The sequence below is a fragment of the Macaca fascicularis genome, chromosome 12, assembly GCF_037993035.2.
Source record: "Macaca fascicularis isolate 582-1 chromosome 12, T2T-MFA8v1.1".
In the NCBI taxonomy this organism is placed as follows: Eukaryota; Metazoa; Chordata; class Mammalia; order Primates; family Cercopithecidae; genus Macaca; species Macaca fascicularis.
Window position 1 is genome coordinate 53208836 of NC_088386.1, and position 1153433 is coordinate 54362268.

Genomic DNA, 1153433 nt, shown 5'->3' on the forward strand with positions numbered 1-1153433 from the left:
CTGAAACTGGACCCCTTCCTTACACCTTATACAAAAATTAACTCAAGATGGATTAAAGACATAAACGGAAGACCTAAAACCATAAAAACCCTAGAAGAAAACCTAGGCAATACCATTTAGGACAGAGGCATGGGCAAAGACTTCATGACTAAACCACCAAAAGCAATGACAACAAAAGCCAAAATTGACAATGGGATCTAATTAAACTAAAGAGTTTCTACACAGCAAAAGAAACTATCATCAGAGTAAACAGGCAACCTATAGAATGGGAGAACATTTTTGCAATCCATCCATCTGACAAAGGCTAATATTCAGAATCTACAAGGAACTTAAACAAATTTACAAGAAAAAAAACCTCATCAAAAAGTGGGTGAAGGATATGAACAGACACTTCTCAAAAGAAGACATTTATGCGGCCAACAAACATACGAATAAAAGCTCAACATCACTGGTCATTAAAGAAATGCAAATCAAAACCACAATGAGATACCATCTCATGCCAGTTAGAATGGTGATCATTAAAAAGTCAGTCAACAACAGACACTGGAGAGGATGTGCAGAAATAGGAATGCTTTTACACTGTTGCTGGGAGTATAAATTAGTTCAACCATTGTGGAAGACAGTGTGGCGATTCCTCAAGGATCTAGAACCAGAAATACCATTTGACCCAGCAATCACATTACTGGGTATATACCGAAAGCATTATAAATCATTCTACCATAAAGACACATGCACACATATGTTTACTGCAGCACTATTCACAATAGCAAAGACTTGGAACCAACCCAAATGTCCACCAATGATAGACTGGATACAGAAAATGTGGCACATATACACCATGGAATACTATGCAGCCATAAAAAAGGATGAGTTCATGTCCTTTGCAGGGACCTGGATGAAGTTGGAAATCATCATTCTCAGCAAACTAACACAGGAACAGAAAACCAAGCACCACATGTTTTCACTCATAATTGGCAGTTGAATAATAAGAATACATGGACACACAGGGAGGGGAATATCACACACTAGGGCCTGTTGTGGGATGGGGGAGCTGGGGGAGGGATAGCATTAGGAGAAATATCTAATGTAGATGACGAGTTGATGAGTGCAGCAAACCACCATGGCACATGTATACGTATGTAACAAACCTGCATGTTCTGCACATGTATCCCAGAACTTAAAGTATAATTTAAAAAAATTAAAAAAATAGAAAATGGTTGCTACCAGGGAAGGGGAAAATGAAAGCAGAAAATAGCCCAAGATCGCTGCTTTTTATTATAAACCTTGTAGAACTCTATAGACCACCTGACCTCCCAAATCAGCACAAAACTGCCATAACTTCAACCTTCCAAAATACATTCTCATTTTAGAAAGATGGAAACCACAGAATATGTGAAGAAATAACACAGAGCAACACCACTCAAAGATAATCATGTTAAATATTTTGGTATAACTGGATATTTTTTTCTAGGCATATTTTCAACAACTGACTTCATATCTGGCATGTAAATTGGTATCCTGAATTCATTTATAAAAACACTCAAACTAAATAAGAGGAAAAGATCATTTGCTGGAAAAAGAAAGCCAACCTCTCCCAACTCATAACACAGCAATTCAGTATGCATATTCTATTGAAAAGAAATCAATAACATTTTCACGCAAAAAAAAGGTAGAACAAAATGTGTAATCTCTTTCAACAAACAGCAGCATATTAATTAAGAGTCCAGGTGCTAGAACAGTCTACCTGGGCTCAAATTCCAACTCTACTGTTTTTGTGGTTGTGTGATGGGCACTATTATAACCTCCACAAACCTCAGTTTCTCTAAATGTAAAATAAAAATAATAATGGTACCTACCTCCTAATATTTCTATGAGGAGTACCTGTTCAACAGTAAGCAAATAACCCAGCATGTCGTAAATGCTCAGTAAACATTAGCATTGCAATTATTATGATTAATAACTATCTAATGGGTGAGACACAACAAAAATATGTAAGACCAGTGGAATAAACAAAGGGATTTAACAAAGCCAAACGCAAAGGGTCACCAGTGTGAGAGGAAGGACAGGACAGAAGCCTCTCCTTTCTGATATTTGACACTAAAATTTATTTGTCAAATAAGCGAATCATGGATGCACTTTAAATTCCAAGCTGAGGAGTTTCCGAGCAATTTTAGTGACCTCATCCAGTAAGAGAGAGTTGCATGGAGAGGGTAACAGCTATTCAGGGTGATTTGGCTAATGGAAACTGTCAAAATGACAGTGCAGTGGGTCACACTCTAGAGTACAGGTCTTGCACAATAGGACACTCTTCAAAAATGTGGATTCATTAGGTTTTGAAATACAGTTGACCCTTAAACAACACAGGTTTAACGACACGGGTCCACTTATATTCACAAATTCAATCAAACACACAGTATTCACAGAATGTAAAACCTGCATATAGGGAGGGCCAGCGCTTCCTATGCAAGGGTTCTGCAAGGCCAACTATGGGACTTGAGTGTTCATGAATTGGTGTCCTGGGACCAATTCCCTGCGTATACTGAGGGACAAGTCTACTGCGTCCTGGGTCCCTGGTACAGGGAGAATAAGAGTCAGAATGCTTTGAAAAGAAATCTTGGGAGCCAAAGAAGTGCTCACATATAACACAGGCCTGTAGCGAATGAGAGAGTCCTTCAGGGCATTCCAATTTCAGTGAAGAAATGATTATTTTGGGATGGGGTGAGAGGAGACAGGAAGATCATCCCTTCTTGTTGCGGAGTAAACATTCTAGGAAAAAAAAGAGATTTGCCCAGGACTTGTGTCACTTGATCTTCCTGTGAAATATAAACACATTAAGAAATGAAACAACAAATGTCAGGCCAAATGCCCTTTATTTTCTTAGTCCTTCCCCTAGGAAGATATATAAACTGAAAGGCAAGGGTGGGGATAGATGTGAAGAAGTCACAGGTAACTAAGAGAGCTCTAGCCTAAAAACGTAATAATTATCTGTAATAATTATCTGCTTTTAGTTCTGCTACTAATTAGCTGCACAATCACACTTCATCACTGCGGCGGTTTTCTGGTGTGTAATTTGGGGATATAACAACTGTTCTACCTACCTTAACAAGTATCATGAAAGAGATAATGAATGGGATAATGCTTTCATCAGTCCAAGCCCAGTCAGGTGACAGATACTACATCAGTTTTTTGTTATTTTTCAGTAGAGAGAATAGTTGACTAGCAATAACAAATTATTAATTATGTTACAGAAAAGGCCAAAAAGACATTAAAGTGGCATGGAGATAGCTGGGCATAGAGGTACACGACTGTAGTGCCAGCTACTTAGGAGGCTGAGATGGGAGAATCACTGGAGCACAGTTTGAAGCTGCAGTGAGCTGTGATCGCACCACTGCACTCCAGCCTGGGCAAAAGAGTAAGATCCCATCTCAAAAACAAAAACAAAAAGTACCACAGAGGAATAAACCAGAGACAGCAGCTTGGCATGGTTGTGTCCATACCAAGATTTCCCCACGCAAATCTCAGCTTGAATTGTAGTTTCCATAACAATTGTAATCCCCATGTGTCATGGGAGTGGGAGAGAACTGAATCATGGGAGTAGTTTCCCTCACACTATTCTCATGACAGTAAGTTCTCATGAGATCTGATGGTTTTATAAGAGGCCCCCCACTTTGCTCAGTTCTCATTCTTCTCCCTGCTGCCATGTAAAGAAGGATGTGTTTGCTTTCCTTTCTGCCATGACTGTCAGTTTCCTGAGGACTCCCCAGCCATGCTGAACTGTGAGTCAATTAAACCTCTTTCCTTTATAAATTATCCAGTCTTGGGTATATCCTTATAGCAGCATAAGAACAGACTAATATACAGCTACACCAAGGCTAAAGGAACAAAAGGAAGTGGATGGAATTACCAGAACTTTGAGGTTTAAAGGGGAGCACCCAGAGAGCTGATCCTTGGGTCTCTGAGGAGGAGGTCCTGTTGAGCTGATACTAGTGTCTCTGAGTTTGAGGGCAGGGCAGCCCTCTGGGGTGTGATCCCTGGTCAGCTGATACTGGCATCTCTGAGGTAAGGGCACAATAAAGGTGCTTCTGCAAATTTTAGAACAACTGCAAACTAGATTCACCTACTGCTACTGCAAAAAATGGCTGCTGCCAGGGTTAAGCAGGGAGGCTGGGGTGAGGCTGACAGAATAGGAAGCAGGATGGAAGGGCCAAGTCTCTTCAAAAAGACTCACTTGAGGGGAATGGTAAGAGCTCTTTAAATAGAATCAGTTATTCACTTTCTCCCCTCTGTGTCTTTGTTTTGCTGAAATGTGCATAATACTCAACAGAAAGACTAAAATGAAAAGGAAGAACATACTAAGTACTGTTGAAGATGGAGAACCAGAACTCTCATGGGTGGCTAATGGGAATGAACACTGAATAACCCTTTGTGAAGAAGATGGTTTGGTAACATATACTAAAGCCTAACATACACTGGACCCTGTTACCCAGAGAGTGCACTCCTGCATGCACACATCTTGTATGATTCCATTTATAAAGTCTTCAGTAAGAAACGAATATGATCAATGCTCTTAGCCGTCAGGAAGGTGGTTACTCTTGGGGTTGGAGAGTGAGGTAGCAGCAAGAGGGAGACTTCTGGCATGCTCCGCTTCCTTATCTGGGTGCTGCTTCCATGGGTGTAATAAATTCATAAAAATTCATCGGGTTGTACACTTTTATATATGTAGACTTTGATGTGATTATGTAATATTTTAATAACCGTTAAAGGTAACACCATTCCGCTTCTGGGCATATACCCAAAAGAGTAGAAAGCAAGAACTCAAAGAGACATTTGCACACTCATGTTCATGGCAGCATTATTCACAAAAGCCGAAAGATGGAAGCAACTCAAGTGTCCCTCAGTGGATGGATGGATAAGCAGTTTCTATATACAAATGTGGAGTTTTATTCAGCCTGAAAAAAGAAGGAAATTCAAACACATGCTACAACATGAATGAACCTTGAAGATATAATGTGAAGTAAAATAAACCAGTCTCACAAAAGGACAAATACTACATGATTCCATGAGGTGCTTAGAGTAATCAAACTCTCAGAGACACAGAGTAGAATAATGGTTGCCAGGGACCAAGGAGGGAGGAATGGGGAGTTATTGTTTGACAGATAAGAGTTTCAGTTTCACGTGAGTTCTGTGGATGGGTGATGGTGATAGTAGCACAAGGTGAATGTAGTTAACGTACACTTTAAAATTAGTAAGTTTTATGTTATCTGTAACACAAATTAAAATTTTAATTTTTAATTTAAAAAAAAGTGATTCTAATATATACCTTCCAAGTAAATGCATGCATCGTAATGAAGTTATTAACTTACCTCTGGAAGACATTCCAGCATGTTCACACCTCTTCTCTTATTGGGCTACTGTTAACTCTACCTTTTTAATCTTGTGCACAAGAAGTGAAAAAATCAAGAATGGACTCTCCAAGCAGTAAGAGGAGATGCATAAGACCACTTTACATGGAACCTTTCACTAACAAAATGCTTTAACATCCTCCTTCCCGTTTACACTCACTACACCCCCCTGCAAGAAAGGCAGGTCAGAGATATCTGTTACCCTCACCTTACAGCTGGAGAAACTGACTGAAAAAGAAAAAACCAAAAAATCACAGCCAACGGAAGAAACAAATTTTCTTTTACCAAATTCAAGCTGTAAGACATCCTTACGATGTCTTACGTAAGTGCATGAGTAGATTTAAAAAGCAAATTCAATTTACAAATTAGTTTTGTGCTTCTATTGCTCCCATAATAAAATGCGTAATGTTACACAGATCTTTTTTATATTTTGAAAAACAATTTCACTGTTTGACTTGAAAACAGTTTATTTAATTTATACAAATAACTACTAAATACAAAAAGTAGATTAAAACAAAATAGTTATTTTTTTCTGGCAGAGTTTAAATGCACATAATGGATAATTCTGAAGAAAATGCATTTTCCCCGTAGCGTTCAGGACTAAAATTCTACTGAAATCTTTGCTTCTAAATCAGTAATATATTCGGTGGTGTCACGTGGGTAATGGCTAAATACGTTCTGCATATGAACTGAAAAAAAGTTACAGTCTACACACATACAAATGTGAAGCACTTAAAATGTGAATTTAACTGATAATAAAAGAAAATGTCCATTTTAGAGTATAGTGTTAAAAACATTTCGGTAATAAAATCATAAGACCACATAAAAATAAGCTTTAACATATGCACGAAGCAGTTTTGTAAAAACTACCAAGTGCACAAGTAATAAATAATTTGCAAAGTTGTGTATAAACAATTCCTAATGTTCGGCATCATTGTAAACATCAGCACATGTGTAAAATGCAGCAAAGTCTGACATTACATTTTGTTTTGCCAAATTGAATTCCTATTATCCAAAGACAGACCAGTGGAGTACGCAGCCAACATTTTGGCAAGTTGGGTCTTTAAAATTAAGAGTAACAGTGCAAGTAAGGAATGCAAAGAATTCCTAGTGCAATAAAGAAGAGAAGCACAGGCAATATTGCTGATTAAAAATTCACCACCTCCTTGAGTTTCCCGTGGGGAGTGTCTAGGAGACTTGTGAAAGCTATGCAAAGCCACTGTCTTAATGCCCAGATCTCTTTTAGGATTTCTCTGTGTTCCTCCAGTCCCTACCTTTGCAACAGTGTCTGTCCAACATTAGTCTCTGCAGTGTGAACAGTTCGTGAAATGCCCAGTTCACAGTCATCGAGCGAGGTTAGGGTGGTTTTGATGTCTCCCCAACACATGGCTGGGTACGATGTCTGCCTTGTCAAAGCAGCCATTTGGGGAGGGAGACAGATGGATTCTGTTCTGGCAACCAGTCAGGCCAGCATTAGGTCCCAGCTGGACAATGACAACAATGTCAAATCTTCCTTCTTGACACTATGAAAATGTCAACAGTCAGTTTTCAATTTGTCGAGGGAATTATCAATTTTGGTCAAAGTCTTTTTGATACGCAGTGCTGTGAGTCTTGCGGATGGATTTTGATACCAGCATTCTTTCATTAGCTTGGCCAGAGAGGTTAATGTCTGAGGAGAGAAAGAACAAACACCACAATGACAAACTGGCTTTTTAGTGGCCCTGGAAGCTGGGCTGATATCATGTCAACTGTTCTGAAGAACTCGCAGGTCTTGTGAAATTAGAGTTATGTTACTGTCATCTTCTTTAAACAAATATTCAAGCTTTAACCACTGATAAAGAGGCTACTCGTAGAGTTTCATGAACTCTGTCCTTTGGACTCTTAATGCTACCAATTTACTTTATCAGGCAAACGACATAGGCCAGATTGGACCCCTTAATGATTTTATGGGTGCTAAAGGCAGCAATACTAACCTAGAGATAATCCTGAAATTTCCAAACAGGGTCATTTCTCATTGTTTTATATCTACTACTACTTATGAGTAGCAATACAGGATCTTCAGCATTCAGCAGCTTGTGTTTGGGATTTCAGATATGCAGAGATGGAAAGGAGGTTAAAAGCTTCACTTAAAGTCTCTTGGTTTACATATGAAACTGCAGTCTTAGGGCTAGTAGCGGTAGTCATGACTCTCCCAATTCTTGGAGCTGCCCATTCATAGAAATTCTTACAAATATTGTCATTCACTAGCAACCCCTATCAGATATGGCTTCTTCGAGAATGGGAGTATTTGTCTGAGCTTCCTCTACTAGATCTAAACCCTTCTACATAAAATAGGAAGAGAAAACAACAGATACACAGGACAGATCACTCAGATGCTATACCAGTTGAAACTCAAAAGGAAACAAATAGCAAACAATGGAAAAGAGCTCTAAAACTGAGAAACTGGCATTCTTACCGGGTCTGAGAACCATCTGTTGGGTATGTTTGGCCTTTGTTGATCCACACAGACTACTTTCCTCATATCTTCAAAACTTGGGTCATTGGGAACCACGTCGTAGAACGGTGGCTTGTAATCCTCCACTATACCTGCACACAAGGACAAGAATTGTGTTGGGTTAGCAAGAGAGTACAGGATCCCCCAAGATTTCATTGATGGGTGTCACAGGTTATAATGTGACAGAAGAAAATACTAATCACCTTCCTCATACCTCAGGGCAGTTCTGGAAGCTAAAGGTAGGTCCTAAAACAGGCAGAGAAAAAGGCAATAAATATACACCCTGCAGGGTATTGGAAGAAGGATAATTGTTAGAAGGAAATACGTGAAAACTTCTCATGTAATCATAACTATTAGCAAAATTCTCCCACAGTGTATATTAACAGCCCTGTAATGCCCAACAGGGCACTGAAGACATAGAACAAAAATTCCTTTGGTGATCAGAAACACCCAAGCCACCTGGGGAAAGCACATGAATCTAGTGGCTTCCAACCATAAATAGAAATAAAAAGTTGTCCACAAACCAGAGCTAGGGAGTAATAAACCAAGACCATCATCAAAATACCCCTTTTTTGTTATAAAAATATTTTGTTAAGAAAAACATTGTTATACATTAATCTCTTCCATTAGGAGGGATGCAAATAATATAATAGGAAATACTCATTTCCTCATTAATTCATTCTACATGTACTGAGTACCCGCTAACTGCCAGGCACAGCTGTCTGACTGATGGTTCTATTATTTAAAATCATACTGAAGGCATAAAATAAAATGTAAAGAGGATAGCCACGTGGGAAGGCAGAGGAAAAGAGGGATAAATAATGAGCTCTTCCTCTGCCCAAAAGCAAATGTGAAAAGTAGCTAATTTCAGCTTCTGCCCCTGCATGATTTCCAGTGGCCTGGAAACCTTTTCTTTTCCAGCAGAATTATATCAACTCCTTAAACAGAAAAATGTTTAACTTCATTATATGGAATTAGAAAATGGATTCTTCCCCTTCATAGACATAAAACCAAGACATCTATTATTTCTTTTCCCTCAACAAAGGGTTCAAACAATGAGGTAATAACTTGGTTTACTGCTCTCTTTTCTTCCTCCGGGTCTTTCTTCTATTCCTAAACACCTAAAAAGTTGTTGGAGGGGACAGAAGGAGACAGTGAGGAAAGTTGTAATTCAGTTGTTCTAGTTCCTAGAAGCCACCTGAAAAGCTTCAATTCCCTTTTCATTTATCATAGAAATTACTAACAGTGGGAATCCATTCTTACAAATTCCATACAAATACAAACCATTTATGCAAAACATTAGCTATGATAAAGAGCATCTTTTCAAGAAATACTATACATCTTTTTAAAACTTCACAAATTTGGCTAAATAAAGGTTTATATTTGAGATGGAAACTAGTCTAAATTATATTTTTTAAAAATCTAGGCTGGGTGTGGTGGTTCATGCCTGTAATCTCAGCACTTAGGGAGGCCAAGGCGGGTGGACCACTTGATGTCAGGGTTTGAGACAAGCCTGGGCAACATGGCAAGACCCTGTCTCTACTAAAAGTACAAAAAGTAGCTGGGTGTAGTGGCGCATGCCTGTAGTTCCAGCTAACTCAGGAGGCTGAGGCACAAGATTCGCTTGAACCCGAGAGGTGGATGTTGCAATGAGCCAAGGTCACACCACTGCACTCCAGCCTGGGTGACAGAGTGAGATTCTGTCTCCCAAGAAAAAAAACAAAACAAAAAACTAGTTAATTCCAAATAGCTTACCCACCTTGTGTAACTGCATTTGAAATGCATATCAGTCAGTGGATTAAAACCTTCCTGGCAAATCATAAACAGGTCATATTGGGTATAAACTGCTACTCTCAGAAGTCTTGGAACACCTCATCTTAGAGGCCCTTCTTCTCCTGTAAGAATCCCAGGAAGCATTCAAACAAATATCTTTTAATTATTTTCAGTACTAACAGACACCATCTAAAATACAGCTGAACATGGACCCAGAGAGATATTTTATATGTTTTCTAGGGTCACAAGAATTTACAGAAAACAGTAACACATGTGCCCTTCACCATCTCTCAATTTTTCTGAAAGACAGTATATTTAATAGCCTACCTTAATATTTAAATATCTAGCATAACAGCCATCTATTTGGAGTAATTTACCTGTTGAGCTTAGGAAGGGTTATGTGAAAGTGAACAGTAACACAAAGTTGAAGTTTTCTATAAATGCAAAAGAAAACAAAGCATGGCTGGATTTTTAAAACATGAGATCTGGTGATACCAAACAATGAATTTCACTATACAAAGCTGAAATTTACCCTTGTGTTTCCGTTTCCCATGTTTTAATTTTATTAAATGTCCCCATGTTTTAATAAAAGGAGTCAAGTATTTTTAAAAGACCATTTAATTGATTATCCCTGGGACTTAGTCAAGCCTCTTTTTCCTCAATCATTGGCCAACTGTTGATTGTTTTCACCTGACGCTGGCCATGCTTCTCCAAAATAAAATAAACCTGGGATTAAGCTCGAACAGTCACTAGGAACTCCCTCTGATCAAGGAAAGCAATAAATCAGTTGAAAGTGCATTACTACTATGGTGGGATGCCGTATTAAATGCTGAGAGTGATAAAAATATAAGACATGCTCTTGTTTTCCAAGGAAATCAAAATCTAGTGGAAAAGCAGGACAAATCTCTCATTTTTTTTTCCCTTAGACAATGGAAATCTTGTCAAAAAGAACCTCAAAATATGTTTTTCACCCATTTATTTTATATCTTGAAAGGCAAAACTATATTAGAAATTCTCATTCTACTTTCACTTTGAGATCCTAAATTCTCAATGATCATTTTGATTAGCTGTGTGTGCCCGAGACTGTGCTTGGCAGGAGGGATAAAAAAAAAATTAAAAAAAACAGTGGCTCATGCCTGTAATTCCAGCACTTTGGGAGGCCGAGGTGGGTGGATCACAAGGTCAAGAAATCAAGACCATCCTGGCAATATGGTGAAACCCTGTCTCTACTAAAAACACAAAAATTAGCTGGGTGTGGTGGCATGCGTCTGTAGTCCAGGCTACTCAGGAGGCTGAGGCAGGAGAATCGCTTGAACCTGGGAGGCGGAGGTTGCAGTGAGCAGAGATAATGCCACTGCACTCCAGCCTAGTGACAAAGATTCTGTCTCCAAAAAAAAAAAAAAAAAGAAAGAAAAGAAAAAGATGCAGTGTTGGTGATGAGAATAATGAGAAAGGTGAAAGAAAAAAAATTACAGACTAGCTATAGAGGGAAGATCACAGAGAAGAGGGTGGAGAGGGACAGTGGCACTTGGCAGTGCTCACAGGAGAAAACACCTCCATGGTATCCCAAGTCCCCATATATAAACTGGGTGCCGTGGAAGCACGGGTAAGCTTTCCAGGAGGGAAGTGGGGCATGGGCAGAATGGAAAGATCAAGAGTTTGCAAGGCAGAAAAGATGACAGGGAAGAGAAACCCCCACGGAGTGGGTGCATTCCAGGCAGAGGGAGGCTATGGGGCAAGGACAAGAACTGACAAACCATCCTCTGATGTTGGAGAGATGGAGAGAAGTTCTCTGGGGCTGAAATGGGTGCATGTGGTGGCAGGAGAGCCGGGGGAGAAGAAGGAGACAGGAGGTGAGGCCAGGCTGTGAGGTGATGCATGTTGTCAAGGTAGGAAATAACTGATTTACAACAGTGCCTCATTTCTGCCAGAAAGTGATAATCAGCGAAGCCAGGCAAAAAAGTGAACTCTAAGTCCTTTAGAGGCAGCACCCAAGAAGTTACTGCCAAATCGTGAGCCAGCAAAGAGCACAGCATGAATTCAGGCAAGTAACTAAAAATACAAAGCATTTCAAGTGCCAAATGAGCAGTACAAACAACAAACGACACAGGAAGGCAGGGGAAGAGGCGCTCTTAAATGGTGGCCAGGGACGGAACAGACTGAGCCAGGCCTCGCCTCCCATGTAAGGCGGCCAGCGTGACTCAAAGGGCCACGAGAAAGAAATCAAAAACGTTATTCATAACCTACTCCCCCACAACTTTTGACAGGGGTGTCTGATTTATACAATAGTTTTTTCCTGGGCATATGTCTAGGTGAAAGTTTTCTCTTTTCTGGGGTAAGCCTATCTTCATCAACCAATATCCCTCCCATTGGTTTGCTATATGGCTCTGAGTAAACCCCTTAGGTGCCAGGCCTTAGTTTTCCAATACTTTTAAAGCACACATCACAAAGCCAACGTGCAGATCAAATATGTCCTAGATATGCACTTCAAAAAGCATGAAACACCAGTGGCCTCACAAATGTCCAGAAACAAGTCCTTCCTCAAGATCTTGCCCCCGAGGTCCTGAACTAGACACCCACTTTCTTTCCACTTGACAGCTGCATGTGGGACACACGGGTTTCTCTACGTCGGTCCTTCCCTGCCAACCTCCACCCTATCCCACTGCCCTCAGTGAGATCTGTAGGAGAAAGTTGAGAAAGGAGCTCACCATGCCCCTCCTCTGCGTGTATTCCATCAGTGCTGTCCATGGGAGCCCACTCCTTTCCCACTAAAGTCCATTCCCCACCACTGTCCTTCACATACGTGGACATCAGCCACACCAGAATTACTTGTAGTTCCATCAATAGGGCACCTTTATGGGATCCTTCAGCTCTACCTTTTGTCTGACATACCAATTGTCACCGTGGTCAAGTTTTATTTCTCATTCCCACCTGCATCACATCCTCCCAAGCTTGTCCAACTATGTTCTTATTCAGTCCACGGATGACTCAGTTCATGCTTCTCACCTTCTAAGAAGACTGTTCCATCCTGCTACCACAACGCAGGGGCCTAAATGAAGTTCAGTGCCCTCACCCCCATACTCCGTCACCTTCCTATATACCTCAACCGCAGTGGCTTGATCTATTTATTTATAATAATTTGACTCTTCAACAAGAATGTAAGCACCTTTTAATCAGATATTCTGGGGGTTACTTTGCTCAAGTGCTTGAGTCTAACACACATCTAGTGTATTACAGATACTAAATACACAAATACATGTTGATTATATATGTCCACAATCCTTTTTCAAAACTCTCAAGGTTAGATGCATTTGCCAAATTTGGAACTTCTAACATTTTATAAAGGTAATAGCATACCCTACATTTTATGTGACATCCCCTCCAACTTGGGTAGTCACATCAGATATCCAGGTAATGAGGACAGACTCTCTGGCATGTATATCCATACAGAGAGCTATTTTTAACAATTAACTCCTACAGAAGTGCTGAAATCCTTCAGAGAACAGAACATTAGAAGTACACTATTTTCGAGAGGGAAAAAAAGAAAATGGCCCATATCTGGCATCTGAGAGGACTATAAGTGAATAGTGTTTCCTTCAGGTGTGGCACGTGAGAAAATTTGGTATGGTTCATGGACTAAACTTCTTCATTTCATTAGTTACACATTTATTTTCATAGTTACCTTCCATTTTATGCCATGTGATACTGGTTTTCCATTTCCAGCAGTGATAATAATTTCCTTTCAAAACAAAATTAACTTCAAAAAGAGCCAATTTGAAGGAAAAGATTCTGTAAATGATGGTACAAAGTAGCATCTGGATATGGAAAAAAAATGATGAGGGTAGTAGGAATGAATGAATGGATGAATCTTGGGAAACACTGAGTTCACAGAAAGGCATCATTCTTCCTGGTGAGACATGATTCAAAAAGGTATATCCAATATTTGTGTTACTTCACCTAACAGACCTCACAAGAGGGCTTTGAGATATTTCTCACCCTATGGCACAGATAAAATACGACTGATGAATAAATGGATGAGGTTGTTCCTGGCAGAGGGGATGACAGCCCGAGTTCTGGCCCCTCGGCCCTGCCGCACTGCCAGAGGGTTATGAGAATCAGTACCTCAGGCATTCCTGTAACTCATGGCAGGCACTTCTTCCTGAAAGCAGGAGTTGGAAAGACAGCCTTGTCCCATGCTGGGTAAAGTACATGCTGTGACAGCTGTGTCCTGCCCCTCTAGCCCATTGTAATTCATGGGCTTATGGAACCATGTACATTACTCAAAGTCCAAACTAACTGCATTCTCAGGAATCTGTTAAAATTATAAAATTAATTTCTATTGTTGGAATTCTCATCGATGTAGCAAAAGTAAATGGTTTATAGATTACTGTGTAGTTGGACCCTACTAAAAACATGTGTCAATATTACTGTAAATTGCCAAAGGAGAGGGCAAAAAGCCTAGAGACGCTGCATGGCTATTCCCTGAGTTAAACTATGAACAAGACAGCCTTAGAGCTTGCATACCTCCAAAACCGAGACAGAGAGGAGTACCACAAGAGTTCCAAACATTTGGTAGCTCTGAAGGAAGGCTTCTTCAGAAAAATGTATCATTCACTGAATGTTGTAGCTGTTATAAGGCTTATGATACAGATATTTGTCTTGGTGGAAGACTGCTTTTAGAGGTGTGTCAAGGAAAAGAGACTACTAGTCAGTAAACAGCAGCCAATAAACTTTTGCAGCCTTCAATTTATTTTGTCATGAGGTTAGCTGACCACTCTCCTCTGTTTTGGATCTCTAAATCAGGGATATGAAATTCCAGGAAGTCAGGGGGAAAATAATTCTTCCCTCCCACTCTAACTCCATATTCCTGCCCCCAGTCACATCCTAAATGTTAAAACCAAAACAAAAAAAAAAACAAACAAACAAAACTGAAATTAATGAATATGAAAAATTGGCCCTAATATGATTCATCCTCTTATGCAAACCTTAATACACACAAAAGTAGGTAATTAACGTCATGAAACATGTTGAATATTGAGTTGCTGACAAAAATAAGAGTTGTCATGGTTTCCATACACAAGCCCCATTGCACTTAGGAGCAGAAGCACACAAGCAGCTCCCTGGCTGGCTCAAAGATTCATTAGAAGAGGTTCTTTTTTCAAAGTAAGTGCACCAAATATAAGCTTATTCTAACAAGTATGTCCTAGCCCCCACCCCATAAAAGGCGCAGCTTGGCCAGCAAGGATTTTTCTATGAGATACAAGTGGTTTTTGACACATTTTAACCCTGGATTCCATCATAAAATAACCAAAGCCAGTAATAGTGAAACAAGAATATGTCCACAGAGCCTTCCTGTGGGCAGTGAAGAGGGGAAACAAATGTAGCAGGGCCAAGAGGTAGCAAAACAAGAGGCAGAAGATGGCCACTGTGATCTGCAAGCTCCTGGGTGGCCTTCATCACCCGTTTTCCGTGGAAAGGAAACCAGACCAAAGCACTTTCTTATGCCGGACACACAGGATGCTTTACATAAATGATCTCGTTTTAATCACCATAACCCCTTAAAGTAGATATACATATATATATTTTAATAACGAAACTGATGTAAGTCACCGATCAGAGAGTATGACGTCAGACCCTGGAATGTTAGTGATTCCATTTCACTGCCTCCCACAGACCCAGCACAAACCCCACACAGTTCTAGAGGGCACTCTTCACACAGGCTTCTTCTGTGTGCAGTGCAATGGCCCTAGGAGAACCACAGCAAGGAAGACAGAAGCACATCACGCTAACATGTCCAACCAAATTGGTATTTCTCTATTCAATCTGGGCACACTGTCTTTTTTCAAAAACCCTAGTGTGTATTTGGATGGGAGCCTTGGCATCACATTTTCTTACCTTAGAACTACTAAATCAGAAACGCTGGGGCTGGGCCCCAGGAATCTGTGTCTTAAGCACTCTGGGTGACTGTGACGCACATTCCAATTTAAAAACTATTGATCCAAGTGAACCCCTGCCTTAAGTTCATATAGAAAATTCACACAGGGAAGGGAAGAAAACCATTTTCTTTCCTACCAATTCCAAATTCAATGTCAAATTAAACACCAAAAGTAAATTCCAAAGGACATTATTGAGAAATGTTCAGATGCAAAAATGGACTCAACTCTCATTTCCTGTAAAGAAACAGCATGAGGTTTATTATTAGTAGCAAACAAATGTAAAACTCCAATAAAAAATAAAAAATGCAACATATCTTTATGCTCATGGTTCACTTGAGGATCACAGTACTCCAAGAGAACTATCTGGTCATCAATTTTTATAATGGATTCAGAAACTCAAAGGATATATCATTATAATGACCTTCCTCACCGAAAATATTCATATATTTAAATGAGATACATTTTATATGCAATAATTTCAAATATATATATTCTTTTAATGACAGTTCCTAAAGCTGGTAAGAAAATGAAATAGGTACATCACACCCTGGGGTATGGGGGACATTGTAAATTAGTACAGCTGTTATGAAAAGCAACTTGGCAATATGTGTCAAGCCATAAAAACACCCATATTCTTTGACCTATTAAGTCTACTTCTTTTCAGATTCAGAATCAGTTCCCCAAACGAAATCATCATATGCACAAAAATGTCTACAATAAGCCCCAAATGGTAGAAACGGGATATCTAACAATATGGAAATAGTTAAGCTAATAAGATGTCATGTGACCATTTAAAATAAAAACAGACTATTCAGCAACATTTAAAAAGCACGAATAAAAAAGATGATACGGAATTATATCTATATATGATTACAGCTACATTTTTAAAATGAGTGCATACAGAAGTAGAAAAATATGTAAATGTTGAAATTTGAAGGCAAAATTTCTCTTTCTACTCATTTTTTTCTGTTTTGGGAAAGTAATAATTAAAAGATTAACAGTAGTAAAAACAGGTTTGCAAGCAGCATTGAATACTTACAGGTTTAAGTTTAGATAAACTGATTTGTGGGTGAGGGAGTATACATTGTGTGTGTACACACGTGAATGTTCATAGAAGAGAGAACAGAGAACAAAAAGAGAAAATATCAAATTAGTCATTGCCAAAGGACAGTAGATAATTTTAAATGAGACAGGAGATACCCTTACCGCCCCTCTAAAAAAATCAAACCACATCACAGCACAGAAGCTCAACCCACAACATTCTGGGAACTAGTTAACAGTCTTGGTGATGATGCAAGGGAGAGATCAATAAATCAGAAAACAATCAAAACATTCTCCCTTCCTCTACCTTCCTTCCCCCCCCCACAAAATAATGTTAAACACAGGCACTACCAAGCAAGCCACCATTTGTTGAGCTAAATTTTAAACTGATGACTCTGACTTCAAACTGACTACTATTAATCACAGCTGATCTTTAAAAGCCACTTGGGTTTATGCCTGCAACACAGGGAGCGGGTTTGCAACATGAGTTCTTACAAAGCCTGAATCCCAAGTCTCTGCTGAGCAGGCCTGCTTGGCTCAGCTCCGGCACCCCCACAGCTGGAAATGCTACTGTCTAGCTATGGAACGCCAACTTCCTCTTCATCTGGGGCAAGTTCCACATCACACAGTTTATTTGGACACCAATCCTTCTCTAAATTGTTTGTTAAGATAAACTAATCAGAATTAAAATTTTCAGTCTGAAGGTGTTCAAGAATGATTGGGGAGGGGGTGAGGAAATGAAGCTGATGTGCAATTTCAGGCAAAGTTCAGAACTTTATAAATCTGCAAAACAATTTCTCTGTTGCAAACAATTCTCAAGGGGCATCAAGGGCACAAACTGCAAGGCAGCAGCTCCCAATGGTTGAGAAACAATTACCAAGAAAACGTTCATATAAAAAAAAAAAGAAAAAGAACTGTCAATTTACAATCCATGTATGTTTAATCTGAACACTTACTTTGATATCCTCAGATGGTTTGTTCAAAGCAGATCCACTCTGCTATTAGGAAAAAAAGCCACCTAAAGGCATGCCAATTTTAATTATTGTACACTAAAACTATATAAATTACCCAATTCCACTACCTCACAGAAAGTCCTCATCTCTGGCTGTGCTATTCACGAAAACTATGATTGTCCCACAAACCTCAATCCTTGGAAGAAAACATCAGTGGAACGTGGAATGGAAAACAGCTATTAGAGACTTCATGCATTATTTCTTCAAATCCAGGATTCCAATGGGTCACAGGAGGCTAAAATGTAAAGCATCTTTTGGAAATGAACATTAATCTAAATATATGGCATTTTCTTCTGTTTTCCTGGAATAGTTTCAGACACATGCTCTGTGAAATAAGATTTTCAGTTGTGAAGATATGAAGAGGTTCATCTAGTTAATTCAAGGGATTTTGCTATAAAAACCACTTTGTGGGTAGTTGGGGCATGCCCAATTTGAAAGAGTATACTTAGTGCTTTCAGAATACAATGTACTGAAAGTAAAGTTCAACAGTATATTTGTGGCTGATTTGGGTACATGAAAGGCAAGGGTGAGAGCACACTGTAGGGAACACAGGTTAAAAATGACAAGTGCTTCTTTAACTGCTAAGGCATCACCATTTAATAAAACTACTTATAAGCAGATCAACATAGGCCATCTATCCAGGGCTTCCTACATTTAAATTTGACTTGTTCAGTAGGTACAGTCTGCTCATTATAAATAAGTGACTTCTGAGTGCAAAAATTGAGCCTTTTCTCAACAATCCAAACTCAACAAGTAAAAACACATAAAAAATAGCAGAATTCACCCTTAGATTTACTTGATCATTCTCCTCAAGTTAAAACTTCCTTGTGAGAAGAGCAAAAAAGTAAGGAGGGTGGGAAGAAAGGTAAAATAGGAAGATGGAGGAAGACAAGAATGAAATACGAACCAGTCCACCCACTATCCCTGATGTCTATAGGCACGATCAGAGGGGTCTGAAAACAGGCCTGCCCCACTCACCACTAGGGCCCAAGCATGCCATCTGGAGGTCTGAAGAAAGGTTTCCTCCACCAAGAGTCACCACTTGCAGTGCCTAAGCACAACTTCCAAGGGTCTAGGGATCAACTTGCGCCACCCATCACAGCCTGTACTCATGTGCACCAATGGGAGGCCTGAGGACAGGTTCATCCCACCCAGTGCTGCCCCTGTCAGGGCCCATATGCATCATCTGGGGACCTAGGGATTGTCTGCTCAGCCCCCTGCCACCACCAGTGTGTGTGTATACCTTCTGGGGGATTGAGGATGAGCCCATCCACCCTGCCAGCACCCGCACACACATCATCTGACAGCCTAGGGAGTAACCTGCCCTGCTGGTCACCACTGGAGCCTGCGCATGCCTCCTGGGGACCTAGCGACCGGCCTTCCCAGTTGGCTGGTACCCAAGCTTGCTGCCTGGAGGCCCAATGGCTGGCCCATTCCACTACTGCCATCATCAATGCCACACAAGCCACCCAGAAGCCTGATGACCGGCCTGTCTACCTAACCCACTGCTGCCACTGCTGGACCCTAAGCAAGATGCCTGGAGACACAAGGATTAGTCCATTGGACTTGATTCCATTGGGCTCATATATGCCACCGAGAAGCAAAGGACCAGCATGCCTGGCTTGCTGCCACAACCACTTGTCCCAAGGACCAGTCTTCCTGGCATCCCCATCCCAAGAAAAGCCTCACCACAGCCTCCATTAATCTCAGCCTAAACTAAAAAAGACTCACAGACACTACTGGCGCCAGTAACAGTTGAAGTAATCATACGGATACTACACGAGTGAACCTACCCAGAATCAAAGCACCCTACCAACCCAATATAGGAAATAGTCTTTGCCTACAAAAACCAAACCATAAAATTGGGAGAAACAAAGGTTACACTAGATGTGCTGATATCAATGTAAAGACACAAAGAACATGAAAAAAATAAGGAAATATGACACAGTAAAGGAACACAGTAAGTCTCTAGCAACAGATTCCAATGAAGAAAAACTAGGTAAAATGCCTGAAAAAAATTCAAAACAATATTAAAGAAGCTCAGTGAGGTATCAGAGAACACATGCTAAAAATACACAAAGAAATTGGAAAAACAATTCACAATCTGTGGCAAACTCAACAAAGAAATAGGTATCATTAAAAAAATCAAAGAGGTTGAGGAAAAGATGGCAGATAGGAGGCATGACTAAATTGCAGCTCCCACTCAGACGGACAGAACAACGTATGGAGACTCGGACCATAAACCTTTGCTCCAATAACTACTCCAGGAATATACCAGGAAATCTGAAAGAATCAACGGACCCTTTGAAGGAAGGGGATTGCTCCTGCAGGACCTGGGAGACAGCCCAAATACTCTGAGGGCCCAAACTATGAAAGTGGGAAAGGAGGACTGACTGTCCACCCCCAAACACACACTCTCACTGGGGAATCTGAAGATCCAGATTATGGAAGAAGGATTTGACCTTACCTGGAGCTGAAACAATTTAGAGAGCTGAATGAAATACAGGGGCACGGGAAGTAGCGGGAAATGCCCTATGGGCTCTCGGTCCCTGGGGGAGCCATTTCTGACTTGCCTTACAGTGGTCCTTGGGAACGGCTGCCGGAGGAACTGGGAAAAGACCACAGGGAGAAGGAAACCTCCAGCTGAACTCTGTAAAAATTCCAACCGAATGCAGTTTCCTTGCCCGAACTCAGGGGAGGACATGAATCTGGTGTCAAGACTTGACAGGTGGGAAGGCATGCAAGCCCTGCTTGCTTCCTCAGCCGGGAAGCTGGTAGCCTGAAGCAAGTTCTCAGCCCTGCTGGCCCACTGCCTGGAAACAAACTTGGTGCTGTTGAGGGGGTGGGGAGCATGGTGGGAGTGAGACGTGCCTTTTGGGTTGCGTGGGAGCTGGGTGAGGCCTATAACTGCTGGCTTTCCCCTACTTCCCTGACAACCTGCATGACACAGCAGAGGCAGCCATAATACTGGGAACATAACTCCACTGACATGGGAACCACAACCCCATTCCCCACAGCAGCCACAGCAAGCACCACCCAAGGAGAGTCTGAGTTCAGACACGCCTAACCCTGACCCTAGCTGATGGTCTTTCTCTACTCATCCTGGTAGCTGAAGATAAAGGTCATATTCTCTTGGGAGTTCTATGGCCCTGCCCACCACCTGATCCTCCCCTATACTACCATAGCTAATACTCTCTTGAAAGCGCCACCTCCTGGCAGGAGGCCAACCTACACAAAACTAGCACATCAAACAACTACAATTAAAGACCCTCACAGAGTCGACTTCACTCCCCTGCCACATCCACCACAGCAGGTGCCGGTATCCATGGTTGAGAGACCTGAAGACAGTTCACATCACAGGACTCTGTGAAGACACCCCCCAATACCACCCTGGATACTGGTAGCCGTGTGTGGGTGGCTAGATCCAGAAGAGAAATAATCACTACAGTTCGGCTCTCAGAAAGCCACATCCCGAGGAAAAGGGGGAGAGTACTACATAAAAGCAGCACCCTGTGGGACGAAAGAATCTGAACAGCAGCCTTGAGTCCTAAACCTTCCCTCTGACACAGCCTATCCAAATGAGAAAGAATCAGCAAAACAATTCTAGTAATATGACAAAACAAGGTTCTTTAACAACCCCCAAAAATCACACTAGCTCACCAGCACTGGATCCAAACCAAGAAGAAATCCCTGAATTGCCAGAAAAAGAATTCAGGTATATTATTAAGCTAATCAAGGAGGCACCAGAGAAAGGTGAAGTTCAACTTAAGAAAATCCAAAAAATGATACAAGACCTATCAGATTAACAGCAGATTTCTCAGCAGAGACTCCACAAGCTAGAAGGGATTGGGGCCCTATCTTCAGCCTCCTTAAACAAAACAATTATGAGCCAATAATTTTGTATGCCCTGAAACTAAGACTGATAAATGAAGGAAAAATTCGGTCTTTTTCAGATAAACAAATGCTGACAGAATTCACCACTACCAAGTCAGCACTAACAAGAACTGCTAAAAGGAGCTCTAAATCATGAAACAAATCCTGGAAACACAGCAAAACGGAACCTCTTTAAAACACGAATCTCACAGGACCTATAAAAAAATACAATAAATACATTTTTAAGAAACCAAGGTATTCAGGCAACAAATAGCATGACGAATAGGAATAGCACCTCATATCTCAATACTAATGCTGAATGTAAATGGCCTAAATGCTCCACTGAAAAGATACAGAATTGCAAAATAGGTAAGAATTCACCAAACAACTATCTGCTGCCTTCAAGAGACTCACCTAACACATAAGGACTCAAATAAACTTAAAGGGGTCAAAAAGATATTCCATGCAAATGGATACCAATAGCGAGCAAGGGTAGCTATTCTTATATCAGACAAAACAAACTTTAAAGCAACAGCATTTTAAAAAGACAAGAGGAACACTAAATAATGATAAAAGGCCTTGTCAGCCGGGCGTGGTGGCTCACGCCTGTAATCCCAACACTTTGGGAGGCGAAGGTGGGCAGATCACAAGGTCAGGAGTTTGACACTGGCCTGGTCAAAATGGTGAAACCCCGTCTCTCCTAAAAATACAAAAATTAGCCAGGCGTGGTGGTGGGTGCCTGTAATCCCAGCTACTCAGGAGGCTGAGGCAGGAGAATCGCTTGAACCTGGGAGGTGGAGGTTGCAGTGGGCCAAGATCACACCACTGCACTCCAACCTAGGTGACAGAGCGAGACTCCATCTCAAAATAAAAGCCTTGTCCAGCAGGAAAATATCACAATCCTAAACATATATGTACCTAACACTGGAGCTAGCAGATTTATAAAACAATTATTACTAGACCTAAGAAATGAGACAGACAGCAACACAATAATAGTGAGGGACTTCAATACTCCACTGATAGCACTAGACAGGTCAAGACAGAAAGATAAGAAAGAAACAATGGATTTAAACTATACCGTAGAACAAATGGACTTAACGTATTTACAGAACATTCTACCCAACAACTACAGAATATCCATTCTATTCATCAACGCAGGGAACTTTCTCCAAGATAGACCATATGATAGGCCACAAAACAAGTCTCAATGAACTTAAGAAAACTGAAATTACATCAAGTATTCTCTCAGACCACAGTGAAATAAAATTGGAAATTCAACTCCAGAAGGAACCTTCAAAACCATGCAAATAGATGGAAATTAAATTGCCTGCTCCTGAATGATCACTGGGTCAACAATGAAATCAAGATGGAAATTAAACATTTCTTTGAACTGAATGATAATAGTGACACAATCTAACAAAACCTCGGGAATAGAGCAAAGGCAGTGCTAAGAGGAAAGTTCATAGCCTTAAATGCATACATCAAAACATCTGAAAGAGCACAAACAGGCAATCTAAGGCCTCACCTCAAGGAACTAGAAAAACAAGAACAAACCAAACTCAAACCCAGCAGAAGAAATAACTAAGATCAGAGCAGAACTAAATGAAATCGAAACAAAAAATACGAAAGATAAATTAAACAAAAAGCTGGTTCTCTGAAAAGATAAATAAAATTGATACACCATTAGCAAGATTAACCAAGAAAAGAAGAGAGAAGATCCAAATAAGCTCAATTAGAAATGAAATGGGAAATATTACAACCAACACCACAGAAATACAAAAGATCATTCAAGGCTACTACGAATACCTTTAAGTGCATAAACTAGAAAACCTAGAGGAGACAGATAAATTCCTGGAAATATACAATCCTCCTAGCTTAAACCAGGAAGAATTAGAAACCCTGAACAAACCAATAACAAGCAGAAAGATTGAAATGGTAATTAAAAAATTACCAATGAAAAAGAAGTCCAGGACCAGATGAATTCACAGCTGAATTCTATCAGACATCCAAAGAATTGGTACCAATCTTACTGACACTATTCTGCAAGATAGAGAAAGAAAGAATCTTCCCTAAATCATTCTATAAAACCAGTATCACCCTAATACCAAAACCAAGAAAGAACATAACAAAAAAAGAAAAGTACAGACCAATATCCCTGATGAACATAGATGCAAACATCCTTAACAAAACACTAGCGAACCAAGTCCCACACCATATCAAAAAATAATCTACCATGATCAAGTGGGTTTCATACCAGGGATGCAGGGATGGTTTAATATATGCAAGTCAATAAATGTGATACACCACATAAACAGAAATAAAAACAAAAATCACATGATCATCTCAATAGATGCAGAAAAAGCATTTGACAAAATCCAGCATCCCTTTATGATTAAAACCCTCAACAAAACTGGCATACAAGGGACATACCTCAATGTAATAAAAGTCATCTATGACAAACCTACAGCCAATACTGAACAGGGAAAAAGTTGAAAGCATTCCCTCTGAGAATTGTAACAAGATAAGGATGTCCACTCTCACCACTTCTATTCAACATAATACTGGAAGTCCTAGCCAGAGCAATCAGACAAGACAAAGAAATAAAGGGCATGCAAATCGGTAAAGAGGAAGTCTAACTGTCACTGTTTGCTGATGATATAACTGTATACCTAGAAAATCCTAAAGACTCCTCCAAAAAGCTCCTATAACTGATAAAAGAACTTACTAAATTTTCTGGGTGCAAAATTAATGTACACAGATCAATTGTTCTGCTATACACCAACAGCAACCAAGCTGAGAATCAAATCAAGAACTCAATCCCTTTTACAGTAGCTGCAAACAATACAATACAATACAATACAATACAATACAATACAATACAATACAATACAATACCATACCATACCTTAGGAATATACCTAACAAAGGAAGGGGAAGACCTCTACAAGGAACTACAAGACACTGCTGAAAGAAATCATAGATGACACTAACGAATGGAAACATATCCCATGCTCATGGATAGGTAGAACTAATTATTGTGAAAGTCACCATAATGCCAAAAGCAATCTACAAATTCAATGAAATTCTCATAAAAATACCACTGTCATTCCTCACAAAACTAGAACAAGCAATCCTAAAATGTATATGGAACCAAAAAAAAGCTGACATAGCCAAAGCAAGACTAAGCAAAAGGAACAAATCTGGAAATAATATATTACCTTCAAACTATACTATACGGCCATAGTCACCAAAACAGCGTGGTACTGGTATAAAAATAGGCACATAGACCAATGGAACAGAACAGAGAACCCAGAAATAAACCCAAATACTTACAGCCAACTGATCTTTGACACAGCAAACAAAAACATAAAGTGGGGAAGGATGTCCTATTCAACAAATGGTGCTGGGATAACTGGCAAGCCACATGTAGGAGAATGAAACTGGATCCTCATCCTTCACCTTATATAAAAATAAAGTTAAGATCGATCAAGGACTTTAAGATCTGAAACATAAAAATTCTAGAAGATAACATTGGAAAAACCCTTTAGACACTGGCTCAGAAAAAGACTTCATGACCAAGAACCCAAAAGCAAATGCAATAAAAATGAAGATAAATAGGTGGGACTTAATTAAACTAAATAGCTTCTGCACAGCAAAAGGAACAGTCAGCAGGGTAAACAGACAACCCACAGAGTGGGAGAAAATCTTCACAATGTATACATCCGTCAAAGGACTATTATTCAGAATCTACAAGGAACTCAAACAAATTAGCAAGAAAAAAAAAACAAACCATTTCATCAAAAAGTAGGCTAAGGGCATGAATAGACAATTCTCAAAAGAAGATATACAAATGGTCAACAAACATATTTTAAAAATACTCAACATCTCTAATGATCAGGGAAATGCAAATCAAAACCGCAATGTGATACCAACTTACCGCGCAAGAATGGCCATAATCAAAAAATCAAAAAATAACAGATTTTGGCGTGGATGCTGTGCAAAGGAAACACTTCTACACTGCTTGTGGGAAGATAAACTAGTACAACCACTATGGAAAACACTGTGGAGATTCCTTAAAGAACTAAAAGTAGAACTACAATTTGATTCAGCAATTCCACTACTGATTACCCAGAGGAAAAGAAGTCACTATACGAAGAAGATACTTGCACACACATTTATAGCAGCACAATTTGCAACTGGAAAAATATGTACCTAGCCCAAATGCCCATGAATCAACAAGTGGATAAGAAATTGTGAGATATCTGTCTATCTACCTACACATATAATAGATATATATCTATATACGTGTGTGTATATATATATTTGAGATATATATACATAATGAGATATATATATATATATATATATAAAAAATAGAATACTACTTACCTGTAAAAAAGAATGAATTAATGGCATTCACAGCAACCTGAATGGAAATTTAAAAATGCAATCCAGAGACTAAATCAAGCAGAAGAAAGATTTCTGAACTTGAAAACATGTCTTTTGAAATAACCAGTCAAACACACACTCAACCAAAGAGGAATGAACAAAGCCTACATGATATATGGGACATCATTATACAACCAAATATTCAAATTTTGGGTTTTCCAGGAGGCAAATAAATGGGCAAAGGCATAGCAAACTTATCCCTACCCCCCCAAAAAAGCTGAAACTTCCTACATCTTTCAAGAGATATATAGACATTCACATAGAGGAAGCTCAAAGATCCCCAGAAAGATTCAGTCCAAAATGGTATTGTCCAAGGCACATTATAGTCAAACTTTTAAAGTCAATGACAAAGAGAAAATTCTAAAAACAGCAAGAGAAAAGCATCAAGTCATATATGAAAGACTTCCATCAGACTAACAGTGGATTTCTCAGCGGAAATCTCACGGGCCAAGAGAGAATGGGATGACATATTCAAATGTAGAAAGAAAAAACAAAACTGTCAGCCAAGAATACTACACTCAACACTCAACACAAAGCTATCCTTTCTAAATGAAGGAAAAATAAGTTATTTCCCAGATAAGCAAAAACTGAGGGAATTTATCATCACTAGACTGGCCCTACAAGAAACACATAAGGAAATACTATATCTGGGTGATATATGCCATCACAAAAAGACATGAAAGCATAAAACACTGGTAAAGCAGACACAAAAATAAGAAAGAGAAAAAATTCTAATTTAAGGAGAAAATACACAAACCACACACACAAAAAAACAAACAGTAAAAGGCGAAGAAATGAAGGATATACAAAACAACCAGAACACAATTAATAAAAAGGCAGAAATAAGTTCTCACCTATAAATAATAATTTTGAATGTAAACAGATTAAATCCCCCCAATTAGTCACCTATAAATAATAATTTTGAATGTAAACAGATTAAGTCCCCCCAATTAAAAAATATAGACTGGTTAAACAGATTAAAAACAAGACCCAACTACATGATGTCTACAAGAAACCCACCTCACCTGTAAAGGCACATATAGACTGAAAGTGAAGGGATAAAAAAAGATATTCCATGCAAATGAAAACCAAAAGCAAGCAGAAGTAGCTATACTTGTATCAGATGAAACAGACATTAAGCCAAAAACTGTAAAAAGAGACCAAAAAAGGTCATTATACTGTGGTCCCTCAGTATACATGGAGGATTGGTTCCAGGACCCCAGTCTAAACCAAAATATATACATACTCAGTACCACAGTTGGTCCTGTGAAACCCACAGATACAAAAAGTAGGCTGTCTATATACTCAGTTTTGCATCCCACAAATAATGTATTTTTGTTGTTGTTCACGTGTGGTTGAAAAAATCATGCAGTTCACACCTGTGATGTGCCAGGTCAACTGTATAATGATAAAGGGAGAGAAAATATCATGATTCTAGATATATATGCACCCAACACTGGAGCATTTTTATACAAAGCAAGTATTATTAAACCTAAAGAGACAGACTCCAACACAATAATAGTTGGGGATTTCAACATCCTACTCTTAGCACTGAACAGATCATCTAGACAGAAAATCCAAGAAACATTGGATTTAAAATGTACTTTAGACCAAATGGACCTAACAGGCATTTACAGAACATTTTATCCAACAGCTACAGAATACACATTATTCTCATCAGCACATGAATAGACCATATGTTAGGCCACAAAACAAGTCTCAACAAATGGAATAAAACTAGAAATCAATAACAAGAGAAACTCTGGAAACTGTACAAACACATGGAAATTTAAAAACATGTTCCCGAACAACCACTGGGTCAATGAAGAAATTAAGAAGGAAATAAAAAAAATTCTTGAAACAAATAAAAACAGAAACACAACATACCAAAGCCCATGGGATACAACAAAAGAAGTGATAACAGATAAGTCTGTAGCAATAAACACCTACATCAGAAAAGCTGAAAGAGTCCAAACTAAAGATGAGCCTCAAGGAACTAGAAAAGCAAGAACAAACCAAACCCAAATTTAATAGAGTAAGAAAGGTCATAGCAAAACTAAACAAAATAGAGACCAAAAAGTAATAATCATACAAAGGATTAATGAAATAAGAAGTTTGTTGGAAAGGTAAACAAAACTGATAAACTGTTAACTACACTAACCAAGAAACAAGGAGAGAAGACCCAAGTAAATAAAATTGGAAACAAAAAAGAAGACATTATAGCCGACACCACAGGAATATAGAAATCATCAGAGATTATTACAAACAAATTGGAAAACCTAGAGGAAATGGATATAATCTACCAAGATGGAACCAAAAGAAAATTTAAAAACTGAACAGACCATAAGTAACAAGATAGAGTCAGTAATAAAAAGTATCCCTATAAAGAAAACCTCAGGATTGGATGACTTTACTGCTGAACTCTTCCAAACTTAAGTAGAACTAACAGCAATTCTTCTCAAACTATTCCAAAAAAATTGAAGAGCATTGAACTGTCCCTAACTCATTCTGAGTCCAGAATTACCCTGATACCAAACCAGACAAGGACACCACAACAAAAAAAAGAAAACTACAGGCCAATATCCCCAATGAACATAGATGCAAAAATCTTAAACACAATACAAGCAAACTGAATCCAACAACACATCAAAAAGATAACACATCATGATCAAGTGGGATTTATCCTTGGGATGCAAGGAAGGTTCAACATAAGCAAATCAATTAATGTGATATATCACATCAATAGAATCAAAGACAAAAACCTTATGATCATCTCAATAGATGCAGAAAAATTCTGTATCTATTCAACATCCCTTCATGATATAAACTCTCAGCAAGGCAGGTATAGAAGGAATATACAAACTTCAACATAATAAGGGCCATATGCAGCAAACTCACAGATAAATTTATACTGAATGGAGAAAAGCTGAAAGCCTTTTCTCTAAGAACTGGAACAAGACAAAAATGCCTACTTTCACCATTCTTATTCAAAATAGTAGTAGAAGCCTTAGCCAGAGCAATCAAGCAAGACAAAGAAATAAAAGGCACTCAGTATGGAAAAAGGAAAGTCAAATTGTCCCTTTGCAGATGACATAATCTTTTATCTAGAAAGAACTAAAACTCACCAAAATATCTTAGAACTGATAAGTTCAGTAAAGTTACAGGTTACAAAAATCAACATACAAAAATCAGTACTGTTTCTATATACCAATAACAAACTGGCTGAAAAAGAAATCAAGAAGGCAATCCCATTTACAATGCCTACCAAAAAAAAAAAAAAAAAAAAATCTAAGAATTAATTTAACCAATGAGGTAAAAAACCTCTACAAGAAAAACTACTGATGAAAAAAGTTGAAGAGGATACGAACAAATGGAAAGACATCCCATGCTCATGAACTGGAAAAATGAATATTGTTGAAATGACCATACTACCCAAAGCAGTCTACAGATTCAAAGCAAACTCTATCAAAATACAAGTGACATTCTACATAGAAACAGAGAAAACAATCCTAAAATTTGTATGAATCCACAAAAGACTCCAAATAGCCAAAGCAATACTGAGCAAAAAGAGCAAAGCTGGAAGCATCACACTACCTGACTTCAAAATATATTACATCAAACTATAGTAGTCAAAACAGCATGGTATTGGTATAAAAACAGACACATACTAACGGAACAGAATAGTGAAACCAGAAATAAATCCACATATTTTTCAACAAAGGCACCAAGAACATAATTTGGGGAAAGGATACCCTCTTCAATAAATGGTGCTGGGAAAATTGGATAGCTATATGCAGAAGAATGAAATCAGACTCCTATCTCCTACCACATAAGAAATCAACTCGGCCGGGCGTAGTGGCTCATGCCTGTAATCCCAGCACTTTGGGAGGTCAAGGTGGGCAGAGCACGAGGTCTGGAGTTCGAGACTAGCCTGGCCAACATGCTGAAACCCTGTCTCTACTAAAAATATAAAAAAATTAGCTGCGTGTGGTGGCACACACCTGTAATCCCAGCTACTCAGGAGGCTTGAACCCCAGAGGCAGAAGTTGCAATGAGCCGAGATGGTACCATTGCACTCCAGTCTGGGTGACAGAGCAAGATTCTGTCTCAAAAAAAAAAGAGAAAAAAAAAAACAACTCAAAACCAATTAAAGACTTAAATTTAAGACCCCGAACTATAAAAATACTAGAAGAAAGCACAGGGGAAGCACTTGATGACACTGGTATAGGCAAAGATTTTATGGCTAAGACCTCTAAAGCACAGGCAACAAAAACAAAAATAGACAAATGAGATTAAACTTAAAAGCTTCTATACAACAAAGGAAACAATCAATAGAGCAAAAAGACAACCTGTAGAATGGGAGAAAATATCTACAAACTATTCATCTGACAGGAGGCTAACATCTAGAATATACAAGGAACTCAAACAACTCAACAACAACAACAAAAAATAATTTCATTAAAATACGAGCATTAACAGACATCTCTCAAAAGAAGTCATATAAATGACCACCTAGTACATGAAAAAATTCTCAACATCACTAATCATCAGAGAAATGCAAGTCAAAACTACAATGAGATATCATCTTACCCCAATTAGAATGACTACTATCAAAAAGACAAAAAATAACAAATGCTGGTGAGAATGCAGAGAAAAGTGAACTCTTATACACTGTTGGTGAGAATATAAACGAATAGGGTCATTATAGAAAACAGTATAGAGATTTCTCAAAAAACTAAAAATACAGCTACCATAAGATCCTGTAATCTCACTACTGGGTATTTATCCAAAGCAAAGGAAATCAGTATATCAAAGAGATATCTACATTTCCATATTTATTGCAACACTCTTCACAATATACAAGATATGGAATCAACCTAAGAGACCATCAATGGATGAACGGATAAAGAAAATGTGGTAAATATACATTAATAGAGTGGTATTCAGCCATCAAAAAAGAATGAAAGCCTGTCATTTGCAGCAGCATGGATGGAATTGGAGGTCATTATGTTAAATGAAATCAGTCAGATACAGGAAGACAAATACAGCCAGTTATCACTCATATATGGGAGCTAAAATGTTGATCTCATGGTAGTAGAGAGTAGAATGATAGTTACCAGAAGCTGAGAAGGTTGGGGAATACGGGTGAGGATGGCAGTGGGATGAAGAGACATTGGTTAATGGGTACAAACATAGAGGTGGATGGAAAAAATAGGTTCTAATGTTCAACAGCACAGTAGCATGACTATAGTTGACAATAATATACTATATATTTCAAACTAGCTAGAAGAGACTATTTGAATGTTCCCAACACAAAGATAAATGTTCAGGGTGATGTACAGCCTAAATCCCCTGATTTGAGCACTACGTATTACATACATTTATCAAAATATCACATGTACTCCATAAATGCAAGTATTATGTATCAATTTTTAAAATTTAAAAGAAAAGAAATATGAAACAAATCCAAAGAAAAACCAAGGAATGGCTGGTCTCTCCAGAAATACTGGTTTCAACCATCACTTACTGTGGTGTATTTCAAACATAAAAGTCATTACACTCCATCTACCAGCCATAAATCAAATATGAATGCCTATAACTTGACAAGTATGATTCAAAGAACAATGTGAACTTCAATAGTCCCTTCAGTCCTTTTAAAGGTAGCTGGATCAAGAGAGCTTGGATTAAGACAATATTAGATTAGATACCTACCATTGCTCACCATCCGCCTGGCTACTTCCCACAAAACAAGTCCAAAGGCCCAAATATCGACCCTCTTGTAAGAATCGAAACAATCCACCTGGATGGTTTCATCTAGAACTTCGGGGGCCATGTAGCGCTTAGTACCCACACGGGGATTGTTCCCCACATCAAGCTGATTGGTGCTCTGGGAATGCATGACTGCCAGGCCTGAAAGGAAGAAGATAACAATGTAATCAAACCACTTCCTTTCTCATAAGGGGCTGCTGAAGGATTTTAAACCAAACCCAATCAAAAGTGCCCTCTTGTGGATTCAGGGTCACTGTTGCATTACACTCAGAATAATCCCTAGAATGCCCTTTGTGATTATTTCTGGGGTGAGAGCAGAAAAGGGACTAAATGTCAGAAACATTCTGAGGCTATTAGGTTAATATATGAACCTCAAAGAGACACAGGTTTGGGTAAATGGTAGACCAATGCACTAAACCAACGTGGCCAGTGTTTGAAGTCCACAGGAAAACAGGTTCACATGTTAAATGTGAGCCTCTAAGTGGCTTAACAAGAAGCAAATTAAGCTCTCAAGCTCCACCACTGCTCTTACTAGTCTCCAAACACAAATTTCCAAGAGTGTGAGATAGAGCATTTAAAGTAATTTATCACTACATAAAGGGCAGATTGCTATAAGCACTGCTTTATTCCTAAAGGAAGAGCTGCTTATCTGAGCAATAATGCTGACCAAACCCACAAGCCTTTCTCTAGAATCATGGAAACAGACAGCATTTAACTGGACCTCAGTTGAAAGCACAACTCTGGTTAAATGAAAGGTTAAATGGCTTTCAAATGCTTTCTTAAACCATGACTCATTCCAGAATTCCTCAGTCAATTAGGGAGACAGGCTTTCTTCACTGGCCAGTGGGGAGACAGATACATGCATGCTGTATTTGTGGATGACTTTATGTTATTGATGCATACGCAGACTGACTGAAAATGATTCCTATAACATTTGTTGTAATGAAAAGTGCCAAACTGGAGCAAGCAGTCCCTGTAAACCACTGCAATGCAAATATCCCTTGGTGATCTCTCAAGCCGACTACAGAGAATGCTTCACCTTCCACTCCACGGCTTTGAATGTGCGGGATGACAATTTCATATAACATCAGGGAGCTAGCACACCTTATCTCATCCTTAATAATTAGCAAAGACACTGGCAATTGCATTAGACTAAAATAGACAGTGTTCCTCTTTCACCTATTTTTATAATCAACCCCAAGATTCTGTGGACACTGTGAACATTTCCCAAATCCTATGCAATAGTCCCCGCCTTATCCTTCAGTTACCCACAGTCAACTACAGTCCAAAAATAGGTGAGTACAGTACGATTAAGATGTTGGGAGAGACCATATTCACATAAATTTTATTATGGCATACTGCTATCATTGTTCCATTTTATTATGTTATTGTTGTTCATCTTTTACTGTACCTAATTTATAAATTAAACTATAGTAGGTATGTAACAGGAAAAAACATAGTATATATAGAATCTGGTACTATCCTGGGTTTCAGGAATCCACTGGGAGTATTGGAAGGTATTTCCCATGGAAAAGAGGGGACTACTGTATGCCCCTCCACCATTTCCAGAACCAAACAGTCAAAATATCAGAATATTTAAAAGGTGCAGGTTAAATAGAACATGGAGATATTCGGAAGATGGGAGAAGCTTCAAAGACCTTGTAGACATATTTTAAAGCCACCACAGCTAGGATCTCCAGGTGAGGCATAATTCCCCGTTCTTTGAGTGTATGTTGGACTATTGAATAGAATCTGGCAGAAGTGACAGTGCGTATCTTCACAATTAGAATATAAAAGACATTATAAAATTATAAAAGGCTTCCTGTTTGTCCCTCTCAGCTTACCATGCACCATGTTATGAAGACACTCAAGCAGCCCTGTGGAAAGGTCCCCCTGCAAGGAACTGAGACCTGCTGCCAACCATGGCTGTAAGTGTGTCGTCATGGAGTTGGAACCTCCAGCTCCGGTTGAGCATTCAGATGACTGCAACCTCCCTAAGACCCTGAGCCAGAACCACATTGCTAAGTCATTCCAAGATTCCTGACCCTGAAGGGACTGTGTGAGATAACAAATCTGTGTTGTTTTAAGCTGCTAAATGTTACAAGTAATTTCTTCTTACTAATAAGTGATTTTTACACTAAAGATGACAAAACAACCAGATGCAATTTGTAAACTTTGGCTGAGTTCTTCTTTGAAAAAACGGAAAATATCTGAAAATGAATATAAAATGATACTAGAGAGTTATCAATAATTTGTAGATATGATAAACTGATTATGAAGAAGATGCATTTTTAAGTATTTTGCAAGTCTGGGATAGCATAAAAATAGGGATGATTTTGAAGTATTGAGGGGTAAAGTGTTGTGATGCCTGTAACACTTTATTTTCAAATGGACTGGCAAAAATATACACACAGCCACAGATTGATAAAGCAAACATGGCAAAGTTTTAACAATTTTTGAATCTAGGTGTTTGGGATTTAAGTGATCATTATAACATTTGAATTTTTTAATAATAAAAAGTTAGAAAAATAGGCGAGGCACAGTGGCTCACATCTGTAATCTCAACATTTTGGGAGGCCAAGATGGGATTGTCACTTGAGCTTAGGTGTTCAAGATCAGCCCGAGCAACATAGTGAGACCTCATTTCTACTAAGAACGAAAAGTACTTAGCGAGGTGTTGTGGTGCACATCTGGAGTCCCAGCTATTTTGGAATGCTGAGGCAGGAAGATCGCTTAAACCCAGTAGATCGAGGCTGCAGTGACCTATGATCAGCCTGGGCAACAGAATAAGATCCTCTCTCAACCAATTAATCAATAGAATACTGACTTTTTTGCAGGATTAATCATAGAACACTATTTCTAATATGCGATCCTTAATTGCTAGGTATACACTGAAAAGTTATATACAAATCATGGTCTTATAAAAGTTGTTTCCTATACCGCATTGTTTACCATATCCTGAATAATAACTCCTTAACAGATTTGTATACAAACCCATATATCTAACTGGAAGGACAAGCCAAAAGAAATGTAGTTGAAGAATTAATTAGCTGGACTTACTGCAAAGTTCCCCTCAACTCCTTCCCTACCAAGTCCCATAAACCAAAACCAAGAGCCACCTCGATTTGTCCACCCTCCACAGACCACTGGATTATAACAGAAGCTCCGACTTGAATCCTTATTATTTACCAGACATTTATAATATTTCTGGGCCTTACCAGAGTCCTGTGACGTGAGCTTATTTTTTAGTTATATGAGTAATATACAATCACATTTTTTTTTCTTTTTTTTTTTTTTTAGACGTAGTCTAGCTCTGTCGCCCATGCTGGAGTGCAATGGCACGACTTCAGCTCACTGCAACCTCTGTCTCCTGGGTTCAAGTAATTCTCCTGCCTCAGCCTCCCCAGTAGCTGGGATTCCAGGCACGCGCCACCACGCTCGACTACTTTTTTTTTCTTTTTTTTGTATTTTTAGTAGAGACGGGGTTTCACTATGTTCGCCAGGCTCATCTTGAACTCCTAACCTTTCAAGTGAAGTACAGGGCACAGTGTCAAACCCTGGAGTTCCTCTTGGCTAACTCCCAACCCCACCCGCCTTCGCCCTCACTGTCCCTGTCTCCCTGAGTGAAAGCAGTGTCAGTACTCGGGCCAGGTAAATAGATAAATAGCCTTGCACAAATATACAGGGTTAGTAATTAAGAAAGCCAGAATTTAAACCCAAATCACCCTGGCTCTAAGAGCCATGGAATAAGCCATAAAAGTCCTCTATACCACAACTAAAAATGCCTGCAAAAAACTTTAGGACCATGCTCTTTCAATGCTTATCCTAAAATCTTTCTTCTCCTGCTTGGGAAACATTGTAATTTCTCAATGTAAAAGCAAAGACTTTAAAAGGATTCAAAGGAAGTAAATTTTCCTAACATGTCAAATCCCTTATGTTTAAAAACAAACAAAAATAAACGTTGTTATTTACATAATTAAAGCTATTTTTGTCTAAACCTTTATCAGTCTAACAATAATTGCAATAATATGAATATCATATAAACCATGTTTAATCAAGTAGAGGGCCCTGAATAGTTCACTGAATTGAATATAGTTATTACAATTCAGTTCTCATTAGTACAATTATTCAGTCAATATTCCAGGAATCCAGGAAGAACATGGTTTTATATAAAATGCCACTATACATGAAAATACTCTTATTTATAACGCAATTAAAACTACATTGAGTACTACTCTAACAACATAAGAATGAGCTATCCTAACAGGGAAAAGAGTGAATCCATTGGGGATTATTTTCCTATTTCTTAACTTGATTCTTTTGCCTGGGTTACAGAATGATTTTAGAGACCACTTTTAAGACAAACTAATTCTACAGAGTATTTATTGTGCACCTACTTTATGTGAAGGTTTGTGAAATCAGAATTCAAAAGTACTGGTTACTTCTGAGGTGGGGTGTGGCCAGGACTGACTAAATGAGAGTGAGGTAACTGTCACGAGTAATGGGAAACTCTGTATCTCAACAGGGATTTGGGTTTTACAACATTTGTCAAAACTCTCAGACAGTATTTAAAATTTGTGTATCTCACAGTATATAAATTTTACCTGAAAAAAGAAAAAGCAAATAATGCATTCTTGTCAACGATCTACTAGTGTACACACTGAAATCATCAGAAGAAAGAATTCCTTTGTCTGCAATTTACTTTGAATTCTATCAAAGGTTGAGTTGGACTGATGGATGGGGAGATGAATAGATTAATAAATATGTAATAATGCTTAAGGATAGTAAAATGTTAATGTGAGAATCTATGTGGTGGGTATAAAGGTGTTCATTGTAAATGTTCAACTTTTCTGCATGTTTGAAATTTTGCATAACATGTTGTGGGGGTGAGATGCAACTCAGCTAAACATGGAAACAAAAGTAAAACTGGTAATGAAAAAAATATTTTTAGAAATTTACCCAAATCTGCTATGCAACACTGTCCATTCTTCTTAACCAGAATATTTTTGCTCTTTAAATCTCGATGGGCAATGGCTGGTTTCCCTTGGGTACCAAATATCTCTATGTGCAAATGTGCAAGACCACTAGCTATGGACAGCACTATTCGAAGGCAGCTAACTGTATCCAGAGTAGTAAGCTGAAGATAGTCGTACAACGATCCCATTTCGTGATAATGTGTAATTAACCACAGCTGGGTACTGGAGTGTCTTGATGTCATATCTGAAGCAATGAAACCTGAAGAGACCAAGAACAAAATTAATACACATGAGAATTCCACATTATAACTTTAAGTATTTAGAAACAGCAACCTACACAGTAAATGTCATCTGTAACAAAAAGTAATTAAACTGACCAATTGCCCTAAGAGGGGGTTTACAGAAGCATCAACAGAGAAAAATAATAGCATTTATTCCTTAAAAGGGCACTGCTAATAGGAAAATTTCATATTCATTTCATTATAAGCAATATTTTAAAGAATATTTTACATTCCTTCAGATTCAGATAGCAATAATATCTTTGTGCTCACCCATAGTGCCAAGCCCTTCAGCATGTTGATATTTTAGGAACAGGCCATTCATCAACCATCCTAAAAGAACACCAAACCTAAAACCTGAGTACGGTATTCTAGTCCTGACTCTGCCTGTGATTTACTTGTGTAATACTGGGCAACTCAATTAGGCTCCCTAGACTATGTCTGCTCAGATGTAAAATAAAGGGGGTGAGTTTACATTAAACGATTGACTGATTCACAAAATAAAAAAGGAAACCAACCAAATATAATGAGCATTTATGATGCTCTCTGTCAGTCACACACAGAAAAACCAAGATGATAGTGTTTGTTGGCCGAAGACAGGTGTAAAAACGAAAACATTACAATAAAATGTGAAAAGTACTATAATATATATCTTCAAAAGGCAACGTGAGCCCAGAGCAGGAAATTATAGTAATTCAGACTAGATGTTACAATAGGCTTCCATTAGGAAGTAGCAACTCAACTGGTCTTGAAGTGAGAGACTGACAAATGTGGATGAAGAGGTTGGAGGAGATTTTTCTTTTTCTTTTGAGACGAAGTTTCACTCTTGTTGCCCAGGCTGGAGTGCAATGGCGTGATCTTGGCTCACTGCAACCTCCACCTCCTGGGTTCAAGCGATCCTCCTGCCTCAGCCTTCTGAGTAGCTGGGATTACAGAGGCCCGCCACCACACCTGGCTAATTTTTTATATTTTAAGTAGAGATGAAGTTTCCCCATTTTGGCCAGGCTGGTCTCAAACTCTTGACCTTCAGGTGATCCACCCGCCTTGGCCTCTCAAAGTGCTGGGATTACAGGCGTGAGCCATCGCTATCAGCCCGGACAAGATTTTTCTAGACATCTGGAGGGAACTTTTGAGCATGCAGAAGACTGTCTGGAAGTTAGGGGCACTTTCTAACTTATGAAATAAATTGTGACGTGTGCTTGCCTTTTCTGCTACAGAGGTGCCTTTCTAGGATTATTCTCACATATATGAACCACGCTGGTAGACAGTGAAGTTTGGGACTTAAAAAGAAGTGAGAAAAAAAAAAATTTTAAGACGGATATGGCTTGAGGAAGAATTAAATGACTTATGAAAATGTAAGAGAAAATACATTAAAATGCTTTATACTTGCATAGTACTTTATATAAAATTTATGTCACTTTCACATATATTTTCTCATGAGATTTTTCTCAACAAGCTGGTAAGATAGACATCATTATGCTCATTTTACAGATAATAAAGTTGCTGCTGGGAGATGCCAAGGATCACATAGCTATTTAAGTTGCTATCAACTCTGAATTTGGTGCTAGCTGTCCTGATACCTTGTATAGGAAGGTTCTGTGAGCCAAGAAAGGTCCCCTATTTGATCATCATCATCTTCATCATCAGCAACCACAACAGAAGCAGTTAATAATTATTGAGTACTATGTGCCTGGAATTTTATATGCAATCCTCCAAAAACCACACGAAGTAAGTAGATCACATCATTGATATTAGATTCCTGTAGGTCTGATTCTAGAACCCAGACTCTTACTGACTACGCCATACTGTCCCCAAACAAATGATTTCTACTCAGAGAAAAAATAATTTCACATTTTCGCCTGAGGGACATATGCAAAGCAAACTGAATAATATTTTAGCACCTTCACCCTCTACTTCTTTCTCTCTCTTCCTCTAAGCCTATTCCCATGGCCAGCCCTGAGTCTCCCACTCCTTGCCTACTCCCCAATCTGCTTTTTCCCCTTGAAGCTGCTTCTCTTGGAGCCCTTAGCTGGCCAAAATATGCATCAAAATGTGTTCTTGGACATTAGTTATTCTTAATAAAGAAAATGTTTCTGCTTTAACAGTTTATGAACCAAATAATACTAATCTTTAATGATTTTCTTAAAAAATACCCCCAACTCTAACAGCACCACTCAAAAGAAATTAAATTACTGTTATATATCTGTGTAGCCTCTACTGATTTCCTCCCCCAAGAAAAAGGAGCTTCTGATTAAATAAATAAATAATAAACAAATACATTTGTATTATCTCACCTTCAGTAAGCCCCTTAGGTCTTAGGGAAGAATTTTATCTGTCCCATTAATTATGCTCTAGACCATCAGGAAAAAAATACTTTTAAATAATCAGGTTTTTTTTTTAACTGTTTATCTCTTAAGCATGAATTATATAACTTCGTTTGCTTCATGAGTCTAGATTACTTTTATGGAATGTTTGTGTTTTGAGTACAAAACTGTGGTTAAGAGTTAGGCTGCCTGGTGTAATTCCCACCTCCACTATTTCACCTCTCTCTATATACTGGTTACCTCAACATTTAAAACTGGGAAAATGAGAGTATCTATTCTCTTATGGTCATGGTGAAGATTCATAACAAAATGCACATAATGCACCCGTGGTTACCGCGTAGTAATGATCCATTACATGTTTGTTGTCACGACTGTTGCTATTCTTGTTACACAGACATTTAACGGCAACACAAGGCAGTGTGTGGTAAGAGTTAGAACAGAGGTACAAAGTGAGGGAATGCAGAAAAGCACAATTAATTCCACAGGGCAAAACTAAAGGGGGCCAAGAGGTTTTGACGGAGGAAGGAATGGTTGGAGGATGTGAAAGGGATAGTGAGTGATCAAGAGCGACCTGAGGAAGGACAATGAGACCTAAATGTTTGCGGCGAGCTCAAAGAACGGTCAGTATTCGTAGTAACAGAATGGGGTATACTTGTAAAGGATGGTTAAGTGATTCCTTGGAGCCCCAAACCAGGGAGTCTTGAATACCAGTCACAAGTGTTGCAGGAAATGTGGGAGCCACCAAAGACACTGAACAGAATTATCTCTGCTCCCCAATGGAAGACAACTCCAAGTGGAGAGATGAATTGGAAAGGGAAAGCTGACAGCTGAGGTGAGGAGGATTAAGTGATGACTAGGACCCGATGGGTAAGCAAAAGTGAGAAATCAACTACAGAAACTGAAACAATTTTGAGATGGAACATCACCACCACACCACGGAAGCAAAGCTTTGAAGCTTTGGACAACTGTCAAATCATTATTTGCAGACAACTTGACTCATTTAAATACTAAATTGGCAGTGCTAAAATAGAAATAAATTTTGGCAATGGCCTTCCTATGAGCCAGACCTAATCCAATAGCCATAAGGTGGCCAACACTATTCTATACAGAGTTAAATTCTATATAAACTTTATATCCACTATTGAAGAAGCACTCCAGGCAGCATTCACCATACATGTATCAGTATAAACACATTTGGAGAAACTTTTCAAAAATATAGAAGTCAATGGGCCTAAGGAGTGTGCTCACCCTTTATACTGCCATAGCAGTATTTCAACGGGCACTTTACATATTTCACAAATGTTGCTAAGCTTTAGTTTCTAAATTAAAATGTATCCTGAATCCCTCTGCAAATCTGGGTTTTAAAAATGATGCCTAGTTTGAGGGAATGTGCATTTAATTACGATATCCCTGGGAGCTGTGAATCTCTAGGAAATAGTCCAAAGATCTTTCTTAGTTTGATTCAAGTAATAAATATTCAAAAAGGGTGGGGTAAGTAGAACAACCAATGAGCCTTGAAGTGAACAATATGGGGCAAATTTTTGTTATTTAAATAACAATCTGCAGATGTAGGAGTAAGAATTAGCACTGGTGGATTTCCTTTTCATCATCCAGAGAATCTTAAACTTATTTGCAGATTTAAATAAGAAATTGGTGTTTGAGAAAATTAAATAGCATATAAATGCTAAGGATCCCTATATTGCTTTTTAGGAGACACTCTCAAATTCACATTCACCAAAATGGAGAGAGCAAAGGCAGACAATTATTTCTCCCTAGATACAATTAACGAGGGGGTTATCCTTGTACTTACCTAAGATATTTTCATGCCTCAGCATCACAGTGTTGTACAATTCCGTTTCCCTGAACCATGACTTCTCATCTCGGGAGGAGAATATCTTCACGGCAACATTCTCCCCTTGCCAGCTGCCCCTCCACACCTCACCATACCTGCCTTTCCCTATGGAAAACAAAACATAGGTGACACAGAACAGTAGGCATTTTGGAGGTGGCCAGCCCATCATTAAGAATAAGCCAATTAATTTAGTGCCTGTAACTCTTAATCCCTCCCATTGCTTACTGGAGAAACTCAGCTTGGGAATATAAATATCACAACCTTTACTTTTTAGTTTTTTTTTTTTTTTTTTTTTTTGGCCTATAAAGACATACAAAAATAAGGTGGAAGCTGCCCCTCTCATCTACCATATTGTGATAACAAACTGCCTTCTGTATCTGCATTGTATAATTAGCTGCTAATTACTCAGTTTACATTTAAACTCCTCTGTTGAAAGGTATAAAATGCATATGACTTTTAAAACACTTGAAAGTAAAACTTATGAAATGGTACAGACTATTAAATTTCAATTGTGTTCTGAAAGCCAAAAAAGTACACATCAGTAAACTGAATTCCTTCCTTGGTTCCTTCCCTTCACACAGGATCAACATAGGCACTGTCCAAATTGGTGAATTTAGATATGCATTTTTTCCACAAAGGAGAACAATTAAGTTTAAAATGTGTGTTCAAAGGATTAAAAAACAAAAACAAACCAAAACACAATGTTGTGTAGGAGATCGACAAGCAGCCACTGCCATCCATAAAGATTTCTTGGCGGAAGATGTATTTCAAAAAAGAGGATTTGCAAAGTCTTAAATACATAATCCCAGAACAGTTCTGACTTCTTCTGATACTGGTCATGGGTATTTGTTTGTCAGACAGCTCCTGTGATGCTACAAATGGGCTACACTGAAAAGGCTACTTGGAGAATACATTTTGGAAAACGTGGCAACTCTACTTATGATCTAATCTGTTTGGTGCACAGCCCCCTCTTGCAGCAGCAACACACTTGTCAGCTTGTCAGCTACATGCTCCCTCTTCCATTCTTCTCTTTAATTATAGGTAGGGGTGATCAGGGAGGTTGGAGGAGGAGGTAATTACCACAAGACTATGAGGATCAACAAGGGGTATAATCAGCCTAGATAACAAGGCAAGAGATATAACTTGGAGGGCAGTGGGGCTTTCTACCCAGGCAAGTGGCTGCTGGAATCACACAGCTTCTAATAAGCAGCTGCAGCACCACCTGCATATACAGGAATACAGTTATTTGCCAGAACACTAAGCCACTGAAAACCCAAACATGGAGAGAGAAGCAGGTCTGTCCAGGAGACACACCTGAATCATAATCACAACCACTAAATCTAGATTACCTGACAAGAAAATAATGTCCCTATTAAATACCAACAACTAACCCAAAAGGATGTTGAATGTGGCTAACAAGTGCTCACTGTGGAACACTGTTGGGTCACACAAATATAATTTAGTACAGGATTCCTTTTAATAAAGTCATAGCAATTTGCCCAGCATTTACAGCTCAAGATGAGGGCTAGTGCTAAGATACCACCAATACTGGCTGCCAGAAAATGATATGCTAACCTTTTCCTGTCTTTGGTTCTATTTTGTATCCTTATTTTCCCTTTGTCCTCATTCTGACATTAGGGATGACAGCAAAATATCCCAGGGAATTGTGGACATAAAATTACCTCCCATCCTTTTTTTGGTTGATGTTTTCAAGAAAACAGGAGATGAATGTCGAGGTAGGTAAATTAAAACAGAAATATTTTTCAATGGTTTTCAAATGCTTTTAAGTTGTTAAATGCTTTTTGCAAACTCATCATTATGCAGAAGCCCCTAAAACAAAAGCAGAGCTGCCCCAAAACCCTGGCCATGGAGCCCCACAAAAAGGCTCCCTTAAGGCACCTGAAAGTTGTAGTTTCACTGATCATCATCCAGAAATGACTCCCCTACCCCAACTTCCCATGTTTTTGAACCAAAAATAATACACCATCCATGCAGTTCATCACGTATATTTTTACTAAAAGCTGTACCGCATGAACACACTAACTACAAGCTAATGAAGGCACTGCTTTTATTAAAGTCTTTAGTCCTAACCCAAGAGAATGCAACAATGATATTTATACTGTTTCAAAAAAAATGCTGAGGAGTATCTATAGAACCAGAAACTACATATTTTAAAGGTGCATTACTCTTTTGCCATTTGGACTCTGGAGCCAATCTCTGAAGACTAATCTTGCGATAGCTTGCATGGAATAGTAGACAGGGGAGATGAGGCAGGGAAATGTACCCCCTCAATGTCTTCCCACCACTATCCAGATAATTTTGTTCATAATCAAGTAAGATACTAGTTGTACAAGAGGACAACTCTGGTTGAAATTAATGAGCTCATTTGGGGCTTTTCCACCTTTATTTTCTCTGCTCACAATCTGCCGTGGAGGAGAAGCAAGAAGTGGGAAACAGTGACAATAGCTATAGACCTAGAGAAAGGACGAATAAGCTCCTCTGGTTACTCCTGTGCCTTAGGGTGGTAGCCACTGCTCTTCCTACCTCTGCCTTTCTCCCTTTCTACTACTCAGATTGGGGGTGTCCCTCTTTCCAAGAAAACAAGAAGAAAATCTGGAGAACAGCAGCCAAGTGATGGGGGCAGCTTAGAGGTCACCTCCCAAAAGCAAAAGATGCAATGGCAGGAACTGCCAAATCCAGCCCTCGGAAACCATGAGCACTAGGAAGAGGGTGTGGAGACGTTGCCAACCCATGATTGCTACGGCAGCCATCCCTGCAAGCCGTCTAAAAGAGAAAGTTAGGGAAATGATTATGGAACTTGCAAATACCTGCCACATAAAAGCAAAGCTAACAAAAATCAGGAAATTGGTACTTTGTACCATCTTCCTAGAGAGCCAATCAGCAGCATATAAAACAAGCTATTAAAAAAATTTACAAATTTTGACCCAGGAACCCCCAATTCCTGGGAATTTTTTTCTGAGAACTCAAAAGAAAGAAGTAATGTGTGCAAAATCTTTTTCAAGCAGTATAGTTATAGTGACACTGTCATTTCATGGACTGCTACATAATCTTCAAAAGTATTTGTGATGTGTACAAACACATGAAATGTTCATGAGCTTAAAACTGAAAAAAGGGACATAAATTATATGTACAACATGATTATGTCCACATACAAATATGTTCATGTATGGGGAAAATGTGAGAGGTCATGGAGAAATGTATATAGCTCATATTTAAATAAAGGAGTTATAAAGATCCCTTTGCTAGAATTGGTTTCATTAATTATTTTCATTAATTATTCCCATCAAAAAGAAGAAAAGAATGAGAGGAATTAAAGAATTTCAATAAACAAGTTTATTGTCCAAAAGCCTACTTACTTCAGATTATCCAATACCTATGGTAAGGAGCAACCATATCAATTCATTTCTTAGGCATTCTCTCACCATCCCAAAGGGTCCACTTACAATTGAAAGCTTTTGACGAGGTGTTCTGTGTACTCATTAGTGATGGACTCCTTTGATAAGAGCTTAAACAAGTTCAGGTGCTCCAACATGAGTCATACAGAATAGAGACCACATCTCATAAGTTTAATAAGGAAACAACTGGTAACAAAAAGCAGATTTTCCAAGTTCCATCTTTTACTTCAAAAACACAACTCACACTGCATATTACCCACAAAGAAAGGAAAAAAAAGATTTACCGACACACTCCAACAGTGTAATCTGGCGAGCCACTGTTCTTTGTACCAGAAAAGGAAGACCAGAGCCACTTCCTGATGTACACGAATGATCCAATAAATCCTGTGGTTTAAGACAAGGGGGAAAAGAAACAATTGACCAATATAGCTCCCACTTTGGAACATTAGCATGCATGACATTGTAACTCACATGAAGGGCAGCAATCCAGGACACATGGCCTGTTAGTGTGCATGTAAAGCTCCTCTGGAAGAAGGAAGAAGGACTGGTTTTATTTCTTTTTTTTTTTTTCTGAGACGGAGTTTCACTCTTGTTGCCCAGGCTAGAGTGCAAAGGTACGATCTCAGCTCACTGCAATCTCCACCTCCCAGGTTCAAGTTATTCTCCTGCCTCAGCCTCCCGAGTAGCTGGGATTACAGGCATGTGCCACAACGCCCGGCTAATTTTGTATTTTTAGTAGAGACGGCATTACTCCATGTTGGTCAGGCTGGTCTTGAACTCCTGACCTCAGGTGATCTGCCTGCCTTGGCCTCCCAAAGTGCTGGGATTAAAGGCATGAGCCACCGCACCTGGCCAGGACTGGTTTTATTTCTTCGGAATACTAGAAGCTAGCACTTCACCTAATATATGATAGGTTTTCCCAAAGGATAAGTAGTCCTTTCTTATATGCAGAGTTTCCAAATAAAATATATAATGAAAGAAGCTGAGCAGACAAAGTTGAAGGTGTAAATCAGAAAGCCCAAGAAGCAGAGATGAGCACAAGAGAAGCAGTAGAGAGAATAGCAGGTGGAAAAGAGGGGGGGACATCCCTTCGACTCCAAGAACTGGGTATAATTTACCATATTCTGCTATTCTCACTAAGTATCTGTCAAATGATTCACTTTAGTTGCCATACCAACTAAGGAACTCTAATTAGGAACAAACAAACTAGGAATAAGGAACAAACAACTCTAATGTGATTTGTAACGAAAAGACTCCAATGACCATGTGGATCATTAAATTGGTAAGCTCAGGCAGCAATGGGCTGCCTGGTTGGAGGTTTCCTTTTAGGTAGGTGAGGAGCAAAACTATATTAACACTTACTTGTCATTTCTTAATGTGAATCACTCACAAATCAGAGAAGAAAACAAATAAAGCTTTCATTGAGAACATAAAACCAGTGCCCCAAGTTAATGTCTACAAATGAAGGTGTTGGCAAAAAGATTCCCAGTTAGTTCATTGATAAAGTTTTCCTTCTTACTCTCAACATAAGCCAAGAAGCAGGTATCAGGCACAGGTTATTTGTAATAAACAATATTGTGCCGATGGGTGATAAAGGTAGGGTTGCAGTAATATTGAGTTAATATTTCCCAAAGCTCATCCTTTCCCAAACATTTTGGCTGGCCTACTAAAGCAATACATTGATTTGTATGAATTTCATCTTCTTTCACTTCCTCTGAGCACCACTGTGAAGTACTGTTGATCGGCAAAATTACCAAAAGCTGAACATCCAACGGAAGAAATTTAGAACCCTTAAAAACCACAAAAGGGATAATCAACAAGAAAATGAGTGTAGATGAAGCAGAGTTTCATATCTCCCTAACCATTTTCTCTCTTGCGGTTCTTTTTTCTCCTTATTCATTCATTCTTTTTTGAGAAGAATAATTCTGAAAATTAAACTAATGTGTTATTTTTTTCATAATGTATGATCCTGCTTCTAAACCCTGTTCATAGACCTAAGGAAGGAAAAATAAATAATCAACCCAAGACTAACAAACATATATCTCAACTCTCAAATGCCAAGCCTTCTTTTTGTTCTTTTCTTTAATTCAAGACAGAGTCTCACTATATTGCCCAGGCTGGTCTCGAACCCCTGGTCTCAAGTGATCTTCCCCCTTGGCCTCCCAAAGTGCTGGAACTACAGGCGTGAGTCACCATGCATGGCCAAGGCTCGTTTTTCAATGTAGATGTGCAGCTTAGTAAAGGTATGCTTTGTTGAAACATGCAAATGAGCATATTGCTTAAATAAGCAAGTATGTAGACCAATAATCACAACTTGTTTGCAATAGTGTTCTTTACTGTGTTATGATATCGTGATACACTGTCACATGACATGGTTGAGTTTAAAGGACTATTTTGGCATATGCTCCACTCCTCTCTCAAAATTCTAAAAGCTATTTAAACAGTAATTTATACCAGATATTCCTATTATTGCCCTTGGTAATTAGTTATGTTAGCAGCTCTGAGGAATGAAGTTCTAACTAACCTATTTTAGAATCTTGCTTTGCTAAAGCTTTGTCAGGATTCATCCTCACATCTTCTTGCTACTAACTCAATAAACTCATTTAATTTCCCTTAAAGCTTGAAATAGACTTCTAAGTATATAGCTAACAAAAAAAATTGTATTTCTCTACTTTTTGAAATGAAATGTCCTTATACTGCATTCTCTTTCCCCAGTTCCACTGTGCCACAGTTTAAACAGTAGGTAAATGGAAGCTACAGAAGGTTACTTCCCCCTTTTACATACCAAAAAGTGGCCCAGTGATGGGGCAGGTGGTAGAATGGGATGTTTCCCAGCCCATATCAGGCACTACCAAATGTTTGTGACAACCTGCCAAAGGTGGGTCCTGCAATTGTCCAGGTGTAGCATCTGTGCTACCCAGATGGCCAATGGTGAGGGGAAGTCTTCTCCAGTATAAGGGGAGCTGCAGGGCAAGTATAACTGCCGAACTGTCAGACACTTTGAAGCTTGTTGTCTAGCAGAACAAGACTTATTGCAAAATGATTTTAAATACGCATGGGCAATGGCATTAAGTAACACTGAATCACATTAGAAAGTTATTACTTTGATTGCCTTTCAATTCATCAGATTGTGACAAGGAGAGAGTCTCGAATTGGTATTGGCATGTCTCTTGCACTCTCTTAACACCCACAAATCTCAAATTTTTTCAAAGTACGCATCAGACTCAGCATAATATCCATATAGAATGCTATTATTTTTTCTTTTGCACTTTATGATAACCTTCTGTTTAGAGCAAGTGATACCCTTTCCCCACTTAAAGTTCAAAGCGTCTTTAAAATGAACACTTGGTAAGCAATTTTAAAAGGTAAATAAAAGGAAACAGTCACTTTTTAATGTGATTTTATCATTTAAAAATATGCAAAAGAATAATTTTTTAATGTATAAATACAATGGTTTCTAACACTGTGCAGTCCAATGAGTAAGTCACTAGCCACACATTGCCATGAGCAAGGAAACTGTGGTTGGTGTGAATCTATATATGCTATAGGTGTAAAATACACACAAGATTTTGAAAACTTACTTCAAAAGCAGAAAGAATATAAAATTTACATTAATAATTTTTAATTACACATTGAAATGACAAAAATGGTATATATTTGGTTGAATATCTGTTAAAATTAATTCTACTTTTAAGAAACTTTTTGGGTTTTTTCATTTGTTTTTAAGGTGGCTATTTGAAAATTTTAAATTACACAGGTGATGCACATGCTTCTATTGGACAACACCGGTTTAACCAAATGACTGCACTCCACAAGGGGGCACCACAGGAGCATACAAAATTTAAAAGCTGCTTTTTTTGGATGTCAAGTTTTTAAGCCTTAAATTACAGGGTGTTGAAATAATCTAGAAAGGAAATTAATTTTTAATATTAAGCAAAAGGTGCCTTTTTCAAAGAGCACTTTTATGGCTAAAAATAGAGTACCTGAAGACCACAAATTCCAACCCTCCAAAATTGTAGGCAACCATTCTTTTTTGCTTTACTCCTCAGAGAAAAGTAACTAACTACCAACACTACTAAAATAAATCCCATCCCTTATTTAAATGTCTGTCTAAAATGGCTGTTATGATACGGGAAGACTACACAGGTGCCAGCATGTGCTTGTTTAGGACATAAGTAACCAACAGCATGTGTGTACACTGTTCAGTCACTCATTACTGGTTAGTGTTTCATGCTCGAAATAAGAACATGTCTCCAGACATCTTCCTTATGCTTGGGATTCCCTGTGGGGTCATGACTTACTGCTAAAGTGCTGTCTCCAACATTGGTGGTGATGAGCCCTTCAATGGTACCATACTCCACATCTCGGGGATTGAGGCGTTCTTGGTTGCGCCTTTTAAATTTTCGGAGAGCAACTCCCAGCAGGCAGGCTAAAAGACATACTGCGAACACTACAGAGAGAATAATGAGGCCGACCTCCAAGTGGAAATTCTGTGTTCCAGGGAAGGATTTTCCTGGAGATGTGGGGGAAAAGGGGAATTGGTTGTAAGGATCACTGCTTACTTATTATTAACATAACCGATATCCTAACAAGTGGCTCCTGATTCTGACCACACAGTCTCACAACTCACGAAGTATTAAAACTAAAACACTTCCTAATACCTGGCCAATGGCCCAGACATTTTAACCATCATTCAATTAGACACAACTAGAACTTGAAAAAAATTCCACTGAGAATCAATTGTATTAATGCATGAATGTGAGAGTGCTTTTAAAATATAAAGTACTGTACAAATCTTTGACATTACTCTTATTAACTTGGATTCGGTATGTTTCACCATCAAGCCCTTACAGATACTGTACTATCCTTAAGAGAAAGGGCTACCTGAGCTAAAACCGAATTACCCATCTGTGGTCTCTGTCTTTCACATATCCTGGGTGTCTACTACTGATTTCTCATTCATTTTTTCAACATCACAATTTCTGCCTAGGAACCCACTCAATCCTCTCATTGTTTACTCACTTATTCAGACATTCATCACTGATTCACTCCCTTGGTTCAGACCTCTTCATTACATTATGTCATCAGGTCCTGTTCTTCCCTACACAGGCCTTACCCATTTCCATATTACTGGTCTCTTCAGCCATCCAATCACAAGCCTAACTTCCCTTACATATTTATTTAACTTTCCAAGACCAACTAATCAACAGCTTGACATATATCATACTCCATGGCATATGTCATTCATATGAGAAAGTGTAAAACTAACAAAATGCAACATGGAACTATAAATACTGTGGCCACCCTAATCAGATTAGAATGTCCTTAAACTTAAAAAAAAAAAAAAATCTTCTATTAAAACTCAAGGTCTAGCAGAGTAATCTGCAGATGAGAAACTTCACACTGTTGGTATAATTTTTGTATGAATTCAGACATTTGTTCATGTCTATTCACCCAATTAATAAAAATTTAACTCACAAAATGTAACAGTAAATTTTATTCCATCAAGAACCTTTTAGTTTTAACCATGTAAATACCTGATCTCTTTTAAAACCCTCTTTGATTATTCAGTCCTATTTGCTTGTCAGAATTTAACCTTTTCCATATGCCTTCAAGTCATCACCATAACTTCAAAATTACTAGAACATGATCTTGCATCAGCTTTTTTGTTCTTCTGCCTCCTTCCTTGCTGGCTGACATTTCTAGTTTTGGATGCTCCTTGTTACCTCTCCTCCACTTTTTGGTTTCTTTCTTTTTTCTGAGTACAAAATTAAATAACTAAACCTATTAAAAATGTACTATATGGTAAGAGAATAAATTTGGCTTAGAATGAGTCTACATTAATGTTTGCAGAGACTTTAAGATTGCAATTTAGGGCTCATTTAATAGGGAAACAGTTTCAGAGGTGGACTGGTTTTCTTAGCATATGCAATCTGTACTGGTGGTAGAGAGAAGATTCCACATAAACTACAGGGTTTGTGTGAAATCTCATCCTGCTTCAAGTTTCAGTGATAGGGTCACTGGGCATCAGATATGGGAGAACAGATCAGTGAGCCTTCTTTTGTCTCCTTCCTGATAAAACAATAAAGGCATTCCACTCAGTCATCAGTCCGTTCCGTTTTCCTCCCTACACACTTGACATAGAGATGAGTATTTACTAACAGAATTGTTTCAGAAATTATGAATGACATCAGAGGTCAGTAACCTAAAAAGGTACTGGGAGCTGTTCACCTGAGTCACAGCAACCAAGAGAGAGCTAACTGGTCAGCCAAGCTGTCCCCAAGATGGACATCATCTTGCTTACATTCCCCCAAAAGGCCCATCCTTCTTTTAGATGCCAAAAGGCTGGTCCTTTCTCTTCTTTACCCAGGGCTACCTTCCTTTTAGCTCTTTGTCTCTGATTCAAAATGTAGGTGGAATGCATCATAGCTACTTAGATCTTTAACCCACACAGACTCAGGACAACACTAACAAAACCCCTTGATCGAGAAATAGAAAAGTCTATGGGAACCTTTAGTGGGCAGCTGGGCCGTGATGTTCCTGTTACACCAGTCCCCTTGGCAGCACTCCACGGCTTGGCCAGGGGACGGCGGGGTCTTACAGGTCATCTTTCCCTGCTCATAAACCTGGAAGCAGCCTTTCTGGTAGACGTGAAAGCCATCGTTGATGCTCAGTGAGGAAAAGCACTGCTGGCCTTCACAGTGGTCCTCATTACCGCAGGAGAGACCTTCACACACACACATGTAGAGTTTGGGGTTGACCTTGGGCTTCTCATCTGCAAGGGAGAGAAAGGAAGGGAAAAAAAAAAAAGAATTACTGTATGAGTTTCGCCTTCATTGAGGGAATGACCATTCCAAACATTTCTATTGAACAGAAAGTCAAGTTAAGCATCACCATCAACCATGAGGTCCACATTCTGTGATCTTGTCACCTAACCAACCAACAAATAATAATTGCCTCTCAACATAGCGATTCATTTATATAAGCTGTGCACCCTCTTAGATCATATTAGGGCAAAGACCGGCTATCATCTGTCCACAGACTTCTGAAAATGAGCCTCTCCCCTGTGGTGTTCATATAACCTTCATCTCGATTGGCTCTCAGATCCCAGTTATTGCATCAAAATAAAATGTTTTACTGGAACATAATGTTTATCACTTCTATTCTATTCAAAAAAAAAAAAACCGCTCCTAAATACATGGCAGCTATTAATACCAATTCTTGCTAGCTCTGTACAAATCCCCATCAACTAGTAAAACAAGGAATGCTGACATTCTTGCAGCTACATGCAGAAATATACCACAAACTGAGTATCCCTTACTCAAAATGTTTGGGACCAGAAACGTTTCAAATTTTAAAATGTTCTGGATTGGGGAATAGTTGCATCTATCCCGGCTGAGCATCTCAAATCCAAAAATCCAAAATTCAAAATGCTTCAATGAGCATTCTATTGAGCATTGGGTCAATGCTCAAAAAGGTCTGGATTCTGGAGCAGTTCAAATGTCAGGTTTTGAGATTCGGGATGTTCAACCTGTAATATAATAAGAGTTTGCAAGGCTGCACAATCTATAATTACAATCCATGGTACCAATATTTCCAGCTAGATACCTAGACTAACTTTTTCAATAGTGGTTACACTAAAGTTTACATAGATTATAGTGGGAATTAATAGCTGCTTAAGAATTTTTGGCTGGCAGAAAAAAAAAATGGTGCCAAATATGAAGAGTAAGGACACAAGGAGACAAAGAGAACCAAATAATGTTTGAACAGTAAGGTGACAGGTAGGACCACTGAAGAACACACATGTGGGAAGTTCAAGGTGCAATGGAAAGAGGCAGAAACGGATGATCAGGGAAGCACACCTAATCACTCCACTTAACTGTCTCTTTCTGAGAATACTTATTTGCAGTTTCATTTTCACATTACTCTTTTCTCTTCCCTTGTCAGTATGATTAGTTTAGACTTGCTGGTCCCACAGTTTCTACTAGTGGGGAAGGAAAGAGAGGATAAAATGTAAACAGCCAAGTCCTAGAGGCCACTGATTAGTTAGCTGAGACCTCTTTTGCCAAAGCACTGCTCATATAAGGAAATTCCGTTTTCAGAGCTCCCTCCAAAGGTCTATGGCACATAGAGGCTGCCTTCTAATCCCTGAACCCTCAGTAGTGGGTCTGTGAGATAAATGCTTCTTTCTTAAAATAACAGGTCGGGTGGCTGTGCTTTCCAGAGGAGACCTTAAGGTAAGGTCTTTGAAAATGTCAAGTTCATTTACACAGATTTGTGTGGGTGTGTGTAGAGATGTGGGTTATCTCAAAAAGAGAAAAGCATTCTTAATCTTTCTTCTTCCCTCTTCAAAGAAGTGGAAAAATAGTTCACTGCCCACTGTAATGTGGGTGCCTCGTCCCACAGAGTAAGTGCATGCAGACACACAGACACAGCCTTCTATTTATAATTGACTTGCTAGTTCCTTTGAAAACCACAAGGGGCTCATCCAAGAGCAAAGACATGCCTGAAAGCACAAAATCCAAAATAGCCGCTGACAGTCTATGTATGTCACCAGTCTCACCCCTGAGAATCAAGAGCCGTCAAACATTTTTAATGAGCAAAAGTTTTAATGAGCAAAGAGATAGTCTTTATGTTCCTTGCCTGGAGAAATCTGAAGGAAATACCAGCACCAATCTATTTCTATGGGGATGAGAAACATGTATATCTGTTGACATAATCCAGCAAAAAGTTTACACTTGCCAAAAGAGAGCTGAAAGATAATATTTCCAGGGAGTCTAGACATGCTTGCCACTCTTGAATGGCACAAAGCAGGCTGAGGGCTGCCAACTATGCTGCCCAACAGGTGATGATTCTTTGGAGGGAAGTGGATGGGTGGGGTGAGGGGGAGAGGTCATAGTGTCAGACTAATTTGCTTGTGATCTATGGCAGGCAATTGAAAAGACTATGCTAAAAACTGAAATAATGCAATTTATGTACATTTGAAACGCAAACATATATTTTTAAATCCTGAGTATTTTTAGAAGATCATAGATACCCCAGGATATATACCTAACCCACTGAAGAGTATGTGCCTGTTGACACTGGTTTGGGGATAAGGGGTTAGCGCTGGGATGAAGGAGCAAAATAAAAATAAAGTAGGAGAGAGCTGTTCATGGACTGATAATGAATTGATGAGTATGATTTACTCAGCTCGCTGCACGTATAGGCTGCTAAGAATAACAATAAACCAGCAACGCTAGACTAGAGAGAGCCTGCTCATCACTGGTCCTGAGGAAATGGACAGTTCAGGGAACCAAAGGATTAAGGACACCAGTGCTTGTAATTTAAAAATGCCAAATTTTTAAAAAATAAAGTAACAACAACAATCATTTCTCTAATGTGCTCTCAAAACAAACTGTTTTTAAAGTTCCATCCCAAACTAAATTCTAAGTACACAGATGCAGAAGGGGCACTGCTTTTCCAGGGTCTCTAGTTTTTGATAGGCTGTGCAGGGAGCCTGACAGTCGTTTGTACTATAACCTAAAGAGTTTTGCCAGACGTGACAGCCTCAAGTGAATATCACCTTCAGTAAAATTCACTCACTATACCTAACTCCGTGGTATACCTAGGCTTTAATCCTGCAGGGTCACAAACTAAGTCAAAGGGATTCATCTGTTTATTAAGCACTCTCCTTAAATTCTTTATGTACTTCCTGTAGTTGCATGTAGACAACCAGGGATTAACTACCTGTAAGTTGGTGATTCTTTTCAGTAAGATGTCAAATACCAGGGTTTTTATAACCTACCCTCCACAATTGGGGGGAAAAGGCAAGGAAAGACAACTACTGTTAATGATATGTAATAATTAACTCAATCTCTGATATGAAAGAACCCTGAGCTGAGTCCAACAGTTAGCTAACGGGGAAGTACAAAACCTTCCCTAACTTCTCTTTCCTATTTTGTTCCTTATCCACCATTCAATCTTCTTACTTTGTGTATTCCCACATAACTAATTAGCAAAGTCCTTCATCGTGTATTTATTTTTTATATATATCCAAATATAAATGAAGACCCTAAATTCGTAAGAATGACAAAATGACCACACAGGTGAACACACATGCAGGCACACGTTCACATTCGCTACATGTCACTTTGGCAATTTCATCTGACAGAGTTGAGTAGATGGAAGTATTTTCTGAATTAGAATTACTAAGTCAACAAAGAAGGTTAAAAGCAAGGTAGTAATAGCATTCTCGGATCTTGATATCCACAATTCTAAGGAAGACAGCAGGACTCAAAATGCCCATGACTCACTTTTTCAGTCTTGTCAAATTTAGGAATAAGCATAACATGTGTGGGCCTGTGATATTTTATTTGGTGTGGGAGTGGGGGTGGGGTTCGAGAATGATCACAAAACCCCTTTCAGAGCCACAGGTATGGGTGTGTAGACTCCTAATCTTTCAGACTGTGATATAAATACAGCACACATCAAGGAACACCAAGGAACAGATAATCACATTCTGTGACTGATTTTCAACAGTACTGACAGGAAGCACCGTATCTGATGTAAAGTATTTTACACTCGCCTGTGCGAATATCCAGGAAGTGCCCTGGCAGAAGGCAGAAAGTCTACTCCACCTAATTGACATTCATTTGAATAATTCAGTAATTTAAATGTCAAGCCAGAGGTATTCCCTCTCTGCAGAGCTCACCCACATTGTTTGTTCTAGAAGGCACCTCCCGGCATTACTCAGTGTTATGGCTGGCACTGCGTGCCCTTTGTATCACCAGAGCCAGAGCCGTGTGAAAACACTCGCAGCCTGGGCTGGCTGGGAACAGCAGGGAGTTCTGACCACAAACAGAGACTGCCTCGGTGCCACCAGGGAGAATGCGGGGCTGGCTCCACAAACCAGCGGTGCAGGCTGGGAATCCCAGGAGTTCACCATGGCCAGCTCTTTAAAAAGATCTGTCCTGCTCTGGATGATACTCAGTTCACCATCTGGGCATATCTCCTCCGAGTCTAATGCTGGACTGGCAGAGAAAGAGGCAGACCAAAGAGCATCGTGGACTTTTAAAAACTGTCACAGTCTGGTATAATCTTGTATTTCATGATAAAAGTATTCACATTTATGTTTAACTGGGACTTTAGCAATCACAACACTTACCTATTCACACCTGCCCAGTCACGCACTCTGCAATGCTTTAAGGCATTGAAACTGAGTATCACTCTAAATGGTGCACAAAAACCAACATTTCCCACAAATGTCTTTGACATAAAAGACAAATAAGAAAATGCTACAAGTAAACTGGCCCATGGCCATGATCTGTCCTAGAGGGCAGCAAAAGGAACAGGCTGAATTTTTTACAAGTTCACCTCAAAGTAGCACAAATCATAATGCAGAAATTAGACTGTAATTATAAAAGTCCAATAGCTTAGAATTTGTATAGCTAAAAAAGGAACTCAAGCATCCCTGGACTCCTTCCAACACTCTAAACAATTCATTCATTTGAAATGGCAAGCTTATATGAGGTTTATAGATTATAGGAGTCCTTCCATCGTCTCCTAATCCGGGAGCACAGTTTGGCACCTCTCCAGAATCTGAAAGCATTTGCGATCTCTGGCATTAAACAAAGGCTTTAAGAAGGATTTTGCAATGCTAGGTATCATTGCCAGCAAGCCTGCTCCTAAGACAGAAACACAAAGGTCTGTCTGGAATGCCTAGTGAAGGGCATTTGATCCTCTGACAAGAGGACAGGCTATACTCTCAGGGATAAAATACACCCAATGCCTAAATAATCTCTCATTATAAAACACTCCTTTAGGGAACTCAAATCATTTTTCTCCCCTTATCCGAGAGACTGACACTTAGTTAAGTTGTAAAGTCAAGAAGAAAATGTATTTTGGCAGTTATGAAGGCAAATAGAGGCATTCAAATAAGATTGCATATAAATTGCATATCAATAACAAAAACTTCCATGATTTTGAACTCCAGATGTATTCTTCCTCCAGTGTTCCCTGCCTCAGGAAATGGCATTCCCATTCATTCAGGTACATAAGGCTGACTCTCTCGGCTTCCATCACACTCAAAGTGGAGACCAGTCATTAACCTGGCCTACAAGTGCTGGCTGACCTGATCCCTGCATGCTCTTCAGCCTCCTCTTCAGTTACTGAATGTTCTTAAAAGGCCTTAGGGATCTCAGGTCCTTTTAAGCATGGAATTCCGTCTATGTTGAATGCTTATCTCCCTCCAGCCAACACCTCTCCACCCAGTTAGTGCCTATCTACTGTGCAGATTTCACCTTACATGTTACTTTCTCAGAGAAGCCTTTGTTCACATGTCATCTTTCCTATAGATTGTAAGCACCATGAGGGTGAGCTGCATCTATTAATACTTTGCTCACCGTTCATTACATACCCCACAACAGCCTCAGTGGCTGGCAGGAGTGCAGGCCTGATGAGTATTTGCTTCAGAATGAATTTTCCCTTCACAGAAAGGATTTAGAGGTGGGGACAGACCTGATGCTGGTTTTCAGAGCAGGCTGAGCCCATAAAGTCTTTAAATGTCAGCACAGATCTTAACGCAAGGCTTAGTCACCAAGTCGGCATGCCTGAGCAAACCATTTCTTCCTAGAAGAGCTTGCCATACCATCACATCTGTTCACCTACTTGGGCTCACGAATATAGAAAATTAGTACTTTTTGTGGTGTGGTAGGTTTTTTGTTTGCTTGTCAGTTAAAAGAAACAGGTAAAATACAAGTGTTCCTAAAAATAATTGAGGAACTATTTAATACATTAATAGAACAGCTGGGCTCTGTGGGTGGTCCTTCTCTGGATGGTTGATTTGAGGACTCTGGGCTACGGTGATTAGAATCATCAAAACACAACACATGCCTGCAACTCGTCAGCTTGGAGGGGTCAGTGCAGGACTTGGCTGCCTAGTATAGAAAAAGCTGCCCCTGCTCCTTGCTGTCATTTTTCCCTGGTCTTCGCTGCCATATTTTTTCCCTATCAGTGACATAATGGCACCTTCAGTAGGGAGTGGGGAAGAGTGAATTACATCATTTTCCCCTTCTTGCTCTGCTGAAGGTGATAAGGATTCCTAAGTCATCCTGCATTTGAACTGCTGAAGCTGAGGAGAAAAAAAAAAAAAAAGTGCCATCTGTTTATTTTGTGTCTGGGCTGACTTCTTGTCTCTGAAATAATCCCTGTAAATTAAGCCTATTGCAGCAGCCACACCTTCTATTTAGAAGCCAAAAAACTCAGCCTGTGTTCAAGTGACTAACAAATGAAAGAACACTGTGGGGTAATGACCTAAGACAATATTGGTCTCTCTTTTCCATGCTTTTTATGATCCTCTGAATGTTGCAAAGACTTGGCTTTAACAAATACAGCATGTCTGTAAAACAACTCCTTAATATGGGAGAAAATAATGACCCCTTTCTTCATTTTGTCTTCAAACTTCTTGAATCTCTGCTTCAGAGAAACAAAGGCTTACAAGGCCTACTGGGAATTGCCTACTGAGGAACACTTTAAAACCAAAAAATACTGTCTCCTCAGCATATGTGCTAATGGCCATGTCTAAGTGGAACTCCAGTGATAGGGAGAGTAACAGAGAATAGAATAGCCTGGAGGAAGAGGGAAGAAAATCCCAGTGAACTGTAAACATTTCAGAAGTCATTCCTTGTTTAGTCTTAGGAGAGAGCCAGGAATGTGGTTCCATCTATTGAATGTCTCAGGCTGGAAGATCTGTTCAAGCCACAGGAAGAAGTGTTGACTCTGAGGACTCACTTTTCATTGCTTCCCCCACCTCCTCGGGCTAACCAGAGAGTATATGGCATTTCAGTGAGGATTTCCCACCTGGGCTCTACACTGAGAATTTTGGTTTTACAGGAAACATTTAACGATGGGCTCTAGGTGAGACAGAGCAGTGGAGAAAGAACCAACAGGTAGCTTTTGTGCTTAGCTCTCCACTTCGATTTCTCTTTCCTTGCATCCTACTCTACCTCTGTCTCTGGGATTCAGGGACTGGACCTCCTCCAAGGTTGCCAATCTTGGCTCTGGTTGCCATCAGCAAGCCTCTACCACACTCCTACAGCCTTTCTGGAAGCTTTCAAACCACAGAGACAAACCCTTCAAAAGTTATACAGGGCTCCAATTTGTTTAACAAGTCTTGAAATGCAACCTTTAGGCACTGTGGCACCCACAGCTAAATGTGAAAATGTCCTGAATTAGTTAAACTCTCCTTCCTAGCTCCACAACCTATCCTACCCCAAAGAAAAGCACAGAGGGAACAAAGTAACTTCCAGACTATAGTAGTCCCCGCTTATCCTCCCTTATCCACCATTGCACTTTCCACTATTTCAGTTACCTACCATCAACCACAGTCCAAAAATACTTAGCAAAAAATTCCAGAAATGAACATTTCCTAAGTTTTCAGTTGTGTGCTCTTTGAGTAGCATGATGGAATCTCATGTTGTCCAGCTCCATCCTGCCCAGGACATGGATCATCCCTTTGTCCAGCGTACCGACATTGTAGATGCTACCCTGCTGCTAGTCACTGAGCAGCTGTCTCGGTTACCAGATCCACTGCCATGGTATTGCAGGTTGCGTTCAAGGAACCCTTCCTTTACTTAATAACTGCCCCAAAGCAGAAGAGTGGTGATGCTGGACTATTGTTATAATTGTTCTATTTTACTTTAAGTTATTATTGTTAATCTCTTCCTGTGCCTAATTCATAAATTAAACTTTATCCTAGACGTAGGAAAAGATATAGTATATATAAGGTTCAATACCATCTGTGGTTTCAGGCATCCACTGGGAGTCTTGGAACGTATTCCCCATGGATAAATAGGGGGCTACTGTATTTACCTCTCATCCTAGATGAAGTCAAAGCGATTTTAAAATAAAAGTCAAAAGGGTAAAAACTTGGGGCAGAGTCCAAGCCTCTGATAATGCTACTTCCTTATCCTCCAATTTCCCCATTATTTCCCAAGGCCCTACCAAGTCCAGAACTCCATGAAAGGTTAATGAAGAAAGGAATCCCATGTCTTCAATCCCAGGAAGACATGCCTGTGCCTCTGTATACCAGCCGTTGTAACTCGATCTTTGCTTTACATGTCTTCTTTCCCCGTCAGTCTAATTAATATGGTCCAAAACAATTCATTAATTCTCAGGTTTAACATATTGAACAAGATTGGCTTATCAGTCATAGAATAAAGATCTTACAGTCACGATGAGACCGTTACATTTGAGTCATTTTGAGTTTGTTCTTTTGTACCCCTGGGCCCACAGAAAGGCTCCAGGTGCCTACACTCCAGGTAGAAACAGAAAGCATCCCATTTGAGTGCTGTGAACCAGAACTGGCTTTTCAAGCACACAATCCCTCCCCCTCAATCTGTGCCATGGCAAATCATTCCCAGCTTCCACAATAATCTTGGACTTTGGCAGAAGAAAGCCAGCTAAGTCTGAGGTGTGTCACGAGGCCACTGGCCGGGGAGCAAGAATATCTAAACACAAATCCAGGCGAGAGCAACAAGCAAGAGTTTCCGCAGATTCCCTCTGGCTCCTGTAGCTGCAGATCACTGACAGCCTAAAGATAACCCAAGTATCTACAAAGGGTCACTTTTAAATAGTAGCTTTAATGCCACCAGTCATTTCAGAAGCATTTCCTTCCAGAGCCTGCTTCCATCCACACTGGCCACCAAGTCTGTCCAACAATGGCAAGCTCACTGAAGAGATTAAAGTCCAGAAGGAAATGGAAGAAATCCCAAAAGGGAACAGACAGCTCCTGACATGCTGGGATTCTATTCTGTGATTCTACTTGTGCCAACATTTGGACTACTGAGAAATAATAATGTAGCAAAGAGACACCTTGTAGAAATGACTAACAATCACTGGGGATTAAAGAGCAGGTCTAAAATGAAACAAAATAGTTAACTCCAAAACTTTCTAAAGCTGAGGCTGTATAAACCATGGATGGCTACCCCCAGGAGACTTTTAGGATAGCCTTTCCCTCCAAGAGAAAGCTTACTTAGTTTACTGAACTGCTGTAAGGAGAACAATATGAAGTCTTCAGGCACAAACTATATATACATAGCCAGTGTGGACACCCACTAACCACAGAAGCAACAAATGGAACTTCTCAGAAGCCTGCTGCTTTTTTTCTTCCTTTCAAGTAGGGCCAAAGTTCCCAAGATCTTCCTAAGAACCATTAAAATCTGCTCAGCACCTCACCTGTCTACTGAGTAAGTCCACATTGTCCTAAATGGCAGTCAGCCAGGGGCTGGTGTACAAGGGACAGGTGCTCAGTGGGCTATTTTCAGTTGCTATCAGCTCAGTCAGGAGCTGCACATGCTCAGTAGGCACGCAAGTTTTGGTTCTGTTTCCAACTCTGGGCAGCCACGAGACATACACCTTCACAGCTGCCAGGGCAACCAGCTGCCCAGTGCTCCTCCCAAGACGGGAGCAATGAAAACAGTGTAACCTGGCCAGCCAACATGCCAGTGAGCAAGTTGTACCTCTCATTTCACTGCCTGGGTTATTCTGAGCTGGGCTTATTGACACACCATGGCAACACAGGAACAAAGGGCCAGCTAGAGGGATTTAAATGTCCTGCAAAAGTTGCTAGGAAGTCAGCAGCTCTGGCTTCTGCTTTCATAATAAAACTAGCAATAGCATTATTATTAGATTATTGTTGTTTTGTCACTGTTGTTGTTATCACTTGTGAGACACCTGTAACAGTTCTACTTTTGCACTAAGGCTTTGTTTTTGTTTTGTTTGCCACCATTTAGTTGCTACAGTTGGGATGCCTTTGAAAATGGAGTATGTGTGCCTGCCTGTCCCTAAACTGCAGGAGGATTAGTTTTTCCCATCCCTTTACTTCTCATCTTGCCACACTCTATGATCCACTTTCACCACACACCACTCTTTCAAAACACACAAACTGCACCTACTTAATCTCTCCACAGTTCTCCACTGCCTTTGGGATAGAAGACAAACACCTTGGCATAAGGCTCTGCCACGCTTGCAGGTCTCAACCCTCAACCCTAATTCCATCTCATGACTTGGTGACCCCCCCATGGTCTCACGTCTCTGGTATTCACCCTTTCCCTGCCTGCAACATCCTTCTTAGTCCCTCCTCTGCTGGTCTAATGGCTATTTATCCTTCAAAACTCAGCTTCCATGCATCACCAGCCCCAAACCCAGCTCCATGTGGGATGCAGGCCTTTCCTGCCCATACCCCTCATGCTATGCTGTGACCTTTGCTGTACCCAACTGGACTGTGACTTCTTGAACCAGGAATCACTTCTTGCTTATGTTTACATCACCAGTGCCTACCAGTGTTGTCAACTGGTACTCCTGTTAATTTTAATTGACTAAAAGAATATAAGTTTGTCTTATAACTGATTCACTTTTCCCAAACTCATAAATTATTTGAAAGAGTACATGTGATCAGCCCAGATCAGTCCCTCTGTCTCTTATAATATTATCTTTTCTCTATTACCATAATTATTATTGTGGCCAACATTATTCATTTGTCAAATATTTATTGAGCACCAACTGCATACCAGGTAGTGTCTTAGACACGAGGGATAAAACAATGAATACCTCCACATTCTGACCTCTCACACTCTAGGGCTCACTATGTGCTGGGCACCCGGCATGTAGTCTCATGACTCCTCACAACAAGGTGGGTACCATTATTGTTTCCATAGTACCAGGTAGCAACAAGCACAGAGAGGTGAAGGAGAATATACGCAAAGGCATAGTAAAACAGAAGATGACTAACAATGGTGTTTTGGCCTTGTCTCTTTCCTGAGAAAGGCTTGATTTCTATGCATGGCCAAAGCCTTCCTTTCAGAACACATTCTTTGACTCTGACCATCCATACTATGTCAAACATGATCCTAATCCTTTGCAAAACTGAAATTGTGAAGCATATGAACTGGGACGTGAAGTTAAGGATAAAAAGAAGTCATTACTGTAACTCTACATGGCATGCTGCAGTATTATACATATATCAGAGGAGTCAAATTCTAAACTGGACTATTGGTAATTTTTTTTCTATCCATTCTTTGTAACTTTTCTGAATGAATCTCTGTTTTGCTGTTGTTTTTCGATTGAAACTATTTTGGTGCGGGTACCATAATTCAGAAGACAAAACAAATGCAGCAAGAAATAAAACAAAGGAGCCATCCCCACCCCAATCCCCCAAATCGCCAATTTAAAAAATACTGGCAGTCAGGCATGGTGGCTCATGCCTGTAATCCCAGCACTTTGGGAGGCCAAGGTGGGCAGATCACGAGGTCAGGAGATTGAGACTATCCTGGTTAACATGGTGAAACTCCATCTCTACTCAAAATACAAAAATTGGCCAGGCGTGGTGGCGGGTCCCTGTGGTCCCTCGGGAGGCTGAGGCAGGAAAATGGCCTGAACCCGGGAGGCGGAGCTTGCAGTGAGCTGAGATCGTGCCACTGCACTCCAGCCTGGGTGATAGCGAGACTCCGCCTCAAAAAAAAAAAAAAAATATATATATATATATATATATATGTGTGTGTGTGTGTGTGTGTGTGTATATATAATGTTGTGTGTGTGTATATGTGTGTGTGTGTGTGTGTATATATATATATACCAGCAGGTAAGGTGAATGTCACCACCATGTGCCCAAGAGGAATTTCTCATTCTTCCTTTTATTGTTTCTCTTCTTCCCACATCTCTCCTCCTCACATCCCATATACATATTCTCAGCAAAGCCCAAGTTCTGTTCTAGCCCATAACAAAGAATTAGATGTAGCATTAACCATGGCTCTAGGAAACACCCTGCTTGCCGGGCTCAGATTCAGCTGATGAGAATCAGGCCGCAGGTGCTCCAGTGTTATGATCCAGGCTGAGAAGGTGCAAATGTAAACTTCCCTCTTCCTGCCAAATCACTGACTTAGAGAGAAAGGATGGTCAGGCTACATGGAGTTGTGAAAAAATAAAAGGTTCTAGACCAGCTGTGTTGAGGAATACACCAGATGACCTATAGTCAGGTGTGAGAGCTGTCACATGAGGGCAGTAGGAACTCCTGCGCAGTGAACCCTTGAAGCAGACTGGTGTTGTCTTTTTTAATTTCAGTATGGGGTAGGACCCACTATTGGATAGCAAAATCAAGTTAGTAGTTTAAAACAAGGTTTCTTTCTGTCTTTTTAAGTGAAATAAAACTGAATAAAAATGTAAAAGACAAGGAATAGGTGCACATTAAACATAGTAAGAGTAATTACTGTTTCATGAAATTTTCATTTCAGATGTGTGTGGGCACTATCCATGCAGTGGGCCTTACTCCAAAATGCTTCTTGCTGTGAGTCACAGTCAAAAGTTTGAAAGCCACCTCGCCTGTGTCTTACACTATCTTGGAATGACATGAGTTCTGAGTCACTATGGCTATTAGGAAAAAACATTATGTATGGAATCTTGACTGAGGTCATCCCGGGCTGCAGAGGAAAGTTCCGCAGGTCAGTTTGCAGTGTTTTAAGAGTTATAAATTAATTTTTAAGTGTGTTTTATTTTCCTTGGTGTTTTCCTTTTCAAGAGTGAAAGCGGCCTATATGACATGCCTACAATCCTTCTGCTTTACCAGTTTTTCCACAGAGAGGAGATGGCATTAATCCTCTCACTCTGGAGACCTGTCTTTATAAAAGGGGACTCTTAGAAGTGACTGCACTGCACACTGATGACCACAAGGAAATCATTTCATGAGCTTGGGTGTGGAATTTGTTTTCTCCTCTGTTCAATATTTGACTTTCTTTGAATGAATGTTTAGCATCCTTCCACACCCTACTGCTATCCATACCCCTCTTCTACTGTCCACTTAAAAAAAAAAAAAAAAAAAAAAAAAAAAGAATATGGCACTAGTTTAACTACTCATGGCTGAAACAAACACTTCCCAGGAACGAAAGGCTGAAAGGATGCGTTGTCACAGCTCGCCTTGCATCAACTAGTATAGGATCATTTTGTAAAATAAGAAAACTTGATAATAAAGAAGCAGTGTCTTAAAAGTATGATGCTTCATCAGATATTTACATTCTAGTCCCAGTAGTAGCAAATGGCTTAGTATATGTCATCTCTCTCCCTAAAAACATATTCCATTTGATGATATGCCAAAGAAAAAGATTTTATTCTGAACAAGAGAGAAATTATAGTAACAAGAAGAGAAACAAATGTAATACTAAGACATTTCTCTTACATTCATTCACCCCTTCAAGAACTTCCTGAATCCCGAATAATGAGAAAATCAAAGAAAGGCTTACTCTATTCTTCCCCCCCACAGTAGCAAAGAGGGGCACCTTTGTAACCCTAACAAAAAAGTCCATTGAATTTATCTCCTTCCTTCCCTCATTGGGTAGTGGGGCTGGAAAGTCTGAGTAGTGATGGCTTTGGAAATACTAAAATAAGTTAACTCAGAAAATAATTTAGTACCTAGCAGTCTTCTCTAGAACAGGCCGAAATCTCTTGCGAAAAAATTCTGCATAAGTCTGGCCTTCGTTGCTACAATAAAATCTAACTGTGGTTTACAAATTTAATAAAATGTGGGTCGTCTCAGCTTTGAAATATTTCCAAAGGAGCAATATTCCCTTTAAAGTAATTGTGTCATAGTCTTCACCTGCAAATGCATACGGGGACAAAAGAAAAGCCAAACATGGAGGTTCTGCCTTCACCCTGGTGGTATAATAGTAGTATTACAGCATGATTAGTCTTATTAATGGGAAGGAAAGGGAAGGATATACAGGTAATTAGGACTCAAGTGCTCTTCTCTATGAGAGCAAATAAAACTCTTCCTGCAGCTAGAGTTGTATATATAATGAATATGAAAAATGATTACTGGTAGGAGAGACAAGAAAAGTAAGAAACACAACCCCAGGTGAAGGCACCTCATCATTTGCTATTACAAACTCTCTTCTCACGCTCTCAAACAGACTGGATTGAGCTGGATTCTAGCATGCACCAAACATAATATGAATGTGGATGTAGCTAATTTAGGGCACAAAAAAAAAATGCAAAATTTCGAAGAGGACTGATAATGACTGGAGCTCTTGAACACCATTCCTCAAAGTATATGATGCCTTTTGTTGGCTGTGTAACCTTAAGCAAGAGCTTTAACCAATCCAAAAGCACATCCAAAAAAATGTATCTTATGAGGGCACTTGTGAGGATTATAGGAAATTATGCATGAAAGCTAGCCCAACATCTGGTGCGTATTAAGCACTCATTAAATATTACCTATAATCATCAAACAGGTCGTTATATTGGAAAGCATTTTCCAAATATAAGAGGTGAAAAAATCTTTTATTGCCCACAGCATTTAGGATTCCATAGAACTTGAGAAATACTCTGAAGTACACTCAAACTCTACCCCCCCCCAAAAAAATCACTGTTTGGAACTAATATTTGAAATATTACCACTATTTCTAATCGATATTTATGAGACATTTGAGAGACAAAGGGGTAAAAGGTTTTTTATTTTCATAAACTAAGAAGAGTACACTACCCAACAAAATGTATTAGAACAAAATCTCTATGACTCTTATTTATGTCCCAAGAATGTAATCTAGCTTCATTAAAGCATAATTAATAACATGCCTTAGCTGTTCTATAAACATCAAATATGGGTCTATTTCCTTTTAAGCTGAGTAGTCTAAAGCTCACTCAGCAGTAGACAAGCTACAGAGATACTACATATTTTTGTTATCGGCCCCATTATTTACCTCTTTTGGTTAAGCATTTGTACTTAATATTTGCTTTTTAACTAATGTTGAGGATACTAGAGTGCATTATCAATAGGGTTTCTCTTTGGTTTTTAAAATTTTCCTATTAAATATATAAAAACAAAATGCCTTCCATAGAACACACACACACACACACACACACAAACGCACAATAGGGAGCTGAGTCACAGAAGAAAGATGGCACTAAGGCAACGGCTATTATGATTAGAGTATGCTAGGCTATAGCACTCACTGGATATTCTATTTTAAAAAAAAATCCATTGCAATTAAAGGATGATATGCTCTTTTCCATACTTGTAAACATCCTAGTGGTGGTGACAGATTAAATAGCAAAACCTTAAGTGTCAATCTATTTCCATTTCCACTTCAGCCTAAACTAAGTTTTACATGTTTTACATGTCTTCATTGTGGCATTAAGAGGTTATTTGCTGGATTCTTGGACAGCTTAAGAGCTGAAAGCAGGGGAAAAAAACAACCAATGGCATGGTTATTAGCATTGCTCCATAACTGTCCTTTTTCTGCCCCACTCTTTTCCCCATTCTCTCTCCACCTCTCCTTCTCTCCTCACACTACATTTCCACTTCTCTGTCTCTTCCTCTCTCTTTTTTTATACCTTGCCCACATCGCAGGTCTACCCATGATATCATCTGAACTGCCTCATACCACAGAGGCAGGGTGCGGTGGCTCACGCCTGTAATCCCACCACACTGGGAGATAGAGGTAGGCGGATTGCTTGAGCCCAGGAGTTGGGAGACCAGCCTGGGCAACACAGTGAGACCCCAGCTCTACAAAAAATACAAAAACTAGCTAGGCATGGTGCCCCGGGAGGCTGAGGCAAGAGGACTGCTTAAGCCCAGGAGGTTGAGACCACAGTAAGCCAGAATCGTGCCACTGCACTCCAGCCCTGGTGACAGAGTGAGGCTCTGCCTCAAAAAAAATAAAATAAAATAAAATAAAAATAAAAGGCAAAATATCATATGGAATTGATGGCCAGCCAAGATGGCTTAAGCCTATAATCTCAGCACTTTGGGAGGCCAAGGTGGGTGGATCACTTGAGCTCAGGAGTTGGAGACCTGCCTGGGCAACACAGCAAAACTCCATCTCTACCAAAAATACAAAACAATTAGCTAGTTGTGGTACACAAGCCTGTGGTTGCAGCTACTCAGGAGGCTGATGTGGGAGGATCACTTGAGCCTGGGAGGAGAAGGTTGCAGTGAGCTAAGATCATGCCACTGCACCCCAACCTGGGTGAAAGAGACCCCGTTTCAAACCACGACAATGACAACAAAATAGCAACAACAAAAATATCATACAGAATTGATATGGTAACTAAGGAAGAGAGTGAAATCTGGAGGGACTTTAATTCTCAACATTCCTTAGATTTTTAAGTAATAATCGTATTATTTACCAATTTAAAAGAGGTAAAAACATCCCAGAAACTTGACTGTTAGAAATGTCTCCAGCAATTGTCAAGTATCCCCTGGGGGATAAAATTACCCCCAATTGAAAACCACTGTTAGCTCATCAAATCCTCCCAGCTTTAATATAAGCCCATTTCCTCGTATTAATTCCTTCAACATTGCCACTCAGGATCCTTTTCCCATACCTTCTTGGCACTAACTGACACAACTGCCATACTATGGTAGTATCTTTAACACCACTGCTCAGAGTGGAATATAAACTAGGTATCTAAAATGGTCTATAACCGCACTGGCCAACAGAAATAAAATGTGAGCCACCTAATGTAATTCTAAGTTTTATCACAGCAGTAGGAAAAAACAGGTCAAATTTTTAGTGTGTTCAAACTTCAGCTTGTATCTTACATTTACAGCATATTTCCACTCATATTAGCCACATTTCAAATGCTGTATGTGACTATCAGCTAGCATATAGGACAATGGAGAAGTATAATATGTGTCATTAAGTATGGGAAGGAGATAGGAACAGATCAAATATTATGAACCTAATATATAATGAAATAGACGTAATATTTTAAGTACTGATTTTTTCACACTGTTGGCTATACTAACTTGTCAAATTATATGCCTCCTTGGAAACTCATCAATTATATAAAGAAGACCACTACACTCCGAAGAGCCTGTAACAGGGGCGTTAGTCTTACTGTCCCATGTGACCATAACAAGGCCGAGATTCCTACAATAAGCACCACTCTTTATGGAGGAACACTTGTAAAATAAAGTGGGTGCGCTCAATGCGCAATGAAGTAGTGTTTAGGCTTTCTATATCTAGAAAGATATATACCAACATGTTAAAAGCAATTACATGTAAGCGAAGGGAATTATGAGTAACTTTTACTATCTTTCTCTCTTGATTATCTATTTTGTCCTTTTCAACAAGGACAGGACCATCCCTGAGCAACTTTTTGGAAACGAGGGGATGGGAAAGTGAGTAATGACAGTAAGTAAGCAAGGGTCAGAGACGCCAAAGGCACTGAAATGCCTGGGTGGTGCCACACAACTAAGAATTAGCCTTCTATGGCCTGAATGTTTGTGTCTCCCCAAAATTCACGCCACTATCATAACTCCCAAGGTGAGGGTATTAGGAAGTAGGGCCTTTTGAGGTGATTAGATCATGAGGGCAGACCCCTCATGATTGGGATTTGTGCTGTTATAAAAGAGAACCCAGAGAGCTAGCTAGCCCCTTCTACTATGAGACAACACAGAGAAGGCACCCTCTATGAGGAATGAGCCCTTACCAGACACTGAATCTGCCAGCACCTTGAACTTAGACTTCCCAGCCTCCGGAACTGTGAGAAATAAATGTTTAGTTTTTGATCCACCCAGTTTCTGGCATTTTTGTTATAACATCCCAAATAGGCCAAGACATAGTCTTTGCCCCACAAGTATCAACTATCCCACTGAGCATTCATTTTCATGAATAATCTTTGTAGAACTGAAACCAGTACCTAACTCCGTCATACATAAAAACACAAAGTATGTATGTCTCACGCTGCCTTAATGTATACTAAATATTCCAAAAATATAACTAATATATAAATCAAGGGCCAACGGTTCTGGTTTTTTTTAATTCCACCAAAATCTGTTCACCAATTCAGAAAATTCAATCACTGAAGAGACCACTTATGACAACTAAGCCACCAATATAACACACCAGTACCAATCTATTTTCGAAGATGTTGAAGATTATTACCTATATAGGTGCAAGCATGTATTACTTCATCATATCTTCTTGTAGGCTCATGCCTAACTACACTATAATATATCACATTTGGGCTTTTTTTCAGGGGGACGGGGGGCGGGGGTTTGAGATGGAGTCTTGCTCTGTTGCCCAGGCTGTAGTGCAGTGATACGATTTCGGCTCGCTGTAACCTCTGCCTCCTGGGTTCAAGCAATCCTCCCACCTCAGCCTCCCAAGTATCCGGGATTACAGGTATACACCACCACACTCAGTTTTGTACCTTTAGTAAAGATGGGGTTTCACCATGTTGGCCAGGTTGGTCTCGAACTCTTGACCTCAAGTGATCCACCCGCATTGGCCTCCCAAAATGCTGGGATTACAGGCATGAGCCACTGCACCCAGCCTCGCATTTGTTTAAATATATGTTTTATTGTTAATTACAGAGTTTTCTCTTATTTCTCCTTTATTATTTATTTATTTATTTTGAGACAGAGTCTCACTCTGTTGCTCAGGCTGGAGTTCAATGGCACGATCTTGGCTCACTGCAACTTCCACCTCCCAGATTCAAGCAATTCTCCTGCCTCAGCCTCCCAAGTAGCTGGGATTACAGGTGTCCGCCACCACGCCCAGCAATTTTTGCATTTTTAGTAGAGACAGGGTTTCACCATGTTGCCCAGGCTGATCTCGAACTCCTGACCTCAGGTCATCCACCTGCCTCAACCTCCCAAAGTGCTGGGATTACAGGCGTGAGCCACCATGCTTGGTCCTATATTTATTTTAAGTAGAAAATTAGGTTGAATTTTTTAAAAAATAGGTGTATGTAAATATTCAGATATAATATATATAAGAATTTCACTTCAAAATAGTCAATAATCACCAAATATTTATTATAAAAAGAGTGTGTTAACTTTGACAGGCTTAAGAAGTCGTTTATAGTAAGCCAAAAAAAAAAAAAAAAAATCACAGTATACTTATCTTAACCCAAAAAGATGTGAGTCACTTACCTTCCATACTAGGGGAGGGGAGAGCAATTATGATAAGCACAGGAAGAATCATCACTCCATCTACCATTGTCCAACTGTAAAGGGAAAAGAAGAGATGTAAGTAAAGCATAAACATCTAACTGCAGGAAGACAAATTAAATTAAGCATACCACCTTCAAACTGCTACTCAAGGCCCTTCTTACTAATCATCCTCAGATATATTGCCTTATGTATTACTACATTTAAACATACACCTTTTATGTGGACCTAAACATATCACCTTAAAGAGTTAGTCATATTCACTTCCAACTGGCAGTCACTCAAGGGTACTTTCTCAGAGTCTACTCTCTTACAAAGAAATCAATAAGGAAACGAAAAATTTTCAGCTATAAAGTGAGGCACGTTCCAAAAGATTTTAGGTTTGAATTTTATCTTACCCCATTTGAATGCAAAATTGGCACTAAATTAAAAACCCTGAGAAGCATGAATAGACTATTTTAACACGATGTTAAAGATTAAGCGACTGAATAATTCAAGCCAAATTACTATGCTAGAGTCTCATTTCTCCTTTAAAAGGACTGGAGGTAGAGCAACCTACATCAACATACAGACCTAAAGCAAAAACAAAGAACAAAAAAATACAAACTTTTACCCCATCTAAGGCAAAGCAATGCATTTCTCCATTAAACAAATTTAACAAGGATAGACAACTAAAATCATGTAAAAATTTTTAAAAAAACTTTTCCATTTGAATAATGTGAAATACCAGGAATGTGATGGGAGTTTGGTTAGCTGCAATTTTCTGGATGGTAAAATAAAGAAAAAGCTGGTAAAGTTCTTTAATGATAGGTTAGTGTGCTTGTACTCTTTCAGCTTTAAACCAGAGTGAAAGCCCATTGCTATCTAGCATGTCTGGAGTGTTGACCTTTAAAATCAAATTATTTAGGCTGCGTACAGTGGCTCACAGTTGTAATCCCAGCACTTTCGGAGGCCGAGGTGGGATGATCACTTGAGCCCAGGAGTTTGAGACCAGCCTGGGCAACACGGTGAGACCTCATCTCTATTTGTTTTTATTATTTTTAAAATTTAAAAAAAATCAATTTTTGGGGCTGGCAGTCTGTTTACCATCCATACCTCCATCATATCTTACCACCCTTCACTTAAATTTATTTCTCTCTGGTTCCATAATTATATTTCAGTCAATCCCTTTCCTAAAAGCCAGGTAAGGGAGGAAGTAAAGGGGATTTTTATGTTCCTTCCTTTTCTATTTTTAAAAGCATATGAAACTTGAGCAAGATCCTACTACTGTTGTTGTTTTTGTTATTTCCATGTTCACACAGATCTTTCCTATAAGTGAGTCCTTTTGGGGACGTACAAATATTTCATCTTGGCCCCTCACAACCAGAATGTGACTCCTCCAACACATCTCTGTACCTTTGGACATGAATATGCTTTTTGTTCCCCTCTGCTTGAACTGCCCTGAGCCCCCTCCACCACCCCTCTCCAACCCCATTGCCTCCTCCTGTCATACATGATTCCAGCTCAAAGGTAAGTCCTTGGTGAAAAACCTCTCCCTCAGCAGTGGTTTCAGCCCCCGGCATGGACTCATAATCATCTGTCTAAGGCAGTCTCCAGCACTGGTCCACTCATCTCCAAAACAGGTATGCACATCCAAGGAGCAAGCAAGAGTCATTCATTGAGCTATGGAATGAAATTATTAAACTGCTTTTTCATAAGAATGTTTTAATCTAATAAAGTAGAAAATAACTTGAGATTTAATCTGGTCTCTATCTCAGTTGTCTATGACAGTCTAGTACAGGAGATATCTTACAGAAAGGCTACGAGTTACATAACGTTAGAGTGGACATGATTTGCTTTTAGAGTACAACCACGTACTTGTAGTTTTGAAGGTCCGTTCAAGTGGAATTACAGGTTACATTGGCTACTTACAGTGAAATGAGCCTTCCCAAATGGCAAGTGTTCTAAAACCATTAAAGAAACTAGAGATTGCACATATTATTAATGCAAGCACCAGAGAAGAGTAAGAAAACAGTAAACTTAACATCACTTATTTCTACTGGTTCTTCCTTAACCACTTTACTAGAGAAAAGTAGTAATATTCAGTTCAATCTGACAAGAAACAGTCTCCCCAAATTCAAAATTTGAAAACATTTGAAAAATGGATTTGCAACTACTGTCATAGATAGTAAACATTATCCTGAGTGGCTTGAGACTTTCATTGATGATAACATTATTCCACTGCCATTGGCAACACCTTAAATATTTTATGCTTATTTAATTGCTATTTTATGAATGTTTTACAATATGTACTTATTTATTTTATGTAAAATGCATAGCCAATTTACATATTGTGGGTGCATCAAAAAACTTTCTATGGGATATGTCATCACAAACCATTGAAAATTGCTGAACTAAACTATTTCTTATCTCAGTCTTATCTGAATTCCCAGTCCTTCATTAACGCATTAATGCATCAAAAACTACTCAAAACCTACTATGTGCTACATATTAGAAGCCTAAAATGGCAAATACAAACAGGGTCCTTGCTATCGTGGCACTTACAAGATATGTCTATGGTGGTAATCAAATAATCATCAAAAGATTGCATAATTAAAAACTGAATTAAGAGTTGGGAAGAAACATAGTTAAAATAACCGTGTTAACAAAACAAAACAACTTGAGACTTTCTGGAGGGTGCAGAGGTTTCCTGGGGAGGTAACATCTGAAAAGGAATCAGGAATCAGAAGGATGAGTACAGGTCCTAGGAAAAGGGTAAATGTTTTGGGAATGTGGTGGGAGAGGGTAAACAAAGGACACAGATAGGGTAATACTTAAGGGAAAGGGCACTTCTATTGAGGTGCCTGTGGCCAGAGCAAGCATGGTGTGTCCTGAGGACTTAAGGCAAACCTCAGGACCAAAAAAACGCAAGAATGGCCAGGACACAAAGGGTCTGGAGGAGTTACAAAAAGTCGGAGAACACCCAAGAAGGCTAGAGAGGAAGGCAAGGGTCAGAACAGAGGTAAGGCACTCTAGGCCCTCTACTTACCTAACTTCATTGCCCCCTTCGCTCTCACCATCATCTGCAGTTCCTCAGTCCCCACTATCCATTATTATCATCCCCACCAGGCCACTTTCTGCCTATCTCTGGACATTTCTACATGATGCTCCCTATGATTGGGCCCTTCTTTCAGGGCCCAACCTACTGAATTCCTACTCATCCGGTAAGTCTCAATGGCTTCTCTAAAGGCTACCACTTTCTAAAAGCCTGTCTAAATCCTTAAATACTCTCTGCTCATTCTTATAGACCACTTTAAGTTTCACTCATACAAATCATCCTAATTAATAATTATGTATTCATACCTGTGTGTGCTTTTGAACATCTGTCTCTGTCACTAGACTGTAAACTCCATGGGAGCAAAATCTATAGTCTATCTTGTTCATCACTGCCAGAGCCAAGTAGGTGCACATTTAATAACAGTTTAATTAGAATTTTTCCTGAATTAATCGGCTCAATTTAAGTTTAAATTCTAAAGAATTATTAACAGCAGCCCCTCCCTGCCATGCACACAGACACACACACACAGAGACCTGCAAAGGAATGGCAAGATTAAGAATCATCTCTATAACTTTAATCTGTAGAATTTAGCTAAAGTAATAGTAAAAGTCAACAGTTAACAAGCTTCAAAATCAAGACTCCTTTTACTATTAAAAAAAAAAAAAACTAAGAAACAATCACCACTGGCATATTTTCCACGTCACAAAGCCAGCAAAAGCCCACGTCCCAAATACCTATTAACAGATTATCATTGTGCGAACAAAATTAAAACAATAATTTAGGCTCATAAATAGAAGACAGAAAAAGAATTATAAATTCAGACCTTCAAACAGTAGGGACTAATTCCGTCTCCAGTGTTTAAAGACAGCTCAAAATCTGCCAAAAATCTTTGGGAAAAAAGTCAACTTACTGGTTGCCATTTTGTCCAGGGTCTGCAGTGCTTCTCCTGACCAGTAAACTCAGCTATTAAAAACAGCACCCCCAAAAGGAAAGAAAAAAAGAAGGTAGAAAGGGGAATGTTCTGGTATTTCCTGACTATATTTCAATTATAAGAAACATCAATATGCTAAAATCTCAACCTGAAGTCCCAAGGATCTATTTTTAATTTAAAAATATACCAAAAAGAAAGTATCATTTTTAAAAGTAAAATTTCGACTCTCCTGCTCTCAAATATTTTTGGCTAAGGAGTTTTCATATGTAAGTTGGCAAGAAAGAGAGACTAATAGTGGAAAATGGGAGTGGCAATAACTCAATAGTTCTAGGATTGCCTTACTCCAGTATTTTTAAAACTTTTTTGGTCTCAGAATCTCTTTAAACTCCTGAAAATTACTGAGAAGCATGTGTATGTAGGCTACATCTCTTGATATTTACAGTGTTAAAAATTTAAACAGAATCTTAAAAATATTCTATTCATAATAAAATAACAATAACATACTACCTTTTTTTATTTTAAAAGAGCTATGATGTATTTTTTAAAAAACATGTTGTGAGAAAAGTGGCATTGTTTTCCTGCTTTTTTGAAAATCTCTGATTTAATAAAAGACAGCTGGATTATCATATATGATCTACATTCATTCTGTTACATCATGTACTGGCTGCAGTATATATACAAAATCCAGTATCACCCATATCATTGGAAGAAGGAGGACCTTGTGAAACCCCTGAGAAAGTCTCAGGCGCCTTTGGAGTTCTTGGACAACACTTTGAATAACTTAGTCCTTAAACCCTCAGTCTTTGTACTCTATCAGATGACCAGATGGTACCAGATATTTTAGACTGAGCACTTACCAGATACCTGACAAAAATGACACTGTTCTACAGTTTTAGAAATTTCATTAACCTCTCTAACATCACAGACATCAACGAGTCCAACAGTCAAGGAAGAAAGCATTAACTTTTTTTTAATGTTGGAATAATATTTTATGTATACAGCTAAATACTTTTGAAATGGGATATAAACTTGTATGAAGGTACTCACAGCTGCTTATCTTGCTTGGGTTCAACTAAATCCTTGTGCAAGGCTGTAATGCCAAAATCTCTAACCGAAAAATCACAGGCTACTGAGGACTGCAAAATATTATCTGAAGTGTTCAGAGTATGAATCCGTGCCTCTCATGTATACACATCTCTCTTCTGTTCTTAGATAAGACCCTCTACCCCAGTAACTGGTTTTCATATTTCAGACACAAGAAAAATCGCTATTCAGAAAATGGTTAGAGACCTCCTGACTTAACTAAGGTACCCTCTTTAAATCGATACTGTTTCTTACAATGTCTCAGGCCTACCTTCTTAGAAGACAGAACATTCCCATGATATTCTACTAAAAACAGACACATCACCAGGTCAGTACAAAATGACTTTCCAAATCCCATGGTACTTTTCAAATTCCACTTGAAGATCAGATTGTACGTAGTTAAGGAGCTAGCATTTAGCTCAATTTCTAATATATGTGGGCTTGAAACCAAGTTTGGCACTTTTTTTGCTCATCACAATTTTACAGCTAGGTGAAGCCACAGATACCCCACAATGTACTACCCAAAAAATTACTGTGATATTGGTCACAGAATAACTGAGAATATAATACACTTCTATATACAACTTTCAGAATCCATATTAGGCAATCTGAGTGCTAATCTGTAATACAGCTATAAAGGATGTTTCTGAAAACTAGACTTACGAGTAGCATACACTTTGTTAACTATAATATTGAGGATGAGAGAAAAGTTATAAGATGAACCCTAAAATTCTTTCCCATTGGAAAATTTGACAAAATGTTCATTTATCTTGTCTGACGGTCTAAACTCATTCTTCAATACATATTTTAGTGACTACCTTCATTCAATAAGGACATTCTTGATACTCTTCTCAATTCAATTTCTAACAATCTGTGAATTAGAAAGAATCTTGGAAGACAAGTCATACAATCACCCACCCCTATTTTGAATGACTTTTACATTGTCCACGTGTAGACACTTTCTAACCTATGCTTGCTCACCATTGGTAAGGGCTCTCACTACGATCCTATGACAGTTTTTTTCTTTTTTTTTTTTTTTTTTTTGAGACGGAGTCTGGCTCTGTCGCCCGGGCTGGAGTGCAGTGGCCGGATCTCAGCTCACTGCAAGCTCTGCCCCCCGGGTTTACGCCATTCTCCTGCCTCAGCCTCCCGAGTAGCTGGGACTACAGGCACCGCCTCGCCCGGCTAGTTTTTTGTATTTTTTAGTAGAGACGGGGTTTCACCGTGTTCGCCAGGATGGTCTCGATCTCCTGACCTAGTGATCCGCCCGTCTCGGCCTCCCAAAGTGCTGGGATTACAGGCTTGAGCCACCGCGCCCGGCCGACAGTTTTTTTCTTTATGTATCTTTAGGCGTTCTGTACTATGCCTTCCATAAGGAAAATATAATAATTCTCTTTAATATAAAAGGCAGAGGCAATGCGGAAAAATAATTTGTGGAAACCTGCTTTTTCTTAGTCATCTAGGAAGGTAGAAGAAACTTGCCTAAGGACACAGGTCAAACCGCAAACCCCCAGATCAGAGCATTCAGGTCTTAACCAACCACCACTCTACACAACTTTCACTTAACTAGCCAGCCACAGTTTAGCAAACTTGTTCTGTCATCTTTAACAGTTTTTTGTTTGTTTGTTTTTTGGGTTTTGTTTTTGTTTTTGTTTTTTTGAGGCAGGGTCTTGCTCCATGGCCCAGGCTGGAGTGCAGTGGTGCAGCCTCAGCTTACTGCAGCCTCAACCTCCTCAGCTCAAATGATCCTGCTGCCTCAGCCCCTCAAGTAATGGGGACTACAGGCACATGCCACCATGTCTGACTAGTTCTTTTTGTATTTTTTGGTAGAGGTGGGGTTCCACCATGTTTCTCAGTCTGGTCTCGAACTCCTGGGCTTAATCAATCCCCCTGCTTCGGCCTCCCAAAGCTCTGGGATTACAGGTGGGAGCCACCAAGCTCTACCATCCTTAACATTTTATTCAAGCCTCCATTCTTCTGAACTTCAACTGAAAATCTTGATTTTCCTCTTAAAGAACATCTTTACTCATGGTTATTTAATACACCATTCAATCATGACTTCTTTCCATTTCTCTAACCTTAAACAATTTCATGTTACTCAGTGATCTCCAATTATCTCCTCCCTCCCTCTGCCCCCAGAAAAGATGTTGACATCATAGAAAAAAACAAGTGTCTTCGATAGTGCATCAGTGGATTCTAGCTCCCATCTTCCATCCCTACTCTTCAGTTCTCTTGTAAACTCACCCTTCAAAATAAATGGAAATTAGTAAGACACATTTGGGGGCAAAGTTAGGCCCAGGAAGGCAAATTCTAGACATGAAACTTTGAAGGAAAATAGACTTACATCAGCCGCCACCAAGCAGGGCCAAAATCAGCCACTGCAACTGATTAGATAATACAAGAACAGTCACATCTCTTCTATGCTCAAAAGGCAATGAGCTAACCCAAAGGCAGCTTGTGCCAAACTACCTGGGCCTTTGGGAGGAGTGAAATGAGACATGGGCTGTCAGTAATAGCTGCAAAGAAAGGTTAAACCGAAGTTATCATACCATATAAGTTAAGTCAGGGTCTTTTCTACGGTTCAAAATGACCTGTTAAATATTTTTAACACCACACTCTGTCTGAACTGGCAATGTGCAAATTGCCAAGGCTAGGTTTTATATAGACTTCACTGCTGCTGGAGGGTTTCTGGCGGGGTGTTACTTTCAGAATATTAGCATGTAATTTGATCTTTCATGATAGATGAATACAAATAGCTTCTTGGACAAGTCCTATAGAACTGAAAACCAGGCCCTGGATCGGTTTATCCTGTAGTTAGAGGAAATAATTATGGATTATTTCAGGAAAGAATGGGTTTTGACTGAGTTACACTATAAACATTCCAGCTGTAACAGATGGACCCTAGATATGGTTTGGGAAGGAAGGGAAGCAAACAATATGATCTGTAAAATGAAAAAAGATGAAAAAAAGATAAGGCTTAATGTGAAAGAAAGTGAAAGGTTTAGCTTAGGCTGCTATGTAAGAATCAAAGGCTCCCCAGTAAATTTATTTTAACTGTACACAGAATGAAACAGACTTTGCTACATCCTTTCCAGATATACACAGAATACCTACGTTAAACTTCTAAGAGTCCAGGGTTTTGATCACTTGCTGCATGCCTTACTCATACCTCAAAACTAGGTTTTATTTCCCCAGGCTTGACTATATGGAGACTGTCCCTCATTTTCCACTTCATTCTTTTGTTTCAAATAGCCATGGTCCACCTGCTTTGTTTCAACTGATAGGACTCCATCATCTCCCTGCTATTTTGTTACATTCTCCAATGCAGCTCACAGCCCACTCCCTGTCCCTTGTTTGCAAACGGTGACTAGAACCTTTTTTTTGTTTTTAACCTATTAGTAGGAAAAGCCCCATTATTCCTTCCCATAAAGCTCATCTAGACATGTAACTCTGAAGTTCATTTCAAATCCCACTTCTTCCCAAAGTCCTCAGGTAGACACCGTCTCAGTGCTCTGTCTCATTTCTAGCTGTGCCTGATCTGAAGCTTCCCCTCTAACCTAACAGTGTAGACCTTTCTATCCCTCCCATGACTTACAAGTGGTGTTAGAAGCACTGCCCATCTGACACAGCTGTCCCCATTCTCAGGCTAATGTGATTAATCTATAATAATTTTTGGGTGGTGGGTATAAGATGAAAGGAATGTCAAGGCCAGAGAAGTACATTTCTCTCTCTCTCTCTCTCTCTCTCTCTCTCTCTCTCTGTCTTTACTGAGAGACACTGGAGCACTTTTCTGTTGTAGTGAGAAACACCGCACTTTATACACTGGCCTAACCAAAGCCTTCTGTCTCACTCCCATACTCCAAGCCCATTCCTGTCTCAGACCTTCTCACCCGCCCCCATGAACTATATTCCCCCACCATATCTTCTTCATAGCACTTAACAACTGGGTGAAATTTGCCACTTACTTACTAGTTTATTTATTTTTTATTGTGTTTCTCCCTCTTCCACACACCAAAATGTAAGCAAACAAGAGTAAGAACTCTGCCTGGTTCATGGATACATGCTCATGCTTGGCACCTACCAGGCGCACAGTAAAAATTAAAACATACTCATTTTAACATTTTAGCCTTGGCTACACTTTGATGTGGAGAGAGGAAGGTGAAGTTTAAGTTTTATATATCCTAGCAAGGAAATGGGGGGCAGGGGTGGGTTTGTATGTCCCCAATTTAATAGAGTAGCAAGCAGATATTTGAGATAAATTAAAAGATATCATTTGTAACTTGGATTCCAGTTTTCAAGGGTGTCATCCAAGAGAGGCAGCCAAACAAAAAGACGGCTGGCAGACCTCGGGTGTACCAGACAACTCCCTGGTGGACAATATCCCAGTTGGAAGGGATTGCTTGGATCTCTAGTTGCAGACACCAGCTGATAGGCCCAGAGCCATCCCTAGTGACCTCTGAGACAGCGTCTGTCTCTTGAAAATACATCTCCTACAAGTCAGAAATTGACATATTATCTCCCCTGAAGGCTTCTAACATTTATTGACGCTATTTGGAAAGCCATGCTTCCATGCCTATTAATAACCTTCAGAAAGAACCCCAAGGAAGTGTCAGGAGAAAAATAGATCCAGTCGATGAAAGCCAAAGACTTGACCAGAGGTTACAGTCAGTAATACATTAAAAAAAAAAAAAAAAGGAAAGTTGTAACCTTTCTGAATTAGATGTTATCTTTTCAGGAGGCTTAAAACAAAATACTTAGCCAATGAATTACAGCAATGTGAGGCAAGAACCCTGGTCTTTACAAAAAGGAACTCTTGAAAGACCCCGTATCTATTTAAATAGACCAGCAGCAGCAACTAACTTTATCTGCACATCAATTATTCCAAGGAATTTTGCCTACACGGCTGTTATCATTAAACCTTTTATAGTTATTTTTACAGTTATTTAAACTTTGTAAAGTTTCTCCAAGTGACACATTAAACAGCAACCAGATCAACTTACTCTAAATAATGGAATCACTAATTAACACTCATCTTGGAAAAGAATTCTCTTAGTGGTCTTTCTCCTCTCCCCTCCCCCAAATAGAATGTGATTAATGGAATTCTCTCACAATTTAGCTTGAAATATGCTTTTGCCAGTCAAGCAGCTAAAGCAGAATCAGATAATTGTGGTATGACTCAACAAACACACAGCTGTTCATTTAAATATATCCATCAAAAGTATAAATATGATCATGAGAAAGAAAACGAGCCATGTACCAGGGTCAGTGCACAAGTTGAATGGGTTAGCATCCAAGTAACCACAACAGAAAACAAGAAGGAGACGGGGAGAGGAGGCAGGGAGAAGTTCTGGATGGAAACCGGGTGGAGAGAGACTGGAGAACGGATGTAACCAAAAAACCACCCACCCAACCAGAAACACTCACTGAACTAAATAAGAAAACAATGTTAAAAGTAAAAATAAATGCACTCTATGAAGTAGGGAGAAAGAATGAAATCTTAAAAATAGGTGAGGCACCCAAGAACACAAAGGTAGAAAGTCGATAGAGTAGAAAATGGTGAATTTGATCTGTTATTAAAAATAAAATAGAGTCAGGCACAGTGGTTCATGCTTGTAATCCCAGCAGTTTGGGAGGCTGAGGCAGGAGGATTGCTTGAGCCCAGGAGCTCAAGACCAGCATGGGCAACATAGTGAGATCCCATCTCTATAAAATGAAAAAAGAAAATTGGCCAGGAGTGGTGGTGGGAGGCCTGTAGTCCCAGCTGCTCTGGAGGCCGGGACAACAGGATCACTTGAGCCCAGGAGTTCAAAGTTACAGTGAGCTATGATCATGCCACTGTACTCCAGACTAGGCGACAGAGTGAGACCCTATCTCTAAAAAATATGTAAAATTAAAACTAAAAACAAAACAAAGACCCCAAGGCAGTGGAAAATAGGAGAACAGTATTCTCACCTCAGTCCTTGTCCACAACCTTCAAACACTCTGATTATGAAATCACTGTGGAAACATGGGTATGCTTCCAATAGTCCAAAAGTATAATGACTGAAAAACACCACTCTGTACCAGGCAATCCCTAAGGAGGTTCTACATATACAGGACTGCCATTTAACATGAGGCAAGGAAATGGAGAAAGAGCAAACTGTAAGAACATGATGGGGGACAGGTGGCAGGGAGGGTTCCCTGCATCCAGTGTGCCAGGCCCCATTCCTTCTTTCTTTCTCAAGGATAGGCCAGAAAGGCCCAATAAGAACTTGAGAAGCAAAGGCACTGAGAAGCTCTTGAGGCGTCTCCTCCCTTAATATGTAATTCAAAATGCTAACAAGTGAAAGAAACATCTAATCCATGATAAACATTTCCAAGCTTTCCCTGAACCATCAAAAATCTCTCTTTCCAAAAAATAATCTCTCTGGCAGTGGAGGGCCTAAGTACATGTGTAGCCAAACTGCTCAGTTATCCTGCACTGAAAACCATCCACACCCTTCCCATTTATAGGCCATCTCTCTTACATCATCATAGCAACAATTTCAACTACCACCACCTCCTTAGCCCCAAGGTCCCCAGTATCCACCCTCTTCATCCTTTCACCGAACAATTTCTGGAACAGCAACTACACAGGCTTCCTCCACGTCGCCCATCCAGTCTTCGGTCCACAGTGTTCTGTCCTAGTCAATCCACTGAAATACCCCTTGCTAAGGTTCTACCTCGTTTTAGTCTTACCTTATCCTTCAGGTTCACAAAGGAGCTTGCTCAAAATATGGATTCCCAAGCCTCACCCCTTAGAGATTTTGATCTGTGATGACGAGGCCTAGGAATCCCCCACCCCCTGGCAAATCGGGTGATGCTGAGAATGACAAGGAGGTCTCACTCACTTATGAGGTAGGATGTGGGGTTGTGACCACCTTCTTCCCTTGGCTTCCTCCCTAGCTGGGATTTGTGGGCTGCACTCTCAGGTATCTTTACTTTTAATGCTTTGATCTTTCTCAGTTTCCTTGCACAGAAGCTTCCTCTTCTGTCACTCATGCCTTAAATCTTGGTTTAGGCCCCACGGCTCGGCCTTTTCTTTTCATTCAAGACGTTGCTTGTTTTCTTAGACTCAGGAACCACTGTAGGCCACCAGGCTGGACTACCAGGTTGAGAATGAAATCACCCATTCTTTAGTCATTTCCCCCTCCCTGTCTATTCCTTCCTTATTACCCTCCTCCCCATATGTTCTTTTCTTTTCACTGTTTATAAAATTAATATTTAAATTTTTTTATTACAGATAGTTCAAGTTACAAAGAAACAGAAAGCATAATATGCCTCCTTTTAAAATCTTCTATTTTCAAAAATAAGCAACATTCTACCCCCAGTTTCAAAAATAAGCAGCCTTCTTTCCTCCATTCCCATTTTCTTCCCGAGGTATTTTAATGAGAATCACAGATGTCATATCATTTCACCCACAAATTCTCTGACAGATAAGGATTTTTTTCTAAACATAACTAAAACCCCATATCTCACCCAACAAAGTTAAAATTATTCCTCCTTCAAATATCATCTAAGAGCTAATCAGTGTTTAAATCTGCCCAATTTTCAACAACTAAAACACCCTCCAACAATGACAACAACAACAACAAAAAAAAATTAAAAGGAGAATGAAAATAGCATACAAAAAAAGAAATTGTTTTCAGTTTTCATAACTAGTGGTATAGTGTTAGTATTGTGGCACTACTGAGAATACTGTGTATAATGTGGAAGAAAGCAAATGAGTATCTATGGAGTATTCTGACCATCATCCCCTGTTGTGTTTGAGGACTAGAATTCTGTGTCAAATAAAGGAGATAAAGATGTTACACAGAAAAGGTTAAGTTAAAACCTTTTAAACTGAATTTGAATCACAAGTATCAGAATGAACTCGCGAAGTATTTTATAAATATTTAGTTCCTGGTTCTGTCCACTAAATAGGCGTAGAAATAAGGACCCACTCAGTAGCAGTGAGCATCCCTGGTGTCCAGATTGTGGTGTTAATACAACATATGCCACTAAAAGAAAAACAAATTGAATTGAACCATGTGGATGCAATCACCAAAATCTAGCAAGTAAGAAGCTGGAGGTCAAATGGCCAGGTTCTTCAACAGAGAAACTGTAAGGGAAAGAAAGGGCTGGAGGTGGAAACCCCAGGTTTAAGAGACTTACAAAACATAAAGAGATAACATGAGACCAACCTATAGGTCTAAACACCTGGTTGATGGACCCACATAAAAAGGCAAGGAGGCAATTACTATTGCGTATATACTACATAATATACTGTTTCTTGGTCTGCATGGTGATCACAAAAAATATTCACCTTGTAATTAACTAAACTATGTACGCTTCTTGTATAAATTTGTGTTTTATTTTACATTTAAAAAGGTAAAAAGGAAAGGACAAAAGCTGAATACATGTTGTTAGAAATATATACACACATACACATATACTAAGCAAGTTACAAGCACTGTGCATCATATATATGCCAACAATTAGCCCAGGTTTGTATATTACAAATAAGTCTATGTGATAAACTTCTGAAATATCAACTCTTCCTTATCTTCAAACTGAAGAAATTGTTTTTACAAGTTTATTCCTAATAGAATAGCGAAATAAGTATGTTTCCTGGTCATAATCAGAAATCATGTATTGAAATAAAATTAACATATCATATAAAATGGTCCTTCCTCCCACGTACTTCAATAAGTGTCACGGGTCGAAGGATATAGAAAGTCTAGGGTTCAGATCAGTGTTTCTCAAAGGAACTGTGCAACGCTATGGTCAAATAAGAAAAATTAACATCATAAAGAGTGAACCTTCACTAATGAAGTCTACACATTTAACAAAATCCCAAAAATAATAGGTTTTCTTCATGGGGGAAGAAGGTGGTAACTGGGTACGATTCTTTTAAAGTTCATATTTTTAAAACACACACACAAGTATTAAAATTCTGTGAAATAGGACTTAAAATGGGGAGACTTACCCCTATGAAAAAGAAAAAAAAAAAAAAAACTAAGCCTCAGAAAGTTAAAACAATGCGATTCTGCTGCATGAATAGGCAGATAGATTAATGAAACTAAACGGTTATCCCAGAAATAGACCAAAATCTACATGGAAATTTATACTATAAAAGAAACCAAAGGAGAAAAGTTGGGATCGTTCAGTAAAATTGGAATTTTTAGCCAAATCTCTAGACAATATGGCAGAGACTGCTAATTTTCCACTAAAATCCCTTCTTTCCTTCTTCTTGGGTACAAGGCGGCCAACACAGACTTCACTTTTCAGTCTCCACTGCAGCTAGATGTACCCACATAACAAAGTTCTCATCACTATAGTTCTCCTCTGTAGTGATGTCTGCAGTTTCTGATCACTAGCCCTGGACTTTCTCCTTTGCCCTTCCCATGGAGGGGACCCAGATACAGCAGCAACTCAGATAGGACCATGCAGATAATCACAGCAACAATTACTAGAGCCAAGGAACAGACGTAACTCAAGCCTCCGAATGATCAGTGGATATGGGCGGTTCTGCTGATCTGTTTTGCTTACACGGGGACTGTTAAGTGAAGAAAAAATAAACTTCTGTGTTCTTTGAACCATAGCATATTTCAGTCCCTTGGTTACAGCAATTCAACCTAACCCGAATTAATAGAGCATCTAGAGAAAAATTCATTTGAATTCATACCTAACATTTCAGATGGATCAAAGACTTAAATCTAAAAAAACCCCACATGACATTAGAATGAACCAGGAGATGGTAGGTCTTTAAATCTAAAAATGAAAGGAGGTCTTTTAACTACAATACTATGATACTGACCATTTCCTCCGATGTAAGTAAGAATGTAAGTTCTGCTGCAGAGCAAGAATTGGGGTCTGCTTTTTTAGTACTGTATAGCCTGTTGTCTAGAACAAGTTCTCATACACAAGAGGCATTCAATAAATAATTCTTGTTTGAATAAATTGGCAATTTAAACTATATAAAATTTGTAATAACCTGCACAACCAAATAATAATTATTTCTATATAAATGGCCAACTGAGAAAAATATAAATAGCACATATCACAAGGATAAAAAGGGGGGACTGATAATTTTGATGTCATATTTTGATAATAAAAATCATAACCCAACAGCAAAATAGACAATGAACACAAACATAGAAAGAAGATAACTAGAAATAAAAGTGGTTTTTAAACTCACGAAAAGATGCTCAATCTCAATCAAACTAAGAAAAACGCAAATTAAAGCACATTAAACTGCCATTTTTTACCTATTGCACTGTTAACCACATTAGGAAACTATGAACAATTTTAGCCCTGTTTCATAATTATCACAGGGGTAGCAACTAACTACAGCCATCATCTACTTCTCCCTCAAATAAATATATACAGAAAATAAAGTCTGTCTCCTAATACCATCTCTGTTATTCATTACTTCCTCTTAAAACTAATTCAACCTCACACCACCTTAAATGGGCATAAAAGTGTCTCAAAATGCTCAAAGGATGGTAGCCAGAACTAACAACTATGCTAATATATTAACAGCCTCCAAAAAATAAAAATTTCACAAAACTGACACCTTGGCAACAACCCCAAGCAGTGTATCGTCTGCCTTCGAAAATAAAAACACACATCCTTAGCGACCAAAGTCCAATGTCAACAGTCACGGCCTTGGTTTTGTCCATAATGTGAAAGGCCTCTTGCCTACCCCCTTTAAATTATGGACTAACCTCTCACTTGAGGACTGGTGATTATTACGTTACAGCCATATAAGGGACACTAGGCAGGGATTTCTCACCCTGAGATTAAATTCTGCTTAAAAGGAAAAATATCCACAATATACCAAGTCAAGCCAAAAAGCAAGTTGTAAAATAGAATGTATGCTCATGTGTCACCAATTTTTAACATAATTAATATGCATATTTGTTTGTGTATAAAAATATCTGTATATGAAAAGGTTTATAAATGGGAAAGTTTATATTCCAAGATTTTGGCCAAAAGTGAAAGAGAGAAGGGAAGAACTTTTATCTTTATATATGGCTATACTTTATACTGTTTTGGATTATCTGAAATGAAATAATCAAAATTAACTTTTACATAAAATATAAAGCTATGGGGGGCTAAGGCAGGAGGATCACTTGAGGCCAGGAGTTCAACACCAGCCTGGGCAACAGAGTGAGACCCTGTCTTTAAAAAAAAACAAACAACAAAAAATAGCCAGATGTGGTTATGTACATCTATAGTCCTAGCTACTTAGGAGGCTGAGGCAGGAGGATCCCTTGGGCCCAGGAGTTTGAGGCTGCAGCGTGCCATGATTGCATCATTGCTCTCCAGTCTAGGCAACAGAGTAAGACCCTGCCTCAAAATAGTAATAATAATAATAATAATGACTGTTTTATAATAATACATTGGACTTTCCTTTAAAAAGAATGCACCTAATAGCCGTATCAGAGACTTTCCTCAAAAGTATTAAATCTAAAAAGGCTGCACAGACCAACCCTGGCAGAATTTAATCCTCAATTCCTTGCTTCTGTCTCCACATACATGGTTCAAACCATATCTGAGCAACTCAAACGTTAAATTAAGAAAGACACACACATCAACATTTTGCACTTCAGGCTTCCCCTCACAGAAACATCTTACTGACTCTATTCCAAGTAGGTATACATATTACCCCCATAACTTATCACACCCTTAATATCGTTTCATCCTGGATAGCGAGACTTTTGTGTTTTTGTTTTGTTTGTTTGTTTTTGATACAAGGTCTTGTTCTATTGCCCAGTCTGGGCTGCAGTGGTGCGATCACAGCTCACTGAAGCCTCAACCTCCCAGGTTCAAGTAATCCATGTGCCTCAGCCTTTCAAGTAGCTGGGAATATGTGCACCTGCCAAGATGCCTGGCTAATTTTTTTTTTTTTCCTTTTTTGTAGAGACAGGGTCTCACTATGTTTTCCAGGCTGGTCTCAAACTCCTGGACATAACCAGTCCTCCTCCTTTGGCCTCCCAAAGCACTGGGATTAGAGGTGTGAGCCACCATGCCTGGCTCAAGGCTTCTTTATGCTTTCAAAGCACTCCACGGGAAATGTATTATTAAAATGTAGTTCTGGAAAAGGTAATGTATGGACACAGTAAAAAGCCCAGTGATTGCCAAGGGCTAGTGGAGATGGGAAATGAATAGGCAGAGCACAGAGATCTTTAGGGCACTGAAACTACTCTGTATAATACTATAATGGTAGATGCATGTCATTACTCATTTGTCCAAACCCACAGAATGTACAACACACCAAGATTGAGCCTAATGTAAATTATTGCCTTTGGGTGATAATGATGTGTCAATGTAGGTTCATTGATTGTAGTAAATGTACTACTCTGGTGTGGGATATTGACAGTAGGGGAGGTGTTGGGGAGATAGATGAGAACTCTATTTTCTTCTCAATTTTGCTGTGAACCTAAAACTGCTCTAAAAGAAATAAGGTCTATTTTAAAGGAAAAAATTAGGGCCAGGCACAGTGGCTCACACCTGTAATCCCAGCATGTTGGGAGGCCAAGGCAGGCGGATCACAAGGTCAGGAGTTCGAGACTAGCCTGGCCAATATGGTAAAACCCCATCTCTACTAATAATACAAAAAAAATTAGCCGAGTGTGGTGGCGCGTGCCTGTAGTCCCAGTTACTCAAGAGGCTGAGGCAGGAGAATTGCGTGAACCCCGGAGGTAGAGGTTGCAGTGAACCGAGATCATGCCACTGCACTCCAGCCTGGGTGACAGAACAAGACTCTATCTCAAAAACAAAACAAAACAAAACAAAAGAAAAACTTGGGCCGGGCGCGGTGGCTCAAGCCTGTAATCCCAGCACTTTGGGAGGCCGAGACGGGTGGATCTCAAGGTCAGGAGATCAAGACCATCCTGGCTAACACGGCGAAACCCCGTCTCTACTAAAAATACAAAAAACTAGCCGGGCGAGGTGGCGGGCGCCTGTAGTCCCAGCTACTCCGGAGGCTGAGGCAGGAGAATGGTGTGAACCCGGGAGGCGGAGGGGGAGCTTGCAGTGAGCCGAGATCGCGCCACTACACTCCAGCCCGGGCGACAGAGCCAGACTCCGTCTCAAAAAAAACAAAACAAAACAAAACAAAAAAAGAAAAGAAAAACTTAATGTAGTGGCCCTGTAAGGTGAAAAGGATGGCAGGGGCATTTTATAGGTAGGGAAACATTGGCAGTATTTATCTGAAAAACTTGGCCAAATTTAAAGAATAGCTGTGCAGATCCACCCAACAAAGCCTACTATGAAAGCAACGTCAGAACTAAGAACTATTAGGCTGGTCCTAACTTTCTTATGTTGGATTCATATAAAAAAACAAAATAATCATTTGTGGCAAAGAATTTACCCTGTAGATTTGATCTCTGCCAAAGAGTATTAAAAGAAGTGATTTGTTGAAGTGGCTGCACTGCTGGTTCTGGCAACGCAGCTCTGAGAGCTCCGGGTAAAGCTGACTCAGCTACCTTAACGCAGGCTCCTGGTCACATCTGCCCAAAGTCCTTCAAGCTGCGTGCCCTCGTTCAGGGTTTCTCTCACTCTGGTCACTGGGGTACTCGGGGAGTAGAAGAGGCGTTCCTGGGATTATGAGTTCTCCAGCAGCTTTCACTTTGGCAGTGTGACGCTTAACAACGCTGCAGGCTGCAGAGGGAAAGAAGAAAGAAAACCAGCTAAGCAGAAGAAAATCCTGTAGCTGTGAATGTGGTGGCTAAAGGAAGTACACATTTGGCACATCTTTCAATTTGTACCGTAAAACGAAGCCCATCTACAAGTGCAGCAAGTACAGAAAAGTTTGAAAACACTGATAGGAAGAGTGTGAAGGTCATGGATCCACACTGGTCTTTAAATATTTTTCTAAACAACACAAAAACCAGTAAGATCTGCAGTCGGCACATTTCAAAATCAAGTTCCTTTAAAGCCTATACACTATGTACTCTAGCCCTTTCCTCTCCTTCCCTTGCCACACACAAAATCAAACAAAAATTTTGACTCTGCATGTACTAACTATTATGTGCATTTGAGGCAGGCGGATCATGAGGTCAGGAGTTCAAGACCAGTCTGGTCAATATAGTGAAACCCTGTCTCTACTAAAAATACAAAATTAGCTGGGTGTGGTGGCACACGCCTGTAATCCCAGCTGGTGGGGAGGCTGAGGCAGGGGAATCACTTGAACCTAGGAGGCGTAGGTTGCGGTAAGCCGAGATTATGCCATTGCACTCCAGCCTGGGCAACAAGAGCAAAACTCTGTCTCAAAAATAGAAAAAAAAAAATAGTTTGAGCAGTACAAACTATAGAATGAAAAGTCTTCCTCCCGTTCCAACATCCCTGGCCTCTCCTAGAGGTATCCAGTGTACCAGAGTAACCAATTTCTTGTATATCCATTCAAATATATCTGATTTTGGTCTATTTTCAAGCAACAATCTCTGGCATAGACAGATCTGGTTCAAAGGCTCATAAAACAATGGTGGGGAAGGAGCACAAAGCGGAAGGGAAGAGGAGCGGAGCTCTAGGTATCTAATAAAAAACAAAAACCCACCCAGGCCCCCTTTTCCTTTAGGAAGACTTGAAAAACATCAACATTTGCCAAAGGAAGAGGAAATTTTTATTAGAACCAAAGGAAGAGGAAATTTTTATTAGAACTAAACTTTCCCATTCAAATTGTTAATACAAAACACTGAAAAACTTACTGCCTTCAGAAAACAGCACCTTTTTTTTAACCTCAAGGAACATTTTGCTAAGAAAACCTTCACGTAAATAAATCTAAGCAGAAAACAAGCCCCAAATGCAGCACTCTGCAATAATTATGGGGAAAAATCTTCCCATCCACCTTGGAATTCAGGGGAACTGTTTTACAGATACTATCAAACCGTTCCTTACTTCAAATTAAATTGAGGCTCACAATCTATTTGAAAATAAAATCTAGACATATAATAGGCGCAGTAAGAAAAAGACATGTAAAACTATCTTCCATAGAGAGGTCAACCAGAAATTTGTCTTTTTCAGCAATCACTTAGCAAAGTTAAAGAGCAAAAATGCATTTCTAAAGTGGGCATCCTTAAAAACAAACTCATCAGCTGAGCAGCACCCACAAACCCTTGAGTTTCAGAACAAACTGTTGAAATACTGGTATTTTCCAAGATGCTGGGGCCAGGGAAATTTGGCAGAGTCACACTAAAGCTGCCTTCCCCTCTGCCAAAGACTAACTGCATTTTAAGAGGAGGCCAGTGTTCAGCTGTCCTGCCTAGGGTCAACCATGTCTTTTAAGTGAGAGTTACTGTATTGGTGGGAAGAGGTTTAGATAAACCAGAAAATAAACACCGGTATGTATTTTTCTGATTCTCTTTTTAAAAATCAGAGACTCTCTCTCTTTTTTTTTATTCCCCCTTATTATAAAGGTGCTTCTAATTTGCCATCCAACATCCCAGCCCCATCATCTTCACTGCATGGAATTCCTTCTCATCCTTCAAGACAGTGTTTGGGTTCCCCTGCCTCTGTCCAGTCTTCTCTAAAGATTCTTATATTTCCCAGATCTTTCTAATTCCCCTGGTATTTATATTCTATATGACAAACAACCTGGCATTAATTCCCTGCCATGCACTGGGTTTCTCGAAACCAATTCAAAACTAGATAAAGATCACATATTATTCTTCAGTGTTTAGCCCTCTTTCACGACACTTAGCATATACTTGGTGCTCAAGAGTTTAACTAAATCTCCAAGTTAAATATAATTTAACATTTGTTTTAAAATTCACTGGGCTCTCAAACAAACCATGGACTGAAATCAAAACTGTGGTGTACTATAAGAAAGACCAGGTTGGTAAAATGGCAAATAACGTGTTGAACTGGATACTTAACTCTTCAAATGTTCTACTTGGCACCCATCTCCCCACAAATATCTTTCATATCAACAGGCAAGCTCGGCACACCTGAAAGGTAGCTAAAAATTGTTGTGTTCAAAACCCCAAGAGGGACTGAAAATATAAAAACCAACTCCCCAAAAAGATATACTCACTAATTAAAATCAGTGCTATTATTCAGGTGGAGTGGCTCATGCCTGTAATCCCAGCACTTTGGGAAGCTGAGGTGGGTGGACCACCTGAGGTCAGGAGTTCAAGACCAGCCTGGCCGACATGGTGAAACCCTGTCTCTACCAAAAATACAAAATTAGCCGGGCATGGTGGCAGGCACCTGTAATCCCAGTGACTCGGACCTGGAAGGTGGAGGTTGCACTGAGCCAAAATCAGCGCCACTGCACTCCAGCCTGGGGAACAGAGGGAGAATCTGTCTCAAAAAAACAAGCAAACAAACAAACAAACAAAAATCAGTGCCATGAAATAAATATCTATATAATAAACTCTAGCAAATTTTCAAAAACCATTCATTGAGCTGAGTTTTTCCCAAAAATTTAGCCAACTTATTTGGCAATGGAGTTTCAATTCTTGGCAGCTAATCAAGCTGTGTAAAAGTCTGACCCTAAAGGGTCAAAGGCACATTCCTGAGCAGGGGGTTGGAGGATGACAATGAAGAAGGAGAAGGAAAATCCAATCCAATTTTCTAACTCTAATTTTGGGCATTTAACATTACAGTACAGTTTTCTTTAATCCAGTTTAAAAAAACACGCATAGTTTCTTAAAAGTTGTTGCAATATGATGGGACCTGAGTAACAGGCAAGCACAAAAAGCACTTAAAATCAAACAAGCTCTTGGCAGTCCACACAGCAGCTAAGCAACAGGAAAAAAAAAAAAATCAAGACAAGTTTTCTCAGCTCTTTAGTTACAACCATATCCTTGGCTTCTAGAAACTGTGGCTTCTAAACATTGCAAATCCTTACCCTTTCAAGAACCATTCCATACTCTCCCTGTCTGTTCACCCAGTCCATAAACCAAATAAACCATGGTGTATCTTGCTGTGGAATTGCCATTAACCAGAACTACTTCAGAAAGCAGGATATGGTAGCAAGAACATAGACTTAGGAAGCAGCCAAACTCAGTTTTCCAACCTATTAAATGTGACCTCTGCAAATCATTTAACCTCTGAGTTTCAGTTTCCTTTTCCATGAAATAGGGTAAATACTTCCCATCTAGTTACTAATTATAGTAGCTATCATTTAGTGAGTTCTTAGTTCTATAACTGTGCTAACCACATTACTTGCATTGTCTGACTTAATCCTAACAATGAAATTGAGAGGTTATATTATTCCCAAATTATGCATAAGAAAATGTGAATGACCATGAGAAATGCGAATTTCCAGGAATTTCTCCAGAATATATTGTTCTTAAAATACTTCCATTCTTTACTCATGATTATGGATATCCAAAAACACTGCTAAATGGGAACTATCATAGTTAGTAGTATTTACAAAGAATTGTAGCCTATAGCAAATACTAAGATCCTGGAAAATGCCAGTGAACATTATTGGATGTTATGCCAGTAGCAAGCAAACTTCAGCCCACAGTCTGGATTTGTAAATAAAAGTTTTATTGGAACAGGCACACTTGTTCATTTTAAGTATAGTCTATGGCTGCTTTCACACTGAAATGGTAGGACTGATAGTTGTAACAGAGTCCGTATGGCTTGCAAAACCTAAAATATTTACTATCTGGCCCTTTAGAAAGAGACTTTGTTGACCACTGCAATAACCTACATTCAGATCTACAAGGAAATTAACAGTACAACACAGACTCGTATGTTGAAGCTGCCAATTTAAAGACTCAGTTTAATTCTAAAATTTATTTCTTGTAATACCAAGCGTAGGATATGTATACAGTAGGCTATGCATATAAACTTATTTTATTTGCAAACATGACAGATCAATGGTAGTAGCAGATTGGGTCACAAAGACACATTTTTAACATGGCAACAGCGAGAAGAAATCATGACCCATTCTCTCCCACGTGCTCCTATCCTGCGCTGGCTCCAAAAAAGGTGGATCTTATCCTTCAACTCCGCAAGTCAGCTTTTCCTGTTCTTGCTTTCAACTTGACATCAGTGAATTCTTTCTACTGTCATCGTGTTGACTCATACAATTCTCACAGGGGAATTATAACACTTTTTCCCATTTACCTCATAAATGATGTTTCTAGGGATTTGGAAAAACATATATTTCCCAAGAAATCCTGAGAAGGAATTCTGTGACAGAAACACTGTTCTCTCCAGGTGTATATCGAGAGACAGAGTAGGAATCATATGTTAGACTTCTAGAGAATGAAGAAAAAAAGCTGGGGAGGGAGGGCAGAGCATGAGGAAAAACAAAATCTCCAAGATGTTTTAAGGAAAAGATTCAGGTCTGCCTTACAGCCTAGAAAGAACACCGGGCCAAAGTGGAAATACAGTGAAGATGGGTTTTCCTAATGCTTTGGCTGAAATATTAGACTACCTTTCTCCTCCAGAATTTAACGTACAATTTGGCTAGGACCAAAGGGGCCCACTGTGGATTACTTAATTACAGAGTGTAATTAAGTACCAGACTACACTTCTAAAGATAATCTGCCTACACTCTGTAACCCCGAAACCCTCAAGTGAAGTGGTTTGATGACCCATCAAAATCCCTTTCATCTGTCCAGCCAAAGATTCATCTACTCCTGCCAGAAATATAAAGTAAAGGAATCAAGGAGAAAACTTGAGGCAACAAAGGCAGTCAGTGGGCTATAGTAGCATAAAGAAGCTCCATGCTTGAACCAAAGGGTTCTGAGTTGGATCCCGGCCCTGGCCCATGTAATCTTTTCTGGCAAAACAGGTGTCATGACTTCCTTGCAGAGTCGCCATGTATGAACTACATGGCACTCAGTGTATGCTAATAAATGGTAGCTAATGTTGTGAACTCAATATTTAAGGAGCAGCTATAAGAAGAGAAGTGATGATTACCAGGGTTGAATTATTAGCTTGAATCCTACGCAATTGCTGAGATTTGACCATTTTGACTTATCAAAATAGCAATTTAGGGCCAGGCATGGTGACTTATGCCTATAATCCCAGCACGCTGGAAGGCCAAGATAAGAGGACTGCTTAAGCCCAGGAGTTGGAGACCAGCCTGGGCAACATGGTGAGACCCCATCTCTACAAAAAATTTAAAAATTAGCCAGGTATGGTAGTGCACACCTGTAGTCCCAGCTACTCAGGAGGGTGAGATGGGAGGACTGCTTCAGCCCAGGAGGTCAAGGCTACAGTGAGCCATGTTCACGCCACTGCACTCCAGCCTGGGCAACAGAGCAAGACCTGTCAAAAATAATAATAACAATAAGAAGCAACTTTGAAATAAATATTACAAAAGGCTCCACAGGAAGCCTGAAAAGAGAGACCATGAAAGACTAACAGCCCAATACTCATCCTTCCACTGGTGATGACTTAGAAAAAATCCAGACACCAAACAGGAAGGCTACAGACTAAAATAGAATACCCCCTTAAGTCAGCTTCTCACCAGATATGAGGTGTGACTTCAGAGAAGATCAGATTTCACAAAAGACAGACACACATGCACTCCTCACTCATAAGTAACCCATATCACTCACTCCTTTCTCTTTTTTTTTTTTTTTTTTTTGAGATGGAGTCTTATTCTCTCACCCAGGCTGGAGTTCAGTGGCACAATCTCCACTCACTGCAACCTCTACCTCCCAGCTTCAAGTGACTCTCCTGCCTCAACCTCCTGAGTATCTGGGATTACAGGCATATGCCACCACGCCTGGCTAATTTTTGGTGGAGATGGGGTTTTGCCATGTTGGCCAGGCTGGTCTCGAACTCCTGACCTCAAGTGATCTGCCCATCTCAGTCTCTCAAAGTGCTGAGATTATAGGAGTGAGAGATTACCACACCCAGCCACTCCTTTCTCTCTCTCTTCTTTATTCCTGCTTTCTCCCTTTTCTATCCTGATTTCTTTCCCTATGCAAGGCCCACTGAAATTTTTGATTAACCAGTTTAGGAAGGAAATAAACACAGCCTTTCTGGTTAACTGATATTACCAATTACACAGAAGGCCTTTCTATAAGCCTTTCAGAGCAGCTAGTAGCTCAATATAGACATCCAATGGATCCATCACACTTTCTCCCTATTTTTCTAATTGTCCTTCATTTTTTTCAAGTCCCATCAGCCTTCACCCAGTTAACAGGTCTGTGGTGGTTCTATGGAGTCATATCAATTCCTGAGTGAGAAATGAGTTTCATGACAACCCCCAGGCCAGCGGTTCCCAACCCCCAGGCTGTGGACGGGTACTGGTCCATGGGCTGTTAGGAACCTGGCCGCACAGCAAAAGGTAAGTTGCTGGCAAACGAGCATTAGGCCTGAGCTCTGCCTCCTGTTAGATCAGATCAGCCGTGGCATTAGATTCTCACTGGAGCGAACCCTATTGTGAAGTGTGCATGTGGGGGATCCAGGTTGTATTCTCCTTATGAGAATCTAACTAATGCCTGGTGAGGTGATGTAAACAATTTCATCCTGAAACCATCCCTCTTCCTCTCCACTACTCCATCCATAGAAAAAACGTCTTCCATGAAACCAGTCTGCTGTCCTGGGCTAACCCAAGTAGCTTTATTACAGCCATATATACATCTCCAAATGGTTCTCAGAGAAGAATCAGAGCACCTCGAGTGAAGAGGGATTGAGAACAAGTGGAAGGGAAGAAAGGAGGAACCGGTCACTTCTTCCATTCCCCCAACACACGACTCCCTAAACAGAATCAGACTTCTCTGGTAATCAGATCGCCTTTCTGTCTGTTTGGCTCAGCTTTCATGTGTGTACACCCCATTGCAGCAGCGCTCCAGCTCTCCTCATTACCATGAGACATCCGTGTTGTAACTGTTGTCTGGCAGGAATGTGGTAATCCTTGGTGATTACACTCACACATAAGACTATACAGGCTTTCATCAGCTCATGATCTCAGGCACTTTTATAAGAGTTCGCAAGACTGCCACCCACCAGGCCAGGACCAGATTTTCTGGTTTTCTAATGGAGTGTCTGGCATTTTGTTTCACTTAGGCTGTACTATTTACCTTCACTAGACAGGTATTTAGCAAAACTTCAACGAGGAGCCTCTTGAAAGTAGGAACTCTGTGTATTCAATGTGCTGCTATATCTCCAATGCCTGGTCTAGCATCATGCCAGACTATTTAAATATTTGTGGCATGAATGAAGTTTAAAATTGTAGAAAAAACAGGCTGGGCACAGTGGCTCATGCCTGTAATCCCCACACTTTGGGAGGCCAAGGCAGGAGGATTGCTTAAGCCCAAGAGTTCGAGACAAGCCTGGGCAATACTGTGAGACTTCATCTCCAAAAATTTAGCCAAGCATGGATGGTACATACCTGTAGTCCCAGCTATTTGTGAAGGTGAGGGGGGGAAGGATTGTTTGAGCCTGGGAGGTGGAGGCTGCAGTGGGCTATGGTCACACCACTGCATTCCGGCCTGGGCGACAGAGTAGGATTCTGTCAAAAAAAAAAAAAGAACAAAGGAGAGGAGAGGAGAGGAGAGGGGAGGGGAGGGGAGGGGAGGGGAGGGGAGGGAAGGGGAAGGGGAAGGGGAAGGGGAAGGGGAAGGGGAAGGGGAAGGGGAAGGGGAAGGGGAAGGGGAAGGGGAGGAAAGGAAAGGAGAGAGAAGGAAGGGAAGGGAAGGGAAAGGAGGGGAGGGGAGGGAGGGGAAAGGAGGGGAGGGGAGGGAGGGGAGTGGAGGGGAGGAAGGAAAAGAAAAGGAAGAAAGAAGGAAAGAAAGGAAGGGAAGGGAAGGGAGGGAAAGAAAGAAAACAAAAGAAAGAAGGAAGGAAGGAAGGAAGGAAGGAAGGAAGGAAGGAAGGAAGGAAGGAAGGAAGGAAGGAAGGAAGGAAGAATTTCAAGCTCATAAGCTTTGCAAAGAAAAAGAAACTTCTCTATCACTAAGTGGCTAAATTTCTACTCTAGGCTTAAATTCAAAGCAGTAGCAGAAAGTACCAAATACCTTTGTGCAAGTATTTATGTCATTACCAACCTAAGAAAAATTTTCACCAGATCACGCTTCCTAATTACGATTGAACAAGAATAAACTGAACAAAAGACAATCAATATTATTTTTTATTGTTTGGTTCCATTTATTGTTTGCCCACCAGCATACAGGCATTTCTAAAGCTAGTCTAAAAACTGCTTGCCCACTGTGCAGAGAGAACAAGGTAACAAGCAAAAAAGCAAAGCAAAACAAAACAAAATCCAATAAAGTTAGGGAAAAAAGAAAAGAAAAATGAACAATGTTTTATGTGGCCTCATTTCTCATTGGTTTTGTGTGTGTATATACTACATACCCATAATTATGTCAGACAAGCCATGAATTGTATAAGTATTTGCCAGTCCTGTAATGAGTTAATCTGAAAAATTAACCTGCACACTTCTTGAAGAGAAAAATAGCCTTTTATCTTTGATTGTGTAATAATTGGGGTAGTATCCCTTCTATACTAACTAGTCAACAAATACTTGTTGGCCTATGAACAGTGAGTTAATTTAAAATAAGATTAAAGTCAAGAATTTAGGCAACTCTGGGTCTGCCGCTGACTTGGTGGTCTTGAGCACTAGGGTCTCTCAACTCAGCTCTATTGTCTCTATGGGATTGAGCAGGGAGTCATCCAGGTCGATGGAGATAACACTGAACTGGTGAGCTAGACATGACCCTGCACCACTGCTGTATGACACTCAGAAGTCACTAACGCTTCTCACCCTTCTCTGTTATCCTTTTATACTAACTATAAAGAGAGAGCAGGCCGGGAACAGTGGCTCACGCCTGTAATCCCAGAACTTTGGGAGGCCGAGGCAGGCAAATCACGAGGTCAGGAGATTGAGACCATAATGGCTAACACGGTGAAACCCTGTCTCTACTAAAAATACAAAAAATAAATAAATAAATGAGCCGGGCGTAGTGGCGGGCGCCTGTAGTCCCAGCTACTCGCGAGGCTGAGGCAGAATGGCCTGAACCCGGGAGGCAGAGCTTGCAGTGAGCCAACACCGCGCCACTGCACTCCAGCCTGGGCAACAGAGCAAGGCTCCGTCTTAACAAAAAAAAAAGAGAGAGAGAGAGCAGTGGCCCAAGTCATTAAGTCTCCTTCTAGCTCAAAGATTCTGGTTAGATATTTCTTTCATGATTGTTACCAGGATTCCTCAAGAATTATGCTAACGGCAAGGGGTATTCTTTAATTAAAGATTTTTTTGGGGCCAGGCATAGTGGCTCACGTCTGTAATCCCAGCACTTTGAGAGGCCGAGGTAGGCGGATTGCTTGAGACCAGGAATTTGCTGGGCAACATGGCAAAACCTCATTTCCACAAAAAAAATACTAAAGGCCGGGCGTAGTGGCTCATGCCTGTATTCTCAGCATTTTGGGAGGCCCACGCAGGCGGATCACCTCAGGTCAGGAGTTCGAGACCAGCCTAGTCAACACGGTGAAACCCCGTTTCTACAAAAATACAAAATAAGTTAGCCGGGCATGATGGCAGATGCCTGTAATCCCAGCTACTCAGGAGACTGACGCAGGAGAATCAATTGAACTTGGGAGGTGGAGCTTACAGTGAGCCGAGATAGCGCCACTGCACTCCAGCCTGGGCAACAGAGAAAGACTCTGTCTCAAAAAAAAAAAAAAAAAAAAATTAGGTAGACATAGTGGTGGGTCCCTGTAGTCCCAGCTACTTGGTAAGCTGAGGCAGGAGGCTTGCTTGAGCCTGGGAGGCAGAAGCGGGTGAGATCATGTCACTGCACTCCAGCCTGGACAACAGAGTGATAGCAAAACCCTGTCTCAAAAAAACAAAAAAGACAGCTGTCCAATGTACCTCTGTACTGAGATGGCACCCAGCCCACTAATTAAAGAAAAAATGTAAAAATAACATAACACTTTTTATTTAGGAGTTTCATTCTTTTTTTTTTTTTTTTTTGAGACAGAGTCTCACTCTTTCACCCAGGCTGGAGAGCAGTGGCACAATCTTGGCTCACTCCAACCTCTGCCTCCCAGGGTCAAGCGATTTTTGTGCCTCAGCCTCGTGAGTAGCTGGGATTACAGGTACCCGCCACCATGCCCAGATAATTTTTGTATTTTTAGTAGAGACGGGGTTTCACCATGTTGGCCAGGCTGGTCTCGAACTCCTGACCTCAAGTGATCCACCCACCTCGGCCTCCCAAAGTGCTGGGATTACAGGCGTGAGCCACTGTGTCTGACTGAGGTTTGCCCTTAATTTAATTTGCTCACCAATCATTTGCTTGCCAACTGAAGGGCAACTGAGTAAGAAAATGTACAAACAGAAGTAGAGTAACAGTGGGTCTATTAAGAACAGTCTCTCAAGGGCGCAAAAGAATACATCCAGGTTCCCAAGACTAAAGGGCATCCTGTCCATGTCACCCACCATCCCAAATCTACTAATCTTTCTTTATGCCCTATCTTCTGCAATGGAACCACTGAAGAATCTTGTAGACAAAGCCAGAAACCAAATTCGCCTTACAAACCCCACCGCTACCTACATCCCAGCCCAGGACCTCTCCCACCAACAGTGCTCCAGCTGACCCCTTCTACATCTCTGCCATCAGCGTAGTAAATCGTTCATTGAGTAAAGCACACTAGTGCCTCTCCTCTGCTTAAAGCCATCAATGGCTCTCCTAGCTCGTGTAGATTTCCTGATTGTCACGATCTGTCCCCAGACATCTCCAACATCATCGAATTATCATCTCATAAGTACCCTCATCCTAATTGTATCTTACAGCTCCCTGGGGACACCATGGCCTTGTTCACCTTCTGCCTTTGCAGTTGTCTGCCTGAAATGTCTTTTTCCATCTGGCAAACTCCTATGCTTCAGGATCAGCCCCAGCATCACCTCCCAAAGCCCCCATGTCTACATCCTGTCTGAAATATTAATACATGCCCCCTCATCTGTTGTTCCCAAACTTAACTATTGTGACCCTTAAAAGTGCATTTCAATTTTTAAATTTTACTGTTTCCCTGGTGAGTCCATGGACTCCTCAAAGGTAAGCAGTATTTTTCACCTCTGAAACATCAAGGATAGTCATATAAATAATAGGCCAAGAGGCTGGGTGCAGTGGCTTACGCCTGTAATCCCAACACTCTGAGAGGCCAAGGCAGGTGGATCACCTGAAGTCAGGAGTTTAAGACAAGCCTGGCCAACATGGTGAAACCCCATGTGTACTAAAAATACAAAAATTAGCCAGGTGTGGTAGCAGGCTCCTGTAATCCCAGCTACTTGGGAGGCTGAGGCAGGAGAATTGCTTGAACCCAGGAGGCAGAGGTCGCAGTGAGCCGAGATCATGCCATTGCACTCCAGCCTAGACGACAAGAGCAAACTCCGTCTCAAAATAAAATAAAATGCCCTTAATAAATGTTGATAATAAATGGTGTACCCTGATAATGGATTCAAAGCATAAGAGGTACCATCCAAGAGAAATATGAACAATTTAAAAAATGACAGAGAAATAATTATGCTAATAGCAAAAAAGGAGGTAGACCTACTAGAACCCATTTTCAGTGTTGTCATGGCTTTTAACTCAAAGTAAAAAACAAAACAAACTTCCCCAAACCCTCAGTTATAGAGACAGAGAACTACCAATGTTTCTGATTTCATACAAAAAGACAACATGTAAACTAAATGTATATATTCAACCACAGCTTCCTCCTGACTTACATTTGAAAACAAAGTATTCCCTACTCTAACATTTTAGGACATAATCTTTTTTCTAAATTTGATATACACACACAGAGAGAAAACAAAACTTGAGAACAATACTTAAATACCATGTAATATTACCATGTAATATTACTGGAAACTAAATTGTTACCAATAAAATGTAAGAAGGGCGATGCTTTGTTTCACCAAAACAAAACAAAAAAAATGTAATTTTTTCCCAGAGAATTATTCCCAAGATGGTCACTTGGACTCATGCCCCCATACAATTCCCTTGGCTAAGCTCTCACTGGCTGGCCTGCTTCCAGATGTTGGTCAGTCAAGGTGACTGAGGGAGCTAAAGTAGGAAAAAGAAGTGTTCTTCCTCTCACCATGACAATATTACATTTGCTACATTTTTTGTCTTAGAAACAGGGTCTTACTCTGTTGCTCAAGTTGGAGTAGAGTGGCAGAAACATAACTCACTGTAACCTTGAATTCCTGGTCTCAAACAATTCTCCCACCTTGGCCTCCCAAAGCACTAGGATTACAAGAATGAGATACCACACCTGGCCTTTACCTTCTTAAAGGTTTTTCCCCACCCCACTAGCCATTTTCTCAGCCCCAGCCTGTTTATATCACACTGGGAAGAAAAGACAAATAACACACATTGCTATATAATGTTATTCAATTTACTTTAATAAGCATGAAAAAGGTAACAGAAAGGAGGCAATGGCCAAAGACAAATGTTAAAGAAAAGAGTAGGAAGATCCAAGGAATAATAAATGGCTGTTATTAGCATTTGCTGGCTGGGATCACTTTAACCCATGAAATCGCTTAATGCGTGAGTCATGTGAACTCATGACTGCACTGAATCATGTCATGTGTTCAACCAAACCTGCAATGAAAATAACCCAGAAGTCTTGAGATGCCAATGACTCTCCAAGCAAAATAATGAGGGTGGCAGATCTACCCTAGAAAAATCAAAAAACATAAATAGGGGCTTAGACAAAAATTTTAAATCCTGTTGTTTTCATAAAACAAGTGGGCAAAGGGAGATTTTTTTAGTTTACCAAAATTGGGACTGGGTTAAAATTTCAAAAGTTGAGAATTCACTGTTCTGGAGGATTCTGTGAGAGTCAACACTGGTGTCTACTGTGTGCCCACTGCAGGGTTGGACCAGGAACTGGGTTTCTACCCTCACTCTGTTCACAGGATGATCAGGAGAGCCCAATCCTTGGCTTCTACTCCAATAATATTAGCTTTAAAATTAGTCTTACCTGCTAATAGTTTCTCTGTCAGGGTGGTGAAAATGTTCTAACATTAGATAGTGGTGTCAGTTGAACAGTTCTGTGGCTGCACTAAAAACCACTGAATCGTACATTATAAAAGGGTGAATATTTTTGGTATATGAACTAACTCAATAAAACTGTTATTTTAAAAATCAGTTTAAAAGGTCTTACAGCCTTTTTTCTGTACAACTTAGACCTCGAGTACATTCTGGGCTGTGCCTCTTCACCACCTGGACATAGCTTATCTCCCAGTTAATTTTTGTGAAAACAGCAAAAGCTCTGGAATCACACAGCTTGAGGAATGAACCTAGGCATGTAACTTCCCAGGCACTGGTATCTTAAGCACATTACTCTCTGCCTGTGTCCCATCCATAAAACAGGCAGACACCACCCCCCAGTCAGATGAGAACTACTACTGAGAAACTGCAAATCACTGCCGACTTCAAACTAAATTAGCAAATTGCAGATAATTAAAATGAAATGGCCTCTACCAAAGGACACATGAGGTATCAGAAGAAAATAACAGGAAAGACAAAAATGAGAAAGGATGATGGCAAGTCAAGAGTTAGGACTGAAGCCAGCCTACCTGAAGCCAAATCCTCTTTGGGATTCCAGTGATACTTTGGAGTAGGGGTGATGTGGGGTGGGAAGATGGGGACGGGTCTGTTCCCAGAATTATGTGCTATTATCAAGACGACCTTGTCTATCATACATAAATCTCGGGACTCTTTAACGCAAGACCTTTTATATGAGTAACCACAAAACAAAGACATTTTCTATACTTTACTCTCCTCAAGTGTCACTCAGCATTCAGTTCACTAATGGAATTTTAGCCTCTTGATTTGGGTTACTATTAATTACAACACATAGTTTTGCATCAGGATTCATTTTTTATAGATTAATTCTATAACATAAAACATGCCTGAATATGACTGTGTTAGGAGTCTTTTCATCACAAGCCTCAAGATTCCACACCTGTGATTAATTTACATAAGCACAAGTTGAAACATCAGCTTTTTGATCATTTGTGATATTGCAACTCTTAAGAAGCAACTTCACTGACAATTAATACAAATGATCTATATTTATCGTCAATAACCCAAATTCCCAGAATTTGGGCCAGAATTTCTAATGTGAAATTAATTCTTCATAGCCATTTTAACACCATTCTCATTTAAAATGTGCTCGATTTATCCGAGCAACAATGAAAGGAACTTTCATTGTTCAAAAAGACTTAAAAACATCTATTTTTATATATAAGTACAGACACACACATGTATAAACCTTTTGTCACACATTTCTACCCTTCAAAAGCAATTCAAGAAGAGCTAGAGACTAGTAAATTGTCAGCCCTATCCTTCCTCTGGTAGAGGTGATACTACAGCCTGCTGAATTCTCTAAGTAAAAGTTCCTCCAGAGATCAGTAAGTTAACAAATTAGTCTCCATACTGCACAGGTTGGCTTCCTGTATCTTTGCATCCCTGATGTTCAGCATATACTTGAGCTTTGTGCACTGAAGAGGAAGGGCAGACAAGCATTACCCAAAACCCCATGGTTAAAGGACTAAATAAGCCCAGTTGTTCTCACCCTTGGCTGTACATTAAAAGTGCCTGAAGAGTGCTCTCTGGTGGAAATGGAGGATGGCATTGTCCCAACTCTCCAGGTGGCTCAAATGAGCAGCTGGGAGTTGAGTATCACTGAGAGAGACAAGGTAAGAAACAGTTAATACCTTCAGGATTGCTTCAATATGACAGGACATGAAAGTACAACACACATATAAAAAGGAAATAAAACGTTAGCAATTGTCTGTTTACCATTCACACTGTCAACAATTACGAGAAAAATTCAACTGAGTTTCGGGTCACTGAACCCTAGTCCATTTCAAAAACATCTGTCTACCTGATTTTGCTTTTTTACTTTCTAAATCCAAGAGGGAAATGATAATCTTCTGTAAGTTTTAGAATGGCTTATTTTCTAAAACTGTCAGGAAGGAAAAGGTTAGCTCCTGTTAGTTTTAATTTTGAATGCATTAAGTACTGGTGGAGGTAACTCTTAGATAACAGCTTTTTTAAAAATCAGTTTTAGTTGTTTCATGGGCAGCATTTTTGTTGGTTCTGCCAGAACTGCTGTGCACTCAGGCTTAAGACAACACATACTAACATGAATTCAACTGAGTCTCTTAGAACTTCTAACCAAATTTAGACTGGTTTAATACAACCATGAGGTATCCTTCCACTGTTTTTCAATAATACTTTGGACATACAAAGGGCAGGTCACATACATGTCTAGAAGCTATTTTCCTTTAAATATAATTTTGGATTATATTTAAAATCACCTGTCGCCCAGGCTGGAGTGCAGTGGCGCGATCTCGGCTCACCGCAACCTACGCCTCCTGAGTTCAAGCAATTCTCCTGCCTCAGCCTCCCAAGTAGCTGGGATTACAGGCGCATGCCACCATGCCCGGCTAATTTTTTGTATTTTTAGTAGAGACGGGGTTTCACCGTGTTAGCCAGGATGGTCACAATCTCCTGACCTCAGGTGATCTGCCTGCCTCGACCTCCCAAAGTGCTGGGATTACTGTACATCAGCCACCATGCCCAGCCTGGTAAAATTTTTTTAAGAGGCAAATAAATGTGAATGCTCCACAGAGGTAGGGGCATTCCAGGGTTGAAAAAAGCTTCCATATGTGATTATGCTCTTTCTCTAGAGGTAGATGGATGGGTCCCAACTGTGGGGTTTATTGTATTAACACATCAAACAGCAAGAATAGGGAGCTATATATATCACACACACATGCCATTCATACTGCCATTTCTCAAATACAGTATGAATTCATGTAGATGTATATCAAATAAACAAATATATTCATATATATAAAAACATATAGCATAGGACTATATATATTCAATCCATGCTATGGTCTAAATGTTTGTATCCACAAATTAATATGTTGCAACCTAGTCACCAATGGGATGACATTAGGAAGTGAGGTTTTTGGAGGTGATTAAATCATGACTGGTGGGCAAAGCCATGGGAGGGGAGAACAAGGGTGGGTATCCAAGTACGCTGGAGGAGATGAATCTTGAGAAAAGTACCTGGCGAAGAGCTCAGCTGGGAGTGACGCTTGTCCAGGTTTGAGTTTGGGATGAGTTTTCCTGTGGATTTAGTGCCCTTATAAGAGAGACCCCAGAGAGCTACCTTATCCCTTCCACCATGTGAAGACAGAGCAAGAAGATGCCAACTATGACCTAAGAAGCCCTCGCCAGACACTGAATCTGCCAGTGCCTTGATCTTGGGCTTCCCAGCCTCCAGAACTGCGTAAAATAAACATCGGGTCTTTATAAGCTACACAGCCTCTAGAATTTTGTCATAACAGCCCAAATGGACTAAAACAATCCATATATACTAAAAATGCAACTAAAACCTTTAGTGAAGGTCCTGATGTTTCCTTTCTAGGAAACTGCCAGCACTCCACACCCCACCGCACCGCACCCCATGTGTCCTCAACCACTATGCCCCCTTCCTCCCCTACACTGTGGTGAAAACCCAGAACTGAGCCAGTTAGAACTGTGGTCCTGCCACGTGTGTGCTACCTTTCAGGCCTCAGGAGCTAACTTAATGTGCCTCATTCCCTTCATCTGAAAAGTTTAGATTAAAAATTATACCTGCCTTGCAGAATTAGCGTAATAATTAAATGAGTTAATATATGTAAAGCACTCAGAACAGAACATGATATAAGCACCATTAAAGGATAAGTTATTAATATTATTGATGCTCTTATAACCATAATGCTGACTTCTGTGATACTCATTTCTTTCCTTTCCTTAACAATTTTTCTTTTTCTTAATAATGTATTTTACTAACTAAAACATACAGTACTTTGACTTGCCTTTGAGTTCCATTTTTTTCTCACTCTGAAAGACATAATGGAACGCATGGGAGAGTATTGTGCTGAATCAGCTCCAATGTATGTCAAAATTTCTTTACCTCAATAATGAATAATAAATTACTTAGCAATACTCACAATGGACTGCAGTGTAGCTCTGCCCCACAGCAGGGCTGAAAACCAGTGGTTAAAAACAAGGATCTGTTAACCAGTAAGGTTTACTGACAGAACAAAGGGAAACCTTCAGATTGATAACCAGTATGAAGATTACATCCTCCAAGCATCATCTAGTGAACAGAAAACAGAAAGCAAGTCACCACCAACCAACCAGCCAACAACCTTTAATTTAATATACTCTACTGTTCTTCATCAATATGGACGCAGACAAGCATCTATCAAGAATACCATGGAGCCTTTCAACTACTATGAAATGTAAAAATGAAAACCAAAGTGTTACACCTGGAATTCACCCAAATCTTTTAAACATATAAAATTAACAGTGACGACCTGACATTTAGAAAAAGACAAGCTGGCACAGTAATGCATGCATGACATGTTAAAGGCCATTCAATATCTAATATTCATCATGGGGAGTCGTATTTCCTCAGAGCAGGCTCCCTACTTTGCCGTGTAAATTAAAACTGTGTCAGAAGAGGCAAATACTTTTTTGGAAATGCCTAACATAAAGGCTTTTCTGTAAGAACAAGGTTTGCCCATGACCTTACTTTGCCATCTTTAGTGATGAGAGAAGAAACCAGGCTTGAGATACTGTGGCCACTGGCCACTTGGTGTGGCCTGAGAGTGAGAGGTCCGCAGTCAGGAACCTTGAGACAGCTCATAATTCACATGGGGTTTCCAAAAAGGAAACACAGGTTGTACCTAAAAGCATTCCTTATTGCTCCTTCCTACACATTTTATCCACCACCTTATATCTGCGCACAAAGTCCTCCATTTCAGGAAGGAAACCTGGACAAGCGTCACTCCCAGCTGAGCTCTTCGCCAGGTACTTTTCTCAAGATTCATCTCCTCCAGCGTACTTGGATACCCACCCTTGTTCTCCCCTCCCACGGCTTTGCCCACCAGGAAATCACCACCACCTTCTGACAACAGAAGGACTTTGTCGTCTTTAGCACTGAGTCCCCAGTCCCTACCAGGGTGCCTGACACAATAAGCACACTCAAGGGGGTGTGCTGCAAGATAAATGAATGTCTCTCCTCCTTTATGAAGCCTTCCAGGATTTATAAGGCTTCCAGAATTTAAAAGTAGTGTGTGCCCTTCCCCCATGACACCAGCATTCTGAAGGGACTAGATAAAGAACACTCCATCTCCTCTTCTGGATGCCTACTGTAATTACATGCAATAAATACCAGATGAATTGGTTCATATCATGTCCTTCATTACATCTGCACCTATGAACAGGAAGAACAGACTTTGCAGCCTTGAGTAAATGAGCTCCTTAAGATTTACATTTCTTTCGCCTGTAAAATGAGGCTACAGATACCAACTTCCTAATATATATAAAGTTCGTAGCACAGGATGTGGCACAAAGATAAACACTCAAATATATTTTCCCTTCCCCATGTATATTATGAATAAAAGTCAAAGTAATTTAAATTTTACACTCACGTGTAACAGAGGCAGGGCTAGGTAATCAGCTCATCTCTCTTTTGAATTTACAGGGATGCTTTTCTAAACCATGCAAACAGCATGTCTTTCTTTCCCTTTGGAGATCAAAGGATTTACCTGACCAAGAGACAGTAAGTTCCCAAAGTCAGGTCTCCTCTGCACATAGCCTTACCTGGCCCAGCGTCACAGAAGAGAGCTTCACTCAGAGAAAGGGTTCAGGAAGTACACATAGAATGAAAGCTGACTAAAGCAAGCCTTTGCCATTTTCCATTTTCTTCTAAAATGAGATGCTTTTTAAAAAAAAAAAAATTTTTTTTTAATTTTTTAATTTATTTTCAAGCATGGAAATTTAAAGATATTTGAGGGAAAACAGAGCAGTACATCTGTGATAAGTGACTGTTCTGTCAAACTTTAAGGACTGTAACCCTTAGATACATTTTATACAAAATAACAATTTCTATTGTCACAAACTCAAAGGAAACCAGACAAACAGGCTTGGAAACTACCAGCCAACTTCATTCTGTGAGTAACCATTAAGTTTTAATCAGATGTGGTTCAATTTCTGGAACAGTGAGCATTAAGAGGGGCTCATCAAGGAAAATGGGCAAAAGTAGGAGGAGAAGGAGGAGGAGGAGGAGGAAGAGAACAAAAGAACTGCCCCCCAAGCCAGTCATTGAACGTGGACTCTTGACTCGAATTCTCTGCCCCTCTTTGCAGCTGTTGTCTCCTACAGTTGGCACGAAGCGTTGCCAGTCTGGGACCGGCTTCCAGTGAGGACAGCATTGTTTTATTGGCTACTTAGGCAATGCACACACCATTAATGGAGTTTTTATCTCTCCATTTTCCTGTCAGTACAGAACCAGCCAGTCTGACTCTGTTATTATCATCAAGAAAGCTTTTTTTTTCCCCCCTCCCCACACACACTCTTTAATCCAAACAACATCTGGGAACTTCAGCCTCTATCATGTAAAAGCGAAACAGATTTAGAGGGAGAGCAGGAGAAAGTACAGTTCCAGCCACACTGAACAACAAACGAATTCCAACAGGCGAACTAACCTTGAGCCGCCCAATATCTCTGAAACGCTATTCGCTTCAAAAAGGCAAGGTACTTCCCGCTGCATTGCTTTAAACTTCCGATAGACCCTTGCTATCAAGAGGTGGGGAAAAAAAAACAACCCACAGTGAAAAGCTGCTTATTGTAGAAAAAGAAAAACAAAATGTTGGTACTGTTTTCCTACATGGGAAGTCCTGTTGTGAAATAAGTCAAGAATAATGTTTAGAACGTGATTTTTTAAAGAATGTCTTTTTTTTTTCAAAAAGGAAAAAATAATAAAGACCCTTTAGCAGACATTACTAGTAAGTACATTTCTAGTGTACAAACTATTAGGAAAAATGTGGCGCCATTAAACCCAGAAAATATGTCCTCCTGTAACAGACAGCTGTCTCCTCTGTAGTTTAAGTATGCTTTCTGCTTAGCTCATGCTCTGTGAGTCATGGAATCAATACAGGAAGCACACAGAGCCAGCCACACTGCAGATTCCGAGGAGGGTCAAGCCACACAGCTCCTCTGTTCCTCTCCTCCGCTTGCTGCATGGCTCTTCCAAGTATGTACATCTGGGGCGAATGCACAACCCCATTTCTACTTCATGTTTAAACCTGCCTCATAAGGTCTCCAATACTGATCCTTTCAGCATTGTTTCTAGGTAAGTAGAACCAAAAATTACAGCCCTCTAACATGCAGGTGTCAAGCAATCCATCCTGCCCCTCAGCCCCACTCCCTTCTGAGTTTTCTGCAATGCACCAATAACTATACTTAGGTTAGAAGGGATTTACTTCCCCAGAAATGCTCATCACCCAGTAGAAGACACAATCAGAACTGAACAACTGAGTGTCAGCAAAGGTTAATGGTTTATTTTTAATTTATTTATTTTTGTTCCATTCAGCAAAACAGGGGAAAATCACTAACTGTCTGAGCCACAGGCTCCTGCTCACTGGAAGCTGTGCCCAGAGCCCCTTGCAGTCTGTTGTTAATGACAGTCTCAGTAACCTGATCCTCTCACAGTGGGAGACTTGAGTAAGCACTGGCCTCTCTCGGGTCTCGCCTTTCTATTGTCCCACCCTGCAGGGCCAGCTGTTTCTGACAGCCAAATTGCTGCGTGCTAAGCAATGAATGCTGTCAGAGAAGGAATTTTCATTTCTATAATGCATAGGCCTCCATGGACAAATTATACAGCTTATGGTGCTGGCTGCAGGATGCTGCTCCAAGCCTGAAGCACTGCCAGAACGAAGCCTGTCCTCCCCTCTCCCCAGCCCCAAGCTGACAAGACAGTCATCAAAATGAATCTGAATGGTCAGAGAGAAATGGAACACGTGTTTTCAGAGACAAACAAAACATATGTTGAGAATAGCTGTCCAGCGACACTCTTTAATGTAATGGTGTACAGGGAAAGCTAATTGATCTAATGTCATACCACACAACTACCTGGGCATGGCATCCATTACAACCTACTGTAATCTGGTACCCTGCAGTGAACATCCCAAGGGCATCAGCAAAATCACTGGCTCCCTGCTTCTGGGGGATGCCAGACTTACCCAGAAACCACACAAGAACTTAGTACTTTTTGAGAACCAAGCAACACTGTATGAAGTCCCAAGAACAGTGCTCTTTTATGAGAACGAAAGTCCCCAATATGTGCTTCATGGAATCATTCTGTAGAAACTCTATGCTTCCTCAGTTCCTCCCCCTCTTTCCCAGCAACAACTCCTGAACTGGGTCTGGGATACACCCCCTCGTATTCTGTGTGCTGAGGTGTGGTTGGAAATCATCACACTGCACTGGATTGCAGGGTGTGACATGGCCTGAACCCACCCAGAGTGACTCTTGGGATTTTACAGGAACTACTAGAAAAGAAGGTGTGATTTTCTCATTATACTTGAATGTAGGATATGCCAGAGCCATTTTGCTACCATGAAAGGAGAACCTGCTGAGAATGGAACTGACAAAGGAGAAACTGGAGGGGAAATCACAGGGCTCTAGGGACACTGCTTGAGCCCTGAGTCAACCCAGATCTAAAACCTGTTTTACCCTGGACTCCATAAAATGGCAGCCATTCCATGTTCATCTTACTAAGGCTCGTCTGGGTCGTAGTTTTCCATCACCTGCAAAAGGAACTGAACGCATAAACTATCACTCCACCATTAGAGCATCCAAGAATCAACATAAATACGCATATCATACATTGCTATGAACGCAAGAAAAAAGTTTTCCATTCTTGGTTATTTCTTGTGAGAACTAATTTTTTCACCTTTTCCTTCCAGTCCGTATACCTTAATGTGAGCTAAAAGGTGCAAAGTGTCAGCTGATCTTGGCCCTTTTTGCAAGGCAAATCTAGATATTCGACCTGAACTCAGAGAGAGGAGGAAGCTAAATTCATGACCTGTTATAAATCTTAACCTGACATGGCATATGTGGAATAAAGAAAGTGGACTCTGGTTAGCGAGTGGTCCATCAGCTCCATGTCAGTGAAGCCAGCTCAGAGAAAGGCCAGGAAGCCAGCATGGGGGCAGGGAGCACCTGCTCTCTGGCTGGGTTCAGGTCAGCCAAAGCACAAGCACCTGCAGGCTGTGAGCCGCCAAGGCCATCACGCGCCACATCCTGCAGCCGTCCACTTTATCATTAACTACTGTCTGGCCAGCCAGGGCAGGGTCCGCTTCAAGAACACTGGGAACTTTAAGGCAGGAGGCATATTCAGAACCATGGTGGGCTCACAGCCACTCACTGCAGACTATAAATAGACTCCTGGCTGTGATCCTGATGGCAACCACAATTCCTGTTCCCCTGGTGGTAACAGAACTTCAGGCCTTTTGCCCAAGAAATTCAGCACAACCCACCAGGTATGGCAAAAATTAGGAAATGTACATACATGCTTACTCAATGCCCTGGCCACTCTCCTCTTGTCCATACTTGGCTTCTAATCTCCAAAGATCAAAAAGTGGGGATATTAAAGTTGAAAAAGATATAAATAAGATTTCAGTTTGATACTGAGAAGAAAAAAAAAAAAACTATAGAATACACAGGCTCAAAATTGACAAGGAAGGTAGGGAGGAAAATAAGACCCACTCACTCTCAACCCTTCTCCTTCCACACAATCATAGGGATTTCAAATCTTTATAGTCATTATTTTATGTGAAGTTATAAGGGGATAGGATGAAGCAGGGGGAAGGACTTGCCCTGACTTCTAACTTGGGAGGAGCAAAAGGAAGCCCAAGAAGGCCACTAAGACTGCTTAGACATGTATTTTAACGACCGCATTTACCTAGCTGCTTCTCAGGGACAATAAAATGAACCAAAATTGTCAGGACTGACTTAAAACTCACGGTTAAAGATCCACCCAGAGCTGGGAGCAGTGGCACACACTTGTAGAGCCAGCTATTAGGCAGGCTAAGACAAGAGGATCGCTTGAGCCCAGGAGTTCAAGGTTGGAGGCTATAGTGTACCATGATCTTGCCTGTGAATAGCTACTGTATTCCAGCCTGGACAACATGGCAAGACCCCATTTCTTTATAAAAAAGAAAATTGGCCAGGCACGGTGGCTCACACCTGTAATTCCAGCACTTTGGGAGGCCAAGGCAGGTGGATCACGAGGTCAGGAGATCGAGACCATCCTGGCTAACATGGTGAAACCCAGTCTCTACGAAAAATATTTTTAAAAAATTAGCCAGGCGCTGTGGCGGGCGCCTGTAGTCCCAGCTACTCGGGAGGCTGAGGCAGAAGAATGGTGTGAACCTGGGAGGTGGAGCTTGCATTGAGCCCAGATCGCACCACTGCACTCCATCGCAAAAAAAATAAATAAATAAATAAATAAATAAATAAAAATAATCCAATCCCCTGAACTCAGGGATCACTCTGCTACTTTAGTGGGAGTCATTCTAGGGAAACATCCCTTATTACAATCAATGTCAAAAGAAAAAGTAGAAGCCCCAACAGTCCAATACTGAAGAAGACCTTGGAAAAGGTTTTTATACCATCTCATCTCCAGGACTGGCACAGTGCTGGCACACAGCTGATGTTCCAACATGTGGATGGATCTCTCTTCCAACCAACTTCCTGACCCTTAACAAAGGCCAAGCCAGAAATAAACTGCATAAAGTACAGAGTACAGAAAGTGTTCTGAACCACAGCAAGTTCACTGCCTTTCCTTCCCATATTCATTCACGCCCTTGGCCAGGAGGTACTGAGCACCTACAATGAGCCAGGTACTGATTTAGGCACTGGAGGTATGACAGCAAATGCAATCAAGTTCCTGCCCTCAGAGTTTACATTCAGGCAGAAGACTCCACATGGAAGTTCTTTCATGCATCTAGCCCTGTATCTCCCGCTGTAAGACTCCAAGATCTTAGAAGATTTCCTCCGTGTATGAACACATGACCCTACATGAGGAACTCTTCAACTTATGAATCAATGAACTCTGGCAAAGTCTTCAACATCCAGTTACAACATCAATATTTAAGGTTCAAAGATGACGCAATTTACTCAATTTCTAGCATTTTATGTTCCTGCTTCCCCCATCCCTGGAAAATTTCAGAAATAATCTGCTACACAGAGGAATTTAAGGAATGTAATTTTAATCCAAAATATTAACTCTAGGCAGGTGACTGACTGTTCTAAGGTTCACCTACTATGATTTTTTTCTTTGATCTGAAAACCAGCAAGGCAGTGTACAGATACCAGGTTTCCTAGCACAAAAAATGTATTTAATCACATCTCTATTATAAAAGCCATGTGATACAGAATAAACCTCTCAGACTTTAACAGTCACAAAATTATTCTTAAGAATACAAATTTAACACCAATAATTAAACTATACTCTAAATTCTATCCTCCCATTGAGTTTGGAGGTAGAGGCCTTGAAATTAGAGGAAGTATAGCTTTACACAGCCAGCATGATAAATGCTTCAGATCAGTAAGAAAGTCAATAAGTGTGCTTTTATTCATGTCATTTGTCTATCTTTCTGCAAACTAACCAAATAAATACCATAGAGCCAGATTGTAGTAACTGACATATTCAATACTGCAACACACTACAATACTCAACACACTAATGGTCTGTTTTCTAAATCCCACAAGTTAAAGACTTTTACTGTGGGTGACTTGGAAACATTCCATAATTATCACTAGTGCCTTGGTTTTCCCTAAAAAATGAGTAATAATAACAGCCACAGTTTTTTGAACACTTCTAAGGTACCAGACACTACTGTGACAGAGATTTGCATCCATATTACCACACTCAATCCTCCCAACACACATAATGACATAACAGCAATTATCATCTCCATTACGCAGACGATAAAACTGAAGCTCAGAGAAGAAAAGTAACTTCCCTAATGTCACAAAGCTGGGATGTGACAGAATGAGATTCAAACCCACACTTGCCTGACACCATAGGCCATTCTTACACATTATGTCACAGTCTCTGCATTCTTTTCCAGCCTTTCTTTTCTCCCATGATATCATGGGAAAGGATTAACATGTACCTTCTAGGCCAACCCCGCAATAGAATCCTGGCACTGTAAGTAATGGTTATGTTGCACAGACCTGAGCAGTTATATTAGGATTCATGGATATAGTAAAACTCCAAATGAAGATAACCATTGAATATTAGCCTGAACATACCAAAGGCTGAAAATCAGTCACCTTCAAATGCTTAATACAAAAAACATGAGAGCACTACTTAAACTTTAATGGGGTTAGACTGCCAGCATCCATTCAAAGACAAAAAAGAAAAAAGGAGCTATTCGCAGATAATCTTGAAATTAAGCCAAATAAAGAAAAGAGAATAATTGGGAAAACAGCCTAAGAACCATGCTCACTGGTAAGCTTCAAAGAGCAGCTGTGCTTACAGGGCAGGCAAAGGAGGCCCTGTCATGCAGAAGACATTGTGAAACCATCATCTCCTTATGGAAAACAAGGCTGGGGGCCGCCCTCGGCATGGCCCTCCAATTGTGCTGTGGGAGATCAAGTTCAAGTGCTCACAAGAGTGTCTTCCAGGTTTGTAGAACCCACTGGAAAGGATTCCAGTGAGGATCAAGACTTCCAAGAGCCCACCCAGGTAAGACAAATTCCCAAGTAACAGTGACAGCTCGGCCCCCAAGCCTTCCAAGCTGTATCTGGCCGATCTCCAAACCCACCCTGTCCCCACTGGGTTTGCACTTCCCCGCAGAGGCCTTTCTCAGCTTGGCTACTCCAACATCAGCTCTGCTCCCTACTCACTTAAGGTTCCAGACAATCAAAAGCGGTTACTCTACACCAAAAGTAAAGTACCAGAAATTAACAAACAAACAAAAAAGAAACTTGCGATGAGAAAAATCACCTGTGATATTTCAAAATAAAATTCTGATAATCACACCAGGATTTTTACTTGACACCTTTCATTTTATTAAAAAAAGGAAAAAAAACAGTTGATCATCTGATAGATGCTGCTTCTGAAGCACTACAGAGCTAAGCACCCTGCTAGGAACTGAGGGTTTCAGAGCAAAAGAAACCCTTTTGACCTCAAGGGCTGCTGTGGTCTGAAGGTTGGTGCCCCCGCAAGAATTCATACATTGGAACCTAATACCCAATGAGATACCATTAAGAGGCAGGGAGCCTTTGGTGGGTGATTAAGTCTTTAGGGAGATTCGTGCTTTTATAAAAAATAGAGCTCCCTGGGCCCCCCTTCCACCATATGAGAACACAGCAAGAAAGTGCCATCTTTGAAGCAGAGTGAGCCCTCACCAGACACCAAATCCTGCCCACGCCTTGATCTTGGAGCCTTCAGAACTGTAAGCAATAAGTGTCTATTATTTATAAATTACCCAGACTAAGGGATTTAGTTATAGCAGCACAAATGGACTAAGACAAGGACTTATGGTTTAGTGAAAGAGGTGAGAATTATCCAAAAATAGTAAGATAGAGATGATGGGTTCCCAATAAGTTGTGTAGGCATGCCAGTCATGTCAAGAGGTCACAGAAGTAAGTTATGACTGCTGACTGAGGTAGTGTAGTGGGTTGAACGGTATCCTGCCAAACAATTTGTCTGCGTTCTAACCTTGGAACCTGTGAGTGTGACCTTATTTGGGAAAAGGGTCTTTACAAATGTAAAAAACTTAAGAATCTTGAGATGAGATCATCCTGGATTCTGTAGGTGGTACTTAAATTCGATGACAAGCATCTTTATGACAGACGCATGGAGAGCCACAGAGAGAAGGTCATGTGAAGATGGAGGCACACATTGGAGTCATGCTGCCACAAGCCAGGAAACACCTGGAGATACCAGAAGCTGAAAGGAGCTAGGAAAGAGTCTCCTCTAAAGCCATCAGTTAGAGCATGGCTCTACCGGCACCCTGATTTCAGACCTCGGGCCTCCACAGCTTTGCAAGATACATTGCTGTTGTTTGTGGTAATTTCTTACGGCAGCCCTAGGAAGCTAATACAGATGGTTAGGGGAATGCTGCTGAGAAGGCCTTGAAGGGAGGGTAAGGGCCCCACAGGCAGGAGGAAGAGTCACAGCAAGCAAAGACAAGCCGATCACGGGGGCAACAATGAGAAAATGCATGCTGCTGCATCCATGATGAAAGAGGAGGAGAAAAACCCGAAATGTGACTTGGGGTTAAAGAGCCACGTGAATGTCAATCTAGGCCCTAATAATTGTATCAGCCAATGGGAAGTCACCAAAGATGTTTGAGCAAAGAAGTAAAATGTACAAGGTGCTGTTTTAGAAAAATTAATCTAGCATTAAAAAGGAGAATGAACTAGCAGGAAATATATAGCAGACCTTCCCTTTATGAATAAAGATCCTTGAAAACCAAAACCAAGTATCCATGCCCTAATCCCCAGAACCTGTGAATGTTACCTTATGTGACAAAGGGACTTTGCAGATGTGATTAAATTAAGAGTTTTGAGATGCGGCGATTATCCTGGATCATCCGGGTAGGCCCTAAATATAATCACAAGTGTCCTTTTAAGAAACAGACATGGAGATTTAACTTCAGAGAGGAGAAGGCAGTGTGACGATGGAAACCGAGACGGAAAGAAGGTGCTTTGAAGATGGAGGAAGAGCCACAAGCCAAAGGAAGTGGATTCTCCCGAGAGCCTCCAAAACTGGAAGAAAGTAAATTTGTGCTGTTTCAAGATACTAAATTTGTCATGATTTGTTACAGCAGCAATGGCAAACTAAGTTTTATGTTTTCCCTTCTGAAATTCAAATAAACCTTGCTTCTCCTGAATTCTTCGTGATATGACTCCTCTTTGCTTTTCCCCTTGTTTCACTCAAGCTCGTCCCATTTAATTCTGCCAAAGCTCACATTCAACATCCCATTTCCCTGTTTTAACACTTTCTAACTCAGTTGCTTCAGACCTTTGCGATCTTCTAAACTAAACATTATAACCTACATATGCCATATGAAGAAATCAGAGAGAATCTACTAATTTACTCACACCACCACACCACCACCTTGTTCCAGAAATAATTTAAGAATAAACTGACCCCTTCTGGATTGATGAAACTGTTTCTACATCTTCATCTGCAGTGATACTTATAGGGGTAAATACAGATGCAAAAATTTATTGAGTTGTATACTGTAGATTTGTACACTTCACTGTATGGATTCTATACTTCAATAAAAACATAAAAGAAAAAAGAAAATAATAAGCTAATTCCACCTCCTGGCCTCTTGAGGGCAGGAGAGTAGGTGTAAAGTCTCCAAAGCAGAAGAGAAAAAGCAACATATGTCATTCTGGGAAACTGAGGTTTATTATAAAAAGAGGCTAGATAGGTAAAGATTAATAGAACATGTGTGTATGGTCCCCAGAATCAATATGTACATATATAAGCCCTCAGAAAGGACACCAGAAGAAATAAGCTAAAAAAGAAAAAGCCAAAGAAATGAACCAGGACATCAACAGTTTAGAATGAGGCTGCATAAGAGAGTATCTTTCAAAGATTTTTAATACTTATTTTATATTTGAACTTATTATACACATGCATATAAAACTGAAACAAAAATTTCATAAAACAATTCTTACCCTTGCAATTCATAAGCTTTATTCAAAACTTCAATTTCCTTTCATTTCTAGTCTTGGGTGTGACTCCCTAAACTGATCCAGTAATGGACTGAGATCTAAAGTTCACCAAAAAAACACTAGGGCATGCCTATCAGAGATTGACCTGAGCAGGAAGATGTTGATAATATCAGAAAAAAAGTTAATCTCTTTTAATTTTATGGCCAAAGGAGAAAAAAATTAGAAGTTTTACTCACAACAGAGAGTTCATTTCAAAAGTCTTAAAATACAACATCAGAAACGATGTTTTTAAGGAATGTTTTAAATTTTCTCATTATATTTTCTGTTTAACCACTGTTAAGTCCCAACCCATCTGGGTGTCAGATGTGAGACTCAGTTTGATATTGAAAGTTCCATTCAAAAAACTTACCTGCTATGAGATATGCAAAGGTAAGCAAGACATGGTTCTTACCTTCAAAGAGTTTATAATCTACCAAGAAAGAAAAACACTGAAAAATTACCACAGAAGAATTACAAACAGTAATGCTATGGGAACACAGAAGAGAGAAAAACTGATTTTAGCCAGAGGATGAGACATGACAAAGACTGCATGGAGAAAGAGATGGAGTTTGAACTGGGGAGGGGGTGAGGAGTGGAGACAGGGAGCAGCTGACAGAGACTCAGAAAGACAGAAAAGACTGGTGAATAGTAGGATGTGGCCATTTTAAAATACCCCCCCCACCACCCCATTTGATTTTTTTAAAATGGCCCTCAAATTCTTTGGCTCTCTTCCCATCAAGAGGTGGGATCTGTATCTCCTCCTCTTTAATGGGGCTCTGTGACAGCTTGACCAACAGAATATGGTGGAAGTGACACTGTAACAGCTTCCAGAACCAGATCTTAAGAAACTGGAAGCTTCCACTTCCTGTCTTTTGAGACACTTGCTCTTGGAACCCAGCCGCCATGCTCTGAGGAAGCTCAAAATAGCCCATGCAGAGAGACCACATGTAGGTGTTTCAGCTGACAGCCCCAGCTGAGCTCCCAGCCAACAGCCAGCATCAACCGCCAGACATGCGAGTGAATGAGCCTTTGGATGATTCCAGCCCCCAACCTTCAAGAATTCCCAGCTGAGGCCCCAGACATTGTGGAACAGAGACAAGCTGTCCTTGCTGTGCATGTTCCAAATCCCTGACTCACTAAACTGTGAGCACAATAAAATGGTTGTCGTTTTATGCCATCAAGTTTGAGGTAGTTTATTACGCAGAAAGAGATTGACTGGACCAGCAGGCAGTCTAGTTGGGCTATTGTCAGGAGCAACAGAGGATATGGAAAACAGTCTGAAAGAAGATGCACCTCATATCTTAAAAGTCAACCTAAGCAGTTTAATATTTTTTTTTATCTATAATGGTGAGCAGTTGATGGTTGAAAGTCAAGGGAATTACATGATTGGATTAGAAAGATGATATTAGCAGTAATGAACATAAGGGATTTCCAGCAAGCTCAAAGAAACATCTGACACAGCTACAACAAAAATGAGTGTTGCTGTCATAACTACACCCATTTTATAAATTGAAGCAGTTTAGAGGGAAAGATAATCTAGAATAATCTGTCATCTAATCTAGTAGCAAATCCCACTGGCTCTATCTTCAAAGTATATCCTGATTCCAACCAATCTCTTCTCATACTTCCAAGTCTGGTTCAAGAAATCACTACCTCTCACCTAGACCAGTACTTATACAACAAAATTACCATCTGTAATGGACCAATACTTTTGTAAAACTCCTTGTTCGGTGGGTTGAATCCACTGATCACAAGTACTGATGGCAATATCAAATTACCATAACAATCTCTAAACACTATCTCAATTTCTGTACCTATCATATTATCAAAAGAAATAAATAGTTCTTTGGACAAGCACTATGTACTATTGTTTCAAACTCTCTATCAATATCAATATTCAAAATTTGGGGGAAAAAACTGTAATTTCTGAAATCATAAATTATTTTTCAAATACTTCCAATACTGTTTATTCACTATTATAAACATCTTTTTAAATTGCTTAATAAAAAATGTGAAGTACAGTAGTATATATCAAAACTGTAGCTTACAGAAAATATCCAAACACTAGGAAATGCCTACAAACATTATTATATAGTATTTGAATAACCTAGCAAGTTTAGCAGTACTATACAGAATCAGGTGTAGAAACTGCCAATTTAAGAACTTACTTTGTTTCCAAAGCTCATTATCTTTTGGCACACTACACACAGGCTTTTATTAAAAATACTCTACACATATATTTATTAATATTTACTTTATTTGCAATAATGACTTATTGTTAGCAGGAGACAGGGGTCAGGAACCTATACAGATAACCTGGCAACAGCCAACATGCAAGTATAACTAGTTAAACTGTGGCCACTTTCGTGCTCCTCTCTCGATTCCTGGAATAGTCAACCTTAACCTTCTACCCAGGTGTCAGCGTTTCCTGTTCTGGCTTTCAACTTGAAATCAGTAGATTCTTTAAAGCCAGTAACATTTCTATGTTGACTGTGGCTAGTAGCTACCTTACTGGACAATGCAAGCATAGAGAATCTTAAAAGACACAGATTGAAAGAGAGAGGAAAAGCAATCTCAGAGAATTCCAAAACTTGGGGAAAAGAGGTCAGCAAAGAATGAAGTCAGAAAGGAACAAGATGCTTCAGAAGACACTTTAGAAAAATTAAAATGAGAAGGCCGGGTGTGGTGGCTCATGCCTGCAATCCCAGCACTTTAGGAGGCCGAGGTAGGCGGATCACTTGAGGTCTGGAGTTCAAGACTAGCCTGGCCAATATGGCAAAACCCTATCTCTATTAAAAATACAAAACTTAGCTAGGTGTGGTGGGGCACACCTGTAGTCCCAACTACTCGGGAGGCTGAGGCAGGAGAATCATTCAAACCTGGGAGGTGGAGGTTGCAGTGAGCTGAGATCATGCCACTATACTCCAGCCCGGGCGATAGAACAAGACTTGGTCTCAAAAAAAAAGAGGGAAAAATGCCAACAGACTACAGACACTCAGAACAAGTCCCAGGCAATACTTGAGAATGGATTTTAAACACTTAGAAAGTAGTAATCCCTGCGAACCCTAATAGTAAGAACAAATCATACAAGATTAACCCAGTTTCCTTTTCTCGTTAAGATTCCTAAGCTGGCAGTTCAAGGGAACATACACATCTAGACTTGACAACATGTCTTATGAAATATTTGTGATCAAGATAAGTAAAAAGTTAAAAGATAAAGAAAAAGAAAAAGTTTACTTGGCCACGGGCGGTGGCTCACACCTGTAATCCTAGCACTTTGGGAGGCCAAGGCAGGCAGATCACTTGAGGTCAAGGGTTTGAGACCAGCCTGGCCAACATGGTGAAACCCCGTCTCTACTAAAAATACAAAAGTTAGCTGGCTGTGGTGGTGCATGTCTGTAATCCCAGCTACTCAGGAGGCTGAAACACGAGAATTGCTGGAACCTGGGAGGCGGAGGTTGTAGTGAGTCGAGATCGTACCACTGCACTCCAGCCTGGGCAACAGAGTAAGACTGTGTCTCCAAAAATAAAAAGAAAAGTTAACTTAGTAGATCTGTTAACTTAACAGATCCATCTTAACAGATCCATCTTAACTTAACAGATCTATCTTAACAGATCAGATAGATCTGTTAAGTTACTACATTCAAAGGGTACTATTTCAGAAAAACTCACATCTTCCCTAAAATAACAGAAATGGAATCCAATGCAAACTGCTATGGGCAGGACCTAGCAAACTGAAAGTTAACTTAAGGTAAATTTAAGATCCCACACGCAGTAAAGGGAATAAAAGACAAGGGTATAAGCAGACAAGGAGAGGCTGAGGAAGACAGGACCTGGCAGTATCATCTATGGAAAAAAACTGAGATTTCCGTTGGTGATCAACTCTCCAAGTAGAACCATGTGGCCATCTGAAATATAGCAGTTTGGGCTGCATAATACAAGCATGGAAGTCAAAAAATCAGAGGAGAGAAAACCCAGTCAGGAATATTACAATCAGTTCTAGACACCAATTCTTAAAGACTCAATCAAACAGAAGTATAAGCAACAAGGCAGGCAGGATGGTGAAGACCCATGGAAGCTATGAAGACATTCTTAGAAAAAAGATATTGGGGGTAAATATGACAGCTCAAATCATGTAAAAATACTATTATACTCTATATTCTGTATAGCTGAAAAGAACTGTGATCAAAGGATAAATAGAAGCAAAATTCATTATAGATCAAAAAACCCTCTGGCAGTCAGATTAGTCCAAAGGCAGAGTGGGCTCCTAGTAAATACTGCATCCCCTAACTTTGTAGAATTTCAGTGAAGGCTGAGGATTCACTCAGAGGGTATAATGCAGAGCAAATGCAGGCACTGGAGAGATGGGCTAAATAACTCCTCCCAATCTTGTGACCCTACCACTAAAAAGAGGCCTCCTGGGAGGGAAACAAAGATACACACACACACCCCAGTCCTGGCGTTTGGTAGGCACTTCCAAAACATTGAATGAATGGGAGCAACGTAAGATTATTATGTTCTGAAGAAGACTACAGGCTGAAGAGGCAATAGCATTGAATGTGGATTCGTTTTTTAAAATGCTTCCTCAGGAAGGGGCTTATGAGAGGTATAGGCGTCAAAACACCTTTTTTTTTTAAAGAACAGAATACTTAAGCCTATTTCTAAACTCAAGAGAAAAGGCCAATAAAGAGGACAAATTAGAGAGAATTGGGGAGAAAGGACAGAGTTTAAAAAATAAAGAATAGGCCAGGTACAGTGGCTCATACCTGTAATCCCAGCACTTTGGGAGGCCAAGGCGGGTGGATCGCGTGAGCTCAGAAATTCCAGACCAGCCTGGGCAACATGGCAAAACCCCATCTCTATAAAAAATACAAAAATTAGCTGGGCGTGGTGGTACATGGCTGTGGTCCCGGTTACAGGGAGGCTGAGATGGGAGAATTGCTTGAACTAGGGAGGTGGAGACTGCAGTAAACAGAGGTCATGCCACTGTACTACAGCCTGGATGATAGAGCGAGAGCCTGTCTCAAAAAAAAAAAAAGAGCAAGACCTTGGGAAAAGAAAGGGAAACTAGACTCAAATATCGGATACAAGTTAAGTACAGGATAAAATGTTTAAGACAGATCTTCAGACATAAAAACAAAACTATGAAAAATATTCTCTTTTAAATAGTTATTCAAACATACACAAGATAGGTACCAATTTCATCACAAACATCATCTGCCATAGTTACATGATCCTCTAAATGGTATTAATTCCCACAGAACTCCTAAAACCATATACAGAAGATTCCTTTAAAACACTATAAATGTCATAGTATCAAAATTAGATAAAGCAGAGGGCTAACAGATTCAACACTCAGGCACTAGGTACTGAGAGTTCAGCTGTACCAACCTGCTGACCGGAAGACAATGAAAAGACCCAAAGCCTCTATAGTGAAGGGAATCAGTGGATTACTTTAATAAAAGGTAGGATGTGGAGATGTTCAAGGGAGAAGGTTCTCTCATAAAACTTATTATAGCTAGTAATATCCTAACCATAAGATCTCAAAACTAGAAGTTCAGTTATAATGATTTGTTCCATGCCCAAATATTTTTAAAACAAAAGACAGTAGCCAAATTATTGCTACTTACTTGAATTACTATAATATTCTTCCTGTTCCTAGTTTCACAATTACCCAAATAATAAATAGATTGTATTAGTCTACTCAGGCTGCCATAATAAAACATCACAGATCGGATGGCTTAAACAGAAATTTACTTTCCCACAGTTCTAGAGGCTAGAAGTCCAAGATCAGGATGCCATGGTCAGGTTCTAGTGAGGGCCCTCTTCCTAGCTAACAGAGGGGCAGCCTTCTTGCTGTGTTCTCGTGTAGGAAAGAGACAGCAAGTTCTCTGGTATCTCTTCTTACAAGCTCACTAATCCCATCAGGAAGGTCCCGCCTTCATGACCTCACCTAAACCTAATCACCTCCCAAAGACCTCATCTCCAAATAGGAGCACACTGAGGGTAAGGGCTTTAGCACCTGAACTGGGAAGGACACAATTCAGTCTAAAGCATAAATGAATAGACACCATTGAAAAAGAATATTCTTATAGCTGCTGCTCATAACTGTTCCAAAATCCAAATCTAATCAGATCCTTTTCCTGCCTAAAATCCTAGCTAGCACATTTCAGGATAAGACCTGAATTGTTTAGGAAGCAATAAGTAGTCTTCATGACATAGCCATTACCCACCTCTCCAGCCTTATGTCACATCAATTCCCACAGGCACCCTAAGCTGCAGTTCAACTAAAACACCTGCATTCCCAGCTTGTACTATGCTCTTCTTATGCCTTCTATCTTTACAATGAAGTTTCCCTACGCTAAAATGCCCTTCCTCTACATTACCAGGCTAACTTCTACTTATTCTTCAAGTCCTCACGTAATACCTTCCAGGATCAGAAGCTTCCCTACATCCTTCTCCCCAACGCGGGTGAGGTTTCCCCCTCTGGGTCACTGCTGTACATTGTGCACACCCGCATTTGCCAAGCTGTACTGTAACCACTGATTTACGTGTTCCTTTTACTAAGCCATGAATTCTCTTGAAGCCAGGAATAGCACCTTTGGTCTCAGTGTCACCAACACATAATCAACACAGAGCCTAGCACATAGTTAGTATTCAAAAAATTTCAACAAATAAAAAAGCATGAATCAATCAGACCCCAAAGGAGTTTAAAAAAAAAAAAAGTTAGGAAGAAGCATTTTCTTTTTCCTAACATTTCATACCTATCTTCCACACACATATTTCTAGTTAGTTACCTCTCTGGATTTGCACAAAGACTTGGTGATAATTTGATACCCAGCAAAATGGAACACAACATAAAAAAATCACTGAAAGATCAAGAACAGAGATACAGGAAGACAATGACAGTGTTCTGCCATCATATTGGCAAATCCAAAATGAAAAAAATGTGTATCTTTTTCAGGCTGGGTGCAGTGGCTCACATCTGTAATCCCAGCACTTTGGGAGGCCCAGGTGGGTGGATCACAAGGTCAGAAAATGGAGACCATTCTGGTCAACATGGTAAAACCCCATCTCCACTAAAAATACAAAAATTAGTTGGGCACGGTGGTGCATGCCTGTAGTCCCAACTACTCAGGAGGCTGAGGCAGGAGAACCGCTTGAACCCGGGAGGCGGAGGTTGCAGTGAGCCAAGATCACGCCACTGCACTCCAGCCTGGCAACAGAGCAAGACTCCATCTCAAAAATAAAATAAGTATCTAAGACAAACCTCACACTCTCCCAATGTTACAGGCTAGTTTACTGCCTTTTAGCATTTTTCAAAAATGCCAACGAACTGGCCAGGCATGGTGGCTCACACCTGTAATCTCAGCTCTTTGGGAGACCAAGGAGGACAGACGTTTTTGAGCTTAGGAGTTTGAGACCAGCCTGGGCAACATGATGAAACCTAGTCTCTAAAAAAGAAAAAAAAAAATGTATATATATATATATATATACACACACAAAAAAAAAATTAGCCGGATGTGGTGGCTTGCACCTGTGGTCCCAGCTATTCAGGAGGCTGACATGGGAGGATCACTTTAGCCCAGAAAGTGGAGGTTGTGAGCCAAGATCGCGCCACTGCACTCCAGACTGGGTGACAGTCCATGTCATTGTCAATGAATAACTGATGGGCCCTCACAAAGGAAAACTCTGTCCCATTCAGATTACAGATGGCATTTTTAGGTTTTAAATCAAAGCACCTTCCCCAGAAGAATAACTCACTTGTGCCCGCCTCATCAGAAGTGCCAATGTTATACAAAGAGTCAGCAACACTGTGAGTGGCCTTCAGGGGGAAGAGCTTTATAAACTGTGAAGTCTGCTTCAAATGCCAGTGGTCATCACTGTCTGAATTAGACGTGCAGGGTCGATGGTCCTTCAGCAAAAGGGTGGCTGCATCGAGTGGCGGGAAATGACTTGATGTTTTTGTCTGACTCATATTTTGCTTTTTTCTCCTCCCAAGAGAAACATGCTCCTCATGCTACATTTTCTGATGACCAAACATTAACTCATCCGCCTAAATCTCTTCAATGACTAAAAAGTTCCTCGCTTCATCATGAAATAGTAGCTTGAAATTTTAATGTAAACACAAAGAATCAAATGTTTATTCCTCTTCCTCAACCTGCGACACCCCAAAAACTTAAAAAGAAATACATTTCAATGTAGTCTGAAGTGCAGATTCTTTGACAAGACTCTACGAGACAGATTATATCCTCCTAGCCCTTAGTAGAGGTAGAAAAAAAGTGCTATAATGTGCTTTTATCCTGTGGCTATAATTAAAGTTGAAAAAAAGCCTTCAGTTTCCCCCTTAAGATATCAGCTCTGCATTACTCCTGTCTCATCCTCATATCCCCGTGGTCTGCCATCTTAAAAGTGCCTCCACCTATTTCCAGTTTCCCCTGAGCAATGCCTTCCCGCTTTCAACTATTCACTCACTCAAAACTTCTCATCTCTTGTCCTAAAACTTGCCAATTCCATTTCTGTATTCTCTTTCATCATTCCCCTTCCCCAAATCCTAGTGCCGTATCTTTAATGACTCATGGGAAAGATCATTACAAAAAATTAAAAATTGTCAGTGGTCCATTGTGATAAATGTGGAGAATGTCTAACACAAAACAACACCTCCCTCAATTCAAACTAACAAGTATTTATTAAGTGTCTGTGGTGAGCCCTATGGTGGTTACAAAACATCATCTTTACTGGACTTGAGCTTTGTTACAGGGGCTGGTTCATTTTCAGGTCCTTCCATGCACATACAGAGAAGGGTCCCTTTGAAGTCGAGAGGTTTGGGCCACTTCCACTATAGATGATTTCTGGTATCAAAAAATGTTTTTTAAATGTAAAAACAGGATGACAAAAACTGTGTATGTTTTAAATATTTACAAAACAGGCCAAGCAATACTATCGGGCTGGTCTCAAGATAATTACATGGTCCAATACTGAGATGCAAGTTCAAAGTTACAGGATCCATGCTACCTTCTTTCAATCCTGTTGAAAATACAGAATCCTGGGCCAGGCACAGTGGTTTATGCCTGTAATCCCAGCATTTTGGGAGGCTGAGGCAGGCGGATTGCTTAAGCCCAGGAGTTCAAGACCAGCCTGGGCAACATGGTGAAACCCCGCTTCTACAAAAAAAATACAAAAATTAGCCAGGTGTGGTGGTACGCACTATAGTCTCAGCTATTCAGGAGGCTGAAGTGGGAGGATCACCTGAGCCCAGGAGGTTGAGGCTGCAGTGAGCCATGATTGTGCCACTGCAATCCAGCCTGGGTGACAGAGTAAGACCCTGACTCAAAGAAAAAAAAGAAAGAAAAAGAAAATACACAATTCTGGATATTTATGGGATTCTGTGATACAAAGGTAATATCAAGACAATGTGAAGTCCTTGTGTGTGGTAAAGCTTGGACCAAAGGGCTCTCCTACCCATCCCCAACACCCACAGTCTCAACAATGAACACATGGTCCCCATCCTCAAGGAAATTATAAACTAATTGGAAAAAAAAAAAAAAAAGAAGATACCCTTCCCCCATCCTCCTCCACCATAAGGAAGAAATACTGTACCAGAGAGACCAGAATTGCACCCTGGATCCATCACTAAATCATTCATCATTAGCAGGTTCTCCTTAATATATTTAAACCTCAAAGGCTTTTTTCTCCCTGTAAAATAAAATAATATCATTTTCTGCCCTGCCTCCTGTACAAGGTTATTAAGAGGATCATGTAAAATGCAGTGTTGCTTTGGTAAACTACAAAGCCTTCCAGAAATGTGCACCACATATAGACAAAGGTTGAACACTTAATCACAAGCAGCCTTATCAGCACCGTAAGAAATCCTAATGACATTTACAAGAATATCAATTCAGAAATTGAGATTGTTGAGTCTAGAGAATAACAGAGCAAACTTTAGGGAAGATGGGGAGAAAAGGTGAGAGGTTATGATTTGAAAATAAACGGATTTTATGGGGCCCCAGGTAACTCTGGCACTTTTTCTGTGAATATGTGAATGTTTCTTGTAATTTTTTCTTCCTTGTTGACATAACTTCATGAGTAACCAGAAGATGACTACTCCCCAAAGAAACCCATACTTATTCCCTAAGGTCCCACACTATGCCAGGCTTTTTCTTCAGTAAAAACTTAAAAAAAAAAAAAAGTCACTTGATCTAGTGGTCTCCTCCCTCTCAACCCACGAAAAGTTGGTTTCCTTCTTTATGCTAAACTTACAAACACTACTAATGATGACTAACTTCCAACAAAACACGCTCCTGAGCTCTTCTCTTACTGGGTTCTCAGGGCTACCTGGGAGGAGCCTTCCCTTCCTCTCTATGATGATAGGAGCCTCTCTTCTGTGTTCCTCCTACCTCTCAGGCTGTTCCCAGACTCTTCTCTCAACGTCCTTCTCCAAGAACTCATCCCTTGGACCAAGGGGACAGATCCACCCTCTCCCCTTTCTCCAGGGACCTTCTGATCCCCATTTGAACTTTACTGCCTCCTGTACCAAGAAGTAGAGGCTCTCATCTCTATCTAGCCCTCTCCTCTCTAAGCTATTAAATATTAATTGTTTTTCTTCTTTTTAATTTTATTTTTATTTTTTGAGACACAGTCTCGCTCTGTCACCCAAGCTGGAGTGCAGTGGCGCGACCTCGGCTCACTGCAACCTCCATCTTGCGGGTTCAAGAGATTCTCCTGCCTCAGCATCCAGGGTAGCTGGGATTACTATTGGTTATGGATTACATAACCATTATGCCCTGCTAATTTTTGTCGAGACGGGGTTTCACCATGTTGGCCAGGCTGGTCTTGAACTCCTGACCTCAGGTGATCCCCCAGCCTCAGCCTCCCAAAGTGCTGGGATTACAGGCCTGAGCCACTGCACCTGGCCTATTTTTAATTCTTTAAATAGAGATAGGGTCTTGCTATGTTGCCCAGGCTGGTTTCCTACTCCTGACCTAAAGCAATCCTCCTGCCTCAGCCTCCAAAAGTGCTAGAATTACAAGCATAAGCCAGCATGCCCCGTCTGTTTTTCTTCTGACAACCCACCAGACAGCTCTAATTGGACATCCCAAGTCCTCTCAAATAGAGCCTGTCACCTTGCTGCATTCCCCACACCTTCCTGCTCTGTTATGTGATTGTCAGAGGCATTTGAATCAGAGCAACTCCATCTTGAATAGGGGCTGAGTAAAATAAGCCTGAGACCTACTGGGCTGCATTCCCAGACAGGCATTCTAAGTCACAGGATGAAATAGGAGGTCGGCACAAGATGCAGGTCATAAAGACCTCACTGATAAAACCGGTTGCAGTAAAGAACCCAGCCAAAACCCACCAAAACCAAGACGGCAATGAGAGTGACCTCTGGTCATCCTCACTGCTATGCTCCCACCAGCACAATGACAGTTTACAAATGCCACGGCAATGTCAGGAAGTTACCCTATATGGTCTTAAAAGGGCAGACAAGAATAATCGACCCCTTGTTTCACAAATAATTCAGAAATAACCATAAAAATGGGCAACCAGCAGCCCTTGGGGGGCTATGCCTACCGAAGGGCCATTCTTCCTTTACTTTCTTAATAAACTAGATTTCACTTTATAGACTCGCCTCCAATTCTTTCTTGCGTGAGTCCAAGAACCCTCTCTTGGGGTCTGGATTGGGACCCCTTTCCAGTAACATGATCATCATGTACCCCCAGGTTGCCTGCAGTTATCAGATTCTCCTTTTCCTACTCTATTCCACCTTACAGACCACATCAGTCACCACATCTCATGGGCTCAGACTCCCAAACAGCCCTGAAATCTGCAATATCGTTTCCAGCCACACCACTCACCAAATAAGCTCCAGCCCCCTAATTTTTGCCCACATTTTGATTATTTCCCTAAGCGTTTCCCAAAGTGTGGAACAGGTACAACTGGTGGTTGCCTCACATGCTGCTAGGTGATTCTTCAACTATTTTTTTTTTGTTTTTAATGGTCATTTTTTGTATTATATATTAAAATAAATTCTTAAGTAGCATTTCAAGACTACGTTTCCACAGGCATAATGGCTTTGGACAAACTTTCATGACGTTTGAATAACCTGAGGACGTTTTGAAAAGTCTCCCTCATATCCCAAGGGCCAATGCATACCCCAGACCAATTAAATCACAACCTCACGAGGTGGGCACAGGCTCAGGTCTGGAAACTCCCCAGGTGCTTCCAATGCAGACAAGTTGGGGGACCAGTCCATGAAAATGAGACTGAAACAGGAATTGAAGGAAAGAAGGCTGAGCCTACCTAAAGAAAATAAAGCAAATAGTAATATATGTGGTAAACTGCTAGGAAGGGTACCCAACTCCACCCCAGTTTGCCCAGTTTAGCAGCGAAAGTCTAGCATCCCAGGATCTCCGCTAAACCTGGACAGTCAGTTACCCTACTCAGATAAGGCTAAGTGTCTGAGGTTTAGGAAGCAGCGCTAGCAGTTTCCAAAATGAGTTCAGCAGAATGTTATCCACCATCCCTAGGGTATTAACAGCTGCGAGGCTACAAAGAGTTCCACTGTGGAATAATGTGGAACACCCTAGGGATATTCCAGGATAAGTGGTTAAGTGAATGGTTTTCTTCAAAGTTAATTTCTCAAAACTTTCAATTTACTATGATACTTTATATTGTCTGAGAGAAGAATATAATATCCTGCATTTTTCAAACTTATTTGAGGACCTTTTTTGGTGAAGCACCTTATATACAATTAAGGTTTCAAGAAACATTCTTGGCAGATGCTGCTCTACATGTACTTCCAGACAATCTTTAGAAAATATAAATCTGATAATGTCACTTCTCCATTATCAACTTTTTGCTAGAAAAAAAAAAAATCCAATCTCCTTTGCAGGTGGTCTACTTTCCAAGCTCTCCCATCTTTTACCCCTTCCTATGCTCAAGTCCAATGTTTCTCAAACTTTTGGAAGCATTCAGATCACTGGGGGATACTGTTGCAAAGCTGATTCTGATCCAGCAGGATTTCAGGCAAGCCTGAGACTCTTTATTTCTATTGATGCCATCACTGCCGACCCAAGGACCACTTGCTGAGTAGCAAGGTTCTAGCCATATTCAGTTTTAAAGGTTGCTGTCTCTACTGAAAGCCTCTGTGCCTAGAAGGCCCTTTCCCCACCTGATAACATCCTACTTAACCTTGAAGATACTCAAGAACATCCGTTCCCTGAGATGACCTCCAGTACCCTCAAACAGAACTGTACATCTCAATTTTACGTTTAGAGCTCTAATGTGGCGCTTCACTCTACTGTACGTTGGCTATTTCTTTTTCTGCCTCTGCCAAGCTGAGCTCTCTGACAGCCTTTCTGTCTATATTCTCAGTGCCTGGCACACAGTAGCGACTTAATAAATCTATATAGAAGGATAGAATGGCCATGAAAAGGAGATAATATGTGAACTTTCTTGAAGGAGATGTTCAGAAAATAAGGATGTTATGCAACATCAAGTCTGTCAGTTTGGAGTTATGTGGCTGGGGACCTTCAGAAGGAGACAGAATGAGATTCTACGCTATCACTGCATAGAGTCCTATCACAAAGGAATAGCAGCACACATTTTTTATACTATATAAAAATAAAATAAAATTCCCAGGTTTCTTGACATGAAAACTAAATCCAGGTAATCTTCTGTTTAACATTTAACAGACGAAAAATCAACAGGCACAGTGGGAAATGAACCACCATTTCACCTCTAAATCTGTGTTCATCCACTTTATGGAGAATCCTTCTGACAATTCTAAGTTTAAACAAATCTTTGTGAAAAGAGTATTCCAGCAGGTTTAATGTAGTCACAGCTGTCAAAATCATGGGCAATGCATCACACTTAAGAGTTGAAAATGTGTCAATAATTATAATTACACACTTGTAGCAGATCTAATATACTTTCACCACCCTTTAACTTCAACTGATGTGAAATTAAAGCCAGTTTCTTAAAAGTGCAACTCTTAGATCATAATTTAATCCTCAAGTAGATATAAAACCTGTCACACTACAGAGATACAGTACATTTTACTCAAGAAGAGAAAAGGCCACGGTATTGCAATATATCATTTTAGGTAAGGTGACCACCTTTAATGTGGAAAGGGTAAAATACATTATCAGGGTGACATAATCTTCAATATTTACTTCACCCATTTGTATTTAAAGATTGTCTCTTCAAAATTATGCATGACCCACAGCACAGAGGTAACAGCTAAAATTTAGGATTATTTCCTACCAATCTTTTTTTCTCTACATCCATATATATATGTTAACTACAAATCTGAAAGTGTACTACGTTTTATGTTTATGTTTACGGAACTGTACTACGGAACTGTACATAATTTATATGAAAGGAATTATACTATGTTTTTAGTGTCCTGCTTTTTTCACGTAATATTATGTGTACTCTCTACAATATTATGTGTACTCTCTACGGTCATTCATTCATTGCAACAAGTTATGTGTGCCTCCTATGCATAAGACAGTATAGTAGGCAGAGAATAAACACACACACACACACACACAGAGTACAAAATAGACATACCTTGTATTTACTGATAATATATATAAGGTAATATATGTAAGATACGGAAAATAATTAAGGCTCAAACTAGATGGAATAGCCAACAAAAGCCTCTTTGAAAAGGTAACTATCTTTAAAATGAGATCTGTCTCTGAAAATTCATCAAAAATAGTGTTTTTAGTGATTACATAAAATTCTCTTCTGTGAATATATGTAAACCTAACCTCAGCTGTAGAACATTTACCTTTTTTTTTTTTTTTCATACAGAGTCTTACTCTGTCGCCCAGGCTGGAATGCGGTGGCATGATATCAGCTCACCGCAACCTCCGTTTCCCAGGTTCAAGAGATTCTCCTGCCTCAGCCTCCCGAGTTGCTGGGATTACAGGCGTGTGCCACCACGCCTGGCTAATTTTTTTATTTTTAGTAGTGACAAGGTTTCACCATGATGGCCAGGTTGGTCTTGAATTCCTGACCTCAGGTGATCTGGCCTCCTCTGCCTCCCAAAGGGTTGGGATTACAGGCGTGAGCCACCAATGCCTGGCCTGTAGAACAGTTAAATAATTGTTTCTTTCTTTCTTCCTTTTTTTTTTTTTTTTTTTTTTTTTGCTACTCTACACCTAGTTGAATACATTTATATACTTAAAGAGATTTAGGCAGGGCACAGCAGCTCAGGTCTGTAATCCCAGCACTTTGGGAGGCCGAGGCTGGTGGATCACCTGTGGTCGTCAGGAGTTCGAGACCAGCCTGGCCAACATGGCAAAACCCTGTCTCTACTAAAAATAAAAAAATTAGCTGGGTGTGGTGGCACATGCCTGTTATCCCAGCTACTCAGGAGGCTGAGGCATGAGAATCGCTTGAACCCAGGAGACGGAGGTTGCAGTAAGCTGAGATCATGCCACTGCACTCCAGCCTGGCAACAGAACGAAACTCCATCTCAAGAAAAAAAAAGAGACAGACAGAGAGAGATTGATTTAGTAAGTGATTTTCCTAAAATGAGTAACTAAGGGCTCAAAAATTTTCCAGAAGAAATGCATTTATATTAACAACCCAAATTCCAAGTCTTTTAACTTGGAATCCAAATACATTGCTTAATGTTGTAGGAGCAAATTCTTTTTTTTTTTTTTTTCCTGACCTCGTGATCTGCCTGCCTCGGCCTCCCAAAGTGCTGGGATTACAGGCGTGAACCACCGTGTCCAGCCTTACAGGAGCAAATTCTAAAGAAAAAATGCAGTATGAGAAATAAACATAAATTTATATTAATTTTTTTTGAGACAAGGGTCTTTGTCACCCAGGCTGTATGGGATACAATAGCACAATCATGGCTCACTGCGGCCTTGGCCTCCCTGCTCAAGCAATTCTCCCACCTCAGCTTCCTGGGTAGCTGGGACTGTATACAGGTACATGCCACCACACCTTACTAATTTTTAAGAAAAATTTTTGTAGAGACACAGCCTTACTACGTTGCCCAGGTTAACCTCAAACTCCTGCACTCAAGGAATCCTCTTGCCATGGCCTCCCGAAGTGCTGTGATTACAGGAGTGACCCATTGTCACCGCACTTGGATACCGCGCTTGGCCGAATTCCCATGAAATTTTGTTTACTTGGGTTTCAGTTTTTAAATAGATCTAGCTTGATAATCACCAGGAAATCCAATCATCTTTTTACACAATACTGGCTAAATATCTCAAAATTTCCAAAAATTCCTATTTTACCTTCACATTACAAAATATCAAAAGCTCAAAAGATCAAATCCAAAAGATCAATTCAAAAGATCAAAAGCTACCTCTTCTGGTCTGTTCCAAAGTCATAAATAAAATGTTGCTGTTTCTTAAAAACTGTCTATCATAGCCCTACTGCTTTTTTTTTACAGCTATTATAAAAATAAAACTTTTTCTTTAAGTCTAAAAATCCATTGCCTCCACTCTTGATCAATAATAAAAAGCTGACTATATGAGTTTCCTGGTCACTAACTGCCTACTTACCACTCACCATATTTTTTTTTTAAAAAAAAAGGTAATCAGCCATATAAGCTCTGCTTTTAATGTAAAGCACACACCAGACATAGTGCTTTAAAACAATCAAAGTAAAGCTGTGGTTAGCAAGGCTTCCAAAGCCCAGAGTTCTTTACAGACTCATACTTACACAGGAATAAAAAATAAATAAATAAATAAATAAATCATAAAGCTCCATTTCCTGGAAGGACCAAAAAAGAGTGAGACTGAGAGAATCAACAAATTACTAAACTTTAGAAATAACTAAGTCTGTGCCCTTCTTAACAAATGAGGAAAGGAAAGCACCACAAAGACAAAGGTTAAGAAAACGACTTTCTTGGGTCACACAATTGGTTTACACCAGAGAACAGACGAGCATTTGAGTCTTAGGGTCATCTCCACACCACATTGCTTCACAAATACAAAGCAAAAACCCAATTCATGGCACAGCCATGAAATTTAAAATGTAACTATCCCTTGATTCAGCAATTCCAATCCTTGGTATTTATCTCCAGATACACAGGAGATAGATTATTGATTGATAGATAGATAGATAGATAGACAGACAGACAGACAGACAGGCAGGCAGGGCGCGGTGGCTCACACCTGTAATCCCAGCACTTTGGGAGGCCAAGGCGGGCAGATCACCTGAGGTCAGGAGTTCCAGACCAGCCTGGCCAACATGAAGAAACCCTGTCTCTGCTTAAAAATACAAAATTAGCCTGGCATGGTGGCGGATGCCTGTAATCCCAGCTACTCGGGAGGCTGAGGCAGAAGAATCGCTTGAACCCGGGAGGTGGAGGTTGCAGTGAGCCAAGATCGCACCATTGCACTGCAGCCTGAGCAAAAAGAGGGAAAATCCATCTCAAAAAAAAAAAAAGAAAGAAAAGAAAAAGATAGATAGATAGATAGATAGATAGATAGATAGATAGATAGATAGATAGATAGATTTTTGTAGGCATGGGGATATGTTTCAAGACCCCCAGTGAACGCCTGAAACCTCAGGTAATACTGAACTCTATCTATGGACAGTCCCTGAATTAAATGGTTTTACTGTACACCCTTCCTGTACTTCAAATCTTGTATTGTGCACACATATTACTGTCATAATATGACTAGTATCAAAAATAAAACAACATAATAAAATTATTTTATTTCTAGGAAAAAATGTATAGGAACTCATATTACTGTGCACATGTAATAAAATAAAGCTAACCAGGAACGAAAAATAAAAACACCAATTTGAATTAAACTAAAAATGTCACAGTTATATGGCCCCAAAAGGAGACAAGTCTCTAAGAGAACAAAAGAAATGCCCTCCTGGAAGATTTCCATGTACAACACTCACATCTGAGACAGATTCACCCTACTTGTGCTTAGAATGTCCTAAAACAATAAGACCTTTAGGGATCAAAAGGGAACCAAGTAGGAGAAGACAGAGGAGCTGAGGTGGACATAGCTGATTCAGAAACAATAAGTTGGAGGGAATCCTAAGCAAACAAGCCAAGGAGAAAAAAAAAAAAAAGCTTCTCTGAATTTGAAAAGGACATTCCATTCTAAACTGGTTAAAAGCAAGGATAAATCTCAAGCACAGAGCATTTTCCTCTGGCATTTTTTTCCCATCTTGGGGCTCCAGCAACTTCTTTTTCACATTTTGTATCATCTATGATACCAAGAAAAGGTCACTATTAGAATTCGTTTTACCTTAATAAGGCTCAGTGAAATAGGCACAGACATAAGTTACAGGTGTCACCCATCAAACAGCGTATCTGCCTTTGATTCTACGAGCAGAGGTTTTACCAGTTCCCATGTTCAAAAGTTGAAGACTGTTATTTTACTCCTCTATTCGGATAAACAGTTGATTTATTTGCAAGATAAGGCACTTGACCCCAAAAAGTCAATATGAGACTTTGAACTGTTTGTAGCTGGTTCATTTTTTCATTCAGACCTCAACCCACTTCTTCCCATTTCCAAAAGGAAGCTCTCCCCCAGGGCATGCTCATCCCTCACCAATCACCAGTACAAACCCAATAGTCAATACAAAGCCAAAGCCCCAAACCCTCATCTCCAGAGTTCCAGTACCATAGTCCCAGCTTCTCACAGGGCTCATGTAAGCATTCTTCTGGGTTCTCGCTCTACCAGAACCTCAAACCCAACACCACAGTCCATCCCAAGCCAGGTCCTCTTGGCAACCTTCCATTTTCTTTTAAGAGCAACACCATTCTCCCCGTCATCCAGGTTCCAAAAGTCATATGTTTGCCCAACCCTCTCATCGCAAAAGTAATTTATTCACCAAGCCCTATGGCTTCTCCAGCCCAAGGCTTAAACCCTAGTTCCATCTATTCTCAGCTTCTGGGCTTCCCACTCCACTAGACCAATCATCCTTGACTAACAGAAGGCTATGTGCCAGGGCCTCAAACTCATACACCTATAGGGTCAATCCAGTTGGCCTACAGGAACCAGGTAGGCGAGGAGTTTAAAACAAACAAACAAACAAACCTGTCAGTGCAAGAACAATAAATAGCAACTAACACCGAACCTCAGCGTCTGGGAGAAAACAGGATGAACTGAGACAGTAGCAGCCACAGCACACACGTCTCCCTCAGACAGACACGGTCAAAAGAAGATCTGGCAGTTTCTTGTAGGAAGGAATACGGCCCTGGGGCTGCCAGAGTTTTCAGTGTTGCAGGAGCAGCTGGACATTTTGATTTTTTTTTAAATGAAAATGTCCCCCATTTTTACATGTTAGTAACTATGTTTTTTTAAAAATGTCTTAAATACAGTCTCAAACAGGACAGAACTCTGAGGTATACTGAGCTCAGAGACCACCAGTTTTCAACCTCTGCTCTGGTGCACACTGATGGTGATGTAGGAATTTACAGTCTGAGTTAAAGTTCAGATGTGTAACCTTAGACATTTATATCACCTCTCTAGGCCTCAGTTTCTCCCTCTATAAAATAGGCATAAGAGTAGGTACTTTAGCTGGGCGCAGTGGCTCACGCCTGTAATCCCAGCACTTTGGGAGGCTGAGGTGGGCGGATCACAAGGTCAGGAGATCAAGACCATCCTGGCTAACATAGTGAAACCCCGTCTCTAGTAAAAATATAAAAAATTAGCCGGGCATGGTGGCGGGCACCTGTAGTCCCAGCTACTCGGGAGGCTGAGGCAGGAGGATGGTGTGAACCTGGGATGTGGAGCTTGCCGTGAGCCGAGATCACGCAACTGCACTCCAGCCTGGGTGACAAAGCGAGACTCCGCCTCAAAAAAAAAAAAGAAAAGAAAAGAAAAAAAAGAGTAGGTACTTTATGGAGTATGAGTGAGCATTAAATGAGATAATGCAAGAGGCTAGACCAAGGCCTGTTTTCATGCCATATCTTAACTTCCAGCCTGTCATTCAAAGTAAACCATAATGTGCCTCTAAATCTCCTTTTCTAAGCTTGCTCCTATGGTGCTCATCTTGATGTGCTCTATAGAGTCAAGCCACATCACAAAGCACTTTTAACTGTGAACGTGCTGTTCCTTTCAGTTGTCTAAGGTCTTGCATGTTACCCTGAGAAGCTACATCCCAGGACACAGAGTCTGAGACCAGTGATTAAAAATATGTGCAACTGCCAGGCACAGTGGCTCACGCCTGTAATCCCAGCACTTTGGGAGGCCAAGGTGGGTGAATCATGAGGTCAGGAGTTCAAGACCAGCCTGGCCAACATGGTGAAACCCTATCTCTCCTAAAAACGAAAAAAAAAAAAAAATAGCTGGACATGGTGGCACGTGCCTATAATCCTGGCTACTCAGGAGGCTAAGGCAGAAGAATCACTTGAACCTGAGGCGGAGGTTGCAGTGAGCCGAGATCGCGCCATTGCACTCCAGCCCAGGCAACAGTGCAAGACTCCAATTCAAAAAAAGAAAGATGTGCAACTATCTTTTCTACAACTTGGCCTCTAAATAAAAAACAACCCCCTTATATTTACTTGTCCCATTCCCTCTTTTTGGAATGTTGCCTATGCTACAACCTATACACGTATAGATACCTCTCAAAATAACATCCAACTGGTACCTCTTTCAGAGGCCAAACAGCCACCTCCTTAAAGGTGTTGGTTGATCCTTATCCCTCTGTAACTTGTGACCAAGATATTCAGAGTTCTGCCACTAATAGTCAGACGTGTAATTATTCACTCCCTTACTCAAGTGAACCTTAATATTAACTTGATATTAACTGAGCTTTCTATGCCCAGCCTCACCTACAGGAAGACCTGATAAATGCTCAATAAATAAAGGACAAAGAAGAGGGGAAAAGATGAAGGAGGAGGAAAGCAAGATTTTAATGATAAGGACAATGACAACAATTAAGCTCTTGTGTCTTTGAATGCAAAGAGCTGTACCTACTAACGATTTGCTTTCATTTTTTATTTCTGAACAATATATGGGGGTCATCTTCCCTACCTCCCTCTCATCCTTTGGGTGTGTGTAACCTCGGCTTCTCCTTATTCTTGAACGTCAACAACCTCTTCAAGTATAATCTAAATAAACAGGGAGTTAAGTGGCTCCTGCCACCATTCTAAATGAATCAGTCCCACCTTTGATGCTGATGGGGATCAAGATGATGATGATGATGATGCACACTGGAGCTGGTCCAAATCACATATTACTCACTTTAATCTGATTTGGAAACAAGTAAAGACCCTTACACAGAAAAAATAATCTAGCGAGGGAGAGGAGCATAGGGGTATGAACTTTCTGTAAAATGACAGAAATCCACACAAAAAGAAAAACAAAAGTCTCATCCAGACTAGCAACTATTCAATAAACAAATTAAGGCTAATTTCCACAATACTTAGAATAGTTTTTTTCTGACTGCTTATTAGGACCCATTAGCAAGTTGTAAAATCAGTTTAATATATAAAGACTAGAATTTTTAAAATAAAAATTGAATATTAATTAAAAAGCATTATAATTTTTTTGTAGAACTTGTAATTCGGCTTTATTTTTAACACCCGTGCACATGCATGTATGTTTGTGTGTGCACCAGGTCATAATATAAAATGTACTGCTGAGTGTTAAAATGTTTTAAAAATACTGAAATAGGCCGGGCGCGGTGGCTCAAGCCTGTAATCCCAGCGCTTTGGGAGGCCGAGACGGGCAGATCACGAGGTCAGGAGATCGAGACCATCCTGGCTGACACGGTGAAACCCTGTCTCTACTAAAAAATACAAAAAATTAGCCGGGCGAGGTGGCGCGCGCCTGTAGTCCCAGCTACTCGGGAGGCTGAGGCAGGAGAATGGCCTGAACCCGGGAGACGGAGCTTGCAGTGAGCTGAGATCCGGCCACTGCACTCCAGCCTGGGCGACAGAGCAAGACTCCATCTCAAAAAAAAATAAAAATAAAAAAAATTTAAAAAATTAAAAAAAATAAAAATACTGAAATAGAACATTTATGTTTATATAAAGTAAGCTCTGCTGACCGAGCTTTTGTTTTTTACTAGGCCATCCTCATAAGATATTTGTTCTTGCCACTTATTGTTCACAACAACTCGGGTTCTTCAAGTTCAAGATAAGCATATGAAAACTGTATGAAAAACAGCATTGGGCACATGTGTCCCTTATCGTGAAAAGGAAGGTGTCACTCTAGATAACTACCTACACTTTCACTCATACGTATATTTCTATCTTGTGTAAGTCCCTGACATCAGGACAAGGGATATTCCTCCCTAAGCTCCAGCCTTTATGGTCATGTTTGCTTATACACATTAACTCACTACTTACAGAGAGTAAATCGAGCACATCTTACTTTCACTCCAAGTGTAGTCAACACTCATCAATAGCTGCAATAGTGGAAGTTTCGGAACTTGGTTTAAAACATCACCTCAACTCATCCTTTCTATTCCAGAATGCTCAAGTTCTTCTTACTGCATATTTTCCTCAGTACCCACTTTCCAAACTCCCAAGTATCATCCCACTTCTAACGTCCAACTTTGTCCACTATCACCCCACCTTCATTCTCCCCTCTGTACATTTCTAAAGTTCAAGGTTATATTTTTGGAGGGCCTATCAATATTCTTCTATAACTGGCTAAAAAGGAATCCCCCAAACCAGAGCAACCTTGCTTTTCAATGGCATGGTGATATTAATAGCCAATCTTGGCTTTCACAGATAAGCAAAAACACACAGCCATCAAGTATTGAAGATGAAAAGTTATTTGTGGTATGTCCACTGATTTCAGCCCTTAAAATCTCTCAGAAGAGGAGTTTACTTTGGATTCCATCCATTTTCCAAAGAGGTCACCTACATTCTTCCACCTCTCACACAAGCATTGCCCACCACTATATTTTCACTGTCAACTGTTTGGAAACATATGCAACAGGAAAAAGTCCGAGTAAAGTAATTGATTCACTGAGTGTTTGGGTCCTAACTATAAATAATAAAGGATTCCCTGCTCTGTAGGATATAAAAAATTAGTGAGATATTCTTCCCAAAAATGGAAGCATCACCCTTAAATATAAAAACAAAGAAAGAAACATATGCTGAAAAGAACACAATAAATGTCTGTGGAATTGACTAAGCACAGGTTATAACATTAAGCACTAAGAAGAGGTATCAAAAGCAGTTCCTTCTACATAGAATGTCTTTCGTTCCCACTTTCCAAACTCATCCTTACGGACCACAGTGACTAGTATCATCTTGTCCCCGATTTCCCTGATTCCCTAGAGGACTGGGTCCCTTTGCTCCCTTAATATGCAATCATCCCTTCATTCTCTCGGCAATTCAAAAAGATTTATTGACCGTGTGGTCTAGGCCCAGCATTGTGTTAGGTGCAAAAGTTACACAAAAGATGAATAAAACAGTCCCTTGCCTCAAGGAGCCCAGGGAGAGAATTTGAAAGGTTTTAAATTGGTGAAGGGCAATGACTTGTGCAGAAAGAATCAATGGAGGAATGAACAACTTGAAGTCTTTGCCCTCAGAGAGATCAATCACGTCCCATAATAAGAAATGGGGATGATAAAACCTAGGAGACTGTCGAAAGGCAAAACGGCAATATCCAGAAAGCAGTCTTGCTTAGTAAGATTACTCTGAGCCTTGAAGAATCTGGGTCCCCCAAAAAAGAGGGGAGTGGGGGGCAATGGAGAGACCAGAACAGCCAGGGTTTGGCCTCAAGATGAATGAGAACTGACCTTGGGCGATCCCTCAGGACACTTATGCTAAAAGTAGTCTCACCGGGATCCCCCCTCTTCAAAACAACCTTCACCTACTGCACAAGCCTCCACAAAATTTAGGAAGACTGAAATTTAAAGTTACTTTCCCAGTCACAGAAATAAAGGCCAAATACCCAGAGTCAACAATGAAGCAACTCTAATGGGCAAAGTGGAATGTTGGTCAGAGAGTGAAACCCAAAAATCAAACAACTGAAGAGCATTGGCTCTGGAAAACAAAGCTGACGGATCACATAAGAGCCTTTATACATATAAACAATCTCACATTTCCAGAACTGCCTAGAAGAGCACAGGAATAGTATTCGCATATGCGGTCAGTTTGAATATTAGGGGCAGAGGGTGTATGTGTGTTAACTCAGAAAAGGAAGCTGCCGAATCTCTTATTAGTTAATTTTGAGAGTGTGAGTTCAAGCAAAACTACCTCCCATCTGAACCAAAGGCTGTGATGTGCCAACCACACCAAATTGATGAGGCTCTTTCGAAAGCAGTCTTTCATTTGAATGTCCTTCCAACAGACAAATCCTAGTTTAGAACTTCTGATTCTTTTTTTTTTTTTTTTTTTTTTTTTTTTTTTTGAGACGGAGTCTCGCGCTGTGTCACCCAGGCTGGAGTGCAGTGGCGCGATCTCGGCTCACTGCAAGCTCCGCCTCCCAGGTTCACGCCATTCTCCTGCCTCAGCCTCCGAGTAGCTGGGACTACAGGCGCCCGCCACCACGCCCGGCTAGTTTTTTGTATTTTTAGTAGAGACGTGGCAAGCAAGAACACTCCATGGCCAACTGCTAAAAATGAGGAGGTAAATCTTCCATTTGGTTCTTCTGAGAACTGGAATTGGCCACAGAAAGAAACACAAAGTTTTCACTCCAAAAGATCAAAGAAGGCATTTTGTACCAGGAAACCCAATTCCAAATCCTCATTTCCAGGAATAAAGCCACAGTGCCCAGTGCTTGCTTGGGAAAATAAAACAGGAGATTCTGCGGATTCCAATTAAAATTTCTGATGGCTTTATTTCCCAGCCTCACCAGTTTAATGTTGCTAACATTTCATCCAGGCCCTGCTTTAACTTAAATACTGCTTCCAGCTCTGAATGGTCACACCTTACTACTGGGTAAAAAGGAAAGTGTCTTAACACTTCACGACAGCATTCTTTGCCCCATCCCAAGTGCTAGATATATAAGACAAGGTGATGCTGAAAAGTGCTAGCTTCAGCCCAGGCTGTGTCTCCCATAACTACAGCCAGGTGAAACCTCACTGCAGCCCACGCTATTTAGTTGCAATACTGGAAAGGAGAGTAGAAGCAGGAGAAAATAGGGGAGGAGGGGTATATACCTCAACCTTATTCAAATATAACAAACAATGAGCTTGCTTTACAATTATTTCCTGGGGTCTTGTCAATCAGCCAATAGTTCTTGTGTACCTACTGCATACAAGGCACCAAGCTAAATCTATAGTCAGCATAGTGCAGTAAAATATTCCCTAAATAATCATTATGTTAATAGTTATGTGCTTAATTTTCTTTATCATTTTACAAAAAAATGTATCGTGTATGTAGGTTATAAAGTCTAAAAATAAAATCATCACCTATGAACCCATCACCCAATCCAAAAACCAGAACATCACCAATACTGTATCATCTACCTACCTCCTCCATTTTTATTCCAGGTCCCTGCACCATACGCACACTCCACATAATCTTTATTCTGAAGTTGGGATTTCAGTGCAAGTACAAACGCATATTTATGACTACCTCCTATTCCTAACAAGTGAGTTGGCTTTCCAAATACAGTAGTAATACACAATTTCCTCTTTAAAAAAAAAATGATGTCTTTAGGTTCTTTTCTTTAAGTGAATCGTTGCTTTAAAGAAAAATATTAATAGAGTAAGTGGGACTCAGCCATGGTAAACTCAGGAAGACAGTATGTGAGTGAATGAAGTTTGACAATCACTGGCAAAAGTGGCCAAGAACATGAGTTCTGAAGTCCTGCAGACCTCTGGTTCAAATCCCCATTCTACCACCGAAATTTGCCAAGCTTCAATTTCTTATTGTAGAAAGGTAAAGTAACAATAAGACATATGGTATTTGTGGAAATGTCATGAAAAAGCACCTGTAAAGCCCAGTGCCTAGCACATATCCAGCACCCCTAAACTATCCTGTCATTAAAGCCACCCAAACATATCAAAGAGTTTTGCCACCATCAGTGGTTTGCTTCTCCAGAATTCCTACTGAGTTGGGCATGAGATCTCTTCACATAAAAATAAATCAAGATGCAGGGATCCAAGAGCAGAACAAGCCACAGATGACAGCTCCCAGTCCCAGCACTGATTCCATCTTCACCTCATGACCTTGAAGAGCAGGATCATTTTTCAGATCCATTTCTGTCCTGCCCCTCTCCCTCAGAAGACTGGACTACTCAATCCAAGCCTGAGAATTACCTAGAAGCCTACCATGACCATCACGGGACTAGTTCAGAACAATCTAGGGCAAGACAGAGGCATAACCACTATATCCTGACTCAATCTCTGTTATACCTTTCTTGGACACATAAAGAAAATCTGGCAAATCACTACTTTGAAAAAAATTCATTACAATTCTATTAATCAAATTAAATTCCTCACTTCTGAAATTAATATATTACATTCCTGAATATGGCATCTTTACTCTGAATCCTTAATATTCCTTTAAATTCCTCACAGATAACAACAAACTTGCTTGGATTCAAATGATCACTCTCTTCCAAGGTACAAAAGTTCTAAGACTACTATCTAACTCAGGTTTTATTTAAAATCACCCTCTCCATTTCAAGTAAAACTCAACAACACAGCTGGAAAGGGAGGGCATGAACCCAATCTATAATCATGGCAATCCTTAGTCTTTGTCACTTATCCGAAATTTATCTATACATCATTCACCACCTGTGAGTACCCGCATAAGGGGTAATAGTAGAAGTGCTATTATCCAACACCCAGTTACATCAACTTAAGGCCTACATTTCAGCTTCAAAAGAATCCCATTTTTTAAAATTCCAAGACAGAAAATAAAAACAAATGAATCATAAAATAAGTGATCGAAGTCCCATCCAGGCATAAGATAACCTTCTGACCCCTATGTCCCCATCAGTGAAATGGATGAGGCCCATATTCCAAACTTAAGCAGTCTGCACACTATAAAGCTGCATGGAGAGGCCGATGTCTGAGGTCAGCACAAGTCTAGTGTCTGCTGGCTGCCCAAGCCTGGGCCCCTGGCCAGCAACCCACCTCCAGAGACAAGTGCCAGGACATACTATAGTGTTTCCATTTAAGGCCCGCCACTTGGATCAGCCCATCTCTGAAATTTCTTAACACCACCTTTCCAGGAAGAATTTTTTTGGGGAAAAGGGAGGTGGTGTCTATTTTTTGCCACCGCCTTCCCTTGGGCTGTCAGAGCAATCTGCATCTCTGGGACAGGATTCTTTAAAACCACTGGGTTATGTCTCAATTCATGGGCCTCTTTTCAAAAATATGTAAAAGCACGTATGGAACGGCCCCTTTGCCCATCACCTAACTCTTATCATACATCCCTCAAAAAAGAAAGAAAAGCCCAATAAAATTGACAAGTCCATTGTGTTACCTTGCTGCCTCTCCCCAAAAGTCAAATTCATGACAACTTTTTAATCAAGACTTTTCTTATGTTACTAAGTGGAACGTTTTCTTCTCTAAGTAGCTTCTCTTCCATGCAAGCGGCGTTCAAATCTCCAGGGGAAAGGAGGGGTGGGGAGGGGGTGGGAGACTATCTGGCACAAACTGGACAGAGCCGAGCCAGTCTAGAACCCGACGGAAGTTACTGAATCCAGCGGCCCCAGAGGCCCACATCTCTTCTTAGGGCGCCCGAGGTTCTAGCCTCACTGTTTTGGTTACAGTGTTGAAGGAAGGGTTTTAAACTTGGCAAAGTACCGTGCAACATCTGTAACCACATTTGCCTTCTGGGGATCGGAAGATGAATCCCACATTCCTGGCTTTGAAGCTTTTTGAAACTGCAGCTAGGAAGAACCGAGGGAGGGAGGGAGTTGAGCAGAGTTTATTGGCTGTCTCTCCAGCAGAAAATTCCTCTTGGAAGAGATGGATATTTTGAGGGTGGGGGAAATTCGCCTATCTATCTCCTTACTCTCTACCAAGCTCTGCTAGGAAGGTGAGCCCCGTGGCCCCGCGGCCAGATCGATTTAAAAGTCAGAGTCGCACACCCTGAAGGAGTTCACAACACACACACACGCACACACGCACGCACACACACCCCAATGCAAGCCTGAGACCCCCGCTCCACGCCTCTGCCCTCCCCCCCCCCCCATATCCCACCAGCAGTTCAGGCCCAAAGCAAGACAGTTTTGTTCCGCGGCTGCTTCCCCCACGGAGTGGGGATCAAGCTTGGGGGAGAAAGGAATGAAAGCGAGGGGGAGGCACCGCAGACGCCCACCCTGCCACCCCCGATCTCTGCCTCTTCTCCCGCTAGGCTACCTCCTCCCTCGGTCCTCCCGGCTCCAGCAGGCGCGGCAGGCGACCTGCGCTCACCTCGGGTCCCGCCGCGGCCGGGGGCTGAGCCGGGGGAGGCGGAGTGCAAGGCAGCCGGGCGCTGCAGGTCGGCGCGGCGCGGGGCGGCGCGGGGCGGGGCGGGGCGGCGCAGCCGGCGAGGGAGCCCGGAACTCTGCGGGGCCGGCAGCCGGGGACCGAGGGCCGGCCCAGAGCAGCGGCGGCTGCGGCGGCTGCAGCGGAGCGGTGCGTGGGGCCGGGGGCTTCCCAGCCCTGGGGCCGGCACGGCTGGCCGAGGAGCAGGCTGGCAGCGGCAGCGGCGGCAGCGGCAGCCACCCGGGGGAAAGAGCCGGGGGAGGGCGGGGAGGCGGGGTGAAGAGGAGGAGGAAGGGGAGGAGGGCGGGCGGAATAAACTTCCCGAGGCGCAGAGGCTCGGGCTGGGAGCACGGTCGCGGGCGGGGCGGGCGGACCAGCGGGACTTGCCCCCGGGGGCGGTGGGGGAGACCGTCACAGAGAGTAGAAAAGTTCCCCCAGCGCCGAGGGGGAGGCTGCGGCGGCGGCGGCGGCTGCAAAGAGCAGGAGCCGGAGCGGGAGGAGCGGGAGGAGGAGGAGGAGGAAGTGGCTGCGGAGCGCTCGGCCAATGAGTGTCTGGAGCTGTGATTAACCAGGCAGCAACACATCATTTCCTCCCGGCGCGGATCCAGGGAGCCGGGAGGGGAGAGAGGAGGCGGCGGGGCGGGGCCGTCCCCGCGCCCCCTGCAGGCGCCCGGCCGAGGGCGAGCCCGCCGAGCCCCGCCGAGCTTGACCGCGCCGCCCCCGGCGCGCCGGGCGCTGTCTGGCGGGTCGCTCGGCCCGCCGGATGGAAGCTACAAGCGCGCCGCCAGCGGGGCTCCTCGGAGGCGGCGGGGCAGGCCCGAGCTGGGCTCCCGTGGCCGGGGTGGGAGGAGAAGAGGCCGCGCGGCACGGGTGAGTGCCCAGGTAGGCGCGGGCGGGGCCGTCTGGACAGCTCCCGAGGGCGCGCGGGGCAGGCGGGCGGACGGGCGGGCATCCCGGGCCCAGGGACTGCGGGCGGCCACCTACTCGAGCCCTGCATGTCAGACTTGGGCTGGATTTTCAGAGAGAAGCCTTAGCATTCTCATCCAGGCCATCTCTGACCTGCCTTCAAATCCCCTTCCACTTTGCTCATTTCCTCGCAAGGTCTAGGGTTATGCAAGAGCTTGCCGTGTTCGCCGTTGGCTTCCTTAGTAACAGAAATAAGCATGGAGGGGCTTCTGCAGTGATCTAGCCCTGTCCTAGGCGCCATGGGAGCTTACAGTGGAAAGGCAGGAACATTCTCCGCTGCAGAGAGGCCGATAACCTCGGTCCTTAGATACACAAAAACGCCCCAGTGTGCTAATATTACCCAGAGCGTCAAAAAGGCAAGCAAGGATCAAATTTTGCATGGTTCCTGCTGAGTGTAAAGGAAAGCACTAAGCCATTTTCTCTGCCCTCTAGAAGCTTATAATGTACAGCCCTATCACAAAGCAAAATAAAAACATGAAACCTATAAATGGGAATGCCATAAAGTATTTTTATCTCTACAGGTTCATTCATGCAGAGGGCATTTATTGGGTGACTGCAGTACTGCAAAAGGTTGCAAAGGAAATGGAAGATCTGGTCCCTGCAGGTTGGGAGTTTACGATCTAATTAGAAACACAAGGCATATATACGTGAAAAAACTAGAATACCCAGCTGTAAGCAAAAGGATGGAGTAGGTGGGGGCATTTTCTTCATAAAGAGGAGGGCTTTGTACCTGTATGATTGGTGAGGATCAAGAGAGGCAAGTTCAGTACCAATCAAGGCAAGAGCACCTATATGTGTCCCTGCTCTATAGAATGATATAACAGGGCCCTCATTGTCACTTGGCTGAAGTGTCAGCTCTGCCACTTACAAACTGTTTTGACCTGGGGCACATTTTTAACCTAAGAAGGGAATAAAGGTTGTCTCGTGAGGTGGTTGTACAGTTCAAATGAGATTACAAACGTGAAAGCTTGTGAAGCTCAATCATGTACATTCACGGAGTCCTCATTGTACAAACTAGCCCCTTCTTGGTAACCTTTAGAGTTCCCTCCTAGGTTGTAAGCTGCAAGAGGGCAGGGACCAGGTCTGGTTGTATTCATCATGTATCACAATGCCTAGCAGAAGGGTTCATGTGGGTGTTCAATAAAATTTTGCTGAGTAGGTAAATGAATTAATGAATCCCGTTATGCTTTGAACAGTTCCTATTATTTGCTCCTTAAGCAGTTCTTTCAATAGTGGTCTTATTGTGTGGCTGGCTCAGTGAAAAACCCTCTAACTCAACCTCCTGTGACTAACTTGTGTGCCAGGAGACTGGGAGAATTCTGGATGGTACTGTCAGAGGCATTCGAACCAGAGAAACTCCATTTTGAATGAGGGCTGGGAAAATGAGGCTGAGACTGGCTGGACTACATTCTCAGAAAGTCAGGCTTTCCTAGCCTCTAGACCTTTACAGCTAAGGGAACAAATTAATAATGTTTACTAAACAAACCCAGACTTGGGAGTGTCCAGATATCCCGATATCTGGAGAACAAAGGTATTCCTAATTTTGCTTTAAAAGTAATATTGATTCTTGCAAAATATAGTAATTAATTTATTTATTACAAACTCTTATAGCAGAGCACATCTCCCGGTATATACAAGCGATGTACCTAGCATGGAATCGTTCCTCCTCTTACTTTCGGCAACATCCTTCTTTGTCTATGGAGTAGGTGTCCTTTCACCACTTTACTTTCTTAATAAACTGGCTTTTACTTTACACTGCGGACTCGCCCTGAATTCTTTCTTGCGTGAGATCCAAGAACCCTCTCTTGGGGTCTGGATTGGGACCCCTGCCCTATAACATATACCTGGCAACCACAGATGGGACTTCAGTGCAGAAACCCTGATCCAGCAGCTACTTTTGGGTAAGTGTTGGGGTCCTGTAACACTACTTGTGGCCTTTTAACATAAAGAGTGTGTGTGTGTGTGTGTGTGTGTGTGTGTGTGTATAAAGCAAGAGGCAAAAGGCTCCTCCACTCCTCCACCAGGATACAGCCTTCCACACAAGCCCTGTGCACACAAAGATACAGCCCTTTGGCTTGGACACCTTAATCCGGGGTTTCTCAACCTTAGCACTATTGACATTTTTGGCTGGGTAATTGTTGTGAATGCTGTCCTGTGCATTGTAAGATGTTTGGCAGCATCCTTGACCTCTACTCACTAACTGCCAGAACACCCTCCCGTCACAGTTGTGACAACCAAAAATGTCTCCAGACAGTGCCAAATATCTCCTGGGAGGGGGTGCCAAACTACCTCCTGTTGAGACCCGCAACCGTACTCTAAGATCTAATTCACTGATTGAACTCTGGTGGAAAATCACACTAGTAAAGTTACTTGGAGGAAATACATCTTCTGTTATTCTAAGATTTTCAGATCTCCTCAATCATATGTTTCAAGGAGCACGACTCTTGCTAATTAATTGCCTGCTGCATTGTGAATTGGCATCTCTTCTGTTTTCTGCATATCCTCCTCCTTTACGCCCAGATCAACATGTTCATTTCTAAAAGTCAACAGCTTTCAAAAACTATTAAGAAACAGGGTCTTGAGCAACATAAGAGTCCCGTATGATATTTTTCTATAAAATTGGGGGAATTTATTTTATAAAATTTTGCAGACAGCTTCTCTGTTACAGTGTGTTAAGCTTTTAGATTTACAAACAATAACCACATCCTCTTTGTACTCAGATTGTGATACAATAAGTATATAAGTCATAATTTTTTTAATTATTTTATTTAACATATTTAACCTCACTGAGTACTTTTCTTTCATCTTGGAACCATTTCTTTTTGGTTTCAGAGAGAGGTTTTATTTCATAATGGGATAAAAACATGTTTTCTTAGCTGGGTGCAGTGGCTCACGCCTGTAATCCCAGCACTTTGGGAGGCTGAGGCGGGTGGATCACTTGAGATCAGGAGTTCAAGACCAGCCTGGCCAACATGGTGAAACCCTGTCTCTACTGAAAATACAAAACTTAGCCAGGCTTGGTGGCACGTGCCCGTAATCCCAGCTACTCGGGAGGCTGAGGCAGGAGAATCACTTGAACCCAGGAGGCGGAGGTTGCAGTGAGCCAAAATGGGGCCACTGCACTCAAACCTGGGTGACAGAGTGAGACTCTGTCCCAAAAAAAAAAAACAAAAAAAAAAAAAAAACACGTTTTCTTAAAATCTGTAACATAAAAATCAGCTTAATTGTCAACTTCCAGAAGCAGATTCTTCAGAATATTGGTGGGATATTTGAGAGCTGGTGATAATTCATAAAAATTCTGATGGATTGATGTGCTGTTCAACTTAATAAATGTTTCTTGAAGAAAAATAAAGATTAATAGTGGAAGGAAGGAACAAACAAATCCAGATAAGTCTGTTCACTAAGTAATGGGCATGTAGAATGAAAAAAAAAAAATCCCTCCTTATAGAAGACAATAGTACCATGTTTGTGATGTGAACAGATTTTTATTCAGCAAACAATATCATCTGTCTTATTAAATAAGGTTATTTGAAGCACAGGTTTTATATAGTTTTGTTTATATTTAGTTTCAGTTTCATAGTTGTATAGTGGTTACAATATATGCAGATGAGTTTATACAGGTAGGCATCCACACAACCTAGAAAAATGGCAAAGGTTGAGGGTTGAATGTGGTATATGGTTAAAATAATTTTCCAATTTCTATTTTGTTAGACTAGAATAATGACATATACTCCTAGGGAGGTCTCCAGGTTCTCTATGAATTCTTGAAATTTGTGCTTTTGCATCAATCACAATGTTTTCGCAACAATATATTAAAGAAATTCATATTGTGTATATTGTGGATCATATGACTGTCTACCATGCAACTATGACCCCATTGCCTTTTTTGCTATGTGCCTAAAAGGACATCCACCTTATTTAAATGATGTTTTAATAAAAATAAGGCATTACTGAAGGTTCATGGTCATTTAAAAAAAAAAAAAAGGTACATACATTTTAAAGCCATGTATATCACTCAAGTGTGAGAAATACTAGCCCAGATGCATCATAACTGTTCTTAGAGAATAATGAATTAAAAGGTCTTGAGATCTGAAAGGGCCTAATCCTGAGGCCCTAAGAAACCAATAGTATATTCTAAAGATCTAGGCAACTCGATCAAAATAGTAGGGGGTGGAAGAGAAAATCATAAGCGGAAAGGATTACTAAAAGTCCTGTCTGGCTTGGCACCCTTTTTCTCAAAAGGTAAACATTTAAACCAGTCAGGACAGACATTTGTTTATCTTCCAAGTTAAACTTTCCCAGGTGTATCAATGACTCATTAATTGTGCATTTCATATAAGAGTTCACTGGCCACCTACCATATTCAGGGAACTATGAGAGTTATACACAGAGTCCTCAAGCTGCCTATAGTTGAAATGGGAGGTCAATGCAGTCACTTCTGGCATGGCAGACTACATACAAACCACTGTGTGACTATGGGCCAACAGTGTGATATAAGAGGCATTACAAAATTATGCCAATTATTTATTAAATGGTATTGAGGCACTTGGAAAAAAAATTCTGTTAGTGCCTCCCCTCAAGCCATTTCTGAAAATATTTCCAAAAGGAATAAAAAGTTAAATATATACACATATATTTAATCATAAAATTAAAGCAAATGTAGGTAAATATTTATCTTTAGATGGGAAAAGAACTTTCTAAATAAAAGCAATGGAAGAAATAAAGGTTGATTTGCTTGACTACAGGAAAAAATTTCCCTAACATTCTGATTTTTGTCCAAAATGTTCCCTAAAAATGTTTAAGAAAAATCAAACAAAAGAAGATATTTTCTTTTTTTTTTTTTTTGAGATGGAGTCGCTCTGTCACCCAGGCTGGAATGCAGTGGCATGATCTCGGCTCACTGCAAGCTCCACCTCCCGGGTTCACACCATTCTCTTGCCTCAGCCTCCCAAGTAGCTAGGACTACAGGTGCCTGCCACCATGCCCGGCTCATTTTTTGTGTGTTTAGTAGATACGGGGTTTCACTGTGTTAGCCAGGATGGTCTAGATCTCCTGGCCTGGTGATCCACCCACCTCGGCCTCCCAAAGTACTGGGATTACAGGCATAAGCCACCGTGCCTGGCCTTTTCTTTGTATTTTCAACACATGCTCAAAGGGTTAAAATCTTTAATTATAAAAAATTTCAAATAAAATGTACCATCTAATAGAGCATTAAGCAAATAGTATTACTAGACAAGGAAAATTTAAATTATTACATAGGAGATTTAGGAAAAAAGTTTACCCTTTCTAAAATTCTAAGAAAAGATAATACAAACAAAACTGAGATAAAATATTTAATATAATTATTTCACACAATTTGTCAGCAATTAAATATATTCCCCTTTTTTTTTTTTTGAGACGGAGTCTCGCTGTGTCGCCCAGGCTGGAGTGCAGTGGCGCGATCTCGGCTCACTGCAAGCTCCGCCTCCCGGGTTCACGCCATTCTCCTGCCTCAGCCTCCGGAGTAGCTGGGACTACAGGCGCCCGCCACCACGCCCGGCTAGTTTTTTGTATTTTTAGTAGAGACGGGGTTTCACCATGTTAGCCAGGGATGGTCTCGATCTGCTGACCTCGTGATCCACCCGCCTCGGCCTCCCAAAGTGCTGGGATTACAGGCTTGAGCCACCGCGCCCGGCCCAATATATTCTCTATTGGCGAAATTGACTTTATAAAGGACATAGTTGCTATGGAGCCTGTAAACTGGAAAGCAATTTCTGGAAGATAATTAGGTGATATGTATCAAATACTTTAAAAGATGTATACCCTTGGACATTTTAATCCCATTTCAGAAACTTATGCCATGAAAATAATTATTATTGCACAAAAATTTATGTAAAAGAATAATTACTATCTAATAACTTCTGAAATTCCAACAATAAAGCCTAAGTTGAAAAAAAATCAAAGACAAAGGTAATATTCCAATTCCATAACCCTTATAAGCACATTCCTCCATCAAATGTATACACAAAGAAAAAAGACTAGAAGGAAATATTCCAGGATGTGCAATACTTACATGAATTATGACTGACTTATTTTCTTCTTTACACATCTATGTGTTCCAATTTTTCTATAACATACTACTTTTATAAGCAGAAATAATAAACATTATAAAAATAGCAATGCACATATTTTTAAAGGGTCTGACAATCATGGGACAAGACCTAACTGGTAAGGAATGCATATGGATTTTTATTTGTGAAGTGGGAGGTGCAGTGTTGTGAATGGAATTCAAATTTGACATTTTTGTTCTCTGGTAGTAGGTCCATCTCTTTCAGAAGAAATTTTTTCAGAGAACTCATAGAGCTTTGACTTGCCTCTTTTGCCTGCATCTCAGGTTCTTTGTGACAACCTCCTTGTAGCCTCAAGGGATAGATGCCCATCAGGACTGTCCATGGTCTTGCTCACATTCTGAAGCTCCTTGAGTTTCTAATTTACTTAATTACGTTAATTTAGCTACATTGTTGAGGTGTGGATTTTAAAAGCTAGTCCCATGGCGGGAAGATCAAATTAATTTCTTCCTGAAATTAAACAATGGCTTTCAAATATAACTGTGTGGCTCTTAGTAGAATCCAGCACTATAGTGGCTTTTCAGTTTTAGGAAGCATTCTTTTTCCTGATGGGTGTTCTGAGCAATGGCATCATGAAGACATTTTCATGGATAAGAAATCAGATTAATTTTCTAAGTCCTGATGTAGCCCCATTCTACCAATATCTAAAATCCAAAGGCTTCCTTTTTATTAACCTACTTTTGTTCGGTGAAACTCCAGAGAGCAACTGCTAAGGTTAATTACATATATGTAGTGGAGAACTAGGTGTGTGATCCTAGGCAAGTAACTTCAGATTTCAGAGCCTAGTTTTTCCTCAGGTGTAGAGTGAGGGGTGGGTTGCACCTTGGAGGTCTCTGCATTTTGAAATTCCTCAAGTTAAGTTGGAATTCCTAGGAAGTTAATTGTTTGAAGTTGCTGATACTGCATTTGATGTTTCTGAGGAAGAAAAACTTAAAATTTCTAGAAAATTACAGAAGACCAGTGTTACTAGAGTGAAGTGAGCATGTGGTGAAATGGCTATGGAGGAGGATGAGGTAGCCTGGCCAATTATGCAGGTCTCACAAGTCACCATCAAGGGAAGTGATTAAAAGGATTTAAGTGGGTCGGGTGCGGTGGCTAACACCTGTAATTCCAGCACTTTAGGAGGCTGAAGCGGGCGAATCACCTGAGGTCGGTAGTTCAAGACCAGCCTGACCAACATGGAGAAACCCCATCTCTACTAAAAATACAGTCGGGCGTGGTGGCTCATGCCTGTAATCCTAGCTACTTGGGAGGCTGAGGCGGGAGGATTGCCTGAATCCAGAAGGCGGAGGTTGTGGTGAGCTGAAATCACACAATTGCACTCCAGCCTGGGCAGCAAGAGCAAAACTCCGTCTCAAAAAAAAAAAAAACGGGTTTAAGCAAGGAAGTGAGTGACAAATTTGCTTTACATCACTTATCACTATACCCAGTACATCGTATGTCTCTATTAATCATGTTTTTTCCTAATAATTATTTTACTGTTTAAAAAAAGAAAGGCTGGGCATGGTGGCTCACACTTGTAATCCCAGCAGTTAGGGAGGTCGGGTTGAGTGGATCACCTGAAGTCAGGCGTTCAAGAACAGCCTGGCCAACATGGCGAAACCCCATCTCTACTAAAAACACAAAAAAATTAGCTGGTCATGGTGGTGGGCGCCTGTAATCCCAGCTACTTAGGAGGCTGAGGCAGGAGAATTGTTTGAACCTAGGAGGTGGAGTTTGCAGTGAGCCAAGATCATAGCATTGCACTCCAGCCTGGGCGATAGAGCAAGACTGTGTCTCAAAAAAAAAAAAAAAAAGAAAGAAAGAAAAAATGCAAGTATGCCAGGGCAGTGGCAGATGCCTGTAATTCCAGCACTTTGGGAAGCTGAGGCAGGAGGATTTGCTTGAGCTCAGGGCTTGGGCAACATGGCAAAACCCCATATCTACAAAAAATACAAAAATTAGATGGGTACGGTGGTACCAGCCTGTAGTCCCAGCTACTCGGGAGGCTGAGATGGGAGGATCACTTGAGCCCTGGAGGTCAAGGCTGCAGTGAGCGAAGATTGTGTCACTGCACTCCAACCTGGGCAACAGAGTGAGACCCTTTCTCCAAAAGGAAAAAAGAAACGAAAATGTACAAGTACAAAAGGATATATTGGATTCAGAGTCCAGAGTGCTAACTATTACACCATGGAACCCACAAAAGGATATATTGTATAGTGAAAAATAAATTCCAGAACCACCATTGTTTCCCAACTACTCATTTCCCTCTCAATAATGCCAGCTTCTATGTATCCTTAAAGAGATGTTCTAGACATATGAAAGTATACATGTATTCTCTTTTATCTTAACGCAGATGGTATGCTATCCACACTCTTCTATCCTTTGTTTTCTTTTTTTTAAAATTAACCTAAAGGTTTATCTTGAAGATTAGTAGTTCTCTATTGATAAACAGTCTTCATTATTTCAACACAGTTGTTACATCCAAGCGTGTACTGTTGTTATAGTGCCACCTCCCTCAAGGAAGCACAGAACTCTAGACTTGGAAGGGACAGAAGATCTCATTTAGTCCCAGCCTGCCTTTTACGCAGAAAAAGTTTGTCCCTGAAAATCAATGTGACTCTTCAGGTTCCATAGCAGGTTACGGCAAGGCTGGAACTAGAACTTGGTTCTTCTGTGATTATGAAGTTATACATGTTGTAATAAAAAATACTTTTTTGTTGTTTTAGAGACAGAATCTCACTCTGTAGCCCAGACTGGAGTGCAGTGGCGCTATCATAGCTCACCGTAGGTGCGAACCCCTAACCTCAAGTTATCCTCTCAATTCAGCCTCCCAAAGCCCTGGGATCACAGGCATGAGCCACTGTGCCTGGGCTAAAAATACTTCTTAAATGGTATGCCTGGTAAGATTTAATTTTTGTTCTTTAAACAACCATATATGATGCGTACAAATGAGCTTGAAGGGCTATTTACCAAGATACTGACACTGGTAATCTTGGGATGATGGCAGTGCTGATTATCTTATACTCTTATACTTTTCTGGGCATTTTTCTTTTTTGACAGAGTCTCACCCTTGTGCCCAGGCTGGAATGCAGTGGCACGATCTTAGCTCACTGCAACCTTCACTTCCTGGGTTCAAGCAATTCTCCTGCCTTAGCCTCATGAGTAGCTGGGATTATAGGCATGCACCACAATGCCCGGCTAATATTTTTTATTATTATTTTTGGTAGAGATGGGGTTTCACCATGTTGGCCAGGCTGGTCTCAAACTCTTGACCTCAAGTGATCAGACCGCCTCAACCTCCCAAAGTGCTGAGATTACAGATGTGAGCCACCATTCTCAGCCTCTTTTTTGGGTTTTGACAGCAACTTTATTGAGATATAATATACATACCATACAATTCGCCCATTTAAAAGTGTACAATGGTTTTTCACGTATCAAATAGTTGGGCAACCATCACTGCAATCAATTTTGAAACATTTTCATTACCCCAAAAAGAATTCCTGCAGCCATTAGCAGTTTCTCAACATATTTATACATCTTTCCACAATTTAATTTTTTTATTTGTATAAATTTAATGGGTACAAGTGCAATTTTGTTACATGGATATATTGAGTAGTCATATACTTTTTATTCATATGTTGTATTTCCTAAAAGTTATGCAATAATTGTTGCTTTATAATAAAAATAAACATGTTAGAAATAAAGTTAAAATAATGCAACATATACTATAAAAAATAAACATAGGCTGTGCACAGAGGCTCGTTCCTGTAATCCCAACACTTTGGGAGACTGAAGAGGGAGGACTGTTTCAGGTCAGGAGTTCAAGACCAGCCTGGGCAATATAGTGAGACCCCTGTATCTTCGAAAAAAGAAAAAGAAAATTAGCCAGGTATGGTGGCACATACCTGTAGTCTCAGCTATGCAGGAGGCTGAGAGACTGAGGCAGGAGGATTGCTTGAGCCCAAGAGTTCAAGGCTGCAGTGAGCCAAAATTGTGCCACTAGACACCAGTCTGAGCAACAGAGTGGGACCCTGTCTCAAAAAAAAAAAAAGAGAGAGAGAGAGAAAAGTATTTCAATGCAGGTAAAACTGATTTTACTCTCCAATGTAAGTAGATACGATATTTTAGATAAATTTATCTTGCTTTTTTCATTATTCACATGTTATATATAAATATAAATACACATGGTTTTCTGTGACTCCTCGAGTTTTGTTGTGAGCATTGTCCCAGATCATTAGATAGTCTATGAGAGTATGATGGTGATGGGGAATCTCGTTGTTTCCTTAGGATAGATTCTTTTTTTTTTTTTTTTTTTTTTTTGAGACAGAGTCTTGCTCTGTCGCCCAGGCTGGAGTGCAGTGGTATGATCTTGGCTCACTGCAACTTCTGCTTCCCAGGTTCAAGTGATTCTTCTGCCTCAGCCTCCCAAGTAACTGGGATTACAGGTGCGGACTGTCTTGCCTGGCTAATTTTGTATTTTTAGTAGAGACGGGGTTTCACCATGTTGGCCAGGTTGGTCTTGAAATCCTGACCTCAAGTGATCTACCCGCCTCGGCCTCCCAAAGTGCTGGGATTACAGGTGTGAGCCACCGTGCCTAGCAGGATAGATTCTTAAAAATAGGACTCCAGATCATATTTCCAATTGTCCAGTAATAAGAACTCTCTGCAGTGGCTTGTCCATCTTACCACATTATCTTTGTCACCACACATTCTATTATCATTGCCAGTTTGGAAATTTTAAGAGTTAGTTTCTTCAATCTGAATATTTGATTGCTAATGAGATTGTACCTTGTTCATAAATATATGTTAGCTGTTTATTTTTCTAATTTTCTTTTTCATTAAGGCCCTTTGCATACTGTTCCATTAGCACTTTAGTATTATTTTTGTTGAAAATAGTATAAAGCGGTTTGAGGTTTTTTCCTGCTGAGGACTGACTAGGTAGAAATTCTAATCTGCAAACAACTTTTAAAGATTAACTTAGTTCCCACTTATTAATTTTCCCATCTTTGCAGTGGGGCTGGCTGCCTTTCTCTTGGGAACTCTTTCCATTTCTATTATACTGAAGGAGTCACCAGTGATGAGGGAGGGAACAGTCTGAAAAGTTTGTTTTATTTTGATAAAATGGTTGTTTGCCAATTTTATTCTAAAGCTTCCAAAATAATATTGTATATACTATCAATAATATAAAAACTGCATTAAGTAATGTTTGATTTTCCTAAGTAACCAGAAAAATTGTGTTCAACCAAATTCATCTATCCCTATCAAGGTTAACATCAACACCGAGTCAAATAGTACCAGAGTATAAAATGCACCAAATCTTGCTTTACTTTTCTCTTTGACGAACATGAATTTTTAAACCAATGAACAGTCTGAAGTTTGACTATGACTCAGTTCCTCCTAGTGCTCTACCACAGAGTACAAAAGGTTACCAAATCCTCCAGTTTCTAACACAGAAATCCAATTTGGAATGAAGGAAATAAACGTCCCACTCTTTAACAACTAAAGATGTTACTGATCACATCTAAGAATTTAGAGTTTCAAAATGTGAATTGTGAAAACATTTAATCTCTTCATAATGGAAAGGACTTGGAAATGGAAAAGAAATACGCATACAAGAAGGAAAAAAATTGTTGGTGCCAGTGGTTATTCCTAGATAGAAAATGGCCACATAATCTATTTGGTGATAAAGGAGAAGAAAAAGGCAATTTATTGATCTGGATGAACATGTTCCACACAGCCTCTCGTAGAGCTGAGATGAGCTTTCAATTGGAAAAGCTTACTCTGTCGCTGCTAAAGGTCAGAAGTTCCCTGTTGGCAAATCAAGTGTGGATTTGTTGACAAATCAAGTGTTCATCAGAAGTTTTTCTGCAGTGAATTTTCTACTTCCACTTGATTCTCAGTTAGATAGATATTAGGCACCAGTGAAATTTCATAATCATAACACAGTTTTACTTAGATACTATTTGATCTTGAAAATAAAACAAAAATTGCTTTAGATGTTTACAATTATCACTACTCAGTCTTTGAAGTAGAATGATGGAATTTTCTATTTTGAAGAGAATTTTGAACTAATTTAATACAGCCCTCAATTCTTTTTGAGAATTTGATGATATTAGGGTTTCTGTTTAATGAAGTTTCAAACATAAGCAAAAAGAGGAAAAATAGTGTAATGAATGCCATATATCTATCACCAGGTTGAACAACAATCAATATCAAGCCAGACTTGATTTACTTGATTTGTCTATTTCCCACTTTCTCTTTTTTTTTTTTTTGAAAGTATTTTGATGTAAAGTTTAGCCATCATGTGATTGCATCCTGACATCTTTCACTAAGCATGTCTAAAACATATGGACACCTGGGCGCCATGGCTCACACCTGTAATCACAGAACTTTGGGAGACCAAGATGGGCAGATCCCTTGAGACCAGGAGTTCAAGACCAGCGTGGCCAACATAGTGAAACCCCATCTCTACTAAAAATACAAAAAATTAGCTGAGTGTGGTGGTGCACGCCTGTAGTCCCTGCTACTTGGGAGACTGAGGCATCAGAATCACTTATACCTGGGAGATGAAGGTTGCAGTGAGCCGAGATAGGGCCACTGCACTCCAGCCTGGGCGACAGAGTGAGACAGTATCTTAATAAGTAATAAATAAATAAATAAACAAGCATATGGACATTTTCTTACACAACCATAATGCTATTATCACATCTAACAAAATTAATGATTCTTTGGTATCCTCTAATCCCCAGTTCAGATTCTAATAGCCTGAAGTTTCTCAGAAAAGTCTTTTGTCAAATCAGAATCCAGACAGTGACCACTTACTGCATTTATCTGTTTGGCCTTTTAGGTCTCTTTTAACTTTGAGATCAGTTAGTCCTCCCTATTCCCCTAACCCTACCCATATTTAGTGTTGTTGTTGATGATGATCATGATGGCAATGCTACTGACTTGATGAAACCAGGTCAGTGGACTCCACCTCCATTTTACTTTTTTTTTTTCAATTGCTGAAGAAATGGAGGCTTAAAATTTGAATTAATTCCTCCAAAAGAGGTAGTTACCCAATGCAGAGTAGAATTCAGGTTTTCTAATTCCATTCTATCATGCTGTTTTCTATAATATATCATATTGCCATGCCATAATTTTACAATATCTACGATTTTAGTGCTATGGTGGTTCAGAATATATTAAAAACATTTTAAACACTCCTTCTTCCATATTTGTTTACATTTACAATTCCTAGTATTTTCCAAAAGGTAGTCGGGATTTAGAATTTGCAGCTTGCTTTTCCCCAAAGCCTGACCCATTGAAGTTACTCTTTCAATGTTACTTTCTGAAAATATGCCAAAATTGATAGAAAACCTTAAGTTTTCCAAGAACCCAAATAAATAATCTCAGAGTAAATCAATAAAAAGTATTAGTGCTGTCACTCAGATTTTGTAGCAGGACTAATTAAAGAGTATGCACCAAAACTTAAGATTAAGCATTATCAACTTAGAAAAATTCAAAAACAAATGGGAGTTTTCATTGACTTACTGTATTCTATCTTAGTTAAGCAGGGCACATAGTTTTCTGTTGGTGATACAATTAGTACATGAAATAAAGTACGGTGTGTGAAATAAAGCCTTTCTGTGTGTCCAGGAAGCACAAAAGTGGAAAGGACACAGAGGCATTGAGGAGAGAGAGCAAATCCTTCCTCATCCGTTTCTTAAAGTCTCCAGAGAAGACAGGGAGAAGCACAAACTTAAATTCATTTAAATGGTTCCAGTTTTGCCCTTCCGGACTTTAAGAAAATCAACCAACAAATTATTTTTAAAAAAAACACTTTTAACAAACAACTTTTATTTGCATATGCTCTATTTTTTTTTAAGTCTGTATTCTAGAATTCTAATTGTTGCTTTCAAACACCATAACTTTCTTACGTAAAAATGAAAAATTATTGGCCACAGTCGTTATAAGGCTGTTAAACCAGGGATCACCTGTCACTCCCTGGTGTGTGTTTGTTTCAATCCCCAGATACATCTTAAGAGATTTCAAAATGTTATTTGCTATTGTGGAATAGCTAATAGATTCTGTATGGTTGCTGCTGAATCTTTTTATTTCTTTGAGAAAGAAGGAGAAAAACCACATTGTTTTGAAAAACATGTTTTAAAAATAATTTTATAGATTGCAGAGTTTGTAAATGATCATGTTAATTGTTGGGAGGGGGTTCCCAACCTTGTTAATGTCCTCTTAGCATTAGGCTTTTGTTCCCCGGTATTGAATATGTCATTTTCTCCCACAGACTGCATTTCTAGGGGTATAATTGCTGTCTCCATGTAAAAGACAACTCATGTGCATAAATTTCCACTCGCTGAAACAAGACTCTGCCTCCCCTCATTTTAATGCAGATGTGATCCAGGGGGTAGAGTTACACTTACTTCCCCAAGCAAATGAAACAGATTACACATTAAATATTGTCTTTGGAACCAGGTGCACAGAAACAACCAATTACCTAGACAGCTCATCAAGGCCTGATATGTTTACCACATTGTTTTTGTTTTCTCTTTAAACATTTGGCGAATTATTCTGAGGCTTTCATTTCTCTATAATGAACAGAATATGTTTATTAATAAAGGCCCCCTTTGTGTGATTCACTAACAGTTGACTCACAAAAGCCTTTAAAACCATGTTTGAAAGTTTCTGAACTGAACTTGAGTTCCTGTGAAGACAAAGCCTCATTACTACAAAGAAGATACTGCTTCTGGTTCTTCTTGGCTAAATAATTGATATCTAAAATGACTTAAAGGAGGGAAAGGGTCATTAATTTGTGAAGAAGAGAGAGAGAGTGGAGAATGCTTGTGTTCCCCCTTTAGATATGTTTTCATTGTTTGTAAAGGACAATATCTATATAAATTTATGAGATTTTGGCCACTGCCAATTATATAATCTTGAGTTTTTATGCATATCATTGTTTCTTTAGGGATTTTAATTGGCCTAAAATGCAGATGAACTCAAGAGCTCTTTCAAGACTTGTTTCTGTTATTCTAAGAGACTTTTACCACTTCCTGAGGAGGGGCTGTTTCAGATTTCCACAAAGTCATTAACCTCCCAAAGAATGAGAATACTAAGTGGAGTGGCAGGGCCCCAAAGATGGAGTTGGTACAAACTATCAGGAACGCTGGAGGCAGGGGTTTTGCCGTGGAGATGCCTGACAGTGAGCTGATGGAGGGAGGGTTGGCGATGGGGAACATGGAAATGGTATCAGAGACCCCCTTGGAAAGACTTCGTGGTAAATGGCTTGGAGATGCAGCATTGGCTCGTTGAGTGGTTAAGCAAGACTGACTTGCTGAAAGAATCCCAAGCCCTTAAACCATTTATCCTCATAGCTTCCTTTCAAAGTTGGGGGAGCTCTAAGCAAAGTAGGTAAAAATGTACAAGAGAAAAAAGTTCTGTATGTATGTGCGTGCCGGATGGAGCCAGGGGAGAAACTGGTTGTAAGACTTTTGGTTTTATGTTGTTATTTTTTAGAGTTTTTTTTTTTTTTTTTTTTGAGGCGGTGTTTCACTCTTGTTGCCCAGGCTGGAGTGCAATGGCACCATCTCGGCTCACCGCAACCTCCGCCTCCCAGGTTCAAGCAATTCTCCTGCCTCAGCCTCCCTAGTAGCTGGGATTATAGGCATGTGCCACCAGGCCCAGCTAATTTTGTATTTTTAGTAGAGACGGGGTTTCCCATGTTGGTCAGGCCGGTCTCGAACATCCGACCTCAGGTGATCCACCCGCCTCGGCCTCCCAAAGTGCTGGGATTACAGGCGTGAGCCACCGCGCCCGGCTAGAGTTTTTTATAGAGACAGTTGGAGAAGGGTATTGCTGTGTTGCCCAGGTTGGTCTTAACTCCTGGCCTCAAGTGATCCTCTCATCTCAGCCTCCCAAGTAACTGGGATTACAGGCACAAGCCACCATGCCCAGCTCTTCGTTTTTCTTTTTAGAAAAGCAATTTAAGACATTCTAGAGAGGACGAAACTTTTAAATGTGAGAGGAGAAGAAGACCTTGAAATCATCAAGAATACTACAAGTTACTCTTGTACATTGTGGTCAAAGTGGAAGTTGATACAAGGTCCATGGAAGGCATTTGACATTCTCTTGCAAAATTATAAATTCACATACACTTTGACCTTGGAATTTCATTCTAGGAATATTTCCTACACATATACTCACCCAATTCTGAAATGACAGATGTAGGAGGTTTTCTTTGCAGCACTATATATAAAAGCAAAAGATTGAAAACAACCTGCCTATCAATAGGATATTGAGTCAGTAAATTATGAAACATTCTTAAAATGGAACACTATGAAGCCGCTTTTTAAAAATAATAATAATAAAGATATTTTCAATGTATCGATAAGAACTGAGCTCCTCAATTAGCAGTAAGTAGGAAAAAAAATCCTGCAAGGTTCAGCAAAATAGATCGTATGCTACCATATGCTATCATTTAAATAAAAAAAGAGATACACGTCTATGTTGGGTAGTATAATTGGACACAAATTCTCAGAAGTAGATGGGGCTTTGAACAACGAGAAGGAAGGAAAGGACAGGGCAAGATGTTTCACTATTTTGAACAGAAAAAGAAAGACTATGTGAACGAATTACCTATTCAAAAATTGAAAAGAAGAAAAAGTTGTAGAGTCTGGAGCGAGGCAGTCCTGGTTCTGTATACTAGTTCTAGCACCTTTCTTTATATATAAAATTATTATTATTATTTAGAGATGGAGTCTCACCGTGTTTCCCAAGCAAAGCTTGAATTCCTAGGCTCAGCCAGGCCACCCACCTCAGCCTTGTGAGTAGCTGGGACTACAGGCACGTGCCACCATGCCCATCTGGTTCTAGCACTTTCTGACACCATAACCTCAGAGTCCTTTTCTGTAAAGTGGAGTAGATAATATTACCTGCCTCATGAGCGAGAAGGCGTGCATATAGCATGCAGTGGAGGTGGCACAGTGCCTGGGTCCAGTAGATGCCAGGCATTACCATGATCTTTCTGATTAATATTATCACCAACCTTCTCATAAATAACTGAGTACTTGAAGAACAGTGCGCACTATCGTGGTGGGAGTTATGGAAGTGATTACTTAAAAATTTTTCAGCTCTAAAGACATGCTGAAGGAATCAATATCATCAGAAGCATGTATAGAACCCCCTGTCTGTACCTAGTGCTCTTCTCTGCAGAATTAACAAACAAGCACTCCCACTGAGTTTCATGTCATGTACCTCTCTTTCCAAGTTCTGATGTGGAAAATGGAAAGGTGCTGATTGGTCTGGCTTGGGGTAGGTGCCTGTCTCTGGACAAGTGAAAGAAATAGCAGTGCTCAGAGGTGCAAGCTGTTGGAGTGAGGAGGAACAGATCTCAGTGGATGAGGAGGTGAACTGGGCAAACACAGCAACTGGTCCTGGCTACTGACATTTTTGTAGTATCTCTGTTTTTGAAAAGGCGAAAGTGGGGAGGTGGGTTGGGGGTGGATATTTTCTATACCATCTACATGATCCTAGGCAGCAGGCTGGGTGGTGCCTGCAGTGAGGGAAGATGCTGTTCCTTGCAGAAATGTAGTAGGTGTGACTTAAAGGCTCAGCTGCTGGCTGGCCTGTGAGCTTAAGAAAGCAAAGAAGCAAGTGGACACAACCTTGAATGCACCTGAAACTTCCAGAAGCTCACAGATGCACTCCAAATGGTCCTGAAAACCCAGAAATTCTATGTAAGTTTGTCTGTATATGGGAATATACATTTTTCCAGGGTAACCCATAACTTTCATCAGATTCTCAAAGAAGGCTGCTATCCATTAAGGATTCCAAGTCCCTGCTAAACCAACAATGATAGCATATGCCATGACCCAAGGATTGTGATTAATCCAACCCTGAGAACCAGAGGCCCATACCATACAGTAAAGCTTTCCACAAACAAAGAATGTAAGAACCACTGCCTTGATATAGTTGCTTTTTAAGCACCCATTCTTGTATTCTCTGTTTTGCCATATTCACTTTTATTATTTACTGAATATTCCTCTTTAAATTTGTTCACTTTTTAAACTTACATGCCCAGTTTAGCCTCTACTTAAGCAAAAATAATTGTGAAATCAGGGGTATATTTTGCTATTGCCAGTTTTCTTCCTAATGTATATTAGAAGAAATTTATTACTATCAAACTTTTAAAATGTTCCTATCATTTCCAAAATTATTTAGTGCATACAACAGAGATGGGCTTATGGCACCCGGGAAAACACTGTCTCTAAATATTCCTAAAATTCACTTCAGGCATCCCTTTCATAGAGAAGGAACCTGAGGCAGGAGACGATTCATGTAACTTATTAGAGATTCTAAGCAAACGTGGAAAAACTTTGTCAGGTATTGGGCAACATTATTCCTACTAATGACTCAGCCCTGCGCTTACTTTATTGCAGACAGTTTGAAGAGATTTTTTAATGGTCTCACGTTTCCCCACTACCCCATAAAGAGAACCAACTAGATGAGAGTAAAAACTTGATCGATTTAATGCTCTGGTAATGATCCCAGCAACTAAGGAAGGGGGCTGTGGTGGGGAGAGCCAGTGAGTTTCTTTCTACTCAAATTCCATCTCATTTTTATTTTCTCTTAATGTTTTTTTGAATCCCAAGTTCCAAAACCTGTCCCCTATTATGCAGTGCAAACGAGAACAGATGGGGAAAAGTTATGTTGGAAAGGGCTTTGGAGGGCCACAGAGAAGAGAAATATGACTACTCAATGTGTCACACACCAACTTGCAGCTGCCACCAGCCCTTCCACACAACGAGCTGCGTATGGAACCAGCCCGGGTGCTCAGGAGGAGCGGGTTTACTGCAGGAAGGGAGCGCAATTAGAGAACATTCGCTTTGCTTGTGTTTCCTTGAAAATATGAATAAAGAGCGTAGCAGCGGCACAGCCAACAAAAGAGAAATAAATCCAAAGGCTAGCCTGGCAAATGGTTAGCTGTACCCCAGAGTTTCCCAAATGTTAACCGATCATCGGCTTTCTTCAGCCTTTTATTTCAGAGAAATGCCTTTTCATGTCTCAAAGTCACCATTCAGTTGTTCTCTCTCTCTAGGAATTACTATTCTAGAAAGGTCATACTAGCTTACATACATGATGTAGCCTTCCAACCAGTATTTTTCAGTATTCACAGAGCGCTTATGAGTTCACTAAATATTTCAAGTGTGAGGCAGGTGATCTGGTTTTAAATGGCAACTCTGCCAGTTACTAGCTGTGAGGCTTCAGGCAAGTCACCTAGCTTCTCTGAGCCTGTAGTACCTCCTGTCCAAAACAGAGCTCGCTTGACTGACTTCTTTCAAGGCTTTTTGTTTTCAAGGTAATGTATATAAATGCCTGACACAAGAGCAGTGTTTAATATATAAAAACTATTATTACTGTGATTACCAGAAAGCACACAAAATGTTATTCTCTTTCCTTTGACTACAATGTAAAGATACGAAGAATATATATAACACCATATATGTAAAGATAAATTATATATATTTGGCTAGGTATCCCTAAGAATCTATGCTGAAAGTAATTGTAAGGTTAATGTGGTTTAAATTATTTGATTCAAATAGTGATTCAGGCCATATAGACAGTATCTCTGAACAAATATCAGTGTTGTAAACAGTTGTATTATTGAGTCCCGCAAGGCCTTCTTCTGAAATTTTGCCTGTCTTTGTAGAGTGAGTATGCAGGAATCTTTCTATCAAGGAATACTGTTTTTCTTCGCAGGGTAATGTATAAATTACCTAGATCAAAATCTTTACAGGAGCATGTTAAAATGCAGTTTCCAGGGCCCATCTCAGACTGTATTTTCAGCATCTCTAAGGCATATAGTTCAGGGATCTGCATTTTATTTAAAAACGACTGGTAATTCTTAAGCACACTGAAGTTTGAGCACCACTTCCTTAAGGAATGGAGATAGTGAGAATTCTAATTCTGAGTGATTTTCAGCTACCTTCCTCCTTTCACCACACACACTCAGGCCCAGAAATACAACAACTGCTAGTGAGACAAAAAGGTTGGAATCTGGTAGATTTAGCTTCTCTCCCCCACCACCTCTGTTCTCTGTCTAGTTAAGACTGGACTATTCTACTCATACCCTCCTTGTCCATAGGAGACATTAGGTTGACTATAGTTTTTTCTAAATGGGTGGCCATACATCCCAGTGTTCCCAGCATAATTATTAATAGCACTCTTTTTCATCTCAAAAGCGTTTGGATGATAGATTATATACCATTACCCTAGGCCTAGAAGACATTTGATTAACACATGTAGGACATGAATAAGGACTGGCAAAATTTCTAAGATACGTTATTCATGAGTTATTCATGAGTATGGGGAAATATACCCAGATACCATTGACAACAATGAGAAGATGCTTTGGGAAGTGACATAGGAATGATCAGAGAAAATTATACTCTCACGTTATCCCATAAATTAGCAGCAGGAAAGCAGGACATGGAAAAACTAGGAAGTCTAGACAGGCTAATATCTCCTCTCTCACCAAGCAACTGAGCCCCCCTCCCCCCGCCAAAAAAAGCGTGAATCTCAGCACCGTACAGTTAGTTATTTTCCTCCTTTCTGCTTAATGGCTATGATCTTGGCCAAGTTATTGAGTATCTCTGAACCTCACTTTACTCATGCGTAGAAAAGATAATAAGGCTTACTTCAGTTTGGGGGAGTTAATGAAATATGTATGTAAACCAGCTGGCACTGTGATTAGGTGCTCAATGATGGCGGTTCCACCATTATTCTTTCCATCGTGGCCACTCTGCACTATAGTTTCACCAGAGTCACATGACTTTTAAAATAAAGTGTTCTTGTGAGAGGAGCCATGGAGAGGCTGTGGAAATGGGAATTGATTCTTGGGTTTAAAGACTTCTTGTTCTTGTTTTTGTCTTTGTTTTTGAGAGGTCTTGCTCTGTTACCCAGGCTGGAGTGCAGTGGTATGATCATAGCCCACTGCAGCCTCAACCTCCCGGGCTCAAGCAATCCTCCCACCTCAGCCTTCTGAGTAGCTGGGACTACATGTGCACCACGCCCAGCTAATTTTTGTCTTTTTTGTAGAGATGGGGTTTCACCACATTGCCCAGACTGGTCTTGAGCTCCTGGACTCAACCAATCCACCTGCCTCAGCCTCTCAAAGGGTTGGGCTTGCAGGCATGAGCCTCCACGTCTGGTCTTTCCCTGTCTTTCTTGCTTGCTTGCTTGCTTGCTTGCTTCCTTTCTTCTGTTCTTCCTTTCACTGATTCTTTCTTTTTTTGACACACTCAGTCATAAAGTCTTTGGTGAATGAAAAAGAAAGTGAAAGACTAAAGGGAAGAGCAGTAACTGAAAAACAGAAGCCATGGTGCACCTGTGTAGTTCAAGCTACTTGGGAGGCTGAGATGGGAGGATTGCTTGGACCCAGGAATTCAAGCCTGCAGTGAACTATGAAAAAAAAAAAAGTCACTGAAGATGGATCAGAAATAGATTTATAGACCTATCTGAGGCAAAAAAAGAATGGAAAAGAAAAGGAAGGAAGGAGGCCAGGTGTGGTGGCTCGTGCCTGTAATCCCAGCACTTTGGGAGGCCGAGGTGGGTGGATCATGAGGTCAGGAGATTGAGACCATCCTGGCTAACACGGTGAAACCCCGTCTCTACTAAAAGTACAAAAAATTAGTCGGGTGTGGTGGTAGCGCCTGTAATACCAACTACTCGGGAGGCTGAGGCAGGACAATCACTTGAACCCCGGAGGCGGAGGTTGCGGTGAGCCAAGATTGCGCCGCTGCACTCCAGCCTGGGTGACAGAGTGAGACTCCATCTCAAAAAGGGAAAGGGAAAGGAGGGAAAGGAAGGGAAGGGAAAGGAAGAGAGAGAGGAAAGGACAGAGGGAGGGAGGGAAAGAAGGAGAAGGAAGGAAAGAAGAAAAAAAAAAGAGGTGATGAGCTGTAATCTCTAGTCAACAAAACCTGACTAGAATGTTGCCTGATAATTTCTATAAAGGGTCCTGCAGGTTTTTTGAGGGGTATGGGTTGGGTGGGGAGTAGCCCATCCTATGGAAATGATAGTACTGTTCATATAACTGTTGCCTCTCAGCCATCTAGACTGCTGTTTGGGTGGGCGGGATGGAGAAATACTATTCTGTTAAAACTAAGAGCTTTGAAGTGGAGACAAACACAATCTGGTAGTATTACAGAGGCATTATTCACCCTGGTGACTCACACTCTGGCTCCCACACAGCAGAGGCAAGAAGTAACATTAGTGACCTTGAAGATGTTGGCCAAGTATAGACCCAGCCTTAAAACTTGAGTTTTCAAATGAGCACGTGTGTGTGTGTGTGTGTGTGTGTAGAGAGAGAGAGAGAGAGAGAGAAAGAGAAACTAAGAGAATGCATATTAAAGAGAATGTATGGTGAACAATTCTAAAAACCAGTATAAAAACTTCATATTTAAACAGCTAACTCAACTAAATAATAAGTACTTACAAGGAAATAATCATTATGTGAGTGGGTCTCAGCTCAAAGCATTAGTTGTTCAGAGCGAGAACATTTAAAATCATCATTGCTAGTGAGGAGGTAAATAGGAAATCCAGTCCCTATTCCTGGGCTCAAATCTCCCTCATCATTTCCATTCATCATGACTCTTTATGAATCCAGTTTGCTGAAAGTAATGTTTTCTGAGTTCCCAACCACACACTGCTCTATGTTCGGAGCCCTACAGACAAAATTCAAACAGATGCAGTCCCCAGGCCTTTGACAACATGCAATAGAAAGACCGTAATAAAAGAATGCATCGGAACCTACAGATGTGCAGGCAGCTGCACAAATGGCAAACAGAGTCATGACCTTAGACCAGATGGTCCCTGTGGCTTAGTAAAAAATTATCAACATAGAACCCAGTCTCAGTTTCAGGTTGATAGAGATAGCTAGTTCCTGGAACTGTACGTTGAAACCTCAGAGAAAAATAAAAGCAAAACCAACCATGAAGTCATTTAAAGCTGACGAGAAGAGAGAACTTTAGGAGTTAGGTACTAAAAAGCTAGAATAGAAAGGGTTTCCAGTTATTGAGTTTGCCACATGGAAAAACCAGGGGATGACAGAGGAGCACGCCATTGTAAACAGTGAAGAATCTCATGGGTCACCATGTTTGCATGGACAAAAGAAGAGGACTGGATTGCAAGGGTTGTAGAGGATGGCTTAAAGGCAGACTTGAGACAACTGTACTCAGAGTTTGTTTCTCATTTAAGTTTCCAAAGGTTTTATGGTTATGTTTTGGGTTATATTTGTCCCGCAGCATTTCTTTCTTTTTTTTTTTTTTTTCTTTTTTGAAATGGGGTCTCGCTCTATTATCAGGCTGGAGTGCAGTGGTGCGGTCCCGGCTCACTGCAACCTCCGCCTCCCAGGTTCAAGCAATTCTCCTGCCTCAGCCTCCCAAGTAGCTGGAGCTACAGGCACATGCCACCATGCCTAGCTAATTTTTGTGTTTTTAGTAGAGACAGGGTTTCACCATCTTGGCCAGGATGGTCTCAATCTCTTGACCTCGTGATCTGCCCACCTCGGCCTCCCAAAGTGCTGAAATTACAGGCATGGGCCACTGCACCCGGCCCTAATTTTTAAAAAGTGTTTACTTTTCATGGGTCATATAATAGTTACAGGAAGTAAGGTGTGGTTTGCTCAGAATTCATAGCTATAATTAAAACAACAACAAAAAAAAACCTCTTAGGATCTTCTCTCTGCAATTAACAGGAGCCCAACTCAAAATAGCCTAAGGAGAAAAGACTATCATAAGAAAATCCATGTGTTTCCCAGACTCCAAGAACTGGAATGTAGGTGGGTCACACTTAACCACACTTAAATACCACAAGCACTCTCTGTCCATCTTTTGTCTTTGTTTTGCCAGTCGGCTTCCTCCTTTGCTCACTGCCAGCTAACCTGCTGTAGTGCTCATGCGTGCACATGGGAAACGCAACTGCCAATAGGCCACATCTTTATGTTTCTTCCTTTTTGAACAGCAGCAAGACTGGCCTGAGTCTTAGTCTAATTCCAAACTCCTGGGAAAGGGTTAAGATTGATCCCTTTTGGGTCAGGTAGCCACCCCTGAATGAATTAATGGTAGCCACTGGGTCACAATGTATTAACTCAGCTCCCATCGCTGCCATATTTATAAACATGTGGAGGGGACAGTTCCTAGGAAAGAATGGTACTGACTAGACAAAGGGTATTTATGTATCAGGATGCTTCGTGGCTGGGCACGGTGGCTCACACCTGTAATCCCTGCACTTTGGGAGGCCGAGGTGGGTGGATCACGAGATCAGGAGTTCAAGACCAGCCTGGCCAAGATGGTGAAACCCTGTCTCTACTAAAAATACAAAAATTAGCTGGGCGCAGTGGCAGGCGCCTGTAATCCCAACAGCTTAGGAGGCTGAGGCAGGAGAATTGCTTGAACTGGGAGTGTGGAGGTTGCAGTGAGCCAAGATCATGCCACTGAACTCCAGCCTGGGCAGCAAAGTGAGACTCCATCAAAAAAAAAAAAAGTGCTTTGGGCTGGTTATTTATTATGTCACATAACAAAAAGTCTTACCTGAAATTTAGTGAGTCTGAGATTCAAGTCAATGCAATTTAACCAGTACTTATTGAGCACCTACTAAGTGCCAGGCACTGCTGGTGATGTATAAGGCAGGCAATAATCTCTGCCTTCAGGGAGCTTACATTCTATGGTTGGTCAATTCTGTGACTCAGCAGCATTAACAAATTCTCAGATTTTTTATTTGTTTGTTTTAATTCTGTCAACCCCAGCAAGTCAGGTACAACAATCCCTGACAACAGGAATTGAACCAAGACACATAAAGTTTTAGTAACTTACCTAAAGTCACACAAGAGCCTATGGAGGAACCATGAGACCAGACTCTTAACTGAAATACAGTGCTGGTCTTTTGGCTCTGGGGCTGGAGAAGGGCCCAGCCTTCCTGAAGCATGTGGCTACCTGATGCCCGAACAAAATCAGGGGTCTATGACCCAAGAATAGGTGGGGATGGCTTCTAGAGGGGAAACTACTGCGACTTCTATAGCCTGCTCATTGGGACCAATGTATCTTCAAATCTGAGAATTGACTGAGTTGGTAAAAACCACTGTATTTATAGTTAGAAGCTCTCCCTGAGGTCGTGGTTAGGAGATCAGGATAGAACTGGAGGTGGCTTACGCAGAATATAAGGGGCTTGTAAATCAAGGTTTCTATTTGCAAAGATGTTGATGAGCACAGAAGGGATAGAACTGATGGTTACAGCAGGGGGCAGTCTCCTAAACTGCAGAAAAGACACTTTGATGTAGCAGAAAGTATATGAAGTCTAGAATTTAGAGACTGTGGGTATCAATCCCTATAATGTAACAGCCAGAAAATTCTTAAGGTATGTTGGGGTATCATTTTAGCAGAGGTTGAGGAAAATTGTCTTCATTTGACTTTAACCAGGAAAGGTGCTTTTGGATCCCACGTGGGCAAACCTGCTATAGCTGATTGCCATTCAGTGTTGGAAACTAGGAACTTCTGGAAAGAAAAGGCATAAATTTAAACAGAATTTCTATAAATCTGAATAACGTAGAAAGAAGAAGAGGAGGAATCATAGATAATTACTCCTATGAAATACGAACTGGAGATATAACATCCTATATAAAGAGAATAATAATAAATCTTCATATTAAGAAACAAGGGAATTGCCGGGTGTGGTGGCTCATGCCTGTAATCCCAGCACTTTGAGAGGCTGAGGCAGGCGGATCACCTGAGGTCAGGAGGTGGAGACCAGCCTGGCCCACATGGTGAAACCCCGCCTCTACTAAAAATACAAAAATTAGCCAGGCATGGTGGCAGGCATCTGTAATCCCAGCTACTGGGGAGGCTGAGGCAGGAGAATCGCTTAAACTTGGGAGGCAGAGGTTGCAATGAGCCAAGATCATGCCATTGCACTCCAGCATGGGTGAAAGAACAAGACTCCATCTCAAAAAAAAAAAAAAAAAAGAAACAAGGAAATCATCAAGAATGCTGATAAATACACAGATAGGACTTTGATTGTATTGGCTTTCTTTTTTCTTTGAGACGAGCTCACGTGATCCTCCTGCCTCCGCCTCCCGAGTAGCTGGGATTACAGTACAGGCTCACACTGCCATGCTGGCTAATTTTTTTCATTTTTTAGTAGAGACAAGAGTTTCACCATGTTGCTCAGGCTGGTCTCAAATGCCTGTTTTCAAGGGATCCACCTGCCTTGGCCTCCCTAAGTGCTGGGAATACAGGTGTGAACCACTGCGCCTGGCCTATGTTTGCAATGTTTTCTTTCATAAACTGAGTGGTGGGCACATGAATGTGTGTTTTATTATTCTCTATGCTTTTTTTTCCTGGAATATGTCATTAAAAAAGAAAAGCTTGGTATCATTTTGCCTTTTTGGAATCTGTCATTTGTAATTTGATGCTTTGTCAGTAGTGAGTGGGGAGGTGCAGAAGAGGAACTGAGTTCCGATGTCTTCTTGCTTCCAGAAGGAAGGACCAGATCTGAGATCTTAGACCATCGAGAATATTCCTCATACCATATTTGCGGTCATGGTACTACCCTCCCCTCCCTTTCTCCTGCCCCCTCGCAGTTTTTGCCTTTACATTTGGGAACTCAGTTGCATCCTACAATTTGCCACTGCCCCAGTTGCACCAAGGAGTGGGTGTAGTAGAAATTCAATATCCACTGGTATGTGTCATTGTTCCTGAGTCAACTTTGCTTTTCAAAAACACAATATGTTATTAAACAAAATCTCCCCTCTGTTCTGAACAACAGACTAGCAGTTGGTTTTTTTAATACATACTTGAGAAAAGTATACATGCTTAGTCCACTCGAAGGCTAATCACCTGCCAGGGTTTATTGGGAGTTGCTAGGGTGGGTCCCACCCACCCCTCACCACCAATTCTTGAGTCACACAATGGCAACATTTTGCTATAAAAATGCTAACTTCTCTTCTGTTGTACTTCTGCTGTTATTCAAAAACAGCCAAATGGATGTTATTGAAATCCGGTCCCAAGAAAGGTTGAAATTGCTCCCCAGCTGGGCCTGAGACCCTGTGTGCCAAATTTCAGCCTAAAGAGAATTCTTATATTTGAGTCACTCCGAGCAGCTGAAAATATGAGGTTTGGGGTGGAAATGCTAACAGACTCTTAACTATCATTTTGCAAACCATGTGATTATAACACAATGCAACCCCCCTCTGGAGCAGCTCTCTGGCAAAAGCAACAGAAACAAGACGTCTGGGCCCGAAAGTTCTGCCTTTACAAGCTTCTGCTGGGCTAGCAGCAGGCAGGGGAAGCCTAGTGATGCCATTGTCGACATTGCTGTTCTAGCTGACGTTAAAAGATGGGCCTCATTGGTGAATTTCTGTTAAATAGCATGAGCGTATACAGCTCATTCCTTTACAGGGTGCCTTGGAACGCAAGTTTATGGTCACCCTTGCCTGTTCTGGAAGTGTTATCACCAACACAGTGCTTGATTCCAACCAGACACGAATTGTTTGCCACCTCTAGTCCCATTGGCTTAGTCACACTTGCTCCCATTCCAACTTGGCAAAAATGCCTGCACTGCTTGGCCACTTGCTTCTATCATCTGGCATTTAGATGTGGGCTGAATCTCTCCTCAGTAGCATTCGGGGCCACAGAGATGCTTTGGTTCCAGGCGCCAAACACATGTTCCAGACAGTGAGTGTCCAAATGTAGGTAGAGTTTCCATGGGCTGATTCATTCATGCAACCCTCACAGGATGGAGGGGCAATCAGAGCTTCTTGAAGGCAGCCCCCTAGAGCACTATTTCTAGAAGAGTCTCTCACCACACCTCCCAGAACATTCAGCCCTCTATAGGGCTGTGACAAAAGGTAAATTTCTCCCAAGGCCCAGTCAAACTGTGGCTTATCTGTTTCTGCCACTCACTAGCCAGTCTACTTTGGGCAAAAAAATTACATGCATTGATGGGTAAATCTCAGTTTCCTAAGGGGCAGAACCTGCCTTCTGTCTGTTTGTGAAGATCGTAGAATGTGAGAGTATTTTCTAAACTGCTATGCACCATATACATTTTTGGCCATGATATCTCCAAAATTGCATCATAGCTTCAAAATTCAAATTTCAGCTAAACTACAATTGAAGTCAATAGGAGTGGATTTTAAAGATCTGCTTCCATTAGAAATAGCAGGCCACAGGTTCTGAGAATTAGTATTTGTTGGGTGTTTGATACATACTCAGTTCTCTGTTAAGGACTGTGAAGATGGCTGGGCATGGTGGCTAACACCTGTAATCCCAGCACTTTGGGAGACCAAGGCAGGCGAATCACTTGAGGTCAAGAGTTCAAAACCAGCCTGGCAAACATGGCAAAACTCCGTCTCTACTAAAAAATAGCAAAAATTAGCTGGGCATGGTGGCAGGCGCCTGTAGTCCCAGCTGCTCAGGAGGCTGAGGCACAAGAATCGCTTGAACCTGGGAGGCAGAAGTTGCAGTGAGCTGAGATCATGCCACTGCACTCCAGCCTGGGCAACAAAGCAAGACTCTGTCTCAAAAAAAAAAAAAAAGTGGACTGTGAGAGATACATGGTAAGTGAAGACATGATTCCTAATATTAACAAGATTATGATTTAACGTAAAACAAAAGATACTTTGATAATTAAGTGAGAGATGCTCTAGATACAGTAACAATTCAAAAGTAAAGAGGAGCTGTGAGGGCTGGAGAAATGGGGTAGCTTCATGGATAATGCATGTGATAGATTCTGTCATTTGTGTCTGTCAAGGACCCTTTTTTAAGGGTATCTTAGTCCATTCTGCTATAACAAAACACTTTAGACAGGGCAATTAATAATCAACAGAAATTTATTTCTTACAGTTTTAGAGGCTGGGAAGTCTAAGGCAGCAGTAGATTTGGTGTCTGGCAAACACTTGCTCTCTGCTTGAGTGCCGTAGCACAATCACAGATCATGGTAGCCTTGACCTCCTGGGCTCAAACAATCTTCCTACTTCAGCCTCCCCAGTAGCTGGGGCTACAGGCACAAGCCACCATGCCCAGCTAATTTCTGTATTTTTTGTAGAAACAGGGTTCTGCGGCCAGGCGCGGTGGCTCACGCCTTAATCCCAGCACTTTGGGAGGCCAAGGCAGGTGGATCACTTGAGGCCAGGAGTTCAAGATTGGCCAACATAGCGAAACCCCATCTCTACTAAAAATACAAAAATTAGCCAGGCATAGTGGCACATGCCTGTAATCCCAACTACTCAGGAGGCTGAGACACGAAAATCACTTGAACCTGGGAAGTGGAGGTTGCAGTGAGCCTAGATGGTGCCACTGCACTCCAACCTGAGCGACAGAGTGAGACTCTTGTCTCAAAAATGAAAGAAAAGGAGAGAGAGAGAGAGAGACAGAGAGAAGAAAGAAAGAAAGAAAGAAAGAAAGAAAGAAAGAAAGAAAGAAAGAAAGAAAGAAAGAAAGAAAGAAAGAGAAAGGAAGGAAGGAAGGAAGGAAGGAAGGAAAGAAAGAAAGAAAGAAAGAAAGAAAGAAAGAAAGAAAGAAAGAAAGAAAGAAAGAAAGAAAGAAAGAAAGAAAGAAAGAAAGAAAGAAAGGAAGGAAGGAAGAAAGAAAGAAAGAAAAGAAAGAAAAAGAGAAAGAGGGAAAGGAAGGAAGGCAAGGAAGGAAGGAAGGAAGGAAGGAAGGAAGGAAGGAAGGAAGGAAGGAAGGAAGGAAGGAAGGAAGGAAGGAAGGAAGGAAAAGAGAAACGGGTTTACCGTGTTGGACTGATCTCAAACTCCAATGCTCAAGATGATTCACCTGCACCCTTTCTTAAGAGCCCCACCTCTTAATACTATCATGTTGGGCATGAGGTTTCCGTTTCTTTCTTTGTTTATTTGTTTGTTTGTTTCTTTAGTGTTGCTCTGTTGCCCAGGCTGGAGTGCAGTGGCAGGATCTCGGCTCACTGCAACCTCTGCCTCCTGGGTTCAAGCGATTCTACCACCTCAGCCTCCCGAGTAGCTGGGATTACAGGCACCCACCACCACACCTGGGAAATTTTTGTATTTTTAGTAGAAATGGGGGTTTCACCATGTTGGCCAGGCTGGTCTCTAACCCCTGACCTCAATTGATCCACCCACCTCGGCCTCCCAAAGCATTGGGATTACAGGTGTGAGCCACCATGCCCAGCCCTGGATTAGGTTTCAACGTAAGAGTTTTAAAAAGACACAAACATTCAGACCATAGCAAGGGGATTTGATCTTCCACACTCCATGTGGTTTTAATGGGTTTGACAGTCATAATGCTGTACCTCCCTGGCTACAGATGTGGGCATATACCCTGGGCTTAGCTATCATAGTACCCCACCATTCTAGATGAAACGATTGAACAAGAAGATGCCATTTGATCCAAATTAGGCCAATGAAAACTCCCCCACCCCCACCCCACAGCCAAGATACTACAAATGGAGGATGGGAGAGAGGAAGTCTTGTGGGTTATGCATAAGATGTTGTAAGTATGGAGCTTTCCGTGGCCCTGTGCTGGTCCTTCAGTATGGAGGCATGATGTCTATAGAAGGAGAGAATACATCCAGTGCAAGGTAAAGTGAGACTGGATATGAGAAGAGGGACCTAATTGCACTATCTAGGTCCCTGACATCTCTGAAGCAAGCTGTTCTGTTTTTCATAAAACCAAATTTCCTTTTTATGCCATAGAAGTTTGCTTTGGATGTTCTTTCATTTGACCAAGAAGGAGTCCTAACTCTTAGAGAATGGGATTTGACTTGTGTATTTTAAAAATGGGCAGGATTTTGATGTGTCCAGGGAAAATGGTAGGGTAGTCCAGGCAAGTAGAGCCGCTTTAATGAAGGTCCAGAGATAAGAATGAGCATGGTGCCGGGTGCGGTGGCTCACGCCTGTAATTCCAGCACTTTGGGAGGCCGAGGCGGGTGGATCACCTGAGGTCGGGAGTTCAAGACCAGCCTGACCAACATGGAGAAACCCAGTCTCTACTAAAAATACAAAAATTAGCCAGGCATGGTGTCGCATGCCTGTAATCCTAGCTACTCGAGAGGCTGAGGCAGGAGAATCGCTTGAACCCGGGCGGCGGAGGTTGCGGTGAGCTGAGATAGTGCCATTGCACTCTAGCCTGGGCAAAAAGAGCGAAACTCTGTCCCCCTCCAAAAAAAAAAAAAAAAAAAAAGAATGAGCATGCTATATTTGGGGAATCTGAGAAAATCAGCCTGAACAGAGCAATTTCAAATGAAGTAAATTGGAAATAAGTAAATTAGGTGGGTTATAAAGGAAGAGGTCAGTTTGAGAGTTTGTTTAAACTAGATAAGAGTTGAGGCTTGATTAGAAGGAAACAAAGAGTTTCTAAAATTAAAATAAAGAAAAACTACATCTGTTTAAAGGCAAAATTTTAAGTCTGTTGCATTAATCTGCTTAGGCTGCCATGACAAAAATCTCACAGACTGAGTGGCTGAAACAAGAGACTATTTTCTCACACTTCTGGAGGCTAGGAGTCCAAGATCAAGGTTCTGGCAAATTCGGGTTCTAGTAAGGGCTCCCTTCCTGGCTTATGGATGGCTGGCTTCTCACTGTGTCCTCATATGGCCTTTCCTTTATGCACACATAGTGGGGAGAGGGTGGGAGTTGGGTGGAGTTGTTGGGGGAGCTTTAGTGTCTCTTCCTCTTTTTATAAGGATACCAATTATATAGGATTAAAGCCCCCCCCTTATGGCCTCATTGATTTTAATTACCTCCATAAAGGCTGTATCTCCACATGCAGTCACATCGGGGGTTGGAACTTAATATATAAATTTTGGAAGGATACAATTCAGTTTATAACATCTGTCAAAACTAAGAACAGGAGAAAATGAAGGTAATGGAAACACTGATATACTAGTGGGAAAGTAAATCATCACAGCTACCTAAGAGGAAAATCTGGCAAAATCTATTCATGTTGGAACATGTATGTCCAAAACCTATGAATTCTACTCTGATTTTGGGAAATCTTTTACAGCTGTGCACCATGAAGTACATTCAAAACGATTTTTACAGCATTATTTTCAAGAGTCCCCAGATCGAAAGCAACCTAAATATCCATCAAAAAAAAAAAAAGGAAAAACAAATTATTTAATTATTTTTTTCTGAGACAGGGTCTTGCTGTGTTGCCCAGGCTGGAGTGCAGTGGTGTGATTATAGCTCACTGCAGCTTCAAACTTCCAGGCTCCAGTGATCCTCCCACCTCAGCCACCAGAGTAGCTAGGACTACAGGGTGTGCACCACCATACCCTGCTAATTGTTAAACATGTTTTGTAGAGAAGGGGTCTTGCTACATTGCCCAAGCCAGTCTTGTACTCCAGAGTGCAAGTGATCCTTCTACTGCAGCCTCCCAAAGCACTGGGATTACAGGCCTGAGCCTCTTGTGCCTGGCAGGGAAAATAAATTTTGGTGTGTTCATACATTCAACCCTACATAGCAGTAGAAGTGAAAGAAAAAAAAACAAAAACAAAAACAAAACAAAACTAGACCTACATGTATCAACATGAACAAATCTCAAATATAATAATGTTGAGGAAAAAAATCAAGTTAATGAAGAACATAGAGCATAATAAATCAGTGGGGTGCCAGAGCTGGCTCACATGTATTGGGGTTGTCTCTTCCTAACTTCTTCTTCACTGACACAATGTGGTCATTAGAATTTGGCCTTTGGCATTGGAATTAGCCTAACTCTGGCTTTGCAGCCATTCTTACTAACTGCTTATGGTGGGAGTATGTAAGCATGGAAATTGGCAGATGCTTTAAATTAAGTTGTCTTTTTTTCCCTAGAGAGCCTGTTGTTAAAACCAGGATATCACTGGATAACATTTTTTTAGATTATCTCATTTAATCCATATATCAACACTATGAGATATTATCACCATTTCACAGATGAAGAAACAGGCTGAGTGTTGTAACTTGCCCAATCCACACAGGTAATAAGGACAGACCAGGGATTATTACCTCATAGTTAGAGTTTACATGTATATACCAAATATACACATATTATATACCTGACTTTTTTTGTGTTTTGACCATACTTTCTGACTCTCACTATTACTCTGTTCCTATTATAGCTGCTACATACGTATGTTTTAGCATTTGCCATGCTGAATTGCAGTCATTCGATTATTAATACTCCCTATTCAATTATGAGCCTCCAAAGAGAATGGACCATACCTTATTCATCTCTATAGTTCCAGAACACAGGCTAGACATGGCACATCTACATAAATTCCTTGTTAGTAGCCTAACTCTGGCTTCACAGCCATTTTTTACTAACTGCTCATGGGTGATGAATATTACAGGACCTTTATTGAACGATTAGCCATTTATTTTGCTCCAAGATCTCCAAGATCCCCCATCACAAGGCAGCCTCAGCAGGAAGAATATTCAATACAATCAACCCCTGTTTGTAGAGCTGTTCCTCATACCTTGAACCCCAAAACTGTGATGTCTAGGACTTTGTAAGTTTAAGAACTGCACTCACATCAGTCTGTCCCCAGCAGTTCACACACATTACAATAACTAAATGACAGGATAGCACCATATTCATAGAATATGCAAGAATAAAGGAAAAATATGAGACAATGTAGATCAATAGCATAAGATAAAATCTTGCCAAAAGCTATCTTTTTATTATGATATAGCCATTGGGTCCAGAGGGGCAAGACCACACAATTCAGAAGCTTTCCCACACAGGAAACTAACAGAGTTGGTTGTTGATGGCATTTGAGGCATAACATTTTTATAAATTTTAAAATACTTAACACAATATACCATAGTATCATATAAATACAAGTATTTGGTATAATAAATACCACATTCAGGATAATGATTACTTCTTAAGAGGAAGGAAAGGAAGGTAATTAATGAGGGAAAGAGAAGAGCTTCAGTTGAATTTGAAATGTATTTCTTAAGCTGAGGAGCAGGTATGAATTAGCGATTGTATAGTCTGTGCTTTTTGTTTTGCTAAAACATTTAGTAGTAGATCAATGAAATATGGCAGCCAGTTCTCCCACAGAGTATAGAGTTGCATGGGTGAGGTGGGAGGAGGCACCAGACACAGTCTCTATCCTTATGCCATCCCACTAGCTCTGCAGTGAAGGGTAGCTCTATGGCTCCCAGATTTGGCCATGGAGGTGGTGGGGGAGCAGGGGAGTTTTTAGTATCTCTGGGGCCACACGCAGTTGCCACATTTGGTTCTGAGTTTCCGAAAAGAAAGAAGGAGTAAATACCCACACGATGGGGAGAGGAGAGAATCAGGGGAATCATTCAGGTGGTGAACACGACCATTTTAAGATGACCCTTCAGCTCCACCTGACCTCTCCAGGCTGCCTGGCAGGCAGGGGGTATATTTGGTTACAGACAACAGATAGAAGATATATTATACAGATGCCTATTTCTAGTCAATTGAGTCATAATAGAATTCAAGTTCTCCTAGAAAAGGGCACAAGTAGGAAATGTTAAGGGCAAATCTACAGCTAACTAACATTGGTCAAGAGATGCTAGGAGGGGAGACTTAACTCCTAAGGGAAAGATCCTTTAGCCCTGCTGCTGGGGTAGGTGCCATGTTTTCATTCCTAGGTAAGGTGGTCTAAAGTACTCTACTTTAGTTCCATTCCCTTGGTGCTTGAAAGCAAGTTAATTAGGCATTTATAGGCTGCTCTGGATTTTGTACCTCTCCCTGACCTCCCTCCTCCCCTTCACATTTGTGATACTTAACTGTACGCTAAGCACATCGTGCTGTTTCTACACATGCTGTTCTCTCTGCCCCACCACAATCCTTCTCTTTCTTTAAGTCCTTTCTCTTTCTTCAAGTCCTTTCCCTTTCTTCCTGTGAGAAAACTTCCCCTCTACCTCTCCACATCAACAGAGGCATCTCTGTCTCCTCTGGGTCCCCTTCCTAGGACATACGTTTATCGTTTCTTTCTATGCACAGTATGGTAGTTGCTGCTTATATGTTCATCTCCCCTGCTGCAGTGCTGAGCTCCTTTGAGACAAGAAGGCTGTGTTACTTTACCTTTGTATCTCCCAGGCCTACCACAGACCTGGCACAGACATTGAGTAGGTGCTTACTAGAGGAGAGAAGAAAGAGAAGGGAAGAGAGAGCAGAAAAAATGACCTGACTCTTCACTTCTTTTCTTTAGACATCCTCTCCTTCACTCTATCTTTCCTTTTTTAAACTATCTAACTATCTGCTAACACTCATGCAGAGTTCAGTTGTAGGCAGAGAAGCAAGGCAGGAAGTATGGGGTATGCCAAAGATAAGGAAACTGACACTAGTGGGCACAAGACGTCTAATTCCATTCTTTGGTGCAACTTCATTTTACATAGTGCTGTTTGTGGGAAATTAATGACCCTATATACAAAGGCTGGAGGTGCACAGAAGGCAGAGGTGAGGGATGATAACAAAGGTCCTGGTACCTTTTCTTCCCCCTTAACTGTCAACCTCTTCTGCTCTGTTTTTTTTTTTTTTTTTTTTTTTGGTCTCCTGACCTGGTCTGGGATCTCCTGATCCCAGCTATCAACAGCTAGCAATTTCATGTGTGTTATGCCATGAATTCTATTCTGAATACAGCCATAGTAGGTTTCACTAATTAATTAAATTGTACTTCATAGACTTGGAGTCAGGTCTCTTGAATACAAGATGCAAATTTATGCAACATATGCAAATCACTCATGTTCTCAAATTCCATGAACAAAATCTGGTAGCCTTGAGATAAAAAAGCCCCTGCCAAGCATCATCTCTCCTAATTATTGCTTAATTTCCTCCTCCCCCCACCCTTTAACATTGAACACTTTCAGGCTTGGCAGAAACTGGAAGAAAACACAATGAGAGCTGGTTAATAAACAGGAAGTTCCTCAGGGGCAAAGACCCTGCAATCTATTTATTTTATGCTCTCCAGTGGCTCCTAATATACTGCTGAGCACACAGTCTTGCATAGGGAACACCACCAGTCCTGACTATCAAATTATGGATATTTCAAGATGAACAAAAGTTGAGAGCCCTGAAGGCTTTGCAAAACATGCCATTTAAGACTAGAAACAGGAAATTGATGACCTGTACTATATAATGCACGTAGCTATTAATTTATTTAAATTAAATAGCATTTAAAAATTTTGTTCTTGGCTGGGTGTGGTGGCTCATGCCTGTAATCCTAGCCCTTTGGGAGACCAAGGCAGGAGGATCCCTTGAGCCCAGGAGTTTGAGACCAGCCTGGGCAACATAGGGAAAACCTGTCTCTATTAAATAATAATAATAAAAAAATGTAAGCCGGGCGCGGTGGCTCACGCCTGTAATCCCAGCACTTTGGGAGGCCGAGGCGGGCGGATCACAAGGTCAGGAGATCGAGACCACGGTGAAACCCCGTCTCTACAAAAAATACAAAAAAATTAGCCGGGCGCGGTGGCGGGTGCCTGTAGTCCCAGTTACTTGGGAGGCTGAGGCAGGAGAATGGCAGGAACCCGGGAGGCGGAGCTTGCAGTGAGCCGAGATCGCGCCACTGCACTCCAGCCGGGGGACAGAGCGAGACTCTGTCTCAAAAAAAAAAAAAAAAAAAAGTAAAAGGAAATAAAAATTTAAAATTTAGTTCTCAGTCAAGCCACATTTCAAGTGTTTAGTAGCTAGATGTGGCTAGTGACTTTCATATTGGGCAGTAGAAGTATAGAACATTTCCATTATCATGAAAAGTTCTACCAGACGGCACTGATTTAGACACTTGGTATTCAAAGTCCAGTCCTTGGAGAGCATATTGGGCGTGTATTGAGAGCATATTGGAAATGCAGAAACTCAGGTCCTACTCCAGATCCACTGAATCAGAATCTGCATTTTAACAAAATCCTCAATTCATTCACATGCACATAAATGTGAGAGAGGCATTGGTCTAGATCTAGAATAGAAAACAGTGGTTCTGTACTCGCTTCAGCAGTATATATACTAAGAAGATTAGCATGGCCCCTGTGCGAAGATGACATGCAAATTCATGAAGGATTTCATTTAAAAAACTTTAAAGAAAGTAGAAAGGAAACAGGGGTTCTCCCCAGAAATAAAGCCACACATCTACAGCCATCTGATCTTTGACAAGGTCAACACAAATAAGTAATGGGGAAAGGACTCCATATTCAATAAATGCTGCTGGAATAGCTGACTAGCTATATGCAGAAGAATAAAACTGAAGCCCTACCTTTTGCCATATACAAAAATTAACTCAGGGTGGATTAAAGATTTAAAAGTAACACCTCAACCTATAACAATCCTAGAAGAAAACTTAGTAAACACCATTCTGGACGTCGGCCTTGGGAAATAATTTATGATTAAGTCCTGAAAAGCAGTTGCAACAAAAACAAAAATTGACAAGTGGGACCAATTAACTAAAGAGGTTTTGTATAGGAAAAGAAACTATCAACAGAGTAAACAGACCTACAGAATGGGAGAAAATATTCACAAACTGTGCACCCAACAAAGCTCTAATATCCAGAATCTATAACAACCCCATGAAAAATGGACAAAAGTCATGAACAGACACTTCTCAAAAAAACACATACAAGCAGCCAACAAATTTATAAAAAATGCTTGATATCATTAATTATCAGATGAATGCAAATCAAAACCACAATGAGATACCATCTCACACCTATCAGAATAGCTATTACTAAAAAGTAAAAAAACAACAGATGATGGTGAGGCTGCAGAGAAAAGGGAATGTTTATACATTGTTGGTGGGAATGTAAATTAGTTAGCCACTGTAGAAAGCAGTTTGGAGACTTCTCAAAGAACCAAGAGCAAAACTACCATTTTACCGAGCAATCCTATCACTGGATATATATCCAAAAGAAGGATAGGGCGTCATGGCTCACATCCATAATCCCCAAACTTCGAGAGGCTGAGATGGGAGGATCGGTTGATTCCAGGAGTTTGAGACCAGCCTGGGCAATGTAGTGAGACCCCATCTTTTAAAAAAAATAGCCAGGCATGGTGGGCATGCCTGTAGTCCCATCTACTTGGGAGGCAGAGGTGGACGATTGCTTGAGCCTGGGAGGTTGAGGTTGCAGTGAGCCATGATCACGCCTCTGCATCGCAGCCTAGAAAACAGAATGAGACCTTGTCTCAAAAAACCAAATACAAAAACAAAAACAAACAGAAAACAAATCATTCTACCAAAAAGACACATGCACTCATCATAGCGCTGTTCACCACAGCAAAGACATGGAATCAACCTGGGTGCCCATCAATAGTGAATTGAATAAAGAAAAGGTACATATACATCATGGAATACTACACAGTCATAAACAACAAAATCATGTCCTTTGCAGCAACATGGACGCAGCTGGAGGTCATTATTCTAAGCAAATTAACCCAGGAACAGAAAACCAAATACCACATGTTCTCACTTGTAAGTGGGAGCTAAACATTAGGCACTCATGGACATAAAGGTGGCAACAACAGACACTGGGGACTACTAGAGCGGGGAGGGAGAGAGCAGGGGAAGGATTGGAAAACCCTTTGCTCACTACCTGCATGATGGGGTCATTTGTACCCCAAACCTCAGCATCATGCAATATACCCATGAAACACACCTGCCCATGTACCCCCTGAATCTGAAATAAAAGTTGAAATTACAAAAAGAAAGAAAGAAAGAAAAGAAAGAAGGAAGGAAGGAGGGAGGGAAAGAGAAAGAAAAGAAAGAAAGAAAGAGAGAAAGAAAGAAAAGAAAGAAGGAAGGAAGGAGGGAGGGAAAGAGAAAGAAAAGAAAGAAAGAGAGAAAGAAAGAAAGAAAGAAAGAAAGAAAGAAAGAAAGAAAGAAAGAAAGAAAGAAAGAAAGAAAGAAAGAAAGAAAGAAAGAAAAAGAAAGGAAAGAAAGACAGAAAGAAAGGAAGGAAAAAGAAAGAAAAGAAGGAAGGAAGGAAGGAATCAGTGATTTTCTAATTTTAGTATATTTCAGAATCATCTGGGGTACTTATAAACACAAATTGCTGGGCCACAATATATGAGTTCCTAATTCAGTAGGTGTGTTAGTTTCATAGGGTTGCCATAATGAATTACCACAAAATAGGTGGTTTAAAACAAGCTCCTATTTCTGGATGCTCAAAGTCTGAAATCAAAGCATCAGCAGGGCCCCACTTCCTCTGAAATTGGTAAGGAAGGTCCTTCCTTGCCTCTTCTTAGCTTCTAGTAGTTTGCTGGCAATCTTTGGTGTTCCTTGATTTACCGGTATATAACTTCAGTCTCTGCCTCTATCATCTATGGAGGTCTCCCCTTGTGTATCCGTGTCTCTCTCTCCATTAGTCATACTGGATTAAAGGCCCACACTAAGCGAGTACAGCCTCATCTTGGCTTATCTAATTACATCTACAATGACCCTATTTCCAAATAAGGTTACATTCTGAGGTACTGGGTGTTAGGACTTCAACCTATCCTTTTGGGGTCACAATTCCACCCATAACAGGAGGGCTAGGGTGTGGCCTGTTAATCTGCATTTCCAAGTTCCGCAGCTGGTGCTAATGCTGTTACAGGAACTACACTTTGAAAACCACAGGTCAAACAATTAGCAAAACAGGATTACTTGGAACAAAAGTTGGATTGTACCATGGAAGTAATTGTTCCACTTCCCAAATGTGCAGAATTCCATGTTTAGGCATACTTGGGAGGTGACAATCCAGCCATTGCATGAATACTTCCAAAGACAGAGTCCCCTTTACTAGCAGTGCAGCTTTCTTGATGGCTATGCTCTTGAAATTTGTGCCCTTTGAACTTTCCGAATATCTGATACATCTAGCTGATGTATGGCAGCAGAAAGTCTCGATATTTTTTTCTGATGGCTGCACAAAGTCTCAATATTGAATTTTACATTTCCTCTTTGTGACAGTTCTCCAAATCCTTTAGATCCTGGTTTGCTCTGAAAGGCACACTTGTTAAGGTTTTCAGGGATGATAATCATGTCCCCCCACCCCCGGTTATGAGTTAATTAGAAACAGATATAAGAATCCAACAGATGAAGATCAAAAGATCAATTATATTTCCAGTAAGCATAGATTGGAGGGTAGAAGTTGGACCTTGACCACAATCAGCCTTCCTATGAACCCCCACTTAATTGAATTTATGTAATAGAGTCATATACAAAGAAGCAGGACAGTTGACTCCACACCACTGTGCAAGGTTTTAAGGGTATGAGTTACAGCTATTGCCACGTAAAGAAATGTAACAGCACTAGGAGAGATCAGGTTTTCCTGGGAGAGAGAAAGGAAAGATCTCTACCTTCTCTTCCATCAAATCCACCCATCCCAAGAGGCTTCCTTCTCCCAGGGTTGCCTCCTTAGCATCCTTCCCACCATTTTCCTTTTTTCAAACAGAACCCTAATGTTATCTACAAAAGCCCCACCGCAACCCCTTTCATGGTGCCCTAGTGTCTCAGGAAGCCAGCACTATCCTCAACTGAAGCCAATCCTATTAAATCTAATCTCCTTGCAAGTGATTAGTTTCAGCATTTAGGCTTCAGCCAATCAGTGCATGGCATGACTCCTAGAGATTGCTATTGGATGAGAGATGGACTAGTGATACAGACTAGCCTAATCAGACTACTTTTGTTCAAAGGTGGGAGGAAAGATTTTTTTTTTTTTTGACAGGAGTCTCACTCTATTGTCCACGCTGGTGTGCAATGGCATGATCTCGGCTCACCGCAACCTCTACCTCCCAGGTTCAAGCGATTCTCCTGCCTCAGCCTCCCAAGTAGCTGGGGTTACAGACATGCACCACCACACCTGGCTAATTTTTTTGTGTTTTTTTTTTAAAGTAGAGACAGGGTTTCACCATGTTGGCCAGGCTGGTCTTGAACTCCTGACCTTAGGTGGTCCGCCTGCCTCAGCCTCCCAAAGTGCTGGGATTACAGGCATGAACCACCACACCTGGCCTGGAAAGAATTTTCTAATGAGGAAGCATGCTGTTCCAGGAGTTGATGGCAGTCACCAGGAGGAAGCAACCTGAAGAAAACGCCCCTATCTGGAGGACAAAGGAGCTCAAAGAACAGCAAAGCAATAAATCTCCAGCCCCAATTATGATACTTGCTCTACTTCTGGCTTTTGTTGTTGTTATTTAAAATAATACTAATTTTTTAAATTGTTTAAGCTGGTTATGTCAATGTCTCTGTTATTTCCGGCTTAAATAATTTCTACCAATAAAATACTCAAATATTTTTTCTATGATTTAGTAGAAATTGCCTCATGGGACTGGGCACGGTGGCTCACGCCTGTAATTCCAGCATTTTGGGAGGTCGAGGTGGGCGGATCACCTCAGGTAACGAGTTCAAGACCAGCCTGGCCAACATGGGGAAACCCCGTCTCTACTAAAAATACAAAAATTAGCCAGACGTGGTGGCACAAACTTGTAATCCCAGCTACTTGGGAGGCTGAGGCATGAGAATGGCTTGAACCAGGGAGGCGGAGGTTGCAGTGAGCGGAGATGCTCCACTGCACTCCAGCCTGGGCTAAAGAGCAAGACTCTGTCACACACACACACACACACACACACACACACACACACACACGCACAAAGGAAAAGAAATTGCCTCATGAAAAGCTGAAGAAATAGGACTAGGTTTCCACCCACCAATCCTCCAACTTAATTCATTAATGTTGCTCTTAAAGTATGTGCCCCTAAATGGGCAGATTACTCCAGACACTGTGGTACAATTAACTCCCACCCAGCACAGTGCCTGCCATGGAATACATGCTAAACAAGTATTTGTTGAACAAATGCAACTGGAGACTACACTAACATTTTTAGTGGATGCATAATAATTATATCAGTTCAGGTGAACTAAAAATCCCTAGAAAATTGTAACACAACTTTTTTTTTTTTTTGAGACGGAGTCTTGCTGTGTCGCCCAGGCTGGAGTGCGGTGGCGCGATCTCGGCTCACTGCAAGCTCCGCCTCCCGGGTTCACGCCAGTCTCCTGCCTCAGACTCCCCAGTAGCTGGGACTACAAGGCGCCTGCCACCACGCCGGCTAATTTTTCGTATTTGTAGTAGAGACGGGTTTCACCGTGTTAGCCAGGATGGTCTCGATCCGCTGACCTGGTGATCCACCCGCCTCGGTCTCCCAAAGTGCTGGGATTACAGGCCTGAGCCAGGCTGGAGTACAGTGGCGCGATCTCGGCTCACTGCAACCTCTACCCCTCAGGGGTCAAGCGATTCTTCTGCCTCAGCCTCCCAAGTAGCTGGGATTATAAGCAAGTGGCACCACGCCCAGCTAATTTTTGTATTTTTAGTAGAGATGGGGTTTCGCCATGTTGGCCAGGCTGATCTCGAACTCCTGAGCCCAAGGGATCTGCCTGCTTCGGCCTCTCAATGTGCTGGGATTACAGGCGTGAGCCACCGTGCCCGGCCATATTTTAATATAAACTGATGCCATCACTGTTGTTCTTCACTCTGTATCTGAGCAATTGCATAGTGTATGAAGTTTTCCTTTAAAATTTTTTTTAACCTAAATTAATTGAGTTTAGGAGACTCCAGCATAGGTTGCACTCAGCTGAGGTGATTTTTTTTTTCCACTTTTTTTTTTTTTTTGAGATGAGTTCTTGCTATGTTGTTCAGGCTGATCTCAAATGCCTAGGCTTAAGCAATCCACCCACCTCCTCCCAAAGTGCTAGGATTACAAGCATGAGCCACTGCGCCCGGGCAGGTGAGGTGATTTTTAATTTTCCATCATTTGTCATGTCAGTTATTCTTCCTATTCTGGTAAGAACTTCAAAAAAGCTACACATTCCTTCTGTGCCTTCATATGCATCAAATAGCAAAATGTTGACCGTAACAGCACAAGCGGAAAGAGCTCTAGGTTACCCTATTGTGTGCTAAAAGGAATCTCTCTGTTCCCCTCTATGCATTCCTAACTTGATCCATGAAATGAGACCTTCTGCCCTTGCAGAAATGTCAGGATCATAACTTCTACTGCTTCTAGTTCACTCCTTCTACCTCCAACCATGCTTGATGGTTGGTGAATTTTGGAGAAGGAACTGAAGCTGCCTCAACAATCCCTCTCCGAATTCTTTGAAGTTGCCTCTGTGCAGGACACCTACATTCTCCTCTTCCACCAATCACTGAGCTGCCCCTGAATGGGAGGCCAGAGGCAATTCAGCTGTGCCTATGACTGGAGAGGGATGTTTAACTGTGTCAGGCCTGGAATATTAGCAAGGATTAAGGGCCAGGTTGTGGACACACGACAAGCCACTTTCTCTTATCAGTTTAATCAAAAGCAGAGGTGAGGGGTTCCTTTTTCCCCATCTGGTTGACACCTGTGTTTACTTATTCATCGCTTCAGAACTTAGATGGGTAAGAGCAACTTGTTATTAATGGACTGTTCCCAAAGCTCAATCTTAACACTCAAGATTGATTGTTCAACAGCTTAAAATCTATCAAAACATACTATTATTGAGGCCTTCAACCAATTCCAGGAAAAGTAAGTCTGTCATAGTCCCCTAACCTGACAACTTAATACTCCAAACTAAAAAAGGAAAGGTAATGTTTGGTTCATTTTGGTTCAAAAGTATGACTTATTTTGAGCAAACTGATCATAATATGAAGTGATTATTATGTTCCTTTTAAAACTTTTTTTTTTTTTTTGACAGAGTCTCAGTCTGTCACCCAGGCTGGAGTGCAGTGGTATGATCTCGGCTCACTGCAAGATCCGCCTCCTGGGTTCACACCATTCTCCTGCCTCAGCCTCCCAAGTAGTTGGGACTTCAGGCCCCCGCCAGTACGCCCAGCTAATTTTTTGTATTTTTGGTAGAGATGGGGTTTCACCGTGTTAGCCAGGATGGTCTCAATCTCCTGACCTCGTGATCCACCCGCCTCGACCTCCCAAAGTGCTGGGATTACAGGCGTGAGCCACCGCTAAATAATTAGCCAGGCGTGGTTGCACACTTGTAGTCCCAGTTACTCAGAAGGCTGAGGTGGGAGGATCCCTTGAGCCCAGGAGGTTGAGGCTGCAGAGAGCTATAATTATACCACTGCACTCCAGCCTTGGCAACAGAGTGAGATCTTGTCTCCAAAAAATAAAAATAAAATAAAAAATAAAGAACTGGCCTCAAACCTCAAACTTACACATTTGTACTTTCTGTGATTCCCGCTTTTTCTCCTTTCTAAAAATCAGACTACTTACCCATTTCTTGTCTTTGGAAACTACTCCCATGAGCCACACTTCCTCTGAGATTGCCCATTGTAGTAGTTACATGGTACCTGAATTTCCTTCAGAACCATGGAATGTAATTCTCAAGGTCTAGACACTGGAACTCATAAAAACCACCAGGTGAAATCTTGTCTCTCTTGGGCAAACTAAAACAAACTATGGCAACTGTCATGCGTAGTTTTCAACTATGAATAGACTCAGAAATACATGGTAGGTAGTAATTTGTTATTTTGCTGAGGCATTGGACTCTGGCCCACTGTCATAATTGTAAGTGACATAAGCATGCCTAGCTGAGCCCAACCAACTGCCTAACATGCCCGTCTCAACTGTGTGCTTCATATTCTTACTCTTTTCTCTTCACAGTGATTATGTCTTTTCTGTCTGTATGAAAATGATGCTGAACAGCCGGGTGCAGTGGCTCATGCCTGTAATCCCAGCACTTTGGAAGGCCAAGGCAGGTAGATCACCTGAGGTAAGGAGTTTGAGACCAGCCTGGCCAACATGGTGAAACCCCGTCTCTACTAAAAGTACAAAAATTAGCCGGGTGTGGTGGCGCGTGCCTGTAATCTCAGCTACTCAGGAGGCTGAGGCAGGAGAATCACTTGAACTCGGGAGGTGGAGGTTGCTGTGAGCCGAGATCGTGCCACTGCACTCCAGCCTGGGCGGCAGAGCAAGACTTTGTCTCAAAAAAGAAAAAAAAGAAAAAGTTATACTAGAAATCCTAGGAGAATAGAAAAGGATGCTTTAGAGGAAAGAGAAAAAGAAGAGTTAGAATTTGATGGGTCCATGACACCCCTCTGCAGAAGCAGCAGCAGGACTGTAGCAGGTGTGGTTTCCAGCCTCACTGAATCCTTCTGACAAAGAGAGAGCATCAAGCTACTATGGACCATGTGGAATGAACGAGAAGAATAACAGAAAAAGCCATATGACCCAAAGATTAGATACATTGGTACAGAATGCTAAATTTTATCAATAGATATTTCTCTTCACTGGGCACACAGTTAAATTCTATTTCTCTGCCAGCCTCCTTGTATCAACTTACAGCTAAGTGGTTGAGTCTGACTGATTGAATGTGGGCTAAAGTAATATACCACTTTAGGGCCTGATTCGTAAATATATCCTCATGATCTCTCTATCTCTACCTCTAATTCCTTTCCAGTCAGAGTGGCAGGAAGCAAATGATTTCAAAGCCCAGATGATGACAGAGCCCCATCATGGAAGGGGCTTGGATCCCTGAGTCACTGCTTGGAGAAGAGCTGCCTGGGATGACTTCCTGATCATGAACATCCACATTGGACTTTGAGCAAGGAATAAACATCCTATCTTAAGACAATGTGATTTGGAGTTTTTGGCATATGACCAGCTTCAATTACCCTGCGTAATGTACACATCTTTTCCCTCTTTCCCAGGTAACTCATATGCCTCCCAGATGTTTATATTTGGAAGGAGGGAAGAAGACCCAAATAATAACTGAGATTAAATTTCTCACCAACTCATTGGGACTCTGAGAGATGCATTTCATTTGATTTAAAGAAAATAAATTACTTTGAAACTAGATTTGACATTATTCCTCCATCTGTATTACTTTTGATTTATGGGCAAGACATAAATTGAGTAATCCTGGTCTGACAGACAAGGTTCCCCAACACGTACCTAATGGTGGTCCCTCCCACCCAGATAAGTATTGGCTTCTTGACCTTTCACTCCCATCCTGTTACTGTCAGACCTGCTCAGCCCTTCCTCAGTGTGGTCAGGTGTCTTGAAGGCCTGGAGAGCAAAGAGTTAAGTCCTTCTTTCAGGTCTTTTTCTCCTTCAGTCGATTAATTAGATTGAAATTTCAACTTCAAACTGCTCTGCTGGTCTCTAGCTAATGCTGTCACCTGAAATACTGCCCACCACACATGAGCTTTTGACAGCAAGAGCCGCTCAAAAGCCTCTTCATGCCTCTATTCCAGGAATAACCCAAGGAAAGGGTAGATATCTGTGAAAGCTGAGTACTGAAGCCCTCTCTGTCCACCGCTTCAAAAGAATAACTACCATGGGTCTGCCTTTATTTTGTATTTTAGTTCCTCTTTGTCAATGAAAAGTTCCTGCTCTCTATTCATTATAAAGAATAAAGAGCTTTTCAAGTGTGAGTTGCTAAACCCAGAAGGGAACAGAGCTATTTTTGAGAGGGTTTCAACTCTGAGCTGTTACATCGACCAGCCTGCCGGCAGCGGAGGTCTTCCAGGGAGGCTGAAGGCAAGAGCGGCTTCTCTTCAGGTGGGCATCTCAGGGAGGAAGCTCCTGGGGCTGAAATGGTCTAGCTCTTTGGCCCGCAGGCAGCCCTGGTGCCTTCGAACCTGGCTCCTCAAGACAGAGCTTGCAAGGGGGTCAGGGGAGTCACTGTGATTCTCACCCATTTGAGGTCTGCCTGCTGCCTTGGGTTTCTCACATCCACTTCCTCCACGCAGGAAACAATCTGCTTGATTCTCCTCCGGGGGCACAGGGAGGAGGGGGGTGTCTTTATGTCCTCTCCTATCTTCGTCAAGCCATATGCAACTGGCAGCTAGCACGCTTCTCTCTGTGGGAAGAGGATCATCAGAGCTGGATTCCTGACTGAAAGGAGGAACATGCAGAGTTGCCTGCCTCCTGGCCAACAGGAGTGAAATCCTCTTGGCTTGGGTCTGTCCAGAGCTCTTCTGAAGTCCATACACTGTAGGGGCATGGATGGGCTCTCAGATTCGGAGTTAGAGGACCTGGATTCAAGTCTCACCTCTCTGAGCCTCTGTTCTCCGAGGCTACAATGAGGATAATGGTACTTTGCTATCAGAGGTGCTGCGGGGAGGATGACCCATCCTCACATGTGTATGGATAGTCTGTGGACCCTGCAGTGTCATGCGTGGTGATCATTGCTCTGAGGGTCAGTGAGATACGTGTTATAGTGTCTTTTAAGGACAGAAAATGATGCCATTGGATGACAGAGGAGATACTGAAAATTTGATAGAAACAACTAATGATTTGGAGGAATGAGCGTCTGTTTTCTATCCTCCCATTCCATTCAGTTCCCCCACCAGAGAAAAGGGGCAGGGAATTAAAACGATTGCTTTGCTCTGATAGCTTTTGGAAGTTAAAGATGGGCATATGTACTAAAATACTAAGAGAGAACCAAAAGGATCAACTAATTTTTTACAGAGTGGCTAAAGATAATAGAGAAACCTACATGATTATATTTCATCTTGTACTACAGAGGATTTATGAGAGCTTACAGTAAATTTTAAAATTGTTATTATTTATTTATTTTTATGTTTTTAATTGATATATAATAGATGCACATATTTCAGGGGTACATGTGATCATTTGATGCATTCCTATAATCACATCAGGATAATTAGAGTATCCATCACCTTAACTATTTTTCTTTATGCTAGGAACATCCTAATTATTCTCTTCTATCTGTTTTGAAATATACAAGAGATTAATGTTAACTATAGTCACCCTACTGATCTACAAAATACCAAGTCTTATTTCTTGTATTGTACTGTGTATTTGTATCCTTTAATTACCCTGTCTTTATCACCCCACCCCTCTACCTTTCCTGGCCTCTGGTAATCACCAATCTACTTTGTATCTTCACGAGATCTACCAGTAAGTATTTTTTTGTTTTGTTTTGTTTTGTTTTTTGTTTTTTGAGACGGAGTCTCGCTCTGTCGCCCAGGCTGGAGTGCAGTGGCGCGATCTCGGCTCACTGCAAGCTCCGCCTCCCGGGTTCCCGCCATTCTCCTGCCTCAGCCTCCTGAGTAGCTGGGACTACAGGCGCCCGCCACCGCGCCCGGCTAATTTTTTGTATTTTTAGTAGAGACGGGTTTCACCGTGGTCTCGATCTCCTGACCTTGTGATCTGCCCGCCTCGGCCTCCCAAAGTGCTGGGATTACAGGCGTGAGCCACTGCGCCTGGCCTTATTTTTTTTTTTTTTTAAAGAAAACTTATAGACATAAAAATGTAGGCAAAATAGAATGATTAGGTCCAAGAGAAAAGATACTGCACATATAAACAGGTGACAAGGATCTACTGTTACAAAAACAGGGCAGCCAAGTAGGCTCTGAGCTTCCAGGAGGCCAAAGCAAAAAGGGAAATATGATCTGTCACCGAATTTATATCTTTCTTGAGGAACCCCTTCACCACAACCAATTTCTCATCCTTTTTTATCATAAGACTTATAAACGTGGATATTTATCTTCAAGAAGAGAATACTTAGGGAGTTTCATTATGGCCTTCCTCAAGTATTTGATGGGCTTCCAAGTACAAAAAAAAAAAAAAAAAAAAAAAAAAAAAAAAAAGATTGCTTTGGGTAATTCCAGACCACAAAACTAGAATCAATGAGTGTAAGTTAAGGGGAACAGATTTGGGTTAAAAATAAAGAACTTTCTAACAATTAGAGTTGTCCATAAATGGAATGAGCTGTCTGGCAAAGAAGTGAGCTCCCTGTTACTGGAAGTGATCAAACAGAGGCTGGCTAACCATCTGTTAAGGATAAGAAGGATTTGTGCATAATGAGAGAATTATGCAACAACATAATACAAGGCTCTTCATGACAGTTTTATTTATAATAGTAAGGGAAAAAATAGAATCAACCTAAATGTCCAACAAAAGGGGATTAGTTATTTATGGTACTTTCCTATGATTTTTTTTTATAGATTTTTCAAATATTAAAAGTCAGTACAACAATGACATAGAAAAACGCTGATGATCTATTGCTAAGTGAAAAAGCAGCCTACTAAAATAGCATGCGTACTGTGATACAACTTTGTAAAGAAAATTTTTGTAAACAAATATACATTTTTTTCATTTTGCTATTTTTTTCATTTTATAAAGAAAGATCAAATTAAAGAAAGTACACACATGAAAACATTAATAGTGATTATCAGTATTATTTGAATTATGGGTGATTTTTCTCCTCAGGGCTTGTCAGAGTTTTCCGAGTTTTCTACTTTAAGCACTTACCATTATGTAATTAGAAAAAAAAATTAACAAAAATCCCTTCATTAGTCATTAGTCTATAGTTTTAACTGGTTGATCCCTGAAGTTTTTCAAACCTAGTATTATATGATTCTCATTTTATACTTAGGTCATTTTTTTTCTCTTATAATATAACTTGTTTTTCAAACAGAACTCAACCAAATATATATACCTCCCAAACAAATAAATAGTGGCTTAAATTATGAGGCTTAGGTACAATCTAATGCATTTCTGACTGCTAGAGTCATTTTCATCTGAAATCTCTTTTGGAAATATGTTGAATATAAATCTAAAAGTCTGTACAATAGAGTAGAAAGAGCTGAGACTTGGAGTCAGACACACTTAGGTCTCAAATTTTGGCTCTGCTACATACCAGCCTTAGTTTCCTCAACTTTAATATGTGATAATAATAACAGCTAAGATTTGTAGAAAATTCAGTGTGTGTCAGGCACTGTTTAAGTGCTTTACATGCAATGGGATCCTCAAAATAATTCTTCGAGGTGAATTCTATTGTTATTTTTAGATGAAAAAATTAAACACAGAGAATTTCAATGTTTTGCCAATTTCATGCAGCTAAAAAGTAATGGAGTAAAAATTCAACCTCAGACATGTTAACCTTAGGATCCCTGGCATTAACCACTATACTATACTGCCTTATAGAATGGTGGAGGGATTCATTAAATTAACATACATGAAGTGCCTGCTTAACAGAAATGTGGGCAGTCAGTACATTAGTTTTCTCCCTAAACTTTTCCATGGCTATTTGGCCCCAGGAAGACTTTTGATTACCTTCCCTAAGACTGTGTATTCCACCAATACACTGGGGGAAGTCTGGCTCTGTGGTAGGTAGTTTTACGACAAATTTATTGTCAATGGTATTCATGTCAAACTCAGGGATATTAGAAATCATGTCCTACAGGCCTCCATTCTGGGGCTGATTCTTTAATATTTCATCAATGATTTATATGGATAGAACAGAAAATAAGCTCCTAGAGCTGACAGATGATAGCATGCTGTTAGCAGATGACACCCATCGTCAGTTAGGAAGGCGAGCATCCAGGACAGGATTAGAATTCCAAATGGTCTGGCAAGATGGGGAAGAGGTGGAGGCAGAAAGAATGAACTTCATTAGCAACTATCACAGAGTAATACGTTTATTAAGAGGGAAAAACAGATTATACCAACATAGCAAGAACAGTGACTGGCAATGAATGATTACTGCTTGAAGGAGTTAATGGTGGAAGTTACTCATAACTGGAAATGAGACAGAAAGTCAAATATGATTCTAGAAAAAGGACCAACAAATAGGAGTATATCGGAGTAAATCAATTTTCCCAATATATACTGTATTTTTAAAAATCCCTTTTTGAGTGCTGTTTTTTTCCTCAGTGTTGTTCTGGACATCTTGGAAAAGGCACACAGAAAGCAAAAGAAGTCTTTACAAGTGCAGAATGTAATCTGGGAGGATGGTGAAGTCACCAACATCCTTTAATTGAAGATGAGTCAGTTGCTGGCAATTCATTTGAGAATCATTTACTGAGCACTATCTATGTGCCAGCCTTTGTGCTGGGCGCTGGAGACAAAAAAAAAAAAAAAAAAAGACTTGATTTCTACCCTTGAGGCGCTCCAAGGGAAGAGGATAATCACTTTTAAGTTTATAAAGACTGGTTATTTAGAAAGGGATGAGAACTCTGATGTGTGTCGTTTATGGCCAACTCCTATACATCTCTTTCTTTGATCTCCTCTTTATTCCTTTCTTCCCTACTTTCTCTTGTTTTTTCTTTCCCTTCTTTTATGTAGTCTTTAGATCTGTGATTGGAGCCCCTGGCATGGCAAGTTGGCCAGATGTGTTCAATGGAGTCCCATCTGAGACTATGCCAAGACACCAACACCTTTCTTTTGCGTTTCAAGGTGTTTTTAAAAAAGTAGTTTTTGCCCTCCATATACTCTGATTAAAATGCAGACAATGAAGCAAAACCTGGGGAGAGTAGAGTAGTTTCCTAGGATGCTAAGCAGATCAGTTTGGCTGGAGAAAATGCTAGACTATACATATCATGAAATGAATCATATTAAGGAATTTGAACTTTATCTTATTAATAATAGAAAGTCTATGAAATTTTGTGAGAAAGGGTTTGTGTTGTTTTGTTTACATTTTTCTGTAGAGACAGCACCTCCTATGTTGTCCAGGCTTTTCCATTTAAGGAGAATATCTTTCAAGTTCTGAGTCACATGCTAGACCCATTGTGAGTGCTTCTTTGACCTCCTATTTCTTGTTTCTCTTCACTTGTGTTGCTTGCTTTGGAATGAAGGTTTGTGAGAAAGGGAGTGACAAGATCAATATAGGGTTTTAGGAAGGGTAACCTTATTGTGGGAGATAGAATGGGTTGTTAGAGGGCAGCCTGGCAGCAAGGGTCCTGTTAGGAAGTGATTACTAAGCTATAAAAAAATAAGGGCCAGAGTTAGGCAACAGCAGTTAGATGAGGCAGAAGATTTGTGGATGTGAGAAACGCTGTAAAGGAAAAAATTAATAAGATTTGGTGCCTAAGTAAAGATAAGCATTAAAGGAGAAAGGAATTGAAAACAACCTATAGGTACTAGACAAGGACTTTGGAAAATGAAAATGTCATTATCCAAAATAGAGCAGTGGGAATGTGAAGATGGTTTGTGGCAAATAAATCATGATAGGTTCAGGGCTAGACAGGTTGTCTTTGTTTTGATGGGATATATAAATAAAAGGCATATATCCAACAGGGATCTAGGAATAGATTTCCTAGGAGATCATTCTCACAGAGGTAATAGTGTGTTTTGGGCCTCTCCACCTGTATATCCCACTGACACATCACAGTCTACATGCCTAAAACTGAGCTTTACTGTCATTCAGAAATGCAAAGCTCAATTTGCATTGCTCTTCAAGGTGAATCATGCTTTTAAGTACCCAGGCTACCAAACTCAGAGTTACCTCTTCATCTCCCACCTGCCCCTCTCCCACAAGCAACTAGTCACCAAAACAGTGGATTCTAAGAGTCAAATATGTTGTGTGTCAATTCCTATTGCCATAATTAGTACTTCCATGGTTTGTTCCCTTGGCTATCACAACAGTTTTTGTGTTATTTTGTTTAAATTTTCTGTAGAGACAGGGTCTCACTTTGTTGCCCGGGCTGGTCTCAAACTCCTGGGTTCAAGTGATCCTTCTGCCTCAGTGTCCCTAAATGCTGGGATAAAAGGTGTGAGCCACTGCACCTGGCCCACACCAGTTTTATAACAGATTTTCTTGCCACATAAGTTTATTTTTCCACTGCTTAGAGAATGTAATTCAAAGTCTTTCTGGAATGAACCTACCTGTCCAACCTAATCCCTGAGAATCTTTATACAGCCCCAACACAAAAGCCCCACCAGCTTCTTCCTTTTCTTTCATGATGCCTGGCATATCTGTGCCTGGGGTGCCTCTATTGATGCTGTTTTATTATTTTGGAATACCTATTTCACTTAAGGAGAATATCTTTCAAGTTCTCGGTCACATGCTAGACCCTTTGTGAGTGCTTCTCTCACCTCCTATTGCTTGTTTCTCTTCACTTGTGTTGCTTGCTTTGAAAGCAAGAGCCTGAACCAGGGAGGTGGGAATAGACATGGGAAGAAGCAAAGGGCATAATAAAAATCTAAGCAAAGAATTGTGGGGCATAGAGAAGGAAGAAGTCAAAGAAAAAACATGTCAGTCTTGGCTGGTCTTGGTTGACTGGGAAGAATTATGGTGTACCAAAACAAACAAAACAAAACAAAAAGAAGGAAAGATTAATTTGGCTCTGAGCAAGTTTGGGATGAGATATTAGCAATGAATGTAAATTGGGCTAACTGATAAGTGAAAAGTTTTACAGAAATGAAAAGGGTGTTTCAAGCCAGAAAATAATATTTGGAAATTATATGCAAAGAGGTGGTACCAGATGTGTGATCTCCAAAGAAGAGCCTATTAGAAGACCAGGTCTGAGGAGAGAGCTATAAGCATGTTATCAATCTCAAAGGTGAGAGAAGGAAGTCCTATCAGCAAAAGAGCCTGTTGTAGACTGGCCATGGAGGTGAAATGATGAATGTTTTAGTTTTCTTAAAAAGTGAACCCGGGAGGCGGAGCTTGCTGTGAGCCGAGATTACGCCACTGTACTCCAGCCTGGGCAACGGAGCGAGACTGTCTAAAAAAAAAAAAAAAAAAAAAGAGTAATTGTTTTGGTTTTTAAAATTGTATGAGAAATTTCCAATTTCTGAGATGTTGTGCCTTTCGTTTGAGGAAACTGCTGATTCTCTGCTCAAATTGAGATTCTTTTGATTGTAAATCTTAATAATTAGTGGTATGAAAATTCATTGTTTTTCTTTCAAAGAGGTACTCCCTTCTTAAGTGAAGATATCTAACTAAAGTTTTGTAAGAAAAAAACAAACCAAAACTAACAACCATCAAAAATTAGGCCATAGCCGGGCATGCTGGCTCACGACTGTGGTCCCAGCACTTTGGGAGGCCGAGGCGGGCGGATCACCTGAGGTCAGGAGTTCGAGACAAGCCTGGCCAACATGGCAAAACCCCGTCTCTACTAAAAGTATAAAAATTATTTGGGCATGGTGGTGGGCGCCTGTAATCCCAGTTACTCAGAAGGCTGAGGCAGGAAAATAGCTTGAACCCGGAAAGTGGAGGCTGCAGTGAGCTGAGATTACCCCACTGCACTCTAGCCTAGGCAGCAAGAGCAAGACTCCATCAAAAAAAAAAATTAGGCCATAGAATTTAAAACAGAGTTGGTTAGTAGGGGCTGTTTTTTCACATGATCTGTAACCTACAGGGGCAGGGTGGTGGGCTGGAATAAGATGTGTTAAGAATTGATTCAATTTGGTCAAACCACAGTTTCTGGAAACTCTACTGTGTTTGTTTGTTTGTTTGTTTTAGATGGAGTCTTGCTCTGTCACCCAGGCTAAAGTGCAGTGGTATGATCTTGGTTCACTGCAAACTCCACCTCCCAGGTTCAAGCGATTCTCCTTCCTCAGCTCCCGAGTAGCTGGGATTACAGGCATGCGCCACCACACCTGGCTAATTTTTGTATTTTTAGTAGAGACAGGGTTGACCAGGCTGGTCTCAAACTCTTGACCTTAGGTGATCCACCCACCTCAGCCTCCCAAAGTGCTGGGATTACAGGCGCAAGTCACCGTGCCTGGCCTGGAAAGAACCTCTTTATAGCATGGGATTCTTTGTTGTTTTTATAGATTCATTGAAATAAAAAAAATATGTAGTTTACTATTATTAAAACTACATATTTTTATTGAATATTGACAAAGAAATGTTAAAAAAAAATAAAAAATAAAAAGAACAACTCAATCCACAAATATGGAAGTAAGCCCCACTACCATATACCATTTGGAACATACCCTTTTAGAATTTTCAGAATACATACACAATCATATATGCATATACCTTTTCTGTAAGTGATTTGCCCAACTCCCACCATCTTATTGCCTATTTTCTGCTAAAAGTAACAAGCTACAGCAATTAACAATGACATTAATAAAGGTTATATTTGTACAGCACATCCACACATATTATATTTCACAAGTGTTACAGGTTGAGTACCCCTTATCTGAAATGCTTGCAACCGAAATTTTTTGGGTTTGAGATTTTTTTCCAATTTTGGAATATTTGCATGTACATGATAAGATATCATGGGAATGAGACCCAAGTCTAAACACAAAATTCATTTATGTTTTATATACACCTTATACACATACCTGAAGGTAATTGTATACAACATGTTTGATCATTTTTGGGCATGAAACAGTTACATTGAACCATCAGAAAGCAAAGGTGTCACTATCTTACCCACCCATGTGGACGATATGTGGTTCTTTGGCATCACCATCATTCTTGACTTTGATTTTATATGCTACTGATAAGCAATTGTTTTCTTACACTTATTTAGACATACATACAGGAAAAAGTATGACATACAATTAATACAGGGAAAAAATGATGTGTTTGGGCTAACTGAGCAGCACGGTGACATCATCAGGATATTTGTATCAACTGTCAAACAACAGCAAAACAAACAACTGTGGACTTTCTGTCTCCACCTACAATTAAAAGGTTTGGATTAAAAGGTTACAGTACACTGTACTTTTTTTTTTTTCAGGTAAGAAGAAACATCAGAAGCAGTTGAGGGACCAGGAAGTGGGTCCTGTAGCAATGAGGAGACATTCTGCTGGATAGCTTTTTAAAATGTTTCCTCCAAAGTCATCTGCCTCATTAACAATGGTTTTTGTTTTAGAAGCCTCTGATTTTATTGACGGACATGACTTCTTGTTCTGTTATGAATACATGCAGCTTTCATCCTTCAATAAACCCATCACACATTTTCAGCACGCTGCCTATAGACACTTTTTCTGTAATGTTAAGATCAACTTCATTGTCACTATCATCTTTTTGTTGTTGTTGTTTCTTTAAATTTTCTTTGTAGAGACAGGGTCTCACTCTTTCATCCAGGCTGGAGTGCAATGGCTTCATCATAAATTATAGATCATAGCTCACTGCAGCCTTGAACTCATGGGCTCATGTGATTCTCCCATCTCAGCCTCCCAAGTAACTAGGACTACAGGTGTGCACCTCCATGCCCAGCAAATTCTTAATTTTTTGTAGAGATGGGAGTCTCCTATGTTGCCCAGGCCAGTCTTGAACTCATGGGCTTAAGTGACCCTCCACGTTGGCCTCCCAAAGCACTGGAATTATAGGTGTGAGCCACCAGGCCTGGACTATAACCATCATACTGATTCAGAGTCATTTCAGCTATTTCACCATTGGTTGATAAGTGAACAACTGGAGACTCATTATCCATGTTAAAAATGTCTTTAATATCTGCTTTTTCCAGCTTACTTACAACAGCCTCTGAAAATATATATTGTTTTGCATATGTAAGAAGGTCAGAGACTTTTTTTCTCACTCGACATATGGAATTCTTCAAAGTCACCACTTTGTTCATCATCAACTCTGAACATAGTGGCAGGCCAGAGGTTGTGTCAGGCATGTACACTGTGCCTTTAGTCATTGTGTTGCAAGTGTTGGCAACAGCATATATGTCATCTTTCATGCTAAACTTCTCTTGAAAATCTTCCACACCCACACCTCTGTTCACTGCTGCTAGCATATTGTTCAAGAAAATGTTTTTATATTTACTCTTCATTGACCTAAAGATACCTGAGTCACATGGCTAAATTACTGAAGTCACATTTGGGAGAAAGTACATAGTATAAACATTATTTCTGGTGAGAATTTCAACTGAGGATGAGCAGAACAGTTGTCAAGGAGCAGCAAAATCTTGCAGTCATCATCTAGTTCAGCACAAGCCATCTACAGTAAGCCATCCACAGTAAGCACAAGCCACTGGTACAAAGTGTTTGTGAACCCAATCAGAAAAAGATTCCGTGGTGATCCATCTCTTTTTGTTAATATGATAATGAACCAGTAAGAAATTCACTCCTTGAAAATAGGGAGGATGTAAGCTTTTGCCTGTCACGGTAAGTTTACACTTATGCACGCCTGCCGCATTAGCACATCCCAGTACAGTTATTCTGTCCTTGGCAGCCTTAATTCCTGTAAGTGCTGTCTCATCAGCTGTAGTCAATGTCTTTCTGGGACAATAATGCCAGAGCAGCGATGTCTCATCAGCATTATAGACTTGTTCTGGCATCCGATTTTCATAACCAATGACCTTGGCAAACTCATCAATGAGTTTCTTCACTGCTTTGTGATTAGCAGATGCTTTACCACCGTAATTTTTTTTTCTTTTTGAGACAGAGTCTCACTCTGTTGTGCAGGCTGGAGTGCAGTCACGTGATCTCGGCTCACTGCAACCTCTGCCTCCCAGGTTGAAGCGATTCTCCTGCCTCAGCCTCGCGAGTAGCTGGGATTACAGGCATGTGCCACCGTGCCCGGCTAATTTTTATATTTTCAGTAGAGACAGGGTTTCACCACGTTAGTCAGGCTGGTCTCAAACTCCTGACCTCAGGCAATCTGCCCGCCTCAGCCTCCCAAAGTTCTGGGATAATAGTCATGAGCCACTGTACCTGGTATATCACCACAGATTTTCAAAAATTTAATGCTATGTCTTTTCTTAAATTTCTGGAGTGAATTTCTTACCAGTCCATTATTATGCTAACAAAAAGACATGGATCCCCAGGGACATCATTGTTGATTGGTTTCATAAACATTTTGTACCAGTCTGTTGAATATTCACCAGTTCCTTTCAATTTTTAGTTTATCATGAAAGATCTTCACTTGTGTTATGATCAGCATATTGTTAAGTGGCATAAGTTCACTGTGACACTGACAGACCTACTCTTTCAATATATAATCAACATCTTCATTTTTAGCTTTATGCAGTGTTTTTCTATTTTTCATTAACTTCTGTTCATCACTTCAGCATAGAACTTAAACAGTTTATCCTTCTTTTCCTTCAGGTCACATATGGAGGTCATTCCAACACCATATTCTTGTATAAGACATTTCACACTTACACTGCTGTCCAGTTTCTCCAACAGCTTGACTTTCTGTGTGCTTTGGATAAACATAAATGCTTCCTCTTTTCCTTATCACTGTTACCCAAAGGAGTATCCGCAGGCACTTTTGACATGTTCAACAAATTTTTACACCACAGAGCAGAGAATAAGCAAAAACCCACAGTGAGTAATGCATGTAGGTTTTGGCCTTGTGTAGGTCATCATGGGGAACCTGCCATTGGCGTGTCTGGCCTGCACATGTGCCATTTTATGAATCTTGGTGGGTGTGCTTGTGTGGGGAAATCTGGGCATGTATGGAAAAGATGTCACAGTTAACGAAGGGCTGAGAGGGCCTTTTTTCCTTTGGGAATGCTGCAAAACTGTGTGTTATGTGCTTGTGTTTTCACCGTGACCAATCACATGAGGTCAGGTGTGGAGTTTCCATTCATGGTGTCATGCCAGTGCTCAAACAGTTTCTTATTTTGGAGCATTTCAGATTTCAGATTTTCAGATTAGGGATGCTCAACCCGCATATCATAGATCTTCACTCTGATGATCAGAAGTAAGTGGGGTGGGATTATTCCCGTCATTTTATAGACGATGTCCTTTCCCACAAGTCTCATAGTTACTTGTGTTGAAAAGGTTGTCACTCAACTCAGGTTCTTCACACCAAATTCTGAGTTTATTTTCTACATCACCCCATTTTCTACAGGGCAGTTTCCACAATCAGGTCTCCCCAGTCTCTACTAAGGTGCTCTGCAGAGAAAGTCAGCACAAAACTTGGATTAGGTTAGAAACTGAACATTACTATACAGTGGCCTAGTGGGTTTTTTTAGCTGGGAGCAGGATGACCTTCCCAGCTTGATCTGCCAAATATCTGGATCACATCTTGAAGTGATGACAATGGAAGGTACAATAAGTGCTACAGGACTCCAGACTGAGGTATCTGTACATGATCTAGCTAATAAATAATGCTGGCAATGGGCACATCTACCATTGGACAATGTGCTAATGAAGAAAAATTTGGGGGGAGATACATGATGTAGTATAGTGGAAAGAGCACTATTATCTTTTGTTTCTGAGACATATATTTTTTCTCAAGTTTTAATGCTTGAAAATAAGCATTACAAATCTTACAAATCCATTAGTCTTTGATTTGGTAAAAAGCAGTAAATGGAAACTCATTAAAAATAGCTTCTTTGTCTAAACTCTTACATTTCCCCATCTTGGGGAGGCCATTTAACCTCTCACTGCTGTGACACGAGGTGACATATATAAAGCTCACTATGGGCTACACAGGAGGTGCTGTTAATAATAACTAACATTTATTGAGGGTTTACCCTGTTCCACTGACTATTCTTAGCACTTTGAGAGGATTTTCTCATTTAATCCTCCCAGCAAAACTCTAAGGAAAGCTCTATAAATATCCCAGTGTTCTACATGAGCAAAGTGAGATTTAGAAAGTTCAAATGAATATAGCTATAGGTTAAAAGCTGGTAAGTGGCTAAAGTGGGAATTGAACCAGGTAGTACCAGGCCAGAGGCTCCCTCACAAACTCCAGTGCTATTTCCCTGCTTGCTGTGTATTAGTTCCCAGCAGTTTCCTTATTCCTTTCCTACTCCTCTGTGTGTTTGCTAGCTGATTTTAATTTATTACAAACTCAGATGCCCTCGGGATTATAAACATGGAGCTGGTAAGGGATGGTAAACATTAGGGATGGTAAACAATATGGACCTAATTCGGTATACACACACACACACACACACACACACACACACACTAGACTGACCTTTGGATTGCCTTTTGCACAGTAGCAAAAAATTAAACGAAAAATCAAATTAAACAAACCAAACAAGAAAAAACAAAACAAAACAAACAAATAACATTGCATTGGCTCTTTATGAAGTAAAACAAAGAAAAATATGAAAAAAGAAAGCTAAGAATAAAACAGTAAAAGTAAAGCAAATTAAATTTATTTAAAAAATCTTGTGATGTCCCAACAAATGTATTGACTTCAGCTGCCTGTTTGGGAGCTTTCCTTAAGTCTCCAGTAAGAATACTCATCCTAGATTCCTAGATTGATCACAGAAGTACCTGCAAAAACTTAAAGGCAAAGGAGATACTAAAGGGAAGGAGAAGGTAGCCCAGAAGGGATTTGTAAATTCCCAAAGAGGTCTCCACCACAACGTTTTTACTGAGTACTTCCTGTCAAATAATGGGTACTTTCTCTGCCGTTGTCTTACGTATCTTTACCTTATCTCTGTGGAGAAGGGATTGAGAGTTCCATTTTACAGATTACTGGATAAAGCCTTTAGGTAGTGAGACACTTGCCCAAGGGCTTTGAAGCCTAGCTCTTCCAGTATACTCAGCTGGGGGTAGACGTGGATATGTCACAAAGCCTGTCCTCAGTTGCACTAGATCTTTCTGAAGCCCGGAACCTGATTTTATTCATAACATTCTGTTTCTTAATTTGGGGAACCCTCCGAACTGTATAAATGTAATGCCCCAAAACCCAGATCCGCCCCTGTATGAGAGTCAAAGGCTGTGATAACATGCTCTCTTGAGCAAGTCAACCTCAACTATTCCTCCAGGTGTGGAGAATGGCAGGAATGCAAGGATCTCTGGCCAGCTTCAACGATGGCAGGACTTCCCTGCATTTCACCTGGATGTCCTTCCTGTAAACTTAGCATTTAATGATCCTACACTGGCTCAACTCACAGAGTTGCTTGGTGAGCAATGTTGATGATACTTTTATAGCTCTGGTTTTTCTATTAATTGCAAAGTTATCCTTAGTCTGCAGGAAATGAGATGCCAAAAGGAAGAGGAGTGGATCCCTTCCAGACCTCCACAACTCTTAGATTATACTAAACCAGGAGGAAAAACCCTCTTTAGCATATGAAAGGGAAGGCAATTGTATTACTAAGCCTCACTCCACCGCCTCCAGACTTTTCTCAGCCAGAGAACAAAGGGCAAAAAGCAAACACCACTTCATACCCCTATTCACTGGAGGTTAAAAGAGACCTCCCACAATACAAAAGTGCTTCTAAAGGTCAGTTTGGGAGCGTATTGAGGAGGAGGGCACTGGCTGGGGAACAAAATGTTTACCATCACCCTCAGGCGGGCTGCTTCTGTTTTCCTTTCAGCACGTGCATGGGGTCCATCAGTCAGAATTGGACATTTTCATCCCTGATTAGCTGCTGGTGGTCAATTTATACCTCCTTGGCCCTCTGAGGTCTTTTTCTGATTCTCAATTCCAGTTGAACTAAGAAAGTGGGGCCACCCTGAGCCAAGACAAATCCCAGGGAACGATTATTCATTCATATTCATTAAGTCAACAGGTACTGATTGAACAGCCTAATGTCCATCCAGCACTGTGCTAGGCGCTGAAAGGATATAACAATGCACAGAGCCGATACAGTTGTTTGTATAACTTCAGTTCAATTGGGAAGACTGACATTGAATGATGAAACACACACTTCATTATTTAAATACAACTGTGATAAATGTTTAAAGGAGCATGATGTGCAAAGAGAGCTTAACAGGAGAGTTGCTAATGTCAGTTGGGCTGTGAGAGAAGGGGCTTTTTTTGAGGAAGCAAAAGAGTAGGAGTTAGCTATGTGCCAGGGCAGTTGCGATCATGCTGGGTATAGGGGTGGGCAGCAGGCAAAAAGGCCCCAAGTTGGAAAAAATATAGCCTGGCACAGGAATTGGAAAGAGACTAATGTGGCTGGCATCCACAAGGGAAGGCAGAATGGGGCTGGAGACTAGGCAGCGGGGGAACTTCCACAGGGCTTTGTACTCTGTAGGCTTTTGCATTCTGTCTCTAAAGCAATGGGGAGCTAGTTATGGACTTTAATGACTTATGAGGTTTGCAGTGTAAAGGAAAAGTTTTAGGGGGCCAGAGATTTACTTTGACATAGTAAACTATGTCAAAAGACGAGAAGAGATGTTCTCAAATTTTAAAGAATTTTGCCTGGGGACCTTGTTAAAATGCAGATTTCTGATTTAGTGGATCTCAGGTAGAGCCTGGGATTCTGCATTTTTAACAAGCTTCCAGGTGCTGTGCTGCTGGTCCACACTACAAACACTTGAATCACAAAATTTTAGGTCAGGGTTGCAATGGAGATGAAGAAAAGCAGATAAATGTGAGAGTTATTATGTGGGAAGTGAGTGAAAATATCAAGATATCTTGCAGGTCTCTAACTTGGGTAACTGAGTGGAAGGGGGTGGTATTCACTGAGATAGGAGTCACCAAAGAAGAAAGAGCAAGTTTGGGTGGGAGGTGAAAAACTCAGTTTGGGATACGTTGACTTTGATGTGTCTTAGGAATATCCAAGTAGGCAATGGTACATATGGATCTGAAGCTCAAGGCAGAGGAGGAAGCTGGAGATACAAATTTAGGAGTCATCAATATGTAAATGGTAATTAAAACTATAAAAATGGATACTATCAGCCTAGGGAGCATACAGCAGGGGTTAAAAACTCAAATTTGGCCTGTTGGCCATCTGTTGGCCTTCTTTTAAATATCTTGGAAAGAGAAGAGGACCAGGACCAAGCAAGAATTTAACATCTCAGTGGGATGAGGATGTCAGCAAAGAAATCTAGGAAGATACCAAGTTGGAAGAAAAGCCATGTCAATATCCAAGAGTTGTTTCCTTTCTTTTTTGCTAACAGAACAGGTTTTAGTCTTGAAGATGACTTTAGATCCAGGAAAGCAGATCCTTCCTGTAGTCCCAGTAGCTGAGTCATGGTTATCTAAAGCATGCATGATATCTCACTTCACTTTACCTGAAATTCTTTCAGTAGTGGGATCTGACCAAATTCTAACCAATGAGACAAATAAAGGAAGTAGGCTTAGATGAGTAAAGATTCAAGGAAGGCATTTTTCTTTCCAATAAAAAGGAGAAGAACAAGCAAAGAGCTTCATGGTGCCACTGCTGCATGCACCACCACCCCCAACCCTTTTCTTTCTGCTTTGAACTCAAACACAATGTCAGAACAATGTCAGACATCCTAGGACTGAGAAGAGATAAGATAAGGGTGAAAACAGCTACAGGTTGGCAGAATAAAAAAACTGAAGAGTACCTGTGTTGCCATAGCTGAGCTACTGACTTGCTCTGGAACTACCTCACTTCAGTCCATGGTGTTAAGTGAGATAGTAAATGCCTATACTGCTTTAGCTACTGGTAGATGGTTCTGTCACTTGCAGCTGAATGTATTTCTTATGTTAATTAGGATATATCTTATCGTGACATTGAATAGTGTAGTTCTGGAGCTAGATAGACATGGTTCAGATAGATACAGTGTTTTACTTTGGACATTTTTTGTGTTTCCTCAGTTTCCTCACCTGCAAAATAGAGATACTAAATAGTATCTCTCTCAAGAACTCTCATACACTGTTGGTGGGAGTGTAAATTAGTAAAGCTACTTTGAAAAGTAATTTGGCAAGATTTCCTAAAACTGAAAATATATATAGCCTAAGGCAATTCTACTTCTAGGTAAATCTTAGAGAGACTCTTGCACAATGCCTGGAGGGATGTGTGCAAGATTATTCATTGAAGTATTTTTTTTTTTTTTGTATTAGGAAAGAATTAGAAACAGTCTAGATATCTGTCAGGAGAAAATACCTAAGTAAGGTACAGTATATTGATATGATCATATACAATGGAGCAGTTTAAACAGATGAACTAGCTCTCTCTATATATATCAACGTGGATGAATCTCAGAAACATAATGCTGAATAAAAAAAGCAAATTGCAGAGTGAGACATACAGTATGATTCATTTATATACAGTTTAAAAGCAGACACTATACTACATATTTTTACGGATCTGTAAGTCTATGGAAAGTAGATTGGAAGGACACACATTAGATACACTTGGGGATGAAGGATAAAGAAGATAAGAAAAAATGGGGGTCATGTCTAGACAGATGATTATATCATGCCCATAACGGAAAAGAATGACTGATTGAATCAATTCAGCTCTGAGCCTCTGCAGCTCAACCTTAGATACAAAATAAAACAAAACATAATAGTATTGCTCTTCCAGGATTAAGTGACATAATAGTCCAATGTCTGGCACACAGTAAGGGTTTAACAAATGGTGGTCATCATTATTATTATGCTCGCCTGCTGTGCTCTACCTTTTTGCTTTCCATAAGCTCTTTCTAATACAATAATCTTAGAAGGGGAGTGTGGCTGGGTACTTCTTCTCTATGCACCTAAATTTCCAGTTCTCATTTATTAGTTTGAGGGTTATAAAAGCCAAAGGCTTGGTTTGGGGCCAGGTATTGATGTGCATTGAGGCTACTCTAATGGGTTAAAAAAAGTGCTACCAGGCAGATACACAATGGCAGCCCACATCAATTCACCAAATAACCACAAGAAGAGAAACACCTTACTAGCATAAGTCCTTGTATTTTGCATAAGTAGCTTATATTAATCAGGACTAGATTGGGCAAAAATGGAAATTTATTGGCGAATATATGAATTGGGAAGTTCAATAAAAATAACTGGCTTCAGCTTTCTAAACTAAATTGGAGAATTCTCATTGCCTTGCACCTAATTCTGCTATTTCCACAGCAAAGTTCTGTTGCTTGCAGTGCTCACTCCCAGGTACCATTTCTGAATCAGTTCTGCAAGAAACTGAAAGAAGCTCTGACTCACCTAGATGGAAAAAGGAATTTATTGGAAGGACGCTTTATAGCTCACAGAATTGAAGTAAACACTGATGAGCCAGGTCTTGGGAAGAAAGAGGAACAGGAAGCTACCGAATCTTAGTCAGAAATACACATTAAGTCTTTCCTTAGGTCATGTCATGGAAATAACCCCATTTCACCCACCCAGAGTCTCTCTGTCATTCTCCCTGGAGAGTCTAATTGACTTGGTTTGGTAGAGGGCCCTGTGCCTGACTTTTTTTTTTTTTTTTTTTTTGAGACAAAGTCTCGTTCTGTCACCCAGGCTGGAGTGCAGTGGTGCGACCTCGGCTCACTGCAAGCTCCGCCTCCTGGGTTCACACCATTCTCCTGCCTCAGCCTCCTGAGTAGCTGGGATTACAGGTGCACACCACCATGCCCGGCTAATTTTTGTATTTTTAGTAGAGACAGGGTTTCACTATATTGGCCAGGTTGGTCTCGAATTCCTGACCTCGTGATCTGCCTGCCTCGGCCTCCCAAAGTGCTGGTATTACAGGCGTGAGCCACCACACCCGGCCTTGACTTTCTTATTAAGACTGCCTAGATGGGGGGATCATCTGAGATCAGGAGTTCCAGACCAGCCTGCCCAAAATGGTCAAACCTCGTCTTTACTAAGAATACAGAAATTAGCTGGGCACGGTGGTGGGCACCTGTAATCTCAGCTACTGGAGAGGCTGAGGCAGGAGAATCACTTGAACCTGGGAGGCGAAGGTTCCAATGAGCTGAGATCGTTCCACTGTGCACTCCAGCCTGGGTGACAGAGCGAGACTCTGTCTCAAAAAAAAAAAAAAAAAAAAAAAAAAGACTTCCTAGAATTGGAAAGCTGCTTCCAAAATAAGGGATAAGAATGCTGGTTGTCTTAGTTGGCTTGGGCACCAACTATAACAAAATACTATAGACTGGTGGTTTAAACAACAGAGACCCTTTTCACAGTTCTGGAGGTTGGAAGACCAAGATCAGGGCGCTGGCATGGATGAGTTCTGGTGGGGACGCACTCTTGACTTATAGAAAACTGTCATCTCGCTGTGTCCTCACGTGGCAGAGAAAGCACTCCGGTAACTTTTTCTTCTTTTTATAAGGGCATTAATCCCATCAAGAAGACTCTACTCTGATGACCTTATCTAAACCTAATTATCTCCCAAGGGCCTTATCTCCATATACCATTACATTGGGGGGTTAGAGTTTCAACAAGTGAATTTTGGGAGGACACAATTTAATCCACAGTACTGGCCTAGCAAAAACATTAGCTGTCTACTACATAGCTAAAGTAGTCTGCATCTTATCAGAGAGTTCCAAAGGTCACAGACTGAAAGATATATTATAGTTTCACTATCAGCTTGCTTAGTGACTTGGGGAACTTAACATCACAATTCTATCTCTTCCTTCTTTCACGCTTGCAAAATAGTGTTTGAGACACATACTTTTTTTTTTGAGTCAGAGTCTCGCTCTGTCACCCAGGCTGGAGTGCAGTGGCATGATCTAGGCTCACTACAACCTCTGCCTCCCAGGTTGCAGTGATTCTCCTGTCTCAGCCTCCCAAATAGCTGGGATTACAGGCATGTGCCACCACATCGGGCTAATTTTTGTGTTTTTAGTAAAGATGGGGTTTCGCCATGTTGGCCAGGCTGTTCTCGAACCCTTGACCTCAGGTGATCCGCTCGCCTTGGCCTCCCAAAGTGCTAGGACTATAGGCTTGAGCCACTGCACCCAACTCCTCACTCTTTTTTCATGTCTGAACCTGTTCTGCTGGCCCAGGGTGGGCATTTGTCCCAGGCAAAGCCAATGATTGTGGCTTTGTCCCACCAGGGTGAGATTACCTCTGCTTGGAATTCAAACTCTGAGTGGAAACCCACAGAGGGGAAAGGTCATTTAGATAGTTATCAATGATAGTGCCATGAACTGAGAAAATCACCAAGAGCTGTGACTGAGTTCTTCACACTTGAACTGCTGTTATTTCTGTCCTTACCAACTCTGTTTTTGCAGCTCTACTGATTTGTGAGCCAGCCTAGAAGCCTTTCAATTAATCTTGTTTGATTGTGGTGGATATAATCAAAGAGCCTAGTGAGTCAAGCTACCTCAAAAGTTTGCTTTGAAATTAAATAAGACAATACATGAGAGGCAATTAGCACATTACAAGGGATATAATAAATGCTCAGTAAACGGTAGCTAGTATTATTACTACAATTTGACTTCCTACTTGGATTCTACATGCTTACACAAATAAATCCCTACTTATTACTGAGAAGTCAGCTATAGGGAGTTGCTCATGTGAGAAGCAGCCTGCCTGTGAACTGAAGCCTATACATCAGTGTCGACTCTTATGCCTTTAGTCAGGGTAAGAATCATATGTAGAAATTCTACTCACTAGGTTGAGTTGGGGAGGCAGAGCTCGACTTTGAAGCCACCAGTTATCTTCTCTAATTGGTGTCTTAATACATACCATAGCTCTCTTCTGATTGACAGATACATGAAACTGCTATTGTTTCTCAATTTTGGGTTCTCTAGAAGCAGACTGCTCTTTGAAAAACCAGAATTCCCAACGTTAACTTCATGTGTGTTGCATGTTTTAAATCAGTCCATCTGCAGTAGGCTGAATGGCTCCCAAGCATGTCAGGTTGTAGCCTCTGGAACCTGTAAGTGTTAATTTATAAGGATAAAGAGTTTCTGTAGATTTGATTAAGTTAAGGATCTTGGGATGGGGAGATTATTCAAATTACATTTAGGGTAGACCTTAAATGGAATCTCACGGGCCTTTATAGGAGGGAGGGAGGGGGAGAGAAGTTTTATCCACACAGAGAGATGATGTGAAGTCAGAGGAGAATTGGGGTGACATGGCCACAAGTCAAGGAATACTGCCAGCCACCAGAAACTGGAAGAGTCAAGGCCCCTAGAGCCTTCAGGGGAGCATGGTCCTGCCAACACCCTGATTTCTGCCTTGTGAATCTGATTTTGGAGTTCTGACCTCCAGAACTGTGAGAGAATAAATTCCTGTTGTTTGAAACCACCAGGTTTGTGGTAATTTGTTATTATAGTAGCTACAGAAAACCAATATGTGATTCTAAGTACCTTTGTCAAATGTATTGAGAATCTGTCTAATCAATTGTTTTAACAGACAGAAACTTAATTTTATTTATATAGATTATTTTGCGCTTTCCTACCATGCCAATGTTCCAAAAAGCTGTGAAGAGCTGTTTCTGCCCAGATACACCTCCTCCTGTGGTGCGGCTCACAACTGTCCCTAGTTGAATCATCCTTCTGTAATGCACCCAGGTTCATATGCCTCTCATGTGGTTCTCATGGTCCCTGGATCAGAGTTGCAATCCCTAAGCCCTTGGGCCCCTTCTGAAGGAGGAATGAAAGAGTATAGCTGACTAGGGACAGTAAGCCCCTTTCTCCTCATTCCCACCTTCTCCAGGGGCAAGGAAATGACTCATCATACAAGCTCTCAATGCCTATCACCCATTCATTCTCTTCTCTTGGGTTGGGTGAAGTAAGGTCAAACTTCTTAGGAGAGAATAAAGAACATTGCTAAAGTTTTCTTCCCTCTTCCAGTTCTCTTCCCCTACATTGATTGATCCTTTTACTTTTCCTAATACTTTAAAATGTTAAACAAATATTTGCAAAAATATTTAGACATGGAAGAATGTATAGAAAATTGTGCAAATTTCTTTCTCCAGAGCTTTTCATTGTACTCCCCTCCATGTATTTAACCAGTATTAAAAGTTTGATATTTTCTTCTAGAGACTTCTTTAAATTCACATGCACTTCATTGGATGTACATGCATGTGTGTACACTTGTTCACATACAGACAGAGAGGGCTTTTTTCTTAATTAGTAATAATAATGGGAAGAGAGTAAATGCAGAATTAAAGCAATTCTGTTATGCCAAGATTAGGGCCAAGATTAGGAAAAACAGGACACTGTCCCTTAAACTGGGGAAATTTGGGTGAATGTCATTTAAGATTTTGAACCCCTAGGCTTCTTTGAATTCTCCTGGTCTGCAGAAGTGACCATCCCTCTCCAAGAGTTAGCACATCCTTCTTGCTTGAAGACAATGGAGAGGCCTTTTCCTGTAGCCACATGTGCCTGCCTCCTGATTTGCTCCCACTTCCCTTCCTGGCCACTAGATCTATAACTAGGGTTAAGTTCCAACATAACGCAGCTTCAGATTTGCTGGGTTTGATAAGGATGGAAAGAAGCTCTACCCAAAGGAATTGCAAGACCTAAACAGAATGTATTGGTTGGCATTATTGGCACTGGATTCTGAGGGTGCACCATTAAGCAATCTGGAACAATATATTGGATAGGAGAGACTTTATTTATTTGGGGCACTCTCCAAAAATGTAAGATTCAATACTCTGTCAAGGATCTGAGGAGACGGTAGCAATTCACTACTAGTATAGATCCTAGAAGCATGCAGAAAATGATAACCCCTACTAAAGCTGAAATGCCAGAATTGCTATGGTAGGCAGTGGAGGAAAGGATTAAAAGCTCAGGGGAATGGGCATACTGAAATGGGCATTACATATCTATGTAATGCTGAAAGACTCACCAGATGATTATGTACCATGAGAAGGACTATTGAGCACACCGTTGTCAAGGCCACAATAATGCACTGGTGAGAGGGGTACCAGCATCACTAAAATGTTTAGTGCTGGGACTTCTTTATTAGACAGGGTTAATAGTAGGAGAGGCCATTACAGAGTAGGCTCAATAAAAGCAATGGGATGTTAGGATTCCAAAACAATAGAGGGTGTGTAATGGTAGGAACTGCCAGAAGCCAGGTTGACATAATTATCTAAATGAGTAGCAGAATCACAGGGTTATAACCAAGAGGGCCTGACCTGCAGAGAGTAAAGGAGATGGCTGTAATACAGTATTCATAGGGGCAAAATATATAGGCTATAAGAGTATAACTCAGCTTGTACTATCAGAGGAAATTGAATATGGGTGACCACTAAATTGAGAGCAATTTAGCTCCTGGATCTAAGTTCGTTTTCAGCTACAGAACCCATTGACTGAAGAAAGAGCCAGGTTTCCAGGAAGATAGACCCTAACCTCATGCCAAATATACATTTTTGTTTGTTTGTTTCTTTGTTTTTTGAGATGGAGTTTTTCTCTTGTTGCCAAGGCTGGAGTGCAATGGCACCATCTCGGCCAACCTCCACCTCCCAGGTTCAAGTGATTCTCCTGCCTCAGCCTCCTGAGTAGCTGGGATTACAGGCATGCACCACCACGCCCGGCTAATTTTGTATTTTTAGTAGAGACAGGGGTTCTCCATGTTGGTCAGGCTGGTCTCGAACTCCTGACCTCAGGTGATCTGCCCGCCTCGGCCTCCCAAAGTGCTGGGATTACAAGCGTGAGCTACCACACCCAGCCAAATATCCATGTTAATAATACCTGCTAATCTTTCTCTAAAGGGACAAATGCCTACTTACTTAGGTATCCCAAATATTTTGGACACTGTGGGATGCAAAGGTCTGAGGTTATACCAGATCCAGAGACCCAAGGTAACATCATGGTCTCCCTGTTAGAATGAGGCCTTACAGTGTTATGACCGAAGTCTTGCTTATAGTGGGCCTATTGGGTTTGTTTTCCCAACTAGCTGTCATTCCTCTGGTTCACAAAAGTATAACTGGGATTGCCCTATGTAGTACTTGGGACAACCCTAACTTTGGGTCTTTGGCCTGTAGATTAAGGGATCTCATAGCGGGAAATGCCAAGTGGAAGCCTCTAAAAATACCCCATCATCTACTCAATCCCATCTGAGATGGTCTAAATGTGCCCCCCGGAATTCATGTGTTGAAACTTTATGGTTAATGTGATAGTACTAAGGGGAGGTATTTTGTTTTGTTTTGATTTTTGAGACAGAGACTTGCTCTGTTGCCCAGCCTGGAGTGCAGTGGTGTGATCTCGGCTCACTACAACCTCTACCTTCTGGGTTCAAGCAATTCTCCTGCCTCAGCCTCCTGAGTAGTTGGGATTACAGGCACGTGCCACCATGCCTGGCTAATTTTTATATTTTTAGTAAAGATGAGTTTTCGACATGTTGTCCAGGCTGGTCTTGAACTCCTGACCTCAAGTGATCTGCCAGATGGAGGGCCTTTTGGAGGTGATTAAATTATGAGGGCAGAGCCATCCTGGATAAGATTAGGACCTTATAAAAGGACTTGGGGGAGCAGGTTTATTCCCTTCCATCTCCTCCACCATATGAGGATGCAACAACAAAGTGCTAGCCTGGAAACAGGGACCAGGCCCTGGACAACATCAAACTTTCCGGCACCTTAATCCTAGGCTTCCCAGCCTCTGGAGCTGCTAGAAAATAAATTTCTGTTCTTTAAAAATTAGCCAATCTGTGGTATTTTGTTGTAGTAGCACAAATGAACTAAGATATCATCAAAGGACCAAAAACAACATTACCACCCCAGGTTGGTAGAGGGCAGAAATTAGTACTGCTTTTAAGGATGCAGAGATGATAGATGCTCTCATATTTCCATTTAATTCGCCAATTTGGCCCCAGAAGAAACCAGATTGCTCCTGGAAAATGTCAGTTTACTGCAAACTTAAATAAGTTGTTTCTCTAATTTCAGCCACAGGACTAGATATAATTAATATCTTTGCTAGAGGAGATGAACATGGTTTCAGGTACATGGTACATAGCTACTAACTTGGCAAAAACTTTCTTCTATATTCTGATCAGAACGAGTTTGCATTCTCATGGGATGGGTAACAAGACATATTTATGGTTTTGTCCCAAAGCTATGCTAATTCTTCTGCTTTCTGTAATAATACAGTCCAAAGAGATCTGTACCATCTGGACACCCCATAAAACTTCACAATGACCTACTACATCAGTGATATTATGTTAATTGGAGCTAATGAATAAAAAAATGGCTGGTGCATTAGAGGACTTAGTAAGACACATGTGCTCCATAGGATATGAGATAAAGCCTGTAGAGAACCAGGGGCTGACATGTAAGCAAATTTTAAGAGTCCCATAGTCAGAAGTATTAATATATATGGGCACATATTTCAAAGTAAAAGACAAATCATTACATCTTGTACCTCCCACTACAAAGAAGGAAACTTTATGCATAATACATTGCCCTCAATTCTGGAGATAGCCTATTCCACACTAGGGAATACTTCTTTAGCCCCTGCACCAACTGATAAGAAATATTGCCACCTTTAGCCTGAGCAACACTGCAAAACCTTGGTTGTACAAAAAATAAAAAAGATCAGCTGGTGTGATGGCATGAGCCTGTAGTCCCAGCTACTCAGGAGGCTGAGGTAGGAGGATCACTTGAGCCTGGATGGTTGAGGCTGCACTGAGCTGTGATCCCACCATTGCACTCCAGCCTGGGCAACAGAGCAAGACCCTGTCAAAAAAAAAAAAAAAAAAAAAAAAAGAAAAGAAAGAAATATTGCCATCTTTAAGAAGGTCCTAGTGCAGAAAAGAGTTATGTACCAAATCTAAGGTGTAGGACTAGCAGCTCTACTACTTGGACCACAAGACCCTGCAGATACTATGCTATTAGAAATACCAGTAACAAGAAAAGATACAAAGTGGCAATGGGGCTACAGTAAGCCCCAACAGGAGAATAACAGTGCCAGATTCTGAGATTCTGAAGCAAAAAGAATTATGTACTTGAAAAAACCAAAACAAAACTCCTGGGATACTGCCAGGCATTCACAGAATTCACAAAAATGCCTGACCAGGAGACACCAATGGCCATACCTCCAAGAAATGCCCATCATGAGCTTGATTCACACAGAACCTCCAAATCATAAGGTTGCTTAAGCGCCACAGCAGTTGTCTAAAGATAAGCATGAGCTCCAAGCATAAGAAGGACTAGCAAAAAACAAGCAGCATAAGCACGTAGGCCAGACCCCCATGAATTTCACCACTGCATACTAGGACCAGTCTCTCATCTCGCTATGGTCATGTTGGGAATCTCTCATGACCAGCTAATGGAAGAACCAAAATCCAAAGCTTGATTTAGAAACGGAAGAGTTGTTAGTATGTGGTTCTTAAAAATGGAAACAACTGAACTGTAGTCTCACTCCGAAGAGGTTTTAAAAGACTATAAAGAGGGACAGGGACAATCCTCCTAACAGGTAGTTTGGAGTGATTCACCTGTTGATCCACTTTGTGTAAAAGGAGTAGTGGCTTGATGTAACAATAAATCCAGACTCACGGGCAGGAGCGCATGAAAGAGTAAGATTGAAGGAATGAGATAAGCAAGTGGTTGAACAAATGGAAGTAGGAATGAAGTGAGAAAGTCTTTGTGTCACATATTGATGCCCACCAAAGAGCATTAACCGTGGAGATCGATCTAAACAGCCAAGTAAACAGCATTACTCCACCAGTTTCTGTCATCAGCTACCCCAGTGCGGGCACAATGGGTTGATGAATGAAATAGGCATGGTAGGAGAGACAGATGTTATGTATGGGCCAGAGAGCATGGGTTCCCACTTACCAAGGTGAATTTAGCTGTTGCCAGCATCAAATGTCCAACTTGCCAGGGGCAGACACTGATGCTGAGCACCTGATTTATAGTTTCTCAAGGAGACAATTTAGTGGTAAGTTAACTACTACAAGCCCCTTCGAACTTGGAAAGGCCAGAGGCTTGTTCTAATAAGAATAAACACACGTTTTGGGAGTGGGTTTACTTTTCCTGCATGCACAGCCTCAGCTACCATCACCATCCAAGAACGTGTGAAACGTTTTCTCCTTAGGAAAGGATCCTTTCCTGACACTGTCAGAGCAGAGAGTTCACTTTACTGCAAAGGAGGTATAGGAGTGAGCCTGTGACAATTGGATCCACTGGTCACATCACTTACCACACCACTCAGAAGCTGGCAGCCTGGGAGAGCATTGAAATGTCATGCCCAAGACACAGTTGAAATGCTAGCTTAGAGACAATACTTTACCAAAAAAGGGTTTCATTCTCCAGAAAGAGCTCCAGCTACTGGGCATCAGGAGAGATTGGCTTCCATCTCCCAGGAGACTGAATCAAAACAATTTTACATGATACTGTATCTCCAGTAAGAAAAATCAGGGGTCCGAGAACTAAAGGATAGAAGCAGGAGTGACCCCACTTACCATCTCTCCTAAAGACTTAGTGGAGACTTGAACTTTCTCTCCCCACAACTCTAGGTTCTGAAAGGTTAGAGGTTCTGGTTACCAAAGGAGGTATGGTTTTGCTAGGGGATCCAGCAAATGTAGACAACAACTGCCACCATGCTCCTTGTGTCCAGGGACTGGCAGGCAAGAAGAGAAGTTATCGTCTTGGCAGGGATCATGGACCCTGTTCTTTAGGAGGCAGTAGGGCTGCTTTTACACAATGGGGGCAGGTATAAATATGCATGCATCCAGCTAATACACTTGAGTGGTGAGTGGTTTTTTTTTTTTTTTTGTATTCCTTTGCTCAACTGTGATTTTATTTGTACATTCAAAAATTTTTATTTAAAAAAAGATTTATTTTTCAATTTAATAGAGATGAAGTCTCACTGTGTTGCCCAAACTGGTCTCAAATTCCTGGCCTCAAGCTATCCTCCTGCCTCAGCCTTCCAAAGTGCTGGGATTATAGGTGTCCACCACCGCACCCAGCCCTAACTACCCAATCTTGTCCAAAGTATTCTTTGTTCAATAGAAAGCCTCAATTTAGATGTAATCAAATTACTTTACTTTTTTTCCTTTTGTTATGGCTTGTGCTTCTGAAGTTTTGTATAAGTAACGCTTCTCTACTCCTAAGTCACAAAAATGTTCTATATTTTATTTTGTTTTATTAATTTATAGTTATAACATTCATATTTATTTATTTATTTATTTATTTATTTATTTGAGACGCAGTTTTGCTCTGTCGCCCATGCTGGAGTGCAGTGGTGCGATCTCAGCTCACTGCAACCTCTGCCTCCCAGGTTCAAGCAATTCTCTGCCTCAGCCTCCTGAGTAGCTGGGATTACAGGCACCCACCACCACACCAGGCTAATTTTTTGTATTTTTAGTAGAGATGGGGTTTCACCTTCTTGGCTAGGCTGATATTGAACTCCTGACCTTGTGATCCACCCACCTCAGCCTCCCAAAGTGCTGGAATTACAGCATATTTCTTCTTAAATCTATCTGGAGTCCATTTTTTTATTATGTTATATAAAGATCCAGTCTTTGTGTGAATATAGCTAGTTTTCCTTTAGTGTCTATTAAGTTCCTGTATAAACATGTCCCTGGCACTCACTTCTGTTCTTTTTTGTCTATGTTTGTTCTTGAACCAAACCAACAATATAATATTGTGATAGTTTGCACTGTGTCAGATTAGTTTTACTGGAATCACATTTCCTATAATTATTTTTTCCATATGGTCCTCAGTTTGTGTTGGCCACAGGAGGCATTTTGTGTGATACTTGAAAAGTGGTAAGTGAAGGGGCAGCTATCTATCTATCTATCTATCTATCTATCTATCTATCTATCTATCTATCTATCATCTATCATCTCTCTGCTCTAAAGGTCCTTGAAAAGTGGCAGGTACAGCAACATCTTGCATGCATTGTTACTGATCTGCTGGCTTATCTTATTGAATCAACTGAGACATCCAGCTCCTCCAGCTCCTGTCAAATCTCTGCCAGATTCTCCAGTTTCTGCCCCAAGTGTGTGGACAGTTCCATGGTGAAAGGTCCCAGCTTCTCCTACTGATCACTCATAGCACTGATGTTGGAAATGGCAAGAGACACACACTGGTTCTGCTTTGTCTTGTGGGTTCCAGTTCCAGCTCCAGTTTGTCTTCACTGGTTCCAGTTTGCCCATCCTCTCAGCCACAGCTAGCTTTCCTTCCCATCTGCTAGTCTGTCTGAACTATAAACACTTGAGGTCAACACTAGATGCAGATGCAAAAGCTTATATAGACTCTTCTGCCAGCTCCCATAATTGCCTAAAGCCTAACACTATAGTAAATCCATTATTCTATGAATAGAAGTTCTGCTTCTCTTTTCAATTCCTTATTCATATAAACACCATCCTGCTCCTTATTACTACTGTTTATGTTTTAATGTTACAATGTAGGAGTCTACATTTAAAATGGCAACTTAGTCTACAAAATTAGTTGGCATATAAATTCTAGAGTGTAAATTTCCTCACGAAATCTAGCTGGAACTTTAATCAATTGCTTTAAATATACTAATTAATAGATTTTTATGTTAGTGTAATCAGATGTTTAAAATATTGTGTTTGAGAGTATGGTCTTTTCATGTACTAAATTCATATCTATGCCCTTTATAAAAGTCTTAAAATTTCCTCCATAGATGTCTTGTGTATTCTTGGTCAATTGGCTAATGTTAACAAAATATCTGGGTTAATTTAAGATACTTTATTTTTGTTGCAAAAATGAATGGCATAATTTATAAAATGCTCTTATTTGGTTATTGAGGCTAAAGGCAATCAGTTTTTTAATATAGTCTTGTGTCTGTCAACCTTGCCCAAATCCCTTATTAATTCTGATAGTTCATTGTTTCTGTGTGTGTGTGTGTGTGTGTGTGTGTGTGTGTGTGTATTTGTGTGACTGACTCTGATACTTGCCTACCCATTGGCCAGTCTACCTTCTCTCGTAGTAGTATGTCTAATTCTCAGACGTGAATTAGGATTGGTTTACAACATTGCAATCCCATTTCTCTTTGTAATTAGTCTAGGGGCATGCTACCAAGTTCTGTTCTGTTGAGTAGTTTAGAAAAAGACTGTCCTCTCAGTTAAGAGAAAGGCATAGAAAAAGAAAAGTCTCTCTTTACCCATATCCACTTCCTTCCTACTTAGGTATTGATAGGAGCTGATGTGTGAGAAATTTATGCTGGGAGCTCCAGGAGCCACCTTATGATCAAAATGGGAAACTTGGTTGACATGCAGAGGATGGTCCACTAAACAGGTGGGAAAAGTGTGGGCCCTTGCTATGTCACGAGCTCCCCAGCAAACTGGGGTCACCTACCTCCAGATTGCTGTCCGTTGAGGAAGAACTTTCCTAATGGTTAAGTCACCATTGATTAAGATCTCTGTCATTTACAGCTAAAATTACTCTGTTTGATATAGTAACGGTGTAGTTCATAGCAATATCACCTGAGCATTCTCCTTCACATTCTTTCTTTTTCTTTTTTGTAGAGATGGGGTCTCACTATGTTGCCCAGGCTGACCTCAAACTGCTGGTCTCAAGCAATCCTCCCACCTCAGCCTCCCAAGTAGCTGAGATTACAGATGTGTGTCACGTTGCCTGGCTCCCCTTTACATTCTTTAATTTAATTTAGAGACAAGGTCCTACTCTGCTGCCCAGGCTAAAGCACAGTGGCATAATCACAGTTCACTGCAGTCTCCATCTCTTGGGCTTATAAGTAATTCTCCCACCTCAGCCTGCCAAGTAGCTAAGGCTACAGTCCCACACCACTATATCCAGCTAATCCTTTACACTCTTAATTACAAAATGTGTAATACATATATTATTTTCCTTTTGTCTATTTTCTACCTTTTGTCTCATATTTTATCTCCATATTCTCCACGTTTTCTTACTTTAGCTCTGGACAATCTTCACAGGCAAAACAGGAAGCAGTCCATATCATCAGAGCTCTGTTGGATCCCCGGTAAAATCAGCTCTGTCTCTTCCCCTTAATCCTCCACCTAAAATCACAGGCAGTTTTACAGGCTTAGTTAATACCTGGGATATTATAACTCTGTTGTGAGTATTTATAAAGAGCAAACAATCAGATATGAAGTTAAAATGAACTGGAGTATAGAGAGTTTCAGACATTTGCCCAAGTCTTAGGCAAAAAGTGTCACATTGCCTTTAAAATTTCTCATCTGATTCTAATAATTTGCTTAAATGAAATTTGTCTGGTAGAGCCAAATGGAAAGATCCCAGTATAAGAGGGAAGAAACCATCAGGTATCCAGTAAGAGAGCATGATGTTGCATGAGTAGGGAGTGGTAACAAAATCATAGGAGACCAAGTATAATTAGATAATGAAAACATTTTAAACCCATAATATTAATAAGAGGTGAACATTGACTCCTTTATAAATACTTTACTATATCAAAGAAGCTTGGCTAGAAGTTCAGGAAACTGAGCTTCTACCTTGTCAATTAATTATTCTGTGACCTTTGAAATTTTCTTCCCTTCATTCTCCTCACTTATAAATGAAATAATGGGATTTTTGTGAAGCTCGAAGGAACTTATACAAGTGAAATTCTAGTTGGTTCTTTGTTGTATCTGTGGTTCACCATCCATGGATTTAACCAGTCTCAGTTATAAAATATTTGGAAAAAAAAATTAAAAATAACAAGACAACAATAAAAAGAATACGAATTTAAAAGAGTGCAATATAACAGTGCTTCACATAGCATTCATGTTGTGTTGGTATTATAAGTAATCTAGAGATGATTTAAAGTGTATAGGAGGATGTGCTCAGATAATAAGCAAATACTACATCACTTCATATCAGGGACTTGAGCATCCATGGATTTTGGTATCCTCGGGGGTACTGGAACAAATCCCCTGAGGATACCAAGGGATGACTGTACTTAGAAAAAAAGAAGATTCAATGGGAGAAATGTGAGCTACATTTTCTTTCCTTTTTTAAATTGATGACTAAAAATTGTATATATGTATGGTGTACAACATGATGCTTTGATATATGCATACATTGTGGAATGGCTAAATCAAGCTAATTAACCTATGCATTACTTCACTTATTTTTTTTGTGCTGAGAACACTTAAAACCAACACTCTTAGCTATTTTCAAATATTCAATATGTTATTAACAATAGTCACTGTGACATACAATAGATCTCCTGAATGTATTTCTGAGGTTTAACTCAAAATTTGTATTTCTTGAGTAGCATCTGTATCTCCAATCCACCTGTCTTATGTCATGACCTTTCCCAACCAACTGGGAACCATGAGCCCCTGATAACTACCATTCTAATTCTACTCTCTGCTTCTGTGAGTTTGACTTTTTCAGATGGTCTTTCCATGTCTGGCATATTTCACTTGACATAATGTCCTCCACGTTTATCCATGTTGTCACATGACAAGATTTCTTTCTTTTTTAAGACTGAATAGCATTCCATTGTATACATACCACATTTTCTTTATTCATCCATTGATGGGCACTTAGGTTGATTCTATATCTTGGTTATTGTTTATAATGCTGCAATAAACACGGGCATGCTGATATCTTTCTGAGATACTAATTTCATATCCTTTGGATATATACCCAGAAGTGGGATTGCTGGATCATATGCTAGTTCTATTTTTAATTTTTTTGAGGAACCTCCATACTCTTTTCTATAATGGCCGTACTAATTTACATTTCCACCAACACTGTACAAGTGTTCTCTTTTCTCCACATCCTCACCAACACTTGTGTTTTCTATTATAGCCATTCTAACAGGCATGAGGTGATATATCATTGTGATTTTAATTTGCATTTTTCTAATGATTAGTGACATTAAGCATTTTTTCATATACCTGTTGGACATTTGTATATCTTTTTTGGAAAAGTGCTTATTCGAGCTTTTTGTCCATTTTAAAATTGCGGCTGACTCTGGGCCCCCTGCCTAAAAATTAGCTCTGCTCTGCGAGGAACAGCAAAAAATAAAAATAAAATAAAATAAAATTGGGTTATTTGTTTTCTTACTATTGAGTTGTACAAGTTCCTTATATATTTTGGACATTAACCTCTTTGTATGATTTGCAAATATTTCCTCCCGTTCTGTAGGTTGTTTCTTCACCCTTTTGATTGTTTCCTTTGTTATACAGAAGCTTTTTAGTTTGATGGAATCCCATTTATCCATTTATCTATTTTTCCTTTTGTTGCCTGTGGTAAGCCACTTTTTTAAAGTTATTATTTTTATTTTTTTGAGACGGAGTCTCGCTCTGTCGCCCAGGCTGGAGTGCAGTGGCCGGATCTCAGCTCACTGCAAGCTCCGCCTCCCGGGTTCATGCCATTCTCCAGCCTCAGCCTCCCGAGTAGCTGGGACTACAGGTGCCTGCCACCTCGCCCGGCTAATTTTTTTTTTTATTTTTAGTAGAGACGAGGTTTCACCGGGTTAGCCAGGATGGTCTCGATCTCCTGACCTCGTGATCCGCCCGTCTCGCCTCCCAAAGTGCTGGGATTACAGGCTTGAGCCACCGCGCCCGGCTTTTTAAAAGTTATTAAGCTTCAAGAGGAAAGAGGTCTTTCTGACCACACACAGATATTCCCATGTCTTTTTTTTTTTTTTTTTTTTTCCTCAAAATAGAAAACAGGCTGGGCACAGTGGCTCATGCCTGTAATCTCAGCACTTTGGGAGGCCAAGGCATGTGGATCACCCCAGGTCAGGGGTTCCAATCAGCCTGGCCAATATGGTGAAACCCCGTCTCTACTAATAATACAAAAAAATTCAAAATACAAAAAGGCTGAAGCAAGAGAATTGCTTGAACCCAGGAGGCAGAGGTTGCAGTGAGCCGAGATTGTGGCACTGCACTCCAGCCTGGGCAATAGATTGAGACTCTGTCTCAAAAATAAATAAATAAATATAAAGCATACACTAATGGGTTAAGCCTAATTTAGCTCCAGGAATTGGAAAATTAGATTTGGGTCCTACCTCTGAACATTCACTGCTTTTTGCATAATCTTAGACACGTTGCATTTCTTCTTTCACTCATTCTCCATCCGTAAGTCAGTAAGTCCTCCTTAATTGTGTTCTCCTCTTCAGAGGAATGGTGTCAAACTTAGGAGAAATACATCCAAGTTCTTAGGTTTTTAGAGTGGTAGTTAGGCAGACAGGAGCAGGGCAGGAGAGGGCTCTCTCCAGGAATGTCAGGTGACCATCAGGTGATGTTCAGGTGGTTGTTAAACTGCCTTTCCAACATAATTGGTCGCAGCTGGTGCCAGGAAAAGACAGCCTCCCAATAGACAGAAAATACCCAAAGCTGGTGATCAGTAGCTTTCTGATAAAATCTCAGGAGTTGGGCGAATGGGCTCAAACATGCACACTAAGAGGCAAAATGGCAGTGTTTAACCGGTATATGACCTTCCTCTAGGAACGCTCAACTGGTAAGGAAAAAAATGCCTCAGGTGAGCATGCACACAACTTCAGTAAACACACTGCACATGGGGCCCCTCCCAAGTGCTGGCAGGCCATCACGCATATGGACAGCCCATTCCAAGGGAAAAATCAAGGAAGAAGAAATGCCAACCCCAGAACCATGCCAATGTAGAAAACCCCAAGTCAAAGGTCAGACACTTGGATCTCTCAAGTGGTCTGCTGGGCCCTCTTCCAAGTATACTTTGCTTCCTTTCATTCCTGTACTAAAACTTCAAATAAACTTTCACTCTTGCTCTAAAACTTACCTCGGTCTCTCACTCTGCCTTATGCCCCTCAGTCAAATTTTTTCCTCTGAGGAAGCAAGAATCAAATTGCTGCAGACCCATATGGATTCACTGGAGGTGACTTCACAACCCTCCCCAGTAGTCACCAGGATCTGGGAGAGTGGCAGGAACTTCTGCTGCCCAGCGGAGTAAAATGCAATCTGAGTCAAAGAGCCATAAAGTGTAAACTCAGATATTAAAAATCTATAGGCAGGGAATTCTAGCTGGGGATCAGGTTTTCCAAGCAACCATGGATTTTCTTTGCTTTTAGGCATTTTCTTGTCATCTTGAATGAAAAGTATTAAATACTATGTAACAATTTTTTTTTTTCTTTGAGACAAGGTCTCACTCTCACCCAGACTGGAGTGCAGTGGCATGATCACAGCTCACTGTGGCCTCAACCTCCCAGGCTTAGTTGATCCTCTCACCTCATCCTCCTGGGTACTACAGGGGTGCGCCAATATGCCTGGCTAATTTTTTGTATCTTTAGTAGAGATGGAGTTTTGCCATGTTGTCCAGGCTGGTCTTGAACTCAGGCTCAAGTGGTCTGGCCATCTTGGCCTCCCAAACTGCTGGGATTACAGGCATGAGTTACTGTGCCTGGCCAACAATTTCTTAAAAATAAGGAATCACTATTAAAACCAATGATTCTTAACTCTATCCAAATGCAACTCCCTTCTTATTATAGATATTTTGTAAGACCTGCTTACAATTCTGTCATTAACTAAATAGACTATATTACTTACAAGTGAACATAATTTTTAAAAGCAACATAATGCCTAATTATGTAAGGGAGTAATAAAAGCAAAGTTGTTTATAATACAGTAGTATGTATTTCAATAGGTAAATATCTAAGTTTGACTTCTAGACTTAATAACATAGTCAGATGCTTACACTAATATATAGAATAAATGTAAATGAGACAGCTATAAATGTAGTATGATATAGCTGTGTTATACTGGAAACTTTAAAACCATATGCGGCATTACTAGTGATTATGTGATTTTCCTAAATGTTGAATACCTTATGGTGTATTTCTAACAAAATATTCCTGGAGGCTGGGCATGGTGGCTCGTGTCTGTAATCCCAGCACTTTAGGAGGCCAAGGAAGGAGGATCTCCTGAAGCCAAAGTTCAAGACCAGCCTGGGCAACATAGGGAGAACCCCATCTCTAAAACAAACAAAAAACATCTGGGCATGGTAGTTACTACTACCATGTTACATGGTAGGACTACCCCTGTAGTCCTAGCTACTCAGGAGGCTGAGGTTGAGGTCAGAGGACTGCTTGAATCTAGGAGTTTGAGGATGCAGTGAGCTATGATCGTGCCACTGCACTCCAGCCTGAGCAATAGAGCAAGGCCTTGTTTCTTTAAAAAAAATTTCTGGAAAATTTAAATCTATTAAACATGTGAAGAAACTACTTGGTATTTATTTGCAAAATGAATTAAGTTCTAATTTCAGATCATTAAAAACACCTTTTTCAGCTGGATATATGTCTTTGGTGGACATTGAAAAGCATGCAAGATATAGGGCAATTCTTACTGCATGGGACAGTCTTATGCATTTTAAGAAATATTGTATTGGCCGGGCACAGTGGCTCACGCCTGTAATCCTAGCACTTTGGGAGGCTGAGGTGGTTAGATCCCCCGAGGTCGGGAGTTCAGGACCAGCCTGACCAACATGGAGAAACCCTATCTCTACTAAAAATACAAAATTAGCCAGGCGTGGTGGTGCATGCCTCTAATCTCAGCTACTCGAGAGGCTGAGGCAGGATAATTGCTTGAACCTGGGAAGCAGAGGTTGTGGTGAGCCAAGATTGCGCCATTGCGCTTCAGCTTGGGCAACAAGAGCGAAACTCTGTCTCAAAAAAAGAAAAAAAAAGATATAAAAAAAGAAATATTGTATTCCCAGTACCAATCCACTAAATATTAGTTGCTTCCAGTTGTAACACTACAAAAACTTTCTCACAAATGTTTAAAATGCTAATTAATAATAATAATACCACCCCTACTGAGAAACCCTGCTAACAATGTCTGGCACTTGGTATGTATTTAATATATGCTTATTGATTAGATGGACGAATGATTATATAAATATTAAATCTCGGCCGGGCGCGGTGGCTCAAGCCTGTAATCCCAGCACTTTGGGAGGCCGAGACGGGCGGATCACGAGGCCAGGAGAGCGAGAGACGATCCCGGCTAACACGGTGAAACCCCGTCTCTACTAAAAAATACAAAAAAAACTAGCCGGGCGAGGTGGCGGGCGCCTGTAGTCCCAGCTACTCGGGAGGCTGAGGCAGGAGAACAGCGTAAGCCCGGGAGGCGGAGCTTGCAGTGAGCTGAGATCCGGCCACTGCACTCCAGCCTGGGTGACAGGGCAAGACTCCGTCTCAAAAAAAAAAAAAAAAAAAAAAAAAAAAAAAAAAAAAAAAATTAAATCTCCAAAAATAACTTTAATATCTGACTGTAAGTATCAGAAAACCCAACCAACAGTAGTTTAGACAAATTAGAGTATATAACTTTTCACTAAGAAGTTCGAAGTTAGGCAACCCAGGATTGGTCTTACACCTCATGATGTCGTCATTGTTCATGGTTTCTGTTTTCTTTCTATTTAGCCATTCTTAGCAAATGTGTTATTTCCTAATGAATTAAAGATGGGTGCTTCATCTCTGGTTCTCACATCTATATTCAAAGCAGAAAAGTGGAAGGAAGAGGAAACGATCATTGCCAGCAGACTTCCTCTTCTCTTATTGGCCAGAACTATGTCACATGATCAATGCTAGCTGCAAGGGAAGCTATCATCCTCTCCCTCAAAGTAATACTGCTGCCATATAAAATATAAACAAACAAACTTTCAAACACATTACTGAACTGCCAAGAAAGTAAAGCCTCCCAGAAGTTAAAAATAAAGTGAACATTGAACCTCCTAAGAGGTGAGAAATGTGCTAAGGCCTTTGTCTTAAGAACATATGCTAAACTCTGGTGATCTTGACATTGCATTTATAATGGTTTCACAGGAAGTGGGGTGGAGAACAGAAGACAAAGCTTTCGGCCTGCCCAGTGTTTGGAGTCTAATAGTAGACCTTGACTCAAAGTTGGAAAATGAAATGGCAAGCCACAGACTACAGAAAATATTCATGAAGATGTGTGTTCAGAATATATAAAAACTTCTACAAACAGGTATCAAAATGAAAACCCAATTTTAAACAGGAATGAAAGTCTTGGCAAGACACTTTAAAAAAGAAGATACGCTAACAGCCAATAAGTCCATGAAAAGACCCTCAACATCATTAATCATCAGGCAAATGCAAATTAAAACACAATGAGATACTATGACACATCCATTAGAAGGGTTAAAATTTAAAAGACTAATCAAACCAAATATTGGAGAAGATATAGAGCAACTAGGACTTTCATACATACATTTCATATATTGCTGATAGAAATATAAAATATGCAATCATTTTGGAAACTGCTTGGCAATTTCTTAAGATGCTAAACATATACCTACTATATATACAGGATAAATGAAAATATATGTCTACATAAAAGCTTGTACATGAATGATCATAGCACCATTAATAATAATAGTCAAGAAGTAGAAACAACACAAATGTCCATCAACTGATAAAAACATACACAAAATGTAGTATATCCATACAATGGGATATTGTTTAGCTGTAAAAAGGAATAAAGTACTGATACATGCTACAATATGGATGGACCTTGAAAACATTATTATACATGAAAGAAGCCAGACACACAAAAAAGTACATATTATATGATATGATTTACATAGCATGTATCCAGAATGAGTAAACTCATACAAACAGAGAGATGGTTAGTGGTTGCTGGGGGCTGGAAGGGAAGGAAGTGAGGAGTGACTTCTAATGAGTAGAAGGTTTCTTTTTAGAGTGATAAAAATATTCTGGAATTAGATAGTGGTTATGCTTGCATAATTGTGCTAAAAACCATTGGATTGTATACTTTAAATATGAGTGGACTGTATGGCATCTGAGTTACATCTCAATAAAGTTGTTGTTAAAAAAAAAAAACAAATATAAACTATATACATCATCAACACTGCCACCATCCCAATCACCACTGACAACATCTTGGTATACAGCCTTCCAAACTCATTTCTGTGCATCATATATACGTGTTAAAGAATGAAAATTGGATTATACCATGCATATCCTTTAAGAAGTGTTGTTGTTTTTTAGATACAAGATTTCACTCTATTACCTAGGCTGGATGTAGTGGTGCAGTCATAGCTCACTGCAGCCTCAAATTCCTGAGCTCGATTGATCCTCTCAATCCTCCTGCCTCAGCCTCTTAAGTAGGTAGGACTACAGGTACATGCCACAACACTCAGCTAATATTGTAATTTTTTGTAAAGGCAGAGTCTCACTATGTTGCCCAAACTGGTCTCAAACTCTGGCCTCAATCAATCCTCCCACTTCAGTCTCCCAAAGTGCTGGGATAACAGGCATGTGCCACCACATCCAGACTTTATAGAATATATTTTAAATTATAACACACATGGCTTTATAATTATAAAGTAATATCAGACTGGAAAACCATTGTCTTTTTTCTGATTTTAAGAGTAAAACTGTCAGTCTTTGATCTTTAAATATGATATTAGTTCTGGGGTTTTCATAGATTCTCTTTATCAGGTTAAGTTCCCTTTTACTCCTCATTTGCCAAGTGTGTGTGTGTGTGTGTGTTTTTAAATCATAACATGTTGCATTTTGTCAAATGCACTTTTTGCATTAATTGAGATGATCATATGGGTTTTTCTGGTTATTAATATGGTATATCCTAATGATTGATTTCCTTATGTTGAGCCAACCTTGCATTCCTGTGATAAATCTCATTTGGTTATGGTGTAAAATCCTTAAGTGTAAATTGGCAAAATTAATTAATTAATTTATTAATTTATTTATTTATTTATGACAGGGTCTTGCTCTGTCACCCAGGCTGGAGTACAGTAGTGCAATCTTGGCCCACTGCAACCTCCACCTCTTAGGCTCAAGCAATTCTCATGTCTCAGCCTTCCAAGGAGCTGAGACTATAGGCACATGCCACCACACTTGGCTAATTTTTGTATTTTTTGGTAGAGGTGGGGTTTCACTGTGTTAGCCAGGCTGGGTGAATTTTATTTAGACCTAAATAATCTACATATGAATGGACCTCACTGTCTCAATTATGGAGTTTCATTATAACACCATTGTACTATTCCGTTCTCACACTGCTAATAAAGGCATACTTGAGACTGGGCAATTTATAAAGGAAAGAGGTTTAATTGACTCACAGTTCTCCAGTGCTGGGGAGGCCTAAGGAAACTTACAATCATGATGGAAAGGGAAACAAACATGTCTTTCTTCACATGGCAGCAGCAAGGATAAGTGCAGAGCAAAGGTGGGAAAAGCCCCATATAAAACCATCAGATCCATGAGAACTCACTCACTATCATGAGAATAGCATGGAGGCAACCACCCCATGATTCAATTACCTCCAACTGGGTCCCTCCCATGACACATGGGGATTATGGTAACTACAATTCAAAATGAGATTTGGGTGGGGACACAGCCAAACCACAGAATTATGCCCTGGCCCCTTCCAAATCTCATGTTCTCACATTTCAAAACACAGTCATGCCTTCCCAACAGTCCTCCAAAGTCTTAATTCATTCCAGCATTAACTCAAAAGTCCAAGTTCAAAGTTTTATCTGAGACAAGGCAAGTCCCTTCTGCCTATGAGCCTGTAAAATCAAAAGCAAGTTAGTTACTTTCTAGTTACACTGGGGGGTACAGGCATTGGGCAAATACACTCATTCCAATGGGAGAAAAATTGGCCAAAACACAGGAGTTAAAGGCTCCACCCAAGTCCAAAACCCAATAGGGCAATCATTAAACCTTTAAGTTACAAAATGATCTCCTTTGACTTCACGTCTCACATCCAGGCCATGCTGATACAAGAGGTGGGCTCCTATGGCCTTGAGCAGCCCCACCTTTGTGGCTTTGCAGGGTACAGTCTCCCTCCTAGCTGCTTTCATGGGCTGGCATTGGATGTCCGTGGCTTTTCCAGGTACATGGGGTAAGCTGTTGGTGGATCTACCATTCTGGGGTCTGGAGGACAGTGGCCCTCTTCTCACAGCTCTACTAGGCAGTGCCTCAGTGGGAGCTCTGTGTTGTGGCTCTGAGCCCACATTTCCCTTCCACACTGTCCTAGCAGAGATTCTCCATTAGGGTTCCAGCCCTGCAGCAAACTTCTGCCAGGACATCCAGATGTTTCTAATTGTGCTTATTTGGATTTTCTCTCTTCTTTTCTTGGTTAATCTTTCTAATGGTCTATCAAGTTTATTTATCTTTTCAAAGAAGCAGTTTTTTGCTTTGTTTATCTTTTGTATTTTTTTGTTTGTTTCAATTTCATTTAGTTCTGCTCTTGGTGATTTCCTTTCTTCTGCTGGGTTTGGGTTTAGTTTGTTCTTGCTTCTCTAGTTCCTTGAGGTGTGACTTTAGATTATCTGTTTGTGTTCTTCTAGCCTTTTTGATGTAGGCATATTACATATTCTTTCATGCTATGGATACACTGTATAGACACAGCTATGATTTGAGCAGTGCAATTAGTGTCTCAGTACCACTTGAAGAAGCTGTTTTATGCAGAGATAAAATGGAAGAATGGTCAGCCTCTTAATCTAGCTTATTTGAAAAGGCGCTGGAAAAAATATGGCAGACTTCAACAACGTGTGCCAAAACTTTTTCCCTTGGAAGTCATTGACTAGTATCGCTGAATGTTATTTCTTGTGGAGAACTACTGACAGATATGTGCAACAGAAATGGTTAAAGCAGCAGAAACTGAGAATAAGCTGAAACAAGTATATATCCCAATTCACAGCAAACCAAGTCCCAACCAAATATCTACCAGCAATGGCAAGCCTGGTGCTGTGAGTGGAACCATGAGGACCACGTTCCTGCCTCAGAATCTCCTTGTAGTGTAAGCCTGGGAGGGCTGCTGTGCTACATAGTCTAACCAGTAGTATTCTAGCAGCCCACCCAATATGCACTTGATGTAGGTATTTAGGGCTATGAACTTTCCTGTTAGCACTGCCTTTACTGTATTCCAGAGGTTTTGATAGGTTTTGTTGCTATTGTCATTCAGTTAGAAGAATTTTTAAATTTTCATCTTGATTTCATTTTTGACCCAATGATCATTCAGGAGCAGGTTAATTTCCATGTATTTGCATGGTTTTGAAGGTTCCTTTTGGAGTTGATTTCCAGTTGTATTCCATTGTGGTCTGAGAGGGTACTTGATATAATTTCAATTTTCTTACATTTGTTGAGGCTCGTTTTGTGGCCTATCATATGGTCTTTTGGAGAAAGTTCCATTTACTGTTGAATAGAATGTATATTCTGTGGTTGTCGGGTAGAATGTTCTGTGTATATCTGTTAAGTCCATTTGTTCCAGGGTACTGTTTAAATTTATTGTTTTTTGTTGACTTTCTGTCTTCATGACCTGTCTAGTGATATTAGTGGAGTATTAAAGGCCCCCACTATTATTGTGTTTCTGTCTATCTTATTTCTTATGTCTATTAATAATTGTTTTACAAATTTGGGAACTCCAGTTTTAGGTGCATATATATTTAGGATTGTGATATTTTCCCATTGGACAAGACCTTTTATCACTATATAATGACTCTCTTTGTTTTTTCAACCGCTGTTGCTTTAACATTTGTTTTGTCTGATATACGAATAGCTTCCCCTGCTTACTTTTGGTATCCATTTGCATGCAATGTCTTTTTCCATTCCTTTCCTTAAGTTTATATGAGTCCTTTTGTGTTAGGTGTGTCTCTTGAAGGCAGCAGATAGTTGGTTGGTGAATTCTTATCCATTCTGCAATTCTGTATCTTTTCAGTGGAGCATTTAGGGCATTTACATTGAATGTTTTACTGAGATGTGAGGTATCATTTCATTCATCATGCTATTTGTTTCCTGTATATCTTGGGGTTTTTTTTTTAACTGTATTTTTGTCTTGTAGGTCTTGTGAGATTTATGCTTTAAAGAGGTTCTGTTTTGATGTGTTGCCAGGATTTGTTTAAAAATTTAGAGCTCTTTTTAGCAGTTCTTGTAGTGCTGGCTTGGTAGTGGTGAATTCTCTCACCATTTGTTTGTCTGAAAAAGACTGTATTTTTCCTTAATTTACAAAGCTTAGTTTCACTGGGTATAGAATTCTTCACTGATAATTGTTTGTTTGTGAAGGCTGAAGATAGGGCCCCAATCCCTTCTAGCTTGTAGAGTTTCTCTGAGAAATATGTTATTAATCTGACAGGTTTTCCTTTATAGGTTACCTGATGTTTTTGCCTCACAGTTTTTAATATTTTTTCCTTCATCTTAACTTCAGATAACTTGATGACAATGTGCCTAGGCAATGATCTTTTTTGTGACGAGTTTCCCAGATGTTCTTTGAGCTTCTTGTATTTAGATGTCTAGTTCTCTAGCAAGACCAGAAAAGTTTTCCTTGATTTTTCCCCCAAATATACTTTCCAAACTTTCAGATTTCTCTTCTTCCTCAGGAACACTGATTATTCTTAGATTTGGTTGTTTAACATAATCCCAGACTTCTTTTTTTTTTTTTTTTTTGAGGCAGAGTCTTGCTCTATCACCCAGGCTGGAGTGCAGTGACCCAATCTCTACTCACTGCAAGCTCCGCCTCCTGGGTTCACGCCATTCTCCTGCCTCAGCCTCCCAAGTAGCTGGGATTACAGGCGCCCACCACCACGCCGGCTAATTTTTTTGTATTTTTAACAGAGATGGGGTTTCACCATGTTGGCCAGGATGGTCTTGATCTTCTGACCTCGTGATCCTCCCACCTCGGCCTCCCAAAGTGCTGGGATTACAGGCGTGAGCCACCATGCCCAGCTAATCCTAGACTTCTTGGAGGCTTTGTTCATTTTCTTATTCTTTTTTCTTTGTCTTTGCTGGGTTGGGTTAATTCGAAAACCTTGTCTTTAAGCTCTGAAGTTCTTTATTCTGCTTGTTCGATTCTATTGCTGAGACTTTCCAGAGCATTTTGCATTTGCATAGTGTGTCCATTGTTTCCTGAAGTTTTGATTATTTTTAATTTATGCTACCTTTTTCATTGAGTATTTCTCCCTTCACTTGTATCATTTTTTGGATTTCCTTACATTGGGCTTCACCTTTCTCTGGTGCCTCCCTGATTAGCTTAATAACTAACCTTCTGAATTCTTTTTCAGGTAGATCAGGGATTTTTTTTCTTGGTTTGGATCCATTGCTGGAAAGCTAGTATGATTTTTGGGGGGTGTTAAAAAGCTTTTTTATGTTACAAGAGTTGGTTTTCTGGTTCCTTCTCATTTGGGTAGCTTCTGTCAGCAGGAACATCTCAGGCTCAAGACTGTTGTTCAGTTCCTTTTGTCCACGGGGTGGTTTCTTGTAGTACTGTCACCCTTTTCCTAGGGATGTGGCTTCCTGAGAGCTGAGCTATAGTGATTGTTATCTCTTCTAGCCATCCAGCAAGTCTATCAGGCTCTGGGCTAGTAGTGGAGGTTGTCTGCACAGAGTCCTATGATGTGAACAATCTGTGGGTTTCTCGGCCATGGATATTGGCATCTGCTCTGGTGGAAGTAGCAGGGTTATCAAATGGACCCTGTGAGGGTCCTTAGCTTCAGTTGATTATTGCACTATTTTTGTATTGGTTGGCCTTCTGCTGGGAGGTGGTGCTTTCAAGAGAGCATCAGCTGTGGTAGTATGTGGAGGAACAGGTGGTGGGAGAGGCCTTAGAACTCCCAAGAGTTTTTGTCCTTTGTCTTCAGTTACCAGGGTGGGTAGGGAAGGACCATTAGGTGGGGGCAAGACTAGGTGTGTCTGAGCTCAGACTCTACTTGGGCGAGTCTTGTTGTGGCTCCTGTTGGGGGTGGGGGTGAGGTTCCCAGGTCAATGGAGTTTTGTTCCCAGGAGGATTATGGCTGCCTCTGCTGTGTCATGCTGGTTGTCAGGGAAGTGCGGGAAAGCTGTCAGTCACAGGCCTCACCCAGCTCCCACCCAACCCAAAGGGCCAATCTCACTTCCACCATGCCCCCACCCCCAACAGCAACAAGTCAGTTTTCAGTCAGTGGGCCAGCAGGACTGAGAATTTGCCCCAGGCTACCCACCTCCCAGCTGTGAAAATAACTAGGGCTTTCCTTCCTCTCCCACCTATGGAGTCTGCACACCAGATTCACACCCTACCCCAGGTTCTGTCCAGGAGGCTTCTCAATTGGTTCAAATTGTTACAAAGTTCAGCTGGAGCTTTTCTTCTCCCTGTGGCCTTTTCCCAGTGACTCTGGTAGCTCTCCTCAAGGATCCCTGTGAGGTGAGGCAGAAATGGCTTGCTAAGGGACCCAGCAAGCCCACAGAGATTTTCCTGCTACTTCCTCTACTCCTGTATTTCGCTCAGCTCTCTAAATTGACTCAGCTCCAGGTAAGGTCAGAATCTTCTACCATAATCTAGACCTTCAGGTTCCCCTGTGGGGGTGAATGTTCATGGATGAACAATCTTCCTTTCCCACTTCCACAGTTTGGGCACTCACAGTATTTGGGGTGTCTCTGGAGTCTTGCAGGAACAACCCACTTCCTTCAGAAGATATATGGGTTCTCTTGACTTTCTGAATATATTTCTGCAGTCATACTGCAGCAAAAGTTCACAGTGCAAGCCTCCACAGGCTGTTCTGTCCATTCAAGTGGGAGCTTCAATCTAGTCCTGCCTCCTGTCTGCCATGATCTCATCTCTCCCTCTTTTTCGAAGTCCACTAATTCCAGGATGAGGGCCCAAGCTCATGACCTAATCTAACCCTATTTACTTTACTCTAACCCCTTCTTTAAGTATCATCACATTGAGAGCTAGGGCTTCATCATGTGGATTTAGAAACAGTGAGGGGGAACATTCAGTCAAAAACACCTTATAATCTTTTTTGTTTTGTAAGGTTATTAATAATGTCCCATTTTTCATTTCTGATGTTACTAATTTTAGTCTGTTTTTTCTTTTCCTTTCTTTTCTTTCTCTCTCCCTCCCTTCCTTCCTTCCTTCCTTCCTTCCTTCCTTCCTTCCTTCCTTCCTTCCTTCCTTCCTTCCTTTCCTTCCTTCCTTCCTTCCTTCCTTCCTTCCTTCCTTCCTTCCTTCCTTCCTTCCTTCCTTCCTTTCCTTCCTTCCTTCCTTCCTTCCTTTGAAACAGAGTCTTGCTCTGTCACCCAGGCTGGAGTGCAGTGGTGCAATCTTGGTTCTCTGCAACCTTGCCTCCTGGGTTCAAGTGATTCTCCTGGCTCAGCCTCCCAAGTAGCTAGGATTATAGGTGTGTGCCATCACACCCAGCTAATTTTTGCATTTTTAGTAGAGATGAGGTTTCACCATGTTGGACCAGGCTGGTCTCGAACTTCTGACCTCAGGTAATCCACCAGCCTCAGCCTTCCAAAGTGCTGGGATTTCAGACATGAGCCACTGTGCCCAGCTGAGCTTTTTTTTTTTTTTTTTTTTTTTTTTCCTGGTAAGATTAGCTAAAGTTTTGTTGGTCTTTTCAAAGAACCAACATTTGGTTTTACAGATTTTCTCTATGGTTTTTCTATTTTCTATTTCCTTTATTTTCTCTGTAATATTATTTGTTTCCTTCTGATTGCTTTGGATTTGCTTTTTTTTTTTCTCTCTTTAAGATAAAGTTTTGGTTTTGATTTGAGATCTACCTTTTTTAAAAAAAAATAGGCATTAATTATACATTTCCGTCTAGGCACTATTTTTACTGCATCTCATAAGATCTGGTATACTGTGTTTTTATTTTCATTTACCTCAAGGCATTTTCTAATTTCTTTTGTGATTTACTTTTTGAGCTTTGTTATTTACAACTGTGCTCAATTTTCATATACTTGTGAAATTTCCAAATTTTCATGTTATTAATTTCTAATTTCATTTCACTGTGGTCACATAGCATAATTTGTATCATTGCAGTCTTTTACACTTTATTAAGGCTTGCTTTATGGTGTAACATAGGTTTTCTCTTGGTAAATGTTACTCGTGTGCTTGAGAAGAATGTATATTCTTTTATCAATAAATGGAGGTTCTTTAGATCTCTGGAAACTGGATTATACCTTGTTCAAGACTTCCATTTTTTTGAAGACATTCTGTCTATCTATTCTATCCACCATTGAAAGTGGGTTAATTAATCTCCAATTACTATTGAATTGACTATTTTCTTCTTCAATTCTGAATTTGGGGTTGTTTGGTGCATATATGTTGTTAATTCTGATATATTTTGGATCAATTAACTCTTTTGTTTTTTTTAAGACAGAGTCTCACTCTGTTGTTCAAGCTGTAGTATAGTGGTGTGATCTCAGCTCACTGCAACCTCCACCTCCCGGGTTCAAGTGATTCTCTTGCCTCAGCCTCCCAAGTAGCTGGGATTACAGGTGCATGCCACCATGCCTGGCTAATTTTGGTATTTTTAGTAGAGACAGGGTTTCTCCATGTTGGCCAGGCTGGTCTCAAACTCCTGACCTCAAGTGATACACCTGCCTTGGCCTCCCAAAGTGCTGGGATTACAGGCCTGAGACACTGTGCCTAGCCAATTAACTCTTTTTTAAAAAATTATTATTTATATTATTTTACTTTAAGTTCTAGGGTACATGTGCACAATATGCAGGTTTGTTACATATGTATACATGTGCCATGTTGGTGTGCTGCACCCATTAACTTGTCATTTACATTAGGTATATCTCCTAATGCTATCCCTCCCCCCTCCCCCAACCCCCCAGCAGGCCCCAGTGTGTGATGTTCCCCTCCCTGTGTCCATATGTTCTCACTGTTCAACTCCCACTTATGAGTGAGAATATGCAGTGTTTGGTTTTCTGTCTTTGTGATATTTTGCTGAGAATGATGGTTTCCAGCTTCATCCATGCCCCTGTAAAGGACATGAACTCATCCTTTTTTATGGCTGCATAGTATTTCACAGTGTATATCTGCCACATTTTCTTCATCCAGTCTATCACTGATGAACATTTGTGTTGGTTCCAAGTTTTTGCTCTTGTGAATAGTGCCACAATAAACATATGTGTGCATGTGTCTTTATAGCAGCATGATTTATAATCCTTTGGGTATATGCCCAGTAATGGGATGGCTGGGTCAAATGGTATTTCTAGTTCTAGATCCTTGAAGAATCACCACACTGTCTTCCACAATGATTGAACTAGTTTACAGTCCCCCCAACAGTGTAAAAGCGTTCCTATTTCTCCACGTCCTCTCCAGCACCTGTTGTTTCCTGACTTTTTAATGATTGCCATTCTAACTGGTGTGAGATGGTATCTCACTGTGGTTTTGTTTTGAATTTCTCTGATGGTGAGTGATGATGAGCATTTTTTCATGTATCTGTTGGCTGCATAAATGTCTTCTTTTGAGAAGTGTCTGTTATCCTTCGCCCCACTTTTTGATGGGGTTGTTTGATTTTTTCTTGTAAATTTGTTTAAGTTCTTCGTAGATTCTGGATATTAGCCCTTTGTCAGATGGGTAGATTGTAAAAATTTTCTCCCATTTTGTAGGTTGCCTGTTCACTCTGATGGTACTTTCTTTTGCTGTGCAGAAGCTGTTTAGTTTAATTAGATCCCATTTGTCAATTTTGGCTTTTGTTGCCATTGCTTTTGGTGTTTTAGTCATGAAGTCCTTGCCCATGCCTATGGCCTGAATGGTATTGCCTAGGTTTTCTTCTATGGTTTTTATGGTTTTAGATCTAACATTTAAGTCTTTAATCCATCTTGAATTGATTTTTGTACAAGGTGTAAGGAAGGGATCCAGTTTCAGCTTTCTATATATGGCTAGCCAGTTTTCCCAGCACCATTTATTAAGTAGGGAATCCTTTCCCCATTTCTTGTTTTTGTCAGGTTTGTCAAAGATAAGATGGTTGTAGATGTATGGTATTATTTTTGAGGGCTCTATTCTGTTCCATTGGTCTATATCTCTGTTTTGGTACCAGTACCATGCTGTTTTGGTTACTGTAGCCTTGTAGTATAGTCTCAAGTCAGGTGGCATGAGGCCTCCAGCTTTGTTCTTTTGGCTTAGGATTGTCTTGGCAATACAGGCTTTGTTTTGGTTCCATATGGACTTTAAAGTAGGTTTTTCCGATTCTGTGAAGAAAGTCATTGGTAGCTTGATGGGGATGGCATTGAATCTATAAATTACCTTGGGCAGTATGGCCATTTTCACTATATTGATTCTTCCTATCCATGAGCATGGAATGTTCTTCCATTTGTTTGTGTCCTCTTTAATTTCGTTGAGCAGTGGTTTGTAGTTCTCCTTGAAGAGGTCCTTCACATCTCTGGTAAGTTGGATTCCTAGGTGTTTTGTTCTATTTGAAGCAATTGTGAATGGGAGTTCACTCATGATTTGGCTCTCTGTTTGTCTGTTACTGGTGTATAGGAATGTTTGTGATTTTTGCACATTGATTTTGTATCCTGAGACTTTGCTGAAGTTGCTTATCAGCTTAAGGAGATTTGGGGCTGAGACGATGGGGTTTTCTAAATATACAATCATGTCATCTGCAAACAGGGACAATTGGACTTCCTGTTTTCCTGATTGAATACCCTTTATTTCTTTCTCTTGTATAATTGCCCTGGCCAGAACTTCCAACACTGTGTTGAATATGAGTGGTGAGAGAGGACATCCCTGTCTTATGCCAGTTTTCAAAGGGGACGCTTCCAGTTTTTGCCCGTTCAGTATGATATTGGCTGTGGGTTTGTCATAAATAGCTCCTATTATTTTGAGATACGTGCCATCAATACCTAGTTTATTGAGAGGTTTTAGCATGAAGGGGTGTTGAATTTTGTCAAAGGCCTTTTCTGCATCTATTGAGATAATCATGTGGTTTTTGTCTTTGGTTCTGTTTATATGATGGATTACGTTTATTGATTTGCGTATGTTGAACCAGCCTTGCATCTCAGGGATGAAGCAAACTTGATCGTGGTGGATAAGCTTTTTGATGTGCTGCTGGATTCAGTTTGCCAGTATTTTATTGAGGATTTTCGCATCGATGTTCATCAGGGATGTTGGTCTAAAATTTCCTTTTTAGTTGTGTCTCTGCCAGGCTTTGGTATCAGGATGATGTTGACCTCATAAAATGAATTAGGGAGGATTCCCTCTTTTTCTATTGATTGGAGTAATTTCAGTAGGAATGGAACCAGCTCCTCTTTGTACCTCTGGTAGAATTCAGCTGTGAATCCGTCTGGTCCTGGATTTTTTTGGTTGGTAGACTATTAATTATTGCCTCAATTTCAGAACCTGTTATCAGTCTATTCAGGGATTCAACTTCTTCCTGGTTTAGCCTTGGGAGGGTGTATGTGTCTAGGAATTTATCAATTTCTTCTAGATTTTCTAGTTTATTTGCGTAGAGGTGTTTATAGTATTCTCTGATGGTAGTTTGTATTTCTGTGGGATTGGTGGTGATATCCGCTTTATCATTTTTTATTGCGTCTATTTGATTCTTCTCTCTTTTCTTCTTTATTAGTCTTGCTAGTGGTCTATCAATTTTGTTGATCTTTTCAAAAAACCAGCTCCTGGATTCATTGATTTTTTGCAGGGTTTTTTGTGTCTCTATCTCCTTCAGTTCTGCTCTGATCTTAGTTATTTCTTGCCTTCTGCTAGCTTTTGAATGTGTTTGCTCTTGCTTCTCTAGTTCTTTTAATTGTGATGTTAGGGTGTCAATTTTAGATCTCTCCTGCTTTCTCTTGTGGGCATTTAGTGCTATAAATTTCCCTGTGCACACTGCTTTAAATGTGTCCGAGAGATTCTGGTATGTTGTGTCTTTGTTCTTATTGGTTTCAAAGAACATCTTTATTTCTGCCTTCATTTCGTTATGTACCCAGTAGTCATTCAGGAGCAGGCTGTTCAGTTTCCATGTACTTGAGCAGTTTTGAGTGAGTTTCTTGATCCTGAGTTCTAGTTTGATTGCCCTGTCATCTGAGAGACAATTTGTTATAATTTCTGTTCTTTTACACTTTCTGAGGAGTGCTTTACTTCCAACTATGTGGTAAATTTTGGAATAAGTGTGATGTGGTGCTGAGAAGAATGTATATTCTGTTGATTTGGGGTGGAGAGTTCTGTAGATGTATATTAGGTCTGCTTGGTGCAGAGCTGAGTTCAATTCCTGGATTTCCTTGTTAACTTTCTGTCTTGTTGATGTGTCTAATGTTGACAGTGGGGTGTTAAAGTCTCCCATTATTATTGCGTGGGAGTCTAAGTCTCTTTTTATGTCTCTCAGAACTTGCTTTATGAATCTAGGTGCCCCTGTATTGGGTGCATATATATTTAGGATAGTTGGCTCTTCTGGTTGAATTGATCCTTTTACCATTATGTAATGGCCTTCTTTGTCTCTTTTGATCTTTGTTGGTTTAAAGTCTGTTTTATCAGAGACTAGGATTGCAACCCCTGCTTTTTTTTTTGTTTTCCATTTGCTTGGTAGATCTTCCTCAATCCCTTTAATTTGAGACTGTGTGTGTCTCTGCACGTGAGATGGGTCTCCTGAATATAGCACACTGATGGGTCTTGCCTCTTTATCCAATTTGCCAGTCTGTGTCTTTTAATTGGAGTATTTAGCCCATTTACATTTAAGGTTAATATCGTTATGTGTGAATTTGATCCTGTCATTATGATGTTAGCTGGTTATTTTGCTCATTAGTTGATGCAGTTTCTTCCTAGTATCGATGGTCTTTACAATTTGGCATGTTTTTGCAGTGGCTGGTACTGGCTGTTCCTTTCCATGTTTAGTGCTTCCTTCAGGAGTACTTGTAAGGCAGGCCTGCTGGTGACAATATCTCTTAGCGTTTCCTTGTCTATAAAGGATTTTATTTCTCCCTCCCTTATGAAACTTAGTTTGACTGGATATGAAATTCTTGGTTGCGGTGTTTGTTTTTCTGTTCCTGCATCAGTTTGCTGAGGATAATGGCTTCCAACTCCATCCATGTCCCTGCAAAGGACATGATCTCATCCTTTTTGTGGCTGCATAGTATTACATGGTGTATATGTACCATATTTTCTTTAGCCAGTCTATCATTGATGGGTGTTTAGATTGTGTTCATGTCTTTGCTATTCTTAATAGAAAATGCACAATCAAATTATATTAATGGTAGCCACCCTGTTGTACAATCAAATACTAGGCCTTATTTATTCATTTTAACTTTTTGGTACTTATTAATGATCCCACCTCCCTCCTATCCGCCACTAACCTTCCCAACCTCTGGTAACCATCCTTCTACCCTCTATCTCAATGGGTTCAATTGTCTTTATTTTTAGATCCCACAAATAATGAGACCATGTGATGTTTGTATTTCTGTGCCTGGCTTACATAACATCACTTAACACAATGAATTCCAGTTCCATCCAGTTCGTGTTGTTGCCCAGGGGTCTTATTATTTTTTATGGCTGAATAGTACTCCATTGTGTATGAGAACCACATTTTCTTTATCCATTATTTGTTGATGGACACTTCAGTGCTTCCAAATCTTGACTATTGTTAACAGAGGTGCAACAAACATAGGAGTGTAGATATCCCTTCGACACACTCATCTCCTTTCTTTTGGGTATATACTCAGTGGTGGGATTGCTGAATCATATGGTAACTCTATTTTTCATTTCTTGAGGAACCGCCAAACTGTTCTCCATAGTGGCTGTACTAATTTACATTCCACCAACAGTGTACAAAAGGTCCCTTTTCTCCACATCCTAGCCAGCATTTGTTATTGCCTGTCTTTTAAGCCATTTTAACTGGGGTGAGATGACATCTCATTGTAGTTTTGATTTGCATTCCTCTGATGATCATGACATTGAGCATCTTTCATATGTCTGTTTGCCATTTGCATCTCTTCTTTTGAGAAATGTCTTTTCAAATCTTTTGCCCATTTAAAATTGGATTATTAGATTTTTTTTTTTTTTTTTTTTTTTACTTTTTGTTTTGTTTTGTTTTGAGACAGAGTTTCACTGTCTCACCCAGGCTGGAGTGCAATGGTGCAATCTTGGCTCACTGGTACCTCCACCTCCTGGGTTCAAGCGATTCTCCTGCCTCAGCCTCCCAAGTAGCTGGGATTACAGACATGTGCCACCATGCCCAGCTAATTTTTGTACTTTTAGTAGAGATGGGGTTTCACCATGTTGGCCAGGCTGGTCTCCAACTCCTGACCTCAGATGATCTACCTGCTTTAGTCTCCCAAAGTGCTGGGATTGCAGGTGTAAGCCAACGTGCCTGGCCAGTTTTTCTTTTTCTTTTTTTTCCGATAGAGTTCATTGAGCTCCTTATATATACTGGTTATCAATCCTCTGTTAGATAGGTAGTTTGCAAATAATTTTTCCCATTCTGTGGGTTGCCTCTTTCCTTTTTGGGTTGTTTCCTTTGCTATACAAAAGCTTTTTAACTTGATGTGATCCCATTTATGCATTTTTGCTTTGGTTGCCTGTGCTTGTGGGATATTACTCAAGAAATCTTAGTGCAGTCCAATGTCCTGGAAGTTTCCCCAATGTTTTCCTATAGTAGTTTCATAGTTTGAGGTCTTTAAGTCTTTAGTCCATTTGGATTTGATTTTCGTATATGTTGAGAGATAGGGGTCTAGTTTCTTTCTTCTGCACATGAATGTCCAGTTTTCCCAGCATCATTTATTAAAGACACTGTCTTTTCCCTAGTGTATCTTCTTGGTACCTCTGTCAAATGTGAGCTCACTGTAGATGTATAGTTTTGTTTCTGGGTTCTCTATTCTATCCCATTGGTCTGTGTGTCTGTTTTTATTCTAGTACCATGATGTTTTGGTTACTATAGTTGTGAAGTATAATTTGATGCCAGATATTGTGCTTCCTCTAGTTTTGTTATTTTTGTTTAGGATAGTTTTGGCTATTCTGGGTCTTTTGTGGTTCCATATAAATTTTAGGATTGTTTTTTTCTATTTCTGTGAAGAATGTCATTGGTGTTTTGATAGGGATTGCATTGAATCTATAGATTGCTTTGGGTAGTATGGATATTTTAACAATATTGATTCTTCCAATCCATGAATGTGAAATATCTTTCCAATTTGTGGTGTCCTCTTCAATTTTTTTCATCAGTGTTTTATAGTTTTTATTATAAAGATCTTTTACTTCTTTGATTAAGTGAATTCCTAGGCATTTAATTTTATTTGCAGCTGTAGTAAATGAGATTACTTTTTAAAATTTCTTTTTCAATTTGTTCACTGTTGGCATAGAAAAATGCTATTGATATTTGTATGTTGATATTGTATCCTGCAACTGTATTGAATTTGGTTATAATTTCTAATAGTTTTTTGGTGGAGCCTGTAGGTTTTTCCAAATATAAGATCATATAATCTGCAAACAAGGATAATTTGATTTCTTCCTTTCCAATTTGGATGCCCTTTTCTTTTTCTCTTGTCTAGCTGCTCTATCTAGGACTTCCAGTATTATGTTGAAAAACAGTGGTGATAGTGGGCATCCTTGTCGTGTTCCAGATATTAGAGGAAAGGCTTTCAGTACCCCCTGCTACCCCCTAGGTAGTATGACATCTGCTATGGATCTTTTGTATATGGCTTTTATTAGATTGACATATGTTCTTTCTGTACCCAGTTTTTTGAGGGTTTTCTTTCATGAAGGGATGCTGAATTTTGTCAAATGGATTTTTAGCATTGATGGAAATGATTGTATGGTTTTGGTACTTCATACTGTTGATATAATGTATCACGCTGATTAATTTGCATATGTTGGAACCATCATTGCATCCCTGGGATATATCCCACTTGGTCATGATGAATCGTCTTTTTAATGTGTTGTTAAATTTGTATTTAGTTGAAGATTTGTGCATCAGTATTCATCCGAGACATGGACCTGTACTTTTCTTTTCTTGATGTATCTTTGGTTTTGGTATTAGGGAAAATAATAGCCTTGTAGAATGAGTTTGGAAGTAGTCACTTCTCCTTGATTTTTCAGAATAGTTTGAGTAAGATTAGTATTAGTTCTTCCTTAAATGTTTGGTAGAATTCAGCAGTGAAGTCATCAGGTCCCGAGCTTTTCTTTACTGAAAGACTTTTGATTATGGCTTCCATCTCATTAATTGTTACTGATCTGTTAATGTTTTGGATTTCTTCATGGTTTAATCTTGGTAGGTTGTATGTGTCTAGAAATTTGTCCATGTCTTCTAGATTTTCCAATTTATTGGCTTATAGTTGTTCACAGTAGTGACTTATGACCCTTTGAATATCTGCAGAATCAGTTGTTGTGTCTCCTTTTTCATCTCTGATTTTATTTATTCATATCTTCTCTCTTTTTTTTGAGCTAATCTGGCTAAAGCCTTGTCCATTTTGTTTAACTTAAAAAAACCAACTTTTTGTTTCATTGATCTTTTGTATTGTTTTCTTCCTTGTAATTTTATTTATTTCTGCTCTGATCTTTTTTATTTCTTCTGTTAATTTTGGATTTGGTTTGCTCTTGATTTTCTAGTTCTTTAAGATGCATTGTTAGGTGGTTTATTTGATGTTTTTCTTTTTTTAGTGTGGGCATTTATAGCTATAAACTTTCCTCTTAGTACTGCTTTTGCTGTATCCCATAGGTTTTGGTATGTTGTGTTTCCATTAGCATGTGTTACAAGAAATTTTTAAATTTCCTTTGTAATTCCTTCATTGACCCACTGGTCATTCAGAAGCATATTGTTTAATTTTAACGTTGATCTTGTTTGGCTGTGTCCCCAACCAAATCTCATCTTGACTTCCCACATGTTGTCGGAGGGACCTCAAAGGAAGTAATTGAATCACGGGGTCAGGTCCATCTTGTGCTGTTCTCATGATAGTGAATAAGTCTCATGAGATCTGGTGGTTTTTATAAGGGGGAATTTCCCTGCACAAGCTTTCTCTCTTTGCCTGCTGCTATCCATGTAAGATGGGACTTGCTCCTCCTTGCCTTCCATGATGATTGTGAAGCCTCCCAAACCACATGGAACTGTAAGTCCAATAAATCTCTTTCTTTTGTAAATTGGCCAGTCTTGGGTATGTCTTTATCAGCAGCATGAAAACAAATGAACACAGTAAATTGGTACCAGCAGAGTAAGGTGCTGCTGAAATGATACCCAAAATTGTGGAAGCAACTTTGGAACTGGGTTACAGGCAGAGGTTGGAAAAGTTTGGAGAGCTCAGAGTAAAACAGGAAAATGTGGGAAAGTTTGGAACTCCTTAGAGACTTGTTGAATGGCTTTGTCCAAAATTCGGATAATGATATGAACAATGAAATCTAGGCTGAGGTGGTCTTAGATGGAGATGAGAAACTTGTTGGGAGCTGGAGCAAAGGTGACTCTTGTTATATTTTAGCAAAGAGACTGGTGGCATTTTGCCCCTGCCCTAGAGATTTGTGGAACTTTGAGCTTGAGAGAGATGATTTAAGGTATTTGGTAGAAGAAATTTCTAAGCAGCAAAGCATTCAAGAGGTGACTTGGGCACTGTCAAAGGCATTCAGTTTTAAAAGGGAAATAGAGCATAAAAGTTCAGAAAATTTGCAGCCTGACAATGCAGTAGAAAAGAAAAACTCATTTTCTAAGGAGAAATTAAAGATGCCTGTAGAAATTTGCATAAGTAACGAGAAGCCCAATGTTAATCCCCAAGACAATGGGGAAAATGTCTCCAGGGCATCTCAGAGAGCTTTGCAGTGGCCCCTTCCTTCACAGGCCTGGAGGCCTAGGAGGAAGAAATGGTTTTGTGGGCCAAGCCCAGGACCCCATGCTGTGTGCAGTCTACAGACTTGGTGCCCTGCATCCCAGGCATTCCAGCCATGGCTGAAAGGCGCCAACATAGAGATTGAGCCGTGGCTTCAGAGGGTGTAAGCCCCAAGCCTTGGCAGCTTCCACATAACATTGAGTCTATGTGTGCACAGAACTCAAGAATTGAGGTTTGGGAACCTCCACCTAGGTTTCAGAGGATGTATGGAAACACCTGGATGCCCAGGAAGAAGTTTGCTGAAGGGGTGAGGCCCTCATGGAGAACCTCTGCTAGGGCAGTACAGAAGGGAAATGTGGGCTCAGAGCTCCCACACAGAGTCCCTACCTGGGCACCACCTAGTGGAACTGTGAGAAGAGGGCCATCATCCTCTAGACTCCAGAATGGTAGATCCACTGACAGCTTGCACCATGTGCCTGGAAAACCCATGGACACTCAACACCAGTTCATGAAAGCAGCTGGGAGGGAGGTTGTACCCTGCAAAGCCACAGGAGCAGAGCTGCCCAAGACCATGGGAACCCACCTCTTGCATCAGCATGACCTGGATGAGAGACATGGATTCAAAGAAGATCATGTTGAAACTTTAAGATTTGACTGCCCCACTGGATTTCAGACTTGCGTGGGGCCTGTAGCCCCTTCGTGTTGGCCAGTTTCTTCCATTTGGAATGGGTGTGTTTACCCAATGCCTGTACCCCACTGTATCTAGGAAGTAACTCACTTGTTTTGATTTTACAGGCTCATAGGTGGAAGACCTTGCCTTGTCTCAGATGAGGCTTTAGACTATGGACTTTTGAGTTAATGCTGAAATGAGTTAAGACTTTGGGGGACTGTTGGGAAGGCATGACTGGTTTTGAAATGTGAGGATATGAGATTTGGGAGGGGCCAGGGGTGGAATGATATGGTTTGGCTGTGCCCCCACCCAAATCTCATCTTGAATTCCCATGTGTCATGAAAGGGACCCCATGGGAGGTAACTGAATCATTGGGCAGGTCTTTCCCATGCTGTTCTCATGATAGTGAATAAGTCTCATGAGATCTGATGGTTTTACAAGGGGGAGTTTCTGTACGCAACTTATCTCTTTTTGCCTGCTGCCATCCATGCAAGACATGACTTGGTCCTCCTTGCCCTCCGCCATGATGGCAAGGCCTCCCTAGCCATGTGGAACTTTTTTTTTTTTTTTTTTTGAGATGGAGTCTAGCTCTGTTGCCAGGCTGGAGTGCAGTGGCATGATCTCAGCTCACTGCAACCTCCGCCTCCTGGGTTGAAGAGATTCTCCTGCCTCAGCCTCCTGAGTAGCTGGGATTACAGGCACACACTGCCACGCCCAACTAATTTTTGAATTTTTAGTAAAGACAGAGTTTCACCATGTTGACCAGGATGATCTTGATCTCCTGACCTTGTGATCTGCCCACCTCAGCCTCCCAAAGTTCTGGGATTATAGGTGTGAGCCACTGTGCCTGGCCCATTAAATTTCTTTCTTTTGTAAATTGACCAGTCTTGGGTCTGTCTTGACTGACCCAAGTCCATTAGTCCATGAAAATGGACTAATACACATACAAATACTAAACATGTATTTGTATAGTTTCCAAAATTCCTCTTTTTATTGAGTTCTAGTATGATTCTGTTGTGATCAGAGAGGATGCTTGATATTATTTCAATTATTTTGACTATTTTAAGACTTGTTTTGTGACCTAACATGTAGTGACCTAACATGTAGTCTATCCCTGAGAATAATCCATGTACTAAGGAAAAGAATGTGTATTCTGTAGCCGTTGGATGAAATGTTCTGTACATATCTACTACATTCATTTGTTATATAGTACAGTGTTTCTTTGGGCCATGGCCCAGTGTTTCTTTGTTGATTTTCTCTCTGGAAGATCTGTTCAATGCTGAAAGTGGGGTGGTGAAATCTCCAGTTACTATTGTATTAGAGTCTATCTCTCTCTTTAGCTCTGATAATATTTGCTTTATATTTCTGGGTGCTCCAGTGTTGGGTGCATACATATTTCAAATTGTTATATTCTCTTGCTGATTTCACCCCTTTATCATTATATAGTGACCTTCTTTGTCTCTTATAGTTTTTGTCTTGAAATATATTTTGTCTAATGTAAGTATAGCTACTTTTGCTCTTCTTTGGTTTTCATTGGCATGAAATATATTTTTTTCCAGCCCTTTATTTGCATTCTATGTGTGTGTTTGTAGGTGAAGTGCATTTCTTGTAGGCAACAGATTAATGGGCCTAGTTTTATTTATTTATTTTTAATCCATTCAGTTACTCTATGTCTTTTGATTGGAGAGTTTAATCCATTTACATTCAGTGTTGTTATTGATAAATAAGGACTTATTCCTACTATTTTGTTATTTGTTTTCAGGTTGTTTTGTGGTCTTCTCTCCCTTCTTTCTTTCTTGTCTTCCTTTTAGTGAAGATGATTTTATATGGTGATATTATTTCATTTCTTGCTTTTTCTTTTTTGTGTATTTACTGTATGTTTTTCAATTTGAGGTTACCATGAGGCTTGCAAATACTATCTTATAACCCATTATTTTAAACTGATAAAAACTTAACACTATTTGCATAAACAAACAAGCCAAAAGAAAATTAATAGACTATGTCTTAACTTCATCCCCCTGCTTTGTAACTTTTTGTTGTTGCTATTTATATCTTACTCTACTGTCTATGTCTTAAAACATTGTAGTTATTATTTTTGATTGGTTCACTGTTTATCTTTCTACTTAAGATAAAAGTAGTTTACACACCACAGTTACAGTCTTATAATAATCTGTGTTTTTCTGTGTACTGACTATCACCAGTGAGTTTTGTATTTTAGATGATTTCTTCTTGCTCATTAACATCTTTTTCTTTCTGAATGAAGTAATCCCTTTAGCATTTCTTGTAGGACAGGTCTGGTGTTGACGAAATCACTTGGCTTTTCTTTGTCTGGGAAAGTCTTTATTTCTCCTTCATGTTTGAAGGGTAATTTTGCGGGATTTACTATTCTAGGTTAAGAGTTTGTTCTCATCAGCACTTTAAATATGTCATGCCACTCTCTTCTAGCCCATAAGGTTTTACACTGAAAAGTCTCCTGTCAGATGTACTAGAGCTTCATTGTATGTTATTTGTTTCTTTTCTCTGCTTTTAGGATCCTTTCTTCATCTCTGACCTTTGGGAGTTTGATTATTAAATGCATTGAGGTAGTCTTCTTTGCGTTAAATCTGCTCGGTGTTCTATAATTTTCTTGTACTTGGATATTGATATGTTTCTAGGTTTTGTAAGTTCTGTTATTATCCCTTTGACTAAACTTTCTATCCCTATCTCTTTCTTTACCTCCTCTTTAAGACCAATAACTCTCAGCTTTTCCTTTTGAAGCTATTTTCTAGATTCCATAGGTATGCTTCATTGTTCTTTATTGTTTTTTCTTTTGTCTCTTCTATGTGTTTTCAAATAGCTTATTTTCAGCCTCACTAATTATTTATTCTGCTTGATGAATTCTACATTAAAAGACTCTGATGCATTCTTCAGTATGTCAATTGCATTTTTCACTCCAGGATTTCTACTTATTCTTTTTAATTATTTCAATCTTTTTGTTAGATTGATCTGATAGAATTCTAAATTCCTTCTCTTTGCTATCTTGAATTTCTCTGAGTTTCTTCAATATATCTATTTGGAATTCTGTCTGAACAGTCACATATCTCTTTCTCCAGGATTGGTCCCACATGCCTTATTTACTTCTTTTGGTGAGATAATGTTTTCCTGGATCATCTTAATACTTGTAGATCTTCTGAGTCTGGGTATTGAAGAGATAGTATTTATCATAGTCTTCACAGTCTGGGCTTGTTCGTACCCATCTTTCTTGGGGAGGCTTTCCAGCTATTTGAAAGGACTAGGGTTTTGTGATCTAAGCTGTATCTGCTTTAGGAGGCAGTAACGCTCTGGTTCTTGTAAACTCACAGAGGTACTACCTTGATGTTCTTGGACAAGATCCAGAAGAATTCTCTGTATTACTAGGCAGAGACTCTTCTTCTCTTCCTTTACTTTCTTCCAAACAGAGTCTCTTTTTCTTTGTTCTGAGCCACCTGGAGCTAGGGATGGAGTGACACAAGCACCCCTGTGGCCACCACCTTTTGGACAGAGATGGGTAGGACATAAAGCGAGAATAGCACTGGGTCTGGCCCAAGGCCTGCTATAACGACTCCCTGGCTACCACCTATGTTCACTCAATGCTCTAGGGCTCTACAATCATCAGCTGGCAAAACCAGCCAGGCCTATGTCCTTCTCTTCAGGGCAGCAAATTCCCCCAGGTCTTGTGTGGGTTGGGGGGCCATCCAGGCACCAAGAACTAGAGTAAAAAACCGTAGAAGTCTACCTGGTGTTCTGTTGTGCTATTTTTGAATTGTTTTCTTAGTGGGTGTATGTTAGCCAGGGTTTTCCAGAGAAAGAGAAACAATGGGGTATATAGAGATATGTAGGAGGAGATTTATTATAGGGATTGACTCACAGAATTATGGAGGCCAAGAAGTCCAATGATATACTGTCTGCATATTTCCTGGGAAACCAGGAAAACCAGTGGTATAATTTAAGTTCAAAGGCCTGAGAACAAGAGTACCTAATGACATAAGTCTCCGTCCAGAAAAGTTTAATCCTGGTGTGGGGTGTACACTGGTGTAACTCCATTTCCTGAGAACTTGAGTTGGGGAGGGTTTGGAAGTCCTGGAGTCCAAAGGCCCGAGAACCAGTAGTTTCAATATCTGAGGGCAGGAGAAGCCGAATGTCCCAATTCAAGAAGAGAGAAAAAAATAACCCTTCCTCTGCCTTTTCATTTGATTCATACCTTCAACAGATTAGATTATGTCCACCCACACTGATGAGGGTTGATCTTCTTTGCTCAGTCTGTTGATTCAAATACTAACCTTGTCAAGAAACACCTTCACAGACACACCCACAAATAATCTTTACCAGCTATCTGGGCATTCCTTAGGCCAGTCAAGTTGACATATAAAATTAATCATCACAGGTTGCTGTTAGAATTATGACAACATCATAATTTATAACAATCTATTTCAAGTTAATGCCAACTTAATTACAATAATATACACAACTTTGTTCCTATGTAGCCCATCCCCTTCCCCCTCATTTTTTGTTGTTATTGTCATGCAAGTTATAATATATAATTCCAAATCTAGATATCCTACTCATTACTGATCATCTCCAGTACATTGTGTACCCTTGAATACAGAAAAAAATATGAAATGCTTTGCAAATCTTAAGTCATCTTTGCACAAGGGCCATACTAGTCTTCTCTGAATTGTTCTAATTTTGGTATATGTGTTACTGAATTGAGCACAATGTGATCTGATTTTACCATTAAAAACTTCACTCTGACAGCATGAAAAATGGATTAAAGAGGAGGCCAGTGAGGAGGTGAGAAGACTGATAACAAGATGCTGGAATAAACAGATAAAAGAAGATGGTAGTCTAAACTAGAGTTCAGTACTGACGTGCTAGAGAATAGAGGCTGACAACAAATCTGAAAAATGTTAAAGAGATAATATTAACTCGCTATGGTGACTGAATGTAGGGTTGAGGAAAATAGAAGAGGAAAAATGTTTAGCTTTCTGCATCATGTAACTGAAGGGATATGGTGCATTTCATAGAAATAGATAACGTTGAAATAGGAGCTTTGGGAGAAAATGCAACAAGCTCAGTTTTAGACCTTTTGAATTTGTGATAGTTGTTGGATATTCAAATAGAGACCCGGAGATGATCAATAAAGAGTGCGATATCTAGATTTGAAACTAAAGTGAGCAATATGAGCTGTGAGTATAGATTTGAGTGATTAGTATGTAGATAGTAATGGAAGCCTACTAAGTTTATTAGAATGCCCAGTAAGAGTGAATACAGTGATAATAGAAGAAGATGAAGGATGGAATTCCAAGGAACAGTAATATTTGAGTTGGAGGAAAAGATTCTTCCCAAAAAAGAGAAGGAGAAGCCCTAGAAATACCTGGACAAGCAGAAGAATGTGTTGTCATGAAAGTTGAAGGAAGAAAGTATTTCCAGAATCAAGATGCCACAGAAAATAAGGACTAAAATGTTTTGATTGGATTTAACAATAAGGAAATTAATTAACAACTGTGGTACATTAAAGATAGCTGTAAATTATTTGCTGTTCTCCCTATCAAGAAATGAAGTCTATTTGCCTTCTGTTGAATCTGGACTGGATTGGACTTGTATTGACCAATGTGGCAGAAGTGAGGTTCTTTAATTTCTGAGGCTGAGCAGCTTCTATTTTCACAAGGTTGAAATTGTTCCTCTTGAAACTCAGCCTTCATGTTGAGAGAAGCCCACATGTAGAAAGGCCAGGAGGAGAAGGACTAACTTCTAGCTGAGTTCCCAACCAAAAGCCAACACCATCTGCCAGCCATGTCAATGAGCCATAGTGGATGTTCCAGCTCAGTCAAGCCTCCAGGTGACTGCAGTTCCGTGCAGAACAGAGAAATTGTCTAGCTGAGCCTTGTCAACCCGCAGAATCATGACAGATAACCAATGGTGTCTATTGTTTTAAATGACTAAGTTCTGAGGTACCGTGTTACTCAGCAATTGACATGTTTTCTTACTATTTTGTAATGTCCGTAAGAGCAGCTGTCCTATTGGGGAACTGCAGGTGTAAATTGCAATGGGTTGAAGAGTGACTTAAAGGATAGAAACTGTAGACATCTATTTTAAGAAGTGGAGTGTGAAAGAGAGGAGCTATTTAGAGTGGTAGTGGAAGAAGTTCTGTATTTGACAAAGGATGTTTTGTTTGTTTTTAATAGGAAAAACTTAAACAGTATTTAAGAAGGGGTTAGGTGGTGCCTCACACTTATAATCCCAGCACTTTGAGAGGCTGAGGCAGGAGGACAGCTTGAGGCCAGGGGTTCAAGACCAGCCTCGGAAACACAGTGAGACCTCATCTCTACAAAAAAAAAAGTCAAAAACTTAGCCAGGCGTGGTGGTACATGCCTGTAGTTCCAGTTATTTAGGAGATTAAGGTGGAAGGATCATGTGAGCCCGAGAGGAGGTTGAGACTGCAGTGGGCCATGATTGTACCATTGCACTCCAGCCTGGGTGACAAAGTGAGACCCTGTCTCAAGAAAAGAAAAGAAAAAGTGTTAGTTTAAGGAAAAAACATTGAAGACACAGGAGAGACAAGTTAATTGATGGAGCAAGGTTCCTGAGGAGACAGGGAAAATGCTGTCTTATTCAGATGCCCCTAGAAAGGATCTGATTGGTTTCATTAGATATTATCCAATATGGATGCCTGGATGAGTGAACTCTCATATCTTACCTCCTCAGCAGTCATCCTGTGGATGGCTGCCTATGGCTCAGGCACTAATATATTTTCTAGTCATCTATGGCTAGAGTGTTTAAGTAGTATTGTTTAGGGTATTTCAGGCTACGAGTAATAGAAGACATATCTCAAAGTGGCTAAAACACATCTGAAGTTTGAAGGTTGATTAAATCAGCAGCTCAAAAGGTATCATCAAAGTTCCAGGTTCTTTCTATCATTCTGCTCTGCTGTCTTCAGACTTTTATCTCGTTCTCTTAGGTGTGCTTCCATAATAATCTCAAGATGACTGCTGCAGTTCCAGGGGTCATATTCAGAAGATAATGTCAAGGGACAGAAATAAGTTTCTCCATGCAAGTCCCTTTCCAGAAGTATTGTAGCAAACTACTCAAAAGTTTAGAATCTCATTATATGCCCAGTCAATATCGAGGATGATTTTAGGTAGATTATTTAAACTTTCTGAACTTCCATTTTGCTCATCTGTAAGATGGGTAGCAAAGTATCTATCTCAAGGTTATCATAAGGAATAAAAGAGTTTTATATTAAATGCATCACCTAGTGTTTGGCCCACATGTACTCCATCTTCCATCCTGTGTCTACAGTTCATTTTCTATGAAACATACTTGAGGTTCTCTCCTCCCATTTAAAAGACTACATATGGCTTAAAATAAAATTGATTCATGAGAACGCATGCACACAGGGAGGGGAACATCATATACTGGGGCCTGTTGGGGGGTGGGGAGCTGGGGGAGGGATAGCATTAGGAGAAATACCTAATGTAGATGACGGGTTGATGGGTGCAGCAAACCACCATGGCATGTGTATACCTATGTAACAAACCTGCATGCTCTGCACATGTATCCCAGACTTGAAGTATTATTAAAAAAATAAATAAAATTGATTCATCTTCTGGTACTAGAGTTTACTTTCCTGAAAATACTCAGAAGAGAGAAAAAAATAACTGGATATCTATTAGAAAAGAAAAAGGATGGATGGACAAATGAGAATGTCTACTCCATGGGACCACCAGTCTGCAAGAAACTGTTCCGGTTGTCTCATTCTTGGGGTGTGAAAACTCCTGGGTTCCAGGCAGGAACTGAAGTGTCAGAGTTTCCTGTCTGGAAAAAAGGGAGACAGCCAGTGTATGGGATGGGGATCCAGGGCACAGATGGAGTATAGGTGCTGCTGTATGTGTTGGGTAACAGAGGTAAACATTCAGAATGATTTATTCTTATTCCAAGTATATACTGTATAGGATGGCCCTATGCTTCGCCACAGACCTGAGATGGAGCCAGAATAATAAATCATAAAGTTTCCTAGGCTCCAAAGAGAATATAACCTGAATACTGAATACTATTTGCATTATCATGTAACTAAGGCAAAAAAAAAAAAAAAAAAAAATACCATGCATTCTCACATGCCCTGTGCTTTCTCTAGAAACAATTAAATTTCCCATCTAGAAGCTCCCTTTGCTTATCTCAACAGACACAGTGCCATCTACTGAAAATAAAGCACCAATAGCCATGGTATCCTGAGGGATTCCCAGGAGAGCCCCCCTCTCTGTGGGCTCCCTGTCTCACCCACCTCCCAGATGGACTGAAGGGAGTAGGCGGAATCCACAGGCTGTTCTCCTGTCACAAACTGTAATGCATCTGTTCCCTGGTGCTTTCCGTGAGCAGCGAGAGTAAGACGTTCCTGAAGGGACCTAGGGAGCCTGGCAAGGCACTTACAGTGTAAGTGAAAGCTCTTTTAGGCTGCCCTCTTGCCTTCAACCAAGTATAAACTGAAGCTATTTTATATAGCAGAGGCATACTTTTTATATTCAATCATAATAAGGATGAATGACATGTCTTCCTTTGAGTAATTAGGAGATGTTTCTTTCCACACAATAGTGTAGCAATGTGTTTAAGTACGTTTATCCTTCTGTGAAATTTTTAATGGGTACAATGGATAAGAGATTAATAACAGAATCCTGGACCATTATCAAGACAGGTACGTCTTTGGGAAATGTGGGTAACCTAGGTTGCTGTGAAATTCACTTAGGCGAAAGTCCACATTTTAATTCATTATGTCCTCTCCAGGTGGCAATGTCTCTTGGTCTCATACATGGAGAAATGGAGAAACAAAAGAAGACTGTTTCTGATTTAGCCACTACAGTTAATGATAAAATAGAAAATGGAAGCTTTAAAATGGATGCAGCTGGAAACCATCATTCTTAGCAAACTATCACAAGAACAGAAAACCAAACACCGCATGTTCTCACTCATAGGTGGGAACTGAACAATGAGATCACTTGGACTCAGGAAGGGGAACATCACACACCGGGGCCTATCATGGGGAGGGGGGAGGGGGGAGGGATTGCATTGGGAGTTATACCTGATGTAAATGACGAGTTGATGGGTGCAGCACACCAACATGGCACAAGTATACATATGTAACAAACCTGCACGTTATGCACATGTACCCTACAACTTAAAGTATAATAATAATAAATAAATTTAAAAAAAAAAAAAAAAGAACAGAAAATGCATGAGCCTCACTAAACAAACGGGTAGGGATAGTGACAGATAAAATAAAATGACTTTCGGATTTTGTTCCATGAAAAAAAAAAAAAAAAATACAAAGCCTTCTGCAGGACATACTCAACTCTTGCCCTCACCGCCTCTCACTTTACCATTCCTCCTCCCAAGGAATCTTGGCTCAGCATGTCAGGAAGCCCTTCAGGGACCATTTGTAATTTAAAGCTCTGGTTTGAATTGATTCTGACTTGGCTTTTGGTAGTCAGATCTGGCATCTCTTCCATTTGCCCCTCCAAATCTGGCCCCATTTTCTCTATTGCATTTACTGCTCATTCTTTCTGCTATCCTTTTATTAGATTTTCCAAAGCAAAACTCCCTGCAGTTAAGTCTGTGGTCTGGTAATTTATCACAAATATTCTTGAAATTGCCTCATTAAAAGGGGCATTTGAAGCTGAAACCTAAGCGTCCGTTGCCACGGTAACCACCGACAACTATTTAGAACAGCCTGCTTAAACCAGAGGGGTAGAGGATTGCTGTTGGCAGAGATTGAAGGTAGGTAACTAAACTCTACTGGGCAGGGGAAAAGGCCTATAGATTCTGATGTGGAATTCTCAATCTCAAGTCAGATATCCTTCTACATAATAAGACAAAATAAGTTGATGCCGTGCTCCTGAGTTATCTGCTGCATGTAGTCTAGGAAATTTGAAAATTGAAAGTTCTTTTCACAGTCTGATTAGCAAGGGAGCTTGGATTAAAAATGAATACCTCAAAATTACTTGATCATGCTTTGCATGTTCTTGAGCCAGTCATTTGCCTCTCAGTGCTTCAAGTTCTTTGTACATTTTTTTAAAAATGGCCAACATAAACTCCATATGTCTTACTCTGTTTATGCTGCCATAACAAAATGCCTTAGGCTGGGTAACTTAAAAAGAAAAGAAATTGATTTATTACAGTGATGGAAGCTGAGAAGCCTAAGATCAAGGTGCTAGCATTGATGTTTGGAGAGGTGCTCTCTGCTCCCAAGATGGTGCCTTGTTGTGAAATCTGCAATATCATGGGGTGGGAGGTGGAAGAACAAGAGAACCAAACTCACTTACTCAAGACCTTTTAAGAGGGTACCTAACATCATTCTTGAGGGCAGAGTCCTCATGATTTAATCACCTCCCAAAGGCCCCACCTCTTAACACCATCACCTTGAGAACTAAGTTTCAATATATAAATTTTGGGGGTATACACACATTCAGATCATAGCACTATGTCAGCAGGTTATGTGAATATCAGTGACACAATAAAAGTGAAGCCTTTTTGTTAACAAGGTGCTACATCCAAGTAGACTAAAACTCATGTTTTGAATCTATAACTGTTCTCCAGAATGTCTTATGGATTGCCATTAGGCAAACTTCTTCTCTCAAAACAGAAACAAAAACGAAAACAATCACAATTCCTCCAATAGAGAGTAGTGTCAAAATAACCTTATTTATTGCCTTTCCAAGACAGGATTCTCCATACTTTCCGTTATCCACAGGCCTGTAAAAGAGCTAACAGTGCCTGTTAGGCATATCTTGAAGTGCTACAAAGGTGGTTATAAGAAAAATATATTTGGCAAATAATGAAGATTATTATAAAAAGTACAAATGACATTCCTTCATCCTGTTTTCTTGGTTTTCCAGTGCAAATTTGGATAAAATATTAAAGAGACAGTTATCAGGAGTGCTGAGCACTGTATGAAAATAGAGGGAGATGTCAGGTCAGGCAATATATATGGGTAATGTAGAAAGATCTACATTTTTAAAAGTAGTTATATGCTTGGGAGTGTTTTGTATGTACTGTTTTCTTGGTAGAAATATAGTGCATTAAATCAACAGGATTAGACAAATATGACAGATGGAAAAACACATCTTGGTAAGCAAAGTATGGAGGGATAAAGACATGATAAAGAAGAAAAGACTGCAGAGTGTTGATGTTCTTGTGACAAGAAGAAGGGGGTATGCACTGGAATGGAGTCGTGGTAGGAATAGTTATGGAACACAATAACAACAACAACTCGTGTCATATGAAAAGGGATTGAGTTATGGATGTCAGTGGATGCATTAAATTGGCAAGATCTAGAATTTCTTCAGCACTGCACTCCTTTTGTTGTTTTTCATACTAGCACAACTGCATTACTCAAGTATTAGTGAATTTTTGATGACTCATTCATGTACCTACGAAGGAACGGGGTAAGCAGAGCTTACTCATGACTACTTCGGGTAGTCATAAGTAGGCAGCCTGTGACCTCAAATGTTCTAAATTTCCTTCTTTTCACCAAGTGTGTAGGGAGGTCAGAGCTTCCCAGAGATAGGTGGGGTGTGGAGGAGTTCACAGAACATCGAAAATATTGAGATGTTCAAATCAGAATGGATTCAACATCAAAGAGAGATCTTGCACATATTTGAGAAAAGGTGAACAAAGCAATTCCACACAAAATTGCTTGTTTTGTGGCTGTTAATGAGAAAATTCCCTGAAACATACCTTTTACTGTTTATGTCTCAGACCTTGTAAATCATGAAATGCAATTTCAGATTGTAGTGTAAGACCTATAGAGAAACGTGGGTATTGCTGTTAGCTGTAAATACAGTTCTTTATTATGATTGCAGCTTGTTCTCCCTAAAATAAAATTCAGCATGTGCTGAATTTAAGTTTAGCTTGGCTAACTTTTCTGCCAGATAGAATGTAAGTACACTGCATATAATACTGTGTTAGCTTTTTTCTTTTCAACATGAACTCAAATTTTGAATGTTCTTATCAGTTTATTATTAAACCTTCATGCAAAAACAAAATGGGAAAATGTAAGGGCATAATCTGTGGCATCAGATAGAACTGTTTAGATCTTGATTATGCCACTTACTTGATTGCTAATCCTTACTTTCCTTATCTATAAAAATTGGATGATAGACATGCTTACCTCATATGGTAGCTCTGAGGTATAAAGGAGACAATGAATGTAGACTTTGTTGGGATACTTACTCAGTAAATAATACCCATTTTCCCCTCCCAAGTTCTGAACCAATTTAGAAACAGACAAGAGTAATGCAGGCAGGAGACTGTTATCATTGATACAGTTGACACTGGAGAGCTTAGGCTTCCTGATGCTGAATACCAGAAATAGACAGGTTCACCAACTGGTGTCAGGTAGTCCTGGACAATGGGTCATTCCACTGGGAAAAGGTCTTTGCCACTATGCTTACAGTATGCCTAAAATCATGCTCCCTGTGAGATTTGCTACTAAAAGAGAAAGAGGCTGGAATACAAATACCCAGATTCTCTCAAACTTATCCTTGCCAGGGGAGGATAAATGAGGAGGTGGAAGTCTCCAGGAATGTTACAGCTCATGCGGCTCCCTCTCATGGGAGGAAACAGCAGGAGTGGAGAATGAGTATTGCCTCCCACAGAATGATTAGCACAGTGCCTGGCACAAAGAAGCATTTATTATTTGTCATCTATGCCTATTATAATTACTGATTCTTAAGGAAAAGTGAAAATAAATACAAATTATACTTTGAACATATGGGAGAGTAGTAGGTGGCAAGTTTTAGAAAGACTGATAAAACCTGAATAGTTAAGGTCCTTATATGTCATGATGTGCATTTTCATTTTGTTTTGTAGATAATGGATAACCAAAAATAAATCAGGGAGAAACTCTGTATTAAGTCTGTTGTCACACCGTTATGAAGAACTACCTGAGACTGGCTAATTTATGAAGAAAAGAGGTTTAATATACTTATAGTTCTGCAGGCTGTATAGGCAGCATGGCTGAGGGGCCTCAGGAAACTTAACATTACGGCAGAAGGCAAAGGAGAAGCAAGCATATCTTGACCATGGCGGAGTACTAGATGGAGAGAGAACAAAGGGGGAAGTGCTACACACTTTCAAACAACCAGATCTCGTGAGAACTCTATCGTGAGACAGCACTAGGGGGATGGTGCTAAACCATCAGAAACCACTCCTATGATCCAATCACCTTCCACCAGGCCCCACCTCCAACACATAGGGTCACAATTCAACATGAGATTTGGGTAGGGACCAGAGCCAAACCATATCAAACTTTCAAGTTTGCATTTTAGAATATGAACTATTTCTTAGACTGTTTCGTGTTGCTATAAAAGAATATCTGAGTCTGGGTAATTTGTAAAAGTAAGAGGTTTATTTGGCTCATGGCTCTACAGGCTGTATTACCATGACACCAGCATCTGCTTCTGGTGAGGGCTTCATGGAGCTTCCACTCATGGTGGAAGGCAGAGGAGAGTAGGTATCACGTGGTAAAGGGAAAGGAGAGAGAGAGAGAATGAGAGAGAGGGGAAGAGGGGTGGGGAGGGAGGTGTCAAACTCTTTAACCGATCTAACAGGAACTAAGAGTGACAACTCACTCAATCCCGTGAGAATGGCACCAAGCCATTTGTGAGGGATTCGTCCTCATGACCCCAACACCTCTCTCTAGGACCCACCTCCAACATTGGGGATCAAATTTCAGCATGAGATTTGGAGGGGATGAATATTCAAAGTACATCAAACTCTAAGTGCAGTATACAACATAGAGAAGATGAACAAATTCTCCCTGAGCCAGGCACTCTGCTATGCACCTAATAGAATGCTCTCTCTTTTAATCCTCACGGCAATCTTGAGAATAATGCCACACTCACATCGCTCCCATTTTAAGATGGCAGAACTGAAACTTTGAAAGTTTAAATAAGTTACCCAAGATACTCAGCTTATAAATGAAAAATCTAGAATTTGATCCCATATCTACCTGACTCTGAAACTCAGGACTGGCTTCATGGGCCTATGACCAGTACAGTCACACAGAGACCTGAATTTAGAAGGGCTCTGTGCTTGGTTTTATGCTCAGCTGTCTCAGTATTAAAATTCTTAATCATTTTAGAACAAGGGGCCTGCATTTTCATTTTGCATTGGGTCCCTTAAATGATGCAGCCAGTTCTGCCAAGACATCTTTTCTTACTATTATTCCCGTCACCACTATCACCAAATCTGAAAGATTCTACACAAATAAATCTCCCCTTTTCATCAGAGTTATGGAAAATTAATGAGTCTAGGTGGAAAATTAATATGTGGATGATTGTATATGGGTGTTTCTGCATTTACACGTGTAAATGTTCACAATTCAGAGCCCAGTCATTGTCACCACTTTTTTCTCAAACATTTTTTTGTTCCTAGGGACTTAACCAGTGCTGCCATGCTGGCCCCAGGCTGTGAGTTGGACCCAGACCAAGAAGTGGTGAGGACAAGGCCTGAAGATTAGTGAGGGAAGAGGAGAAACACATTCATGTCTAAGCACATGTGTCTGGTCATATTCCAAGTCTCAGTACAAATTAATTTTGAATTATCTGGTTGATGTTTTCCACATTTCAGCTTCCATCAATTGGCACAAATAATTAAGGGATGATGCAACACATATTAGTACAATTTCTCAACTTTTTTAGAGCTAGGCCCACTGAAATTCAGGTAGCTACTACAGACGATGGAAAAGGGTATTTTAGAAAAACATGCTATGTGAATAGCCCTACATTGGTGCCTTATTTTCAACCACTTTTTTAAACCATTAATTCATACCACTCTTTAAGGTAGTTGACCACTCTATCCCTTTAACAAATACTTTTTTTAAAAAATTAGAAAAATAATTGAAAATACAAAAAGAAAGACCCTAGAAAAATTATTCTAAATCTTTCCATATTTTTTTCACATGCACATACACACACATACACAGACTTACAAAATAGAAAATGGTGGGCATACTTTCTTGTAATCTGAATTTTTCCTACTTATACTGAACATTAGTTCAGTATAAGTTTTGAAAAAAACTTTAATAGTTTTTTTGGTCATTTAAATGATTTCCTGTTTTTTTTTTTCATGAAGTTCATTGTTGTAAAAAAATCTGATTATTTTCTTAAGCTAAAGTGAAATATCCTATTCAAAGGACATATACACTTACAAGAACCTTGATATATATTGCTAAATTGTCTTCAAGATTGGTTTTACCAATATACAGTCCCAGCTCAATGTGGGAATGCCTTTTCCATAAACCTATTTTTAAAAGTTCAGATCTAAATCTATTTGGTTTTCTCCTTCTAGCTGCTTATTAACCAAGGTGCATACTTTGGACTAAAGGGAACAGAAGATGCCTTGCCACTCTACCATACACACTGTGACCACATGATTGTAGAGGCAACATTGCCTCTCTCCACTGGAGAGAAGAGCTTTTCTTGGTTTACTATAGCTTCGGTTATATCTTAGTTTACCATACCTTTAGTGAGGATATATGACTATTGCCTAAACACACTTTTTCTTTCTTTTTTAAACTAGGCTATAATATTTATTGAGCTATTTTTTCCTTGCTAAATGATATTATTAATTTATTCTCTCACATATTTCCCTAGAACTTATTTACTCCCTATCGAATAAATGTATGGCTTTTTTTTTTTTCCAATCTGAAGTAATGTTGCAATGTTGTTGCCTAATTTGAGGTCTCTAAAATGACTTGTAAATAGATCCCAAAGAAAATTATTCCAGCTAATTATAAATCTTTGAAAGTTATTTTTTTGCTTTAGTTGTATTCTGTGAGGATTTATTATGGCCTTCTAGAGCTTTCTAGAATTAGAGAAGAAACAGCCTGAAAACCAACCTTTTGAGTAAGCTCAGATATTACTCATAGAAGCCCACATACTTAGATCCTCTTCTAAATCCTAGGATTGCTTTAGGGGACACATATCGATGAATCATATTGATTAAACTTCAATGAGAAGTTTAATAGGAAACTCTCATAAAGAAATCATCTCTGGCCAGAAATTGAATAAGTAATTTTAGGGCAATATGACATGTTTTTGAGTGATAAGTTGGATTCTGAAAAGACACTTATTAAGTAATGCTAATAATCATAATTATTTTCACTAATTGCTTTCATCTCAAGTAATATTGCTTAATCAACTGCAGGAGGACCAAGAGAATAACACCAACTTGACCTTTGACTTTTAACCTCAACAGTGCGTCTTCACATCACTGCAGTAGCAGACTGCTGCAGTTCTTCCCTATTGTCTTTTCAAATGTTTCTTTGGAATAGTGCCCTAAACTCTAAGGGTAATTCATTTGCCTATAATGTCAGGGAACTGCTTGTCTGATTATTAGATCAAATAAGAAGATGAACTAGAGAGCTTATCAAAAAATCAGGAAAACATATTTGGGACACTATATAATATTTTGTGTTTGAATCTCCTTCTTTTTTTTTTAAATTTTACTACCAGTCACTCTACTGCTCATTTTGGGAACCTTGCTCATTTCTTTTATTATAAGTTTACCATTTTATAATATACCATTGAACATCTGTAAAGGTCCTCACATTTTTAGGTAGCTAAAATTGGATATTAATATTTTTTGGAAACCTGTTGCCTGGTAGTAATAAGGGGAAAGTGGGACTAGAAACTGGAAATAGTTATTTTGAAATTGTTAGCAAATTCTTCTGTCTCTAGAGGTAAAATTTTGAATTTGCTTTTGAGGACAGATTGCTCCTTTACTTCCATGCCTTGATTCCTAGACATATATATTTTGATTGTGGGGAAGATGCCACCATGGTCTCTAATTCAAAGGTGTACCACATCCTGTGAGACAGAATATCATCCTTTTAAGCTGTTGTCTCCCAGTTGGCACCATAACAGAGTCTTCAGTGAACTATTCCAGCTTTGAAATAGCCCAGCCATTTCTGAGAGACTGGGTGTGTGATGAGGCATTTAGACCATTGCTGGGAAAACCTTCATCTGGGGAAGATGCTTTGAAAGGGGATGTTCATTTTCCTTAAGACGCACCACAATCACCCCCTCTTACCACTAAATGTTTGGACAGGGCCAAATCTCAGTATGTTGTAGGTGGATACGTACACACAATGACCTGGGATAAAATAACTTACATGCTCCAAGCATTTCAAGACTTTGCTAATAAATATATAGCAACCGAAACCCGGGGAACATGTGTAAGAGTACGTTCTAAGGGTCTTTTTCATAAGAAGATACAATATTAGATTGGGTTAAATTCATGGATATGGGTGTACTTAGTAGAGATTCTGGATTTAATGTATTAGCTCATGCAACTGGAGGTGGATTGACTAAAACTTGGACTCAGTGGTGCTCCACATTTAATGGGGATGCCATGCCAGAGCTTCCTTGGCATGCTATGGAGAAGGGAATCCACAGGCTTAAGACATAAAGTTGAAATGGATTTATCATGTGCAACCTGGTGCCCATCCTCCCACCTAATGCTCCACCAGAAGGCCTTGAAGACCTTCCCTTCACTAAGATATTGAGAAATACTTCAGTGGAGGGCACTTCTGAATCCTTGAAATGCTCTGTGATTATTCTACTTTGAAGGTCAGAAATGACTGTGGGGGATGCTGCCCATTGAGATGGGCTCTCTGATTGATTACAACGTGCCTTGATGCATGTCTTCATCTTTCTTTTCATTAACATTTATTGAGGCCAGGCACGGTGGCTCACAACCAGGCACGGTGGCTCACGCCTGTAATCCCAGCATTTTGAGAGGCCCAGGTGGGTGGATCACTTGAGGTTAGGAGTTCGATATCAGCTTGGACAACATGGTAAAATCCCATCTCTACTAAAAATACAAAAATTAGCTGGGTGTGGTGGCGCACGCCTGTAATCCCAGCTACTCAGGAAAGCCTAGGCAGGAGAATCGCTTGAACCCAGGAGGTAGAGGTTGCAGTGAGCCAAGATTGCACCACTGCACTGCCTGGGTGACAGAGCAAGACTCTGTCTCAAAAATAAAATAAAATAAAAATAAATAAAGTTTATTGAGTTTCTTAGATCTATATGTTTATGTTCTTCAACAAATCTGGGAAAATTTCAGCCATATTTCTTCAAACTTTCTGTCCGCTCTTCTCTCTCATCTTGGAGACCACATTTACATTTAGAGTAGGCTGCATGAGGTTGTCCCACATTTCACTGAAATTCTGTTGATCTTTATCAGTCATTTTTAATCTGTGTGTTTCATTTTGAGTAGTTTCTATTGACATGTCCTCATTTGTAGTGTCTAATCTACTTTCAATCCCATCTAGTTTATTTTTCATCTCACATATTGTATTTTTCAACTCTAGAAGTTTGATTTGGGTCTTTGTTGTTGTTGTTGAGATGGAGTCTCACTCTGTTGCCCAGGCTGGAGTGTGATAGTGTGATCTTAGCTCACCGCAACCTCTGCCTCCTGGGTTCAAGTGATTCTTCTGCCTCAGCCTCCCAAGTAGCTGGGATTACAGGCGCCTACCACCACACCCAGCTAATTTTTGTATTTTAGTAGAGAGAAGGTTTTACCATGTTGGCCAGGCTGGTCCTGAACTCCTGACCTCAAGTGATCCGCCTGCCTTGGCTTCCCAAAGTGCTGGGATTACAGGTATGAGCCACCACACCCAGCCTACTTGGGTCTCTTTTATGTCATCATCTATGTCTTTTCTTAACACACTTATGGTTTCCTCTACTTTCTTAAACATATAGACTATAGTTATAAACCTGTTTTAATAACCATGACTACTATAGTCATTCACCACATAACAACGTTTTGGCCAATGATGAATTACGTATATGACAGTAGTTCCATAAAATTTTAATAAAGCTGACAAATTTCTATTGCCTAGTGACATCTTGATAATCCTGACTCTATGTAGGCCTGCATGTTTGTCTTAGTTTTTAACAAAAAAGTCTAAAAAGTAAATGGAATAAAATTTAAGAAAAATTTTATATCTCTTTCATTTTGGGATGCTATTCAAATCACACATACACTTACCCAAAAAGAATCAGTGAGTGTGAGAGAGAATAAGAGAAGTACACTAAAAACATCAAAAGAGATGGAGATTGAACTAGAGGGATTAGGATAAAAAGGGAAGGAGGAAAGGAGAGAGAGGGAGAAATGATGTCAAAAAAGTTATTAAAACTTTTAAAAATAAGTATTAATGTAATAATGGTAGAAAAGATAATGTGTCTTTCTCTTCATTTTGCACCTTTCAAAATTTTTTTTTTTTTTGAGACGGAGTCTTGCTCTTGTCCCCCAGGCTAGAGTGCAATGGCGTGATCTCGGCTCACTGCAACCTCCGTCTCCTGGGTTCAAGTGATTCTCCTGCCTCAGCTTCCTGAGTAGCTGGGATTACAGGCGCCGGCCACCACGTCCATCTACTTTTTTGTGTTTTTAGTGGAGATGGGATTTCACCATGTTGGCCAGGCTGGTCTCAAACTCTGTCAGATGCATAGTTTGCAAATATTTTATCCCATTCTATAGGTTTTCTGTTACTCTATTGATAGTTTCTTTTGCTGTGCAGAAGCTCTTTAGTTTAATTAGATCCCATTTGTCAATTTTTGCTTTCATTGTGATTGTTTTTGGCATCTTTGTCATGAAATCTTTGCCCATGCCTCTGTCCAGGATGGTATTGCCTAGGTTGTCTTCTATGGTTTTAATGGTTTGGGGTTTTACATTTAAGTCTTTAAGTTATTGTGAGTTAAGTTTTGTATACGATGTAAGGAAGGGGTCCAGTTTTAATCTTCTGCATATGCTTAGCCAGTTATCCCAGCACCATTTGTTGCATAGAGAATCATTTCCCCATTTCTTGGTTTTATTAGGTTTGTCAAAGATCAGATAGTTGTAGTTGTGTGGTCTTATTTCCGGGTTCAGTATTCTGTTTTATTGGCCTATGTATCTGTTTTTGTACCAGTACCATGCTGTTTTGGTTTAAAGCCAGGCAGTGTGATGCCTCCAGTTTTGTTCTTTTTGCTTAGGATTGCTTTGGCTATTCGGGCTTTTTTTTTTTTTTTTTTTTTTTTGGTCCCTATGAATTTTCAAATAGATTTTTCTAATTCTGTGAGGAATCTCAATGGTAGTTTAATAGGAATAGTGTTGAATCTATAAATTGCTTTGGGCAGTATGGCCATTTTAATGTTATTGATTCTTCCCATCCATGAGCATGAAATGTTTTTCCATTTGTTTGTGTCATTTCTGATTTCTTTCTTTCTTTTTTTTTTTTTTTGAGACAGAGTCTCACTCTGCTGCCTAGGCTGGAGTGCAGTGGTACAATCTGAGCTCACTGCAACCTCCACCTCCCGGGTTCAAGCAATTCTCCTGCCTCAACCTCCTGAGTAGCTGGGATTATAGGCACCTGCCTCCACACCTGGCTAGAGATGGGGTTTTACCATGTTGGTCAGGCTGGTCTTGAACTCCTGACCTCAAGTGATCTGCCCACCTTGGCCTCCCAAAGTACTGGGATTACAGTTGTGAGCCACCATGCCCAGCCTGTTATCTCTGATTTTTTTTAGCAGTGGTTTGTAGTTCTCCTTGTAGAGATTCTTCACCTCCATTGTTAGCTGTATTCCTAGGTTTTTTTGTTTGTTTGTTTTTTGTTTTGAGATGGAGTCTTGCTCTGTCGCCCAGGCTGGAGTGCAGTGGTGTGATCTTGGCTCGCTGCAACCTCTGTGTCCTGGGTCAACGCCATTCTCCTGCCTCAGCCTCCCGAGTAGCTGGGACTACAGGCACATGCCACCATGCCTGGCTAATTTTTTGTATTTTTAGTAGAGACAGGGTTTCATTGTGTTAGCCAGGATGGTCTTGATTTCCTGACCTTGTGATTCGCCCGCCTTGGCCTCCCAAAGTGATGGGATTACAGGCATGAGCCACTGCTCTGGCTCAGGTACTTTATTCTTTTTGTGGCAATTGTGAATGGGAATTTATTCCTGATTTGGCCCTCAGCTTGACTGTTGGTGTACAGAAATACTAGTTATTTTGCCCATTGATTTTGTATCCTGAGACTTTGCTGACGTTGTTTATCAGTTTAAGAAGCTCTGGGCTGAGACTGTGGGGTTTTCTAGACATAGGATCATATAGTCTGCAAACAGGGATAGGGTGACTGCCTCTCTTCCTATTTGGATGCACTTTACTTCTTTCTCTTGCCTGATTGCCTTGGCCAGGACTTCCAATACAATTTTGAATAGGGATAGTGAGAGAGAGCATCTTTGTCTTTTGCCAATTTCAAGGGGAATGCTTCCAGTTTTTGCCCATTTAGTATGATGTTGGCTGTGGGTTTGTCATATATGGCTCTTATTATTTTGAAGTACATTCCTTCAATACCTAGGAGAGTTTTTAACAAGAAATTAATTTTATTGAGAGTTTTTAACATGAAGGCATGTTGAATTTTATTGAAAACCTTTCTGCATCTATTGAAATGATCATGTGGTTTTTGTCTTTAGTTCTGTTTATGTGATGAATCACATTTATTGATTTGCATATGGTGAACTAACCTTGCATCCCAGGGATAAAGCCTACTTGATTGTGGTAGATAAGCTTTTTGATGTGCTCTGGATTCTGTTTGCCGGTATTTTGCTGAGAATTTTTGCATCAATGTTCATCAAGAATGAACATAGTAAATAAAATAGAATGAAGCTTAAAAAAAGAAATAAAAAATAGAAAAGAGAAAAAATAAAATAGGAAACAGCTTACAGAATAAGGATATAAAGTATGAAAATATTTTTATACAGCTTCACAATGTGTTTGTGTTTTAAGCTAAGTGTTATTACAAAAGAGTCAAAAGGTTTTAAAGAAATTAAAAAGTCTATGAAGTAAAAGTTACAATAAGCTCAGGTTAATTTATTGTGAAGAAAGGGAAATTCTAAAATAAATTTAGCAAGTCCTAAATGTACAGTGTTTATATAAGCGATAGTAGTGGATAGTAATGTCCTAGACCTTCATGTTCACTCCCCAGTCACTCACTCACCACAGCAACTTCCAGTCCTGCAAGCTCCATTCGTGGTGAGTGCCCTACACAGATATGCCTTTTTTTTTTTTTTTTTTTTTTTGAAACGGAGTCTTGCTCTGTTGCCCAGACCGGAGTGCAGTGGTGCAATCTCGGCTCACTGCAACCTCCACCTCCTGGATTCAAGCAATTCTCCTGCCTCAGCCTCCTGAGTAGCTGGGATTCACAGGCATGTGCCACCACGCCTGGTTAATTTTTTTGTATTTTCAGTAGAGATGGAGTTTCACCACATTGGCCAGGCTGGTCTCAAACTCCTGACCTTGTGATCTGCCCACCTCGGCCCCCCAAAGTGCTGGGATTACAGGCGTGAGCCACTGCGCCCGGCCAGCAGGTATGCCATTTAAAAAAAATCTTTTATATCATATTTTCACTGTATCTTTTCTGTTGAGATAAGTTAAGATATACAAATACCATTGTGTTCCAATTGCCTACAATATTCAGCACAGTAACATGCTGTGCAGGTTGTAGCCAAGGGGCAATAGACTACACCAAGTAGCTGTGCGTATAGTAGGCTGTGCCTTCTAGGCTTCTTTAAGTACACCATGATGTTTGCACAACAACAAAGTCTCCTAATGACAATATATCCATGTTTTTAAGCGACCCATGACTTTTGTTAAGCAACCCATGACTTTTCTCAGAATACATCCATGTTGTTAAGTGATCCATGTAACATTCTGGGTCTATTTTAATTGATTTTTCTTCATCATTACAGGTCCTATTTTTCTACCTCTTCATATACCTAGTAACTTTTGAATGGGTGGCAATAGTTGTGAAGTTTACATTTTTAGGAGCTGAATATGCTTGTATTTCTCCACACATACTTGAGCTTTTTTTCTAGGACACAGTTAATTTGCTTGGAAACAGTTTATCCTTTCAAGGCTTACTTTTATGGTTTGTAATGCAGACTAACAAAGTCTAGGACCGATGGTTTTTGCCTCCTACCAATGTAATATACTTCTGAGTATTCTACCTGGTGTCCCATGCATTACAATGTTTTTCCTCTCTGGCTGATGAGATGACCAACCATTTCTGGATCTCTGTCAGCTCTGGAGATTGCTCTACCTGCTCCTTTTGAGTGGCCCTTTATCCAGCTTTGGGTAGTTTTCTCATACACATGGGCTGATCACTGCCCAGCTGAAGAGTCTCTGCAAGGCAGCCTTAATCTACTTACAGGATTTTTTGGAAATATAAATGAGAGATCCAACTTAAATTATATTAAGTAAAAACAAAGTATTCATTGTCTCATAATACTGGAAAACTGAAGGATAAAACTCACTCGAGAGACTTGCTGCAGTAGCAAATGAGGTCATCTCTTCTGTGCTCACTGTTGCTCTTCCTCCATTTATCCCTTGTCTCTCTCTCCTGTTCTCTTTGCTGACGCTAAATGATTTCTTACTGGAGACGGGTTACTCCAAGCAGAGGGAAAGGTGGTCTGAAGCAGTGGTGGCTATTATCATCATCCTTCTAGTCTTTCCCTAGGTCCAAGTATCAAATCTTGGAGAAACTTATTGGCCTGTTAGAGTCACATGTCCATTATTGAGCCAAGCATTGTGCATGGGAGGAGGTGTGTTCTGACAGGCAAGGCTGGGGTTAGCACTAGTTAAAACCTGTGAAATGAGCTCCTTGCAGGAGAGAATAGTTTTATTACTAGAAGATGCTGAAGGAGGGAGTTTGGGTCTACAAAACAGCAATGATCAATTCACCCAGTTTCGTCATCAGTAAAGGGGATAAAAAATTCTAGAATGTGACAGGGTATTTATTAGGTACTTGGCCTATTGTAAGGGCACAGTAAATGTTGTGTTATTATTAATAATCTGAGCTTAGTACCTCCAGTTTTCAGTAACTGCATTCACTTCTCTGTATCGCTAATTCTCAGTAAAGAAGTTTCTCCTTATCTGTCTGTGCCAAGAGTTGCTTGAATTCCTACCATGGGCCTCAGTTTCCAGGTAACTGGGTTCCCGATCATTTGCCATTGCCGTTTCACAAATGCACCTGTTTCTGCCTTGCTTAAGCAGAGATCTTTTGTGATCATCAAACCAGCAGCAGGAAACAAATGGTCCACTCAAATTGGGTAATTTGAGTAGAATTTTAAGGAGATTTATTAAGGAGATTACTTATAAAGATATTAGCAGGTTATAGGGAAATCACAAGGGGTAGTGCAGTGCCCTGGGCTAGTAGAAGGCCTGATGGGACAAAGGACAGAATGGTGACTGGTGCTGGAGAGAGAGGGTCACCTGACAGGAGTGGGGATATTCAGCCAGCCTGTAGTGGCCCACGGAGAGGGAGCCAGTGAATAAATACCCTGACCTTCTGCTCTCACTATTCTACCCTCTTTCTGATCTCCACTGCTCCCCATGGGGTGAATCCAATAGGAAGCTATAGTGCAAAAGAGCCTGTTTATACAGCCTAATAGGTCAGCCTCCTACTTGGGGCACAAAGAGTGATGAAGGGAATAGGGTGGACTGGAAGAACAAGTGGGAAACATCAAGCACGCCCTAGATCTTGGCCTTATTTTTTTCCCAAGATGAAATAACTTATTCCTGGTAATATTCACACAACCTGTGTCTGCTCTGGAGTTTCCTGGTCTTGAGATAGGGAGCTCTGAATTTCTATAACCTAAAGTGGGGGAAGACTGCTAGCCACAGTCTGGTATTTAAGAAAGCAAAATACTGTTTGCAAATACCTGGCCATTTTCAACCTGATAACAGGAGGTTTTTATCTTTAGTTGTGCCCCATGAGATCAACCCATTGATCTTAGATCAACCCATTCCTTGAAGGGGACAGCTTTCCTGGTTGCCTGGAGAGAATGAGCACCAAAAAAAAAAAAAAAAAAAAAAAAAAAAAGAGCTATTAGCTTACATGGAAAGAAGGTACTCACATGGAAGGAGGCTACTGGGGTGAATCACAGATTCACCTTTCAGCATCTTTTACCAATATAACATTCACCTCATTTTTCAAAGTGCTTAGAGGGGAAGCCAAGGATGTAGGGCAGGGGAATGAAAATGGTAATAATAAAAGAGGGAGATGAGGTAAAAACAGGTTGCTGGGAAATACACAGACAGATAAAAGAGAAGACAAAGGGGAGGGTGAAGTAATAACAAAATCAAAGTGATGAGTACTAAAGATAAACGTGCAACTCGAAGCCAGAGGCAATCCTACCATTACAGAGAAAAAGCAGGCCTTGGTCCAGCTTTTGCTGTGGAAGATGAACCAGGGGCCGAGCCATTATCACCGTTAGAGGACACACCCATTATCACAGTTAGAGGCCAATGCAGGCCTGGCCCAACTCTCTGCTCCTTATTTTGAATCTTACATTTTCCTTTCCGAAACACCTGGGAAGCCACTTAGCCAAGGCAAGAGGAAAAGAAAAAGGCAGCTATCTGGCAGGCCTGCCTGCACAGAGCAAGAACTTTGCTGGGCCATTTGAGACTGGTGGGTGATTCAGACTGTACTTCAAGGGAAGATCCCTGTGGTGGTTTGAGGATTTGGGAATATGTCACCAAATATCTCAAAAGAAAAATCACAACGCAAGTGCCCCCTGCCTTAAGTGCATGTTTATTTTCACAGCCTTTGTCTTTCAGAAATCAGCACTCTATTGCTGTGTTGCTATTGTAAGGATGGAAAAAAATAGAACCATTTTAATGTTGTGCTGTTTGCATTTCCCGACAGTTAAGAAGCAGCCCCATTATTAGCTGGCAACACCATTGTGACATTAGTAGTGACTTTGCTGCTTGGGATTCAGCTTATGAAATATCTCCCTTCCTGGTACAATTTTTTTCTTTTTTCTTTTTCTTTTCTTGTCTTTTCTCTCTCATGTTTAATTCTCATGCAAAAGACTAGCTAAATGGCCATCTATGCTTTAGGTCTAACTGCTGGTCCTCGTTAAGAATGGGCTACCAAAGATGCTGACATATTAAGTTTGATGCAGTCTCAAAATACTAGAAGCCTTGGAGCCACTTTCTCATGGCTATCCCTGTTGGGCAAGGGAGCTGTCTTTGTCAGGTATGGGGAGGTGGTGTGTCACAACCCAGGGGGCTCAGGGAGGTCCTGATACAGAGGAAGAAGGACTTTTGTGTTTGTGGGAGGCGTCGGAGCATGATGGCGCACGAGGTCTTGGAGGTTGTAGGGGGTGAGAGGGTCTGATGCGGAGTGATGGAGACTAGTGAGAGGAGAGAGATTCCTGCTAGGGATAGGGACAAGCGGAGGCAACAAGAGAGTGATTCAATGAATAAATCAATTGAAGACAATTGAAGCCAGCCTTCGCATTATTTGGGAGACTAATTATACATATAAAAAGAGAGCCGGCTGGGCAGGGTGGCTCATGCTTGTAATCCCAGCACTTTGGAAGGCCAAGGTTGGTGGACCACCTGAGGTCAAGAGTTTGAGACCAACCTGGCCAAAATGGTGAAACTCCGTCTTTACTAAAAATACAAAAATTAGCCGGGTGTGGTGATGTGTGCTTGTCATGCCAGCTACGTGGGAGGCTGAGGCAGGAGAATCACTTGAACTCAGGAGGCAGAGGTTGTAGTGAGCTGATATCACACCACTGCACTCCAGCCTGGGCAACAGAGTGAGACTCTGTCTCAAAAAATAAAAATTAAAAAAAAAAAAAAGAGAGAGAGAGAGAAAACTACAACTCTGGGGCATAGGAAGGGAATTATAGATATTAGTCGAACCTCATGGCTTTTAATATATGGGTATATAGAAGTAAATACAGATGTAAAATGTACACATGTATACGCTTGTGTGTGTATGTGTGTATTTTGCATGTTGCAACGTTTCTCTAAGTGCTGGACTGTTTCAAAATAAAAACAAGAAAAATAATATGAGGGCAATAGTACTATTTAAAATGGAGTATAGTACTAATAATGTTATAGTACCAACAACATGGTGTTATTAAAGGATTAAATGAGATAATTAATGCAGTGGATATAATATCATGCCTGGCACCCAGTAAGCTCTCAATGACTATTATTATTATCCCATGGGAGAAAAGCTTACCATGAACACTATTCTTCACCGTGTTCTTTTCACTAAAAATATATCTTAGAAATATTTTCATAGCAGTACACACTTTACTTTTTAAAATTAATAAATTTTGCTAGTGTTCTTTACTATAATACTTTTATAATTAGAAAAACAAACAACAATCATTGTGGGGGGATAATCTGCCTTAGTATGTCATCTGCTGGTGACTCATAATTTAATTAATTCTTGTTGCTAATGGAAACCTCTGGGTGAATAAGGCTTAGTTGTATTTTAATAGCAGTACTTTAGTGGAGAGAATAAGAAAAAAAAAATCCAACACCAAATCTATGGAAAAATGGATATTCACACTAATTTTTCCTACTTTTGTAAAGCTCTGAATCAAAATCACTGAGTAATGAAAGCAGCTGTCAAACTTCATTGCTTCAGTCTGTGAACAAACCCCTACAGGTCTGCTGCGACCAGACACTATTCAATGTGCTCGGGAGACAGCTGTGAACAAAACAGGCCCTCCCCTCATGAAGCTCTCTCCTCCTAGTCGGGGGAGATGGATAACAAACAAATAAACACCCAACTTTCTGTGCTGCCTCAGTTAATGACAAATTAACATTAGATCTGTCCCTTTCCTTCATAAAGAAAGGCAATTTGGTAATTTCTTTAAAGTTTGTGAGTTATTATTCATTTGACTTCTAGTAACCTTTTGAGCCTCGGTTCCCATATATCAAAAATGGAGATAATAATTATCTTATAAGGCTTTTGTAATCAAATATGTAAAATGCCTGGCATAAAGCCAGCCCCTTCGCAGATGCTTGATAAATAGAAGCCATTATTACATGTTAAATTGTACAATTTTTGGTTCTTGTTCTTAAGACTAAAACAAGATTGTTTCGATTTATAGTTACAGTACCCTAGGTTGGGTGTGTCACTGATATATCCCTAAATCTTATCAACCAGTGCCTACACCACTAGTCATGTTTCCTTTACTGCCCTATCACCACCTCTCACCAACAGGAATGCAGAGCCTGTTCTTCCACTGGGTTCCCTTCTAGAAGGAATCTCAAGAAATCTGTTATGGTCTCTTGTCACCTACCCTGCAGCCTACACTTTGAGTGATCACTTTGCACTGACTATAACTGTGTTTTCCAGGCAGCTCTTCCCAGAGGCCAGGGCTCTCACTGAGTTTCCAAAGCTCACCAGGCCCAGACTGGACCTTGCAAAGCCATGCTAAGCATTTGGATCTTTATCCTGAGAATACTGGGAAACGGAAATGTTTAAGCCGGAGAATGACTTAACTTCATTCATATCGTAAAGGGAATCCTCAGGTTGCTGGTAAAGAATGGGATAGAAGGTGAAGAGAAAGCCAGGAGAGGAAGAGGATCCTGTTGTCACCCAGGTGGGAAACAACAGAATCGGAATCAGTGTGGGAGACAGGAGAGGTAAACAAAGCACGAACTTGAGCTTAAGTCTCTTTGGAGGCAGAACTGATAGTACTTGTTGATGGATTCAGTGGAGGAGTGGGAAGGAACAGGGAAGTTTTCAATTTGAACATTTTGGTGAATTTATATGGCTCTGCCATTTACTAAAAATGAAAAGTAACATGATACTTAATAAAAACTTTACTCAGTGCCAATGGAATCAAGTTAAGTGCTTGACACTGCAGGGACCAGTGGGTGCTCTTCCGGCTTACAGCTGACCCTAAACAAACTTCAGGGTCCTGGCCCAGTCCCCGAAGGCCTCTCCATGGCCAGGAGCAGCTCACACTCCACACATAGGACTTCTAGGCATCCGCAAGCCTCAGCCCTGTGCCCAACCATCAGTCCCTTGAAGCAAATAAGCTTCTCTCCTTCTCTAGGCGTGTTCAGCCCCTCCTCACACTCACCCAGGGAATGGTCTCATTACACTGCACAGTTAAAGTGATCAGCAAAACGCCCCCAAGCACATTTCCGTTTCCCCAAGTCTGGGCTCTTAGTCCTAAAGGGCAGTAAGTAGGGGAGAGTTCAGCTTATAAACACCGTTTTATGGCCAATAAAGAGTTCTTGAATTCTTCAAGAGCACAGTGTAGTTAAGAATGTCCATAATGGCCAGGCACGGTGGCTCACGCCTGTAATCCCAGCACTTTGGGAGGCTGAGGTGGGCAGATCATGAGGTCAGGAGATCGAGACCATCCTGGCTAAGATGGTGAAACCCCGTCCCTACTAAAAATACAAAAAATTAGCCGGGCGTGGTGGTGGGCGCCTGTAGTCCCAGCTAATGGGGAGGCTGAGGCAGGGGAATGGTGTGAACCTGGGAGGCGGAGGCTACAGTGAGCCAAGATCACGCCATTGCACTCCAGCCTGGGTGACAGAGCGAGACTCTGTCTCAAAAAAAAAAAACAAAAAACAAAAAACAAAAACAAACAATGTCCATAATTCCCAATATGAAGCAGAACACTCAGCATCTTCCAGACTGCAGTGTCTGCACTCAGACACATGGAAACTTCACCATCTTCTCCAGAAACAAGGGAGAGATACTTCCTTCCCATTTTAAAAAATAAAGGACGATTCAAATGAATTAAAAAGATAAAAGCAACTTCCAAGAATCACTTGCTTTGGCAAAGAAGCTAACAAACCATCTCCAGTGGGTGCCTTCCTAGGCATACTCGAGGAAGCCTTTCAATGGGATGAGCTTCTCCTTCCTGCTCTTACTCAAAGGCACTTGTTAGATCTGAAATGACACTAGATTTGCTTTCCAGAGCAGCTGTTACAAATGACTGGATTTAGAGCAAGGTATCTTTAAGACAGGGTGGGGAAAGGTGAACATTCCAAGGGACATATTTAAGTGTACAAGATTCTGTGTACAAGAAGACCCTTGGTTCAATGCAAAGCCTAGTGAGGAGACTCCACACCATCGTGGCTCCCTTTGCCTTGTTTCCTTTGCCTCCTTGACTTTGACTCTGTGAGGTACCTATTTGTTTCCTTCTCTGAGACTGGCATTCAGCTTCACTTTGCCAGCCTCTCTGGCAGCAGCAGTCAGTAGTAATACTCCTATCCTTTGCTCAGCCCTTTCTGTGTACTCGTAGGCAGTGTGCTAAGTGCTTGACATGCATCATCTTATAACCCTATAATAATTCCACGAGGCGATGCTATCATTATACTCAGTTGACACGTGAAAAACACCAAGTCGGAGAGACGAAGTCCTTTCCCGGAGGTGGCACATTTGATAAGCATCAGAAGTCAGGTTTTCATGACTTCCAAGCCCAAGCTCTTTCCACTTTGACTTCAGTCTTTTCTTGTTCCCTCTGGCTTGCACTTTCTCTTTTCAGCTCTGCATTCAGCTGACTTCCCCATAACAAATTGATCTTGCCCACTTCTCAGGTGCCCTGAGTGTTCCCTGGCAACCAGCTGGTCTTGAGGGCCTCATCTAACCATGTCATCGGGAAGTTCTCTCTGCTGCCCTGCCTGGCAACCTTTAACACCGGCCAGGTCCTTGTTACATGCACATTTGCTAAGAGGAGCATGGGTTTTTCACGTATTTCTCTCTCTCTCTCTCTTTTTTTTTTTTTTTTTTTTTGAGACGGAGTCTTGCTCTGTCGCCCAGGCTGGAGTGCAGTGGAACAATCACTGCAACCTCTGTTTCCTGGGTTCAAGCAATTCTCCTGCCTCAGCCTCCTGAGTAGCTGGGATTACAGGTGTGCACCACCACACCCGGCTAGAGACAGGGTTTCAACATGTTGGTCAGCTGGTCTCGAACTCCTGACCTCGTGATCCACCCGCCTCAGACTCCCAAAGTGCTGGGATTACAGACCTCCCAAAGTGCTGGAATTACAGGCATGAGTCACCGTACCTGGCTTTTCATGTATCTCTATTTTCATTAACCAGATGCTCCTGTGTTATCATTTAAATTAAAGTAACAGCAATCAATTTTCAAGCTCAGGATCTAAGAATACATTTAAGATCTCAAAAATGGATTGAAAAGAATGTAAATTTAACTTGTAATTGGATACAGGAAAGTTAATGGTAAGTAAAGATATTTCAAATTCAGAATCCTTTGAGGCTTTTCCTAGAGATGAGAAATTATGACTTTTAAAAAGACTCTGTGTCTTTTTAATGTATATTTGCTTATAAATATGTTCATTCATGAAACTGCCAAAGTGTCTCAGGAATGTCAGTCTAAAATGTAAATTTACTATTTTGAGAAGGTTATTACTTCTTCAGCTTATTAGAAATAAGCCAGTGTGAGATCAACAATTACCTTTTGGAATGCTGAATTATTTACTGTATTTGATTATCTCGTGTTGCAGGAATACAGTAGGTGTTTAGCTGGATGAATTAGAATGAGTACCTAAATTGCTTTTACCAGTTACAGAGCAGAGTGGAGAGGAATGTTATGTGACTTAGGCTACCCTTGGAATTTTTCTTAAACACACAGTTGTTTGAGGCTTTACTCAATAAAATACTGTACTGGTACAATAAAATGGGTATCCTGTTTCCCCAAAGCTAATGACTTTCTAAAGCACTTGACTTTCTTACTGTAAGATTAGCACTATTATTTCCAGGCCAATCAATAGGCACAACTCCAAGATTAAGAGCAATTTGGATCATTATTCTCTTTTCATTACATATTCATTATTTTCTGTTTGAATAAGACCCGTAATCAGTGTTATTTACCAATCTTTATGGTGAAACTTTAAACTACTGATTGTTTCTGTCTTTGCAGGTATTAAATGCCATTTCAAATATCCTTTCAATAATTTTGTAGTTGCTAATGAAGTCCATTTTCCCAGATTTTTCAGTCCACTGAAAGAACATTGAACCCCCAAGAGTCTTTAAAAGGTATTTGTTGTTTAATTGGTGGCAGCTGTTCCTTAGAAAGTTACCTAAGTATATAAAAGTGCTTTTTCTCCCCTCTTTAATAGCTTTTTATCACTGTTTAAGGGTTATCCTTGAAATACATGCAGACTACATATGAAGGTCTCCTGAAATGCTTTGATATTACAGATTTTAAATATTATAATTCTAACACATGCAAGAAATTATAGGACAGTACCCTTTAATTTTGGATTTAATTACTAAAGCTTTAACAAAATATTCTCTTGGCTTTCTGGCTAGATTTCTTCAGGAAAAGTTATTAGTTTATTGTAGTTAATTCTAAAGCATGTACATTCTGAATTACTTGAATACAACAATTTTTCTGCTTTGTCCTTGAATTCTTTCCAAAAATCATAAAGTATTGGATATATACAGTAATAGCAGATTTGCTTAAATGTCACTATTAATCCAGTTTATAACCCCTAACATTTTGTACAAGGAATTTCAGAAAGAAACCCTTACATAGACATCTAATGTCCAGAATAACCAGAGCCAAACATAATGATTCTACAGTTGAAGGATAGCCAAGATGCACATTTTCTGAGTGTGGTTTTACTGGGAGTCTGTGTGCAGATGAAATATGGCTTTTAAGAACATAATCTTCATGGAAAAGGCTTTTCTTGTCATAGCACTGGGCTGACTTTCAAGCCAAGGTCAAAGTACTTTCTGCGGGTCTATTTTTAGGTTTCCCATTTCTCAACAGGAGGCTCCCAGTTTTGAGTTAGCGCAATGCAGATTGGACTGTGCCCTAGAAGGAACAGGAATGCTTCCTCTTTGTGGCTTCCCCTGCATCTACCTGCAGACTTCCTGCTTTACACAGCTCCAGGGTGAATGGGCATTCTCCAGCTGGCTGCCTTCTGTGGTCATCTTGCCCCAGCAAATGCTGTAGTCTCTTTTAAGGCAAAGGGATATGCAGGGCTCACTTTCCTCTTGCCTCTTTTGGATTTCCTAAAAACGTGGCTACCTTACATTATTGCTATTAATCAAGAATTTTCCAGATCTTCAAACTGCAAACCCAAGGGGGGAAAAATGAGGTCAAAGTGATTTAATTTAGATTGAGATGGAAGACACCAGGAAAAAGAGTATGTTAATCAAATATATCAAATGCTATTTCTTTGTCTTTGAAACTGAATACAGAGGACATACAAGTCTGTAAATAAATTAATAAATTAATGCGTGTATTTTAGTTTTATGTTATGGCTTTTCATTGAAAGGGGCAGAAGAATGAGGATGAAGAAAACCCGGAAGAAAGACAAGCAATCAACCTTGACATAGGCAGAAAATATCTGCTGTAATAATTATGTATCACTTTCCCAAAAGGAACACTAGATTGTTAAAAAGAGTAATCCCTGAATTTGTTATAAGTAGTGCTTTGATTTTATGAATATATGTTCTTAAAATATTTTCCTTTCCTTATTTTCTAGTGAGGAAAGATTTAAATATCCTACCCTGGATGCTGGAAACTGTTGCAGCCTCTTCCCACCAACCATTAACTTTTACTTCCTTGCATAACAGCCCCATCTTGTGGTTATTTGTAAATTTTCCACTAAAGATATGTTGCATTTTCACAGTCACGGGCATAAGTGGAATCCTCCCTTTTATCTTTCCTAGTAGGCTGAATGAAATTAAGCAGGAAAGAAGAACGGGCATGCATGAATTCCGTTTAAAAGGCCAAAACTGGTGAGGGAAATACAGGGCAGGTATTCAGCAAGGATTGTTTGCATTAATGTTAAGTGAAGGCACAGTTATATTAATAGGTAAAAGGTAATACAATGAGGTCCCTCAAATGAGAACATCATTAGCTTCCTCATTAACGTTTTTTTTTTTTTTTTTTTTTTTAGACAGAGTCTTGCTCTGTTGCCCAGTCTGGAGTGCAGTGGCACAATCTGGGCTCACTGCAATCTCTGCCTTCTGGGTTCAAGTGATTCTGGCGCCTTAGCCTCCCTAGTAGCTGGGACTACAGGTACGAGCCTCCACGCCCAGCTAATTTTTGTATTTTTAGTAGAGTCGGGGTTTCTCCATGTTGGCCAGGCTCGTCTCGAACTCCTGACCTCAAGTGATCCACCCACCTCGACCTCCCAAAGTGTTGGGATTACAAGCGTGAGCCACCGTGCCAGGCCTCCTCCCTCATTATCTTAATAAATCTTCTGATCTGGCGCCTGTCTGCTTCACTAGGCCCAGGAGGCTTACCAGAGCTCCTACAGAGCTCTGCAATTCCAAACCCCTGTACTGGGGAACACCCTTTGGTTTCACATGGCAGAAATACAATAGGAAATAGCATCAGAAGAACGTGAAGGTAATGGCTCAGGTAACGAGAAAACCAGAAGGGCAGAGGAAATGGGTGATTCAGAAAGACCTGACACAGGATTCTGAATGCTAGCAGGACTCTTTCTCCCTCCTGCGTCTCTGAGTGTTTTGCTCATTGTCTCATTTTCCCCTCTGCTTCTTTTCTGGCTCTTTGCAGTTTCCACGCTCACACCTGGGCTCATGGCTCTCTAACTGGAGGGAAGAAGCCCTCCTTTCCCATAAAGTTTTGAAAAAAAAGCTAGGGAATAAGTCTGATTGGCTTGTTTTGGGCCACATGACCACCCTTTGATCAGTTGCAATGGTCAAGGGAGTGAGGCACACTGATTGGCTCAGCTTGGGTAAGTAGTCCACTGCTGAAGGGAACCAATCACTGTGGACAAGGATGTAGGGTCATGTGAAAATATATTTCACACAGAACATTTGCCTGGAGGGAGGGAGGGAAGGAGCGGTTTGTTTAAAGAAGGAAGAGATGAAGAGACCAACTTGGCTAATTGAAACAAACAGATTTCCTCCTTTCCTCTCCTGTGGTTGAGAGATGCCTGGCACATCTCTCAACAAATATTTGCTCGATAAATGAAAGATTTTCTAATTGAATAGAAGATCCCAGGGTAGGTGCAAATGGTAGCGGGGTGGGGATAAGGGTGTGTTTGCTATTTCCTGGAGCTGAAGAAATCACAAGGTTCCTTTCCTTCTAAAATTCTGAGGTTTTTCCACTCCCTGGCTATGGCCGTATATGGTCTTCCCTCTTGCTTAGAGTTTACACCAAGAAGGCTGGTTTTCATCTGCTTGACTCAGTGAGCATCTTTTTCATCCTTTGGGTATCTTCTCCTCTGCAGTCCTGGCTTTAGTGTTTGCATGCTCACTCTCTGAGCCTCCCTGTACTCTCTGCCCATATAGACCAGTACATACAGGCCTTTTAAAAAAGAGTTTGATTGCTAATCACTCTGAGGAAAATAGAAAATTATAAGAACAGAATAGACACGAGGGAGTTTCAAAGGTTCAACAATCTTACTGAATTGTTTCTACTTTTTTTTTTTTTTTGAGAGGGAGTCTGCAGTTGCCCAGGCCGGAGTGCAGTGGCACGATCTTGGCTCACTGCAACCTCCGCCTACCGGATTCAAGCGTTTCTCCTGCCTCAGCCTCCTGAGTAGCTGCAATTACAGGCACGTGCCACCACACCTGGCTGATGTTTGTATTTTTAGTAGAGACGGGGTTTCACCATGTTGGCCAGGCTGGTCTCAAACTCCTGACCTCAGGTGATCCACCCACCTCAGCCTCCCAAAGTGCTGGGATTACAGGCATGAGCCACCATGCCCAGCCGATATAATTTTTAAATTATGAATAACATTGTTATGAATTATCTTGTGATATTTAACCATATCTTTGATCATTAAAAGAGATTCCTGGAAACAGAATTATTAAAGCATACAAATATTTTTATTGTAAATTTATTTCTTTTCCCTCATTATATCAATTTTTAGAAAATACTAAAAATACATAGAAGAAAATATAATTTGTGAAGTCACTACAAGGAGATAGTAACTTACTATTTTGTTGGATCATCTTTTTATGTGTACATATACTTTAAACAAAACAATAATTACAAAGACACTTTAATAATCTTTATTCACTAATAAACTCAAAATAACTTATAAATATTACTAAAAATTTTAAACAATGGTATCATACCCTTCTATATGGAGAAATACTGCAATCAAATTAATCGATGCCCCATTGTCGAATATTTACATTGTTTCCAATTTACGCTATTATAATCAATTCTTTTTTTTTTTCTGAGATAGATTCTTGCTGTTGCCCAGGCTGCAGTGCAGTGGCGCGATCGTAACCCACTGCAGCCTTGAACTCCTGGCCTCAAGCAATCCTCCCATCTCAGTCTCCCGAGTTGCTAAAACGACAGGCATTGCCAGCAAAACTGGCTATTTTTTTTTTTTTAAGTTTTATTTTTTGTAGAGATGGGGTCTCACTATGTTGCACAGGCTGGTCTCAAACTTCTGGCTTTAAGCGATCCTCTAACTTCGGCCTCCCAAAGTGCTGGGATTACAGGCATGAGCCACCACACCTGGCCGATAATTATTTTTTATGAATTTTAATGCACATATCTGACATGGACATGAGGAAGCATTAAAGTGGCATTATAAATCTTACAGCTTTAGGCATATGGGCATCCATTTTTGCTCTTGCCTGGGCTTTACTGATGTTAGGGGTTGGCCTGGCTGCCAAGGCCCAGATACTTAATTCCAGAAGTGGAAAGGCCTGGGGAAGAGGGATTAGTAGGATGAGAAGACAGCACATCATTTGTGACTTTTTCTCTCTTGCTCTGGTAAAATGTAAACAGAAGCAAAACCTCAGGTTGGGAAGCCAGCAGTGTAATTTGGCAACTCACTCGGAAGAGATGTGTTTGATGAGGAAGAGGTGAGATGATGGATACAGAGTTCCTGCATGGCGACAGGCACTCAATAAATAGTTACTTTTCCTGAGAAGGAGAAGGGCGAGGCACCTTTACATATCTGGACAAAAATACTTTTAAGCAGCAGTAAAAACTAAAGGAAGAACAGCTACTAGCACATGCAGATGAAGGAAAGAAAGCTTTGTGCAGCTTGTTTGTGTGAACGGCAAGCCCAGGGGTTTTGTTTTCTTGTGTTTACGTAGGAAAATCACAGACAGGGACTTCCCAAGAGACTGTTTCTGTTAGCCACTGTCTGCTCCTAACAGTTACAAGAACTGCTCTTCCTCCCACAGCTGCGGCAGAAGCATGCTTCTGCAGGGTCTCTGATGGGGAAGAACTGAGCTGTTTAGGATTGAACTGCCCACCTACTGTTAAGTAATGTTCTGTCTGTAACACAGGATTTCCACTTAGGAAAATGTGCTGTGCACTTGTCTGCAGCATTTACTATGCATCTGCTTTACAAGCCTGTTCTGCAGCTCCAAGGCCCAGCTCCAAACTGGCAAATGGTCCCTGAAGACTTTGCCATCAGAAGGAGCCAGGCCAGAGTTGGGAAGGGGTAGGGTTAGCAACTAGTCTACTAGGAGGTCTGGTAGAATCAATTAGGAAAGTTAAGCAGGAGAGCTCATCAGCGGTTGATTGCCTTTCCTAGAACAACCCCAGCTCACAAATACTCCCCAGAATCATTCAGGCAGCAGTGGGTCTGTAGAACGGGCCCTACTGCAGTATTAAGCTGGAAGGTAGTAAAGTTTTCTTATGGGCTTCCTTGAATCTGAGCTCAAGCCACAGTTTCCTTAATAGTTTTCCAATAGCACTCCATCTCTTATTAAAAAGTACAGTTAATCTGGACCTTCCCTCTCACCGCCCCCGCCCCCCCGTAATGTCAGAAAAGAAATGTGTTTCTGATAATAAATGCTCCTTTTGCTGCACGGCTATATTTCATTAGGACTGTGGTTAGCAAATTGCTGCTGCACAACATAAAACTAAGCAATGAAACATAAGACATATGCCTTCTATAATACACTACTGATTAATACTGCTATTCTCGATCAAAAACACAAAAAGAGCCCCACCCAAATAGAGATCATGCCAACTTCCACCACATCTTCTTCCCCTCCACCCCATAGCAAAACACCCAAACCATTACGTTTTCTAGGGAAATTTGGTTCTAAGCAACTCTTCAATAACAAGTTACTTTTGAAAATGATACTTACATTCCAAAAGAATTCTTAGATTCTATGGTGATAGATTATCTTGGAATGCCTAGCCATGCTGGTTTGTAGGAAGCAGAAAACTTGGTCCAGCAACAGTAAAGAGAATAAAATTACCTGTATTCCTATCCCATAAGACATCTTTTGAGCACAATTTAATTAATCTTCATTATGATCATTAGACAGATTTTTTAAAATTATAATTAAACAAAAACATACAACGTAAAATTTACCCTCTTAACCATTTTAAAGTATACAGTTTAGTAGTGTTAAGTATATTCACATTCTTGTTAAACAGATCTCCAGAACTTTTCATCTTGCACAACTAAAACTCTATACCCATTAAACAACAACTTCCCACTCCCCCTTTCCCAACTCTTGGCAGCCAACACTCTAGTTTCTGTTTCTATGAATTTAACTACTTTAGATACCTCATATAAGTGGAATCATATAGTATTGATCTTTTTTGTGACTGGTTTATTTCACCTAACATAATATCCTCAAGGTTCAACCATGTTATCGCATGTGACATAATTTCCTTCCTTTTTTAGGCTGAATAATACTCCACTGAGTATTATTATTTTTAGGCTGAATAATATACATGTGGTATGTATATACCACATTTTGTTTATCCATTCATCTGTTGTTGGATATCTAGATTGCTTCCATTTCCTAGCTATTGGGAATAGTGCTGCTGTGAACATGGATGTGCAAATATCTCTTTGAGACTTTGGTTATATACGGATGTGGTTTTGCTCTGTGTCCCCACCAAATCTCATCTTGAATTGTAATCTCCGCATGTTAGGGGAGGGGCCTGGTGGGAGGTGATTGAATCATGGGGCAGACTTCCCTCTTGCTGTTCTTGTGACAGTGAGCTCTCACAAGACTTGGTTGTTTGAAAATGTGTGACACTTACCCTTTTGCTCTCCATCTCTCTTTCCTGCTTCACCATGGTAAAATGTGCCTGCTTCCCCTTCACCTTCCGCCATGATTGTAAGTTTCTTGAGGCCTCCCAGCCATGCTCCCTGTACAGCCTGTGGAACTGTGAGTCAGTTAAACCTCTTTTGTTCATAAATTACCCAGTCTCAGGTAGTTCTTTATACTGGCATGAAAAAGGACTAATACATATACCCAGAAGTGAAATTGCTGAGTCATATGGTAATTCTATTTTTAATTTTTTGGAGAACCACCATACTATTTTCCATGGCAGTAGCACCATTTTGCAATGCCACCAACAGTGCACAAGGGTTCCAATTTCTCCACATCCTCACTAACACTATTTTTTTTTTAACTAACAGATTTTTTTTTTTAAAAATTACCTTTTTTCCTTGATGTCAATTAAGAAAATATTTTTAAATTGTCTCTTTTCATTAAGACTTTCTTTTAGTGCCCTTTGTATTTATTGAATACTTTGTAGGCATCAAGTTGTCTCATAAAGGGCTCACTTTACATAGAGTTTTATGGATGACTTATGTTAGCAAAAAATATTCTTGTGAATTAGATGACTTTTTTTTTTTTTTTTTTTTTTTTTTGAGATGGAGTTTCGCTCTTGTTGCCCAGGCTAGAGTGCAATGGTGTGATCTCAGCTCACTGCAACCTCCGCCTCCTGGGTTCAAGCAATTCTCCTGCCTCAGCCTCCCAAGTGGCTGGGATTACAGGCACCTGCTACCACACCCAGCTAATTTTTGTATTTTTAGTAGAGATGGGGTCTCACCATGTTGACCAGGCTGGTCTTGAACTCCTGACCTCAAGTGATCCGCCTGCCTCGGCCTCTAAAGTGCTATATTACAGGTGTCGGCTGGGTCTTGATCACCCTAGACCATCCCGTCTTCCTCTGGAATTTGAACTTGAGATTTGTTCAAGCAACTTTGATGATTGTTAATCCTTTTCTCTAATCCTGGAGAGAGATGGAGGATTTCTCAATAATTAAGTGTTGAGATGGCCCTTTTCTGTCCCCATCCCACAAGCAGAATCAGGTGGTTAATGTTTCAGGCACAGGTCCAATCCTTTTCAATTTTTCCCTTTGAACAAAAAAGAGAGCCAATGAAGAATGGGTGACTAGATTTTGTAACTGCTCATTACGGGGCCATCTATTAGGCTTTTTAGTATGCAGTATCTTAATAAGCCAAGATATTATGGCAGAGGGTCCATAACTAATCTACTGTAATAAATAAAAGGAATGGCAGTAGTACTAGTATATTCTATGGATATAATGTGCAGCTCGCACAGTGTGACATTTTAAATAAACTTTATTCTTGAGGTGTTTAAAAAAACATAAAGGCAGTAATGAAATATAGTACACAACATTAGTTGACACAGCAATTCCTGCCTCTTAAGACCCTGTTAAATAACCAGAGCTTAAATCTTCATCTTGAAATGTACAGCCCTTCTATGATTTTAAGTGAGTTGTAAAACTTTTATGGAGTGTGTCCTAACTTTTTTTAAAAAATATTCTCCACTTTTATAGCAAAGGTGACCCAGAAGTACATTGTGAATAATAGAACAACATATTTAAGCCATAAATTCACCTTTCTGGACAATACAGAAGTCGTCTTAGTACTTATATCTCTGCTGGAAGGAAGCAGGAGCAGGGATGCATCTTGAAATGACTATTTACCCAAAACTTACTGATTTTAACTCTAGAAATAACTAAGTTTTATCTCAAATGGGCACACTTAACATGTCTGCTACCAAATTGAAACAAGGATTCAAAAGTTAAAGCTAGCTATTATAGAAACATAAAGTCAAATCTTTGCACAGCTGAGTGTTGAAACTGGGAGAAGTTCATTCTCTCAATATCTGGTTTATGTAATTATTAGTGTTTGGACATACAACTCTGTAAGCTGATGTGGGCCTGTGAGATGAGTTCATTCCCATATAGGGGGAACCAAATTTGACTCCAAATCTAATTAAGATACTCAAGTGCTTTCTAATTATGGCCAAAATTTCACTGGGTTGCAATTCTTCGATTATATCAAACTCTTGTACATTTTTCAATGAAGTACAAACAATTCATTTTCTATCATTCTTTGTTTCTTCTTTTTAAGCTTATATACTTTGAAAATAGTTGTATAGTTGTAGTCTATTAAATATATATGTCATATATAAATGCATACACACCGAATACAGAGTTTGGTCTTTACCTTGACACTGTATGTGGAGCCTCATTTGGAGGTAATGATAATTAACGTTTTAAAAATGAGAAAACCACTGACTTAGGTATTTCTTTTCTTTCCCACTGAAGTCACATAGAATAACTAGATGATATCATAACCAATGAAAATCATTTAGTAAACACCCTCTCGTAAGTGGTGTCATAGTAAGCATTATCCAAAGGATACTAGTTTTAGTGACTAAATAAAAGCTCCACTTCCTGTGAAATCCCAAGAAATAGCTACTTCCAAAAATATCTAGTAAGGGTGTACTTGTTTACCGAATTCAGAAGTCTTATTAAGATGGTTTGGATTATGCTAATATTCTCTGTTCCAATATTTATAGAGGGCAGTGAACCTGGCGGTGTGTCTTTTTTTCTTATTAGGAATTCACTGAATGCAAGTGAGCATCAGCTTCCTTTTTACCTGTACTCATTGTTCCTCCCCTCTCTTCTCTCTCTCCTTCTCCCTTTTCTCTCAGCTCCCAGCCTTCTTCTAAGGGAGGGGCCCAAGGGCAGGGTCGACCAAGTGGGTGCAGAAGAGCAGGCTGCAAGGCTGGAAGGCAGGTGCATGACTGTTTCCCATGTGTGGGTGGGGGAAGGGGGCTGCGTAATCTCTCTAGTTGGACAGCAGGTGGGGAGAGAGGACAGCTACCTGTTACTTTAGGCCATGTTAGGTGAACAGGAAGAGTCCAAACTAGGTAAAATTTTGGTGGGACAGGAAAAGGACATCTTTTCCCTTTTGTCAATACACTCTTACATTCCTGTCTCTCAGAACACCTTCTCTTTCCCACTCTTCTCGAATCTTTGTATCTCCTTTTCCTAGGAGTTCTGTGAAATGGCTGTATATGCTTAACAGCCCCCAGATGTCGCAGGAGCCAGGAAACTAAAGGAGGTGGTAGACAAATCTACTTTGTATTGGGTAATTTATTGAGGGAACTTATAGACAGAAGCATGGTCTTGGGTGGCCCCAAGATAGGTAGATCTTCACATGTTACTCCGCAAACCCAAGGCTTATCCACCATAAGGAAAGGGTATACGTGCTCTAGAAAGACAATTAAACCATCCAGAACAAGCAAGAATGCTACATGTGTCATAGCCTATAATTTGTGTGAAAACATCAAGATTGCTTTGATCTAAAATCATGAGCACATGTTCTTACACTAGGAACAGTAAATAAAGGAGGAATCAGGAGGCCTTCACAGAACTGGGGCTGATAAAAAGTCAAGATGGTGGATTAGCATCCAAGATGGAGTCACTTTTGTCTCCACAGAAGGTAAAAAAGAGGCAAGTTGGTGGGATATGAAAGGAGGCAGAAGAGAGAAGAGAGAACAAACCTGGAGAGATATCCAGATCCATTGCTGAAGGAGGGAGCAGGGAGTAGTATAGGCACAGAAGATCTTGTGAGTTGGGGTGGGAAAAGTGTTCAGAAGCCTCACTCCCAGGGCCACTATGTTTAGGCACCACCCCAGTGGTTCACCTTGCTTCCTCTTATGCCTTCCATCATAATCTAAAATGGTCAAACCATCATATTGCTTTACAGAATTATTGAAAATTCTCTTCAATGATAGCCTGTATAGATTATTTCTCAAGAATTTATATCCTCCAAAGTGGAAGGAAATACAATCCTTTCACACACACACACACACACACACACACACGAGAGAGAGAGAGAGAGAGAGAGAAAGAAAGAGAAATTCTATCTTGATTTCATATGGATAAAATGTATACTTTATTTTACAAATATCCTTGTAGCTTTCATTTTACATGTACATCAGTGTAATTTTTTTTAAGACAAACAGCTAGCATGAAGGAGTTTTTTAGCGTAATAGATCTGTATCCTGAAGGTGGTTACATAAATGTGTATGTGGGTTAAAATTGTATACACCAAAAGAAAAAGTCGATTTTATTGTATTATAATTTGTAAAAATAAATAAAACATTTTACTGCCACGAAAAGCCCGTCTTCCATATAAAACCCAAAATCTGTCTTTGTGCCTAGCATAAAGGCTAAGGTGACTGTTGAGTAGTGACTAGATTTGCTTGAAAGGCGCCGACTTGCTCTGTTAAAATATTAATGCATTAAACAACGCTTGTTTTTTTGGTTTGTTTTGTTTTGTTTTTTAACACTTATTAAGCACTTGCTGTGGAAATCCCAAAAAGTCACTTCCTTTGAGGAGCGAGTGTTTTCGAAGTGTTCGAATGGACTGAAATGCAGGTCTGGGTCTGTGTTCTCCTTCTGACTTCGCTGCTCCTGTTCTTTGACTGTCCGTGGTCCTCCTTTGCAAAGTGGGGTTAGTTCCCACTCTTTCCTCAGAAGGTTTGGTATGAGGATCCCTCAGCTGAGGGCCCAGGGAGACAGCTCTGTCAACTGCACTATGCAGGACAAGCGTGGACATGATGATCGGTTCCATTTCCCCTCAAGGACGGCAGGGTGGAGCTGGCATCTCCACTCCTTTGCCAAAAAGGAGAAATTGATCTTCTCCTAGTTCCCCAGGATGCTCCCAAGCACACTCCAAATAGCCCACTGCTCACACTCCCTGATATTTCAGGAAGGACAGATGCAACATGGAATGACACCCAGAGAGCTAGAGAAACCTGCTGAAGCAGGGATGAAAATCCCCCAGGCACAGGGCTGAGGTTCACAGGGCATGCACCGGCATTGTTTGTGCACAGATGGCAACCATTCTGACTGGTTGGTGGCTGTGCTTCACTGGTGTTCAAGGATGTTCAACGCAATCAATGTGGACCAGAGGCCAGTGAGCTGGCATAAAAAAGTGGAGCAGCTTAGTGTAAGGATTCCAAAGTCCTCAATTCATTTCTCTTTTTCCAATTTTTGATAGAGACATAATTACAGGAAAATATTTCTTGACTCCACGAAAATTGTTAGTGCAATGGAAAATGAAAACAGATGCGTGGCCTCAGAGAAAGTAAAGAATGATGAGAACAGGGATCAAGGGGACAGCTGCTGCCTGGCTCTACACTAGGGTGGTCTCAGCCTTTATTGGGCCACGAACCCCTCTGGCAGTCTAGCGAAGCCCATGGATCCCTTCTCAAGATGATGCTTTTAAATAAAGAAAATAAAATACATAGGATTACAGAGGAAACTGTATCAAAACACAGGGGTTCCCTGGACCTAGGTTAAGAGCAATAGTCTCTGTGCAGGAATATGGATCTTACACTTCTAAATATTTTGACCTTTCCAAGAGAAGTCAAGAACCCTAATTTTTAAAAGAAATTTTCTGACTTTTAACTGTTAACATGAAGTCTTTTTAAACACCAAGCCAGTCTAAGTATGTATTTGGATTGGTCTGATACTGAAACTTAATTTTAAGATTCCAGGAGACTCTTCGTAAACAAAGAAGCGTGACAATCCCATATGGTGTCAACAGACGAGACTGGGGACAGTGTTATGGCCGAACCAGGGAAAGCCTAACACATAGCTGTCTGTTCATCGGAAGAGAACAAAACGCAGGAGAGAAGAAATTGTGTCCTATGTGCTTGGATTCGTGTTCTTAACAGAGCTAGTTGATATTTGCCTTCCTTTGTGATTTTAATTTTAATATCTCACCTATCACTGTGATTTCCCATGGAGATATTTAGATAGATTTATTATAAAGTTTGATATTGGAATTTAAGATTTTTAATTTGCTTTTATCACTTCTTTTCTACTAACTCTTAGAAAATGGCTTTTTCACCTTGGTGGGAAAGAGAGAGAGCTAGTATTATACTATCAGCATAGATAGGCTCTACATGGGAAAACATAAAAGACAAAACAGAGGGAAGGTCCCTATTTTAAGAAAATTTTCTTAAATTATTTATCTCTGTGAAAGATACTGAACATAACTAAAATTAGATGAGATCAGATCATCATCATTTCAAGTAATTAGAAAATATATAGCTCTCTCAAAAACAGCACAGGATCTATATACATTTCCTGACAAATGGATCTCCACATTCCAATAAATGGAAGTCATACCATAAAGTCAGTAGGTTTTTTTTTTTTTTTTTAAATTGAGTCAATGAAGTATTTAGTGAAGTATTAGGAAGTATTTCCTAGATGAGTGACTTCTACATTTTTTGACCACTGGGTGTAATAAAGAAGTATATTTTGTACCATGACTATATAATAAAAGTTTCGGCCAGGTGCAGTGGCTCATGCCTGTAATCCCAGCACTTTGGGAGGCGGAGGCGGGCGAATCATGAGGTCAGGAGTTCAAGACCAGCCTGACCAACATGATGAAACCCCGTCTCTACTAAAACTACAAAAAATCAGCTGGGCGTAGTGGTGGGTGCCTGTAATCCCAGCTACTGGGGAAACTGAGGCAGGAGACTCTCTTGAACCCGGGAGGTGGAGGTTGCACTGAGTCGAGATCATACCACTGTACTCCAGCCCAGGCAACAGAGTGAGACTTGTCTCAAAAAAAAAAAAAGTTCCATGAAACTGTACTTGAATTTACTAAGAGACATGTTTTAAATTTATTCTATTATGTTATACTTCATTTAAAAATGTTGGTCTGAACCCACTAAATTGACACAACCCAATAGTTGATTTCACTGGCCTGTGCTTTGATGAGCAAATGCTTTGATAACCCACCATGCTGCTTCTACTGCAGGCGCAGCCCTCCATTCCCAGCTTCTCCCCAAAATGCTCCAGAGTCAAGAGAGTCTGGACCAGGTTCTTCTTTCCTCATCCAGACTTGTGCAAAGAATAGGTACAGAGGTTCTGTACAACAGTCAGCTTGCATCTTCTTAATTCCTTATTTATCCACTCATTCTTTCATTCCTACTGTCATTCATTCAAGGAAATATTTATTGAATATTCAGTATGTGGCAGCCACAGATCTTCCATTTAGGGATACAGGCATAAAAGCAGATGATTGTAATGTCACAGGTTAAGAACTGAGCTGAGTGTGCATAGGGAATGGTGGATTCTCAGAGGAGTGGCACCTGGGGCAATGACTTTGAAAGGATAAGAAGTATGATGTGGGTGAAGTCTCCACCTAGACATTCTTACAGGTATCTCAGCACTCTACAAAATGAATGCTAGAGCAGGAAGTGGGTTCAGAGACAGGAGGCCTGGTTGGGAGGTGGGGGTGGGTGTGGGAACAGCATGTATAAGGATGGGGTGTGTTAAAGTTTTTGAAGAATAGTGGGTGAGAAGGGGAGGACGTGATGAGGTCACGGGGTTGCTGTCGGTTGGGGGGGGGTGCATTTGGAGGGCTTTCAGTCCAGTGCTGCTTTACCCCCTATATAGAGAGCTGACATTGCCAAAGTTTGTTGTTTGTGTATTGGCAGAGGATCTCATCTCTCATTGTGACACTCCATAAGAATTAATTGCTACAAACAGCAAAGCCTTAATGCTAAGCTTGGAATCTGGACTCCCAAGATCACTTCTCCTAAAGAGCCTCTTCTCCCTCTGAAAGCTCAAAATGAGATCACAGAATGTTAGAATGGGAAAGAAACTAAGTGATGGTTATCCAACTGCTTCCATTTACAGCAATAACACCTGAAGCCAGTGACCTGTCCAAGTTCACATGACTGGTCAGCAGGAGACCCTGGCCTGGAAGCTGGTCTCTTGCCTTTCACATAGAGTTGGGACATGGAACTTTGGGGTGGGGTGGACACGGTGGAGTTGGGTGGGGGTGATGGAGTAGCCTGCAAAGGTGCCTCTCTTTCTCTTTAATTGCCTTTTGCTGCTTCCTATGGAGTCCAGAGGGAGACACCCTACACAAGCAAGGCACTCTTCTGGTGGCTTGGTTTCTTGTTAGAGGGTTTGACCGAAGTTGCCAGGTCACTGTGGCGGAGCCTCCCGTGTTCAAGCAGCGAACGTTTGGGCTGGCAGGGGCTTTTGAGAACTCCTGCACTGGTCTCTTGAGCTCTCTTCAGCTCTGGATCCCCTCCCTCCCAGGGCCAGAGGGAGATTGCCTAGGGTCCAAAGCATTTAATGTGTTAGGCCTCTAGTTTCTTTCCTTAGTTGACTAAAATGTAGAAGAACTTGAATGTGCATTACAAATTCACCTGGGAAATTTGTTAAAAATGCAAATCCCAGGACTTAGACATTCCAATTCTTAGGTCTTAAGACCCAGCAACCTGCATTTTAAAGATCTTACCTAGGAATGCTGATATAGGGATCCCCTGGAGCATATGTTTTAAAATAAATAAAATATTTTAAAATAAAAATTTAGAGCATATAGGCTTTGAGGAAGACAAAGACCTGGGCTTCCTGGGAGGTTATCTCTTCTCCTTAGTTTAAGGACCAATGGGCTTCCTTCAGCTAACCCACTGAGGCCATTTAGAATAGCTTTCTTGCCCCCAAACTGCCAGGATATCACTACAAGTTGACCTGTAGAGGAGCAGGATTGGGATGTAAACTGCATGGGAAAGATATTCTTAAGAGTCATTTAATTTAATTAGCAGTAGGGCCCCAACGCCTGGGAAAAATCAGGTCTAAGTGGCAGTTCCCACAGTAGCCACAAGGTGGCCACCTTCGGCATCAATTTGAAGAGCTCAGAGCGTTACCATCAGGTTTAGCTTATTTTCAACATTAATTGTCATCAGTTTTTAACGTGAGCGTTAATTTTAAAAGGATGCAAGAAGAAATGGCTTCACAAGAGAGCCTTCAAACTCACATTTTAATGAAATGTTGACATGCTCTAGATGGAGGAATTTAGTGAGGTTTCCACATCAGAACTCAGAAAAAAGATAAAAATCTGTTTGAGAAAAAGCCATAGTGTTTGCAAAATGAAAAATGTCACTCAAAGGAAGTGTTTTTTAAAGCATTCTGAAAACTTGGCTTTCTGGAAAAGTAGCAGGTGCAATCTGGTCATAAAAAATAAAAAAGCATCATCTGGTAAATTTTTCTTTTTATTGATGTATAATCAAGATCAGAAAATAGGGCCAGGTGCAGTGGCTCATGCCTGTAATCCCAGCACTTTGGGAGGCCAAGGCGGGTGAATCACCTGAGGTCAGGAATTCAAGACCAGCCTGGACAACATGGTGAAACCCCGTCTCTACAAAAATATAAAAATTAGCCAGGCATGATGGCAGGGTGCCTGTAATCCCAGCTACTCGGGAGGCTGAGGCAAGAGAATCGCTTGAACCCGGGAGGTGGAGGTTGCAGTGAGCCAAGATCGTGCCTTTGCACTCCAGCCTGGGTGACAGAGTGAGACTGTCTCAAAAAAAAAAAAAAAAAAAAAAGGATCAGAAAATATAAAAAGGTGGGGGTGGAGGGGCGGGTGTGGGCATGGAAATGCTCTGGATAAATGCAATAACCTCAGAGCCATTGTGGACCAAAAATGACAGCAGAGCTATGGCTTGGCTGATGCAGACCTGAGCCTTTCTTCCCAGCAACTCCACGTGCTTTAGATGTTATCCTAGCTGTCCTGGACTGTGGAGGAGAGCAGGCATGCAGGGAGGAGCAGCTACAGTGGAGGGAAGCCAAATGGGCTAAAAGCAGGATACAGGAGGTCTTGAGGACTCACCACAGTGCAACTGCAAGCCAAGAAGCCCTGCCTCAAGCCTCTGGGAGGCCAAGCCACTGGCAAGGTCACTGCCGGCCTGTGACCTCAAGGACAGAGCAGCCAGTAGTTGGGGTTTATGGTAAGGCCAGAGTCACCATTCCACAGGGATAGGTTGGAAAATATAGCAATGGCATCAGACCAGCAGAGAATGCTGGAGACAAGGTTGCTGGTCACTTAGTGGGCTTTGGGCCATATGTGTACACATCTGTGTAAAATTAGTGCAGAGAGCAACTCCTGGCCAGAGCCTCACATGGAAGACATCCTCTGACTCATCTGAATTCAAGAACAATGTGCCTAGAGAGATCAGTAGAAGGGGGTCTGGAGGGATAAACATCACATCCTCATGTTCCAAGAGCACATGGGAAAAGTTGGCCTCACATCCTACCCTCTCATTTCAGCTTCATCTGGAAGAAACAGCCCTGGAAAGCAAGAGAACATAATTGAGGGAGGCAAAAGGTCACCAGGACATAAGGTGGTGATGAAGTACAACAGCTTCCATAGCTGAGGCCTTCCTCTCTCCATCCTTCTTCATTGTATTTCCTGTTGTGCCCTTTGTGAGGTTAGGAAATGGTGGGAAGGGAAAGCTCTTGTTGATAAGAGACCTGAGGGGGCCTGGTTTCTTAGATATTTGGAGAGTTTGGGAGAGGATTCTGAGACGTTTCTCTTTCTGCCTCTTCTCTTATCCTCCCAGAGCAGTATCGGGGGCTGAAAATTCCCGGGGCATTGCCCTTGGTGCTTAGGCTGCCTTCTTTCTAGAAATATACCTTCCGCTCTCAAAGAGAAAGGACAGTGTGGGGCCCAAGTAAAGGCCTCAAAGTCCTGATTGTTCTGAGGGACAGCTGTCCTTTGGTTGTTCTCTGATCAGGCCAGCTCACTGCAGGCAAAATTGGATGACAGCATATACAGAGAGCAGGACTCATGTTCCCGATGTAAGAACGAGTGTCTCTCTAGGACCGTATCCCATGGGAACCCTCTCTGTGCTGCTTGGTAGTTGGAGGAGATGCTTATATGGTTGAGGAGAGGGGATACTTCATAAGTCACCCCCTTGGCAAGAATCTTTTTCCATGGCATTACCTGTGGCTCCAGGAGAGTGGCTTCCCAAAGTTGGCCACACAGAAAGAGTTCAAACCTGCTGACTGCCATGAGATCACCAGGTCATGTTTAATATAAAATATAACAGGCAAGCAGTCTGTATTAGTCCATTTTCATGCTGCTGATAAAGACATACCCAAAACTGGGAAGAAAAAGAGGTTTAATTGGACTTACATTTCCACATGGCTGGGGAGACCTCAGAATCATAGTAGGAGGGGAAAGGCACTTCTTACATAGCAACAGCAAGAAGTAAGGAAGATGCAAAAGTGGAAACCCCGGATAAAACTACCAGATCTCATGAGACTTATTCACTACTATGAGAACAGTACAGGGGAAACCGCCCACATGATTCAAATGATCTTGCACCGGGTCCCTCTCACAACACATAGGAATCATGGGAGTACAATTCAAGATGAGATTTGGGTGGGGACACAGCCAAACCATATCATTCTACCCCTGGCTCCTCCAAATCTCATGTCCTCACATTTCAAAACTAATCATGCCTTCCCAACAGTCCCCCAAAGTCTCAACTCATTTCAGCAATAACCCAAAAGTCCACAGTCCAAAGTCTCATCTGAGACAAGGCAAGTCCCTTCCGCCCAAGAGCCTGTAAAATAAAAAGCAAGCTGGTTACTTCCTAGGTACAGTGGGGGTACAGATATTGGGTAAATACAGCCATTCCAAATGGAAGCATTGGACAAAACAAAGAGGTTACAGGACCCATGCAAGTCCGAAATCCAGTGGGCAGTCAAATTTTAAAGCTCCAAAATGATCTCTTTTGACTCCAGGTCTCACATCCAGGTCACGCTGATGCAAGAGGCAAGTTTCTATGATCTTGGGCAGCTCCACCCCTATGACTTTGCAGGGTATAACCTCCCTCCCGACTGCTTTCATGGGCTGGCGTTGAGTGTCTGTGGCTTTTCTAGGCAAATGGTGCAAGCTGTTGGTGGATCTACCATTCTGGACTGGAGGATGGTGGCCCTCTTCTCATAGCTCCACCAGGCAGTGCCCCAGTCAGGGCTCTGTGTGGGGAATCTGACCCCACATTTCCCTTCTACACTGCCCTAGCAGTGGTTCTCCATGAGTGCCCCACCCCTGCAGCAAACTTCTGCCTGGGTATCCAGGCATTTCTATACATCTTCTGAAATCTAGGCGGAGGTTCCCAAACCCCAATTCTTGACTTCTGTGTACTTACAGGCTTAACACCATGCAGAAGCTCCCAAGGTTTGGGGCTTGCACCCTCTAAAGTCATGGCCTGAGCTCTACATTGGCTTCTTTCAGCCATGGCTGGAGTGACTGGGATGCAGGGCACCAAGTCCCTAGGCTGCACACAGCACTGGGATCCTGGGCCAGGCCCATGAAACCATTTTCTCCTAGGCCTCTGGGCCTGTGATGGGAGGGGCTGCTGTGAAGACCTCTGACACGCCCTGGAGACATTTTCTCCATTTTCTTGGAGATTAACATTTGGCTCCTCTTACTTCTGCAAATTTCTGCAACCTGCTTGAATATCTCCTTAGAAAATGGGTTTTTCTTTTTCTATCACATTGTCAGGCTGCAAATTTTCCAAACTTTTATGCTCTGCTTCTTATAAAACTGAATGCCTTTAACACTCAAGCCACCTCTTGAATGCTTTGCTGCTTAGAAATTTCTTCCACCAGAAACCCTAAATCATCTCTCTCAAGTTCAAAGTTCCGCAAATCTCTAAGGCAGGGGCAAAATGCTGCCAATCTCTTTGCTAAAACATAACAAGAGTTACCTTTGCTCCAGTTCCCAACAAGCTCCTCATCACCATCTGAGACCATCTCAGCCTGGACCTTATTGTCCGTATCACTAATAGGCTTTTGGTCAAAGCCATTCAACAAGTCTCTAGGAAGTTCCAAACTTTCCCACATTTTCCTGTCTTTTTCTGAGCCCCCCAATCTGTTCCAACCTCTGCCTGATACCCAGTTCCAAAGTTGCTTCCACATTTTCAGGTATCTTTTCAGCAGCACCCCATTTCTGGTACCAGTTTACTGAATTAGTCTGTTTTCATGCTGCTGATAAAGACATACCCGAAACTGGGAAGAAAAAGAGGTTTAATTGGACTTATAGTTCCACATGGCTGGAGAGGCCTCAGAATCATGACAGGAGGCAAAAGTCACTTCTTACATGGCAGCAGCTAGAGAAAATGAGGAAGATGCAAAAGCAGAAACCCCTGATAAAACCATCAGATTTCATGAGACTTATTCACTACCATAAGAACAGTATGGGGGAAACCGCCCGTATGATTCAAATTATCTCCCACCAGGCCCCTCCCACAACACATGAGAAAGTGAGAAAGGCTGGCAGGCTTGCCCAGGGCTTGGAGTTCCGATCTGAGCTTCATCAGCCTAGAGCTCTTTGCAGCCAGTGTATCTGTTCACTCACCCCTCAATCCACGCAATGCACTCACTTGCAAGACAGTCCTTTGGAAATAAATTTTGCCTTAAATGAGACATCATTGTAAGTCTGAATGGTTCAATGGTAAAGTAAGTTAATAAGGACAATTTATCTCCAAATATTTAGAAATATTAAACGAAATATTTAGTGTAAACTAATAATAAACTAAATGCACAGTTCTAAGATCAAAGCAGCACTTCTTAACTGAGTTCCTCGTAATTAGAGTTCTGAAAAATAAAGCTTCGTTTAAAAAATGATTTCTTTGAAGCAGATGCTGTGTTGACTGGTAGTCAAATTTTCAGTAGCTTACACATTTTAATATCACTTTAGATAATTAGTTACATTGCTTTAATTTCCAAGCACCACGCCTTTAAGTTCCATCTGGCTGCCATGCAGATATTAACTTTACAAGAAGCTTACTGAATGACCAATATGGTGAATGCCTTGACAAGGCCACAGATTTATAATATATAGCACATTCCTTGCCATCAGTAGAGTGGTAACTGAATATATTGTCCAAACTGGGACACTTTTGAGCATAAAAGAATGCACTATTAATAATTACTGCAGAAAACAGGTATAAACTGGGCACTCCTTACCTATTAGGCAAGGTTTTTCCTTCAAAGTTACTTCACAAAGGGAGGGAGACATAGATATAAAAATAGACACAGATATAAATATAGGTATTATTCAAGACTTCTTGAAGTTTCTCATATTCTAGGTCATCTCATTTCCTTTTTTTTTCTAAAAAAAAAACACTGTTTAGGAAAGATACAGTCCCTGAAATGACTCAATCACTGCTAGTTTTACAGTTTTATAGAGAACAGCTTACAAAAACGCGTTTTAGAAAGCAGGCACAGAAATTTGACACAGATTTTGTAATTATTCCTTAGGGTAGTCCTTCAAACTTCCAAATTTGGGTTTTGAAAACACTTAAAATAGCAAAAAGGGAAGTGGTTGTATTGTCAACTTAGAATGAATGGGAACCCCTACTGTTAGGAAAGTTTATGGTTTGAAAGAAATTTTACAGACATCATCTCACATGACTTCAAAAAGTGCTGTATGTCAAACAATGTGCTCTGCACAAGTTGGTGAAAGATAAAAAAAAACCTGGCGATTATGATGAAAGAGACAATGAACATGGAAAATGTATTTTGAGAATGTACAAAACTATTCTGAAACATGAGGGTGGCAAGAAATTCTAAATTAAGTATATTTTAGGTAGTACATGATTTTCAATATCAATAAGTAATTTAATTAACAAATTATTATGAGTAGACAATTGAATATTTCATCCATATCCCTAAAAGTTTATATATTCAAATTGGCTAAAAACTTTTCCTTTGGCTGTTCTTATGGGAAATCACTTTGTATTTGTGGCCATCTTATATTTCAGCATATGTTATAATCACCATATAGATTTCTGTTCTGTGTAAGTTTGTGGCAACAGACTCCTGAAGTTAAGGCTTGGAGAATAAAGGGTGCCCCAGCTTTCTGTTCGGGCAGAAACTTCATCAGGACCCCAGGTCACAGGGTAGGGTACTGAGGCTGTGAACTATGTCTTGCTTGGGCTGATGTCTAAGCCCAGCTACTGTCTTTCAAAATACCACCACATGTAAGGTAAGAGATTATGAATATGAGAAGATCCTACAGCTTAGTAGATGACAGCCAGGATAACTAAATGTCTCAGGGGCAGTTCCTTTTCATCTCACTTCTCTAAGCAGCCTTCAGTCATAGACCCAAGGCCTAACCTAGTCTGCTATTAAGGTGACCTTAGGTACATTTATTAAAAGTAAGCTGCTGGTTGGATCTAAAAAGAAGGGTGTGTCAACCTGTTCTCTTCTGACCTCTTGGGAGCTTAGCATCTAGCTGGGGTGGTTATCTGTACTCTTGTACTAACCAGCTTTGCAACTTTAGGCCAGTCAGTTCCCTCAGCTTTCCGAGGGCATTAGATGAGTTGTGTGTGTTTGTGTGTGTGTGTGTGTTTCCCTAGAGCTTACTATCCTTTTATTTATGAAAATAAAAATAAAAAGGCAGCAAAATATTAAAATTAAATCAATGGTACAGAAAATAAATGCCTCAGAATTAAAAGGAAACAAAAGATCAGTGTGGGCTGGAGTGGTTAGGGGATCCTTTGATTTCTTATCAGGCTTTCCTCCTTCATTAGTTGTAGGCTTTAGGTTCATAGATTTTGGAGTAGGAAGTAAAGTGAGGGCCAGGGAGGAGAATTCACTCGCATAAAGTCCTGTGGCTACATAAAAGGCCCTCAAGAACTAAAGCATAATCTGGCCTCCCAAGCCCTAAATCTATGTAAGGCATTTCTTGGTATGTTGAGCGGCTTGGAGAAAAGTAAATTGTTTCTTCCTGGTGGTTTTATTCTTACATGTGATGATTTCGTTCTCTTAATTTGGCTCTTTCAAGGGACTTTGGAGATTTTGAGGCCCTGGAGCAGGCTTACGGATGCGTGAGGAGTGCAGAGATCTGGGAAACCTGAGCTGCTGGAACATCTCCAGCACCGCTGAGGTTCCGAGTCAGCTCTGTTTTAACAAGGATCTGCAGAGGCAGAGCCAGTGTCGGTTTGGAAGGCCGTAGTTATCTTTCCAGTGGGTAACACATAAAACTGGTTAATCAGATACATGAACTTCTTCGTATAACTCACTCAAACCACAACTCCACCATCAGAAGGCTACGAAATAACATTGAGAAGGTAGATTCAATGTCTGCCACAATCCAGATGATTGCATTTCCTACATTTTTGGTTTTCTTGAAAACTGGAATCCCTTGGATGGGTAAAATACTAGCTTTCTTCCTTTAGCAATTTCCTTGTGTTTTAAACAAAGATGGTTAGAATTTGATTGTGATCATGATCATCACAGTTATCACCAAGATACCTCCCTCGAGTATGTTCATCATTTAGAGCAAGCATCTTCACACAGCCGAAAACGGTGTTCCCTTCTGGGCGGCACCTCTCATGAGAGATACTGGAAACGAGAAAGTTCCCAGGAGAGAGCTGCTGGGACGGCACAGGGTCTGGAAACTATGATAGATGAAGATCAAAAGAACGGGGGAATCTCTGCTCTGGGGAAGAGAATCCTGACAAAAATTAAGAGCTAGCAGCTGCTTGTCATGCAGAATTGGGAGCAGATACTGCTGATTTTGGCTTAGTAGAAATAAGAACTTAATACAACTTACAGCTATTCAATATTGGAGCGGGTTGGGAAGAAGTCATGCACGTCCTGTCACCAGAAATGTTCATGGCGAGACTGGGCAAACATCTTTCAGGGATGCCCTGTAGGGGACCCCCTCCATGGGCTAACTTGTGGTGAAACGTTCTGGGTTTGAACTGAGGAGTCAAATAGGTGTATGACAAAGAGCTTACCTCTGAGGGGCCTGTGGTCTTCCAGAACAAAGGCTGCCTACATGAAAATATAAGCAACAACCTAAGGAAGTGTATGACACAGGACAGGGGAAATATTAAGAGCTGTGGGTGGTGAGGGCAGTGGCAGGGGAGGGCTTCATTAGGAGGTGGGATATGGGGGAGGTGCTGAAACATGGCTGGGAATGGAATCACTGGAGAGGGAGACTCAGGGCTGCATTTGGGGCTACGGGGAACATTGTGAACAAAAGATTGCGCTGGAACACAGTATGTCTGGGACACAGGAGGATTTGTGAGGATACAGATCATAAAATTAGAGAGCACTACAAAGGCTGTATTCTGGAAATCCATGAGTTCTAGGTTATTGAAGTAAATCCTCTAATGGTTTTTGAGTTGCTAAATAGCAATGCTTTTCATATCTGACAGGCAGCACAGGTTTCTTTGTGCAGGGCCACAGAGAGGCCGAACGTTAGGGCAGGAAGCAAGTAATATCATGGCATTTTAAATCCTGACCTCTTTCATCTCTGCAGGCTCTGGCCCTAACAGGCTTTTAGGGGGAAATTGTACATTCCTTCTGGTATTTACCAGTACTGGCCTACCCATCCTTAAACTCTCAAATCCCGCTGTATAATTACCCCTAGGAGGCCAGGGGTCATTTAGAACACCAAGTGTAGGCAACACCCAGCTATTAGAACTCAAACTTCAGAGCTCTACCTAAATTCTGCCCTGAAGCATATTGAAGATGAGAGGGGTGCCCCAAAGGTGGGAGACCTTTGAGAGTGGCATTTCTTGCTTGAAATGAAGGTGTTTAGTTTCTGAGGTTGGCCTGGGCAGGCTGTGTCCCTATATAGGGAAGGGTATAGCTCTACTCCCAGGGAGGCCTCTCTGCCACACTAGAGCCCTGGTGGCAAGAAGGCTCACAGATGCTCTCACACTCACCTACTCTCCTGCTTTCTGCATTTAGCTGGGCTCTCAGGGAGGAAAACTGAGATGAGACTCGAGGATGCTCTTATGACTACAGGTGGGATGGGTGGTTCCCGCAGCGAATGCTGAAGAATAGCTTCTACAGAAGGGATCTTCCAGGGAGCTTGAGGGGAGCCAGCCAGCCAGCCAGTGAGTACTCCTCCTCTTTCATGGGAAGAAGGAGAAGAGGCTGGGGAATGGGCAGTCCAGTAGTTGGTCTCCACGTAGGGCAGTTCCTTGGCAAGATGGCAGCAATAACTAACTAGTTCTATGCAAGATCTACCTGCAGGCAGTTGTCCCACACGTTATAATTAAAGGGGTCCCACAAGCCCACTTTTCCAAGTAGTTTCTGTTATTAGCCTATCCTCAGGTTTAAAATGCTGCCATTAGGAGAGATTCACTGGACTTCAGCACAAATCTCACCCCAAGGTTCTCTTAAAACATGCAGTTTCACAAGGGTGCAATGAATTAGTTTATTGGCTTATTCCAACCTGTTGAAAAGAGTGCACTGCCCTGAAAGCATGAGGAGTTAGAGAAAGCAGCCAAAGACAACCAGATGTTTTGAGAGTGGACAGTACCAAGGGTCACCTTTACTTCCTTCAGGATTTGCTCTGGGCCAACACAGACCCAGTTAAGCAGCATCCCCTAGCTCTGGCAACCCAGAGCCCAGGGTAAGGCTCCACACTTGGAAGTGGATACTTTTCAAGCTAGCTGTTTGTTCAGTCTCTCCAGGAGGAAAAGCCATACGTATCTAGGAGATTGACCATGATCGTGAATTCCATACTTCCACCTCTGAACTGCTCTTCCTGGTGTTCCTTCCTGCCTGCATTTTCACCATCAGGGCGTTTGTTCTTGAAGCTGCCTGGGGATTCTCAAGTCTGTTCTCTGTGGGGAGGAGGCACGTTTTCACTGAGCAGACACAGCACCCGCAGGGCGGGGAAAGTTCTCCGTTCCTCTTCCAGTGCAGAAGCCAATGTCTTGGCTCCTTCGACCTCACATGCAGGGCAAAGGCTTCTGCTCAGATGCTTTTCAGAGAGAAGGAAACCGTCCAGCAGGTGTCAGTAAGTTCCAAGACGTGTAAGGAGCCTGGCTTGAGGCTGTGCGATGGAGTGTGCTCTTTTCCAAACCAGCTCAGCCTTCGAGGATCTCAGAGGAGATGTGACTGACAGGAGGGCCTTGAGTGACGCAGCTTCCAAGAAGGCAGCTGTTGAAGGGGAAATGGAAGTCCATTTCCTTCCAGAGAAGGACTGAAATTTGTCGTGTGTGTGTGCCTGAGGATTCTGGGAAGTCTGTCCTATAAATCTGGACTAATTACGCATAGTGAATGAAAAGAAAGAGATTGCTTGGCACCAGTCAGCAGTTCATTATGTCTGTTCCTGTGCGGCAGAGCACGAACCATTTCTGGCCTTCTCTCAGGGGCAGCTTGTTCAAACTAGCCTTAAGATTCTCCTTCAAATTGAATGAGGCCTTCAACTGAGGTCACTGTGGAAAGGTCACTGTCAGTCCAGCCTGGAGAACTCTATTCTGCATTAAGGTGGCCCTCCACCAAATAAAGTGCACATCAGAAGCCCCAGAGCCACTGTAGCTTGGATTAGAGCCCCATTTCTGGCCTGGCATCAAATGGGGTTCTGGAAGATGTGAAGCAGAGGTGTGGAAAAGAGTTCTTTACCTTGCTACATCCTCTTCTTTTGATCAGAATTTATTAAAAGACTGCATTTTCAGGTACAGTGCTAGAAACTACAGAGGATACGTAGAGATATAAGACAGGGTGCCTGAGTTTAAGAGGATCAGAATCTTGTTTTTTTTTTTTTGTTTTTTTTTTTTTTTGAGATGGAGTCTCACTCTGTTGCCCAGGCTGCAGTACAGTGGTGTGATTTCTGCTCACTGCAACCTCCGCCTCCTGGGTTCAAGCAATTCTCCTGCCTCAGCCTCCCGAATAGCTGGAATTACAAGCTTGTGCCACCATGCCCGGCTAATTTTTGTATTTTTAGTGGATACAGGGTTTCACCATGTTGGTCAGGCTGGTCTCAAACTCCTGACCTCATGATCCACCTGCTTGGCCTCCCAAAGTGCTGGGATTACAGGCGTGAGCGACCGCACCCAGCCAAGGATCAGAATCTTGAAGTGGGCTCTGATATTCTGTCATTGATCAGCGTATTATCCCATTCCTATTGTGCTGGATACAATCAAAAGAACTCCTCCTCCATTTTACAGCATCTTGATGGGTTACTAATTGGGCACCATACCCTACTACTGTAGCATGGGCTTGTAACCTGGGCTGGCCAATGAGAGTCTACCCAGGAATTGCTTTATGGGTGTTATTAGTTTCTTACAGCAAGAGATGTGAAACTAATTCATACATTGATGACACTAGAGCTGCCAAACTGTTTAACACTGTAGAAAAACCAGCATGTAATTCTGCAGGGACGGGATTGACTGGTCCAGAGATGTTCTTATTTTACCTTGTAAGCAGTTGTTCAAATACACAAGGGTTGAAACCAGTCTTCCTCTGTTAAACAGCTGTCATCCTTATAAGCTACTTGAATAGGGGATTTCTAGGAAGTTGATTTTCACCTTAAACGTACATTAATGTTTTCCAAGGGATAAGGATTGTGTCAAATAGTTGGCCAAAGGTTACCAAGCTCCTGGAGATGTTGTCGCTCCTCTGACATGTAAGTCACTTGGGCAGTAGAAGGGTCGTGAACGTAGATCCTAAAAGAACTCAAGCTCACAAGCTTGCAAAGGAGCGGTGATGATTTAAAAAGCAAAATACGCCGGGCGCGGTGGCTCAAGCCTGTAATCCCAGCACTTTGGGAGGCCGAGACGGGCGGATCACGAGGTCAGGAGATCGAGACCATCCTGGCTAACACGGTGAAACTCCGTCTCTACTAAAAACATACAAAAAACTAGCCGGGCGAGGTGGCGGGCGCCTGTAGTCCCAGCTACTCGGGAGGCTGAGGCTGGAGAATGGCGGGAACGCGGGAGGCGGAGCTTGCAGTGAGCTGAGATCCGGCCACTGCACTCCAGCTTGGGCGACAGAGCGAGACTCCATCTCAAAAAAATAAAAAAATAAAAAAATAAAAAATAAAAAAAATAAATAAGCAAAATACTCAACTTTGCTTCTTTAGTCTGTAAAATTAGATACATTATCATTAGAGAAGGGCTAGAAAAAATGCTTGCTGAGTTTCTTAAGCCATTCTCCAAGATTCACAGTGCCACACATTCTGTTATTAAAGTTATATTTTATGTTTCACAGTTTTCTTTTTTTTAAGGTATAATTTTAAAGTCCTTTCACTTGAGCCTGAAGAGCAGGGTGGACAAATACCCAGCTCCTTCACTGTGACTGTACCGCTGAGCGCTTGGTGGAGACATCACTGACGCATCTCAGCACAGCTCCTGCCCAGTCCAGGTGTGGTCTCGTAATTGACCTCAATACAGAGCTCTCGGCATCAGCATTCATCACCAGGCCATTAGTGTGGGCGTATTGTGTGCCATGAAAGATGAAAGCTATTTTCCAGCATAAACTATAGCCAGTGGTGCCATTTTATGTACAGACTCTGAGCAGAAATTTTGCTAGCTCTTAATCTGTTCATAAGCTGGTGTAAGTAAGGCTCCGAGAAACACACAACTTTAAAATCAATCAACGATAGATTGTGACACTGATGCTATGAATATAAATGTTTATGGAAAGGCAGGTGAAGATAAGACTGGTTACTTTTAAGTTCTCAACATGTCAGTTTTCTGTCCCTGTGGGCAGAAGATAAATATTCATTGAATAAATCAAAGAATGGTGAACAGTTGAAAGGGGGAGCAGTCAAAATTTCACATTTCCAAATGTGTTTTGCTTCACGCGGAAGGGTACCAGACACACAGTCAAGGAGACCCCAAGGTCTTCTGTATGTTCCTTAAAAGAAAGTGACACATCTCCAACAGAACACAGACTCACTAGAAAGTCTGCATGGGGCTGGGAAAGTTTCCTCTCTTCAGGTTCATTTATTTTTTGGAATCTCAGTTTCATTCCTATCTCAGAGGGCTAACCAGGCTCTCACTTGACATAAAGGATAGAAATGTAACAATCCTTAGCCGGGTGTGGTGACTCACGCCTGTAATTCCAGCACTTTGGGAGGCTGAGGCGGGCGAAAAATGAGGTCAGGAGTTTGAGAACAGTCTGGCCAACATAGTGAAACCCCATCTCTACTAAAAATACAAAAAAATTAGCTGGGTGTGGTGGCGGGCATCTGTAATCCCAGGTACTCGGGAGGCTGAGGCAGGAGAATCACATGAACCTGGGAGGCAGAGGTTGCAGTGGGCCAAGATTGTGCCACTGTACTCCAGCCTGGGCAACAGTGTGAGACTCCGTCTCAAAAAGAAAAAAATCCTTTTGGGGGATACGTTAGTTTCCTAGGGCTATTGTAATAAAGTAGCACAAAATGGATAGCTTAAAACAACAGAAATGTATTCTCTGATTGTTCTAAAGGCTAGAAGTCCAAAATCCAAGTGTCAGCAGGGTCAATTCCTTCTGAGGGCTTCGAGGGAGAGTCTATTCCATGCCTCTCTTTAGCTTCTGGTGATGGCCAGCAGTCACCGGGGCTCCTTGGCTTGTAGAGGCATCAGTCTAATCTCTATCTTCCATGGTGTTCTGTGTGCATGCCTGTCTTCACATGACCATCTCTTTTGTAAGGACACAAGTCACATAGAATAAAGGATCCAATCTTCTCTAGTATGACCTCATCTTAATTTAATTAATTACATCTGCAACGACCCTATTTCTAAATAAGTTCAATTCTGAGTTGCTGGGGGTTAATATTTTGGCATTTTTTTTGGAGGGGGTGGAGATACAATTTAATCCATAACAGGGAATGAGGAAATATCTGATCCCATCAAACAGTGAATGTTGCCAAAGCGTGTAAAGTAACATCTTAGATGGTTTTGATTTATGGTGGCAGGTTCATGGGCCCTTAGAAAGAAACTAAGGCAGTGTGTATCTGCAATGAGTGGAAGCATTTCTGCTGCGTTTTCCCATTTCTGCTCTGGTTAGAATGTCAACAGTCACCGAAAAGACAAAGGCTCTATATTCCATCATCAGTCTCCAGAACCATCTTATTTTCAGTTTGCCAAGTTTAAGAATGGTAGAACACTTAATTTAGTATTTGTATCAATAACACAGCTTTTTGTATTTTATTCAGGTGGCTTCTCTTTCCTGGGCTTTCAGTCTACCAGATGTTTTAAATGGCTTTATTTTTTTTTATTTTTTATTTTTTTTTTTTTTGAGACAGAGTCTCGCTCTGTCGCCCAGGCTGGAGTGCAGTGGCCGGATCTCAGCTCGCTGCAAGCTCCGCCTCCCGGGTTTATGCCATTCTCCCGCCTCAGCCTCCCGAGTAGACTACAGGCACCCACCACCACGCCCGGCTAGTTTTTTGTATTTTTTTAGTAGAGACGGGGTTTCACCGTGTTAGCCAGGATGGTCTCGATCTCCTGACCTCGTGATCCGCCCGTCTCGGCCTCCCAAAGTGGTGGGATTACAGGCTTGAGCCACCGCGCCCGGCCAAAATCCATGAAGAAACAGAAAATATTCCACAGAGGTTAAAGTGATACGAGGCTGATTTGTTAAAAGTGTGTGTCTTTAGAATAAATGGATACTAAAATAGCTGATTTCAAAGAACCAGATTGATAAACTCATTTTGATTGCACCAATAATGAAGCCAAGCCAAGCAAAGATACTTTGTAGCACATGTTTGCTAGTGTTCTTGTAATTTTTCACTGGGCAGATGCTGGAATGATATATATTTTGTATTATGCAGCAACAGTAGACAGACAGCTAATATTTTTTTCCAGTTCAGTTATTCATATCTTAGCACTGCTGTAGAAAGAAGTAATTTCATTCTTTTTACTGCAGAGAAAGAAAAGAGTTTGTGCTACTCTTCACCCTTGAGCTGGAATAGCCTGTGGCTAATGCCCATTTGCAAAATAATATTGGAGAGAAATTTTTTTACTCTCTCTGCTTCCTGACCTCCCAAAAGACATCATTGTCAAGTGTGGGCATTAGAACTCTATTGAGGGTTTCTATAAAGATGGCAGGGAAGAAGAAAGGGTTGTATGTGCCCAGCACTAATTTTAATTTTATCCCCAGGGACCAGGTCACCAAGGCTAGTGTTATGCACAGAGTAGACAATAGGTTCCATCGGGGCATCCATAATTTTCCCCATGAAGGAAATGCTTTCCCCTTGAGAGCTGCAGGGATCTGCACACCGCACTGAGAAGATCTAATCCACTTTGGCTGGTTGCACTGAGATACTCTCTGTTCCCAATTAAATCAATTATCTGGGTAATCTTCATAATTAACGGCAGGCAGAAGGCTTGTGCTGTCAGGACTGGCTATAGCAAAAATATTTGGGTGTGTGACATAAGCCATAGTTGCTCTGTGGGTTTCTGAGGCTGGGGCAGTGAAGGGGGTCCGGGTGTACCCTGGGGTCAGCTTTCTCAATTAGTAATGGGCTCTAACGAAGCAGCAGACCCACAGGTGGTAGAAAGGGCTTTCAACTAAAAGTCAGGAGATTGTGTTCCTGTGCAACCACTGGCACTAGCAAGCTGTGTCACATTGAGCAAGATTCTTCTCCTCAGAATGACTTTTCTGTACATCTGTAAAATGAAGCAGTGAAACCAGTTGTATTTACAAAGCAAATGCTAAATATCAGGCACTGCAGTAAGCATTATTTCATTTAATCCTTATAACCAAACTTTTATGAAAATCAAGGTACAGAAAAGTTAAGCAACTTGCTCAAGGTTACACAGCTAGTAATTGCCAAAGGCCAGAGGGTCTTTAATATCCCTGTTGAATATAATTTTAATGGCCATTGCTGAGAGTCAGGCATAAGACTCAGTGTCCCAACTAAGGCTTAGGTTAGTTTTGATTCTTGCTCCTCAAGGTTCATGGACTAATAGCATGGGAATCACCTGCCATCTTTCTAGAAATGTAGAATCTTAGATCCCACTCCAAATCTGTTAATCAGAATCTGCATTTTAACCCAGATACTAACTTGGTCCACGCACCTATTAAAGCTTGAGAGGCACTAATCTAAGGCCGACCAAAGTCTAGTCAAATTGGAACAAAGGTAAGGAACTTCCATTTTCTCTCATTTCCAGTAAGCTCTGAAGGCCCTAGACTGAGGCCCCAGGGGAGGGGTACTGTGCCTTCCATTTGGAACTCAGTTTTAAGCCATTTGTTTGTGTGCAGGGCTGTGTGTTTCATCTTGCAGTTTTTTTTTTTTTTTTGCCCAAGTTGTCAGCTCCTGGTTTGCTGCTCTGTGTCCAAAAGGAAGCCTCCAGTAACCAGAAGTGAAACAGAAGTTAAAAATGATCTTTGTGGGCTGACTGCAGTGGGGAGGCCATTATGAATGGATTAATGTATGTGCAGGATGAAATTCTCCAATGTCCTTTTGTAGGGAGGAGAGATTGCTGTTCCAATTTTCCCATTGGCTTCCCTCCTTTATTTAACAATGACCCCACACAAAAGCTTTCTATGGAAAGATAATTGGATTTCTAACTCTATTTGTTGAAAATTCACTTAACATTATAATGGCCCTAGTTATATTGTTTGTATCAACTCATGAGTACTAAAGTGCCAATTTCTGGATAGATATCTAGATTTTTGTACATACATCTAGCATTACCAAAGCTGAAAGGGAAAAAGAAGCCAGAAATAAAAATCCATTAATAAAAACAGATACCACATATGCTTTGCTATACTAGGCTTAAGTGTGCTGGATAAATTTAGGTTTTCAACATCTGAGTGCTGTTTTTATCTTACCTATGTATGTATTTGCTTAGTGTTTAATTGCTGTGGTACTTTTGGCAAATGGGTCACTGAAGAAGAATATAGCCTGCTGTACTCATGACTGAAGTGCCAATTTAACTCAATCTAAAATGAATTAAACATACACTTTAAGAGGGATTACCCCTCCCTTTCTCTCAATGGAGGTTGCAACAGAACCCTGCTTTCTGAATACACTAGAGGTTCCCTTTAACATCTTTAGCTCTTAAAACTTTGGTTACATCATGCTTGGCTATTTTTATTTATAAATAAATTTGGTGGCTATAATAGAATAAGCCTTGATCTGGGGACAGAAGATCTGGGTTGGAATGTGACTAATATTACTAGCCATGTGCCCAAGGGTTAGTCATTGAACCTGCTGGAGACAGAATTTTCTCCTTTACAAAATAAGAATAATTGCATTGCCTATCTAATTGAAGCTAATATTTACTAACTTTGTAATACTGTTCAAATCACCTCCCAAGGCCTCAATTTTCTTACCTGTAAAAATGGTGCTAATAGTTGCTCAGCCTAACAGCGTGGCTGTGAGCAATAAATGAAATAATATATGTGAAATAATAACCACAGATTGTCCTCATTATCCAAGGATAGTTGATATTTTCAAAATTCATAATCACTTGAAACAAGAAGTATTTTTCTTACAATAAATGGTGTTTTGAAAATATTGATTGAATTTTATTTTTAAAAATTAAAGGTATAAAATAATTTAGTATTTATTTTATATTTACCAGAATGTTAGCATTATAATCAATTGCTAATTTTAGAATCAGGAAGTGAATTAAATGTTGATTTTTTTGACTTAAGTTTGCTGGCAAAATTTTGAGATCTCCTTTACTTTACACTGATTTTTGCTACAGTCATGAGAGGGTCATTTTTGCAAAAATATTAAAGGACTTCACTCATTTCCCCAAGAGTCTCTTTTAATTCTCTGATATTCAAATCACTCTCTTTTGAAGCTCAAATTATGTCCTCATCCAAGTTGGATGAAAGCCTACATCTTTTGTAGGATATGCAATTTCACTTTGTTGCCATCCATTTGCATTTGATTTGCATTGTATGAATGACCTCATGGGAGTGACCAACAAAGATCTTGGTGCCACGTGTGAGAGTAGACAACAGCATAAGTGGAAACTTATGATTAAACGAGAACTAATTACATAAGTGGTCAATTAATTAGTGAATCTTTTTCTGTCCCGAGAATTTTTGCTTTCCCATCTGATATTGGAATTGCATAGATGTAGTTAATGAGTAAATGAGTTCCCTCTCCCACTTCCCCCGCACTGAATATGATGCTATTGCCAGGAATTTGATTGAGGATCAAATTCTTAAAAATCAGACCGTATTTCAAATGCCCTTGGTTGGGAGACACCATTTTAAGGCATCCTTTCATGTTTCCCAAGGAAAACAAAAAGCCTATCTAATCCCTGACTTAATCTTACCTTTATAAATCTGGACTTCCAGGAATCACATTTCCTTGGGTAGGCATACATTTCTTCAGTGATTTAGGGGTCAAGTGATGTTGCCTCACTTCATTCTTTGCAGACCAGGGGCCAGGTCCAGGACCATTTTGAAGGAGGCACAGGTGGGCCAGGCATAGAACAAAGTTCCCCACTTGCAGGAAGAGACTTAAATCCTGAGTGTGGAGCATCTCACGCCTTCCCTGCTACTCTGACTGATTTAGGCCTGTGCAGTGTTTTCTTTTCAATCCTCTGCAGGCCAGGAGTGTTGACAATTAAAGATAAAAGCCGGCCAGGGAAGAACAACCCCCTCCCTTTTATTCCAGAGCACCTCCCATAAGCCATCACATCCCCTGACATGTCTAGAAGGGGAAGCGTCTGATGTGTCATGATCACAGACGCTGCCCTTCCCCCGTCTTAAAACAAGCTCCACCTTCCTATCCTCTGGGATTACCATTGATTAAAGGTTGAGAACAAACAGGATTTCATGGTGTCTTTGTGAGGTTTCTTAAACAGACAGCTGTGGGCAGAAATTTAGACAAACAACAGGGCTTTTAAGGGGATCCTTAAATGATCTTGTCATGTCGTCACTGATGGAATTACTTCTAGTGTCTGCAGCCAACCCTTGGTATAACAAGAAACCTGCACTCCATTGGGGAGACTTTTTTGGGGTAACCTTACGGGAAGAGAGAGGGAGGCCTTTTCGAATGTACTTTGTTCTCTTCTTCCTCCCAAGGAGGACACTGGGCGGGAGAGGGAAAGCAGAGAGACTGGAGAGGCCAGCGAGGATGCTGGAGAGGAAGGGAGGAGCCACACTGTTGGTGGGGAGGAGGCCTTTGGAGGAAACGAGTGATTTCCACCCCAAGTCCTCTCACAACAAAGAGGCCCCTGCCGAGCCTTTTCCTGCCAGGCCTGGGCCTGTGAAGCTCCCCAACACCCTCTGCAAAGAGCAAAGCCAAATGTTGACAGTCTCAAAGCCTCATTTCACCACATCTTAAGGCAGCCCTAAATGCTTGTAGCTTTTCATTTAGGAACAGGAAGAGAGATCCCCTTGGGAAACTACCCTTTGAAGGCATAAGCTCTAATGTTTAAAATCTGGTCACAAACTATCCATTTCTCTGCTCTCACTGGGGCAGCTGGTTTCTCTCTAAATAAATCACAGGGTTGGGGAGCATTTAAATGAGAAATCTTAGGGATCTCCTTTCAACACTGTACAAAAAGCCCAGCCTCAGGGGAGCTGGTCGGGGAACACCTTCTGCAGGCTATAATCCTACTCATGAACGCCTTTGGGATTGGTTTGTCTGGAAGGTGGATTTAGGAACACTGTGCAACCCTGACATTGCAAAAGGGCATGTCATCGTGATGATGAGTCCCATGACATCAGAAGTCAACCTGGCAGATGGGCAGAGAGAGAGAAGTAGAGTCTCTGGGAGAGCATCCAGATGCCTCCTACCTTTGGCGGTCAGCACCTTGGTCATCCGGGGGCTCACAGAGTATTCATGGGAGGAAAGATAAGAAGTGCAGCATTCAAACTTAACAGAATCTGAATAAGCCTCAAATGTAAAGACCATGTTGCTCTATATTGGAGATAATGGTGATTCAATGGGAGAGACCAGTCAGGGGGAGATAACCATTCAAGGGTCTTGTATGTGCTTGCTTAGGAGGATGCAGAAAACAGATAATTCATGATCCTGCCCATATTATTGCCAGCATAGTTACCATCTAGTTGGGGAGATAAGATGAAGACACTTGAAATTGGAAGCAGTGATTCTCTGGGGGCAGTATGCCAACATTAACAAGTTTAGCCTCTGCAATCTAATTTCATGGTGTGAATTTTAGTTCCATCCACTTACCACCTGTATGACTTCAGGAAAGTTACTTAGTCACCAGGAGGCTCCATTTCCCCATTTCCAGTATGTGCATCATTGTGCCCACCTCACAGGGGTGGAGTGCAGCTCAAATGAGCTATCCTGGGAAGGCACTTGGCCCATAAAAGGCGCTCAATAAAAATTAGCTTTAGATACCTATTATCCAAAGATGAAATATAATTAAGCTCGACACTAGTATGGCCTAGAGTAACTAACAGCTCAGAGTAAAGAAAATAAATAGGATTTGAGGAAGCTTGGAAAAATGGGTTAGATTTAGACTAGCAGTAGACAGGGGCAAAAACCATCGAGGAATTGGAGAAAATGAGAGAGCAAGCACAGACAGGTGTTCCTCTTGCAGGCCAGTTTTGATTTTGGCCTGCCTAAGGTGCAGGCAGGTTGAGCCTAGTGGGAAATTGGATTCTTTTAAATGGGCAGAGCCTGGAAACTGCACTGAGGCAAATCCAACTTGCAATGACTGGGAGGAGGGTGAAGAGCAATGTGTAAGTCTCAGAGCAGGAGAGGATGTAGTGACAGTGGAGTTTCAGGGAGACTGAAGGGGCAAGGATGGCAGGATAACCGCAGAGAGAGCCTGGAGTCAGGTCAGCCAGCTAGGGCGACCTGGGGGTGTGGCAGCCAGAATCTGAGGCTATTAGGACATTTACAGGGAACAGGAAATGGGATTTAGTGACACTCGTGTGCACAATGTATACATTGTGGAATATAAAAGTCTTAAATGAATGCTTATGTTCGTTCAGTTATTTTGGTTTTAAGGAACAGAAATGCACTTAAGTAATTAAAGATTTGTACACAAGCATGGGAACACAGGAAAAGCCAAATAAACTAACAAAAGGAGGCTCCAGAGAGACGGTAACCAGAGAGTCCTCTGTAACCTAAATGGCTCTAGTAAGATGTTTGCTGTTTCATTTTAGTCCGTACCAATCACAGCCTTAACTCCGCTCAATGTGTCTGAATGGCAGTCCTCTCCCTTCTGACAAATTCCCTACCCTTTACAAATATAGTTTCTATTCTTGATAGGTAATGAGCGAATACTTTGCAAATATTAAAAGAATGTATTTTCTTGTCCCCCTCAAATCCTATTCTTTGCAATTTTCTACCTTTCCACCTTTTTCTTGAATGTATTTTCTTTTCCCTCTCAAATTATATTCTTTGCAGGTTAAGCCATGAAACCCCCTTGTCCTGCAAGAAAATAATGGGCTTGAAAACCAGGCTTGGATGACAGGAAGAATTTTCAAAATCCCTTTTAGAATTTCAGGAACTAACTTGGATGAATCAGACCATAGAATTTCTCCTGGGGTGTAGAGATGATACTCTTTCTATCTAATACGGCTTAGTCACAAGGCTTAACTAGTGATGGTGAAAGGATGGTAAGATGCAGGCGAAGACAAGGAAAACCCCGCCCTTTCTAGCCTGAAGCACTGTGGGAAAAAGGAGAGAGGCAGAGATGGAAAGACTAACTTCCTCTTATCTCCCAACACCACCTCAAGGCCAAACTTCAAGGGCAGTGGGCAGCTTTAGGAACATCCAGGTAATTTGGGGTACTGGAGTGGCATGAGCATTTTGCTCCAATCCATGCCGGGGACTCTAGGAGGCAGTCACTTCCCATGTCGCCCTCTGCACCTCTGGGACAACTTCATCAAGTTGTCCACCTGGAGGTGCCATGGGGTGAGATCAACTTCCTGATGTTTTAGTTTTTGGGTCAGCTTTTGGTGCTCCAGTGACGTGGATTCAATGTAGAGGAAACAGAATTTGAGGAGCTCTACTTCTCAGTAAGCGTGTTTTGATGCTGTGACAGACAAATGGGAGGCACATCCCTTTAGGAAGGGTTATTCACATCAGTAAAGTGCAGTGAGGCCACATGAGCCAGGGAAGGCCATCAGCCACCGCCCAAGCTACGAGAGGCTAGATCGCAAGTGGTACCAGCCGCCAATTGTAGCTGCGAGTACCGGGGGGCCAGCCATGAGCAGCTGTTCAAGGTCATGGCTGTGGAGACTAGAGGAGATGAAGAATATTAAATGGCATTTGGGCCTCTGTCCCCTCAAAGCCACAAGATCATATAGACTCTAATCTGTCCTACTCAGACATCACATTGACACAGAGAAGGAAAAGAAAAAAGATTCTAAAAAACTGAGTAATACCTAAGAATGTCAAAATTATTGCTTCAAGCTAAGAACTAGACTAAAGCATTTTGCTTTGTTTTGTTCTTTTTGTTACCCAGTGGGTGGGGCTCATTAACAAGATTAAGGCTGTTCTAAATCAAATAAAGAAGTTATATTTTGTCTGCATAGTGGAATTGTAGTTTAAATAAACGTATAACCTCATCACCAGAGTGTATGTTTGCTCATAGTTTCCACTCCCTCATACCCTCACTTGAATATGATCCATCATGACATCCCCGCCAACTTCTCAATTGCTCTTTAAATCATAACCTACAACTTCATTTTTCACTCTTAAGCATCTGGCTTGCTCATTATTTATTATTTCAAGGAATCCCCTAGCCAGAGAATCTGCTTGCCCCAAGTTATTTTTCTGTCCCAGGTTGTATGGATTGAGATTTTAATTTTGGGTTAGAAAATAGGGAGACGGAGCTACACACAAAAGAATTTCCAAGAAAGCATCTAAAGGTAGATAAATTAATAGTCAATTCTTCATTAGTTTGCCTATGGTTAACGTCATGACCAAAGGAGAACTGGGAAGAGTGCCTTGTCAAGATATTAAAAATGTTCTGTCTTGACAACATGTTGCTTCCCTTTAAACCTCTCCACTTATGTAATTCTTATAAACCTCTCCACTTATGTAATTGTGATTGAGTTTTCCTACTACCAGAAATAAGCTTAGGGAGTTCTGTAAGTTTCATCTCTTTTCCTTATATAGGGAACCAGGGAATCAGTCCGTTCTTTCTTATGCAGAATTTTATTTTTATATTATAACTACCCAGATATTATAGTTAATAAGACATTGCCATTATAGAATAGAATGATTTTCCAAAGAATTTAAATATATTAAAAGAGATGAACTAAAACCACACCATGCTTGAAGGTTCAGAAGATAGTTCAGAATTTTGCAGACTCTCTGGGTTATAATTATAGAAATCAGCTATCATTGTTCTTTCTGTGTGCATCTAAGAGAGTTTTTGGTTAATAGTCTAAGTCAGCCTATAATGTGTATCTCATGTTGCATTTGTTCTAAGTTTCATTCTATCCAAAAGCAAATTCAGAGTGTCCTGTGGTGCATTTCCTATCTCATAAACATCTTTGTCAGGAACTCCACATGTTCACACAGCGGGGGTATTGAGGTTCATTTAAGGGGAACCAATTGGAAAGCCGATTTTAGGTGATGTACACGTCAGCTTGAGCACAGTCTGGTGAGCTGATGGCAAAGCCACATGATGCCCCCAAGGGTGCTGGGAAAAAGAGGTGGCTACTGGTTTACTTGCACGTCTACCATCAGCTGAGTTTAAACCTACCTTTTTCCCAGTTCCTGTGTCAGTGGCAAGAGGAGCACGCTGATATGAGGATTTTATAGCTGGCATTCAGTTTAAACCTGGGCATCGTTCTCTACTCAGAAATATCACATGGGTTTACCCAAGGCCAAACCAAGAGACCAGTGGAAATGAGAAGGCACAGAAAGTCTTTTGTTTTCCAGCACCACTCCTTAGTGTCATATGTCAAAAAAATGCACTTCAACATCAGTAATTGTTAAAAAACAGATCATGATAGAGCCAAATTATAAAGGAATGTAGCTTCAGTTACAGTTGTAGATAGACAGCATATCATCCTTTACCCTCTTGCCACAGTGGCTCATTCATTCGTTAATTTTCTTTCAACAAGTACTTGGTGAACATATACTATATGCCAGGCTCTTTGTAAATTGCTGGATTACAAGTCTTCCAAACTGGTTTTTCTGAATTCTAGAAGGACCCTCTCTTACCTCAGACTTATTAGTATATTTGCTTGTTTGTAGAATTTTTGCTCCCAACACAGCTCAAAATCTGAGGACAGGAGTATGTACAGTGAGCAGTCTTGGGCAGAGTTCAGTGAGGGTTAATGAAGGCTGGGGGCATCTGAGATTACATAGCCAGACGTTCAACCAGAGAAGGATTAAGGGGTGAGGTTTCTGGGCATTTCCCCAAGCACCTAATCTATAAGGGGCACTAAACAGTACTAGACATAGAAAAGAAAGGACACGGGTTTTTGCAAGAACTCTCCTCATGGATTGCATTCTCTGTGGCTGGAAGGAACACTTGGACAAGAGACTTGGATTGGGGCAAGGGCAGATGAATGTTTTGATTTCCTGAGTGGAGTCCCCATGCTTAGTTGAAAGAACCGAGTTGCTGAGGAAAATAAAAGAAACTGAGGGTGGACATGGTGGCTCATGCCTGTAATCCCAGCACTTTGGGAGGCCAAGGTGGGAGGATCACTTGAGCCCTGGAGTTTGAGACCAGCCTTAGCAAAATAGTGACACCCCATCTCTACCAAAATATAAAATTACCCAGGCATGGTGGCATGCACCTGTGGTCCCAGCTACTCGGGAGGCTAAGGTAGGAGGATTGAACGAGCCCAAGAAGTGGAGGCTGCAGTGAGCTGTGATTGCACCACTGCACTCCAGCCTGGATGACAGAATGAGACCATGTCTCAAACACCACCACCACAACCACAACAAAAGAAACTGAGGACTCCCTACATATCTTCCTTCTCAGCTTTTCCCCTTTGTAGTGCACAGTCTCTCTTCCAAGTTAAACAAGTGTTTAAAGAGTATTAAAAAATTGTCAATTAGCTATACAAGGTGCCTGATTCCATGTTTAACTATCTTCTTGCTTCTCTGGGATCTACAATCTGTGTGGCTTGAAAAGGAGGAAGGCAGAAAGCCACGTGAGAGCTAGAGGGGAGTTTAGAGTTAGAGGAGAACTCCAGCCCAATTTCTACCCCTGCCCTTCTGCCTGCAAAGCAGAGCAGGCTTTTGAAAAATGTGATGTGAGTCAATGTGTCTTTGGCCATCTCTCCTTTCTCCACTATGGCATCTCCCTTGCTCCAGGCACCAAGTGCTGTGGGTGTGAGCCCTGACAATTTAGAGTTCGCCAGGGTGGTTCCAGACATTCCGCTTGCCCACCCTTCATCACAATTTAATTGTTACCTGTTTGGTCCCCTTATGGCCTTACTAGCTGATTCTTACTAAAGTACTGTGTTCTAAAATAATGGTTGACTTTGGATCCATGTCTAACTTCTCCAGATAGAGGCATAGAGTTCAAAAGCAAAACATGAGAGATGGGTAGTCTTTTTCAAAGGCATGCATCTGTCATGGTGGGCTCTGTGACAGATGGAGAGAGATTTAGGGGCATGTGCATCTGTCAGTGACACACTCAAAACCACAGCACCTGCGTGGCAAAAGAAGTTCCCATTCATGCCACAGGCCTCTTCCTTTAACCTCACTGGTTAAGTTCCAAGTGATTTTCAGGTGCAGTACAAACCAGAGGACATCAGGTTTTGTTAAATGTTCTTTCCCTGTTTTCCTTTTTAAACTTCTTCATCTGCTTATTGTAGCCTAGCATTTATTAGCAGGAGAGAATGGTTTTTCATTTTAGGGGTAATACATTAGTGAGCTTTTTCTCTACTGTGAACAACGGGTGCATGGAAATCATAGGCGGGAAGAACAGACAGCAGCAATCAGACTAATACACTCTGCGGGGAGGAGGAGCGCCAAGCACTTTAATTGACTCATGCATTAGGGATCTGAGACCATTTTAAAAGATCTCAGTCTGCAGTAGAACAGTCTGTCAGCTTTCATTTGGGACTTTAAAGTGAACTGGGGAATATTACCTAGGGAGAAGAATTTTGTAAATGTTTTACACTAGTTTCTTATGAGCATCTATTAGAATTCAAATATATTTCTTTAATCCTGTTGACAACTTTTCACTTGGAAAAGACTTGAGCAAAATAGCTCTTATGTGATTTCACTTGAACCAACAGGCCCCATTACCATTTGAAATAAAAATCCCCTTGAATTTAAGCTTTTTTTCTTCAGTGTGGTGATTCATTTTTAATTTCTAATGGTTAATCTCCTTGATTCCTTCCATTTTATTTACCTTTTGTTTTTTCTCAAAATATTAAGAGTCATAGGCAACAACAGAAAGTGGAGTGTTTTATGCTTAATTTCTGATACAGAAATTTGGCAGAGTGTTTGACTAAAGAGTTTTATGAGAAATAAACAGACATCTTTATGAACTGAGGGTTTCCATGAGCACATTCCCACATTGACCATCTCCTGGAGACAGGTAACATATCATTCTCTTCTGCATTTTTAAGAAAGTGTGAGAGGCATTAGCAACTATTTGCTAAAATCACAGAAGCAAAGACTCTAAGTGAAGACTGAGAAGTAAACAGCTTGGTTCCAATTTGTTTACATGGATTATTTAGTTTCTCTCTCTCTCTCTCTCTGTCTCTCTCTCTCTCTCTCTCTACAGGTTCTTGCTCTTTTGCCCAGGCTGGAGTACCGTGGCAAGATCTCGGCTCACTGCAAGCTCTGCCTCCCAGGTTCATGCCATTCTCCTGCCTTAGCCTCCCGAGTAGCTGGGAATACAGGCACCTGCCACCACACCCAGCTAATTTTTTGTATTTTTAGTAGACATGGGGTTTCACCATGTTAGCCAGGATGTAGTTTCTTTCTTCTTTTTTTTTTTTTTTTTAATGTACTACTCTATCGTATTCTTATTCTCTAATAATGTAAGAGAAGAAAAATTGCATTAATTATAACCATCAAATTTTAGTTTCTAAAAGAGACCTTAGAATAAGAAGGATCTAACTAGGTGTGATGATATACACCTGTAGTCCAAGCTACTTAGGAGGCTGAGGTGGGAAGATCCCTTGAGCCTGGGAGTTCTAGGCCAGTGTGGACAGCATAGCAAGACCCTGTCTCAAAAAAAGAAGAAAGAGTAAGGTGGATCTGGCATTTACTGAATGGACAAAGAAAATAAAAATTCTATTATTCCAGGAATTTTTAAAAAATGAGTTTTTATTTGCTGCTGTCAAATGTGAGTATGGAATTTGAAACAGGGTGGAACTCGAAAGCAGATAATGTAACTGAATATGAACTGAGGTAATTGAAAAGCACTGAGGTAGTTAGGAAGGATGAAAAAGACCTACTGTTTGATAGCATAACAGGGTGACAATAGTCAATAATAATTAGACATTTAAAAATAACTAAAAGAGTATAATTGGAGTATTTGTAATACAAAGGATAAATGCTTGAGGGCATGGATACTCCACTCTCCATGATGTGACTAATTCACAGGGCATGCCTGTATTAAAACATCTCTGTACCCCATAAATTATCTACTATGTACCCACAAAAATTAAAAATTAAAAAAATAATTGAGACCACTCTAGGAATGTGTGTGTGTATAATATCTTTCATTTTATAACAACCCAGTCTGTCAAACTTCCTTTTCTTCCCCCCATGGAATTTATAAATTGGGAGGAGCATTTTGTATACTTCATAAATTAACTTAACTTTGATGGTCATTTAAATCTTTCAGTGAGATCCTGGAAAACGAAGAGGCTAGAGGGACACAATATGACAGTGCTGTGCTGAGGGTATATTGAGGAATATCTGTTTTTTAGAATCTGAACTACCGGAGGAAATAACTAAAATGAATGAACAAATATAACTTGGAGTGAAGATAAATAACAATTACATGGTCGGGGTGGTGGCTCACATCTGTAATCCCAGCACTTTGGGAGGCTGAGGCAGGCAGATCACAAGGTCAGGAGTTCAAGACCAGCCTGACCAACATGGCGAAACCCCGTCTCTACTAAAAGTACAAAAATTAGCTGGGAGTGGTGGTGGGTACCTGTAATCCCAGCTACTCAGGAGGCTGAGACAGGAGAATCGCTTGAACCTGGGAGGTAGAGGTTGCAGTGAGCTGAGTTCATGCCACTGCACTCCAGCCCGGGCAATAGGGAAAGACTCCACTTCAACAACAAAACAAAACAAAACAAAGCAACACAACTACACTTCGCCAAACACAATGCTATTCATGTACAACATTTCACTGAGTCTTTACCAGACCTTGAGAGTAGGGGCTCTCATTCCCATTCTGTGGAGGGGTGCTGCCCAGCTGGCCTGGCACACGTATCCTCTTGCTGGGAAATCCAATGCTGTCTGTCCTAACCCTTGAGGCCTTCCCAGTAAATACCCTGCTACCCACAGTGGATAATTCTTCTACCTACAAAAATATTTACGTAGGGGTAAGGTTGCCAGAATTAGCAAATAAAAATAGAGAACACCCTTCATATGTCCCAAATATTATATGGGACATACTTAGACTAAAATAATTTGTTGTTTATCTGACAATCAAATTCAACTGGTGTCCTGTAATTTATCTGGCAACTCTAGGTAAGAGAACAATGGGAACAAGTCACCTAAAGGAAAAAGTAGGTAAGAAATTGGAACCCAACAATGAGCCTAAGGTCCAATAAACAGTGAGGAATGTTCCTAAGGAACAAAAGATGTATCTGACTTACTCTTCTATCAAATGAAGCTGTAGTAGAAAGTGGTGGCAATATCAAGATGAGGGTAAACTGGAAAGAAGTATACTTGGGGTAAGCTTTCAATAACAGGGACAGTTATCAAGAGTTACTTTTATCTAGAAAGGACTCAGTTATTATTCCCTGGAGTAAGGCCTACCATTCTATCCCTAATGGCTAATGCCCTGGACACCAACAGTAGCCACTCATTATATGGGCATTGAATAACTGAATTGGGAGAACAAACTTAGGAGTGATATTAGTTGCCATGCATTAGCTCTGTCACTTTGATAAGGTTACTTAACATCTTTGGGCTTCAATGTCTTTATTTGTAGAATAGAGTTAATATTATTGCCTTTTGCTCAATAAATGGCAGAGGTGGCTTGTCTTCTTCATTGTCATCATCATCATCATCATTATCTAGAGTAGGAACTGGTAAACGTTTTCTGTAAAGTCCCAGATAGTAAACATTTGAGGTTTGTTGGGTCATAATGTCTCAGTCCCAAGACTCAACTCTACCATTATAGTCTGAAAACAGCTACAAACAATACAAACAAGTATGAACATGGCTGTGTTCCAATAAAACTTTACTTACAAAAACAGGCATTGGGTCAGATTTGGCCTGAGAGTTGTGGTATGCCAATCCCTGATTTAAAGCAGGGCTCCTCAATCACCTTGCAAATCTCATCATTACAGGGAAAGGATGGGAAAAGAAGAAAGGAGGTGCCCCTGGAACTGGTAGATAAGCTGGAGCACATTTCTAGCAGGAGGTGTGTAGAAGCCCCACACCAAAGTGTAGAGAAAGGAAAGTAATAGAAGACTTGGGTGTCAACTGTGTGTGGTGAATAACAATAGCCTTTTGGGAAGCCCTGACTTAGAAGAATAAGTAAGAAAGATGTAGCCTCTCTAACAAAACCTGGAGGGCAAGGATTGGATTTTACATACTTCTATAATAATACCTAACATATACCAGGTGCTATATTATGTGCTGGCTGCTGTGCTAAGCACTTTATATGCATTATCTCATTTAGTACACCCCAAATTCTCAAGGAACAGGCATATTACTCCCCTCACATTCTAGATAAGGAAGCTGAGATTTGGAAAGACTCATGATCATAGTTACCCAGAGTTCAATTTCAAGCAGTCTGACTCCAATGTCTGAATGCCTAACTCCCGTACCATATTGCTTGTATATTGTACAGGCCTAGCTCAGTACCATGTACAGGGCTGGATTCAGGACCATTCTATAACCATTTGTAGAACAAGCAAATGGATGGATGGATGGACGGATGGATAGAGCTTTTATTTCTAGGTAAATCATTATCCATACAGTAGATGCTTAACTTTTGGCAGAATTGTTAGCATGTTTATAAATAATCTTACAAAGCTATAGATTAGGTTTTCCGGGGAATCTGAAGTATTTTAGCCACAGGATGTCTCACACATTACCATAATTTACTAGAAGTGTGAGGAATTTATCTTCCACAATTCAAATGTGGAAAATGGGGCATAGAGAGATTATAGGCCTTCTTAATTGCAAAAAGTAAATAGTGAAAAAACTAAAGCAGTGTTATTCCAAAGAAAGGGTTTTCTTTACCAGGTTTGATGGGACAATGTAACTATCTGTCACAAGCATTTTCACAATTTCTCAGTGACTTACAGCAAAATATTAGTAGCTGTGTTGAGTAAAAGTCTGCATTTTTGAAAAAGTGCAAAAGGAGACCGAGGCGGATGTATCACCTGAGGTCAGGAGTTCAAGACCAGCCTGCCCAACATGGTGAAACCCCATCTCTACTAAAAATACAAATATTAGATGGGCACGGTGGCACACGTCTATAGTTTCAGCTACTGAGGCATGAGAATGGATTGAACCTGGGAGAGGTTGCAATGAGCTTAGATGGCGCCACTGCACTCCAGCCTGGCTGACAGAGTGCGACCGTGTCTCCAGGAAAAGTAAATAAATAGAAAGAAAAAGTGCAAAAGGGAAAAATATAGCTTATAAATAATTAATAAGTGCCTGGTTTACTTTTTCATGTTTTTGTTTTGTTGGTTGAGTTTTTTTTTTTTTTAAAGAACAAAATCCTTGCAATATGCGGAGAAAGAAGGAAGTGAGAGAAACTAATTAATGTATTTCTCTATGTTCCCTTGGAGAATCATGGGCTTTGCATATTGAAAGTCATTTTCCTCTGATGATAGGAGATTGTGCTGAAATTTCTGTAGTGGGACATGGGAAAGAGTAAGAAAATGCATGAAAACCATCCCAAAGCCAGTGACTTGTGAGAATCTGGTGTGTACTAGGGGCTTGTTGGGAGATGGGCTTTGCAGCTTTTTCACTGCCTTTTCCAGAAACATCTGCCACTAGTATTTTAATTGGTTCTTCTCATCCCCGTAAATAGTCAATGACTTCTACATGATGTTGAGCTAACAAATTTTTTCCCACTGAAAATGTTTTAAACTACAATAAAATACACAAAACATAAAACTTGCTATTTTAACCATTTTTAAGTGTATATACAATTCGGTGGCACTAAGTAAATTCACAGTGTTGTGAATTATCACCACCATCCATCTCCACAACTTCTTTTAATCTTGCAAAACTGAAACTCTGTACCCATTAGACTAAACTTCCCATTTCCCTCTCTCCCTAGCCCCTGACAACCACCATTCTACTTCCTGTCTCTATTAGTTTGACTGCTCAGATACTGTCTTAGTTCATTATCTGTTGCTTATAACAGAATACCGGGTAATTTATAAAGAATAGGAATTTCTTACAATTCTGGAGGCGGGAAAGTGCAACATTGAAGGGGCACATCTGGCGACAGCCTTATTGTTGGTGGGGGCTCTCTCTGCTGAGTCCCAAGGTGGTGCAGGGTATCACATGTCGAGGGGGCTGAGCATGCTAAGGTGCTGGCTCGGGTCTCTTTTATAAAGCCACCAGTTTCCTTCCCAGGATAACACATTAGTCCATTAATCCATGAATGGATTAATCCATTCATAAGGGCAGAGCCCTCACCATCCAATCACCTCTTAAAAGCCCCGCCTCTCAATATTGTTACACTGGGGATTAAGTTTCAACATGAATTTTGCAAGGGACATTCAAATCATAGCAGGTACCTCACAGAAGTGAAATAATACAGTATTTTTTTGTAACTGGCTTGTTCACTTTGCATCATGTCCTAAAGGATATACATCCTCAGAGCTGTCTTTCTTGACACCCCCAAGTGATATCCCTCTAAAAGTTTCCCATAACACGATGAACTTCTCTTTTATATAATTTGTGAAAGTTGTGATTTTTAAGTTAAAAATGGGTATTTAGTAGGCCATGCAACTATGATGTCAAGGAAGGGTAGGGAATTCAGGCATAACCAACTCCAGCATTTCCAGCAATGTCCCCGGGCCTCTCTGTGTTGGTTTCTTTCTAAGCTAAGCATTCCACTCATGGTGGAGATTGTGTTGTCCTCACAGTCAGCCATTCAAGCTTAAAAGGTCACAGGGTGATTTGGCATTTCTATGTGTGATGATATTTCTAGTGTCTGTCTCCTTCCCTGGATGGCAAGGTCACTTTGTACCCTACATCCCTGGCACATTTCCTGGCATAGAGTGAATTAATGGAGGGTTAACGAGACCTAAAAGGTTCATGTGTGAAGAGAGGAGAGGAAGGAGACATGACTAAACTGGGAGGCATGATGCCTTTAGGATGATGGCTTTCTGTGGAGAAGTTCCTGATTCTTTAAAATTAGAATGCATTTGATATAAACTACACAAAGGCAGATGGTTTCAAAATGAAAGCTTTGAGAAATTGAGACCTTATTTCAACAATTGCTGAAATAAGAAAAACGGTTCTTTTAAAATATATCTTATTCTAAAAACAATTTTCCATTGTTAAACAATTGAGAACTGAGTGCAGAGTTCCCATCCACCCCACACCGAGTTTCTCCATTATTAATATCTTATATTACACTATGGTACACTTGTTACAATTAATGATCCAGTAGTGGAAACATTATTATTAATTACAGTCTATAGTTGATTCAGATGTCTTTATTTTGTTTACTTACTTTTTTCCGTTCCCGGATCCGGTATTCATTTCCTATGACCACTGTAAATATTTTTGACAAACTGGGTGGCTTAAAAATAACAGAAATGTATTGTCCTAGAGGATAGAAGCCTAAAACCAAGGTGCCAGGAAGATTATACTCCCTCTGAAACCTATAGGAGAGCCCTTCCTTTTCTCCTCCTAGCTTCTGGTGGCTGCTGGCAATCTCTGGTTCCCAGGGCTTACAGCTACATAATTCCAATCCCTGCCTTCACTGTCAAATGGCCTTCTCCATGTATCTTCACATGGCCATGAGATTCTTATAAGGACAGCTGTCGTACTGGATTCAGGACCTACCCTACTCTAGACTGCATCCCAACTTAACTAGTTACACTGCAATGACCTTATTTTCAATTAAGGTTGTATTCTGAAGTACTGGGGGTTAGAATGTCAACATATCTTTTTTGTGAGAGGAGATATGATTTAACCCATAACAGATCTCATTCAAGACACCACATTATGTCATGTCTCTTTAGACTTTGCTTGGCTGTGGCAGTTTTTCAGATTTTCCTAATTTTCTGATGACTCAACAAATTGAAGACTACTGGATATGTGTTTTGTAAGATGTCCCGTTTTTTGGAATGTGTCTGATGTTTTCTTATGATAACACTAGGGTTATGTGTTACTGGCAGGAAGGTCACAGAGGTAAAGTGATATTTTCATCACATCTTATCAAGGGTACACAGTGTCAACAAGATTTATCACTGTTGATGTTGACCTTGGTCACCTGGCCGAGGTAGTGTTTGTCAGGTTTCTCTACTGTAAAGTTACTCTTTTTTCTCCCTTTCCACATTGTGCATTTTGGAAAGTAGTCGCTATGCACAGCCCACACCTAAGGAGTGGGGAGTTAGGCTCCTGCTCTTCAGGGTGAAAGATCTACATAAATTATTTGCAATTCATCTGTGTGGGAGATTTGTCCCTTTCCCTGCATTTATTAATTTATTTAATCATGTATTTATATCAGTGTGACCTCATGGATATTTTATACATTGGATTATGTTCCATTACTACTCTATTTTGTTGCTCAGATTATTCTAGTGTTGCCAGTGGAAACTCTTACAGTTGGCACCTGTGTCCTTTTGAGAAGCTAGTGCAGAGTTCTCACCTACCCCACACCAAGTTTTTCCTTTATTAATATCTTATATTATACTATGGTACATTTGTTTCAATTAATGATCCAATAGTGATACATTATTATTAACTATAGTCTATAGTTGATTCGAGTTCTTTATGTTTTTTAACCTAATTTTTATTATTAAGTATAGTCTATAGATGATTCAGATTTTTTATTTTTTTAACTTCTTTTTTTGTTGTCCCAGGATGCTGTAGTAGTTTTCTATGGCTGCCATTAAAAATTTTTGTAAAAGTGGGTGGCTTATAACCTCATGCTATGAATTGAATAGTGTCCTCCAGAAATCCATATGTTGAAGCCCTAAACTTCAATGTGACTGTATTTGGAGACAGGGCCTATAAGTAGATAATAAAGGTTAAATGAGGTGATAGGGTAGGTCCTTAATCCAATAGGACTAGTGTGCTTCCGGGCGCGGTGGCTCATGCCTGTAATCCCAGCACTTTGGGAGGCCGAGGCAGGCGGATCACGAGGTCAGGAGATTGAGACCATCCTGGCTAACACGGTGAAACCCCAACTCTACTAAAAATACAAAAAATTAGCTGGGCATGGTGGTGGGTGCCTGTAGTCCCGGCTACTCGAGAGGCTGAGGCAGGAGAATGGCTTGAACCCAGGAGGCGGAGCTGGCAGTGAGCTGAGATGGCACCACTGCACGCCAGCCTGGGTGACAGAGCGAGACTCTGTTTCAAAAAAAAAAAAAAAAAAGAAAGAAAAGAAAAAGAATCAGAAGAGACACAAAGGAGCAAGGGAGCATACTCATACGCTTTCCCTCTTTTCTGTCTCTCTCTCTCCCCAGCCTCTGCGTGTGTGCGTGTGTGCACATGCATGGACAGAGGAAAGGACGTGTGAGGACACAATGAGAAGATGGTCTCCTACAAGCTAGGAAGAGAGGCCTCTCCGGAAACCAATCCCCTGACATTACCTTGATCCTGGACTTCTAGCCTCCTGAGTCATAAGAAAATAAAGTTCTATTATTCAAGCCATCCAGTCTGTGGTATTTTTTCTTAAGACAGCCCTAGCAGACTAATACATCCCATCAATTTCTTTTTCAAGCACTTCCATATTTTCTGGTACTATAAGATGCTCCAGACTTGTATATTTCCTACCCAGTCCTAAAATCAGCCATTTGTTTTGATGGAACCCTGGTTCCTTTTATCAGAGAAAGATATTAGACACCAATATTTGGGCAATAAAAAGCTTTTAAGTAAGGAAAATGAATGGTTCGGGAAGCTGAGAGGGAGAAGAGAGTTGTAGGCACAATGCCCATGAAAAAGGAAGGCAGGGAATTGCCCAAGTCAAGCAAAGATTTCCTGGTTAGAGATTCAAGTGGTTAAGGTGAAGAGAGATGAGTGCAGGGATATGAAGAGGACAAGCACAGAAGGTCCCAAAGTCAGCTGAGAGGTCAAAGCAAAGGGCTTTGTTATTAGCTAAGCTACTGATTCTCAGCCATTGAGGAGGTCTTCGAGAATTGACTAAAGATATCCATGTTCCATTGCCTGCCCCACTTTTGAAGAACAACTATCTAGTTGATTGTGACTTCGGAGTCTGAGATCATAGATATCTTCAAGAAGTCCAAGCATGATGCAGAAACATATGGTAGGGAATCTCTGCACTTACAGACCTTGCTGCCCAGCTTTAGCCATCTAGTGAACTTGAGCATTAGGTAACCAAGCTAGTGCCTCAGATAGCTTCATACTGAACACTAAAGACTGTCAGTCTTTCAAATTATGTGGCCATTTAAATTGATGGCTAGGATGACTGGTTGCACATCCATTCTGTCACTGAACTGGGCTCTTGTCTTTAAACTCAACCATTGAATTTTCTGAGCTTCCTCTGAATGTTGTTCCACATGCAGTCACATTTTAACATAAGTCATACGTCATATCTTGGCAGCCAGGAATGACCAAACTTAAGCATCTTGCTGGCACAAAAAGAGGTCTTAATGACTTGACTTTGGTCATCTTGGGCAAAAGGGTAAAAGTGATTTGTCCTAGGGAGGCTGTGTACAGACTACAGATTATTGCGGGGAGAATTTGTACAGTGTCTGGCACACAGAGCTCTGGAGTGGGAACACCTCACTTGCCGTAGTTCTCGCCCCAATGGGGCTTCCTCCTTTTTTCCATCCTTTTCCTCTTATCAAGCACTTGAGCCTTTGTCTCATACCCTAGCTGTTCATGGTTTCTAAGTTCAATGTTCTATCTAGACCTTTCATCCTTCAAGGGCCCCAGTTCAAAATATCTTCTTGGTCTTCACCACTCATCAAAATTCCCATTTTCTGGGATTCTGACCTCATCAAGATGTTGGGAGAATGCATTTTGCTTAGTTGGTTAAAGAAGTCCATCAAAGACTGTGAATAACTTCTAGGCATTAACACATTAATGAACACATATTATGAATACATTAAACGCATGCAACCTTTTTCAAGCACATCTGATTTATGTATATGTGTGTGCATGCACACAGGCACTCTTCCCATGACTTGTGTCCAACCTGAAGGCTGTAGATCATGGTGATTAGGAGGGCGGGCTCTGGAGTCAGTCTACTGAGTTTTCTATCTGGACTCAGTCTCATTATTTGTGACACTGTATGAAAGCTACTAAGGCTTTCCAAGTATTAGTGTGTCTTCATCTCTACAATAGGTCTAGTAATAAAGGCTATCACTTTAGGTTATTGTAGAGTTAAATGAGATGATACATGTAAAGCACTTCAAGGAGTGTCTGGTGCACAGTAAGTTGTCAAGTAAATGTTAGTTATTATGATAATGGGTAATTGAGACAGTCATCCTCCCATCCTGCCTCTGCTTTGAATATCAGAAAGGTGGGACACAATTTGACATTGCTTTCTCAAAAATTTCTTGCTGATGAGAAACACATCTTCTTTTGTTTTGTCCATGAGTAGACTGCAAAATTCCAAGAGGTCAGCATCTTACCTTAAAGTAATTTGAAGGTTTGTGCTATGGACTAAATTATGTTCCCTCAAAATTCATGTGTTGAAGACCTAACTTCCAATGAGATAGTATCTGGAGATGAAACCTTAGGGAAGTAATTAGATTTAGATGAAATCATGAGGGTAGGGCCCCATAATGAGATTAGTGCCCTTAAAGGAAGAGCCACCAGAGAGCTCAGTCTCTCCCTGCCATGTGAGGACACAGTGAGAAGGTGGCCATCTACAAGTCAGGAAGAGAGCCCTCACCAGAAACCAATTATGCTGGCACCCTGATCTTCGACTTCCAGCCTTTGGAAATGTGAGAAATAAATGTTTGTTCTTTAAGTCACCCAATCTATGGCATTTTAGTATGGCAGCCTGAGACTGATATAGTTTGAATGATAGCATGTCCTTACAACTATCCAAGTATTAAATATCAGAACTTTTCAGTGAACTCGAAGAAACTTAGCTTATTCAGTTTTATCTTAATAGTAAAGCTAAGACTTAATCCATTGACATGTGATCAGGCTAACTATGTTAATTATAACAACAGGGCACAACCCCAGCCAGATTTCTTTCAGATGAATCATAAAATATTATTTCTGAACTGAATAAGAACTTAGGAGTCATTTGATCTGTCTCCCTATATGGCAGATAAGGTCACTGAAGCCCAGAGTGGCTAGAGGTTTAGTATAAGTCACACAGCTAGAGCCCAGATTTTCTCCCTCCATGCTAGTGTTCCCCTCACACAAGGCCTTAGTGTATATCCTCAGTCACAAGGAGGCCCTGGAGGGGCTGTAGAGGATGAATTAGCCCAAATCAGTGCTCCTAGAAAGAGTGCAAAGATTTCCTTTCTAAAGTGTCTTTATATATATTTGAGAAAACACTGTGTAGCAGCACTGACTTTTTATTTTCACTGTAACTTAGAGAGTCAAGGAAACTGTAGTTTATTTTTTAAAAATAATAGATTTAAACTTCCTCCTGAGCTCCTACTCCCTCAGGGGGTTAGGGATATGGGGAGTGGTGGGACTGGCACAGTGGGCGGGGCCACCTACATCTGCCAACAGACAGTATCACTGTCTCTTCCATTTAAACAGTTTCTTCTAGATCATTTCGATTATTTGGGGTTGGTCTTTTGAATTTCTTTCCTCTCTTCCTGCTCCTTCTCAGGATGGCCTTGAATCTGGGTGCAGGTTTGTGGTCTGGCCTTTGGCCTATATGTCTGAGTTGTACCTGGACCCATATCGCCTCTGGGTGCACAATTTGGCCCTAGCCCAGGCCTCCAGTAGCTCACTGATTCTTTCACTGGCTTCTGTCCCTTTACTGAGGCATGTGGGAACTTTGGCTCCTCTCTCCCAGGGACAGGCACGTTGCATCCCTCAGACCAAAGCCTGTTTTTTAAAATGAAGTTTTATTGGAATATGGCCATACTTGTTTATGTACATACAGACTACAGCTGCTTTTATGCTAAAACAATAGTATTGAATAATTGTGACAGAGACTTTCTTGTCCACAAAGCCAAACATATTTACTGGTTAGCCCTTTACGGAAAGGTTTGCTGACTACTGCTCTCTAATAGAACTTTCTATGATGATGGAGACCTTCTTTCTTTGTGCTGTACAATGCAGTAGTCTTGAGCCATACATAGTTATTGAGCACTTGAAATGTGGCTAATGCAACTAAGAAAACACATTTTAAATTATATTTAATCTCGATTACTTTAAATTTAAGGAGCCTCTGTGGCCAGTGGCTACCATATTGGACAGTGTAGTTCTAGATACTGAATGAGCCTTGAGGAGCCAGGAATTCTACCTTTGGGTTTTCTCCCTAGCCATTTCTCTATTACTGCTCCTGGGACATGTATCCACGTGCAAGGTTTTTAACCAGGGGTTTGCATCTTTCCTCAGGCACAGTGAGGAAAACATGCTATTAAACCCTGATGTTCCAGATTCTCCCATATCTAGCAAAGGTTAAATGTGCAGCACTATCTACCCTACCCCAGTGTTTGACCCAAGGATAGGACACAAAGAGAGAACTTTGTAGTACTCTCCTTTTTACACTATCCTTTGGGTCTAGGAGGGCAGGAATTCCCTCCTTTCTCATGTGGCTAGGACTTCCCTTATAAGATGCTCTATCTTCCTCCATGATGACACTGGTTTTTTTTTCCCGTCAGAGGACTATCCGATGGATGAGGTGCAGAGATAGAAACCAGCTGAACTATAAGGGAGATCCATCATACTGGCATTCCAAAATACTGTTCTTGATAGGACTGCTGCATTACCTCGATTTATGAGAGGTGTGAAGCTTGACTATGCTCAGATTCATTGCACATTTGTTGGGTATGTGATACGTTTCAAGCACTTAATCCACTGTTAGGAAGAACACATTCTGCTCCCCCGCCCCCCTTTTCTGTTCTTCCCCTGCATCCCCAAGCTGACAAATACAGTTTCACAATCATCCCTTTGAGTCTGATTTCAGCAGTTGTAGAGGGAATACTTGCGATATAAGCATAGCTTTTTCTTGAATGATTTAACTTTTTTTTTTTTCTGAACAATTACCTTTTCTGGAGAGCCATTCTTGATTACCTCATTTAGGTCCACATCACTCACCTGTCCTCTTTCCCTGCTTTACTTTTCCCCAGAGCACTTCATCACCTGACAAACTCTGCGATTACCTGATGAGCTCATGTTCTGTCTCCCTCTTTACAATATAGACTACATGACAGCAGGAATTCTATTTGATTCATTGCTATATTCTTATTACACAGAGCAGTGCCTGACAGAAAGTAGGTACTCAAATATTTTTGAATAAGTAAAAGAATCAAGATTATACCTTGTAGTATAACTTTGATGTCTGAAGACAAACCAGGAGCCACTCACCGCATGGTAGAGTCTGGTGTACCCCCTGGCTGCTTGCAACATGGCCGCCGCTATCTGGCGACGACCATCTCTGCCTCCTGCCCTGCAGCCCCTGCCACCACTGCCTGGGGACCAGCTGTAGGATTAGGCCAGCTGTAGGATTATTATACTTTAAGTTCTGGGGTACATGTGCAGAATGTGCAGTTTTGTTACACAGGTATACATGTGCTGTGGTGGTTTGCTGCACCCATCAGCCCATCACCTACGTTAGGTATTTCTCCTAATGTTATCCCTCCCTTAGCCCCCCATCCCCCGACAGGTCTTGGTGTGTGATGTTCCCCTCCCTGTGTCCGTGTGTTCTCATTGTTCAACTGCCACGTATGAGTGAGAACATGTGGGGTTTTTTTGTTTAATTTTTTTTTTTGGTTTTCTGTTCTTGTGATAGTCTGCTGAGAATGATGGTTTCCAGTTTCATCTATGTCCCTGCAAAGGACATAAACTCATCCTTTTTATGGCTGCATAGTATTCCATGGTGTATATATGCCAATTTTCTTTATCCAGTCTATTATTGATGGACATTTGGGTTGGTTCCAAATCTTTGCTATTGTGAACAGTGCCACAATAAACCAAAGTAGAATGATTTGTAATCCTTTCAGTATATACAAAGTAATGGGGTTGCTGGGTCAAATGGTAGTTCTAGTTCTAGATCCTTGAGGAATCGCCACACTGTCTTCCACCATGGTTGAACTAATTTACACTCCCACCAACAGTGTAAAAGTGTTCCTATTTCTCCATATCCAGCATTTGTTGTTTGCTGACTTTTTAATGATCACCATTCTAACTGGTGTGAGATGGTATCTCACTGTGGTTTTGATTTGAATTTCTCTAATGACCAGTGATGATGAGCATTTTTTTCATATGTTTGTTAGCCACATAAATTATTCTTTTGAGAAGTGTCTATTCAGATCCTTTGCCCACTTTTTGATGGGGTTGTTTTTTCTTGTAAATTTATTTAAGTTCTTTGCAGATTGTGGATATTAACCCTTTGTCAGATGGATAGATTGCAAAAATTTTCTCCCATTCTGTAGGTTGCCTGTTTACTCTGATGATAGTTTCTTTTGCTGTGCAGAAGCTCTTTAGTTTAATTAGATCCCATTTGTCAATTTTGGCTTTTGTTGCCATTGATTTTGGTGTTTTAGTCATGGAGTCTTTGCCCATGCCTACAACCTGAGTGGTATTGCCCAAGTTTTCTTCTAGGATTTTTATGGTCCTAGGTCTTACGTTTAAGTCTTTGATACATCTTGAGTTGATTTTTGTATAAGGTGTAACGAAGGGGTCCAGTTTCAGTTTTCTGCATATGGCTAGCCAGTTTTTCCTCAACACCATTTATTAAATAGGGAATCTTTTCCCCATTGCTTTTTTGTGTCAGGTTTGTCAAAGATCAGATGGTTGTAGATGTGTGGTGTTACTTCTGAGGCCTCTTTTCTGTTCCATTGGTCTATATATTTGTTTTGGTACCAGTACCATGCTGTTTTGGTTACTGTATCCTTGTCGTATAGTTTGAAGTCAGGTAGTGCGATACTTCTGAATAGGAACAGCTCTGGTCTGCAGCTCCCAGTGAGATTGACGCAGTAGGCCACCATTTTCAATGCATAAACACATTCCTCAGTTCTGTGGTGTTCTTGGTCACACATTTATGGAGTTTCTGAAGGGCAGTGGAGATTACTGCCAGGCACAGCACGACCTCTATGCAAACAAGGAAACTGTAGAAATTCATTACTACTCCACCAAGAGGCACCCAAAAGAGTGGTTATCCTGGACACAGAAGTGTTGTATTGAAACTCACAGGGCATTTTATAAGAGTTCTGACCTGGATGGGGTAAACCTCAGTGCATTTCCTTTCTGTTGCCTCGGTATTTCTGGATTGAAGAATTGCCGCTTCTTGTTAGGAGGTTAGTTTCATTTATCATTACTTACAACTTCATACTCAAAGCACAGAGAATTTCAAGTGGAGTATATTGAAGTAGACTTCAGTTTCTTTGCATCATTTCTATATTCAACTTTTAAAATTCTTTCATAACCCTATTGAGTGTCCTTTAACTAAATTAACATGGCTAGAATGAACCACCCAGTTCCTGTGGAAGTCACATACAAGAACATGAGGATTTCTTACTACACACAATCCAACCAATGTGACCTTAAACAAATTTATAGAGGAACTTAAGAAGTATGGAGTTTTCACAATAGATAAGAGTATGTGAAGCAACTTATGACACTGCTCTTCTGGAGAAAGAAGGTATCCATGTTCTCGATTGGCCTTTTGATGATGGTGCACCACCATCCAACCAGATTGTTGATAACTGGTTAAGTCTTGTAAAATTTAAGTTTCATAAAGAACTTGGTTGTGGTACTGCTGTTCATTGCATTGCAGACCTTGGGAGAGCTCCAGTACTTGTTGCCCTAGCATTAATTGAAGGCAAAATGAAAGATGAAGATGCAGTACAATTCATAAGACAAAAGCAGTGTCGAGCTTTTAACAGCAAGTAACTTTTGTATTTGGAGAAGTATTGTCCTAAAGATGTGGCTTCGCTTCAAAGACTCCAGTGGTCATAGATACAACTGTTGCAGTCAATAAAACTGGGGTCCCTGATGCTACTGCCTTGGAAGTGGAACTTGAGATAGGACCTGATTTGTTAGACATATTAGCCAACATGTTGGCTTAGTGATCAAGTCTAATGTAGCTTCCATAGGAGTATTGAAAGGCAGTTTTACCAGGCCACAAGCTAGATAGATTTGGCAACCTCTGTGTTTGGGTTACAGTGAATCTATTTGGACACTTGTCAAAAGATTCTTGCTGTTAGCATTTAAAATAAGCTTGTCATTTGTACCAATTGACCTTTCCTGAAATCATGCCGTATTGAGTTATGTGTTGTTTAAATCTATTCCCACGCCAGAATCTTATCAATATATAAGAAAATTAGGAGGATTAGGTGCCACCTGGCACAATATTTGTATATTTTTAGTACCATACAGAACTAAAATCCTAGGAACTATGAACACTCTAGACCTTATGTAGTTTATTCCTTCAATCATTTCAAACATTGAAAGTAGGGCCTATATGGTGACTTGCCTGCTCTCTTTCATACTCGCATGTATCAGGTTTGCTTAACCATTGATTCTTTTTTTTTTTTTTTTTTTTTTTTTTTTTTTTTTTTTACCAAGTCTTACAGTGATTACTTAATGTGTTTCAATAAATCTTACTTTGTGCTGTTATGAAAAACCTCCATTTAAAAAAATCTACATTGTATAGAAGCACATGTCTTTAATGTCTTCAGACAGAAAGGCCTTACAGTTAATTTAATGTTTGCAATCTGAGGTGCAACTTCACAGGGAAGGCCTGAGAAAAGAATGGAAGGGGGCTATTCATTATTTTTAGCAAAATATTGCCATGGTCTTGTGCAGAGCATGTGGGATATGCCATTTAATTTAGTAAAATATTTTTTAAAGGTAGAGATGATTTGTTACTGTAGCTAAAACAATTCTTAATCATAAAATTTCTGAAATTCTTGTAATTTTTTCCATATTTATCAGAAGTTGTTTACCAACTTATTTTTGTTTGAAAGTGATTTTTTATTTCCTTCTCTTCCTAACCTTTCTTGTAAAAAAAGAAGTGGGTTTCTGCTAATGAACTGAGCAGACATCTAATATTTTATATGCCTTTCGAGCTGTGTAACTTAATATTTGGATACTTGATAATTTGTTTTATTATGTAATTGATAAAATAGTGATGTATATTAAGGTTAGTTCAACCATATATTTATACTGTCTGGGGATGTGTGGCTTTAGTTCTGTGGGAGAAATAATTTGTCAGTGTCCATCAGCTTGTAAAAACTTAATGTGAGAGCTTAAACATCTAAATAAATAGTGAAATGCATTTATCATTAAAAAACAAAAAACAAAAAAAAAAAAGAGAGAGAAAAAGAAAACAAACCGAACTCCTTCCCTATCAGGAGTAAAGACAAAGAAAGACAAATGAGGTGAAGGAGATAGGGAATTCCTCTTCACTGCCTTTGTGGGGAGAAGGAGAAACAAAAGTTGTAAAGGAATGTGGAATCCTACCTGCATCAGGGATTGAAAAACCAAAACTTTGAGAAGATGAACGTGACCCATTATGGGCAGAGAAGATTTACAAATCAATGTGTTCAGATTGCCAGATTCCAAGTTTTTACCATGCCCATTTTTTACTTGTTTACAAACACTGTGCCCCAGAATAATTTCTGAAACTTACTTATTTACCTAAAATTTCAGTAGTTGTCAATGTGTGGAGGTGTCTTTTATTTTTAAATAAAATGATTAGACTGTGTACACTACAATGAGTACCTAAATTTTCAATGCCCAGACACCGATGAACACCCCCAACTATCAAGACCATCCAGGAAAACTTGACTTCACCAAACTGAATAAGGTACCATGGACCAATCCTGGAAAAACAGATATGTGATCTTTCAGACAGAGAATTCAAAATAGCTGTTTTGAGGAAGCTCAAAGAAATTCAAGGTAACAAAGAGAAGGAATCAGAATTCCATCAGATAAATTTAACAAAGAGATTCAACTAATTAAAGAGAATTGAGCTGAAATTCTGGAGCTGAAAAATGCAATTGACATGCTAAAACAATGCATCAGAGTTCCTTAAGAGCATAATCAAGCAGAAGAAAGAATTAGTGAGCTTGAAGACAGCCTATTTGAAAATATATAGTCAAAAGAGACAAAAGAAAAAAGAATAAACAAAAATGAAACATCACTACAAGATCTAGAAAACAGCCTCAAAAGGGCAAATCTAACAATATTGATCTTAACGCGAAGGCAGAGAAAAAGATAGGAGTAGAAAGTTTATTCAAAGGGATAATATCAAAGAGCTTCCAAAATGTAGAGAAAGATATCAGCATTCAAATACAAAAAGGTGATAGAACACCAAGCAGATTTGACTCAAGGAAGACTACCTCCAAGCATTTAATAATCAAACTCCCAAAGACTAAGGATAAAGAAAGGATCCTAAAAACAGCAAAAGAAAAGAAACAACATACAAAGGAGCCCCAATACGTCCAGCAGCAGACTTTTCAGTAGAAACCTTATATGCCAGCAGAGAGTGGCATGACATATTTAAAGTACTGAAGGAAACAAACTTTTACCCTAGAATACGTTTGATGAAAATATCCTTCAAGCATGAAAGAGAAATAAAGACTTTCCTAGACAAACGAAAGCTGAGGGATTTTATCTACACCAGATCTTTCCTACAGGAAATGCTAAAGGGAGTTCTTCAACCTGGAAAGAAAGATACTAACAAGCAAGAAGAAATCCTTTGAGGGCCAGGTATAGTGGCTCATGTCTGTAATTCCAGCATTTTGGGAGACCAGTGAGGGAGGGTAGCTTAAACTTAGATGCTTGAGACCAGCTTGGACAATGTAGTGAGACCTTGTCTCTCCAAATTTTTATTTAAAAATTAGCTGGATGTGGTGGCATGCACTTGCAGTCTCAGCTACTTGGGAGGCTGAGGAGGGAAAATCATTTGAGCTGGGATGCAGAGGTTTCAGTGAGCCAAGATTGTGCCACTGCATTCCAGCCAAGGTGACAGAGTGAGACCTTGTCTGAAAACAAACAAAAACCAAACAGAAAAGACATCATCTGAAGATAGAAAACTCACTGGTAATAGCAAGCACACCGAAAAGCACAGAATATTATAAAACTATAATTGTGATGTGTTTACTCTCTTAAGTAGAAAGACTAAATGGCGAACCAGTGAAAAATAATTACTATAACACCTTTTCAATACATAGACATTTCAATAAGACATAAAGAGAAGAAAATAAAAAGTTAAAAAGCTGGGGGATAAAGTTAAAGTGTAGAGTTTTTATTAGTTTTTTTTTGTTGCTTGTTTATTTGTTTGCTTATGCAGTGTTAAGCTGACATCACTTTAAAACAATGAGTTATACGACAGTATTTACAGGCTTCATAACTTCAAATTTAAAAACATAGTATAAATATACAAAAAATAAAAAGCAAGAAATTAAATCATACACCAGAGAAAACCACCTTTAGTCAAAGAAAGTCAGGAAGGAAGGAAAGAAGGAAGAGAAGGAAGGAAGGAAAGAAGGAAGAGAAGACCTTCACATACACACACACACACACACACACACACACACACACACACGGAAAACAAATAACAAAGGGGCAGAAGTAAGTCCTTATTTATCAATAATAGCATTGATTGTAAATGGATCAAACTCTCTAATGAAAAGACATAGGGTGACTGCAAGAATTTTTTTTTAAAAAAAGACCCACGTATCTGTTGCCTACAAGAAAGGCACTTCACCTATAAACACACACATAGACTGCAAATAAAGGGCTGGAAAAAGACATTCTATGCAAATAGAAACCCAAAGAAGAGCAGGAGTAGCTATACTTATACGAGACAAAATAGACTTTAAGACAAAGACTATAAGAAGAGGCAAGGAAAGTCATTATATAATGATAAAGGGGTCAGTTTAGCAAGAGGAAATAACAATTATAAATATATATGCACCCAACATTGAAGTACCCAGATATAAAACAAATATTATTTGAGCTAAGGAGAGAGATAGACCCCCATACAGCAATAGCTGAAGACCTCAGCATCCCACTTTCAGCATTGGACAGATCTTTCAGACAGAAAATTAACAAAGAAACATTGGATTTAATCTATACTGTAGAACAAATGGACCTAAGAGATATTTACATTAGGGAACAATATAAATGTAAATGTTCTAAGAGAACATTTTTAATGTAATAAAAATGTGAATATTTTAAGATAACATTTTAGCCAATGGCTGCAGAATACACATTTTTCTCTTCAGCATATGAATAAGGATAGACCATATGTTGGGTCACAAAACAAGTCTTAAAACATTAAAAAAAAAAAAAAAAACTGGAATAATACCAAGCATCTTCTCTGACCACCATGGAATAAAACTAGAAATCAATATCAAGTGGAATTTTGGCAACTGCACAAATAGATAAAATTTAAACAATATGCTCCTGAATGACCATTGGGTCAATGAAGAAATTAGGAAGGAAATTGAAAAATTTCTGGAAACAAATGATCATAGAAATACAACATACCAAAACCTATGGGATACAGTGAAAGCAGTATGAAGAGGAAAATTTATAGCTATAAGCACTTACATCAAAAAAGAAGAAAATCTTCAAATAAACAACCTAATGATGCATCTTAAAAAAATTAGAAAAGCAAAAACAAACTAAACCTAAAATTATTGGAAGAAAATAAATAATAAATATCAGAGCAGAAATAAATAAAAATGAAATGAAGAAAATAATAAAAAGATCAACAAAATGAAATGATTTTTTGAAAAGATAAATTGAGAAACCTTTAGCAAGGCTATCTAAGAAAAAAAGACATAAATAAATAAAATCATATATGAAAAAGGAGACATTACAACCAATTTCACTGGAATTCAAAGGATCACTAGTGGCTATTATGAGCAACTATATGTCAATAAATTGGAAAATCTGGAAGAAATAAATTCCTAGACATATACAACCTAACAAGATTGAACTATGAAGAAATCCAAAACCTGAACAGACCAATGACAACTAACAAGATCGAAGCTGTAATAAAAATTATCCCAATAAAGAAAAGCCCAGGACCTGATGACTTCACTGCTGAGTTATACCAAACATTTAAAGAAGAACTAATACCAACCTTATTCAAACTATTCTAAAAAATAAGAGTAGAGAATACTTCCAAACTTATTCTATGAGGCCAGTATTACCCTTATACCAGAACTGGACAAAGACACATCTGAAAAAGAAAACTATAGACCAATATTTCTGATGACTATTGATGCAAAAATCTTCAACAAAATACTAGAAAACCAAATTCAACAATACATTTAAAAGATTGTTCATCATGACCAAGTGGGATTTACCATAGGGATACAAGGATGGTTTAATATATGCAAATCAGTCAATGTGGTACATCATATCAACAGAATGAAGGATGAAAATCATATGATTATGTCAATTGATGCTGAAAACATATTTAATATAATTCAATATTGCTTCATGATTAACAACTCTCAATAAACTGGGTATAAGAGAAACATACCTCAACATGATAAAAGCCATATGTGAAAGACTCACAGCTAGTATAATCCTGAATGTGGAAAAACTGAAAGCCTTTCCTCTAAGATCTGAAACTCATCAAAGATGCCTGCTTTCACCACTGTTATTCAACATAGTACTAGAAGTCCTAGCTATAGTGATCAGAGAAGAGAAAGATATAAAGGGCATCCAAATTGAAAAGAAAGAAGTAAAATTATTCTTGTTTGCAGATGATATGATCTTATATTTGGAAAAACCTAAAAATTTCTTAAGGAAACTATTAGAACTGATTAATGAATTCAGTAAAGTTGCAGGATACAAAAGCAACATACAAAAATCAGTAGCATTTCTATATGCCAACAGTGAACAGTGTGAAAAAGAAACAAAAAAGTAATCTAATTTCATCAGCCATGCATAAAATTAAATACCTAGGAATTAACCAAAGAAGTAAAAGATCTCTATAATGAAAACTAAACATTGATGAAAGAAATGTAAGAGGACACTAAAAAATGGAAAAATATTCCATTTCATAGATTGGAAGAATCAATATTGTTAAATGTTCATACTATCTAAAGCAATTCCTATCAAAATACCCATGACATTCTTCACAGAAATAGAAAAAAAGTCCTAGAACTTATATGAAATCACAAAAGACTCAAAACAGCCAAGGCTATCCTGAACAGAAAGAACAAAACTGAAGGAATCACATTACCTGACTTCAAATTACACTACAGAGCTATCATAACCCAAACAGCATGGTACTGCCATAAAAACAGACAACATAGACCAATGGAACAGAATAAAGAACGCAGAAACGAATCCATACACTTACAGTGAACTCATTTTCGACAAAGGTGCCAAGAACATACATTGATGAAAAGACAGTCTCTTTAATATAGGGTGCTGGGAAAACAGGATATCCATATGCAGAAGAATAAAACTAGACCTTTATGTCTCACCATATACAAAAATCAAATCAAAATGGATTAAAGACTTAAATCGAAGACCTCAAAGTATAAAACTGCTACAAGAAAACATTGGGAAGCATTGGATTGGCCAAAAATTTCTTGAGTAATACACCACAAGCACAGGCAACCAAAGCAAAAGTGGACAAATGGGATCACATCCAGTTAAAACTTCTGCACGACAAAGGAAACAATCAACAAAGTGCATGAGACAACCCACAGAATGGGAGGGAGAAAATATTTGCAAAGTACCTATCTGACAAGGGATTAATAATCAGAATGGATAAAGGGCTCAAAACAACCCTATAGGAAGAAATCTAGTAATCCAATGAAAACATGGGCAAGGCCAGGCACGGTGGCTCAAGCCTGTAATCCCAGCACTTTGGGAGGCCGAGACGGGTGGATCACAAGGTCAGGAGATGGAGACCATCCTGGCTAACATGATGAAACCCCGTCTCTACTAAAAAGTACAAAAAACTAGCAGGCGAGGTGGTGGGTGCCTGTAGTCCCAGCTACTCGGGAGGCTGAGGCAGGAGAATGGCATAAACCCGGGAGGCGGAGCTTGCAGTGAGCCGAGATGGCACCACTGCACTCCAGCCTGGGCGACAGAGCGAGACTCCGTCTCAAAAAAAAAAAAAAAAAAAAAAAAAGAAAACATGGGCAAAAGATCTAAATAGACATTTCTTAAAAGAGATACAAATAGCAAACAGGCATACAAAAAGATGCTCATCATGGATCATCAGAGAAATGTAAATCAAAACTACAATGAGATATCATCTCACCCTGATAAAAATGGCTTTTATTTAAATGACAGGGAATAACAAATGCTAGGGAGGATATGGAGAAAAAGAAACCCTTGTACACTGTTGGTGAGAATGTAAATCAGTACGACCACTTGTAGAATTTTAGTGTTTCCCCAGAAAACTGTAAAATAGAGTTACCATATGATCCAGCAATCCCACTGCTGGGTATATTCTCAAAAGAAAAGAAATCAGTATATTGAACAGAGATCTGTACTCCTATGTTTGTTGCAGCTCTGTTCACTACAGCCAAGATTTGGAAGCAACCTACTTGTCCATCAATAGATGAATGGATGAATGAATGTGATACACAGATACAATGGAGTACTATTTAGCCATAAAAAGAATAAGATCTTGTCGTTTGCAACAACATGGATGGAACTGGCAGTCATTATGTTAAGTGAAATAAGCCAGGCACAAAAAGACAAACATCACACTTCACTTATTTGTGGGAGATGCAAATGAAAACAATTGTATTCGTGGAGACAGAGAGTAGAAGATGGTTACCAGAGGCTGGGAAGAGTAGTGGGGGAATGGGAGCAGGGATGTGGGGATATTTAATGGGTACAAAAAGTAGTTAGAAAGAATAAAGAAGACCTAGCATTTGATAGCACAACAGGGTGACTATAATCAATAATGACTGCACATTTTAAAATAATGAAAAGAGTAGAATTGGATTGTGACACAAAAGAGAAATGCTTGAGGGGATGGATACCCCATTTACCCTGATGTGATTATTGCACACTGCATGCCTGTACCAAACTATTTCATGGTGTGGTGTGGCTCTGCATCTCCACCCAAATCTCACCTCAAATTGTAATAATCCCCACATGTCAAAAGTGGGACCAGGTGGTGATAACTGAATCATGGGGGCAGTTTCCCCTATACTGTTTTCATGACAGTGAGTGAGTTCTCATAAAGAGGCTCCCCCGTTTGCTCGGCATTCATTCTCTCCTGACACAATGTGAAGAGGTGCCTTCTGCCATGATTGTAAGTTTCCTGAAGCCTCCCCAGTCATGCAGAACTGTGAGTCAATTAAACATCTTTTCTTTATAAATTACCCAGTCTCAGGTATATTTTCATAGCAGCATGAGAACAGACTAACACATACCGCAAAATATATATACATACTATGTACTCACAAAAATTAAAAAATTTAAAAAAAAAAAAAAAAAAAAAAGCCTACTTGTATATGTCCCTGTAAGATATTCAAATTATAAGAATTTGGTCCTAGATATGCTTCTTGGGTTGGCTGACCAGGGGTTAATGAAAGAGTTGTGGAATTTAGGATCGGAGAGACTTGGGCTATTCACCTCCTGGAGGACTTGGAGCAAATGAACTAACATTGTTGTAAAATGGAAATATCTATGTTACAGGGTGCTTGTGATGACAAAACAAGATCACAGACAGGTAGCACCTGTCATCATTAGGCAAATTTAGAAAAATTAAAAGGTGATTAAATCATACTAAACCCATTCCACTTCATTCAATTATTTTCCCCACTCATACATTTCTCTTACATATATATTTTTTCAAATGGCTGAAAAAAAGCCTTTTCCAATATTTTCTCCCCAACTTGACACTGTTTCTGCTCTTCAACAATGAGTGCGTTTCTGGCAGAGTAATGTTGAATGAGTTCAAGTGAGTCAGAGTTGAGAGAGGGGTAAGCTCCATGCTGCCTCATTCATTGTTCTTTTGCATAATCAGTGTTAACAAATGTAAAGCTAACTGTATTCTGTGAAGTGTATCATGGGAGTCAGTTTCCTGTCAGGCACTATTCACACAGAGACAACCAAGCCATTCAGTGTAATCATCATCTGTGTTTGAAGTCTGACTGTCTGGGGACAGAGTCTTGCTTAGATCCACACAGCCACATAAATATCCCTGGTCTTAGCCCCTTGACTCTGGAATTTCCCTTTCAGAGCCTTCTCGTTTGATTAAGAGATTTGGGTTCCATGAGCCACACACCATTTCATGCTTCTTAAATATATATTCCATAAATTTTTATTTAAAAAGTATATGTTAAGATAAATGGTATTAAAATAACAGTAATTGTATCTTTCATTATGTGCTTATAAACCAGGTATTTAATATATATTTTCTCATTTTTATCTTCCCAATACTCCTGCATAGTAATCATTATTGTTTTCCACTTTACAAGAAGAAAACACTAAGATTATGAGCTTGCTGGCCCAATGATACATGGGTCCATTTGGCTTTAAAAGAATTATCCTTTCTGTATATCACACTGCCTCTTTAGGTGCAATTTGTTAGTCTACCATTTTGAAATAAAACAGCATCTATATCCTGTGACAGAATTGTGATGCACTGTTTTTCCTGCTTCCACAGCCAGGAGAATGGCTTTTCTCTGAGTACAATTACTTTCCATTTATCCACACACTGATTATACTCAGGAACAATGCATCATTTGGTATATTGTTGGTCTATTTTTATAAACCTTGATGCGCTACTCCCTTCCAACTTATTGAAGCCATAGTTATCTTTTCCAGCTAGTCCACTTCAAATCAAAACTGGCCAAACATCGGAAATATTTTTTCTACCTTGAAACAAAATTACGACTCTTACCAAAAAGCCAGCCTCTGTATTTTGTCCACCAGACTGTGCCCTCATTAGTGTGGGAATGAAGAAGGGATTAAGGCAAAGTAGGGGAGGATTAGAATTAGTGTGGAACATCTCTGCTCTCTGATCCCCTGACCTTCTCTCACCCCACCAGGCTCTGGAGAGAGGAGAGGAAAGATTTCCAGAAACCTCAGTTATTTGTTAGAATTTTAAAAGTATTCATTTAAAGGCATTTATTTTAAAATATTTTCAAATAAAATCTAACATTGAAAACTGAAGTGTGTCATGCCTGTGTACTCTTCTAAATGTTGATTTGCAGTGTTGTTACATCTCAAATGAGTTACAGACATAAAAATCAAGTGTTGCCAGGAAAATAAAGAATGGATACAGTCTCATAAATTAAATCACAGAATATAGAAAATTGTATGAAAATCATGATTTTGGGAAAACAGGACCATAAGTCCAAACACTGCTTATGTCAATTTTTACTGCTTAACAAAGATAGAGAATATTTCTAATGCTTAACAAAAATTAAGGTCACTTTAAAGAAAAGCTTGTGTCCTGGACCATATTTTTTGTATTGCACTATGTTCTTATTTTGCTTGAGGACTAGGTCAGTTAAAACATTTTTTTCTATTGAAGGGAATGTAAATCAGCAGTCATTATGGAGAATAGCATGATAGCTCCTCAAGAAACTAAAAATAGATCTACCATATGATGCAGCAATCTCACTGTGAAGTATATATCCAAAAGAAAGAAAATCAGTATACCAAAGAGATAGCTGCACTCCCATGTTTATTGCAGCACTGTTCATAATAGCCAAGATTTGGAAGCAATCTAAGTGTCGATTAGTGGTTGAATAGATAAAGGAAATGTGGTCATATACACAATAAAATACTATTCAGCCATAAAAAGAATGAAATCCTGTCATTTGCAACAATGTGGATGGAACTGGAGCCAGACACAGAAAGACAAACTTCACATGTTCTCACTTACTTTGGGGAGCTAAAAATTAAAAATATTGAACTCATGGAGATGGAGAGTAGAATGATGTTACCAGAGGCTAAAAGGGGTAGTGGGGAGTGGGGACAAAGTAAAGATGATTAATGGGTGTAAAAATATAGTTAGATAAAATCAATAAGCTCTAGTATTTTTTATTTATTTTTATTTCAATAGGTTTTTGGGGAACACATGGTGTTTGATTACATGAATAATTTTTTTTTTTGAGACAGAGTCTCACTCTGTCATCCAAGTTGGAATGCAGTGGCTCTATTTTGGCTCACTACAACCTCCACCTTCCAGGTTTGAGCAATTCTCCTGCCTCAGCCTCCTGAGTAGCTGTGACTACAGGCACCCATCACCATGTCCGGGTAATTTTTGTATTTGTAGTATAGATGGGGTTCCACCGTTGGCCAGGCTGGTCTTGAACTCCTGACCTCAAATGATCTGCCTGCCTTGGCCTCCGAAAGTGCTGGGATTACAGGCATGAGCCACTACACCCTGTCTGGTTACATGAATAAGTTCTTTAATGGTGATTTGTGAGATTTGGGTGCAGTCATCTCCAGAGCAGTGTACACTGTACCCAATGTGTAACCTTTTATCCCTCACCCCCTCCCACTCTTTCCCCAAGTCCCTAAAGTCCATTGTATGATTCTTAGGCCTTTGCATCCTTATAGCTTAGCTTCCACTTATGAATGAGAACACACAATGTGTGGTTTTCCATTTCTGAGTTCCTTCACTTAGAATAATGGTCTCCACCATATGCAGAAAACTGAAGCTGGACCCCTTCCTTAAACCTTATACAAAAATTAACTTAAGATGGATTAAAGACTTAAACGTAAGACCTAAAACCATAAAAGCTCTAGGAGAAAACCTAAGCAATGCCCTTCATGACATAAGCATGAGCAAAGACTTCATGACTAAAAGACCAAAAGCAATGGCAACAAAAGCCAAAATTAACAAAAGGGATTTAATTAAACTAAAGAGCTTCTGCACAGCAAAAGAAACTATCATTAGAGTGAACAGGCAACCTACAGAATGGAAGAAAATTTTTGCAATCTATGCATCTGACAAAGGGCTAATATCTAGAATCTACAAGGAACTTAAACAAATTTACAAGATAAAAACAACCCCATCAAAAAGTGGCAAAGGATATGAACACACACTTCTCAAAAGAAGATATTTATGCAGCCAATGAACATATAAAACAAAGCTCATCATCACTGGTCATTAGAGAAATTCAAATCAAAACCACAATGAGATACCGTCTCATGCTAGTTAGAATGGCGATCATTAAAATGTCAGCAAACAACAGATGCTGCAGGGGATGCAGAGAAACAGGAATGCTTTTACACTGTTGGTGGGAGTGTAAATTAGTTCAACCAATGTGGAAGACAGTGTGGCAATTCCTCAAGGATCTAGAATCAGAAATACCATTTCACCCAGGAATCCCATTACTGGGTATATACCCAAAGGATTATAAATCATTCTACTATAAAGACACATGCACACTTATATTTATTGTGGCACTGTTCACAATAGCAAAGACTTGGAACCAACCTAAATGTCCATCAGTGATAGACTGGATAAAGAAAATGGACATATATACACCATGGAATACTATGCAGTCATAAAAAAAGATGATTTCATGTCCTTTGCAGGGACATGGATGAAGTTGGAAACCATCATTCTCAGCAAACTAACACAAGAACAGAAAACCAAACACCGCATGTTCTCACTCATAAGTAGGAGTTGAACAATGAGAACACATGGACACAGGAAGGGGAACATCACACACCAGGGCCTGTCAGGGGTTGGGGGGTTAAGGAAGGGGTAGCATTAGGAGAAATACCTAATATAGATGATGGGTTGACGGGGGCAGCAAACCACCATGGCATGTGTATACCTATGAAACAAACCTGCAGGTTCTGTACATGTATCCCAGAACTTGAAGTATACTTTTTTTTAAAAAAAGAATAATTGTCTCAAATTCCATGTAGGGTGCTCTGAATGCCATTATTTCATCCTTTTTATGGCTGAGTAGTATTTCAAGATGTACATACATATACATGTAAACAGGAAGAAACAGACATATGTGATGTGTGTGTGTGTGTGTGTGTGTGTATGTATGTGTATATATATATCACAAGTTCTTTATCTGCTTGATTGAGTGGCATTTGGGCTGGTTCCATATTTTTGCAATTGAGAATTGTGCTGCTATAACCATGCCTGTGTAGGTATCTTTTTCATATAATGATTTCTAAAGCTCTGGGTAGATACCCAGTAGTGGGATTGCTGGATCAAATAGTAGCTCTACTTTTAGTTGTTTTAGGAATCTTCACACTGTTTTCCATGGTAGCTGTACTAGTTTACATTCCAGCTAGTGGTGTAAAAGTGCTCCCTTTCCACCACATCCATGCCAACATTTATTATTTTTTTATTTTTCTGATTATGGCCATTCTTGCAGGAGTAAACTGGTATTGTATTGTGGTTTTGATTTCTATTTCCCTGATAATTAGTGATGCTGAACATTTTCTCATATGTTTGTTTGCCATTTGTATACCTTCTTTTCAGAATTGTCTATTCATGTCCGTAGCCCACATTTTGATGGGATTGTTTTTTTCTTGCTGATTTGAGTTCTTTATAGATTCAGGAAATTAGTCCTTTGTTGGATATATAACTTGCAAAGATCTTTTCGCATTCTGTAGGCTGGCTGTTTGCTGATTGTTTCTTTTGCTGTGCAGAAGCTTTTTCATTTAATTACGTCCCATCTACTTATCTTTGTTTTTGCTGCATTTGCTTTTGGGTTCTTGGTCATAAAGTGTTTGCCTAAGTCAATGTCGACAAAGGTTTTTCTGATGTTATCTTCCAGAATTTTTACAGTTTCCGGTTTCAGATTTAAGTATTTGATACACCTCGAGTTGGTTTTTGTATATGGTGAGAGATGAGGATCCAGTTTCATTCTCCTGCATGTGGTTTGCCAATTATCCTTGCACAATTTTTTGAATAGGATATATTTTCCCCACTTTATGTTTTTGTTTGCTTTGTTGAAGATCAGTTTGGTGTAAGTATTTGGGTTTATTTCTGGGTTCTCTATTGTATTCCATTGGTCTGTGTGCCTATTTTTATACTAGTACCATGCTGTTTTGGTGACTATAGCATTATAGTATAGCTTGAAGCTGGTTTACGTGATGCCTCCAGATTTGTTCTTTTTGCTTAGTCTTGCTTTGGCTATGCAGACTCTTTTTGTGTTACATATGAATTTTATAATTTTTTTTTCTAGTTCTGTGAAGAATGATGGTGGTATTTTGATGGGAATTGCAATGAATTTGAAGATTGCTTTTGGCAGTATGGTTATTTTCACATTATTGATTCTACCCATTCATGAGCATGGGGTATGCTTCCATTTGTTTGTTTTGTCTATGATTTTTTTCAGCAGTGTTTTGCAGTTTTCCTTGTAGAGGTCTTTCACCTTCCTGGTTATGTATATTCCTAAGTATTTTATTTTATTTTATTTTATTTTATTTTATTGCAATTATTATAACAGGAAATGAGTTTTGGATTTGATTCTCAGCTTGGTCGCTGTTGGTGTATAGCAGAGCTACTGATTTTTGTACATTAATTTTGTATCCTGAAACTTTGCTGAATTCATTTATCAGTTCTAGGAAGCTTTTTGGAGGAGTCTTTAGGGTTTTCTAGGTATACAATCATATCATCAGCAAATGGTGACAGTTTGACTTCCTGTTTACTGATTTGGATGCCCTTTATTTCTTTGTCTTGTCTAATTGCTCTGGCTAGGACTTCTAGTACTATGTTGAGAAGTGGTGAGAGAGGGCATTCTTGTCTTGTTCCAGTTCTCCGAGGGAATGCTTTCGGCTTTTCCCCCATCAGTATGATGTTGGCTGTGGGTTTGTCATGGATGGCTTTTATTACACTGAGGTATGTCCCTTGCATGCTGATTTTGCTGAGGGTTTTAATCAAAAAGGAATGCTGGACTTTGTCGAATGTTTTTTCTGCATCTATTGAGATGATCACGTGATTTTTTTTAATTCTGTTTATGTGGTATATCACATTTATTGACTTGCATCATTAAAACATCCCGGCATCCCTGGTATGAAATCCACTTGATCATGGCAGATTACCTTTTTGATATGCTGTTAGATTCAGTTAGCTAGTATTTTGTTGAAGATTTTTGCATCTATGTACGTTCATCAGGGATATTAGTCTGTAGTTTTCTTTGTTATGTCCTTTCCTGGTTTTGGTATTAGGGTGATACTGGCTTCATAGAATGATTTGGGGAGGATTCCCTTTTTCTCTATCTTGTGGGATAGTGTCAACAGGATTGGCATGAATCCTTCTTTGAATGTCTGATAGAATTCAGGTGTGAATCCATCTGATCCTGGACTTATTTTTCTTGGCATTTTAAATTACCCTTTATATCTCACTGCTTATTATTGTTCTGTTCAGAGTTTCTATTTATTCCTGGTTTAATCTGGGAGGATTGTATATTTCTACTTTCTCCTCTAGATTTTCTAGCTTATACACATAAAGGTGTTCATAGTAGCCTTGAATAATCTTTTGTATTTCTGTGGTATTTGTTGTAATATCTCCCATTTTGTTTCTAATTGATCTTATTTGGATCTTCTCTCTTCTTTTCTGGGTTAACCTCACTAATGATCTGTCAATTGTATTTATCTTTTCAAAGACCCACCTTTTTGTTTAATTTATCTTTTGTATTTTTTTGTTTCAATTTCATTTACTTTCATTTACTTCTGCTCTGATCATTGTTATTTCTTTTCTTCTGCTGGGCTTGGGTTTGGTTTGTTCTTATTTCTGTAGTTCCTTGAGGTGTGACCTTAGATTGTCTATTTGTGGTCTTTCAGATGTTTTGATGTAGATATATATTTAAGGCTATGAACTTTCTTCTTATCACCACCTTTGCTGTATCCCAGAGGTTTTGATAGGTTGTCACTATTATCATTCAGTTCAAAGAATTGTTAAATTTCCATCTTGATTTCATTGTTGACCGTGATCATTCAGGAGCAGGTTATTTAATTTCCAGGTATCTGCATGGTTTTGAAGGTTCCTTTTTGAGTTGATATCCAATTTGATTACACTGTGGTCTGAAAGAGTACTTGATATAAATTCAGTTTTCCTAAATTTATTGAGACTTGTTTTGTGGCCTATCATATGATCTATCTTAAAGAATGCTCCATGTGCTGAGGAATAGAATGGATATTCTGCAGTTGTTGGGTAGAATGTTCTGTAAATATCTGTTAAGTCCATTTGTTCTAAAGTATAGTTTAAATCCATTGCTTCTTTGTTGACTTTCTGTCATGATGACCTGTCTGTTGCTGTCAGTGGAGTATTAAAGTCCTCCACCATTAATATATTGCCATCTATCTTATTTCTTGAGTCTAATAGTAATTGTTTTATAAATTTGGGCACTCCAATATTAGGTGCATATATGTTTAGGATTGCAATATTTTTGTGTACTCCCAATTCAACGACCCCCCCACCCCAAGTTCTGTCCAGGAAACTTTGCATTCGGTTGAGACTGTTACAAAGTTCAGCTGGAAGTTTCCTTCTCTCTGGTCGTTTCCCAGTTCCCCAGGCAGTCCTCCCTAAGGACCCCTGTGAGACAAAGTCAGAAATGGCTTCCCTAGGGAATGAAAGTGTCCATATGGCTCTTCTCGCTGCTGCTTGTACCCCTGTATTTCACTTGACTCTCTAAATTCATCTCAGCTCTAGGTAAGGTCAAATCCTTCTCCTGTGATCTGGGATCTGGACCTTCAGGTTCCCCAGTGAGGGTGTATGTTGGGGGTGGAATATCCCCTTTCACACTTTGGGCACTCACAGTGTTTTGGCTATCTCCAGGGGCCTGCAGCAGCAACCCACTTCCTTCAAAGGGTCTGTGGACTCTCTTGGCTGTTTCTGCAGTAGTTCTTGGAGCAAAAGTTCATGATGTGAGTCTCCACAAGCTGCTCTGTCCATCCAAGTGGGAGCTGCAAATGAGTCCTGCCTCCTAGCCTCCATTTTCCCCAAGATCTAGTATTTCATAGCATAACCCAGTGACTATAGTCAACAATCATTTGTTATATATTTTAAAATAACTAAAAGGGTGGAATTGGAATGTTCCTAACACAGATAAATGATAAATTCTTAAGGTAGTGGATATCTTAATTACTCTGGTGTGATTATTACACATTGTGTGCCTGTATTAAAACATCAAATGTAGGCTGGGCACAGTGGCTCACACCTGTAATCCCAGCACTTTGGGAGGCCAAGGCAGGCAGATCACGAGGTCAGGGGATCGAGACCATCCTGGCTAACACAGTGAAACGCTTTCTCTACTAAAAATCAAAAAATTAGCCAGGCGTGGTGGTGGGCACCTATAGTCCCAGCTACTTGGGAGGCTGAGGCAGGAGAATGGCATGAACCCAGGAGATGGAGCTTGCAGTGAGGCGAGATTGTGCTACTGCACTCCTCCAGCCTGGGCAACAGAATGAGACTCCATCTCAAAAAAAAGCCCAAAAAAGCAAAAAAACAACAACAACAAAACCCCATCAAATGTATCTAAGTATATACACATTATTTACCCATAGCAATTAAAAATAAATTTTAAAAACATTTCATTTCTAATTTTTTGAAATATTATTTTTGCTTGCTAAACAATGCATCTGCCAGCAGCATGGCACACTGACCCACATGGACAACTTTCCTAACAGACATAAAAGGAGTATTGTGTAAAGGTTAGCATGGGCTAGTTTTAAGGAATAAAAGAGATAAACCCCAAGTTTTAGAAATGAAGAGTGTAAGCTCATGAGCTGATGCCATTGAGGCCCAGTGAGGATCAAACTTGGAATAGGCCCCCATGCCACGGTGCTGGGGTTCTGCGGGATGTAAACACAGGGTCCTGGTCTGTAGGAGGTGACCGTTGAACCTGAAACTTCTACATTAAGCCAGGACTGGGAAACTCTGTACCTTCAGTGAAAGAGGGTTAACATCCCAATGACTGTTCTGAAATGCAAAGAAAGTTTGTCTCTGCAGCACGTGGGTACAAAAACAGTCTCCAGTGAGAAACTGAAGTAACGTGTCACTTGTGTTTGTAGAATGACACTTTATGCTACCTACATGGTACCAAAATCTTTAAAATAAGACATTAATGTCAAACTGGTCCTAGACTGTGGACACACTTGTAGCCTCTAGCAGAAGCAAATACAAAACGGCTGTCTGCGGATGCTTTCAAAAACTTCTGTGTACTGGATTCCCATGGTAAAATAGATATGGACTAAAAAATTGAAATTATAGGCAAAATGAGGAAACACTAATGACAGAAATCAGCTATAACGGGAAGATTAGCACTCCAAGAACTTCAGATAGATCCACAACCTGAAAGAAGTTATAAAATATCTATGTTTAAAATGATTAAATAGACAAAATATGAAACAGAAATATATAGAAAAAATAGGATATGGTTTTTAAAAATAGGTAAATTTGAAAAAGTAATGATTAGCTTACCTACAAATGAAAAAAAGTTTAGTAAAATAAAAATCTCAGTGCATGGTATATTTGTTACCTGTTGCCACAACAACACTATTGCCTAGGTCCTGAAAGGCACACAGCAAGCATTTCCTACTCATGTGCCTGGGGTCAGTAGGGCTGGCAAAGTGACCTTGCTGATCTTGGTGGGCTGGCTCACTTCTGGGGCTCAGCTGACTGTTGGATGATCTAGGCTGGGCCTCACTGGGGTGACGAGGTGCCTGGGCTCCGTTTCACATGCTTCTCTTCCCCCAGCAGACTACCCTGGGCATGTTAGTGTGACAATGGGGAAGTGCAAAGGCATGAACAAGTGGCACACTGTCAGTTCTGCCTCATTTTCTAGATCAAAATAATGGCATGATCGAGTCTGTGGTCAAGGAGCAGTCAATGTTACCCAGTTTATGGTGAGAAGGCATTGCATAGTTATATGGAACAGGGTGTAGATACAGGGAGGAGTAAATAATTGAGGACATTACTGCAACTAACCACAGATAGGTTAAGAGCTGTTTAAAAACATCCAGAGAATGTGTGAAGAAGAAAGATCTGAGAAAATTTCTCATTTTGTTGCAGAGACAAACTGAATGTATGAAAGGGAAGTTAATAAATTAGGAGGACAAACTGAGATGGCTTAACATACATCTAAGAGGGGTGCCAGAAGAAGATAACATATTCAAGGAAGAAATAGTGAGAATTTCCTAACATTGATAACAGATAGACTTTTTCATAATTTGGAAGCACAGTGACCCATGAGAATGATTTATTTTTTAAAAAAGTCACACCTAAACACATTTTTGTTTTGTTTTGTTTTGTTTTGAGACGGAGTCTCGCTGTGTCTCCCAGGCTGGAGTGCAGTGGCGTGATCTCGGCTCACTGCAAGCTCCGCCTCCCGGGTTCACGCCATTCTCCCGCCTCAGCCTCCCAAGTAGCTGGGACTACAGGCGTCCACCACCACGCCCTGCTAGTTTTTTGTATTTTTAGTAGAGACTAGGTTTCACCATGTTAGCCAGGATAGTCTCGATCTCCTGACCTCGTGATCCACCCGCCTCGGCCTCCCAAAGTGCTGGGATTACAGGCTTGAGCCACCGCGCCCGGCCCTAAACACATTTTAATAAAACTTCAGGATATAAAGAGAAAATCTAGATGCAACCAGAAAGAAGAGACAGATTACCTACTCAAACACAAGCAGATGAAAACAAACTTTTCATCAGCAACAATGGGTACCAGAAGATAATGAATGAATATGCTATGAGTGCTGAGGGAAAATCACTGACAATCTGGAATTCTAGACCATGCTAAATAGTCACTCAAAAATGAGGATAAAACAAAGATAGTTTTCAGCTCAAAGCCCATGCTGAAGAACTATTATATAATGTGCTTTAGAAAGAAAGAAACCCAGAAAGAAGGAGATCTGAGAATCACTCGTGATCAAAGACATTGGCAGGCACGAATAATATACATTATTATTAACTGTCAACAAAGCGGTAACCATAAGACTAAAAGGGAGGGAGGGATGAAAACAAGATAGATTAAGTTACTTTATACCAAAAATGTGAAGTAGTAATTAGAGTTAAATTGTTCCAAGTTGCCTGTGTTATGCAGAAGAGTATAGGTATTCATTAACTTTGAATTTTATTAAGTCAAGTATGCTTGTTAAAATGTAAGGGTAACTATTGACAGAATAGAAGTAAAATATATAACTTCCAAAATAACATACGGAAATGGAGTCTGCAAAGAATCATGTAATCATTTTTTTTTTCCTCGCTTTGTCAACCAGGCTGAAGTACAGTGGCGTGATCTGGGCTCACTGCAACTTCCGCCTCCCAGGTTCAAGTGATTCTCATGCCTCAGCCTACTCAGTAGTAGGGACTACAGGCACACGCCACCACACCTGGCTAATTTTTGTTTTTTTTAAAGTAGAAATTGGGTTTCAACATGTTGGCTAGGCTGTTCTCAAACTCCTGACATCAAGTAATCCATCTGCCTCAGCCTCTCAGAGTGCTGGGATAACAGGCGTGAGCCATTGCGCCCAGCACAGAGAACTTAATCATTCTATAGAAGGTAGGAAGGAGGTAAAAAGAAGCATACATGCACACACACAGACACATTTAGAAACAAAATAAGAAATGAATAAAAGTATATCAGGAATCACAGTATTTGTAAAACAGAGATAAAAGACAACTCTTTGAAAATCCATCGATGTATTGTTTACCTGATACACTCCTAAAACATAATGACATGGAAAGTTTGGAAGTAAAGGACAATATATATAACCAACAAAGGATCAGTATTCATCATATATAAAAATCTCCTATAAATTAGTAAGATAAAAATAAAATACCCAGAAGAAAAAATGGGCAAAGAATGTAGAAGAAAGTTGAAAGACTGCCAAACACATATAAAGGCATTTAATCTCACTAGTAATCAGGGAAATGAAATAAAGCAAAGAGATACCATTTTACAGTCACCACATTAGCAAAGGAATTATAAGGCTAACAACATCAGATTTATTGGCAAGAATATGGGGAAATGGGGTATAGTATACACTGTTGACACAAGTGTAACTTGGTAAAACTATTTTGTAGGGCAGTGTAATACTATCTAGCAAAATTGAATACATGCAAACATATTATTACCACACATTAGAGAAACTCTTAGGTGCATACACAAGAAGATACCCATAAGGATGTTTACAGGAAAAAATTGGAAGCAACATAAAAAAGCCAGTTTTAAAAATGTATGTATAGTATATGTTACATTAATATATATGCGCCATATATTATATATACATATATTTCTTATATATACATATCTACCGTATATGTACATATACCACATACACACACACATATACACATATACCTTAAACCTGCTCATGTAGTTATAAGTACATACTTAGGAGTACGAGTTTTAAAATGTACCCCAAAGCACACCTACCAACTCTCCACCTTTAGGACAGTGATTACCTTCGGGAAGAAAGTAAAGGTAATCTAAAGTAAAGAATGTGGACAGGCTTTAATGAAATCTTCCTTTTAAAAAATATGTGTTAAATATGGCAAAATATTAACAATTGTTAAATTTGGGTAGTAACTACACAGGCATCTAATATATCTGTACATTTCTTTATGTTTAAAATATTTTAAAATTAAAAATTTAAAATATAGTAACTAACATGAAGTAGTCACAAAGACCTAACAATCATCACAGCAACAGTATTTTCTGTTTATTTATTTTAAATAAAAAAACAAGTAAAGTGTTCAAAAGAATAACATTTTTAAAAAGTCATGACATGCCTAAGGTGAAGCATTTACAGAAATGTGAATGTGACCATGATTATACAACCAAGGTTTTCTACTTCTTTAGAAAAAAATTAATGGTTAACTCAATATATTGCACTTAGTAATGTTAAGAGAGTACCATAAAACACGCTGTTCTCTTTCACTCAGCTGAACCTAAATTAGAATCAGTCAGCTTTGAAATTTCATGACTTTGGGGGCCTAGAATTCACCACCTCCACAATGTATTAGCATTATTTTCCCATCTGAGCCCTCTTGGGCAGCAGCAGTAATAATTTGTGGTGTGTGTTAGAGGTTAGGACTGAACCTTCCTTGAGTTCCCAGGAAAATCACCCCCTCTCCCTTCAGTGTGGGGTTTGTCAAACACACTTCCTCCAGCTGTGGAGGCTGATTTCCCAGTGTACTTCACGTTCTGGTCAGGCACTTTCATCAGGTGCTGAAAGACAAACACGGGCTTTAATCTCCAAGGCCTGAAGTCACCAGAATGGCCAATCACAGGCAGTGAGAAGCCAGGCTAGGAGACCAACAGAAACAGAGCTTTTCAGCCCTCATGCCGTTTAACTCACATTTCAGGGACGGCTCAGGGGCAGTCAGAAATTGCTCCAGACAGGGTGGTGAGTTGGGCCCTGCTATTTGGGTAAAATCATAGGGAAGTGTTGAGTCTGAGAAGAGTTAATCATAAAGTGTATGTGAGACACATTTTAAGGGTCAATTTAAAATTTGGCAATGAGATGATTTTAAAATCACCTTTAGGACTGGGCCATCATTTTGATGGGGCCATCTTGTTCTTGGCATTCACAGAACACACAGCTGCTGTGGTTTAACTGTGCCCTCTTTTCCTATAAATGAGTTAAATCAACAACCTCATGACTAGCAGGGTCAAATGTGGCAGAGATGCTCCTTACATCCCAGTCCTACTTCACCTTCAACACCCAGATCAAATTCCCTTCTCTTGTTGACACCGTTCTCCTTGGATTCTTGTCTTCTTTAATGGACTCCAACATGTGCCAGAAGCGAAGTAGAAAGAGTTTTCATGGTTTGTGGCTACACAGGTCTAGATCCGAACTCCAATCTCCATTTACTCACTATAGGATCTCAGGCATTTCATTTAACCTCTCTAGGCTTCCATTTCCTCATCTGAAAATTGGGGAGATAATAATACCTCTTTCACAGAGGTGTTGTGAAGATGAAATGAGTCTTCACAGAGTTCGACTCTACAGAGTCGAACTGTTTAGTCCAAAGCCTGGCCTGGAGTAACGCTTTTAGCCACTGTTGTTACTGACATTCTTCCTGCTTTTTTTTTTTTTTTTTTTTTTTTTGAGACAGAGTCTCGCTATGTCACCCAGGCTGGAGTGCAGTGGCCGGATCTCAGCTCACTGCAAGCTCCGCCTCCCGGGTTTACGCCATTCTCCTGCCTCAGCCTCCCGAGTAGCTGGGACTACAGGCGCCCGCCACCTCGCCCGGCTAGTTTTTTGTATTTTTTAGTAGAGACGGGGTTTCACCGTGTCAGCCAGGATGGTCTCGATCTCCTGACCTCGTGATCCGCCCGTCTCGGCCTCCCAAAGTGCTGGGATTACAGGCTTGAGCCACCGCGCCCGGCCTTTTCCTGCTTTTTTCATTATTTTTCCTTGTCCTTCAGATTTCTATTCTGAGTTGAATGTGTTTATTTTGAACTTAGACAAAAGCTTTTACATTTTATTCCCTACTGGTATTGATTTAAGATATGCTTTATTTCCAATGAAATAGCTTTTCTTGAATTTTTGTTAGACACGTGGTGCCTCATATTTTCTCAAACATCATTAAGAACAGAAACATCCTAAAAATTGAAGTCAAGTACATGCAGAAGTTAAGGGTCTTCAGTCTTAAGGCCCTCTGTTGACCAAGCCACTAGAGGCACTGATGACCTTTGCTGGCTTTTCAGTTTTCTGTTGACTCTGAGGCTCTGGTGTTGGCTTAAGGTCAGCTGTTAGAAAACAGTGCATTTATGATTTGGTCACACTGTGGGAGTCAGGCTTCTGCTAAGAAAGACCTCCAGAAAAGCCAGGAAGTTGTAAGTAAAGTTCTTTTCATTTGGATGTTGCCAGAAAAAACAGGCTGAGAACAAAGACCATTATTATAAAATACTAAAACAAGTCATTGCTCATCTTCAAGCATTAACAAACTTAGCACATAGTAGGTGCTTAATAATCACTTACTGCATGATAAGTATGACACTTCTTATGTGGAGTCTCCATTTACCTGGAGACAGGCCCTTTCTGGAATGGTTGACAATAGTCAGTCCTCCCCACCAAAACCCCTACAAAAGCCTATAAATAAATGTTCACACAATTTGAAACTTGTCATTTTATTGACTTTAATCATTGTCCAAAGAGAAATTCCTGGAGATATATATATGTGTGTATATCTACATATATTTTTATATATATATACACACACTCTCTCTATATACAGCATCTCTCTCTATATATATGAGTTAAATCAACAACTCTCTATCTATATATATATATATAGAGAGAGAGAGAGAGAGAGAGAGTGTGTGTGTGTGTGTGTATATATATATATATATATATATATACACTCTAAATATTAGGAAGCATAATTCTGGTAAAAAATAAATTTTGTCAATCAAGAAATTTTCCTCAGGCAAATTTCAGCTTTATAAAGATTCCAGTCCTTTGCAAGGATTGGGGGATGCTGCAGTCCTCCCTAGCGCCTCAGCATGGGTCAGCCTCCGCTACACTAACCCTCGGGGGAAGGTATCTGTGCAAACATTCAGCTGCCACCCCTCTGCCTGACCCTGCCTAGAAGAGCAGTGCATTTTGACAGAATTGTGGAGGGAAACACCCTCCAAAAAAGAGCAAAACAAACACTGTAGGGTCATAGCATTTGTCCTCGGGATACAATTCTTTTTTTTTTTTTTTTTTTTTGGAGACAGAGTCTCTCTCTGTAGCCCAGGCTGGAATGCAGTGGCCGGATCTCAGCTCACTGCAAGCTCCGCCTCCCGGGTTTACGCCATTCTCCTGCCTCAGCCTCCCGAGTAGCTGGGACTACAGGCGCCCGCCACCTCGCCCGGCTAGCCTTTTCTGTATTTTTTAGTAGAGACGGGGTTTCACCGTGTCAGCCAGGATGGTCTCGATCTCCTGACCTCGTGATCCGCCCGTCTCGGCCTCCCAAAGTGCTGGGATTACAGGCTTGAGCCACCGCGCCCGGCCGGGATACAATTCTTTATTGCTTATAATTATAATCAATAGAGTACTGTGAAACCTAATACTAGTCTCTTTTTTCTTTTCTGTATACATGGCCTTTTTCATAGTGCACACTCCCATCTATCCGCTGGGGGAATGGGAGGTAGAGTAGGAAATTAGGATTCTTTCTATAGCAATTTTGAGTCCCTAATAAGGCAATGTGAGGAAAAATAAAGATTTTAGATATGTTTATGCTGCCATTAACACAACAAAACCTAGGTCTGGACTTGAACATGGAGATTGTTAGAAACCAAAGAGAACTCAGGATAGAATATAAGGGGAATTCACATAAAACAGAGAGAAAAAGTACAAAGAGGATCTCCTTTTCTAGTTATGAGAGTGAGAGGGCAGGAGAAATGGGGCAAGAGACAGACCAAGGTCTGCGGTGACCGTCCACCCTTGGGGGTGAAAATAAAGGAGGAGGGCACTATTCCTATCCAACTAGGCATGGACCAGCCTGAGAACACTGGAGCCAGAGGCCTGCATCCTTCGATGCAGCCTAAGAAAGGTTGCGATTCTCCAGGAGAATCTCCATAGTCAGCTCAGGCCCGCATCCAAGATGGTGATGGGAAGGGCCAGCATAATGCTCCCTTAGGGCCAGATGGGGCCAGCTGCATCTCAGTGAGCCCATTCAAGGACCCATAGACTATACCTAAGTAGCCACAGGTCCCTCATGGGGACACAGTGGACAATGCCTGAGCTACAACATCACATAGAGCCAAGGGATAATATAAGGAACTGAGCGCAAGGATCCAAGAACCCTTCTTTTCCTCCTTGCTCCTCTCCACTATTCCATTTAGTATGTGTCACCTCAGATGGGAGCAGTGGGTACAAGGAAGAAATTGGATGAATACATATCTAAAAGAAAATAAATCATTTAAATGAGACTATTTAAACCAAAGATGCAATTAACAGAGATGCTAAGTGGCAAGTTTAAAAACACTATCCTCTGCTCTGTCTCCCAGGAGGGTGGGTATAGTGAGAAAGACTGGATAGCTGATAGAAAATACTGGACGTTTTCTTTGCACATATGTGTAATAATGTTAAACTATAACACGTCTATACTATAAAACAATTGTATATTTTTAACAGCTCCCCTTTTATACAAAGGTTTTGAGGCAGCTATAATCTATGTATTGGAAAATAAACACTCAAGGAAAGATTAAAAGACCTTTAATTAGTTTTAGTTATTTGTCATGAAGGAGCGAATGCTGAATTTACACTTAGTATATGTGTTTTAACATATAGAAGGTTAGTATGAGAAGTGTGGTAACTTGCATTTTCTTTATTCATAGAATGTCAATATTTTTGTGGAAGAAAAGAAGCAAGAACTGTCATATTAATGCCTTTATTTTCAGCACTTCCTAGACTTCCTAGAGCATGGTGTATGCTCAGTTAATATTTATTGAATGAATAAATGAAAATACAAATTGCTTAGCCTCAGAATGGATAGCTTAGGACATTTTTGGAGCTCTCTCAAGCCATTACTGGTGCTATGGGCTGAATGGAAGAGCCAGGGGAATCTGATGTGGCAGGAGGAAAGGGCTCTTGGTTACCCCATCCCCACTCTGACAAAACCCGCCAAAGAAGGAGATGTGAGGACTTTGCTGTGCCTGGACACCCCTGCTCCCATAGGCTGTAAGGCTAGTGTGAGTGTGAGTGTGTGTGTGCGTGCGTGCGTGTGCGTGTGTGTGAGTGTGAGTGTGTGTGTGCGTGCGTGCGTGTGCGTGTGTGTCTGAGTGTGAGTGCGTGCGTGCGTGTGCGTGCGTGTGCGTGTGTGTGTGAGTGTGCGTGCATGTGCAAGGGGCAGTGTTTTCTGGGTATGGGTGCTTGCTGCAGCCTCAGGTGAACGAGTACAACCTTTGCTGATACCCCATGGAGAGGCATCTAAGAACTGAGACTCTGGTCCCAGGGCCAGTCTAGGAGGCAGGGAAAGAGCACAAAAACATAGTCTCAGGGAGGCCTAAATGCTATCCAGTGGTACATCAAGACCATGCTTTTTTTTCCCCCCTCTAATATTAGAGGTTCAGGGACAAAATTAAGCCAGATAGAAAATTGTAATGGAATTGAGAATGTGATAGTGCCGGCATCATAAAGGAAGACGGTAGGAAGTGAAATGTTTTGTCTCAGGCCAGACACTGTGGAGCATGGATTTGGCAGATCTGATGCAAGACCCTCCTGATCACAAGGCTGGACTGAGTCATGGGCTGTGCCTGGCACATAGCCTTTGTTTGCAAATCACCCAGTGGCCGAGCCTGAGTTTGCCTTGTGCACTCCTGTGTGCATAATTTTTAAAAACGAAACCTTTTCCCATGCTCTTCAGGAGACTGGCCTTTTGCAATACAGTCAATCAAAAAACATTGCTGAGAAACAACCTACCATAAGAGCAGGACTGAGTCTTGAGAAGATTGAAAAGTGGGGAGAATAATTTAAGACTGCCCAGAAGGCATTAACTAGTATTCTACTTTCATAGATCAACTTTTATAGATTCCATAAGATTATTCTGAACTTCATCCAAAAGACAATCACTTGCCTTAATGTCTGGCCGAGTTGTTTCATGGGGTCCATAAATCTCAAATGACATTACCTGGCACTGTTAGTGATCAATATCACTGGTTGACTGAATCTGCACTGGAAACAGACATGTTAATCCACCTAGTTAATTCACTGTGGTAATTAATTACTGAACACTTATCTAATTAGCTAATGCTTTTATGTCTCAAACCCAGAGGTAAATGCCAGATTGAAATTGGTGGTTCTCCTCATTATACCTTAAAAATAAAATTGAGAGGTATGGCATGGAATATCAAATAAAAGTGTGCTGGTGCCTGTGGTAGTGAGTGAGTATGGTGAGTCTCAAAATTGCCAGTGGTTCCTGGGAAGGAGCAGCAGGTAGACCAGCCTGAGATGAGTCAGGGGTAAGAGACAGATGTATTATTACAAGCTATCAACAATAACTACTGTCCTAAGTTACAAAGGCAACACACATGTTAAAGACTATTTTGCCTCATAGTCATCATTACCTTTTCCAGGATAAGTGTCCTCAGGAATTTTTTGATATCTGGGCACAGTTGCAAACGTCTAGTTGGTGGTAACAATGGCAAGATTTAGGCTACATGGATTCCTCAATATAGAGTCCCCTATTCTTTTTCCTTCCTATTCTGTAAACTTTGCTGTCTGACCAAGATGGGCCAAAGGAGGCCAGTGTGACATTCAAAGAGTTTGCCAAGAATGACTGTCACCAGGAAGAGGAGCATCTTCTAACATGGAGAACTCAGTTAGGATATGAGCACTTGATTCTTGACTGTGATGCACATTCTTAGAAATCCAAGCATATTAGGAGGTGTCTTGTATTTGCTGCTGTTTGGCATTTATAGACATTTTAGGTTCTGATTCGCCTGAAAGCCATGAGACTATGTTCTTGAAGCTCTCACCAGCATAGAACTTCAGTCGATTGCTCTGGGAGTGAAGGGAAAAAAGATCAGGACGAAGTTATCTAGTTTTCTAGATTTTTCCATCCCCAAAGTGAAAAGTGAGAAGCATTAGCAAAAGTAGTGAATTCATGCCTTTCTTGGCAGAGACTTCGTTTTCTGAAAATACTATGCTATATTATTCCATGTGGATTAACCCCTGATTCAATAAATTTTACCAACGGCCTACAGTTTAAAGAAAGAGGCCCTGGGAAATAAGTTTTTTTTTTTTTTTTTTAAATTATCAGTCCTTCTGTGTGAACTGGAATGAGCAAAGTTCAGACAAAGGGACATTCTGAGGTCCTGACTTTGGATGCTTTCCTAACTTGTGATGACAAAGAATGAAAACAAGTTGGTGAGGGGCTGGATGGAGAGGGGAAACTGAAATGTTTGAGAACTGAACGTTCTCGTATGTATTGGACACAGTTTTGAGAAGACCTGGTAGGCGTGTTATAGAAACCAAAAGAGGACTTGTATCCGTGTACAGTTTTCTCAAAGCAAATAAGCCTGTTTACAACATCAAACCTGTGTTGGGATCAAGGACAAATGTAAAGGAAAGGTTCTCACCAATAGTTAACAAGCTAACCAACCTGGTCAAAGAGCTAGGATGGCACACCATCAAAGGGGACCTATCTTCTTGAGAAAGTTCTGCTCTGAGAGCTGGGCTGTGGTATAAAAGGCATGTCAGGGAGGGCGTTTTTTATTTGATAGGAAAATTTAAAATGCTAAAGGAAAATGTTTCTTAGCAATTTCACAGGAAAGAGAGGGTATCATTCTAACTTGGAACTGAACTATTATGACTAGATCTATAATAGCAAGTCACAATATTTCTCTTTCTTGACATCAATTTAAGAGTGACTATTCACATAGTAGAGAGAATGGCTTCGGTTATACCTGCCTCCAATAGTTCCATGAGATCTGATAGGAATACATATGTTGGGTGAGTAATTTTGATTTTCTAAATTTGTTTTGATCAGATGGATGCTCCTTAGATTTTGTATTAAATGATTAGATAATGGGCCTCTACAGTTATCACTGGATACAGCTCATAAAACAATAAAAACAATGCAAAATGTCTTTTCAATGACATTTTTACTCCTTGATTTTGGGGGTTAGGGGTTGGCTCATCTAAGAAAATGGGGCAAAATAAGTCAAAAAAACATGCAAAAATTTAGCCAACCTTCAGTAGTAAACAAATTCAAGGTTCAGCCTGGGACTCACTATAGCGTTCAGCCCTTAATTCCAAGACCATGCGCTGCAATTGAGAAATAATTAAAAGGGTCTCTCAGTGCCTGAGGGAGGTTTAATTGTGTTGCAGGATATTGTGGAGTGATTTAATATGCTTCGTGATGGACCTTACAGAGAATTTACTTCTGAAATACCATTTATGTGATTAATCTCATGGGTAGATATAAAATTGCTGAAGCTGTCTACAAATTTAGCTCCAGTTCCTGCCCCAGGTTAACAGAACACAACAGAGCATTAATCATCATGAGGCATAAGGAGATTTTGATGGTTCCCTCTGATTTCCTGAGAGTTGTGTGAAATGTCTTGCTCAGAGCCTCCATTATATCAGCATTTCAGAAAACACTCCATTTGCCCACCCCAAACAGAGGTAGCCTCCTGCATGTTCCCTTCCTCAGGGAAGCCCAGGAGAAAGAGAAAAAGAAAAATTATGAAGACGAAGGTAATGGCAAATGGAAAGACTTCTTCCCAGCCAGCAATTTCTTTTGTTTGGCAATATTTAATACTCATCACGTAGTGTAATTTGTCATGATTTACTAAAAAGACTATTATCTGTATTAGGAAAGGAAAAAGAGTTTGAAGAGAAAACAACACGTACAAACTTATTTAGTAAAAAGTATATATTTTGGAAAAATCAAAGTATTGCAAAAACTACATTCATATTGGGTAGAAATTTGGTGTGAAATCCCAAACAAGCTTTTTCTTTGGTACTGACAGAGTGATCATCTTAGAAGTGCTGCTTGATGAACCCAGTGAAACAAGACACTTCTATAGGCAGTCCCCCAAATTTTCTGAGAAATCATTAGACAGTGGGCCAGGGCATCAAGGAAAAGTAATCCTAATGAATTAATGTGTTATAATACAAGTGAAAATAATTAATGGCTCTGGTGGTTGGAGAATTTCTCCCCGGAGATAGGAAGAGTGGTATAGATGAGTGACTTTAAAAACACCAAAGCCCAGGTCTCCTTGAGTAAGTCAATCTGAATTTCTAGAGATAGGGTCTAGGAATTAAAGTGCCCCTGGTGGTTCTGATATGTAGCTAGAGTTTGGAATCACTAGGGTAGAGGAATAAGACTCTTTTATAGAATAATGATTCATAGATTCAGTTGGGAATCCAAAGGAATATTTCCAGGTCGTGAAAGTAGTCTTGGCAGAGTGAAACAGAAAGTGTAATAGAATTTGGAAGAAAAAGTGGATGGCAGTGTTTGTCAAACTTTAATGTGCATGTGAATCACACAGAGTTTGTTAAAATGCAGATTTTGATTCAGCAGATGTGGGGTGGAATCTAAGATTTTGCATTCCTAAGGAGCTCCCCAGGTGTTGCTGATGCTGCTAGTTCACTGACCACACACTGTATAACAAGGGACTAGGGCTAAATTCTTGCCTCACAAGAGAAGAAAGGAAATGTCCCTTTGCTTTGAGATTTTGAAGCTTGTTCTGTAGTAGTAAAGTGCACTAACACCATGGAATACTTTATTTTGGAAACTAGGTATGTATGACCCAGTAACTAATTAAAAATCTATTACTCTAGATGTTTTTGAGAAGGAAATTAATAGTATTTTGTTCTACTTTCTGAACAGTTCAATTTAATTCAACAATAGAATTTGTTAAAACTTAGGGATTCAAGAAAGATATTTGAGATAGCTTGCCTCAGGGGATTCGCAGTCTTTCTAGGGGGATGGAAACTTAACTACATTACAATGTGAAATGCTATCTACCAGCACTAGTATGAAACAAATGCTTTGGGAACACAGTAAGAAAAAAAGTAATACTGACCAAGGAGAGAAGATGCTTGGAAAAGCCTTTATGGAAGACGTAATATTTGAATTGGACCATGAAGGAAAATTGGAATTTTGGTAGGTGAAAAGTAGAAGAAAGGAGGAAGGATGTTTGAAGGACAAAGGCCTGAAGCAGGGGTTCTCAACTTTGGCTGTACCAAAGATCATTTGAGAAGATTTTTAAAATACTTAAATTTTTTAGATTTAAAATACAGAGTGTCTAAATTAATTAGTGCCTGGTCAATAGTGTTTTTGTTTTTGTTTTTGTTTTAAAGCTCCCTGGTAATTTTAATACACAATCAAAGTGAGAATCAATAAAGATATAGAAAGACACAAGGCTTGGTAAAATGTTTTGAAGTGTATGGAATGAAAAGCATGTGGAAAGGCCAGGCTTGGTGGCTCACACCTGTAATCCCAGCACTTTGGGAGGCTAAGGTGGGTGGATCGCTTGAGGTCAGAAGTCTGAGACCATCCTGGCCAACATGGTGAAACCTCATCTCTACTAAAAATACAAAAAATAGCTGGGTATGGTGGTGGGCACCTGTAATCCCAGGTACTCAGGAGGCTGAGGCAGGAGAATCGCTTGAACCAGGAGGCTGAGGTTGCAGTGAGCTGAGATTGGGCCACTGCACTCCAGCCTGGGTGACAGAGCAAAATTCTGAAAGAGAAGAGAAGAGAAGAGAAGAGAAGAGAAGAGAAGAGAAGAGAAGAGAAGAGAAGAGAAGAGAAGACAAGAGAAGACAAGAGAAGAGAAGAGGAGAGGAGAGAGGAGAGAGGAGAGAAAAGAGAGAACAGAGAAGAGAAGAGAAGGCATGTGGAGAGAAATGGGAGGAACAAAGAACAAAGAAGTCCCAGACAGTTCTTGGCAAAGACGTCTTGACCCACTGTGGTGTGGGGGTAGATACCTTTTATCACTGAAAACTCTAGTGGCATATGATTACTACCCAAATAACCAAAAGCTACAAATGATATCCTTCATAAATATGAACTGGATTGAATTAAGGTCATTCTTATAGCCGTCATCAGCTCACTGTCTTGCATTTCGTGGTATTTTACAAAGAAAAGAGAGGAAGGATTGGTGTTCTAGCTGTACTGCTGTGATGGGGGTTCAAGCCAGGGCCGTGGCCACTGGGTTGGAAAGAAAGTGGTGTATTCAGCTTGGTTGGTGGAGTCCTCAATGGCAGTGCTATTCAAAGTGTTGTCCACAGACCATCAGCGTCAGGACCAATGAGGAGTTTGCTAGAAATGCAAATTCGGACACACATCAACAACCCGCTGAATCAGAATTTCCAGAAGAGGAGTCCATGAAGTGTCTGGCTGATTCTTATGCATGCTACACTTTGAGAAGATAAAATAAAATACAAATAATTTACTCAAGTTTGCACAATTAGGACATATATGGTTGAACTTGTACTGGAACCCAGGCAATCTGAATCCCCAGTAGCTTATATTCCACAGCCTCCCATGCAAAGAAATCAGATGACCATTACAATCAGAACTGAATAGAAATGGCTGTTTTGTAATTTACTGGTTGTTAATCTTGCACAAGTTTCTCAACTTCTGTAAGCCTTGGCTTCTTTGTTTGTAAACTAAATTACTAATCTTACCCAGCTAATACAGCAGTTATGGCACAAATGAGTTAATGAATTTGTTATATGCAGTTTTCATGCCATTTTCATGCTTAGTGCTATGCTTGGCACATAGTGAGAGCAAATATTCGCCATAATTATTGTTATACTGCATTGCTTCTCAACGAATAATTTAACCCTAAAGGAAGGTTTATGTTCAGACTTTCTTTCTTGTGAGCTTTCTCTCAAAATTCTTTTATATCTTCTTTGTGTAATTTTTTTTTCCAGAAAAAGGTTTGTTCATGTTAAAAATCCTTACTTGGATTCAATGGATGAAGACATTCTCTATCACTTGGATTTGGGAACAAAAACACACAACCTACCAGCAATGTTTGGAGATGTAAAGGTAAAAACATTTCTAATTTCAGGAAAATTGATTGAGTTTTTTCTACTAATTTTTCTTCTTACCTTGCCAGAATAATCTATACACCATTGGCTAGTGAAGTCCCAACAGGAACTAAAGTCACACTCATTCTCTGAAACAATTTGGAATGTGTATATCATGAACAATCATTTCCACCCCAACAAGACATAAAGGTTCCCAAACTAAATCTAATGCAAACATGTTATTTGACTACTCTGGTCCCTGGAGATAAATACAATTTTATTGACAATACTGCTGGGTGTTGAGAATTCATTATGTTTTAACAGATTCAGCTCACTAACATCTACATTTATAGCTTAATCTCACTAGTTCTCATTTTATTAAATCATAAAAATAACTCAACAAAACTAACAATATTATTTCACTTCTGGAAAATAATCATTATCTAATATTTCATATTAAGATTTTGTTTCGTAAGAAATATTTCATAAAAATTATTTATTAAATACTACATAAAATTGTACTTCTGCATTGTTTTATCTGACATGTATTTTAATTATATAAGCAATTTGTAATTTGTATTCCTTATTTAAAACAGGGAATACAAAAAAGAATATGATTTTAAAAAAACACCCAGTAGTCCTACCACCTAAACATAGACACGATCAACTCATTTATTTCTTTCAATCATTTTTAATGAATAGACTTTAAAATAGTTGTAACTATATAGCTGCATTCTACACTTTATCATTTAGCTTTACATCATTAACATTTCTCCATATTATTACATTCTTTTGAAACATATCATTTATGGGTGTCAAGTGGTGTACCACACATTACAGAGACTATTATTAACTTTTATGCTAAAATATTTTCCATTATAAACAGGAGTCAAATGAATATTTTTGTACCTGAAGATTTTCTACATTTAGGTCAGTTTGCTTAGGGTGATTCACAGAAATGCTCAAAGAGACTGGATTTTTAAAGAACTTTGTTTTCCAAAAGACTATATCTATTTACAGTTGCACTAATGGAGAATCGCGCAGTTTTCATCTGACTTTTTCATTTCTTTGGCAATTACAATAACAAAAATAAAAGCGTCACATGTACTATCTCACTAACATCTGCAGATTTAGCTCTTTTAGGTGGGTTTAGCAGATATTAACTCTCTCCATAAAACAAGAAAATTAAGTTCAGAGAGGTGGAAGAAGGTTACAGTTACACCACAGAGTGGTGGCGCTGAGACCTGGACCAAGTTCTTCCAAGTCCAATCTCTAGGGTCCTTGCTCATTGCACTAGGAGGACCCTTTGGGTCACAGTAACTCAGGATTGTCCATAATTATTTAATCCTAGCTCTTTCACTTACCCATTGGGTCAAGAGGCAGGTGAGAAAAGGGGAAGAAGAAGAGGGGGAGGTTAAGAAGAAGGAGGAGGAAGAGGTTGGAGGCAGAGGAAAAGGAAGGGAACAAGAAAGTAAGGAGGGAGGGAAAGAAAAAAAGTTGGAAAATGAGAAGAAATCGATCTACGATGCCTATGGTCAGTAGGTGCTGAGTGGCCTTCTCCCACTCCCTCTCTCCTAGGCAGGAAAGTGTGAGGGTTTGGGTGGGTGTCCTCACAGCGAGGTGACCCACCGTTTCTTCACTCCTCTCCAGGCTGCGCTCCTTGCCTTTGTGTCACCTCCCTCTATCTTGTGCTTCATCTTCTCAATGTAACCTCTTCCCCTGCTGCTGTTTTGGTTTACTTATGCTCCAAGAGTCATTGATCAAGGTGGTTTTTAATACTCAATAATCAGATTGTACCAGAATTCAAATGTTAGATTTGAGGTTCATGCCTCACAATAATATCCCAGGACCTTTGTCTAGAGATGACTCTGATTAATTGAAAGACTTTTCATAATTAATGAACTAAGACACATAGCTGGTTAATACATTTAAAAGACTTGAGACATGTATTTGAGGCAGAAAGTGATTTGCTATCTACATATCTGGGTTTCTGTCTCTCTTCTACCATTTATGGAGTGCTTTCTATATATCAGACTCTGTGTGGCACGTGCGAATGGTACAGTCAGTCCCCACAGCAACTAAAGTAGTTATTATCTCCACTTTACAGATGAGAAAACCCAGGCTCAAATATATACATAGTGTTATAACATATATATAATATATGTTTATCTGTAATAGGCACAACACAGCTGGTATGTGAAACAACTGAGATTAAAACTTAGGTTTCTCTGATTAAAAAAAATAATGGCTCTTTCTCTGTTCAAACGAAACAAACCAACACAAAAACAAAAATAAAAGCACTATGTTTTAGTACTTTTTAGTAGTCCAAGTATTAGTTTCTGGGAAATCATTGGGATGGAAAGCTTTGTTTTAGAGATAAAAATAAAGGGACTCGCATGTATCTCTCTCTCTCATGCGCGCGCACACACACACACACACATGCACACACATAGTTGTCCCATCTCGGTTATAATCCCAGGAACCAGACCTTCACATCTCTGTCTGTCCAGATTTTGTTCAGCACTTATTCTCACACACTGTTTATCATAACCACTATCCAACCTTATACATTCACCACCCACCTGGCTGTGAACCTTCAGTAAATTATCTTTTGGATACAAAGATATGCTCTGTTTCAAACCTGTTTATCCCATCAGAGAGCAACTCTACTGATTGAGCCACTTTGATGAATAGGAGGCAAAAGAGAGAGAGAGAGAGAGAGAGAGAGAGAGTGTGTGTGTGTGTGTGTGTGTGTGTGTGTGTGTGTGTGTGTGTATAAATTGAGGAGCAGGTAACCTAGTTCCAAATGATCGGAACTGGCCATTTAACCTGAACTAGAATTTTTTCAAGGCAACAGGTAAAGTCTGATTTATTCTCATAGATGGTTTCCTCAGAAACTTGCCTTCCTCCAGCCATGTTCTCCTCTTTGAACGAGAACATTCTACATTCAATTTCTTGAGTCCCTTAAATCTCAGGGCAGCAGTCCTGGCTCAGAAAAGAGGACATAATCCATCAGTACCTGAAAACTCAGCCTTGTCTTCACAGAGATGATAATCATTATTAATAGCATTATCTTCAAAGAAAGGAGAACTCTGGGTGTATAAAGTTGAAACTTCAGACTCCAGCAATCGCTCCCATTTCCTTCATATTCTCACCATATTTAAAAATTTTTGCTATGTGCTACTGCAAAATCTCAGTAGCTTAATACAAGTTAAGTTTACTTCTCACTCATATTAGGTACAAAGTGGGAGTTCTTGGTTGATGGATGGTTTCCCTACAACTGATGATTCAAGGACCCAGGCTCCTTCCATTATTGTGACTCTGTTTCCTTCAAGGCATAAATTGCTGTTTCCCAGTGTGTCAACATCTGTCCAGCAGATGAGAGTGACAATATGTAGGGTCACCAATACATCCTCCTTGTAGGATAGGAGATTTCTATGGGCTAGGACTGGAAATGGTACCCATTACTTCTGCTCAAATTCTAGTCACTGGAACTCAGACATATGACCTTGTCTAACTGGAAAGGAGGCTGAGATGTTAAGTTTAGCTGGGTGCCCAGAAAGAACGGCAAACTGTTTAGGTGAACAGCTAATCAATCTCTGCCACACTCACTAGAAAGATTCAGACAATTAATACATACGGTGGAGGATCCTTAGGAGTTATCTGTTCGATATCAACATCCAAATATGTCTTTTATAAAATCACTAACTGATATCCTCTAATCTCTCACTAGAAATTTCTAGTAATATGTAAAATTATTACTTTATAATACCATATAATATGCATTTTGAATGTATTTATATTCCCTTGTTAATGTAGAAAATGCATAAGATGCAATAGACCAGATTCATACAACATGGCATAGTTAAGACTTTTAAGATACTAGGGATATCTAAAGCTGAGCTTTTTTCTGGCAGTCATTAGCCAAAGTCCTTAACATATTTTTGTAATGCCTCTGACTCCTTCCCATTGTGTTTCTAACTTCTTTGATAAAACCAGGACAATTGATCGTTTTGTTTGAGACAAAAACACTGTAAATGTCACTTAAGGTCAATGTTGGTTGGTGGTCTTCAGCCATATTTTACTTCTCATTAAAGCAGCCAGACTGAAAACTGTGTCCAGAGATGATGTTTAGTGAGTCTGGTTTAGGAGTAAGGAAGGCTTTAAAAACCAAGCTGCTTCTGTCTGTGCATATGATCTTTATGTCTCCAGAAATATTCAGGAATTCCTGTTGATTATAGCAACATCTACAGTTCAAAGGAGAATTCAAACCACAAGCTATTCTAACATCTGTTTTGGTTTTATGGTCAATGTGAATAGTTGTAATTTACATTCGCTGGCACCACACAATGAGGTTATTTTCAAACTACTGTACTGTGTTTTAAAAATTTCCTCGGACTTAGATCGTGAGCCAAGTCTTAACTATCCACACCAACAAAGAAGAAAATTCCATGAATTATTAATAATAAGTTTAAAACTCACCTGAAGCCATGGTCTTAACCTCTTTGTTACCAGTCTTTATGGCTGACTTCTATTGCAGTTCATTACTAGCTTAAGGCTTCATCAGAGAAACTCATAAGAAGGCAGAGAAATGACAATGTTAAGGGTAGAAGAGAAGCAGAGGGCCTGGATACAGGGCTAATAACACCACTAATTGCAAAAGAGTGTAGCTCAGGAACTATTGCTAAATGGAAACAGGATGCATCATGTTATCAGACCACCCAATAGTTAGAGTAAATCATTTGTGAATGGGGCCACCTATTCTATAACCTCAGTTAGGTATTTCATTAGACAGATATTCTTTATCTCTGTGATGGACCTTGTCAGCCCTCCCAATCCTCTGTCCAATGCTGCCCACATCAGCTAGATACCACCAACTGCCTTTTCCTTACTAGACGACTCAGACCAGCTTCATTTGTACTAAATTCTGCAATATAGGAATAGTAAGCAAGTTCAGAAGCAGGAATAGAAAATTGCTACATGATATATAAATTAACGGTTACCATTTGTCCATCACTGAGAACGTGTCTGGACTTGTGCAATGTCCTTTGCCATATGCAATCTCACGTTCTTCTTTCAAAACCCTCTGAGGTGTACTGTGTTTTTCCTATATTGGAGATGGTCTGAGGCACATAGCTTATTTGTGTGACACTGAGCAAGCTTCTTACTCACTGATGGGGTTGGAGTTCAAAGCCAGGTTTACCCAACCTCAAAGGGCAGACCCTCAGCTATGTTGTCTTCTCTCTCTTTGCATTTTCCTCGCCACTTACTTCAGAATCCTGGAGGATTTGACTCTTGCCACCTTGCTGTGGCCTGTGCTTCCTCCTGGGTGTGAGAGTCTGCCAGTGCTCACTCTCTTGTTGCCGACCCCTAGTGCTTCTCTGCTTCTCTCCCTGGCATCTACCTCTCCCATTCCTGGTCCCTGGGGCTAGTGGACCCCTAAACAGACTGTTGTATGAGTAACTGCCAGACAATTGTATTGCCATCTTCTATTAGACATCCCTGACTGCAACACCTATCCTAATTTCAGAGAAGGGAAAATGTGAATAAAGCAAAAACAAAAATAAATCACTGGAATTGATGAAATGCCACAGGGAGATCCCACATTTACAATAATAAGGCTTGTTCCATGAGAATTTCTTCTGAATAAGAAATTTAAAAGTCTTGAAATGATTCCTTTAAAATTTTAAGTTCACATAATCCATTTCACAATACAAATTTATGATGGGGGATGCGGAATCAGAAAACATACCTAAAACTGGTAGTTCTCCTTTTGCTCTTGTATCACTTACATGCTGTGGCCTCAGAACTTACATCCTAAGCATATGTCATGGTAATGCTCAACAATAGGCTGTCTATGTCAATTTAAGATGCTGGTTGGTGTTCACTATAAACAAAAACACCAGGAAACACCTCCTTGAATAATATGAACATTTATTTTGATTTGTGATTTTTTTTTTTTTACTAATTTAGTGCATAAAACTTTGCATCTGTTGCCTTATTTACAGGTTGATGCAAAATAGCTAATTCATGGAACATAAACCATGACATCTACACACTCTTAAGTAAATTAACTAAAAAGTAAAATAAAAAATTAGAGTTGAAACTGACCCGTGGTTCTTATCCCAGTTACCATGGCAGGCCCTTGTTTATTTTTATTAACAGTTTGTGTGTGTTGGTGGGAGCCCCAACAGAATGAAAGCATTTGCACTGTTTATGCACAAGGAGCTTGGGTTGGAGGAAGCTGAAGAAGACATAAAAGACATCTGTGCTGGGACAGACAGATATTGTATGTACAAAACCGGGCCTGTGCTCACCATCGATGTGAGTATCCATGGTTGCATTTCAGCTAGTCATTGCAGGCTAGACAAAAAAGTGGGAACTTTTACATGTAGGCGTTCTTTTTCCCTCCTGCTTTGCATTCTTACACAATTAAGCTAGGTGTCCAGGTATGAGTTTCTTATTGGAAAAAACCCCCAGGGCAGAACATAGCATGCAGCATCATTTTTGTTTATTAGTTACCACTTAGATATTCAAATTAGGGGGAAAATACTCAAAGCACCCCTCCTTTCTCTTTACTCTGTAACTGGTTAACACCCCTCACTCCCCCCACTCAATGGCAATTTTCCTTCCTCTATCCCTTACCCAGCTTTGGGAATGTTGAGCTTTTAGTACACATAGGCTAATTTTCAGGACTGCTAAAGTGCTGCTATTTAACACCATAATAAGCTCGCTGAAAAGCTGCTAATGCATTTCTACTGAGCTCTTGTGAATTACTGTCCTGCATTTAGAACATGTGAACAGTTACGGAAGCACACAGTGTCCTAAGACAAAATGAAAGGGGAATGATTTGCAGTTTTAGGGAACATGCAGACCATTTCCCCCTTGGACTCAGCTGGGCACACACTGATGAGGGCGTATGTGCATAGGTGTCCAATTTGCCTTCCCATGTTTATCCCTCTGCACAGGGCTGTATTCCGAAGCAATAACTCTGAAGCCATCACATTTCTGGGCAGTGCAATCCTCATAAGAGGCACAGGCAGGCATGCCAGGGGACAGGGGAAGAATCTCCTGCACAGGGTGGCAATTCTAAGGAACTGAGCTGTAAGTGGCTCCTACCAGAGGGAATAGGCATCATCCATGGATTGCCCTACAGTGTGGACGAGCATTGATGAAAACCTGGGGTAAAGAAGAGAAAATTATGCAACAACAATGAGGCAGCTAAATTGATCTCCTCTCTGGGCCAAGAGAGCCTGAAACCTGTTCAAATGGGAATCCATTCAATTATTCGCTTGTGCATTCAATAAACGATTACAGAATATCTACATTAGAAGGAAGCTGAATATCCACTGATCTTGGCAAATTTTTTCTTACCAACATTTGCTGGACTTTTAGACGATAACTGTTTTTTGTACAGTAAATGGAGAAACACAAAAATGTTAAGTTTCTTAAAAATGTGGCACTGCCATAAATAAGCAGTAAAACTTCAGAGGAAGAAATGAAAACAGCAATAGACTGATCCTGCTGTCCTGTCGGGAAAAAGACCTGAAATATGTGTCATGCCAAGGTTACCAATTAGAAATGGGCCTTACTAGGCAGGCAGGGGACTGACAACTGTGATTCCTTCTTTGAAAACTCTTCCTCTCCAGTAGCGGTTGAATGGGGGTAAATGTGTGTGAAAGAGAGCACAAGTCCATTTGTCCTTTCATCAACGCATCACATAATAAGTGACAATCATTAACTTACTAAATGTCTGAACTGGAAGGACTCTGAGAGATCATATAATAATTCATCTTAATTATAGTAAGAAAATTAGGTAAGAAAAAATAATACTGAGAGAGTTTATTCATTAGTCACAGAGGCAGTTCCAAAGTCCCAGACTTTTTAATTTTGGATATACAAATCAATACAAGTTTGATTCCTGGCTCCAGGACGCTTACTAAGCATTTGAAAGTCAGGGCATATTCAGTGGGAACCAGAAAGGGGGAACGCAGAGGTTCGAAATTTCCATAGCTCAACATTCTTGATAGAAGGAGGAAGTTCAGGTGAAAACATCATGGTCACGGCCAGTGGTTTTCCAAAGTCTTTGTATCCAAGAGTAGGACACATTGAGGAGCACATTTGACTCTCTGCTGTCATGTCAGGAATGAAGTTACTACCAGTTTTGAATTCAGTTCCAGTTTCTACAAATTACAGAATGGAAGATCTTTCTGGAGGGTTATTAGGACATCGTGTAGACACCAGGAGTTGCTAAATCCTCCAGCCTGTGTTGATCCCTTTCCTGTTGACATTGATTCCACTGTCCTGAATACTGAATAAAACAGGGTTATGGTCATGATCTATAGTAATTTAAACTCACTTCCATGTTCAGTATAAGTTTAAAATTGTGAAGTGGGAATCTAGCCCACGTTTCTACCCTAGTACCTTTCAAAGCACACAAAATTAAAAGCAAATGAAATGGATTCACTATTTCATTTAGTATGGTTGAAAAGGACTCTTGATTTGGAGGCCGAAATTATATTTCCTCAAAATCAAGTCAATCGTGCAAAAAGCTCTTTTTCAAAGGCTCATCATGAAGAGCCCAGTGGGAAGATGGGAAATGGCTCTGCCCTGACACACGTGTATACCATACCATCCCCACGTTCTGCTCTTGCTGATGAGGGCTGAAGTCAACAGAACTGGCAGCGAGACGCCTCCCTCTGATCTTCACAGATGGACACATCTGTCAGCATGTCACGTAGGTGCCAGTTAGGGAGGACTTACGTTTTCCTCAGCATTGGCAAAGTCTTAATGATTATGTAAATTTATCTGAGGCCTGTTAACTTGTAATGAAGGAAGAAGATATGTCCTGTTCATGTATCACTTTGCAAGATGTATGAAGACTTTCTCTTTCTCTCAACAGCACGGCATGGGCATCCCCTCCATTTCTATTATGCTTCATGAACTCATCAAATTACTCCACCATGCACGGTGCTGCGATGTCACCATTATTAGAATTGGTACATCAGGGGGAATAGGTGAGACGGATTGATTTCTATTAGAATTGAGTGATCCTTACACACGTGATAGCTGCCAAAATATACCATCCTATTCAGAGCCCAGCAGAAGCCCAGATGGGCTAAAAAGTGTCAGAAGGCTGGACTTGAGGAAATTCAAGGAAATCTGCCCACATTGCGTTTTTCTTTTCTTCCTTTTTTCTTTATTGAAACCCACAGGGAGAGATCTCACTGCCTATTGCAGGATGGTCTTAGGTGTTTATAAAGGGAAGAGTAGAAAAGTTGCTAGAAGATGTGTTTTGAGGGCAGGGGTAAATTTCAAGTCTTAGGAATTTTTTTGTTGTTGTTTTTGTTTTTGAGACAGAGTCTCGCTCTGCCGCCCAGGCTAGAGTGCAGTGGTGCAATCTCGGCTCACTGCAAGCTCCGCCTCCTGGGTTCAGGCCATTCTTCTGCCTCAGCCTCCCGAGTAGCTGGGACTACAGGCACCCGCCACCATGCCCGGCTAATTTTTTGTATTTTTAGTAGAGACAGGGTTTCACTGTGTTAGCCAGGATGGTCTCGATCTCCTGACCTCGTGATCTGCCCCCCTTGGCCTCCCAAAGTGCTGGGATTACTGGCGTGAGCCACCGCGCCCAGCCAGGAATTTTTTAAAGTAACAGAAATAAGTGTGTTCAAGTAAAAAAAAAATCACAAAAATTTCCCAGTTTCATCAGCTAAGTGAGCAAACTGCGAAGCTCTTAGAAAAACATTGCTTTTTGCTCACATCAGTTACTACATCACCTCTGTTGGCTGTATCTTTTCCTCATCAGTACACCAGAAAGAACCCAGGCCAGGCTTTCAGGGAAGGCTTAAGTGATGCTTCCTAAAGTTTTCACAGAGCCTCCTGACCTCCCTTCTTCTTTGGCTTCTCAGGCATCTGTAAAGAGGCCTTGTTTTTGCTTCCAGAATGTGTTGTGATGAAGTTTTGAGGAAACGTCTTCTTCTTCAGCTTTTTCTTAAGGAGCACATCTTGTCAGGGTATGATTTTACCATGTCACCAAAATGCAAACACAGACTGCACATGGTAAATGGAGAAGTTTGGTTGACAGGGCGATAGAACTGAATGGGCATTATAAAAAGGGCTGAGATTTAGGAAGAGAAATGGTTGTAGAATTAGACATTTATGGAGCAAAAAGGGATGTCAATAATCCTCACACAAATAGCTGAAGTGTTGTGTTCAACATCACAAAGCCACCATGGCTGAGCCATGCGTCACTAGAAATCATACACGTTGGAAAAGATGGTGGCCTTTCCACAGCCGTGGTCCAGGAATCAAGTCCAGCCAAGGCCCTTACATCTGGGAGAAAGTAAGACCTTTGTGGATATCCATCCAGAGAGAGAAGTAGAGTGTTAGCAATAAGTGTTAGATCAGGCATCCTTCTAGATTGTAGTTTATCCAATACCCCAAATAATCAGTAGTAGGGAACTACTCATTTGGGCATGAATTTCAGATAACATAGCTATTAAAGTTGCTCATAATTCTTGGGTTGTGGGTTACAAGGATCTGCCTTCAGAGCCCACATTCATGCATTGTAAAGTCCGGACTGCTACAGTTACCACTTGATATTAATGAACACCAGCATGGGCAAGGTGCTCCAATGACCATCTAGCTCTTGATAATGGTCTTTTATTTCATGGCAACATGATACATACAGCACACAATGAAGGCCCATGGATGGTGGCAAATTAACCCACTGTGCTGGTGTAGACACCTTCATTTTGAAGTTTTATCCTCATTAAGAACTCTTAGCTTATCAAAAAGTTGTATTTGCTTATTTTGTTTTAAGCAGTTTTGCATTTGGAGATGAAAGATGTACACAGTATTATGTTGCTCACATGATCCCTTCCTACATGAGCCAACACACCTTGATAAGCATAAAGTACTCAGTTAAATAGTACGTTGACCTTTGAGAAACCTTAACCATGACATAATACACTAACACATTTAAATATCAGGATGGCATATAAATAACATCATTTTTATGTATACGCTTTCAACTTCCCTCTCAATCACTTTCTTAGGACATTGTGAACAATTCAAGGAGCCACTTACTTGGATTGTTTAAAAAGTATCTGGCCAGGCACAATGACTCACACCTATAATCCCAGCACTTTGGGAGGCCGAGGCAGTGGATCACTTGAGGCCAGGAGTTTGACAGCAGCCTGGCCAACATGGTGAAATCTCTACTAAAAATATAAAAAATTAGTTAGGTGTGGTGGTGTGTGCCTGTAGTCCTAGCTACTCTGGAGGCTGAGGCAAGAGGATTGCTTGAACCCAAGAGGCAGAGACTGTAGTGAGCTGAGATCACCCCACTACATTACAGCCTGGGTGACAGAGCAAGACCCCATCTCAAAAAAATAAAAATAGAAATAAAATTAAAAAAATAAAAAGTAGTTCACCCAACAAGGACCTATTATCAGTGGCCACCTTGGGTCTCTAGTTGGATCCTCTAAAGCATTTTGTAATTAAGTCTACTTTGATCAATATCAAAATTTATGCCACCCTGAAGGATAAGGCTATACTCTATAGCAGGGATTGTCAAGCTTTTTCTGTAAAGGACAAGCTAGTAAATATTTTAGGATTTGCTGACTGTGTGATTTCTATTGCAACTTCTCAACTCTGCCACTAGAGCTTGAAAGCAGCTATAGACAATATGTAAATAAATGGGTGTGGCTGTGTGATAATAAAACTTTATTTACAAAGACAGGATTTGGTTTATGAACCATAGGCTTGCAGAGCTATAATCTATGGCATCTTTGTGAAAACATTCACTCATTCGACAAATTGTTATTGAGTACCTATAATGTGGCAGGCACAGAGCTAGACCAGGAGAGAGCAGTGAACAGACACAGTTCTTGCCTTTATAGAGTTTATGTTCTATCAGAGAAAAAGATAAACAAATGGGTAATTATAAAAATTGTTAGGACAGAGAGAGTCTAGGGCATCTATGAAGATATATCTTCTTATTCAGACTCTAAATAGAAATGAGACTGGGTCAAAAGCTGGGTCAAAACTGGGCCTGGGGAAATTTAGTGTAACCTGTCTGTGTTGCCTTTTAATTTTTTCATTTGTTTGCTTCCCTTCTGTGGATTCAGACCTTTTTCAGGAAGTAAATTAAGCTGACACCTGAAGAGTGACTTGGGGTGTGATGAAAAGGTGGGGGGAGGATGAGAGGGCATGCCAGGCAGGGAGACTAGCAGTTAGCAGAAAACAGTTTCTTAAGTAAGCCCAAGTCCCTTGAGCACCCCAGAGTTTGTAGCCATGGAAGGTCAGCCAAGAGGCCTGATTTACATGGAGTCGGGGAGGGAACAAATGTGACAAGAATCAGAAGAAAAAGAGGATAGAGATGCAAAGAAATTACAGTAATCAAGAAGTCACGAGAAGATTAAATATTAAGAAGTCACATCACTTTATGAAAGCTACTTGCTGGCAGGCTTATTTATTTTTTTCCTGACCTAATTTATTCAGATTTGAGCCCAAAGGCTGGCACTAATTTGCATGTCCAAGAGTCATGTTTGTCTTGAAATCTAAACCCCATCACATTGTAAATATGCATTTGGAAAGACAAAAAATGTAAATGCCTCTTCTGAATGTTATTTAATTGCATTGGGAAAAGAAAATAATTTTAAAGTTGAAAACAGGGAGACTCATTAGCAGCTAGCATTAATGTTCGCAGAATTGGTTACATATGCTATGTGTCAAAAGTAAACTCTAAATGATATTCTTCTGTAATCATTTATTATCACATTGCAGAGATTGCACCAGGGACTGTTGTAATAACGGATATAGCTGTAGACTCCTTCTTTAAGCCCCAGTTTGAACAGGTCATTTTGGACAACATCGTCACCCGAAGTACGGAACTTGACAAGGAACTATCTGAAGAACTGTTCAACTGTAGCAAAGAAATCCCCAACTTCCCAACCCTCATTGGACATACAATGTGTACCTATGATTTTTATGAAGGTGAGAACAGTTTATAAACTGGGAAGGCAACAGAAAAATGCCAGCAACTCTTTGTTATTCAAACCCATAATTTATATTAAAAGCTCTCCTTTAGAAAATTAATATTTGTGGATTAAAAAGGAACTGAAACAGCCTTTTTTTACTTACTAAAGCATAAAGACACAAGGACATAACGAGCAGCAGAGAAACACCCAGAATGAATTTCTATTGAGGGTGAATTTAATCCTCCAAGAACAAATTGAACACTAAAATGTAATTAGTGATGTTCACAAAATCTTATCTCTGTTGAATGCCTTTAACTTAGATTAGCATCTCTAAGAGAAGGGAAGTATACTGATTCTGTGTTTCTGCCATTCGTCTGTACCTTAAAAGGGATTCTGTCCCCAGGAAAGAGTGGGCCAGAAAATGGGGAGAAATGCTTGGGGAGGAGGTATAAATCCCACTGGATGGTGTGATCCGAGTGGGGTTTTGTCTCTCAGCCATGAATAAGGGGCCCCCAGACCGAGTTTAGAGACAAATGGAAGGTGACTGCTATGTAGCGGGCTTGCTACTAGAGATGAAAGGCCCAGGGGAAGAAACCTTCAAAGACAGACCCCCAACTTTTCTCGTCCCAGAAGAAAGAATCTACATAGAGTTGGTACCGTGCCTTGAAGGGCATTCTGAAAATCTGGCAGTATAGTTATATTCTTTTCAAAATCCATACTATTTCATTATAAATTATTTTTATTTTCCCTTTGGATCAAACTTAAAATACTATATTGGATTTTAAGAAATTATGTTTGGAGATAGGTCATATTATCTATACATTTTACTTCCAGTTAGTAAAGGTGGTTTTACCACATACTTGTTGTAAAATAGCAGGGCTGTTGGGGTCTGAAAGGGCTGAGACCCTCTGTTTAAGCCCACTGACTCACAGTCCCTCCATCCCGAGGGTCACTCACTGATATGTTAAGCAGAGTTTGCAAATGGCAGTTTGTTAAAGTCAATGTTTCCTTTGGCCTGCACAGCATTTTAAAAAATGTGAATTATTTTGCCAACATTTACAATATCTGGAAATGTTATATGAACATCCACATTTCTGGCTTTTTGAAAGAACTAACATTTAAAAATGTAGAATATATGCATGGCAGCCTTGGCAAGCCCTGACCCACATCTGGGGCTACGTTTGCTGAGGCGGGGGTGAGGCTGCTCCCCTCCGACCAGACACTTGCGTCGGCATTACCTGCGTGGCTCCTGCGAGGTCTTGTTTGAATCAGCTTAAATCGCACTCTGTCAGAGGTGTCGGCAGGCAGCTCTAATGAGAAGAGAAGGAACAAGGGGAAGCAGACTGCCGGGGTGAAGGTAGCATGAAAGAGTTAGAGGAAAGGGAGAAAAAGAGAGGAAAGAGCACCAAAAAGGGGATTGCGAAAATAATGGATGGCAACCGCGTGCTATTAGGCCATTTGCTTGAATCCAGGCCTTTTCAGGAGTGGGGAGGCATTAGAAGGTCTATTTCTGGGTGTGCACAGCGTACAGGAGGAGTAATGACATCAGACTTTCCTTTTCTTGCTTCTGCCTGCACTGGAGGATACAGGTGAAATTCAGTGACGAATGAATATTGGGAGCAGCCTGGAAAGGAAAACATGATCACAAGGGGTGGCATGCAGCCTGAGAGGTGTGCGGAAAGGCGGAAGGCGGACAGTGTCGCAAAGGGCATAAGGAGAGGCGCAATGTGCAAACACTGTCCTGATCCTCAAGTAGCTTAGTGTCTGGAAGCCTCTTTTTCTCTCCCAGCACCCGTCCCTGGGCCATTCCCCAGTCATTGGAGCAACCTGAGATTCTCTTCAAAGGGCAGCTCTCACAGCAACCCGCCACTTCCTGATTTGCCTGGGCACAGTGCTGGCTACCATAGCCACTCAGCAGTGACTGACCCCAGAATTGAGGCCCTCGGCCATGGACGCTCCTTCCTACATATGAGACTCCTGAGCCAGGGACAGCCTCGTTCCATGGTCCTCTGGTAGGAAGAGTCACACAGCTCAGTTTATCCTACATGGGAAGCACACTGCAGAGTTAGAGACAGCCGCGGAGGGCTCCAGCCAACAGCCAGCCTCTTGTGACGCCACTGACAGTGGGGTGGGACATCAAGTCACTAAACGTTCTCCCCTCCCTTTCAGGCCAAGGCCGACTAGATGGAGCACTGTGCTCCTTTTCCAGAGAAAAAAAGTTAGATTACTTGAAGAGAGCATATAAAGCTGGCGTCAGGAATATTGAAATGGAATCTACAGTGTTTACAGCCATGTGTGGACTCTGTGGTCTAAAAGGTAAGCTTTTCATGAATGCTTAGGGTCAAATTCTCCTCCTTCATGCAGCTACTTTTACACTTCCGGAGAAGAAAAAGGGGTCCAGCTATATATTACCTTGGGCTGAATGCATGACTTGTAATTGTATATAATATACATTATCTCATAATATCTTGTGAGTGGCCAGGACATTATTCCTATTATGCAAATAAGGAAACTAAACCTCAAGGGTCAAAATCAAGTTGCCCAAGGTCAACAGCTAGTTGGTGACATGTTCAGACTCGACAGCAAGTTCGGTTTCCTTCATCCTGGTAGTGGCTGGTAGTTTCTATTACAACTGAATTTATCGAGACAAGATACAAAAAGAAATTCCTAAAATAGTCCATCAGTCATAATTTTAAATAGCACGGTCAGGGAAGGATGGGAGGAGAATGTGCCACATGGCTATCTGGGGGAAGAGCATTCTGATCAATGCAAATCCAAGGCCACAGGCAGGAGGAGCACTCAGGGAGAACTGGAGGAAGAGGGAAGAGATCAGGAGGGGAGAGGCAGTGGTGGAGAATGGTAGGAGAGAGGGAAGGTACACAGATTGTATAGGACACTGTGAGAACTCTGGGTGAAATGGAGAGCTTTGAATAAAGAGGTGGCTGGATCTGACCTGTGTGTTAACAGAATCACGGTGGCTGCTGAGCTGGGAAGACCCGAATGGGGTGAAGGGTGGAGCAGGGAGAAGAACGAGAGGGCGAATGCAGTAGTCTAGTGAGAGTTGATGGACAAAGTGATAGCAGCGGAGGTAGTGAGAAGTAGTCAGATTGTAGAAACATTTTGAAGACAAACCCAGCAACATTTGCTGATGACTTGATGTAAATTTGGGGAGAAAGGCAGGAGTTAAAAGCGACTCCCATGTTTATGGCCTAAACTACTGGAAGCGTGAGGTTGTATAACTGGGATAGAAAAAATTGGGGTGAAGATGTTGGGGTAGTAGACATCAAAATGGAGGCCAAGCAAGCAGGTGAATTTATGAATCTGGAGTTTAGGTGGGTCGTTTGGACTGGAGACATAAAATTCTAAGTTGAGAGCATATAGATGGCATTTAAAGCTATGCAATAGATAAGATAACGAACAATGAGTCTAGACACAGATGACAAGAGGTCCTTGCTTAAACATTAAAAGTTAAGGGAGATGGGAGAGACCAAGGAGGAGTGGCTCATGAAGTTGGCAATACACCAGGGAAGTGTCGCATCCTGATATGCAGAGAGGAAGGCTTCAAAGAAGTAAAGAAGTACAGCACAATAAAGCTTCATTTTTATCATAAGTGGAATTTGCCTTGCAATACTTGTCCTTATAGTCAACCAATTTTAATCTACACATTACAAAGAGAATATATGTGGTCATATTTCTAAGAATGCATTTTACAAAAAAGCTAAGGAGATTGATTGTCGAAGTACTATCCTTAACTACTTGCATCTGTCAGAATATATGCACATGTAAATTATTGGTAAAAATGTGGGAGGAACACACAATGCATTTTTGTACTTTTTTTTTTTTTTTTTTTTGGAGACAGAGTCTCCCTCTGTTGCTCAGGCTGAGTATAGTGGTGTGATCTCAGCTCACTGCAACCTTTGCCTCCTGGGTTCAAGCGATTCTCCTGCCTCAGCCTCCCGAATAGCTGGAATTACAAGCTTGTGCCACCATGCCCGGCTAACTTTTATATTTTTGGTAGAGATGGGGTTTCACCATGTTAGCCAGGCTGGTCTTGAAATCTTGATGTTAAGTGATCCACCTGCCTCGGCCTCCCAAAATACTGGGATTACAGGAGTGAGCTATCATGCCCAGCCCATCTTTGTACTCTTTTGAAGGTCATTGCTAATACCCTCTTTTAGAGAACAAGAACATCTGCTTTTCTCTCTACAAGTTAGTGACAGTGGGAAAGCAGCACCCCACACAGCCCGCAGGGACACCTGGATTCAGATGTTTCTGCTCTAGGAAATGCCTCCTCACGTTTATTTATTATATAAACAAGTGATCACTTGAGTCATGTCTCCACCTAATATGTAAGTGTAACATAATCTGTTAACCACTTTATTAATAGTTAAATATAAAATGCCGAGATATTAACATGTTGCCTTTGTGAAAACTGGGTGATGATCAGCAGTTCTTTCTTAAGAGGCACCAATTGGCAGCCAAGAAGAGTTCTAGGCTTGTGGACCTGGACTCTTGAGTCTTTCTTTCTCTCTTTAGGATGTTGCAGAAACCTAAGTGAAGTTATTCTAAGAGCCTTTCTGTCCTTGCTGCAAATCCTTGTGACCTTGGTCTCTCTGCTACCTGCAGGTTTCCCTCCTGGATACTTTCTTCTCTACGTTTCTGTAGTTACCGGCCCCCACTGCATTTTCTTTCTTATGCTGCTGCTGGACCTGCTGGTAGCTGATTTTCCCCTGCAAATAGCTCTCTCCCAGGCCACTGCTGCAGCCTTTCATGGAGTAGACCCCTTCTAGACTGCCAACATTCACACTAAAGGCTGCATCTGCAGCTCTGTAGTTCTTGGGAGTATTTCTATCCGAATGTCTTCATGGTGCCAGGGGCTCTTTATCTCCCTCAGATACTACTGTTTTAAAAGGTGGATTCCTGGTATGCTGCCCCTTGGAAGATCAGCCACCAAGTATAGAGACAAAAATCCCATACATAGGATGCTATCATATTCTCTTCTTTCATTACTACTTCATAACATCCTCTTCCTGTAACACTGAAACTTGGAAGCTGGCACCTTCTGATTTTAACCCATTTATAACATACTTTGTGTGAGCCAGAAAAGCTTGCTTGGGGAAGGGCTGAGAATGCATTAACGGACAGCTGCTGAAACAGAGAAAGTTAGAGAGGGCATCCAATGGTAAGCAATATGGAAAAAAAGATTTCACCTGGCACTAAGAGCCCAGGGTCCATAGGCATGTCTCTGCAACCCCCTCCCCGCCACTGTTAGTTATGGCCCACCCTATCCTGTTTCACCAGACAGCCCTCTGAGACCTCTTCTGTTCCTTTAGTACTACCAGATGACTGGATAACCAATCTGAATTCATACTAAGGTGATGGCTTATAAATAACAATTTTTTACAGAAACAAGGGTCTTCTAGAGAGCCATTGTACTAATTTAGATGAATTACTCAGAGTTTGGACCATTGCAGAAACAGATCTTTCTATATCTACTTAGCACAAGGAAGCCTTGGGTCCATGTGGATTACCACTTATTATCTTTGCAGTTAGTATTACACATCTCACCCTAAATCTCACCTCCTCAAAAAAGTCTTGCATGACTACCTATACTCACTCACTCACAATGGTGTCATTCTATTTCATTTATCTGCATCACATTTACCACTACCGACTATATTTCCAGTCTGTTTGTAAATTAACTTATATATTATTTCATGCATATTAATGTGTGAAGGCCTATATTGATTATTTCTGTCCATTAGAATATAAGTGCCATAAGAACAGGGACCTTGTTTGTCATTGCTGTATCCCCAGTACTTAGAATATTGCCTGCCATATGGACTTTCAATATTTACTGAATGAGTGAATGAATGAAAAAAAAAAGGGCCACTAGACTCTTTTTCACCATGGAAAATGGCCATTGCAAACTTTAACCTTCATTCCCCAGCCATATAAGTGGCTTAGAATTGTCTAAAAGACTTAGGAGTATCTCCTAACTGTCCACAAAAGAGGAAGCAAAGCCTTAAAGTCAAGCCTCCCTTTGCTCTAAGGTCTATACAAATATTTATTTTGCTAGATCTACAACCTCTGGGTTTTTCAATATTTGATAGGCGGACAAACTACCTGTAATAAGGCCACTGACACCCATAAGTCACTGCTGCTATCCTGATCTCATTATCTTAGAAAAGAGAGTTGGGAATCCAATGCTGTTTTAACAAAGATTCAAGTGAAGGGAAATAGTGGAATTCACTCAATTATTCCAAGGCTAAATTTTCAGCATAAGGTAAACCTGTACAATGGAAGCACTGTGTAATGCTCAAGAAATGCATTCTCCTGTCACTTTATAATATGCACATATCTGTGTCTCTCTTAAAGCAAAATCTACTTTAATTAAGCCCCAAACATTCTGGATAAAGATGATAATCCTCTTGTATTGTGAACTTGTGATAAGTATGTTTAACTTGCATTCATGTTTTAAAGACAGTGCTGCCTTTTGACACAGGCTTGCATGACAATATATGAAGCCTAATATTTGCCTAAGCTTAGGTTCTGCTTAAATCCTCTTCTATGTCTAGTTGTTTGCAGCACTCACAGTGGCTTTTCTTTAAAGCATTCAGTGTTATTTCCTTGGACAGACACTGGTAACTTAGGGAAATATTTAGTCTTTATAATATTATCTTAATACAGTTCAATGAGAGGGAGCAGAATCTTGACTTTAATTCCACGTTTATATTCTTCTGCTGTTCCCAACAATGAAGGATATTGGACTCCGAGAACTACATGAGGATCATTGATAAAGGTAAAAAGATACCACAAGGATTAAAGGTTGTAATCGGTTTGGAGCTAGAGTATTTCTTAACCCTAAAATGGAGATAAATCCAGATTTTGAAAAACCCTTAGGCCAGGGTACAAGGCAACCAATTGCAGTGCTCTTCACCTTTACAAGAAAAAAATAGACTGTAGCTCAGGAAGGTTAAATAACCTTCCCACCTTCTCAGAGCTGGGAAACAGGTGAGCTGGACTTTGAACCCAGCTCTGCTGACTCAGGCCCCTTTGCACCCTGCCTGCCATTTCTTGACAGCAGCCTCCCCGTGGAGACAACATGGTCATAGTCTCTGGACAGAAGAGCCAAAATGTGCACCACTAAAAGTCAATGCAGATTTTCCCATTTTAAGCGTCGTGAGCAGATAGTTGCACCACTGCTACAAGCAAACCCTAAGGACTGAGCACATACCAATTGACTTAGTGATGGGATCAAATAAAACGTTAAGCAGATACTTATTTACTAGTATGCAGAGCCCTTATTTTGCCAAGAAAATCAGTCACTGTAGCTGGAAAATCAGGTATAAATGGTATATAATTCACTTATTACTTTTAGAGGGACAAGATTTTAAAAAAAATGTTTCTTTTTGCTTTGTTTTCACATATTTTAATCAAAGTCAGTGTCTATAGCTTTGTTTCATTCATTTTAATTCCCCCCTCCTAGCCTCTATTCCACTCTTCGCTCCCCACTGGCAACAACTCACACATTAGAGATCACTTAGGGCCATTGATTCCACCCTGTCTGTGGCTGTCATTATCTGTGGCCCTCCTTTCCCCTGCTCTGGCCCCAGGGAGGCCATCTGGATTCCCCTGGTGAGCCTCCCACCCCCACCTCCAGTAAGTGCGCAAGGCTCCATCCTCTGCCTATCCTGCCACATCTCTGGTTAAGGGTCCCACATCTGGCAGAAGCCCCAGTCCTCGAGGTTACCTCTGGACCTGCTGGAGAAGACAGCAGTTTTTTGAACTAACCAAATCATGTGACGTAGGTAAGCTGAGGATGTAGACTTGCAAGAAGCCTCTGAGATCTAACCTGCTCCTTGCTCAGAGGATGAAATGAGGTCTAGAGAGTGTAATTGACCTGCCTGAGGAAACAGATAGACTGAAATAGAGATGAACTAGAATAGAGATCTCCTGTCTCCTGATCACCACTCTCTTCACTATTCCATAAGGTGCAAAAAAGTACTGTATTCATCTATTGAAAGATGACCTGTACTGCCTCTGTTTGAAAAAGCATTTGTGGCAGCTTTCAATGAAAGAGGAATGCATAATAATATAATTTAAACAGAAGTAAAAAAAAAATAGGAGGCATTTATTTAAGGGAATAGATAGGAAGGTATCCTTTTTTTATTTTTATTTTTTGAGACAAGGTCTCTCTCTGTAACTCAGGTTGGAGCACAGTGGTATGACCACAGCTCACGCAGCCTCCACCTCTTGGGCTAAAGCTATCTTCCCACCTCAGCCTGCAGAGTAGCTGGGACCACAGGTTCAAACCACCACTAATTTGTGTGGGGGGGGTGTGGGTTTGTTGTGGTGGTGGTGGTTGTTTTTGCAAAGTTGAAGTCTCACTTTGTTGCTAAGGCTGTCTTGAACTCCTAGGGTTCAATCAATTCTCATGCCTCAGTCTCCCAAAATGCTGGAATTGCAGGCATGAGCCACTGTGTCTGGCTAGAAGTTATCAGTATTAAAGAGGCCACCCAGGAGTACAATACTTAATTTAAACACTTAGATTGAGCTCCAAGTTTCCTGGAAACCAAGCTGTAAATGAAAACACTGCATTTGGGAGGCTGAGACGGGCGGATCACTAGGTCAGGAGATCGAGACCATCCTGGCTAACATGGTGAAACCCCTTCTCTACTAAAAATACAAAAAAAAATTAGCCGGGCGTGGTGGTGGGCGTCTGTAGTCCCAGCTACTCGGGAGGCTGAGGCAGGAGAATGGCGTGAACTCAGGAGGCAGAGCTTGCAGTGAGTCAAGATTGCGCCTCTGCACTCCAGCCTGGGCGACAGAGCAAGACTCCGTCTCAAAATTTAGCTACTAAACAAAAACATTTGCAGTTTGTCACAAAATCTTGATCCAAATGTTAAACTTAAATGAAATTATCAGCTATATTATAATGTGCAGTGTCTCTGATAGCACCTTTATAAAAGGTATGGGGCAATTCTTTATAGGTATAATGAATTGGTTCTAATTCAGCATTGTTTGGGCACCCAAAGAACTGGGGTCCAGGTATGTACATTTGTGGTAATGATGATTCAGAGATAGAGTTTCAAGTCTTTAAAGCAGTCATTTTCAAATATTAATGTACAAATAATTTAACTGGGAAGATTTTTTCATGCAGATTCACTGCCCTTTCCCAACCCCCCATCCCCAATTCTGATTTGGTATGTCTGAAATAAAGCCTAAGTATCTCTGATTCTGTTGCAAGAGACTAGTGGAGCACATTTTGAGAAACACCAATCTAGAAGAACAAATTGTTTCTATGTCTCTTACCGTTGACCAGCCCCTTTGAATATAAATTTTCCCCACCTTGTTTTTAATAAGTAGCCAACAGCCTGAGATTAATGTTTCAGCGGAGATACAGGAAGTGCAAAGGCTCTGGGTTGTTGATTAAAAAACATTTTCAGTGCTTTACATACCAGGCATATAGGGAGCAAAGGTAGTGTTTGCTTAATAAACTCAAACCCTTGAGGAGCAGTGGGGGAGGGTATGAACACAACCAGGAAGAGGTAGAAGAAAGGCCAGGCTGGGAACTCCAAAGCTAATCTTTTCTGCTTTGCCATTTTCCAAAGACCAGCCCTGTTTGGCTTCTACTGTGCACATGGGCATTTGTGCCCAGCCCTGCTATTTTTGCCCATTGTTCATGGGAAATCCTTGTTGGAAGTTCATTCTGAATCAGAGAGGTGGGGTTAAAGTGGTGATCCATAGCGGTGTATGGATTCCTAAGGATTCATGAGTGAATTTTCAGGGACCCTGGGACCCCTGAAGTTATACACAAATATTTTGTGTGTATAGGCAGAAGTGTATTTTTGTGCGAAAAGAGGTTCCAATTAAGACTTTCATCAGATTTTCAAAGGGGTCATAAATGTTCCCAAAGGGTTGACAATCACTGGGCAGTCCTAGTTCAGCTCAGGGTGCATCAAGCTCCATGTTCCGGTCTGTGTGTTCCCAGAACATTCTAGCCTCAGGTCAGCTCACTGACAATCTCCTTGGTGGCAGCTGGGTCACTAAGTATCTCTTCCTCCCCAGCAGCCAGCCTCCCTGCCTAATCTGAGGATTATGCTAGCAAAGCTGTCAGGCTTAATTTCAGCAAATTGTTTTGGGTAATTAGTCCCTTTTAATTGCTCATGGAAATAGTAATTTTAGGTGACAAGATTATTATATGCTGCTCGTTAGTGGATTCTCAAGGGTCAAGAAAACACCACTGAGATTGCTATAACCTGTTCTTTTCTATCTTTGGCATTCCCCTTGAAATCCAGAAAAGACATTTAGTAAAGTCGGTTCCCACTCTGTAAAAAGTATAGAGCACTGGTTTCCTTTTATCCTTCTGCCAAAGTGAAGGATTAGAGCAGGACTTTCAACTTTTCTGTGTGACTGCCAGCCCATGTTAGGCTTCACAGGTTTGCTGATCATTAACTTGAAAAGCTGTGGGAAGTTTCTAGCTCTTCCATTTGCTTGTTTACCTGTACAGCCAAGTTGCTTTACAACTGACTGAGTTTTGAATAAATAGGGTCCTAGGTGATGAAATATTTGACGCAGCTCAAGTTGAGTATTTTCATTGCTTTTCATGTCACTGAACAAGAGGGTCAGTCTGACCAATGGGTCAGTCTAACCGATAGGGCAGGATTGCCTAATGGTTCACCATGTGCTAGCTCAGGGGAGGAATGGATGGAAGGTAGAGAACTCTTCTCATCAGTTTAGGAAGCTAGGAGTTGATTGGCTCTGACTAGCTGTGTAATACTGGGTCATTTGGTTGATTTTTCTAAGCCCTCATTTAATCATCTGTCAAAAGGGGACAAAAATAATACCTAGCTCAAGGAACAGCTGTAAAGGATTAAGTGATATCATAAATGCTTGGCATGTAGCAATAACATATCAAACAAAAAAGATATACATGGATTGGAGAAATGTGGAGAAACACATGGAGAAAAGATTTCTAAACTGATACATCTGATAAAAGGTGATATAAAGAATATGCAAGGAACTCAATAGCAAGAAAACAAATTGAGAAATGGGCAAAGGATCTGAATAGTTTCTAAAAGAAGACATACAAAAGGCCAACAGATATATATAAAAACAAAAAACAAACAAAAAAAAACAACCGCTCAACCTCACTAGTCATCAGGGAAATGCAAATTGAAACCATGGTGAAGTGTCACTTCACACCTGCTAGAATGGCCATAATCAAAAAAGACGAAAGATTAAAAGTGTTGGCAGGATGTGGAGAAAAGAGAACCCTTGAATACTGTTGATGGGAATGTAAATTAGTACATCAATTATGAAAAACAGTATGATGGTTCTTCAAAAAACTAAGAATTCCCATATGAGCTAGCAATCCCACCTCTGAGTACATAGCTGAAGGAACTGGTATCAGTGTGCTGTAAGGAGACACCTGCTCTCCCATGTTTGTTGCAGCATTATTCGCAATAGCCAAGATACAGAATCAACCAAGTGTCCGTCAACAGATGAATAGATTTTTAAAATGTGGTATATATACATGATGGAATACTATTTCACCTTTAAAAAGAAGGAAACTCCCTCATTTGCAACAACATGGATGAATTTGGAGGTCATTTTGTTAAGTGAAATAAGCCAGGCACAGATAGACAAATACTATATGATTTTACTTAGATGTGGAATCTAGAAAAATCAAATTCATAGAAATAGAGAGTAGAATGGTGGTTACCAGAGTATAGGGGGATGGGGAATGGGGAGAAACTGGTCAAAGGGTGCAAAATTTCAGTTACAAGGAGGATTAAGCTTGAGAGCTCTATTGCATAGCATAGTGATGAGAGTTCGTAATAATGTATATTGAAAAATCTCTAAGAGAGTAGATTTTAATTGTTTTCACCACAAAAATGCAAGTATAAGAGATGATAGATATGTGAATTAGGTTAATTTAACCATTTCACAATGTACACATATATCGAATCATCACATTGTACCTCATAATTATATACAGTTACTATTTGTCATTTAAAAATAAAGATAGCATGTACTATTATAATTACAGTATACTACTTCTTCCCAAATCTAGATCTTATAAAGAAGTCTGAAGTAGCAGAGAGGTCAAAGAAATAAGCATTATCCTCATGCCCAACTCTCTCCATGCCTTCCAAGTTTGTTAATATAGACACATCTAATCAAATCACATATGCACCGAAATCCTTTTTAAAATGATGCAGTTTCAGATGGAGATTATCACACTGTTAGCAATTCAAAGTGGCTAACACTGATTTCGATGTGAGTAACCACATTCCTTGAAATCAAAGATTTGATGTGAAACTGACAATAAAGAATTCATATGGAACTCAATTTTTCTCGCTGATGAAACCAAAGACATTGCCCTTGTGACAACTTTTCAAAAATGAGAGTTTCAATTTTTAAAAAAGACTTTTGTTCTTTTTTCTCCAGTTTCTTATCATAAGATTTCATTCTCATTCTTTAGAAATCAAATGCTAATATATTTGCTCTTTCATGGTGCTGCTTCTTACATTTAAGCATTTCATATCATGTTTTTTTCCTCTCAAATTTCATGAGGACCAGTATTCACCTTTATTGGTATTTCCTGAGGTCAGCATTCTATATCTCTTCTGTATTTACTTTTCTCTTCAGCTAGGGCTGCAATGCAGCAGGCAAACTCAACCATTGCACCAAGGAGTAAAATGTCACCTTGGGAATAATGGCTAGTTCTCTAGTTATATCCTCCAGTAAGAAGACCCTCCTCTTAAGAAATGGAAATAGGATAGAAAACTGGAGATGGCATGTCTCAGATTGCAAAGCTTTCTGCTTTATCTTGAATATGATGCTTTCCTGAGCCTTAATTGTGGAGTCAATTGTGGAGGAAAAGAGGAAGGAGGAGTATTTGCAACAATTTCAGTTAACTCATTTAAATAAAGTGTTTGGTGAAAATATGAGTTATATTGAAGACCAGAAGTTTCAGTAAGTTGTGTCTACATTACAAAAAAGGAATACACAAAGCACATGTGCTATGGATGCTGGCGTGTTTGACTAATGCTTCTATAGAGAAGATGAACCCATTGATTCCAGCAGTTGTGCTAATTGTTCTTCTAGCTGCTGTGGTCTGTGTGACACTTCTCAAAAGACTTGACTGTGATCAGATCAACTTGCCTCATGATGTCCTTGTGGAGTACCAGCAACGGCCTCAGCTCCTAATCTCCAACTTCATCAGACGGCGGCTTGGACTTTGTGACTAGACGTCCTAACGGGGCAGCCCAACCCTCCCCTGCAAGTTGGTAGCTCAAGTTGTAACATGAAAGTCATATTTTATTTGTGGCATTTTTATATAGTTCTCATCCACATGCTAAAATCATAATGGAAAGACTTTATGAAATCCTTCTCTCTTAAAAAGGAATTTATTTTAAAAGAATTTAATACTCACACTAAATTAAATTCAAATTTCATTTTATAATAAGTTAACTAAATCTGTCTAATAATTAAAATTTTAAAACTCCTGGATTATGACATTTGGAGTTTCATATGCAGCATTAATTAAGCTAACATCAAAATAGACCAGCCATTTGCAGATACAGTTACCAGTCACTCTGTTTCTGAAACCAATCCAGAAATTCATGTTAGAACATTGTCAGGCACTTCTAGGTATTGGACAAGTGACAGAAACTGATTATCCACATTAAAAATATTTACAGAAAAAAGTGTCAATGAAATGTAGGTCTATATGGAAAAGTTATCATTAGGAAAATATGGCCATACTTCTTTTTTACCCCTACACAATTTCAGTGCACCACAGAATAGGATTCAAGATTTACATATGCCTGTTTGTGTTTTGTCTTGGAATATAACAACTCTGGATTACATTTTCCTTTCAACTGAAAACTCTCAGTAATGCAAAGAAAGGCCTTCCTTTTTCTTCAGAATCACAAGTGACTAAATTGCCTTCTAGACACTTTTTTCCTGTAAAAAATGTGTTTTGAGGAGGCTGTATTTTTTATTCCATTTCAATGTTAACCAAATAGGCTGAGAAATTCATAGCAATTGAATTAAGACTTGAGTTCCAGATGTTAAAGGAATCCTTTTGTGTGACTTGTCCAGACCGGCCTATTGCCCTACCCGTTTGATCCTCTGGGAGGCATGGTGCTCCTCCTGGCTGCACATGCTCTCTGTGAACTGATTGCATCTTGGGTTCTTCTCAATTTGACATACTTGGGAGTTGGAATGACTCGATGGGGGATGGTGGAGGATGACTGGCACACTTGTATAGTATGTAATGTGGTGTACATATATTTATATGGTTGCGGCTCAAATAAAGTTTAATTCCAACACAGTACAGATTATTTGGGTCCTGGAGCCATTGTCACATGTGAGCAAATGGAGGCTTGGAGCAGGAAAGAGGTCCTGGCTGTTGAGTCTGAACTGGCCTGCTCCTGTGTGGGCAACGGCTTTCTCTTTTAAGCAACAACAATAAACAAGAGGTGTTTATCGTCACTAATAAACAACCCACCAAGAGGTACATTGGTTTGTGAACTTCTTTTTGGCACTAGAGACACTTTAAGTGCTGTTTTTAGGGTATCCCAATAATTGACCATCAAATTCAAAGATCAGAGCTAAAGGCAAGCTAGAATAGTATCGCCATCGTTTTCTGATGGGATTTTTACTTTGTTTCATATTTTTTTACACCATGTAGTGGAAGCCACCTCAGAGAGCCTTCAGTTTGAACTTTTATCTGTCTGCTCCTGGACAATCCTTTTTTTTTACAGGAAGGAGGAGAGGCTATGAGAGGGAAAAGAATGAAATAATTACAGTTAATCTTCTCAACTCCTGTGAGGTGTGTGTGTGCACAGGTGTGCGCATGCGTGCATTTGTGTCTGTGTCTTCCTCACTGGTATTTCCTAGCTCAGTAAACCGTATCACTTGCACAAGCCAGAAACCCGGGAAATCCCTGTGATGATTCTTTCTCCTTAATTCTCACAGCCAGTCGATCACTAAGTCGTATTAATTGATCCTCCTAAATATTTCCCCAGTCTGTTCATTTCCTTCCATCTTTTTGGCACCCATCCTAGTCCAGGTCACCATGATCTCTCCTCCAGATCACTGAGGAAGCCTTGCTCCTGATCAGCCTGCCTCCATTCTTGAAGTTTGATTGGGTTATTTTCCTGCTTCAAGGCCTTCACATTGGTCCTAGAATGAAGACCAAAGCCCTCTGCACAGCTCAGGCATTCCCGGCTGGACCCAGCTTGGTAGCCCAGCTCACCTTGCCCACTTCTTCCCCTTGTGTCTGCCCTCCAGGCACATCATCCTTGGTTCTTTAGTCTTACCCAGGGCACAAATTCACAAAGGCACAGTCCCTTGGGAAGGACTGCCTACAGATCCATCTAATGGGAGTGCTTGGCTGTGGGGACAAGTGGGACTGAAATCCACCCTGTCCAGCTAGCTGTGTGACCTGGACAGGGTGAATCTCAGAACACCCTGAGCCACATCGACTGAGAGGGGCCTTTTCCCGATTTATACAATGGTGTTATATGGGATAATGGGAACTCTCAGTGCCAATGTCCCTTCCCATTTCAGAGCCTTTTGCTGTCTACTCTCCCTGAAGGGCCCTCACTTAACTCATGCTCATGGTTTAAATCTCAACTCAGAGATCCCTTCCTTTAGAAAGTCTTTCTAATCCTCAAACCAGATTCCTCCCATGGTCACCTGTAGGCCCCCTCCACAGCCTCCTCGACTGTTTCTTCAAAGTACACAGCTTGCAACTATGTCATGATAGGAGTCATTATTTAACTAATGCCTACTGTCTAGACTATAAGGTTCTGGAGAACAAAGACTGTACGTATTTTATTTGTGTCTATCGCTCCAAGCATCTAAAACAACACAAGACACACCAGGCACTCAATAAATACTTGTCAAGTGAAGAATGAATCTTTTGCATAGCATTTCCCTTGTAAACTCTCACTATAATTTCACAGTCTTTGCAAGACTCATACTTTCCTTATTCAGTCCTGGTCAGTACAGCTCTCCCTGGCTGTTCCTCCCCTTACATCTCACACAGTGGGGAGGAAAGTCCTCTGTACCATCAGCGTACATCTGTGGCAGTGTCTAGAACCTCTTGTTCCCTCATATGCACATGGCTTTCCCCTCTGTCAAAACCAAGCCCCAAATTCACCTCCTTTGGGGAGGTCTCCAAGTTCAATTTTCCCTCAAGTCATCACTTCTTCCCTCCTTCCTTTAGAACTAGATTTGCACTGGGAAGACAGGAATTCGTTCTCATGCAGATGCTGTCTTGAGAACATTTATCCTTTTTTCATGTTCCTGAGCTGTCTTCATTTCCTTTGTACTCTTAGCATGTTTTGTCCTCTACAGGTATCTTCTGACTGCTTACCTATGCATATTCTCGGTCTGGGCACCGGCTTTTTACTTCACCTGCAACACGCTTCTCTACTCATTCACTCTTACCCTCTTTGAACACCCTTCAAGAAGCAGATTGGCCTGCAAAAACCCTCTTCTGGTCATTTCTATGTATGTTTGTGTGCATTTTTTGTATTTTTTTTCCTTTTTTCATTCATTCATTATAAACATATAGTCCTCCTTCTTCCCCAGTAGAATCTGAGACAGCTTATAAGGTTGAGTAATATATCAAGATAGTATAAGTTAGAACTAAGTGGGCAAGAAAAGGAAAAGCAAAGGGAAGGGGCATCAACTGGTACAAGTCTGAAGTGCTCCTGTGCATTCCAGACAGTCTGTGCCTCAGCAGAACTTGGACCCTGACTTGGCTTGGGGCCAGCTAGCAGTTGCCTCATAAAGAGAACAAATTTACAGCATCTCTAAAATAAAAATGCAAAGTAATGATCAGGAGAAGAACAACTAATCCTGATTCTAAGAGGCCACAGTGTGCAGAGATGAGTGTGGATCTCAGACTGCCTGGGTGTGGAGTTGGGGGATGAGCCCAAGTTGGGCGTCAGTGTGTTCACTCCAGGACACCGCCCTGAGGTTCTCAACACGGGTGCATACTAGGATCACCAGGGAAGCCTTTTGAAAACACTGTTCAGAGGTCCACCTCAGACCAATTCAACAAGAATCTCTGGGAGTGGGACTAGGAAGCTCTATTTTTTATTTTGCAGCCTAAGTTGAGATTTACCAATTTAGAAGAGTGGACAGTCTGTGACTCTGGCCCGTGCTCTTCCAGCTAAACTTCTAAAACTCTTTACGCCTTGTCTCCTAAAGATCTTTATACATAGTTATATAAAGATCAAGTTCTTTTACTTGACTCACTCCTCGATGCTAGCAACAGTATCTTATTCATTTTATATCCCAGCAACTTGCACAGTGCCTGGCACATAGTAACACTGAAAGAATTTTACACACACACACACACACACACACACACACACACACACGTTTACAATTTATATAACAGGTGATATATTAAAAATTACATATAATTATGACATAATTGTATACTATACATTATATATTAATAAAATAATATATACCTCATTCAGTCTTACTATGCATGTATATATGTTTTTGTTTTGTTTTGTTTTGTTGAGATGGAGGCTCACTCTGTCACCCAAGCTGGAGTGCAGTGGCGCAATCTCGGCTCACTGCAAGCTCCACCTCCCAGGTTCATGCCATTCTCCTGCCTCAGCCTCCTGAGTAGCTGGGACTACAGGTGCCCGCCACCACACCTGGCTAATTTTTTGTATTTTTGGTAGAGATGGGGTTTCATCATGTTAGCCAGGATGGTCTCGATATCCTGACCTAGTGATTCACCCACCTTGGCCTCCCAAAGTGCTGGGATTACAGGCATGAGCCACCGCACCCGGCCACATGTGTATATAAATACATTCATACATATACACAGGTACACACACATATTTGTTGGTGTGTATAAAATTATATACAAAAACATACAAAAAACTAAACCCCAGCAAAAGATGAAACAAAAATGAACAAAATCACAAAAATAAATAACAAAAAATAGCTGACTATCTCTCAGGGTAATTTTATCCAAATGTTATCACCTGAACAAGTCTTCAGATCGACATGTATATATTAGTCAATATAATTTGCTTTTGTATTCCATTTTCATTCCCAAACATCAGCACAGGAAACAGTTAAGTTTAATCATTGCTTAGAAAAACTCAATCTGTAATCCAAAGTACACAAAATAACGTTTTTGACTTATTTTTATCAGCTATAGAATGTTATCTAGTGGTTTGCATCCTGTAGAGGCTTCATAAGGGATGTAAACTATCAACTTCAGGAATATAACAGTTTGAATTTTATTTATTCCTTTTACAAACACAGGTCTGAACATTTGGGATTCATTTTGGAGACCCTTGATAAAATCTATGAACCCGATCTTCCGGAAAACACACATTCATACATATGCTCCCAAATCTGCATATAATTTCATGGGTTTGTGCACCTTCCTCAGGCCAGGTTGTGGCAGGACACCTGTGTCCTCTACCAAAGGCCACAACTCATGTGGGTGGCTCTTGCCACACTGCTGTCCTCCCTGGGTTCTGGTAATTGCCCCGCTTCAGCCCTCTCAGTTCAGGGCTGGTAACAGTTGTTTCCAGCTGCATCATCCCTTGTTGCTCCCTAAATCCTGCCCACCCCTTGTAAACAGTCCCTTCAGTAAGTTCTCTCAGTTCCCTGTTTAATTATGCCATCTGGTTCCTGCTGAGACTCAGTAATACAACCTCCAAAATACATCTGGGGACCTAAACCATTTTGAAAATCACTGACTTAAGGAACTGAAGTCATTCTATATGAAGATCTTTCAATTATACATTTTTTTAAAATTGCAAAACAGAAGCTAATTCTTTTTTTAACTGGTAAAATACTTTTAAAAATATAATCTTCTGTACAAGAATGCATTCTTTTATTTGGAGATTCTCACGAACTCTCCAGGGCCTGCAGCTTGAGAAACATGGTGCTCAACTTATTTTCCTGGCTGGCTGCTGGGCATCACATGTATGATAGAATTGAAAACTTGCGTAAAAGATAGATTAATGGCCTCTATTGTTTGCCTCCAAGCTACAAGTCCTGTCATCCCGTCATGGAAGGAAATTAAAATTGTCTGATACATACTGAGTTTCATAAAGCCGCACTGTTCCTCTCCAGGATCCTGTGTGGCTCTAGATGTCTATATCATAGATTTTTTTTTTGAGGATTTGATCAACAATCTTCACCTCAGGGTTGGAGCTATGTAAATTAATCTTTAATTGTTAAGATCTCCCTTTGTTCCTTTTAAAAATACCTGAATTATACATGTTTTTTCTTTCCCAATCCTCCAGGACTTTCTCCATCTTTTAATGATCCTAAAACTATAGCCAGTGACTCTGCAAACCACTGTCTCCTAAAATGAATAACTGGAAAAACTTACCATTTGCAATCTGCTTCATTATTCACTTCTCAATGATTTTCTCAATTTCTGATTTGTTTTCTCACTCTTCCCAAACAGAAGTCATTCAATCTAGAATCAATTTAACATTCGTTTTTCTAAAAAACTGAGCATAGCATTTTTCACTTGAGAACAAAAGCTGTTAAACCACTTTTTCCCCTTGAAGCATTAAGCTTGATTTAAATATTATTTTTATTAGTTTAAAGTAGTTTAGAAATTCATTAGGCAAACAACCTAGACCAGTATATTTTGCACAGGACTGGCCTAGAATTGCCCTACCAAAAAATAGTAATTTAAGGTTGTGTCTATCTTTCTAAATTTCTAATATTTCTTGGAAAAGCTGTACCATCTATTGTAGCTTAATTGTTAACACTGTGAAGCACTGTGGATGTTCCAGGGTTACAGACATTATCTGGGTCATTGGATTTTGCCCATTCCTTGTTAAAACAGGAAGATGGATCTTTAAAAATCTAGATGCTTTTCATATCCAAATCAACTTTTTTCATTTGAGATCAAGTTTGTACATTTCCTACCAGCATTCCAACCAACAAAAACCAATGAGGAGATGAAATAAAATGTCACCCAAGTTCCACTTCCTCTAGGTAAATGATCAGCAGTGACCATGAGTCCTCTACTCAGATCTGTTTCCTACACTTCATGGTTCTACCTTCAGCGCTATCTTCTTCCTTCCCCTAGGACCTCAGAGGACTCACCTCTTAAAGAGCCAGTCCCACTGTTGGTTTAAGGCTGCAATGCTATGAACTCACTCCAAGTAAACAAGCAAATGACAGAACAAATATATTTATAAAGAATCTACTTTCTGTAAGTCACAAGACTAGGTGTTATGAGAGAACAAGATGCAGCCAGCTCTGTTAAGCAATTTGCAACCTAATAAGTTCAAGGCACTAAGACAAATGTGTGAATGACTAGGACTCGAAGGATAATCTGATAGACTCCAAAAAAGAGGTAGAAATACAAGTGTTTTGAGAGGTTAAACCAAGAAAATGATACTACGGAGCTGAGAGGGTTTGAAAGGGTTTTTGGCTAAGGTGGATATTCGAAATGAGCTTTACTTAAGGGTATTTTGATAGAGGTTCTAGGGGAGGTGTTGTCACTAAAGGGAAAAGCATTAAGAAAAATGAGGAAAATACAGGACATATGACTAGAATGGTGAAGATTCCTGGTTGGCTGAATCTGGAAGTGTATTTTGGGAGTCTATTAGGTAGGGTCCTAAAAGTCAGCTTAAGAAGATTGGATGGTATTGGCCAGGCAATGGGAAGTTGTTAAAAAGTGTAAAAGCACTGGTTCTTTTTCAGATAAAGATCACTAACAAGAACACCTGGATGTAGATGACCACTACTTGACCGGCTACATTTCACAATTTCCAAGGTGGTGGTGGGTGATCGGGGGAGATAGATTAAAGATAAGATGAGGCCTCCAAAGACACTATTTGCTTGTCAGATTAGTCAGTTTCCTTACTTGTGAAGGTCAGTGGCTTCAGATTTTTACCTAAAAAGTCAAGCCGCTTACATATTTCAGAATAAAAATTGCCTTTTCATGTGAAAGATCATGTGCTTCCAAAATCTTCTTATGTTAAAAGGCTAAGGAGAGTTCAAATATGACAGAGCCTGAGCAGAGGCTGTGGAAGACAGTGGCACTGAAATGACTGATGAGTGAGAGATGTCAGTGAAGATCTCAGCATCTATGCAGATAAAACCTTTTATGGTTTTGCGGCTAATAAAAAATTAGCTTTTCCAAAAAAATGTATAAAATTTGATTCATTAAAAAGTAAAGTCTCAGTGAAATTCTGATACATGCTGTAACATGGATAAACCTCAGGATATTATGCTAAATGAAATACTACACACATACAGATAAATACTTTGCGATTTTACTTGTATGAGGTACTTAGACAAATTCACAGAGAAAGAAAGTAGGAAACTGGTTACCGGGGCTGAGAAAAAGAGGAAGTGGGATTCATGGTTTTATGAGCACAGAGTTTCAGTTTGGGATGATGAAAAAGTTCTGAAGATGGATAATGGTGATAGTTGCACAGTAACGTGAATGTACTTAATGCTACTGAATTGTACATGCAAAAGGGTTAAAATGATAAATGTTATGTAAGTTTCACTATTATAAAAAAGTAAAGGCTCAGTGAGGTCTATTTTGTGTTTTTTTATACCAAATTCTAATTTACTAATTTTATTAGTTTACTCATTGCTGATACTCATGCCTGCAGGTTGCTATTTCTATGTGGGCTTCTCTGATCTACAGGACTAGTTAAATGGCTTTAAGAAGGTTCTGTGGTGAGTGATGAGTCACAGCAAAGGAGTTGAGTGTCGTAATTGCTACCAGCAGGGAGACTGTGTAGCCTGATGTTCTTATCTCCAATATAAGACTGTATCTGCCAAGAAGTCCTAAATCTTTGAATCAGGCAGTTCAGGCATTCTTGCTCCAGATAGCATAGCTGACTGAAGTTATTTTTTAAAACAATTTATCAGACTCAGGAATGCAGTGAGAAGATATGACTGACACATCAATAGCTATCAGAGAGAATGATTAAATCTAAAATACTAGAGAGAACAGAAGAAGGTAGACACACCAGGGAATATTTCTATAGGATCAAAGTCTGTGAGTTTAAAATGGAATTTTCCTGCATCAATCCAATAGGCATTACCCTGGGTATAAATACTCTGGTGTCTCATTAACAGAAGAACAACTAATAAGGTAATTTATCTTTTCAGGTTGTCATAGCATACATGGGACCCTGTGGGATCAAAATATGTTGTTAGAGAAAGAAATGAATTATCATGAAGTGGAGGGAAATAATAAGAAAAAATGAAAGGAAATATTGAGAGGGAAGGGAGACTAGTAAGCAAGGAGGACAGTTGTGGAAGGATATTATGAGAAGAAGTTTACTGGGGGTTTTGCAAGAGGGAGAGCTATTATACCCCAAAGCATCGAGAACATCTACAAAGCCTGCATGAAATATTTTGGGAAGAGAATCAAAACATGCTAGAAAAAAAAGAGAAAACTTAAAGCCAGGTTTGTGACCTGAGCTTACAGCTGATACCAAACATGAAGGCTAAGGTTTAAAGCTCATGTAGACATGAAGCCTCATGTCAGGTGAGGTGGATATTGGAACTAAGACCCAGCTGAAGAAATCTTCCCACCTACACAGGAGATTCTAGTGAATCTAGTTTGTCTCTGTTTAACAAGGCAATGGGAAAAAACATACAATTCCCTAAGAAAGTCAAACTCCATGCCTGAGTCTGGCTTAAAATTTGAATTTATGTTTCAGGAACTCCCATTTTAAAAGATATACAGAAAATTGGGTCATGGAACAGAGATGCCCCTGGTACTTCTGGCATAATAAATGCAAAACCACCTGGGGAAGCAGACACACCCAGGTGACACAAGATTCTCACAAAATAGCCAGCCTTGTTGAAGAAAAGCTCATGATAGAAAGTCACAGAATAAGCGAGTAACAATATTTGTATGAGGCACAGTCAACAGGAGGATTAGACCCAAGAATGTGACTATAATTGGGCCTTAGAAAGCAACTGCCATAGAATAGCTTTAAAATCTCAAAGCTATACCAGAAGTAATTAAAACACAAGAATAAGAAATGTGAAAAGACATGTGAGGATCATGGCGGACGGGAGGCAGGACTAGATTGCAGCTCCATCTCGGACAGAACTGTGTGTGGAGGCTTGCATCGTGAATTTTTGCTCCACAACGGCTGCGGGAATAAATCAGGAAACTTGAGAGGACCCACAGACCCCCTGAAGAAAGCAGATTGCTCCTGCAGGGTCTGGGGGACAACCCAAATACTCTGAGTGCCCAAACTGGAAGTGGGAAAGGGAGACTGTCTGCCCCAAAACACACCTCCCTCGAAGGCCTAGGTTATGGGAGAAGATTTTGACCTTACCTGGAGCTGAGTCAATTTAGAAAGCCGAGTGAAATACAGGGGTAGAGGAAGCAGTGGGAAAAGCCCTGGGAGCTCGCTGGGTCCCCTGGCAAGCTGTTTTTGCCTGGCCTCACAGGGGCGCTTTGGAAGGATAGCCAAAGGTGCTGGGAAAAGGCCACAGGGAGAAGGAAATCTCCAGCTGAATTTTGTAACAATTTGAACTGATGGAGAAGCCTCCTGGCCAGTCGCTCCTCCCTTGGGGGAGGGCGTCAATCCGACGTGCTGACTCCACAGGTGGGGGAAGAAGGAAAGCCATATTTGCTTTTGCAGCTGGGAGGCAGGTAGTCTGGGGCAAGTTCTCAGCCCAGGTAGCTGAAGACAAAAGCGTATACTCTTGGAGTTCTGAGGCCCTGCCCACCACCTGTTCCTCCCCATACTATCATAGCTGATGCTCTCTGGAAAGCACTACCTCACGGCCAGAGGCCAAACAGCACAAAAATAGTGCATTTAACCACTGAAGCTAAGAACCCTCAGGGTCCATTTCACCCCTCTGCCAACTCCACTGGAACAGGTTGTTACATATGAGTTCTAAATTTCCTTTCAAAGAATCAATATGTCAGTATGTTCAATTCTTTACCGTCTACTTTTAAACTTAACTTCCTCATAAAGCAAACTTTTTCCATTACCTGCTCCACCCTGACTCATTTCAATCACCTGCTCCACCCTGACTCATTCTGATTACCCGCTCTGTCATAACCATTTTTCCTGCCAAAACACTCACCTCCCCCCCCCCCTTACTCTCTTTAAATTAGCCAATCGGAATTTAGTTTAGCCTGTGCAGTCTAACCCTAGCCAGTAGGGGAATGACACAGCAGCATGGGCCACCTGCATCAGGGATACGAACCCTTTCCCCTCCCTTGTCCAAGTGTGTGCTCACCATTCCTTCATCTGTAAGGGCACACCCTTCTATAGAAGTACCTTGCCTTGCTGAGAATTGAAAAGAAAATTTTATATTCGAGTGCTATTTCTTTTGCAGCACCAAAACTTTATACATAACAAGGTGCTGGTATCCATGGCTGAGAGACCCAGGCAGTTCACATCACAGGACTCAGCAGACAACCCCCAGTACCAGCCACGTAGTGGTAGACTCACTAGGTGGCTAGATCCAAAAGAGAGATAACAATCACTACAGCTTGGTGCTCAGGAAGCCACATCAATAGGAAAAAGGGGAGAGTACTACATCAAGGCAACACCCCATGGGACAAAATAATCTGAACAACAGCCTTTAGCCCTAGGCCTTTCCTCTGACAGAGTCTACTCAAATGAGAAAGAACCAGAAAACCAACTCTGGTAATATGACAAAATAAGACTCTTTACCACTTGCCAAAAAATCATACTAGCTCACCAGCAATGGGCCCAAACCAAGAAGAAATCCCTGATTTACCTGAAGAATAATTCATGAGGTTAGTTATTAAGCTAATCAGAAAGGCACCAGAGAAAGATAAAGCCCAATGTAAGGAAATCCAAAAAGTGATCCAAGAAGTGAAGGAAGAAATATTCAAGGAAATATATAGTATAAATAAAAAACAATCAAAACTTCAGGAAACAATGGACACACAGAAATGCAAAATGCTCTGGCAAGTCTCAGCAATAGAACTGAACAAGTAGAAGAAAGAACTTCAGAGCTCAAAGACAAGGTCTTCGAATTAACCCAATCCAACAAAGACAAAGAAAAAAGAATAAGAAAATATGAACAAAGCCTCCAAGAAGTCTGGGATTATGTTAAATGACCAAACTTAAGAATAGTTGGTGCTCCTGAGGAAGAAGAGAATTCTAAAAGTATGGAAAACATATTTGGGAGAATCATCAAAGAAAATTTCCCTGGCCTTGTGAGAGACCTAGACAACCAAATACAAGAAGTACAAAGAACACCTGGGAAATTCATCGCAAAAAGATCACCTAGGCATAGTCATCAGGTTATCTAAAGTTAAGGTGAAGGAAAGAATCTTAAGAGTTGTGAAACAGAAGCACCAAGTAACCTGTAAAGGAAAACCTATCAGATTAACAGCAGATGTCTTGCAGAAACCCTACAAGCTAGAAGGGATTGGGGCCCTATCTTCAGCTTCTTCAAAACAATTATCAGCCAAGAATTTTGTATCCAGCAAAACTAAGCTTCATATAAGAAGGAAAGATAGTCTTTTTCACATAAAGAAATGCTGAGAGAATTTGCCACTACCAAGCCACTACTACAAGAACTGCTAAAAGGAGCTCTAAATCTTGAAACAAATCCTGAAAACACATCAAAACAGAACCTCTTTAAAGCATGAATCTCACAGGACATATAAAACAAAAATATAATTTAAAAAACAAAAACAAAAAACCAAGTTATACAGGCAACAAATAACATGATGAATGGAACTGAATACTAACCTTGAATGTAAATAGCCTAAGTGCTCCCCTTAAAAGATACAGAATCGCAGAATGGATAAGAATTCATCAACCAACTATCTGTTGCCTTCAAGAGACTCACCTAAAACAAAAGGACTTGCACAAACTTAAGGTGAAGGTGTGGAAAAATGCATTTCATGCAAATGAACACCAAAACAAGCAGGAGTAGCTACTCTTATATCAGACAAAACAAACTTTAAAGCAACAGCATTCAGAGAGACAAAGAGGAACATTATATAATGATAAAAGGCCTTGTCCAACAGGAAAATATCACAATCCTAAACATATATGCACCTAACACTGGAGCTCCCAAATTTATAAAACAAGTGATAATAGACCTAAGAAATGAGATGCACAGCAACACAATAATAGTTGGGGACTCCAATATTCCATGGAGAGCACTAGATAGGTCATCAAGACAGAAAGTCAACAAAGAAACAATGGATTTAAACTATACCCTGAAACAAATGGACTTAACAGATGTATACAGAACATTCCATCCAACAACCACAGAATATACATTCTACTCAACAGTATATGAAACTTTCTCCAAGATAGACCATATGATAGGCCACAAGACAAGCTTCAATAAATTCAAGAAAATTGAAATTATATCAAGCACTCTCTCAGACCACAGTGGAATAAAACTGGAAATCAACTCCAAAAGGAACCTTCAAAACCATGCAAAATACATGGAAATTAAATAACCTGCTCTTGAATGATCATGGGGTCAACAATGAAATCAAGATGGAAATTAAAAAATTCTTTATACTGAACAACAATATCAACACAACCTATCAAAACCTCTGGGACACAGCAAAGGCGGTGCTAACAGGAAAGTTCATAGCCCTAAACACCTACATCAAAAAGGAGGGAAGAGCACAAACAGACAATCAAAGGTCACACCTCAAGGAACTAGAGAAACAAGAACAAACCAAACCCAAACTCAGCAGTAGAAAGGAAATAACCAAGATCAGAGCAGGACTAAATGACATTGAAAAAAAAATACAAAAGATAAATGAAACAAAAAGCTGGTTCTTTGAAAAGGTAAATAAAATTGATAGACCACTAGCAAGATTAACCAAGAAAAGAAGACAGAAAATCCAAATAAACTCAATAAGAAATGAAATGGGAGATATTACAACTGACACCACAGAAATACAAAAGATTAGTCAAGGCTACTATGAAGACCTTTATATGCATAAACTAGAAAACCTAGAAGAGATGGATAAAATACTGGAAAGATACCACCCTCTCAGCTTAAATCAGGAAGAATTAGATACCCTGAACAGAGCAATAACAAGCAGCGAGATTGAAATGATAATTTAAAAAATTACCAACAAAAAAGAGTCCAGGACCAGACGGATTCACAGCAAAATTCTACCAGACATTTAAAGAAGAATTGGTATGAAGCCTATTGACACTACTCCATAAGACAGAGAAAGAGGGAACCTACCCTTAATCATTCTATGAAGCAAGTATCACCTAAATACAAAAACCAGGAAAAAACATAACCAAAAAAGAAAACTACAGTCCAATATCTCTGATGAAAATAGATGCTAAAATCCTTAACAAAATACTAGCTAACCAAATCCAACAGCATATCAAAAAGATAATCCACCATGATCAAGTGGGTTTCATACCAGGGATGCAGGGATGGTTTAACATATGCAAATCAATAAATGTGATACACCACATAAACAGAATTAAAAACAAAAATCACATGATCATCTCAATTGATGCAGAAAAAGCATTTGACAAAATCCAGCATCTCTTTATAATTAAAACTCTCAGCAAAGTCAATACACAAAGGACATACCTCAATATAATAAAAGCCATCTATGACAAACCCACAGCGAACACAGTACTGAAAGGGGAAAAGTTGAAAGCATTCCCCCTGAGAACTGGAACAAGACAAGGATGTCCACTCTTACCACTCCTCTTCAACGTAGTACTGGAAGTCCTAGCCAGAGCAATCAGACAAGAGAAAAAAATAAAGGGCATCCAAATCAGTAAAGAGAGAGTCAAACTGCTGCTGTTTGCTGATGATATGATTTTTTACCTAGAAAACCCTAAAGACTCCTCCAGAAAGCTCCTAGAACTGCTAAGAAAAATTCAGCAAAGTTTCCAGATGCAAAATTAATGTACACAAATCAGTTGCTCTTCTGTACACCAACAGTGACCAAGCTGAGAATCAAATCAAGAACTCAACCCCTCTTACAATAGTTGCAAGAAAAAAATTACTTCAGAATATACCTAACCAAGGAGGTGAAAGACCTCTACAAGGAAAACTACAAAACATTGCTGAAAGAAATCATAGACGACACAAACAAATGCAAACACATTCCATGCTCATGGATGAGAAGAATCAATATTGTGAAAATGACCATACTACCAAAAGCAATCTACAAATTCAATGCAATCCCCATCAAAATACCATCATTTCTTCACAGAATTAGAAAAAACAATTCTAAAATTCATATGGAACCAACAAAGAGCCCACATAGCCAAAGGAAGACTAAGCAAAAAGAACAAATCTGGAGGCATCACATTACCTGATTTCAAACTATATTATAAGGGCATAGTCACCAAAACAGCATGGTACTGGTATAAAAATAGGCACGTAGATCAATGGAACAGAATAGAGAACCCAAAAATAAACCCAAATACTTACAGCCAACTGATCTTTGACAAAGCAACAAAAACATAAAATGGGGAAAGGACACCCTTTTCAAAACAAATGGTGCAGAAATAATTGACTACCCACATGTAGGAGAATGAAACTGGATCCTCACCTCTCATCTTATACAAAAATAAACTCAAGATGGATTAAGGACTTACATATATGATCTGAAACTATAAAAATTCTAGAAGATAACATTGGAAAAGCCCTTCTAGACATTGGCTTAGGCAAGGATTTCATGACCAACAGCTCAAAAGCAAATGCAATAAAAACAAAGATAAATTTTTGGGACTTAATTAAACTAAAGAGCTTTTGCACAGCAAAGAAACAGTTGACAGAGTAAACAGACAACCCACAGAGTGGGAAAAATCTTCACAATCTATACATCTGACAAAGGACTAATCCAGAATCTACAACAAACTCAAACAAATTAGTGAGGAAAAAAACAAACAATCCCATCAAAAAGTGGGCTAAGGACATGAATAGACAGTTCTAAAAAGAAGATATACAAATGGCCAACAAACATATAAAAATGCTCAGCATCACTAATGATCAGGGAAATGCAAATCAAAACCACAATGGGATACCACCTTACTCCTACAAGAAGGGCTATAATCAAAAAGTCAAAAAATAGTAGATGTTGGCATGGATGTGGTGAACAGGGAACACTTCTACACTGCTGGTGGAAATGTAAACTAGTACAACCACTATGGAAAACAGTGTGGAGATTCCTTAAGGAACTAAAAGTAGAACTACCATTTGATCCAGCATTCCCACTACTGGGTATCTACCCAGAGGAAAATAAGTCATTATATGAGAAAGATACTTGCACATGCATGTGTATCGCAGCACAATTCGCAATTGCAAAAATGTGGAACCAACCTAAATGCCCACCAATCAACAAGTGGATAAACGGTGATATATATATATATATATATATATATATATCATCAAAGATAGATGTATAGTAGTATCCATATATACGTATGAATACTACTCAGCCATAAAAAGGAATTAGTTAATGGCATTCGCAGCAACCTGGATGGAATTGGAGACCATTATTTTAAGTGAAGTAACTCAGGAATGGAAAACCAAACACCATATGTTCTCAGCCATGAGTGGGAGGTAAGCTGAGGATGCAAAGGCCTAAGAATGACACAATGGACTTTGGGGATTCAGGGAAAGGGTGGGAAGCAGGTGAGGGATAAAAGACTACAAATAGGGTGCAGTGTATACTGCTCGGGTGATGGGTGGACCAAAATCTCACAGATCACCACTAAATAACTTACTGATGTAATCAAACACCACCTGTTCCCCCAATAACCTATAGAAATAAAAAAAATTTTTTAAACTTTTTAAAAGAAATACAAAAAGACAAGTTTGCTTCGAATGATGTTAATGATGATGATGATGATAGCATAGCACTGACCACATACTACACACTCTATTTTTGCAAATATTAACTCATTTAATTCTCACAACATTATAGTATTATTATTGTGTTATGAGGCATTATTATTTTCCCATTTTATAGTTGAGGAAACTAAAGTACAGTGAAGTTAAGTAACTTGCCCTGGGTCATAGATCTAATAAGTGACAAGAGTTGACATTTGCACAAGGGCATTCTTTATTTGGAGTACAGGGCCTTAGGCACTATACTAAATTAAGAACTAAATCTATTTCCAAATGAAATTTCAAAAGAACTTCAGGATTTGAGAATTACAAAAGTTAAAATGTTGGTAATTGTACAGAAAATTCAGCAGGTGAGTTAAAGAGCTAGTTAGGCATAGTTGAAGAAAAAAGGCATGTATAATAATGTATAATGGAATTGAGAAAATCTAAGAATGTAGTATAAAAAGGAAGAAATGGCAAATATATAAGCAAAAGTAAGAAATCAAGAGAAGAAAGTAAGACGATCCAATATATTTCTGAAAGTTTCAGAAGGAAAGAATACAGAGAACAATAAAGAGGCAAAATTCAAAATATAATGACTAAGAAATTTCCAAAGTTGGTAAAAGACATGAATATTCAAGAAGCACGGTATAAAGATACATCACAAATGAATATATGTAATAAGGTTGTCTAAGAAAACTAAGAGAAACTGTTAAAAGGAAGCAAAAAAGGAAAGAGATTTCTTACGAAGGAACAGTTAGATGGATAGCACATATCTCAAGAGCAACTGCAAACACTAAAAAATTCTAGATTATCTAGGTGATAATATCTGCAGAGTCCTGAGGAAAAATATTTTCAACTTAGAATTCTATAAGCAAGTAGAAGACCAATCAAGTATGAGGACAAACTGAAAACATTTTTAAGCAAATAAAAATGGAGAGACTCCCCTACACTTAGGTTATTGATGAAAGAATAGCTAATTGAAGGATACACTTCAGGTAAAAAAATAATTGACTCAGATAGGAAAATAGGATGCAAGAAGAAATGGTGAGCAAAGGAATACAAAAATAATAACTGAAAAAAATCTGAGGGATTAAAAGTAAGTACTAAATAATATTAAAATGGAAATCTGAAATATAGAGTTGAAGGGTCCTAAGAGCCCACCATCACTGGAGAGGACAGGAGGGGTTTGAAATAACATTAGACTTTATTAGTTGTGTATACTAAAATACAAGGTTGGAGGAGGGGGCAGAGCAAGATGGCCGAATAGAAGCCTCTAGCAATTATCCCCCCACCACCACAGGAACACTAAACTGAGCAACTATCCATACACAAAAGCACCTTCATAAGAACTAAAAGCCAGGTAAGTGACCACAGCACCTAGTTTTAACATCATAAGAGGCACTAAAGAGGGCATGAAAGGCAGTCTTGAATTACCTACACCATTCCTTCTTCATCCCTTGGCAGTGGCTACATGATGCAGAGAGAGAATCTGGGCATCTGGGAGAGGAAAAGTGCAGAAATCATGGAACTTTACATTAGAACTCAGAGCTGGCCTGTCATAGTGGAAAACGACTTGGGGTAGAACTCAGTCGGTGCCCACAGCGTTTAGACCAACCCTAGCCAGAAGCAAATTGTCCATCCCAGTTGTTAGAACCTGAGTTCTGACAAGTCTCACTACGATGGCCTAAGTTCTCTAGAGTTCTAGATAAACTTGAAAGGCAGTCTAGGCTACAAAGACTGCAATTCTTGGGCAAGTCCTGGTGCTGTGCTGGGCTGAGAACCAGTGGACTTAAAGGGCATGTGACCTAGTGAGACACTAACTTGGACAGCCAAAGGAGTGCTTGCATCGCCCCTCCGCCAGCTCCAGGCAGCACAGCTCACAGCTCCAGGAGAAACTCCTTTACTCTGCTTGAGGAGATGAGAGAAAAGAGTAAAGAGGACTTTGTTTTGCAACTTGGATACTAGCTCAGCCACAGTATAATAGGGACTAAGCAAAGTTCTGAGGCCCCCATTCAGGACCTAGGTCCCAGAGACATTTCTAGACACCATAGGCCCGGAGGGAACCTGTTGCCTTTAAGAGAAAGATGCAGCTGCTGCAGGATTTATTACCTGCCGGCTAAGGGGCCCTTGGGCCTTGAATTATCAGCAGCAGTAGCCAGGCAATACTCACCACTGGCCTCGGTTGAGACTCAGAGATGTGCTGGTTTTAGGTGTGACCAAGCACATTCCCCGCTGTGGCGGCTATGGGGAGAGATTCCTTCTGCTTTAGAAAAGAAGAGGGGAGAGTAAAGGAAACTTTGTCTTGCAGCTTGGTTGCCAGCACAGCTACAGTGGGATAGAGCACCAAGTGGGCTCCTGGAGTCCCCGATTCCAGGTCTAGGTTCCTAGATAGCATTTTTGGACCTGCCCTGGGCCACAGGGAAGCCCACTTCTCTGAATGGAGACTCAGGACTGGCAGCATTCACCACAAGCTGACAGAAGAGCCCTTGGGCCTTGAATGAACATCAGCAGTAGCCAGGCAATACTCACCGTAGATCTAGGGCACTGGTGGCTACAAGGAATATTCTGCTTAAGAAAAGAGGAGGGAAGGCTGGGCACAGTGGCTCACACCTGTTATCCCAGCACTTTGGGAGGCCGAAGCGGGTGGATCAGCTGAGGTCAGGAGTTCGAGACTAGCCTGAAAAACAAGGTGAAACCCCATCTGTACTAAAAATGCAAAAATTAGCCGAGTGCGGTGGCAGATGCCTGTAGTCCCAGCTACTCAGGAGGCTGAGATAGGAGAATTGCTTGAGCCCAGGAACGAAGGTTGCAGTGAGCTGAGGTTGCATCACTGCACTCCAGCCTGGGTGATGGAGCAAGACTCAAAAAAAAAAAAAAAAAAAAAAAAGAAAGAAAGAAAGAAAAGGGGAGGGAAGAGTGAGAAGAACTTTTGTTTTGCAGCTTGGGTGCCAGTTCAGCCATAGTAGAATAGAGCACTGAGTATACATGTAAGGTTCTGAACTCCAGGCCTTGGCTCCCAGATGGTACTTCTGGACCTACCTTGGGCCCAGAAAAATTCACTGCTCTGAAGGGAATGACACAAGCTTGGCTGGATTTGCCACCTCTTGATTGTAGAACCCTTGGCCATTGAGTAAACCTAGGTGGTAGGCAAGCAGTGGCCATCCTGGTCCTTGAGCAAGACCCAGTGCTATGCTGGTTTCAGGATGACCCAGCACAGTCCCAGTGGTGGTGGCCATAGGGGTGCTTGTGTCACCCTCCTGCATCTTCAGGTTGCTCAGCACAAAGAGAGGCACCATTTGTTTGGAGGACAGTAAGGGAAGAGAACAAGAATCTCTGCCTGGTAATCCGGGCAATTTTTCGGATCTTACCCAAGACCACCAAGGCAGTATCTTTACAAGTCTGCAAGAGTCACAGCCTTACTGGCTTGGGGTGCCACTTAATGCAGATATAGCTTCACTGACCAAAATCTTAGATCACAACATTCAAGTCTCTTCAAATACCTGGAAAGCCTTCCCAAGAAGGACAGGTACAAAGAAGCACAGACTGCAAAGACTACAATAAATACCTAACTTTTCAATAGTCAGAAACTGATGAATATTCACAAGCATCAAGACCATCCAGGAAAACATGGCCTCACCAAACAAACTAAGTAAGGCACCAGAAACCAATCCCAAAGAGACAGAGGTATGTGACCTTTCAGACAGAGAACTCCAAATACCTGTTTTGAGGGAGTTCGATGAAATTCAAGATAACACAGAGAAGGAATTGAGAATTCTATCAGATAAATTTAACAAAGAGATTGAAATAATTGAAAAGAATCAAGCAGAAATTCTGGGAGTGAAAAATGCAATTAATACACTAAAGAATTCATCAGAGTCTCTTAATAGCAGAATTGATCAAGCAGAATAATTAGTGAGCTTGAAGACAGGCTATTTAAAAATGCATAGAGGAGACGAAAGAAAAAAGAATAACAAACAATGAAGCACACCCACAAGATGTAGAAAATAGCCTCAAAAGAGCAAATCTAAGAGGTACTGCCTTAAAGAGGAGGTAGAAAAAAGAGACAAGGGTAGAAAGTTTATTCAAAAATAAAAGTAACAGAGAACTTCCCAAACCTAGAGAAATATATCAATATCCAAGTACGAGAAGGTTATACATCACCAAGCAGATTTGACCCAAAGAAGATTACCTCAAGGTATTTAATAATCCAACTTCCAAATGTCAAGTATAAAGAAAAGATCCTAAAAGCAGCAAGAGGGAAAAAACAAATAACATACAAAGGAGCGCCAATACATCTAGCAGCCGACTTCTCAGTGGAAACATTTTGGGGGTCCAGGGGACCTTCCCAGCACTTCTTAAATTATACCATTATGATACATGTGATTCCATATCCTGGTAAAAACCCAAAGAAGAGTCATCACTTTATCTGATTCGTGGATATGTCCCATAATGTTCTATAGATACCCAATGTAATTCTTGATACTTGTGATAGTAGAAGATGGTCAATTTGACAAATGCTGAGATCAGGAGACAATAGAGTTGAGGGCTTAGAAGCCAGGTTACCTGGCTTTAAATTCAGATTCTTATCCATTCTGTAATCTTGGGCAAGGTAAGTCACCTTTCTAAGCCTTGGTTTCCCCCATTGTAAAATGCAGGGTAGTAACAGTGTACACCTCATAGTGTTGTTGTTGCAGATCAAATTACCTCATACATGCAAAGCACCTGAAACAATTCCTAGAATTTGGTCTTCCATAAATGTTGGCTGTTACTCTTAGCAGTTCTGACAAAAAAACCTGTCAGTCAAGAATCTGTTGTTCAGGAGTTTGATTTCGATATTTGCATCTGCATGACATGTCACTGTAAAACAATAATGTATTACTGTTCTTTATAATTTCATAAGTTGACTGTGATCAGATGGGTGGTTTTCCTGCTGGTCTTACTTGGGGTCTCTCATGTGGTTGCAGTCATATGACGGCAGGGGCTGGAGTCATTTGGAGGCTTGACTGTACTGGGATGTCCCAGATGAGCTCTTTCCTCACTTGTCTTGTGCCTCAGTGCTCCACCACATGGCTTCGCTCTCCACAGAGCTCATCCTCCAAGGCTCTCCGTGGGGCCTATCCTTCAGCGGCATACTTGGACTTCTCACATGGTAACTAGCTTCTAAGAACACAGGAGCAGAAGTTGCTACTCCTTTTTAATGCTTAGGTTCAGAACTGTCAGCATCACTTCTGCCTCATTCTACTGGCAAGTCACAAGGTCATCCAGCTACAGTATGGGAGGGAGGCCACTAGAGAAGAGCATTAGGAGAGGGAGGCAGGGCTCACTGGGGGTGGTTTTCAATGACAACAGCTACAGCTGGCATGTGGGAGTGTGAAGAATGTGTTACACCCAAAATGAAGAAAGGACAGGTAAGGTGTGAGTACTATAACTGAAGTGAACAGAAACCAAGACTTGTGGTATAAATAGATCCAAGCAGGGGTAGGCCTGGCAGATGGTTGGCAGAACTCCATGCCAGTGGTTGGTAACAGAAGATGGTGAAGGTAGCTACCAGAGGAATTGGAGATCTTGATCACAGAAGGCAACCTCTGAGTCCTAGAGTACCACAGACAGAAAAACCATTACCAAGGAACCACAAAAAAGTGTCCATGGACAGGATAGGGTGTAACCAACCAGGCCCTGGGCAGTGGAGTGACATGCTGGCAACAGGAGGAGCAGACTCAAGGTCTTGATGCTGAGTGAAGGCAGCCTTCTTATCACACTGTGCTTCGAATCAGGATTGTTCAGAGATTCTGTAAGAGCATTAAGTGTACTGTTTGGGATTTGGACAAGAGAGAAGCAGCAGCTAGAGCCAGGCCAGTCATCACACCTTTGGTCTCTGCAGAGTTATGAATATTTCCATTTGCATATCCACTTGCCCAAGGCTTACTGTGCAGACAGACCTGCTCTGCTACCCCTCTAAAGGAGCTTTCCAAGAGAGAAAACATTGAATACATTTGCTCTTCCTCTTGAAGTGATAAGGATTGGATCCCACTGACTTCCACTTTCACATCACCTCACACCTGATTTATTCTGATTAATCATAAACGTTTCCCCCACTCCCAGTGTTCTCCCTGCTTCCATCTGACTGTACCCTGCTCTCCTATCAACCTTCTGGAAGCATTGTCTTTGTTTTCGTGTTCCACAAAGATTTAAATATTTTGTACTCTCTACATAATGAAGTTCAAACACCTTGGGCTGCCATTCATGAAACCCTAGGCCTGTGTCTGTGAAGAACGGGATGGAGTTGGAGGATGGCAGAAGTAAAACTCACAGATACCAGTAGGTATTGCATTCTGGCTTTATAAAGCCTCAAAAGGGATAAAGACAGCATAGACCAGTAAACACCTGAATGTTGTTCTTTCAGAAAGAACATGGAAAGAGACCAAGGGGGTCTCTTTCATCATGGAACAGACCAAGGGGGTGACAACTGGTCAGCAGCCTGCAAAGGTGAAACATCTGCTAGGTCTGAACCAAAGGGATCCCAGAAATTTGTTATCTTCCCTATTGGAAGAGTCCATCGTCACCCAAAAACAATTGCTGCTTCTTGTAAAGCCACTCAACAAGCCACAGGCGTAGGCATGGCAGGTTATTGGCTGAACTCCATGCTAGTGGTTCACTTAGAACAGTCACCCATGCATGGTGTCTGGGTTCTCAGTCCCAATATTTTCAATCCGTCATATTCTGCAAGTTTTTCTCTGTGCCTGCACCACAGATGATGCAATTTCCTTTATCTACACCTGTGTAGAGATGAGGAGGTTTTTCCATTTCTCCATGTTGGAGGTTTGTTGAATTGAATTAACCTGTTATAGATTTGGACTCAAAAAGAGGAAAAAAAGGAAACTGTCTAGAAACATTAAACTCTGAGGCTTCCACTGATCTCTCAAGCCAGTTTTAAGTAACTACGTTATATTGATATAATGATATCAGTGGATAACAAAATATTCTCTTCATATTATCTGGACCTTTCCTTCTAGACACCAGGGTCCCAATCTATGCAGATAGAAGTTCATGTTGTGCTGTGCTGGATTTCCTTTAGCAAGGCATTTATTTTCACTACCAAGTAAAGTTTGATTTTATTTTAGTAGGTTTAAAAATGTTATTTTTAATAATCTTCCCAAAGTAAATGAATGTATATTTCAATAGTAACAGGGCATTTGTGGCATCATTTTGTTTGTAATATACTGTAAAGATAAACATTTCAGATGAATACCATATTTATAAAATGTCTAAAGAAATGTAAGCAAATTGTTTTTGAAATTGTTTATAAATATTAGGAGTTTTAAGCATATGTGGTGCTAAGTAATATTGACATGTCTGGGAAAATGTGCAAAATAGAAGGCAAATAAGGCAACTACTCATTCCACAAATTCCCTTACCCATAAGCAAAATAAATTCTTTGAGAAAAAAAATGTGATGAAATTGGTGAGGCCAACAGTGACATTTAAAACATGTATTTAAATACAGTTAAGCAGTGAAAAAAACCTTGACCCCTATACTATTAAAGGCAGGAAAGAAAAGGAACACAGGCATTTGTTAGTACAAGAATTACTGTTGAGGGTGGAAATTCTTTCTGGAGATTATAAAAATACGGTAGTAACAGATTTGATGTCATATTTTTCCCTAAGGACTGAGGGGTACAGTTGATTCCATAAGTGGTCGGGCAGCTTGTGGATTCTATTGTTATAATTCAGTCCTGTATTGAGTTTCAAATATCTACTGCTTCTAAATGCTCAGTGTCTAAGTTCCTCATACTTTCCTCTCAGGATCTCTCCAGGATTTAGCAGTAATATATTAAGTGTTCATCTTCAAGTGTATCAGCAGCCATTCAATCATTTTTCCAAAGAAATTGGTCAAATGTCAGAAACAGTAGAATTCCCAGATTGTTTTTTCTTCCTAGGTCAAACTTCATCATTTCTGGGATTTGTTTGAAGTTTTCAAAAATTTTATAACTTAGATTTTCCTCGTGACTTCTCCTGGCAAAGTATTGGTTTTAACAAGTTTCTATTTTCTCCCCCATATCTTTTACTTTCAAAATGGCTTCATATTTTATCTTGTGAGTCCTGAACACAGAACACAGAGGTAAAATATAACTATGTTAGATTTTAAGAGATGACGAAGCTGTTTTAATGAGGGCAAAATAAAACCTATGGAAGTACAAGCTCCATAAAAAATAACTGAATACACATCAAACGTAGAAAGCCCCATCCTTTCTATGATTTTTACAATTAATAGGACCATATAAATCATAGGAATTCGGGTGTGGAAAAGTGGGCTGAGCTCTTTGGAGGGAAAGAAGGTCATTTTATAGTTAGCTTTTCTGTAGTGCAGAAGTCGTTGCTGTGAAAAACAGTACTCAGCAATTAAAGTGAGGTTAAAAAGAAACTGAAATGTTCTCTTCTTCCTATTTTCAGAAAAGAGTGGAAATGGTAGTTGAGACGACAGTTGCAGAGATGGAGGGATTGTCTTCAGAGGGCATGAGGCTGTGGTTGGCGCATCAGAGGAACTGAAAAAAGAGCAGTGGTATGTCATTGCATCCATAGTAGCAAATATTGAAACCCTCTCGAGCTAATATAAGTAGGAAAGCAATATTTTATGGGTGTTAGGTAGTTCTTAGAATTTCTGGAAAGGCTGGAAAGTGATTGTTTGAGGCTATCCAACTAGAGAAGATGCTCAACTCTAACCAGGAAATGGCCCCACTGAAGACCCACTGCTGCTGTGTCCCCTGCACCTTCGCTCACATCAGTTACCCTAAGAACTAAGAACCAGATACTTTAAATTATGCAACTATTGTTCCTTGAAGCTGAAACCTTCCACTGCTACTCTTGTCAGAAGTGGATTCTTGCCTTATCACATAGCTGTCTTATGAACTGCAGTCTCAAATGGGTGCATCTGATAGGAAGATAATATATCACAAGATATTGGGGAAACTGAATCTCTAGCTTCTACTCTGGAAGATAGAGGCATAATACGGGACATTGCCCAAATGTGAGAATGGCAAATATATTCCATCAGCAAATGTCCTCCAACAGCAGTATGGTTCCAGTGTAGGAGATAGGAAGTCAAGAAGTTTGACAGATTAAATGTTACAAATGAGAAAAAATGGGGCATCATGAATGACTCCCAGATGTCAGGTTTTCATACTGTGGTAGACGGTGGCGGCATGACTGAGATGAAGTGGGCTTGAGGAAGGAGCATGTTTAGTACAGGAAAGGCAGTCAGAACCAAGAGTTCATTTTTGGTGAATTCTTTAGGAAGATGACAGCAGAAGTGGCATAATATTTTGAATCTCCTTAAATCAGCCTATAAAGAGAAACAGAGCAAATAGGATAACAAAGCCAAATACCCATGGAGATCATCCTTAAAAATAGGTGACAGTGGCTGGGTGTGGTGGCTCATGCCTGTAATCCCAGCACTTTGGGAGGCGGGCATATCACGAGGTCAGGAGATCGAGACCATCCTGGCAAAGGTGGTGAAACCTCATCACTATTAAAATACAAAAAATCAGCCCAGCATCGTGGCATACAACTGTAATCCCAGCTACTCAAGAGGCTAAGGCAGGGGAATCGCTTGAACCCAGGAGGCAGAGGTTGCAGTGAGCTGAGATCACACCACTTCTCTCCAGCCTGGCAACAGAGCAAGATTCCGTCTCAAACAAACAAAAACAATAGTTGACAGCATATTTCCATAGACTGTAAAATATGAGTGGATGAGGAGTAATCGCTGACACCAATAAGAACTGCACTTTATCAGTACCTTTGCAGGAGGAACCAGAGAAAAACAAGGGGCATCAGATGAACTTGAGAATGCTAAAATATCCAAAAATTACTCACTGGAAATTTTATCTGAAACTGAGAGGAGTTTTACACCCTCTAATAATGAGTGAGCTAAAGGAGTTTGCAGTAAAGTCTGACAGGACCAGAGAAGTCTGGGCTCTATGAACTCCCAAACTAACTCATCAAAACTTACTTTGAGGGCAAAGAGTTCAAATGAAGAGAAACTGTAGCGTCTCCAGCAAGGAGATGCCCATTTGAGCAGCACAGAGACAAGAGCACTAAAGGAAAGGGAAGGTCCAGATAAAAGTAAGGGAAAATGTATTTCCAGAAAATAAGCTTCCAAATTTTTTGAATATTGCACAAATTAAACAAAAGAGAGAGCTCTAGAGCCATGAGGTTAGAGAAACTATCTTGAATAACAACTATTTCTAAAAATCAAGGAAAACTAATTTCAAGTGTAAATGAGGAAAGGGAGGATCAGATCTTAAGTCAACATCAGATAACAGATCAAGAAGCCAAGTAATATCCCTAAAATAATTAATGCACATTAGAAAAACATTACCACAAAATAGATTAAAATTATAACCTAAAAAAATAAAATAACTAAAAAGCTAAACAACTATGAAAATGATATATGAAATAACATTAATCAGAATTAGGAACACTCAAAAATTAGGTAATATATCTCTGGAAATATTACAAATAAAAGAAAAATATTTTAGAAATGAAGAGTACACTACAAGGAGCAAATGAATTAAAATGCAACAGATAATACCTGAAAAATAGGAAGTAAGAAATATAAAAATTTAAAAAGCAAAGACCAAATGGAAAACATTCTATTTTGTTTAAAATGACACTGTGTTCTTCAAAAATGTCAGTTTCATCTTCAATAAAATACTAGCAAACTGAATTCAGCAGCATATTAAAATGATTATATGCCATGAACAAAAGATATTTATTCCTGGAATTCAAGGATCATTCAACATACAAAAATCTATCAATGTAATACTCCACATTAACAGAACAAAGTAAATAAAATCACACAATCATCTCAATTGATGCAGAAAAGGCATTTGACAAAATTCAACACTGTTTTGTGATTTAAAAAGAATATTTGACAAATCAGGAATTAAAGGAAATTTTCCAACATGATAAAGGCCATATATGAAAAACCCACTGATAACATCATAACGGTTTTTCAGAGCAATTAGGCAAGAGAAAGAAATAAAAACATCCAAATTGGAAAGAAACAAGTAAAATGATCATTTGCATGTTCTTTTTTTTTTGAGACGGAGTCTCACTCTGTCGCCCAGGCTGGAGTGCAGTGGCGCGATCTCGGCTCACTGCAAGCTCCGCCTCCCGGGTTCCCGCCATTCTCCTGCCTCAGCCTCCCCAGTAGCTGGGACTACAGGCGCCCGCCACCTCGCCTGGCTAGTTTTTTGTATTTTCAGTAGAGACGGGGTTTCACCGTGGTCTCGATCTCCTGACCTTGTGATCCGCCCGCCTCGGCCTCCCAAAGTGCTGGGGTTACAGGCGTGAGCCACCGCGCCCGGCAATCATTTGCGTGTTCTATGTAGAAAACCTTAACGATTACACACTTATACAAACTGTTAGAACCAATAAGCAAATTTAGCAAAGTTGCAAGATACAAAGTCAACGTACAAAAGTCAGTTGTGTTTCTGTACACTAACAATGAAAAATTCAGAAAGGGAAACAACTCCATTTACAATAACATCAAATAGAATAAAACACGAATTAACTTAACCAAAGAGATGGAAGACTTGTACAATGAAACATACAAAATACTGCTGAAAGAAATAAAGAAGACATAAATAAACAGAAGGATATCCTGTGCTCATGGATTGGAAGACTTAATATTTTTAAGATATCTATATTACCCAAAGCAATCCAAAGATGTAATGCACTCCCCATTAAAAACCAATGGCATTGTTTTACAGAAATATTTTTTAAATTCTAAAATTTGTATGGAATTCAATGAACTCTGACTAGCCAAAAAAATCTTGAAAAAATAAGAACAAAACAATCGTGAAAAAGAACAAAGTTGAAGGACTTCCTGATTTCAAAACGTACCACAAAGTTACAGTGATCAGACTAATGTCTTTAGGTTAGCATGGTACTAGCCTAAAGACAGACAGACCAATGGAATAGAAATAAGCCCTCGCATATATGGTCAACTGATTTTCAACAAGGGTGACGAGACCATTCAATTAAAAGCACAGTCTTTTAAACAAACAGTGCTGAGAAAACAATATCCACATGCAAAAGGATGAAAGTGGATTCTTACCGTATACAAAAAATAACTTAAAGTGGATGAAAGTTCTAAATGTAGGTACTAAAACTATAAAACTCTTATTAGAAAACATGGAGAAAAAGCTCCACGACATTGGGTTTGGCAATGAATTTTTGGATATGACAGTAAAAACACAGCAACAAAAGAAAAAATAAATTGGACATTGATATTAAAAATTTTTGTATATCAGAGGATACTATCAGCAGGATAAAAAAGGGAACCTACAGAATAGGAGAAAATATTTGGAAATTATATATATCTGATAAGGCATTAATTTCTGGAATATGGAGCTCCCCTACAACAGAACAACAGCAAACCAATCCAATTCAAAAATGGGCAAAGGACTTGAATAGACATTCCTCCGAAGAAGATATATACAAATGACCAAAAAGCATCTAAAAAATTCTCACCAGCATTAGGAAAATGCAAATCAAAATCACAATGAGATACCAATTCACACCCATTGAAATGGCTATGATAAAAAACAAACAAACAAACAAACAAACAAAAACAGAAAATAACAAGTACCAGCAAGGATGTAGATAAATTGGAACTCTTATGCCTTGCTAATGGGAATGTAAAATGGCAAAGCCACTGTGGAAAACAGCATGGCAGTTCCTCAAAATCCTAAACATAAAACTACCATATCATTTACCAATTTCACTTCTGAGTATATTCTCAAAAGAATTAAATGTAGTGGTTTGAACAGGTATTTGTACATCAATGTTTATAGCACTGTTATTATAGCCAAAAGGTGAAAACAATCCAAATGTCCTTTGACAGATGAATAAACAAAATTTGCTTGTTGGTTCTAACAGTTTGTATAAGTGTGTAATCTTTAAGGTTTTCTACATAGAAGATGTTGTCAGCCTTAAAAAGGAATGAAATTCTGATACATTCCACAACATGGATGAACCTTGAAAACATTATGGTAAGTGAAATAAGTCACACATAAAAGGACAAGTATTATATGATTCTGCTTATATGAAGTACCTAGAATAGAAAAATTAATAGAGAAAAAAATTAGAATAGTGGTTACCACAGGCTGAGGGGAGGAGGTGGGTAGTTTTGTTTAATGGGTTCAGAGTTTCAGGTTGAGATGATGAAAAAGTTCTGAAGATGTAGAGATGTGATGGTTGCACAATAATGTGAAAATACTTAATGCCACTTAATTGTATGCTTAAAAACGGTTAAAATAGTAAATTTTATATTGTGTATATTTATCACAATAAAAAGTCAATGTCTTGAAAGATAAAAAAGGCTGTAGAAATGAATCAAATTAAAGAAGAATACAAAAGCAATTTAAAAGTTGAATAAAATGTTAACAATAGGAGAATCTGGGTTAAAGTTACAACAGTTTTATTCTTGCAGCTATTCTATAAAGTTATTTCCAAATAAAAAATTTTTTAAAAATGAAAAAAGAGATTAAAAGAATTCAAAACAAAGTGACAAATAAAGACTATAGGCAAAGAAGATCCAACATAGCAAAATAGCATAATAAGAGTCTCGGGGAAAAAGTATAACAAACACTAAAAATTATAATTTTAAAAAATTCCTGAAAAAAAATTGAATTTACATTGTGAAAGGGAATATAATTTACTAAGTGTATTAACCCAGAATGACAAACACAAAGATAAAGTCCAGTAAAACTGCTATATTATAAAGAAAGTGAAAAAAACTCTAATCAGGCAAAAAGATCAAGTGATTCTTAGGGAAAGAAAACTATATTATAACCAGCCCTTTGACACTTTATGCTAAGAAAAGAAAACGTGAATAAAGTATCTTAGACCCAGGAAAAATTTATTTTCAACAATAAAGATGACCATCAATCTGTTATTAACATTCAAGGACCCAGAAAATATTGTTTGATGACCAATTCCTGAATAATCTTCTGGAAAACGGGCTTCACACCACCTAAATGACAAGAGAGAAACTGACATAATAACTGACAGTATCAGTAAATATGTATTTACTTAAAGAATAAGATTCAATCATGGATAAAAGAGAATATGTATAATACCTACATAATCCCTCACAATATAGATAACAAAAGGAAAAATAATAGGAAAGTCGTGATAACCCCAAATTTTATTATTTTTGTTTTTATTATATTGGTATTTTATTCTAAGACTTTTGTGGGTAAAATGTGGGATAATGTAAATTAGTAATTATGTCATACTCTAACATGTGTGTGTAATTGGCCACCAGAATTGTCAGTAAGGAAAAAAGAAAATACAAAAGTAAAATACAACATTATCAAGTGAAAATCTTATGGAATTTGAAGTAACAGAATAAATAAATAAAATATTTTACCTGTAGATAATATATGCATATATCTGGATTTGTTGTTGTTTTTTGTTTCTTTTCTTTTTTTTTTTTTTGAGACCGAGCCTTGTTCTGTCACCTAGGTTGGAGTGCAGGGGCGTGATCTCAGCTCACTGCACCCTCCACTTCCTGGGTTCAAGTGATTCTCATGCCTCAGCCTACTGAATAGCTGGGCTTACAGGTGCTCTCGACCACACCTTACTAATTTTCATATTTTTAATAGAGACAGGGTTTCACCATGTTGGCCATGCTGGTCCTGAACTCCTAGCCTCAAGCGATCCACCTGTCTCAGCCTCCCAAAGTACTGGGATTACAGGCATGAGCCACCGCACTTGGCCTGTTTTGTGTATATGTATATGTATATGTATATGTATATGTATATGTATATGTATGGGAGTGTGTGTGTGTGTATTTTCTAACCATGCTCATTGAAAAGGTCTAGAATAGAAGACCAACCTAGTAGCAATGTGTATTTTTGCATCCAAATTTTGGTTTTGAATTACCATTTTCCAATAAACAGAACCAAAGCTTCTCAGAGAAAAGGTTAGTTCCAGGTCAGAGCAAGAAATATTCAAAATGAGCTTAACCCCATCAAAAAGTGGGCGAAGGATATGAACAGACGCTTCTCAAAAGAAGACATTTATGCGGCCAACAGACACATGAAAAAATGTTCCTCATCACTCGCCATCAGAGAAATGCAAATCAAACCACAATGAGATACTATCTCACACCAGTTAGAATAGCAATCATTAAAAGTCAGGAAACAACAGGTGGTGGAGAGGATGTGGAGAAATAGGAACACTTTTACACTGTTGGTGGGACTGTAAACTAGTTCAACCATTGTGGAAGACAGTGTGGCGATTCCTCGAGGATCTAGAACAAGAAATACCATTTGACCCAGCCATCCCATTAATGGGTATATACCCAAAGGATTATAAATCATGCTGCTATACAGACACATGCACATGTATGTTTATTGTGGCACTAGTCAGAATAGCAAAGTCTTGGAACCAACCCAAATGTCCATTAATGACAGACTGGATTAAGAAAATGTGGCACATATACACCATGGAATACTATGCAGCCATAAAAAAGGATGAGTTCATGTCCTTTGTAAGGACATGGATGCAGCTGGAAACTATCATTCTCAGTAAACTACTGCAAGAACAGAAGACCAAACACCACATGTTCTCACTCATAGGTGGGAATTGAACAATGAGATCACTTGGGCACATGAAGGGGAACATCATACACTGGGGCCTGTCGTGGGGTGGGGAGAGGGGGGAGGGATAGCATAAGGAGATATGCCTAATGTAAATGACTAGTTAATGGGTGCAGCACACCAACATGGCACATGTATACATATGTAACAAACCTGCACGTTGTGCACATGTACCCTAGAACTTAAAGTATAATAAAAAATTTAAAAAAATAACAACAATGAAAAGACACTTTGATATGATATGGTTCTTTTTACTCACATGTGCCTGGCACATAGTAAGTGTTCAATAAACTTTTGCTAAGTGAAAAAAAAAAAGAGCTTAAAACATCTTGTTATGCCCAATAGCAAACATGACAGATTTCAAAAAGTGGCTGCAAAAATATTTCCTGTTTCACATACTTTTATCCAATGTGACCTTGCTACCAATAAGTGGACCTTTTTCTCAACTCCTTTTAATCTGGGGGAGTTCTATGACTGCTTTGATGAAAAAAGTATGGAGGAAGAGACCCTATCCCAGTTCCAGCAGTAGATCTTAACTGCTCTAGAAGCTTGCATTTTATACCTCTCAGAATGTTTGCTCTTGGAAAATTCTATCTTGGAACCCAGCTACCATTCTATGAAAAGCCAAGCCATCTTAAGAGGTCATGTGTAGGTGGTCAGTCCCATTGACAACCTCAGATGAGCTCCCAGCCAACAACCAGCATCAACTGCCAGTCAGGTAAGTGAGTCTTCTTGTTCATTCAGCCAAGTTGAACTTTTGGATGACTACACCCTCAACTAGCAATTGACTACAAATTTATAATATACCCCATGGTAGGCAGAAAACGTCTCCCAAAGATGTCAATTTCCTAATCTCCATAATCTGTTAATGTTATGTTACATGGCAAAGGGCATTCTGATCGCTAATCACCTGATCTTAAAACAGGGAGGTTATTCTGAATTATCAGAGTGGGCTTAATGTGATCACAAGAGTTCTGAACAGTGGAAGAGGGAGGCAGAAGAGGAGTGTGGCGTGCTGGGATGTGAGAAGGATTAGGCCTGCCATTGCTAGTTTTGAAGATAAAAGAAAGACAGCGTAAGCTAAGGACTATAGGCAGCTTCTAGAAGCCGGAGCAGGCAAAGAAACCGATTATCTCCTAGAGCCCTGAGAAAGGAATACAGCCCTGTCAACACTGTGATTTTAGCCCAGTGAGATTCAATTCTGATTTCTGACCTCCCAAAACTATAAGATAGATTTACATTGTTTAAACCATTACATTTGTGGTAATTTGTTACAGCAGTAATAGGAAATTAATATAGGCCCCAAGTGAGAACTACCCAGTAGAGCCCAGTCGACTCATAGAAACATGAGAAATAATTTTTTAAAATGAAGTTTGAACCACTAAGTTTTATTGCATAGCAATAGATAACTGGAATAGCAAGGGAGTTACCAAGTCTATTAGGCTATCTTAATAGAATTCATGAGCCAAACTGAAAAGGTTTCCATTGGGCAAAGGGGGAATAAATGGAGCATCAGTAAGGATAACACTTTAATAGAGTAAATGATCAAATACATTTAAATTCATAACTTCATAAAGATACAACAAAACTGATCAACTTTGTAGGATGTGAAAGAATAAACTCATTTTTTGTAAAACTGTTAAGTAAAACAAAAACAAAATGTAAACACTTACTTAGCCTACTCCTCTTATACTATCAAATACCAGAAGAGGAAAATTTTTTCTTTATATAATTTTTCTAGGTAATAAAGGAAAGAGTGATTGAATTTGAATATATCTCTACCATGCAATCTGTAATTAATTAATGGACTTAGGCATTGAGAATTAGTGGCAGCAAAAATTGCAAAAAGAGGTTCCATCAGACAATATGTATATCCTGCTGGGGGAACACACCACCACAATAAAGCAGCCTTGGAAAAAAGAAAAAAAGAGAACGACCTGAATCTTATGTCTGATAAAGCCTCTGGGTCAACTACCAATTTATGGCAAACACAAAGAACACAGGAGAGAGGAATATATTAAACTATTAATACACCAAAAAGATAAAGTCAACAAAATCCAGCAAAGGTAATTCTGCATATAAATTTCTTTGTTTCTTCAAAAAATAAAATGCAAAAGGGGAAAATGGATGGAGGGGGAAAACCTGTAAATTAAAAAACACTCAAAAGACATAATTTAAAGCTAAAAGTAAAGTATAGCATTGAAGGATGTTCCCTTTGATAATACAATTAAAAAGATAGAGTTAAAGGGTCTAATCCTGGAGCACTTCAACATCTAGAGATGGATAGAGATGGAAGAGTCAGAAAAGGAATTGAGGAATGACCAGAGAAGCAAGAGGTAAAGCAGGCTGGTATCATAGAAGCCAAGAGAAAAGCATGCTCTGAGATGGGGAAGTTGTCAACTGAATCAAATATCATGAAGTCAGTAAGATGAAAATTGAGAAGTGGTCATCAGATTTGCCAACACACAGTTCATTGGTGACCTTGCTGAAAGCAGTGTCAGAGGAGTTGAAGGCAAAGCTAAATCAAATGAGTGACAGTAACTGGAAGATGAAAAGAGACATATAATGGCTATTGGCAACTCTTTAAAAATGTTTGCTTGAGAAGAGGAGCAGAGATACAGCCTGGTAGCTAGGGGACAATACAGGGTTAACGGAGATTTCTTTCTAAAGTGGAGTTTATTCTAGCATATTTGTATGCTGAGAGAGAGCTTGAAGATATAGAAGAGAAAAAGAATAAACAAAAAAGAAAAGTTCTTGCGGAGTTGAGATGGGATGAAACCCAAAACACACATAGAAACACTGATCTCTGATAGAGGGAGGGTTGCTCCATCTGCCAGAGGATGCAAAAGGTAAATGCCCATTTGGGTATACTTGCAGATTTGGCGGTAGGGAGGTAAGGGAATTTCTACCAGATGGATTACATTCTTTCCTTTCAGTTTGAAACAAGCCCATCATCTTCAAAGATGTGGAGCTGTATCAGGATATCCCATTTGTTAACCATGGGATTGAGGTTAGTGGTTTTTAAATTTTTTTGGACCATTACCCACTAATAAATGTATTTTTCTTATGACCCACTATACACAAACACAGGTAATTGAAATAAAATTTCATGGCCCAGTGCTTACTCCTATCAGGTATGTTCTCTGTTCTTTCTTTTTCAAGCCTACTAGTCTAACTAGACTGGCAAGAGTCATGAAGCAGAGCACATGGGTTGGGGAGGACGAAAATAAAGGGGATCCTATCCCATGTCAGGGTAAATATGACTCCTGAGTAGAGACTGGCCTCCCTGTCTCAGAAATACATGTAAATTAAGGATATTAAATCAGAAATTGGCTAACAAGATTATTTCCAATGCACTTATATACTAAAATATTGTTTTTCATAATTTTCTAAGTTTTAAAATTTTATTGGGAATTTATAGTATTACCTATTATAGTATATAAATAAAACACTTATGTAGACATTAAAGGACAATCAGACAGATCCTATACTCACTACCCTGGTTAAGCAATAAAATGTTTTCAGTAACATGGAAGCCCCCACTCCCAACTGTCTCTCCATCTCTGAGAGGTAATCATTACCTTGATTTTACTTTTAACCATTCAAATTTTCTCTATTATTTTGCCACTTATGCATATATCCCTAAATAATATAGGTTAGTTTGTCCTGCTTTTGTACCTTAGATAAATATAATACTACGCCATATGCATGTTCTTGTATCTGGCTCCTTTCACTAAATATTATGTCCATGATGCTATTTTATTCATTTTCGTTGCTGAATGCAATTCCGTATTCGAATATACCACATTTTTTATATTTGTTTACTGTTGATGAACATTCTGCTTGTTTTCATTTGGGAATCCTAGTTTATGTCCTCCTACACACATGCAGGAGCTTCTCAAGAGCATCTATCTTGCAGTAGAATTGCTGGATCAAAGAGTATGAATACTTTCAACTTTATCAGACAAGTTCAAATGCTTCCAATTTACACTCCCACTACCAGTAGGCGTTTCCCATCGTTCTATATTATCACTACTTGATATTTTTAGATTTCTTGACACTATTGCCAATCTGGTGGGTATGTATTGGCAATTCATTGTGGGCTTTAATTGGTATTTCTATCCTTTCATATGTTCATTGGCCATTTGGATTTCAGATTTCTTTATTCAATTTTGTTTCATTAAAAAATGCTAGTTAGAGTTGATCTTTGACAAATCTGAAAAACAAAAAAAAGCAATGGGGAAAGGATTCCTTATTCAATAAACAGTCCTCGGAGAACTGGCTAGCCATATGCAGAAAACTGAAAGTGGACTCCTTCCCTACACCTTATACAAAAATGAACTCAAGATGGATTAAAGATGTAAATGTAAAACCCCCAAACCATAAAAATCTGAGAAGAAAATCTAGGCAATACCATTCAGGACAAAGTCACAGGCAAAGATTTCATGATGAAAATGCCATAAGCAATTGCAGCAAAAGCAAAAATTGACAAATGGGATCTAATTAAACTAAACAGCTTCTGTATAGTAAAAGAAATTATCATCAGAGTGAACAGAGAACCTACGGAATGGGAGAAATGTTTTGCAATCTATCCATCTGACAAAGGTCTAATACCCAGAGTCTACAAGGAGCCTCCACATGTCATCGATTGTTCTCAAAATGGTGGTGCTATCCCTCACAGTACTATCACCAGCTACTAGTCTGTTGGGAAAACGTAAAGGGGATGATATTCAGCTGGAATCTGAGTGTGATCTGCTGGACGTCCGTGTGGATGTTGATGTTGGGAAGGATCTGTGGACTCTGAGGAATATCGGTGTCATGCTGTTTAGACGGGGTATGCTCTGACATGGCAGGGCTTTCTTGGGTCTATGTCTGAGGCGCCACATCAAGCAAACTGAGGACCCATAAAGGAATACTGTAACCCTGGGAGACACTGTAAGGATAACAATAATGCTCACTATTCCCTAGCTCTTGTTAAACACTCCTTCCTCTCTTTTTATGAGATGTTATGATGCGGCAACAAGAAGGGTGTTAGAATGAATTTTGGAATGCAGATAAGGATATTGCCCATAGAATCTTTTGTGAAGATTTATTCTAACAAGGCTGTACTTGTATTTTTTATTTCCATGATGTTGAGGACAATCATAAAGTCAAAGATTCCACTAGATGGACACGTCTTTTTGTTTGTTTGTTTGTTTGTTTACATTATTCCAGTAATTGCACGGAGGCTGCAACCCTTGGGAGGCAGGTGGGAAATGTCAGGGAGCTGCAATAGAGAGAAAAAGGAGTGGGGGTAATCTTAATGGTAACAATGGCAACTTTCAACAACACTAACTTGTTATTCTGCTTGAAAAATCATTTTTTAGAAATAGTCAAATATTTATGTTTGAGTTTTGTTTGAAATGCTCCTTTTCTATAAAATCATCTAAATATTTAATAATTTGGAACTTTTGACAGCATTCCAAATATTATGAAATTTTAAATATTTCTTCTAAACAATCACACAAATATACATGTTTCCAAACCAAAACAGATATTCCCATGCTTGAAATGCTTTTTCTAATTTCTAATTTATTCTTAAGGGCTAATTTGCAAAATGAAATTGTTTGGATGATTGGTTTGCAGTAAACATGGTGTACCAAATTGGTTTCTAAATTTAGAGAAAGGTTGAGTCTCCTCTTAAAATAATCAAGAAATAATAGAAGTATTAATGATAATGAAGTTTCCATAATTAAAAAGTCAAATTCTCAAATAGCAAGCAGAAATGAACATTAGCAGGTAGCAGTTACATAATTTATAATTCTTACAAAGTTATTTTGAGCTCTTTTCATAGGATAACACAACCTCCAACATGCAGTTTGCTAAATTATAGTATAAGTACTATATGTGCCATAATTAAGTTCCATAATTTGGGGGAATTTAGTACTATTAAATATAACTTAAAGATATAGGAAATATAGTGCATAAAATTCTAAGAATCACAAAAGAAAGGCAAAGTTGTTTTAATAGATGCTATGATTTCTATGTCTGATATTTCAAACATTTTAGAAAGTAGTAATTATTATTATCCATATAAATGTTTTCAAAGAAAAATGCTCTTTACATATAGAATTTGAGGAAGAGCTCTATATTTTAAATACAGTAGACTCCATGTCCTTCCTTGGAGGTTTTCGAGGACTAATTTTTGGTAATATCTCTTTGGCATAAAGTGTTCTATGAAGTCCAGCTTCTCGAAGCGCTAACTCGAAGCGAAGCCTAGGGTCAGAAATTATCTGTAGAAATAAAAATACAATTTAAATAGCAATTCATTGAACTAAAATAACTTTTAACATTTAGTTTCATGTTTTCCCAAACTAATTTTTTTTTTTCCTGGACAGATGACTAGGTGACAGTAAACTTTGTGAATACAGTGACTATATTTTGGAAGCATCCAAACCTTTTTGACATTATCACTTTTCAGTACTTCAGTGGTTTCCAATGTAGGGTGTATAGAATATTGTGTACTAGATTAGTCAAAATATAATGCCTTAAAATTATTAGAAGATGAAGTAAAAGAAGCTTACTTTCAGTGCTACTATCTATTTATTACTTATTGCTGGCTGGAATTATAAAATACAGATAAGCATTGATTAAAATAAATCTAAGCCACAACCTCATACATCTGTCTTTAAAAAGCATCTTAATTTCTCCATCATTTGGCAATATTTAAATTAAGCTTAAACACATGGCCACCACTTGAAAAACAAAATCAATAGGACTTTTCTTCCAAGGCTGGGTTTCTATTTCAAACAGAAGTAGAAAATGCCTCCATCAATCTAAGTGGGAGTAGACATATGAGTAGTTCAATTTCTGTTTTCATTTATAGCTGATTGGATCTTATTCCTCTTCCCCTCCTCCTATGAATATTAAATGTCAACAGAGACTGTTTGAAATGATAAGAAGGTGGCCACATATGGATTTTACCTAATGAGGCATTTTACATGGATTTGAAGTCCCCCTAGAGGATGTGATAATAAGCTAGTAAAAGCAGCCCCTCCAGAAGCTCTTAGGCGAATTGGGGCAATAAAAATGTAGACAGATAACTACAGATTATGGCAACATGTGGCAGATGCCCTAAAAGTAGTAAAACAAGGGGGAGCATCTCCTGGTGCTGGCGGCATGAGGATGGTCTCAGGTGAAGATGAGCAATTGAACTACCCTTAAAGTCCAACTTAGTCTATAAAGCAGACTGGGAAGGAAGAGAGACCTAATGAGAAAGGAAGATACATACAAACTCAGAGGTGAAATAGGTCAACCTGGGATAAGGGTGGTTTGAGCAGAGCACTGGTTATCATTGAGGAACACTGGAAACAGATGCTTCTCAGACAAGGACTTGAACTTAAAAGGCTTGCATGGCCATGCCGAGTCTAAGGAGCTACTAGGGTATGTTTGTTTCTGGTTTTTGAATAAAAATAATATAATCACTGTAGTTGCATAGGAAGATGGGTCTGATTGTAAGTTCAGAATAAATTAAGGTAGCAGGGAAAGAAGAAATGGAGGCCAAAAGAGTGGTTAGGAATTTACTACAATTGTCTAGACATAAAGTGATAAATGTCTGAACTTGGCTGGTAGCAAGGAAGAGATAATCGTCAGAAACACTATGAAAACAAGAATCAATAGTACTTGGCAGTTGATCAGATACAGGCCTTGGGGCAACAATGAGTATGAAGTCAAGAATAATACAGAGATTTGTGTCTGAGAAGCAACAAATATGAGCCTAAGACCCAGGTTTTTCCTCTTCTGTCTCAATGTCTTCTCCCTGGTCCACTCTCATGTGCTCCAGTGATTCATGTGCAACCTGTATGCCATTGACTCCCAATTACATCCAGGACTCACCTCTCTTCAGGTCCACATTGTGAGGCTTAAATTTTTTTTATTATTCAATTTTTGCAGAGCTAGAGCATGAAATGGAGATCTCCCCACTACTGGGACTTCCATCTTCCCAATTCCCTTCCCCACAGGCAGCCCATCAGTTTCTTGTAAATACGTACTAGATACTTTTACTCTAAACATGGTATAAGTAAAACAAATTCTCTCTTTGCCTAAATCTGTTTTTCTTTCTGTATTCTTATATGGTTAATGGCAGCACCACCAGATGATTATAATTTACTGAATTACTACTAGGTGCCCGGAAATATTTTAGGCAGTGAACATTTATTATCTCTAATGCTCACAAGGGCTTTGTAAGTAATTATTTTACAGATGAGGAAAACAAGGCATAAAGATACAAATAGCTTATACAAGTGCACCCAGCCAATAAACAGTGGATGCGGATTTGAATCCAAAACACCACTCTGGTTTTTTTTTTTTTTTTTGATACGGTGTCTGGCTTTGTCACCCAGGCTGGAGTGCAGTGATATGAGCTCGGCTCACTGCAAGCTCTGCCTCCCGGGTTCACGCCATTCTCCTGCCTCAGCCTCCTGAGTAGCTGGGACTACAGGTGTCTGCCACCATGCCCGGCTAATTTTTTGTATTTTTAGTAGAGACGGGGTTTCACCGTGTTAGCCAGGATGGTCTCAATCTCCTAACCTCGTGATCTGCCCGCCTTGGCCTCCCAAAGTGCTGGGATTACAGGCGTGAGCCACCGTGCCTGGCCAACACCAGCTCTTAATATTACTTGTTGTCTAGCTTGGAATCATCCTTACTTTCTTTGTCCCCTCCCTTTCTCAGCCAGAGCCATTCATGACCCCACCACCACCACTACTTCTATGAAGGCTCTGTTATTTTAAAAGGAACTCACCCCAACCCACGCCCACCCCCACCAATTTTACATTCAGTACACAGAGCTAAAACATAAATCTGATTATAGTTGTGTGTCACATAATGACAAGGATACATTCTGAGAAATGTGTCCTTAGGCAATTTTGTTGTGTGAATGTCATAGCATGTACTTACAGAAACGGATGGTACAGCCTTCTACACACCTAGGTTGTATGATATAGGCCACTGCTCCTAGGCTGCGGCCTGTACAGCATGTTACTGCGCTCATGACTGTAGGAAGTAGTAACACAATGCTAAGTACTTGTGAATCTAACCACAGAAGAGGAAATGCATTGTGCTGTGATGTTAAGACGCCACTAGGCAATAGAAATTTTTCAGCTCAGTTATAATCTTAAGGGACCACCAACATATATGTGGTCCGTCTTTGACCAAAACACTGTTATGGGGCACATGACTATATACAATTTAAAGCTCCAAAGTCTGGCATCTGCATACAGATGCCTTAGTAGCAAGGCCTACTTGCTACTACTGGTCAAATGCCTTAGTAGCAAGACCTACTGTGCTTTTCACCGCCTGAACCTAACCCGTGTTTCCAGTCTCCTCTCCCAGCACTTGTCATGTACCCCTTGTCATGTATCTCACACTGAAGACATCCTAGGAAAAGCCTTGTCCCACCCTCTTCCGCTTGGTCAAACCCAGAGGTGAAATAGGTCTCATCAGGATAAGGGTTAGCCCAGCAGCCTGAGACTTTGCAGCTTCTGATTTCAATCCTTTCAAGCCTCAGCTATTCTCCTCACTTTGGCAGCCAGGATCTAGAGACACCTCTTAAACCTTGTAATTAATCCTTCTCCCTATGTATCCTCCCCCACAACCTATTTTTGTTGTTGTTGTTGTTATTGTTATTATTGTAAATCATCTGGAGTGGATTTTGCTTCTGCTTCCAAAAATCTTTGACTAAGATAAGGCTCAGAAGTTTCCTCTCTGACACCTTCTCTGACTTCTCCAGTCAGGGTTAGCCATTCATTCCCTTCTTCTTCCTAGGGCAACCCTTAGACCTTCATTATAGAGTTGATCCCACCCGAGTGGCATTGTTGCTGTACATGCTACTTTCCTTCCCCAGCGGGCTCTTTTGCTCACTTCCTCCAGACAAGATCAGCCTATCTTGCTCAGATGTAGCCCAGGCACCATACACAGAGCCAGAATAAAATATATGTTGCATAAATGTTGGTTCAATTAATAAATGAATGAATTATGCCTCTTTAGAGTCCCTAGCAAAGTATGTCACACAAAGTAGAGACATAAGCGGATGAATGGATGGTTTCCTGGTTTTTAAATAATTAAATGATTATTTAGCTTCTCTCCTTAGATTTGTAAAATTGACAACTACTTTCTCTTTTAATTTCAGTGACTGACATATCATCCACTCATCCATCCATCCTTCCATCCATCCATTCATCTGTTCTCCCTCCGACCCTCCATCCGTCAATCCATCCATCTAAAAGATCTTTTAAAAATCCTTTCTCAGTTACAAGCACAGACTAAAATGAACCCTAGGTTCCCAAAAATGGTTAAATAAGCTCTTAACACCTTTTTCTGTAGAAAATGTTTTATCATTAGCTCTGATGTATTATCATCTGTTCATTTTCATTTCTAAAAGCTTTCCTCTGCTTTGTCATCAATATCAGTTGTTTATTTAATATAATTTATATTATGAATTTAAATATAATTCTTAATGTAACAGAGAAACATTTAAACAACAAAATACAATATTAATACAGAACTCTCAAATAAAATTTTATAAAGCATTTTTTTAATTTAAAAAATAAGTTTCAATGACAGATTTATAACATTTTTAGGTAAGCTCTTGTTCTGTGGTAGCCTATTAACTAGTTTGTAATATTTAGAATTATGTAGCAATTATGTACTATCATTTAGAAGTAAAAATTATGCTAATATGTGTGATATTCAAATGTAAATATTGAAAACTATTGTAACCCCAAACACACACTTCTACAGCCTTTACCATCATCATGGCTTTTTCATCAGTCATGCTAATTTCCATAATTACCTGCTGTTCATTGTATGTATTCAATGTGAAGAGTGGCTTTTGAAGAATAAATTCTTCTTCAATTTCAATGCCCATCCTAGCTTTCGATGCCATTGTATCTGACATCATTCTAACAGGATCAAATTGAGCAACAACAGCAACCTAAAAATGAGAAAGCATGGCTACTTGGAACAAGGTACAAATTAAATATTTCTGGGCAACATTATTGATGTCTAATGCCCATTAAAGTTGGAAATTTTATTAAAGGTAAAGCCTGGGAGAAAAGGGCAGAAAAAAGTATTAATTGGCCAGTCCTAGAGATCCACAAAGCAGTTAACACAAAACAAGACAATACATATAAGACAAAATATTAAAATGCTATGGCATATAGTTATTTGCTAATGATTGAATAATTATAATTAATTTCAGATAACAATTTATCTTTCTGATATGAAGTCACAGGAAATCCTCGTATAGAAAATCTTACATATTCAACCAACTTGAAAGTCATAGAAAGTAAAAAAAAAAAAAAAATTCACTTTTTAACCATTAGTAATTTATGGTTATGGTAACAACCCCATGAAGTTTTCTAGGAAGTTTAATCTGATTGACCTAGATCTAGAGCATATAAGTCATGGGTCAAGTCAAGTGTGTTGGCATTAGTAAGCAAGGTGGGTGAATTTCCTTTGTAACAGGCAACTAGATTTCTAGGGACTGCTGTAAACCATTGTCCTCCTTCTACTGAAAAATTGCAAAGTCATTTTAACCCAAATGCCCTTGTCTTTTATAATTCAAACCTGCATCTTAATGAAAAGAAGTCACTAATTCTGTAAATGATATGCACCATTAGTAACACCTGCCTATTAATTCTGAAAGTCAAGAATTAGCATGAAGAAAGTGGCATTCTTAATGCCATTTAAAGACTGTAATAAAATAACTGAGGGTTGAACATGCTTTAATTATTTTAGGTTTGCTAGCTAAAATAGCTTCCATCACAGTTCTAAATACTGATTATAGATAAGAGATAACAGCTATTTCCTCTTTTGAAGCATTCACAGATGGAAAGAATTCTAATCACATAGACTGTGTAGTTATCAAAGTTATGTTTTGAACAAGAATGTGTTTAGTAATAGTGACATTAAATCTTGTACCCAGAAGGCCATGGTATATAAATACTTGCTAATGGTTGAATAACTAAAATTTTGTAGGATCCAGGATTACCAGGACTTACATTCCTATGCTTTACATTTATCTTTATAATTTTTTTTATCAAAGAAGATGATGATATAATAGTTGTATGTATTTACACCACATCTATACCATCTCATTTAGCTAGAGTTCCTTGGTTTGAATCAGTATAACATTTACTAGCTGTGTGACTTTGAGGAAAGCACCTAACCTCTGTGTCTGCTCTGTTTCCTCTCCTATGAAATGGGGATATTAATACTGCCCACATCATAAAGTTGTTATAGAAATTAAAGTAATACCTAACAGCATTTAGAAGAGGACTTTACACTTAGTAAATAATAAATTTGAACTCACATTATTGCAAATCTATAAGACAGATACTATTATTCCCATTTTTCAGAAGAGGAAATAAAGTTTACGGAGGTTAAGTAAATGACCTGTTTCCAGTGCTGGTGAGTACAGAACCAGCTTGTACCACGTTGGAAGGACACCAGAGGCCAAGTTCTTATCCATGATTCTGTGTTCCCTCCAGCAACATAGGAGGGAACCAAGTAGCCCTTTCCTATTAGCTGGGAAACGGTGTCAATGAAGATTTTAGAGATTTTGAGTTGAAACAACCACTTCAAGTTCAAAACTCTGAAAAACTACCAAGTAAAACTATCACATTTCCCAAGTTCTCAAATTCTCACCCTTGCCATCTACCATCCATTTTCATCTACTTTTGCTTACTTTCACTAGGCAAAGTGATGGGAGGCTTTTATTTCTCCACAACATAGATATTTTCTAAAAAGTAATTTTTAACACATTTGTTGACTGTGGAATGTTTCCAAAGGGAGGCTCCTGTGCCAAAGAAGATTATCTTGCTCGAGCTCCACCAGGTTTTTTGAGGACAGTAAAATTCGTAGACTAGATGTAGAGCCTCACTGTTGTAAATGGATACTATCCAGCTAATAAACTCTAGGTGATATGATATACTTAAATAGTGGGAGAGCTTTTTAAAAGGTGATGATAAAGTTCTTTCAATACACTGAGAAACTGGAAATGGTTCAATATAATTTAATTGCTCCTAGGAATGAACAGCAGTATCCCAATTTGGAAAAGTTACATTTTATATAGCAGATGCCATGAACTAAGCCCCAGTAAGAATGCTATTAAGAGCACTTAGAAACATTTTTTTTTAAAAACTACCCATGAAAATTTCCAAATGAAAAACACCTGTTTCCTAAGGGCTTCTAGCCGCCTTGCTCTCTCTTTGTCTTCATGAGCTTCTTGAAGGGCCGCTTCCTTTTTCTCCATCAAACGCCTTTCCAATAATTCTTTTCTATATTTAACCCTTAAAAAATAACACAGAAGGAAGTTGTGGAAGCATCATAATAATATTGGAGATTGTACGGAAAACAGCATAGGGGCATAACACATCTCAGAGGTGACATCACTGTCACATTTTGTTTTTACTTGTTTTTTTAATTGATTTCTCATGCCCAAACCAATAAAAAACACTTGTATAAAATGCAGTTCATAGTTTTTGTTTTTGTTTTTGTTTTTTGAGACGGAGTCTCGCTCTGCTGCCAGGCTTAAGTGCAGAGGCACGATCTTGTCTCACTGCAACCTCTGCCTCCCGGGTTCAAGCGATTCTCCTGCCTCAGCCTCCCAAGTAGCTGGGATTACAGGCGCCCGCCACCATACCCGGCTAACTTTTTGTATTTTTAGTAGAGAGGGGGTTTCAACATGTTGGCCAGGATGGTCTCAATCTCCTGACCTCGAGATCCGCCTGCATCGGCCTCCCAAAGTGCTGAGATTACAGGAATTCATAGTAATTCTACTAACAACCAGAGAAATGCAGGAAAATGTGGGAGTAAAATTCAGTTCATCTCATTCCTCACAGAAATCACTTTATTAACTCTCAAAGTACCCACTGGCTGCCTTGGCTCCGGCTAACCTGCCCTGAGAGGTGACTGGCTCACTTTCAAGTGAGCTATTATAGTGGTCTCCCAATGAGAAGTTTTAGCACACCTTGAGTTGTTAGAAAGTTTACATTACTGATTAAATATACAAATTTTTAGAAGGAAAAGTAAAATAAGCTACTATAATAATGTCTAAATTATTTTACTTACTAGAACTTAAACTTTACATATGTTGTCATCTACATTCTCACTTTCTGAGTAGGTGCATACGTGTGTTAAGCAACTTTTAAAATTGCACTTTGACATCTGTAGATGGCAGCAAAAACATGACTTTCCCTTAGCATTCTATTTCCAACCCCCTTGAAATCATCAGCTATTAAAATATGGCACACTTAAATACCAGCTTAAAGCCCTGTGCACGTTGGCCCTCCTCTGCTGCCTTTTTTGGGCAGCTTCCCTTGCCATCTTCTTGTCCAAGCTATTCTTCTACTGAATTACAGAGATGGAAATCATCCTTTCAAAAGAGTAGGCACCTGGGTTCTCAGGGGAGTATTAGATCTCCACCTTTGCCTTCCATCATTGACAGTTTAGATTTAGCTTTCTCTGTGGCATCAGTCACAAATGTCCTTTACCCTTAGTGTGCACACCTGCATTTTCCAAGGTGGAGACACCTTCACTAGACCTTTTACCTTCTGGATTCTGATATTTACTGCGTGTTCACCGTGCATCAGGTCTTGTGATAAGTGCTTTACATGTTTTAGCTCATTTAGACCTCACAACAATCATATGCTGGGGTGCCATTTTAAAATTCTATTTTATGGATATAAAGAAAGAGAAGCATAGATATGTGATCTTAAGAGACGTACAAATAAGAGCCACTGAGAATTTGGAGAAAGGTGAGATGACCAATCACTGCATTGTGGGACGGGCTGGTGAAACTTAGCAAGAGCTTCATGGAGGAGGCAGTATCTGAGCAGGGTCTTGAGGATTAGGATTCCAGGCAGAGACAGCAAGTGCAGGGTTGGTATCTGGGAGTGGCCCTCACTTGCTTTGACCTAGTCATGGAGGCCACAAGAGGGGAAGAGCTCAGGGTGGCAAGAAGAGAACAAGTGAATGATGAGTGACAGAGAAGCCCAGGCAAGTACTGGTGGCTGAGGCTGGCGGCCACAGGGTTCCCTTAGGAAGACATGCTCCTGGGGAGAAACACCCTAGAAACAGGTTGCTCATGAGGCTGTCATGAAAGGAGAGGCACAGGAGAGGAAAGGAGGGAAGCATACAGTGGATCCTTGAGGAATACAAAACCCAGAATGGGATTTAGAAGGAAAATCCTAATCTCCTTTGATGGCCATGAGTGTTCTTGACAAAACCAGGAGTCATTATAGTCAAGACACATGGATTAAAGAGCCCACAGACCAGAATGCTCCCTTTCACACCTCCATGTCATGGAAAGCTCTATTTCTCATTCTCTCCACTTTCACTAAGGCATGACATGACACAACCTCCCTAGTGAGGTTCTACTCAATTTAAGCACTGAGTACAAGCTAAGTGAACTACTGTGAAGGTTCAATTAAAAAATACCCTGGGATTTGACAATTACCATATGCTAATTCTCAGAACTTTGGAAAGTTTCTCTTCCTTTGGGATATATAGGTTGCTTTGTCTGCAACAAAGTTTTTGTCTGCTTTGTGGAAAAGTAATAGTTGTTACAGTCAGGGGAGCTTGACTAGTGAGGAAGAAATTGCAAATGAGAGAAAGGCATTTGTACTTGTGTGGTAGAGAAGGCTGACTCATCATTTACTCTGAGGCTCATTCATTCATGGAACAGATATTTGTTGAGCACCTGCCATGCATCAAGGGCTGTGTTAGGCGCTGGTGATACAACGTCAACATGGAGACATGCTCCTGTCCTGGAAGAACTGACAATCCAATGTAGATACAATGACCCAGGCAATTATGATACAGGGCAGCTTGTGCTCTGATGGGACAATGGGGCAGAGACCATGGGAAAGACAGCTTTGCCACACTTGGGGCTTTCAGGGCAGTATCTATAATAGGAGGAAGTACTCTGAATTTAAGATACAAAGAAGGAGCAGGAACGCACCAGGAGGGGAGAGAATAGAAAGAATGATTCAGACAAAAAAGTAACATTTGAAGGCCCAGAGGTGAGAGTGAGCAGGTATGTTTGAAGAACTAAAAGAAATTCAGAATAACAAAAAATGAACAAAATAAAGTGCTGAGGACCAAGAATTGAAGCTAGAGAAGCAAGAGGGTCTGGACTGTGAGGGCTTTGAAAGCATGAGGGCTTTTTATCAGGGAGAAAGATCTGCTGTGATATGGAGGATGGGTTGTCGGGAGGCAAGACTAGAGATGAGCAATCCAGATGGGAGTGGAAGGCTTCCTGATCTAGGATGGGGGAAGAGTACTCATAGGAGGTTGGGAAAAGATAGGGATTTAAAGGACATGTAGAAAATAAAAATCAAGAGAAAGTTTTCACTTATTTTATGGGAGAGGCAAAGAGATAGAGGAAGTTTTCTGTCTTACACAGTGAACAGTGGTGTTCCTCCCTACGACTGGGAACTTACATTAGAAACAGGGAAGTGAAGGAATTAAGTTCAGTTTGAACACAGATCGGTCTTCACAAGATCTGGGCTGGAGAAATACATGGGGAGTCTTTATCAGTAGAACGGAATTTAAGCCACAAGGCAGATGCCATCATCTAAAAAGAGTGTAGAATAAAAAGAGAGGTAGGCCTGGGATTGATTCCTAAGGAAACAACACTTAGGAAAGGGACAGAAGGCGAGGAAATCATTTAGGGAAATGAGGAGGATAAGTGGTCTAAGACATTAGGGAAAATGGGGTCAACAACATCAAATGCTATAGAAAGATCAATTCTAGCGCAAAATAATTATTGGGTTAAACAACAGGGAGTCATTGTTGACCTTGGCAAGAACATCCCACAGAGGTGGATGAGGTAAGGTGAGGCAGTAAGAGAGGGTGTGGAGATAAGCAAGTCCTGCAGCAACACTGATGCTAATGGAGAGGGGAGAGACAAGGGGGAGATGGAGGGTGCACAGAGCCGACCACAGTTGCATTGGCTCCAAAGTGATGATCAAGGTTACTCTGACTGCCTCAAGGATTGGCCATGAAAAAATTTTAGGACTTAGGAGACACACTCAATTTCTTCATTTTTACAGATGCTATGGTTTAAACTCAAATAATACTTCACTTTAAAAAGGAGAAACTCTTGGTGCTTCTTTCTTCTACTCTCGATAGAAAATTTTCTTTGCCTAAAGAGAAGTGATGCAGAAAAACTCCTGGGAGGAAGCCAAATACATATTCATGGGGAAAGAAAATAGCAACACAGTAAAGTCAATCATTTGGAAAATTTTCCACATAAATACTTTTAGCCATTTGAGGTAGCAGATTTTCTCCAAATTAAACTGTTGCTATGAAAGTCAATGTCAGGAAGTGGCTAAACTCAATAGTTTTTAAGTTGTGCACTGAATTCCCAAACAGAAACCTTTTTGGGTTCATTTCTCAGTCTATTACATGCTCCCTGAGTCTACAAAGGTTGAAAGTGCTGCAAAAGAGGCATTTTCAACTTCTCTTGGGGGAGGAGAAGCATCATATTGTTCAAAAGTAACAGCTGCTGCAGAATCAGGCACAGCACTAACAATAATCTGGAAAGGATTTTATTTAAGCCTCCAGGCCTGAGTGTAGTTGAAGGGACAGTATGCTTTCATGTAGAAATGGAGAATTTATGTGTCATTTTTGAGACTTTTTAATGTGTGCACTGCACTCTAAGAAATGAGTATACAAACGCAAGTGTTTGGAAACACCTTGATCTGTAGTAACAGCTTCCCTGAAACTTCAGTAAGAACCGGGCAAAATAATAAGTACTAAATCTTGACCTCCCTTTTATCTGGAGTCGCAGCTAACTTTCCTCTCAAAAGACGCTACAGCCACCAAGGGGGAAAAAGACTTCTGACAAATGGTCAATAGTGGCAAGTTCTACAATTTAAAACAAACAAACAAACAAACAAAAAACTTAAGCAATAAAACGGAGCATAAAGACATATCTTAATTAGGGTCTCTAACTAGTATGGAACTCCCCCCACCACCTAACATTTCAGGCAAGTAATTTGCCCTACTGAATTAAAGGCGGTTTATAAACAAACTTGCTACTTAGTGTTTAAGTCGTGTGGCTTAGTCAATATGGAACAAGAAATCTTTAAACAGGCACGTGCCGGAGGTGCTACTATCAGGTGTTTCAGCGGCAGCATCATGGGGAACCTCTTTCTGCCTGTTGGGAAATGCATTGTTGGCTCAGATTTTACTCAGGAGGTTGTTCTTCCCACCAGGCAGAGGGGACCCTTCTATTAACCACAGGGCACCCCAACAGGGAAGAATGTGCAGATCAAAGCAGGCAGGCCAGGTGCTGACATGTTTCAAGTGGAGGGGAGAAGTCTGCCCAGAGAAAAGAATGGGAATTGCACAGGCAGACATTCACACTGAAAGGCATCAGCCCTCTAACCACACGGGCTGGGAGTCTCCACTCAGTGGGGATTCTGGCTAGGGACATAAGCAAAGACCAATTTCTGCAAACAGGAATGTGAATCCTGACACAAGACAGTGACATCCTGGTACAGATTGGCATGAGGCAAGAACAAAGAAAACTCACAGGTCTCTGCAGAACCAGAAAAGATGAACCCATGCCAGCCCCAAACACAGACCATTGTTCCAGCTCAGAGAACTTCCTGCTTCCTTTGTGAAGCTATTGGAACCCTATCTTTTAATTGATTAATTAGTTAAATTAGTCAACATAGAGTTACTTAAGCACCTACTATGTGCCAAGCACTGTTCTAGGTGCTCAGGTTATAATAGTGGGGGGAAATAAAACCAAGGAAAAAAGTCTTTGCTCTGTTGTGTTTTACATAATCTGTGGTCTGTTATGTATGCCTAAATGAACACTGGAGTAAAATCACAAAATTGTTCTTAACAAATTGTCTTTGAATTTATTCATAAATTTCCAAATTAGAGAGCCCCTTCTCAGATTGCTACAGAATCATGGTTCTCAATCACTGAAACTTGTAAAATCACCTGCAATGTCAAGGCTTCACTCCAGAATAATTACATTGGAATCTAGTAGTCAGGCCCAAGTACTGTATTTTGTTGAAAGTTCCACTAGATGATTCTAATGAGCAGCCTGGGATGAGAACCAATGCTACATAGCCTAGTGATTCTCAAATGAGCATACATCGGAATCACCTGTGTGGCTGGTTAACCCTCAGACTTCTGGGCCAGCTCCAAAGTTTCTGATTCAGTAGTTGTGAAGCGGAGCCCCCAAATCTACATTTCTGACAAGTTTCCAGGTGATGCTGATTGTGCTGGTCTGGGGACCACACTTTGAGAACTACAGCATAGATAAATATACAGATTAAAAGGACTCTACCTGACTATTGTTATCAAGACAAAACCAGATACAAATTATTACCTAGACAGGGCTTATTTCTGTTTGCCTGTGCTAAACATTGCAGTTATATGCCTCAGGACTGTTCTAAACTAGAAATTCTTGCTTGGTACTATTGACATTCCAGAGCAGGACCTTTCAACTCCATTCTTTCCCAGCCCCTATGGCCCTGACACACATGGATGACAGATTCCTTCAGAGACCAGAGCCTTCTCAGGCTTGGATAAATGCTGGTGATGGGCAGTTGCAACAATGGCTGTTACTGAACCTTTCTTTCCCTCTGATGGACAAAACACTGGTGTATCCTGATGACAGTTGAAAACCTCGGGCTACTGGCCAATATTTAAAGAGTCTATTCAGCAAAATCAAAGGAAGAGGAAATAACTCGAAGGTATCTCTCAGCCTTGAAAAAGAGGTATGAACCACTTTCTTTGAGAATCATTTTGACAGCTCCAAGGGTTGGATATTTTATCACAATGGAAGCAAAAACCCATAAATAAGAGTACATTTTCCTGTTGATTTTAATCAGTTCTAAGCCTGCTGTTTGAGTTCAGGTGAGCTGGACGTGAGAGATACAAACAAGGACTTCAATCTGGGAGTCCAATGTTGAAAGCAGGACAAGCTGTGAAGAGAGAGACATTGGAAGAATGTTGCAAATATAATATTAGCCCGTTCCCCAAACTAATCCAAAAAACTATTTCTGCCACAACTTATTTCTTCTTCTTTTTTTGAACCATTCGTAAGCCTTTCTACCTGACTTTCTGTAATCCTTTTATATCTTTACATATCTTCAACATTTTCCTCAACTACTCCTTTCCAATAACATTCCAAATGGGGCTCATTATTTGTAGAGAATTTAAAAATAATAAACTGGCAAAAATTTTTTTAAAAATCACCATGCCCCAATAGTCTAAATAATGTTAGTGATAAAACACTTCCTCCACTGGAACACTCAGCCCCACCTGACCCCATTCTCAGTCACTGCTTTCAGTGATTTGCCTTAATTGAAAACCAGTGCTTCCCAGGTGCCACTACTTTTATTGCAACCTCTTAAAATAGAAGGTACCTGCAGAGAGGAGGCTGAGTTTTTCTGGCTCCTCAGTGACAATTTCAGAAAGTTTTACACATTGACTTTGGGATGATACCATCCTATCTGTACTATGGCTCTTGGAATTAACTACTGGCTGGCTGGGTCAGTGTCCAATATTTACTCAGCTCTGCCCACACAATCTCTTGATCTCCAGCACCATTAACTCCATCCCTACTTTAACAATCTTTTCCTTAGACCGAACTTGGAGTTGTCATCACCTAGAACTGTTCCCCTGCCAAAACCTTAAACTGGGGAATCCCGTTATATGACTCCAAGGTCTCCAAGGTCTGGGGTCATGGCATAGACTTAGAAAGGCTGTATGCTGCACAAGTCTAGGAAGTGTCATTCACATGGATTGCCTGTCACCCTCCTTCTGACACTGTCACTCACTTAACCTTACTCAGTCTGTGACTTGAGCTTAGCAAGATTTCCATTGTTCAATGATATTTATTAACTTAAATTAATAACCAACCACCTTCCATGGTTATTTTTCCTCTACATACAAACTTATTCAAATGGGGTACCTCTCAACTCTGGCTCCCTTTTCAGATACCATCTTTTTTCTTTCATTACTTTTACTGCAAAATTTCTTAACTGAGGAAGCCATACTTTCCATCTCCAGCTCCTCACTTCTCATTTATTAACTTAAATATCATTGAACAATGGAAATCTTGCTAGGTACCAGGTTAGGCCTTCCCTCTTGAAATTTTCTTTCTAGTTTTTGCCTTTTCACCCAGGCTACAAGAACCAATCAAGCTTTATCTCATTCTCTTTCCAGCTTTGGAGCCCTGGGTCTATCTCTTCAAAGGCATTGTCAACAGTATCCTTTAATTATCTTGCCTTTTTTTTCCTCATCTACCCTGCCAATATCCAACTCTAATTCTTTGTTGAAATTATTATACTCTAATGAAGTTGAACCTTAACTGGACATTTAGCACTACTCCAGAATTATTTATTTTCTCCCCAGCTGCTTGATGTTCTCCTTGAATTTCTACATCATGGCTAACTCTCCCTCTTAGTAGAGAACCTCACCTGCTCCACTGAAAAGAGCATTCATTTCCTCAACATGCTTTGCCCGCTTCCAACCTTGTCAAAACTCATCTTCATTCATCCTTTCCTCCTTAAATCTGGGCTCTTAATCATATAAACCTAGTTGCTGCTAGGATCTTTCTCCAGAAGTAAACTTCTTTCTTTCTTAATTCTTCAGTCTCTCTCTCTCTCTAACCAACCACCTTCCATGGTTCTTTTTTCTCTATATATAAATGTATTCAAATGGGGTGGGGGGATGTATCTCTCAACTCTGGCTCCTTTTCAGATACCACCTTTTTTCTTTCATTCCTTTTACTGCAAAATTTCTTAACTGAGGAAGTCACACTTTCTGCCTCCAGCTCTTCACTTCTCATTTAGTCCGAACAATCCTGCAGTCTGGCCTCTGTCCACTCCACTCTATGGAAACCACTTTCCCCAAAAACACCAGTGACTCAAAATTGCAAAATCAGAGCTGTCTTTCAGAGCTCCTTTAATGTGACCTGTCTGCAATACCTGGTACTGATGATACCTTCTTCTTGGAATATGCTTTCTATCTCTTGCACTTCTTTCTCTCCATTCCTTTTACCAGCTTCTCCTCATCTGTCTACCCGAAGTTCCAACATGAATCCTCTTCTTTTCTCAATTTAAAAACTAATTCTGAGAAATCTGACTTCAACTACAATCAGTGCACAAATATCTGTAGCCTTCACCTCCCTCAAAGTCCCAGATCCTTTGAGCTTTTATTTGTTCTTTATGTACATTCAGGGTTACCCTCAAACAAATTTCTCAAGTGTAACTATATTACATTGCTGGTTAAATGAAGAACTGCTGCTTTAAGGGCATCTGAGTTGGGTATAAGGTTGACATCTTCTTGTGCAAAGTTAGGAACGAACCTGATGACACATCTAAATAGAAAGACAGACGGCCTCCTTACATGCTGTTGGAGATGAGCCACTATGGTACCCTGGGTACCATGGACAGAGCTCAGATTATGTCTGGTCAATTATTTGGGGTTCACTCCAATCCAAAAGCAGACAATCAAGCTCCCAATGTTTAATGTCTTATAACATGGCTGCAACAATTTTAGCCTGAAATATTTATAGAGGAGTTGGTTATTTCAGCTATTTAAAAACCTAAGGAAAGCACTCATAAAATATGTAACTTTGAGCAATAGAACTTCCTGGGGCCAAGAAAATCATGTATATGCTTAAACAACTGATTGCGGTGACTTCACATTTGCAATTATTAGCTATAAACCACTTTATATAATCTAAAACTAATGACTTTGATATTAGAATAGTTTTTTAATATGTGTCTTCTTTCTAGCAGTAATTAGATACCAGAGCCAACTAGTATCTAATTAGATACTAGATGTGTATTATGGACACATCTAGATTTTAATCATTAAATCAGCACTGGGAAAACTGGCTAACTATATGCAGAAGAACAAAACGGGACCCCTACCTCTCACCATATATAAAAATTAACTCAAGATGGATTAAAAGCTTAAGAATAAGAAATCAAGCTATAAAAATCACAGAAGAAAATCTAGGAAATAATCTTCTATACATTGGCCTAGGCAAAGCATTTATGACTAAGTCTTCTAAAAATGCAACAAAAATAAAAATTGACAAGTAGGACCTAATTAAACTAAAGAGCTTCTGTGCAGCAAAAGAAACTCTCAACAGATTGAACAGACAACATACAGAATGGGAGAAAATATTTGCAAACCAAGTATCTGACAAGGGACTAATATCCAGAATCTATAAGGAACTTAAGTCAACAAGAAAAAGAAACAAATAACCCCATTAAAAAGTAGGCAAAGGACATCAACAGACACTTCTCAAAAGAAGACATAGAAGAGGCCAAGAAACATCACTAATCACCAGAGAGATGCCAAACAAAACCACAATGACATACCATCTCACACAGGTCAGAGTGGCTATAATTAAAAAGTATAAAACAAAAGTAACAGATATTGACCAGGTTGCAGAGAAAGGGAACACTTATACATTGTTGGTAGGAATGTAAACTAGTTCAGCCACTGTGGAAAGTAGTTTGGAGATTTCTCAAATCTCAAATCTCCAACTGAAAAAAAAAAAAAAAAAAAGAATTACCATCTGACCCAGGAATCCCACTACTGGGAATTTATTACCCCTCAAAAAAATAAATAAATCATTCTTCCAAAAAGACAGCTGCACTCACATGTTTATTGCAACACGATCTACAATAGCAAAGACATGGAATCAACCCAGGTGCCCATCAATGGTGGACTGGAAAAAGAAAATGTGGTACATAACTTCCACATAATACTATGCAGCTGTACAGAAGTATGAAACCGTATCTTTTGCAGCAACATGGATGCAGCTAGAGGTCATTATCCTAAGTGAATTTAATGCAGAAACAGAAAACCAAATACCACATGTTCTCACTTATAAGTGGGAGCTAAACATTGAGTACACATGGACACAAAGACGGCAACAATAAACACTGAGGATCCCAAAATGGGGGAGGGAGGGAAAGGGGCAACGGTTGGAAAACTACCTATTGAGTACTATATTCACTCCTTGGGCAATAGGATCATTAGAAGGCCAAACCTCAGCATCACACAATATACTCATGGAACAAACCTGCACAAGTACTCTCTGAATCTAAAATAAAATAAAATTAAGAAAAATATGTAAACCACAATGTGGTAGACAGCTTTTCCTTTTTTAATCCCTCTAGCATTAACCTAGTAACTCCAACCCCCTTCTTTTGCAGAACTGCCCATTCTTGTTCTATGTAGGTCTGTTGAGGGCTCCATTCTGAGAACCACCCACCTCTTCTTGGTATTAGGATTTACATATGACCAGATATGGTTAATGATAGTACATTACAAGTATGACCACAGGGATTGGCCCTGAGTGAACACATGGCTTCAGCTTAGCCCGTTTGACTCTCTTCCTGGGATTTATATACGGGTACTGAAGAAAAGCCTTCTCTTCTCTCTGAGGTCACTAAGCTAGAATGATATAATCAAGCCTGGAGCTGCTTACAGTCATGCCTCCTCTTCTTCCCACCTGCAGCCAGGCCCATAGAGGAAGTTCATATCAATGCAGAGACAGGTAGAGTTAGAAAGAGAATGAGAGGAATCTGAAGATACCATTGGAGTCACTGAGGCAAGACTCATGCCCTGGATTCCCATTCTTGTAAATCAATTCATTCCCTTTTCTGCCTAAGCTAGTTTGAGTTAGGTTTTGTTAGCTGCTTCTGAAGATTCCTGACTAGTAGACATATCTTCTATGCGTAAGGAAATCCATGTCTTTTTGTCCTCTTTAACAAGAGGGCATGTATCTAGCTGTTCCAAAGGGTAATCAGTTCTTTTCCCAAATTGATGGTCCATGGAATGTTAATTTCCCACAGGATGTTAACATGTATACCATAAAAATGTGTTCAAGTAAGTTTGGGAAATACTAAGATAAACAAAGTAAAATATATTTATTTATGGCAGGAGCTTTCAGAATATTTATAATAATATGGTGGAGTGCATTATGAATCTCTAAACGGAGGACTTGCTGTGCTTATTGCTCAGTTATCTGATAACAGAAACCTTTTTCAATAGACCCAGTTTGGGAAATAACACTTGCCTTTCCATAAGCAAAGCAGGAATGGCCAATAAACAAACTGAACGGCATAGACACATAGACACTTCCTGCTTTGTATTAGAGTTTTTGTTTTCATGTCTTGTCTACTAGACTGTGCACTTCCTGAGTCTAGTGGCTATGACTCAATCTCCTGTGTATCCCGAAGAATTAGCAGAGTGCCTAAAACACAGAAGATATGCACCAATAAATGAAAGAAACATCGAATAAATTAATGAAATTAAAAAGTGATGGAAAGCATTCCATTGAATATCCCAAGCTGTAGGTAAATAACAGGACACAGGAGTGGGCAAAATAAAATTTAAGAATAAATTAAATATATATTATTCCTTTAAGCCTGTCTAATTAGTCAGTGAATATGTCTTTGTAAGATATTTGATCATTTGAGAAGTTGGAAGAGAAGTTGAATTACTGGAGAACAAATCTAGTCTCTAGTTCCTTTTAAGAATAAGGAACCAGGAATGCTAAAAGCCAAACTCAGGCATGCCATCCACGGCCATGACACAGACTTGCTAGGAACATGATTTTGGAGGGACAGCACAGGCAGAACTAACGTTGGCTTTCAGAAATTATGTATCATGAACTGAAATTTAAATCACCCAGGCAGATCAGCATTTATTTGCCCAATTGCCTCCATACATTTATTTATTCAGCACATTTATACAAAGTGCCATATATGTAAATGTGTAACAATTGTATTTCTGCAAAACAAACCAAAAACCCAGAGCAATTAGAAACACCTATCAAGCAGACAAAGGCAGAGCTTACATCTGGATTTTGAATACTTACAGGCACCTGTCACTTGCCATCATATGAACTCACTAACAAGACATCTGCCATTTAATACTAATTGGGTAATTTGCACAGTGACTCTTGAACTCACAAATGGTTTATGGTAGATATAGTATAACTCCACAATTAATACGTATTGCATTTTAACAATCTTTACAAGGCTATATAATCATTTTAACAGTTGTGTAAGAAGGGAACTCTTGTTGAGGGTTTACCGCATAGTATTGGAACTTTTCTTTAAATTCTTATGCCAATTTTGTTTGTAAAGGAAAAGATGCCTTTAAAAGTAAGAAAATGATAAGCATGGGTGATTACTTTTATTGGAGATGTTTCTTTCAGCTGAAAAATTATCATAAGACACATATAATTTCTGATGCCCAAAATTTTCATAAATGTGTTTTCAGAATCACAAATACTGCAAGAGGCATTGCTTTAGTATTGAGCTTTTAAAAAACATGCTAATAAAATATACCACTGTGTTATCGAATATTTCAGTATAGTTCTATCTATTTTTAACTTCAGCTACTTATTGCGAGAACTGATTTTAATTGGTCCTCGTTTTTCCAGAGATAGATATCTGTATGATTGTGATGATGGGACTGGGTTCCCTTCTTTAGCAGCACTGCTGAACCGAGAGGACACTGAGACCACAAAAGAAACCACAGTCTTCTCCCTCAAACAAACGATTTAAGTAAATACGATTAATAAAACATGGCTTCTCTAATGCTGTTTGAAAAAATCCCCATTACATTTTCTTTCTTCCTTCCCAGATCTCTCAGAACTTCTGTAGAAAGCAAACATCAAAAGGACCAAAGATTTTTGTAGCGATTCAGCTGCCCACAGCAAAGAAGTAAAACCCTGATTTTCTTTCAGCTTAGGAAATGATCAGCGAAGAGGCTTCACAAACAGCCTCTAACATTTGAGGTTAAAAAAGAAAGTCAGTGGAGCAGAACAGTTACTTTTACAAACACCTTCTGGGTTTTTTCTTCCATTTTTAAAGTAACCCTTCTAATCCCCCCAGTAAAATATTTTCATTAGTTTAAGTTTTTGGCTAGGCATTTTAAACATGCATTAGAAAAACAAATGATAAAATATATTTATGTATTGGGCGTGACTTTTTCTACTGCTTTTTCCCCTTGGCGCTCTCAAATGCTGATTTCCTCTGGCTATAGAGTTTCAACTAACTTCTTTGGTGACTCTGCCAAGTCACACCTACCTTAGCAGTTTCCTTTTTGTCTCAGAATTCAGCTTTTGGAATTGAGCTCCGGAATCACTGTTCCTTTTTTTCTTTGGAGACAGACAACTCTACAAAGCAGTTCACCCTAGAGTCCCACCAAGTGAACCCTGGTGTTTGGATTTTGGGAGGAAAGCCCATCTCCAGTGCCTACTTGGGGAACTCTGTTACTTACGTTGTAGTTTTTTTCAGGTGAGATGCTAAAGCTTATGTTCAAGAAAGGCAAAGAGAGAGATGTGTGGCTTTTTCCAGCACTCAGACAATAAAGTCAAAAATAGTACAATTAATTAAATTAATAGGGAACCAACTTTACTGGAAAAGATAAAGCAATAAACTGGACAGAGATTCAGATGAATTTACAAACAACACATAGATCACTGATAGCCCCCTCTTTTAAAGGAAACATGTATATATCCTCTCACTAGCTTTATTCAAGTATGGACAGAAATAAACCTCAAGAAACCTTGTCTTTTCCTTTCCTACATTAAGCTAGAGATGTCCATATGGGTCTCTCTTTGGATAGCTCTCTCAAAGGAAACAGAAATTCCTAGAGGAGGGTCGTGGGCCAGAGAATAAAACAGGCTTCCAACAACTCACGATTTGTAAACTTTAGTCGGATGTCTGGATTATAATTAAATCAAAAACTTGGAAGGCATCTGGGGAAGGGTAGACAGGCTGAATGAGAAGTAGGACAGGGTTTACTAAGCAAATCATGGTGTAGGAAAAACAGATAGCTAACTTTTATGAAATTTTATTTTAATAAAGATTACAATGGCCAAGGGTTGGCCATCTAGACACAGCTAACAAAGGACACCAAGAAGTGGTTGTGTCTCTTTGTTCACATTCTATGTAGAAAGTAAAGCAGTAGCAGGAGAGGCTCCTTAGGAAAAAGAGCTCTTTCCCTTCATGAGAACTTCACAGTAATAGAGGTCAGGAAATAAACAGACCTGGCTCTCTCATGGGGCCTAACCATGACCCCCAAACAGTCAACCCAAGGGAAAATTCCACTCAGTCCAAGTTAAGCTGACAAAAGGGCTATCAATATTGCCCACTAAAGATAGGTTTATTTGCTGCTTGGCAATCCCATGGTCTAAATAGAAAAAAAAAGGCTATTTTATTTTCTCTAAAAGCAATAAGCTTATGTCCAAAAGATTATAATTTCTTAGAGATATTGCCAACCCTGTCAATATATGAAAGGCAACTCACATTTTCTCTCCAAGTGACTCTAAATTTTAATCTTTATTATCCTTTCCCAGATGTCACAACTCCTCTCTGCCAGATTCTCTATTATTTCAAGAGACAAGAATATTCCTTAAGGCCTCCTTTTGAATATACATCTTTCTGATATCATGTCTCTGGTTTCCCTGAAGACTGTCACATCAACAAATCTATCTTGTGCCTGGATTCTAGGCTTTGAAAATAATTGTATCAGTTTAGCCAGGCACAATCAACATTTCTCTCTTACATGCTTTCTTCAATTCAAGCAGAATGTTTTGTTTGCACCGCCCCAATTCTATGCATAAAAGTGCTGATGCAGAAATTGGCATAATTGTGAACAGAGACAAACCTTTCTGCAAACAAGACAACTGTCACTCATGGACCACAGCAAGATTCTATTCTGAGACTGGTCCAACATAACATCAGCTATGGAAGTCCTAGGAGGGTATGGCTTGTGGAGTAATACCCTGATTAGTGTGCACCGAAAGCTCACGGTATTTTTTTTAAGCATCAAAAAGCCTTGCTCTTCTAGAAACGTTTAGCGCATTCAAGCCCACACATGCTCAGATAGTAATGATAATCCTTTCTTTCTTTGTGGGATTTGGAAGAGCTACAAAGAATAAAAAAAACCACAATATTTTGACAAAGTGATGCGTTCTTCTCTAGGTGTAGTTGATGGAAACTTTTGGACTTTCCCTGTTCAACTGATAAAATTGCAATTATAATTGCAAGAACATTGGAGTATATAAGGTTTTATAGGCATACAACAGATAAAGACACATGCTTATTAGGTGTATATGAAGTACCTTATATTTTTTAAATCATCCATTTGCATAAAAATGTACAGTTTAAAAAGTATTCTCTGATACATTATCATGACATTTAGTATAAAAATAATTTATTAATTACTCAACTAATATTTAAACAGCATCATTTACTTTCTCCACTTCTGATTAAATGAGGAAGGGTGTTGGCAATTTTTTAAAAATTTAGTAAAAATTTCTACTCACCTGTTTCCAAGCAAGATTTGAACTGATATTTAATATTAAACACAGGTAAAACAACAACATTAAAAATCAAAGGCAAGACAAGGTAAAAGGAGTAGATATTTCCAAGCAATTGTAACAAGTTAATTATCACAGTTGGGCCATGAATTTGCCTCCACAGGTGTCAGCATTTGCTCACCAGATGGAACTAGTGAAACTCTGCGCCTGTTTAACAGGGTGTTTCTAGACCTCTCTCACCAGCAGGGGCCCTGGATTAATTATACTGCTATATTTCTCAGAAAGCGGTGAGAAATCTTCAAGGAATCTTGAAGGATGCCTATTTTTAAAATGCAGATTCCTGGGCCTGCCCTAGGCTCTCTGGAGATAGGGTTCTGGAATTTGCATTTTCATATTACCCACCAGGTGACACTTTTGCTCTCTGAAATTTGGAAACCACTACCTTCCTGGGAATGGTGTCAATTGCATGGGAACTATAGAAAACTCAGCAACAATGAGATAGAAAATTGTTGTAGTGACCAGCCCCTTGGATATTGCTGTATGCTTTGCTATTTCTGCCCTGTACAGGAAATACATTGAAATGCCTGGTCCAGAGTTCACTTAATTTTTTATTTTGAATGGTCCCATGTGCTTGAACTCCTCTGACTATTATGTTATTCTCTTTCCAGCATCCCATCCCCCATCTGCCCATCCACACTTTTTTGGTTCCTGCCACAAGCCCCTGATAATTGTGCATGCCCCATAACCTGCTGGTTACTCCTAAGCCCACTTTGATAGGTCTGCATGTGCTACAGTCTCTGCTTGTCTCGCTGGGATCAATTCACTCCATGCTGGTCATGGGTCTGTCTGATACCCTCCCTACTCCAGCTTCTAGCCATCAATGCCTAGGTATGGACCTACATTGGAGAAATTATCTGTTCTTTGTTCTTGAAAGATATTTCCAGTTCACTGGCTTTATTGGCTTATTCTCTGTATTTGAGGTGTATATCTTACGCTTTTCCCACTCTCTCCACACTCTCACAGTCGATTGCCCCTGCTCTTTTCCATTTTCCCCCATATATTTATTGGCTTATATTATTGTCTTATGACGTGCCTCTTACATTTGACAATTTCATATGAAGTCATATCCAACATCTGGCCTTTAAGTTTACGGTCCTAATTTCTACACTAAACATATGAATTCTCCAGTCATATATTTGGGAATTCATCATCATTTAACATTCATTTACCCCCAAGTAATTTTGTTTGTTCTTGTTCCCTGTGAAGTTTTGCCTTTTGCTAAAAATTTACAGTAATACTCCCCCTCCCTCTTTGTGGAATCATTAAGACTCCTGTCAAAAATCTTTGCTGCATTCTTGAGAGTACCCATTGTCCCTAGCTCAGAGCCTCCCTTTCTGGTCACATATCACTCAGGAAATAATTTTTAAAAGAGCATGGACAGCACATTCTGGGAGTTTTCTATGGTTATGCTGCTTCCAAAGCAATCTGCATGAGTCTTCAGCAACCTGCAAGAAGACAAGATAGAAATACTACCTCCACACTCATCTCCTTTATTCTTCTACTCAAGACTTCAAAGTGTTTAGGATCCTCCCACTTTTCTTCAAATTGATCATACAAGCCAGGACAAGTGCAGAGTGGCCAGTGGGTGCAGAAGGCTTAGGATCTCACTTCTGAATTTTGGAAAAGTTTATCAGGGGAGGCAGCACAGTAGATACAGCATGTCAGGTCTGTAACATGGGAAATTCCAGAGCAACCCATAGGGAATCACACTTAGCTCCTCATGGGACTTACTCACAGGATTTCTTCCATCAGTCATATGCCAGAGCCGCTTCATACTAGCTGGAGGGAGTGAGCCAATTGTTACATTTTGGGACCTTTGCAAGCTAGTCGTTAAACACGGGCATTATTAAATTATGTAAATTTACAATCAAATCAATTATATTAAAAACAAGGTAACAAATACTAAAAACTCACCACTTTTTAATTATTTTACTATGCTTTACTATCATCTATGCTCTTGAGATAATTTATATCTACTAAATCTGTATGGCGGAAATAATAGATGAGAGTGTGCCACTGCGCATCTCTTCTCATCTCCGTGTTCAGTACTATCAAGTTGGTAATTTGAAATAGGTTACGGTGGGATATTTACACCACAGAAATCAGCACGTGCTGCAAATCAGGATTTAACCAACCCTCTCCTCTGACCCCCAGCCAGTTGTTAAATACGTACTAGTGCATTATTTGCTGTGAACCCAGCTCACTTGGGGAATTATGCATGTACTTTTGATGGAAAGTGCAAAAGTATACCATGGTTATGGGTCAAATTTCCCATCTTAACTTAAAACTTTCTCACTTCCCCAATCTGCTTTCCTTTCCGTATGATCCAACATGTCGCAAGCCAAGGCCTGTGGAAGCACGACCTGTATCAAATAACTTACCTGAATAACGTTCACCCTGGCCCTCCTTTTAAAAATCTTCAGGAATTCTTTCATATAAATTTTACATCTACTTTTTCTCTGCTTAAAGTCCCTGCTCTTTTACCTGCATTGTCTCCTATACCCTACTCTGCACTTGTGTGTCTATGTGTTAATATCTGCGTGTTTGGGTTTGTGTGTTCGTATCTGTATGTACCAGATAGTAGCTGGGCAGTTACTTCTGATTGACTAACTTTAAATTAAAATATCTGTAATTTAAGCCCAGCTTAGTATCTACTAAAACACTAGAAGGTGAGATCATTAACTGTCTTAGAATCAATACTTGAGTCCTTAAGAGGGAATTCAGGAGGTTAGCAGACATTATTAAAAGATCAGAAAATGGATTCAGGAAAATCTAAAGAAAGTAAGACTCTTTATGTGGCAATGATAAGGCTAATGGGGAACTGAAAGTGATCATGGAGAATGATTGGGAATTTTATACAGAGAAGTCTTTGTTCTCTGTTTCCACTCACAGTAAGTCAGGAGAGATTCAACTTACAGCACTTCATCTAAAGAACTGTAGAAGAATTCAGTAAGAGAAAATTATCTAAAGGTTTTCTTTCTCCTAAAGTTGTTTTTAATCAACACTTTAATCAATGATCCTACAGAAGCTGAATTTGAAGGTAGAGAGTCTAATTACAAAAAAGTCACTCAAAAATATAGTCAATGGGAGATGGGATGTCTGAGTTGTCCCCCAAACAGATATGGACTCTGGCTTTCTAATATCCTACAAAGTTCTAAGCTTAACTGAAGATCTTATTTACTAAGGTTACCCCAAGTAGAATGTGTATTGTTAAGGGATAAAGATATAAATACCTAAGACACATGATACCAAATTTGACCAAAGAAACATCCTGTCTAAAACTCTGCTTCTGATAAAGTCACTGAAGTTATTTTGCTGGAGAGCATATGAAAGCCTCTAATAAACAACTTCCCCTAATACTTCATGAGGCCCTTGTGTTTGTCTAGTCTCATTTTGAACCAATTTATGTATTAACTTGCTATGCACAATTTATGTGCAACCTCCTGGTAATTACTTCCCTATTTTTTATTGCCACTCTAATGATAGACATAGTTTCTATACAAGTTTCTTCCAGTATCCTGGAATTTGCTAAATCTCTGGGTATATATTATAATATTTTTGAAATAGAAAAGGTAAAAACCACTAAATGCATTCATTAATTGGTTAATACAATTAATTCAAATGAATTAATCAATTACTTTAAAAAGTCAGAATTAACCTTATTCAAGCTCTACAATATTTAAGGCTTCCAGGGAATTTTGTAATTTGGCCTCTACTTATCTATTTAATGTTTTCTCTCACCACAACCTTTGCCCAACCTACTCCAAATGCTTCAACTATAGTAAATTACTAAATTACTTTCAGTTCCTCATAGAGATTTGGCAGGAGGACATTTCCTATTTCTGGAGGACCTTTCCTTCTACTATGAAAACACCTGATTCATCCCTGGCATCGCCTACCCCTAGTTTAAGTGCTACCTCCATATGTGTCCATAGCACTTTGTGCTTGCCTTCCCCAGGAATATCTGAATCTCTCATTAGGCTTTCGGGTTCTTGAAAACAGGGACAGTGTCATTTTTGTCCATCATTGTATCCCAAGGTAGTAGACACTCAATAATACTTATTAACTGTGTAAATCAAATAAGTTGGTGGATTTTAAATAATAGTATCACTGTGTTCTCAGTCTAGAGGCCAGTCTATCAACTCTGCGCCTTTGAAGGTGAAATTGAAGAATGACCCAACTTCATGGCTATTATATTCATCATTTTCTGAATCATGCCAGGAATCATGAAGTTTCCCAAATGCAAATTCATGATGATTTTACACACATGTCATTTCATGCCTTTGCTTTCTTTCCTAATGATGCCTGAGTCTTCATTGGACGTTTTGGCTGATATCTTCAGATAATACTTGTAATGGTTTCAGGGTCTTTTTTTCCAGGTAGGAAACAATTATTCGGAATTATCATCCTATATGCATAGTTTGTAGGATAGAAAAAATCAGAAACAGTGAACTGAGTTTACATTTATCTTAAGTTAGATTTTGTATGTTACCAGCAGCACAAATTGTATCTCTTTGTCAAACAGAGCTGAAAAGCTATTGTAAAGTTCAAGAACATCTCCCCTAAGGAACAAAAGCAGGAGAAAACTTCTGTTATGATGAGTGAAATCAAACAAACCTTGATTCGGAAACAGCTTTGTTCTCAGAAAGATGACTTTTTAAGGGAGGAGACCAAAACAAGAGTGAAAAACCAGAGGCAAGGACCTTGGGACCAGTAAAGATTAGTTAAGCATAAAGGGATCTGCTTGAAAGTTACGTATAGGGAGAACAGAAGAGTGTCATGGCAGCAAAGTGTGAATTAAGAAAAGATGTCTTGGTTTATAAAAGCTTTTACTTGGTTTTATTCATCTACTCTAAGATGTATGATACTTTAAGATTGGAAAGTAATTTTCTTATAGTTTTAATGAAGACATTTTGATATTGCTTTATTTTTTTAATTTTAATTTTATTTATATATATTTTTTGAGACAAAGTCTCACTCTGCTGCCCAGGCTGGAGGGTACTAGCACCATCTCGGCTCACTGCAATCTCTGCCTCCCAGGTTCAAGTGATTCTCCTGCCTCAGAGTCCCGAGTAGCTGGGATTACAGGCACCCGCCACCACCCCTGGCTAATTTTTATATTTTTAGTAGAGACAGGTTTCACCATGTTGGCCAGGCTGGTCTCAAACTCCTGACATCAGATGATCCACCCACCTTGGCCTCCCAAAGTGCTGGGATTACAGGCATGAGCCACCACGTCTAGCCTTTGATATTAATTTAAAACCAGTTTTCAGCTTATAAGTTATTTAAATTATCATTCGATAATAGACTTTAGGTGCTTCTAGATGATAGTTTCTGAAATAAATTGTCATTTTAACTCCAAGTCCAGTCTCAAGAAACCGTAGGTGAATAATGAAGGTCACTTTATGACAATTATTAGTGAAAATATAGTCATCTGCTTAGATCAGTATTGGGAACAAGCACATTTTTCTTTTTCTTTGAAAATAAAAAGGGTCAAATGATATAAATCTTCCACTTGTGTCTCATGATAACTAAAGATTGGTGCTTAAAGCATAAGCATCTCTTTTTCTGCCTCTCTCCATAAACTTGCTTTCTTAATGATTTTAATCAAATGTTCAGGTGAAATGGCATTGATTTTATATCATGAGGCTTTGAAAAGCAGCTCAAGAGGGTTGAGACACATTCAAACTAGTCATTGTAGTAGTGATCACAGATCATTGTGATGGCAGGGACAGGATAATTGAAAGATTCTCCTCTCTGGTCCAAAAAAAGTCAGCTGCACAAAGACAGAGCTGGGGAGACAGAGTTTAGTGGTGCATGTATAAAAAAGATGATCATTATCTAGGTTCATGCCCTGAAATTGGTTTTTACATCTCACTGGTTTATTTTAGTCTGAACAGACCCAATTGTTTTCCCATAATATTAAGTTTTTTGAAGTACTTAAGGAATACTGTTTAATTTCAAGTCTTGTAGGATGTTCCTCATTTTTGATTTGTCTGATTATTTCCTCTTGATATCCAATTATTTACTTTGGTTCCTCTTTCCCCTGAATTTCCTGTAAACAATAAGTTGGGTCTTAAACAGGGGTTGACACACTATGACCCTGGGACCAAATCCAATCTACTGCTTATTTTTATAAATAAAGTTTTATTGGCACATAGCCATACCCATTTGCTTATATATTGACAGAGCTGAGAAGTTGTGACAGAGACAGGATGGCCCACGCAGCCTAAAATAATTATGATCTAACTCTTTTCAAATAAAATTTGCCAACTCATCGACTAAGAAATTGATTAGGTTCAGGTAAAATATTTTGGCACCAGGGTGATGTACTTCATATTATACCATCATGAGGCACACTGTCAAGTTGCCCCACTGTTGTGATACTAAATCAGTAGACTTGGTTAAGGTAGTGATAGCCAGCTCCCTCCACTGTAAAGGCATATTTTTCCCCTTTTAATTTAGTAATTCATAGAGTTATATTTGGTTCTGTGTAAATGTCTGATTTTCTGAAAAATTCTTTACCTAAAAGTTTCACCATCCATTGATGATCTTGAATTATTACATTAGGAAATAAAAAATGTTATTTTCCAAATCTATCATTTCTTTAGCATTTATTAGCTGACACAACAAAATAGCCTAAACTCACCCTATAATTTCCCTGCCCCAGACCTGGAATCAGTCATTTGTTTCCCAGTTGGTCCAGGTTCCTTTAGGTGGGAAATAACATCTAGAAATCAATATCTAGATACTAGGTACACTCATTGCCACTGGAGTGTCATTGTTTCTAGCCCTTACTGTGATGCTCTCTAGAGAGAGAAAAATTTTCATTTTATATTTAATATTAGTTTTGAAATTTTCATTTAATATTGGTATTTTTCTTTTATACTGAGTCCTAGTCCTGTTAATATTAATATGTCAATGTATATGTTTTATTCTACTGCAAATTAAAATATTTCAAAGTCTCAATACCAGTGTTACCATTAATAATACACCTAATGAGTGAAGTTTAGGATTTCTTTCCAGTACTTTTTCCCTAAGAATATATCCAAATAATATATACAGAGTACTGTTTTCTTTTATTTGTTACTTTTTTTTTGGGGGGGGGGGGACAGGGTCTCACTCTGTCACCCAGGCTGGAGTGCAGTATTATGATCTTGGCTCATTACAACCTCCACATCCCAGGCTCAAGTACCCTCCCACCTCAGCCTCCTGAGGAGCTGGAACTACAGGTATACGCCACCAACCCTGGCTAATGTTTTTGTACTTTTTGTAGACACGGGGTTTCACCATGCTGCCCAGGCCACTCTGGAACTCCTGAATGTAAGCAATCCACCCATCTTGGCTTCCTAAAGTGCTAGGATTACAGGTGTGAGCCACCAAGCCTGGCCCAGAGTTTTCAAGTTAGTTAAGATAGTTTTTTTCCTCATGTGGTTATATTATCTTAGTTGGGAGGGGTTATAAAAAACATTTTTAGGACAATTGGGGAAATATGAATATGGCTAGGTACTATTAGATATTATGGAATTACCATTCATTTTCTTAGGTATCACAATGGTATCATGGTTAAGTAGGTAATTGTCCTTATTCTTGGCTAATTCATGTCAACATAGTGATAAAGTGTCATGATGTCTGCAACTTTCTTTCAAATGGCATGGCAAAACAAAGTGTGTGTGTGTGTGTGTGTGTGTGTGTGTGTGTGTGTATATAGAGAGAGAAAGAGTACAAACGATGAAGCAAATTGGGAAAAATATTAAAAATTAGTAAAACTGGGTAGAAATTATTTGCACTATTCTTATAACTCTTCCTTAGCTTGAAATTTTATCAATAATTAAAATTTAGAGAAAAGGGTGGGAGAGAAAGAAAAATATTATCACTGTTCCAAGTGAATTTTTTAAAGTGTTCCATACACATACACACAAATACTTTCCCACTTTGGGCAAAATTAATTAATGTATATATCCTGGGGAAAGAAGCTTATAACTTTGCTCTGTTTTAGCAGAAGGGTCAGACCATACATAAGGCTCTGAGTGTTACACTGTGGAAGTGAATAGGCAGAAAGGAATGTAATCAGATGAGAATGGTGTCTTAGGTTTAATAGAATGTCAAGTTTTCTCAGCTTTCCTTCATTTCAGTTCAGTTTTTCTAAAGGTGAGATAGAACCCAAGTATGTAAGAATATTTTGCTTTTAAGCAGCAATACTAATGTTCCCCGCATCTTCCACCATCCTGCTAGACCTGGGATTAGCATACGTTTTGTGGAAAGGGTGCCAAAGAATAAATATTTCAGGCCGGCAGGCCATACAGTCTCTGTTGGCATCTATTCAACTCCGTCATTGCAGCACACGAAAGCGGCCAGAGACAAATAAACATGGCTCTGTTCCAACAAAACTTTACTTATGGACACAGAAATTTTAATTTCATTTAATTTCTACACAACACAAATTCTTTTTTGTCTTCTTTTTTCAACCATTTAAATATGCAAAAACACATTCTTAGCTTGCAGGCAATACAAAAAAATAGGCAGAGGGCCAGATATGGACTAACCCAGAGAAGAAAAGGGAAAACTTACAATTGAATCTTTGTGTTAGCTGTCCTTTTAGCTGCCTAGCTTAACTTTGGTGAAGGAAAGGGGCTCTCTTGGATGGTGTGACAGGTTTGAGCAGCACTATACTCTTAAGCCACTGAGCAGAGAGCAGGAGACTCCTCTGAGACCTCCAAGATTAAAGAAGTCCATGAGCTGCTCTAAGTAGGGAGGCTTGCTTCTAGTTTGCAATCAGCGTGATTGAAGGAGTCATAATGAAGGTACTGGTAACTGGAACCTTGGTCCGTTAGTCCAGAATCTACTCAGAGTTGGAGAGCAATGTCTTATTTGCTCCCTTCTGCGAGTGAAGCCACCTTACCCACTGTCTGTGCTTTGAGGCCTTTACCTTGACAGGTCAATCTCATGTTAATATATCTGTGCAGTACAATGGGTTTGCTTTCAGATACGAACTTATCTTATTTAAATAAATATATATTAGATACTGACACAAATAACTTCCTAAGCAATAAGCTTTATTTGTAATAATTTATATCCTTTAACAATAATGCCATAGTGATCCTGAACCACGACGTGTGGGCATCATCACTGTGGTGTCCTCTGGCCAGTGAGGATTTTCCTCCTAAACCCTCCTCCACTAAAATGGCAAATGAGTTGAAAGCATACTCCCTCCAAAAAGAACTCATAAAAGAAAGACCTTATAGGGATGGAGACAGATATGGGGAAAGAGAAAGATATAATATCCTCAATATTAAAAGTTTGTTAGGAGAAAGATTTACATTTGTTTCACATGGTCTCAAACAATAAAAGGAGGACCAATGTGTACCAGAGACAGATCTGAGCTTACTATAAAAAAAAAGGAATAAAAAAAGGAAAAGAAAAAAATTCTATAGCTATCAAAAGATAAAATATAATGCCCTCAAAGATAGCAAGTTCAACATCAGGAGATGGACATGTACATAGGATGTATGAAATGTAGGAACACTTAGTAGAGAAGTGGAAGAGATTTAAACATTAAAACCATTGAGCTAGATGACTTTAAGATTTATGATCTTTAATACTCAGGCTTGACAATTTTGGGATGTTACTCTTTCCTTTGTTTAGAACAAAAAGGCAAACGTAAATAACCAAGAGACAATTCCTTATTCTTGTAGTTTAACCAGAACTAAAACAAGTGTGGTTCATTCAACTATAACAAATCAGGGCCCTACCATTTGTCTAGTAGTGGTTTATGCTAGTTATTTTCCTCTTCTCAATGAATATTTATTGAGATGGGTTACCTATAATATGCCAGATACAAAGGTAGGATGGTGAAGACAGATGCAAATTCTACTTCAATAGAATTTACTGGAGTTTACTGGAGAAGATAAACATTTAACAAGTAATTACAATACAAAATGAGTGTTAAGATTGTACAGGAAAAGGGCACTATGGTGGGTTTTGATATGGGATCACAAATTATTTGATACTCCTCCTATTGAGAGTTTGGACCTAAATGCCTTCTACTTGAATCTTGATGGGCCTTATAATTACTTTGACCAGTGGATAAAATAGAAGCAACACTATGTGATTTCCAAGACTAAGTCATGAAAGCTTTAAGGCTTCCGCCTTTTTTGTTGGAAGACAAGCTCCTGGAGCTCAGAGGCATTATAAAGGAAGTCTGGCTCCTCTGAGGCCACTATGCTTTGAAGAAGCCAAGCTTCATGGAGAGGCCATGCATGGCTCCAGATGACAGTTCCCAGCTACACCCAGCTTTCTTTTTTTTTTTTTTTTTTCTTTTTAAATTTTTTAAATTTTAAAAATTTTTTTATTTTTTATTATTATTATACTTTAAGTTCTAGGGTACATGCGCATAACGTGCAGGTTTGTTACATATGTATACTTGTGCCATGTTGGTGTGCTGCACCCATCAACTCGTCAGCACCCATCAACTCGTCATTTACATCAGGTATAACTCCCACTGCAATCCCTCCCCCCTCCCCCCTCCCCATGATGGGCCCCGGTGTGTGATGTTCCCCTTCCTGAGTTCAAGTGATCTCATTGTTCAGTTCCCACCTATGAGTGAGAACATGCGGTGTTTGGTTTTCCTACACCCAGCTTTCTAGTCATCTCAGCCCAGATGAAAGAAGTCATCAGATTATTCCCCTCCCCAGCCATTCAAGTTCTCCAAGCTCCAACTCCAGAAATTATGAAGCAGAGACAAACTATCCTCTCCATGTCCTGTCAAAATTCTTGACTCTGTCCAAATTCATCTCAACAGGCATCATGAAAACATACACCAAGACGACCTAACTTCAACAAGGGGCCAAAGAAGGTCTCACTGAGGAAGTCACATTTGTGCAGAGACACGAAGAACACATGAATATAGTCAGCCACAGGAATGTTCCCAGTAGAAGAAACATCCATCTGAAGACCCAGTGGATCTACCAGGAACTGACAGAGCCCAGCAGTCTGGAGAGGAGTAGGAGGGGCAGGAGTCCAGTGACAGATTAAAGAGCTAAGCAGAGTCCAGCTTTGGGTATCCCATGGGCAACATTAAGGCATCTGAACTTTACTCAAAGTGTGAAGAAAAACCACAGAAGGGTTTTCAGTATCTGAATGACATGACTAGCTGTGTTTGCTTTGGGGCAAGGCTGAAGAAGTAGGTGTTGTGGCTGCAATTCAGGTGAGAGAGGATGGTGGCCCTATCAGGGTGATAGCAAAGGATATCGATATTCAAAAGGTAAATTTCCAGAATTTAATAAGCCCTTGGCTGTAGGAGTGGGGAGTAAGAGAGGGAAGAGTCACCTTGGGCTTCTGATTGGGCAGTGAGTACATCCTGTTGTCATTTACAGAAAAGGGAATGCCGGAGGAAGAACAGGGTGGAGAGAGCGATGCATATCTTTACCTGAGGCACGGAAAATGTGAAGTGCCAGAGAGACATCCATATAGCAAAGCCCCAGAGACAGCTGGCTAAACATTGTAGATAAGGAGGAAGGTGTCGAGAGAAATGAATATAATAGTGTGTATTGTACTCCGGGTGCTTTATATACATCATTTCCTTTAATTCTGCTAACAACCACTTGGGTGTGTTCAGTGACATCGGTAACTTGACTAAGGTCATAGAGGTAGGAAGTGGTAAGGTAGGGATTTTAATACAGATTTTCTTACTCCACATTAAAAAAAGACAATCATAATGCCAGATGATTCTTTGTAGGTTTGGAAGGTAGCAAAATCAGCATTTGTGAATGCCACTCCAGTCAGTTTAGTGAGTGATCTAAACAGCTAACAGTATGAACACCGGTCAGAACAAGAGAAAGCTGTCCAGCTGGTCCAGGTCATGATGCAGACGGCAATGCCACTTGGCCTTGGTGCAGAGAGTTCACTGGTGCCCTGGTGTATTCTGGGTGACTAGAATGTCTTATAGAGCATGTCAAAACCTTTAGAGGTTCTCACATAGTAGAGACCTTCAGGGCTCTGCAGCACAATCGTGCTGTCCTTGCAAGTTGTAATTTTTCTTTTAAGATCTAGCTCTTTAATCACTATTGGACCCTGGTGATCATTATGATAACTATCATTTGTCAAGCAGATACATGTGGTAGGCATTGTAGTAAGTGTTTTCCATGTTTTAGTGTGTTTATCCCTCACAAGAACCATATGAGGTATGTATTTTTTTAACCTCCATTTCAGAAACAAGAGTTTGGCTCCTGATCTTAAGATACCAGGTAACAATGAGACTCACAGCTATTCTAATGAGCTGGGTGTCATCTGAGCCACCAGATGCTTCTAGGAGTGCCTAAGCAGTACCAACTCATTAAACCAAAGTGGAATGGGCCTGAAGACCCAAGTAATTTACACAGACAGGCAGCTCCCACTCAGCATGCCACTCCTGCCACAGCAGCATCCCTCCTTCAACCCACACCCACAGCCCCTAAGACCCCCTCTGGAGAAAGGAAAAAATGAGCCAGTTTTACAGCTGGATCTACACATGCACTGGTCCAGACAGAAGCTGAGTGCTGGGATTGATGGCACTGCTCAGAGAAGTCCCTGAAAGGGGACTGAGGAGGGAAATTTACCATGCAAATGTAATTTCTATAGGATGATTTCCATGTTCACTTTACCTGATGTAAAGAATTAGTGACTGGCTCATATTAGTATTCAACAAATAGTTTTTAACAGATGAATAAAAGATGGATTAGTAACATTTTGTGGGCAGTAGCTAATGGTTTGGCCAGTAGGTTACGGACATTGAAGGAATAAGATTGGAGGATTTGTGAAAATAAGTCTCCGAAAAATTGTTGGAATTAGTCCAGAGTGCACATATATTGTATGGAGGTGATTTTAAAGAAGTAGGTGGGAGTCACGGCCTATTATGTGTGTATCAGTCTTCTTCTCCAGCAACCTGCCACTTGCTCAATGGGCTTACGATAAAATGCTCCTAGTGATGGGAACAGGGGCTATGGACTGCTCAACCATGTAGGTTGCTTTTATCAAGGCTAATCCGACTACTGTACCTGTGAGTCCTTAACATGGCATAATACCCCAGGGGAATCAGCCAATTTTAGCCAGTTCCAATATTTTATTGCACACTTTTATCATGGAAAGGACAGAAAAAAATAATTGGATTTTCTTTCACTATACACTGTTTTTGTGCCAACTGTGTATCCATAATATCCCACAGGACATTGTTTCTTCCTAAGGAAGTCCATTTACTGTGTAAGAAGTAGAGCAATAGGCTGGAGCGCAGGCATTCACCGCATCACCCGGATGCTGCTGTCCTTATAAAACGACAGATAGCCAATTGAAGACTCCGCTACAGAATGAACTGGGAAGCAATATTTTCTGAGGTTCAATGCTGTTTTGTAAGAAGTGATTTTGCTCTGATTAGTGACCAATATATGGTGCCATTTCTCACAAAGACAGAATATGCACATAGTTGTACCATTAAATACAAGTGGGAATGGTGCTTTTCACAATTAATACCAAAGATCCTTTAATAAAATTTCTGTTCCCCATCCCCAGGACTCCAGGCTCTGCTGGTTTTACTTCTAAGGCTTCCATCGGAGGACAACAATGGTTACATTGACTTAAGATCTGATGCAAATGTTTGCCTTTTGGGGTTTGTCATACCATGAAGCAAACAGACATAAAAGAAGGTTACAATGTTGGTTGGAACAATAGACCTATCAAGGGGATATAGGAGTACTATAATTTAATACAGGCAGGGAGAAGCAGATGAAATCCAAAGAATCCCTAGGACATCTTATGGAATTGTATGCCAGGGATAAAAGTCAACCTATGCAAGCAAGTCCTTCAGAAAAGGTAGCAGTCAACCTATTAAGTAAAGAACTGCAATCAGTCAAGATGCTGGCTGAAAGCAAAGGGCATATGTAATTCACAGTAGAGAAGGGAAATTATAAATCTGAATTATGATCTTGACCATTTGCAGAAGCAAGGACCACTTACAGAAAGGTGTTCATCCTTGATCTGACACACACACACGCACACACACACACAAACACATACACACTTTCTGTTCACTTCCTTCACCTCCCTTTTCTATACTATTTTATATGAGGCATTGTTATTGGTAGTGAACTTTAAAATTCCATTCACAGGTCATGGAATATCAAGATAGATCATGACAAGATGAGAGGATGATGGGACAAAAAGATATGACCTAGGGATCCTGGATTTGGAGCTGGATGCTGTCACAAATAAGACTTTAAGTTTATTCCCTTTGGGAATGAAGTGAGTACATTTTGGGTTGTAAAAGGTAAAACAACAGTGTTAGGTGGAAGCAAATTTTTTGCTGTTTTAAGTATAGAAAGAAGGCTATGTGTTGATTTTTCCAACTAAAGCTGTGAACTGTAGAAGGTGTTCTCTTTCTTTTTTCTCGGCTTCTGAGCCCCCTTCCTCCTTTGTAGAAACTCCCACTGTAAGCGGAGGCCTGATGCATGCTTTCCCAGCCTCCTTTGCAGTTAGAGCATGAGTGTGGGACCTGAGCTCAGCCCCATGGATGCTGTACTTAGAAGTCAGTGGTGCAGAGAAGCAGGGCCTGTTGAGGAGCTGTTAGGACCCTGAGCTGGGTGGCACGACAGGAACAGGAACAAAGGCAGTGTTGCCAGCAGAGATGTCCAATGTCATGACACCACAGAGGAGGAGGCACGCCATGGTGTCCATTAGTCATATTTAAACTTAAGAGGATAATTCCGAAGGGAGTTGGGTTCCAAACCTGATTCTTTTCTGTCTTCCCAGATTTCATTATTCCCAACTGTTTGGTAAGCTTGGGTCTGTGGCCTAACTGATGCTTCTGTGGGTTAGTCAAATATCTTTCCGGCTGGGCATGGTGGCTCATGCCTGTAATCCCAGCACTTTGGAAGGCCAAGGTGGGTAGATCATGAGGTCAGGAGATTGAGACCACGGTGAAACCCCGTCTCTACTAAAATTACAAAAAAAAAATTAGCCAGGCGTGGTGGTGGGCACCTGTAGTCCCAGCTACTTGGGAGGCTGAGTCCAGAGAATGGCGGGAACCCGGGAGGCGGAGCTTGCAGTGAGCCAAGATCATGCCACTGCACACCAGCCTGGGGCAACAGAGTGAGACTTTGTCTCAAAAAAAAAAAAAAAAATCTTTCCACAGAAATCTTTTTACTACAAAATTTAACTACAAAGGATTTCTGTTGCTTGTAAGCTAAAACCTTTGTAAATGCAAGGAGGATGGACTAGATGCATTGTAAGATTCCTCCCAGCTTTAAAATTATGTGACACTGTAAAACTTATGTTAGAATATATAAAAAAATAACCCCAGATTATAAACATACTCCCTTCACTAACCTTCTAATTCTTATTTAATATCATCTGATGGCTGTATTTATGTATGTATAGATATAAATAAACATAAATGTATATTTTTATACATATATATATTTTTTTTCAGGGGTAGTCCCCCAAAAGAATAAACTTCAAGTGCCTGGAGTTCTATGGTATCCACCAGGGTACTGGCATATTGTAAAAGCTACCATTTTATTTCTCCCAATCCATGGCTTTATTCTCCTTCCTTCATTTAACCTATACCAGATAAGTTTCTGCCTACCTAGCCCTGCAGCTTTATAAAATCTTTGCAAAGTTTATGCCCAAAAGGTCAGTATTTCATTACTTAAAACTGCTTAGTAAAACTCCCTAAGAGATTAGTAATAAAGACATCAGTAAAGTATATAATGATTGCCTCCATATCACTCACAAATACTGGGTGACATACTGGAGGACACAGCATCCTTTACTGCTGAGGAAGCTGCAAAGCATTTACCTCTACATATAGGCGTAAAGGCTGCCAGAGAGAAAGGCTGGGTTACCCACAAAGGGATGCCCATCAGACTAACAGTGGATATCTCTGCAGAAACCCTAGAAGCCAGAAGAGAGTGAGGGCCAATATTCAACATTCTAAAAGAAAATGATTTTCAACTCAGAATTTCATATCTAGCCAAACTAAGCTTCATAAGTGAAGGAGAAATAAAATCCTTTACAGACAAGCAAATGCTGAGAGATTTTGCCACCATGAGGCCTGTCTTACAAGAGCTCCTGAGGGAAGCACTAAATACAGAAAGAAAAACCAGTACCGGCCACTGCAAAAACATACCAAATTGTAGATCATCAACACCATGAAGAAACTGCATCAACTAATGGGCAAAATAACTAGCTAGCATCATAATGACAGGATCAAATTCACACATAACAATATTAACCTTAAATGTAAATGGGCTAAATGCCCCAATTAAAAAACACAGATTGGCAAATTGGATAAAAAGTCAATACCCATTGGTGTGCTGTATTCAAGAGACCCATCTCATGTGCAAAGACACACATAGGCTCAAAATAAAGGGATGGAGGAATATTTACCAAGCAAATGGAAAGCAAAAAAAAAAAAAGCAGGAGTTGCAATCCTAGTCTCTGATAAAACAGACTTTAAACCAACAAAGATCAAAAAAAGACAAAAAAGGGCATTACATAATGGTAAAGGTATAGAAGCAACAAGAAGAGCGAGCTATCCTAAATATATATGCACCCCATACAGGAGCACACAGATTCATAAAGCAAGTTCTTAGAGACCTACAAAGAGACTTAGACTCCCACACAATAATAGTGGGAGACTTTAATACCCCACTGTCAATATTAGACAGAACAATGAGAGAAAATTAACAAGGATATTGAGGACGGAACTCAGCTCTGCATCAAGCAGACCAAATAGACATCTACAGAACTCTCCACCCCAAGTCAACAGAATATGCATTCTTGTCAGCACCACATTGCACTCACTCTAAAATTGACCACAGAGTTAGAAGTAAAACACTCCTCAGCAAATGCAAAAGAACAGAAATCATAACAGTCTCTCAGACCACAGTGCAATCAAATTAGAATGCAGGATTAAGAAATTCATTCAAGGCCGGGTGCAGTGACTCACGCCTGTAATCACAGCACTTCGGGAGGCCGAGGTGGGTGGATCATGAGGTCAGGAGATCGAGACCATCTTGACCAACATGGTGAAACCTGTCTCTACTAAAAATACAAAACAAAAAACAAAAAAAAAAACATTAGCCGGGCATGGTGGCAGGCACCCATAGTCCCAGGTACTCAGGAGGCTGAGGCAGCAGAATGGCGTGAACCCAGGAGGTGGAGCTTGCAGTGAGCTGAGATCGCACCACTGCACTCCAGCCTGGGTGACAGAGCAAGACTCCATCTCAAAAAAAAAAAAAAAGTTCTTTGAAACCAATGAGAACCAAGACACAATGTACCACAATCTCTGGGACACAGCTAAAGTAGTGTTTACAGGGAAATTTATAGCACTAAATGCCCACAGGAGAAAGCAGAAAAGATGTAAAACTGACACCCTAATATCACAATTAAAAGAACTAGAGAAGCAAGAACAAATAAATTCAAAAGCTAGCAGAATGCAAGAAATAAATAAGATCAGAGCAGACCTGAAGGAGATAGAGACACAAAAAACCCTTCAAAAAAAATCAATGAATCCCAGAGCTGTTTTTTTGAAAACATTAACAAAATAGATAGACTGCCAACCAGACTAATAAAGAATAAAAGAGAGAAGAATCAAATAGACACAATAGAAAATGATAAAAGGGATATCACCACTGATCCCACAGAAAAACAAACTACCATCAGAGAATACTATAAACACTCTATGCAAATAAACTAGAAAATCTAGAAGAAATCAATAAATTCCTGGACACATACACCCTCCCAAGTCTAAACCAGGGAGAAGTCAAATCCCTGAATAGATCAATAACAAGTTCTAAAGTTGAGGCAGTAGTTAATAGCCTTTCAACCAAAAAAAAAAAAAAAAAAAAAAAGCCCAAGATCAGACAGATTCACAGCCAAATTCTCCCAGAGGTACAAAGAGGAGCTGGTACCATTCCTTCTGAAACTATTCCAAACAACAGAAAAAGGATTCCTCCCTGACTCATTTTATGAGGCCAGTGTCATCCTGATACCAAAACCTGGCAGAGACTCAACAAAAAAGAAAATTTCAGGTCAATATCCCTGATGTGAAAAACCTCAATACAATACTGGCAAACCAAATCCAGAAGCACATCAAAAAACTTATCCACCATGATCAAGTTGGCTTCATTCCTGGGATGCAAGGCTGGTTCAACATATGCAAATCAATAAATATAATCTATCACATAAACAGAACCAATGACAAAAATCATGTGATTATCTCAATAGATGCTGAAAAGGCCTTCAATAAAATTCAACACCCCTTCATGCTAAAACCCTCTCATGCTAAAAACTAGGCACTGAAGGAACATATCTCAAAATAATAAGAGCTATTTATGACAAACCTACAGCCAACAGCATACTGAATGGGAAAAAGCTGGAAGCATTCCCTTTGAAAACTGGCACAAGTCAACAATGCCCTCTCTCACCACTCCTATTCACCACAGTATTGGACGTTCTGGCTAGGGCAATCAGGCAAGAGAAAGAAATAAAGGGCATTCGAACAAGAAGAGATGAAGTCAAATTGTCTCTGCTTGCAGATGACATGATTGTATATTTAGAAAACCCCCTCACCTCAGTCCAAAATTTCCTTAAGCTGATAAGCAAATTCAGCAAAGTCTCAGGATACAAAATATACGTGCAAAAATCACAAGCATTCCTATACACCAATAACAGACAAACAGAGAGCCAAATCATGAGTGAACTCCCATTCACAATTGCTTCAAAGAGAATAAAATACTTAGGAATACAACTTACAAGGGATGTGAAGGACCTCTTCATAGAGAACTACAAATCACTGTTCAAGTAAATAAGAGAGGACAAAAACAAATGGAAAAACATTCTATGCTCATGGATAGGAATAATCAATATCGTCAAAATGGCCATACTGCCCAAAGTAATTTATAGATTCAGTGCTATCCCCATCAAGCCACCATTGACTTTCTTCACAGAATTGGAAAAAAACTACTTTAAATTTCACACAGAACCAAAAAAGAGCTCATATAGCCAAGAAAATCCTAAGCAAAAAGAACAAAGCTGGAGGCATCACACTACCTGACTTCAAACTATACTACAAGACTACAGTAACCAAAACAGCATGGTACTGGTACCAAAACAGATATATAGACCAATGGAACAGAATAGAGGCCTCAGAAATAATGCCACACATCTGAAACCATCTGATCTTTGACAAATCTGACAAAAACAAGCAATGGGGAAATGATTCCCTATTTAATAAGTGGTGTTGGGAAAATTGGCTAGCCATATGCAGAAAACTGAAACTGGATCTCTTCCTTACACCTTATACAAAAATTAACTCAAGATGGATTAAAGACTTAAATATAATACCTAAAACCATAAAAAACCTAGAAGAAAACCTCAGCAATACCATTCAGGACATAGGCTTGGGCAAAGACTTCATGACTACAACACCAAAAGCAATGGCAACAAAACCAAAATTGACAAATGGGATCTAATTAAAATAAAGAGTTTCTGCACAGCAAAAGAAACTATCATCGGAGCGAACAGGCAACCTACAGAATGGGAGAAAAATTTTGCAATCTCTCCATCTGACAAAGGGCTAATATCCAGAATCTACAAGGAACTTAAACAAATTTACAAGAAAAAAACAAGCCCATCAAAAAGTGGGCAAAGGATATGAACAGACACTTCTCAAAAGAAGACATTTATGTGGCCAACAAACATATGAAAAAACGTTCATCATCTCTGGTCATTAGAGAAATGCAAATCAAAACCACAACGAGATACCGTCTCTTGCCAGTTAGAATGGCAATCATTAAAAAGTCAGGAAACAACAGATGCTGGAGAGGACATGGAGAAATAGGAATGCTTTTACACTGTTGGTGGGAGTGTAAATTAGTTCAACCATTGTGGAAGACAGTGTGGCAATTCCTCAAGGATCTAGAATCAGAAATACCATTTGACCCAGCAATTCCATTACTAGGTATATACCCAATACCCAGGATTATAAATCATTCTGCTATAAAGACACATGCACATGTATGTTTATTGTGGCACTGTTCATAATAGCAAAGACTTGGAACCAACCCAAATGTCCATCAGTGACAGACTGGATAAAGAAAATGTGGCACATAAACACCATGGAATACTATGCAGCCATAAAAAAGGATGAGTTCACGTCCTTTGCAGGGACATGGATGAAGCTGGAAACCATCATTCTCAGCAAACTAACACAGGTACAGAAAACCAAACACTACATGTTCTCACTCATAAGTAGTAGTTGAACAATGAGAACACATGGACACAGGGAAGGGAACATCACACACCGGGGACTGTTGCAGGGTGGGAGGCTAGAGGAGGGATAGCATTAGGAGAAATACCTAATGTGGATGATGGGTTGATGGGTGCAGCAAACTACCATGGCACGTGTATACCTATATAACCAACCTGTACATTCTGCACATGTATCCCAGAACTTAAAGTATAATAATAAAAAAAAGAAAGAAAACAACCTAATGCTCCAACAAAAACTTTCAAATATCTGTAGCACTAGTTATGTACCAAAATAAGAGTCTGTGTTACTGAAGAGGAGAATTTGAGATAATTTATTCTCAAAAAGATCATAGCACCTAGATGTTCTATTTGGAATTACAGCATCTGTGGTCAATTCATTGACACATACATATGACACAAAAATAATGGTGGGCATAAAGGGATGTAATAACGCTCATTTATACTTTAAAAAACATATTCTAAAGCATTTCTGATTGTTGTCTGGCCTCTACCAGACACATACTTGCTGACATTCCATTTTATGACCCGAACAAGTAAATGCAACAGACAGATCAACTTAGCGTACAATGAAAATCCAGTATCTCTTTAAATGAACAAGATTTCCAAAATCAAAAATCAAAGTTGTAAACAACAAAGTAAAAGCAGCCTAAACTACTCAGCAAACGACATGCTTCAATTGCTTGTGGTTTGGAAGGAACCACATATGTACAGTCAACTTGATGTACAGTCATCAGGAGCTAAATCATCATCCAAGACCTCTTGAATGACCCTCAGCTGTGCCATCTCTGCCCATCTGGTGTTCCATTTGCCCACGGGCACAAGCTTGCTTGCTCATTTTCACATCAAAATGGCTATATATTGCTTTGTCCTTGAATTTCTTATCCTCTCTGTCAATCATGCTTGCTTAGCTAAGCTCCATTCGAGAGCTACTGCAATCATATCCAAATAATCTGTGTATCCATGTCCCAATTTATGAACACACACACACATCTCCCACAATTTGTTTTGTTACACTGAGGAGCAGGTCATAAGTACTATTATTATTATTACTGTTGGCCACCAATGAGGTTTCTTTCCATCTTTTAAGTTACTGCTAATTTGCAAAACATTTCTAATATACATATAAAATACAAAACAGTCCTATTAAGAACTGTATTTGTTTAATGGTTCACAGTGATCTTTGGACTATATCATTTGGCACATCCACTTGGAATGGGGATTTGGTTGACAGAGACTTAATGAACAAGAGCAATCCTACTAATTTTGAGAAATCTCATGCTGAGAAGCAAAAACATGACAAATGTTTGTAAAAATTTCTGATTAAGTCACTTTACTAAACATACTCTTTAAAGATCTCAAATATTAGACTGTGAACCCACTTTAAATTTCCTTAGCGCCTTTCAATACAACATGTTGAAATTTGCACATTGTTAAGAAAAGACATGGAAAATAGAGAGAAACATCTGGCTTTGTTACTTAGAAAACACAGTAACTGTCAATTCCCCGATGCTGGCAAGCACCTCAAAACACACACTAGATTTGCAAGGCCAATTTAGTGTTAGAAAGGCAGCTGGCTCTAGTCTCTTCCTTCCCAAATGGTCATTGACATCTTAAACTTCAAATGTTTACTGTTTTACAACACAGGAAAATGCTGTTATTTGGGAAAAAATAACCTAAAATTAGTGTTTTTTGTTTGTTTGTTTTTTACTGTGGAAAGCAATGTTTTCTCCACTAAACACACACACACACACACATACATACACATAACTGGGTTGTTAGAAAAATAACATGCAAAATTTTTACTTGAAGAGGTTTTCTAGAATTGATAAACTGTTCTATGAATGTAAGTTTCACCTATATGACCTCTCTGAGCTCAGTGAGGGTACTGTCTGGGAAAAGTAAAATTATGGGCATTTCTGCAAAAAGTGGAATGGTCTCAAAAACCCAGTAGATGACTTTGGGCCCACACTTCAGAAAGTGTAGAGAGAACTCTAGCACAATGGTTCTTAAATTTTGCTGCACTTTAGAATTCCCTAAGAATTTCCCAAAAATGTGGGGATCAGAATTTTCCCCAGAGATATGAATTTAGTTGGTCTGGGGTCTGGCCTGGGCATCAGGACTTTCAAAAGCTCCCCAAGTGATTCTAATGTAGCAAAGAATGGAATAACAGCTGCTCTAGTATTACATGAGCATTGACTGATAAAGTTCTTAGAACCTGTAGCATCCATTTGTTGGTTGTAGGCAACTTCAGTTTTTTTGGTCATGAAATGGTATCTAGAGGAACTCCTTAGCTAAGTAAATCTGCTTTTAGAAATCTTTAAAATTATCTTCTGGAGTATATTGTTAAAACATTTTTGAAACATTAAAATTAGCACAAAGGAGGTAAAATGAGAAAAGCAAGCTATTTATTAAATTACAAGAAACAGCAATGGAGATAAGTAAATGAAAGGCCACAATTATAATTATCCTTATTAAAGCAATAATTGGCAAATACAGAGGAAGAAGATTGTTATGTTAACTACAAGAGAGCTGAACTTCAGAAAAGTTAAAGATTGAACATTGTAATAAGCATTTTCAAAATGTCATAATGTAGAGGGGAGAAAGGCCCCTGTGCTTGGAAGAACAGTCTAATTTCTGCTTGCTTGCTCTGCAACAGTCACTGATAATAGAAAGCAGTGATGCTAAGGATATACAGTGAATGAGATATGACCCTTACATATCCTAGCTTTCTACTCCTCCCTGTGTGTAGACTCTTTCGCTACCCAACATAAAGAATACTCAGTAAAGAAAGTTTCTGGGAACAGGGTAAGTGTTTAAAATCACCTGAAAACAAAATAAACATATACATCAAAGAATCACTGCAGCTGTAGAGAACTCTACACTGCAGTGACCAGGGCACCAGTATTGGTCCCAACAAGGTTAGTTAGGAAGCGCAGTCAGTGCCCTGCTGAAAAGAAAGAACAACCACTGTATGCGAAAGAGAGACAGTTTAGCTTTCAGCCGTAGTGGGGTGGGGGGAGGGGGAGAAGACTTTGGAGGACTAAGTGGCAACATTTTGGGATGGCTAGAAAGGAACCACGAGCATAGAGTTACAGAAACGAAATAATACAAAGAATAAACATTGTGGTAAAAAAAAAAAAAAAGACAAAGATACGTTCTTATGTCTATTTTGAAGACTGTCATTTGTTACCCAAAAAAACTAAAGGTATCTTCCACTTAATACTCATATTTTGATTAGTATTTTAACTTTTACACATTTTGCTATACAGTTTGCTCACCAATTTGAAGCCCATCACAAGACAAGCAATGAAACTGAAACTCAGCTGTGGCAAGCACCCCAATATCCATCAATTTATTGTTGTGACATCAAAAATGAAATGAAAACTACTAGAAATTAGGTAATAAAAACACATATTTCAAACCTTGTAGAATATGGCCAAAATAAACAGGAAAAAAAAACTATAGCCAAATGAATTGGTTAGGAAATAAAATACACTGAAAACAAAATAACTAAAGCTTTCAACCCAAGAGGCCAGAAAAAGCACAATAATATTCAGGGTTTCATTCTTTGTCTTCCTTCAGACTCCATCCCTGATGACATGAGTCACCAACTCTAACTCATGTTAATACTTCACACACATCTGTCAGCTTTTGTAGCACTTCTGCTTCCCACTGTCACTTCCTTAGTTCAGAGACTTTTTCTCAAAGAGCTTACTGAAGGAAACTTATAATTGGCTTCTTGGTCACCAGTTTCTACCTATTTCAAAAATAATTTCTGTCCTCACCAGAAAAAAAAAAAAAATGATGAACTTTTCTAAAGGATCTAGTAGAAGTCTAGAACTGTAGAGCTATTTGGAAGCATGTCCCCAGGCTGGAGATTAAATTTGGTATATGTGTCAGCTCTCCTTAATAAAATTTCAACACAAAAATATCAACAACATTTCTAAGTGAAATTTGACATAAGAATAGCTAAGATATTTTTGAAAAGAATAATGAGTGAACACTTGTTCTACTAGATAGCAAAACAGAATAATTAAAACAGCATGCTATCAATGTAGAACTATAAACATAGATCAGTTTTTAATCTAATCAAGAGTCCATATGGATATAAAAGTATAATTAGAAATGTAATATATAACAAAGGTGGCACGTTAAATCAGTGGGTAAAGATGAATCATTAAATAATTGGTGTTTAGATAGTTGGCTATCAATTTAGAACAATTTAGCTCATATCACTCATTAAAATAAGTTCCAGATGGCTACAGAACTACACTTTAGAAGAAATATGAATAATATATACTATTTTAAAAGAATTAGGTAGGTTTATTTGCAGAGATACCATGTATCATTTTGAAGTTTGTGCTTTACAAAACTGATCCATGACCAGAGATCCAAATGAAGTATGACATCCAGCTTTGCCTCTGCTTGTCAAGCTGTATGCTGTGATTCAGAAGGGAATCTTTTCCTAATTTGTCCACTTGTAGTAGGAGCAATATGCACTCTGCCACCAGAAGGAGGTACCTTTTCCTAACTAGCACAAAGGACTTATATGCCAGCAGCAACCTATAAATAAGTTAGTAGTAAATAGTCGATTTGTACATACATAAATGCTTTTTTTACACAAATGGTTGCTATAGACTGAATGTGTTTGCTCAAAATTCTTATGTTGAGGGCCTAAGCCCCAATGTGACAGTATTTGGAGATGTAGCCCTCACAGTGGGAGTCATGCCCTTATAAGAAGAGACACTCAAGTACTTGCTGATTCTCTCTTCACCATGTGAAGTCACAGCAAGATGGCCCCACTCTGCAAGCCAGGAAGAGACCCCTCACCAGAACCTGACCATGCTGGCACGTTGATCTTGGGTTTCTAGCCTTCAGAATAGTGAGAAAATAAATTTCTGTTGTTCAAGTCACCCAGTCTATGATATTTTGTCATGACAGCCCAGGCTAACTAATACAGTGGTATTATATTGTTAAATGTATTGTGATTTTTATTGCTGTTCTTAAACTTGATTTTGTATAGGTACATACAAAATAGATAGCATGTATGTGTATGCATTTAAAAACAATAAAAGCAATGACTTTTAGAGAAGAGACTACATGAGGGTAGTGGTTAAGGGCACTTTTGCTTTAACTTTAATTTTTATAATAATGTCCTCATTTTTACATTTTACTTAGAATATTTTTAAAATATTCATTTAAAATGTACCTATATATGTACTACATAAAATCTTTAAGAACAGCAACAAAAACCACAATACTTTTTTTTTTTTTTTTTTTGAGATGGAGTCTCGCTCTGTCATCCAGGCTGGAGTGCAATGGCATGATCTCGGCTCACTGCAACCCCAGCCTCCCGGGTTCAAGCAATTCTCCTGCCTCAGCCTCCGCCTCCTGAGTAGCTGGAATTACAGGTACCACTGCCACCAGGCCTGGCTAAAAAAGCACAATACATTTAATAATATAATAACATTGTATTAGTTAGCTTGGGCCATCATGACAAAATACCGTAGACTGAGTGACTTGAACAACAGAAATTTATTTGTTCACTATTCTGGAGGCTAGAAGCCCAAGATCTAGGTGCCAGCATGGTCAGGTTCTGGTGAGGGCTCTCTTTCTGGCTTGAAGTGTGGCCTTCTTGCTTTAATATTTTGAGAAAAAATACGTTAGTATTTCATGATGTAAAAGTCAATTGATAGGAATCACTTATATTTAATGAATACTTACTGTGTTCCAGGCAGTGAATATGTTACATTCAATGTATCATTTGATCCTTGCAACAATCTTAAGAAGTAGATACTGTTTATATCCCCAATGTACAGATGAGGAAACTGAAGCACAGAGAAGTTAAATAACTCATCCAAAGTTCACACAGCTATAAAGGATAGAGCCAGTATTCTAATGTCAACCAATTCTAGAGCCTTCCCTCTTAATCTCAATGGCACGTTGAGAAATAAAAATAGGGTATTAGGAGGTTAGTGGAAACTTGGGCAAAAACAATTTCGATAAAATGAAGAGGGCAAAAGACATATTCTAATAGATTGAGAAGGTAAATGTAATTAATAAAACAATTATATGTCTTGTTTTAATGTTGAACCACATGAAATTGCCAATACTCAATCATTTTGACCTACAAAAATGGAATTTTATGTGGTTCAACCTAATATATAATTTTATTTATTTATTTTTGAGATGGAGTCTTGCTCTGTCGCCCAGGCTGGAGTGCAGTGGCGCGATCTTGGCTCACTGCAAGCTCCGCCTCCCGGGTTCACGCCATTCTCCTGCCTCAGCCTCCCGAGTAGCTGGGACTACAGGTGCCTGCCACCATGCCCAGCTAATTTTTTTGTATTTTTTTTTTTAGCAGAGACAGGGTTTCACCGTGTTAGCCAGGATGGTCTCTATCTCCTGACCTCATGATCCGCCTGCCTCGGCCTCCCAAAGTGCTGGGATTACAGGCGTGAGCCACTGTGCCCCACTGAATATTGTTTTCAAGAAATATAATCTTAGAATTTAAAAATAGAAAAGGGAAGTAAATGACATAAGTTTTCAAACCCTCAAGGATATGTGTGTGTGTTCTGAACACAGATCTGGAAACTGCTTCAAGCCAGCTTATTCTGATATGGAAAAAAAGTGTCCGTAGTTAAGATATCAAACACAAGGTTTATGAATTGCATTTCAGTAGTACAGAAAAATGTTTTAACCAATCAACCAAATTTCTTAGTGCTATGTAGTTATGAAAGAAGACAACTTCTGGTTACTATCAAAAGCAAAACCTATCAGTAATTTTGTATGTTGAACTCTATCTCCCTAAGTCACAAAATGAGGAATATACTTCTATAATATTATAAAAAGTTTCCTGAGAATTATATCTCTTATATATACTGATATTTTAAAGGCCTTTTTCACTGATTTTCCATTGGCAAATAAGCATTGGACTCATAATTATCTGAATCTACAGTATTTTAACATAAGAGTTGAACAAACAGATCATAGGCCCTTAAAAGTTGATTAACTCTGTCCTCAGAAGTTATCCAGTTCAGTTTTACAGAGGACAAAACAGAGCCTGTGGAGGTGGAATGACAGACTTTCCCAAGGTCATATAAAATTCAAAGAGTCAAGACTAAAACCTTGGTCTCCGGGCTCCTAGTCTTTAGTACTCTTTTTAGTATCTTATAATATGCCTATTTTTTTGTGTTACGTAATGCAGATTAATCTGATTTTCCTTTTCTTCTTTTTCAACTGAAGTTCTGAATCAGCTAATCTTGATAATTATTGGGACAGGAAGCAAAAACTGAAATGACTCTGTAATCAAAGAAGCTCCCTGACTATGAGGGGTAATTTTAGTGGAAGCCTGTCTCCTAATGCTGGAACTACATATCTGTTCTGTTTTCCCCATTCCTTATAATTTCTGTGGCTCTCTTTCATTTTGCTAGGATAGCTTTAGACTGATCAATCTGCCTTTGCCTTGCCCTTTAGTATTTAGCTGTTTGGGAATTCTTATCCACCTCCTTGTTTCTGACCCATGGCCTCTATCCACTTAGGTCTTGGTTTGTGTTTGTTAATCTGGGTTCTCATTGATGGCTTCACCTTCTAACCATTAGCCCTGGCTTTGCTATATTCTCAGTTCTCTCAGTAATAGATTATACTAAACTCTAAAATCCTGAGCTACCTAGGAAATAATGTGCATTTTGTACAGAAAATCCTTAGGAATGCTTAGCATCTATTTGAAACTCCAGATTCAATCTACAACCTCAGTGATTAGAGTTTGAGATAACAGTCACATGGGTCACAAAGGAAGCTTCCTAGATACAAACGAACCTCATTGTATCCAATGGTTATGCCTTCCAAAGTTATATGTAAGTCTGAGGGGCAATTTTCTTTTTTTTTTTTTTTTTTTTTTTTGAGACGGAGTCTCGCTCTGCCGCCCAGGCTGGAGTGCAATGGCCGGATCTCAGCTCACTGCAAGCTCCGCCTCCCGGGTTCACGCCATTCTCCTGCCTCAGCCTCCCGAGTAGCTGGGACTACAGGCGCCCGCCACCGCGCCCGGCTAGTTTTTTTTTTTGTATTTTTAAGTAGAGACGGGGTTTCACCGTGTTAGCCAGGATGGTCTCGATCTCCTGACCTCGTGATCCGCCCGTCTCGGCCTCCCAAAGTGCTGGGATTACAGGCTTGAGCCACCGCGCCCGGCCTGAGGGGCAATTTTCAAGATAGGTTTTATTTGTTACAGCAATTTTAGGTTCCCAGTGAAATTAAGCAGAAAGTATAGAGTTCCAGGAAATCTTTTTAGAGTGACTAAGGTAAATATATCAGGGAAGATCACTATTTAAAGGAAATTTACTGTGATTTATGATATGAAATGAGAGCTCTCTCTTCTTTATCTTTTGTGAAAATCACTAAGGAGCTAGCTAAATTAGATAACTATGCCAGTTATCAGTGTAATGCCTCACAGCTCCACCCTTCATTGTCTGCTCTTTGAAAATGGAGGTGGACCCTCTATCTGTCCCTTGCCACTGGCAAAATATTAAGCTGTGTCAGAAGAGGGTGCTTGAAGGACACTGCAGAGGAAGGGGATTTCCTTCCTGGTTCGTGTGTTTATGCCTTCTTGTTCATACTGTACAGCTGCCAGCAGCACGTGTAGGGGACACAAGTGTTGCTGTGTCCATGGAGTTCCAATGGCGCACTGATGGTCAGTCCCATCAAATTTCTAAGGTACTTCTATGGTCAGATTTCCATTGAGCCTTGCAAGCATCTCAATAATTGGCTTCCAGCTTTGGCCTGCCTGCACCCAAGTTGGGTGTTCCCTGTTTGCCTAGTGACTATTGAGCTAGCTCTGTCTTAATCCACCCGAGAACTTCACCATTCAGAGGGGTCATGACCATAGCTTCTACAGTAAGGTGTGAATCCCAACCATGGAGAGGGCTCCTCAGTTCCAAACTTGGTTCTTCCATGGGAACCCTCCTTAAGTCCAAGGGTATTCTTTAGCATGCTATTTATCTCTTTATATAGAAAGGATTTCCTGTTAGAGTTTATCATTCTTTCTCTTAAACTTTCCCTGTTCAAATTACTATATGTTTTTTGTCTCCTAATCGACCCTAACTGATACAGTAACTTTGCAAAAAATAACTTAAATCTCTTATTGTACTCACATGTAAACTGAGGAGACTAGGCTATTTGATCTCAAATGTCCTTTCCAGGTCTAAAATTACATATTTCTAGGAAATTCCAGATTTTTTTCAGGTATTGGGCATGCCCTAAGTATGTTATAATAAACACCACACAGCACTGTATAATTGTGTACTGTCTTCCCCAGCCTCTGTCACAGTAAATGGGTTTTCCTTCTTATTTGAATAATGGTTTTCTCCTTCTGGGTCAAGAGAGAGTTACAGCAGCAGCCAGTATCATTTTATGCACACAGTGGGTAATCAAATACTATCAAATCCTCTGTGAGGGTTTTAACTAGGAAGCTATCTAAGGAACAAAATGAAAAACCGGAGGTTAATGTATGAATATGAGAATTTAAAATGCATTATAGATATCATTGTATTCATTTGTGAATATAAATATTGAAAGGATACATTAAGTATAGAAAAATGCTCCCTCTGATATTATTTATTCTAACTCATTGCAAAAGACTCCATTCACCACCTCCATTTCCACACAATTTTAAATTTTCTTTTACCTTTCTCTGTCTTTTAGTGACTGTTCAGCCATTAATTTCTTCAGTTCTTCTAGACGCTGAAGATCTCTCATTTCCATTTCTTGCCACTTCTGTTTTTTCATAGCCCAGTATTTTTTAATCTATTGTATAAATGTTACATAAAATTTAAATTAACAACAGATATGTAAAAATGAGGGGAAAAGCCATAACCATATCCACTGGTTCATATTACAAAATTGAATTTAAAGGGCACTTCATCTTTTTTGTTTCATAGATATGCTTATAATATATTGGCAACAGAAAAATAAATTAAAACATGAAGGTAGATGCCCTGAGAAACTGCAAGGTTTAACAATTTCTGCAATGAATGGAAATATAACTTGTGCTGAGACCTAAGGTTTAATCTATGGTTAAAATAATCAACTTTCCAGAGAACCACAATAAAAGTATGTTATTGTCTCTAAAGTATATGATCTAGCTGTTAAGAATATTTTTATCTTTTTATGGTAATGCAGTCTTTAACAAATATAGCATTCAAACTATTTTTATTTTAAAAGCATTAGTTTATTTATGCTAATGGACAGCAGGATGTTGAAAGCTTTATGCTTCTGGGGAAGTGGCAGGAGATAGGTGGGAGGAAGGAGGAAAAGAGCAAATTAGCAGGGTTGTGGTATATAGTACTTCTGACTTATGTGGTAAAATAAAGGTCAGGCTTATCAAGTGCAAAAAGGTGACGGCAATGTTAATAGTAGGCCTGTTTTACTTCCCTTTTCCAGAAATGTAAGCAAAATGAGAAAACCAGAAGTAGGTATGAGCTGTTTTCAGGGAGCTGAAACCCTTATTCAGGATTTCCCAGTGGGATGAGACAATGAATGTTTATTTGACAGAGGCCCTTTCCACCACTCTGGCCTGCCATGTTGTGCCTGGGTCAAGAGACTGGCTCTTGAAGGGGAGTACCTCAATGGTACATAGTGAGTGACTGGCAGCAGGGGGTCTATTCTAGAAGCTGGGCTAGCCCTACCCCCAAGGTGGCATTTCCTCTTCTGAGACAGAGGTGAATAGGAAAATCTAAGTGGTTTCCTGACTTGCCAACATGGTCTCTGATTTCTGGGAGAATCAAAAGAAGCATCCCAAGCACCATCGCCACAAACAAAGCAACTCTGCAGCCACAAGAGCAACATCTGTTCAATGTTTAATGAATAACTAAATAAGCCCAATGTGCAGTGATATCCACTCTAGATATGACAGAGCTCTGGATTTAGAGAGAACAGAGATAAAGCTAGAAAGGCAGCAGCACCCAAGATGGAGCGTGACAGAGAGGGTGGGTGCAGGAGAGAGAGGAAACATTGATTGACAAGGAGTGTTCTAGAGTCCTAACTGATAAATGCCAGGGAATTCTATTAATGACAGACACGGAAATGTTAGCAATGATTATGTCATCTCCATCTGGGAATTATAAACAAGCTTTATCTTATTCTTTTCTGCATCACCTTATTTTTGCAATGAATCATATTTCTTTTATAATCAGAAAAAAATTAAGCTACTTCAAAACAAATTTTTTTAAAAGAACATATATGAAATCAAAGAGCATTTTTCTCTGGGTTAAAACAGACCAATAATATTTCCTTACTCCCAGCATTGGCCTTGGAGAAAGTCAGTGGCTCTTTTGCAGACAATCCCTTGACGACAAGCAGAGTAACCCCGGGTTGCTGGCGTCCTCAGATTTCTGACACCACTTGATCACTTGATACACTGTCCTGTGCAGGCCCTAGACGTATGTTATACCTGGAACTTTCTGCAATCTCAAGACTAATTATTTCCATCTTTGATTCTCTGGTACCTTCAGGCATTGCTATAGTATAAGTGTGCTCTCTCTCTCTCTCCCCGTCTCGCTCGCTCTCTCTCTCCATCTAATCCTTTTCAGTGCTTTCTACTGAGCCCTGTGGAACCCCTGTGTCATCATATGTAAAACTCCCTACATCTTCAACCTTCAGAAAACTATTTCCTTGTTTTCGCTGAAATTCTCTGGAGTGAAGGATACTCATATTCTGATACCCTATGTGCCATTTGGCTGGGGAATAGCTTGGGCATTTTCCTCATTGTTAACTGCCTATTTCAGGCCATTGTGATATGTAGAATTCTTTCTCCCTTTGGTGTTAACACCACATGGATATATCACCCTCTACCTGTTGTTTTTGTTGGCATGTGTAAATTTCCAAGTCACTCCCAAATTTTCATCAAGAATTCAGATACTTTAGTCACAGTCTTCTCAAACACAGGCAACTTCGGCCTGTCTGAATGCCCTTCCAACCTTCCTAGACAACTTCAGCATCTGTCTGAATGCCTTCCAAACTGTTTTTCTCATAATTCGATGACTTCCTCCATTCTAGGGAACTTTCTCTTCCTCCAGAATTCTATTACCATTGAAAACAGTTCCAACTGGGAAATCCTGAATAATAGCAATAGACTCTGTGACCAGAACCTACCCTCCCATTTCCCATCATCCTCTGGTCTCCAGTTATATAATGCTATTTCCCTAGTGCATCTCTCATCACAAAGCTTTGCTAATTAATATACTTTTCTCTTCTCCCACTAGGCTGCAAGAATTGTGATATATTCAGCTAAAGTGTCTAAAACATAGCATGTACTTAATAACCATTTGATTGATGACATAATTGTAGGAACTAGTACTAAATTTATGGTTTCAATTGAATCTTCAATGACAATAAGCATTCCATTTATGAATTCCTGGACAATGCCTCTCAATTTCTCATAGTGATATGCTAAAACCTGTTCACTATGTTCAGCTCCATACCTGCTGCTATTTCCTCACTTTCATCAGAGCAAATAGAAGCTCTACAAGACACCTTTCTTAATGTTCAGCCCATCAGAAGAAGAGGTATTCTTCCTTCTGTTCAAGACTAATGCCTCACCTGGGCTGCAGATCCCATTCCCAATTCCACCTTCTTCATGGCCCCCCTCTTCATCTATCTCCTCCTCTCCCCTGTACCTTCAGCTTCTCGCTCTTTGCTGCTTCCTTCTCACATGGAATTAAACATAATTTTATCCCATTACAATAATTCATAAATTCTTTAGAACCCCAAGATTGTAGCATCATACATTTCATTGTTCCTCTTTGGGCAGGCATCTTAGCATACTTGCTTTCTCCCATGTGCACATCTTCTATTTCACTCCTCACCCATGGTATTCCTACCTCTGTGCTCCACTCCAAAGTCACTGCTCTCACTAGTGAGTTCCAAAGGATCAGATCAATATCCTTTTCCATCATGATTTTACTTGATGTCTCTGTGTATTTGATTCTATTAACCCTTACCTATAGTATTAAACCCTTATTGACTTTGGGACTTAGACATTCATTTGTTCAACAAGTATTTGTTGAGCACATGATACTGGTACTTCAAAAGAAATGAAGCCTCTGCCTTGTGGAACTGAGACTTTGTAGAAAGGGAGACAGATAGTAAATGAATGAATGAATGGAATATTACATGTTGTATTAACCTCTAAGAAAGGGATAAGTAGAGTGATGGTTTAGAAAAATTTGAGTAGAATTAGTAGAAGGTATCTTTTAAATGTCTTAAATAGGACATTTGGATGACATGACATTTGTTTGAAAACCTGGTAGATGAGAGTGAAACACCCATGGGAAGAGATGAAGGGCAGTACATTGGGAAGAGGGTGCAACAGCATTGGATGGGGAAGACCTCACATATGTTGAGAGCTGGGAAGAGGCCAGAGAGCTGGAGCAGGTGGCATAGGTTAAGATTAGAAGCAAGATTGGAGAGCTGCATGGGGGTTAGATGATTTGGCCAGGATATGATTCTAGAAACAAGGAAAAGCCATTGAAGAGACTAAAGCAAACGGTAGCATGATCTGACTTATACTTTAAAAAGAAAGCTCTGGATATGAAGTGGAGAATGGGTAGTAGAGAAGCTAAGGAGAAACAGGGAGACCAGATAGAAGGAAAAGGCAGCGCTGGTCCCTGGACTCAGGAGATGGATTCAAGTGTTCAGATCTGAGATGTGCTTTTGAGGAGAATCGGAGGGCTCATTGAGAGATTCCAGGAGGGCTCATTGAGAGATTCCATGTGAAGATTGGAGGAAAGACTAATCAAGGACAATTCCTAGGTTTTTTGCTTGAACAGCTTGTTGCATGGTGATACTAGTAACTGAGATAGAAGATTGGGAGAATAATAGGCTTGGAAAAGGAAGAAAATTGAGAACTCAGTTTTGAACATATAACACTTGACAAGCCCATAAGACCTCTAAGTGGAGGGGCCAGACGAACATCTGAAGGCACAGATGGGTGGCTTAGGGGAGAACTCAGTGCTGGAGACCTAAATTAAGGAGATAGCCACATAAACAGTATTTGACACCAGAGGACTGGATGAGGTCTCCAGTATGAGGATGTAAACAGGAAAGAGAATGTGGTTATGCACTCTCATGCTTATTTGCTTTTCTGCACAGCTTTCTCTACTAGAATGACTTAATTTCCCTCTTCCACCTGTCAAACTCACTCTATCTTTAAGATCAGAACAAATGCCACCTCCTTCTTGAATCTTCTCCTGAGCCCTCTAGAAAAACAGTAGCTCCATCCATGGCACTCCAATAGCTTATAGTTTATGACCCTCCTTTCTTTGACTACCTGCATTCCTTTACTTTTTTCATGAGATTCTGCCCCTGGATCTTTACCAATATATTTGGGCATTTACTACATGCCTGGAAAGTTCTGCCCTGCCTTATTGCTTGGTAAATCCTTCCTATCCATCCTTTAAAGACTCAGTTTTAGCATTGCCTTCTCAGCCTTTCTCCCTCTCCTCTCCTCCAGACATAGCTAGCTGTACCTTCTAAGGCATTATTTGTGTATTCTTAGCATAGCATTTCCCATATTAATCTGCATTATTTATCTTTGTATCCTTACTACATTGTATCATGTCTAACACATAAGAGGGTATAATTGTTCACTCGTAGGTGACTGGAAGCTTCTTCTGGTCTCCGGTCCAAGAATAACAAAGTTGTGCATGGGAACCAGAAGAGCAGTTTTCTTTTCAGGATGGTAAAGGCCGAACTAAGTACTTCCTAAGGACAGTTCCATTCACTTTTCATCAATTAATTAATCCTACAATGTATGTATCAAGAATTATTAGCTTTGCAAGCCTCAAACTGAAGTAAAAACTAAGGGTATTTAACTAGTCCTTTGGGACATTTGTTGAGACAGAGATTTTAAATGTACTGATTGTTGAAGGATTCTTACTATATTCCAATGATAGAAGAATCAGAGAGTCAGCATATGATAAGAGTTGAATTTATAGCTTGTCTCTTTACTTCCACATGAAGTTTACAGAAAAACAAAACAAGCACTCATTATCCCCTATCTCCTCTTATTATTATACTTCTGATTTGTATCGAATGTAAGATGTTTATTTTCACAATCCCACATTTTGTTCATTTTAATAAAGTTAAGCCAGTAAAAGTGTAATAAATACTGTAGAAATAAAAACTGTAGAAACTATTCACCATGTAGATTTTGGAGCCAAAATAATGTCATGATACTTTTCAGTCTAAGATCATTTTTATATCCTACTTTACTTTTGTAATCTTTCAGACTTGTTTCCTATTAAAAACTATACTTGTAAACAGAACATTTATAATATTAGAGTATCTCAAAGTTTAACTTTAAAAAAAACTTGAACCACTATTATACAACCATTAAATTCAACATGAAATAAGAACTTCTTTTTTATACATAGGAAGCAGAAAGTTAGGACAAAAGGATTAGAGCAGCAAACAGTTGGTCTCTTATTTCACGCTGTGTGATGTTGAATCTTTGAACACATAGACTTCTGTACATTGTTGTCAGGTCATTATCTCTGACCTGTGACTCAGTCAGAAGGAAGTCATAACACTTAACCAGACTCATAAAAGATACGAAGTTCAAAGCATCCAGTTCCAGTCCCCATAAGCCATTAAGATAAAGCACATTTTTATTCCATTTTCTAGATTCTAATTAGATAGTTCTTTGCATCTTAAAGATATTCTTTTTTAAGGTAGAGACTAGAATGGTGGTTATTAGAGGCTGGGAAGGGTAAGGGGCAGGGGATGAAGAGAAGTTGTTTCATGCATATTAAACTACAGTTAAATAGAAGGAATAAATTCTAGTGTTCAATAGCACGGGTAGGATGACTATAGTTAATCACAATTCATTGTATATTTCAAAATATCTAGAAAAGAATATTCGGAATGTTCCCAACACAAAGAAACGATACATGTTTGAGGTGATGAATATCCCAATTACCCTGACTTGATTATTACATGTTTTATGCATGTATCAAATATCCCAGGTACCCCAGAAATTTGTACAATCACTACGCATCAATTATTTAAAAAGATCCCCTTTCTACTTTTGGCCTGGAATATGCAACTCCACACCAAAAGTATGTTTTACATATAACATAGCATTGTATATGTTATATATATATATGTTACATATAACATAGCATTGTTATATGTAAAAACATAACAGGACGTCTTAATAGAAAAGTATGCTTTTTTTACTATAATTTTTCCCATGTACTTCATTTAGATCAATGATGGTCCCTGCACCCCCTAAAATCACCACCAATTGAAGCATGACCCCTCTTTCTATGTGATCAATTTTACAATCATCTATATTTTGCCACATACATTTTTACAACTTTGTGTGAAATTCTGAATGGTAAGGAGCATGCCTTGTACTATCATATTTATTTGTATCTAGTATTGCACCTTTCAGATAAGAGATGCAAGGTATACATTTGCTAAACTGACCCAATGAGAAAGAACATAGAAAGATAGCATTGCCCAAAATACTTTTCTTATATCAGTTCACATGAATCCAAAAACATCTGGATAGGCAACTTTTCAAACAGTGAGCCAGTTCATTTAGCCAGTTCATGCAGGGGTATGGAGGTGCATTTAATCCCAACAGAGAATGGGGACCTGGTATGTCTCTAGGTCAAATTGCTCATGGAAGCCAGATTAAAGGTATTCTATGCTTAGTTATTCCTACTGTCAAAACCTTTCAGCCAACATTATCTCTTCTGTAGTTTGATGGTATGCTTCTGTGTGCTTCAACCTAGGACTGGCTTAAGTTTCTGAATAAAAAATTGGCTTCAGGTTGGGTGCAGTGCCTCACGCCTGTAATCCCACTGAGGCGGGTGGAGCACGAGGTCAAGAGATAGAGACCATCCTGGCCAACATGGTGAAACCCCATTTCTACTAAAAATACAAAAATTAGCTGGGCGTGGTGGCGTGCACCTGTAATCCTAGCTACTCGGGAGGCTGAGGCAGGAGAATCACTTGAACCTGGGAGACAGAGATTGTAGTGGGCCGAGATTACGCCATTGCACTCCAGCCTGGGCAACAGAGCGAGACTCTGTCTAAAAAAAAAAAAAAAAAAGGCTTCAAAAGATTTACCTTCCAGGGCATTTATTATGCAAAGATAGAAAAACTCTCCACATGAGTAAGAAACCAGAGTTAATCCTTGGTTTTCAAAATAGAAAGTCAATTTGGCAACCATCCTGCCTGGTTATTCGAACTTAATAGATCTCCTTTCAGACTACAATTAAAACTGTTTGCATTTCAGCTACTTATCAGTGCCCTAAACTTGAACATTTTAGCAACCAATCTCCAAGATGATAAACAAGCTTATCTATCTCCGCTAGGAGGGTAAATTGTCATACTTTTTCTGAAGAATAAATGTTAAAAAATAAAAATAAGAAAATAACTAGCAAAAATCTTAAGAATTAAGAAATAAACTTTTAAGAATTAACAGGCAGGAATCTATGCAAAGATTTATATGCAGGTGTGTTCATCACAACCTTAAAAGGGTGAAAAAATTGGAAACAATACAATGATCCCAAATTGCAAGATTTGCAAATACACTATTCTGATGCAACACTATGCAACCACTAAAAATTATGCAGCAGGAGAAAAAGGGGAAAATATGCAAAATGTTGATCAATGAGAAAAAAATCTGGTTAAAAATAACCTATATTGTGTGATTCTAGTTAAGTTAAAGTTCTTGGATATGTAGAAAAAAGAGTGTAAAGACATCATTAATTTTCTTTTGGCAGTGGTTTAGGATTTCGAGTGATTTTTATTGTATTTTGTATGCTTGTTTGCATTTTCCAAATTATCTACAATGGACATAAAATACTTTATAATTACACAATGGAGCCTTTCTGAAGGTGGAGGGTGGGAGGAGAGAAAGGATGAGGAAAATAACTAATGGGTACTAGGCTTAATACTTGGGTGATGCAATAATCTGTACAACAAACCCCCATGACACAAGTTTACCTATGTAACAAACCTGTGCTTGTACCCCTAAACTTTAAATAAAAGTTAAAAATAATAATAGTAATAACTACAAAAGCATATTGTATATATTATGTGTAAGTATATTATGGCCAGTTTTTATAAAGTCTGGCCAAGGAAATTAATATTTGGGAGGAGCACGTACGGGGCATAGCTCTTATTCATTCCTGAAGTTTCCAAATTCTATTCCTGTATCAGGTCAAATGACAAGAATCCTATATATATTTCTATGTAACATTTTTATTTTTTTTATCACCTTGAATGTGGCAGCAGTTTCATTTTCTATAGAAAAGTTTCAAAGAATTATGATTTAATTTTATGCCACAGGTCTTATAAAGGCTGGTGCAATCTCATAAGAGGATTGACTTAGGCTCTTGTAAAATTTCTACTGAAAATGCTATCCATTGAGTGGGTTGTACTCCTCCTCCCAGCGCTACCAGCTCCTGATCTGCTGGTATGTTCTCTACTATCAGCAAATAAGAGCTAAATGTTTCCCTCTAACTTTAACCATGCTCAATTACAACACCCTTCTTTAGTCTTGGTTTGCTGACATAATGATATTCCCATTCCCTTAATTTCTCATCTTTTGTTCTTTTACTGACTTTCTCTTTTAATGATTCCTAATAGGAAACAGATGGCACACTGAAAATTAGGATAAGTTAAGAAGAATGTAATAAGCGGACAACTGACAAAGGAGGGTGGGAACGCAGGGCAACCACAAGGACTCATGCAGTGCTGGGCGAGGAGGACCGCCGACAGGAGCTGAGACCTCTGGTGAAGGACACAACTGATCAGCACAATCCTGCAGGACAAGGAGCTGGAGAAACAACTCTCCAAACCCCACACCTCTCCCTCACCTTGATCTCCCATGTTCCACTTTGGCTGAACCAAACCAAAAGCCAGAGGTCAAGGAAGCCATTTGTGAAAACTGTTACGGAGCAGAATGGAGAGTGATACGACTCAGGGAGAAGATATCCAGCACAAGAGTGTTAATGCCTTTTATTATAAATTGTTTGGAAGTAGATGATGTCTATATGCACAAATAAATAACATTAATCTCTTTTAGGTGATGTTCACTTTGGTCACTTATGTGAGCATTTTCCCATAGCAAACCTTCCCACTCAAATTGGCAATAAGCTATTTTCTGCTGTGATGCAGTCCCATGTCCGTATAACATGATGAGCCAAGAAAGTAGTCCTGGGTAAACACATTAGTTATCTCCTCCTTAATTGAAATGCCAGGTGGATTAAAAAATAACTGTCATGTCTTCTTTAGGAGGAAGGTCTGTTTTCAGTATGGGCATTGAAATATTGCATAATGATCGTGTCATATGTTGATATTGCTGAAATGAATTTGTCTATAATCTTGTTTAATTTCTCTCGTTTCATTATTCATTAAGAAGGGAGTATATAGACTGAGGATGTTGTATTTCAAAACCTGAAGTGTCAGAGAGAGTGAAAAGTGAAAAGTAATCAAACCTAAGTCATTCAATCGTGGCTTAGAGCCGAGGTGATTTTTAAAATCATTTAATCCAAACACCTCATTTTACAACTAAGGAGGCAAAACCCACAGAGCTTACATAACTTGCCAAGGTCACTGCTCTTGTTAAGACCTCTCAGCTTGGCATGCTTTCCTCTATACCATAACATCAAAGGAGAGTGGTATACTTTTCATTCATTGAATTCATTTATTCAACCACTATTTTTGAGTGCCCTGTGCCGGCACTGGGTCTAAAGCAATAAAGAAACTACACAAATTCTCTTTTCTCATGGGGCTTACATTCTAGAAGTGGAAGTGAAGATAGTCAATAAATAGATGTCAGGGAGTGACAAGTGCTAAGGAAAAAATGAAGAAGGATAAATAGGTAGTGACAGGCAAAGAGGATGCCATTTTTGTTGGGCCATCAAGGGCTTTCTTTCTAAGATGACATTTGTGCAGGACCCTGAATGCTGTGCAGGAGTGACTCATGCAGACATCTGGGAGCGCATTGTTCCAATCCTGGGCAAAAGGCTTAGGGGGACATATGCTTGAGTGTTCACGGAGTAGGAAGTAGGTTGCTTGGGCTGGAGCTCAACGATGGGAAGAGGGGTAGGATATGGGATCTAAGAGGTATTGGAGCAGAGCAGGGAGGCAGATCACACAGGGCCAGGTATGTCCCTGCTAGACCTCTAGATTCTATTCTGAGTAGAATGGGAAGTCATTGACGTGTTTTCTGCTGAGGAGTGACATGATCTAAAGTGAGTTTTAGAATGATCGGTCAGTCTGCTGTGTGGGAAACTGATTGGAAAGGCAGAGTGGAAATGGAAAGGGAAGGGGCAGATAAATTAATTAGGAGATTAGGAAGCTATTATAATAGTCCTAATTATATTTTAAAGGTAGAGCCTTCTATCCATGCCAACAGGTAAGGGTATAATGGGGGAAATAGAGGTCAAAGAGGACACCAAGGCTTTTGACCTGAGTGCTAGGGGACTAGATTTCCATTTTCTGAGAAAAGAAAAACTAGGGAAAGAGTATGTTTGGAGAGAAAAGCAAGAATATAGTTTGGGAATATTAGATTTGAGGAGTTACACATGTGAGTTTGGAGTTCAAAAGAAAAGTCCAGGCCAGAGGTATGAATTAGTATTAGGAAATAAATGGTATATGAAGTCATATGGGTTGGTTGAGATCACTAGAGAGTACACATACTGACAGGACTGACACGCCCCCCCACCCCCAGGAGACTCCAAAGCTTAGAAGATGGAATGGTGAGGAGGATTCATCCAAGTTTACTGAGGGGAAGATACCAGTAAGACAGAGGAACAAAGAAAGAGTGGCTTCCTAGAAGCCAAAGGAATCAAGTTTTCCAAGGAGGAGGCAGTGATCAATTCTATCATAATAATTCAAGTAAGGTGAGGACAAAGAATTGATGACTGAAATACAGAGGTAAGTAATGACATTGGCAAGTGCAACATTGCTTGAGCAAGGGACAAAATGGTTCAAGAGGGAATGGGAGAAGAGAAGCTGGAGACACTGTGTATAGGCCAGGGAATGATGAGATTTTCTGAAGGGGGGATGTGGGATCGAGGGAGGATAGTTTATAGATGGAGGCCATAATGGTGTATTTTTAGGGTACCTGGAAAGAGCTAGAAAAAGCGGGGATGGTGGTGGGAGAGAAATTGGGATAACCTTGAGCAGGAGAAAGGGGATAGGATTCCATGCACAAATGGAGGGACTAGCCTTAGACAGGAGCATGACATGTCATGCACTGTGAAAAAAGGTAACGGGAGGGGAGGGGTACAGATTCTGAGAGGTGGGCAGATGTCATATTGGAAACCTGTGGAAATTCTCTTCTTGTGAAATATGATGTCAGTAGGAAAAGAAATCACACCAAAATCGTTACATTTTCTTCAGTCTACTTAACAAAAGAATGGCACCAAGGAGGCAATGAAGAAGGTATTTTTTATCTATTCCATAACACATGTCTTGATACTTCAACTATGATCAAATTATAATGGTCTGGTTTCCTGTAAAGTGTTTAGACATAATAATTCATTATCCCAGGGAGAAGAATCTTAAAACAATTTTAAGAAGCATAGGGAGACAGACATAGTAAGCAGTGTGGACTTTTAGAACACAAAAGAAATTCTACTAGAAAGCAGGCAGGCAACAACAAAGAGTTTTAAGATTATCAATTACTTATCCATTGAATAGTTCTGAGTAAACCAGGACAGGACCAAAGCCATTAAAGTGACCTGAAAGTAAATAGTTTGAAACTGAGATTTCTCAAAATTAGTTAATCACAAAATTGACAGCACATAGCAATCATGATGATGGGGAGCATAGCACAGTGTCTAAAATCAGACCGGTCAGACCACTCAGGTTCAAATCCTCACTGCACACTTAATGTTCATGTGACTTCAGGGAAATTATATAACCCCTATGTGCCTCAGTTTCTTCATTTATGAAATAAGGATCATATTAGTATCTACCCCTTAGGGCTGTTAAGAAGATTAAATGAACAGGGAATACTGCCTTGCACATAGCAAGTACTGTTTAGGTATCTGTTAATTAAATCAAATTCCTATGAATAATCAAGACCTAGCCAGAAAGTATAGTCAAAAATTTATACCTGGAGGTAAACTCAAGATTCTTTCTCTAAAATTGTCTAATGGGAAATCTTTCCCAGAAAAACAAATATATCTGGCTCCTGATTATCCAGGCTTCTCTCACTCTCTCTCTCTCTTTCTGGGTTTTGCTTAAAACTACATCCTGACAGAGGGTAGAAAGATTCTATCAGCTTTTCTACCTTTTAAAAAGATGCTCTACTGGAAGTTTTTATTTTTACAAGACAGCTGAAACCGAAAAGTGAGCTTCTTGGATTACCATTCTATCATCTGTGGGTTACCACCACACGTTTTCTGTTACCTATTGACTCATATACTGTACCAAGAGTTGACCGTATGCTCAGTCTCATGTTAGAAGATGAATGTTAATTTCAGTTAATTTAAAGTTAATAGGGTTAATTTAAAGTTAATTTAAATTAATAAGGTTAATTTAAATTAATAAGTTAATTTAATAAAATAATATTTATTTCTAAATTTTAACAACAAAGCAAGGAACACTAAACATTTAAAAATTTAAAAATTAGATGATCCCTAGTTTATTTCTTCTGCATAATTAAACCTCCTATTCTACTTAATTTCTTTACACATACAATAATACTAAAAGAACCAATATTAAATCTTCAGAAAATAAGGTTTGAATCCCAGTTTATTTTGGAGTCCTATCTACAAAAAATATATGCTATCTTCTCCTTTTGACCATTATATTATCCTGACAGTTAATTTACCAATTAGGTTTCTTTTTTTAGTTCCCATATTTGGAGTACTCCATCAGATTCTCAAAGAAAAAGACTAATAACTAAATAAAAAATACTCCCTTAAACTTTGCAAGATCACATGTTTAGGAGTTATTAATTGAAAGAATCACAAAAGGGAGGGTAGGAAGCAGTTCATCAGAGCAGCCCTCAGCCAAGTAGGGACACTTCAGCTCTACTGGCAGCAAGTTCCTTTGCAGTGAGGATGCTTGCTCTGAAAGATCTCAGTGGATGGATGTTAGAACCAAGCTCAAGTTGGTGTTCGGAGTGCTTCAAAGACATGTTTCCGGGGTCCAAGAAGTCTATGGGAGTTCTTATATTCCATATTCTCAGGTTTACGAACATGTAAAAAGAGTGCTATAAGCCAATTTTAGATCATCTGGATGGCACTGTACTATTGAGTCCTGCCATGGTGTTTTTATTTGTGTTCACATTTCAGGTGGCCCTAGTAACATAATATATAAACTGACAATATTTATAGTTTAAGTCATGTTTGTCTAACTGGGATCCAGTTGGATCACTCTTTCTGTCTCTCTCTGTCTCACTCACACACACACAAACACACACACACATGCACACACACACCCCTCTTTAAAAGAAGTCTCAGTCTCTCTGTTACACAAGGTTAACAAGGAGAGTCATGAGGGAAAAGGACCTGGAAGAAATGGATGACCTGGGCCAGGACCAGCAGGTACCATCTCACAGCGCCCTCTCTGCTATGTATTGGCTTCCAGGCAACATTCTGATTTTCCCACTACCTGAAGCCCTGAGATCTGTATCACTCTCCCTCCTCAACAGCAGAGCATTCAATGGAGATGAAAGGCAAACAGTCAAAAGCATTTGAAGAAAACTGCAGAGGACAGTCCCACATCCTGCAGTCCCCACAGTGCACCATGCCTTCAACAACAATTAAAGGCCTCAATGGAAACAGATAAATTAATAGAAAGAGAGTCTTTTGGAGTCAGTCACGGCAAAAAGTCTATACTCTAAGGCCTGAACTTTGATTAGCTATAGCAAAACTATAACTTCTGTTAGCATAAGAGCATTCACACTAGGAAGCAGTCAGACCAGCATGGGCCAGTGTGAAGACACATGCCCAAATTACAGTTTGATGATACTGGAACAGGAAATAAAAGGAGGTCTAAGCATGGATGAGAACAAAGCCACTCTCCTAACTGCCCCAACTTAGGTTAATGTTAGGTTAGGTTAGGTTAAGGCTTTGTCAATACTCCCTGAGAAAGGCAGGAAGTAAATCTCAAAGTCACACTCTACATGTGTGTGTACACATGCATATACATATATTTGCATATACATGTATGAATGTATGTATATGCACATACATATTTAATTTGCTATACATAGGCATGCTTAATTTAACCAGTGACAAACTCTATATAGTTCATTTCATTTTATATTTTTAGTTTTTCTCTATTAACTCTTTTTGTTGTGCTTGTAAAGTCTGAAGCTAAAAGACATCCTTCTGCATTATTAATAAGAGCTTCCACTGACCTAAGAATTGTACATCATTTTGTGGCAGAGCAGGTAAACACCTCCCTTTAAACAGAGACCAGAAAGGGGGCAATTTCTTGAGTGGATGATCTCTTATAATTGCATGAGGTATGGAGAATGGGGGACTGGGTATAATACATGTCACAATAAAGGCACTTGGTATGTACTTATTGAACAAGCGAATAAATGAATGATCATTTTGTTTGGACCCTTAATGTCCCATTTGGAATCATACACAATCTTATTGTCAATGTATCTTACTAGGAGTTGATACCATTATCCTATGTTAAAGGGTGGGGAGGCTATTGGAGAGGAGGCAAATGCCACACAGGACATTGGTACCAATACTCAATATAACAGTAAATGAAATATGTTGAGCCATAGTATTTTCTGAAAGGTGACTTTGGGATTTCAAAATAAAACACAGATTAGAAGACTTATGTATATAGTTTAAAATAAGATCAGCAAGTCACGAAGTCATGAAACTTATGAAGTTAGTGTATGTTTTATTTGTTTGAACTGTTTAGGTGCTAATGAGTACATTTTGTTGATGATTGCCATTTAGAACAACAGGATGTACAAATGAGTCAAAGATTCTTTGGTTTAAGGTGGATAACTACAGATAACTATTTCTGCATGCCCTATGCTGTAATTAGAACATTTCTTCTTACTTGACCTTTCAAAGGATTCCACAGTCACTAGTGTTGGTAGAGTTCTACCACTCTAGAGACATTCTGCTACCAGGTGAAGAGTAACCAGGTAACGAGAAAAAGAAATGTATTCATGACATTAGTTTCTGAACCAGCGTTAAAACCACTGCCTTTCATTATTATTATCTTTATCTCATTTCTACCTTTTCTATTTGGTTCTCATGATTTTTCTAACGGCCATCTGCTCTACCATTCCACTGGGGTAACAATAATAACAGTAACAATTAGAACATCATTTACTGAGGCCTTTCTAAGTGCCAGGCATGTGCTAACTGCTTCACATGCCTTTTCTTATCATACAAATGCAAATAGCACACAGACACAAACACTGAAATGGAGAGAAAGTAATTTCCCTCAAGGCCCCGCAGTTAACAAGTGGCAGTGCTACAACTCCAGCTCAGGTCTGAGGGAATGCAAAACGTCCCATGCTCAATACCACCCTGAGCCATTCCCCACTTGCAGTGGGCTCACTGAGTTTTTGGCCTTCCACATTCGCTACCCACTCTGTAGTTTTTTTTATTTTTTTTCCTCTCCTTCCACCATGGCTCTTCTTCATCTTTATTCTGCTAAATACACCCTCTTAGATCAGCTCTGATACCTCCATATCTAGGAACTTCTTGGCTCAGGTCTTCATGAGGTTGTTAGTGTACCATTTAGTTATAGGTTTAAGGCCAAGATATAATTGAATAAAGGTGTATTTGGCCTGCTCTCCTTCTTTTGAGCCTTTAGTGAAATATCATTTCAGCACCATGGAAGTACCAGGGGATGTGGAAACTACCCTATACTCTTCTTAGGGGGAATGCTCATCTTCCACTCCTCACATAGCTGGGGGTTCACAGCATGGCCTCTCATTCTGATTGGCAAATGTGGGAGAAATGATTGAACAAGTTCAGCTCAGCCCAGTCTCTCTCTTAAAATGCCATCTGTCTTCAGGTGGCACTTTCTCCCTTCTCTGCCTTGCAGTCAGCAGCCTGTCCTTTTACAGGAAGATCTGGATAGTCACAGCTCTTTCTGAGCCTAGAGGTGAGTTTGTTCAACGGTGGAAGTATCAAAAAAATGCCAGGGGCCACAGGGGCCAGCCACAGTCTCTCATACCTGGGCTACTAAATTCTGCCCTCTTGGTTCAAGGGTCATTCATCCTTTTTCTTGAATGGTAGTACACACTTGCAGTTGAGTCGTTTTATCGGCCTGCCTCTCACCACTATAATAGAATTTTGGGGGTTTATTAGCCTCTTTTCACGTCATACTCTCTCTGTCCCTTTCAGTCCAAGCTGGCAGTGTTTGTAATAAAATTTTCCCAAGAACCCAGAAGGACCTCTGTGGATTTTTTGGGAATTCACTACATCAGACAAAAGTTATACCACAATCTTTTTGAAATAATCTTGTCTCTCTCTCGGTCTCCTGCCGAGATGGCTAAGGGATACCACCCTTAACCTTTCTGGAGGCCTGCTAGTTTGAAAAGATCCATGAGAAGCACCGTTAATCTCCCAGAAGGGTCTTTCATGTGACTAAATACTCTGACCTTTTGACCTTTTCAAGATTAAAACAAAGGATTGTATATTCACACCTCAGTCTGTTCTTCATACCATAGTGTTGGCAATAATTTATTAACGCTAAGATCCTTTCCAATCTAGACAGGCCAAGACGTTCCCAAAGCATCAAGTCTTGATCCTTTTCACTTAAACTTCTTCCCTTTATTTATCTCTTTTCTTTTTACTACAAGCAGCAAAAAGAATCCAGGTGGCACCTTCAACATTTTTTTTTTGTTTTGATATCTTAGTTCGTCAACTAGGAAGTTCATTTCTGGTTTATTTGTTTTCCATCTAACTGCAGGACATGGCTGCCCTAGGCTTTCTGTCACCACATTAACAATGACCCTCCATTCTCCAGTTTCCAATAAGACATTCATTACTTACTCCTCAGCCCTCACCAGTCACGTTGTTAACATGCATATTTCTACTAACAGTTGATTCAAGGTATTCTAGTATTTTTCTATCATCCTCAAGATGATATTCTCAAAATTCTTTCAGCTTCTTCCCACTTACAAATTCCAAAGCCACTTCAGCATTTTTAGGTATTCATTAAGGCAGCATTTCACTTCCAGATACTAAAATCTGTAATAGTTTTTTAAAATTGTTGTTTATAAAAATTATCTCAAATTTAGCAGCTTAAAACAACACTCACTTGCTAGCTCAGAATTCTGTAAACCAGAAGTCTAGCACGGTGTGGCTGGGCTCTCTGCTTACGTTATCACCAGGCTGAAATCAAGGTGTTGGCAAAACTGAGTTCTCATCTGGAGAAAAAAATCTGCTTCCAATCCCATTCATAAAAATCCAGTTCTTTATGGCTATGGGCCTGTAAGCTATAGGTCCCATTTCCTTGCTGGCTGTCAGCCTGGGCTACCCTCAGCTCCTTGAGGCCACCACATTCCTTGCCATGTGACTCCATCAATGGTGGTCACATCCTTCTCATGTTTCAAGTCTCTGACCACCCCACTCTGCGACCACTCTGCCTTTAAAGGGCTCATGTGATTAGGTCAAGACCACTCAGATAATTTTAAGGTCTTCTGTGCCATATAATCTGACCCAATCATGGGAGTAAAATCCACAGTATTTATGGTCTGGGTGATTATACAGGACATGTCTGGAGGGTAGGCAGGGGATCCTATTGCCCATCTTAGAAACCTATTTATTTTGGTGTTATTCATTGACCCCTTTAAATTCAACAATCCTGAAAAAGCAGAGTTTAAAACCTGGGAATTTTTTTAAAAATTATTCTTCTGTGCTCACCTTTTTTCCTACTCTTAGCTCTTTAGATCAGTATACTATTAGATTAAAAGAGGAGAAGAGATTTTATAATGCCATGATTCATTGCCCTGATAAGAACCTACAAATTCCCACACCGGGAGAATGGCTCAGATCTGAACTGGGGAGGTACTCTGAATTCTCTCCTGTGCAAGAGCTTCCGGAGTCTTCTGAAATAAGAATGGTGACAGTCCTCTAACCTGCATTCTGTTTATGATAGTGTACTGGTTTTTGTTTTAGATTATTTCTCCTCTTCTTGGTTCTCTGCAGGAAGCATGTAATTTGGGTACTATGAGATCCCCTGAGGGCGTGGGGGAATACTCAAGTACCAATGCTCTAGCAAAGCCATGCCTTTTGGTATTTACTGGTATGATGTTACAAGAAGTTGAGAATTCACAAAGTGACAGATCCCTCCCCAGAAAGATCTCTAAGGTAAGGCTGAAGGTCACATCAGAGGTATCCTGATATCCTTGAAAATGCTCCCCACCCCTCAATTGTACAAAGTGGCTGGTATGCAGATTAGGAGTTGGCTAAATTAGAATTTTGAAATGCTAGACGAAGCGGGAGATATGTCTTCTTTTTATGTGAGTCTTGCTTAACATCTCCATTTTGGAAGTGAGGCTAGAATCCTTGTTGTGGATTCTGTGGAACTCTAGATGTTGTTGCATCACACAGCAACAACATATCCTAAACCTCAATAATGCAGAGAATTTTTTCGGTGATTTAAGCTACACAAAGAGCCACATCTAGAGAAAGGGTGGTATGGGAGCCAATATTATATGAGGTCCATCTAGCATGGAAATTGTGTTTTTTACAATAGCTCCCAGGGATCATTTATAGAGAGGCATTATCTTTTGATTTTATCATGACAGCAATTTCAGAAATAGAGAGATGCTCCTGAAAAACATCAATATCATCTAACAACTTAGGAATCAAAACTTTCTTTGAGTCTTAAGATAAAACCATGAAAACTATAACTATTATATTCAGCTTGAGTTTTAAAGCATAGAAGAAAAAGTGATTTAAGGAGCTGGGCATCTAAGGGTAAAATTAGCATCGAATACAAACCAAAATATTATTGCAGTAAATTGGTCATAACAGACAAATTGCTGGAAAGAAGAATTAGGAGGAAGATTATCTCTTGTTCAGAAATTGTATGGTGGAGTTTTCACATGGCACAGTTTCTCTGCCTCTACTGCCAGTCTCTGAGGAGAAGGGAAAGCCAGGTAGATGAGACAGCAGATGGGGGAAAAACAGAGCACCATCTACCAAAGCAACACCTCTCATGACAGCAGGGAGCTGCCGGTGGAATTTTCTGCCAAGCTGCTGTTAAAAGCTGAAGAACCAAAATGTGTCTCCAACAGATAAAACAGTTAAAACAAAGATCATCTAGGTTTGTGGTGAGTATATGTAAAGACAGCTAGAACTTCTGGTCAGTATCTCTGAGTTGACATGGAAATCTCCTTTCCTACCTCAAACACGTAGAAATGCTGGACAAACTATAACACAACTACACACACACATACACACACACACACACTGCCCCAGTGTCAAAAATAAAGATGGAACCTAAAGTCAGAGCAGTCAGAGAGAGCTGAAGAAAAAGGACTTGAGGAAAACTAGGACCCAGAATAGGTCTGCATAGCGGTGGCAGGGCCTTTAACATTTGTCATGGGACCCGTGCTCACAGGAGCTGGAATCAAGCTACTTAAAAATAGCACAAACTCACATAGGACTTGTCCAGACACAAAATCGGGACTAGATACACCATAATCACTCTCTGCAAAAGTTCCAGGGAGACCAGAGAAGAAAAGGGATCAAGTGCAGAACCCCAGACCAGTGCTGTGCACTAGCCCTAAATCAGATGCACTCTAGGCTCACGGCATAGTGTTCCAAGTCTAGAAACTGATACGAAAATTATTCCCAGGCCAAAGGGTAAAGTGCATATGACCCTCAACAGAGACACACATAAGAGCCACCTGTAGAGATGCTCTTGCTACCAGGTCACAGTTCATGAAGAGAAGCATAATTCATAAGAAACAGTTTGATAACCTTGATTACTTGATCATTTTAAATTTCCATGACACTATAGATACTATAGGCAAAATGAAAAGGCAAACAACCAATGGGTGAAAAGATATGCAACCCATATAGCTACAAAAAGAAATAGAATCTAGAATTTATAAAGAGCTTTTACATATTCATTTTAAAAATGGATTTTAAAAGTATGAAGAAGTGAGTTACAGAGCAAGAAAACTCTCCAGTAAACATGAAAGATTTTCAACCTCAAAAATGATCATGGAAATATAAATTAAAATATTGATAAGATACTTTTCAAATTTACCAGATTGACAAAAGTCAAAAAGCAAAGTTGTAGTATTTTATAAACCACCCCCCAAAATCTTATAAAGTTGAAAGTATATGAATCTACAACATAGTTATTCCCCTTCTAGGTGCACCCTAGTGAAAGCCTGAATACATGCATCAGTACAAGCTGGCTGCTGCAGCACAGCCTATAAGAACAAAACGTTGGAAACTTAAATATCAACCACCAAAGAGAATGGATAAACACTAGCTCACTTCTACTATGGAACACTGTAGCAATTAAAAGGCTGGGCACGGTGGTTCACGCCTGTTATCCCAGCACTTTGGGAAGCTGAGGCAGGCAGATCATCTGAGGTTGGGAGTTCGAGACCAGCCTGACCAACATGGTGAATCCCCGTCTCTACTAAAAACACAAAAATTAGCCAGGTATAGTGGCAGGCGCCTCAAATCCCAGCTACTCAGGAGGCTGAGGCAACAGAATCTCTTGAATCCTGGAGGCAGAAGTTGCAGTGAGCCGAGATCACGCCATTGTACTCTAGCCTGGGCGACAGAGCGAGACACCATCTCAAAAAAAAAAAAAAAAAAAAAAAAGGAGTGAACTAGGCCTATGTGTATTACTAACACAGGTATTTTTTTTTTTTAATTTTACTTTAAGTTCTGGGATACATGAGCAGGACCTGCAGGTTTGTTACATAGGTATACGTGTGCCATGGTGGTTTGCTGCACCCATCAACCCCTCATCTAGGTTTTAAGCCCTGCATGCATTAGGTATTTGTCCTAATGCTCTCCCTCCCCCACACAGACATATTTTTAAAACACTGCAGAATGACACAGCATGATAGTGTTCATGAAAAAATTAAAGTCACAAATTACATGTCAAAATATCTTAAAATCTATATATGGCCTGGAAAGATAGAAGTAAAATTCCTGATCATGATTGTCTCTGTGTAGGAAAGAAGGGAAATGGTACTGAGGAAGGTCTCAAAAGAGGATTTCAACTTTATCTGTAATATTCTCTCCTTTATTTAAATTTTAAAACTCTGAAACAAAATGAAAAATGTTAACATTTTAATGCTAGCCAATGTGTGCTAATGTCTATAACATATCAATCTCTACTTTAAAAATAATTTTCTAAATGAAAAAGTATGTTTTAAATAAAATAAGTCATATGCCTTGGTCCTACACAATTGCTAGGGTTTGACCACAAATTTGGCTTAGTTTCCCAAAACATTGTAATGTCCTCTATACTCTATATAAATAGGACAACAAATTTGATAGGGCACTTCTTATAATATCTTTTATTATAAAGGGCAGGACACTTTATACATGTAACATCCTGCATGAAGCTTAGCAAAATGCAACTAGGGACGGAAAAATGCATTCTAGGCATGGAGGTTTTCATGTTTTTTCAACATGTGCTACTTTAATGCTCATAGGTATAGATCTCATCTTGCATTCTAAGATGAGGAGAGGATATTTAATTTACACACATAACTAATGATACTGAAATTCTCCTCAGCCTTCATCTTTTCAGGCCTAAGTGTCCTTGTTTTAAGCTGCATTTAGGTTAGCCCTTTGGGTGCCTCAGCCATTAAAACAGCTTAATTCTTCCTTCCGTTACTCTGTTCGGTTTTTGTTGTAGTGTTTATGAGGCAATTGTCAGCCCCATCTGCAAGCTCAGGAAGCTCTCTCTCTCATCTTTTAAATGCCTTTCTCTCACTTCCAGAAATCTTACAAACTAGTGATGTCTCCCTATCCTCTCCTGTGTAGCCATGCCAGTTCCTCAACCCAAACTGAACTCGCACAATTAATTGTACCAACTCCATTCTCAATACTTGAGTTATTTGATTTAAATGGCTTTACCTGTCTTTGTAAACCCCCAGTAAACCCCCAGTAAATGAAACTGTTTCCAAATCTCTTCATATGACATTTAAGTTGACACCGCATGCAAACAAGTGCCTACAAATATAATACCTTTTGTGGTCATGCTAATTCACAGTGAGAAAATGCTTCGAGGGCCCAGGTAGAGGGATATGCTTTTCACATGCTGTACTTCCATATCAGTAAATAATTGGTAAGTTCCCCCACTCCAGAGATACATAGCTCACTTACATTATTTGAAACATGATCAATACTTATGAGTTTTGGAGGTACATGTAATTATTCCCTTTAATCATCAACTCTCTTGATAGGGACTTGATAAAACCACCCTATTTACTTCCTTAGAAGCAGAAATCAAATTCATTTTTGAATTAAAATAAGCACTGTGAAGTCTATCTTCTTAGCAGCTGACTTTGTCAAATGATCATATAACTTCTATGTATGCTGTTTTCCACACATGCTGCCTCTACACCAATTTGCTGATTTAAAGTCACAAAACAAATCAATAACAATGACAACTGAAGTCTAATAAAATGTGGAAAAACTGGCTTATAGCTTTAAGATACATAGTTCCTTTACCCCTACATATTCAACTTGGAAGGAACAACTTCTAGGCATGAGCTTCTTTGACTTAGTTGGTTCACATAGTGCAAAATGTCAACTATGTTCACAAAAAGGAAAAGTTTGTCCACCAATGACCATAAATTAATTAATCATTCTTAGCACTATAAGCAGCTTTTCCAAAGAAAAGAGTTTTTTACACCATATAGATCAAATCAAAACAGGTGTGTAGGTTAAGGCCATTTCCTTTTACTCTGCTGATCACAAATTAATTGCCTTTTTGAGAATTATTTCTATAGAGGCTAGCCACTCCATTTAAAAAATGGTTAATATATCTGATTAAATGTGTAACAAAAATATTTTTATGGCAAATTTCATAATTTTTGTTGTGGGAAAAAACATAAATGCCTAAATAAGTATCTCATACATATATTTAAAACAAAAACAACCCTTAAGTGTATTCTATCTTCCATGGAGAATCAACAATCATTTCTTTTGGTGTATAGTTTTAAGATTATGCAACAAATGTTTACTCAAAAGAGGAATGAGGAATTTGTGTTAGTAATCGAGAAACAAAACCATCTAATACATAGCCAAGAAGTAAACTCTTTAAAGGGCATTTTGACTTTCCATGAATTGCACTGCCTCTAGTATAATATATTCTACTAACAAGGATGTTTTTGGCAATTATTTACCACATTGCCATCAACCAAGACACTATCTCAGCACCCTCTCATTTTTTGCCACGTCCCTACTTATTACAGGATTTAACAACCTTCACAAACCTTGTTTTTTTGTTGTTGTTGTTTTGTTTTTTAACCTACAGCACCTCTTCTAATCACAGGTACCTGTGCTCACACAAATCAACAAAGTGGGTTCTCCTCCATGTCAACAAATCTTTGAAGCTCAAATAAACTTTTCATTAGAAGCAACATTCCACTAGATCTTTATGAATGTTCTCAGAACTGCTTAAGAGAATTTCATGCCAAACATCAAGACCAAAAAACTCAATCAGGCCAGTAAGCATTCATTCACACATTCATATTGACAATAGATTTTATACTTTTTTTTTCTTCTCTGCCCTTTGCAACAATTCCTTCTTCTTCCACAATTTCTCTTTCTCCTCTTCCTTTTCTCTTCTTCTGGCAGAAATTTCCATTTCCAGTCTTGCTACCTCTTCCTGGTGGGCTCGCCATTGAAGAACCTGAAATAAATAGAAAAACTTCATTCCAGTAACTATGCACACTGAAGTTATTTCACAGGTCATAATAAGACTAGGCTCTATATAAAGCAGATGTCAATTTTTTTTTCCAAATAAATGTTTAAATTCTATGTGCACATGACTGTGTGATGTATCTGTGAAACATGTGTGTGTGTGGGTTAAAAGGAAAAAGCAACTTTAAAATCATGTCATTCAGTTATTCTTCACCTAGATTCATGGAGTGGGGTTCCTAAAGAATCTATGATTTAACTCCAAAGAATCTGTATATTCCCACAAATAGTAAGTAAAAATTTCTGGTTTGGCCCATTTTTTTTTTCCAGAGGTTAAACAACTTTCAAAAATTCTCAATCCTAAAATGCTTAAAAGTTTAAGAATCTCTGCTATATTTCAGCTTTCTTGTTTTATAAGAATGGAAAGCAGGCCTGAGTTAAGATGAAAAACCACTGTAAGACACTTAGAACAACTTTCTGGGTACCAGTATGTGTTATTGGTAAAAGTATACTTGCTACAGCCTTTCTGTTGGGTATTAGGTTATATGTAAATATGTGTCACAATATAAAAAATGCATAGCCTTGATCCACAACCCTATTTCCAGAATATTATTTAAAGAAGACAATTAACTGGACAAGTGCACAAAAATGTACCCACAGGAGTGTGCACTACAGTGCTGTTTAAAACAGAAAAATCGAAAAAGTCTAAAGTCTGGCAAGGAGATGGCTTAAATCAATTATGGTACTTTTATACAATGACTGCCATTGAAAGAGGATGCCATAACTCCATACTCATTGAAATGGAAAATATCCACAATATATTATTAGATGCAGAAAAGCAGATATAAAGCCACATTTGCAGTATGATCTCATTAATGTAAAATATCAACTATGTATTTATGCATAGAAAGAGATTTGGAAGGGGACTTACCAAACAACAATATTGGTTATCTCTGAATAGAATCATTTCCTGGGATTTAAAAAAATTATTCTTTAAACCTTTCTGTGCTGGGTGACATTTTTTCAATAAGTATTTATTATCCTTGTAAGCAGGAAACCAATGAAACTAATGAAATAAAAACAAATACTTATCTGATCCATGTATATATCTGGCTAAGGAAGCAGACAGCAGGGAAATGTAGAGGTATGCAAAATTCTTTTTATATTAGCATTCCCAATTAAATACTTCATTTCTTACACATTTCATGTGAGCATCATTTATTAATGGTAATATATATGATGAAAATTAAATAAAATAATGTCATACAAATACAATTAAAGTGAGTCTAAATAATTAAGTTCATTTTGCAAAATTTTCATTTTCTAAAGTAATATTTTGCCTTGTTTATCAAAATAACCCAGGAAATTTCTACTCCTAGTTTTTAAACATCATTCAGTTTAGTCCACTTACTGCTTATCCTGTCCATCATATTGACCTTTTTCTTGGGAACCCCATTCCTAGAATACATCATCCCTGCTTCTGTCCTGACCTGCTTTCAAATCTTTCCTTTCTGTAATTTATCTTCCATCTTTCACTTGCTACAATTAAAAGCAGTGTTCTGTCATCCCATCAAATATTACTAGTGATCTCCCCCTGAAATGCCCAAAAGATAGTTCTCTGTTCTCCATTCCTTGACCTCATGGTGATAGTTGACCCTGTTGACTATTGCTTCATGCTTAAAACTCTTTCCTGCCCCAGGTCATGACATTTCTCTCCCCTGTTTCTCTACCAACAGATACTGCTCTCTTCTTCCTGTTGCCTGTGTCTACCTTATAATTCCAACCCTATATTATCCTCTCATTAACCTTCAACCTCTCTATCTATGTTCATTATCTGATGTGCTCATCCCCTTCTAGGAGTTCAATCTATGTTTCTGACCACAAAATTTGTATTATCCGCTCTATCTTTTTGTCTGCAATTCAATCCTATATTAACAAATTCTTTAAGACTTAGCTATTTGTATGTGCACTTAAAATCCAACATTTCCAAAATTAAATTCAACATCTTTAACTTTGCCACAGCTTCACATCAAACCCTGCGCACCTGCTTCTCCTTTCCAAATATCCTGGTTTGGTCTGTGGAACCACAAGTCGCCATGTAGTTTGGATTTTTTTATTACTATGTATACACATCAACATGACTGTCTCTTTACATTTTATTTCTGACTTGGAAGCTCATAAATTTCTTAAGCTCAGATGAATTTTTATTTATGACAAACTAATTTCCAAACCATTGAGCTTGGTTGTAGTTCCCTAGTCCATCCAAAGTATTTCTGCCAAAAGTGTTTAGAACAAGATCAGAAAGTTCAAAAGGATGATGTCAACTAATCAATATAGAATCTAAATAATTTAGTTTTCTCACTACCAACAAATGCCCCCCTTTGATGTTGCTAATACATAATCTCTAAGTAGTGTTCTTCCTCTGCCTTCCCTTATATGGCCATTCCTATTCTTAGCTCATGGAGTGATTCAAAGCACCCCCTGCTTGCAATTCCCTCAGATTTCCCCTTCTTCATAAAATACTCATGGTCCACATCTTCCTTGAAGCATTCTACTGCCCATGCTTATCTCTCTTGTCTTATTTCACTGACCATACCATAACTGCTCTCTGAGTATGTTGGATATATTGTTGGTTTCCACTTAGAGCACAGTCCATGCACTTGCCTTCCCCTTATACTGCCTAGCAGAGTACTGGTGCATCATAGGTGCTCAATAATTAACTTTTATTCAATCCATCAAAATGAATATTTTAAATGAAGCCGGATAAATAAGAAAAAATGTTAGTATTAGAATATACCACTTTGCAACAACTGCTGTAATAATGGATCCTAGTTAATGATCATCAATGGCTGCTAAAAACTTCATATTAACAATTAATGGAAAACTTTATAATGAATGGATCAAGCTGGAAACAAACACATGGAATAATCTTAACATCACAGAGGAACAAGCAGACATTGTTCCTTCTTATGGAAGCATACAGCATTCCCATGAATTATTCTCACCAAAAAATAAAATAGAATCTGATCAAAGCCCTAGACCTACCTATCAGGTTACAGGAAATTCAGCCAACAGAGAAACACATTATGCAATAGTATGTCGGAACACAATCCACAAAATTAAAATTTGTGAACACTCAAAGAACTTTAACAAATTACAAGGAAAAAATGAGGGAAGAACTATGAATTGAAAGAGATTTAATAAACATATAAGCCAAATACAATACGTAGTTTATATTTGGATTCTGATGTAAATAAACCAATGTAAAAAGAAATTATGAGATAATTAGAGCTATTTCAATACTGATTAGTTAGCTGATGCTATTGGTTAGTTGATGCTATTAAGGAAATATTGTTAAAGTTTTTAGGTATGATAATAGTATGGTTATGTTTTATAACTTTAGAGATATAGACTTTAATTTTAAAGCTAGATACTTAATACTAACAGATTACATGGTGCTTGTGATTCTTACTATTATTTCAAGGGGCGGGAGGGAGTAGGTAAGAATATGATAAAACAAATGTGACTAATGAATGGATAATGGTTGAAGTCAGGTGATGATAGACGTTTATAGGTTTTAAAAATTTTCCATACTAAAAATGTATTGAAAAACAAAATAAACTGTAAAATATAATGCATATGCAAAGAGATTTATATAACAAAATACTGTAGTCTCAAGGTTCTGAGGCAGGGCCGAGACGGGTGGATCACGAGGTCAAGAGATCGAGACCATCCTGGCTAACACGGTGAAACCCTGTCTCTACTAAAAAATACAAAAAACTAGCCGGGCGAGGTGGCGGGCGCCTGTAGTCCCAGCTACTCGGGAGGCTGAGGCAGGAGAAAGGTGTAAACCCGGGAGGTGGAGCTTGCAGTGAGCTGAGATCCAGCCTGGGCGACAGAGCGAGACTCTGTCTCAAAAAAAAAAAAAAAAAAAGAAAAGGTTCTGAGGCAGTAGAAAGGAAGTTTTGTAATACACTGAAATAGTGAAAAGAAAAATTCAGCCTTTCTGAGCACTGAGACTATTTTTATAAATTTTAATGCAAATAAGTTAGGACTTTAGAACTACTCTTCTCATTTTTTTATTTAAAACTAATGGGACCCATCATTGAATGACCTTTGCATATTATATGATGTCCTATGATTTAAAGAAGCAAAAGCATAAATCAAAATCTATAAATGAAAAAGATTTCTGTTTCCTAAGGCAAGTATAGCAAGAGAATAGCCAGACCAATCAAACTGGTATAACCAGTTTACTCACCAATTTATTTAATATACCATTCCCTGTCTTTGGCAAGTCTAAATGATGCTTCTTTACTCCAAAAAAAAAAAAAAAAAAAAAGTGATAAAGTTATGTTGATTTTTAAACAGTGATGTACACACCAGAAAATCCTGAAACAGCTGCAAATTCAACAACCAAAAGTCAATAGTTTGTAGATCTTAAGTAATATAAGAAAAAAAGAAAAGAAATGCTGTGGAAAAAAAAAAAAACAACAAAACCCTAGAGCAAAGCTTCAGCCTTCAGAAACTAAATTGCTTCTACTTAATATTGGAATCATGGGGATGATCAGGAACTCATAGAATTTTACCGGAAGTCAATAATTCACAGCATTATTTCTAATTATAATGCTACCAGGAAAAAAAGGGGGGGTAAAGGAAAGAAGTTGTCGGAAGCTAGAGTGGTGAGATCTTGACAATGAGAAACAAGCTCAGCAGCAATTGCTATGTAAGCAATAAGGCAAAACAGCTTTTCAGAATGCACACTGGATAAGATGAAGAATCTGGTGGCCATTGAAATAATCCTTATCCAATGGATCCTCACAGAGATAGTCAAGGGATGTGAATGGCTCCCATGTGGAGAGAATGACAAACAATTATGGTATTTTCAAGACGCCTAAAGATAAGAAAGCTGGCAGGTGGGCAAAGGAATCAATACTAGTACAATAGACTAAAGCACAGAAGACTCTGAGTGAACAGTGAGCAAAAGGAAGAATAGCACAGAAGAACATTTTAGTAGTTTTATTTTAAAGGCTTTGCTAATTATATAGCTTTAAAGAGAGTATGTGAACATATAACCATGTAACAATAATAATCACAAAAGAACATTACCACAGTGGCAGCCAGGAGTGTGTGTTATAGGAAAGTATTATTTAGACTACTAACTACAGGGCATTTTTCCAGGTTTTAATTAATACTTTGCTTAATATGCCTACCAATGGTCATCTTTGATTGAGACCTTGACCTAACAGAGGATAAATGACATTTAAAATATGTTTGTCTACTGCAAATAATAAATTAATGGTTTAAAATGAAAATGGATAGTAGCATTACGTATACTCCTCACTCTTAATGTACAGTAAAATGGTTCAACTGAAATTAATAAGCACACATTCTCAGAAAGAACAAAGTAGTAGAAAAACAAAAATGAAGTCCATGAAAACTTCAAAGGTAATGATTGAAATTAACATCAATGAAACAATATTAACACAATTTTACATCAAAGTTGAGAGCTTTGAAAACAATTTATTATAAGTGTCAGTACGGCATAAAGGAAATGAATATTGAACATCTGCTTTTGAGACCCATCTTTGCCACCAACAAACAATATTGTTACTTTGAGCAAATGGCTCATTCATGTGTTATGTTCTTTCATGTGTTAAAGGGAGGTACTGTATCAGGTCACCACTATAGTTCACTTAAGTTCTATTAGTCTGATTCTATATTTTCCTTAGATAGACAGATTGTAATATACTATATGCTCTGCATTTTTCTTCTCCAAGCAAAGCTGACTTCAATGAAAAACATCAGTATTTTGTAAACCTTTTAAATAATAACAATTAAACATTAACATTATATTCTATTGGCCATATTTATGGAAACAGTATGTGATGTGGTTGTTTTCTATGGAAAATCAAAAGAAAGGTAGCATCTGAGCAGTGCCTATAACTGACAATAATGAAATACGAAAAATTGCCATTTATGGGAGATTATTCTGTGCCAGGCTAATGTTTATTAAGATGTTAAACACATGGTATGATGTAATCCTTGAAACAGGCAAACCTGTCTACTTCACACTTCATCTGCATAACTTCTACTTATCCTACTCAAGTCTTGGCTCAGATGCCATTTGCTCCAGGAAGCCTTTCCTAACCCACCATGCCCAGATCAGATACCTCTCTACTTCTGTAGCACACTGTCCCTATTCTATTACAGCATGTGTCAAGTGTTTGGAATGACCTAAGGGACTGCAAACTTCATAAGGGCAGGGGACCAGATCTGTCTTATTCATAGGTTGTCTCCAAAGATTAGCACAGCATCTGCCTCTCAGTAAGGGTTCATTAAGTACTTGTTGGGTGACTGCATGGATAATACCCTGAAGTTAGATGGACAGTATTTTCTCTTCTGCCTCTTGTATTGTTCTTTAAAAAGAAAAAGTCTCCCACCACACATGCTACTATTTTCCAACTCCCCCACCGTGGGACTTCTGATCCCTGTTTTCCTCAGTCCTAGCTGTTTCACTGCTTCCTAAGCTTTGCTTGTGCATATCTGATGGGGAAAATAATCAGAAAACTTGTCAGGATTTTCAGCAACTAATTTATATTTCCATCAAGATTAGAGGACTGTGTAAAAACTAGCAAACAAATCCCTTTCTCTGTCTTCTCCCTAAATGTTACTATAAGCTTCTAAATTCAGTTCAGCTGAGTAAACTTTAAATTTTCATTTATTAAATCTTTAACAGTCTGATAGCTCCATTAAATATTTTTCCAATGTACCACTGTTTTTCAATATTACCTACCTAAGCTTTTTAAACTTACGTATTTCGTTTATGTTTAAACTTTGCTCATGAAATACAGTACCTGTGATTTTGCATGTTATTAAAACTTTCTATTCTCCATTTGGCATTTCTGCTTAGCAGAAAAATTTTGTTTTTATTCTTGGCTTCACAATTATTCCTTGGTTTCTTAGGTAACGTCATAAGTTCATTTTTTTATCACCTCTCTTTGATAACTGCTTTTCATTTTCTGTGGCCTTTTATTAGTCTTTCTCAGATTCTCAAAGATAATGCACTATTATTATCTTGGCCGTTCCATGTCCTTTACTTTTGAAATAAAATCTTGCAATGTTTCATTTAATTGGGTCCTGGAGGGTCTAACCTTAGTATAAAACAAAACTTTTACAGGAAGAAACAAACTAAATGCCAATAAGCAAAAATTATCAACAGCTACTTTTTCCGAAATGATAAAATTTACAAACCTATCAGTCAATTTTATTTATGAAAGAAACAAAAAAAAAACTGGACTAAGGGTAAGGAATTCACTTGCTTCTTGGCTGTAAGATTTTGGGAAATCCCTTCCCAGTTCTGGGCCTCAAATACTCTTCTAAAAATTAAGAGGACTAGATTAGTATTGTCTAAACAATTCATTAATTGGATTATGAAATCAATTTTGTGGATAGCAACTAGCATTTTTTATGTAACATGATAGAGTGGAAAATAACAGAGATCATGTCAATATATTAATGCTGTGTCAAGAAATTGTTTCCATTCTTTGTGTGGTCATTTGTGATGTAAAATACATTTCTCACTGTAAATCACAGTCAAAGAAGCTCGAAAAACACATCAGAAAGCTTTCTATAATCCCTCCCAATGCTAAGATTCTATGGCTCTGTGATAATAAAGACCAATGTTTTTATGTCACCATCATTGAGCTATAGTCTTTCTTCCTTCTGCAATCAACTCAGAAGCACAGCATAGATGAGATAACCCAAGTTTTGAAATCATACACCAGAGTTTGAGTCTTACCTCTGTGACCTATTAAAGGTGTCCCTAGGCATACTATTTAGCCCCTTAGAACCTCAGGTAAGTGTAAAATGAGATAATAATGATGCACACATGACAGGGTGACTCTGCAAACACCACCCATTTGCACAAACAAGAAACTCAGGAATCATCCTAACACTGCCTGTATCCAAGTTCTGTTGCCCATTACTCCTGACTGTACTTCCCACTATCTCTTAAACCCATTCAGTTCTCTCTATTTGCATAACCACTACCCTAATTCCATAAGAACCTCCCTGCATCCACTGTTGCCCCTCTCTCTCTACTGAGGCCAGAGTGAGTATTTTCAAAACAGATGTCTGATCCATCTCATTCCCTGTCCACACTCCCATCTCCCTGCCTAATATCTTTCAGTGGTTTCCACTGCTCATGGGTTAATGTGTAAACTCCCAGGTATAGACGACATGGCTCGCAGTATTTGGCCTAGCCTATGTCTGCAACCCCAACTCATAATTCCACACCAATTACCAATTTACCCTCTGTTCCAGATGTACCTTACAGATAGATCCCTGAACAGGCCATATGCCCTCCAGCTATACAGATATTGCACATGCTATTTTTTTTTTCTTTTTGTTTGGAGTGTTCTTTTCCCCTCCCTGCCCTACACTCCACTTTCTAATCAATATTTATTCAATCTCAAATTTCTGCTGCAATTTCTGTCAGGGAAGCCTTGCCCACCACAACATGATATCAAGCCTCTTAGTTATGTGCCCCCATAATGCTGTTTACTTTTTCTTCAAGGTAATTCTCATAATTTGAAATTAGCCTTTCAGTCTTGTAATTACTTGACTGGTGCCTGTTTTGCCACTCCACTGTGATCCCCATGAGAACAGGGAACATAACTGATTGACTAACCAATGTATCTCCAGTGCTTTACATACCCCCCGGCACCTAATAGATGCTCAATAGATATGTTCAAATGAATATGAAATGAGGTAAGAAAGCAAATGTGATATAAAAATGTTATTTATGTGCCTGGATTGCTGCAGTTGCATTCTAGTTGACATTCCTGATTTCAGTGTCACTTTGGTTCAAACCATTGTGTACACATATATTTATTGGATTAATTTTCACACATTTTTGCTTCCCTGCTCAAGCCTCTAATAGCAGTGGCTTTCTGGCCACCAGTTCAAGTGGATTTAGAGCTATTTATTTATTCATTTATTTGTATACCACTTTGTCCAAAAGGAAGACTCAATCTTTCAAGGTGTATTTGGATGTGACCCTGTACACATGACTTTATTTCCTATGACTCCCCAGGCTTTCGTCCTTCTCTGCCTCTTCCTTTGCTCCCCACTCCTACACATTCTTGCTTATCTCCATCCCACGTCTTGCCTGAAAAGCTCTCGTTCCTGCTTCTTGACCCTTCAAGATTATTCAGTGCCCCATCCTAATGATTTCACCTAACATTTGTCTATCCCATCTCTTACCTGTGTCTGTGAATAGTGTCTAAAATACCCTCCTCTTAATGACTTTTTAACTACCTACTTTGTTTTATCTTCATTTCACTTACATTTGCCACTATATAAATTGTATTATTAATCAATTGATTTATTTTCTTGTCTGTTTTTCTCTTTAGACAGTAAGCTCCATGATAGCAGGGACTTCCTTATTCACTGTTCTATCCCTACTCCTGGAATAGTGCCTCCCCCAAAGCAGATACTCAATGAATATTTCTAGGGTGGATGAATAAGTATCTAAAACTCAGATTAACATAAACAGAACTAAAGACAAAAACCACATGATTATCTCAACAGATGCAGAGAAGGCTTTCAATAAAATTCAACATCCCTTCAGGTTAAAAACTCTCAATAAACTAGGTATTGAATGAGCATAACTCAAAATAATAAAACTGTCTATGACAAACCCACAGCAACATCATACTGAACGGGCAAAAGCTGGAATCATTCCCCCTTGAAAACCGGCACAAGACAGGGATGCCTTCTCTCACCACTACTATGCAACGTAGTATTAGAAGTCCTAGCCAGAGCAATGAGGCAACAGAAAGAAATAAAGGGCATCCAAATAGAAAGAGAGGAAGTCGAATTACCCCTGTTTGCAGATGACATGATAATTCTATATATAGAAAAACCCATAGTCCCAGCCCAAAAGCTCCTTCAGCTGATAAACAACTTCAGCAAAGTTTTAGGATACAAAATCAATGTACAAAAATCACTAGCATTCTTATACACCAACAACAGCCAATCCGAGAGCCAAACACGAATGCAATCCCATTCACAATTGCCATGAAAAGAATAAAATACCTAGGAATACAGTAAACCAGGGAAGTGAAAGATCTCTACAATGAGAATTACAAAACATTGCTCAAGGAAATCAGAGTAGATGCAAACAAATAGGAAAGCATCCCATGCTCATGGATAAGAAGAATCAATATTATTAAAATAGTCATACTGCCCAAAGCAATTTACGGATTCCATCTTATTCCTATCAAACTACCAATGATATGCTTCACAGAACTAGAAAAAAAACTATTTTAAAATTTATATGAAACCAAAAAAGAGCCCAAATAGCCAAGGCAATCATAAGCAAAAAGAACAAACAAAGCTGGAGGCATTACGTTACCTGACTTCGAACTATACTACAGGGCTACAGTAACCAAAACAACATGGTACTGGTACAAAAACAGGCACATAAACCAACAGAACATAATAGAGACCCCAGAAACAAGGATGCACACCTATGACCATCTAATCTTCAACAAAGCTGACAAAAACAAGTAATGGGGAAAAGACTCCCTATTCAATAAACGGTGCTGGGATAGCTGGCTAGCCATATGCAGAAGATTGAAGCTGGGCCCCTTCCTTACATTATATATAAAAATCTACTTGAGTTGGACTAAAGACTGCAATATAAAACCCTAAGCCATAAAATCCCTGGAAGACAACCTAGGCAATACCATCCTGGACATAGGAATGGGCAAAGATTTCATTACAAAGACACCAAAACTAATTGCAACAAAATCAAAAATTGACAAACAGCATCTAATTAAACTTAAGAGCTTCTAAACAGCAAAAGAAACTATTAACAGAGTAAACAGACAACCTACAGAATGGGAGAAAATATTTGCAAGCTATGCATCTGCAAAGGTCTAATATCCAGCATCTACAAGGAACTTAAATTTACAAGAGAAAAACAATCCCATTAAAGAGCAGGCAAAGGACATGAACAGATACTTTACAAAAGAAGACATACATACGTCTTCAACAAGCATATGAAATAAAGCTCAATATCCCTGATCATTAGAGAAATGCAAGTCAAAACCACAATGATATACCATCTCACACTAGTCACAATGGCCATTATTAAAAAGTCAAAAAATAACAGATGCTGGCAAGGTTGTGGAGAAAAGAGAACCCTTAAACACTGTTGGTGGGAGTGTAAATTAGTTCAACCATTATGGAAAGCAGTATGGTGATTCTTCAGAGAACTGAAAGCAGAACTACCATTTGACCCAGCAATCCCATTACTAGGTATATAGAGGAATATAAATCATTCTATCATAAAAAGACATGCATATGAATGTTCATTGCAGCACTATTCACAATAGCAAAGATGTGGAATCAACCTAAATGCCCACCAATGACAGATTAGATAAAGAAAATGTGGTACATATACAACACGGAATACTATGCAGCCATAAAGAAGGACAAGATCATATATTTTGCAGAAACATAAATGGAGCTGGAGGGTATTATCCTTAGCAAACTAAGCAACAGAAAATCAAACACCACATGTTCTTATAACTTATCCTTTAGCTAAAGGATAAGAACTCATGAACACAAAGAAGGGAAAAACAGACACTGGAGTCTATTTGAGAGTAGAGTGTGAGAGGAGGGAGAGGAGCAGAAAAAATAACTATGGGTACTAGGCTTAATACCTGGGTGATGAAATAATCTGTACAATAAGCCCCCATGACATGAGTTTACCTATATAACAAATCTTCACATGTGCCCTTGTATTAGTCTGTTTTCATGCTGATATAAAGAACTACCTGAGACTGGGTAATTTATAAAGAAAAGAGGTTTCATTGACTCAGAGTTCTGCATGGCTAGGGAGGCCTCAGGAAACTTACAGTCATGGCAGAAGGTGAAGGGGAAGCAAGGCATGTCTTACATAGCAGCAGGAGAGAGCAAGGGGGGACCTGTCACACTTTTAAACCATCAGATCTCATGAGAACTCACTCACTGTTATGAGAACAGCATGGAGAAAGCCGCCCCCATGATCCAATCACCTTCCACCAGGTCCCCTCCCCTGAAATGTGGGGATTACAATTCAACATGATATTTGGGTGGGGACATAGAGTCAAACCATATGAACCTAAAAGTTTTAAAATAAAAGTAATAATAAAAAAAAAAAGAAAACTCTGATTGGCAATCATATACTTGTCTAGTACCTAAACCACAGGGCCAGATGAGTACCATTTAGCATGTCACTGCTGAGATTATGTGATTTCAATAGGAAACTTTAGCCTGACAAATTTCTTACACAGACCACACTTCCTTCCACCTATCCCGTTGCCCTCTTTGTGTCTCTAGTGTTTTATCAAGGAGGCAGGCTAAAGTCATGAAGGTTTCACACAGCTGGTAGGACCTGGATTCAGCTTTGAACAATTCACAAAGGAGGATTTAGATTCTAAGGGAATAGTAAAGTTTAGAATACAATAAGACTCTACTTTAGGGCATATAGTCTATGAATTGAGGCCTTGAGTAAGTTAGGCTTATGTATGTGTAACTATCTTCTGCAGTGGGTAGAGGGCACCTACCTGTTCTTTTTACCTCCCACGGAAACTATTGCAATGCCTGGCACAGTAAATACTTATTAAAGATGTATTAAATATATTTAGCACTTTATTATCCTATATTAAAAACTTTATTAACCACTTCACATGTGTATCCCACTTCCCAACTAGATTATATACTCCCTATATTCTGGGGACAAGTTGTATGCCGATTTTGTAATCCATAAAATCTACCACATGCTAAATTCAAAGGAGATACTCAAAAAAACTCATTCTTAAAGATACTTGTGATCTTACAAACATCCCTTTAAAAAGTTGAGACAGCTTTCTGCTGAGCCTTAAGTTTAATTTTAATATCGGAGATTTTCCATAAATCTACCAAACCCCGGAAATGACTCCTCTTTTGATTCTGCAATTCTGAGCTTTCTTATCTTGGGCTGTGGTTAAAAATAAAAATTTACCTAACAAGGCATTTGCCTAATTAATGCAAGTTAAATGGATTACAAAGAAGAAAAGGAGTTATTTAAAATCCTTTTCTATAATTAAGGGATTATGATGCCTAGCAGGGGAAGGTGAAAGATGTATATTACATAATTTAAATAATGTATATAATGTAAAAAAAGTATATAATGTAAATTATATAATGTAAAAAAGCATTAGTAAACTATTCTTAAATGTACAGGTTTACATTAATATAACCATACTCCTTAAAGCTCTGATATTTCCTTTAGAGTTATTATTTTAATGAACAGAACCCTCAAGAGAACTGCTCATAGATCAGTAACAACTGTAACTTTTTTTTTTTTGTAACGAGAATAAGATCGTTTTGGAGCTACAAAATAGAGACCACTGCTGAAAACAAAAATTAAGGAAAGTGATTATAGAGTGTGATAAAAGTGATTACAGTATATGGATTTACTAACTTATGGGACCCAAATAGGAAACTTTCAATGAGAATACTTCTTCCCTCATCAGCTCATTTCTTTCTAGATATAGCACAGAATCAACAACTGATAATTTAAAGAAACCGGCAGTACTTTTAATCTCTTGACTTGTTACATCTTAGCTATACAGGGGACCAAGAATGGAACTCAAACAAGAATCACAAGATTATTAACTGGGAAAAATCATAAAATAAAGTGACTTCCATAATTATCAGCAGAACTCCCTTCACGTGGGATGTTATTCAGCAATGAATATTTCAAACTAAATATAGTGCATGTTGATATGTGTGCATTTTCTGAATGCCGTCTTCTAGAAAGAATAGTCAGAATATACCTGGGGGAAAAGGAAGCAACACCTTCAAGACAGAAAAAGAAGTGGGGACGGGAGGCAAAGGATAAAATGTAAAGTTAAGGAGCTATTATATCCATGCACAGGGGCCTCACCCAGATTATCCCCAAAATGCTAAATGGAAGTTACAAACATCAATTCTCTGAGTACTCACAATATGATAAATTCAGTCATTTTGAATTTTTTCCAAATAGATACTAAAAGGCAAGATGCTGTACTGATATTACAATATGTTTGTGGACATGGGAAATCTTATTCTTTTCCATAAAGTCTTGGTTAACCTCTGAAATGAATGTTCTGACCAGATAAACACTAGAATAATGTGCATTATTCTGAATTCATTTGTTTTATGTTCAAGATTTAGCCAGCTTTACTTCTAAATGACAACTCCACCAAAGCTCATTTATACATTCCTCCAGCTTCCCCAATCTTTGAATTACTTATTCCGTATATGTTTCTTAAAGGAATAGCTATGACCCCTCATACAAAATTCTATACTATTCACCCAAGGAGACAGCTCTGTCCTAATCCATAAAAATGTATTAAATAGAACATATAAAGTATGATGGTGTGAATCTAATAGACACTTATGCTAGGAGGCTTAGAAATTTGAATTTGGTCTTTCAAGTCTATGTTCTATTGAACATTTCCTGCTTACAGATAACTACTCTCAGCTAGAAAAAGATGCTATCTTTCACAACAGAGCTAATGCAACCAAACAATAATCCTATGCACCATTATGTGCAAATGTCTTGGTTTTTTATTTTTTTACATTTAAAATTACTTCATCTCTTCATAAGAGTCAGTTTTTTCATATGTGTGACTCCTCTGCCTCATATACATCCCATGGAAGCCTTAATCTTCACACAAGGGGAAACTTTAATCTTCGAATACTATTGTCATTAGTATTTAAAGTATATTCTGTTGAATTAATAAGAAAATGTTTCTAACTTATAATTCATAAGTATATTTTAAAGAGTTAGTAGCATGTTGGAACCAATAACACCAATTGTACATCTCCCTTGGCTAGCTGGGTCCACTTCCTCTAGTGTTTCCTTTTTGGTTCTTTCCTTTTCACTCAACCCACTGGGGCCTCAGTACCACAAATGTGCTCACAGCTCCCAAGTCCTTGGCTCCAGATCCATATATTCAGCTCTCTGTTGGGTAGCCAACATATCTCCAAAAGCAGCACATTCAAAATGGAATCACTATCTTCCCCTCAGAATCTGTATTCCGTATCTAGGTTAATGGCATCACAGATTACCCAGTCGGTTGCCTAAGCCAACAGCCACCCTAGACTTCTTTTTCTCCATTACCCTTCACATCCTGTCAGCAAATCCTCCTTAATGTATCTAGGCTCTGTTATCTCACCTCCAGCCCCCTATTAAGTTCAGTTAAGCGTTCATCTCTTTCCTAGATTGGCAATTATTTCCTAACTGGTTCTCCACTTTCAGATTTATCCCATGACAATCCACCTTCCATATGCATGCCTGACTAATCCTTTTAGAGTGGAAAGTCTGATCACATGATTCCCCTGCCTCAAGGCTTTCATTGGCTCCCCACTGTCTTCAGCAGAGGCACAAGCTCAAATATCTGCCACGGGCAGGCAGGTACAAAAGTGAGTAAAGGGGGCTGGGTGTAAAATGACAGGTGGTGGTTGGGACTGCACCCAGAGGAAGAGGCACATGCTCCGCCTCAAGGCACTTAAAGGAGGCAGCTGCTTTTGACTCCAGCCAGTTGCTGCCACATAGAAATGAGTGTAGGCCCACAGTCACCAGATGTTCCAGTTTTTCAAGAGAAGCTGGAAGCCTGGATCTGTATGCACAACTTCCAAAATGTTCATGTTGAAAATATACCCACATTCTTTTTAAAATTTATTTATATCCATAGTTTTTTGGGGGAACAGGTGCTATTTGGCTACATGAATAAGTTCTTTAGTGGTGATTTGTGAGATTTGGGTGCACCCATTTCCCGAGAAGTATACAGTGAACCCAATTTGTAGTCCTTTATCCCTCACCTTCTTCCCACCCTTTCCCCCTGAGCCCCAAAGTACATAGTGTCATTCTCATGCCTTTGCATCCTCATAGCTTAGCTCCCACTTATGTGTGAGAACATACAGTGTTTGGTTTTCCATTCCTGAGTTACTTCACTTAGAATAAGTCTCCAATCCCATCTAGGTTGCTACAAATGCCATTAATTTATTCCTTTTTATGGCTGAGTACTAGTATTCATATATATATGAATATACATATATATGAATACATATATACATATATGCATATATAAGAATATACATATATATGCATACAAGAATATACATATATACGTATATATGAATATACACATATATGTATGTATGAATCTACATATATGAATATACATATATATGAATACAATATATGAATACACATATATACAATATATGCATATATGAATATGCATATATGCATATATAATATATGCATATATGAACATACATATATGTATATATGAATATACACACATGTATGTATACATGTATGTATATGTGAATATATACATGTATATATGAATATATGTATATGTGAATATACATACATGTATATATGAATATGTGTGTATATGAATATACACATACGTGTATACGAATATACACATACGTGTATATGAATATACACGTATGTGTATAAAAAACAGTTTCTTTAACCACTCCATTGATGGGCATGAAAATATACCCACATTCTTAAAAACAAACATATGAAGCCCTAGCTTAATATTCAGGCTATCAAATTTCAACCTCTCCTGAACTAGATAAGACTCCGATTCTTAGCATGACATGCCAGGCTCTCTATTATCTGTCAAAGAAGACTCATTCCTTTCTTCTCCCCATATAAAGCTGTGTTCCACCCACACTAAACATCAAACTCGCCATGCTGTTTTCAGCCCCGTGGCTTTGGACAGTCTTCTCCACTTCTGGAATGCCCTGCCACACCTACACACCTCTTGTTTTAATAGTAAAATGTTATCTGCTTGCCCAGACTCAGCTCAAGCATCTCTTCCTCTGTGCTGCCTTCCCAGACCCAGCATGAGACAAGGCAATCATTTCACTCTTGGTATTACCACCACATCGAGGACATGTACTTCTTACATAATTAGTCACACTGAATTGAAATTTTTTATTTTACAGTTGCCTTCCCTATCAGAAAATACAGGTTTTTAAGGGCAAGGACTGTTGTTATGCAGCTTTTTACATCTACCACTAGGTCATAACCTATTAGCAGACATACAATAGTATTACAATTAAATAGGAACTAAGTAACTATGTCATTTTAACAACAGAAAAACATATAAATTAGAGATTGTCATTGATATCTAAAAGAATTTAACTCTGCTTTCACACACATATAAAATCTCAACCTTACCTGAAAAAGCGTCCATTATCTATCTGCCTTTTCTCCTGGACTGGTCAGTCCTTCACTCACGATGCAGTGGCTTCAGCCCTATTTTCTGTCCCTACAGTTTTGCCTTTTCTAGAACATTATATAAAAGGAATTACACAGTATGTAGTTCTTGCAGTTGGTTTCTTCCACTTAGCATAATGTATCTGATGCTCATCCAGGTTGTTCCATGTATGAGTGGTTGATTCCTCTGAATACTTTGAGAAGTATTCCATTCTATGGATGTACCACAGATTGTTTATACATTCATTAGCTGTAGGACGTTTGGGTTGTTTCCAGTTTTTGGTGATCACAAATTAAGCTGCTATACACATTCATGTGCAGGTTTTTTGTGAACATAAGTTTTTATTTCACTTATTAGTATTTTGATAAACAGTAGCATTGCTGAGTCCTATAAGTGTATGTTTAACTTTATAAAAAACTGCCAAACTGGTTTTCCAAAATGGCTGTACTTCTCTGCCTGTCTATCAGCAGTGCATAAGGATTCCAGTTGCTGCACTTCTTCACCAGCAAGTGATACTGTCAGAGTTTAGACGGCCAGTTTTCTGAGGGAGGGGGGTTGATTTACGTGCTCTTATAGGGTGTAGTAGTATCTTATACCTCCTTTAAAGCATTTGTCTGACCTCCTTTAAACTCCTCCTTCACTATTCTTTATTAGCTGATAAATCAAACATCTGTGTACCATCTCATGTCCTCTACACCAAACTTTTAAAAATTTCCAGATTTATTGAGGTATAATTGACAAACAAAATTATATTAATTTAAGGTATACAATATGAGGCTTCTATATCTAAGAATTTTGTGACATGACTACCACAATCAAGTTAGTTAACACATTTATCACCTCACCTAGTAACCCTTTTTGTTTTGTTTTGTTTCGTGGTGAGAATATTCAAGCACATTTCAAATATACAATTCAGGACTGTTAACTATAGCCACCATGCTGTATATTAGATCCCCTGAACTTATTTATCTTATAAATGAAAGTATGTACTCTTTGACTAAAATCTCCCCTTTCCTCCCATGCCCTTGCCCCTGGTAACCATCATTCTACTCTCTGCTTCTATGAGTTCAACATTTTTAGATTCCACATGTAAAAGTGAGATCATGCAGTATTTTATTTTCTCTAACTTATTTTACTTAGCATAGGTTCATCCGTGTTGCTACAAATGGCAGAATTTCCTTCTTTTATGGCTGAATAATATTCCGTTGGATGTATACATGCCACAATTGCTTGATCCTTTCATCCCTTGATGGACACTTAGGTTGTTTCCATATCTTGACTATTGTGAATAATGAACACAGAAGTGCAGCTATCTTTGATTGGTGATTTCATTTTCTTTGGGTATATACTCAGAAGACGAATTGCTGGGCATATGGTAGTTCTACTTTTAATTTTGTGAGGAACACCTATACCATTTTTTCATAATGGCTGTACCAATTTACATTCCAACCAACAGTGTAGAAGAATTCCTTTTTCTCTACATTCTTGTTGACGCTCATTCTCTCATCTTTTTGGTCATGCCATCCTCTCAGGTGTGAGGCGGTATCTCATGCTGGTTTTAACCTGCATTTGCTTCATGTTTGAGCACATATTCATGTACCTGTTGGCTCTTGGCCAGCCTCTTAACTGCAGCAAGTGTTGTGGCAACCAGCTGCTCATAGGTAGGACCTGGCAGCAACTCAACCTCATCTCACTTGCACCATGTATCTCACTTTCTGCTCCAGGGTTTCTCTGCCCTCCAATGCCCATGTAAAATGTGTGCAAACTTATTCATTCTGAAGCATGTGTAAACCTAGAAATACAAGAAAGTTTATACCCTACTTGTCAACCCTTGACCACTGATGGAGGGAAGCTGATGAATACATGTTTCTCTCTTCCACCCCTTGGAAGAATAGTTATATGGCACATTCTCTATGGCTCTGCACAGGATACCTAATTGCAATGAACACAGACTGAACACTGTAGTGCCCACAGTGGTGATCAACAAAACAATGCCATTGTTTCCTTGGAATGGCTTTTCCTCCTTCCTTGTTTGACTTTTTCAAAGCCTCTACTTTTCTTCCTTGATGTAGGTCATTTTCTGAAATAAATTACCTGCACATAAGCCCTTGTCTTGGGCTCCACTTTAGGTGCTATCCCTGCTAAGTCTAAACGAAGTAAATAACAGAACAAATTAGAAAGTATTTCAGTTCAAAAGGGAAGTTAATAATGGAACAAAGTAGAATCTACACTAATATTCTCTGTAAGGAACACAGTATGCATTTCTTCCTTCTTTGGTGAGTATTATTTATAGGCATGTCTTCAAGCATGAGATATAAGATTGCAAAGTCACGTGGCTAAACTATTGGATTTTTAATACTTAAGTATGTCTCTTCAATTAGAATCATAAGGAGATATGTGAATATAGTATTTTAGATTTATTGAAAAGCAATAAAATAGTAATGTCAACTTGCTAAACATTAACATCTAACTTTTATTCTTCACTAAAGTCATTTGTAAATTGGCATTGTTTTATTTTACCTGCACATTTTGTGACATAGCCTCATGAGAATCACATGAAAAACAAGTGAGGTGGCTTGTATAGGTCTGGTCTCATACAGAAGCAGGGAATTACTCTGTACAAGGGTTCACGCCAGGGCTGGAGAGAAAACACGAGTGTACTAATCGGTGTATCATTTAGGACACAAGCAAATAGCAAAGGACAGGGTTACTTTACTTTGTATGAGGAAAAGAATCCGTGATTCTGATAACCAACCACTAAAGCTATACTCAAGTGACTCAGATGAATCCTACACCGAAGAAATGTCCATATAGAGAACAATTCATGGGTAAACCTGGGATCTTGTAAGAGATTGGATTGGTATCACTTTTGACAACTGACACCACTTCTCTGACTGTCCATACAAAAGTAGCTTTTGTTAGCAAGCACGAGAAAGCTAGTCTATTCCAAAGGATAGATTTCTCAAGTTCCTTGATGATGATACAAATATAGCTCAACTCTTTTTGGCACAGCTTTCTGGCACATGCATATTACATATACATGTTGATTATATCCACAGGCACTGTTGCCGGGGGGTGGGGGGAGTACTTTTCCAATTATAGAAAGCACTGTTAGTATTTTCAAAATGGTAAAAGCTGATATAGTGGTAGACAGAAGCCACATATGCACACCCTGTCAGAGGATAGCTCCTGAATTTCATTCAACATTTCATAGCATCATAGATAAATGCTGGAAAATAGCTCCTGAGAAAAATGGGAAATCTACATTGGATTTGATTTCAGATAAAAATGTATAAGGGAAAATTATACAAATAATTGCTTAGTATTTATAACCAAGCATTGCAAACATTTGTAACATAGTGCCTTTGTGAAATTGATCCATTCACTGTTTCAGCATAATCATTATCACCTTCACTTTCATCATCTAATAGACTTAATGAAGAAGATTTATGGGGGGTTAACAAGCTACTTTGAGGCTTTTATATGTACTCTTCTAAATCTCTCAATTACTAATTCACCACTAAATGAATACCTTGCAACATATCTATGTTTCTTATACAGTAGTCCCCCCTTATCTATGGTTTCACTTTCCACAGTTTCAGTTACCCAAGGTCAGCCATGGTTAGAAACATATTAAATGGAAAATTTCAAAAATAAAACATAAATTTTAAGTTGCATGCCGTTCTGAGTAGTGTGATGAAATTTCGTACTGTCCTGCTGTGTCCTGGCCAGGAGGTGAATCACTCCCTTGTTTAGCACACCCATGCTGTATGCACTACCGGCCCATTAGTCACTTTGTGGCCATCTTGGTTATTAGATCAACAGATCAGAAGTAGAAAGGTGAGCACGGTACAGTAAAGTATTTTGAGAGAGAGAGACCATGTTCTTATAACTTTTATTACAATATGTTGCTATAATTATTTTATTCTTCTTCTTGTTCAGTTCTTACTGTGCCTAATTTATAAATTAAACTTTATCATAGGAAAAGAATATAAATATAGAATTTGGTACTATCTGTGGTTTCACGCATCTAGCGGGGGTCTTGAAATGTATCCCTCATGGACAAGTGGGGACTATTACAGCATGGAAATCAGATAATATGTGACTACTAAGTATTTTTATTTAGGGTTACTACTGTCACTTAAACAACGTGCCTTAAAACCAAGCTTACTGATTTTGTCACAAAAGTAAATTGCTCTTCCTGTTCCTCTATTTCCCTAACTACTTTAGCTTAGAAATCTCAGGCATCCTACATCCTTTTGCTTCCATATGATAAGTTGCATTAATTCATTCTTTGTTTTATTCGATCCTTCTTTTCCATTTCCACTCCTCCAATCCAAGTTCAAAAAGCAGGACTGATGTCCAGCTGGTTAATATCAGGACAAAATATAAGTTAGCTCTTACATGATATGAAAATTGTCTAACAAGCTTAAAGACAGCATTCCAAGAGGTTTCATAAGATTTATAGTGGGAAATTCTGTGGAAAGCACAAAGAGCTTTAGCTCAATTTCAGACTTAACAATCATCTTGGAACAATCTCAGGAACAAGCAGAGCATGTGCTAGAGGTAGAGACCAACACAGTATATGAGTCCTAAATACACACTGGCCTTGTTGACAGAGGAGAAGGGTTCGGTAATATTTCTCTATACCTCTGGTTTATGGAAGGTGAAGTTTAGTTCTTGGATGAATGGAATAAAGTATTCTTGAATAAAAGTCAAAAAGAAAAAGTACACAACTACTGCCAATTCTTTGGTAGTTCTTATCTTTGACATAGATGAGAAAAAGAGGAAACACTAGAAGGCCTTAACTACAGGTTAAATATGAAGCTGTCTCCAGGCAAAGCAGACTCAGACCTTTTGATGAAGCTGCAGAATCCCCAGCCCCCGAGAGTAGGATGCACAGTGCTGTGCCGAGATGGATGTATAGTAGTTTATTGCAGAGGATGAGGCAGTCAAATGCAGGCCTGATGTGGGGAATCTGTCTTCTTGGAGTATGCAGTCAACGTTCAAGAAGAACTGGCGTTGAGTCAAGCGTACTGACTCCTATACTTCTGCTCATTCAGTGGGAAAGCATGAAACAATGAAACCCAGAATGTATCTTGTCCACCATAAAAACTCGTCTCAGAATTTGAAGTCTTGTGATAAGTAGGTGAGGTGATGGATATATTAATTAGCCTGACTTAATCATCCCACAGTGTATACATATAGCAAAACACCACATTGTTCTCCATAAATATATGCAATTATTGTTTGTCAATTTAAAAAGGATTTAAAGCCTTGGAAACATAACAGGTGGATTCATTTTTTCTTCTAATGTGAGATCATGACTTTGGAAGAGGCTGGAGGATGTGAGAAGTGAATAACTGGCTATGATAAAAGGACCAAGAAAAGATTTTCTTTCTGTGCTACAAATTATGATTTAGATGAGCATCTTATAACAATCAGAGGAAAATTTTGATAGGAGTCATACAGACCTGATACAGAAGGCATCAAGCTAAAAGAAGTTGAAGATGGGTTAAAAGTGTATATTATGGTGATTGTAGGCATGATATATGGGGAACAACAGTGAAGGATCTGACTAGTAGTAAACATAATAACAATATATCCCCAATGTCCTGAGATTTCTTTGACCAGTGATTACACATAAAATCATATTTGCATTTGTGTACAAATGTTATTGCCTCCTCATGCTCACCTCCTTCCACTATAAAATGCCCCCTAAAGTACTTCTGGGGCTTAACAGAAGATACACTAACAAGAATGTACCTGATGGGCATGTGTCTCTGTTTGCTGACTTCAGGGGAAGATCTGCCATCTCTACTATGCATCCACTAAATCTGCAGCTGCTCTTACAGAAGCTGTCCTTGAATGCCATCTCCCAGTGCTCACAAAGATGCCACACCCTAGAGGTGCTAGCTGGCCCTGCATTCCCTCTAGTATTTCGGTGCCACAGCAATTCTGGGTTCCTTACAGAAACGAATCATGCTTATTACTTGCTGATTTGATGGACGCATTCACTGTGCCATCCCTCCATCACTCTCTCTCATGCATCTGTCTCAGGCACCTGCATAGATTTATGACATGAGATTATAGGGTCAATTTAGGTTCAGCATGATCTACGTTACTACATGGTGCCTCCCCCACCCAACCAAAAAAAAAATATTACAAGTGCTTTGGAAAGGATTCCAATGTCAGCCACTGATTCCCCAGAGAAGAGGATAGTATTTTCTTTGCAACTCTCTGGCCCTTTCTCTGGGCTCAGAGCCAAGGGTTACTGGCCTCCAGGGCTATGTTCCAGAATAGCAGTTACTCTAACATATAGATGACCCCATACTAGAAGCTAGAATTCATGAAGTTTTGTATGGGACTTCAGATTTCACCAGAATGTACCTGGATGTCATTAGCCTCTGAATAAAAACGAAGTTCCCCAAGTTTAGGCTCTGGCTATTCAACATGAAGTTTGTGAACCAGTAGCACAAGCACAAGGAGCTTGTTAGAAATGCAGTCTCAGGCTCCACCCCAGAATCTGCAATTTAAAGAGATTTTCAGGTGATTCAGGTTTACATTGAAGTATGAAAAGATAATGTTACAGACTATGTCCCTGAATTTTTCCATTTTAGAAAATTACTGACAGCAACACCGCTCATGGGTTTGAGTCATGAATACAAACATCTAGGTCCATCTGCACCTGCAGCTGTCATAGTCACTGTGTTAAACAAAGGTGCAAGCAACTGATCAATGTGTCTCCTGGTGATGTCACATCCAAATATTTACGCATTGAAATATATATTATTTTACACTCAGTTATTTTATTTTTATTTCTCTTTTACGTTATTGTTCAGGCATTAGTTAATTTTATTTTCAAGCTGTGTAAGTCAGTCTACTATATTTCCTATGGATTTCATTTGGGTACTCTCCCCAATGAAATATTGCAGAGTATTTGTTACAAAAAGGGAGCATTGGGTCTAAAAGAATTGACAACCAAGAGTCATGAGAAGCCATCCAACAAGTTTATAGCAGGCAAATAACATGATCAGATTTGTTTCAAGTACATTATTCTGGTGGCTATTTGGAAGATGGATTTAGGATCACAAGGCTGGTGGTAAAGAAGTCAATGTGGGAGAATACTACTATAGTCCAAGTGAGTCTGACAGGTGGCTGGGGACTAGAAGAAAAACTGGCCAGTGAAGATTCTCAGAAGCAAAGATAAAAGGGTTTCAAGATGAAAGGAGCAAGTCAACAGAGTCAAATGGATTTATATGAATTCTATAAATTGGCCACAAAATGTGGGAACAAGGCCAACTCACTTTGCCTTGGCAGGAGTCTTGGAGGGCAAGGAACAAGGAAAAAGAGAAGGAGGAAGAAGAAACACTTGCTTTCTTTTCTCTGAGCAGCATTTTCCCCTTCATCCCTACTTCCTCATAAGAGATTCTATAGTCTTTGGGAAATGTCATTGCTAAGAATCTGCAGAATAAATTCTAGTACCAAATCAAATGCCAATGAGCTGCGTAACTTCTGGCTGGCCAATTTTCTGTGACTCAATGTCCCTACCTGTGGCTTAGGGATAATAATTTGTCCTCTCTTATAAGATAGCTCTGATGACAGAAAAATAAATGTCAAAGTATTCTGCAAAATTAAGGAAGAGAACTAATTGTGATTGTTATATTGTTTAGGTTTAGACAATATAATAGGTTTCCATTCAGAGCATCTGGATGCACGAGTGGGAGCCATGTCATTTGCTTCTAGGTAATCATTAGGTTTTTTCTTTCTCAAAAGAGAAAGAACTTTTTGATATTAGCACTTCTCTATGGCTTTATACTAGGGAATTTATATGAACAAAGAGGCCTAACGGTTCTATGGCTTTTTGGAGTCTCTTTCTTTATCAAATCCCTGTCAGTCTAGTTTTATAATCAAAGTATATTCTTTAGAGACCTTTGGTGACAGCTGGAAGTCAGAGTTACAGTTGGTTATATTTATGCAAAGTATTTTCTAAAAGATTCTTGATGGGAAAAATTTAAATTGAGAAAAGAAGTCTCTGGAGAAATTACTATTGCTTTGGAAGAGTGTAAGTAGTCATGATGACTCTGAAAAAGTATATCCTATGATGAGGGTTTCTCTTACAATGGAAGTTCCAGACAGACTCTTCTATGCACATCATCAGCAGTACTTCTCTGTACCCATAGACATTTATGGCCTGAGCATCTATTCACTTTAAAATCAAAGAATTGTCATTATACCTATAGATTCCCGAAAGGCTTTAAAAAATGCCTAATTTCTCAAAAAAAAAAAAAAGTAAACGGATTTGGTTAAGTAAAATATTAACATGTAAAAGAGTGATATGTGATTCTAAGTTATTTATATGACTTGGAGGTTTTCAAGAGTCTTCTCAGGTCAGGATGAGGCACTGGGAGTTTACTGGGTTTGCATTAAAAACTGCCTTGCCTCAGTGGCTCACGCCTGTAATCCCAGCACTTTGGGAGGCAGAGGCAAGTGGATCGCTTGAGGTCAGGAGTTCAAGACCAGCCTGGTGAAAACCTGGTTGAAACCCTGTCTCTACTAAAAGTACAAAAAAAAAAATTAGCCAGGCCTGGTGGCATGCACCTGTAATCCCAGCTACTTGGGAGGCTGAGGCACAAGAATCTCTTGAACCTGGGAAGCAGAGGTTGCAGTGAGCCTAGATTATACCACTGTACTCCAGCCTAGGTGATAGAGTGAGACTCGGTCTCAAGAAAAAAAAAAAAAAAAAAACTGCCTCGTTATACTCGTGAGCTGCCTTTAAGACCGGGCATGAAGTTATCACATTAGGTGAGCTGAAGCGCTGAAACTCCATTCAGATACACAAGACAGCATTTCCATTATCGCTGATGAGGACTTTTCTTTCAGCCATTTGAAATATTGTGAAGAAGGCATTTGATATGGTCCTTTATACATAGACAATTATGGTGCTGAAACAGACTTTGAAAAGGTCACTTAGGTCAGACTAAGCCCCGTGATTTTAAATGTCACACATTTGTTCTAGAATATGTATGCTTTGTTAATATGACAAATAGAAGAAGTATGATGTTTCATGCTAATTATCAGCCTCCAAATTCCAAACTGCCCAGCTAATACTAGAAATTTACTAAAAGACGTAAATCTCCTACAGAGATACTGAAATTGCATTTTACATGCAAATCATAAAAGTTTAGAGCTGGAGATAATGTAGATCAACTCTCCTCTTTGACAGATGAATAAATTCAGATACCTTAAGTCCAATGGTGGTTTGCAAGTTAATATTGCAAATGTATAGAGACTATATCATTATTGAAGAATTTTCCCAGTGCCACTGCGTGTAGTTAGTTGTGCAAGTTGCATAAACACACAGCACAACTCGAGGGGATGATAACATTTGCATAAAATTTGGGCAGTACAGTATACAACTTCCATGGCTATTCACAGCAGGGTTGGCTATTTCATGCAAAAAGTCCTTTAAAGGATTTGGCCTACATTTCTTTGAGGTAATAATGATCATTCCTGATACTTACCATTCGCACCTACTGAGAATGTTCCAAATTAGATTAATGTTTTGTCATAGTCAAGGAGAATAATGATTGATCTAAATATATACTATTGTCATTTTTCTGTCTGATTCACAAATAGGGGAAATAATAGCGAAATGCTATGAAGTGTTTACTACACTAAATGCCAGGGACTATGCCATGTCATTTACAGGCATGGCCCCTTTCAATATTCACAACAACACAATGAGTTATGTTTTTTTGTTTTTGTTTTTGTTTTTGAGACGGAGTCTCGCTCTGTCGCCCAGGCTGGAATACAGTGGCACGATCTCGGCTCACTGCAAGCTCCGCCTCCTGGGTTCACACCATTCTCCTGCCTCAGCCTCCCGAGTAAGCTGGGACTACAGGCACCCGCCACCATGCCCGGCTAATTTTTTGTATTTTTAGTAGAGACGGGGTTTTACCATGTTAGCCAGGATGATCTCGATCTCCTGACCTTGTGATCCGCCCACCTCAGCCTCCCAAAGGAATTATGTTTTTTATTTTCATTACTTTATATACAAAGAAACCAAGGCTTAGAGGGGTTAAGTAACATGTTCAATGTTAACAAACTCATAACTGATCTAGATAAGACATGACCAAGTCAATTTGACTAGCACCTGTGGTTCTAGCCACTACACTGTGTTTGGTAAACCTCAGTCATTGGAGGGTCCCCTTCTAACTAGATCCACAAATAATCTATTATTAACATTTTTCCTTAAATTAACTCATTTTTTAAAACATAAATTTATTTGAAAATAAAACCAATAATGACATACTAGTATTTCAGACCAAACTTTCTGCTAAACTAAAAATAACTATTCAGTATTTTTTATAATTAATAATAATAACCTCTTAAAGAACTTAACAAGATGGTGAGAAATTAATGTGACAAGTGAAGATCTCCTTTTGGAAATTTGGATAGCTACTCAAAATCAGAGATTCTTTTGTGAAAAACTAAGGGTGAGCACTGGGGCATTCACCAACTCAGGGAGGAGGATAGGGCTTTGGAAAGGTCATGAAGGAATCTGAGTGAAAAACTGCAGCAGTCAGCTGGGATCCTCGATAACTGGAGCAATTAAAAAGGCTTCAAGCTTTGGTCCTGGACTTTTAATGCTTTCAGGAATATGGCAGAAGGATGCAGCATGTTCATTGGAAGAGGCTAATATTACTTACATATCAAAGTATTTCTGTGAGCATTTTCAATTCAATGTCTAGTAAATAACCAAAGTGCAAGATACATGAAGAGAAAGAACCTGAGCCAGAACCAGCGAAAACAAAGGCATCTGTAGAAATTATCACAAACAGATTGTAAAACAACAGTGCTTACTGTGTTCATGGAAAGGAAAGTTCAGCTTAAAATAAGCAAGGAATTTAAAATTATGAACACTGACATTTAAAATTTTGAAAAATAAGCAAATATCAATTCCAAAACTGAAAACTGATATTAAGAATTCAGTGCATTAGCTGGGCGTGATGGCTCATACTTGTAATCCCAGCACTTTGGGAGGCCAAGGTGGGTGGGTCACCTGATTTCAGGTGTTCTAGACCGGCCTGGCCAACATGGTGAAACCTCGTCTCTACTAAAACTACAAATATTAGCCAGGCATGGTAGTGGGTGCCTGTAATCCCAGCTACTCAGGAGGCTGAGGCAGGAGAATCGCTTGAACCTGGGAGGTGGAGGTTGCAGTGAGCTGAGATCACGCCATTGCACTCCAGGCTGAGCAGCAGGAGTAAAACACCATCTCAAAAAAAAAAAAAAAAAAAAATCAGTGCATGAGATTAATGGCAGATGAGAAATAGCTAAAGAAAGAACTGATAATCTGAAAGTTAGATTAGAAGAAACCCTCCAGAATAAAGCATAGCATATGAAATAGGAAATAGAAAAAGAAGGTAAACATAGAATCAGAAAAGGTATTTAATAATAGTAATAATAATACTGATATACATATATATACACATACATTCATACATACATATACTTCTAGCAAACTAAAACTAAAAGGTAACTTTTTTTCTTTTTCTTTTTCTTTTCTTTTCTTTTTTTTTTTTTTTTTTTGAGACAGAGTCTTCCTCTGTCTCCCAGGATAGAGTGCAGTGGTGTGATCTCAGCCCACTGCAAGCTCCGCCTCCTGGGTTCATGTCATTCTCCCGCCTCAGTCTCCCAAGTAGCTGGGACTACAGGCGCCTGCCATCATGGCTGGCTAAATTGTTTCTTTCTTTTTTCTTTTTTTTTGGTATTTTTAGTAGAGACAGGGTTTCACTGTGTTAGCCAGGATGGTCTCGATCTCCTAACTTCATGATCCGCCCGCCTCAGCCTCCCAAAGTGCTGGGATTAGAAGCGTGAGCCACCGCGCCGGCCAAAAGGTAACTTCTTTAATCCAAGAATGTTCTCTTTCAGGTCAGGAACAAGACAAAAATGGCTCTTATCAACACTTCTATTAAATACTGTAATGGAGGTTCTAACCAGTGCAGCAAGGCAATAAAAATAAGTAAAAGGTATAAGCACTGGTAAAAAGAAGCAAAATTGTCATTCATAGGTAGCAATATCCTATACATGGACAAACTAATGTAATGTACAGAAAAATTATTAGAATTGATAGTACTCATATTGATATGTATTAATATTAGTATACCAAGGTTGCTTATAAAATCAATAAAAATTGTATTTTTATGTTCTAGAAAAAATAAGACACAATTTTTTTAAAGATACTATTTTCAATAGCATCAAAGACACCAAATATATAGAAATGAATCTGGCAAAAGATTGTATACGACCTCTGCAAAGAAACAATAAAACTTTGTAAGAGGCTGCTCTGCCTATGGAGAAGCCACTCTTTATTCTTTTACTTTCTTAATGAAAAAAAGACAAAACAACTTTATGAGAGAAATTAAAATTAAAGAAGACATATGTAAGTGAAAATGTATGCTATGTTCTTTATTTTGCAAAGCTCTCCATTCTTGCCAAATTTATTCATCTATTCATTACAATATTAAACAACCCTCAATAGGACTTCTTTTTTAGAACTTGGCAAATAGTTTCTAAAATGTAATGCAAAGGTTCAAGAGTTAAAAAGACACTTATGAAGAAGAACAACAAGATAGGAGGACATTCTCTATAACAACACTCATTACAAAGTTATAATATCTAAGGTAGGATAGTACCTGTCCACGGACGTAGACAAATAAAATGGAATGGAGAGTTCAGAAGTAGATTTAGAGATGCTTGCCTATAGTACAGATGGAACTGCAAAACAGTGGGAAGGACAGAGCTTACAACAAAAGGTGCTGGGACAACTGGGTATCCTTATGATAAGTAACATTAGACATTTACCTCATACCATTAAAAAAAACAAGTCTAGGATTATGGGTCTGAGTATTAGAGGCAAAATTATAAAGCCTTTAGAAGATTAAAAGGAAAATGGATTCATGACTGTATTAGTTCGTTTTCATGCTGCTGATAAAGACATACCAGAGACTGGGAAGAAAAACATGTTTAATTGGGCTTACAGTTCCACATGGCTGGGGAGGCCTTAGAATCATGGTGGGAGGTAAAAGGCACTTCTTACATGGTGGCAGCAGGAGAAAAATGAGGAAGAAGCAAAAGCAGAAACCCCTATAAGCTCATCAGATATTGTGAGACTTATTCACTATCACGAGAATAGCACAGGAAAGAACTGTCCCCGTGGTTCAATTACCTCCCACTGGGCCCCTCCCATAACACATGGGAATTCTGAGAGATACAATTAAAGTTCAGATTTGGGTGGGGACACAGTCACACCATATCATTCCACTCCTGACCCCTCCCAAATCTCATATCCTCACATTTGAAAACCAATCATGCCTTCCCAACAGTCCCCCAAAGTCTCAACTCATTTCAGCAATAACCCAAAAGTCCAAGTCCAAAGTCCCATCTGAGACAAGGCAGGTCCCTTCTACCTATAAGCCTAGAAAATCAAAAGCAAGTTAGTTACTTACTAGATACAGTGGGGGTACAGGCATTGGGTAAATAGAGCCATTCCAATGGGAGAAATTGGCCAAAACAAAGGGGCTACAGGCCCCACGCAAGTCCAAAATCCAGCAGGGCAGTCAAATCTTAAAAGTTCCAAAATGATCTCCTTTGATTCCATGTCTCAGATTCGGGTCACACTGATGCAAGAGGTGGGTTTCCATGATCTTGGGCAGCTCTGCCCCTATGGCTTTGCAAGGTACAGCCTCCCTCCTGGCTGCTTTAATGGGCTGGCATTGAGTGTCTGAGGCTTTTCCAGGTGCAAGGTGCAAGCTGTTGGTTGATCTACCATTCTGGGGTCTGGAGGATGATGGCCCTCTTCTCACAGCTCCATTAGGCAGTGCCCCAGTTAGGACTCTGTGTTGGGGCTTCAACCCCACATTTCCCTTCTGCACTGCCCTAGCAGAGGTTCTCCATGAGGGCCCCACCCCTGCAACTTTTGCCTGGACATCTATGTCTTTCCACACGTCTTCTGAAACTAAGGAAGAGGTTTCCAAACTTCAATTCTTGACCTCTGTGCACCCGCAGGCTTAAACATTACATGGAAGCTGCCAGGGCTTGGGGCTTGCACCCTCTGAAGCCACAGACTGACCTGTACCTTGGTCCTTTTTAGTCATGGCAGGAGTGGCTGGGATGCAGGACACCAAGTCCCTAGCACAGGAACCCTGGGCCCAGCCCACAAAACCATGTTTTCCTCCTACACCTCTGCCCTGTGATGAGATGGGCTGTTGTGAAGACCTCTGACATGCCCTGGAGACATTCTCCCGGTTGTCTTGGGAATTAACATTCAGCTTCTTGTGACTCATGCATATTTCTGCAGATGGCTTCTATTTCCCCTCAGAAAATGGGATTTTCTTTTCTATTGCATTGTCAGCCTGAAAATTTTCTGAGCTTTTATGCTCTGTTTCCCTTTTAAAACTGGATGCCTTTAACAGAACCCAAGTCAACTTTTGAATGTTTTGCTGCTTGGAAATTTCTTCTGCCAGATACCCTAAATCATCTCTCTCAAGTTCAAAGTTCCACAAGTCTCTAGGGCCGGGGCAAAAAAAGTCACCTTTGCTCCAGTTCCCAACAAGTTCCTCATCTCCATCTGGGACCACCTCATCCTGGACCTTATTGTTCATATCACTATCAGCATTTTTGTCAAAGCCATTCAACAAGTCTCTAGGAGGTTCCAAACTTTCCCATATTTTCCTGTTTTCTTCTGAGCCCTCCAAACTGTTCCAACCTCTGCCTGATACCAGTTCCAAAGTCACTTCCACATTTTTGGGTATCTTTTCAGCAACACTTCACTCTACTGGTACCAATTTACTGTATTAGTCCGTTTTCATGCTGCTGATGAAGACATACCTGAGACTGGGAAGAAAAAGAGGTTTAATTGGACTTACAGTTCCACATGGTGGGGAGGCCTCAGAATCATGTCAGGAGGCAAAAGGCGCTTCATATATGGTGGCAGCAAGAGAAAAACGAGGAGGAAGCAAAAGTGGAAACCCCTGATAAATCCATCATATTTCATGAGACTTAGTCACTATTATGAGAATCGCATGGGAAAGATCAGCCCCCATGATTCAATTACCTCCCACTGTGTCCCTCCCACAACACGTGGGAATTCTGAGAGATACAATTCCACTTGAGATTTCAGTGGGGACACAGCCAAACCATATCAATGACTTTGAAGTCAGGAAATTATTTCTTACATAAAATATAAAAGAACTAACCATAAAAGACAAAGATTGATAAATCAATTACATAAAAATTGTAAATGTTTCTTAACTGAAAGATACTATTAAGAAAATGAAAATGAGTGATACAGGGCTGGAAAATATACCTGAAACATACCCATGTAACCCACAAAGAACTAATATGGAAAATATTTAATGAACAAGTACAAATCACTAAGAAAAAGTGGGGTAACACAATAGAATAAAATGAATGAAAGACTTAAGCAATTTCACAAAGAAAAAATCCAGATAGCCATTAAACATGATGAAAGTCCCTCAATTTAATTAGAAATCAGAGAACTGCAAATTAAAACTACAATGAAATATCACGACATATTTTTAAAACCAGATTGGTTTTAAAAATACAGTAGGATAATAGAAATATTCATAAGGATGTGGAACAGCAGGATCTTTTATATGTAGCTAGTACAAGTTCTGGTATAAGCTTTTTAGGAAAAAGTGTGGTGGTACCTTGCAAAGTTGCAGAGATACATATTCTATACTGTTAGGTATGGACCCCTGGACCCCGGAGAAGTGTGTATACCAGGGAACGCATATAAAAATATTTATTGCAACATTATTTCTAATAACCATGAAGTAGAGATAACCCAAATGTCTACCAACAGCAAAATGGATCAATAAATGATGTTACACAATGGCCACACATAACAACATATTGGGGGAAAGATACCAAACACAGTACAGTAACATACTACTTGGTTCAATTCACCGGAGTTCAAACACAGGCAAACTAACTTATATTACTCAGGGATGCATATCTAGTGGTAAAACCAAGGAAATGATTGACACATAAGTTTGTTTATAACAAGGGAAGGTAAGGGGTTGGGGTAGGGTGAAGCTACATCAAGTATTTTAATAAAGGGTAGAGCATGGTAAAGGTGCACCTGAGAGACATGTGAGATGCAGACATGCAGGTTGAGGTGAGGTGCAGAGGAGAGGGAGCTGAAGGATGGCAGGTGGCTGAGAAGAGCACAAGCTGGGAGCACCAAGACAAGCTGGGGAAGAAAGGAGGCTGGCTGTGAGGAAAGACTGGGCACAGGCTTACCCCACCACTCAGGACAGGTTGTCAGTACATAATCACATTTCATCCCATGGTCTCTAATCTACCTTACTGCAAAAGTTTCCTAATGTATCTGCCAGCTTCCTCGCTTGTCCTATTGTCCATTATCAAGCCAACAGTTTGACTGTTTAGCCAGAGCACGTCATCCTCTGCTTACTCCAGCCACACTGTTCTAATTGCTGTTCCTTGAATATATCAGCATGGCGTTTATGCTTGCTGTTCCCTTTGCTTAGAATATACTTCCCCTAGAATTGAGTCTCAGGATTTGACTCAATTGCTGTCTTCTCAATAAGGCTTTCCATAGATAGTTCCATCTAAATTATCATTTGCCTCCTTCCCCACGTTCTATCCTTTTCTTTGCTTAATACTTTTCTCCCTAGCACTTTTTGCTCTCTTGTACTATTTATTATATATTTTGTTGATGTATCTTGTTAGTCATCTTAACTTGCATTAGAAACGAAGCTCCACAAGGACTGGGATTTTGGAATCTTTTCCACAATTTGATTCTCTAATATTTGGAAGAAGGCTAGTGTATACTCAGCACTAACTAAATATTTGTTAGATGAATGAATCTATCCATCCATCCCATAATGAAAGTAAAAACCTTTCATTTCTTTCAATACTTTGGCTTTCTTCTCCTTCATCCAGTTCTGCCCATTCAACTTTCTCAATATCCCTCTACTCCTTTATCTCCACCTCCATTACCATCACTCTAGTTTGGACCACATCATCTGTCACTGAGATGATGGCAATAGAAGCCTGACTCCCCACCTCTAGCCCTCTCTCCATAAAATCCATCTCTGCCCCTAACGTTCCCAACTATGAGACTGATCCTCTTTTACATATATTTTGTTTTTTAAAGAGATGGGCTTTCGCTATATTGCCCAGGCTTGACTGGAACTTCTGGGCTCAAGTAATTCTCCTGCCTCAGCCGGAGGCTGGTATTACAGGCATGTGCCATGGTCCCCAGCTCCCAGGCTGATCTTGAAACATGTCACTCTTCTAATAAAGGCTTCCAATGGCTCCTCATCACACAGGTAGAGAAAAACTCCTGCTCCTTGATGTTGCACACAAGGCCCTGCGAGATTAGCACACTCCTAGTTCTCTAGCCCTTCTCTCATTACACTCTGATTCACACCTTAAAAGTAAGAACCACTGAACTGCTTTTGCATCCTGAAACATTGTTTCTGATCTAAGGAAGACTGACTCGTCTCTGCCCAATGTCTAGAGGGTCCTCCCCCTTCTCATTTTACCCAGCTAACAATCCCATCCTTGAACAATTTGTTCAAAGGGTTGCCTCTTTGGTGTTTATATGGCTGCCTTCCTCCTTAGGCTATGTGCTGTCCTCTGTGCTACCGTAACTCTTATACATATCTCTCCCATGGTATATAGTGAACTCCATAATAGCCAAATGTTTATGTGTATGCCTCCTCTACTGGAATCTGAGATCCCTGAGGATGAATTACTCACCTCTGAATGCCCAATGCCTGTCATAATGTCTGGCACAAGGTAGGTGCACAAAAACTATTTGTTGAATGTGTAAATGAATAAATTATACCATATAAAAGAAAAATAATTTTTGTAATAATCACTAAGTATATTACTAACAAGCAACTTGTGTCACTTTCAAATACCCAGGCATTCAACATATGTCTTTTATAAACTCCATCTCTTGTGAAAGTAAAGAAATAGGCACAGAGCCCAGAAGAATCACGTTTAACATGTCTTTTATGGTCTTTTCACGCCCAGAAAGTTGATTCTCTTTATTATAAACGCCTCAGGCACTGAAAGATCACTTTTTTCATTTTTTTTTTTTGTTCAACTTTATCCCTTTGCTAGTCTGCCTCTCTCATCCACAAGAACTTTCAGCAAGCCACTATAACCAAATGAAACATTTATTATAATAAAACAATATTGGAGAAACACAATATACATTATTTTAGACATTTACAAAATAGAGATTTTTCTCAAATAGTCTTCAGCGAAAATACTCTGATGGGAATTCATTTGGTTATAATCAGCTTGGCACGGAATACCAAGCAGGCACTGGGTTCAGAGAATGATACGCTCCACCAGGTGGAAATGTACTTGAATACTGCAGATCTCAAAACAGAGATTTCCTTCAACAACTAATATATTTAATTACTTCATTATCGCCCAGATAATTCTATGAAAATAAACGATATATTTAAAAGTATCATCTGTACATTTGCAAACTTTCCATTCTGACCTTGAAATTCTCTTGATAAAAGCTTTCCTGTGCCATCTGGAGCTAAGAGCAAGAAATCAAGACTTGAGTCTTTCTAACCAATTATTCCCTCATTCACTGCCTAAAGTTTCCCCAATCAAACAATGCCAGGGTAAAGGGCAAACTACAAAAGGCAGTTAGATCTGCCTTCTGAGTTTCTAGCTGGAGAAAAGTATATATAGAAACCAGAATGAGCTCTGGTGTTATGCAATCTATAGGGATTGCCTCAAATAGACTCAGATACATTAATGGCATGAACAGATTTTACAATGCAATGTTTAAAAACACCATCAAGAATATATAAAAGCCAGATGTAAACTATTTGAAATACAAGTAAATTATCAGAGAACATAAAGGAGTACACAAGATTCCTCCTATAGCGCTTTTTAAAATAAAGTCAGTTTGTTACAAATGCAGCATATTCAAAGGTATAGTAAATTAATGCTGTGTTTATTGAGTACCCATTGTGGATTAGGACTGGTGTTAGGCATTAGTGATACAAAACTCAATAATAAATGTACCCTTCCTTTCATATGTTTGAATCCAGAAATAGACATACAAACAAATATGTATATCAGATATAATAAATGTAGTACGGGAGATGAGCACTAGGAAGACAATATGGGGGGTGGGGGAGGAGCACATTCATAATATCTATGACATTATTGTAAAGAGCAGATCTCCAGAGAAAGTTGCACTGGTAATATACTTTCATAGGGAGCCAACACACCTTGTACTTATCTGCACACTAGGTTTCACCATATGATATTGCTGATACTATGCCATTCCTGACCTATAGAAACAGTAAATTGACACATTTTAACCTATTTGTTTCTAAAGCAAAGTTTCATTTATTTATTCCACAAATATTTGGCAATCACATAGCAAGTGCAGGTAGGGAGGATAAAGAGAAGGTAGAGTAGATGGAGACTAAGAGAAGCCAAGGACCACTTAACGAAATTTTTTTTCCCCTAAAATTTTCCCTGAAACAATATCATAGGCTTAGCCCTCCAGGAGAACTGTGCTGATCAGAGGACCCTGTGGTTGGCCTTAGACATAATAAGCCATAGAGAATCTTTGTGAGAATACCTGAAGCAGAGGTAAAATCTTAGAAAGAAAGGTACCCCCAAATTCCTTGCTGGCAACTCACAACCCTGGAGTCTGCTAGTTGTCCCTGTTATTTTATTCTCCCCTTACTTCATAGTAATAATCTCTGAATTTTGGTTGGCATCAACTACCTAAAATAGACTGTATTGCTCAGCTTGCAGCTAGGCATGGCAAGTATAAGTAGGTTCTGCCTCATGCAGGTAGTGAGAACAGAATGTGCAACTTCTGAAGGAAAACAAATGAGGGCCACTGATGTGACCTCCCTCCCTTCCTTCCTTCCTTCCTTCCTTCCTTCCTTCCTTCCTTCCTTCCTTTCCTTCCTTTCCTTCCTTTCCTTCCTTTCCTTCCTTTCCTTCCTTTCCTTCCTTTCCTTCCTTTCCTTCCTTTCCTTCCTTTCCTTCCTTTCCTTCCTCCCTTCCGCATTGGAAATCCTTCCCCACCAAGTCCCCTGGCAAGGACTGATTTATTTTATGTTCCTATAGTTTTGTCTTGCCAAAAGATCACGTAAGTGAAATCATATGGAATGTAACCTTTTGTGTCTCACATATTTTGTTTAGCATGATACATTCAAGATTTGTCCATGTTGTTGCTTGTATCAGTAGTGTGTTACTTTTTGTTGCTGAGTAATATTCCATTGCATGGAAGTATCACAGCTTGTTTATCCCTTCCCTGGTTGAAGCCATTTGGGTTGCTTCCAGTTTTAGCAATTATAAATAAAGTTGCTATAAATATTCACTTACAATTTTGTGTGTCAACATAGATTTCCAGTTTAAATGAATAAACACCCATGAGTAGGACCACTGGGTCATGTTGTAAGTGTGTGTTTAATTGTATAAAGAACTGCCAAAACCAGCCAAAATAGTATAAAGAACTGCCAAAATCATATAAAGAACTGCCAAGATTATGCCTGTAATCCCAGCACTTTGGGAGGCCAAGATGGGTGGATCTCTTGAGGTCAGTAATTCTAGACCAACCTAGGCAACATGGTGAAACCCTGTCACTACTGAAAATACAAAAATTAGCCAGGTGTGGTGGCTGGCACCTGTAATCCCAGCTACGCGGGAGGCTAAGGCATGAGAATTGCTTGAACCCAAGAGGCATAGGTTGCAGTGAACTGGGATCCCACCACTGCACTCCAGTCTGGGCAACAGAGCAAGACTGTCCAAAAAAAAAAGAAAAGAAAAAAGAAACCTGACAAAATGTTTCACAAAGTGACCATGTTACTTTGCATTCTCCGCCAGCACTGTATGAGAATTCCAGTTGACAATATTTGACATGGTCAGGTTTTTTAGTTTAGACTTTCTGATAGGTAATACTAATATCCCACTGTGGTTTTAACCTGTATTTTTCTACTAATTAGTGGTATTGAACATCTTTTCTTGTTTTATTTGCCATATATCTTCCTTGGTGAAGTGACTGAATATTCTGCTCTTTTTAAAAATTGAGTTGTTTCTTATTAAGTTTCAAGAAATTTTTATAAATTCTGTACACGACTCTTCATTAGACATGCAATTTGCAAATATTTTCTTCTAGTGGATGGCCTGTCTCTTTATTATCTTAGCAGTGTCTTTCAACAATTTTGAAGATGTCCAATTGATCAATTATATCTTTTAGGGATAGTGCATTTGGTGTCATATCTCAGAAATCTTTGCCAAAACCAAGATCATAACAATTCCCCCAAGTTGTCTTCCCCTGTGTTTTGTAGTTTTCAGTTTTACATGTGGGCTTATGATCCATTTTGAGTTCATTTTACATAGGGTAGGAGTATGTATTAAGGCTCACTTATTTTTGCATCTGGATGTTCAATGGTTCACACCGTTTTTTCATAGGACTACCCTTTCTTCATTAAATTGACTGTGTATCTTTGTTGAAAATCAACTGACTTGAGATGTGTGGATCTATTTCTGGACTCTCTATTCTGTTCCACTAGACATGTTTAAATTTTTTTAATAGCTATGTATTTATTTTTAACAGATATTTTAAGAATATTGGCTTTCCAACTCCAAGTTGTAACTTCGCCTCCTAAATTACCCAGTACTTGAGATTATGGTTGCCTGAAATTTTGTTGCATAAAGTCATTCTAAAATGCAAACATCTATATTCCAGACCAAGTATCCTCATTTGCAAAACATCATGTGAGATGTTATGACTTGCCACAGAAATATAATGCTCTCATTATAAAGAACATTAAAAAGTACAGCCTCTTTTAAACTTTACAAAAGAGACCCCAATGCAGACAGATATACTTTAAAAACTAAGACATTTTAAGAGCACGGCTACTTGGAATATTTTACTTGGAACTAATATGTAGATTCATCAAGTCCTCGAACCCTGGGAATTTCAATTAGCTACCTGCCAAGAGCCACAGATAGTGCAATATAGCTGTATAGAGGAAATGCCATCTGCTGCTGTGACCAAAAATCACTCTGGCATTGATGCCTATGGTTCCTCAGAGCTCTCTTTCTTCTGCCAATATTGTATCCATGGTTAACCACGGGGAACTTCTCCATAAATGCCCCCGACTGCAGTGACTATAGGGAAGCTGATAATGCAAAGAATTCATCACTAGCACTGATTATGCCAATGATGCATAGCACAATTGACCACTCCAAAATACTCATGAACAACTGCCTTAAATTGGCAGAAACTATTGAATCCTTGCCAGTTCCCATAGTAAACTGGACACCTAAGTTCCTCCAATTATGTTGTTTTTCTTCTCTAATCAAGGAAGTATATTGTGTGGAGATCCCTAATGCTCCAAAAGAAGCAACTTGCTGTACCTCCTGAGCAAACACCCCCTAAATGATGTCAGAGTACAAATGAAAGTAAATTACATCTACAGATGTTGATATATCCTTATTATATGCATCTCCTTCCCTATACTTTGTCACTTGGGCCATGTGACTGATGGATGAGCTTTTTGTGATTACCTCTGTTTCAAAGGTGATCCAACATAGTGTGTGCCTGCAAGATCTATTTCAGCTTGGACCAGGAGAATGATGAATCATTACTGATTCTGTCTGCTGTTCATCTTTAACCTGCAGCCAGCAAGAAGGCCTGTCAAAATAGCACAGTAGGACCCAGACACCCTCTGTGTCAGAGTTTTCAGTTGCACACAGCAGAATCCACCCTAGATAGCTTAGCAGAATGTATTAATTATGGAATTTTAGAAAGCTCATAAAATCTCTGGAGAGGGCAGAGAAGCAAGCTCCAGACTAAGCTTCCAGAAATAACATCCAGAACCATGTACCACAGGTAGAAGCCACACTGTCTCTGACGCAATTGGGAATTTGTTGCATCACCAGTGACTCAGAACAGACTGCCTTCATGTGTGACCACACCAGCAAAACGATGGCCATGCCATGTCTGTCTCTTCATATAACTCCCTTTCTCTTTACCCATCTGAATTAGTCTGTTCTCATGCTGCTAATAAAGATATACCCGAGACCAGGTAATTTATAAAGGAAAAAGGTTTAATTGACTCACAGTTCAGCGTGGCTGGGAATCCTCAGGAAATTTACAGTCATGGCGGAAGGGTAAGCAAACATGTCCTTCTTCACATGGTACCAGGAGAGAATATGAGTGCCCAGCGAAAGGGGGAAGCCCCTTATAAAACCATCAGATCTGGTGAGAACTCACTCAGTATCACGAGAACAGGATGGGGGAAACCACCTCTGTGATTCAATTATCTCCACCTGGTCCCTCCCACTACACGTAGGGATTATGGGAACTATAATTCAAGATGAGATTTGGGTAGGGATACAGTCAAAGCATATCACCATTGTTTTCAGGAGTTTGACTATCAAGTGCCAAGGTGTGGGTTTTTTTGTGTGTGTTTGTCTACTTCGGGGTTTGTTGAGCTTCTTAAAAATATAGGTTGATGTCTTTCATTGGATTTGGTAAGTTCTTAGGTATTATTTCTTCAATACTGCCTCTATTTTATTCTCTCTCTCCTTTTTCTGGGACTTTAATTACATATATAATACAACGTTTTACCATGTTCCATATCTCTCTTATGTTCTCTGCTCTATTCTTTCATTTTATTATTTTTTCTTTATGTGCTTCAGTTGGAATACTTCTATTGGCTTGTCTTCAAGGTCACTAATTCTGTCTTCTGTTATGCCCCGTCTGCTGATAAAGCCAATTCAATAGATTCTTAATTTATTATATTTTACATTTCTAGAATTTCCATTTGACCCACTTTTATATCTGCAAATTCTCTACTGAAATATATACTTTCATTCATTTTTTCCATTTTTACTTCTACTTTCTTTAACAAATTAATTATAATTATCTTGAGGCTCTTGTCTTTTAACTACAAATATCTGGATAATCTCTGAGACAGTTTCTTTCCTTGATTATCTATCTGTCACTTTTCCTGTTTCTTTGAATGTTTGGTAATTTTTATTATATTTTGGATATTGCGAATGATATTTTGTAGAGCCTCTGGGTTATGCTGTTTTTCTCTAAACAGTGTTGAGCCTTAGTCAGGAAGGCACTTAAGTTGCCAGAAAATCTCCTGAATCTTACTGATGCTTTATTTTGGTCTTTTAGAGGGTAAGTCTGTTTCTATTTTCTTCATAATCCTAGAGTACAGCCCTTACCCCTACGGCATGGCCTTTCTAGGGTCTCAACTGAATGTCTAGAGAGTTCACCAAGATTTCTCTACTTTGGCTAAACTAGAACTCCAAGACCTACACCTCCCCAGGCCTGTGTCCTGTGACCTCTGAAATCTCTGTTTGGTTCTCAGCCTTCTAGTGGTTGTTCTCTGTTTGTCTTTTGGTATCTCATCCTGTGCATTCAGAACTTAGAAGCTGACAAAGGACCCAAGGAGTATTTTTATATACATTTTTGAGGCTCTTTATATGCCAGTCCTTCATCTCTAGTATCCTGCCCCCAAACAGCCCAAACTCCAATCTCTGCTTCTTTTACGTATCAAGACTGTCATTCTCTGCTTAGGCTGTTTCTATCCCCCTCATATTGACAGATGACCTCAAGAAGAAATCCAGGGTGAATATGAGGCTCATTTTTAAAACTTCTCTTATTTTAAAAATCTCATCCATACACTGGTTATCCATTGCCTGCAAACATTTTTAAATCATTTTGTCAAGTTGCTATGGTTGCTTCCTGTGTGAGGGTGAGTCTGAGTACGACATCAGCCATTCATCATCCTTGGAATTGGAACTCAGAAAACTCTATTTGAATTAAAGTACTGCTCACATCTGATTTGTGAAACCTAAATCCAAGTCTGCTCTTCAACAGCAAAGTAGGCTGAAATCTGTGCAGAAGGGGGCTTATGGAAGGAACTGATACTGTGGAGAACTACCAAATGTGGAAAGAGAGTTCAAGTGATATTTACTCAAAAAGGTATCTTCCATCTCAACATTATCTGATTTTCTTAACTACTTGTGGCTGCTTGACTGGGCCATACAATCAGCTAGAGAGACAATAAGGAGCACAAAAACAAATGAAGTGAAGAAGAAAACTAAGTGCCTGGTGACTTTGTTCATGCCTAAAATATACCTCAATTTTATGGGTAGTCAGGTTTTATTTTTAAAACTACATTTGGCATCTCAGAATATTCAATGTTGACAATTCAGTCTTGTACTTTACTTCTTGATGACTTTGCACATCATATACTTGTTTCAACAGCAAGTTTCCTGAGAAATACATTAGAAAGAAGGTATGAGGAGAGTACTGTATCAGGAGGTATTGGGAAGAAGAAACAAAATGCCTAAGGCTTATCCACTTCACTTCAGCGAGTTACTAAGCACCTGTCTAGGTGAAAATCTAGGGCAGGGGTAGGGGGAGGCTTACACCAAGATGAATAAGATGGTGTCCCTCCTTGCACTTCTGTTGGGGAAATAGAGTTTCCCGTGTGACATAATCATAATCACAGGCGAGCCAGAGTTATGTACCAGGAGTTAGGGAGAACAAAGAGTGTATTGACTCTAGTCAGGGATTCAACAAAGTCTTCCTGTATCAGACATTTGAGTTGAATTTTGAAGATGAATGAGATTTATTCAGACAAAGGAAGGTAAGAGAGGCATTCCAGGCAAAGCCAACAATAGCAACAGCAAAGGCACAGGGACAGGAAATAGAATGTTGTACTGTGCAGAGGTAGAGCGAGAGTGAATTACAAGGAGTTTGATATTTCTAAATTGTAATGTGTAGAGTGGAGTGTGTCAAGAAAGGAGGCTGGAAGAAAGCCGGGGTCCAAATTATTGAAAACCTGGACAGCAATGCCAGAAAGTTGGGCGATTACTGTAAGCAAATGAGATGGTATCATCAGGGAATGGCATACCTGAATTATAGTTTCTTTAAGAGACAGGGACTCACTCTGTCACCCAGGCTGAACGGAAGTGCAGTGATGCAATCATAGCTCACTGTAACCTTGAACTCCTGGCCTCAATAAATCCTCCTGCTTCAGCCTCCTGAGTAGCTAGAACTACATGCATGCACAACTACTCCTGGCTATTTTTTAAACCCTTTTTTGTAGAGATAGGGTCTTGCTCTGTTGCCCAGGCTGGTCTTGAATTCCTGGCTTCAAGCAATCCTCCCACCTTAACCTTCCAAAGAACTGGGATTACAGGCATGAGCCACTGGGCTTGGCCTGAATCTGAATTGAATTTTAGATAGAGCATTCTGCCTGCAATTTAGAGAAAGGGTTTCTCAAGGGCAGAATGTAAAACATAGCCATGAGAGGTGCAATAGCTCAGGAACAATGGCCAGGGCTTTATGATAGAAAGGAAGGGGCAGATAGATAAAGTTTTCAAAAGTACATAAATGGCTATGAAGGTAAGAGAAAAGAGGAAGCGGAGTTTCAAGAAAGAAGGGAAAATTTACCACAGGAAAATGAAGATTTCTATTTTGGACACTGAATTTGAGGCATTCAGCCTTCTAAGTTGATATAATCAGCATGTAGCTGGATACATGAAGCCGAAGAGAGAACTGTGCAGAAATGGGAATAGAGATCTGAGAGCAGTTAGCATATCAGGGTAGGCGGAATCACGAGGAGGCTTTAGTGGCCAATGAAGTAAAGAAATAAGAGCAAAGAGCAAGGACAGAAAATTGGAAGGCCCCAGGGTTTTAGAAGTGGGCAGACAATGGGAAATACACAGGAAGACTAAGAACCACTGTAAGATATGGCAAGATAGGTTTTATAGAAGCTGAGGGAGTAAAGAATGTCAAAGAGTGGGTCATCAACAAGCAAGTGAAGGGGAGAGGTCCAGGAGGATCAGGACGGAAGAGCCTTGCTAGATTAGGTAACATGGTGATCACTGGAGACATTAAGGGGTGGAGAAGATTTCAGTAGACTGAGAAGTCAGAAGTTCTTGGGACGATAATGTAGACTATTCTTTCAAAGGATTGATTTCAAATGAAAGAGTAGAGTAGGGACTGCCCAAGACCTTGAGGATGACAAGAGAAGACTTCTTTGGATAGTCTTTTACTTAGCCATGTTTATAGGCTAAAGAAAACACTACAAAGAATAAGAGAGACAAAAATAAAGAAAGGCGATAATCACTAGCATCACATTTCTAAAGTAGTTAGGTGGGTCACAGTTCCAGACTTTTGGGAGAAGGACTGAACTTGAATACATAGGAAACATAACACCCTTCATCTAGAGGAAGGCCAGCGCCTGGCAAGAGACAGAAAGGCATAGGGTGGGGAAGAAGAAATTAGGGGTTGTTTCACTCCTCAATGACTTAATTTTCTTGCTAAAGAAGGAGGTAGTTTGTCTCCTGGGAGTCTGAGGATGAGAGTGTATGGTGTCAGGTATGGGTCCTATGGAGTGGCGACCATGGGAAACAGTCATAAAAGGCATGGGGAGAGTGGGCAAACTAAGGACAGGACGAAAGCCTCTCATGTGGCATTGAGCATCCAGATGAAGTTAACTCTTCCCCTTTGACCACCAGGCAGCACTCAGCCACCCAGCATGGAAGCAAAGAAAGACAATTATGAGGGCCAGGCACATGGTTCACACCTGTAATCTCAGCACTATTAGCTGGGTGTGGTGGTGCGTGCTTGTAATCCTAGCTACTCAGGAGGCTGAGGCAGAAGAATTGCTTGAACCCAGGAGTCGGAGGTTGCAGTGAGCCGAGATCGCACCACTGCACTCCAGCCTGGTGACAGGGCAAGACTCCATCTCAAAAAAAAAAAAAAAAAAAAAAAAAAAGAGATGGCTCTGGGGAGGATGTTCCTAGCCATGCCATGGACAGACAAGGATGCTATGGAATCGAGTGCACAGCTAACAGACTGGTTCAGGCAGTAGTCTGGGAAAACTTGGGGGATCAAAGAGCAGGTTTCATGGGAGCAGGAGAATGAGAGCTCTACTTCCTCCCTTTCCTGTCATCCTCTGGTGAGAGGCCCAAATACCTCTGCTTGCTACAGAAAACCAAAATGAAACAAAACAGAGACAGAGAGAGCACGAGAGCATTGTTTCAAAATTCCTTTAACACTTCTCTTAAAAGACACAAATCATCTAAATTACCCTCCAAAAGCCCTTTTAAATTCCAAGGCTGAGAACAAAATTATGGTTAAATGTTTAATTAATGTTTATTATAGCTGGCGTATTAGTTTTAGAAAGGTCAAATTTATGATACAATGAAGTAATATTTTTCACACTTTGTGGGCCTACTTTATAGCACACTGGAGCCTACAGTATAATAAATATCTTCTATTATTTTGTAGAACTCTTGTATGCAAACCTTTGTGGGGCCAAGATAATATTGAATTACAAGTTGAATGAGCTGATGTGAACCTCAGGCAAGTCACTTCATCTTTCAGGGCTCAGCTTTCAGGCTTATAAAATGAAGGGCAGGGATAAATTGCCAAGTTTCCTTCCAGGTTAAAAAAAATTATAAGCATAGTTTAACATTTTAAATGACTGCAGAATTTATAGATTTACTTCTTTTCTTTTATGATATCGTTTTGATCCCAGATCCCAGCTATAATTTACTGAGCTCAGTCCCTCATCAGGAATACAAATTCCAATGATAACACCCTCTCTAGAAAAAACAGAATCCATTTTACTACAGTGTGCTTTATGTTCTGATTTCCCCCACTATCTGCCTGCATTTACACTTTTCAGGTTTCATCCCTGAACGCTCAGATATTTGTTTATCCTCGTGTGACCATACCTTTCTGAAGAGGCTACATGTTATGTTGTCTCTTAGAGCTGCAGCCTTGATTCAGTGACTAGATGCTCTGCAGCAACCTCTGCACATCTCAGCTTAGATTTGTCATTGAAGAGAATATCAGGAAATGCATAGAAAGCATCTATTAGGATGCCTGGTGGGTAGGGGACACTCAGTAAAGTATGCTTCGTATATGGTACAGCATGATGTGTGAGACATCATCAAAATGTGGTATTGTTTTTGTCCTCCATTCAGATGTTTCTCCAACCACCAGTTGAAAACTCAGCAGAATGCATGGCTCATTCTTGAGTTACAGAGAGGTCCATGGTAACTTTAAGTCATAAAACAGTCTTGGTTCAAAATCAGTGCCTGGTTCTAAGAGATTAGTTAGCACTTCCCTCTTCATGCAGAAGATGGCTTCTTTCATTCCCTAGATGCTTAAACCTTCGGGGCCCAGAGGTGGGAGGAGGAAAAGAAAAGGAGGGCTAAAGAAAAGGAAAGCAAAGTTCTCAGTTGATGGGTGACTGACACTGTCCTAAGTAAGCTAGGCAGGAGGTTCATGCTGACCCTTGCCCTCCAAGCAGTGCTGTTGCCTTGATTGCTAGCTGGGTTTTCCAGGAAAGATGCTCCTGATGTGTGTCCTGCTCATTTACCTTTGACTAGCCATTTCTTTGCTATCCATCAGGTTCCCATCAGGTTATTGTTGTTCCATCCCACTGTCTTTGGGGTCCCCTTACTTCTGGCAGGAACCCTGTTAGGCAGAAAAATCTTGGGCATAATATCTTTGACAATGGCCCTTTACCATTAGCCAGTGATTTCTTAAATAGGACAAAAAAAGATTGATGAATTATATTTCATTAGGAGCTATGAGCTTCCATTTAGGTGTAGAAAGTTAGACAGAATATTGTTCTCACTTTAACCACAAGGAAAAGCTGAATCACCTACATCAGGACTTTTCTTGAACTCCTCAGAGAGCAGAGGCCACAAGGCAATAAATTAGTCTGAAATTTAAGGAAAGACAGATGCCTCCAAGGAGAGCCAGGATGTGACAACTGGCTTACTTGCCACAGAGCATCTGGGGAGATGAGGCCACTATGGAAGTCAGAAGACTGCAGCTAAAATGTTGTAATAAATTGACAAATGTTAATGATTTACAAGTTTTAATGACTTCGCAGAGCATGAGAATATAGAACCTGTGGAAGCTACAAACACAAGAGGAATTTGCACCCACTCTCAGGCTTTTCTCCATAGATCTCAGAGTGCTCACAAAAAAAAATCAGAGTCAGGGTAGGAGAGCAGAGAAAGCATCCTATGGCAGTGCAGATCTGCCAAAGAAGATCCAAAGTCCTATAGAATGAACACCTATCACTGCTGGAGGAAAAGCCACAAACCCACTAGGGTACAAGTGTGGACCCATCACAACTGGGAGAAGGAAATGAAGAAACGCTCTTCTCCTGGGGGAAGTGCAGGAAACTGTCTCCCTCACAAGAACATCAAAATCATGAGGCAGAATTTGTCTGCTGTGGGAAAAAGAGCAGGATTGCTGAGTAGGCCCTTAGCCCCAAGACCCAGGGACACAGGCCCTGCCTGAGAATGAGGCTGAACCAGTATTGCAGAATGCCCCTTCCCCTACCAGGCTAGCAAGTGTCTAGTAACAATCTAGTGCAGGGGAAGGAACAAGAGTGTGGCAGGGCCAGGCCCAGTGGCTCACCTGCAATCTCCGGCTTTGGGATTGCTTGAGGCCAGAAACTCAAGACCAACTTGGGCAACATAGCAAGACCTCATCTCCACAAAATATTGAAAAACTGAAAAATTAGCCAGGCATGGTAGTGCATGCCTGTGGTCTCAGCTATTTGGAAGATGGAGGCAGGAAGATCACTTGAGCCTGGGACATGTAGGCTGCAGTGAGCTATGATTGCATCTCCACATTCCAGCCTGGGCAATAGAGTGAAACCCTGTCTCTTAAAAATAAGAAAAAAAAAAAAGGGGGGACACCCTCTGAGGCACAGGCTCACCAGGAAGCCTAAAGTCTACTCCCACTATAAGCAAGGTAACATTAATCACCAATAACTTGAAACAACTGATGAACGGAAAAACTGTAACATAGCCATGTCATGGAATACTACTCAGCAATAAAAAAGAACAAACCATTGATACAAACAACATGGGTGGATCTAAAATGCATTATGATAAGTGAACAAAGCCAGACTCAAGGCTACATACTGTTGAGTTACACTTACATGACCTTCTAGAATAGGCAAAACTCTAAGGATAGAGAACAGATCAGTGGTTGCCAAAGGCTGGAGGTAGATGAGGCGTTGACTACAAAGGGGTGTGAAGAATTTTTGAGTGGTGGTGGAACTGTTCTATATCTTGATTATGGTGGTAGTGATACATCATGCATTTTCAAAATTCATAGAACTATGCATTAAAAATAGTGATTTTGGCTGGGCGCAGTGGCTCACGCATGTAATCCCAGCACTTTGGGAGGCCAAGGCGGGCAGATCTTAAAGTCAGGAGATCAAGACCATCCTGGCTAACACAGCGAAATCCCGTCTCTACTAAAAAAAAAAAATACCAAAAAATCAGCCAGGTGTGGTGGCAGGTGCCTGTAGTCCCAGCTACTTGGGAGGCTGAGGCAGGAGAATCGCGTGAACCCAGGAGGCGCAGCTTGCCATGGGCCAAGATCACACTACTGCACTCCAACCTGGGCGACAGAGCAAGACTCCATCTTAAAAAATAAAAAATAAAAAAATTAGTGATTTTACTGTATATGATATATCTCAAATACATTTAAAAATTTTAAAAAGTACTTCATTAAAATTAAGAAGTTTTGTTCATTTAAAGATGCCGTTAAGAGAGTGAGGACACAAGTCATTGACTGGGAGAAAATAAAAAGAAATAGCTCTTGCATACAGAATATATAAAGAACATATAAATAAGTAAGAAAAAGAAAAAGCACACCACCCAAAAGAAAAATAGACAAAAGACTTGAGTGGGCTTCTCACAAAAGAGGATATCCAAATGGCTAATAAACATATGAAAAGATACTTAGACAGCTTTATTCTAAGTGCAAATAAAAACCATAATGAGGTACCACTACTCAGTCACCACATTACAGGAAATTAAAGATTAGCAATACCAATGTTGGGGAAGATGTGAAGCAATTGAATTAGGTTGCAAATTTGTATAACCACTTTGGAAAACTATTTGGCAGTATTTACTAAAGCTAAACACATCTGAGCCTTATGATGTAGTGATTGTGCTCCTAAGTATACTATCTATCCAATAGAAATGAATGTATATGTCCACCAAAAGACATGTTCAAGAATGTTGATAGTGCCACTATCATAATAGCAAAAACCTGAAAACGGCTCAAATTCCTGTTAATAGGAAAATATATACATATACTATGAAATACTACACAGCAATAAAGAAGAACAATGTAACATGCCACAAAGATGAAACAGATATGATGAATGCAAGAAGTACAAAGGACTATATACTATATATATATTGTGTATATATATAGTAGTATCTCATTTGATTTATATGAAGTTCAGGAATAGACAAAACTAATCGATGGTCATGAAGTCAGAATAGTGGTTACAGGTGGGGACTGTATTTACTGAGAAGAGGCATTAAGGGGTCTTCTGAGCTGCAGGAAACATTCCAGGTTTTGATCTCAGTAGTTTTTCATGGGGGTGTGTGTGTGTCGTAAAGCATCATCCAAGAGTCCTTGGATCAGCATTAGACAGTTACTTTATCATTACACTTGCATTTTTGTCTAGCACCTCAGTCTCATGTGCATGTCTATGGTTGGTATTGGATATCTCAATCAAAACTTCAATATTAACATCCTGTTAGAGTAACTTTTTGGTTGAACCATATGAAATTATTGATTGTTGACTGTTTTTGACCTAAAGTGCACTTGTGCACTTTACTACTTGTATACTGACCTCAGTGCAATACAATATAAAGAAAATATCAATTTCAGCATAGCTCAACAGTTAGTGATAATGTGTGCAAAATGACTATAAATAAACTAGGAATACAATAACTTGTCATGGCCCCTGGCCCCTGTGTATTTCTTATCAGCCTGAAGATGGAGAAGAAACATGTATTAGCCCTGCAGCCCATGACAGATCAGCCTTGATGCAGCTCCTATTCCTTTTAGGTCTCAAGCTTATGCAATGTCAAAAGAAATATCTTTTTGTTTTAAAAATATGTAGATGAAACATTTTTCCTCTAATGTTTTAAAACAAAGACATTTGTTTTATATGCTCTTAATTGGTGTTGCTTAATGTCTGCCAGTTGTTTTCTATCAGGAGAATAAAATTTTTTTTTGCACCATCGTCTTTCTACCATATCATTTATCAGCTCAAGATTTGTGCACTTCAAGTATGTTATACCTCAATACAATTTGTTTTTAATGGCCCTGGCCAACACTCCTGGGGAGGTCATATCCACGTCAGGCCTCCAGGACTCATGCACTGTGACCCTCCTGTGGAATGCAGTTGTTCCCAGCACAACAGCCACTCTTACTTACAGTTCTGCCACTGAAGCAGCGCCTCTACTTCCCTCTGAGCATTCCAGTCCTCAATCCTTCTAACAGCGAGGGTTACCTACCAACTCCCCAAGCCACCCTCAATCCAGCCCCGCTAGACATTTCTGGGTCTGAGGAGGAGGAAAACCCCATCCATTCCCCAGCACTTCGCTGAGGACTCACACATAGCCCAGCAAGCTTGCCCCAATGTATTTCATCATGAAGCTTCTCTTCTCCTCCTCACTTGGACTTTTTGCTATCTTTGATGTGAATGAGAAGTCCAAGAGTCTTTGGATCAGCATTAGACAGTTACTTTATCATTACACTTGCATTTTTGTCTAGTACCTCAGTATGACGTGCACGTCTATGGTTGGTATTGGATATCTCAATCAAAACTTCAATATTAACATCCTGTTATAGTAACTTTTTGGTTGAACCATATGAAATTATTGATTATTGACTGTTTTTGACTTAAAAAATGCAATTTTATACAGTTCAAACTAACAGTTTTATTCAAGATAGGCTTTTTTTTTAAAAAAAAGAGAAACTGAACTTTAGGGTGAGTTTGAACAAAAGGGAAAAATTGATTCTTAAATATCCAGACAAATACTGAAACACCTGTGCAGCATCTTACCTTGGCTTTCAGATCAGCACACAATTCCTGTTGCTTTTTCTTGTCCTTAGCCAATGTGCTCTCCATTTCATGAGCTGCACAAGCCTCAATGAGTGTCAGCACAGCCTTCTGTGTAAAGTCTTTCTTATTTTTATTCCAATTTGATATCAAGATCTTTCGCTGCTCCATAGCAAAGCGATATTGGTCACAATATTTCTCATGTTCAATCTGAAAAGATAACAGAGGGTGAATACTTATCATGAAAATGAGCTTATATTTTGCGTCATTGTTACAAAAATGAAAAAAAACCCATTATAACCAATGATTTTGAAAAATTGGGGACAAATATTTAATCATAAATACAGCAACCAGAAACCAGGTACTACCTCCAAAGTTCTGAACTCGTGGCTAATTGGTGACTGAGGACAAGTCATTTAATGTTTGTAAGTCCTTGGTTTCCTCATATAGGATGCGGTTACACCAGGTAACCTCTAAAACCACTTTCGTTTCTAAATGGTAATGATTCTATGAGAGCAGAAAGCAATATTTTCCCTATATTTAATTTTTAAAATATCCCATCTTTATATCAGTTTTGGTATTTTAACAATTACATCAAGTGTTTCAGTTAGACAAAATGCTAATAAACATAAAAATTGCTACCACAATCTTGAAAACTCACAATTTTACCCTTAATTACTGAAACATTCAGATGTTAGGATGCCTAAACTTAAAGTAATAATAGCAATGACACTGAGCCCTTCCCATGCTATGCTCATGAAGGACATGGCATTTTCACATCGGCAGCAGTAGCTCCTTTTGGCAGTGAATCTCAACCATGGGAATTAGCAGAGTCTTGAGGGAAGAACAGGAATGGAGAGAACCTGAGTAGCCTGGAAAACCTCTGTGGGTCGTTCTGAAATGCTCCTCAGAAAAAGGTGTGTCTTCCAAAGTTGAGAGTCACTGATCTAAATAATTCTTTATGTTGCCAGTATAGACCATGACTCTGAATTTAATATATTATTTAACCTCCAGGAGTTGTGGGAAAAGCAGCTAGCAAACAGGACATTTTATGTCCCACCTAAAATAATACTTTAGGTATAATTAGGTACGCAGTAAAACCACTTACTTGGTCTCACTTAAACTAAGTATCAGCTACTGAGATCTGTTCTGTAAACTTCTCAGCTTTGTTTTATAAAGCCAAAAATATACTTAACATCTGTAAAACATTAAGCATATACCACACAGAAATGGATGCTAATAAATCTAATGTAAGAAGTAAATGTATTGGGAGCCCGAGGAGAGCAGATCACGAGGTCAAAAGACTGAGACCATCCTGGTCAACATGGTAAAATCCTGTCATTACTGAAAATACAAAAATTAGCTGGGCCTGGTAGCCCGTGCCTGTAGTCCCAGCTACTTAGGAGGCTGAGGCAGGAGAATCACTTGAACCCAGGAGGGGGAGGGTGCAGTGAGCAAAGATCGCACCACTGCACTCCAGCCTGGCAACAGAGCAAGACTCCATCTCAAAAAATAAATAAATAAATAAATAAATAAGTAAATGTAAAAATCTTTATCATGATAATAATAGAAAAATATAAAAATCTACAAGTTATAAATGACAACTTGTCACAGAAGCAAATAGAATCAATAGGCAACAAAAGGAAAGATCTAATTTAATAAGTGAAAGTTATTTAAAAATTCAGAGTGAATTATTTATCATATAACAGGTATCTGTTACTGAATAAAGGGAGAGAGGTGAAGAGAATGAAAGAAGATGGGAAAAAATGGTCACAGTAGCTGTGTGACCTTTGCTTCAGTTTTTCCATCTAAGGATGGGAACAGTACTTCTCTCATCCACTCTTACGTGTATTCAAGGAGTTTCCATGTGATTGATACATGGTTAACTTCTATATACATGTGAGTATTGTTGTTACTTGCTTAATTTAAAACAATTACAAAAACAGAGTATTTAAGATGCTATAGCATGGCTCACTTAAAAATTAAAAGTCTGCGTGTTTGTTTATGTGTATGTTATAAGGTGAGTTATTGTGAAATTAATTAGTGACAGGGTAACTTCTGTTTTCTTGCCCTTGTGTTCTTGTTGACTAAAGAATGAAACAATAAAACAGTAATTTCCCAGTTCCTTTTTAGGAAAATATCAGTCACATCTTTGAGTTCTGTATTTGGGGTATTTGTGTCTCAGATCCATCTAGGAGGATCAAGCAGAGTTGTCGTGGTGGTGAAGAGATAAGTAAGTACCACCCCCAGGGCAAGTGCTGGCTTCCCTGTTACTAGAAAGACTGAGGTGAAGCAGGCTCTGTGAATAGTGGAGCAGGCATTTCACTTTCAGGCAAGACCTGGAGATGGCAAAGCCCCCGAAGGTGAGCATCTGGCTGACCAGACACCCAGCAGTCAAATACTAGCAGAGCAGCCCTGGGATCACAGTGAAGATCTCCACAGCAAGTAGGCACAGAGAGTGACTTCTGCCCGAGGGGGCCCTCCACCTCGTTATGGACAGGACAAACTCGAAAAAATGACCTGCACAGGCTTTCAAACCATTATATAACCCTATTATTTTCTAGAGTATAGGAAAAAATAATTTTTAAAGAACCATTTAAAGTACATGTACATTGCTTAATAATTATTGACTACTAAAACAATTTAATTTGCCAGTATGTACGTAGGCCCAGCACTCACCAAATCATGCCTAGATTTGTGAGGAAAATATCTTTGTAACATGTCCAGATACAGAGTCCTTCTTCCAAAGAGATCTCCAGGGTACTGATCCAAAATAGCCTGGTAAATCCAGTGGTCTTCTTCACTTAGTTGGCAGTTTCTGGAAGCAAAAAAATGTCACAACATATTACTGAGCAATCACGAAATTTGAGGGACTCAAACTGTTCAAGCTATTAGCAAGTGATAGTGACGAAGCAAAACGAGGTTTCTGTGTACTTTAAAGACATTAGCCAAATTTAATGTCTGTTTCAGAAAAGTTTCTAAATTCTAATGCAATGGGTTCCTTCAATTCTTTATTTGGTCTTGCCATGAGTATGAGCCATAATTCAATTAAGTTTGATGAGACATAGTATTTCAAAAATAATTATTCTATCTTGCCTGTAACGATATTTTAGAAATCATGACCAATGAATGAAATAAACACTGGGGAATAAATTATTATGTATACAGATTAAAAAGGAATTTTATTTATTCAACAAGGTTCCTATGTCTAAACTGGAGAAAAGTACAAATGTAGACAGTTAAATGAGCAATTATGTAAAGGAAAAGACAGACTGAGGAAGATATCAGTCAGAAATGATCACAGATATCATTTCATTATGCTTTCTCATTATTTAAGGTTTGACTTCAAAAGAAAGTCTAAAATTATCTATTACTTTACCTCTTAGTGCTTCATAGAGGCAATACCAAATATTGATAGTGAAAAGATAACCAATGGCATTAAAACCACTGAAGAAATCATTTGCAAATAGGATCCCTTCAAGTCACCTTCCCAATAACGTATTTACTATGCTCCAAAAGGCCTTTTTCCTTTCAGAACACTCCTAGGCACCATCCTGGTTTGCATTCTTTATAGAGTATTAGCAAAGTCTTGTGCAGAGTGAAAAGTTTGCAATATCAGCTTGAACGCTAAACTGAATTAATATATTTTTATATTCTTAGTTTATTTTGCATACCATTATTCCTGTTTAATGAATTAGAATAATCACATAAAAACGCAATCAGAGGGAATATTATTAGCAACAAATACTTCTTAATCCAAGAGGAGACTTGTCATTGTTTATTTCTACTATATCAGTGGTCTTATACTTTAAAGTTAACTGTGCAATTCAAAGAATTTCTTATATATCTTCCATGCCCCTGAAAAATATTTGACAATTTAAAACAGAATAAAACACCTCTTAAATCAGTGATACTGATGGGAATTCCAATGTTCTCATACAAGATTATTATTCTGATAAATAGCAAGAAAGAAAAACTCTTTTTCAAAGAAAAAAGTCCTATCTGTTTCATAATAGGGGGAAAAAAAGAGGGTTGGAGATTCTACCAGGAAGAGGAATACTCTACAGTTCTTCAGTATGACATAACAATTTATTGCAGAGAGAACTGCAAATGAATTCGTTGAACACACCAAGTGTTTCAGTCCTGTCTGAATCAGTTATGCATGTACAGACAAAGGCTTCTGCAAATAAAGCAGTACAAATAGGAGTATTAAGCCAGAAGAAAGATTTGCCTGAGTAAACTTGGCATTTAAAACATCCTCAGGATTTCATGGACAATATCTCAGGTCCTCTTTCAAGGAGCCCATCTTCATTCAGGTTAACATAAATGCATTTTAATAGCAGAGTTAGCCACATAACTTCTGCATTACCATACCACAAGCAACAAACAAAAAATAGAACTAAAGTCCATGTCTTCATTAATGTTTGTAAAATGTTTTTTTAAATCAAAAGGACTTGAAAAGAGTTTGAATTTCCACCTTTACTTGACTATAAATGTGGATGCATGGGTGTGTGTGCCCTGGGAAGGGGGAAGCAATAGAAGCTAGGTCCAACCAGTTCTCTGTTCCTTTAAATTGTGATTCATCTCTATAATGGATGCTGTTGGTACCGCACCCAGATTGCCTTTATTAGATGGAATTCTTATCACCGAGATGCTGTGAGTCTTGGCAGATAACTCACAGATGCCTCTTCCTTCTCTGGAGAATTGCCCTGGACCAAGTGGGAGCTGCCTCTCCCACCCTCTTTAGAGAAGGCTACCCTCCCACCCTCTTTCAAAGGCCAGCCATAACCAATGACTGACCTACCTGGAGGTACAGAAAGCCAGCCTACTTGACTCCAGAGAGGCTCAACTCTATGATACCTTTGCACTCCGGTGTTTCCCCACGGGAGCAAACCATGGCCAGTGTCCACTGACACCTTCTTGCTTACACATTTCCCTTCTTGTATTTGGCTTCCTTCACAGCCCTCCCCCTGAGAGCACCTCCCAACAAATCTCTTGTTTAGAAATCTCTGTCTCAGCTTTGTTTCAATAGAACCTACCTTAATATAATCTATAAGCAATCTTACCCGTAATTTTCAAAAATAATTTAAATCTTTTGGTAAATGGAGAAGTACTCCTAAATTATTTTCTTTCATGATATCTCATACTGAGTGGCAGTGGAAGATTGTGGCTGTGCTCAAGGAGAAAGTGAAAATGGCAGACATTTACAAAAATGCTTTCCAAATAGAAGCATACATTAAGCAGTGTACATTGCTATAAATAAATATAGCAGCGGGAGAATTTGTGGCACTCAGTGCATTTTTATACATTGCCTCAATGTATTAATTAGCTGCCATTTTAGTGACAATATTAAACCACTTAAACATATGAAATGATCATAAAACATTAAAGTCAGATATTTCAAAGCAAGCATGCCATGAACTGTCATCATATCCATTTTGACCTTCTTGTTGATTTTAGAAGCCTCACATTCCGACAGTTTTTCCCAGTTACCAAAATTACTCAAATTGCAAGTCACTTTTTAGTACATGTAGAATAAAATTTTTAAAAAACATGCTTAAAGGAAATGATACATAAATACTCACAATATTATTATTTTTAGGTTATGTATTTATAGCAGTTTCCAGAGTTGCAGCCTTAAACATTGGAGCAAATATTCACATAGGCAGGAATAATGAAAAAGCCCTGCATCTCCATTAGAATGCTGCATGTGAGGAAAGGAGAACTCTCCTTCAGCTACATCATACCCTACATATATACCGAGCCTTTGGATGGTAAAAATCTAAGAAGAATATTTAAACATAGTAGCCTCATCACAATAACAAAGTAGTCACTTCTGAGGAACATGGACTTTGAACTTCTAAAATAAAATCAGATTCAATATACTTGCATTTCCAAGTGTAAATCTGGACACTTATCTTTTTAAATCAAACCTTCATCTTTTTTATATAGAAAAATCTATATAAAGTAGCTGCAACTAAGGTTAGGTTTTACCTTTCAAAGTTCTTGTTGAATTCAACTGCTTTGCTGGTGATTCTAATGACAGAACTAGCTAAATTGCACAGATAGTGAAAAATATTCTGATCCCTTATCTACTTTCTGAATTTGAAAAATGACTCTATAATGTTAAAAGAACATTAAGAACATTTTAAAGAAAACTTTCAAATTGTCCTAAGCTTTTTGCAATTTACCAAAAAAAAAAAAAAATCTTTAGACAAAAAATCTTTAGCAGTTCTCTGCAATTTCTATTCCTTTTTGTCCGTCTAAACTTTCTAATTTAAAGTTCTTTAGAATATTCATCTTTATCACAGCCTGCTAAGATTTTACAATTTGTAAGGTTATTGAGTACTTTGAACACTTCAGGGAATTTCAGCCTACAAAAAGGTGAGGTATTTACCACTCAATTCTTATTCACCATCTCCTGCCCTACAATATGGTATCTGATCACAGATATCATTTCATTATGATTTCTCAGGAAGTGAGACAAAACAGATAATTCAGAAAACAACAACAGAGCTGTAAAAATTCACCCTGACCCAGGCCATTGTCTTCCTAATTCTGCCTGTTTGAATTATCCCAAAAATCCTAAAGAGACTCACAATTAACTTAGCTACTAGTGTTCCTCATAGCCACATTTAAATCACTTTCCTTGGGTTCTGGTTCCGTGACATTCAAATACACTTAGGGATGGAGGGCAGGCAATGGTGGTAAACAAGACATGTACAGGTAACAGGTACTTTAACAACAGAAACAAGTTTATGAAACTAAACATTGTGGTTACAAACTGGCTGAAAGCTGTCTTATGTTTTCTCAGAGTAAAGCAGCTTTCCAGGCAAAATGGTAATTAGTGCTCCTGAAGCTAGCTGATGCAATAGTGAACTTGACCTGAAGAAAAACTCATCTCTTAAAGCATTACAGTGTTAGGGGACACCTACTGCTCCTTCGGAGAAGTAGGGGTGCAGTGAGCCACCATTCAATTAATGTGGATGACAGACCATCCTCTTCTCTGGCTGCATCAGATCTGACCCTCTGTAATACACAATCTGACTTCACCTTTCAGTTTTTTCTTTCCAATACAGAACCATCCAAACACCCAATCTAATCAGCCTGGTTTCTTCATCCACCAACAACCCCAGCCCAGGCCCATTGTCCAAATATAAATCTATGTCTGATTTTCAGTCTGGTTTACAGGAGGCTCCCTGCTCCCAGACCCATTTCTGACCAACAGAATCTGCTCCTCAAATCTTCCCTGGGTATGCATCTTCTATTCCTCAGAGATCTATTCCCACCTCCATAGTCCTTGGCTCTAGCAGTCTGGCTACTTAGCTGGAAGGTGACGACCAGAATAAAGTGGACTTTCACGAGCAAGGTCAAAATCCATTGAAACGAAGGAAAAAAAAGTGATGCTATAGGGTAAGGCCAAAACTTGTGCCAAATTCCAAAGCCTCATTCTTCTGAAGGATGATGAAAAGATAGCAGGATTCTAAAAGTAATGGCTTTGGGAATCTGGTCAGAACAGGAGGCTAAGTGATTTATTTGGAAGTTGCATTTTCCAAATGGTAAGTACATTGTTTTTACTTAGATTATTTTTTAGAGAATTTTACATAGAAAGCTCACTTTTTTCACTTAGAATGTATATTTTTTGGAAGTAGAATAGTGGGGATGATGGCAAGCCGCTTAAACCACTCTTTGTCTCTGAAACATCCATCCACCAGTAGTTTTCTGGTGGAAGTTTTGAAATAACATGACGGAGATAAAATAGCCTTTTACTTTTTTTTTTTCTTTTTTTTTTTTTGGAGACAGGGTCTCGCTCTGTCACCCAGGCTGGTGTGCAGTGGCGTGATCTTGGCTCACTGCAGCCTTGAACTCCTGGATTCAAGCAGTCCTGCCTTAGCCTCCCACAGAGCTGGGACTACAGGCATGTGCCACCACACTCAGATAATTTTTTATTTTCAGTAGAGATAGGGTCTTGCTCTGTTGCCTAGGGTGGTCTTGAACTTCAGAGCTCAAGCAGTCCTCCCACCTTGGCCTCCCAAAGTGCTGGAATTACAGGCATGACACACCGCACCTCACCTAAAATAGCCTTTTAAAAGTAAGACGTAATTGCTCAAACACCCCATATGCTAGGTTTTTAATAATTACATTCATCATAAGAAGCGTAAGGAAAAGAAAACTGTAGCAGACATTGCTCCCACCCCTGCTTCTGCCCACCAGAATGCTGACTTTATTCAAGATCTACTCTCCTCCATCCACATTTGGCCCTGCTTCAGGAAAAGTGAGCCCCATCTCCAGCCCTGGCAGTGAATCTGGATTGATTTTCAGCTATTCACAAACACCCATTCACAAACTTCCTGTTTCTCTAACAAGTGTTTGGTAGGAACATGGACAAAAGATCCAATTCTGGCCAATGAAATGTGAAGGGAAGTCTTCAGGGGTAATGTTTTCCTAGCTCTTAGAGTCACAAAGACAGAAGGAAGGTCCCTCTCTGCCTCTGGACATTGTTATGCAGAACTGTCTGGCAGGAAGTCATCTAACTTGCAAGAAGGCTAGGCAAGAGAATGCAGAACACCAGACCTCACTGTTCTTGGACTTCTCTACCTCTAGACTTCTTGTTACATAAGAAATTGCTTTATTATGTAAGTTACTTTGAGTTGGATTGGGTATTCTCTTATAGCTAAAGATAATTGACAGCAAACTGAAAAAGAGAAAAATGACTTTTTAAACATAGCATCTTAATATTGCTTTGGAAGAAAAGTACTACGAAAGGATGTGGAGATGAAAGAGATGTAGACCCAATGCATGGAGAGATCAGCATCTAAGGTGACGAATACTCTGCAGCTGATTCCCGGCCAATGATGTTCAACACCAAGGGCCATTTTTAAGACCAGAAAAAGACTCTCAAACTCAAATGAATAGAATCAGTGAAGACAAGATCATCTGCAAATTCATTATTTGCTCTATGTTTTAAATCCTTATATTGAACCAAAATCTGTCTCCATGTTATCATTTTATTCTTCATTTTTGGGGGGACAAGAACATTTTAAACTGCAGTAAAGTTGAATTAAATAAAATTACCTTATATAGACATTATGACTCAATTTTCTAAGTCCAAAAGCAAGAGTAATAAAATTGGCCTACTTCTTTGGGACAGTAGGAGGAAAACTTTACTTAACCATCATAAGGTCTTCTGAAATTTTAATTGCCACATAAAATGTCATAATGTCATCTCAAACCAAGCATAAGTAATCATTAAGAAATTATAAGAATGAATTAAAAGAGTGATAGTTCTTCTCAGTTTATTTTTGAGACATTAGCAATGGTTAACTTTATGTTTTCTGATAGGCACTAATACGGCAAATAAACATAAACCTGGGAATGGTGTGGTTATCCTTACTTGCTCTCCATAGTGTTTGTTCTTATAGTTACCTCAAAAGATTGTATCTTAACTGCAATTGAACTTCAAGGTATAAAGAATAGGGAAAAGTTGTTTATGAACAATCGGTTTGTTATATAAAATAGGTATTAAAATTCTTCTCATGTTAAAACTTGACAATCTTGTCCATAGAAATTTTAATCTTGGCTTTGCATATAGCTACACAAATTTTATTATTTTTACAATACATTCTTTCTGTATTATCTAATAACAAATGTCAATTGTCCTAGACACAAACCCGTCAAGCTGTTATGTTTCCATTTTCTTCAATCATATTTATTCAAATTAATTTGATTTCACACCCAGTGAAGAATAGAAACCCCTTATAAATGATTTTCACCCCTTCATCATATAAAACCCAGATTTTTCAGTTTCCTGAAGTATTGAAAAAGTATTTCATGCACTATTACATTGTGCAGTCACTAGCTAAAACAACTACATCAAAAAGGCAGGTGAAGCTGCAGTGATATTACTAATAAAGACTTAAACTAGGTATTTAAGCCACTATTCTTAAATACCTAGATATACTTTTTGCAAATACATAACATGCAAGTAAATATAACTAAGCAAAGGTAAACTCTAAGACTAGTTTTTGAGGGTATCCTGAAGAAAATGAACCCTTTTTTCCCTTGAAAAAGGGCATTCCACCATAGCCAAGAGAATTTAAAATGTTTTATTCCCAGGACAAACTCAAAGTAGGTTGAATAAACACCACATGTGGTTTCTGGTATTTAAAGAAAGAGTATAAAACCATAAAGTAGTTATTATGAATGATATATTTTAAGAGAAAGCTACTAAATATATGTGACAAAAATAAAATCATGGTCCACACTATTACCCACTCCTTCCAAAAATATAAACTCCAACATCAAGTTGGACAAGAGAAAATGGGAGCTACAGTGACCCAGAATGTTGGGTGAGGGGTCATCTAACCAGTGAGACTACGTGAACACTGGAAGATCAGGTAATTATGCCGCTGTTTCTGGGAACTTCTCTCATTAATCACCCTTGGCACACAACCAGCCCAGACTGGAAGTGTAGAATCTGAGACTGGACATGCCCAGGCACTGAAACTTTCTAACAGCTCTGAGACTTCATTCTCAGAGAAAAATGCCACATGGGAATTAGGGCTCCAATGTTTTAACTTGTTGTCACCTCATCAAGTAGGCAAATATCAGTTATTATACCCCTTTCCCTCTCTTTCTTCTCTCTTGTATTCATCAAGCAATGGTCATATATGTAAGCATTTGTTTATTTCACATATTTTTAAAGAAAATTATGTAAAGCCACACGGTGTTTCTTGAGTGTTGCCTTCTGATGCTGACTTTTATCCATCTCATCTTTATTAGCAATAGAGTTTATTTTGAAATATGGTTTATTTTGAAACAAGGGAAGAGTCAGGTTTATTATGAAAATTATGTATAGATTTCTCTTTTGGCAAAACTTTCACATAAGGACAGTGAAAGAGCTATGCTACAAAAATAAATACTGAAAGAGAGAGAAAGAACATGAACATGACACTGATGATATTTACACATGACAGCAATCTCCAATGCCCTGATCTCCAAGTACAGATGAACCAAATAATATAAAGTCTACTAATGAAAACATAAATTGTTTTTACTTGTCTGGAAGGCAATTTACCAATGCTACCAAAAGTCTTAGAATTTTTCATGCCCTTTGACTCAGCAGTTCTATTTCTAGGAGTTCATCTTAAGGGAATAATTATAGAATTACTCAAAATATAGTGACAAAATTGTCTATTCCAAGTTTTTAAAACAATTATCAAAATGTGGTAAAAATAATTGTCCAAAAATAGGAAATTGGTCAAATTTATGTGATACAGCCATATATTGTAATACTATCCAGCTAATTTTAAAATATATTGTAAAATAATATTTAATACATGACCTAAATCATAGAAGAAGCTCAGTAACCATTTATTGGAAAAAGGAATAACACTGGATGTGATTCAAAACAGGAAAAATCAGTAGATACGTGTATAGATTTTTTTTATTTTTGTAAACAACATTCATAGATCTGAAATATATACAATGTTACTGACAGATATATCTGAGTGTTGGAAATTTAGATTAATTTTTAGTTTCTTCTCTAGTTTTCTAATTGTATTTTACAAATTTTCTTTAACAAATATAATTATTTCTGTATTAAGAGAAATATGCATAAAAGGAAAAGCTCATAAAGCACTAAACAGTTATCTTAAAAATTACTAACGAGTAAAGTAAAGCTACTAACAATTAGGGTAAATTCAAATAATTTAGTTGAGAAAATATAAAACTATGGGCATCAGCAATGTACATACAGAGGAGAAAATTGTTAAATCATTGTGGATTTTAAATAGCACTCAGATTCAGATCTCGAATAATAATAGAATATTAATTATAAACTAACATCATAAAATTTAATATACCTATCAAACAATAAAGTAGAAATTACTTGCCATCACTCTATAGCTTTTTCCACATATTGACTTCATATCTGACATAGCCAAATGGAGCATCAGACAATTATGTCTCATCTATACGATTAATTCATCCAAATGTTAGGAAATTAAAGCCACAATCTCATCTGAGTCTCAAACAAGCAATTAAACTTGTCTTCATGTTACTGATGAAATACAGCCCAAATAGAATCTAAATAGCTTCACAAAAACACTGAATAAAGGAAGAGGTTCAATTGTAGTCAAATTGTTTTTAAAATGTGTTTTAGTAAAAGAGATCATCCTTTAAAGCTGTGCTGTCCAAGATGTTAGCCCCTAACCACACATGGCTTAAAAATGTGGCAGTCCAAATTAAGATATATTCTAAGTATAAAATGCTGACCAGATTTCAAAGACTTCATATGAAAAAAGAGAATGTAAACTATCTCATTAATTTAAAAATACTGGTTATATGTTGAAATTACAATATTATGGAACTATTGCATTAAATAAGACACACTTTAAAATAAATTTCACCTTGCTCTTTTTAAATTTTTAATACAGCAACTTGAAACTTAAAATTACATATGTGCTCACACGTACAGCTTTTTGTCATATTTCTATGAAATGGCAACCTGTTTTACCAGCTGATACTGGTACTCAACCTGATTTACCAGCATCCTGGCATGTGTATATTCTTGAAGCAGTGTGGTAACCGGGGAAAACTCTCTATTCAGATGTGCAGAAGAGACTTAATGTTGCTCAACCATTTACCACGTCAGAGACTTTGGGGAAATTGCTCACCTTCCTTTGAGCTATAGTTTCTTCATCTGTAAAATAGAGCTTTTAAGATGGGGTAAACTGAGGGTTAAAATCATTTATATTTGTCAGATCATGTAATAGGTACTCATTAAATATCAATGGTCTCCTCTTTACTCTTTAACTTTGATTTTTAAAAACATGTATTTTTGCTTTAAAAAATAGAAAGTAAAAATACGCCAAAATTATGTATAATTTCACCACCTGGGGATAGCTTTTTTTTTTTTTTTTTTTTTTTGAGATAGGGTCTCACTCTGTTGCCCAGACTGGAGTGCAGTGGTGTGATCTCAGCTTGCCTCCCAAGCTCAAGCAACTCTCCTACCTCACGTTCTCAAGTATCAGGAATTACAGGCATGCACCACTACTGTCTGGCTAATTTTTGTATTTTTAGTAGAGATGGGGTTTCACCATGTAGGCCAGGTTAGTCTTGAACGCTTGACCTCAAATGATCCACCCACCTCGGCCTTCCAAAGTGCTGGGATTACAGGCATGAGCCACCGCACCTGGCCCAGGATAACTATTTTTATTGTTTATTTGGGCGGATAACCTTCCAGTCTTTTTTCTGTGGCTATATATAGATGTAACGCTTTCAGAAGGAAAGAAAAAAAGAAAGTCCATGTTCTATAAACTATTTTGTGGCCTACTTTTTAATTATATAGCAACATATTCAAATCATTTGTATCATTAGAAATATCCTTTATATAATCATTAATGTCAGTGTAGTATTCCATTGTGTGGATATATCATACTTGATGAAGTTCATTCCCTAGTTGCTGGCTCTTTAGGTAGTTTTGAAGATTTTGCCATCACTAAGGAAAGAAAATTTAATGCTGAACACCCTTGAAGCCAATATCCACTTTATGTCTCTGATTATTTCCTTAAAGATCATATCTAAAGAAACAAAGAGTATTCACATTTAAAAAGATTTTTGATGACATGGTGTCAGACTTCCAAATACACCAATTATATATGAAAATGCTCATTTCTCCCATACCATTTTAAACTCTGGACACAATGTTTTACCATTTTATAGGGAAAAAAATGAGTATTTTTAAAATTTTTATTGCTTTGATGAGTAGAGAGGCTTTTATAAGTTTCTTAATCATTTGCATTTAGAATTACCAACCAGAGTTCCACAGACTGCCACCATGAACATCTATTCATTCCCCTCCCAGCATCTGCACCATATACTCTGCAACCTCACCTGTTAGAGTAGCAGATGAACCATCTGTGCTTATTCCTCCACTTGTGTACTAAATCCCAACTCTCCTTACAACTCCAAGACATCATTCAGCAATTCCCCTCGCCTGCATCTTCAGAGTTTATCCTTTACTAGATTACTCTTGCTAGAATCAAACACACTGCTACTTCTCCCATTTGAAAAAAAAAAAAAAAGCAAATAACTACATAAAAGCTTGGCCCTACTTGCCTACTCTCCTTTGCAGAAAAACTTATCAAAATAGTTTTCTGTACACACTATCTTCAATTCCTTTCCTATCCATGCAAATCTACTCAATAAGGCATTTGCTTCCACTTCTTCAATGAAAATTGAACCTCCATCTAAAGCCACCAACAACCTCTATTAAAGTCAACAGTCAATTATCAGTGTATTTTACTTATTAGCAGCATGTATTCAATGGACGGACCACTTCCTCTTCACTTGCCTTCCAGGACACTACACTCTCTTGGTTTTCATATCTCACAGACATTTTATCAGTGTCCTTTGTTGGCTCTTCCTCTTGTCCCTGACATTGTAATGTTGGCAGGTGTAAGGGATAAGTCTTTGACTTTTCTCCTTTCTCTCTTTACTCACTACTTTAGTGATCATATCCAATCTCATGCTAATGACTCATATCCATGTAATTCCAGTCAAGATCTCTTTCCTGAATTCCAAACCCATATAGCCAACTGCATCCACACAATCTCTACACAGATACCTAATGGCATCTCAACCTCATCGTATCTAAACCTCAACCACGGATTTCCTCCCCAACCAAAGCTTGCTTCACATACAGTGTTCCCCATCTAAGATGATGGCAACTCCATCCTTCTAGTTGCTCAGTCCCCAAAACGCAGCTATTTGGAACTATTCTTGTTGCTCTCTTTTTCTTACATGGCTCATTGAATCTGTCAACAGATGCTGTTGGCTCTGCCTTTAAAATGTATCCAAGAGCTGAACTGGATTACTTTATCTAAGTGTCCGATATTTTCTTGCACTTCTACCCCCAGCCCCACAGTTTATCTTAAACACAGTAACTGCCAATGTGATTCAGCTAAAACATAAGTCTGATTTTGTCACTCTGCTCACTTCTGCTCAACACCTTCCAACAGCTTCTCATATCACACAGAGTAAAAGCTGAAGTTTTAAAAATGGCTACAAGGCTCTAAATGTCCTACCCCCACCCATACCTCTATGACCCCACCTTCTGCTACTCTCTGGATCTGTCACTCTGTTCCTGCCACACTGGCCTCTTGCCAGGCATACTCCCACCTCAGTAAACACTGGCTGGAATACTTTTACCCAAATATCTTGAGGACTAGTTTTCCCAACCCTGTCCTAACTTTTATGTCACTTTCTCAACCAGGCCTGCTCCTAAACATCTACTTAAAATTACAGTCTGCCCCCTAGAATCCCAACACCTTCTATCTCTCTTACTTTGTATTTTTTCATAGCACTTATCACTTTCTAACATTACTGTGTATAATATACTTAAGTATTATGTTTATGGTTTTCAGTGTGTTTCTTACTGTTTCATGAGTACGTGAATTTTTGTATATTTTATGCTAATAGATGCTCAATAAATATTGGTTGAAAATACGAAGGGTAAGTCAGCCATATCTTCATCTCCTTTGCTCCATTTTCCTTTTGGCTGTTCACCAATCGATTAATTTGCAAAATGTCTTTATGTGTTAGGGATTTTAATCATTTGTACCTGATATATTGCCAACATTTTCCTGTTACTTCATTTTTACCCTTGTCAAATTTTTTTCCTTTAAAAAAATTTTAGAATAGAAACAATATTCACATGGTTCAAAATTCAAAAGGTTTAATGAAAGAGGATACAATGAAAATTCTTTCTACACCTACTCACCCAGGCATGTGGTTCCCCTCCCTCAAGATGAATGTTATCAATTTTTGTGTATTGTTTCAGACATGTAAAAGCAAATATACAAAAATATATATGTTGGCTTTTTTCCTGTTTTACACAATGTAGACTGTACATTGTTTTGATTACTTAACTATATACCTCACCCTAACTCTTACATATTGTTCCATGTCAGTTAATGTAAATTTTCACAATTTTTAATGTGCAGAATAATATATTGTATGGATGTACAATAATCTATAAAACTAGTCCCTATTGATATTAAGGTTTTTGCTTAATCTTTCACTACTGCAATGAATAACTGTAAAAATAAATTGGTGTATACATATTCAATTATATTTATATGATATATTATTGAGATTTGGAGGCTGTCAGGACAAAGGGCATATACTCTGTGATCTGGGAAGTCCTGCTGATCTGCTCTATAGAAAAGTTTCACCAGTTTAGACTCACTTTAGCAGAATATAAAATACCTGTTTTCCCCACACCGTTGTCATATCTGTTAGATTTAGTTGCAGATGATAAAAACTATTCGAACTCTTTAAGCAAAAAAAAGTTTATGACTAGATATTACATGACTTACACAATAATGCCTCTGCCATGATTACGAAAGGCCCCACCTACCACCTCAGGAAGCTATAATTTCAGAATGTGATCACATGAGTAACATAAATGCCTCACTCCTTGCCTCTTTTCCCTTTAACTCAATTCTGAATCCAAATTCATCCAAGGATTTTGGATTGTCCGAGCCCAAATCACATCCCTTGACCGATCTGTTCATGGCAACATGCTATTGTTTATAAAATGCTTAATATAAGATAGCAATAGTCTTCCCTCATTATTGCTTCTTTTCCTCAGAATTTTCCTAAATTCAAATTCAGATTAATATTTTAATCCTGTGAATAATTTTATTGAGATCATTAAATTTATAGATTGACAGGAAATATATCTATAATTATTCAACCTTCTATTCTGAGACTAAAATATCACTTGTTCAAGTTTTATGTCCTTCAGTAACATTTGAAATGTTTTTTCCTATAGTACAGATCTTTTACATTTCTTGTTAAATTAATTCCCAAATATTCTATATTTATAATTGCTATTGCAAACTATGTTTGTTTCTTTCATGAGATCTTCCAGATGGCCATTGTTTATATATATATATGAAAGTTTGGGTTCCATTTATATTAATTTTATACCCAGCCATCTTACTAAATTATCTTATTTCTGTAGGTTTTTTTCCGTTGATTGCCATGAGTTTTTCTTGTAAAAACTCACTATCTGCAAATAAGATAATTTTACCTATATCTATATTTTATAACTCTAATATCTTTCTCTTGTCTAATTGTGTTGCCTACTATTTCCAGAATAACATTAAATAATGGTGGTGATTACAGACTTGTTTGTCACTAACAAAAATGCATCTATTGTATTCCCATTAAGTTTTTGGAAGTTTATATATTTTATTATAGGAAAAAAGTATTCATCTATTCCTTTTACATTTTTAAAGAATAAATGTTAGCTTTTTAATAGCATTTCAGTGTTCATGAAGATAAGCCATAATAGATATCCTTACATTAACTATTTTAAGTTGCTGGAATCATGACAGTGAATATTTTATTTATAATTTTTGTATTAATAGATATAAATGAGATTGGGCCACAGTTTTTATATGTGTGCAGTATTTTACAAGATTGTCTATCAATGTTATACTTGTTTCATGAACATAACTTAGAAGTTTCCCTCCTTTATCTACTCTCTGAAACAGTTAAATAGCAATGAAATTTTTATTTTTTTCTCTCTGTTTAATAAACTTTATATTCTTAGTGCAGTTTTAGAGTCACACCAAATTAAGCAGAAAGTATAGAGTTCCCATTTATCTTCATCTCCCATGCAAAATAAAATCTCTTCCACTATCAGTATTCCTTGCCAGAGAGTACATTTTGTTGTCATCAATGAACCTATAATGACACATAATTATTACCCAAAGTCCATAGTTTATATTAGGATTCACTCTTCATGTTGCACATCCTATGAATTCTGACAAACACATAATGACATTTATCCACCATTGTAGTATTGCACAGAATAGCTTTATTGTCCTACTACACTGTGCTCTGCCTACTCATTTATCCCTCCCTTCTGGCCCCTGGCAACACTAACTTTTTTACTGATTCCATAATATTGCCTTTTCCAGAATGCCATACTGTTGGTATAATACACTATGAAGCTTTTTCAGATTCACTTCTTTCACTTAGTTATATGCATTTAAATTTCCTGCATGTCTTTTCATGGCTTGATAGTTCTTTGCCTTTTAGCATTGAATAAAATTTCATTGTCTGTATGTACCACAGTTTGTTTATTCATTCACCTACTGAAGAACATCTTGGTAACTTCCAAGTTTTAGCAGTTATGAATAAAGCTACTATAAACATTCATTTGCAGCTTTTGTGTTGACATATATTTTTTATTCATTTGGGTAAATACCAAGGAGCATGACTGCAGGATTGTATGATAAAAGTATATTTAGTTTTGTAAGAAACTGCCAAACTGCCTTCCAAAGTGGCCGTACCATTCTGAATTCCCACCAGCAATGAACAAGAGGTCCTGTTGCTCTACATACTTATTTGTCAGCATTTGGTGTTGTCAGTGTTCTGGATTTTGACCATTCTAATAAGTGTGTATATCTTGTCTTAATTTGCATTCTCTAGTGGCACATAATGTGGAGCATCTTTTCATGTGCTTATTTGCCATCTGTATATCTTTTTTGCTGAGGTGTCTTCAGGATTTTGCCCATATTTTAATCAGGTTGTTTCCTTATTGTTGAGTTTTAAAAGTAATTTGTATATTTTGGATAACAGTCTTTTATCAGATGTGTCTTTTGCAAATATTTTCTCTCATTCTGCAGCTTGTCTTCTCATTCTCTTGACATTGTCTCTTGCAGAGCATAAGTTTGTCATTTTAATGAAGTTCAGCTTATCAATTACTTCATTCATGGATCATGCTTTTGGTCTCAAAAGTAATTGTCATACCCAAGATCATCTAGGTTTTCTCCCATGTTACCTTCTAAGAGTTTTACAGTTTTGTGTCTGACATTTAGGCCTATCATTTTGAGTTAATTTTTGTGAAAGTTGTCTAGATTCTTTTTTTTGAATATGTATGTCTAGTTGTTCCAGTAACATTTGTTGAAAAGACTATCTTTGCTTCATTGTATTGCCTCTGCTCCTTTATCAAACATTGCATATATGTGGGTCTATTTCTAGGTTCTTTTTAAAATTTTTTTTAATTTTTATTTTTTAAAATATACTTTAATTTCTGGGGTACATGCGCAGAATGTGCAGGTTTGTTACATACGTATACACATGCCATGGTGGTTTGCTGAACCCATCAACATGTCACCTACATTAGGTATTTATCCTAATGCTATCCCTCCCCTAGCCTCACACCCCCTGACAGGTCCCGATGTGTGATGTTCCCCCTTGCTGTGTCCACGTGTTCTTATTGTTCAACTCCTACTTATGAGTGAGAACATGTGGTGTTTGGTTTTCTGTTCTTGTGTTAGTTTGCTGAGAATGATTGTTTCCAGCTTCATCCATGTCCCTGAAAAGGACGTGAACTCATCTTTTTTATGGCTGCATAGTATTCCATGGTGTATATGTGCCACGTTTTCTTTATCCAGTCTATCATTGATGGACATTTGGGTTGGTTCCAAGTCTTTGCTATTGTGAATAGTGTCACAATAAACATACGTGTGCATGTGTCTTTATAGTAGAATGATTTATAATCCTTTGGGTATATACCCAGTAATGGGATTGCTGGGTCAAATGGTATTTCTAGTTCTAAATCCTTGAGGAATTGCCACAGTGTCTTCCACAATGGTTGAACTAACTTATGCTCCCACCAAAAGTGTAAAAGCGTTCCTATTTCTCCACATCTTCTCCAACATCTGTTGTTTCCTGACTATTTAATGATTGCCATTCTAACTGGCATGAGATGGTGATGGTATCTCATTGTGGTTTTGATTAGCGTTTCTCTCATGACCAGTGATGATGAGCATTTTTTCATATGTTTGTTGGCCGCATAAATGTCTTCTTTTGAGAAGTGTCTGATCATATCCTTTGCCCACTTTTTGATGTAGTTGTTTGTTTTTTTTCTTGTAAATTTGTTTAAGTTCTTTGCAGATTCTGGATATTAGCCCTTTGTCAGAAGGATAGATTGCAAAAATTTTCTCCTATTCTGTAGGTTGCCTGTTCATGCTGATGATAGTTTCTTTTGCTGTGCAGAAGCTCTTTAATTAGATCCCATTTATCAATTTTGGCTTTTGTTGCCATTGCTTTTGGTATTTTAGTCATGAAGTCTTTGCCCATGCCTATGTCCTGAATGATACTGCCTAGGTTTTCTTCTAGGGTTGTATGGTATTAGGTTTTATGTTTAAGTCTTTAATCCATCTTGAGTTAATTTTTGTATAAGGTATAAGGAAGGGGTCCGGTTTCAGTTTTCCACATATGGCTAGCCAGTTTTCCCAACACCATTTGTCAAATAGGGAATCCTTTCCCCATTGCTTGTTTTGTCAGGTTTGTCAAAGATCAGATGGTTGCAGATGTGTGGCGTTATTTCTGAAGCCTCTGTTCTGTTCCGTTGGTCTATATATTTGTTTTGGTACCAGTACCATGCTGCTTTGGTTACTGTAGCCTTGTAATATAGTTTGAAGCCAGGTAGCGTGATGCCTCCAGCTTTGTTCTTTTTGCTTGGGATTGTCTTGGCTATACGGGCTCTTTTTTGGTTCCATATAAAGTTTAAAGTAATTTTTTTCCAATGCTGTGAAGAAAGTAAATGATAGCTTGATGGGAATAGCATTGAATCTATAAATTACTTTGGGCAGTATGACCATTTTCACAATTTTCATTCTTCCTATCCATGAGCATGGAATGTTTTTCCATTTGTTTGTGTCCTCTCTTATTTCCTTGAGTAGTGGTTTGTAGTTCTCCTTGAAGAGGTCCTTCAAATCCCTTGTAAGATGTATTGCTAGGTATTTTATTCTCTTTGTAGCAATTGTGAATGGGCGTTCACTCATGATTTGACTCTGTTATTGGTGTATAGGAATGCTTGTGAGTTTTGCACATTGATTTTGTATCCTGAGACTTTGCTGAAGTTGCTTATCAGCTTAAGGAGATTTTGGGCTGAGACAATGGGGTTTTCTAAATATACAATCATGTCATCTGCAAACAAGGACAGTTTGACTTCCTCTCTTCCTATCTGAATACCCTTTATTGCCTTCTCTTGCCCGATTGCCTTGGCCAGAACTTCCAGTACTATGTTGAATAGGAGTGGTGAGCAAGGGCACCCTTGTCTTGTGCCAGTTTTCAAAGGGAATGCTTCCAGTTTTTGCCCATTCAATATGATATTGGCTATGGGTTTGTCATAAATAGCTCTAATTATTTTGAGATACGTTCCATCAATACCTAGTTTATAGAGACTTTTTAGCATGAAGGGGTGTTGAATTTTATCAAAGGCCATTTCTGCATCTATTGAGACACTCATGTGGTTTTTGTCATTGGTTCTGCTTATATGATGGTTTATGTTTACTGATTTGCATGTGTTGAACTAGCCTTGCATCCCAGATATGAAGCCGACTTGACCGTGGTGGATAAGCTTTTTGATGCGCTGCTGGATTCGGTTTGCCAGCATTTTATTGAGGATTTTCGTATTGATGTTCATCAGGGATACTGGCCCGAAATTTTCTTTTGTTGTCGAGTCTCTGCCAGGTTTTGGTATTGGGATGATGCTGGCCTCATAAAATGAGTTAGGGAGGATTCTCTCTCTTTTTCTATTGTTTGGAATAGTTTCAGAAGGAGTGGTACCAGCTCCTGTTTGTACCTCTGGTATAATCTGGCTGTGAATCTGCCTAGTCCTGGACTGTTTTTGGTTGTAGGCTATCAATTACTGCCTCAATTTCAGAACTTGTTATTGGTCTATTCAGGGATTCGACTTCTTCCTGGTTTGGGAGGGTGTATGTGTCCAGGAATTTATCCATTTCTTCTAGATTTTCTAGTTTATTTGCATAGAGGTGTTTATAGTATTCTCTGATGGTAGTTTGTATTTCTGTGGGATCAGTGGTGATATCCCCTGTATCATTTTTTATTGTGTCTATTTGATTCTTCTCCATTTTCTTCTTTATTAGTCTGGCTAGCAGTCTATCTATTTTGTTAATCTTTTCAAAAAACCAGCTCCTGGATTCATTTATATTTTGAAGGGTTTTTCTTGTCTCTATCTCCTTCAGTTCTCCTCTGATCTTAGTTATTTCTTGTCTTCCACTAGCTTTTGAATGTGTTTGCTCTTGCTTCTCTAGTTCTTTTAATTGTGATGTTAGGGTGTCAATTTTAGATCTTTCCTGCTTTCTCTTGTGGGCATTTAGTGCTACAAATTTCCCTCTACACACTGCTTTAAATGTGTCCCAGAGATTCTGGTACGCTGTGTCTTTGTTCTCATTGGTTTCAAAGAACATCTTTATTTCTGCCTTCATTTTGTTATGTACCCAGTAGTCATTCAGGAGCATGTTGTTCAGTTTCCATGTAGTTGAGTGGTTTTGAGGGAGTTTCTTAATCCTGAGTTCTAATTTGATTGCACTGTGGTCTGAGAGACTGTTTGTTATGATTTCTGTTCTTTTGCATTTGCTGAGGCGTGTTTTACTTCCAATTAGGTGGTCAATTTTAGAATAAGTGTGAAGAGATGCTGAGAAGGATGCATATTCTGTTGATTTGGGATGGCGAGTTCTGTAGATGTCCATTAGGTCCATTTGGTACTAAGCTGAGTTGAAGTCCTGAATACTCTTGTTAATTTTTTGTCTCGTTGATCTGTCTAATATTGGCAGTGGGGTGTTAAAGTCTCCAACTGTTATTGTGTGGGAATCTAACTCTTTTTGTAGGTCTCTAAGAATGTACTTTAGGATCTGGGTGCTCCTGTATTGGGTGCATATATATTTACGATAGTTAGACATTCTTGTTGCATTGATCCCTTTACCTATTTCTAGGTTCTTTGTTCCGTGGATCTGCTTGGCTATTCTCTGGCCATACCACACAATCTTGATTATGGTAAGTCTTGAAGTTTGGGAGTATCAGTCCTCCAACTTTGCTCTTCTCTTTCAATATTGATCTGCCTATCTGGGTCTTTCATTTTTTCACATAAAGTTTAGAATCAGCTAGCTAGTCAATATCCAAAAACTAATTTGCTGGGATTTTGACGAGGATTGCATTGAATGCATAGATCAAGTTGGTTCCTTTTATCCTCCTGCTACCAGAAGCAAAAGGGAATTTTTCTCAGATATTTATATATCAGTGAGGACCTGATATAGCTCCTGGTGTAAAACTCATAAAAGTGTGGAGCGCCTCCTAGGATTGGGTCCTCTTGGAGTTTTTAACTCTCAGAGTTGTCCACAGTGAGTCTCTAGCAGTTTATCAATTATGGTTCAGGGTTTCTTAGCTCATTATTGGTTCCTGCAGAGGTTTCTGCTCATGTGTTTCTGCTCCAGTAGGTTGTAATTCTTTGTATCTTTCTGTCTCTCCAATTTTGGGGGAAGCATTTTGTACTGTGGTCTCACTTATCTGAAAGATTGAAGACGATCTGTTGATTTTTCAGTTTGTTCAACTTTTTATTTGTTGTAATAAGCGAGTGGCAACTATGTTTCTACATGCTAGAATGGAAACCAGAAGTCTCTATTTTCTAGAGTTAAAACTTCTCTGAGAAACGATAATGCTAGATTTTTAAAAATATTTATGCCATTGTATTTATTTAAACTATTTCTTTAAGAGTTTCACTGAAAATAATAGGCTTTGAATGGCCTTCTCCACTTCAAGGTTATTTATTTTTATTTTTATCTTGTTCTTTTATGATTTTCGTTCTTCATATCTTAATGCATCTGGAGTTTCTTGAGTCAAATAGAATGAAGAGATTAACCTTATCTTCCAATTGCCTATTATGTAATGCTATCTCTTTAATAATCTGATATTACCCCAGTTTTGAAACTAGCCTTTATAATAAATTAAATCATTATATTTTTCTGTTTTCTTTTTATTTCTATTTTGTTCCACTGATCTGCTACATACTCCATAGTCACATAGAACTTTCTAATTTATTTTTATTTTAAAATATGTATTTATATTTGGCTGTGCAAGTCCCATCCCTCCACCACTAGTTAATCTTGATTTTTAAAGTTTGGCTGATTTTACAAGCTTAATCTTCCTAATAAATTGGAATATATTTAAGAATGTTTCAGATTAATTCCATCAGTCATGGATATTTTGAAGCCAAATCAATTACTGTATTGAATTAGGGATGTTTTTAGTTGCAAACAATTAAAAACCCAAGTCACACTGGTTTAAGACAATAATTGGACCAATGGCCCTCAAAACTAAAGCAGTGAGGTGGACTTCCCATGCCATTCAAATAAGGCACCAGCTCAGTTTTTCCAGGACTCCCAGGGCTCTGCCCTGTCTTTAAGAGCTGTCTTCCTTCAGTCACCAGATGATGCCAGCAGCAACCTCAGCCATGTGCTTTCTTGGTAACATCCATGCAGAAGAAAAGATACTGCTTCTCACAAGTACCTAACAAAAGTCCTGAGCTTTGCTCAGGGTAGCCTATGCTAACCCTACCCATTCTTCAAAGTTCATAGTGAATTTTGCTTCTCCATCAACCCTCCTAAGTTATTTTATCCTCAATGGTTCTTTCCTCTGCAGAAATATTAGCATGTGTATTAGTCTGTTCTGAGGCTGCCAATAAAGACACACCCAAGACTGGGTAATTTATAAAAGAAAGATGTTTAATTAACTCACAGTTCCACATGGTTGGGGAGGCCTCACACTCATGGCAGAAGGCAAAGGAGGAGGAAAGTCACATCTTACATGGTGGCAGGCAAGAGAGCTTGTGCAGGGGAATTCCCATTTATAAAACCATCAGATCTCGAGACTTATTCACTACCATGAGAACAGTATGGGGGAAACTGCCCCAATGATTCAATTATCTCCACCTGACTCCACCCTTGACACATGGGGATTATTACAATTCAAGGTGAGATTTGGGTAGGGACACAGCCAAACCATATCAGCATGTGATGTATATTCATCTGGATTAGACCTCCCTGAGCTAGTCACTATGACCTGGGGAAATGAGGTTGCACTGACTGGTACATACTCCCTATCACTGCCTACCTTTGGATTTAGAGATGGAGTCATTTCAAACCAACCAGTGAGCTACTACAAAATAGGAAGAATTGAATAAATACAGGGACTAACCATGATGTCCACTGCCTTTTGCCAATGAAAACCTTTTATAATTAAACAATGCCCCCTGGATATGTCAACTTTCATATGGCATAGCAGTGCACAACTATCTAAACTATGCACACACTCCCACATACATGAACACAATCTATGTGAACCCAATAACTAGAACAAAGAGGGGAGAAGCTCATATCAAAGTAGTGAAGATACTGTTAAACTGGAAGTACAAATATTATGATTGAACCTATAATTCACTGTCCTAGGTAGAACAGTATACTTTTGTGCTTACTGCTCAAAAGCCACAGACTACTGATGGCTACCACCTCTGTATTTATTCAGAAATAGTTCTTTTACTCTTTCTTCTCAAAGACACAACTCCTGAAACCTCATTCAGGTTTTATTGATGCTTCATTATTTCCTGCCAGCATATTTATAAAATATTTTCTTTAGTTGACATTTGCATGTTATTTTTATTTGGTCAGGGTAGAGGTATATATGTTTCTTCCCCCAAATATTCCAAGCCTTCTCAGAGGCAAAACAGACGAAACTAATCTGTCTGTTGAATCCCCTACCAGGGAGCTTGCAACGACTACAGTATTTTAAGTTTTATTCAATAAATATTCATCAAGTAAAACACACCATCAACTGAATAAAATGTATTATGGATAATTATAGGTGGCAAGCAGACTATTAAACTAGAATTTATGAACTTTATATTCCTCCAAAGTAGATTCCTACTGTTCCCATAACATGCCTTTCCTTCATTGTTTTTCCTTTCAAATTCAACTCAATTGAACAATCATTTATTTAGAAGATGTTAAGGATACAAATATAACTACTAAATTATTTTATCCTCAAGGGGTTTACAGTCTAGTCATTTAATCTCCCTTCTAAGAATGCCTCCCCACCCCTTCTGCCTATGCTAAGCATACCCCTTCTTCAAAGTCCATAGTGAATTTTACTTGCTCCATCAAGCCTTTCTAAGCTATTTTATCCTCAATATTTCTTCCTTCTGCAGAATTGTTAGCATGTGAAATATATTCATCTAATCCTCCACTTAATCTTCAGTAATTGTAATGTAGCTGTGAATCCCAACTGTTTCTGAGTCACACAGGGTTGCATTATGAAAGAGCAGAAATTGAGATTCGATTAAAAAGAAAGAAGGAAAATGGGCTGTGAAGCATAAGTCTTACTGGAAGGAAGCCATTTTAGACTGCTAAGGCAAACTCCTTCCTCTTGAGGAGTTACTAACCTAGAAACATCATGATCTCAGCCAGCTTTCTCAGGGGACAAGGTATTATCTGGGAGAGGAGGTCCCGGGGCAGCCAACTTGCTTTAAATGATAGGGTCAGATCTACCCTCTTCCCAGCTGCAGTTAATCAGTCTGATTATAATGCCCTCTCCACTGTCAAACAAAAAATCCTCTTCCTCTTTCTTGATGAGTTCTAAAATCTCTTTAACAAGATTGGGATGGGGAGTGGGAAGAGAATGTTCATTTAACAATTGGAAACTTAAGTGTAGTGCATGGTTGAGTTAGGACTTCACTATGACTGAGTTCCAGTTAACATGTAATTAATCAATCATCAAGTGTAAATTGTATATTATTATTTCTCAGCTTTACTGCAAGATAGGAAAGAAGAAAGGAAAGGAGAGAGATGGGGAAGGAAAGGCTATCAGGAGACCAAAAGGTATGTGATGGGGAGAAGCTAATGTCAGAAAAAGGGCTCCAACTTCACCTACAATTGGCTCTAATCACTGACAAATGTGCTAAAACAAATAGAAGCTCTAACTGAACAGTTTAGATCAGGAAGCCACCAAAGCAAATAACTCTACTTGGTATAATTTAAGGGTTTTTCCCCTGTAATTTATTTCTTACCAGTAGTAGTCTCATACAGAGGAGCTGCAGTTCACAGGCAATTCATAAGAAATATAAATATTTGTCATATTCATCTTCTTCCATTCCAAAGTTATAAACCTTTTATTTTAATTTACTATAAATGTGTCCCTTCAATAATTTTCTTTTTAAATATACATTCTTTTGGGGAAAATATTGAGGTCAATATCATAGCACACAAAGCTGTTTCCCTACAAAATGTCCCCTAGAAGCTTTATATACACTATAAGGTAGACCATTGATCTAGTTCAGAGTGGTGTATCTGGATTTGTCATCTAAGCGAATTTTAACATAGAAGACACTAGAGAAGATGACCACTGCCAAACTGAATTTTAAATCACTGAACATTACATTCACCATGAAGAAGTGGATAATCACTCTTGGGAGAAAACCAGAAGTCTACTTCCTAAAAATGAAATTTAACACATAGAAAAAAATTTTTTTTTAATTTATAAAACATACTCTGTGTTTATCATAGGATAAAATTACAGTCAATTACAAGTAACATAATTCCATGGGTACATTTTCCACTGTATCAATTACTGCAGAGCAGCTTCATATCTTGAAAAGAAAAGTTCTGGTTACTGAAAATTCATATTTGAAAACTATTTCTTATCTGTGTCATGAAGAGCTCAATAAGAGAGATGTTTTCAACATGTCTTAACCTTACAAAAATATTAAGAACTATTATGTCAAGAAACTTTTTGAAAAAATAAAACCCTCTCCATTCAGCAAATAGTCAATCTAAACATTTATTGATTGTATTCCAATTACATAGTAACTATTCAGTAAGTTGGAAGTATAGTGACCCCAAACAAAAACAAAAAGTTAGTGTCAAAAGTCTACACAGAACTCAATAAGTTTTATCATATCACCTGTATATGTCTTCCAACTGCAGATCAACATCTTGAAGCTTCTTTTGATATTTCTGTGTAAACTTACAGAACTCACTGTGGATTGAAGATTTCAAATCAGGGTATGGGCATTCCAAACTTCCTAATTCAATGGGCAGTTCACTAAGCAGGTTAGTCTTTTCTTCCAAAGAATGATCTAGAATCTGAAAAAAAGTATATAATTATTTTATTTAACATAAATGACAAATTGAAAAACACATAAATTACTAGCCACATCACACTTACCTTTATACTCCAGCCTGAAAGATCATTTTCTATTCTCTGTTGCTCCAGGCCAAGTCTTTCAAAGACAGTTTTCAATTGTTTCTTCACAAAGTCAACCTATAGGACATTTGGAACAAGTAGTATGCAAATTATTGCAATTCATTCCATACTTATATTTAAAGACACAAGAATTATTCTCAAAAGCCAATCAGTGATGAAGTTTAAAGACCTGTGGAAGAGAGTTAAAGAGATGCCAGCCAGGTAGGCAGTGCTCATCAGACAAATGAGCTGCAATGAGGCTTCTAGACATCCCAAAAATAAGCTCAGAAAGTTCAGTACAGTCACAGCCACTCTGCACACACATTTTTATTTTCTCTGTGGTAATGCAGAGAACTTACCAGATGTCTGTGCTCCAATCACCCCTTCCTTCCCTTGCATTCTTGCCTCTAATCCCCAGCTGGGCATACATTTATATTTTTTATGACTATTTATAAAGCAATATAACAACATTACAGAATAACTGAAAAATAGAAAAAATCAAAACCGCCTAAATTTTTATCAAACACAGCACACATATACTCAAGAAGCTTATGCTCAATTAAGGGGAAGCAGCTGACAAACTAATTAAAAAAAAATGTGAGAAAGGGTCAGGAGCAGGAAGGCAATGTCAAAATAGGGTGGTGTAGCAGGGACTGACTGTGGCTTCTCAGCACAGGCCTCTCAGAGAAGAGGATTTAAGCCAAGATCTACATGGCAAAAAGTGGCATCAAGAGGACAGAGGAAATAGCCAGTACAGGAAAGGGCCTGGCATGTCAGAGAAACAGAAAGAAGGCCAGCCTGGGTGTGACTGAGCTTCTATGGCAAAGGGGAAATGTCAGGTAGCAGATGTGACTGAAGAAGCAAAAAGGGGGCTAGGTGGCTAGAAGGACTTATGTACTCACAGGAGCCCCTGGGGAATTTCAGCAATAGGATGACTTAATCCCCCTGTGCTGGGGTAAGATCCCAGGATGCACTGGGAGGAGAGGCAAGAATGAAAGCAGGGAAGCCAGTTATGTGACCACCGGAACATTCCAGTCAGGAAATGAGGGTGCTCAACAGAGTTCAGGCATGTGTTTAAAATATTTAGTGGAGGGGGGTTCCAAGATGGCTGAATAGGAACAGCTCCAGCCTCCAGCTCCCAGTTGAGTGACACAGAAGAGGGGTGATTTCTGTATTTCCAACTGAGGTACTGGGTTCATTTCAATGAGGCGTGTTGGACAGTGGGTGCAGGACAGTAGGTTCAGCCCACCGAGTGAGAGCTGAAGCAGGGTGAGGCATTGCCTCACCCAGGAAGTGCAAGGGGGAAGGGAATTCCCTTTCCTAGCCAAGGGAAACTGTAACACACAGCACCTGGAAAATCGGGTCACTCCCATGCTAATACTGCGCTTTACCAAGGGTCTTAGCAAATAACACACCAGGAGATTATATCCTGCACCTGGCTCAGAGGGTCCCACACCCACAGAGCCTCCCTCATTGCTAGCATAGCAGTCTGAGATCTAACTACAAGGTGGCAGCGAGGCTGGGGGAGCGGCGCCCGCCATTGCTGAGGCTTGAGTAGGTAAACAAAGCAGCCAGGAAGCTAAAACTGGGTGGAGCCCACCGCAGCTCAAGGAGGCCTGCCTGCCTCTGCAGACTCCACCTCTGGGGACAGGGCATAGCCAAACAAAAGGCAGCAGAAACCTCTGCAGATTTAAACGTCCCTGTCTGACAGCTTTGAAGAGAGCAGCAGTTCTCTCAGCACAGAGTTTGAGATCTGAGAACGAATAGACTGCCTGCTCAACTGGGTCCCCGACCCCTGAACAGCCTAACTGGGAGACACTCCCCACTAAGGGCAGACTGACACCTCACACCTCACATGGCCAGGTACCCCTCTGAGACGAAGCTTCCAGAGGAATGATCAGGCAGCAACATTTGCTGTTCTGCAATGTTTACTCTTCTGCAGCCTCTGCTGCTGATACCCAGGCAAACAGGGTCTGGAGTGGACCTCCAGCAAACTCCAACAGACCTGCAGCTGAGGGTCCTGACTGTTAGAAGGAAAACTAACAAACAGAAAGGGCATCCACACCAAAACCCCATCTGTACGTCACCATCATCAAAGACCAAAGGTAGATAAAACCACAAAGATGGGGAGAAAGCAGAGCAGAAAAGCTGAAAATTCTAAAAATCAGAGCACCTTTCCCCCTCCAAAGGAACGCAGCTCCTTGCCAGCAACAGAATAAAGCTGGACGGAGAATGATTTTGACGAGTTGAGAGAAGGCTTCAGACAATCAAACTTCTCCAAGCTAAAGGAGGAAGTTCAAACCCATCGCAAATAAGTCAAAAACCTTGCAAAAAGATTTGATGAATGACTAACTAGAATAACCAGTGTAGAGAAGTCCTTAAATGACCTGATAGAGCTGAAAACCATGGCATGAGAACTATGTGACAAATGCACAAGCTTCAGTAACTGATTCAATCAACTGGAAGGAAGGGTATCAGTGATTGAAAATCAAATGAATGAAATGAAATGAGAAGTTTAGAGAAAAAAGAGTAAAAAGAAACGAAAAAAGCCTTCAAGAAGTATGGGACTATGTGAAAAGACCAAATCTACGTCTGATTGGTGTACCTGAAAGTGACAGGGAAAATGGAACAAAGTTGGAAAACACTCTGCAGGATATTATCCAGAAGAACTTCCCCAACCTAGCAAGTGAGGCCAACATTCAAATTCAGGAAAAACAAAGAACTCCACAAGATACTCCTCAAGAAGAGCAACTCCAAGATGTATAATTGTCAGACTCACCACAGTTGAAATGAAGGAAAAAATGCTAAGGGCAGCCAGAGAGAAAGGTCAGGTTTTGGGTTACCCACAAGGGAAGCCCATCAGAGTAACAGCAGATCTCTCAGCAGAAACTCTACAAGCCAGAAGACAGTGGGAGCCAATATTCAACAATCTTAAAGAAAAGAATTTTCAACCCAGAATTTCATATCCAGCCAAACTAACTTTCATAAGTGAAGGAGAAATAAAATCCTTTACAGACAAGCAAATGCTTAGAGATTTTGTCACCACCAGGCCTGCCCTATAAGAGCTCCTGAAGGAAGCACTAAACATGGAAAGGAACAACCAGTAACACCAACTGCAAAAACATGCCAAAATGTAAAGACCATCAATGCTAGGAAGAAACTGCATCAACTAACGAGCAAAATAACCAGTTAGTATCATAATGGCAGGATCAAGTTCACACATAACAATACTAACATTAAATGTAAATGGGCTAAATGCTCCAATTAAAAGACACCAACTGGCAAATTGGATAAAGAGTCAGGACCCATTAGTTTGCTGTATTCAGGAGACCCATCTCATGTGCAGAGACACACATAGGCTCAAGATAAAGGGATGGAGGAAGATCTACCAAGAAAATGGAGAACAAAAAGGCAAGGGTTGCAATTCTAGTCTCTGATAAAACAGACTTTAAACCAACAAAGATCAAAAGAGACAAAGAAGGTCATTACATAATGGTAAAGGGATCAATTCAACAGGAAGAGGTAACTATCCTAAATATATATGTACTCAATACAGGAGCACCCAGATTCATAAAGCAAGTCCTGAGAGACTTACAAAGAGACTCAGACTCCCACACAATAATAATGGGAATATTTACCACCCCACTGTCAACATTAGACAGATCAACAAGATAGAACCTTAACAAGGATATCCAGGAATTGAACTCAGCTCTGCACCAAGCAGACCTAATAGACATCTATAGAACTCTCCACCTCAAATCAAATGAATATACGTTGTTCTTGGCACCACATCACACTTATTCTAAAATTGACCACATAGTTGGAAGTAAAGCACTCCTCAGCAAATGTAAAAGAACAGAAATTATAACAAATTGTCTCTCAGACCACAGTGCAATCAAATTAGAACTCAGGATTAAGAAACTCACTCAAAACTGCTCAACTACATGGAAGCAGAATAACCTGCTCCTGAATGACTACTGGGTACATAACGAAATAAAGGCAGAAATAAAGATGTTCTTTGAAACCAATGAGAACAAAGACACAACGTACCAGAATCTCTGGGACACATTTAAAGCAGTGTGCACAGGGAAATTTACAGCACTAAATGTCCACAAGAGAAAGCAGGAAAGATCTAAAATTGACACCCTAACATCACAATTAAAAGAACTAGAGAAGCAAGAGCAAACACATTCAAAAGCTAGTAGAAGGCAAGAAATAACTAAGATCAGAGGAGAACTGAAGGAGATAGAGACACAAAAGCCCTTCAGAAAATAAATGAATCCAGGAGCTGGTTTTTTGAAAAGATCAACAAAATTGATAGACTGCTACCAAGACTAATAAAGAAGAAAAGAGAGAAGAATCAAATAGACACAATAAAAATTGATAAAGGAGATATCACCACCGACCCCACAGAAATACAAACTACCATCAGAGAATACTATAAACACCTCTACGCAAATAAACTAGAAAACCTAGAGGAAATGGATAAATTCCTGGACACATACACTCTCTCAAGGCTAAACCAGGAAGAAGTTGAATCCCTGAACAGGCCAATTGCAGGCTCTGAAATTGAGGCAATAATTAATAGCTTACCAACCAAAAAAAGTCCAGGACCAGTCGGATTCACAGCCAGATTCTACCAGAGGTACAAGGAGGAGCTGGTACTATTCCTTCTGAAACTATTCCAATCAATAGAAAAAGAGGGAATCCCCCCTAACTCATTTTATGAGGCCAACATCATCCTGATAACAAAGCTTGGCAGAGACACAACCAAAAAAGAGAATTTTAGACCAATATCCCTGATGAACATCGATGCAAAAATCCTCAATAAAATACTGACAAACCGAATCCAGCAGCACATCAAAAAGCTTATCCACCATGATCAAGTGGGCTTCATCCCTGGGATATAAGGCTGGTTCAATATACACAAATCAATAAACATAATCCAGCATATAAACAGAACCAAAGACAAAACCCACATGATTATCTCAATAGACGCAGAAAAGGTCTTTGACAAAATTCAACAGCCCTTCATGCTAAAAACTCTCAATAAGTTTGGAATTGATGGAATGTATCTCAAAATAATAAGAGCTATTTATGACAAACCCACAGCCAATATCATACTGAATGGGCAAAAACTGGAAGCATTCCCTTTGAAAACTGGCACAAGACAGGGATGCCCTCTCTCACACTCCTATTCAACATAGTGTTGGAAGTTCTGGCTAGGGCAATCAGGCAGTAGAAAGAAATAAAAGGTATTAAATTAGGAAAAGAGGAAGTCAAACTGTCCTTGTTTGCAGATGACATGATTATATATTTAGAAAACCCCATCGTTTCAGCCCAGAATCTCCTTAAGCTGATAAGCAACTTCAGCAAAGTCTCAGGATACAAAATTAATGTGCAAAAATCACAAGCATTCCTATACACTAATAAGAGACACACAGAGAGCCAAATCATGAGTGAACTCCTACTCACAATTGCTTCAAATAGAATGAAATACCTAGGAATCCAACTTACAAGGGATGTGAAGGACCTCTTCAAGGAGAACTACAAACCACTGCTCAATGAAATAAAAGAGGACACAAACAAATGGAAAAACATTCCATGCTCATGGACAGGAAGAATCAATATCATGAAAATGGCCATACTGCCCAAGGTAATTTACACATTCAATGCCACCCCTATTAAGCTACCAATGACTTTCTTCACAGAATTGGAAAAAAACTACTTTAAAGTTCATATGGAACCAAAAAAGAGCCCGCATTGCCAAAACAGCATGATACTGGTACCAAAACAGAGATATAGACCAATGGATCAGAACAGAGTCCTCAGAAATAATACCACACATCTACAATTATTTGATCTTTGACAAACCTGACAAAAACAAGCAATGGGGAAAGGATTCCCTATTTAATAAATGGTATTGGGAAAACTGGCTAGCCATATGCAGAAAACTGAAACTGGACCCCTTCCTTATACCTTATACAAAAATTAACTCAAGATGGATTAAAGACTTAAACATAAAACTGAAAACCATAACAACCCTGGAAGAAAACCTAGGCAATACCATTCAGGATATAGGCATGGGCAAGGACTTCATGTCTAAAACACCAAAAGCAATGACAACAAAAGCCAAAATTGACAAATGGGATCTAATTAAACTAAAGAGCTTCTGCACAGCAAAAGAAACTACCATCAGAGTGAACAGGCAACCTACAGAATGGGAGAAAAGTTTTGCAATCTACTCATCTGATGAAAGGGCTAATATCCAGAACCTACAAAGAACTCAAACAAACTCACAAGAAAAAAACAAACAACCCTATCGAAAAGTAGGCAAAGGATATGAACTGACACTTCTCAAAAGAAGACATTTATGCAGTCAACAGACACATGAAAGAATGCTCATCATCACTGGCCATCAGAAAAATGCAAATCAAAACCACAATGAGATACCATCTCACACCAGTCAGAATGCTGATTATTAAAAAGTCAGGAAACAACAGGTGCTGGAGAGGATGTGGAGAAATAGGAACACTTTTACACTGTTGGTGGGAGTGTAAACTAGTTCAACCATTGTGAAAGACAGTATGGTGATTCCTCAAGGATATAGAACTAGAAATACCATTTGACCCAGCCATCCCATTACTGGGTATATACCCAAAGGATTATAAATCATGCTACTATAAAGACACATGCACACGTATGTTTATTGCAGCACTATTCACAATAGCAAAGACTTGGAACCAACCCAAATGTCCATCAATGACAGACTGGATTAAGAAAATGTGGCACATATATACCATGGAATACTATGCAGCCATAAAAAAGGATGAGGTCATGTCCTTTGCAGGGAGACGGATGCAGCTGGAAACCATCATTCTCAGCAAACTATTGCAAGAACAGAAAACCAAACACCGCATGTTCTCACTCATAGGTGGGAACTGAACAATGAGAACACTTGGACACAGGGTCCGGAACATCACACACTGGGGGCCTGTCATGGGGTGGGGGGAGGGGGGAGGGATAGCATTAGGAGATATACCTAATGTAAATGACGAGTTAATGGGTGCAGCACACCAACATGGCACATGTATACATACGTAACAAACCTGCATGTTGTGCACGTGTACCCTAGAACTTAAAGTATAATAAAAATATATATATATACACACATGTAAAAGAATAACTCAAAAAAATATTTAGTGGATAGAATTAGCTGACCTATTTAAGATATTAATTACATATTAATATTAACGAATACACAAGTCACACATGTTTGTTTCTTATCTCAAACTCTTCTAGTTGGGACAAAAATGAAGTATTACATTATCGAAAATAAAGGTAACATACTAACCTCTTCCAATACTTTCACAGAGTTAAACTCAACATGTGGGTGTGAATGCTGCAAAGTGTGATGCTGTCTGTATTTTAGATCTGCTCTCAGCTGCTGAATAGGATTTATCACATTTTTAAGATATGTGCACCATTGTTCTGATAGCTCTTGCTCTATGGTGAAACAAAATGGAATCAAAGGAACACATTATTAAGTGTCTCCAGGAACAGATCATTAGAGTACAGATTTATTTGGGGATTCCTTTAGAAAAAAACTAATGGCAGTTAATATTAAAAGAACATGAAGTGAGTGGCCCATTCTCATTCTTCAAAATAAAACTCCCCTTTAAATATAGGATTAAACAAATCTTACCAAAATTTGTAAGGTCACAAAGACATTCGTTTCCAATGTTCTCTTCATTGAGAAGGGATTTTATTTCAGATTCCATTTTATATCTGAAATAGATGTGATCTCAATAAATGTTACAATCATAAACATACATCTAGGTTTTTAAAAAATAACCAAAGAGATATTTAATCGAATATGGCTTTGCAATCCATTCATTTATTTAAACCATGTACTAAATTCCTAACATGGCTTGAGTCCTTGCTAGACACTGAGATAGATGCATAGGCTCAGACAGAGGAAACAGCGTGAGCAAAGGCCATCCCACAGCAGGTCCTAGCATTGCGTGTGGAGAGGGCCCGGGGCATTGGGAAGCACTGAAGGTCGGTAGGCTACCTCACTTCCTCAGATCCATGTTTCAGAAAGATTCCCAAGACAGCAAGATAGAGCAGAAGGAGATGTGAACAATAGAGATGGAATATGAAGAGGAAGGTATCAGACAAACCTAGAGCAACAAGGAGGTAATTTTTAAAGTTCAGAAAGAATGAGACCCTGAATTGCAGGGGTGGAAGTATACTTTATTTTTAATATACTAATAAGAACAACAAATCTTCATGAGCTTATATATGTATACATATATATGTGTACACAAGTATGTACATATATATACATATAAATACTTTTTTTTTTTTTTTTTTGACCGAGTCTCCCTTGGTCACTCTGGCTGGAGTGCAGTGGCACAATCTCGGTTCACTGCAACCTCTGTCTCCTGAGTTCTAGTGATTCTCATGCCTAAGCCTCCCAAGTAGCTGGGACTACAGGTATGCGCCACCATGCCTGGCTAATTTTTGTATTTTTAGCAGAGACAGGATTTCACCATGTTGGCTAGGCTAGTCTCAAACTCCTGACCTCAGGTGATCCACCTGCCTCGGCCTCCCAAAGTGCTGTGTCATAATTTTCTAAGCCAATTTACATGGGACAAAGATTTGGTTTTTGTTTAAACGTATAAAGGAGGGGTGATATTGTAAATGATACCTCACTGTCTGTTTTTCCAGCAGGTAGTTTCTGCCAGAAATATTTTTAAGATCACATTTGCAACTGTTACATGGAGGATGAGTGCATAATGGTTGAGTCAAACCAGAAGTTATTCCAGAACAGATTTGTTTAACCAAAAACATAGCACTTAAAAACCATCTAGCTCGGCACCCAGAAAGTCATAACAGAGCATATAAACTGCCAAAAAAAAGAAGATATGGGTAATTTTTGATGTTCTGAGGAGACTGATTCTCTACCTAGAACTTTGGCACCTTTCCGGAAGGATAAGAACCTGTACCAAGGTAGACACCTGAAGGCTCAAAAATGCCCTTCACCAGGGTGTCTTATTTGCAGGTGGTTGCACTGAGTAGATTATTACATCATCTGGGCAAACGAGCACACAAAAACTTAAGGGATTCTTTGTGGTACCAGAATGAAACAATGGAGAAAGTACCTCTGGGAAAGTATATCAAAAACCTCAAGGGGTATAGTTTCATTAAGCATAACACAATTTAAATAAAATGGTATAAATGTAAATATTAAACATAATTTTACATTTGAAAATTTTGTCTAGTTTTCTTAGTACAGATTACAAAGAATTAAAGTTTGGCAACTTGTTTTCATTTTGTTTTGTTGTTTTTAGACATGGGGTCTCACGATGTTGCCCAGGCTAGACTGCAGTAGCTGTTCACAGGTGCAAGCATAACGCACTGCAGACTTGAACACCTAGGCTCAAGTGATCCTCCTGCCTCAGCCTCCCAAGTAGCTGGGACTACTGGTATGCACCATCACACCCTGGCAAAACTTGTTTTGTTTTTGCCAGCAAGGCTAGACCAGTTGGATCTCAGCTGACGTAAACAGAACCCCGTAGAAAAAGGAAAAAGCTACTCAACTCCAAGGTCATAGAGCACAGAAGTTAGGGGCAAACGTTCCAATCCCAGCTCCACACAGACTAGGTTATTTATGATCTACAAATACCTTTCATTATCTGAGACACAAGATTCTCATTTGTAAAACTGAGACAGCAATAACTACTACTTTGTAGGGTCATTGTAAATATTAAAGGAGATAAAACATGTAAAGGACTTAACATATTCAGTTGGTGCAAAAATAATTGTGGCTTTTGCCCAATCTAGTATTACCTGGCACATATTAAATTACCTAACAAACGTTAGGTGTCATTGTAGGCCCTTATCCTCTGCCTGCCTGAGATTCTTAAACGTTGTCTTTTATGGTAAGGCATAGAATCTTACTTATTAAAATGGGATGTCGATTTCTAAAGGTTGACAAACACTGTTAGGACTTTAACTACTTCTAATTTGTTGGTGGCCCTAAATTCTCCACAAGGTAGTCATTTCTCTAACTTATCTCCTATTGCTGTTAGTTTTCAGTAGCACCGAACACAAACTGAAATTAGCCTGTATTCTAGAATAACACAGAAACTTATCCTGGAATTCTTCATTTTGTCCAATTTTCAGCCCTTAGAAGTTCTGAGACATTAAGGTTATCATTACCTAAGTGTTCCCCACCTCCATTTTCTTTGTGTCATTCCAGGTCAGCCAAAAGAATTATTTTCCATCATGATATATATACATCTCTTCTACCTACCTTAAGAACAACTTAATATACACAGTAAGAAAGATGTGGAATAGCCAAGATTAAAAAAAAAAAAAAAGTTTACCCAGTGTCTTCCTTTACATTTGAACTGGAATCAGTGAACACCATAATTAAAGCTTCCTAATGGCTTTCCTTTTTGTCATGTTTCAAGTTATGCACATTTTCAAAAAAAAAATTCCAATGGGCTGAAACATTCTCTCCACAAAAGGTGACTTTTGAGGGATGGGATGGGTCTAATTTCATTGTTTTTATAGTAGATGTATGGTGATGAAGTCCATATAACTCTGTTTTTCTATGTTTTAAGTTACACAATAATGTAAAACCACTTTCAATTATAAGCCTTCTACTTCACAGAGGAGTCACCTGCCAGAATAAGAAACTAATCAACATGAAAAATACCTAAGTCAAAAGTAAAGTTAATGGTATTTAGAAACTTTACTTGGAATAAGACCACAGAAATTACCTCTTTTGATATAAATGTTTTAAAATTCACATTTTAAAAGCACACTTTATAAACATCATCACTAAAAGAAGTATATATGCTATAAATGAAGGAGAAACACATCTGCCTTCTTTTTTTGCCTTGACTTTTGAAAAAAACTAATTTTTCAAAGATTACAATTAAGATCAACTGTAGAAGCAATATTTCATTTTAATTTATCTTTATGTGACTGCAGGAAATAATAACAAAAGTCAAAAAGCAAACTTGAGTAAGTTAGTAATGATGCAGTCACACCCAGAAACCATTTGCAACTTGAACTCCTTGTTCAATACATCCATGTATTAAAAGCATTTACATCTCTCCTATGTATTCTACTATATAAAAATGAATATAAGATGTTTGCCTGTGATAGGATCTCTACCACTTTATAGGGAAGAAAAAACATGTAACCAAAACATTATAATCCAATATGCTAAGTATGATACAAGTAAATACAAGTATGAGAGTGGGAGTGTGGAAGTGATTGGCACATACAGAAGATTATCTTCTTTCCGAAAGGAGGCAAAAGTCATATTAATATATTCATTGGATTTCAGATTAAGCTGAGGAAATGAAAGGATTTTAATTTAACTCACATTCAAACTGTAACTTTAATTTTTTTATTGCAATGGTTAATTAACATGGAACATTATAGAACATCTGACGAGATAAATGCGATTCCTAGTAATTCCTACATGTTCTTAACTATTTCCTCCAGTTCTTACCTGACTTCATTCAGCCTCTGGTATTCCTGCCACCACACTTGCTTGTGTTGTTTTATTAGTGTTTGTTCTTTGGATATCTTTGAAGTCAACATTGCTTTTCTGATCTAGATTTGGAGGAACAAAAGAGGAGCAACTTCAAAGATTTCAGAATGTGTTTTTCACAAAGAAATGTTTAATCTGAATTTTCTAAGTTAAATAGTCGCTCTTTTTAAAATCTTATTAGTGCATCTTCTAACACAAAATCTACCTAAAATAAGTTTGATTTCTTAAAGCAGGGAGGAGAAAGAAAAATAGTTAGGAATACTGACAACCTTAAGAACTGTTTTTAAAGTACTTATTAAAGGTGAAGTCATTCTATTTTCCATACATGAAATAAATAATACCTTAATTTATATCACCCCAGAAAATTTTTCAAGAGGTCTCATTTCTACCCTTTTGGGTTTATCTTCCCTGTCAGCTATAATAGGCATCTTTATTCACATTTTTGGAGGACAATATTTATTGAATGTATGAGAAGTTAAAAGATGTTGTCAAGATCATAAAGCTCATAAACATCAGAGTAACAAAGAACCTTGATGTTTAGATTGGTTTCTATCTGATCCCTCAGCATAAGATGGGAAAGATTCATTGGATAAGTTTTTAGGAGGCCTGGCTTCAACATTTACTAGAAATATGACCTTGAACACACAATTTTAATCTTTCAACTCTATGTACATCTTTGTAAACAAAATTTTTTAATTTAAGCAAATATTTATTTGATGATACTTAAAGAAATATGAAAAATCATGTAACATTGAAATCTAAATCTTCAACTGAACTTAATTTTTCCTCAATTTTATGACTTTTTAAAAATGTAGCACATAATGAATGCTTTTGGGTTTCAGCTGAAAGGTTATATCAGCCCTGGATCTATTTGCCTTAGATTCATTTCTGGCTGTTTGCCTGATCTGCTCCATCTCACAGAGCAGCCTGTGTTTCTCAGGCAGCCCTATCAGTTGGCTTCAGCCAAAGCAAGACCCTGGCATGGGAGACTGAAGGCAGGGAAGAAAGGAGAAGCCAAAGGATTACATCATCTTGCCTTCTCTACTCTCACAAGGTCTCCAGGAGCATTTGCTCATATCCATTGCCCCAACTTTTCTCTGAACAGTTCCGCTACGTTCCAACTATCTCTAGGTAACCTCACCCCAGGAATGTGGCATGGCCTTGCTTCTTCTGTATGCCCCTCTGACCTACGGATGGCAGTGACTTCCTGTTCTTGTCAACTTCTGTATTGCCTCCCAGTCCTCTGCCTTCTCATGCTATCACCTGCATAACCATCTTCCTACATTAAAAATCCCTCTACTCCAAATCCTCAAGTGATGTCTGTTCCCTGGTTAGACTCTAACTTATACTCATGTGTACTCCAAACTCAAGTATTCCATATTAACAATTTTAAACTACAAAATTGTAAATCAGAAACTTGATGAAATACACATTTTTCATAATTTCTCTGCTGTTAAAGCACTTAGTACCCTACAAGCTTTAAAAGATCAATACTGGAGATGTAAAGACTTCAGAAGACAAGTTCTAAAAAGGAATCTTTATAATGCATGCTATTTCCAGCCGTCATTCACTGATTGCTTTAACCTTGAGTTTATCTTTCTGCTGTTCTGGTTACTGATTCAAAATTAGGGATATAAGAAAACAACCCAAAGATTACTTTTAAAAACTACAAAGTCAAAGTCAAATATTTTCCTAAGAAGGTCTTAAGAGTGTTACAATTATAAAATTTAGGAGGGAAGTACATTTTTAAAAGCACAGGACACTGCAGAAAAACATTCAGCAGTCTCTATTTTACCTACCAAAAAATACAAGTACACAGTATTTCTAAAATCTGACATTTTAATGTTCGCTTTAAGAATGCTTAAAACTCATTCTAGCCATTTACCATACACAGGATCTAAAGTTTGTTGCAACAGATATAATTAATTTTAAAATCTAATTTTAAAATTAGATTTCTTTGGCATATTTGGTACACATTGTACAAAAAAATTAAAATACATTGGTGAAAGACGGGGACACATTTTCATAGTTTGTAAAAAAAAATCAATGCTCTCGCCTTTGGGCGCAGGGAAAGTCCAATTACGTAGACAATAAAAGTCAAAATAAAGCTAATATTTTTCACTAGACAATTCCAATATTTTGCACAACACACTGATTTTTTTTATAAATTCACTCATTGATTCCCCTTCTATCCTCGGGCCAAAAATGAAAAAATAAAATAAAATAAAGTCTTAAAAAGAGCAAAAAGATTTAAAGTTCTATCTTTACCAACAGAGAGATGTCTAGGTGATTCCAATTCATTTTACTGGGCAATATGCCATATAAAGTCAATACTTAGGGTGGATGATAATTTGTGCAGAATGCTGATGATTCAAAAATACTCTGGAAAAATGACAAAACAATGAATTCACAAAAGACTCAGAAACCAGGGGTTTCCTGTATATGACTTATTGTGATGGTCCAAGATAATAAAACCTAAATAGGCATCTTGAAATATTACAAAAGTCCTTTGAATCAGAAGATCCATCTTTTGAGACAGATGTCAATAACTAGTAGACAACTGGTTACATGTATGTGTATGTTTGTCAAATGTCACTGGGATGTACGTTTGAGATATATACATTTTACTACATGTGAGTTATAACTCAATTAAGAACTGTTAACACAAATAAAAAGAAAAAAACAACTACAGTAAGATGCAATTTCTCATTTATCGGATTGGCAAAAACTCAGTTGTTTAACAAAACACTCTGTGAAACTAAAGAAAGCATGTTCCCTCTAATATTGCTAGTGGGAATACAAAGTGATACAACCCCCACAGAAGGGAATTTGGAGATGTATCACAAGATTTCACATGGATTTATCCGGTGACCTAGCAGCTTCATTTATAGAAATTCATCTGAAAACTATATTGGTGAAAGTATAAAAGATATATGCACAAACCTATTCACTGCAGTACCATTTGTAATAGAAAAAGATTAGAGCACAAAACTTCCATCAATAAGTGTTCTTGCCAAAATTAATTGAACTTGAATCTGATCAAGTCCCTAAATATAACTATCAATTTACTGGAAACACAAGAAACAGAAAAATATGTTGAATGGCACCACCAGGATGTAATCTGCCTAATTCAGACTATAAGACAAACAATACAATTTCTTCAAAAAATAAATTACAAAATACAAGAGGATAGAGGAGCAAATCTAAAAAAAAAGTTATAATGTACAGATCATATCTAGAAGCTGATTTAAATAAACTTTAAGACAAAATTTTTGAGATAATCAGGAAAATTTAACACTACATATTTGAAATTATTAAGACAATAACATTTTTAGACATGGTAATAGTATTACAGGATTTTTAAAAATCTTTATTATTTCAGCAATACATGTTGAAATATTTATGAGTGAAATATTATGATGTCTGTGATTTGCTTCAAAACAATCTGGCACAGGGGGTGGTTTGTGGGTAGGAGTATAGAGGAAACAATGGTCAAAAGTTGATCATTGTTGAAGCTGAATGATGTGACATGGAGATTCACTATACCATTCAATCCACTTGTTCATATGTTTATAATTTTCTATAACATTTTTTAAAAGAATTAATGAAGCTTGAGCTGTACAAGAAGTATCTAAGCAAAGATATTCAAATTTAAAAATAATTGTAAAGATCTTTTTAACAGCTAATACACTGGGAATGAACAGTTACACACAATGTAGCAAAATTGGTCTCAGTTTTTAGCCCAACTCTATTATTTGTTTTCAGGTTCAATCTCAGCCTTTGAAAGACTAGATCACTGACTGTCCACTTCAGTCTTATATGGTTGGCATCCAAGAAATTGTGCATGATCAATGACACAGTGATTATATAGATGACCATCACATCTAGCTTGTTAATAATATCAGTAGTATAAATCAGACAGGTAACTATGCATTCTAGATGTAACTTGAAGCAATAATCTCTTTTTGTGCTTTAAATGTTAATATTTTATCATTTTATTTAAATATGTTTATATTTAATATTGCCAGAGAAAAGTGCTGTAATAATTAACAATGATTATTAAAACTGTAAATTACATGTCTAAAAAAAGAGTGCACGTAAATGGTAAAATAAACAGGGAAGTAGGCCAATAACTAATACAAATATTAAGAGAGAATGTGTTAGCTATGAAACATTAAGAATAATAATATGTTCTTTTTGAGCCTACATATTTTTAATTCAAGTAATATATGAAAGAATAACAGAGATACTATTATAATCATAATTCTAGTTAGTGTGGATTGTTTTTTATCTTAGCATTCAGGACATTAAAAAAAAACTTTGAGTTGTATTTAATTTCCATTTATTTAATTCCACTTAAGCCATGAGTCTTTTAAGAAAAAGTCCTATTTGGCAATTGTTCACAACTTACAAGAATAAATTAAAAGCAAAATGTCAACTTGCCACCTTTAAATTAAATTAGAAGGGAAGACTCCAAAAAATAATGTACAACAATATTCCCAATGCATTTTCCTTAATCCAGATATAATAAAAAATGAAAACTGCATGAAGAAAAAAAAGCAAGTGTTAGAAAATGATGAAGTACCTAGGACACATTTTGTTCTCACTAACTGAAATTCAAAACAACAGACATTCCAAAATGCTTTAAAAGGACAATTCCTTATCATCATGAATCTACGGAGACTGAAAATGGAAGCAAAAGCTTGTCAAAATGATTGCTACAGACTGTGAACCGTTTTCATTAGTTAAAGACATGGGATTTTTTTGAGACTTGCCAAGCTATGAATCCCAGGTACACAGTTATTTCTAGAAAAGCTTCTTCCTGAATTACATTCCGCTATGAACAAAAAGGTTACTGATCTTATTTAAAATGCCAGTTGAAAGTGAGCATCTGTTTAACCGCACAAATATGTAAATACAGTGACCAGAGTGGCAATCTAGCAGCTGACAGTGCTGAGAAATTATTGTTCCTGCACTTGATACCAAACTATAAAGACCACAATAATAATTAAAAATCTGAAATATATTGATTCTTTCATAATGAGTCTGTCACCAAAGAGAAATTCACTTTGACAAAATACTGATTTTAACACTCAACCATTCTACATTCAGTCAAAATATCTTTTTTGGTACATCTCGAATGGATGGATGGATGGATAGTATTAGAAATATAAGTGTGTATATATACATACATGAATATTTATCTATTCCAGTACTGACAAGGGTGTAGAGAATACATTTGTTTGGTATCTTCATTAAAACAATACCTTGGGAAAGAAATTTGGTAACAAGTCTCAAAAACACTAAAAAACACTCACATTTTTGATCCAGATGTCCCAGTCATGGGAATTTTTCCTATGAGAGTAGAGGATTCTAAAACATGAAAAGTCTCTATGCTTGAAGTAGCATAATTTCTATTATCACAAAATTGGGTACATCTCAAATATCTAAAAATTGGGGTGGGATAATGCATGCATCATTTTCTCTTCGGAGTACTTGTCACTCCTGTTTTTGCCTAGTTAATTCTTTTGTATTATATTTTTAATTGACATATTGTAATTGTGCATATTTATGGGCACAATTTGATGTTTTGATACATATATATGTTATATAAAAATATACATTAAATCAGGGTATTTAGCACAGCCATCGTCACATGCATTTATCATTTTTTTTGTGGGGAGTATATTCAACAGCCTCTCTTCTGTTTTGTAACATACAATACCTTACTGTTATTCATCCTCACCCTACTGTGCAATAGAACACCAGAACTGATTCTTCCTATCTCATTGTAACTTTGTACTTTATTGGCCTTGAGATCCCAATTCCAATATCCCTTCCTCAGAAAAGCCTTCCCTAACCACTCAGTAAAGATCAAATCCTATTATACACCAGACAGCATGGTTTTTATTGCAGTTTATACTTTGGATAATTTTACTTCCAGGCTTATTTGATAAACACTGACTCCTCTCCCTCCCCCAGCAAACAGTAAATTTCATAAAGGCAAGGGCTGTATTTTGCTTACCATTGTATCTTCAAGGCAAATAGTAGACACATAATAAATATGTACTGGCTTGAACAATTAAATATTTAAAAGATTATGTGACAGACTGTTAGGGATAAAAGTGTACATGATTTCATGTCTATGCTTATCATGGGAAAAATAAAATGTGTAATATGTTTATGTTTATATATACGTGTACAATAAACAGAAGTCAGGAATATGAAAAGTTTTGTTAGGATAATAGTAATATAAGTGACTTTACCACAAAATTTCTTTGAATGTTCCCATAACATTAACTTATTTTAAAGTTATATAAACCATAAATAATGCCCTGGCTTTTAAGTGGTTGCCTTAGTTTGAGGAGATATAGCCCATGAATATATGGTAATCTCTCCAGAATAGAGTATCAAATGTGCTTTGAAATCATAACAATTGCCTTCTATAAAAAAAGATATTAACAATAAAAGGCAAAATGAACAAACCATGAAAATTATGAATACAAACAACATGCAAATTATGTAACAAGTTGCTTCACCTAACCTGTTTTTACTGCAGCCAAGTAATGAAAATACTGTTTTCAATGAACTCTATTATTTCCACAAGAAAAAATCATACTGTGTGAGTAATCCTAAACTATACATGGTCCTAAAATATTGTGCAAAATCACTTGCACATAATCTCGTTTCAAATCTAGCCTAGGTTCACCCTGGCTTGGAACATATCTTTAAGCCAAAAACGGAATTCTAGAAAAGAGAGCACCTGAGGACATATTTGTATAGTGTTGGAGAAGGAGCCTTAATCAGATAATAGTCAGCAGCTGGTAATTACTAACAATTTTTATTCTTCAGATTAAGTTGGAAGTTGTTGAAAGCTAATAAAATAACTGTCTTTCAAAAAATAAAGTTGAATTCAGACCTCAAAGAGTTGTTCTGAACATTAAATGGGTAATGAATGCATGTAAACTATATAATGGTGTCTGAGAGCATTCAATAAATGTTAGCTGCTATTCACTATTATTACTATTTGGGAGTTTCTAACAACTATTTGGAATGTCATTTATTTTCACATTTACATTGTAAATACTTTCTAGCAATTGAATTTTCTAAAACTAGAAAAACACATATACACATAACTTCTAACCTTTAGCTCTGCAGAGGCAGAAGCTAATTTCTTTGCTTCAGTTAATACACGCAATTGTTGATAGTCTACTGGTTTGTACTTGGTGTTTCTCATCTCATTTTTCATATGCAATACCAGATGATCTATTAGGTATAAAAATAGAAAAATGACAAAGAAAGAATATCATGTTATTGGAAGTCAAAATATAATTAGGGCAACATGTCAACTTCAGATCTTATTTTTAAATATTTTTAAGCAAACACAAGAAATAATATATTACAATATTGATAATATATTTGAGGCCTCTATTTCTAGAAATTATTATAATATAGCCCCTTTATTTCTTGCACAACATTACTTCTGAAAGGGTACAGAGGGAATGCTTTCAGCTAAATTAGTACTGTATATTGAAGATTTTAGAAAATTATAATGCCAAGCTACAACGTATGATGACTGTTAACCCATTCTTTTTATTTAAAATGTGATAGACATCAACTGTGAATATTAAGTATCACATCATTATAAATCAAATTATATAAATAGATTTTTCAATCATAGATGCATTTTTAACTTAGAAAAATCAAAATAATTTTAATTAAATTTGAAAAAAGGTTGAAACTGAAAGCCAAAAGTTTAATACATTGAAAAATATTAAAACCATGTAAGATGTTTGAGTAATCTACACCCAAATACATACAATGTCCTAGTCCGGTATGATATGAGCCATTTGGATAAAGCAAAACACAAGCAAGGGTTACTCTAAGTTCAAGTAGCATAAAATATACAATAACTTGAGTAACTCAAACAAAACATGTACTTCCACCTCAATTATATGAATAATTCATCTGTGTCATATAAAGTAATTAGGATTTATTAAGTAAATCATGGATCACATGACTATAGAAAGCTCTCAAATGATTTCAGGCCAATCACAGTGAAAGAAAGCAAGGGTAGGGAGACCTGGCAAGATGGCCAAATAGGAACAGCTCTAGTCTGCAGTGCCCAGCTAGATCAATGCAGAAGGTGGGTGATTTCTGCATTTCCAACTAAGGTACCTGGCTCATCTCACTGGGACTGGTTAGACAGTGGGTGCAGCCCATGGACAGCAAGCCGAAGCACAGTGGGGTGTCACCTCACCCAGGAAGCACAAGGAGTTGGGGAACTTCCTCCCCTAGCCAAGGGAAATCATGAGGGACTGTGACATGAGGAATGGTGCACCCCAGCCCAAATACTATGCTTTTCCCATGGTCTTTGCAACCCACAGACCAGGAGATTCCCTTGAATGCCTATGCCACCAGGGCCCTGGGTTTCAAGCACAAAACCGGGCAGCCATTTCAGCAGACACCGAGCTAGCTGCAGGAGTTTTTTCATACCCTAGTGGTGCCTGGAATGCCAGTGAGACAGAACCGTTCACTCCCCTGGAAAGGGGGCTGAAGCCAGGGAGCCAAGTGGTCTAGCTCTGTGGATCCCACCCACATGGAGCCCAGCAAGCTAAGAACCATTGGCTTGAAATTCCCGCTGCCAGCATAGCAGTCTGAAGTTGACCAGGAATGATTGAGCTTGGTGGGGGTAGGGGTGTCTACCATTACTGAGGCTTGAGTAGGTGATTTCCCTCTCACAGTGTAAACAAAGCCACAGGGAAGTTCCAACTGGGCAGAGCCCTCTGCAGCTCAGCAAAGCTGCTGTAGACAGACTACCTCTCTAGATTCCTCCTCTCTGGGCAGGGCATCTCTGAAAAATAGGCAGCAGCCTCAGTCAGGGGCTTATAGATAAAACTCCCATCACCCTGAGACAGAGCACCTGGAGGAAGGGGCGAGCGGCTGTGAGTGCAGCTTCACCAAACTTAGACTTCCCTGCCTGTCAGCTCCTTGCAGCGGATCTCCAAGCACAGTGTTCGAGCTCTGCTAGGGGTGAGACTGCCTCCTCAACTGGGTCCCTGACCCCCATGTCTTCTGACTGGGACACACCTCCCAGAAGGGGCAGACAGACACCTCATACAGGAGAGCTCCAGCTGGCATCTGGCGGGTGCCCCTCTGGGACAAAGCTTCCAGAGGAAGGAACAGGCAGCAACCTTTGCTGTTCTGCAGCCTCCACTGGTGATACCCAGGTAAACAGGGTGTGGAGTGGACCTCCAGCAAACTCCAGCAGACCTGCAGCAGAGGGGTCTGACTGTTAGAAGGAAAACTAATGAACAGAAAGGAATAGCATCAACATCAACAAAAAAGAAACCCCAGCCAAAGGTCACCAACATCAAAGACCAAAAATAGATAAATCCACAAAGGTGGGGAGAAGCCAGTGCCAAAAGGCTGAAAATTCCAAAAACCAGAATGCCTCTTCCCCTCCAAAGGATCACAACACCTCACCAGCAAGGGAACAAAACTGGATGGAAAATGAATTTGACAAATTGACAGAAGTAGGTTTCAGAAGATGGGTAATAACAAACTCCCCCAAGCTAAAGGAGCATGTTCTAACCTCATTCAACGAAGCTAAGAACCTTGAAAAAAATTAGTCAAACTGCTAACTAGAATAACCAGTTTAGAGAAGAACATAAATGATCTGATGGAGCTGAAAAACACAGCACAAGAACTTCATGAAGCATACACAAGTATCAACAGCTAAATGGATCAAGCAGAAAGAAGGATATCAGAGGTTGAATATCAACTTAATGAAATAAAATGTGAAGATAAGATTAGAGAAAAGAGAATGAAAAGGAACAAACAAAGCCACCAAGAAATATGGGACTATGTGAAAAGACCAAACCTATGTTTGATTGGTGTACCTGAAAGTGACAGAGAGAATGGAACCAAGTTGGAAAACACTCTTCAGGATGTTATCCAGGAGAACTTCCCCAACCAAGTAAGACAGGCCAACACTCAAATTCAGGAAATACAGACAACAACACAAAGATACTCCTCCAGAAGAGCAACCCCAAGACACATAATCGTCAGATTCACCAAGGTTGAAATGAAGGAAAAAATGTTAAGGGCAGCCAGAGAGAAAGGTTCAGTTACCCACAAAGGGAAGCCCATCAGACTAACAGTTGATCTCTCTGCAGAAACCCTACAAGCCAGAAGACAGTGGGGGCCAATATTCAACATTCTTAAAGAAAAGATTTTCAACCCAGAATTTCATATCCGGCCAAACTAAGCTTCATAAATGAAGGAGAAATAAAATCCTTTACAGACGAGCAAATGCTGAGAGATTTTGTCACCACCAGGACTGCCTTACAAGAGCTCCTGAAGGAAGCACTAAATACAGAAAGGAACAACTGGTACCAGCCACTGCAAAAACATACCAAATTGTAAAGACCATCGGCACTATGAAGAAACTGCATCAACTAACAGACCAAATAACCAGTTAGCATCATGATGACAGGATCAAATTCACACATAACAATACTAACCTTAAATGTAAATGGGCTAAATGCCCCCAGTTAAAAACACAGACTGACAAACTGAATAAAGAGTCAAGACCCAACAGTGTGCTCTATTCAGGAGATCCATCTCATATGCAAAGATACACACAGGCCCAAAATAAAGGGATGGAGGAATATTTACCAAGCAAATGGAAAGCAAAAGAAAAAAAAAAAGCAGGGGTTGCAATCCTAGTCTCTGACATAACAGATTTTAAACCAACAAAGATCAAAAGAGACAAAGAAGGGCATTACATAATGCTAAAGAGATCAAAGCAACAAGAAGAGCTAACTATCCTACATATATATGCACCCAATACAGATTCATAAAGCAAGTTCTTAGAGACCTACAAAGAGACAGACTCCCACGCAATAATAATGGGAGACTTTAACACCCCACAGTCAATATTAGACAGATCAACAAGACAGAAAATTAAGGATATTCAGGACTTGAACTCAGCTCTGGACCAAGCAGACCTAATAGACAGCTACGGAACTCTCCACCCCAAATCAACAGAATATACATTCTTCTCAGCACCACATCACACTTACTTTAAAATTGACCACAGAGTTGGAAGTAAAACACTCCTCAGCAAATGTAAAAGAATGGATATCATAACAGTCTCTTAGATCACAGTGCAATCAAATTAGAACTCAGGATTAAGATACTCACTCAAAACTACACAACTACATGGAAACTGAACAACCTGCTCCTGAATGACTACTGGGTAAGTAACAAAATTAAGGCAGAAATAAATAAGTTCTTTGAAACCAATGAGAACAAAGACACAATGTACCAGAATCTCTGGGACACATTTAAAGCAGTGTTTAGAGGGAAATTTATCTCACTAAATGCCCACAAGAGAAAGCATGGAGAAGATCTAAAATTGACACCCTAATATCACAATTAAAAGAACTAGAGAAGCAAGAGCAAACACATTCAAAAGCTAGCAGAAGACAAGAAATAACTAAGATCAGAGCAGAAATGAAGGAGCTAGAGACAAGAAAAACCCTTCAAAAAAATCCATGAATGCAGGAGCTGGTTTTTTGAAAAAACTAACAAAATAGACCGCTAGCCAGACTAATAAAGAAGAAAAAAGAGGAGAATCAAATAGACACAATAAAAATTGATAAAGGGTATATCACCAATGATCCCACAGAAATACAAACTACCATCAGAGAATACTATAAATACCTCTATGCAAATGAACTAGAAAATCTAGAAGAAATGTATAAATTCCTGGACACATACACCCTTCCAAGTCGAAACCAGGAGGAAGTTGAAAAGTTCTGAAATTGAGGCAGTAATTAATAGCTTGCAAACCAAAAAAAGTCCAAGACCAGATGGATTCACGGCTGAATTCTACAAAGGTACAAAGAGGAACTGGTACCATTCCTTCTGAAACTATTCCAAATGATAAAAAAGAGGGAATCCTCCCTAACTCATTTTATAAGGCCATCATCATCCTGATAGCGAAACCTGGCAGAGACTCAACAAAAAAATAAAATTTCAGGCCAATATCCCTGATGAAAATCAATGCAAAAATCCTCGATAAAATACTGGCAACCGAATCCAGCAGCACGTCAAAAAGCTTATCCACCACGATCAAGTTAGCTTCATTCCAGGGATGCAAGGCTGGTTCAACAAAATGCAAATCAATAAACATAATTCATCACATAAACAGAACCAATGACAAAAACCACGTGATTATCGCAATAGATGCAGAAAAGGCTTTTGATAAAATTCAACAGCCCTTCATGCTAAAGCTCTCCATAAACTAGGTATTGCTGGAACAGATCTCAAAATAATTAGAGCTATTTATGATAAACCCACAACCAATATCATACTGAATGGGCAAAAACTGGAAGCATTCCCTTTTAAAGCCGGCACAAGACAAGGATGCCCTCTCTCACCACTCCACTTCAACATAGTATTGGAAGTTCTGGCCAGGGCAGTCAGGCAAGAGAAAGAAATAAAGGGTATTCAAATAGGAAGAGAGGAAGTTAAATTGTCTCTGTTTGCAGATGACATGATTGTATATTTAGAAAACACCATCATCTCAGTCCAAAATCTCCTTAAGCTGATAAGCAACTTCAGCAAAGTCTCAGGATACAAAATCAATGTGCAAAAGTCACAGGCATTCCTATACACCAATAATAGAGCACAAAATCATGAGTGAACTCCCATTCACAATTGCTACAAAGAGAGTAAAACACCTAGGAATACAACTTACAAGTGATGTGAAGGGCCTCTTCACAGAGAACTACAAACCACTACTCAAGGAAATAAGAGAGGACACAAACAAATGGAAAAATAGTCCATGCTCATGGATAGGAAGAATAAATATTGTGAAAATGGCCATGCTGCCCAAAGTAATTTATAGATTTAATGTTATCCCTATCAAGCTACCATTTACTTTCTTCACAGAATCAGAAAAAAATACTTTAAACTATTATGGAACCAAAAAAGAGCCCGCACAGCCAAGACAATGCTGGGCAAGAACAACAAAGCTGCAGGCATCATGCTACCTGACTTTGAACTATACTACAAGGCTACAGTAACCAAAACAGCATGGTACTGGTACCAAAAAAGATATGTAGACCAACAGAACAGACCAGAGGCCTCAGAAATAAAGCCACACATCTAAAGCCATCTGATCTTTGAAAAATCTGAAAAAACAAGCAAATGGGGAAAGGATTCCCTATTTAATAAATAGTGTTGGGAAAATTGGCTAGCCATATGCAGAAAACTGAAACTGGATCTCTTCCTTACACTTTATACAAAAATTAACTCAAGATGGATTAAAGACTTAAATGTAATACCTAAAACCATAACAATCCTAGAAGAAAACCTAGGCAATACCATTCAGGACATAGGCATGGGCAAAGACTTCATGACTACAACACCAAAAGCAATGGCAACAAAAGCCAAAATTGACAAATGGGATCTAATCAAAATATAGAGCTTCTGCATAGCAAAAGAAACTATCATCAGAGTGCACAGGCAACCTACAGAATGGGAGAAAAATTTTGCAATTTATCCATCTGACAAAGGGCTAATATCCAGAATCAATGAAGAACTTAAACAAATTTACAAGAAAAAAACAACCTCATCAAAAAGTGGGTGAAGGACATGAACAGACATTTCTCAAAAGAAGACATTTATGCAGCCAACAAACATATGAAAAAAAAAAAAAGCTCATCATCTCTGGTCATTAGAGAAATACAAATCAAAACCACAGTGAGATACCATCTCATGCCAGTTAGAATAGTGATCATTAAAAAGTCAGGAAACAACACATGCTGGAGAAGATGTGGAGAAATAGGAACACGTTTACACTGTTAGTGGGACTGTAATTAGTTCAAACATTGTGGAACACAGTGTGGCGATTCCTCAAGGATCTAGAACCAGAAATACCATTTGATTCAGCAATCCCATACCTATATATACGGTATATACCTAGAGGATTATAAATCATTCTACTATAAAGACACATGCACATGTATGTTTATTGCGGCACTGTTCACAATAGCAAATACTTGGAACCAACCCAAATTCTCATCAATGATAGACTGGTTGAAGAAAATGTGCCACATATACACCATGGAATGCTAAGCAGCCATAAAAAAGGATGAGTTCATGTCCTTTGCAGGGATATGGATGAAGCTGGAAACCATCACTCTCAGCAAACTAACACAAGAACAGCAAACCAAACACTACATGTTCTCACTCATAAGTGGTAGTTGAACAATAAGAACAAGAACACATGGACACAGGGAGGGGAACATCACACACTGGGGCCTGTTGGGGACTGGGGGGCTAGGGGAGGGATAGCATTAAGAGATATACCTAATGTAGAGGATGGGTTGCTGGGCGCAGCAAACCACCATGGCATATGTATACCTATGTAACAAACCTGCACGTTCTGTACATGTTCCCCAGAACTTAAAGGAGGAGGAGGAGGAGGAAGAAGAAGAAGAAGAAGAGGAGGAGGAGGAGGAGGAGGAGAAGGAGAAGGAGGAGAAGGAGAAGGAGGAGAAGAAGAAGGAGAAGAAAGAAGAAGAAGGAGAAGAAGGAAGAAGAAGGAGAAGAAAGAAGAAGAAGGAGGAGAAGAAAGAAGAAGGAGGAGAAGAAAGAAGAAGAAGGAGGAGAAGAAAGAAGAAGGAGGAGAAGAAAGAAGAAGAAGGAGGAGAAGAAAGAAGAAGAAGGAGGAGAAGAAAGAAGAAGAAGGAGGAGAAGAAAGAAGAAGAAGGAGGAGAAGAAGAAAGAAGAAGGAGAAGAAGACAAAAGAAGAAGAAGAGGAAGGGGAAGGGGAAGGGGGAGAAGGAGAAGGAGGAGGAGGAGGAGGAGGAGAAGGAGAAGAAGGAGAAAAAGGAGAAGAAGGAGAAGGAGAAGGAGAAGAAGGAGAAGAAGGAGAAGAAGGAGAAGGAGAAGGAGAAGGAGAAGAAGGAGAAGGAGAAGGAGAAGGAGAAGGAGGAGAAGGCGGCAAGGGTATCCTGACCACTGTTGAGGATTAAAACAAACCCATTGTAAGGAACTGGCCAGTCATTCAACGTAACCAGAAAGTAAGCTTTCCATTATTTAAATATTTGAAAAATCAACATTCCAATTGTATATCATTTCAAAAGTACATAATCCAGTGCAAATAATAAAACAGAGTTGGAAGTAGGAAAAATACCTGAGCTATCATTTCTCTGAATTGTCATGAATGGTCGGTCTCTTTGATTCATTTTTTCCATATCTGTTAAGGAAACAAGAGAGAACTAAAATTTCATAATATTATTTTATAAATGTTTTTAAAGCTGTGTTACTTGAAGTATTTTTAAAAGTAAGACCCAGGACTGGGTGCCATAATGCTTTTTATTTTATTAAAATGTGCTTTTCTTGCCCCTAGAAGCCTCCCTCCATTAGTGTTTTTCTGTGCCTTTCTTGTTCTTGGTCCACTCTTTCCTATTTTTTCCCTCTTAATTCTCCCCTGCTGGATTGTTCCAGTGACTGATAAAAATTTTGTTATTAGAAAGTTGTTATGTCTTTTATTTTGTGTTCCTGGGAGGAAAGAAATTACCTAAATTGAAGAATAAATTATTCACTACTTCTATTACAACTATTATCCACTTTTGATAGATATAGAGATGCAGGGACACGGAGCAAGATGGCCGAATAGGAACAGCTCCAGCCTCCAGTTCCCAGCGCAAGCGACACAGAAGATGGGTGATTTCTGCATTTTCAACTGAGGTACCGGGTTCATCTCAATGGCGAGTGCCGGACAATCGGTGCTGGTCAGCTGCTGCAGCCCGACCAGCAAGAGCTGAAGGAGGGCGAGGCATTGCCTCACCTCGGAAGTGCAAGGGGGAAGGGAATCCCTTTTCCCAGCCAAGGGACAATGAGACATACAACACCTGGAAAATCGGGTAACTCCCACCCTAATACTGCGCTTTACCAAGGGTCTTAGCAAACGGCACTCCAGGAGATTATATCCCACACCTGGCCCAGAGGGTCCCACACCCACGGAGCCTCCCTCATTGCTAGCACAGCAATCTGAGATCTAACTGCAAGGCAGCAGCGAGGCCGGGGGATGGGCACCGGCCATTGCTGAGGCTTAAGTAGGTAAACAAAGCCGCCAGGAAGCTCAAACTGGGTGGAGCCCATCGCAGCTCAAGGAGACCTGCCTGACTCTGTAGACTCCACCTCTGGGGACAGGGCATAGCTAAACAAAAAGCAGCAGAAACCTCTGCAGATATAAATGACCCTGTCTGGCAGCTTTGAAGACAGTAGTGGATCTCCCGGCATGGAGGTTAAGATCTGAGAACGGACAGACTTCCTGCTCAAGTGGGTCCCTGACCCCTGAGTAGCCTAACTGGGAGATATCCCCCACTAGGTGCAGACTGACACCTCACACCTCACACGGCAGGGTACACCCCTGAGATGAAGCTTTCAGAGCAAGAATCAGAGAGCAACTCTTGCTGTTCAGCAATATTCTATCTTCTGCAGCCTCCACTGCTGATACCAGGCAAACAGGGTCTGGAGTGGACCTCAAGCAGTCTCCAACAGACCTACAGCTGAGGGTCCTGACTGTTAGAAGGAAAACTAACAGAAAGGACACCCACACCAAAACCCCATCAGTAAGTCACCATCTTCAAAGATCAAAGGCAGATAAAACCACAAAGATGGGGAAAAAGCAGGGTAGAAAAGCTGGAAATTCAAAAAATCAGAGCACATCTCCCCTTTCAAAGTAACACAGCTCATCGCCAGCAATGGATCAAAGCTGGATGGAGAATGACTTTGAAGAGCTGAGAGAAGAAGGCTTCAGTCGATCAAACTTCTCAGAGCTAAAGGAGGAACTATGTACCCAGCACAAAGAAATTAATATTGAAAAAAGAATGGAAGAATGGATAACTAGAATAATCAATGCAGAGAAGGCCATAAACGAACTGATAGGGATAAAAACCCTGACACAAGAAATACATGACAAATGCACAAGCTTCAACAACCGACTCGATCAACTGGAAGAAAGAGTATCAATGATTGAAGATCAAATGAATGAAATGAAGTGAGAAGAGAAGTCTAGAGAAAAAAGAGGAAAAAGAAATGAACAAAGCCTCCAAGAAATATGGGATTATGTAAAAAGACCAAATCTACATCTGATTGGGGTGCCTGAAAGTGACAGGGAAAATGGAACCAAGTTGGAAAACATTCTGCAGGATATTATTCAGGAGAATTTCCCCAACCTAGTCAGGCAGGCCAACATTCAAATTCAGGAAATACAGACGACAACAGAAAGATACTCCTCGAGAAGAGCAACTCCAAGACACATAATTGTCAGATTCACCAAAGTTGAAATGAAGGAAAAAATGTCAAGGGCAGCCAGAGAGAAAGGTGGGGTTACCCACAAAGGGAAGCCCACCAGACTAACAGCAGATCTCTTGGCAGAAACTCTACAAGCCAGAAGAGAGTGGGAGCCAATATTCAACATTCTTAAAGAAAAGAATTTTCAACCCAGAATTTCATATCCAGCCAAACTAACTTTCATAAGTGAAGGAGAAATAAAATCCTTTACAGACAAGCAAATTCTTAGAGATTTTGTCACTACCAGGCCTGCCCTACAAGAGCTCCTGAAGGAAGCACTAAACATGGAAAGGAACAACCGGTACCAGCCATTGCAAAAACATGCCAAAACATAAAGACCATTGATGCTAGGAAGAAACTGCATCAACTAACGAGCAAAATAACCACCTAATAACACAATGACAGGATCAAGTTCACACATAACAACATTAACCTTAAATGTAAGTGGACTAAATGGTCTAATTAAAAGACACAGACTGGCAAATTGGATAAAGAGTCAAGATCCATCAGTTTGCTGTAATCAGGATACCCATCTCACATGCAGAGACATACATAGGCTCAAAATAAAGGGATGGAGGAAGATCTACCAAGCAAACGGAGAACAAAAAAAAAGCAGGGGTTGCAATCCTAGTCTCTCATAAAACAGACTTTAAACCAACAAAGATCAAAAGAGACAAAGAAGGCCATTTCATAATGGTAAAGGGATCAATTCAACAAGAAGAGCTAACTATACTAAATATATATGCACCCAATACAGGAGCACCCAGATTCATAAAGCAAGTCCTTAGAGACTTACAAAGAGACTTAGACTCCCATACAATAATAATGGGAGACTTCAAAACCCCACTGTCAACATTAGGCAGATCAACGAGACAGAAAGTTAACAAGGATATCCAGGAAGTGAATTCAACTCTGCACCGAGCGGACCTAATAGACATCTACAGAACTCTCCACCCCAAATCAACAGAATATACATCCTTCTTAGCACCACATCGCACTTATTCCAAAATTGACCACATAGTTGGAAGTAAAGCACTCCTCAGCAAATGTAACAGAACAGAAATTATAACAAACTGTCTCTCAGACCACAGTGCAATCAAACTAGAACTCAGGACTAAGAAACTCAATCAAAACTGCTAGACTACATGGAAACTGAACAACTTCCTCCTGAATGACTACTGGGTATATAACAAAATGAAGGCAGAAATAAAGATGTTCTTTGAAACCCATGAGAACAAAGATACGACATACCAGAATCTCTGGGACACATTTAAAGTAGTGTGTAGAGGGAAATTTATAGCACTAAATACCCAAAAGAGAAGGCAGGAAAGATCTAAAATCGATGCCCTAACATCACAATTAAAACAACTAGAGAAACAAGAGGAAACACATTCAAAAGCTAGCAGAAGGCAAGAAATAACTAAGATCGGAGCAGAACTGAAGGAGATAGAGACACACAAAAAACCCTCCAAATACTCAATGAATCCAGGAGTTGGTTTTTTGAAAAGATCAACAAAATTGATAGACTGCTACCAAGACTAATAAAGAAGAAAAGAGAGAAGAATCAAATAGATGCAATAAAAATTGATAAAGGGGATATCACCACTGACCCCACAGAAATACAAACTACCATCAGAGAATACTATAAACACCTCTACGCAGATAAACTAGAAGACCTAGAGGAAATGGATAATTTCCTGGACACATACACTTTCCCAAGACTAAACCAGGAAGAAGTTGAATCCCTGAACAGGCCAATTGCAGGCTCTGAAATTGAGGCAATAATTAATAGCTTACCAACCAAAAAAAGTCCAGGACCAGACGGATTCACAGCCAGATTCTACCAGAGGTACAAGAAGGAGCTGGTACTATTCCTTCTGAAACTATTCCAATCAATAGAAAAAGAGGGAATCCCCCCTAACTCATTTTATGAGGCCAACATCATCCCGATACCAAAGCTTGGCAGAGACACAACCAAAAAAGAGAATTTTAGACCAATATCCCTGATGAACATCGATGCAAAAATCCTCAATAAAATACTGGCAAACCGAATCCAGCAGCACATCAAAAAGCTTATCCACCATGATCAAGTGGGCTTCATCCCTGGGATGCAAGGCTGGTTCAACATATGCAAATCAATAAACATAATCCAGCATATAAACAGAACCAAAGACAAAAACCACACGATTATCTCAATAGATGCAGAAAAGGTCTTTGACAAAATTCAATAGCCTTTCATGCTAAAAACTCTCAATAAATTTGGTATTGATGGAATGTATCTCAAAATAATAGGAGCTATTTATGACAAACCCACAGCCAATATCATACTGAATGGGCAAAAACTGGAAGCATTCCCTTTAAAAACTGGCACAAGACAGGGATGCCCTCTCTCACCACTCCTATTCAATAGTGTTGGAAGTTCTGGCTAGGGCAATCAGGCAAGAGAAAGAAATCAAGGGTATTCAGTTAGGAAAAGAAGAAGTCAAATTTTCCCTGTTTGCAGATGACATGATTATATATTTAGCAAACCCCATCATCTCAGCCCAAAATCTCCTTAAGCTGATAAGCAACTTCACCAAAGTCTCAGGATACAAAATCAATGTGCAAAAATCACAAGCATTCTTAAACACCAGTAACAGTCAGAGAGCCAAATCATGAATGAACTTCCATTTACAATAGCTTCAAAGAGAATAAAATACCTAGGAATCCAATTTTCAAGGGATGTAAAGGACCTCTTCAAGGAGAACTACAAAGCACTGCTCAGTGAAATAAAAGAGGACACAAACAAATAGAAGAACATACCATGCTCATGGACAGGAAGAATCAATATAGTGAAAATGGCCATACTGCCCAAGGTAATTTATAGATTCAATGCCATCCCCATCAAGCTACCAATGACTTTCTTCACAGAATTGGAAAAAACTGCTTTAAAGTTCATATGGAACCAAAAAAGAGCCTGCATTGCCAAGACAATCCTAAGTCAAAAGAACAAAGCTGGAGGCATCACGCTACCTGACCTCAAACTATACTACAAGTCTACAGTAACCAAAACAGCATGGTACTGGTACCAAAACAGAGATATAGACCAATGGAACAGAACAGAGCCCTCAGAAATAATACCACACATCTACAGCCATCTGATCTTTGACAAACCTGAGAAAAACAAGAAATGGGGAAAGGATTCCCTATTTAATAAATGGTGCTGGGAAAATTGGCTAGCCATAAGTAGAAAGCTGAAACTGGATCCTTTCCTTACTCCTTATATGAAAATTAATTCAGGATGGATTAGAGACTTAAATGTTAGACCTAACACCATAAAAACCCTAGAAGAAAACCTAGGTAGTACCATTCAGGACATAGGCATGGGCAAGGACTTCATGTCTAAAACACCAAAAGCAATGGCAACAAAAGCCAAAACTGACAAATGGGATCTAATTAAACTAAAGAGCTTCTGTTCAGCAAAAGAAACTACCATCAGAGTGAACAGGCAACCTACAGAATGGGAGAAAATTTTTGCAATCTACTCATCTGACAAAGGGCTAATATCCAGAACCTACAAAGAACTCAAGCAAATTTACAAGAAAAAAACAAACAACCCCATCAAAAAGTGGGCAAAGGATATGAACAGACAGTTCTCAAAAGAAAACATTCATACAGCCAACAGACACATGAAAAAATGCTTGTCATCACTGGCTATCAGAGAAATGCAAATCAAAACCACAATGAGATACCATCTCACACCAGTTAGAATGACGATCATTAAAATTCAGGAAACAACAGGTGCTGGAGAGGATGTGGAGAAATAGGAACACTTTTACACTGTTGGTGGGATTGTAAACTAGTTCAACCATTATGGAAAACAGTATGGCGATTCCTCAAGGATCTAGAACTAGAAGTACCATATGACCCAGCCATCCCATTACTGGGTATATACCCAAAGGATTATAAGTCATGCTGCTATAAAGACACATGCACATGTATGTTTACTGCGGCATTATTCACAATAGCAAAGACTTGGAACCAACCCAAATGTCCATCAGTGACAGACTGGATTAAGAAAATGTGGCTCATATACACCATGGAATACTATGCAGACATAAAAGAGGATGAGTTCGTGTCCTTTGTAGGGACATGGATGCAGCTGGAAACCATCATTCTCAGCAAACTATTGCAAGAACAGAAAACCAAACACGGCATGTTCTCACTCATAGGTGGGAATTAAACAATGAGATCATTTGGACATAGGAAGGGGAACATCACACACCAGGGTCTATTATGGGGAGGGGGAGGGGGGAGGGATGGCACTGGGAGTTATACCTGATATAAATGACGAGTTGATGGGTGCTGATGAGTTGATGGGTGCAGCACACCAACATGGCACATGTATACATATGTAACAAACCTGCATATCGTGCACATGTACTCTAGAACTCAAAGTATATTAAAAAAAAAAGATTTGAACAAGTAATTCATGAAAAAAGACACCCAAATAGCCAATAAACATATAAAAGACAAAAAAAAAAAAAAAGAGAAAGATATAGAGATGCACCAGCCAGATCAAAGGACTCACTGCCTTGCTGTGGGAATGCAGTCTGCAGATAGCCTCCAGCATCACCCACTTCAGGGTAGGACTCAGCTGCAGAGAAAAGCCTTGGCCAAAGGCATATGCTTTCTGGGGCAGCCCATACCAAGTGACTGAACAAGGCAGGGGTGTAAGGCTATTTGGGCCCAATGTAGGACACTCTGATATGTAATATTTGCTCCAGAGCTTTCTGCCACGCTGGCCTAGAGTTTGTTGGACCTGCATTGAAGTTGTTGTCTTCATCTGTCCAATCCCACTTCCTTCTTCTCCCTTTCACAGGTATAGATGCCTGCTAAACATCTTCCACTCCACACTCTTCAGGTGGCTCTTTAAATAACAGCACTCACTTTTCAAAAGTTTGTGTTCCATATCCACTACGTTGAACTACCCATGTCTAGTGGCCCTTTCAGTAACCTAAACCTTCTTAAATGGAGGAGAAGATAGTTAAGGTCCATGACTTTTGGAAACTCCCCAAGAATTCCTAAGTGCTTACTATAGCCTCCCTGTCAATACCATAGCCCTCCCATTTATTTTAATCTGCTTTAAGAGTATAATCTACAGACAGGAGTGGCAAATGTAAATGCATTCAGCAGCCATCAGTAAGTTAAAGGAGAGAAATGACAAGGAGCAAGACCATAGGAGTGGCAGAAAATATGAAAAACTGAAGAGCATTCCACACCCAAAGATAATCAAATATACCTATTTCCTTTTCAAATATACCAGACAAAGCAAGCCTCCAGAAATAAATCTATGCTGGTTTGTCAGCTCAGGCCTATTGCATCCCCTCCCTAGTTTTCATTTAATTCTGCCACCCATAGCTTAGCTGTCCAAGTTTGCCATCTTTATCTCATAGGAGACCTCCCCTGTCCTCTTATTGTTCAGTTGTATAGTTTTCTTTCATTGGACAGCCAGCCCCTTTAGATTTAGGCCTCATTTTTCTTGGCATTGAGACTCAAACATTGAGGTTCTGAAACAAAATAGGGTTTTGCAGATTCCCTTTTGGCTACCTTGGTCTAACCCTCCCTAACTTGTTCCTCCTGGTTTTCAGAAGAAAACCATGCAAGCCATAAAATGTTTCTCACCATCTCTATATACTTCAAATTTTAATTATGGCCATAAGAAATCTGACATTAGAATATATTCTGGAAATCAAAGTTGTAGCCAAATCTGTCTTCATGAACTGGAAACCTCATTTGGTTCCAACTATTTAGAAGACCAAGTGGAAATACTTCCTGACCTGCATACTCTAATCTTTATATATAAATCACGTATAATTTATACTTGCCTTCCAAAAATGTTGAGGGCCTGTGAACTAAAGAGTTACTAAGCTGAGGTATTATAAAACTGATTTCATTGTAATGTTTCTTACATGAGAGAAATGATTAGACATTCAGATTTAGAATCTGCAAAGTTCACAAGTAATTTACTTAGTTCAGGTCTCATTTTAGCACTTGAGATGATTGAGGCTCACAAAAATGACCAAAATTATACACCTAAGTCAGTAGCAGAACTTTCAGTTTCAAAATCTCACATTATAATACAAAAATCTCTGAAAATGAAGGTTTATTTCATAATTAATATGGTGGCCAAACCCAACCTGAGCTGCAATCATTTGGTGGCAAACCTGACCCAAACTGAAGTTTACACTATTAATGTGAACCTTCATACATTTATGTAAAAATATTAATCTGTTTAATTATGGGATGATGCCGGTGCCCCAATGGGGTTTCAAAAAATAATGGGCATATGTTCTTTATCCCATTTCTAAAAATCTGAAAAACCTAAAAAATATCTAGCTCCACATATTTCAGATAAGGGATTTATGAAACTGTATTAAAACGAATATTTCCTGATTCCCAAACAAGTATACATCATCCAGACAATTTCAATTTTATGCTTACTAGTGAGAAATTCAAAGTGGCTACTTCAGCCTGCAGTTAAAATGCTTTTGGCTGAGTAACTGCTACTTGAACAGAATTTTTTATGTTAAATAACTTAAGAACAGTTAGTTTTAGAAATTATTCCATATTCACATTATATGACAGTTTAGAAACTGCTTATGAATGTTATCAAAATGTTAAAGCTTTCAGATCTACTCAATTATGGAAAATATTTTTGTAAGAAATTTCTTATAGCATAGGAAGAACACTTTGATATATAATAGAATGACAGTGTCACAATAGCCAGAAGGTTGAAAAACATTTTAGCAAAAAGTTAATTATTACAGAGTTGACGGAGAATCTAAACTTTTGTAAAATAGATAAATAAATGAAGCCATTTACTTGTCTATTTATGACCAGTCTCTACAGGGAAAATCAGGACTTCTTTAGAGATGTGAAAAAATGAGAGACATCATTTATATAAGGAGGCAGGTTTTTAACACTGTTAATATTCTTATTCTTCTCTTTTCTGAGAAAATCTTTTTTTAATACACTGAGGAAGGAAAAAGTCAATTTTATTTAGGCTTAAGGTTGTACTACATAGGGATAGCTTGTAAACTCTAAACTGATTATAAATATTTAGACTAGTCAACCACCCCATGACAGTGAGTTTTCCACAGTGGGGATTCGGCCAGGCGAAATGATGTTAAAAACAATACCAATATGTAGAAATAGTATTGTTTTGGCTATACGGGCTCTTCTTTTGTTCCATATGAAGTTTAAAGTAGTTTTTTTTTTTTCTAATTCTGTGAAGAATTCAATGGTAGTTTAATGGGAATAGCGTTGAATCTATAAATTACTTCGGGCAGTATGGCCATTTTCACGATATTGATTCCTCCTACCCATGAGCATGGAATGTTTTTCCATTTGTTTGTGTCCTCTCTTATTTCCTTGAGCAGTGGTTTGTAGTTCTCCTTGAAGAGGTCCTTCAATTCCATGGTTAGCTGTATTCCTGGTATTTTATTCTCTTTGTAGCAATTGTGAATGGGAGTTTATTCATGATTTGGCTCTCTGCTTGTCTATTGTTGGTATATAGGAATGCTTGTGATTTTTGCAAATGATTTTATATTCTGAGACTTTGCTGAAGTTGCTTATCAACTTAAGAAGCTTTTGGGCTGAGACAGTGGGGTTTTCTAGATATAGGATCATGTCATCTGCACACACAGACAGTTTTACTTCCTTTCTTCCTATTTGAATACTCTTTATTTCTTTATATATTTCTCATGCCTGATTGCCCTGGTCAGAACTTCCAATACTATGTTGAACAGGAATGGTGGGAGAGGGCATCCTTGTCTTGTGCCAGTTTTCCAGAGGAATTCTTCCAGCTTTTGCCCATTCAGTATGATATTAGCTATGGGTTTGTCATAAATGGCTCTTACTATTTTAAGGTATGTTTCATCAATACATAGTTTGTTAAGAGTTTTTAACATGGATGGATGTTGAATTTTATCGAAGGCCTTTTCTGTGTCTGTTGAGATAATCATCCGGTTTTGTCTTTAGTTCTGTTTATGTGATGAATTACGTTTATTAATTCGTTGAACCAGTCTTTCATCCTGGGGCTGAAGCCAACTTGATCGTGGTGGATAAGCTTTTTGATGTGCTGCTGCATTCAGTTTGCCAGTATTTTATTGAGGATTTTTGTATCAATATTCATCAGGGATACTGGCCTGAGGATGGCCTATCAGGGGGTTAGTAGAGGGAGAGTATCAGGATAGATAGCTAACGCAAGTGGGGCTTAATACCTAGGTGATGGGTTGATACGTGCAGCAAACTGTACGTACATCACACAATTACCTATGTAACAAACCTGCATGTCCGGCACACATATCCTGGCACTTAAAATAAAATAAAATTAAATTTTAAAAATATATACATGTAGAAACATCTTGGATGTGGTATCAAATTATTGTAAAAAATTAATTTATCAATAATAAAAGTTGGCCATGATATTGATTATAAAACAAACCTTCATTTTTAGAGATTCTTGTATTATAATGAAAGATTTTGAAACTAAAGTTCTTTTGCTACTGACTAGGTACCGATCTTGGACATTTTCTTATGAAAGATCCCATAACATTTTAAGTGTTTTCGTTCAAATATTATGGCCAAAGTCCAGCTGAAGCAGTATTTTTCTAACATCCAGAATTCATTTTTAAATTTTAAGCAGAATGTTACATATCACTTTTATTATAAAACATTATGCACTGTAGTTTGTGTAAGATAAATTTATTGTCCTGAAAAAACTAATGGAACCAAAAGATGTACTATTAGAACTAATATAAATGGTTAAACAAAGTACTCAGTCACATAATAAATATGACCAATTCAAATATAATGTGAAAGATCTCACTCAAAACAAAAAACAAAATATCTAGGAACAAACTGTATAAGAAGTTTGTAGGACATATACTGTGAAAAAAGTATCAAACTTAATTACAGGAAATTAAAAAACATTGAACAGAAAGAAACTAGTCTAATTCTGCATATCAAATATTTAACTTTGGCAATTTCTGGGTAGTAGGATTATATTTAATTTTGATTACTACTTTATGCTTGAGCATAATTTCTAAATTTTTCTTATTTTATAGGAAGAAAAAACAACACAGTTTTAAAAGTACTAAGCAGAGGCAATAGTTATTTTACTATATTCTGGAAAAACACTACCATGGTATACCTATTTTACCAATTAAAAAATAAACTGGATTTCGTGACATCAAGAATCCTTTAAGATATAAACATATGTAAGTGTAATTCATGATACTGATACTGAATTGAGTTCTTACTAACCTTCTACCAAAAGGCAGACTATATTAAAATACACTTGTTGCATGGTATAGAACTTTAAAATGTTAACATTAGAATATTCACCAGTTTATTTATTTTATATAGGTATAATAATGACATATATACAATTCCACAAGTTATTTTATTTAATAATGCAACTTGGCCATCTTTCCATATCATTCTATTTGTGTATTCATATATATGTGTATACACACACATACATGTGCCTTTAATGACTGGAAATGGCATATATACATACATACATTCATTCAACCAGTACAAGAATAAAGACAGAAATTTTTCTCAAAGAATTCTGCCTTTTTTACTGAAAAATAAAATTCATAATCAGAAAAATAAAATCTATCAAATCTCTGCCCTCTTTATAATTCATATAAATTTGCTTATGAACCAATTCCACATATAGTCAACCTATATGATTTTCTCAGTTTTTAATGTTTAAAACAGCTCCAAGTAGAGAGCCTCAATCAATCTTGCTAATAAAATAATTCAAATACAGCTCTATACATCCCATAGGCTTTTCCAGTCTGGGGAACAGAGTCCGGGAGAAAGAAAAGAGTTTAACCACGGCAAATAACCTAAAAGGGCCCGTTTTCCATGGGACTTCAGAGCCCCACGGAGAGTGAAGGTAACTGCATTGGAGCGTCTCATGCCCTTACTCCCTCTATATATCCTCCAAACTATTTTAATAATTCCAAAACCCCAACAGAAAAGGTATAAATTAGGTATATGCTACATAAAAATGGGAATTTTCCAGATGTTTTTTGGAGGGAAATAGATGAATTCACAGTTTCCACTGTCTCAGAAATTCTGACCAGAAACTATGACTGGGAGTTTTGAGTTTGACAAATCACCTTAGGGAAACTAAGTACTTATTTATGAAGGAATACGGTTTTGCCTCTAATTTTCCCCTTGAATGTGGGATTCATAAAGAAAGAATAATGAAAGTAATCCTCTGCTTTGGAAAGACTTACCACTTATCCTCCCACATGACTTGCCATTTTGGACATGCTTAAATTTAAGATTTGTCGATTTTCTGACACAATTTGGGAATCTACTTTCCCATCCTACATACCTGTACTTGATGTAAGGGGTTCACCTGCTTCCTCTTGGTCCCTTTTATGCCTAAGCTCTCCGACAGCTGCAGGGTATTATATAATTCACCCCCTCCATATCCTGTATGTAGAGTTTTATCAATATCCTTTTATCTGCTCTTCTAGGCCAGCTACCATCACACAACTGCCTGGATAAGTCATGTCTCAAACACCCAAATATATCATAGAACTCCCTGACCTACCAAATAGTTTCTCATTGCTCTCCAGGACAATCTAGCTCTTGACTATCTAGCCCCTTCATTACCCATTACCTTATTTGTACATTACTCTTGAGCATTCCCAAACCATTTGTAGATCCCTGAATGGACACTGCTCGTGAAAGGCAGAACAATAGTGCCCCAAAGATGTCCATGTAGGTCCTAATCCTCAGAACCTATGAACATGTTATGTTATGTGGCAAAGGGGAATTAAGGTGGCAAAGATAGTTTAGATTGCTAATCAGCTAATGTTATATAAAGAGATTAGCCTGGCTTATCCAGGTGGGCCTAATGTAGTCAGAAGGGCCCTTATTAGAAGGAGGCAGGAAGGTCAGAATCAGAGATGTGATGAAAGAAGCAGAGGTCAGAAGCAGGAAGGTTTGAAGATGCCACGCTTCTGGCGTTGAAGATAGAGGAATGAAACCATGACCCAAAGAATGCAGGTAGCCTCTAGATGCTGGAAAAGGAAAGGAAACAGATTCTCCCCTAGAGGCTCCAGAGGAATACAGCCTTGCCCACAGCTTGCTGTTATTTTGGATGTCTGACCTCCAGAATTGTAAGATCACAAATTTGTATTAAGTCACTAAGGTTGTGGTAATGTTTTTTAGCAATAGGAAACTGATAAGCTCTTTCATATCTCTCTTGTTTGAAATAGTACACACACTATTACCTATTCTTGGAAGGGTTTTCTCTGCCATTGCCTCTCTGACCAATGCCTACTTATTTTTCAGTCTCATCTTAATCATCCTACTGGAGCTTCTCCTAACACAGACAGAAATGATCTTTCCTTTACCTTGTGCTATTATTATACTTTGTGTTTGTCCCCACTGTTTCTCTAATTTATTTATGCTCTTATTCCAATGTTTATTAAACATCTATTGTATACTAGATTAAGGGCTATAGATTTATTCAGGCCTCTGCAGAGAGACCATCTCTGGCAATGTCATCTAAAGCAGCTCCCTCTAACCCCAATTATTCTTCACCCTCTCATTCCAATTATTTTCCTTTCTGGTACAGCTCACTGTGTGGCATTACACTGGACATTTATTAACTTTCCTATTGTTCACATCTACCATTAGGATAAATGCTCCATGAAAACAAGGCCTTTAGCGGATCATCTCTGTTTCTCCAGACTGCCTAAAATAGTATTTGGTACCTGCTAGATATTCAATACATATTTGCTGAAAGAGCATTAAGTGATTACATTATAGATCACAGTCCTGCACCTAACGCATGGTAGTAGTAGAAGCAAACATATAGTTTTCACCTGCTTTCCCCTTATATTTAAATCTAGGCTCACCTGTATGAGACGCAAACTATTATCAAGAACAACCTCCAAGTCAAAATGGCATAGATTGAGGTATATGTGAAAAAGTGAGGAAGAAAACACATGCCCACTTTAAACTTTCAGCACTGGCTCTAAGTTCACATTAACTACAGTTGACCAGTGCTCCAGACCAGCTACTCAGCTGTCAATCATAGCACACAACCCCCACATGGAGAAACTTGCATTTTGTTAGTAATCTAAGGATATCTATGCTATCTTACTTCTCCAAGAGCTTGGGGGTAAGAAGGAGATTCCACGCATAGTAGACACAAATAATGTAGTTTTACCTCCAACATATATTATTGAGTGAAAAAAGCAAGTTGCACTATGATACATACCATATGATACCATTATATAAACATGAACAGACTTCAAACAATACTACCCACCCCTCCTTGTGCATGTGCTCTCTCTCAAGAAAAAAAGCCTAAAGGCCCACACGTAGACCAAACTGAAGAGGATGCTGCAATTGGAGGTTAGTGTCAAAGGGGACTTTAGCTTTAACTGTAATAAAATCATTGCATTTTTACAATGAGTGTGCGTGTATCTATATGTATATATATCCATATATACGTGTGTATATGTATATGTGTGTGTGTGTGCGTGTGTGTGTGTATATGTAATTAAAAGTAATCAACATTGCCCCAAAGGGTCCTATCACTAAATACAGTCATCCCTCAGTATCTGCAGGGAACTGGTTCCAGGACCTCCATGGATACCAAAGTGTATGGATACTAAAGTGTCTCATAGAAAATAGTGTAGTGTTTGCGTATAACCTATGCACATCCTCCTGTATGCTTTAAATCATCTCTAACTTATTTACAATACCTAATACAAGGTAAATGCTATATAAATAGTTATGCTGTATTTTTATTTTTGTTGTTCTATGTTATTTATTTTAAAATATTTTCTATATGAAGTTGTTTGAATTCACAAATACAAAACCTGCAGAGATGGAGGGCTGACTGCAATTCTCATTTCTATTGTAAAATTAATGCAACAACATTAGAGTCCATAAATGATTACCAAGTGGGTTCTGCTGGTGACAACCCCAGTCTGATAACTCATCACTCACATTTCTGAACCCACGAAGTTTGGACCACTTCCCCAGAGCTCCTCGACCCTACCAAGTCACACAAACCCTGTGAAGGCCAGCCTGAAATATCCAGTTAACTTTAATTTTGTACATAATTAAATAATTTTTAAATAAATTTGTTCTGCCTTGTAAGATAAATTTCTTTCGACACCTTTAACAAAAATTATTCAAAACAGTTTTTCTTCTGATTAATGGTCACAAATGCATTGTCTTTCCCTTGATTACAAGCTTGATAATTAAAAGAAAACCATGAAAGCAAAGGCCACAAGCAAGGTTATAGAATTCAACAATTAAATGGCATTTTGATGTGCTTTTCACTATCACTGCTGAGGAAATTTTATCCTCTGAAGTTTAAAACTGTGGAAGACACAGCTAGGTACTAATATTCTACTTTTTCCCTTTCTAACACATTCTTATTTTGTTCAGGGTAAAATATTGGCTTTCCTTTGACAGCTCTGAGACTGTAAATGACCATGTGATACAATTCCAACCAATGAGACACGACCAGAGGTCTGCTGGGAATTTCAGGGCAAGATATGTTTTCTCATACAGGCACACCTCCTTATTCCTTGCCCTTTCTCCTTTCTTCCTGCATGAAATGCGGACATAAAGCTAGACATGGAGTGAGTATTAGGATGAAAGATTCATACTGTTGCAGAGAAGAAAGCCAAGGGGAGCCTGGGACGTTGTTATCAAGAATCTGCTGTACCAGCCCTGGACTCTTTCCCTCTGGACTTGTTGTAATGAGAAAAATAAATCCCCAAGCTTCTGCAATCAGGTTCTGTAACTTTCAGCCAAACAAAATCCTCAACTGAGATAGACTGGGATAATATGAAGCACCCAGGAGATTCTGATGTCTCTCTACATAAAGCAGTATAAAAATTGTTCTAGAAAAACACCTCTCAATATAGATATAGGTAAAATACTAGAAAATATTACTGTCATTTCTTTTCAATAGTAGCATGAGAAAATTACATCTAGCAAAATTTCCTATCTTAAAACTCCAGTAGAATTTTACATGTAGTTTTAACATAGCTAAACGAGAGTAGGTTAAGAGATATGTAGGTGGTTCTGGAAGGGGAAAGAAAAAAATCCTCAGAAACTTAAGTATACTACCAAAAAGTAACACAGAAGAATACATCTGTGAGTTTACAATACTCCAGAATAGTTTTCCATGAAGGATCAGTTATGCAAGGAGTAATTTTCCTCTAAAATGTTACACAAAGGGTATTTTTAAAATTTTTAATAAAAAATAGCAACCTACCACTCTTTAACAACAAAGACTATAAAACTCTATTAAATTACAGGGCCTGGAACATGGTAGGCACTAATATGTTTTGAATAAATGAAATAGTTATAACAGGTAAGAAATATTAATGCATTTTGTATTATCGCTAGTTAAGTTTGAAAAGATCTCCAGCCTAGGAAGTAAATAAATGCAAGGGGAAGATGAAAGGAGTTAAGATAAAGTTTAGAGGGAGGGAAAGGAAGAGGGAGGAAAAAGAAACGCAGAAGGAACAAAAAGAGAAAAAAATGTCCTTCCCTTCCTATCTCGTCTTTTCAATTCTCTCAAGTTTAAATCATAAAAGAAAATCTTCCTCCCTATAAAGGCAAATTTATAGTTGACATTAGCTGTTAGCTGCACTGAGGTGGGTAGAGTTTTTACTGCAGAGGAACTAGAGTGGCTAATTTTGAAGCACGAAAGGTGGGCCCTCAGGTCTGGGTGGGGTTTTCAGGGAGAGGTGGTGACTAAGGATGAGCAGCTACCTGGAGAAGAGGGAGGTGATGTGAGGAGAGGGGCTGAATGGGGGGTGTTCATAATGTCAGTCTTCTGTTGTTTCCATTTTTGCTTCAACCTAGTCCTTCACAGAGGCAAGGAGGGGACAATTTTCCACTATCCTTTTTTTCATAATCTCTTTGCACAAGGATCCATATTCTCTGAACAATGATTTGGAAGTCCTTTTACAAAAAAAAAAAAAAACCTCAATGTCTATGAAAACTAGGGGAAGTAGAGGAAAAAACTGCTCTTCCTTAGAGAAAGAGGGAAGGGAGTTTTCCTTTCTGGCTGGAGGGGTACGGTGTGTGGATGGTGGGTGGGGGGCAAATTGTCATGTAACACAAGGACAAACAGAATGTGGCTGCATAGGATTTTCCGCTTGGCTTTAAAACTACCAGCAAATACTTTGTTTCAAAATATAATGGTCAGTAACATACGAAATAGTCACTAACATATGACTACCGCTTGTTACTGGCAGTCAAAAACATGCAAAGTAAAATAACCACAACATTCCCAATCAAATTAACAAAAAATAATATGTATATATGTAATTGGGAAGGTGGCAGTAAATTAACTCTTGTACTCATTGTTGGTGGGTATCTAGGGGGCTGTCTGGCAACATACAGGCATACCTTGTTTTGTGCTTCATTTCATTGCACTTCACAGATATTGAAGGTCTGTGGCAATCCTGTGTCAGGCAAGTCTGTCAGCACCATCTTTTCAACAGCTGTGCTTGCTTCATGTCTCTGCGTCTCATTTTGGTAATTACTGCAAAACCCTTCATTATATTTATTATGGTGATCTATGATTGGTGATCTTTGATGTTACTATTGTAATTGTTTTAGTGCACCTCAAACTGCATCCACATAAGAAAGCAAACTTGATAAATGTTGTGTGTATTCTGACTAATTCATTCCAGCTGCTTTCCTCTGTCCTTCCCTCTCCTGGGGTGCCCCTCTTTTCTGAGACACAACAATATTGAAATTAGGCTAATTAATAACACTACAATGTCCTGTAGGTGTTCAATTGAGGGAGAAGAGTACATCTTTAACTTAGAATCAAAAGCTAAAAATGTTTGAGCTTGGTGAGGAAGACATGTCAAAAGCCAAAATGCGATGAAAATTAGACCTCTTGTGCCAGTTAGCCAAGCTGTGAATGCAAAGGAAAAGTTCTTGAAAGAAATGAAAAGGGCTACTCCAGTAAACATGCAAATGATAAGAAAGCAAAACAGTCTTATTGCTCATATGGAGTAAGTTTGAGTGGTCTGGATAGAAGATCAAAGCTGCCACAACAGTCTTTAAGCAAAACCCTAATTCAGAGCAAGGCCCTAACTCTCTTTGATTCTAGGAAGCCTAAGAGATGTGAGGAAGCTGCAAAAGTTTGAAGCTGGCAGAAGTTGGCTCATAAGGTTTATGGAAAGTTGCTGTATTCAGAACATAAAAATGCAAGATGGAGCAGCAAGTGCTGATTCAGAAGCTGCAGCAAGTTATCCTGAAGCTCTTGCTAACATCACCGGTGAAGGTAGCTACACTAAACAGTAGATTCTCAGAGTAGATGAAACAGCCTTATGCTGAAAGAAAATGCCATCTAGGACTTTCATAGCCAGAGATGAAAAAACAATGCGGGGCTTCAGAGATTCAAAGGACAGGTTGACTTTCTTGTTAGGGTCTAACGCAGCTGGTGACTTTAAGTTGAAGCCAGCACTCCTTTACCATTCTGAAAATCCTGGGGCTCTTAAGAATTATGATAAATCTACTGTCTGTGCTCTATAAATGGAGCAACAAAGCCTGGGTGATAGCACATCTGTTTACATCATGATTAACTGAATATTTTAAGCCCACTGTTGAGACTTACTGCTCAGAAAAAAAGATTCCTTTCAAAATTTACTGCTCATTGACAATGCACCTAGACACCCATGAGCTCTGATGGAGATGTACAGGAAATTAATGTTGCTTTCATGCCTGCTAACATAACATTTATTCTGCAGCCCATGGATCAGGAGTAATTTCAACTTTCAAGTCTTATTATTTAAGAAACACATTTCATAAGGCTATAGCTGTCATAGATAGTAATTCCTCTGATGTATCTGGGCAAAGTAAATTAAAAATCTTCCACAAACTATTAACTATTCCAGATGCCACTAAGAACATTCATGATTTCTGGAAAGAGGTCAAAATAAATAGCAACATTAACAAGAGCTTGGAAGACGTTGATTCCAACCCTTGTAAATAACTTTGAGGGGTTCAACACTTTCATGGAGGAAGTAACTGCAGATGTGATGGAAATAGCAAGGAAACTAGGATTAGAGCCTAAGATGTGAATGAATTTGCTGCAATCTCATGATATAACTTGAACAGTTGAGGAGTTGCTTCTTGTGGATAAGCAAAGAAACTGGTTTCTGGAGATGAAATCTATACCTGGCAAAGATGCTTGTGAACACTGTTGAAATAATAAAGGATTTTGAATATTATATAAACTTAGTTGATAAAGCAATGTCAGGGTTTGAGAAGATTGACTCCAATTTTGAAAGAAGTTCTATGGTGGGTAAAATGCTATCAAAAGCATCACATGCTTCACAGAAATCTTTCATGAAAGGAAGAGTTAATTGATGTGTCAAACTTCACTGTTGTCTTCTTTTTATTTTTTATTTTTTATTTTTAGAATCAAAAGATTGACTTTAATTTTAATGAAAGATGATCATTTAGAAAGTTATAAATTCATATTTTACACTTATAATTTTATTTTATTTATTTATTTTTTTTTTTGCTTTTTTTAAATTATACTTTAAGTCCTAGGGTACATGTGCATATTGTGCAGGTTTGTTACATATGTATACTTGTGCCATGTTGGTGTGCTGCACCCATCAACTCGTCAGCACCCATCAACTCGTCATTTACATCAGGTATAACAGACATTTCTCAAAACGGACATTCATACAGCCAACAGACACATGAAAAAATGCTCATCATCACTGGCCATCAGAGAAATGCAAATCAAAACCATGATGAGATACCATCTCACACCAGTTAGAATGGCAATCATTAAAAAGTCAGGAAACAACAGGTGCTGGAGAGGATGTGGAGAAATAGGAACACTTTTACACTGTTGGTGGGATTGTAAACTAGTTCAACCATTATGGAAAACAGTATGGCGATTCCTCAAGGATCTAGAACTAGAAGTACCATATGACCTAGCCATCCCATTACTGGGTATATACCCAAAGGATTATAAATCATGCTGCTATAAAGACACATGCACACGTATGTTTATTGCGGCACTATTCACAATAGCAAAGACTGGGAATCAACCCAAATGTCCATCAGTGACAGACTGGATTAAGAAAATGTGGCACATATACACCACGGAATACTATGCAGCCATAAAAAAAGATGAGTTCGTGTCCTTTGTAGGGACATGGATGCAGCTGGAAACCATCATTCTCAGCAAACTATCACAAGAACAGAAAACCAAACACCACATGTTCTCACTCATAGGTGGGAACTGAACAATGAGATCACTTGGACTCGGAAAGGGGAACATCACACACCGGGGCCTGTCGGGGGGAGGGGGGAGGGATTGCATTGTTGTCTTCTTTTTAAAAATTGTCGCAGCTACCCCAACCTCCCCAGCCAGTACCCTGATCAGTAAGCAGCCATCAACATCGAGGCAAGACCCTCCACCAGCAAAAAAATTATGACTAACTGAGGCTCAGATGAGCCTTGGCATTTTTTAGCACTAAAGGATTTTAAAATTAAGATATGTATATTATTTTTTAGACATAATGCTATTGCATACTTAATAGACTATAGTATACTGTAAACATAAACTTTTACAGGCACTGGAAAACCAAAAGATTCATGTCACTTTCTTTATTGCAGTATTAGCTTTACTGTAGTGGTCTGGAATCAAACCTGCAATATCTCCAAGGTACACCTGTACCAAAATTCTCTTTGCTTTTGAGATGGGGTCTCACTATGATGCCCAGGCTGGTCTTGAACTCCTTGGCTCAAGCGATCCTCCTACTTCAGCCTCTTGAGTAGCTGACTATAGGTGTGCATGACTGCAGCCAACTCTGTACCAAAATTCTTAACATTTTTATACCATTTAACCCAGTGACAATTTTAGAGAGTTATCCCAAGAAAACATGTACAAAAAGATATCTTTACAAGTTATCTTGTATGATGCCCAGGCTGGTCTTGAACTCCTTGGCTCAAGCGATCCTCCTACTTCAGCCTCTTGAGTAGCTGACTATAGGTGTGCATGACTGCAGCCAACTCTGTACCAAAATTCTTAACATTTTTATACCATTTAACCCAGTGACAATTTTAGAGAGTTATCCCAAGAAAACATGTACAAAAAGATATCTTTACAAGTATGCTTGTAGCTGAATTATCTACTTGAAGAAAAACTGAAAATGACTTTAAAATTAATGATCATAGGCGACTGGTTAAATTAAATTATGAGATACCCATACAATGCAAGGTTTTAAGACAATAGTACTGTAAAAGAAAGCATTATAGTAGACCAATAAAATAGGTTCATTTAAAATATAGTTGAAATAAAAATAGCATATCCTCAAAACTAAGGTATACCTAAACTCTTAGGGTAGTGTTGGTCTTTGGAGTCAGGCTGTGAAAGACTGAATTCCAGGTCCACCACTTATAAACTGGCACCCTCAGCAAATTACTTAAATGGTGGAAAAGACTCAGTATTGTAAAAACGTCAACTCTTCCAAATTGATTTATATGATCTCAACTGAAATCCGAGAAAGTTTTTTTGTGCATGTGAAAATTGGCAAGTTGGTTTAAAAATATGTATAGAAATGCAAGGACAAAGGATAGCCAAGAGAATCTTGATGAAAAGAGCAAAGCTGGAGGATTTATAGTACCATATATCAAGATCCATTATGAAGCCCTAATAATCAAGACTGTTACTGGAGCAAGGATGGGCAAATAGGTCAATGAACAGTATAAAGAGTCTCAAGAAACAGATCCATACATACACGATCACCTGGTTTATGAAGAAGTGAGTCATACTGCTGTGCAGTATGGAAAGAACAGTCTTTAATAAATGGTCCTGGGTCAGTTGGATATCCACATGGAAAAAGTGATTCTTGATCTCCTACTTCCCAACAGTCACATAAATCAATTCCAGATGTACAGAAGATCTAAATGTGAGAGATAAAAATGAACATTTTGGAATAAAACAAAGGAGAACATATTCATGACCTTGGAATTGGCAAAGATTTCTTTTAAAAAAATGTTCATCTTAAATGGAAAATGTAATAAGTTGGGAAATACTAAAATTAAGACCATCTATTCATCCAAAGACATCATTAAGGGAGTGAAAAGGGAGCCTGAAGAGCAGGAAAATCCATTTGCCATATATCTTTTCAAAAGACTTGAATCCAGAATACATATCTATATATTAAAGCATATACAAATTAATGAGAAAAAGGCAGACAACCCAATAAAAAATGGGGCAGAAGACCTCAACAGACACTCCACAATAAAAGGATACCCAAGTGGCCAATAAACATATTAAAATGCGCTCAACTTTATCCATTAGCAAAATTCAATTTAAAACCACAGTGTAATACCTCTATAAACACACTGGGGTAGCTGAAATGAAAAAGATAGAAAATACCAAATGTTGGTAAGAAAGTGGAGCAACCAGAACATTCACACACGGCTGGTGGTAGTGTAAACTGGAACAACTTCTTTAGAAAAAAAAATCACTGGCAGTTCATCTAGTATGACCCAGCCATTATACCTTTTATATACTCAACAGAAATTTGCACATATATTCATCAGAAGATATATATAAGAATGGTCATAGCAGCTCTACCTCTAGTAACCCATGTTAGAAATGACCCACAGCCTGGGCAACAAACAGATACTAGCTCTACGAAAAAAATTAAAAACTAGCCGAGTATGGTGGTGTGTACCTATAGTTCCACCTTCTCAGAAAGCTGAAGTGGGAGGTTGGCTTAAGCCCAGGAGGTCAAGGCTGCAGTGAGCCCTGATCACACCACAGCACTACCTGAAACAAACAAACAAACAAAAAGAAACTACCCAGATGCTATGGTCTGAATGTTGGTGTTTCATGCCCCCACCCCCTGGCTAAATTCATATGCTGAAACTGAATCCCCAATGTGACTGTATTAAGAGTTGGGGCCTCTTAGGAAGTTATTAAGTCATGAGGGCTTCTTACTTCCGAATGGGATTAGTGCCCTTACAAAAGAGATCAAAAGGTGTGTATTTGCCTCTTCCACCATGTGAAGACAGAGCAACAAGGGCCCATCTTTGAGGCAGAGAACAATCCTCATCTTGCCTCATCAAGCTCTCATCGCCAAATGCTGCTGGCACCTCAGGCTTGGACTTCCCAGCCTCCAGAACCATAAGCAATCAATTTCTGAAGTTTATTAATTACCTAGTCTACAGTATTTTGTTATAGTAGCTCAAATGGACTGACACACCAGATATCTACCAAGAGTAGAATAAATTGACATATATTCACAAATTCACTATTATATTTTTGTTGTTGGGAAAAGGGCTGAGAGGGAGAGTATTGAAATATTAATACTAGTGCCGACTTATGTCTAGAAAACTATGCTTCTAGTCCTGTCCAATGGGAAATATGTATAAGGCAAAGTGTGTGTAAACAGCTAGCATCATTCTTGTTTGACATATGTATTAACTTATTTGCTCCAAGTTATATTTTGTAACTGCTAGCTAAGGCTAGTTTGACATGACCAAGTGACAGAGCTGACAAACTTGAATAGAAGTGTTCAGATAATTTTAAAATGAAATCTGAGGCCAGGCACAGTGGCTCACACCTGTAATCCCAGCACTTTGGGAGACCAAGGCAGGTAGATCACGAGGTCAGGAGTTCAAGACCAACCTGGCCAACATGGTAAAACCCTGTCTCTACTAAAAATAAAAAATAAATTAAAAAAAAAAAAGCTGCGCATGGTGGCAGGTGCCTGTAATCCCAGCTACTCAGGAGGCTGAAGCAGGAGAATCACTAGAATCCAGGAGGCAGAGGTTGCAGTGAGCCGAGATCGCACCACTGCCCTCCAGCCTGGGTGACGGAGCAAGACTCCATCTCAAAAAAAACACAATAACAACAACAACCACAAATCTGAATATTTCAATGATAACACACTTTTACACGTAAAAAAGTTGCCATAAAAAAATGATATTATATGCTGGGCGTGGTGGCTCATGCCTGTAATCCCAGCACTCTGTGAGGCTGAGGTGGATGGATGACCTGAGGTCACGAGTTCAAGACCAGCCTGGCCAACATGGTGAAACCCTGTCCCTACTAAAAGTACAAAAAAAAAAAAAATTTAACTGGGCATGGTGATGCATGCCTGTAATTTTAGCTACTTGGGAGGCTGAGGCAGGAGAATCACTTGAACCTGGGAGGTGGAGGTTGCAGTGAGCTGAGATCACACCACTACACTCTAGCCTGAGTGACAGAGAAAGACTCCATCTCAAAAAAAAAAAAATTATAAATGACTATTTAGTGACATATAGCTTACATATAATATTAAAATTCTAAAGCAAGATCAGAGATACAAATAATTCTAATTTTATTTTAAAAGTGTGTGTGTGTGTGTGTGTGTGTGTGTGTGTGGATGTATAATAAATGACAGCAAAGCTATACACCAAAGTGGAGTAGTAGTAATCAATGTGAATAGATTTATTTTTATTTTCTTCTTTGTGTTCCATATTTTATGAATTTTCAGTGAAAGAAATTTTTTTTCTTTTTAAAATTTGTTATGTTTTTATGTTTGGAAATAATCACAGACTTATAGAAAAGTTGCAAGTAGAGTATAAGGAAGTTTATTTTTCTGAAGGAAGGTTCTATTTCAGAGGAAACTGTTGCCCTGATTTCCCATCCCTGCTGAATACTTGAGGGTGTCTTTCCTGCAAACAAGGACATTCTACTACATAACCACAAGACAACTCGCAGCAACAAGAGATTTAACATCGATAATATTACTATCAACCAATCCTCAGATCTCATTCACGTTTTGCCAACGTTCCAATAATGTCCTTTATAGAAAAAGGCTCCAGTTCTGAAACAAGCATTGCATATCGTTGTCATGTCTCCTTAGTCCCCTTCAGCCCAGAATTGCTACTCAGTCTCTGACTTTCAGGATCTTGACACTTTTGAAGATTACATGCCAGTTATTTTGTAGCATGTCCTTCAATTTTGGCTTGTCTGATGTTTCCTCATGACTAGGCCCAGAACATGCATCTGGCAGGAATATCACAGAAGTGATGCTGTGCTCTTCTCATTGCATTACCTGATTTCCCTTTGTCCATTACTGATGCTGTTGACTTTGATTGCTTAATTAAGGTAGTGCCTGTCAGGTTTCTCCACTATAAAGTTACTCTTTCTTCCTACCTGTATTTTGTGGAGAGGTACTTTGAAATTAATGAAGTTTAATTTCTCGTTAAACATGTATGTTTTTGTTTGTTCATATCTGCGTAGATTTGTCTTATTCAATGGTGATGCAGTTTGGTTCTGTGTCCCTACCCAAATCTCATATGGAATTGTAATCCCCAGTGCTGGAGGAGGGGCCTGGTGGGAGGTGATTGAATCATCGGGTGGATTTCTCCCTTGCTGCTCTGTGATAGAGTGAGTTCTCATGAGATCTGTTTGTTTAAAAGCGTGTAGCGCCTCCCCTTTCATTCTTTCTTCCTCCTTCTCCAGTCATGAGAACATTCCTGCCTTCCCTTCACCTTCTGCCATGATCGCAAGTTTCCTGAAGCTGCCCCAGCCGTGTTTTCTGTACAGCCTGTGGAACTGCAAGTCAATGAAACCTCTCTTCTTTATAAATTACCCACTCTCAAGTAGGTCTTTATAGTAATGCAAGAAGGGACCAAAACAAATGGGTTACAATCTGTTACTGTATTTATTTGTTTTCATGCTCAAATTATCCCAAATTTGGCCAGTGGAAACCCCTTCAAGCTGGTTTCTGTGCTCTATGTCTTTAAACAACAATACCCATTCATTAGCTCGCAGTTCTGCACGTTGGAAGTCTGGCATGGTGTGACTTTGCTCAGAGTTTGATAAAGCTGAAATCAGGGTATCACCTGGCTGAGTTATTTTCCAGAACCTTAAGGGAAAACCCATTTTCCAGCTCATTCTTATAGTCAGTCAAATTCAGTTACTTGTAGCTATTGGACTGAAGTTCCCACTTCTTGCTCACTGTCAGCCAGGGACAGTTGTCAGTGACCACAGTTGTTTGCATTCCTCATGTGGCCCTGTCCATCTTCAAAGGCAGCCATGGAATATCACCCTCATGCCAATTCCTTCTCATGCTTTGGATCTCTAATTTTCTCTAGATCTAAATTTAAAGGGCTCTTGTGACAAGATCAGGCCTACTTGGATAATCTCCCCTATTTTGAGATCAACTATCAGGAACCTTAATTACATCTCTAAATCTCTTGCCATATAATGTAACACAGTCATGGCAGAGATAGCTCAACATATTCACGCTACTGGGAATCACACAGACCATATGTGCTAGAGGGCAGGAAATCTTGGGGGCCCTCCTAGAATTATACTACACATGTAAAGTACTAAAAAAGGGCATGGCACATAGCACTATACATGTACTAACTGATATTATTATGTATAATTGAGCAAATTCACAGACATCTTTTTTTTTTTAATTTATTTATTATTATTATACTTTAAGTTGTAGGGTACATGTGCATAACGTGCAGGTTTGTTACATATGTATACTTGTGCCATGTTGGTGTGCTGCACCCATCAACTCATCATTTACATCAGGTATAACTCCCAATGCAATCCCTCCCCCCTCCCCCCTCCCCATGATAGGCCCCTGTGTGTGATGTTCCCCTTCCTGAGTCCAAGTGATCTCTCACAGACATCTTTAAAATAGCAATGCCACAGCAACGACAAGGGCAGAGCAAAATAACATTCCAATGAAACATTAAGGAAATAGGCATTGGTAGAAACTTCTGGCAATTTGCTTAAATGTATATAGAAATCCCAGTACTTCCATTTCTAGGAATTCATCCAAATGATATAATCAAAGGTATACACAAAGATATATAAAAGAAGATATTAATTGCAGTTAAGCTTCTGTGGCATGTTACAATTGGTCTTAGCCTCCTGACATTGCTATAGGTCAAACAAGGCATCTGGCAACTTCTTAGGGAGACCCAGCCTTCTTCCTGGAATGTGAGGTGGCTTTTCGCAAGATAGGGTCTCTTGAAAAGCAAGAGAGCATACCCTGTTACCATCTGTCTATGATAACATCTAGGTCACGCCTATCTGCCAAAACAAGGGCATCCTCGGAAGGAAGCCTCTGCACTGTCTCCCTGGTTTTCTGTGCTACAGCTTCATCCAAGCCCTAAAGTGCAAAATAGTGGGGTGTGGCCTCTCACTCCTAATGTGTTGTCCCTTTTATACTAAATTGGTTATATTATACTCTCAGCCAAGATTCTAGAGTATGGCTTTTGCTTGGTTTTAGCAACAATATGAAGCATTCCAGAGTACAAAGTATGTATCCGCGGTTGGGGGGCAGTGCGGGGAGTTGATGCAGGAGGTAATTACTAAGAGACCACCTGTTGCATACATTATAACACTATAAAACAGCTGCTATTAGTCTCATTTTTCAGGTGAAAAAACGGAGGCTCAAAGAGGTTAAGCAACTTGTTCAAGGATGCACCTTTAGAAAATGGGGAAACCATGTTTTGAAACAACTGGTTTCACCCTTTTTACCATACCAGTAATTGCTATTAATTTCTGAGATTGTGTATTTATTTTCAAAGCTCACCAAGAAATGTTCACAATTAGTCTAGTTTCAAAACTACTGCAGTAACCATCTCTGCTTCCCTGTACCTGAAGGCAAATTAACCATATACAGTGTGGTTGCAATACAGATTAATTTTTCTCCTAAGTATTTTTTCAGCTGTAGCCTCCCATAACTTAAATTTCAAACTAACAGATGTACTACAAGTTCAGCTTGAACAATTTTTTCCCATCATCTCAACCCAAAGAGAGATGCTCCAAACTCCATAATCTTTGGAACTATCATCTTTTCGTAGATTCAACAACCAGGCTAGTTTTCTCTACCTCATACTATTCTCTGACACGATTCTTGACTTTTTAAAAAATCAATGCCTAGGGGCCCTGAAGTCACCAAGTTGTCCATTTCTCCTTCAGGGACCTTTCCTTCATCTTTTCCATACTCCTTCCTACATATTCTACCTTCCCCCATATTCAATCTGCATTCACCTTCATTCGCCTTTAATTTTCACCCATTTCTAGCTCCAACAATCTGCCCCATTCTTGTCCTAGTTTTTGCCAGTGAATCTCTGTCAATCAATTCAAACTCATGGTTACATTCTAGCCATATAACAAGTGTCTTTGCAGGGACAAAAATGGGACTATAAAAAATACATATAAGGTGTGGAGTTCTGTGTTCTTTTGAAACCTTTCTTTAAACGTTTCCTTTCTTTCTCTCTGTCACAACGTAATTTTCTAGGCTCTTCTGGGTCTTTGCTGGTCACAGTCCAGACCAAATATTTTTCCAAGGAGCTCTGGTTCCTTGGAGAATGGCATTAGAAGGCAAAATCTGGGCACTAGATGGTCATTGAGATGTCACTACTTCTAGGCCCACCCAGTAGGCAAAGCTAGAAAACACAGGCCCACACATTTATATCTATATCTATGAATATACACTGATATCTCCAACTGCAATACAACAATGTAGGGTTCATTATAGTTTTCTCCTCTCCTATATTTGTAACTTCCTTCTCCAACAGTGAGAAGCCCAGCTGCCATTAACTTTTCATCTTTTATTTGATCAACTCCCTATATAAAATCTCATCCCTCATCTATAATACCACCTCTCTTCTACACAGATGCCTCCCTTATCCCATTTGGGTCCCAACAGCCCATAGCAGGTACTTCCCTGCCCTCACTCACATGAGCTACAATATTCCATGGCAGATTCTACCCTTCCAAATATACTTTGTCCTCACTCTGACTCCCCATTCTGCCCCCTACCCCACTGCATGAACATGCTTCCCAGTCCAGTTGAGTTTCAAAACCCCACGTCAGGCTGTCCCTCCATGATGATGCTCTTCTCACTCTGCTTGGGCAATGACACACCCATTCATGGTACCTCTTTCACCCCCACCTTGCTTGAGCTCTGACACCCATATCAGGCTTCCCTTACACATAAACGTGATCCTTAACCGCATTGGTTTCTGACCCACTGAAGGTCAGCCTTCCTAAACAATGCCCTCTTTTCCCCTTTTTGGGCTCCAACACCATAGTTCGGGCCACTGCAGTTCCCTCCCAGTTCCAGTGTAGAGACCAGCACTGTTCTGCTCCTTATAATGGATTTAGGACTGAAAGTTTAGGAAGGGAGAAAGAAGAGAAGGAAATTGGGTAGAGGAAACATTGTTTTCTTCCTATATGGATAATGCACACCAACAGAAATTCTCTAATTTATTGCTATTATGGCTTAACAGTTTTCTATTGACAACTCTAAAAATGTTTGATACACAAATTCCTTCTAAAAGTAGTCATACCCTTAGAATAGAAGCCAGTCAACATTTTCCAAAGTCTTGTTATTCCAAGAAATTGAAACCCATATTCACCAAATTAATGAAAGCAGTTACTTTTTAAGTCCTCATAATTATGGGTAACCAATGACAAAGGCAGGGGACAGTACCCATTATCCCCACCAGGAAGGAAAAGGTCACAGTACTCAAGAGCATGAACTCTGGAGCTAGAGTGGGGGATTCAAAACCCAGGTCTAACGCCCTTGGCAAGTTCCTTAACTTATTTGTGTTTATGTTTTTCTATCTTTATTTTATCTATTTATTTATTTTGAGATGGATTTTCACTCTTGTCGCCCAGGCTGGAGTGCAATGGTGCAATCTTGGCTCACTGCAACCTCTACCGCCTGGGTTCAAGCAATTCTCCTGGCCCAGCCTCCCAAGTAGCTGGGACTACAGATGCCCACCACCACACCCAGCTAATTTTTATATTTTTAGTAGAGACAGGGTTTCACCATGTTGGCCAGGCTGGTCTCGAATACCTGACCTCAGGTGATTGACCCGCCTGGGCCTCCCAAAGTGCTGGCATTACAGGCGTGAGCCACCATGCCCGGCCTCTTCCTGTCTTTAAAATGAGGAAAATAGTAATACTTTCTAGAGTTGTGAGGATTATAGCAGATAATACATAAAAACTTCTTAGAAGATATCTGGTGTCAAAAATATCATCTGAAAATATTATTTATTAACGTTATTACAAAGATAGTCGCAGATGCCTGAAAACATGTCCAGAGGTTCTGTGATTCTTAGAGGCTGATTTGAGAAGCAATATATTAAAATGTAGATACTGTCTTGGCACTAATGTCATAAATCTACGGACACAAAAATAGGCATCAATGTCATATGGATGGATTTAAACTACACATGCTCTTCCTTAAAAATTATGTTTGAAACTAACACAAAATATTTAAATTCTCATAGAGAACTTGAAAACCTCACAGCATATGTTGGTGGCCCCCAGTATGAGAAACACGTTTGTATAACATAATAACATATTTTTCATTCTCTCTATGACTCGAGGAAATACATAAAAAGACCAAATAGTCCTTCAATGAATTTGGTTTTAGCCAGAACTCCTTTCAACTATTTTAAATAAATAAAACACAAAACAAGAATGAAAAAGAAACAAAACAAAATCAAATGAAGTTTATGTATGACAGAATTCATGCTAATTTACTGCAGAACATGACAAAACTGTGATAAAGTCAATGGGGCTGATCCCAGATCAACTTCAATTCTCAATTCACATTCTCTTAAAAGAAGGGCCAGATAATTACTCTTTCAAAAGCACTTATCCATGTCTTCACAAACTAATTAAAGTAAAACTTCATCTTTCTTCATTTTAAAATCATTTCACCATGGAGCTAAGTGAAAAATGCTCTGTAGGACTACAACATTATCTATTTATTTGTAAAGATGTCCTCTTTGATTAGAATTCATCCTGCTCTCTCTCTGACTTTATTTGTAATTATTTTCTCAAGATTCAAAATGTATTTCCAAGACAATTTTTGCACATTAAAAAAATTCAGCACAAAAGTTTAAGTATAGTAGTGCAGATGAAATGTCCTGCTCTAAATTAGTCTTACACTTCCTTTGGTCATTTTAAAATGCTATTGTCAAATCCGACTCAGGGCAGGCTTTGCACTGGCTGCTGGAGGAGTAGAAGCCTTAATTGCCTTTCCAGAAACAGAAAAGAAAGATTATATTGGTAATTCCCATGCTTCAATATGTATGTACCTTTTTACTGATCAAGGTCATTTCTTAGCACTTGCATCAGAGAAAATTCTAGCCTAATGACTGAAGGTGTCCCACTTTACAAAAGAAGTTATTTTAAGAACTTCTACCCTATATGCTGCTTAGGACTACACTAGATATAAAATAACTGCCTTTTGTCCTTTAGTGAAAACAATTTGAAAGTACAAGGAAGACTAAAACAGCTATGGTTTATATAATCTTGAAATTTACACATTATATGGCTCAATTCCTCTCAGACAAAAAGTTGGAAGGGGATTCTCTGGGAAACAAGTCTTCAGTCAAGACAAAGGGATAGAAGGACCAAACGACATACCAAGACACAAAGACCAGGAAAGCTAAGAGCCAAATAGGCCAGGAAGAGAGTTAAGAAGTGAGAAAGACTGGGCCAAGAGTCCAAGTTTGGAATTAAGGAAATGATGCTGAGAAAGAACAGATGGGGATAAAAGTGGGAGACTCAAAAAAGAGTGGTGGGGCTGCAAATTAATTGTTACAGCAGAAATTTCTGAAACTCATTTTAAATAGCCAAACTCTTGTAAACAAAATTCCTTCTCCAAAATTTTAAATTTGAGGCCAAAGAAAGCCTGAAGTCAGTCTTTAACCAGTGACTAGGGATCTAAGATGTACTAAAGCTTAACAGCTGTCATAAGTTATGTTTCCCACTGAAAAAACTGGTCTGCAGTGAGCATGAAGCCAACATGCTGAGAGATGAAAAGGTGATGTTTATTCTGGGACCCAGGCTGCATTCTAGCCTTTCCCTGATGTCTTTTGCTCTACCTTTTTTGGTATTTCTAAGCCAATAAATCTTTTTTTTTTTCTTAAGGTAGATTGCATTGTAACTAAGAATCCTGACAAATAACACTCCAGCAGCATAAAGGTTCGACAGAAAGCAGTTTGCTATTGGCAGAACGACTCAGCATCTCCACAGAGCACCAAGGTTCCCCAGATCAGAAACTGAAAACACTGCCCTATACAATATTATTTGAGACTTATCTTTATGGGCAGGCAAAGGTGTAATACATGGCTAGTGCCAGGGGTGAACATACACATACTTCATTCATTCATTTGACAAAATATTTGTTGTATTCTTATTACATGCTAGGCACTCTACTATGCATGGAGGGGCTACAATGGTGAGTGAAAGGATATACTTCTTGCTTTCATGGTGCTTACTGTCAGTGGCCTCTTGTGATTATGAAGAGTGAATTACAGAAGGGCAAGCTCCATTTGTTATTGATGGTTGCAACTCTTTCCCAATAATGCAATAAAAAATATTTGTGCTCAAAATATATATTCTATATTTATCATGAACATTTAATTAAAAGATCAGTATTACTTGTGAAATGCCTATATTACTACTCCTAAAACATATACGGTAACCTTATAACTATCATAAAATTTTAGAGAACGTTTAATCAAGATGACACAGATGAATTAAACATTTGCTACCTAAGTAATGAGGCTTTATTTTCTACTACTAGATGCTGAAATTGTTCTGCTCTATTAAAATATTAGAAAAATATCTTTCCTTATTTCTGAAAACACAAGTATATTGCTAGTCCATATTGCTTGCCTCAGCACTTATTATTATTTATTAATAAAAATAATTAACGGATCCCTCTATTAGGAACCCACAACATCCAAGGATAAGTAATTCTTAAAAAGTAAAACAATTGAGTCCTAAGGTGAAATTTGTATTGCAATATCATGACATGAATTAGAGAGATTCTTTTCACTTATACTGAAGGATGAGGCCTGGGCTTGCAGAATTATGTAAGTAAAGTTGTAATCATTTATCAGAAAATAGCTTTGGGACTGTGATTACACAGACATAAGCAAAATCACTCAGTAATTCAGGTGAGCATTTCAGGCAATAAAGCTTCCTTGGTAACAGGGGCACAAGTGGTGGTGTGAGGGGATGAGACCTGGAGGAGGATCTGAAAAAGAGGGGGCAGTTTTAGGGTAAAATCAAATGAAGGACAGTCCCTGATTCTTCCCAACGGGCAGTATCTCTCTTTCCCCATGAGACAGGAAGTGATGACTTCACCAGATAAATTCACGCTGCAGTAGGGTCATAATTTCACTGCATACTCAGACATAAATCCACTTTCCGCATCTGAGTCATCAGATTCTTTCATCTTGGTTTGTCACCTCTAGTTGGATATTATACCAGGTAGAGTCCTCTGCAGAACACTCCCCGACCTATACTTGTTCTTCTGTTGATTTATTCACTCATTCAATATTTACTGAGCACATAATATGGTCCATTCATTGTGCTAGGTGCTTGAGCTACAAAGATGAAAACAATACAGTCTCTACTCAACTCTGGGCATTCATCTCTAAATTCATAGTGGTGGTCTGTTACTTTTTATTACATATGCCTACTAATATACTTTTTAGCATGTTCTGTCAATAATGAATATTTATTACAGGTTGAGCATCCTAATCTCAAAATGCTCCAAAATTTGAAACTTTTGAGCACCAATATGATATTCAAAAATTGTCCACTGGAGGAGTATTTTAGATTTTAGATTTTTGGATTTGGGATGTTCAACTGGTAAGTATAATGCAAATATTCCAAAATCCAAAATTCAGAATACTTCTGGTCCCAAGCATTTTGGATAAAGGATACTAAACCTATATTTGTAAACTATTATAATTATTGTAAATTATTTGCATTACTATATACTATATAAATTATTTGTATTGCTATATTACTTTCATCTACTCTCTCAGGGCAAAATAAACCCTTAAGATAATGTTACTAGACAGCAATAGTGAAATACAGATATAAATCTATATTTTAAATTATCTGAGTCATTTTAAATCTTCTATAAGATGTTATTGGATTGCTACCATTGCTGTTACTGTGATGGGCCTGATGTCAGAGACACTGCATATGACTTCACACAACCACATGCCACGCTATTGCTGACAAAGTCTTCGTAGCGGTATAAGGAGTCAGCTCTGACTTTTTCCTGTCATGTGTTGTGCTTACATTACAAGTATTATCTACAAGTCAGGGTGTTTTTGTAGGAATGTATTTAAGATACTTGTCCATCCTGTGAAGGTAGTTTTAGTTTAAAAAAAAAAAAGTTAACGTAATCTGTAAATCCTCTTAAAATCAGATAAAAATAACTATAACATTTTATAATATGCTGAATATGAGCAAATGTGTGAGAGCAAACGTGGAATAATGGCGGGACTGAGTGAAGGTGCCAGGATGGATGTATACGTGAAAGATTAGAAAAGCTTACTGTATTGCCTTAGATTTCAAATCAATATAAATAGGTCTAACACTGCCTGGATCATCTTGTACTCTTCATGAAGGAATTCTGGTCTGTGGAGTGAGGCAGAGATCATGGTATCGTAGCTATGCTACTGGAGCACAAAAGGCAGACAGCCTAATTTTGCTTAGGATGGAGGGCCAAGGTGAAAAAAGATAGACAGGTGATACATAAGGTGAGTCTTTAACAACAGTCTCTAACCCCTTCACCAATTATAGGGAAAGAGAAGACCTTAGAAAACAGAGATATTTGAGTGAAGGGGCTACAAGGGTGGGATATGTTTGAAGTAGTACAAGCAAGCAATTCTGTGTGACTACAGGTTAGGCGGCCAAGTGGGCAGCCTCAGATATAGACAGAGAAAAAAACTGATAAAAAGAGGATTGACAGAAATCTGCTGATGCCAAGAACACTGATGGCTTCAATTCCGAAAAGGGCAGCCAAAATTAAATAGATGAGCTGACAAGAGAGCAGAACACAGAGGTGGATGGATTTTTAAAGAGAAATCATTGAGGAACATGTCATATTAAAAGACACTGCTATAGAAAGGCTTTCTTGGGAACTAAATAAATGGGTCTTTTCTCCAACAGTATTACAAAGAATAGAACAGTTTCACCCATAAAAGTCTTTCCTAGTACCAGATATCTGTGGGATAGACAAATGGAATAATTATATAACAAATTTGATTTTAAAGGATGTGATTGTCATTTTGCCTTTAATGACCAAAGAGCCTTCTGAGTTCCTAGACCCTAATATTCTTCTTTGTAGAGCTCTTACTCTTCAATACCAGTAAGGGATTCTGAGGACTGACCAAAGAGGTGTGTTTAACGTTCAAATGGGTAAGTCAGTATCACCTGACTCATTCCACTTACAACCAATGTTCACCAGTTTTGAGTTTATTTACAGAGGGTAAAGCTTAGTTATTATACACTAATAAATGGAAAATATTTGCATATATTCTACTCCTGAAAAATTCAGAATTTGCAGAGAGACAGTATACTATAGTAAGGCAAAGCAACAATTACCAATGACAAATAAATAGGGAAATGAGTTGAGGATCCCAAGCTGCATCTGAACCAAATGAAATAACAAAATTTTTCATAGCTGATATCCAAAATGAACAAAAAGGGAAAGAAAATAGAACTATTCTGAGACTTCTGAAAAGTTGGGAGATAGGATTCAGGTTACAAGAAGGCAGGAGGAAACTCTAGCAAGGCTTGCATAGTAAACATTTGGGGCTGTTTTGGGCAAAGCTGTCTAATAAATAACAGTCAGTGCTAAGGTTTAACAGATGTCAGGGAATTCTGAGCATTGAATCACCCTGAATTCTTCCGAATTCTCATTCTCACTTCCAGAAGGAAAAAAAAACTGTGGAGAAACCCCACATTCCTTGGGGCTTCAGGAGTAGGGAGAAGGAAAGACTAACTAAAACTTGGAGAGCCAGCCCCTCCTCGCTTCCCTTTCATGAGCCTCATATCCTCAATAGGGCCCCTCTCCTTGAGGTAATTACAGATTCTAACTCACAGGCAGTAAAACTTGCCCACCTCATTCTGACTACACCCTGACAACTAAGACTTTTTTCATTCACCCTCCTCCAACACCAAAACTCTATTGTTTGTTCTCTCTCTAAAATGAGTTATCTTATTATAAAAAATTTCAAACAATACATTAAAAGTCCATAATCCTATCCCTTAGAGACAGCTATTTTGTGAGTATTTCTTCAGCTTTGTTTTCTCTTTATTGACAGAGTCTGTTCCTTAATTGGGAAAAAAGAACATTAATTTTCTAAAGATAATAGTTTTATTTTAGTAACATAAAGATATTCAAAATCTAATTCACAGCAAGAAAAGAAAAAAGAATGCTCCATTTCTGTACCATAAATATAATAAGATAAAAATCACCAGCCAATAATGTGGTTTTGGTTTTGTTTAGTTGAGGAGACAGATCTAGGCAAAAGGTAACATAATTAACAAACTTCTGTGCCCACTCTCCTGCTTCTGAAGCAGCCAGAAACCTGCCCATGGCACACAGGGCCTATCCCAGCTTCCACAGTCTGGTCACCCCATCTAATCAATGACACGTACTTCTGAAGAGCCACTTCCTCCTCCCTGCTGTCCAGAGAAATTCCCATGATCTCAGCTAGTTGTTTGAAGGATATAATCTGATTAACTTCATGTTAACACGTGAATGAAGGAAAGATTGCTTAAGCAGGCACCTTCACAGGAGTATGCTTGTTAACACCAAAGAATCTGTAAAGGCTCAAATTTCAGGCTGAGTGATAATGTGAAAGGGAAGAATTTCTGGTAGTGTACAAAGATAATTTTGATTAGAGGAATCTCTTTGTTGAAACTGAAAGTCATGCTGAACAACATAGATAGCCTTTCCCTGCCTAAGTGAGATCCAGCATAATGCAAACTTCACAGCAGTATGTCACTGTAAAGGCAGCAGAGCTGCGCAGGAAGACAAAGGGCTCTGGAATCATGCATATCTGGATTCACACCCCACACTGCCCCTTGCTAGAGATATATGTTTTTGGCAAGTTGCTGCTGTTACTTTTTGACCTCTCAAATATCTATCCTCACATGGCTAACAGGAATGTTATGGGAATTAAAAATAATAAAATAGCTACACAAAGTGCTTGGCACACAGTAGGGGCTTAAGAATAGAATCATTATTATTTATGTGATTTCTTTCAGTCTTTATACAGCATTTAATAAACTGGGATTTCCCCAGAGTCTTCTGTAAAGAAATTGTTGATGGATGGCTAAGGACAGTCCAACTACTGGCCAATACGGAACATTTTATCTCTTATTGTATTGTGTCATCACTCATTGACATGGTTTGAATGTTGCAAAATTTTTCCCTGAGAGAGGTAACATATCAGGCCCTACTTGGTCCTCAGACATAATTATTTTAACTTTCACAGTGTTTTGTTTAGCTTTTCATTTGCATCCAATGCCAATATTTAATAACTGAGAAATCTTATACAAAATCCATGTTTTCATCATCTTTTTAAAATTTCTGTATTAAAAAGTTTATTTCTCTATGAGAACAACTGCTGGATTAAGTAGCTATCATTTTTTTTGGATAGGACATATGTTCTCCAAAAACCCCAGTCCCCACAATGCCTCATAGCACCCCAACACTGAGGAAGAATGTCAGTTGCCATTTATCATCTAGCTTACACTGCTGTCTTCCTAATCGTGGGCCCTGTCCACCAACTTTTACTTCTGATCTGGCTCCTATAGGCATTTGAGTCAGTGGCCTCTGCCCCAAGAGCCAATTAATGTATTCCAGAAAGTGGAGTGGTACACTCAGGTTCTGAAATCAAACCTGGCTTTGAATACTAATTCTCCATGTTATTACTCAGGCAAGTCGCTTCACCTGCAGAGCCTCAGCATCTTCAACCCTAAAAGAGAAACAGTAACAGACTCACCTCACAGGGTCATTGCAAGGTTTAAATCATGTAATGCATGTTCAGAACTTTAAATCATATTTGGTTGTAAAAAGGGGCAATAAATGTTAACTACTACTAAGACAAAGATGATGACTACTACTACTACTATTATTATTGCTTTATTGCTATTACCAAAACTACTTCTAGCAGCACTACCAAAATTACTACTACTCTTAGGTAGGAAGGTTAAAAACACTTACTGGCTTTCTTCAATCTTATTTCTGCTTTCTCAAGCTAGAACTTGAAATTCATTTGGAAACTCTTATGGAATATGGAGTCTTTCAAAAGTGGGAAAGAGCAGTTTCTATCTGCTGCTGTCCTTCAGAACAGGGATGTAGGGTGCAGAATGAAGTGAGAGCACTCCCACTCTCCAGTCAGCAAGACCACTAGCAAGCCAGACCCACACTTAAGCCCAGGTGAAGAAGGCAAGAATCTGTCTCAAAATCTCAGTAAGGAATATGTTTCAGGTAAACCAACCAAGGAGACAGAACTATGGCATGGAGAGGATAAGACCTCTACAGACTTGAAGCTAGACAAGGCAGGCCAACATTCAAATTCAGAAAATACAGAGAATGCCACAAAGATACTCCTCGAGAAGAGCAACCCCAAGAGACATAATTATCAGATTCACCAAGGTGGAAATGAAGGAAAAAATGTCAAGGGCAGCCAGAGAGAAAGGCTGCGTTACCCACAAAGGGAAGCCCATCAGACTAACTTAAGTGGATCTCTCTGCAGAAACCCTACAAGCTAGAAGAGAGTGGGGGCCAATATTCAACATCCTTAAAGAAAATAATTTCAACCAAGAATTTCATATCCAGTCAAACTAAGTTTCATAAGTGAAGCAGAAATAAAATTGTTTATATACAAGGAAACCCTGAGATATTTTGTCATCAGCAGACCTGCCTTACAAGTACTCCTGAAGGAAGCAATAAACATGGAAAGGAACAACCAGTACCAGACACTGCAAAACATTCCAAATTGTAAAGACCATCAATGCTAGGAAGAAACTGCATCAATTCATGGGTGAAATAACCAGCTAACATCATAATGACAGGATCAAGTTCATATATAACAATATTAACCTCATATGTGTGTGTGTGTGTATATATATATACACACATATATACACACATACATTAACCGTAAATGTAAATGGGCTAAATACCCCAATTAAAAGAAACAGACTGGAAAACTGGATAAAGAGTCAACACCCGGCTGGGTGCGGTGGCTCACGCCTGTAATCCCAGCACTTTGGGAGGCCGAGGTGGGTGGATCCGAGGTCAGGAGATCGAGACCATCCTGGCTAACACAGTGAAAACCCGTCTCTACTAAAAATATAAAAAATTAGCTGAGTGTGGTGGCGGGTGCCTGTAGTCCCAGCTACTCGGGAGGCTGAGGCAGGAGAATGACATGAACCCAGGAGGTGGAGCTTGCAGTGAGCTGAGATCATGCCACTGCACTCCAGCCTGGGCAACAAAGTGAGACTCCATCTCAAAAAAAAAAAAAAAAAAAAAGGAGTCAACACCCATCAGTGTGCTGTATTCAGGAGACCCATCTTCCATGAGGAGACATACATAGGCTCAAAATAAAGGGATGGAGGAAGATCTACCAAGCAAACGGAAAACAAAAAAAGGCAGGGATTGCAATCCTAGTCGCTGATAAAACAGACTTTAAACCAACAAAGATCAAAAGAGACAAAGAAGGCCATCACATAATGGTAAAGGGATCAATTCAACAGGAAGAGCTAACTATCCTAAATACATATGCACCCAATACAGGAGCACCCAGATTCATAAAGCAAGTTCTTACAGACCTACAAAGGGACTTAGACTCCCATACAATAATAATGGGAGACTTTAACACCCCACTGTCAATATTAGACAGATCAATGAGACAGAAAGTTAACAAGGATATTCAGGACTTGAACTCAGCTCTGGACCAAATAGAACTAATAGACATCCACAGAACTCTTCACCCCAAATCAACAGAATATACATTCTTCTCAGCACCACATCGCACTTATTCTAAAATTGGCTACATAATTGGAAGTAAAACACTCCTCAGCAAATGTAAAATAACAAAAATCACAACAAACTGTCTTTCAGAACACAGTGCAATCAAACTAGAACTCAGGATTAAGAAACTCACTCAAAACCGCTCAACTTCATGGAAACTGAACAACCTGCTCCTGAATGACTACTGGCTAAATAACAAAATGAAGGCAGAAATAAAGATGTTCTTTGAAACCAATGAGAAGAAAGACACAACATACCAGAATCTCTGGGACACATTTAAAGCAGTGTGTAGAGGGAAATTTATAGAACTAAAAGCCCACAAGAGAAAGCAGGAAGGATATAAAATTGATGCCCTAACAATACAGTTAAAAGAACTAGAGAACCAAGAGCAAACAAATTCAAAAGCTAGTAGAAGGCAAGACACAACTAAGACCAGAGCAGAACTGACAGAGATAGAGACACCAAAAACCCTTCATAAAAAATCAATGAATCCAGGAGCTGGTTTTTTGAAAAGATCAACAAAATTGATAGACCGCTAGCAAGACTAATAAAGAAGAAAAGAGAGAAGGCTCAAATAGACACAATAAAAAATGATAAAGGGGATATCACCACCAATGCCACAGAAATACAAACTACCATCAGAGAATACTATAAACACCTCTATGCAAATAAACTAGAAAATCTAGAAGAAATGGATAATTTCCTGGACACATACACCCTCCCAAGACTAAACTTGAAAGAAGTTAAATCTCTGAATAGACAAATAACAGGCTCTGAAATTGAGGCAATAATTAATAGCCTACCAACCAAAAAAAGTCCAGGACCAGACGGATTTACAGCCAAATTCTACCAGAGGTACAAAGAGGAGCTGGTACCATTCCTTCTGAAACTATTCCAATCAATAGAAAAAGAGGGAATCCTCTCTAACTCATTGTATGAGGCCAGCATCATCCTGATACCAATGCCTGGCAGAGACACACACACAAAAAGGGACTATTAGGCCAATATCCCTGGTGAACATCAATGGGAAAAATCCTCAATAAAATACTGGCAAACCGAATCCAGCAGCACACCAAAAAGCTTATCCACCAAGATCAAGTTGGCTTCATCCCTGGGATGCAAGGGTGGCTCAACATACACAAATCAATACATGTAATCCATCACATAAACAGAACCAATGACAAAAACCACATGATTATCTCAATAGATGCAGAAAGGCCTTCGAAAAAATTTAACAGTTTTTCATGCTAAAAACTCTCTATAAACTAGGTATTGATGGAATGTATCTCAAAATAATAAGAGCTGTTTATGACAAACCCACAGCCAATATCATACTGAATGGGCAAAAACTGGAAGCATTCCCTTTGAAAACTGCCACAAGACAAGGATGCCCTCTCTCACCACTCCTATTCAACATAGTATTGGAAGTTCTGGCCAGGGCAATCAGGCAAGAGAATGAAATAAAGGTATTCAATTAGGAAAAGAAGAAGTCAAATTGTCTCTGTCTGCAGATGACATGACTGTATATTTACAAAACCCTATCATATCACAAGCATTCCTACACACAAATAACAGACAGAGAGTCAAATCATAAGTGAACTCCTATTTAAAATTACTACAAAGAGAATGAAGTACCTAGGAATCCAACTTACAAGGGATGTGAAGGACCTCTTCGAGGAAAACTACAAACCACTGCTCAACAAAATAAAAGAGGACACAAACAAATGGAATAACATTACATGCTCATGGATAGGAAGAATCAGTATCGTGAAAATGGCCATACTGCCCAAAGTAATTGATAGATTCAATGCCATCCCCATCAAGCTACCGATGACTTTCTTCACAGAATTGGAATAAACTATTTTAAAGTTCATATGGAACCAAAGAAGAGCCCTCATAGCCAAGACAATCCTAAGCAAAAAGAACAAAGCTGGAGGCATCACACTACCTGACTTCAAACTATACTACAAGGCCACAGTAACCAAAACAGCATGGTACTGTACCGAAACAGATATATAGACCAATGGAACAGAACAGAGCCCTCAGAAATAACACCACACGTCTACAACCATCTGATCTTTGACAAATCTGACAAAAACAAGAAATGGGAAAAGGATCCCTATTTAATAAACGGTGCTGGGAAAACTGGGCTAGCCATATGTAGAAAGCTGAAACTGGATCCCTTTCTTACACCTTATACAAAAATTAACTCAAGATGGATTAAAGACTTAAATGTAATACCTAAAACCATAAAATCCCTAGAAGAAAACCTAGGCAACAGCACTCAGGACATAGGCATAGGCAAAGACTTCATGACTAAAACACCAAAAGCAATGGCAACAAAAGCCAAAATTGACAAATGGAATCTAATTAAAATAAAGAGCTTCTGCACAGCAAAAGAAACTATCGTCAGAGTGAACAGGCAACCTACAGAATGGGAGAAAATTTTTGCAATTTTTCCTCTGACAAAGGGCTAATATCCAGAATCTACAAAGAACTTAAACAAATTTACAAGAAAAAAATGACCCTCAAAAAGTGGGCAAAGGATATGAACAGACACTTCTCAAAAGAAGACATTTATGCAGCCAACAGACATGAAAATATGCTCATCATCACTGGTCATCAGAGAAATGCAAATCAAAACCACAATGAGATATCATCTCATGCCAGTTTGAATGGGAATAATTATAAAGTCAGGAAACAACAGATGCTAGAGAGGATGTGGAGAAATAGAAATGCTTTTACACTGTTAGTGGGAGTGTAAGTTAGTTCAACCATTGTGGAAGACATTGTGGCGATTCTTGAAGGATCTAGAACTAGAAATACCATTTGACCCAGGAATCCCATTACTGGGATATACCCAAAGGATTATAAATCATGCTACTATAAAGACACATGCACATGTAAGTTTATTGCAGCACTATTCACAATAGCAAAGACTTGGAACCAACCCAAATGTCCATCAGTAATAGACTGGATAAAGAAATGTGGCACATATATACCATGGAATACTATGCAGCCATAAAAAAGGATGAGTTCATGTCCTTTTCAGGGACATGGATGAAGCTGGAAACCATCATTCTCAGCAAAATATCACAAAGACAGAAAACCAAACACTGCATATTCTCACTCATAAGTGGGAGTTGAACAGTGAGAACATATGGACACAGGGAGGGGAACATCACACACTGGGCCTGTTGGGTGACGGGGAGCTGGGGGATGGATAGCATTAGGAGAAATACCTAATGTAAATGACAAGTTAATGGGTGCAGCAAACCACCATGGCACATGTATACCTATGTAACAAACCTGCATGTTGTGCTCACGTACCCTAGAACTTAAAGTATAAAAATAAAAAATAAGTATAAAGAGTAGAAAAATGAAAATAAAAATAAAAAAAGACTTGAAGCTAGAAAATGTCAGAGGGAAAAAGGAAATGTCCTGAAGTTGATTCTGACTCAAGCAAGACAAGCCTTTCTTTTTGGGAATGAGGGAGAGGGCAGGGCAAAGGAGATGACAGGGAGAAAATAGCAGAATTGTTGCAAAGCGGAAATGGAGTGTAAACTGTGGCCAGAGCAGAGCAGCCCAGACCTCAGCTACAGAACCAAAGAACAGACCAGAAGAAAAGCATGACCATGTAGACAGTGAGAATCCCACGAAGCATGAGTGCACACAATCTGAAATTTATCTCCTTAGGGCTTCCACAGAGTGAAGAAAAACAACTGAGTTGTGTACTTAATGTACCTAATAGCCCATAGGCGGGACTTGTATCATCAACACAATAACTGACATCTGTCTTTTACAAAGTACTTTCATAGTTATCATTTGATCCTAAACTAGCCATATGAAGTGTTATTCTCCTATTTTAAAGGTAAAGAACAAAAAGATTAACTCAATTGTTTAAAGGTACAAAATCAGTTAAACGGTACGGACTAGAGTTAAGTTTTTCATAAACCAAATACTTTGTACTGTTCATTGCACTATGTTCAGAAATTTCATGTCATTCACCACATAGTTTCCTGGTTTGTTTTTTCTTTATAATTTTCCTTATATGATTAAGGAAGTTTGTGTTGTTGTTTGTTCCTTGTTTGTAATACAGATTGGCTTTGATAAATACAGAGAAAAAAGTCAAAAAAAAAAGATATATCAGAACCTGGACCAACATAGCTAAAGAGATCCGTTTTCCTGAGGTATCAGGTATGGGATCATCAATAGTCCCAGCTACAGATCAGAATAACCCTAATTCCACCACCACTACTCCAGCCTCCAGTTGGGGATTATAATGTGGTAATATTTCCATAAGGGATTTATAATAACTTCATCCAAAATATCTTCATTCTCATAATAGATATATTAATCTTGTATTATCCTATTGGAAGTGAAGGATTACAGTTGAGAAGAGACTTTTAAAAGTTGTAGAAAAATGTAACTCAAGGGAATATTCTCTGCCAGGATTTGGAACTTTCCTATTAGACAGCATAATTTTGCCAAGGTCTTTCCAGTTAATACTGTGCTTTCAGGGCTGATTAGAAAGTAAAGTATACTATCTCAAACTAGAGTAATATCTTTATTTGAAGGTCACGTGATTTTGTTTTAAGAGATTTTCCAGAGCTGAGAATAGAACATGTCTCTAAGGCTCCCAGTCCAGTGAACTAAACAATGTGACTTCTTCATTTTTAAATGATCTGTTTTGAAATGAACAAATCTTAACACTTCCTCAAGCTAAGAAAAGAAACACGAGAAAAGAAATAGTTTATTGAGCAAGGGAAAAGCTGAGAAAGGTCTGAAGATGCAGAAGTTGAAGTCACCTGTTAGGCTTCCAAGCTAAATTGAATCAATTGATTCCATTTTTTTTAATCAAACAGAATCCATCACAAATATTTTTTCTTTATTTTTCCAACCCGAAGCCTATATTTGCAAGTTACACAGTCAAAATGTCTGTCAAATCCAATGATATATGATAGATTCACAGTAGATGTTGATATTTCATAAGAAAGAGATTGAAGAATCCAGTTCATAAGTTTGTAAGACTAGGGCTTTCAAACAAGATGTGTGCATATACAGATACACACATATTCCCACACCATATATACAGACATCTTCTCCAGAAGGCACAAAAGGTATTCATTTCAACCACTGAGGGAAAGTACCTGCAACACATATAAAATGTCTATTACATCACACATTAAAGTGTGTATTTTTAGAGCTACTGACCTTTATATGAACTAAACAATAAAGCTGTTCACAAACCTGACAGAGAGCAGCTTTTCCAAAGTGAAACAGTGAACCACTGTTCCTAATGCACCCATCAAACTAAACAATTAAATTGGCATTTAGTACAAAATTTAAAAAGCCATTGTAACATAACACTGCCAAGATTATTGGTCCTGTCTCAAACACACACACATACACACAAACGCACACACACAACATTGTTTGTCTTGTCATTTACTAAAAAATAAAAAGAAAAAGAATGTATTTATTTAGTTGACAGATGAATGGGCTGAATAAATTTAAGGCAATCAAAAGAAACTCAGTTGTCCCAGCACCACAAGTTGTTACCAACCTAACTCGGGTTCGGTGGCCACAGACTTGTTCTCATAACACAGCAAAGGCACAAACAGTTACTGTGCAGATACAACAAGTCTGAATTCAAGTCCCAGTTTATCAGTTACTAGCTGTTTGACTTTGGGTAAATTACTTAACCTCTCTTGGCTCCCAATGCCTTTTGTAAAATAGCATTCTAATACAGTTGCCTAATGGAAGAGTTATGCTCTATGCAGTAATAAAAGAAATAATACATGCAAAGACCTTAACACAGTGCCTGGTATACAGCAAATGCTCAATAAAAGTCATTGTTATCATTGACAAATCTCACAGAGTGACCACAGAATTTAACACCAAATCCAGGGCACTCCTGAGGTTGAAAGGGGGCTCTATTTGCAACATAGTGGCAAGGATGGAAGCACACCCTAACCATGGTCTGTGCAGCACAGTCGTGTATCATGGAATGCTGAGGACTGGGAGCAAGGTTCTAATGCTACACATGAAATACAAAACCATATTAGTGAATGAGGATGCCTAGAGACCCTGAATAGAAATATTAGCAATGAGAAGGAGAAAGTGCTTGAGTGAATAAAAAACTTCCAATTTTGTAATTAGTTGGTGATATGATCACACGAGAGATCATTGTTAGCATCAAACTCCTCTTCAGCATTCTAAACAGTTCAAACTCTTGAAACATCACTTTTTACAAGATTTGAAATTACAAGTTTTTAAAATTTGCATTGAGCGTAAAACATCCTTAATCATTTTTTACATCTGTATATACTTTCCTATGTTGTGCCTTTAGCACAGCTTTTATGCTAGAAATTAAACTAATTTTTAAACTATGAAAAAAATAGCTCAGCAGTTATCCAGATCATCAAACCAGGAAGGCAGTAACCTGCATAGTGCGCCAGAACATTCCAGTCACTAGGGAGGATCAGACTCCCTCTCTGACGTCCTTACCTCAAGCACTGTGTTTCCAGCAAATCAACCAATCCATTCTGAAAACTTGTAAGAGTGGAATCAATTAATAATTATTTAAAATCATCCTGTTAATTTTGATAACTTTATAGAGATCTTCTGAATGCATACATAGATGATTTAATGAATTCTCTTTGCAAAGAAGTAAGTTACCAACTGGAAAAATAAGTCAGCAGCAAGGTTAAAAGGCGTTGTGGGCAGAATTTTTAAACGTCACCTCTTTTTGAAAGACAGGGAGAAAAATAAGAACATATATTTGTGTTTTATTTTCATTAGGAAATACAGAAATGATTAATAAGAAGCTACTAAAAATGGTTCCTTATGGGGCTAGGAGGAACAGGGGAACGGGGAAGGAGTAGTCCCAAGACTTCTCCTTGTATACATTCTGACATTTTAATTTTGAACCATTATCAAGTATTACATATTCAAAACATTAATAGAATTTTTAAATTGCCTATTTTAAGAAAATAAAAAGCCCTACAGATTATCTTGAACCTGCAAACAGTAATATGGGGTTTAAATACAAAGGAAGATACAGTGCTTGTATACCTCTTATAACCGTAAGCTTTACTAGTGGCAATATGTGACATTCAATAAGTCTAAATGAAGGAAATGGAGCAGCCTTAATTGAGGACAATCTAAACTGATACAAATAAAGACATGGACACAAATCATATTTGATCAGCAATATCTTATTGCCCAGATTTTCACTGAAATTGAAAAAGAAGATAAAGCAAAAGCTAAATATTGAAAATAAGTGTAAAATATTTTTAGCATAATCATTTATGTGAATAAAATGTGTTAAATGTTTGGTTAATTAGCATTAAACATTAAAGAACAGTTCAATAAGATTGGATCATGGTTTCAAAATTCCTCACATAAGTTAATGATTTACCTAATTTACATGTTTCATATTTTGTTAGAGTAGACATAATAGGAATTGTTGACATTAATTGCATTTATTGGATAGTACATTCATTGAATACTGTAATAGTTTAAAGTAACTCATATGAAAGAATGGCTAGCATTTATGAATATAGGAAAAATGTATATGAATCATGTATAAATGTATGTGTATAAATACATACAAATATAATTCTGGAATGATTTCTATGATTATTTATGAAAAGATCAAAATTACAAGTAGCTTCTGGATGGACGAGCAGTCTGGCTGAAACATCTGCCTCCTTATTGACCGTCAGGGTGGCTCTATGTGGTATGGCTTGCTGAACCAGTACCTCTTTCCTTTTTGATCTCTCCACCTGCATCTCTCCCAAATTGCTGTTCTGTAACCTTCCTACCCAGATTCACATTTACATGGACAGCTGGAATGCTAGAAATGAATAATATTGTAGGGGCTCTGGCCTTGCAAGAGACCTGAATATGCTTACACATACCCAAAGGCTGTCCGCATCCCCTCTGCTGCCTGAAGCCTAAGCAGAAATTCAGTTCTTTTTAACGGGTTAACACAGAGGGATGGCAATGGAGAGAAATGGGCACTGATATCCCAACAGCATTGTGCTCGCTAGGCCACAAGTCCTAGTGGAGGGCTGGATCTGTATGTTTCTAGTTCAAAATAAAATGTCCTGTGGGCTATTGTAAGCTCTGAGCCTTGACAATTTGACATACAGGGGAGACGCTGGCCCTTTCGTTTTCTCTAATATTCCTCTTCTCACAGTGAAGCATAAAGTAGTACATATACACTTTCAGTAACTAATTTTAAAGTGCACACTCTTGAGGTTACAGCCAGTTAAACAGATTACACTTCTTTTTCTTTTTCTTTTTCTTTTTTTTTTTTTTTTTTTTGAGGCAGGGTCTCCCTGTTGCCCAGGCTGGAGTGAAGTGGCATGATCACATCTCACTGTAACCTCGACCTCCCAGACTCAGGTGATCCTCCCACCTCAGCCTCCTGAGTAGCTGGGACTAGAGGTGGGCACAACCATGCTTGGCTAATTTTTGTATTACCTGTAGAGACAGGGTTTTGCCATGTTGCCCATGCTGGTCTTAAACTCCTGAGCTCCAGTGAGTCTCCCACCACTGCCTCCCAAAGTGCAGGGATTACAGGTGTGAGCCACCATGCTCAGCCTGGCACTTTACATTTCCACGAGATAATCAATTAGACTACTTTTGTATAGATTAATACAAGTGTGGCTTCTTTCCTGCACTTCTCTCTCCCTCTGTCTCTCTCTTTTTTCCCCTCTACTCCCATTTCTTCCCCACTCAGTATTTCTCTTTCTACCCCCGGATGTCAACTCTAAGACCTTGAAGAAAATAAAATTATTTCTGCCTGGGCTTTTTGATACAATCCTCAAATTTGGGTTGAAACAGTTTTCTCTGCAGCCATCTGCCACCCAAGCTGTTTTCATTCCTCCCTGAATTCTCATTTCTAAAACTAGGGAGGGACCAAGGGCATATGCTGCCAGTTCTCTGAACTCATCCCTTTGATTCCAGTATGCACTAGGCTTTTTGTGGCTAGCTTCTGGTCACCTTACCTCCTTCCCCCAGGCATCTCCCTTCTTGGATTGCACGATCAGGAGTCTATTAGGAGTCACCCTATCTCAAGGTATTTTTCCCTCTATTATTCCCCCAATAAATTGTCAACTTCTTACTCTTATAGCTTCTCCAAAACTGGAGTTGTACCACAATACATGAGATTTTAAAAATTGACATATTAAGGAAAAGAAGTACAATGGTAACATATGTCATATTTAACTGGAAAGAGAGGTATATTCGGCCAGAACCCTGGACCAGTTATTAAATTTTGGCAATATAGCATCCGGCAAGAAAAAAAAGTTAAGGGCAAGGCTAAGATACTTAGCAAAGAGCAAAATTAAAAATAATGTGGGTCCTAACTGAAGAATAGACCTTAAACTGGTTCATGGCTGGAATCCACTGTTGTATGTCTGAGTTTGTAGAAGCCTTGTAATTATATGCAAAATTTGCATGTGTTAATTTTCCTGGGGAGAGATCACACAGATTTCATCAACTTCTCAGAGGGAATCTGTGACCCAAATAAGGTTAAGATATTGAAGGAGAGTCAGTTACTAAAATATTAAAAGAAACTTACTCTAAGTACTGATAAAATTATCTAATATTTAGCCTATTTTAAGTACAAACACTAAATTCTTTGAATAAATACAAAAATGGTCCATTCATTGGTGGGAGTATACTATGGATCCAAGTAAGTCTTTCAAGTTTCCTTCAAAACACTTTATATATGATTAAGAAAATGTGAAAGTATTTTTCTGCTTTATTGGAGTATAGTTGACAAAATTATAAATATTTAAGGTATACAACTGAATCTTTTGATATATATATATACAATGTGTACCACAATGTAATTAATATATCTATCACCTCACATAACCATTTTCTTTTTTCTTTTCTGTGGTGAGAACCCTTAATATATACCCTTTTAGCAAATTTCAAATATACAATACAGTATTATTAACTATAGTCACATTGCTGTATGTTAGATCTCCAGAATTTATTCATCTTGCATAACTGAAACTTGGTACCCTTTGACCAATATTTCCCCATTTCCTCTTCCACCAGCCCCTGGCAAGCACCATTCTACACTCTAATTCTATGAGTCTGACTATTTTAAATTCCACATGTAAGTGAGATCATGAAGCATTTGTCTTATTTGTCTTTCTGTACCTGGTTTATTTCACTTAGCATAATGTCCTACAGTTTCATCCATGTAGTCACAAATGACAGGGTGTCTTTCTTTTTTAAGGATAATGTTCACACACACACACACACACACACACACGTATATATACACACACATATATACCACATTTTCTTTATGCATTCATCCATTGATGGACATTTAGGTTGTTTCCATATCTGGGCTATCTGAATAATATTGCAGTTAACTGATTTCATTTCCTTTGAATATATACCCATAAGTGGGATTGCTGGATCATCACGTGGTTCCATTTTTAACTTTCTGAGGTAACTACCTACTGTTTTCCATAATAGCTGTACCAATTTACATCCCCACCAATAATGTCCAGGGTTCTGTTTTCTCCACATCCTCACCAACTTTCTGATAATAGCCATTCTAACTGGTGTGAGGTAATAATTCATTGTAGTTTAGATCTGCATTTTCCAAATAATTATTAAAGTTGAGCAACTTATCAAATACTTGTTAGCCATTTATGTGTCTTCTTTTGAGAAATGTCTATACAGATTTTTGCCCATTTTTTCATAGGATTATTTGTGCTTTTGCTAGTGAGTTGAGTTGTTTGAAATATATATATATATATTATATATATACACATATAATTTTTTTCTGGTTATGTATCCCTTGTCATGGAGAACCTCTGCTAGAGCAGTGCAGAAGGGAAATGTGGAGTCAGAACCCCCACACAGAGTTCCTACTGGGGAACCGACTAGTGGAGCTGTGAGAAAAGGGCCACCATCCTCCAGACCCTAGAATGTTAGATCCACTGACAGCTTGTACCATGAGCCTGGAAAAGCAACAGACACTCAATGACAGCCCATGAAAGCAGCCAGAAGGGGGGCTACACCCTGCAAAGCCATAGGGGTGGAGCTGCCCAAGGTCATTGGAACCTACCTCTTGCATCAGGGTGACCTGGATGTGAGACATAGACTCAAAGGAGATCATTTTGGAGCTTTAAGATTTGACTGCCCCGCTGGATTTCGGACTTGCATGGGGCCTGTAGCCCCTTTGTTTCAGCCAATTTCTCCTATTTGAAATGGCTGTATTTATCCAATGCTTGTACCCCCATTGTATCTAGGAAGTAACTAACTTGCTTTTGATTTTACAGGCTTACAGGTGGAAGGGATTTGCCTTTTCTCAGATAAGACTTTGAACTGTGGACTTTTGAGTTAATGCTGAAATGAGTTAAGACTTTGGGGGACTGTTGGGAAGGCACGATTTTTTTTTTTTTTTTTTTTTTTTGAGACAGAGTCTCGCTCTGTCGCCCAGGCTGGAGTGCAGTGACGCAATCTCAGCTCACTGCAAGCTCCACCTCCCAGGTTCTCGCCATTCTCATGCCTCAGCCTCCCGAGTAGCTGGGACTACAGGTGCCCGCCACCACGCCCGGCTACTATTTCGTATTTTTTAGTGGAGATGGGGTTTCACTGTGTTAGCCAGGATGGTCTCGATATCCTGACCTCGTGATCCACTCGCCTCGGCCTCCCAAAGTGCTGGGATTACAGGCGTGAGCCACTGTGCCCGGCCACGATCGGTTGTTAAATGTGAGGACATGAGATTTGGAAGAGCCAGGGGCAGAATGATATGGTTTGGCTCTGTGTCCCCACCCAAATCTCATCTTGAATTGTACTCCCGTAATTCCCATGTATTGTGGGAGGGACCCGGTGGGAGATAAGTGAATTGTGGGGGCAGTTTCCAACATACTGTTCTTGTGGTAGTGAATAAGTCTCACAAGATCTGATGGTTTTATAAGAAATCCCTTTCACTTGGCTCTCATTCTCTGTTGCCACCACCATGTAAGACGTGCCTTTCACCTTCTGCCATGATTGTGAGGCATCCCCAGACACATGAAACTGTGAGTCCATTAAAATTATTTTTTCCCTAGTCTTAGGTATGTTTTTATCAGCAGCGTGAAAACAGACTAATACAATGACCTCCTCTAGAACAGTTTTTGATTTAAAGTCTATTTTGTCTAACATAAGTGTAGCCACCCCCGCTCTTCTTCAGTTACTATTTGCATGGAATATTTTCTTCCAACCTTTCATTTTCAACCTATGTGTATGCTTAAGAACAAAGTAAGTCTCTTGGAGACAGGATATTGCTAGATCTTGGTTTTAATCCATTCAGCCATTTATTAGAAAGTTTAATCCATTTATATTTAATGTAATTATTGGTAAGTGAGAACTAACTATTGTCATTTTGTTAGTTGCTTTCTGTCTGTTTTGCAGTTGCCTCTCTACCTTTCTTGCTTTCTTGATGTCTTTTTTTGTTACGAGATGATTTTTATAGTAATTTGGTTTGATCCTTCTCTCTTATGTTTTGTGTATCAATTATAGGTTTTTTTCTTTGTAGTTACCTTGAGGCTTGCAAAAAATATCTTGTATTCATTTATTTTAAGTTGATAACAACTTCAATCACATATAAAATCTCTATACTTTTATCACCCCTCACATACACACAGTGTGTTCTTACAGTCAGAGTTTACTTCTTTTTGTATTGCGTATCCATTAACAAATATTTTGTCTTTTAACTTTAATATTAGGGTTAAAATTTACACCACCATTATCATGTTAAATTATTTGTTGTCTATATATTTATCTTTATTAGTGAGATTTATGCTTTCATATGCTTTTATGTGGCTGTTTAGCATATTTTTGTTTGAAATTGAAGAATTCCCTTAAGCATTTTTCAAAGGAAAATCTAGTGATGACCTAATGTAAATGATGAGTTAATGGGTATAGCACACCAACATGGCACATGTATATATATGTAACAAACCTGCACGTTGTGCACATGTACCCTAGAACTTAAAGTATAATAATAAAAAAAAAAAAACAGGAAAAAAAAAAGAAAATCTAGTGATGACAAACCCCTCAGTTTTTGTCTGTCTGAGAACTACTCTAACTACTCCTTTATTTTTAAAGGATAGTTTTGCAAGGTATCATCTTGGTTTGCATTTTTTTTTTTCTTTTAGTACTTTGAATATACCATCCCACTTTTCTCTGAGCTGCAAGGTTTCTGCTAAGAAGTCTACTGGTATACTTATGGAATTCTCTTATATGTGATTCCTTTTCTGTTTGCATTCAAAATTGTCTGTCTTTGACTTTTTACAATTATAATGTGCCTCAGAGTAGACCTCTTTATGTTCAAGCTATTTGGAGTCCTTTGGGTTTCTAAAATCTGGACATCTATTTCCTATCCCAGATTTGGGAAGTTTTCAGTCATTATTTCTTTAAGTAAGCTTTTTGCCTTATTCTTTCTCTCTCTTCTCCTTTCCTATGACTCTGATAATTTGTATATTGGTTCACTTGAAGATGTACCATAAATCCTGAAGGCTTCTTTCACTCTTTCTCATTCTTTTTTCTTTTCCTTCTCTGACTAAATAACTTCAAGTAACTTGTATTTAAATTCCCTGATTGTTTCTTCTGCTTGATTGAGTTTGCTGTAGAAACTATTGCATTTCATTCATTCCATTATTAATAACTTTGGCAATTTTCCATAAAGTGCTTCCTATTGATAGAAATAATCTGAGATATTTCTTTCAAAAAATTCCTATGCGTCTCTCTTTTAAACTCTGATTCAGTATTTGTGGGCTGGAACTGGGGAATTTTCATCTTTAGAATACAAGCACTGAGTTATTCACATCATGAGAAGAGTTTAGGAAATGTTGATTTAAAGAATACCTTCATGGGACTGATGTCACCAAGATGACAGACTAGGAGTCCCATTCCTCATGTCCTTCAAAAACAATGACTTACTATCCACAGATGAAAATAGCTCTAGGAGGCCGGGCGCGGTGGCTCAAGCCTGTAATCCCAGCACTTTGGGAGGCCGAGACGGGTGGATCACGAGGTCAGGAGATCGAGACCATCCTGGCTAACACGGTGAAACCCCGTCTCTACTAAAAAATACAAAAAACTAGCCGGGCGCGGTGGCGGGCGCCTGTAGTCCCAGCTACTCGGGAGGCTGAGGCAGGAGAATGGCGTGAACCCGGGAGGCGGAGCATGCAGTGAGCTGAGATCCGGCCACTGCACTCCAGCCTGGGCGACAGAGCGAGACTCTGTCTCAAAAAAAAAAAAAAAAAAAAAAAAAAAAAAAAAAAAGAAAATAGCTCTAGGAGAGCTTTAGAGTACATTTAAAAGCTACAGTAACCCAAGGAGCACAACAACTGGGGATACGCATATAGAAAAGCACCGGAAAGCACTCTAGAATTTGTTTCGTTCTTCATTGTTATTTCTATTCCTTTGTTGAACTCATTTTGTTTATGTATTGTTTTACTAATTTCATTAAGTTGTCTAATTGTGTTCTCCTGTTGCACATCAAGCTTTTTTAAACAAATTATTTTAAATCTTTTGTCAGGCAATTTGTAGATCCCCATTTCTTTGGGGTCAATTACTAAAAATTTATTGTTTTCCTTTGATGGTATCATGTTTCCCTGATTTTTCACATTCCTTATAGTCTTGTGTTGGTGTCTGTGCATTTGAAGGAGTTACTTCTATACTTTATGATCTGGCTTCGGTGGGGAGAGGCCTTCACCTGTGAGTGTCTGCAAGGGTACTAACTGGGTGGGATGTGCAGCAGTGCTGGGTGCATGAGTGCACAGTGGAATCAGGTCAGGGGCATAGGTGTGCATCAGTGTTGGCGCTGGGAGTAGTGCAGTGGCTCCAGCTCCAAGGGTCACAGAGGCAGTTCTGGCTTGGGGTGGTGCAGTGGTGTGGGCTCTGTGCAGCTCTGTCAGCTGGGGTTTTACTGACAAAAGCTGTAGGGATCCTTGGCTGAAAAGCTGAAGGGTCTGTGATGGTGATGATTACGGGGGTTGTCCTGCTTTCCTTTTCCACTACATCAGGAAGTTTCAGCCAAGGAAACTTTTTGGCACTGAGTTGTGGTGGCCTAAGTGATGGGATAACACAGATAAATTGTTTCCGGTGCTTTTCTATGTGCCTATCCCCAGTTGTTGTGTTCCTTGGGTTGCTGTAGCTTTTAAATTGTACTCTAAAACTCTCCTAGAGCTATTTTCATCTGTGGATAGTAAGTCATTGTTTTAGAAGGAGATGAGGAATGGACTCCTAGTCTGTCATCTTGGTGACATCACTCCCATGAAGGTATTCTTTATATCAACATTTCCTAAACTCCTCTCATGATGTGAATAACTCAGAGTGCTTGTATTCTAAAGATGAAAATTCCCCAGTTCCAGCCCACAAATACTGAATCAGAATTTAAAAGAGAGAGGCATAGGAATTTTTTGAAAGAAATATCTCAGATTATTTCTATCAATAGGAAGCACTTTATGGAAAACTGCCAAAGTTATTAATAATTGATGTCCTTGTTTATCAAACAAAAACAAATGGATTACAAACTGAAAACAAGAAATCTATGCCCCAATTTTAACAATTTTAACATAGCAATTATCCACTTAATGCTAGGTTTGTTACTTTGTGAAATTCTGCATAATACAAATGATTAATAAATTATAATTGTTTAAAACATTTTGACCTTTATAGCAATATAAGTGTTAAAAATTAATTTTGTAATTCACATGTAGCCACATACAAAGATTTTACTACCTCAACAATTTTTCCAAACAAGGTGCTAAAATAAACTTACAGAAAATATTTGTAAAAAATGCATTTGAGTTTAGTAATTTGATGAGTTTTCATCCCTAAAGTATTAAGAAATTATAAAGGAGCCTTAGTATAAAAAGCAAAATGTTAAAAGAAGCAGAAGGTGGTCAAGCAGTCTCTCTCAAACATATTATCCCATTAAACTAATAGTTTTTTTTTTTTTTTTTTTTTCACAAAAGGAATGTTTGTCCAGTGTATTACAAATCACCCCAGAGAGATTGTTTATAATGGTCACTTCAGTGGGCTAGCCCAGCTAGTTTACTCTACAGTGCCATTTTAATAAAAACATACTGGGAAGAAATCTCTTTTTAATTTAAGCCATTTAATTTTTAAAATTAATGTAAAGTAAAGCCATAGTCAACTCAGTTCCACAAATATTTGATTATTATCTCATATAAATAAGCCTGGCTGTAGGTTAGCTACTAAGGATAAGGTGATGAGTAAGACACAGTTCCTACCCTCAAAGAAGTATCTTGCTCTAGAACATTTTTTTCTCTTGCCTTTTTTTTTTTATTTCGAGGAAACTAAATCAGGTGTTTGCAAACTTTTTCTGTAGAAGGACAGACAGTAAATATTTTCTTCTTTGCTTGTCATTCAGTCTCTGTTGTAACTATTCAACTCAGTTGTGTAGCATGAGAGCTGTATAGCCAATGTGTAATTTTAAAAGCATGATTCTAATAACAAAAATAGGCTGCTGGCCAGATTTGTTCCTTGGGCTATAATTTGCTACCACTGGACTAAATAACTTGTGAGTGCTTATTTAATATTTCAAATTTTTATCATATCTGCCTTACTAAAATATTTATACCAGAAATAGTGAAAAGTAGCTATACCAAGAAGATAGGAAATTTAAAAGGAATTACAGAAAAAACAGACTGAGATAAATCAAGGAAGTTGTTAAAGGAGAAAAGGCAGTGTCACCCAAACAGAAAGTGATACATCAATAAAGGTCGAGCTCTCTAGGGGAAATCTGAAAACTTTTAAAACATATGTGCAACAACAGTAATAGTAATATATTATGAAATAATCCACTTCTATGTAAAATCATCTTTATAGCTCTAACTTGCTTTAAAAACAGATGTGTTAAATAGGCATAAAATCTAAAATGTTTAATTATACAAATAATGCATAATTTTATAATTAAAAATACAAATAAGCCCAAAGAAAAAATTAAGTATCTCCTCAAATCTTACCAAACCAGAAACACTACTGTTTTACTAAAAAAGTTTTCAAATATGTTAGAAGAGCCAAGTTTTCATAGGATTTTTCTGCAGCTTGTAGGATCACATAGGATCAGAGCTTAATCCATTCATTCACTCCCAAAGTTCACATTTTAGAGTGCTGAATTTGCTCAAGTGGGGCAAACTGCAATGCCCAATGCCCAATAGCCTATCACCATAAGAATAATGTGTGCTAGGCACAATATGAGGAGCTTTCTGGAAATCATCTCATTGAATCCTTCCCACAATTCCAGAAGGCAGACACTATTATGATTATGTGCAATGTTAGAAATGAGAAATGTAAGACAGAGGGATGAAGTAATTTGCTATAGTCAAGCAGTCAGTCAGTGCCAGAATGATGACATTAATCCAGAAATTTGGTTTCCATCATCCATGATCTGAAACTTTAGCATTTCTCCTAAGGAAAAATAGGTACATCCATACCCTGTGGTATAAACCTAGAGCCAGTAGTCTGACACTCCTTGCTTTCATTGAGATAGATATGAATGTAAAAAGTATAAATGTCTCTGTCACCCATAAAGAGATAATGGCAACAGTATCACAATTAGCAATGATTTGGTATGTATTACTTACCAAACTCAAGGTGATAAATTTGAGTCCATAGTTTGGGGCCATAATTTAACTATTTAAGTGTATATTTGTCCATTCTCACATTGCTACAGAGAACTGCCTGAGACTTAGTAATTCATTTTAAAAAAAAGAAGCTTAATTGGCTCATGGTTTTGCAGGCTGTACAGGAGGCATGGCTAGGGAGGCCTCAGGAAACTTACAATCATGGCAGAAGGCAAAGGGGAAGCAGACACATTCTACATGGCTGGAGCAGGAGGAAGAGAGTGAAGGGTGAGGTGCTATACACTTTTAAACAATCAGATCTCATAAGAACTCACTCACTATCATGAGAACAGCAAGGGGTAAGTGCACCCCCTTGATCCAATCACCTCCCACTTGACCCCTCCTCTAACATTAGGGATTACAACTCAACATGAGATTTGGTCAGGGGTACAAATCCAAACCATAACATTCTCCCCTGGCCCCTCCCAAATCTCATGTCCTTCTCAAATTGCAAAATACAATCATCTCTTCTCAACAGTCCCCCAAGTCTTATTTCAGCATTAACTCAAAAGTCCACACATTCCAAAGTCTCATCTGAGACAAGGCAAGTCCCTTCCACCTATGAGCCTGTAAAATCTAAAACAAATTATTTACTCCCAAAATACAATGGGGGTATAGGCATTACTCCCTTTCCAAGAGAGAGAAATCTGCCAGAAGAAAGGAACTACAAGCCCTGTACAAGTCCAAAGCCCAGCAGGGCAGTCACTAAATCTTAAAGCTCTAAAATAACCTCTTTTGACTCCATGTCTCACATTCAGGTCATACTGATGTCGGGAGGATGATGGCCCTATTCTCACAGCTCCACTATGCAGTGCCCCAATGGGGACTCTGTGTAGGGGCTCCATCTCCACATTTCCCCTCTGCACTGTCCTAGTGGAGGTTCTCCATGAGGGCTCCACCCATTCAGCAGACTTCTGCCTGCACATCCAGGATTTTCCATACATCCTCTGAAATCTAAGCATAGGCTCCCAAGCTTCAGCTTTTGTCCTCTGCGCACCTGCAGGCTTAACACCACATGGAAGTTTCAAGGCTTGTAGCTTACACCCCCTGGAGGAGTGGCCTGAGACATAGCTGGGATCCTTTTAGCCATGGCTGGGGCTGGAGGGGCTGGGACACAGGGAGCAGTGTCCCAAGGCTACACAGGGCAGCAGGGCCCTGGGCCCAGCCCAGGAAACCATTCTTCCCTTTTAGGCCTCCAGGGCTGTGATGGAAGGGGCGGCCATGAGGTCTCTGAAATGACTTGAAGGCATTCTCCCTATTTTCTTGGCTATTAACATTTGGCTCCTTACTTAGGCAAATTTCTGCAGCCAGCTTGAAGTTCCAGTTTCAGATCATCTCTGCTCACACATATGAGTATATCCTGTTAGAAGAAGCCAGGCCACATCTTGAATGCTTTGCTGCTTAGAAATTTCTTCTGCCAGATACCCTAAATTCTCTCTCTCAAGTTCAAAGTTCCACAGATCCTTAGAGCTGGGGCACAATGCTGTCTGTCTTTGCGAAAGCCTAACAATAGTGACCTTTGCTCCAGTTCCCAATAAGTTCCTCATCTCCATCTGAGACCACATCAGCCTCATTGTCCATATATTACTATCAGCATTTTGGGCACAACAATTTAACAAGTCTCTATGAAATTCCAAGCTTTTCCTCATCTTTCTATCTTTTTCTGAGCCCTCTGCACTCTTCCAACCTCTCTGTCTTTACCCAGTTTCAAAGTCACTTCCACATTTTCAGGTATCTTTATAGCAATGCCCCACTTCTCAATACCAATTTTCTGTATTTGCCCAGTCTCACATTGCTATAAAGAACTACTTTATACTGAGTAATTATACAGAAAAGAGGTTTAATTGGCTCATGGTTCTGCAGGCTGTACAGGAAATACGGCTAGGTATGCCTTAAGAAACTTACAATCATGGCAGAAGAGGAAGCAGACACATTCTAAATGGCTGGGGCAGGAGGAAGAGAGCAAAGGGAGAGGTGCTATACGCTTTTAAACAACCAGATATCATCAGAACTCACTCGATATCATAAGAACAGCAAAAGGGAATTCCACCCTCATGACCCAGTCACTTTTTACCAGTTCCCTCCTCCAACACTGGGGATTACAATTCAACATGAGATTTGGGCAGGGACACAAATCCAAACTATATCAAGGTGTCTGAATAGTCAGTTGTTCTGAACTTTCTTTGGAACCCAAACACTTTGTAAATGTAACAACAGCCACAGATAGTTCCCTCAAAGGAGTGCAAATAAACATACTGTGGGGGCCCTGGAAGTGTACCACTCAGATATCCTTCATAGAACTCCTTCCAGGAGCTGAGTTGATAGACAGCCCCAGCTACTACCCCTTGGATTCATGACTGCTCACAGCACTTGCCCTAGGGCTGCTTGGAGCCAATAACTAAGCATGGAAGAGGTAATGGTACCTGTACCTTTCTGTCCAATATAGGATGCTTCCAATAAGCAAATTTTGCTTGGGGACTCCACATTAGCTTGGATGAGACTTTCTTAGAACTATACTGCAGTCTGATGCCTCCGACCAAATCCTCCTTCCCCTCTCTCCTTTCACAGACGCCAGACCTGCCTTGTGGTCTCAAGGCTCTTGCCTTCTATTCCTCCTCCCTCTCTTTTGCCCTCCACATGCACTCCCCTATAAATTAAGCTTGTGTAATTCTGTCTTGTTGTCTATTCCTCAGAGGATAATCACAGGTGTGTAAAACATTGTACATTTTTTCAAAGGGTTAATGGAACCCTGAAGCCCATTTGTGGATCCCCCAAGGTATAAAGACACCAAGTTAAGAATCTCAGCAGGTGGTACAATTAAAGGCAATTAAAAGATGGATACTAAGCCAATTTTTGCATCATTCTGCTCTTATAAAACTTTGGCAAATGATTTTTTTACAATATGCATAGTTCAAATCTAAAACAACTATATTTAAATACTGGTTAAATTATAGTAATTTATTTTTTTAAAAAAATCAAATAGGTAATAAGAGAGCCATTAAAACACCATAAATTTAAAAATCCCTTGAGTGTGTTTTTTTTTAAATTAGTTTTACGGAAAGAACATCGTACCCTCTAATACTAAAGCCTGGGCTCAAATCCTAGCTTACCTAGCCTTGCTGATTAACCTCCTACAAGTCACTTAACTTTTCTGGGCTCAAATTGCCATATCTCTAAAATGAAGGGGTTGGACTAGGTAATTTCTAAGACATCTTTCCATTCTAAAATTTTATGATAAGATATGATTTTCTCTCTGGCATAACAGTATCAAGAAGGCAAAACTAACTCTAAGGCCAATATAATAATATCAGTAATGTCATTTCAGAAGAAACTGATGGAAAAATTAAATTTATTTTAAATCCTCAAGGTCTGGCCTCTGCCTCCTCTTCCAGCCTTAAAAACTATGCTAGTAACACCTTCTTTCTGTTCCTGGTACCTCCCAAGTTCATTTCTGCCTCCAAGTCTGTTGCATTTGTTTGGGAAGTAGTTCCCAAATGGCTAGTTCCTTCTCATAGTTCAGGTCTTGGTTCAAAAGTCACATCTACCAGAAGATCTTATGTGACAATATGTGACAATCCTGCCCAAAATAACATCCCCAATCCCCAACTGCTTTTTTCAGAGCACTCTGTTATATCATCTTACAAACAATTATTACTATTTTTTTTCTTTTTTTTTTTTTGGTTACTTGTCTGTCTTTCCCCACTAGAATAGAAGCTCTACGGGGCAAACATGTTTTCTGTCTTGTTTATCATATATCTCTTAGAATAATGCCTGGCATTTAGAAAGTATACAATAAACATGTTTTAATGAACAAATGAGTGAATCAATATGTGCATGCTAACAGAAAACAAAATTGCAACTTTTAGAAGAGTGAAAGAAAGTATAAAAATCACCCCTAATCCATTTTTTAGGGTGATATAGAAGCAGAAATACAGTTGGCTTTCCATGCTGTATTTTATAATTAGAGAAGATAATAACCCAAATGTGTGCCAGGAGTAGCATTATGTTTAGCTTTGGACTGGGTTTTTTCTGTGGGACATCAATAGAATTGTATGATGATCAATACCAAGATCATGTTCTAACTGATTGAGCTCACAGGCTTAAATTACTCAGCTTTTAATATTTGGAAACAAGCAAGCATCAAAATAATTCTACTGACTTCCAAAGAATTAAAAATCATGATGCCTAATTTTAAAAAGTCATCAAATAGCTCTATGAAAATTTAATTACTATGGAAAGGTTATATTAAGAATGAGTCATAGAAGTTTTAAAAAACCTTTTTTTAGAATTGAATTTTATGTCACAAAGACCAGGAAACAGCCAAATGTGAAGTCAACTCTCAATTTCCCATGATAAAACCAGGAATTAGCTCGTGAAGAAGTAGTAGGAAGGGTATATATCGCTTTTGGTGCTTCAGAGATACTGGCCTTGCCACTTACTAACTATCGCTTTAAACAATTTGCTTAATTTGTCTGGCTCTCAATTTTTTAACTTGTAAAATAGGATTAGTAATGTTTGTATGCTTGTTTTGGAGATTAGTAACACTCTAAAGCACTAAACATAGAGCTAGGAACATATGAGATAATAAAAGGCAGCTAAGCCAAACAATAAAAATACATTGACCACTTAAGTCTATGGTGATCAGGAGTATGTGTGTGAAAGGAGATAGATGTCAGAACTACCTCTACAGGCCCATTTCCCTCATTAGAAACTGGATAACCATCCCCTTTGTGAAAATATACAATCTATACAGTTGAAAGCTGTAATATTTTGAAAGTAGGCCTTTCCCCCCACTAGAAAGAAAAATTGTCCCACTCCTAGAAAGAAAAACTGGAACCAGGAGGTGAATCTTTTAACCACATTAGATACAGAAATAGTTGCTCTGCCACCACTACTGCAGCAACCCAGACTGCATGCCAGCACCTCTCTGCTGACAACTCCTCCACTATGGAGGACACGAACAAATACAGCAACAGAATTCATAGAGGGACCCAAGATCAATGCAAGCAAGAATCAGCAAAATGATAGTAAAATGTGTATTGGAGGTTTGAGCTGGGATAAAAGCAAAAAAGATGTGACTGAATACTTATCTCAAATTGGGGAAGTTGTAGACTGCACAATTAAAACAGATCCAATCCCTGGGAGATAAAGGGATTTGGATTTGTGCTTTTCAGAGACACTGCTAGTGTTGATAATGCTTTGGAACTGAAAGAACACAAACTGGATGGCAAATTGATAGACTCCAAGACGACCAAAGCTTTAAAAGGGAAAGAATCTCCATGCTGGGGGAACCACCACTACTCTCTTTGAAGCTATCAGACAGGGACATTTAAGTCTGCAGAATTCTGCTGCCTTTTGTTCAGCTATGCTCTGCCGCCAGAGGTGGAGTCTACAGAGGCAGGCAGGTGTCCTTGAGCTGAGGTGGGCTCCACCCAGTTTGAGCTTCCCAGCTGCTTTGTTTACTTACTCAAGCCTCAGCAATGGCGGGCGCCCCTCCCACAGCCTTGCTGCTGCCTTGCAGTTCCATCTCAGACTGCTGTGCAAGCAATGAGTGAGGCTCCGTGGGCGTGGGACCCTCCAAGCCAGGTGCAGCATATAATCTCCTGGTGTGCCGTTTCCTAAGACCATTGGAAAAGTGCAGTACTTGGGGGGAGTGACCCGATTTTCCAGGTCTGTCACAGCTTCCCTTGGCTAGGAAAGGGAATTACCTGACCCCTTGTGCTTCCCAGGTGAGGTGATGCCTCACCCTGCTTCGGCTCTCGCTCAGTGGGCTGCACCCACTGTCCTGCACCTACTGTCTGAGGAGCCCCGATAGGGACCGACTGACACCTCACACGGCCGGGTGGCCCTCTGAGATGAAGTTTCCAGAGGAAGGATCAGGCAGCAACATTTGCTGTTCTGCAATATGCACTGTTCTACAGCCTCCGCTGGTGATACCCAGGCAAACAGGGTCTGGACTAGACCTCCAGCAAACTCCAACAGACCTGCAGCTGAGGCTCCTGACTGTTAGAAGGAAGACTAACAAACAGAAAGGACATCCACACCAAAACGTCATCTGTACATCACCATCAACAAAGACCAAAGGTAGATAAAACCACAAAAATGGGGAGAAACCAGAGCAGAAAAGCTGAAAATTCTAAAAGTCAGAGCACCTCTCCCCCTCCAAAGGAACGCAGCTCCTCACCAGCAATGGAACAAAGCAGGACGGAGAATGACTTTGACAAGTTGAGAGAAGAAGGCTTCAGACAATCAAACTTCTCTGAGCTAAAGGAGGATGTTTGAACCCATTGCAAAGAAGCTAAAAACCTTGAAAAAAGATTAGATGGAAGGATAACTAGAATAACCAGTATAGAGAAGTCCTTAAATTACCTGATGGAGCTGAAAATCATGGCACAAGAACTATGTGATGAATGCACAAGCTTCAGTAGCGAATTTGATCAACTGGAAGAAAGGGTATCAGCGATTGAAGATCAAATGAATGAAATGAAGCGAGAAGAGAAGTTTAGAGAAAAAAGAGTAAAAGGACACAAACAAAGCCTCCAAGAAATATGGGACTATGTGAAAAGACCAAATTTACATCTGATTGGTATACCTGAAAGTGACAGGGAAAATGGAACCAAGTTGGAAAACACTTTTCAGGATACTATCCAGGAGAATTTCCCCAATCTGGCAAGGTGGGCCAACATTCAAATTCAGGAAATACAGAGCATGCCACAAAGATACTCTTTGAGAAGAGCAACTCCAAGACACATAATTGTCAGATTCACCAAAGTTGAAAAAATGTTAAGGGCAGACAGAAAAAGGTCAGGTTACCCACAAAGGGAAGCCTATCAGACTAAGAGTGGATCTCTCGACAGAAACTCTACAAGCCAGAAGAGAGTGGGGGCCAATATTCAACATCCTTGAAGAAAAGTATCTTCAACCCAGAATTTCATATCCAGCCAAACTAAGCTTCATAAGTGAAGGAGAAATAAAATCCTTTATAGATAAGCAAATGCTGAGAGATTTTGTCACCACCAGGCCTGCCTTACAAGAGCTCCTGCCTGTAATCCCAGCACTTTGGGAGGCCGAGACGGGCGGATCACGAGGTCACAAGATCAAGACCATCCTAGCTAACATGGTAAAACCCCGTCTCTACTAAAAAAATACAAAAAACTAGCCGGGCGAGGTGGCGGGCGCCTGTAGTCCCAGCTACTCCGGAGGCTGAGGCAGGAGAATGGCGTGAACCCGGGAGGCGGAGCTTGCAGTGAGCTGAAATCCGGCCACTGCACTCCAGCCTGGGTGCCAGAGCGAGACTCCGTCTCAAAAAAAAAAAAAAGAGCTCCTGAAGGAAGCACTAAACATGGAAAGGAACAACCGTTACCACCCACTGCAAAAACATGCCAAATTGTAAAGATCATCAATGCTAAGAAGAAACTGCATCAACTAATGAGCAAAATGACCAGCTAACATCATAATGACAGGATCAAATTCACACAACAATACTAACCTTAAATGTAAATGCGCTAAATGCTCCAATTAAAAGACACAGACTGGCAAATTGGATAAAGAATCAAGACCCATCAGTGTGCCACATTCAGGAGACCCATCTCACATGCAGAGACACACATAAGCTCAAAATAAAGGGATGGAGGAAGATCTGCCAAACAAATGCAAAACAAAAAAAGCAGGGGTTGCAATCCTAGTCTGTGATAAAACAGACGTTAAACCAACAAAGATCAAAAGAGACAAAGAAGGCCATCACATAATGGTAAAGGGATCAATTCAACAAGAAGAGCTAACTATACTAAATATATATGCACCCAATACAGGAGCACCCAGATTCATAAAGCAAGTCCTTAGAGACCTACAAAGAGACCTAGACTCCCACACAATAATAATGGGAGGCTTTAACACCTCACTGTCAACATTAGACAGATCAACGAGACAGAAAGTTAACAAGGATATCCAGGAATTGAACTCAGCTTCACACCAAGCAGACCTAATAGACATCTACAGAACTCTCCACCCCAAATCAACAGAATATACATTCTTCTTAGCACCACATCACACTCATTCCAAAATTGACCACATAGTTGGAAGTAAAGCACTCCTCAGCAAATGTACAAGAACAGAAATTATAACAAACTGTCTCTCAGACCACAGTGCAATCAAACTAGAACTCAGGATTAGAAACTCACTCAAAACCACTCAACTCTATGGAAACTGAACAACCTGCTCCTAAATGACTACTGGGTACATAATGAAATGAAGGCAGAAATAAAGATATTCTTTGAAACCAATGAGAACAAAGATACAACATACCAGAATCTCTGGGACACATTTAAAGCAGTGTGTAGAGGGAAATTTATAGCACTAAATTCCCACAAGATAAAGTAGGAAAGATCTAAAATTGACACCCTAACATCACAATTAAAAGCACTAGAAAAGCAAGAGCAAACACATTCAAAAGCTAGCAGAAGGCAAGAAATAACTAAGATCAGAGCAGAACTGAAGGAGATAGAGACACAAAAAAACCTTTCAAAAAATCAATGAATCCAGGAGCTGGTTTTTTGAAAAGATCAACAAAATTGATAGACCACTAGCAAGACTAATAAAGAAGAAAAGAGAGGAGAATCAAATAGACATAATAAAAATGATAAAGGGGTTATCACCACTGATCCACAGAAATATAAACTACCATCAGAGAATACTATAAACACCTCTATGCAAATAAACTAGAAAATCTAGAAGATATGCATAAATGCCTGGACACATACACCCTCCCAAGTCTAAACCAGGAAGAAGTTAAATCTCTGAATAGGCCAATAACATGCTCTGAAATTGAGGCAATAATTAATAGCCTACCAACCAAAAAAAGTCCATGACCAGACGGATTCACAGTCAAATTCTACCAGAGGTACAAGGAGGAGCTGGTACCCTTCCTTCTGAAACTATTCCACTCGATAGAAAAAGAGGGAATCCTCCCTAATTCATTTTATGAGGCCAGCATCATCCTGATACCAAAGCCTGGCAGAGACACACACAAAAAAAGAGAAATTTAGACCAATATCCCTGACGAATATTGATGCAAAAATTCTCAATAAAATACTGGCAAACCAAATCCAGCAGCACATCACAAAGCTTATCCACCATGATCAAGTGGGCTTCATCCCTGGGATGCAAGACTGGTTCAACATACACAAATCAATAAACGTAATCCATTACATAAACAGAACCAAAGACAACCCTTCATGCTGAAAACTCTCAATAAGTTAGGTATTAATGGGACGTATCTCAAAATAATAAGAGCTATTTATGAAAAACCCACAGCCAATATCATACTGAATGGGCAAAAACAGGAAGCATTCCCTTTGAAAACTGCCACAAGACAGGGATGCCCTCTCTTACCACTCCTATTCAACATAGTGTTGGAAGCTCTGGCCAGGGCAGTCAGGCAGGAGAAAGAAATAAAGGGTATTCAATTAGGAAAAGAGGAAGTCAAATTGTCCCTGTTTGCAGATGACATGATTATATATTTAGAAAACCCCATTGTCTCAGCCCAAAATCTCCTTAAGTTGATAAGCAACTTCAGCACAGTCTCAGGATACAAAATCAATGTGGAAAAAATCACAGACATTCCTATACACTAACAAGAGACAAACAGAGAGCCAAATCATGAGTGAACTCCCATTCAAAATTGCTTCAAATAGAAAAAATACCTAGGAATCCAACTTTCAAGGGATGTGCAGGACCTCTTCGAGGAAAACTACAAACCACTGCTCAACAAAATAAAAGAGGACACAAACAAGTGGAAGAACATTCCATGCTCATGAATAGGAAGAATCAATATAGTGAAAATGGCCATACTGCCCAAGGTAATTTATAGATTCAATGCCATCCCCATCAAGCTACCAATGACTTTCTTCACAGAATTGGAAAAAACTCCTTTAAAGTTCATATGCAACCAAAAAACACCCCACATTGCCAAGACAATCCTAAGCCAAAAGAACATAGCTGGAGGCATCACGCTACCTGACTTCAAACTATACTACAAGGCTACAGTAACCAAAACAGCATGGTACTGGTACCAAAACAGACATATAGGTCAATGGAACAGAACAGAGCCCTCAAAAATAATACCACACATCTAAAACCATCTGATCTTTGACAAACCTGACAAAAACAAGAAATGGGGAAAGGATTCCCTGTTTAATAAATGGTACTGGGAAAACTGGCTAGCCATATGTAGAAAGCCGAAACTGGATCCCTTCCTTACACCTTATACAAAAATTAATTCAAGATGGATTAAAGACTTAAATGTTAGACCTAAAACCATAAAAACCCTAGAAGAAAACCTAGGCAATACCATTCAGGACATAGGCATGGGCAAGAACTTCATGTCTAAAACACCAAAAGCAATGGCAACAAAAGCCAAAATTGACAAATGGGATCTAATTAAACTAAAGAGCTTGTACACATCAAAGAAACTACCATCAGAGTGAACAAGCAACCTACAGAATGGGAGAAAAGTTTTGCAATGTACCCATCTGACAAAGGACTAATATCCAGAATCTACAAAGAACTTAAACAAATTTACAAGAAAAAAATCAAACAACCCCATCAAAAAGTGGGCAAAGGATATGAACAGATGCTTCTCAAAATAAGACATTTATGCAGACAACAGACACATGAAAAAATATGCATCATCACTGGTCATCAGAGAAATGCAAATCAAAACCACAATGAGATACCATTGCACACCAATCAGAATGGTGATCATTAAAAAGTCAGGAAAAAACAGGTGCTGGAGAGGATATGGAGAAATAGGAACACTTTTACACTGTTGGTAGGACTGTAAACTAGTTCAACCATTGTGGAAGACAGTGTGGTGATTCCTCAAGGATCTAGAACAAGAAATATCATTTGACCCAGCCATCCCATTACTGGGTATGTACCCAAAGGATTATAAATCATGCTGCTATAAAGACACATGCACACGTATGTTTATTGTGGCACTATTCACAATAGCAAAGACTTGGAACCAACCCAAATGTCCATCAGTGAGAGACTGGATTAAGAAAATGTGGCACATATGCACCATGGAATACTATGCAGCCATAAAAAAGGATGAGTTCATGTCCTTTGTAGGGACATGGATGAAGCTGGTAACCATAATTCTCAGCAAACTATCGCAAGGACAGAAAACCAAACACCACATGTTCTCACTCATAGCTGGGAATTGAACAATGAAAACACTTCGACACAGGAAGGGGAACATCACACACTGGGGCCTGTCATAGGGTCGGGGGAGGGGGGAGGGATAGCATTAGGTGATATATCTAATGTAAATGATGAGTTAATGTGTGCAGCACACCTACATGGTACATGTATACATATGTAACAAACCTGCACGTTGTGCACATGTACCCTAGCACTTAAAGTATAATAATGTTAAAAAAAGGGAAAAATCCTGCCAAAATGGTTTTTCAGGTGGATTGAGCCCAGATACTTCTGTAAAACAAATTAAAGAATACATTGGATGCTTTGTGAAGTTTGAAAATATTGAAATTCCCATGGATACAAAAACAAATAAAGAAGATTTTGTTTTCTCACATATACAGATGAAGAGCCAGTAAAGAAATGGTTAGACAGCAGATTATTATCAAATTGGTTCTGGGAAGTGTGAAATCAAAGGTGCACAACCCAAAGAGGTATGGAAGCTGCAACACCAAAACAAAAAGGAAGAACAGGTGCTGCAACCAGTGAATGAGGGGGCCCTAGGGGGTCGTGACCAAGGTCAGGACATAACTGGAATCAATGATCTAGTGACTACTATGATCTTGGATATGGGAATTACAATAGTGCCTATGGGGTGATCAAAACTGTAGTGGCTATGGCAGATATGATCATGCTGGGTATAACTACAGGAACCATGACTATGCACAGGTGTATGCAGACTATAGTGGCCAAAAGAGCATTTATCGCAAGGCATCTCCAGGGGGTGGCAATCACCAAAACAGTTATCAGTCATACTAAAGGAGGACATTGGAGAAAACAGGAGGAGATGCTAAAATAACCCATCTTGCAGGATGACATTGAAGATTGGTCTTTTGTTGATCTCAGATGATTATTTTGTAAAACACTTTCTAGTGTACAAGACACAATTGTGTCCAACTGTATATAGCTGCCAATTCATGTTCTTTGTTTTTACTTTGTCCTTTGCTATTTATGTTATGACTCAATGTGGATTTGGGTTTACACACATTTTATTTGTATGATTTTATATTAAACCTCAAATAAATGCTTCCTTATATGATTATTTTTCTGTGTCAGGTACTGCATAGCTCCATAAAAATATAATTTTAAATAAGTAATAATTAAGGCACAGTTTGTTTTGCAGGGAGAAGTGATCCATAGCGATAAACTGTGGTCCTTTATAAATAGCCAGCCACAGTGTCACCCTGTTTGCCAGTATGTAGATATATTCCATGCTCTTAAGGCTTCATCTCTGTGTTAACTGAAGTTTCCACCACATCTTTGGATGATGTTCTTTCCCCTCTGGATATCTGAAGACACTTTCCTGAGACAAAGTCACAGTGTTGTGATCACTGGAAGCTTTCTAGTAGACAATTTGCCCTCTGGATTGTAACATAATGATTGTTAGTAGCTCCTTTTGCTTTGTTCTTGTCTCTGGAAAGCCATTTTTGAATTGCTAATTACTTCTTTGACTTTAGAGCTAATCAGTGGTCTGCTAGAAAAAGCTTTATATGCAATTATAATCATAACACCATGATGTTAATTCTCTTAGTAAAAATCTAAATAAATATAGAAAAGAACACTGTAAAACTGTGGTAGGAGCTATAGTTTAAAGTATTGAAAGTAATTATAACACAAGGAATTTCACAGATAGGTATGAGATTATCCATTAAAGTATGATCAAAAGTTCAATTAAAATTTGAAGTAGTGGCAGAGAAACTAATTTAGTTATATTATGTCACAGCCATCACAACACCGAACAAAATATTTTCTATTTGGGCATTCTGAGGAAGCTGTATTACAGTTAACTGCAAATGCCATGTGAGTTTAGAAAAAGTCATGATAGTAAATATCATTTTAATGTAGTTAGTGAATAAATTCAAGTAGGTAAGCATTTGCATATTCAGACGTTGGAAGGAATAGTGGAAAAGATAAGTCTTAGGTATGGTAATGTTGATCCAAGTGTGCCTGACTCGTGTCATTACAGTAGATTTTCCCGGTGCATTGAAAAGAAATAATTTCATATTTAGGTTTTAGAGAACCTGCGTAAACACAAACTTTGAATTTTGCATTCAGTATAGTTAATTGGATTTAAGGATGTTTGTCTCCAGGTTAACTACTGGGATTGGCACACGTGTCCACATGCAGAGTAGTTAATCTTGCGCAACCAGTGTTAAGTTTTTTATGCTTATGAACTTGCCTTTTAAAAAAAATTCAGTATCTACAACTTTATTTGTTCCAGTGATATTTGTACTTGTCGGGCTATCAAGTTACAATGCTCTTGGCCGTTTTTGCTTCTGTTTTTCTATTTCACCTTATACCTAGGATAAGTACCAGTGTTGGCTATTGCAAGGGACTCTGCTTATTCTTTCAACATGCAACTTTAGGGACTAGGAGGGAGTTCATTTTGTGTTGTCAGTAGGTACAGTATCTAGGGCAGTGAATCCTGTAAGTTCAAATGTATAATTAAGTGAAAAGTTGACCTTGAGATTGTCCTTTTCTCTGACCAAAAATGAATAAAGGCTTTTGAAATATATAAAAATAATAAAGAAATAATAACCTGACCTCACAGTGAGAGTTTATCTAAAATTGTCTATACTATAATTTCAATAAAATATAAACCTTATTTTAAAGGCCATAAATAGACATTCAGAGCAGATGAAATGATGATGCACATTAGGCAACAATTCACAAAGTGTTCAACAAATTTTCATTTATGACTAATTATGTTCCTGATTCTATAAAAATAAATGGAAACCATTGAGTAATTCATTCACTTATCCATTCAAAAATATTTATGTAGGACCTAGTGCTGAGGATATGGATCTTATTTTCACTGGGGGACAAAGTAGCAGTGACATAATCAGTTTTATACGATTATAAACAAAGTGTGTATTTAAAGGGAAAAAGGGGTTTTCTTGAAGAGGTGGCAAAGCTGGAATCTATAGATATTATAAATGGGAGTTAACCTGGAGGAGAGTATGATTTAAAGGTAGGAAAAAATAAACAGAATTGTATATCCTGAGATCCTATGGCAAGAAGGAAATGGGGGACCAGGAGTAGTGGCTCATACCTATAATCCCAACAGCTTGGGGGACTGAGGCGGGAGGAGTGCTTGAGCTCAGGAGTTTGAGACCAGTCTGGGCAACATGGCAAGACCCTATCTCTAAAAATATACAAAAATTAGCTGGGTGTGGTAGCACATGCCTATAATCTTAGCTACCTGGGAGGCTGAGGTAGGAGGACAGCTTGAACCCAAGAGGTCGAGGTTGCAACGAACCATCATCACACCACTGCACTATAGCCTGGGTGGCAGGGTAAGACTTTATTCAAAAAAAAAAAGAAGGAAGTGGGGCATTTTCCAAAAACTGAAAGAAGCCAGTTGGTTGGGGAGCACAGTCAAGATCACTGTGGTAGAGAAGAAGCAGGAGAGGTAGACAATGGCCAAAACACAGAGAGTCTTTTAGGCTTTATTTAGGATTAGAGTCTTTATCCTAAAATCAATAAGAATCTATGGAGGAGATTTAAGGAAGGGGCTGACATGCTCAGATCTGATCCTTGGAAGGTCACTTCAGCCTGGGGTATTGAGAGCAGATTTGGGTGGAGGATTAGAGGAGATATACAGAGGCCACTTAGGAGACTGTTACAGTAGATCAGATGAAACATGATATGTAGCTTAAACTAATTCAGTGGCAATGATGAGAAGTAAATAGGGTCAAAAGACTTAAGAGGTAAAACTACAGTACTTGCTGATGGAGAGAATATACAAGGAGGTAGGGTCAGGGATTGCAGCGGAATAAGGAAAAGGAAACTGTCCAAGATCTCTTCCTCATTTCTTAACAGCACAACTAGATGGGATGGAGGAATAATTCACTGAAATACGAAACACTGGAAAAGGGCCAGATTTGGAGGCAGGTGTCAGGGAATGTGAGAAGATAGCAATTTCATTAACTTGACTTTGAGTTGCCTTAGAGATGTCAAAGCAGGCAGGAGGGTTTAGAGCATGTAAGAGAGGGCTAGGCTGGAAACAGAAGTTTGAAAGTCCTTGGTGATCTTTAATGTGATAGGTAAGATTTCCTAGAAAGAGAATGAATAGATAGATAGATAGATAGATAGATAGATAGATAGATAGAGAGACAGATAGACAGACAGGAGTACTTAGAACTAAGCCTTGAAAAATTCCAAGATATAATGCTAAGGTAAAGGATGATGAGGTAAAAAGGAATCTTCAAAGAAATAGCAAGAGAAAAAGGAGAAAAATCAGATTAGTATGATATTCTAGAAACTAGTGGAAGAGAACCTTTCAAGAAAGACGGAGTCAACATATCCAATGCATAAGGGCATACATAAACAAAAATGTAAATTGTTACAATTTTTTCTGAGGGATTAAGATAGTAATAACAAAATTAAGAATACAAACCAGACATCTGCTTCTGGCTATAACGCAGTATCAAAGACCAGGCTTACCCTTCCACTGTAAACAACTAGAAAACTGGAGAAAATATATAAAACCCATGTTTTCACAAATTGGATAACAGGCAAAGCATGTCTGTGATCACTGAAGAAAATGAAACAAGTTGGGTGGAACTCGTGATTGCCACAGCTTTCTGACTAGAGGTATACTTCAGGCCATACAACAGGGAGGGCATTCTCAAGCATTAGTAAGCTTCAGGAAACAGAGATCAGCAGTCAGGGAAGGGAAGGCCTCTGGAAGTTGTGAAGCAGAGTTATAAAAAAGAGGGAGCTATGCACAAAATCAGTTCATAAATCTGCATATAGCTCTTCTTGAGTTTTTGCTGAATACCGAGAGGTGTGTGCAGAGAGGAAAGTAGTACAAATCCCAACAAAAATGGAACAGGAAGATAAAAGTCAAAGAGTTATTTGAGTTCACACAGGGATGAAGATGTTTGACCTCTTACTAGTTAAGGTGGAAAGTCTTTGTGAATCACCCCAGTCATTCACAGGAGAGACCTCAGGAGCCTTAGTAGAAAAACCAAAATTTGTTACAGTAAAGCCTACTCCACACACATTCTACCAAAGCTTAAAAACAAGCCTCAACCTGATCCATAAGTCTTAACTGTCTGCCAAAACAAGGCCCAAAACTATTTTTTTTTAAAAGACAGAAAAATCAGGCATTCAACAATATTAACATTTACAATATCCTGTATCCACTCAAAAAACACTAGAAGCACCAGGAATCAGACAAAAAAGTTGATCAATGAACAAAATAAAAATCCATAAATAGTGATGGGTACAAATATACAATTAAACAGAAGAAATAAGACCTGGTATTCTATAGATCTGTAGGGTGACTACAGTTAATATTAATTTATTGTACATTTTGAAATAGCTTGGAGGGAATAATTCAAATGTTCATAACATAAAGATAAATATTTAAGGTGATATATATCCCAATTACCCTGATTTGATTATATGAATGTATAAAATTATCACAAGTACCCTAAAAAATATATATCTACTATGTATCAATTTTAAAAAGCACAAAAAATCCAGTAAATAAAAGATAGAGAAATGGCAAAAATGATAGAATTAGTATGAAAGAACTTGAAAATAGATCTAATAAGTGTTATAAGTATGCTACAGGGCTTAAAAGAAAACATAAACATAATGAAAAAAGAGAAAATTTCTAGAGCTGAAAAAAATATAATATGTAAAATGAAAATGTCATTGGATGGAATTAATAGCAAATTACATACTGCAGAAGAAAAAAAAATCAATGAACTTAAAGATACAACAATAGAAATTATCTAAAATGAAACACAGAGTGAAAAAAGACCAAAAAATTAACAGAACCTCCATGATATATCAGGTAATACCAAGAATACTAATATACATGTAAGTGGAGTGCTAGAAGAAAGGAGAGGGAATGAAGAAAAATATTTTAAAAAATAAAAGTCAAAATGTTTTCAAATCTGAAAAAAAAGATAAAATCACAGATTGAAGAATACCAATGAACCACAAACCAAGAATTACAAGCCTTAATAAAACTATTCAAAGGCATTCAATAATCAAATTGTTAAAAAAAAAAAAAAAACTGTCATAAAAAAATCTTAAAAGCAGCCAGTGGTGGGGTCAAGAAGGGAGACATTATATATAGAAAAACACAGAGAAGAATGATCACCGACTTTACAGATAAGAATGATCACTCTAAGAAACTATACAAGTCAAAAAAAATGATAGAACATCTGCAAAGTGCTGAAAAAATGTTTGTTTTTTTTTAAAAAAACCTGTCAGTTTATAATCCTACACACTCCATGAAAATATCTTTGAAGAATAAAGACAGAACAAAAATTTTTTCAGGCAAATAAAAGTGAAGAGATTTCTAGCTGCCCAAAAAGGATTATTAAAGAAAGACCTGCACCGTAAGAATTATTAAAGAAACGCCAATCACAGTGGCTCACGCCTATAATCCCAGCACTTCAGGTAGCTCAAGGTGGGCAGATCACTTGAGGTCAGGGGTTTGAAACCAGCCTGGCCAACATGGCCAAACCCTGTCTACTAAAAATATAAAAAATTAGCCAGGTTTGATGGTGTGTGCCTGTAATCTCAGCTATCCGTGTGGCTGAGGCACCAGGATCGCTTGAACCTGGGAGGTGGAGGTTGCAGCGAGTCAAGATTGTGCCACTGCACTCCAGCCTGGGCAACAGAGCAAGGAAGAAAAATGAAAACAGATGGAAAATATATGTAGTAGTGTTTACTGCATACATAGAGATGAAAAAGAAATTATAACAATGGCAAATTATAGAAGAAGGGAAATGGAAATATCGTGTGTTAAGGGTTTTATATAATGAATAAACTGATAAAACATAATTTAAGATATACTGTAATGAGCTAACCTACAAATTCTAGAGGAACCACTAAAAATTATAATTAATAATCTCATAGTACAGATAAAGTAAAATAAAACATAATAAAAAGGGAGCAGAAAAAGGCAAAGAAAATAAAAAAATAATAGATGGTGCAAGTAAAAAAAAACAGCAAGATGGTAGGCTTACATTCAACCATATTTTTAAGTATATTAAAGGTAAATGACATAAACACTATAATTAAAAGGCAGAGACTGGCAAACTTGATAAAAACAAGACAAACAATATGGTATTTACAAAAAGCCCACTTTAAATACAAACAAAAGTATAGCTAAAAAATACAAGAACGGCAAAAGATATACCATGAAAACGCTATACTATAAACAACTTTATGCCACAAAATTCAACAATGTAGATGAAATGTCCAAATTCCTAAATGACACAAATTACCAAAAATAACTCCAGAAGAACAGCAGATCTGAATTCCTTATATCTATTAACTCAATTCCATTATTAAAAACTTCCTCAAAGAGAAAATTCCAGATCTAGACCATTTGACTGGTAACTTTTATCAATCTTCTGAGGAATAAATAATATCAATCCCATACAAACTCTTTCAGAAATTAAAGGAGAAACGAATACACCCCAAATCTTTTTATAATGTTGGTATTTGCGTGATATCAAAGCCAAAAAATTAAATTATAGGAAAAGAGGTCAGGCGCGATGGCTCAAGCCGGTAATCCCAGCATTTTGGAAGGCCAAGGTGGGTGGATCACCTAAGGTTAGGAGTTCGAGACCAGCCTGGCCAACATGGTGAACATGTGCATGATGTGATGCCTCACATCATACACAAAAATTAACATAGGCAAAATTATAGGTCGGATGCAATGGCTCACACCTATAATCCCAGCACTTTGGGAGGCCAAGGTGGGTGGATTGCTTGAGCTCAGGAGTTTGAGACCAGCATGGGTAACCTCATGGTTAGATGAGTTAGATGGCAAAACCTCATCTCCACAAAAAATAAAACATATATATATATATATATATATATAAATAAAAATAACATGGGTGTGGTGGCCCACACCTGTAATCCCAGCTACTCAGGAGGCTGAGGCAGGAGGACTGTTTAGGCCTAGGAAGTCAAGGCTGCAGGGAGCTGAGATCAAACCACTGTACTATAGCCTGGGCAACAGAGTAAGACCTTGATTCAAATATATATATATATATATATATATAAAACAAAAGCACAAATGAAAGAAAAACTTAATATATGGACTTTATCAAATTTAAAACTTTTGTCATAAAAACTGTTCAGAAACCTAAGTTGTAAACAAAATACTAGGAGAAAATATCTATGGTACATATATCTGACAAAGCACTTGTATCCAAATACATAATGAATTTTTAAAATCTCAATAGTAAGACAACCTAATTTTAGAAAGGGTAGATTATTTGAACATATGCTTCACAATAGAAGACATACTAATGCTCAATAAGCATATTAAAAAATGTTCAACATCCTTAGTCATTAGGAAAATGCAAATTTAAATTACAATAAGATGCCACTACACACACATTACTATGGATAACATTTATTATTATTACTTTTTTAGACAAGGTATTTCTCTGTCGTGCAGGCTAGAGTGCAGTGGTGCAATTATGGCTCACTGTAGCCTCCACCTCCTGGGATCAAGCGTCTTCCTACCTCACCTCCTGAGTAGCTAGGACCACAGGCACATGCCACCACACTCAGCTGTTTTTCTTTTTTTATTACTATCAGTTTTAGTAGAGATGAGGTCTCACTATGTTGCCCTGGCTGGTCTTGAACTCCTGGGCTCAAGAGATCTTCCTGCCTCAGCCTCCAAAAGTGCTGAGATTACAGGTATGAGGCACAGCACCCGGCCTAAAATTTAAATGTTGATAATATCAAGTGTGGACAAGAAAGTAGAGTAACTGAAACGTTACACATTGCTGGCAGGAGTGTAAAATGGTATAGCCATTTTGGAAAACTGTTTGGCAGTTTCTTAACTGTTAAGTAGCTAAACATAAACTTAGTCTGGGACCCAGCAATTTCAAGCGAAACAATGTACACCTCCACAAAAAACTGTACATAAATATACATACATTACCCATCATAACCAAAAACTGAAACAACTCAAATGTCCATCAACAGGCAGATGAATAAAGAAATAAATACATGCATAATAGTCCCCCCTTATCCTCGGGAGATGCATTCAAGACCCCCAGTGGATGCCTGAAACCTTTAATAGTACCAAACCCGGTATATACTATTTTTTCTTATACTTACATACCTATGATAAAGTTTAATTTCTAAATTAGGCACAGTTAAATATTAACAAAATAACCAATAATAAAATAGAATGTTTATAGCAACACTGCACTTCAGCCTGGGTGACACAGTGAGACCCTGTCTCTTAAAAAAAGGAAAAAGAGGCCAGGCACAGTTGCTCACGCCTGTAATCCCAGCACTTTGGGAGGCCAAGGTAGGTGGATCACAAGGTCAGGAGATTGAGACCATCCTGGCTAACATGGTGAAACCCCGTCTCTACTAAAAATACAAAAAATTAGCTGGGCATGGTGGCGGGCGCCTGTAGTCCCAGCTACTCGGGAGGCTGAGGCAGGAGGATGGTGTGAACCCAGGAGGCAGAGTTTGCAGTGAGCCAAGATTGTGCCACTGCACTCCAGCCTGGGCAACAGAGCTAGACTCTGTCTCAAAGAAAAGAAAGAAAAAAGAAAGAAAAAGTACCATACTTGACAATGACAATTACACCCTGTATAGGCTATATAAACAAATAGACCAGCAATTCTAGGGAAAGATATCTTGAAAGAGAATCTGCACTACTATTATAATACTGGGGTGAGTGGATTACACTACAGTCCCAGGTTTGGACAAACTAGAGAGATTTCAACATCTCTTCTTCTGAGCCTTTGGAAAAATGGAATTTTTATTTCTAGGACTGTCAATTCACCAAAATGAACTATAGAACCCTAAATGAACAATATGCAAGACACAAAATCAAGATATCTTCTGAATGAATTGTATTTAAAATAATATTTTCTAACTAAATATCACACCAAAAATTTTAAAGTAAATCAGAAGTATCTAATTAAAAGTTTATAAAGTAAGTACAGAATGTAGTTGCCTTATACATACAGAAAGGTCTACTGATTTCTGACATAACCATGCAATATGATTGTTTTCCTCTTAGTAACATATTTGAAATAAAATATATGCTGAAGATGTTTTATTAAAAGGCCAAATTCTTTGCTATGTGACATCCTATGGCTCAGGAATTTTAATTCTTTCTTTTGTTGACATATTTCTTTTTGAACTTCAAACACAGTATTTATGATCTGAAAAGGTACATATACTATTTGATTGGCCTTTTGTCAATATTGTTTAGTATTATTTTACTTCCACCTTAGAAGAGTAAGAGGAAAAGTTAAATAGTGATTGATTTATCCAGATTTAATTTTAATATCTTCCATGTTCATCAAGAATGTGCAATATTATAATTTTCTAACTACCATAGAATTTTAACATTTTACCAGCAAAAATCTTTTTATGTGCCTTCTTTTCATATGACATATTTGTCATGCTCACTCTACAGAACATTTGGCATAATGGTACTTCTTAATCAAAATGGATAAATACCCTCTTATTTTAAAAATCTACATACTTAGATATTGAGGTGGAAAGTATGTTTTACACTCAAACTAGAATCCTGTTATTGGATTTGGCTGCCTTTTTCTTATAAAAAGACCTGCTGTATTTAAAATTTTTGCTTTGATAGAGAATAGAAAAAGAGCTCTGTTACAAAAAACAAAGGCTTTTTAAAGGTAGTATTGAAAATAAATAATTGGCTTTTGTTCATTAGAGGCTAAATCTATTTTGTGGTTTGGAAGAGCTAAGAACAGATTGCTTCCCTCAGATTCTTAGCAAAGAAATGTTTTTGTCAATTAATATTCTTTGCTAAGAACAGTTTTTCCAGTGTTGTTTTTCAAATGGAATAATATTATAAATAGGCCTGTCCAAAGGACAATTCTTGGGCTTTTTTCTAAGATCTTAAGGTCTTAGAGCATAATAATTATGGCATGCCAGTTCAGAAGCATGGTAGAAGACAAAAAAATCATGTTTCAAACAGGAAATGTACTGGGAGAAAAAGTTGCCATAGGTAGCCTTTCTTTCAAATTAAATAAAAGGAACATCAACCACAAATTATGCCAGTCTTCCTCTTCTCATCAGGCTTTTGCCCAACATTTACATCCCAGGATGATAGCAGGAAAAGAGCAGGAAGCAAGGAATTGAGTGCCATTGCAAAAGGCCCAGAAACTATAAGAACACAGCATTCCACACACCCAGTGTTGTTCCCCTGCTTCAGCTTTATCCTCTCTTCCAGCCTGTGCTGAAGTCACTGCCACTTTATGAGAGTCAGTAGCAATTATTATGTGCCAGACACTATCCTAAGAGTCTTAGCTCTTTTAACTCATTAAATACTCACAACAATGTTTGAGTAACACCGTTCTCATTTTGCAAAGAAACTGTGGTTCAAGATCATTCAGCTGCTGAGTGGAGAGACCAGATGCAAACCCAGGCAGTCTGGCTCCAATGCCCGCAAAGGTTTCTATTCTACCCTCTCTCCAGTAAAGGGAGATGACTACAGTTAGTGGCTCCTCAACAGGCATGGAAGAAGATCAGTCACTGGTTTTTTTGTTTTTTGGTTTTTTTTTTCCCAGTAAACAGCTGCTCCCTTGTTAAGGTAGGGGTAAGGTCCTAGAGTTAGGGACAGGAAGGCAAGATATAAGTAGGAGTAAAGCAGAAAGGCATATCTCGAACAAACAAACAAAAAAAGAGTCACCTAGGCACAGTGGCTTACACCTGTAATCTCAGCACTTTGGGAGTGCGGGGTGGGAGGATCTCTTGAGACCAGAAGTTTGATCCCAACCTGGGCAATATAGTGAGACCTCATCTCTACAAATAACAATAATGATAACAAAAATGGCCAAGTGTAGTGCCCTGTGCCTGTGGTCCCAGCTACTTAGGAGGCTGAGGTGGCAGGATCACTTGAGCCTGGGAGACCAAGGCTGCAGCCAGCCATGATGGTGCCACTGCACTCCAACCTGGGGACAGAGCAAGTCTGTCTCAAAAAAAAAAAAAAGAAAAGAAAGAAAAAAAGAAAAAGAAAAAAGTGAAGGCAAGAGAAAAGTCTATTCAAACATAGCTTCTGGAAAAATTGAAAACTAACAAGGGGGTGAAAATAGACTTAAGAGCTATAGCAATGTGATAAACATTTTTGGGAAATTTCTTTCAAAATAAAAAAAAAATCAAAATATAGACTGAGACCATGTAGTATTTCATTTTATACACAAATTAACCTAGGCCAGGAAATATTTCTGCCCAACCGAGTCATTTTATAGATGGGTAAACACAGGCCATAAAGATTGAATGCCCTGCCCAAGACTTGAGGAAGCAGGCAGGACAGGCAAGGCTACAAGTCACCCACACCTCCTGACTTTAAGCTCAGTGCTCTTCCACCAACTATATTAAACACAATTTATCAGCTTTTAAAACACAAAAGCCATAGTCAATAGGTTGCAATTCAATTTTAAGAACATAAAAAATTACAGTGTACCCATATCAAAGGTTAAATACACAATACCTCAGGCTATCACCTGCTCAATAGCCAAATAATATTGTAAAGTAGTAGTTAGATAAACTAGTCATTTTTAAATGTGAGGAGGAGAATTATTGGCATAACTGCACTTTTTTTCTTCCAATATTTTATCCATCTAACATTTTCAATATTTACATTATTTTAAACTTGGAAAATTTAGTCACATGCATATACACATATATACAGCAAACATGGTGAAATGACTGAATCTTATTAATTTCTTCTTCTCTATAAGGGAAATCGAAAGGTTGAATAGAAAGGGATTTAAGCTGAGAGTTATTAGGCCAGTATTAATACTGATTTATAATCTCTAAGATTCCTCTAGTCCTAAAATTCTATAATTTTAGAAAGCTCATAATTGAAGAAAACATTGGATTAAAATATTAAATTTAAGTATTTGACTAATGAGATTATGACATACCACCTAAAGAAAATTATTTCTAGTGGTTTCAAAAAAGGGAGAAGAGGCTGGGTGCAGTGGCTCATGCCTGTAATCCCAGCACGTTGAGAGGCTGAGGTAGGAGGATTGCTTGAGCCTAGGAGCTCAAGACCAGCCTGAGCAACATAGGGAGACCTCATCTCTATAAAAATAAACAAAATTTGCCAGGCATGGTGGCACATGCCTGTGGTCCCAGCCACTCAGGAGGGCTGAGGCAAGAGGATCACTTGAGCTGGGGAGGTTTAGACTGCAGGGAGCTGACATCTTGCCACTGCACTGCAGCCTGGGTGACAGAGCAAGACCCTGTCTTGAAAAAAAAAAAAATAAGATTTACAAGAAGTTGATAAAATACTGGTGATTATGTTATCTATGGGATTACAAATTATGTTAGTTGATAAAGAAATTTTTACCAATCTTAACAAATAGAAAGGGGGGGCAAAAAGTTAATGTAAAGTAGAAATAAGTTCTTTCCTGACATAAACTCTTTGATACTAAAGCCCTCTGTGTTTATGCACACTAGCATAGGAACACTAGCATACTTATACAAAAAGTTCAGAAGCTTACATAGTTCACACTTTTTTTTAAGTTTAAACGTTAATAATGTTGTAAGAAATGCAGAAGTACATTAAACCTCATTTTCATAGATGTGGGAAAGAGACAATGGAAAAATAAGTGACTTTTCCAAGGCCAAACAGTAAATCATTAAATGCCTATGATTTTAAAAATCAAGTTTTCAATGGACCATAAAAATGAATTAATTCTGTGTGGGCAGATATTTTTCTTTTATCAAATTCTCTACATTATAGGAATTTCCTTGTCTTTCTTCCTGTTGTGTTTTTGTTATTTATGTCCTACTTTTACATCATTTAGAAATGTCCAAAGAAGGCTACTCCTCTCAATACCACTGGAGATTTCATTGACCTTTCTCAGTTTGAATCACAATAATGATCACTGTCTCTGATAATCAGTGTATCTGAGATTCAAATTCATTGGAGCTAAATAATTTAAGTGATCTTTAAGACAAAGAAAAACGCAAAAGAACAAGATTAAAATATAGTCTTTCAAAGACTTACTTCTAGTAATTGGGGTAGACAGAAGAGAAAAAACTAAAACGACAACAAAATACACAAAAATGGCAGGGAAATAATGAACATTTTATCTAAAGATATTCTACCAAAACTTTGAGGTCTCACTCACACATCTCTCTTACTAACACTTTTGAGGATATATTTCCAAATTTACTTAAATTCTTTAAGTGTAATCGTGTTCTAAATTATGTATATTATAAAGTACAAATATAGAAAATCTATGAGTACAAGAAAAAAGATATATAATGTGGACATATGTAGTATAGACAATTGGAATAAATGTTAGTGAAAGTTATGTGATGGACTGTGCTTCACTACTTGAAAATCTTGGTTTAATGGTTGGTCATAGAAGAATTCAAACTCTAAGGGCAGTTCACCCCCATACTTGGCTTTAACGAATATAGTCATTAAAATAGACACTGGAAAAAATATGGAAGAAATACAAAATAGGCTCTATGTAATCAATTACGATGCTCAAATTTCAATTCCTGGGCTGGGCGCTATGGCTTACACCTATAATCCCAACATTTTGGGAGGCCAAAAGGGGAAGATCACTTGAGGCCAGGGGTTTAAGACCAGCCTGGGCAACATAGTGAGACCCCATCTCTACAAAAAAACCTAAAATGTAAAAATTAGCCAGGCATGGTGGCACACGCCTGTAGTCCCAGATACTCAGGAGGCTGAGGCAGGACTGCTTGACCCCAGGAGTCTGAGGCTGCAGCAAACTATGGTCACACCACAGCACTCTAGCTGTCTGACAGGGCAAGACCTTGTCTCAAAAAAAAAAAAAAAATCAATTCCATCCACCAATTATGCAAAGATTGTAATTTAGTCTTTTTCTCTAGTGAATTTCTGGCTTCTCTGAGGTCAAACAGTTTTCCTCACAAATTTTTTTTTTTTTTTTTTTGATGTTTAATAGCTGGGTTCTGATCCACTGAAATGCCATTATGAATATTTTTAATCATGTTAGAAAATGTTTTCAAATTTATTAAGTCTTCATATAAGCAAGTTCTAAGATGTGCTTATGTCATTATTCAAAATTTTTAAATTTATAATAGCTTTATTGGGGTCTAATTTACATTCCATAAAAATATACCCACTAGAACTGTATTATTTTTAATAAATGTATTGTTGTATAACCATTACCACTATCTACTTTTAGGACATTAACATCACCAGAAAACATTCAGTCACTTGTATTAAATCCTCCCATCCCAGTCTAAGGTAATCACTGATCTGTCTTCTATCTCTATATTTTTTTCCCTTTTTGGGAGTTTCATATAAATGGTATCATACAAATGAGGCCTCTTGTCTGCCTTTTTTTCTCTTGGCATAATATTTTGGAGATTTATCCATACTGTGCCATGTATCAGTAGTTCATTATTTTTAGAGCTGAATAGTATTCAAGTATGCCATGTTTTGTTTTGTCAATCATCAGCTCATAAATATTTAGATTATTTCCAATGTTTTGCTATTATTAACAATATTACTATCGTTCATGTAAAAGTCTCTGTGGACATACATGTTTATTTCTATTGAAGTAGGATTGCTGGGTCATACAGTATAAGTTTACATTTACATATATAACTTTTTTTTTAGACTAGGCCTCTCTACATTGCTTGGACTGGCATGCAGTGGCTATTGATAGGTGCAATCCCACTACTGATCAGCACAAGAGTTTTGACCTGCTGTTTCCCACCTGAGCTGCTTCCCCTCTCCTGAGGCAACCTGGTGGTCCCTTCCTCCCAGGAGTCACCATAGTGATGCATAACGGTACAGACACCTGATCAGCATAATGCACTATCGCCCAGAACTCCTGAACTCCAGGGATCCTCCTGCCTCAGCCACCTGAGTAGCTGGGTCTACATGCATGCAACATTGTGTCTGGCTATGTTTATGTTTTCAAGAAGTTGCTAAATGACTCCAAAAAGTGTGTATACCATTACACATTTAGCAATTTATGAGAGTTGCAGTTTTTTCACATCTTTGTCATCACTGTGTATTGTCAATTTTTGGCTTATATCCATTTTACTGGTAGTGTACTGGTATCATATTGTGGTTATAATTTGCATTTCCCTAATGATTAATAGTTGAACATCTTTTCATGTGCTTATTAATCATTCATATGCCTTTTCGGTGAAATCTCTATTAAAACATTTTATTTTTAATAGAATTGCTTATCTTATTTTTGACATTTAGCATGCTTTATATATTCTAGATACAAGACCTTTATCAGATATTTGACCTAGGAATTTTTTCACAGGCTGCTATTTGTCTTTTCACTTTCTTACTTGTATCTTTTAGAGAGCAAAACTTTTCATTTTTATAAAATGCGATTTATCAATTTCTTCTTTAATGGATCACAATTTTGGTGTTGTATCTAAGAAACCTTTCCAAAAGCAAGGTTGCAGAGATTTTCTACTGTTTTTAGATATAATTTTAGCTCTTACATGTAGGTCTGTGATATATATTAATTTTTTTCTGCATGGTGTGAAGTAAGAAATTAAGTTCAGTATTTTGCATATGAATATGCAATTATTCCAGTAGTATTTCTTTAAAAAAAGCATCCCTTTCACTATTGCTCTGCTTTGTCATCTTTGCTGAAAACCAACTGATTGTAAATATATTAATTTCTGTACCCTCTATTTCATTGATCTAAGTGTCTATCATTATGCCAATATTACATACATTCTATTATTATAGCTTTATAAGTTTTGAAATTGGTATTGTAATAACTCTTAACCTTTTTTTACAAGATTGTTTTTGATATGTATTTCCATTTTATTTTATTTTTTTATTTATTGTTGAGATGGGGTCTCATTCTGTTATCCAGGCTGGAGTTTAGTGGTGTGATCACAGCTCACTGCAGCCTTGACTTTCTGGGCTCCAGCCATCCTCCTACCTCAGGCTCTTGAGGCGCTGGGACCACAGGTGTGAGCCACCATGCCTGGCTTATTTTTGTATTTTTGGTAGAGACGGGTTTTTGCCATGTTACCCAGGCTGGTCTTCAACTCCTGAGCTCAAGCAATCCACCCCCTCAGCCTCCCAAAGTGCTGGGATTACATGCTTGAGCCACTGGACCGGCCTGTATTTCCATTTTAAAATTGACTTCTCAATTCCTATAAAAATGCTTGCTAAGATATTGATAGAGATGACATTTAATCTATAGATCAGAGGTCTTATGCTTGTTTTCTAAAATTTATTCTTAAATATTGTCTTCTTTCTCATGTTATTGTAAGTGGAACTGTTTTTTTTTGTTTGTTTGTTTGTTTTCTTTTTTTTCCGATATGGAGTCTTGCTCTGTTACCCACGCTGGAGTGCAGTGGTACAATCTTGGCTCACTGCAACCTCCGCCTCCCAGGTTCAAGCTATTCTCCAGCCTCAGCCTCTTGAGTAGCTGGGATTACAGGTGCCCGCCACCACACCACACACACACACACAAATAATTTTTGTATTTTTAGTAGAGACAGTGTTTCACCATGTTGGCCAGGCTGCTCTCGAACTTCTGACCTCTTGATCCGTCCACCTCAGCCTCCCAAAGTGCTGGGATTACAGGCGTGAGCCACCGCGCCCAGCTGCAACTGTCTTTTAAAATTCATTTTCAGATTCCTAGTTCCTAGCATATAAAAATATAACTGACTTCTATATATTGATGTTGTATTTTGTGACCTTGTTAAATTCATTTATTAGGTCCTAGTAGGATTTTTTATGTATAAGACCAAGTAATCTGTAAATAAAGATATCTTTAATTTTTCCTTTTCAATCAATATGCCTTTGATGTATTTTTCTTTCCTTGTTACACTAGTTAGAATCTCCAGTAAAATGTTGACTGAAAGAATTGAGAATGGACATCCTTATGTATTCTCCCATTCAAGTACTAATGAGCTCTGTCCCTTCTTGCCCTCCTTGGTTTCTTTTCTTTCTTCTTTTTTTTTTTTTCCGAGACAGAGTCTCGCTCTGTCACCCAGGCTGGAGTGCAGTGGCAGGATCTCAGCTCACTGTAGGCCCCACCTCCCAGGTTCAAGCAATTCTCCCTACCTCAGCCTCTTGAGTAGCTGGCACTATAGGCACCCACCACCATGCCAAGCTAATTTTTGTATTTTTAGTAGAGATGGCATTTTGCCATGTTGGCCAGGCTGGTCTTGAACTCCTGACCTGAGGTGATCTGCCCACCTTGGCCTCCCAAAGTGCTGGGATTATAGACATGAGCCACCATGCCCGGCCCCTCCCTACTTTCTGAGATCAGACATAAGGTATGTTCAAGGTGGCATGGCCATATTCTTTATTCTCAGAAGGAAAGCACGGAGTCTTTCACCATAAACATGTTGTTATCTGTTGGTATTCATAGATGCACTTTATCACACTGACGAAGTTCCCTTCTATGTTAGTATGCTGAGCATTTTACCATGAATCGGTGTTGGATCTTGTCAATTGCTTTTTCTGGCACATAGTGTCATCTTCATCTTTTTTGTGTTTTAAAAATTTACTAAACTACAGAAAAATGTGAAAGTTCCTGACAAGATGATGTATTAGTAGGTACTGTTGTCTTGCTGTGCTGATCCAACCCCAAAGATGTGCAGAAAACAAAAACAACAAACAGTGGCCCAGGGATGTAAAGGGCCAGGCATTATGGCTGAAGGAGAGGGCAGATATTTTTTGAATGATTTATTTTCTCTCCGCTACTGCTCTAATAAGCTTCTTTCTACCTCTATGAAGCAGACAAAAAAGCTCTGAAGTTAGGAGAATAATGAGGTCATATTTTCTGAGGTTTTATTTTAGAAGAACTTCAGATCTAGCGTTTTACAACAGCCCTCTACTGTGGTGATCATTTGATGACCCAGTGTTAGCACTGAGTAAGAGCTGCTTTCCAATTGGAGATGATGGGTGACTTGCCAGGTGCCCTGCATCTGTCTGACAACCTTCTTTTACTTTGAGTTTTGCACAAAGCTGCTGGCTGTATGGGACCTGTCAGTAATTAGCACACTTCCAACACAGGTCCACTTATGGTAAGTGCCACCTTCATTTTGAAGAACAGTTTTGCTACATATAGAATTCTTGATTGACAGGTTTTTTCTTTCAGCATTTTGAATATATCCTTTTACCACCCTCTAGTATCTTTTGTTTCTAATGAGAGGTCAGCTGTTAATTTTACTGTGATTCCCTTGTGTAAAATGAGTTGTTATTTTCTTGCTGCCTCAAAATTTTCTTGTTGTTTTTGTCTTTCAGCAGGCTAAGATGTATCTAGTTGTGCCTCTCTTTATGTTTATTCTACTTGGTGTTTGCTGAGTGTCTTTGATGTGTGCATTAAGATTTTAAACAGATTTGGGAAATTTTAGGACATTGCTTCTTCAAATATTTTTTCTATACCCTTCCATCCCTCCTTTCCTGCTGGGGCTCCCAGCATAAATTGGTATACTTTGATTCTGTCCCACAAGTCCAAGAAGCTTTGTTCATTTTTCTTCAGTCTTTCTTCTATTCTTTAGGTTGGATATTTTCTATTAGTCTGTCTTCAAGTTCACTGATTCCTTGTTCTGCCATCACAAATTTGCTATGGAACCCATACAGCAGATTTTTAAATTGTTATATTTTTCAACTCTAAAATTTTTTGTTTCTTTTTCATAGTTTATATTTCTCTATTTAGAGTCCATATTTGTTGAGTCATTTCATCTTTAAGTTTTAAAACAAACTTATACTAGTTGTTTTGAATTAGTTGTATACTAAATCCAACAAGTGGGGCCACTTAGAGCATCTAATGGCTGATGATTTTCCTGAATTTCAGTCACATTTTCCTGTTTTTATGCAGGTCTCATAATTTTTGCTGATAATTCAGTATTTTAAATAAAATAGTGTAGCAATTTTGGATGACATCTGATTTTCCTCCTGAGAAATTTTTAAATTGCTGGAACTTAAACATCAGAAGCTATTTCTTCTGCATTGTAAAACTACTGATGTCTCTAATAAATTATTTTCCAGCCTGATTCCTAAAATGTATAATAGAAATACAAGTTCCAATAATTTCTTCCCATACCAATGATGTGGCAAAATGATTCTGAAAAAACGATTATATCACTATAATTGAAACCCTGAAAAAACAATTATATCACTAATTTTCTCAAAGTCCTTCTCTTATCTCCAACTTGAAAGGATGAGAACAGAGAACTGAGGAACACAGGGCTTTGATATGGGAGAGTAGGGGGTAGAAACACCACACTAAAAAAAATTATTTTGCCTAACTCAGGTTGGCAGTAATTTGATTCTAGATAGATAATTCATTTTCTATTATTTGCTTATTTTAAAAAAACCTTTAGGGTGTTACTCTTCATAGTTCAACAAGTCATAATACCTGTTTTCTTTCGTTGTAAAATATTTGCATAATTTGTAAATGAAGCCTTGGATGGCAAGGAACAGGGACTCACTAAAGGCAAACAAGGAAAAGAATGGAGTAGGGATGATCACAGGAAACAAAAATCTCACAAAACAAAAAGGAAATGAAGTTTATTTAAGTATGACCTTATGAGGAGAATAGTGTAAGGAAGGAAAAACACTTCCTCTATCCTCCTAGGTTCAATGTCTGAGAATGAAACTGATAAAAGACAGACTGACAAGAGAAAAAACATTTAATTACATATGTACACAAAAGCTTCACAAAGAAATGTGACTCAAGGAGACAATTAGAATTTTTGGCCGATATCGTCTTAACAGAAGTGATAAAGTGTGAAGAGGCTACACAAAGGAAAGGGGGTATGGGGCTTCCTGTGGAGAACAGAGTTGAGGGGGGAAGTTATGGAAAGGTGCTAGGAAACATATAAGTAAGGGTTGTCTATTAAGGTGTGTTATGTGCATAAGTGTCCTCTCCAGTAATAAGAGTCATTTCCAAGTAGATCCTTTCCTGGTAGTAGAGAGGGAGACAACTTTACAAATAGAAAGTAATGGCCTACTTTTAGACAGAAAAGCAGAAGGGAAAGAGTTTTTCTTGCATCTGCTATTTCTCAATTGCTTTCAGCTCAAAATATTCCTTATGCCAAAATGGCACATTTTGGGGTAGGCATATTGTTGTCCCATCAATAGGAACCCAGAAAACATCAGGACCAAGACAGTGCTCTCTCTGGTTCACTTGTCCTCTCAATTTCAAATTCCCTGGGAAATAATCTGATTGGCATAATTACCAGTTAGGGGGCAATGGGTTGGCTACATGGGTCAGGTCTCCACAGGGGCCGATGCCATGCTAGGTGCATTGTTATGAGGTGTGCAGGGCTGCCTCCTTCAAGGGCTGTGGATATACGTACTAGGAAGCATGACTATTACACATACCAGATGTTTGACGCCATTCTGATTTTATGAAGTTGTTAAAATCTCATGACCCCACTGTTTTCCAAGAGACAGAACAACCTAGAAGTTTCATACACCAAAAAAAAGTAACCCTTGTTTAACTTGCTTAGCAAAGCTGAGTTTCAAAACCTCTATTCTGCTCTATCATACTTTATCTGATTTTTCCGCATTGAACAGCTAATCCCAACTTTTCCTGATTCTCTCCCAACATCCTGATTCCAATTTTTTATTATTCAAAGTCAAGTTCTCCCAAGAACTAAACAAAGAACTACTAAATATTGGCTTTTCTTAGTGTGGGAGGTGTTTCAGTAGTTTAAGGCAGTGAGGGACACAGTCATGACCACGATGTGGATCCTATTTGTCAGGGGAAAAGGCTCACACAAAAATAACCACAACATGGGACAGAGTATCAAGGGTCACAATACAGTAAGAAAGAACTCACCCTCTCAAAAATGGGGAGGGCCAGGAAACTTTCAGAAAGTTTTTACAGGTAATTATTAGGCAGAGTCATGGGAGGATTTGCATAATATATTCAGAGGATGAGGATGGGGTGGGGCTCAGCCAATCCTGAAACCACCATAGCCACCTGAGCAGAACTATTATTAAGCCCTAGCAACCCTTCTCAGGACCCGCTTATTCCACCACTCTCTTTCCCTCCTTTGCCACCCACCTCTGTTTTAACATTCCTCTTTAAAAAGAAAACCCCAAAATTATCATATTGGTGTACTTTTTGAAGATTTTATCTTTACCTCCCCCACTCCTCCATAGACATCCAGATATGACAAGAGACTCAGTGTTCCTGCTTCCTCCTATTCCTTGCTGCCTCTGCTATGCTTCTTAGGGAATTTACCACTAATTTTTATGGGATAATACGAAAATAATAAACATTGGAAAGTTACAAAGTTTTCATAATCTTAAAAGTTTCAGGTTGACTTCTTTCTGAGCTGGTAATTGAAAAGTTGTTCGAATTTCTGCTGTTTACTTTTGTTCTTGAGGGTGGAGTCACCAAACCTCTTAATATTCTAACCTTGCCCTGGGCCCCAGTGTCAGCCTGAGCACAGGCCCTCTTCCCACCCCTACTTCCCAGCACTTTTCCCAAGGTGGCCAGGCTAGCAGTTTAAATCATCCTCTTCTCAAGCTGGTCATTTGCATTTCTGTGGATCCTCAGGGTAGGCGACAATGGTTTCATTCCTTTACTGGAAATCTGGAATTGGGCCATTGCAACTTGGAGGCAAAGGACATTTTTGTAGGAGAGAACTTAATTGGCAAAATAAGCTAGGATTTTGAGGAGAAACAGCACAATCTTCAAAATCATTTCTGTTGTATTCAAGGGCCAAAACATTGGCGACAAAGTAGAAACCTCAAGAAATTCCCTTCAGACAGTTTCTTGGTGAAAAGAAAGGCCAGTAGATAGAGATGGTGGTAGGGTAGAAGGAAGGTGGTTTTACCAAAAGCCAGATGTTTGGAAGACTTAGGAAAAATCTTTGGAGGAGAGGGTGTAACACATCATGTAAGAGATAAATTATAATCAATAGAGCAAAATCCTGGTAGAGAGAAGATGGCTCATGTTTAGGAGCATAAGTGGAGTATGAGCTTTGAAGAGAAATGTGGACACCCTTTCTCAGCCATGACTGAAGGAGGTGCAGATGTGTGAAAACTAGGACTGGGTTTTAGGAAAGTTAAGTTGAGGAACCTCATGGTGGATCCTTCAGTAGAGTACGAGGCAAGATCATTTGCAGAAGTGGAGGAAAACCATGTAAAGTGGGGGCTTGAGGAAAGCAAACATAGGACAGGTTTGGAAGTGGCCTGGATAATGTTCTTGGATAAGTTCCAGATAATCATCCTCCTGATGAGGAAAGGAATTGAGAATCAGTGAAGACACAGCCAAGTCTGAATAGCATGAACTTTGAGTGGAATGAAGTGATTCTTTAACACTATATAGCAATCCTTAGTAGCGCAAGAGCAAGTTCAAAAGAAACCTTTCAACTAAATACAAAACTAAAAAAATTAATGTTGAGTGGCAACTTATTTCAGAGGACATTATTCATGGTGGATTTTAGAAACATTTTAATTATGACAAACACAAAATCTACAATATCAAAATAGTCATCAGAGAAAAAACACACACACAAAAAGATTACTGGAGTAATAATAAGCTTTTTTTTCTTCTTTCTATGCTAGCCTAAGGCAAGAGAAAAGGAAAGACCCATTTTTTCTTCCCGTTAGACACATCTTCCATTCATTTGATGTTATTCAAATTTTTTTTAAAAAAGCAAAATCTTTGGTATCTTTTCATTGAACATGTGTCTTATATAACAATTTGTGGTTTACTTTTTCTATTATATAAACAAAAACACATACTAAAAAGCCAGAAGAAGTTAAAAACAGCCTATTTCCATGATGGCCAGCCATGGCACAGCACTTCCTGGCCCCTGAAGATCCCTTCCCAATTCTGAAAATATTTAGGGGGAACATTCACATGTTCACCTCTTTTTTACTACAAATGTGGAGAGGTTTTTTTTTTCCAATCAAGGCACCATATTAACATTTCTTAGGTTACATCTTTGTAATCTTCAAATATAGTAAGATAAAAACCGGTAGCAAAGCGTATCACTCAACTTAAAATTCAGAATACTGAGACATATGCAGCTTGCACACACATTAATCTGTTTCTCTCAACAAAATATTTGTAATTTCCAAAATCCTATCAGCTTTTTCACACAATATGGTCCCTCCAATTTGAGGGGCAGTAACGTAAACATAGTCTCCTTACTAAAAAGATTAGTCTTAAAAAAGTAAAATCACCAAAAGAAAGAATGTAAGAATATCAGTGGCTATAAGCTAGAGCAATATCATGTTTTAAAGCCTTATATGTTCATGAAATCTCACTTTAAGAAGGTGATATCTAAATACAAAATATATTGGCAAAACAATTAGTATTGACAAACTAGCACAAAATGATTTTAAATGAAAGTAGAAGACATTATTAAAGCTGAAGATTTTTGTGTGTACTGATTTCATGCCTCAGGTTATTTCCATATCAAATTTAAAGAGATACTGGAAAATAGAAAACAAAATCCATCAACTGTAATCCATTTCCCTTACTCTTCTGTGAAATCATCAGAAGGCGTGAAGGACCGTTTCTATTTCCTCTATCTTTATCAAGCCAGTAACCTCTCAAGCGAAAGAACATGCACCTGTCAAGCTCATCGTGCAGGATGTACACACAGATGTGTTTAATAAATATCTGCCCACAGGGAGATTAGAGGTTTGCTTTGAGAATCAGGGAACAGGCTAGCTCATGTGTTGACGCTTTGGCATCTATCATACAATCCGCCACCTTGTTTCCCTACCAAAATAACCTCAAAGGAAATCCTCTTTGAGTCTTCTTTGAGAAGTGTTATAAGTTTGAAGACCCAAAACGTTGAGGCAAGATCCACCTCAGGGAAGGGGGAGTGGCTGGGGAGAACAGCGTAAGTAGGATTTAGGTGGCTCAGTGACGTCAGGAGGAAGCAGCGATGGAAGGGATGGGGTGCAGACTCACCTGGAGAAGCAGAAGCTGCACACATGTCAAAGGTCAAAGGGCATAGCCTCAGGGACTCCCCACACGCAGGAAAAGTGAAACGCCCATTCCTGGGCTCTCACCGTCAGGGGTACGTCTAAGGGCTCAGCTGTTCCTACCTTTGATACCAGGGACAAACCCTACCAGGCACAGTTGGGGTTGGCAGTAAGGCAAAGGAAAACCTGCCCCAGATTTCAGAGCCAGCGCTGGGGAATCTCCCTGTCCTCTCCGCCACCCCCTCCCGCGCCCGAGACCTGAGACACCTTCAGCCTCACACCCACCTTCTCCAGGCCCTCTTGCGCTGAACAGCATCGGTCTCTATGGCGACCTGAAACCGCAGCTCCCATTGGCCCGTTCAATATGAGGGCCGGGCCAATGGGGAGGGCCAGCCCTCTCCTTCCCGCCAATGGGGTGGCGGGAGCTGGCCCGGGGACGGCGGCGTGCTGACGTTCCCGGGAGCCCGGGGCTGGCCGGGCGGGAGGGCTGGCGGCCGGGCGGGCGGCGGCGGCGGCCTCTGGGCAGTAGAGGGGGCTCCGGGGCTGAGTCCGCGTCGACGCCGGCCGCGGAGGCGGCACCATGGGCAAGGGGTAGAGGGGCAAGTTGGCCACCGCCGCCGCCGGGGGTGGTGGGAGAGCCGCTCCGGGGGAGGGGGCGGGTGGGGGAGGGAGGGGCGGGCAGCCGCGCGGCCGCGGCACTTTTTTAATTTTTGCGGGTGCCGCAGCGGCGACCCCTCGGCGCCGATGTCCCTGATCCCTGGAGCGACGACGGCCGCAGCCTAAGCTGGAAAGTAAGTGTGTGGGCTCGCGGGAGGGCGCGGAGACTCCTGCCCACGAGACCCTCGGCCCTCGCCCCGAACACGCGCCGGGGCCGGGACCTGCGCACCGGGGGCTGGGGGCCTCCCTCCCGCTGCCCCGTCCCCAGCGCCTGGCGGCCGCCGCGGCTTTCCTGCCCCGCCTCGTGTTCCTGCCCGCACTCGCCTGCTGCTCCCCTCCCCCCGGCAGGCGCACAAGTTTCACCCTCCATTTGCTTTTCCCGGCGATTCCTCTCCCTGGTCTCCCGTACGCGCCGCGCACGACCTCTGCCTACGCTGGGCTGTGTGGATCAGGAGCCCCCAGCCCCGAACTTGAGCGCCGCGCTGAGCCTTGCTGGACGCCCTCGCGGCGGCTTCCCCGCTGCCTGCCGCCCCGCGGCCCCTGCGCCCCCGACACCACAGGACGCCCGCCCTCCTCAGCCCTCGGGGCTGGCTGGCTGTCGTTGCAGCCCCAGATCCTGCACCTTGGCCCCCTCCCCGTCTTCCCACGCCCCTGCTGCCCGCGCGGTCTTGCGTTTGTCCCCGAAGTCCTGCACTCCTTGCCGGTCCTGCCCACCCCCTCTGCCCAGTGCGCCCCTCTCTACTGGCCGCGGATCCTCACGCTCCACCCCTCCCGGCTTCCCAGCCCGGAGCCTCGCCGCTGCCCTCCTGCGCCGCCGCTTCCTCCTCTCCCTGCCAGGAGTTGAAGCGGAGCTGCGGCACCTCCCTGGCGGATCTGGTATCCCCCCCACCGGCTGCTGAGGCTGCCGGCCCTCTCCCCTGGACCGCCACCCGAAGAGCGAGCGGCGGGGCCGGGATTTGGCTGCGTGTTGGCTGAGTGCGACACACCGCGAGCGCGGGCAGTGGAGGCGCCGCGGCGGCCGTGGCCGCTCGGGGCGCAGCGGTAGTCAGGTGTGTGTGTACAGCGGGGGACGCGCGCTGCCGGCTCCTGGGCTGGCGACTGATTGTGCAGGAATGCGAGGAATGCACCAGGGGCAGAGTCCACACAGCCCGCCGCGGCTGCACTAGCGCCTTCCCTCCCCAGCTCTCGCCGCGCAGCCAGAGGTCACCGGAGCATCTTCGGAGCTGGTGAGCCTCATTCCTCTCCTCTTCTCCCATTGCTTCCCTCCATGCGGCAGAGGGGAAGCGCGGTAATTCTTTGGGGCTCCAGCTAGCATTTCGTCTGGGTTTTTGCTTCATTGGTCTTCAGAACCGTGAATTTGGGGCCAATGACTCTGTAGCCAAGGTTATTGATCATTGCACAAGGCTGTTTGCAAGTTTGGTGTGCAAGGTTTGGATAGTACCTGGTTTTTACCAGGGTTTTCTGAAAACCAGCAGGAACAGGGGACCTGAAGGTTCTTAGAGTAATGAGCTTGGGGCCAACATATTTTAGCTCTATCAAAAAAATGCGTGTTAGTGCTTATGGACGGGCATGTACTGCAAGAGAGATCTTGAATGCATCACTTTGGTATCCTAAGAAGTGTAATTTTTTCCCTCGTCATACTGGTCGGTGTTTAGACCTCGTATAATACATAATGAATAGAAACAGAGAAGCACTGTTTGGTCAGCGATGGGACAGATAGAACTGTCTGGTACAGTTAAATTCGGGGCGTGTCAGTTACCATTGAACTGACACGGGGACACCACAATCATGTATATTTCAAGATGTTATTTATTAGTGGAGGTCTCAGTTCTTTGTTACTGAGTTTGACTGAAAAAAAAATGCTGCCCTACAACTTTTAAAGAACGGTAATTATTTACGTGTAAAATCAATGATGGTCAGTATGCATTTTTGGTCAAATTTTGTTTTCCTTAATACGGGAGAGCAAAATTTTGACAGAAAATGGTTCGCGAGAATTGAGCTTAGATTCTTTTTATTTTAAAAGAGAAACTAGAAGAATGCTTGTCTTCTTGAATGCAGTATATTGCTGTGAGAGTATCTTCGTTTTGGTGCCTGTAAAACAGTTATGGAAAATAGCAACATGAAAACGAGAACAACTAATGTCTGAAATAAGTGTTTCCGGATGTTGAAAAGCATCGTATGTGTGTTTTTATTTGACACAATTTGCTTGGAAGGTTGCATTTATGACAAACCTCTATGCACCTGGTTATTTTATGTCAGATTCAGTAAAGTCAGATTCATAATAAGTCAGTTGTCTGACCAATCCGCTTTCTTCCAACACCTACTTTGTGTAGATCAAGGACATCGAAAACTATCAAATAGGAACCTTTAGTTAAGGACTCAACAGAAAGGAAAAAAAATAGAAAAAAAATATTTTGCACTCAGAAAGATTTATCTTTTGGTTGCTACGTTGTTTTTCAGCTGTGTGCATAATCAGTGAATCTTCTAATTTAGAGGTTTAATTTGTGTCCAGTAACACTATGGAGGATATTGGGAGGTGTTTGTAAATGCTAACAGGAAACTTTTATTATGTAACAATATCATATTACAGCAGAGTTTAACCCATGCTTAACCCGTGCTTATTTGACTTGATGTCAAGATGAGGAAGTAAAAGCAAATTTAGTTTCCCTGCCGCATTAGAAATTGAAAACCCTCTTCAGATGTATGGATCACACACACACACACACACACACACACACACACAATTGGCTGTGCAAATAGTTTTGCCTGCTTCAGTTAAAGGTAACCTTTCGATTAGAAATGCTTTCTATTTGTTACAGATATTTGAAGAGAGGAAGTTTTTCAACTAGTGATCCTACACAATTGAAAATAACCGAAATCATATTTTGACCAAAGTACATTCCCTCCCCACCCCCTACTATTATGTAAGGAGAGGGTGCTGCATCTGGCGTCTTATATATTATACTGAAGAGTCTAAGTTGGAGAAGTGAAGTATCCAGTTATTTTAATTTTTACCTATATTGTTTTTGGAGGGAGGTAAGGGAGCAGAGAGTATTGATGGAAAACAAGGGAAGAAGAAACTAGGGGCAGCTAGTATTCAACCAGAAAGTAAAATTACATACTTTATTGCAACAATAACGCATTTATAAGCTGAATAAATCAAATCTAATTTTGTGACTAGTTCTGACATAATATGAATTTAAAGAAACTACTACCAAATTCAGTTTAATAAAAACTTTAGCACTTGTATGACCTTGAGTATTTGGATTAGGTTTAAATCAGAATCGCAGTTTTCTTCCTTTTCTTGTAAATAGGCAAAGTAAATTTAATGTAAAAATTTGAAACTTACTTTAATTTTTAAAGATGCAATTATTGCCAATTTTTGACCTGAGTAATTTCCGTGCTGTTACTCAGGGATCAATTTAAATAATATTCATACCCTGGATGATGCCAACCATCAGGTAAGTCTAGCCTCTTACCTGACTCTTTTGAAGTATTAAGGTATTTCGAGAATGCTCTGTAATCGAATGTGTTTTTTTTCTATTTCAATTGAGCAGTAATTCCCTACCTTGCTTAATTCTAAAATGAACATCATATCTTCATTCTTAAATGGAAGGTAAAATAGAGGTTATTATAGGGTTATTTTAGGGCATAAATGCCTATGGAATTGCACGTCAGTTTGGGAAGTTTGCCTTCACGCCTTCAAGTGTATAGGGAGATAAGTACTCCTTCAATGTGTGAAATGATTCTGTAGTGCCCATCCTGCACTAAAGGGGAAGAAGAATCTGAAACATAACACCAGTGGACTAGGTATGTTTGGAAAATTAAATAACTGTTTCACAGCCAGACAGTACTACAGACAACTGCAAATAGAGAAAAGAAGGAAAACTTTTAAGATACATGGATGTAAGCTTTCTTTCTTACATCAGTGGAAGTGATGATAGCAGTCAGCAGGTCAGTTTGATGCTCAGTGATAAGAAATAACAGGGTTATTTCAGGGTAGGGTAATCAGGCCCTGAGTTGCCAAGAACGTACTTGCTGGTTTCAGTTCAGAAGCTGCACAACATTCAAATATTTCTTACATTGTCACTTTAATAATTCAGTGGAATTATCTTAATTTAGTGTGCTATGTTACCATTACTAAATTGGGGATGTTACATGATGGTGATCTTCAGTTAAACTCAGGAATGTTGCAGACATTTTCTTCATCATTGACCTGTTGTTTTTTCCTTTTCATAATTCAGATTTATTTAATATACCAATAAATGTTGGCTATATCACTGATCATTTTATTATTCAGAGTCTTGATAACATTATAGTTTATTATGACTCATATATAATGATTCATTGCAGCTGAAAAAATGTCGTTAGGGATTGTATTGTGAGATATTATTACTACTAAATATATAAATTAAAATATAGAAGTGTCTGAGTTATTGTAAGTCATGTGATTGCAAAGCATTTTTCCTGAATGGAATAATGCCTGGTGGTTGGGTGGGTGCCAGTCCAGGTAGCTAGATATAGAATGATACAGTCCTCAAAAAATCCCGAACTCACAATGTAGGGTAGGGAGAAAGGGGGCCAGGGGAAGCACCTTTCTTTGACATCCGAGGCATGTTTGACTTCTATAGTTTCCTCTCCACTAAATATAAATTTGGTGAGTTGCAAATATTCAATGGTGTTAGTACTGCTCTTCCTTAATCTGTGCCCCTAAACTGCCCCCACCACCCCGCCACAACACACACACACTATGCCATCACCACATCTGTCAACTTGGCAAGGCAGAGGAAGCTGCTTGTGGTCTGAGGCCATGTGCATAACCTGTAGACATTGGTGTCCTGTATTCCAGGTTGAATTTAAAACAGGTGTGGGATTTGACACAAAAATGATACTGTATATGAAAGTTAGGTAAAATGTGTATTTGAAATGAGGCTATCAGGGTACTATGCAGACTTTTGGGGCCTGGCCGGAAACTTGGAATGCAGTTTTTCATAGAAACCCACAATCGGTTTACAAATAGACTTTTGAAACACTGGCTAGGTGGTATGTGAAGTTTTGTCCCATTGCAAGCTGTGTTTTAATTGCAAGCATGAGGGAGGTAAAAAGTATCCCAAATCAGAAATTAGGAGATCTGCCATTAAACCTTATTACCTTGACAAACCATTTAACATTTGGATGATAGTTTCCTCCTTTTAAAAATACAGTTTGGATTATATTGATCTAAGTTACATTTTAGCTCAAGATTCCTGAAGTTCACAGTGGTTTTAAAAAATTTTTCTTAAGAAAGAAAGAAAAAAAAACTTTTCCAAGCTTGAATATACTGTTCCCTCTTGTACCTCAAATCATGACAGCAAGGAAGTTGCATTTCTCTTTTGAGACTTCGAACCTTCTTCACATTCATTTTTAATTGTTTTGTTTTGTTTTAAAACGATATCATTTTGGGAAATGAGGGTAAGGGATGAAGCACATGTTTTCAAAGTCTTGCTACCTCTACCCTAGTCCAAGATTACATATGGTAGTTTTGGCCAGGGAAAGTGCTTGAGATTTCACCTTTACATTCAGTGAGGCTCATGAAGTGTCATTAAGGTAGTGAGGTGTCATGGTTAGCAACCTTACTGTCGGTCCAGTTCTGGCACTGCAACTTGCTAGCTGTGTAACCTGGCAGATTGTATAAACTCTATGGTCCTCGTTTTGCTCATCTGTAGGATGGAGTGATAAAAGTACCCACTTCATATGGTGGTTGTGGAGATTAAATGAATTAATACATGTGAAGTGCTTACAACAGGAGCTGGCTCAGAGCCAGCACTTAATACATTTAAATCATTATTTTTACATTGTGGTGCTTTATGATGGTTTCAGCCGCATTTACCAAATGCCAGGGAAATTATTGGCTTGCTTTCTGTGTGGGTTTTGTCAAAATGATTATGGATTTCAACAGGATATTTCAGGGAAGAAATAAACTGCTGAAGAGAACCATTATGAGCTTGATAGTTTGCAGGACATTGTCTGTAAGAAAGAGAATCCAGCACAGTAATTAAGGGCCTTTTTAAGTAAGGAAGTTGTAGCTTCTTGTGGTAGGTCATACTTGGAGAGGCATTAACCACTACTAGCCAACAAGTATAGGAGAATGTATACAATTATTGCATTTGTAATCCCAGGTAGTAGTCATTTTATAAAATGTCTTTGCTAGTCAGTACATGAATAAAGCATTAGAAACTGTTGATCATTTAACGCCATTTGCCCAAATGCAGCTTGTAAGTTAACTCTTTAAGCTGGCTTTTCTGTCTGAAAGTGATCACAGTTGAAAAAATAAATAAATGGATATTTGAAATCAGCAGGAGACTCCCAAATCAAGAAAGGCTAGAAAAGAGGAAGGAGGTTTGGAAGATACATGATGTAAATCAACAGACAGTGGTTAAACAGATATCAAGAGGCTCTAGTTCTAGTCCTGGCTTTGCCGCTGTGCAGGTGTGTGTCCCATGAGCAAGTCATTTAACTCTCGTGGGCTTTAGTTTTCTTGTCTATAAAATGAGGGAGCTGGTCCAGATGCTCTCTAGAGTCCTTCTAGTACTTACATTTCGCAACTCTTAGAACATCAAGCCGTTACATTTTTTCCTCAGCAAGAATGTACTGTCTTCCCAAGGATTTATGACAATTTACCCTTTGGGATAAGGAGAGAAAATTGAAGTTGTATACTTGAAATTCTCAGCTCCTGAAAATATAAGTGTCGCAGCCAGACAAACCTGTGACCCCTTTGTGGCTGAGTCAGTGGCTCCATGTCTTGTGCGATGGTGGTGTGAAGTGCTCCAGGAGTGAGGATCCTTGGGGCTCCTAGGGGCAGGAGCTGAGCAGTGAGCCTTTGTGGAGCTGCACATCTGCAGTTTGTCACAGCCCTGCCTTCTGGGACTCATTTGTCTACAACCAGTCCCCTGTGCACACTGGAGACTTCACCTCTGATTGAGACTACATTTTCTAGAAGTTGGATAGAAACAAGAAAGGGGATTTAGGATGGTGATTAGAAGGGACTAGTCTTGTTACAGTGAAAATGACCCACTTCTTACTTGCTCAGATGGTTTGATTTGTCCTCAGAGAAGTTAAACAACTGACACAGAGTCGCTCCTCTGAAGACATTTTGTATGAATACTTTAGGTTCATAGGGAACTCACTAATCCATATCTCATAGAATATAGGTACTTTTCATTCAACTCTAATTATTACATATAGACAATCTACCAGTGTTCAGAAATTGTGGCACATTTCATGAGGATAATTTTTTACTTGGATTTGTGCTCTTCTATATAAAGTAATTTAAAAATTCAGTGATGAAAGTTTCTTCTAGACCCTGTTCTCTTCCTTTGTGGAGGAAAAAAAGTCCCTATAGAACTCTAGTATGTATAAATCTATAAAACAATTTTTAAAAAGTATTGAGGTTAGCTCTTCCCCTTTGCTAATGCAATAAGGACATTATTTGCAAAGGGAAGCATTAATTATACTACTATTGTATGCAGTATTAAATGAATTGTCAATGTCATGATCAAAGTAAACCCTTGAAGAACTGTCTTGTTCCCAGATCTTCATGAGAATTGTAAACACTCATGTAAAACAAACCATTATTTACCACTTTGCAGTAAAATGGATCATGTGTTCTGACACCTATACCCTGGGTTGAGTGGGAAACAGGGACTGTTTGATGAATTAAAGGAAACTTTATTCCTGTATACCACTAGGGGTGCAAGTGAGGGGACTGTAGACAATTATTACTTTAGATATTTGTTGGAGTCCTACTGTGTGTAAAGTATTGTGTTTCATTTTGCATACTTATTTAAAACCATACTACTTATTTGAAATGATTCATTTTAGTTCATTTTAACCAACATTTTTTAGTCCCCTGCTCCATATCAGACTCTGATAGGCCTTATGGCCAAAAAGATGACTTCCTCCAGGGATACTTACTGTCTGTGTTAGATTCAGTAATGGAAGTCTCAGTCTTTAAGGAATCCATGATACATTTTTCAATCTGGTTGGGAAAGATAAGACACCTAAGGTGGTAGAGAAGGTTGTCCTAGAAATGTTGGTATGTAAATAAACATGTAAAATTGTTTCATAAGTATTAAGGATGAGCTATAAAATAACCAGGTTTTAGCTTATACTTCTACTTGCTTCGTTTTGTATTACATGATAAATTACCCGATTCTGGAGATAGGCATTAACCACTCTCATTAGCTTTCTTTGGGATAAGTCTGCACCAAAGATAAGTAGTGATTTCAAAACAAATTTTAATCATGAACTTGATTTATTTTGGCTGTATCTCTTGAAACACTTTACCATATAGCCTGTGTGAAATAATTAATCATAATGATAATACATTATTTACAAGAAACCATAATTTATGCCTTAAGATCTGCCATTTTATTAAGTTCTTATTTTTATTTTTCATACAGCAGTATTTTGGTTTATTGTGTTTTTTGCTTTTCTTGTATTCTCTATGTTTGTGTGTCTTTTTTTTTTTTTTTTTTTTTTTTTTTTGAGGCGGAGTCTCGCTCTGTCGCCCAGGCTGGAGTGCAGTGGCGCGATCTCGGCTCACTGCAAGCTCCGCCTCCCGGGTTCCCGCCATTCTCCTGCCTCAGCCTCCCGCGTAGCTGGGACTACAGGCGCCGCCACCACGCCCGGCTAATTTTTTTGTATTTTTAGTGGAGACGGGGTTTCATTGTGTTAGCCAGAATGGTCTCGATCTCCTGATCTCGTGATCCGCCCGTCTCGGCCTCCCAAAGTGCTGGGATTACAGGCTTGAGCCACCGCGCCCGGCCGTTTCTGTGTCTTTATAAGCCCAATCTTACTGTTGAAAACATTCCCTCCCATTGTTATGAATAAACAGAATGTTTTAAAATCTCTTGTGACATATGCTAGAATAAATGGTCTCAGTGACTCTTGCCTTGAATCTCAGAATGATGCACTGATGGGAATTTTTCACTTACTGTCAGTTTGTCGATGACTACATAAGCAGTAAGTCTGTTTAAAAAAGGCACTGAATAAGGAATCAGAAAATCGAACTGGACTTCACAAGAACTATTAATGCTATTAGTCTGAGACTTGTGATAAACAACTCAGATGTTAAAGGTCTAATTCATACTGTTAATAGATGAAAAATAAGTGTCAGTCTGAAATCTTTGGATAGTATATTGGCAAGTGTCAGTCTTCCAAAATATGGTTTAGAACTGTGAATATAATTTTTCATAGAAGCAACATTAATCCGTAAATCTCCCATCCTATAGTGTAACTAGAGTATATCAGTTCCATGGGAACATAGTCCTGCTCTAAGCTACTCAATAGCAGGGACTTTATCTTTCTACGTGACTTAATCTCAACCTCCAGCGGTTCTACATACCTTAAGTGAATAAATGAGTTTGACTTCTACTTTTGAACACCTTCACCTACTACTCTTGGATAATCTTGTCTGTCTGTGCCTAATACTTATCCTCTGTCCTTTTGTAAATTGGTCTGAGACCCTAATACCATTTATCCTGCATGTTTCAAAGGAAAAAACTATTTAGACTTTTAAAAAAAATGCTTTTGTAATAAAACTTGCTAGATAAATAATTCATTATACCACATTCCTTAGTAAAGAAATTAATGGTCAGGTGCAGTGGCTCAAGCTGTAATCCCAGCACTTTGGGAAGCTGAGGCAGGTGGATCACTTGAGATTAGGAGTTCAAGACCGGCCTGGACAACATGCTGAAACCCTGTCTCTACTAAAAATACAAAAAAGAAAAAAAAAACTTTGGCAGGCGCCTGTGGTCCCAGCTACTTGGGAGGCTGAGGTGGGAGAATCACATGAACCCATGAGGCAGAGGTTGCAGTGTGCAGAGATTACATCACTGCACTCCAGCCTAGGTGACAGAGCGAAACTCCATTTCAAAAAAAAAGAAAAAGAAAGAAAAGAAATTAATTAGAAGATTACAAACAGATTGGTTCATGTTCATTTTAACCTTAATTGCCTGGATTATAACCACAGTGAGATGAGTTTTCATAATGCTCTTTATCGTACTATTACTAGGCACCCATCAAGCACCAAGACTAAACTAAGCTTTGAAAGTGTGGTGTTGAGCAAACTTTCTGTATCCATACCTTTTGTGAATCAGTAATATCTTTGTATAGTCAGCTGAAGAAGACAGAAGTAGATATAATTTAAAGCACATGAAGTTTTTCAAAGGGGAAATGTTACAAAAATGCTAAGGGTATTATTGGTACTATAAAATTACATAAATGTTAAGAGTAACGAAATGAAATTTTGTAGCTTGTTTTGACCTAGTTGGTATAGTAAGTAAACCTTTGTTTGGTCTTAATATAGTAGATAGAAATATTCTTATACATTTTGGTTGTCCCTTTTCCAACCTCATATAATTACTGTAATAAAATTTACAGAAAGAAAGATCCTGTGTACCCTTTATATCGTTTTTCCCCAATGGTAACATCTTGCAAAACTGTAATACAGTGTCACAACCAGGATATTAACATTGATAATATCAAGATACATAACATTTCCATCACCACAAAGCTCATCTCCCCTACCCTCATCCCCTCCTAAGTCTCTGGCAACCATTCATTGTTCATCACATCTATAGTTTTGTCATTTTAAGAATGCTAGTGGCGTACACCTGTAGTTACAGCTACTGAGGAGGCTGAGGTGGGAGGATGGCTTGAGCCTGGGAGGGCAAGACTGCAGTGAGCCATGATCTCACCACTGCACTCTGTCCTGGATGAAAGAGTGAGACCCTGTCTCCAAAAGAAAAAACTGTGGGCACGATGGCTCACTCCTATTATCTGAGCACTGTGAAAGGCTAAGATATGAAGATTGCTTGAGGCCAAGAGTTCAAGACCAGCCTGGGCAACATAGGCAGACCCTGTCTCTAAGAAAAATTTTAAAAATTAGCTGCATGTGGTGGCAGGTGCCTGTAGTCTCAGATAATTGGGAAGCTGAGGCAGAAGGATTGCTTGAACCCAGGAGGTTGAGGCTGCAATGAGTTATGGTAGTACCACTGCACTCCAGCCTGGCCAATAGAGTGAAACTCTAGCTCCAAAAAAAAAAAAAAATTATATAAATACGTTGATAAAGTATGTAACTTTGGCTTTTTTTTCCCATTCTGCATAATTCTTTGGAGATTATTCTAGGTTCCTGCATGTATGGGTAGTCTGTTCTGTTTTATAGCCAAGTAATATTCCATAATATACATGTACCATAGTTTCCTTAACCATTCACCTGCTGTTTCTAACTTATAGCTACTACAAATAGAGTTACTATGAATATGTATGTACAGTTTAGCATAAGTATACTTTTCTCTGGGGGAACGCCCAGGAATCCAATTGCTGCATTGAATCATAATTTTTATTTTTATTTATTTATTTATTTTATTTTTTGTGAGATGGAGTCTCACTTTGTCACCCAGGCTGGAGTGCAGTGGCGCGATCTCGGCTCACTGCAAGCTCTGCCTCCCGGGTTCAGGCCATTCTCCTGCCTCAGCCTCCCGAGTAGCTGGTACTACAGGCGCCCGCCACCATGCCTGGCTAATTTTTTGTATTTTTAGTAGAGACGGGGTTTCACCATGTTAGCCAGGGTAGTCTTGATCTCCTGACCTCGTGATCTGCCCGCCTTGGCCTCCCATAGTGCTGGGATTAAAGGCCTGAGCTACCGTGCCCAGCCCGAATCATAATTTTTAAAGCTTTCTTTCTAAATTATGCACTGAATTATGTGAGACCTCAGTAATCCAGCCATCTTTATCAATGTGTTGGTGAATTAAAATAAAGAATTTTATAAGTTAGATTTATAGCTTGGTAAATTACAAAAACTTATCTATAAAATCAATCTTTTATCTTTTGTTACTGTTTTATAAGTAGTAATTCGCACAGGTTTACCTTATTTTTTAGCAAAAACCCATTGATTTTAAGTAGAATTCGTGAAGTTGATTTGTAACTTGGCTTTAGGATTTGTTTGGTTTTGTTATATTTTATTTTGTTTTAGATAGCAGGCACATTTCATTTTCTGTAACAGTATTATATTTTAAAATATAATCATTAATGTTGACTCTTTCAGAATTTCACCTGCATATGATCATAGGTAATATTCTTACAAAAAAATGTTGATAGTGCACCAAGCTAACAGGCAAGGTGAGGATGTAAAATGAAGACAGTATTCTCCTGTGTGATTGGAATTAATCCAGTCATTAGGTTGAAGCCAATAAGCATACATGATACTTTAAAAGGTGAGGATTGTTTCATTCCTAGAAGAAAAGAAATTAGACATTTTCTCTTCTTATTCTTCGAGACAGGGTCTCACTCTGTCACCCAGGCTGGAGTGCAGTGGCGGTACTCTTATAACTCACTGCAGCCTCAAATTCCTGGGCTCAAGGGACCCACTCGCCTTAGCCTTCTGAGTACCTGGGACTACAGGCACATGCTACCATGCCTGACTGATTTTTTTGTTTTTGTTTATTGTAGAGGTGAGATCTGGCCATGTTGCCCAGACTGGTCTCAAACTCCTGGCCACAAGCAATCCTCCCGCCTCAGCTTCCCAAAGTGCTGGGATTACAGGCATGAGCCACCATGCCTAGCCAGAAAATACGTTTGTGTGTGTGTGTGTGTGTGATGGAGCCTTGCTCTGTTGCCCAGGCTGGAGGGCAGTGGGGTGATCTCGGCTCACTGCAACCTCCGCCTCCTGGGTTCAAGCTATTCTCCTGTCTCAGCCTCCTGAGTAGCTGGGATTACAGGCACATACCACCATGACCAGCTAATTTTTGTGTTTTTAGTAGAGATGGGGTTTCGCCATGTTGGCCAGGCTGGTCTTGAACTCCTGACCTCAGGTGATCTGCCTGCCTTGGCCTCCCAAAGTGCTGGGGTTACAGGTGTGAACCACCACACCCGACCAGAAAGGACGTTTTCTAAAGTGATTTTCTTATCCCCTCCTTCCCACCATGCTTTTTGTGTGACTGTTGTATATACCTCTGCCAGAGAAATATGTTGAAATTGCATCTGGCTAAATAAAGTCTTCATGATTGATACTTTGGTTAGTTTTTATTAATGTCTTTTCTACCTTGAGGTCAAATCTGTTTATTTTCATAGTTTAAAATATCGTCAGATTATTTAACGAGCTTTATACTCTGTTCAGTATTAATTTTATGTTCATTTTAATATTTTTATTATCATTACTTCAGTCTTCCAAAATCCTAGCTGAAAAGGTAAGTGTTGACTGTAATCAGTCCTAAAATACGGCTATACAGTAACATTCATTTTTAATATAGTGCTTTTAAGGATTTGATCCTTTTTCTATATTTGAATGATATAACCTCAGCATTATTTACTTTCACAGAAATATGATCCTCCCAATAAGTTGTGTATTTCCTGAAGGTTTTTCTGTGATTACGTATTATGTCCTTCTCTGCCTGGTGAGCCCTTCTTTTTCTTCTTTGGGGTCTAACTCAATGACCCCTCTTTAATGAAGCTCTCCCTGGCCCTTTGCTCTGCCACACTCCACATTTCAACCTTCCCACCTGTGCTTGTCATCACTCTGCACATAACTCTGCTTTGAACACTTGTCACATTGTGAATAGTTTCTGTGTCTCTTTCCTGGCCATGTTGTGAGCTCTCAGCAGGTTAGAACTGTGTCATAGCCATCACTGTATTTCTCTCGTGTAGCAGTATTCCTAACATGTAGTAAGCAACAGGTGCTTTCTTTGAGTGAATGAATAATTAAATAATTTGTTTACAACCTTAGTTATCCCCTTCTCTTCTAACCTTACGTGGCTCCCCATTGTTTGCCCTGCAGGATCATATTCAGATTCTCCAGCGACCTACCATATAAGGCCCATTACAGTCAAAACCTAATTACTCTCCTTCCTGAACCCTCCACATCAGCAAGACTAGTCTCTACTCATTGTTCTCTGTCTCCCTCCACTCCGGGTTCACATCTTCATAGTCCTTCAAGACCTAGTTCAAATAGATACTCTAATAGTATCTAACTTTTTTTCTGGTAGAAGGAAACAAAGAACAAAGAGCTCACTCTGATGACAACAAGAACAAAAAATACCACACATTCTGCTAATTCATGATTTTCTTCAACCCCTCAGAGAGCTGATATCTCAGTATAACCAATTAGCCTGAAATCTAAGGAAGGAAAGGCAGCTCCAAGGTTGGGCTTGCTTACCTGGGACAGATGATGCTGGACACTAGTAAGAAGAACTGAGTTAAAAATGTTTAGCAAATTGCTAAGTGTTGAATGTGGGCAGGCAAGAGAATTCAGAACCCCATAGGGCATCAGTTGGGCGGTGAATTCATACCCCTTGAGGGCTCTTCTACATGGACCTCCCCTGTTGCTAATTTAAAAAAGATTGGCCAGAGTCCTGAGAAGGCCTCCCACTGAGTGTGGGCCTGGGGAGGGGAGCAGCAGCCTAAGGACAGAAAGGCAAAAAACCCCAGTCTTCCTTAGGGCACTAGTGAAAACCATTGAGAGTGAAAATTTCTGAGAGTATTGTTAAGCCATGCAATTCAAAAACAGCATGCTTGCTACAAACACAGCTTCAACGCCCATTCAGCCCAGCCACCAACCTAAGCTCCTCCTCAACAAACACTATGCACCCACCATGGGCAGAGGAATCTCTCAGAGCCTTGGAGGTGAAGGAGAGAGAATGATGGCCCAAGATAAGGTTTTGGTTGAAAAAGTTTTAGGATAGAGAGGACTTAAGCATGGTAATGGATGGAGTGAGGAAAGCCAAAGAATAGAATTAATAGAAATCAGGGAGTAAGGAGGATAGGTTGTAAATCATATAGCATGAATTTTCTTCCTGAATGTTTCATCAATGTAGATGCTTAGGCATGCAAGTTTAATTTTTGTTTAAAATGGGGGAAAAACCCTACATGAATAGATTCCTGGATTAAATTTAGTATCAGATTTAATTTTTACAGTCAAGAACAATTAAATTGTCTGCTCGTATTTTCTGGATCATGAGATCTATTCACACTGAAATGTCTAACATTTTGCTCATTGTCAAAAAAAGCCTTTAAGTGCTGACACGAAGGATTGTGCTTTATTTCAAATTGTGCACATCACTGCAGTAACAGAGGCTCATCACACATGAGAGAAGACATACTGGAAGTAAGATTCATCTCTTCTAGTTGATTTGACATGAGCAGTATTATCCAACTAAGTATCAGTGAATGCCTGTTTTAATATTTCTCCAATCTTATTCATAGTTACAAAATCAGGACAATTTATTTCTTCTATTAAATGCCATTTATTGAACTAAGCATTATTTCAAAGAAAAAAGAACTAGTCATTGAAAGTAATTCCTTTTTTAGTTACTCCATTAAACTTAACAATAGCATTTAAACACTTCTGATTATTGAAAAATTAAACATGCCTAAATTATTTGGTCTCATTCTACTCATAGCCAGAATTTAAACATAGCTTATCTAGTGGTTTCTGAAAGGTATAGGGTAGAAATGCATTCCTCTTCAGCTCTTTTTCTGTACCAATAAAGCTCTATCTAGGAAGCTTAGCTCAGAACTGAAAGTGAATCAACAGGAAGATGTTGGTTAAAGAATATATAATTAGTTAGATGGAAAGAATGAGTTCAAGGAATCTGTTGCACAGCATAGTGAATATCATTAATGATAATATGTTTTTGAAATATGCAGAGAGTAGATGTTAGGGGTTCTCACCACAAAAATGATAGCTATGTTAAGTAATGCATTTGTTAATAAGCTAGTTTTAACATTCCACATGTATGTTTACTTCAACATCGTGTTGTACACAATAAACACATACAGTTTTGTTTTTAGTTTCTAAAAATTTAAAATCAAAATGAATTTTAAAAAGTAGAATTAAAAACTGTCTTTAGGCTGACCATATCAGTTTTTATGTCTTTTCAACCAAATTGAGTCAGATAGAGAAAAGGAAAAGATCTGCATACTCATTACAACCTATGCTTTTCCTATGAGGAGGGCCAGTCATCTAATTTTTTAAAAGCAGTGAAAAAAAGACTACAGACTCTGTAGCATAGATTTATGTTAAATGTTACAAACATGAAATGTTAAAATATATCCATTTACAAGAGAGTAAACAGACAGCCTACAGAATGGGAGAAGATATTTGCAAACTGTGCATCTGACAAAGGTCTAATATCCAGCATCTGTAAGGAACTTAAATTTACAAGAGGAAAACAACTCCAGTAAAAAGTGGGCAAAGGACATGAACAGACACTTTTCAAAAGAGGACATCCATGTGGTCAACAAGTATATTTTAAAAAGCTCAATATCACTGATCATTAGACAAATGCAAATCGAAAAACCACAATGACATACCATTTCACACCAGTCAGAATGTCTGTTATTAAAAAGTCAATAAATAACAGATGCTGGTGAGGTTGCAGAAAAAAGGGAACACTTATATACTGTTGGTGAGAGTGTAAATTACTTCAGCCATTGTGGAAAGCAGTATGGTGATTCTTCAAAGAGCTGAAAGCAGAACTACCATTCAACCCAGCAATCCCATTACTGGGTATATACCCAGAGGAATATAAATCGTTCTACTATAAATACACACACACACACACACAAATGTTTACTGCAGCACTGTTAACAGTAGCAAAGACAAGACAGGGAATCAACCTAAATGCCTATCAGTGGCAGACTGGATAAAGAAAATGTGGTACATATCACTCTGTGGAATACTATGCAGCCATAAAAATAACAAGATCTGGTCTTTTGCAAGAACATGGATGGAGCTGGAGGCTCTTATCCTCAGGAAACTAACTCAGGACTAGAAACCAAATACCATATGTTCTCACTTATAAGTGGGAGCTAAATGATGAGAACTCATGGACACAAAGAAGAAAACAACCCTCGGGTCTACTTGAGGGTAGAGGGTGAGAGCAGAGAGGGGGCAGAAAAGGTAACTATGGGATACGGGACTTAATTCCTGGGTGATGAAATAATATGTACAACATACCCCAGTGATATGAGTTTACCTATGTAACCTTCACATGTACCCCTGAACCTAAAATAAAAGTCTAAAATACATATATATCCATTTAAAGCAACTCATACTGTATCTTATTTTTTGCTTTGAAGCTAGCTTACGAAATTTTAAAATCAGGTGAAATTTGTGTGGCTTATAAGGTCAGCATTAAAAAACCTAAGGTAAGAGGAGGACTCTGATTTTCCAATGGTTACGAAGCAAGGTGATACTAAATGAATTGTATTTATTATGTGGATTACATAATAAAATTTCTGTGTTTACGGGGTATTTTTTCATTTTAATTCCCAAAGCAAAACTACAAAGATGTCCAGAACAATTGTTTTCCTTCTTTCATCATAACCATGAACAAGTTTTAGCAGAAGCTACTGGAGGACAGATATTCTGCCTTTTACACATTTGCTGCCCCTAAAGGACTGAGCAAAGACAGAGGGAAGCTCCGAAAGTACAAGACTCTGGGTGACTTGAAGCTGCCACATAGCTGAAAACAATCGAGTCTTTCTGGAATCAGTAATGACATTCTAGGATCCCTGAGGCTCACTTGGTGTTACGATATCACTTCTAAGATATTATAATACCAAAGCTATTAGAAACAAAGGATCTAGGCCGTGTTGATTATTGAACCCCTGCCCACTCCTAGCACTGGGCCTCAGATATCAGTTATTGATGAGAATTCACAGAATTACACTGAAAATGTCAAAGTTAAGCCCAATAAAAATTTAAAAAAAAAATGAGATTTTAAGTGAAGGCAAGAATAATTTGACAACTGCTTGTGCGTAAAATGTTTTCCATAATTCATTTGGGAAATGAAAATTTACTTCCTGTTTCCCATTTGCAATGGTTTTTCACCAGTGCCCTAAGGAAGACGGGTTTTTTGCCTTTACCTCAGCAGTGTAAGGCTGTTCCATAGTAGAGATAGGGGAGAAGGATCCAGGCAGGATTTCTTGCCTCTCCCACACTGGCTGCTGCTCCCCTCCCCAGGCCCACACTCAGTGGGAGGCCTTCTCAGGACTCTGGCCAATCTTTTTTAAATTAGCAACAGGGGAGGTCCATGTAGAAGAGCCCTCAAGGGGTATGAATTCACCGCCCAACTGATGCCCTATGGGGTTCTGAATTCTCTTGCCTGCCCACATTCAACACTTAGCAATTTGCTAAACATTTTTAACTCAGTTCTTCTTACTAGTGTCCAGCATCATCTGTCCCAGGTAAGCAAGCCCAACCTTGGAGCTGCCTTTCCTTCCTTAGATTTCAGGCTAATTGGTTATACTGAGATATCAGCTCTCTGAGGGGTTGAAGAAAATCATGAATTAGCAGAATGTGTGGTGTTTTTTTGTTGTTGTTGTTCTTATTGTCACCAGGGTAAGATCTCTGCTCTTTCTACTAGAAGAAAAGTAAGATACTTTTATAACTGCCTTAAGGAAGTTCACCTTTCCATTTAAAATGCCAAGGACCCCTGGTGCCACTTTTTAAATCTTTTTATTAGAGTTTTAGTATTTTTGATAACATATATATGCTGTCTCCCCACTAAATTGTGGACTTTGAAAGTCATGAAACTGACTTCATTATTTTTTTTTTTGTCTTCAGCACCCAGCAGAGTCGCTGGCATAGAGTAGGTGCCCAGTGTTTTAGACACAGCGGTTTGCATTTTAATCTCAGTGAGGGCATTTTTACTTTTTTATTGTTCTCTGTAGGTAGGAACAACCTGGCAGCAGATTCTTTCTGTGCTCTGTCCACATCCTATGGCACTTGCAGTGACCTGACAGCTTTCTACTGCAAGCTTCTAGAATTTTTAGCCAGAAGACTTCTCTGACACCTACCTGTGTTGGGGCAGGTAAGAAGTGCCAGTGGGTTATCACTCCAGGAGCAACCCTCAGTCAGTAGCTAAGCGTCTTCACCCCTTAGTTGGGATATCTTTGAGGTGGGTTCTTTGTAGGCTGGTAGAAGTGCCGAGTGGAAGTAAGACCCATTTGTTCACTGTGGTAAGTGATTCAGTGCACCCCATATGGACTTCCCTGTCCTATCTCCCATATCCATCTACCAGATAAACTACATGCACTGAAATTCTTGTCTTGGGTTCTGATTCTGGAAGAATCATAACCCAATACAGACAGTTATAATTCACATAAATTTTCAGATATTTAGAATAGTTTTCTTTAATAGGGACAGTCGGCAAAATCAAGGAGCTTTTTGAGGGCAATTATAGCTTTCATCAGATTTTCGAATGTTCTTGCCTCTCCCTTCCTCTCATAGAATTCATTTTCATTGCAATAAAGACAAAGAAACATCCTTATCTTTTTAACTTAGAATATTAAAGCAGCTATTTTCCTTTCAGAGGACCGGTGCACTGAATCTTTTTAGATGCAATCAGGAAATCATTGGGGTGTGTTGTAGGTACACATGTGATTGTATCTTAGTAACTGAATTTCAAAGATAGGATTTTACTTTTATATTCATGTTATTGGTTATCATCTACATGCACAGTGAAAAGTGTGCTGGGATGTCATATGATTGCTTTCCTGCACTTTTGAATTGGGGGCTCATCCTCTGATGATTTTTAAACTTTATTTTATTTTTTTAGAGACCAGTCTCACTCTGTTGCCCAGCCCAGAGTGCAGTGGTGTGATTATAGCTCACTGCAACCTTGACCTCCTGGGTTCAAATGATCATCTCGTCTCAGCCTCCCAAGTAGCTGGGACTACAGGCATACACCACCCTGCCTGGCTAATTTTTAATTCTTTTCTAGAGACAGAATTTCGCTGTGTTGCCAAGGTTAGTCTTGAACTTCTGGCCTCAAGTGATCCTCCCACCTCTCCCTCCCAAAGTGTTGAGATTATAGGTGTGAGCCACTGTACCCGGCCCCTGAAGATTTTATTTGAAGTAAAATAGTCTCAGATTAGAGACCTGCTGTTTCAAATTTAGGTGATCTCACTTTTAAAATAGTTTTCTTTTTCTGATTGTAAATGAAGTCCATGCATTTGCAGAAAACTCTTTCAATGCAGAGCAGCACAAAAGAAGAAAGTAAAACCCAAGTATAGTTTAGCTGCATTCACAGGTGACCACTGCTGTCATTTTGTCTTACATGCTTCCAGGAGGTTTTTATTTTCTAAGCCTCTGCATGTACATATCTAAAAGAATTGGAATCAATAATCATCATATTCTTACTCCATTAAATGCTCTTCTAACAAGTATTTAAAACATTTACAAAGAATTATATTCTGTGAACACCTGTGTAATAGAATTCTTTGTAAATGTTAATTCATCCCTTATAATTGGACACTTTTTTTTTGCTTTTATAAATAATGAAATTCCACTTGTAGTTTATGACTGCCTTGAAGTTAAGCCACAGATATGACCACATTTATTTGAGGATGACACTGCTGATGATTAGTGCTTGTAGAATCGCAAGCTTTTAGACCAAGGAAAGATGTTAGAGATCACCATATGCAGTTCTTCACTTTTACAGGGGAAGAGCCTGAGATCTGGAGACACGGTCCCTGAGGTCAGCATGCATACCTGTATCAGGAGGCCTGGGCTAGGTGTCTTGTTTCCCATCAGCTTATCTGGCCGGAAATATCAGACTTTGCTCCTCCTCTCCCCTACTAATTGAAAAAACAGGAAATGATCTAGCCAACTCCGCTGGAGGTGTGCTTTTTACAAATAAGAAATTAGAACAAAACCATACCAAAATGAATGAACTACTTAAGTGAAGCAAAAGTATCAGCCCCTGTACCACTGAGGTAGTAATTATGGCCTGATACCTCAGGAAGTCAAGCAGCAGGGGATAGACCCCATAAAGAAGAAAGAAGTATCAGTCTTAAAGTAAGGTTTCCTGAAATTCTGCTGTCATATTGATCAACTGGGATTAGGCTGAAGTTCAGTTTCCTGGCGACAATATCCTGATTTAAAAAAATGGCTAAATCGGGACATGATGGCACATGCCTGTAATCAACGCTACTCGGGAGGCTGAAGCAGGAGTATTGCTTGAACTCAGGAAAGTGAGGCTGCAGTACACTGTGATCCTACCTGTGAATCACCACTGCACTGCAGCCTGAGCAGCATAGCAAGGCACCCATCTCTCAAAAAAAAAAAAAAAAGTCCAGGGCCTCATACTAACTGAGCTGTAGACCAGCTTCTGAGGTATGCCAATAAATAAATTGATGACTATACTAATGCTTCATATGTATGACTGATAAGCCAGGGACAAAGTTTATTTCCTCAGTTCTTATGTTCTAAGAGAAATTTCTAGTTCAGGCTAAAAAATGTTTTCAGTGTCCTAAAATAGACTGGCAAAAGTTAGAGATCTTAAATTTGCAGTTTTGTTTTGAAAGGGTGTGGTTTGAAGCTTAATGTTAACCTCATGTTAGCTATAAGATGTGAGGCTGTTGAATAGGAGCTTATAGCTTTATCCCAGATTTTAAAGACATTATTATTTAGATTTTTTTATGATTAGGGAAGCGTTCAGAAACATTACTTCTGAACCTTAAAAGTAATTTTATTAAGTTGTATGTTTTGTTTCTCCCATTCAGTGAGTTAGAATGTTGTAAAATGGGGTTTTCACAGGCAGATGACATGCTATGGTTTTGATTTTCATAGTAAACCCTTTGGACTATGCCAGTAGAAGTGTTTTTTACATTCTCGTGTTTAAAGACATTAACATGTTTTAGAAGAGTGGTACTAAGTGCTGTCCTAATCAAGATAAATGGAATCATCAGCAAGCATGTGGTCTGCCCACCGCTCTCTATCTTAGCAATAGCTCATCTTTTTTTGTTAAGTAGTTTTCTAAATATTTGGATAAATCACCTAAGTTATCAGTGATGGCTTAAAACTTAATTCAGTGTGGTAAAGCACAAACAAAATGTGAATTATCCACATAGTATTTCGGTAACTGTTTAAAAACATAATTTGAACTTTTGTTGTAAATGAAACTGATGATCACTAATGATAATTAAACTTTTTGCTTAGGGTTTGTATGGCACATTTTAAATATGCAACAGTACAGAGAATAATGTATGGAGTGCCCATAAAACTTATTCATGTTTTTAAATCTTGTTTGCCAAGCTTGCTTAAGGATTCTGAAGTTGGTGTTTATCCTCTTCATTATGTTTTTAGTTTTACTACGTGTCTGTATCTCCATAAACATGGGCTTTTAGATGCGGAAAATCTTTGTTATAGTTATGATTTCCTGACACATTTTCCGCAGTATTGGAATTAGTAAATCCCACCCACTGAGTACTTCCATGGAGAGACTTGTTTCTATTGCTTTCTAGGCTAGGCTGCCAAGCCAGCATTCTCCAGGAGGTTTCTATTATTTTTATTTTTCCATTAGTAGGAGTTACCTAAGCAGTATTGTTTTTAAAACCTTTTTAATTCTCAAACAATTTAGATATTAAACATTAGCTAACTTTTAATTCAGCATTTAATTTTTAAATTTATTTATTTTATTATTATTTTTTGTCTTTTTTTGATACAGGGTCTCCCTCAGGCTGGAGTGCAGTGGCACAATCTTGGCTCACTGCAGCCTCCTCCTCCCAGGATCAAGCGATGCTCCCACCTAAGCCTCCCAAGTAGCTGGAACTACAGGCACATGCCACCATGCCCGGTTTATTGTTGTATTTTTTGTAGAGATGGGGTTTTGCCGTGTTGCTCAGGCTATTATTGAAATCCTGGACTCAAGCGATCCGCCTGCCTTGGGCTCCCAAAGTGCTGGGATTACAGGTGTGAGCCACTGCCCAGCCCAATTTTTAAAATTAATTTTTTATTTTGTAATTTAAAATTTTTAAATTTTATTTGTCCTTAATATAGTCTTATTAAGCTTCTATAGGCAGATTGTCACTTTCGTACTTAAAATGAGAATCATCATGATGTCTTTATCAGTTTGGGAAAGAGTTCAACTAATATCAACTGTATTAAGGGAAAAAAGCTTTATATTCTGTCATTGATGGCAGGTAAATAAAAAGCATTAATAATTCTTGGTTTATTCTTTAGTCTCTGATATACTATATGACCCAGACAAGCAATCCTTTTTCCAAGTCATAATTTGGAAATGTGTATCTAAATCATTTCTGATTCCTCTGTTGACTTGACTTAATATTGAAATCTAGGACTTGCCCATAAACTGACTCCACAGTTTTGCTTCTGCCCTAGCTACAACCAGGGCTGCCCATGTGGCTTAAATGTTTGTATCCTTCATCAGCTGAGAAGGGTATCAGAAAGAGGGGAGACTCATCTTCTCAAGACGTTCACTCAGAACTGCTGCTGCTTTACAAAGAGCACCAAATTGCAGATCTGTCCCATGTCTCTAGGTCAGGAGTACATGCCTGTCTTTTTCTGCGCAGAAGTCAGTGCCAACTCACAGATTTTAAAGATTTCTGTAAAATATTTCCTTTTGTCTTAATTTTAAGTATCTAGCAACTCTGAAAATTTGCCTCCTATATGGAATTTGTTTATTTATTATTTGTTTATTTATTTTTTGAGACAGAGTCTTACCTTGTCACCCAGGCTGGAGTGCAATAATGCGATCTTGGCTCGCTGCAGCCTCTGCCTCCTGGGTTCAAGTGATTCTCCTGCCATAGCCTCCCAAGTAGCTGGGATTACAGACACCCACCACCACGCCCAGCTAATTTTTGAATTTTTAGTAGAGACAAGGTTTCACCATGTTCGCCAGGCTGATCTTAAACTCCTTTCCTCAAGTGATTCACCTACCTCGGCCTCCCAAAGTAGCTGGATTACAGGTGTGAGCCAGCGCACCGGTCTCTGGGCTGCCTCCCCCCCCCCCCCCCAGATGTTTGTACTTACAGAAAAATGATTAAAATGGTCAGCAGTTCTTTAAGAGGAAATAAAAACCACACCTAAGATATTTAATGAAAAATCATATAAATAGGAAATTAATAAAATTTTAAAACTAAGAATTGAAATGCATATGACAATTGAGATGTATTCTCATATCATAAATTCACTCCTATAAAGGATATAATTCAGCGATTTTTAGTATATTCACAAAGTTGTACAATCACCATCCCTATCTAATTCCAGAACATTTTTATCACCCCAAAAATAAATCCTGCACTCATTAAGCAGTCATTTGCCATTTCTCTCTCCCCTCAGCACCTGGGAACCACTCATCTTTCTGTCTTTATGCATTTGCCTATTCTGGACATTTCATGTAAATAGAATTATGCAGTACATGGCCTTTTGTGTCTCACTTTTTTTAGTTAGCATGTTTTCAAGATTCATCTATTTTGTAGCCTAAATCAGTGCTTCTTTTTAAATTAATTTCTTTTTAAAATTGATATTATACTTTTTGTTTTTAAATATTGAAATGATATCTCACTGTGTTGCCCAGTCTGTTCTCAAACTCCTGAGCTCAAGCAATCCTCCTGCCTCAACCTTCCAAAGTTCTGTGATTACAGGTGTGAGCCACCATTCTTGGCCTCATTTCTTTTTATGTGTGAATAATAGTCCATCATATGGCTATGCCACATTTGTTTATCCGTTCATCAGCTATGGGCATTTGGATTGTTTCCATGTTTTTGGCTGTCATGAATAATGATACTATAAACATTTGTGTACATTTTTGTGTGAACATATGTTTTTAGTTCTTCTAGGTATATACCTAGGAGAGGAGTTGCTGGGTCATATGGAAGCTCTATGTTTAACTTTTTGAGAAACTCCCAAACTGTTTCCAAAGCAGCTGCACAGTTTTTATTTTCCTACTAGCAGTGTATGAGGGTTCCACTCCTCCACATTCTCACCAACGCATGTTATTGTCTGTCTTCAATTATAGCTTTCCTAGTGGGTGTTAAGTGATACCTCATTGTAGTTTTGATTTACATTTCCCTAATGACTAGATACATTTGAGCATCTTTTCATGTGCTTCTTGACCATTTGTATGTCTTCTTTGGAGAAACATTTATTTAAATCCTTTGCCCTTTTTAAAATGGGCATATTTCAAGTGCTGTTATAAGTACTATGATTAGTTTTAGAGAGAGAATTTTGTAGAATTGAATGATAATGTATAAGTAAAATGTATGTGGAGAGTTGATTGCCACATAACACATAAAAATAAGCAAAACTGGTTTATACAAGTGGACAGTATTCACCTACATGTATTATTGAAATGGTGCCAAATTATTTTATAACTTTAGTGTCTGATTTTAAAAACTGTTGTAATGTTAGTGATATTTTACTATATTCTACTTAGAATAATGTTGGTAAAGTTTATATAGAGTTGTCAGTTGTGATCTGTCATGCCATAATTATGTATCTGTGCTGTCTAAAATATATCTACTAGTCACATGTAGCTATTTACATTTAAATTAATTAAAATAAAAAATTCAGTTACTTGGTCACACTAGCCACATTTCAAGTGTTCAGTAGCCGCATATAGCTAGTGCCTACCGTGTAGGACACTGCAAATACACATTTCCACATCATCACAGAAAGTTCAGTTGAATAGAGCTAATGTAGATATACTATATCCTGAAATTCTCTCTTTCCTTTCTTCCTCCCTGCCTCCATTCTTTCCCTTCCTTCCTCCCTGCCTCCATTCTTTCCCTTCCTTCCTTTCTTTCCAAGACAGGGTCTCGCTGTGTTGCCTAGGCTGGACTCAAACTCCTGGACCCAAGTGATCCTCCTGCTTCAGCCTCCCATGTAGTTGGAATTATAGGCACACACCACTGCACCTGGTTTATTATGAAGTTTCTTACTCTAAGGAAAATGTCAGTGGAAGTTTTATTTCATTTATGTTTTAACCCACGTTATCTTAGAGCCTTACCATTTGAAATTGAACATTTTGGCCGAGTACGGTGGCTCATGCCTGTAATTCCAGCACTTTGGGAAGCCAAGGCAGGAGGATCGCTTGAACCCAGGAATTTAACACCAGTCTGGGCAACATAGGGAGACCGTATCTCTACAAAAAATAAAAAACTTGACTGGGTGTGGTGGCTTTTGCCTGTAGTTCCAGCTATTCAGAAGGCTGAGGTGGTAGGATTGCTTGGGCCCAGGAGATTGAGGCTGCACTGAGTCACGATCATGCCACTTCTCTCCAGAAAGAGCAAGACCTTGTTTCAAAAAATAAAAGGGAGGTGGGGGCGGGAAGGGAGAAATTTAGAGAACATGCAGGTCATTGCACAGAATGGAAGTATACCTGTATGTATTATTAAAGTTTGTGATAAAGTATTTCTTAGCCTACACACAGGCCAATTGGTTATTTTTTAAATAGCTTTTCCCCTTCCAGTGTGGAAATACTGAATACTTATGGCTAGCTAGGTCCTGAAATTTAGACCTCAGAAGTAGTCATTGGTTCATCTCTAAGTCACGAGCAGTTAGCTGTCTGTTCATTAGTGTGTCCTTAAAAAAATCAATGTTTTGAGTTGGGGAAGTTGTATCTTTTAGAAAGTTGATGTAAGGATTAGGAACCTGTGATTGGTTTTCTTTTTCTTTTTTGTTTATCCCTTTCTCGTGGTGGAATTTTTTCCTCAATTATTTGTTCTATTCATTGTTAATGCATTTTATTCAAAGACTCCCGAATTTCTGATGCTATTCTGGGAATGTTTGATCATTCTCTAATTTTTCCTTTCTGTGTATAAACAGATTGCTCTTCATTGTTATGTGTTATTGTTAGTTGTTGTTGTTTTTTTTTTTATCATTTTGTCTTCTCATTCTCTCATTTTATTATTGAGGTTTGGATCTCCAACTTGCTGTTTCTAAACTTTGATCATCTTATATAAGTTTCACGAGTCATGAATTAACAACTGGTCATTAATTAACTCTAGCTACATATTGATGATAAAATATGCAATATAGCATCATAGAGACCATCAATGTGGCAGGATGGAAAGCAAACAGCTTTTTGTGTATTAAATGGTGTTTGGGGGATCTACTATCTGGAAAAGTCATTGTAGTGATTTCTTTCTTTCTTTTAAAATGCCATTTTGAAACTTTAAAGCCCCTAACATAAAGAAAAATACTAAGGGACATAATTTTCACTAAAGTTAACTCTTGAATTTACTATTAACATCTTATTAGAACCAATTGAATTTGGAATTATGTTCTGTTCTAAGGAAATGTGTAGATAAAATTAGGAGATTAACAGATAATTAACAAATAATTTGAAAAGTATTGTTTTTCGTCATCGTTCTGCCAAAGTATTGTTAAAACTGCCAGCAGAAACCATGGTCAGCTGATTTTATTTTCATTTTTCCATCTATTGCCAGCCTGACTAATGAATTTCTGTGTGTGTGTGTGTGTGTACATTAAAAGTGAGCATAACAAGAACGTGCACAGTTGCACATTTTTTCAAAGCCTCTTGAATCTGAGCTCACTCAGCATCATTTCTGTTTGTCCTTGAGAACTGAAGCATTGAGGTTCTGCTATTGCAAGTGTCCATTGCTGTCCTGATGTGGTGAATGTGTTAGAGATGTTTATGGTTCCAAGTTAGCATTTCTCCTTAATATGCATATTGTTGTCTATTCTTAGTGAGGATTTCTCCTTTGTTTGCATACTCAGAACTTTTGATGACTAAAATGCCTGGTTCCTGTTGAATATACACATAGATGACTTTCTCAAAGAGGGCCTTACCTAAGAGGCCACTGGCATATTTTCTGTGATAAAGCTGACGACAATTGGCCTTTATACCAAGTGGCATTTTATAGAGTTGCAATAAGTGGATTCTCTTCCCTTATAAATGGGTTGTTAGCCATGAAGCTATTCTTTTAAGGTGTGGTAACAGAGTGTGGTAAATAGAAGATTGCATGGTTCTGTAAATGCTGAAAACTGCTCATAAGTGGCGTGCAAGCACAGCCCCATATGAACTTGTTAGAAGGGAGTACTTCCAGTAGGAAAAGCTTGGCAGGTGACAGAATAAATGGTACAGGATTTTGTTACTGCAAGCCATCCAACCTAGTATACTCATATCTCTCCTCAATATACCTCACTCAGTTCTCCCCAAGTGCCAGATCTTTAAAAAGAAAAAGAAAAACCATTTGATTAGGTCACTTTCCTTTCCTACCGGAATGGCTTAACTATTGCTCTGTGATAGACTGAAAGCCTGACCATGGTCTTCACGCCCTTTTGTGGCCCACCCTTCTCTATAATTAGAATGTCCCAAATGACAGCCTGGCCTGTATACAAGGCCAGATTTGCAGCTACTCTTAAAACAATAGTCATTGTTTATTGAGCACTTACTGTATGGCAGGCACTATTCCACACATTTTATGTGAATTAACTGATTTAATCACAACAACTCTACAAGCCAATTGTTATTAGCCCTCTTTTACAGATGAAAACACAGAAACACGTAACAGTTAAGTCATTCAGAAATACATAGCGAGGAAATGACAGTGCTGGAATCTCATCCAACCCACTTAACCGTAGACCCACATTATTATCTGAGATGAGATAGGCTCTCCATGTAACCTATAACACCACTGTTCATAATTTCATATTTGTCGAATTATTTGGAGCCTCTCCAAGACTCTAAGCTCTATGAACCGTGCATGTTTAGAGCCATTGCAAGCACCTTACATGTATTAGTTGGTCAGTGTGTATTTGTTGAATGAATGAAAATGATTTGATATGATTAATCACTGAGCTTAAACATGAGAATAGGGCCTCTTTTATAAAATGGGAGAATGATACTGAAATTTCTGTATGCCTGTTGGATTCTAATACAAAAAAAAAGTGTAACTTCATAATGGCTAAAGATTTGTTTTTGTAGTTTTGTTTTTATCTCAAGTGTAAGAATAGACATTAATTCGTTTATGTTCAGTAATACCCATCCTTAATGTCAATAATTAAAATACATTGGCATATGTAATCTAATTAAGGTTATATTTACAGTAAATTGTTATTTTATTGAAAGCCTTTTAAATAGCAGTTGTTACCAAACAAAAATACACATTCTAATTTTGACCACATTAAATTTTTTTTATTTCTAATTAAATCTATGTAATTATTAATAGTGGAGTTCAAAGTAAAAGAATTACAGAAATGGAATTTGATCAGGAAAATTGGATTTTATAACATTAAATTTGTACATAGCAGTATTATTTTGAAGATACTTGGCAGCTCAATTTTTAAAATTCTTTATGATAGGCTATAATTAAACTAGTTGTTTCCTATGTGAATATATATATAAATATGATATAAGGAGAAAATTGTATTATTTTGTATGAGGCATAGAGACAATATTGTATCTTACAAAGTAGAATTGTTTTCCTTTGAGGTTATTACTAGAGTAATAAATCATGGTGAAGTGAAGAAATTTACACGGCATATGACTGAATATTTTCCACTGTATCAAATCTAATAGGTTTTGGGAAAACCTATAGTTTGGTGGCAGTATAGAATTGAGTTTTAGGTAAAACTGAGTATTTAAAGGACAAAACTTTGAAGGACCATGAGACCCATAAGACCTACAGATATTATTCAGCTTTTTGTGCAGTATTCTAGTTTACTAAGAGTGTGGAAGGTAATGTGTGGCAGTGAGGCAGGGAGTGTTCAGAACACAGGGACTTACATTCCAAATACAACTCTTCTAAACTATAAGGCAGAGAATAGACTAAGTAAGGCATAATAAGTTAGGACCTGTCACATGGCAAACTGATTTTGGGAAGCAGTCTACAAAGATACTTGAAAGATGTACTGATGTGTAATGCCAGCAGCAGGCTGTTGTCATGGTATAGAATAACGGTGACTGAAAGTCATTCTCCTTTGCTTGGGATGGTCTGTCTTAAGCATGAGCAGCTTGAGGCGGAATTGTAGACAAAAAAACGTGAGTCCAGTGACACTCTTTGTAGGCTGAGTAAGACTATTTGTCTACTAGCCATTTTAGTTGTAATGCATTCACGGAATGATTAGAGTTGGAATTACAGTAACATTTAAAACACAAAGGAGAGTATCTTCCATGTCAGCTTCATAGTTCTGTACCTATTCCCAGCCCTGTGATATATTCCATAGGAAACGTTACGTTAGCATCCTTATATAAAGCATACCTATCAACTGGGGTGGGACAGAGAAGTAGTGGCCAGAGAATGGAGTTTGTCACACTATGATTCAGCTTGTGGGAGTGATTTTCACACTGCCTGTCAGCTTTGTGTGATAGTTAAAAACAATTTGCAAGTGACATAGTAGAGCCTTAAGGCCATAAATAGGAATTTTTAACTGGCACAAAGCCTTTTTTTTAAAAAAAAAAGCACATTTGTATAAACCAGTATGTCTGTATAGTTTCTTATTTACTGGTTGTCTTCACCATAATCTTTGGAAGTGCATAATCTTATAATCATTATGTGTGTTTTACACATGAGAAAACAGTAAAAGAAATCTATGACTTGCCCTAGGATCCTGCAACTAGTGAGTAATTCAATCAGAATTCATACTTTTAATTTTCTGATGTATAAAGAAAAGGCCTCTGGTTGGATCACACTGTTGCTATGAGTTAATATGGGAGATGTCATAAGTATAAAGTACCCATGAGTTTAAAGTTTTGGTTTGTTCAAGTATAATGTTTATATAATTATTCAAGTTAAATTTAGACACATGCTGAAAGAACTTGAAGGTAAAAATAGTTGCTGCAAATACTATTCCACACTTTGTCTTTATACCACTTTGAATGCTGAGTAAGGACATTGTACTGTACCATTGCCCAGCATAGTTCTGGCTTATAGAGACTTGATGGCAAAAGAAGGACCGAGAAAGAGAGAAGAGAGAGAAGGAGGAGGGAGGAAGGGCAAAGATTTGACAAGTGAATGTGTTTTGTAAGAGAAGGTCTTTGGGGAATAAATATAGTCTTGAAATATACCATGTAATACAAGTTTAGTAGAAAACTACAGAGATGTGGCCGGGCGCAGTGGCTCACGCCTGTAATCCCAGCACTTTGGGAGGCTGAGGCAGGGAGATCACGAGGTCAGGAGATCGAGACCATCCTGGCTAACGTGATGAAACCCCGTCTCCACTAAAAATACAAAAAATTAGCTGGGCGTGGTGGCGGGTGCCTGTAGTCCTAGCTACTTGGGAGACTGAGGCAGGAGAATGGCGTGAACCCAGGAGGCGGAGCTTGCAGTGAGCTGAGATCGCACCAGTGCATTTGCCTGGGTGACAGAGCGAGATTCTGTCTCAAAAAAGAAAAGAAAACTGTGCCTAAATCATAAATGAAAATATTGATTTGTTTCTTCAGTTGTGGAATTACACACTTCTGATTTCGTTGCATAGGATCCAACTATATTCTAGGTAGACCCTTTATATTTTTCAATCTGTTTCGTCTATATTCACAAATTTATTACTGCCACCTACTAAATTATTTATAACCATTGTATGATCTGATTTTTGTATACATGTGTTGCTAAATAAGTTTCACATTGTCATGAAACCAAATTATAAAAAAATCGGAGGCAAGGAGTGAAAGATATAGGTGGTATATGAAAGTTTAACAAATATTTGTTGAGCCTACTATGTGCTGGGGCATCCTCTTTAACACTTCCTAGGCGCCATACCCCGACTAGAGTTCCTTCAGCTTCTCTTCAGCACTTTTCCGCATTTCTTTCTGAGATGACTCTTCATTTGTTTTTATTCTGACTATTGAGACTTTTCCAGAAATGGTGCCTTGCTAAATTCCCATATATACCATGTACTCTTTTTTAATGTTTATTACGCCACTCGTAATGTCCCACTACCTCTAACCAATGTGGGGAAGCATTCACAGAGAAGAGAGATCATTGCCAACCCTGTTTTGACTTTGTTTGACACTCACTGTCTCTCTCATATCCAGGTGTCCTTTCACCAATAGGTTTGTGGAGGCAGCTTTAAGATAGCCTCCAGTGATCCCACCTCCTGGAATCTATGCCTTTGTGTAATCCCTGTCCTTTGAGCATGCCTGAATTTATTATTCATTTTTAATGAATAGACTATTTCTTTGGGTGATAGTGCATCACTTCCAAGAATAGCAATGTTAACAATATCTTATCAAGAATTATCAATATTATTGATGGTGTTCAGGAGAGAGAGCTTAGAATTCACTCCTGAGTCAGGGAAAGAATGAAGCCTATGGGTGTTTAAAAGAGAGCTGTCCAAGGAGTGCCTGGAATCAGATAGGAACGGGTGCACAAGGCAGAGTGTCTTCAAAAGATGTGTCTTCATTTGCATCAACTGTTTTAACAACCTTGGGGAAGGCATTACATCTTTCAGAGCCATTATTTTCTCATCTGTACAATGGAGTTGAACTTGATGATGATGGTTTTGATAAATCTTTTCAATTCTCATTCTCTACATCCAGAAATCCAATATTTTACATTTTGATAAGATTTTATTTAAAACAAAATTCATCCACATACTGAGAAGTCATTTTGTTTCCTTCAGAAATCATATATTGTAGGGTGTGAAATTTATATAACATCTTACATCTTTTGATATTATTTCTCTGGGTATTAGCATACCTGAGCTTCTCTTTTTGAACTGCTATTTATAGTAACTTTCTGGGGTTTTGCTTTTCATAGTTATGGAGTTTTAATGTGGCCACGCTATCTTAATCATTTTGAGTTTGTGTCCCTGACAAATCAAAGAGATTTCTGAAGCTAAAACCTATCAATAACCCTTCTCAGAATTCCTTGCTAGAAGAAAACGATTGGCTGCTTGTCTTTTGTTCCTCCAGTGGAGTTGGTATGTCATCCCTGAAATCATCTTCTGTACCCTAAAATGTTCCAGCTACCCATCGCAGCACTCAGAATGCTGATTTGGGACTTACCTGACCCCTCTGCCCCCTGCAGCTGCCTTAACTGGATGCAGGCAGGTGGGTTTTTGCTGAGGCTCTTCCCACGCTAGTCTAAAGATTTATTAACCCTTTCTTTTCAGTGTTACAGTATCAGAAATGGAATTCTACTCACTTGCTGCATTTAAGCCCTATGTTATTCATGTCATTTACAAAATGTTCTTTCCTTTTGGTATCATTTGCAAATCAATTTAAGCTGTGTTTATCAAGCAAGATGAAAGTATACATATTAAAAACATAATTATGTCCAACAAAACTCTCACAATCTATAGTAGGAAAACCTTAAGGTGAGAGGAGTCTGGATTCCTCAAGTGTGGCTCTAGTGCTGATGAACTCCAAACCCAGGGAGAGCCAGTTACCTCACCCCCTTCCCCCGTGAGCAAAACAACAAAACAACTAACAGTGTGAATCATTTTTCTTCAGCTCTTGGTCATTATTAAGACAACAATTAGGGGAAGTCTTATTCTCAGATTGTCTTTTTAAAATAATCACATTAATGATACTATATAAAATAGTGAGATTTCTTTAAAATATTATCAATTTAAGGGGTGTGCAAATCATTAACACCAGATGGCATCTACCTAGGATTTTTTAAAGGGTGGATTTGGGATACTTGTAGCCAAAATGTACAAATTTAGCTTATAAACAGTTACTGTGCCAACAGATTGGTCAGTGCAAATTGAATGTGTCGATGCAAGAGGATTTAGAGCTTTTGTTGTCCATCTTTCCTGCTAAGCTTCTGGTACCTCCCTGATGACAGACCTGGTCACCAAATTGATTTAAAAAAAAAAAGAAGATGGCAAACAAATGTGATATTTACAAGAAAAAAAATACTAGAATATTTTAGGGGGTTAAAAGATGCATAAGTAAAGTAGATGGATGTTTCTTAGATTTTCAAAAAGCTTGTAACAGATTTCCACTTGTTTTTAAAAGAATGCTGTTGGGTTTTAAATGGTAAGAAGGACTGATTTGTCATAGAAGATTGAAGTTTAGAAATGGGAAATAGCAAGTTGGGATAAGCAGGCGTTTTTCTGGAGGAAGAAGTGCAAATAGGGTTCCTCAGGAGTCAATGTGAACAATAATTTTAAACATTGATTTCATCTGTCTTAAGGAGGGCATGAGTCTCTGTAGGTTTACAGTAGCAAATCCTCTAGAAGACTGATCTGACCACCTCCTGTTTATTCTCCTTGGCTCTGGATTCTCTCTTTTCTGTTCACATTGCTGCTCTTTATTTTGGAGAAATTCTTTAGTTGGATGTTAGGGAGGCGTGAGCTGTTCCTGTATCTCCATTGATGGCGTTTGTCAGGACCAGGTCAGTGTTTTATTTCTTTATCCCCATCTTCTACATCTACCTCCCACGGCTGTAGGCATTTCTAATGTGTTTAGTGTTTTTTTTTTTGTTTGTGTGTACTCTTGTATAATATGTATTTTGCATTATGTAAATCATTATATAAATGTTGTTATTCTCATTCAGTTAATATTTTTTCACTTAGTTTATTTTAAAGATGTGTCCCTGGGTGGTGTCTGTATTAATTTGTTGATTCTGACCACAGTTGAGTATTTCATGATATATATCCATCCAGTTTTCTCTCTCCCCTCCTTCTGTGATGGTTATTTAGATTACATTCACCTCCTCACCATCGTAAAGAGGGGTGCATGATCCTTGGAACCTGTGTGACAATTTCTTTGGGAAATATGCCTAGCACCAGAATTGCTGCATCATAGACTATGAGTACTCTTAGTCTGCTTAAGCTGTGCTGTGCTGATATTCTCTAGAATGGCTGCATCTATCTATATATCTCCACAACCCAACACTTGGCATGGTTCAGTCTGCCAGGTTTAAATCATCTCATTTTCAGTTTGTGTTTCTCTGACTACGTATGAACTTGATAATGTTTTCACCTGCTTGTTATCTTTTTTGGGGTATCCTCTTCTGCAAATTTTCTGTCCATTTTGCCCAGTTTTCTACTGGGGATTCCAATCTTATGTTGATTTGAGGGACATCATTATATTCTGGGTATATATCCCATGTTATGGCGTTACAAAAATCTTTAATATCTCACTTGCCTGTAAACTTTATTGAACAGAAACCATTAAATGTGCTATCAAAATCATCGTTTATTCTCCCCCCACCCCTACCCCAGCCATATAGCTTAAAGGTTTTGTTCAACCCTAGTTCTCAAGGTATTCTTCGTGTTTTCTTTTTTATTTATTTTTTTATTTTTGAGACAGGGTCTCACTCTGTCACGCAGCCTGGAGTACAGTGAAGCAACTATGGCTCACTGCAGCTTTGACCTCCCAGGCTTAAGCAATCCCCTCACATCAGCCTCCCTAGTAGCTGGAGGTGGAGTAGATGGAGCACAGGTGCGCATCACCATGCTGGAGTAATTTTTAAATTTTTTATAGAGACAATGTCTCGTTATGTTGCCAGGCCTGGTCTCAAACCTCTAGGCTGAAATAGTCCTCCTGCCACAGTCTCCCACAGTGCTGGGATTACAGACTTGACCCACTGCACTGGGCCCCTTTTTTTAACTTTATAGTTTTACTTTATACAATCTGGCTCTCTTGTACCTGGAGTCTACATTGTGTCACTGCCCTGATTTAAAAAAAAAAAAAAAAAAAAAAAAAAAAAATCTAATGGCCTCAGTTACCCACAGAGTGAAGCCAAGACATCACAGGGCATAGGAAGCTCCTCAGGATCTATTTCACACCTTCCCCCGTTCAGATATTCCCACATGGTCTCTTATTCACCTTTGTATTCCAAGTATACTGAGTTTGATGTCTTCTAAAAACACCCTCTAACAGGAAAATGAGCATCGTGACATAATTCAAAAGGTATTTTCCCTACTTAAGCCTACTTAAGTCATTTGAAAACTTATAAGGAGGTATTTCTTTTGTTAATTTTTAAATGGAGATATTTGTATTTAAATTATAAAGATAGCACATCCCCATTGTTTCCGAAGTCAAACAGTGCAGAAATGTACAAAGTAGGAAATGAAAAGTTCTGAACCCCAACCGTTTCATACTTTTGTGACATAGAATCATACAGATGAGGGTAGTGGAGGAAGGATGACAAAACCTTAATGCCTGGGCCATGTCCCAGACCAGATAAACAAATATTGCCAAGGTGGGTCCCAGGCATTGGTATTTTTTTAACAGCTCCCTAGATGATCCTAATATGCAGCTTGGTTAGAAATAACTGGCTCTTACAACACTTGAAAAAATAAAAACATCATACCAAACATAATGTTCAGCATCTTGCCTTTTTCCCCCAAGTACTTACTAAGTGATATTTAAAACCCTACCTTTGGCTTAAAATTTAACCGTAATGAAAAATTCCACTTATTTTTGTACATGTTTTCAAGCATGCAAGCCCTGTTAATCAATTTGATCAATATTATAGAGCAATTATTATTATTATTTGAGACAGAGTCTCGCTCTGTCGCCCAGGCTGGAATGCAATGGCATGATCTCGGCTCACTGCAGCATTTGCCTCCCGGGTTCAAGAGTTTCTCCTGCCTCAGCCTCCTGAGTAGCTGGGACTACAAACGCGCACCACTACACCCGGCTAATTTTTTGTATTTTAGTAGAGATGGGTTTTCACCATGTTGGCCAGGCTGGTCTCGAACTCCTGACCTCATGATCTACCCACCTCGGCTGGGATTATAGGCGTGAGCCACTGCGCCCGGCCTGAAGAGCAATTATTATAAAGGGACAAAGTATTTTGAATAATGGTAGCTTTTGACTTGCATATAATAGCATAAAATTCTTCTCTTTTTACATTAGGACTCAGCTAGTCAAAATTCATAATGAATGGCCAAAGTCCTCATGGGTACTATGTTTTTATGCCAAATGGTAGAACATATTCAGGTAGTCAATAGCAACTAAGGTTTATAAAAATTAGAAACCAAAAAGCAAGTTATGCGAAGTTAATTTTTTTTTTAACGGAGGAATCATCTTTGTCTTATCCTCAGTTGCTTCCTCTCCACTGGTTGCTTCTCCGTAAGTATCTTCTGTTTCCTCAGATTTTAACAACAGCCAGCAACCTGCCTTCACCTCTGGAGAGCTGTACTGGCACCCCCTCTTCCCTCTACCAACGCAACCCTGTTTCCCTTCAGGGTTAAATATCTGGTGCAGGCTCTTCTTCCTCAACCCTGCTCTCTACTTGGCTCCCGCCACCCTGCTTCCCCTCCTGCCACCCTGCCCAAGCTTTGCTCCTGAGGACTCTCTTCATCTGTCTTGCCCAGCCACACTTGACTATCCACTCCATGGGAAAATTGCTTTCCTACTTTGCCTGTTAAAATAGTATTTTTTTGTCTCCTTTTATCTTTCTGACTCTTACTTCTTAAGTTCTGTTTCCAGCTGACCACTTTCCTCCTGCGTACCTTTTTAAATTACTATTTTTTCTTCTTACAGAAGTGTTATATGTGTTTACAGTAGAAAATGCAGACTAACCAAAAGATGGACTACCTATAATATCATCATTTAGAATAGCTTTTTGGTTTTGTTTCTTTAAAAAATGGGGATTATGCTTCATAGGCATAGTCTTTATACATAACCTTTATTTCCTCCCTACTAATAATATTTATTTTCTAAACTGTTTATATTTAATATTGGTTTGTTTTAGGTTTTTATTATTTTAAATTAACAGGCATGTAGTTAAATAATATTGAAAGCCTTATAACAAATTATAAGTCCTTTGACCCCCTTGTCTCATTCTTTTTGCCAGAAGTATATACTTTCAGTTATTTTGTCTATTTCTTCTGATATTCATCTCCTTATTTCTAAATAACATTATTTCTTAAATCATTAATTTTAGATATTATCTATTATTATTAATACACAAATGAGAATCTCTGCGTTATACCCCTTTGCTCTCTTCCCATTTTCCTAGTAATGACAGATCATGATTTTTTATTAAATTACTATTTATTGTTTCCATTATTTTGACTACATATATCATTCACCAATGAGCCAAATAGTTTCTCATCGTGTTTTAAGTACAAGTGTTTTTTCCACCAATGGAAATACCTGCCTCATTTTTCCATTCCTTAACTTCATTTTGATCTACAGCCAAATCTTCTCACACCCTCCTTCAGCCTCTTAGTGCCATTTTCCATGTGGTTACCCTAGCAGCTCATCAGTGAATCCCATTTAACCCTCACATTTGGGACCAGCCGTCTGTCCTCCTTTTCCAGGCTGGACTGCTTGCTCTCTAGGCCTGCTGCACAGTGTCATTAATGCCTAAGGAGCCCTCTTCCAAAACTGAAGTCGGTGACACAGTGACGTTAGCAAATTGAGAGATTTGAGAAGGTCTCGGGAGGCTTCCAGTCCCTGTAGGTGTCTAGCACTGCTGCCTGAGGGCATCGAGCAGCATTTGGCCTGGGCTTCTGTTTTATGCATGCTGCTCACTTGGCAACACGCTTTCCTCCTTGAGGGTTCAGGACTGTTGAGCTTTTTCCTGCTAATCTAGGTCTTACTGTTGCCTTTCTCTCCTCTTCCCTCACTCTCCCCTTTCCCCACCCACGTAGACCCCTTCTTTCAGTCTTCTTTTGTTCTCCAGTGTGATTATTGATTTCTCTACTAATATTTCTTGGTCTTTGGGGAAGAAGTGAATGGAGTCCAGGGGTGCAAAATTCATTTAAAATGAAGCTGACATTTTCATTTCAGACTTATCAGGAGGGAGGCAGATTCTTGCCATTATAAAAGTTGGATCTTTTTAAATATAATTTAGGAACTTTAAATGATAAACACTGATGAGAAGGGAAAAGCTATTTGTACTTAGCATATTGCTTATTCGACTTCAACTAAGAAACTTATCCATTACACCAATTTAGGCATCTCACTATATTTCTACTACTCTATGACAGCAGAGTATATATTTATATTATGTGCATTTTATTTTACTTGTGGAAGGGAAAATGAGTTTTGTATAAAACAAGAAACACTTAGCACTAAAAAATGTGTCCTTTATATAGTCTTACCTGAAGTTAGTTGAAATATCCATTGTGCCAAAAAATATACTTGTCAACTAGAACGTTATTTGCATGGTATGAATAAATGAAGTATGTCTTAGTTATTTGAAAGTAGGTGAGCGAATTAAGAAGCTGATATGTCTGAAGTGATGATTAATACAATTAAGGATGATTTGTTTTGGAATAACATATTTAAACTAGGCAATCATGGATAGCTAAGGCACTTTAAAATATGGTAGTAGATTACTTTCATTATTCAGTTATTTAGGTTTTTAATATGAAATTTTCTAGACCAATTGCAAAGACTTTTTCAAAGTACTAAATATTCCCATTATAAATAAAGTGCACTTAATGGTTCTTTTAATTTGTAAGCAAACAGCAAATAATTTTTTATAACCAAATAGAGATTTTAGTTTTGCTATTTGCTTGCTCTTAAACTTTGGGCAGATATTTAAACTGTTTTTAACCTATGTCCTAATCAGTGAAGTGAGGATCATTCCTACCTCTAGAGGTTTTGCAAAAACTTTGAGATGAAATAAATGATCATTGCTCTATTTTTTTTTTAAGTTCTGCATTTTTAGTAGTCAAGAAATCTATTAAAACAATGAGGTGGCCGGGCACAGTGGCTCACACCTGTAATCCCAGCACTTTGGGAGGCCAAGGTGGGCAGATCATGAGGTCAGGAGTTCGAGACCAGCCTGGCCAACAGAGTGAAACCCTGTCTCTACTAAAAACACAAAAAATTAGCCGGGCACGGTGGCAGGTGCCTGTAATTCCAGCTACTCAGGAGGCTGAGGCAGGAGAATCACTTGAACCCAGGAGGCAGAGGTTGCAGTGAGCCAAGATTGCACCATTGCACTCCAGCCCAGGTGACAGTGTGAGACTGTCTCAAAATAAATAAATAAATAAATAAATAAATAAATAAATAAATAAATATGAAGTACCATTTTTTCATAGATTAGACTGACAAACACTGGAAAGAATGATAAAACCTCATGTGGGTGAGCGTCGTCAAGTTGGACTCACATTGCCATAATTATTCTGGAGAGTAAAAAAAAAAAAGGCCCAGAAAGTTCGCTTGGCTCATCACTTCTAATGTGCTACAAGGAAATAATCACACAAGTGGACAAAACCTGTTTTCTGCTGAGTTGTTTATACTGTCAAAAACTCTAAATATTAATACATCAGACAATGAATTTTTTTGTAGCCCTTAGTAATAACTATGTTTTAAAAAAAGGAGTGTCCGGGTGCCATGGCTCATACCGGTAATCCCAGCACTATGGGAGGCCGAGGCGGGCAGATCACTTGAGGTCAGGAGTTCGAGCCCAGACTGGCTAACATGGCGAAACCCCAACTCTATTCAAAATACAAAAATTAGCCAGGCGTGGTAGTGGGTGTCTGTAATCCCAACTACTCTGTACTACTCTGTAGGCTGAGTCAGGGGAACTGGTTGAACCCAGGAGGCGAGGGTTGCAGTGAGCCGAGATTGGACCACTGCACTCTAGCCTGGGTGACAGAGCAAGACTCAATCTCTAAATAAATAAATAAATAAATAAATAAAGAGGGGTATATGTATGTATTTTTAACCTTTCATTTTGGTAAATCTTATCAGTTTAAACATTTTTCTTTTTTGTATACATTTTTACTTGAAAATATTTTATTTTATTTTATTTGAGTTGGAGTCTCACTCTGTCATCCAGGCTGGAATATAGTGGCGCAATCTTAGCTGACTGCAACCTCCGCCTCCTGGGTTCATGCAGTTCTCCCACCTCAGCCTCCTGAGTAGCTGGGACTACAGGCGTGTGCCACCACATCTGGCTAATTTTTTGTATTTTTAGTAGAGACAGGGTTTTGCCATGTTGCCCATGCTGGTCTGGAACCCCTGGCCTCAAGTGATCCACCTGCTTGAACCTCCCAAAATGCTGGGATTACAGGCTTAGGCCACCGCGTCTGGCCCAGAAATATTTTAAATAGAAATTTAAATAAACATTTGATAGTTTACCTAATAAATGCCATGTTATGTTTTCTTGTTTAGCAGTGTATATTCATTTCAATTGAAGGCCTTGGCTTTGAGGATTGAATTTATCGATGCTGTGAATCTGTTGGTGCATCCCTCTTGATAACGTACTAAAAATCAAAAGTAGTGGCAGATCAGTCTCCTGTAAACACTCTTTTTCCTCATGGTCCACATTGATCTGTCCTCTGGTCTGAAATATCTGTCTACTTTTTCATTTTCACCTGTGCAAGTTCAGAAGTTTTTCATTTCTTGCTTTTAACCAGAATCTAGAATTCAGCCTTCTCATGTTTACATTTCCCCAAAATATTCTTACTTCAGAACAAAGCCAAGCTGACTGAAAAGTTTCAGTTTCAGCCAGTCTCTCTCTCTCTCTCTCTCTCTCTCTCTCTCTCCCCCCCCTCTTTCCCTCCCCCCCCCCGTGTGTGTGTGTGTGTGTGTGTGTGTGTGTGTGTGTGTGTCACTCTTTCTGTCTCTGTTTCTTTTTTTTTTTTTTTTTTTGAGACGGAGTCTCACGCTGTTGCCCAGGCTGGAGTGCAGTGGCGCGATCTCGGCTCACTGCAAGCTCCGCCTCCCGGGTTCCCGCCGTTCTCCTGCCTCAGCCTCCTGAGTAGCTAGGACTACAGGCGCCCGCCACCGCGCCCGGCTAATTTTTTGTATTTTTAGTAGAGACGGGGTTTCACTGTGGTCTCGATCTCCTGACCTTGTGATCCGCCCGCCTCGGCATCCCAAAGTGCTGGGATTACAGGCTTGAGCCACCGCGCCCGGCTCTGTCTCTGTTTCTTCTTTATCCTCCTGGGTAGGTGGTTCTTGATGAACAAAACTCTCAAATAACCTATTATTAATTCTTCCTGTAAAAAGACATTTAGGTTCCTGCACTCTTGATCCTTTTTCATTGTATCTTGAAAAAAAAAAATGGTCTGAAGTCCCACTAACAGATCTTTTTCTATGCATTTTTAGTGATATATTGATTTCCTTAAAAGAATAATTTGGTATTATACAGGTGTGCCATGATTCTTCAGCTCTAGGAACTTGCAGTTATTCAGCTTGGTTAAAGATGAATCAGATTCTTTAGACTATCCATTGGACAGTGCCTCACCTAGAGATGAAAAGATCCACAGGGCCAGGTGTCAGGAAAAGGGAACAGAGCCTCCATCCCGCAGGAACCTCCATGCATTCAACTATCAAGAAGCTCCTATATATTTTTATATGACTAGAGTGGTATTCTAACTATACTTTCAGTGTTAGGCAGTATTTGCATTTGTATATTTTTGAGTGGCCTGCCTTTTCCCCTTGGTTCTTTGCCTAGTATTTATCTTCAAGGTACCTTCCCTCTTTCCTGCTTTTTCTCTGTAGTTCACTTGCTTCTGCTTGCCCAGTGCTAGATAAGAATCACATGGAGAAAGCAAATACTGATTTAGGAGTTGTGTTCTCTTAAATTGTTTCCTTTTAATTCTCTAAAATGTGGCTTTAAAAAACAGTCTGACAGTTATTCTGGAAACTCACAGAGTGGTGGTGAAGAGCTTAGGAGTCAGGTAGACCCGGGCTTGAATTTAAACTGTGTCACTTACTAGCTGCTTAACCTTAGGCAAGTTATTTCACTTCTCTGGCTCTGTATTCTCAATTGTGAAACAGAGGTAATGTGTAATTCAGTTTTGCCTTAAAGATTAAATGATAGAATGTTTTAAAGTGCTTAGCACTGTATGAGTCATAGACAGTATTCAATAGGTGGTTGCTGATGTTGCTATTATAACATTAACTTTTCAGAGATGAAGGTAGAGGCCAGACATCTTATTTCAAATACCATTGTAACTTTAAAAATCCCAGTAAATGTTGCCTGTTCAGTATACAGTCAAAATTCCGCAAAACAAATAAAAAATCCCAGTAAATGTTGCCTGTTCAGTATACAGTCAAAATTCCCCAAAACAAATCCACAACACAGAAGTGTAGGGTGGGACACAGGTGCGTCTGGTGTTTCATAAGTATTATGAGCTTAGATATGGAGTGTTGTAGAAAGAGAATGAAGAGAGGATAACGGAGGAAGGGAAGAACCTAAGTCTTGTTTCTGACTAAATTTTTTTAAAAAAAGAAGATTGGATGACTGCATTGAGGCAATGTGAGGATGGGCAGATTTTAAGTTGTGCAGCTTTTGACACATTTTTATTTTTTTGTTATTTGTATTTTCTTTTTGAGGTGGGATCTTACTATGTTGCCTAGGCTTTGAATTCCTGAGCTCAAGGGATCCTCCCACTTCAGCCTGCCAAGTAGCTGGGAATACAGGCATGTACCACCAGGCCCAGCTTTTTCACACATTTTTTAGTGAATGTAAATATCAAATTTCAATTGTTAGGTGATTGAGAATGGGAAAATCAAAACCTATCCAGATATTAAAAGCATTTTTATAGTCCACTACATTCTCATGATGGATTCTGTACTTTGTTTCAGATTTTTTGTTGTGAGATACTTTAAAAGTGTTAACATTTTATCATGTTACCAGTTTCACCTAGTTTTCCAAAAAGCTTAACCCATGTTGTGAAATGTAATTTTGTTTCTTGGGCTTCAGCTTTCTCTTCAGCATTATTCCTTTTGTAGTAGTGATGATTGGGAATCTTGTGCACTCTGCTGATGTTGGCCTTGCAGCCATCTTCCCCAGGATGTTTCTTCTAAATGGCTGGGGATGCTGCAGTGTTACACAGTGGAGATAGGTTGATAGGGCAAACAGTTTTGGCCTGTTCTAGAACCTTGACTCCTCTGTGCTCTGCTCTGATAAACTCCTGCTCAGTTTGTCCAAATAATACTGCTGACCCAGTGCCTGCAGTAGGTAGGTTGTGAGTGGGTTTTTTTTTTTCATTCAGGGGTGAGAGATTTTTGGTGATCATTCAGTTCTGCCTCTGCTGACCAGGCACAGCTTTCTGCAGCACAGCTGGTGGTGGTGACAGCACAGCCTGTGGCCACAGAAGAAAACAGAACTCCTGTGGTCACCTAAGGATTGAGCCCACCGGGCTGGTGCATTAGTTCAGTGCTCCTGGATTCAAAACAGTTGTAGAATATTGTTCAGAAAGAACGGTAAAATACCCTGCATGAAAGAGCCTGCCATAGGGGTGCCTTCAGTGGTCCAAAATGGCAGTTACTTTAGATTCTCCACAATCTGAGGAGTTTTACTATGGTGTTAAGGGGAAAGGCTTGGTGAAGGTTAATGTTAAATATATAAGATCAAATGACCCACTGATTTTTTTAAATTAAAAAATGGGCCCCTTTCATATCAACACTGAAAATAGATACATTACCTGAGGTGCACATCAGCCAACAAAAGTGGTCAGCATCCCAGTAGGGCCCCCCACCCTGAACTCAGAGCAGTTCCAACAGCCTGCCCCATGCAGTACCTCTGTTAGTGAAGTACCACCTTTGACCCACCTTGCTCAGGTTCCTCACTTGCTCTTAAAAGAAGTTAGTTCCTTGTGACCCAGTTGTGTTTCCAGCTATAGAGAAACTGTAACACCACTGGGTTTTAGCTGGATAACATTTTTAACACATGTCTGCATTTGCGTTAGAATAGCAGAGATCAGAGTACTGATAATCCTGAAGGATAATTGGGCCTGTGTTCACTGGCCTGGAGGAACACATATTTGTGTGAGTGGCCAAGCAGAGCACCACTGACCCCTCCTGCCATTGGAAAGCACAGTGGCCTTGCTTCAATGGCAGTGTGTTCTAAATCATGCCATTTTACTTAGTCTTCATTCACTCAGTTAGAAATGAGGTCAATTATTCCTGAAAAAAAAATTGGTAATATTTGGATTAAGTAAAAAACTGCACCTGCCCATAGATTTGTCTTAGACTTCTTGAATAAAATGAATGATGTTGAAACATACAGAATATAGACAAAATTTGGAGAACAGGATACATGAATTAAACCAAGTCTCACCTCTCCAGACTTGAATTTGCAACTTCTGATTCTACTATGCACAACAGCATGTATCAGAAAGTGAGATAATTTCTCAGAAATATTAGAAAGTTTTAATTACTGTACTGATGCTAGAGAGCAGCCATGAAAGTCATCCTCAATACTAAGTTGCTGGCACTTTTATGGACAGTATATAAGGTAATTTACTGTATTTTACATTCATGAATAATCAGGGCAGGTTAATCTTGCATATTTGTTTCTAATTATTCTATTTTTACTACTCCCATCATTTCTCTTTCTCCTGAAAGAAGTTGGAATGTCCTAACCACAGTGCAGGGCATACACCCACAGAACAGTAGCAAATGAGGGCCCCAGTCAATCCAGTGTTTCTGTAGAGAAAGCAATCACCCTGATAACTGCCGGTAATGACAACCTTGTTGATTGTACCAGTCAAGGTTTATTATTAAGTGTGCAGAAATTTTCATTTTTGACTCTCAAATACGTTTTTGTTCTTTCGTAAACATGTATAATAGCAAAAAATAAAGATAACCCATCCTCATTAAAACCTAAGTTCCATAAAGAAAAGACACAAAGCCTGCTCTGTTTATAGATATTTTGTTTCCCTGAGCAACAGAAAATGCAGTGCTTATTTAACTTAGCAGAAATGCCTTGTAAAAATATAAGCCTGCAGATGGCAATGGCCTCTATTTTTCTTCCACAAGTTTCCTCCAATTCAGAGCCCATGCCTTCCTTCAGCCACAGAGCGCACAACAGCATGGATAAGATTGAGTCAGCCCTCTTACATTGTTGGCCTAGGGCTATGGAGCTACCTTTGTAGAGTTGTCCACTTTGGAGTTTGAGCATGGGAAGTAAATTCAGAGATGCAAGTATCTGGGAGAGGGCATACACTCATGAGAAAGTCCTCATATTCTGAGCTCCTATGACAGTTTTGTCTTTAGAAGCTATCTCATCTCTTAGCAGCTTTGTTCTGGGCAGAATGAATAGCAGAGGGGCAGGAAAGACCCAGAATCTTGGTGCCCAGCCTCCCTGCTTTTACTCTGCTGCTTGATACTGCCTCTAATGAAGGAGCCATTCTCATAGAGCAGTTACTTTGTCTGAGGCCTGAGAAACCTAGAAAAATTTATCATGACTGCTAGACCTGGGCACAGATGGATTTTAGATTAAACTTGGCAGGGACAACAGGCATCTTGGAAACTCCCTAAGGAAGGGTCCAGATCAACAACACTGCAAACACCGTATTCCCTTCAGGCAGACATCCCTATTTTGCTGTACCAGGCATTAATACTCTCTGGGTTGTGGCCTCCAGTGGTCCATTTGACTTCTGAGATGTATTAACAAGAAGACTAATATTACCAATGGTAACCGCTCACTTAACAAAAACAAAACAACATACCCCAACATTTATTGTTGCCTTGCAACTGTGCCTTTTTGGCCTCTCTGGGTATCCACTGACATCATTTAAAATGAACCATTTTATTTCTAATTGCTACATGCCAGGTTGTTTTGTATGTGTCTGTTTCTCAGCGTTCCACAGATGCCACATTACTCAAAGCTGTGCTTTTGTGCATCTTCACAGATTTCTCCCTCCCTACCCTGCACAGCCTCCCTGCTTGAGGTTCTCATGTAGCAGCTGCCTGCATGCCCTGCTGACATCCGTCCGCAGCACATACCTAGCCAACTGAGCTCAACTGCAGTGAATGTGGCTGTAGTGCCAGTGAACTGGCTGTTCTCCAGGACTTTGCCACCCCTGCCTGGCCAGCCGATATTAAGTGTTTTGTTGAAGAGGGATATTTAAACTCAGTGAGGGCAAACCAAGTTTCACAGATCTATGAAAGGTGCATGATTATTATTTCAGTCTCTATTGTGTGCCTATTTTGATTCACTCTTATACTGTCTTCTGTCTGCACATGCACAGTATCACCATGCAGATGTTTGGCTAGGTAAGATTTGCCTGTTTAAGGCAGGTGGCCTTGATCGTCCTACTTTTCAGTCCTTTGTATCGTTAAGGTTTCAGGATCATGTGTAAGATCTCAGCAGCTTTCCTGAATGTGTGCCTCAGGAGCGTGGTGGTTGGCATCAGGCAGCATCTGAACAGTATTTATAAAGCATGTTTGATGATGCTTACAACATAATCGAAGGTTTTCTGAGGGCTGAAAACACTTACCTAAGTAAAATAGAGTATAATGAAATCCAGTTAATTGACTTTGCTGTATTGCATTCATGCTGAAAAGTAGACCATCCACTTGGATTTTAAAAACTGTGATCATGAAATCCCAAGATGTTAGAACAAATGAGCCAATCATATTTTAGGAACTGTTCTTGATGATGGTTCCTGGAAATAAAGCACTGGACACAGAAGTGACCTCCTTTGCAGCTTAGGGTCCATAAGAATTCTGGTTCTGCTCTTTCTGAGATTGAAGTCTTCCTAGTCGCAGTAGGGGAGGGATCCCCAAAAAGCTTCCAAAGAAGTTAGAGCCCTCGTTCCCAAGTTAGTGCCCTGGGCTGGAAATCTTAGTTTAAATTGTCTCTCAAATCCATTTGAGCTTTAAATTTCAGTGACAGAAGTCCTCACCTTCAGTTCTCTAACACATACTTGTCTCCAAGTGAAGTGCCTTCTCATCACCCCTCACCTTCTTCCCGGTCCCCTTTCATGTGGATCACTGCAGTCACTTCTAGTTGAAATCTCTGCTACCACCTGACTTCTTTCCAGTCCTATAGCCCAACTAGTCTGTAAAACACAAGTTTTCCAAGTCACCTTAAGGGAAATGCCCAATTGCAATTGGTGCAGATGGACACAAAAGGTGGCTCAAAAGTTGGGTTAACCTGCATGCTGATAGGAGTTAATGGTGATGCAGAATATTTGTTTACATTTAGTACTACTTTTACAGTGTGTTAGACATGGTTTTTGTAAGAATAGAAGTAGACATTCATAAAAGCAAAGAATAGTAAGTTCTCTCTGTTTTAAAATAAACTTTTGGCACAAATCCTCGAGACTTTCTGCTCTGTGGTCGTCTATTTATATATTAAGAATGCTGTTCTTATTCTTGCTAAGAAATTTTTAAAGACTTTAGGCCTGTAATATACCTCTCTTAGCTTTGCTGTCCACATGTGTTTTGCATAAATCCAGTTAGGCACCTCCCCTTGTAGGAATTCTTTAGCCTAATTAAAAGTTTGAGCCATAACACATGTGAAGGAATTGGACCGCTCTTGGAAGCAACATTTGTCAGATGATGTAAGCAATATCCAATTTGTTAGCTGTACTTACTATGCTTCTGCTATTTCATAGATGCATATCAACTCATGTAGAAGATGTGTCAAAAGGAATTCCAGTAATGCATTATCTTTCATTCAATCCATATTTACTTGGTGGCTGGCTCTAACACTTCAGCAGTGCAGAGTCCCTTGACTCTCCTTTTGCCTCTAATTTCCTCCCTCACCTAGGATTAAAAAGTATTTTGATAATTTATAAACAAATACTTCCGTGGCTGACTGAGGAAACTTGCTATGCAAAGTAAGTTCCGTGAATAATAGGCAAATAATAGTTTTGTAAAATGAAATTATATTCTCATATATAAACTCATATTTTATCAAATCCTATTTTCTTAAAGTGGGGATACACTTGTAATTTTTAATTGTGCTTTCTAAACTTAAGATCTTCCACTTCTCATTGAAATTTTATGTTAAAATTTTGGACATTCCAAGTATTTTAAACACCTTCTTTTTTATTGGAAATTTTAGCAGCTGAGCAAAGTTTGTATCATTCGTATACTTAGAACTATTTTAACCCCACCACCCAAACTGCCTTTTTGTCTTTTAATTGTATACACAATTCTGAAAGCATTTGGTTCAGTTATATTACCTCATGATGTGTTACTTTAGGACAGTGCTTCTCAACCTTGAGTGTATATCACAATCACCTGGATAGATTGCTAGAAACAGGTTGCTGGGCTCTCTATACCCAGAGTTTCTGATTCAGTAGGTCTGGAGCGTTGCTGATAGTGCTGGACCATACTTTGAGAACTACTGCTTTAGGATTTCTGGTAAATACTAGCTTTTTTTTTTTTTTTTTTTTTTTTTTTAGTAATGGGCTTGAGATATAAGAGAACATAGGAAAGGTTTGCCATAAATTTTATAGTTCACAAAATTATATTTAAAGTTCCTTTTTAACTTCCCCTTGTTGTTCTCATAATAATTGCATTTTTCTTACTTGATTTAAATGTATTTAGTGCTGACAATATGACTGGTATTACTTGGTAAATGACCAATGTACATTTGCTACTTTAATAATTAGGTCATGAAGGGAGCATTCCAATGACTTTTATACTGTCAACATTGTGTTAGTTATTAGGAAGTCAATATAAACAAGTTCCTATGAAGTACATGGCCCAGGCCCTGACACATACTGAACACTGAGTAAATGCTGGAATGAACAAATGAACAATTGTCCTACTTCCCCGCAGTGTAATAGTTACTCCTTGAAAACTTGATTGATCCAACTTTAAATATATGAGAATTATCTGATTTATTGATCTTTACTGTTCCTTTGCTTCTCATTCTTGTAGTCCTGAGGATGGTTATCTCACTGGCAATTTAGCCCTTCTAAGAGAGGAGACAAGTTAAACATAAAATTAAGTTTTCACTTGTCTCTTGTTAGTAGTACTTAATTATTTACTAGAATAGGTAGTATTAAAAGTTCTTCGTTTTAAGTTGATTCAGGTGAATTTATTCAAGCTGGCCTTATGATCTTCTAAATATCCTTTAAAAAAAAAAACAACTTTATTACCTAATCTGGAACATAAATGTACAGTAAATCAGATACTACTTTTATATCCTTCTTACAAATTCACAGGAATTTCCAGTACTCTGTTATTGCATTCTAACAAAGCTTATTATGAGAGTTCTGAAGATACTGAATATGTTGAAATCTCTTTAGTGCTTCATTTTCCAACTATTTCAGTGCAATTTCAGTCATGTTTTGTCTGTTTTTGATGGCTGCCCTGTTGATTAGATAACGGATAAGAGTTACTGTACATTGCCAAGCCATCTGTTTCTATCGTCTTCACAAAGATGCTTCTTCCAAAGGAGAAAATGGACAGAAGAGCTTAATAGTGTTTTCGGGTGGAAATTAAGAGTTCTATTCCTGTTCTGGGACTGATAGCATGCTTATAGAATAATTATATTCTGCTCCTGCTTACTTCATGAGGGTATTGTAAGAGTTAATTAAATAACTATTTTGAGTGGCTTAAGGCACTGATAGGAAAGGTACTTTGTTAACTATACAGGTATAGGAAGAGTATGAGTTCTGCCATAGGCATGCTGAATATCTGGGAGGAAACCCTGTTGATGACTGGGAGACATGAAATCAAAACTGAGCTCAGGGATCCAGAATAAAATTTTTAGTGGGTAGCGTAGAAGTGATCACCAGAGTATTAAGATTCTACCCACCTGCCAAATGTAGGCCTATCAGGAAAACCAAAGACAACCACTAAGGAACTCTTGGAGCTTAAGGGGAATCAGGAGATTGAACCCTAGTCATTTGTCCAGGGCTTCCCTGAGGCCCAGGTTTTTCCTCCTGTACCGTGCTGCCTGCTGACAGCTGTTGCATTTGATAAACCAGTGAACGAAGTCTTCTGTACTCATGTAGCTTTCTCTTTGAGATTGAGGTCGGGAGGATGAGAGATGTAGTAGGTGGTGGTAATTAGCATTAAGGTGAGAAAGGAAGCAGGGTGGGTGACGGGAGAAGTGAGGGTTTTGGAGTGGCAGGGAAGTGGGTTCATCAGGATCAGAGTCAAGTCAAGGAAGGCTTCTCAGGTGAGGTGACTCAGCAGAAAGAAGGAAAAGATAAAGCTGGGGAGAGGGCATGCCAGGGCCTGGAACTCTAAGTGCGGAGGTAGTGGCAGGGAGGGGGTAGAGTGCTGCTGTCCCTGGAAGTACAGGTATGGAGGAGGTGGGGTCTGCAGTGTGCCCACCTCTCTACCAGCAGATCGGGTGAGGAAGACCATAAGCACACAGGAGGCGCATCCCTTAACTGTGAGCTTCAAGAACCCTGTTTTGAAACCTTAAGTAAAACATTTGGAAAATAATAAGCCTGAACTTTTTTCCTCCAAGCTATACTGTGAAATGCGAATTTTAAAAAGAATGGTTGTGTAAATATGAAGAAAGTACTTTCAAATTAGATGATCAGACTGCATTTCCTTCAGAATTGTGTTGCTTTGCTTGCACATGGCAACTGAAAGATCCCAGGAGCAGGACTGTGGGCAAGTGATGCCCTGGCTTTGAGCCTCCAGTCACCTTGCTGTGCAGTGCAGTCCTTGATGTTAAATGGCCTTCCTCCAACCTTTAGGAAGTCTCAGTGCGGGTTGTAGTTGAGGAGATGAAGAAGGCCTAAGAGGAGCAGCTCCTGTTTTTATAATTTTTTGTATCAGTGTTCCCTCCCAAGGGTATTTAGGTAAAGGTATTAACAAAATTTAAGAATTTTGCATACAGCTCACTTAGATGATCGCCAAGGTCCTTCTCATTTCTAAAGCTATTTGAAGCTGCTGTTTTCATTAGTCCTTAAGTATATGTTGCTACCATACAATTTAGCCACAAAAATGTTTAGATATGTGTCAAGGACCTCAGGGCTTCCTGACAAAAGTGCTTCTTGACTGATTGTGTATTTAGTACAAGGGCTTCCTTGGTGATAGTTTCCACTCTCTTTAAATACTATTCTGTTATTTTTGAAATCTGATCAAGAAATGACACTATAAATATCTTCGATATTTATACTTACGCCTACTTTTAACCTTTTAGGAAAACTTTATTACTTGGAATATTCTAAAATTCTGAAATAATTTGGAATATTCTAAAATTCTGAAGAGAATATGAACGGATTGTTATAATGGAACTTTTACCCAGTTCCCTCAGACTAGAGTGTTCATATGACGTTTTGCCAAAAAGTTCCTATAGAGGCAATTTCACTTTTAGGGTGGATGGGTCTTTTTAAAAGGATCATATTTAGTTTCTGGTTATTCATGATTGCACTCACTTTAGAGGATGTGTTCTTGTGAGGTTGCTGGTACTATTTGTCTCTCCTAAATAACAGTGTGGAATTATAGAAAGAAAGGGTGGGAAAATAGTCTTGTGATTCTCCTGGTCAGCATAAAGCCTGTTCCATCCAGCAACTGACTATTTTGTTCTTCCTCTTGCTTTGAAGGCCAAGATGACATGCCCATTACTTGAATGTTTTTATGTTCTGTACCTCTCTCTTGCTCCATATATTTTGCAGTGGTGCAGATATATTGATTCATAAGTGATTGGTATTACATACTGAATCAAGGTACATGTATTCAACTCTAGAGAGAATTGTTTCTCGGTGTTTTTCACTATGTGACTCACCACTGTCAAGGTATGAAGATGAGTTTATGCTGCTAATGGGGTAGCTTTGTTGTGATGTAATTTCAGTAGCTGCCCATGGCAGCTGTTAGTCGAAGGTAAATTCAAAGCCAGATGGTTTAGATATCACAGTGGTGAAGATCAACAGAGTACCGTGAAACAGGGACTCGCTCATGGCAACCTGAGGCTGTTCTAGCTAACTCTTTCTGATGTGTTTCATCTGTCTCTTTCCCAGTTCAATCCCTTGCTTACCTTTCCCCATTTGAAAAACTCTACTTTTGGAAGGAGAGTGGATTGCAGGTCTTGACAGAGACTTGGACTCTTTACTTCTTGGTTTTTTTTTTTTTTTTTTTTTTTTTTTTTTTTTTTAAAGTTTCAGGTCTTTTGTGACCATCACATTACTGAAGTTAACATTGATGTCTTGCTCATACTTTTTTTGTTTCTCTCACACATTTCAAAAAACCGAGTTAATACATTGAATTGAGCAGTCTGATAAGAAGGTAGTGTGTGGAATCTCTGGGTCCATAGAATTTCTTTGAGTATAGATTGCTGTGTAGCAAAAGCTCTCTAAATTTTTTCTGCTGGCTGAATGTAGAGTAATGTGACCCTGTTGCTCTCCATGGTGAGCTTTCCATAATTGAAATATTCCTGGATTCATTGCCAGAAGTGGACTTCCTTTACCTCTGCTCTGCCACAGGGTGGCTGTTGCCTTTCTCCTTTAATAAGGTACATTGAGTTTGTGCCACTCAAAGAGCATTTCATCCTTTAGACATTCCACACAGGACATTGAAAATAGAAATGAGGCCAGGTGCAGTGGCTCACGCCTGTAATCCCAGCACTTTGGGAGGCCAAGGTGGGCAGATCACCTGAGGTCAGGAGTTCAAGATCAGCCTGGCCAACATGGTGAAACCTCGTCTCTAGTAAAAAAAAAAAAAAAATACAAAAAATTAGCTGGGCATGGTGGCGGGCACCTGTAATCCCAGCTACTCGGGAGGCTGAGGCAGGAGAATTGCTTGAATCCGGGGGGCAGAGGATGCAGTGAGCCGAGATCACGCCATTGCACTCCAGCCTGGGCAACAACAGCAAACCTCCGTCTCAAAAAAAAAAGAAAAAGAAAAAGTGAAGGAAAGTTAGAAACCACTGCATGTCCTAGGCAGTTCCTAACTCCCATGGACAATTCTATCATGGGATTTAGAATAGTTTATAATCGACATATAGGTAGAAAATTGATACCGAGAAACCCAGCTGCTCCTAGAATACTAGTAATAACTCAGAAAGAGTAGAGAATTGTCGTACTGTAAAATGAGCAGATTGCCTTTTCACTTTCTTCTTCTGCCCCATCAAAGTGCCAGCTTGCTCTATCTTTGCTAAACATTAGATTAAATGTCTTATTTATCATGGTACCTCTGATGTTCAAAATTGCATATGCTGCTGTAATTCTTATGAATTGTGAGCATACATTCTTCTGCGTAAACAGATGGTACTGTTGACACAGGCTTTATAATCATAGTAGGGTGGACATCAAAATTTTGTATTTCTACTATTACCTTAATTGTAGAGAGATTCTGGGGTGACTGTGGAAAGTCATCTAATGTGTTCTCTTTCTTTGCACTGCCGGGGTTCTAAATATTTATTAATCATTATTTATTTATACTCTGTAATGCCATACTTTATTGGTGAATGTTCCATCTTTTGGAGGGCGTTAGATAGACTTTCTTTAGTATCTAAGAGAAATATCTACCTATCAGTGAATTTCAAATTATAGTTTATGATCTTCAGATTAATGAAAAGCAAGTTTCCACCCTCACCCTCACCAAAAATTAAAATGACACAAAAATGCATCTTGGGAACATCACAATAGTTTAAACTGAGAATACTATTTTTTTGAGATTTGATTATGTCACATTTGACTTAGATTCTGATAGATTATGAATTTGTAATCACTTCAATTTTATATACAGAAATTATCTTTGCACTCTGAATAAAGTATCAAGCAAAATTTTAAAAGTAACAATATTTTAAAATGTAAACACAGTTAAAATCTTTGAGGTATTTTACCATACACTTTTAGAATCATCAAATACTACTTTGATCTTTTCATCGAATCAGAAAAGATATCTATATTTTTATTGGCAACAGTCAAAACAGTCTGTGAGGAAATGAAACAATCCAGTCTTTCATTTTCTTGCTCATTTAATCTAAACAGGTGATGTTTCAGTATATTGAGACATAAGACAATCAAGACTTTGTTAACAGCTTTCTAGATTATTGGTAGAATTATAGCTCTGATTTATAGGGTCACATTAAAAGTACACCTTTGTGTACACCAGGTCTGCAGGTGATGATATAGAAATACTAGCATGGGCCGGGCGTGGTGGCTCACGCCTGTAACCCCAGCACTTTGGGAGGCTGAGGCGGGTGGATCACCTGAGGTCGGGAGTTTGAGACCAACCTGACCAACATGGAGAAACCCTGTCTCTATTAAAAATACAAAATTAGCCGGGCGTGGTGGCACATGCCTGTAATCCCAGCTACTCGGGAGGCTGAGGCAGGAGAATTGCTTGAACCCAGGAGGTGGAGGTTGCAGTGAGCCAAGATCACACTACTGCACTCCAGCCTGGGCAACAAGAGCGGAACTCCGTCTCAAAAAAGAAAAGAAAAAAGAAACACCAGTGTGACCACACTGTGACACAGGTTGTGTTATCTCCTGTTAATGGAATGTAGCTTCCTTGACTTGTGGTTATTTCCCTGAATTCTTCTTTTAAGAAATTCAGAACCCTCACCTAAAAGGAAAGAAGTTACCCAAATAGGAAGATTGAAAATGAAATCGGATTCTTTCTGACATTTTTGCTGCCAACTAATGAACAAAAGACTTCATTAAGGAAGCAGGTTGTTCAGTGGTTCTTTGTGTCTGAATATGACTGATCTAATATATTAAACATTTTTCTGTAAGTGTAGCAGTATAGTGCTAGTTTCTATTTTCGGCTCCTCAAATAGTAAAACCAGTTCTGTCAGCAGGCATTTTATTAAATGCCTCAGAACATGTGTTAGACATCTTAGAAAATACAGACATAGAAGACAGGGATCTTGGTCTTATTAAACTTAAATCTAAAAAGATGTGGGAGCATTTTAAAGAGCAAATACAAGTGGGTGAAAATGAGCATTGCGTGTTGCTAAGACTCGAACTAGATTGGTTGGACTAGAGGAGTGAGTCATGGAAAAAAGGCAATTTCAGAACACATTAATGAATGTCTTCTTAAGGATGAGGCACTTGCAGAGGGCCTGTGTGTCAAAGGAAGAAATGTTTTGGTGATTCAAGTGGTAGTGAAGTTGTTTGACACTTACTTGTGGGCTTTGAAATGACAGGAAGAGCAGGGCTGGAGCTCCAGGAGGACTGGGCTGGACTAGGCTGATGGGTTAGGGTGAGTCCACTTCCCCTGCCCAGGCAGCTGATGGAAGGCATGAGAATAGACCGATTCTAGGGCAGCTATGTTGAAAGGGAACTGCTTTCAGCAAGAATGCCCACTGTGCCCACCATTTGGGGACAAGCAGATGCAGAGGGACCCCCTTCCAAATTTACACCTAGCTTTTGCCCAAGATTTCTTTAGTGATCTCTACCACTGCACCTACTCTGCTTTTCTCTCACTGTTCCTCAAAGTGCAGCTCAATTCCTGTTGTGCCAGACCACAGAGTGGTAGGGGAAGGCCTCTCGGAGCCTAAGTATGGTGAAGGAAGAACCCTGGAGAGAGCTGGGCTGGAGGGAGCATGCAGAGCTCTGCCAAAACCGACGTCAGGGGTTGAGTGCGGTGGCTCACACCTGTAATCTCAGCACTTTGGGAGGCTGAGGCAAGCGGATCACCTGAGGTTAGGAGCTCAAGACCAGCCTGGCCAACATGGCAAAACCCTGTATCTACTAAAAATACAAAACTTAGCCAGGCGTGGTGACACACACCTGTAATCCCAGCTACTCAGGAGGCTGAGGCAGGAGAATCACTTGAACCCAGGAGGCGGAGGTTGCAGTGGGCCAAGATGGCACCACTGCACTCCAGCCTGGGGGAGAGAGTGAGATTCTATCTCAAAAAATAAAATAAAATAAGTTAAGTTGGTGCTCTTTGTTTTCTGTACATAGTGTATTATGTATCAAAAGTGTGATTTTGGTTAAACAATTTTATTTGAATCTTATAATTTACCATTACTACAAAACAAATGTTCTATCCTTTGGAAGAAATTAGTAAATGGGAGAATTTTCTTTAACTTTGAAAAATTTAATCTGGTATTTATCTGATGTACTATATTTGCTCAATTAACTGTCACCTGACTTAATTTCCTTCTAGAAAACAGTGACAAATTGTATTTATCAGAGAATGAAAGGGAGAAGCCAGCCAACCAATTAGGAATAAATTTTCAAAATGAAATATTTTTGATTTGCAGTTTTATTTTTGTACAAGCTTTCATGTAGAACATGATTATTTACCTTCCTCTGACTATGAAATGGCATTTAAGTTTTACACATGAAGTAGAAGCACAAGCAAACACAAGCTAGTCATGAAAGATACCCTACTCTGAATCAGCCCATTGGGTGTTGAAGAAAAAAAAATGCTGAGTAAACCATATTGTCCTAAAAATGGGTTGTATTAAAGCCAGCAAGAATGGTATGGCATGAATCATAACTCAGTTTTTTAAAATGTTATGGTACACCTTGTCTAGAGAGTATTTCTGGTTGCTTAGAGCATATTTAAAGATAATTATATTACATACACATTTGCATGCATGTATGCTCTTGGGATGGCCAGACTAGAAACAAACTACTATTATTTTAATAAGGGCAGGGTTTATTTTAAAATATACAAAATTGGAGTAATTGCCTAAGTCGTTTCTAGATATCATATGGAATACTAAACCCAGGTATCTTGGTTCTTGGATTTGAAATTGCACTTTAGGTGAAATGGAAATACACTGCCATGAAAACAAAATTTTTAAACAGATTGTTAGACACAGATGATATCTCAGAATTAAGGCATTATTTTGGAAAAGGTGATTTAAACCCATGAATATTGAAAAAAGAGAGATTAACATGCTCGTGGTGGTGATACAGTGCATGAGCATAGCCATTGCACAACAGTGGTAGAGATTTGTGGAACGGTTGACATCTGCAACATTCTCAGCCAGCTCTGTCAATTAGTGCAGATTCTGACTGATAAGCTGTGGTGTGCCCATGTGGCATGGAACACTTAACTCCATCAGCTGTCCCACTGTACACTTGTGAATGAGCATGTAGCTGTTTTCATCATGTTCTAAAGTGACTAATAGACATATATTACCCATGGTGACCAACCTTTTCATTTGTATAGATTCATATTAACCCTTTCTTAAACTTTTGAATTGGAATAATCAGCTAGATTATTGTCTGTAGAGACCAACCACCCATAGTGACCAGACCTCCCTAAAGTCACATGACGGAGCTTTGAAGTCACTGCAGTCCTGAGCCTGTCCTTAGTTTTACAGTTCTCAGAACCTGGAGTAATATATAAACCAGAACACAAATTTATTAATTCATAATTACCACAATGTCCATATTTGCCAAATACACTTCTCCTTCCTATGATCAGGTGACTGTTGCCATTGTGAACTTAGAATCTTGTCAAAGGGGAAGACATGTTTGCAAGAGAGGTCATCTCAGGACCATCTCTGTCCCTGAGAGCAAAGATCTTTCTTGTAATCTCACTTGTTTTTACTTTTTTGGGGAGGGCAGGAATCTGGGTCTTCCTTTTCTATGTTTCATACTAACTAACCTCTTCTCCAATTGTGACAACAATCACATGTGATGAGTCATAATCATAATCTGATTTTGGTCTATGTGTTAAGAGTCTGTTCCTTGATGATAGGTTAGAGCTCTTGGGGGTATACTTTTACTGATTCTTAGTTTATATAAGTCCACCCATTTCCAGTCTTATCCTCATTTTATTGATTTTTCTAATTTTCTTCTCCTAGAAGCAACCTTGTGTCCTTTCACTTGAGGTTTTGAGGAGCAGCTCCCTGATGCTTCTACCTGTGAGGATACTGAAACGAGGAGGATGGCAATACCCGAGAACATCTTCCTAGTGTCCTTAAGTGGCCCACTTAGACAAGGAAGGACAAGGTTTTCTAGGATTCGATTCATGATTGTATCTCCCAGGGATTTGGCACATGAAGGAGAGGAGAACATTGTTTTCTTTTATAGATGTTGGAGATTTCTTCTTTTTGATGTCTTTAAAATCTTCTTTTCCTCACAGTTGCTTCCTAGCTCCTCACCAGGCCTTCCAGACATTTCCCCAGTAGTCCTAAGTTGACACCATCTAACTTTTACTCTCCTAACTTCAGGTCACATTACCTTCAGTGGGACCAGTGAAACCTGATTCAATTTGACTCTTTGCCTCAACTGTCACCATCATCTTAGGCAAATTTAAAGGCTGTGGAGACAATTCATGTCTTTCCTTGCGTTTATTATTGTTCCTTCGTCTTCTCATCTCCAGAGTTTTCTTTCTGTTTTTCTCTCCCACCCCACTTCCACACCAATTTTAGACTGTTGGCATTCTCTGAACATAGCACATTGTGGTGTTTTATGCCTCTATGTCTTTGTTGTAAATCTCATCTTCCCTGACGACCCTGCTGTCCCGTGCAAAGTTGAGCTCCCCTCACTTCTGTGGTGGTATATTTTATGCATGTTTACTCTTGCATTTATCACACTATTTTTACTCCTTTGTTCCTGCTAGACAGCTCTTTCAGCATCATAATGGCCACAAAACCTAACACCATCTGGTGTATAAATGTGTTTTCATTGAAAACACAGATATGTTGTCATGCCTTCCCTCAGTTTGTTTCATGCTCCCATTGAACAAACACTTTCGAACACCTACTGTGTTTCGGGCACTTTCTGGATCTGCTGAGAATGCAGTGGCAATCCAGATGAAAATAGTCCCTCCCATTACTGAACCAAGACTGTATGGTTAGATTGCAGAGAAGTAAATAAGTTATCATCCAGTCCATTGCATTCTCCATCTGTGATCAATAAAATTCTAGAAACTTTGTAGTGGTTGTTATTTTTTCTTGTACTTTCTTCAAAAAGCTGTTTGGAGATGTTAAGTATGAAAATTTGTCTCCTTGAAAACAAAATATAGTATTAAGCACGCAGATTCTAAATGGAATAAAGGAGACTGAGAGATAACCATCATTCCTCTATCCTGCTGAAGACCGGACAGAAAGAAAGGATGTTATCACAACTGAGAATCTATGGTACTTTTTTAAAAATATCTTTTAAAAATCAAGAATTTTTTGTTTTGTTTTGTTTTTTTAACTCTAAAGAGCTACTTAAAAAAATTGCAAATTAGGCCAGGTATGGTGGCTCACGCCTGTAATCCCAGCACTTTGGGAGGTCAAGGCGGGTGGATCACCTGAGGTCAGGAGTTCAAGACCAGCCTGGCCAATATGGTGAAACCCCATCTCTACTAAAACTACAAAAATTAGCCAGACGTGGTGCCATACGTCTGTAATCCCAGCTACTCTGGAGACTGAGGCAGGAGAATTACTTAAACCCAGGAGGCGGAGGTTGCATTGAGCCAAGATCGTGCTATTGCACTCCAGCCTGGGTGACAGAGTGAGACCATCTCAAAAAAAAAAAAAATTGCAAATTACTCAATGCAACATTGCTTAAATCAGCATTATTAAGAGGCTTTAAACATGTATAAAATCAACATTTCTGATGTTATAATTCAAAACTGTTGACTTTGCTTTTTTTGCCTGTGCTTTCAGTAAAGTAACTTATAAATTAACGTCTGTATAAACTGGATATGTTTTAGGCAAATTGTTGTATAACCCAGATGGGGAATTTATCTGTCAACCAAAGTACCAGAGTGTACAGTATACCAAGGTCATTTCCATGTGAGTGTTCATGAAACAAGAATGAAAAAGTAGCTAAAACTTGCACCTGGCCTGGAGTAGGCTGGGCTTTTTTTCTGGAAAATCATTTATTCATTTACTTTCAAGCTAAGTTGTCAAGAAATGTAAGCCAGATATGGTGATGTGCACCTGTAGTGCCAGCTACTTGAGAGTCTGAGGGCTCAAAAATTATTTGAGCCCAGGAGTTTGAGTCCAACCTGGGCAACATAGCAAGATCCTATCTCTTGAAAAAAAAAAAAAGAAAAAGAAAATAATTGGTACCCAGCCTTCAGCATAAACACAATTTCATGTTTTTGGTGTCAGGGATCTTTATTGAAAAGAGCTTTAATTTTTCTGTACCATTTCTTAAAAGTATTAAATTAATGTTTTTCTTTAATAGATAAACATCATTGGAAAAGCTGAGGAAAGCCAAATTGTGAAGGATGGAACAATGTCTCTTTCCATCTACATTTGCTCATGAATGATAATGATTATCATATTGTGGGATTTCCCAAAGTATGTTCCTCTGAGTGTTAATAGGTGATCCTCAAAAAAAATGGGGGTTGGCTGGTCTGGTGGTGCACACCTGTAATCCCGACACTTTGAGAGGCTGAGGTGGAAAGATTGCTTGAGGCCAGGAGTTCAAGACCAACCTGGCTAACATAGTGAGACCCTGTCTGTACAGAAAATTTAAAAATGGGCTGGGCATGGTAGTGTGTGCCTGTAGTCCTACCTACTAGAGAGACTGAGGTAGCAGGATTGCGTGACCTAGGAGTTCAAGGCTGTAGTAAGCTATAATTGTGCCACTGTACTCCAGCCTGGGTAACAGAGTGAGAACCCATCTCTTTTTTTTTTTTTTTTTTTTTTAAATACACATGAGGGTCTCTGGTTAATAAATGTTGAGATGTAGGGTTAGGTGAGATTAAACAGGTTCATTTTTTTCATGATTTCTCGGAGTCTTTATGATGCTCCACACCAGTGCTTCTCAAAGATGAATGTGTACAGAAAACACTGGGGATCTGACCCACATGTAAAGTGTGATTTCTTTGGTCTGGGGCGGGCCTGAAATTCTGCATTTCTTACAAGTTCCAAAGTGCAGCCTGCACAACTGGCTCACAGATCACACTTAAAGCAAGATTCTTAGGGATTTTCAAGAGGAACCATGTTCTGCCACATTTCCCAGACTTGCTAACCATAGGAACCTCATTTTGAGTTGCTGGAATTTTTCCATGGAGCACATTTGAGAATTTTAAATTGAATCTTTAAAATTACAAATGAATTAATGTATAATTTAAATAGAAGTCTCATGCAGATCTTCTAAGTTATGATCGGCCAAACAGCCCCGTGTAAATCCCAAGACACTGAAAAAATCATTTAGCTAGTTCACGTAGAAGGAAAACCCAATATGGGCTAAAAAGACAACCACTAGGTAAGATAGCAAGTGCACTGGATTATATACTTCCCTTTCTTTTTCTTTTTTTTTTTTTTTTTTCTTTTTTTTATGAAACGGGGTTCCGCTCTTGTTGCCCAGGCTGGAGTGCAGTGGTGCAGTCTTGGCTCACCACAACCTCCGCCTTCCGGGTTCAAGCGATTCTCCTGCCTCAGCCTCCCGAGCAGCTGGGGGATTACAGGCACTTGCCACTACGCCTGGCTAAGTTTTTGTGTTTTTAGGAGAGACGAGATTTCACCATGTTGGCCGGGCTGGTCTCAAACTTCTGACCTCATGATCCACCCGCCTCAGCCTTCCAAAGTGCTGAGAATACAGGCGTGAGCCACCACCCCCAGCCTACTTTTCTTTATTTTTAATGACCTTATAAATATTGTTAAATATTCAAGTCTTTAAACAGTTTTACTTTGTTTTTACTGCCTCTAATAATTCACATATAAATTGCCATATTTCTAAATCCCCATATGTGCTCTGCTAGTGATTTCATTAGTCTTTAATCTTTGTTAACACTAGTATTTGATATGAAAAACTAATGATGAAAACAAATCTTTTATTTAAACAGATTGAGATTTGATATGGTTTACCATACCCTAATTACAAATGACATAAAACAGCAGTCTAGGGAGGTTTTTAGAAATCTGTTGAACCTAAAGCAAATTAAAAAAAAAAAAAAAGCTGAATAAAATTAATTATTACATTATAGATGGGCTTTTTCCCACCTGGGTCCTTCTGCCCCACCTAGAATAGTGTCTTCATTTATGCATTCCTGTTGAAATTCTTTTGAGCCCCTGCCATCTGTTTCAGCTCTTATTTCCTCATTTATCTCACACTGCATTTTATTGTAGTTTGTTAATTTGTCTTGTGCCTTTTAGATTGTAAGTTGGATGGGAGTTCAGGGTCTTATTTATCTTTGTACTTTTACACCTGGTTTATAATGTGGTTGATACATAAGTAGATCAATAATACATTAAATAAATAATATTGTTATAAGATAATTCTGGGTAGTAGCATATGCCTGTACTCCCAGCACTTTGAGAGGCCCAGGCAGGTAGATAGGTTGAGCCCGGGGGTTTGAGACCAACCCTGGGCAACATGGTGACACCCCGACACTACAAAAAATATATGAAAATTAGCTCTGTGATGTTGTGCCCCTGTAGTCCGAGCTCCTCAGGAAGCTGAGCTGAGAGGATTGCCTGAGCCTGAGAGGTCAAGGCTGCAGTGAGCTAAGATCCCACCACTGCCCTCCAGCTGGGGTGACAGAGCAAGACCCTGTCTCAAAAAAAAAACCAAAAGAAAATAAGATAATTTCGTACGTCAAATATTATACTGAAAAAATAAGTTTAAAACTTTTTTCTGTATCCCCGTCATCTCCTGATAGTTATTTCAGGTAGTATTGACTTATTCAGGGTATAACAAGCCATCCTAAATCTCAGTGGCTCAAACAACAATGAGTTTTTAAGTTGGCAAGGAGGTTCTTCTCGTCTGGCCTAGGCTCAGTCAGGTGCCTGCAGTCAGCTGGTGACTAGGTCAGGGCAAGATTAAGATGGCCTGTCTTACATATTCTGAGGTCTTGGCTGGAATGGCTGCGATTGCTGGGCTGTGTATACATAGCGTCTTTTAATCCCAAGTTCTGTCACAGCTTAGTGATCTCAGGGTTTCAAAAGAAGCTGTTAGTCCTCTTAAGATTTAGACTCAGATGTTGCACAAGATCACCTCTGCCACATTTTGTGATCAAAGCAAGTCACCTGGCTGGCCCCAGATTCTAGGGGTGGGGCAGTAGATGCTCCCTCCTCCTGCAGTTTTGAGAGCAGCAGCAAAATTGCAGTCACCTGGAGTTACTGTCTACATATTTCTTCCCCCGAGATAAATAAAAACACTAGTATCATTTCACTTTTATCAGCTCCTCACTCCTCTCATGTTGATACTACACAGAAGGTATGTAGGTTTAATCTTCAGTTTTCCTAAATCATTTGCTTTGCACTGTTTTTTGTGTCCTAAACCTTCCTTTGTCATATTTGTTATTTTGCTGCAGAATTTCCTTTTATTCAGCATTATGGTTGGGTGATTTTGGTTACAGAACTTCGTTTTGTTGAAACAAATTCTCTGAGTCCTAGTATGTCCCAAAATACCCTTTATTTTGCCTTCATATTTGAATCATAATTTTTGGTCAGTACTTGGAAGCTATTGATAAATTTATAATTGAGAAGATGTGTGATGCTAATTTGATTTTATTTCTTTTTTCTCTATGGTAACATACATAATTTTTTCTTTATCCTTGGAACCTAGAAATGTCAATGGCTTGGTCCAGGTGTAGCTTGTTTCATTCATTTTATTCACTTATTGTCTCATTTTAAGTGATTTGTTTTCAGCTCTGGGAATTTTCATTTCTTACTTCTTGTAGTATTTCTTCTTTTTTCTCTTTTCCAAGATCTTGGAGTAAACAGATGTCATTCCTGCATCTGAGCTCTAGTCACCAAACTGTTCTTTTATCTTTTTGTAAAATCTCTCACTCTTTTTTGTTGTTGTTGTTTCTGAGATATTTATTTAGGTCACTCTTATGAAATACTCTGTTTTAAAAAATCCATTTTGCTATTCATCTCACGATTAAGATTTCTTTTTTATCCTGTAACTTTTTCTTCAAGATTTCTGGCTGCTTCTCTTTCCTACATACAATTCTTAGTTTTAACACTAGGATATTAGTTCTACCTGTTCTACTTTACTTTCTTCTGTTTGGGGAATTTGGTCCCTCCTGGGTATCAGTGTCTGAGGCCTGCTCTGTCTGAATCTCTTCTCTGCCAGTGACAAAATGCTTGGGCACTTGCAGGGTAGGCGCTGACCATCTAGCTGCACTCTCTCTCCCCTTGATTATCCTGACGTTGGCCCCAGGCCTGAGGGCCTCAAGTCTGGGATCTACCAGACTCTGAGCCTTGAGCTCTCTCAGCCAGTGTTCCACCCTCTAAAGCCAGCCTTTGCCTCTTTGTGTTACGGTTTCCTCTGGTTGCCTTACCAAAGGTCTATAGCAGTTATCTTTCTGACATTTTGGCACACTGATGACATTTTTAAAATTTCCAGGCTAATTTTCTTATCTTAAGAATGAGAAAATGCCTTTTCTATTATTTCATGGAGTTGGGAGTTGGAGAAAAGTTGAAATTTGTGCTCATCTTGCCTCTTGATCCAGTTTCCCCTATCAGAGTTTTAATTACATTCTTACTCTATTGATTACCTCCATCCTATCTTGGTATACCCTTTAACATTCCAGGTATATCTCTGAATTTGTCATGATTTTTCATTTCTTCTCCTCCTAGCATCTGTGGCGCTATAAAGGATCCTGATTCCTCAAAAAGAAAAAAAAAATGAACCTGTAGTACTTTTCAGAAAGATTTTCCTCTTTTCCTTCTTTCCTCTCTATAAAAAGTAAGATATTTTGGGGAAAGGTTGAAAATGCCCACATGTAATTCATGTTTATCAAGATAGAATTTCCAGTTTTCATTAACCGTTTTGCAGTGCTTTCCTTGTGTTATAGAGGCCAAGTCAATGCTGCGTAAGGCCAGAGGAACACCATTCATAAAAGACACAGTGTGAGCAGCTCAGGATGCCAACAGTGTTGACTCTGGTGTTATATGTTAACCACGTGTTTTATTTTCAAAAATTGTTATTGAATGTTATACAGGGCTGAGGGCATTATATTTTGCAACTTAAACCACTTATTATTGAAGTGGATTCCTTCTAGGCATTTATACATCATAAAATTATATTTAGTCTAGTTTTAAAACAAGAAGTAGTTTAATTCTATTAAAAGTAGATAATCTTTAGTATTTAGGTTACTAAATACTATTCTATTTATCATCATTGAAATATTCTAAATTATTTGATTTATAAACTGCATTTAATATTATACCGTGTTTATTCCACTATATTATTCTTTTTCCATTTTATGAGAAAACTATGAAAATACATAAAATATGCATACAATTAAAAAATACTGAAAAGCAAGCACATCTGTGTCACTGCCACCCATGTCACGCCGGCGCTTTAGAAGTTCTTCACGTGCCCCTCTGAGATCACAGCCCCCTCTCTCCACGGAGGTAGCCACTCCTCTGACTTTGGTGATGGTCATTTCCTTGCTACCTATGCATGCATTCTTAGTAAGCATAGTTTTATTTTGCCTATTGTAGAATTTTACATAAATGGAATCCCACTGTTTGTGTTCTTTTGCACCTTGCTTCTTTTATTCAGTATTGTGGTTGACAGTCATCCTTGTTTTATGGAGAGAGCTTTGGTTCATTGATTTATTGCTATAGATGAAATACATTGATTGAATATATTACATTGTATTTATCCATTCTACTGTTAATGGTCACTTGAGTTGTTAGCAACCTATCGCTTTCACGAAGAGTGCTGCCGTGAACATATTTCTATAACTCTCCAGGTGCCCATGTACAAGAGTGTCTCTACTTAATCAGGAATGGAATTACAGGGCTACAGAATGTACGTGTCATCAGCTGTACTAGATAATGCCAAAATAGATTCCAAGGAGTTGTTGCCATTTACACTGTCATCAGTAGCATGGGATAGTTACCATTGTTCCACATCCTCACCAGAATTTGATACTGTTTTGCCATTCTGGTGTTTGTGTATTGACTACTCATTGCAGTATTAATGTTCATTTTTCTAATTACTAATAAGGTTGAGAACTTCATTATTGGTCATCTAGATTTTCTCCTCTTTATACAAACCTTTTGCTTAATTTTTTTTTACCAGATTACCTTGCAGTGATATTTCTAGTGAAAAATTCATAATCAAAAACATTTAACTACTCTGCATAGATTATTCTCTTGAACTACTATGCTGTTTGGCATAGAGCTCTTTTCTAAGCAAATTCTTGCCAAGACATTTGAATTTTTTTATGAACCGCCTGATTAGAAGGTTAGTATGCAGCTACCTCTAATCCTCCTGAAGAGTTGCAGCTTTTGGTTATATTTCTATTTCCAGGATATTTTAAAAATATAACTGCAAGAAGTTTATCTGATACTCCTTTTAGAATTCTAGACTCAATGCCATATGCTCCTGAAGATGTTTAACTTTTCAGGCAAATTCTTAATTTCCTAGTACTTCATTCTTCTGCAATATCTGTTCCAGTTTCATTATAAGTAAAACAAAGAGAAACTTATCTTTGCTATATGATGATACTCTTAGCAATTTTTTCTACTTATTACTGTTAAAATATTTTGTTCATCTAATGCCTATTTTCTATACTTTTATCTGACATTAGTATCTTTATTTTTTGAATCAAATTTAAATATTCACACTTTCTTTAACCTTTATTTTTTATTAATTTTTCTTAGGCATCATTATTTTGTCATATCAGTTTTGAAATTGTATTTCTCATCAACATTTTTTTGAGTGTTCATAATGACAACTATATGTTGTACTCCAGACACCTAAATCAAGAAAGAGAAAAATAACTGGAGTCCAACTTATTTTACTAAAAAGATAAAATAAAGTGTACTTGGTATGCTTTCACCAAAAATTATTAGTAAGGTGAGTAGAAGGGAATTAAGTAGAGAAAAATTCAGTATTTAGTTGATTTTCCATCCCTGGAAGATTTAAGACAGATGATTTTGTGGACTATTATCAGCTGTGGTAAAAGAGATTATACATATTGAATAATAGGTTACACCTATATATTACATCTATAATATGCCAAAAAAAGCCTTCAGTAGTCATACTAGAGTATATGTAGTCTGCAGCCTTGAGCAGAAAAATTGCATGTTAATCACTAAGAGTTGAATATAAGATTAAGATACTTGCATGCGTGTACACACAATTATACTGCCAGTTTCACATATGAGCCTCTCGTGTTCAATAAAGATTATGATGAAAATGCACAGCTGTTCATAGTCAACCCTCCTCTAAAACTGTGAGGATATCATACTTAATTCACAATATTTATCTTGCTGACCCTGCTTCCCAGGACCAATGAACCCAGAGGAGGCTTCTTAGAAGCCTCAAAAGAATTTAGTCTAATGGTATGATTTAAAAAAAGAGACCTGGGCAAAGAAAACGTTTATTAAGTAAAGGCTAGGATAAAATGAGAACACAGATATGCATACCCACACATGTAAGAGCTGGTCACAGATTCATCTCTGAGCTTTGTATAGCCAAAGAGAATACCAGCTAATGCTACAGTTTCCAATAGCATCCACCATTCCCTTAGGAAAAGCCTAGGTCCTGGCTTTCAGATGGCTGATACAGAGACAGTGTGACACAGTAGACAACATTCTGAAAACTCCTGAGGAACATTCACATCTGTTTAGAATCTAGAACTTGTTTAATCTTAGTGTGGGCCTCAGGGTTTAGAGTTTACTGTTTCTGCCACACACGGTGCAGCATCCCTTCTACACTATCCCTCCTGCAATCATCATCCAGACCCTGATTAAAGATCTCTCATCATGGGAGTGTGCCACCTTCAGAGGCAGTCAGTTCTTGAAATTTTAAGCATTTGACTATTAGCTCCAAAAGGAAAACCCTCCGTTATTGTTCCAACCTTTAATTTTGATTCCAAATATAAAGACAGTAATAATATAGGTTAATACACATTTATTACAAAACCATTAATTTTTAGTCTGGCTCTTGGGATTATAATCTAAAAAGCCTCCTTCAGAGGCTTATAGGCATCTGCTTGTCAATGCTGGACTTCTCTTCTTCAGGTCAAATTTTCTCTTCTTGTTCCATTAACTACCACTCTCATGTCTCCCAGTGAGCTTTGAGCTCATAAAGAGCAGAAGCTGTGTCATTCACATCCTCCCTGTCCCCTTGCCTGGAAATAAATGACTGGATCCCTTTAACATCTCACTCATCATCTCTTGAATGGGTACACTGTGTCCATTCCTGTTAATGTGCCGCCCTTATCTGGAAGTAGTTATGTCCCAAGGAGCCTGAAGGAAAGTTGTAAGCTCGCTTATGCCCTTCCTATCATCCTAATGATTTATAGCAACACAACATAAGATCACCTTAGGTTTGGGCAGTCTTGTTTCACTTATGATTCACTCATTTTGCTCTTGAACCTGAAATGCCTACATTGATTTCCCAATATGCTGCTGAGCTAACCTAAATACAGGACCTTGTATTTATTCCTGTTGTTTTAAATCTCATCAGAGGCAGCTCATTACTGCAGTGTAGCAGTATATTTTTTGTATTTTAATTTTATCTCCATCTGGTAAATTCAATATTCTTCATCATCATTGAAGAACTTGTGTATGACTTGTATTGATATCATGGTTAAAACATTTGGTGGGGTTGGGTCAAGGTCAGAACTCTGGCATTACATTAGAAACCTCTATAGATTGATGTATTTCATTCAACTGTTTACAGATTGTTGGAGTCAGCAGTTGCCCTTATTCCAGCCCCATTTCTGTGTTAATGACAATGTCACGGGGGACTTCTAATATCATATACGCCCCACTAGAGTTTGGGCAGCACTGCATGGTTACACTGCCCCAGACAGACATTAAACCAGCTTAACATGACTTTTCTTTGGTGCCCCATTTTATTTCTCACAAATCACCTCTTGGATAAAATCGTTTAAAGAATCTCACCCAAGATCTGTGTCTAGCTCTGTAGTTTGTCATGTGAAGAGTCTACCTTCCCTTTTTCCAAAAACAGCCATGGCATTTTCCTCCTTCCAGTTTTCTGGCATGCCTTCATTCTCTGTAGAACCCTCAAAAGTGATTCAGCAACCTATCTGTAAGTTTTCCCAGTTCTCCGGAATGTGATCACTCAAATCAGGCAAATTGAGGTCACTGAGGGAAGTGTGAGGCCTAATTTCTCACAGTCGCTTTACAATATAAGTCCTTTTTTTTTTTTTTGCTAGTGGAATGGAGCAATATTATTATTCTGTGACTCCAGTCTTAGCTTGATACTTTCCAGTTCATTAAATGATCTTACAATTATGAAAACTATGAGAAAATGGATAGGAAACCTTCATATAACTTGTCAGCACAGTGTTACCGCTCCCCTGCCCCATGTTGGTTGTGGCATATTGAGACTGCTCCAGAGATAAGGGGTAGGGAAGTGTCTCACCCTTAGTAATGACAGGTACCATTGGCTTTGCTCCTCATCTGGTGACTGTTCATGGCTGCCTGTGATGTGACCTAACCTTTGAGGAATCAGAATAGATATCATCCATGTCTATGAAAATCTCCTCTCCTGCCAAGCTTCTCAGCATTATATTACTTTCTTTTATACAGTTACAAGGTCTCTGACCCTCCTCCTCTTGACTTTAGCATTACTACTTTTCATTTACATCTTGCTGTACTTTGCCTTGATCCTATGTTGCTGCATCAGCTAGGTGATGAGCCCCCTAATGGTCAGTGTCCCTGGGAGAGTGGTACTCAGAAAATGCTCCTCTGGGCTTATTGGTCCTGGGAAGCAGGGTCAGCAAGATAAGTATTGTGAAATTAAGTATGATATCCTCACAGTGATGTAATACCATAATATAATTCTAGGTCTTTTTAATAGTAAGACTCCTTCTATATTAATAAATAATTACTTCCCCAATTACATTTCTGTTTCTCCTTTTCTCAAATTCTCTTTGTTCACTGAATTTTTCGTTTTCTTTTTCTTCTTACACAGTGGTTGTTTCATGATATTATACTCTTGACATTTAAAATTTTTGGTTCTTGGCATTATTTGTTTCACTGTTGCATAGTAACATTTTTGTTCTTTGCAACCATCTGCTTATTTTAAGGTGTGTAATTTTTCAATGGCTAGAATACTTTTATATCTTTACTTGCCTTAAATGCTAATCTAGGATCTTTGTGTAGCATTTTTTTCCTTTATAGAGCTTATGTCTTCTCTTTAATGAGCACTTGATAGAGAAAGAAAATTTTATTCAGTTGATAATATTTTGTTTTACATCTCAATAAACATTCCACATACACTAAAAAATATAGATTGTCATAAAATTATTACATTGTATAAAGAACTAGCCATTTTTATCGGTGAGGTAGTGAGGTAGAACTCCCCCCCCCTCCCGCCCCACCCAGGACACTTAGGTTTTCATCCTACTCATCTCCATGTCTCAGGATCCTTCTATTCATACCTGAGAAGATCCTGCAGTTCAAAGTCTATCTAGGCCTTATGCACCGTGAAAATGGGAGATTGAGAATTCACTTGCTAGATGGAGCAGGCATGAGAACTCATGAGGCTGGTGTCGGGGGAAATGCACAGATAAACTAATCAGATCCACTGTCCATTTATGCCTATTACTATGACAAGAATAAAAATACCACCAGCAGAAACATGAAACTTAGACCCTCTCCACTAACATGGAAGCCAGGAGAGTAGGGAAGAAGATGGGAGCTCAAAGGGCATGTAATTTCCCCTTTTACTTACGGATTATTATTTTGGAAACAGAAGACTGATACTGAAATTTGAGGGAATGGGGAAACAAGTCCCAGATCAACTATAGAATTGAAGACCGTGGAAGTTAATTGATTAAATTGAAATATATAATAGTAGAGTAATTTGCGAGAGAAAACTGAAGAATGTTGAGGAAAATGTTTATAGTCTCAGATGTCCGTATTTGAATATACGATGTGACACATCTAAACAGATAGGGTCTCTCGGACATCTTAGGACTTGGCAGAATTTACCTAATGACTGGAATGAGACAATGAAAATATATCATCCTTCATTCATGTATTCATTTATTTTAGTGAACATTAATTGAATACCATTTAATATGCCAGGTACTTGACTAGTTTCGTGGTATGATAAAGACTGTACTCACAAGAAAACAGAGAAACTGACATGTAAATGAGTTATTAAAATTTTAATAGCACTTTACGCTAACCATCGATTCCCCCTGTTTTCCAAAATTGTAGAAAGTCCATATCAGGTCAGTAAGTCTCTTGACAAACACACTGCTCTCACTATGTGTTGTCTTAGGAAAGGCACTCTAGCTCCTGCCAAGAACCTATTCTTCTGTCATAAGCTATGGGCCTAAAAAATAGATTTTCTTTTCAACATCACATTCCTAGTCATTGTTATCTTTGAATAATCAGATTCTTCTAAAGAAACCAAGCTAGCTGTAAGACTCCACCAAGGATGAACTTGTTGCTAGTTATTAATATATTATATTTCTTTAAAATAAGCAGACTTTTATTTTTAAGACTTCTTTAGGTTTTAAACTCTTTTTTTCTTTTCTGTTACAAAAACCTCTTCTGCGATTGGTAAAACATTCTTCTCATGTCAGTTAACATTTGTAGATGTCTTATTGTGTGCATGTTACTTTGAAAACAGACCCCTATAGCAATCTAGAATGTTTATTATTTAATTTCTTGATAAGTTAGTCATATTTACTTATTGGTTACCATTTAGAAAATTTAGCAATTTAACAAGCTTTTGATCATGGTGTGTAGACTATAGTCTACTGTAGTTGCTAGGAACCATCTGTAAATCCTCGGTTCCTGCAAGGGAGCCCAGAAGAAAGTGTTAACCCTTTGCCTGCTTGATTGCAGGAGGAATGCCAGCTCCTGAGCAGGCCTCATTGGTGGAGGAGGGGCAACCACAGACCCGCCAGGAAGCTGCCTCCACTGGCCCAGGCATGGAACCCGAGACCACAGCCACCACTATTCTAGCATCCGTGAAGGAGCAGGTACATCCTCGTATTGAAATTTGCAATGAGTTATTTCTTTAATGCCTTTAAAAAATTAATCTTTGGATATGTTTTAAATTTGTCTAACGTCCTTGACGCCTTCACGTTTTCTAATTATAAGGTGTTTACATCCCTGAGTACATTGGGATGACTGGCATGTAGAGCTGCTCCAGGTGCCAGTCAGAATCGGAACATGCAGGATACTTGTGCGTCTGCAAGTAAGGACAATCTCGATGGTGATCGGTGTCTGTCTCTCCCACATTGCAGAGTGTGTGCATGCACGCAAAGCTGTGTGAAGCATAGTTCTCAGTGCTGACTTTTCTATCAGGACTCTGGCAACCTGAGGCCTGTAATAGCATTAGGTATTTTGAACATTTTAACATAGGTAGTATATAGGGTTGTCTCTGTGATTTTTGGATAAAGGCTATATTTGTGTGTTTGTCTAAATTTAAGTATATTCATTTTGTGAGCTAATGTTCTAAAACTTGTCGAACTGTGCCAGTTTGCTTCAATGTCATGTTTATGTTGATTTTTTTAAGGCATTAATACTCTTTATCCTTCAAACTCAAGTAACCTTCTATATTAGGTCTTATCTGTTGTGCTTAGAGAAATTAGAATTCTGCAATTTTAATTTCTTAAGATTTAAAAGCTTAATAAGGTAAATGTAAATTTAAAGCTCCAGGGATAGTTTTTTGTTTTTTGTTTTTTGTTTTTTTTCCTGCTTCTTCTCTCCAAAAAACATTATATGTCCCCTGTGAGGGTTATTTTGTTGAAATAATCTAAGATTAAGTTTTTTTAAAAAAAATCTTATAATTAAGCCACTGGATTTTTTTTCTCAAGATAGGTAATGTTGTATTTGCTGGGATATTCCTTTAAAAGTCAGTATCAGTAACTCAGATGACTAATGATGACGAAGATTGAGGAAACATTTATTACCTTATTGTTGTACTATTTGCTGTAACTTGGAATGTGGCATGAAAGATTGCTCTATAACCGTGACACATGTCTGACGTTAGAACTATGTTTTCAAGAAAAATTATTTCAGTTTATTCTAGTAACAAGATGTCAAAATAATTTTTTTATTCCTCAATGAAATTTGAAGTTTTTAAACTTTCCACAAAGAGTTTGAAAAGGTACAAGATATAGTCAGTACAATTTTCATCTTCCACCAAACTATAGAATAGACGTCTAAGCTTCTATTATCTTTAGGGGAGAAAAAAGGACTCTTCGATAGCACTTCATAGTTGTCAAGATTTGACCCACAGAGCTGCTAAGGGTGAGAAGCCTCAGATTTATTTGGGGCTCTTAGTATATACTGTGTTTTGGTGAAATGTGGTAAATTTATCAGAATGTTTAGAAATGACTTAAAACTATTAGCTGTGTGCAGTAAACATAGCAATGGTAACGTTCTGTTTGTACCTTGAGACCATATACCCTATATGTAAGAAAATAAGGAAACGTGTTAAGATTTTGACACTAGAATTCCTTGATGGCCTCAAATGACTTCAAAATTTTATCTTCTGGCAGTAAATAGTGTTCTAAATAAGTATTTTATGGGAAATGCTAAGAAGAGTTCTAGCTTCTCAAGGCAGCCAAAAATGTATTTATCCTATTCATTAAAACAATTATTATATATAATTAGTTAGTGGGATGCTATACTCTGGTCTTTGGTTCTATTCCTGTTGTGAGAAATTGGAGTTCATTAATATATATTTGCAGTTTCGTACATAATTTCTTTTAAAAATTTTAAGTACTTAGCATTTCAGTTGTTTAACCCACGATACCACATCTGTGTCTTTTTTCAAGATACTCTCCTGGTTTTAAATAGCTCCCCTGCAATTTTTGTGGCACCAGGCAAAATATAGTTGGAGTAAAAATTTCTTAAGACCCTCCTGAAATATGTCACTTCCTGTCATCTACCCAATGGGATAGAGCACAGGAAAGTTAGATCCAAGTAAGAAAACTAATTACCATTCACCTTATATGTTTGATTTTAAAATTTACTGGTCAGAGTGTGACACTCTTAGCCCACTGTTACATGCAGTTACAATAAATGTTGGTCATGTTTTATATCCAAAAGAGCAATATTCCCAAAAGAGCAATATTCTTAGATGGGATGCATAATTATTATTACTTTTTAGAGATGGGGTCTTGCTGTGTTGCCCAGGATGGAGTACAGTGTCACCTTCTTAGCTCACTGCAGCTTCAAACTCCTGGGCTCAAGCAATCCTTTCACCTCAGCCTCCCTAGTAGCTAGGACTACAGGCATGTACTACCATGCCTGGCTAATTTTTAGTTTTTAATTTTTTTTTGTAGAGATAGGGTCTCACTATCTTGCCCAGACTGGTCTTTAACTCTTGGCCTCATGCAATCCTCCTACCTCAGCCTCTCTAAAGTGTGAAGATTATAAGTATGAGCCACTGTACCTGGCCCATAATTATTATTTTTTAAAAAAGCCTCACTGCCATGCCATAATGGTATCCACTGTGTGATCTCAAATAACAGTCCTTGTTTCGTGGCAGCCGTGTCTTAGGAATGGTGTTTCCTTAGGTCACAAAAGGAAGGGACCCTAGCAGTGCAACTGGGTACATGGAGTAGGTTTCCATTCTGTTTTCTCTGCTGACCGGTCATGTGATCTTGGAAAGATTTCTTAACCTTTCGTTTCCCAGTTTGCTTATTTATAAGATGCAGATAATAATAGTGAGGACCTTAAATTAACCTAGGTAAAATGCTTACAACAGTACCTGGCCCTTAGTAAGGGGTAACATTACAATTGTCATTATCATTTCTGCATAAGAAGAAAAGGCTCCTCTTAGGAGGAGCTAGTGGTTCTACTTGTAACCATACTAAAGATTCAGTGAGCCGTTTTTTTGGACATTGATAGCAGAAGACAAACTTTGAATGTTGAGCAATGTTTATGCTGTGACAGTAGTTTACTTATGCAGACACTAAACTTTAAAAACTTCATATTGATCTCACAAAAACTATACATAAACATATAGTTTTTTATATATGTTATGAGAAAGAGCATATAAAAATAAATTTTATGAACATGCTAATTTATTGCAACCCCAAACATAATGTCAAGGCACTTGGTTAAGGAATTGCAAAGTAGTATCTTATAAAATTCACCTGAATTTTGAGAGGAAAAGTCTGGGTTCTTCAGTAAAGTACATCTAAGCCAGTAAAATACCTCACACATACTCCCCTTGGGCAATTCATGGTAATTGGTAGGAAGGGAAATGGCAAGCAACCAATAGCAGTCTTGTTAACAAACCATTAGTCTATTAAATATCTGAAATTGGGCATTCAGTGTCATAAAACAATGAACTCTTTCTTCACTGGGCTATGCTTTCCCTAGAATCCTCCAGTGCCAGAAGCTAGCTGTTCCTTGTTCTTTGGCATAATGTTAGAATTTACAATGTCTTTTGAGAAGTGATAACCTCTCATAGTGATGTCAGTCATGTGGATGTGTACCCGCGAAGGTACAGAAAAATCCTCGCTCCTTGACAGAAAGAATCCTTGCTACTTCTGTTCAAACGCTGCCTCTTTCATGAAACATACCCAGCCTGAAGTCAAATCTCTCTCCTGATCTCTTTTAGCACTTTATGCCACTGTCATGACTCTTAATAGTATGCTTTTTTGGATTTATATAATCAGCTACCTAAGGATAGAGCCATGTTTTATGCATTGTTTTATACCTGTGTTACAGGTTGCTCCTCTCCCAACACCATGGATATATTAGACCTGCAATAAATGGTTGTTTGAGCAGGGAATGAATAGATAATACTTACTGTCGATTACTTTGTCACCAATTTGCAGTTTTATTAAGACAACAAAACCTATAGCCACATTCACAGAAATATTGCGAGCAAGAGAGTCTCACAGCACCTAGAAAACTTGTCACTCAGCTGAACATTCTTCTTAAGACAATTTGAATTGCACTATATCCATATTGATACAGGATTTAAATCCTATCTCTTCATAGTGCAAAATAAAATTTTATTTTGTATCTATGGTCAAAAAATGACATAAGTGTCATAACTTTCATTTCCCATCTGTCCAATTTAGTTGAAAGTTAAGTTTAGGGAATAAAAGGATGTGGTTATCTTGGTGATGTCACAAAATATCCACCAGTGTTATGTATATCGGGTGAGGCAACTACTAAAGAAATGTTAAGAAATATGCTTTAAGAGAAGTCAATCCACAGGAATAACAAGGTGATGTGATTCCTGGACATGATTCTGAAATTACAGGAAATGTCAGAACTTCAGCCACCAGTTGACTGTAATTAGGATCATCCTTTAGCAGGTTCTACTGCTCAACTCAACTCCTAATAAGAATCCAGGAGTCCATGATGAATACAGATGTAGGAAAGGAGGAATCTCCTAATAGTTTTCAAAAATATCTGACAAACTTGATACTGGTTACTGCCTAGCATAATCTCTTACATGTAATAACTAGATAAAGAAATACAGCGCTGGGCATGGTGGTTCGTGTCTGTAATCCTAGCACTTTGGGAGGCTGAGGTGAGCAGATGGCTTGAGCTCAGGAGTTCAAGACCAGCCCGGGCAACATGACAAAAACCCCGTCTCTACAAAAAATACAAAAAATTGGCCAGGAGTGGTAGTGTGCGCCCATGGTCCCAGCTACTCAGGAGAATCACTTGAGTCTGGGAGGTCAAGGCTACAGTAAGCTGTCATCATGCCACTGCACTCCAGCCTGGGTGACAGAGCGAGAACCTGTCTCCAAAAAAAGAAAGAAAGAAAAATGTGGTGCCCTCAAAGGATCCTGCCTCTTCCTGTGAAAACTTTAGATTAAACTGATTGATTTGTCACTGAAATGCACAGCACATCCTTGGATGCAGGGGAATTGGAATTTGATAAACCATTTGCTGCTCATCAAGAGCCTTGCTGCTGCCCTCTGCGACTTACTTAGATGTGTCAGAATGCTCACTCACAGGCACAAGGAAGCAGCAAGCCAAGCACCATGTGCGGGGTATTATTATCAATTGGTAGAATACATTGTAGTTTTATAATGGTTCCGATGTGATCTCTTGGTTTTAGAAACACTCTTTAAAAAAGACAGTATGGCCAATCATGGCTAGGATTTGCAAGTGTCTTTCACAGTTCTATGTAGGGTGCAAGTTGATTTCTGGTTTTGTAGAATTGCACATGTAATATTCATTAGAGTCTTTCATCTTCTGTCATAAATTTGCTTGAATAATTGAGATCTCTATTTGAACTTGGCCATATTTTCAGGCTCTTTAGCCACTTCTTTTTTTTTTTTTTTTTTTTTTTTTTTTGAGATAGACTCTCGCTCTGTCACCCAGGCTGGAGTGCAGTGGTACAATCTTGGCTCACTGCAGCCTCCTCCTCTTGGGTTCAAGCAATTCTTCTGCCTCAGCCTCCCATGAGTATCTGAGATTACAGGTGTATGCCACCACACTCGGTTAATTTTTGTATTTTTGGAAGAGACGGGTATCTCCATGTTGGCCAGGCTGGTCTCAAACTCCTGACCTCAGGTGATCTGCCCACCTTGGCCTCCCAAAGTGCTGGGATTACAGGCATGAGCCACTGTGCCTGGCCCACAAACCACATTCTTTTATTTTTGGTTAATGATTTCCGAAGCTTAGAATTTAAGGTTGAAGCCAATCCAGATAGTATGAACTGGTAAGCAAAGAATAGATTTGGTAAAATATGCTAATTTTATATGCACTCTTTTTACTCTGGTGAGGTCTCAAATTAGATACTGTGTGTGCTGCTTTTGTTATCTTTGATGAGTGAAAATTGCAATGTTCCTCATTTGTGTGGCTCTTAAAGAGAATACCACTTTCAAGATATTTTCTGGCTTTTTTGAAAATAACCATTCTATCTTCAGTATGTCCGTATTAACTTAAGCAATATTTAAATATCAAAGAGTGAAATGAGAGCCAGAGATCCTTAATTTTTTGAAGATAAAATAAGAAAATCTGAAGCCCAGCTGTGTCCTATTGATGTTACTTCATTTTTACATAGATATCTTAGCTTCAGTAATTACACACCCTTCCTGTATGGCAAAATGCCCAGAAGTGAACAAATTCCAGTACAATTATTTACTTTATTCCTCTGGAACTGAAACAACTCAACTGTTACACACCTGCCTTTGTAACTTCCTTTTGTTTGGCCATTTTGCTTATTTACAATGAAATAGTCCTCTTTGACACACCTCAGCCACATGCAGAAGAGAATTTTTATTTCAGCTGTAAACAAGCATAGTTTGTCACTTAACTAGAATGTGCTGTGTAAGTACAATGCCTGAAACTTCTGACTTTTCCCATTGGCAACTTAGTTATTTTTCCAATTGGTAACTACATTATCCTGGCAGTTGTTGTTACTGTGTATAACCTATAGTGAAGTTTCTGAGCTGCAGCATCTAACCCAAGGTAAGATTGGATCTCAGTGGTTTTTGTAGGATCATCAAATTTTACAGCTTTATATCCATAATATTGTAGAAATGAGGTTCAAAATGAGGACAAATGGCAAAGCTCTTGTGACACTGGTTGACTTGTATTCAAGAAGTCTGAACTCTAAAATGGCTCTCAGGAGATCAGTCCTCTTAAGTTGCATGTACCATGGTCAGAATTTAACATTTCCCTTCATTTTGTTAACGATACAAGGTGTCCTCCACCTCAAGCGTCCCTGTGATTAAAGAATACTACAGAGTATGGCCAACAGGTTTATTCAGTATTTGAGTACTCCCCACTTCCCAAAGAAGTTGTCCTTCTCAACATTAAAAAATTAGACTGCCAAGAGGTAGCTAATAACAAGCATATGCATTTGGCTAGCTGTCTACATTTTCCAGTAGTCTGATGAATGATCAGATGGACCTGGTAGCAAAGCTTCCAGTCTTACATGTCTTCAACTGTATATTCAGAATAACTTAGTATTTGTTCTCTTTGATTTCATTGGAAGCATCATTTTAGGTTGTATTGACACTGAAGGGTTTGTTTGGAAGACTATTAAATTCTATGAATTTGAACAGACTCCCTGTGGCTGTTCACACATAACTGGATCACACATGCAAACATGGAAAACATAGTAGGTGCCCAAAATATTTATTAATGAACTAAAAATGTAAACATGTTTACAGGGCCTCCATACTTAGATTAAGCTTCCTTTTAATTAATTAAGAATTGTTTATTCAAAGACTACTCTGAGCAAAGTACTTTGTCAAGGAATGGGTTGAGGGGGATAAGCAGACATATAAAGATGATCTATTTCATATAGTTTCTACTCTCAGAGTAATGCAGAGGCACAAACCATATTTATACTTCAATATAGAGTAATTGACACATTATGAATATTCATTAATTGATCCGTAAGAGACAAGAATGTTTGTACTTTTGCCCCCTTTTAATTTAAACAGGCTATCTATATGTATTATGTCAATTTTATGTAAGTTTGTTAACTTACACATTTTTAGCTTTAATTTTTACCACTGAATTACCATTACATTTGAAAATGGAATATTTTTGCTTAATTTTTACCATTGAATTAGCATTGTTTCGTTTACATTGAAAGTGATAGAATATTTTTCCTTTGTTAACACTTAAAGCCAACCGTGACTGCACGTTTAAAATTGTAAATTCCTTTTCAGTTGAATAATCCAGTTTACAGTTTCTTTTCAGAGTTAAATTATGAATATATGGAATAATTTCCCCCTGTACATGCAAACTTTATGCTGTTAAATTTGAAATGAGTGACTGCTGAGTTGGTGAGATTAAATGGATGAGAGGATTATTCAGCATTGAATTCTCTGCTTTGCATGATCGTTTTTCTCTTTAGAATCACTTCTGGAGAGAAAAATATTTCAGAAACATATTTTTCCCTTCAGGTATAACCCTAAAGTTATTCCATAGCTGTTCCAAAACATAGCCTATCTAGTGCCTATCTTCATGTTTAAGGGCTCCCAATTTCTAAATTGCCATTTTTGTTAATTTGCAAAAATGTGTCCATATGGTCTTACTTCATCTGTTTATATTTTACGAATGTATTGTTCCCAAAGTGATGAGATCTGCTTGTACCTCAGCAAAGTAATTTGGGTTATGGTTATTTTATTTCAGGCATTCCTAAGAAAGATCATTTAAAATGTAAAGTTCTTTTCAAGTAGTTCAAAGACAAATCTATGTTTTAGCTTATAGAATCTTAAGAGTTTTTATATACCCAAACCTTAATAATGTAGGAGTTACACAAAGTGGAAACAGTCTGCAAGCAAATTGAAATAACACATTATTGAAACTTAAAGAGAAATAATATACTATGCAATTATATTCTATATAGTTATATTTCAAATATGAAAATAGCTATCATAAATTAAAAGTATACTTAGAATTTCAGTCTGTGTGGCTCTTGAAAGAAAATTTAATTTTCCTTTAAAAATTGGAGTTCAAAGCATTTCAATTTATAAACTGTTTAGTATTTTAACTTATAGTCTTTTTCTTATGAAAACTCCTATAAAGCAATGTGGCATCAGTGAAATGTTTATCGTGAGTTATCATCTACCCTAATAGGCATATATCTCATTTAAAAAATTTCCCCAAATCATTATTAGAGTCTAAACCAAGATTAAAGTCTTAACCACTGCCTATGGCCTTCTAATAAACTATTCTGGCAGAATTAATAACTCTTACTATTTCATTCATATGTAGTATTTCTGTATTCTGATATTCCTTTAGAAATACCTTTCCATCACAAAGTCAACATAAGCCATGATTTCTCTTCTTTTGAAAATACTTCTATTAGTTATTTTTAAAGTAAGCCCTTTATGCCCAACTGAAGAGTCAAGTAACACCGTTTTTCATTCATAAGCTTAGCTGCCTTATATATTCCTTGGTTTAAGTCTAGGATTGTTGGAAGGGACGATGCTTACTGGAGTTTTCCCATTGTCCCACTTTCTCATTTGTTCCTTAATAAGATAAGTAATATTATTTTTCTATAATGTAAGCTCTTAACAGCAAGATTTTGATTTTATTTCAGTTAGCAAAGAATAGTGAAAAGCAAATTCATATTAAACTATTATGTGAAAAAATATATCTTAGTGATTGCTGCTGTTGACATTCTAAGCTGATTGAGTAGAAGATTTGAAGGTCTGTAGGTACGACTGTGAAAAATATTTGTGTATTTATGGGTACTGAACAGAATGCTGTTGCACTTAGCTCATTTGATCTGCACTACAAATTGGGCAAATCTGTTTTATTGATGTGGAATAATTTATCTAGTTGAACAATTTTTTTAAAAAAGCAAACTTTTTAACCCTGGATAAAACTTCAGTTTCCCACTGAAAACCTTGTCAGAGTTGGAGAGTGCTCTTCTTAGTTTAAAACCAGTAGATCAGAAATGCAAAAAATGGATCATCTCTGGCAGGTCTGCCATTGTGCGAACAAAGACCCTTCATTGCTTTACTGGGCCTGCTGCTTTTTGATGCAGCTAGATTGCTGTCTCTGTTCTCCTTACTACTACTACTACCACCACCACCACTACCACTGTTACTACTGCTGCTGCTGCTGCTGCCACAACAGGAAACAAATGACAAATCTAAAAAAATTATAATTGTGAGTAAGATATAAGAATCAGTGATCTCTATGGAATAGAAATCCAATAGGAGAGTAACAGCTAACATTTATTGAATACTTACTATGTACCAGGCATTGTAGCATTGTACTTAATTCTATAAGTGGAAGATCTTCTATGTTCCTTATCACAAATTTTGGAGTTAATGTAGTAAAAAGTCTTTCAGGTTATTTTGGCCACTGAACATCTCATCTCAGTTTCTTTGTTCTATGTGTTTTCCTACCTTTTTCAACTAGTGGAGCAATATATAGTCTTGAACTGTACAATATCCTTTCAGTAAATATTTTTATTCTTGAATTACCCAGAGTGTTTTCTGGTGCTTGTAATTAAAAACCCTAATTATACAGGTCAGTATCATCATTACCACTATTTACAGATTGGGAAACTAAGCTCAGGAAAGTTAAGTAACTTGCTCAAACTTATATAATTAATAAATAGGGAATATGAGATTCATATCCGGGTAGTCTTATGCCAGATATGCATACTAAACAATTAAAATCTGCAGTGAAGTCATTAATGAGAAGAATGCATACAGAGGAAAACTGAACATAGATGGTGACAAGCATGTGAGATCTTGTCCTGGAATATGGAAGAAAAGAATGAAAATGTTGTAATAAATTCTGCTAGACATGGAGGCCATAGAAAGTAGATCTAATGAAAACATTATGGGTTTTCTTGAGAAGGATTTTAGAGTAGTTAGAAGAGAAGCAGTACTTAAGTATACTTTAAAAACAATTTTTATGAGCAGAAAATAAAGCTCTGCGTGTATAGATTTAAAGCAATCATCGTATTCCAGGCACCAAAGACCAGTCTCGAAATTACTTTTATAAAATGTCATATTTACAAAGGGAAGGAAGAAAAACCTTTGCAATTCAGATAAAAGAAATGGTTTATCTACAAAAGATAAAATCAGGCTTCAGTGAAACACTAAATTCCAGAGAAGATTAGAGCAATGTGTATAGAGTTTTGAGGGAAAGTGCTTGTAATCCAAGAATTTATACCCAGCTCAATTGTCTTTAATATGTGAAGGATTGCAAAGATACTCTCAGACATTCAAGGATTCATGAAATGTGTTCACTTTTTTCCCCCTGTTTACCCTTTTTGATAATTAAGGATTTGTTCTCTTTAGGGAGGAATTAAATTTAAGACTCAAAAATTAGAAATTCATAGTATGTAATTACTAGTGGATCTTCTCTTAGTTAAGGTTCCAAACCAAGAGTCAAGGATTATTGGGTATTAGTCAATTACATTTTGAAGTCCTCTGCTTTCCTGCTTCTCATGATCCGTAAGCCATGTTCTCTTTCAAGTAGTTCAGATTGATAGACTTTGTGTAATAACTTATGTCATAGGTTGTTGGCTTATTGCATTTGCAAAGAAAAACCCTAATGTTTAAGCTGAGATCAGATTCCTGTACATGTTATCATCTTTCTTGGACCCATGAGTACTGTTTTAATTGTGCTTAAAATATCAGTATTGGTAATGGGATCTTAGTTATGTTAAAATATGTACTCACTTGAAAAAGTCTTGTAAGGCAATTTTCAAAGGTGTTTTTGGCTACACAGGATAAGAATTGTGTCCTAAGCAAAGGAGGAAGTAAACAGCAGGGGTTTGGCAGGTACTTATCAAATGAGTGAATAAATGAATGCAGTCTGTGCGGAATAAATCAGTACTGATTTGCCTTACTTACAAATCAGTAAGGCAAAACTGTGACCACCTAATGAAAAGGGAGTACTTGCCATCAACTAACACTTGTGAAAAGAAACATTAATAACTAATATGCACGTGAAATAATGGTCTACCTCACTAGTAATCACAGAAATAGACATTAATATACTGAGAATATATCTGCTTTTCACACTGGCCACAACAAAATTAAAGATAAAATAGTGTGGGTGTACTGATGTGGGCAGGGCAATTTCATGTGGTATTGGTGTGAGTACAGTGGCACAACCATTTTGAAAGTAATGATCTGTAGTAAAGGTCTTAAAAACGGTTATGGAATGATCCAGTTTTGCTATAGAAATACACATTCATGTGTGTATCCAAACACATATGCACTCACTAATAAAATAGAAGGAGATACTCCTAAATGTTGAATAGATGTCTTTGGATAAGTTTCCCCCTGTATTTTGCAAATTGCTTATGAAAAGCATAGAGTATTTCATAAAAATTCTAAAGCCACAAAATAAAATGGTAATTTAGAATAAAAGATATGAAAAATGGCATTTTTATTATCACAAAAATAATAATAACAAAAGGTCACCATAGGCTAAGGTTGACAGAAAGAAAACAAGTAAGTTTTTATAGGTTGCAAGATGTGGAAAACTTGTCAAATGAATTATGGTTGAGAAACTGGATTGTCTTGCCTAAAAAATAAATGGAATGTTTAGTATGACCACAGATCCAGAAGGATATCATAGAACAGGAGTTAAAAGCAAGAACTCCCACCTGCATACCTGCTAAGTTGTGTGACTTAGAGCAGGTTACTTTGAGTGGAGCCTCCTGTGTCCTTATTTGTAAAATGAGGGTAATGGTTCCAATCCTGCTAAGAGTAAATGTTCAGTAAACATTCTCCAGTTGTTATCCTTGAGATGATATGTAGAACGGTAGTGGAAACACATGTTCTAGCCTGGGGCCACTTATGAGGGACATGGATCCAGACTGAGGAATACTCATAGATGGACGGCTCAGGCTAAGACTTGGCCCCACAGTAAGGATTCTAGCCAAAGGGTGAGGCAGAAGTTCGGTCATGTGCCTCAGCCTTATGCGGTCAAGATGTCTCAGAAGCTGATGGAAAAGGTCAATATCTGTCTGGACTCATGGAGATATGAGTTGTGTCATCCTAAAATAATCCTGCAAATCCAACTCTTTCCAGATAGCTTTACAGAATATATTCAGGAATCTCATTAAGAGATTGTTCACATATATCTTTACCTGTTGCCTCGGAGGGAATTCCGCAAAGTATGTTAACTAAGAGAAGGAAGTTACACACAAGTATGTAAAATACCCCATTTTCTTTTCTTTCCTTTTTTTTTTTTTTAGACGGAGTCTCACTCTGTTGCCCAGGCTGGAGTGCAGTGGCATGATCTCGGCTCACTGCAAGCTCCGCCTCCTGGGTTCAAGTAATTCTTCTGCCTCAGCCTTCCGAGTAGCTGAGATTACAGGCACCTACCGCCATGCCCAGCTAAGTTTTGTGTTTTTAGTAGAGACAGGGTTTCACCTGTTGCTAGGCTGGTCTCAAACTCCTAACCTTAAGTGATGTTCCCACCTCAGCCTCCTAGAGTGCTGGGATTACATATGTGAGCCACCGTGCCTGACCTCCATTTTCTGGACTGTCCCACTTCAGTATATAAAGTCCAAACATGTTTTCCACTGTATTTCAGAGATTAGAATGGACTCTGGTGCTAGTTCGTGTTCAGTACTTGTTGAGTACATGTTTGTTAAAAATGTTGGTTTTCATGAAACTAAACACAAATATACTAATGAATATCAAATTCACATTCATATTATCTAGGAGAGGTGAGGGAGAAAGTCAAAAGCCCCTCCCCTCAAGACAGTATACTGGTGGGGAGGAGCTATCCAAAGGAAAACCCAGAAGTTTCCTCAGCGAGGCCCAGTGGCTCATACCTGTAATCTCAATACTTTGGGAGGCTGAGGCAACAGGATCTCTTGAAGCCAGGAGTTTGAGACTATATATACATATATATATTTAGCTGGGCATGGTGACACATCCCTGTAGTCCCACCTACTCCAAATCACCAAGTGCCTGTAGTTCCAGCCACTTGGAAGACTGAGGCAGGAGAATAGCTTGCGCCAAGGAGTTCAAGGAGTGCAATGAGCTAGGATCGCACTTCTGTACTCCAGCCTGGATGACCAAGCAAGACTCTATCTCAGAAAAAAGTTTTCTCAAGACATGTATGCTATAATTTACACCCAATACTTTTTTCCTTTCTATTAAGTCAATTCTGCACAAAATTAATAGCCAAAACAGATTTGTTCCAATGTGAATCTTTTTTGTTTCTAAAGTGAAGTGGTGGTCCCTGAATCTTGACTATAGGACCACACCAAACTTGGGCTGCTTCTACTTGGGCAGACTTTGCCCCCTCTAATCCAACATACTGGTGACAGCAGACTGACTGTATTTTGAAATGATGTCACACATCTTTTGGGGAATTGGGGGAGCATCTCTACTGACAAGATTGTATTTTCAAGCTTTTAAATGCTTCCAGCAATATTTCATTGAAAATGTAGCTCTAGTAAGTCATGTCTAAGCCTGAAGAAATACTGGGGCTTTTACAAAGTCAAGATTTTGTCCCTGCTCTGATGGCACATACCCCTAATCTATTCTTGCCTTCCATAACCTGGATGCAATCCAAAGCCAACTGTAGTCACTCTGACTGATTTATTTGAACTGGCAGAGCTCACGTCGGTATCCTCTAAATGTTCCTTGTGATATATTCCTACACAGAAGAAGGTAAATGTAGTAATTAGGACTGTCTTATTTTATGACTAGCACTATGCAAAAAATATGGAGACATTTCCAATACAATTCTTGCGTGTTAAAAAAAAAAATATGTCCCTGCTTCATAGTCCTTTATCCAGGCTGACTAGAAATGCACAATAGAGTAGATTGGCCACAAAATATTGCAGAGCACAATATCTTGCTATTCTGTGACTGTTTTAGTTAGCATTTCGACTGTCCAAAGTAAGCGCTAAATAAGGTTTTACCATGTCAACCAGTACAGTGAGTTTTGATTCCCATAGCAGACTAGTATTGGCAAGCTGGAAGCACTAGCCCCCTGACCGCTCAGAAAAATAAATGTCAAATGGCTACTAAGAGCCAGTCAGGGGAGTCTACCAACAGAGAAAACTGAGCTCTCTCCCAGTTCTTTCAGCTGAGCACTCTGGAGGGTGCTACTGGATGGGCTCATCAACCAGGGCATTCCCACCACCAGCCAGCCCCCAGGACCCTCTAGAAGAGGTGCATGGACCCCAGGGGCTTCAGTATGTCCTGGGATATTATATCACAAATAATATTTGTAAGTGTTACATTTACTATTACTTAGAGTGATAATTGAATAATTCTGACTCATCAGTAAACTCTTCCAGTGCTTTAACTGTACTCTTCTGAAGAAGTTAGTAGAGTTTTTAAAAGCATCTTGATATAGTAAGAAGAATGCGGGCATTGATATCAAACAGACCTGGATTCAAATCCAGACTCCTACAAAGGACTTTATTCTATTGGGCAAGCCCCTTAACATCTCATAGCCTGTTTCCTCCTTAAAATTACAATAACAGGCCAGGTGCGGTGGCTCACACCTGTAATCCCAGCACTTTAGGAGGCCAAGGCAGGCGGATCACGAGGTCAAGAGATTGAGACTATCCTGGCCAACATGGTGAAACCCCGTCTCTACTAAAAATACAAAAATTAGCCGGGTGTGGTGGTGGGCGCCTGTAATCCCAGCTACTTGGGAGGCTGAGGGATGAGAATCGCTTTAACCTGGGAGGCAGAGATTGCAGTGATCACAAGCCTTGGTTTCTAGAATGGAACGTTCAGTTGGTATTTTGAACATCTGGTTAAAGCCCAGGAATTGCCGAGGAATTCAATTCCAGGGGGCTGTCTGACCCTGAAACCTACAGCATAAACTTATTTTTCCTACTCATCTTTCCCTCAGTCAGCTCTGTATTAGGCTGTTTCAGAGAAATAAAAGGATATAGAGGACATAGTCCCAGCCCTCCAGATGCATAATCCCCTGAAGATGCTTACAACCCAGTAAAGGTGCTCAGAATGTACTTTGTTTAGGAACATCAGTTACCAGGTGGCTCTAAGCTTTAGGACAGGAGTTGAGGCAGCTAGACACTAAAACAGTCAGGTCTGTTGTAAAACTGGGTGTTAAACGGGCCTCGAGTTTTGCAGCTGTAACAACGAGGCATCAAAATACCTTGGCTTAAACAAGATGATAATGTATTTCTTAGGATACAGTCCAGAGAGCAGTGGTCCAGAGCTATCCAGGGCAGCTTTGCTGCAAGGTTGCCATCTCTGGGCCTGAGGCAGCTCCCAGCTCTCATCAGGTCCCAGGCAGCAGGTAGGGATAAAAAACCACGGGAACAGATGCATTTCTTTGGAAAAGCACAGTCTAGAAGAGGCTTGTTCCTCACACGCTAGAACTCGGTCTCATGGCTGCAAGCTTCCCCAGAAGCTGGGAATTGCAGGCTCCAGTGAGCAGCCATATGCTAAGCTAAAATGACCCTAAACAACTAGCAGTTTCTGCCACAGTCTACTTTGGAAGAGTGCAGGTGCCCTGGCACCTGAACCTGGTTGCTCCTCTGCTCTCTTTTCTACCTGCTTTACTGTATCCTCCTTTTGATTAGAGTCAGGCCGGGCTAGGATGTACTGGACTGTTTTGGATGTTCCATAGTGGTCAGTAAAGAGCCAAAAGCATTATTCTGATTCTTATATTTTTTTAGAAGGTGATTTTGTTTCACTGTTTAATATCTGTAATAAGTACTATGGAGGATAGGATATAATTTTATTTTTTTGTGTTCGCAATACATTTTTATTGTAAAATATTTTTAAGTTCATTTTCCTTTTAAGCCTTAATAGTCTGGTTTTTGAAATCCCGTAAATATTGTTTAAATTTTAAAAATAAAATCCTTGTATTGAACTTTTCATACTATTATCCCCTTATAAATAGTAATGGAAATCACTAAATACACCCAATGTGAGTAATTAATGTTGTTCTGATATCCTGAATGTTGTGTTTCTGTTTCCTGACTTCTTAGCTCCTGCATTTGGGAAAATTGTTGTGCTACTCCAGGGTTTTAATTTTAGTTTATTTTTATAATATCGCCAATTTTCTCTCCAGAGAATTCAGAATCTCAAGTTAATATTTGTAAGGCTATTGAACACAGATTTTTTCCCCATTGCCGGAAAACCTTTTTTCTTTACAGTTTATAATTGGAAGTGAGCAAAACTCAAAGTACAATCTCAACAACAACAAAAAACATTTCTTTTTAAGGAGACAAAGTTGTTCTATCCTCAAACATTTTTATTTTTTAAGAGTAGAATAATTATTTATCTTGTTCAACATTTTATTCTCAGTACCTTGTAGAGGGGCTGTCATGTGATAAGTGTAGTACTCAAATATTTGTTGACTAAATCATATTTACATGTGTAAATTTAAAAAAAATCCTCATTTGTAATCTCTATCCTCAAAGCTATTAAAGTACTTAAAATATTTTGACTGTAGTAACTGCCTCCTGATAATACATTCACATATAGCACCCACACACATATACTTAAGCACACCCTTGTGTATGGACAAGGAGCGTACATACACATATGTATTTGTGTGGCATTACGCTGTGGCAACTGCAGCTCTTGGAAACACACTAAAATTATACTTGAATGTCTCTGCATAAGAAAGAGCCTGTATTTTGCTCTTTAGGCCCTCACACTCAACCTTATTTGCTGTAGTTTGAAATATGAGTTGAGTTTCTCTTATCTGAAATGCATAGGACCAGAAGTGTTTTAGAGTTCAGATTTTTCTTTTAACTTTTGGAATATTTGCAAAATATACATACCAGTTGAGCATCTCTAGTCCCAAATATCTGAATATTGGAGCATTTTGAATTTTGGGTTTTCTGGTTAGGAATGCTTAACCGGTATATATTTGGTATCTTTGTATTTTTGTGGAATGTATTTTAGATGTGCACATTTGGTTACATTAGTGGTAGAGGCTAAAGAGAGGAGAAGAGACCAAAGAACAAGAAAGAGAGACACAAGATCACAATTAGAGGAACAGTGACAGCAGCAGCTGATGGTCTTGTGTCAGGGGAAGAGACAGAACAACTGCAAGATAGGTCTGGGGGCTAATGGTGTCTCCATGCAGTTGTGAATGTTCATAGTGGTGCTTTCAGTCATCAAGAAAAGTCTGTGTTCTGTTTATTCTGGTTAATAAGGCAGAAAATAAGTAATAGTACTAGAGTCATATTTGAAATCAGAAAATAAATTGGCATTTGAAGGATAAACTTTGGATATCCAGAAATTGTAATCCTGCAGAACAGCTCTTGACTCAAAGATGAGAGAAATGAAAAATTATTAAGTAATGCAAAGGACCAAGGTAGCCAGTTTTCAAATGTAATGCATTAAAAGGTCATAACTCCCTTGGGAGAAGAGCACTGAGAGACCAGGGTAGTTCTCCGTATGTGGTTACTCTCACCCAGAAAGGCAAGGTAGAATTTTGTTATTAGAATGATAATTAGTGTTCACTGAGCAGTTACTATGGGTATCACTGTGCAGGTGATGACATGTGTACCTCATTTAATTTCTCATCACTTTGCAGTTTAGGAATTAGGAGGATTATCTCATTTGAAATGAGAGGAAACTGAGGTGTAAATTGGTTTTTAAAGCTGTTGATGGTCACACACAATGCATAAGCAATCAGCCTGAATTCTCCTCCCCACCCCTAGTCCACCACTACTCACAGAGCTTATGCTCTTGCCAGGGCTTGCTAGAGTCATGCTTAAGTGAAGCAAAACCACCTCCTAGCTTTGTGGCTCCAGGGCAGCCAGCCGGGTAGTGTTTCCAAGCTTCAGTCTGCCTGTTAGACAGTGGGCGTAAGAGTAATTAGTTGACTGCCTATTGCATAGGGGCATTGTAAGACTCATGAGTGTAAAGTTTCTTAGAAATCCAAAAACAATTTTGTAAAAAGGATTGTTATAAAGCATTGTTATGATATCCTTATAGTCAGCAGAATAAAAATATATTTATTTCCTTTTGGGAAGTATTATATAAGATTATGCACTAAGAAATAAGAATTAGAGTAATTTAGTCCTAAATATTGTCAAATTAGAAATTTTAATTTGACTTTCCCCACCATAAATATTCTCTTACCTTCCCCTCCCCCAGCTCAACAAGAAAAGTTCTTGTTATATTGTATTAATTTCATTCTGATGATATATAGGCTGCATAGAAAAGACAGCAAGGGTAATGAATTTGCTTCTTACACTGATCAGTGAATATGGTATGAATTGAACATCCCACCAGGAGCCAGAAGGTCCTGTATTGTCATTCAGTTGTCTCTTCAACCCAGTAAATACGGAGTGTTTCTCTGCCACTACTCCAACTTACCTGTTATCCATAGGTGTTGGATGAGTTCATGTTCCTCATCTGTTGGAGCTTCAGAACACAAAAACTGTGTCAAGAGGGCCCTTTTTAACTGCAGGTGGAAACAGAGCAATAGCCATGAAGTGACTTTGAAGGAAGCTGGAGCTTAATGAATGAAAGTCCCCTGTCCCACCTAGAGCCATCTACTCTCCAAGGCCTCTCATTCACAGGACTAGGATTTGGTTCCATCTTCTGAATGTACACTGCCGTTGGGCACCCAGAGATCCAGCACTTGTATTTTTTAGTCCAAAGTGTAAAAGAGAGCAGGCTTAACCATTTTGTTTGTTTGTTTGTTTTTGAGCCACTGGACACAAGGCAATTGGGTATTCCTTCTGATTAGCTTTTGTTAGCTCAGGAGGAAGCCTTTCATCACTTCCCCCTTTGGGGGCGCAGCTTCCTCACCAGGCATCTGGGCCTTCACTCTCTCCCTCTGTACTCCCTTTGACAAAAGTTTCCTTTTCCTGTTCCCTTAGCTTTGTCCTTTTTGCACTTTCTGTAATCCCACCAGCAGCAGTGTTCCCTTTTGTTTGGAAATAAGGACGAGAAAGAAAGGGAGGTAGAGAAGAGTTTTAAAATTTTGAGAAATGAATAAATATGTTCTTTTAAGTCATAAACCGCTGAAGGTCAAGTGCCCTTGTTAAATATTGTAGAGCGCTAATAAAATCTCATGAACCTAATACTTCTGATATAACAGAGCATAGCTATTATGGAGTCTAAGCAGTTGCAGAGGTTAGGATTTTCCTAATAATAACTGCATTCAATTCATAATCTTCACACTTATTTAAACCTGTTTCTAGTCATTTTTCATCATATCCATGAATAATTATAGCTACTCATTCTTATATCCATATATAACTGCATATTTACCCCCTAGGTTTATGCTTGATTTAAACCTGGTACCATAGTTATTCCTAATTGTAAACTGATGATGAGATTTCACATGTGTATTGCATAATTTAGTTAGTTCAGTGTTTGTAAAAATTGTTTGAAGGTAAAATATTTTCATAAATGCCAAGATTTATGATTACTTTTGTCATGTAATTTCTAAGACTCAGTTTCTCCTACATATAGTTCCTCTCTTAAGGAAGGTTTATACACAGTGCCTTTTAAAAATATTTCAAGATTGGAAGCATATTTTTGGTTGTAGTACATACTGAATTACTCTTAGTGGTTTGAATCTTGAAGAAAATGAAATGTAAATTCAGATTAAATTGGTGTCTCTTTAGTACCCAGAATGTGTTTTTGACATTTGGATAGTGCCCATTAAATTCTTTGTATTTGACTGTCGATTATTTTTAAAATGTATTCTGAATTTGTGTGTCTATTCTGGGTTTTATTTGAACTGAATTTTAGTTAAGTAAAGAATTTTGATATACTTTAAGTGGCATTAAATAAAATGAAAAAGAGTGATTTCAAATATTAATCTTTTTAGATTCTTTTGCCATATGTTCTTTTCCCAATTTATTTTGTCATATAGTTTCCTTTTGTTCAGATGTCATTTTTCTTTGGATTTTTGCTTTACTCTCTTCGCAAGATTATGAAAACTGTCTCTTCTGTAACTGCATTCAGAGTGAAACCTGCAAACAGGAAATGCCCAGGTAAAGATGGTTAGATGGCAAAAATAGTAAGCACTGCATATTTAAATGTGATGCTTTTGAAATCTTTTTTTAAGTAATCACAAGATATTTGGGAGTTTGGTTGTCCTTCTCAGTACACAGGAAAGAAACGTGAAATTTTGGTTGAGAGAAGTAGCACCATAGGGCAGGAGCCAAAAAATGTAGCAGTAGGCAGCCCAAGAGAGGTGTCAAATTCAAGCTAATTTCACTTTTGAGAACAAGATTTCCTCTCAGACAGTGCAGCTCAGAGGATAGAAGATAAGCACAGAAAAACAGCATGGGATCTTTGAGGTGGGCACAGGTTAAGGATAAAGAGCAAGGGGATGTGATTTACACACATAGAGACAGTGTGAAACTAGGCCTGGAGCACTGCAGAAAGGCTGACATCTCGAAGTTGAGAGAAGAAAAGGTCAGAGGATTGGATTCACAATGAGGCTATAGTAAGTTAAAAGGCTTCTTTTTTATGCAGTAAGATAAGAAATAGAAGGTACGCACACTGGAAAGGAAAAGTGAAACTGTTTTTCACAAAGGATATTACTGTGTATATAGAAAATTCTTGAGCAGGAATGAGCAAACTATAGCCTACAGTCTAAATGCAGTCTACCATCTATTTTTTTATCACCTATGACCTAAGATGACTTTTATATTTTTGGGCCATGGAGGGGGAGGGCGGTGGTAAGTGTAAGATGGCACAACCATGTTGGAAAACAGTTTGACAATTTTTTATAAAGTTGAAACACATTTACCATATGGCCCAGCAGTTCTCCTGGGTCACACATAGGAATCAAAGAAAAAGTATGTCCACACAAAAACTTGTCTATTATTTGTGAGTAATAGCACTGTTATTCACAAATACCCACCAAACTAGAAACCACTTAATTGTCACTGGTGAATTAATAAATTATATTCGTAACATACAACAAGAAAAAAGAACCCAACCATTGATACATACACCATGGATGAATCTCAAAAATAAGCTGAGTGAAGGAAGTAAGTCAAACCTAAAAGAGTACGTACTGCTTTACTCCGTTGATAGAAATTTTAGAGCAGGCAGAATTCATCTGTAACAACAGAAAGCAAGTCCATGATTGCTGGGGAGCAGAGGGAGGGGCAGTACTGCAAAGGAGCTAAGGCAATTTTGCGGGTTGGTGGCATGACCAAAATATTCTGAATCTGATTGGAGCTGTGGCTCGTCGTCGTGTACATTTAGTAAAACCCCTAATGCTGTGCCTTTAAAATGGGGGCATTTTATTGTATGTAAGTTATATCTCAATAAAGTTGACTTTTTAAAACACATTAACGTATTTTTAAGAATCACAGTAAGACCTGGCTTAAACTAGATTGTGAGCTTCCATAGAGCCCAGACTCTTGGATAGACACTGTTTTATAAAACTTCAGCATACAGCTTAATATTAGGCACCCAAAAAATATTTTTGAGCAGATCCCTGAGCGAAAGAAAGAAACAAGACAGCACATTAGGCTGAGCGTTGAGGAGTGAAGCTCCGTGAAGTCGGCCAGCAAGGCTCAAGGCCAGAGTTCAAGTCTGTGCTGAGGCTGGGTAAAGCTGTTGGATATAAAACTTTTTGTTTTAGGTTTGTTCATCTTAACGTTTATTTTTCTATTGGAGGTAAATATGTGTGATGTAATCTACTGTGACTAGAATTACAGATAAAGTCTTTTGAATGGCAGACAGGGATTCAGACTATTAACCGCCTGTGGAGTACTCTGTATAGGAAACAATTTTATTGAAATAACGTAAGGAGCCTGAATTGGTAGTTTTAATAAAATCAAGCCTGACTCATCTATTTGAGGACCAGGATTATGGAAATAACATCTTATGCTTCAGGAGTATTTTAAGGTTGGAACAGTTATACTCATATTTATGAAAAAACAAAATTTGTGCATAAGTAAAATTTTAACCCTGTGGAAAAATTATTTTTATTTGGCTTCTTTATGTTAACCCTGAAGAAATTCCTTTAGATTATACAACTTCATGAATGTTAAGTTTCAGTCCTCCAGCCACCCAGAATGCCAAAAGGAAAGGCGGCCAAGGGAAAGAAGTGGCCGTGTCCCCTGCTGTTGCAGAGAAGCAGGAGGCCAAGAAAGTGATGAATCCCCTGTTTGAGAAAAGGCCTGAGAATTTTGGCATTGGACAGAATATCTAGCCCAAATTGGATCTTACCCACTTTCTCAAATGCCCCTGCTACATCAGGTTGCAGCAGCAAAGAGCTGTCCTCTATCCGGAGCTGAAAGTACCTCTTGCAATTAACCAATTCATCCAGGTTGTGGACCTCCAAACTGCTACTCAGCTGCTTAAGCTGGCCCATAAGAGACAAAGCAAGAGAAGCAGCAGAGACTGTTGGCCTGGGCTGAGAAGAAAGCTGCCGGCAAAGGGCACATCCCCCACTAAGAGACCACCTGTCCTTCGAGTAGGGGTTAACACTGTCACCACCTTTGGAGAACAAGAAGGCTCAGCTGGTGGTGATGGCACATAACATGGATCCCATTGAGCCAGTTGTCTTCCTGCCTGCCCTGTGTCCTAAAATGGGGGTCGCTGACTGCATTATCAAGGGGAAGGCAAGCCTGGGATGTCTATGCATAGGAAGACCCTGCATGACTGTTACCTTCACACGGGTTAACTTGGAAGACAAAGGAGCTTCGGTTAGCTGGTGGAAGCTATCAGGACCAATTAACAATGACAGATATGATGAGATCCACCATCACTGGGGAGGCAGTGTCCTGAGTATCAAGTCTGTGGCTTGCTTTGCCAAGCTGGAAAGGGCAAACGCTAACGGACTGGCCACTAAACTGGGTTAAATGTGCGTGGTTGAGTTTTCTGCACATAAAAATAATAAAAATTCTCCTTCCAAAAATAAATAAGTTTTCAGTATTATCAGAAAGGTACTTTCACAGGGGTGGATCATGTTTTATTTCATGTCTAAAAAAATAGGCTTGAGTCAGTGTATTCTGCTTTTTAATCCTTTTAAATTTTATTTACAATATTTTTCAGAGTTTTTGGGAAATTGTTTAGTGGCCCTGCACCTACGTTCCTGTGAGGGACAAGTGCTTTGGTTGAATATGTTCCTCCCCACCACCACCCCTAGATTTAGACCTCTTCCCCCACCCTTTGCTATTCCACACACTAAGGGCTGCTGGGCCTGCAAGTGATTGGGTGTCATTGCCCCTCTGCTTGAAATTCAGAACAGAGAACTTTTTTTCTTATAATATTTTAATAAGCAGAGGGAGGAGGTAAAGATTGATTTAACTGAATGTCCCAGTATTTTAATTTTCCATGTTGACCAGTATGGAAAGGGTCATTAGTATTCCAACACTCATATTTTGCATTTATTCACAAAAGTTTAAAAAGGTTTTTTGATTTAATTCTGATGTTTTTATTGAAGTGATAGTAGTTTATTTTCATAAAACATGTTTTTGTTTTTCATTATTGCTTAAATTCTGTGAATTTATAGAAACAAAACATTTAAGTTGTGAAAACTACTTAAGATTATGCCTAATAAATGCATGGTTGTGGTTTTAAAATTATTCAACCTAATGTAAATAATATTTTATCTCCTAGCATTGTCACTAATGGGAGTAGTATTGTCCAACATAGGAGGGTCAGGCACAGATGGAAGATCAAAATCTCACTCTCCTGAGGCTCCATCTATGGCTGTGCTCTCTGAACAAGGTTGCATTTATAGATCTCTCAGAATAAAACTTTATCTTTCTGCCAAGAAGAAGTTAACCCATCTATTAATGTGGGAAAATGTTGCTTCAAACACAGAAGTCTGTTTGTAATGTGTATCAAAGTGGATTCATGAATGAATCTATAGCAGTATTTTGCCAGAGTTGTAAGAATGTCATTTATAGCTTACAAAGTGATAACTTAATAAAAAGAAAATATGAACATGTATGTTAATGTTTTTAAAGGCAAGCTTACTGAGGTATAATTTATGTAAAATAACATTTAATGAGTTTTGACAAATGAATGTAGTCATGTAACCATAATCAATATATATAACATTTTCATCACCCCAGAGTTTTCAAACAGTGGTTGTGAGTCCTTGGACAAACACAGTGTGACCCAACAAGCACTTTGCCGCCAGGGCTGACTCCCTGATGGGGTGTGATTTCTAGTCCTGCTGTTTGGCTGCACTCTCAGCAAAGGTGGCAACTTGGGATCATGTTAATGTAAGACCCTGTCTGTTCTGGTAGACTGGTGGGGCCTGTCTACTTCTCAGACTTAGTGGAGAATTCCTGCAACTCTGTGTCCCAATGAGAAACAGTGTTTGAAATTTTTTATCACTCAGGTTCTTAAACTGTGGATTTTAAATTTTTGCAGGATTGGACATTCATTGATTTAGGTACATTTACGAAGTAATATGTGTTGTTAGTTTAGAATTACAAAATGAACACTTTGAGAGAAAGCTTATAAAGGTCTAGGAAACAAATGTGGTGCCCTTCTGGGAATTTACAACTTAGGCAACCTGGCCTTTTAAAGATGCACATAACAGAGAAAGGAGACTACATTGCCTTGCTGTGTTATTTATGTTTTTTAATATAAAAAATTTGACCACATATTCAAATTACAATGCATGAATCACCATTTTTTAGAATAAGATTTTACAAATACAGTTGTCATTATTTTCACTATTAAGTATTAATTATTATTCTATAATGTAACTCTGATTTGCTTTTAGGCTTACATGGAAAAAAGTAATAAGAATCTTGTCAGGCCTGTGGTCTTTGGGTCAGCTTTATAAAATTAATTAGAGCTATTAAGCAGGCACACCATTTATTTACTTGGCCATTAAAGCTCTAGACAGAAAACCCCAAACTGTTTGCTTCTAGGTTGTTAGAGATAAAACATTAATTAGCATTACCATTGCCTCTCTGAATCTTCCCTTTTCCCTGTAGTGGACAGTGCAAGTGGGGGAGCCAATTGCTAGACTGTGAAGCCATTCCCAAGGTAATTAATCATATTGACAGGAACTTAGCTGCCTGTTGCTCTACTAAAACCATCTCCGTCAGTATTCTCCCTCTGGTATTCAGTCACCCTTGCCTTTCCTAACCCTAAAGACTGAAACATAACCAAGATTTAAGAGAGAGATAACAGCCATTTATTTACTCTAACTCCTAAGGGAAAATAGTATTTTCCTAAAGAGTGATTTCCTAAAATAAAGGCATATCTGTTTCTAAAATATTTTTACTTTATGCAGAAGTATTTTTTAAATCTTTGCAACTATTTATATTTGCTAATTTACCGGTACTTACTCTACTTAGCTGTACCATCAACCTCATTTTTAAAATTTTGTTTAAAAGTTAATTATACTTATTTGTAAATGAAAAAATCAAAATAAGTATCTCACATTTACATATTAGCTTCAGAAAAGTAATTTTACAGCTTTTGTGATATTAAGTAGTAATTTTGAAAGAACTATAACTTTTTTATAGATAGGATAGTCTTATTATAAATTAATATACTGTCTGTCTAAACTGTGATCGTGGGAGGCAGAATAATGTTCTCCTCCCCAGAGATTTATTATCCCAACGCTTGGAGCCTGTAAATGTTAGCTTATTTCAAAACTTTATGGGTGTAAATAAGTTAAAAAATCATGAGATGATGAAATTATCCTGGATTATCCAGGTGAGTTTTAAATGCCATCACAAGTATCTGTCTCTGAGAGGCAGAGGGACACACACACACAAGAAGGCTCTGTGAAGGTGGAGGCAGGGATTGGAGAGATGTGGCTGCAAGCCAGGGAATGCCAGCTGTCCCCAGAGCCTGTAAGGGGCAAAGAAGAGGTTTTTCCCTACAGCCTCTAGAATGAGTACATCCCAGCTTACACCTTGATTTCAGCCCAGTGAAACTGATTTCTGATTTCCAGTTTCTAGAGCTGTGAGAATAAATTTTTGTTGTTCTATTCCACCAGGTTTGTGGTGATTTGTTACAGCAGCCGTAGGATGCTACTACAGATTTTAGCATCAGGAAGGGGAGTACCCTTGTAACAAATACCTAAAAATGTGGAATTGCTGTGGAATTGGATAACGGGTAGAGTCTGGAAGAATTTTTAGCCCCATGATAGGGAAAGCCTAGATTGCTTTAAACAAAATATTGGTAGAAATGTGGGTATTAAAGGTGGTTCTGATGAGAGCTCAGAAGGAAATGAGGAACATGTAATTGGAAACTAGAGGAAAGAAAGGTGATTCTTAATATTTACAGGCAACCTTGGAGCTACTAGTTCAGTACTAGACCACTGCACTAAAGCTGATATTCCAATAAAGTGAGCCACATAATTTTTTTTGGTTTCCCAGTGCATATAAAAGTTATGTTTACACTATACTGTAGTCTGTTAAGTATGCAATAGCCTTATGTCTAAAAATCAATGTACATGCCTTAATTTAAAACTGTATTGCTAAAAATGCTAGTGAAATGATCACATATTGTTGGAAAAAAAATGTGCCAATAGACTTGCTCAACTCAGGGTTGCCGCAGACCTTCAATTTGTAAAAGATGCAATAGCCGCAGAGAGTAATGAAGTGAAGTGCAGTGAAACAAGATAGGCCAATACTGGTAGAAAACTTAGCTGAATTGTCTCTCCCAGTCCTGTAGAAAGCATGTAAATGATGGACTTGGATATTTAGGTAAAGAGATTTCCAAGCAGAGCGCAGAAGTTACAGTCTGGTTTCTTCTTGCTTCTAATAACAAAATGTGAGAGGCAAAACAAATCAAGGGGAAACCTCTCAAGCAAGAATGAATCACAGTTTGATAATTTGGAAAATTCTCAGCCTGTCCAGGTTGCAAAAGATGGTAAATTAGGAGATTCACTTTTAGGAAAGTACTCCAGAGAGAAGGTCAAGGATGTAACTAGATAACCTTTGACTAGTGCTGAAGATATCAAGCATGTGACTCAACAGAAATCAGGAGTGGAGATGAAATTATCCAGGGAAGATGAGTGGAGGACCCACTTGTTTAATGGCAAAAATACACAGGAAACCCACAGGTTTTTTGAAAGTGTTTTATCAGCAAAAATACTGCCAGCTTGAACTGAAAAGGACAGAGACAGACTGAAATATAAGAAGGCTGTTAGACTTATCAAACTATACAGGCTTATCAAAACAGTGCTCAGTTGCAAATATGTGCTACCCTTAAGGTAAAGGAAAAATGACTTCAAGGATACAGCTTTGGCCTAAAGTCATATTCTCAGACTTTAAACCTTGCCCCGCTGGGTTTTGAAATTACTTAGGAAAGGTGACTCCTTTATTCTTTCCATTTTTGTTTTCCTTTTGGAATGGGAGTGTCATAACTGTTATCCTATGTCTATCCCACCACTGTATTTTGGAAGCAGATAACTTATCTTTTAGTTTCACAGAATCAGTAGTTGGAGAAGAATTTTGCTCCGGGATGTATTATACCAAAGTCTCCCCTGTACCTGATTTAGATGTTTAGATGATGAGATTTGGGATTTTTGAGCAATGAAATTTATGTGAGATTCGACCCTTCTAGTTGATGCTGTAATGGTTTGAGACTTTTGGAGATGTTGGAGTGGGTTGCATATATTTGGCACATGGGACAGACATGAATTTGTTTCTTTAAAATCTGGTTATTCTCCTACCCTTTGGGTTCTCAAGCTAAGTAGGTGGGGTCAGCATTCTCCTTGCTCCCCAGTTGTTGCCTGCCTTTACACGTTCCTGGCTCCTTTGAGACTTCTATGCCTGGCTTTACCATGCTTCCTCCTCTCTCCTGACATTCACTACCCTTCTGGCACTCACTATCATTCACTGAAGGTTCAGCTCTTGGCCACCTTCTCCAGTTCACTTCTGCTATGGGTCCGTAGGTGACTTCAGTATCTACCCAAACAGCCCATCCAGTCTCTGGTGGGGCAGCCCCTTGGCTTTCTCATCTTGCATTTTCTTTAGACATTATATTCTTAGGCCACAAACTCCTGTCCTTCAGTTCACTTTCTTAGTATTCATTCAGAATTTTTTTTTTTTTTTTTTTTTTTTTTTTTTTTTTTTTTGAGGCAGAGTCTAGCTCTTTTGCCCAGGCTGGAGTGCAGTGGCGCAATCTCGGCTCACTGCAAGCTCCGCCTCCTGGGTTCACGCCATTCTCCCGCCTCCTGAGTAGCTGGGACTACAGGAGCCCACCACCACGCTTGGCTAATTTTTTGTACTTTTAGAAGAGACGAGGTTTCAGCGTGTTAGCCAGGATGGTCTCAATCTCCTAAACTCGTGATCCGCCTGCCTCAGCCTCCCAAAGTGCTGAGATTTACAGGTGTGAGCCACCATGCCCTGCCAGAAATAATTCTTCATCAGAAATTGCTATCCATTGGTCTTGCCACTTTCTCTATATCTCAAGCAACCCTACTTTTAATATACCAAACTCTTATGGCCCAAGAATAGGGAAGGTAGATTTCTTTAGAGAAAAATCAAAATGCCACACCTGGAAGAAAGGTACAAAGATGTTAAGTAGCAAGAACAATAAGGGTCCACTACATAATACTTGCACGGTGCATATATTGTGTTGTGATTTTTTGCTATTGTTTAAACTAAATAATCCTGAGTATTTTAATTGTGTGAATAACTTCCAAAGAATATTTCTTCTTAAAAGCTGTGTTTAAATGTTAGTACATGTTTTCTTTAGTGAAATGATATTTTCTAATTGTTCTCTAGGTAGTTCAGGAAGCTTCCCAGGCTCCTAAGAAGGTGAAATGCAACATCAGCAAAAATGATCTATACCAAGTGACCTGTGCCAATCTTATGTAAATTATAAGTGCTTGTAAAGTAATTAAGGTTTGAGTTGTTCAGTCCATTTTTTGTCTGTGAAGCCTGTCTGTGGTGTCTTTGTAATTGTGAGCCAGCTCTTCTCCTGCTTAGCAGGTTTCAGGGACACCACCTTTCCCATACATGTGTATATTAAATAAATTTTAGCTAATTTTAATAATAAAGCAAGATGTAATTCGATCTGCTACAGAAACATCATACTCTGCATTACAGATACAAATGTAAATAATTTGGAGTAGACACACACCACTGGATAGCTCTGTTAGCATCAATAACTAAGAATTGGTTGTATAAAAATAACCTTACATAATAAATGCTTCTCTGTTCTTTCATTTAAATATTTCCGAAATGTTTTACTGCCTCCAACACAATTTATACCCAAGTGCAGAAAATGTTTGTTAAATGTGTTGTATTTGGATGTGAAGATGGATGGTAAGAGTAATTCACACTCATCTAGATTTGTCTTTGGTTGATTTTCTGATTGTCATGGGTTTTGTCCATGCCACCTGTGTCATCACCTGGTCGCACTTTTGGTCATGATATAATTCATAAGCTGGCTAACAGTTTGAGTTGTACAACCCACAGATATAAACTGCTTTTTTCTTCTGTGGCCTATTTTTTGTTTGTTCTCAAAATACCATCCCAGCTGAGCTAATAGGCCAAATCCAAGTATAATCTACTCTGAGACTGAGCTTGGTTTTTTCCATAGCTTATTTTGGCCACTGCTGATCTAACTCAAGATACTTTAAAACTCCTGATCAAATTCTAAGGACAGTGCATTTATATTCTGTCATAATTAACAGTGAACAACTAAAGACATTTATGAATCAGAGCCAAGATTCAGTATTTGCTAGTGATAAAGGGCAGTGTCTTATTTATCATATTATTACACTGTGACATTGGCCAGTTTTGAAATAGCTTAAAGATGTCTGCCTTATTTTCTAAATAAGAGGGAAATGGGTTACAAACAATTAAACACATCTCAGTGTGATTGTATGTATGAAAAATATCTTCATATCGGGTAGTTTAGTTTTTAAACTTCCTTCAATGCACTAATGGCGTACAATTTAGTTTAACAGCTTGGTGTGTTGTAATCAAGAGTGTGAATAGGCAATCAAATACTTCTCTGAGATTCTGCTCCCCAAAGAATTCCTGGGAAGCCTGTTGCTATGGTGCAGTCTCACCTGGGACTTGTTTAGTGTCTTTCTCAATCAGATATATTGACAAAAATGAGCTTAAAAACAGAACTCATAGAAAATCCAGAATGGAGAAATTCGGATACATAAATGAAGCAATGTGACTCTCTGTTTTTTTTTTTTTAACTTGTACTTACCAATTCTTGTTTGTCATCCCAAGAGTCCTAAAATCTACGAAAGATATTACTCTCTCACTGTAACGGATGCTGGATGTCATAGAAGGCTCTGTTTATCAGATGAGAAACTATGAAGATGATAATCTCTAAAACCGTGCAAACTAGATTTTCTATACCCACAGCTGCTTCCCTGGAACTTTGGCAGCTGTGATAATTGTTGCAGACCATCACTGTTTGGTATTGCCACTCTATTTAGATAATGTCAAAGAAAGGCTTATGAGTCACAGTTATTAAATTGCAGGAGACGATCATGTCAGAGTAAAGCCAGGTAGTGAGACCTCTGATGGGTTACTCAGGCTTATATTGTTTTTAAGAGATTATTATCTTGTCCCCTCCACCTTGAAATCAATTTCATTTCCACACCCTGGAGATCATGGCATGGGGCTGAATGAGTGATAAAGAACACCAACTCTGGAGTCACACCTTCTAACTGCATATCCCTACCATGCCATCTACTTGGTGTAACCTTAGATATTCATGATCTACATCTCTAAAATGAGGGGAATAGTAATATATTCCTCACGGGGTGGATGTAGAATTTAAGGGTAATAATAACATATTCCTCATGGGGTGGTTGTAGAATTTAAATAAAAGACGCTTCACCCGTAGAAATTATTCAGTGGGTGTTGGCTATATTCACACTTTTGATATGCAGAGAAAGCCTTAGTATATAGTATGTAGCTCATTGTATGCACTTAATAAATAATAGTAATACTATTATCATGATACCTTAAATGAGTCTGTGTCAGATGCAGACTTACTGAAAACTTAGGAGGAAATATAAGGGAATGGCTAAAATTTGACTTTATCATAAATTTTAGTTGTATGAATGAATGAGCCGGGGTAGTGAACCAGAAAACATCAAGTCATTCTCTGTACTGCCCTGAAGTATACACATGCAAGGTTTCTGGGACTGAAGTCATCCTAGCAGCCTTTTCAGTGAAAATGTTGCTGTTCTTAAATCTAGCTAAGTACATGCCATTTTAAAACACAGTGTTTTTCAAATTAATGTATGCTGCTGAGAAAATGTCAGGTTTTGCTAGATCCTGTATTTTTACCTATTGTTTGATATTCATGTCATTCATAACATAATACTGTTAAAATGCTTTGTTTTTATTGTAATGCATTAGTTCATTTTAAAAGATAAGTGTCACAGATGTGTAGTAAAGTGATAAGTTAGGTTTAGATCCAAGGAGAATGAGAGATGGAATGGGACCTATTTACATTTGTGTGTGGAAGGTGGTGGAGCTATTTAAGAGGATGCTTGGGTTTGAAGAAGGCAGCTGATTACAGATTGCTAGAATTTGTGAGAGTAAACTTAATGTTCTGCAGGTGTATACCTTGAGATGACTGTAGATCATCCCCAAGAAGAGACCCATTAGATAGCCAGACACATGGACTTGCACCTTGGTCAGGAAGATCTAGGTCGAAGTTGTCGATATGAGATCCACAACTACATAGTCATTACTTGAAGCCATGGGAGCAGCAGAGGCATGAAGAACACAGGCCCTACAGTGATCCTCAGGGAATCTAGTCCCCAGTGTTCCCTGTGCACCATATGACGATGGCTCTATCTCCTCTGAATAATAAGTGTTAACAGTTCCTACATCATAGGCACAATTACTGAGAGATCAATTTGATTTAAAGACTTAGAATGACAGGTAGCACATAGTACATGCTTTTAGTACATTTTGGCTGATGTTGTCACTATTATTATTGAGGGACTCACCTAGGGAAAATTTCTAGAGCAAGTAGAAAACTGGAAAAAGCAGTATTTACAAGAGGCGGGGAAGGAACAGGATTCTATGAAGGAGACAGTATAGCCAGAGGAGGCAGGATGGGCAAAAAATAGAAGGTGATATCAGTGAAGCCAGAGGAAGGATGAATGTCAAGGAGGATGTCATCAGTGATTTTGAAGGATGCAGAAACGTCAGGGTAGATAGATGGAGAACGGAAAAGTGCCCTTTGGATGTAGCCACCAAGAAATGGTTAGTAACCTTGGGGAGAACAGTTGGTACAGAGTTTAGAGCAGCAGCCAGATAACAGAGTTGAAGAGAAAATGAGACCTGAATAAGTGGAGAGTCCTTGAAATACGTGTGTCTGGAAAGGGAAACAGGAAGTGTCTGAAGTGAAGGACTGGGGAATCCGGGCACTGTCAGAGAGTGATGCGATGGTCAGGCTGAATATGGAAATACCTAAAGAGAAGGTGAAGGTGTCGTGGGTGCTACTACAGGCTGTAGAAGTTCTGAGTAGTTTAGGAGGTCCCCAAGCAAAATGAGTAAGGGAGGATCAGGGTCAGTGCTTCAGTAGAAGGGTTCCCTTTGGAAACCACTGCCTCCTGAGTGAATGGGAGGACTTTAGAAAAAGCTGACCACAGCTACATTGGTGGTACTTCAGAGAAAAGTCTCGCCTGCTATGTAGGAAGTTGGGTTAGTTTGTTCTCTTTTGTGGGAAACCGCAAACTCTCCTGAATAGAAGGCCTTGTCTGTTTTTAGATTTAAGACTCCAGTGTGAGTTGTAAGGATCCTAGGATATTTCTTGTGAAGAGCAAAAATTGCCCAGTGAAGTATTGATTCCTTCATGGTTCCTGGACTTGTTCACAGAACCACTTTTCTGCCTACAAGGCCTAAGAGAATTGGGGTCAACCCATGGCTTGCCCAGAGGTGATCCTTTCTATAGCCCCTTTATTCACTTTGCTGATGAATTCAGAAGGTTGTGGGTCTCGGTGGTAGACTGTGTTGTCCTTTCTTTCCAAAGGGACCCAGTCTTCTAACCCTGTTAACACACATGCTTGCAGGGAGACAGGCAGGCACTGTCCCAGGCATTAAGGTTGACGATATCCCTGGGGAGGTACGGGCCAGCGTGCTGGCCGCTGTTTGCAGGAGCCTCAAGCCCTACACGGGAGCCCTGACCTAGCCTGGCACTCTGCGGAGGATTTACACCAAGCATTTGGTTTAGAGATAGCATTATCTTGCAATTTCGGCTTCCTGCTTCTGGAAGGAGAAAAGACTGTTATGGAAGTAAACTTGATCTTTTCCTGTGTATTAACTGGAGGTAGGGAATTGTTACCATGAAAACTGCCCGGAGTAGCTTCAGAAAACAAGGGCAAAGAGGTTTTTTTTTGTTTTTGAGTATTTTCATAAAATTGACAAAGGAATTTCTTAAAAGAGTAATATGATGGGAAATACTGAATTAAGACTTTGAGTTACCTTAAATCAGTATCTGAATATTAAAGAACAACACAAATGTACCCACCATCCCTATACTGGACTCCCCTTTTTTTTTTTTTTTTTTTTTTTGGAGATAGAGTCTCACTCTTTCTCCCAGGCTAGAGTGCAGTGGTGCGATCTTGGCTCACTGCAACCTCCACCTCCTGGGTTCAAGAGATTCTCCTGCCTCAGCCTCCCGAGTAGCTGGGATTACAGTCATGCACTACCACGCCTGGCTAATTTTTATATTTTTAGTAGAGACAGGGTTTCACCATGTTGGCCAGGGGGGTCTTGAACTCCTGACCTCAAGTGATCTGCCCGCCTCAGCCTCCCAAAGTGCTAGGATTACAGGCGTGAGCCACCATACCTGGCCAGCATTGATATTTTGATGTCTGCAGACTGGCTATATAAAGAAATCATACATTTTAATTTTGTAAGGGTTATTAGAGTACCTAATCTGTGTAAATTACTTGCTTTGAAGTTAAATAAATAGAGCATTATGGCTGTAGCAAAAAGGAACCACTGTTTTTCTCACTCATTTGTCATGAGTGGTGCTTCAGTCACTGCTTCCTTCTTGTGATTTTTATGTAAAAAAAAAAATGGATCTTCTGTATATGAAGTTTAAGAGGAAAGAACAAAAAACGACATTGAGAGCAAAAAAGGGTTATTGAGAACAGAATATGATCAGAAGATAAAAGAGGTAAATTATTAACTAAGTGGCATAATAACATTGTACAATGCTAAGAGCTTAGTAAAAATGGAATCCAAGGCATCTGTCTGTGGCAGAAATTACTTCATTTTTTTTTTCTCTACTTAGGAATTGAAAATATATTTCCAAATTTTTGGCAAGTGAACCTCTTAGGAAAGAACATGGCATATTAAAAAAAATAAAGTTTTATTTTTTACTTTATCATGCCTCTAAAAAATAGCTCACAGCATTTAGCATTTTGTTCATGTACTTCACACCCAACTCCTCTTACGTGGTTGTTATTCCCATTTTACAGGTGATTAAACTGGGGTTTACCGATGTTAAAGTGACTCGTCTAATATTATATAATAGCTAGTAAGTGACAGAGCCTAGTGTCAGATTCAAGTTGATACCAAAATCCTGTAATCTTTCCATATTTGTTCTAATCTTTGTCAAATCGTATGCCTTTAAAGAGGCTTACAAGTTTTTAAACTACAGGACAGGTGGCCCACTGGCTGAATCTGGCCCTTGCCTGTTCTTTATAGCCTGCAAGCTAAGAATGTTTTATACAATTTTTAATGGTTAAAAAATAATCAAAGGCACAATATTTGATGACACCTGAAGATTAGATGAAATCAAATTTCAGTTTCCATATATATTATAAAATCTTATTGGAACACAGCACACTCTTCATTTATGTTTATGGCTGCTTTTGCACTCCCAGGTCAAAGGTGAGCAGTTGTGACAGAGACCTATGCTGTGGCCCACAAAGCCTAAAATATTTACTGTGTATCTGGCCTTTTCTAGAAAAAGTTTGCCTACTGCTGCTCTAGGATATTAGAACAAAAATCTGTGATGAGAAGTTCTGTATGGGGCCCGAAAGCACATTAAAGCTCTCTCACACCTTAGGTCTTTTGATCATTCCAGCAGCCGGCAAGGCAGATGGTGTTGCTTGGTTGAACCAATGGGGAATGGATGCCAAGCCCTGTGGTCTCATCAGCACCATGCAGTTTGTTCATGTTCACTTCTAGGTGCCTACTTTTATTTGACATCTTAAAACAGGGATTTGTTTTGACCCTTCAGCTTGAATGTTTTAATCCAATTCCCCTACCTCCTTAAGGAGAAACTGCATGTCAAATTTAGACCACCTCTGCTCTGTAGCCCCAGGCCGACTTCCTGGGTTACATGAGTGCTTGTTGCACTTTGTTGTGACTGTGGAGTGCAGGCACTGGTGTTGCCTCTGCCTTTCCCTCTTTCTCTCTACCCACCACAGTGTTTAAACGAATGAATGTATAATCAATCAAGTCAGTTTTTTTTTTTTTTTTTTAATTATACTTTAAGTTCTAGGGTACATGTGCCCAACATGCAGGTTTGTTACATAGGTGTACATGTGACATGTTGGTTCGCTGCATCCATCAACTCATCTACATTAGATATTTCTCCCAGTGCCATCCCTCCCCCAGTCCCCCACCCCCGACAGGCCCCGGGGTGTGATGCTCCTTGCCCTGTGTCCAAGTGTTCTTATAATCAAGTCAACCATTTAAATTACAGAGGAAAAAGTCATAGTACTGTTTTCATCCTGGGAGATAAGACCTTTCACTATTGAATTTTGTGAAAGTTAATAGTTTCGTGACAGGAAAAGAAGCCAGGAGAGGAGAAAATAGAAGTGTGAATTTTAAGATATGTTTTGTTGCAGAATTTGGCTTAAATTTTGTATAGACTTTTGGGATTTTTAAAAAAGACATAAAAATAACCCAAGTTTTTATTGACAAGTTGTTTCTGTTGACAATTCATTGACAGATGAATGGATAAACAAAATGTGGCATATATATTACAATGGAATATTTATCCTTAAAAAGGAAGTAAATTCTGTAAACCTTGAGGACATTATGCTGAGTGAGATCATGCCAGTCACAAAAAGACAAATAGTATGTACGTAATTTCATTTATACAAGGTGCCTAGAGTAGTCGAATTCATAGAGACAGAAGCACAATGGTGGTTGCTAGAGGCTGGGTAAAAGGGGTAACTGGGAGTTGTTTTTTCAGTTTGGGATTATGAAAAAGTTCTGGAGATGGATGATGGTGATGGTTGCACAACAATGTGAATATACTTACAGCCCTGTACACTTAAAAATGGTTAAAATGTTACATTTTGTTAGCATATATTTTGCCACGGTAAAAATATACACATATATCATCACCTGTTTAAAACATCATATCTACTTTGAATACCTAATCAAAATTATATATTACAAAAGAATGATTACCCTTTCAAACTATTTGTTTATCAATTGAAAAATTTACCATGTGATACATGGTATCTAAGTGATTCAGCCCTGACATGATTCAAATTTAAAGTGAATTGGGTCCTCTTGCATGTTTTATTTTCAAAGCATATTTATATAAAATTTGTAAGAAAGATTAGGTAGATAAAAGATTACAATCGATTATCAGTTACTCTTTCCTTCCTTACTGATTAGCAGTTTATAGAAGAAATTAATTAAAACTACAGAGTAAGCCAAAAAGCATCATTCTAAAGATACCAGTTCTTTATTAAATCCTGTGGAGTTTCCAGAGAAATACATACAGTAAAATCTATTAAAGCAAACAGTTCATTTTACAGCATATATATTTAAGATGTTATATATTTCATGCCCTTCTTGAAAATTAGTTCTTAAAACATTTTCTTTGATAGGTCAGAATTGGAACATTTAGCATTAATAAAAATTGGTACCGTAGTGTGGTTTTACATAAGCAAAGAACTCTTACTCTATTTTATTTAGAAAAATTAATAACAAAAATAAATGCCCAAGGTAAAGGGAATTAAATACTCAGAAGTATAAAATAAAAAGTAAGCCACCCTACAGGCATCCAGTCCCATTTCCCAAAGGTTAAAATTTCCTCTAAAATTGAGTTTTTTGAGGATACATCAAGAAAACATTTATTTCTGCATATTCTAGCATAGATGTCTTTTTAAAAACAACTGCCTGGCTTTATTTTCCTGCATAATCTTTCTTAAAGATATTCTGCATCAGCACGTTTGGACTTACTTCAATTCTTTCTAGCAATTGCATGGAATCCTATTATGTAGATGTATGTATATATCTAGCTATTCTCATTTTGATGATTATTGGGTTGTTTCCAGTTTTATTTGATTGGTTGGATTTGTGTACTTTTCCAAGTATATCACAACCTCAGCATTGGAACTAATGAGACAACAGGTAGATATGTAGTATTTACCTTTTTTTAGGTATTGTTAAATTGCCCCACCAAGAGTTTGTACCAGTTTACATTCCTTCTACACCATTTCTTCATAGCCTCACCAATGCTGTGTACTTTCAAATCTGATGTGTTGTTTCCAATTGTTAGAATAGGCCATAATGGGTTATTAGAATATTATTGAATACTGTTAGCATACTTTAATGGCTTCAGAAAAGCAAAAATACCAGTTGTCCACTAAATCAGAATACCATGTTTGAGGAATTGACAGTTTCCTCAACAGGTTTGTCCTGGAGTATGCAAATAGTACTTTGTGTCTCTTCTTTCTGCTTAATTTTCTGAATTCAATTTTAATTACAGAAATTGTGTTGTAACAAGTGATACAATTAAAAGAGATAATATAAAAGTGTAGATAATTTCTCTGTTCTTTCTCAGTACCACCCTTCTGAGGTGACCAATCGCACTGATCTGCTGTGTCTCATTCACAGCTGTGTCTGTTCAAACAAACCTATGTAGCCTTTGGGTTTTTAAATTTTGTTGTGTTTTACTCAGTTCTTCAGTTGACTTTTTAACATAATCATATATAATCGTCCTTCTGAAGCAATAGATAAAAGTCCAACTTATTCTTTTGAATAAGGACATAGTATGCTGTAGAATGGAAATGGCATGATTTGTTACAATATTGCTATGTGGATGGGCATTCAAATTGTTTCAAATGATGCTGCAATTACTGTTTAATACACACCATTGCTTTTATTTCTGTAGACTAGATTTCCAAGTGGATGGCAGAGAATGAGGAATATGGCTTTTTAATTATAATAGTTATTACCAGATTGTTTCTTCAAAGGGTTATGGCAAATCCCACTCCCATGAACAATACGTGCAAGTGCCCATTTCCCTCCAGTTCCTCACCAGCCCTGGCTGTTACCACTTTTTTAAATGTTTGCCAATATGATGAAAAATGACATGTCTGATTTTCTTTCTCCTTACTAATGAAATTGAGCAGTTTTTTCAATATTTTAGTTAGCATTTACATTTCATCTTAGGAGACTTGCTTGCTGATATTCTTTGACTATTTTTACATGTTTAAAAAATTGTGCGTAACATTTTGTTGATCCATTATAGGTTATGTGTTACAAATATTTCTCTCTCTTTTCTTGCTCATCTTTTAACTTTATGTGATCTGGGTACAAAGTTTTGTTTTGTTTGTTTGTTTGTTTGTTTGTTTATTGAGACGGAGTCTCACTCCGTCGCCCAGGCTGGAGTACAGTGGCAGGATCTCGGCTCACTGCAACCTCTGCCTCCTGGGTTCAAGCGATTCTCCTGCCTCAGCCTCTTGAGTAACTGGGATCACAGGCACAAACTACCATGCCTGGCTATTTTTTGTTTTCAGTACAGACGGAGTTTCACCTTGCTGGCCAGGCTGTTCTTGAACTCCTGAGCTCAGGTGATCTGCCCACCTCAGCCTCCCAAAGTGCTGGGATTGCAGGAATGAGCCACTGCACCCAGCCAAAGTTTTATTGTTGTATAGTTAAATATGCCTGTCTTTTCCCTTATGGTTTTGGAATTTTTTTTTTTTTTTGCCTTATTTAAGATTTCTATCATCTTAAGACTATAAAAATATTTTCCTAGGTCATTTTGTTTTTGTTTTCTATATTCATTATAGAACTTGTGTTTATGTGTGTATGCATGTGTGTGTACAGTTTGAGGTAGTAATCTAGCTTTGTTTTCTCTACTTAACAACAGCAGTACTTTTCCCATTGAACGAAATTTCCTCTTTGTCATTAGTTAAGTTCCCATGTATACTTGCATTTGGCTCTTTAATTCTTATTAAATTACGGGGTTTTATTTGATTTGAGAAGAAAGTTTTGAAGTAATAAAGTCAATTACAGTTCTAAATATAACCTTCAGCAACAGAATATGACACAACCTTAATTTTTCCGCTTCCTATAATGGAAAGAGCAAGAATTTAGAATTTCAGTCCAACTCTTCACTTACTAATTCATGTGACCTTGAGCAAGTCATTTACTTTGCCCCTCCCATTTTAGGATTGCTTAACTCAAAACTCTGCTGCACTTTTTAAGGATTAGAGAAAATATAAATAGAGTGCCTGACCCACAGTTGACATTCATTCAGTACTGCTCGATATTATTATTTTTGTTATGACTTGAAAGGTAGACTTTTGATATTAAATTGTGCCCTTTCCAAACATAAACAAATAGATTTCTTCATAAGTGAGGATGTATTTTATGCAAGAGAAAAAGAATTCTCAATATGGCAATTTAAAGATTCTTTTGATCAAATAAATTAGTCTGAACAAAGTATATATTCAAATCTGGAACTTCTTTTTCTTCTTTTTTCCTTTTTTTTTTTTTTTTTTTCGTTTTCTGTTGACTGTTGACTGCCCTATAGATGTAACACAAGTAAAAAGTAACATTACTTGCCTGCTTTTTTTTGTTGTTGGTAAATAGGGAGTATGCAGATATTCAATAAGGGTAAGAAAAAATAAAATTGCTTTTATATGTAGCTGGAAGGAGCCAAATGGTAGGGGAGAAAGCAGGAGAGTCAGAGAAAGACAGGGACATCAAATATGGAAGCACAGGGAACAGAGCACTCGTGGACCCAAAGACTGAAATGGGCTTTATTCTGGATGCATATATGCACTGAGGTTGGACTCAGCCTGTAGCTAGATGTGCCTGAGCTCTTCTACAGCTTTAATGTTCCTTATAGGTTAGATATGGCTTATGGTTATCGACAATAGATTGATCTTTCTTAACCTTCTTTCCCAAGAAGCCCACGATAACTTCTGGAAGTTTAGAAAGGAATGATGATATTATTGAAACCATACAGATAACATGAAAAAAGTTAAGACAAGATTTTGAACACTTATACCTCTTGAGCCAGCTACCCAGCATTCCCAAGGAGCCATTTAATTGACTAGGGCATAACTAATAAGTATGTTTTCTAATTCTAGTACCCTTGCCACCCACACACACACATTAAGCCACAGAATATCTGCAGAGCAGAAAGGATAGTTGTAAAAGTAAACCTAGTATAGTCTTAAGGAAAAAATCTACCTATATTAGGTGGTATTTGTTTTCATTCCCATTAGATTTCATTAACTTGCTAACCAAACCTTAAATTAGTAATTTTTAAAATAAGCCTCCTATTCTCTAGTGCAATTGATTACCTCTACTGAGGAATAGAAGGTTAAGTTTAGCCTTGTTGTTTCTCTTATCATTTTTATATTTTTTACAGTGTTTTCATTAACTAGTCTACGTAGAGAAAGGAGAAAATTGGTCATTTATTCTTTTTAGTTTTCCATTTCAGCAAATAATGATTTATGCGGATTATTATCATATACTGTGTAGTCAACCCCCAAATAAGCATCTAACATTAGGTGATATGCATCATTGGTCTTAATAATTTTGATATATATATGTGTGTGTTTATATATACATATGTATATACACCCATATATATACACATGCACAGTGAAAACCCAAATTGTTCATGTTAAGTCATTACTAGTTTTCATAATTTCTTAAGGTTTAAAGTAATAGCTAATCAAATATTCAAGGCATTACATTTTAAAGAAAATCTCATTGTGTTTTTGACGTTAATTCTACCACATAACTACCTTGTTGGACAATGATAGCAACGGTTGTCATTGACAACTACAGCTTACACTCCTCCAACTTCTATTTTCCTTGTGATATCTCTTTTCCTCAATATTTGACTACTAGGGCTTTCCCAAATTTAAGGAATTTTAAACATAATAAAACCTCAACTACAAGACTGAACTAGAATTATTTATATCTACACACACATGCAGCACACATATCTATACATCCTATCTATACATTCTACATTTTAGGAGAAAAAGTAAATGAAAATAAATGGCATTCCCAGTTCAACAATTAAATGTCAGTAGTCTGTTCAATGAGTTTTCAAAAGTGGCATGCTAAGGCTGGAAACCCCTGGTTTTTTGATAACGTAGCATGTGATATCTGAGAGATCAAGAAATCAAGGAGGAAGGGGGGGCTGTAATAAAGGAGTAAGTCGTAAAATCACCCTGAATGACTTACCAGGGTTTTCTGGGTTTGTTGTTGTTGTTGCAAAAAGCTGCAGAGATACTAAGATGAATGAAATACAGATTCCACTCTTCTTTAAGAGGAGTCCTGTTTAGTAAAGTGAGATGTCACAGAGCACTATACCCAAGGGCTGGATAAAGAACTGTAGGTGTTTATGGGAGGGTGTTTCAAGTGGATGGAACAAATGAGGAAAAGCCTTGAGTGGTGTGTATAGGAAACCACAAATAATTCTGTGTAGGTGTGTGAAGGGAAGTGATGGGAGACCACAAAAAGATATTTGGGGGCCAGACTCTACAGAGGGTGTTAAAACAAGGCTGAGTTGGCTTTTTATAAGTGGTTTTATGGGTTGGGTTGGGTTGGGTAGAGCATGGTGCGCAGTGGTTAACACCGTGGGGTTAAGACAGATTGAGGTGATTTCAAATCTTGGTTTTGAATGACCATAGGCAAGTCAGTTCTCTATGAAATGAGGCTGACTCTGACTCCCTCACAGGCTGATTATGTGGAGTTCATGAAGAAATACTTGGCACTTAGCGTAGAGCCTAGAGCCCAGTAAGCCTTTTTTAAAACATAGAGATTATTGGTGAGTAGTATTGAACTTTGGCAAATGTATCAGGAAAAAATGTAAGCAGTGGAAGCAGGATCCCGTACCACCATGGCAGGGAGAAGACTTAATGAGGAGTTTTTGCAATAGTCTAAATTAAAGTGAACCTGAAGGAATAGTGAGGAAGGAAGTGGATTCGGCTTATGCTAAAAATATGAACTGACAGGATTTGGGAAATCACTTAATGTGCAAAGAATGGGAACAAGGTAAAGGGAGGAAGTGACAAAAAGATGAGAACACTTACAGTTTGAGCCTAAATGAAAGAGAAATGGTGGTTCCATTAGGACAGTGGTTTTCAACGTTCTGTGTGCATGAGAATCTCCTGGAGGACTTGTTTAAACAGGTTTCTGGCTGGGCATGGTGGCTTACGCCTGTAATCCCAGCTCCTTGAGAGGCCGAGGCAGCAGATCACCTAAGGTCAGGAGTTCAAGACCCACCTGGCCAACATGGCGAAACCCCTTCTCTACTAAAAATACAAAAAAAATAGCTGGGTGTGGTGGCACACACCTGTAATCCCAGCTACTTGGGAAGCTGAGACAGGAGAATCGCTTGAACCCAGGAGGCAGAGGTTGCAGTGAGCCGAGATCATGCCATTGCACTGCAGCCTGGACAACAAGAGCAAAACTCCATCTCCGAAAGAAAAAAACCACACAGGTTTCTGAACCCTACCCCTCAGACTTTAAGAAGTTCCCAGGTGGTGCTGATGTTGCTGGTTCAGGGACCATACTTTGAGAACTACTCCGTGCAGAAACAGAAAACACTGTAGGTGGGGAAATATGGGAGAGGACAGAGGTGTATCTGGGTAAGGCCATGGCTCATCCATCATTTAAATGTAGCTACATAGCAGACCACTGAAAATTCGATTAAAGATAGTGAATTTGGACATTACCACTGTACATGGACCCGTGTGATGGTCATATTGTTAAGTGAGAGGCTGAAGAGCCAAGGGCAAGTTACACAGTGAGGCACTGTTGAGAAGACAGTGTTTTAAGAAGCCATTGGCTCACGCCTGTAATTCCAGCACTTTGGGAGGCCGAGGCAGGTGGATCACCTGAGGTCTGGAGTTCAGGACCAGCCTAACCAACATAGTGAAACCCCGTCTCTACTAAAAATACAAAAATTAGCCAGGCTTGGTAGCACATACCTGTAATCCCAACTACTCAGGAGGCTGAGGCACAAGAATCACTTGAACCGCAGAGGCAGAGGTTGCAGTGAACCAAGATCATGCCCCTGCACTCCAGCGTGGGCGACAGAGTGAGAATCTGTCTCCAAAAAAAAAGCCATCCGTGTGGTGGATACGTAGGAAAAGCATGGGACTCTATCTGTTTTGTTTGAAGTTCTTATCCACACGTGGTTTTTAGTAAAAAGCTTTTCTTGTGTATATTTAATGTACCCCCAAACCTCTCCTCCTTTATTTTGGTTTCCTAATAGAGGAGCTAAGTTACAGATAAGAGCCTGAGTCTTAGAATATAAACTTCAAACATCTGATAAACTTTACTATTTTCAATCTGCTTCATTAAAACTGAAGGAAAGATGTCAACTAGAACTTGGTTTATTCCTGTTTTGGTGGTAGGATAAAACAACAACAATCTTAATATTGTTCATCTCCAATTAGAATATTAGCTAGTAAGGCTAGAAATTAGGTGTGTAGCTGTATGTTGCACTTTTCTTTGATCCTGAGATCTCAGTGTAACAGACGATGGCCATAGCCTAGGACAACAAATCCCGCAGAGCTGTCCTAATAATGTGTATCCTTCATGTCTTCAAATTGATGCAACGTCAGCAGTTTCCATTTGAAGACTAACCCTTTGTAGTGCCCTTCCCTATGTAAGTATTCAGTCTTGACAGAAGTGATTAAAATTTTGTTTTCCAATTTGTAAAAAATATTTTAAATGTAGACTATAGTATAGTACCTCTTAATTCAGCCTTCCCTAAATACAACAAATAAACTTTTTTTTCAGTGTTGTCTAAGTTGTGTTCTCAAAATGATAGTTCCTTGAGATGTTAATAGTTGTTCTTTGCAAAAGAAAAAGTGTGCTTAGTGTTCAATAAATCAAAGAAGTGCTGGATTAAACAAAGGTAAGCTGACTTCCTGCCGGTAGACTTCTCAGAACTTTTAATATGGTAGGGTTGCTGTGACTCTCCAAGATTTAGAGTCTCCTGGGCAGCATTTCCCAAATCTGCGTGACTCGGAACCCTTCCTTTAAGGGAATATCTGTTAACATCCTGTGGGACGCTGGTGTTCTCAGTTTGAGAAACATAATGTTATTCATCTTTGATTTTTAACTTCCTTCTAACAAAGGAAGGTAGCCAGTACAATGGTGACTGACATCATATGCCCAGCATTTCTATAATTAGTAATACATTGATTTAGGGATTACCAAGTAGACAATAATGGTCTATCAGTTATTAAGTAAATTGTGGTAGATAGTCAGGACATTTGATTACCTCTGTCGAATTTGCTGGTTGTCTTAAGGATGAGAAGTTCAAGGACCTTTGTAAATATGACTGCTTTGGTTTTTGCACCAGCCTAGGTTACAGGACGATATTTAGGATGTTTTGGGGGATTTCTTAGTAGTTCTTAAATACTTGTTTTTAATATAGTTTCCTAAACTTGGCCCAAAGATATGATCATGACCATAATTGACTCATCTTTTCGATATGGGAAATGGGGAGAAATGCTATAGCATGTCCTGGGTACAGGACATAATCCTGCCCAATCCCCTCTATCTTAAAAATCTAGTCAGTGATAATTAGTATTTCAGTGATATAAAACTCTCAGTATACTAAGGCAGAAAGTAGATATTTTTCAAAGCTTTTTAACCAACAACAGTTGAAATAAAAATGCTTGCTTTCTTAACCAGTAATTCCATCACATAACGACCATCTGTTTTCTTCTTTCAATATAACTGGAACTAAGTACCTTCCTGCTGAGATATATAGTCATGGAAAGGTATGTTGTCTCTTGGTGTGTTACACTGCTAGCATGAGATGATTTTTGTCAAACAGATAAACATTTCTAAAAATTACTATGTATTTTATATTAAGAAAAATATACAAGCATTGGAAACCAGGATTTCAATGACTTCAATACCTGGAATGAAACTGTCTTAAAAAGGAGGTCAGTTTAAAGAAAAATACTCAGTGAAAGAGATAATATAGGTCAGAGGAGAAAGAAACAGACTGAGGAGTCCTATAATCAAGAAGGTATGTTCTCAGATGAGAAAAACTTGAGCGTTAGACTGAATGAAACTTGGAGGATTCCAGAGAGAAGCAAGATTCTGGAGGAGGCAGGAGAGCATGCAGAGACCAGCCTTGGATGAGAAAGGGACAGTCCCTCCACTAAGCCTGGAGGAGAACTGAGGATTAGTGTGAATGTGGGGGCAGGAGTTGAGTTGTCAAGCTGATGGTCTGAAATGAGCGCCAACTGCTGTTTCTTAATTGTCGTCATCATAGTTGTAGTAGCTATTGCAGCTACTTCTGAATTAGTCAGCTGGACTAACTTGAAGTAAATCCACATAATGATGCAAATTGACAACTGAGCTAGATGGCTGGAGGCTCAAAAGACAATGAGCTTTTGCACATATTTTGGAAGCATAATGGTCTTTATTGATTAGGAAGAAAAGGAAAACATGATTTACTAATATCAAAAATGTAAGGGAGATATGACTGCGGATCCTACTGACAATGAGAACAATTATATAACATATACTGACAGCGAAGAATATTATGAACCACTTTATGCTAATAATTAGAGGTGGTAAGGAGCCAGGAGCACACCATCTCTCCTCTCCCCTCTTCAAGGCATCTCGGGTTTGGGGTGTGGAGGAATTCATAGTTTTCACCAGAGAGGGTTGTAGGAAAATGCAGTATTTTCAAGAAAGAACTACATTTCAATTAAAGCCTGAAAATGGAGAGTATTCTTAGTAACTCAGAGGTGGAGAACATTCTGATTAAAAGATAAAGAGTTTGTATTGGGAGTTATACCTGATGTAAATGACGAGTTGATGGGTGCAGCACACCAACATGGCACAAGTATACATATGTAACAAACCTGCACGTTATGCACATGTACCCTACAACTTAAAGTATAATAATAATAAATTAATTAAAAAAAAAAAGATAAAGAGTTTGTAAATAGAGAGTTTGTAAACTGGAATGAGGCTTCCACAGGGCACAGTTGGAAGGGGTCAGGAGATACGTCACTATGGCCATCCGTGAGAACTTAATGAGGGTAAGAGACTAGGAGGCCACAGGAGGATGAAGTATGACCTGCTTTCGGTGTTAAGTGAAAATGGTTCAAGGGACTGAGCCTTGAACAAGAGTGGAGCTCTTCCTGCTTATCAAAGGAGCGGGAGTGCAGAGACCTAATTCTGAAAGCTACCTGGGGTTTCTGAAAACCAGAAGGAAAACGGTACCCTTGTGACTAGATGTGCAGTATCCTAGTATTTCTATTTGAAAGAAACACAGTAATCAACAATTTTAAAGCCTTATTTAGAACTGAGTAACTTGGGAGTTGAAGTAAAAGTCAACCTAAACAGGAAGGGAAAATAAAAGAAGAAAGATAGAGATTTCACACCCAATGACCATGCAGGAACAGACATGAAAAAGAACTAATAAGAAGTCTCAGAAATGGAAAATACTGTCTTTGAAAAAAAAGTTAAGTAGATGAAATAAACCATAAACGGGACACATAGAGAAAGGATGAAATAAACCATAAACGGGACACATAGAGAAATAGTGAATTGAAGGCAGTGCTGAGAAATTCTCCCTGACTACAGCTCAAAGAAATTAAGAGAAAATATGAAAGAGCTATACTGTAGATTCAGTATTCTAACCAGTCTTTCCCCTGAAAGAAACTAAACATACTCAATAAAATATTGGAATTTTTTTTTAAAGCAAGGCTAAGCTAGAAAGAAAAGAAATAGTTCGCAAAACTAAAAGCAAAATGCAAATGAGAATCCTAAGCAATAAACCTGGCTTTTACCCTGAAGATATCCGGCAAATCTAGGTGATCTTGAGCATGCCATTTGACAGCTCCATGCCAGAGGCATTTGAGGAGGCCTAAGGTGAGGGTTCAAATTAGATCCTTTGCCCAAAGCTAAACTTGCCAAAACTACAACATTGGCTAAAACTGATAAGAAATCTGTCCCACGGAAGAGGACAGCCCTGGGTGCTGGCAGGAGGAAGACATTTTCCCCGATAGTTATGATACCTATGAGATTCAGAAACTTAAATTGGTCAATAAACATAGGAAAAAGGTGTTTGTTATCAGGGAAATACAAAATAAAACACAAGCAAAATAGCATTCTATGCCTATCGGACGACCAAAGAAAAGAGAAATTTAAGGCCCAGAATACCAATTGATGTCAGTAAGAATGTGAAGAAGCTGAAACTCTCATTTATTACTGGCTGGAATATAAATTAGTACTACTACTTTGAAAAGTAACCTGACAATCATTATCAAGCAAAACTGAAGATGTGTGTATCTTTCGACCAAGCAATTCCACTTCTAGGTCTCTTTACTCTGGAGAAGTATGATTCAGGTGCACAAGATGGTTTATACAAGAAAGATTATTTTACAGAATGTTTATGATTACATAAAATTGGGAACAACCCAAGGTTCATGGTGAGAACATATAAAGACATTATGTGATAGCTATGCAATGGAATACTACTGAGAAGTGAAATTAGATTAGCTAGATCTACATGTATTAATGTTAATAAATCTCAAAATCATGTTGCACTAAAAGCAATCTGCAAAACCTGTACAACATACCAGTGGCATAAATTGTGTGCACATATAAAACAATGCTATATCTGTTGCCATTTATGGCTCTGTAAATATGTAAATGTGTAGTAGTAATATAAAATACTCATGTGAATATTAAGCACCAAATTTAGGGTAATGATTCATTCTAGGGAGGGAAGAAAAGAGAAGAATGGGATGTAGGAAAGAGAAACCAGGGATTTCATTGTATTTTAAAATAAAATTGTAATGTTTTACTTCACAAGACATCTGATGCAGATGTAGCAAAATATTAAAGTTTGCTATAGCTTGGTCAGATTCACAGAAGTTTATTGTGTTATTGTCTATAATTTTCTGTATTTTTGAAGTGTCTCACAATATTTTTAAATTGGGAGAGAGAAATCTATCATTATAGAAATGGAAGGCAAAAAAAAGACTGTTTCAGGTTGGGTTCTCACTGACATGGAGTTTTACATGCAGAATATTTGTCAGGGATCAACACCTGTGGAGGAGAGGGGATGAGACAGCAGGATAAGGCAAGGGAGAATTCCAAATCAGGCTGACAAAGCCTTGGCCAAGGCCAAAGGGAGCAAATCTGGGCCTGGTCTTTACTTTCTTACCTGGATCAGTGCCTGAATGCAAGTGGCTCTCTGCAGCCAAGCCAGCCCTGAAGGAGCTGATGACCACAGGCCACCTGCTGGCAGATGGGGCAGCCAACCCTTCCTTGGGCTTCCATGGGCAGTGTAGCTCTGTCTACCAAATATGACTCATCTGAAAGTGCTGCTTTATTTTCATCTGTTCCCTTAACTCTCTCTCAAAGAATATTTATCAGTATTCTTATTTGAGAGGAAGGAAATAAATATAAAAGACAAGCTTTGTAACACATGTGAACAGATTCCATTTTTAAAGCATATTAGTAGCCTTGACTTTCTAAAGTCATGTGTGGTTTTGCTAGGCTCTACAAGAAAATTTTCATACACTAAATCACTGACAAATGCTTTTAACATTAACTTTTTTCTTCTCATGAAAGAACAAATACAAGCTCGCCCTATAATTTAGATTCCCAGTTTGGGATACTGATTTAAGAACCAGTCTTCACATTTTTTGTTTAGAGGATAAAATACAAGAATTTAACTTCATAGATGATGTCTCTGCATCATCATCTTAATGAGTGTTATTTTGGAAATTATTAGATGTGTTTTCATATGACTGCATAATGCTCTCCTCCTCATCAGTCATTCTAAGAAGCCAGTAGAGACTGAATTGTCAAATATTGATATCCCACTCATACATCTTGGTGCCATTCACGTGTGTGTGTGTGCAACTTGTGTTCTGTAGGAATAATAGTAATAATTTTGCAAGAAAGCATATTTTTCGTTTGTAAACATTCACAGGTGTTAAACTTTTACAGATTCAGTACTTTATAGCTTCTTGATAGTCTGCTTTTGGCACTTTGATGAAGTCCTACTTGTGAGAAGTTGTGGGCACATAGTAGGTTGAATGGTTTTGATAAAAGTAGCCAGTGATGTTCAATATTATGGGCTCTGCGCCAGGAGGGATATAATGTAGACTTAACTCAGTCCATAAGAATGTTAAATAAAACATATAGCTACATCATGTATGTATAGACTTTCCTAGCAACTCAACAACTGTGAATTGTTTCTATGGGTACGTCGATCAAAGTTTCTAGTTGTAAGATACAGACACTGACATGGCTAATTAAACAGAAAAGTAATTCATTAAGGGATTATTAGTGAATTCCCACACTTGTTACAAGTACTGGAGAACAAGACTTGAGACTAAGATTCCAGGAACAGTGTCCAAATTTGTGCCACAAAGTTGATCAGATAAAGAAACTATTGTTATAGCCACCAAACACACAGAGTTGTGTATGGAGGTTGTTTCTATGTCAGGAACTTGACCTTGAGAACTAATGCAGGAAGCACAACAAGAAGGCAATAGAGAAAATGAGTGTCCTCTTTACTGGAGTCAGAGTCTCTGTCAGCACCTGCATCACAGTCTGGCATGGGTGTACCTTCTTGGCAGAGCCAAAGTCACCTGTCTGTGCTTTTGAGGGAAGGAAATATGGGAAATTCCAACTTCTGCCTTCAAGCTGGAACTTTCCCAGCCATTTCCTTGAAAGGTTGTTTACAAGGTCATAGGCAGCCACAGACATGATAAAAATTCATTCCTGTACAGTGGAATTTTTTTCTATGAATGGAATTTTTTTTCTTTGTTCTTATTTGCAATATATCTTCATACTATACCTGATATGGTAACTTTTGGCCATCCCAAAATGAGGACAATACTCCAGCTCCCAATCCCTAGTAGCCACTGAACTCAGAGGACGAAGGTAATATGGTGGCTTGGGGAATGTTTTGGGATTCCCGAGTAGTCCTTTCCTGGCCCAGCTTGATAGAACCAGGCAGTCTTGTGGGAAAAGATGCATGTAATAACAAGTAAGTAAAAGAAGTGAACGAATGGAAGTCTATCACAAAAAAAAAAAAAAAAAAAAAAAAAAAATGATGCTGTTTCAGAGCAAAGAAAGAGTAAGTGTGAGTTAAGCATAATAGTATTTTCAAATTGGATCTTAGCCTTGTACTGAATTCTGAACAATTTATGTCTATCTAGTCTTTTGTTACTGAACATCTATTAAGAGCCTAAGAATTGTTAGGCAGAGGCAAGCATTGTCCCACTTACCGATTATGATCATATTGTACAGCGTTATTGAGCCAGCTATTATTCATCTAGGCCCTGTCCAATACGCCCACACCAACTGGGATCATTAGGAAAGGATTCACAGTATCAGAAGGTGGTAAGGAGTTTAGGAACTGTTTCTTAAAAATTATTCTAAGAATAGCTTGTGGAATTTGCAGAGCCAGTGCTGTCAAGCAATTACATGTTTGCCTGATTTCACAGGGAGTTCATGTACTTTTCAATTAAAATTTTTAATGGCAAATGTATACATATAATCATAAATAATATTTTTAGGTTGTTTTATTTCTGAATTGTTTCTAGATTTAATACTAATATGTCTGGTATTTTGAACTAGCAGTCATCAAATTAAGCTACTTACAGTTCAGCATTTGCTTTGAGTAGACTTGTGAGGAGACAATATGGCACAGGGGAGCTTGAGATGCTATTTGTGGCTTAAAACCTTTGGAATATACTTGATCTTTAGATATTTTATAACATGACATGTTTTCTACTTATTAAAATCCTATCAAACTAACAATGAGAGAAATACAAATAAAGTTAAAACATCCTCTCCTTTCATAGAACTTGTTTGCCTTCACTTTGCAACGTAGATTGAAGAATATAATTTCTGTAGACACTCTTCCAGCTTTTGAATATATTTTAAATTCCATGTTATGGCTTAGTCTTTTTCATTTCTTGTGTTCCTTCTCTCCCTTTGCATGGTGGCACATGATTGCTTTTGGACACAGCAAATTTTTGTTGGTTGTATTATAGATAAATATGGCAAGACTTTCTGTGGCATTGGAATCATTTTTTTTTATTAATTAAAAGACTATATATCAAACATGGTAAAGTGATTCTGATCATGGGGATTTACATTTTTTTAAACTATGCTGACATATAGTATGAGAAATATAAAAAGTAGCCATTGTTTGCTGTGCCTCTGATGTAGATACATTAAGTAAGGTCTCTGGAAGCCTTAACTTTAATAAGGCACTGTAGCAGAAGTACTGTTTAAAGACCTCAGTTAGAACCAAAATCAGAAAAGGCAAATAAAGATCTACATGTTTTCTATCCCAAACAAAGGCTGATATTCTATTGCCTTTAGATTTGAAAAAGCTAGGAATCAATAGGTCATTTATTTCATCCACAAATTGCATTTCACAAAGCCACACCATAGCTATATGTTATGGGTACGTTCCTGTGTTTCCTGTGACATACATTACTTCATATATCTGCCTGAGCAGCATACCTCGGAGCCTTATATGCCTTTTATTTCTTTGAATCACAGGAGCTTCAGTTTCAACGACTCACCCGAGAACTGGAAGTGGAAAGGCAGATTGTTGCCAGTCAGCTAGAAAGATGTAGGCTTGGAGCAGAATCACCAAGCATCGCCAGCACCAGGTACAGGACCAATGGCTCCATCTTTATGCACACTCAAGTTACATACCTTATTAAGTTGTTCTGTATGCAGCAAATGATTCTGTTAGTGTTGTTACTGTTAACTTGCCTTCCAGAATTTGAAACCCAAAATGTCCATTTATTCTAATTTTGAGAAGCCTCTTGCTGTATCGACTGTCCCTCAGTCCTGTGCTTAAAATGTTTTCTATAGCATTGGCAAGCTTCTGTAGCAAAAGCTACTGTGCTGCCTTCAGATTCCTCATATGTCCACACAGTTAATGGATGTTGTTGGGATTAATTGCTAATTATTTGGTAAAGCTAATTGGCTGGTGCTTTGAACACCTGGTATTGATTTTTTTTAAACTAAGAAATATTTCTAAATAAGATTGCATTAACTTTTAAAAATGTCTCCAGTTTACTTTGGGTTTTTCTAGAACTCTATGAAAGTACCACACAAACTAATTACTATAAGGAATAATTTACTATACTCATATATAGTAAATACAAAATGAGTGCATTACTATAAAAACATAGTCATGATTGTTATTTTTTATTTAAATACCTCTCATGCTATTTAAAAGCATCATTGTTGGCTGGGTGCGGTGGCTCAAGCCTGTAATCCCAGCACTTTGGGAGGCTGAGACGGGCGGATCACGAGGTCAGGAGATCGAGACCATCCTGGCTAACACAGTGAAACCCCGTCTCTACTAAAAAAAATACAAAAAAACTAGCCGGGCGAGGTGGCGGGCGCCTGTAGTCCCAGCTACTCGGGAGGCTGAGGCAGGAGAATGGTGTAAAACCCAGGAGGCGGAGCTTGCAGTGAGCTGAGATCCAGCCACTGCACTCCAGCCTGGGCTGGGTGACAGAGCGAGACTCCATCTCAAAAAAAAAAAAAAAAAAGCATCATTCTTGTAAAAATTACTACATGTTCTAAATAATTAAATCATTGCTTATCCTACCTATAGATTTCTTTCTTAATAATTACATATTTCTATAAAGCCTACTGTAAAATGCTTTCATTGCTTGCAGTTTTAAATTTGATCTGCTTACACTTAGGTAGACATGCCTGCAATAACTTTTCTCTCAGTCATTTCTAACCTCATAATTATTCTACTTTTCAGTATCTTGTGTTACTCATGGGCAAAAAAACTTCTTAGTGAATAGAATGCTGTCTGTTGTTTCTAACTGATTGTTGGTATGAACATTAAACTGTTGGGCTGGTAAGTTGTAGTCATGTGAATTGTTCATCTCTCTTAACAGTTGTGTATATTGATATGTTTGGTAAGGCATAAAGCATATAAATAAAGGTCGTCGAAACCTTTACAAAACAAATATAAGATTATGTAATTATTTTATAAATATCCAGAAAGGTTTTTATAGGAAGAGAATCATAAGCAAGGTATAAAATAATAAATTAGAAATTTCTAACTCAGACTTTGCAATACCCAATGAAATAATTTGTTAAGGAAATTAAAACTGTGAAAACAAAAATTAGCTTTAATTCTCTATAATATTTTTTAGAAATTATCCATATCTTTAACACCAAAAAGAACAATTCACAAACTCAATAATATGGTATTATATATTTCTAAAAGGTATGAACCAACTGGTTTTGTTTTTCTAACCAGAATTATATTTTAATGGAAAAGTGATTCAACATTTAACAGAATTCTGTTAGTACTTCTTATTCTGGCAGTATTACCAACTAAATTAAAATAGAAATTCTCTTGATAAACTCCTAGTAATACTTGGTATATCAATAATAAAGACCAATACCTAGAGGAAATGGCAGAAGAGGAGGGAAAATCCCCAGATGTCGAAACTAGAAAGAGCACTGAAAGCCAGAGCCAGAAGCTTGAGCTACCTCTAGGAGATGTTAGAACAGTTGTCAAACCTCAAAGTAAGCACTAGAGGTGGGTTTTATACCCATATAGGAGCCGAAGAATGAAGTCTTGTGTGAGCTCAAGATGGTATGTTTGAACTTAAGATTACTGTACTAAGCCATGTCCTTTAAAGGACCCCACGATTAGCAAACCCCAGGCTTCTACCATATGTGGATTTGGAGCCCAAATGTAACTATCCACATTGCTCAGGAGTCCCCAGCTGAGAAAATGGCACCATTAAAGATGAGCTCACCGTGAGATAGTATAAAACACAAATTTGAGTGACATCAGCAAGATGACAGGATAGGACTTGTCAGTGCTCATCCTCTCACAGAAACATCAGTTTGAACAACCATTCACACACACAAATACCTTCACTAGAGCTAAGGAATCCAGATGAGAGATTATAGCACCTGAGTGTACAAAAATAAGAAAAGATGTGTTGAAGAGGGTAGGAAGGACAGTTTCACACTGTGCTTTGTTCATCATGTATTTCTGAATTAGTTCTGATTTTGTAAAAATAAATAAATAAATAAATAAATGCATTGAAATACATATCATAAACTTGACCATCAGTGAAAGAATCGGTGAGCAAAAGAATAGTTTCACACTCCCAAGAACTGGATACCATTGGGGGAAGTCTGACAGGTGTGCACAGTAAAATACAAAGGATGCTCATTGCAGCATCATTTGCAAAAGTAAAAATTACAAAGAATATACTTATTCTTCAGGACAGAAATGGAAAATAAACTGTTAATAGGTACACTCTAAAGCAGTTAAAATGAAACTCTAGAGCAGTTAAAATGAAATAACTGGATCTACGTGTATCAACATGGACGTGTTTGCAAAACAGACTAAAAGCTGTAAGTTGCAGAAGAATAACTATAGGAGGATATAATCTATGAGCAATTTAAAATATATATATAGCAATACTGCATAATAATTAAACAGTACTTGGTGTTTTTTTCAGTGTATGCATGTGGAGTAAAAGTATGAAATATTTTGGAATGACACCAATTTAAGATAGTGGAACCTCTAGAAAGGAAGAAAGGAGGATGATACTAGGAATTAGGCTTTCACTGAATCTGTAGCGTTTTATTCAAGAGCCATCTGGAGCAAATATAACAAAATGTTAACAACTGTTAAATGAAGGAGTGGTTGATATATGCATGGCTATTAGATGATGTTCTGGACTTGTTAATTTTAAAATGTTAAATAATTTTAAGGCTATATCATTCAGCTGGCTAATTCCATATGTTTGTTAAAAATCTCTAAGTAAAATACATATTGTGGGCAGTAGTTTCCGTCAGTGACTCTTTTTTGTGGTTCCTCTCTGGTTCTCAGTGCCTGGCATTTGTACCTGGTATGTGACTATGGCACGACCAGTGAATGTCAGGTGAATGAATGGGTCATGCAGAAATGGGAGTGGGATTGACCAGGGAAAGGAGGAAAATGTACACAGAGGCATATATGATCCCACATTACAGTCATCCTGGAGCACTAAGAGGCTCAGTGTCTACGATATGCCCTAAAAGGACTTTATGAAATTGGAAAGGTGAAGCTGGCATTTAATTGTGAAGAACTTTATTGGATCTTTCAAGGAGACCTACTGAAAGTTGTTATTGGTGGTGGTGATGGTTATTGGAAGTTTTCCTTTTTTCAGAGTGCAGTGTGTAAAACAGAATAAAGAGGCCAGGCAGCCAGATAGGAATCTATTATGAAATTTTAAGGGTTATGAGTAAGGTGGGTTTCTTCATTCAGTGATCTCTGAGCCGTGGTTGGAATGGGAACTGATCCACTTGGATTGCCCTACTTTCTTCTCATGTTGAATTCCCATCTATTTTTGATGTCCCAACTAAATGCTTACCCTTCTTTACAACCTTTCTCAAGTTTCTCCGGAAAAGTCACCTCCTTCATCTGAATTCCCATCACTGTTTCCCTGTGCATGTTAGCTGCTCAACAGGTCGTAAGGCCCATTCCAACCCCATGGCCCTGGCACAGAGCCTGGCGCTCAGCAGATGGGCTCCCAGCCAAATGATCATTGAATGGATAATGAACCTTAAGTCCAGGATGCTTCAGGCACATCAAGTAAAGGTGCTTTGCCATTAGGGGAGCCAAGGGTTTTTTTTATTGTGTCACTTGAGAGATCCCCCTTGCGTCTCCAGTGCATGCCAACTGTCAGTCTTGGAACCAGAATCTAAGGGATACAGAAGAACAGAAATTAGCTCTCAGACCCAGGCCCCCTTTCCTGTCTGCCATTTCCAATTTGCTAAAAAAATAGCAATTAAAAGTGGAATTGCTGCTTTGGGCCATCAAGCTTCTGTTTGATTCAGTTCGTTTTTGCATGGAATGAGTTTAATCAGCAAAATGGGGGATTTGATCACCAGTTACCTTTCATAGTGTTTGGATCCTGTGGCAGAGTTGGTAAGGTGATCTGTAAGATTTTCTTACTTTTCCTGGTCCAAAGATGAGAGTAATGACTCAAAGGAAAACAAAATGGATTTGTTTTTATTTACCTTTTCACCCATCCAAAGTTTTTGTCATTATTGGCCTCACCCTGTGAAGAAAGATGCAGCAGTGGCATGAGGTCCTGTTTAATACCTGTTTAATTATGCTTATGTTGTGATAAACTGTGGAATCCTCCTCCCCGAATGAGTGGCTCTAATAGTGAGTACTTTGTTTGCCTCACACTTGTAGGATCAAAGATTCATTTTTAACCCATGCCAGAATATGTTTCCATTTTAAAAGTGGAAACTAGTCCTCTGCATACATTTGCACCTGTCAGGAAGTGTCCCAAAAATGTGAACTGCATAATAATCATTGGCAGTTTATTTGCAGTATGCCTTCTTGAGAACATTTTAAAAATCTTAAGATAAAATTCCTTACTTTTTCTATTAATGACTCTTTAGAAGTAGTAGTCTTCCCAACAAGGTAAAAACCTCATTTCTGATGACTTTTCCATTGGTTTTATTTACTTCTAAAAAAATTAATAAAACTCACATTTTCAATATATTTTAATGAACTTTCATCTGGGATTGATGAAGCCTGTATCAAGAGATGATATATCAGACCAGAAATAATCGCTGCAACCTTGAAAAGCCCTGAAGATGGGTTATGGCCTCGTTTAACAGACCAGTTGTAGCCTTTCTTCATTTGTACCAGGTACACTAAAGTTATCTGTGCAGATAATATTATCTGTGTATTTAATATTTCACCTCATTGAAGTTTGGTTTTGTAATGAATTAATAAAGAAGTTATAGTTTGTCTGCATTTATATTGAGTAGAGTATAGTTATATTTCACCTCATTGAAAGGAACCAGTTAATAGGGAAGAAAAAACTTTTCTGCATTTGTTCTGAGTATGCTATAGTTACTGATGCATTCAGTATTTCACCTCATCCAAAAGTATTTGAAACACCTTTCAAAATACAAAAACTAAAAGGAAATGAGGGCAAAAAGAAGATAAAATTTAGAAAAATAAGATGAAGCCAAGGTTAAACTGGTACACAAAATGTATGTTGTAACCTTCCATGCCACATTCGCTCTGAGTGACCTAATAGCCATGCTAAAGACAGAAACACTAATGAATTCCACAGTTCACGTGTCTGTAAGCGAAAAACAAACTAGGTTGCTCAGGAGGATCCACCGTTCCTGGGGCTGAGGCTTAAGTGGTTTCTCCCGTGTGTCCCCATTAACATACCGCTGTATGATGAGGCAAGCAGTGTCCTCAGTGGTCTCTTTCTAGTAAATTACAAAAACAAGCTCATAGGGCTCTTTCTTCCATTGTTAAATGGAATATAAATGGATGGAATAACACCTTAACTAAAAGTAATTCTCCAGGGGGCCAATTCTGACGCTACAGCTTGGCTCCAGGATAATACTTAGCATATGTAGATAGATGAATCAATTGTAGGTCCACTAAGCAGGCAGCCTACCATGACTGTTTCTGTCTGTAGAGCCTTTTAGAGTCATGGATGGCAATGAGTGCTGAGATGTGAGATGGCCTGTATTGCCTGTCATTGTGCAGGTGCATAGTGTATACGTCTTAGCAACAGAAATGACTCCCAGGGGATGCTGGGGTATGTACAGCTTGTCTTAGGAAATCTCACGGCACAGAATCCTCAGAGGAAAATATGTCCTTTAAATCTCTTGTCTCCCACGGGCTAAGCAACATCCTTCAAATCCAAATTTTGATGAGCATGGGACTTGTTCTTTTATTCCCTGCAATATATCATTGATGGGGTATCATTTTCACATTAGTTGGGTTGAGATTTCACTGGACACAGTGAGAGTAAAAGGGTCCAATAGCCCACATTACAGGGCCCACTTGGATTCTGTAGCCATCTACTCCCCCTAGGACTTCACCTTATGCCTACACTCTAAGGACACTGGAACAGGCAAGGGTGTAGACAAGACCGTATTCTTACGCTGTATTTTATTGATTATGGGGTTAAATGATGTTCCTTTTAGACAAGTTGTGAAGTTCAGGGAAGTATAAAGGGAAAAATTCATGATTCTACCATTCAGAGATAACTACTATGCATTTTAAGTCAACTTTATTGAAGTGTGATTTACTTACCATAAAAATCAACCCTTTGTAGTGTAGTTTTACAATCCTTTACTAGCACTTTTGGCATACAGTTGTGTGATGACCACCACCACCACAACTGACATATAGAACATTTTCATGAACCCCCCAAAAAGAGGCAACCACTTTTAAAAGTTTGCTATATTTCTTTCTCTTCAAAAAATACTTTCTGAAAAATTAAATTTAAATTTAATTTTGAGGTAATTCCCTACAGGTAACTTTTTATCTTGTTCCTAATGTCCTGCTTTAGTATGCCAGGATATTCTTTAAACAACTTTTTTTATGTTTTTTGTTTGTTTGTTTCTTATATTTTTATATTTTCTGTTTTCTTCTTTTTACAAACCGTTGTATCGAGGGCAGACTTTCAATAGATCACAGTGAAAGTGAGGGAGCTGCTCTGCTACATACGAAACCCACCCCAGAAACAGGTTGTCCAAATGGTTTAGCGCCAGGTTCCCAACATGCGTTGCATGATGGGTAAGTGGGCAGCCGCCTTTCCAGCCACACTCTCTTTCCCAGGACCAGGGGCTCTCCACACCGGGGTCCCAGCGCGCGTCCAAGTGGCCTGCTGGCGGGGACGATGAGACTAGTATTCGAGGCTAACCGAAGGTCCATGGCCCTGCTGTGTGGCTCTGCCTGGGAGGGATTCTGACTTAGAGGTGTTCAGTCATAATCCCACAGATGGTAGCTTTGCCCCATTGGCTCCCCAGCCAAGCACATACATCAAATTTAATGGTTTCCATGTGCCAGCAGAATTCCCAAGTGCTGAATAGCTTGGGGCCTAGGGATGCTAACTTAGTAGATTAGAGACCAGTGCAGCCTTCCAGTGGCTGGTGCATACTAGTGAAAGATTCGGCCAGGAGAAATACTGCAAGATAAATTCAGCATTCCAGTGTACAGTGTATGGTCTGTGTTCACATGTCACGCAAGCAGAGAAGTTACACTAGTGGTTCAGCTTGTTGTGTAGCAAAACTGGAAGGATAGGCCGGGCACAGTGGCTCATGCCTTTAGTCCTAGCACTTTGGGAGTCCAAAGCAGGAGGATCAGTTGAGGCCAGAGTTTGAAACTAGCCTGGCCAACATTGTGAGACCATATCTCTACAAAAAATTTAAACAATAAAAACTAGAAGGATTAAAAGTATATAGTTAGAATTGAAAATTTCATAAATAAAATATGATCATCTTAGAATTCTAGAAACTATCCCTGAAATTTTATAGTAAAGAATTTCAAAACTATAACTATTCTTGACAACAGACTTGGAATGTTACTGTTTCCCAGAAACTCATCTTGGTTATCTCTTCTTTGTTTTTTATTTACTTCTCAATAAATTGTAAATGGTGAAAGAGAAAGTTTATTTCTTTGTACATCATAAATTGGTTCCAAATATTTGATTTTACAAATCGTAGTTTGTCTCCTTACTAAAACAAAGCCCTAACTTTTGATTTATATTGAAGTAAAAAATATATATTTAAAAATTGGGCCTTTTCATAATTGTAGAAAATATTAATGGCAACTTTTGGAAGTAAATCACAGTTTAGATTTTCATTTTTGCTTTTTGCAAATGATTTTGAAATTTGATTATCCCGTTCAGAAGCAGTTGGTCCCTTCACGTTGTTCATTCTTTGACTGGCTGCTGCTGGTACTAGGAAAATGGTGGCAATGTTGAAGTTAAATAACTTCACAGTCTTCCTAAGATTATCTTCCCTTTTTCAGTTAGTTTAAAGCTCTGCTAAAATAGAATTCTTTATGATTTCAAAAAGGTCATACAGTTTTGACAAATAGTATTCTTACTACCACTTAAGAAAAGAACTTTTTTTTTTTTAATGAAAAGATTTGATTCCCCACTGCCATTCAGATTTTTTATTTGTTACACTTGATCGAGTCATCTGCAGATGCCCGTCAGGTTTCAATTGATATTACTAAAAATTCTAAAAATGTTTTAGGGCTGACAGCAGCATAAAAGGCCTTTTTGTGGTTCAAATCTTTTCTTCAATGAATATTTTTAAGTCATTGAGAAATCAGCCTCTTCAAATAATATATTCTTTAAAACATGAAGAATCTTTGAATAGATTGAATGTTTGTGCTTTAACAGTTTATTACTTATTTAATATACCACTTAGGAGAATGTTTGAGAAAGTTGTCCCTTTGACCTTCGGTGCTCTCACCAGGCAAAACCTGAGCATGCTTTTTATAAAGTAACTATTTTATTGAGATACATTTCACATACCATAAAATCCATACTTTTGAAGTGTACAATTCAGTGTTCTTAAGTATATTCAGAGTTGTGCAACCATCACCACTACTTAATTTTGAAACATCATTCCAAAAAAAAAAACCCTCTAGCCTCCCCCTTTTTTCCTTTTCCCTATCCTCAGAGAACCACACTATTCTGTCTGTATCTATGGATTTGCCTATTTTCAACATTTCTAATAAATGATATCATTACAATTTGTGGTCTTTTGTGTCTGGCATTTTTCACTTTGCATGAAATTTTCCAGGTTCCTCCATGTCGTGGCATGTATTGGTACTTCATCTTTTTTATTTCCAAATAATATTTCCATCATGTAGATAAGCCACATTTTGTTTATTATTCATCAGTTGTACATTTGGGTTGTTTTCAGTTTTTGGCTATTATGAATAGTGCTGCTGGGTATTGAATTTTAAGAGGGGAAAAATATCAAGAGCTTCACTCTAGACATTCTTAAGTTGGAGGCGGCAGGAGCAAAGGGAGATTTCCCTTGGCCTGTCCACCCATCCTCCCACTATCTCGTGTGGGCTTGCCTCCTTTCCTTTCTCCTTTGCTTCCTGTTTTAGTAAATGCTTGTTTATTGGTGAGTTAGTTGTCTGTAATGATTTAGTTTTAATTTTTTAGTGTATTTGGTCACTAGTGGCTCTCTTAATAGTCAAATATTCTAAAGCTCCCTAACTTCATTTCTAATTCAGACTAAATGAAGACTAAACTGTTGAATATTTCAGTATAATTACCAGAAACCCTTGGGATCTTTATGGTGAATAGTTATTAAATTGGTGCTCTTATGAGCAAATTTGGTAACATTGCATTTTCGTGATGCAACTCCTGTTGTAAACACAGTAAAGAGTTCCACATCTGAAAGCTACCAAATGAGTCAAAGCTGACCTGCAGCTCTACAGAAGTTGTTTATCTGGAGCAGTTTGCTCAACACAGTTCTTCCAGAAGGCATTTTTAATTATGATATCTCATTGCCATTCCAGTCACAAGCCAATTTCAACTGGGACATACAAATCCAGGTGACAGGTATCTCTACACGTGTGAATTAAACTAGTATAACTAAGTCTTGCCTAGGACATGTGACCCCAAGGTATTTCAACCAGTATTGCAGTAAGCTAACATATTTTAAGCTAAAAATGTCACCATGTAGAATTTTAAACAAGATACCTTTCATGAGTAATAGAATCTTTTTTGAACCTAGAATGTTGTACTACACAACGTTTTAATCACAGCAAATAAGTATTCCAAAATAAATTACCTGTCTCTTAGACTGAGCATTTTAAATGTCAAATAGATAAGGTGGTTAGGAAGAACCACAAAAAAGATCAGGTTAATAGGATAAATGTTTCAGATTATTTTAACACTATTTTAATATATGTGGTTAAAATGGAGGCACCTCAGCTGTATTAATTTTTCTAATACTCTCAAAAATTCAGAGGCCCATACATCTAAAATATGTATATCATGCTATTATTTAATTATCTTTTAAAGAACAATTTTAGTTAAAACAGTATTTCATTTTCTGTAAATTTTCATAGTTCACTTTCTATAATTATATTACTAAGTTATTTAGCAGTATTGAATTATTGGATCAAAATAAGAATTATAATATTAACCCTTACTCTTCATCATTAGTTTTTGAAATTACGTGTACATATTGATAAAGTACTTTAATCAGTTATACAGGATATTTCAAGATGATTGAACAAATTTGCTTTCACTGCTTTATAGGAATTAGTAATTACATTTACCATCTCATAAAAGCAACAATGCTCTTAAATCCTGTATTTTCTTATTACTATTATTATTTTCCCTTTATCTGTGTTTTTAAATCTTTGTTTTGAGAAATGTTAAAAATTGTAAGTGCAGAGAATAGAATGAAAATGTAAGTACTCACATCCCGTAATTAAAAATTATTAAAAATTCATTTTTTATAAAAAATATTAAACATAAAATTCAAGTCCCCTTTGCCACATTTTCTCTTCCCCATAGCTAACCACTAGTGTGTAGTGTTTCAAATTACTTTGTATACTTTTATGTCAATACATATACAGTACTTACATATTATATACATATATATTAACACTTGTGTAACCAATATTTTGTGTTGCTTTTTTTTTTAACATCAAAGATGGTAGGTGTGGTTTATGTGTCATTGTGCACCTTGATTTTTTCCATTTGAGATCCAGCCACATTGATGTGTGTAAATCTAGTTCATTCTTTTAACTGCTCTTGTATATTTATATCATAGACATTAAACTGTTTAGCCATTCCATTGTTGAAGTTTTACAATACTGTAAGTGAACATTTTTGAACATATATCCTGGTTCACATGTGTAAGATTATGGAAAATATATAATGAGAAGTAGACTATTTGGATCATAATGAATGTACATTTTTAATTTTTCTAGATCTTGCTGGTTTGAAGCAGCTTTCTGAAGTAGCTCAACAGTTGCACGCCCTTGAGCAGTGTAAAAAAGTTCCAGGTTCATTTTCTCTTGCTTGCTTTCTTTCCTTCTTTCTTTCTGCCAATGTTTAATATTGAACTGTCTAATTTTTGCCAAACTGACGTTATCTCATTTAACTTTGCATTTTCTCAATTGCTGTTGGTGTTGAATATCTTTTCATATGTTATGGTCCATTTGAGTGTCCTCCGCTGTTCATGTTTGCTCATTTTTCTAATGAGTAATTTGGCTTGTTGTTTTTGGTTCTATCATTAGTTTTTTAAAGCTAAAATAACTCTGGGATATATTTCTTAAAATAGTACAGATCCTAGTACATTGTAGAACAAAGTACACCATATTGATCTATTTATAGAATATGAACATTTTAGTACAGTGACACGTATGTAGAAGAAATAACCCTCTATATATAATATAATAATAAATCTCAAATTATCCAAACCTGCCACTTAGGGTAGGTGAAAGCCCAAACAGATTATACTGACATTACTCTCAGTTTCTATCTCCACGTTTTCTTTAGTGACTCTGCATTTGTTTTTTTCTGCAAGTATTTATGACGTCTTTTCTAAATTCATTCACCAAATACTTAGCTGTTGCTGTTTTCTAGAGCTACAAAGATACAAGCTTAGAAATTTGCCTTCTATCAGCAAGGGACCATTGTGCGTAACTAAACCAGATGATAAAGTGTCTTTCTAGCAGCATAAAATGTATGCCTGTATTTTATTATTTTTAATTTTGTGAAGAATGCTGTTGATGAGGTTGCACTGGCTCTCCTAGCTCTATCCCAGGATGCCTTACCTTGGTATCTTTGATCATCATACCCTTCGGTAAAATCCCTTTTTATAATTATAGTATAGGAAAGAGAACAACAACCGTTCAACACCTATTATGTAATTTGCAGTTTGATAGTAAATGTTTTGTGCATGTTATCCTCTTACTCTTCAGTAGGGTTTCATTTTTGGTCTTGGCGGTGGTGGTGTGTTTTGCTTTGATTTGGTTTTATTTATTGTACACCTGAATCTAACATGAGGATGACATTTTCCCCTAAAGACTGTTTTTCTCTTGCTTTTCCATTGGAGTCTCAAGTGGCTGGGAAGACTTCAGTACTTCATTTACCTCCTTCTTGCCACTGCACCCCTCCAAACACATGCTACCTAGGTAAAAGTTGTGTTTGCTGTACAGAGGCATCTGCGAGAGTCCTCGTCTACAGCTCCACCTCCACTACCACTATTTTGTCCCTCCCATCTGGAAACTCTGAAGTGCTTGATATTTCTATTCCTGGTCATTCACAAACAGGTTACAAGAGGTCATATAAATGTTCATTCAACAACTCTAGGAAACAACCTTTAAAAATATATTGCCTATTGCCACTAATGTACTTAGCACAGTTAATTATTTTAGGGGGAAATTTTTTGTAATTCCTTCATCTAATCACTTTAATATTCATGATGAAATAAAAGAAGGCGGGTGGTAAACTCTCATTATCGTTACCATTTGGCAGGTTAAGGACATAGAGCAACAAGAGCAATATGTGTGATGTATCCTTAACCCTTCAGAGAACTACCCTACACAGCTCTAATCCAGTGATGTATGGGAAAGAAAACTGAAAATGTGATTATCTGCCTAAAAGTGAGGGCCCTCCATTAGTGCGTTTTCAGCAGTTAATCAGCTTGTCATAAAAATGTACATGGCATGTCTGCCTAGGGATGGGAGTGGGGGACAAACATGACAAGTTTACCAGACTTTATATTGTCTGAATTGTTATTATAGTTATCTTCCCTGAGGCTTCACAATCTATTTAATAACAAATCAATCTAATCTTTTTTGCATAGATTTTTCTATGCTGCTGTTGTGTTACTCCACAATTAAATAGGAGAAAAGCACTCTAAAACTGAAGCAGGAAAAAGTGTGTAGACTACAGATTTTCACAGCTAAAAAAACTTCCATTAAATACCTACACATTTTAACCACTGTCAAATGTTTGGTTTGCATTAGGAGACTGCATATAATCTAAAGAGGAATGTCTTGAGTGTGTGTGTGTGTGTGTGTGTGTGTGTGTGTTGTGTATTTCTTCTAGACTTTTTTTTTTGGGGGGGGGGGAGAAAAAGAATAGCCAGTTATTTTAGGATCCTATGATGCATAGTCTTTGCTTCAGTCCAAGTCAATTAAAGATTGATCTACTTCCCAGATTGAGTTACATTATCAATAAGAGAGCTATTTCAGCCACAGAGAAAATTCAAGTAAAATTATCAACCATAATATAAGAACTAATATTTACAGAGCACAAAATGCGGAATTATATCTGTTTTCTGAACAACATTAGCAAAATACTTTTCAGTAAAGACATTTATAAGTGACAACTGAAATAGTATTATATCATATTTCTTATGAACATAAAACAAAGGGAGAAATTATATTATTGTATGAAGTAGTTTAAGCAGAATAAGTCTAGAAGTTAACTCAATTGAACTTAGCAACCACTAACAAAATAGTTACAAACCAGTGACCACCAGTGGCTACTAAAATCATCAGCTGGAAAGGTAGTGGGAAATTTTACAGTGAATGGATTGGGCTGACAGGATGTGAACGCACTGATCTATCTTATGTTAATATCGCAAAAAGGGAGACAACCAGAAATCTTAGTCACCTGATATGATGCAATGAGAAGTATGTAATGTCACCCATGACATGTTCTTGCCCTAAAATTATTTAAGCATCTAGATATTAATACCAGTTTATGGGGAATACAGGAGACAGAGGAACATGTCAGTTGATACTGTGCTGAATGAATGTTATATTCATTAGAACCAGGCTAAAATTCTACAGAGCAAATGAAATTATTTCAAATAGGAAAAAGAAGAGAGGGGGAGGTAAAACTACATATCAAAAGATTTTTAGAGACGTAGCAACCAAATGTAACATATGGACCTTGTTTTGGTCCTGATTTAAACCACCCAACTGTTTTTAAATTGAAACAGGGAATATGAATACTGACTAGATACTTGATACTAAGAATTTTACTGTTAATTTTTGGTGTGATAATATTATTGTGATTATGTTCTTTTTTAAAGTATCTATATTTCAAGATACATTTAAAGTATTACTGAAGTAATAAGATGTCTTGAGTTTGCTTCAAAACAATCCAGTAATGTAGAGAATATAATGTAGAATAAAGATGTCAATGAAATAAGTTTGACCACATGTTCACTTTCTTGTTGAAGCTGGATAATAAATACAGAGTGTTTGTTATACTGTTTTTTATTGTATATATTTTAAATGTTGCATAGCAGTTTTTAAAATGTTAGGTGATTCAGATCTTAATTTTCTGACTAAAATTGCATTTTAAAAATTAACCATAATTTCAATGTTTATAAAATTAGTATGGTTATATGTCTTACAATCTGAGTGATAAACTTGTTGAATATTTAAACAAACACCATTTATTAGCTCTAACTTTTACAATGTAGACATTATAAATTTACATAATACGCTCCACATACCATGTAATGCCTTTCCTATCAATGATGTTCACTCATGGCAATGAATGGGACAGGGAGAAAAAAGAGGGAAAGAAAGATAAAGTTAGTCAACCTCTCCTCTGGTATGTTGTAAATTGGCATTTCTTTTTGGATTCATGTTTCTCAAAAGAAGCCTCGACATTAAAGCTAGAAATTTAAGGCAGTCTTGACCAACCACTTACCTTTTCTATTTGCCTTGAAGGTTACTTGTTCAACTCCTGATCAGTGTTTATGGATCCGCACTGTTTATCAAGAATGCTGTTTTAAGAGACTTTACCCTGTCCCTCCATTGTCATTATCATCATTCCTCCTTATTCATCCTGTTAGGCTTTTTTCTGCTTCATTCCCCTACAGCAGTAGTTAGGAACATGTGGGTGATAAATAGAGAAGAGTAGGAAACCAGAGTGGTGGGTAAGGGGATGTGGGACAAATTAGGGATCCATGAGAGTTTTCAGAGGTATTTAAACCTTTCTAGAACCACTTTTCTAGGATCCAGATGTTTTACTACATAGAAACATAGTATCTACTATGTAGAATATTGTCTGTTTCCTTATGGGTCCACTCTTCTTCCAGGTTAGTTATTAATAATCCTGGGTCTGTGGACTGTCCCACGTGTGAATTCATTCCTCTTTCTGCACTAAAACAGCTATTCATGTTGCTTGTCCATGAATCAAGAGCTGAAAATGCTGTCACAGAGAGAAACCTTTCTTTGTCAAAAAGCAAAGCAGAAATTTAACAAGTATATTATGCTTTCTCTTTTCACACTGATGATTAATTTTTTTGGCAATTTAAGGAACTTTACTGTTTATAAAAATTAAAAATCGTTACTCCAGATAATCAGTAGCTAGAGAGTATCATTCTTTAGACACACACCAGATTTGACAGTACCTTTACATGAGTAGCAAAGAACTCTCTGTGTAAGTGATCGGAGGTATAAGTGTTTAATTACAAATTTCGGCTTAAAATTCCTTGTAAGTAAATTTTTACATAGGCTTTTCAAAGCACCTAAAATAGGAAATAATGTACAAAATTAAATTGTATGCATCAAATAAAACTCTTTGTAATTATGAATTTCAAGGGTTTTGTATCCCAGCTTGTCTCTTACTACAGACTGCCACAGCTTAGTCCCATGTTAATGCTGTGCCCAGTCTCATGTAGAACAAATAGAAAAACAGGGCCCTTTTCTTGCTCTTTACCAGCATCTGCTTTATTTACAAGTATAAGATGTAGATACTTTTATGCAATTCTATCAGAAAATAGTATGTTTATATGCCCTTTCTTCTTTATTTTAAATTTTTTAAAATTTCCTTTCTATTTCTTCAACTTTGGAAGGTTTTAGAAGAATAGAAATGAGGGAGGCCACAGCATTTTGTAGACCATGGACACAGTTCCCAGTAGCCCATCTGGTTCAAGGCCAACCCTTTGCCCAAATAGGATCCTAGGTTTGTGGCAGGATATTTAGGAAGAGAGTCTGTTGTTGCGTTTAGCCATTTTACTCTTTTCATCTCAGTTGCTTTCATTCTTTCAAATGTCATTTGAAATATTAGAAAACCTTCCTATTCTGATTTCTACTTTGACTAGTTGGAACACCTGTTGTGGGATGGGCATAAACAGAAGTCATGTTTCCTGTATAATTTATAGGGATACTAGAGGGAACTGTTTGTCTCATTTTTTGTCTAGTACTACATCCTTTTTGATCTTCCCTTTCCCATATGGTCTTCTGAATATTTTATTCATAGATTCAAAGCACTAACACAAAATGCTTTTGTCAAAGAATATTTAACATCTTCTGAAATTTGTTCACCTCTAGTCCCTATGAAGGTTACTTGAATTGTATTTCCTGTTCCTTTCATGTTTTTGCTCTGCATCAAATAAGCAATTTTCCCTTCAGGAGGCTGGTCATGATATTATTTATTTAAATCTTACCTTTCTCTGGAATGCATTTTAGACAGCTGTTATAGGGGTCCAAAAATATATAGTAGAGTAGCACAAAGGAAAAGTAGAACGAAGAACTGAGAAAACAAGTATGAAAACAAAATAGGACCATGAATAAGACCAAACATGTTCACCACAGTATCTGGGCATGTATTTTACTCAAACTTGCTAGCATCCAATGTAAACCAAGACTGGACTTTTATTCCACATTTTGCTGTCCCTGTTGCTCATGATTTTTTAAAGACTAAAATTGTAAAAGCATATTCTGAGCATAGCCAAGTTTTTCAGGTAAAGTGTCACTGAGGGAGATATGAGTCTGACTCTAGGCCCTTGAGCTTTCCTGCCTTCCATGAGGCATCAGGTCTGCCTTCCTGTAGCCATCTCGTTTGTTCATTCTGTTGGTCACAGCAGTGATTGGGTTTGGAGTGGAGATGGACTGATGCAGAGCCTCGCTAGTGGAAGGCAGCTCAAGCCTCATGTCCTGTGGATGGTGGGTCAGGAACAGCTGTAGCCTACATGAAGGGTGTCGTTTTTAATTCAAGTGCTCTTGCTTTTCTGTAACCTCAATATCGCCCTCGGATCATATAAATAATTATGAAAAGAAGCCGTTTGCCCTGTCTCATTTGTTATGCCTTGCTTAGTTCAAACTATAGGCATGTACCATTTTCAGGGGCAAGGTCATAGCACATAAAAGTAACTAAACTACAGTTAGGGACCTGTTGTCACATTTTCACTTTTCCTGGCTGCTGAGATATTGGGAATAGCCTTAGGAAGAGAGGGGACTAACAGCCATTCTGATGAAAAGCCAGGAAGAATTAATTAGTGGCCCCTTCTTGGGAAGAAAGAAATCAGTCTCCATCCAACAGAGAATTGCCCAGGATCTGACAGTATGGTAAAGAGAGACTTGGTCAGTGAAAAACCAGGAATTTGGAGGAAGAGGTTTTGTTTTGTTTTTGTTTTCATTGAGATTGATTGTGAATAGACACTAAGTAAATTTGGAAGGGGTTTCAAAAATATAGTTAAATACTAAGGGGGATTGCTTTCAGAGTATTTTTGCTAAGAAATCATCACTGCCTGGATTCGTGATTTTTCAAACTAGGGTCCTGAGAGCCCCTCCGAGGTGGTAGTGAATGTGGTGGTGGAGATATTTGTTTGCCTTCCATCTCCCCCGTCCTTGAGCTGGGCAAAGCAGTTCACCTTCACTGTCTTCACGTGTTGACCTTCCTGTCTTCACCTTACTGAACTAGCTTAGTGCAATGATGAAGAGCTACCCAAACTTGTTTTGGGAAGAATAATCATGATAATTTTGTGTAACTGCTCTATTTGTTCTGATGTTAAGACGAGCATAAGTCTCTAGTGTAAAGAATTTATTTCCTGGGCAATCCTTATCTAACTAAAAGCAACAGCTAAAGACCCTGTTTCCCAAACAGGAAAAACAAAACTGGTTGTAACCTGACAGTTACCTATTAGTAGGTGGTATGAGTTTTCAGAACATCGGAAGACAGGTTATAGCATTAGAGAACCCTTTATTCCATCTTAGTCTTCTAGATCCTACTTCTCACCTTGCTGATTATAAGTATAAAATGAGCTCATGGACATTCTTGTTGAGGGTCGGGGTAAGGAGAAATCAGACCTGCCCACAGGTGAATGCCTGGTCCTAATAAGACCAGGGACTTCCACAGGAACTACATTCAGAAAGCGGCATTCTCAGCATAAATTCATGAGCACTCAAGAAAGCTAAAGCACAGAATGCATTTAACCTAGCTAAGGACTCACAAGAAACTAATGGAATATTTTACAAATGCGTTAAGAGAAAGACTGAGCAAAGATTTAAATGTACTAATTAAAACAGAAGCCAAAGCAATGTTAGATAGAAATAAAAATCTTGTCTCCTCATCATAATTGAAGATTGCATTTAATTATAATTAATGACAATATAGAAATTTAAGTGTTTGACAGAATGTGTTACTTCGTTAAGGTAGTTTGTTTAAAATTTATCCTGTGATATTCTTAAGTAGAGACAAACTTGAGAATCATTAGTAGTTATTTTGCCATATTCCCTTGGGGAGGGGGAAAAAAATCCCAGATGCATAATGGGAAATACAGAGTAACAGGGAATTATGGAGCCCAGTTCACGTTAACTAGGAGGATTTTGGAGTAATTCATTAAAAAGCAATTTGTAATGCCTAGAGGATAACAAGGTGTTAAGTAATTACAATGGTAATTCATTGCCAAAAAATAAAAACACAAAATGAATTTCCCTTTTTTTTTTTTTTTTAACTTAGAAATAGACCTTGGAATTGACTAAAAAGTAGACTTAGCTAGAACTCACAATAGATTTAGAATCTGGAAAGCCTATACGTTTGTTAATGGAGTAACTTTGATTAGTGGAGAAATAAAGCCCACCAATGGCACAAGAAAAGATGAAACATAAGTTATAAAATGAGCAAATCACAAATTTAAAGTAAGACAATAACGAATTGGTGGAGAAAGAGAGAAACGCATTTTGGAACTTATGTCCTGAAGCTACTGAGATTTCATCTGTAAATGTGGGAGTTTTTAAACTCTAATTCAAGAATTAATATTTACAGAAATACAGACTTGTGGAACTTAGAATCAGAGCTCAAAATAGTAAAACTGAGAGGAAACTGAGGAGTGAAACATCAAGGAAAGGCCAAAAATGTACAAATGTATTTTTAAAAATTTTTCATAGTAAAGATTAATACACATCTGATTCATGTATTAATTACCTCTATTTAATAGAAGAACACTTAAGAATAATTTAGAGAATATTGTGTACCAGGCACAGTGGCTCATGCCTGTAATCCCAGCCTGGGCAATGAAATGAGACCCTGTCTCTAAAAAAAAAAAAAAAAAAAAAAAAAGAAAAGAATATTGTAATATTGTAAAAAACTATGGTGTGATAGTGAAAGTAGATCATGTAATGCTACTCATTTGAGATGGTTTAAATAGCCATTAAAGAGATCATCTGTCATGACAGAGGGGAGAAATGTCAGATTTCTTACACATGTTGCATATTGTTTTGGTGGTCTCCCAAACTGTCTTATTCCCAACCGCTTACAGTTTGTGAGCTGTGGAAATCGAGGTACAGTCTAGACTATGGGGTATAGTTCATATTGTTCCATACCTGTCTCACTGGAGACTTCATGTTCAAATTACTACCTGGGTGCTCCCAGTACCAGTTGACCTTCTTTTCATAGATGAGTATAAGGAGAGTTAGGTCTTGGTTTTTGTTTTTAAAAGTTGCTTCACACTTGTTTGTGATAGATATGTGAATGTCTTTAGTCTGGATAGTGCTGGACCCTGTGACATTGACATCAGAGTCCTCTCTTGTAGGATGCTCTTCTCACCATGTATTCCCGGCTTCTAACAATGGCTGGCACTCAATAAATGGTCAACGGATATTTGTTGAATGAATCCATGTGATGTATGCATATATGCAATAAACATCTTTTCTATGAGATACAAAGAGCCCAAATCGGGAGGAAATGGTCTCTTCTGCAGAATGATTGAAACAGTTTCTAAAATTATGTAGCATTAGTCTTTAAAACAGCAACCCAAAAAGTTAAGATCAGCTATGATCTATTTAAGCATCCTACTCAACACCAGTTCCTGGTTAGATGCAAGTAGAATTAATATACTGTATTTACTCTCAAGAAGGCTGCAGTCTGGTAGTAGAAACAGGTAGGTAAACAAATACTATGGTTACATTGTGAAAAGTGCAAAAATACAGATAAATTATTGAGTACATTCACAACAAAAAGGAGGAGGTGACCAACTCTCCTCAGGTAATTCTTGAAGGATGATGGGTGGTCACCAGAGAGAAGGCTGTAGATGGTACATAGTCCAGACAGTGGTACACACCCATGCTCCATTCATAAATAAAACAATTTCTAGGATAATTTGAGTTATCCCTTCTAATTAATACTGAGTCAAATTTAATTTGTTATTGACTGTGGTTTATTTTTTCAGCTATTAATGATTTATATTGATATATAAATATACATGTATGTGTAAAATCTCTTGACACAATTATTTTTGTTTATTTATTTATTTTTTTTTGAAACAGGGTCTCTGTTGCCCAGGCTGGAGTGCAGTGGCACAATCACAGCTCACTGCAGCCTTGCTTGCCTTGAGCCTTGCTGTCAGGCTCAAGCAATCTTCCCACCTCAGCCTCCCAAGTAGCTGAGACTACAGGCACATGTCACCATGCCCGGCTATTTTTTTTTAAACTTTTTTGTAGAGATAGGGTCTCACTTTGTTGCCCCAGCTGGTCTCAAACATCTGGGGTAAGCAGTCCTCCCACCTTAGCCTCCCAGAGTGGTGGGATTATAGATGTGAGCTACCGTGCCCAGCCTGATTTTTTTTAAATAAAGCAGTAAATTTTGCAATTTGACCATATTCTAATTTCAGGCTAAGAACTGGTTCTTTTTCAGAAAGGAGTAACCCTTGGATCTTGTCCTAATTCAATATGTCTTGCTAAGAGACTAGTAACAGTAGCTTGTGTATACTTGTGATAAAATGAGCCCTACCTAGACCTGAAAGAAGGTGAGGGAAGTGGCATGGCAGAATTACCATGTGGCTCCATCCAGTTCTCTACTGTCCCTTCTCCTAGCGTTTACCTACTGGTATCCACTAAAGCAGGCTTGCTCACATCAGACAGAAGAATTAAGTAAAACATTTTTTTTTTAATATTCCTGTTATTATAGAAGGTGATACAAAGTGAAGGTAAACTTTAGAGCATTCTGTTTCATGGATATATAAACAAGTTATATGGCACCTGCATGTGCCATTCTAGAATTTGAGTAATTCTGAAAGAATTTTCAGGCTGTATTCCTGCATGTTCTGCCCTAAAAATAGCAGTGAAAGTGTGAAACAGTATGGTGTGTGAGGCAACTGCAAGCAGTTAGAAGTGCTTCGAATGTAGGTTTGTGTGGGAAAGGGCACACTAGAAGGAGCCAGGTGGTGCAGGGCCTTCTGTGCCATCTGAGATGTTTGCATTTTATCCTGTATGGATCTGCTGTGCATTAGCAGCAGAAGAATGACATCAGAGGTGAGTGTTTGAAAAAAATCACAGTAGTAGCAGCGTAGAAGAGAGCCTGCCAGGATGAGAAGTAAGACCAGTCAGGAGAGAGACTGAAGGACCCAGCCAAAAGAGGATAAAGACTAGAACTATGTCAGTGGTAGTAGAGATTAATTCAAAATGAGTAATGGCCATGTGTCAGATACTGCCTTAGGCTCTGGCCATTGTCTGTAAACAAGGCCAACTCCCATACCCTCATGGAGCTTACACACTAGTGGGAAGAACAAACAGTAAAATTACTCCCTGCTCTTCAGTTTCAGTGACTAGGTGGGAATCACTAAGCAGGAGTCAGTTTAGAGGGAAATAATTTCAATACGTTGAATCTGATCTGTGTTATATATCCAGTATGCAGTTGGAAATAGTCTGCAGTTATGAGTCTTGGGCCCTTTTCAGAGGGCTAGTTTGTCTTTGTTAGTTTTAGGATAACATCAGTCAGGATTTTCGGTTGCAAACAATAGAATCTTCTCTGGCTTATGTAAGCAGAAAAGGAACTTTTTAAGAGCTATTGGGTGTCAACTCATGGAGTCTCTAGGAAGGCCAGGGAGCCAGAATCTGAATCTGGGTTTCCAGGAGCAGTACCTACTGCCACCACTGTATCCACCACAAATGCTCAGGACCACTCTATCTCCATATGTGGCTTCTTGTGGACTCTCACTTACTGGCCTGCCTCTGGCTGCAGGGGATTATGAGCGGGTAATTTTCTGAGTCCTAATATGGAAAACAGCAAAATAAGGAGAGTTTTCAAAGTTGATATTGCACAGCCATTAATGTCCAACAAAGATATTTTGCCTCCATTTGCATCTGAATGAAAAAAATTAATTTCAGGAGTGTGTAGAATTTTATAGTGATCTACAACATATTTTCATGTAATATGATGAGGGCACATTGTCTTCCTATAAACAAAACTGATTTTTTGCATTAAAATGAATTGTTAATTTGGTAATAAATTTGCTTTTGATTGATGTTCACCATCTGACCAGACAGCCCCAAGGTTATTAGTGGATTTCATTCTAAATGATTATTATTAAGTTATTAACATTACATTATGAATATATCTTCCCATTGAAACAAAGTTATCATGGGTGACTCAGTTCCTGTATGTATTTTAAAATGTGTTTCACATTCCAGTGGAAGCTCCTAGAACGCAAGCTGCTTGGCATCTTCAGAAGAGAAGTGAAAGGGAACCGGGATGGAGTCATTTGTGGGCACAGTGCCTGCAGACACATTGTAGGCATTCAGTAAAAGTTGGGGAAGTGTTTCTAGGAATAGATGGTTGGAGGGAGAGAAGGAGGAAATAAGCCTATGTTTCTAACGTGAAGCTGCCTGTGATTGTTCTAATAAACATGGGTTTATTAGAACAATTGCATTTGGTGGTTTAAAACAGCCTTTCAAAATTCCATGTGTTTTGTTGTCCAATCCCTGAGTCCCAAAGTAGTGAACAATTTGAGAATCATTTGAAGTAATTCAGAAAGAAAATAGGCTGTTACGAATAACATGTAATGACCAGTTATTTCTCAGAATTATAGAAGTTAGTGTGAAATTAGTTGGGCTGAATACATGATCTTCAAAATACACCATGGAACTTTTTATTTTTAATTTTCTTTATTAGCTTGTTTTTCTAATGATTTATATATTCTACCTTAAATAGAGAAGGGAATATTCATGTTAACCGAGGCTTCCCATTGCCTTCACCTAGGAATACCTATTATATTTTGGTAACCAAAGGTTCTTTCAGCAGCAGAAACGCTGTCTGCTTGATTGCTACACAGCGAGGCTACTGGAACTTCCTACCTAGACTCAGGGAGAATAAGTTGACTTGCTTATACTAGGTAATACCCGGTAATTTATATAATCCTGACCTTTCAAAACAATAAAGAACTTGATTTTTTCACAATTTAATTAAGCATCTGCTGTGTGCTGGGCAAATGCTAGGCACTTGGTATAAAGAGATGAGCAAAACAGCCACAGCCCTTGCTCCATTTGAGCAATTATCTGAAATTATATTCTGTGACTTACAATTTTGAGGATAAAAAGTCTTATATTTCATTAAAGTTTATATAAGTTTCAAACTCAGAAGATAAAACTTCCTTAATATTCCCAAGAAACTTGAGGTATACTAAACATTTCTGGATGGCAGTTTCATTTACCATGTGTTTTAATGTTGACATAAAATATGATGCTTTTGAGGAAACACAGTTGGGTAATGTCAATCTCAGTGCTTAGAAAACTAGTTTAGATAATACAATTAAATAACAAAAACAGATTGAGAAGAAATTGAAATTCAGTGTGCAAAACCACTTTTGGAGTCTCAAGACAGTGATGGCCTACCCTTAGGAGCAAGACAAATGTCTCATTCCTGATATTTGACCAAGTTTTCACTTTTTCCTATCAGTCTACTTTGAAATCAGCTAAGGGTATTTCAGATAAAGGAATATCACAGAGCCCTGGAGGAGATTAGCATTAACTGGTTGACTCCACTTGCTGGGAACATGTACCCCTGCTTGCAGCTCATTCAAGGTCCTGGAATGTGAACTGTTGCTCCTGTGATGGAAAAAAGGCAAATCACACACAAAATTGAAGTTCAGGGAGTTTCTATGGAATCTAGGGTTTTCAACCAGCAAGTTTCATAACCACATAATGACTTGGGGAAAGTATCAAGGGGGTAATAAGAACTTAAAATCTTAGAAATACAGCACTAAAAGGGCTGTTCTTCCCCTGCTCCACGTTCTTTGTTTTGCAAAATGTTTCCTTAAGCCCGGAGTCACACTCCTTTTTCTATAAATTTAATAAGCACTCAAAAAATACCATGAATATATGTCCTTTTTCTGGTTTTTTAAAAGGAAAAAAAGTACAAATGTTTAAAAAGAAAAAAATATATAATGGCTGTACTCATGGATATAACTGCTAGCACATTGGTTTTTACTTTTCTAGACTTCTAGTCATACTGTCTATGTGTCTATATGTGTTTAATGCAAAAATGGGATCACAAGCTGTTCTGCCAGGTAGCACGGTTATATGGTGCGCGAGTTTGGAATCTGACTGTCCTGGGTGTGGTTCCAGCTCTTCGAATTACCAGCATATGTTTCTTTATCTGTAAGATAACAATGAGGATGTACCTGTTCACAAGATTGTGATAAATAATATGAAGGAGATCATATGTGAAATGCTTAATCTAGCATTTAATAAATGCTTAATAATCCATTATTTTGTTCCTGCATTCTGCCGCACTGTCCCTATAACACCATGATTTCCTGTATTGATTGGGGCAAGAGGGGTGGCAACCGGGGAGGCAGTGATATGTTTTTATGCACAAATTTTTTAAATGCACACTCTAATAACCAAGGAAAATACATAGCTGTCACTTTATCCTAGCTTATAGGACCTTATATTTTTGATATAAAGTTCTGTGTTTTAAATTTTATAAGGCAACATTCAATTCAAAAGTGGCCTCGGTAAATTTTGTCTCTGTTATATGTTTTGTCTCTGTTCTAATTGCCACTTTTGAAAATAAGTAAAATAAACTGTTTAACAGCCTTTTTGGTTCCTTTTCATATATATGATACATATGTAGTTTTCATATTATCACAAAAAAACTGTAGTACATCATGTAAGTACTGTGAATATCATACAGTTGTGCTGTTTTGTCTTCAAGTAGAATTTTATGTCATTTTATAATTTGCCTTAATTTCCAAATAGAAATAATTTTTGTTCCCATTTTAAATACTATCTAAAAATTAGCTTAGATAAGTTTAAATTGTATTTAAGGTTTTTATGCTTTTGTATAATTTAATGTGGAAATTAAATGTTAATATGCAAAACAGGTCCCAAGCTAAATTTTGTGACAAAATAAATAAATGTTTCATTTTTTCCTTCTTTTTCTTTAGCTCAACTGAGAAGTCATTTCCTTGGAGAGCAACAGGTATGTTTTTTATTATATAAGAGTTATGTTTGATAAACACAAATTACATAGCCTACTCTCTTAATTTACTATTTCTTGGTGAAATAAGCCAAGCAAAACCTTTAATAGTGACAATATTGAGCTATGTTGCTTTGGAATAGTAGTTCTTAATATGCTTAAGTTTTTAGTATGAGTAAATTTGTATATGTCAACTGTAATGAAAAAGCATTGAACAGCAGTATTTTTAATATCAACCCCATATCTGAAAATTTCCTTTTCCATCATAAGAAAACACAGGGCTGACCTCAAAAAAAGTTATTATATAATGGAGAAAGCTGCTAATTATACAAGTTGGGTCTTTCACTGTGTTTATCATACTCAGAGAAAAGATGCTTGAAGTTTTCATTTTTTTAATGTATCCACATGTTTCTAATAGTGTGGTAGCTTTTCATGTAGTCTATCTTTTCTTTTTAACCTAAATTCACCACATAGAAAGGATGAATTACATTAAGGAGACTGTCTGCCACTTACACAAATCATTGATGTCTTCATACCCAGCCTTCACTCAGTAAATGTTTATTGAGCATTCACGTCATGTACCGGATGCTGTGCACATTGCTGGGCAGTGATGGGCATAACACACACTTGTCCCTGTCCACTTCCACCATGGAGCTTACATTGTAAATAGTAATGTGAACAATGTTGTAATGCTGGAATAGGCATTGATATGTAAATACTTTGGCCCTTTTCAAACAAGACTTGAATTGAGGAAGACTTAGATAACCAAATGCCCAGTATCTGAGTTTATCTAAACCTGGTGCCAGGATTCTGGTGTTCCTTATAGTGCATACAAGACACTTGGCTGTCATACAAAGAAGTTATTTCCCCCCCAAAAAAGGTGTTAACTCAAACTGTTAATGAGGCAGAAACATGTGAAAAGCTACCTAACAGTAAGACTTCTAAACAACAGTTTAATACAAGGCAAGACACACCTTGAAATAATATGTGGTTGACTGCCAAGTAAGTATTATGTGGGAAATATTGATGTAAGTGGACAAGCCACATCTGAGATGGCAGAGGAGATGGTCTTGCAGCCTTGGGCTTGATGGACCACTCTGGAGAGGGCATTGTCACTGGGCAAGAGAAGAGACAACACAAGTGTCAGGGGAAGGGAACATGTAAAACTGGTTTGGGAGGTGGTAAGATGTGCAAAGGCAGAGGGCTGAACTGGCTGAAATTACAGAGATCTGTAAGTTCCAGGGACTTGATACTCTCTCTGTGGGGAGACACTAAAAATCCTTGAGGCAAAATGTCATATTATTTAAACATTTCTCAGAAGAAACAGCAGAGCTGTGAACTGGTGGGAGGAAAAATTAGTGACAAGATAGACCAATTGAAAGCTTATTGCAGAATTTGGTGTGTGAGATCATCTAGGCGATTCATAGGGATTTAGAGGCTGGTGTGATGGTGAGGTGGGTACGCAATAACTGTGAGGTTTTGTGTTTGGGAGGATGGTACAGTTAAAACAATTAGGAGTGTCAAAATGGAGAGCCAGTTTTAGTGGGGGTGCTCTGGACCACAGTGTGAGATGTGTTGGATTTGAGATGATGAAAGGGCAGCAAGTGACACCACTCAATAAGCATTTAGAAATGTGATTACTAGAGAAAGCCCTTATTCAAATGTGAAGAAAACACTTCTGTTAAACCAATAGGTCCATGCATATTAATACTTTATTATGTGGTTCAGACATGTGGGCCAGAGTGCTATGGATAAAGGACAACTGAGTTAGAGAAAGCGTGCCTGAAACCTAGGAGAGCAGCCTATGCCAGGAGAAAGCTGCTGCTTTTTATTCTTGGGAGGTAATGAGAGAGTGATCTGAAATCTGACCAGGGCGGACAAAGGGAGTCAGTTGAGATACGGTGTTATTTCCCCCACTTTGTCACAGCATTTAAGGTGGTTACTGAGAGCCGGAGCCGTGTCTGCTCTGTTCAACAAAGCATTCCAAGGGCCTTGTGGATGGTAGACCCTAGATAATTCACCACCTGAGCGAATGACTACTGTATACATGAATGAATAGTAAATGCTTCTTTACACTGTCCTAGGAATATTTAGTGTGCATATATTAGCTTCACAACCAAATTCTAAGCCCTTGAAAAGTGTCTCTTTTTTCTCTCCTACTTCATCCCTAGAAAATGCCCAACCTTTAGAAGGTATTAAAAATATACCTAATGCCCCATCTCTACTAAAAATACAAAAAATTAGCCAGGTGCGGTGGTGGGCGCCTGTAGTCCCAGCTACTCGGGAGGCTGAGGCAGGAGAATGGCGGGAACCCGGGAGGTGGAGCTTGCAGTGAGCCAAGATTGCGCCACTGCACTCCAGCCTGGGCGACAGAGCAAGACTCCGTCTCAAAAAAAAAAAATAAAATATATATATATATATATATATACACACACACACACACACACATATATACCTAATGAGTAAATGAGATGAATATTTTCATTTAGTAACAAAATCTGTATTTTGAAAAAATACATACACAAGGAAGTTATGTTTTCAAAAATGACAAGAACTATTTTTGATTCATAACTTGACTTGCAATGCCTTAAAACCTTTATAGCCTAGCAGGACGTTAGTACAGTATTGCAGGTTTGTCTTTTTTATGGCAAATTTGGCACACATGCATTTGAACTTAATTCTTTTTGTTTCTCTTAACAGCCTTTTCTTAATGTATAATATACAAATTTCTTTTTTATAATAGCTTTATTGAGAGGTAATTCATACTATATAGTTTACCCACTTATAGAATTCTCTTAAGTGTTTTTTAATATATTCTGAGTTGTGCGTCTATCACCACAATCAATTTTAGAACATTTTCATCACCCCTAAAAGAAACCAGTGTGCCAGTTAGCAGTCACCCATTTTACCCCCAAACTTACCAGTCTTAGGCAACCACTACTCTATTATACTTTCTTTCTTTATGGATTTGCCTATTCTAGACATTTCAGTTGAATAGAATCATACATGTGGTCCTTGTGGCTGGTTCCTTTCACTTGGCATGATTTTTTCAAGGTTCATCCTTATCGTAGCATGTGACAGTAGTTTATTCCTTTTTCTGGCTGAATAATATTTCATTTATTGATTCATCAGTTGGTGGACATTTAGGTCTTCCTACTTTTGGCTGTTATGAATAATGCTTTTATGACCATTTACATAAAATTTTTGAATATATGTTTTCAATTCTCTTAAGTATAAACCTATTAGTGGAATTGCTAGGTCACATGGTAACTCTGTGTTTAACCTGTTAAGCAACTACCAGATTATTTCCCAGAGTGGCTGTACCATTTAACATTTCCACCAGTTAAAAATAACAGTTCTGCAGGAGAATGGCGTGAACCCGGGAGGCGGAGCTTACAGTGAGCAGAGATAGCGCCACTGCACTCCAGCCTGGGCAACAGAGCGAGACTCCATCTCAAAAATAAAATAACAGTTCTGACTTCTCCACATCCTCTCAAACACTTGTTATTATCTTTTTGATTATAGCTGTCCTAGTGGGTGTGAAGTAATATCTCATTGTGGTTTTGAATTAAATTTCCCTGACAGCAGATACTCCTTTTTTGGGGGTAGAGGAGGTTAATTTTTAGTTTTAGTTATTCAAGCAGTGGTGAATAATATAGAGCTTGTTGTATTTTAACTTTACCAACTGCTTTCATCTCTGCTTTCTTTTTCACTTTGTAAACATAATTTTTCTCCTGGTTCTAAGTGTAATATATACTCATCAAAAGATATTTGGAAAATATTTAAAAAGTACAAAAAGTGGATAAAATTACTTATAATCAAACTCATCACTTAGCCTTTCTGTACATTTCTGTGTTACATGCAGTTTTTTTTACCTTTTCAGTGAAAATTCTTCAAATTCATCTTTAAGACTACATAATTATTTCTGAAATATTTATTGAGACAAATACTTGTCTAGCACATAATTGTCAATGTTTAAAGCAAACATCCTTGCCCTCTGAAGAACTTCAGGTTTAATGAAGGTGAACTATAGTGGAGATGTATAACTATATTTACTTACAGTTGGGGGATAGGGGAATTCTATAAGGGAAAATCGTATATACCATATTTACCCATATCTCTAGTATCGGACATTCAGGTTTTTTCTTATTTTTTACTATTTTAAATAACAGTGTGGTAACCATCCCTGTATATAAAATTATATCGTCACCTTTGATTTGCCTTAGGCTAGAATTTCAGGAAGAAATTTATTTAAAGTACGTGAATATTTTAATGCTTTTGCTATATGTAATCAAGTTGCTTTCCTGAAAGATTGTATTAATTTTCCCTCCCTCCAGGTGTATGGGATTGATCTTCTCATATTGCCACATTAGTGTCATCATTTGTATTTCTAATTATCTGGAGAATATAGAAGTACAATATAGATTGCCCTTTTCTATTGGGGAATTAGTGTTTGATGGATAAGAGTTCTTTGTAACCCAGAGATAATAGGTGTATTTATTAGCCACGGTTCAGTTGGGAAAACAGAACCCATGCCAGGTAGTTCAACATATGGAATTTGATACAGAAAATGTACAGTTATGAAAGTGTGGGTTGGAAGATTTGAGTGATTAAACAGGATGATGAAGCCCCCAAGAGATAATGATGCCAGGAAGCTGCTATCATCCCTAGGACTACAAAGGCAAAGGGGTAGGTAGGTGGTTTTGTCAGAGTCCTAGAGCTGGAGCAGTTGTAGGGGCTTCGGATCGGGAGATTTCCAGCATTAGTTGGAACCAGGAAGGAGATGCCACCCCTGCCAGAAATGTTGTTTAAAATAGAGCCAGAGAAATACCCTGATTTCCCCATGCAATTTTTCTCCTAACCCTCACCAGTCTGTACACTGGCTGAACTGAGCTGGAGAGGGCGTTTGTAGATTTTTAATTACCAAAAGCCCAGCAGACCCTGCATATAATCATGTGTTGATTTACAGCCTAGAGAGAATGAATTTAGATTATGAAGACACATTATAGTGGATGAAATAGCTAGGGCCTTGGCATCCTTTCTACTCCTTCCCCATTGCTTAAGTCATTTGACTACAATCTTCAGGATTTTTATCATGGCCAAGTAACAAATATGAGTACAAAAAAATAGAAAAAACCAGTAAGACCTACTATTTGATAGCACAACAGGGTGACTATAATCAATAATTTAATTGTACATTTCAAAATAACTATAATTAGATTGTTTATAACGCAAAGGATAAATGCTTAAGGGGATAGATACACTATTCTGCATGATGTGATTATTATGCATTGCATGCCTGTATCAAAACACTTAATATACCTTATAAACATATATACCCTCACTGTACCCACAAAAATTTAAAATTAAAAAATTAAGAGAAAACCATATATACTATTATGTGCTTAGTATTTTCCTTTACATTAAAGTTTTCAAATCTTTTTTTTACTTTTCTAGTAGGCTGAGCAATCAGCTGTTAAATATAAAAATATATATAATACACAAGCGAATGTATTAAATGATTTAAATTGAATACATAATAATTAAGTGTTGTCCAAATAGCTCCTCAAGTACTCAAGTACTTTAGTGTTAGGCAGATACTAACTCAGTGGCTCATCTCCCTTCGCCACAGGTGTGTCCATAATTCACACTTAATAACTGCATAGTTCCTTATTTTTCTCAGAGCACACTCTTTACTAAAACTCATATTCAAGCCTAGTAGTTACATTTACTTATGTTTTTTTCCTTTGATGGGAAGGAGGAAGAGTATTAACTTCTAAACATGGCAATCACAACTGGTATTTACTTTCTCATATTTTAATTGTATAATGTTGTGGTTTTTCTTAAGTTTACCCACTTTTCAGCTATATTTATGACATTTAAATTGTAACCATGGCAATAAGCTATAGTTAGAAGAGGAGAAAATTGAAAATTTATGAATAAAAGAGTAAAATCTTATTTTGTTCATATTTCCTTTCTTTTTTTTTTTGAGAAGGAGTCTTGCTCTGTTGCCAAAGCCGAAGTTCAGTGGCACCACTGCAACCGCCACCTCCTGGGTTCAAGAGATTCTTCTGTCTCTGCCTCCCGAGTAGCTGGAATTACAAGTGTGCACCACCACACTCGGCTAATTTTTGTATTTTTTTTTTTTAATTGGAGATGGGGTTTTGCCATATTGGCCAGGCTGGTCTTGAACTCCTAACCTCAGGTGATCCACCAACTCTGCCTCCCAAAGTGCTGGGATTACAGGCATGAGCCACTGCACCGGCCCATATTTCCTTTTCTAGTAACTATAGATGATCTTTATAACTTTGAGTATATATTAATAATTGGGATAAAACAGCAGTGTCACTGCTGCTTTTTCTATAAATTTTGACACTTTTTTTTTCTTTGCTGCTTTGGCCGCAAAGATACTGAACATAGTATGAAAATCATCTATTTTAGAATTAGGCAGCCCTACTCAGCATAAATGAGGAGTGGCTTAAATGTGAAAAATATTTAATAGACCTTCAGTCCACTTAGTCTTTGGCTGGGTCTTGACAAAAGCAAATCTTTATTCGTTTTCTGGTTTCCTATACAACATTTCACAATAGTGAAATAGAAAGTCCTCATTTGTCCTCATTTATTTTTATACTTTGCATGTTTACTTGCGGACACTTTCTCTACCTTTTCTCTTAAGTTTTACAAATTGACTTGAAAAGCTTAGCTCTTTAAAAGCCTTTCAGCAATAGGTGTATTGTTAGAGATGCAAGGGTTTGATCACTGCTTAGGAGTGATCCCTGCCTACTCAGATGTTTTCAGGATGTTACATTCTGTTGAAATGTGGTAAACTGGAACCAGCTGCTGAATTGGATTTTCAATAGCTAACCTACTGCAGCACCATTTTCTAAGGAAGAGCTTAGGATGCCCTAGGCATCACTTTCATTTCATTTGATTTCATTTGATTGAGGAGACTCTAGCTTGCTTGTTTGTGTGTTTATTACTGGGGGAGGGGGGCGGAAGTTAAGGGGGGTAGGACGTTTGAAAACAGAAAGCCCAAGTTTCTGAAGTCTGGGAGTGGAGAGAGATACTACCCAAAGAATGAGGAAGAGCTGCCCATTCTGCCAAACATTTTTATTTTCTCAGGTCTTTAAACTTCTTCCCTAGAAGTAATAAAGTTGTTTTGGAGCATTTATGCTTTATGATTATCTTGACTTTTGCCCTTTCTCTTCATTATTCTGTACCTCTAGCTTACCAGTGTTACATATTTGCATTCTAAAAATATATATGCACATCTTTTGTGTTTTTTTATGAGGAGCAGTTTATGTTTCAGCTTTGTCTTTTCTTGCATGTCTTATAACCTTGTATATTCTGCTAAAACATTCCGAGAGAATGTTATGTTAGTGTTCCCTTCTGTTTCCATAATATTAGTGTGTCTGTTTTTCCATTGTTCACTTCTTCACATCTCTAAATATACAATCTATGTGTGCCGTCAAAATTTGAGGTAACTTGTCAGAACATATATAATACAATAAAAAATAAACATAAAAATCACAGAAAATATATACTAGAATCATAGGTAAAGGGTGACGAAAGTGAGAATGCATATATAATCATAATTCTTCATGAGGGAGAATACTATACAGAATCTTTTTCTTTAAATCCTTTGAATGTACCTCTTTTTTAAGAAAAACACCAACTCAGTAATAAAAATAGCTACACGCAGTATATGCTACCCATCAGAAAGAATCCATAGATTGAAGCCATGGATTGAAATTTTTGGTCAAAGCAGTCATTGGTTGTTACTTAGGTCCCCCAGTCTCATTCCGTGAAATGAATTTTGCTACAAGTCACAATATCATAGTTTTTCTGTTTGCGAGAAAAAACAATTACTAGAGTTTAGGTGGTTGCCAACTTGAGTAGATCTGTATAAAATGCAGGGGAGGAGAATCGGCCTCAGAATTCAGCCTCCCTCTGCCCCAGCTCTTCCTAGCACATTAGACCAGGAGCAGCCCATCTTACAGAGCTGGAATGTGCTGCTCTGTCCCCACCAGCCAGTCAGCCAAGCTTATTCTTTTTAACACTGCTGTGTTCCTAGAAAAAGAAAGTGTTCAAGAAATCGGTGGATGTTATGTAGGTGATAAAGAATTGGTACTCATGGATAAGAAATTAGAGGCCAAAAAAGATTGGAATCTCTACCAAAACAAGTGAGAGAAATTTTCTGGTTGACTCAGAAGGCACTAAGGGGTTAATAGATTTGGATGAACTGTAGAGAAAATAGTAACAATTCTAGGCAGTTAGGAGTGTTGATGTTAGACAGTATATATGGAAGGGAAGAAAAAAGACCATAGTAAAATAGGAAGTTTAAAACTGATTCCATAACTTCACAGTGCTACATCATTTATTGTGTAACATGTATTGAAGTGGTATGATTTTAACATACTATTGATTTAAATCATTACTGTGTGGAATACTGGCATTACTTAATGTTTACTACTAAATTTAAGACTGTAGGAGCTAGGCTGTGCATTTTGTTTGTGTATTTAAATTTTGTTTCTAAAATGTATGGATACAAGTTTCTTCCACTGGGATGAGCTTTAAAAAAAAGAAAGAAAAAACCATCAATACTGAAAATAAATGACAAAAGAGAAAGTAGACCTAAGTCAATTTATCTTTTCTTTTTCCTCTATCTGGTACAAGTAATTTACAACACAAAAATTCATCAGCACATCATGAGATAAGAAGTTGACTTAAATGGAAACACTTTATGCCTCAGTAGAAATGTATTGAATTTATAAAGGAGATACAGTAGGAAGTGAGTATTGTATTGTACATGTTCATAAACAGAATATTAGATCAGCAGTCATGTATAAAGGACTATTGAGGATTTTGGACGCCATCATTTATTGTAGCCATAAACTTTACAAATGACAAAACTTTATCATATATTTCTTCCTGTTTCTCTTCTAAATACAAGGATGATAAGAATTTCGCTTAAAATCAGCTGTAGAGTACGAGTTTCTCTCCCTTATTTTTTGCACGTCCATTTTAGCCACACAGTCATGACTGCCTTCTTTCCAACTGCAGTGCGATAGCTTCCTGATTGCCACTGTAAAAGCTCTTCTTAACTTACTGTTTTAAGATGAAAATAAGATATGCTTCTTTAAAAAAAAAAAAAAAAGTCTAGAAGAATCTGAATAAAAGGTAGAAATTTCCTTCATTCCAACATGTTCCCATACCATGACCACCACACCTACACAACTAACTATACACAGACACAACGTATAGGAAAAAGTCTGGAATAATGAAACAGCCCAGACTGTTACCTGTGTTTGTATGTATGTCGAAGTATCCACACACATTGGAGTTGTTTGTTTTGGTTTAACACAAATAAAGATACACTCTATGTTGTTCTGTGACCTTTAAGTTTTTCCCCTAACATTACAAAATAATGGATGTGTTTCTATGTCAGTATATAAAGCCCTATTTCTTTTTAATGGCTAAATAGTATCCATCGTTTGAAAATTTATATAACCAGTTTCTTATCAGTGAACATTTTGTTTTTTCCAGTTTTCTACTTTGTCAGACAATGGCAAAGATTCTTTCTGCACACATATGAGTGTCTCTGATAGGATTTCTGTAACTGAAACTTCCTGGACAAGGGTGTTTACATTTTAATTTTGGCAAATATTGTCAATTTGCCCACCAGAAAGCTTAAGAATTTATGCTCCTGCTGATAGCACCTGGTAGTCCTAGCTGCACTTACTATGTTACCAGAGTACAGGAATGTAAATCTTCATGAATACTTAAAATTTTAATAAGTTACTAGGCTTTAACAAAAACATTTGTTTCAAATTTCTCTATATCATAAAACTTAGGAACAGATTGAACGAAGTAAGATAATTTTTAAATATCATTATTAACTATTCATTAAATCATAACACTCCATGGAAACTTGAGCATACCCCTGACCATCATGTTAATTAACTCGTTCTCATGGAGATTGGAGATCAGCATGACCTTAGAATTTAGCAAAATTCTAAGTTTCCTGTCAATTTGGCTTTCTTCTGTCTTCGTAGCTGGCTCAAAATGATCAGATACATTTTTCTATCACGAAAAATGCAACAACCACTACCAAATCAAGCAAAAACAAACGTTTAAAAAATCACCGTTAGATATAATTGTGGGTGCCAACAACTCACTCCTGAGGTTCCTACACACTGCTGCACTGTAGAGTCACCTGTGGAGCTACTAAAATCTTGATGCCCAAGCATCACCCCAATACAATTCAGTTCAAAAGTCTGAGCTGGGAACCAGGCGTCAGTGGGGTTTAACGAGTCCCCAGGTGACTCCAGTGTGCACAGTTTGAGAACCACTGCTTTATTCTAAAACCTAGTCATTAAAAAGAAGAATTAAACATTTATCCTACCTGTTCTGTTCATATTTCAGGATAACTAAATAATTCTAGCTATTATGTAAAATATTCCAAAAGAATTCCTGCTGATAAATGTAGAAAGAATAATAAAATTAGAAAAATCACCAGTTTGCAAGCCCTCATGAAATAAGTCAAGCAAAAATTGTCAATGGATGCGGAAACCTCTTAAGTTCCCAACCCTAGCTGTGCATTAGAATCACCCTGGGAGTTTTTTAAAATTCCGGTATTCAGAATACAGCTTAGACTGATTGAATTGGAATATCTGAGTGTGGGACTTGGACAGCAGTAGTGTTAAAATTCCACCCAATTTTCAATGCAGGTGATTGCATTTTGCAACCAAGGTTGAGAACCATTGCATTAGGAGACAGGTTGGTGGTAAACTTGACAGAAGGATTAAGCTGCCACTACCTGCATTGCCTGATAGATCTTAGCAACCCTGAAAGTTGTGATATGAAAGGTGTCATGTACATGGCACCATTCATAAAGTATGCTACCCACAAAGGCTTGACCTGAAAGCTTTTAGCTATAACCTTCTGCTTAAAGAAATAGTGTATTTAGAGGAATAAGTAAGTTACATGAGAAAACCATCAGACAAATTCAGGATGTGGAACAACTTAAAAGTGTATTGCTGCAGTTTCCTCAGTGCATCAAAAACATGAAAATGAAGGAATGGGTGCCCCTTTCTAAATTGAGGGACTTAAATAACAATTGTACTCAAATGCAATCAGTAAACCTTATTTCAGCCTGACTAGTACAAGCCAACTGAAGAAACACATTCCAAGACATCTGAAAACTTTGAATTTGAACTCACTATATGGCATTATGGAATAATTATGGTTTTATGAAGTCCTTATTTTTTAGAGATACAAACGGAAATTTTTAGCGTTGAAATGATCCAATGTGAGAGATTTGTTTTTAAATTATATAACAAAGGAAAAAGATAATGGAAAAAAAGTATGCATAATGCTGATAACTGTTAAACCTGGAATACATTATACTTTTTCTTTCTACCTTTGTATATGTTTAAAACTTTAAAAAATTAAATACAAATGCTTTAAACAAAAGTTTTGAAATATGAGGTTAAAAATGGTGTGCTGGAGTGACATGGTAAAGCCAGCAAAATTTTGACCATATTCTGAAGGTCAGCCCTGACATAAATGGTATGAAGAAGCCAACTATGAAATGGATGCATGAGTTTCCCAGCCAGTGCATATTATTTAATTTGTAGTTTCCACATATTTGGGATTTTGTGAAATGAATTTTTATTGAACAAATTACCTATATTATACAGAAGATCAGCCTTTCAAGTTTAGAACCATAGATGTCTCAATATGTTTGTCATGGGCCACCACCAAATAAGAGTATTAGATTTTGCCTTAGCAAACTTACACATAATATATGAACAGATCCCCAAAAGCACATTATATGAAAATCAAGTATCCAGTTTTAGCCTTTAATATTTCATGTTTGATATAAACATGCCAAATATTTAAACTGCCTCGTGCTTTTAGTGATATGTGAAGAAATGTGCTACTAACTATCTAAAATAAAATAGAAATTGTCAAGTCTGAAAACCCTTCTTTTTCTATTACTACCTCCTCAAAACACAGAGCCTTCGTTCCTCAATTTATAACTGTTGCTTTGGGACACATCTGAAAGTCACCCTCTATAATTTCACGTTTCATTCTTATGACAAAGTTAGTCTGCATGTGGCTTTATCTTAGTATATTTTACCAAAGAAAAAAAAAAGATAACTAGTGGAAAAATATAGAAGATCTTATTTCAAAAGAATCGTTTGTTTCTTTTTGATAGTGAATATCATCCTTTATAGGTTTGTGTTTTTAAGAAGGCTTTTTTGGTTTTTAACAAAAGGAATCTTACTTTGTATCTCCCACTGACAGATATTCCCATTTCTATATTTGGTAACTTTTTTTTCCCCAAAGAGAATAAAAAGTGTCTTTGAAAAATATTGTAGGGTGATTTTTGAGCACTTAGTTGTATTTTCCATAAGCTGACTTTTTACATTACAACAGATCCCTTACTTACCCCTTCTTCAGCTTTCCTTGATAGGAAGCGAGACCCCCTCAGCCATTTATGAAGCCCGTTAAACTCAGTATTGGGCAAGTTATGTCTTGTTCATTTCATTTTGTATTTATAATTCTTAATTCCTTGTTGTTTTTCTTGTTTTCTTTTTATAGGTGTAAAGTATAAATTTTTATAGTAGGTGTGACATCTGTATTTTAAATAGTATCCAGACTGAAAATACTTAACATTCATTTTTATATGACTGTTAGTAGAAATTTCTCTTCAGTTTATTTTTTGTAAAATTTATTTTTAATGGTTTTATATTCTTGGACAGAATTTATATATGACCAGGAGATCTCTTTTAGTTTAGGCATTGTGGAAATCACTATGATACCAGTTTATGCATTCACAAAATTTGCTTATACTATAGATTTGAATCCAAGCAGTCAAGCTTTACAGTGAATTTCAAGGCAGACTAGTTGATGCTTAAAGCAGAGTTTAAAGTGAAGTAGAAGGTACTTCATTAATGGTTTCCATTTTCCAAGACCTTTTATGCAACACTTTTTAGACGGGTAAAATTTTTAGAGCCATTGCCTTATTAATATTGAAAAGATAATATAAATATGCACAAGACCCAAGAATCTAGAAATACTTAAGAACCAGACCAGAAATCGTTTCAAGAAACATGGTCTTTCTGCCTTATGTCTTTACTTCCACTAAAATCCAACTTTTAAATGATATCTTATGTATATAGTAGCTTATATTTGAGTCAACAAACTCCAAGTATGTGTAATATTCTTAAAATATCTGTCAACTTGTATTTTCTCCTGTGGAGGAAGGAATACTATTGGTGCTTCATGTTTCCATCACCCTGAAACAACGTTTCTCACTCTGAAACAGGGTTTCCCAGTGGCCTTATTCCCTCTGATGATAAGCTTGCCTGCTATAGAAATAAATCTTGTATGTCACAGAAGGTATAAAGAGGAGAAATCTTTTTGGTGCCACCACCCATGTTCTCTTCCAGAATTTGGCTTTACTTTTTTGCCATAGGAGGCACTGGACGATTTCTGCACCTCTGTGGAAAGTAGACTCCCTTGTAAGCCTGTGATCCTACAGGAAAGGAGAGCCCCGTAACCAGACAGGAAGTTGAGTCCATGTAACACAGCATTTTCTACTCTTTTTTTCCACAAAATGTTGCCCCTCTGAGTCATACGACAGCCTAACCTCAGCTCACAGGCCAGAGAGTTGGAAGAAACCATCAAGGAGAGTATCATCTGCCTTAACATCGGGTGCTATTGCCGTCCCAAGAGTCCTGCCGGAACTCACACTACACATTCTTTATGTAAGGGCAAACCCCTAAATACCACAGCAACTCAGAACAGACTCAAGCAAGGAGAACCTATCATGAGGTTCCAGTGTGCTGGACTATGAAAGACTAGTCACAGGGTTGTCTATACTAAAAATCTCCTTACTGATCTCTCAGTTCCTGTTTCCATGGTGATTTTACACACACTACAGACCTTCCTCCTTTCATACAGCAAGACATAGATTAACAAAGCAGAACCATTTTAATAATTTCAGGTTCATTAGAGAGGCCTTAGACTCTTTTACTAAGCATATCTTCATACACACTCTGTATATTTGGGGATGTACATTATAAAAAAGATAAAATATCTCACTTTGTATTCCATCTTTTACCATGAGCTTAATGAGGTGGATGATATACCAGATTTTCGTAGCCCTACAGTGTTATTGTCCCTTACCCACTAGTATTTTTTATAGATGCACCATAACACTTTTTCTAATTATATATTTTTAAATATTAGAGCACTCAAATGAAATGTAATAGACAAGAAGGCCCATGATTCCAATAATTTTGCAGTCTTTGGCACAAATGGAAATTTCATTCTACCTTGAAGCTTGTTCAATTTCTCTGTCTTTAGATATACATTTTCTTCGAAGATGCTAATTTGATGTTTGAAAGTTCCCCATAGTATATTTCTGGTGTCCCAGAAAACATGTTTGTGATTTTTTTTTTTTTTTTAAGCAACACATGTTGTTCAGTACACTGATTAAAGAAGTAACATTCACATGCTGTTTGCCATTTTTACTTATAAAAATGTCTCTTGATTTCTTATGCTGATTGTGCTAAATTGTAATATGCCAACTATTTAATTATAGGTTACAGCATTCATCATGAAATGGTTAACTGCATACGATATGCCTCTGTGTTTCTCTAGTGAATTTGACTAACATCTTTCATTCCACATAGCAGAGGTTTTTAAAATTCATTCATCTTAAAGTAAGATTGTTTAAATAATACATAATTGGTAAATGTGAACCCTACCATACTACAGTGAGAAATACTTTATCCAGTAAAATTAGAAGATGTGTTTTCTGTTTACCTGAGATATGATGTCTGTGCATACATAGGTTTGTGCATGTATATAGATAATTTGTGGATTACAAGTTTTCAAAGAAACAAAATAGTAACACTATTTTGAAAACCATTTACATTTCTTTTCATAAATCAGAATAGATTTCAGGATACTTTGATCTCTGCAGCTATTCTTCATTATTGTTGGGCTCTGCTAAGGAAACAGAAAAATAACTGGATGGCCGAGCACAGTGGCTCATGCCTGTAATCCCAGCACTTTGAGAGGCCAAGATGGGCAGATCACTTAGGGTCAGGAGTTTGAGACCAGCATGGCCGACATAGTGAAACCCCGTCTTTACTAAAAATACAGAAATTAGCTGGGCATGGTAGAACACACCCATAATCCCAGCTACTCAAGAGGCTGAGGCATGAGAATCACTTGAGCCCAGAGGTTACAGTGAGCCAAGATCGTGCCACTGCATTCCAGCCTGTGTAACAGAGACTCCGTCTCAAAAAAAAAAAAAAAAGAAAAAGAAAAAATAACTGAAGACCTTATTTATAGTATAGAAGTTGATTGCTTTATAGTTCATATTAAATAAATCTTTTATTAACTCTTACTTTTATATTTACTTAAAGATAGGTCACAAAACCTAAGTCCTGTCCTTTAAACCCAGTTCCTTAGATTTTCAAATTGGATTCTGGGCACCTGAGAATTTTGTATTTTAGTGTTCTAGTTAGCATCTCAGTGTCCTTTTCTATATTCTGTTTTCTAGGGTGGTGCATTAAAAAATATATGAAACAGAGTCAGGTCATAATATTTAAAAGCAATATGGCTCTTATATTACTTTTGGAATAATTTTGTATTGTTTAAGATACTAATTTCATGAAGTTTTATTAGGGCAACCAGTATGGAATCACATATCTCATGATTCGTGCTTTCTCTGAGGTTATTTATTTTAAATAGCTTCTCATAAGGAAGAGTTTAAATGAGCAAGATTGTTACATGGTTTCTGAGAATATGTTTCATTGAGTGGAAAGACACAATTGCTGAGCTACAGTTTTTAGGGTATATGTTCCTCTTTTTCGTTTTTGTTTTTTTTTTTTTAAGCTCTGAATAGCTTTCTTTAAAAAGTGGGTGGGCAGCTTACATAAAATTTTAATGGTTTTGGTTTCCATGGTGAAAAATGTTGAGACCCTGACACTACATGCTACCTAGTGTTTCTAAACCAAAAGCTTTAAAATATTAGTGTCCCAGATTTTACCTTACATTTAACTAACGCTGAGAACTATCTGAACATCTTTTTTTTCCAAGACAGTACATTTTTCCATGTATGTGAAGCCTTGAGGCTACCACAGTGGTACTTTTTATCTGTAGTTTGTTGCTAGTTCATATTTGCTTTCCCAGGGTTCCATTCCTGATGGAACAAAGGTTGATTGCTGCATAGCTCTGATTTCAGGCCAGCACCTGTGCAGCTATTCCCAGCTATTCCAATTCCTTAGCATTTTACTTAATCCTTAGCAAAACTCCTTTGAGAATTACTGTATAAGAATGTTTAGAACTCTGGAAACTCATGATAGAAGCTGTACAAATGAAGCAGAGCACTTTATGGTATTGTCAGCCTGACAGTGACTCAGCTCATGTTTCAACGTGTACCAGGGAAACCATATACAATCTTTAATCTTTGCTGAAATTCCAAACTTAAGCAATCAGAACTGTCACAGAATTCTACCACATAGAAGCATTCTGTCAAATAATATAGCAGGAGGCAGGTCGTTAAAAACCTATACTAAGAATGTCAGCTAATCTTTCCAGAGGCTAGGAAACAAAATCTTGAATTGAATCTGACATCAAGTTAAAGGTTTATAATGCACTGGGATTTCCCACTTCTCCCTTAAACCTTGTATTCACCTTCTAAAGCAGCTTAATCAACAGTCCCTAAAAATTTTACTTTGCTTTATATAGCCAAACTTCATTGAACACAGTAAGGTAAAGCCACAGTGCAATGCCAGGCATGAGTCAGCACTCAGTAAAAGGAAGCTGCTGCTGTTACTAGGAGTTTGCTTGTTCAACAAATATTTACTGAGCACCTACTGAGTACTCTGCACCATCCTAGACACTGAGGATATAACAAACCAGATAAAAGTCTGTCTGCCCTTGTGCAGCTTATATTCTAGTGGGGAGAGATGGTGATAAGTGCGATACAGAAAGGAAAAGCTGGCCTCCTGTGGTAAATGGATGCTACTTAGATGTTACTTCCTTTAGGAAAATTTTCCTAAGCTCCATTCCCCCAGACACACACACACACACACACACACACACACACACACACACACACCCATATCTTCTCTCATAACTGCATAGGGCCTGGTGTGTAGTAGTACCCAGAGGGAGAAAGGGAGGGAGGAAAGGAGGTAGACATTTAAATCTTTAGGATTGTATGTTAAACTCCAAATGTGATAAGAATTAAATTAAATTAATTAAAATCTTTGAAGTGAGAGTGAAGCAGCATTTCTGAAAAAAAGTTTGTTAATATAAGGGTTAAATGCGAGGAAGAAATGGCTTGTATTGAAGTCCATTGGAAAATAGGAAAATATATTTTGAAGATATTAGAGAAAGAAGGACATACGGGAATTAAACTGGGAAGAGGCAGCATGATCTATACCACCTAAGTTTACAGCATAAAAAACAGAAGTTTGAATGGGGTTTGTTTTTTTCAAGTTCAAGATGGCAAATGGTACTGTTAAATTAAAGGAGATAATGGAAGAGATGGGTTTGGCTGGAAGAAACAATGATTAGGTTAGACTTGCCCATATTCCTTTAAAAAAGACTAAAGGAATAAAATAAGCAGATGAACAAGAAAGTTTTCATTGCTTGGCAATTCTAAAACTTTGTATAGAGTTCCTTTGACTGTAGGTGACATGAAATATAACATAAAATGTGCTCTACCTTCAGAGGCTTCATCACCAAGCTCAATAATATGAATGTTGTGTAATTTTTCATTTTTAGTTGTTCATAAGATGGAGGACCCTTCTTAAAATACTTGGTCTCCATTCTCAGTCTTTTAATCCCTTGGAGGAAGGTGTCTGAGATGTCAGTTTTCCAAGGGGAACAGGATCAGTTTTCAGATTTTGACTTAATATTGAGACTTATAATCATAACAAACAACATTTATGAAATTCAGCAAAATGTATTAATGAAGTATAAGTTTATGGAACACATTCATATAGTTAAGAGTCAAATGTGCTGTGTAATCTGAAAATACAGCCTTGTATTAGCATACAGATTCTAAGATGCTATTGACAAATATTTGAACCTTTTTTAGCAAGCTTTTATGTAATATTACTATGTTTAGCTGTTTAAACTTTTCTTCTTACAGATGTGCCAAATACTGGTGTAAGCAAACCTAAAGTTTCTGACGCTGTCCATCCCAACAACTATCTCATCAGGACAGAGCCAGAACAAGGAACCCTCTATTCACCAGAACAGACATCTCTTCATGAAAGTGAGGGTCTGTTGTGTTATCTTTTAAGTATTGGATTTGCTTTTAAGATTTTATTCTTGAAAGCGAGTGTCAGAAGTGTGTATAATAAAGATATTTCTTGGTTTCATTCTCACAGGATCATTGGGTAACTCAAGAAGTTCAACACAAATGAATTCTTATTCTGACAGTGGATACCAGGAAGCAGGGAGTTTCCACAACAGCCAGAACGTGAGCAAGGCAGACAACAGACAGCAGCATTCATTCATAGGATCAACTAACAACCATGTGGTGAGGAATTCAAGAGCTGAAGGACAAACACTGGTTCAGGTAAGCTGAACACATCAAGATCTCTGCAAAGAAATACCCTGCGGCCGGGCGCAGTGGCTCACGCCTGTAATCCCTGCATTTTGGGAGGCCGAGGCGGGTGGATCACCTGAGGTCAGGAGTTCAAGACCAGTCTGACCAACATGGTGAAACCCCATCTCTACTAAAAATACAAAAATGAGCCGGGCGTGGTGGCGGGCGCCTGTAATCTCAGCTATTTGGGAGGCTGAGGCAGGAGAATCACTTGAGCCCGGGAGGCGGAGGTTGCAGTGAGCCGAGATCGCACCACTGCACTCCAGCCTGGGCGACAGAGCGAGACTCCGTCTCAAAACCAAAAAGAAAAAAAGAAAAAAAAAAGAAATACCCTCCTAGTTGAAGATCTGTTATAGGTATTTCTTATTAGAAATCAATATGTATAATTTTTGTAGAATGGATAAAATAGTAAAATCATTTTATTGTATTTGAGATACAATGTTAAATGTATTTGTTTCTATGAGTTAGCTCCCACTGATGAATTCTGATTAGTTCCTGGACACAGTAGAGTAATTCTTCTGGAAACAACAAGTTTGGCATGAGGAGAAGAGTCTAAGGGGAATGTAAGAGGGTTGGATGGAATGTTTTGGTCCCTGAGTGGTTATGAGTTCCTAAAAATACTGGGGCTAAAATATGCTCTAAAAAGCTCCAGAGGGCAGGGTGCTATTCCCACAACTACATAAAATGGGATTTGCCCATTCTAACCAAAGACTATTACCATCATCACTGGAATTATTCTCTAAAAGTACATTTCTTTTCTTTTACTAGAATAGAGATATTCCTGCTTAAAGAAAGGTATTGTATAGAAACATATCCATTCTGTTAAGTGAGGGTTCTCTAACTTGATAGCAAAAAATATATATTGCATGTGTATTTCTAAAAACTCTTTAGCTCCTTTCTCTTTACCACTGTATTCACATCAGTCCACCAACATGTCCCAGGATTCAGAGAGGCAATAGGAGTCCTGCATGGTGGTAACCAGTGAGGATAACTATCTGTGCCAGTACCCCAAAATCCCCAGTGCTTGCTTTGGAGCTGAAAAGTAGCAAGATAATCAAATAAGTTAGGAGGACACTGTGCTGCTTCTACTGCAATACAGGAAGCTCTACAGGTACACAGCAGTGGGTCACAGTTCCCAGTGCCCACAGAGATACATAATACAACTTTGTCACTTTTGCTGAGCAATTCAGGAGAAATTTCAAAGTCATTTAAAACATGTTTATATTAAACACAAATATAGCACATGAATTTTTCAAGCTAAAATGGGAAATCTTGTGCATGTGGCAAGCGACTGCAGGCTGCACCCCCAGTCCTCAGATTATACATTTACTCCTTTGCTGTTGGGGATGCTTTGGTGGAAAAATTTGAGAAGCTCTGGACTAAATGCTAATGGGAGTTCATCTGCTTAGGTGAATTTCTATGTCAGCGGGTCTGAAATCACACTTTTCAAAAGCAGTGTATCTATATAAATTTTATTGCCCTTAGTAGTGGTCATGTAAACACTCCTTTCTTTAAGAGTAAGTTGATTTTCTCACTAGAGCTAAAGAATTGTTTGCAAGGGGGCATCTGAGACTTAATTTGCATGTAGTCTAGGCAACACATTTCCTAGTTGTCTGGACCAACTATCACTTCATTTTGGTAGTTGCAAGTCATGTGGGATTCTCTTTGCATTTTGTTAGCACTATTACCACCCAATCATGCTTTTTTTTTTCTTAATTGATAGAGACAAGGTCTCACTCTGTCACCCAGGCTGGAGTGCAATATGGCACAATCATAGCTCACTATAGTCTCAATTCCCTGGGCTCAAGCAGTCTTTCTGACTCAGCCTCCTGGAGTAGCTAAGACTGCAGGAACATGCCACCATGCCCAGCTAATTTGTTTGTTTTTTGTAGAGGCTGGGCCTCACTATGTTGCCCTGGCTGGTGTTGAACTCCTGGCCTCAAGCAATCCTCCCTCCTCAGTCTCCCAATGTGTTGGGATTACAGGGGTCAGCCACCACACCCAACCCCAATCATGCTTGTTAACTTTCTAGCTATCTACTGATTTTTAAACCCCATCTTCTTTGCCTTGTTGTTTGTTTACCATCCTCTTTCCTCCCCATGTCTTCTCCACTGCTTATTGCCTTCCCAAAATTGTTGAACTTGAGCACACGGTGAGGTCTTACTGCAAGTGTTTCAGCCAGCCCAGTTGCATTCGACGCCTGGAGGCAGAGCAGACATCCTCGTATGACCTCTAAGGGTATACAAGCCCTCATCTGATCCCCACTTCTTTCCTTACTTCCCGAACTAAAAGTGGTTGTGGGTTGTCATCCTAAAAGTGATGACAACTAGACTCTAGCAACCACTACGGAGGTAACAGAGCAGCCTGGTCCTGAGCTTCTAACCTGGAGCCCTAATGTCTGTTTTTATTTCTCAGTTGGCTCTCCTTTTTCCCATACCTGTTCCCCTTGGGCCCCTTCTCCAGCCCAACCATTCCTTTTTATTGTTGCACAGCATCAAAAACAGTGTCCAGCACCTGCTGTAATTGCAGGAATCAACAGATTCATAGTAGGATCAGCCATGGCAGAAATGTTCATTTTCCAACCTAGTCTTTTCCAGCTGGCTAGGCCAAGAACCCAACAGAGGCTTTGACCATTCCTCCTGCTGGAATAGATTTGGGGGTGCCTTTTTTTTTTCACATCTCTTTAAATCCACCAACTAAAGCTAAGAACTCATAGATTGGAAGAGGTAAAAAGAAATGGCTAAAGTGAGGAGAAGCTATGCTTGATCTAAAGGAATCAACAAATTTGCCTAGAGCACCTGTGTAGCCAAGCTGTTCCCCGAAGTAAATTCACAGTGGAGAGCGCCAGACCCACACTTGATCCAAATGTTCATTTATTCCACAATGAAAGAACATGTTCCTTTTGTTAATGGGACCAACCCATAAAGAAAAACAATGATAAATATTCCACTAGCTACATTTAGACTGATATATTCAAATTATATTCAGAATTTTGTTTTACATAAATGTATTGCCTTGGCCAAACTTTGCCTCACAGGGAGTGAAGTAAGTACATTGTTCCGGTGCCCCTTCACGCTCATGAATTACTTGTAACACTTAGAATAAAACATTTTATGTGCTGTGAACAACGCATGGGCAATAGTTAAAAATGTAAAGATAAAAAGGAGTATTAAATGTCTTCAGATCTCTTTTTATGGGTTAATTTTAGCATTTGGTTTAAACCACCAAAAAAAAAAAAAAGTAAAACAACTGAAGCACCATGAGGAAAAATTAATGTCTGGCTCAAAGCGTAAAAAGGAAAAGAAACTTAGACGCCTAAAATAAATAGTGGATTCACGTTCTGTAGTGAGCTATGTGTATTTCTTTTGTAATGGCAATGAACACAAAACCCTGGATAAACCCATTCTCTTTTTTCCCCCCTTTCATCAGCCATCAGTAGCCAATCGGGCCATGAGAAGAGTTAGTTCAGTTCCATCTAGAGCACAGTCTCCTTCTTATGTTATCAGCACAGGCGTGTCTCCTTCAAGGGGGTCACTGAGAACTTCTCTGGGTAGTGGATTTGGCTCTCCGTCAGTGACCGACCCCCGACCTCTGAACCCCAGTGCATATTCCTCCACCACATTACCTGCTGTGCGGGCAGCCTCTCCGTACTCACAGAGACCCGCCTCCCCAACAGCTATACGGCGGATTGGGTCAGTCACCTCCCGGCAGACCTCCAATCCCAACGGACCAACCCCTCAATACCAAACCACCGCCAGAGTGGGGTCCCCACTGACCCTGACGGATGCACAGACTCGAGTAGCTTCCCCATCCCAAGGCCAGGTGGGGTCGTCGTCCCCCAAACGCTCAGGGATGACTGCCGTACCACAGCATCTGGGACCTTCACTGCAAAGGACTGTTCATGACATGGAGCAATTCGGACAGCAGCAGTATGACATTTATGAGAGGATGGTTCCACCCAGGCCAGACAGCCTGACAGGTGCGTACAAGGTGACAGTGCTACATAAAACCCAGTGAGGAAATCTTCTGTGTAACTAAAGCTGAAACAAAGAATGAAAAGGTGGAAAGGGCTCATTCATGTTTTTAATCTCAGAATTTAAACTATGAACTTAAGGTTAACTTGTCTTTCAGGCTCTGTAATTCTTAATACATGAAATTATATACATTTATATCAATAGAATCATTTTACAATGGATACAACTCTTTTGTAATATTTCCCCCTCAAAATATTAGGGTTTAAAATGTACATTTTTTTGCATTTCAGAAGTATTAGTTGGAATTCTAAGCAGTTGACTAACTTTTTTTTAATGAAATATTTTTTACCAGCCAGGCCTACCCCTAAACATACCCTAGCGTTATGTTAAAAGGTGGTATCAGAATATCTGTTTAAATATTTAAATTTTTTCTTTAGAAATACTTCGGTAGTATAGACTAGAATATGAATTTTATCGCCTACTTGACTTTGGCCTTTTAATGGAAAGTGCACAAAGCACTTATAAATTACCTTTACATGCCACTCCTATTAAAGCAGTAAGACACCGGATCCCTAATACAGCTGTTCCAACTTCAGGGTTTTTCATGGAGGGTTTCCCACATGATGTAAAGATTTGGTTATTTTAAATAAAATGCAATTTAACTGTAGTGTTTTAAATTATATTTTAAAAGTAACATATACCGAATGGTAAAAATTAAAACTATACCGGAAAATACTGAAATGAGTGAAAGCCTTTTACCCTCACCCAGTCCCATCACAGTTGATGTGACTTTCAGAATGTTTCTTTGCATTTACAGATACACACCATGCAAATCTGCACACACATTGTGTTTTCTACTGATGGAATTCTGTCATATAGATCTCCTATACTTTGTTCTTTTCACTTACTGTGTCTTAAGAGCTCTACTTCATTCTTAATAGATGCATGGGACTCATTTTTTATAGATAGTATCAATTTATTTGTCCTTTTCCTACTAATGGACATTTAGGTTGTTTGTTATGTTTAGCTATTAGAGATGATATAGTATAGTATACATTGTTCTACCTGCATATTTCACATAAGTACTAGGGTAACTGGGATCCAGTAGAATTGCTGCATCAAAATATGTGTGTATTTTTACTTTGAGAGATATTACTTAGAATTGTCTTCTAAGAAGGTTACACATGGATTTATGTTTCTGCCAGTAGTTTGAGTGCCTGTTTCTCTATACCTTGTCTACACTGCACTAGTGCTGCATATTCCAAGTTTTTCATATTTGCCAATCTGATAGGTAAAAAGCTGTACCTCATTTTTTTAAAGGGCTTTTATTGAGTTATGACTGAGGTTGAAGATTTCATATGTTCATCAACAGCTTTATTTTGTTTTGTTAAACTATAAGTTCAAGTCTTTTGTCTATTTTTATAATTTGTGAAAGCTTTTTTTTGCTAGAGATAAGTTAGCACCTCATAATATGCTTCTCAAGTATTTTTTCCATTTTGTCACTTGTCTTTTTATTTCATTTTAGTTTTAATATACAAAACTGTTTAACATTTTTACATAGTAAAATTAGTATCTTTTTATGGCTTCTAGGAAAGTTTAAGCCTTTTGAGATTTTTCTGATTGAATAATTTTGCCTGGAGAATTTATATTGAACTTAATTTTTGAGCTCAGAGAAATTCTTAGTGGAGAAACCACCTCTTATTCATTCATCCATCCAAGAAGTATGTTTGGCTTAGATATTTTTTGCAATGCCTCTGAAAAGTATGCAGCAAAATGATGTAGGAATCATTTATGAAATTCTACCTCCCAAGGAAATCTTAGAAAATAAATAGTTCTGAGGACTTCCATATTCTCCCTGGGTGTATAGAACAGCTATGCAGAAATCCCTGCTTGTAAGAGAGTAAAGAGAAGACTGGAGGAAGGAAGCCAGCATATAAATTATTGTCTCCATGTTTAACCCTAAGAGGGCTCATTTCCTCTGGTTTAAACAGTCCGTTTCTCTGACAGTGCAGGTAAAATTAGACTTTATGTTTTGGGGGAGAAATATATATAATGTCTATTTTTTAGGCCTAGACTCTCAGTGATTTTTTTCTAGAAATACTGCAGTATTCTCAAGAAGTAAAGTGTTCTTAATTTTAAAGGATTAATAGCCTGCTAATTGATAAGCCTAAAGCAATGTTTTGTACTAAATTGAGGGACTTGGGTATTTGGTGATCATAATTTAAATGATGATACAAACTTACTTTCTACTACAGACATATATATATATACTCTAATATGCTCATTTCAGAATAATCATAGCATGTCAAGAAAACTTTAGAGGAGATAAAGAATCGATCTTTGAAAGATAAATTTATGTTTATTTCTAATGCCATAAATATAAAGATTTTGAATCACATGGAATCACTATAATACTAGCTAAATTAATATGTTTGTGGAATTACAAATAGAAGGTATTGGTTGGATAAATAATGCAGTGGCGTATCAGTGTTTTCCATTATTTGGAAGGGGAAGTAGTGTTATTAAAAATTAATCTGTGGGAATACCTATGAAATTTATTTATTTTTGGAGGCAGAGTCTCACTCTGTCACCAGGCTGGAGTACAGTGGCTCGCTCTCGGCTCACTGCAGCTTCCACTTCCCGGGTCAAGTGATTCTCCTGCCTCATCCTCCCGAGTAGCTGGGGCTAAAGGCACACGCCACCACACCCACCTAATTTTTGTATTTTTAGTGGAGACGGGGTTTCACCATGTTGGCCAGGATGGTCCCAATCTCTTGACCTCGTGATCTGCCTGCCTCGGCCTCCCAAAATGCTGGGATTATAGACGTGAGCCACCACACCCAGCCCTGAAAAAATTATTTCTAATACCAATTATAGAACATAATTATTTGAATTCCAGTTTCCATAATAGTAAGTTATAGTGAGCTCTCTACACATATTCATTTTACTTAATCTACAGAGGCTATTTACTGTAATTTTTTAAAATGCTAATCTATAGGACTGTGTACATGTGTTTTTAAACACATGAGTGGGTAAACAAAAATAGTAGTAGACATTATTGTGTTATTCAGAAGGATTCTTAATATCAAGAAAGTGCTACATCCCACTAAAGTTCTAAGTCTTTTATTTCCCATTATAGTCTATCACATAATAGTAATTCCAATTTACTCATGATCCTATAGTGAGTGAACATCTGCCAGTTACTTTTTATATTTCTAAATGCAAAGAGCTCATTTTGTTACCTTTCTCATGAAATCATAGTCAGTGTTTACAAAACCTTTCAGATTGCATGGATTCCAGTGAAGAATCCAGCCAGATACTTAGAGAATGAGAATATAACATTGTAATGGTGATGCAGAATGCTTTGTCTTATTTCACATCCCAGTGCAGTGGTGGGAGCACGAGGACTCAACCAATGTCAGAAGCATCCAGTCCCCAGCTTGGCTCTGTCCAAGTGTCAGTGATCCTCAGTGTCTTGCACTGAGTCGTGAGTGTCTGTGGCTCTGCTGGGTGTTACAACAGCACCTCATAATGATAAGGTTATTGAGGACTAGGTACATTCACCTTTCTGCTTTATGTCACTGTTAGCAAAAACTGTGCATTTTTGTCTAAGGTATTCATGGGCTCCATAAAGAAATAGAGCTTAGCCCCTAGACTGTGCTAAAAATAAGAAGAAGAAGAAGAAAAAGAAGAAGAAGAAATTGGCCAGTGACTAAAAAGCTGAAATCCTCAAAAGGAAATTTTGCAATAGCAATCATAGTGTCATCTTTGAAGTTGGTTTCCATGGCCCCCTTCTTGGTGGGCTTACCTTCCTCTTTAACCTGGTGTTTGTGGAAGGCTCTGTGGAGTTCAGACTTTTCCTCACCACATGCCATTGCTCCATGAGGGATAGCTGTGTCCAGTATTGGATGTATAATGACAGAGCACTGACGTGAGCTTTCCTCCCAGCTCGGCAGGGAAGTAGCTCTCCAGTGGGGATGAATCACATTTCCTTTGGGACTCTGTTTCCTCGGTTTTGAAATGAGGTTTGGGTGGATAATTTCCCAGTTATAAGATTGTATAAACCTGTGGTCTTCATTATAGCAAGAGGGGAACCAGTAGCTAAAACCCACATTGATTCATTTAGTTTCTTTCCGTGTCACATTGCTGTCCAGGGTAGGTAATAATCATTCAGTTTAGAAGCTGTATGCATGCATTAACTTTCTTGCCTCTCCTCACTAAGCAACATATAATTAGCACTCATATTCAGGCCCATTTGCTTTTAGTTGTGATTTGATTAACTGAACTAACAGGATGGGAACAATCTTTTTTTTTTTCTTTTTTTTTTTTTTTTTTGAGACGGAGTCTCACGTCTCACTCTGTCACCCAGGCTGTAGTGCAGTGGCACGATCTTGGCTCATTGCAACCTCCCCCTCCCAGGTTCAAGCAATTTTCTGCCTTGGCCCCCCGCAGGTTCAAGCAATTCTCTGCCCAACCTCAGCTGGGATTACAGGCGCCTGCCACCATGCCTGGCTAATTTTTGTATTTTTAGTAGAGTCGGGGTTTCACCACCTTGGCCAGGCTTGTCCTGAACTCCTGACCTCGAGATCTACCCGCCTCTGCCTCCCAAAGTGCTGGAATTACAGGCATGAGCCACCGTGCCCGGCCAGTCTTACCTTTTTATAATTACTTATTTTGTTAATGCTTTGCCATTTTTTAAAAAGCAAATATATGCTGACTGGCTTCAGATATGTTTGTGCTTTCTCTTATGTTTGGGATATACCCTTAATTGATATTTTTACAAGTGACAGACTCTACTTACTAATAATGCAAGTCACTTCTGAGCATCATAATATAGAAAATATTCATTCAGTCTTTTTAAGAAAATGAAATGTTTGGGTTTGAAGTATACCTTTTTATCATGAGTCCCATGTGTAAACATTAGTTATTAGCAGTTTGAATCAAAATATTTAAAATGATTTAATGTTCATGTACTACTAACTTTGTGTTTTTTCTTTATACTAGAAAGAAGGTAAACAAGAATCTGGTATGTGAGTTCTTATAAAAACAGTTTTTTGGGTTTGTTTTTTTTTTAAAGAAAGGAAAAACATAATGATAAATAGTATTTTATAATAATATTAGTTCACTGATAATATTACAAAACTTATAGCACAAAATTTCCAGTGTTTTTCTGTAAAAATTATATGTGAGTTAACAGACATTTCAAAACAGCTTTTAAACATCAGCCTTTACCAAGTGCATAATGTAGGCATTCTGTTAGATGTTGGGATTCAAAGAGGTGTGAGATGGTGGGCCTTGCACCCAGAGAGAAGCTGATTGTCCACTAAATGAGACTGGCAGGTCCGCAGGGTAGGAAGAGAGCAGCATGAACCACTGCTCGTATAAAGCTTTTAAAGTGAAAATGATATAATAATAGGTCATTCTCTATTTGATCACCATCATAAAATAGCTTATTGGAGGATGAATCTCAGTGTATCAAATCATTTAATTTTTTGTTATTTTTCTTAGAAAATCTACTTTCATCTTGCTGCCAAGAGAAAGTGTTTTGTTTGTTTGTTTGTTTTTGAGACGGAGTCTCGCTCTGTCGCCCAGGCTGGAGTGCAGTGATGGATCTCAGCTCACTGCAAGCTCCGCCTCCCAGGTTCACGCCATTCTCCTGCCTCAGCCTCCCGAGTAGCTGGGGCTATAGGTGCCCGCTACCATGCCCGGCTAATTTTTTTTTTTTTTTTTTTTTTGGTATTTTTAATAGAGATGGGTTTTCACCATGTTAGCCAAGATGGTCTCGATCTCCTGACCTTGTGATCCACCCTCCTCAGCCTCCCAAAGTGCTGGGATTACAGGCATGAGCCACCGCGCCCAGCTGAGAAAGTTGTATTTAAAATACATATATGGAGTCCTTTTCACATGTGTCATTTCTCTTTGGTAAAACTTACTAGTTTTAGTGTTTAGACTTAACACTTGGTCCTATTGGTTAGGATTTTCTTAGTATATATCTACGTATGTATGTATGTATTTATTTATTTTGAGACAGGGCCTCACCTGGTCACCCAGGCTGGAGTGCGGTGGTGTGATCATGGCTCACTGCAACTTCGACGTTCGGGGTTCAAGCAGTCTTCCAGCCTCAGCCTCCTGAGTAGCTGGGATCACAGACATACACCACCATACCCAACTAGTTTTTTAAAAAAATATTTTTTGTAGAGATGGGGTCTCACTCTGTTGCCCAGACTTGTCTCAAATTCCTGGGCTCAAGCCATTCTCCCACCTCTGCCTCCCAAAGTGCTGGGATTACAGGAGTTAGGATTTTAATTAGGGTTTATGTTTTTAACCTCACTGTGATTGTCTCAGTTCTTAATGATGTAATTTTTGTGCCTCTAGGCTTACGGAGTTCCTATGCTAGTCAGCACAGTCAGCTTGGGCAAGACCTTCGTTCTGCCATGTCTCCCGATTTGCACATTACTCCTATATATGAGGGGAGGACCTATTACAGCCCAGTGTATCGCAGCCCAAACCATGGAACTGTGGAGCTCCAGGGATCGCAGACGGCGTTGTATCGCACAGGTTCAGGTGGGCATCAGCTCTGTTTACTGGTTTCCTGATTTCACAGGCCCCACAGTAGAAGCGTTTCATTGAGATTGGGTTCCCTGTTAGAAGGAAATCGTGATGTCCATTTGGTTGTCAGATAATCAGCTGTGACAGCAGATCAATAAGCAATAAAACAGGTTCATTGAGTACCTATTTGTAGGTGATATATTTTTACCTTAGTACAATATAATCAATGAACATAGTGATTATACTGTTAGTTCAGGAATAAGTTTGTAAAACTGTAAATCTGAGTCCAGGTTGGACACATATTCAGTATCAAAAGGAAAGCCTTGTTGGAATATTTCTTTGTAATTCTTTTGCCGAGCAAGTTTTTGGAGAAAATCTATAACTGAGTTACTTGGCCGTCTTTGATTTAGCAAGCGTGAAGCCCAAGTGTATTTGGCATTACTCCTTTTTAAATGTTGGATGTTCTCTGAATAGTTAAATGTAGAATGTGAAATAGATGCCCTTGTGATGGACTCAAACTGGGGCAGGATTCAATAGCGACATTTATAAAAGCAGGGAGCTGGAGCATCACACCCTTGTACCACCAGTCCTCATGTTTATGCCACACCATCAAGGCTGGTAGAGCAGAAGCTGTAGCCTATGGTGGTGTGAGCTGCCAGGTCATGCTGCACAGCTGGCTCATGGCGTCTCAAGACTACTCTTTATTTTTTTTTAAAGAGGTATCAGATTCATTAACATGCTTACAAATGAACCCTAGGTAGCAATAATAACTCAAAGGTACAACTCTAGGAGAAATACCTATCAGAACACCAGAATGGGAAAGACTGTATTTGAATTGGTTCTTTGCAGGAAACTGACAGTTTGATCCACTGAGGGATTTATCTTCTAATAAAATGTACCATTTCTAATAGATATTAATAAAGAAATATTTTGCTTTTCCTTATGTCTGTAAATTGAGGAATTCCTTTAATAGGACTAAGAAATAGATATTGTTTAAAATCTTTTTAATTGCAAGAAGATACGTATACAGTTACTGGAGGGATACCCACTGCAAGAATTAGGAAAGTCATTTTAAATTCAGTATACAGTATCTTTATAATAGCATCATACAATAATTTAGGGGAGTAGCTGTAGAATAATTTGATATCAGTCTTCTTTCCCTCTTGTGAAGTAGATTTTCCAGTGTTATTACAATCCACAGGTCTAGACACAAAAGGTATAGTAGTCTATATCCAGAGGGAATACGTTCTAAGACCATCAGTGGATGCCTGAAATGGCAGATGGTACTGAACCCTGTATATACTATATATTTTCCTATATATTCATTCATATGATAAAGTTTAATTGATAAATCAGGCACAGTAAGAGATTAGCAAGAATAACAAATAATGAAATAGAACAATTAAGTAAAATAAGGGTTGTTTAAACACAAGCCCTGCAGTACTGAGACAGTAGATATAATAGTCAAGACAGCTGCTAAGTGACTAACAGACTAGTAGCATCTATAGCATGGGTACACTGGACAAAGGGATTATTCACGTCCCAGTGGGATCACAGCCAAATGGCACAGATTTCATCATGTTACTCAGAATGGCGTGCAATTTAAAACTTAAGAATTACTTGTTTCTGGAATTTTCCATTTGATATTTTTGGACAATTGACCACGGGTAACTGAAACCATGGAAAGCAAAACCAAAAGGTAAGGATGGACTGCTGTAGAATAAAACAAGTAACCTGTGTACACAAAGTGTTAAAATTTTGATAGTTTTAATTACTTACAAATTTGAAGAAATCTTGTTTTTACCACTAGAATGAAATTAATAAATTTTGCTATTTTGTCTATCTCTAAGATTCTTGTGTTTCTCTCAGTTTTGTAACTGAACCTCAATGAACATATTATATAAGCAGATTTGTAATTTCACTTTTGTTCTTTCTTGCTAATAAAATTAACAAAATATTTATGTACATTAAAAACTTAGTACCCTTTTTAGCACTAATAAGGTAGAATTTTAAAATATAAAAGTAAGCGATTTATATAATTGCCAAAAACTACAATCCTTAAAATTAAAAATGTTTTACCTTTTATTAAAGTGTGATCTCATGGAGAACATACTAATCTTTTTCAAAATGTTGACTTTCTAGTAGGTATTGGAAATCTACAAAGGACATCCAGCCAACGAAGTACCCTTACATACCAAAGAAATAATTATGCTCTGAACACAACAGCTACCTACGCGGAGCCCTACAGGCCTATACAATACCGAGTGCAAGAGTGCAATTATAACAGGCTTCAGCACGTAGTGTCGGCTGATGATGGCACCACAAGATCCCCATCAATAGACAGCATTCAGAAGGACCCCAGGCGAGTACCAGTTAGGAGTCTCTAGAAGGCTACAGTATTGCAGGAGGTAGCCAGTTCCTCACTTTTGCCTTTTTTTAAGTTGCTAAGTCTATTATTATACTATCATCGATTCCATATCTATTAATACTTCCAGTTGTATTCCAGCTATATAGGTCATTGAGGTTAATTTCATTTTAAAGATAGATTCCTTCTTTCCATCCTTTCATAATAAGTTAGAGAATGCACAGATCCGTGGGAATATCTGCAGCATTCATCACTGAAATATTTCATCAAGACAACTACCTGGAATAGCCTCTTAGAATTAAACAAGGCTTTGAAGGATCAGTTTTCCCTTTGCCGTTGTCCTGACCGACTTCTTGGATAACAGCTTCAAAAAATGGATTTGATTATTACAAACTAGAGAAAGACCAGTGTTATATATGTTTTGAATCATAGTGGTCAACAATATATAACACTTTTATTAACCAGGTTCTTTGAAAAAACTTTGACATTTAGGAGAAGATAGTCTTTATAAGAAATTCTATCTAATAAGCAAAAAGTATTTGGCAAATCGTAGACGTTTCCTCCTCCTGATTTTGTTTGGCCCTGTAGACAGCATTTTTTATTAAGATAATATGAGTCGAGGCCGGGCGCGGTGGCTCAAGCCTGTAATCCCAGCACTTTGGGAGGCCGAGACGGGCGGATCACGAGGTCAGGAGATCGAGACCATCCTGGTTAACACGGTGAAACCCCGTCTCTACTAAAAAAAATACAAAAAATTAGCCGGGCGCGGTGGTGGGCGCCTGTAGTCCCAGCTACTCGGGAGGCTGAGGCAGGAGAATGGCGTGAACCCGGGAGGCGGAGCTTGCAGTGAGCTGAGATCCGGCCACTGCACTCCAGCCCGGGCGACAGAGCGAGACTCTGTCTCAAAAAAAAAAAAAAAAAAAAAAAAAGATAATATGAGTCATTTAATACTTGATTGATTTTGAAAAACTGACCTTGTCCTTAAAGCCATTTAAAATATTCAGGAAATAAAGATATTTTAAAACTAAAGGAATTTTCATTTCTGAAAGAGTGAAATTGTTGCTAAATTTTAAGCAACTTTAGTGTTATTTTAAGGCATGTATGCAAGATTTCATTCACTGTTCGCCCACAAATAGTTGCTTCACTGGAAAATTGTTATAATTATCAATTCATTTTTAGCAACCTACCAACTTGTTTTAATGAATGTGAATTAAAATGATGAGTGAGGTTTTGGTCATTAAAACACAATGACTAAAGATACTTTAAAGTTGAGTGGGAAATCCACTGCTTCACTAAAACCACTTCCGTTATTCACTTTTATTCCTGAAATTCTTTAAGCTTTATAAATGCATTTGGTTCTGCTATTCCTGGTTTGCCACCTTTTTGTCATTTTTAAGGAGTTTCAAAAATAACTTGTCTAATAACACCTACAGTTTGTCAGAGATACTCTTACTGATTTTGTTTTTCCAAATCCTCAAAATGACAAAGGCCTCAGGCACCCAAATAGATGCATAAATTCCCAAAAGGGTTTTGAATTGTAGGTAATTTAGACCATCCCTTGACTGGACCTGAAGAGAAAATAATAGCTACCTAGAAAGGCAGTGAAGTGTGATGAGAGCTTTGAGTTTAATATGTGTCCCTGAAGACTTCAGTTTTGACCTCTAATATGAGTTGATTCGCTATAAACAAGGACTTCATGTATGATAATATACCTCAGCTATTCATAGTGTGATAATTTCATAGTCTAATGCATAAAACTGTTATGGCTAGCTTTGATTATGTGAAACTTTACTGATAATGCATTTTGTAAGGTGAATAAGTGATTATATTGGTAGGTGCATTTATTCTAGCTGAAACTGGAATTCAGATGATTTTGAAGTTTGAGTATTTAAACCAAAATTAAAAGCTCATGACAACTGTTAATTTTTAGTTTTGAAAATAGCAATTGGAAGTAATATTTTTATTCACTTGTAAGCCTTTATTGTTAATGCCAAATTACAGTTAGCCTGAAAAATTCTCTGCAAGACTGAGGAAGTTATTGATCTTTACTGTATAAAAGGAAATCTGTGAGTTTTTTTATAGTCATCTACTTGGGAACAAAATTTATTAATAACACCAATGATGCTTCTGAAAGGAGTAACATGAAAGACTTCCTGTGTATTCACATTTCCATCTCAGCTCATTTCCCTTTGGCCTAAAGAACTTCCTTTAACCTTTCTTGTCTTGCATTTCTGCTTGTAACAAATTCTCCCAGCTTCAGTTTATCTGAAAATATTTCACTTGTTTTTTTTTAAAAGATTTTTTTTACTAGATATACAATTCAAGATTTACAGGTGTGGATTTTTTTCTTTCAGTACTTTAAAAGATGTAATTCATTGTCTTCAGACCTGCGTTGTTTCTGTTGATAAGGCAGACATCATGTGTATTCTTCTCATTATGTAATGTATCTTTTCTTTGGCTGCTTTTCAGATTTTTCTCTAGCTTTCAACTGTTTTATTCTGATGAACCTAAGTATAATTTTCTTTGCATTTAACCTGCTTGGGGTTCACTGAGATGCTTGGAATATAGGTTGATGTTCTTGTCAAAATTGGGAAATTTTCAATGATTAATTCTTTAAGCTTTTTTCTGCCCCAAACTCTCTTCGCTTCTTCTAGGACTCCAATTAAACACATAGGATCAGTTTATTATTTCACACATTACTGAATCTGTCTTCGTTTTTTAAGTCTTTTTTCCCTATATTCTTGTAATCAGAATTTTTTATTGATGCCTTCAAATTTAGTTTTCTTTGTCCTATAGACTACAATCTATTGTGAAGCCCTTGCAAATTTGTTTTTATTTCTAATCCTTGAATTTGGTTCCTTTTATATAGTCCATGTTCCTGTGAGATTCTCCATCTCTTCACTCCATATATACATCTTTTTCTTTAAGTCTTCAAACACATTCAACATAACCATTTAAAATTTTTCTTCTGATAATTTCAACATCTGGGGTGTCTCTGGGTCTGTTTCTATTGGTTTCCTTTTTTACGTATTTATAAGTCATACGTTTCTGTTTCTTCTCATGTTTAGTCATTTTAAATTATATACTGACTGTTGTAGATGATACATTATAGGGAATCTGGATTAGGCTGTCTCCTGTTAGGATGCTGAGTTTTATTGTGGCAGAGAACTAAATTACTGGTAGATCCTTTCAATCCCATCAAAACTGGTTTTGTTCATTGTTAGGTCTAGTTCATATTTCTTTTAAACCTTAGAACATGGTCCTTACTCCTAAAACTTGGCCTTTGTGGAGTCTTGACTAAATTCCCAAGGTGTTCAGTGATGTCTGCGCTCTGACTGGTGGCGGGGGTGGTCCACATCAACTGGTACCTCTTCAGCACTGAGTCATGTAGCAGCCACTCTCCACCAGACCTGTGCATGTACCCTACAGCTCAGGGTACAACTGAGGACTTGCGGATAGTCCACACACAAACCCAGAGAATCACCTCTGCTTAGCTCCCTTGTGTTCAGTACTCTGCCTTGCACATTATAACCACTTTAGCACCTGCAAATTCCACTTGCTCCCTGCCTCAGCTCACTAAATCCCTCACATACTACTTGTCCTCAGCTTCCTGTGTCATGGTCCAGAAAGTGCCCCCTGGCAGAAAGCCAGGTAAACGTGGGACTCATTGATGTTTCCCTCCTCTCAAGGATTATATTCTTGTGTTGCCTGTTGTCAAGGGTCTAAAAACAGTTTTCTCCTACATTTAGCTAAATTCACTTTTATCATTGTTTATGGTGGGAGGGCAAAATCTAGTACGAGTTACTCTATCATGGCTGGAAACAGAAGTCTGGGCTTAGGTTTTACTGAAGCAAATCCTGGCAGGCATTGATCCCATCCAGCCAGCCTACAAATTGATGGCAGTTTTTCCAGGGTAAATTTCTACTGAATTTGCATCAAGGTTGGAGATGAAGCCAAGCAAGCCTAATTGCCCAGCTTTGGCAGGAGCCCACCCTCGGGGCTGTCTGGCCCTCATGGCACCCAGGGATGTCAGGAAATCTTGACCCTCAGTGTCCCATTTAAAGAGGACAAAAACGTGTATTTGTAATGATTGTGAATCATCAAAGAAAGAGTAAATCACACTTCTTGCACTCTGTTAAGTACAACAGAGATTTACATAATAGGCTTTAGATAGATTTTCATGAGAAATGATTGATACAGTTTCAATATATAAAAGGAAAATTATTTGTTACCAGGAATTCATCTATTTGGAATAGCTCATTTTTTAGGGATGATGAATATTAATAAAACATCTGTATCCGAAGTAAAAATATATAAAATATTTTAGTATTCAACATCACATTTAATCATCACAACCAACCAGTGAAGATTGAAATATTAGTTTCATTGATCTTGTTTTACATTTGAGGAAACTGAAGCTCCAAATAATGAATTGCTTTTCAAAATCACACAGAAATTGAAGGACCCAAGACTGAAACCCAGGCAATCAAACTCCATATTCTGTGCTTTTTCTGCTGTTATCTTGCGTTCTTTGGCATTGGCTATATTCTTAATGTCTGTTAATGACGTCATCATCCAGCCTGTTCCCCAAGCCGGAAACTCCATCTCACACCTGACTTCAGTTTTTAGATCATCTGGCTGCTGTATAAAGAATGGATTGGGGGTGCAGGTGGGGTGGGGGGATAATATTAGAAGCAGAGAGAACATGTAGGAAACTGTTAGACTCTTCTGGGCAAAATGGAGAAAATGAATGGATTTGGTATATGTTAAATGTTTTGTAGATAGTCAACAGAACTTGCCGATGGATTCCATGAGGTAAGATGAGGAAAAGAGAGAAATCAAAGCGAAGTCTATTTCATTTCAAGCAGCTATGTAGATTCCTGTGTGGATAGTGGGTACTCTGCATGACACCCATCTTTTTGTATTCTAGGACATTCTTTCCTTGGCCACCAGAGTTATTGTCTGTATAAATGTGACTATGTCATATCCTCTCGCTCTCCTGCTTCACAACCTTCATTCCTTATGTGTAGGCACACATATAGACCACCTGGGTTTCACTAACCTCCACCACTAATTACTAATCCTGAGTTCCTTATCTGGGTCTAATGTTATTTTAATAGTGCTTACCTCATGAGGCAACAGTAAAGGTAAATGAGATAATGAAAGTAAAGTTCTTGGCGCAAAGCCTGATAAAGGAAAACTCAATAAAAGATAACTCCTCCCGTTATTGGTATTAAGACAGAACTTTTTAGTTTGGCATTAGAAGATCCTGTAAATGGAATCATATCTTATCCAGTATTTGTATCTCCAGCACTATAGCATAGTAAGGATTCACTGAGTGTGGTGTGTGTGTGTGGATGCATGTGTGCACACAGGTGTGGAATGGCAAGCCCCTTTGCAGTGGTCTGACAAGTTAATGCATGGAGCCTTCCCAGACCAAGAGAGACTCTAAGGCTTCAAAAATCAGGCAAGAGAAGTATCACTCGGTCATTAATTTTATGAATTCTTTTTTTAATAAACAACTAAGTTTATCCTGTAATCAGAGTCTGTATATTTGTTGTTCTGTGAGCCATTTTCTAACAATCTGCTCTTCACATAATAAAAGAGCAAACTTACATTTAACAAGAATTCCAAACACTGTGCCAATATCTTATTGGCATAATGTCATCTGGACATTAGAAAATCCTGAAAATGGATGTTAGCTGAAAAAAAGCAAAGTACAAAAGTACATATACATAGCATGATTATATATCATTGTCAAAAAAAATGGTATAGCATAGTGTTGGAGGGCACACACTCTGAAGGCAGAGTACCACTCCACTGTTTACAGCCACGTGGCCAGTCACATGGCCTTTCTGCCTCAACGTCCGCATCTTTAAGGTTGCGGTAAGAATAAATTAATAAATATATATAAAATGCCTGGAATAGTGCCTGACACAGGATAGGGGTTTATGAAATATTAACTGCTATTTAATAATAACCCAGTTTTACGGAAAAAATCCCAAACCCACACGTGTGCACTTTTGCACACATATATGGAAAAACAGGAAATGTCAGCAGTAATCCTGAATATAGGATGACTGGTCAAATACTTTTTCTTTTTTATAGTTTTCTGTGTTTCTGTGTTATACTCAAGAGCAACCATAAACATTGTTTCTTAAAAATCCTCAGGCCCACAATGTTTGTGATTTCTACGCTGACACCAGCTCTGTCTGTTCCCACCAGCCCTTTCTCTCCCTTCAGGCATGACATCTCACTTCACTGAAGTGCACATGTTTACCTGTGCCTTGCACCTGCAGATTTCTTACATAGGTGGAAAGACATAAAATTAGAACCAGGAGGAGGAGCACTAGAGTGGAAAGGTTACTTATATTAAGAATTTTCTTTGTTCTCCTGAATCTATCTCTTTCTGTGCATCTGTGCGTCATGATTTCTTTAAGATCGTAAGCATCTGGGCCTCTGCATATGTTCATCAGGGGGAAAAATTATTTAGGTATGTATTTTTTAGGATTTTTGTAACTTCCCATTTTTATCTCAGCAGAGCTTTTTTCCCTTATAACAAGTGTTTTTGTTCAGTGTATTTTTACAACATGGGCCTTCCTTTCTGAAGCCATGTTTTTCTCATGTAGGGAGTTTGCCTGGCGTGATCCTGAGTTGCCTGAGGTCATTCACATGCTTCAGCACCAGTTCCCATCTGTTCAAGCAAATGCAGCGGCCTACCTGCAGCACCTGTGCTTTGGCGACAACAAAGTGAAGATGGAGGTACAGGACACGGTGCCTGGGATGACTGGGGAAAACAGTGCCTTTGCATTTAACAGCCACATGCTTCTGTATTTACGAAATTACCTGATGTAATTCAAGAGTCTTTTTAAAGGGATATTTTGATACCAGATACTCTTTGACTTAACTATGCATTTCAGTATCTCTCAGGAAAAACTAGGATAAATATATTTCTTGGAGTGCTTTCAGCATTTTCAAATCATATGTCTACTTCATTAGCTTATTTATAAAACCATGAAGCAAAAATCAATTTAACTTGCATTTAAACAATATTTTTTAGGCCGGGCACAGTGACTCATGCCTGTAATCCCAGCACTTTGGGAGACAGAGGCTGGCAGATCACCTGAGGTCACGAATTCAAGACCAGCCTGGCCAACATGGCAAAACCCCATCTCTACTAAAAATACAAAAATTAGCTGGACATGGTGGCGCATGGCCTGTAATCCCAGCTGCTCAGAAAGCTGAGGCGGGAGAATCACTTGAACCTGGGAGACAGAGGTTGCGGTGAGCCGAGATTGAGCCACTGCACTCCAGCCTGGGAGCGAGACTCCATATCAAAAAAAAAAAAAAAATACTAGGTAAAAATTATAGTATTCATTGAACTAGTGAGTTCATGTATTTTATGGAATTCTAGTCAGGTTGGTGCCAACTATAAATAAGTTATAGAGGATTATAACCATCACTAATGCCAAACATACGTGAATATTTTATTTCAGGGTTTTTTAGGTATTTATAGAAACATAGCAAGTTATTGGTTATTGGCTATAATTCTATATAACATACAGATTCTTTAATGTTTCAAACCTTCTTCTGACCCACAGTGTTATATAAAACTGAAGTGGTTTTCATAATTTTAATATGCAAAACAGCATACAGCTCCAGACCTAAATGTGAATGTAGTAAATAAAGCCCAGAAATACTCAAGTAATGTACTAATGCATTGACAAATGGAAGAAAATTTAAGGAGAGTAGCCTCGAGAACTCATTCTAGAAACCAAATAACTTAAGTCAAAAATTATTTCCTATATTGTCTCAAGCCCTGCATATAGCTTTGCTATGTTTGTATATTTGCACATTGCCCTGCTGGAGTGAAAGCACAATTCTTGATGTGTGTTCTGAGGGTTGGAGGAGGACTGTACCGCCTGCCAATGGATATCAAACCACCTAGATCTCCTATCTCTTTTTTAAGCCATGAACCCAGGAAAAGTATCATGTAAGAGAGTGTCCTTAGAATTTTTTTTTTTTTTTTTTTTTTTTTGAGACAGAGTCTTGCTCTGTTGCCCAGACTGGAGTGCAGTGGCACAATCTTGGCTCACTGCAACCTCCACCTCCCAGATTCAAGTGATTCTTGTGCCTCAGCCTTCCAAGTAGCTGGGATTACAGGTGTGTGCCTCGACACCCAGCTAAGTTTTTTGTATTTTTAGTAGAGACAGGATTTCATCATGTTGGCCAGGCTGGTCTTGAACTCCTGACCTCAAGTGATCCGCCTGCCTTGGCCTCCCAATGTGCTGGGATTACAGGCATGAGCCACCGCGCCTGGCCTCTCCTTAGAATTTATAGAAGTTGTCTTATTTGGAATAAAAAGTAACCTTTGAAATGGTCTGGAGATATCCACATCCTGTGATCTCTCCATAACAGACTTCTGTTTGATCACTGATTAATTGCATGTTACTTAGGCCTGATACCTAGTATTTTTCATTCTAGGTTTGTAGGTTAGGGGGAATCAAGCATCTGGTTGACCTTTTGGACCACAGAGTTTTAGAAGTTCAGAAGAATGCTTGTGGTGCCCTTCGAAACCTCGTTTTTGGCAAGTCTACAGATGAAAATAAAATAGCAATGAAGAATGTTGGTGGGATACCTGCCTTGTTGCGTCTGTTGAGAAAATCTATTGATGCAGAAGTAAGGGAGCTTGTTACAGGTAGGTATAGAATGTGATCTTGTCCTAGAGGAAATGTTGAAAACAGACTGGACTGTGCCCTTGTATAGTGGCACTGTGGAGGAGTTGGAGGTTCCAGATAGTAGATAATAAGATATATTATTTATTATATATATAATATATATTAACATATAATATATATTAAATATAATAAATAAATTATATATTGTTTAGTCTGATGAGTCAGAAACCGTTTACAATGTGGTCATCTCTATTAGTATCAGTTACTGTACTTAATGATTTGTAAATATCAGCTAACAGATGTCTTTTTCATGGAGGACTAAATACCACATGTTTTATTATGTATTTCATAGTAAATCTAGTTGTTTTAAATAGGCAGACTCTCCTTTATTATGAGAATAAAATATACTTAATGGATTGGCTGTCTTTCACGTTAGCTCAGCTGGTGTCTGAGTGCCTGTTTGTATTCCCACGTACTTTACTAGGCCCCAGGGATAGAAAGAGGAATAAAACCCAGTGCCTGCGCTTAAGTCACCTCAGACTGGTGAGGAACACAGGTGATTTTGTGAGTGTCAGGGAAATGTGGCAAGTCTCACTCAACAGAGGTTGCATTGGGCACAGAGGATGGGTAGCGAAGTTCCCTGGGTGACATGAAACTAAAGTTGGCCTAAAGGATGAAGAAGCACTGGCTGGATAGGCAGAGGTCTTTCCAGTTACAAGCTCAGAAACAGCATGGGATATAGTTCTGGAGCTACCAACAAGAGGGGGCTGCTGTGTTAAAACTTAGTGAAGAGCCAAGTGTGGTAGCTCACACCTGTAATCCCAACACTTTGGGAGACCGAGGCAAGAAGATCACTTGAGGCCAGGAGTCCAAGACCAACCTGGGCAACACAGGGAGACCCCATCTCTACAAAAAATAAAAATAAGTAGCTGGATGTGGTGGCACGTGCCTGTGGTCCCTGGTACTTGGGAGTCTGAAGTAGGAGGATCACTTAAGCCCAGGAGGTTGAGGCTGCAGTGAGCCATGATCACACCACTGCACTCCAGCCTGGATGACAAGTGAGGCCCTGATTCAAAAAAACAAAAATCAAGGAAAACAAGGCCAGAGAGAGATACAGTCTTCATTTAGGGAACTTTTTTTTTTTTGAGACGGAGTCTTGCTCTGTCACCCAGGCTGGAATGCAATGGCATGATCTCAGCTCACTGCAACCTCTGCCTCCCAGGTTCAAGCAATTCTCTTGCCTCAGCCTCCTGAGTAACCAGGATTATACACATGCACCACCACACCCAGCTAATTTTTGTATTTTTAATAGAGATGGAGTCTCACCATGTTGGCCAGACTGGTCTCCAACTCCTGACCTCAGATGATCCGCCCACCTCAGCCTCCCAAAGTGCTGAGATTACAGGCATGAGCCACTGCACCCGGCCCATTTAGGGAATTTTTATAAGGAACTTAGTTGTGTCCCACATGCAGTGAGGACACTGGGGTATGGCATGGCTAGTTTAGGCCTTTAAATGCCTTCCAGCAGGCAGCAGGATAGAGGATTGATAGGAAGTGGGAGAGTCTGGGAGGCCTGTGAACAGACCAACAGTCCAATGATAACAGCTTGAACTATTTCATTGATGAAAAGAAAGAGTAGGGTGGAGCAGTCAGAAATATTTCATGGTCTGAGCATGATGGTCAGATGTGGGGAGTGAGAGAGAGGGAGGAGTAAGTAACGCCTGGATGTTGCAGTGTTAGTGGCTAGATTCAAGGATACTTGAGATTGAGCTGGAAGAATGGTTCTGCAGGAGAATACATTGATGACAGCATTGTTTGTAATAGATAATTCAGGGAAAATACTAAGAATTCATTGGCAAAAGGATGGTTACATCAGTGGCAGTACTCTCACACAACAAAACCACATACAGCAGTTAAAATAAGCACATTAGACTGTACATAACAACATAGATGCATACAGCTTTAGAAATATTTGCAGAATGATAACTACAGAGCAATACAATTTGAATAAAGTTTTTAAATATGTAGATTGATGTAGATATATGCACATGCAATAAAGTTAAAATTTCTAATTGGAATAATAAAAATAGATTCAGGATAGGGGTTACCTCTGTGAAGAGGAAGGAGGAAAATAGGACTGCGGGTTGTATTCCAGCTCTGTTTCTTTAGAGGACTCTGAAATACATAAGACAAAATGTTAATATTTGATAAAGCTAGCATACCTGGGTGTTTGTTTTATATTTTCTTTGCCTTTTTTCATGCTTGAGATATTTAATTTACAATTTTAAAACAACGTTTCTTCAAAATTAATTTCATTCCCCCCAGGTTTCCAGTATGAAATCAGAGTTGTAGTTTCTGTAACACTTGGGAATGAATAAACCATCCTGCATCCAATATTTAAGGGGAATCAACTTTCTCATAAGATATTAATGTTCAAAATACAACATTAATATTCCCTTGTACTCAAAGTACCAAAAGTAGAATATACTTTACAAATAATCATAAGTCTGGAATGGACTATCTGCCTTAATGTATTTTGAATATTCTTTAGTGCTTCTAAATTAATACTCCCACTTTCTGAAATGCTTTTGAGGCATCTCACCAAAAAACAAATTATTTTTGCTAACATATACATGTAGCTATAAAATGAAAATTAGAGCAAGCTAAACAGAATTTTTAAAAAATTGAAATGTAGCTATGTTCATCCTAGAAGTCAACACAGTCACCGTGATCACGCCCACAAATTTACCCTGAGCCGCCTGTTAGGGAGGCATAGAGGAGACAGAATCATCTGTAGTACATGAGTGCTTTCCTGCTATGTCTGATGTCTCTCTTTCCATCACTTTGAACTTCCTGTGTCTTGTCCAGTTGTCTTCCCATAGTAACACCATGCAGCCAGGAGGGCTGCAGACAATTGTGTGCGCTGCTCCCTGAGACAGCAGTGGCGATCCAGGGACAAATGACATGGAAAACACAGCTTCTCCTCAAATTTAACTAGCCAGATTCATCATGACTTGATCCTTACATCCTTAATGTGAAGCTTTTTCCTGCTCTTCTGTCCTCTCATAGGAGGAATGAGTCTTTTCTGAATTTCTGTTTGAGGTTTTTCCTTGGGAGCGACTATTACAGTGCCTTTCCTGAGCTGAGCTCAAGGAATTTGTAAGGTTTAGTGTTAAACAGGAAGAAAAGTACATGATTGTGTGCTCTTTTTTTCTTTACATTTAAAAATAAGTCAAATTTACTTTAAGTAGAGCCCGACTTTACTACCAAGGACTTTTATGTGCCAGGTTACCTGGAGCACACTCTGGAATTGAGTGCTAATATAGATGCTTTCCTCCTTATTTTATTGAGAACATGAGATCTTTTAAGACGTGGGCCTTGGCCTTGAAGAGAGGATATAAGTGTTTTCTAATTCAAAAAGAGCTATTTTCCTAATAGATCATATCATTTCTAATGTAAAACTAAGAAGTACCTCTGATATTTCTCTTGAAAATATCTGCCAGTAGCTTTTAGGCTATAAGAAACAATTTTTTTGCCATACTTACAGAGTAGGAGACATTAAGAATTGCTTTATAACTATATACTTTTACCACTAATCATTTATTTTGACATGTGGTCTGATTATCAAATGTTTTCTTCAAAACATTGAAATGAGAGTGGTCAGTGGGCAAACACTTCACGCAGTTGCCATAAGTAAAGTAGGTTGGACCAGAAGACTTCAGAAATGAGTTTCCAGTTCAGAAAGCCAAATGGCAGCTGTGTTTGATTTATACCTAAATTTCATATTGTCTAACTAATATGAAACAAGTCACAATATAAATCTAGCATCATTGCTTTTTTTGTGCGTGTACATGTATTTATAATCTAAGCTTTATAGAGACAGCAAAATTGCTCACATTTCCCAGTCCTACAATTTAGTGGTACTAACCTTAACTGATGTTCAGTAATATTTTAAGGGTGATTGATCCTTGATACATTTTAAACCATGGAAACATCAAGAGATCCTTGAACTCTTCTTTCTTCTTTCATTAACTCTTCCTCACATCAAATGCTGAAGCCGTCTTTAATTATAGAATCACAGGATTGGGGGAGACCTCAGAACTCATTTTGTTCAGTAATCTATCCAGTGCTTGAATCTCCTGTACAGTTTCCATACAGAGTAGTCGCAGTCACGTGCATGAACCCACAGGACAAGAAGCTCATTACCTGGTGGGGTTAAGGCTGGACAAAGTTATCCAGAAAGCAGCAAGAAGACATCTGATATAACTTGAAAAGGCAAAAAATACAAATGCTTAGGAGGTCATTTTTGCATAGGAATGGCCCTACAAAAAGACCAGTTCCACCCTAGATCCAGCCACCAGCACTCCTAACCAAGGAAGTAAGCCCCCAATCTGAACTGTCACTAAAGCATGTCTGCTCCAAACTCAGGCTGCAAGGTGCTATGTGACCATGTCACCCAGCATTCCCCATCAGGTGCCCATCTCCTATAAAGTCCCCTTTGAAAACAGAACATTAGCCTTAGATTTTAGTGTTCTGCTAGTATCATTCACAAATACCATGGCCAGCCTTGCACGGTGCTTGGCCTTTGTGGGTAGGGTCTATGCGTTCCTAAGTGAAAATTATAGTCAACTTAGGATCATGAAATGTTAAAATACAGTGAACCATTGTGTTCCAAATATTACATAATTTGAAGAAACTGCTATCCCCTTGAAACTAGAAATTCTTTTATTCTTAATATTAAGTAATTCAACCCAGTTATTAATCCAGTCTTTTTTTTCTGGTTCCCTTTGTTTCAGTTTGGCAGTTTTTACTGTACTTAAGTGGAGAAATTTTAGCTGTTTTTTATAAAGATACCTTGCCTTTGCTTTAAACACAATAACTGCCCAGGGCCTATATTTTTGGCCACATCTTTATTTTTAGAGGGGAAAAAGGACTTTTCTTCAAATGTATTTTCCCAAGACAGTATGGCTGTCATTGTTAATTAAAATGGTTCTCTAATATGTAACATGATTCTTGTGTTTTCTTCATTGTGTTGAACATTTTCCAAGTTGAAACCTAATGAGCTTTTCGTTAAGTGCTGATATATGTGAGTGCTTAGGGTAATTTTTCTTTTATTCCAAAGGTATTTTTTGTTGTTGTTGTACTTAAACTTGAAAGCTGGATGAAGTATGGTTGTTCCCCAGTTTGGTTATAAAATGAATGTCTACTGGGCCACAAAGTATGGAGGGAAGATGGGAACATATTGTCACTAAGAAAGATATGTTGAACTCATTTGTTCAAGATAATTAAATAGTGTTTCTAAGCTAGGAAATAGGAGTTTCAAGTTATTGCGCATCTTGAAAACATCATTTTTTAAAACTATAGACATTGAAGATATTGCACAGAATCTGGAGACCTGCTTTTTAATGTGTATACCAGATGTCCCAAACCATCACACTTCTATTACCCTCTTAAATATCAGAAAGTAGCCTTTGTTCTTCAGTAATAATAGACCTTGTTCATATGACTGCTACATGTACATTTCTTCCAATTTAGCTAGTGATTATTCATCCATATAGCAAAGTAAAATATTTCCACTGTTTATTGTGAAATGTTTGGATGCCAGCAATGGATTCCAGACACTGCAGCATATGAAATGAAGCGTATTGTTTTCCTGATCATTAGCTCCATATTTCTAATTCAATGATAAATTAATAAGAAAATAATAGTTGTAACTAAGGAAGGGTAGATGGGCCAGGCTAAGGTTTAACAAAGGGCAGAATAGTCTGGCAAGAATTAGTCTTGTGTGCTATAAAAAGCAGGAGTTTAGTGGACATGCCTTTTGGACAGTTACTTGCCATTACAGGATGAAAACAGTTTACGAAGCATGTCCCCTTAGCCTAGTTAATAAATGCCTTCACAACAGGTCATTTATTCTCTGATCCAGAGAGGAGTCCGTCTGTTACTTTCTATCCTACTGTAATGGACCACTAGGGCTGTTAGAAGCTGTGTGGGTCATTTTTAGAAATCTAGCAACATCTCTTCCCAATTCCCAGCCCAAATCAGTAAGGATCCATATCACTTGGTCCACTTTATAAAACATAGCTGGGCGTGGTGGCACACACCTGTATTCCCTGCACTTTGGGAGGCCGAGGAAGGCAAATCACTTGAGATCAGGAGTTTGAGACCAGCCAGGTCAACATGGCGAAACCCAATCTCTACTAACAATACAAAAATTAGCCAGGTATGGTGGCACATGCCTGTAATCCAGCTACTAGAGAGTCTGAGGCAGGAGAATTGCTTGAACCTGAAAGGCAGAGGTTCCAGTGAGTCGACATTGCGCCACTGCCCTCCAGCCTGGGCGACAGAGACTCGCTCTCAAAAAAATACATAAAACAATAACAACAGAAACAGATTCCCTTATTTACTGAACATTTCAAACCCTGAAAATGTGTAATGAGAAATGACAAATTCTTTAAAGTTTAATTGCTAAGAAGACAAAAAACGTCTATTATAAATAGACCAATTCTCAATTGGTAGAGAACTTTAGGAAAGAACCCTAAAGAAATCTGTCTTCCCATTATTACAGATGAGAAATTGAAGTTCAGGAAGGCTGAGCAGGCAAGTCTCCAGGCTGAGTTCCTGATGTCCAGGCTGGAGGTGTTTCTTCCTTGACCCTTCCCCTGCCTACCCTGGCCACTGAAAAGGGCTGAACAGGAGCTAAATCTGGAGGGTACAAATGTTATTTCCCTTGTTCTTTAAGATTACCACCCAAAAGGGAGAAGAAAAAAGCCCCACAGTAAACTTTACTCTGTGCATTTTATCCGGGACCATAGAGAAATATCCCTGAATTTTGTCACTAGCACTATAATATCAAACTAGGGATCAAGTAAAGCTTCAGCTTGCTTAGGAAACCTATGAAATGTGATTTTCAGGTCTTGTAATTCAAGATTTATAGTTTTGAGTATGAAAAGATTCAACTCTGTAAGTGGAATATGACCCTATATTTTGAGTGTAGGCTTCCGAGTGCCAGGCACAAGGAGACAGTCAAGTAGGGAGTCTCAGAAGTACTAATAAGACTTGGGTATTCAGACATCAGTCAGAGTGGAACTTCTCAGCACGAGAGAGACCCTGTTATGACATGCTCCCTCAGTTGACTAGACGGCCTATAAATGCAAGGAAGGTGGAAATTTGGAGATCCCAGACCAGGTCCTGCAAATGCTTTGCGGTTTCTGAGTGTGATGTAGCTTACAGCTGGAGGCATCTTTGTCTCTAAGCTTCTGCCAGCACCAGACAACTGGGTGTTGAATAGTGCAGGTACAAATGAGCAAGTGTGTTCCTGGAACATGTAGGTCAGCTGTGGAATATATGACTTCAGTGACAGTTTCTTGGGCAGATCTCTATGAGAGTGTAACTGTGACAGTGTAAATGACTTAATTCTGTGTCACACTGAAATAACCTGCAGAACAAGGGTGGCCAGGGCCACTGCTCCCACTGCCGTTTCTGCCCCAGAGGGATTCTCTAATTTCCTTTCGTGTGGCCTGTTCCCTTTCATTAGCTCTGTTCCAACAGAAGGAACCACTCTTTGTGTCCCATATGGGCAATTCTCAGTCAGCATTTCTGAATTGTAAGCTTATTTATTTTCTGTAGAAATGCCTTTCCAGGGAACATAGAACTGTATAACTACATTATGTCATTAATCCTCAAAGCATACCCATGAAGTAGTAAAATTAGAATAAAGAAGAATATGTTAAAATGCAAATATGATTCTATAAATGGATCTCTAAAAATTGATAGATCTTTTCAAAGGTGCTGTGATCCACCTTTATGCCTGCAGAATCACAGAAACTTGGGCTAACCCTTATATTCTCTAAAGGCACTAAAGATCTATCTTGTCTCAGCTAGGGGAAAATTTCAGCAGCAGAAACAATCACCTTTAAATGGAATATGCAGCCTGGGGCCCCTGTGTGCAGCCTCTGTGGCCACCCCAGGTGCTTACTTCCACACAGCTCCCTCCTAGGAAGCATCTTGCCCTCAGACCATCTGAGCATCCACTTCCCACTGCCCTGAAAGCTGAGATGGTGATGTTCCGAGCACAGCTGGACCTGAGTGAGCTCACCCATGCCCCATGAGGATTATGCATCTGCTGTGCAGGAAATCCCAGGGAACACAGAGGTGAGTAAGGCAGGCCTGTCCACCACCTGCAGTGCTCTGTGCCAGCCAGCAGGGAGTGCAGCAGTCAGTCTCTCATGCTTCGGGGCAGGAAGGAGAAAGCCTCAAGCCACACCTGTAGACCAGGAGCCTCACTGCATGGAGGGATCACTGCACAGGTTTCAGGAACTCTGCTCAGATAGTGGCATCTTAGAAACGCTGGGAATGGCTACGTACCACCACGACTTGTTTTGCTCAGAATTTATCCAGAGAAAGGTATTTTTCTATAACTGAGGACAGTAGTTTTATCCCTGTCTCAATAATTATTTTCCCATTATTTCAGTTTCACTTAGATTTCATAATTTGTTGACAGCCTTCAGCCCTGTTAGAAAGCTTGGGCAATTGATTAGCCCAGCAGACATTTTTATGGCACTGATTCTCCCCACCATCCCCTTGACTTCCTCATTTCTGTTAACCGCACCATATTTTCACACATATTCAAACTGCTGGCTTACCTGTGACGTCACCCTCAGTTTGCATCTGGCTCCAAATTCTCACTACAGGCACTTCCGTTCCCTTTTGGCCTCCTCACTCCTTCAGGTCCTCAACACCTCCCTCCTCCATCCTGTCCTGTGAAATAGGCTCTGCCCCTCCTGGCCCATCGGCCTCACCCTCATCCCTGGGATAACACTTGTGCCTGCAGTTCAGGTTTTCCCACCTGCCTGTCCAAATCAGTAGCTCCTGTGACCTGCCAGCCAGCTCCGTTGCCCCTTCTGCTCCTTTCCCAGGCTATAGTTGGCCTAAAGAGCTCTGCACCCCAAACCTGCTTCTTTCTGGCCTCTGTCCTTGACACTCCAACTCAAATGTGGTCTTCCATCCTCCTATCAAACAGAAGTTCACACACTTTGAAAAACATCCAGGGAGAAGTGGCATGGTCTCGAATGAGCGTGAGCTTTGGAGCTAGGTCGACTTGTTTCCTTCCAGCTCTGTGGCTCCAGGCACATCACCACTGTCAAACCTCAGTGTCCCCAGCAATAACACATTACCTGCAGCTTGGTGTTTTTGTGATGTGTGTTTAGCGCCTGGCACACAGGATATTCAAGCCATACTTGTTGCTCTTCTTGCCCTTCGTCACAACTGCCTGGTGGTGTAACTGTTTGTGGTAAGGCCCCCCTGAGAACAGACGGCTCCCCTGTGTGTCTCCCTTGGAGTCTGGCATGAAGCAAGCAAGCATCTCTACCAGTGCTGTTCAATAGGAGAATAATGTGAGCTGCATATTTTCTATGTTTTCTAGCAGCCATGGGAAATCTATTTTAATAATATATTTTATTTGGCCTAATAGTTTCAAAGTATTTCAACTTCTAAGAAATGTAAAAATTATTAATAAGATGTTTTGCATTCACTTCTTCGTACCCAGTCTTCATAATCTATTTTTTACTTAACAGTGAATCTTAATTTGGACTAGCTATATTTCAAGTAGCCACATGTGACTGATGGCCACCATATGGGGCAGCACAGGTCTATACTGCGTTTGGGTAGAGGTAACGTAAATCTCAAAGGTGCAAGGTGTGTAACTTTAAGGCTGGCGGGAAGCCATATCGTAGCAAGATGTAGGCCCCATAGCATCTTGGCATTACTCTCTTCCCAAGAAAAAGCCACAGAAGTTTATAAAAACCCACTGGGCTAAGAGGAGAACTTCAATGGCAGCTGCATAGAGAAGAAATGAAGATGTGTGTTCGCTAGATCTTGAGTGTTTCAGCCAGAGACTATATAGGGAATGATAATGGAGGCATGTGCTAGGAGAAGCAGGCAAGAGCCCTGATAAAATCTGCAGCCCTGATATTATTATGTTTGTGCTATTAATCTAATATTTCTACCCCCATTTTTCAAGAATGTTTGCAGGGTGGTTATTTATGACACCAGTCTGTTCCAGTGAGCCCATAGATGCAGAATTGCCAGGAGCTGGGGCGGGCGGTGGGGAGGAATACATACGGGTCAGTGTTCCCCCAGAGAGCTTCATCGGGAATGCACAGTCGCATTAGCCACTGGTCATGATACTTGCTTTGTACTGGGAATGGAGTAGGGGTTGAGTGTGCACAAGACCTTAGCATCTGTTATCTCCTTGACGGTTCCTCACACTCTGAGCCTGGGTAGTTTTACCTGCCTCCCTCATGAACGTGTTGTGAAAGAGCACAACTGAAACCAGAGCGCTCAGAGCAAGGTTCACTCAAGAAGGAAAATGCAGGAGCCTGTCCAGTGATGATGTTTGAAGCACATTGGCACCTTTTTAGCTATTGCTTTTTTTCTTTTGACTGTCTACAAACACTTGGGCTTTTTAAAATATAATTAGGAAACATGGCATAAATTGACTGCTGTCTAAAAATGAATGGTTTAAGATTGTCTTTCACATCAAAAAGAAAAACAGTTGAGTAGGCTGCCGTGCGTATCCGCCACCAGAGAAATCGCATTTTCCAAATGTTGTTTGGTTGTTTTTTAATATCCTTTAAGAAGTGCATTTTTCAAATAGTTGCTATTATTTTAATTAATCAGTAAAATCAGCTTCTAATTTGACTATAAAATTATCAGTTGGCCATTAGAATAGCTATAAAGCTAGTTTTAAATGTGAGCTCTTTCAAAATTGTGCAGCGTAGGATTTATGTGAAATGGTATTTTAATTACTTTATTCATTCTTTGTGGGGAAAATGAACTTTCATCTCTCATGGCAGTATTTCATTGTGATTATTGGTTACTCATAATTATATGTACTTGTTCCTGTGACAGAGAATAAGCAGCATTTTCTACAATAATATGCATGAAACTCCCTAATATTTTCTAAATTAGTTTGTATATTTATATTCTTAGTCCTCACAACAAATAGCTAATTGCTTTAAATTAAATAAAACCTCAAGCTTCCTCAACCAAATTCTAGTTTATTTTTAACTTTCCCATTGGGAACCAGGAGATAATGGGATATGGCGATAAATGTTTTTGAAGCAAATTTTGCATTAGGATGTTGGAGTTAGAGGTTTGTCATGTTGATGGAGAAGGCTAATCCTACAGCTCTTCATTTTCTCATCAGTCTTACAACATCTGGGACTTGGTATATTCTCTATTCATTATTTACTGCCCTAGCAAGATTCTTCCTGACCCATTAAATGAAGCCCTAGACAAAGTGGAGAGAACATTGTTTTAGTGAGGTCGAGCACACACAGGTGTTATTAGCCGGTCTTAAGAGAGGTGCTTTTTACTTTGAGCAAAAAAGCCAAATTAATCATTTTATATTTAAGGCTTTTAAGTTTAATTAAATCTTTTTCATCCATTATTTGTTGACTAGAACTGGTTGTTTTGGCTTTATATAACCTTAGTTTTGAAATAGAAAGTGAGGAAGAAAAAGCAGTGCCTTGAGACTTGCTTTGCTGCTCAGAATGGCGAGTTAAATCCATACCGAAGGTTGCAGCTTTGTGTTACATTGTGAAGTGCAGGATTAGAGGGATAATATAACACACAATGCAGGGTGATAAAGTTGCCTTTTTGTGGGTCCCTTGAACACCACATACTTAGCAAAAATAGAACCTTTCCTTTTTTCTGGTCAAGAATAACTGTGAACTTTTTTTTTTTTTTTTTTTTGGAAGTTGCAGAAATGAAAGCCTGAATTTCTATGGTAGGCTACTGTTATGATCCATAAGTCATTTTACTTGACTGAAAGATAGCAGAGTCAGCTTGTCTACTGAAGGGGAACATATTTTTTAACAACTTTATATTTTATAATTTGCCAGCACTGTTCCTTTCTATTTTGCACTTTGAGGGATGGGGATTCTGGCATGTTGGTGTGACTTTTCTGATTCTGGGAGATAGAATGGCAACTGGATTCTCCTATCCCCATAACTAAGATGGTGGTTTCAGCACCCATCTATTTTGGTCTCAATGTGAAAGGCAGGCAAAACTATGCTGACAAACTTTGTTAGAGATCCTCTCCCCCTAGTTGCAAATTTTAAAGACACTCCTGAATACTCAGTTTTACGAAAAGGCGCAAAGGCTAGGTAATAATAATAATACTTATAAGCTAAGTCCGATAGGCAGGAAATAAAAGAGAAATCTAAAAACAAATACAAGATATAAAAATGGATCCGTCACAAATATTTTTGACCACCTACTATGTGTCCTGCATTTGTGTCACACAACATATATATAAAAGGATGGATAATGATAGGGTATTTCTTCCTCATTATATAATACTTGCCTAATGAAATTAAAATTAAATTTCAGCATGTAAATGTTCATCTTTTTTTTTAATCGACATGTAGAATTTCAAACCTATAAAAATATTTAAAAAGGAAAGTTAATTAATTTGGGACAACTTGGCTCTTTAAGGTATTATATGTAAAGCACACAATGCCTGGCACAGAGTAAAGCCACGGTAAATGGTGATGCTACCATTGTTTACATTGATTTAGGAATGTTTACACTATGTCCAATCCCAAGTATATATACTGGCTAATACTAAGCTGTAGAATGACATACAGCTCCATCAGTCATTCTGAATGCCTGGGAAGAAAAAGAAAGAGCAGGACAAAATTCTACCACCAGCATGAAAATCAGGGAAATTCTCAAATCAGAGAAATATCCTCTTGCCAGAAGTAGGTGTTACAAGTAGCTGGGAGTAGAGACAGAAACAACACAAAAACGGGTTTTTCTGAAAGCAATCAGATAATTTCTAGGTATCACCTCCAGGATCCAATATGCTGAAGAACCATTCTTCTTAGTCATGTTTTCACCTGAAGTTTGTGACACAGCTTGTTTAATTTTCTGTGTGTATATCCAGTATTATAGTAAGAGAGACTTGACTTTCCATAAACAGCTGACTTTACTGGAATGCATTTATTCTGTGAAGTTGAAAATATCTTACTGAAAAATGCAGCTCTCCACCATGCATTGAGGAATTTGAAAGCTGTGACAGAAAATTTGTGCCAATGGCATTAGGAATCACATGTTATGAAACTGTCCACAGGGGAGGTTAGGGAATCACCCTTTTCCCACTGATGGCTTCTGGGCCGCATGCTGCCGCTGTAGCTGGCTCATGCTCCTGGAGGCCCCGTCAGGGCCCAGGGTGGCTATGATTGGCCTCCCTAGCAGGAAATGTTAAAGCCCATGTTAGTGACAGAGTCTGTTGTCCTGCCCTGCTATGCCTTGACCCAACTCTGTCTTCTGTTTTCACTCCCTTGTCCTGTTATTTGGTTAGGACAGACTGCCAAAAAAAGTGTTTCTCATCCTTAGCTCCTGGGTCCCTTCTGTGGTCGTCAGGCTTATCAAATGTCTTTTAGATTTGAAACAGAAACACAATGAAGCCCAAAATTGAGCATAGATAATATGAAGCTGCTCTGAGTCAATTGGGGTGGGGATCCAGAGCCTTAGGACCAATTCTTCCCCAACTCCTCACGTGGCTGCCGCTACGGGAGGCCAGCAAAACCCCGAGGTTCCAGGGAGCACAGTTTAAAACTATTGCCCAAAAGCACTTTATATAGAAGCATAGCCAATTTTCTAAGAATCCGTGGAGAAATAGCTCCAACTGTAGAATTTAAGTTCTTTTCATAAGTACCCATAATGTGTGCTGCCTTCTAACCAGGACCCTAGTTTTTGTGTACCCCAACATAATTATATAAGCAAAGGTCTGTCATGAACAGAAGAAAAGAAGAACAGAACAAGCTTTCAGAGGTAAAGCAGGGTCTTTACTTGCCTGATTTAGAACTGTCTTAAGTCTCCCTCCCATTCTGTGTCCTGAAGACTGCAGTTATGGTGGAATAGGAGCAGAAAAGGGGTAAAAGTCCTTGGGGAACAAGGGAAACCAAATCAGCAAGATCTAGAAGTCAAAGCCAAGTGAAAGAGGAGAGTAATGGGCACAGGTCCAGAGCAGAACACAAGAGGAGGCCAGAGCACAAGCATCAGGTTCCAGTCCGACCATTCCCTCCACAGCACATGGACAGGCCTGGGAAGGGGCAGTCCTCATGCAGTTTAGAGTCAGAGAATTGTTTCACTCTCTTCACTTCTAGCCCTTGGCTTCTACCTCCCCTTCCTCCACAAAGGAAGGAGTTCCTGTCTTCCTCCCCATACCACCCTCCTTTACAGGGGCACCCAGAGAAGGCTGAGCAGGCAGTGTCCAGGCTGGCTTCTTGGGCTGTGACAGCTGGAGCAGCAGTGCTCAGTCTTGTCTCTGGGCCATGCTCTTGATCAGTCATGTTCACAGGCCTGACACGCTCTCGTGGACATAGGCAGATTTTGCCAACCCTCTCTCTTTGCAAGGCCACAAATGTTTTTGTGTGTTGGTAGTTGTGAAAGCACTGTACAGACTTGAGCAACTTGCCAGGGACATGTCAGGAGTGGAGGGCTCTGGGGAACTTGAATGCAGAGAAAACCAGCTGCACCATCTCTTCTCCACCTACTTTCCTCTTACTCAGAAAGATGCACTGATGTGAAAATGACGTTAGGGTAGGTATCATCTCAAATTCGCTCCAATGTCTATGAGACCAATTATTGGAAAACCTGTGCTATGATAATAATTTAAGCTACCTCATACTTGATGCAAAGATTAAGGCCCTCTAATATCATTAAATAGAACTCTAATAAGCTCCATTTAGGATCTGTTATCCTGCAATCTTGATATGAATTACAATACAGGCGCTTCTTAATTTATTGTTAGTTTCACCTATCTCCAAAAAGGAATGACAGTAACGTGTATTTCTAAAGCACATGATAATAAAACTCTTAAAATTGAGATAGAAGTGTTTAAACCTTATCTAAGTAAGGTGGATGAAGCAAATATAACAAACGTCCGTGCCAGGAAAGTTACGGCAAGTGCTTTATTGAAACTTGAGCTTACTGATAGCAAAAGAAAAGGAAGCAGATGAAGAAAAACATGCCAGTCTTTCAAGAAAAAAATATTTTTCCAAGTACTAAATTCTAAAAATGGTTTGTCACACAGCCATTAAATGTAAAATACAATGCAATGAATAGCAGTTTTTTTAAAAATCACAGATGTATTATATTCAAGACCCTTGCTTGGATTGTGCCCCTCTCCCTTTACAGAGTAACTAATTTGCTTTGCAAAATCCACAGTCACCTTGCCTGATAGATACAGAGGCTCTAAAATCCAAAAGGGTGAATATTAAGAATTTGTAATATGCTGTCGGAGGCTCATACATTCACTCAAAACTTATTAGAGGTCTCTCCCCAACCTGGTTGCAAATACAGGCCATAGATTAGGTTTGGAACAGACTGACTTCATATTATTTAGAGCTAATATGTTTATTTTATTTCTAAAGCCACAGGATCTCTAACTATTTGATCTTTTAAATCTCCTTTTTTAGGAGTTCTTTGGAATTTATCCTCATGTGATGCTGTAAAAATGACAATCATTCGAGATGCTCTTTCAACCTTAACAAACACTGTGATCGTTCCACATTCTGGATGGAATAACTCTTCTTTTGATGATGATCATAAAATTAAATTTCAGACTTCACTAGTTCTGCGTAACACGACAGGTTGCCTGAGGTAAATTCTTTATTTCTTCTTTCCAATTAGTTCTGTGATTAAATAATATGTGTCATAGGTAAATTGATTTTAGGAGGACTTACTTTATCTATCTAAGTTTCCAGTTTTTATTTCAAAATTTAGGCCACTGAACTTTGTTATTCTGGGAGAAAAACATCATGAGCACAGACTTGTGGCCTTAAAGAAGTTATCTTGTAAATGACTCTTCTGTGACTTACTCAGAAAGCCCTTTCAGTCTAAGATTACTGCCAAAATTCCAGTGTTTTCCACTTTAACAGCATTTTTCTGGTAATCACATTCTGATTGCTAATGTGTTTGCAGCCTGGTGTTTGTTTAAATTCAAAATGTGATGGTTAAAACCATTTTGCTTTTAAAGAGGTGTGTGATTTAAACAATCAGTTTCAAGTTTTATAAATAAGCGAACATGAGCCCAAATACTCTTTTTTAGTCATTATCTTTTACAGTTAAAGTCTATATATAAAGTCTCTTGCAAGCGTGCACAGTAGAGTTCATTATTTGCCGTTAACACTCATCAGCTCCATTTTGACCCTGTTTCCCAGCCTTACAGTATCCTAAGAACTGGAAGCAAGCCTTAGGGCAGAGTGGAACAGGGACAGAAAGAGTGGGCTCTGGTCTCAGACCGCCTGGCTTCCAGGACCCCTTTGAGCCTCCGTTTCCTCATCTGTAGAATAGGGATGATAATACCGCCTCAGAGCTGTGAGGGGTCAGCAGGTGCTTGTGGAAGGTGCTTAGCGCAGTGTCATCATGTGAGCACTCAGTAAGTGTTGTTTAACATCTAAGCATCACCAAGACAGATAGCCTGAAAGACAGCAAAGCTTGCGTGGCTGGTCTGCAGCCTTCCAGCATTGTGACAGGTAGCTATCAGCCCCGGTCAGGGGGCAGTGCTGGTGGGGAGGTAACAAGAATTAGGATCTCAGAATGCAGGCCAGCTCCTCCTAATTCAGATGCCTGCATCCTAGGGTGGGTCTCGTGGCCTAGCAATCATCCAAAGAGCTAGGATTACTCCTCAGCCAGCCAGCTAGGCTTCAGGGAGAGCCTGGGGCAGGACTCACCCTAACTCCCCCTGTGGGTGAGGGATAGAAACATTTGGTGAATGCCCTCTGTGTAAAACCAATGACCAATAAAACAGACTAGGTCCCTGCTCTGATGGAACCATATTCTTCCAGGAAGACAGACAAACAAGGAAACAAGAAAATAACAGTAGGTGCTATAAAAATAAATAGGGTGCTATAAAAATAAATAGTGAGGGTTATTGAATGGTTACTTTGGGGGTCAGGGGGTCTCAAATTTAAATTTAAGCCTACATCTGAAATACCACAAGGAGTGACTCCCTAGAGGGTGGTGCTGGGGAAGACAAGAGTCATAGGCCAGTCAAGGGAATGGTTAAGGTAAAGGTTCTGGGCCAGAAATGAGCTTGCAGCCATAGCCTACTGAGCAAAGGGCAGAGTGGTACCAGATGATGTAGGATTTTGTAAGTCAGATGAGGTTTGCATTTTATTCCAAGTGCCATGGGAAACCATCAGAGTGTTCTAAGCAGTGGAGTAATGGGGTTCGTTTCTGGGTGCAGTGTGGAAGAGTGAGTATGGGCAGAAGTAGAGACAGGAACATCAGGCTGTTGCAGAGATCCGGGCAAACAGTGAGAGTGGCCTAGACCCAGGTGCTGGGGTGAGGTAGGCAGATTTGGGTTATTTTGTGGAGGAAGAGCTGACAATGCTTACTAATAGATTTGAGTATTAGGAGTGAGGAAAGGGGGGAAATAAGGGTACACCTAGATCTTTGGCTGGATCAGCTGCAAGCACAGAAGGGCTTGATGGGGGTAAGGGAGAAGAATGCTTGGAAGGGTGAGCAGGTGAGCAGCTCAGAGTTTTGACAATGTCCAGTTTGAGAAGTCTAATTAGCTATCTACGTTCCAGTGTCAAGAAAGCAATTGGAGGAAAGAATCTGCAATTCTAGAGAGCAGTCAGGGCTAAGGGCAGATGTGTGCCAGCCTATGGCCATGGGTCCATAGGTTGTATTAAAGCCAAGAAGCAGAAGAAGGCACCTTGGAGAGTGCTAAGATGAAGACAACACAGGACCTGGGGTGCTCCCTTGGGCAGATGAGTCTGAGAAGCGCGACATGAGAGAGAAGCCGGGTGGGGTCCCAGAAGCCAGTGGAGAAAAGGAAGGTGGTGCGGAGAGGCAGGGCAGATGAGAGCCGCCGTTCCACTGCCCCCTCATCTAGTCGCAGTTTTGCAAATTCTCAATCTGCATAATTTTACAGGTAGCTTAGAACCATTGTTAATGGGACACAAAATAGATCCTTATTTGGTATCAATTTATGAAGACAAATTGATATAAAAAAATTTAGACAGAAAACCGTTTTCTGGGTGTTTTTTGTTTGTTTGTTTTTGTTTTTTTTTTTTTTTTTTTTTTGAGACGGAGTCTCGCTTTGTCGCCCAGGCTGGAGTGCAGTGGCCGGATCTCAGCTCACTGCAAGCTCCGCCTCCCGGGTTTACGCCATTCTCCTGCCTCAGCCTCCCGAGTAGCTGGGACTACAGGCGCCCACCACCTCGCCCGGCTAGTTTTTTGTATTTTTAGTAGAGACCGGGTTTCACCATATTAGCCAGGATGGTCTCGATCTCCTGACCTCGTGATCCGCCCGTCTCGGCCTCCCAAAGTGCTGGGATTACAGGCTTGAGCCACCGCGCCCGGCCTTCTGGGTGTTTTATAATTGAAAAGACGAGAAAAGTTTTAGCATAAACAAATATCTATATTTAACTAGAAATGTTTATAATACAAGAAATTATATATTTCCTTTGTTCATCCAAGAAACATTTAATGACCACCTACTTACTGTACACAAAATATTATAATAGGCCCGGGGGACTGCAAGAAGCTTCTGGCCTAACAAGGGAGGTGAAGCATGTCTAGAAGTAGCCACCACCATGACTGAGAGCAGACGGCCTTCCAGGAAGCAGGCACTTTTCTGATTGTTTTCTATGTAGCAACTCACTTCTTCACAACAACCCTGTGAGGTAGTTACTGTTATTTTCCTCCTTTTACATATGAAGAAGCTCAGGAGAATAGGCCCCTAAACAATTACATGAGGGAGTTAGAAAGTGACACATCATGAGGGAGATACAGTCCAAATGTGCAGGTTCCCTTCCATGTGTGGATAATGAGGAGCCAGCCACCATTGTGAGCTTCAGGGATGTTACTGTGCAAGCCCTCAGTGCCTCCTCAGACCTCTAAGTGGCTGCCACCTGTTGTCTGCTCTCTCAGATCCTTAAGGTAAGTCCACGTGGCTGATGAGTGCATGATTCATCTCAGCAGCTCCTCCTGTCTCCACCCCTTTAGGAACCTCAGCTCCGCGGGGGAAGAAGCTCGGAAGCAAATGCGGTCCTGCGAGGGGCTGGTAGACTCGCTGTTGTATGTGATCCACACATGTGTGAACACATCTGATTACGACAGCAAGGTCAGTGCCGGCCTGGCTGCAGGAGGGCATGGTGGCAGGTTGCCATGGTGCCTGGTGCCACTATTTGCATGCCATTGGTTCTTTCTGACCTGTAGAGCCTGTCCTCCTCAGGAGGCCACTCTCCAGATCAAAGGGCAAGTCTCCAAAATTATAGGAGCAAGGACGTGGCAACTTAAGAAAATATCCTGAGAACCGTGAGAACAGAGTGGCTTGGTGTGGTAAAGGCTTTCTCTCTGGTTCTCCTAGGCTCATTCTCAGGGTGGTGCCCATGCTGCTATTTCCTCCAATTCTGCATCCCCACTAGAATCAGAGCCATCAGTACTTGAGTATCTACTGAATAAAAGTTCCTGGTTGAGGCACTGTAATCCCCCCAAACTCTCTGCCCTCTTGGCTGCAGTGCAGTCCACAGTCCCCACCCCCGGCACTAAGTGTTGCTGCACCTCTCTACACCCACTCCTGCTGCTGCCCTGTGGTTGGTCTGTCCCCAGCATGAGCCCCTTACCCTCTCCCTCCTGTGTCCGAGTGCAGGGCGTTCTGCTCATCATTTGTCAGCTGTGACGACCATCCAGGATCTTCCTGGGGACCGAGGAAAGTGGGAAGTACAGGAAAGAGAGACTGAAAGTGTCAGGACTTCCAAAGCGAGCCAGATACTTGGTGTCAGGATGGACTGGACTAGGAGAGGCCTTTGGAAGGTGTTGGATTGTAAGGGTGAGCCTGAGAGGAAAAAGGATGATAAGTGCCTGGGAAAAGAGAGAGGAATACAAGGGAACACTTTTTGTTTGAGCCTCATTGAACCAGGAGATCTGCAGATGAAATTGAGAGGAGTAAGCAAGTTGGAAAGGGAAGCTTGCTAGATAGGCAAATGCTGAACTTGGTTTTAGGCACTCAGTTAAATGACAGTTGGCCTCCCAATCAGAGGTGTGATAACAGTCTTTTAGGGAACAAAAGACCGTGTGCAGAAGGCAAATGTCAACAGGGAAAGACACCTCTGAACATGGCTCAAAAGAAGGGTGGAGTTGGGAGATTGAGAAGGAGGCAGACATGGAACTTGGGGATATGGTTGTCCCCAGGGAGGGAGTTGGGGCATCTGTTGTCATGCCAAGGATCTGCAGTAGTGAGAAGTGAGGCTCAGGTGTCTTGGGTGCAGCCTGCACGGCAGCAGCCCTGAGGAGAAACACTGGGCCGGAGCCTCATGCATTGCAGTCGGCATGAAGTCAGATCCTCAGCAGGACTGAGAAAGGCTCTGCATCCCGTCATCTGGGTATTCCACAAACACTCTAGAATCATAATTCCCTCTTCAGATTGTTTCAGGTTCCCAAAAATAAAAAGTAGTTCTTTCATATTTCCCATTTATTTCCTGTCTGCAGTGTTCAGTACAGAAGTGTTTTGCTCTAATGTGCTGAGTTGTTTTTAATTATATGCCATGCTGGGTTTCAGACAGTGGAGAACTGCGTGTGCACCCTGAGGAACCTGTCCTATCGGCTAGAGCTGGAGGTGCCCCAGGCCCGGTTACTGGGACTGAACGAATTGGATGACTTACTAGGAAAAGAGTCTCCCAGCAAAGACTCTGAGCCAAGCTGCTGGGGGAAGAAGAAGAAAAAGAAAAAGAGGACTCCGCAAGAAGATCAAGTTAGCATTTTATCTGATATGAGACTCACGTTTCATTTTTCTGGGAGTGAGGAATCACATATTTGGCAAGAAAATAAATTTTCTGCATAGCTATAGCTGAGTCCCACAAAGGTGAATGTTTTCAAGTATTGAAGATCATGTTCATTCTGCCTCCATTTAACGTGTGCTATTTGTCTTTCAGTGGGATGGAGTTGGTCCTATCCCAGGATTGTCAAAGTCCCCCAAAGGGGTTGAGATGCTGTGGCACCCATCGGTGGTAAAACCATATCTGACTCTTCTAGCAGAAAGTTCCAACCCAGCCACCTTGGAAGGCTCTGCCGGGTCTCTCCAGAACCTCTCTGCTGGCAACTGGAAGGTAGGATGACTTCCGCGTATCTACACTTCTTTCCATCTTTCCAAATTAACTTGAAATGTTACATGTATAAGTTCTGCCTCAGTCAGATCAGCCCTGATGATGAAATGGTCACAGTTACTTAGTTTGTCTGTGAAGGGGGTAAAGGGAAAAAAGGGAGACATGCAGTTGCTCTGGGGATCCAAAGATAAATACAAGTCCCTCACTGTGAGAAACAGAAGGCTAGTGAGAAAAATAGATGGTGCCAGCACAGTGTAGAAGCCACAGGATGTGTGTGTTGTGGGGTCCTGAAAGAAGACATCTAACCCAGCCACACAGTGTAAGGGAAGGTCAGGAAAAATGCGGAGTGAGGACATGGAGGAGATTTCCTGAAGGGGATGCTGCCCAGCAGAATCTCTAAGGATGAATGAAAGTAAGCCAGTAGAGGCTGAGGCTGCAGTGTAGAGGGAGCCATCCAGATAACAGGGACAATAGGAGGAAAGTATCGCGGTGCAGAGAAGACAGTGTGGGCCAGGACTACTGGCTGCCCTCTGGGGCCCAGTGTGGAGCCAGGCATCATGGATAGGCCTGAAGGCCAAATTTCAGGAGCTGAGTCCTAACCTGCACACAGGAGGGGCTACTGAAAGAGTCTGGGCAAATGAGTGACAGAGACGGGCTAATGTCATCACTGCTCACCCACTTACATGGCAGTGCAAAAGGTGGATTCAAGGAAGGGAGAGTTAGAAGCAGGGATTGCATTTGGGAGCCAGTGCAGCAGTACAAACAGGTGAGAGATCTTGAGTGGCAGAACAGAACACAGGTTGGGCAGTGCTGTGGGGAGGGATAGAGGACCTCACTCTGTTCCTCTCAGGTAGTTACAGACATGCCTGTGTCTAAGGTTTCTGCATCTCTTTGCAGATGTATGACTATAAAAACTGAAGACAGTTTCCTCTTGTTACCACTGTAAGCAAGTTCTCAGAACTTTCTAAATGTCCCCCAGCAACTTCCCAGACAGTCCTTGTCTAAGACATTTTCAACCTCTAGAAATTTCCTGACAGGTGTATTTTGTAGAGTTATTACAATGCTTGCTTTTGGCTACTTATCCCACCTTAACCCCCCAAAATGAGAATCTTTTGGTGATAGTGTTTTCAAGATAGTGAAAAGAATTGATAAACCTAGGTATGGTTTGTTTCATGCAAGTGGCCACTATGTTGAATATAGACCGATAACTATGGTCTAGTGCTAAGCCAGTATGGTGATTTTGTTGTGGCTCCTAGTTAAAGTGCCAGTGACTCCATGTGTAAGTGCTGGCTCTGAATCCAGGCAACTCTGCTTACCGTCTGGCAGCCTAGAGGCTCTGCCCACAGTTTCCACCTCCCTAAAATAAAGCGAATATTAATACCTGCCTTATAAGGTGGTTGTGAGGATTTAGTGAGATACTCCCAGCACATAGGTATTTATATAAACATTTATGTTGTAGAACAGCCTTCACCTTCAGCTTCTGTGACCAGAAGATTATTTGATGACACTAAAAAAGACAATAATTGAAATCGATGTGATTTGAGTTGTTTCGAAGTTCGTGTCTGGGATCATTTAGTGAGAGTTAGATGGCAAGCTCATTTAAAATATAAACATTATATCTAAGCGATTTCAATAGTGAGTTAAAATATTGGACCTTCACTAAGAAAATGAGATAATCGTGGCCACAAGTGTTATCAAGTAAGAAGCTATTTCAGGAGCAGCAATGGCTGTAGTTCTCCAGAAGGGAGACAGACTGGGCTGGGCTGAGCTGGGCTAGGCTGGGCTGGGCTGGGCTGGGCTGGGCTGGGCTGGGCTGGGCTGGTAGGTCTCCAAGTGAGACAGAAGGAGATGGTTCTGTTGTTGCAGGTTTCAGAGAGAGAAGTTCATAAAACTGCCTGAGTGCTTTGCCCAGTAACAAGTCATGTACTTCATTTCCCCCCTGTAGACTTCATTTGATTTGAAAAATAGGAGTATGCATTTCATATGCAGAATATAAATAGGATCTTTGAAATGCATCTTTCCCTCTTATATGTATTATTAAAATAATCTATTCTGTTGGTATTCAAGAAACTGGATGGTCAATCACATATTTTAATGTTCAAAATAATACAAAGGCCTGGTAGATCTCTGTCCTCATGTCTTGGTCACAGTAGGAAAGTAGATGTTTTGTGAGCAGCATCTTTCAATTACCCTAAAATTTGAAAGATGATTTGCATTGGTTGAAAAAGTCAATTAAAGCCCAAAGCTGAAAACAAGATTAAAGAACCGTTTTCTAATGTTACTCTTTTTGGTTGTTTCACTGATGAGTTAGCGCTCATTTCCATTTTATAAGATACACAAACTGACTCACTATACAGAGTTTCTTCATAGTCACAGAAAAATTTCTTGACTATGGATCTTTAAAAAACAGCATCAGCAGCTAACTAATCTTGAGTGAGAATGCATTTTGCACACAAATATACTTACTTTTTCACCAGGCTGTATGAATTATGATGCTGGATGTTTCTGGAGAATTCTCTTTCTTCTGAGGCAAGGGATTTTTCCAGCCAATCTCTTTGACAGGTTACTGAACTCTAAATATTGTTGCAGGGAATGGAGAAAAAAAATGACTTGATGGAGACAGGTTCCCCTTTCATGTGTGCTGATGGGTTACTGTCTCTGCCATCCTATTTATAGCCTCTGGGCTTGGCAGGGGACCAACTGCAAAGAAAACACACGATCCTTCCTTAATCATGTTTATGTATCTGAGATAGAAAGTAATCACTGCCTTCTCTTTTCTGCACAAAAATATCTGGCAGATGGTGGTTTCAGATTTTCAGGCTTTCGGATTTCTTTTTAAATCAGTCATTCCAGCCTATCTTTCTCCCCAACTTTGGTTTTCTCTTCACTGACACCACAGATTTGATCTTCAATTGGAAAGAAACCATTTAATCTATTAGTTCATCTTTTGGAAACATCTTTTTTAGGTGACAGTAACATATGAAAGTGGAACTCTGTTTTATATTACTTCTTGCCTTATTTTTCTCACTAGTTTGCAGCATACATCCGGGCGGCCGTCCGAAAAGAAAAGGGGCTCCCCATCCTTGTGGAGCTTCTGAGAATGGATAATGATAGAGTTGTTTCTTCCGTGGCAACCGCCTTGAGGAATATGGCACTCGATGTTCGCAACAAGGAGCTCATAGGTATGTTCTGGTGACAAGATGAGCTGTAAATGTGAGAGCAGCTACAAAACTCGTGAAACTCTTCTTTTGATTAATAAATATATGGCTTCTAAAATCATTAACAGCTGAGCCCTAGTCTCCAGTTTCTTGGCGTATTTGAGTACTCCTGCTTTGTGACCATTCTTTTTCAGCAGGAGGCAAGCTCATTAATTAATCACTGATTAGGGAAGGTAAATTTTCAGAAAGGCCAGCAATTTTAGTTGTACCTTACAACAGTAGTAGAGTTAGTGTCTCTCATTTCTAAGAGAGTTCCCTATATTCTGAGCCACAAAAAATCTTAATTCTCCCTTTCCAATTTTTGGACTGATATCTGCTAATTCACCAACACTACCATACTCTAAATAAAAAATCACATGAATGTTTTGTAGCTTTCCCCTCTCACATCGGTATAAATGTTGATTCTAGAGAAGAACCACTGTCCCAGCATCATTTCCACCCAGGGCAGGGGCAGGACTAGGGTGAGCTAAGCAAGGCCCCAAGGCCACAACATTTTAGGAGGCCTTTACTCTCAGGTTTGTAAAGGTAGGATTGGCACATGCACAAATCAAACAGTGAGGACTGCTGTAAGCTCCGCATCCCAGGCAGCTTGCTTGCCTCTGGGACATTGCCACATCTTAGGCAGGATGCAGGCTAAAGAAGAGATCAGGGACCCCCCCCCATAAACCTGAGCTTCATTCCTAGGATCTGCTGCTCACTGGCCATGCGACCTGAGGTGTCCTGTATAACCCCCTCCAGGCTCCATTATTCTCTCTAGATTGGAAAGGAAAGGAAACTCCTCATCTCTGAAGGGGAGCTATTGATGCCTGCTGTCCTAACTGTGGGTTTACTGTAAAGAGGAAATTAGAGAACTCCATGCCAAGTCCTACAGCTGGTGCCAGGTCAGGGGAGAAGGAGGGGAAATGGGACAAGATCTTATGTGGATTCATCTGAATCTATAGTAAACTTAAAATACACCTGCCATGAGAAAAGGAGAGAGAAACAAGGGCGATGACGTTTACCATAAAGAGTTGCTGTAAGGATTAAACGTGATGACTTACAATGGAAGCCCTTCACACAGTGCCTGACAGAATTGCTATTTTGAATTGTTGCCCAGATTAACCTGCTCTTAACACACCATTCCTTTAAGCCAAATCATCCCCCTATGGAAAGGAAAGGAAGTTCCTCCACACCCTGTTCATGGTCCAGCTCGCGCCCGATTCTTGTAGATGTGCCATATCTCTCAGTTCCCACACTTCCTTGAGAGAAATCCTTCAAGTCCCTAAAGAGAGATATTCTTTATTTTTCTTATGGCTATATTGTTTGGATTTCTTGTAAGAAGCATGTATAATTTGGGCATTTTTAATGCTAAAATATACATGCTTGACACGTGTATCCTGTGGCCTGTCATATTTCACAACGCAAAGGCACAGGTTGACAGGAGCCCTTGAGCTGGTACTGCGAAGTGCTAAGACCTTTGGCAAGAGGAATGTGTGTTCCAAGTCTTGGCTTCCTCTCAGTGCGTTTCTGTGTTTTCTGTGAATAACCCTTTTTAACTTCCACTGGCCTGTCTCTCCAGTGATGAGCATTTTTTTTACCTGGCTGAAGCACTCTTGAACTGTTCCATGAATCCATTTTTTTTGTTTGTTTCCCTATTCCTGTCTTCCTGTGAGATCTGCACCCCTCCTGGATTCAGTATTTAGCTCTAATTTACCCAGCACTTCAGTTCCTAAGAACCTTCCCCTTCTCTGACCTCTTCCCTCTTTTTTCACATTCATCATCAGCACTAGCAACGGACTTTCTTTTCAGAGCCATTTTTCACAAAGAAGCAAAGTTTTGTCACTTCATAAAAGTTACTACATACTTAACTGAGTGGGACCCACCCTGCTGTTTGGAGCTGCAAGTTCTGAGGGGACCGCCAGGCTCACTCACTCATAGGCAGAGCGAGCTGCCTCAGCCTAACCCCCAGGAGTGCAATTTAAAGTTATGCTTTGGCAAAATGACAGATTACGTGTCATGGGCCTTTTGGTCATTCATGAATATTCAAAATCACCAGGGCTAACTTATCATCTGCTCTGTAAACCACATTTATCTTGTGGCCTTACAGTGTCAGCACTGTTTTTCCACTCTTCCTAACAGTGTTTGCTGTGAGCAAGCCAGAGCCTTCCCTCCGACGTGCTGTACATTGCACAGCCTGTAGTTGAGACCTGTCTTCTGCTTACCATTGTATATAAACAGCCTTTATAAAAACCCCATTTCACATCCACTCAATTATTAGCATGGGGGAAACTAAGAAAATGTTTACTTGCACTTTAGTTCATTTCTTTTTGTTTGTAGTGCACTTACAGTTTGTCAGTTGGTAATCTCATTTTGGAGAGGAATAAGAAAAATTCAGTATCTATAAAGAAATATCTCAATAACTGTGAGACTCCCCTCACCTTGTCTTAGCAAGAATTTCGTTATCGTCACATTACTCCTGGGAGATAACATACCTATAATTTTCATAGCAGAACTTTTACTTGTGTCATCTTTTAAAGAAACTAACATGTTGCCACCGTTGTCGTATCAGCTGCAGTACACAGAAATGTGTAACTGTACCCAGTTCACACATTAAGATCCAGAAAGATCTAATGGCAAGTATTGTTTGACAGCCTGACTTGGTCCAGATTCAAAGGTAAGTTTTAAAAAGCTTTAAGAGGAAATTGAGGTATTTGTGATGCATAGGAATTCCATTAAGGATAAAATTTACTATTACAATTCCTTCATTACTGAATGTTACTGAAAATACTTGAACGAAAACAACTCGATTTGTCTACCCAGTTTTACGCATTGATTTACATTTGCTTTCAGCAGTTGACAGTAATGTTTTATAAATGAATCATTTCTGCAAGTGACGTTGCAATAAATGTTAGCTTTCCCCTTATAATGACATTTGTCCTTTTCTTCTTTGCTGTGAGTTTTGATATTTTCCCCTGTTATTGTCTCTTTGGGGGTTTTATTTTTAAGAGATTGCATACCACCAGAATCTGAACAACAATAACCAAAACCTAGTATCTGGAAGTAGAATTTACTCTTTTGCCTTTGGCAGGCAAATACGCCATGCGAGACCTGGTCAACCGGCTCCCCGGCGGCAACGGCCCCAGTGTCTTGTCTGATGAGACCATGGCAGCCATCTGCTGTGCTCTGCACGAGGTCACCAGCAAAAACATGGAGAACGCGAAAGCCCTGGCCGACTCAGGAGGCATAGAGAAGCTGGTGAACATAACCAAAGGCAGGGGCGACAGGCAAGTCTGCGGCAAGGAGGTGCAAGTAGGGCTCTTATTCCTGAGATTGTGCTGTGATGAGGCCTTTGTTTGAGGATCCCTTTCCTATTGGAAAGGATTTATTTTTGCATTTCTTACATGCTGATAAGCTAAGCAGTCTCCAGCACTTACAACCTGCTGTGCTGGGAGAAGTGTTTTCTGTTATGGGGCCTTTTTTTGGTTTTCACTTTATTGTAACACCCTCACTCCTACATTGGTATTTGTCTCTGTCTTAGTCTGTTTGTTCTGCTACAACAAAATGTTGTGAACTGAGTGGCTTATGAACAACAGAAATTTATTTCTCACAGCTCTAGAGGCTAGGAAATCCAAGATCAGGGCACCAGCAGATTCGGTGTCTGGTGAGGGCCCCCGTTCTGGTTCATAGATGGTGCCTTTCAGCTGTCCTTGCATAGTAGAAGGAGGGAGGGGTCTCAGGCCTGTTTCTATAAGGGTGCCAATGCCATTCATGAGGGTTCTTCCCTTATGATCTAATCACCTCTCAAAGGCCCCACCTCCTAATACCATCACCTTGGGGGTTGGAATTTCAACATATGCACTTTGGAAGGGACACAGACTTTCAGACCATAGCAGTCCCTAAAGCCACAACTGGTCGTGCCAACTCCTGGAAGAATTGGAAATGCCAGGATGAGGAAAATCTAGGGGGCACCATTTCCCTCGTGCCCTTGTCTCTGCTCCAGGCCTGAGTGCCTGTTCTGCAAGAACGTCTTCTTGAATCCCCAGTTCTGGAACTGAGTTTTCTGCCACATACCCAGAAAGTATTAAAATTACTGCTCTGCAGCAGGGCTGCTGTGTGGCCTCAGGATGTGCCCCAGGCTTGGATGGTACATTTCCCTTTGCTTCTGCATGACACCTCACTGATGAAGCAGGAGGGAAGGACTAGAGAATCAGTGGTAAAAATTGAAGGCCGTTTGTCATGGAGCTGTAGCAGTGACTGTAAGTTTGCCTTAGTATCAGATCAGAGAAATGTCAGTAGGATGCCTGGTGCCATCTCAGAACAGCAGGACAGCGATCTCCCTGAGCCATAGTAGCTTGGCAACCCTCTCCACCAACCTCCCTGCTTTGCTCTCTCCATAGTGCTGATTTCCCCTTGCTGTGGAAGTTATGTCTTCCTCTTGTACCTGACTCTACCATAGCAGGGATTTTTATTTTGGTTCACTGCTATATCCTTAGCGTCTAGAATAAACCTGGCCTGCTCATAACAGGTGTTCGGTGAATATTTATTAATTGGCCAAATGACAGTGCTGGAACTCATGTTACATCTCATCTAATCTTTATACTTTTGAAGGAGTTTCTAAAATATAAGAATAATCTCAAACCATATTCTCATCTGCCAGAAACCACACCTATCAGCAGTAATGATATTTCCTTTCAGTCCTTTTTTTAAATGTATATTTTTCTATTTCATTAGTAATAAATGGTTATAGGGAGTGGAGAGGGCTGGGAAGGGGAGTGAGTGAAACCATAATCACTTATGCTCTTAAAATGTCGCTGGACAGCCTGCACTTGTGAGCAGCATAAGAAGAGGCTGAGATGCTGAGCCAGTGCCAGAACCTTTGCATATTAAGAAAATTGCTACCAGTCTAATCTGTTTTTCAAAACCAGAGATTCGGAAAGTCTTGGACCAAATCAAATTGTCTCCTAGCTCCACACACTTAACTTTTCTCCTGATTCTTTCACAAGTACTTAGTGCCTGCCTGCTGTGTGCCAGACGCTGTTCTCTATGCTGGGCTTGCAGCAGCAGGCAGGTCGCACGACAACCCCACCCGAAGTAGCTTACGTTCCATGGGCAAAGTAGACGCAGACGAGGTGCCAAACGAGCAGAAACGCGTGGAGTGTGGTGGGTGGTGCTGAGGGGCAGGGCACATAATAATGTCAGGGCAGGTGATGGGCCATGCTGGGGAGAGGGATGCTAATCAAGGAAGGCCTTGCAGAGACAGCGCCTTCTGAGCACAGAGCTGGAGGAGGCGGGGAAGGAACAGTGCAGCTCCCTGGGGAAAGAACATTTCAGTTAGAGGGGGACATCAAATGAGAGAGCCCTGAGAAGCTAGAGGACCTCGTGTGCTTGAGGAACAGAAGGAAGCCAGTGGGGCTGGAGCAGAGCCAGTGAGGGTTATAGGAGGCCCACCCCAGCATGGTGATCTGATGGCCTTAGCCAAGGCAGGGCACCGCATTCCCTCTGCACTTACCCATGAAGCTACTGATTTAGAGCAGCGGCTCCCAAGGTGAAATACAGCGACTCAGGATGAGGACTGCAACTTGACTTTCGGATGTAGCAATATGGAGGTCCTATGTTTAAGAGAAGACGGGATGGTAGAAATTAGAGAGGCAAGTATATAACTGTTTCAAGGAGTTTTGCTGCAAAGGAGAGCAAAGAAACTTCCTTGCTTTTCTCATGGGTCAGATTTCTGCTCATGGAATTTGTGTCTGAAAATATGTAGCCTGTTGTTGTCAAGGCATATCCCGGGCATGGTCCTGCCTGGTCAAGTGTTTCAGCTGCCATCCTCCCAGGCAGCTGTGGAATCTGCCTTTTGAGCCTTCATCCTGCTGCCTAGCACTTAAAGACAGACGGGTGAACAAAGCAGCAACAGCAGGGCCCAGCTGAGAACAGGTGGCTATGCGGGGCAAGTGCCCTGCTCCCCCAAATCTGTCTTCCAGAGGCTGTCTTGGGTGCCTGAAATTTCATCTCTGTTTATTTCTTTGGGGTATTTAGCTATTTCTTGTTCCATAGTCCAATTTGGAAATAAAAAGGTTGGAAAGGCTTTGAATGGGTTGGCTTTACCTGGCTCTGCTCACCTAAACCCTCAGAATCATTAGCAACCCACGTTCTGTTGTTAGGGGCTGGCGAAGTAGCTCAGCGCCTGCTCCCCTCCTTCGTCCTCCTCCACTTCATGAGAGTTTAATTGGGAAGATAAGGAGTAGAAGAGAAAACCAGATTTTAGATCTGGTGTATACAGTTGAAGTCAAACTGTCAATGGAGTCTTAAGACAGAAGTGTTCAGTTGTCCTTAGGGCTAACTCCCCAAGCACTGGTCCATGAGTACCACCCCAATGTAGAGATCTGAGGGCCTTAGCCGAGGCAGGAAGTCCCCTTTTCACTTACTGGTGAGGCCACTGACTTAACAGCAGCGGCTCCCAAGGTGAATCCAGTGACTCATGGTCGGCAGTGCTTAAACAGAGCACCAGCATTTGCAAAATGCCCTCAGAGAGGGGAAATCATATCTGTGACCATGTTTTCCAAATTCAACATTAAAACACCCATTTTTTACTTAGAGGTATGAATGATGAGGCAATGGAGGTATTTAGATGAAGGCTTAATAAAGAAGGAGGGATAAAACATATTCACTTGGGAGGGTCCCCAGACACTCAGAATGTAGAGTCATGGTTGCATGAATCCCAAAGCCCCAGTGAGATCAGTGGCCCTCAGTGAAGATGTGGAGGGAAATTGGGATTGACACCTACCGAGATCCTCAATCAGGTTCGTCCAAGCCACAGCTGCTCCACAGAGCTCACTGCCTGATGGCCTCACTTCAGTTCTTGCCACCTCTGGCCAGTCCCGAACCTGATCAACTCCTAGGCACACCTGATCCCTTTGTGGTGTGTCCTGCAGTAGCCTCCGTCCCTGTGACCCTGAGAATGATGGCCTCTTGGCCACTGATTTTCATCCTGCACCCCTCCGAGTGGGGCTGAGGCTGTGCCACCCACATTCATTAACATCCTTGCTCTCTCCCTAGATCATCTCTGAAAGTGGTGAAGGCAGCAGCCCAGGTCTTGAATACATTATGGCAATATCGGGACCTCCGGAGCATTTATAAAAAGGTAACCTACAAGAATAGCTCTGGCATAATTAGCATTCATCAAAGCACATACTCATAATCATTTATTGTAATGAAATGTCATTATTCATTTTGAGAGGTTTCTTTTTCTCTTAACTCTGCAGGATGGGTGGAATCAGAACCATTTTATTACACCTGTGTCGACATTGGAGCGAGACCGATTCAAATCACATCCTTCCTTGTCTACCACCAACCAACAGATGTCACCCATCATTCAGTCAGGTCAGTGGGAAACGCCACTCCTTCACGAGAGCCTTTGTGTGACAGAACATTGTTTCCCAGCCAGAGAAGATCAAACATAAGCTGGTTAAGCCTGTCATCTCCAACGCTACCCATGCAGCAGAGAACCTTCTGTAGGAATCACACACCATTATAAACCACAAGCCCACTTTCTTCCTTCCTTTTTAAAAGTTTATACCAGTTTACATCAGCAAGAGCACCCCAGGCCCTGCCCTCAAGTCTGCCTCACTAAGTGTGAGAAGGGGCCCTGAAATCTGCAGTTGACAGACTGGACAGGGGAGCAGGGTGCCCGAGAGTGGAGGGCCACACTTCGAGACATGCTGGGTTATGCCGGAAAGTGGCTGCCCTGTATGCTAGCTGGCCGTAAGGTTGGAATCTCCTCCAAAGTGAATTTTTTTAAGTTTTCTTAGTGAAACCTTTTAGAAGCAGGGTCCTTTAACAGAGGACCTTTACGGTCTTCAGATCCGCAACCTGGGAGAGCTGCCTGCTCTTCTTCCTCTGCAGACCCCCAGCATCTGCTGCTAATGGAAGCAGGCCTTACGGGTGGGTTTGTGGGAATTCCTTTAGATTTTTAAGTTGGGAATCCTGTCAACCATACTACGTACTTCTTTGTAAGTTTAACTTCGTGGAAAGAATGTTTTGAGATTCAGACTAAATTTTTTTACATGTAAGGGCAGATTATTACTGCCAAGCCAATCAGTCCTGTAAATCTAATTCTTTCCAAAATGAGAAAGGAAAAGTAATAAGTATCTTATTTTTATTTCGCTTTAAATCACCCATTCTGACTTTTAAATATTACCTATTTTATTCAGCAGTGTTACTGCTGGCAGTCTTATTTCTCATGTGGACAAATGTGACCAAAAAGACTAATATACATGGCCGGTGGTTCTTGCCACATAATTGGATGTCCCCACTTGAACTAGAATTTTTTTTAATTATCTGTGCTTGTTGTATATGGTATTTATCTTAGTTTTTAAATTATAGGTTGCTTTCTTGAAAGAAACCTACATGTCTGGTTTTTAACATCCTTGCTAAGCTCCCAGGTATAGCCTGAAACTGCTCTCTTCTAGAAAAATGTTCAGAACCTTTTAGGGTCTTGGGGATAGAGGTGCCAGGGAAATAAAGAGGTGTGGCTGCATAACGAAATGCACATAGACAAGCAAAGGATAATTTTAGATCAGTGCGAGCTTGTCCAGTCTGCGGCCAGGGGTTTTATGCGTCCCGGGATGGCTTTGAATGCGGCCCAACACAAATTTGTAAATTTTCTTAAAACATTATGAGATTTTTTTGTGACTTTTTTTTTTTTTATTTCCTCAGTTATTGTTAGTGTATTTTATGTGCGGCCCAAGATAATTATTATTCTTCAGTGTGGCCCAAGGAAGCCAAAAGATTGCACACCCCTGGTCTCATTAGCACATAGTTACTGAATAGTGACCTTGTTTTCAGGACCCCTTAAATATACATGCTGGACAGTGTTGACTAGCCCCATTCAAATTCCTAGGTGCCTCTTGGGATTCTGGTCAGTGGTAGGGAATACTCCACTTCTCCTCTCCAGTTATTCTAAGGGCTGATCATGCATCCCTTCACACTAGTGTGGGATCTGCTTCTGGGCATGTCTGATGCCTGGCTGATGTCATTGGAGGCAGGCGGGTATGCTTTCTGTCCTACTACCTTCTGGAAAGTAAGCAAGGTGAACAGCACATAGACATTGTCCATACATGCTTGCATGTTTAACACTGAGCAATCCTATGTCAGTGAGGTGACTTTTTAGGAAAAGTATTTCATTGTCAGTCTTCCTCTGAAAGTGTCAATTTGTACAAAACCACTGGTGTCAAGGTTTGGGGTGCTGTTGCTTTCGAGTGTATCAAGTGAATAAGTAGCCACTATTATTTGAAATTAAGGGAAGCAAGATGATTTTTTTTAATAAGAAAAAGGAAAAAAATGTATGTGAAATGTTTCTCTCTTCCTTCTGTGCCAGAGTGTCCAAAAAGAGTCCTAAGGATAGATACGGTATTATTAGATGTTGACTGAAGCTGGGCTAAAAAAATCCTCTGGGCCTTTCTGAGGTCAGGACTTAGCACCATGTGTGTTTCCTGATGACCCAGGCTTACTGGGTTTAAATTGTTTCCTTGATAACCATAAAAAGAATTATAAATTTTATAGACTGGGTGCTCTTATTCAAACACGTTTAGAGATGTGGATATTTTTAAAATAATTAGAAATCAAAACATGCCATAAAACTTCTGTTGACTGAAGAGCTATACATAAAGGATAATAGGTGGGTATTTTGCAAGCAACTGGACTGAGATCATAAAATAACAGGTATAACTCTTGCATGGCTAGTAAGTTATGATCACTCACTCAGTTTCAAAGGCCTAGTTAAGACATTGAGACACACTGGTGGGGAAACCTGCATGATCTCTACACTGTGCCTCTTTAGCCGGGCGGCTTGCCCTCCAGCTTGAGAGTGAGCCCCGATGCTGACTTTGCTGAGTTGTGCAGTGGCGGGCCTGCATGCAGGTCGCACTTGCGGTACTTGGGTCTAGCTGCTCTTCAACTCCCAGCACCTCTGAGATATTTTCAGCACCAGCTGTGTGTCATTTCTAGTTACTGACCTTTGTGTTTCTGGAGAGGATTTTCCACAGATACTGATGCTGATTTCTCTTTCTTCCCCTCTTTCTCTCCTCCTTTGCCTCTCCCTTCAGTCGGCAGCACCTCTTCCTCACCAGCACTGTTAGGAATCAGAGACCCTCGCTCTGAATACGATAGGACCCAGCCACCTATGCAGTATTACAATAGCCAAGGGGATGCCACACATAAAGGCCTGTACCCTGGTAAGACGCCAGTTGGGTGTGTGATACAGTCTCTTGAAAAGCCGCATTTGCAGGCACTCGGCCAGTGGCCTGGGAAGTAGCCTGTGCTTGTATTGAGACGGTCCCCCAGCAGCAAACCATGTTCCAGTCATTCCCTTTCCTACTTTGGGGATTGTTGCCTTTTCTGCTTGTTTAAAGTAAAACAAGCATGTACTTGTATGTATGTATGTATGTATGTATGTAGCTGTACGGTGGCCACAAATAAAAAGAGGGCTGTATCCAAATAAATCATTTCTGGCTGCTCACTGGCACAGTCCCTTTGCTCCGTCCCCTCCTGCCGTGAGCAGTCTCTGTGTTTTCCACATGCATCAGAACCCTCAGCCCGGTGTCGCTTTGCAGGGGCTACGTCTTCTAGACAGGCCCATCTCTTAACTTCAAACCAGAGAATGGAGATCAATTTCATTTACATTTTCATGGAGAAGAGTTTGAATAAATAGCAAAAGGTATAATGTGATTCTTCTCAAAGTGATTATTTTTTAAGAATAACAAAAATAATGTTACATAGTGTTAATATTTTTATATCCTGTTCAGAAAGCTGTGCATACAATTTATTTAAAGGATACCAGCCCAAAGGGTTACTAAGATTTCATACTCTTCCCATTCTCAACCGTCCAGCAGATTATAACTACTTTAGATGTTCCAAATAAGTCAGTGTAAGCTACCCCACAAAAAGTACTCTTTTCTCAAACCTATTAAAAATAAATAAAAGCTAGTGTCAGCTTTACTCCTGCTGGGGGAGCAGTCTCCGTTGTACTGTTGTCTTTGAAATTGTGATTTCACAGGACTATTTACTAATCGACTGTTGTTACTATGGCAATTAATAGCTCAGAAAATTGCAGATGCTACATTTCAGCACCAAGCTCTGTGCAAAAGGAAATGCACATACCAGCTGAAGTGCATGGTTGCTTCCGACTTGCAGCAGCCTGCCTTATCTTACAGATCGCCTCTTTAGCATGCATGCCCTTCTGTATCTTCTTCGCTTGCTTCAATAAACTAATTTGCCTCAAGTACGTTTCATTTTCCTCATTAAAAAAATAAAAATCTTTGCTAGCCTTAACAATAATGGAAGGGTAACATCATCAGGAGTCTACTATGGACTTTTGAAGACAATTATCTCATTATTACCAAGTTCCTTTTGTATTAAAACATACTTAAATATAGCAGGCACAAAACTGTGCCTCCATTGTTGCCCAACGGCTGCTCCTTCCTTGACCTGAGATTTTGAATCCCAGTTGTTTGGAAGGCATGGGGCTTGTTCAAATACTGTGTTTCGCTTCTCCTCTCTGACCCACTGCTGTAGCTCGGAGCCCTGGAAAAGGGGTGTTCCTCAGCTCAGGATCCTGTGCTGCTGTCCAAAGCCAGCCGGAGAAACCCTCCCACGTATGAGCAGAGCTTGAGCAGGAACCTTTGCGCATGGGCTCTGCACTGGCATTGCTTTTTGGGGAAACACACGCGGCCTGTTTTTGCCATAGTTTTGCTATTAGCCGCCCCCAGCCCTGAGTTAAGCAGCAGCCAGGCCAGATCCAGACCCTGAGCTGCTACCTCTCCCAGCCTGCATTGGCACTGGGGAAGGCAGGCCCTGTCGGGGACAGCACTAGCCCTAGTGCAGGGGAGACCGCTCAGCCTAATGGACCAGAGTAATAAGCACTAGTTTTAATTTCATAAAATATTTTCTTACAGGCTCCAGCAAACCTTCACCAATTTACATCAGTTCCTATTCCTCACCAGCAAGAGAACAAAATAGACGGCTACAGGTGAATTTGCAATATCATTTTTACAGAAGGCCGATTAGCAGTTAACACAGTAAGGGGTCCACGTCGGTTGACTTCCCAGAGCTGGGCCAACACGGCAGGGCCCTAGATGCTTTCCCTGGGGATCTTCACTCCTTGGAAACTCACCCGTGGTTTAAGCAAAGCATTTCCACGGTAGCCTCACGTTCTTAAGTATCCACATCGGTACTGCTGAGACCACCACGCCACTGATGGGGACAGCCAAGAAGTCTTTAGTTCATGTCCTTTGCCCAGCGGTGTCCTTTTCCCACTCTTTTTCTGTTAAGCTTTAAAATCTCTTCCAGCCTCTGGGTGAGGGAAGGTTGGTAAGCACACTTCATGCCCTCATCACCTTGTTCTCTTTTGTGTATACCTCATTCTCCATCTCACCCCTCTCTGTCCAGGCTCCACAATTTAAAAACACTGAGTCCATGGCCAGGTCTGTTTGTGTCGGTGGTTAAAGTGGACTCAGCCCCTGCCGGAATGGACCTCACTGTGGGAGAGTGGGACTGGCGGTTATAACACATCCCGGCTTTGCTTTCATGAAGGGCCTGCAGTCAGTCTCAGGTCCTTCCCGGTGCCGTGGTGAACCTGGACCATCTGGTCGCTCCTCTTCCCTTTCAATAACAGAGCAGCTGGAGTTTCCTAAAACAAGACTGTATCCTGTCCTTCAGATAAGGATGTGTTCTAAGACCTCTCCTTCTCATCATCTTTTCTCTGTAGATGGAAGAAAACGAATTTTCCAAGTTATTCATAATTTATGCCATAGTTTTTTAGTCAGGAAAAATAGACCAGAATCATAACTCTGGCTTGAAAAGAGAATTTAGCTCTGAAATCCTTATAATGTTAGAATGCATTGAGTTCCAGGACATAACATTAATTCCTGTGTGGTAAATTTGTTACATCTTACTAAGTAGGGGGATTTGGGCATGATCAAGAAGATAGACATAATAACCATCACAATTTGAAGAAATTAATGTGAGGTCAACGCTAAGACCGAACAAAAGGAAATGGAGAGCAGTGTGCCCTTTGTGGGTGCCCACGTGTGCCTGGCCTTGCCCACTTACAGATGGACTTAGCCTTGGCTTGGGGAAGCCTTTTCCTCTAGAACCATATTTGCTCACATGTCTCTCCTAATTTTACTATTCTTCTACCTTGAGATTGCTTATTCCTTTAATATTACGACTTACAGCAGAGTTTCCAAAGTGTGACTATTGTTCACCTAGCCACATACATCTTTTAAAGTGGAGAGATGGACTCCATCTTCATATCCGAAGTAAATGTTTTAAAAGATGGTTCGGTAATTATGCAATTATGCAAGGCCCAGAAACCCAATCTTCGACTAAATTAGTGATGTGCTAATAATTCCCCTGTGTCAAAGCAAATGTCAAGACCATCCTCTCATTCGGCATGCCCAGGTAACGGGTCCCTCCACAGCTGAGCACACAGCAGGGCCTCCAGTAAGGAGGGGAAGCCGCTGGGGCCACGTACCTGGAGATCTCAGGCTCTCCTGAGGCACCTACTTCTCTAGAGGTCTTAGGACAGGAAACTCAGCAGCCTGCCTGAGAGTGCAGCTTAAAATCCTTAGAGTCCAATAGTAAACAAACACATAGTGTGTGCCAGAAACAGCTTTTAACTTTAAGCTGCAACTATTGAATATTGCTTTAAAAATATGAAGCAAGAAGCCCACATTAATTTTCCTGACACGTCTTTTTAAAAAATTGCTTTTATTTATTTGCCTTTTCATTTTGTCAACAGCATCAACAGCTGTATTATAGTCAAGATGACTCCAACAGAAAGAACTTTGATGCATACAGATTGTATTTGCAGTCTCCTCATAGCTATGAAGACCCTTATTTTGATGACCGAGTTCACTTTCCAGCTTCTACTGATTACTCAACACAGTACGGACTGAAATCGACCACAAATTATGTAGACTTTTATTCCACTAAACGACCTTCTTATAGAGCAGAACAGTACCCAGGGTCCCCAGACTCATGGGTGTAGCATCAAGATGCCCGACAGAGGAACTCTTTCTTTCTAACCTTGTTTGGATTGAGGTGAAAAGTCCATCTTGCTGATTTGATGATTGAAATGTGAAAGTGAAGTGGAAGGAATGAGTGAAGTGCGTTTTTTTTTTTCTTTTTTGAGGAATTATCAGGGAAGTGAGGAAATTTTGGGAGAGGACTTTCTAAGCTCTATTTAGTTGTTAGATCTAATTATAGATTCTGTAGTCTGGTGAAGGTGTGGGTGACGTGATGAGAGGTTTGAGAAATGGGTGAAATGAAATGGGGGATGTGTAGGTCAAATCAAATTAAAGATTTTTTTAATGTGAATAAAGTTATGTTCTGATAGTTTGTACAGAAAAAATAAAATGGATGCCCATGTTTTATTGCTATTACTAAATGTCAAGATTGTATGCTATTATGTCTTGTAAATTTCTTTGTTGGTGTAAATATGGAAATGCCACATTGGTTAAGTGCCATCATTTGTAATGCAGTGTGTCACTTGAGAAGAGATTTGAAGAAACTGACAACTTCAAAAACAAATGGGAAGCCCAAGGAACTGTGAGCAATTAAAAACAAACTGCGATGCCCTTTGTCCCCACCACGCGTAGTGTACTTTGGAAGCACAACGTCCAGGCTGGTACCGCAGCGCCATGCCCATTCCTCGCCTCGTTCATAGGACACTTCACTGCCATTTTCTATGCACATAAAAGAAAAATAAATGTGGAAATTTCATCCTTGGAAATGTGTTCTCTATTCTTTTTAAATTTTCTGTATGTATATGGAAAAGCAGATTTAATAAACACAAATCTAACTGCATGTTGGAAACAGCCTAAACATATCCAACTATTTTGGACTTTTCCTAGTTTTATATATACTTTGTAAGATGGACCACACCAAAGAATTAAGCTATGAACTTTCCTCCTCTGACTATGTAGGTGTTTTCATTTCTTGGAATCTATTTTAAATCTAGTACACTTTACAGTTTTATCATGTTTTTCTCAGACCCATATGTACATATCATCACTCTTCACCTAAGACAAGTTATATCTGGCAGCGTGGCCGTAACTAAATTGATACTTTTTTAGGCATCGTTTTTAAGAACTCGGTAACTTCATAATAATAGTGGTTGGGCATTTATTTCATTGGCACCAATATAATAAAACAAATTCTAAATTATGATCTTGTTGAATAATTCCATGAGACAGTAATTCCTGGATTAGGAATGGGGCAGGGGAAAGAAGCCCCACAGATAGGGTAGGCAGAGGTCCCCATAGCACCACACAGCATTACTTGGGAGCTTTTCTCCATCTGTGGAGACAATGAGGGGCACCAGGCCCAAAATCTGAGGCCTTCTCGGGTCTTGCAGTTTCTACCCTTCAGCCCTAGCTCTTGGATCTTTGTGTAAATATGGAAATGCCACATTGGTTAAGTGCCATCGTGGAAAACTAGGAACTAATTTACCTATAGCTGTACTAGGAAAACTAGGAACTAACCCCCATGGCGTCAAACCCAGAAGTGTTGTCTTTACTCAGTATACCCTGCAAGTGTGATACAAATCACAGATTAAAACATTTGTACTTACATTTGTGAGTATATGGAAAGAAACCCAAGAGAAAGCTGTGTTTTGTTGCCGAATGGACAGCAGCCCAAGATTAGCATCCAAAGTGAAATGGAAATACCAGTGCGAGCATGAAGGTTCCTAAGGTCTACAAGCTGGGAGTCTTTCTGGGGCGCCTTCTTCTGAAGAACACCGAGCCAGCTTGCGGAGTTGACTGCGCAGCTACTGAGCCCTGGCTGCCTCACACCTGGCGGAGCTCAGGAGACAGCCCTTGTTAGACGACAGAGGTCACCAGATGTTCCTGAGGAACTGGCATCAGGACTTGTGGGATGTAACCACTTCAATTTCCAATCACTGACTTCCCTGAACCTGGTATCTTCAGATCTGGGTTGAGGCCGAAGGCTGTCAGCTGGGGAATCAGGAAAACAAGGGAATCGGAGCCAGCCCAAGCCGATTGACAATAACTTTCTTTTAGTGACCGCATTAGTTTGGAGTAATGCTGTAACAGGCAGCATTTCAAAAACGGATCCAAATTTGGATTGAAAATAACTCACCTGGGTCTCCAATCAGACCTAACAGAGCCAGAAAGAGGCCTGTGCACGGGGACTGAGCAGAAGATCTAATGCTGTTTAAGACTCCTCCCTTGAGACCAGAGAAAAGAAATCGCAGATACAGCCTGAATGATACAAAAGGGCATCATTGAGGGAAAAACCAAGCCTACTATTCCTTCAAGGTGTGGGAATAAACAAGCTTTGCTAAAACAAAGTTGACTTTTTATTGCTGTCTTTACGTCACTAAGTAGCATATAGAATTCAGCCCACTTCCACCCTGTCCCAGAGGGTCAGGGCTGAACTGAGCCAATGTCAGTGAGCTAAATAAGGGTTTCCTTACCCTGATTGCACATTAAGAGTCACCCAGACCCCACCCTGACCAATCAAAACCACAGAGGTGGAGTCCAGGCATCAATATTCTTGAAAAGCTCCCTGGGTGATTGCAGCATGCAGTCAGCTGAGAGCCACTTGGTACTCCCCATTCTCCCTCCATCCCTTGCTGTTGCACGACCTGAAAATTTAGCAGCTGGGGTTTAGGGCGCGGAATTTGCCTAGAAGCGACGGTTAGATTTGGAGTGTTATCACTGAGATCTTAAACTTGGAAAGTCGATGTGAGGTTTTTCTTTTTGCTAGAGTATGTCTTTTGCCTGTGTACACTTGTTAAAGGTTATGTCCTTTGAAGTCCATGAGTATCAGAAGTGATCACCACACAGTCCCGTAACTGTTCCAATCATTAATCCCTGGCCAGTGTTTGATTGTCCACCCGATGCTGCTTCTTGCACTGAAATCCCAACAGTTCACTTTATTGACTGCTCACTATGTGCTGAGAGCACCATATACGTTATCATCCAGTCCTCACAGCACATGTGACATCTGTACTGATAGCCCATTTCACATATCCTGAAGCAAACTTGGAAGAGTAACTTGCTGAAGATCATACAGCCATTAAGGGGCCATTAGCGTTACACTCTATCTTAACCACAATGCCAGTGGTTTTCATATTTAATAATTTGAGTTTCAACTGAACGTCTACGAAGTGTTTTTCATCATTGCTTTAAATTTGCCAAAGGACTCTATTGCCCACAATTTATGGCAAGTGATGGTTTTCTCATATACTTTTTAGTAACCATAAAAATGAACACTTCACTATTAAACATAAAAAATGTCCATTTTTTTAAAATTAGCTGGGCATGGTGGCATGCACTTGTAATCCCAGCTACTCAGGAAGCTGAGGCAGGAAAATCACTTGAGCACAAGAAGTCAAGGCTGCAGTGAGCTATGATTGCACCACTGCACTTTAGCCTGAGTGACAGAGGGAGACCCTATCTCAAAAAAAAAAAAAAAAAAAGCCTGCGTACCACCAAAATTTATCTTGTCTACCACCACTGGTGTTACATGAACCTCATTTTGGGAAACGAGTTCTGATTATTCTGATGTGTGTGATGATTTAGGTTTGGCTGACAACTCCCCCTAAAAGAATGTTGTGAGCTATGCCTATAAGCCCACTAAAACAAAATCTGTCACTAGGCAACCCTCTCATTTGGGGGCCTCAGCAGTACATTTGATAGAACACTTATCCAAACGTATTGGGTGGTGGTTTTATTTCCACAATCAAACTGGCTTGCAAGGAAAAGACATTTGAAAACTTGGCCATTGCTATTCACTTATTAGATTTTTAAAATACCATTGTTTTTAACAGCATTATTCATAATTGCCAAAAACTAGAAACAACCCAAATCTCCAACAGAAGAATGGATAAACAAAAGTTACATCCAAGAATAGATAAAATTGTGGTATATTCATGTAATAGAATACTAGTCTGCAAAAAAAAAAGAATGAGCCACAGTACAGAGACATGGATGAATCTCAAAAATATGCTGCTCAAATGCAGGAGAAAGTTGCAGAAAAGAGTGCATAAAGCATGACTGATTCAAGAAGAGGAAGAATTCATCTATGGAGATAGAAGTCAGAATCATGATTGTGGGGCTAGGTATTGACTGGAGAGCTGGGTGATGGGAATGTTCTATATCTAGGTGGGGGTGGCAGTTACCCAGGGGTATGCGTTGATCAAAACTCATCAAAATAGCCGGGCGCGGTGGCTCAAGCCTGTAATCCCAGCACTTTGGGAGGCCGAGACGGGCGGATCACGAGGTCAGGAGATCGAGACCATCCTGGCTAACACGGTGAAACCCCGTCTCTACTAAAAAAATACAAAAAATTAGCCGGGTGCGGTTGTGGGCGCCTGTGGTCCCAGCTACTCGGGAGGCTGAGGTAGGAGAATGGCGTGAACCCGGGAGGCGGAGCTTCCAGTGAGCCGAGATCGCGCCACTGCACTCCAGCCTGGGCGACAGAGCAAGACTCCTTCTAAAAAAAAAAAAAAAAAAAAAAAAAAACATCAAAATAGGCTAGGCATGGTGGCTGACACCTGTAATCTCAGCACTTTGGGAGGCTGAGGCGGGTGGATCACCTGAGGTCAGGAGTTTGAGACCAGCCTGGCCAACATGGCAAAACTCCGTCTCCACTAAAAATACAAAAATTAGCCGGGTGTGGTGGCGGACACCTGTAATCCCAGCTACTCGGGAGGCAGAGGCAGGAGAATTGCTTGAACCTGGGAGGCAGAGGTTGCAGTGAGCCGAGATCGCACCATTGCTTTCCAGCCTGGGCAAAAAGAGCAAAACTCTCTGGATGGGGACACCCTCAGCCCTCATAACAGATTCCAGGGAGAGGGCACCCTCTTGTCCTCATCTCTGCCCTTTGTGTCTCTCTTGCACACACATCTGCCCCTCAGCACGTCAGTGTGGGGAGGGAATTGCTCCTTAAACCTCAGGTGGCTGACTGTCCCTACCCAGCCCAGGACATTTTAGGAAAAAAAAAAAAAAAAGAAATGTGGGGGGCTTCTCATCTCCCCAAGATTCTCTTCCATTCAGCCAGATGTTTCCTGTATAAATGTTTGGATCTGCCTGTTTATTTTGGTGGGTGGTCTTTCCTCCCTCCCCTACCACCCATGCCCCCCTTCTCAGTCTGCCCCTGGCCTCCAGCCCCTAGGGGACTAGCTGGGTTGGGGTTCCTCAGGCCTTTCCTCTCCTCCCTCTTTTCTTTCTGTTGATTGTCGCTCGAGCTGGCTGTATTGCTTTTTAATATTGCACCGAAGGTTTTTTAAATAAAATTTTAAAGGAAAAGGGGAAAAAAATCAAAATGTACACATAAGATCTTCATTTCATTGTATGTAAAATCTGCCTCAAAAATCAGTAAGGAAATACACGCATTGTCTAAGACTTGGTTTTATGAACTAGAATCAAAATTTTGATTATTAGGCTCGCATGAGTTAAGAAAAATCCATATACCTCTAACATAAAGCATAATTTCTTTCTTTTTTTTTTTTTTTTTTTCTTTTTTGAGACGGGGTCTCGCTCTGTCGCCTGGGCTGGAGTGCAGTGGTGTAATCTCAGCTTACTGCAGCCTCCACCTCCCAGGTTCAAGTGATTCTCCTGCCTCAGCATCCCAAGTAGCTGGAATTACTGGCACCTGCCACCACACCCGGCTAATTTTTGTATTTTTAGTAGTGACGGGGTTTTGCCATGTTGGCCAGGCTGGTCTCAAACTCCCGACCTCTAGTGATCAGCCTACCTCGGCCTTCCAAAGTGCTGGGATTACAGGTGTAAGCCACCACGCCTGCCCTAGAAAACAGTTTCTTACACAAAAGGTTTTAGCACAAAATGCCTTTGTAGTTCTATACACAAGTCCATTTAAAAACTGACAGCCTACCAAGTTAAGTTTAAACAGAATTCTGGAAAATACACACTTGGAAAGCACTACAGGGGGTGTCCTTTTGGATGAGCTATGATTGTACAGATTCAGGTGTGTGCTGACAAGAAGGTAAGTTAAGAAGCAACACTCAGGCACATGTTTCAACATGTTGCTGAGAGAAGTGTGTCACCCCTTTTACCTAACGATCCAAAGAGATGTGTAAATAACCACTTCACTCATCTCAGTACTTCCCAAGCCACAGGGAAGGAGTGTGGGAGCAAAGCTCCTTCATCAAAGCACCAGAAAGATGTCAGCAGAAAAACAAACAGGTCAGTGAAATCAGAGGCAGAGCAGCTAATGGTTTTTTTTTAATGTTACAAATGCAGGGCAGACTTTGAATTCAAAGGAGAATTCTGCAGCAGGTCAAAGGCATCTTTGCTGTGGAGGAACCAAACAGTCTTTAATTAGTGTGCAACTGGGAAGGGAGTTAGCGGGTAGCAAAGATGCAAATGATGGTTGGAATTCCATGGGGCAGCTTCCACCGCTGATACACAGCTGCCCTTTGCTGGCCTGTGCCAAGTACTGGACTGGGCCTCAGAGACCATGTGCAGCATGGGCTGCCACCCACACAGAGGAACGCTTCTCAGCTGGGACTCGTCAGTTCCGCCACCCTTTAATCAGTCTCGTCTTTGGTCTCCAGCCTTATTCATCCTCGTGATAGCAGTTTGCTCTGCCCTGGTGTGATGGCTTGACTTAACTCTCTGTCTTTATGAATATCCCTATTCAGGACAATCCTTAAAGGCTGCAGACACAAAAAGGAAATTATTAGTAGGCAGATTATGACTTGGATTGTGCCTGTTTTAGTGCCTTTCCCTGTTTTCATGTCAGCAGCTTCGCTGGAAGCAGCTGGCATGCCCCCGAAGTGGCTGTTTGTGCCTGTCACTATTGCCTAATTCTAACGAAATCCCTAAAAATCATTTTGTGCTGTCATAATCGTTTGCATGAGCCATAACTAGCTCTTTCATTATTAAAGCCCCATCCAATGGTTGGGGGAATTTTGATAAAGACTTAATGATATGATGAGCTATTTCACCCTCCATTCACATCCCAGTGATTCCAGGGCTGACCAATGCATTGTCTTGGAAAATAAAACACAACTTATGCTGGGTCAAAGGTGTAATTCTGAAATCAGTGGGAACACATCCAATTCTTCCTTCAGAAATCCCTTATAACTCTTAATTCACTCCCCAGAAGCCCCCTGAAATGTGCCTTTATTTGCTGGCAATGAAATGTAATGTGTTTGGCTTCCAAGGCCTTGAGGAGCTGCCATCCACTGAGAATAATCTAATAAAATGACTTCAGGGAGGACGAAACCCCTCTAGGGTCTTTATTTCGGATCTCCAGAGTCAGTGGTTGTGCCAGCGCAACCCAGGGCAGCTCTCTCATTTCCAAGGGTAAGAATGAGCCTAGTGAGGTGTGCCCAGTTTCCTGGGGACCAGAGGAAAGATTCAATCCTGATGGGTTCCAGGTTAGAAAAGACGATCATAGGAGGGGTCCTGGCCATCGTAGAAATGGTTGTGTTGTGCTATGAGGAATGCATTTTGAGCCTTCACAAAAACAAAAACCAGGAGGTTCTATCGCTGAATGGTTTAAGTATATGTATATATGTCCACCAAAATCACTGCAATTATGGCTGGCCACAGTGACCAGTAGTCTCCTTGTCTCTCACTGTGGTCAAAAGATAATGGTGTGTTTATTCAGCTTGCAAATGATGAGGTTCTTGTTTTTCATTTTCCTCTCATCTCTGCGTAACCTTTTAATCACTTCTTTGAAGATTAACACTGCTTTGGAAAAGGCTATCAGAGGCGAGGTGGAGTGGTGTTGAAATCAGGTCTGTCACTATATAACATCTTAATTGGAGAAAAGCTGATGCTAAACCACCTGAAGCTACAAATATTGTCCTCTGAGGCCACATCACTGAGTGTGGTGATGATATATCATCGCTGAGAAATTGCATTTGGCTGGCAGTAAAAAAAAAAAAAAAAGTCCAAAATTGAGGCTTCAACAAGACAAGTTGTAAGAGGTTTTATTTGTAATTTTTTCCTCTACCACATAAAGAGATGACCACAGAAAGTCTGATGTCTGTCTTTCTAGTATGGGGTTCCACAAATGCCCTCATGGACCCAAGCTTTATCCTACTCTTTGGGTAGGACCCTCATCCTCATGGCTTCCTGGCTAGCTGCTGTAGCTCCAACAATCACATCCTCATTCCTCAACAAAGAGAAAGGAGTTGGGAAAGTGGAGCTTGTCAATTGAGTCAAAACCCCTAAAAAAGCTTTCCTTGAATCCCTGCCCATACATCTCATTGGCCATTCCTATCTATAAGAGACACTTGGAAAAGGAATCTTTACCAGGTCCTATTGCCAACTCTACTCATGTAGGTTCTGTTAGTAAGGAAAAGGAGGAGGTGGATAGGAGGAAGGCACTCTCAGTCTCGCCCAAGATGACAGATGACCTCTGCACTTTTATTTCTTCGGTTCCTATGAATGTATGCTCCAAGCTGGAGACCTGTGTTGTATTGTTCCCATGCTTGGGCAGAAGCCATAGTACCGAGGGCTCCTAGACATGAAAGATAAGTAAGGCTGGATGAAACTTTTCAAGCTCAAGTTGTCCTAGAGGTAGGAGTTCTCAGCACGTCAAGCTCCATGTCAGAGTGTAAAAGTTAACCGTGGAAAGCCAGTAACCATCAGCAATCTATGGTCAGAAGCCCCACCCTCCTGGTAGCTTCCAATCTCCAAGGGGCAGAGCCATGGGGAGTCCACAGAGGTGCAAGAGTCAAAGGGAGGGGCGCCAGGTGCCTCTCCCCACTGCACCAAGAGCAGCCAGCTGTGCGCTGCTTTCTATATTCCACGTCCACCTGAGATCATTTTAGCAAAGGCTATATAGCTAAAAACAAAAATAATGATAAACCATGTATAGCCAACACCTGACCTTAATAAGCAGCTCCCTAGAGACCTGTGGCTCTGTGTGCTCCTGACTGGCAAGCCAGGTAGGCTGAGGCAGCAGCTGCCTCCCTCAGCCACCCAGATGAGAGTCGCTGCAACTCACTGTATGTCTGTGGCAATCTTCCTGCAATGTTCTGGGCACCGTGGGGTTATCTGGGGCTGACACGTCTGCCATTGCCCCCAAGAATTTGTAGCATGCCTGAGGCCATTGGAGCAGATAGCAGCTACCAAGTCCTGGTTGAGCTGTCAAGGAAAGCCCAATAGAACAAGAGGGACTCAAGCTAAACTTTGGGTTAACTTTAAACAAAGGCATCAGGAAATACTTGAGAATGGTGGGGTGCGGACTACAGAGAAAACCAGGGAACCTGAGGACAGGAAGAAAGTCAAGAGGGAGAGACAAAAAAAAAAAAAAAAAGTTTCTCTCAGCGGTTTGGGGTAAAGATGAAAGAAATCCCAGCCTTTCAATCACTCCTAAAAATAATGATAATAACCTTTTGGTGAGTAATTGCTAGGATGTAAGATATCAAGGACTGTACTATATGCTTTAACCACATTACAACCCTAAAACAATGTACAAGAGAAAACTGTCCTCAGAACTACAAAGTGGCCCAGGGCCACATCAACCGGGGATTGCCAGGTGGATCTTTTGGATGCCGGAGACCCCATTAGCTGTTCCTGCCTCCCTAAGGAAGCAGAACAGCCGTCCCCTCCAGCCTTCATGTTTATGCTAATGTCAACCCCTGTGACGTCAAACCCTCTCCCAGCCAGGAATCCCCCTCCAGCTTCCTACCAGCTTCGCAGACAAGTTAGGCTCAAATAATACAAACCCATTTTAGTGTTGCCTTAGCAAAGATTACTAGGAAAATAGCATGTTGGCACAAATCAAAGTTGATGCCTTTGAAAAGAAAACTATCAAATGGCCTGTTTACAAAATACGCTCCGAGTCCAGACGTGTGACTAAAGACTTCATGGAATCAAAAGAAGCCAGAAGAGAGGCCCTCCCCTGCACGGGCCAATCCCCCTGCCCCCACCCCCACTCGCTTAGCCTCAAGGAGCAACTCCACTGGGCAGGAGCAGGGGCAGGAGGCCAGGCCCTTCAGCTGGGAAAGGGCTGTTACCTCAAAGGGAAGGAAGGGCCCTCCCGCCAAAGACCATCTCCAACAAGGACTCACTCACAGCCCTGCAAGTCTATAAAAAGGGAAGCACAGACATTCTGGAAGATGTGGAATGAAACCTTTTATCTTTATCTTCACTCATTCTTCACTCCTCACTCATCTTCAAGGGCAAAGGAGGGATCATCTGATGAGACGAGGAGAAACAAAGCAAGCTCGGGGAGCCAAGCTGCCAGGCAAACGGCTGGAGCCTCCCTCGCAGGGCAGACTATCTGGCTGGTGCTGCACTACACGGAGGCTTCAAGTCTTGGTTGGATGAGTTCAGTTAACCCAGGTGTCTATAGAAGACCGACTTTTATTCTGGTTCAAGCTATAGTTCCCAAATCCACCTCAAGAGTGAGAAAGCCAATAGTGTTTTAATCCACACGACCCCTGCGTATATTCCTCCACGGTTCTGGTCTCAGCCCTAAGAGGAGTATGTCTGGGCTTTCAGAAACCCCAGCACATCCAACCTTGTGGACCAAACTGAATCTCAGAATGTGAAACAGGACTCCTTCCTGGGAGTAGATAAGAAGGGGCTATCACCAGTGCCTCAGGGCTAACACATACTGAGGGTGGAAGTCCCACCAGGTTAGCCTGGGCCAGCACCCGTCACCCCAAGGGACAAAACTTCAAGCAAGCTCTTTGGAGAACATGGCTGAACCCGAGGTTGAAGTCAGATTTCCCACTTCTCCCCTCCCTTCCCCAGATGGAACTTCAGACAGCCAAATCCACAGTGAGGTGTGAACTGACCTCCCCACCCAGTCATGTGCTTACACATGGGAACAAAACCCAAGAGGGTGGCCAGCCTTCAGCCCAGTGCCCAGGGGTAAAACATGGCCTAAGAAATAACACCACCACCCTCAGCTGTCCCTGCTTCCACCTCAAGCACCGAGCAAGATCCTCTGGCGAATGACCTCACTGGGAGGTTGAGAGGAAAGCGCTGTTGTCAACTCCATTTTGCAGGTGAGGAAGCCCAGTAAAGGGAGGTTAGGAAGCCCGCCCCAAGTGACAGTGCAGTGTCAGGCTGTCACCTGTCAGATCAGCAGTGGCCCTCTGCTGGGGAGCACAGGGAAAGAGGGACAGAAGCTCCTCTTGGAAGCCTTGTCACTTGGGAGAGTGAGCATGGGTGCCCTGTTTTGTTTTGTTTTGTTTTGTTTTGTTCTTATACTTTAAGTTCAGGGATTCGCGTGCAGAACATGCAGGTTTGTTACATAGGTATACACGTGCCATAGTTGTTTGCTGCACCCATCAACCCATCATCTACATTAGGTATTTGTCCTAATGCTATCCCTCCCCTAGTCCCCCACCCCCGACAGGCCCTGGTGTGTGATGTGGTCTCATTGTTCAACTCCCACTTATGAGTGAGAACATGCAATGTTTAGTTTTCTGTTCTTGTGCTAGTTTGCTGAATATGATGGTTTATGGACTAGCTCTCATTCCGTTTCAACTCCCTGCGCTGTGTCTGGGTGGATAAGGCAGGTGAGACCTGCCCTGGGCTTCCTGTCTCTTACAGCATCATTGTCTCATCTCTGCACTGCTCTTCCCCTCCCATCCCCAGTATCCCCCATTCTCACCAGACCTAGAAAGCTTTGATTTCTGCTCTCCACCCAGGCCTGCCCTGGGCTTCAGAATCACCTGTCTCTCCCGTCTGCTGCATTGTTCACCACCAGGTTGGGCTGAATGCTTCCTGGCCCACTCCACCCCCCACCAGACCCAGCCCTGCACCCCCAGAGTACAGGGCACAGCCAGCCCTCCCTGTTCCTGCACTGGAGCAAGCAGCTGGGCTTGTAGTCATTGAGCAGCTCTCAGGTCTCAGAAGCACTTCATCCTTTTGCTGAGTAAAGCACTTTCCCGAAGTACGTTCCTTGGAACATTAGCTCTACAAGTCGTTCCTAAAAAAGTTTATGATCAAATAAGTCTGGAAAGTACAGCATAGTGTGTTTCTCTTGGAGATTCACAATACCTTTAATGTTCATATTGAAGGCTTGGAGAAGATTTACAGTAAATATTGAATTCAGAAATCCAGTATCTCTGAAATATGAGAGTAGATAAAAGTTATTTTTCCCTACTCATAACTGAAGGTGCTTTTTTTCTTACATAATCTATACATTTATAATTAAAATATGTCTTCTTGACTGTAAGGTCCCCTTAAATTCAAAATAGCCTAATTGAAATCCAGACCCATTTGCTCATTCTGTAAAGGTCGAGAGTGAGCATGTAATGTGGCCCAGAGCCCCTGATGCCACACGATGTGGGGTACTCTGTAGACTCAGTAATGTCAGTAGTTCTCAAACCTTTTGGTCTCGGAATTCCTTTACATTCTTAGAAAATACTGAAAAATCCAGCAAACTTTAGTTTATGGGGGTTATCTCTCTTGGTATTTATGATGTTAGCAATTAAAATTTGGAAATTTTAAAACTACCTAATAATACATTTTTTAAAATGAGTTCATTATATGCTAACATAAATTATATATTTTATGAAAAATAACTATTTTTCAAACAATCAGGAAGCATAATAGCAGCATTTTACATGTTTGCAGATCTCTTTCCTGTCTGGCATAAGAGAAGACAGCTGGATTCTCATATCTGCTTCTGCACTCAAACTGTTGCAACACCACACATCGTGTAGCCTCCAGAACATGCCAGTCTACGCTCGTGAAAGAGTAAGAGTGAAAAGGGAAATTGACATGTTAGCAGCATGATGATAATAGCTTTGATCTTGAGGCCCACCCCACAAAAGAGTCTCTAAGACCTCTGGGTCCCCATATGACGCTTCGAGAACCACTGCTTGGGATAAGTGACCCAGTGCCTCCTTGCTCTGCGGCCCCATGAGAGGGGTGAAGGGATGGATGGGTCTCTGTGGCTCCTGAGATGAACAGGTTCACAACCCGGAGCGGGGCCGCCTCTCAGAGAGCCTGGGGTGGGGCTACCTAGAAGTCAGCCTGTGCTGTCATCCACTATGGCCCAGCCAGGCTGATGCCTCCTTCTCTCCCCTCCTCACCGCTTCTCACCATGGTCCCTGGGCCCAGAGGAATAGCGTTCTCTTTGCATGATCTCGACTCACAGATTTTTAAAGAGCTTTGATGTATAGAATTTCATTAAAGCTATAGGGCCCCAAGGTAGTCATTGTCCAAACACAGATATTGCCTTCATTTGTAAGCTGCCTAATTCCTGCAAAAATGGATTTAAGCTTTATCTATAATCCATGCTCTGTTCTACAGGGTGTCAGTGGGTCTATGATATGAGCAAGCCAAGATCTATCTTTTGTTCTTCTTCACACATAGAACAAGATGAAACAGTGTTTCATCTTTGCCCTGGGGAGGTTTTTAGATTAGACAGAAAAGGGACAGACAGAAAGGATGACACCAGCCTCAGCAGATCTGAGTGTAAAGGCCACATGCTGTTGATACCCCCACACCCCGAGGCAGGGGCCCCCTCCCTTGGGCCAACTTCCTAAGATGGAGTGAGAGATGGGTCCAGAATAATAAGGCCTGGGTTGGTCCTTGTTCTGTAGAGACTGCAGGTGAACAGTCAGGGACAACTAACAAATTTTCTGCTTTGGGCCAAAATGAGAGAAAAGGAAGCCCTGGGGATCCCTCTTGTACCATGGCAGTAGCGACACCCTTGTTCCCACAGGCAAGAACCTGCATTTATGAAGCTCAGATTAGGTCTGATTTTGGAGTTAAATGGCTAGGATATAGATCCCGTTAGCCACTAACTACTAGGGTGACCTTGAACAAAGTACGTGGCCCATCTGAGTCTCAGTTTCATCATCTGTAAAATGGGTTATTGTTGGATTGGCTGAGATCATGCGTGTAAAGCACTTACCATGGTGCCTACAATAAGCACTCAATAAATGCTGACCAGTATTCCATACTCCTGCTCACCTTCTAACATGATTAGATAAGTAAAAGTGCAGGCCCAGCCTTAATGTTTACAGAGCTCAGTGTAATACAAACAAAATTCTGGACACTGTATAGATAATATAGATATTTTAAAGATATGTCTGCTAACAAACTGTTACGTAAACTGTATCTCATATACTTATCTTAATTATTTTTTGTAAAAACAAGATTTTAAAGTATGCATAAAGGTATGATTTTTTATATGACCAAAAGTTTGCAAAATGTAAAATATGATTGAATGTTATTATTATTGCACACATCTCACTCAGGGAAAGCACTATTTGGATGAGTAATAAATACAAACACAATTTATTATTATAAATATTTCATAAAACACTTCCTTTATTTTGGCAAAATCACTGATGATGATTTATGGTCAAGGTTTTTACATAATTTTTGTTCTAATATTTAAATTAGAAAATAAAATGTAATTATATTTAAATTATAGTATATTCAAAAAGTAGAAATAGATTTTTATCAAGGCATAAAGTATATGTAAAAGTCAAAAATATAAAATTCTCTTTTTTTCTTTTTTGAGACGGAGTCTCACCCTGTCACCCAGGCTGGAGTGCAATGGTATAATCTCAGTTCACTGCAACCTCTGCCTCCCAGGTTCAAACAGTTCTCCTACCTCAGCCTCCCAAGTAGCTAGGATTACAGGTGCCCACCACCATGCCCAGCTAATTTTTGTATTTTTTAGTAGAGATGGGGTTTCACCATATTGGCCAGGCTGGTCTCAAAATCCTGACCTCATGATCCACCCGCCTCAGCCTCCCAAAGTGCTGGAATTACAGGCATGAGCCACCACCCCCAGCCAAAAATTACTTTTCATATGTTTCCAAAACATCATTTTGCTTTTAATATATTCAAGATGATAAAAGGCAAATTATAAATTTTAATGTATTAATATAAAAATTTTAATCAATTAATTTAAATAAAGCTGCCATTAATTTAACTTTTAAAATTTGAATTAAATATTTTACCTATTTTGACCAATATGAAACTTTTAATAATGCCAGCATGTATATCTACCTAGTACCAAATCATTTTCATGTTTTGTGTATGTTACTTCTAGACTGTCATGTATTCAAATTTAAAGTAACATGAATTAATACTGCAAACGTTCCTCAATCACCATGTGCAACTGTTGTGTATACAGTGCTCCTTATTTACTACTGTGGGAACCACACATTAGAACTTGAAGAGACGACAACAAAAATCAACCCAATTTAAAAATGGGCAAAGAAGTTGATTAGACATTTCTCCAAAGATGATATATAAATAGCTAACAAGCATTTGCAAATATGCTCAACATTACTAATCATCAGAGAAATGCAAATCAGAACCACAAAGAGATATCACCTCACACCCGTTCGGATTGCCAATGTAAAAAGTAAAATAAAAGCAGAAGTGTTTGGAAGGAGGTAGAGAAATTGGAACCATCGTGGACTGTTAGTGGGACTATAAAATGGTGCAACCATTATGAAAAACAGCTTCCTCAAAAATTAAAAATAGAACTACCATATGATCCAGCAATCTCACTTCTGGGTATACATCCAAAAGGATTTAAAGCAGGATCTCAAAGAGATATCTGCACACCCATGATCATAGCAGCAGTAGTCACAATACCAAGAGGAAGAAGTGACCCACATGTCTATCAATGGACAAATGCATGAACAAAACGTGGTATACACATACAATGGAATATTGTTCATCTTTAAAAAGGAATGAGGTCAGGCACAGTTGCTCATGCCTGTGATCCCAGCAATTTGGGAAGCCGAGGCAGGAGGATTGCTTGAGCTCAGGAGTTTGAGACGAACCTAGGCAACATGGCGAAACCCTGTCTCCACAAAAAATACAAAAATTAGCCAGGCCTGGTGGCACATGCCTGTAGTTCCAGCTATTCGGGAGGCTGAAGCAAGAGGATCGCTTGAGCCCAGGTGGCAGAGGTTACCGTGAGCTGGGATCATACCACTGCACTCCAGCCTGGATGACAGATTGAGACCTCATCTTGAAAAAAAAAAAAATCCTGTCACGTGCTACAGCATGGATGAACCTTGAGGACATCATGCTTAGTAAAATAAGCCAGTCACAAAAAGACAAATGCTGTATGATTCTACTTATATAAGGTTCTAAAGTAGTTGAATGTATTTTTAAAAAGAAAGTAGAATGGTGATTACCAGGGACTGAGGGCAAGGAGAAAGGAAAGTTGTTATTTAATGGGTACTGAGTTTCAGATTTGCAAAATGAAAAAATTCTGGAGATCTGTTTCACAACAATGTGAATATATTTAACGTATTGAACTGAACACTTAAAAATGGTAAATAGTAAATTTTACATGTGTTTTTTACCACAATTTTTAAAAACAGTATATATCTATTTTTTTCCTCTAAATAGTTACAGTCAGTCAGTAGTCAGCCCTTTGAGGTTTGGGAAAAACACTATATATATGGCCAAAAAGATACACATTGAGAAATATAAAAATAAAATGATCTCAGTAGAATAGAAGTAAGGGTGAACTTCCTCAACTTGCTGAAGAACAGCTACGAAAAGCCTACAGCTAACATCAATGGTGAGAACACCTAAGATTTCCCAGTAAGGTCAGGAATAAGGCAAGGATGTCTCCTCTCACCACTGATTTCCAACATTGTACTGGAAGTCCTAGTTAAAGCAATAAGACAAGAAAAGGAAATCAAAACTATATGGATTGGGAAAAAATAAAGAAAACTTTTTTTTCACAGATGCCATGAACATTTATGTAGAAAATCCAAAATAACTCACACAAAAAGCCCTCCCAGAACTAATAAGTGATTATAGCCATGTTGAAGAGTACAAAATTAAATAAACAAAAATCATTTTCTTTCCTTTATACCTGCAATGATCAAGTGGATTTCAGAATTTAAGATACATTGCCATTTATATTAGCACCCCCCCCCACAAAAAAAAATTCTTAGGTATGAGTCTAGCCAAGTATGTGCAAGATCTATATGAGGAAAAGCACAAAACTCTCATGAAAGAAATAGAAGAAATAAGCAGAGAGATAGTCCATGAGATTGTCAAGATGTCAATTCTTCCCAACTTGATCTATAGATTTAATGGAGCTGCAGGCTATTTTGTAGATATTAACAAACTGAATCTAAAATTTATACAGAAAGGCAAAAGACTCAGAATAGCCAACTCAATATTGAAGGAGAACAAATTTTGAAGACTGACACTCCCCAACTTCAAGACTTCCTATCAAAGCTACAGTAATTAAGACAATGTGATATTGATAAAAGGATAGACAAATCAGTGGAAGAGTAGAGAACCCACATATAGACCCACATAAATGTATTTTACTAATCTTTGACAAAGGGGCAAGAGCAATATAATAGGGCAAAGATCATCTTTTGAATAAAATGGTGCTGGAATGACAGAATATCCACAGGCAAAAAGATGAACTAAACACAAACCTTACACTCTTTATGATAATTGATTTAAAAATGGATCATAGAACTAAATGTAATATGCAAAACTATAAAATTCTTAGAAGGATTGCTTGAGCCTAGGAGGCTGAGGCTGCTGTGAGCCATTATTGCGACATTGCACTCCAGCCTGGACAACACAGCAAGACACTCTTAAAAAAAAAAAAAAAGGAAAAAATAGAAAACAGAGGAGAAAATAATTTGGAGTATGGAAATAACTTTTTAGATACAGCACCAAAGACATAATCTATGAAAGAACTAGTTAAGAAACTATACCTCATTAAAATTAAAAACCTGCTCTGCAAAAGACAAGGTCAAGAGAATGAGAGGACAAGCCATAAACTGGGAGAAAATATTTGCAAAAGAGACATCGGATAAAGGACTGTTATCCAAAAATATACCAAAAAATTCTTAAAATTCAGCAATAAGAAAACAACCCAATTAAAAATGGGCAAAAACAATCAATGATAGACTGGGTAAAGAAAATGTGGTACATATACACCATGGAATACTACGCAGCCATAAAAAGGAATGCGATCATGTCCTTTGCAGGGACATGGATGAAGCCTGAAGCCATTATCCTTAGCAAACTAACACAGGAACAGAAAACCAGACAACACATATTCTCACTTATAAGTGGAGTTGAACAATGAGAACACATGGACACAGGGAGGGGAACAATACACACCAGAACCAGTCGGGGGGTAGGGAAGAAGAAGAGGGAGACCATTAGGACAAATAGCTAATGCATACTTGGCTTAAAAACCTAGATGACAGGTTGATAGGTGCAACAAACTACCATGGCACACATATGCCTATGTAACAAACCTACACTTTCTGCACACATATCCCGGAACTTAAAGTAAAAAAATTAATTAATTTAATTTTTTTTAATGGGCAAAAACCTTGAACAAACATCTCACCAAATAAGATATGCAGATGATAAGTAAATATATGAAAAGATGTTACCATCATACGTCATTAGGGGAATGAAATTAAAACAACAGTGATATGCAACTAGTGCCTATTAGAATGGCCAAAATCCAAAACCTTGACACAACATGCTGATTAGGATGTGGAGCTGTTGTTCCACAATGAACTCTCATTCATTGCTGGTGGGGATACAAAATGATACAGTCACTTTAGAAGATAGTTTTGCAGTTTCTTATAAAACTAAACATAGTCTTATCATACAATCTAGTTGCACCCCTTGGTATTTACTCAAAGAAACTAAAAACTACTGTCTGCACAAAAACCTGTACATGGATGTTTCTAGCGCCTTTATCCATAATTGTCAAAAACTAGAAAAAAACAAGATGTTCATCAAAAGGTGGGTGGATAAATTGTGGTATACCCAGAAAATGGAAAACAATTTAGGCCACTGCAACACAGAGAAAGTAAAAAGATAAAAAATATAAATTAATAATTCAAGAGACTAGACAATAACCTGAAATAAAGTTAAGCATAGGATAGATCTATATTTCAGGCCATCTCTCCTCCTGTAAAATGTGGAAAACCAGATTTATGGACTAAGTTCTGCCTCCAAGAGGATCTCCCTTCACCACTACCTTTCAGAGCCGTAACTGTATTAGACTATAATGATTATTCCAGAATAAAATGCAGACCTATCCAAAGAAGAAGAGAAGGAGAGGAAGAGGAGGAGGAGGAGGAGGAGAAAGAATGAAAAAGAAGAAGGAGGAGAAGGAGGAGGGGAGAAGAAGAGGAAGAGGGGAGAGGAGGAGGAGGAGGAGGAAGAGGAATAAAGGAGAACAACTTGAAAAGAAGCAGGCAGTGAATTCCTGTCCATTGGGATCTGACACTGTGCGATGCAGGAATCCATCATATTCATGCTATGGGAAGGGAAGCATGACCATGATGGATTCCTTTTATTTCTTTCTCCGTCCTTGGCATTTTCACTACTGAAATTCTTCCTGCACTCTGAAGCACTCTGTCTCTGACCTAGACCTCAGTTCTACCCGCACCTTCAAGGCCTTCAGTCTCAATAGCAATGAGATCTGAGCTTCTGTGGCACGAGATGGGCAGAAGTTCCTCTTTGAGGCATGAGCAGTGTGTCTGCACAGCAGTTGTTGAGAGTTATGAGTCCTGAGTGACTGAAGCTCTCATGCGTTCTTTAATAAATGCTGTGTGCACATGTGTGTGTGTGTGTGTTAGGTGTGTGTGTGTGTGTGTGTGTGATGTGTGAGGCCTGGAGCAGGAACCCCTTTCTTTGACCAGGTCTGAGGTAACGACTGTAAAGGGCCTTGGTGAGTTTTCCCACCAAGTGTGAGAGGGTGTTTTATTGTTGTAGAGATGGACCAAATACAGCAGTCCTTTCTTTTCCATGTTTTGTTTTGTTTTGTTTTGTTTTGTTTTGTTTTGTTTTGTTTTTTGGCTGAGCACAGGGGATTTTATTGATGGTACACGACAAGGTGGGGCTCCCTAGGCCCCTCCCCTTCTTCAAGGGGTCTACATGGAAACTGTGAGGGGAGATTCACTGTGGCGGGGGACTGAGTGTGGCAGGGACTCCCCAGCTGTGAGGGCCTCTCTCTTTCTCTTGTGCTCTCGCTGGGGCTGGTGGTCCAGGGGTCTTACTCCTTGGAGGCCATGTGGGCCACGAGGCCCACCACCCTGTTGGTGTAGCCAAATTCGTTGTCATACCAGGAAATGAGCTTGACAAAGTGGTCGCTGAGGGCAATGCCAGCCCCAGCGTCGAAGGTGGAAGAGTAGGTGTCGCTATTGAAGTCGGAGGAGACCACCTGGTGCTCAGTGTAGCCCAGGATGCCCTTGAGGGGGCCCTCCGACGCCTGCTTCACCACCTTCTTGATGTCATCATATTTGGCAGGTTTTTCCAGATGGCAGGTCAGGTCCACCACTGACACGTTGGCAGTGGGGACACGGAAGTCCATGCCAGTGAGCTTCCCGTTCAGCTCAGGGATGACCTTGCCCACAGCCTTGGCAGCGCCAGTAGAGGCAGGGATGATGTTCTGGAGAGCTCCGCGGCCATCACACCACAGTTTCCCGGAGGGGCCATCTACAGTCTTCTGGGTGGCAGTGATGGCGTGGACTGTGGTCATGAGTCCTTCCACGATACCAAAGCTGTCATGGATGACCTTGGCCAGGGGTGCTAAGCAGTTGGTGGTGCAGGAGGCGTTGCTGACAATCTTGAGGCTGTTGTCATACTTCTCATGGTTCACACCCATGACGAACATGGGGGCGTCAGCAGAGGGGGCAGAGATGATGACCCTTTTGGCTCCCCCCTGCAAATGAGCCCCAGCCTTCTCCGTGGTGGTGAAGACGCCAGTGGACTCCACGACGTACTCAGCGCCAGCATCGCCCCACTTGATTTTGGAGGGATCTCGCTTCTGGAAGATGGTGATGGGGCTTCCATTGATGACGAGCTTCCCGTTCTCAGCCTTCACGGTGCCATGGAACTTGCCATGGGTGGAATCATACTGGAACATGTAAACCATGTAGTTGAGGTCAATGAAGCAGTCATTGATGGCAACAATATCCACTTTACCAGAGTTAAAAGCAGCCCTGGTGACCAGGCGCCCAATAGGACCAAATCCGTTGACTCCGACCTTCACCTTCCCCATGGTGTCTCAGGGATGCGCTGGCCATGCAAGAGAAAATGCAGCTGACTCTCGAACAGGAGGAGCAGAGAGCCTTTCCATGGTTGATTTCTATGATTTCAGTTACTCGCAGTCAACAGCTGTCCAAAAATATGAAGATATTTTTAGAAGGAGATAATAAGGGAGACTATATTCACATAACTTTTATTACAGCATATTGTTATAATTGTTCTATTTTAGTAGTAGTTATTGTTGTTGATTTCTTACCTCTCCTAATTTATGAGTTAAACTTTATCATAGGTGTGTAGTATAGCAGGTCCTCAAATAATGTCGTTTCATTCAACGTCGTTTCATTGTAAAGCTGTTGAGAAAAAAATTGATTCGGTGCCAGGGCCACTGTCTGTGTGGAGTCGCACATTCTCTCCATGTCTGTGTGGGTTTTCTCTGGGTACTCTGATTTTCTCCCACACCCCAAAGATGTGCACCTTGGGTTCATTGATGTGTCTACATTGTCCCCATGTGAGTGAGTGTGAGGGTGTGTGTGAGGGTGCCCTGCGATGGGATGTCATCCTGGCCAGGGCTGGTTCCCACTTTACATCCTGAGCTTCAGAAAAAGGCTTAAGCCACCCGCAGGTAAGTGGGTAGGTAAAAGAATGAGTGAATGAACACAAACTATTGTAAAATTTTTAAAAAGTAGACAATAATCATACAAATGCATGACAATAAACTATGCAATACAAAATTACTCAGCAAACTGGCAGTATTTATGATTGTTTCTGAACCGTGTGGTGGTATGGGGTATTCCTTACAATTTTCTCTTTGTAAATATTTATTCCTTGTTTTAACCTACCAGGCTACAACTGCTGTCACTCACTGACTTATCAAAAATTAGGTAAGTCATGATCTTATTTTTATTACTTTATTAAATGTATGTATAGCTCATATTTATTCCAGTGTTTAATGTTAAAAGTATTTTGGTCTTTATTGAGAAGTTTGGTGATGTTTTTGTAACCAGAAATCTGCCCTAGAAATTTAACGCTTGTTTATATCAATTAGCTCTATGGTAAAATTGGTTTTACTATATTGGTTTCATTATATTTTGCTAACATCCCAGTTTCCAAGAACCCACTGATGACACTAAGTGAGGACTTATTGGACAGTAAAAAACATAGCACACACAGGGTTAGGTACTATCCAAGGTTTCAGGTACCCATGGAGCTTGTTGGAATGTATTCTTCACAGATTTGAGGGGAGGCTATTGTCCTGCCAGGAATGAGGTGGGAGGTGGGGCATTGAGGGTATTGTGCTGTCACACTCTGCTGACTCGTTTTGAAGTATGGCTTCCCCCACCCAAAGAACCAAGGCAGAAAAAAAAGAAAAACAAACAAACAAACAAACAAAAAAAGAAAATCAACTCAAACAGCCATGGTCTGGTTATTTTTGTGGATCTCCCAGATCCACAAAATGTTTTTTTTTTCCCTCCCCTAGTTTTGTTTCCCTCCCCTAGTGGTCTGTCTCTGGGTGTCTCTCCTCTCCCAGGCTCTCAATGAAATGTCAAAGCCATGTTGAGGAACTCCAGTGAAGGTTGGGATTATCTGTGGTTCCCATTAGCTACACATCAGTAGCTCCTGTCACTACAAATAAGAAAGAGTCAGCTGCACCTGAACGATTAATGAGTTGACTCTTCAGGAAAGAAAACGAATGATGTCAAGATTAAATGAGAAAAAAAATCAATGGATGTGTAAATCCTGTTTTAACCAGGCTGTCTTCCTCTGAAGCACTAAGGCCTCAGAGGAACTGGCTGGACCTACACTCACCGTTCCTGTCTCCTGTCTGCCTGTCCTCTGGAGCCATTCTCCAAGGAGCCAAATTAGACCAGGGTATAGGACTCCCTGTCCCAGCCACAGAAACTATGACCCTGGGGAACTGATTCTAATGTTCCAATGTGACCTCCTAGGAGGGCCCCTGCTGAGTCCAGGGTAAAGACCTATGTTGGGTGGTTGGGTGTTGGATTCTGCAACCACCTGTTTCTCTCTCTCTCTCTCTCTCTCTCTCTCTCTCTCTCTGTCTCCTTTCGAGATCATGAGTTATAGAATGTGTCCAGGCTAGAGAGATAAATCAAGCAGAGAAGAGACAACCAATAGCATTGTCAAATCAATTTTATTACCTGTCTTCTGTCAGCCTGCAGGGAAACCCAGAAGGCTATATTAGTCTATTCTTACACTACTAGAAAGTACTGCCCAAGACTGGATAATTTATAAAGAAAAGAGGTTTAATTGACTCACAGTTCCACATGGCTGGGAAGGCCTCAGGAAACTTACAATCATGGTGGAAGGGGAAGCAGATACATCTTACATGACAGCAGGTGAGAGAACGTGTGTGAAGGAGGAACCATCAAACACTTAGAAAACCATCAGATCTCACAAGAACTCACTCACTAGCACAAGAACAGCATGGGGAAAACTGCCCCGATGATCCAATAACCTCCCACTAGTTTCCTCCCTCAACACATGGGGATTATGAGGATTACAATTCGAGATGAGATTTGGGTGGGGACCCCAAGCCAAACCGTATCAAAGGCAAAACCCCAAGTGTTTATTTGCTTCCAATTCTTCAGAGCAGTCATCTTCATGGGTCACAGGCTTGTCTGTCTAATGCAGTGATTCTCAAAGGAGGGCATTTGGCAATGCTAGAGAAGTTTTTGGTGTGACAACTGGGATGAAGTGCTACTGGCCAGTAGAAGCCAGGGACATTGCTTGACATCTCATATGACAGCCTACCCTTTTGCAATAATAATAATAATAATAATAATAATAATAATAATATTATCTGGCCCAAAACATCAATACTGCGAGGGTTACAAATCTTGCTCTAACATTTCTGTGGATCCAAAATCCATCCATGGATTTAGCCTATGTATCAGTTTCCTGGACTGCCATAATAAACTGGGCAACAGAAATTTGTTCTCTCACAGTTCTAGAGGGCTACAAGTCAAAAATCAAAGTGTCACCAAGGCCATCCTCCCTTCAAAGGCTCTGAGGGGGATCCTTTCTTTCCTCACAGCTTCTGAGGGCCTCAGGCGTTCCTTGACTCATGGCAGTAAAATTGCGATCTCTGCCTTCGTCTTCACAAGGCCTTCCTCCCTGTGAGCCTCTCTATCTTCTCCTCTTCTTGTAAGAACCCTAGTCAGGCCTGGACCAGCCCATTCCCCATCCCCGCCGGCTCCATGAGGCCGACTGTGAGCAGCCGAACAGACAGGCGGGTGCACACAAGAACTGACAGGTGGACACATGGAGGGCAGCAGGCAGGCATGACTCGGGCTGGCACTCGAGGCCCTTCCTGGAGGGCTAGGGCAGGGCTCGGGTACTGGGAAGAATGGAGAGAGGACCTACTAACTAACTTTCCTGAGAGTGGTCAGAGAGTTCTTCAACAGAATTTTGATTTGGCCGCTACCTTGAAATCCAAGCCCTAAAAATGCCAACTTGTTTGGACTTAGAAGACGACCTGAATACATGATAAAAATTTAGAAAGAGATTCTGGTTTTCTTATTGTCCCCTTGGCGTACGCTTCTGGAATAATATTCACGAGGGTTTTGGATGACCTTCCAAACTTAGAAGACATCTGTATATCCTTGTGTTCATCAACAGTGGGAGACTCAGAGATGGATTTTGACTCTGAACTGGAAGATGATGACATAAAAAGTGATAATATTTTGGAGGGTTCCACAATGTTTGTGGCCTTCAAAGGAAATACAGAGGATAAATGTGCCCAATTTGTTACACATGGGTAACTTGTTTTAATTATTTTTTCCTTCTTGTTACTGTTTTTGAAATGTTTGCCCTACCTGGTTATCTTGAGTTTTACAAAGTAAGTTTGCTAAATTGGGGTCAAAAGACTGATTTTAAGGGCAAAGGTGGAATTTTCAGATTTTTAAAATAGAAATGTTGTGTTTCTTTTATGTACATAGAAGAACTGAACATGATAAAGTATTGCTTATCATGGACAAAAAAGATCCCTAGTCATTGGATTTAGGAAAACCCTAAAACCAGGATGATTTCATCTCAAGATCCTTCACCAATTACATCTGCAAAAACCGTATTACCAAGTGAAGTCACATTCTGAAGTTCCAGGTTGATATAAATTTTAGGAGGATACTATCCAACCCACCACATCCTAGAAAAAAGTTACCTTTTAGCTGGAAGTAACAGCAGGGCTGTCAATGTTAAAAAACAAAACAAAACAAAACAAAAAAAATCCACTGCCTACCCTTAACTCCTAAATACCCAGGTTGCAGCTACAGAGAAGTGAAAATAAAGAAGTTGAATCTGGCATTTCCCAGTCTTCTGACACCAATTTTAGAGGCCAAAAAGGCAGGTTCATTCCCTTCCTGCACAAAACCTTTTTTCTTTCTTTCCATAATATCGTACAGAAAAATGAAGCCCAGAGGAACACCAGGGCCTGTGCAGAGTCCGTGGTATTGGTGGCAGTTTTAAAGCATAGCCACAGCTTCTTTGGCACTCCTATTGAAAGACAGAGCCCATCCCATGTCCCACCCTGTCTGGGTGAGCCTGTGTCTACCTCAACCAACAGAGTAGGGTGAAAATGATGCCGCAACTTTCACGACTGGGTCATAGATGGCTGTAAGAGTCCCATATTGTTCACTGGAACACTGGGTAAGTAGTCTGACCATCCTGAGGCAACTACGGTGGAGAGACCACACGTATAGAGAGAAAGAGAGAAAGAAATGACTCATGAGTCCCCTGCCCCCAACTCAAATAATGCCAACCCTAGTGGTAGACATCTGAGTAAAAAATCTTCCAGAAGATTCCACCTCCCAGCCTTCACTCTTCCAGTTGATGCCCCAAACATCACAGAGCAGAGGCAAACCATTCCTACTGTCACCTGTCCAAACCGCTGAGCCGTTGGCATTATTAAATGATTGCTGTTTTACAACATGAAGTTTGAGGGGGTTTGTTATACAACAATAGACAATTGAAAGTCTCCAACTCCATTTTCACCCAAGGAGGGCCTTTGTTAGATATTGATATGGTTTGACTTTGTGTCCCCAAGCAAGTCTCATCTTGAATTGTAATCCCCATAATCCCCACATGTCAAGGGAGAGAGCAGGTGGAGGTAACTGAATCATAGGGTCGGTTTCCCCCATGCTGCTCTCATGATAGTGAGTTCTCATGAGATCTGATGGTTTTATAAGGGGCTCTTCCGCCTTCACTCAGCACTTCTCTTTCCTGCCGCCTTGTGAACAAGGTGCCTTGTTTCCCCTTCACCTTCCACCACGATTGTAAGTTCCCAGAGGCCTCCCCAGCCATGCTGAACTGTGAGTCAATTAAGCCTCTTTCCTTTATAAATTACCCAGTCTTGGGCAGTCCTTTATAGCAGTGTGAAAACAGACAAATACAGATATCAAGTTCCTCATAGTTTTTGTGGCCTCCCCTCCTTCCCTGTCTCTGGGCCTCTATATTAGCAAACAGCTCCACAGATGGAAAAAGAATGAGGTCATTGCAGCACTCATTTACCCCCTCCAGGTCCTGAGCACTGTGCTGAATGCTTGACATACATTCTCCCATGTATCTTCACAACTGCCCCAAAAAAGTGGGTATTATTCTCCCTGATTTAGAAACAAGGAAACCTTGGCTCAAAAAGTTAAGCAGTGCAGGTAGTGGAGCCTGGCGTGAAAGCAGTTCCACTGGACTCTGGGGACCTTGCTCCAAGCTTCTATTCTGTCTTGCCTTTGAGCACAGCTTGTCTGGATAATCACCTAAATAATCTTCATACAAAGACCATACAAATTTTCTAGAAGTTTGTGTTATTGAGAAAACTAAATTAATGTAACCACCCAACAGGTTCACCTTGCCAATTTATCACAACAGGGGAATTGCAACAGAGAAAAAGTAATTCACACAGAGCCAGCAGGGTGGGAGACTGGAGTTTTATTATTTCTCAAATCAGTCTCCCCAAGCATTCATGGATCAGAGTTTTTATGGATAATTTGGTGGGTGGGGCACCAATAAGTCAGGAGCGCTGATTGGTCAGGTCAGAGATGAAATCATAGGGAGTTGAATTGTCCTCTTGCACCTGGGCCAAGGCCTCAAGAGTCAGTTCCTGGGTCATGGCCACAAGAGCAGATGAGCCAGTTCATCTATCTGGGTGGTGCCAGCTGACCCAGGGGTCTGCAAAATATCTCAAGCACTGATGTTGGGTTTTACAATAGTGATGTTAACCCCAAGAGCAATTTGGGAAGGGTCAGAATCTTGTAGCTGCCAGCTGCATGACTCCTAAATCATAATTCCTAATCTTTTGGCTAATTTGTTAGTCCTACAAAGGCAGTCTAGTACCCAGGCAAGAAGGGGGTTTGTTTTAGGAAGGGGTTATTATCATCTTTGTTTTAGGCTATAAACTAAGCTTATCCCAAAGTTAGTTCAGCCTATGCCTAGGAATGAACAAGGACAGCTTGGAGGTTGGAAGCAAGATGGAGTTGGTCAGGTAAGAACTCTTACACTTGTCTCAGTTATAATTTTGCAATGGCAGTTTCATTAGGACACTATTGAAAGGGGTACAGCATCACAGGAAGGATTAATTGTATCAAAGCATCCCTGGCCATGTTTTGCCAAGATGGCACAACCAATGTTCATTTGGTTCCCTTATGTGGATGTTGCCCTTAAAGCTTATGACAAATATCCTTCTTGACAGTGAGAGATCTTTCAAAGGACAGGGTCCTGATTTCTAAGTCTATCCTTTGTGGGAAAGCAGATTGACAATGGACAAACCATAGGGTTTCTGGGCAGAAAATAAATGCTGTGCTTGCTGGTTGCTGCAATGCTCCTCTGCCCCTCCATGGGTCCTATGCTTCCTGGGGCTCTTTCATCATATACCCTGACATCGGTTTGTCCAGAAAAAAATTAAAGTAGCTTGCTTATCATGCCAACTGTAGAACAGAAAACTGAAGAAACAACTTTATATTTCTTTTAAACAACCCTTTAGACTTGTGGTTTCTGGTTCAGCAGGTAAGGAGCTTGGAAGTTGCCACTCCATCCTAACAAGTAAAAACCCAAAAAAACTGAAACCCAACAGCTCTTCTTAGGTCTTAGAGCAAACTGCTGCTCCCAAAACTGCAGAAACAGACAGGAGGATACAGAGAACCACAACTTACTGGAGCAGAAACCAATGAGCAGAGACCTCCATGGGAACCAGAGCTGGGCGAGGAAACCCTAAACTGTAATTGTTCAATTTCTGGAAGCTCAATGTGGATAAGTCAGAGGATTAAAAACTCTGGGGGACCTCAACATTTTTGTGGGTTCTACCTCTAGGAGCCCAACTAGGTTCTGATAGCAAAGATTAGAGAAATATCCCCTTGTACCTTTTGCACACACACACACACAAAAACTGTTTTTAGATATATCAAAGTATTCTATTCTTAACAGGGCCTGACCTCAGGAGAAGCTATTTTACTAGACCCTAAACTGCTGGAGTTTTATCAGAGCCAAACCTTCCTGGGGAAAGGGAAATATCCACGTCCAGGCCCCTCTAGACTTCCTGTCCCACCTAAGGCTGTGCCCCTGGCAGAGACACTCTTGTGGAGGTCATAGACCAGGGGTACAGACTCACTAGAACACTGAGGCTAATCATAGGACCATAGAACATTCCTTTCCCCAGTATCCTGCGACTACATTTCTAAATTTCCTCATGTTCTTTTACCCAACGCATCATGTCTGGCTTACCAAATAAATCACAGCAAGCTTAGGCCATAATGCTCCCTAGCCCACTGCTCAGCTGCTGTGTGGCCTGGTTTCTAACAGGCCTCAGCTCAGGGTTTGGGGACCCCTGATTTAGAGGGATATATTCCTTCTCCGTTATGAAATAAACTTTCAGTGCTGAATTATACAGATGACTTAACTTCACACTGCAGTAGGCATAGCACAGTACACCGTACACATGCAGCAGGGGTTTCTGGATAAATCTCAACCAATGCCAGCATATGGAGTCCCAGCCTGGCTCTGTGATTTCCGGACCAACTGCTGGAGGATATCTGTGTGTGAGGCTTTCACTCACAAGGTGCTGTCTGCTCCTCACAGCATCCTTTTATGGTATTGTTATCTCCATTTGGCCAATGTTAATACGGGGACTCATAAGGTACCAATAGTCACCTGCTAGTAAGTTGGGAAACTGAGGCTCACACCCAGGTCTTCAGCTGTAAATACAGCCCTCTTCTACTACACTGTGCCCCTTCTCCTGAGACAACCGCTACACCTTGGTTCACTCTGCAAGTTGTCTTTCAGACAAGCACCTGTGCTGGGTGAATGCCAATCCTGCCAAGCAGGTGAAAGGGAATTTTAATTTCATCTGCTCTTCTACCCATGCAGAATTTTTTAAATTAAACTTTTAATTTTGCAACAATCATAGTTGTAAGAAACAACTACAATTCTGTAACATGTAGTTGTAAGAAATAATAGATCTCAGGTATCCTTTGCCTAGTTCCTCCAAAGGTAAAACTTATAAAACTATAATACAGTATCACAACCAGGATATTGACATTGATAGTCAAGGTACAGAACATTTTTATGAACACTAGGTTCCCTCAAAACTCCTGATATTCACTAACCTGTTCTCCATTTCTATAACTTTATTACTTCAAGAACGTTATATAAATGGGATCATACAGTCCATAACCTTTGGGGATTGTCTTCTTATATTCATCTCTGGGGACTCATCCAGGTTGTTACTGTACTAATAGTCCATTCCTTTTGATTGCTGAGTGGTATCCTGTGGTATAGATGTACCAGTGTGCTTAGCTATTCACCTATTGAAGGACATCTAGGTTGTTTCCAGATTGGGACTATTACAAAAAACTGCTATAAACATTCATGTAGGGTTGTTGTTGTTGTTTTTGTTGTTGTTGTTTTGTTTTGTTTTGTTTCATACAGGGTCTCTGTCACCCAGGTTAGAATGCAGTGGTGCAATTTCAGCCCACTGCACCCTTGACATCCTGGGCTCAGGCCATCCTCCCCCCAGCCTCCCAAGTAGCTGGGGCTACAGAGACATGCTACCATACCTGACTAATTTTTATATTTTTTATAGAGACGGGGTTTCACCAGGCTAGTCTCAAACTCCTAAGCTCAAGGGATCTTCCTCCCTCAGCCTCCCAAAGTGCTGGGATTACGGGCATGCGCCACCACACCCAGCCCACATATAGGTTTTTGTGTGAACATAGGTCTTCATTCCTCTGTAATAAATGACCAAGAGTGCAATTGCTAGGTTATATGGTAGGTGCGTGTTTCTTTCTTTTTTTAAAGAAACTTTCAAACTGCCTTCCACAATGATTATGCCATTTTACATTCCCACCAGCAATCTAGAAGTGATCAGTTCCTCCACATCCTCTCTAACCTATAATGTTGTCACTATTTTTTATGTTAGCCATTCTTATAAGTGTGTAAGTGTGTATCTCACTGTGGTTTGATATCAGGGTGATACTAGCTTCATACAATGAATTAATAAATATTTCCTTTTCTTCTACTTTCTGGAAGAGATAGTGAAGAACTGGTGTTAATTATCCTTTAAACATTTGATAGAATTCTCCAGTGAAACCATATGGCCTGGAGATTTTTTTTTCTGAGAGTTTTTAAATTAGAAATTAAATTTCCTAATTTTTTTTCTCTTCTTTTCTTTTTCTTTTTTTGAAACACTCTCATTCTATCCCCCAAGCTGGAGTGCAGTGGCACAATCTCAGCTCACTGCAACCTCCATCTCCCTGGTTCAAACGATTCTCATGCCTCAGCCTCCCAAGTAGCTGGAATTACAGGTGCGTGCCACCACACCCCACTAATTTTTGTATTTTTAGTAGAAATGGGGTTTTGCCATGTTGGCCTGGCTGGTCTTGAACACTTGACCTCAGGTGATCTACCCGCCTTGGCCTTCCAAAGTGCCAGAATTACAAGCATGAGTCACTGTGCCTGGCCTAAATTTCCTAATTATTATAGGGTCTATTCAAATTATATATTTCATGTTGGGTGAGTTGTGGTAATGTGTGCTTTTTTGAGGGAGTGGTTCATTCAGCCTAAGCTGTCAAACTATGTATATAGACTTATTCATAACAGTCCTTTATTATTATCCTTGTGATAACTGCAGGGTCTGTAGTGATAGCCCCTCTTTCGTTCCTGATATTGATAGTTTGTGTTTTCTAATTTTGTCAGTTTTACTTTTAAAATTGACTATTTTATTGATCTTTTTTAAAAAAGCTCTTTGTTTCATCAATTTTCTCTGTTGTGTTTCTATTTTCAATTTCATAGATTTCAGATATTACCTTTATTATTTCCTTCATTCTGCTTGCTTTGGGTTTATTTTGAGTTTTTCTAAATTCTTGAGGTGGAAGCTTCTGTTATTGATTTCAGACTTTCCTTCTTTTCTAATGTAAGTATTTTGTGCTATACATTCCCTTCTTGGCACTGTTTTAGCAGTGCCCCACGAATGCCAAGATGTTGTATTTTCGTTTTATTTACTTCAAGGTAGTTTTTATTTTCCTTGAGCCCTCCTCTTTGACCCATGGATTATTTTGAAGTGTGTTGTTTAGTTTCCAAGTGTTTGGAGATTTTCCATTTATCTTTCTGTTATTGATTTCTAGTTTGATTTCACTGGGTCACAGAACATACTCTGCATGTTTTCAGTTTTTTAAAATTTCTTAAGGTCTGTTTTATGGTACAGGATATGGTCTATCTTGGTATAATGTTCTGTGGGCCTTTGAAAACAATGTGTATTTTATTGTTACTGAATGTAGTTTTCTTTTTTCTTTCTTTTTCTTTTTTTTTTTTTTTTTTTTTTTTTTTTTTTGAGACAGAGTCTTGCTTTGTTGCCCAGGCTGAAGTACAGTGGTACAATCTCGGCTCACTGCATTCTCCACCTCCTGGGTTCAAGCGATTCTCCTGCCTCAGCCTCCCAAGTAGCTGGGATTACAGACGCCTGTCACCATACCTGACTAATTTTTTTTTAAGTGGATACAGGGCTTCACCATGTTGGTCAGGCTGGTCTTGAACCCCTGACCTCAAGCGATCTGCCTTGACCTCCCAAAGTGCTGGTATTACAGGTATGAGCCACTGTGCCTGGCCTTGAATGGAGTTTTCTATAATGTTGATAAGATTCTGTTGATTAATGTTTGCTGAGTTCTTCTATTCTTGCTGATTTTCTGTCTAGCTTTTCATCAATTATTTATTTATTTATTTGAGACAGGGATATGCTCTGTCGCCCAGGCTGGAGTGCAGTGGCGTGATCTCAGCTTACTGCAACCTCTTCCACCCAGGATCAATTGATCTCCCAACTCAGCCTCCTGAGTAGCTAGGACTATAGGCGTGCGCCACTACACCTGGCTAATTTGGGTTTTGTTGTTGTTTCTTTTTTTTTGGTAGAGATGGGGTTTTGCCACGTTGTGCAGGTTGGTCTCAAAGTTCTGGGCTCAAGCAATCCACATGCCTTAGCCTCACAAAGTGCCGGGATTACAGGCATGAGCCACTGTGCCTGGCCTACATCAATTTTTGAGAGAGGCGTGTTGTGCTCTCCAAATACAGTTGTGGATTTTCCGATTTTTCCTGCCTATTCTGTGAGTTTTTGCTATCCATATTTGCAGCTCCGTTGTTTGGTGCCTATGCAGTTAGAATTACCATTTTTAAAATTTACAATGGACCCTTTTATCATGATGTAACATCCCTCTCTGTCTGTGATAATTTTCTTTGTTTTGATATCTACTTTAATATTAATATAACCAATCTTGCTTTCCTTTTATTAATGTTTGCATAATATATCATTTTCTAGCTTTTTACTTTTTTAACCACTTTAACCATTTTTAGTGTACAGTTCAGTGGTGTTAAGTACATTCACATCATTGAACAACCATCACCATCATCCATCTCTAGAACTTCTTTAATGTTCCCAAACTAAAACTCTATACTCATTAAACAATAATTCCCCATTTCCTCCTCTCCTCAGCCCCTGGAAATCAACATGCTACTTTCTATTTCTGTGAATTTGACTATTGTAGGTATCTCATAGAAGTGAAATTATACAGTATTTGTCCTTTTGTGACTGGCTTATTTCACTTAGCACAGTGTGTATTCAAGGTTCATCTATGTTGTAGCATGTGTCAAGTTTTTTCCTTTTTAAAGCTGAATAGTATTCCATTGTATGTATATATCACGTTTTTGTAATCCATTCATCCATTAGTAGCATACGTAAGTTTCTTCTACCTTTTGGCTATTGTTAATAAATCTGATGTAAACATTGGTATACAAATATGTTTTCAAGTCCTCACTTCCATTTCTGCTAGATACATACCCAAAAGTAAAATTGCTGGACCTTATAATAATTTTATGTTTGATTTTTTGAGGAGTCACCATATTGTTTTCTATAGTGACTTCAGCATTTTACATTACTACCAGCAGCGCACAAGTGTTCTAAATTCCCCACATTCTTGCCAACACTTGTTATTTTCTGTTGTGTGTGTGTGTGTATTTATGTGTATCTTTAATAATAACCATCCTAATGGGTGTGGAGTGCTTCCATCTTTTACTTTTAACCCGCCTTTATCATTATATTTGCAGCAAGTTTCTCATAGACAGTACACAGTAGAGTTATGTTTTTTGATCCACTCAGGCAATGTCTGCCTTTAGTTGGTGTTTTTAGACCATTTACAATGAAAGTGATTATTAATATGTTAGGGCTTATCTCTGCCATTTTATTTCTTTTGTTTTCAGTTACTTTTTCCTTTTCTCACCTTCTAGTGGGTTGCTTAAATATTCTGCAGAATTACATTAGGAATTTTCTATAATTTTTTAGTTTATCTCTTTGCAGAGTTTTTTTTTTTTTTTTTTTTTTAACAGAGTCTTGCTCTGTTGCCCAGGCTGGAGTGCAGTGACACGATCTCAGCTCACTGCAACCTCCACCTCCCAGGTTCAAACTATTCTCATGCCTCAGCCTCCTGAATAACTGGGATTACAAGCATGTGCCACCATGCCCGGCTATTTTTTTTTCCCAGTAGACAGAGTTTTGCCATGTTGACCAGGTTGGTCTCAAACTCCTGGTCTCAAGTGATTTGCTCCCAAAGTGCTGGGATTACAGGAATGAACCACTGCACTCAGCCATCTTTGCATAGCTTTTTAGTGGTTGCTCTAGGTATTGCTTTTTATGTACATAATTTATCACAGTCTACTGGTGTTGACATTTTACCAGTTTGAATAAATATAAAAACCTCTCCTTCCTTTATATCACATTACACTCCTGTTTTTATTACTGCCTTAAATATTTCCTCTAGATACATTCAGAACCACATTAGAAAGTGTTTTAATGTTTGCTTCAACCATCAATCGTAATTTAGAAAACTCTTGTAAAGCTTACTGTAATAGCCCATATTTTTGCTTAACACGTTCTTTCTTCCTTCCTAATATTCCAAAGTTCCTTCTTCTTTTTTTCTTTTCTTTATGTGTGGAGAACTTCCTTTAGGTCTACTTGCAACAAATTCTCTTCATCTTCCTTCATCGCAAAATGTCTTGATTTTCTCTTTGTTCCTGAAGGATATTTTAGCTAGCTATAGAATTCTAACCATTCTTTCCTTTCAGCACTTAAAAATTATTATGCTGCTTCCTTCTGTTTTCTATGGTTTCTGATGAAAAACCCCACTTTCATTTAAATTGTTTTTTTTTATTGTACATAAGGTTTCATTTTTGTCTGGCCACTTTCAAGATTTTTTGTTTGTCTTTAGTTTTCAGAAACTAAATTATCATGTCTTGGTGTGGATTTCTTTGAGTCTATTCTCTTTGGTAATTCCTTAGCTTCAGAAGTCTGTAATTGTATATCTCTTGCTAAGCCTGGGAATTTGCCAGTGATTGTTTCTTCAAATATTTTTAAATTCTTTTCTCTATCTCTTCTTCTGAGACTCCAATGATGCAAATGTTAGATCTTTTGTTATGGTCCCATCAACACCTAAAGCTCTATTTATTTGTTTGGAGTTTTTCTCACCAGTTTGTTTTCTCTCTGTTGCTCAGAATGGATAATTTCTATTTTTCTATCTTCCAGTTCTCCAATCCTTCCTCTGTCCCCTCCATTCTCTTTTTGAGCCCATCAATTAGTTTTTAAGATTTTGCTGATTATATTTTTTAGCTCTTAAATTTTATTTGGTTCTTTATATTATCAATTTCATTGTTGAGAGTTTCTTTTTCACTGAGGCTTTCTATTTTTCTATTTGTTTCTATCATGTTCATAATTGCTTGTTGAAGCTTTTTTTTTTATCACAGCTGCATTAAAAACCTTCATCAAATGATTCTATCATCTGTCATTTCAGTGTTGCCATCTGTCAATTCTTTTTAAGTATGATGACAATTGAAGAGAAACCTGGACATTTTCATATTATTTTCTGGTTTAGCTGGCTTTCTTTGACAATGCAGGGGAAGAGGGAGTTTGCTGCCTCATTATTGACAGATGGAAGTAGAATACCAGTTTCTCCACTCAGGCTCCATTGCCACGGGGGAGGGGAGTGTGCCTTGCTGTTGCTGGTGGGTGGGAGTTCTGGCTTCTAATGGGGTCTCCACTAACTCCATTGTGGAGGTGGCCTCATTAGAGCTGGGCAATGGTAGAAGACCTGACTCTCTACCTGGTCTCCTCTAACACCGCCCCATCCAAGGATAGAGGTGCATGTCATACTCTCAGGTGGGGAGGGAAGTCCAAGCTCCCTTTGTGGTTTCCACAGACATGGTGGGGACAGCAGTGCATCATGACTGTCCAGCAGGGACAAAAGTTGGCTCCTTGCTTGGCCTTCTCTAATCCCACTCTTTGGGGGTGTTAAGTAGGGCTCCACATCAAGGCATAATGAGGGCAGACATCTGGGCTCCCCACTTGGCTTTCACTAGTGAGGGTGGAAGTGGGCCAAAGTTTTCGCATGGTGTCTGGTTGCAGTAGAGCTGTCATTGTCTGGAAGGTTTCTGTCTTGCTAGGCTGCCCCTTTCCTGATACTTTGGCTGGAGAGAGCTGGCTTTTGTGGGCACTTTTTTGCCCGTGCTTGTTGCTGTTTCCAGGTTTCTGGCTTCTTCAGCTGCAAGTCTGGGATGTATGAGGCAAAAAGAAAACCCAGAGAACTCATCACTGTGTCATCCCTCGGGTCCCAAGGTCCTAACCACTCTGCCTTCTTCCCTCTACCTTTCAGAGTCCTGATGTTTGTTTTACATATAACGTTAATGGCTTTAAGGTGTAGGAAGAATAGGGGAAAGTATGTTATTCCATCTTCCCAAAAATACAAGTCCAAGAGAATGGTTTTTATCAGTGGATTTTTTTTCTAATGAGGCTGATTTCAAGAACAGCATGATGTTGTTTAGTCAAAATAATAAAGACCATAGATATTTTGTATAGCCAAAGGCATAAGAACGAACATCAGCACTTGTCACCCTATTCTGAGACACATGAATAGTTGTGCCATGAGGAAAATACTTCTCTGTGATCAAAAACATCCAGGAAAGGTTGCATTTTATGCCCCCTCACTTTGGAATTCTCGATGAAATTAGCATATTAAATACTCTGAGAAGATCTGAATGTAGTTAATTTTTTTAATCCAGTGTTTCCCAAATTCAACTAAGCAGGAAACATGCTTTACCAGCATACTTACAATAGGCTATACTCCATCCACTTTGGAAATAGTGTCCACTGAGCCACATAATCTGGGGAGTCATCTCAGGACCCACCCTTCACAAGGGAGGGGACTGGCATCTTACTGTGTGTGCTGTGCCCCCAGGTCCACAAAAGGATCAAAGGTTATTCTGTCTTGACAGAACATACAGAGGAGAGTGGTGGGGAGAACATAGTAATCCTTTGCATTTTTCCAATTCCAATAACCTCTGTGCCTTTATCTTTTCTTTAAGTCTATACCAACCTCTACTAGGTAAGAGGGAAAAGTATTACTATCTCCATGTTGCAGGTGGCAGAGGCCCAAAGACATAAAAGTATATTCCTAGAGGAGCCAGATCTAGAACTGCACCCTTTGGGCTACAGGGCCCTCCATAATTACTGAGCCCCTGTGATTCCAGCCTGGAGTCCGACCCTGTCAGAAACAGATACAGTCTCACCTCCTGCGCCTGCCCTCCAGGATCCTGGACCCTGAATCCTAGCTCGGCCTCCCTAGTAGAAATAATAATAATAATAAATAACCCCAAGGGGCTTCTAGAACATGGCTCCCTGCTCACTGTCCCATACAGGGCTCTTCCAAGATGGCCTTCTTGCTTTCCAGAAACCTTTGTTCCATGGAAAACAAGTGCTGTTTTCCAGAACAAAGCCTCCAGGGAGGTGAGGGGAAGCCAGAATCCTAAATACAGGATGAGGCTCAGAATTGCTCCCCGGCCCTCACTTCCTCTGCAGCCATCACAGCCCACTGTGTGACTTGAGAGAGGAAGTGGCTGGGACTTCAGAAAGTGGATTTACTGAGAAGAAATGATTCCAGTAAACATAACCTCCAAGCGGCATGCCCCCGCCTTCCCCTCAGAACTACACAATAGTGACTTGTCTGCCATGTCGCCTTCAGGGAATGGGGAAAAGGAAATGACCACTCTTATTTTGAGAAAGGTTCAGGACGAGGGCAAGGTCATTGAATAAAATGAGCCATGGGATGATGCTGTAAAAACGAAACATTCATCCCAGAAAAGAGCTCCTGTCTGAAGGATTACTTTTCTCTGCCCCCATGGTTATAGCACAGCCTCCCTTTTCTCTGCAAATGGCCACAGAGGAAGGCAATTCTTTGGAAAGGGAAGAACTGAGAGAACAAGGGATTTTATGGTTGACATCACTGGTCTGACCGGCCTTGCCAGAAAATGGAATTTATTTTGGCCCTGCAATTAGTTCTTCCTTCCCACTTAACAATTCTTCTTGCTGCTAAAGACATTAAGTGAAGCATTAAATTCTTAAAATATTTCCCCCACTTGCCAAGCCTGGCTGCTGCAATGGCAATAGGAGTCTTTTGCTTTAAGCCATTGAAGGCCACTGTTAGAATCTAGCTACAACCTGTAGGAGGGAAAATAGCATCCATTGTTCACTCTTTAGCTTGGATTAGTTTTTCCAGCCTGACCAGATAGGCTTAAAGAATCCCACATAAGACTGATTCCTGGACATAAGACTGATTTGACTGGGAGAGAGGTCAGGAGAACATGGAGCATGTCTGAAACAGTTGGCCCTAGAGGGGACCCCGAAAGTTACTGTGGTCAGTCTGGGGCCGGCATGAGAGCCCCAGGCACTTGGGCAAGTCCAGGAGACATAGTGAGAGGGAAGGAGGGGTGTGAAAGGCAGGTGAAGGAGTGCCGGCCTCAGACTACAGTTCCACCCCAACCACGCACTATCACCACCACTGTCCTTTGGGCAGCACTGACAGGAAGGAACAAGGAGAGTCCAGAGAGCCAGGTTCTGCCATTACCACCTAGCTATGGGGCCTGGGGAAATGGCTTCACCTTCAAGCCCACTTCCTCCTTGGGCTAGATCTACTCCAAGGCCACTTTCAGCTCTAACATGCCATGTTTTAAAAAATTTATTTTAAGTTTTTTTTTCTTCCCTCCACCACCCCAGATTTGCATATTTATCACATGTTCACCTCAACCAAAGACAGAAGTGCATGAAGTAAAAAGTAAAACACCCTCCCAGCCCCCTCACCTCCTCCAGGTTGTTGACGCCAGGGCTTCATTTCCAGACAACTGGAGCGGAGCGGGTGTTTAAGATCCCGGGCTCCAGACACAAACGGCCCAGTTCAAACCCATGCTGAGCTCCTTCCCACTGTGAGGTCTTAGACACAGCTCTCCCTGCCTACCTGCTTCCTCATCTGTAAAACTACAACTATAATAATGTCTGTGTTTCTGTGAATGAACACACAGAACCACAACAATGCCTGGACACCATGTTCCCTACACGACAGCTGTTTTGATTGCATCTGACTTTCACTTACAGTAAGGGAGCGATAACTGTAACAGATGTGAGTGCTACCTTTAAGGAGCTCACAGTTGAAAGTCGCCCCCGCAAATGTCAAGATCCGCTTTTTGTCTGTTCCATGCCCCTCCATGTGGAAGGAGGAAGGAGATGTTGGTTAGAGTGGAGTGTGGCTAAGGAGTTGCCCAGGACTGACCCATCACACAGGTGGCCGCATCACAGTGTGGAATCGCTTCAGCCAGATGAGCCATCAGAAGGAAGCTAGATAACCCATTTAGAAACAAACATCTTAAAAGGGCATTGCAGATAAAGCAATGAAGAAAAAAACTGAGTTTCCTATTAATTATGATGTGTTTTTTTAAAAATACAATCCATGCGGAAATTCCCAATCAGGCATTGTCTGGTGTTGAATACTCTGCGGTAGAGAAATGCTGCTTGTCGTGGGGAACACACAATTCCTCCTGTCCTTAGGCACCCTGGTCCCTGAGGGTTATGTCCTGTCTTCTTCAGCCTGCACCCTAAAAATAGCTGGTGCTATTTCCAGGTTCCCCAGCACAGTCTCCATCCAAATGTATCCTATCAGCTTCTCCAGCTCAAGATCACAGCAGCTCACCCCTGGATTGATTTGGGAGCCCATGACCTCAGGCTTCCAGTCTCCCCCACTGGCCAGGTCCCAGTGAAGCTTTTCCCCTACCCTCTGAGTGCCAGCTTCCCCTTCCTCTGACTCCTTGATGCTTTATACCTGTTATAGAGGGGCATCAGGGGCACAGAAACCAGGGGCTGGTTGGAATCAGGTCCTGACTTAACCTCCACGGTTCTCAGTATTCTTACCTATAAAATGTGCCAATAATAGTGTCTGCTTCATAGCCTTACAGCAAAGACTAAGTGGGATGATAATGTAGATAAAATGCCTAGCATCATATCCACCACATAGATGATGTTCAAGAAAAATTGTTCCCATTGTCACTTCCCATTAGAATGGCATGTTTGTTGGGCTGTCTGCCTCCACAGACCGTGAGCTCCTCAAGGGCCAGAACTATGCTATCCACCTCTGTATCTCTGATTCTCTGTGGCTTCAAACTCTAGAACAGCAGTAGTATACAGTAGGTACCCAGGAGATCAGTTATTTACTGCCACAATAATGCTGCACCGCAAACCAAACTTAAAACAACAATTCATTTAGCCCATGATTCAGCAATCAGGCTGTTTAAGCCAAGCTCTGCCTGGGGGGTTCTTCTGGTCTCAACTGGGCCCAGCCACAGACCATGTAGACACTGCTTCTGCGTATGGAGGTGGTGGAGAGAGACGGACCACGTGTCTCTCATCAACCAGCAGCAAGGCCTGGCAGAGCTCTTACAGGGAGAAGAGCAAAAGGCCGCGGGGGTTTTTGAAACTGGCACATTGTTACTTTCACTACATTCTATTGGCCAAAGCAAGTCACAAGGCCAGCTCAGATTTAAGGGATGGAAAAATAGACTCTGTCTCTTAATGGGAAGAGTGGTGACACCACATTTAAAGGGCATGGATTCAGAGAAGGGTGGGAATTGTCACCCCTTTCTGAATTTCTGTGATCTACCACACCCAGTTTTTCATATGAAAGAGGTAAGTTAGAGAGAGAAAAATGAACGAAAAGAGCAATGAGAAGAAAAACCCAATTTATGTCCTCACAATCATGGGCAAGGACACTTAAATTCTAGGTTGCTCAATACAAGCAAGATGAAAATTGACCTCTCAAACCATTATGTAGTTGAGAGTTCTCTAAGGTACAGTAAAGAGAATATGTGCCAATCAGGGCATAAATCAAGACTCTCCTCTCCTGGTGTCTTGGGAAGGCAGATGGGCCTGGATTTATCGAGGACACTCAGCCTCCTGACAGCAGTATAATTACAGACGCCAGCATCATTAATCAGCAATCCGCCAGCGACCGAGGAGTCTATAAACCTCCAACTCTCTCTGTTCCAAAATTGATTTGACTTAAAAACAATTATTTAAATTCTACATGCCTGAGCATTTGGCTTAGGAGAATGTAGGAAAAATATCAAAAAGAAAAGTTTGTGTTTTTTATTCATCTCCACCTTCAGAACTTTGAAAGTTTTTATTAGCCCATCAATAATTGGATGAACCTTCTGTTTCACACACACACCACCCACCTTCTATCAGAGAGACTCTCACCAAAGATCCTCCAACTGTGATGTCTGAAAACTCAATTCAGTGATGAGCTAAGGGACCCACTAACCTAAAAAGTGCTGAAAGGCACAGACATGGAGTTAGGTGACTTCCATGGAGCCAGCTCCCCAGACAGGCTAGTCAGTCTCTGACTATGTGTAACCATCCTTTCCAAAGATTCTCCATCCTTCTGGATCCCCCTTTTCTTCAATACCAAATCAAATGGTATTGGTAGTGAGAAAAGTCCCCATTCCTGGTGCAGGAAGTCTAGTATCCCCGAATGATGTATCCATGTATTTGCAGTGGTAAGAACTCACATTCTTCTGGTCAGTCCTTGCCTAGATTCTGCTTCCTTACTGGACCGCAATTCCTGCAATGCCCATCTCTCCCCTTTCTTGAGATGTTCTGCTACGGCACAAAGTCTCTTTTCTGCAAAGGTCTTTGTACACAAGCTACACATAACAGATTTTACTGAAGGTTTGGTGGCCAAAAGAGGGTCATTACAGCATAGACTACGAGGTAAATTCATGACCAGGCAGACACCACTTCTAGTTTTAGGCTACCTCTGCTTCCCAGGGAGGCTTCTTCTCCGGTCCTGTCTTCCATATGTTCCAGCCTTAGGCCATGTCACTGGGCCCCATGACCCCTCAGAGCTCCCTCTAGATGACTGTGTCATCTCCTGCTGGTCTGATCTTCTAGCTTCTCAACTCATCTACATCCTGGACACCAAAAACCTTCAATATTTCTTCATTTTCAAGAGCAATTTAGCCTTCCTTTGTTTTGTCTTTATTCATCCAGCTCAGGCCCAGAACCTAATCTCTCAGCAGTAGCAGAGCTCCTGTCATGTTTCCCAAACAATAGGGCCATTCAACCTCTAGGAACAATTCATCTTCCTCTGAGACCAATGAAAAAAATCGCACTCAACTTTTGAAGTAACAGATGTTTTCTATCATCTTTCCACACTGTCTACCATGTGATTTGAAAGCTTAGAGAGACCTGCCTAACCCCCATGCCTGATACCCCTACCAAGAAGGTCATCTCTTCAGGTTAAGGGATTACATCCAGAAGATGCACATAACCACACATTTCATTTGGGAAGAATAACCCCAGCAGATCTCAAACTACAAGTTCTCAGACTTTAGCACATATACCACTCTTCTGGTGCACATGTTAAAAATACAGCTTCCCTGGCCCTAACCTGACACAGCAGGCAATAGAACCTAGGAATCTACATTTTGTAAAGTCTTTCACCGCCACCCTCCCCCAGGTGATTCTGATGCAGGGGATCAGCTGCTCACACCTGGAGCAACTCTGTGCTTCTGCTTGATCTATGGCATGGAATGCAGGAAGGCCGAGGGTCCAACCAACATCTCAAAGTTTCCTAGGGCTGCTGTAACAAATTGCCACAAACTTAGTGGCTTAAAGCAACAGAAATGTGCAGCACTGTTCATAATGACCCAAAAGTGGAAGCAACCCGAATGTTCATCCACAAATGAGCGGATAAACAAAATGGATATTACGCACAGTGAAATATTATTCAGCCTTAAAAAGGAAGAAAACTCTGACACATGCTATGACATGGATGACCCTTGAAGACATGATGCTAAATGAAATAAGCCAGACACAGAAGAAAAAATACTATATGATTCCATGTATATGAGATACCTAGAGGAGTCAACTTTGTAGAGATGGAAAGTAGAATAGTGGTTACCAGGGTCTAGTGAGGAGGGCAGGATGGATGATTTATTTTCATGAAGACAGAGTTTAAGTTTGGGATAATGAAAAAGGTCTGGAGATGGATAGTGTTGATGGGTGCACAACAATGTAAATGCACCAATGCCACCAAACTGTACATTTTAAAACGGTGAGAATGGTAAATTTTATGTGAGATAAACAGCCCCAGCCCCAGAAATGTACTGTCTCATCGTACTGGAGGTTGGAAGTTGAAAATCAGTATCACTGGGCTGCAGTCAAGGCATTGGCAGCCCCACACTCTCTCCAGAGGCTCTAGCAGACAATCCTTCTTTGCCTTTTCCAGCATCTGGTGCATCCTTGGCTTCTGGCCACAAAACTCCGGTCTCTGTCTCCATCTTCACATCACCTTCTCCTCTTCTCTCTGGATGGGGAATCTCCCTGACTCCCTCCTGTAAGAGCACTTAGGATGGCATAATCTTCCCACCTCTAGATGTTCAATTCCATCACATCTGCAAAGTTCTTTTTTGCCATGCAAGGTAACATTCATGGGTTCCAAGGATTAGGATGGGATATGTTTGGGGGACCATTATTTGGCCTACCGTACTCTCTGTCAGAGTTCCCAGGAAATGGGGGCCACAGTGGAGAGAGGAGAATAAGAGGCAGTAAAGAGCTGGGATTTGGGCCTTAGGGGCAGCAGGTCCAGGGGAAGGATGGGCATCCCAGGCAGGGAAGGGCCCCACTCTGTAGGTCCTGGGTGTCAGGGGTGCTCTCCCAACCCAGCAGGAGCCCAGCTCAAGATGGAGCCACTTGTCAGGGAAGGGAGTGGCTGGGGGTGCAGTGGTTGCGTCAAGGTCACTGCCCAGCCTCCCAGACATGATGGGCACCCAAGCACACACAGTGTCACATGCTCTGAGGCAGAAAGGGAAGCAGGAAGTGACTCCGACCCCCCTCATGCCTGGCTTGGGCCTCGATGAGAGCACTCCAGGTCTGAAGAAGGACAAAGAGTCAAGTTTCGCTCCTACAGTGTGCCAAGCAGAGCCAGGCACTCTTCATACTTCATCTTAGCTAATCCCCACCCCAGCCCCAGAAGGGGGTCATATTAGCCCCTCTTCACATGTAAGGTACCTGCGGCTCACAGAGCAATGGGCAACCTGAAGCAATGGGCTCACAGTTACACTGTATGTCCATCTTCTGAGTCCCGCAAGTCCTGACGTGGGGAAGATCTCCCATGCGAGTTGGACAGAGCTGGGATGAATCATATCCTGGCCCTGCACTTACTGGCCATGTGACCCTGCACACCACCTTGCTACACTGGCTGCGTCTATCTCGTGGGTTAATTTTTGTAAGATAAGCACAGTGCTGAGCACAGCATTTGGCATGAAAACACTCAGATAACTCATACTAATGTCCCCAGCCCTGCCCAGGTGTGGAGAGCAGGGCCTGCCCCAGCACAGCTCCTCCCTCCCTTGCACGGTGGGGAGTACCCAAGCAAGGATGCTTACTGCTTTGCCACTATCATCTGCAGCTGGTTGGGCTGGCCTGGTTAGAAAGAGGTTTCTAGACAGAGGAGCTCCTGGGTTTGTAACAGCTGGACTCTCCTAGCCCATGCTCTTGGGCCTCCCAGCAAGTCCACTATGAACCCTCAGCAAAGCAGAGCGCAGGGAAGCCTCAGGATAATTCCCCGTTTGTCCTCCACCCCCATGGCCAACTTGAGTCTCGATGGGCTTCAAGGACTTTGTTGTTCCGCTGCTCAGAGCCTCTCGCAGGCCCAGCCTCACAGCCAGTGCCAGCTGCAGTCGCGGGGCTGGCAGCCAGACTGGGGAAAGCAAGGGGGGCCCCGTCCTTGCCCCCAGCCTTCTAGGGGGTTCTGCCTGGACAAGAAACCCTTTCAGAGTCATGAATCCAGTTGTGGGACAGGCCTGTGATTGTACATGTTGTTTTAAAGAGCTTTAACAAACACAACTGGCCTAACAATGGCCTGACTAACATTGACTCTGGAGGTCACCAAGCCCAGGGCACCCACAGGGAAACCATTGTGGCCCTGCCTGAGTGGCCCTAGGCACTCCAGGCCTGGCAGGATCTCCCATAACCCACACTCTAGGTGTACCTCACAATCATCCAGAAAGGAGGGAATCTACCCTTGTATGAGTGCCATTGTATGCCAACCTCTGCCCTCCCGTCATAGGTGAGGGGCCGATGTCCTATAAAAATGCACTATCCCTCTGCCCAAGGCCTCACTCAGTGAACTTGTCCCAAATGAACCTTCTCCCCTCAGTACCAAACCTACCGCTCTGACCTGCTCTCTCTAGTTCCGGCCCTGAATCCCATCACTGGCTTCTGCCTCTCTCCGGAGCCCCTCAGAGAAGGCAGTGTGACAAGATCCAAGCTCCCCAAGGAGCTCTGGCAGCTCCCTGGTGGCTCATAGCCAAGCACCTTTCTGTTTGTCACAGCCTTGCCCAAATGTAAACAACCAGTGCAGGCTGGCCCCAGGGCTCACATCAGCTCACGACAGTGTGCCCTCTCTTCATCGAAATTTGACAAGTCGCAATGTTCATCTTCTCAAATGAAAAGTACTGCAGGCATAGAGACGCGCCCCATGTGGACGGGGCCTGCCTATCTATGACCTCAGTAGCAAAACAAAACAAAAAGGCATCCCTGACAAGTGGGCAAATTTCCTTGGATTTTATAAAAACTTTACTTAGCATCTGCAGAGTGTGGAGCTGCAAAAAGCATTCAAGGTGTTGAGGTCCATCCCCTAGTTTTATTTATTTTATTTATTTTTTTAATTTTTATTGTGATAGCTTTTGGGGTACACGTGGGTTTTTGCTACACGGATGAATTACATAGTGGTGAATTCTGAGATTTTAGTGCACCCATCACCCAAGTGGTGTATTTATACGTTGTACCTATGGTGTCATTTTTTCTCCCTGGCCCCCCTTTCATTCTTCCCCTTCTGAGCCTCTAAAGTCCACTTTATGACTCATGCCTTTGTATACTCAGAGCTTAGCTCCCACTTACCAGTGAGAACATATGGTTTTTGGTTTTCCACTCTGGTGTTACTTCACTTAGAATAATGGGCTCCAGGCCGGGCGCAGTGGCTCACGCCTGTAATCCCAGCACTTTGGGAGGCCGAGGCAGGCAGATCACGAGGTCAAGAGATCGAGACCATCCTGGCTAACATGGTGAAACCCCGTCTCTACTAAAAACACAAAAAATTAGCCAGGCGTGTGGCGGGCGCCTGTAGTCCCAGCTACTCGGGAGGCTGAGGCAGGAGAATGGTGTGAACCCGGGAGGCGGAGCTTGCAGTGAGCCGAGACTGCGCCACTGCACTCCAGCCTGGACGACAGAGCGAGACTCCATCTCAAAAAAAAAACAAAAAAAAACAAAACAAACAAACAAACAAAAAAACCCAGAATAATGGCCTCCAGCTCCCTCCAAGTTGCTGCAAAAGACATTACTTCGTTTCTTTTAACGGCTGAGTAGTATTCTATGGTGTGTATATACCACTCATTGGTCAATGCAGCCCCTAGTTTTGTAAGTTAGGAAACTGGAGCAAGAATGGCCTCCAAGGCATGTAGCTGGGACTGGAGTTTTAAATCATGTGACAGTCCCCCACCCCTACACATTATCATTCCTTGACAACCTTGATGACAAGGTTAGAAACTGGAGTCTTATCATCAGTAGGACTTTCCTTAAATGAAGATCTCAACCTCTATCCTGGACAAGTGGGATCTTACAGAATGGACTCGGGGTCCTGGGGTTGGGCAAGGCTGATCCGTGAAAGAGAATCTAGAGGCAAAACTGAAGCTACAAACAGGCACAGACTGATCAAGATGTCTCAAAGATGCCTTCAAAAAGGTAAGATATGAAGAGGCAATCCAGGTATAAGACCTTGGGATGGCATCAGATTTGGCTTCGAGGCTGGGAGGGGGTTCTGAGAAGTGGGGTTCTGAGAGTGGCCTTCTGCTCCTGAAGGGCTGTGGTGGTCACAGTGATTAAGCAGTGCAATGGTTTTTTCTTCCCTGTTCTTACAAAACTGGTTACCTGTCTAAATTCTTAGCTCCACTGAGCTCAGAATCCACCTTTTTTTTCCCCTATCAATGTGGAGTAGAAACTTGTTATCTAGCTCAATATTAATCCATTTCAAAATCAGCATCAGCAGGTCTATTTTTGTAAGTGCTTAATACAATGAAAAACAACTGCCCCTCTCAACTCCCAGCCCAGGGTTCTTCCTACCAAACCAAGCAGGTTATTGCCCACACAGAGGCTCAGTTCATTGAAAAATATTTAGTTTTTACCTTTCTATTTTTTCCCTTCATGGCCTGTGAATGAAACCAGGAGCTGGGGATTTCGTGAGTGTTTCGAGTCCATCTAGCTTTGCAGTGAACTGCAGGTCCTGCAACAGAGAGGGCTGGGCAGCCGGCGCTTCTCAAGCTGACTCATGCTTGGCTCCATTACTCTGGGATTCAGTTTCTCCAGTTATAAAAATCATGATAGAAGATGGAAAGCAAATTTATTGAATGAAGGATAGTTTTCAAGAGCCCCCACTGTACTTGCACAAGCAACTTTCAAGACCTGCAAGTCGTATATCTATAGTTTTGTACTATTTTTCTTAAAGAAACTCCCCAAATTATAAATACATAAGCTTCTGTAAAACCTGATCCATCCCCAGAATGGCATCATCCAGCTAGTCAGGGGCACTAAGGATTCACATTTTGAAAGAAAGGCTAGACACCATGCCTCCTTTCCTCTGCTTTTGCCAATTCCTTTTTTTTTTTCTTTTTTCTTTTGCCAATACTAAAGAGTTGGAAATGTTGCTATCAACAGAAGCTAACACCAGATATTTATTAACATGATTCTATTGGAAGGGCCACAGAACATTGGGTTACAGTGATGTCTATTGTTGATGAAAAGATGAGGAGCTTCCACTGTGAAAAATAAAACTAAGCTCATATAAAATTCAACTTGGCTAATTTGACTTGAAGGTTGCAAAGCAGGAGGAAGCCAGAAAGAGGGGGAAAAAAGAACTAGGAAAGGCTATGCAGCAGAGAAAGTTTAGGAGACTGGTCTATAGAGCAGGAAGAAGTCATCCCCTTATCACTGGGCCCCTTTGCTCTATAGAGAAGACACTGCCCAGTACCTGTTGATGTTCTGTGTTGCAACTAAGAGAATACAGAAAAGACCCCTGTCTGTGCTGCAAGACTGCATGTTGTGGTATGAGGGGCTTCAATCAGTCATCATTCATTCAACAAATGTTTTCATTAGTGTTGGTAGATGCTGGAGACATTATGTCGAGCAAAACATATGTGGCCCTGGTGTTCCAGTTTGGAGAAGACACAGCCAAGCAAAGAAGCCATTGCAATTCAATGTGATGTGTGCTGCAATAGGGCAGTACAGGATATTAGGGGAGCACAAAGAGTGGCATCTGATCCAGCTTTGGGGAGTCAGGAAAGACTTCTCCACAGAAGCAAGGATCCATCTGAGACCTGCAAAATGAGCAGGCATTCACTAGAAGAAACGAGAAGCGTGTTTTAGGCAGAACGAAGAGGGAAGCAGTGTTTCTGAAGCATCGTGGACCAGGTGTGTGGTGGAGTCATGGGGGAAGGATAGAGGGGGCATTATTTAAGCAGACGCTGGCTCTTATGGGTTTTGAAAGCCTTAGCGAGGAGTGTAAACTTTATCTCAAATGTAATAAATTTATGATATCACCAGATGTTGTGGGGGAGTGGTCTAGAAGGAAGCAAGGCTGGGGATAAAGAGGCTAGTTAGGAGGCTGTGGCAATGGAGGCAAAATGTAGTGGGGCCCTGGATGGAAGTTACAACCATGGATGGAGAGATGAATAAAGATTCAAAAAATATTTAAGAGGCACAATAGACATGCTTTGATAGTTGGTTAGAAATGCAGTGTAATGTGTCCAAGGAATCTAGGATGACCTCAGACACATTTGACTTGAGCAGTTGGGCAGCCAGATGGTAGAGCCATTTGGAAAGACAGTGACTCCAGAAGGAACAGGTTTAGTGCTTCTGAACTGAATTGACCATTAGGTTAAAAGGAGGCTTCATATTCACAGCAGAAGGTCAAGTTGAAAGGCCCAAGAAAAACTGACTTATTAAAGTTATAGAGGTCAGGACAGAGGAGGAAAAGACAGGAGGTTGAGAAGTTCAACTGAAAAGGTGTCCAGATGAGAAAAGGAGGCTACAAAACCATATGTACAATAAAATACACATGCACATGATAGAAACAAGGAAAAGATGCTGGAGAAATCCACATGAACACGTTAGCAGGAATTATTGCCTCATAGTAAGATCACTGGTGATTTGTAGTTCCTTCTCTTTGCTTGGCTGTATTTGCAAAACTAAAGATTGCACAATAAATGTGTGTTCTTTTTGTAATAAAAACAAAAGGTGCTTTTGGAAAGTGGTTATGTAGGTGAGGGAAGAATACTGGAAGGGCTTTTTTTTTTTTTTTTTTCAGGCAGAGTCTTGCTCTGTTGCCTAGGCTGGAGTGCAGTGGCACCATCTCGGCTCACTGCAACCTCCACCTCCTGGGTTCAAGTGACTCTCCTGCCTCAGCCTCCCGAGTAGCTGGATTACAGGCAGCCACCACCATGCAGGGCTAATTTTTGTATTTTTGGTAGAGATGGGGTTGCCATGTTGGTCAGGCTGGTCACTGGTCTTGAACTCCTGACATCAGGTGATCTGCCCACCTTAGCCTCCCAAAGTGCTGGGTTTACAGGCATAAGCCACCCTGTCTGGCCTAATAATGAAGGGCTTTTCACTTAAAGTGAAAAACGTAATTGGAAAGTATATAAAAGCTTGTGGACAACTAAAGGAAGTAACCCGATTTACTGTCCCACAAACTTGGTTGCATATTGAAATCACCTGCACAATTTCAAAGACACTGTTCCTGGATCCCACGTCCACAGGTTCTGATTTAATTGACAGGAGGTGTGGTCTGAGCCCTGGAGAGGTCTGTAATGCTCCCCAGGTGATTCCAATGTTGGCAAAGATGGAAAACCACTAACGTAGTTAATGAAAAGGAAGAGGGAGAACTTTTTAGCCTAGCACTCTGAGTTATTTAAAGGAGTGAGACTCTTGAGGAGAAGGCTCTCAGTGAGGCCCTAAAGCGGGGTCAAGGCCCGGCAGTGAGATGGCACCCCAGGCTCAGGCATGAGGTCAGTCCCACAATATGCTCTTAAATGACAACATAGTGAAGCGAGCTGAGCTCAACCTTAAAAGGACGCTCCAAGAAACTCTGCAAAAAATAGGGACATTTTATACATGGGAAGGAAATCTGAGGTCCTGCCAGCTTTGCCGTAGTCAAGAGCACGTGGCAGCTGGTTCCGTATTCAAAGGCAAGCGACTCTCACATCCTAAGGTATTACCCAGCAAAAGGCAGTGTCAGGAGGCAGCCCACTGAAGACCTTCAAGTCCACGAAGACAATGTACGGATTATTCACTAAAACTGAGGAATGATTTTCAAATAATCTGTCACCAGAGGGCCAATCCAAGCTTCAGGCTCCAGTGCGTATGGCGGAGCTGCCACTGCAGAGACGCTGGCTTAGGGGGCTGGGGGATGCCTCCTTTGAATTCTGGGCCCACCACTGACAATCCTTCTCTTCTTGGGTGAGTTATTTCATTTCTCTGACCTCACTCTCTTTATTTGTGAAAAACAAGCTAGTACTACCTGTTCCACAGGTTTCTCAGGATTAAATGAGCTCAGGTTGAGCTCATTGTGAAAACAGCTATTCGGTTTTTTAAAATGTCATTGCCATTGTTTGAAATAGCAAGAGAGGATATATCGCTGTTAAAGTCCGTCTGGACGGCAGTCTTGCTGCGTCATTTTCACCTCTCGCCTGACACTTTTTCTCTTCTCATTTAGTTTTCTAAATTCTAAAGTAAGGTGGCTAGAGCAGACAAACTGTTCTTTTCTTAGTAGATTAATGGCATTGAGTATGTAGCCCTTAAAAACATAAAGTTTAAAAGCAAAAGCAATGGCCAGGCACGGTGGCTTACGCCTGTACTCCCAGCACTTTGGGAGGCTGAGGCTGGTGGATCACTTGAGGTCAGGAGTTCGAGACCAGCCTGGCCAACATGGTAAAATCCCATCTCTATTAAAAATACAAAAGTTAGCTGGGCACGGTGGCATGTGCCTGTAATTCCAGCTACTCGGGAGGCTGAGGCAGGAGAAGTGCTTGAACCCGGCAGGCGGAGGTTGCAGTAGGCCGAGATCACTCTACTGCACTCCAGCCTGGGTGACAAAGCGAGACTCCATCTCAAGGAAAGGGAGAGGAAAAAAAAAAAAAAAAAAAAAAAAAGCAAAAGCAACAGACTCAAAATTTTATTTTTTAAGTAAAATATCTTGATGTTAGTAATCATCAGAGCGAAGACAATGGTTACTGAAATTTCAACTCTAAAAGGCAAAACGCATTTATAGCAAAGTATGGGCAACTTCTGTATATATTTCATTAAATCTGAGATGCCTTTTATTGTAAGATATGTTCATTTTCTATGTGGTTAAGAAAAAAAATAGTTGCAAATTAAACTATGACACAATGCTTTCTTTCCTGATACAATGTTTTCCGTATGGAAAGAGCTCTTTCAGATTTATTTAAACATCTCCTGTTACCATGTAGCACTCCACATAGCTAAAAAGGAAAACACACGTGAAATGAATTGCTTAAGGTGGTCCACAAAACTTCACATTCTCACTCTTCTGAATCACTTTGCAGTCATCAATGCCCACGTTTTCCCCACACAATTAACATCCTCGGGGCTTTCACGTGAATTGGTGATACACTCTCTTATGCTCTCCTGTATTTTCTTCTCAGCTGCTGACATCTCTTTTCACAAGCTTAGTGTGTGATAGATGATCCTTTTGTGCATATCTTGGTAACAAACCTAACTCAGCTTTATCTACTTGTGGATATCTTCCTTTCATAAGTCCTATAAAGCTATGCTTCTCAAACTTTCCTGTTCATATAAATTACCTGGGGATCTTGTTAAACTGTAGATATACAACAGGTCTGGGCTAGAGCCTGAGATCCAGCAGTTCTCACAAGCTCCCTGCTGAGGCCAAAGCTGCCGGCCCCAGTGCTACAGTTTGAGCAGCAAAGCTATAAAGCAATTGATCCTATTGGTTGCTTCTTTGTAAGAAAATATGGAAGTGTGATTATTCCTCCAACAAATGGTTGTTTCACTAATATCAAATTTATGCCTTGCTGCTCTGTTTTCATGCTCTTCTGTATATGCAGTAATTTTCATTTCAATGCCAAATTGTCACATAATCTTTTCGAAAACACTTAAATGGCAGTGAAACTCAACATGGGTAGCGCCAGCATTGCACATAATTCACTGAAGTGTGATGGTGGAGAGTGGAGCTAGGATCAAGCTAGTTGTAGCATACCACTGATTGCAAGCTGTACTCTGATATCAGAGATGCTAAAAAGTGGAGAAGGTGCAGTTTGGGATTAAAGAAATATGGAGAATCTGTTGCAAACCTCTGTACTTCTAGCCTCCACATTTTGCCTTTTTTTTCTTTTTAAGAACATGCTGAAATCAGCATTTGGAATTATGAGAGATAACACTAATAACACCAGTGTGTTTTGCTGTGTCTCTGTTTTTAACCTTTTGGCTTCACCTTTGTATATGGAACACAAGGATGAAAGTTCCTTGGTGTGTGTGTGTTGGTGATATGTGCGTTTACAACTGACTCCACAGCGGTCAGTCACCTGAGCACTGACTTGTTGAAAATACCCGACTCTGAGCTCCACCCAACCTGCTGAAGCAGCATCTCTGGGGGCTGATCCCAGGAAACCCTTTTACCAAGTCCCCCAGGGGAGTCTTAGGCCACTCAAGCTTGAGAACCACTGGTTTAGTGCCTTCGTGCCTTCCTGAAAGATTTAGTCCATCAGTCTTCCAGTAGGGGACAACTACTGGGCATGTCCCAAACACTGTGTAGGTGCCAGAGGGAACACCAAGAGGCCTGGCACAGCACCTGTCCCCACCTCATGGAGCCTATACTCCAGATAGGTTGCCACAGAGAATACTGTGCTAGGGGCATTCAGAAGGGGCCTGGAAGAGAGGAAGAAGATCCTCATATGGGTGTGATTGGAAAAGGCTTTGTGGAGAAGACGAGAAATGTGCTGGGTCTTGAAAGATAGATGAAATTTGGAAGGGACAGGAGAGGAAAGGAGCATTTCCGGCAGGTAGTACAGCATAAGCCCAGGCAAGGAGGCAGGCAAGGACTAGTCACACGCCATAGACAGTCGACCAGGCATCTAAAGAGATGGTTCGTGCTCACAGGCAGAAAGTGTATGCTTGAAAGTTGAACAAGAGTAAGGCAATGCCCCAGGAGGATTTACCCTCTAATATCTGGTCCTTCCATGTGGAGTTTTTAATTTGTTTCTTTTCTTCTTTCCCTTCTCCTCTCTGTCAAGCCTTTGGCTTCTCATCAGTACCCCAGGCCATCCCTCTCCCTCCCCACCACTCAATGTGCTTCTGAACACCTCCTCTGTTCGAACCCCTCTGCTGGCAGGTGGTGCATGAGGAGAAATGCAAGCTCATTGCAATATTAATCTGAGCAAAACACAACTAGAGAGGAAATTTTGCTGCTCTGTTGCAAATAGCATATGGTACCTGCCCAAAAGCCAAAAGAAATGATTTTTTAATCATCTGCTGTTTGGGATTATCCACGCTCCCTTTCCTCAGTGTGGATAATTGAAGGTTGGCTGTATCTGGATTTCAAAGCGGTTTGGACTTTATTGAAATCCAAGGATCCCAGTCTGCTCCCCACCCCCCAGTGGGCATCCATGTCAGTAATTAAACTCATCTGACAAGGGAGGGCCAAGGGGGTATCTCTGATGTGAGTGGTTACCAGAGAAAGACAACTGGCATTTCTGTGGTGCACATGTGTCCCACGTGTGGAACGAGAACGACAGCAACTGCTCTCCTTCAAGAGAGAGCCCTTTGTGCTGTGGCTCTGGGGTGCTTACCCCTAGACATTTCAGATTTGCTCTCTAAACAAAGCCTTGCAGTGAATTTAACACGTTTTAAGGTGAGGAGGTCTCACAGTGATGTAAGCAAAGATATTAGGGTGATTTGTTTTTTAGGTGGGCAGAAATTGGTCAACACATAAACACAGACACACACACATTCTGGATGCTGAAATCCTGAGGAGAGAAAGCGCTGAGGAAAGCATGGTTAGAAAAATCCATCTGTCCCCCGCAGGTGTGTACAGTTTGTGTGTGAGAAGGAAGGTGGGCAGCCTCTTGGAGGACATGGGACGAGAAGCAGGGGGCGTCTTTCTTCAAACAGAGCCCTTCCTAGACGCAGGGGACAGGGGAGGAAAGAAGGTGTGAGTCAGCCCTTCACCTGGACTTGTTCTCCACGCGGCTATAGAGGCTCCACACAGTGCTGGGGTGAGGAGTGAGAGGCCGGGGGAAGCCCAGGAACCAGGTTGTCACTGGCTGGGCAGGGGCACTGGGCAGCTGGCTGAGCCTGGAGTAGCAGGAAACCTCTGCCCAGGACTGGCCCCTCCCAGCCGGCCCCCTGTGGAGGACACATTAGCTAAAGCCTCCTGAGCGCTCTCAGCCACTTGCCCATGCATGTTCTTTCTTGATGGCAAGGGAAATTTCCCATGGCCAGCGGCCACAGAAAGTGTTCCATTGAAGTCCGCAGCCTACGTGGACCCCCAGGAGCAACCCCCAAACCCCTGCTGAAGGTCAGTGGCAAGAGTATCAGTAGTGGGCGTTCATGTGGGCAGCCCCTTCACGTCTTCACCAAAGCCAGCACTGGGCAGTCATTAGTCAGGACCCCAGCGTCCCTCACTGGCCATCCCCCGAACATCAACCACCAGCAGCCTCTCCCTGGCTCTGCTTCCCCACGCGCCACGGGCTGCAGGGCCATCGCTGCCTCTGTTTGTTTGCTGTCATGCCTCAGCTGGCCCGAGAGAAAGAATGTCTCTGTTTAGTCCAGCGAGGTACAGCACGTGTGTCCTGCGGTCAGGGCTCCCTCTCTCTACTTCTCTGCCTGATGCCAGACATACCGCTCTTCTTGCCTTCACCATCTCAGAAGAGCTTCTGTCGAGATCCTCAGCTCTTGCATGGAGCTTATTAGTGAGTATTTACACCTCCCTGGCTGTCCCCTCAGCAGTGCACAGACACTGAGAGACGGCAGCCCTGCACAGCCAGCTGGCCCTCTACTGAAACGAGGATGAGCAAGGAAAGAAAGCCATCCAAGGTGTCATTTTGTGTCCTCCTCAGAGAGGACAGCCGGCCATTTTCATGATTAAACCCGCGAACCACTCCCACTGGCCTCTGTGACAGCATCTTCTGACCATAGTGGTTACTGATGAAAGAGAATCTGGATTATTTTTCTTAGTAGAAAATTAAAACCACATACACACAGATGGAGGGAGAGTGTATTCCACTGTAATGCTCTTAATAAGAACTCCAGATTGCTCAAGGCATGTCCCCCTCATGATACCAGACACCCCCATCACCCAGAAGATGGCCCAGAGGACTTGTGCTACAGCTCAGCAAGTGTGCATGTCACGGGGATCCAACCACTCTGGCCCTTTCTTCACCCAGCATATTGATTCCTCCAGAGTGTCAGGCACTGTGCTGGGCCCAAGGACAAAAGCTGTCCCCAGGCCTCTCTACCACAGGAGACTGGCCAAGGCACACTGAGCGTCTGCAGGAGAGTTTAGGCAGTCCCCTCCCAGGCTGCTCCATGCTGGCCCTTTCTGCTCCTGCAAAGCTGCCCATCCATCTTGCTTTATAGACTGCAGAACTGCAGCCCTGCTCAAAGGCAGACGCTTGCCCCTGTGGCTGAGGAGCAATGAACTGTCCACTGGCAGCTCTCCCAGCTGGAATAAAAAGACTGTACTTCAAATAAAGTTTCCTCTAAAAAAATAAAAATGATAAAAATAAGGCACTACCCCGGTGTTTCCCATATGTGAGCCTGCCTTTTACGGCCTAGATGCTTGACTCTCATTAGCATTGTTAAAGAAAAGCTGTTGACTGTACGTGGGGGCAGCTCCAGCACTTCTGTATCGCGGGATTTGGGGACGGGGTAGTGGTCAGCAGGAATGGGGTATCTGCTTATTGAGCACACTGGTTTTTGGGGAGATGCTGATGGAGAATGCAGAAGGGTAAGACCCTCTCCCAGCACCCCCACCAGTTCTTGGCAGCATCCCAAATTAAGCCTTTGTTCCATGAACGGAGCCAGCACCAGGAATCAGGAGCGCTGCATGCCAGTTCCAGCTCTGATTAGCTGAGGGACTTTGTGCAATTCCAAAATTTTCCTAAGCTTTAGGATTCTGCTCTGTAAAGAGGTGGAGTTGGACCACATTATCTCTAAAATCCCTTGAAATGATTCTAGGCCTTGGAGGAAGAAAAAGTAATTGGAGACACAGTTTCCATCCAAGGAAATGCTAATGATGGTGAAACTGTAGCACCACACGGAAACGTTGATGAAACTACAAATGGTGAAAGTCATGGAAAACTCTACCCCCATTACTTCTGGCAACAGCTCCCGATTTCCATTTGGGAAGGTCACAAGCTTCCGGTTCCAGGGATGGAACTCATGACCTACAACATGTCCTGAGTCCAGCCACTTCTCACCAGCTCTGTCACCACCCCCGTTCCAGCCACTATTGTCTGGCCCCTGTTTCCCCACCCCTCTCCACACAGCAGCAAGGCGGCTTTTCCGAGCATAACTCGTGTCATGCCTCTTCCCTTCTGAAAAGCCTGTAGACTCCACCATGGTCAGAATGAAGCTCTGTCTCTTCCCCATGCCAGCAGGGCCTGGCCTCCCATGGTGTCTGCCATTTCCCCACCTCTCCTCCCCTTGCTCTCTGTCAGTCCACTCTCCTCTGTCCATACTGGCCACTGTGGCTCTTCCTTTATAAACCTGGCTTGTTCTGCTTCAGAGCCTCTGCACTGGCCCCCTCTGCCTAGAATATTCTGTTCCTGGATCTTCTCGCAGCTTCTATTCTCATTGTATTCAGGTCTCTACTCAAATGTCACCTCCTAAGAGAGCCATCTTATTTAAGCAGCACTCCACCCCATACCCCACATCACTCTCTACCCTCTTAATCTGCTGTGGATGGTTTATTTTTTAATATCTGTTATCATTTCCTAATTTTGTATCATTCTGTTTGATGTACTTGTTTGTTTTCTGTCTCCTACTGGTAAGTAAGCCCCAACAGGGTAGGGGTCTAACCTGTCTTGTCAATATTATGCCTCCGGAATACACAATAGTAGCTGGTACATAATAGATGCTCAATAAACACTTGGTGAGTGAGTGAGTAAGTGAGTGAGGTCAATCTGAGCATTCAGTGTCCCAGCCATATTGGTTGGTTCTGGTTTGGGGGTCACATGACTTAACCTGGTCCAGGCAGAGTGAATCTCAGGACTTTACCGGAACACTGAGTCATGGGCACCTGCTTTGGTCTGCTGGGCTAAGTGTTGTTGTGGTGTGAGGCTGAGGCTGCCAGAGCTTCCAGATGGAGCCAGGAACAGGCCAACCCAGGGGAAGAAGGACCAAGGGGCAAAACCTGCTGGCATTCTTAGAACCTGAATAAAGTCATACCCAAAGCCAGAACTTTCTGACTTTTCTAACTAATGGGAGCCAGTTGATTTCATAAGCACTGTCTAGTTAATCTTCACACGACACCGAAAGAGTTCCGCTTACCTACATTTCCCAGATGACAGAATCAGGCTGAGGAAGAAAAGTTGAGTGACTTCGCCAAGGTCACAGAGTCAGTAAGGGTCACATTAGGGCTCAATTTAAGGTCTTCTCGCCCCAATGCTATGTTCAGTATTCTCCTCCCCAAGGCCTCTAATGGCCCGTTTCTGGGGAAGACAGCAGGCTTGCTGACATGACAGAGCTGAGCCAGGGTGGAGTCAGATCAGCCTCGCAGCAGAGCAACCTGTTTGTGTCATTTTTGTTTATATAGGGCTTTTCTTCAAAGCACTCCACCTGTTTTTGCAAATAACTATTACAAGCCTTTTCTGCAGCAAGTCAAGAAGAGACAAGGCAAACAATAGCAACAGATGTTTCCCAGCCTTAGAAACTGGTGAGTGGCCAGCCTTGTCAGCTGACGCAGCTGACAGAGCCCAGACTGACAGCACAGGCCTCTGTGATCCATCTTTGAGAAGTGACATGGTACCTCACACATGTTCAGTCCTCACTGTCCATTGGCTCCACCAGCAGGGTATGAGACAATGAAGCTCCTTATGTTTTAAAGAGTGGCCAGTGTCTGGCTTTTGTCCCTCCCAGGCTCCTCTCCCATGAGCGCCACTAAGGATGGCTTTGTTGGTCTGGACCGTGAAGTTCAGCTGCCTCCACTGGCCCTGCTCCAAGGATGAGCTTTGTTTCTCTGAGCTGGGCTCACACCATGTGAGTCCTGGGTCCAACTCCTAGGCCTGAGGTTTCCCAGCAGCCACCTTCGGACTGACTGCCCAGGTGACTGTTCTCAGGAACAAGCCTGCAGGGAAACATCTCAGCCACATGTTCTCACTTGTGCCCGAGGTGGCCAAACAGCATCTAAAGGACTCAGAGGAAGACCAAGGGGTGGCCCAGGCTCCCCTGCCAAGCCCCCAGGCTCTTAGTGAGGGGTGGGAGCCATGGGAGCTGTCTCCGTTCATCCATATAGCCTGCTCAACAGCCCTTTCCTTTCCTGGGCCTGGTTAAGAACTTGCAGTGCCTCTCACTTTGCCTCCCAGCCAGGCCATTGGGTTCCTTCCCAGTGCCTGCCTGCTCTGCAGCTGGACCAGGGCACAGCTCAACCTGAATCTCCTACCTGGGTGGTGGCACCCATGTCAGCATATGGCCCTGCAGAATGAGGCTGAAAAACCACCCAGTGAGCAGTCTGAATTCAACTAGTAAAGATCAGATGACAGTTTTCATGTGGACTCAAGTATTTACTTCTTTGGGCAGTTCTCAGAAAACCAGAGTCTAGACGGAGACTCACCAGTTTTTGTTTGCCTTTGCCTAGAACCCGCTAGGCTCTTACTAAATGACCATCTGACTCCACACACCTAAGCATCAGGTAATTCCTGTAAGTCCACAGTCTTCAAGCATGGAGGTGCATCAGATTCAGGGGGGAAGACTGGGAAGACTCTCCACCTGCAGAGATTTGGGTGCGATGAGTCTGAGATGAGCTCACAGTACACATCCCATGTTGCAGAGAAGAACAGAGCTAGTGAGCAGCACTTCTCCCTGGCTTCTCCATTCTCTCCTTCATGGGAGTGGACAGGAATCCCCTCATAATTTGTCCCTATGACAGCCGAGTTGTCCCCACTGGGGAGCAAGGCAACCCCTGATGTCATCAGGTGCAACACATAGCCAGATGAGCCCAGCGCTGGCCAGGCTGTGGTTATGCACTGCACACACCCAGCTCTTTGCATCCGGCTCACTCCTAGCCAGACTGCAGAGGCATGTGATAAGTGGCAGCCATTCAAAACCAGAGGGACTCTACCCTGTTAAAGGGGTGCCACTCTCAGTTCTGATGGAGACAGCAAAAGGGTGGATGTCTTTGGGACAGCCTCCCATAGCAAGAAGCAAGCTGTGCATTTGTTCCAGGATCACATTTCGCCCTTGGGTGAACTGGCTCGGAGCAAGCAGTATCATCTCTGCTCTGGAAGGTTGTTTGCCTAGGCTTTCTCCGCAGCTGTACTGGGCTACGCATGGCCATATTAGCGTCAGCAGTAAGAGCTGGCACTTTCCAGGTCCTCAGGAAACTTATTAATCCCCATTATGACTTTATCAGGTGGGCACTAAAATTACCTCCCGCCCTTTAGAGATAACTGAGGCGCAGGGAGGTTCATGACTTGTCTGAGAGCCCATGGCAAGGGAGTATCAGCTCTGGACAGTGAACCCAGGCAGTCTTGCCTCTGGAGTTCTCCACAGCTTGGACAGGAGAACAGGGCACCAAGTGAGTCTCAAGTCTGCCAGGCCAGTGCTCAGGGACCCATCCATTGGAAGGAGTGGTGATGTGGGCACCATTTGCCTCATGGGATGGAGGGGCTGGTGTAATCCGGGCACTTGAGGTCAAGGTTTTTGTGACTAATGCCATAGATATGTGACTGGGTGATTTGTTTTTCTCCTTTTTATTAAACTGATTGTAAGATTAGTGACTGGGGCATTCCATAAATGCACATCAGAGTGTTCCAGAGAGGTGCGGCTGGTAGGGCAGAGAGAGAAGGCAAACACCAGCCACCTGAAGGGCTGGGGGAACTCCAGCTTCTGTTTTCCAAAGACACAGCTTCCAAGAACAGCAAAGAGAAGCCAGACCAAGCTCCAAGGAGCATGCCCTGACAGCCCGCTGCGCATCCCACCCAGGGTGGCTGGGCTGTCGTGGTCCTAGAGGGTCTGTGGGTCCCTACCCTCTCTCCCTCAGCCAGGTGTCTGGATACCTGAGCAGCAGTCCCCCTCCAGGGTCCCTTCCCTGCCAGGCATCAGAGCCACAGGGGAGACCCACAAGGAGCCTGCCTGATGCAATTGTAGCTGGCATTGTCTCCATACCTCACAAGCGTGCTCTCACTGTGAGGAGAGCCACCTGCCCTCTCTTCCTGTTTGTGTCTGTCCAGAAGAGTGCTCCCTTGCAGACACCTGTAGGGGAGGGAATCAATGGGATGGGACTCGTTAGCAGTCACCGCCCCTGCTGGAGCCAGTGGGCCTATGGGAGATGTTGGATGGTTCTGTTCAAACAAAAGAGAACAAGCAGTGGGTGGAGGCAGAGGGCAGCTAGCAGGACAGAGGAGGCTGGCGGGTGAGAGGGTGTTCAGAGTGGGGACAGTGGCTAGCTCTCTCTTGAGGGTGGTGGTGGGGAGTGCAACTGCTCCCTCAGTGGCTGTGGAAAAGTTGGTTAACAAGCAGCTGGGCCAGGTGCAGTGGTTCATGTCTGTAATCCCAGAACTTTGGGAGGATGAGGCAGGAGGATTTCTTGAGGCCAGGAGTTCAAGACCCTGTCGCTACGAAAAAAAAAAAAAAAAAGCCAGACGTGGTGGCTAAAGCCTGTAGTCCCAGCTACTTGGGGGGCTGAGGCAGGAGGATCGCTTAAGCCCAGGAGGTCAAGGCTGCAGTGTGCAGTGATCGTGCCACTGCACTCCAGCCTGGGTGACAGAGCAAGACCTTGTCTCAAAAAAAAAAAAAAAAAAAAAAAAAGATGTAAAAGGCAGCCTGACCCCCTGACCCCGGGATGATGCAGGCTGGATGCAGGAAATAGGAACTGCTCTGGAAACCAGAACTGGAGGGGCCTGAGATGGAAATGGATGGACTCGGCTGGCTGAGCAAGGAATCTGGAATTTAAGGAAAGGCTCCCAGGAAGAGCTGCAGCCTCGGCTGGACAAAGCTGCAGTCCATGTCACCCTTTGGCTTTAGCTAATCTGCATGGGGACTGGCCCTGACAGAGACAAACACGCCTGAGGCACTTCCTGAGGAGGGGGTGAGGAAAAAATGGAAGGCAGCATCTCTGAGCCTCTGTCCCAGATGGAGGCTGTGATGGGGAGGCCCCAGTCTCAATCCAACACATACAGTGAGTGTCTACGGTAAGCAGCTGAGCATCTCTGTCTTCACACATCCCCCACAAACACATGCTATACAGGCACATCTGCAAACAAACTCGTGACACATATATACCTCCCACAAACACAACACAAAAGGACATCAAAACACACACACATGGTATCTTGTATGACCTCTCCCTTGGAGCCAGGTTCTGGAACTGTGCCACAGCCTTATCATGAGGAGTGTTAGATCTTCGGTGACTAAATCCCCTTGGATAAAGTCCAATGAGGTCTTCTTGTTCCAGATTCTCCAGCAAATGCTGTTGCAGCGAGGTTCCTACTGGGACAGAATCACAAAGCCAGATGCTAACTGAAGTGGTCATCTAGCACCTAAGGGAACGGGCAGGACACCCCCCAATCCTCCCCCGGGGATTATAGTTGCCTCATTTTAATTCATTCTTGGAGGAACACATGATCCAGTCTCAATCCCAGAAGTCAATAAAATCTTCTTAGTGTGGAAATGGTGCAGAGTTACCATGGTTTAGAACCAGGCTCACAATATGTTGCCCTCATAGTTTCTCTCTTATCATTACTTAAAGCATGACTTTTTGCCGGAATCCATCATCTTTTATCCAACACGAGTCCTCTTGTACATTCTCTCCCTCATGCACATAAGAATTGCTTTATAGTGGGAGACAGGGAGCCTTCTGGGATTGTGTTTGCAGGGTGGAACTCTCCTGGAGGCAGGGCAGGCACTTAAGAGAATGAAAAACACAGCAGTCCAATGGCATTGATCTGAAAATCTCTGGAAGGCACCAAGCCCAAAGGTGTCTATAGACAGCAGACCACGTCTCCTACTCAGCTAACCTTTCATCCTGTGGTTGGGAGGAGCCCGACACTTGGGTTGGCTAAAGTTTGAAGGCTCACCTACTTCAGGTCTTTAGGTACAATTCATCCTGTTCAGGGCTGCCCAGTGGCCCTGTTGCTAGTTAGGAAGTGGGTTGGTAACCCTTGGTCTTTTCTTTGGGGAAAAATCAAACCCATATGCTTCTTCAATAATCAGAAAAGGACAGCAAACACAGAGGACAGTGGGGATGAGAGAGGAAAGCTCTTTGCAGCTTTAAATGTCTAACAACTCAGCCACGAAGCCTAAGCATTGAAAGCAGCAGGTTTTGCAGGTGGTTAGTTCTCGAAGTGAACAGCTCCTGTTACAGTAGGTAGCTAGTCAGGCATGAGCCTAGCAGGAAAGGGCTCCCTGACACACATACCAGGAGTGTCAGGCAACCATCAGGTGATGGTCAGGCAGTTGTTAACTCTCTCAAATAGTAATTGGTCACAGCCAGTGCCAGGGAAAGGCAGGCTCCCAGTAAATAGAAAACACTTGAAACTGGTGATGAGCAGCTTCCCGATAAGATCTCAGGAGTTGGGCAAGGGCTCCAGCATGCGCATTAAGAGGCAAAATGGCAGAGTTTAACTGGTGTAGGACCTTCCTCTAGGAATGCTAGCCTAGGAAGGGAGGATGCCTCAGGTGAGCATGCGTACAACTCCAGTCAACACACTACACATGTTCCCTTCCCAAGCCCTGGCAGGCCACCCCGAGGAAAGAATCGGGAGAAGGAACACACAAGACCCCAGAAGTATGCCAACATATAAACCCCAAGTCAAAAGATCAAACAGGGCAGGTGGCCACTCAAGCCACTTGCCTGGCCCTCTTCCAAGTGTGCCTTCCTTTCATTCCTGCTCAAAAGCTTTTTTATTTTATTTTATTATTTTATTTTATTTTTTTGAGACGGAGTCTCGCTCTGCCGCCCAGGCTGGAGTGCAGTGGCGCAATCTCAGCTCACTGCAAGCTCCGCCTCCTGGATTCAAGCGATTCTCCTGCCTCAGCCTCCAGAGTAGCTAGGGTTACAGGCGCCCACCACCATGCCAGGCTAACTAAAGCTTTTTAAGAAACTTTCACTCCTGCTCTAAAACTCCCCTTGATCTCTCCTGCCTTATGCTCCTCAGTCAAATTCTTTCTTCTGAGGAGGCAAGAACTGAGGTTGCTGCAGCCCTGTGCAGATACGGATAAGTTCCACTGCTAGCATTTCCACCAGGGCCGAGACGAAAGTTCTTGAAGGCAGTGTTGTTTCAGCCAGTGCTCCCAGTTCGTGCAGCAGCAGGAGTGCAGCTGACGCTAATCCACAGACTCCTAAGGGCTTTCCTGTGTGGGCAACTTCTGCCTCCCCCAGGGCATCTCCTCCAGAGTAATTGCTAAGGGGAGCAAGGAAAGAGGATAATTTTCAGCTGTGACCTTTCTGCTAGGCAATCTCTCAGTTATCAGTGGCTGATATGTTTAAAATGATATTTGCAAGGGGGATGACCTTCATTAAATAAGGTCAAGGGCACCATTAGGGGAGGGAGCTGAGAGACACCAGAAGAGTGACAAAGAGACAAAGACAGAATCACAGCCCTCCCCGGGGTTGTTGACTGAATTCTGAAAGATTGAAAAGTCCCTAAGGCAGCAACCACAGCTTCCCAACATTGAAGGGAGTCGAGTCACCTGCTGGCTTACCAGCAAGCTCCCTGGATATGCAATAAATAAAAGCAAAGGGTAAAGGTGAGACCTGGCTGCCCGGGAGCTCAGTTGGCTGAATCCTTAAAAGAGCTCAGGTATTTAATTTAAATCACCTGGTGAAAGGCATTTCCCCCCACCCCAGCAGTTCTGTCTAGACGTTTCCCACCCACTCTTCCAAAAAAAAAAAGAAAAGCCCAAAAGAGTTCCCTAAGGGCCCTGGGAAAAAGCAAGAAATAAATAGGACCATCAACTGTAGCTGCCAGTGAATTGTTAAAGTCTGTATATGGTTTGCAATTACCTACAAAAATCAGACTATCAGAGCATTCTCAGGTACTATTCCAGGTAAAGGTATTCTTGGGGCCTCAAAGGTATGATTGCTTCAGCTTTGTCTTGGTTTCTCCTGTAAGTCCTTTGAAATACCAGCATGGTTCATGTAGAGAAGAAACAGTGTGATGAACAAAAGAGCATGTGTCTGGGGTCAAGGACATCTGTATTTCTAACCTGCTCTGCCTTTTCCCAGCTAGGTGATTCCAGGCAAGTTATCAAATTCTCTTAGCCTGAGTTTCATCATCTGCCAAAGGAGATGACCATTTGGTGTGTTTTGTGGGCTGCAATCCCAGAAAGCCTAAGGCTAAAAGCTGAAACAACCAAGGGGTTGACTGGCTGGCATCGCTGAGCCCGGAGCACCAGCCATAGCTCCGTCCAGGCCCTCCCACACCCTTTCTCTGCGAGTTTTTGGCTCTTCTCTCTGCTATGTGTTGAGCAGCACAGAAACGGATGCAGCAGGTCTAGGCCTTATATCCACACACTAGGAAGTCAGTGGCAAGAGACCTCTCTAGTAACCCTCTTTTAAGATGAAGCAAACTTCTTTCCCAGAAGCACTTAGCTAACTTTCTCTTGTTTCCTATTGGCCCAAAGAAGTCACACCTCATTTCTCAACTAATTGCTATGGCAAGGAGATCGGCCTTGAGCTGTGTTCCTCAGCCTATTGATCACAAAGGACTCCTCTTGGATCAGTGAAGCCCTCCCTTGGAGCTGGGAGTGCAGTCCTCTTACTGGGACAGCCAAGGGCTGGGGAGAGCAGGAGCTGTATTTGGGGAGAGGAAATGGATCTGCTGCTTAGATAGGCAGCAATTCCAATTCACAGAAGGTGGTGGGAATTAAATGAGATGTGTGAAAGCACTTAGCCCGGCCCCTGACACATAGTCAATACAATAAGAGGGAGTGAGAGAGAGTAAATACAGTAAGACAGAGGAAGGCAGAAGGTGGGGAAGAACACCATAGATGAAGTGAAACCAGAAATGAATCATTTACATATCTGGGGAGCTACAGCTTAGAGAGTGTGCTTCTAGTTACCCTAAAATCTATTCCAATAGCTAACCTACCATCACCACACTAGTGCTCAACCCCACTCCCCGCCCCAAACGCAAACATTTCATGTATTAGGGTCAAGACCATCCTCAGGATGCTTCTAAACTCTGGAGTAGAAATCAGAAGACCACTGGCTGGCTGGAAGACACAATTCTTCTGAGCCTTCATTTCCCCCCATTCATTTGCTCTTAATTTCCACCTTTGTAAGTGGCCTTATGTCGTTCCCATAGATGCCCAAAATGCCCCAATACTGTCCAACAGAACTTTCTGCAAGGATGGGAATGGTTTTGGTGCTGTCCAGTACGGTAGCCACTGGCCACATGTGGCTACCAAGCACTTGAAACATAGCTAGTTCAACCTAGGAGTTGAATTTTTTATTTTAGCTACTTTTAATTGAAATAGCCACATATGGCCAGTGGCTACCAGAACGGGTAGTGTAGCTCTAGACTGTACCTTCCTGAAGGCTGAGACAGAAGTTTCTGCTTCCTCTGTACCTCACCACTGCCTTGAGGCAAGTGTGGGGCCCTCGGAGGGCCTCCCGTAAATGCATGTCACCAACTAGCTAAGTGCTCCCAGTTTGCACGGAATCATGAATAGACCTGCTCAGCAAAGGTGAAGTGACTGAGCCCTTGTGGTTTAATGGAGAAAAACAGAACTAACCTGGGCACTGAGAGTGAGCAACGCCTGTTCCACTCTGCAGCAATGGATTGCCGCACTCTCCAGGCCGTGTCAGTCTGTCCTCACGGGTCTTTGCGCGTGTGTGTGTGTTGTGTGTTGCATGAGAATGGCCTTGGGAGGGTGAGAGGAGCTGCCTGCTCCTCCAGCCCTGCCTCCCCAGTGGCTGGCCTCCGTCCTGTCTCCTGCTCACTTGAGGCGCTTGCTGAGATGATACAGGCTTGAAAAGAGGAGGGGGGAAAACACACTCCGGGAGCTGAGGGTCTGAATGCATTCTATCCTGACGGCTGGGAGATCACCCCTTCCACCACGGCGTTCAGCCAGCGCCCCCGCTGACACCCTCCCGGGAGTAACAAGAGGCCTTTTCTTCTCAGAGCATCGAACGTTTCCATGGGCACACTTCACCTCTCTCCTCCCGGGAAAGTCCACAGCTGATGGCTCCGCGGCATCCTCGGGGAGCTGTGATGCCTTCCCCCCACTGCCATCAAGATGATCAAAGCTCTGCCATCTTTAAATCGAATCCAGGAGGTTCACATTTAGGGCTTGCCTTCAGCTGGGGCAGGGAGTAGTGTCCTCATAAAAATCCCCTGCTTCTGAACGGAGCCATGAAGCTTGATTCACTGATAAAATCTCATCCTCTTCTCAGGTATTTATCACGGTCTGTGCACCACCTAGAGGCCACTGTCTTAAACTCTTTCCAGTAAGCAACCTGTCTCCTTCCCTCACCAACAGAAAGACCCCAGAAAGCCTGTGTTTCCTGAGCAGGCTCCACTGTGCTTCCACTTTCTCGGAGTCGGCTTTCTGTGATCCCACGCAGCTCTCACGGAGTCCCCAGACTGAAGCAGACCCACTCAACCAGAACAGCTTTCTAACACTTTCTAGCCTCTGTCAAATGAAAAGAACTTTTTGGTTTGTCTTCAGAAGTAAGAAAGGTACCTAGGAAAGATGAGCTGAGCCTTCCAGCTGATGTCCAAACCTACACGAGCTCTCAGTGCTAGGAGATTCTTGCAGCCGTCTGACCCGCACTCCTGGCTGGGTCTTCCTGTATGGGGCCCATTCTCCCAGAACTGGAGCTCCTGTCCCCTTCACCCTCCCTCCCATGACCATGTCGCTGCCACACAACACAGACTAGGAGCTGTCCCCAGGAGATGACACCATCTTAGGGGAATTGATACCGAATATGTTATTGTTGTCGTTGTTTGCTCTCGTTTATTGTGGCAAAATATATATAACATTTACCCTTTAGCTTTTTGCAAGTGTACGATTCAATGCTGTGCAACTGTCACACCCATCCATTTCCAGTACATTTTCATCATTCCAGACAAAAACTCCATGCCCATTAAACTACAACTCCTCCTCCTTCCTTCCCCTCAGCTTCCGGTAACCTCTACCCTACTTTCTGTCTCTGTGACTTTGCCTATTCTGGGTACCCCCTATAAGTGGAATCGTACAATATTTGTACGGCTGTGCCTGTGGAAACTGCTGCAGTCTACAGGAAAGGCAGAGCCAAGTTCAAACTTCTCAAAACAAACAAGGAAGGGTCCGTTGTTTGGGAGCGTGGGCAAATCAAGCCTCAGCTGGTGTTTACTGTCTCCATTTTAAAGTGATCTGAAGAAAGCTCTACTGCAGAGCTGCAGGTAACTAGAGGATCTGACCCTGGAGGTTTGAGGTCAGGCAGGAGGCAGCTCTGAGTGTCTGGACGTGTTGGCGTGGGAGTTTCTGGGTTTGCGTGTCTGGATATAACCTCCGGATTCAAGGGGGGTGATGTCTACACTTCTTTCTTCCTGTACTTGACAGTGAACCGATGGTGTACTTTATAGTCATTTTCTTATTACACTAACAGAATGGACCCTCTTGTAATATAAATGACTATTACAATTTGTGTAGGTTTCAATTATTTTTATATTATGAAACTACAATTCTGTAAATGCTGCATCCCAGGGAGAAAGGGATTGGAGCACCAGAGTGAGTCATTGTAATAGTGACAATTAACATTTATACAGCATTTAGTGGTTGATAAAGCAGCTTTCATAACCATGAACTCATTTCTTATAATAAGCAGAGAACATAAAAAAGTAGGAAGAGTTTATAAGAGACAACCAGAAAAGATGCATCATGTATTGGTTTCAAGAAAATAATGATCATCTCAGATCTGCAAAAGGGATTTAAACCTTGGATATCTCCTTGACTGAAAAGACTGAAAAGAGGGACTCAGTAGGAGTTCCCTGCCCCCACCCACCCCCACCAGGAACAAGAAAACTACATATGAGAGAAAAGCATATTTGACTAGGAATTATAGGAAATTTGAGATGTTCAGGACACACCCTCCTAAAGCTGACCTCTAAGTCAAGCTTTCTCAGTCGGTAAGTGGGAAACATTGGGTTGATTAATAGGATTTCTTTGCAGGACTTCTCAGATCCTTTAATATGCTAATGTGCATTTTGACTTCCCAGAGTGAGACTACAGTATACAGTGTTTCCCACACATAGTTGATAATGGAATAGTGTTTGAGACTAATGTTCCTTAGGACACAGTTTGGGAAGTGCAGACTAAAATGGGTGGGTCCTTGAACCCAGGAGAAACCAGGACCACCAAAACGTGGAAACAAAGAGCTTTCCAGAGAGGTAAAGGAAGCTGATGATCTAAGCAGAATGGTCTGAAGCTCAGAAAAAATTGGAAACAGCAGGGGCTTACTCCTGGAGTGGGTACAGGGCAAGTCTGAGAGCAGAACGTCCAGCCGCAGAGCTTCCATGGTGGCCCGGCCCGCTTGTGTGGTCAGGGCAGCATCTTTCCTTCCATCTTCACCAGGTTGGCAGCAGTGGGGCCACGTCCCCCCAAGTTCATAGAGAGTCTCTCAAACTGGTCGCACCCCACCACACGGGAATGCAAGGAACCTCAAATCATTTAGTCCTATGGAAACCACACTTAAAAAGAGCCACCAATCCAGATTTGGGAACCCCTCCATCATACTTTTTGGATGACATATTTGTTTGAATGGGATTTAATTTTTATCACATGTTATAAAAGTTATTGAAACTTTGCTTCCCGAGCCCTTTAAATCAGAATCCTAGTAATAGCTGTCACCTTGAACTGCTTTCTGGGTGCCAAACAGTGTGCTAAGCCCTCCTCATCTACATCGTTATCAGACTCTCACAAGCCTTTGTGGGAGTTTTGATTACTTTCTTTATTTCACAGATGAGGAAACTATGTCTTAAAAATGTTAGGTGTCTTGTCATTGATCACACAGTTAGTAGGTGATAGAGCCCGGATGCTAACTCAAGTAATCTGGCATTAGAAGCTCCGTGCGTAACCATGAGGCTTTACTGCCTCATCATATGTGGAAAAGAAGACAGGCTGCCCCACCTACATGGCAACCCTTCTGAGAGAATCTCAGTTTATTCCAGGAAGCCAAGTCTGTATTCCTCAGCCTTCCTTTCAGCTAGGTGTGCTCAATGAAGCAGAAGTTGTCAGGAGTAGCTTCTGGGATGGCTACTTAAAAAGGCTACCCTGCTTCAAGACACACCTTGTCAAACTTTTTTCTGCATCCTTTTGCCTAACACCTGGATGTGATGGCTGGTGTGTCAGCAGCCAGCCTGAACCTAAAGCAGGTGATGTCCCTCACCTGCTTAGGATGACAAAGCAGGAAGGTAGAAGTCTGGGTTCCTAACAATCATGGAACCCACATGCCAGCTATGGACCGCATACCTCCAGAGAGAAATTAGCTTTATTATATTTAAACCACCTTTATTTGGGTTTTCTATTCTATGCAGATGAAGCTAATACTAACAGATACACCAGGCCATATTCCCAATTGTGCCTCCTGGTCTTTATTTGCCACTGCCTGCCCCATCAATGAAGAGTTTCCTCCATTAAGCTCTGTTTCCCTTCCACACCCCATTCCCCAGGGATGCATGTTCCCTGGCTGTGTGACTCAAGTCTGAAGTCCCGGTTTTCCACATCCGCCCAGCCTCTCCCTTTCTAGATCTTACAATTAATACTGCAACCAGAGAGCTGGGCCTTGTATTCGTTTCAGCATCATTCAAAATAGTAATCAGAATGTTTTATACCAACAGCTGTTGAGGGAGAAGCATGGTTTGTGTAAAAAGCACTTGACCTAGTAGAAAAATAAGGGGGTGACTCTATCCTTTGCAAGCTGCAATAATGTAAAGAATCAGTAGGCAATGTCTTCCTTGCCGTGGGTCTGAGACCCCCTGACTCAGCAGTAATGACTTTTCCATTTTATAGAGAGCAGATGGGATTTCAATGGACTGTGACTATTGTCTATTTTCTCTAAGAAACATACACCAAGATCTATGCACCTCTTACAGGTGATAGTATGCATAGCTGCAAAAAGAAAGGTAATATTTACAACTTCCTACTTAAACACTTTCCTTTAGAAATCAGACTTTGCTCTCCCCCACCCCCAAAAATAAGTAAATAAATAAATAAATAAATAAACAAATAAATAAAGGAGACATGGATCCTTCTGTTTTCTAGATGACATAAGAGAGTCATGATTGAAGAGCACCACAATGCCCCCTTTTTTGCCCTAAAGAAAACAATAAAATGGAGCACTTCTGGATATAATAAATATTCCTTCCACTCTTGGGGAAGGAAAAGGGGGTAGAGTTTGGAGAGAGCAATGGAGGACTCCTTGGGTGGCTGGCAAATTTCTGTCTTCCAACACATATTCGTTATAAGAATTTTGGCCTTATTTAGAATCCACTTGTTTTATGCCATATTCTGTATTTGTGTTTTATTTAACATAAATGGTTAAAAGGAGGGGAGATCACATCTTCCCATTGGAAATGTCTCTTAGTCATGTTCATTTGTAGATAGCAAAGGGATTTTTTCTAACATCCATCCCATCAGCAAGGAAGCAATGCTAGCTCCAGAAAATGGAAGAATTCCATTTCTGCAGGTGGAGATACAACAATAAGACAATATCAATTGCTCACATTTCCCTGAGTACCCATTCCAACTAGTTACAATCGAAGAAGCAGTGTGTGTGTGTGTGTGTGTGTGTGTGCGCGTGCGCGTGTGTGTGTTATTTTCTAATCTTTAAGCAATCTATTGAGGCAGGTACTTTCATCATCCTCATTTACAGATGGGGAGACTGAGGCACAGAGCGGTAGAGTAACTTGCAGTTAGTGAGTTCTGAGGTCAGAATTGAAATACAGGCAGTCTGGGTTTTGCTTCTAATCCATTTGACTGGGAGGGTGGGAGGGGAACCTGCCAGAGTGGCCAACTGTCTTGGTGTGCCCAGGACTTTGGGGTTTCCTGGGACATGGGACTTTCAGTGTGAAAACTGGGCAAGTCCCAGGTAAACTGTAACAGTTGATCACCCTAGATGGGCTCCTCCCTGCATGTCTCAGATGCAGGGACAATCTCCCTTAAAACAAAACTCAGGTGACAGCTGGGTCATTGCGATGCATCTGTGAGCCACAAATCCCCATCAGTGTGTACACCAAGAAAAAAAGAGGTCTGGTGGCTCAGAGCCTGGCTAGGCCAGAGGCCTCCCTGGGATTGAGTCAACTTCCTAATACAGAAAGCTGAATTCATCCTGACACTTAGAAAAAAAAAATCAACGGTAGCATAGGAATGATTTGAATGAGAACAAAATTTACATTTCTTTATACTGGGCCACAAATCCTCCTTGGACTTCCCATCAGTCTAGACCATGTTTCATTCTGTCAGTCACTCTGAGACAGTACCGAGGTCTTAGAGACAAGGATTTGTGCACATCGCTGTAATCCCTTGCTGTGGAACAGGGCTCAGGGCATCCACAAATGTCACACGTGCCTCTGCAGCTGACTCGGGGCTGTTAGTGTTCAGCTCATTGTTGGAGGGGATATGATTCAGCAGAGGCCACACAACTTGCCACCAGCATCTCTTTCCTCTGGTGTATAATGAATGGGAGAGGCATACATGTAATTGCAGAGTCACAGAGGTGGAAGGGACATAGGGGGAGGTGTGCAGCCAGCGCTCTGTGGGGAGGTGTTTGATTCTGCAGTCGGTAGCGCGGGGTGGGGAAGCAAGGACATAAAAAAATGACAACTGTCTGACTAAATTTCATTCACATTCCTCACTATATCACCTTCTACGTTCATTCAACAAATACTCATTAAGCACCTGCTCAGTGTTTATTCTAGGTGATCTGTGGTGCTCCTTGGCTTATATTATGGATGCACCACTCCAATCTCTGCCTCCAGCTTCACACAGCATTCTCCCTGTCTCTCTATCTTCACATGGCCATCTTCTTATAAGAGCACTGGTCATGGCCAGGCACAGTGGCTCATGCCTATGATCCCAGCACTTTGGGAGGCCAAGGCAGGAGGATTGCTTGAGCCCAGGATTTCGACACCAGCCTGGGCAATATAGTGAGACTCCATCTCTACAAAATACTTTTCTAAAAAATCAGCCAGGCATGATGGTGTATGCCTGTAGTCTCAGCTACTTGGGAGACTGATGTGGGAAGATCATCTGAGCCCAGGAAGTTGAGGCTGCAGTGAGCTGTGACTGTGCTACTGCACTCCAGCCTGGGCAAGAGTGACAGCCTGTCAAAAAAAAAAAAAAAAAGAGAGACTGGTTGCATTGGATTAGGGCCCCCCTATTCCAGTGTGACTTCATCTTAACAAATTCAATCTGCTAAATCCAAAATTCCTATTTCCAAATAAGACTACATTCTGAGGAGCTGAGGATTAGGGTTTCAACATACCTCTTTGAGGGGGACACAATTCAACCCTGAATTGTGACCCTGGATGACAGTGACCCTGGGCAAGCGCTTTAGTTCCCTCATCCACAGAATGGGGATGACAATAGTACCAACCTCTGAGGATCAATGAGTTAATAAATACACAAAACTCTCAAAGCAGTGCATTGAATGAAGTAAGTGCCATTTAGGAATTTACCATTATTTTATTTTTTATATGCCGGTTATGAACCACTATGTTGGTTTCACACCCCACATTTTAAAGAACATTGCTCACACAATATGATTCCAACATGGTTTCCAAGGCCTTCATGATTGGCCTCGGCTGACCACTTAGCCTCCTCTATCCCAGTCTCCCCTCCCACACGTAACTCGTTTTCAGTTACCTAAATATGTCATAATCACTTTTGTTCCCAGGGTTTCATTCAGTCTCTCATTCTACTTCTATACCCAATCATCTGGAAAATGCCTATTTTATCCTTCAGGTCTCAGGCAAACAGCACCCCCTCCAGAAAGTCTTTCCTCACCACCAGTTATGAGCCCTTTAGTTCTATCTGCATAGTTCTTAGATGCTAGAATATAAATACCAGTTTGCTTGTCTGGAACCTTCCGTACTGTAAGCTCTCCAGGATGCCATCTGACTTATTAACTACTATATGCCCAACACCAAATACAGTGTCTGGAAAACAGTCTTGGTTGCCTACCCAACAGCCATTTGTTCCCTTTTTCTTTACCTAATTGATTTCTTTTCTAGTACCAACAACTCCAGAAGACCAATAGAGATCTAAGGTTGATTCATGATTGGTCTGTTCCAATCATGGAAACCTATTCACCCTCCCAGAGGCTGACTTAGGGATGGGCAACGTGACCCACTCTGGTCAGTGAGACATGAGGAGAGATATGCTGGAATGACATCTGAGAAGCAGGTTCAGGAACACTTTGAAGAGTTTCAGGAGAGGAAAGAACCCATCGCTGTTTCCAGGTGAGTGGGAGGCAGCTGCTCTACAGCCATGATGAAAGGCACAGGGACAGATACTCACCTGCTGAGGATGGCAGAGCTAAAGTATGGGACGAACCCAAGTCTTGATGATTTTGCTAAGACTTCACATCAGCCAGCCCTGGAACCACCCTGCTGCTTGACTTCTTGTGATGCAATAATACCTTTTCACTATATTACCTATATCATAATATTGTGATTGTATCTCACTATAGAGATAATACTGTTTTCCTTGTTGTTTATTTAAGTAACATGTTCTGTCACTTGAAGTTGAACATAACCTGACAGGCACTCAGGAAATATTGTTGACTGCACAGGTGTTTAGATGTTAAACATGCTAGAGATGGAAAAGAGAGATGAGAACTAGAAGGCCAGCCATGTCCCAGGAGCCAGGCACCGGAGGCCTGTTTCATGTGCATCGTAGAATTCAACCTTCCCAGCAAGTTTGTGACCATACAAAGCTTATCCATTTTAGAGATGAGGAAACTGAAGCTCAGGAAAGTTTATCAACCTATCCAAGATCACGGAATTATTAAGTGCTGCAGCTGAGCAATATTTAGTTACTCTTATGAAGACTTAGTTCAGCATTTTAATTCAGACTTCTCATTCATAACACAGGATTTTAAAATTTTTTTTTTTTTTTTTTTTCCATTTCCACTTCCCATGGGTTTTTACCTACCAGTTTAAGTTAAGCATTCTAATTTTGATGTTATCCTGGTCACTCCCAATGTTTGACCATACTCATGCTTATTTTCCCACGTTACTTTATCGGTGCCATCGCGCTCTCTCTTTCCCTCCAGAGTATCTGAGCCCAAGGGACACTCCCGTATGATTTGGTCTCCCTAACCACTCCCCTACCTCCCTTCAAGTTAATGTTGGAGCGTCTCCAGGGCTGACTTGGGAGAGGAGCCGGCAGGACAAGCCGGCAGGCCGGGCCAGTGCACCCTCTTGGCAGGAAGCCTGGGTGTGGGAAATAAATCCCAGGTTTGTCTGCTTCCAAAACACATGCTTTTCACTACACCATGAGGCCTGAATAGATGCATGTGGCCTACAAGTATATTCTATTTAGCCGTCTGAGAAAGAACAAAACTCATTTGAGCAGCTTTCTGCAGCCCTTTTCTCCTCCCCTTAGTGGGAATGAGTGACGGGAACAGAGAATACGGTCCTTCCTCTACCCGCCAGAATGTCTGCTTCTTGCAGCCAGCATTTCACAGATGAATGCCGAAGAAAATGTCTTAGCTGCATCCAGGGAATTTCAAGTGCTTTCCTCCTGTTTCTGAGGGAAAACAAACAAACAAACAAACAAAAACTGTCTTTTTCTGCAGCAAAGCCCCGGGAATTGGCTGTGTAAAGGGCTTGTGAGCTGGGAATCATGTGCCCTCTAGTGGTCATCTCTAGGAAGTCCCAACCAGATGGTCTTTTCCACAGAAAACAGCAGGAGGAACCGGTACAGAGTGTGGGAGACAAGAAGAGAATGCCTCCGAACACCTACATAATAAGCTGTAATGGTGGAAAGCCATGTGCTTTTGGATTTTATTGAAAATGCCAAATCCAGGTCGTGAATATTGAAATGGACGTCTGAGCAGTGCACAAATCCTCTCTGGTCTTACCGAAGCTTCCCAGGATTAGCTTCCCAGCACAGAGCCCCTAAGGCTTGATTGGTTTTGCAAAGCAAGGATGCTGAGCTGGAGAAAATCCACCAGCCAGAATTCCTGTTGGGAAGGGAAAGTTATTTCTGATGGGAAAATATTTGGTAAGAAGCTGAGGCCTGTGTGGACAGAATGGTCTAGGGTTTGTTTTTGTTTGTGTGTTTTGTTTTGTTTTTTGTTTTTGAAACGGAGTCTCGCTCTATTGCCCAGGCTGGAGTGCAGTGGTGCAATCTCGGTTCACTGCAACCTCCACTTCCCAGGTTCAAGCCATTCCCCTGCCTCAGCCTCCTGAGTAGCTGGGATTACGGGCACGCACCACCACACCCGGCTAATTTTTGTATTGTTAGTAGAGAGGGAGTTTCACCATGTTGGCCAGGCTTGTCTCAAACTCCTGACCTCAGGTGATCCACCCACCTTGGCCTCCCAAAGTGCTAGGATTACAGGCGTGAGCCCCTGCACCCGTCCTAGGGTTTGTTTTTTAAATTGCTGCCTGAGAAAGGGAAGATGAAAATGAAAGAGAAAGTAAGAAAGCCAGATGAGGGAAGGATGCGCCCACTTTCCATGTGTGAGCTCTCCCAGTTCCGGCCCCACCATAACCCCTATCAAGTCTTCACATTCGTGTCTACTGCCCACCAGTGCATGAGGGATCCTTTTGAGCACCATGAAGAGGAGCTGAGCTCTGTGTCAGGGCTGATGCAAGGGTGAAAATAGCACATGAGCGCAGGAGTGGGGTGGCCTAGAGCAGTACAAAGAGGGAAGCCCCAGGTCACAGCTAGCATGCAAGGAATGAGACAATGACTGGGTGGGACCGTGGTGAACCAGATCTCTTTTGGGGAGGGGAACCCTAGCTACCAAGGTTACACAGCCATAAACATGGCTAAAATAGATGTTCAGGCTTGGGTTTTCAGGGACAACAAGCAAACTTAACAGCAACTCCAGTCTGAATGCCAACATTCGTGTAATAATAACAACAATAAGATAGCTTGATAAAGGTCCATACCAACTCAGAAATGAAGAATATGACTTTGGGGATCAGGGACAGAACCTGTGATCTTCAAACAGTGAAATAAGCTGCAGAAACTCCTTTGGGTTTAGTTATCTAAATTTTCCAAGAGATGGGAAGGGAGGACAAACAGAGAAGACAGACCCAGATGAGCAATCTGAGGTTCAGAGACTTGTCTGTTGGAACTCGACAAATGAGTAGCAGAGATAAGACTCAAACTCAGGTCTTTCACTGCAGATCCCATATTTGTCTCACATGTTATGCTGCCTCACCCATACAAAAAGCCTATTTTTATTGTGTTGTGGTTTTTTTTTTTTAAATGATGAAATATAGTAGTCTCCCCTTATCTGCAGCTTTGCTTTCCATGGTTTCAGTTACCCACAGTCAACTAGGGTCTGAAAATATTAAGTGGAACATTCCAGAAATAATTCATATGTTTTAAATTGTGTGCCATTCTGAGTAGTGTGATGAAATCTTGCTCAATCCTGCTCTGTCCTACCCAGGACATGAATCATCTCTTTGTCCACCATATCCATGCTGTTCACACTTCTAAGTTAGTCACTTAGTAGATTGGCTTCCTCTTAGTAGATTGGCTGTCCCACTATTGCACTGCATGTGTTCAAGGAAGCCTTATTTTACTCAATAATGGCCCCAAAGCACAAGGGTAGTGATGTTGGCATATTGTTGTAATTTTTCTTTTCTCTTTTTTTTTGAGACAGAGTTTCACTCTTGTTGCCCTTGCTGGAGTGCAGTGGCGCCATCTCGGCTCACTGCAACCTCTGCCTCCCAGGCTCAAGAGATTCTCCTGCCTCAGCCTCTCGAGTAGCTGGGACTACAGGAGCATGCCACCAGGCCTGGCTGATTTTTGTATTTTTAGTAGAGAGGTGATCCACCCACCTTGGCCTCCCAAAGTGCTGGGATTACAGGTGTGAGCCACCGTGCCTGGCCTGTTCTATTTTATTGTTAGTTATTATTGTTCATCTCTTACCATGCCTAGTTTATACATTAAACTTTATCATAGGTACATATATATAGCAAAAGACATAATATATATATGGTTCAGGCATCCACTGGGGGTCTTGAAATGTATCACCCACAGATAAAGGGAAACTACTGTAACTTCAGTTGAGAAAAGCTCATAGTCAAATGCTTCTCTCTGACTTAATGTACTGCCCATCTATTGGTACTAGAAAAGTCAATGTTATAACAGCCCTAAAACTGCCAACACATCTGAAAAATATTTAGCTTTTTGTCTAAGGATGGGACCCAACTGACCAAATAAAACCCAAATAAAGAAACTCTAACTGCTCTGCCCCATATCTTTCATGCGTGCCTGCGAGCAAATTTTATATTCCTTCCCACTGAGACTTCTTTCTTCCAAAATATTCCAGGTATGTGGCTTCAAAGCATGTGGCATCTGCCATGTGGACACATCGAGAGTAGGATGAGATTGTATTTATCTGTGCCTTGCTGGGGCTTAGCACCTTTGTGGTGTCTTTTGATAAACGGGAAGTGACAAATGTTCTCATGTGGGCAGCAGGAAGGATTCATATGCTCCTAGCGACAGACAACAAATGAAAAGGAAGGGCTTAGTCATGCAGGGGCACACTCTCACCTCATCACTAGATGACAGTGCAGCACCCCAGACTCACAGCTTGCCCATAAGTCTTGTATTTGTTGCATGAGAATTCCATTTGGATGCCACCGAATGCCATTTCCATGATCCAGACTGGTTTTTTTTGCAGGCACAATAAAGACAATTTGGAGTCATTTGCCTTGTTTCTTCGATAAAAGAAAGACTTGGACTTACACAACCTCTTTTCTCCAAAGAGCTCAGCATGCTTGCCCATCTGGTGTCTCATTTATCTTCGTTTCATCGCTGTAAAGTCAATAAAGTGTGTTATGCTAGTGTCAGGGCCAGCGAAGGTGAGAGAATGTGTAAGCTTATTCCTGCTTGCCACAAGGGGGCGCCCCTGTGCCCTCCTAGTAACACATTCCTGGACACCCGTTGCCCACCTGTGAGGTGGCCAGTCCACATTCTGCAGGTACCAGAGGCTCTCTGCCCACAAGTAATGCCAGTCTGCAACTGCCAAGTCTAACACAAAGAGACACATGAACAGAGAATCACAATATAGCATGATAAGAGGTAGACTGCAGGGATGGGTTAGGTTTGGGTGTGGAGAGAGTCAGAGTTGGGCACCAAAGGAAGTTACTGCAGGGTTTAAAAAGTAAAGCTTCAGTACAAATTGTAGTAAATGAAATAATTGGAAAAACAGTGTTAAATCCTTTTTAATTAGTTAAATTAATTAAATCAGACTTTCTGCTCACCAAAATGTATCCTGTATGTTTTCTAAGCTTGATTGACAAGTTTGGCTGAAAGGACCAAACTACTTTTTACTTAATAATTACAAAATAAGTAGAAAAAATGCACCCCCTCCAAAATGTAAAGCTTCAGATAACAAGGCTGTGGAGGAGTTGTAACCCTCATATATTGCCAGTGTGAGTGAAAAATGACTCAGATGCTATGGAAAGCAGTATGACGGTTCCTCAAAAAGTTAAATACAGAATTACCACATGACCCAGCACACATACCCAAAAGAATTGGAAACAGGTGCTCAGACAAATCCTTGTACACAAATATTCATAGCGGCATTATTCACAAGAGTCAAAAGGTAGAAACAGCCCAAATGTCTGTCAACGAATGAAGAGGTAAAGAAATTGTGTCTACACACATACAATGGAGTATTATACAGCCGTAAAAACAACTGAAGTACTCTCACACCTGTAATCCCAGCACTTTGGGAGGCTGAGGTGGGCGGATCACGAGGTCAGGAGATCGAGACCATCCTGGCTAACACAGTGAAACCCCATCTCTACTAAAAATACAAAAAATTAGCCGGGTATGGTGGCAGGCGCCTGTAGTCCCAGCTACTTGGGAGGCTGAGGCAGGAGAATGGTGTGAACCCAGGAGGCAGAGCTTGCAGTGAGCCGAGATTATGCCACCGCACTCCAGGCTGGGCGACAGAGTGAGACTCCGTCTCAAAAACAACAACAAAAAAAAACTGAAGTACTGATACACACTACAACTTGCATGAACCTGTGGACTGTTACGCTAAGTGAGAGAAGCTAGACTCAAAAGGTCACATATCGTGTAACCCCATGTATATGAATTATGCAGATTATGCAAATCCATAGAGACAGAATGTGGATTGATGGTTGCCAGGGACTGGGGAGAGTGTTGTGGGGGGTAACTCCTTAATGACTGTGGGGCTCTATTTTGGGATGATGGGAGTGTTTTGGAACTAAACAGAGGTGGTGGTTGCATAACACTGTGAATGTACTAAATGCCATGGCATTGTTCAACCTAGAGTGGTTAATTTTGTTAAGTGAATTTCACCTCAGTAACTTTTTTTTAAAGTAGAGCTTCACTCAAGAGGTATGTGGGAGCAGGAGGACAGCAGGATCTTGACAGATGGCCTAGGGGAGGGCATTTGAGTCAGAGACAGCATCGTGAGTAAGAGGAACACAGCCTGAATTGGGCAACTCGAGTTGCTGCAAGTAATCCCATGGGCTGGATGCGGGGGCACATGACGGACTTGGGGTTGGAGAGGGCTCTACCGAGGGGTAGAGAATTAGATGGCACATAGTTCACAGATATATCTTCATTAAGTCTGTATGTCCTGTGAAAGTCAGTTTCAATTGCTTGGATAACCAGCCGAGTGGGGAGAGGAGTTGCCAGCCAGGAGGCTACCCTAGAACCCCACAGAGCAGACCAGGCACCACCTGAGGCCAGGGCCAAGATTTTTCTCTGACACTCTCCATTCTAGGACCATCACTCCTTGAAAAACGAAGAATCAAAGCCCTGGCCTTCTCCACAGGGCAGGGTGCAGTCATCTGTGTTGGGGAACCTTCTCAGCCCTTTGAGGTACACTCCGTGCACAGGTTCTCAGCCTTTATTATTATCACACATTCTCAAAATGAAAGAAAGGCTATTATAAAATGAAACTTTCAAACCAACTTGAAAAATAACTGAACGACTGACTGGGCATGGTGGCTCACACCTGAAATCCCAGCACTTTGGGAGGCCAACGTGGGCAGATTACCTGAGGTTGGGAGTTCAAGACCAGCCTGGCCAAAATGGCGAAACCCCATATCTACTAAAAATACAAAAATTAGCTGGGCGTGGTGGTGGGCATCCCGAGTAGTGGGCATCCCAGCTACTCAGGAGACTGAGACAGGAGAATCGCTTGAACCTGAAAGGCGGAGGTTGCAGTGAGCCGAGATCACACCACTGCACTCCAGCCTGGGTAACAGAGTGAGACTCCATCTCAGAAAACAAAACAAAAAACTACTAGTCACCAAATTAAAGACACTTTTTGTCTTAATATTCAAAGAAGACCTACTCAGAGAACAGTACCCAGAGAATCTTAAGAGAGTCAACCACACTCCTTCCGGATCCTCAGAGTGTGGGGCCCTCAGCTCCGGCTGGTTCTTGCTGCCTCAAAGCTCTAGACCTGCCTCTAGCTCACTTTAGCACTGCTGGCCAGGCAGGTGGTGCTGATGTTGCAGTACACAGATTCAACTTTAAGCTTGGTTATGGAGTACATTGTGTTTCCCTGGTGTGACTGTATTTGGAGGTAGAGCCTTTAAGGTGATAATTAAGGTTAAATGAGGTCACAAGGATGAGGCCACAATCCAATAGGACAGGTGCCCTTATAAGAAAGGGAAGAGACATCAGAGAGCTCTCTTTTTTCCTTGAATATACAGAAGAAAGGACATGTGAGGACATAGTGGCCAACTGCAAGTCAGGAAGAGAGGCCAGAAAACAACCTTGATCTTAGACTTCCAGCCTCTAGAAATGTGAGAAAATAAGTTTCTGTTGTTTAAGCCACCCAGTCTGTGGTATTTTGTTCTGGCAGCCCAAGTAGATTAGTACAAGCTTGTAAGAAATGCAGAATTTTAGGTGCCACCCAACCTAATGAGAACCTGTACTTTAACAGGTGGATTTATGTGCACATAGTTTGAGAAGCATTGTCCTAGAATACTGCTGTGGTTAAATGTGTCCCCCAAATTTCATGCATTAGAAACTTTATTATATTTTATTTATTTTGAAATTTTATTATTTTATTTATTTCACTCTGTCACCCAGGCCGGAGTGCAGTGGTGCAACCATGGCTCACCGCAACCTTGACCTCTTGTGCTCAGGTGATCCTCCCACCTCAGCCTTCCAAGTAGTGGGGTCTATAGGTGTATGCAATCATGCCTGACTAATTTTTTGTATTTTGGATGGAGATGGGGTTTCACCATGTTTCCAGGCTGATCTCAAACTCCTGGGCTCCCAAATACTGGCATTGCAGGCCTAAGCCACCTCACCCAGCCTGTGTTGGAAGCATAAATTACAAATTCGTATGTTGATTGGAGTTGGAGCCTTTGAAAGGTAATGAAAATTAGATAAGGTCATCAGGGTGGGGGCCCCATGATGGACCTGGTGGCTTTAGAAGAAGAGAGATTGGCCTGAGTGAGCACACTTGCTCTATCTTACAATGTGATACCCTCTGCCTTGTTATGATGCAGCAAGAAGGTCCTCATAAGATGCCAGCACCATGATCTTAGACTTCCCAGCCTCTCGAACCATGAGCTAAATAAATTACCCCGTCTGTGGTATTCAGTTATAGCTACAGAAAGTGAACTAAGACAAATACCTACTGTCTTTAACCTCTATTATGCTTTCAGTGTGATAAAATGGGCCACTCACAAACTTCAGCTATACACTCATAAGAGCTAACAGGCAAACTGAATGATTTTTTTTTCTAATGACAAGTAAAGTGAACTACTATCCTAACACAAACATGCAACTGGAGTGGACATCTGATGCTTTGTCTGCCCAGCACTCCTCCTCCTGCTGGAGAACTGCCCCCATCCTATTTCATTCCTACAGGGATAGTCATTCACAATGCTGGATCAGTGTTGCACACCTACCTATCCACAGGGGTGGATGTGTGACCCCGAAGTTGACAAATCTGATACCCACCTATTTGAGTTTTATGTGCCAGGCATCAAGCTGAATGTGAGGGATACCGACATGAAGAAGATGCCCTCCCTTCCTTCTGGTTACTAACAGTCTGGAAACGGGCTACCGCAGAGTCCAAGATATTAACAAACCATGCAATACAGGGTGATAAGTACCTGCTGAAGCACTGAGCAAAGTGTTGTGAAAATACAGAGGGCAGGAAAAGGCCGAAGAAAGGAGTTAGTAGTTTGGGCAGAATCTTAAAAAGAAGTTCCATATGAGGAATCAGCATATGTAAAAACAAGGATTTGTGAAACAGTCAGGGCTTGTGGCCTGGCAGGGGCACTGGAACCCCACCAGAGGGTGAGATTAAGGGGAATGGTGGGGAGCAAGACTGCAGGACGGAGTGAATGACATGAAAAGATCGAGTCCAGCCAAGGAGTTGGATTGAATCCTAGGCAGCAAGGAGCTAATATAGCTTTCTGAGCAGAGAAGAGTTACAAGCAGGTTTGTAATTTAATACAATCCCTCTGGAGGTTAAATGGGATCATTAAATGATGAATCTTGGATGGTGGGAGTGTCTTTGGTATGTAGTAGTGTTGATAAACATTTATTGGGAAATGATTTCAGTCAACAGAGGCAGTAGCAGAGGGGATAGGAAAAAAAGGAGCAATTTTGAAAGGCATTTCTGAGCTAGAATCAATAGGACTTATCCAACAATTAGGAAGGAAAGGGAAGAACTAAGAATGTTTTAGCAGTTTCTCTCTTAGGTGATAAAATGGGTGGAAATAAGAACTAGGTGAAGATAATAGTCATACTTTTGAACATATTAGATTTGAAGGGACTTGGAATCCAGAAAACGAAGTAGGTCTGAGAGGTCAGGAATTTAAGAATGGCTGGGGCAAAAGATAGGAAGGTCTAGAAGTCACCATCACAGAGATGCAGTTTACAAGAGACGGTGTTAGTCAAGAGAATTAACCTCCGAAATACTAGAAATTGTTCAAATTATGACTTTCCAAAGGAATATGTCAGACTCAAGTTCCTTTACAATTGTTACATACCAGATCAAAGCTCCCCTACCTACCTCCACATTCCCTACACCCCTAAAATAGAATTGGCAAAATGCCTCCACACCACAGTGTAGGGTTAAAAAACAAAACAAAACAAAAAAACACTCCAGCTATTTGACCCCCTTAGCATGTCTGGGCCACCAACAAATCATAGGCTGTTGGAGATTCTGCCTGGCAACCAATGCTGGATCGTTCATACGGAGAAATGGCATCAGCATCCACTAAACCAGACAGCATTTGAAGTACTTCTGCCAAACCCAGGGTAACTACTGAGCCAGGAGGCCTTCCGGGCTTTTCATTTCCCTGCCAAACTGGCCACGTGCTGACTCTCCCTTGCCAGGAGTTCATGCCTGCACCTCCATGGGTACCTGATAAGATGCCACAGTCCTTGTTGTGGGCACATGCTTGGGGGCTGGGGTGTGAGGTGAGAGGAGGCAGCAGTGGCTGGGGAGCTGGCAGCCTGGGGTCAGTTGTACCAATGATTCTCAGCTAAACTTGGCTTAGTGGAGCCACAGAACCTCGTCTGAATATGTACCTATTAGAAAGCCGATGACTTTTCTTGTTATACTTTTTATTTAAAAATGAAACAAAACTGAATTAACATAGAAAGATCTAACTGATATGATACTTGATAAAGGCACATGGTATACCTGTATGCATAATATGATCTATTTGGGATTTTTTTCTAAGTGTATGTGAAGATGTGTGTGTGTACGCCTGTGCATACGTAGAACTTCTCTGAAAGGATACACACCCAGCACTGGGGAGCTGGTATGAGGAGGGGGAATGGGGAGCTTCTACATTTCACCTTTCTCTATTGTTTGCGTTTGCTTTTTTTTTTTTTTTTTTTTTTTTTTTTTTTTTTTTTTTACAAGAAACTTGTTCATTTTCAAGTAAATATTTTTCAAACGGCACCAGAGATTTTGATCAATCAGGGAAGGGCAGCCCAATAATAAATTTCTAAGGTCTGTGTGTGGACATGCATTGCTTAACAGCGTGGTTTGCAAGTAGATGCCTCCTAACCAAGTCAGCACAAGTTCTTGAAGACTGACTGAGCAAGAGTGCGGCCTCCTGAAGGCAGAGTCCCTCCCTCCCCCTTCCCTCCCTTCCAGCCATCCCAGGTCAGGTAAGAACCTGTCTGGAGAATGTGTGTAGGAGAAAGGAGGCTCCACAATGGTGAATAGGAGAGTCACTGGCTGCAAAGACGCTTGTGAAACAAGACCAGGCCTTGGATTACTACCTTCACGTTCATGGGGATGCGACACTCTTTGCCCAGACTAACCCAGTTTATCACACCCACACTAAGGTAGCGTGTAATCGGTAACTGGGTCAGTGATCAGCTCTAAAACTGGCTTGTCCCAGGGCTGAAGGCAGGTGGATCCCTGTGTTGAGCTGGCTTCTTTCCCTGGGTGAGAGGTGGGTTCCTGACTGGTTGAGGTGCCCTCTCTGCCAAGCTGGGAAATGCCATCAGGAGCATAAATCCTGAGAGCCTCCTCAGAAAAAAAAAAAAAAGCCAGGAAGATTCAGGAATAACTGGCTCAGAAAACATCTCCTAAAGGCAGAGGTAAAGGATTCCCATTTCGAAAATTTAAGCAAGAAATTAAGTAAAACAAACAAACATAAAATTCAGTTTGAAAAACAACATACTCCATGTTGGATTTTTGATGCTCTTTAAATAACAGCAAATTGAAAATGCGGACATCAGTGGCAGGCAGCCACATCCTGTGACTTCTCCAACAGCTGTGCCACAAGAGCCCTGCCTGCCCTGGGCAGGGGAGACTTATAGGGAGGAAGTAGGGGAAGCTTCCTCTCTCTGCCTACCCCCCATCACCACCACCTGCCACCACCCCATCGAAAGGCAAGTCTACCCTTCCCACACTGCCACTCTACATTGTCCTTGTCCTCCCACTTTTTTAAAGAAGATTTTATTTTTGTATACATATTTGCTTAAAATCCATGAGTTTCTGGCCAGGTCGTGGTAACAGAAGGCTTTTATGAGTAGTTTATGTTGCTTAGACCCAAGGTATGCTGCAAACAGTCTGGAGTGAAGTGGACAATAACATCTTTCTAAAGAGAGGTTAGAAATTTCTAATCCAGCAAGTTTTTAAAACATGTTTTCATTTTCCAGGAGCAAAGCTGAGTTATATTTGGCTACCAGGACACGATTCACAGGTATTACCAAGGAAACAGAGTATAGACCACCAAAAACAAGTTCAGCCCATCCATTCATGTTACAGTACAGCTATCACAATTCAAATCCCCCACACTCAAAGGCAAGCTTACAAAATCTTTGTAAGGTACATGTGCTGTCAAAAATGCCAGGTAAGGCCGTGCATGGTGGCTCATACCTGTAATCCCAGCACTTTGGAAGGCTGAGGCAGGAAGATTCCTTGAGCTCAAGAGTTTGAGACCAGCCTGGGCAACATAGTGAGAGCTTGTATCTGCTAAAAATAAACAAATTTAAAAATTAACTGGGCATAATGGTGCATGCCTGTAGTCCCAGCTACTTGGGAGGCTGAGACAGGAGGATTGCTTGAGCCCTGGAGGTTGAGGCTGCAGGGAGCTATGATCACACCACCACACTCCAGCCTGGGTGACAGAATAAAACCCTGTGTCAAAAAAATTAAAACAGGTAAGCATGTAAGCTAAATTAACCTGTGTCACATTTAAGGTACATCAATAAAGACTAACTGAGGATGTGAATAAATCAGAACCCTTGTGCACTGCTGGCGGGAATGTATAATGATGCAGTCACACAGGGAAAATAGTGTGGAATTCCTCAAAAATTTAAACATAGAATTGCCATATAATCCAGCAACTCCACTTGTGTATATACACCCAAAAGAAGTAAAAGCAGGACTCAAAGGGATATTTGCACACTCACAATATTGCAGCATTGTTCACAATTGCCAAAACGTGAAAACAACCCAAGTGTCCATCAACGGAAGAAAGAATAAAAAAAAAAAATGTGATCTATTCATGCAATGGAATATTAGCCTTGAAAAGAAAGGAAATTCTGACACATGCCACAACATGGGTGAATCTGAAGACGTTATGCTAAGTGAAATAAGCCAGTCACAAAGAGAAATATTTTATGACTCCACTTATGTGAGGTACCTGGCCATGTGCGGTCTAGAGTGGTCAAATCCATAGAAACATAGTAGAAGGGTCTAAACCTCCTAGCCCTGAGCAGCAGGGTCTAAACCCTGTAGGACTGAGACTCTGACAGGACCCGTGAAAGGAATCCAGAGACCCAAGACCCGCTGAAAAAGGACATGCTTATAGGAGTGGTCTGAATCCCTGTAGGCACTGGCTGAGTTGGTCTCAGTTAGTTCTTTTGTTTGGACATTTGCAGTTGGACCTTTTCCGTGATAGACCCCAACAGTGACTCACCTCCTCTTCCAAATCTTGCCACATGCTGAAATATGTTGACTACCCTGGCCTAGAGCCTCAGATATCCTTGCTAGGGATTCTGCTCGCATGGCCACACACCCAACCCTGCCATCCATAATTACCACTCTTCCTCTGAAACTCCTGCTAACTCTTTCCTGGAATATTGATGTCCCACTTGTCTCCGTAATTTAGAGAGTAAAATCTTTGAACAAAGACTATTCAAAACTACTTCAGCCAACAGGCATTTATTAAGTACCTAACAGATGCAAAACATGTATGAAGTTTGAGTTTGAGCAATCACTAGCCATCAACTGCATTAACAACTAACCAAACAGACATTGATATGTGTAATTTACCCTACTTGCAGGTGGAGTAGGTGGCCAGTGGAAACTTCCAAAGGCTTGCCCAAACTATCATCCTATCAGATTGTTTAATATGGAACTGGCAGGGAAACCTGGGAAGCCAGACACACCCAATTGCTACCATTAAGGAGGCTTTTATTGACTGAGCATTGTTGGAGCCATTAGCAGTATTGTGATAGTAGCTGAGGGAAGGTCTCAGAGGGACACTGCAATGGAACATTTTTACAGGAGCAGAGACAATGGAAAGTCTGAAGTAAGGCACTGGCCAATGAAAGCTGGCCTAAGGAGTGAACAATACTGAAAATGACCTTGGGCAATCAAAGTCTTCATGAGGACCAGCCTAGAAGGCTCATGCCTGTAATCCCAGCATTTTGGGAGGCCGAGGTGGGTGGATCACCTGAGGTCAGGAGTTCAAGACCAGCCTGGCCAACATGGTGAAGCCCCATCTCTACTAAAAATGCAAAAATTATCCAGGTGTGTCTGGTCAACATGGTGAATCTCCATCTCTACTAAAAATGCAAAAATTAGCCAGGTGCGGTGGTGTGCACCTGTACCCCCAGCTACTGGGGAGGCTGAGGCAGGAGAATTACCTGAACCCAGGAGGCGGGGGTTGCAGTGAGCTGAGATCATGCCACTGAACTCCAACCTGGGCAACAGAGTGAGAGTCCTGTGTCTCAAAACAAAAACAAAACAAAGTCTTCATGAGGACACCTAGCACCAGGAGAGTCACTGTCTAAAGGGCCAAAGAGAGTGGAAGGAGAGGCAGCAGAGAAGGCATTGTCATCCTCCTGCACGCGTTGGCCATGGGCCAGCCCTGCAGATGGCTCATGGAAGCTTTTGGAGGAAGAGACACAACCTCTTGATGTCTCCCAACCTAGTCAGAGCCTGGGAGGGGATGGATAAAGTATCAAGGTTGAAACAGTGGCATATACTTTTGAATATTATGTTAGTTTCCCAAAAAACCAGACTCAAGAGGCCTCTTCTCTGGCAGCTCTCCACCCAACGCTTCTCTGAGGCCTCTACTCTATAAAGAAGACACGGCTATCCACACTTGAGATTCCACAGCCTCCTGGAGTCTTCTGAGGAGAATAAGATCCTACTTGAGTTTTCTGATCCATCCAATTTGCTGGCCAAATTATTTTTTGCATAACATTGGGTCTGTGACCAGCCTTCCTTTGGGGGTCTGCCATACTGTTAATGTGCCAGAAAACAGCGGAGATTAAAGTGTAATGGAGCTAAGGGAAATAATCTGTAATGAGCATTAATAAGCACCAAGTGTGAAACCATTAGTAAAATTGTTACTGGGATAAATCGCCTTTGTAAATGGCGTGGGACACTTTATGGTCCACAGAGTATAGCCCTCTGTTCTTAATACTCTGTCAAACTCAGGAAAGCATTCAATATTTCAACTAATTCTCCTGGACAGTTTTCCCCTCTACCTACTAGAAACCAAAACTGTATCTATAATGGGAATTTTAAGGGCAAGATTTTACAGCAATTTCATATTTATAAAATATAAACCTTGTACAATTTTTTGCAACAGGCAAATTTTCTATGAGTTTTTCATTTTCGTACATGTGAATATAAGAATCAGGTGAACTGGGGCTCATTAATATTGGAATTTTCCTTAAAATGTACAAACAATGATTTTCCTTTCTTTGGCTATTTTACTATGGGAATGTGTACTGTGTCAACTGGGTCAATCTAGAACTACATTTCCCAGAACTCCCATATGGTTCTGAGAGAGTTGCCCAAAAGAAGAATTTGTGCAAGATTCGTAAGGCAGGAGTAAAGCAATAGCCATTATTCTCTGAAGGTGACAGATAGATGGAGAGTAGGCGGCAGCTTGTAGCTTCTCCTTGCTCTCTCCTGCTCTGTGTTCAGCTTTTGCTGACTGCCAACACTGCTGACCAACCGCATCTGACAGCCCACCGCCAGATTCCTGGCTACAGACCCTCAGAAGCAATTGCTATGCAGAGATCACACCTTTCAACCAGCTTTCCCTCAGGGTCCAACTCTGACAACTGACTATATCTGGCTTCCCAGATTCCCTGACAAGTTCCAAATTGCCCGTCTTGGGGGCAGATTAGCAACTTTTCTCTGATCTTCCAATTCCTCCTTTCAGGCCTTACTTCCCCAGCTTCTCCCACAATTGTGTAATGAATCCTTTCCTCTATAATACGCCTAGTAATTCCACTTCCCTGATTACACCCAAGCTGATTCCTTTGCCTCATCATGCTGGGAGCAGTCAATCAGCCAAAGAGATTTCACACCAGAATCGAGAGTTGGCTCCACAGTTCCTGTTTCTGAAGAAAGGCATACAAAGCTAAACTTCACCTATATCCACATCTATCCAATTATAGCTATGCATTCATTCTTTTGCTGTGATCAAAAATGAGAGTCTGGCCTTGTAAAAGGGCTAAAAAGTTATTAGTTTTATATATACATATTTTAATTTCAAAGGTGAGATAGAGTTGGCCAAAAGAAGAATTTGTGCAAGATTTGGAAGTTAAGATACAGTGTTGAGTAGGATGTGTCAAATTTCTGCAAATGTTGATACCCCACTTTTACTTGTTACTTCAAAATAGTGCACAAAGGAAAAAGAAATTGAAAGCCATGGTTATTATGCCCTGTTCAAATGATAAAACTCCCATATTTAGTGTTGAGCTGTGTACAGCAACAACATAGTCAAAAATCATAAATATTTTTTCACCTTCTGAAAGTATATTACACAAGAGACCACCCAAGCACTAAAACTTTCTTTGTTATTCATATATTTCGCCCTCTTACATACCCTCAAGGGTCTCATCTCAGTCTCTGCCAAAGGCAGCTTCCCCTGATTATCTCGAGAATTACTCCATGAGCTGCAACCAATTCTTGTTTGCTCCTTGCTTTCTCTGCACTTTCTTAGGTGCCTCAAATATCTCATCTATGGTGACTTGAGAGTATTATGCTATGTGGGATTAAGTGTGGCAAGAAGACTCATACACAGCATCACATATATTAAATATTACCAGAATGTCACACACACACACAAGGGAAATGATTTAAGAAAGCTAGAGAGGCATCTACCCATGGTAAAGATATGTACGCTATTCAGTGGACAAGATAAGGAGTGAGAATAAAAATGTTATGGGACAGAAGGCAGCCGGAAATCTAGAAGAACTAGCTTCTATCTAGTCCCAACCCTGGACTAAATTGCCATGTGGCTGTAGGCAAATGACACATATCTATTGGGGCAGAAAATGCTAGTTACCCCTAATAATCCTGCTAAATTTCAAAATAAGCACATTCTAAATTTTCTCTTCTTCAGTGCCCACAATTTATCTGTGCACATGACAGCCAGGAATAAAGACTCCATTTCCCAGCCTCCCTTGCAGCTAGATGTAAGGTATGACTAAGCCCTGGCCAATGGGATGTAACAGGAAACAGATAACATAGAAATTTCCAGAAATTTCCTTAAGAGACAACTGAGATGTGTGCCCTTGGCTCCTTCTCTTCCTCTTTCCTTCACCCTACTTCTCGAGATGTGGAAATGTTAGATAGACTTCTATCTTGGATAGTGATGACAAGAGCCACACTCTAGTGACTATGCAGTCAAAAGCTGGAAGTAGCCTGGGTTGCCAGTGATTGTGGAGCGTTACACCACATTTCATGTGATAGAGAAATAAATTCTACATTGTTTAAGCCACTGTTTTTCAGATCTCTGTTACAGTTAGTCTAATCCTAACAAATACACGTATATTTTCAACTGTTTATAGATGCTGTTAAAATTAATAAGATAAATATTCCATTGAAATGTTATTGCATTTGCAATATTTTTGACTATATGTATTTTTTTAATCAGTAGAAATAAATGCTCTTACAATTTTCCTGGATTTTTTTTTTTATATTTTTTAGACAGTGTCACGCTCTGTCACCTAGGCTGGAGTGCAATGGTGCAATCTTGGCTCACTGCAACCTCCACCTCCCAGGTTTAAGCAATTCTCATGCCTCAGCCTCCCAAGTCAAGTAGTTGGGACTGTAGGTGTTCACCACCACACCCAGCTGATTTTTATATTTTTAGTAGGATGGGGTTTTGCCATGTTGGTCAGGCTGGTCTTGAACTCCTGACCTCAAGTGATCCACTCACCTCAGCCTCCCAAAGTCCTGGGATTATAGGCATGAGCCACGATGCTTGGCCTGGATATTTCTGATATGCAACAATCTTCATGATTAAAAAAATGTTTGCACTCTGCTCTGGAGGAGGGACAGAAATTGGAAGTGAATAGAGGAAGGAGTAGGAGAAAAGTCACAAGTGTGCCCTCTTCCACCATGTACAGCCACCTGCTTAATCTACCAGGCATAATTGGAGAAATAATAGGCAATATTTGGAGAAAGAAAAACAAAGGCAGATGGGTGAACAAAGCCCACGGCTTCACCAAAGCTCAGTAGGGTTATCTTCACCAACATTGCTTAAACTTGTCCCCAGGCATTCCAAGTGTTTTGCCTAGCTGAGCCTCTTAACCATGTTTCTCTACAACTTGTGGTGCGAGCTATTTAAGCCTCAGTGATACAAGGATGTCTGCATCACCTGTCCTTCTTCTCACCATGCTGTCACTCCATGTCTGTACTTGAGCTAAAATCTTGACAGAGCTCCCTTCTCAAATTCCCTCTGGAATTCTAACCCTTTTTATCTTTCTCCGTATTGTTCCTCATCTCATCAATGTCAGCTCTCCCAGAGTTATGGTCTCCTTAGTCCCCTGATGTTTCTTTCCTCCCTCCCTCTCCTGACTCCTTGCCAAGTTTCAAAATAAGCACATTTAAAATTTTTTAAACATTTTTATTTATATATGTATTTATTTTTAATCAACAATAATTGTACATATTCATGGGGTACATCGTGATGTTTCAATATGTGTAATGTACAGTCATCTCATCAGGGTACTTAGCATATCCACCATTGCAAACATTTATCCAACATTGTTTCAATGTTGGCAACATTCAATATCCTCCTTCCAGCTACTTGCTTCTATGTATTATCATTAACTATAGTAATTCTACAGTGGTATGAAACACTGGAAATTATTATTCCTCTTAACTAGCCATAATTTTGTATCCTGTAAAAAAATAAGCACATTTTTATAAAGGAAGATGCCCACTGGGTCAGCCACCCCTTCACCCCAGTGCGTTAACTACATCCTGGTCCCACGCCAACTTGAAGGCAGAACGCTGACTCTCACAAGAAACTCATTACTCCTAGCATTTGGATTTCATTTTTCTGGTTTTTACTGAAGCTCTGTGGATAACAAAGAGAGGTCAAATCAGGCAGCACATTAGATACTTCTCTTCTCTTAAAGGCCCCCGCTAGTCTTGCTCCCAACAGAATTGATGTAGGAAAGCTTTTTTCTCCAAGACTTCTCCATATGGTTCCCAGTCCCTCTGGCTTCTCCCTCTCTTATTCTCCTTCTGTAATTCCTACTCCCTGATCTGTACAGAGCCTTTAAGCTCTGCTCCAGCTTCAAGCCCATTTTTGCATAGCCCATGCCTGCATATCCAAACTCTTTAAGATGCTTGGGGCCTATCAATTGACAGAAACCCTCTTTGGAAGGCAGTTTACCCATTCTCTTTTGTGGCCTGACTGTCCTTTGGGGCCTCACTCTTTTCTGCAGCTTCTCATATGTATTTCTTTCAAACAAACGGAAGACCCTGCTCAAAGGAAAAGCTGAAAGAATAAAACATCTCTGTATGCTTCTGCCCTATGGATTTCCATGGAACCACTAACCTTATCTCAGGTATATCCTCAATTACCAGTTCATTTCATGGTTTGTTAATTTCATGGACTCCTTAAAAATAATGCAGTTCTTTCCTTTTTGCTTCATTTTTTTCTTAAACTTACTGTCCCTGGTGAGCATTATCTAGAATACTTTTGCATATTCACTTAAAGGCAGGTAGGTATTATCCTTCTAGAAAAGTCTACTCTTTAGGATTTCCATATTTGCTGGTAAAGAAATTAAACAGACATTTAGCAGAATAGACAGTACTGACTTTATCTTGGTGTATTAGTCATAGTTCTCTAGAGAAATGGAACCAATAGGATAAATATATATATGGATAAGGGATTTATTATAGAAATTGGCTTATGCAGTTATGGAAACAGAGAAGTCCCAAGATCTGCCACCTAGAGCTGAGGAACAGAAAAGCCAGTGATGTAATTCAGTCCAAATATAAAGGCCTGAGAACTGGCAAGAAGGGAGGAAGAACTTATATAAGGCCCCAAAGGCCCACGAACCAGAATCTCCAATGACTGAGGCCGGAGAAGAGAAGCATCCCAGCTCCAGAAGAGAGCAACTTCATTCTTCCTCCACCTCTTCATTCTAGTCAGGCCCTCAACAGATGGGTGAGGCCAACACACGTTGATAAGGGGCCGATCTTTTCTCAGTCCACCAATTCAAATGCTCATCTCTCCCAGGGCACCCTCACAAACACACCCAGAAATGTTTTACCAGCTATCTGGACATCCCTTAACCCAGCCAAGTTGACACATAAAATTAACCACTGCAGTTGGAGAATTGAAATAGAGTTGAGTCTGGCCCTTTGCTCTGGGCCCTAAACTATACATATAATTTTCAGCAGATCCCATTAACCTCTACAGCATAAGGAAAAAGCCGTAATTCCTCAGTAGGACATGCAGGTAGGAAGCTCAGAACAGTCCCGGCATAATTATAAAGGGAATCCTTTTTCATTCACAAAAGTGTTCCATTTTGGACAATCATCTGTATGGTTCCCCTCAGCAAGGCCCTGGGCCTGGTGCCTGGCACAGTGACTGGCCCATGGTAGAAGTGGCTCCTGCAGGGCTTAGGAGTGTGGGCTCTGTAGTCCACCTGCCTAGCTGCAAGTTCTGGCTTCCCTAACAGAATATTCAAATCAGTTAGGGTCTTAGCTGCAAGTGACAGACACTGACTCTGGTTAATTTAGGCAGAAAAGGGATTTATTAAGAGGATTGAGAGAGGCTCATCCAAAATTGCCAAGAGAGCTGGAGAACCATGCTCGGAGGCTGGCATTTGGGACAACACTCAGGAACCACAGGGCAGAAGTGATATGGCAGTGGGGACTGCTGCTGTGCCCTTGAGAACTACAGCATCTCACCCATCCCTTTCCCCTGCCCCCACCATACTGCTCCCACCTCTATCTCCCTACCTGCAACAAATGCCTCCCCATTCCCTCACCCTCCCACCCCTATCCCAGTGGCCAACGCTGCAAGTCCTAAACCTGGTCTCTGCCTGGGGGACCTCTACTGCCCTGAGGCCCTGACTCTGCTGCAGCCAGCACCGGCCCTGAGAGGCTTTTCACAGCCCCTGCTTCTTTTTGTTACAGGACAACTACAAAGTGGACCTCCCGGGATATCCCTTCCCAAGGTCATTTTCACAGGTCTCTTAGACATTCACTCTCATTTTGCTTCTAAGAAGCCCTATCTACCATTCACATTGGAGCTCCTCGGTCTCTGATTTAACCCCCTGGGAATATTTTATTATAATATTTGTATGAACATATGAGTTAATGAGCAAAACTCAGGCTCTTCTGCACAGCAGTAAACCATCACTATAGATAAAGAAGAAAAAGGAATGTAAAAATCCTTTATTTTATCTAAAAGTATTAGGGGACATGCTCAGACTTTACTTAGAAAAGCAGATATATGCTGACAAAAATTATTAATCTACTCCTAAATCTATCCCCACAGTAGATTCAGATACACTATAGCTTTCTTTATGGCTTATACTGAGCAATTAGGTCATTATCTCAGAGTCCTGTACCTGCGCGCTCTCTAGAGAGGTTGTAGGCAAGGAAACATGGTCCCCATTCAGATGTACCCGACTCGTTTGGCAAAGATGCCCAGGCAAATAAATCCATGGGAAGGCTGAGCACAGCGTCAGCACTAAATGGAGAGACAGATGCTGTTCAGGCTGGTCTCTCCAAAGCTGGCACTCCCATCCCCAGTGAACAACCGAGATCCTGTCCATGTTTGCCAAACTCCAGAATTAGAAAGCTGAGCCTGGGCTACTGTGGTCCAACGAATTGAATGGACAATGACTAGATTTAAAAGTGATTCAGATGTTTCAGTGCTCAATCATGCTGCTGCGAGAGGAGGTTTGCACTGTGGTGGATGGTATTTTCTGTTTTAATTACAAACTACTAGCGAAATATGTCTGGAATTTTGCAAATAATAAGCAAGTCCAGATCTCCATTTTCATTCTACAGTTGGCTGCTGTGAGAAAATAGCGATCATTGTTTCTTCCAGCTTTTCATATGCTGAGTCTGTGAAGCACACGTGAAGGCCGAATGGAGGGGAGGCAGGAAGCCAGGCTGCCTCACCTGTGTGGATCCTAGTTCATCCAACACACAACATAGGCTTGTTATGCTGCCTTCTTCTGAACCTTGACAGTTTTTACAGAAAAACAAATTTTGGACTGATGATAAAAATTCTAATTGTTATGCTGTTTCTGCTAAAGAAGGCTAAACTCATTTTTAAAGCAAGACAAACTATAGAGCTTATACAGGATCACAAGCCTAAATTGGAAAAAAAAAATCTGTGTTCAGCATAGCAGATATCCATGAATAAACCAGATGTTCACCTTATGAGACTTCAGCCAGCTTGTAGAGCACCTTGGTGCAAATTAGAAAACAAAAAAGACAATAAAAACAAAAACAAAAAATTCATTTTGGGTGGTTGAAGCCTCATGGGATGTGTCATACATTGTGGTTGAAGGCTCAGGGGGCTTGGCTTGGAGGGGGGCCTAGTTGGAGTTTAGCCTTCACTGCCCCTGAGCCAACTGCCTGGGCTCACACCATGGCCTGAGTCTCAGATCAGTTTCATGATGGGCTCTTTTCTGGTCCTTCACTGAAAGCAGAGTGAAAGCAATGGGACTGTTCTGGGTTGGATTGTGTTGCCCCAAAAGATATTGAAGTCCTAACCTCTAGTACCTATGAACACGACTTTATTTGGAAATAGGGTTTGTTGATTGATGATTATTCCTGTCTTTCTTTCCTTTTTTTTTTTTTTTTTTCTGAGACGAGGTCTTGCTCTGTTGCCCAGGCGTAGTGCAGTGGTGTGATCTCGGCTCACTGCAACCTCCACCTCCCAGGTTCAAGCGATTCTCATGCCTTAGCCTCCTGAGTACCTGGGACTGCAGGTGTGCCTCACCATGCCCAGCTAATTTTTATATTTTTAGTAGAGATGGGTTTTTGCCATGTTGACCAGGCTGGTCTCGAACTACTGGCCTCAAGCCATCCACCCACCTTAGCCTCCCAAAGTGCTGAGATTACAGGCGTGAGCCACCATGCCCGGCCAAATTTCTGTCATTTAAACCACCCAGTTTGTGGTACTTTATTATAGCAGCTCGAAAAAAGGAATATAGGGACCAACAGCAAGGCTGCAGCAGAAGGCAAAGCCACAGAGCATGACCTGGGCCAAAGGCCAGAGTTCAGCAGAGGTCACCACTCATCCAAAGCTGTCTCCCAAGGCCGTGGAAAGCACTCAGCTGAGGCAAAAGCTATATAAAAATAAAAATAAATAAACAAACCTAGGGCAGAATTGCAGAACTGCAACCCTGTTGGGGAGAGATGGAGGCCTGTCCTGAAGGAAGGGTGGAGGGTAAATGAAAGCCTGATGGAGTCATGGGGCAGTAGGCTATAGGACTGCCAAGAGAGCTGCCAACAGACATCTCGTTAATAGCACAGGAGTAAGACAAGCCATAGAGCCTTGGGCCTACAGAATAAAGGGGACACTGTCTAAAGATAAGACTTTGGGGTGAAGAAAGGTATGTTCAGAGATTGAGCCTTTAGGAGATGGAGAAAGGAGTTCCTGGCTCAGGGCAGAGCCACTGGATTCGAAAGGAAAATGGGAACAAACAGTTCTTCAAATATAAAAATGTGCTTATAGTATGTCAATTTTACCTCCATCATAAAAAATAAATAAGATAAAAAAATCAAAATGTACATTAGTGGCCATTAATGATGGGTCTAGTTTCCTTACAGAAATTAATAGAACACTTGAGGCTGTTGGAGGATTTCCAGCCTTGGTCAGAGAGGGATGCCCATGTTCATATGGTTACATCACACCAAGAATTGGCTCCTTTAGGCAACGTTTCTGATTGTTTTCTATTTCCTACAAACAAACATCAAGCCATAAATCCTCATGTTTGATCCAAGGAAACTACCAAGGCAGTTGCCAGTGCAGAAAAGATAAAGTCAGATGGCCTCGGAGTGAATTTACTGAGTTTCATGTTACATTTGCAAAACAACCAGAAGTGAACTGAGCCTGCGAGTGAAATGGAAATCAGTAGTTGAGAACAGAAATAGAATAGTGTGTGAACTCTACCCAGTCTTTACGACATCTGAGTAGAGGCAGAGGTCCTGGGTTTTCATTTCTGTTTGTCGCTCTTGTCTTGCACATGAAATGAACTGGTTAAGGTATAATCATAGTGTCCCAAATGGGATACATTTTCCTAGACGGTTTCAAATCATCCCATAACCACATTCAGTTTAAATATGCTTTTTTGGTAACCATGAAAGGAATGTTATATTCCTTTGTCACACAAAATATGAGCATTATCCATGTCTCCAAATGAGCAAAAGACTGCCCAGATGTTTGTTATTCTGAATCCTCCAAATCAAGAAAAACTGGGATTCTTTTTCTTCTGAAGAAAATTGTCGGCTGGGTGCAGTAGCTCAAGCCTATAATCCCAGCACTTTGGGAAGCTGAGGTGGGAGGATCACTTGAGGCCAGGAGTTGGAAGCCAGCCTGGGCAACATATTGAGACCCCATCTCCACAAAGAAAAACAAGAATAAGCCAGCCATGGTAACATGCACCTGCAGTCCCAGCTACTCAGGAGGCTGAGGTGGGAGGATCTCTTGAGCCCAGGAGTTCGAGGTTACAGTGAATCATGATCGTGCCACTACACTCTAGCCTGGGCAACAGAGAAAGACTCTGTATATAAAAAGAAAAAAGAAAATTGTCTCTGACTGTTAGAAAAAAGAGCCATAAATATATCACATATCAACAACAACAAAAATATAGAAAATCTTTGGAAATACGAAGAAAAACGGGAATGCTATTTTCCAACTTTGTGTGCCATGGCAGCTGAGATGAACGAATATGTATATGACATTTATTTTATACGATCAAAGCAAAATGCTTCCATATTACTCCATGCAGATAATCTCTCAAGAGTGTTACCTGGAACTTGATTTCCTGGAGATCTTTAAGGAAGGGGGTCAAAGGTCATTCATTAAACACCATTAGACATTGTTTTTACCAGATTACAAAGAGCTTTACAAAAAGTGCATCAGCTATATAAGGTTACTGAATCATCCAGTTGAAGGACATTTTAATCAGTAACTAGACTCAGCTATGAATCACTCTGATCTTGGTAATAAAAATGATTAAAAATAATTGGGCATTTAAAATCTGACACATTCCATTATGTAAAGACACGGAGAAGAAGATACAAATATACAAATATACAAACCACACCCAACCCAACCAGTTAGATGATTGAATTAGAACAATTATATCTAATAAGAATTATAGTTACAAACTGTCAATATCTGTTGAAGACTTATGTCCTGGGCAGAGGACTCTGAAAAACTCGTACATTTCTTTTCTTTTGTTTTTCTCTTTTTTTTTTTTTTTTTTTTTTTTTTGTGAGATGGAGTCTCCCTCTGTCGCCCAGGCTTGAATGCAGTGGCGCGATCTCTGCTTACTGCAAGCTCCGCCTCCAGGGTTCATGCCATTCTCCTGCCTCAGCCTCCTGAGTAGCTGGGACTACAGGCGCCCGCCACCATGCCCGGCTAATTTTTTGTATTTTTTTTTCTTTTTAAGTAGAGACGGGGTTTCACTGTTTTAGCCAGGATGGTCTCAATCTCCTGACCTCGTGATCTGCCTGCCTCGGCCTCCCAAAGTGCTGGGATTCCAGGCGTGAGCCATCGCGCCCGGCCAGTACATTTCTTACAACTCTCTGAGGTGGATGTTGACATCTGCATTTTACAGTAAAGAAAATGGAGGCTTAGGGAAGGACTTGCCAAACATCTCTCACTATCAAGAACTGTGAGGTGTCTGAGACTTTACCCTACTTGCAAACTAATGAGTTAGGCTGCCAGTTTCATGTGTGCTCACAAAAGACATATGATTCCTGGCTCAGAGACAAAGGACTTCATTTTCATGACATAGCAGACAGCTGTGTAAGCATCAGGTACTCATCGGTTTCCCATCTAAAGTGATCATTTTGCCCAGGACTGTTTCAACTTAACATTGAAAGTCCCGTGCAAACTGGGACGGTTAGTCACTCAAGTTCCCCTTACCTTCCAAGTCCTGCGAAGTTGTGGGGATCAGTCCAGGTGGATGACACACACGCAGTGGACCTGAGAGCTAAGGAACTCCAAGCTTAGGAAACTTCCAGTCTTGCAAGAGGGCTGCTAGTAAACTCACCCAACTTTTTTCCCCAAAGATGCCATTAATTTTATGATCTAGAATGGCAAACACATCTGCTCACTGACCTGGAAGGAGACACTGTATCTTCGAAGACTATTCACTATAAAAACATCCTTGAATAGATTCACTGATACAAAAGCTGACACAAGACGTGCAGAAATGTGAGAAACCGACGGAGAATCATCTCACAACAATTACAACTAGCTAAGAACAGGTGAAGACAGTATTCAAATCCAGCTCCCTCAGACATCAAAACCTATGTGCAATCCTGTCTCTTAAATTATTATGCTCAGGTTTACAGAGTTAAGCCCCAACAAGAATGGGCTTTTCTTGTAATTGAAGCTTTGAACTTTTAGTTATATTTTTAGAACAGATGGTACAGAAGTCCCCTCCTTATCCATGGTTTCACTTTCTATGGTTTCAGTTACTCTCAGTCAACTGCAGTCTGAAAATATTAAATGGAAAATTCCAGAAATAAACAATTCATACATGTTAAATTGTGCCCCATTCTGAGTAGCGTGATGAAATCTCTCGCCATCCCACTTCATCCCACTTGGGACATGCAACCTCCCTTTGTCCAGCATCTCCACGCTGTATTCAAGTGGCCAGTTGTCTGTCAGTCACTTCGTAGCCCTCTTGGTTGTCATGTTATCACAGTGCTTGTGTTCAAGGAACCCTTATTTTACTTAGTAATGGCCCAAAACACAAAAGTGGTGATGCTGGTGCAATATTATAATTGTTCTATTTTATTATTAGTTATTGTTGTTCATCTCTTACTGTACCTAATTTATAAATTAAACTTTATTGTAAGTATGTATGTATTTTTTTAAACATAGTAGATATAGGTAGGGTTCAGTACTATCCAAGGTTTCAGACATCTACTCGGGACCTTGGAGCATATTCCCCCAGGATAATGGGGACTATTGAATTGTGTCCATCTTGTATGCACTTATGGAAAAGAAATGTGGAGGTACTGTGTTGCAGAATAATACTGTCGTCCAAAACACAGTTAAAGGAGTCAGATGGCCTAATTGACCTCTACTTGGCTCTTCTTGCCCTGAGGGTCCATCATTCTACTTCCATATTGTTACTATTATTACTACTCACTATTTTCCTTCCTCTTGTTGTGATCAATGCCTTACCCAAAATGCTATTCTTCTGCCTCATTTTTTAATTCTGGCAGGATTTCAGCAATGAGCAGTGTACTTTCAAAGCACTGTACCTTTCAACAAAGGTGCAGTGTATATTTAATACTAGAGTAATTTTAAAAACATGTCTCATTATAAAAAGAAAAGCAACTAAGATTATTGCATAGGGACTCACTTTTTATAAATTTTCATTCTTTTGCACGATGTTGACCGCAGCATCAAATTGGTGTGACATTTTTTAGGCAGAGTTTAAAGTCTATTTTTTCCTGTAATATTCAGATCAAATTTCCTTTTCCTTTTTTGCTTAACCCAAGGTGAGAACAGGAGCGGATATTACAGTATGTTTTTAAAAGATTATTTTGATTTCCTTTCTGGGTAGAGCTGGTTATTATCTCTATTGCTCTCTAAAGATCAGAAGATGAAAAGAAGAAACAAGCAAATAGAGAACAAAAGGCATGTGATAAGAGAGTTTCTCTATTGCCTAAGTGATAGTTTGCCATAGTACATTGTAGCCAAAAGGTTGCACAAAAGTTATAAGCAAAGTATGAAAAAGTTAATAGAAACAGCCTATCCTTTGAAGAGATAGTTGGTGATTAAGATGCCATGGGGTGGAAAACAGTTTGGCAGCTTCTTTAAAAAGTAAACATGTAACCCCGTCTCTACTAAAAAATACAAAAAACTAGCCGGGCGAGGTGGCCGGCGCCTGTAGTCCCAGCTGCTCGGGAGGCTGAGGCAGGAGAATGGTGTAAACCCGGGAGGCGGAGCTTGCAGTGAGCTGAGATCCGGCCACTGCACTCTAGCCTGGGCGACAGAGCAAGACTCCACCTCAAAAAAAAAAAAGTAAACATGTAACTACCGGACAGCCCAGCAATCACATTCCTGGGTACTTATCCCAGGGAAATGAAGACTTATGTTCACACCAAAACCTATATACAAATGTTTATAGTACACACTATAAAGTATATAGTATAGCTTTATTTGTAATAGCTAAAAACTAGAAATAGTTCCTAAACAAACTATAGAATATCTATACCAGAGTAATAAAAAGAAATGAACTATTAATACATGCAACCACCTGTATGAATTTCCAGAAAAACATGCTGAGTGAAAAAAGTCAATCCCAAAAAGTTACAGACTGTATGCTTCCATTTATAGAACATTCTTGAAATGACAAAAATTACAGAAATGGAGAACAGATTAGTTATTGCTGGGGATTAGGAAAGAGGTTGGCAGGAGGGAAGTGTGTGAAGCCAAAAGGGTAAGAGATTGTAGTGGTGAAGGAATGTTCTGTATCTTGACTGTATCAGTGTCAGTATCCTATAGTGATAGCATATTATAGTTTTGCAAGATGTTACCATTGGGTGAAACTGGATAAAATGTGCATGGGGTCTGTCTGAGTTATTTCTTACAACTGCATGTGAATCTACAGTTACCTCAAAACAGAAATTTTAATCATAAAAAAAGATGGCCTTGGAACATGATCACACCAGACAGAAACTACATAGGTTACCTGAAATGTCCAGTTATGGTCTCTATTCTGGGTCTCCAGGATGCTCAGAGACTTAGAAATCAGGATCCAGAGCTATTTTCCATTCATTCAGAAGGTTTGTGGAAGTTCTACCTTCTCCTGGCAGGAGCCCTCAGGAGCCAGACCTTCCATTGTAATGCATGAAGCCGAAGTAACACCAAAGGAAAACTAGACAGCATTTGTCCCACCTCAAGGTGTTCAAATTCAGTTTTGGCAAAACTGCCCAAAAAGAGTCAGCTATGTTGGCAGTCAGAGGGTCAGATTGCAAGTCCTGCCTCCCAGACTATCTCAGACACGAAGTTGTTTGCTGAAATTCTATCAGCAGTAAAGAAATACCCATCCAAACAAAGCTTTGGTCTATACATTTGATTTAAGAAAAGTGGAAATATAAATTGCTCATGAAATGCAGTTTGGCTGACAAAATCTTTCAAAACATGGCGTCCATGGGATAGAAAACGATGAAAAGAGTGCTTACAATGGAGCTGTTTTTCTCTCCTAATGAATCAGGATCTGGCATGCTAGGAAGAAAACCAGAATGCATGTGGATTGTGCAAGAATATGTAATAAAAGTTGATTTTCAGTAGGCTTATTTTCAGAAGAAATACTCTTTGCAGACCTAAGAGCTCTGTTTTTTACTGCCCAACACAAAGCATGGAGATCCCTCTGGCTTGGGAGGCACAGGCACACAAGTCTTACTGACATTTCCACTTTGAAACTCAATGGGCTTCAGCAAAGGATATTGCTACTCTTCTAAAGCATTTCCTGCTGGCTTGAAAACACAGAACGCTGGCATTTTAAAAGGCCCAGTTATCTATGTGAGTTTGCTCTTGAAATCAGCTCCTCTCCCTCTCCCAGCCCTGTATTCCCCTACCCAATTTCTATTTTATACAAGGTATTTTTTTAACTTTTAAGTGCATGTGCAGGATGTGCAGGTTTGTTATGTTACATGGGTAAACGTGTGTCATGAGAGTTTGTTGCATAGATTATTATTTCATCACTCAGGTATTAAGCCAAGTATTCATTAGTTATTTTTCCTGATTCTCTCCCTCCTCCCATCCTCCACCCTCCAATAGGCCCCAGTGTGTGCTGTTCCCCTCTATGTGTCCATGTGTTCTGATCATTTAGCTCCCACTTATAAATGAGAACATGTGGTGTTTGGTTTTCTGTTATACAAGGTATTCTTTGCATCTGCTTTTTTTTTTTTTTACCTCCTCCTTTCTCTTTTCTGCCCAATTTTTGGCATTTCTAGTTTTTGCCTGCTACCATAGCTATTTTCTGACCCTTTCCATGGTTCACAGGCTTAAGATTCCTCTTTTGGCATGTCTATTTTCATGGAATACACACTGGTAGCAGAGGAGAAACCCTGAAATGACTATTGATCACACTGTTTGTCATATTGCCTTCGAGGTGCACCCATAAGATTCTCTGGTGATCTGAATCAGTGGCGCTCCCTTCCTTAAGTGGAATTCTGAAAGTCAGAGCTGCCAACTCTCCTGCTGACTGCTCTTCATGCCACACAATTAGGAGTGAAACACCTCCCACAGCTGTCCATCCTGGTATTCTCAGCATCATCAATAACATGCATCTATTTCCTGCCAACCGCATGCCATGTGATCTGAATAACAAACAGAGCCTACTCTCAGAGAGGTCCTAATCCTGCCCCGAAGGTAGAAGTGCACGCAGAGTGAAATGCTGATGTTGCAAGTTATCCTTTGCTAAAATCCACAAAGGGGCTGAAGAGACAGTCCAGAGCCAAAGTTCCTTTCCTGATTGTTCTGCATCTTAAAACCCCTGACTTACTATTTCCACCCACACCCAGCCTCAGGATTTCAAACAGCACACTAACTCAACATTCCAAAGCAAAGGGAGTGAAATTAAGGGATTGTTTTGTAAAAATTCTACATTAAGTTGTGGTCATATAGGAAAGGAAGAATTGTATTATAAGTAGCTACCTTAGAAAGTTTTTTTATTCAGAAATTAAATTCTTGGGTAAGATAATCCATTAAATCTATTACTATACAAATTTAAATATGTGTGCATAAATGTGTATAAATGTGTGTGCATAACCATTTTGAAAATCTCGAACCAGTGCTATTAAAGAGAAGATTACTTTCAGAAAGTGGGTGTTTTCTCACAACTTCTCTTCAAGTAACAGTTGAAATGAAATTCTACGTGATCTGTCAGTGTCTTCGGATTCTCATTTATTTTTCAATTTCTAAAGCACATCAGCCGTTTGTGAGACCAGAAACACATGCATCCACAGCAAAATACCCAAGAGAGAACAGGGCACGCGCACCTCTTTTCCAAGCCCGTGTGCTCCCAAACCACGCAAGCACAAATCTTTCACATGACTGCAGTTGCTTTTATACCCACAGGGAAGGGCGAAGGAAAGGAGGGCCATCTGCGGAAACCTTTCAAACAAGCCACTTCACTTGTCGAAACATCCGTTTATCTCTTTAGATATCACTTAGGATCATCATAAGATGGGTTTAGGAAAGTCATTTTTGTGGTTAAAATAAGGTTAACTAATCGGATTGGCAGAATTTTAAGGCAATTGCAGATACTGCAGAATGGCTTTGGGAAAGTAACTTTCCATTGAGAAACCACTCAGGCTACTTGTCTTTGAAGAAATGCAGTTTTTAAAGTAACACGAAACAAAGAAATTTGATTCCCTTTTAAAAAGTACTTACTGAAGATCTACAGGTTGATTTAAATTCAGGATACTACGAGATTTAATTCATCAGTCCCATAAAGTATTATGAATGAGAAGAGTGGAATGATTGCAGGAGCAACTCAGGGACGGATGGGATTATGGAAGGCATGGGAGTTGACCAAGAGTAGAGGATTATAGCATACAGAGGAAAATGACAGCTCAGAGGCAGGGAAAGAAGAGCGGGCGCCCGTCATTTAGACACCGAAAGTTCAGTGTGACTGCAGCCGAGACCCCAGCCACCAAGGCTTCCTGGAAAGACGTCTTCCAAACCCCCTAAATTATCACTCACGTTTTTGAGGTAGCTATTTTAAAAGTGAAACATAATAAGCAAGATGAAAATATTCTGAGTCAAATGAAAAAGAAAAGATGGTAGAAAATGCCTGAAATCTAAATACATTCTGACACAGTAAGCCAGCAAATAAATCACACAAATTTTTTTTTTTTTTTTTTTTTTAGATGGATTCTCGCCCTATCGCACAGGCTGGAGTGCAGTGACACCGTCTCTTCTCACTGCAACCTCCACTTCCCGGGTTCAAACGATTCTGCTGTCTCAGCCTCCCGAGTAGCTGAGATTACAGGCACCTACCACCATGGCCAGCTAATTTTTGCATTTTTGGTAGAGATGGGGTTTCACCGTGTTGGCAAGGTTGGTCTCGAACTCCTGACCTCAAGTGATCTGCCCGTCTTGGCCTCCCAAAGTGCTGGGATTACAGGCATAAGCCACCGTGCCCGGCCAAATCACACAAATATCTGATGCTGAACTGAGGACTAAAGGGAACTTGAACCAGAAGGGCACAGTTTTTTCTGTGAGTCTTTCACTGTGTTAAATATAAAAGCAAGCTACCCACATTGTGTATTCTCTCCTCTCGAAAATGAAGTTGTGGGTTTCTCCTTTGGCACTTCATTTTCCATAGAGAAGCAAATTTTGTTTTCTCTATCTAACAGCATTCTTTAAGAACAGAATGTCAGCTAAAATGACAGATCAACCTCAACATTGATTACACAAAGACAACCAGACTTTACATGCCTGTAGATGTGCCTCAACAGGAAGTACACAGTAACACCCTTGGCTATACTTGCCCAAAATCAATCAAGCAAGAGTCTGATCACGCCTCTAGATCTAACCACCAGTTTGCAGGAAATACAAAGAACAGGACATGTCCATGCAATACGACAAATCCAACCAAATCCAGAACGTAGCAAATTCTACAGGACTAAAGACCCAGCGTCTTCAACAAATAATTGCAAAAATAAATAAATTAAGGAAGGGGCCAGTTTGGATTCTGGTGTGAACAAACCATCTGTAAAAATAAATAAATAAATAAATAAACATATGAGACAATCAGACAAATTTGAATACTTTCTAAGTATTTAGTGATATTAAAGAACGTCTGTTAATTTTGCTAAGGATACGTAATAGTAATACTTCAGTATAACAGCAATCATTACCGTGAAATTATATAACACCCAGGATTTCTACATCTGAATAGTCAAAGGGTCAAGGGAAAATTTGTGCAGAAGTGGGGTGGGTCAGGGAGAAGGTTATGGATAATAAGATGGCCACGTGCTGATAATTGCTGAAGCTGAGTAATGAGTGCATGGGGGTTTGTTATGTCATTCTCTCTACTTCTGTACATGTTTAAAAGTGTCAATAATAAAAAGTTTTGGCCGGGTGCGGTGGCTCACGCCTGTAATCCCAGCACTTTGGAAGGCCGAGGCGGGCGGATCATGAGGTCAGGAGATTGAGACCATCCTGGCTAACATGGTGAAACCCTGTCTCTACTAAAAATACAAAAAATTAGCCGGGCGTGGTGGCGAGCACCTGTAGTCCCAGCTACTCGGGAGGCTGAGGCAGGAGAATGGCGTGACCCTGGGAGGCGGAGCTTGCAGTGAGCGGAGATCGCACCACTGCAGGGCGGCAGAGTGAGACTCCATCTCAAAAAAAAAAAAAAAAAAAAAAGTTTTAAGACCAAGGCAGGAGCATTGCCTGAGCCAAGGAGTTTGAGACCAGCCTGGGCAACACAGTGATACCCAGACTCTGTAAAAAAAAAAAAAAAAAAAAAAATTAAATTAGCCCAACCATGGTGGCTCACACCTATAATCCCAACACTTTGGGAGGCTGAGGCTGGAGGTTCACTTCAGCCGAGGAGTTTGAGGCCAGCCTGAGGTCCCATCTCTTAAAAAAAAAAATTTAAAAATTAGCTGGGTGTAGTGGTGTGCAACTGTAGTCCCAGCTACTCAGGAGGCTGAGCGGGGATGTCCGCATGGGCCCAGGGGGTTGAGGTTGCCGTGAGTCATGATCATGTCACTGTACTCTAGCCTGACAGAGCAAGACCCTGTCTCAAAAAAAAAACAAAAAAAGTTTTTGTTTCATGAATGTGTAAAAGCATTAAAAAATAACCAAATTTCCTCTAGAATCTTTTAATATGTACATCAATAAGTTATATCTCTTTTGATTTACACAAGAAAATTATAAAAGGGTTGCTTGTTACACTGATTACAGTATATAAAGAGCTTCTAAAAAGTAATAACAAAAATGACCAAAATACCATCAAACTCCTACAAGAATCAACATGGTGGATAATAATTCACAGCAAAGAAACTTCAAATAAGTCTGAAGCATTAAAAGATATTCACTGTCTCAAAAAAATAAGAATTTTAAAAAATAAACTAGCCAGGCATGGTGGTGTGTGCTGATAGTCCCAGTTACTCAGGAGGCTGCAGTGAGAGGATCAACTGAGCCCTGGAGGTTGAGGCTGCAGTGAGCCATGACCATGCCTCTGCACTCTAGCCTGGGTGGCAGAGTGAGACCCTGTCTCAAACAAACAAACAAACAAACAAATAAAAGATACTCCACTGGCCAAGCACTGGTTCATGTCTCTAATCACTGCACTTTGGGAAGCCGAGACTGGAGGATTGCCCGAGGCCAGAAGTTCAAGACCAACCTGGGCAACATAGCAAGGCCTCATCTCTACCAAAAAAAAAAAAAAAATTTAAATTAAAAAATTACTTGGGTGTGATGGCATTCATCTGTAGTACTAGCTACAGGGGAGGCTGAGGCAGGAGTATTCCTTGAACCCAGGAGTTCAAGATGGCTGTGAGCTATGATCACACCACTGCTCTAGCCTAAGTGACAGAGTGAGACCCACCTCTAAAAAGATGTTCAGACTCACTTATACTCAGAAAAATGTAGACAAAAACAAAATTGAATACTATTTTTCACCTATCAATTTGACAAAGAGCAAGTTGGTAAGACTTGGCAAATTGGTAAGACTTGGGGGACAAAGACACTCATTTATTTCTGGCAGGAATTGCCCTCCAACATCAATAGAGAGCAATTTGACAGTATCAGTATTATAAATGCACATGCCTTTTGACACAGCATTCTATTTCTAGGAATTTATCTTATAGATAAAATGGCATACACAGGCAAAGTTGCATTTGTCCAAGATTATTCACTGCAAATTATTTAGGGGAGTAAATGGTTAGAAACAACTTAAATCTTCATCAGAAAGGCACTGATGAAATAAATTCTGATCCATCCTTAACGTGGAAGGTTACAGTCACTAAGTAATTTCAGAGCTTTTATGTCTAATGAAGGAAGTATCTTCAAGATATTCTGTAAGTGAAAAAAGTTAGGTACATAATAATATATGTATATATTACCATGTGTGTTATAAAAATTTAAAAACATATGTATGAATTTCTCCTAAATGTATGAAACATCTTAGGACAACTTATAACTTTCATTGTCCCCAAAGAGTGGACCTGGAGTCGTTGGAGAGGGAAAAAAATCAATTTTCACTATATTCCTTTTTGTATCTTTTGAGTTTTGAATCATATGAATGTATTACTGAAACAGGATATTTCCCTGACCCCTTCAAGGGACTCACGACAGGGGTGCCTGGTTTACTCAGCCTGCCACTCTCAACTCCTCACAGGAGGGAACACGTGAGTGAACAAGATGGGAACTGGAGTGCATGAGCACTGGAACCAGCCTACCGCTTCAGCACTGGTAGGAGCAAACTCTGTGTAGGCCCCACGGCAGCATCCAAGTGGAGTGCCTGCGACCCCTGAAGCCCCAGAGGGCATGTTACATTGCTCTTTCAGCACTGCCATCCACAGACTGCTTACGTGTCAACAGTTCAGTGGGCTCTTTACCTTTTCACGTGAGGCAGCTGCCCCTCACCATAGCAGGAAAAGAGCCAGTATGACAGCCTTTTGTGTCCACACTCATGGTTCCCAAGCTCTTGTCCAGCATCCAGGAACAATGAGGTCACATGAACAAATTGAAGGATGGTAAACGTTGGGAATTTTATTACTGAAGAAAGTGGTTCTCAGTGGGAAGGGGAGCTGAAAAGGGGATGGGATGGGGTAGGTAATCTTCCCCTGAAGTCCTGCTGTCTCCGGTAAGATTCTTCTCTGAAGTTACGCCATCAAGCTGTCCCTCTGAAGTCGACGACATCCAGCCGTAGTCTCTGATGTCCAGCTGCTTCTCCTGTCTGCTGGCTGAGTCTGGGGTCTTTATAGGCACAGGATGGGGTGGGGCAGGGCCCTGGGTGGTTTAGGAAAGGGTAATATTCCAGCGGGAAGCCAGGGATATATGTTCTCACTTCCGGCCACCGTTTCAGGCTTTTCAGCTTGAGGGTGAGGTTTTCCCTAGGGACATGCCTTTTCTGCCTGAAACTTCTCTGCCTCCTGTCTCCATCATTACACATTCAATAAATAAAAATGTAAAAATCTTTGGAGAAATTAAATTCATTTGTGGGAGACTTAACACAGGGCTTTGCCAATGAAGAGATAAACAATAGTTTTTGATGACTGAATTGGAGGGTTTTCCCAACAGTAGGATGGGACTTACAGAGGAAAGAAGGGTCATCATATCATGACTACAAGGGCCCAGATTCATGAAAAGGGAACTCCAGGGTCCGAAATTCACCACTGAAACCTGAGTGACACCAAGAGATGGTGCTCACAGGCAAGAATGTCTTGGTCTTTTAAGCCCAAGGACCAAGGGAATGTTTTCTTCATAATCACTCCCATGATCCCACCACACACACCCCACCTAGAACACATATAATGGAGAAACAACAAAGAAAATACTGAATGAAATCTAAAGAGAAAGCAAAGCACTTAAACAAACGGATATAGACTAAAGGAAAAAACTAGAGTGCAAACGTCTATAAAGACTGCATTTTATATAAATTTCCAGCTCTAGTTTTTCCTTTAACAGGAAAGGCAGGGAGGGTCCTTGGCAGAGAGAAGAGGGAAGCAGTCAGTGCAGTAAACACTTGTCCAAAAAAGTCAAATTCTGGCCCACAAAAGGCTGGCCGTCTTTCCAGGTATGTCTTTCTCATGGCCTAGTCTGGCTATGGTTGGAAGTCATTTCAGAATCTTTGGTACCTGAAACAGCTTGACCCATGGAAGGGGTACACAACCCTGTAACAGATAACCTATTAGCATCCGCTGCTCAGAGAGTGTGCTGTGCTTTGGCTGCTTTACTAGTGGTGCATTATGTAGATTCCTGGCATGACTTTTCAGATGCCTAATGCGGGTTTCAAGCTGCTTGACAATAATAAAGATTGGGCCAACAATGGATCAGTAGCAGCTTCTGATCATTCCACTGCCATCCTGTTATGTTTTACAACTAATTTACCTCTCTTTGTTTCCTTTTATGGCCTTTTCCCACCTGTAAAATGGGGTAAGTAAATTTTGGCTTTATAGAAGGTGTGGAAGGTAGGGAATTGCAGAAATTTGTGCTTTAACTAATCTCAAGTTTATTTCAAAAAGCAAAGTGAACTATTATTATCTTCTAATTAATATTATTTGCCTTTTGGCTCCAACACTCACCACTAAAACTTCAAGACCCCAAGGCAGGAAAAAAATGTATTCTTCATTGTTTACCTTATTATCAAGATTGGCTAACTTCAAAACTATGTTTCTATATTCCTGCACACAGAATTGTGATTGTTTTGTTGCTGGGGGAATCCCCTCTATGTAAAAGTGTCTATCTGTGGGATAACTCAGAGTTTCCTCTGATCCTTACACATCTCCAAATTATGAACGGATTCTTTGTTTCAGGTCCAGCAAACGGAGAGAGAAGACAGTGAGCACTTTCTGCTAAAGAATACTAGGAATTAAAAATGTCCTCGGACGAAAGGAAAATCCCAATGTTTTGGAGAGGGGGAAGAGAAAGACACACTATACCTTAAAAACAGACCAAAAAAGCTGGTAAGCACAGTTTTCTCCATTATGTAGTTCCCATAATACGCCCCCCTGCCCTGCCCGCGACACACCCCACCTAGAACACATATAATGGAGAGACAACAGAGAAAATACAGAATGAAATCTAAAGAGAAAGCAAAGCACCTAAACACACGGATATAGACTACAGGGAGAAACTGGAGTGAAAATGTCTAGACAGGCACTGGAAGCTCAGAGGCATCTTACAAAACAGGGGGCAAGATATTTTGGAGAGGGCGTTCTCTAAACCGCCTGCTATGGTTTGAATGTCTCCTGCAAAACTCGTATTGAAACTGAATCGCCAATATGTCAGTTTGGAGAGGTGAAGACTTTAAGAGGTGACCATAGGGCTCTGCTCTCATGAACAGATTGATTCATTCATGGATTGATAGGTTAAGAGGCCAGGTGGAGCCTGTAATCTTAACACTTTGGGAGTATGAGGAGGGATGATCACTTGAACTCAGGCGTTCAAGACCAGCCTGGCCAACATAGAGAGACCTCATCTCTACTAAAAATGTTTTAAAGATTATCTGGGCATGGCGGCACATACCTGTAGTCCCCGCTACTTGAAAGACTAAGGCAGGTGGATGGCTTGAGCCCAGGAGTTCAAGACCAAACTGACCAACATGGTGAAGCTCCATCTCTACAAAAATGATAAAAATTAGCTGAGTGTGGTTGTGCACACCTGTGATCCCAGCTGCTCGGGAGGCTGAGGCAGGAAGATCACTTGAGCCCACGAGTTTGAGGCTGCAGTGAGCCATAATAGAGCCACTGCACTCCAGCCTGGGGAATAGAGTGAGACCCTATTTCAAGAAAAGGTTAATGGTTATCCTGGGAGGGGAGCTGGTGGCTTTATAAGAAGTGGAAGAGAGGCTGAGCATGGTGGCTCACACCTGTAATCCCAGCACTTTGGGAGGGCCAAAGTGGGCAGATCGCCTGAGGTCAGGAGTTTGAGACCAGCCTGGCCAACACAGTAAAACCCCATCTTTACTAAAAATACAAAAGTTAGCTGGGCATGGTGGCGCATGCCTGTAGTCTCAGCTACTTGGGAGTCTGAGCCAGGAGAAACTGCTTGAACCTAGGAGGCAGAGGTTGCAGTGCCACTGCACTCCGGCCTGGGTGATAGAGTGAGACTCTAAAAAGAAGTGGAGGAGAAACCCCGAGTGAGCAGGTTAGCATACTCAGCACCCTCGTGAAGTGATGCTCTGTGCCACCTGAGTCTTGGGACTCAGCAGAGAGTGGGACCCCACCAGCAGTAAGGCTCTCAGCAGATGCATGCCCTCCACCTTGGACTTCTTAGCCTCCATAACTGAATAGTGTTTTTTGTTTGTCTGTTCTTGTTTTGATACAGGGTCTCGCTCTATCCCTCATGCAGTGGTGCGATCTTGGCTCACTACAACCTCTGCCTGGTGATCCTCCTGCCTCAGCCTCCTGAGTACCTGGGGCTACAGGCATGCGCCACCACACCTGGTTAAATTTTCACATGTTTTGTAGAGAAAGGGTTTTGCCATGTTGTACAGGCTAGTCTCAAACTCCTAGACTCAAGCAATCCTCCAGCCTTGACCTCCCAAAGTACTGGGATTACAGGCATGAGCCACTGTGCCCAGCCCCTTATTTTCATAAATTACCAAGTTTCAGGTATTCTTTTATAAGCAACAGAAAACAAATTAAGATACCACCCCACCACCTGAGAGTCACCACCCTCCCAGTTAGCTTTCTTGCCCCTGATTTCTAACACAGATTTCTCATACTTTCAGAACTTAGCATTAGATGCAGCATGTAACTAATGTTAAGAGAAAAGAGAAAATATAAAAATTAGATGCACCCTGCAAATATACAGGTGCATGAGGAAGGTAATGTCTCCCACATACAAATTAAAAGAAGAAAGTGCAATACTATGATGAAAGTGTTGTATGATTTTAAAATATGATTAATGTCTTTAACGTTATAGCATCCTTTCATTTTATGACAGAAAGCTCTCTGGCAACCTCAACATCGTGAGAATCCATTTTACTAGGCTTTTCACATTACAAAGCACAATTTCAAATACTTTGGTCCTAGCATGAACTGCTCTCCTGTTGCAGTTAACTAGACTAATGCCATTTTTAAAGTGAGCTTTATAAGCCCATTTAAAGAGTAATAACATGTTGCCTTCCTTCCACGAGACTTTTACCCTGATGGAAGCTCCAGTATGTCCCCAGAGTAAATCACTCGGGCTCCACTTACCTCACAGTGTACAAAACAGGCCTGGGCTTTTGATGATGAACATAAAGACAAGGCAAGGGAAGACCCCACCCGGCTTTGGGGCTGCCCTGTGTGCCTAAGCATGCACAGAAGGAGACAGAGTTGGGACCCTGGGTCTCCTCCAGTGGAAGCAGAAAGAGTGGCAGGGCAGGAAGGATGTGCTGGGCAGGGCCCCCAGGAGGCCACACTGGCCTCGTTTTCGCTCTTGCCCCTTACCTGTTACTATCACCCCCTGAATACCACCACTCCCATTACCTCAGATCAGTATTTTCCAACTTGGATTTCAAGAGCACAAATTTCTCTCTCTCTTTCTTTCTTTCTTTCTTTCTTTCTTTCTTTCTTTCTCTCTCTCTCTCTCTCTCTCTTTCTTTCCTTCCCTCCCTCCCTCCTTCCTCTTTCATTTATTTATTTATTTATTTATTTAGAGATAGGCCTTGCTATGTTGCCATTGAATTCCTGGGCTCAAGCAATCCTCCCACCTCAGCTTCTCCAAGTAGCTGGGACTCAGGTGCACAACACCCCACCAAGCCAAGAACACAAATTCTAGGGGTTGTTCGTTGGTTTTTGTTTTGAGACAGGGTCTCAGTCTATCGCCCAGGCTGGAATGCAGAGGCATGATCTTGGCTCACTGCAGGCTTGACCTCCTGGGCTCAAGTGATCTTCCCACCCCAGCCTCCCAAGTAGCTGGGACCAGAAGTGTGCGCCACCACTCCTGGCTAATTTTTGTATTATATTTTTTGTAGAGATGGGATTTCTCCATGTTGCCCAGGAGTCTGGTCTCTTAACTTCTGGGCTCAAGCAATAGGCTGGCCTCAGCTGCCCACAGTGCTGTCCAATACCAGAGTCACATGCCACATGTAGCTATTCCTATTTCTATTAATTAAAACTATTTAACTGTAAATACAATTAAAAATTCAGTTTTTCAGTTGCACCAGCCACATTTCAAGTGCTCAAATGAATGTGTGTCTTGTGGCTACCACACTGGTCAGAGCAGATACAAATATTTCCATCGTCTCAGAAATTTCTGAGGAATAATGCCACAATAAACCTTGTCAATCATAGAAGGAATTCTCTTAGCCTTCTCGTGTTGTCCATATCCCCATGAGAATATGAGATCACTGAAAGCAAGAATGAGGTTTTCTCATCTCTGAACCCCAGCTCCTAGCCCAGGGACCTGCAGGAAAGGCCACTCACAAAATATCTGCTAGATGATACGAATGTTTCTTCTTTGCTCCCAAAGAGGTACCCACCTTTGTCACAACACTTTAGCATACTTTTCCCTCAAAAAAAAACCTTTTATTAGTTTTTATTTATTTAACAAGTAATACAGAATACTGAAAGAAGATTTAAAAATCCACAAGTGATACTCCCACCTACAGAATGCCACTCTTAACATTTTGGAGTATTTACATTCATTTATTTACAAACAGATTTTTTTGTCATTTGTCGAGGCATATTTTGCATACAGTAAAATTCACCATTTTAAGGTGATGTGTGTATGATGTATGATGAACGTAACAATCAGTACAATCAAGATACAAAATATTTCCATCACCCTCGAAAAGTCCCCTTCTCACCTTTGTAATTAAACCACTCTCCCCAACTGCTCTCTAGCCACTGCTCCAATTTCTGCTCCTAGGGTTTCAACTGTTTAAGAGTGTCGTGTACATGACATTATACAGGAAGTAGCTTTTTTTAGTCTGGCTTCTTTCATTTAGCGTGATGCTTTTGAGATTCATCCATGTTTCCCTTTTTATTGCTGAGTTATATTCTATGATATGGATACACCACAATCTGTTTACCCATTCTACAGTTGAACTTTGGAGTTGTTTCTAACTTTTGGCAATCCTGATAGGGCTGTTATAAACATTTGCACATAGGGTTTTGTGTGTACATATGTTTTCATTACTCTTGGGAAAATTCCTAGTAATTGGATTGTTAGTCATATATAGTATGTGTATGTTGAATTTTATAAGAAACTGTCAAACTGACTTCCAAAACGCCTTCGCTCTTTTGTGTTTCCCCCAGCAATGCATGAGAGTTTCAGTTGCTCTGCATCTTCACCAGCATTTCGTATTTTCCTTTTTTTTTTTTATCTTGAGCCATCCTAATACATATGTAGAGGTATTTTATTGTGACTTTGATGTGCATTTCCCTAATGACTAATGATGTCGAGCATCTTTTTATGTGATGATGTGTTGTCAATATCCTTATTTTGTAAAGTTTTGTTTGAATCTTTTGCCCATTTTTAATTGGGTTGCCTGCTTTCTTATTATTGAGTTGTAAGAATTCTTTATATATTCTAAATGTCAGCACTTCATCAGAAATGTATTTTACAGATATTTTCTCCCAGTTTGTAGCTCGTTTTTATTTTCTTAACAGGGTTTTTTGAAGAGAAGACAACAGATCTTTAAGTTGTTTTTTAACTGTACTGAAGAACAAAGAAATTTTTATAAGTGTCTGCCACATGCTCAACTTTTATTGGCACTAGAATTACAATAATGTCTAAGCTTAAAGTTGTATTTTTCCTTTTTAACAAAATTGGCATTGATTGGTTTCTTGTCTACTTTTTCACTATCATATCATTAATATTTCTACATCATTAACTATTCTTTGAAAACATGATTGTAAGGTATACTCTCACAGCGAGGTCTTGATTCATCTTAACTATCCCTCTGTATTCGGAAATGTTTATGTTGATTCCCATCAATATTTTAAAAAGAAAAGAAGCATATGATTACCATCCTTGCACGGATATCTCTGTATACATTTCCAATTACTTTCTTAGTATAAATGCTTGTAACTGCAAAAACTGGGACAGAGGCACAAGACTTTGCTCTATACCTGTCTCTTTAGAAAAACTGCAGATGTCCTGAAGCAAAGAACTTGTCTTGCCCTCCTTGCCATGCTGGAATATGACAAAAGCCTGTTACATTGCAGGTGCACTATACACACTTGAGGGATCAACAGTTGGAGAGAAAAAGAATTCCACTGAACTCCATCCTCTCCCTTTCCTCCTGTGGAAAAAAAAAAAAAAAAAGAATATCCTGTCTCCTGTAGACATCTATCTTGCCTTCCCAGATGAAGGGAAGAAGAAAGTCTTCTTCTAAGAGAAAACTTGCCAAGGAGATGCAGGTTTCCCAGAGAGCTGGATGACAAGCCCTGTTGCTGCTCAGCAATGCCCTTAAGGGGCCCTGCCCCCTGCCTGTATAAAGCTGGGTGCGGTGGTGGGACAGCCACAGCTGGCATTCGGCCTCCAGAGCACCAGCACTGGCACTGGCACTGGCACGCGCTATGGCAAATGAAGTGCAAGACCTGCTCTCCCCCCGGAAAGGGGGACATCCTCCCGCAGGTAGGCTGCCACCTGCCCTCAGTCCTGCAGGCTGTTGCTGCACCCCTCTTACACCAGTGCCTTCCACGGAGCACCCCAACAGACCGAAGCTTCTCTGCCTACCTAGTATTACCTTAGCTCCATACAGCCCGACTTCCTCCTATGCCTTTGATCCTTCTTGGCTTGTGTGTAAAGCCACCTGGGGATTTGTCAGACCCCCCAGTGGGTTAAAACCTAATTACCTATGGGAGTGTATGGATTTGGCGCTTGTGGAAAGGCATAGGTAGAGAGGCTGTACCTTTCCTCCCTTGAGGCAGCGTTCCTTTCCTGGGGCGCTGGCTGTAGGTTAGCAGTGACACATCCACACCAGGAAGATGATTTGCTACCATGGAAACCTTTCTCTTTAGAGGTTCCAGCTGTAAGACTCAGTCTCCCCAAGATGCCTGTACATCATCTGACTTCCTACCCAGGCGAAGCGGCTTCTGCACAGAGGACAACAATCATGTTTCTTTCTCCCTCCTCAGGCTTTGGGGATGTAGCTTACCTGTCAACAAGCTGAGAAGTACTTTTAAATAAAGACACAGGTCTTGAGGAGGCTGACTGGAAAAGGTAGCTGTCAAGGTGTTTGCAAAGCATCCAGAGTTGTCTCTTTTTTTTTTTTAATTTATGCTATCTATATTGACTCTCTGGAATATGGAAATTAGTTGTATTGTACTTAACCATATGTTCATATAGGTTGGCTGAGGTGTACAGGCCTATTTTTAGTCAGTTTTATATTCTTCCAACTGCCTTCTTTCTTTTTTACTGAAGAAAGACCTCAAAAGCTTGATTGCTTTGTTCTTGCCTTTCTCCATTTACAAAACATATTTACTATCTAATTCTCTGGCACCTCTAGGCCATGGTTATTTTAATAATCTTTGCTGCAGAGGGTGATGGCAGTATCGTCTTCACAGAGAGTCAAAATGTAACATTGTTTTGGTGGCTTTCTGGCAGGTAGCCTAGCCAAAAAGAGTCCAGAATTTTACTACTCATTCTGAGTTTCCAATTCCAGACATCTTGCTCTGATCTCCTCTAGCAGATTACTGACATTTTATATTTGTAATCAAACGTAGCAGTATTTAACATTACCTATATTTAAAGTTAATGATGTTAGCTATTAGTCTGGAAGTATATATGCAAGTCATTGAAGAGAGGCTCCTTGCATAGACAAAGACAAAAGAAAAAAGAACTCCATTCTCGTTATGTCATTTCCACTCCAATCCTTCATAAAATGTCTAAGCTGAAACCTGTTTTGCTAAGCAACATTTACACACAAAGAACACAGACATAAACTTAACCAAATGAAAGTTTGAATGGAACCACTGGGAACTTTCTGTCCCCACCACTAATGATTGCTAATTACTCTGTGTACATAGCACACCATGACTCCATCAAGCATGCCACGATGCCTCTGGCATGACAATTAATTATTATGAACTGTGACACTACAGATAAGAGGTTTTGGATAATTAGAACGGAGATGAAGGCAGACTTTCGCCTCCCCACTGAGCACAAGGGAACAAAGAAGTGTCATCCTTCAGCCTGTCTTGCCACTAATTTTAAGTCTGAATCTGTTTGTGGTGGTGCAAAATTTTATTTATGGAACAAAAACAAGAGCCAAAATTCTATTAATTTTTCACTTGATTTTTATAAGCAAAATACAGATCCCTAAAAGTGGGAAGACGAGGTGACTCGGTGGGGAGGGTGGGACATACATAGCCTTTGGAATCAGACAGACCTGGGTTTGGACCTTGATTTCATTTCCCATCTTCGAGCCTGAGTTTCCTCATCTCTGAAACAGGATGCAATGAATAACATCTATCTAGTAAGTTTGTTGTAATGATTAAAAGAGATCACCTCTGTAAAGTACCTGGCACCTGAATGTTAGCCTCCTTAAAATGCAGGCTGGTAGAACACATTACTATCAAAAGAAATTATCCTCCCCAATTTCAAGACATCCTGATGCTGGAGCGGCATTAGACACTACTGCAGTAGTCGGAACAGAAGAAAACTGCAATGGAAAAAATGTGTGCCTATCCCATCCCAGTTAAAAATGAAATCACTCAGCTGGCACAGTAGCTCACACCTGTAATCCCAGCACTTTGGGAGGCCGAGGCGGGTAGATCACCTGAGGTCAGGAGTTCAAGACCAGCTTGGCCAATATGGTGAAACCCCGTCTTTACTAAAAATACAAAAATTAGCCAGGTATGGTGGCATGAGCCTGTAATCCCAGCTACTTGGGAGGCTGAGGCAGGAGAATCACTTGAATCCGGGAGGCAGAGGTTGTGGTGAGCCAATATCACGCCACTGCACTCCAGCCTGGGCAACAAGAGCAAGACTCTGTCAAAAAAAAAAAAAAAAGACTCAGAAGTCAGCTAGCTGCATCTCTTTCCTACCTATATATGGAGCACTCAGTGGTTTTGTTTTAATGTATATTAATATAATATATTGCACCTCTGTTAGCCCTGGCTATATATTTATGCTATGAAACGAGACTACATAAAACACAAGGTGGCCTGGGCTCTAGTAAGCAGAGCATGGAATTTTCTGCTTTCTTGATTTGTCTCGCTCTCACTTTCGGAAGAACCCCATTATATGAACAGCAGCACCAAAAATGTGTGAGTAGAAGGTGATCCCAGGAAGCCAGATATGTGATGAATAGAAAGAGCAGTGGTTCACGACTTTTTCTACATTTCCTGCACTTTTTAATTGGGGCTAAGCCAAATGAATCAGAGCCATGAGAGGGGTGTCTCATGCTTGTAATCCCAGCACTTTGGGAAGCTGAAGTGGGTGGATCACCTGAGGTCAGGAGTTTGATCACCTGGCTAACATGGTGAAACCCCGTTTCTACTAAAAATACAAAAAATTAGCCAGGCATGATGGCACATGCCTGTAATCCCAGCTACTTGGGAGGCTGAGGCAGGAGTAGAGTTGTCCAACCCTACATAACATTTCCTCATCAGTAAATTGCTCCTCTGCCCTCATGACAGCCCTTCAGATATTTGAAGATGATTCACTAAGCTATCTTGAGTCTTTGCTTCTTCAGGAGTTATCTTACCAGATTCCCTGCTTCCTCATGTAGCATGCCTGCCTTCACTCTGGTCACTCTCCTCTGAAAATTCCCAGATTATCAATGTCCTTCTAAACGAGTGGTACAGAACTCAATATTCCAAAGGTCTTCTTTTTAAAATAAAAAATAAAAAATAAAATAAAATAAAAGAGGAATCTCACTCTGTCACCCAGGCCTGTGTGCAGTGGTGTGAGTGGTGTGACCTCAGCTCACTGCAACCTCCGCCTCCCAGGTTCAAGCAATTCTCCTGTCTCAGCCTCCCAAATAGTGGCTGGGCCTACAGGCAACCGCCATCACACCTGGCCAATTTCTGTATTTTTAGTAGAGACAGGGTTTTGCCCTTCTGGTCAGACTGGTCTCGAACTCCTCACCTCAGGTGATCCACCTGCCTCGGCCTCCCAAAGTGCTGGGATTACAGGTGTGAGCCATCGTGCCCAGCCAGGTCTTCTCATCTTTAACTAAAACAATTTTGCTTCTATAGTTGGTGATAATAATTAGTCCAGGCAGAAGAAAATGTGTAGGAATAATAGCATCAGGGAAAGCAAAAGGAACACTAACAAGAAAATAATTACAGCACACCATATATAAAAGGCACTTGTCATAAGGAGAATGAAAAATACTGTTCGGAGGTGTATCAAAGCCCCTAGAGCTCTTATTTGATTCTTCTTATCATCAAACAACAGAGCTATGAGCAGACACCAGCTCCCATACAGAGGCACACACTCCTCAAACATTCTTTGGGAAAAAGCCCATCCCTTGATTTATTTCACCTGTGTTCCACGGCTATTCAGAAATGTTTCCATATAATTTCATTTTTGTTGCTGATTACTTTGTATGCCATATGTGTATATAAATAATTTATATATATAAAGAATGTATATATATATAAATTAAAGCAGATAATATATAAAGATAGCATTTTCTGAGGCTTATATATATAAATCAATATTGTTTTAAACTTGGTAATTCAAATGACCAAATGGAGTTTATTCCATGAATGCAGGAATGGTTAAATAGTAAAACATCAGATCTCCTTAGTGATACAAAACCCATAAGAGATTGACAAGGTCACATAAAAACATCAAATTTCTGACTGGCAAAAACATTATCAATAAAGCCAAAAAGCAGTAACTGGTAACTGGTACAATATCATATTTTATATTTGCAATGTATTTCATGGAAAAAGAGCTCCTATAAATCAATAAGAAAAAGATAGGAAAAAGACTAACAATCCAATTGTAAAGGACAAAAGATTTGAACAGCTTACAGAAAAGAAAATGCAAATGTCTTCTAAAACACAGAACCAAGCTCAACCTTTAATAAAAAATGAGAAATGAGAATTAAAACAGTGAGATACCCTTACCTATTTTGTAACTTATTGGCTGATAAAACCAAACACTTTGTAGCTCTCATTGTTAACAGGGCTATGGAGGAACAATCATTGTCATCGTGGCTGGTGAGATTCTAAACTGGTACAACCTCCGCTAAGGGCAATTTGGCAAGATTTAACTAAATTCCAGACACGCATACTCTTAAGAACTAACAAGATCACTTTTAGGAATTCCCCCACAGGTATACTTGTATTTGTGCAAAATTATATATCTAAAACTGTTAGGAGAGCAAGAATCCAAAAGAGCCGGAGTGACACCACTTTAAAATCACCTCCATCTTAGAATGAGCGAGGCACATTCCTTGCCAGTCACAACCCCATGGTGCTAAGATGTTTACAGCTGAGGAAACAGCTTGGTAATGCCTGCAAGAACAAACTCTTAAACCACAGAAAGTCCAGATGTGCCAATACCCATAACAATAATGCTTTCAAGATAATAACAGTTACGCTTTGATGTACTCACACACCAACCAAATGTCAAGGATGGTTTTCTTTACATCAGTAGAATAATAAATCTTGTCATGTTGTCTGCTCACCTGCATGTCGTCACAGTTTAGTCTTTACATAGACAAGGCCCCTATATAAGAAAAACTGAAAAACATTGTTTGTGCACTCGCTTTCTGAGGACACCCTACTCTGTAATGTTTCTAATAAACTTACTTCACTGAGCTCTGTGATTCGCCTTGACTTTCTTCCTGTGCAAGATCCAAGAACCCTTTTTTGGAGTCTGGATCAAGACACCTCTTTCTGAAAACAAAAGGATATTCATTGCAGCATTGTTTGTGATAGCAGTAGATTAGAAACACATGAAATGTCCAACATTAGGGAACTGGTTAAGTAAACACAGGGTGTTCATATAATAAAATGCTAAAGCAGGTGTTAAAGAAGAAAATCACATAAATGATATATAGAGATGTAGATGTAAATATAGATATGGAACTTTCTCTAAAATATGTGATTAAGTGAAGAAAATAAGATGTAGAGCAATGTGTACCTTATGCTACCATTTTTATAAAAAATAAAACCTAAGTGTATGTGTAGAATAACTGTGGATGAAGACACAGGAAGCTCATAACATTAGCAGTATCTTGGGAGATAATCTAGGAAGTTGGAAAATAATGGTAGGAGGGAGACTGCAGAACTTTTTATGGCTTTTGAATTTTGTGCCTTATGCAGATAACATAACCAAGATGATAAATTAAGTAATAATTGTAAAGAACAATGATGAAGTCAGTTCACAAGGGCACAGAGAAATACAATAGATTTTCTTTATTTTTCACTTTATTGGACCACAGTTTTAGAAAATCGCCAATCTGGCATTTTCATAAAAAGAATTAACAGGCTCAAACAAATCAATGTCCATTTAGCTTTTCCTCATTTGAGCTTGTCAGATTTTAGATGTGCAAATTTCCTGGGAACAGAAAAAAAGCATTTGCTTTGACTTGCTATCTGAAATGGGTTGTTCCTTTTCAAAAGTTGATTTCATCTGACATTGTTAAACACTTGAATTGCTGTTAGGTCATCTGTAGCCTAATTAACATTAATTGATCATTTGAATGGCAGGATTATTAATGCAGTTTAATTACTCATTAGAACATCTGAGCTTGGCCCACACTGGAGGTTTGGGGTCTGGATGGAAGGTGGGTATCTGGTAGACTCGGAACCACCTCTGTTGAGTTAAATGCCTTTTATCGCTGTGTGCCCTGACTTTTGGCTCATTTCTCAGAATCTGGCTTTTGAAAGCTTCAGTTAGAAAAAGAAAAATGCAAGCCACGCACAACTTTAATCTGGTGGGAAAACAGAGGGTCACATTGTAATTGTCGGTTGCTATTGTGGGGAATGTAATTGGTTTGATAATAAGAAAAAATGTTTTTCAGTGAAATGCCTGAGGGAGTATGTTGTTATTCTCTTCCCTAAATCTAAGGTGTAACCTTCTGCTTTTTCAGCCTTGGTTCCACTTCTCTGAGCATAAACAAGTAGCTCTCAGCCCTTCCTCCACCCACACCTGGTTTGCCAATAAAATATATATATTTTTCTTTTATTGTGTTGTTTTATACAAAAGTTTAGATCTTTAAAAAATAAGTTCAAAAATTATTTTCAAATCTAAAGTCATACCTTTAATAACAAAGCAAGCCTTCTCTCACTATTCTAACTTCCTTGCTGATTTTTATCTGTTTGTAGTAAAAGCTGGAGGAATGAGAATTTCCAAAAAACAAGAAATTGGTGCCTTGGAGAGACATACCAAAAAAACAGGATTCGAGAAAACAAGGTAGGGACTCTTAATTCTTCTCCATCACCTTGAGTTTTGAACGACTCTGCCTCCAGGAGTTATTTTAGGACAAACCAAGGCTTCCTGTGCCTTTGGAAGGCCGCCAGAGAAGGGGGTGGGGTTGGAGGGTGTGATCTGTGGTGACTTAGGGTGAGGGGTGGGGAAGTTAGGTGGCTACCCTCTGGAGGGCTCCCATCACCACCCCCACCCATTCTCCTCCTCTCTGTGTCCAGCCCAGCGGCTTTGCACTTAATAGGCACGGTCCTAAATGCATCCAAACCTGACACCAATCCTTTTATCCTATTTTCAGATCAGCCTTTAAAATATTGTTCCTAGGTTGGCCCTGTTTTCATAATACGCTTTCTGCTGAAGTAAATGTCCTGAATTAAAAATAAATGTCTTTTTTGTTTTAAATCCATCACTGAATTATTTAGAAAGTAATGGCCACTATATTTGGCACAGCTGGAAGGCACATAGGTACTGAGCAGCCTCCCCCCTGCTCCTTCCGCCGTAACCTTGACGCCTGCGCTGTTCTCAGAACTCAGCCGAGAGCTGTGGGCTGGATCAGGAACGCATATGGCCCAACCACTCTAGGCATTGGGTAAGGAAAGCCAGAGCATTTCAAAAACCAAGAAACACGCAGAACTGGTTCTTTCTAAGGAGTGTTTCAAAGACTATTAATTTTGAAATGGTTTCCACAGATCAGTTGATGAGTAATTCAAAAGGAGCTGAGTAGAGGATGCTCCAGGCACCTCCATGAGAGTTAAACCATCTCAGAAAGAGAATGGAAATAGACTATGGCACGTCTTTGACTCTTTTCTATAAAATTATTTTTAAGTCACTTTTAAAGATTTCTTCCTAATTTCTGGGAAGACATTTTTTTGAGGATTTGCCTCCCTCCACTTTAGAATGAAATGCTGATTTGCCGCATTAGCAGCCAGTCATTTGTTACTGCCATATCAGAAACTAACCATCACATGACAAGAGGGAAGCTGTATGTTGTCAAGGGTGGAGGTCACACGTTATTTATCTTCTGACCCAGCATCTAGGACAGTTCCTAGAATAGTGAGTGCATTCTGTAAATGATATCAGACTGCGATTGAATTGCAAGCTGATTAATTTTGAGAACTATTCATTCTGTATCCAAAACCTGACTCAAGCATGTGCCCTGCTGATTGTGACATTGGTTAACCTGCCTGAGCCAGGGGCTCAGGAACTAAAGCGTCTTGTCTTGGAAACGACTTACTAGTGGGCAGCCAAAGGACAGGTCATTCATTTCTCTGCATCTCAGAAAAATGGGGCTTACTATTAATTCTAACGTCCACTGAACAATGCAGGTAGGAGAGTTGGCTAGAGAGTAATAAGGTGGTGATTGGAATCTTCTTTAAAAACTCAATTGTTTTCTAATAGTCGTTAAATGACAGAAATTGGACTTTTACAGAACTTAAAACAGCAAAAGATGGCTCTTGCCCTAAGTACCAGGGACAGAAACAGGTTATGTGGAGCTTGAAACTTATAGACTTTCAGGGCCATTTTAAAAGAAAAATAACCAAAAATGACCAATATGGAATGGGTAGGGCCCTTCCCAGGGCCTTGGGAGGAGCCATTGTGGTAGGAGACCCTGGAATTAAGTATCATCTCCACATGTATCCCCCTCTGCTATTTACATCTCCTAGCGGGGCATGTGCACAGGATAGGAAAGCCTTGTTTTCATGGACAAACACTCCTTTTTATGTCATCTTAGAGAATAGCTTTTTAAAAATATGCCGTAGACCAGAATTTTCCAAACATCATCAATCCATATCCACTTCCTAATAGCTTCTACAAACCAACACAAACCATCCAGAAAAAAATATATGCCAAGTGCAGAGTTTCTTCAAGACATTGATATTGTACTGTAGATTCAGCCCTGATTGAAACTCTCCTACAAAATAACTTGGCCTGAGAGAAAGAAGCCAGATGCAAAAGAGTACGAGCTGTAGACGGTTTATTTTATGAAGCACAAAAACAGTCAAAACCAGTCTTTGAGGCTATAAATCAGGGTAGCAGTTATCCTTAGGGACAGCTGGTTTGACTAGTAGTTTCAATTTTATTCAATCTATATGCTTATAGTATGTACATGTTTCTGTGTGTATATCATATTTCAATAAAAAGTTAAAAAAAATAATAATAATAGGCAGCCATGGTGTCTCATGCTTGTAATCCCAGCACTTTGGGAAGCTGAAGTGGGTGGATCACCTGAGGTCAGGAGTTTGAGACCAGCCTGGCTAACATGGTGAAACCCCGTTTCTACTAAAAATACAAAAAATTAGCCAGGCATGGTGGCACATGCCTGTAATCCCAGCGACTTGGGAGGCTGAGGCAGGAGAATCGCTTGAACCCAGGAGGCGGAGGTTGCAGTGAGCCGAGATTGCACCATTGCACTCCAGCCTGGGCAACAAGAGCGAAACTCCGTCTCAAAAAAACAAAAACAAAAACAAAAACAAAACAAAAAACCAATAATAATAACTTGGCCTGCAAAACTTGTTGTGTGTAGCACATAGGTACACAGAGGCAAAATCTGTGTCTTCTAGATGTTCCCAAGCAGAGTGAAAGCAAAAAAGGCCGGAGAGACAGTCCTCTGTATAAATCATGTGGCCTTTTCAGTGGGAAAATTTTTTAAGTCCTGTTCAAAGTTTCTTTTCATCTTCACAGCGCCATTGCAAATGTTGCCAAAATACAGACACTGGATGCCCTGAACGACGCGCTGGAGAAGGTGAGCCGTGGGCAAATCACATAACGCTCCAAGTCAGTCCGCCCAGCAGATCCGGCTGCATGGGTGAATGCGCGGATGACCACTGAAGTTTTTTCCAACCCAGGGGTTTTATGTCCTTGTGAAAGAATTTGTTCTCGGTCAGAGGAACACAAAGTGATTTGAGTGGGAGAAGCTGCGTCTCTCAAATTCCTAAAGTGTCCATTTAATAAACCCTTTCCAAAATAAGATAAGAAAGCAGAAATTGTGATGCTGAATTTGCAGAATGGTACTTTGCTATCCCAAATATTTCTTGGAAACATTGGCATGTTTTTATAAAAGGCAGCCTGTGGAGTGGGGCTTCAGCAGTTTTTGACCTTCTTCCCTGCCCCTGTGTTCCTATAAGGAGATATTTGATTTGAGGAGAGGGTGGGTGGTAGAGGGCTGCATGGTCTAGGGTTGGAGGAAGGCTGGGCACCAGCTGGGTTTATCCAGTAAAGTCTGCTTATAAAGGTAGTTGACCAGGACTATTTTTATTTCTATATTCTGAATTCCTTCTTTTCTTTTTTTCCTTTTTTTTTTTTTTTTTTTTTTTTTTTGATACAAACTTTGCTCTTTTTGCCCAGACTGGAGTACAATTACGCGATCTCGGCTTTCACTGCAACCTCCACCTCCTGAGTTGAAGTGATTCTCCTGCCTCAGCCTCCCGAATAGCTGGGATTACAGGCATGCACCACTACCTTCAGTTAATTTTGTATTTTTAATAGAGACAGGGTTTCACCATGTTGGCCAGGCTGGTCTCAAACTACTGACCTCAGGTGATCCACCCACCTCGACCTCCCAAAGTGCTGGGATTACAGGTGTGAGTCACTGCGCCCGGCCATATATCCTGAATTCCTGTTAGGTAGTTCTAGAAACTCAGAAAACTCTTACCAAGTAGACAGTGGTTTGATTTTCTGGATTCAAAAGTTTGTTTTCAAATTTTGTAGGTGAGCTGAGCGAGGGCCCTTATTCTATGTCTAGTAGGCAGGTATGTCACAGTCAAGGTAATATAGAGCCACTCTTTCTGCTACTGCCCTGTTTATGGAAGGGGTGGGATAAAGCATCCTCTGTAGAAGGAAGACTTGCTGTTGCAACCAAAATCAGATGCCTGAGGACCACCAGCTCAGCCTTTGAAAAAGATGAGTGCAGCTAGCCCCCAGGCCTCCCATTTGGCACTGGCTTCATCACCGTCTGTATGGCCTTGAGCAAGTTACTTATCCTGTGGTTCAGTTCCATGTGTGTACAATGGAGGTAAGGAAGAGTGCGCGGCTTATAGGGTTGTTATGCGGAGACAGTGAGCTCACAGACAGGAAGGTCTTGGAAGAGTCTCAGCACAGAGTAACCTCTTTGCACTGTGTTAGGGTTAGCAGCATTGGTTTTTATGACAGTGAAATAAGACAGCATATCTAAAGTCCATGTTGTACAAAGGTTAGATCTTGATGATGAGCCGCAGCTACCGAGCCTCCTCACATGGGAGCCTTGGTTCTGCACTCAGGTCAATTTAGGGTGAAGTCAGAAGTGACTCTCTGCCTTCTTGGCTTCAGAGGCAGGGCTGGTGCATGATACCCTGCCAGGGTAACACAAGCTGTCTGCTCCCACATCTTACATTCTCTTGCTCCTGCCCACTAAACACCTCTTCCTTGGGGCAAGAGAGTGCTCACAGTTGTAAGTGGAACTAGATAGAACAGACATGTTCCCCTAAAATATTTGTTAACTCAAAATAAAGTATTGAAAAGGAATGGTCAATAAAGGTTGGTCATGCTGTGTATTAGGTACGATGCCAGAGTTTACACTGTGTTCTTATAGACAGATGATATGCTTATGTCATTGACATATCACTTCTTTATTTCAAAGGTAAAAAGAATAATCTCTTCCCTAAGTAACAATACTTAACAATAATAATCAGTTGTATTTGGAAACCATAAGAGAACATTGAGATGATGTGCTGTTAGAAATATTTTTAACAGGCCAGGCACAGTGGCTCACACCTGTAATCCCAGCACTTTGGGAGGCTGAGGCAGGTGGATCACAAGGTCAGGAGTTCAAGACCAGCCTGGCCAATATGGTAAAACCCCGTCTCTACTAAAAATACAAAAATTAGCTGGGCATGGTGGTCCGTGCCTATAGTCCCAGCTAGTCGGGAGGCTGAGGCAGGAGAATTGCTTGAACCCGGGAGATGGAAGTTGCAGTGAGCCGAGATCACGCCACTGCACTCCAGCCTGGGCAACAGAGTGAGACTCCATCTCAAAAAAAAAAGAAAAGAAAAGAAAAAGAAATATTTTTAACAGAAACTATACCTATTTTTAAAAATATACCTCTGTGCTCAGCTCAGTGTTTAGTGGAGTAGGACTGTGGCTAAGATTGTACAGGTTACTGGTTAGGAGAGCAGGTCCTGGCATCAGCCATAGGCTGCCCAGTTCCTGTGCTGGCTGTGTCTCTCACTAGCGTGTGCCCTGGGGCAGGTTTCTTCACTTTTTTGTGCTCTTCTTTCCTTATCTGTAAATGGGAATGTGAGTATTAGTATCTACTTCACAGGGACATGTTGAGAGTAAAACATAATACATGCACAGTGCTAGGACACTTAGCCCTCAGCAAGTGATATCTTCTGTTCCCAGGCCTGCATCCCATTATCACTTGGGAACTCAGGTAAAGTGTAAGGCACCAGCAACAAAAATAAGCTCCAAGAGTACCGTAAGAGACTACCTCAAAAACAAACATTGGTAGGATCCATGTGTTTCCCTATAGCTAAGAAAAATCCCACGGAATCCATCATTCAACCTGAAACCTAGTAAGATTTCACAATAAAGGTCAACCTGGGGTTGAGATCTGCTGACCACTAGATCTACTGAGATCACCAGTTGTGTGGGGCTGAGTAGGAGGGGTTGATTACAAATGACCAGAGGGAATTTGGGGGAATGATGGGACGGTTATTTATCCTGATTGTGGTTGTAGTCACAAACTGTATGTCCTTGTCAAGACTCATAAAGCAGCACACTAAAAAGGGTAAATTTTACTTTAGGTAAATACTTTGATTTTAAAAACTGAATAGCCATGCTGCTATAAACTATACAGGGTGATTCAAAAAATATAAGAAATGATATATAAAAGATACAGAGATACAGGTATCTTTTAATACATTTGTCCTGCATTACAATGATTCTCCTCACAGTATGTATTGCCACAGAGACCTAACAATATACAGTTGGTCAGAATAAATGCAGTGGCAGAATTGAGAGTCACATCCTCTGCATTTATTAACGTGTTCATGCCCTCAGTTACAATCGTGTCTAGTCCCAAGAACCCATGTTATTTCTCATACTTATTTTAAGAAATTAAGTCTCTAAAGCAACCCCTCTCTATAGGAACTCATCAACCATTCAACCATGGCAGGAAAATTCTCTCTGTATGCTATTCATCTCTGAATTCCTACTTTAAAATCAACATGGGGTTTAAGATTTTGGAGATTGAAAAATGATCTCCAAAGGGCTGGAATTGTGTAAATCAAAATGGGAAGCAGCCTAGAATCTACCCCAGTATTTCCCCACCTCTCCCCTCCACACAGACTGCTTTATCCCACCCTACCTCATTTCTCCTTTCCTCCCCGCTCTCCAGCCAGCCTTCCCCACCTCTTGAAGCCCTCAATATTAAGAGAATTCATGTTGCCCAGTGGCAGAACACATGACATGGTATTCCTGCAGAAAACAGGTTATGTAACCCAAAAGCTCTCTGGGCTAGAGATCTGGGAGACCTGGTCTTAGATCAAGTTCCACCCACTACTTAGAAGTTATTTGACCTTTTAGATGTCACGTAACTCCTCTGGGATTTGTGCTCATTCATTTACTTTTAAAAAATTATTTTAAGGTAGGGAGTGAACAAGAATGATTCTGCCAAATATATTAATCCTCTGGACAGCCATGGCAATTAAATTTGGCAATAGTTGTGAAACTTCTCAGACCATAAAAGTATCCAGTTAAAACATCCATAACGGGGTTGCGTTATGGTGTGGAGGGGGAATGCTGAAGCCTGGTTAAAGGTGGGGCTACTTTTTTCAAGCTGCCAGACTATGGGTCACCACTGCCAAAGCCAGTGAGATGTATGTGAAATGGGATCCTGGGGGAGAGAAAACTATCAAAGGCTCTGCAGATTTTAAAAGGCTTCTCTTGTTCTGTAGATTACTATCACTGTAGGAGTATCCTTGAATTTCATTGACGAGAGCTGAATGTTTTGTTTTAAGCAGTTTGCTTAACAGGGTGTGGAAATTTAAGTGCCAACATTCGAGTTGGAAGTTAACACCCTGGAAAGATGAATGAAAGCACTGCCAGTCTGCTAACACCACCCAACTTCAGGCTCTAAAACAAAACCTGCAGCTGATTTGCTTGCATCTAGAATTTCAGGGCTCTAGTCATGAAGACCTCCATTACACTTCTTTTGCTTTTTCTCCTAAATGAAAAATATAGGTTCTGAGGTCACAGCTACCCAAGATGAAGGTAAATTCTCAATGTAGAAGTTTCTACTGATCCACTTTCTAAGTTCAATGTGTTGCCCCTGTAATGGAGCCACAGCAAGGCAGGATCCTTGTACATACATGGCTTTAAATTCTTTCTCTCGTGGAGTTACCCTGCATTCTCTTACCCTGATGAATGACACAAGAAACACCTTTCATTCTACAAATACTATCATTTTACAGAGGCTAATGATGAAAATTCCACAGCTTCCCCAAAGTTAAAATGTCAGACTAAAACACAGCTGGTTGTAGCTTATACTCTGGAAAGCTGTTTCTACTCATTTGTAGTTTAGACTTGAAAATAACCTTTTCCTATCTCCATTGATATAAAATCTACAACAAAGAATTAGTACATTGAGGAGCTGACCATTTTATTGACAGTTTCATCCATTCTGACGGAAGATTCTTTATAGACTCTTCACCCATAGCCCCAAGTCCTACATCAGGATGCCCCTGACTGAGGCAGGAAGGGAGATGAGAAGGAGAACTTTCCTTTTATCGTATTTTCATGTTGCTATGGAAACCCTGGTCCTGGAACCCCAAAACCTGTACACTTGTAGCTTAACAATTATGGGCAATTTGTCTATTAGCTTTGCCAGAATTATTCCTACTTTTTTCTCAATCCTGTCGATTTTCTTTTCTTCTCTCGAACTTTCCCAGATCAGTTCAAATGGCCAATGGGCCACAGGAGCTGACTTTGTTTCCCAAATATTCTAATCTGTGAAATTCGTCGTCTGGGAAGTAGTTGAGCAGTGCTTTTAGAGCTCTGGTTGAATGCCTCAGTTAAAATGTAACCCTTAACACTTCTGTATTGCTGGTGGGAATGTAAAATGGTCCAGTTGCTGTGGAAAACAATATGGTGGTTCCTCAAAAGATAAATATAGAATTGCCATGTCAGGCTGGACGCAGTGGCTCACAACTTGAATCCTAGCACTTTGGGAGGCTGAGGCAGGAGAATCACTTGAGCCCAGTTCAAGACCAGCCTGGGCAACATAGAAAGACCTTGTCTCTACTAAAAATATAAAAAATTAGCCCAGCATGGTGGCACATGCCTGAGGTCCCAGTCACTCGGGAGGCTGAGGCAAGAGGACCACTTGAGCCAGGAGTTCAATGTTACAGGGAGCAGAGATCACACCCCTGCACTCCAGTCTGGGTGACAGAGCAAAACCTCAAAAAAAAAAAAAAAAAAAAGAGAGAGAGAGAATTGCCATATGATCCAGCAATTCCACTTCTTCCAATATAATCTTCCCATATATTGGAAGAATTGAAAGTAGGGACTCAGAACAGATATTCCTACACCACTGTTCATAGCCACATCATTCACAATAGCCAAAAGGTGAAGAGATCCTAACCAAGTATTCATCAATGGATGAATGGATAGACAAAACGTGGTGAATATATATATACACACACACACAATGGAATTTTATTTAACCTTAGAAAAGAAGGAAATCCCAACACATCTGTAACATGGATGGACCTTGAAGACATTATGCTAAGTGAAATAAGCCAGACACAAAAGGACAAATATTGAATGATTCTACTTATGGGAGGTACCCAGAGTAGTCAGATTCATAGATATAGAAAGTAGAATGGTGGTTGCCAGGGGCTTGGAGGAGGAGGGAATGGAGAGTGATTGTTTAATTGGTTCCAAGTTTCAGTTTAGGATGATGAAAAGGTTCTGGAGGTGGATGGTGTTGATAGCTGTGCAATAATGTGAATGTATTTAGTGCCACTGGACTAACTGTACACACACTTTAAAATGGTTAAAATGACAAGTTTTGTATATCTTAGCACAATTTTCTTTACATGCCCAAACAATGTAGCCCCTAAATTGTGGAGATCATCCTGGAGGTGATCAAATAACAAATTAGTGCCAAATTAAGCAGAAAATATCTTCGATCACTTATTGTAACACTACTCTCCTTTCCTTTTTCTTTTCCTACCTCCACCCATCATCTCTTACTTAAGAACAACAATCAGCATGTGGCTTTCTTTGTTCCAGTCCCAACTTGTCTTCTTACCCTACCTCACCTTGGCTAATTGCCCACATTTCTATTATATCAGAGTTTTTTTTGTTTGTTTCCCTTCTCACCCCCTTTTACCTTCACTAACTTGTCAAATTTATTCCTACCTGCAATCTCTCAAATGTGATGTAAAACTAACCTGAAATAATTCATCTATTTTAGTTGAGACTAAAGACACCGACTCTGGAAGTAAACTACTGAAGTCAATGCCCTCTTAAATTTCCTTCTGGATCTAATGCTGAAAAAAAACCAAAGCAAAACAAAACATTCTGCCCTTAACACATTGTAAAATGAACATCATATGGTCTGATGATAACTGATCTGACCAAAAAAAAAAAGTCATCAGGTCTTTTTTAGACTCTAATGCAACATTTATGATCAATATCTCAACTATGTTTTGTTTCCAACTGCTAGAATGTTGGCAGAGATAATCCTTGGGCTTAATTTTTGTATAACTTGTACCTGCTCATTATAAAAGAAAAAAAAAAAGTACTGATAAATAAAGCAAAGAAAAAGACCAGGCATTGCCTGTAATTCTATCCCCCAGAGGTAACCATTGCTAACACTTCAGTGTATATTCTGCCAGTGTGTTTAATTTTTTAAAACCAAGAAGAAAGGACTTTTTGGAATCACATTTCAAATGAAAGGGACTGCTTTGTGCCTAGGGCCTGGGCAGAGACATTTGAGAAGAGATGTAACGCACATATGTTTTCCCTGGCTTAGAAGAGCGCAAACAAACCATAAACAGTGTGATGACTGGGGTCATGAACAGTTTTATCTCCCGTTTTATTTAGAGTGTCAAGGCAAGGGCATCTAAGTTCAATAGTGATAAGTTAAATTCCTACTGAGTTGAGGCATCCCTTCCTTGCTGGCCAAGGGAGGTTTCTTTAGGTACTTTTATAAATTGATGGGCTTGGAAACCAAGAACTAGTATGGACCCAAAAGGTCACTGGGTCCAAATTCTCCTCCTAGGAAAACCGTGTCTGAAGTGGTCAGCACCATTGGGCATGCTTTCTATCTTAAGTTATCATTAATGTAAATTCCACAAGGTCTCTGGGTTCCATATGAAATGTCTCTCATTGTCAAAAAGTCTCAGCCTGTGTTAATAAGTCTATTTAAGCTTATTTACTCACAGATGTCTTCTGTGGAGAAGACTAATCAGAACTTTTGTTCCCTGAGGCTAGTAAGCCATCCCTCAGCCTTCTCTTCACTGGGCTATTTAGATTGAACCATATGGAATGGCCAATATCACACCATTTTTGACCTTAAAAATAGCAAATGTACATACTTAGACCTAATAAATAACCCTAACTCTTCTTAACTTATTTCAGAGGTTCTTTATTTCTTTTGACAATTGAGGAGTTTTTCGTCCCCCCTCTGGACCTTCTCCAATGTCTCTGTAGCCTTCTTAGAATTCAGTGATTCATAGATGCATACTAGTGCCAGAATAATTGCTAACACCACAGAGAACTGTTGCAGACATACTTAACCATTCCCACTTTTTAAAATGTCAATTGGAATTTTTTAAAGTTAAAGACAGTAAATGAGAGAAGACCCAGGTTAAAACATACTCCCATCGGTTTAGGGCTAGAAATAGTACGGGGAAAAAAAAGAGATATTATCAAATAAATAAACAAAATTATGAGATTCCCTTGACCAACGATATCACTTTCTACTAGTTTAATATTTCATGACCAAGAAGATCCAATATGCCTATTTTTTCTTCTCTTCTCACCTTTAGCTCAACCATAAATTTCCAGCAACAGTGCACATGGCGCATCAAAAACCCGCACCTGCTCTGGAAAAGGTTGTTCCACTGAAAAGGATCTACATTATTCAGCAGCCTCGAAAATGTTAAGCCTGGATTTAAAACACAGCCGTCTGGCCAGCTGCCTCAAACATCTGACAGCTTAGCAAAAAGGGCCAAAGCTTTCCATAGGCATGCTGCACTTGCTTGGTAAATTAAACAGCTTTTGTATCTTCCCCTTTGACTTTAGGTAATAAAGCATCCAAACTTGTAAATCTAACACATCCCTGTGCCTCTTTTTGGTCCAGGTCAGAATCCCATTGATGTTTGCATGTGTAATTCTGTAGACTAAGTGAAGCATCCAGAATACCTGACTGTTCCATCCACCTCCCTGCATAAGCACTCTTCTTGACACTGACCCTGAATTGTTCCACCCTCATTGAGTTCTCCTTGAAGGCAGAGGTTGGAGAGGAGTAGACTGGGCTTGGAAAAGGCCAATATCCAATGCAAACATAAGAAGTGACTCTTCTCAGTTGTTTGTCTAAGGATGTTCAAGTTTTCACTTGAGGTGAAATGTCTTTTCCAGTTTCCCACATAAGTACATAGTTTGTTTTCAAGGCTTAATGTGGGAAAATGAAAAATTAAATTGATTACAAACATATTATTTTCTGCCAAGCAATCAAGGACAGAAGGTGGAATTATAGCTTCAGTGGGAGAGTTGCTCAGGGCCTCCCAGAAAGCTTCAGAATAGGACATCGTGGTTGGGCTACAGAAGTTATTTTCACTGGAGGTGGGGTGGGAAAGAGAGTATTGCCATAACTAAGCTTGCACTAGCTCTTCTCCCCTCTACCACACACACACATACACACACACACACACACACACACACACACACACTTTTCATGAATTCACACGTAAACAGTCAAGGGCATCCTCAGGTGACAGGTGGGGACCTCCATATCCTTTCCTCACAGAGGTTGGCTGTCGCTCACTGCTTCACCATTCTGCACCTCCAGTTGAGAATGCTATTGGAGCACTAGCCCTTCTCTTTACCCAGGGAAGGGTGCCAGCACTTCAGTCCTTGATTGAACAGGTTGACAACTCTTGGAGTATGACCTGGTACTGAACCTGTCTCTGATTCTTGGAAACAAGAGGCACTGGCTAATGCCCACTTGGATGTGGGGATGCATCCACCTCCTCCCCTCCATTTTTTGGCTCTTTTTCGGGAATAAGAGAATTGCTAGAGACAATAGCAGGCCTTCAGGCAATGCCAGCATGAATCAGTAAGACAGTTATTACCACCTCATTTTGGCTTAGCTCAGTTTCCAGTCCTCTGGGACTGTTGTTAGATATATCCCAGGAAGATAACTGTTGTGAGGAAAATGGATGAAGTTCAAGGTCAGCCACTGTTTTCCAAGGGGACAGTAACACAGAGCAGATGGTGGGTACGGGTTGGAACATTAGACTAACATTCAGGAGACGGAGATGCTACTACTGACCCTTACTGGTTCTGCAACCTTAAGCAAGCCACTCAACCTTTCCAATCCTTGCCAAATGGGCACAATAACACCTGACTCCCCAACTGAACCCTTTCAGTGTTGCATACTGCAAAGAAGATAAAATGACTACTGAGATTGGTAAAAGCTAATTAAAGAGTAGTGGTGAGAGCAAAATGGTGCTGGGATGCCTATCCTAGAAGCTGCCAGAACTACAGTAATAGTAGAACTCTATTAAGCTGAGACTAGAACAGGAAATTCAGAGAAAAGCTGAAGATTTGGGACTGGATGGAGGCAGGAAGGAAACATGGGGAGGGGATAATAAGAGAAATGAGAAACACAGATGGTGGCACTGCTAGATTTGCCTTTCTTTAGGGTGATATGAGGGCCAGCCACCCAAAGGAAGTGAGACGGGAGGAAGGGTACCATTTTCTCTGTCTGGAGACGAGGGATGTACTGTGGGGGAAGGGAGGCTGCTCAAAGGGAGCCTATGCAGTGAGGACTCACGCATGAACTTAAATTATAGTCATTTAAATCACCAAGTCACAGGAAGTCAGAAGTTTGGTACGAGCTTCAGATCTGAAAGGAAATTGGAATTCCCTTAGCTAATGTAGCAGCAGAAGAAGGTTCAGGAGAGAATTCTGTGGTGATATGGAGGCATGTGCAAGAGCTGCCCACTGTCCCTCCTGAGGAAGACAGCCCAGCGTGGATGTCCTGTGGCTCCGCTCAGAGGCCCTCAGCCATGGGTCATGGGCCCAGCAAAGGCCATGACAAGGAGGAGGGGCTGCCGTGGGCTGGGAATCCACTGGCAGATAACTTTCTTCAGCTCATTTGAGTTCCATTCACCAGATTCTATGCTAGGCACTGGGACATGAAGATGAATAAGACACAGCCCCTGTCCACCAGGATCTCTCAGACCAAAGGGAAATGGACACCCAACAAATCAATAACAAGAGAGAGTATAGATGCAGCTTGGTGGGGGCCGGGGTCATGCTGTGGATGAGGCTCAAGAACTCACCCGAAGGTCACGTGCAGGCCAAAAAAATCCATGGTGGCTGTGGAGACCAATAACTCATGTGTGGATCTTTAATAAACAGACATTCCCTAAGCTTATTACGAAATCTTCAAACATACACAAAAGTTGAGTGAATATTATATTGAACCCTCACGTACCCATCACAGGGCTTCAACAACATGGGCCATCTTGGTTTGGCCACAGCATCCGGCCGCCTACTTCTTTGCTCTTTTCCCTCTCTCCTTCTGGGTTACTTTAGAGTGAGGCCTAAACCTCTTATCATTTCATCTAGAGATACTTCAGTACGTTATCTCCAAAAGACAAGCCCTCATGTGCTTGCGCTCTCTCTCTCTCTCTCATCTCTTTCTCCTTCTGTAAACTGAATTTTCACCAAGATTGAGGAGAATCTTTCCCCACAGAAGGGAGATCGGCATTGCTAGCTATGCTAGGCACAAGAGCCAACACAAACAGAAGACCCCCGCTGAGCCAGGAACGCTGAGAGAGCAGGTAGAGTTCGGACAGTAGATGATGAAGCTGGCCTTCAGGTCCAAGGAGGGAACCAGGAAACACAAAGTTACTGAGGGCAAACAACAGGAAGAAAATGACAGGCAAAACTAGGTCTTGCCAAGGAAAAAGATGTAGAGAACACTTAGAAATAGCTATTTCTGAGATCACTCAAAAAAACATACAGTAAGAGAGGAACAAAGGATGATAAATTATTGGCAGGAAAAACTAAAATCAATTTATCCAACAAACACTTGCCAGGTTTCTCCTGTGTGACAGGCTTCGTTTAGATAGATGCCAAGTCAAGCAATATATGCCTGGCATTTGACATGTCGTGTTTTATCTGTTTTATTTTATTCATTCATTCATTCATTTTGAGACAGAGTCTTACTCGATCGTCCAGGCTGGTGTGCAGTGGCGCAATCATGGCTCACTGTAGCCTCAATCTCCCTGCTTCAGATGATTCTCCCAAGCTGCTGGGACCACAGGTGTACGCCACCACACCCATGCCTGGCTAATTTTTTATTTCCTGTAGAGACAGCGTTTCCCTGTATTGTGCAGGCTGGTCTCAAACTCCTAGGCTCAAGCGATCCTCCCACCTCGGCCTCCAAAAGTGCTGGATTACAGGCATGAGCCACTGCACCTGACCTGAGCTATGTTTTGTTTTAAAGAACATCTAGATGTCAGCTGGTGTCACCACCCCTTTCAGAATAAGATTGGCTCAAATTCCCATATTGTCCCCAGTGGATATTTAAAGCCCTCTCCAAGATGTGTGTAAATTCCCAGGAGGGTTACACTGGTATGGTTACCTCTGATTTTCAGTGAATTCGTTCATTGCTTGCTGTCCCTGTGCCTTCACTACCCTGATCCGGACCCAGCTCTTTTCCGTGATTTCCCTAAAAGTCTTCTTCAGTGGGTGGCAACATTTACTAAGGACTTGGTAGAGCATTTACATCGTGGTAACCAGACGACATCCAGTAGAACGTCTGCTACCCTCATTCTGTTTGTGGGTCCTTCCACCCACTTCCCACTGCCACCCCCACTGCACCCCACCCCAGGACTTCGTTCACTGCTCATGTCACCTGGGGCAGCCTCCATCTTGTTGGAAGTGTTCCCCTCTCCCACTCTCCCTTCCCTCACTTTTCTTCCCTTACCCTGTTCAGTTTCAAATCAGCAATTCAGCTACTTCTCTGGTTGTTGGACTCCTGGAAAATCATGTCACCTTACCCCAAAATAGTCTCCTCACACTCAAACAGCTCTGACACCAACGGTCAGGATGTCAACATTTTTGTCCAAATATGATAGAACAGATGAACAATGAATTCATTAGAACAAATGAAGTGATGGAGAACCAGAGGCAAGAGAAATGAGAAGCGAAAGGAAAAGGAAGAGAAGTTTCAAATAAAATCTTGAAGGCCTGAAAGAAATACCCACACAAAATTAGGGCAAGCAGAGCTTCCACTAAAAAATATATAAGACAGAATTTTAAGCATGGTTCTCCATACAGTATTTCATGGAATTGTCACAAGAATTCTGAAAGATGATAGCTATTATTATCCTATTATACCGATGGGGAAAATGAGCCTCTGGGAAATTAAGAGATTCCTTAATGTCTTGTAGTTTGTTAAGTAGAGAAATTTATCTGGGGCTCTCTTAATCCCAAATCTAGAGCTGTCTCTGCTACCCCATAAGAAAATAGGTTGGAGCTGAAGCTTAGAAGTCTCCAAACAGAGAGGATCGAGATGTACTTTTGGCTTAGGAAATAGAGATGAATTTGAAGAGAGAATTCTGTGTGTGAAAGAACTGATGTGGGATTCACCGAATACCTCAATAGGGCAAGAGCCACACAAACACAGCTTCTCAGATTTTTCTTTGAAAGGTGCTATGGTTTGAATGTCTGTTTCCTCCAAAGCTCATGTGGAAATGTAACCTCCAATGTGGCAGCGTTGAGAGGTGGGGCCTTTGAGAGGTGATTGGGTCAAGAGGGCTCTGCCCTCCTGCATGGATTAATGTGTTCAGGGATTAATGGATTAATCGGTTACCACGGGAGTGGGCCTGGTGGCTTTATAAGGAGAAGAAGGGAGGCCTGGCTTAGCATGCTCAGCCCCCTCCCCATGTGTGATGCTCTGCACCACCTCGGGACTCTTCAGAGAACCTCCACCAAAAAGAAAGGGCTCCCAGATGTGGCTTCTCAACCTTGGATTTCTCAGCCTCCATAACTGTAAGATATACATTTCTTCTCTTTACAAATTACCCAGTTTCTGGTATTCTGTTGTAAGCAATAGAAAACAGACTAAGACAGATATAATGTGAAAGCTTGAAAGATCATGGAAGTGAACTGGGTTTGGAGAAAAGATCAAATGTACAGGATGAGCCTTCAAAAGACAAATGAAAGATAAAAGGAAACTTTGCACAGGACACCTCGCCTGTGTACAGCAAAAGATATGAGGCCGGGGAACATGTCACGTGAGGCTTGGGAAAAGAGCTAGGGTAGGGGAAAGATGACCTTGCACTGAAGTATTCATTATCAGACTGTAAGATGTAGCAACAGACATCTGAATGTTTTCTACAATGGCTTTGCAAATAAGTCTAAATCATTGCAGAAGCATGTTTTGAATGACCTGGATGCCTACTTTATGAGCAAGTGTATTACAGCACCTCTGGCCCAAGTTCACACTGGGATTTTTAACCCATCAACAGTGCCAGTACTCTATCTCAGAGACCTATGAGAAAAGAAGGGAGGAGGACTTACAGAAATGTTCCTCATGAGCAAAATTTCATGGTAGTGTGAAAACAGACAAATGAGAGAACTGAGTCATTGTAAGCTTGCTAAAGTTATGAAACTAGCCAGAATCATATCTATATTAGAACAGCCATTGGTCATAAATAAAATAATTTAGGTCAACACTGTGGATGCAGAGGAATTTTTTTTTCTTTTTTAAAAGATCTATCAGTTATTCAAGTTAAAGAACCATTCAAGTGGAGACAGGAATATTCATTTAGCTGCCCATGCTAGCCATTTGAATATGGCAGGATTGAAAGGATCATAAGCAAAAACGCTAGAGGTCATAAAACGTAAAGTGCAGGATTTTGTCATCTCTGTGTACACGATGAAGAGATTGAAATTAATTTCTAAAAACATAGGAAATTGGGTAGAGGTGAAGAAGAACAGAAGTCCTGCTCCCCTTTAAAGATTTCAGAAAAATGAAACATTTTCTTTAACAAATAAAGAGAGTTTTCCAAAGGGGTATAGCCAGAGGCTTTTAAGGATAAAATAGATATTGCTGCAGAAGTGTTTAAGAGACAGCACAGTTAAATAAAATGGAGGTGAAGACACTGGAGCAGAAATAGCGAAATTGAAGACCAGATGAAACAGAATGGGGAGGATGAGAGCAGAAAAGGTCAGGCAAGAACAAAAACACTCTCGCCAGAAACCTGAGGTCTGGGAGACGAGTGAGGACTGTCACAAGATTAAAATGGACAGAATAAGAAGGCACCAGAAGAGAACCTTGAGATAATGGAAAGGTTTAACCAAACGTATCAAGTGCAAAGAAAGATTGAGTGGCCAGCTCGGCTGTGGGCTGACGAAGAAACAAGCAATCTGACAGCGGACATCATGGGTCAAGTGGCTCTAAGTGAGCAGGTTTTGAAGGAAGGAAGCACCCCGGGTCTGGCAGGCGCCCTGCGTAGTTCTATCAGGCGTTTAAGAACTGAGCAAAGCACTGTTTCCCATGACAGACACTTGAGAGGAAGGTGGAGTGTCCTGTATAGTAAAAACAAGGAGCTGGTGATATTTCCAAAAAAAAACAGAAGGTGGATGCTGGGAACTAGAGGTCAGTATCTTTACAAACTTGTAGTAGGAGACTTTGTAGCAGAATGCTAGACAAAGTTTTTTTTAAAAAAGTTGTCTGGACTGGTGTGAAATGACAAACATGTCAGGGGCTTAGCAGGGATAATCAACAGTGGGGGTGGGAGAGGGGGATGGTCCCTGACCACACAAGCATTTGTAAAAAAAAAAAAAAAAAAAAAAAAGGAAAGAAAAAAGCCTTTTTGCTGTGTCTCCAAGGACTAGTCATTTGGCCTCCCTTTTCCAATTCCTGAAACACACCAAAGGGGCTGAAGTAGCACAAATCAGTCTATTTTTATCAGGCAAGAAGGAAGGCCCAATACTGCCATATCTTTTTGTTCTTTTCCAAAGCAATCTGAAATATAGGTTTTGTGTGAAATCTTCTGAATTTGATACGTTGGCTCAACTTTCTTATGTTTATTTATTTATTTATCATTTATTCTTTTTTTTTTTTTGAGACAGAGTCTCACCCTGTTGCCCAGGCTGGAATGCAGTGGTGCGATCTCACTGCAAGCTCCGCCTCCCGGGTTCAAGCGATTCTCCTGCCTCAGCCTCCTGAGTACCTGGGACTACAGGCACGTGCTACCACGCCTGGCTAATTTTTTGTATTTTTAGTAGAGACAGCGTTTCACCGTGTTTTCCTGACCTTGCAATCCGCCCGCCTCAGCCTCCCAAAGTGCTGGGATTACAGGCGTGAGCCACCGCACCCGGTCTTTTACGTTTATTTTTACCATACACTGTGCAGAGAAACAGTTGAGTTTACATGTTCAATTTGGCCAATGGGCCACCGTTTCGTGTATGCCGGGATTTTCACACCCAGCCTTCACAACCATCCTATGTTCCTGATGACCTGAGGGATGCAAGGGCAGGGCTTGCCTCTCTTGCAGGGGGAATGCAAGGAAATAGTTGATAACCTTAGAGTTTGGCAAGAAGTAGGATGTGAAGATGAAAAGGAAATGGCCCACTTTAAGCAGAGCCCGGTTTTAGTTTCCGCAGGTGGTAGCATTCAGGCAGTTACTGAAGGTTTACATCAGCACTGACAAAATAATACACAAGGTCATAAAAATAAAAATAAAAAACAGAGAAATCTGATAATACAGATGGTATGGATGGATGAAGAGGCTAGGCCCATGAAGATTTCTGCTTCAAGGTTTGGAGGGTGTAGAATAATAGCTATCATTTACTGAGAATTTACTGTGTGCCAGAGGCTGTCCATTATATTTAATCTCTAATATTTACAACAACCCCTTTTACAAATGCTGAAGGATTATTCAGAGGAGTTAAGGCATACAACACCCAGGTCTCTGGGCCTTCATGCTTTCTTCTTTAACTGGAAATCTTTCCATTACTTTTTTTTGGCCAAAATATTCATCGCAACACTATTCATGTGTTTAAAAAGCCAACAAATGGTCAAATAATTCCACTCCTAGATATAGAACCAGGAAATAAAAGACATATCCACACAAAAATTTGTACACAAATGTCACAGCAGCTTTATTCATAATAGCCAAAAATTAAAAACAACTCAGATGTCCATCAACTGACAAACAGGTAAAAAAGATGCAGTATCTCTATACCCTGGCATATTACTTGACAATAAAAAGGAATGAAGTGCTGATTCATGCTACAACATAAATCAATCTTGAAAACATTACGCTAAGTGAAAGAAGCCAGTCACAAAAGACCGCTAAGTGAAAGAAGCCAGTCACAAAAGACCACATATTGTTCCGTTTACATAAAATGTCCAGAATAGGCAAAACTATACAAGTAGTGAGTAGAAGTGGTTGCCTAAGACCGAGGGACAGGGAGAGTTGGAGGTTGCATTTTTAACCCTAAATATTAATAGTATAGGGTTTCTTTGAAGGATACTGAAGATGTTCTCAGATTGATTATACCGATGGTGGCACAACTCTGAAAATACTAAAAACCATTGAATTATACACTTAAATAAGTGAAATTATATGATACATCAATTATCTCAATAGAATTGTTACAAAAAAAAAAGATATAAAGAGAATATTGGTTTTGAAATATCTGTTCCATGTCAGGAAACACAAATTATTACCTAATAAAGGTTGGCACCAATTTTATATTCTAACTTCTTCACCAACCCAAACTGTAGTCCAATCCCCAGGCTTGTGGCCCTCAATATTGGGGCTTGGCTACACCTCGGGCCTTAGACTATCCAGGGCATAAGCATTTTGTGTGTGTGTGAAACAGGGTCTCACTCTGTCATCCAGGCTGGAGTGCAGTGGTGCAATCACAGCTCACTGCAGCCTCCACCTCCTGGGCTCAAGTGATCCTCCCACCTCAGCCTCCAAAATAGCTGGGGACTACAGGTGTGAGCCATCGCACCCAGCTAATTTTTTAATTTTTTGTAGAGACAAGGTCTCCCCATGTTGTCCAGGCTGACCTTGAATTCCTGGGCTCAAGTGCTCCTCCTGTCTCAGCCTCCCAAATTGCTGGCATTACAGGCATGAACCACTGTGCCTGGCCCTCACATAAGAATTTCACATACAGTATCTCATTTACTTCCATGACAGCCCCACAAGAAGGGTATTATTATCATTCCCATGGGAAGGATGAGGAAATGCTTAGTGAGACTGCATCATTTACTAAGCAATGAGGTTGGTATGTGGCAGAGTCAGGGTGCAAAACCAGACAGCTGGATGTCACAGCCTGGACTTTCCACGCAAAACCCCACATGCTCATACGCTGTTGGTGGGATTATAAATTGGTACATATTAACTTTCTGGAGGGTAATTTGACAGGGTGTGTCAAAAGTTATTTGAAAACCCATACTTTTTAACCCAGCTACTCTACTTCTAAAAATTTTCTATAAAAATTATTGGACAAGTAAATAAAGATATATATGCAAATATAAGGATGTTCATCAAGGTATTGTGTATATATATAGCAATAGCCAATTTTAAAAACTTTTTAAAAGAAAAATTTGTATTTCTGTCCACAAAGGAATGGCTAAATTATAGCCCAGCACATCCCTCTGGCAGTGTAGCTGAGCTCAGGAAAGGTATGTTCTGTGCATTAGCATCTGGGGGAGCAAGAGGGGTCAGGAGAATAGGAAGGAAGAACCCTTCACCAAACCAGGTCACAAGGCCCAGCCTGGGCTGATGTGTGTGTCACACTCTTGGAAAGGTCACCTCCTCACCACCATCCCAGTCTCCACCAGGATTGTACAGCAGTGTCTATTAATGACAGAACCATTCTTCAATGTCATTTACCCAAAACATATCATTTAGCATTAATCTATTCATAGAATGTTTCTGAAATATTTTTAAGCTAGTTTTAGGGGCCGGGTGAGGTGACTCATGCCTGTAATCCTAGCACTTTGGGAGGCCAAGGAGGGTGGATTGCCTGAGTTCAGGAGTTTGAGACCAGCCTGAGCAACACGGTGAAACCCCGTCTCTACTAATATACAAAAAAGAAATTAGCTGGGTATGGCGGCATGTGCCTGTAGTCCCAGCTACTTGGGAGTCTGAGGCGGGAGAATTGCTTGAACCCGGGAGATGGAGGTTGCAATGAGCCAAGAATGCACCACTGCACTCCAGCCTGAGCAACAGAGCAAGACTCCATCTCCAAAAATAAAAATAAAAATAAACTGGTTTGGGGGCTGCAAAATACTATCTCATAGTAGTTAAAGCAGCCACGTAAGACTCTGGGTCTTCGCCAGAGCCACAGGGACTCTGTGGAAAGGAAAGCCCCCTTTCCTTCCTTAGACCTTCCATGCTTACCTCCACCTCCATATTTCTCCTCTTTCTCCAACAGGAACAAGCTCAGCTGGGAGTGAGCAATGAAAGGCAGGTCCAGCCCTTTCACCATGGCTGCAGTTGGAAGCAAACAAGTGAATTTGACACAAGGTGATATATATATATATAGAGAGAGAGAGAGAGAGAGAGAGAGAGTTTTGTTTTGTTTTGTTTTGTTTTGTTTTGTTGTTTTGAGACACAGTCTTGCTCTGTCACCCAGGCTGGAGTGCAGTGGCACAATCTCAGCTCACTGCAACCTCCAACTCCCGTGTTCAAGCGATTCTTCTGCCTCAGCCTCCCAAGTAGCTGGGACTACAGGCATGCACCACCATGCCTGGCTAATTTTTGTATTTTTAGTAGAGATGGGGTTTCACCATGTTGGCCAGGCTGATCTCAAACTCCTGACCTCAAACGATTTACCCGCCTTGGCCTCCCAAAGTGCTGGGATTACAAGCATGAGCCACTGCGCCCAGCCTATATATTTTTAATTACTTTTAAACAAGGTGTAGTTGAGGAATCTTCTTCCAACTTCATGACTGAACTATAATGGGAGACTGTGCAACCTTTTTATTAGGACTTAAGGGAAGCTGCAGACTTTTTGAAATTAATGGCTTGATTTTACCAAAAGGAAGATGAAAAAACTCTCTAGAGACTGATGAATGGATGCCATTAAGAGTGTTTGATGAGCTCCACAGTGATACACCCAATTCACTTCCTCACCTATAACAGTAGATTGCCCAATGGCCATTTTGTACAATATAAAAGTTCAGATTGATCTTCTGTTTAGGAAACATTTGTTTCCACAAAAAAACTCTTGTTCCTATTGCATCACCATAAATTCATGAAGTGGGTAACTGTGCAATGGTTACATTTTTAGAAAATACATACTGAAACATTTAGATGTAGAGGATCCAGAACCTCAGATGGTTCAGATACAGTATGAGAGAGAGAGAGAGAGAGAGAGAGAGAGAGAGAGAGAGAGAGAGAGAGAGAGAGGAAGCGCATGTGGGATAAAATGTTGATGACAGGGAATCTGATTAAGGGCATATAAATCTTTTTTTTTTTTTTTTGGAGACAGGGTCTCACTCTCATTGCGCAGGCTGGCAGCTCACTGCAGCCTTGACCTGCCAGGCTCAAGCAGTCCTCCCACCTCAGCCTCCAGAGTAGCTGGGAACACCAGTGTGCATCACCACATCAAGCTAATTTTTATATTTTTCATAGAAATGGGATCTTGCCATGTTGGCCAGGCTGGTCTTGAGCTCCTGGGCTCAAGTGAGCCATCTGTCTAGGCTCCCAAAGTGCTGGGATTACAGTTGTAAGCCATTGCACCCAGAGGGCATAGAGATCTTTATGCTATTTTTATTTTTGTAATATTTTTAAAATTTTGAAATCATGTTTACTATTTGGGTGACAGAATGGACTATTTGGGCTTTCAACAGAAGCCCAAACCTCAACATTACGCAATATATCCATGTAATAAACCTGCGCATGTACCCCAAATCTAAAATTTATATATTTATTTGTTTAATTTATGTGTTTATTTTGAGATGGAGTCTCGCTCTATTGCCCAGGCTGGAGTGCAGTGGCATGAACACAGCTCACTGTAACCTCGAACTCCTGGGCTCAAGTGATCCTCCCACCTCAGCCTCCCAAAGTGCTGGGATTACAGGCATGAGCCACCATGTTCAACTTAAATTTTTTTTTTTTTAAGGAAAAAAATAAAATAAAACTTGCCATCATTTCTAAATCAAGTGCTAAACATTAAAAAAGATTCTCTAAGCCAAAAGCTAAGAATATATTGATGCTTCTCAAATGGTAACAAGGCACCCTGAGGATATTAATGTAATGCCTACATCTGACATTTTTTTATAGTTATTTTAAATAAAAAATACACTTAGATGAGTGAAAACTCTGAACACTATGAAAAGGTAGGTACTGAGAACTGTCATTCCTTCCTATCCCCATCAACTCCGTTGCTCTCACACTCTACAGGTAACCATATTTATTCATTTCTGGTTTCTCTTTCCAGTGACTACTTACGCAAATACAAACAAATATGAATATATATTATTCCCCTCCCTCCTTTATACGCAAAATGAGGCATGCTGTACACACCCTTCTGTGCTTTGGTTTGGTCACCTAGCAGTATATCCCTTTAGGATGTCATCCCTGCCTGTAGAAAGGTGAACATAATCGCTGCTTCTATTTATTCACACAGAGAGTATGCCCAAGCCTGATACCTGGCTCTGGATTAAATGAACTGTGCTTTGCATTTGCACTTCACAGCTGGCTAGAAAAGTCAACTCCTACAGTTGTCAAAGGTCAAGTTCAGAATGTCTAGACACTTTCTTAAATATTCTGACTCGTTTTGAACTTCAAGGAAAAATGATACTTCAAATATTTTTCTTGAAAGAACACGGAGAAGATGGGCTGGCCACAGAGTTTACTTACATTTTCATGATTCCTTTTTTAAATGCCTCACTCGGGGAATTTTCAGACAATCTTTGTTTTGTATTCCTGCCCTTTGTTATACATGGCTGCAACCCAGAACTGTCAGAGGAGATTAAGTTTATAAGAGAAGAGTTTCTAAATTTTTGAAATATTATGACTAAGTGAAATCATTTTTTTTTTCTATCTGCAATGCAGTTTAGCTCAGCTCAACAGACATTCACTGGGCCTTGTGCAAACCACTGAGCTTTAATAGATGAATGAGACATTGCTCCTGGCCTCAGATGAACACAAATAATTTCTCTTTAATGTGGAAACTGCTATGGTACACAAGCAGGCACAGGCTGCTACAGGAGGACAAAAGAAGAGTGCTGAGCCCTGCCTCATTAGAGAAAATGAGCTAAGTCATGAAGACCAGTAAAAGCTGAACAGAAAAAGAAGGGCAGGAGCAGCAGAAGCAAAGGTCGTGAAATTTCATGAACACGCAAAGGTAACTACTATAGGTGGGAAAGTAACAAACCATTTGAGCATCATTAGAGTCCACAGCAGGAGACATGACTGCAAAAGGGAGAGCCTTGTATGGCCTGCCAGGGAGCTTGGACTTGAATCTAAGCAGTGGTTAAAAAAAGGACCTTGGTCAGGTTTCCTTTCAGAAGGCTCATCTTGGCTTTGATATGGAGGATGAATGTGGGAAGGGATAAATCTATAGGCAGAGAGACATAGAGGCCAAAAGGAGGAAGCGTATTTGAGAAAGGTTTGGGCAGCAGACACTGCAGGGCTTGATGATTGCTGGTCTGTGTGTGGGAGGAGTCCAGGAAGATCGTTGGTCCTGACTCATGTGACTCAGAGAATGATGGGGCCATTTATTTATTTATTTATTTAAGATGGAGTCTTGCTTTGTCACCCAGGCTGGAGTGCAATGGTGCAATCTCGGCTCACTGCAACCCCTGCCTCCCAGGTTCAAGCGATTCTCCTGCCTCAGCCACCCGAGTAGCTGGGATTACAGGCGCGCGCCACCACGCCCAGCTAATTTTTGTATTTTCAGTAGAGGCGGGGTTTCACCATTTGACCAGGCTGGTCTCGAATTCCTGACCTCAGGTGATCCACCCACCTCAGCCTCCCAATATTCTGGGATTACAGGCGTGAGCCACCACACCCGGCTGATGGGGCCATTAAAGGAATCAGGGAAACACAGCAAGAGGGAAAGGATGATGGGTTCTGTTTGAGTCCTGTTGACTGTGAGCGTAGCAGGCAGATGCAGCTATGAATCCAATGATCAGAGGAGAGTTCTGGTATGAAAAATACATATTCAAGCATTATATTAGTTTCCTGAGACTGCTGTAACAAATTACCACAAATTTAGTAGCTTAAAACAACATAAATTTATTCTCTTATGATTCTGGAGGTGAGAAGTCTAAAATTAGTCTCACTGAGCTAAAGTCAGGGTGTCAGCAGGGCTGGTTCCTTCTGGAGGCTCTAGGGGAGAATCCTTTTCCTTGCCTTTGCTCCGAGAAACTGCCTGCATTCCTCAGTTTCTGGTCCTTAATCCATCTTCAAAGCCAAGAGTGCAGGGTCTTGCTTCTGTTGCCGCATAGCTTTCTTCTGTAGTCAGGCCTCCCTCTGCCTCCCTTCTATCAGGACACGTGTGATTACATTGCACAGATAATCCAGGATAATATTCCCATCTCAAGATCACAACTGCGCATTTTGCTCGATAAGGTATTATTCACAGGTTCCAGAGATTAAGAACTGGGCATCTTTGGAAGCCATTATTCAACCTACTATGTGTTGATAGCATAAAGTTACTGAGAGTAGATACAACTGATAAGGTGAACATGTATGGAGAGAAAAGCATGAGATCAAGACCAGAATACTGGAAATACCAAAGTTAGAAGAGTGAGCACTGGACTAGGCATGGTGGCTCATGCCCGTAACCCCAGCACTTTGGGAGGCCGAGGTGGTGGATCTCTTGAGCCCAGGAGTTTGAGAGCAGCCTGGGCAACACAGTGATACCCTGTGCCTACAAAGAAAATTAGATGGGCATGGTGGCATGTGCCTGTAGTCCCAGCTACTTGGAAGGCTGAGGTGGGAGGATCACTTAAACCCAAGTGGTTGAAGCTGCAGTGAGCCAAGATCATGCCACTATCCTCCAGTCAGGGAAACAGAACAAGACCCTGTCTCAAAAACTAATAATAATTGACTGGGTGTGGCGGCTTACGCCTGTAGTCCCAGCACTTTGGGACACCAAGGTGGGTGGATCACTTGAGTTCAGGAGTTCAAAACCAGCCTGGCCAACATGGTAAAACCCCATCTCTACTAAAAATACAAAAAATTAGCCAGGCCTGGTGGCACATGCTTGTAATCCCAGCTACTTGGGAGGCTGAGGCAGGAGAATTGCTTGGACCTGGGAGGCAGAGATTGCAGTGAGTTGAGATGGCGCCATTGCACTCCAGCCTAGGTGACAAAAGCGAAACTCCATCTCAAATAATAATACTAATTTTTTTTAAGGCGTGACCATTGGAAGAAGAAACCCAAAGAAGATGGAGAAGGAAGGTTGACCAAGGGGAGCACCAGGAAAGAACTGGTGTCATGGAGGCGAAGAATGGAGAGTTACAGGGAATGGCGGCAGGTGACATTGAGTAAACCACCTAGAGGTTCCTGGGCATCTTTTCCATGGTTGTTTCAGTGAAATGCAAGGGGTAGAAATCAGATGGTAGTGCTGGGTGCGGTGACTCACGCCTGTCATCCCAGCACTTTGGGAGGTTGAGCCGGGCAGATCACAAGATCAGGCAATTGAGACCATCCTGACTAACACGGTGAAACCCCGTCTCTACTAAAAATACAAAAAAAATTAGCTGGGCGTGGTGGCAGGCACCTGTAGTCCCAGCTACTTGGGAGGCCAAGGCAGGAGAGTGGCATGAGCCCAGGAGGCGGAGCTTGCAGTGAGCCTAGATCACACCACTGCACTCCATCCTGGGCGGCAGAGCAAGACTCCGTCTCAAAAAAAAAAAAAAAAAAAAAAAAGACATCAGATGGCAGCAAATAGCAGTCATGGGCAATGAGGACAGATGGACCACCTTTTCAACAAGCTGGCTAAGAAGAAAAGAAAAGAGGCATGATGGCAACTACAAAGAAATGCAGACTCAACAAAGGAAGCAATTTTGTGTTGTTCTGCTTTCTTTCTAAGAAGACCTGAGTTTGGAGCATACTTGTAGGCTGAAAACAAAGAGCTCATGGACTGGGAGAGGCTAAAGATTTATGCGGAAAAGAGTCACTGAGAGAACAAGGTTCCGAAAGAGGCTGATGGGTAGGAATTCAAAAGCTCAGATCACTGAAATTTAAAATATGCCTATCCTTTGATGCCGTTTCTCAGAATTTATCTTTCAAGAAAAAATTTTTTAAAAGAACTTATAAAAATGTTCACATAAGGAGGAAAAATTGTACAATATTGTTCAAAGGCAAAGAGATAGATGTATGTACAGGAGTATTCAATGCAGTATCACTAGTAATAGGGAAAATTTGAAACAATTCACATATCTATCAGAAAAGATTAGTTAAGCTATGGATTACAGAACTGCTTTAAAGTCTTGCAGTGGAAAGGTCTCCCTCATAGTATATGATTTCTAGACATAATAAAAGGAAGCTGTTACAGAATTGATAACAAAAGTATACAGCCTCTATAGACTCCACAAATAAGTCTGGAAAAAAACAGTTCTAGTCCACCTAATATATAAAAAAACTCCTTCAAATTCTTTCTTTATTATTATTTTTTATTTTTGGAGACAGAGTCTCCCTCCATCCCCCAGGCTGGAGTGCAGTGGCATGATCTCAGCTTACTGCAACTTCTGCCTCCCAGGTTCAAGTGATTCTCCTACCTCAGCCTCTCAAGTAGCTGGGATTGCAGGCACCTGCCACCACACCCGGCTAAGTTTTTGATTTTTAGTAGAGACAGGGTTTCGCCATGTTGGCCAGGATGGTCTCGAACTCCTGACCTCAGGTGATCCACCAGCCTTGGCCTCCCAAAGTGCTGGAATTACAGGCATGAGCCACCACACCAGCCCAAATTCATTTTTTAAAATAACAGCCTAATAGAAAATATGGGCAAAAGCTAGAAACTGGCATTTCATAGATAACAAACTAGAACAACTAATATATATATTTATATTTTAATAATCAACCTCATTAAGAATGAAAGCTATGTAAATGAGATCCTTCACTTTGTCAATAAGATTGAGAAAAATTAGAAAGATTAATATGTGTTGTTGGTAAGAAAAACACTCCCATAAAGATTGATGGAGCTTAAACATATACATTTGTAGAGAGCAATTTGGAAGTGCTTATCAAATTCTTTTTATTTGTGTAAAAATAAAAATATTTATGGGGTGCAAGTATAATTTTGTTACATACAGAGATTGTGTAGTGGTGAAGTCAGGGCTTTTAGGGTATCCATCACCCAAATTCACAGTTTTAAATGTACCTTTTCACTCAGCAGTTCTACTGCGAAGAATCTATCTATACATTAACGAGAAATTATGAACCAGTATGTATTTTACCTGTTCATACTTTTTACATGCTGGAACAGTGAAAAATTGGACATGACCTGATTGTTCATTAAGAGAAGAACAGTTAAATACATTATATAGAAAGTATGTAACGGAATACTGGGCAGCTATTAAAAAGAAAGAGTTAGATCTAGACGTAGTAAGTTACAAAGAAATGGATTTACCTAAGGTCAGGAGTTCGAGACCAGTCTGACCAACATGGAGAAACCCCATCTCTACTAAAAATACAAAATTAGCCGGGTGTGGTGGCGCATGCCTGTAATCCCAGCTACTCAGGAGGCTGAGGCAGGAGAATCACTTGAACCCGGGGGGAGGAGGTTGCAGTGAGCCGAGATCGCACCATTGCACTCCAGTCTGGGCAACAAGAGCAAAACTCTGACTCAAAAAAGAAAAAAGAAAAAGAAATGGATTTCTAATATTTAAGTAAACAACAAGAAAAGAAATAGCTACATTCCAGGATTCCAGGTATAGCATGATTCCATTTCCAGGAACAAAAACCATTTCTATATACTAGACAAAATAAGGATTTAATAACACACACATCAACATGGATGACTCTCCAATGGATTATGCTAGGGGAAAAAAGCCATGGCTCTGTGGTGGCTCAGGCCTGTAATCCCAGCACTTTGAGAGGCTAAGTGGATCACTTGAAGTCAGGAGTTCGAGACCAGCCTGGCCAACATGGTGAAACCCCATCTCTACTAAAAATACAAAAATTAGCTGAGTATAGTGGCACATGCCTGTAATCCCAGCTACTCAGGAGGCTGAGGCGGGAGAATCGCTTGAACCTGGGAGATGGAGGTTGCAGTGAGCCAAGATCGTGCCCCTGCACTCCAGCCTGGGCAACAGAGTGAGACTCGGCTGAAAAGGCTAGACGTTGTATGATTCCATTCATATGGCCCTCCAAAAAAAGCAAAACTATAGGAACAGAAAACAGATCAATGGTTGCCAGGGCTGGGAGTCAGGGAGCGGGTGACTGTAAAGGGACACAAAAAAAGTTTCTCATTGTTATGGAAATGTTTCATAACTCAATTATAGCTTTGGTTGCACAATTATATGCAATTTTTTTTTTTTTTTTTTTTTGAGACGGAGTCTCGCTCTGTCGCCCGGGCTGGAGTGCAGTGGCCGGATCTCAGCTCACTGCAAGCTCCACCTCCCGGGTTTACGCCATTCTCCCGCCTCAGCCTCCCGAGTAGCTGGGACTACAGGTGCCCGCCACCTCGCCCGGCTAGTTTTTTGTATTTTTTAGTAGAGACGGGGTTTCACCGTGTTAGCCAGGATGGTCTTGATCTCCTGACCTCGTGATCCACCCGTCTCGGCCTCCCAAAGTGCTGGGATTACAGGCTTGAGCCACCGCGCCCGGCCCAATTATATGTATTTTCACAAATTCATAGAACCGTACACTACAAATGGTGAGTTTTACTGTATGTAAATTACACATCAATTAACCAGACTTTTAAAAAAGTTTGTAGAGATTCCCAGTAAGCTGTTAATAATAGTTAGCCCTTGGAGAATGGGAGTGGGAGTATAAGAACAAAAAACATCTTTCATATTTTACACTTCTGCATAATCTGTATTACTTTTAGTAAGTACATACTACTTTTTGGCAATTTTTTAAAAGGTTTTAATAAGTATGACATACTCAATGCATGCAACACTGAATAGCCCTAGAAGACAGTAGATTTACATGTGCTAATACATAAAGGCATTCACAATCACTGTTAAGTAGAAAAAGACAACTTGTACAAAAATATACAATCACTGTTTTGGGAAAATACAATAAAATTATATGTACACATATGTTTAGTTGTGTGTGTGTGTGTGTAGAACTGGAGGATGGCTACCAAATATTTAACAGTAATTTTACAGTATTTACTTTTGGGCAGTGATATCATTGTGGGCTTGTGGAGGGGTGACTTATTTTTAATTTTGGTTTTAGGGTTCTGAGGCTATATCATTTTCACAATTATAAAAAACACTATGTTTTTAAAATAGCATAACTGAAGAAATTTCTTTGACCAAAAGCAGGACTATCCCATCCTCTGAGAGTGAGGCAAGATTTGTACAGATATAGAAAAGTTTGTAGGTTGGACAGCAGATAGAAGATTCTGTACTTTGGGCCTCAATTTTCTCAACAAAATTAGTCATCTGGTGAGAGTGTAGGGAATGGGTGTTGGGGAAATAGGGACTTTCAGAAAGGTGCAAAGGTCTGAAAGCATTTGTAAGAGGAAAGACAGAGAAAAGTTTTTGAGGCTAAGTGAGAAACCCTGCCTAAGATCAAGGTTAGAAATGCCCTCAGAGGGGCCGGCACGGTGGCTCACGTCTGTAACCCCAGTGCTTTGGGAGGCCAAGGTGGGCGAATCACAAGGTCAAGGGTTCAAGACCAGCGTGGCCAACTTGGTGAAACACTGTCTCTACTAAAAATACAAAAAATTAGCCAGGCATGGTGGTGGGCACCTGTAATCCCAGTTACTCGGGACGCTGAGGCAGGAGAATTGCTTGAACTAAGAGGTGGAGGTTGCAGTGAGCCAAGACCATGCCACAGGACTCCAACCTGGGCAACAGCGCAAGACTCCATCTCAAAAAGAAAGAAGGAAAGAAAGAAAGAAAGAAAGAAAGAAAGAAAGAAAGAAAGAAAGAAAGAAAGAAAGAAAGAAAGAAAGAAAGAAAGAAAGAAAGAAAGAAAGAAAGAAGGAAGGAAGGAAGGAAGGAAGGAAGGAAGGAAGGAAGGAAGGAAGGAAGGAAGGAAGGAAGGAAGGAAGGAAGGAAGGAAGGAAGGAAGGAAGGAAGGAAGGAAGGAAGGAAGGAAGGGAAAGAAAGAAAGAAAGAAAGAAAGAAAGAAAGAAAGAAAGAAAGAAAGAAAGAAAGAAAGAAAGAAAGAAAGAAAGAAAGAAAGAAAAGAAAAGAAAGAAATGCCCTCAGAGGCCAATGTGTGAGGCGGCCAGGAGGGGTTTCCAGCAAACTGAAGAGGGCAGGATTAATCAAGGTGGGCCCTAGAGCCTCCACCACAGCCCGGTGTTGCCATGATCCAAGAGAAGGCAGAAATACAGCTTTGTAGATGAAATTATCCAATTGGAAACATTGACAATTAGTTAAATGTTATTTCAAACACTATACAGGTCAAACCAAACTTGGGAGCCCATAGCTGCAAGTAGGAGTGGGAAGTAACGTGTAGTGTGCATGCTTTTTTAATAGAACCCTAGGTCTTTTTTATTCCCCTACTTTTTTACAGCCTAACATCTTTTAACCCACTGATGCTTGTTTGGGGCAGAGGGTGAGATATAGTTCAGAACAACAAAAAAAATCATTGAGGTTAGGCATAGTGGCTCACGCCTGAAATCCTAGCACTTTTGGAGGCTGAGGTGAGAGGATCATTTTAGCCCAGGAGTTCAAGACCAGCCTGGGCAACATAGTGAGACCCCATCTCTGTTATTTTATTGTATTTATTTATTTTGAGATGGAGTCTCACTGTGTTGCCCAGGCTGGAGTGTAATGGTACGATCTCGGCTCACTGCAACATCCACCTCCTGTTCAATTGATTCTCCTACCTCAACCTCCCAAGTAGCTGGGATTACAGGTGCACACCACCACACCCAGCTAATTTTTGTATTTTTTTGTAGAGACAGGGTTTCACCATGTTGGTCAGGCTGGTCTTGAACTCCTGACCTTAAGTGATCCACCCACCTTGGCCTCCCAAAGTGCTGGGATTGCAGGTGTGAGCCACTGCACACAGCCTATTATTTTAAAAAAGAATTTTATATAACATAAAAAAGAAGAAGAAAAAAGTCATTGATCAATTATGATGCTCAAAATACACCTTTCTTAAAAGAACATAGCAGAAACATTAGGTTTGAATTCAAGCTTTCAATGGCAAAAGTCAGGTTTGCCTTTTTGTTTGTTTGTTTGTTTGTTGTGTTGTGTTGTGAGACGGAGTTTCACTCTTGCTGCCCAGGCTGGAGTGCAATGGCACGATCTCCGCTCACCGCAACCTCCGCCTACCAGGTTCAAGTGATCCTTCTGCCTCAGCCTGCTGGGTAGCTGGAATTACAGGCATGCGCCACCATGCTCAGCTAATTTTGTATTTTTAGTAGAGACGGGGTTTCTCCATGTTGGTCAGATGGGTCTCCAACTCCAGACCTCAGGTGATCCACCAGCCTCAGCCTCCCAAAGTGCTGGGATTATAGGCGTGAGCCTGGCCAAGAGTCAGGTTTTTAAGAGAAAAGAGTTTCCTGCATTCTAAAAATTTCTTCTTAAATATCTAGAACAGGAACCTGGCTCTTTCAGAGCCCATAGGAGAACAAGTTCTGCAAAATATAGATGCAATTTTCCATCAAGGGAAGAATTTGACCAGTGGGATGGAAGGGGCACTCAGAGAGGAGGAAGGGGTATTACACAGGAGAGTGAGGCTGGGCTCAGTGGCTCGCGCCTGTAATCTCAGCACTTCAGGAGGTGGAGGAAGAAGGACCATCACCTGAGGCCAGGCGTTCAAGACCAGCCTGAAGAACACAGTGAGAACCTATCTCTACAAAAAAGAATTTTTAAAGATAGGAGAGTGACTCCTAAATCCCTTAGCTAGGTCTGACGGCATGCAGGGAGGGGAGGGGCTTATGATCTCCTTCCCTCTTGAATCCCTGGAAGGAAGCGGTCTCCTCCAGGCTCCTGGCCAGCCGTGGGCAGCTGCACTCAAGTAGCAAGCTCAGCAGGACGGGTCCAGACAGAGAGCGGGCCTGAGCTAGCCTCTCCTTTCATAAGCCTCTCTGTCTCAAGAGACCCAGAGGGTACTGAATTTCAAGCCTTGGAAGAGGTGGAGAAGAGGAGCTAAGAGGGCTGGCCTGCAAGCCAAGGGTCACCATGGTGAGGGATGAGAGGACCTTGTGGCTGAGGACTTTAGGGTGGACTGTCTGGGTGGTGGCGGACCTCAGGGAAGTGTGTGTGGCCGGTGTGAGCTGAGGTGGGCTGCAATCCCACCACATTTGGAACAAGCAATAGAAACAAGCATTTCAGGTGATCCTGAGGCGTGCTAAGGTGGGGCACGACTTGCCTGGCTGGGCAGCGGGAAACAAGTGTGCAGCTGAGATGTGGATATTTGTAAAAGAATGCTTCCAGTTACCCAGTGAACAGACTAAACCCACACTTGGGGTACCAACGAGGGGGCACTCAAAACTGAAAAAAAAATGTAAGAACACTATATTCTCCCCACTCCTCCTCCCTCCCCTCCCTCTGAAGAACACTAGTCACCGTGAGAACCAAATCAGAAACTGGACTTACTTATACTTTTGGAATTACCTTTACAGACAAGGGATCCATAATTTTTTCAACACCTAGGGCATCTAGCCCTGATTTCTTTTGACTTTTTAGAGACAGGGTTGCCCAGGTTGCTCACTCTGTTGCCCAGGCTGGAGTGCAGTGGCATGATCATAGTTTACTGCAACTTCCAACTTCTGGGCTCAAACAGTCCTCCCACCTCAGCCTTCTTATGTAGCTAGGACTACAGGTGCACGCCAACACGACTATCTGATTTATTTATTTATTTATTTATTTATAGAGATGGGGTGTCCCTATGTTGTCCGAGCTGGTCTTGAGCTCCTGGCTCCTGGCCTCAAGAGATCCTCCTGCCTCAGCCTCCCAAAGTATCTGGATTACAGGTGTGAGCCACTGCACGCAGCCTCCCTGATTTTCAAGTGAGTAACTACGTAGTCTCCTCTGGATGAGGTACTCTTATCAGGGATGGGAAATAAAAGGAGGGGGTCAACCTGTTACAGTAGGTAGCTAGTTGGGTATGAGCAGGGCAGGAGAGGGCTCCCCCAACACACCAGGAGTGTTGGGTGACCATCAGGTGATGGTCAGGCTGTTGTTAACTCTCTCACTAAAGTAATAATTGGTCACACCCGGCACCAGGGAAAGGCAGTCTCCTAATAGATAGAAAACACCTGAAACTAGTGATCAGCAGCTTCCCAATAAGATCTCAGGAGCTGGGCGAGTGGTGAGAAGTAACACAAGACACCAGGATTTTGCCAACATATAAAACCCCAAGTGAAAACGTCAAGCTGTGCACTTGTCTTTCAAGTTGCCGGCATGGCCCTCTTCCAAGTGTACTTTCTTTCCTTTCATTCCTTCTCTAAAGCATTTTAATGAACTTTCACTCCTGCTCTGAAACTTGCTTTGGTCTCTGTCTCTACCTTATGCTCCTCAGTCCCATTCTTTCTTCTGAGGAGGCAAGAATTGAGGTTGCTGCAGCCCCGTACGGATATGAATATGTTCTTCCAGTAACAAAGTATTGGAGGTCTCCGTGGGCTCCAAGAGCCCTCATGGCCACTGGGAGGATATAAGAGAGGATGTGGCCAGAACCTCTCTGAGGACAGGCTCTGGGCTGTGGCCATGGAGGTAGGTGGCTATGTGGAGCAAGAGAAGGAGACAAGGTTGTTGAAAAGGTCATCAAGAATAAAGCAAGTCATAGGATGGAAAATAGAACCATGAGTCAGGTGCCAAAGTCTCCAGTGAAAGCCAGAGAACTTTCCAGTGCCGAACAGATGCTGGAAGTGTTCAGTTTACTGAGCCTAACTTTGGACCTCCTACTATTGGACTTTCTCATCCAGTGTAGCCCATAGGCACGTTACATGAAGTAGTAAGTTTATACCAGGGACTAACATAACACATCCTAACATGGCAAAACTCTGTAAAGTGCGCTAAGCATGAAACATTAGTTATTTTCTCACATCGGTCAGATTTTAACAAAATTGGGATTCACGTGTGCGATATTAACTCGGTGCTCTACTGTTTCCTGTTAAACACACATAAAAATTTCTCCTTTCCCATTTTTCAGTTAACAAAAGGCAACATGTTACTTTAGAAAAAAGAAAACTTTTATTATACTTTAAGTTCTGGGATACCTGTGCAGAACGTGCAGTTTTGTTATATAGATATACACGTGCCATGCAGGTTTGCTGCACCCATCAACCCGTCACCTATATTAGGTATTTATCCTAATGCTATCCCTCCCCTAGCGCCCCACCCCCACAACAGGCCCCAGTGTGTGATGTTCCCCTCCCTGTGTCCATGTGTTCTCATTGCTCAACTCCCACTTATGAGTGGGAACATGTGGTGTTCGGTTTTCTGTTCCTGTGTTAGTTTGCTGGGAATGATGGTTTCCAGCTTCATCCATGTCCCTGCAAAGAACATGAACTCATCCTTTTTTATGGCTGCATAGTATTCCATGGTATATATGTGCCACATTTTCTTTATCCAGTCTATCATTGATGGACATTTGGGTTGCTTCCAAGTCTTTGCTATTGTGAATAGTGCTGCAATAAACATACATGTGCATGTGTCTTTATAATAGAATGATTTATAATCCTTTGGGTATATATCCAGTAATGGGATTGCTGGGTCAAATGGTATTTCTAGTTCTAGGTCCTTGAAGAATCGCCACACTGTCTTCCACAGTGGTTGATCTAATTTACACTCCCACCAACAGTGTAAAAGCGTTCCTATTTCTCCACATCCTCTCCAGCACCTGTTGTTTCCTGACTCTTTAATGATTGCCATTCTAACTGGCATGAGATGGTATCTCATTGTGGTTTTGATTTGCATTTCTCTAATGACCACTGATGATGAGCTTTTTCTTCATGTTTGTTAGCTGCATAAATGTCTTCTTGTGAGAAGTGTCTGTTCATATCCTTCACCCACTTTTTGATGGGTTTTTTTTTTCTTTTTCTTGAGATTTGTTTAAGTTCTTTGTAATTCTGGATATTAGCCCTTTGTCAGTTGGCTAGATTGTAAAAATATTCTCCCATTCTGTAGGTTGCCTATTCACTCTGATGATAGTTTCTTTTGCTATGCAGAAACTCTTTATTGTAATTAGATCCCATTTGTCAATTTTGGCTTTTGTTGTCATTACTTTTGGTATTTTAGACATGAATTTGAAGGGGCCATTCACGGTGGCTCACACCTGTAATCCCAGCACTTTGGGAGGCCAAGGTGGGTGGATCACCTGAAGTCAGAAGTTCAAGATCAGCCTGGCTGATGTGGTGAAACCCCTTCCCTACTAAAAATATTTAAAAATTAGTCAGGTATGGTGGCACGTGCCCGTAGTCCCAGCTACTTGGGAAGCTGAGGCAGGAGAATCGCTTGAACCCAGGAGGTAGAGGTTGTAATGAGCTGAGATCATGCCACTGCACTCCAGCCTGGGTGACAGAGTGAGACTGTCTCAAAAAACAAAACAAAACAAAACAAAAAAGTTGAAGGTAGGCACAAGCTTCCAGGGGAGCCAGTTCTGTGCATTTTTATTTGACATTGCAGTAGAAGCTTGCAGGGAAAGCTTTTTGCTCAACATCAGTGTCTTTTTTCTTTTAAGTCTCCAGAGAAAATGACTACCCAGGAACGATTTTTTTTAAATTTGTTTTCATTTTCCCTGTGCCAAACTAAGTATTCCTGAGAGAAAACAAACCTTCCCAAGGAATCCAGACTTGGCTCAGGATATCTCATACTGAGTGAATTAACATTTTCTTACCAAGGGGAGTAGAAAACAGACTATAAGAGAATTCATGTTGACTCCTGGTTAATCTTTAGCTTTACACTGAGTTAAACTGTCTTTTCTCCTTAATGATTTAAGTATCCCATACTAAGCTTTCCTGTCAAATAAACTGAAAGTCTGGTTTTATTCTGTTTGGAAGTTTGTAGCTAAATATTTATCTATGGTCTGAAGACAGAGGGAAAAGTCAAGTCGGTTGTGATGGAAAGTGTTTCCGCACACCCGTCATCAGAAAGTGTTGAAAATGGTGATATAGTTACTGCTCTATTAAACGCTCAAGTCTGCCAATAAAGGAGGATTTATTTGTTTTTCCAACGATGTCCACTTAATTTTCTCTAATTTTTATTTTGCTTTGCTAATCAAGGCTTCTGCATGATCGCAGACTGCATTGAACCTGATCTAGGAATCTGTGGGGTGAGGAAAGCCCTTGAAAGCAATCAGTGGCTGTCCTTGAACGAATGGAGTGAGTCCTCAATTATGTATGTAGACAGAAAGGGAAAGGTTAGTGAAGAAAACCGCAGATAATACAGAATTCCTTTTGATTTCTTTCGGTTTCTCGTCCACACACACATGCGTTTATATCACACAGCAATGTGCGTGGCTGCAGGTCGTTGACTGGGTCCGGAGGAGGATTTTGCCAGACTGCTTTCCTTTCTCCTTGGAATCTTCAGAGAGGGGAGAGAGGGTTGTGTTGGGGTTTGGGGGTTCTTCGGGAGAACTTGGGAGAACTACTAAGGTCTCTTGAGTAGAAAGGTTTATATTACACTTTAAACCAGGTACATTATTTTCCTATTGTTGCTGTAACCAATTGCCACAAATGTAATGGCTTTTAAAAACACACACATATTGGATATCTTACAGTTCTGGAGATTAGATGCCCAAAATTGGCTAAAATCAAGGTATTGGCAGGTCTGTGTTCCTTTCTGGAGGCTCTAGAGGAGGATCTATCTTCTTCCCTTTTCCAGCTTCTAGTGCCACATGCACGCCCATTTTCTTTTCTTTTCTCTTTTTTTCTTTTTTTTTTGAGACAGAGTCTTGCTCTGTCTCCCAGGCTGGAGTGCAGTAGCATAGTCTCGGCTCACTACAACCTCCACCTCCCAGGTTCAAGCAATTCTCCCGCCTCAGCCTCCTGAGTAGCTGGGATTACAGGCACACATCACCATGCCCAGCTAATTTTTGTATTTTTAGTAGAGATGGGGTTTCACCATGTTGGCCAGGCTGATCTCAAGCTCCTGATCTCAGGTGATCTGCCTGCCTCAGCCTCCCAAAGTGCAGGGATGACAGGGGTGAGCCACCGCCCTGGCCTCATGCCCTCATTTCCAACAAGCATCACTCCAACTCCTGTTTCTGTTGTCATGTGTCCTTTTTCTGACTTTGATCCCCTTGTCCCTCTTCAAAAGACACCCGTGCATAAAGCAGGCCTACTGGATGATCTGTATAATCTTGCCATCTCAACATCTTAATTTAATCATGTTAGCAAAGCTTCTTTTGCCATGGAAGGTAACATAGTCACAGATTTCAGGGCCAAGAACGTAGACATTGTTCAGGCGACCACACCAAGACCAGCCATGTTTTCTCAAACCTGGGGCTGATCCTGATCTTCAGTCACCAGAGCAAGTTTAACCTGGGCTAGGGTTTTAGGGGTTCAGGCTACCACAGCATGCCATAGCACCTTCTGCTAGGTCCTTCACCCACTTCACGGCCTGCTTCTGGCTCTAATGCATCCAAGTAGCTGGGATGTAATTGAGCAGCTGTGGGGAAGAGCTCTCAAGTCACTGCAAAATACTTGTAACCTCCCTGTAATCGATGTGGTGAATAAGCATGAAGGGCAACATAATCAAAATCTATTTCTATTTTTGTCTCCCACTGTCTTTTTTTTTTTTTTTTTTTTTTTTTTTTTTGTATTTTTGTATTTTTTTTTTCTCAGATATTTACTGTGAGAACCTGGCTGAGCTCCAGCAGGTAAAATTCATGAAAGTAACTGGGTCCCCTTGGAGTTTTCTTCTCAGACTTGTCCACATTGAGCCTCCAGCAGGTTGTCAATTATAGTTCTGGTTTCCCTGCCTGGCATAGGTTCCACTGTCTTTTTAAAACTTGTTTAGGAAGGGGTGATCCTGCACCTGCCTCAATGAGTGTAGGCCTCAATTGGGAGCACTGTTAGTATTTCAAGCAGGACAGTTCATGCATTACTAGGATATCAAGTGTCTCAGGCCCTTGCCCTCTAAATGCCAATAGTATCCTCCCTGCCAATCATTGTGACAATCAAAACACACTCCAACATATTTCTGAATGATCTCTAGGGAGGTGGTACTGCCAACAAACCCAGGCAGCCCCATGACTTCCTTCATTCTCAGGTCCTCAGGGAGTCATTGTTTCGTAGTCCCAGCAGGTCTCTATTCAGCCATTAGAATACCTGATCCAGTGTGAAAACCAAAACTCCCAGGGGTTTAGGGCTGCTGTTGGGGAATCTGCGGGAGGGAAGGGAACTGTCAAAGTCTCTCTTAGCCCATTCCCTCATCCCTGCTTACTCACCTGAGTGGGCAGGAGCTGGGGAAAGGGAATCAGAGAAGTTTCTGAGTTTCTTATTGATGGCTTGATCACAACTCACTTTTTCTTTTGTGGGAGCTTTTGTGGGTTTTTAGAGAGTCCCATCACTGAGAATGCATTCCACCCTCAAGGCCATACCCGCTTGACCCCTGGTTCCGTGGTACCCCACCCCATCCCACACACAGGCCTCACCTCCCTCTCGGGTAGGGAGGTCAGAAGTCAGGACACTGCTTCTTCATTCTGCATATGGCAGCCCAGAGGCTCACTTTGGAATATCACATCTATCGCAGCTTGGTACCTAGTGGAAACTTCCATTTTAACATTCTATTGTAGTCAAGAATTAAGACAATAATTTCAAAACAAATCGTTTATAGCTGATTCTTCATGACTGGGGACCTCTGGGTCTCTGAGTTTCCACAGCATTGTCAAGTACATACAACTGACTTTTATAAGCTAATACCTTTCCAAACGGAATGTTGAAGACAATACTTGAAATGTCCTTTTGTCTGGAAGAATGTGTAAGACATTTTTTCCTCCCATTATGACTCCGTTCTCATTGTGATGACTTCTGAAAGCTTTCTTAACCTTGCTGCTTTATTTTCCAGTCCCCTCAAAATGGAGGTTTGGGGGACCTACAGATAACTTGTCATTCATGTTGTTTTCTGACTTTAAAAAAGGCATTTTAAAATGTCTGGAACATAGAAGAGTGAGTGACTCAAATCTGATGAAAATATAATGAACTGTTTTGCTGCTACATGTAGCATTTCACAGCTTACAACACATCCACACATAGATTTTCTTTTTTGATCTTTATGAGGCAAAGAGGAGGCAAGTCCTGTTTTATAGATGAAGTGTTCACAGTGGACAAATAAGTAGGTATTATTATCATCCCTAAGAAACTAAGGCTCAGAAAAGTGATTCACCCAAAGTCACACAGCCAGTAAGTGTGCCCTCAAGATACATGCTGTTCTTGCTGTGCCATACATCTAGCCTTCTCTCTTGAACTAGAACTTGATCAGTTGCTCATGAAATGCTTTAATATTCACCCTATACCAGAAAAGAAAGTGGGTCCGTCTGTTTTATTGGATGTTAATGCCAGCAGAAAGCCAGATGGCCAAAAGGAGTAGACTTCTATGGTTCTCAATTTTGGCATTTAAGGGTGAGTGAAAAGGAACATGAATTTGAGGAAATAGCAGTACAAGGCGTCCCACGAGGCATCACACGTCTTTGTAAAATGAGTACTTTGGGACCAATCAAGCCAAGATAAACACTGAATCATTTCAAGTGAGACAAGCACAATCTCTGTGTCTCTATTTTGCTCATTAGGAGCCCAGAGCACAAAGCTCACAGGACTGGTGGTGTCAGGTTAAATTCTGGAGCATTCCTGTAAACATTTCCAGAGACCTCCCCTGCCCTTTGTCAACTGCACATTAAACAGCTTTCTCAGCTCGAGGGGCCCCTGCCTTTGCAGACCTCCTGCTGGGCGAGACCTTCTACCCAGGATTTCTCTCTTTACCTTTAATTTTAGGAAAGCCCTTAGCTCCCTTTGTTGCAGTTATGTTCTGCCTGAGTACTCAGGCTTCCCCTAGTCCTTTGTACCTGAAGTTTTATAGCTCTTGTTCACTCTTCTACCCTGTCTAGCACTTCATAATGCTGTGTTCTTTGTTGCCTTTATGTACATTCAAGTAATACTACTATCCAGGCTTTATAAATCACTGAGTTGTGGAAACGAACCGTGTAAGGCACATTCAGATGATGATGTTTTACTGGTCACAGGAGATTCTTAAGGGCTAAGTATTTAGCAGTAGCACCCAAAGTGGCAGAGACCGGTTAATACTATTCAGAGGACCCTATCTGAGAGGTTGAGGTGGTTGTTATAATGGGGAAGAAGTAAGAAAAAGACAAGGTAAGCTTCAAATCTGCACAACTCCCCAGAAGGAAGCCTCTCTTCTCTGAGCTCTATAACATCACTTCAAAGCAATTTTACAGCATGAATTATTCTGGTCAGTATGATCATAATAACTTCATGCCCTTCAGAGCAATTGATGATGGAGTTTTTACCCTGGGATCATGGTAAAAACTCATCCCCAGTGACTGTTTACCATCAAAGTGGGTAACACACTGACTTCAGGTTTACAGAAGCAGGTCTGCACTATCCAGGGAGGGAGATCACCCCAACCTGAGTAGGGGCTCTTTCAGATTGTCGGGGAAAGAAGCTTAAATGTCCTACTTTCAACAATGGGTTCTGATGATTAAAAAGAAAACCTCAGGCCGAAACAGCTGACTGAATCAAATGTTGATGCTCCCATCCCTGAGCTAGGTGCAAATTATATAATTAAAATGAAGCCTTTGGGCTTCATTTTGTTATCTGTAATATCCAACTTTTAATTTTAAGTGAGATTAAATGAAATAATGCTGGTAAAGCACTTAATGTTTTAAATGGCTGGTACTTAAAACAATGTTAGTTCTTTCATCAAAAAACACCATTAAGAGCCAGGCATGGTGGCTCACGCCTGTAATCCCAGCACTTTGGGAGGCCGAGGCAGATCACCTGAGGTCAGGAGTTCAAGACCAGCTTGGCTAACATGGTAAAACCCCGTTTCTACTAAAAATACAAAAAATTAGCCAGGCGTGGCGGCATGCGCCTGTAATCCCAGTTACTCCGAGGCAGGAGAATTGCTTGAACCCGGGAGGCAGAGGTTGCAGTGAGCTGAGCAGCGCCATTGCACTACAACTTGGGCAATAAGAGCGAAACTCCGGAAAAAAAAAAAAGCACCATTAAGAATAGGCACACCACAGATTGGGAAAAAACAAACAAACAAAAAAAAACCAGCATATTCATCTATAATCTTAGCATAGCAAGACCTCGCCTCATCTCTACTGGAAAAAAAAAAAAAAAAAAACTAGCCAGGCACAGTGGCTTGTGACTATAGTCCCAGCTACTGGGGAGGCCGAAGCAGGAGGATCACTTGAGCAAAGGAGGTTGAGACTGCAGTGAGCTATAATTACACCATTGCACTCTAGCCTGAATGAACAGAGCAAGACTCTGTCTCAAAAAAAAAGTTGGAGGGAATCTGTATCCTCATATATAAAGAATTGTCACAAGTCAACAATAAAAACATGAACCACCTCATTTTAAAAATGGGCAGAAAACTTGGACAGACTCTTCAGAAAAGAAGATATACAAATGGTTAAAGGCATATGAAAAGGTGCTCAACATCATTATTCATCCAGGAAATGCATATAAAGCAACAGTGAGATACCATTTCACACTCAATAGGATAACTAAAATCAAGAAAGACTGATAACACTAAACATCGGCAATGAGACAGAGCAACTGGAACTCTCAGACCTGGCTGGCAGGAATATAAAGAGGTGCAATTGCTTTGAAAAGCAGCCTGGCATTTCCATCAGTTTAAACACACATTAAGCCTACAAACCAGAAATTATACTCCTTATATTTATCCAAGAAAATTAAAAGCTATAATCTAAAGAACACTTGCCCGTGAATGTTTGTAGCAGCCTTATTTTTAGTAGCCCCAAAGTAGAAACAACCCAAATGCCCTTCAACAGAGAAAAGATGAACAAATAGCATGTTCCTACAATGGAATACTACTTAGCCATAATAAGAAAACAACTATCGATACTTGCAACACAATAACTCTCCAAACTATTATGTTGAGTGAAAGAAACTAGACACAAAAAGGACATTGCATATGAAGCACAAGAAAGGCCACGTAAACCTATGGTGCTTTTGGTGCAAGAAGGATTGATTGGAAAGAGGCACAAGAGAACTTTCTGGGATCAGGAAAATATTCTATCCTGTTTTTGTTGGTGGTTACATGGGTGTATATAATTTCCAAAATTCGTAGAACTGAGCATTTAAGATCTGTGCATATTGTTGTGTTAAATTATATATTGACGGCCGGGCACAGTGGCTCATGCCTGTAATCCCAGCACTTTGGGAGGCCAAGGTGAGTGGATCACCTGAGGTCCAGAGGTCAAGACCAGCCTGACCAACATGGAGAAACCCCATCTCTACTAAAAATACAAAATTAGCTGGGCGTGGTGGCACATGCCTGTAATCCCAGCTACTCGGAAGGCTGAGGCAGGAGAATCACTTGAACCTGGGAGGCAGAGGTTGCAGTGAGCTGAGATCGCGCCATTGCACTCCAGCCTGGGCAACAAGAGAAACTCCATCTGGAAAAAAAAAATATATATATATATATATATACACACACACACACACACACACACACACACACACCCCAATATAAAATAACTTATGTTACTTATTATTTTATCATGATTACAACAAATCAGCAGCAGCACCACAGGCCTTATGGAGAACGGGAACAGGACCTGCAGCTGTTCAGGATACACCAGTAGCTCTGTGACTCCAATATTTTGTGGTCCCATCAGAACTGAGCATCTGCCATTCCCTTATATAGTGGCTTTGCTCTCATGACTCAGATTCTCTCTCGACTCTCCAATTATTTCTCCTGCTGCCTCTCTCATTACTTCTCTTGGTTCCCATTGTAATTTTTCCTATGCTTCTCTCTCACCCCCAATCTTTCCTATGCTAAGATTGGGTGAGTTAATTAGCATTCCCTGACTATTGGTCTGATCTCTCATATCCTGCCATCTCAAAAGCCTCCACTGTCCTTGCTTGTAACATCTAGAGGTGCCTTTATTAGAACTCCATTTCTGGTCCAGTCTGTACAACCAGGGTGGCAGGGTCTCATGACACACTTCATAGCAATTTGGATGAAGGCAGGAACTCCAGGGGCTGTGTGGGTGGTTGAGCACTTGAAGATTCCTGAGTCATTGTGATGACTATGTTTAATCACAGGGAAACAGTCCCCCTCGGCTCCCCAGTGTCTGAGTCTCAAACCCTGGTTTTGGGGCACACATCACTGTAGCAGGAAGGATCCAAACACGTGCTTTACACCCATTACTGCTTTAATACCTGGTCCTGATAAAGTCGCAATGTTACCAGGGCTGTCTTGTCAAATACATGCTTAACGTCAACTCTTGTCAAAGAAACCCGGAAAAACCTGTTGATCAAGAAAAGCTAAGGGGGAACATCACCTTGACAAAGTGTCTCATCACGGGAAAGTAGAGAGAGATGTTTTCAGGTTTTCAGGACCAGGGCTGAGGATTTTCAGGCAGGTCTTGCAAAGTGGGGAACTGGTTGGAATGAGGTAGAGTTTGTGACGTAATAGCTTTGCGTGGTGGCTCCATGAGGTGAGGGGCCTGAGGATGTCTTAATGGGCAAGCTGCTAGTTGGTTCATATGTCTGCCTTCCAGGGCTATTAGTTTCCTGGAGCAAGCAACTCACATATTTTTGCCTGATCCCAGCACTGTTTAATACAGGGAGAGGCAACTATGTTTTCAGCTTTTATTGATCTCCTTGTGAAATGTTAAAGCTATTTCTCACATATTCTACTTGACTCTCCCACCTTCAAATCCATCAGTTAAAACAAGGTTTCGGTGTGCATCACAGTCATGGGAGACCTTAGGTAGAGAGCAGGTTGTGATAGGGTGGCTATGGTTTTTAAATTCCTACGAGACAGTTAGGGGGCTTATGTTTTACCCATAGTTTTTCTTTAATTACTTTATGATCCAGAGCACTCTTCAATTTTCCTCCTCCGTAAAATAAGGAAAATTAATGTGTCGATTTCACGGAATTGTAGTGAGGATTAAATGACTTACCTAAGTGTAGAGAACCTGGAAAGTATTTATATTATTAGTATTTCCCAATTTCTCCAGCCTGGACACTGCAGCAGTCTGTCTGCCATGAAGCTGTCTCGGTAAATCCTACTGTGCACTTGCCCGGGTCTTTTCCTGCCCCCTCAGCTTTTGCCCTCAGTAACCACGTGCACCAGTATGGCCATAGTGGTTGTTTAAAATATTGAGAAACTTCTCTTCAGGTGTGCAAGCCCCTCAAGTGTCCTCTACCACTGTCACCACCACTGCTCCTGGAACATTCCATTTTCTCTGTCAGGCAACTGAAGGTTAAACATCTCTTCTGCGTTTACACAAGGGTCTCAAGCCCCTGCTCAGCACCGTTCTCTCTCTGCTCCCTGCCTCTGTTCATGTTTCCTGCCCCCCACATGCTTTTTGCACCTCCTTCTCTCAATATTCACCTGTCCAGATAATAATGTGCAGCATTGTTGTTGTTGTTGTTGTTGTTGTTGTTGTTGTTGTTGTTGAGACAGAGTCTCGCTCTGTCACCCAGGCTGCAGTGCAGTGGCACGATCATAGCTCACTGCAGCCTCTACTTCCTGGGCTCAATTGACCCTCCCACCTCAGCCTTCTGAGTAGCTGGGACTACAGGCACACGCCACCATGCTTGGCTAATTTTGGTATTTTTTGTAGAGATGGGGTTTCACCATGTTGCCCAGGCTGGTCTCCAACTCCTACACTTAAGCGATCCACCCGCCTCAGGCTCCCAAAGTGCTGGGATTGCAGGCTTGAGCCACTGTGTGTGGCCAATGTGCAGCTTTTTAAAAACATGTTGCTACAAGCCATGGGGCTATATACAGGTGTGTACAGTTACAAGTGAAGACTCTCAGTAGGTTCCTCACTTGAGTTTGATTCCATTTAGGAATCATTTACTGAACCCGGCATTGTGCTAAGCTGGGGGTTACCAAATAAGGAACTCTCCTCAAACCCTCAGCTAGAAAATGTCCTCAGCTGGTTCAGGCTAAGGCTACATTAACCCAAAGGCTGAGGGTCTAATACGTCACCTCAGCCTCTGGAGTTGAGCTGACTCTCTGGCCACGGACCCTCTGCCTGTTCCTACAGAAATTGGTGACAACCTTAGGGTTGCTGTAATGTAGTTTTCCTGGTACCAGCCACTACCAGACTAAAGCCCTTTTCTCTCCCACTAGCAATCTCCTCTGCTTTACACCCAGATGCTCAGTTTCTCCTGCTGGGCTCAGAATTAGAGGCAGTTTGTTTCCATTGGAAGGAATAAAGTAACATTCCTTGTTCACCTCCTGACTGCTGGAGGAATGTGCCACACATGGAACCACATACGTCATATCCTGCATTCAGACCAAGCCCAGGGAGGGATGGGGTGCGGGGCATTCGCCACAGGCCTCCCTCTTTCTGTGCCTCCCCCACTGTTTCAAATGTCAGTGGCAGAAGTTCTGTCGGCTCAGGAGTGGGAGGAGGCACAGTGTGCGTGTGGAGGAACAGATGGCTGCAGGGGGTTGGGGCTGAGCCACTCTCCACCCCCCTGCCCGGCTTGTCCTGGCAAGTTTGTTCACTGGTGGAGCACAGCCTGAGTGTTCACAGCCCCCGCTCAGTCTCCCCACCTCTGCTCTCTCACTGCCGTTCATCCTCCTCGGAAGCCAGAGTCCTTCTCTCCTTCCACAGGGAATCCGATCAGGCTCTGCTTCACAGCCTTTGTTGACTTGCTTGGCTACAGGATAAAATGCCAACTCGGTACCTTGGCACAGGTCACGTCCCATGTGCTACTAAAACACAGAGTGCTCCTGCCATTCCTAAAGGGATCACACTCTCTAGACCCTGCCCCAGGGCACAGGCTATTATTTCCACCTGGAATTCCTAGAACCTTCCCTCACACCCTTCCCACCTACTAAACTCCTATTCACCCTTCAAAACCCACTCCAATATTGCTTCCTCTGGAAAGCTTTCCCCAAGGCCTCTGTGGAAAAAGAGCTGTTCCTTCCTCAGAGTCCCCTCAGTACTAGGTTCATACATCTAAATCAGCATATTACAGGTCTTACTGTAATTTACCTGTTCTTGTGTCTCTCTCCCCAACTAGTTCCCAAGATCCTCAGATACATAATCCCTGCCTTAAGTTGATGCTCAATGTATTTACTGAATAAATGAATGAAAAGTTAAATACACACTACTGATAGATTCTTCTTAAGCCTTAACACACTTCTCAGGGTTATCAATGTTCTTGAGCCTCTGCCTTTCCTTCCCCATTCACCCTTCCTAGGGCTTAGGGGTTATGGGAAAAGGGAAATTGTAATGACTGTGAAGTGGAGCACCCCTGACTCTAGAACCACGTCCCTGCCCTTTTTGATGTTCTCTCCTCTCTTGGAGAACCCTCTTCCCCGCCAGGTACTCAGGTGGAGAGCAAAGCAAAATACCGACTAGTGTGTGCCTGTGGCTGAGTCATTTTACATCTCTAGACTGCAGTGTCTCATCTGAGAGACTGGAGATTAGAACCAGGTGACGTCAAAGGCTCTTGTAGTTCTGACAAGCTGTAAGTCATGAAGAAAGTCATTGGAATTTTAGGCATCCCCGAAACTAGAGAATAGAAATGTGCACAGGGCCTCTTCCATGTTCGCATAATATAAAACTGTTTATCTATGAATAAGGCCGACCCCGGCAGTGGCTTCTTTCTTTCCTGACACATCACTCCTACCACTTCTGATTCAAAGCCACCTCCTGAGTTGTCAGCTGGGCACCTTGGGAGACTGTTTTTGGCTTATTAATGTTGATGGAACAGCATTTTCAACTGCTACAACCAGTATAATCCAAACTCTCCATATTAAAAAAAAAAAATTATTTTTTTCCTGCCACCACTCACCCCTGGACTATTTGCAGAGCCTCCCAGAGGTAGAGAGGCCTGGGCACTTGTGTTTTGTTGGGGACTCTTTGAACAACTGTGCAGGTAGTATACTGTACAACTCTAGGAGGCTCCCTTCGTGCTGAAGTCACTGTAAGACTTGCACATGCATTAGGATACGTTTTTTGCAGATGGCAGCCAAGCATCTGAGGAGAAGTTGTTTTTTCTCACCTGCACAAAGGTACTTAGGAGGTTAGCTCCAGTGCTAACTCTTTTCAAAAGGAACCTACGCCAGGCCAGTCGCGGTGGCTCAAACCTGTAATCCCAGCACTTTGGGAAGCCAAGGCGGGTGGATCACTTGAGGTCAAGAGTTGGAGACAAATACAAAATCTAAAATATTAGCCAAGCGTGGAGGCATGTGCTTCTCGGGAGGCTGAGGCAGGAGAATTGCTTGAACTCGGGAGGTGGAGGTTGCAGTGAGCTGAGATTATCCCAGCACTTTGGGAGGCCAAGATGGGCGGATCACGAGGTCAGGAGATCGAGACCATCCTGGCTAACACGGTGAAACCCCGTCTCTACTAAAAACACAAAAAATGAGCCGGGCGTGGTGGCGGACGCCTGTAGTCCCAGCTACTCGGGAGGCTGAGGGAGGAGAATGGCGTGAACCCGGGAGGCGGAGCTTGCAGTGAGCTGAGATCCGGCCACTGCACTCCAGCCTGGGCGACACAGCAAGATTCCGTCTCAAAAAAAAAAAAAAGAAAAGAAGAAAGAAAACTATGCCAAAATAGCATTATGCAAATTGTGGTAGACATCAATGTTTCCATGTTAAAAATCAATATTTTTTAAATTGTGGTAAAAAGGTATACATATCTCACATAAAATTTACTCTTTTTTTTGAGACTAAATTTTACTCTTGTTGCCCAGGCTGGAGTGCAATGTCACGATCTTGGCTTACTGCAACCTCTGCCTCCCAGGATCAAGCGATTCTCCTGCCTCTGCCTCCTGAGTAGCAGGGATTACAGGCATGCACGGCCATGCCCGGCTAATTTTATATTTTTTGCAGAGACAGGGTTTCACCATGTTGGTCAGGCTGATTTTGAACTCCTGACCTCAGGCGATACGCTGTCTCGGCCTCCCAAAGTGCTGGGATTACAGGCGTGAGCCACTGCACCCAGCCTTCTTTTAGCCATTTTTAAGTGTATAGTCTAGAAATGTTAAATACATTTACATTGTTGTGCAACCTATCTTTAGAACCCTTTTCATCTTTCCAAGCTGAAACTCTATACCCATTAAGTCATTACACTCCATTTTCCCTTCTACCCAGTCCCTGACAACCACCATTCTACTTTCCGTCTCTATGAATATGACTCCTGTAGGTAGCTCAGATAGGTGAAATCGTACAGTATTTGTCTTTGTGTGACTGGCTTATTTCACTTAGCAATGACCTCAAGGTTCACCTATGTTGCATTATGTGTCAGAATTTCCTTCCCTTTTAAGAATTTCCATTGTGTGCATAGACCATATTTTGTTTATCCATTCATCTGCCGATGAACACTTGAGTTGCTTCTACCTTTTGGTTACTGTGAATAATGTTGGTGTGAATGTGGGCGTACAAAGAAACATTTTTAACATCAAAAATATTTCATGATGAATTATTTCTCTGGCCCTTTCAGAGTATCTCTGGGATGGCTCCTATAACTTTATTTTCTTTTGAGGGTATGAGGCCAGAGCAACGTGGGCCTGCTGCTCCCACCCCAGACTGCCGTAGGCTCTTTTTATATGATTCTTCTAACAGGCCTTCCTAGCATAATTGGCAACCAGATAGATTTTAAGAGCCCTCCTCTGTGCAACAAAATTATTTTTAGAAATTATCATGAAATGGGCCGGGTGCAGTGGCTCATGCCTGTAATCCCAGCACTTTGGGAGGCTGAGGTGGGTCGATCACCTGAAGTCAGGAGTTCGAGACCAGCCTAGCCAACATGGCAAAACCCCATCTCTATTAAAAATATAAAAATTAGGCATGTTGGAAGGTGCCTGTAATCCCAGCTATGTGGTAAACTGAGGCATGAGAATCACTTCAACCCGGAAAGCAGAGGTTACAGTGAGCTGAGATTACACCATTGCATTCCAGCTTGGGCAACAAGAGCAAAACTCTGTCTCAAAAAAAAAAAAGAAAGAAAAGAAATGATCATGAAATGAAGTGCATAATAATGATAGTCTAAAAAGAAATGCAGGCAGTGATCATTTTATTGAACTTTGTCTATATTGAGAACTAAAACTCTCTACAGTCATACAGCTTACTGTCTGCATTAACATCACTTTACTCATCCAGAATATTCTTGATCAGGAAGATAAAGTTGAATTTCCTGAAATAGCAATTTCTCTAAATAGGCTATCAATTTGCTCTCCACGGGATGTCTTAGTCTGTTCTGGCTGCTATAACAAAATACCATAGACTGGGTGGCTTAAACAACAGATTTTCTTCTTCTCACAGCTCTGGATGATGATAAGTTCAAGATCAAGGTGCTAGCAGATTTGGTTCTCTGCTGCCTTTTCATTGTGTCTTCACATGGCCTTTCTGCAGTGCGTGTACATGGAGAGAAAGCTCTGGTGTGTAGTACTCTTCTTATAAGGACACTATCCATGATGGGGGCTCCACCCACATCACCTCATCTAAACCTAATTACATCCAAGGCCCCCAACTCCAGATACACTTGACCCTTGAACAACATAGGTTTGAACTGTACAGGTCCACATATACACAGATTTACCTCCACCTTTACCTGAAACAGCAAGACCAACCACCCCCTTTTTCCTTCTCCTGAGCTTACTTAATGTGAAGACCGCAAAAATAAGACCTTTATGATGATCCATTTCCATTTATTTATTTATTTAGAAGCAGAGTCTCGCTTTGTTGCCCAGGCTGGAGTGCAGCGGCACCATCTCGGCTCACTGCAAACTCTGCCTCCCGGGTTCAAGCCATTCTCCTGCCTCAGCCTCCTGAGTAGCTGAGATTACAGGTGCATGCCACCACACCCGGATAATTTTTATATTTTTAGTAGAGACGGGGTTTCACCACATTGGTCAGGCTGGCCTCCAATTCCTGACTTCGTGATCTGCCTGCCTCAGCCTCCCAAAGTGCTGGGATTACAGGTGTGAGCCACTGCACCTGGCCCCACTTCCATTTAATGAATGGTAAATATTTTTCTCTTCATTACGATTTTCTTCTTTTTTTTAATGTTTTATAGAGACAAAATCTCACTGTGTTGCCCAGGCTGGTCTTGAACTCTTGAGCTCAAGTGATCCTCCCATCTCGGCCTCCCAAAGTGTTGGGATTACAGGCATGACCCACTACACCTGGCCCCTTATGATTTTCTTAATAGCATTTTATTTTCTCTAGGTTACTTTATTATAAGAATACAGGATATGATACACATAACACAAAAAGTATGTGTTAATTGACTATGTTATCAGTAAAACTTCTGGTTAACAGTAGGCTATCAGTAGTTAAGTTTTCGGGGAATCAAAAGTTATACACAGATTTTTTTTTTTACTTTGTGGGGGATCAGTGCCCCTAACTCTTGCATTGTTCAAGGGTCAACTGTACCATGACATTGAGGACTAGGATTCTAACATATGAATTTGGGGGACATAAACATTCAGCCCATAACACAGGTAAACAGCATCTTCTCAAAGCAATAGCAAGCTCAGTTGAAATTATCAAATGATTGTTTACTGTTTGAAGATTCATTTCAAAAGCCCATCTTCTCTGTGTTCACCAATACTAAACTATTATGAACTTTGTCCCATCTCAGCCAAGCCTGACATTGAAAGACCCACCTTAAACCAGACCCCAGAAACCTCATAAATATCCCCACCTCTGGCTTCCTTGCTATTAAGATTTCTTCAAGCTAGTGACCTCCACAGCAGCCAACAATATAATCGAGTCAATTGTTAAAATTTTTAATAAAAAATAAAGTATACAGGACAAAAAAGGAAACGTGTAATGGACTGATACCTTTAAAACATATTAGTGTAAAAAAAAGAAGAAGGTAAGCCAGGCATGGTGGTTCGCAGAGGTAATCCCATCACTTTAGGAGGCCGAGATGGAAGAATCACTTGAGCCCAGGAGTTGGAGACCAACCTGGGCAACATAGTGAGACCCCCATCTCTTAAAAAAAAAAAAATAGCTGGGTATGGTGGTATGCATCTGTAGTCCCAGCTACTCAGGAGGCTGAGATGAAAGGATCACTTGAGCCCAAGAGGTCAAGGCTTCAGTGAGCAGTGATTACATCATTGCCTCCAGCCTGGGCAAGAAAGCAAGACTCTGTCTCAAAAATGAAAAAAAAAGAAGGCAAACGTATGTACATTTGGTCTGTTGCACTAATGAATAGGATTATGGTTTCTATTTTCAAGCCTTCTATAAATTTGTCAAGAACTGTGAAAATCAAACTTCTTCCTCATATTAAACAAATAATATTTTAATTAGTTTAATGTTGAAAAGCTGCTTTCAAATGTGTCAGTACAAACACAAATAGTTAAGAAAAAACTTGGCCGGGCGCGGTGGCTCAAGCCTGTAATCCCAGCACTTTGGGAGGCCGAGACGGGCGGATCACGAGGTCAGGAGATCGAAACCATCCTGGCTAACACAGTGAAACCCCGTCTCTACTAAAAAATACAAAAAACTAGCCGGGCGAGGTGGCGGGCGCCTGTAGTCCCAGCTACTCCGGAGGCTGAGGCAGGAGAATGGCGTAGACCCGGGAGGCGGAGCTTGCAGTGAGCTGAGATCCGGCCACTGCACTCCAGCCTGGGCGACAGAGCGAGACTCCGTCTCCAAAAAAATAAATAAATAAATAAATAAGAAAAAACTTAAGCATCAGGATGAGATTGATTCATAAAAATTCCATGTCAAAGTCAACCTGAGATTGTAATGCAGTCCATGTAGTTTCTTGAGGATGAATTATAGCAGTTTTCAAACATCTCTGCAGTGAAAAAAAAAAAAACTCCCCTCAAGTATTCTCACCAGGAAATTCATGATAAATTTCTTCTGCGTTTAGTTAAAACTTCTCAAGTTATTCTTTTGCAAAAATCAGAGAAAGTGGCTGAGTGATAGTAAGTGTTCATCATATTTGATCCTTTTAGAATGAATGCCCAGTTCTTGCTGAAAAGAATTCAGGCATTCAAAATTGTCTTTTTGATTGCTTCTGGCCATGTAAGACCTGCATCTTTTGTTGTTTCTCCTGACATTTTTCTTTGAAATGTCCATTTCCTTATATTTTGTTTTTGCAGAGTTAATGGTCTTCTTGAAGTCTATGTTCCCATCTGCAGTAAACAATTTCACTGTACACTGTTCTAGGTTGATTCTGGCTGTTTGTTAATATGTTTGTGAGGTCACATAGAATGACAGAATTAAAGTTACTCAAGCTGTTTCTTTGTCTTTACAATCACTGTATTATCACTGATCATTTCAAATCTGCAGTTTAGACTCAGAAATACATGGTACAGCTCTGTCCAATATGAGGTCTAACAATTACAATTTAACATGAACTTACTCCTGAAACAAATGCTTGTAGCTGCAAATGTCATAGGCCAACTGTGTAACTGGAAATTCTCCAAATTGACTTCCATGACATAGAACAGAATGTTTGTGAGAGGATATATAATGAAAACATGCTAATTGGAAGCATACAGAATTAAAACTGGAAAGAAAGCAAAGTCCTTGTTTAGAACTTAAATGAGAAATGTTCAGGGAGAATGAGTTGATCACTGTTTAGAATCAAAGTCTGATGGTGATCATAAAGAGCAGGCCACCTTTTAGTTAGTTTTACTATTGTTTTTCAGTTTTCTTCAGGTAATGCCCACCTTAGTGCCTGCACAGGGAGGATGCTCCCATGGGCCTGCCCCCACGCCCCCACCTCCTGAGGTCGCCCAGGAGGGAGACTCAGGTAAGCCTGTAGCCACCCCTGCAGCAGGACTTCTTCCTTGTCAAGACAATCCCGGCTGGGTACCGTGGCTCGTGCCTGTAATCCCAGCACTTTGGGAAGCCGAGGTGGGCAGATCACTTGAGGTCAGGAGTTTGAGACCAGCCTGGCCTGGCCAACATGGTGAAACTGAAATACAAAAATTAGCCAGAAGTGATGGTAACTTTTAAGCACCAGCCTGTAAACCTCCTCAGGAGGTTGAGGCACAAAACTTGCTTGAACCCAGGAAGCAGAGGTTGCAGTGAGCCGAGATCGCGCCACCGCACTGCAGCCTGGGCCACACAGTGAGACTCCATCTCAAAAAAAAGAAAAAAAGAGACAATCCCAATTATCTTCACATCTCCACCTCTCAGGCCAGGGGACTCTATGCCCAATTCAGGAGAATATACTGATTAATCTAAAATTTTGAGTTAGTTTATCCTTGCCTGTAATGGTTTAGGAGTGGGTATTTGTTGAAAATCTAGCCAAAGAACGTTGATGGAAGTCTAATATGGGGACTTCCAAATCCATCAATGCACTCCAGGCATTGTCTATAGCTAAACAAATAAGGTGTGTGTTATATACATACATACATATATATGTATAAAACACATATATTGTAAAACGCATGTATATAACACATATGTATTTATAAATACATGTATGTGTATATATACACACACAAAGATATATATCACCTTGTTTCCTATGTATGTGTATACTATTGAGATTAATAAAAATAAAAATACATGTTCACATAAATGAGGTGCTAAATTCATAGAAGCTTTTAGTCTTTATGTATTTTTCTCAGTCAAAAGATGCAAAAAGTACAAATACTATTACATGCAGGTTCATGTCTTACCTTTATGCTTAAAAGAGTCCTCATTAGTGGATAACATTCTATTTCTCTGTCATTAAATAGCCTATCATCGAATTTTCCTACCAACCACTAGAGGGTAGTATAGACCAGAAAAAAAGCCCAAGCATCCAGTTGGCTGCAGCACATTCCTGAGACTAAGTGCTGTAGTGATAAACAGCCATTTGGTTAGAATGACCAGTGTAGGCAAAGCACTTCAGGCCCCACTTTACAAAAACTCAAAATAAAAATACTGTTACCAAATTCCACGAGAAATATGTATATTTAACTGGTTAGACAACTTAGACATTAAGTGCTCAGAGTCTAGGGTTGGAGTGACTAGGTTTGAATCTCACCTCCACTCTCAACAGCCATGTGACCGTGGCAAACTGTTTAACCTCTGTTTCTGTATCTGTAAAATAATAATAATAACAGTATCTGTGATCATTCATTTAAAACAGTGACTGTCTAGCACATAGTGAGCATGCTCCAAATTTGGGCAAATTGATTTTTCTTGGCCTCAGTTTTTTCATCTGTAAAGTGGAGCTAACAATATTAGTCCCATGGTTGAAGAGTAAATGTACATAAGCAATTAGCACAGTGCTTGACCCTTGGTAAAATGTAATATATGCTTTTGTTAGTACTATTTTAATATTTTTTTTATAATTACTAATGATATTATTGTTAGACTTGTAATAAAAACTTAGCACTGGTATTGTGTCATTCATTGTTTACCTTAAGGCACATTTGAGAAATAGCAGCCCTTTGGGGTGGCTCATGCCTGTAATGTCAGCACTTTGGGAGGCCAAGGCAGTTGGATTACTTGAGGTCAGGGGTTCGAGACCAGCCTGGCTAACTTAGCAAAACCCTATCTCTACTAAAAATACAAAAATTAGCCAGGTGTGTTGGTGCATGTCTATAATCCCAGCTAGTTGGTAGACTGAAGCAGGAGAATCGCTTAAACCTGGGAGGCGGAGGTTGTAATGAGTTGAGATCACACCACTGCACTCCAGACTGGGCGACAGAGTAAGACTGTGTCTTAAAAAAAAAAAAAAAGAGAGAGAGAGAGAGAAATAGCAACATGGAATTGCATTTTCTGGTTCTTCCCAAAGCTGGCAAGGCTTCTGGCCACATACTGCTCACCACAGTTCTAAAGCTTTGTCTCTACCTGAAAACCAAACTGGATATGCAGTTAAGTGGAGAATTTTATCTTCCTTGACAGACAATTCAAACAATTTGTGCCCCTTTAAAGCTTCCTTTCTTGTTGGAAGTAAATCTTTCATTTGGATCATTCAAAAACTTTGAGTTTCTGCTGTGATTGTGTACAAGGTGTCATCCCTTGTTTATTTCTGGATAGACTTCCACAGATTAAAGCTAGCATCTGTATTCTCCCTAAGCTGGTCTCTGCTGCCAGAGCCTGCCTTGTTGTTGAGCAAGGATGGTTTGGCACTGACGGGTCGATTTACATCCTCCTATCTCCATGAAGAAGCTTATCCTAGCCTGGGCAATATAGTGAGGCCTCGTCTATACTCAAAATAAAATAAAATAAATTTAACTGGACATGGTGGCTCATGCCTGTAGTCCCAGCTATTTGGGAGGCTGAGGCAGAAGGATTGCTTGAGCCCAGGAGGTTGAGGCTGCAGTGAGCCATGATAGAACCACTGCACTCCAGCCTGGGTAACAGAATGAGACTCTGTCTCTAAAACAACCACCAAAAAAAAACCGTACCTTTAAAAAATCATACCTACTTCAAAATGATGTAAAAACATCATCAGTCATTTTATGTGTTTTGCTATACCTGCCAAGAAGAGTTTGATGGTGTTGAATGATTGCTTAGCATTTAGTCTCTTTTAGTAATAAAAAAATTAATATTGGCAACAAAACAAATTGATTTCATGAGCTTATTGACAGCACTGGGGAATTTAGAGTTTGCCATAGTGAGCCAAGAGGGCCGAGCTGCTTTTGCTTGACCTACAAATCCTACAGTTGCCAGCCAATCTGGTCAATTCTTGGCTATGGATTGATTTCCCCATCAGTTTTCCTCAATCTCGTCTCAGACCTCAGAATTTCCTATTCCACTGGACACCATTGCCGCTCAAATACATCCCATTATAGACAGCCCCAGTGTGTCATATCACCAAAAGACAGAGCAAATGGCTGGTTGGACTGCTGTAAGCTCTGGATCACTTCCAGAATACAAGTTCCGCCATGCCAACCAATGAATCTGTTTTCCCAGTCATCTGTTTTCACCAAGTCAAGAGTTCAGAAGACTTGTTCAATAAGTCAGAACTTCTGTAGCTGAATGACTGGTGTTCCACTGTGATCATGATATTTGCCCTTTAAATGTAAAAACTGAAGCACTTTGTGAAACCTGAAAACAGTTTAAGACATTAAAAAGACCTCCCCCCACCACCTAAAAGAAAAAGGAATTTTCATGCACTGTAGAAACCATTCAGAGGCAAAACATCACGTCCTAGTGAATATAATAGGGTCTTGCAGCCCCCTCTTATTTGAACACAACTCTCATTGACTTAAAAGTGACATTTCCAAACTGGCTGCAAGAATGATTTGTCCCCCAAACAAAGCAGGCTGCATTTGTTCTGCTAGAATGGCTGCTCTTCTTTGTCTCTGGGTAATTTGATACAGCATGCATTCATTCATTCAAGGGTGACTCTTATTTGAAAAATTTCTCAATGAGACCATTTAAAAAATGGTTTTTAATCCAGAGCTTTCATGACTAACTCTAAGGCTTCTTTCAGCTTTCAGACTTGTCCCTGTTAGTTTCATAGAACTGACAAAAATTGATCTTTTGAAATAAAAATTTTTACAGTAAATATCAACCTAAAAGTGATCATTTTTTTCTGAAAACTTTGTTTGGACTAAGAATGTGCAGCTTATCTGCAATTTTTAACTGGAAATTCTCTAATCTCGTCAAGATTTTTTTTTTTTTTTCTAGTTAAAATGGCAGGTTAAGGGAAGGGAAAGTGACTTAAATGAAGTCTGTTGCCTTCCACATGCCTGGGGCCATTTCAAGAGGAGTAACAAATCTTGAAGTGTTTAAAAACAGTGCAGTGGAAACCAGAGCTCCAGGTAATATTTTCTCTTCCAGGAAAAGCTCTCCATCACAGGCCATACTCCTTGCTACCCACCTTCTCCAGTCCCATGCACTTCCTGGCCCCTTAGGTCAGAATTCCTATAAATTTCAGGGCCTGCCATTTTCCCAGGGCAGAGGTGAGGACTGGGGGAAGAGATGCCTCCAAAATCACAACTTCATTAACTAAAACAAAGCAGACATGCAAGGTTGACATTTGGGGCATATGAATCTTCTTCATGATGGTTTCCATGTCTCTTTAAATAAACAATGTGGAAAGAAAAATATGACAGTCTGTATTTGCAGCAGTTCTAAAAATAACTTGTGCAGGAGAGGTGAACCAGTGGCATGCGCCCGAGCAGAGTCCCCTGGCTTCACTTTCGCAGTCACCTCTTCCTAAAAAAAAACAAAAACAAAAACAAAAAAAAATGAGCAACTCACAGGATACTGCAATACATGTGTGTACATTATAAAAGCCAAAATGAAAAGGTCTCTTTAATGCTAAAGGTAAGATGCAAGTTACATTTAGAACTGACCAGAAGGCAGTCTGATTAGTGGTTGTTTTTTACCTCCAACTTCTGTTTTTAGTATATAAATAGGGTTTAAAAGAATAATCAGTACTTAAAGTCAGTGTAGCCCTTTAAGACATAAATAACTGAGAAATAATGAGATTGTTAAATATCAAAGAGGTTACTACTGCACCCTAAATTTCCCCTTGAGTGAGAAGTGAATGATCAAATTCAGAAACACTTCATTAGATAGAACTAAATGCTGCCTTTCTCCTTGCTAATCTCCTCCTGAGATTTTGCTCTTCACTTGAGCAAATTAACTGAGGGTGAACAATGATCAAAAGAAAAACTTATGAAGAGCAAACTCCATAAATTGCTAGTGAGACTGAAGCACAGATCAGAAAAATCTCTCTTTAGTTAGCTAAAGATGAGAAATAAAAGGCACAGATATACGCATGAGATATCTGCTATAAAACAAATTGAAGGCAAACAGAAACAGGAAGGTTTGGAGAGGGGTTAAGAATATCACAAAAAGCAGAGGGCTTTGCAGGGCTCCACAGCTTCTTACAGCCCTCTTTGTGTTCCTTTCTTGGCAGGTAGATCCTGAATTATGAAGAGCTCCTGATTTGGAGGCTTCCATACCCACCCCTCCCCCTATACACACTCCACACCACACACACACCAGTTTGTAATATATATAAATAGAATCTGCACAAGCCCCTTGAGTGGAGTTGAAATAAACAGAGGAAGTTGACATAGGAGTTCAGAAAGGCCATGGTTCCATGGTTTAAGAAACAGTCATCTGAACTGGGCTTGTGGCCCGTGCCTGTAGTCCTAGATAGTCGAGAGGCTGAGGTGGGAGGATCTCTTGAGCCCAGGAGGTTGAGGCTAGTGAACCAGGATCACACCACTGCACTCAAGCCTGGGCAACAGAGCAAGACCCTGTCTCAAAAAAAAAAAAAAAAAGGAAAACATTGCACACTTCGCCAAAGAAAAGATATGAACAACAAATAAGCACATGAAAAGATTCTCAACATCATTAGTCGCTGGGAAACTGCAAATTAAAATTAGAATGGCTCAAATTTAAAAACCTGATAGTACCAAGTGCTCAAGAGGATGCAGGGCAACTGGAATTGGTCCATTGCTGGTGGGAATGCAAATGGTACAGCCACTTTGGCAACAGAAACAGTTTATTATAAAGTTTAACATCCATTTACCATATCACCCAGCAATCCCAGGCCTATGTAGTTAGCCAAGAGAAATGAACACATATGTCAACTCCACCCCCAACAAACAAGTAAGCTTGGATGCTTATAGCAGCTTTAATCATGGTTGCCAAAAACTGATGACTTGGGTAAATAAACAGTTTATTGCTGGAATACTACTTAGCAATAAAGAGGAATGAACTACCGATACCGGCAACAACATGATAAATTTCAAATGCATTCTGCTAAGTGAAAAAAACAGACTACATAGTATGCGATTCCATTTATGTGACATTGTGAATAGGATAATACTATAGGGACAAAAGTAGATCCATGTGGGTAGAGAAAGGTTTGCCTATACAGGGACTCACACACAATGATGTGCCGTTTGTTAAATATTATAGCGTTGTACTCCTTCAAAGGGTGAATTTTACTGTATATAAATTGTACCTCAACAAAGTGACTTTGAAAAAATTATAATATGAGCTGGGTGCGGTGGATCACACCTGTAATGCCAGCACTATGGGAGGCCAAGGACAGCGGATCACCTGAGGTCAGGAGTTCAAGACCAGCCTGGCCAACATGGTGAAACCCCATCTCTACCAAAAATATAAAAATTATCCAGTGTGGTGGCACATGTCTGTAGTCCCAGCTAGCTACTCAGGAGGCTGAGGCAGAAGAATTGCTTGAACCCAGGAGGCGGAGGTTGCAGTGAGTCGAGATCATGTCACTGCACTCCAGCCTGGGTGACACAGCGAGTCTCCATTCCAAAAATAAAAATAAAAATTATAATATGCTGAGCTCAGTGGTGTAGTCTCAGCTACTCAGGAAGCTGAGGCAAGAGGATTGCTTGAGCCTCATGTGTTAAGGTTCAGCCTGGGCAAAATAGTGGGACCTCGTCCCTTAAAAAAAAAAAAAAAAAAAATTGTAATAATAACAAGGAGGGAAACATGGTCAAACTACTGTGTTGGAAAGTCACTCTGGTTGCTGTGTGGCAAAAGGACTGGAGCAGCAAAAGCAGGAATGGTCTTGAAGCTGTTTCAGTGGTCTTGGTCGGATGGTCGGACATCTTTCCTGAGAGCCAGTCCCAGGGTAGTAGGGGTAAAAGATGAGGAAAAACAGGCCACTGGAGGCATATTTTGGACGGATAACTGGAAGATTTGCTAATGGACTGGAGTTGAGTCAGAAAAGACCTAGAGTTGTCAAAAGACCCCAGGGATTTTCTTTTAATTTCCTGTGCCATTTGAGGCAGGTGTAGGGCAAAGAGCCTCAAAGGTTCTATTCCTAACTCCCCCGTGAATTACCTGCAGAACCCTCCTAACCTGCAGAATTACATGTATATATTAGCAGCATCTCTAAATGTGTGCTAAGGACTGGAATAGTAATATAAACACGGAGAACATGAGACAGAGAATTATCTTCTTGCTTGTACTAGAAACCGAAGAAGAAAGAACTAATCTAGTCAAGATCTCAAGCGAGAAGAGCTACTCTGAAAGAAGATACTGCTTGTCAGAAGGACATGTGAAACTCTGTTATTTGTATATTCTGGTTAACATAAAAAGCCCTGACAAACAAGAGGGAAAAAAAATGGCTAAAATATATCCAATGTATTAATTGAAAATAAATAACTAGAATTTCTTTGTGTTTTTTAAAATCTATAAAGTCCATTTCCTACGCTCATTCATGCCTTATATACCATGGTTGATTGTGGACTGAGAAGTGATTTCCTATTGGCCTAGCTTGGATGCTCGTAGCTCCGCCATTAACATGCTTCCCCCACCTAAGATCTAACCATCTAGAACAGGACAGTTACCTTTGGTCATTTCAGTTCAAGGTCATTTGGTCAAAGTGACAAAACCCAATCTTGGAATGACTTGTGAAGTCTGACAGGCAATTCTTCCAGGCTTGTGCCTGTGAAATTCTCTAGTGATGGAGCTGAAGCAGGGCTGGGTGCGGTGGCTCACACCTGTCATCCCAGCACTTTGGGAGGCCAAGGTGGGCAGATTGCTTGAGCCCAGGAGTTTGAGACCAGTGTGGGCAACATAGCTAAACCCTGTCTCTACAAAAAACCACAAAAATTAGCCAGGCACAGTGGCACATGCCTGTAGTCCCAACTACTCAGGAGCCTGAGGTGGGAGGATTGCTTGAGCTTGAGCCAGTGGATCAAGACTGCAGTGAGCAATGATCACGCCACTGCACTCTAGCCTGTAACATAGCAACACCCTGTCTCAATCAATCAATCAATCAATGCAATGATAGATCCCAAACCTACTATGTGCAACTCTTTCTTTTATTTTACATATATACAAATATATTCAGATTATAAAAATAACACTCAAAGGGTATAAAACACTTTTTAAAAATACCTCCCCAATTCCATTTCCCAAATATCCAGTTAGCTTTTTGTCATATATTCCCACAGATTGTTTTCTGCATAACTACATGTTTAAGAGTGTTATTTATATCAAGATAATTTAGAGAAATTCAAACTAAGATATATACACTGGGTATTAATAATTCAACCCTGATTAGGAAGAGAAAGTTATCAAAGAAGATATATCTCTAAAGGATATGTCTAAATAATTCATTAACTTTTAAAGTATTAACCTAGGATTTTTTTCCTTGATGGCTATTAAGACAGTGTAATAGGCCGGGCGCAGTGGCTCATGCCTGTAATCCTAGCACTTTGGGAGGCCGAGGCGGGCAGATCACTTGAGGTCAGGAGTTCGAGACCAGCCTGGCCAATAGGGTGAAACCTTGTCTCTACTAAAAATACAACAAGTTAGCCAAGTATGGTGGCATGTACCTCTAATCCCAGCTACTTGGGAGGCTGAGGCAGGAGAATTGCTTGAACTCAGGAGGTAGAGGTTGCAGTGAGCCAAGATTGTGCCACTGCACTCCAACCTGGGCGACAAACAGAGAGACTCTGTCTCCAAAAAAAAAGACAGTGTAATAGAAAAGTCATATAAAAGAGTAAAACAAAATTACAGAATTATCTGATTCTATATAAACATTCTTAGCAACAATATTTCAGAAACAGTTAATACATTTAAAACATTTAGAAATGTTTTGATCTGATAGAAATGCTTTCTAAATAATATAATAAAACATATGCCTTAATGTAATTAGGCATTTTAATTGTTGGAGTATTTGAATTAAGGGAAAATCTCGATTAATAACTAGTAGGTGGGCTGGGCGCAGTGGCTCACACTTGTAATACCAGCACTTTGCGAGGTCAAGGCAGGAGGATCACTTGAACCCAAAAGTTTGAGACCAGCCTGGGCAACAAAGCAATACCTCATCACTAAAAAAAAATTTTAAATTAGTCCGGTATGGCAGCATGCATGCACCCGTAGTCCTAGCTACTTGGGAGGCTGAGCTGGGAGGATCACTTGAGCCCAGGATTTTGAGGCTGCAGTAAGCTATGATTGTGCCACTGCACTCTAACCTGGGCAACACTGTCTAAATAATATATAAATAAAACTAGTAGGCAATTCACGCCCAGGCATGGTGGCTCATGCCTGTAATCCCAGCACTTTGGAAGGCCGAAGTGGGCAGATCACCTGAGGTCAGGAGTTCGAGACCAGCCTGACTCACATGGAGAAACCTGTTTCTACTAAAAATACAAAATTAGCCAGGTGTGGTGGTGCGTGCTTGTAATCCCAGATACTCGAGAGGCTGAGGCAGGAGAATTGCTTGAATCCAGGAGGTGGAGGTTGCAGTGAGCTGAGATTGCGCCATTGCACTCCAGTCTGGGCAACAAGAGTGAAACTCCGTCTCAAAACAAACAAACAAACAAAAACTAGTAGGCAATTAACATCAAGATATCTAGTTTGTTTAGGTCCAACCTTATTCAAGAAAGATTAAGGAAACCCTCAACCTAAAAAACATAAGGAGACCCTGTCTCTACAAATAATTTAAAAATTGGCCAGGTGTGGTGGCATGTGCCTGTGGTCCCAGCTACTCATGAGGCTGAGGCAGGAGGATCACCTGAGCTCCAGAGGTTGAGGCTTCAGTGAGCCATGATCACGCCACTGTACTCCAGCCTGGGTGACGGTGAGATCCTGTCTCAAGAAAAAAGAGAAGAAAAGAAACCATTACCCTGAAGGTATTTTATATCACCTTATACACAACTTCTTCTGGTCATAAAAATATTTTGGGCAGTCAAAAAATACCCAGACATGGTTTGAAAGATTAATTAATACTACAACACTTACAATAGACAAGTAACAACAGCAATAAAGAAAAAATAGCAATATTTGGCCCCAGAATTAGACTCCCCAAAGGTAGAGACAACTTTTACCTCAGCTGTTTTTCCCTTTACATTTGACTCCTCATTTTTAGTATTACGTTTATGCTACTATTTATTGTATTTATTGATTGTAGACATTGCAGTGGACTGACTGTGTGTGTCCCCGCAAAGTTTATATGTTGAAAACCTAACCCTCAATGTGATGGTAAATAGGTCACAAGAGTAAACCCTCATGAATAAAATTATGGCCCTTGTAAAAGGGACCCCAGAGAGGTCTTAACCCACTTTCACCATGAGAAGACACAAGAAACTGCCAGTCTGCAACCCGGAAGAGGACCTTCACCAGAACCCAAGCATGCTGGCACGCTAATCTCAGACTTCCAGCCTCCAGAACTGTGAGAAATAAATGTTAGTTGTTTAAGTCATCATTTTTTTGTTTTTGTTTTTGTTTTTTGGTGTGGGGGGACAGCCTCACTCTGTCACCCAGGAGTCTGGAGTGCAATGGCGTGATCACGGCTCACTGTATCCTTGACCTCCCAGGTTCAAGCGATCCTCCTGCCTCAGCCTCTTAAGCAGCTGGGACCACAGCTCTGCACCACCATACCCGGCTAATTTTTAAAAATGTTTTTTAGAGACCTTGCCCAAGCCAGTCTCGAAATCGTGGGCTCAAGCAATCCTCCCACCTTGGCCTCCCAAAGGGCTAGGATTACAAGCCTAAACCACTGTACCCGTCCCACTCTGTCTATGGTATTCTATTGCTTTTTCATTGTCCTCTAGAACAGCCACATGGTATTCTATTACAGCAGCCTGAACAACAGATTCAGACATTATCAACTTACTTCCTACTAAGGAAGATAAGGATTTAGCACTCTCTCACTACCGCTCCTCCTACCCACCCCTCCACACATATTTCTCCCACCTTGTGTGTTTTAATCACAATTTTGTATTAATTGAATATCCAAAGTTTATAATATAATGATGCTGCAAATATTGCTCATAAAAAAGCAATATCATTTTTACATTTTCTTTTCTAGACACATTTTTTTGTTTGTTTTTCCTAGGGTTAAATACTGCTTCCTTATTCATCTTGTTTTGGTTTTTTGTATGTGTGAGTAGACTTTCGAAAATATGTATACATTTCTTATGCTTTCCCAGTTCTCTTCCAGACAACATGGTCAAGCACCTAAGTATTCTAGCAGGTTCTGGTTTTTTGTTTCTTCTTTTTGATGGAGACATCTCTCCTAGATTCTTCTAAACTTCTGTTGCTGTTTGTAGTGACTGATCTCTAGAATTGCAACATTTTGTTGTCATAGGATATCTCTTCACCATCACTACAGAAATTTAACTTGACTCTTTCTTTTGTTTTAATTCCTGTTTCCAAACTCAGAGCTTCCTCTTTCTTAATTTATTCCCCTCTTTTAGTGATACACATGCCCGAAGTTTCGTGGGGAAAAAAAAAAAAAAAAAAAAGATGCAAAGCAAAGTTTTTGAGATTTTACCTGTCTGAAAACAACTTTTTCGTAATGCTCATATTTGGTAGTTTGGCTGGCAAAGAATTGGATTGGAAAGATTTTTTCTCAGAACTTTTTTTTTTTTTTTTTTTTTTTGAGACAGAGTCTCACTCTAACTCAGGCTGGAGGGCAGTGGCACAATTTTGGCTCACTGCAACCTCTGCCTCCTGGGTTCAAGCTGTTCTCATGCCTCAGCCACCTGAGTAGCTGGGATTACAGGCATGCACCAGCAAGACCAGATACATTTTGTATTTTTAATAGAGACTGGGTTTTACCATGTTGGCCGGGCTGGTCTTGAACTCCTGGCCTCAAGTGATCCACCCACCTTGGCCTCCCAAAGTGCTGAAATTACAGCTGTGAGCCGCCGGGCCTGGCCTTTTTCTCAGAAGTTTGAAGGCATTGCAATATTTTGTCTTAGCTCCCCACGTTGTTGTTGAGAGTCCTGTGCCATTCTATTCCCTGGTAACCTCTGTTTTCTCTCTGGACGCTTTTGAATTCTTTTTATCCCCAGTGGAAATTTTATAGTGATGTGCCCTGGTATAGGTCATTTTTATTTCTTGTTCTTACTGGGGCCCTTCACCAGGGACCCACATCCTTCATTCTGGAACATGTTCCTATTTCATATCTGTGATAGTTAATTTTATTTGTCAACTTGGCTGGGCCATGGGGGCCATGGGGTGCCCAAATATTTGGTTAAACATTATTGTGGCTTTGTCTGTAAGGGTGTTTCTGGATGAGATTAACATTGGAATTGGCAGGCTAGGTAAAGTAGATTGCCCTCCCCAATGTGGGTGGCCCTCATCTAATCCATTTCAAGCTTCACCAGAACAAAAAAGACTGAGAAAGAATTCACTCTTTCAGCCAGGTGTGGTGGCTCACATATGTAATCCTAGCACTTTGGGAGGCCAAGGCAGGTGGATCGCTTGAGCTCAGGAGTTCAAGACCAGCCTGAGCAAATGGTGAAACTGTCTCTACCAAAAAATACAAAAATTAGCCAGGATGCCTGTAGTCTCAGCTACTTGGGGGACTGAGGCAGGAAGGTCGCTCAAACCTCAGAGGTCAAGGGTACAGCGTGCAGAGATCACGCCGCCGCACTCCAGCCTGGGTGACAAAGTGAGACCCTGTCTCAAAAAAAAAAAAAAATCATTCTTTCTCTTTGACTGTCTAGGAGCTGGGACGTAGGTCTTCAGACTGGGACTCAGATTGGAACTTACGATGTCATCTGTCTGGCTTCTCAGGCCCCTTTGTACTCAGACTGGAACTACACCATCAGCTCTCCTTGGTCACCAGCTTATTGACTGCAGATCCTGGGGCTTCTCAGCTTCTCTATTCGCATGAACCAATGCCTTATAACATGTATCTGTTCCTATTGGTTCTCTTTCTTTGGAGAACTCAAACTAACACAGTATTTTTGACAATGTCTGCCCCTCTTTTTTGCCTTCTGTCTGAAATCCTTGTTAATTAGAAGTTGACCCTCTTGAACTACCCTAATTTTCCTGTCTTTCCTCTTTCTTTTTTCTAGTTTTTTGTTCTATTTTTGAGAAATTCTTCGACTTTGCCTTTCAACCCCTCTACTGAATTTTTTGCTGAAAATATTTTTAATTTCTAAAACTCTTTCTTTTCCTTGGTTATTCTATTGTCTTAGCATTCTATTATTTTATGGATGCAATATCATCACTTATCTTTCTGAGGTTTTTCTGGTTTTTTTTTTTTTTTGAGCTGGAGTCTCACTCTGTTGCCCAGGCTGGAGTGCAGTGGCGCGATCTCGGCTCACTGCAAGCTCTGCCTCCCAGGTTCATGCCATTCTTCTGCCTCAGCCTCCTAAGTAGCTGGGACTACAGGCTCCCGCCACCATGCCCAGCTAATTTTTTGTATTTTTAGTAGAGATGGGGTTTCATCGTGTTAGCCAGGTTGGTGTCGATCTCCTAACCTGGTGATCCGCCTGCCTCAGCCTCCCAAAGTACTGAGATTACAGGCATGAGCCACTATTCCCGGTCTTTCTGAGGTTATTAATAGTTTGTTTGAAGTTTTCTTCTGCTCTTTGCACTGTCTTTGATTCTTCTGAATTTCTTTTTTTCTTTTTGTTTCTGTTTCTATTTTTGCATATCGGAGGTTTTCCTCAAAAATCTGCCAATTCATATTTTAAAGGGACGCACTAGATTGGAAGTTCTGAGTACATGAATGGGGCTTATCAACTGGTGAGTTTCATTGCAGGGTGATCAAGTGTGACCTTGATGGTTTGTTGGATGATCTTAAAGGCGAATAGGTCTGCTGGGGAGAACTTTTCCAAAACAGAATTATCCAGCCTGCTGACCGAGGGGTCTGGGCCTTCCTGCCAGCATTCTTGTGGCTGAGAAGGGGAGAAGGCCTGGGGTGTCACCATAGGGTGTACAGCCTTTCACTCAGTCCAACTGTTTCCTGTCCAGCGCTTCAAGGTCTCACTTGATCACCACGTGCCTTCAGTTGTTTCTGCCATCCCTGAATTCAGGGTCTCTAGCATAGTGTTTTCAGGGATCAAACCTCCCATTTCCTGATGGTATTGGGAGAGTGTAATTACTGGACTTTTGGGAGTGGGGTAGAAGTTCAAGGAATGGAATTCCTTCTAATAAAAGCTCTCAATTAATTTTCCTGTTTTTATCCCCCTCCTTATCCTTCCTTTGAAGGCACATGGTGTCTCTAACTTCTGAGTTTCTCGAGTGTTCTAGGCCATGAGTCAATTTGATTCCCATTGGCAACCACCTTTGCAGAACTATAGGCTTCAGTTTTTGTTATTTTGTGAATCCAGTTATCACTTATCCTCTGCCCTTAATTTTCCTAAATTCTGTTGGTGTCTCTAAGCCACAGTTGTCACCTCTCAGTTCTGCTTGTCCTTTGTTGTCTCTTCACTGTCATTTTGGTGAGGTTTTAGGAGAAAGCATAGATGAACACAAAACGTGTTGTAAAAGATATGTAAGAATCCCTTACAATACGTAAGCATAGAGAGCAAAATGTGAGAGCATGTTTCACACCCTTTCACTCCATTCCCCCAAGGAGAATCACTGTCAGTGATCTGGAACTCTCCCCAGTTCACTCTTGATGATGATACATACACAAATTATTTGATTCTATGTTTTTTCCTTCTGGCCTTGGTTAAGTGACACATTGTCTTGGAGTGATTTCCATATTGACACATATAGGGCCATCTCATTCTTTTTTATTTTATTGTATTTATTTATTTTTTAGATGGAGTCTCATTCTATTGCCCAGGCTGGAATACAACGGTATAATCTTGGCTCACTGCAACCTCTGCTTCCTGAGTTCAAGTTATTCTCCTGCCTCAGCCTCCCAGGTAGCTGGGATTACAGGCAAGCACCACCATGCCCAGCTACTTTCTGTATTTTTAGTAGAGACAGAGTTTCACTATGTTGGCCAGGCTGGTCTCGAACTCCTGACCTCAGGTGATCCTCCTGCCTCGGCCTCCCAAAGTGCTGGGATTACAGGCATGAGCCACAGTGCCCAGCCAATTTTATTTTATTTTAAGTTCCAGGGTACATGTGCAGGATGTGCAGATTTGTTACATAGGTAAACATGTGCCATGGTGGTTTGCTGTACCTATCAACCCATCACCTAAGTATTAAGCCCAGCATGCATTCGCTACTAATCCTAATGCTCTCCCTCCTCTTGTCCCACTGACAGGCCCCAGTGTGTGCCATTTCCCTCTCTGTGTGCATGTGTTCTCATTCTTTTTAATACCTCTATAGTATTCAGTAGTATGAATTTATCATGACTGATTTAATTATTTAATCTTTCTTTTTTAAAAATTTTACACACATATGCACACCTATACATACATACACTTTCATATACACACATATATCTTTTTGAAAGGTCAGTAAATTAACTGACTTGAATTTTAGAAATATCAAACAATTGTATACGTGCAAAGAAGAAAGTAAAAGCAGGACCATGTTATATGCATGGACATCTTCATTGTAGAGTGTGTCTAATAGTGAATGGGGAGAACCATTTCCAAGGCCTCCAAAACCAGAGCTATTAGGATTCACCTCCTGTTGAAGATGTGTCATAAATTAAGCTAAAGCACACTTGGAATGATGGAAACCCATCACCATAGATTTATGTAAGTCAATGGCTCTATGGTTTAATCTGCAATTCATATTTTTACAAAATGTGTTGTGCTCTTCACCAGTCAGAACCACTTTGTGTCAGACTCCTGACAGGTGAAACTTTCAAATGGGGTACTGAGGAGAAAGTAACAGTGGGACCATTTTCAGTGGTGTGACAAGGTTAAAGGAAACCAGAAAAGAACGGTGAAGCACCTTGGGAGGAGCAGGAGGGAGAGACATTATCACCCCAAGACCTGAGAGTCAACAGAACAAAGCAGTTACTGGGCACGGAGAGTAACGCTAACTGTGTAAGAGGGCACCTGCATGGTCCTCATTCAGCAAGGAAAGGAGCGGGAGGTGGTGGGTGACCTCACTCTTGATCTCATATTTTTATTTGCTAAATCTGGCAACCCTAGGTGGGCAAGGGTAGACAGCCAATCTGAAGGGGTACGTCAGTGTACTTCTTTGCTCATTAATAGCAATGCATGTGGACCTCAGGCCAAAGCCATCACCAAGAACCACAGACAACACATTTATCCAATTATGGTAGTAAATTGGTTATATCTGCTCTGAAAATTGTTCAACTATTTAGGAATAGCTGTAGACAACTTGGCTTATAATTCCAATTATGTATATATTTAACAAGAGGCTGTACATTAAAAGAGACAATAAAAAGGTAAACTTTAGAGGGAAAAATGTCCCCTACTTGCCTCTGCCCATTAGTGTTTACTTTCTTCATCATTCCCAGTATGGGAATCTGTAAGATGTGCCACAGGAGCTGAATGGAATATCTTTATCCAGGCCTTGGGAGAAAAATTCCATCATGAGTGGAGGCTAAGCTGACCAGAGAATGCAAGAGGAATAACTTGAGCAAAGACTGGAAACTACTATCCTCATGCTTACAATAAACGTTAACCTAAGACAGAAACAATGTACAAAGAAGAATGTGGATGGGGTCGATAAGAAGTCAGAGTTCTCCACAAATCAATATGATTAAACAATATTCTGGTAATTCCAAAACAGCAATCTGCTTTAAGAATAAAGTTTATTTTAATTTATAAGCAAATAGACAAAAATTGGAGACAACATATCTACAGCTGTTCTTAGATTAAAATGATAAATCTGATTGGTTGGCAAAAGAAGAGCCCAGAGGAAGCACTGGGATTGTATAGGTTTGGAAAGTACTTTTCCCTAAAAAAGCTTTCTTAATTTACAAATAAATGTCATTTATCCCATTTCCACAGTTCATCTATTTATTACCAAAACATTACGTTTTTAGAGGTTTAGCATGCCATACGTTCACTATAAAATGTGTATTTTTAAAAAGCACTGAAGAGGAAAAATGATTAAAGTTCTGCCATTTGGCTCAACAGCTGTAAGAGAGTTTGAATTTGTTTTAAGTGGTGGGCTACTGTTCACTCTTTGATGTCTGGTGAAGTCCAAGCATCTGGTTTCCAAATAGTGGTCTACATAGCTCATCTGACACCTGGAATAGATCATTTTTTAACACACCCCTTTATGTATGACAAAATTATCTTCAGTAATAATCATGAAATTTAATAATAATGTAGCCAAAAGTATAATTTTTCTTTTATAGAACTTTCTACATATAATCATCTCAGTAAAAAAAATAAATATTACAGTACCAAAAAAGTAATGGTTTGATTCTGTTTAATTACATTAAAGTAGCTTTTTTTTTTTAGGGGGTGGTAAAACACATGAAGAAAGGCTTCCAAAAAATTTAGCTTCACGAGATGTGACTATAAAAGGGCAGCACAAGGATTTTTGCAGTGATAGAACAGTCTGTATCTTAATTGTGGTGATGATTACATGAATTCACACATGTCATAAATTGTATAGAACTGACTAGGTGTGGTGGCTCATGCCTATAATCCCAGCACTTTAGGAGGTAGAGACAGGAGGATCACTTGAGCCCAGCACTTCGAGACCAGCCTGGGCAACATAGGGAGACGCTGTCTCTCAATAAATAAATAAATATTAGCTGGGTATGCTGGCATATGCTTGTGTTCCCAGGTACTCAGGAGGCTGAGGTGGGAGGATCACTTAAGCCCCAGGGGTTGAAGCTTCGGTGAGCCATAATCCTGCCACTGCACTCCAGCCCAGGCAACAGCGTGAGACCCTGTCTCAAAAAAGTAAAATAAAAATTGTATAGAACCACACACACATCCACAAATGAGTGCATATAAAACTGATGAAATCTGAATGAGGTATTTGAATTGTACTCATGTCAATTTCCTGGTTTTGTTACTGTATTATAGTTATGTCACATGTCATCACTGGGGGTAATGGTGAAGAGTACCAGGATCTCTCTGTACTATTTTTGCAACTTTCTGTGAATCTATAATTATTTCTAGGTAATATGTTTTTGTTAAAATTTATGTGCTGTGTGATTTCATGTATTTGAGATTCTTGAAAACACCAAAATACAGCAACATTTGCCAGGGATGGGAGAAGGTATGACTGCTGAAGCTGAGGGAAACCTATCAAGGCTTGTTAAACTTTAACCCACTTTGCTTGCTTTTGGCTGTTTTTTTTTTCTTTCAAAAGAAACTCCCTTCAGCCATCCTATAGATAACATCTCTGACATATAGGTCACAATGGTAAAACAACTGCCTAAGTTGTTCTTCAGGAACTTAAAGTCAGCTCTCATCCAGTCCAAACTGGGTTAGACCACACTGACCCTTTAATTGGGCCTGAGTGAATGTCCGAATGTCCAATGGGTGACCTTTTGATGTCAGAGGCCGTGAGCTTCACCCTCTGATCATGCTAACGCTACCATTTTTGGAACATGTGTCCCACAAAGAGCCATAAAGCTTAGCTATGCTTGCACAGAACACGAATTACTTCACTTTTTGTTATCCCCAATCACTTTCCTTGTACCTCAGACCACCCTGCTCCCCTACCCCATAAATATCTCTAAACTCCATCTTTGGGGAGATGAATTTGAGACCTGTTCTCTCATCTTCTCACTTAGCTGCCATGTGACTAAATCCCTTCTTTGCTGCAAAGCTCATTGTCTCAGTGATTGGCATACTGTGTGGCAGGCAAAATGGGCTTGGCTCCATAACACGACAAAGGAGCCACACAAGGAGAGTTGTTGGGTGATGGAATAGTTCTGTATCCAGATTGTGATTGTGGTTACAAAAATGTACACATGCATTAAAGTTCATGGAATAAAAATGTCAAATGTACTGTATGTTAAATTTTTAGAAAATTTGTCATTATCTTATTTTTAAGACATTAAAAGCTTCGGAATCAGTCAGACTTGTATTTAAATATTGGAATAATAGGCAAGTCAATCTGTTTTCTTATCTATAAAATAGTAATAATGCCATCCATCTAATGATAATGTATGTAAAGGCCTTAGCACATTGCCCAGTGCTAAGAAAGCACTGAGCAAATAGTCTTATTTATTTGTTTCTATTTTTTATTTAGAGGATTCACTCTGTAAATAAATTTAGAATAAGCAAAGAGATTACTAGGTATCTCCAGTGAAAAACTGTGTTGTCTAGAACACACTCTTTATCTGATTGTTGCCTTTTGTTGACTTCCAGTTATTTTATGACTATAATTTGTAGGTAATTGATAGCAATCCAAAATAATTCTTATCTATTGTAATGCAAATACAATCTGCAGTGGAATTGTGGTGTGGTGGTTTCATTTTGCTCCTCCTGAAGTCCACAAACTCCCCACTCCAGTCAAAAAAGCCAGTTTTGTTTCCCTTTGTAAATTCATTTTAATGTTCCCTTACTCCATATAAAATTGTGGTTCTTTTGACTTTTCCTTTGAATCAGTTGTAATATGTCTACAGTTTATTCATTAAATAATGAATTGAGTAAAATCTTTGATGGGTGTTTATTTTATAGTTGCATGAAAATCATGATTTTATCTCTTTTTGAAAACTATCCTTTAACAATTTTATTTTTCTTTTTTGAGACAGATTCTTGCTCTGTCACTCGGGCTGGAGTGCAGTGGTGCACTCCAGTGACTCACTGCAACCTCTGCCTCCCAGGTTCAAGCAGTTCACCATACTGGTCAGGCTGGTCTTGAACTCCTGACCTCAGGTGATCTGCCCACCTCAGCCTCCCAAAGTGATGGGATCGCAGGCATGAGCCACCGTGCTCAGCCCCCTTTTACAATTTTATGGTTGAAAAATTGTCGGACACAACGTAAAATTGGGAATAAAGCACACTGTACAGCATCTTAGATATCTAGTCATTTTGGCTGTTTTGAACTATCTGGAATTTTGGTGTTTTATTTAAAAAATAGTAAAATAGTATTACCATTTAAATACAGTTTTGGGTCTGTTTTGTTATTTTTTTGTTGTGTTTTCAAGATGGAGTCTTGCTCTGTCGCCCAGGCTGGAGTGCAGTAGTGTGATCTCAGCTTATTGCAACCTCTGCCTCCCAGATTCAAGCAATTCTTCTGCCTCAGGCTCCCAAGTAGCTGAGATTACAGGTACCCACCACCATACCCAGCTAATTTTTGTATTTTTAGTAGAGACGGGATTTCACCATGTTGGCCAGACTCATCTCGAACTCTTGACTTCAGGTGATCCGCCCACCTTGGCCTCCCAAAGTGCTGAGATTACAGGCGTGAGCCCCACTGCACCTAGCCAAATATAGTTGTTTTTTTTTTTTCACCTTTCATGTAGTGCTTTGTACACAGAAGCTCCTCAGTAGATACTTGCTAAGTGAATAAATTGAATTGCTATTTCATCTGAGATTGCTCAATCAGATGTAAAGGCAGACTTTAATTTTTGTACTCGCGGGCTGAGACAAACATCCAGTGATGCTCTTCAATATTTATTTGTGATTTTTCTGGAATTTTATCAGTCAGGAAGGGCTAGATAGTAACAAATATCTCCCAAACCTCAGCAGCTTAACACGACAAAAGTAATTTTTCACTGTCCATTGCAGATTGGAAGGGAGCTCTTGTAGTCACTGTCACTCTAGGATGCAGGCCACGGAGACTCTATCTCAACATTTACTCCTACAACCACTGCAACACTGGGAGGCAGACCTGAGGAATCACAGGATTTGAAATTTTCACCTACACATGACACATATCACTTTTCATATTCCACTGGCCAAAGCAAATCACATGGTCTCACTTCTAAAGGAACAATGAAGTACAGACCTACTATGTGCCAGGAAAAATGACCAAAACAGCATTAAGGATTTCCATATCAATACAGTCAGTGATAAAATGAGCACAGAAGGATGAGATGCCCAGCAATGGACTTATTGTACATACATGATTATATGTTTTGTATATTATACATTATAAATATTTACAACTAATATGTATATATAATTTCAATTTTTATTTTGATTCATGGGGTATATATGTGCAGGTCTGTTACATGGGTATATTGCGTAGCACTGAGGTTTGGGGTACCAATGGTCCTATCACTGAGGTAGTAAGCATAGTACCCAATAGGAAGTTTTCCAGTCCTTACCCCACTCCCTCTGTTTGCCCTCTTGTAGTCCTCCGTGTCTATTGTTCCCATCTTTATGGAAACCCAATGTGTACCCAATGCTTAGCTCCAACTTATAAGTGAGAACACCAGCAATGGACTTCTAATGAAATTGTTACTAAAAACTGTAGGGCTGTTAGAAATTTACTATACGCCTTCTTCCCTCATAAATGTTCCCTGTAGAAATGATGCAGGATTTTTTGGTACCGGTTTGCCAGTGGGAGACCTCCACAGCTGGTGACACCCTTGCCCAGGGCCTCACTCAGCTCCAGACTTGCTGCTGGAGGTACCCGGCGTACTTGGCCTGGCAGGCTGTGCTTGGCTTGTGCCCTGGCCAGGATCCCATGACCACCGCAACTGCATACTCGGCCTGCAGCGAGAAGGGGCTCATGAGCAAGCGAGCACAGGGCCTGGCCACAGTGCATAGTCAGGTGTGTCAGCTGCTGCAGGGGGTGGGCTGCTGCTGTGGCGGGTGGGCTGCTTCAAGCAGCCCACAGGCTCTGCACGGGGTTTGCATCTGAACCAGGTGTGTCACAAGTGACTCCCTCAGTGGATTCCAGTGACCAGACAAGAGGGATGTGGTGGTACTTGAAAACTTGGAGATGACAAAAAACACAGAGCCCCAAGGGGTGTCATTCCCACCATCTGTAGCTTGGGGTGGATGGGGGCACATTAATGGCTCTTTCAGTCCCTCTGCCCTGCTCTGGCCCATGCCCTCTGGCTGGCCTGGCCCCATCACTGCTTCCCATCACATAGAGCAGCCACTTGGCACTGGCAGAGTGCAGAGGGCTACAGTGTTACAGTGTTACTTGGGACCTGCGTTTGGCAGGTCCCAAGTTCTTGTTCTACACCCAAGAAGAATAAGGTTATACTAACAACTGAAGAGTGAGTGGGGTGGAGAGTTTTACTGAGCATAGAACAGTTCTCTGTGGAGAGGGGACCGAAAAGGGGCAGCCCCTTACCCAAAGTCATGTAGTCCCAAAATGTGGCTAAGTCCGGGGCTTTTATGGGCTCAAAATGGGGTAGTGTGTGCTGATTGGTGAGTATGCAAAAAAGCCTTAAAAAAGGTACCACTCAGAGATGGGCATGACAGTGTACAAAACCAATTAGGGAAGGGTAGGTATATGAAAAATAGGTGAAGGGTGGGGATCAATCAGAGGAAAGTACACCAAACAGAAAGAGAGGTTCTCAATCCAGTACATGGATTTACCCAAGATTTGTAGCTTGGTTTTCAGGCTTTAAACTGTCTTTGATTTGAAGGTGAGGTTTCACCAGGGACTCATCCCTGTCTGCCTAGGATTTGCCTGCCTCCTACTGCTATCACCACTGCCCCCCAAGTAGAAAACATCCTCCGCATATTTTTCTTTTTAGTTAGCGTTTACAGAAAGAGAAGGAAACTCTTTCCTTGTCATTATCATCATCATCAAACCATTAAGGCACCCTAGTAGAGGTGAGGAGAGCCTGTGGGCACTAATCTAAAATAAGGAATAACCTGAATGTCTAAGGGAAAATGAATACTTAGGAACAATCAAAACAAAACGTCCAGCGAGGAAAAATAGGAGGAATGAAAAATAGTTCTAATTGGATAAAGACAAAAGAGTCTTCCAAAAGTAGATGGATAGGTCTAATAGAGTGTTTATCTGATTATCTACCACAGACCCCCAGCTGATTTTTGTGTACTCCTTGGTGAAGACAGAATGTTATGCCCTGGCACCGTCTCAAAACAGGAAGAATGAAGGTTTTTAAATCACTGTTTTATTGAAGGGAAACACCAGTCTGCACCAGAGGACTCAAAAAACCCAGGAAGTGAAGTGTAGCCAACTCCTGCCTGGGGCTATGGGGGAGTGGGGAGTCTGTATCTGGATCCAGACCAAGTCTGTTTCAAATTTATGTGATTGAGAATTTCACTTTGAAAAGAGTACTTCATGGGACCTTTGGGAGCTGTCAAACTCTGCCCGGGGGCAGAAGATTAACTGCTCTGTGGACCAGCAGGGAGAACCTACTAAATCAGAAGCCCCTTGTTTGTGGGTCTGTGGACTTACAGGTGGCAATATAACAGGCAGTGCCTCTCTGCAGGCGACTGGGGGACTTCAGAGTTTGCAACTCAGAAGTAGCCATGTGAATGGAAAGGAGCATTTGAATCCATTCTCCAAACTGCTTATTGAAAAACCCACTTGAATGAACCTGCAAAAGAAGTTTCCTTGAATTATCTATCTTCTGGAAGAATCCTCACGAAATGGTGTCTTCAGGGGAGGAGAACATTCTTTTGTTTCTTATTGAGGGGGTGGTCAAGTTAAGAGCATGACTTTGGAAACAGCTCTGCTGCCCTTTAGTGGTTGTGTGTGTTTGTGACCCTAAATTGTCTCAGTGGTAAAATGAGGATTATAATGAGGATTAAATGAGCCAATTACATGGAAAGCAGAACAATGAACATAGTGTGTGCTATTGGCTTTTATTATTCCATATATTCGGGTGTATTACCTATTAAAAATATTTTAAATGTTTTTACAAAATATTGAACTATTTCTATAAAGCAAGTAATTGTCTGATAATCTCTCTCTTTTCTGGAGTTTAATTTTTATAAAGTTTGGTTACAGTTAGACTCCACTATTATGCCCCTTCCTCCCTCCTTCATATTTCTTTTGTGATCCTGCTCTGCCAAGTGCAGAGCTCCCTGTAGCTACATGGTAGCCCAGGAACATGAAAGGTTATTTGCATCAGAAGCCTTCCATACGCCATTCTCCACTTGTCACCTCACTGCTCCCCAGAGAGCTTATCAATAGAAATGAAATTACTACTATTCCTCAGACAGTCCCTACATTGTAGGTGCACCCCAAAAGAGAAGAGGGTGATCTCTTCCTTCGTTTCAACTTGTAATTAGTAAAGGCAAGAAATTACCTTCTCAAATGTAGGCTTAAGGATATGGATGTTAAATTGGAACTTCCACTTTTTTTTTTTTTTGTAATTAATAAGCTTTATTTTTTTAAAGCCGTTTTAGTTTCACAGCGAAAGTTAAGCAGGAAGAACAGAGTTTTCATATAACCCTTGTTCCGACACAAGCACAACCTCCCCAACTATGAACATCCCCCACAAGAGTGGTGCATTTGTTACAATTCATGAACCTACATTAGCACATTGCAGACTCAAACTCCCCAAGCTCAAGTGACCTTCCCACCTCAGCCTCCTGAGTAGCTGGGAACTACAGGCGCATGCCACCATGCCCATCTAAATTTTTTATTTTTTGTAGAGAAAGTTTCTTACATTGGTCCCCAAGCTGGTCTTGAATTTCCTGAGCTCAAGTCATCCCCCCGTGTCTGGAATTGGTGAGTTCTTCAAGAATGAAGCTGCGGACCCTCGCAGTGAGCCTTACAGTTCTTAAAGATGGTTTGTCTGGAATTTGTTCCTTCAGATGTTCAGATGGGTCTGGAGCTTCTTCCTTCTGGTAGGTTCGTGGTCTTGCTGGCTTCAGGAGTGAAGCTGCAGACCTTCGTGGTGAGTGTTAGAGCTAATAAACGCAGATTTAAGCAGCAGCAAGATTTACTGCAAAGAGCGAAAGAACAAAGCTTCCACATAACTGAAGCACACACCACCTGGTTGCCACTGCTGGCTCGAGCAACCTGCTTTTATTCCCTTATCTGACCCCACCCACATCCTGCTGATTGGTCCATTTTACAGAGAGCTGATTGGTACGTTTTGACAGGGTGGTGATTGGTTTGTTTACAAACCTTTAGCTAGACACAGAGTGCTGATTGGTGCATTTACAAACCTTTAGCTAGACACAGAGTACTGATTGGTGCATTTACAGACCTTTAGCTGACACAGAGTGCTGATTGGTGCGTTTGCAATCCTTTAGCTAGACACAGAGTGCTAGACAGAAAAGTTCTCCAACTCCCCACTAGATTAGCTAGACACAGAGTACTGATTGGTACCTTTACAAACCTTGAACTAGACACAGGGTGCTGATTGGTGCTTTTACAAACCTTTGGCTAGACATAAAAGTTCTCCAAGTCCCCACCCAACTCAGGAGCCCAGCTGGCTTCACCTAGTGGATCCCCTGCCGGGGTTGCGGGTGGAGCTGCCTGCCAATCCCATGCTGCATGCCTGCACTCCTCAGCCCTTGGGCGGTGGATGGGACCGTGGAGCAGGGGGCAGCGCCCTTCAGGGGGGCTCCGGCCCTGCCGGAGCCCACTGGCGGTGGGGCTTGGGCATGGCGGGCTGCAGGTCCTGAGCCCTGCCCTGCAGGGAGGTGGCTGAGGCCTTGCGAGAATTTGAGTGTGGCACAAATGGGCCAGCAGTGCTGGGGGACCCGGCGCACCCTCCGCAGCTGTTGGCCCAGGTGCTAGGCCCCTCACTGCCCGGGGCAGGCAGCACCGGGGTAGCCCGTGCCTACCTGGAACTCGTGCTGGCTGGCAAGCACCACATGCAGCCCCAGTTCCCACCCGTCCCTCTCCCTCCACACCTCCCCGCAAGCAGAGGGAGCCAGCTCCAGCCTCAGCCAGCCCAGAGAGGGGCTCCCACAGTGCAGTGGCGGGCTGAAGAGCTCCTCAAGTGCGGCCAGAGTGGACCCGAGGTTGAGGAGGTGCCGAGAGCGAGTGAGGGCTGCTAGCACATTGTCACCTCTCACCCCCACCTCAGCCTCCAAAAGTGTTGGAATTACAGATGTGAGCCACCATACCTGGCCTGGATTTTTCTGTAGATATAAGTTTTCAATTTATATAGACAAGTATCAAATATTTTAATTGTTTAAAAAACTGCCAAACTGTCTTCAAAAGTGGCTGTACCATTTTGAAATCCCACCAGCAATGAATGAGAATTCTTGTTATTCCACATCAGCATCAGCATCTGGCATTGTCAGTGTTCTGAATTTTGGCTATTCTGATAGGTGTATAGTGGTATCTCACTGTTGTTTTAATTTGCAATTTTCTAATGACATACATTGAACATCTTTTCACATGCTTACTTACCATCTGTATATGTTCTTTGGTGATGTGTCTGTTCAGATCTTGTCTATTTTGTTTTGTGTTGCTATAACAATACTTGAGACTGGGTAAGTTATAAAGAAAAGAGATTTAACTCACTGGTCTGCAGACTGGGAAGTTCAAAATTGGGTGGTCACATATGGTGGCTTCTGGTGAAGCCTCATGCTGCATCAAAACATGGCAGAGAAATGAAAGGGGAACTAGGCTCGTGTGACAAAGGGCAAAATACAAGAGGCAACCTCCCTATGACGACCAGCTCTGCAAGGAACTAATCCATTCCTGGGAGAACTAACACAGTCTCTCGAGAAAGACATTAATCTATCTTAATGATGTAATTACCTCTAAAATTCACCATCTCCCAATACCATCCCATTGAGGTCTAAGCCTCAACGTGAGTTTTGGTGGGGACAAACTGTACTCTAACCATAACAGATCTTTTGTCCATTTTTAAATCAAGTTATTAATTTTCTTCTGGTTTAGTTTTAAGAATTCTTTGTATATTGGGGATAATAGTCCCTTATCAGATGTGTCCATTGCAAATATTTTCTCCAAATCTGTGGTTTGTCTTTTCTTTTCCCTTGACATTGTCTTTTGCAGAGAAAAAAACAAAACAGAAAAAAAAAAAAAAAGTTTTTCATTTTAATGAAGTCCAGCTTAAAAATTATTTCTTTTGTGAATTGTGCCTTTGGTGTTTTACCTAAAAAGTCACCACTATATTCAAGGTCATCTAGTTTTCTTCCTAAGTTATCTTCTAGGAGTTTTGTAGTTTTGTACTTTATGTCTACATTCATGATCCATCCATTTTGAGTTAATTTTTCTGAAGGTTTAAGGTGTGTGTCTAGATTCTTTTTTTTTTTTTTTTTTTTTTTGGCTGGTGGATGTCCTGTCATTCCAGTACTGTTTGTTGAAAAGATTATCATTGCTCCATTGTGTTGTCTTTGCTCTTTTGTCAAAGATCAGCTGACTATTTTTATGTGGATCTATTTCTGGGCTTTCTATTCCATTCCATTGATCTCTTTGTCTATTCTTTCATCAGTCCTGCACTATCTTAATTACTGTAGCTTTGTAGTAAGTCTTGAAGTTAGGGAATGTCAGTTCTCGTCTTCTTCCTCTTCTTTTTTTTTTTTTTTTGAGATGGAGTTTCACTATTGTTGCACAGGCTATAGTGCAGTGGCGTTAATTCGCCTCACTGCAACTTCCACCTCCCAGGTTCAAGGAATTGTCCTGCCTCAGCCTCCTAAGTAGCTGGAATTACAGGCATGTGCCACCACGCCTGGCTAATTTTTGTACTTTTAGTAGAGACGAGGTTTCACTCTGTTGACCAGGCTGGTTTTGAACTCCTGACCTCAGGTGATCCACCCCCCCCTCGATCTCCCAAAGTGTTGGGATTACAGGTATGAACCACTGTACCCAGCCTGTTCTTCTCTTTTAATATTACATTTGCTATTCTGGTTTAGTTTTTTGTTTTGTTTTTTTGCCTCTCTATGTAAACTTTAGAATTAATTTGCCAATATCCACAAAATAACTTGCTATGATTTTTATTGGAATTGTATTGAATCTATAAAGTTGAGAAGAACTGACATCCTGAAAATATTTAATCCATCTTAATTCTTAATTTCATGACCGTGATTAATCTTACTAAGTTAAGACTAAGATGATCATGGAATATCTCTCCATTTATTTAGTTTTTCTATTTACTTATTCTTTGATATCTTTCAGTATAATTTTATAGTTTTTCTTATATAGATCTTGCACATATTTTATTAGATATATACCTAAGTGTTTCATTTTGGGGGGTGCTAATGTAAATGATAATATATTTTAGTTCCACAGTATAAATTTGATATACAGGAAAGTGGTTAGCTTTTGCATATTAACCTTGTATCCTGTAACCTTGCTATAATTGCTTACTAGTTCCAGGAGATTTTGTTGCTATTGTTGTCAATTCTTTTGGATTTTCTACACAGACAATTATGTCATCTGCAAACAAAGACAGTTTTATTTATTTTTTCTAATCTATATTTCTTTTACTGCCTTTTCTTGTCTCACTGAATTAGCTAGAACTTCCATTAAAAAGCAGTGGATAGAAGGGACATCCTTGTCTTGTTCCTGATCTTAGTGGGAACGCGTCAAGTTTCTCACCATTAAATATATTAGTTTCAGGTTTTTTGTAGATGTTATTTATTAAGTTGAGAAAGTTCCTCTCTATTCTTAATATGCTGAGAGTTTTTATTATAAATTAGTGTTGGGTTTTTGCCAAATGCTTCTCCACATCTATTGATATGATCATGTGATACTTTTCTTCTTTAGCCATTGATGTAATGGGCAATATTATTTTCAAACGTTGAACAAACTACACACCTGGGATAAATCCGACTTGGTCATAGTATATAATTCCTTTTATACATTGTTGAATTTGACTTGCTAATATTTTGTTGAGGATTTTTGCATGTATGTTTATGAGAAGTACTGGTCTGTAGTTTCTTTTATTGTAACATATTTGTCTGGTTTTGCTGCCTCATAGAATGAGTTAGAAACTATTCCCTCTGCATCTATTTTCTGGAACAGATTGTGAATAACTGGTACAATTTCTTCCTTAAATGTTTGGTAGAATCCACCAGTGAACACATCAAGTCCTGATGCTTTTTGTTTTGAAAGGTTGTTAATTATTGATTCAATTTCTTTAATAGACATAGACCTATTCAGACGGCCTATTTCCTCTTGTGTGCATTTTGGCAGATTGTATCTTTAAGGGAATTGGTCTGTTTTATCTAGATTATCAATTTTGTGGGGATACAGTTGTTCATAATTTTTTTTAATTATCCTTTTAATGTCGATGGGATCTGTAGTGATGTCCCCCTTTCATTTTTGATATTAGTAATTTATGTCTTCTCTCTTTCTTCTCTGTTTTTTCTTAGTTAGCTTGGGTAGAAGCTTATCCATTGCTTTTTCTTCTGTTGATTTTCACTATTGACTTCTTATTTTTAATTCATTGGTTTTTGCCCTAGTTTTTATTATTTATTTTTTCTGCTTACTTAAGATTTAATTTGCTCTTCTTTTACTAGATTCCTAAGGTGGAAGCTTAGATTATTGATTTTAGATCTTTCTCCCTTTCTAATATATGCATTCAATGCTATAAATTTCTCTGTAAACATTGATTTTACTGCACCCACAAAATTTGATGGTGTCCAAGTCTCCGGGGGCTTACAGAGTGTAAATGCGTATGAACAGGTGAGTCATGGGCCCCTGGATTTCCAGAGAGCCTGCGTTTCCTGCTTTCTGTAGCATGTGGTCCAGAGACCCTACTGAGAAACCTGCTGCAGACACACCCTTTCCAGCAACCAGCTAATCAGCCAAAAAAATCCCCAAAAAACTAGGAAATCCTAACCAGTATTTCCTAATCATCAGATTTCTGAGGGGTAGGGTCTGAGTATCTGTACTTTTTAAGCCCTCTGTGTGATTCTGATGAACTGGTGCCTTAACTACAACCACACTCTTCCATTTGCATTTCCCTGAATGTGATTCACTGTCAAGCTTCAGCATATGACTTTCCTTTGGTCTGCATTTCCCTTCCTCCTCCTGCTCATCCTTAAAGTCCAGCTCAGAGGTGATGTCCTCTATAAAACCTTCACAGAGGCTCTCTTCTACCCCCTCCCCCTATCTTCCTACCCCACCCACAAATTAGAATTAGTTATTTAAATGTCTACGTCTGCACACTGGGCAATGAGCTACTTGAAAGCAAATGTAGTGGTTATATTCATTATCTATTCCTGAGTAACAAATTACCCCCCAAAACCTACTGGCTGAAACAAAAATAAACATTTATTAACTCACAGCGGCTTTGGTTCAATAACCTAGAAGCAGCTTAGTTGGGTGTTTTAGGGCATAAGTCTCTCATGAAGTTGCAGCCAATACATAGGCCAGGGGTGCAGTCATCTGAAGGTTTGCCTAGGGCTAGAAAATCCACTTTCAAGATGGCTCTCTCAAATTTCTAGCAACTTTGTACAAGAGGTTAGCGGAAGTTCTCAGTTCCTTTTTGATACAGTGTGGATGATTGTGGCCTGTAAATCTCGTGTTGAAATGTGATTCCCAATGCTGGAGGTGGAGCCTGGCAGGAGGCTCCTAGGTGTGGATCCTTCATGAATGACTTGGTGCCCTCCCCACAGTAATGAGCTCATGTGAGATCTGCTTGTTTAAAAAGGA

At 39.8% G+C, this 1153433-nt stretch overlaps 5 protein-coding genes, 2 non-coding genes and 3 pseudogenes across 84 annotated transcripts; 6 read left to right on the plus strand and 4 right to left on the minus strand.

The window, feature by feature from the left end:
- Window positions 1-5851: 5851 nt before the first annotated feature.
- ACVR1 (activin A receptor type 1) lies at window positions 5852-146697 on the minus strand. Of its 9 annotated transcripts, none has more exons than XM_065525508.1 (12): window positions 146389-146697; window positions 122868-122960; window positions 89068-89242; window positions 70506-70579; window positions 51108-51371; window positions 48898-49109; window positions 44881-44980; window positions 41139-41285; window positions 36710-36985; window positions 31694-31891; window positions 7858-7988; window positions 5852-7071 (listed from the first exon to the last, which is right to left on the minus strand). In XM_065525508.1, exons 4-12 carry the CDS (start codon window positions 70570-70572, stop codon window positions 6937-6939), a joined length of 1530 nt encoding a protein of 509 aa, XP_065381580.1. In that variant the 5' UTR covers window positions 70573-70579; window positions 89068-89242; window positions 122868-122960; window positions 146389-146697; the 3' UTR covers window positions 5852-6936. The 9 variants fall into 9 exon arrangements, with proteins under 9 accessions (XP_065381580.1, XP_073865247.1, XP_005573290.1 ...); XM_074009146.1 differs by having other exon boundaries at window positions 88953-89242; XM_005573233.4 differs by lacking the exon at window positions 122868-122960.
- Window positions 146698-184435: 37738 nt separating this feature from the next.
- Window positions 184436-184543, plus strand: LOC123568132 (U6 spliceosomal RNA). The gene has a single exon (XR_006691355.2). It is a non-coding gene; the product is annotated as a U6 spliceosomal RNA (small nuclear RNA).
- Window positions 184544-255305: 70762 nt separating this feature from the next.
- Window positions 255306-255411, minus strand: LOC123568109 (U6 spliceosomal RNA). The gene has a single exon (XR_006691336.2). It is a non-coding gene; the product is annotated as a U6 spliceosomal RNA (small nuclear RNA).
- An 84491-nt stretch (window positions 255412-339902) lies between these two features.
- On the plus strand, window positions 339903-340427 carry LOC123567902 (protein tyrosine phosphatase type IVA 1 pseudogene; annotated as a pseudogene).
- A 29101-nt stretch (window positions 340428-369528) lies between these two features.
- On the plus strand, window positions 369529-401154 carry UPP2 (uridine phosphorylase 2). 2 transcript variants are annotated; one of them, XM_005573239.5, is made up of 7 exons: window positions 369707-369783; window positions 373723-373840; window positions 379987-380145; window positions 382724-382838; window positions 386611-386820; window positions 388974-389120; window positions 399921-401154. In XM_005573239.5, exons 1-7 carry the CDS (start codon window positions 369722-369724, stop codon window positions 400061-400063), a joined length of 954 nt encoding a protein of 317 aa, XP_005573296.3. In that variant the 5' UTR covers window positions 369707-369721; the 3' UTR covers window positions 400064-401154. The 2 variants fall into 2 exon arrangements, with proteins under 2 accessions (XP_005573297.3, XP_005573296.3); XM_005573240.5 differs by lacking the exon at window positions 379987-380145 and having other exon boundaries at window positions 369529-369783.
- Window positions 401155-437416: 36262 nt separating this feature from the next.
- Window positions 437417-716827, minus strand: CCDC148 (coiled-coil domain containing 148). 25 transcript variants are annotated; one of them, XM_065525532.2, is made up of 17 exons: window positions 716507-716827; window positions 644242-644398; window positions 622228-622290; window positions 614158-614279; window positions 606972-607075; window positions 603141-603223; window positions 602790-602941; window positions 595418-595513; window positions 595154-595335; window positions 569990-570128; window positions 567314-567520; window positions 515819-515959; window positions 491760-491878; window positions 445550-445667; window positions 443168-443308; window positions 438443-438611; window positions 437417-437605 (listed from the first exon to the last, which is right to left on the minus strand). In XM_065525532.2, the coding sequence occupies exons 1-16, from the start codon at window positions 716801-716803 to the stop codon at window positions 438465-438467; spliced, it is 2268 nt and encodes a 755-aa protein (XP_065381604.1). In that variant the 5' UTR covers window positions 716804-716827; the 3' UTR covers window positions 437417-437605; window positions 438443-438464. The 25 variants fall into 25 exon arrangements, 23 of the variants coding, with proteins under 23 accessions (XP_065381604.1, XP_065381603.1, XP_073865277.1 ...); XR_012421116.1 differs by lacking the exon at window positions 445550-445667; XM_065525531.2 differs by having other exon boundaries at window positions 437417-438611.
- Window positions 684949-692064, plus strand: LOC107126894 (heterogeneous nuclear ribonucleoprotein D-like; annotated as a pseudogene).
- PKP4 (plakophilin 4) lies at window positions 716746-946164 on the plus strand. 42 transcript variants are annotated; one of them, XM_074009167.1, is made up of 24 exons: window positions 718077-718104; window positions 788831-788967; window positions 789089-789185; window positions 841068-841180; window positions 852307-852381; window positions 866799-866833; window positions 885021-885152; window positions 885262-885452; window positions 888912-889461; window positions 895832-896020; window positions 898151-898371; window positions 905004-905132; window positions 906855-907068; window positions 922540-922723; window positions 926081-926198; window positions 927636-927827; window positions 928009-928182; window positions 931211-931361; window positions 934465-934660; window positions 938430-938514; window positions 938636-938753; window positions 941477-941605; window positions 943325-943398; window positions 945172-946164. In XM_074009167.1, exons 8-24 carry the CDS (start codon window positions 885294-885296, stop codon window positions 945418-945420), a joined length of 3132 nt encoding a protein of 1043 aa, XP_073865268.1. In that variant the 5' UTR covers window positions 718077-718104; window positions 788831-788967; window positions 789089-789185; window positions 841068-841180; window positions 852307-852381; window positions 866799-866833; window positions 885021-885152; window positions 885262-885293; the 3' UTR covers window positions 945421-946164. The 42 variants fall into 42 exon arrangements, with proteins under 42 accessions (XP_065381582.1, XP_065381584.1, XP_065381585.1 ...); XM_065525526.1 differs by lacking the exon at window positions 718077-718104 and adding an exon at window positions 818037-818069 and having other exon boundaries at window positions 788873-788967; window positions 898148-898371; XM_065525510.1 differs by lacking the exons at window positions 718077-718104; window positions 789089-789185; window positions 852307-852381 and adding exons at window positions 716746-717012; window positions 818037-818069 and having other exon boundaries at window positions 898148-898371.
- An 18988-nt stretch (window positions 946165-965152) lies between these two features.
- LOC102139491 (glyceraldehyde-3-phosphate dehydrogenase pseudogene) lies at window positions 965153-966475 on the minus strand (annotated as a pseudogene). The gene has a single exon (XR_012421117.1). The product of XR_012421117.1 is annotated as a glyceraldehyde-3-phosphate dehydrogenase pseudogene (transcript).
- Window positions 966476-1062082: 95607 nt separating this feature from the next.
- Window positions 1062083-1080274, plus strand: DAPL1 (death associated protein like 1). 3 transcript variants are annotated; one of them, XM_065525537.2, is made up of 5 exons: window positions 1062083-1062196; window positions 1068856-1068943; window positions 1071638-1071698; window positions 1072301-1072400; window positions 1079989-1080167. In XM_065525537.2, exons 1-4 carry the CDS (start codon window positions 1062139-1062141, stop codon window positions 1072355-1072357), a joined length of 264 nt encoding a protein of 87 aa, XP_065381609.1. In that variant the 5' UTR covers window positions 1062083-1062138; the 3' UTR covers window positions 1072358-1072400; window positions 1079989-1080167. The 3 variants fall into 3 exon arrangements, with proteins under 3 accessions (XP_065381609.1, XP_005573298.3, XP_073865292.1); XM_005573241.4 differs by lacking the exon at window positions 1072301-1072400 and having other exon boundaries at window positions 1079989-1080274; XM_074009191.1 differs by lacking the exons at window positions 1071638-1071698; window positions 1072301-1072400 and having other exon boundaries at window positions 1079989-1080274.
- Window positions 1080275-1153433: the final 73159 nt, after the last annotated feature.

Coding starts and splice junctions, on each gene's coding strand:
- ACVR1 (XM_015432226.3), bottom strand. CDS start 70,572: ATGGTAGATGGAGTGATGATTCTTCCTGTGCTTATCATAATTGCTCTC. Junction 51,372..70,505: donor CCCCTCCCCTAGTATGGAAG/GTAAGTGACTCA, acceptor TCTCCCTTGCAG/ATGAGAAGCCCAAGGTCAAC. Junction 44,981..48,897: donor TTGGAGACAGCACTTTAGCA/GTAAGTCATGAC, acceptor CTTAAACCACAG/GATTTATTGGATCATTCGTG.
- UPP2 (XM_005573239.5), top strand. CDS start 369,722: ATGGCTTCGGTTATACCTGCCTCCAATAGTTCCATGAGATCTGATAGG. Junction 369,784..373,722: donor GATAGGAATACATATGTTGG/GTGAGTAATTTT, acceptor TTTTTTTTCCAG/AAAAAGGTTTGTTCATGTTA. Junction 373,841..379,986: donor CAATGTTTGGAGATGTAAAG/GTAAAAACATTT, acceptor TTTTATTAACAG/TTTGTGTGTGTTGGTGGGAG.
- CCDC148 (XM_065525532.2), bottom strand. CDS start 716,803: ATGGTGCCGCCTCCGCGGCCGGCGTCGACGCGGACTCAGCCCCGGAGC. Junction 607,076..614,157: donor CTGCCTCTGCAGAGCTAAAG/GTTAGAAGTTAT, acceptor CTCCAAATCTAG/ATCAGAAAAGCAATGTTGAC. Junction 603,224..606,971: donor CAGAGGCTGAATGAAGTCAG/GTAAGAACTGGA, acceptor CATCTATTTCAG/ATATAAAATGGAATCTGAAA.
- PKP4 (XM_065525510.1), top strand. CDS start 788,836: ATGCCAGCTCCTGAGCAGGCCTCATTGGTGGAGGAGGGGCAACCACAG. Junction 928,183..931,210: donor TCTCTGCTGGCAACTGGAAG/GTAGGATGACTT, acceptor TTTTCTCACTAG/TTTGCAGCATACATCCGGGC. Junction 943,399..945,171: donor AACAAAATAGACGGCTACAG/GTGAATTTGCAA, acceptor TTTTGTCAACAG/CATCAACAGCTGTATTATAG.
- DAPL1 (XM_005573241.4), top strand. CDS start 1,062,139: ATGGCAAATGAAGTGCAAGACCTGCTCTCCCCCCGGAAAGGGGGACAT. Junction 1,062,197..1,068,855: donor AGGGGGACATCCTCCCGCAG/GTAGGCTGCCAC, acceptor ATCTGTTTGTAG/TAAAAGCTGGAGGAATGAGA. Junction 1,071,699..1,079,988: donor TGAACGACGCGCTGGAGAAG/GTGAGCCGTGGG, acceptor TCTCACCTTTAG/CTCAACCATAAATTTCCAGC.